Source organism: Pantherophis guttatus, chromosome 4 (assembly GCF_059756535.1).
Source record: "Pantherophis guttatus breed Tessera chromosome 4, ASM5975653v1, whole genome shotgun sequence".
Classification (NCBI taxonomy): domain Eukaryota; kingdom Metazoa; phylum Chordata; class Lepidosauria; order Squamata; family Colubridae; genus Pantherophis; species Pantherophis guttatus.
Window position 1 is genome coordinate 83,697,545 of NC_142066.1, and position 1,096,248 is coordinate 84,793,792.

Below are 1,096,248 nucleotides of genomic sequence, written 5' to 3' on the forward strand. Positions count from 1 at the left end.
CGCATGGTCTTCCTTCAATTTCTACTCTCGTGTAGACCTTTTCCTCTACAGACGTGCTGGCTTGGCCGATTCTCGTGCTGTAGGTCTCTCGCTTTTGATTCTCGCTCCGTTTTCTCACGCCACCATCTCTGATTGGCTGATTTGAACGTGTTGGTTCTGGTTGGTCATGATGGTCACGTGGCTTGTTATTTCGAGGGAATTGAGCTCTACAAACTCTAGCCAAATGGCCTTTCTTTTCACAACGCCTGCAAATGGCGTCTCGGTATTTGCAGGACTGTCTCTCATGAGCCCCACCGCAGCTCGAGCAGTTTTCTCAGCGACGACTTTGCTCACCCTTCTTTTTGTCCATGTGGAAGACATCCTCGTCCAACTCTTCCTCCGTACTGGTCCGCACCTCCTCTCTATGCAGAGGCATTGACTTTGGGCCATCTTTGCCCAACTGTGGATGTTGTAGCGCTTCGGAAGCCTTGGTGGATGCTTCATGCGCTCTAGCTTTATCTAGCGCACCGGCTAATGTCAAATCTGGCTTCGCGAGCAGGCACCTCTGTAATCGAGTGTCTCTCACGCCACAAATCAACTGTTCAAGGAGTGCGTCATCTAGATCCCGGTAGTCGCAATGCGTTGCAGCTTTTCGAAGGGCCGCCACATATGCGCTGACTGGTTCTCCTTCTCTTTGTACTCGTTGCCGGAGTTCGTAGCGTTGAACAAACTTCGAAGGAACGGAAGCGTAGTGGGCTCTCAGGTTTGCTTGTAGGACGTCCCAAGGGACCGTCTGAACTGGAGTTGGTTCGCAGAGGAATTCGGCCATCTCGAAAACGTCTGGCCCGCAGTGGCTCAGGAAGAGGGCTCTTTTTCGATTCGCAGAGAGCCCTTGCATCTCACTTGCTTCCAGGGAACACTCGAACCTGGTTAGATACGACCCCCACTTCTGTCAGGTTGGGTCGAAGGGTTTTGGCGGAACGTAGGCACACATCGCAGTATGTCTCCATAGTTTGCTCATCACCCTGGCTGAAACTCAAAGCTCTTTTTGATTTGCTTCTTGTAGCCTCAATCCCACCTTCGTCGCCAATGTTGTGGCCCGGGAATAACGAGAGGCACAAGCAAGCTAGTGACAACAGCTCTTTAATTCAGGGTGAGACTTCAGCAAAGAAACACAGGCAACAGCCCTCCTTATATACAGTTCAGAAATAACCGATAACCAATCACAAGCAATGGTGCATTTGAATTTCCCGCACAAAATAGATACATACATAACAAGTTAATTATCATAAGCACATGTTATAATGTCACATGCTACCAAGTTGGGAACATGTCACCATATATTTTCTGTTCATTCATTTGTGGTTTGGTTTAAGAACAAATATGATTTCTAAGGTGGCTTCAAACCACTATAATTCTATGATCAACCTAAAAAATTGTTTTTAGAAAGTACAGAGGAAAAAAATGAATGATTTTATAGAAAAAGATACTAAATAGAAATATTTAAGCTAGTTTTTAAAATATACTGAACACAAAAACTAATATTTTGCAATCTTCTTTGATACATATGAAGACTGATCACTCAATAATAAGATTATAGTAAATTATTCTATTGCTGATATACCTTGGTATACGTCATTGAATTGTTATATAAAATCATACTAAAGTATGTAACAAAATTAACAATAAAGTAATATGTGGTTTTCTGTTTCTTTGTTCTTTAGCCTACATTGGTGGTTTGCTCCTGGAATTTTATGTTTACTCTCCAATAATACAGAGAGCAATGTGTTTACTCAAATTATGGGGAAAGTCCCCAGAGTCTATAATAAATCATCTTTATCAGATAATTTGTGGAGACAAAGGGTATCTTATTAATCTCTCAATAGGATGTGGAGAGAGGGAGGGAGGGAGCTCATGTCCTTTTGATTGTCAAAATCTAGTACTGCCTTCTCTTCGTTGGATAGTCTCCAAACATCTGTTACTGCCAGTTCTTCCATATATTGTTCTATCTTTTGCTGAAGTTTCCCACTTTTTTTGTATGGATGGATTTGAGTTCAATTTCATTTTCTATTTCTTTTTCTCAGGATCAAACAAACTTGTCTGGAAGATAATTTTGGGTTGAATTTTACAAATTTAAAAAAATCAAACAATAAATAAAATCTGTACAAAGAGGTATAGTGTATAGTACAAAGATATTGCAGACTCCAACTGCATTACAATAGTACATGTGCAGAATTTTAAGAAACATGGAAATGTTCTGCAAGGGATTTTGACTGCAATTTACAGGCGGTAGATGTGATGTGCTGGTGCCTGGAGGCTGTGAGGATCTGGATGGGAGTCAACAGGCTCAGACTTAACCCAGACAAGACCAAATGGCTCTGGGTATTGCCCCCTAAAGACTATGTCGATTGTCCATCCTTTGTTCTGGGGGGAGAGAAAGCGCCCCCCTCAGAATGGGCTTGCAATTTGGCTGTCCTTCTAGACTCACAGCTGAGATTGGAACAACATCTGACAGCTGTAGCTAGGGGGATCTTTGCACAGGTTCGTCTAGTGCACCAATTGCGACCCTACTTGGATCAGGAGGCTCTCCTCACAGTCACTCATGCCCTTGTCACCTCACGGTTGGACTATTGCAATGCGCTCTACATGGGGCTACCCTTGAAAAGTGTTCGGAGACTACAGTTGGTCCAGAATGCAGCCGCGCAAGTTATAGTGGGTGCATCTAGATACACCCACATTACATCAATTCTCCGCGAGCTGCACTGGCTCCCTATTGGTCTCCGGGCGCAATTCAAGGTGTTGGTTATTATCTTTAAAGCCCTACATGGCTCAGGACCAGGCTATCTTCGAGACCACCTTCTACCACATAAGATCCCACAGAGTCAGTCTCCTCCGGGTCCCATCAGCTAAACAATGTCGGCTGGCTGGCCGTCGAGGGAGGGCCTTCTCTGTAACTGCCCCGGCTCTCTGGAACCAATTACCTCCTGAAGTCTGGACCACCCCCATCCTATTGGCCTTCCAAAAGCAGTGAAGACCTGGCTCTTCCGGCAGGCCTGGGGCTGTTGATCTCGTTATAGCGATCTTGCGAGACCCAGCCACAAATTGGAGTATATGTGTTTTAATGTTTTAATATCTTCTTTTAACTTTTGTATGGGATATTGTTGCATTGTTTTATTCCTGTTGTAAACCACCCAGAGTCCCTTGGGAGTTGGGCAGAATAGGTTTAGGTTTAGGTTTATTAAATTTGTATACCGCCCTTCTCCCAAAGGACTCAGGGCGATGAACAGCCAAAATTAAAATACATACAGTATAAAAATTAAATAAATTAAAACAGAATTAGATCAGTTTGGCTTCCCTAAATTTTAAAACCCTTTACCCATAAAATAGCCCATTAAAATTTTAACCTAGCCCGGCTTGCTGAAATAAGAAGGTCTTCAACGCTCGGCGGAAAGTACGGAGGTCCGGGATCAGTCGTATTCTTGGGGGTAGCTCGTTCCAGAGGGTGGGTGCCCCCACAGAGAAGGCTCTCCCCCTGGGGGTCATCAGTCGACATTGCTTGACCGACGGCACCCTGAGGAGACCCTCTCTGTGGGAGCGGATTGGCCGGTGGGAGATTATCGGTGGCAGAAGGTGGTCTCGTAAATATCTGGGCCCTAAGCCATGGAGTGCTTTAAAGATGAGAACCAATAATTGAAGCGCACCCAGAAGACCACCAGGAGCCAGTGCAACTCGCGCAGGAGAGGTGTTACATGGGAGCACCATGTCGCCCCCATAATTACCCACGCGGCTGCATTCTGGACCAGCTGGAGCCTCCGGGCACTCCTCAAGGGAAGCCTCATGTAGAGAGCATTGCAGTAGTCCAGGCAAGAGGTGACGAGGGCGTGAGTAACCGTGCATAAGGAGTCCCGATCCAGAAAGGGACGCAACTGGCGTATCAGGCGAACCGGATAAAAAGCCTCCCTGGCCATGGCCGTCATGCTCTTCTAAAGACAGCCGTGCATCCAGGAGGATGCCCAAGTTACGAGCCCTCTCCGTGGGGGCCAATGACTCGCCCCCAATAGCTAGCGATGGCATCAGCTGGCTATATCGGGATGCCGGCAGCCACAGCCACTCGGTCTTGGAGGGGTTGAATCGGAGCCTGTTCCTCCCCATCCAGACCCGCATGGCCTCCAGGCACCGGGACATCACTTCAAGGGCATCGTTGGGGTAATCTGGCATGGAGATGTACAGCTGAATGTCATCAGCGTACAGATGGCACCGCACCCCAAATCCACAGATCTCACCCAGCGGCTTCACATAAATGTTGAACAGGAGAGGCGAGAGGACTGACCCTTGCGGCACCCCACAAACAAGGTGCCTTGAGGTCGACCTCTGCCCGCCCAGCCAACATGGACTGCGACCAGTCGGAGAGATAGGAGGAGAACCACCATAAGACAGTGCCTCCCACTCCCAACCCCTCCAGCCGGCGCAGCATGATACCATGGTCGATGGTATCAAAAGCTGCTGAGAGATCTAATAGGACCAGAACAGAGGAACATCCCCTGTCCCGAGCCCTCCAGAGATCATCAACCAACACGACCAATGCCATTTCCGTGCTGTACCCAGGCCTGAAGCCGGACTGGAACGGATCCAGATAGACAGTTTCATCCAGGTACTGTGGGAGCTGTTGCTCAACCACACTCTCAACAACCTTCGCCACAAAGTAAAGGTTGGAGACAGGATGGTAATTTGCCAAAACAGCTGGATACAGAGAAGGCTTCTTGAGGAGGGGCCTCACCACCACCTCTTTCAAGGTGGGAGGTAAGAAACCCTCACTCAAAGAAGTGTTTATAATCCTCTGGAGCCAGCCTCGTGTAACCTCCTGGGTAGCCAGCACCAGCCAGGAGGGACTGGGTCCAATAAACATGTGGTTGCGTTCAACCTCCCCAGCATCCTGTCCATGTCCTCGGGAGTCACAGGATCAAACTCCTCCCAGATAACATTCTCAAGACCCGCCTCAGACACCTCGCCTGAACCCACCCAGTCAGAGTCCAGGCCGTCCCGAATTTGAGCGATTTTATCATGCAGATAATGCGCAAAATCCTCAGTACGCCCTTGCAAGGGGTCCTCCCACACTCCCAGGTGGAGAAGGGAGTGGGTCACCCTAAACAGGGCAGCTGGGCAATTATCTGCCAATGCGATAAGAGCGGAAAGGTAGTTATACTTTGCCGCTTTTATCGCCACTAAGTAGGTCTTGATATAAGACCTCACTAGTGCTCGGTCAGATTCAGAACGACTAACACTTCAACTACTCTCTAGGCGTCTTTTCTGGCGCTTCATCTCCCTCAGCTCCTCAGAGAACCAAGGAGCTGGGCCGATTCGGCTCTGGGTCAGAGGCCGCAAAGGCACGACCCGATCTAAAGCACCAGCGGCCGCCCTATCCCAGGGCGAGTCGTGAGCCAGAGTCTCAGGGAATGGCCCAAGCTCCATTTGGAACCTATCAGGATTCATCAGGTGCCTGGGGCAGAACCACCTAGTCGGTTCCGCCTCCCTGCGGCGGGGTGTAGCGTTCAGGAAGTTAAGTCTAAGGAGAGAATGGTCTGACCATGACAAGGGTTCGATGACTATATCCCCTGTATCTAGACCATTCAACTACTGACCAGAGACAAAAAATAGAAATGTGACAAAATAAATAAATAATAAATAAATAAATAAGTCTTCTGCCAATCCAATAAATAGAGAGATATTAACCATACATAATGTTTAAGGCCTTGAAACTCTTAAAGATGTCCAGTGTAAAGTAGCTTCTCCAGATATAATGAAACTTGAGACAATTCTTGAATGCCTAAGGACATTAGTTGTAATGTTGCTTATTCTATCCAGCCATTTGATGTTTGTTAATTAATGTTAAGTTAATGTTTATGAATCTTGGAATCAGATATATGCTCTATGTTTGGCCTATCTATACCTAGTTATGCTTGTAAAACTTAGGACATTGGAAAAATATTTTTATTTCATTATAGTTATTAGTTTGACCTCCTTGCAATAAACTTCAAGGCCCCTAAGCAGTGGTGGGTTGTTCCCGGTTCTGTCCGGTTCTTGAGAACCGGTAGTAAAAGCAGCGGGAGACTCTGCCCACCAGCCCGGACGTCATAAGATACGATCTGCGCATGCACAGAAGCTTCTGCACATGTGCAGAAGTGCGCGTGCTCCCATTACGAACTGGTAGTAAAGGTAAGTAGAACACACCCCTGCCCCTAAGGCTCGTACCATACTGAGATAGATAAAACAGCGGTGTCATTACATACGTATAGTAATATGGCAAATGGCTTCTCTGAACATTCTGAAGGGTGAAATTCTTGCTTAGATTTCATCATTCTGTTCACATATATGTTGAACATAAGTGCTAGATTACACACTAGTTCTACTCTTTTCTTAGTGAGGATTCATGTTTAAACTTGGCTAGTACAATAACAAGGTTATTCTATACAGGCCTATGTAGCAGCTTTAAGTATAATTGGTAAGCGTATGTTTTAATGGTCATACTAAGTAGGTAAATTGGACATTATTTGTCTAAATTCATTATCTCACCCCTTTCTACAGACTGGGTTTGATGCAGAACAACCCTGGAATACCATTCCTATTAATGAAGTATTAAGTTTGAAAAAAATGATTTGCTCATATTCATTTCCTGGGAATCAAGAAATTCTCTATTTATACTCCTAGCTACTTACATACTTAATTTTGCACAGATGTATTCAGATATTCCCACTTACTTTTCCTCTAATGGATTTTCAGTCCTGGGAGAACAGAACTTCATTAAGGACTGGACCACAATGGACCAATTTTTGTCACATTCAACTTTAGAACAGACAAGGGAATTTAGACAGATCTCTATGAAAAAAATTAAGTATCTGTTTTATGTTGCTTCACTTTCTGGGATATATAGCAAAATCACCAGGACAAGAAATGAAATAAAAAAAGGAAATAGCCCTTAATTCTTGTAAGAAAACCTACTTAATGTATTCCCTGCTGGTTTTCATAGCATTTCATATGTATTAGGAGATTATTCAGAAAGTATGCAGCCTCCATTGGTACCCAATTTAAACTGCCTACTGCTGGAGAAATACCTTGTGGCAGTGGTGGGTTGCCCCCGGTTCGCACCGGTTCTATAGAACCGGTAGTAAAACCGGCAGGAGGCTCCGCCCACTGACCCCGATGTCATTAGAACGCTTCTGCGCATGCGCAGAAGAGCGTGCGGCCCCGTTGCAAACCAGTAGTAAAGGTAAGTAGAACCCACCACTGCCTTGTGGAAAGGGGAACAGTGCTGCCTGCCTCCTCTACCATTTAGGTAGCATTTCTTTACACTTTACATTTTACACTTGGGACACAGATGAAAGGTCTCTAAAAGTTTATTAAGAGTTTGCAGAGTCTTAATTAGATATGTGATAATGTGTTAAGTAACATTCAATTTATTTAGCAAATTTATACAGCCACAAAAAGTGACTCTGGGAAGCTTAGAAGCAGAATAACAATTTAAAACATATCACATTTTTAACTATCAGACATAAATAACATTTAAAAATAAAATAAAAATATAAAGCAATATATACATAAACCCCCAAGATATTGGGAAGACAACCACATACAGTAATTTAGTCTCATTCATCCACTTTGCAGGCTTATCATAGGATCCCCAGGATTGATGGAAGAACTGGGTTTTCATTTTCACATTCCCAGGTAAAAAATTCCAAATACCATACAAACAAGCTTATATAATCAATTTCATACAAGACATTTTAAACAGTGCAATTCCATTAGTTAGTCCACATTTGGTTACTAAATATTTCTATTCAAGTGAAAAAAACCTCCAAAAGTTTACCTTTGCTTGTTCTATAGTAATAGTGGCATTTCCATAGAATTTGTTCCATTATCCATAGTTTGTTGTAGTGTATTATTCCAGTATACACCCACACACACACAACCATGTAAGCATGATGATCACTTGCTTATTTATTTTGTGCTCTTTCAGTTACCTTTGCTCCTTGTTAATGAAATCTGTTTGGCTAAGATTAAACCTCTTTATTAGGACTAAATTAATAATGAATTTCTCCAGTTTCACTCACCACACACTACAAAGCTATAAATATATTTTTGAACTGTTTCCAGAATATTTTTTGAAAAATACAAGTTGCCTTTATTATTTGTGGAATTCTGTCCCATCCTAGCAAATGAAGAGGAAGAAAACAGCGAAAACATTACCTTTAAATAAACCTCTACATGGGGGAAACTTCATTTGGCCTTTTGCATATAACAAAAAGAAAGCCAATACCTGCAGATAAGCAAAAACTTTCCCACAACCTAAAACTTGATCTTTTTAAAACAACCCTGGATTGATAAAATGTCAGATATAATTAATTAATCAATCAAAATTTAAAACTGCCTCTTTCCCTCACAGATGGACTCTGGGCTGCGTATAATAAAATATTACAAACATAAAAACTGTATATAATATGTAAAAGAGGCAAGTCATGTTAAAAATTAGTTAAAAGGAGGAGGAAGGGTTTTCAGGATGCTAGTCAACACCATGGTGGAGGTCTCCTCTTTAGGCCCCAAGCAAGACCACAGAGCTATGTTTTCATATCTTTTTTGGAAGGCTTGGAGAGTGGAGGTCCACTCTGAATGGAGAGTGTTCCGTGGAGCAGGGGCAATGATAGAAAAGGGGGTCCACAACATACTTTCCCTCCCTGATCAGATGTGATGGGCTGATATAATGGGACAAAGATGGTTCCATAGGTAACCCGGTCTCATATCATATAAGGCTTTGAAGATCATAATCAGAGGTGGTATTCAGCTGGTTCGGACTGGTTCGGGAGAACTGGTAGCGGATATTTTAACTGGTTCACCAAACTGGCAAATACTACCTCTGGCTGGCCCCGCTCGCCTGCTCACTGCTCACCCCACCCGCCCATTCACCTCACCCGGCCCAATCATTCCTCACCTCTACAGTGGCATAGCATACTCTGTGTACCATTCGCTTGCACATGTGCACAGTCTCTGCTCTGCGGCTGTTGCCTGCCTAAGCTGCCTTCCCATGCAGTGCCTGCAGCTGCTTCTTCTCTCTGCCTCTGCTCTTGCTGGGAGAGCGAGAGCATCTTTTGCAGCACAGTGCTTTGGGTCCTGTAAGTAGCTGCTTCTCTCTCTGTGCCTGGTTTTCCAGATGAGTCTTATTTATTTATTTATTTATTTATTTATTTTAAATTTATATACCGCCCTTCTCCCTAAGGACTCAGGGCGGTGTACAGCCAGAATTAAAAAACATAAAATACAAATATTAAAAAACAATTAAAATATATATAAATTTGGCCCAAAATTAAAAATACAAACCAATTAAAACATTTAAAATTTCTTCTTAAACCAGCCCGGCTTGCTGGAAAAAGTGGGTTTTAAGGGCACGGCGGAAGGCACTAAGGTCTTGGATTCTCCTTATCTCTGGGGGCAACTGATTCCAGAGGGTAGGTGCCCCCACAGAGAAGGCCCTCCCCCTGGGGGTCACCAGCCTACATTGATTGGCTGATGGCACCCTGAGGAGGCCCTCTCTGTGGGAGCGCACGGGATGATGGGAGGTCGTCGGTAGCAGCAGGCAGTCTCGAAGATAGCTAGGCCCGATGCCATGGAGCGCTTTAAAGGTGATAACCAGCACCTTGAAGTGCACCCGGAAGACCACTGGGAGCCAGTGCAGCTCGCGCAGGAGCGGTGTTACATGGGAGCGCCATGCTGCTCCCGTCACTACCCGCGCTGCTGCATTCTGGACCAGTTGGAGCCTCCGGGTGCTCTTCAAGGGGAGCCCCATGTAGAGAGCGTTGCAGTAGTCAAGGCAAGAGGTGACGAGGGCATGAGTGACTGTGCACAGGGAATCCCGATTAAGAAAGGGCCGCAACTGGCAAATCAGGCGAACCTGACAAAAGGTCCCTCTGGTTACAGCTGTCAGATGTTCCTCCAAGGACAGCTGCATATCCAGGAGGACTCCCAGATTGCGAGCCCTTTCTGTGGGGGCCAAAGACTCGCCCCCAATAGTCAGTGATGGAGTCAACTGACTATATCGGGATGCCGGGAGCCACAGCCACTCAGTCTTGGAAGGGTTGAGCTTGAGCCTGTTCCTCCCCATCCAGATCTGCACAGCCTCCAGGCACTAGGACATCACTTCAAGGGCATCATTGGGGTGGCCTGGGGTGGAGATGTACAGCTGGGTGTCATCAGCGTACTGGTAGTATCTCACCCCGAAGCCACGGATGATCTCGCCCAGCGGCTTTACATAAATGTTGAACAGAAGGGGCAAGAGGACCGATCCCTGTGGCACTCCACAGATGAGAGGCCTCGAGGTCGACCTCTGCCCCCCTGCCAACACAAACTGCAACCAGTCGGAGAGAAAGGAGGAGAACCACCGCAACACGGTGCCTCCCACCCCCAACTCTTCCAGCCGGTGCAGCATGATACCATGGTCGATGGTATCAAAAGCCGCTGAGAGATCTAACAGGACCAGAACAGAGGAGCAACCCCTGTCCCGAGCCCTCCAGAGATCATCAACCAACGCGACCAATGCCGTTTCCGTGCTGTGCCCAGACCTGAAACCTGACTGGAATGGATCTAGATAAGATGTTTCCTCCAGGAATTGTGGGAACTGTCACGCGACCACACTCTCCACAACCTTCGCCATGAAGCGAAGGTTAGAGACAGGACGGTAGTTGGCCAATATTGCCGGATCCAGGGACGGCTTCTTGAGGAGAGGCCTCACCATCGCCTCCTTCAAGGCAGTGGGGAAGTGGCCCTCACTCAGCGAAGCGTTGATAACACCCTGGAGCCAGCCTCGTGTAACCTCCTAGGAAGCCAGTAGCAACCAGGAGGGACACGGGTCCAGTAAACATGTGGCTGCACTAAGTCTCCCCAAAATCCTGTCCACATCATCGGGAGTCACAGCATCAAACGCCTCCCAGATAACATTCTCAAAACTATTCCTCGTCACTCTGCCGTGATCTACCCAGTCAGAGTCCAAATCCCCCTGGATCTGAGCGATTTTGTCATACAGGTATTGTCCAAAATCCTCCACCCTGCCTTCCAAGGGATCCTCCCGCACTCCTGGATGGAGCAGGGAGCGGGTCACCCTAAACAGGGTGGCCAGACGATTCCCTGATGACGCAATAGAGGCGGAAAAGTAGTTAGACTTTGCCGTCTTTATCGCCACTAGGTAGGTCTTAATATACGACCTTACCAGTGTTCGATCAGATTCAGCGAGACTGGCCCTCCAACCGCTCTCCAGGTGTCTTTTCCAGTGCTTCATTTCCCTCAGCTCCTCGGTGAACCAAGGAGCCGCAAGGGATCGGCACTGGGTCAGAGGCCACAAAGGCACGACTCGGTCCAAGGCCCCACCAGCTACCCAATCACAGGCGGCTACCAGGTCCTCAGCCGAGTCATGTGCTAGAACCTCAGGAAATGGCCCAAGCTCCATCTGGAACCTCTCAGGATCCATCAGGCGCCTGGGGCGGATCCATCTAATTGGATCCGCCTCCCTGCGGCGGGGGGCAGCAGTTCGAAGATCTAGGCGAAGGAGCGAGTGGTCTGTCCATGACAAGGGTTCCATGTCTATATCCCCAATAACAAGACCACTCAACCACTGGCCAGAGACAAAAATCAGGTCCAGCGTGTGACCTCCCCTGTGAGTAGGGCCATGAACTAACTGGGTCAGGTCCATGGCCGTCATGGAAGCCATGAACTCCCGAGCCACCTCAGACGTTTCACCAACGGATGGCAAGTTGAAATCACCCATGACTAAAAGCCTGGGTGTATCTACTGCCACTGTGGCTATCACGTCGAGTAGCTCAGGTAGGGCTGTTGCCACGCGGCAGGGAGCCAGGTACGTAAGCAACAAGCCCATCTGAACCCCATGACCCCACCTCACAAGGAGGGACTCACTTCCGGCTATCTGAGGCACAGTGGTCTCCCTCGGACCCAGATCCTCATTAATAATAACCGCCACCGCCCCGCCCCTCCCCTGGGCCCTCGGCTGATGGAATGCTCTGAAGCCTGGTGGGCACATTTTGACCAGAGGGATGCCACCCTCCGGGCCCAACCAGGTCTCCATAATACCCGCCAGGTCCGCTCCTCCCTCTTGAATAAGATCGTGAATGAGGGGGGGCTTATTTACCATGGACCTGGCATTTCACAGCATCAGCCGAAGGCCCAGATCCTGAGTATCTAAGCCACCTAGTGTCCGAGCGGAGCCTTGGGGACCGGGGCAAGCAATTGCTCTCAGATAGCAAGTGCGAGCCCCCGACACATGATATGGTCCCCTGCTCCCGCCATATCTGCCCCTCCCATTCACCGTGCTGATGGAAAATTCCTCCTCCGGATAGTCCTCCAGCCCCTCCCCAATCCCTCGACCTGCACCCTCCAAACCGTCCCCCTGTGCCGGGCTCGGCTCTGACCCTAGTGGGTTCGTCCCCCCAAACCCCTTGGTCTTCCTCCTGGTTCCCCTTAAAAAATCATTATTCCCACCCCTTAAAAATTTCATTAAAAATTTACGTAGAAAACCCCTCAACCCCCTCTTCGCTGCATGCCATCTCTCGGGGTTCCAAGACCCGTCATCAAGATAGGCCCTCGATAACATGGAGGGCCAGGCCTGCGAGAGGGGGGAGTCTCGCAGTGCGAAGAGATCAGCAGATGAATACATCTTAAGGTTCCAAAAGTCTGTCTGGGGAAGATGGAAAGAGGCCAAGGATTCTTAATGATGGTTTAAAAAAAGTCCAGGGGAGAGAGTCCACCATTTCGGCCGGGGGTCAAACCGGACTCCACTGTCCTCCCACGACAGTGGAGAGGAGTCTCAGGCAGCTGTCCCAGAGGGCAATGACCCGGTCACCCTCTCACGGTGGCCAGTGTCAGCAGGTCTTATACAGTGGCAGCTGCAACAAGATGACTCTCTCGGTGCCCCCGCCCAGGCTCACATCTCTCCTCACAGCAAGTGGATGTTAATGTCAATAGGGCTGATGGAATTGCCGGAAACCGGAGGTCAGCTGTGGGCATACAAGGAGCTATTAAATCCGGGTGCAAGAAAAATCTGGTCGGGGAGATAGTAATCCAGGCTGCGCCCACAAACCAGGCCGTGGCGGAAAAAAGAAAGAGGGAAGGAAGGGGGGTGGAGACAAACCAAGAGGGGGCGGGACAGTCCACATCATCTTCCAGCTCTTCCCAGCTCCCCCAGTCTCCACCAGATCTTCTTCCCCCCCTTAACTCCCAGATCTTCAATAAAGCCTCCAACCAGAGAGCTCCAAATCGATGGTTTGCACTCTCTCCCTCACAGCTGACAATAGACCTAGTTTGTAGAGGTCTAGATTCAAAGAGATTCAGGCGGGGTCCGGCAGTCCTCCCTCGGCATCGCCCCAGCGGACAGCATTTTATTCGTCGCCACCGCAGCCCTACATCACCATCGCTGCTGGTAGCCTTCCCTTTGGGGGGGGGATGCTCCACCATCATCTCCGTACCTCCCCCCGCCGTTCCGGCCCTTGCTGGGGGGACATCGAGGTGAAAGAAATGCCGCCCCAATGCCGTCCCAATGCCGTCCCCGCCGCTGCTAGTTCTTTCAAGGGGGGGCAGCGACGCTCCAGCCCTTGCTGGGGGACATTGAGGTGAAAGAAACGCCACCCCAACGCCATCCCAACGCCGTCCCCGCCGCTGCTAGTTCTTCCAAGGGGGGGCAGCGACGCTCCAGCCCTTGCTGGGGGACATTGAGGCAAAAGAAATGCCGCCCCAACACCGTCCCAACGCCGTCCCCGCCGCTGCTAGTTCTTCCAGGGGGGGCAGCGACGCTCCAACACTCCATCGCCATCGCCACCACACTCCCACCCCCATTTCGGCCGTCACAAGGGAACCGCTGGGGAGACGCCAAGGCAGGAAGCACCGCCCGGCCGTACCTGAACCTCCCGTCATCGTCGCCATAATCCCACGGCACTCTTTGGGTCCAAACGGCCACATGAGTGACCCAGGACAGCCGAAAAGATCACAACAGGCTGTCCTCAGTATTCTCTTGCTGGGTCGGGGCTCATAGATAGAAAATTCAGCCCTCGAAGAATCCAAAACGGTCCTACATTGCCCCAGGCTTCAGGAGCCTCAGTCACAAACTGCCATCTTCGGGCATGCGCAGAGGGGAGAAAAAAAAACTTACAGGAGCCAAAGCACTGTGCTGCGAAAGACGCTCTCGCTCTCCCAGCAAGAGAGCAGTGGAGAGAATACAAGTCATTGGAGAACACATGGAGCAGCTCCATGTGCTCTCTGGGTCAGCAGCTGCTTCTTCTCTCTGTCTCTGCTCTTTCTGGGAAAGCAAGAGCGTCTTTCACAGCACAGCGCTTTGGGTCCCATCTGGAAAGCACTGTGTGTGAGAGAAGAAGCATTCAACCTAGCTGCTTCTCTCTGAAGTAGCAGAGAGAGAGAGAATCTGGGAGTAAGTAAGGATATATGGAAGCAGTCTTGAGAAAGAAATAACTTATTCAGATGAGTGCTAGATAAAGTCTGAAATGCATGAAATCTAGAACTTTGGTTTGAATCTTCAATTATTCTCTCACTGTTTCTTTCTGCTAAATAGGTTTGGCACTTTGGTGCCAGGATGCTGGTTTCTTAATAGGTCCAACTTGGTGCAACAAGTTTATAAGTTTGACATGGGAGGGAGGCAATCTGATGTCATATTTTGGGACACATAAAGCTACTGACTACTGGGCTCAGTGTCAGGGTCCAGTTCTGTTGCCTATTTATGTGATAATGGTGCTGTTCAGTTCCTTCAGTACAGATGGTACAGTAATCTAAATTCTGTGACATTTTACAATAGCTTAAGTATAATGTGTAGATTTGACTTCACTAGCTGTCTACAGATTAAAGTAAGACTTGACAGGTAAATCTGTCTTGATTTTTTAAAATTGTCTACTTATAATCCTTTCTGTATGAGCCTGGGAACAATTCTTATTGAATAACGATGAACTTGTTTAGAAGACAAGATGACAAGCTGTAGTTTTAATTCTTATTTCAAACATTCCAGGAGATGAACTACATTGCAACATTACATTGCAAAAAATACTGAGCAACATTATTTTTTGCAGTAGGCTAGATCACATCAATACTCACACTCCATGACTGCACAAAAACCAATTTCAGCAGTTGGATGGCCTGCTAATTATTCTAATCATTAATTATTATTTTTTTTGCATAGCTTCAGCAAAGCATCCCTCTTCCCCTTTCAGGAACCATAAGACCAAATGCTCCCATTAACCTGTTTCTTGGAATAATGCAAAGCTGGCAAGTTATTCTATTCCAGAAGAAAATAGAAATGATTTACATTTATATGCCAACGCTTTCTTCTTTGTTGCCCCTTAAGACCTAAGAAATAATTTATAAGGAAACAGAAGTGCTGGCACAGATGTTTTACAGCTTGAGCCTGTTTACTTCACACAGTATGATGGGCCATTCTATGAACACGTGCCATCACACAGATAATCTATGAAATGACACGTGCCAGTAGACAGCTTTAGATATATTGAAAGAATGAACTGACCCAAGGAACACAAGTTTACTATAAAAAGAGCCTCTATTGTGTCCCATTGGAAGGCAGAAGCTATCAGGGAAAAAAAGGGAGGAGTTTAATATTGGCAGGAGAAATGAGAATCTCAAATTATATTAGTGGTCATTCAATTAATGTACTGATAAGGACAATCTGTTTATAAGAGCAACATCTTAACTACTGTAGTTTCACAGAAGCAAAAATAAAAGTTAGATTTTGGTACTGATGCTTCAGATTTCTAAAGTCTCCAAAACAAGGGGATTTGCTTAAATTGTGTGTGTGTGAGAGAGAGGGGGGGAGGGAGGGAGGGAGGAGAGAGAGAGAGAGAGAGAGAGAGAGAGAGAGAGAGAGAGAGAGAGAGAGAGAGAGAGAGAGAGAGAGAGAGAGAGAGAGAGAGAGAGAGAGAGTACATCTATAGTATGTAGATAATAAAGTCAAAAAACGGTGAACAACATTTTTACAGAACTATAGATACCTTGAGGCTGGGTGTGACAAGGAATAGCTTTGAGGGTAGGGGCCAGGTGAGGCACCCCTTGACGTGATGACATTGAGTTGGCCATGCCCACCCAGTCACATGCCCACCAGGCCATGCCCACCAAGCCACGGCCACAGAACCAGTAATAAAACTTTTTGAATCCCCCCAAAAGGAGTGGGAAAAGAACCAAGCCTTGCATCATCCCACCATGGAGGTGAACCAGTACAAAACTGAGCCATCCACTCCAAGTCCCTAATCAGTCCTGAAGGATTTCATGGTTGATAGTATCAAAAACCTCCAAGAGGTCAACAACAGCAAGGATGGATATATCACTTCTATCCTGCTCTAGCCGGATGTCATCCATGAGTGTGACCAATGCTGTTTCTGTCCCATATCCAAATCTGAAACCTGACTGAAAAGGGTCCAGATAATCTGTTTCCTCCAGGATCTTTGGAGTTGCAATGCCACCACCTTTTCAACCATTTTACCTAAAATGGGACTGCAGACTGTACACAAATTGCCCAGAACAATTGTCCAGTGATGGCTTTTTGAGGAGGGGCATAATAGTGCCTCTTTAAAAGGGAACTGGGAACAACTCACTATCACTTGGACCTATCCACATGATGTCTTCTGGGGACTTAACCAGCTAGAAGAGGCATAGGTCTGACACACAGATGGAGGCATGTCTGCTTTTTCAAAGTAAGTCTCTTCCCCAGGCATATCCATAGGACTTGTGTCACACTTGCTATGCAACTGGGAATGAAAACTGGGTGATTTTATCCTCCAGATGCATAGAAAATTACTCAGCACAGCTGTGCAGATGCACCTCTGGTCTCCCTTCCTAAGGAGAGTCTGGATGACCCTAAACAGCTACTGGGTGGCATTCTTTGGATATATTGGCATTCCTCCACTCTTACCACCATGAAGTAGGCAATAGTGGTTGTAGCTTATGTTTGGTCAAATTAGTTCTTCATTTTCTTCCAGAGGTGCTTTAGGAGTCTCTTGATCCTTTTCAGCTTCTCAACTTCTCCATAAACCACAGGGAATAACAAGAGCACTGGGCAAAGCTGCAGAGCTTCTGTTGATGGTTTTCAGGTAACCATCAGGGCCTCCACGACTGTGTTACAGTCAGTGGTATTTCCCCAGCTTCCTTTGAAACCCAGCTGGATCCATTAGTTACTGGTGGGTGGACTAATCAAATATGTTCAGCATCCTTGCAGAGGACTTAGCACAAGAGAACCCCAAAATCACCAGGATGTGATCTGACCATGACAGAGGAGCCAAAGAAAACTCCTCTCTTAGATCATATTACCATTGTTCCAATAAGAAAACCATGTCCAGAGTGTGGCCACTGCCTTGAGTTGGACCAAGAATGACCTAGGATAGGTCCATGGCAGGAGAACTAAAATTTATTCTTTTCATCCTGCAGCAAAACAAAGGACAAGAATTTTATTTCACTTTTTCATATCTCTTTTCAAAAGTTCATCAACATAATCTGAAACCAGATTAAATAAATCTTCGTACTTTAGGATCTTTGTTTCCTTCCTAGAATTTTGGTTGTATCTTCTCAATGGGGTTTATCTCTGTGTGTGTATTTGTTAACACTGAATAATGTAGTAATGTCTTCCTGACTAATATGAAATTTTACAGAAAGGGAGTTTGATAATATACAAATGGAGTAGTAGTAACAACAAAAATGATAATCACCATACCCGAACACTTACAGCTCAACAACAAACATTTTTACCCAAAAGTAATGTTATGAGCTGCAATGCTCACTTCCAAGTGAAATACAGGACTGCAATAATATTGATTTACTTTCCCTTTCTAATTGTAGCACCACTGGCATTAAGTGAAAAAAATGCCTCTTTTCCTTTAATTTAATTAAATTTAATTAATTCAATTTATATGCCGCCCCTCTCCGAAGACTCAGGGCGGCTCACAATACATTTTAAAAAATCATTATAAAAAACATTTAAAAATTAAAAACATTAAAAATATTAAAAACTCATGCACGCCATGTATGGCTGGATCTCGCCAGATCACAAGAGCAAGATCAATGGCCCCAGACCTGCTGGAAAAGCCAGGTTTTCACCGCTTTTCTGAAGGCCAATAGGGTGGGGATGGTCCAGACCTCAGGAGGTAACTGGTTCCAGAGAGCTGGGGCTGCCACAGAGAAGTCCCTCCCCCGCGGGCCCGCCAGCCGGCATTGTTTAGCTGACGGGACCCGGAGGAGACCAACTCTGTGGGATCTTACCGGTTGCTGGGAGCTATGCTGCAGAAGGTGGTCTTGAAGATAACCTGGCCCTGAGCTATGTAGGGCTTTAAAGGTTATAACCAACACCTTGAATTGTGACCGGAGACCAATAGGGAGCCAGTGCAGCTCACGGAGAATTGGTGTAATGTGGGTGTACCTAGGTGCACCCACGACAGCTCACGCGGCTGTGTTCTGGACCAACTGTAGTCTCCGAACACTTTTCAAGGGTAGCCCATGTAGAGCATGTTGCAAAAATCTAACCGTGAGGTGACAAGGGCATGAGTGACTGTGAGGAGAGCCTCCTAATCCAAGTAGGGTCACAATTGGTGCACCAGGCGAACCTGTGCAAAGGTCCCCCTCGCCACAGCTGTCAGATGTTGCTCTAATCTTAGCTGTGAGTCTAGGAGGACACCCAAATTTGAAAGAATGTTAGGTATGTAAGAAATGTAAGAAATGTTAGATCCCTAACATTTGAAGAAATTTGATAAGATGTGAGCAAATTATCTTATGTTGTTTGGGTGCAAAATCAACAATTGTTCCATAAAAGAAATGGGTATCTAGTTGCATTTTTTTTTTTTTTTAGATTTATATACCGCCCTACTCCCGAAGGACTCAGGGCGGTGAACAGGCACAAAATAAAATACATAAATACAAAAGTTAAAAGATATAATTAAAACCAAATTAAATAATTTAGCCAAAGACAATTAAAAAATCCCAATAATTTAAAACAAATTAAAATTTCGATGTAAAAGAATTTTAAAAACAGGGGAGAAAATTAGGCCAGGCCGGCTTGCTGGAATAGAAGAATCTTAAGAGCACGGCAGAAAGTGCGTAGATCCGGGATCCTCCATATCTCCACATTTATTTTCTGAAATGTGAAATTATTTATGAAAAAAGGAAAAAAAACCTTCCTCTCTTTCCTCATTTCTAAAATCTGTAAACTGAACAAGTTTTTTAATAATAATAATAATTTATTTATTTATTTTATTTTATTGAATTTCTATACCACCCTACTCCCGAAGGACTCAGGGCGGTGCACAGCCATGAAATAAAACACATAGATATACAAAATTTAAAATCGAATAAAATGAATTAAATAAATTTGGCTGAATTAATCCCATAATTTAAAATACCCATATTTTAAAAAACAATAAAAAATTTAAAATTTACACTTAAAAGGAAGAAGATTTAGGCGAGGCCAGCTTGATGAAATAGCAGCGTCTTCAGCTCACGGCGGAAGGTGCGCAGGTCCTGAATCCTCCGTATCTCTGGGGGGAGCTCATTCCAGATCGTCGGTGCCCCCATAGAGAAGGCTCTCCCCCTAGGGGCCGACAGCCGACATTGTTTGGCCAACGGCACCTGGAGGAGCCCCTCTCTGTGGAAGCGTACTGGTCGGTGGGAGACTATTGATGGTAGTAGGCGGTCCTGTAAGTAACCAGGTCCTAAGCCATGGAGCGCTTTAAAGGTGGTAACCAGAACCTTGAAGCGCACCCGGAAGACCACCGGGAGCCAGTGCAGCTCGCGCAGGAGAGGTGTTACATGGGAGCTCCACGTTGCTCCCATAACCACCCGCGCGGCCGCACTCTGCGCCAGTTGGAGCCTCCGGGTGCACCTCAAGGGGATCCCCATGTAGAGAGCATTACAATAGTCCAGACGAGAGGTGACGAGGGCATGAGTGACTGTGCGTAACGAGTCCCGATCTAGAAAGGGACGTAACTGGCGAATCAGGCGGACCTGATGAAAAATCCTCCCGGTCACGGCCGTCAAGTGCTCTTCTAAAGACAGCCGTGAATCCAGGAGGACGCCCAAGTTACGAACCCTTTCCGTGGGGGCCAATGATTCGCCCCCAATAGCCAGCGATGGCGCCAGCTGACTATATCGGGACGTCGGAAACCACAGCCATTCGGTCTTGGATGGGTTGAGCCTGAGCCCGTTTCTCCCCATCCAGATCCGTATGGCCTCCAGGCACTGGGACATCACTTCAAGGGGATCGTTGGGGTGGTCCGGGGTGGAGATGTACAGCTGAGTGTCGTCAGCGTACAGATGGTACTTCACCCCGAAACCACGGATGATCTCGCCCAGCGGCTTTACATAAATGTTGAACAAAAGGGGCGAGAGAACCGATCCCTGTGGCACCCCGCATATAAGGGGCCTCAGGGTCGATCTCTGCCCCCCTGTCAACACAGACTGCGACCGGCCAGAGAGAAAGGAGGAGAACCACTGTAAAACTGTGCCTCCCACCCCCAACCCTTCTAGCCGGTGCAGCATGATACCATGGTCGATGGTATCAAAAGCTGCTGAGAGGTCTAACAGGACCAGGACAGAGGAACAACCCCTGTCCCGAGCCCTCCAGAGATCATCAACCAACGCGACCAATGTCGTTTCCGTGCTGTACCCAGGCCTGAAGCCCGACTGGAACGGATCTAGATACGACGCTTCATCCAGGTACTGGGGAAGCTGTCGTGCAACCACACTCTCAACAACCTTCGCAACAAAGCAAAGGTTGGAGACTGGACGATAATTAGCCAATACTACCAGGTCCAGGGAAGGCTTCTTGAGGAGGGGCCTTACCACTGCCTCTTTCAGGGTGGCGGGGAAGACACCCTCACCCAACGAAGCATTTATAATCCCCTGGAGCCAGCCTCGCGTCACCTCCCGGGAAGCCAGCACTAACCAGGAGGGGCACGGGTCCAACAAACATGTGGTCGCGTTCAATCTACCCAGAATCCTGTCCACGTCATCTGGGGTCACAGGATCAAACTCATCCCAGATAACAGTCTCAAGACCTGCCCCCGTCACCCTCGCTGGATCTATCCTGTCAGAGTCCAGACCTGCCCGAATCTGAGTGATTTTGTCATACAGATACTGAACAAAATCCTCGGCTCTTCCCTCCAAGGGGTCCTCCCGCGCTTCCTGGTGGAGCAGGGAGCGGGTCACCGTAAACAGGGCGGCCGGGCGATTATCTGATGACGCAATAAGAGCAGTAAAATGAGTACATTTTGCTGCTTTTATCGCCACTAGGTAACTCCTAATATGAGACCGAACCAGTATTCGGTCAGATTCAGAAAGACTAGCTCTCCAACAGCTCTCTAGGCGTCTTTTCCGGCGCTTCATCTCCCTCAGCTCCTCGGTAAACCAAGGAGCCAGGCGAGATCGGTGCCAGGTCAGAGGCCGCAAAGGCACGACTCGGTCCAGGGCTCCAGCAGCCGCCCTATCCCAGGCGGCCACTAGGTCCCCAGACGAGGCGTGAGCCAGAACCTCCGGGATTGGCCCAAGCTCCATCTGGAACCTATCAGGTTCCATCAGGCGCCTGGGGCAGTACCATCTTACTGGTTCCGCCTCCCTGCAGCGGGGTGCCGCGGTTCGAAGGTCAAGGCGAAGGAGCGAGTGATCTGACCATGACAAGGGCTCGATGACTATATCCCCTATCTCGAGATCACTCAACCACTGTCCAGAGACAAAAAACAAGTCCAGTGTGTTTCCCCCAGTGTGCGTAGGGCCATGAATTAGTTGGGACAGGTCCATGGCCGTCATGGAAGCCATGAACTCCCGAGCCACCTCAGACGTCTCACCCACGGATGGCAGGTTGAAATCCCCCATGACCATAAGTCTGGGGGTATCAACCGCCACCGCGGCAATAACATTGAGTAGCTCGGGCAGGGCTGCCGCCACGTGGCAGGGAGCCAGGTACGTGATCAGCAAACCCATCTGAACCCCGTGGCCCCACTTCACAAGGAGGGACTCACAACCAGCTGTCTGAGGTACAGTGGTCTCCCTCAGCCTAAGGCCTTCTCTAATAATAACCACTACTCCGCAATAATAATAATAATAATAATAATAATAATAATAATAATAATAATAATAATAGAAATCACTCTCATATGAAGACAATGGATGCTTGCATTTTTCACATCCTACTCTGTATTCATGTGTGGACGTGTATCCTTGACAAATAGGAAATGTTAGCAGGGTTAACTCACCAAGTGATAGAGGATGCCATTATATTGGTAACAAAGCAACCACGAATACCTGAGTACATTAATATTTTGCTTTCCAGCTATAAACAAACCATCTTCTCACAGTCATAAAAAGTGTTTTGTAAAAGATAGATGTTTAGGGCTGCCCTTGTACCGCTGGTGGAACTGATAAGGGACAAAAATTCATAAAGCCACAGACTGAGCAGCCGAGTTAAGTGCAATTATTTGTCTGGAAAATTCCTAGATGAATTGAATGTTGCCCTATTCATTAAATAAGCTAGTGAAGACTGAAGGTAACAAGAAAGTCAAATTAGTGATACTAATTGTTGTAACATGCTCAGAAGCTACGTGCAGGCATGAGAGAATCATGCTGTACCGCGTATGCGAAAAACTAGATAAAGGTTGCAACAACTCATAGATAAGGGCTGTAACAATTCACTAGCAGCTAGGATTGTAGATCTTCCCAAATTTGGGCATTGCTTCCATGTATTACTTGTACTTACATATGCATTACATGAGACATGCTGTAATTTATTATTGGCTTATGCTAACAAACCCCTCCTGCCTTTGTTTGTGTACAATAAAAGAGGCTCCCAGAGTCAGATCTGGGTCGTCTCATCCCGAGAAAACTCGTGTCCGTGTCTTTTCTCAATATTGACCTCATGGGCGGCCCACAGAAAACTCACATCTGGTGATCCCGACGTGATATCCGTGTCGCCCACCCATCTCACCCCCGGCTGGGAATAGCCTCGCACCCAGGGACGGCCGTCGGCGAACGGAGCACATCGTGAGTATGGAGTCGGGCTTCTCGAAGGAACAGGCAGTTCATCTCAATGAACTTCGAGATATCTGCAAATTATCTAATGTAATTAGCCAGGCGGCGGGTAAGCCGCTTCCCATTCCCCCGAAAAAACATCTAATCAGTGTACTAAAATACATTTGGCAACATTATCCGGCTTATCCGGAAAAGGGCTCTTTAAAAGTAAAAATGTGGAAGCAGATAGGAACCTGCTTCCACGGAAAAAAAGCCTTCAGGACACTGATAATGGTTCCTTTTCAAACTTTGTTGAGAGACTGCAAGTTGCGCTCTCGCGTTAAATCACCCACGCAGACGGACGGCATGAAATTAACCATCAGCTCCTTCTGAAGGAGCTGGTAACACCCCCACTAAGCAGAATTCAAAGAAACAGTTAGACAAAAAAAAGGGGGTGGAATATAGAAGAAATTCCTGAAATGCTTTCTGTCTGTCTAACGGCTGCAATTTTGCAAGCTTCTTCTGAATGTGCTTATCAAGCCTTCAGAAAAATGCCTGTTTTTGGCAAGCGTCAACAAGCCTTCTCTAACATAAGGAAAAAAGATACAAAGAACACCACTTCTGAATGCCGAAAAGCAATTGTTGGGCTGGGAAAAGATCTTGATTTGGCAGATATGATTCAAGTGTGTCAGGATATAGAAACATTGTATAAAACCAATTTGTTAGCACTGCTTTATCACCAGGCAGCAAATCTCAAGAAAAGAACCTAATTGGCTTTTTGAAATACAAAATGATTTATGTGTAAATGAATTGCACATTGCCCCAGAAAAAATACAGCTGTACACTCCTTATCTGTATGTGCAATTTCTTTCTGTTCTGGCTTTCCCTTGTATAAAGTTACCAAAAGTTATTTCCTTAGTAAATTTGCAACAATTACTGGGTACTATTAATTGGGTCCGCTCATATTTCTCTTTACCTATGCATTTACTTAGCCCATTATTTGAGTTATTGACTAAAGGAAAAAAAGCCAGGAGATTTAATTAACATCTTGAGTATTCAGTTTGTGGATTGGATCCCTCATAGAAATTGTCAATTTGTTAATATTTCCTACTAGTAAGCTACCCACAGGAGTATTGGCTGCTTTAGAACAGCAAAATATATTGTCTTGAATGGCTTTATTTGTCTCATTACCATCTAAAAATGTTTTACCCTTTATCCAAGCTATTGCTGAAATTATAACCTTGGGGCGTAGTCGAGCCTGTCGAAGAAATGGAACTGATTTAATAAATATTATTCTTTCTATCTCAAAATCTGACTTTCACTTTTATTTTCAGAATAATTTATCTCTTCAGTGTGCTCTAACTGACTAATTGTCTGCAGTTATCTCAGCTTTCCACACTCTTTCTTAACAACCTTTTAATCTGATCTCTGACTCTCAGTATGTTTGTAAACTGTTTATTGTTCTTCCCACCCGGGGTTTAGCAGGTAATAAAATTAAAACCTGTCTAAATGGGAAGACTCAGATAATTTGAACTGATCAACTTGAAGTGATTTCTGTTAAAAATATTTTGTTGATGTGCATCTATAATGATAGTGTGTGGAATAGTATGTGGTTGAAATAATTTTAATTATGATATGCTTGGCTGGCCAGCAAATTGACTGGGCTTGAATTTAAGGCTTTGAAAAAACAGGCAATGGTTATGGGCCCAATATCACCTTTTGTGATTAAAACTGCTGCCTGAAATTTTTTCCACTGTTTTGGGAATAAGCTAGTTCATTGAAATAATTTGAATGACTGATTTGCACGTATTATACAAAAGGTCTGATTGCAGCACAGATGTGAATGGGTGTGTATGTAGTCATCTATTGGATTGCATGAAGTGTAATTTTGTGTATAAGCATTTTTTTTCCTTTCTCTTCCTGTCCTCCCAGGAGGAGGGAGGCTTGTCCATTTTAAAAAGTTTTTTCCTTTCTCTCACCCCCTCCTTTTTTCCCTGGGAGGTGAGAGGCACAAAAAAGGGGGCTATGGGTTTTTTTGTTCTCTTCACCATTTTTTTTCTCTCAGAGAACCAGCCTGAGAAAGGCGGGGCAAAGGGTGATATCTGATACCTGCCTTTGCAGTTTCAGAGTATTGACTCAAAATACCTCATTTAGATTATTTGTTTTATTTTTGAAACTGTCTTTCTTACTCCTTAATGTTTTTATGTCTGTGTGCATTCTGCATACTTAACAGATGGCACGTTTGTTCGTTTGTATGTTTGTTTGTTTGTTGTTTGTTTGTTTGTTTGTCAGCAGCATAAGTTGCTGCCATTTTAGGAATTAGCACAGAGATGAGTTAGAGATTACAATATGTAGACAGAGAGATAAAATACTTAGGACATTTAATTAATGAAAGAAGTAACAAAAAAACACCTGAAGAGTTGAGGAAATTTTTAGGATTGACTGGATATTGTGGGCTGTGAATAGATAATTGTACTATTTTGAATAAAGACTGGTATGCAAAGAACCCAGTGTTACAGGGAATGTAAGGGTATGGCTTTGAGGGTTTTAACCCAGAAGTGGGGAGGGAAGAGAGTCAGTGAAGGAAAACAGAAAGTTGACTTTTGGAAGTAAGAGAAAGTGGTTGCATGTAAGAAAAGACATTTAGGAAAGTTGGTTTGCACAGACTTGGGCTGGCTTGGAAGTCAGAATGGCAGTGGGAGAAAGACTTGAATGTATAGTGTTATAAGGAGATTTGTTTATTGGAAGGTTATAGATATTGTGGGTGGCAGAGACAGAGATTTCCATCAAAATAAAAAAGCACTAGCGAAACAATTTGGTCTCATGGCAGCCGAAGCAACTGCCATCATACAACAATGTCCTACCTGTAGTCAACAAGCTCATTCTATCCCTATGGGTGTAAACCCTAGAGGACTCAAAGCCTGTGAGATTTGGCAAATGGACGTCACAAGGTACGACTCCTTTAAACCATGGAACTACCTGCATGTGACCATTGATACCTATTCTGGATTTATCATGGCATCCCCACAAAGGGGAGAAGCAACCAAACATGTAATAAATCATTGTATTCGGACTTCTGCATCGATGGGACGCCCAATTGAACTTAAAAGTGACAATGGACCTGCGTACACCAGTACTGCCTCTGCAGACTTTTGTAACAAGTGGTCCATCACACACAAATTTGGCTTATAAATTGAAAGAGGAAAAATGCCTTGGCCTCCCAGCCATGCAAAACAAACTCAATCTTTGCTTATATACTTTGAACTTTCTTAACCTGACTGGACAGCCTTCCACATCGGCTGCGACCCGTCATTTTTCTGCTTCTCCATCAGCTACCCCAAAACCGAAGGTCTCTTTCCACCAACTACCTGATCCTGTATGGAGAGGGCCCGCTGACCTTATTACCTGGGGCCGTGGATACGCTGCTGTCCAGGACAATGATCGCATCATTTGGATCCCCAAAAGACACGTAAGACCATTTCATTTACAACAAAAAGAAGGAGAAACCCCTCGTGCTGAGATTTAAGAAGAAAACACCTTGCTGAGTCCTACCGGCAACAGACTCTCAACGCACAGCAGAAGATTCTTCAGGAGGAAACTACCTTCACATTGTACATATACATTTTATTAGCTTTAATATAACACTTTCTTACACATACTAATGTTAGTAGAAGTTTAGGAGTGAGTTTTGTGGGTAATTGTTTTTCTAATTTTGCTAGTAATTTTGTTTCACACGTATAAGTGACTATGATTTGTTTATGGCCTTGGACATTGTTAGCTTTGGGACTCTCAAGTGACCATGTAAGGAACATCAAATCCCCACATACATACACTTCAAGTCAAGTACGCTTCCGCCACAAACGCATTGTCTATGCACAAGGTCCTTACTTTCTACCTAAGTCTATTCCACCACCTAAGGTTCCCATATTGACATTTCCAGCTGAAGGGGGAGTGAATAAGGACAATGGGCCTCTGCAACAATTGCATAAAGGAGATTATATATCACGGATTCTGGAATTAAGTCACAATCTTGCATTTATTCCCCCTACATCTCATGATCCTTCATGTCAGCAGCCTCTACATTCAATCACGATGGGACAGTAATAAAAGACATTCAAATAGCTGTTAATCGGACAAACTCCACTACTACTATTTCCCAAACCACACCCACCACTGACACTGGGTGGCTCATTAAAAACTCAGATATCCAGAGGCATCTTGCCCAATCTTGGGTGACAATGAAGTATAACATCACTCACACCATAGAACATATGGAAAACTTGATCAAAAATAATCCCTTATCCTCACTTCCGGTTTGCTGTTTGTCGCTGCCAGACGTTCCTTTGGGATCGTCAGCTTCCATCGCCTGTCAGAGCCGCCTTCACAACGGAATGGCGGCTCGAAAAAACTCCATTTCCATGAGGAAACGGAGATAGAGCCAGCAGGGGTGGGTAGAACTCTCTGCGGAGTCCCAAAAGTTTTTCCTTTACTTTTGGGACGGAGCGGATGAGATGCCCCGTATCCCCAGCCGCTGCTCCGGGCTTTGGGAGACCTCTGCTGATGCAGAGCCAGGCGTCAAAAGCAAGCCTGCAAATTTAACAGACTACCCAAAGAAAATGTGAGCTGGACCTGTAATACTGAACCGCAAGTATTTTACTGATTTTTTTAAAAAATTACTTAAGAGAGAGGAGGAAAAGAAAGAGGAAAAAAAGCTTTTTAAAATGGCGTCGGCTGGAGGAGAGGCTGAAAGGGAAAGTCCTTCCATTTTCTATTACTACAATGTAGCGGAATAAATACCACTGGCTACATTTGTAGACAAAACTTCGCTCCTGTGTCTTTTTCTCTTTTTTTTCCCTTGGAGACTTGATATTGTTGTTGATTGGAAAGAAGTCTTTTTTTTTTCTTTCTTGCTTTTTTTTTTAACAAAGCCTGCCTGGGCGGAAACATGGCACTGAGACTCATAAAGTCAGAAAAACAAGAAGGGGGGGGATTCCCCCACCAACAACTTAAAGGAACAAGTCTTAACTCTTCAGTCTCAGAAACCTGATTTTAATATAATAGAATTTTTTATAGAGGAGATTGAAAGAAGGGAGGAGATTGTGAATCAGCAACTTGAAAAATTTAAGCAGGAAATTAAAGAATTGGTGAAATCTAAGTTTGATTTTTTGGAGAAAAAATTCTCAAAAGTGGCTAATGGTTTTACAGAATTTATGATACAGTTGGACACAAATACTAATGTACTAGAGTCTAAAATGGAAGAAATTCAAGATAAATTGGACAATAGAATTCAAAAAATTGAAAATGATTTGACAAACACTCAGGATAATAGCTTAGAAGAAAAACCTAAAATGGATGCTGATCAAAAGTATGGTAATGCAGAAAATCTGCAACAGAAGATTGAAAAAGAGATTTTAATGGTACAATATAATTTCACAGAATATGCGATAAGATTAAGAGGTTTGCAGGAAAATAATAGAGATGATTTAAGGAAAATATCTTCTGAATTTCTAGCTGGGATTCTAGAGGTTCAACCTGATGAAGTGTTTTGTAGGATTGACAGAGTTTATCGAATCAACTCCTGGATTGCCAAGCAAAGGCAATTGCCTAGAGATGTGGTGATTTATTTTACAGATAAAGAAATTAGGAATAATATCGTGCAAAATTCCTTCAATTCTAATTTGCAATTGTATGGAAGAAAGATTTGGATTTACAAGGAACTCCCACCTAAGATATTGATGGAAAGGAAGAAATTTGGTTTTCTGGTGAATGAGTTAAAAAAGAGAAATATCCCATTCAGGTGGGACGCCCCAGTTGGTATTATATTTAGATACCAAGGAGAAAGATATCAGCTAAATACTGTTGAAAGAGCGGAAGAATTTTATCAAAATAGGTTGAAAATGAACTTAACATCTTCAGGTATAATACAGGATAAGCAGAAGGAGCCGGAAATAAAGGTAAAATATCGAATTACAGAGACTGTACCAGATGAATTGCCTTTGGATTTATTGGATACCCCAGCTGGACTATCTACAAATTTGAGAGAAGTGGCATCTAACCTTAATGTGATGACTTATCAAGGCAAGGATAAGCATGGAAACCAGTTAGGGGATATACAAGGGATAAAAAAGAAACATGAGATACAAAAACAAAACCAACAAGACCAATCTACAAAGCAGAATAAAAACCGACCAGATGATACACAATTTGTAGAAAGGAAACTAGGATGGAAACCAAACCCACAAAAAGAAAAGAAAAAAAGAAATAGGTGGCATAAAAATAGAAATTTCTAAATCAGGCAACAGTGAAGCCAGTGACTTTAAAATATGAATGATTATGTGTAAACACAGAAGAGGCGACGTATTGGTTAATATCATCCTGAGGATTGTGGCAGATCTCTGCATGGCCGTAATCTGGGGACGTGAAACGAGCCTTAAACTGATGGATTTGAATTATCCATTTTGGAATTTCTTTTTGTGTTGATAAACATATTATATTATCTTGAATCACAAGGCAAGAGAATTATGCTGGGGCATGCAGAAGATCGGGTTGTTACCCACTACGATGATGGGAATTAATAATCCTGATGAAACCCACAATTATTACTATATGGAATATAATTATAATGTCACTCGGGTGGTTGTTTTTACTTTTATATATATATGATTACTACTGATGGGGGCAGATATGATTGAAGATCCTGAATAAACTGTTGCACCAGCAAGCTATGTTACCTGATTATGGATGTTGGTTCTACCAATCCAGTGGAAAGACCTCAAAGAAGATACTATATGGATTATAAATTTAAAGTCATTGTCTTTTCTTTTTTTTTATTTAGATATAATGGAAAATATAGACATATATTTTTAAGTAGTGTGGGCAGTGAATCAAAGATATTAAGAAATGTTGTGTATGGTAATTTTGCATGATAGTGGGTGAATAAGCTACTTAGTAGATTGATTAGTCTAAGAAAAGGGATTTTTAAGTGATATATTTAGGGGAGTGGAGGAAATGGATAGAGTGGAATAAATGTTAAACTAGATTTTATGGGGAAGGCCACTTTGAAATGTTATAGTAATATATATAGAAGATTAAATGTTAAAGTAGGACTTATCGTATAGTTTTAAAGTGGAGAAGTTATTCTATAATGTTATAGTATAATGTCTTTTTTTTTTCCTTTCTTTTCTCTTTTCTGAAATGTATGGATAAAGGGGGATGTTATAATATTAATAATATTTTTAGTAAGTAAAGGTCAATATTTAGAGGAGGGAGTAAGTAATCTGTTATGAATTAGGTTTTTTTTTTGTTATGAAGAAGTCACAGGGGGGGATGGGTGGGGAGGGGGGGTTAGGGAGGGGGAGGGAGAGGGGGAAAAAAGGGGGGGAAATTTGTATTTGAAAACTTTTTCAATAAAATAAAATAATAATCCCTTATCATCCAATGGATCTGGCGCCATTGACATCTGGGCTGCTCTTTGGTCATGGCTCCCGGATGGTTCTTGGTTGAAATCAATTATGCCAACTATTGTATCTATAATCGTACTGCTTGTTTTGCTTTGTTGCTGTATCCAATGTCTCCCCTCCCTTCTGCAAATGTGCAAAGGTTTTATTCCCTCCAATAGGAAGGACGTCCTGAAAAGTGAAACCAAAGCCCTTCTGGAACTGGAGGAACAAATCAGGTGTGGTCAGAGAAGGTGCTCGGGACTTACAGGATAGGGCTTCCAGAATAACTCAGAGGTTACAAACTCCTGACATGTGGTTTTCTTGGGTGTCTGGATCCAGATGGACTTACAATTTGTGCGAGCGATTTGTGGAAATGTATAACTGGAATACAACTCAGAAACTTGATGGCCTACCTCGCTTGACATCTCCTGGCCACTTTTCCACTAACTTTGTTCACCGTAATAAAAGGATGGGTGAGCTACAAACATTTGCAGAAACCGGATGGCTGAAGAACATATTGTCTACTGTACTCATGATCATTGCTTTGCTTATTTCTGTATGTTGTAGTATCCAATGTATTCCTGCTTTGTTTGCTATGATGATAGGCATGTTTCCCAGGCATAAAGAGAACATCATAATAACAACACAGCTAACCCTGTTGCAAAAAAATTAAAACAAAAAGTAGGAGATGTTGTAACATGCTCAGAAGCTACGTGCAGGCATGAGAGAATAATGCTGTACCGCGTATGCGAAAAACTAGATAAAGGTTGCAACAACTCATAGATAAGGGCTGTAACAATTCACTAGCAGCTAGGATTGTAGATCTTCCCAAATTTGGGCATTGCTTCCATGTATTACTTGTACTTACATATGCATTACATGAGACATGCTGTAATTTATTATTGGCTTATGCTAACAAACCCCTCCTGCCTTTGTTTGTGTACAATAAAAGAGGCTCCCAGAGTCAGATCTGGGTCGTCTCATCCCGAGAAAACTCGTGTCCGTGTCTTTTCTCAATATTGACCTCATGGGCGGCCCGCGGAAAACTCACAACTAATCACTTTAATGTTTCTTTAGAGTAAACTTTCATAATTATTAAGAATGCATACATCTATATGGGGGGAAGGTGTTATAATGTTTGCTTCTTTTACTTAAATTTGAAAAATTAATCTAAGATTACAGTCCCAGCAATGGCATTTTATGCAGTCTCTTTGACAATGCAATATCAAAAGACGTAACTTGCTTTTTGTAATTACACTTTTGCAAATAGAGACAAAAGCTAATCATTTTTGAAAAGTAATACAGATCCACATTATGGCTGACTTAATCTGGTTATTCCATAAAACTATTCAATTGTTTGTTATAAACAAATAATTCCATCCCATCCTATGATTTATTGATAATATTTGCAATGGGTGGAACAATATCATTGCATAGGGTTTGATTGGTTCAATATTCAGTTCAATTCAATTCAGTTTATTACAGTCATAGACCAGAGACCAGAACAAATAAAAACACTCCAATTAAAAATTCTAGAATAAAATAATAATAGATAAAATCTATGATAAAATCCAGTCAGTCAATTACACATAGTCTAACTATATTAAAATTACAATTCAACTGTGAGGTCCATAGTCAGTTTAATACTAAGAGGGAAAGGAATAAGCCACATTTGTTGTACAAAATAGCTATGGTGAATTAGACACGCGTTTCCGACGAATCCGACGAATTCTGCTGTTCAGAATCTTGCCACCTGCACTGTTCATCCTTAAGTAGCCACTGGAGATAAGAAGTGCCGGAAAGGCCAGGATACCTAGCAATTATTGGAAGAATATGTTTTTTCTTAATCTCACTGTAAAAGGAACATTGAAGGCCTATGTGACTAATGGTCTCCAACTCTCCTGAGCCACAAGAATAGAGTCTTTCAGTCAATTGTATCCTTTTATAATTGCCGTACAGGATGGCTGATGGAAGCACATGCTTTCCAATGGTTTGCCGATGCAAACTGGCTAAGATAGCTGGCAGGAGTAATAATATATCGAATGGCGTCTGGAGTCAGAAACAATGGAGCTTTCCCTAAGTCCCTTTGCCTTTCAATGTCCTCTACCCTTAGTCGCAAGGTTTGTTTTGCTTGGTCATAGTCCAACTTGAGTATTGAGGCTCAGGAGAAGCCTAGTTTGGCAAAGTTGGACTGGACAGCCTTGATCCATGATGAGGAGAATTTGTTTTGGAGAATTAATGGAGCAACGCCTTGTAGAAAGAAGTTAATCTTTAGCCAGAGATTTAAAGATGCTATACAGATTCTTGCTTCGACTTTTGTAAATACTGTCTCCAGGCGCAGAAGTGCATTTGAGACACAACGCAGCATCTGGAGAATTTGGTAAATTTGGATTTAACTTTTTCCAATGGTGTGAAAAACGAAGCTGAGGGTCCGAGCAAGATCCTATAAAGAAGCTATGCTAGCGACTTGGCTAGAAAAAGCTTAATTGCAGCAGGAACATAGTATCCTCTCTTTGTATAGAAAAAATTAAGGATGGTGTTTTGGCCCAAGGGAGCTGCATATTTGGCATGTGCTTTTCTTGAGCCGGTGGCCTGGATGACCACCCCTAGGTATTTAAAGGTGGTTACCTGCTCTATATTATGGCCATTTAGATACCATGAATAGAGTTTTGGCCTTTTTGCAAAGGTCATAATCTTTGTTTTCTCATAATTTATGTCCAGTTTATTGTAATTACAATACTGGACAAGGGCTTGCAAGGCTCTTTTAATGCCTACTGGTGTTCTGGAGAGGATCACAACATCATCTGCAAAGAGCAGCAGGGTAGTGCTTTGATCACCTATTTTTGTTGGGTGGTAATTTGGTTTATTTAACCATTGTATCATGTCATTTATATAGAAATTGAAAAACAAAGGGTCCAATATATTGCAGTCTGATCCTGGGTATGTTTCCTGAGATGTCAGCTCTATTAGTGAAGGGAATTTACTCCCAAGTAAGTAATTCATAACAATGTGTTCTGAAACACATACAATATAGATCAGGGGTGTCAAACTCAATTTCATTGATGGCCGCATCAGAGCTGTGGTTGACCTTGGGGGGGGCATGGTCGAGTGGGTGGGTGTGGCTGACTAGGTGAGCATGGCCAGCTTGACTCCACTCCCCAAATTGCTGGCATATTTCTTCTTCGCACTGGCTAGACCAGGCTGAAGCCACCCTGGCCCAATGTTTCTTCTTCATATTGGGTAGACCAGGCCAAAGCAACGCAGGTAGGCTGGGCTGAAGCGATCCGGGCTGGCCCCTTACATTTCCAAGACAGAAAATGTGCCGGATCCAACCACATCGCAGGCCAGATCTGGCCTGCAGGCCTTGTGTTTGACACCCCTGGTATAGATCATATTGAATTTACCAAAGAAGAGTTAGGATTACAAACTACAGTGTATAAACAGTTCAACTAGTGCCAGCTTCAAAGACCAATGTAGTTTGATATATCTTAATTTTATAAGCAGAGCAATCTACAGATATATGGCAGGAAGAAACTGTGGTAGATAACTTACTTCTTTGGTATGATAGAGTGTTCTTTATCTTTGGTCCATTCTTAGTGGCTGTTGTTGTTATTCCTTCCAGTTGGGACCTTGAAAATTTCTTGGTTGGCCAAGAAAAAAGTCCACTCTTGTCACATTTCCATAGTTAATGGTATCCTTCTGGTTTCAATGATACATTTTAACATATGGTTCCTTTGGAAATTATAAGTTTATTCAAGTCTAAAGAGATAACAACACACAAGGAATGGAAACCAAACCAGAAACTATGAAAAAAGCTTGCCTGAATAGTTTTGCTTTTAACTGAAACATGCAAAACAAAAATAGTCAAAATCTAATAAAAAATCCAAGATTTAGATAAGTCTAAGGGTCGGGTGCAGACTCCAGATGAACATCACACAAAAGCCAAAATCAGATGGTTGATTCCAATGGGGGATCATGGTTGGAGAAGAGGCAGAAATAGTAGCCAGGGCTGCGCTTTCAGCAGGTAAACAGGGTTCCCACTCACAACGCTGCCTCTGCCGTGAGGAACTTTGGAGAGAGAGGGCAGGGGCAGGCTGTGGGAGCAGCCTGTCTCTTAGCTGGCAAGAACACACAGCCTACTTCCGCCCTCTCTCTCCAAAGTTCCTCACGGCAGAGGCAGCGTTGCTTACCTGCTGAAAGCGCAGCCCTGGCTGCTATTTCTGCCTCTTCTCCAACCACTCGGAGCCCTGCATAATAGCGCTGTGGCTTGCTTGAGGTAGCTGCAGTTTGGACTTTCCTCCCCTCTTCCTCCGTCTTCTCCTCCTTGAGGTGGAACCTCGCGGCATGACCAAGCATGAGGAGGGGCGGGAGAGTAGCTGCATGAATCCCCCGGCGCTGCACGTGTTCCTTGCGCTGCAATGATGAAGTGCTTTGCAAAGGAAAGCAGAGTCTTAGGCTGCTCCTGGAGCAGCCAGGAGAAGGAGAAGCTACCAGCAGGGAGGTGAACTGCGCCAGGAGGACCGGAGGAGAGCGCAGCTCCTCACTCATGGAGTTCTACCACAGGAAAGTGGTCATGGAAAGCGGTAAGAGGTGCGCCAGCCAGGAAGCGGTCATGCTCCCTGGCCAGAGAGGGTTGCAAAAACCTTTACTGGCATGAATGTGCAACCCTCTCCGGCCAGGGAGCATGACCGCTTCCTGGCTCATGCACCTCTTGCCACTTTCTGCGACCACTTTCCCATGGTGGATCTCCATGAGTGAGGAGCTGCACTCTCCTCCGGTCCCCCTTGGGCAGCTCACCTCCCCGCTGGAGGCTTCTCCTTCTCCTGGCTGCTCCAGGAGCAGCCTGTCTCTTACTCAGCGCGAACGGCCTGCCATCACAGCCTGCCCCCACCCTTTCTGCCCCGGCAGTTGCTCCTGGTGCTGCCGGAGAAGCGGCAGCATGGGAAACGCTTTTGCTGGGGACAAGGGGGTGGCGGTGGTAGGAGCAGCAGGCCAGGGCTTCCCTCCCTCCCCCCGGAGGCCTGCGGCTATGCCAGAAGTCTGATTGGGCAGGGAGACAGGGAAGCCCCGGACCACCCATCCTTGTCACCACTGTCCTCTTGCCCCCGCGGCAGCGGTTCTCACACAGCCGCTTCCCTGGCAGTGGCAGGGGCAGCTGGCAGGGGAGAGGGGATGGCGGCAGGCTGCAACAGCAGGCACTTCATGCCGGCTAAGAGGCAACGGCAGTTCCTCCTCCTGCCAGCCTCGAGCTCAGCTCTGGGCAGCTTCCAGCCAGCCATACCTGGTCTCCCCCTGTGGCAGCTCACATGGATCCCAGGCAGCGCAACTTTAGGGCCGTTCCTCATGGTGGCGGTCCAGGCAGGCAGGCAGGCAGCCAGGTGCATGGGAGCGACTGGCGGCAGCGCTCCTGGCTGGGAAAGGGTGGAGTCCAGAGGCTACATGCGGGCAATGATGGCATGGCCAGTGCGCATGTGCACTAAGACATTAAGGCCAGCTGATGGTCACACATGCATGCGCACCAGTAACCAGCAGACTAGCTGGCTGGTGTGCATGCATGCCCTGGAAACCCGGAAGAGGAATGGGTGATGCCACATGTGCCGGCCAACATGGCTTTGTGTGCCACTTCTGGCACGCGTGCCATAGGTTCGCCAACACGGTTCTATGGGAATGAATAAATGGAAATAAAACTGGTCCTCACTTTATTCAGCAAACATTATAACAATACTGAATGAGTGATATTATGGATGGCCCTCGAAGTTTTAGTCATTGCAGCATTCCCATAATAATGTGACCAGCTCATAATTATATTGCAGCATCCCATAATCATGCCATTTGTGACTTTCACTGCCTTCTGATAAGCAAAGTCAATGAGGAAATCACACATTAATGTGAATTCACATGTAATGGTAGCACATCTTTTAAATGGCAGCAAGCATTCCTGGTATTGCCAACACTAAGCAGTGCAGTAACATCGTGTTACATTTTATGACTGCATAGCTTAATAATGGAAATTCCAGTCCCAATTGTATAAGCATTGTAATAGTATGTCAAAAGTAATAGTAATTTTTAAAAAGACAAAAATTACATGTTTAGTTCTGCTTGTAACTATATTACATATACTGTTAGTAAACTTTTTGATTTGCCTATAGATGTTGATGTTGGTGTTGAGAACTTACCATCTAAGAACAAGGAAACTATTGTTTACTGATTAACAGAGTTGAAAGGGACATTGTAGGTAATATAGTCCAACCCCCCGCCCAAGCAGGAGACCCTACACCATTTCTGACAAATGGCAGTCCAATCTCTTCTTGAAAGTCTCCAGTGATGGCGTTCCTACAACTTCCGAAGGCAAGCTGATCCATTGGTTGATTGTTCTTACTGTCAGAAAATTTCTCCTTATTTTCAGGTTAAATCCCTCCTTGTTCAGTTTCCATCCATTATTCCTTGTCTGACATACAGGTGCTTTGGAAAATAGCTTGACCCCTTCTTCGCCGTTCTTTTTTTTTGGGGGAATTTTTTTTTTTTATTTTTCATCAACATATTTAAATGTATTTAAATACATTTAAATACATTTTTCTTTTATCCATCCTTATACATTGTTCGTTCATCTTATTCTTTAATTTCTGTTAGCTAATTAATGAATTGTTCGGGTCTGCTCTTTTTCCATTTCCTTCTTTTGTTTTACTACAACCTTTCCTTTTTCTCTTCCCTTCTTTCTCCTCTTTTCTTTCTACTTTCCTCATTCCTCCTCTCCTTTCCTTTTCTACTTCCTCTCCTCTTTCCCATCTCCTCTCTTCTTCCTCCCCTTCTTACCCTCTCTCCTACTCTTCTTTCCCCTTCCTTCTTCCTCTCCTTTATCCATTCTTCTTTTCTTCTCTTCTCACCTCCCAACTCCCCTACTTTCCCCTCTCTACTCTTCCCCTCTTTTCCATTCCCTTGTTGTTTCCTTTTTTAATTCAATCTAAGATGGTATTCGAGCCGACCCAATTTCTATTTATATACATCTTCATTTCAAATTTCTTTTTTACTTTACAATTATTCCTCTTCTAATATTCCTGTACATTATTAATCAATCCATGTATCATCTGGGTATAACTTTTGTGCCATCATCTTCAAAGTTTATCATCATTTCTTAACATATATATTTATCTTTCCTTTTTTTCATTTAATTTTAACATACTACAACATATTCATCTCAAAGTTCTTGTCTTTATCATGTTTATTGTCTATACTCACTTTCTATCCATTGATAAAATTTCCCCCAAAAGTGGTAATAACCGATATTGTTTTACCTTTAATTGCCAATGTCAACTTATTCATTTCTGCACATTCCAATATTTTCTTAATTACCTCTCCCTTTGTAGTGTTTTCTGCTTTCCACTTTTGTGCAAATATCATTCTTGCCGCCATTATAACATGTATTATCAAATATATATGTTCTTTGCTATACTTCTCTGAAAAAATATCCAACAGGAACAGTTCTGGTTTTAAATCAATACATTGCTGTATCATTTTCTCTAACCATATTCTAATTCTTGCCCAGTATTTTCTCACTTCTGGACATGACCACCACATATGATATCATGATCTGATGGCATTTCCAACATTTAGCTGATTTATCTTTAAACATTTTTGCCAATCTCTCTGGTGGCATGTGCCATCTATAGAACATTTTATACAAGTTCTCTTTATATACTGTGGCCATTATTAATTTATAATTTCTTTCCCATAGTTGTTGCCATTTATCTAGCTCAATCCTATAGCCAAAATTTTTTGCCCATGCTATCATTGTTCGTTTAACTTGTTCTTCTTCCAATTTCACTTCCAGTAAATAACTATACAATCTTCTAATCATTTTTTTCCTCAGTTCCTATGAGTATCTCATCCAATATTGTCATTTCCAAATAAAAACCATATAATTTTGCATCTTTTTCGTATCTTGATTGTATTTGCAGCCGGGTATACCATTCCATTTCAATCCCTTTCTCCTCTAATTCTTGTTTCATTTTCAATTCCTCTGTTGCTGATAAGATATCTTTATATCTTATAATATTTCTCATATTCATAAGATTTGGATGTACAAATGCTTCCATTGTTGAAAGCCATATTGGTATTTTCAAATAATGTTTTTCTCTAATTCTTTCCCATACTAATAATAATGCATTCCTCACATATCTTTGAAAAGAACTATGCATCTTATTCTTCCCATACCATAAAAAGCATGCCAACCCAGTTGTAAATCATGTCCCTCCAAAGTTAATATTCTTATATTTCTCAACACAATCCATTCTTTTACCCAAGATAATGCTGCTGCCTGATAATATAGTTCCCAATTTGGTTAATCCAAAACTCCCTCTTAATCTTGCATCCTGTAACTTTTTCATGCTAATTCTCACTTTTTTCCCCTGCCATATAAATTTCAATATTATTTTATTCAAATTTTCAAAATATTTCTTTTCCACTTTTATTGGTATGGTCTGAAATAAGAACAGCAGCCTAGGTAATATATTCATCTTAATTACTGCTATTCTTCCCATTAATGATAGTTGCAATTTTCTCCATTTTCCCAAATCTGTTTCGATCTGATTTTTCAATTTCTAATAATTATCTTCTTTAATCATTGCACACTTTGCTGTTAATTGTATTCCCAAATACTTTACTTTTTTAGTAATCTGAATGTCTAGTTTCTCCATTAATTCTCTTTTCTGTTTCTCTGTAATATTTTTCACCAATATCTTTATTTTATCTTTATTAATTTTCAGTCCTGCCACTTCTCCATATCCCTCTATTTGTTCTATTAATTTGGGTCCTACCTCTAATGGTTCTTCTAGTATAAACACTAAATCAAAGAATCCGGAAGTGGCTCAGGGTGACTGGCTGGGAAAATGTCAGGCTCCAACGAGCATGGCAAAATCCAGCCAGACGAACCATCACTGGGGGGGGGGGTGGTCTTCAGACCAAAGCTGTCCTGTAGGGACAGTGAAGAAAGAGAGGGAGCTCAGTGTCTAAAGAGGGACAGGCAAGTTCGATCCTGTGGCTCCCAAGGACCTGGACAGGATTCTGGGACGGCTGAACGCGACCACATGTTTATTGGACCCGTGTCCCTCCTGGTTGGTGCTGGCTTCCCGGGAGGTTACACGAGGCTGGCTCCAGAGGATTATTAATGCTTCCTTGAGAGAGGGTGTCCGGCTTCAGGCCCGGGTACAGCACGGAAATGGCATTGGTCGCATTGGTGGATGATCTCTGGAGGGCTCGGATAGGGGTTTTTCCTCTATCCTGGTCCTATTAGATCTCTTAGCGGCTTTTGATACTATCGACTTATGGTATCATGTTGCGCCGATTGGAGGGGTGGGGGGTGGGGGGCACCGTTTTGCGGTGGTTCTCCTCCTATGTCTCTGATCGGTCACAATCTGTGTTGACAGAGGGGCAGCAGTCGACCCCGAGGCACCTTGCTTGTGGGGTGCCACAAGGGTCAGTCCTCTCGCCCCTTCTGTTCAACATTTATGTAAAGCCGTTGGGTGAGATCATCCGTGGCTTTGGGGTGGAGTTCCATCAGTACGCTGATGACACCCAGCTGTACATCCCCCACCATAGGCCACCCCAATGATGCCCTTGAAGTGATGTCCCAGTGCCTGGAGGCCGTGCGGACCTGGATGGGTAGAAACAGGCTCCGACTCAACCCTTCCAAGACTGAGTGGCTGTGGCTTCCAGCGTCCCGATATAGCCAGCTGGCACCATCGCTGGTTATTGGGGGCGAATCACTGGCCCCCATGGAGAGGGCTCGCAACTTGGGTGTCCTCCTGGATGCACGGCTGTCTTTAGAAGACCATATGACGGCTGTGGCCAGGGAGGCTTTTCATCAGGTTCGTCTAATACACCAGTTGCATCTCTTTCTAGATCGGGACTCCCTATGCATGGTCAGTCAGGAACTCGTCACCTCCCACCTGGACTACTGCAATGCTCTCTACATGGGGCTCCCCCTGGGGTGCATCCAGAGACTCCAGCTGGTCCAGAATGCGGCCACACAGGGGATTATGGGAGCGACGGGGTGCTCCCATGTGACACCTCTCCTCCGCGAGCTGCACTGGCTCCCGGTGGTCTTCCGGGTGTACTTCAAGGTGTTGGTTACCACCTTTAAAGCGCTCCATGGCTTATGGCCGGGGTATTTACGAGATCGCCTTCTGCCACCAATAGCCTCCCACCGGCCAGTACGCTCGCACAGAGAGGGCCTCCTCAGGGTGCCATCCGCCAGAGAGTGTCAGCTGGCGACCCCCAGGGGGAGAGCCTTCTCTGTGGCGGCGCCCACCCTCTGGAACAACCTCCCCCCAGAGATACATACAATACCAGACCTCCGGACTTTTCGTCGGGCCCTGAAAACTTATTTATTTCACCTAGCCGGGTTGGCTTGATCCCACAGTTTTTGGTTAAATTTAATTGATTTTAACTGGGTTGTTTTAAATTGTGGCCAAAAATATTTAATTATTTTTAAACTGTTTTTAAATTTTGTATGTTTTGTTTTACTCTGGCTGTTCACCGCCCTGAGTCCTGTTGGAGAAGGGCGGTATACAAATTAAAACAAACAAATAAATAAATAAATAAGTCCCTTGGATAGCCCTAGAAACTCTCTCCAAGCCGGTGATGGGGGTCAGCAATCAGAGTGAATTGCCATGAAGCTGGAGTCTCTGGAACAAGCGATGTGCCAGAGGGAAGATTTGGACAGAGTGCTAGTATTGGGGGAGTGATCTGCTAACCCACAGACAATAAAAAGAAAATTCTAAATATTTTTAACTACTAAACTATTACTAAAATTTCCCCGCATGGAAATTGTGGCTAAATAGCGGCGGGGCGAGTTGGCGGATGGAAAGAGAAAATGAGAATGACAAGCGCGCCATAGAAGAACCCAAATAAAGAATTAAAAGTGATTGACAAATGGAAATGGAAATCTGGAACTTGGATTCAATTTGGATTGCATTATAAACTGATTGGTGATCTATAAAGGTGAAAGAAGATGTGAAAACTGGATTTTTTCTCTGAAAAAAGTCTGAAAAAGTCCCCCAGATTTAATCAAATAAGAACCAAAGTTAAGCAAAGTCCAGTATTGAAAAAGGAGAAATTTCTCTGTTATTCTCTTGTTACAAGCGAAGCAACTTTGTAGCAACTTGGTAACTTTATAACAAAGCAAGATAACTTCACCAATCCACACTTGCTGACTCGTTAACTCTAATGCTGAGCGCCATATTTTTTCAAGTCACTTTCACTCATTCGCATTTTTTCTTAAATTGAAAAGTCAAGAAAGCGCTAATACTTGCGATTCCAAGTTTCAGGGTTCAAGTGTATATCCGCTGCTTGTTAAAGTTGGTTCCTTTCGCTTTGAATGTTTACTGCAGCCGGCTTGTTCTGCAGAAGCAGAATCGTCCCACGCCGCCCGGAGTCTCAGCAGGTTGGGAGGGAGCCGCGCCTGTTTCCTCCCCAGAAACAATTCCCTGGGGGGTTACAGGGGCTCGACCTGTGCCCTGCTATCTCTCCTCCAACAATCCTCAAGATTTTGAAGTTTTCGAGCCGCTTCTCGATCGCGAAGCGGCTCTACAGGCGGCGGGGCTGGCAGAGCTTCAAAAGGCACCGCTGCCGCCGAAGGCTAGCAAACCGGAAGTCCCAGTGTACTCATCTTTATTGCACTGTTAATCCCAGTGTAGTTATCTTTATTTTTCTCACTGCTAATCCCAGTGTAAATTTTCTTTTAATATAGTCTAATTTACGTATATTTTAGCTTCAATCTCTATTTCATTTCTAAATGTCTGTAACATATTTCTTCTCATATTTGTTAATCTCAGTATAGTCATTTTATAAATCCAATGTCGAGATCCCTCGACACTGTGATCCGCAGCGGCACACATGAAACCTGTCTGACATCCACCGTCAATGAAGGACCTGAGGGGAGGGTGGATGGGGGGGTTGGTTGGTGGCTCACACGCACCTCGGTGGTGGGGGTGTTTTAATTCTAGGCGGTCGGTCACGCAGCGGCCGGCATAGGGTGGACCCTTTTCAGGTACCTTCCGGACGCTGACTTGCGGAGAAGACGCTGCGCGCATGCGCCATTGACTTCATACCCGGAAGGGCGTTGTATCAGCGGGCGCGAGTGTTTAAAAGGCGTAAGGAGGCAGCCGCCTCTAACGCCGACTTTGTGCTTAATTGCATTTTGTGTCACTTGTTGTTCTCCGAACTGCACGAATGGATTAAACGGCTGAAGCAACCAACCGCTGTCTGGGGCATTTTCTTCCCGTTCGTTTCTAGCGCAGCAGCGAGTAGACAGAAAGTCGGCGTTTTTTAATCCCGGTTTGACTGGCGCCGTGACCAGGATGGCGGAAGGCACTGAGGCCGGTGCACCGGGGCTGGAGGAAGAGGCGGTAGAAGAGACCGTGGTGGAGGCGGTTCAGACAACGGGGGAGACGGAGCTGCCAGTGGTGCGCCCCAAAGAACGGCTACCGCCGTTGCAGGAGACCCTCTCCACAGAAGCAGCCAGCGAGGGGAGGACTGCCGGGGGCAAGTGGTGGCAGAGCCCCGCCCTCGATGGGACTAGGCAGGTAACTCCTCAGTCGAGCGGCCCGTCGTTCCGGGGGTGGAGGGAGCGGCGTTGGATGGAGGAGGACAAGTATGATTGGAGCTATTCCACGGGGGTGGGAGCTTCCACCTTGGACGTGCTCCGTGAGAAGTTCGGCAAGGCAAGCTTCAAGGACGCCCCGTCCTGGCAGCCGTGGGCGCCAGGGCATGACGCTTGGCAGGGCCTGGGGGAGACTCGGAGCAGTACGGAGACCAGATTCCATCTAGCCAGCCCGAAACTACACATTGAAAAAGGAGTGAGTCGTCCCGGGCCGTGGGGAAACCTCCCTGTTGAATCAACCTCATTACCGGGGGGGCCTTCACGTGGAACTACAGAATGCCGGCAGGGGCCCCACCTTATGGGTCCCTCGGTTCCCCACGACTGTTTAGGTCCTTCGGTAGGTGGGATGGGTGCTGTTCCGGATGCTCGGGGGGCAGGCCCGACTCCTTGAGGGTTGCCTGGGATGGGCCAGCCACAATTACCCTGGGGCCCTCCCCTATACAAGCAAGCTTCGATGGCAGCGCGGATAGAGTATCCTTGTTTCTCAGCCAGATTTTGAGCTATATGGACCTCTACGGCCATTTATACCCGTCGCAGTGGGCAGTTGTGGTTGCCATCACCGCTGTCCTCACAGGTGAAGCAGCGGATTGGGTCGCTGACCTTCACAGCGACCATGCAAAGGAACTAGCAAACGTAGGGTTGTTCCTGGAAGCACTACGTTCCCGGTTCGAGGACCAATCGAGGACACAACTCCTGGAGGGGGAGTTGGTGGCGTTAAGACAGGGAGGACACCCTGCTAGACAATATGTTAAGGACTTTCGTACTGTAGCCAGCCGCTTACGATCTTGGCCTGAACGTCTCTTAGTGCATCAGTTCCGGACGGGGCTGGACAGAGAATTAAGACAAGCCTGTGTTTACAGGGGCCTACCACCAAAGTTGTCTGAGTGGTTTAGTGCCGCAGTAGACCTGGACGTCGGTTTAAAGGAATTCCGTGCGCGGGGGCTGGCTGGCTATCCACTCCCTCCTTGACGTAACGTAAAGAAGCCAGTCCCCCAACACGGGGTGAGTTCATCCCCGCCTCGCTCTGTGGTACCTGTTGGTAGGGGAACGATCCGCTGCTTCCGGTGTAATCAGTTAGGCCATCGGGCGGCTGATTGTTCTGCACCCGCTGTTGCACCTACCACCACATCCCGAGTTCCATCATCGGTTGGTAGAGGACGAGAGAGAGCTCGGTCTTCGTCGGATTGGTCTAGAGCAATGACCCCGATGGCGGCCCGTGGTCCACGGATGGAACCTGAGACGCCTACGGGGCAGTAGGTAATGCAGGTGGCTTCCGACAGCAGTGGAGAGGATGCTCCGGTAGACCCTATGGTGAGTGATCCGATACGCCCTTTTGTTATCCCTATTGTGCTTAGGCATCCCCAAACACTGAGAGTAGTCCAACAACATGCTCTGATAGATTCGGGTTGTACCCGATGTCTCATCCGGGAAGCGGTAGCGAGAGAACTAGGCTTGCGAACACTGCAGTTGCAAACCTCCATTAGGTTTGAACAAATGGATGGGTCCCTTCTGGGTGGTAGGCCAGCAACACGGGTAACCGAATTGGTGCGGTTGGAGATAGGGGAACATTGGGAGAACATCCGCTTTGTGGTGGTGGATACTATGGTTGAGCCTGTTATACTGGGATTGGCGTGGCTTGATAGATGGAGACCTACAATTTGGTGGGAGGGGGGCTTCAGACAGCTCCGTTTAAGCATCGGCCCGGAACCAGAGCCAGAAACCCGTGTAGACCAGGCAGCCGTACAGTGCGAGGTTCCCAACAGCCCTTCCCAGCCGGGGTACCCCAAGGTATATGAGGACTTAGCGGACCTGTTTAAAGAGGATGAGTGTGAGGTGTTACCTCCTCATAGAGCCACTGACTGTGCCATCGAGTTAAAACCGGGTGTTAAATTGCCCAAGCCGCGTATGTACGCTATGACCAAAGCAGAGTTGGAGGAACTTAGACGGTATATTGATAAGAATCTATCCAGAGGCTTTATCCAACCGAGTCGATCACACTTGGCCGCTCCCGTGTTGTTTCGAGAGAAGGATGGGGGCCTACGTTTGTGTGTAGATTTCCGGGGATTGAACGCTGTGTGCGTCGAGCATTTGTACCCTTTGCCTCTGATGAAGGACCTATTGTCTACCTTGGCGACTGGGAAAGTGTTCACCAAATTGGATTTACAAGAAGCCTATTATAGAGTGTGGATAAAGCCAGGTGATGAGTGGAAAACCACCTTTAACTGTCCTTTGGGGAGCTATAAGTTTCGCGTGATGCCATTTGGTTTACAGGGTGCCCCCGCCGTGTTTATGCAAGTGATAAATGAAGTATTACATGAGCATCTATACCGAGGTGTGCTCGTTTATCTAGATGATATTCTGATTTATACCAAAACAATGGAGGAACATATAAGTCTGGTGAGACAGGTGTTAGACAAACTACTTCGTGCAAAACTGTTCGTGAAGCTCTCCATTTCATCGCACAGAGCTGGATTACTTAGGGTATCGCATTTCCGAAGCCGGGATAGAAATGGATCCAAAGAAGGTGGATATGATATTAAAATGGCAGGCGCCTAAAACACGAAAACAATTACAGAGTTTTCTCGGTTTCGCTAATTTCTACCGTCAGTTTATCCCCGCCTTCGCCCATATAGCCCTCCCGTTAACCGAGTTATTGCATACAAAAGCGACAGGCATCAGAGCACGGCCAGGACAAATACTGCTTTGGACTCCGGAGTGTCAGAAGGCTTTCGACGGATTGAAGACTATGTTTTCACAAGCTCCTATCTTACAACATCCCGATTCAACGTTACCATTCGTGGTGCAAGCGGATGCCAGCGATGTTGCTGTAGGGGCGGTATTACTGCAAAAAGACCCGACAGGAGCACTATACCCATGTGCCTATACATCCCGTAAATTCACTGTTACTGAGAGACGATGGGCTATCTGGGAAAAAGAGGCTTTTGCGGTACGATGGGCCTTACTTACATGGCGACATTTGTTAGAAGGAAGTGGTGTCCGGTTTGAAGTATGGACGGACCACAAGAACCTAGAGGCCCTCCAGAATCCCCGGCGGCTGTCGCCAAAACAAGTACGATGGGCCCAGTATTTCCAACGGTTCAATTTTGAGTTGAAATATGTGCCGGGAGGGAGGAACTTTTTGGCCAACGCGCTGTCGAGGTTACCACAATATGCTAGTAAATGAGAAGACGTGGTACAGGCAATGATGCCTGAAAAGCAACAGGTGGGCCGAACGTCACAGATCACTCAATTCGCCAAGTGGAACGATGAGTTAAAACGAGCATTAGAGACAGATGAGTGGCTGTCAAAACATCAGACCATGATAACACATCGTAACGGTTTTGCTTGGGTTGGGGATAAATTATACGTTCCTGTGTCGTTGCGACAAGCCATATTGAATAAGTGCCATGATGCCAAAACAGCCGGTCATTTTGGTTTTATCAAGACATTACATCTAGTATGACGACAGTTTTGGTGGCCACGCATGCGGAAAGATATTGAACAATACGTAAGTAGTTGTAAGGCATGTGCCACGGTGAAACCACAACCAGGGAAACCCCTCGGCCTCTTACAGACTGTAGCAGAACCAACAAGGCCCTGGGATGAGATCGGAATGGATTTTATCGTAGACCTTCCGGAAAGTAACGGGAATACCGTAATATGGACCGTAGTTGACCTGTTTTCGAAGCAGGCCCATTTTATTCCCTGTCACGGCCTACCATCGGCTCGAAGGCTGGCAAAAATGTTCATCTGGCATATATATCAATTACATGGCGTGCCTCGACGTATTATTTCTGACAGGGGTGTTCAATTCACCGCTAAGTTTTGGAGAGAATTTGTTCGAATGATTGGATCATCACAGGGGCTGAGTTCAGGGTTCCATCCAAGCACCAACGGGGCAGCTGAAAGGGCCAATGCCATGGTTGAATGATACTTATGCTGTTACGTATCGTATCAACAGTCCGATTGGTCGGAACTATTCCCGTTCGCTGAAGTGGCCTATAATAACACGGTTCATAGTAGCACCGGAGCCACTCCATTCCAGGTCGTGTCAGGAAGAGAGTTTTCTGCTATTCCTGAATTAGATGCGCGGGATCAGGAACAGGTGTCTCCTGATACGTGGGCTATACGCATCGGAACTCAGTGGCCACGGATAAAAGAAGAGTTGGAGAAAGCAACTAAGTCATACAAAACCCAAGCAGATAGGAGACGAGCAGAGTGTAAACCGTTTAATGTAGGAGACCATGTCTATCTTTCTACAAAATACTTAAAATTACGAACACCTAGCCGTAAGCTAGGACCCAAATACATAGGGCCCTTTCCTGTGATAAAGGTAATTAATCCGGTGACTGTGGAGTTAAAATTACCACCACTATTAGGCAAAGTTCACCCTGTCTTCCATAGCAGCCTGTTAAAACCGGTAACAACTAGTCATGAACAATCAGAAAGGCCTGGCCCTGTAGATGGAAACCAATATGAAATAGAAGACGTATTAGATTCTAAGCTCAGCAGGGGTACCTTATACTATTTGATCAAATGGAAAGGGTATCCATTTGAGGACTCATCCTGGGTGCGGGCTACAGATGTACATGCCAACCAACTTCTTAACCGCTTTCACAAACGCTATCCACTAAAACCTGGTCCATGGGGTGGGAGTTTGAAGTAATAATCGGATATTGATATGGTTCCTTTGTGTCTTCCAAGGAGCAGCCTTGGTAGGGGGAGCTGCCTGTCGAGATCCCTCGACACTGTGATCCGCAGCGGCACACATGAAACCTGTCTGACATCCACCGTCAATGAAGGACCTGAGGGGAGGGTGGATGGGGGGGTTGGTTGGTGGCTCACACGCACCTCGGTGGTGGGGGTGTTTTAATTCTAGGCGGTCGGTCACGCAGCGGCCGGCATAGGGTGGACCCTTTTCAGGTACCTTCCGGACGCTGACTTGTGGAGAAGACGCTGCGCGCATGCGCCATTGACTTCATACCCGGAAGGGCATTGTATCAGCGGGCGCGAGTGTTTAAAAGGCGTAAGGAGGCAGCCGCCTCTAACGCCGACTTTGTGCTTAATTGCATTTTGTGTCACTTGTTGTTCTCCGAACTGCACGAATGGATTAAATGGCTGAAGCAACCAACCGCTGTCTGGGGCGTTTTCTTCCCATTCGTTTCTAGCGCAGCAGCGAGTAGACATCCAAGTCCTGGACTTTTTTAATTTCCTTAATATTTTCCAACCTTTTATTCACTGTTAACCCACTTATAATCATCATTATATTATTGTTAATCTCAATATAATCATCATTATGTTTATTGTTAATCTCAATACAATCTCTAGAGACCTCCTTTTTATTATTACTATTCACCTATTCAATTATTTATTTATTTATTAGTTCAATTTCCGCCTTTCTCCAGAGATTCAGGGCGGCTTATTAAAATTATTTATTCATATTTAATCACAATGTCTTTATCTTCTTTATTTTCCACTTCCATGTCTTATTTCTCCATCTTCATTTCACTGTCCACTCGTGTATACTCCATTTCAATTTTTATATCCTCAACTTTTTGTCTTTCATGCCACATTATAGTTCTTATTTCCATTCTCCAAGTCAAATAATTATTCCAATTATACAAGTTCCGCTGTGTTCCCTTCTATTTCTTTTTTTATTCCTCCAAGAGTCAAGCCTCTTGGAGACAAGAAAATCCTCCTCCATAAATTCTCACGGTTGTTATCTGTGAAGTTCACAATTTTCCAAAACAAAAGAACTAAGTTGCAATGTTCCTTTTTACTCCAGATGGTGTCCCTCTGAAATCCACAATTTCCAATTGCTTAACAAGTATCCATTTTATTGCAATTGCATCACAATCTTACTTAGCTTCTCTTTTTCTTTTTCTTATTCAGTTTAAAACTATCAGATCATATTTAAAGTCCAGTCCAAATTTAAGTAGGTCTTCTCACTTCTTTTTTCCTTTTTCCCCCTTTTATTTATACATCACTTTTTTTTCTCTTTTTAAAGCTTATTATCCATTCTTTTTGTTTTCCTTGCAGTTTAAAAAAGAAAGGGGGGAAAAAGGATCTCTTTATTTCTTTCCAATCCTTTGACCATATCTAATTATTTAAAGTTTCCAAATAGTTTGTTCAAAAGTCAATTTTCAATTGGGTTTTTATTTCTTCAAAGTTACATTTCAAAATCTTCTTTGTCCCCATGCTGCTTAGCCGCTATTACACATTAGGGGTCTTATAATTGTAAGATGTTTTTCTTGTTGTTTATTCAAGCCTGAGTTGGCTGTCACTCACCTGGCTTCAAAAAGACTCCGTTCCATTTCTTTCTTCTCTCCAGCTCTATACTTAGTCTGGCTGTCCCAGCTTTGTGGCTGCCGCCATGGCTGCCGCCCCCCGCCGCCGACTCACAGAGAGTTCCCTCTGACCTCTGAGGAACTTGCCTGTTCCTCTCAGTCATCGGAGGCACCTCTCTTTCTTCCCCATCCCTACAGGACAGTTCTGGTCCAAAGAACCATCAGCAGTGGTTCATCAGCTGGGGTTTTTGTGGCACTTATCAGAGCCCGCTAATTCCCTGTCTCGCCGCAATGCCAAACCAGAAGTCAATACCATATTCCTTAACCACCTCTACTGGATTAATTACTTTCACTATTGGGAAAGGTCCTAAAAATTTTGGCTCCAGCTTTTTACTGGGCAACTTCAATTTTATGTATTTGGTTGATAGGTAAACCCAATCACCGACATGAAAAAGGGGCTGGAAAGATCAGTGCTTATCCGCTTGTTTTTTATACGCCTCAGCGGTTTCTGCCAGCACTCTTTTGGTGTGTTTTCCCACCCCTTTTTTAGTGATTCCATCCACTCGGTCAGAGTCATGGAGGAAGGTGGTTCTCTGGGCAGCTCGGGCATGGGGACAAAATCCATGCCATTGGTGACCTGAAAGTGGGTCATCATGTACGGCGTTGTTGTAAGCAACTTCTGCGAAAGGCAGCAGGCCCACCCAGTTCTCTTGCTGGTAATCCACATAACATCTTATATATTGCTCCACCATTGCATTCACTCATTCGGCGGCTCCATTCGTACTCAGATGGAAATCCGAGCTAAGTCCATGAGTGGACCTGACTGATTTCAAGAACTCCCTCCAGAATTTAGTGGTGAATTGGAAGCCTTGGTCTGAGATTACCCAGCAGGGTACTCCATGCAGCTGGTAAATCTGCTTGATAAACATCTTTGCCAGTTTCTTAGCTGAGCATAATCCCGAACAGGCAGTGAAGTGGGCTTGCTTGGAAAACAAGTCAATTACCATCCAAATCAATGTATTTCCTGCACTCTCTGAGAGCTCGACTATAAAGTCCATTGTGATTTCCTCCCAGGGTCAGCTGGGGTTGACCACTTGTTGGAGGAGCCCAGGAGGTTTCTCTGGTCTCATTTTCATGGCTGCATAGGTGGTATAGGGACATATAGTTTGTACCCCTTCTAAGATAGTCCATCTCTCATGATCAAGACATCTTTATTATCTGTGAGTCATTGGTTGGTTGGGAGCACTGCTTTCAGCGCGGTTGTCAGTTTGTCCTGTACAGAATTGGGTTGGCCCCTAGTGGTGACTTACACTGCTTGTTGTGAGGGGGGAATGATGGTGTGGAAAACTTCTTCCCTTTAACTATCGAACTGCAGTTTTCTTGATAATGTGTCGGCTAACAGATTCTTCCCCCGAGATGCATTTTGACTTGAAGTTAAACCACCTGAAGTATTGTGCCCAGTGGATTTGTTTGGGAGAGAGTTTTCAGGGGGGGAGGTTAGGGCTTTGAGGTTTTTGTGATCAGTCCAAATCTTGAAAAGCACTTTACTCCCTTCAAAAAAATGTCTCCAGGAGAGGAGGACCCAGCAAACTATGTAGGCTTCCTTCTCCCAAATTGCCCACCTCCTCTTGGAGCTTCTTGGACACATATGCGCAGGACAGAAGATGGTCCTGTGGGTTCTTATGTAGGAGCACAGCTGCCACCACCACATCACTAACATCTGCCTGGACAATGAATTGTTTCTTTGGGTCATGGTGTTGAAGGATTGGCTACTCAGCAAAGAGCCGTTTTAATTTTTCAGAGGCCCTTTGGCAGTCCATTGAGCAGGTGAGTGGTTCAGTTGGTTGTGGTTTCATGGGAGGGAGCCCTGTTTTTAACAGCTCTGTTAAGGCAAGGCGACTTCTGTGAATGCTGGGATAAATTGCCTATAGAGATTCGCAAAACCCAGGAAGCTTTGGAGCTGTTTGTGGGTGCGGGGGGGTTGCCAGTCTAGCACAGCTTTCACTTTCCCTGGGTCCATCTCCACTCCTCCACTTGACACTCGGTAGCATAGGTAATCTAGGGAGGTTTTATGGAATTTGAAATGTTGTGCATGGGAACACAGACAAGGAGCCAGACTTCCAGCAGCAATGTTTATTTAAGATAAGGATTCATTATAAACCAACATGCAGTTCCCTGCTGACAGCCTCTTTTTATAGGAAACTGTCAGCTTTTAACCAATAACTTTAAAATACGTCCTGCACTTGCGCAGCAGAAGGAAAAGCCTTCACCCTCCCTCGAGGAAACTTCATACACCACAAACATAATCATCCAAATACATTGGTCTACTGGTGGCTCTCCTGTATTTCTGTTGGGCCCTCACACGTCAACCACATTCTCAATGATTCTTCAGGTACATCAGATGGCTTACAAGTACTCTCTGGGGCCTCCCCCTAGGCATATCCCTTAGTCGGAGATGGAGAAGAGCAAGACGGAGAAAACGGACTCTGCAGCAATGGACCCTCAATAACAGATGTTTCATTCTGCACTGGTCTCAACTCTTCAAATACCATTTCACTGCTGTCCCTTTCGCTCTTCTGGATTCCCACCCCAGTTCACTTCTTCCAGCTCCCTAATGGCTGTCCCTCTTGCTCGGCTCAGAAGCTGGTTGATATGTCAGCACCACATTTGCCCATCCTCGAGCTCCACCCGATACTTCTGTAATTTTTTCTCAACCATAAGTAATTCGGCTGGGCTCCTTCTGGTGGCTACACAGGGAGTGATGGTTGAACAGATACTTATCAAGTTCCTCCTGATGGTCCCCGGAACCCATTCGAGCCAATGCCTCTTTTGTTGTTTGCACTATTCGTTCTACCTGCCCATTGCTCGCAGGGTCAAATGGCGTGACAAGGGCATGACGTATTCCTTGGTTTAGTAGGAAAACATTGAATGCCGTTCCTGTAAATTGTGACCCATTGTCCGATACCAACACATCCGGCAACCCATGTGTTGCAAACAATTTGTTTAATACCCTAACAATGGCATCTGTCATAGTTGACCTCATTATGGCCACCTCCAGCCATTTGGAATACGCATCAACAACAATTGGGAAGGACATCTCCTTTATTGGCCCTGCAAAAGCAAGGGGCCTTTCGGTGTTTTCCAGTCCTGTGGTGGCACTGCAGGAGGTGTTGGTCTCGATTCCTTGCATGCTTGACACAACACCACCCACTCAGCAATATTTCTATCTAAATTTGGCCACCACAGATAACTACGAGCCAATGCCTTCATCCTTACGATTCTGGGGTGGCCTTCATGTAGAGTGTCTAATAATTAGTCTTAGTCTTGTGGGTATTGCTACCCAATTCCCCCACAATAGGCAGCCCTTCTGCACTGAAAGTTCATATTGCCTTGCCCGGAATGGCTTAAACTCTACACTCCCTGTCTCTTGAGGCTATCCCCTCCACACCCAGTTTAATACTTGCATAATTGTTCAATCTTTTCTCGACTGGGTTGCCACTTCCATGGCCATAACTTGTACAGATGGCATGGTCTCAATCAGCAGTACCGATATTGCTGGAGGCAGATCCTCCACTAGATCAGGTAACAGACATCGACTTAGGCTGTCAGCATGTCCCAGTTCCATGCCAGGTCAATGTATAAGTCGATAACTATATGCTGCTAAAAACTCTGTCCAATGAGTCATTCTTGGGGACAGGACCTGTGGTGTTTGCTGGTCCCCTGCAATTAGTCCCAACAGTGGCTTATGATCTGTCACTAAATCAAATTTCCTTCCATAAACATATTTGTGGAATCTCTTTATCCCAGCAACCACAGCCAACACCTCTTTATCAAGTTGGCTATAGTTCCTCTCGGCTGATGATAGCATCCTAGAAAAGAACGCTATTGGGACCTCATGATTGTCTGAAAGATGATTACTTAAGACTCCCCCGACTCCAAACGGGGATGCATCATACATCAGGACTAACAGCAGGCATTCATTAAACTGAACTAGGATGCTATCGGAGGAAATTAATTTCTTTACCAACACAAATACAGCTGCTTCTCTGCGCCCCCATACCCACGACACCTTTTCCCCCAACAGTCGATGTAGTGGTTTGGCGACAGATGCCTTTTGTCGCAAAAACACACTATAGAAATGGAGGAGCCCTAAGAAGGCCTGAAGTTCCATCTTATTCTTTGGTGTTGGCGCAGCCTGTATTGCTTGTACTTTCTCCTTGGTGGGGTGCAATTCAGATGCATCAACCAGTTATCCCAGGAACTCAACTTGATTTACTGCTACTTTATATTTTTCTTCCTTTACCTTTAGCCCAGCCTCTTGAAATCTTTGTAACACTAGTCATAGTCATTCAAATAATTCAATTTTAATAGTAGCGGAAATGAGTACGTTGTCAAAATAGGGAACAACCCCAGGGATGCTGTTTAACAAATGTTCCATCAGACTTTGAAACAACCCTGGGGCCATGCTTACCCCAAACTTTAAGCGGCAGCAACAGAACGCCCCCCCCCAATGCATTATGATGGTTTGTGCTTCAGCAGTGGTGTCATCCATGGGGAGCTGCTGATAAGCTTGGACAAGATCTAACTTTGTGAAGATCTTGCCCCCCCCCAAATGTAACAAATGCTGCACCACTGGTAACAGATAAGCATTATGTTGAAGATCCCTATTCAAAGTACATTTATAATCTGCACAAAGTCAGGCTGACCTGTCTGGTTTCACTGGCGTGGCAATAGGGGTCTCCCACTTGATGTGGTCCACTGGTTCCAGTATGTCTTGCTGAATCAATTTATCCAGTTGTTCATCAACCTTGGGCTTTAATGCAAATGGCACCCTCCTCAGTTTTATTCTTATTGGTGCCACCTTGGGGTCCAAACTGAAGTACCCCTATATTCTCCCAACTTTCCATCAAACACATCGGTGAACTCTTTACTCAACTCTCCAACAGTTTCTCCCAGGATTTTATGAACCCCGGTGCTCTCTAACCCCAAAGATGCAAACCAATCCAATTCCAGGAGGTTAGGTTAGACAACAACCAATCTAAGTGGCCCAGAGAAGTCTTTATATTCTATGTGGAACATTCCACTACTCTTGATGGGAATGTTATTTCCTTGATAATCTCTCAAACGAATATGACTACACATAAGCTTCCCTTCGGCTCCGTGGGGCACCAATTTCTGTAGACTCTGCCAGGATACAATTGTTGTTGCTGACCCCATATCCACTTCTATCTGGCAGGGAGATCCCGCAATAAGGACAGTAATGTAAATTTTACTACTTCTCAGAATCCCGGTTTGATTGCTCACCCTCTCTGAATGACGGCCATCCGTGTTAATAGTAAAACACTCGTCCTCTGGGGTTCTTAGTGTCAGCAGGCCACACTCCCCCCCCATTACAAACTGAAGTCTGTCCTGTTTGGGGGGCAGGCAATGTGGCACGGCAAACTTGTGCTAGGTGACCCTTCTTCCCACACTGTCTACAAATGGTGTTTTTATGGTGACATGTAGCTCTCGGGTGGTTTCTGCTGCACCCTATACACAAGGAGGACAGCTTCTGTCATAATGTTCCTGCAATTTGCTTAATAATATGTCCCAAGGAACTGTTTGAAGGGGTTGGGTGCAATGAGAGCCCTTGCCATCTCAAACACTTCTTTTCCACAAATGCTCAAGAAAAGCGCTCGTTTATGATTGTCTGTGATATTTGTATAGTCATTAGCTTCCAATATACAGTCAAATGTCTGCGTTTCAGGATCAAATGGTGCAAACTGTAGTGGGTTAGCCATTCTCTTTCCAAAACAACAGTCGTCACTCATGCGTGCCCCTTTTATCTTTATGACCTCTCAATCAGCACTTCTCTGTGTTGGCTCAGAGCCCAGCAATCCCTCCTTCATCGCCAATGAAATGTTGTGCGTGGGAACACAGACAAGGAGCCAGACTTCCAGCAGCAACGTTTATTTAAGATAGGGATTCATTATAAACCAACATGCAGTTCCCTGCTGACAGCCCCTTTTTATAGAAAACCGTCAGACTTTAACCAATAACTTTAAAATACATCCCACACTTGTGGAGCAGAAGGAAAAGCCTCTGCTCGCACCTTCGTGGACATAACAGAATTCACATTTTGACAGCTTTGGTTAAAGCTTTGCGGCTAGGAGTTTTTTTTCAGCACTTGCCGCACTAGTTTTACATGCTCCTCTAGAATCTCATTGAATATGAGAGTGTCATTTAGGTAAACTAGGACCCCTTTGTAAAGGTGCTCATGTAGCACCTCATTTATCAGCAGCATAAAGATTGCGGGGGCTCCTTGCAGGCCAAATGGCATGACCTTGAATTGGAAGCTGCCAAGTGGGCAGTGAAAAGCAGTCTTCCGTTCATCCCCTTCTCTAATCCATATGCGGTAATAGGCTTCTCTCAGGTCCAGTTTGGTGAACACCTTGCCCTTGGTTAAGTGACTTAGCATTTCTTTCATGAGGGAGAGGTGGTAGGTGTTCTCCACACACACGGCATTAATTCCATGAAAATCCATGCAACTTATTCATCCCCCCATCTTTTTTTCTTTAAATAGTATGGGGGCTACCACTCTGGATTTGGTGGGCTGGATAAAACCCTGTGCCAAGTTGGTGTTGATATATTTTCTTAACTCGGCCATTTCTTTTGGAGTCATAGAGTACATCTTTGGTTTAGGCAGCTTTGCTCCCAGCACAAACTCAATTGCACAATCTGTTGGGTGGTGAGGGGGGAGTTGCAATCTAAAGACGTCCAACAGGTATCGGTATTCCCTTGGCACTGTAGGCTGCCAGGAAGTTCATCTGTGGCAGGTGCTGTGGTTTCCTGCTTGCTGGGACTGCTGGGGTTCATTGCCTTTTGGAAACAGTCTGGTTTTGGTAGCCATCTTCCCACATGATGGTCGGTCCCCATTTGTCTAGCCAAGCGAGGCCCAATATGATTGACTCAGTCATTTTGGGAGCTACGATGAATAAAATGAGCTCTCAATGGTGCCCCATCTCTAGTCTAAGAAGTTCTGTGACCAAGGTGGCAGGAGCTCTGCCTATCAGTCTCCCATTGACCTGTTCAAAATGGATGGGGTGCACTAGGGGTCTTGTGCCTATCCCTAGCTGTTGGGCTAAGGGGGGGCTGATCAGGCATCTGGTACAGCCAGTGTCTATGATGGCCTCTATCTCCCCTTGGGCTTCCGTTTCTGGCACTACAATCAGTGTTTTGATAGTGAAGGGGTGGATGGCTTCATTTACCATCAGGCTGTCTTCGCCACTGCTCCCTTCAGCAGAACCCAGAGGGGTTTCTCTGGCTGGACTTTCCTCATTCCCAGTTGTGACTGGGTGGGCGTGGCCAATTTGTTTTTACTTTTTAAAGCATTTTTAACTAGTAAAAAATGCTTTAAAAAGTTTTTTAAAAAGTTTCCGATGATCAGCACCTGACCAGCCTGACCCCCCTTGCCAAGCCAGATCCAATGCCTCCTAGCCCCAAAGATTGCAAGCCTTTCTACCTCGGCCACCTAGTCTGGGAGATGACGGGGGGGGGAGAGAAACAAATTGCTTGGCTGCTCCCCCTTTTCACTCACCCCGAGCTTTCTGTTGCGGATTTTCATGCCTTGCTTCACACGCCTGGGATTGTCACCCTTGTCTTCTTCTTCCTCCTCCTCTCCAAGTGGAAAAATGCTCCTGGCATTTTTCCATTTGTAAGGAAGCTTTTGTACCTTGTGAAGGCAAGTCTGGCTTCCTCCACTAAAAATCTCACCAGTACCACTGTGCACGTGGCTTGTGTGTGTGTGTGTGTGTGTGGATGTCGGGCATGGGCTGCTGCGAAGATCAGGAGCAAAGACACACACACACACACACACACACAGAGAGAGAGAGAGAGAGAGAGAGAGGCTTTAAAAGACCTTTGATGAAGGTGGGGGTGGATTGGAGGGGTCATTTCCCTCCCCCTCCCTGCCTCCGCACCAACATTCAGTGCAGCAACACACACAGAGAGGCTTTAAAAGACCTTTTGAATGACTTGAGGCTCCTTCAGGTTGGCCTCCAAAGAAAAGAGGAATGAAGGTGGGGGTGGATTGAAGGGGTGAATTCCCCAACTCTAGTTCAGCCAGCTGGGGATGGGACGGCAGGCACAGGCTGCTGCGAAAGACCGGGAGCAAAAAGACACACACACACACACACACACAAGCTGTGTGCACAGCAGTACTGGTGAGGTTTTTAGCAAGCAGCACAGGAAGCCAGACTTGCCTTCACGAAAGCTTCCTTACAAATGGAAAAACGTCAGGAGCAAGCAAGCGCTTCTTTTTCAACTTACTCCTGGCATTTTTCCACTTGAAGAGGCGGAGGAGGAGGAAGAAGATGAGGGCGACAATTCCGGGCGTGTGAAGCAAGGCATGAAAATCTGCAGCAGGAAGCTCGGGGTGAGTGAAAAGGGAGAGTAGCTGAGCGCTTTGTTTCTCCGGAACCGGTAGAAAAAAATGCTTAAAAAGTAAAAAAAAAAAAAAAGTTCTGACGATCAGGCATTGCTCAACTGATCGTCGGAACTATTTTTTTTAACTTTTAAAGCATTTTTTTACTACCGGTTCTCTGGAAGTAAAAGCAGGAAGTAATGACGACTGGACGGGTGGGCGGAGCCTCGGGTTGCCATTGCTACCGATTCTCCGAACCACCAACCATCATCGCTACCTACTCACCCGAGCCGGTCCAAACCGGGAGCATTTCACCCCTGGTTGCAGCACATCAGTTAGCTTGATCATAGTTCAGCAGCCCAGATTCTCTGCAGTCGGCTTCCAATGGGGGTGGATTTCCAGATCCATGGCCACTGCTGTGTTGTACGAGGCTTGTATACTCTATGGAACTCCCCTGATGCCGCAGTCTGTCTGAGGTCTAGGTCCAGGGCCTCTTTGAAGTGGTAGATGAGGAGACATTCAGGCCAGTCTCTCAGTTTTCCAGCCAGCCTCTGGAATTCCCACACTAATTCTTTCAGGGGCCGGTCCGCTTGCTTCAATGCTTTGATCTGGGCTTCGGCTTCTAGCCAGTGGGCCATGTCCTCGAACGGACAGTCGGAGCAGTCCAACTGATGGAGTTGCACATCTCATGCACATCTTCTAGCTCTAGGGCTCCTTCATCATATAGTTCAGCTATCCATTCTGCTGCTTTCCCTTCATTCATGCCATCCGCAATTGCCGGAATCATGTCCTAATCGGTCTGATATTGGTCCTCATAGCGATCAATGTGGGACCAAATCCAATTGAGGAAGTAGGCCAGCTTCCTGTTGAACATCACTCTGAACTGTGGAGGAGGAGTGGCTGGTGGTCCCGTTTGTGGTGCCACCAGCGGCAGTGGGCCTGGTGCCAGGTGCGGTGCCAGTGTCTGTGGCGGGACTGGAGCTGGTGTCCATTGGTATTGAACCCACTCCTGGCCAGGGTAGAAGGCCCAGCCAGGAGAGATCTGGTTGGCAGGAGGCAATCTGAGGACCGGTGGCTGAGGGGGTGTTGGGTCTAGGTAGTCCCAATGGTGGTCCTTGTAGCACTGGACTGGATTGGCCTAACAAGCCTTCCTGCTTCACTGTTCCAAATCCAGCAGGAGCTGTCATCCCGGTAAACCGAGCCCAATGGGGAAGGCTTGAGTGCAATCTGCTTCATGCTGAGTGAAATGAGGCTGATGCCCTGCTGGGGACCACTGAGGTCCCCTGGTCTGGAAAGGTGAACATGGGCTCAGTCAGAATCCAGCCTAGTGGGCTGGTACTAGGAGGTTGTGTGATGCTGCCCATGCTGCACTGGTCAAACAGCTCCAGTAGTCCCGCCAGAGACTGGCTTCGTGTCAGCGGCAGAAACCCCACTCTCTGGAGTCATTGAGATCAGCCAGTTCTGGTGCTCTCCATTCAAGGGCCTAGGTCTGCTCTGCTCTGCTCTGCTCACCCACATCTGCTGTTCCCACAGCATTACACTGGTCAACTCTCGGGGTGGTGCAGCTCCTGCAGTTTCACCCCACAGAGAGGGATCTGATTGAATGGCTTACCAAGTGCCAGCTCTTTGGGCCAGGTGCCCTGTCAGCATTTTGCTTCGGCAGCCTCCACTGCCTTCACCATAGATTCTTAAGGGGAGTAGAGGGTCTCAATGTGGATCATTGAACCAGTCCCGGTGGTTCTGCCTGTGGTTGCTGTTGTCTCCTCCATCTTCCCTGAATCTTGATGCCGCCCAGTATCAGGTCAGTGCTCAGGGCTCAGGACCCTGGACAGTACCTCAGAGGTCCGGGGGCTGGTTGAAGTTTTAATGTAAATTTGGGTTAATGTCAGGGTTCCAAGTAATACCCCCAATGAAAGAAGACTCCAAGGCTAGAAGTTCCTCAAAGTTCTGTTTTATTAGAGATGTCATATTGGCACATCTGGGAAAGCCCGAATCTGAAAGCTTCCAGGTTTTCCTCACCCAAAAGACAGACCAAGTTCCTTCCCCCTGCACCCACAGGCCCATCATATGGTCCAATCAATGCACTGTCCCAACTGGAGATGCCTCCCAGTCAGGCCACTCCAGGTGCAGGCTGGATGTCCTTGACTCTCAGAGAAAAGTATGTTATTATGACTAGATATCCCTGCAACTCCATGCAATCCACCCTCCCAATTTCCCACAGCACTAAGTGTGGCAGCCCTGAAGATCCAGAGCCAAAGATGGCCTCCAGGGCTGACAACTATTGTTAATCTAGAATGATCCTACTATTTTGAGAAATGCATTCAAAAGATGAGTTCAAAGTCACAATTTTTGGTAGTAAATGAGATACCCATTTTCCAAGGATATCCCATGGTATAAAACATCAATAATACTTGTTCTATCATACTGTACTGTATAAAATGTATATTCATATAATGTTTTGAAAATAAACTATGGCAAGGAATGGGTTATAATTTTAAAGGGCAGATCTGTTAGATCTGTGTCTCTCAGAATTGCCAATCACCCATTTAGAAGAAGAAAATGAATGAAGCAGTAATTGGAATACAGCAACAATTCAACAGAATCATTTCAAGTGATCAAATAAGTGTTTTCAAAACTTCTGGAATGAGGCAGTTATTATAATAAGAGAGGCTAAATATACATATGGTGACAAATTGTTTTAAACCTATTCATATTCATATCTCTGGGCTATGCCTTGGTGAGTATATGTAGCCATATAAATCAGTCTTCCTGGCAGCTGAAAACCACAGGCTAAGTTGGCAAGTATCATCAACCTTGTTTGGTTTCAGATGAAATATTAAAATACTCATAGAAGGTACTTAGTAGACTCTGAGCCATTATCCTGATCTTTTCCATTTTAATTTTAATGGAGCTTTTAGAAACATTATTCATTTGGTGCTATATGAGTTACTTCATTAAGATCATCCTAACTTAATTCATTACATAATTTGGTGGACATACATAATATTTAGGCCAGATGTTTATAACATTACTGCCCCCCAAATCTAAAGAACCCTCACATACTGCAATGCTAATAAAGACAATGGTAAGAGTATCAACATTATTGTAAAACCATTATTGATTGAAAAACGTCTAGAAGCTTATATGCATAATAAATAATTCCAGTATATTAAATACATGCATCATCCCTCTTCATTTTTAGGCACCTTGAATGAAGACTGACAACCACAATTCCATTGCCTATAATGGTAAGAGAAATACTCTTCTGAAAAAGGGAATGGGGAAAGCAGAATAAGAGGAAACAGGTTTATAGCCACAAAAGTAAATCTTCTCATTTTCAATCTAAAGAAAAGTAAAGTAAAAATAGTACAATGGCAATAAAAATGTATGATCATATAAAATGGAACATGTTTCATTAAGGTAAGTGATGCACATCCCTCAAAGTCATATAAACTATCAGTGTTAATGTTGCCATATGACTCCACTGATTTCCTGATCTGACTATCAAATATAAGTTTTACCATTATGATTTTAATTGATCAAGATTCTGAATTCTATTAATAACAGAATATCCCCGGATGGGTGTTATTAGGCTCATTTGGAAGTTTTAGCTTATAGTATACGTGTTGCTAAAAATTTCTGCCATGTATATTGAACAATTTTGGTCTCCCAGGAAACAAACTAATCAAGCTAAGTAATAATGAGCAGGAAGCGGATCATCCTATCACAAAACCTAAGATTAAAAAGAAACAAGACAAGGACTGGTAATGAGCAAAGGATTCAGGGAGAATTGGATTTTGGTTTGCTATTGTATTTGAATATATAGACCAGGGGTGTCAAGCTGGTGGCCAGAAAGCCAGATGTATCACATGTAGGCCACACCCACCGTGACTCCAAAGGCAAAAAACGTGATACATCACGGTATGTCACGTGATGCGATCGAGTTTGACACCCATGATATAGACAAACTGAGATTCAACTGCTTCATTTTCAGAGCTTGGTGCAAGCAAAGAGACAAAAATAAATGAGTAGCTCTTACTACAATTTGAATAACACAGCTTGAACTATAAAATGTATATTCATATAATGTTTTGAGCCAAAAATAAAGATGTAACAACCTGATTACACTGCAAATCAAGATAGCTATCTGCAGTGGTGGGATTCAATTTTTTTAACAACAGGTTCTGTGGGTGTGGCTTAGTTGGGGTGTGGCTTGGCAATCATGTGACTGGGTGGGCGTGGCTAGCTGGTCACGTGACTGTAGGCATGGCTAGCTGGTCATGTGACTGTGTAGGCGTGGCTAGCTGGTCATGTGACCGGGTGGGCGTGGCTATGTGCATAGGGACTACTCAGAGGGCTGAAAAAAAGTCATTTCTGACTGGGCCTCGCACTTTTGACCGGTCCTCACACTTATGACCATCCTCACATTTATGCCCGTGCAGCTTTCTTAACAACCATGTCACTCATTTCACAACTGCTTCTCTTCACCATGGTGACAAGATAGGGCAAAAACGTAAAATGTGAGGACAGTAGTAAGTTCGAGGACTGGTCAAAAGTGCGAGGACCAGTCAAAAATAACTTTTTCAGCCCTCCGAGTAGTCCATATGCACAAAAGGACTACCTAGAGGGCTGAAAAAAGTGATTTCTGACAGGTCCTCACACTTTTGACCGGTCTTCGCACTTATGACTGGTCATCATTTATGCCCATTGTAGCATTCTTAACAACCATGTCACTCATTTCACAACTGCTTCTCTTCACCATGGTGACAAGATAGGGCAAAAACGTAAAATGTGAGGACAGTCGTAAGTTTGAGGACTGGTCAAAAGTGCGAGGACCAGTCAAAAATAACTTTTTCAGCCCTCTGAGTAGTCCATATGCACAAAAGGATACAGCAATAGAGAGGGATGAAGGAAGGGAAGGGAAATTAGAGTAGGAGTGAGGGTAAGAGAGGGAGGAAGAGAGGAGGAGAAGGAAAAAGGAAGAGGAAGTAGGGAGGAGAAGAAGAGGGGGAGGAAGAGAAAGTAAGAAGGAAAGAAAAGAGAGAGGTGGTAGGTTTGAGGAGAAAGATTGCTGTACAATAAAAAAGATGAAAGGGAAGAAAGCCAACCCCAAACAAATATAAAGATATTAAGATAAAAGAATGAATTGTTAAACTTTAAAGAATAAAAGAGAACAAATATGAATAAATAACAATAATTAGAAACACACATACAAACATACAATGTATTTTCTTTGAACAGAGTATTTGGCCGGTTCACAAATTAAACAGTGTTTAGTCATTTCAATTAAATTTACAATTTCTATATTTCCTTTTTGCCATATTTATTCCTCATCTATTTTTGTAAAAAACCAATATTACCCTTCATCGTCATCTCTAATCTTAATCAAATTCAATTTTTCCCTTCTATTCTATATTATACCCCTTCCCATTGTCATATATTTTTATATCCATCCTCACATTGGTTAATTATGTAATATTAGTTGTTTAATATAAATTCAACATTTTAATATAAAGCAATTAGTTATATAACTACCTTTTTTGTATATTAATAAATATTCAATAAATTGAATATTCCAATTATTTCCATGCAATCCAATTTCTTACAAATCAATTAATTATATTTACCAATAATAATAAACCAAATAATTTCCCCCATATATTCCTCCAAACCACAACTTAACCATTTCTGCTTTCAGAAATATACAATTAATAGTATCTCAATTATTACAATTCCCTAGTTAAATAGAGTTTTTTTTCTTTTGTGTTTTAAAATCTTGAACTCTCCTCTTTTTCCCTAAATTTCCCATTGTTTGCACCTACCTTTTTTGGTGAGGAAAAAGAAAAGAAATCTGCCTGCCTAATTATCCAACATTGCAGCAACAGCAAAGCAGTTTCAGTTTCGTTTTTCAGGATAGCTAGGGGAAAAAAAAATTGCTCCAGCAAGCAGCAGAGCCCTGAGCAAAACCGCTGAGACAAATCAGCTGAGACTCGGGAGCCAATCTAAGCAAGGGCTAATTAGCCTATGCTGAAGCTCCGTGGGCCAATAAAATTACAAAACAACACCGAACCATTTGTTAAATTGCTGGCTCACCCGCCCCTCGCCCACCACTATTTATTGGCAATAAATAGTGGTGCGGAGGGGTGGGGCAAGGCAGCAATTTAACGAATGGTTCGGCTCCTAGAACTGGCAGAATCCCACCACTGGCTATAGGGTGGCCCTTTGAAGCCCCGCGGCAAGAATTTGAACAGTTTTTTTTCCTCTAGCCATCAGCTGGGGCTCCGGAGGCAGCAATAGATTGGGAGTGGGCGGGGTAAGCGAACGGCCGGCGATCCAACAGAGCAGAGAGTGAGGGTGAGTGAAGGCGTGGAAGCTTCTTTCTCCATCCTGCTCTCTTGCGTCCGGAGCCGGTGGGGAACCACGTGGCAGCCCACGTGGATCCCAGGCAGCGGAACTCAGGCTAGGGAAGGGGTGGGCAATTGTGGCTCTTTTACAACCTGTGGCCTTCAACTCCCAGAATTCCTGAGACAGCCAAGCTGTCTCAGGAATTCTGGAAGTTGAAGTCCACAGGTTGTAAAAGAGCCACAATTGCCTACCCCTGGCTATGGTAGGCTGGCACCACGTGGGTGGGAGGCGGGGCAGGGCGAGGGGTGGGCGAGCCAGCAATTTAACAAATGGTTCGGTGTGCTGCGGGGCCAATAAATTACAAAAAAACACCGAACCGTTTGTTAAATTGCTGGCTCACTCGCCCCATTTATTGGCAATAAATAGTAGTGTGGAGGGGCGGGGCAAGGGGCGGGGCGAGCCAGCAATTTAACAAAGGGTTCAGCTGAACCCCCTAGAACCGGCAGAATCCCACCACTGGCTATCTGTCACTTTGACCAACATCCTAGTCATTTTTTCAACAAAACTTCCCCTTTTAAAAATAATTTTAATGGTCTTCTTCAGCTCCTTTGTATTCATAATAGAAGCTCATGTACCTATGGAAGGTGAAAAAAATGATACTCAAAGTACTGTATGCCATTTCTGCAGTCATTCTGCATTCTGGCTTTTTGTCTGTTGAAGCCAAAAGGTAAAGCCAAAATCAAATTAACCCTCACATCCATGCTCAGATGAAACACTAGCTTATTTGATGTTAAGTGATGGGAATGATCTGTAATATATCTATAATGTAATATGATATGGTATAATATGATATAATATATTTTCTCTCCCCCCTCTCTCTCCCCTTCTCTCTCTCTGTCTCTCTCCCCCCTCTCTCCCTCCCTCTCTCTTTCTCTCCCACTCTCCTCTCCCTCTCTCTGAAACCTTTCTCCAACTAATGAAATGCTGAAATAAAATTGTGAGATTTTAAATTTTACATAGTATATTCTGTTCTACATTAAAACCTGTGTGATCTATGTGAGCACTTTGCTTTTTTTATTTCAAAATCATGTAAGAATTGTATTCACACTTTTTTTTTTACTGACAACATATTCTCAGCATAATTCTTTCCTTTCATTACCTATAGAAAATCAAATCATACAGGCCTTCCAGAACAGCCAAATTATTACAATATTTTGGATAGCCATATGAATGAGTATTTTCATAGATGGTAGATGTGTTAGCTATAATATCAAAGATAATAGTAACTTTTTATATTTATTTAATTTTATCAGTTTGCTGATCAATCTTAATTTATAAATAAATAATACGTTATAAATGATGAAAATCACAGAACAGATTTTTGAAGAAAATGTTTTAGTTGACTAACTTGAAAAAGAAGCCCTATTTAGACCTTAGACCTGCTGGCTGTAGTGGAAAACAAAGAAACAGAATCCAGGAGGAACATATTCATATGTGTAGACAAAATACGTAGGAAAAATAATCATATCTCTCATCAAAAAATCTAATGTAACTGATGAATGCAAAATATTATCAAATCATGAATAATTAAGCAATTTATATCAAGTGATGATTTAAATTTAGAAAGATGGGGTCAAATGTATATATTTAATAAAAAGTGTCATAAGGCTAACTGAAGATCTTGTTTGTTCTTATATTTTAGTGGGATGTATGGGAACATATTCCGCCCATACAGATTTTAGAATTTCTCTTCATGCTTGTTAAAATCCCTGAATGTAGAACAACAATGTTTTGATAAAGACATTTTATTCAGTACAATTCATAAATTTTGGTATGCATCTGTTGATAACTTAAAAGTTATCTTCCCTTAGCATCCTTTGTTCTATGAATTATTCTTCAATCATAGTAATTAAAACATTGAGTATATATTTAATATAAAGTAATGAAAGCTAATAAAAAATAAAATACTATTGAAGTAAATTCCAGTTTAACTAAAATTATTTATTATTTATTGTAATTATTGTAATTATTGAATAATGAAACAGGATATATAATAAAATCAATGTGCAGATTTCAATATAATTCAAAATTGTGCACAATATAACAATTTAATATTCTATTTATAAAAAATGTTTAAATGCATTGTTCTAAAACAGAAAGACAAACTATCAATCATTATAGTATAATTTATCAATCATATAACACTAGTAACACTTAAATGTCAATTAACTTCACAAGTTAGATAACATCTAAATAATTACATTTAACTAGCTTTGGAATTGGCTCTTTGTACTATCAAGTGATGCTAAGCTACTATGAATTTATGTTTCTATATGCTTAAATCCCTTGTAGACAAAGATTAAGTAATTTTATGAAATCTTCAGCTTAAGAACATCAAAGAAAAGACGTTCTTTGAAGAATCAAGTTACAAAAACCTTTGAATAACTATAAGAAATGAAAACAATGAATCAGATCCAGATTTAGTTATAATTAAAGCAAGTGAAGCAAGTGCATTAGTCCAATGGTATTCTACCTCCACAGGAATAGATACAAATATTCTTCCCATTACATGAATTTGTTCAACTGAAGGTAGATCTAGAGCGGAATTGGAGGAATATATGAAAAGGCCTACATAGAAAACAAAAGTCAATTCCTCCTTGGGATTAACTGCCAAGGGATTTTATCTGATTATTTTATTGAATATTTTTATATTTTAGTATGCAGTATGATTTTATTCTATTTTATTTGATATGATCATTTGACTGACCAATAAGCAATAAACTAAACCCTTTGGGTCATGTTGGAACCAAGACAGAATTATAACGTTGATATATATGTTTACTTTACTGTAGCATCTTATGCAATTATAGGATACTTTTAAAATAATAACATAATATTTATTCAGCAGATGTAAATATTTAATGACATTTATGTACTTACATCCTACTGAAATATAAATAAGATTTTATGTAAGAAATTTGTATTTATGCTTTACAGCTTATGATATCACTAACTTAATAGCTAGCTTAATTTTCCTGCAGACTATCATATATGATTTTGTCAGCAATGTTATATTCACTAACTTTAAAACATTTATTTAAAAATATTCCGGCAGAGTATGTAGATTTAATAGCTGTAAGCTGGTGTAAGGTTGTAAGCGGAGGCACATGAAAGCTGATGCAATGGGAATGAGGCAGCAGGGTTACTGTAATGATTGCCTCTCCTTCCAATTTAAGAAAGAGCCTTGATAGTACAGTGGTTTAGTGCACCCTGTCATTAACAAAGCTGCCTGCAATTTCTGCTGGTTCGAATCTCTCCAAGGCTCAAGGTTGACTCAGCCTTCCATCCTTTCTAAGGTAGGTGAAATGAGGACCCAGTTTGTGGGGGCAATAAGCTGACTTTGTATAAAATATACAAAAGAATGAAGGCTATTGCTTAACGCATTGAAAGCCGCCCTGAGTCTCTGGAGAAGGGCGGCATATAAATCAAATTTAAAAAAATAAAATAAAAATAAAGACTCTTGAAACATGGTCGTTCAAAAGGATCCTTTTATTAAACAGAAATGAGTTAAAGCAAGATCTGAATACCCTTAGGCAAGAGAAGTAGGATTAAAGCAGTAGAGACCCATCCCTTTAAATCAGAATGCAGATTTTAGCCAATACACAAGTGTGAAGATGTTTTCTTTACTAGTTTCCCTGAGAACCTGAACAAACATGTATTCACACCATTATCCTTTAAAGGAAAACAACCTACATGGCTATTGTAAACATTCCTCCACATTAAGAGGATCTCAGGGCTCTTTGCGCCAGGATATAGGTTGTAAAATATCTGTTGACACAGGCAATGCTATTAAATTGAATCCAAGCCTCCCCCTTCTCCCAATTGATTGGCAGTATCACTCTTAGGGATCTGACATGCTACCCTCCTTAGAAAATGAAAGGGTCCACCTGTAAAAAAAACAAATATAAACAAAAATTTCATGATAGTATATTAACAAGGTTTGTTAGGGTATATCCTGATAGACCCTGATAGGTTCCAGATGGAGCTTGGGCCATTCCCTGAGGCTCTGACTCACGGCTCGGCTGAAGAGCTGGTGGCCGCCTGGGATAGGGCAGCCACTGACGCTTTGGACCAAGTCATGCCTTTGCGGCCTCTGACCTGTCACTGAGTTTATCTGGCTCCTTGGTTCTCCAAGGAGCTGAGGGAGATGAAGCGCTGGAAAAGACGCCTGGAGAGCAGTTGGAGGTCTAGCCATTCCGAATCTGACCGAACATTGGTAAGGTCTCATATTAAGACCTACCTAGTGGCGATAAAAGCGGCAAAATGTAATTATTTTTCTGCTCTTATCGCATCTGCAGATAACCGCCAAACCACCCTGTTTAGGGTGACCCGCTCCCTCCTCCATCTGGGAGTGTGGGAGGATCCCTTGCAGGGTCAGGCTGAGGATTTTGTTCAGTATCTGCATGATAAAATCATTCAGATTCGGGAAGGCTTGGTCTCTGACTGGGTGGGTACAGATGGGATGATGGAGGCCCGTCTTGAGAATGTCATTTGGGAAGAGTTCGACCCTGTCGCTCCCGAGGACGTGGACAGGATACTGGATGGCTGAACGTGACCACATGTTTATTGGACCCGTGTCCCTCCTGGTTGGTGCTGGCCTCCCGGGAGGTTACGCGAGGCTGGCTCCAGGGGATTATTAACGCTTCTTTGAGTGAGGGTATCTTGCCATCCGCCTTGAAAGAGGCGGTGGTGAGGCCCCTCCTCAAGAAGCCCTCTCTGGATCCAGCTGTTTTGGCTCACTACCGTCCGGTCTCCAACCTTCGCTTTGTGGTGAAGGTTGTTGAGAGTGTGGTGGCGCGATAAGCTTCCTTGGTACCTGGATGAAGCTGTCTATCTAGATCCGCTCCAGTCCGGCTTCAGGCCTTGGCACAGCACGGAAACGGCAAAACAGCATTGGTCGCATTGGTGGATGATCTTTGGAGGGCTCGGGATAGGGGTTGTTCCTCTAACCTAGTCCTGTTAGATCTCTCAGCAGCTTTTGATACCATTGACCATGGTATCATGCTGCACTGGTTGGAGGGGTTAGGGTGGGGGGCACCATTCTACGGTGGTTCTCCTATCTCTCTGACCGGTTGCAGTCGGTGTTGGCAGGGGGCAGAGCTCGACCCTGAGGCGCCTCCTTTATGGGGTGCCGCAGGGGTCAGTCCTCTCACCCCTCCTGTTCAACATTTATGTGAAGCCGCTAGGCGAGATCATCCGTGGTTTTGGGGTGGAGTTCCATCAGTACGCTGACAATACTCAGCTGTACATCTCCATCCCAGGCCATCCCAACGATGCCCTTGAAGTGATGTCCCAGTGCCTAGAGGTCTGGATGGGGAGAAACAGGCTTCGACTCAACCCTTCCAAGACCGAGTGGCTGTGGCTCCGGCGTCCCGATATAGTTAGCTGGTGCCATCACTGGCTATTGGGGGCGAGTTACTGGGCCCCATGGATAGGGCTCGCAACTTGGGCGTCCTCCTGGATGCACGGCTGTCTTTAGAAGAGCATATGACAGTCATGGCCAGGGGGGCTTTTTATCAGGTCCGCCTGATTCGCCAGTTGCATCCCTTTCTGGATTGGGACTCCTTATGCACAGTCACTCAGGCACTCGTCACTTCCCACCTGGACTACTGCAATGCTCTCTACATGGGGCTCCCCTTGAGGAGCACCTGGAGGCTCCAACTGGTGCAGAATGCGGGCGCGCGGGGGATTATGGGAGCGATGGGGCGCTCCCATGTGACACCCCTCCTGCGCGAGCTGCATTGGCTTCCGGTGGTCTTCCGGGTGAGCTTCAAGGTGTTGGTTACCATCTTTAAAGCGCTCCATGGCATAGGGCCTGGGTACTTACAGGACCACCTTCTGCCACCAATAGCCTCCCACTGGCCAGTTTGCTCTCACAGAGAGGGATTCCTCAGGGTGCCGTCAGCCAGGCAATGTTGTCTGGCAACCCCCAGGGGGAGGGCCTTCTCTGTGACAGTACCTGCTCTCTGGAACGACCTGCCCCGGAGATACGTAGGATACCAGATCTCCGTGCTTTTCGCCATGCCCTCAAAACTTTTCTATTTTATCAAGCTGGGCTGGATGAATAGATATTTTTAATTGTATTTTAGTCGGGAGGTTTTAAATTTTGGGGCAAAATTTAATTCTTTTAAAATTTAAAATTTTGTATTGGGATGTTTTTTATTCTTGGCTGTGCACTGCCCTGAGTCCAGCAAGAGAAGGGCGGTATAAAAATTTAATAAAATAAAATAATAAAATAATATTGGGAGTGAAATTTTCTCAGTAAGGTTTAGCGGTAAACCTCAGTAACATAGTGTTTAGCGACCCATTCATTGTGGGCTGATGGTAAATGTTTCCAAGTGACTAAGTATTGGATTTTCCCTCTGTGGCTCCTAGAGTCAAGGATTTCCTTGATTTCAAAGTGTTGTTCACCTTCAATCATGATGGGAACAGGTGGTGTAGATGCAGGTGGTCTGAGGGATGAAATTACTTCTCGCTTGAGTAAACTAATATGGAATACTGGGTGAACTTTCCTGAGTGTCTTTGGAAGGAGTAGTTTAACTGCTACTGGATTGATGACTCTAGTGATGGGGAAAGGTCCAATGAACTTTGGCCCTAGTTTCTTCGATGGTTGTAATGATTTTAGGAATTTTGTAGATAAGTATACTCTGTCTCCAACATGAAAAGGTTTAGGTTCCGTCCTTTTCTTGTCAGCTTGAATTTTAAAAGCCTAGCTTCCTTTAAGGCTAATCCAACCCTTTGGAACAATCTACCCCCAGAGATACGAGTGATCTCCAACCTCCGGACTTTTCGTCGGGCCCTAAAAACTCATCTCTTTCAGTTAGCCGGTCTCTCTTGATTTTATGATTTTATGGTTGGTTTTAAATTTTGATATGGATTTTAAATTGATAAATTTTAAACTACAGGCCAAATTTAATTATTTTAAATCTATTTTTAATCGTACTTTATGTATAAATGTTTTTATTTTGGCTGTTCACCGCCCTGAGTCCGAAAGGAGAAGGGTGGTATAGAAATTCGAATAATAAATAAATAAATAAATAAATAAATAAACCACTGTCCATGTGTTTTGCAAATTATCCATCCACTCCTTAAGTGAGGGGATGGTGGGTTCTTCTGTGGGTAGTTCAGGCATGGGACTGAAATCCTGGCCTGTCACTACTCTAAAAGGGGTAAAACCAAAAGCATTATTAAATGCAACTTCAGCAAAAAGCAAAAGTTCGGTCCAATTATCCTGTTGAAAATTAATAAAACATCTTAGATATTGTTTTAGCACCGAGTTCAAAATTTCAGAATTTTCATTAGTAGACAGGTGGTGGGAGGAGCTCAACCCCTGGCTAGTACCAAGTAAGTCCAAAAACGCCCTCCAAAATTTGGAGGTGAATTGAACCCCTCTGTCGGAGATGATCCTTTGTGGAGCTCCATGAACCCGATAAATATGTATTATTAATTATTTGGCTAAACTTTTAGCAGTTGGGATCTTTTGGCAGGGTATAAAATGTGCCTGTTTTGAAAACAGGTCTGTCACAACCCAAATAACAGTATTTTCTTCACTGTTTGGCAAATCTACAATGAAATCCATAGCAATCTCTCTCCATGGTGCTGAAGGCTCGGCTACCTTCTGCAATAGACCTGGGGTTTTCCCCTGACGTGTTTTTGCTGCTGCACAAATGGGGCAGCTAGGTACATAGCTTTCTATGTCCTTTTTTAGTGATGGCCACCAAAATTGTCTTTTAATTACGTGTAAAGGTGTAAAATTAGGTGTAAAGTTTTCACAAACCCAAAATGTCCAGCTAATTTGGAGTCATGGCACCTTACCATTAAGCATAGTCTTTGGCTGGCTGGAACATACAATTTCCCTCCCACCCAAGCCAAGTCTTCTTTCATCAGACAGCTGGATTTATGGTTCAAAAACCATTCATCAGTGGCCAATGCTTGTTTAAAAGTTTGGGTGGTGTCGTTGTCCATCAATATTTCTTGTTTTGCCTGGGATCTGATGATTACTTTAGTGGCTAGTTGATTGTTTTGTACTATGGATTTGATTATGTCTGACTTCGCACTATTGCATTGCAGTTTTCTGGAAAGCGCATCTGCCAGAAAGTTTTTTTCCCCCGGGAGGTATTTTAGAGTAAAATCAAACCGTTTAAAGTACTGAGCCCATCGTACTTGTTTTGGGAAGAATTTCCTTGGGGTCTTTAGGGCTTCTAGATTTTTATGATCAGTCCAGACTTCAAAAGGGGTCTTACACCCCTCTAGGAAATGCCTCCAGGTTAAAAGTGCCCAACGAACTGCATAAGCCTCTTTCTCCCAAATGACCCACCTTTGCTCAGTTTCATTCAACTTTTTTGATGTGTAAGCGCATGGTTGTAGTTGGTCTTGCTCATTTTTCTGAAGCAGGACCGCTCCTATTGCCACATCACTGGCATCTGCAAATGGTTTTTCAGTGTCCAGGTGTTTTAGAATTGGTTCTGCCGAGAACAGCCGTTTAAAGTTTTTCAAATGCCGCCTGGCATTCCATAGTCCAGTTCAATGGCTGCTTTGGTTTAGGGTTGCCCTCCCCCTTTGTTTTAAAGAACTTGGTGATGGGGAGGGCAATCTGAGCGAAAGCAGGGATAAACTGGCTGTAAAAGTTGGCAAAACCCAGGAAGCTTTGTAACTGTTTACCTGTGCGTGGAGGTTCCCAATCAAGTACAGCCTGCACTTTTAAAGGATCCATTTCTATGCCCTGGTGTGAAATGCGGTACCCCAAATAGTCAATCTTCTCTTAGTGGAATTCACATTTAGAAAGTTTAGCATAAAGTTTGGCATAGTGGAATTTGTTTAAAACCGCCCTGACTAATTTTACATGTTCTGCTTTGGTCTCGGTATAGATTAAAATGTCGTCCAAGTAGACCAGGACACCCTTGTACAAATGCTGATGTAGCACTTCATTTATTAACTGCATAAACATTGCAGGAGCTCCTTGTAACTCAAAGGGGAGCACCTTGAATTGTTAGCACCCGAGGGGAGTGTTAAATTTCCATTTGTCCCCCTCCTTAATTCTGACATGGTAGTAAGCCTCCTTTAAATCCAGCTTTCAAAAAATTTTCCCTTTAGCGAGGTGTGCTAGCATATCTTTCCTAAGGGGGAGGGGGTACATGTTCTCCACACTGATCGCATTCAGAATACAAAAATCAACACAGAGACGTTTTGAGCCATCTTTTTTTTTCTCTAAATAAAACTGGAGGTATGATTTTTGGTCGGGCTGGCTCAATGAAACCCCTTGCTAGGTTCTTCTCAATAAATGTTCTCAGCTCTTCCAACTCCCTTGGTGACATGCTATACATCTTGGGTTTAGTGAGTTTAGTGCTAGGTAAGATTTCTATCGCACAGTCGGTGGCGCGGTGGGGAGGGAGCTCGTCTGAGGCTTTTTTGCTAAAAACTTCAGCCAAATCCTTGTATTCTATGGATATGACCTCAGTTGGCATGGTGTGACCAGGCACGGCTGTTTCTCGGTTCTCTGCCCCCTCAGTTCCTTTATGTGGATTCTCAGCAAAAGTCATGTTCATCTGAAATTTTATGATGCCTTGTTTCCAATTGATTTTGGGGTTCCATTTTTTCAGCCATGCAAGACCCAGAACTAACGGCCATTCCGTGCCACTATAAATGTAAGCATTTCCTTGTGTTTCCGATGCCTATATGTAGAGGCTCAGTGGCAAAAGAAGCTGGCTCCCCTCGTGCTATTGACCCATCTAGTTGGCATAAAGCAATGGGGTTTTTCAGCTTTCTTATGTTAATCCCCAACTTTGCTACCAGGGTTGGGCTGATCAAACAATGGGTGCACCCTGAGTCCACTAGAGCAGAGATATTTATCTCCCTGTCCTGGTTTGGGATAAATAGTCTTTTTTTTTTTTTTTGTAAATTTTTTTTCCCCCAACATAAACATAAAAAAGAATTTTTTTTCAAGAACGAAGTCTTGGTCTGGTCACAAATAGGTATACTAGTTTAACAAATAAGAGCAAACAATTTTGACATCAATTCCAACATCTTAATAAATCTTTCTATTATCTCATCATACATCTTAAACTCCTGCTAAAGCAAAGCTCATTTTTATATTCAATTATAAATTCAATTATAAATCAAAGTTCAATACTGCTCTATGAAATTTTTTCCCCTTGCTCCTTTTAACATCAACATTAAACACAAAAACAATCTAATCTATTAATCTATATATTTACCTTACAATTTTATCACCTCAAATCTTAATTTCCAAATGTATACAACTCAATTTTTATTTCAATTTATTAATCAAAATTTCTTTCTATTTTTCTCATTTTCTAGACCCAATTCATCCTATCATGTTCTTAAAGTTTTACACAGACATCTCAAAATTTACCATTTCATTTTAATTATTACCCAACATTTTCTTTTTCACCCCTTATTAATAATTATTCTTCAATGTATTCTCCTCATTCTTCTCCATAACTCCACCTGTTATTTGGCTGGTTACCAGCATTTTCCATTGTTTTGGCTGATTTCCAGCATGCTTTGTTTTGGCTGATTAACAGCATTCTCCTCCATAACTCCACCTATTATTTGGCTGATTTCCAGCATTACATTATTTTGGCTGAGTTCTCAGCATATTCTCCTCCATTAACTCCAACTACTATTCTGCTAACTTATTTTAAAAATATCTTTTTCAATATGTTGTCTATTAATCCAATGTTTCCAACTACACTCTTCCAGGGTGTGTCCCCATCTATTTCTTAATATTAATCATTTCCAACATATGTTAAATGCAATCACAATTATAACTTCCATCTGTGTACCTTAGTATATCATCTATTATCATTAACAATTAATCATAATTATCATCCACCACTTTGTTATCAAATTAAAACTAAAACATATTACAAGTTATGATTTTATGAAAATATCACTTTTAGTCACCTTAACTTCCCACTTCTATTTTAATTATCTTTCTATCTTTATTTATCATAAACACTTCTTGTTTTTATTTAAAGCTCACTTAAACTTTGAACCATTTAAACAATTAAACATTCAAACATTGCTATCTGAATTATCTATTTTGCTTTTTCATTTCCTTATCTCTCCATAAGCATTTCAATTCAAAATCAATACTTCCATGCTTAAAACTCTGCATGTCCTTTTTAATTCTATTATAAAGTCTGTTTCCAGTAAAACATCAGCTTCTCCACTTCTGATCCTGTGGCAAGTTTTTTATTGCTGTGCCAGTTAGTTAAAAGTTTATTAGTCATTGTGTTTCTACTTTCTTTGTAAAGCCATTAAATGACAGAATAGGACTCTCCAAAGTTGAAAAAAACCATAGTTCTTTTCAAAGTAATCCACAATATGTAACGAGTCAAAAAGATTCTTTTCAGGAAAAAACAAGTTTCCACAATCAACACTTTCACTTAGTCACAGCTTCAATCGCCATTTTGAAACATTTATGTAGCAATCCGTTTGATCTCTTTGTCTGGCTTTTAGAGATGGCAAGTCCTTAATTATCGCTTTTCTCTTTTCAAATTCATTTTGGTTTTAACGAGAAAGTTCAAATATCCAGCTCTATTTAGTTAATGAGCAATTCATTCCAATCAATCAGTGATGAAGTGAAGTTCTTAAAAGGTCTTTAACTTCTTTCCTTATTTTAAAAAATCTTCAAGCCCCTCAGATCATTAGCCGCTAGGTAAGGCTGGGGATCTTATCTGTAAATAACCTTATTAATACGTTACATCTCGCCTGGATTGGTATCACTCACCCGGCTCCAAAGCACATCATCTTTTCTTCCTTCCTCCTGCTCATTGCAGGATTGTCCCACATTGTCCCGATTTGTCGCAGTCTCGAGGCAGCCGCCATGGCTGCCATCCCCCGCTGCTGACTTAAGAGGGCTGCTTCCGACCTCCGAGGAATTTGCCTGTTCCTCTCAGCCACCCAAGGGGTCCCTCTCTTTTCCCCTGTCCCTTCAGGACATTCTCAAATCCATTCCATAAAAAAAAAACCCTACCAATTTTCTACTTTGTTAGAAGCCAATTCTTCTGACTCAGTTTATACTAAAGCAAAATCTTTAATGGGTCTTTGTTTCCCATTGTATCTATCAGCTTCCCTTCTTTTACTGCTACACCATTTTCTTTCTTTCCTGCACCAGCTAGTTTAATAGTTCCATTATATTTCTTCTTTCTTTCCACTAATAAAACTGCCGATAATCAAATTGGGAATCCCCAAAGTCAAAGACCTTTGGTTATTTTCAAAGTAATCCAATTTAGGTAACAAAACACATTGTTTCTCTTTCAAGCCGAAAGCAATCTACAATTCACACTTTCACTTAGTCACGGCAATTCTCCATTTTATCAATTATATGCTCATCCATTTGTCTCTGTTTTTTTAGCTTTTAAAGTTATCAGGTTCCTGTTTATTGCTTTTTTTTCTTTCTCCAAGAGTAATCTAATCCAATTTTTAAAAGTTTCTCAATTTTCTAACTTGTTTCAATAGACAGATTATTCCAAATCGGTCTGTAATAAAATAAGCTCCTTAATGGGTCTTTTCCTCCTGCAAATTATTTTACTAGATCTTCTTACCCCACAGATCCATAGCTGCTATTTAAGGCCAGGGGGTTTCTTCTTCATCAGAGCCCCGCTATTTCCCCAACTGAATCAGTGCAGCACCAAACTGGAAATCCGCAAGGTCCTGGAATTCTTCAGTATACTCTGCTACTGGCCGTCACCCCTGCCTCACCACCTTAATGCGGTCACGTGCTTTGTGATCTGCTAGTGGGTCCTCAAACCATCGTCATAGGGCCATCACGAAATGGACAAAATTCTGCAGTTCTGGTGTGTCAGTGTTATGCAGGGTCACCATCCATCTGGCAGCGGCACCCTCTAGGGCTAGGTTCACAACTCGCACTCGGGATCCTTGGGTTTGGAATCACACCCCCACCTACCTTGCATGTAGGTAAGTACATGTGCCACAAAGAATCCTAATTGCGGCTTCCTGTTGGTGCCGCTGTCGTCGCTAGACGGTCTCTTTAAGACCACCAGCCCCGCCACCCGTCAAGAGTCGCCCCTACAGCTGAGGGGCGGCTTGAAAAACTCCACGTTCTTGAGGAAACAGGAGGAGAGCCGGCGAGACCAGGTAGAGCCCCCTGCGAAGTCCCCAGACTGTCTTTTTTGCTTCTGGGAAGGAAGCAGGGTGAGGCTCCCTATCCAGCTCGCCAAGGCTCCGGACTCCGGGGACAACTCTGCATTCAGCAGAGCCAGACGACGCGACCAACATAACCAGCGAAAGCCAAGAGAATTATTAAAAATAAACAGGGTGGAATCTGGACTTGAAACTTAAAACTGCAAGTATTTCTATTAGCCCTGTGAATGAATTTAAGAACTGAGGAAGTGTGAAAGTTTGCTAAAATGGCGTCCGGCTTCAGCGGTAGGGAAAAAAGCTGAAAGCAAAAGTGGATTTGCCTGAGTGTTTCAATATGTTACAAAGCATCTAAAGCAGCGCTGGCTAGAAGAAAAGGGAAAAGTTTTCTTTTAAAGTGATTCTGATCTGTCTCTTCTCCTATAGAGATTTGATTAAAGTTGGGGAAATTTTTGAAAGGACTTTGTGGTGGAAAGGGAGGGAAGACTTCCTTTTTAGAAAGAATTAGATTGTGTGGCAGAATGGCTTCAAAGCAAACAAAGCCAGCTGCTAAAGCTGCAGCGGGGGGGCTCCCCCACTCACAAGTCACAAGAGCAGCTATTAAGTTTGCAGACTCAGAGCCAAGCACAGGAGTCTGGTTTTAAAGATCTGAAGGAATTTATTGCTGCGGCTCTGAGGAATCAAAATTAAGTTTTGGACCAGAAATTTGAAAAATCTCAACAGGAAATTAAGGAGGTGGTTCAAGAAAAGTATGACAAGATGAAACGTGACATACTGACAGTTGTAACTGGCTTGTCAGAAGTAGTTGTCCAGATTGACAAAAAAGTGGAAAAACTTAGTTCAGAAGTAAAATCTAAAATGAAGGAAGCTGATTATAAAATTTCTAATGCTGATAATAAAACACAAAGGATTGAAAATGAAGTGACAATGATGCAATTTAGATTCATGGAGTTTGCTATAAGACTCAGAGGAATAAAAGAAAACAATAGAGAGGATTTGAGAAGGGTTTGTGCTCATGCCCTAGCTGTGATGCTAAAGGTTGGCCCTGAGGAGATTTTGTGCAAGATTGACAAGGTCTATAGAGTGAATTCTTGGGTGGCGAGGCAAAGGCAATTGCCTAGAGATGTGGTGATCTACTTTACAGATAGAAGAATAAGAAAGAAATGGGACTTCCGGTCGGCGAGCTACAGCGACATGGTGCTGAGTGAGTGATCGCCACTCCTCAACACCGTTTGTCACAGCGTTTTGGGGATCCCTTCGGGGGCGCGGGTCCTGGAGAGCCCCGCGGACAATAGAGAGAGCCGGGTGAGCGAGAAAGCGAAGCGCAAACGCCTCTCGCAAAACCGGGCAGCTCTGTCAAACCGACGCATGTGAAGTCAGCCTTTCAATGGCTGACCCGAAGCTGTGGTAGCTGACAACTAGATGGGAAGCAAGGAAGATCGGAGGCTGCAGTGCTGAGGTTAAAACGTGTCCTCCCTGTGTACATGAGATTGAACATCAGGAAGGGGCCGGCGGAGTCGGGCGAGAAGGGCTCGAACGGAGAAGAGCGGCGACGGAGATCGGAGAATAACTGAAAGACCACAGAGCTCGACAAGCCGGTGCAGAAAGCAAGAAGCTGAGGACGTTAAACTATTTGCGCAAGAAGAGGATCGGTGGATATAGGGAGAAAGGAAACTAAAAGAAGCCAGAATAACTCTTTTTTACCATTTGCCAATGAAAGCAAAAAGGTGAACGAAGTCGGAGATTGGACTCTATCCAACTATGCCAGAGAACAGGAAGTGCAGCCATTGAAGAAGCCTGACAGAGCAAATTGAAAAGGACTGTCATAGAGACAATCTAGCCTCGAGGCTTACCATAGAGTTTTGACAGTTTTGACAGTGGCAAAGTAAACGTGGAAAGAAGAAAGGGTTGGAGGAGACCGGTGGCTGAGTGAGAAAGAATATCACCCCTTTGGAAAAATATTACTTGTCCCCAATTGAAATTTTGGATATTTTCTCCCTCTTTCTCTTTTTTTCCCTCCCCTTCTGAAATTCTTCTTTTAAATATTTTGACCTTCTGCATAAGAACATTGTTATTAATAAGAATAGTAAATTTTTATATTAATTAATTAATTAAGCTCTGACCTTTGCCTATAACATAAGATATATTTTTATAGAACTCATTAGATTTATATACATTTAATTGACTATTTCATTGTATCTAACTATATTTAATTGTATTTAACTATATTTATTTACATCTATTTGTACTGATACTATTCTCATATATTGACTTATTGACATATGGTTATATTAGAATTACATTACCCACATATATTAATTTATTGGTAAACAGTTATATAGGAATTTGAATTAGAAATCTTTTTAAGCAGTAAATTAGTCATAGGAACTTTAGTTATAGATAATAGATGTTCCTAGGAGCTATTGTGTTATTGTGATTTAAATTATTAGGACTTGAATTAATTATTAAAAAGTAGAGATAAATTCTTACTAATTACTATTTAATAGATCAATTAATTTTAAATCAAGTACAAACCATAAATCCAATTCATCTTTCTTACTTATAATATTGATTGGAAGTGATATAGATTGATAAACTGATATTGATTGACAAGGGTATTTAAGACATTGATCGGAAGTGATATAGATCAATAATTTGATATTGATTGATAAATAACTTTTCTCCATATTCTGGGAAAGTATAAAAGGAGGTGACAGCCAGTGTATGAAAATTTGGAGAAATATTGAGAAAATAATTAGAGAACAAAAAACAATTTTGAAAGAAATGACGAGCATGTCATCAACGATCCTGAAAACAGGAAAAAAGACCCCCTCAAATCCCACTATATCCTTGACCTCCCCGGCTACCCAAAAGTCAACAGAAGGACTACCAAAAACAGACAAGGCCATAGCAACACCAACATTACTAACAGTGCAGTCAACATTAACATTAATCCAAGAAACAATGATGGCCATGCAGGAAAAAATGTCTACAAATCACACCGAACTAAAAACAGACATCCACCTACTGGACCAGAAGATGAATGAGATTCAAGTCTCAATTTCCAACAACGAACAAAGGATCCAGAAGGCGGAGCAAAAAATAGAACAAAATGAGAAGAAACTGGACTTGGTAGATCAGACGTTGACAATGCAAAACAAGGAATTAGAAGATTCGTTAATACAATTAGAAATGGACAGGGCGTCGTTCTACTTGCGCTTCCAAAATGTGGAAGAAGATAAAGAGGAGGATCTGGGAGAGAAGATGGCGGAACTAATCGCAGAAGTACTCCAACAAGATAAACGTGAGATCATTAGAGAACTGGACGACGTCTATAGAGTCCAAACAAATTACGCGAGGAGGAACAGGCTCCCCAGAGAAGTCCACATTAGGTTCGCAAGGAAAAAAGTAAAAGATATCCTATACAGCATGGCAAGGGACGGACAAATAACATATAGAGGAAAAGAAGTGATAATATTAAAACAGATCCCAAGAAGAGTGAGGGAGGTGAGAAAAGATTATAGATTTTTGGCTGTGCAATTGAACAAAAGAAATATATTATTTAGATGGCTCCTGCCAGAGGGGATGTTAATCACCTGGCAGGGGAGAAAAATAAAAATAGATAGCTTGAGCACAGCACAAGATTTTCTTGATCAATTAAAGGGTGCTGAAGAAGAACAAAGTAGCAAGGAGGAAATAGAGGCGACAAACTTAGAAGAGGAAGGAACCGCGGAGGAGAAGAAGGAGCTAAGGAAAAAAAAAACAAGACCAGTAAGAGCCGTAAGACTAAACAAGAACTAAGACCGAGCAAGGAAAATAGGAATGAATGATTTGAAATTAATCTCAGTAAATGTTAACGGATTAAACGACAGTAAAAAGAGGAAATTAACACTTACAAAATTAGCAAAACACAATTTGGATATAATCTGTTTACAGGAGGTCCACATAAAAAAGGATGAGGGTAAATGTCTGGAGTATAAAAAATATGGTAAATTATTTACATCATTAGCAGAAAAAAGAAAGAGAGGGGTAGCAATTTATGTTAAAAAAGGAATTGACGCAGAATTGAAATATAATGATACAAAGGGAAGAACCCTCATGGTTGAAGTTATGAGAGAAAACACTAAAATGTTACTAGTGGGCATTTACGCCCCAAATAAAAAACAAGGAGAATATTTTCAAAAGCTTCGTGAACAACTAGGGAAAATGGAATATAACAAAATTTGCATGATAGGCGATTTCAATGGAATCGTAGACCCAGACAACGATCACAAAAGCAATAAAAGGAACAAAAATAAAAGGATGACTTTACCAAAAGCCTTTTTCGACTTGGTGGAGGAGATGAACTTAATTGATATATGGCGAACTTTACACCCAAGCGAAAGACAATACACATTCTATTCCAATCCGCAACAGTCATGGTCGAGAATAGATATGGTCTGGGTTACCAGGACGTTGGGGTTAGAAATAGAGACGGTAGAAATCAGCCCAAACATATGGGCAGACCACAATCCCCTGGAAATAAAATGGAGAAACACAAAGAGAAAGAAACAACTGAGATGGAGGCTCAATGCAAAACTACTATGTGACAAAGAGTGTGTGGAAAAATTGAAACGAGAATTAAAGACTTTCTTTATAGAAAATGAGAACCAAGGGACACCCCGTGAAATAATATGGGACACAATGAAGGCCTACCTAAGAGGGGTAATAATATCCTACTCTGCATATAAAAATAAATTATAAAGGAAATCCCGGGAAGATTTTATTAAACATCTGAATGAAGCAGAAAAGAAACTCCAAAAAATACCTGGAGATACTGTAGCAAAAGAAAATTGGCTGGTGTGGAGACATAAATTAAACATCCTAGATCAAGAGGAGCTAGCTCAAAAAATAAAAAGAACAAAACAGTACCACTTCGAGAATGCCAACAAATCGGGCAGGTGGCTGGCCTATAAATTAAAAAAGGAAAATGAAAAAGGGACAATTCAGATACTAGAAGACGCTGAGGGAAATCTTTTAAACAAAGAAGAAGACAAATTGGAAAGGGCGAGAGAGTATTATGAATCCCTATACAAAGAAGAGGAGGCCTCGGAAGAAAAAATAGACCAATATCTGGCAAATGCGGAGCTCCCGCAAATAACAGAGGAAGAAAAGGAGATGCTAAACGCTAAGATAACAATTGAAGAATTTAAAAAGGCTCTCTCCAAACTCAAAAACAACAAATCGCCAGGCCCAGACGGATTCCCAGGAGAAATATACAAAAAATTTGAAGAAATCCTACAACCTAAATTAATGGAAATTTTCAATGAGGTTTTGATGGGCGCAAAAATTCCTGATTCGTGGAGGGAAGCACATGTTACACTCCTGCCGAAAGAGGGTGCCGACCAAAAAAAAATCCAAAATTACAGACCGATTTCGCTTTTAAACACTGATTACAAGCTATTCATGTGTATAATGGCAGAAAGAATCAAAAAAATATTAAATAATTGGATTCATAAAGATCAAAATGGTTTTCTCCCGGGGCGACAAATTAGGGATAATTTGAGAATCATATTAGATACTTTAGAATATTATGAAGAACACCCAGAAAAGCAGTTGGCCTTAGTTTTCTTGGATGCCCAAAAGGCATTCGACAATTTAAATTGGAACTTTATGACCAAGCAAATTAAAATAATGGGATTCGGGGAAAACTTTGAAAAGACGATAAAGACTATCTACGACAATCAGAGGGCGAGCATTCTAGTTAATGGAGATAGGACAAGAACATTCCAAATTAAGAAGGGAGTAAGGCAGGGCTGCCCTCTGTCACCACTATTATTCATTCTGGCTCTAGAAGTTCTGCTACGTAAGATTAGAAATAACAAAGAAATCAAAGGTCTAAAAATTAGAAAAGAGATCTATAAAACGCAAGCCTTTGCGGATGACGTGGCACTAATACTAGAAGACCCATTAACATCTGGACAAAAAGTATTAGAGGAATTGGGTAAATATGGCGAGGTGGCTGGCTTTAAATTGAACAAATCTAAAACTAAAATACTAACTAAGAATGTAACTGAGGCGCAGAAGAAAGAGATAGAAGGAACTTTGGGCCTACAGGTTGTCCCAAAAATAAAATACTTAGGAATTTGGCTAACCAAAAGGTGTTCATCTCTGAAAGAAGATAATTATACTCCATTAATTAATAAATTAAAACAAGATTTGGATAGATGGAAAAAGATTAAATTGTCACTTATAGGCAAAATCGCGGCAATCAAGATGAACATCCTCCCCAAGATCTTATTTTTATACCAAAACTTACCAGTGATTTTAGAGAAAATTTTTTTCCTAGAATTAAATAAGATCACGAGGGATTTCGTTTGGGAGGGAAAAAAATCGAGAATTTCACTCAAAATCTTACAGGAAAAAAGGAACGTGGGAGGATTTGGACTCCCGAATTGGGAAATGTATTATAGAGCAGCAAAGCTGATATGGATAAGGGAATGGATCACTTTGGAGAATAAGAGAATCTTAATGTTAGAAGGCCATGATTTACAGAGAGGGTGGCATGCGTATTTATGGGACAAAGATAAGAAAAAGAAAACCTACTTCCACAGGCATAAAATCAGGGACTCCCTAATACAAACGTGGGCGGGGATTAGACAGAGATATTATACAAAAGTCCCAAATTGGCTCTCTACGGTAGAGGCATTGATTTATCCCAACAGGTGGGGAATGGAGAAACTGTGCAGATACAAAGACATCCTCGACGGAGGGGGAAACCTTAAATCAAATGATGTCCTGAGAGACCAAGTCATAATTTTAGATTGGTGGACTTACATGCAAATAAAATCAAGATACCAGAAAGACAAGGATGAATTTGGTTTAGAATTAGGATACAACGGATTAGACAAAATTCTGATGGGACCAGGAAAAAAAGCGTTGGCCAAGCTGTATAATTACTTATTAGATGAGGATAGAGATGAGGACATAATCAGAAACCAATTGAGAGCGTGGGAGAGAAATATCGGACATAGTTTGAACTTCAACGAATGGGAAGAGGCGTGGAATAAAAACTATAAATTAACTAGAGCAGCCACGTACAAGGAAAATCATTACAAAATGCTTCATAGGTGGCACTTAGCACCTGCAAGATTAGCACAGATGTTCCCCAATGTACACCCAAGTTGTTGGAAATGCGGTCATGGTCAGGGCACCTTCTTTCATATGTGGTGGTCATGCCCCGAAGCCAAAAGATACTGGAGCAAAATTCAGAGATGGTTGAAAGACATACTCAAAGAAGAAATTGATTTGAACCCAGAAATATTTCTCCTGGGAATGGTAAAGAAAGGGCATGGAAAGGAAAAGGTCCACCTCCTAATACACATAACTACAGCTGCCAGACTGGCGTACGCTCAATACTGGAAAAAGAAAGACCTACCACCAGATGACTTTATAATTAGCAAAATATTAGACTGTGCAGAGACAAGTAAATTAACATACGAGATAAGTGATGATGAAAACTCAGATTACGATATGATATGGGGAAGATGGTACGAATGGATAAATGATAGAATCAAGGAAGGAGTTAAAGGTGCGGAAATTAATTAGAAATGTATAGTATAAATGACACCAGATATTTTTTTCATGTATATATGTATAAACACTGCGAATCCGATGTCAAACAAAATTGCTATTATATTTTATTTGCCTTAAAAAAAAAAATCAATAAAGTATATATATAAAAAAAAAAAAAGAAGAAGAAGAATAAGAAATGATATCTTACAAAAGTCTTTTGTTTCTACTATTCAAGTGGATGGAAGGGAGATTGGGATCTACAAAGAGTTGCCGCCTAAGATGCTAAGAGATAGAAAGGATTTTGGATTTTTGGTGACTGAATTAAAGAAAAACAAATTCCATTTAGATGGGATGCTCCAGTTGGCATAATATTGAGGTATCAAGGAGAGAGATATCGATTAAATACTGTTGAAAAAGCAGAAGAATTTTACTTCAATGTTTTTAAAACTGGCACAACATCTCCACGTACATCCTCAGTGTTATGTATAGAGGAGGGTGAGAAAGAGAAGCAATTTGAACAAGAGCTTGAAGAGCAACGGAAACAGATGGAGGTGGAGGCAATGGAAACTCAAGGAGCAACAGGGGGCTTTGTAGATGAACTGTTGCTGGATCTCCCTATAGAGGCTATAGGTGGACCATCTAAAAATGCAAGAGAAGTGGCAGTGGATCTCGACCTGATGTCGTATGAAGCTAAAGAACAGCGTATAACTTGAGCAGCTTATAAACAAATCATAGAGAAACAACAACAACAGAGGTCTAAGCCATCACAAGATAAAAGGGAGTCAATGGTAAAACTCAAAAATCTGAAGTTATGGGAGGAGCTAAGCCGAAAACTAACAGTCTCGAACAGAAACTTCAGCAAATGCTCTTAACACTTCGGGAAACTACAAATGACAATTAAGTTTTTATCTTGGAATGTGAATGGATTGAACTCACCACAGAAAAGGAGGAAAATATTTCATTATCTGAGACAATTTAATAATGATTTTATCTGTCTACAAGAAACTCATATTAGAACACAAGATGGAAAATATTTGACAAATTCTAAATTGGGAGCACAGTTTATAGCCTCAAATCCGGAGAAAAAGAATGGTATAGTGATTTACATAAATAAAAGATTGCCAGCTAAAATTATAGAAGCAGATGATTGTGGAAGATATATAGCAATTGAACTTTATACATATAATGGTCCAATTTTGGTGATCAGAATCTATGCTCCTAATCAGCAACAAGAAAATTTTTATAAAATATTGTACTCTAAAATATTACAATGGAATTACAGATCTATCTTACTTATGGGAGATTGGAATGGAATAATAGATCCCAAAACAGATAAAAAGAGTTTGGCAAAGTCATGTGTTAAATTACCACAGATCTTCTTTGATATGAAAGAAGATTTGGAATTGAAAGATATATGGAGAGTGCATAACCCAAAAGAATTGGACTTTACTTTTTTCTCAGATAGACATAGATCCTTCTCTAGGATTGATTTTATTCTACTTACGGCTGATTTACTTTTAAAAACAAAGAAAACAAAGATATTTCCGAGGACTTTAACTGACCATAACCCGGTATGGATAGAAATAGAAATGGGAAAGAATGAGAGAAGATCATGGAGAATAAATGAAAACTTGTTTAGATATGAAAAGAATGTAAATGAACTTAAAAAACAAATGAAGGAATTTTTTGAAATGAATTTGAATAAGGGTACCCCTATTGAAATTGTCTGGGATGTGAGTAAGGCGTATATGCGGGGGGTGCTAATTCATATGAACTCTAAACATAAATTAAATCGACAAAGAAAAAGATTAGAATTGGAAGGAGAGATAAAGAAAAAAGAACAGTTACTCATAAAAAATCCAACAGATGAAAAACTACAAGGAATTATAAAACTTTTGAGAGATCAATTTCAAATGCTTACAGTGGAACAAGCAGCAACTAATTTACAATTTGCGAAACATAATACATTTTGTAACGCTAATAAACCGGGCAGGTGGCTAGTTTACACACTGAGGAAATAACAGAGTACTCAGACTATTGGCAGTATTGAGTATGGAGGGAAGGAAGTTTTTCAACAAAGACTAATCAAAGAAGCCTTCTTAGACTATTATACCAAACTATATACCAAAGACGATATACAGAATGAACTTATAAATAAATATCTAGAGGAAAGGAGAGTTATGAAAATTTCTAGTGATCAAAAGGAAAGAACGAGTTTACCAATAATAGCTGAGGAGATTATTGTTGCTATTAAACAATTGAAAACAGCTAAAGCTCCAGGAACGGATGGTTTAACTGCAGTGTACTATAAAACTTTACAAGCAGAAATGATTGAACATCTTAAAGACTTATTTTGTAGCATACAACAAGGGGGTAAAATACCCCCTTCATGGAAAACAGCTTTTGTTTCTTTGATACCGAAAGAGGAAGCAGGTTCCACAAAACTGGAAAATTTTAGGCCAATATCTCTCCTGAATACGGATTATAAATTTTTTGCAAAAGTATTAGCCAACAGATTAATGCCAGTTATTCAAGAGGTGATTCATCATGATCAAGCAGGATTTATAGAAGGCAGATACATGAAGGATAATGTGAGGCAAATTATAGATTTATTGGAATATCTTGAGAAGAATAAACAGATCTCTGCAGTGCTGGTGTTTTTGGATGCGGAGAAGGCCTTTGATCGAGTGAATTGGAACTTTCTATTAAAGACTTTAAGAAAGATGGACTTTGGGGATCAGTTCATGCAGGCGGTTTCAGCAATTTATCAAGAGCAAACAGCACAAATTATTATTAATGGAAGCTTAACTACAAACTTCAGTATAGAAAAAAGTACAAGGCAAGGTTGTCCGTTATCCCCGCTGTTGTTTATCTTAACTCTAGAAGTCTTGTTGAACACAATACAGGACTCGAGCACTTTGAATGGAATAGTTATAAGGCAAGAGGATTACAGAACAAGGGCATTTGCAGATGACCTGGTTGTTACCCTAACACGGCCGATGGAATCAATAATTCAGATGAAAGACATTATAGAAGAATATGGTATGGTATCAGGATTTAGACTCAATCAGAAAAAAACTAAAATGATAGTTAAAAATATGACAGAAGATCAAAAGAAGAAACTTGAAAGGAAGGCAGGCTTTGAAATAGTATCAAAGGTGAGATATCTAGGAGTTCAAGTTGCAGATTCAAATATAAAATTGTTCCAAAATAATTATGAGGTGTTGTGGCGAAAAGTACAAAAGGATATGGAAACGTGGAAAAAGCTGCAGCTGTCCTTACTTGGAAGAATAGCAGCAGTGAAAATGAATGTCCTACCTAGATTTTTATTTTTGTTTCAAATGATTCAGGTGCTTAAAAGTGATAAACAGTTGATGGAATGGCAAAAAGGAGTGAATAAATTTGTTTGGAATGAGAAAAAGCCAAGAGTCAAACTGAAAATTATGCAAGATGTTCTTGAAAGGGGTGGTCTTAAACTCCCAAACCTACGACTGTATTATGAAGCAGCAGCATTGACACAAGCAAGTGATTGGTTTGGAAGGACAAAGACCGGAATATTGAATATAGAGAGTTATGATCTTGAATTTGGTTGGCATGCATATTTATTCTATGAAAATAAAGTGGATAAAGTATTTAATAGCCATATACTTAGAAACTCCTTGATGAGAGTATGGAAGAAGCACCGGTTCAAATGGGATTATAAAATACCATTGTGGTTGTATCTTGGTCACATTATACGGAATATAAATATAAAGTCACTCGGAGGGGTTTTATACAAAGAAGTACTTTTTAATGATGGGGGAAGATGGCAACTAAAGACATTGACTACACTGTTGGAAGAAGGGATTAATTTAACTTGGTTACAGTATAATCAACTTCAACTGAGATGGAGAGAAGATCAAAAAACTGGCTTAATGTTGCATGAAGAAGAATTGTTTAGACAGATAAAAGAGAAAGGCCCAATGCATATTAAGAGGGTTTATAACGTTTTGTTAGAAAGAGATTCAGAAAATGAATTGGTTAAAGATTGTATGATAAAATGGGCGCAAAATTTTGCAGAACCAGTTATGATGGAAACGTGGGGAAAAATTTGGGTTCAGAATGTTAAATTTACGCAATCACAGAATTTGAGGGAAAATTTTTATAAAATGTTTTATAGGTGGCATTTAGATCCTAAGAAATTGTCGTGTATGTATTCTAATGTTCAACCAAAATGTTGGAGATGTGATTGTTTAGATGCTACATATTATCATATATGGTGGACTTGCAAGAAAGTGAAGGCTTTTTGGATAAAAATTTGGTGGGTTATGCAAAATGTTCTGAAGAAAAAACTCCAATTTTCTTCTCAATTGTTCTTATTGGGCATAGTTAAGGATTTTTCAAAGGGTGAGACAAAATTGATATTATATATGGTGACAGAAGCTAGGTTACTGATTGGTCAATATTGGAAAAGGGATGTTTTGCCTACTGTTGAAGAATGGACTTTGAAGGTGGTCAGTTTTGCAGAAATGGCGAAGATATCAGCATACTTAAAAGACCGGACTCAAGAGACTTATGCATGGGAGTGGAAGAAATGGATAGATTATGTGCAGAATAAATATCAAACTAGGAAGTACCAGATAGCTTTTAGTTGAATGTTGTGTAGAAACGTATAGTATATAGGGGGTAGAATAGTTCAATGTCATGTAGAAATGTATAGTACACAGGGGGTAGAATAGATGTGTGGTAAAGTATGATGACACAATACGATTTGGATTTGGATTTCACCTTGGGGAAGTCATGGGAGGAGGGGAGGGGTAGGGAGGGGTAGGGAGGGAAAGGGGGGGGAAATGGGGAAAAATTGTATTTGTAAAACTTTTTCAATAAAAAAGAATCCTAATTGCTGCGGATTCCCATCAAACTTCACCCCAAGGGAGGGAGTTTCTCTTTCCAGTTGCAGGACTCGGGGCTGGTTGGGAATGGGTGCCGGTGTGCGTGCTGCTGGGGGGGAGGGTTTGCTGGGTCTTCTCCTGCTGCTGCTGCACCATCTGCTCGATAGGCAGGCTCCAGAAAGGGGGTACTACCCGTGGCATCATCCGTGATCATCCATCATAGCTTATGAACATTCATTCATAAACTATTTGATATTTTCTTGTCTAATACTTATTTTGAATATAATCAATCCATCTTCTCCATTCCGATACATATCTTTCTTGCGTATGGTCCTTCAAGTACGCTGAGATTTTTGCCATTTCTGCTAGGTTTGTTACTTTCAATATCCACTCTTCAATAGTAGGCAAAGGGTCCTTCTTTCAGTATTGAGCTACCAGCAGCCTAGTTGCTGATATTAAATTCAAAATCAATTTAATCTCTGAAACTGTACAGTCTGTAATTATACCCAATAGAAACAATTGAGGAGTAAATTTCAACCTTCTTTTCAAAATGTTTTGCATCACCCACCAAATTTTTATCCAAAATGTCTTGATTTTCTTACAAGTCCACCATATATGATAATAGGTTGCGTCATTACATTCACATCTCCAACATTTAGCTTGCAAATTCAAGTACATACATGATAATTTCTTAGGATCTAAGTGCCATCTATAAAACATTTTATAAAAATTCTCTCTCAAATTTTGTGCTTGCGTAAATTTAATATTTCTGACCCAAATCTTTTCCCATGTTTCCATCATCACTGGTTCCTGAAAGTTTTGTGCCCATTTTATCATACAATCCTTAACCAATTCCGTTTCTGAATCTATTTCCAGTAATGCATTATACAGCCTTTTAATATGCATCTGACTTTGATCTCTAATCTGTTTCACCAAATTTTCCTCATTTTGCATAACCCCAATTTTTTGATCCTCCCTCCATCTAGCTTGGAGCTGACCATACTGAAACCAAGTATAAATTATCCCTTCTTCTTTTAATTCATCTAGAGATTTCAATTGCAACTTGCCCCTTTCCAAAAGAAGAAGCTCTTTGTAGGTAATCACCTCTATTTTTTACTCTGTACTTATATTTTCTATTACATGTCTGGGGTTTGCCCATATAGGTAACTTATAGTTCAGCTTATATTGGTACTTTTTCCAAACCCTCAACAATGCATTTCTGAGTATATGACTCTTAAACACTTTATCCACTTTTTTTTCATACAACAAATAAGCATGCCATCCATATAACAAATCATAACCTTCTATATTTAACATTCTTTCAGGTTTGATACAGTTTTGATCTTCCTTCGGAATCAATGAAACAAAAGCTGTTCTCCAAGAGGGTGGAACTCCTCCCCCTGATTGAATTTTACAAAATAGAGTTCTAAGCGGCTCTACCATTTCAAGCTGTAATTTCTTATAATAAACAGCTGTTAGTCCATCTGTTCCTGGAGCTTTCCCTATTTTTAACTGCTTAATTGCCGCAACAATCTCCTCAGAAGTTATTGGTTGATTCGGTCCTTCCTTCTGTTCCAACGTTAGTTCCAAAATATTCCCTTCCTTTAAATATCTATCTATATCTATACCTTGTATTGAGTCACTAGCATATAGCTTTGTATAAAATTCCAAAAAAGCCTTTTTAATCATATTCTGTTGGTAAACTTCCTTACCTCTATATTCTATCTTACTAATGACTCGTGCTTTCTGCTTTTTCCTCAACATGTAGGCCAACCACCTACCTGGTTTATTGGAATTACAAAATGTATTATGTTTAGCATATTGTAAACTAGTTGCCACCTGATCAGCCATTAACATATTGAATTGCCCTCGTAGTATATTTATTGTTTCTTTTACTTTCTTATCTCCTGGATTAGATATAAGTAATTGTTCTTTCTTTTTTATTTCTTCCTCTATCTCTTTATGCTTCTTCTGTTGTTTTAGTCTATATTTATTATTCATATCTATTAAGATACCCCTCATATAAGCCTTACTAGCATCCCAGACCATTTCCATAGGAGTACCCTTATTCATGTTAATAACAAAAAATTCTCTCATTTGTTTTTTAAGCTCCTTTACATTTTCTTCATATCTAAATAAATTTTCATTCAACCTCCAAGACCTCCTTTCTCCTTTCTCCTGTTCCAATTCAATCCAGACCGGACTATGATCAGTTAAAATTCTTGGACATATCTTTGTCTTCTTCACCCTGGAAATAAAATCATTTGTGATTAGTATAAAATCAATCCTGGAGAAGGATTGATGTCTATCAGAAAAAAAAGTAAAATCTTTTTCCTCCAGGTTACGTTCTCTCCAGATTATCTCTCAATTCTATATCTTCCAGCATATCAAAAAAAGATTTAGGTAGTTTTGCACGTGCTGAAGTCTTTGATAAGCTTTTTTTATCTTTCTGCGTATCAATTACTCCATTCCAATCACCCATTAGTATAAAAGATTTATTGATGTATTATTTTAGTATGTAAAAATTTATTAAACTTGTCTTGTTGCTGGTTAGGGGCATATATTCCAATAAGAAGCATTTTTCCAGACTGTGTCAATAATTCAATTGCGATATATCTTCCTTGATCATCTGCCCCAATTAGATTAGCTGATAGTCCTTTCCTTACATATATGACTAGTCCATTTTTCTTCTCTGGCACTGATGCCACAAAATTTGTACCTAATCTTGAATTTATCAAATATTTTTGGTCTGATAATCTAATATGTGTTTCTTGCAAGCAAATAACATCATTGTTTAATTGTTTCAAGTAATGAAATACTTTCTTTCTTTTTTGTGGTGAGTTTAGGCCATTAATATTCCAAGATAGGAATTTAGTTGCCATCGTTAGCCTTTCGAAGCCTTGTAAACATCAGCTGAAGCTCCTCCTCCACCTTACTCTTCGGCCTAGCTCCCCCCACTGCTTCTGTTTTTTGAACTTCTTGAGGTGAATCTTGAGATTGTTGCCCTCTTGATTGTTGTTGTTGCAATTTATAAGTTGATCGGGTCAGTCATTGTGCTTTTGGCTCTCCCTTCTTAGGTGGTTTCAAAGTTGGGGGTAAACCCCCAAGATCCAAATCTTCTTCCATAATAATTCCTCCAGCTGCAGCTTCAGCGTAGGTTTGTATCTGTTTTCCATCTTTTTCTTGTTGTAACATCTCCATTTTCTTCCTCCCCCCCCCCCCCGGTGAGGGTGGGTATCCAGCCTGTAACACATTTACATAAAAATCTTTTGCCTTCCAAACTGTGTTTAACCGGTATCTTTCTCCTTTATAAGTCACTATTAGACTATTAGACCAGTTGGAACGTCCCATCTGTATGCCACTTGTTGATTTCTCAACTCATTTACCAGAAAGCCAAAGTCTTTCCTGCTTCTCAGCATCTTTGGAGGAATCTCTTTCAAAACCACCACCTCCTGCCCAGCCACCTGAACTTTATTCTTGTAAGAAGCTTGTAGAATTTCATTTCTGATCCTCCTAGTTGTGAAATAAATCACCACATCTCGTGGCAGCTGTCTTTGTTTTGCCAACCAGGAATTAACCCTGTAAATTTTATCAATTTGAATTGCCACATCTTCTGGTCTTTCTTTAATTATCTCTGCCATAGCATCAGCACAAATGTCTTTTAAATTTTCTTTACTATTTTCCTTCAGGCCTCTCAATCTCAAAGCAAACTCCATAGATCTGTATTGTAACATTACCAATTCATCATCCACTTTCTCTGTTCTAGTCATGACATCACCCATTTTGCTTTCCAAATTTAAGTTGGCTTCATTAATTTCTTCAACTTTCCCATCAAGCTGAATAACAAGATTTGAGAGTCCTGATACAGCAAAAACAATATCCTCTCTTATTTTATCGTGTTCATCTGCAACTGCTCCCTTGATCGAGCTTATGTCTTCCTCAATTTTCTTAAATTTCCCTTCAACAAGTAATGTTAAATTGTTCATTGCTTCTGTCAGGGCATTTATTAATCCCATGTTTGGCTCTGGGACTAATTACCCTGGTTTAGAGGAGGAGATGAATCGAGGCTTATCCTTGTTTGCAATATTCCGAAAAGAAACGCGAAGGAAGGTTTCTAATAAAACTCATTTATTTGTTATAAAGAAAATAAAACACCTCACTAACTAAGAAAAGTTAATTGCTACATTTTTGAAAATAATTCTTGCCGGCTATGTGAGCCGGACCTCTGGCAAGAGAACAAAGGAAAAAGTGTGAGAAGGAATGGAATGTGGGTGGATGCGGAAACACGTAGCTTACTGATAAGAAGTTGGCAAAGCTACGGAGAGTCTGACAGTCCAGAAATAATGAGCTCAGCTGGTAAATAAAATAACGCAGTGACAGCTTCTCTCATTGCTGTTGCTTGATTGTTCATGGCTTCTTTCATAGCTTCCTTAAAATCATTAAGTGCTGCATCTTGACTCTGGGTCTGGCTCTGTGTATCAGCCGGAAGTTGTGCTTTCTGTGTCACCACTGACACAACTGGAGAGCCACCCCCTCCTTTAACAACTCCTGGTTTCACTTGTCTAGAAGCCATTTTTTTCCTTCCCCCCCTCTTTTCTTTAAAAGCAACAAAGTCTTTGAAGATGTTAATTTATAGTCTCTAAATTGCCAGACAAAGTAGTTTTTTCCCCCCTTTATTCTCTTCCCTCCGCACTCTCAATTCCCAGCAGTTATTAGGCAGCTAATCCACTCTCCCAGCGCAAAGTTCTCAAGCAGTTTCGTTTCTGGCTTTCACTTTCAAAGCCCTAACAAAGGCGCCATCTTCCGCCTCTAGCTCAAGATTCAAATTGAAACAAAATAACTTTGGAGTTAAGCTCTGTGTTTTTAAGGCTTGTTCTCTTGTTTTCCGCTCTGCCTGCGCTTGGGATCAATCAAACTCACTTTTTAAAAGCAGGATCGGATCGCGGCTTCTTGCCCTGCTTTTGCAGGGTCGTTGTGGCTACGGAGCTTCTTGGCGGGCTGACTGAGGAGCTCTCACCCTCCAAGCCTCTGGAAATGATCCAGGGGACTTTCGGGGGGCTCTACTCCCGCCCACCGGCTCTCCTCTCCTTCTTTTCCCGAAGGAGAGTTTTTCAGCCGCTAGACAGCAGATTTGCACTGTCAAAGCGGCTTTTACGGAGACGCAGAGCTGGTGGTCATAAATGACCATCCATGGAGCCTGCGGTGCCAACCGGAAGTCAATTTAGCTTATGATTGTTAATTGAAGTACCCTGTATTTTGCTCTGGGAAGTCTGGGGGGGGAGGGGAGAGAAAGGAGGGGGAATATTGGGGGGGAATTCTTTTTTTTGTAAAACTTTTCAATAAAAAAAAAATCCGAATCCAGTGGGAACTATAAATTTAACTGAGCCTTTCTTTCTTTGTCAATTCACCTTTTTTTTTTCAATAGCTGGAACAATAGAGGGAAGAAACTGGAGGGGAACTGGTGACTATAATTCAGGTTTTTACTAATATTTCAATGAGTTACTGATATAATTTTGCTGACAATCCTTAACATTTCTAGTCATTTTGGTAAGAATGTCTTTTCTGTAAATTCTAAAGCTCTATTTTAAGGTTTAAAAAATTAGGCTGTACTTCCTTACAAATCAACAATATCCTAAATGAAAATGAAAACACTACTGCAGTTCCTAGTTCTTTTCAAGAAATCAGCAGAACTAAATCTTTGCTCCCCATCTAAGGTCTGAACTAAGAACAATGTAAAACAAATACTAGCTTAATGAAATCATTGAAATAATACTGTATATTTCTAACCTCCTGGTAGAATTACACACTCATTTGCATCCAACTGATCTGGATCACTTGCCAAGAGAACCTAACAAGGTGCTAAGAGATTTGGTTAGTTCTTAAAATTATTTATACTGTTAGAAAAAGCTGAGACAATTGCTTGGAATTCATGTTGCATATATTGTAAAGAAGCATTAACTCTATAAATTAATGTGGTACAGCAACTAGACCAAAACAAAAATTTATTTATTTATTTATTTGTTCAATTTGTATGCCGCCTTTCTCCAAAGACTCAAGGCGGCTTACAATGCATTTAAAAACCATATATAAAAACATTAAAAATTAAAACATTAAAACAATTAAAACCCATTCACACCATTCATGGCTGGATCTCGCCAGATTGCAACAGCGAGATCAACGGCCCTAGGTCTGCCGGAAAAGCCAAGTCTTCACCGCTTTTCGGAAGGCCAATAGGGTGGGGATGTCCGGATCTCAGGAGGTAACTGGTTCCAGAGAGCTGGGGCAGCCACAGAGAAGGCCCTCCCCCACGGGCCCGCCAGCCAGCATTGTTTAGCTGACGGGACCCGGAGGAGACCAACTCTGTGGGATCTTACCGGTTGCTGGGAGCTATGCGGTAGAAGGCGGTCTCGAAGATAACCTGGCCCTGAGCCATGTAGGGCTTTAAAGGTAATAACCAACACCTTGAATTGTGACCAGAGACCAATAGGGAGCCAGTGCAGCTCGTGGAGAATTGGTGTAATGTGGGTATACCTAGGTGCACCCACGACAGCTCGCGTGGCTGCGTTCTGGACCAACTGTAGTCTCTGAACACTTTTCAAGGGTAGCCCCATGTAAAGCACGTTGCAATAATCTAACCGTGAGGTGACAAGGGCATGAGTGACTGTGAGGAGAGCCTCCTGATCCAAGTAGGAAAGAGAAGCATATGCTTTAATTAGAGCATGTAGAATTGGAGCCAGGGAGCTCTGAATTATTTTATTATTTTCAGACAATGGTACATGTTTGTGAATTAACACTATTTCCATCTTGACTTCATTAGTCTTTTTGTGTGTGTTTTTTTTCTGATATACATTATTATTTACTAACAACATTTTAGAGTCAAAATCTGATAGGTTTGGGGTGTAATTCAATCAAAACTGGATAAACCACCCATTTTACATCAAAATTTAAGAAATGATCTCAGAAAAGAATTCACAGTTATATTTATTAAATTGTGTGATTAGTTTGCATAGCTAAGATAAAATCCTCTCTTTTAAATTGTTCAACAAGACCTCAGAGCTGAGCACAAAGGAATTCTCATTAAAAATAGTTTTATTATTAGATAAAAAGACTTCAGATAAAGTGAATAAAACATCCAGAAGAGACCAAGGACCAAGACTTCACAGACCTTTTCTGCACAAAAACATAAGTTTACACAGTATGACTCAACATCAAATTTATAAATCAAAAGCGAAATCCAAATAAATCTAATGAATTATTGTGTATTTAAAATAGTAAACATAATCATTATTTAATGACAAAATTGTTATTCTTTATCAAAATCTACCAATATGTTACAAATGAGAAAGGAAAAAGGAAATTTAAAGTGCAGGATACTTTCATAGTTCAATATGTCAATATTTCATTATATTAAAAGTCTTTGATCAACACGGATTTCTATTTAGAGTTTATAATTGCATATAAGTTACAGAATGCTTTCTTCTACAATGTCACCTTGAGAAAATACCTCTGAATTCAGTAACTAAAAAGGGAAGTATTTTTCTTTAATAGTGGGCCTGCTTCTTGAAGCTTACTGTATTCAGTACTGGAAAATAAAATATTACTTTTGGATTGTAATTGCAGATTTTTAAAATCCTCCTGAGGGTCTTTTTGCACTTTTCATGGTGTTTCTGCTTCCTGTAATTCCTCCTGTGGCAAATCTGCAGAGAAACAGAAAGAACATATAAAATTAAGTGTGGTGATACCAGGGGTGAAATTTTTTTTGCTACCGGTTCCGTGGGCGTGGCTTAATTAGTGGGCGGGGCTTGGTGGTAAGGTGACTGGGTGGGCGTGGCCAAGTCAATGTCACTTCTTTGCCCTTTTTTAACTTACAAAACACAATACAACACAACTGGTAAACTGGTACCCACAATGTAAAAGCAGCTGTGCTAGACTCAAAATGGCTCCGCAACAAGCAGGAATCTCACACAGCCACAAAAAGGCCAAAAAAACAACTTTCACACTTTACACACACACAACACAACACAACACAACTGGCTCACCCACAATGTAAAAGCAGCTGTGCTAGACCCAAAATGGCCCCTGCAACAAGCAGGAACCTCACACAGCCACAAAAAGGCCAAAAAAACAACTTTCACACTTCACACACACAAAATTCCACATATAGCTTTGTGAGATTTTGTGTTTGTGTTGTTAGAGTGAAACACTACAGAAACACACTAAATCTCAAAAAGCTGCACAAATATTATTTTATTTTATTTTTATATAAAAGCAGCTAAATTTAAAACTTCCTAAACTTTGAATGGCTAGGTCAATAAAAAGAACAACTAAAAAATACCCCAATTAACTATTTTTTTTAAAGCTCCCAAAGGGGAAAAAAACTTACCCAACAGAACAGGGGTCTCCAACCTTGGCAACTCTAAGACTTGTGGACTTCAACTCCCAGAATTTCTCAGCCAGCTTTGCTGGGAGTTGAAGTCCACAAGTCTAGGCAGGAAGGCAGGCAGGCAGAAAGAGCTGCTCACCGATGAGCTTGATTGCAGGAAGGGAGATTCAGTTGCTTGCTGATGCATGGATTGCGATCATCATGCGATCAGCAGCTAAGGTAAGCAAGCTGGAGGCTGGGAGGGGGGGAGAAAAAAGAAACTTTTTTTCTTTTATATGGCTGTGGCGATACAAGCTGAGTTGCCTGATTAGCAGGCAATTCAGCTGGGATGTCAGAGCTTGGCTGGTCAGAGCCATTTAAAAGGAAAAAAAGGCTCTGATGATCGCGGGACTCAGCTGGGCATGGGGGCCGGGGGCAGGGATTTTTGCTACTGGTTCTCCGAACTGCCCGCCACCATCGCTACCTACTCTCCCGAGCCGTTCCGAACCGGGAGCATTTCACCCCTGGGTTATACCAAGCAGTCTTGTTGTTAATACATTGCAATTCTACCATTTGCCTGAATGCGTGTAACATAATTACAAAGTTGCAATTTAATTTCCTGGTCCCCTTCTATTCTGTAAATTAGAGAGTTACTTCACATGTCTGTATTTCAGTTTCTTGCCTCCATTTTTAAACTGATAGTTACAAGATGATGAAAAATGAGGTTTGTTTCAGGAGGCCCAAATATTACTCTTTTATAGCTAATGCCTTAAACTACTTACTGCAAGACAATAATCAGAGAAAGTTTTTTTTAGACAGCTATGTCATTAAAGAAGAAGGGGACGTGAGGCGTGAGCTTAAATGGACTCCAGAGAATGGTAGGGGACAGAAAGACCTGGAGGAATGTTGTCCATGGGGTCGCGATGGGTTGGACATGACTTTGCAACTAACAACAATAACAATGTCTTCATTAACTCCTTTTAACTGTGTTCACCATATAAACAAAAGGAAAAAGGTAACTGTAAATTAATCAAGTTACTAGAAAAAAAAATAAAGGGTCTAGAGGAAACTCTAACCACCCTGAAACTCGACCTACAAAATGAGAAACCCCAAACCTTGCAAAAAGAATATGCCCAAATTAAATATAATAATGACCAAACAACTTCTAAAAGAGTTGACTCCTTAGAGGAAGAAGACAGATGGAAACATGTCACTCATAGAAAAAACCACAAACCTAGTACAAAACCCCTGTCCAAACCAACCTACTCTGATGCAGCCCTACTGGTGCTAAGCAATCAATATCATGGACTCTCACTAGAAGAAAACATGCATAGAAAACATGCAAAGAAGCACCATCAAATGTCCCTTAAAAAGTAGCACCATCAAATGCTACTCTGATAGATAGAAAAATACCCCAAACCTCCCTACGAAAAAAAGGCAAGTGTTGGTGATAGGAGATTCAATTCTCAAGGGAGCAGAACCTTCAGTCTGTAGACCAGACAGTCAATCCAGAGAGGTATGTTGTCTCCCTGAAGCTAAAATCAAAGATGTGGCTGGGAACCTAACTAAAATAATAAAACCAACAGACTACTACCCCTTTCTACTATTACAGGTAGAATGACACAAAAAAGGACTTGAAAACAATATTGAATTAGTATGAGCGGCTAGGCAAGAAAGTCAAGGACTTAGGTGCACAAGTAGTTTTTTCATCTATACTGTCAATGAAAGGACAACATCCATAAGAGAACAAAGAATTCTAGAAGTGAACCACTGGCTAAAGAGTTGGTGTCACCAAAAAAACTTTCCACTGGCAGGAACAGCTAACACCCTAGAAGATAAGGTCAAGATCCAGATGAATCTTGACAGACTTGAACACTGGGACCTATCTAACAAAATGTAGAGAAAAGTAAAGTTTTCTTAGGTAAGAAAAACCAAAAGTACACATATAAACTGAGTGAAACTAGGCTTAATAGCAGTGACTGTGAGAAGGATCTTGGAGTCTTAGTGGACAACCAGCTAAATATGAGCCAGCAATGTGCAGTGACAGCCAAAAAAGCCAATGCAATCCTAAATTGCATTAACAGAGGGATACAATCAAGATCAAGTGAGGTACTAATACCACTCTATAAAGCCATAGTAAGACAATACCTAGAATACTGCATCCAGTTTTGGTCACTCTAGAAAAAGTGCAGAGGAGAGCAACCAGGATGATTAGGGGACTGGAGACAAAACATGAAGAACAGTTACAGGAACTGGGCATGGCTAGTCTAGTGAAGAGAAGGACCAGGGGAGACATGATAGCAGTGTTCCAATATTTGAGAGGCTGCCACAGAGTGGAGCGTATCAAGCTATTTTCCAAAGCACCTGAAGACCAGACAAGGAATGATGGCTGGAAACTGACGAAGGAGATTCAATCTAGAAATGAGGAGGAACTTTCTGAGAACAGTGAGAACAATCAACCAATGGAACAGCTTGCCTTCAGAAGTTGTGGGAGCTTCATCTCTTGAGACTTTCAAGAAAAGATTGGACTGCCATTTGTCAGAAATTTTGTAGGGTCTCCTGCTTGAGCAGGGGGTTGGACTAGATGACCTATAAGGTCCTTCTAACACTGTTAATCTGTCAAATCTGTTGACCTGGATGCTGTAATCTTTGTAATTCAGCTGTGATTTAAACTCCTCCCCTTCCCCATTTAGTTAGATTTTGATTCTAAGGAATCTAGGTACTTGGAAAAAGTGGCTAGGAGCACTGTTAAGAAGTTGAACAAATGTTACTAGATATGCAAAACACAACCCCAAGGCCAGTGGTGGGATTCTGCCGGTTTTAGGGGGTTCAGCCGAACCGTTTGTTAAATTGCTGGCTCGCCCCGCCCCTTGCCCCGCCCCTCCACACCACTGGGCGAGGGGTGGGCGAGCCAGCAATTTAACAAATGGTTCGCTGTTTTTTTAGTATTTTATTGGCCTCATAGCTGCCGCGGGGCTTCAAAGAGCCACCCTACAGCTGATCAGTGTTAAAAGAAAAGAAATGAGTAGACCCACACCTGCAAATATAAATGGGTAGACCCAGTGATGGGATTCTACTTTGGTAGAACCGGTTGTTAAGTAGTTAAGCCAGTGGTTGCCAAAGTGGGCGGTACCGCCCCCTGGGGGGCAGTGGGATGCCTTAGGGGGGCGGTAAATGGCAAGGGGGGCAGCAAGAGGGACGCTAGAGGCAAAGGGGGGGCAACAGGGGGGCTAAGTGGCAAGGAGGGTGGCCGCCCCTTTGACCTGTGCCTTGCAGCACTTACCTCCTTGCAAGCAAACAGCAAGAAAAAAACAGCCTCTTTCAGTTTCAGCATAGGTTAATTAGCATGATTAGATCGGCCTCTGACTCTCAGCTGATTCGCTCTCAGCTGTTTTGCAGGCTTGTTTGCAAGCTCTTGTTTTGCAAGCTCTTTGCTTGCTGCAAAGAGTGCTCGAGCAGATTTTTTTCCCCCCTAGCTAAAAGGAAAATGAAATTAAAGCAGGCTCTGCTGCAACATGACAAAATGAGGCAGAGAGAGAGATTTCTTTTTCTTTTTCTTTCTCCTCACCAAAAAAGGTAGGTGCAAACAATGGGAAATTTAGGGCAAAAGAAGAGAGTTCAAGATTTTAAAAGACAAAAGAAAAAAAGCTATATTTAACTAGGGAATTGTAATAATTGAGATACTATTAATTGTATATTGTGTTGAAAGCAGAAATGGTTAAGTTGTGGTTTGGAGGAATATATGGGGAAAATTATTTGGTTTATTATTATTGGTAAATATAATTAATTGATTTGTAAGAAATTGGATTGCATGAAAATAATTGGAATATTCATGTTCATATTGATTAATATACAAAAAAGATAGTTTTGATAGATGGTTCTCTTGACCAATAGGAGAGAGAGATGGGAAGATGTGGAATGAAATTGTGTGGTTATGAATAAATGAATTGAGAATGGGATGAGACTGGATGAGATGCAGTTGTGAATGGAGACACTATTGAGATATTGGAAGGTGGAAAGTTACCGTTTGAATGGTCAGTGCAGATATGTGAGGTTTTTGCTTTATTGTAAGCATTGCACATATTAATTAATGAGGTAGGGAATATTTATGCTGATTTAAACTATGCTTATGGTATCTTACATACTTTTGGGATAATCTGGATTGAAAGGGGGTTGATATTTAGTAAAAGGAATTGCGATAGGTGGAACTTATCACAGCTGTTTTAAAGGAAGCTGAGGATCCTTCTAAACTTGATATTATATAAATAGTGGATGAAGGGGTGTGTAAGTGAATGGGAAATGGATTACTAAGATGGAGTGAGAATTTTTACTGAAGTAGTGATGTGGAATGTGATTGAATGAGTGCATGAGGGAACCTATTGGGGAACGCAAGCACTTATTGATTTTATTAAATGTATATGCATATATGTGTCTAGGGATGTGTATACAATAGTTATACGAATGGTACGGAAATGAATACATTGTGTATGTAAAAAAATATGTAGAGATTTGACCATTTGGCCTTTTCAATGAATCTAAGTAGATTACATTGAAATGCTGGTGGTGTGACCATTGATATATGTAATAATAATAGTGGATTATTTTACTGGATAGGTTGAAGCCTTTCTTTGTGTAAAGATAGGTGCTCAGAAGATTGTTAAATCATATTAGAGCGAATAATACCCAAATATAGTGATAGGGGTATATATTTCATTGTCCAAGGTGATGAAGGTTATGGAACAATTAGGAATTGATTGGCAATTACATTTATTGTTTATGCAAAGTTCTATAGGGAGTTGTGAATATGCTAATCAGATAAGTAAATCTATGTTATAAAAATTAATGTTAGAGTTTCAACTACTTTGAATGAAGTGTTTGCCTTTAGCTCTATTAAGAATAGGAACTAGTCCTAGGAAAGATCTGGGGATATCTACGTATGAAATGATGTTTGGATTGCCATATGTGGGGAAAGTTGAGATGCCTAGGATAGAATTGAAGGATGTTTTTTCTGAAAATATATACAGAGACTGTCCCAGTGTTTTTCTCATTTAAGGTAAAAAGGACAGAATCCACCTCTTGATTTCCAAGCACATGAATACAAAAGTGGAGACTGGGTCCGATAAAAGCCATTACTGAGAAGAAGTTGCAGCTGGTGTGGAAGGGACCGTTCCAGGTTTTGCTGACTACTGAATCGGCTGTAAGGACTAAGGAACAAGGTTGGGTATGTTATTCCAGAGTCAAGGGACTGGTGGCTTTGCCTTATGGAAGGACAGTTGCTACAGAACCTGCAAACCCTCTTAAATTGACTTTTTGATGACAAACCTTAGACGATTGGGGACCAATGGATGGAAGAAGAGTTTTATGAAGAGATTTGTATTTGGCTAGGAGTGGTAATAATTCTTGTTGTGTTTTTGATTGTATTGAGGAAAGATATTATTGATTGGTGTAAATCTATGTTTTGATATCCAGTGGATGTAAGTTCTCCTTGATTGATTGATGTTGGGGGAGCTAGTTCACTAGGAATAATGGGGTTTTTTGTGGTAATGTTTGTTATTCTACAGGTGTGGATAGGAATGGGGATTTTGGCTGTGTTGCCTAGTTACCCTATTACATGGTAGCAGCTATGTTTCCATACTGAATTCGAGCACCGTTATTCTTTTATAGAAACACCACTAACCCTAATAGACACCACTGAGGAAGCTGAGATATGTATTAAGTCATCTTTTGAAGATGGTGTGTGCCAAGTGCAAACGTACATATGAGATAGTTCCTCAATACATTGGCCTTACAAATAGAATGGAATTTTTATATAAGCAATGCACTGAGCTATTTGGTAATTATATACCTTCATACAAGAAGTTTCGGATTTTGGAGGAAGGGGTACATTTTCTATGTCTAAGGATACAAGTTCCCTCCAAGTTAATGTTTTTATGTGGTAACATGGTATTGACCAAATTACCTATTGTATGGAGAGGAGTTTCTATACTGTTACAGGATATTCATAGTTTACAGGAATAAAAGATAATGAAGAGGAGAATTGGGGATTGTGAGAAAAATAGGAATTATTCCTGTAAAAGCATAACCTAAGTTACGCCATTTTGAAATCATGTTAAGGTTTTGTTTTACCTTGTATAACCTGATTATATAATTTAGTTGACATTTAAGAACATGAGAAAGGAAATGTGTAATTCCTGTGTTTTTTGAGAGGATGTTTATTTTGCAGGAAATATGTTCTTGGGTTAACTTGCCCTTATTAAATAAAGGAAGTACGCAATTGATGTTTTTGAGGGGTATTTCTGTTGGGAATTGGGGAATTTCCAGAGTGGAATTATGTACTGCATATGTTATATAAGATGTTATGTAAGATCTGAAACTGATTCCCAAGGTACTTTATTGACGTGTATTCTGAATGTCCTGAAGACTATAAAAACTTGTGTAAATTGTTTTATTTTCGTCTTTCTCTACTTTAGAGAGAAAGGCCCTTTGCAAAGAATAAACTTTGTTCCAGGATTATTTTGGTCTTTGTCTCTTTAAAACGATAATGGGATTTACCTGTCGACCTCACATATCTGCACTGACCATTCAAACGGTAACTTTCCACCTTCCAATATCTCAATAGTGTCTCCATTCACAACTGCATCTCATCCAGTCTCATCCCATTCTCAATTCATTTATTCATAACCACACAATTTCATTCCACATCTTCCCATCTCTCTCTCCTATTGGTCAAGAGAACCAAACTCTCTTGAAACAATTTTAAAAACCTAGCATTTGTGCACCACCTTTTAGTTCCCAGTCCACATGCGAACCAACACTCCTTTGGCTATACCATCTTCCACTACTACAGACAAGTGGAAATTTTTTCTTAAACCAGGCAAACATAACACTGGAGCAACACTATATTTTTACTTTCTTCAACTCTTCAACCTTTCTTCCAAACAACTTGGTTTAAAATTAACTATCAATAAATCAATAGAGTCTCAATAAATACTCAACTCTCCCCACTTCAGAGGAATCACACCACACTTCTATCACAATTAGCTAAACTATTTCCACAAGCTTCAAAGAAATGCAAAGCTTAATCTAAATTCACTAGTCTATACAGACTAACTTACAAGTAACTTCCTAGCTAACCAGACCAAAAGTCATCTTTACCTTCTACCAGTAATTCTTCCCTCAAGGAAACCTCCTTTATCTAGACAACACTAAGCTAAAATAACATAATCAACTATTCCCCAGACTATCCAGTATCTAGTATCTAGAAATCTCCTTCTCAGCATTCAAAATCATTCAAAATACACAGACACAAAAACATAAAAGAGGGTAATAAAAAACTTCAAAAAGCAAAAGAAAATCACCTAATAGAGGTACTCCGGATCTCTACTCCCAAAAACTTTTCAAACTTTCAACGTCACTTCTCTAAAGCAGGACAGGAAATACATCTGCATAGCTGCCAATGCAGTCAGAAACAATGCAGGATCAAATCACCCATTTGCCCCTCCTTTCTCTCTGACAAACTCAACAAAGGAAAAAAAATGTGTAAAAGGGAAAACAAACCGCACCTTCCCTCCCCCCTTTCTTACTTCTCTTATTCAGAACAAAAAGACGGGGGAAATATAGAGAAGAAAAATACTACTCCTGGCTCTAATTAACATCACAAATACCTCTACCTAATCCTACTTCTCCATAGGATCTCTCTCATCTCTCACTTGCTCATTTAAACACTTGCTATTACAACATAACAACAACTACAACAACAAACTCTTGCCACTCACTATTTCAATATACAAAAGGAAATTTCTCAGGGGTTCAACGCACAGGCATTCACAAATATCAGGATCACCTTACCACCCCCATTTAAGGGCTTACCACATACACTCATATTTATTCTGCAATCAGACCTTTTAGTGTATTCCAACACACACATGCCTTTTCCCTGCCAATTAGTCAGCATCATCATTATTATTTTTTACAAGACAATGAGCTCTATTGCCTAAACATCTCTCATTACACACACATACCATTTAACAACATTTGCAAACCTGGAATAAAACCTGGAAAGGTTCCATCCCTTCAGATACCCATTTCAGTTTTATCCTTGACATCTTGTAGCCCATTCCCCAAGCAGTGGAAAACTTCAGGATGCGGTTTTTAATCAAAAACTTGATTTTGGGCCCTAACCACACCTGTCCTCCACAGCTCCAGACTTAAGCCAAGAAGGTCACTTAATTAGCCGGCACACACATATCACCATCACATCACATTAATCAAAGACAAAATATTCGCATTCAACCTCAGGTAAGAAGAACAATAAACCTTCCTTACCACATTCCTACAGAGTTTTCTGCCTCATCCAAGAACAATAAAGATCTGTATACCAAGCTCACATCCCAGAAGAGACAATGCATCTCTCCCAAGCAGATTAAGACCTACTTCTAGAACAAATATCACATCCAAACGTATAATATACTTTTTGCTTTCCAATCCACCAACACTAGACTTTTTTCCACTGGAGTAATCCTCTCCCAATTCCAGGACACTGTCGCCACATTGCAACCAAAGTTTCACAAAACCTTTTCCTCTTCTACCTAACTCCTTTCCCTCTCCTGTCTGTTTCAACACAGACACCATCATTCATCATTTCTTTCCTTCCTTTTTCTCTTCTAGTCTTGGCCTCGTCCCTATTCACATAGACCTTTTTAGCTTCTTTCAACAGAGCAGCAATATCAGTAGTAGCTTCTGTATGTCTGGCCATGATTTCGTCACAAATTTCATTTTCATTAAGGACTCATAAGCCGGCGTTTCAGGAGAAAGACCAGTGTGCTTATTCAAATTGTCCTTAATATTTTCCAGAAACACAGACGGTGTTTCTTCCCACAACTGTTCCACCTCCAAAACTTTTGTTAAGAGTTTCTTCCTTGAGGTACAGCTGTCTTAACTACCTCCATTTGTTCCCGATCAGCTAAATTATTATTATCCCAACCAGGATCAACTAATGGAGACTTAACATCTGCAGCAACGGGCTGAACAGCCCCCACTTGGGTTTAATCCCCGCCAAAAAAACCATAGCTGCCTTTCGAATTTGTGACCTCTCCTCAGGGGAGAACAAATAACCCAATATATGCTGTAACTCTGCAAAAGTATCCAGATTGGGTCTCAGGAATAAATCCAATGACTCAGACAACGTGATCAGATCCGCCTATAAAGACGGCATGTTTCTTTTATAATCTTCCAGATCAGAAGATGTCAAAGACTCATTCACAAAAGCCGCAATACCATTCAGCATTCCTCTTAAAGGAAACATTCCTTTAGTTTGTGAACATGTAACATGAGAAGTGGATGGATTCTGTTTCACAGTTACTAACAATTCACCCAACTCCTTCTCCAGCTGCCTATATTACTGCCCTGCTGAAGTCTCTTCCTTTCTGCTCCCAGCAACAACATCAATTTCACCCACAACTTGGATTATACGAAGGAGGGGGAGGTGGGCATGTAGCATAAGCTAAAGAATCCCAACCTTCCTCTTCTTCTTCCTTCCCATACAAAACTCTAGAACTTCTCGGGGAAGAGGAGTTAAACTACTGAACATGGAACTGAGGTTCAACATATAACAATTGAACTTTCAACTTCTTTTTTCACCAAAACTTTCTTCAAAGCATTGATCCAATATGGGTCTGACTCCCCAAACTTACTCCACCTATAATTAGGCTGTATCAACACAAACGTCAGCCAAACCTCCTTACAATAATTAATCATAGTCACCTTATCTAATACCTTTGTACAAGCTTCCAACCAATCCTCTAACCACTGTACTAACAATTTCCCTAATGGAGATATGGGGGATGGAGGATATTTCAGTCTCAGCAGCACTTTTCCCTAGTAAAGTCCCCATACTTTCCCCAACCTGTATTACACTAATTATACACACAAATCATACAGGCCACACACACACAAACATACACAAATCCAAACCACCAAAGAGAAAACATATACTCACTCCTGGTGCACCGAAGTCTTCAGGAACGTTCCTCTCTGTCCAGGCATTCAGGTCTCTGCCTCAAGGTTCATAGAAAAGCAATTCCGGCTGGAAAGGAAATAACCCCATCTCACTGAAATCAGTGTTATGTGCGCACGCAGGGAAATCCCTTCCAGACAGAATGTTTTCAGTCCCTTCGGGCGCCAATTGTGGTCGACAGGTAAATCCCATTATCGTTTTAAAGAGACAAAGACCAAAATAATCCTGGAACAAAGTTTATTCTTTGCAAAGGGCCTTTCTCTCTAAAGTAGAGAAAGACGAAAATAAAACAATTTACACAAGTTTTTATAGTCTTCAGGACATTCAGAATACACGTCAATAAAGTACCTTGGAAATCAGTTTCAGATCTTACTTAACATCTTATATAACATGCAGTACATAATTCCACTCTGGAAATTCCCCAATTCCCAACAGAAATACCCCTCAAAAACATCAATTGCGTACTTCCTTTAATTAATAAGGGCAAGTTAACCCAAGAACATATTTCCTGCAAAATAAACATCCTCTCAAAAAACACAGGAATTACACATTTCCTTTCTCATGTTCTTAAATGTCAACTAAATTATATAATCAGGTTATACAAGGTAAAACAAAACCTTAACATGATTTCAAAATGGTGTAACTCAGGTTATGCTTTTACAGGAATAATTCCTATTTTTCTCACAGTTATATAACTAATTGATTTATATTAAAATGTTGAATTTGTATTAAACAACTGTAATATTATATAATTAACCAATGTGAGGATGGATATAAAAAGAGATGTCAATGGGAAGGGGTATAATATAGAATAGAAGGGAAAAATTGAATTTGATTAAGATTAGAGATGACAATGAAGGGTAATATCGGTTTTTTTAAAAAATAGATGAGGAATAAACATGGCAAAAAGGAAATATAGAAATTGTAAATTTAATTGAAATGACTAAACACTGTTTAAATTTGTGAACCAGCCAAATACTCTGTTCAAAGAAAATACATTGTATGTTTGTATGTGTGTTTCTAATTATTGCTATTTATTCATATTTGTTCTTTTATTCTTTAAAGTTTAACAATTCATTCTTTATCTTAATACCTTTAAATTTGTTTGGGGTTGGCTTTCTTTCCTTTCATCTTTTTTATAGTACAACAATCTTTCTCCTCAAACCTACCACCCCTCTCTTTTCTTTCCTTCTTACTTTCTCTTCCCCCCCTCTTCCTCTCCTCCCTACTTCCTCTTCCTTTCTCCTTCTCCTCCTCTCTTCCTCCCTCTTTTACCCTCACTCCTACTCTAATTTCCCTTCCTTCATCCCTCTCTATTGCTGTATCCTTTTATGCATATGGACTACTCAGAGGGCTGAAAAAGTTATTTTTGACTGGTCCTCGCACTTTTGACCAGTCCTCGAACTTACGACTGTCCTAACATTTTATGTTTTTGCCCTATCTTGTCACCATGGTGAAGAGAAGCAGTTGTGAAATGAGTGACACGGTTGTTAAGAATGCTACAATGGGCATAAATGATGACCAGTCATAGGTGCGAAGACCGGTCAAAAGTGCGAGGACCTGTCAGAAATCACTTTTTTCAGCCCTCTGGGTAGTCCTTTTGTGTATATGGACTACTCAGAGGGCTGAAAAAGTTATTTTTGATTGGTCCTCGCACTTTTGACCAGTCCTCGAACTTACTACTGTCCTCACATTTTACGTTTTTGCTCTAGCTTGTCACTATGATGAAGAGAAATAAGTGACACAGTTGTTAAGAATGCCACAACGGGCATAAATGTGAGGATGGTCATAAGTGTGAGGACTGGTCAAAAGTACGAGGACCAGTCAGAAATGACTTTTTTCAGCCCTCTGAGTAGTCCCTATGCTGATAGCCACGCCTACCCGGTCACATGACCAGCTAGCCACACCCATCCAGCCGTATGACCACCAAGCCACACCCCCAACTAAGCCACGCCCAAAGAACCGGTTGTTAAAAAAATTGAATCCCACCACTGCCCAAGGCTAATCATAAACTACAGCTCAGTAGAAAGAACATTCTGGGAATACAAAAGACCAAAGCAATGAAGTCTGCAGAAGGTTGTTAATTTCCTGAGGAGGGTCTGTGGGGGCTCTTTTTCTCAAAGCACCTGCTTTCCAAAAATACCATTAAAGGGATGATGTGAAGAACTGGGTGAGGTTGGCAAAGGTCAGCTTGACATGGAACATCTTTTATTCTATGTTGTTAGCACATGCTGAGGTGCTGTAAAGTTTACTTCAAGATTCTGTCTCATTCAATAGCTTCATTAATGAGCAGGGACATAGAGTCTAGAAGTACATTAATTAAATGGCAGGCAATAAACAAATGAAAAATCACATATGCCACTTTAGGCAATTAAAAAAAGATCGAGAACTGATCAAGGCTACTGGAAGTAAAGATATTAGTTAAAGGTATTAAAGATATTTGAGATATATTTTATTGGTGATTACCTCATTTAATCATTTGGTATATTTGTTACTAATTGTCTTCAAAACAATTAGTAATAGAGTAACAATATATTTTGCAGGTAAATCATATCAACAAAAAGTATCACTCATCCCTGGACAGTATAGGAATTTGAAATCCAAATTAGTAAATGCCCTCCAGAAAAAAAATAAGTACCCCCATAATAATATCTTAATCAGATGTGAGACCTGACTCACAGGAAAATATTATTTGGCATACCCCTGGAAGATAGATAGAAGATAGATAGATACCCCTGAATGCACCAATTATCATATCAAGCAAGAAAAAAATCTTCTATGCACAAAATCCACCCGTGCCTTCTATAATTTTGTCAACAACAAACTTAAAGACTCGAGATCCATCCCACCCCTAAAAGGACCAAACAATGAAGACTGTATTGATGAAACCATTAAAGCCTTTAACACGTTCTTCGGCACAGTCTTTGTATACAGCAACAACACATACCCAATATTTCCCAGTCGTACTACAGACAATTACAATGATTACAGTGATCTTATACATATTGATTTTGCAGAAGACAATGTTGAAAAGGCACTAGGCAATCTAAAACCATCTCTATCTATTGGACCTGATGGACTATGTGCATACTTCTTAAAAAAGCTTTCCACTGCAATTGCAGAACCTCTAAGTGTAATTTTTGAAAAATCTTTCAATACCAGCACCTTGCCCTACCAATGGTCACAAGCCAAGGTCATCCCTATCTTCAAAAACAGAGACCCTTGCCTAGTTGAAAATTACAGACCAATCTCTTTATGTTGCGTCACCTGCAAAATCATGGAATCAATCATTAACCAATCTATTACCCTCCACTTAGAGACAAACAACCTACTTTCTAATAAACAATTTGGTTTCAGAAAAAAATTATCCTGTAATCTACAACTACTACATTGCAAAAACATATGGACTACACATCTCAAGCAGGGCAAAGCAATAGATGCAGTTTACATAACTTCTGTAAAGCTTTTGATTTACAGAAACTAAATCCTATGGCATTTCTGGACTCCTACATAAATGGATATCTGCCTTCCTGTCAAACATACAACAAGTGGTCAAAATAGGAAGTATTCTATCAAATCCTGTACATGTTAATAGCGGTGTTCCCCAAGGAGTGTTTTAGGTCCAACACTCTTCATACTTTACATAAATGATCATATTAAAAGCAACTGTGTTCTCTTCGCTGATGATGTTAAAGTATTCAACACTACTGACCATGCAACTACCCTTCAAAAAGACCTTGACTATGTGTCAGATTGGTCCAACAAGTGGCAACTTCAAATCTCAACCAACAAATGCTCTGTCTTGCACATTGGCAAAAAAAAAAAAAAATCAAAACATAAAATACAAATTAGATGGACATGACCTTGTAGATGACCCTCACTCTGTCAAGGACCTTGGAGTACTCATTTCTAAAGATCTAAGTGCCAGAGCCTACTATAACAACATTGCCAAAAAGGCATTAAGAGTTGTTAACCTCTTAATATAGATTTGAAAATAATATATAAAATTAATGAGTGTGCGGAATCAGATAGACTAACTAGATTGATCAATGGTAAAAAAGATTCAGAATTTTATAACAGTTGGAAAGTATGGTACGATTGGGTCCAGAAAAGGTGGGATAGAATAGACATATGATGATGTATATATATGATGGCAAATATGTATGTATAAAGGAATGATTTTATACTTATGGACAATGTAATCATATTATACCATGGTGGCAGGATTGTATATTTTATTTGTGTATTAGTGTATAGAATATATTAATAAAAATTATATATTTAAAAGAGTTGTTAACCTAATCTTGGGTAGCTTCTTCTCTGGTAATGTTGTACTACTAACTAGAGCATACAAAACATTTGCTAGACCAATTCTTGAATACAGCTCATCTGTTTGGAACCCGCACTGCATATCGGACATAAATACAATTGAGAGAGTCCAGAGATATTTTACGAGAAGAGTCCTCCATTCCTCTAACCGCAATAAAATACCTTATGCCACCAGACTCCAAATTTTGGGCTTAGACAACTTAGAACTACACCAACTTCAGTCTGACCTAAGCATAGTACATAAAATTATCTGCCACGATGTTCTTCCTGTCAAAGAATACTTCAGATTCAACCACAATAATACATGAGCAAATAATAGATACAAACTCAAGGTAAACCAATCCAAACTCGATTGCAGAAAATATGACTTCAGTAACAGAGTGGTCAATGCCTGGAATACACTACCTGACTGTACTTTCTTCCCCAAACCCCCAAAACTTTAACCTTAAACTGTCTACTGTTGACCTCACCCCATTCCTAAGAGGTCTGTAAGGGGCGTGCATAAGTGCACCAGTGTGCCTACCATCCCTGTCCTAATATTCCTTTTTACTCTTACTCTTTTCATGTATTCAAATTATGTTTATACTTACCTGTTATCTTATATATGCTTGACAAATAAACTTATGATTATGATTATAGATAACCTGACAACTAAATGATATTGCCTGATTGTGATTTCAAGAGCACTGACTTCATCAGCCTTCAGATCTTTTACCAACCTCCGACCTTGCTCAGTTTTTCAGGAGTCTTTCAGCAAAAGTAGACATCTGTCTTTGATCCCTGGACTATTTCTGGAACTTTGCCTGGAATCTGACTTTGCCTATGCTTGGGAATTTGTGTTGACCTCCGGCCTGACACATAACCTGGCTTATAATTGACTGTGAGTATCTGGATACTCTGCATCCTCTTGACCTAGCTTGCTACTTGTTGGTGATTGTATTGTTCTGCAACCTTGACACTCTTGAGGCGGGACACTATTTTTCCTGCAGCCATAAGTAAGTGTCTAGTACACACCAAGAATAAGTATAAGATTATCATATTACAGTTCCAACATATGATTAATAATAGAATTAGATTTGGGATTAATAAAGTTTGAATTACAGTTGGAAGATAATGCAAATAGTTCCAAGAAAGGGTTAGGGTTAGTACATTAAAAAGAAAACAAAATAACAAAAATGTTCACTTTCTTAGAAAGCAGAATGTGTTAATATTTCAAATCTTTTCTATAAACCTTGATGATATTAGTTAAATTAAGCAATACACCATGTCACATACTGACTGCACACAGAATTATGCTGTTTAAAATGTTTCTTTCTTTGGGAACAGTTTTTTTGAGCTCGTCAAACTGTTCTCAGAGGACCTAGTTTTACACAAGTCATTTCAAGACAGCCTCTGCAGGAGACTTTTTATAGAAAAGTTCACACACCAAAAGCCCCACTAGACTCTTTACAGGCAACATTTTAAAAAGGAAGGTATATGGTTATATTAAATGGAGACAGATTTGATGATGTCCAACCCAAAGATAAATGTGGTATCAAAATTTAGAAAAGGGATTAACCCAGAAGCTCCCTCCTGCTGGTATTCACAGTTAAAAATGATTATTCCTTGATATACTGCTGTTTTGTGTAAAACAAAATAATATTAAATTCTGATTTCATAAATTAAGGATGTGGGAGTCAATTTTTAGCAGATTTCTGTAAAATGTTTCAATTTAAACTGAATATTCAGGTACTTTACAGTTGTAAGAGAGGGTTGTAAGGTAGAAAGTACCTGATTTAAATGATACCTCTGCTCAAAAACTACTGGAATCTGGTAACACAACTAACTACTACTCAGTTTTAGCATCTGTAGAAAATTTGAATCACAGCTAATGCATTTAAACTAGACTTTGATGCCCCAAAGTTCTATATTAATACAGGTAATCCCTGGGTTACAAGCATTCGAAATTACGTGATTAGCACCCCCTAGCATTTCTGAACAAGGCCTGAAACTACAAATTTTGCAGCACCACGACAGTTGTTTGCCCTTATAAACAACTGCAGATGGTCTGCAACCAGAGGTGGAATTCAGCTGGTTCAGTCCGGTTCAGTCGAACCAGTTGTTAAAATTTTGTGCAGTTCGCAGCACTGGCTGGCCTCTCCCACCCCACGGCCCCTCCCTGCCTCAGTCCCTCCTTATGTCACCTCGCCTGCCTAGGCTGCTCACCTAGAGTCACACCAGTGGCATAGCTGCTGCTGCTCTCTGGTTCCCTCGCTTGTCTCGACCACATGGCCCAGCTGATCTCTGCCTGGTGAGTCTTCCTTCGCTTTTCGCTGTCAAGGTTCCGACTGATGCCCTAATAAAAGCAGGAGCCTCAAGCCAGTTTTCAAGAAAAATCCAGTTGTTTATCAGGAGTGCCATATCGGTACGGACCTAGTGAAGCCAGCTCTGACCCACTCAGTTCGCACCTTGCCTCAGACCCTGTTTCCCTCTCCCCCAAGGTGTGTCATCAGTCACATCCCCCAACGAAGCAATTTCATGGGTCATAGAAGTCAGTCTCTATGGTTGTTACTGGTTTCTGTGGAGATGGCCTTGACTTTGGCCGGCTAGAATGTGCATTGTTTTGACTGAGGTGCAAATTCCTTGATGCAGTTACTTGATTCCCCACCCCCACCCCCCACCCCCCACCTATGGCAACTTGGGAGCAGGTTGGGAAAGCTTCATGAGTTGACTTTGGCTTCCCTCACTTCCTGAAGGCAACCTATGCAAAGCAAAAACAGCTTGAGTACAGTACATATTTTAGGGGGGTGATTCCCCACAGGCTTTGTCGGGTTCTTTTCATGGAATTTATCTATGAAAGGTGATCAGTTTGGATGTTTCTGCTCTTTACCCAGGATGCCTCTGATAGAAGGTAGCCCTTCCACTTGATTAAGTACTGGAGTTGCCCCCGTACCACGTAATGGGTTTGGCCCCCTATGACCACTGGGTCAGGGGCTCATGGAATAGTGGCCTCAGGTTTGACCTGACCACAGGTTTTAAGAGGCTGCTGTGGAATACCGGCTGTATTTTCCAAAGCAGTGGAGCAGTTTCAACTGCACCATAACTGGGTTGATAATCCTCACTATGGGAAATGGGCCCATGAATTTAGGTCCCAGCTTCTTGCTGGGGAGTTTTAACTTTAAGTATTTTGTGGAGAGGTAGACCTTCTCTCCCAACTGGAATGGCTGTTGGGTGGCTCGATGTTTGTCTGCCTGTTGCTTACAGGTCTGTGCCACCTTAGCTAGTGCTTTCTTGACATTTTCCCATGCTGCTTTTAGTCTTGACAGTCAATCCATCTCTTGGGTATTCCGGCATTGGAACAAAGTCCATACCACTTACTACCTTGAACGGGGTCAGTCCCATGCTACTCTGAATAGCATTATTGTATGCGACCTCTGTGAATGGTCCTCTCAATTGAACTGTTGGTAGTTCACATAGCACCTCAGGTACTTTTCTACCATGGTGTTCAATCTCTCTGCCCCCCGTTGGTGCTCAGATGAAAAGCCATGCTAAGGCCCTGGGATGACCTGATGGACTGCAGGAACTCCTCCAGAACGTAGCCATGAACTGGACCCCTCTGTCCAAGATGATTTTGCGTGGTAGTTCACGCAGGTGGTAGATGTGCCTCAGGAACAGTTTGGCTAGCTGGTGGGCTAGAGGTAGTCTGCTGCATGGTATAAAGTGTGCCTGCTTGGAAAATAAGTCAATCACAGTCCAGATCACTGTGTTCCCCCTGTTCTTTGGCAACTCCATTATAAAGTCCATTGCGATTTCCTCCCTTGGCCTCATTGGCTCTGCCACCTGTTGCAGCAATCTGGGGAGTTTTCCTGGTCTCTTTTTCATGGTGGCACAGATGGTGCAGCTTTTTACATAATTGTCCATGTCTTTCTTCATGCCGGGTCACCAGAATTGTCTCCTCACTAAGTGTAAAGTCTTTAGGAATACAGAGTGTCCCGCCAATTTCACATCATGGCTTCTCTGGAGGATTAAGGTGCATAGGAACTCTGGGATGTAGAATTTCTCCCCCTTCCACACTAGGCCCTCCCCTTTTGTCAAGATGTCTTGGTTGTCACGGAACCAGGGGTCTCTTCCCAGTTCGGTTTTGAGTTTCGCGGTTAAATCACTTGCGGGTTAGCCTTGCTGGCTGCAGCATTGTCAGTGGGTGGTCACTTGGGCCGTGGCTTGAGTAGGGGAGATGATGGTGTCTACTACCTCATCCTGCCCACATTTGTATTGGGGCATGTAGGAGAGGGTGTCTGCTAGGAAATTCCTCCCTCCTGGGATGTGTTTTAGCATGAAGTCGAATCGGTTGAAGTATTGAGCCAAGAGGACCTGCTTGGATGACAGTTTCTTATGGTTTCTAAGAGCCTCCAGATTCTTATGATCAGTCCAGACTTCAAATGGTTTCTCCACCCCTTTCAAGAGGTTCTGCCAGGTTAGTAGTGCCCATCTTACTGCAAAAGCTTCTTTTTCCCATGCAGCCCATCGTCTTCCATGTCAGTGAGTTTATGGGAGGTGTGGGTGCAAGGTTGTAGTTTTCCCTGGCCATTTGTTTGGAGTAACACTGCTCCTACCACCATGTCCTTTGCATCTGCTTGGATGATGAAGGATTGTTTGGGTTTGGTATGTTTCAGTACCGGTAACTTTTCTTTTGCATAAAGTTCTTTTCGTTTCGAATGCCTTTTGGCAGGTTAGGTCGCACTGCAGAGGTTGTCCTGGGCAGGGCTTCATCCTTGGGCTCCCTGTCTTTAGGAGGTCTGTCATGGGTTTGGCAATTTTCGCGATGGAGGAGATGAATTGCCTGTAAAATTTTGCAAATCCCAGGAAGATTTGTAGCTCTCTGCGTGTGCCTGACACTCTAGGATGGCATGTACTTTGGCTGGGTCCATTTCTATCCCCTCATTTGACACTTGGTAACCCAGGAAGTCTAGCTGCGTACGATGAAATTCACATTTTGACAACTTGATGTACAAGTTTGCCACTACAAGCTTTTTCAGTATCTGGCAGACTAGGGGTATGTGGTCCTCCATGATCTTAGTGAAGATGAGGATGTCATTCAGGTACACGAGGACCCCTTATAGAGGTGCTCATGCAGCACTTTGTTTATTATCTGCATAAACACTGCTGGGGGGCCCTGAAGCCCAAAAGGCATTACTTTAAATTGGAAGCTCCCTAGGAGGCAGTTGAACGCCATTTTCCATTCATCTCCCTTCCTGATACGGACTTGGTAATATGCTTCTCTGAGGTCTAGTTCTACTATTGCAGCACCATTGCTGGTCTTGACTGCGCAAGATGGCAGTCGCGTGGTGAAGTGCTGTGGTGAGATGGAGGACTTTTTGGGGCCCTAGGGGGTACTACAGGGAAGCTCGACCAACCCCTGGTTCAGTCGGATGGGCCCGGGGCGAGGGTTTTGAGACCTTCCTCGCCCCTGGATGTTCCCAGAGTCGGAAGCGACAAGGGAGAATTGTAATTGTGCCGCTCTGACGCTGCTGATGCTGCCGAGGGCCGAGAGTGGAGGCACTGCTGGAGGGGAGCGGAGAGCAGAGCCAAAAGCTGAGGCATGGTGGCATGGTGGCTTATCGGGCGAGAGCCAAGAGTGGAGAGCTGAGAGTGGAAGCGCTGCTGGAGTGGAGAAGGGAGAGAAAGGAGAGCAGAGCAGAGCTGAGAGCGGAGATATGGTGGCTTATCATTGGCGGCGGCGGGTTCGGTCAATGGAGCTCGGGGCGAGGGTTTTTTGAGACCTCCCTTGCCCCTGGATGTGCCCAGAGGCGTTGGCAGAGAATGTGGCCACTCCGCTCCGACGCTGCCGAGAGTGGCGTTATGGTGGTTGTTGGCAGCGGCTGTTGGTAGCGGCAGTGGCGAAGATGAAGGTGAAGGAGGAAGTATGGCTGTGGGGCAGCGAGTGGTGGCAGCCCATTGAATTCCACCAAACCCACTCGGAAACTGAGAGGAGTATAAACGGGTCTTGGGACTGGAGAAAAAAGACCCCCTCCCAGAATATCTTGGTGGCTGCAGAGGACATGGAGGCCTCCTGTGACATTCAATGGAGGCTGGGGTCTGGAAGAACTGAGGAAAATAGAGCTGGTGGGTGATGAAGGGTTTTTCCGTCGCATGGATACCAGCCCTTTTTCCCCTCCCCCTCCCGGGTACTGGGTCCGCTTAAATGGGCTCATTATTTGCCCTAACTGAGGGAGTTCTCTCTCTTCCCCCCCTTTTTCTTCCCCTTTTCCCTTCTTCCCCCTCCCTTCTTCCCCCCTTTTTTCATTGGGACTTACTCGGATGCGATCTTGAGTATAAAACTATGCCAAGGATTTTCCATCTTTGCCCCTGGCGTGACTCACTGACTGACTGATAGACTGATAAACTTTTCCTCCAACCATGGGTCAGCCAATTGATGCAACCTATTGATGCAATGGAGGGGTCCTCTATTACATCATGATTCTCGTCTGTTGGAGAAGTCTTTTCGATCTACGGCCCCCTGGGGGCCCCACCGTGAGAGGGTGGGCCGGAGGCCGTCACCATTGGATGAGATAATCAGGACCCTCCTACTGTCATGGGAGGACAGTAGAGATACCAATAGTACATCAATGATCAACTGGCTGTGTTACATCTTTTGTAAAGTCCCCTGTTTGAGCTCCGTGCCTCCATCGCTGCACTTGGAGATGTACATGACAGCGGATCTTCTTGCGCTGCAAGATTCCCCCCTCTCGCAAATGTGGCCCTCCTCACTACCGAGGGCCCACCTCAAGGACGGGTTTTGGGACCCAGAGAGGTGGCATGTGAAAACTAGGGGATTGAGGGGTTTTCTATGGAAATTTTTAGTCAAACTTTTAAGGGGTCCCAGGGAGGGGGAGGGTCAGATTGGAACTTGGGTTGTAGGTATGGGGGATAACCCACAAGGGGAAGGGTCGGGTCTAGCTGTGAAGTGCAGCACAGGGGGTGGGGGAACCGGGGTCGAGGGGGGGTTAGAGCTCATCCGGATAGTGTTCTGAACATTTTGTTCTGAATACTGTAGGTGGGAGGGGTAGATATGGCGGGAGCAGGGGGCCATTTCATGTTAGGGAAGTGCGCATTCGCTGTCTACAAGCAGTGACGTGCTCCGGCACCCAAGGCTCCACTCGCCCCCCAGGTTGCATAGACCCTCAGGACCCGGGCCTTCAGCTGATGCTGTGCAATGCCAGGTCCGTAGTAAACAAAGCCCCCCTCATTTGTGATCTTGTTCAGGAGGGGGTGCGGACCTGGCAGGTGTTACGGAGACCTGGTTGGGCCAGGAAGGGGGGGGTTCCCCTCGTTGAAATGTTTCCAAGCATTCCATCAGCCGAGGTCACAGGGGAGGGGCGGGGGGGTAGCGGTTATCATTAAAGAAGGTATGAGACCAAGGGAGGCCACTGTTCCTCAGACGGCCGGCTGTGAATCCCTCTTTGTGAAATGGGGTCATGGGGTTCAGATGGGTTTGCTGATCACGTACCTGGCTCCCTGCCACATGGCATCAGCCCTGCCCGAGCTACTCAACGTCATTGCCACGATGGCGGTTGACACCCCCAGGCTTATGGTCATGGGGGATTTCAACCTGCCGTCCGTGGGTGAGACGTCTGAGGTGGCTTGGGAGTTCATGGCTTCCATGACAGCTATGCACATGACCCAGTTAATTCATGGCCCTACCCACATGGGGGAAACACGTTGTATCTGGTTTTTGTCTCTGGACAGTGGTTGAGTGATCTTGAGATAGGGGATATAGTCACCGAGCCCTTGTCATGGTCAGGTCACTCTCTCCTTCATCTCGACCTTCGAACCACTGCACCCTGCCGCAGGGAGGCAGAGCCGGTAAGATGGTTCCGCCCCAGGCGCCTGATGGCACCTGATAGGTTCCAGATGGAGCTTGGGCCATTTCCTGAGGCTCTGGCACACGCCTCGACTGGAGACCTAGTGGCCGCCTGGGATAGGGCGGCCGCTGGAGTTCTGGATCGGGTTGTGCCTTTGCGGCCTCTGACCCGGCGCCGATCTCAATTGGCTCCTTGGTTCTCCAAGGAGCTGAGGGAGTTGAAGTGCCAGAAAAGATGCCTAGAGAGTAGTTGGAGGGCCAGTCTTTCGGAATCTGACCGGACACTAGCAAGATCCCATATTAGGAATTACCTAGTGGTGATAAAAGCAGCGAAATGTAGTTATTTTGCTGCTTTTATTGCTTCATCAAATAACTGCCCAGCTGCCCTTTTTAGGGTGACCCGCTCCCTGCTCCACCAGGAAGCGCAGGAGGATCCCTTGGAGGGTAGAGCCGAGGATTTTGCTCAGTATCTGTATAACAAAATCACTCAGATTCGGGACTGTCTGGACTCCGATTGGGTAGTCTCAGGGGGAGGGACTAGGGCAGGTCTTGAGAATGTTATCTGGGATGAGTTTGATCCTGTGACCCCTGAGGACGTGGACAGGATTCTGGGCAGACTGAACGCGACCACTTGTTTATTGGACCTGTGTCCTTCCTGGTTAGTGCTGGCTTCCCGGGAAGTGACATGAGGCTGGTCCCAGGGGATTATAAATGCTTCATTGGGTGAGGGTGACTTTCCCGCCGCCTTGAAAGAGGCGGTGGTGAGGCCTCTCCTCAAGAAGCCTTCCCTGGACCCAGCAATGTTGGTAAACTATCGTCCGATCTCCAACCTTCGCTTTGTGGCGAAGGTTGTTGAGAGTGTGGTTGCGCAACAGCTCCCCCAGCACCTGGATGAAACGACGTATCTGGATCCATTCCAGTCGGGCTTCAGGCCTGGGTACAGCACGGAAACGGCATTGGTCGCGTTGGTAGATGATCTCTGGAGGGCTAGGGACAGGGGTTGCTCCTCTGTTCTGGTCCTGTTAGATCTCTCAGTGGCTTTTGATACCATCGACCATGGTATCATGCTGCACTGGTTGGAAGAGTTAGGGGTGGGAGGCACTGTGTTGCGGTGGTTCTTCTCCTTTCTCTCCGACCGGTCACAGTCTGTGTTGATAGGGGGGCAGAGGTCGACCTCGAGGCCCCTCATATGCGGGGTGCTGCAAGGGTCAGTCCTCTCGCCCCTCCTCTTCAACATTTATGTGAAGCCGCTGGGCGAGATCATCTGTGGTTTCGTGGTGAAGTACCACCAGTACGCTGATGACACCCAGCTGTACATCTCCACCCCAGACCACCCCAATGATGCCCTTGAAGTGATGTCCCAGTGCCTGGAGGCCGTGCAGATCTGGATGGGGAGGAATAGGCTGTGGTTTCCGACGTCCCGATATTGTCAGTTGGTGCAATCACTGACTATTGGGGGTGAATCATTGGCCCCCACAGAGAGGGTGCGCAACTTGGGCGTCCTTTTTCATCAGGTCCGCCTGATTCACCAGTTGCATCCCTTTCTGGATCGGGACTCCTTACGCACGGTCACTCATGCCCTCGTCACCTCCCGCCTGGATAATTGTAACACTCTCTACATGGGGCTCCACTTGAGGAGCACCCGGAGGCTCCAACTGGCGCAGAGTGCGGCCATGCGGGTGGTAATGGGAGCAACATGGCACTCCCATGTAACACCCCTCCTGCGCGAGCTGCACTGGCTCCCGGTGGTCTTCTGGGTGCGCTTCAAGGTTTTGGTTATCACCTTTAAAGCGCTCCATGGCTCAGGATCTGGGTACTTGCGGGACCGCTTACTACCACCAAGAGCCTCCCATTGGCTGGTACGCTCTCATAGAGAGGGGCTCCTCTGGGTGCCTTCAGCCAAACAATGTCAACTGGCGGCCCCCAGGGGGAGAGCCTTCTCTGTGGGGGCACCTACTATCTGGAACGAGCTCCCCCCGGAGATACGGAGGATCCCGGATCTGCGCACCTTCTGCCGCGCTCTAAAGACTTTTTTATTTCACCAGGCGGGCCTGGCCTAACTTTCTCCCTCTTTTTAAACAATTTTAATATTTTAATATTTTTAATCCTCAAATTTAATCCTTAAATTTGTTTTATATTGATTGGGGTTTTAATCTGTCTGGGCCAAACTATTTAATTCGATTTTATTTCTGCTTTTTAAATTTTGTATGTATGTATTTTATTGTTGGCTGTTCACTGCCCTGAGTCCTTCGGGAGTAGGGCGGTATACAAATCAAATAAAAAAAAAATTGAGAGTGTCCTGACATACGGCATTCTTGCATGGTATGGGAGCAGCTCTGTAGTGGACAAAAAAGCTCTACAGAGAATCATTAAAACTGCCCAGAATATCATTGGGTTCCAGCTACCAGCCCTGGACGACATCTTCGAATCTCGCTATTTGAGAAAGTTGCATAACATTCTCAGAGACTCTTCCCATCCTGCTTACAATCTTTTTGGACTGTTGCCTTCTGGCAGAAGATATAGAACAATTAAAACTCGGACCACACATTTTCTGAATAGTTTTTATCTCAGAGCTATAATTGCACTCAACAATGAACTAAAGGGCCCCCATCAGTGAGCTGTTGGACAGTATTACTTGGTCTGTTGTGTGGATGTTTGGGTGGTTTGGGATGGGGAATTGTGGTGGGTAGGAGTGTGTTTGGGGATTGTTATGTGGGTTGGACTTTGGGTGTTAAGTGAATTTTGTTGTATGTGTATACTGTGTATGTATATGTATACTGTGTATACTGTGTAAAGTATACTGTATACTTTAATGACAATAAAGATTATTATTAGTAGTAGTTTAGTAAAGCCCTTTCCCTTGGCTAGGTGGGACAGCATGTCCTTCATGAGGGGCAGGGGGTATAGGTTGTGCCCGCACAAATATTTATCTCATGGAAGTCTACACATAATCTCATTTTTTCTCTTTAAATAGGACTGGGGCTGCAACTCACGGCTTGGTCGGCTTGATGAACCCCCTTGCTAGGCTCTTTTCTATATATCTGCCCATTTCTTGCATTTCTGGGTCGCCATGGCATACAGTTTGGGTTTGGGAAGCTTGGCCCCGGGGATGATTTCAATGGCACAGTCCATTGCATCCTCACTTCAGCGAGGTCTTGATCTAGGGATCTGTTCATCCTCTGGGGTTTGTTCAGAGATGGCTGCCAGATGTTCTAGTGGGCTCTGGGGGGGTTCCTGTGTGGGCAATGTCCCTATTTGCAGGTGCAGGATGTTTGGGGGCCCCTTGTTATCCTCAGTCTCCGATTGCCCCCTTGCCACCAGATGGTCAGTCCCCACTTGTCTAGTCAAGGGAGCCCTAGTATGACCTCTCTGTCCTTTTGAGAGCTATTACGAATCAAATTGATTCCCAATGGTCTGCTAGCTCTAGCCTCACTGGTGCGGTCAGGTGGGTTGCGTGGGCTCCCCCCCAGTAGGGACGCGTTGACCTGCTGAAACCTAATCAGGTGGGCCAATCTCTTCACTCTGATCCCCAGTTTCAGGACTGTGGGCAAAATAATCAAATGTCTAGTGCAGCCTGAGTCTATTAGGGCTTCAAGAGAGCCATGGGTCCCTGTTTTGTGGGCTGTGAGACATATTGGAATGACAAAAGGGTGGATGGGTTCACTCACGATCGGGTCATTTTCACCCTCGTCCTGTCATAGGGTTCCGGCGATTGATCATTGTCAGCTGGAGTTCCCCCCCTTCAGTAGGGTGGGGAGGGACCTCTACAGCCTGGGTGGCTTTTCGGGACTTGTCAGCGGCATGCCTGGGGCCTTGTTCCTGTCACACCCTGGCTCTGGCTTGAGTTTCGGAGCTGGAGTTGTGCAAAGTGACCTAACCCTCCGCATCTGTAGCATTTCAACTGGCCTTGGGGAAGGGTTGGTCTTGGGGGTGGCTGGATTACTGCGGCCTCCTGTCAGCCAGGTGGTCTCTGATCTGGTTGCCCTCTCTCTCTGGGACCCAGTTGCCTCTGCATGTCATTGGCACGCAACACACAGTCCACCTTTATGGTTACTCGGAACCATTCAGAGAGTTGGTTTGGAATGTCCTGATATGTGGTTATTTGGCTGATTTGCTTGTCCAGGCTTTCTCTGAAGAAATGGATTAAGCCAGTGTTGTAGCTTTCCCATGACCCTTCTGAACTCACAGATTTTTTCTTTAATGGGTCATCCTCTCTGCTTTAAATTTGGAAACTCATCCTTCGCATATTGATCCTCCCCCATGTCCTCAAATCTGGCTTCTAGTTCTTGCAGGAATTCATCGATGTCCTGAAGCTGGGGGGCTCTCCTCCTATGGAGGGCTACTGACATTCATTTGTTTCCCCCTCTAATCCCATGGTGATGGCGTTCACTATGGGTCTGTGTGATGGGTAGAAGTATCCATAATGATCTAGGAGGACACTGGCAAAGTCAAGGAATACAGCCAGGTGATCCCATCGAATTTCCCCCTGAATTGAGGTGGTTTGTTCCACACTGCCCCTCCCTTGTCATCACAAAGGGTGGCTCAGTCGAATTCCTCCCTCAATTGCTTTAAGGATTCACCTAGGCCTCCTAGTAGAGTTTTGGGGTTCTGACCTCTTCCCACTCCTTCATTCACTCCAGCCTTTGTAGCTCGCTTATGGGTTGCCCCAGGAGCTAGAGTAGGGGGCTAGGCTAGTGGGGTGCTTTTGGAATTCTCTTCCAATACTCATCCCTTTCTGCTTTGGTCGCTGAGGCAGACATCCTGAGCATCTCGGCTTCCGTGGTCAGGGATGGTTGCAGTTGAGTTCCGTTTGAGCTGCTGGCTCCTGGAGTTTCCTGGGTGATGGCAGGTTCTGTCTCCTGGGTTGCCAAGAGCAGGCTTTCTTCAGAGATTCCTCCCTCTGCCATGATGGCCTGAGTTTCTCTCCACGCACCCCAAGTATCAGAGAGCAGGTGAAGAGTCTGGGGCTCAGGAATCCCAGTTATTTTGGTTAATTTTGGGAGAGCTGGCTTGCTGTCAGAGTTCTGACCAATGCCCTAATAAAAGCAGGAGCATCAAGCCAGTTTTCAAGAAAATCCAGTTGTTTATTAGGAGCACCATGTCAGCACGTACCTAGCTGACACTCACTTAGCTACCTTCCCTGCAGTCCCAGTGGCCCAGCCTGCTTGCCTGCTTTCCCCACAGTCCCTGTGGCCCAGCCCACTTGCCTGCCTTCCCTACGGTCCCCATGGCCCAGCCCGCTTGCCTGCCTTCCCTGCTGCCTCCCATGCAGTGCCCATGGCTCAGCTCACTTGCCTGCCTTCCCCACTGCCTTCCACACGGTGCCCACAGCCCAGCCTGCTTGTCTGTCTTCCTTGTGGCCCAGCCTGCTTGCCTGCCTTCCCCATGGCCCACCCCACTTGCCTGCCTTCCCTGCTCTCTCCCATGTGGTGCCCGTGGCCCAGCCTGCTTGCCTGCCACTGCTGCCTCCTTCTCATTGTCTGCCTGCTGGCAAACAATGGATGCTGTTGAGACAGGGTGATTTGCTATGCACTATTCTGAGTGCTGGAAGAAAGGGAGTCCAATTGTGAGGGCGGGCTTTTCCAAGGCCGGTCCTAGAGGCAAACAGATGAGTGCACCTTGCCTCCCTGCGGCTCTAATTTTTAAAACTTTTGGGGGGTTGCACGCATGGGGTGCTGGGGGAATTGGTGCCTGGAGCAAGAGGGGAGCATGGGCTGACTGGGCGGGGAAGGAGTACCGGCCTTCCAGTGCTCGTACGTGGAACCCTGGTTTGGAGGTGCAGCAAAGGAGCTTGTTAAGAAGGAATGCTCTGCCCCAGCCATGCATTTTCCAGCCCAGGATGCCTGGAGTGAAAAGCATGCAATATAATGCCGCTAAGCTTCTGGGTTCCTCGCACGAGCGTTGGAAGAAAATAGGCTGATGGTTGACTGCAGCCAGAGCCGGGCTTGGAGAAGCAGCAGACAAACTGCAGGGTGCACAATCTACCCCTCAAGCTCCCAATGCACAGGCAAGCTGAAAGAGAGATTGTCCATTGTGTTGGTGAGTACATATGGACTGAGTGGGCTTTTTGCTTTTCCCACCCACCTCCCCATCCCGATCCAGCATGGCGCAGACAGCCCAATGGAGGCAGAAAATGGGGCATTTCCTTCAGTTCTTCTCTTTTTTTCCCTGTAGCCTCCATTTGCCAGCATGCGTTCAGCAGGCAGTTGCAATCTTTAGCTGGGCTTTTATTTTGTCAGCTCAAGGGAGGGGGGGAAAGGGCCCCATATGGTATGTAGGAAATTGCCCTGTCTGCAGCATTGGCCCGCCTATGCCTCCCTACCTTGCTGTGAGTGAGGTCGAGTTGGTCACACTCACCCAGTCACATGACACCCCCCAGCCACAACCACCCAACCAGTCACTAGGAAGAACCGGTTGTTAAATTACTTGAATTCAACTACTGCCTGCAACATTCATCCTGAACGGTGCCAGCAAAATGGAGCTACTGTTCAGGCCTCCAAAGGCATAGCCTGGCACATTGCAGGACAAAATGGAGCTTCCAAGGGATGAATCAATCCCTCACAAGCCCTGTTTGGGCCTCCAGAAGCCTAGGCTGGCATGTTGCAGGCCAAAATGGAGCTTCCAAGGATGGATCTGCTCCTCAGAAGCCCCATTTGGGCCTCCAAAGGCCTTCCCCTGCCTGTTACAGGCCAAAATGGAGCATCTGTGGTCCAGATCTGGCCCTCTGAGGCTCCATTTGGCCCTCTCCACAGACTGTGCCTGCTTTGCTAGCTCCCAGATTCCACTTACCTCTCCCCATCCCATTTCCCATGGTTTTACTGTACTTACTTTTTGAAGAGCTCCAGAAGAGGCTGACTCACGTGGCAGAAAAGCCAAAGTCTTTTATTCAGAAGCCCGTGAAGCTGTAAGAACATGAGATGTAAGGAAAACAGCTTTCTCCATCTGAATAAAAGACTGGCTTCTCTGCCACAAGGGCCTGTAGGCTTAGTTTGGGCCCAGTTTGGCTGGCAATGAGCAGCTTCCTGCTTGCTGCTGACTGGCTAGTTCGAATGAGTAGTTTCAGGGATTGGAGCATGGTAGCCAATCAACAAGGAGTTTGCAGTTCAGACCAATGAGACAATGAAAGCAAGCTCCTCATTGATTGGCTGTTGCTGCTGCCTCAATCCCTGAAGTTGTCCTGAAGCAGGAGGCTGCTGTGGCCCCATCCAGGCCTTTTCCACTATCAGAGGCATGCTGGCCACATGGCCCCAAGCTGAAGTCTTTTATCAGAAGCTGGCGAAAATGTTTTTCTTAGATTTCACAATCTTACAGCTTCACCATCACCCGAATAAAACACTTTGGCTTCTCTGCCAGTGGGTCAGCCTCTTCTGGAGTTTTGGAGAACTTTAAAAAGTAAGTAATCAATGGGAAATGGGGTGGGGAGGAGTAGGTAGAATCATGGATGCTAGCAGACACAATCTGTGGAGACCCGGTGGGGCACATTGGGGGGGGCAATTGTGGGGACCCCAGGGGAGCATGAGATATCTCAGTGGATTGGGAGAGGCCTTGGATGGCTTGGTCCAGCACTAGGCCCTGCATGCTCTTCCCTACTCTAAGATACCTCATGTACATTTAATGACTTGCGTATTCAATTAACAAATGCATTGGGGAAAGCAGGGAGCGATCATGTTCATTTAACATGTTTCAGTCAAATGAATTCTTGGGTTACGAATGTAATTGACAAGCTCTATTGCATTTGTAACTCAAGGATTACCTGTATAACATATCACTAATAAACAGAACCAATTTGGTGTAATGGTTAAGCTGGTGGACAAGAAATGCCAGTAACACAAGATCTGATCCTCCTTAGCTACAGCAGCTAACCACACACTCTTCCTTAGTCAACTCACAAAGTTATTGTTGAAATAGGAGGAAGGAGCACTATATGTATCATCTTAAATTATACAAAATGAAAGGCAAAATAGAAATCTGATAATCTAAATATATTCTCGTTCTCCATTATAGGCTACAACATTGAAGAAAAAAATTAATTACAAAATCTCTATATCTATCTATCTATCTATCTATCTATCTATCTATCTATCTATCTATCCCTGAATATTTTCAGGGTAAGGCCTCCTGGTGCAGTTCCCTCCCATCTTATAGAGTGCCTCAATGTTATTAATTGAGTGTTTGATTTTTACCACAGCCAATATAGAATGGAAATATTGTTATGAGTTTGCTTCTAAAGTTATAAGATTTTAAAATACTGCATTTTCAAATTCTGACATAAGTTGATATTGTTCATATCATCACAGTCAAGAACAGAAAATTGTCACACAGTTCAGCAACATATGAGTCAACCAAAGTAGTGAGGCCATAGCTGCCTGATGAAATGTAATAGATCTTATCAGCAGGCATAACTTCAACCATAACAAAACTAAACAAAGCAATACACAAGCCTGCCAAGATACATAAGAGATATCCAAATCAAACTAAGCTTTGCCAGATTTAAACACAAAACTCTCACACAGAGATATATACATTATACATATATTTGTAATACATAAACAATACATCACAAACCCAAATATACACATAATACATATTTTCTTGTTCTCCATCTACAGAAGTATCTTAAGCAATACACTCTATTGGCCTAGGTTGATCAGAAGTAGCCAATGCTCTGACAAATCATTAGAGTTTTCTCATTCATGGACAATTCAGTTAATCAATCAAAGTAATGGTTGGCATTTCATGAAGTCTGATTTAGTGTAGCAATAACAATAATTTCAGCTGTGACTTAAACTGTGCTCATAAAATCCCAAAGCTTTTATTTATCTTGACTTCTGATTTATCACTTCTTTTCCATCATATCTAAAAAGCAATGCCCTTTCTTTGCTGGAGAAACCAAGCTTCATTAGAAGCAAGGCAACTCTTTTGCTATTAGGTTGTCATGTTATTTCCATAAGCAGAGTGGTCTGTTAAGGTACAGTAGCAAATAAAGAAAGCAACATCATTTCAGTCTACATCTGTAAAAGCAGCATGACATTGCACACACATTTAAAGGGATGGAGTTGTGGCACAACAAGCATATCATGAACTGAAAAAAGCAGGGAGAGCTGAATACTGGTAGTGGCAGGAGAAAAGCAAGTAGGAAGAGAGGATAAAAATACAGAATGCAAGGCAAAAAAATCAAACCGAATATACAATAGCAAGTACAGAATATATAAAAAGGGATAAATAAAGCCCACAAGAGGGCAAGGAGGGAAAGGATCATAAGAAGGCAGGGAAGAAAGGGATAATTATATAACATTCCATTACAGAATAAGAACGAACCTTGTACCTAAGCCCACTCAACACTGAAAATTTTAAAATTAGACAATTTAAATGATCTGCTAGGACTTTACATTTTTAAACTAGACATTTTTGAACAGCTATAGAACTTTAAATTTTTAGTTAGACATTTTCCACTAAATTTTAAATGATCTATTAGAAAATCAAAATTCTAAATTGGACATTTTTCCCTTTTAAAAATCTGTTGTAAAGTCCAGCCTCTCCTCCTCGTTCAAGAAAATAAAAACTCTTAAAACTTTAGCATTTCAAAAGGAACCTTTTATTGAACAGGAGTGATAGCAAGACAAAAGGAAAGCACACTCTGAGTTTCCCTCAGGCAATACAGTTAGGATAAAGGAATTAGAAACCCCTCCCTTCAGTCCGATGTGGATTCAGCCAATCCACAGGTGTGGAGATGTTATGTAATGGCTGTCCTGAGAACGTGATAAGTGAGCGTTCTCAGGCTCATCTTCCGCTGACTTTTGGAGTTATACGACCCACATGGCCCTCCCTCCCCTTACAGAAAATTTCAAGATGCTTAGTCGCCAGAATAAAGGTTATAAAATAAAAGGTTACAAGTTGTTAGGGGGTGAAGAAGAAAGCAATAAACTAAGTAATACATCTATGCCCCCCCCCCGTCCCAAAAGAATGGCAGCATCACGATAGCAATCTGCCATGCTGCCCTCCTTAGAAAAACGGAAAATCCACCTGTAAAGAGAAAAGGAAAATTGTTGAGTCCTCGCTCTTATGACGAGGTCCTTGCACTTACGACGAGGTCCTTGCACTTACGATGAGGTCCTTGCACTTACGATGAAGTCCTCGCACTTACGACGCACGGCCCTGATTGGCTAAGATGCACCATTCAGCCGGCGGGAGAATACTAAATCCTTATTGGTTGTTGGTTTGACAGCTATGGTATAAATAGCTGTCAAATGCCTAGCTCTTTGCTCTGTTTCTCTCTAGCTGTTCTGTTAGTAATAAACGTTCCTGTTTGACTTTACCTGGTCTCGCCTCAGTTACTGACCCCCAGGTTGCCCTACAGAGCAAAAATGATTATGGTATTTTAACATGGTTTGTTGGGGTATCAAAGGTGGAATTTCCTTAGAAGTGTGGGGGCTTTCATATGTTTCTTGGCTACCCATTCATTTTGGGACTGTGGTAAATGCTTTCATGCAACCAGGTATTGAGTGGAGCCATGATGAGTGTGGGAGTCAAGGACTTCAACCTCTCCACCATAATGGGTATAGGAGGTGTGAGTGTAGGTGGCTTGAGAGAAGAGGTGACTTCTAGTTTGGAAGGCTGCAGTGAAACACTGGATGGACTTCTCTAAGTGTTTTGGGAAGACATTGATAACCCTGGTAATGGGGAATGGCCCTATAAATTTTGGTCACACTTTCTTTGAGGGTTGTAGTGACTGTAAGAATGTTGTAGATAAGTAAACCCTATCCCCTATGTGGAATGGTTTTGGTTCCATTCTTTTCTTGTCATCTTCAGCTTTGAATGCGGCTCTGGCTTCTTTCAGGACTAGTCTGACAACTGGCCATGTGGTTTATAAGTTTTTCATCCACACCTTAAGGGAGGGGATGGTAGGCTCCACTGTGGGTAATTAAGGCATTGGTGTGAAGTCTTGGCCTGTTGCTACTCGGAATGGGCTGAAATCTGTGCTGGAGTGAAGTGAGTTGTTGTATGCTAAAAGGTAATCGATCAGTCCAATCATCCTGTTGTTAATTAATAAAACAACTTAAGTATTGTTCTAGAACCCCATTGGCTCATTCAACACCCCCATTTAACTGAGGGTGGTGGGAGGAGCTTAAGCCTGGGCAGTTCCTAGCAAGCTTAGGAACGCCCTCCAAAATTTTGAAGTAAATTGGACCCCCCCATGATCCGAAATAATTCTCTGTGGGTTTCCATGAAGGTGGTAAATGTGGATCAGAAATGTTTTTGCCAGTGCCTTGGCTGTTGGGATTTTTTAGCAGGAGATAAAATGGGCCTGCTTGGAGAACAAGTCTGTTACAGCCCAAATGACAGTATTTTCTGCACTTTCTGGCAGTTCGACAATGAAATCCATGGAAGTCTCTCTCCAGAGTGTTGAAGGTTCAGCAACAGTTTGTAAGAGACTGGAGGATTTCCCTTGTTTTCTTTTTGCTGCTGCACAGACAGGGCAACTGACCATGTAGCTTTCTATATCTTTCTTGAGGGATGGCCACCAGGATTATCTTTTGATAAGATGTAGGGTCTTTACAAATCCAAAGTGCCCAGCCAGTTTGGAGTCATGACATGTTGTCATAAGGTGCAGTCTTTGACTGACCGGGACATATATTTTTCCTCCCACTCAAGCTAGATTGTCTTTCAGCAGGCAGGTATTTTTGTGATTTTGAAACCATTCATCTTTGATTAGGGCTTGGTTAAAAGCCTGGGTGGTGGAATTGTATGTAGGTAACTCTTGTTTGGATTGTGCCCAGGTGATTACTTTGGCTGCTAGTTGGGGGGCTTGGAGTAAAGGCTCGATTATTTTGGGTTTCATGCTATTGTATTGCAGTTTTCTCAATAGCGCATCTGCCAAAAAGTTTTTTCCCCCTGGAAAATATTTGAGGGTAAAATCAAAGCACTTGAAGTATTAGGCCCAATGTACCTGCTTGGGGGAGTTTCCGTGGGGTCTTAAGGGCCTCCAGGTTTTTATGATCAGTCCAAACTTCGATGGGGATTTTATTTCCCTCTAGGAAGTGTCTCCAAGTCAGGAGTGCCCAGCACACTGCATATGCTTCCTTCTCCCAAATGGCCCACCTCTGTTCAGTTTCAGTTAATTTTTTGGAAGTATAAGCACATGATTGTAGCTGGTCTTGCTCTTTTTTTTTTTTTTTGAAGCAAGACGGCTCCCACCGTTATATCACTGGCATCTGCTTGTATGACAAATGGCTTTTCTGGGTCTGGGTGTTTTAAGATTGGTTCTGCAGAGAATAGTCATTTGAGTTTTTCGAATGTCGCTTCACATTCCATTGTCCAGTTTAACGTTGTTTTGGTTTTGGCTTGTCCCCCCCCCCCCTTGATTTTAATAGGTTGGTTATAAAGAGGGCAATTTGTGTGAATGCCAGAATGAATTGGCGGTAGAAATTTGCAAACCCCAGGAAACTTTGTAATTGTTTGTGTGTGCGGGGTGGTTCCCAATCGATCACAGCTTGTACTTTTTGTGGGTCCATTTCAACGCCCTCATGGGAGATTTGATACCCTAGATAGTCTATTTTTTTCTTGGTGGAATTTGCATTTGGAGAGTTTGGCATAGAGCTTCGCTGAGTGGAGTTTATTTAGGATCGCTCAGACCAGCTTTATGTGCTCTGCTTTTCTTTCAGTGTATATTAAAATGTCATCTAAATAAACAAGAATCCCCTCCCCATAAACAAATGTTTATGAAGTACCTTGTTTATTAATTGCATAAAAACAGCTGGGGCACCTTGTAGCCCGAATGGGAGCACCTTGAGTTGGAACCAGCCCAGGGGTGTATTAAATGCAGTTTTCCATTCATCTCCTTCCCTTATTCTGATCCAATAGTAGGCCTCAAGTCCAGTTTTGAGAAGATTTTTCCCTTAGAGAGATGGGCTAGCATATCTTTCATAAGGGGAAGTGGGTACACATTTTCTATGCTCACAGTGTTGAGATTTCTATATTCTATGCAAAGACACAATCTTTGCCATCTTTTTTCTCACAAAAAAGAACCAGGATGGCAATTTTTGGTCTGGTAGGTTTGATGAATCCCGTCGCTAGATTTTTATCAATAAAACCTCTCAGTTCATCTAGTTCCTAAGTGGACATGCTATACTTTTTTGGTTTTGGAAAATTTCGATGGCACAGTCTGTGGAATGGTGGGGACAGGGAGTTCATCTCAGCCTTCTTCGCTGAAAACGTCGGCTAAGTCTCTGTACTTTTTAGGTATGCCCTGGGTTGGTACAGGCCAGCCGGACATTGCTGTTTCTTTGTTTGTACCTCCCTCGGGTTTCTCAGTTTTTTCATCAGTGAAAGTTACATGCCCTTGAAATCTTATGGTCCCTTGCTTCAAATTTACTTTGGGGTTCCATCTCCTCAGCCACATGAGCCCCTCCATTCTGGGTGCCATTATAAACATGAGCATTTCATCATGGTTGCTATTGATTCATCTAACTGGCAGAATGTAATGGGGTATTTTAGCTTCCTTAGGTGAATCCCCAGCTTTCCCCCAGAAGTTGAGCTGATAAGCATCGGGTGCACCCCGAGTCCAGTAATGCCAAGAGTTTTACTTTTTATCTTGACTGGGAATGAAAAGCCTTAAGGGCAGAGTGAGTGGCTCGATTGGATAGCTTACCAGGGGTTGTCTTCCGGGTCACTTTTGGGTTGACTTGGATCTTCATGTTCAGGTGCCAGAGTTCCTTCCCCTGGGTTCTTAGGGGGACAAAACCAGTGGTGAAATCTAAAATTTGTTACTACCAGTTCTGTGGGTGTGGCTTGGTGTGAGGGGGTAATGTGACTGGGTGGGTGTGGCCAACTTTTTTTTTTACTTTTAAAACCATTTTTTCTACAACCTCTTCAGCTAAGAGGTTGTAAAAAAATGCTTTTAAAAGTCTCTGACAATGCCAGCTGAGTTACCTGATCAGCAGAGGCTTTTTTTCTTTAAAAGCCTCTGCCGATCAGGCAACTCAGCTGGGATTGTCAGAGGCTTTTGAAAGAATTTTTTTTACAACCTTTTTGGCTGAAGAGGTTGTAGAAAAAATGTTTTTAAAAGAAAAAAAAGCCTCTGCTGATCAGGCAACTCAGCTGGGAATGTCAAAGGCTTTTAAAAGAAAAAAAGCCTCTGCTAATCAGGCAATTCAGCTGGGATGGTCAGAGGCTTTTAAAAGCATTTTTTCTATAATCTCTTAGGCCGAAGTGGTTGTAGAAAAAATGCTTTTAAAAGCCTCTGACCATCCCAGCTGAGCTATGCGATCATCAGAGGCTTTTTTAAAATTTATTTTTAAAAGCATTTTTTATGCCGAAGAGGTTATAGAAAAAATGCTTTTAAAAATTAAAAAAAAAAGCCTCTGATGATTGCCTGGCTCAGCTGGGCATGGGGGGTGGGTGGGCAGGGATTTTTGCTACCAGTTCTCCGAACCACCCGTCTCCATCACTACCAGATCGGGTGATCCAGTCCGAACCAGGAGCATTTCACCCTCTGCTTCTTAAAGTAGTTTCTTTTCCTTAGGGGGTTGATTTCATGGATTTTCCTCGAGACAAGCACTCGGGTTTTCTGGCAGGAGTTTTTGAACAACACCCCACTGCATGATGCCCCTCCTTTCTGCACTTGAAACAAGCAGATGGCTTTGGTGCCAGGGTGGTTTGCACCTTGAAGGATTCCCACTTCCCCTGGGGTGGGGATCTTCTCCAGGCTCGTCCTACTCGATATTGGTTTGTGGTCATGTCAATCTCTGCCTCTTTGGCTATGAGATACTACTTGTGCAGACGGTTAGGGGCACCCCGGGCCAGGCACGCAGTGTAGAGATCATAATTCAACCCATCTTTAAACCAGCTCACCAGGATGTCTTCCGGCCAATCCATGCAGCAGGCGAGGTCACGGAACTACTCGGTGTATTCTGCCACCAGTTGACGGAACTCCTCGGTATATTCTGCCACCAGTTGGCATCCTTGCTTCATGACCCTGATGCAATTGTGGACTTTACGGTCAGCCAGGGGTTCCTCAAAATGACGGTGTAGGGCCATCATGAACCAATCAAACTTCCACAGCTCAGGGGCATCAGTGTTATGGAGGGTGACCATCCCCCATGCAGCCGCCCTTCCAGGGTGACAACTCAGACTCAAAATCTCTGGTCTGCAAGTTCCATCTGTAGTCCTGCATGTAGGTGAGAACTTGTGCCAGGAAAAACCCCAGCTGTTGTACTTTACCCAAAGGGGGGGGGTTCCTCTCCAGTTGCAGGGCTCTGGGCTGGTTGGGATGTTTGCCAGTGCTTGTGCTGTGTGGGATGGGTTCGCTGGGAAAGCTGCTGCTCCCTGGCGATGGCAGCTTAGTCGGTTGTGGCCAGGTCCAGAGTGGTGGCTCTGGCTTCATCAGCAGCTGTTGCCAGTTTGGCCCCCCTCCATTGATGGTCAGGTTCTCCTCGGATGTTCAGGTTCTCCAAAGTTTCCATTACAATCCCGGTGATATGCCTTTTTAGTCGATCCTCCTTCAGCAGTTCTTTGGCCAGCTCTTCCTGGTCGGACAGGGCTTCCAGCTCCAGCTTCCATCCAGGTTTCTGGATGCAGCAGGTGAGGGTGACTCCTCTGGTTCTCCCATCCCAGCTATCCTTCTTCACCACTCCGATCGACCACTGGGGCTTGGTGGGGGATTCCAGGAAAGCATCGATGTCTTCAATGGGGCATAGGGAGCTGGCGTCCGGCTGGGTGGTGGTGGAAGTTTCTCCCCAGCATTTGGCCTCCCCCTGCTCGCTGCTTTGTTGAGACATAGTTTGCAGGGTCCCCTTGGTAGAGCGAAATTTTTCTCTCCAGGTTGACCACATATGCAGAGTCTGCTTTATGTAAGGCCTGTCCTCCTTGTTCAAGAAAATAAAACTTGAAACTTTAGCATTTCAAAAGGAACCTTTTATTGAACAGGAGTGATAGCCAGGCAAAAGGAAAGCACACTCTTAGTTTCCCTCAGGCAATACAGTTAGGATAAAGGAATTAGAAACCCCTCCCTTCAGTCTGATGTGAATTCAGCCAATCTGCAGGTGTGGAGATCTTATTGTAATGGCTGTCCTGAGAACGTGATAAGCGAGCATTCTCAGGATCATCTTCTGCCGGCTTTTGGAGTGATACAACCCACAAGGCCCACCCTCCCCTTACATTCCCCAAAAGGTGAGAAAATCTCAAAATGCTTAGAATAAAGGTTATAAAATGAAAGGTTACAAGTTGTGAGGAAGAAAGCAATAAACTAAGTAATACATCCATGGTCATCTCCCCTTCCCCAGAACAATGGTAGCATCATGATAGGGATCTGACATCGGTGGTAAAACCTTCTACATCTTCATTTTCAATTTTTTTTAATACACTCATGGAAAAATAAACTGATACTATTGTGATCTGCAACACATGTTCCATGTATATATGTATGCCCATAGAAGACCCAAACTATATATGTACCAGATGCAAACTAATCAATTACTAGAAGAAAAATTGAAGGGTCTAGAGGACATTCTAACTACTCTGAAACTCAACCAACAAAATGAGAAACGCCAAACCTTACAAGAAAAATATGCCCAAATTGACCATAATAATGATCAAACAATTTCTAAAAGAATTGGCCACTTAGAAGAAGACAGATGGAAACATGTCACTCAGAAAAAATCACAAACCTAATACAAAACCCCTGTCCAAACCAACCCGCTCTGATGCAGCCCCACTGGTGCTAAGCAATCAATTTCATGGACTCTCCCTGGAAGAAAACATGCAGACTCCTAGAAAAGAAATTTAGGGACATCATCAAATGTCCCTAAAAAGTAGCACCATCAAATGCTTCTGTGATATATAGAAAAATACCCCAAACCTCCCTAGGAATGAAAAGGCAAGTGTTGGTGATAGGAGATTCAATTCTCATGGGAACAGAACCAATCATCTGTAGACCAGACATGTTGTCTCCCTGGAGCAAAAATCAAAGATGTGGTTGAGAACATAACCAAAATAATAAAACTCACAGATTACTATCCTTTTCTACTACTGCGTGTGGGGACAAATGACATAAAAAAGGAGTTGAAAATAATATTGAGTGATTACGAGCAGCTAGGCAAGAAAGTTAAGTGTACAAGTAATTTTTTCATCTGTACTGCCAACGAAAGGTCAACACCCAGTAAGAGAACAAAGGATTCTAGAAGGGAACCACTGGCTAAAGGATTGGTGTTGACAAAAACCTGTGGATTCCTGGACCATGGTCTGCACTACCTCCATGGTGGGCTTTTAGCAAGGGATGGGTTGTACTTCACAAAGACTGGGAAGAATGTTTTCAGAAAAAGACTCAACTTATCAGGACGGCTTTAAACTAAAGTTGAGGGGGGAGGGTGACCGTTCTTTAGGATCCCCAGGGCCTAATTCCAAGACAAAAGCCCTAGAAAACAAGTCAAATAATGAGGTAAGCAGGGATGGAAAGAAGACAAACTCAAATACCAAATAGGAGACATAGGAAGCATACCTAGAGTCAGACATAAAGATCTCATGCCTATATACAAATGCACAAAGTTTGGGGAACAAACATGGTGAATTTGAACTATTAATACATGAAGATAGTTATGATATAGTTGGAATTACAGAAAGTTGATGGGATGACTGGAAAATACTAATAGAAGGATATAAACTGTTCAAAAAAACACCAGACCCCCGAAGCGTCACGGTGAAACAGTCGGGCAATTAGCGGGCTCTGATGAGCTCCGTGAAAACCCGGACTGACAAACCGCTGTGGAGCGATCTTCCAACCAGAACCGTCCTGTAGGGACGGGGAAGAAGGAGGGCACCTTGGAAGACCAAGAGGAACAGGCAAGTTCCTCAAAGTTCCTCCGAATCGGACAAGAATCTCCGATTCGGCGGTGGGGGCAGCAGCCATTGCGGCTGTCAAGAAGCTGGGGCAACCGGACTAAGTATTGAGCAGGAGCGGTGAATGTAACGGAGTTTTTGAAGCTGGGTGAATGACAGCCAACCTACCGGCAAAATAACAACAAAAAAAATATTTTTAAACCTGAAACCCCAGCATAAGAACAGCGGCTAATGGGCATGGGAGGGAGAAAAAGAGGATGCAAGCAGAATTTAAAGGGACAAAAACCTGAAAAGAAAATTGACTTTTGAATAAAATTATCTGGAAAATTTTAAGAATTAGAAGAAGTAACCCCAACTTTGATTAAAGGATTGGAAAGAAAATAAATAGATCCTTTCTTTTTGAAAGCTAAGAAAAATAAAAGATAATTGGATATTAAGCCCTACAACAGAAGTGCTGTATACCTAAAGATAAAATAAAGGAGGAAGAAAAGAGAGCGAAAAGTATTTGTTTAATTTGGACTGGACTATAAAATTGATTTGGTATTTTCAAAGTTAAAAAGAAGAAAACAGAAACTAGATTGTGAATGAGGACTGATACAAAATGGACACTTTGTTAAACTATTAAGAGAATTGTGGATTGTAGAGAGACATCTTCAGGAGAAAAAAGAGCATTGCAATTTGGAATCTTTATTTTGGAAAATTTTGAACTGCATCAGTGATAATAGTCGTGAGAACTTTTGGGGAAGATTGCTTTGTCTGCAAGCGGCTTGACTTTAGAAAAAAAAGGAAACAACGGAACTTTTAAAACTGGAACAATATTAACACAGAAAGAACAAAATAGCGCAGTAAAATAGAGAAATGATGGAAATCATGTACTCGTGGAAAACGGAAATAAGAGGAATAATTACAATGTTACATGGAAAATCGAAACTTGAGGACCCAAAAATTGAGATAGAGCACACTCAAGCTAACAAGGAAACAAAGACAGAGAAGCAAGACACAGAGACTGAATATAAAGAAGAAGATAAAAACAATGAGATTAATTTGGAAAAAATAATTGAATATGTAAATAGTAATAATAAAAAGGAGGATTTTAGAGATTACATTGGGATTAACAATGGAAAAAATAGAAAGGGAGAAAAGAGACAAAGAAAGAATGAAGGGTGGCATAGAAAGAATATAAAAAACTTAAATGATTACACTGGGATTAACAGTGAAAAGAAAAAAAGAGAGGAAAAGGATGGAAAACAACAGGAAATGCAAGGCAAAATAGAAGAGTCCAGATTTGTGAAATACAGAATGATTACACTGGAATAAACAGTGGGATAAATAGTGGGGAGATAAGAAAAAAAGGGGGGGAAGAAAAAGGCAAAAATAAAAATGGGAAGGGAGAAAAAGAAAAAGAAATGAAAGAGAAAGATGATATATATATTTAGAATTGAAATATGAATAGTAGTAAGAAACAAATGGGAAACCATACGATTCTAAAATGAAATGATTAATAATTGGAATACTTGTTTTAGTATCTTTGAAATCTAGAGAATGACAAGTTTTTCTTTTTTTGAATTTTTGTAGAAATGAATAAGTTGTGATTTGGAGGATTATATGGGCAAAACTAATTGGTTTATTGGTAGAGTTTAATGAGTAACATAAAGGGGGGAAATTATTTGGTTTATTACTATTGGTAAATATAACTAATTGACTTGTAAGAAATTGGATCGCATGGAAATAATTGTAAGATTTATGTTCATACTGATTAATATACAAAAAAGAGCTAGTTATATAATTAACTGATTTATACTAAAATGTTGGATTTATATTAAACAATTGTAATGTTACATAACCAACCAATGTGAGGATAGATATAAAAATAGATGACAATGGGAAGGAGTATAATATAGATAGAAGGGAAAAATTGAATTTGATTAGGATTAAGATTAGAGATGAGAATGAAGAGTATTATTGGTTTTTTTAAAAAAATAAATAAGGAATACCTATGGGAAAAAGGAAATATAGAAATTATAAATTTAATTGAAATGACTAAATATTGTTTAAATTTGTGAACCGGCCAAATACTCTGTTCAAAGAAAATACATTGTATGTTTGTATGTGTGTTTGTCTAAAAAAATAAAAAAAAACTTTTATTAAAATAAAAGAAACCAGACCCCATAAAAGAGGAGGTAGAGTTGCACTGTATGTAAAGGACCACTATATTGCCATAGAAATGCACGAAACCAAAGATGAAAACCTCATCGAATGCATATGAGTCAATTAAAAAAAAATGATATTGCCATAGGTGTTTACTACAGGCCACCAACCAAGCAGAAAAAAATAGATGTACTTTTTGCTAACCAACTAACAAATACATGTAGGAAACACACTAGAACAATAATGGGGGATTTCAATTACCCTGACATCAATTGGAAGACTAATTATGCACCAATTGAGAAATTGAATAGGTTCCTGACCAATCTAGCTGACAACTTGTTGTCCAAAACATAGAGGAGGGAACTAGAGAGACAGCCATACTGAACTTAAATCTTACAAACAGTGGAGAAGTGATAGAGAGAGTTGAAACTGCAGGAACTTTGGGTGAGAGTGACCATGTCATACAAGAATTCAGCATAACGGAAACACAAGCAATGGAATATAATGATAGCAGAGTCATAGATTTTAAAAGAGCTGAGGAGCTGACATCACAGCTATACAATGCATCTTCATGGGGCTCTGTGGGATCGTGCCGAATTCGACCCACCAGGAGGTTCTGAGGGGCCCAAATCACCCTGGATGGGTGATGAAGACAGAGAGGACATCCCGGGAGCACAAGGAGACTGCATATTTGTTTTGACATGGAGGAAGCTCTTAATCTGGCAGGAAGAAAAAGATGGCCATTGAGTGCCTGACTGGAGCTGTGACAGACTAATGATGCAGCAAGCATAGAATTTGAGGAACAGTGTGATTGATCTGGGTGAGATTTTTCCAACTCCTGTTGTGGAATTTACCACTTTAAAATAAATCTGGGAGAAAGTGGAACTCAAAGAAGAGGACATGGAACTTCCACCCCCAAGAATAGCAGTGAGCAAACTTGTGAGCTATTTATAGAACTGGAAGTAGAGAAAAGAAAATCTTTTTTAAAAAAGAGAAGAAGTTTAAAAGCTAGAAAGTTGGACTGGGGATTTAAAATACAAGATAGATTAAGTTGAAAACTTTTTGGAATATGAAACTTGGACCCCTGGTACTTTTAAAAAAACTTTGGAGCAGATTATACAATTTAAGATAACAAAAGAGAAATAGAGCAACAGAGACATCTAGTGGAGAAAACTGCAGAGAAGTGAAAGTAATGAAAGTATGACATTGACTGAAGATAAGCTCGTTTGTTACAATAACACCTGCTCTAGCAAATTGTTTTTATGAGACGGCAGAAACAGAGAGTGAAACACTGTAACTTTTTTAACAGTGTAGCTCTTTGAACTTAGTTTAGTTTAGCTTCGTTTAGTTTATTTGATTTATATACCGTCCTACTCCCGAAGGACTCAGGGCAGTGAACAGCCACAAGATAAAAACACATAAATACAAAATCTAAAAACAGAATAAAACCGAATTAAACAATTTGGCCGAAGACAGATTTAAAACACCCCAATAAATTAATAACTTAGATGAAAACTAAATATAAAAGTAAATAGAACCTGGGAAAGTCCAAGATCTTTGGATAGCATGTTGCAGCAGGAAAAAATGAACATGATGAATATGATGCAAGTAGAATTGAAATTAATGCTCCAAACATTTCAAGCAGCCACAACAAAACATTTTGAAGACATGAAAGAAAGAATGGAAAAGATGGATGATAAAATGGAGAATATTCAACAAACAATAGCTAAAAATGAACAAAGGATGCAGAAAATAGAAAAATTATATCAAACAGAGAAAAAAGTGGAAGAGATGGATGATTGACTTACACAGGAAGACAAAAATCTTTAGAGAACAGTAATCATGTTGGATATGGATAAAGCTGAATATTTCTTGAGAATATTGAGGAAAGAAAAGAGGAAAACCTTGCAGAGATAATGGCAGAATTGTTGGTGGAAGTTGTGGAGGGGGACAAGCAAGTGATGCTTACTGGAATGGATGAAATATTTGGAGTATTCACAAGATATGCATCAAGAAATAAACCACCTAGAGAGGTATATGTGAGATTTACCAAGAAGGCGCTAATAACAGAGATACTTCAAAGAGCAAGAGATAACCCACTGAAATATAAAGGAAGAGAAAAAATAGTTCTGAAACAAATCCCTAGAAGAGTAAGAGACACAAGAAAACAATATCAATTTCTGACAAGACAATTAATTAAGTATAAAGTAAATTACAGATGGCTGATATCTGAGGGAATCCTGGTGACCTGGATGGATCAAAGGAACAGATTGGATACTATAGAAAAAGCAGAGCAATTTTATGATGAGCAATTTGGATCATATGAGGGAAAAAAAAAGAGAGGGGATATAGATGACAAGAAACAAGAAAAAGCATCAGGAGGAGGAAACATACAACAAAAAGAAGATGAAACAGAATTAAAGGAGAGAGCAGAACAAGAAGGTGCAAAGACAAAAGAACAGAGAGAAATAAGAGCGACCAGAACAATAAGACATACCTACAAGTAAAACTATAGAAGATGAAATAAAACTACTGTTGATTAATATAAATGGACTGAAGTCTCCTATGAAAAGGAAAAGGACTTTAAACAAATTAGGAAAGTTAAAATTAGATCTTATTTGTCTTCAAGAGATCCACATCAAAAAACAAAACAATAAATTATTGGAATATCCCAAAATTGGGAAACTATACTCCTCATTAGCACAACAAAAGTAAAGAGGCATGGTTCTATATATTAAAGAAACAATAAAAGACAAATTTATGCAGATGAAGAGGGGAGAATATTGATGATGGAGGTAACAATGAACTATAAACAAATATTTTGGGTACCCTGTTTCCCCAAAAATAAGACATCCCCTGATAGTAAGCCCAATTAGGCTTTTGAGTACATGCGCTAAAATAAGCCTCTCCCCCTGAAAATAAACCCTCTCTGAAAATATTTAAACACAGAGCAGGTAAGATGGCAAGAGGAGCCCCATCTTGCTCCATGAGCCCTAAAATAATAAAACCTCCCCGAAAAAAAGGCCAAGCACTTATTTTGGGGTTCAAAAAAATATAAAATTGGGTCTTATTTTTGGGAAAACACGGTAGCAATATATGCACCGAATTATAAACAAGAAATTTTTTATGAAAAATTGTAAGAAAATTACTGAATTGGAATATGAAAATATTTGTGTGGTAGGAGATTTCAATGCAATTGTAGATATAGAATTGGACTACAAAAGTAGTAATGTAAGTAAAAAAGCTAGAAAAATGCTTCCAAAACCTTTCTTTAAAATGGCAGAAGAAATAGTTATTCAAGATGTATGGAGAGAAATAAATCCTAAAAGAATGTTGTGGTCTGCCAGCAGCCTGAAGAGCTGGCAGTGGAGTCAGACAGTGAGGAGGCTGGGGAGGAACATGGGCCAGTACTGGAGTCTGGGGAAGGTTGGGATGAGGGCTCTGCGTCGGAGGCAGAGATGGGGCCAGGGCCATCTGGGAGTTATGCGCGGACTCCGGAATCTCTAGAGTTGGATATCAGAGAGGCAGAGGTACAGGAGGAGCCTGTTCCTAGTGCGAGCATGTGCAGAGCTGCCAGAAGGCAAGAACAGTTGAAACAAAAGGGATAACTCAGGAGTAAGGCTGGAGATGATTAGCCCCTCCCATAAGGCTTAAAAGAAGAGCAAAGGCACGTGGGCCCTTTGCAGGAAAGCAATGTTGTTAATTCTGTTCCCAGTCGGCATCTCTGTTTGATTCTGGACTACATGTGGCTTTGCCAAGTAGGTCTTTGGCAGCATGTCAAGGGAGATAAAGGTTGGTGATTATCCCAAAGGACTTCTCCCGAAGGACTTTTTGCAACTAATTGAGACTCAGCTGTGAATGAACATAATTCACAGCTGTTGCAATAAAAGAGGTTCTTGGGACTACTCGTGTGTTTTAATGACTCAGGAAGCCTAGGTCACAACAAAGAAGTCAATACTTACTTTATTCAGATAGACACAGGTCTTGGTCAAGAATAGATATGATATGGATGTCACCCGAGTTAAAGTCAAATGTGCAAGAAATAGAAGCAAGCACCTGGGCAGATCATAATCCAATTGGAGTTAAATGGAAAGGACAAAGGAGAAAATGGAGATGGACACTGAATCAATCAATACTAAAAGACAAGGAATTTATACAAAGTATGGAAAAAGAAATGGACTTTCTTTTCAAAGAGAATAGAAAAGAAGACCCCTCATTACAAAATGTATGGGACACTGCCAAGGCATGTATTCGGGGTCTAGCTATAACATATACGGGGGGGAAACAAGAAAAAGAAACAAAACTAAAAGACGTTAGCAGAAGAACACAAGAGACTGAAATTAGAATTACAGAAAGAACAAAACAAGAAGATCTTAAAAAATCAAACGAAACATGCACGAAACTGAAGCATGCACATGACAGAACCTGGAAGAGCAGCATATGCACTGGCCAGCTGCTCTCTTCCGGGTTCCAGCGCTCCAGTGTGCACGCTCCAGTTTCAGCACTTGATGCCGAAAAGGTTAACCATCACTGCTCTAGGCCTTTCAATGCTGGAAGTCTATAATGAAATATTGATTGATGCAAAGGTACCAAATTCGTGGATGGAAGCAAATATTACTCTGATTCCAAAAGAAGACTCATATTTGATGCAGATAAAAAAGTATAGGCCCATATCTGTATTGAATGCTGATTATAAAATATACACTTCAATAATGGCAGAGAGATTAAAAAGGTTTTTAAATGGATTTATACAACCAGACCAAAATGGTTTTTTGCCTAAGAGACAGATGAGAATGATTTTAAATATGCTGGAATATTATGAAGTACATCCTGGAAAACAAATGATGTTGATCTTCCTAGATACGCAGAAAGCATTTGACAACTGGCAATTTGCAATTTATGCTGTAATAACTAAAATTTATGGACTTTGGCGAGAGATTTATTAACATGATAAAGGCAATATACAACAAACAAACTGCAAAGATGATAGTAAATGGAGATATGACAGAGAATTTTAATATTAAAAAAAGGTACAAGACAAGGATGTCCACTATCTCTTTTACTATTTATATTGACATTGGAAGTGCTAAATAGAAATCGTAGACAAGATATAGAAATTAAAGGTAAAGAAATAAAAAAGGAACACAACAAACTACAGGCATTGGCAGATGATTTAGTCTTTATCTTGGAAGACGCACAAGAAAATGGACTTAAATTAATTAGGAAAATAGAAGAACATGGTAAAGTTGCAGGACTGAAAATATTTTTTTTAAAAAAACCAAAATAATAGTTAAAAATGTTAGATAGTCAAGAAAATTAAATATTTAGGAATTCAATTAATGGCAAGGTGTGTAACAATTAAAGAAGATAGTTATTATAAATTGGCGCAACAAATTAAAACAAACTTGGAGAAGTAGAAAAATTTACAATTATAATTGTTGGGAAGAATAGCCACTATAATAATGAACATCTTGCCAAGATCACTATATTTATTTCAAATAATAACAATAAAACTAGAATAAAATATTTTGAAGAATTAAATAAAACAATATTAAAACATATTTGGCAAGGGAAAAAAAGCAAGGATAAGGTTGAATATATATATTTATTTATTTATTTATTTATAATATTTATTGAATTTCTCCCCGAAGGGACTCAGGGCGGTGAACAGCCGAGAATTAAAATAACATACAATATAAAAGTTAAGATAATTAAAAATAAATTAAATTAATCGGCCTCCCAATTTAAAACCCCTAGCTATACAATTAAAAACTAACCCATAAAACCTATTCAGGCCAGGCCGGCTTGCTGAAATAAAAACGTCTTCAGGTTCTTACGGAAAGTGTGGAGATCCGGAATCAGCCATATTCTGGGAGGTAGCTCATTCCAGAGCGCGGGTGCTCCTACAGAGAAGGCTCTCCCCCGGGGGCCACCAGCCGACATTGCTTGACCGACGACACCCTGAGGAGGCCCTCTCTGTGAGAGCATATTGGCCGGTGCGAGGTTATCGGTAGCAGAAGGTGGTTCCGTAAATACCCTGGCCCTAAGCCATGGGGCGCTTTAAAGGTGAGAACCAACACCTTGAAGTGCACCCAGAAGACCACCGGGAGCCAGTGCAGCTCGCGCAGGAGAGGTGTTGTATGGGAGCGCCATGTTGCTGCTGTAATCACCCGCACGGCCGCATTCTGGACCAGTTGGAGCCTCTGGGTGCTCCTCAAGGGGAGCCCCATGTAGAGACCGTTGCCGTAGTCCAGGCGATAAGTGACGAGAGCATGAGTGACTGTGCATAAGGAATCCCGACTCAGAAAGGGGCACAACTGGCATATCAAGTGAACCTGATAAAAAGCCCCCCTGGCCACGGCCGTCATGTGCTCTTCTAAAGACAGCCGTGTGTCCAGGAGGACGCCCAAGTTGCAAACCCCCTCTGTGGGGGTCAATGATTCGCCCCCAATAGCCAGCGATGGCACCAGCTGGCTATATCGGGATGCCGGCATCCACAGCCACTCGGTCTTGGAAGGGTTGAGTCAAAGCCTGTTCCTCCCCATCCAGACCCACACAGCCTCCAGACACTGGGACATCACTTCAAGGGCATCATTGGGGTGGTTTGGGGTGGAGATGTACAGCTGAGTGTCATCAGCATACAGATGGCACCGCACCCCAAATCCATGGATGATCTCACCCAGCGGCTTCACATAAATGTTGAACAGGAGCGGCGAGAGGACCGACCCTTGTGGCACCCCACAAACAAGGCACCTAGAGGTCGACCTCTGCCCCCCTGCCAACACAGACTGCGACCGGTCGGAGAGATAGGAGGAGAACCACTGCAACACGGTGCCTCCCACCCCCAATCCCTCCAGCCGGTGCAGCATGATACCATGGTCGATGGTATCAGAAGCCGCTGAGAGATCTAATAGGACCAGAACAGAGGAGCAACCCCTATCCCGAGCCCTCCAGAGATCATCAACCAACGCGACCAATGCCGTTTCCGTGCTGTACCCAGGCCTGAAGCCGGACTGGCACGGGTCTAGATAGATGGTTTCATCCAGGTACTGCGGGAGCTGTTGTGCAACCACACTCTCAACAACCTTCACAATAAAGCGAAGATTGGAGACAGGATGGTAGTTAGCCATAACAGCCGGGTCCAGAGAAGGCTTCTTAAGGAGGGGCCTCACCACCGCCTCTTTCAAGGCAGGCAGCAGGAAACTTTCCCCCAAAGAAGCATTTATAATCCTCTGGAGCCAGCTTCGCATAACCTCCTGGGAAGCCAGTACCAGCCAGGAGGGACACTGGTCCAGTAAACATGTGGTTGCCTTTAACCTCCCCAGAATCCTATCCATGTCCTCAGGAGTCACAGGATCAAACTCGTCCCAGATAACATTGTCAAGACCCGCCTCTACCCAGTCAGAGTCCAGGCCTTCCCGAATCTGAGCGATTTTATCATGCAGATACTGTGCAAAATCCTCAGCCTGTCCTTGCAAGGGGTCCTCCCGCGCTCCCTGATGTAGGAGGGAGTGGGTCACTCTAAACAAGGCAGCTGGACGATTATCTGCCGATGCAATAAGAGCGGAAAAGTAATCACACTTTGCCGCTTTTATCGCCACTAAATAGGTCTTAATGTGAGACCTAATTAGTGTTCGATCGGATTCGGAATGACTGGCCCTCCAACCACTCTCTAGGCGTCTTTTCCGGCGCTTCATCTCCCTCAGCTCCTCAGTGAACCAAGGAGCTGGGCAGGTGCAGCGCCGGGTCAGAGGCTGCAAAGGCACAACACGATCCAAAGCCCCGGCGGCAGTCCTATCCCAGGCGGCCACAAGATCTTCAGTCAAGTCGTGAGCCAAAGCCTCAGGAAATGGCCCAAGCTCCCTCTGGAATCTCTCCGGATCCATCAGGCACCTGGGGTGGAACCACCTAATCGGTTTCACCTCCCTGCGGTGGGGTGCAGTGGTCAGAAAGTCCAGCCTCAAGAGAGAATGGTCAGACCATGACAGGGGCTCAATAGCTATATCCCCTATACCCTGGCCATTCAACTACTGACCAGAGACAAAAACCAAATCCAGAGTGTGTCCTCCCGTGTGAGTAGGGCCATGAATTAGTTGTGTCAGGTCCAAGGCCGTCATGGAAGCCATGAACTCCCGGGCCACCTCAGACGCCTCACCGGCCGACGGCAGGTTGAAGTCCCCCATGACCAACAGTCTGGGGGGATCAACTGCCACTCTGGCAGTAACGTTGAAAAGCTCGGGCAGGGCCACTGTCACGTGGCAGGGAGCCAGGTACATGATCAGCAGGCCCACCTGCATCCCATGGCCCCACTTCACCAGGAGAGACTCACATCCGGCTATCTGTGATACAGTGGTCTCCCTCGGATCAAGACCTTCCTTAATGACAACCACCACCACCCCCTCTGCCCTGGGCCCTTGGCTGATGAAATGCTCAGAAACCTGGTGGGCACATTTCTACGAGGGGGACCCCCCCCTCTTGGCCCAACCAGGTCTCTGTAATACCTGCCAGGTCCGCTCCCCCCTCCTGAATTAACTCACAGATGAGGGGGGCCTTATTAACCACAGACCTGGCGTTGCACAGCATCAGCCTAAGGCCTGGGCTCTGAAGCTCTGGACAACCCGGGGAACGAGAGGAGCCTTGGGAGCCGAGGAACGCCACCGCTTGAAGACAGCGGGTGCGTGCCCCCCTAACACGATATGGTCCCCTGCTCCTGCCGTATCTGCCCCTCCCAACCATGGTCCTGATGGAATCGCCCTCTTCCATACCCGCACTAAGCTCCTCCACACCCGGCTCCACACCTCCCAGTTCAGGCCCCTGTGCCAAGCCTGACCTTGCCGCAGGGATGGGGTGACCATCTCCTAAAGGGTCCATACAGAAAAGTCCGAGGGAGAACATAAGAAGACGGGAGCCACAAAAGGATTCAAGACCCAGTCCACTGTTCTCTCACAACAGAGGCCAAGTCCATCTCCAGGTCGACACAGTCCAAGGGGGGGGAGGGATAAGTCCCACCGCCCTCTCACAGCGGCTTGGCCCGATGGTCTGCTCCCTCTACTGGTGAGATGGAAGTAATGGTTGCAAGATTCTAAAAATAGAGGTGATTTTGAGCTACCAGATGGGGAATTGTATTGCCAGGCTTTGGTAGTTACTTGGGTGAAAGAATGGATTGGCTTGAGGAACAAAAGTTTATTGACCTTGGAGGGATATGATCTTGAATTAGGTTGCATGCTTTTTTATGGTATGGAAGAAACAAAATACATAGCTATTTCCACTATGTTAGGAATGCATTATTATTAATATGGGAGAAAATTAAAGAACAACATTACTTGAAAATATCGGTCTGGCTTTCCACAACGGAGGCACTGATCTACCCAAATGTTATTGATATAGAGAATGTTACCAGATATAAAGATGTTTTAAATGAAAAGGGGGAACTTAAAACTAAGCAAGGGATTGAGATAACATGGTGGTCATATGTGCAGATACAATCTAGATACAAGAAGGATGTTAAAATGTATGATTTGTATAAAGAATTAACAGAATTAGATCAGATATTAACAGGGACAGATGAAAAATTATTAAAGAAAATATATAGCTATTTGTTAAGTATTAAGATGGAAGAGGAACAAGTGAAAGAGACAATGATAGTATGGGCTAAAAGTTTTGGCTATTCGATTGAGCTTTATAGATTAACAGAGTTGGAAGGGACCTTGTAGGTCATCTAGTCCACCACTCCCCCCCCACCCAAGCAGGACATCCTACACCATTTCTGACAAATGGCAGTCCAATCTCTTCTTGAAAGTCTCAAGTGATGAAGGCAAGCTGTTCCACTGGTCAGAAAATTTCTCCTTATTTCCAGGTTAAATCTCTCCTTGTTCAGTTTCCATCCATTATTCATTATTCCATCCATTATTCCAGTATATAAATTTAAAAATAAAATAAAATAAAAATTCCTTGTCTGGCCTACAGGTGCTTTAGAAAATAGTTTGACCCCTTCCTCTCTGCGGCAGCCCCTCAAATATTAGAACACCGCTATCATGTCTCTCCTGGTCTTTCTCTTCACTAGACTAGCCATGGCCAGTTCCTGTAACTGTTCTTCATATGTTTTAGTCTCCAGTCCCCTAATAATTCTGGTTGCTCTTTTCTGCATTTTTCTAGAGTGACCAAAACTGGATGCAGTACTCTAGCTATGGTCTTACTAAGACTTTTATAGAGTGGTATTAGTACCTCACTTGATCTTGATTGTATCCCTCTGTTAATGCAATTTAGGATTGCATTGGCTCTTTTGGCTGCCGCTGCACACTGCTGCTTAGCTGATTTTAACAAACTCAGAGAAAAGTTGGGAAAGATTCCTTGGATGAAAATCCTAAAGGGGAAAACAACTCAAGAAGCTTGGGAAACTCTGAAAAATATGGTCATCCAGCACAACGCCACTGGAAGAAAAAGCCCAAAGATATCCAAGAAGAAACCACCATGGCTGCACAAACATCTCTCTGCCAAATTGAAAGACAAAAAGGACAAGTAAAAAAATGGAAAGAGGGACACATAACTAAGGCAGAAGATCAGCAGATAGTCAGAATCTGCAAAGATGAAGTCAGGAAAGCAAAGACTCAGAATAAACAAAGACTTGCAACAAAAGTCAAAGATAATAATAATAATAATAATAATAATAATAATAATAATAATAATAATAATAAAAAATTCTTCCAACATATAAATAACAAGAAAAAATCAAGGAAACAGTTGGTCCACTAAAGAGAGAAGATGGGATTCACCGGTTGATGTCACAGCGGGACAGCTATGGGATACTGGAGCTTCGCAGAGCTTCACAAAACCCAGCCTATACCTGCTTCCCAGGAGACCCTACAGGGCCAAAGCCACCCTGAAGGGGTGGTGAAGAAAGGAGGGATGCTTTGTAGATCATGAGGAAACAGAAATTTCCTCGTTTGATCCAAAGAAACCCTCCAGATCGGCAGCAGAAATGATGGTCATTTTGGCAAAATGAAGCTGTGACAACCAGGACAAGAAGATTATGAGCTAGAGCAGTTTGTGGACAGAGGATTGAAACTGGGTTAGACAACTTTCAACTTCTATACTACAGATTTAAACCCAAATAAAAGCATTTTTTAAAAAAAAAGATTCTCCAAAACTAAGAAAGTGGCAATTTAATACATGGAGAAAGATTATACCCAAAAGTGAAACAAACTTTTGATTCTGAAGCTTTAAAATATAAAAGCCTTGACTGGAAATGGTAGTAGTATGAAAAGTGACTTAAATTGTGGATAATACCATTTGATTATTGGAAGAAATTGTATAAAGAAAAGGGAATCTTGTTTTTTTCCCCCTCAATTTTTTTTGACAGACAGTTGTTTAATGCTGGAACCTTGAGCAGGGGTGCCACCTACTGGTGAAAGAGGATATACTAGAACACGGTGGGAAATGACCTTGATAAGTGAGGATTAAGTGATAATACAAGAAAGATAAAGAGAACAAAGGAAATAGTGATAGGCAAACAACACTTGGAAGGCCCTTTTATTTTGGTTCCATATCTACTGGCATTTTGGCAGCATGGAAGTGAGCCATTTGAAGATTTCTAAGGCAAGGTGGATTATAATTAACAAGAAGAACCTTTGAAATTGAATATTTGATTCTGCTGATTAAAGATTTGGGGAAATTTGGTGGGCCAATATGGATTATTAAGACTATTTGATAGAACACTCTATGAGGTGAAAAAGAAAGAAGTAAGAAGAAAAATTAACAAGATTTAAAAATTTGGGAAATTTAGAGGGTGTAAATTAGAAAATTTTAAGGAGTATAAATTTAGGGGATTCTGAGGAACAGTTCTGGGACTATGTAAATTTTATTAATATTGGCGTTTTTGATGTTTCTGGGCAATTGGGATATTGGAATCTTGGTGGAATATTAAATTACTATTAACTCATTAAATGATTATAAGATGTTTCAACAGGAGAAAACAAATATGGTTTATAAAGAAATATTATTGATGTTTCAATGCATTCAGGAAGATATTCCAACTGATGCCCTAATTAAATCATGAGCCTCAAGCCAAGCTTCAAAAGAAATCCAGTTATTTATTAGGAGCTTCATGTTGGCACAGACCAAGTGAAACCAACTCTGACCTCACTTAATTTGCATCCTGGCTCTGACCCCATTTCCCCTTCTGCCCAAGGTGTGTAATCAGTCACATTCTCCAATGAAGCAATTTTGCAGGTTGTAGAGGTCCCTCCCTCTGGCCACTGTGGGTCTGCTTGGATATGACTTAGATGTGGCCGGCTGGAATGTGCTTTGTTTTGACTGAAGTGCAAGTTCTTCAATGCATGGCTCGATTCCCCATCCCCCTATCTATGGCAACTCGAGAGCAGGTCAGGAATGATTCGCGAGTTGGACTTCCGGTTTGGAGTCACGGCGAGGCAGCCGGGGAAATATCAGGCTCTAAGGAACCCAGTGAAAACCCCGACTGCCGAACCGCCACCAATGGGTCTTCAGACCAGAACTGTCCTGCAGGGATGGGGTAGAAAGAGAGGCACCTCGGATGAACAAGAGGAACAGGCAATTTCCTCGGAGGTTGGAGGGAACTCTCTGTGAGTCGGGGGGGGCGGCAGCCCTGGCGGCTGCCACAAAGCTGGGACAAACCAGACTAAGTGATGCGCAGGAGGAAAGCGGAGAGGAATGACACTTTTTGAAGCCGGGTGAGTGACAACCAACTCAGGCTAGAAACAATGCTTGGAGTAATGGCTTTTTATTTGTAAGACCTCTAGCCTTAAAACAGTAGCTGAGAAACTATGGGGCATAGAAGATTTTAGGATGAAATTTTTAGAAGAAAAGAACAGTATAACAGTAAAAATAAAGATAATTATGCTGGGTTTGATAGCAAAATAAGAAGATTATACTGGGTTTAACAGTAAAAATAAAAATAATTATGGTGGGATTGACAGTAAAATAAGATTATTATACTGGGTATAACAGTAAAATTTAAGAAGTTTATGCTGAGATTAACAGCCAAAAGAAGATGATTAAGAAGACTATATATTGGGAGATGATTTACTGGAATTAATATTAATAATGAAATGATGTTGTGATTAAGAGTTAAAATAAAGGTGACTATGCTGAGATAAACAGTAAAATGAAGATGATAAATGTTAACAGTCAAAATACTGTGTAAATATTTTGATGATTTATATTTTTAAGATATATCCATCCATACTAAAAGAAAAAGAAATTGAAATGATATTTGGTTAAAGATTTAAAGATTTAGGTAATGGATTTCAAGACATTTTTAATTAAATAGAATTTATGGCAATAATGGTACAGAATATTAAGTTGTGTTATTTGGAAATTAAGATTTGAGGTGAAATAATAGAAAGGTAATTTGATTTGTGTAAAATAATATAAGTTAGACATTTTTCTTTGTTTTTTTAAAAAAGATGGTAATTAGTGGGGATTTGGAAAAAGCTTTTGTTAAAGAGAAATTAGTAATTGTACCTCCTTATGACTGGATCAATGGCTCGTTCTGAAAAGATGTATTGTATGTTTGTGTATTTTAAAAAAAAATTTTTTTTAAGTTTTTTTTTTTTTTTTTTTTAAAGGGAATAATTCGCGAGTTGATATTTGGCTTCCCTCATTTCCTGAAGGCGACCTGTGCAAGGCAAAAACAGTTTGAGTACAGGTATAGATTTTAGGGGTGCAACCCCTTTATAGAGGTGCTCATGGAGCACCTCATTAACTGCATAAACACCGCCGGGGGGGCCCTGCAGTACGAAAGGCATTATTTTGAATTGGAAGCTCCCTAGGGGGCAGTTGAATGCTGTTTTCCATTCATCTCCCTCCCTGATTGGACTCAGTAGTATGCTTCTCTTAGGTCTAATTTAGTAAAGACTTTTCCCTTGACTAGGCGAGACAACGTATCCTTCATGAGAGGGAGAGGGTATAGGTTGTGTACACACATGGAGTTTATCTCATTGGTGAAATCCATTTTTTTTTACTACCGGTTCTGTGGGCATGGCTTGGTGGGTGTGTTATGGCTCGGTGGGCATGGCAGGGGAAGGATACTGCAAAATCTCCATTCCCTCCCCACTCTGGGGCCAGCCAGAGGTGGTATTTGCCGGTTCTCCAAACTACTCAAAATTTCCACTACCGGTTCTCCAGAACCTGTCAGAACCTGCTGGATTTCACCCCTCATTTATTCCTCTAAAAATCCATGCATAATCTCATGGTTTCATCTTTTTTTTCTTTGAATAGGACTGGGGCTGCGACCTGTGGCTTGGTTGGCTCAAAAACCCTGCTAGGTTTTTGTTTATATACAGTATTTTTGCATTTCTTGCATTTCCCAGGGTATCATGGCATACAATTTGGGTTTGAGTAGTTTTGTCCTGGGGATTATTTCAATGGCGCAGTCCAATTTATGGATAGGACCTTGATGTGGTTGGCTGGAATGTACTTTGTTTTGACTGAAGTGCAAGTTCCTCAATGCAGCTGAGAAGCTTGATTCCCCATGCCCCTGCCTATGGCAACTCGAGAGCAGGTCAGGAATATTTCTTAATAAGGTGGCTATTTTATTAAGAGTTAAAAAAAAGAGTAGAAATTGGGAAAATAGTTTTATGTATACTGATATACAGTAAAATACATTATAATTATTATGTATACACAAATGTTAGAAGTTGAAAGATTATGATTATGTATACATAAACAACATTACTATTATTATTACTCTGTGTAAAATATATTGAACCAGACAATATTTGTCCACCAAGCACTTATGGATGTTTTTTTAAAAAAAACTATAAATTAAACTATAAAGAGAGAGGGAGGGAGGGAGGGAGAGAAGACAGCAAGGAAGTAATAGGCAGCAGAGAGAAAGCAGAGCTGCTTAACTCTTCTAATAAAGATGAAAATATTATTCAAAATTTCACTGACATATAATGTGATGCAGGGTTTTTTTAGATGATTATATTGTAATTATAGTACTTGTTGAAGTGATCTGTTTCACCAGTAAACTTTAGCTTTTTCAGAAATAATATCTCTATACTTTCACATTCTCTTTTACATGGATGGAATGGAATGGTTTGGCCATCCGGCTTAGGACAGACCTCCTCTTCTTCTGCCGTGAACTGAAGACGTGGCTCTTTCATCAAATGGATGAAAGGGGCTTTTACATTATAATAATTGTATTAGGGGCTAGGGGCTTTTACATTATAATAATTTTAATTAATTTTAACTGGATTTTAATTTATATTTAAATTTAAATTGTTGAATTTTATTCTTTGTAAGCTGCCCTGAGTTCTTCGGGAGAAGGGCGGCATATAAATTGCATAAATAAATAAATAAATACATCAAAATACTAAAGTGATGTAATGTATTTGTTGTCCAATTTCAAATGAGTTGAAAAACCTAGACCTGCACTACAGCACAAGCCCAGTTGTCTCAGCACAAGTGTCTGACTCTTGTGTCCCTGAGGCACCCCATGTTCTGCTTCCTGTCCCACTGGATTCCTTAGGCCTGCTTCCTGTTAGGAAATGATTTTACCTAACTTGTTGGGTTGGCAATATATAAACCATCAATATTGCTTTAAGACTGCTCTATTGCTGTATTGCATCATATTGTGTCCTGATTGGTTAGCTCTGTAGCCAATGTCCTTAAAAGGGAGCTAGAAATATGGTTTATTTCTCTTTGATTCTCTTTGCTTCTTTGCTAATATCTTTGCTGTTTGCTGTGTTTTGCTACTGTTTGCAAATATAGAAGAACTGTTAATGTGTATGGCTACAACAACTGGTAAGAAGACATTGTTATTGGATTATCCCTGGACTATTGTTTTACTATCTACTGCTTTATCTGTGTATGACCTGGACTGTTTATTGGACTGTGCCTTATTCCTATTTCCTGAAAGTAAACACAACTCAGTGTATCTGTGTGTTGGCTGTGTTATTTTCCTAACTACTCTCAATTGCTTTTCATGTGTGCACACACTGTTGCTACTCAATGGTTGCTCGGCGAATTCCTCAACATTGGTTATGGGCTCAGCATACTGAGAGTTAGTGCGAATACACAGTACCATATTCAGACAGCTGTTTTTGTGGTTTATTGTTCAAGTGAAGATGGCACAAGAAAGTCAAGCAACATATCTCTGATAACCCGGTTGGATGGAATAAACTACATTTCCTGGTCTATGAAGTGCAGCCTACTTCTGCGTAAGGTAGAGCTATGGGCTGTAGTTCATGATCCACTGGATGTAACTGCTTGGAATCCAGCAGATGATGAAGATGCAAAGCAAATAGTCAAATTTAACCATGATAATGAAGGGGCTCTTTGTATAATTGGACTGACACTAAGTGACCAGCAGCTAGTCCATATTCGTGGTGAGGAGTTTGCTGCCAAGTGTTGGGACACTCTGAAGAGGATTTATGTTCGTGATAGTGTGGGTGCACACATACACCTTACACATAAACTGTTTAGAGCTTGTCTTCTGAAAGGTGGTGATATGTTAGCTCATCTGGAGTTTATAAAAGGAACTTTACAAGAGCTACATGAAAAGGAGCTGATTTTCTCAGAGCTTCATCAGGTCTATATCATTCTTTCTTCTTTGGATGAAAGTTATGATGATTATGTATCTTCTCTGGAAGTCCTGACCAGAGATGAACTGACATTGACTGCATAATCGGGAGATTGTAGAAGAGTCCAGAAGAAGGCAAGATAAAGATCAACTGAGAAAGAGAAAACCACAGGAAGAAAAACTGTTTTCAACTGCCTATATTGTTAGAAAATGTTTTTCTTGTAGGGCTAAGGGTCATATAGCTAGATTCTGTAAAAAGGGCAAGAAACTGAATAGTGGTAGTCAACTGAGAGCTAAAAAGAATGTTAGTTTAGCTATATCCAGCTCAATTACAACTGTAAACCATGATTAGTTTACAGTGGAACATTGCAATCTATAACTAATAGTAGAGAGAAGTTTGTTAACATGACCAAGAGTAAACAACATGTATCATTAGCAAATGGATGGAAAATGAAAGTATCTGGAGAAGGTACTGGATATTATCCATGTATAAATGAGCATTTACCTATGTTGTATGTATCTAAACTAAAATTTAATCTGCTATCTGTGAAAGCATTGTTAAAAGATGGGTTTGTAGTAACATTTAGGGAGATAAATGTTTGATAGAAAAAGATGGTACAAGTGTTACTGCAAAGTCAGAGAATGATTTATTTATTCTTAATGATAATCCATTAATCATGGCTAATGCTAACTCAGTTTATGATAACACGAAGCCACATGATGAATGCATTCACTTGCTTCATAGGCATTTGGGACATGTAAACTTTAAGATGTTAAAGAAAACTGGAATTATTTGATGGGATAAAATTTTGTAACAATATCTAAACTGCAATGCTTGTAGCCAAGAAAAGAGTAAGGTAACTCCTGCAAACAGAGTTAATGGGTTTACAACCAATGAAACTTTAGAGGCAGTGTTTGCAGATATCATTGGTCCTAAAAAACCTAGTTTAGGAGGAGCCTATTGAGCATAATAGACGATTTGTCCCGTTATGGTTTCTGTTACCTTATGAAAACCAAAACAGAAACATTCCAGCATTTTTCAAACTGGCTGAGGTTTGCTGAGAGGAAAAAGAAATGCAAGGTTCTTTGCCCGGTAACTGACAATGGTACTGAGTTTACCAATAACAGTTTTGTAACTATGTTACAGAAAGCTGGCATTGAACTCAAGCAATCTGCCCCTTATAGACCGCAACATAATGCGTATATTGAACGCAAAGGGCAAACATTGCAGGCTATGGCTTGAACCATGTTATTTGACTCTGGTTTGCCTGAGACACTTTGGGGTGAGGCAATAATGTGTGCTAACCATGTCTTGAATAATGTAATTAATTTAACAACTGGTGAATTACCATTCACATGTTGGCATGGTAGAAGACCAGAATTGAGTTATTTGCATACATTTGGAGCCCCAGCATGGGTTCATATTCCCTCACAATTGAGGCAAAAAGTGTAACATAGAGCAAAGAGGCTGTTTTTTGTTGGTTATGAATCCAACCACAGGTCATATAGATTTTGGGTGCCAGGTACCACTAGTATGTACTGCAGTGCTAGTGCCAAGTTCCTGGAGCATGTTGGTTAGAATAAGTTTGATCAGGAATCTGACAAGGTACATGATAGTGTTATTGTAGATACTCAATTGTTTAATGATACCCCCGATATTGAAATAATTGAGGAAGAACCTTCTATTACTGTAAAGGAAGAAGAGGTTATAGGGGAGGTAGAAGAGAAAATACCAATAGCGAGTCCTGAGTTACCTAGATGTTCAACTCGTGAGAGATGTCCATTTGATAGGTATCAAGCCAGTATGGTATGTCAGGTGAACATAGAGCCGTCTAACTTTAATGAAATTCAACTGTATCCTGAAAAGGATCAAGTAACTTGGAAGAAAGTGATGGACAAAGAGTTGACATCATTGAAGGAATTAGATGTGTATGAGAATGTTAAGTTACCACCAGGTGAGCATGCAATTGGTTGTCAGTGGGTTTATAAATTAAAAACTGGTGTGGATGGGACTGTTACCCATAAGGCATGATTAGTTGCTCAAGGATCTGCTCAGTCAGATAAGGACTATGATGAAGTGTTTGCCTAGTCTGAGGGCGACTACTTTATGAACAGCATTAGTGTGGGCAGCTAAGAATAATTACAAGATAAATCATATAGATGTTGAAACTGCATATCTGCATGCCCCATTACAACATACAATCTATATGAAGAAGCCACTAGGTTTGAATACTGATGGGAAGACTGATTGCTGGAGACTGAAGAAAAATCTTTATGGCTTAAAGCAGTCTAGTTATGAGTGGAACAAATGTATTGTTAATAAGTTAGTTGATATGGGATTTGTAGCTGGTAAAGCTGATCCATGTTTGTTCAAGAAAGAGAAAGATGGTATAATTTCTTTATTGTTGCTATTTACTGATGACCTAGCATTTATAACAAAATCTGAAAATGAAGCAACCGAAATTATTTCTATGTTGCAAAAGAAGTTCAGAATTAGGAATTTGGGAGAAATTAAGCATTATCTAGGACTTGATATTGTTAAAACTAGTAAAGGTTACAAAATTTTGCAAGCCAAGAAAATAAGCCAATTACTAAAATGTTACAATACGGAACTCTGTAAATCTGCTAAAACACCAATGAGTCAGGATTTTAAACATTGTAATATTCAAAGTCCTGTATTCGATAAGGAAATATATCAATCCTTAATAGGCAGTTTATCATATTTAAGTAATTGGTCTAGGCCAGATATATCTTATAGTGTGAACCAACTGGCTAGATATAATGCTGAACCAACTGAAAGGCATTGCCAAGCTGCTAAGCGAATACTTAGATATCTGAAGCAAACTATTCATTATTCGTTATATTTGGAGCCTAGTAGTGACTTAGTTTTAACTGCATATGCTGATGCAAGTTTTGCAACTGATCTACTTACTTGTAAATCAACATCAGGTATAGTGATAATGTTGGGTAATGTTTTGATAGGATGGAAATCTATTAGGCAAAAGCATATTAGTGTCGAGCCCCAGCCGGGTCTCGCCACTCATGGGGCTGGAGGGGAGGAGGTTACCAGCTGTTCGAAAGGTCCACATGAAAGGCGGCTTGTCCCATGGTCTCGGGGCATCGCACCACAGCACAGAGGACGGTGTGGAGCGGAGACCGAGGGCGCGATGCTCTCCTATGACATCAGGGAAGCACCGGCCTTTTCACCGCCGAACTGCTGTTGGGAGGGGTTTTGCCTTTAACTGCCGGATGGTGGTTAGAGTGGGGAAATATGTATAAATAGCGCCACACAGTGGCTGCGTGTAGTGCTGACTTTACACTTATGATCCGGCTTGTTCTTTTCTTCTGGCTGTGTTGCTGAAACGACCAAAAGTAAAAAACATTGCAAGTCGCTCTTTCGTCTGGTTCTTTTGTTGCAATCCGGGCTAGCTGGGTGACGAGCCGAGAGAAAGTCAGTGCTACCCTCTTCTTTCTAACTTTTTGACTGACGGTTGGAGCATGGCTGAAGGGACGGTGCCAGGAGGGTTAGAGTCGGAGCTGGCATTTGAGGTTACCACGGAGGAGGTGCTTGCAGAGGCGGAGGCACCACAGGAGACCATAGAGCAACCAGCTGTTAGACCCAAACTACGCATACCATATGGGGATGACGGTAGTGGGACTGATGGCACGCAGGATCAGGACCCTGGCCACCTTGGAAAGTCAACTGGTGGAGACTGGTGGCCTAGCTCTACCCTCGTAGGCCCCAAGATGCCGACCCCTCCCCCCATGGGTCCATCTTTCCGGGGCTGGAGGGAGCCCTGTTGGACAGACGAGGAAGAGGGGGACTGGGTTTTGCTGCTACTGGAACCGGACCCAGTACAATGGATACCCTTCGGGACTGCTTTGGGGAGGGGAGTTTCCGTGATGCCTATGCCTGGCAGCTGTGGGCCACTGGACTGGACACATCACAAAGCATGTCCTGGCAGCAGACTGGGTTGCCCAGTTCGAGTTCACGTTTTCGCATTGCTAGTCCTAAGTTCCGGAGGGAACAGGAACCAGGTCGAGTGGATGACCATGGGGGATCCTGGGACCAGAGGTCGCCTGTGGGAGAGACCGTTGGTCAGGCCCCAGAACAGCAGCCACAGAGGACGGAGGTCGGGGCTGAAAGGAGGACACAGCGATCAGTGATGGATCGACCTCAGCCAGAGAGGAGGGTAGGAGGTGAGCGGAGGAGTGCTGGAGCGAGCAGAACCCTGGATCTGGTACCAGTGTGGGGTCCCGCGCCGGGGATGTGGGGTCCTCAGCCCACCTGGGGTCCTCCTGCATTGCAAGCCACATTTGATGGAAGCCCAGACCGAGTGGTGTTATTCTTGAGCCAGGTGATAAGCTATCTAGACCAATATGGGCGTTGGTACCCCTCCCAATGGGCCATGGTTGTGGTCATTACAGTGGTGTTAACTGGCGACACTGCTGATTGGGTGGCCAGCTTGCATCGGAACCACGCTAGAGAACTGGTGGACGTAGAACAGTTTTTGGAGGCCCTTCGCTCCACTTTCGAGGACAAGTCCAGTGTGCAAGTGGTGGAAGGTGATCTAGTTAAACTCAAACAAAGGGGTGGCCCTGCAAAGGACTATGTATGAAATTTCCAGAAGCTTGCCAGTCATTTGGTGGACTAGCCAGAACGAATGTTGGTGCAGCAATTTCGTATGGGGTTGGACCGGGAGCTGACACAGGCCCGTGTGTACCGGGGTCTGGCTCCGCGGTTGGCTGTTTGGTTCAAGGCAGCGATAGAGTTGGATGTGGGCCTCTGAGAGTTTCATGCCAAACCAGAAGCCACCCTTGGACAACGGCGGTCCACGGTAGAGAGGCCGCTGGAAAAACCCCCAACAGTATGGGATCCTCCTGGGGGTTTTGTGCCACCTGGTCGGTCCCAGGACAGAGCCCAGAGGCCAATCTTTCGTTGTTATAGGTATAATCAGGTGGGTCACAGAGTGGCCGATTGCCCCATGCCACCACCACGACCACAGTCCCAAAAACAAACTGCTGAAGCCCCCATGAGAGGACGTCCAAGACAACCAACAGAGCGAACACAGGTGTTCCAAGGCCTGAAAGTGACTGTAAACACCCAGACTCGAGATGTCAACCCAACATCAGCGGTGGAGAGGCTTCCAGTGGTGTCAGGAGACAGTGACGACAAAGAGCCAGAGGACCCAATGGTGAGCGACCCTGTTTATCCCTTTGTTATTCCGGTGGTATTGAGGAACCCACGTTGTCCTACTGGTCTGCAGTATGGGGCTTTGATCGATACTGGGTGTACCCAGTGCCTTATCCGTAAGGCTGTAGTGGATGCTCTAGGTCTGAGAGTGAGAAGACTAAGAGTCCCGGTCAAGTTTGAACAAATGGACGGCACATTGTTGGGGGGGGGCGCCCGCCACCCATGTGACAGAGATGACGTCATTGGAGATAGGAGGTCACCAAGAAACCATTTGTTTTATTGTGATTGAGACGATGAACAAACCACTCATATTGGGACTGACATGGTTAGACAAATGGCGGCTTAACATTTGGTGGGAGGGGTTTTTTCGGAAGCTCAGAATACCACTCGATTTGGAATCGACCACCCCGAGCCCTATCCCATCTACGCCCTTGGTAGCAGGGAACAAGAACAGTAGCAGTGTCTCAACAGAGTCATCAAACACTAAAGGATTTCCTAGTGTGTACGAGGACCTGGCAGCCGTGTTCAGCGAGGAGGAGTGTGAGGTATTACCTCCCCATCGGTCCACCGACTGTGCGATCGAGCTTGTACCTGGAGCCAAATTGCCAAAACCGCGAATGTATGCCATGACACAACCGGAATTAGCTGAGTTGAGATAGATAAGAACTTGGCCAGAGGTTTCATCACCCCCAGTAGGTCCCGTATGGTAGCCCCTGTTCTCTTCCGGGAGAAGAAGGACGGTGGGTTGCGTCTCTGCGTTGACTTTCGGAGTTTGAACGTAGTGTGTGTGGAACATTTGTATCCTCTCCCTTTGATGAAAGATCTTCTAGCCACATTATCAACTGGTCGCGTCTTTACAAAGCTCAATTTACGAGAAGCCTATTATCATGTTCGCATTAAACCGGGGGATGAGTGGGGACACTTTCCACTGTCCTCTGGGTAGTTATCAGTTCCGGGTTATGCCGTTCGGCCTCCAGGGCGCGCCGGCTGTGTTCATGCAGCTGATTAATGAGGTGCTGCATGACCATTTATACAGAGGGGTTTTGGTGTACCTGGATGATATCCTAATCTATACCCGCGACATGGAAGAACATACCGCTTTGGTACGCGAGGTCTTGAAAAAACTACTGGCTGCTAAATTGTTTGTAAAACTCTCCAAGTATGAGTTTCACAAAACAAAAATCGACTACTTAGGATATAGGATATCAGGCGACAGTATAGAAATGGATCCGCGAAAAATACAAGCGATAGTGGATTGGCAAAGCCCTAAAACGAGAAAACAACTCCAAAGCTTCCTCGGGTTTGTAAATTTTTATCGTCAGTTTAACCCCGCCTTCGCCATTATTGCTCTACCATTGACAGACCTTTTACGGACTAAACCAGCCACAGCAAAACCAAGGCCAGGTAAGTGCTGAACTGGACCACGGAGTGTCAAGTCGCTTTCGACCAATTGAAACACCTGTTTACAAGGGAACCGATTCTTAAGCATCCCGACCCTGCGCGGGACTACATCGTTCAGGTGGACGCTAGCGATGTCGCTGTGGGGGTGGTGCTACTACAAAAGGATGAACAGGGCTGTGTACAACCATGTGCCTATACTTCCCACAAATTGAGTCCCACGGAGAGGAGGTGGGCAATCTGGGAGAAAGAGGCATTCGCTGTCCGATGGGTGCTGATGACGTGGCGTCATTTCCTTGAAGGGGCAACTCTCCCGTTCGAGGTGTGGATGGATCATAAAAATCTAGAGGCCTTGCAAACACCTAGACGGTTATCCCCAAAACAGCTAAGATGGGCGCTATACTTCCGTCGGTTTTCGTTCCGACTGAAATACGTCCCGGCAGGAAGGAACTTCCTGGCAGATGCTCTGTCCCGTATGCCACAATACTATAGCAGGTGAGAAGATTTAGTAGAGGCTCTTATAATGCCCAGTCGCTCTGTTCAGCAGCAATTCGATCAGAACCATCTTTTCTAACTGAGCTGAAAACAGCTGTCCAACAAGATCCATGGTTAGCACAGAATCAGGCCTTGATAACCATGCGGGATGGCTTAGGGTGGAATGGAAACCGGTTATACGTTCCAGAAAGTCTTCGGGCGACAGTTCTTCATCGATGTCACGATTCCAAACCAGCAGGACATTTCGGGTTTTTAAAAACGCTTCACTTAATCAGACGGCAATTTTGGTGGCCATGGATGCGAGGTGACATCAACCAATATGTAAAAGGATGTCCCATATGTGCAGCAGCCAAACCATGGTCCGGAAAACCGATTGGGTTATTACAACCAGTGGCTGACCCCAGCCGACCATGGGAGGTGGTCGCTATAGATTTCATAGTAGACCTCCCTACCAGCAACGGTTATACTGTCATATGGACGGTAGTGGACTTATTTTCAAAGCAAGCCCATTTTGTACCTTGTCGTGGTTTGCCCTCTGCTCGACGGTTGACAGAGCTGTTCATTCATCACGTATATCGGTTGCACGGGGTCCCCAAACGAATTATATAGGATCGGGGTGTTCAATTCACTGCAAAGTTTTGGAAGTCTTTCATACACAGGATAGGATCCACCCAGGGGTTGAGTTCAGCATTTCACCCTAGCACCAACGGAGCTGCGGAACATGCTAACGCTGCTGTAAAACACTATCTCCGTTGCTATGTGTCATACCAACAAACCGATTGGTATCCCTTTCGCAGAGGTTGCGTACAACAACATCACCCATCGTAGTACAGTGGTTTCCCCCTTCCAGATAGTCTATGGTAGAGAGTTCCCAGCCATACCAGAAGTAGAACCTCCCTTGACGAATATAGATATGCCATCTGGATGGGCAGACAAGATCCACCAAATCTGGCCAGGTGTTAAGTCCACTTTACAAAAAGTGGCGGAGGAATATAAGGCGTATGTGGATAAGAAAAGAGCAGACCCAAAACCATTTGCAGTGGGGGACCAAGTTTATCTATCAACCAAATATTTAAAGTTACGAATCCCAAGCAGGAAACTTGGTCCGAAATATATCGGCCCATTTCCTATAACACGTGTTATCAACCCTGTTACTGTGGTACTTAAATTACCCTCGCTACTAGGTAAGATACACCCGGTCTTCCATAGTAGCTTATTAAAACCCGTTACTGTGGATAGGAATACTGGTTCAGTCGGACCACCAGGACTGGTCCATACAGATCAGTATGAAATAGATAAGATCTTAGATTCCAAACTCCGTAGGGGCCGACTACACTTCCTAGTGCGCTGGAAAGGTTATCCTTTAGCACAGGCCTCCTGGGTGACAGCACCTGATGTTCATGCCACCCGTTTAATTAACCAATTTCACCGCAAGTATCCAGATAGGCCAGGACCATCAGGAACGGTATCCGCTGTGACTAACATGTCTGTTTTGCCTTCCTCAGGTGGACTCCTGGTAGAGGGGAAGCCACCTGTCGAGCCCCAGCCGGGTCTCACCACTCACGGGACTGGAGGGGAGGAGGTTACCAGCTGTTCGAAAGGTCCACATGAAAGGCAGCTTGTCACACGGTCTCGGGGCGTCGCAGCACAGCACAGAGGATGGCATGGAGCAGAGACCGAGGGCGCGGCACTCTCCTATGACATCAGGGAAGCGCTGGCTTTTTCACTGCCAAACTGCTGTTGGGAGGGGTTTTGCCTTTAACTGCCGGATGGTGGTTAGAGTGGGGAAACATGTATAAATAGCACCACACAGTGGCTGCGTGTAGCGCTGACTTTATACTTACGATCTGGCTTGTTCTTTTCTGTTGGCTGTGTTGCTGAAACGACCAAAAGTAAAAAACATTGCAAATCACTCTTTCGTCTGGTTCTTTTGTTGCAATCCGGGCTGGCTGGGTGACGAGCTGAGAATTAGTTTATCAACTATGGAAGCCGAATTTTCATGTTTATCCTTGATATGCATTGAATTGATATATTATAAAAAATTGTTAATTGATATAGGATTAAATGTGAATGATCCATTTATAGTGTACGAAGATAATCAATCTGCAATCAAGATGGCTACTAATTCAGCTGTAAGAACACGGTCTAAGCATACTGATTTGTGATATTTAAACGTTAGACAATGTGTAAAAAGTAAAATGATTCAGTTAGAGTACTGCATGACTGAACATAATATTGCAAACCATTTCACAAAGGCTCAGGGTGCAATTAAGCACAAAGCGTGTTGTGAAAATTATGGTTTAAGAATGTAAGGTTTTATATATCATCCTACCCAAAGGGGAGAATGTTAGGAAATGATTTTACCTAACTTGTTGGGTTGGCAATATATAAACCATCAATATTGCTTTAAGACTGCTCTATTGCTGTATTGCATCATACTGTGTCCTGATTGGTTAGCTCTGTAGCCAATGTCCTTAAAAGGGAGCTAGAAACGTGGTTTGTTTCTCTTTGTTTCTCTTTGCTTCTTTTCTAATATCTTTGCTGTTTGCTGTGTTTTGCTACTGTTTGCAAATATAGAAGAACTGTTAATGTGTATAGCTACAACGACTGGTAAGAAGACATTGTTATTGGATTATCCCTGGACTATTGTTTTACTATCTACTGCTTTATCTATGTATGACCTGGACTGTTTATTAGACTGTGCCTTATTCCTATTTCCTGAAAGTAAACACAGTGTATCTGTGTGTTGGCTGTGTTATTTTCCTAACTATTCTCAATCGCTTTTCATGTGTACATCTTTGCTACTCAAGGGTTGCTCTGCAAATTCCTCAACACTTCCCACACTGCTAGGTCCCACACTGTTCTCCCTACCCACCCACTCCCATCATGGCTCAGTCCACTTATATTTTCTGTAGATCTCCTGGAAGTAGCCACTCTGATGTGTGGGACATGAAGGCTGCATAGTACTGTCTTGGGATGAATTGGGGTCATTCCAAAATTCACCTGCGGTTGAAGGGCAGATTGCCTGGTTCTTCTTCCCGAAAGTGACCTCCAGAGAGATGAGGGAATCTCTGAATACCTATATTTGGCTGAACTATTGATGTTAATTGCCTCAACCAATGGTCACAGATGCTGAGAACTGTGATTCAGGATCATAAAAGATGCAAATATTCCTCAAATTCCTCAAATATTTAAATTATATGACTAGATTAACAGGATTCTCTTTCACAATCCATCTATAATTTAGATTGATTATGTACTTTCTAAATAGTATTTTACCATAATTAATAGTTAACAAAAAGGCATTTAACCTCTCAAATGCCTTTCCGCTATATTTTCCAAAGCAAGAGTAATATGGTCTACAGGATTGGATATTTTGTGGTCCCTCTCTCTCCCTATTCCCAGCTCCAATATGATTGGGCTTCAACTTTTAAGAGATGTTGGCAATTATTCAGGAAAATGAGTTACAGTTTCTGAACATTAAAAAATTATTACTGTTTTTCCTAGAAAAACCGGAAAAACCAGAAGTGTTGCATCAAAACTGGCTGGAAATTAGTGGGCTCTGATGTGCCCTGCGAAAATCCAGCCAGACAAATCACTATTGGGAGGTCTTTGGTCGGGAAATGTCTTGTAGGGATGGTGAAGAAGGAGAGGCGCCTCGGACGACCAAGAGGAACAGGCAAGTTCCTCGGAAGGTTGGAGGCAGCTCTTCAATCCGGTGGTGGGGGCGGCGGCCATTAAAAATGACCACTTTGAAGCTGGTGCAACCGGAATAAGATTTTGTGCAGGAGCGGGTGTTTGGACAGAGTACTGGTACTGGATGAGTAACCGGCCAACTCACAGGTAAAAAAGGAAAAAAGGCAAGGAAACAAGCGGCTAATTGGCATTTGGGAATTTTAATGGAGGGAAAAGAACAAAGAGGAGGTAAAAGTATTAAAGCCCAGAAAAGAAAACTTTATATTTGGATTTAAAATTGGACTTGGAGAAATTAAAACCAATATAAGAAAAGGAAACCCGAGGGAAAGTATTTTTTAGTGAAGATTTGAAAGAATTTTGACAGTTCTGAAGTATGAAGGAAGAACAAAGAGGTTAACATATTAAAGCCCAAGAAAGGAAATTTTAAAACTGAATTTGGATAAATTAAAAACAATAAAAGGAAAAGTAATTTGAGAGAAAGTATTTTCTATGTGGATTTAAAATACTTTTGTAAACTGGATACTTTGTTGTTCTGAGAAGTGTGGATTGGAGAGACACATCTGCTGGTGGAAAGAAAGCACTACAACGACTGACCTGAAAATTCAAGGAAATTACAACAGTGACCTTGATCACTGTCAGAGCTGTGAGACATTTTAAGGAGTATTTGTTTTGTTTTGAGCTGCTTGGTCTCGACTTCTAAAGGAAGTTGACAATAATAAAGCTTTAAGTTTGAGTGGATTGGACAAACATTTGTACTGGATATTATCTAGAAATAAAAAAGAGACTATATGGACTAAAATTTTAATTAAATATAAGTAGAAATACTAATAATCTTTTAAACTAATAATATGGAGTTTTGGATGTGTGAGGAATTAATTGAGGTGCTTAAAACGTGCGTGAATCAATAAAGGGCAATAAAAAGTCAGAAACTTTTTAAAGTGGAATTCTGGTGAGACCAGAAGAAAATGGCTAAAAGGGGAAGAATAGTGGAAAGGAGGAAAGGAATTAAGATATATGTTAGTAGATCTAAGGGAATTTTGTTAATAATAGTAATTATGAATGTAAAAAGTAAATATGATGATGTTTATTGTGTATTGTAAAATGGAACAGCAGATGAAATATGAAGTGGTAATTAGGTTTAATTATTAAAATAATTGAAATTAAGATACAAAATTGAAATGTAAAATTAAAAAAAGTGTGATGGGGATTTTGAAATAATATGTTGTAAATGAAGAAATAAAATAATTAATTGATGCTATAAAAGAAATGAGGAATTAAGGGCGGAGAGTGATATTGCTTATTATGTATTAAGAAGAGATAAGATAAGATGTGGAAGGTCAGTTAAATTAAAGGGTTTCAATATAAGAATTGAATAAGATGAAGTTTATGTTTATAACCAAAAAAATGTGATGGGAATTATAAGAAATATATTTTATAAATGGAGAAATGAGATAATTAATTGAAGCAATGCTAAGAAATTAGGATTTGAAGGGCGGATGGTGATACTGTTTATATATTAAGTATTAAGAAGAGATTAAGATAAGATAAAGAAATAGAGAAAAAAGAATATTATGGCAGAACATGAAATATGTAAATTATATCGGAAAAAACAAAAAAAATTGGAATAGATTATAAAAAATAATTTATAATTTATAATAAAAATAATACGTTTATAAGTTGTAAAAGATGTGACCTGGTCAATACTCTTCATAAAATATGTATGTAAAAGAAAAATTTAATAAAACTTGTCTAAAAAAAATATTACTGTGATGAAAAAGAAAGGGGAAAAACCCCACTTGAAGCAACAATTGGCCCCAAATTACATTTCAGTAGGAACCAATAGGATAAAACCAACAAGGGGGGTGGGGAGAACAAGGCAAAATGCAGTAGTTTTGTTCAGGGGTGAAATGCTCCCAGTTCGGACCTGCTCAGATGAGTAAGTAGTGGAGATTGAGGCTAGTTCGCCAAACCGGGAGCAATGGCTGGCTGGCCACGCCCCTGAACCGGTCCGTGGCACGCAGCCCTGCCATGCTTGCCTGCCTTCCATGCTGCCTTCCTGGCATCACGGTGGCCAGATTGCGAAGGCAGGCAAGCAGAAGTCCACGTGGAAGGCAGGCAAGCATGGCAGGGCTGCAGGGAAGGAGCTAGCAGCTTACTGCCCCCTCCCCCACTCAAGCAGCGGGTTCCCTGCTCAGCCTCGACAAGCTATGCATCCATAGCAATGGGGTTGTTTTGTTCACTGCAGTGGTGCTTTGGGAAGGCAGGTGGACATATTCATTATAGTTGTCAGCTGCAGACATCCGCCTGCCCTCCCGAAGTACTTCGGTGAACAAAACAACCCCATTGCGCTGCGCCTCCTTCTGCAGCCAAACGCGCCCAGCCGTGCGTGCCCTTTCCTCAAATGGGCTGTACATGGGCACTTGGAGAGTGAGCGAGCAAGAGAGCTCTCCAACCTCTGTTTGTGTGTGTGTGTGTGAGACGGAGGGAGGGAGGGAGGGAGGAAGGGAGGGAGGAAATGATCTGAAGCCGAGGCACCCAAACTTCTGGCAGCAGCGCAGGCGGCTTCTGAGCAGCCCTGAGTCAGCCAGCTCCACCTGACCTACTCCCTGAGTCTTGCCATTCTTCTTACCCCTCCCCCCCCACTCAAGCAGTGGCAGACTCTGCAGGACAACAGGACCTCTCATTTTTCCCACAGCACGGCGTACACTTGCTACCTCTGCTTGTCTGCTTGCAAGCGATGATCTTCTCTGCTTCTCTCGGGATGCTGGTGCGGGCACCATGGATGCATAGCTTGTTGGGGCTGAGCAGAGAAGCCACTGCTTGAGTGGGGTGGAGTGAGGGCGAGGAGAACGGCGAGACTCAGGGAGTAGGTCAGATTGAGCTGGCTGCTCAGAAGCTGCCCCCGCCGCTGCCAGAAGTTTGGGTGCCTTGGCTTCAGATCAAAATGTGGAAAAGATTCAGCCATAAGTGTCACTGGGTGGTCTCAGGAAAGAAATAATCTATCAGCCTAGCTGGGCGGATAATTATGAGGCTAATACATCAACTCTACATTCCTTTATAGAAAAAAGGAATACAAATCTAATGAATGAATATATTCATGTTATCTCGTTTATACAATCATTTTTTAAAAATTCGCTCTAGCAATGAATTCATCTAGATAAGAACCCAAGTAGGACTTGCAATGGTTAAAGGGTGTGATTTGAAAGGGTGTGAAAGCCTGTTCATATTGTTCTACATATTGTTAGCTATATTAACAAATAAATAACTTTGTTTAGAAGTTGAAGGATGGATACATATTACTATGTCCTCCAATATGTATCACTCTCCTCTCATTTCCCCCCAGAACAATTTTAATAGGTAGGCCAAGATGAGAGAAAATGATTAGCCCAAAGTCATTCAATAAGTTTCCATAGCTAAGAGTGAATTCCTCTGTCCTAATCAAACATATATGAAGCAGAGTACAAAAATGACTCTGCCCCTAGTATAAAGGATTCCTGAATTTGAATAATAAAACAATTCTTATGAATCACAATAAATATATTGAATTAACAGACTGAGATTCCAAACTGAAGAAGATAGAAGCAACTCTGGCTAGTAATTTTACTGTTCTAGGGATCTAACATTAATACCAATTATTAAAAGGAAGATTTTTTAAAAAGAAAAAGGAATAGGGTATATGATTTATCCAATTCTGCCCAAACTTTACCATATGAACCATTTGAAAGCAAGGAAATTACTATATAATAATTAGATACTTTTTCAGGAAACTATTATAAGAAAGATATTATAAGAAAGAATTGCTATCATATGGAAATAGTTTTCAGTACTAACAAAATATTAACAGGAAAACAATCTATTCTCATTGAAACAATGAAATATACATATTTAATTTCAAAGTCTTTTTTTCTAAGTAAGTAATACATCTAATGTTTGTATGTTTTCTATATATTTTATTAATAAAATTAGTCAATAATTATTCAGATTTACATAAGATTTTATTTAGGGGCAGATGGTTTACTTAATTAGATGTTATAATATTTTAAAATTGTATTTAGTTATTTATTAGCTTTTATTACTGATTTTATTTGGCATTGAGAAATATCAGAAAATTATTTTGTGGATTGATCTTACACAGTTTGTCCTAAAAATAATTGTAGAAAAGTCAGCTTTGAAATAAATCCATATGGTATCAATTTCAACAGGGTAGAGGAATGCCCAAGGAATAGCCCAATATTTCAGCTAATGTAAGTGAGCACAGGAGACTGCCATGTTGAGATAGATCCCTTTTGTGCTGTTCTAAGTCCTTCAATCTATCCATTTAAGTGGCAGGTTCTATGGCATTTGATAATTAAGGGGAGAAACATTATCTTCATTGTCCTTAGCAAATTCCAGAGTACGCAATTTAGGCTACCCACCTAGTTTCCCCTGGAGTTTCAATTGGATACAGATGATTCTTCTCTTTATCTTCTAAAATTGTTGTGTAGGATTGCTATGTGCTGCTAAATAGTTACAACATTCTCCCCTAAGGCTGACTACATTTCAATGCTAGTTGAAGTGATCCTTGTTTAAATACCGTATTACTTAACTCATGGGAGTGCTACTAAACGTGATTAAATTAATTTCTTCAAAGTGTTTTTGGTTTTCAGATGAAAGGTACTATAGAAACCTAGAGTACATTTTCAGCCTGATGAAGCATATTTGGATAAACATCTATGTTGGTCTTTGCCCATCACCTAACCTTTCAATGCTTCAATGATCTTGTTCTGTGTGTTTTCAAATTTTGCAGATTCCTCATTTCCTGGTTTCACCTTTAAGAGGAAAAATGTAAATATAAATGACTAAAATATTACTGTTTAAAGCTCTTATTAAATATAGAAATTGTTAGCTTTCTTTCACTCTTTTCTCCAAGATAGATAGATATAAACAAAATGCATAAAAAGAACAGACAATTCTATGTTACGCAACTGACTTAAATGAAAGCCAGAATGGAATTTTTCAAGAAAAGTAGAAGGTGGCATAGGCATAACTAATCAAAGGAAACAATTTTTCACACAACACTTTAATGGGAATAGGATATTCAGCATTACAGGATATTGCAGAATTCAAGAGTATGACAAAATTCAAAGATGAAAAACATGAGCTTAGTAAAAAAAAAAGGGCGGGGTGTGCATTGTCTTTGCAAGGCTGTGCATTGTAAAGAACAGCTCAGAAGTATTCTAGCACATAATTTTTCATTAAGAAATTTGGTCTGTGTTTTCAAAGGTGATCTATTATATTAAGTACAGTATACTAAGTTTCATATTGGAAAGAGCCTCAAGCCATATGGTTTTGAATATAGATTTTAGAAGTTCTCATCTCCAAACAAAAAGCCATAAAAAGCTCAATAGGAGAAAATATAGATAAATTTAGAAAAGGGAAAAACACAATCTTTACCAATTTACTTAATGACATCCTCTGTAAATCACTCTAACCATCTTCTCCCATCTCCAGGTTTTCCTGGAAATTTCTTGCTTTAGGGTCTTTAAGTTTGAATTAGTCAAACTGGGATATTTTTGTCCTCAGAAAAGAAGAACATCTGTTATTGCAGATAGCCAGGCTACTTTTCCTTTTATGCCATAATTGGTTTTCCCCTTTGTTTCCTTAGCCAGGCAATTAATCAGCAAGTAAATAAGTCAATTAGGTTTCAGTTCAGTTGGCTCTGTTAGGTTGCTGACAATATATACCATGTAATACAAAGGGTATGAATCCTAAATACTTAGCATAGGCATCATGTACTCCTATGGTTCATACTAGAGCCATAAAATACAACATGAGTACTTGGCAATGATTTTGGATACTGCGGAGTGACTGTTCCGTGTCTTTGTTATGACATATAGGACTCTTCTTGAGTGAATAGCTATGATTACACTTACCAGGGATCATTATGAACAAGTGGCTTGCTTCCTATCTGTAAGCTGATCCTGATAAGTATTCAGTGGATAGCAAAAGACACAGAAGAAAAATAATTTTCTTCAGTATGATAATGGAATTAAATAATCTGATTTTGGTTGCTATGATTAGGGTGGACATGGTCCATACTGAGTGCATTTGTTGGAAGACAGCAGTTGCTTTACATATTCAGCATTTCACATCTGCTTCTGTTCCCAAATCTATATCCATGATGCTACCAAGATATTTAAATTGTTCCACAAATTTTAAGGCCTGTCCTAATGTTATTGAAGTGTTGTTTTGAACATTGCCAACTTCCCTCAGCTTAGTCTTGTCTTCACTAACTTTTAAGCCTACTTTACTAGCCTCTGCTTCAAGTGCCAGTTTCAGAAAGATATGACACTGCCACTTGAAGCAGAGATCAGTTTGCCAGGTTCAAATTCAAGAGCCTTGCCAGTTCTGTTTGAGGCTGTTGAGAAGTATACTACAAAGCAGCCCACTCATCATAAAACTGGACCATGGCCATTTAGCCTGAAAGCTTCTTGACTGATGCTGACCATGAAAGCCTACACTAGTTTTATCCTTCTTTTCTAACATTTCATGTCAAGGCTTCCTTAATATTCCTCATCAGTATGTTCCTACAACTGACAACAACAAATCAAAGTAGCACTACTATTTTAGATAACATTCTAAAGATCCTCAGTCAGTTTTACCTAAAATATAAATAGCATTTCTGCCAAGATACTTTTAGGAATAACATATAACTTTGTAGTTAATTTTAAGCAACTATTTAATTTTATTACAATGCATAAATAAATGTTTTTACAACAAATACTTTTTAAGGTAAAGTTGATGTTCCTAATTGACAATAAAGAAAAAATATAAAATTGTTTAAAGTTAAAGATACATCAGCAGATTTGGACAAGAACAATCAGTATATGAAAAATGTTTTTTTGGAAGATAGCATGCATTATATGCATTTGGGTATAATTTTGCAATTCCTTTTAATTTCTGATTTTTAAATCATGACACTTCTATTTTTGCAGATTGAATGATAAGTTTATATAAAATAATGCAATAAATGATCTTAAATTTATACTAACTTTATAAACAAAATATGCAGTTGTTTCCTGCACAAGTAAGGCTCTGACACACAATAAATTATATAATTACATGCTTTGAAAAGTTTATTATTAGCCACTGCTGGAAGAAAAATACACTCATGTATTCAGCTGCAAAAAGCAAACAGACTGCCTCAGCAGAATCATTTTTTGCTTTTTCATTTTTGATCCTGTCCCACTAGAAGAACAGATAACACAGTTCTGGGAAAAGAGAACCAATTCCTGTTAGCTTTAAGTTTAGTTATTGTATCGGCATAAAACTTTTTATAACAGTAATTTTATTAAAAATTACAATTGAAAAGATAAAAAATAAAATAAACTGAAATATAAGATAAAAAATAGAAGGTGCAGAAAGAAAAAACAAAAGAAAAATAACAATATCAAAGAAAAAGAAAATAAATATTAAAGAAATGACTTTCCCTTTCATTATGTATAAACAATTTTAAAAACCACCTTCTCTTAAAATACAATCAATGATCTTTTGTTCAGATATCCCATTTCTTATCTATAAAGAAATTATTAATGCCGGGGCGTGGTTATGGCCGTGGTGGTCTGAGGACGTTTTCTCCACTTTGCAGGGCATTTTACGGAAGATAAATGTGGATTAAAGTGTTTGAAATGCACCGATAAGGACCAAAATTTTATAAATTGTATCGGAAGAGCTACTGGCCAAGCAGACTGACTTTGGAATCGATAGGTCACCCTGAACCACTCGAATTTTGAAGCTTTTCATAGCGTGGGAAAGTGAAAGGAGTGAGGGGTGACCAGATAGGCAGTCGCGATTGTGTATTTGGAGCAAATAGCTGCCTTTGTTCTCATTATTACCGCGATCTGTGTTTGTTTTTGCTGTGGGGTAAAGGCACGGAACATCAAAAGACCAGTGGAAAGGGTTTTTTTTCTTGGAAGAATATGTGAATTTTAAGTTGATCTTTTGTTTGTGAAAGTGCCTGAGTCGAAGCGGCAAAATGCATTTCTGGGCAGTGCCTTCCAACGGATGTTAGCTTTTTCTTTTTTTTTTTAAGGGAAAATACGCAAGCTGAATTGAGAACTATAAACTTTTATTGTTGGTCCTTTTGAGTGCAATAATAAGCTGTCTCAGCTTCAATTGTGGATTGCTGTCCCTTAATCTTCATTACAGACCCTCTTGGCAAAAGTGGATAATTAAAACTTATTAAAAATGGCGACCCAACAATCTTTAGAAATGCAACAAGTTGCTGTGGCCTTAACTAAAATTGGTGAAAAGATATCAGGACTGTCAGATAGTATGGATAATATGATATTGGAAATTAAAAGAATGAAGCAAGAAATGAATGAAAATTTTGCAAAGCAAAGAGTAGAAATGACAATAATTAAAGATGAAATTGAGCAGATTCATACACATGATGCAAAGATAGATCGGCAAATTGGAGAAATCTTTTTTAAAAATGAACAACAAGATAAAAAAAATTGTCTTTTGGAAGAAGAAGCGAGGAAATATAATCTGGTTATTCGAGGAATTCAAGAAGAAAAAGTGGACAATTTGAAACAACGAGTTTTAAAATGGCTCAATGACCTGGATATACAAATCACATTTACAGCAACAAATCTGGCAAGTGTTTTTAGAATTGGGTATAAAAGACAAAACGGCTTAAATAGAAATGTACTTGTCAGATATGCAAATCTTAGTGACAAACTGAAAGTGATGGTGAAAGTGAGAGAGATGGGTGAAGCTTTGAAATTTGAGGAGAAAATTATTCAAGTCTTTCTGGATATATCAAGAGAAGAAAGAGCGTGGAGATTTTTTTTGAAGCCAATTACAAAGGTTCTGAGAGACAATGGAATTAAATATAACTGGAGGCCGCCACAGCAACTAAATTTTTTTTATAAAGGAAGAATGCAAATAATTACTTTTGAAACAGATGCAGTGTTATACTTACATGAACTTGGATTGATTGTAAAGTATGAGGACATAACAGAGATAAAAGATCAAATGCTCAAGATGGGTGGAACATATGCAAAAACATCAACACCAGAAGAAAAAGGGGCTGCTGGAGGACAAGACCCTAAAGGATTAAAGCGGAAGGAAATCTCACCTGCGATGGTTGAACAAAAGAAAAGTCGTGATGATATAATGGGAGATGGAGCGGATAAGAAATTGAAGGATCTTGAAAAAGAATTGCAGGAAGCTGAGTGCGGGGAGAAGTTACCACCCTTTTCTCTGAGAGATGAATTTAAGTAGACTACCCGAAAGAAGTGACCCGGCCATTAGCACGTCCCCTCTCCCCCACTCTCTTTATAGAGGTGGAAACCAATTGAGGATGTGGGGGGGTAAAGATTGTTATTTAATGTTTGATGTGTCTCTTGCCCCTTTTTATTTTTTTTTTAATTTTTTTTCTTTTATGTTGAATGTTGTTTGGAATGTGGGAGATTGGTGCTGGGATCTGGGCACAGAAAGGAAGAGGAGGGGAAAGGATTAAAAAAGTTACAGTTTAAAAGGGTTTAATAAAAATAATGACATGGAATGTGAAGGGTACAGGGAATCAGATCAAAAGAAGACGATTGGAACTTAAAATTAAAAGAGATCTACCAGATATATTATTTTTGCAAGAAACCCATCAGAAATCTGAAGGCTCAAATAAAATGTATATAAAGGGTATGCAAATTTATGAAAAATCTTTTGGAACTTCAAAAGCTAGAGGAGTTGCAACATTGATATCAGATAGGGTATATTTTGAAAAAGAACAAGTAATCGTGGATGAAGAAGGAAGATATGTAATAATTGTGGGAAATATTAATGAGGAAAAAGTGACACTGGTTAATTTATATCTACCGAATGAGAAGCAAAAAGAATTTCTTGAAAAAATAACTAAAATTTTGGAAAGTGAAAGTGTAGGGAAAGTAATTGTGGCTGGGGATTTTAATTTAATTAGAGATAAAATAGATAGTACTAACCCCACTCGTTGTGGAGGAGCAAATAAAATGGGGACCTTAAATAAATGGATGTTTCGAAATGGCATGGTGGATGCCTGGAGAGAAGTGAAAGGAACTGAAAGAGTGTATATTTTTTACTCTAAGATACATAATACATATTCAAGAATTGACTATATCTTAGTTTCTAAAGATTTGTTGAATAATGTGGATAAGATAGATGTGGGAATTTTTAAGGATTCTGATCATGCAGAAGTTACGATGGAAATAGATTTTAATTTTGAGAAAAAAGGAAGTTGTTGGAGATATGATGAAAAACTGTATAAAAATGAGGAGAATAAAAAATGGATATTTAAAAAATGGGAAGAATGTTGGAGATTGAATGATAATGGAGAGGTTAAATTTGAAATTGTTTGGGATGCGATGAAAGCAGTGTTTAGAGGGGAAAATATCAAGTTATCAAGCAGAAAATATAAAAATTATAAAAATAAAATTGAAAAAGATAAAAGCCAGATTAAGGAATTGGAGAATCAATTTTTGCTTACTAAAGAAATTTTTTTTTTGGAGGAATTAAATTTGCTAAAAAATAAATTGATAGAAGAAGATATAGAATTGGTAAAAAAGAATATGAGATATTTAAATAGGAATTTTTTTGAATTTAGCAATAAAAACTCTAAGTTATTGGCAAGGATGGTGAAAAATAAAAGAGAAAAGAGAGAAATTGGAGCCTTGATAGATGATAAGGATATAAGATGCTATAAAAAATTAGAAAAATGCGAAGTGGTCAGGAATTTTTTTCAAAATTTATATTCGAAAAAATTAATTGATCGGGAAAAACTGAGAAGTTATTTAGAAAAACATGTTGTGAAAATTGACCAAACATATAAAGACTTGATGGAAGAAGATATAACACAAGATGAGATTAATGGAGTAATACAAAAAATAAAATTAGGGAAAGCTCCAGGTGAAGATGGATTACCTGCTGAGTTTTATAAAGAATTTAAGGAAATAATAATACCAAAATTGCAAAAACTATTTAACGGAATTTTACATGGTGGAGAAGTTCCGTTGTCATGGAATAGAACGGTGATATCTATAATCCCTAAACCAGATAAAGACTTAGAAAGTATTGAGTCCTATCGGCCCATCTCCTTAATTAATCAAGATGCAAAGATATTTACTGCCATTATAAGTAATAGATTAAGTAGATTTATAGATAGATATATAAGTTATAACCAAGTAGGCTTTGTGAAGGGTAGATACATGAGTGATATTGTCAGAAGAGTATTAAATATTATAGATGTTGCTGAATATAATACTGATAAAATAGGTATAGTATCATTAGATATTTTTAAAGCTTTTGACTCTGTACAATGGGAAACTATTAAAACAATTGTTGAGGTACTAGGTTTTGGTAATAAGTTTATACATGTTATTTCAAAACTGTATCAAAAAAGTAGTGCAAGAGTGAAGGTGAACGGAAGGCTGACAGAAGAGATAAGATTGGAAGCGGGTACGAGACAAGGATGTCCCCTGTCTCCAACATTATTTTTATTAGTTATGGAAATTTTGACTAAAATGATAGAAAAAGATGAAGAATTGGAAGGGTATAAGGGATATAAGATAAATCTGTATGCAGATGATACTTTGATTATTTTGAAAGATATAGAGAAAGATTTGAAAAAGATACATAAGCATTTGGAAGAATTTGAGGAAATGACAGGTTTGAAAATAAATTGGTCAAAATCTGAACTATTAATGAATAATAATGGTAAGGAGTGGGAGAATATGCAAGAACAACTTGGGATAAGGATTAAAAAAACATTGAAATATTTGGGCATAACACTTTCACTCAAAGTTAAAGAAATGAAAAAACTAAATTATGATGTGGTGATGAATGAAATTGAGAAAAAGATAGATAAATATAAAATGATAAAGTTGTCTTGGTTTGGTAGAATTGCAATGTGTAAGATGATGTTGTTGCCAAAGTTTAATTTTTTATTTGAGATGTTACCGTTAAACTTGACAGAGAAAGATATTGAAGGATATCAGAAGAAATTGGATAAATTTTGCAATGGTGGGAAAAGACCTAGATTAGTGAAGAATATGTGGCATCAAAATCAAAAGGAAGGTGGATTAGGAATTCCCAAACTACTCAATTATTATTGGGCTTATGCTATTCAGACTGTGGTAAAAATATTTAAAGGTGAAGATAGTCATTGGAGAGATTTAGAATTAAAAGACATCAAGAGATTTGGTTCAACATGGTTTTTAGATAAAGCAAAATCAAAATGTGTAATTAATAGCTATTGGTTAAAGGGACTGAGTAAAATTTGGAATAAATTTGTTAAAATTTTAATTCCAGATATAATTTTCTTAGGGAAGACAATTGAAAATTGGCCGATTAAAACTAATATAAGTCGTGATAGGGTAATGGAAGATGAAAATATACAAACTATAATAGATTGGTTAAAAACTTCAGAAAATGAAAGGAGGAAAAAAGAAATCATTGAAAAATTGGGTTTAGGCTGGTTTGAAAAAATACAGATAGAAAAATGGACTAAGAAGGTAAGGGACAATTGTTCGATAAGTAGAAGTAAAACTGAATTTGAACATTTAGTATTCCAAATTATGAAAGATGAAATTGGGCTAAAGGGACTTGTTAGTAAGATATAAAAGATTATAAATTTTGATGGAAAACCACAAAGGGTGATGAAGATGAATTGGGAAAAAGAACTTAATATTAAAATATCAGATTTAGTTTGGAATGTGAATTGGAAGAGTAGAATTATGAAGACTTTATCTGTAAGGATTAAAGAGCATAATTATAAGGTTGTTTGGAAATGGTATTTGACTCCATTAAGATTGTCATTGATGGATAACAAAATTAGTAAACAATGTTGGAGATGTGATATGGAATTAGGGACTTATGAACATATGTGGTACAAATGTGATAAAGTTAAAAAGTTTTGGCAACAATTGGAGGAAATGATATTTGAAATGATGGGGAAAGTAATAATATTGAGACCAGAAACTATATTACTGTTGATAATTAAGGAAATAGAACCAACAAAATATGAGAAAGAATTGATTAGAATTATGATTATAATGGGTAGAATTATAATAGCCAGATATTGGAAATTAGATGTGAATTTTAGAATAGAAGAATGGTATTGTGAAATGTGGAAATTAGCTCTAAATGATAAAATGACATGTGATATTAAAATTAGAAATGGTGACTATAAAGAAGATATTTTCTGGAAAATTTGGAAACCATTCGTGGACTATGCGCTGGGAAAATTGGATGCTTTGGTACCTGTACCCCGAGAACGTGGATTTTGGCGATCATGAGGATATATCCGAAGAACCAAATCTTCCTTTCTTATGTATAGCACAGGGTGAAGTATTGTATATGTTGTTTGTAATGTTAGTAATTAAAAAAAATAATAAAATAAAAACTAAAAAAAAAAAAAGAAATTATTAATGCCTCTTCATTTGAGTTCTGATCAACAAAAGTCTATTAAGGATTATCAGAGGTAATAATCTTTCTATTTAACCTTGTTCAAATAAATCAAATATATTACTATTTATTAAATTTATTAAATTTATATTCAGCTCATCCCACTATCAAGCAACTGTGAAATGCTTAAAATGTCATAAATAATATAATAAAACTATTACAAGGTTAAAAACATTAAACACATTGGACATTAAAAGTTAAAACATTAAAATCAACAACAAACTGGATAAAAAGGACCAATATGTAAACAGAATGGATGTGGGATCTTCGAATCTTCTACACATCTCCAGAATGGACACCTTCTTCACTGCCAAAAACAGTTGGCAGAACCAGATTTTCAGGCCCCCTTGAATGGCCAAGAAGGTTAAGGCAGATCTCATATCAAGAGGCATGATGTTGCAGACCTCAGGAGCCACAGAAGAAAAGTCTCTTCTCTTGGACCCTGCCAACTGCAATTCGTTGATTGGTGGGATTTGCAGCATGCCCCTTCTGTCCAAGTGAGTGGGATGGGCCAATATCACTGAGATAAGACAGTTCCTTGGGTACCCGGAACCCATGTTATAAAGGTCTTTAAAGGTAATATAATAACTAACATCTTAAATTGGACCCAGAAGCAAATCAGTAGGCAATGCAGTTCATGTAACAATGTGTCACACTAGGGACCCCTAAAACTGTCAGCACAGCTGTATTTTGTGCCAGCTGTAGCTTCTGAAGCCCCATGTAGAGGGCTGGCATTGCAGTATCCAAAGGCAAAATGACCATCGCATGATTGGCTGAGTGTATCACAATGCAACATAAAAAGGTTCCTACCCTGTGAATATGCAAAGGGTTTGAATATTTACGCCAATGTGAAATTTCAGTTTTTTCTTTTTAATAAATTTACAGACATTTCTAAAATTCTATTTTCACTTTGTCAGTATGGAGTACTGAATGTAGATTAATGAGAAAAAAAATGAACTTCAACAACTGTAGAATCAAACTGCAGCACAACAAAATCGACAAAAGTGAAGGGGGTCTGAATACTTTCTGAATGCACACTGTATACATATCCTGTAAAATATAAGTATCAATCCTTTCTAATCTCTCTCACCCAACACCCGGACACTGCTGTTCATTCTATTTAACACACTATTTATCATATCGTGCTTCAAAATATTTCCATACTATTTTTAATGGAAACTTATTTCAGATTAAAATATACATGACATTTCTAGCATGTCGAATTAGTTCTGACTTCAAGTTTATAATTTGTCAAATATAGATAACTTTTAAAGTATTATGCTACACTAGAAAGACTAAAGGATTTCTCTACCAAAGACCAATTCCATTGCAGTCATTCCATTTAACTTGACCATTATAAGGTCTTGATATATTAAAACCTTCTGTATGATTTTTTTCCTCTTATCTTAGTAGTTCATGATATTGAAATCCATAACAAATATTCTTTAAGTAAACAAGTTTTGATCACTTATCAATGGACGTTGTTCCAAGAATCCAGCATTACAACCAGCAAGAGAGAGGCACTGTATATATATGGAACTAGAGTCAAGGAAATTCTCTGTTTCCATAGTATGTCAATAGTAAATGGAGAGCAAAAACAATATTAATATAAATACTTTAGCCAAAAAGTATTTATATATTGGTGTCATTACTTCTGTAATACAATGTTCCATTACCTTATGCTTAAACAATGAAGAGATTGTTTTATTTCATACTGGATGGTTCATACTAGCAAAAAAAAGAATTACCTCTCCTTTTTAAAACCCATCCTCAATACAGAATTGTTCTATTAAATAATGCACATTTGGATCAAGAATGATAGCTCATCTTTCCTACATTCTGGCATGTTTTGATAAAAATTCTACAAAATTACAGAGTTTGGAATTATACACAAAATAAAATATGACTGAAAGAGAAGCTTTCATCTCTCATAGCAGCAAGGGTATTTTTGTTAATACATATGGAAAAAATTAAACTCAATTATATGTTGTGCTTTGGCATTGGGCTTCCCATTTCACCACAAACTTTCAGGGTTTTTTTTTCTACAGATATACCATTACAGCAAGCTATACTCCTGAACATTTGAACTTCAATTTTTTAACAGTCATTTTTGTAGTTCAAAAATTGCTTGAAATGAACTGTGCAACAGTGGTACTATATTTTAAATATTAAAATAGGTTAGCCCAGATTTATCCTTCAGACACTATTAAGGCCACATAATTATCAGATGTTAACTAAATAAAATATATTTTTAACTTTCTAGATTTCTTTTATCATTATTTTCTTCATGTCCCATTAAAATACAATTGAATAAGGTTTTTTAACCACTGATCATCTATTGTAAATAGTGATTAAAATTGTGGATATGTTTTCTGAATTTTAAAAATATTGAAAAAGCTGCAATACTAATTAGCAAAAAAAAAAAAAAAAAAACCCAAGAAAAGTCAAAGTCTTATTAGTGCATGTATGATTTATTCACATTTGTCCTAAATTTCCAGTATAAGATGCAAAATCAGGCAAAGGGGCTCCTGCATCATGGATTGATTTTAATTAATTAATTTTACATTCTTCAAATCCCATCCTTAATATAACCTAAATCAAGACTAACATCTCCACAAGATGCAAGAATTTGCTCATTGTTGGTTATGATATTACATTGGTGACATATTATATTCAGTTTTTTATTATAACATGCATTATTTTTACATTGTGTTTGAAATTCTTAATAACTTTTATGACCTTGAGTTCCAGCCAGTTTATGTTCTTCTTCTATTTTATTTAGTTCCATATATTTGGAATCATTTTGTTACTTAATCCCACCCCCCCGACTAATGCTAATGTTCATGAGTATAATTCTGACCGAACACTTTTGAGAGCCTTTATTAGGACTTATTTAGTGGCGATACGGGCGGCAAAATGTTCACATTTTTCTGCACTTATTGCATCCACTGATTCTCGCCCAGCTGCCCTATTTAGGGTGACTCGCTCCCTCCTTAAGGTAGGGGGAACGGAGGAGCCCTTGCAAGGTAGGAGCTGACGAATTTGTGCAGTTTCTGTTGGATAAAGTCGCTCAGATTCGGATGGACCTGGACTCTGATTGGGCAATACCGACTGAGATGACGGGGGCGGGTCTTAATCCTATTGTGTGGGAGGAGTTTGAGCCAGTGACTCCTGAGGAAGTGGACAAGTCTGTAGGGGCGATGAGTTCCTCCACTTGTTTGTTGGACCCGTGCCCCTCCTGGCTGGTTTCAGCCAGCAGGGAAATGTCACGAGGCTGGCTCCAGGCTTTAGTTAGCGCGTCCTTGAGGGAAGGGTCCTTCCTGCAACCATTAAAGGAAGCGGTTGTAAAGCCCCCTCCTCAAGAAGCCTTCCCTGGACCCAGCAGAATTAAAGAACTTTCATCCAGTCTCCAACCTACCCTTTGTGGTAGCTACCTACCTGTAGCTTTGTGGTTGTAGAGAAAGTGGTGGCACTTCAGCTCCTGTGGTCACTGGATGAATCGGATTATCTGGACCCTTTTCAGGCCTGGCTACAGCACGGAAACTCCCTTGGTCATGCTGATGGATGATTTCTGGCAAGCCCAAGATGGGGGGTCATTCCTCTATCTTGGTGCTACTTGACCTCTCAGTGGCTTTCAATACCATTGACCATGGTATCCTTCTGGGGCGACTAAGGGAATTGGGAGTGGGTTCTCCTCCTATCTCTCTGGTTGATCACAGTCGGTGTTGGTAGGAGAACAGAGGTCGACCCCAAGGCCCCTCGTCTGTGGGATGCCTCAGGGCTCGGTCCTCTCTCCCCTCCTATTTAACATCTACATGAAACCGGTGGGTGAAATCATCCAACAACACAGGGTGGGATATCAGCAATATGCTGATGATACCCAGCTGTATATCTCCACCCCTCGTCAGTTCAGTGAGGTAGTGGATGTGATGTGCCGGTGCCTGGAGGCTGTGAGGATCTGGATGGGAGTCAACAGGCTCAGACTTAACCCAGACAAGACTGAATGGCTCTGGGTATTGCCCCCTAAAGACTATATCGATTATCCATCCTTGGTTCTGGGGGGGGGAAGAAAGTGCCCCCCTCAGAACGGCTTGCAATTTGGGTATCCTTCTAGACTCACAGCTGAGATTGGAACAACATCTGGCGGCTGTAGCTAGGGGGACCTTTGCACAGGTTCATCTAGTGCACCAATTGCGACCCTACTTGGATCAGGAGGCTCTCCTCACAGTCACTCATGCCCTTGTCACCTCACAGTTGGACTATTGCAACGTGCTCTACATGGGGAACACTTGAAAAGTGTTCGGAGACTACAGTTGGTCCAGAATGCAGTCGCGCGAGTTATTGTGGGTGCACCTAGATACACCCACATTACACCAATTCTCCACGAGCTGCACTGGCTCCCTATCAGTCTCCTGGCGCAATTCAAGGTGTTGGTTATTACCTTTAAAGCCCTACATGGCTCAGGGCCAGGGTATCTTTGAGACCGCCTTCTACCGCATAGCACCCAACGACCGGTAAGATCCCACAGAGTCGGTCTCCTCCGGGTTCCGTCAGCTAAACAATGTCAGCTGGTGGGCCCGCGGGGGAGGGCCTTCTCTGTGGCTGCCCCGGCTCTCTGGAACCAATTACCCCCGAGGTCTGGTCTGCCCCCACCCTACTGGCCTTCCAGAAAGCGGTGAAGACCTGGCTCTTCCGGCAGGCCTGGGGCCATTGATCTCGCTATGGTGATCTTACGAGACCCGGTCACAAATTGGAGTGTATGGGTTTTAATGTTTTCTTTTTAAACTTTTGCATGAGATATTGTTCACATTGTTTTATTCTTTGTTGTTGCCACCCAGAGTCCCTCGGGAGTTGGGCGGCATAAAAATGCGACTAATAAATAAATAAATAAAATAAACAAACAAACTAACAAACAAACAAATAATCAAGCTAACTGAATTTTCCTTCTTTAGCATCCTGAAAAAAACTACATATCACCTCTCTTCCTGATGGACCACTTCCCTGGTTGTAAAATGACCAGTTGTCTCACTTTCTATTTGAAGCTGATACTTTCACAAAATCTCAGAAAAGCTATTAGAGCTTGGCATATTATGAAACCCATTAAGTTAGGTTAGAGACATCAATTTATACTAAGCAGGAAAGTATTTCATATTCTTTTCATTGTCAAGGAACATTCTGAGTCCCCTGTTGTCCTATAGTACAGTGTTTCCCAACCTTGTCAACTTGAAGATGGATGATTTCATGGCTGGCTGAGGAATTCTGGGAGTTGAAGTCCACCCATCTTTAAGCAGCCAAGGTTGCGAAACTTCGCTATAGTACTGCCAGATAATTTAACTGCCACATAAAGGACATTCAACACAGATATTTCGGCTAGTAGAGCTGAAATTTTCTTTTTATGGCTGTGGGATTAGTGTAATCTAAAATGTTATCAAGATATCATCCTTGTATCTGGAACTATTCTTCTAAGACCATTAGCACTTTGGTGAAGCTTGGGGGCAGTGGGTAGTGGGAAAGCAAAAGCAGTAGAGTGTTTCTGAATAGGTTGAAGAAATGGGAAAAAAAGCAGAATTTGGGAGGGTGAAATATTGAGGAAAAAAATCCAAATGCATGCCATACTTAATTTTACCATGTATTCCAAATACATGGTCATTCTGTTGCTATACAAAACGTATTACCCAGTTTGCTCAGTATAATTGGAATTCCTGTCCAACATCTTAGAGGACCTTGTCATATAGAGCTAAAATTGTTGGATAGATTTTATTTTGGAAGATGGTTTTGGTTTATAAAAAAAGACTGCAAAAGTTTGTTTTCCTTCCTTCCTTCCTTCCTTCCTTCCTTCCTTCCTTCCTTCCTTCCTTCCTTCCTTCCTTCCTTCCCTCCCTCCCTCCCTCCTTCCCTCCCTCCCTCTTTCCTCAGTGCCTCCCTCCCTTTTCTTATTACCTTTAATATTTCATTTAAATCTTCACTAGAAGATCTCGATAAAGATGATTTGCTAGACTGATCTACTGGCAGGAATGCTTTGGTGGGGGGTGGGGGTGGGGGTGGAAGCAGGTTACACAATCCATGCACATCTCAGTCAGATATCTGCTAATTTTGTTTTTTTGTGCTTTTTCTCTATGCTTCTGCTTGGGATATTTCCTTGCAAAGGAAAGGTTCAAGGCAGATGAGGTACCAATCTTTTCTTATTCCACCCTTCCTCCCAGGAAAGGGAAAAAATTTCCAGTGTTCTATTATGGGCTTTTGCAAGCATTTACTACACCTGTGTTCAACTCAAAAGACTGTCCTATTGCTTTACTTACTATACCTATATATTTACTGTATGAATGTATATATGCATCGACACACAAACATACACACAATTTAATATTATATATGTAAAATAGCCAATTGCCAATAACATCCTTCAATATTCTCTAGATTAAATAAAATCTAACAATAGTGCCATTTGTTCAGAAATCAACATAAAAAGGAAATTTGTTCCATTAGGGAAAAGCAGATCCAACTTCATTTTTTAAACTTAACATACCGGAACAGAGTTGTTATTTAAACAAAATTGTAAAACATATATTTGGAAAGTTTAAATAAAATAAATATATACTTTTTAAACCAGAGATTACAATGGTATAGTAATTGCAGTTTAAAAATGTGATTGGCTAGACCAATATTTCAGATAAGTTTGGACCAATCAGTATCAGTTTAAATCACTTTGTGAAACTGTCATAAGGGTACAGTTCAGGAGGTGAAACCAGGTATATTAGCATGAAATAAAATTAAGAAAAAAGTAATAAAATAAAAAGCCACCAATATAACCTCTAACTCAGGGGTGTCAAACTCAAGGTCCGGGGGCCGAATCTGGTCGGCAGAGTGCTTGGATACAGCTCGCGGAGCCGGCCTAGAAACAGCAAAGAACTGGCCCGCAGTGCCTCTGCCAGTGAAAATGGAGCTCTTATCAAAACAAACTAAAAACAAAACAAAAGGAGAAATGTTTCCCCTTTTGCATTTGAGCATGCAAGAAGGGACAGGAAAGGAGAAAGGGAAAGAGGAAAGACAAAGAAAAAGAATGGAAGATGAGAAGAGAGCAAGGAAGGAAAAATAAGGAAAGAGGGGAAGGAAGAAAGGAAGGAAGGAAGGAAGGAGCTTATAATGAGAGTGCAGGAGAGTCTGAGAGAAGTCCTGCCTTAGCACTTGGCCACCACAGGTGCCCCCGACATGGCCACCATGACCACACCCACCTCTGGCCATACCCACCCCTGGCCATGCCCCTCGGCCCCATGAAGTCAGACAGAACTGTGATGCGGCCCTCAATGAAATCAAGTTTGACACCCCTGCTCTAACTGATTATAAAACTGCAATGGAAATAAAATGTAAATATCACCCACATCGGGTAATACATTTCACTATAAGGTACATTCTCTATCTTGTAATTTATACTGTAGAAAATTATCTACAAAAAAATATATACGACATTTCTTTATTAGCATATAACATTCTTTTCTGAAAATAATCTTTAACATTCAAACACATCTCTTTTTACAATTAGATATGGAACAAGTTCTAAAAGTTAATGATAGTACTAAAGCTCTGGTACTACATCTACATGGAGGGAAGTAAGGAGTGGGATACCACAAGATTCTGTCTTAGGCCTGGTACTGTTCAGTATCTTCATAAATGATTTAGATTAGAGAATAGAAAGGGAACTCATCAAATTTGCAATAATCTGGCAGAAATAGCCAATATCCCAGATGATAGGTTCAAATGGATCTTGACAGACTTAAATACTGGCACCTATCTAAAAAAATGAAATTTAATACAGAAAAAAGTAAAGTTTTATACTGAGATTGTAAGTACAGATTAGGTGAAACTTGACTGAAAAACAGTAACTGTAAGAGGAATCTTGGAGCCCTAGTAGACTCAGTTAATTATGAACCAGCAATGTGCAGCAGCAGCAGCCAAAAAAGCTAATGCAATCCTAAATTGCATTAACAGGGGGATAGAATCAAGATTACATGAAATATTATAAAACCTTAGTAAGACCATATCTGGAATACTGCATCCAGTTTCGGCCACCACATTATAAAGAAGATGTTGAGACATCAGAAAGAATGCAGAGAAGAACAACCAAGATGATTAGGGGACTGGAGGCTAAAACATACGATGAACAGTTGCAGGAACTGGGCATGGCTAGTCTAATGAAGAGAAGGATCAGGTGAGACGTGATAGCAGTGTTCCAATATTTGAGAGGCTGCCACAGAACGGAAGAGGTCAAACTATTTTCCAAGGCACCTGAAGGCTAGACAAGGAATAATGAATGGAAACTGATCAAGGAGAGATTCAACCTAGAAATAAGGAGAAATTTCTGACAGTGAGAACAATCAATGTCAGAATATTCATGAACTGGAACAGAGACATGGTAACTAAGTCAGCCAATGAATAGGCATAGCAACTGGGTCAGCCAATGGGGACTGTTTTGGAAACTGAAAGGAGCCTGGGCGTGGCTCTGTATTAAGTTCTGAGCTCTGAAGTGCTAGTCTGAACTCTGAACTGAAACTCTTTTCTCCTCTACTTGTGTTTTGCCTGTAACTCTCTATCACGCTGGAAGAACCGCTATTGGTATTGTACATTTATTCATGTGCTATATTGTATATAAAGAGAAGTTAATGAATTCTGCTGAATCAGTTATCTGTGTGTGCTTTCTGGATTTTATTATTGCAACAAACTGACAGGTTATGGACCCAGAACACACAGAAAGACTGAATTAAGGATTCGACTGGAAGCATCGTGACGAGACAGTCAGGGAATTAGCGGGCTCTGATGAGCTCTGCGAAAACCCGGACTGACAAACCATTGCCGAGAGGTCTTTGGACCAGAACCGTCCTGTAGGGACGGGAAGAAGGAGAGGCACCTTAGAAGACCAAAAGGAACAGGCAAGTTCCTCGAAGGTCAGAGGAATCTCTCTCCGATTCAGTGGCGGGAGCGGCAGCCATTGTGGCTGTCAAGAAGCTGGGGCAACCGGACTAAGTATTGAGCAGGAGCAGTGATTGCAATGGAGTTTTTGAAGCCGGGTGAGTGATAGCCAACCCATAGGCGAAACAACAACAACAAAAATTATTTTTAAACCTGAAACCCCCAGCGTAAAAATGGCGGCTAATGGGCATGGGGGAAGAAAAGAGGATGTAAGCTGAATTTAAAGGGACAAAAACCTGAAAATAAAATTGACTTTTGAATAAAATTATCTGGAAAATTTTAAGAATTAGAAGAAGTAACCCCAAATCTATATATATTTTTAAATGTGTTTTAATATTTGTATTTGATGTTTTTATCTGGCTGTTCACCACCCTGAGTCCTCAGGGAGAAGGGCGGTATACAAATTCAAAAAATAAATAAAATAAATAAAAATAAAAATTGGCTAAAGGATTGGAAAGAAAACAAATAGATCCTTTCTTTTAGAAGCCTAAGAAAAATAAAAGACAATTGGATATTAAACTCTGCAACAGAAGTGCTGTATACCTAAAGATAAATAAAAGAGAAAAAGAAAAGAAAGAGGGGGAAAGTATTGTTTAATTTGGACTGGATTATAAAATTGACTTGGTATTTTTAAATTTAAAAAGAAGAAAAGAGAAGCTAGATTATTAATGTGGATTGATACAAAATGGACACTTTGTTAAACAATTAAGAGAATTGTGGATTGTAGAGAGACATCTTCAGGAGAAAAAAGAGCATTGCAATTTGGAATCTTTGTTTTGGAAAATTTTAAACTACACCAGTGATAATAGTCGTGAGAACTTTTGGGGAGAATTGCTTTGTCTGCAAGCGGCTTGACTTTGGAAAAAAAAGGAAACAACGGAACTTTTAAAACTGGAACAATATTAATACAGAAAGAACAAAATGGCGCAGGAAATTAGAGAAATGATGGAAATGATGTACTTGTCGTGGAAAGTGGAAATAAGAGGAATAATTACAATGTTACATGGAGAATTGAAACTTGAGGATTCAAAAATTGAGATAGAGTATGCTCAAGCTAACAAAGAAACAAAGATGGAGAAGCAAGACACAGAGGCTGAAAATAAAGAAGATGATAAAGGCAATGAGATTAATTGTGGAAAAATAATTGAATATGTAAATAGTAATAATAAAAAGGAGGTTTTTAGAGATTACATTGGGATTAACAATGGAAAAAACAGAAAGGGCAGAAAGAGACAAAGAAAGAAAGAAGGGTGGCATAGAAAGAACACAAAAAACTTAATGATTACACTGGGATTAACAGTGAAAAGAAAAAAAGAGAGGAAAAGGATGGAAAACAACAGGAATGCAGGGCAAAATAGAAGAGTCCAGATCTGTGAAACACAGAATGATTACACTGGGATAAACAGTGGGATAAATAGTGGGGAGATAAGAAAAGGAGAAAAGAGATGGGAAACAATGGGCAAAAGAAGAAAGTTCAAGATTTTAAAACACAAAAGAAAAAAGTTCTATTTAACTAGGGAATTGTAATAATTGAGATACTATTAATTGTACATTGTGTTGAAAGCAGAAATGGTTAAGTTGTGGTTTGGAGGAATATATGGGGGAAATTATTTGGTTTATTATTATTGGTAAATATGATTAATTGATTTGTAAGAAATTGGATTGCATGGAAATAATTGGAATATTCATGTTCATATTGATTAATATACAAAAAAGATAGTTATATAACTAATTGATTTATATAAAAATGTTGAATTTGTATTAAACAATTGTAATATTACATAATTAACCAATGTGAGGATGGATATAAAAATAGATGTCAATGGGAAGGGGTATAATATAGAATAGAAGGGAAAAATTGAATTTGATTAATATTAGAGATGAGAATGAAGGGTAATATTGGTTGTTTTTAAAAAATAGATGAGGAATAAATGTGGTAAAAAAGGAAATATAGAAATTGTAAATTTAATTGAAATGACTAAACACTGTTTAAATTTGTGAACCAGCAAAATACTCTGTTCAAAGAAAATACATTGTATGTTTGTATGTGTGATTGTCCAAAAAATAAAAAAAAAACTTTTTTAAAAAAACAACAACCAAAAAAGGTAGGTACGTCTTATACTCTGGTGCGTCTTATACTCCGAAAAATACGGTAGTTAAACTAAGATAAATTTAATAGCAAACAACAGAGAAGACGTGGTTAAAATAATCCTAGTGGCAGGATGTGAGAAAAAGGCCTTTATGAAGACATTTATCTATCTTTGTGTAGTTATTATCAACTTGAGTGAATGTGCTTCCAGAATTTGGCTTCCAGAATGTTCACCAATGATAAACTGGCTAGGAAAATCTAGAAATTGAAATACACATGTCTCAAGAGTGCCCATGCTGGAAAAAACTGCTATAGTCTAAATTTAGACAAAGTAGCTAGAAACTCAACCCTTTAGAGCAAAACAAAACAGATAACCCTATTTATAGAAAGCTGTTATTTGTAGGGGTGGGGTTGGGGGTGGGGTGAAGCAGCCTGCATTCTCAGTGGACATTTCTGATTATTGTTTAACATTGATTATAGTATTCCCTATACTATAAGGAAATATAAAGTATATTTGCCTATACTTTTTCACATCATTGATCTATTATTACTGGATCATTAATCAAGCATCTTTAATTCTGGTCTGATAAGACTTCTGAAGGAACCTTACACTACAAATTTAATTTAATTTAATTAATTCAATTTATATGCCGCCCCTCTCCGAAGACTTAATTTATTGGCTTAACTAGTTTAAAGTCTTGATATCCTTCGTATACATATTTAATTTCTGAAGAGGGCCAATGCATCTAGATTTCTACTTGAATTATGATGAGCCTTGATAGTACAGGGGTTTAGTGCACCCTGTAATTAACACAGCTGCCTGCAATTTCTGCTGGTTCGAATCTCTCCAAGGCTCAAGGTTGACTCAGCCTTCCATCCTTTCTAAGGTAAGTGAAATGAGGACCCAGTTTGTGGGGGCAGTAAGCTGACTTTGTATAAAACATACAAAAGAATGAAGGCTATTGCTTAACGCATTGTAAGCCGCCCTGAGTCTCCGGAGAAGGGCGGCATATAAATCAAATTAAAAAAAAAAAAAAGTATTCTTTTCCAGTGACACTTGAGCTCAAATCATTAATTCACATCCTTCATTCCATATTAAATGTGATCATAGCAGCCATAGTTGTTAGTTAACATTTCAGCCTGCTAACTTCTCAGTGAATTCCAGCAAGAAGTAAAATTACCAGTAATATTTGGGATTGAGTTGTTATTTTATAACATAAGTGCCAGCGTTGAGGTACTCAATGTTACTCAGCGTTAAGTACTTTTCATCCAAAGGGCAAAAGTCAAGAAGGGACTGATTGTGGAATCAAAATAGGCCTTCCCCTTTGTTATTTTAGACTCCCTTTCTTCTTCCTGATTACTGCACTCAACATAATCTATAGCACTTGGTGATAAACCTAGTGGCACACAATTCATAGAGAAACAACACTTATCTTCATTCTACTTATCTTTCTGACCAAAGAAAGTTCTTTCCCTCGCCCTGTCCTCTCCCTCCCTCCCTCTCGCTGTTTCTCATCTGGCTTTCTTCCCTTCCCCTTTTATTTTTTGAATAAGGGAAGGAGAAAAGTATGTGAACAGCAAGGCAGTTGCATTGTTCTTTCTATTTGGATATAACACATAGTTTTGCACATACACAAACTTCCCTCTCTGTGAGCAAGTAAGATCAAGTAAAGAGCAAGTAAAATTGGTAAGATCAAATTATCAGGCAGAAAACTCTTCATTTTGGGCTATTATAGCAGAATTTATATTACTCCCTATCCCTGCTCTTCCCAATGCAATCATTAAACGAACATGCAAGTTATTAAATAAAGCACAAGATTCCTCAGGGTCGCAGAAGGCCCTTGGAGGCCTAGTATAGGCCCAATCCTACCTGCCCTGGGCCTCCTAAGGCCTCCTCCACCTCTAAGACACCAGTGCTTTGCTCTCTGTCTCTTGGGGCTCTCCAGGCCTCTTCCTGCTCCAAAGTTGATATTCAGCCAGGCAAGGAACCTAAAGCCAGTCAGCAGAAACAACCAGCACACAGACGGCCATTACCGTCAGCTAACAGGCTTTAGACCCCTTTGGCTGGCTGATAGCTGATGTTGGAGAAGAATGAAGTCTGCAGGGACCTAGTATGATGGATGCTGGAGATAGGTGAGGGAGTGCTACAGTTTCCCCATAGTCAGTCAAAAGGGGCACTACAGCAACAGTAAGGTTGAAACCAGGTTACACATATTTTTGGGTGATCTGTTGTAAATCAAACAGTCACTAAATGACCGATCATAAGTCAAGAACTGCGTGGAGATACGATGGAAAAGGTTAATATTATGAAAGATACAAGACAGAGAAGTCCTCTATCCCCACTATTATTTGTACTGACATTGGAAGTATTAAATAGAAACATAAGACAGGATAAAGAGATAAAAGGTATGGAAATTAAAAAGGAGAAATATAAATTACAGGCATTTGCAGATGATTTGGTGTTTATTTTAGAAGATCCACAAGAAACAGGGCCAAAATTATTAGAAAGAATAGAGGAATAGGTGGCAGGATTGAAAATTAATAAAGACAAAACCAAGATATTAGTGAAAAATGTTACAGAGGAGCAGAAAAGGAGGTTAACAAAGAAGTTAATATTCAGATCACAAAGAAAGTAAGATATTTAGATATTCAACTAACAGCAAGATATGTTACAATTAAGGAAGATAATTATTACAAACTAATAAAACAAACTGAGACAGATTTGGAGAGATGGAAAAATTTGCCATTATCGTTAATAGGAAGAATAGCAACAGTCAAGATGAACATACTACCAAGGCTACTGTTTTTATTTCTAACAATTCTGATAAAATTGGAGAAAAAATATTTTGAAATTTTGAATAAATTAATAGTGAAATTTATATGGCAGGGGAAGAAGGCGAGAATCATTTTAAAACTATTAGAAGATGCGAGAACCAGAGGTGGGTTTGGATTACCAAATTGGGAATTATACTATCAGGCAGCAGTGTTAACATGGATGAAAGAATGGATTGAATTGAGAAATACAAGATTATTGACATTGGAGGAACATGACTTGCAATTGGGTTGGCACCAGTAGTGGGTTTCAAATCCCGGTGCTATCGGTTCGCTATCGGTAGTGCGCGGGTGGGTGTGCTTGCTTTGTGAGTGCACGGCACTTCTGCACATGTGCAGAGCATTTTTGATGCTGTCTGGGCGGGGGGGGGCCCGAAGCCTCCCGCCGCCACCACTACCGGTTCACCCGAACTGGGGAGAACCGGGAGCAACCCACCACTGGTTTGCATGCCTTTTTATAGAATGGAAAAAATAAGATACATGGTTACTTTCAAAGACATTATATAAGAAATACTTTATTATTAATATGGGAGAAAATTACAGAACATTACTTGAAGATACCAGTTTGGCTTTCAACAATGGAAGCACTAATACATCCAAATATTATTACCGTATATACTCAAGTATAAGACGACCCGAATATAAGCCGAGGCACCTAATTTTACCACCAAAACCTGGGAAAACTTATTGCCTCGAGTATAAGCCTAGGGTGGGAAATGCACCAGATGGGGTTAATAAGAAAATAAAAAATAAAATATAGCAGAGTAAGTACTATAAATAAATGTACTGTATATCCAAGACCAGAGATATACCGGTACTTGTATTCAGCAATGCTTGGATGGAGCAAGGGGGCATGACCTAGCATGGGTAAGACTGTAAAGGCTACATCATTGGTCACAGCCCTGGAGAAGAGCGGGAGAACACAGAAGCAAGGAGGTTCTTGCCCAGTACAGCACGGACAACACAGAGGCTGCTGGCATGCAGGAGAAAAGAAGAGCGGTGATATCAGCAGTTATCAGACCACTGACAGAGGCTGCAGGCCCCCGCAGATGAGCGGGAGAGACCGGAGAACACTTGCATTGCACCTGAGAAAAGGAAAGTGGGACCCTTACTCAAGTATAAGCTGAGGGGGGCTTTTTCAGCATAAAAAATGTGCTGAAAAACTCGGCTTATACACGAGTATATACGGTAATATGGGAAATACTGATAGATATAAGGATATTTTATCAGAAAAGGGGGAACTTAAAACGAAACAGGATTTGGAAAAGCAGGGGATTGATATGGTATGGTATACACAACTGCAAATACAGTCTAGATAGAAAAAGATGCAAAATTTTATGGTTTCTACATGGAACTGACAGAATTAAATAAGATATTAACAGGACAGATGAGGGAGTGATAAGAAAATTGTATAGCTATTTATTGAGTATCAAATTAGAAGAACAACAAGTTAAAGAAACAATGATAGCATGGGCAAAAAACATTGGACATACAATAGAGCTAAATAAATGGCAGAAATTATGGGATAGAAATTATAAATTAACAATGTCTATTGCATACAAGGATAATTTGTACAAGATGTTTTATAGATGGCATTTGTCACCTGAAAGACTGACAAAAATGTTTAAAGATAAATCAACTAAATGTTGGAAATGCCATCAGATACTGGGATCATATTATCATATGTGGTGGACGTGGGTAGAAGCAAAAAAATACTGGACAAAAATTTGTATGTGGTTGGAGAAGATGACGCAGCAGCATATTGATTTAAAACCTGAGATATTCCTGTTGGGGATTTTACCAGGGAATTATAGTAACAAAATTGTATACTTGATTATTCAGATAATAACTGCGGCTAGAATTGTATTTGCACAGAATTGGAAGGGTGAAGAGATCCCCATAGAAGAAAATGTGATTAAGAAAATATTAGAATGTGCAGAGATGAACAGATTAACACTTGCAATTAAAGAAAAGGAAGAATCTGACTACCATAATATATGGGATTTATTTTATCAATGGTTAGAGAATAAATACAAAAGTAAAGTATTATAAAGTTAAATAAGTTAAGAAGAGAAATTACAATAATAGATATGTTAAGTAGTATGTATTAGTATTAAAATAAGAGTAGATATAAATAATGAATATGATGGTAAGCTTAAACTGCTACGACACAAAAAATTTGTACCCAGGCGACACACTGTTTAATGAATGATGAAATATTTGTATTAAAAGAAAATAAAACTTTATAAAAGAAAAAAGAAAAGAAAAGCCAGGATAGATGCATTACCTCAATCCCATTCCTGCCAGAGGTTATCCACAAATGTGATCAATGCCACCTTAGTTTCAAACCCTGGTCTGAATCCTGACTGAAAGGGTTCTAGATAATCTGCCTCATACAGAGCTGCTATGTAGGAGGGGTGGTTTGAAACCAGATGAAAACTATCCAGACTAATTGGTTTGAGTAATGGTCTTTTGACAAGTGAGCACATCACTGCCTCTTTAAGAGGTGGCATGAGATCCAGACAACTGTGAGGAAAGAAGAAATATTTATTCCAAAAAGCAAAACAATTTGCCTTTAGGGACAGCTGCAGAGAAATTGGGTACAGCAACCCGATTAAATAGGGGAGCTTGTAGAAGTATCTATGTGCTAATTCTAGGGTGACACTTAAGGGTGTGTGTATATATATTGTTGTTTGTAGGTATGTTTATTCTTGTGAAAATGCAGTTCACAAGAATGGGAGACCTAATTTAATTAACTCTGTGTTTACAGACCTTGCTTTGATACATGCATTAGATCTGGATAACATTTGGGGGTTTGAGGAAGTTTGCTAAATTTAGCTGATTAATTTAGTTTTGTCTTGACTGTCAATTTATTTATTTTATTTATTTATTTATTTATTCAATTTATATGCCGCCCCTCTCTGAAGATCCAGGGCGGCTCACAATACACTCAAAATATCACTATAAAAACACTTAAAAATTAAAAACATTAAAGACATTAAAACCCATTCACACCATTCATGGCCGGATCTCGTCAGATCGCAAAGCGAGATCAATGGCCCCAGGCCTGCCGGAAAAACCAGGTCTTCACTGCTTTTCGGAAGGCCAATAGGGTGGGGATGGTCCGGACCTCAGGAGGTAACTGGTTCCAGAGAGCTGGGGCAGCCACAGAGAAGGCCTTCCCCACAGGCCCGCCAGCTGGCATTGTTTAGCTGATGGAACCCGGAGAAGACCAACTCTGTGGGATGTTACCAGTCGCTGGGAGCTATGCGGTAGAAGGCGGTCTCGAAGAAACCTTGGCCCTGAGCCATGTAGGGCTTTAAAGGTAATAACCAACACCTTGAATTGTGACCGGAGACCAATAGGGAGCCAATGCAGCTCGCAGAGAATTGGTGTAATGTGGGTATATCTAGGTGCACCCACGACAGCTCGCGTGGCTGCGTTCTGGACCAACTGTAGTCTCCAAACACTTTTCAAGTGTAGCCCCAATTATCTAGTGGAAACACTGGTTCTCAGTCCATTGTAGATTCTGTTAATGTTTTAAGGGAAGATGGAAACACTATAAAGAATAAAAAATATTTTTATATAAAACTTCTCACAGTAGCAATTGAATACTGAGGTACTGAGGTACATTTCAGTGCAGGAGAAGATTTCACTTGGAACAAAAAAATATTTACTTTTTATATTTCATATTCCTTAACTGCTAAATTCATCTCCCTTCCAGTTCTTAGCAACTACAAAGCTTCTATTACAGGTTTTGTAAAGACTTAATGTAGGAATCAGAAACATTTCCATTGAATAATAGTATAGAACCTCATTCATAATTGTTTATATCTTGTGATCAGGGGTGGTATTCACTTATCTTTGCTATCGGTTCGCAAATGTAAGCATGCATGCACGCTCGCTACGCTCGCACGTGCCTCCTCCACACATGCAAAGAGGGTCAAAAACGGGATGTGATGACATCCAGGCAAGTAGGCAGAGCCTCCCACTGCCAGCACTACTGGATCACGTGATCCGGATACATCAGCTGAATTTCACCACTGCTTGTGATTCAGCAAACTCACAAATAAGGTTATATGTGAGAACTTGAAAGAATGTGACTGATACAAAATCACACATCCCTAAGGGAGGTCTAGAATTCATACTCTCCTGCTTTCTAAGCTAGGACTTAACTACTATACCAAACTGACTGTCTTTATGGGAATCATCATTACTTTTACAACAAAACTTCCATTTTTGGTATGCAGAAATTCCATACTATTGAAACTACAAAGCAAAATCTCCTGTATCAGATATACCCAAGCTTCTGGCAATGACAGCATCTTTAAAAGTATCTTCTACTCTTGATTTAAGTAACTAGGAACATCCTTAGCACAAGATCCAATAAAGTTCTACAACATTTATTCAGAAAGACACCAATCATGGTCAAGAATAGATTTGATATGGATGTCGCCGGAACTGTTTCAAGTAGTTTTAATCATAGAAGGACATACAACAAGCCATCATTACAGGTATATATCTACATAAGACAGGAACCGGAAATTACTCAAAGGAGGATCTGAAAGCAGCTCCTCAAGAGTCAGGGAATACATCTCAAACTAATCCTGCCAAGATTGCAAACATAACCATTATAACATCTTCCCTTTTTCATTAATACAACTATCACATTTTAAAACATTATAAAACCTTATTAACCTTATAAGAATTATATATATGCATTAAAACGATATAAAACACTGTATTATTAACACATTATAAACATTAAAAAATTATATAATATTGTGAAACATGCAAAGTTCTGATGCAAGCAACTGTAACATCTTCCCTTCATATTAACACAATTATCACATATTAAAACATTATAAACCTTATTAAAACATTATAAACCTTATTAAAACATTATAAACATTATAAAACATTGTGAAACATGCAAAGTTCCGATGCAAGCAACTGTATCATCTTCCCTTTTCATACTAACACAACTATCACATAATAAAACATTATAAAACATTGTAAAAGAGTTCAAATTGTAAAAGGGAACAGTATCAACACTTTCTACAAGTTAAGTCTGTTAGGTGGTTGCGAACATCGGCTGCTGCGAGTGACGACTGGCCCTCTTGCGCCGACTGGCTCTCTTTGCACTATGGGCTTCTCCGACCTCACTGGAAGAAGGGCTCTTCTCGCCGCTTACTGGAGTGTCCAGCACTCAACTGCTATTGGGTATACCTGCTTGCTCCAAGCTCTTGTCAACATTAATCTGAGGCCCCATCCCTGTGCATTCCTCATTGTCCATGGGTAAGTGTGGTGTGGTAATACCAGATACGTCTGGCCCAGTGGTGGGTTCTAAAACCAGTTTGGTGGGTGTGGCTAGGTGGGGGGGCATGACTGATTGAGCATGCCAATGTGACATCACTCACGCACTCAGTCACATGACTTCCCCAAGACACACCCACTGAAAAGGTGGCTAAAATTTTTGGGACTTTTTGAAACTTTTTTTTTGACACTCCGGCCCCATATCCAAGTCGGGACATGTGGGGTGGCGGTGGTTGTCTCGGCTTTCCCTTGGTTGCTCTTCCTGGCCGAAAAGCACCCCTTCTCGCCTCTGACGGGCCTTCCTCGTGGTTGCAGCTGGAGCAACCCACTCCGCCAGCTCAAGCCAGCGGACTCAGCTGCAGCCCAGACGAGCCAAGGAACTGCAGGGAGTCTCCCATGTATTGCACCCCCTCCCAGCCTTCCTCCCGCGCCTCCGCACCATTTCCGAGCACCCATCTTACTGGGCTGCTCCCATCCCTGTTGTGGCTCCAAGAGACGCTGACGGCATGGAGGTGCAGACAAAGGCTGGGAGGGGGGTGCAACACACAGGAGGCTCCCCGCAGTTCCTCAGCTTGTCTGGGCTGTAGCTGATTGAGGTCCTTTAGCAGCTATGAGCTGCGCTTTCCTCCAAGTCTCACAGAAAGAAGCACCAGTTTCCCTCTGCCGCCCACAGCGTTTAGAGGAAAGCATGGCTCATGGCTGCTACTGGGATGCCCCAGTCCATATCTTGGCTCCAACGGTGGCGGCTTCGGGAGATGCTGGTGGCACGGAGGCATGGGCGAAGGCTGGGAGGGGGATGCAATGCGTGGACGGCCAAGTCCGCTTCCCTTCGCCTCCCCACACTTGTTTACCCATCCCAGAGAGTTCGGGCTCTGCCTCCCTCCAACCCAGCCGCCTTCCTTGCTGGCACCGCTCCTGAGTGAACTCTTCTGTCCTCGGCTGTTGCGAAGAACTGGCAGCTCTGGGTGCGCCATGCCTGCTTCATTCTCTTTGAGAGCCGCTTTGCACCTTGTTTGCAAAGCGGCTCTCAAAGAGAAAGAAGCGGGCGTGGCACACCCAGAGCTGCCGTTTCATTGCAACAGCCGAGGACTTCTTCCGCTTGGAGCTCCAAGCTGTGGGGAGGGGGGTGGCTGCAATGCCGGCAGCTTCGGTGGTCTCCTTCCCTCAGTGATTTGTTTTCTTTTACCTTGTCTAGGCGACTTTGTCATTAAAAGCTGCTCCGCGCCTTTTGATCTTTCTTGGGCGTGGAGAAAAGCGACCTTGTGTGAAGGGACTGAGCCTGCTGCTGAACTTGGAAGCCAAGAGGCTTCTTTTCCACCCAGCCACTGGCACACAGTGTTGGAAAGACCTCCGGTCACTGCCGCCATCTTGGCGCATGTGCAGCTTTCTTCTCGCCGGCTGAAGGAATTTTCGGCATTCTGCGGCCAGACGGCTGAGAGGCTTCTTTACTCCAGTCAGCTTCAGGTGGACGAGCAAGCAGCGACTTCCTAAAGTTACTACCTATTCGGTAGAACCGGGCCAAACCAGGAGCAACCCACCACTGGTCTGGCCTGTCCACAGGATATGTAAAATCTGGCCAATCAGCTATACGCAAGTCTACCAGATTGCGACAATACAAAGTTCCTTCAACGTCCACTAAATAGGATTGTGGAGCCACTTGTTGTAAGCAGCTACCCATTTTCCAGCGACCTGTTCGATCTCCAGGCAGAGGTTTCATCTGAATCTGTTCCCCAATCTTCAGTTCTGGCAAATCTCTAGCTGAGTTGTCACATCTTGCCTTGACTGCTTGTCTCTTCAGCCGTAATTTTTCTGGAACCCTTTGTATCACTGAGGGCTCAAGCAGCCTGTCGGCCACTGGTAGTGATGTCTTTACTCTCCTTGCCATCAGTCTCTGTGCCGGACTACTGTCCATGCCCTCAGATGGGGTATTTCTCCAATGCAGAATGGCTTTCCATGGATCTTTACCTTCACTGTGAGCTTTCCTACATAGATTCTTAGCGATCTTCACAGCTGATTCAGCTTTGTCATTAGCTTGCAGATAATGAAGTGAAGAGGTCGCATGCTCAAATTCCCACTCAGCAGCAATTTCCTAAATTGTAAACTCATAAACTGAGGACCATTAGTGTGTTTGGGGATTATGTGTGTGGGACCTGGTCTTTGGGTGTAAAGTCAATTTCGTTGTATGTGTATACTGTGTATTCTTGCATCTCTTAATGGTAGTCTCAGCCGAACAGTCCATGAGGGTTCAATTTCCCAAAAGTCAGAATAATGATCAACTAATATTAGATACTCTTTTCCTGCATAGTTGAACAAGTCCATACTAACAATCTGCCAAGAACATGATGGTATCTCGTGTGACATCATGGTTTCTCTTTGTTGCAAATATGCATAATTATTGCAGGTGGAACAATTGCTAACAAAGTCCTTGATTTCGCCCTGCATGTTGGGCCAGTAAAGCATATCATTGGCTTGTCTATAGCATGCCTGTCCGCCAAAATGGCTCGAGTGTATGGGCAATAACATCTCTGCTCTCATTGACCTAGGCACTATGACTCTTGGGCCCTTGTACAAGATCCCGTTTTGTACGGTGATCTCATCCCTGAAAGACCAATATTCCCTCACTATTACTGGAACTGCCTCCTTCTCATCTGGCCACCCACTCATAATAATAGCCTTCAGTGCCTGTAAAGCTATATCAGCATAGCCACTGATTTGTGACATTAAGATAGTCTGCTTGATTAACTTCAGTGAAAAAAGTTTGTTCCTGTTGCAACCAATAAACCGTCAGATGCTCAAGTTCTCCTCTGAGTGTCACCTGATCTAATGTAGCCCTACTCAAGGTATCAATAATATACATTTCACATCCTGGCTTGTAGACAACATTAAGGTTGTAATTCTGCAAACTAAGCATCATGCTCTGCAGCTGTTTGGGAGCGCACAAAAGGGGCTTCTTGAATATGGCTATTAGCGGCTTGTGATCAGTTTTGGCTGTGATTGTATCCCGGCCATAAAGATAATGATGGAAATGCTGGCAGGCAAATATAATACTTAAGTATTCCTTTTCAATTTGAGCATAATTCAACTCGGCAGAAGAGAGCGCTCTGGACGTGTATGCAATCGGCTGACCTTCTTGCATTAGGCAACATCCTAGGCCATTTTTGCCCAAGTCACTTTGGATGGTAACAGTCTTTGTAACATCATAATATTTTAACACTGGAGCAATAGTGACCAAGCATTTTATCTCCTGTACTGCCTGCTCATGCTTGGGAAGCCAATGCCAAACTTCATCTTTGTCCAGAAGGCGTCTCAATGGCTGACACATCTCCGATAGGTGCGGCAGAAATTTTGCTAAATAGGTAACAAATCCGATAAATCTCTGCACTGATTTAACATCAGCAGGTGGTGGCATCTCCACAATGGCTCTAATCTTATCTTTTAAACCTTGTGAGGACAAAATATGCCCATGGAAGCGGACTTCGTGCACCTTAAATTGCAACTTCTTTACACTGAGCTTTAACCTCACCTGCCTGCACTGATCTAATAGTGCTATTAACTTCTCATCATGATTATGCTCAGTTTCTTCATCTGTTTCATCACAGCCATCTATAAGAATGTCATCAGCTATTGGCCCAGTTCTACTGAGCCCACTCAATAATTCATGCTGCTTTCGTTGATACACCTCTGGTGCTACAGAAACTCCAAAGGGTAATTTAAGCCATCTCTTTCTACCCCATGGGGTCCAGAACGTAGTCATGTAGCTACTCATTTCATCCAGTTTGCACTGTAAGAAGGCATCTCTAGAGTCAACAAGTGTAAAAACCTGTGCTTTGGGTAGCCTGTGCAAAACGTCATCGAGCATTGACATTAAATAGTGTGACCATTTCAGGGCCATATTCAGAAACTTGGGATCAATGCAAATTCTAATCTTCTCTGGCCTCCTAATAACAATCATGTTGCTTATCCAGTGGGCTCAGTTACTGATGTAATATGTCCTTCTGCCTCGTATTTATCCAGTTGTGCTTTAACCTGCTGCTTAATAGCTATAGGCACATTGCGTGGTGCACTTTATACTGGGGAAATAGCAGGGTCAAGTTCAAAATGAATATCTCCTGGAACAGATACTATGGGGCCCTCAAACACCTCCTGGTATACTTGGAGGATTTGCTGTTTTGTCAATGGCCCTATCAGAGATTTAGGGGGGTAACTCACAACATTGTGTAGTTCGGTCAAAATGATAAACTGCATCAACCCCAAGTGCTCACATGTTGATCCTGACAATAATGGTTTCTGATCAGCTTCCACAATCTCAAATTCAAGTTTATAAATATCCCCACATATGCCGCATTCTATTTGAAATAGGCCCAGTGAGTTCATTAGTTCTCCTGAATATAACTTCAATTTAGTACTGCTAGGCTGAAGATGTATCTCGGGTGCCAGTTTCATTTTGTCCTTTAGACTCATAACATCACAGGTTGCACCTGAGTCCAGCTGGCAGGGTTGAATTATGTTGTTAAACCTGAGATTTACAAACCATTTTTTGCCCTTGGAGTGTATCGCGCTGATACATTATTTCCTATAAACTGCATCAGTGATAAACACGGACACATCCTCCTGAGATGCATTCTCTGAGTCTGACGTTTGCTCAATTGTATGCAGCTTCCTCACTTCCCTTTTCTGTGCCTGACACACTTCTGCAAAGTGATTTAGTCTCCCACATGCTCTGCAGGTTTTCCCATATGCAGGGCACTGCTCTCTCTCTTGTATATGCACAGTGCCACAATATTTGCATGCTATTTGATTGTTTACAGATGAACTATAAAACTGCTTCTTATGCTAGTACTTGTGTTGATAATTCATCACACTTGGCTGTTGTTTAGAGACTGTATTAACACAATCCTTACCCCGTTCTAGGACTCTCAGCCATTTGTCAGTAAATTCTATAGTCCAACATCTCAATTGCTGCTTATAGGCTAAAATTATGCTCCCTCAAGAGACGGCAGTGTGTGCTTTCACTAGTAACACCCAAAACTATTTTGTCCCGAATGAGCTCATCCCTTAAGGGGCCATAGTCACAAGTGGCTGCTTTTTCCTTTAAGCGTGTGACAAAACTATCTATCTTTCACCTTCTTCTTGCTTGCAGCTGCCAAATATGTATCTTTCAAAAATAACATTTTTGAGAAGTCGGAAATAAGTCTCTAAAGCGTCTAGAATAACTTTGGTATTTCTTTCTTGCTCCACAGAAAGTTGTTGTCTGTAGATGTGGAGACATTCACTGCCCATCAATCTCCTTAATGTGGCAGCTTGAACTGCTGCCGACTTCTCTTCCAAGCCAGTAGCTAAGGCATAATCTTTGAACTCTGCCCTGAACTTATTCCAATTGCTGCCACAGTCTCCACTCACCCTCATGGCTTCAGGTAGAGGTATACTGTTAGCAGCTGCCATGCTTAGCTTTTGGGAGTATGTTTAAATGTATCAGGAAGACATGGATCCCACTTCTGACACCATGTTTCAAGTAGTTTTAATCATAAGCTTCCGGTTTGGCTTCCGTCGTCGCTAGACAGTCTTTTGGGACCACCAGCCCCGCCGCCCATAAAGAGCCGCCCTTACAGCTGAGAGGCGGCTCGAAAAACTCCGTTTCTTTAAGGAAATGTGAGGAGAGCCGGCGAGAACAGGTAGAGCCCTCTGCGAAATCCCCAGAGTTTTTTTTTTACTCTTGGGGAGGAAGCAGGATGAGGCTCCCTATCCAGCTCGCCGCTGCTCCGGGCTTCGGGGGAACTCTGCGCTTTGCAGAGCTAGATGATGTGACCAACCTAATCAGCGAAAACTAACAGATTGTTTAAATAAGCAGGATGAAATCCGGATTTGGGACTCTAAACTGCAAGTATTTGTAACAACCCTATGACTGATTTTAAGAATGAAGAAAGAGTGAAAGGGGAAAAAAAAAGTTTAAAATGGCGGCTGGCTTTAGAGGCTTGAGAAGAAAGCTGAAAGCGAAAGTCCTTCCATCTGAATGGCTTAATATGCTACAAAGTATCTGAAGTAATAGCGCTGGCTAGAAGAGAAGGGGAAAAATTTCTGCTTCATGCTTCTTCTTTCTTAGAGACTTGATATTGATATTGTGTGAGAGAAGACTTTTTCTTTAAAAAGATTCTGTTTGCGTGGCAGGATGGCGCTAAAGCTGACAAAGCCAGACAACAAAGCTGCGCGGGGGGGGCTCCCCCATTTATAAATCACAAGACCAATTCTTGAACTTACAGATGCAGAAGAATGGTTTTAAAGACTTAAAGGAATTTGTTGTGGAGGCGTTGGCAAGACATGATGAGATTATGAACCAGAATTTTGAAAAATTTAGACAGGAAATTAAAGAGTTGATTCAACAAAAGTATGATAACCTGAAGTGATATATTGTAACAGCTTTGAAAGGCTTTTCAGAAGTAATTGTACAAATGGATAAAAAATTGGAAGAAATCAATTTAGGAATAGAGTCTAAAATGAAGGAAGCTGATTATAAGATTTATAATTTGGATACTAAAATGCAAAGAATTGAAAATGATTTGACAATGATTCAAGAAAATAGTTTAGAAGTAGAGTTAAAAATGAAGGAAGCTGATCATAAGACTTACAATGTTGATAATATAACGCAAAGGATTGAAAATGAAGTCACAATGATGCAATTCAGATCCATGGAATTTGTGATCAGACTGAGGGGAATAAAGGAAAATAGCAGAGAGGATTTGAGAAAGATGTCTGCTGAAGCTCTGGCTGTGATTTTAAAGGTCAGCTCTGAAGAAGTATTCTGTAAAATTGATAAGGTCTACAGAGTAAATTCTTGGGTGGCAAAGCAAAGGCAGTTGCCTAGAGATGTGGTGATTTATTTTAATGATAAAGGAATAAGAAATAATATTGTGCAAAAGTCTTATAACTCCACTCTAGAAGTGAATGGAATAAACATCCAGATATATAAAGAGCTGCCATCTAAGATGTTAAAAGACAGAAAAGACTTTGGATTTTTGGTGACTGAGCTAAAGAAACAAAACATTCCATTTAGGTGGGATGCTCCAGTTGGTATAATATTGAGATATCAAGGAGAAAGATATCAATTAAACACTGTTGAAAAAGCGGAAGAATTTTACTACAAGGTTTTTAAAATGGGCCCAACATCTCCACATATGTCATCAGTGTCAGGAATACAGGAGGGTGACAAAGAAAAGCAAAATGAACAAGAGATTGCAGCTCAGGGTAAGCAGATGGAGATGGAGGTAATGGAAAAACAACAAGTTACAGAGGGCTTTTTGGATGAGCCGTTTTTGGATTCATCCTCAGAGGTTATAGTGGGATCACCCATAAATATAAGAGAGGTGGCTTTGGATCTCGATTTGATGTCTTATCAAGTTAAAGACCAGCATGTAATTCAATCAGTTAACATACAAGTCTTAAAAAAGCAACCATGGTGGGGATCTAAGCCACAACAAGTTAAGAAAAGAAGAAGCAGGTTCTACAAAACTTAAAAATTTTAAACTAAAATTTTTTTTTACCCAACAGACTAATGCCAGTTATTTAGAGACGATTTAATATAATAAGCGGGACTTATAGAAGGCAGATAAATGAAAACATAATGGAGGCAAATTACAGACTTATACTATTTTGAGAAGAATAACAGATCTCTGCAGTGCTGGTGTCTTTGGGATGTGGAAAGATGGCCTGTGATTGAGTGGACTGGAACTTTCTATTATGGACTCTATGAAAGATGGACTACGCATATGTCGAGCTACAAGGCAAGAGAACTATGGAATAGGGGCATGCAGATGATCTGGTTGTTACCCTAACGTGGTTGTTGGAATTAATAATCTAGATAAAAGACATTACAGAAGATACCATATGGAATATAAATATAAAGTCACTCGGGGTTTTTTTTTATATACAGAAATACTTATCAATGATGGGGGCAGATGGTAATTGAAGATACTAAATACACTGTTGGAAGTAGGATTTGATGTTACCTGAACATGGTCGATGGAATTAACAATCTAGTTGAAAGACATTACAGAAGATACTATATGGAATACAAATTTAAAGTCATTTGAGGACTTTATTTATATATGGAAATATCTTTTAGTGATATGGGCAGAAGAATAAAGTTATTAAATATATTATGTATGGTAGACCTGCAGGAAAGTGGGTGAAACAAAATTGCTTTGGTACAAGGAGATAGGTTAGGTTACTGATCGCTTAGTTTAGGAAAACGGATGTTATGTTTAGATATTAATATACTTAAAAGATCTGAATTAAGAGATATATGTATGGGGGTGGAGGAAATGGGTAGATTATGAGTAGAATAAATGCCAAATTAGGATCTATTATATAGTTTTATAGCTGAATGCTGTTTTGAAATGTATAGTATACGGGGGATATAATAATAATGTTAGAAAGAAATGATTAGCACATAGGGGGTGGTGTAAAAGGGTGGTAAAGTATTATATAATGTGATATCAATTTGGATTTCATCATGGAGAAGCCATGGGGGGAGGGGAGGGGGAGGGGGGTTGGGGGGGGGAAGGGGGGGGGAAATCTGTATTTGAAAAACTTTTTCAATAAAAAAAAGTAGTTTTAATCATAGAAGGACACACAACAAGCCATCATTACATAAGAAAGGAACCGGAAATACCTCACAGGAGCATCTGAAAGCAGTTCCTTGAGAGTCAGAGAATACATCTCAAACTAATCCTGCCAAGACTGCAGACATAACCACTGTAACAGTGGTGGGTTTCAAAAATTTTTACTACCGGTTCTATGGGTGTGGATTGGTGGGCATGGCATGGCTTGGTGGGCGTGGCTTGGTGGGTATGGCAGGGGAAGGATACTGTAAAATTTCATTTCATTTTTTTCATTTTATTTAATTTGTATACCGCCCTACTCCTGAAGGACTCAGGGCGGTGAACAGGCACAGAATAAAACACATAAATACAAAAATTAAGAGCAGAAGTAAAATCGAATTAAATCAATTTAGCCCAGGACAAATTTAAAACCCCAGGTTAAGAGCAAATTAAAATTTACATTAAAAAAGAATAGAACAGTTTAGGCCAGACCAGCCTGGTGAAATAAAAAGGTCTTAAGAGTGCGGCGGAAGGTGCGTAGGTCCGGGATCCTCCGTATCTCCGGGGGGAGCTTGTTCCAGATAGTAGGTGCCCCCACAGAGAAGGCTCTCCCTCTGGGGGCCGCCATCCGACATTGTTTGGCCAACGGCACCCGGAGGAGCCCCTCTCTGTGAGAGCGTACCGGTCAGTGAGAGGCTGTTTGCGGCAGCAAGCGGTCTCGTAAATAACCAGGCCCTAAGCCATGGAGCGCTCTAAAGGTGGTAACCAGAACCTTGAAGCGCACCCGGAAGACCACCGGGAGCCAGTGCAGCTCGCGCAGGAGAGGTGTTACATGGGAGCGCCACGTCGCTCCCATAACCACCCGCACGGCCGCACTTTGCGCCAGTTGGAGCCTCCAGATGCTCCTCAAGGGGAGCCCCATGTAGAGAGCATTACAGTAGTCCAGGCGGGATGTGACGAGTTGCATGAGCAAGATTCCTTCCGGGTAGCAGACCAATATGGCGACTCTTTATTGAATGCCAAGGACGAAGGGGCGATGTCCGGCATTTTCGAGGGTGTTGGGGGGGCAGCTGACCATCTTACAACCCCCGCCCAGCAAGCTGAAGCATAGCCGGCTCGATTGAGCCGTAGATGGAGCCGGAAGAACACCCGGCCGCCGTGGAGATAGTTAGGGATGGCGCGGAGGGCGGTAAACGGTGGCGAACGTTGAAACCGAGGCCCAGCTGACTGTCATAATTCAAACGGCTGCGGGGCTGGAGCGGTTGAAGCAACGGCCAGCGATGTTGCTGTGGCGGTGGCGGCGCAGGCAGCGCCGGCGGCGGTCCCTGGGCTGCTGTAAACTTGATTTGCAGCGTACTGGGCGCTGTGGGCGGCGACGCGGGGCAGCAGCCATGGATACGGAGGCGGAGCCGACTAAAATGACACTTGCAACTACGATGTTGACAGCAACAGCAGCAGCAACACCGGGAGGCTAGGCTATGAGGATGCCCTCTCTAGACAATGGAGAGGGCTTTGCTGCAAGCAGTTAACCCCCCTCGATGTAATGGGGAGGGGGCCTGGACATTCACTTAATCACCTGAATTCAACTTAATCACCTGAATGGCCCTATCTGAAAGAGCATGGTAGTGGTGGGGGCTGAGAACTGAAGACATTTTTTGATCTTCCCCTGTCTGCTTCTCCCCCCCCCCCTTACTAGACCTAGGCCTAGTTTGGCCATTCAGCGAAAAACAAACAAACAAACAAACAAACAAACAAACTTGCAGCTGTTTTGATCAATTTATAGCCTTTTTAAAATATCTTTTCCTCCTTGACTATCCTAATTATCCTGATTATTTGATTTCATCTCTTCCACCTGGATGCTCCACTTTTGCTTTTTTCGACCTTATCTTCGGATTTTTGCTGGTATCAGAAAGGGAGGAAGCATAGACATCGAGAGTCTTGAACAATTTATTTGTAATATTTATACAAGTGGATGGGACGGACCATCTTCTCCTTTGTTTCTGTAACTCTGGACTGGTCGCCGTGAGAGGGCGGTCATTGTGACTCTCATCCCCCTTTTTATGACTAGCTTATTTTAATCAAAAGACTTTCCCATCATTGTAAGAGGGAGATGGTATTCCGATGTTCTATTATATTAGCTTCCTTGTACAATTATCTACTTTACCCTTTTTGTCTTAACCATCTGTTTTAAACCATCTTTAACACCTTAAGGAGAAAATGGCCTTTCATCGCCTCCAATTCTATCTCACCTCCGATGTATTCAATAACAGAACTCCTAGCACTGCGAGATTCCCCCCTCTCGCAAGTTTGGCCCTCCCAGTTATCTAGGGCCGCCCTCAAGGACGGGTTTTGGAACCCCGAGAGGTGGTATGCTAAGAACCGGAAGCTTTGGGGTTTTTTAGATAGTTTTTCAAATTCTATTTTAAGGGGATCTGGGAGGAGGGTGGTTTTCAATGTAAATAATGAGGCTGGGGAGCCTCCCGGGAGGGGGGTGGGTTGTATGGGTTCAGGGATTAACCCGCGAGGGACGGGGTCTAGTCCATCTGAAGAGCACGGCGGAGGAGATGCAGAATCTGGGGCCAAGGAGAGGGTTAGAACTTGTGCTGTTGATAGACATTACATCAGTACTGTAGGTGGGAGGGGCAGATATGGCGGGAGTAGGGGGCCACATCAAGTTGTGGGAGTGCGCGCTCGCTGTCTTCAAGCGGTGGCATGCTCCGGCCCCCAATGCTCTTCTCGTTCCCCAGGTGGCACAGACCCTCAGGCCCTGGGCCTTCGGCTGATGCTATGCAATGCCAGGTCCGTGGTAAATAAAGCCCCCCTCATTTGTGATCTTGTTCAGGAGGGGGGAGCGGACCTGGTGGGTATTACGGAGACCTAGTTGGGCCAGGAGGGTGGAGTCCCTCTCATAGAGATGTGCCCACCCGGTTTCCGGGCATTTCATCAGCCAAGGTCACAGGGAAGGGGCGGGGGGGTGGCAGTTATCATTAAAGAGGGTCTTAGTCCGAGGGAGGCCACTGTTCCTCAGACGGCCGGATGTGAGTCCCTCCTTGTGAAGTGGGGTCATGGGGTGCAGATGGGCCTGCTGGTTACGTACCTGGCTCCCTGCCACGTGGCAGCGGCCTTGCCTGAACTACTCAACGTTATAGCCGCGGTGGCGATTGATACCCCTAGACTTATGGTCATGGGGGACTTCAACCTGCCATCCGTCGGTGAGGCGTCTGAGGTGGCTCAGGAGTTCATGGCTTCCATGACGGCCATGGACCTGACCCAGTTAGTTCATGGCCCTACTCACACGGGGGGAAACACGCTGGACCTGGTTTTTGTCTCTGGTCAGTGGCTGAGTGGTCTCGAGATAGGGGATATAGCGATCGAGCCCTTGTCATGGTCAGATCACTCCCTCCTTCGCTTTGACCTTCGAACCGCCACACCCCGCCGCAGGGAGGCGGAACCGATGAGATGGTTCCGCCCCAGGCGCCTGATGGACCCGGATAGGTTCCAGACGGAGCTTGGGCCATTTCCTGAGGCTCTGGCACACGGCTCGACTGAAGACCTAGTGGCTGTCTGGGATAGGGCGGCCGCTGGAGCTTTGGACCGGGTCGTGCCTTTGCGGCCTCTGACCCGGCGTTGATCTCACCTGGCTCCCTGGTTCACCGAGGAGCTGAGGGAGATGAAACGCCGGAAAAGACGCCTGGAGAGCAGTTGGAGGGCCAGCCGTTCTGAATCTGACCGAACACTGGTAAGGTCTCATATTAAGACCTACCTGGTGGCAATGAAAGCGGCAAAGTGTAACTATTTTTCTGCTCTTATTGCGTCATCAGATAATTGCCCGGCCGCCCTGTTTAGGGTGACCCGCTCCCTGCTCCACCAGGAAGTGTGGAAGGACCCCTTGGAGGGTACAGCCGAGGACTTTGTACAATATTTGTATGACAAAATCGCTCAGATTTGGGAAAATTTGGACTCTGACTGGGTAGATTCGGGAGGGAGGATGGAGGCAAGTCTTGAGAATATTATCTGGGAAGAGTTTGATTCTGTGACTCTGGAAAACGTGGACAAGATACTGGGCAGACTAAGTGCGGCCACATGTTTATTGGACCTGTGTCCCTCCTGGCTGGTGCTGGCCTCTCGGGAGGTTACACGAGGCTGGCTCCAGGGGATTATAAATGCTTCCTTGAGAGAGGGTGTCTTCCCTGCTGCCTTGAAGGAGGCGGTGGTGAGGCCTCTCCTCAAGAAGCCTTCTCTGGACCCAGCAGTGTTGGCTAATTACCGTCCAGTCTCCAACCTTCGCTTCATTGCGAAGGTTGTTGAGAGTGTGGTAGCGCGACAGCTTCCTCAGTACTTGGATGAATCGGCTTATCTAGATCCGTTCCAGTCGGGCTTCAGGCCTGGATACAGCACGGAAACGGCATTGGTCGCATTGGTAGATGATCTCTGGAGGGCCCGGGACAGGGGTTGCTCCTCTATCCTGGTCCTATTAGACCTCTCAGCAGCTTTTGATACCATCGACCATGGTATCATGCTGCACCGGTTGGAAGAGTTAGGGGTGGGAGGCACCGTGTTGCGGTGGTTCTCCTCCTTTCTATCTGATCGGTCGCAGTCTGTGTTGACAGGGGGGCAGAGGTCGACCCCGAGGCCCCTTGTATGTGGGGTGCCACAGGGGTCGGTTCTCTCACCCCTTCTGTTCAACATTTAAGTGAAGCCGCTGGGTGAGATCATCCGTGGTTTTGGGGTGAAGTATCATCAGTATGCTGATGATACTCAGCTATACATCTCCACCCCGGACCACCCCAATGATGCCCTTAAAGTGATGTCCCAGTGCCTGGAGGCTGTACGGATCTGGATGGGGAGGAACAGACTCAGGCTCAACCCATCCAAGACCGAGTGGCTGTGGTTTCCGACGTCCCAATATAGTCAATTGGTGCCATCACTAACTATTGGGGATGAGTCATTGCCCCCCACGGAGAGGGTTCGCAACTTAGGCGTCCTCTTGGACTCACGGCTGTCTTTAGAAGAACACTTGACAGCTGTGGCCGGGAGGTCTTTTTATCAGGTTCGCCTGATTCGCCAGTTGCGTCCCTTTCTGGATCGGGACTCGTTAAAAACAGTCACTCATGCCTTCGTCACTTCACGCCTGGACTACTGTAATGCTCTCTACATGGGACTCCCCTTCAAGAGCACCCGGAGGCTCCAGCTGGTCCAGAATGCGGCCGCGCGGGTAGTTATGGGAGCAGCATGGCGCTCCCATGTGGCTCCCCTCCTGCGCGAGCTGCACTGGCTCCCTGTGGTCTTCCGGGTGCGCTTCAAGGTCTTAGTTACCACCTTTAGAGCACTCCATGGCTTAGGACCGGGGTACTTACGAGACCGCCTTCTGCCACCAATAGCCTCTCACCGCCCAGTACGCTCCCATAGAGAGGGGCTTCTCAGGGTGCTGTCAGCCAAACAATGTCGACTGGCGGCCCCCAGGGGGAGAGCCTTTTCTGTGGGGGCACCCACCATCTGGAACGAGCTCCCCCCAGAGATACAGAAGATTCCGGATCTGCGCACTTTCCGCCGTGCCCTCAAAACATTCCTGTTTCAGCAGGCCGGCATGGCCTAACTTTCCCTTTATATTGCTTTTTGATTTTATTTTAAACTGGGATGTCTTGAATTATCTAGGACCAGAATGTTTAGTATATTTTAATTGGTTTTTTATTATTAACGTTTGTATTACATGTATTTTTATCGTTCGCTGTTCACCGCCCTGAGTCCCTTAGGAATAGGGCGGTATATAAATTTAATAAATAAATAAATAAATAATAAATGAGTGACCGTGTTTAAGGAGTCCCGATCCAGAAAGGGACGCAACTGGCGAATCAGGCGAACCTGATGGAAAATCCTCCCGGTCACGGCCATCAAGTGCTCTTCTAAAGACAGCCGTGAATCCAGGAGGACGCCCAAGTTGCGAGCCCTCTCCGTGGGGGCCAGAGATTCGCCGATAGTCAGCGATGGCGTCAACTGACTATATCGGGACGTTGGAAACTACAGCCACTCGGTCTTGGACGGGTTGAGCCTGAGCCTGTTCCTTCCCATCCAGATCCGCACGGCCTCCAGGCACCGGGACATCACTTCAAGGACATCATTGGGGTGGTCTGGGGTGGAGATGTACAGCTGAGTATCATCAGCATACTGATGGTACTTCACCCCGAAACCACGGATGATCTCACCCAGTGGCTTTACATAAATGTTGAACAGACGGGGCGAGAGGACCGACCCTTGTGGCACCCCACATATGAGGCATCTCGGGGCCGACCTCTGCCCCCCTGCCAACACAGACTACGACCGGTCGGGGAGAAAGGAGGAGAACCACCGCAACACGGTGCCTCCACCCCCAACTCTTCCAACCGGTGCAGCAAGATACCATGGTCGATGGTATCAAAAGCCGCTGAGAGATCTAATAGGACCAGGACAGAGGAGCAACCCCTGTCCTGAGCCCTCCAGAGATCATCCACCAAAGCGACCAATGCCATTTCTGTGCTGTACCCAGGCCTGAAGCCCGACTGGAATGGATCCAGATATGCCGTTTCATCCAGGTGCTGGAGGAACTGTTGCGCAACCACACTCTTAACAACCTTCGCAACAAAGCGAAGGTTGGAGACCGGACGATAATTCGACAACACTGCCGGGTCCAGGGAAGGCTTCTTGAGGAGAGGCCTCACCACTGCCTCTTTCAAGGCGGCAGGGAAGTCACCCTCACCCAATGAAGCATTTATAATCCCCTGGAGACAGCCTCGCGTCACCTCCTGGGAAGCCAACACTAACCAGGAGGGACACGGGTCCAACAAACATGTGGTCGCATTCAGTCTCCCCAGAATCCTGTCCATGTCATCAGGAGTCACAGAATCAAACTCATCCCAGATAACATTCTCAAGACCTGCCCCAGTCATTCCCCCTGAACCTACCCAGTCAGAGTCCAGATCTTCTCGAATCTGAGTGATTTTTTCATGCAGATACTGTACAAAATCCCCCGGCTCTACCCTCCAAGGGGTCCTCCCGCGTTCCCTGGTGGAGTAAGGAGCGGGTCACCCTAAACAGGGCGGCCGGGCGATTATCTGATGATGCAACAAGTGCAGCAAAATAATTATATTTCGCTGCTTTTATCGCCACTAGGTAATTCCTAATATGAGATCTTACCAGTGTCCGGTTGGATTCGGAAAGGCTGGCCCTCCAACTGCTCTCTAGGCGTCTTTTCCAGCGCTTCATCTCCCTCAGCTCCTCAGTGAACCAGGGAGCCAGGTGAGATCGGCGCTGGGTCAGAGGCCGCAAAGGCACGACCCGATCCAGAGCTCCAGCGGCCAACCTATCCCAGGCGGCCACTAGTTCTCCAGTCGAGGCATGTGCCAGAGCCTCAGGAAATGGCCCAAGCTCCATCTGGAACCTATCAGGCGCCTGGGGCAGAACCATCTTACCAGCTCCGCATCCCTGCGGCAGGGTGCAGTGGTTCGAAGGTCAAGGCGAAGGAGAGAGTGATCTGACCATGACAAGGACTCGGTGACTATATCCCCTATCTCAAGATCACTCAACCACTGTCCAGAGACAAAAACTAAGTCCAGCGTGTTTCCCCCCGTGTGGGTAGGGCCATGAATTAGCTGGGTCAGGTCCATAGCTGTCATGGAAGCCATGAATTCCCGAGCCACCTCAGATGTCTCATCCACGGACGGCAGGTTGAAATCCCTCATGACCATAAGTCTAGGGGTATCAACCGCCACCGTGGCAATGACGTTGAGTAGCTCAGGCAGGGCTGCTGCCACATGGCAGGGAGCCAGGTACATGATCAGCCCACCCATCTGGACCCCATGACCCCACTTCACAAGGAGGGACTCACAGCCAGCCGTCTGAGGGACAGTGGCCTCCCTCGGTCTAAGACCTTCTTTAATAATAACCGCTACCCCCCTCCCCTCTCCTGTGGCCTCGGCTGATGAAATGCATGGAAATCTGGTGGGCACATTTCTACGAGGGGGACCCCCCCTCTGAGCCCAACTAGGTCTCCTTAATACCTGCCAGGTCCACTCCCCCCTCCTGCACAAGATCACAGATGAGGGGGGCCTTATTTACTACAGACCTGGCATTGCACAGCATCAGCCGAAGGCCTGGGCCCTGAGGAACTGAGCAACCTGGGGAATGGGTGGAGCCTTGGGGGCCGGAGCATGCTACTGCTTGTAAACAGTGAACGCGCGTTCCCTAACACGATCTGGCCCCCTGCTCCCGCCGTATCTGCCCCTCCCACTCACAGATGTTAAAAACACTATCTGGATAAGCTCTGACCCCCCCCCCCTTGACCCCGGGCCCCCCACCTCCCATACCGCGCTTCATAAGCAGACCCAACCCTCCCCTTAGTGGGTTTTCCCCCATACCCACAACCCAATTTCTAATCCAACCCTCCCCCCTCCTGGAACCCCTTAAAAGATTAACTAAAAATTTAGATAAAAAACCCCTCAACCTCCTCTTTGCGGCATGCCACCTCTCTGGGTTCCAAAACCCGTCATCGAGGTAGGCCCTCGATAACGTGGAGGGCCAGGCCTGCGAGAGGGGGGATTCTCGCAGCACAAGAAGTTCAGCGGTGGAGTACATTCACAAATCTCCATTCCTTCCTCAATCCAGGGGAAGGTTACTGAAAAATCCCCATTTCCTCCTGATCAGCTGGGACTTGGGAGGCAGTGAATAGATGGAGAAGGGACCAGTCAGAATTTTTAGTACCAGTTCTCTGAACTACTCAAAATTTCTACTATTGGTTCTCCAGAACTGGTCAGAGCCTGCTGAAACCCACCTCTGCACTGTAACAGGAACTAAGAGTAAATGTGCAAGAGATAGAAATAGAAACAAATATATGGGTGGACTACAACCCAATAAAAGTTAAATGGAAGGGACAAAAGAAAAAATTGAGATGAACGGTGAATCAATCTATATTAAAGGATAAAGAATTTGTACAAACAATGGGGAAAAAATGGATTTTTTTAAAAAAGAGTGAGAGAAATGAGAATTATTCCTATAAAGAAAAGAGCAATAGTAACGCCATATTTATCTTTGGTATAACTTAAAACACCAGCTGTGAGACATTAGTTATGGAATTGTGTAAGAATGGGAGTTTTAGGGGAATAATAAAGCTATAAATTGATTAGTAGATTCCAGGTCAGGTCAGGCTAACATTGGCAGGAAAGAAGTTGTCATGCTAAAAATTGATAGTGTTGTTATCTAGCAACTATCAGGGGGATAGCTTGTCCAGGAAACCAGCTGTTATGCAGCCAAAACTTATCTGACATAAACTGACCAATGATAATGAGAGGCGTTGATGGGGTGGGTTTTTTTTCTTTGAAACTATATTTAAATCTTGTATTCATATGTATCATTTGCTCTTCTGTAGCTCTACTCACATGAGCACAGGGGGCCAGCTTTTGCAAAAGTTGAATAAAGCTCTTTTATTGTTCACGGTGTCTCCTGGTGAAACAAACTGAGAAGTTTAAACCTCACAATTGGTGCCCAATAGGGACTTGAAGACAATTATCTGCTGGATGAAGTGATTTACCTGAAAGTCGGGGGCGCCATGCTGAATTCAGCATCCAGGACGGGGAACCTCCTTCTCCAGGAGAGGATTGCTCTTCACCACTGATGGAGACCTGAACCAGGAGCAGCCCAAGCAGAGACCAGGCAACACCGGTGCATTGGACCAGGTGACTAAATAGTACAGAATACATAAGGGTGTCTCACTGGATGATCTTACTCCTTGAATGAATGACAGTGATGCACTAAAAGAAAGTAGAAGCCTCTTTGCGTGTGCTAAAGGTGTGTCCTTCTCTGTGTTTTTATACCCAGGAAATTGGATTGGCCAGAGGCTAGACGTGTTGAGTAGTTTTTTAAAGGAAAAGGAGTTCAAGGAGGGAATAACTAAAGTCTTGGGTGTAAAATGGGGGCCCAGAATGGAACAATTGGTAAGGATCCTTAACAAATAAAAGAGAAGAGAAAAGAAGAGACTTCATTACAAAATGTATGGGATACAGCTAAAGCATATATCCGGAGACTAGCTATAACTTATATAACAAAAGGAAAAAAAAGAACCAATATCAAAAGACACTAGAAGAACACAAAAGACTTGAAATAGAATTACAGAAAGAACTGCAAAAAAAGAATTTAAAAAATCAAATGGAATTAATAAAACATAAACAAAATCTAATGGAAAAAGAAGAATTGGCACAAAATATTAAAGAGCAAAACAATTTTTTTCAAAAATGCTAATAAACCAGAAAGATGGCTAGCATATAAATTGAAAAAGGAGAAAGAAAAGAAATTGATACATGGATTGCTAGATGAGAAGGGAATTTTTCATTACCAAAATGAATCTAAAAAGAAAATAATTCAGAATTTCTATAAAAAATTATATCAAGAGAAAGATAAAATAAAGCAATACTTAGAAAAACCTGAATTACCTAAAGTATCTAAAACAGTGAAAGCCATGTTAAACGAAAGAATAACGATGATGGAATTAAGAGAGGCGATTAAGAGACAAAAGAATAACAAAACACCAGGACCAGACCAGCAGAACTTTATAAATATTTACAAGACACTTTAGGCCCATCAATGTTGGAGGACTACAATGAAGACTACTTCATTGGAGGACTACTATTGTTAGAAGCCAAGATACCAATTACCTGGATGAAAGTAAATATCACTTTAAATACTAAAAGAAGATTCAGATTTAACACAGATAAAAAATTATAGGCCAATATCACTACTAAATGTAGGTTATAAAATATATTCATCAATAATAGCAGAGCGACTAAAAATATTTTTGAATGAATTTATACACTGAGACCAGACTGGATTTTTACCTAAAAGACAAATTAAAAACAATATGAGAATCCTCTTGAATACATTGGAGTATTATGAAGTAGATTCTAAAAAACAAATAGCATTGATTTTTTTTTAGATGCACAGAAAGCACTTAACAATGTAAACTGGCAATTTATGTCACTACAATTAAAATATATGGACTTTGGTGAAAAATTTACTAATATAATTAAGACACTATATTCTAAACAAACTGCAAAGGTGATTGTTAATGGGGACACAACAGAGAATTTTAATATAATGAAAGGCACAAATCAAGGATGTCCTTTGTCCCCTCTACTATTTATATTAAATAGAGTGTTAAAGTGTTAAATAGAAATATTAGACAAGATTCAGAAATAAAAGGCATGGAAATAAAGAAGTACTGCAAGAAATACTGGACCCAAATTAATAATAATAAAAAAGAAGAAGAATATGGTGAAGTTTCAGGATTGAAAATAAATAAAGAGAAAACCAAGATACTAGGCAAAAATCTTACAGATAAACAGAAAAAAGAATTGATGAAGACAGATATTCAGATAGCTAAAAAAGTACTTAGGAATTCAATTGACAGCCAGATGTGCAACTATTAAAGAAGATAATTATACTAAGCTAATGCAACAAATTAAACTAGATCTGGAGAAGTGGAAAAACTTGCAATTATCGATGGAAGAGTAGCTACAATAAAAATGAATATCTTGCCAAGATTATTATTTTTGTTCCAAACAATTCCAATAAAGTTAGGAAAAAAAAATACTTTGAGGAGCTAAATAAAATGATGTTAAAATATATTTGGCACGGGAAAAAAGCAAGAATAAGATTGAAAATGTTACAAGGTACTATAATCAAAGGCCGTTTTGGGTTGCCAAATTGGAAGCTGTATTACCAGGCCTCTGTACTTACATGGGTGAAAGAATAGATAAATTTGAGGCATAACAGATTATTAATTTTGGAAGGACATGCTCTTCAATTGGGGTGGCATGCCCTTCTATGGTATGGGAAAAACAAAATACATGGATATTTCCAAAGACGTTATGTCAGAAATGCTTTGCTGTTAGTATGAGGAAAAATCAAAGAAAAACATTATATGAAAATACCAGTATGCCTCTCCACGATGGAGGCACTGATACATCTGAATGTTGTTAACTTGGAAAAAATTACAATTACAAGTTAAAACTAAGTAAGAATTGAAAAATCAAGGGATTGATTTAGCATGGTGGCTGCAAATACAAATACAATCAAGATATGAGAAAGATGTAAAAATGTATTGTTTCTATAAAGAACCAACAGAATTAGATCAGATACTATTAAGGATAGATGAAAAATTAATTTAAAAACTTATAGTTATCTATTGAATATTAAAATGGAAGACGAACAAGTGGAGGAAACAATGATAGTGTGGGCCAAAAACTTTGGATATACTATAGAGCTAGATAAATGGCAGAAACTGTGGGATAGAAATTACAAATTAACAATGTCAACTGCCTATAAGGAAAATTTATATAAAATGTTTTATAGGTGGCATTTACCACCAGCAAGAATGGCAAAGATGTTGAAAGATTTTTACATTGCTTTTGCAATATAAAAAAGAGGGGTAGTGTTTTACATCAAGGAGAAGATTTCGGCCAAACAAATCTATAAAGATGACGAGGGTAGGATCTTAATAATAGAAGTAATATTAAACCATAAACTGGTCGTACTTGTAGCTCCGAATGAGGGACAAGAACAATTCTATAGGAAACTACATAATATAATCTGGGAGCTAGAAGGAGATAATATTTGCATTTGGGGGGATTTTAATGAGATAGTTGATAGAAAATTAAACCATAAAAGTGACAAAGCAAGAAAAGGAATTAGAAGAATATTACCCAAATCTTTTTTCAAAATGGTTGAGGAGCTGAATATACAAGACAGTTGGAGAGAGTGAAACCAAGGGGAAAGTCAGTATACATATTATTCAAGCAGACACAAATTATGGTCCAGAATTGATATGGTTTGGATGTCAACAGAGTTAAATTGGAAGTGGAGGAAGTGGAAATAGAGACCAACCTCTGGGCAGACCACAACCCAATGAGAATTAAGTGGAAGGGAGAAAAGAAAACGACAAGATGGACTCTAAAACTATCAATTCTAAATCATGAAGAATTTAGGCTGAAGATGGAAGAACAAATTTATTTTATTTATTTATTTATTATTCAAACTTCTATACCGCCCTTCTCCTTTCGGACTCAGGGCGGTGAACAGCCAAAATAAAAACATTTATACATAACATTACAATTAAAAACAGATTTAAAATAATTAATAAATTTGGCCCATAATTTAAAATTTGTCAATTTAAAATCAGTATCAAAATTTTAAAAAACCAACCCTAAAATCAAGATAGACCGGCTAAGTGAAAAAAGTAAGTTTTTAGGGCCCGATGAAAAGTCCTGAGGTCGGAGATCACTCGTATCTCTGGGGGTAGATTGTTCCAAAGGGTAGGTGCCACCGCAGAGAAGGCTCTCCTCCTGGGGGTCGCCAGCCGGCATTGTCTGGCCGACGGCACCCTGAGGAGGCCCTCTCTGTGGGAGCGAACCGGCCGGTGGGAGGCTATTGGTGGCAGAAGGCGGTCCCGTAAGTACCCCGGCCCCAAGCCATGGAGCGCCTTAAAGGTGATCACCAACACCTTGAAGCGCACCCGGAAGTCCACTGGAAGCCAATGCAGCTCGCGCAGGAGAGGAGTCACATGGGACCACCCCGTCGCTCCGATAATCCCCCGCACGGCTGTGAACAGAATGTGTCTGTTCTTTCAAGAAAATAAAAAAAAGACACAAACCTACAAAACTTATGGGACACTGCGAAAGCATATATGAGACGCATTGCAATTTCATATATGGCAAAAGAAAACAAAAAGAAGTAACAATGACAGAAAAATTTAGGGGAGGTATATAGAAAATTAGAGATAGGACTACAAAAGGAGCCCCAAAAGAGGAGATCTTAAACAACAAATAGAATTAATCAAACACAAATTGAATATTCTCAAAAAGAAAGATCTAGCACAACAAATGAAGTGGAGTAAGCAAAACCTTTTTGAAAATGCAAATAAGCCAGGGAGATGGTTAGCATATAAACTGAAAAAACTGAAAGAAAAAAGCCGGATTAGTAAATTACAAAATGAGGAGGGAAGTATATTCTATCAAAATGAAGAGAAGAAAAATATAATCCATGATTTCTACAAGGAACTATACACAGATTATGAATGCAATATAGAAGAAAAAATACAACAGTGTTTCAAGAAAGTTGACCTACCCAAAGTCCCAGAAGAGATAAAAAATATGTTGAATGAAGATATAACCAGGCTTCCTGTCTGGCTTCCGGCGCCGCCAGACGGTCCTCTGTGACCGCCGCCCCGTTGCCTGTAAAAGAGCCGCCTTTACATCTGAAAGGCGGCTCGAAAAACTCCATTTCCTGATGGAAATGTGAGTCTGAGCGGGCGGGGGTGGGTAGAGCCCTCTGCGAAGTCCCCAGAGTCTTTTTTTAACTCTTGGGGACGGGCGGATTGGAGCTCCCTATTGTCCCTTGCCGCCGCTCCGGGCATCGAGTGCAATCTGCTTTTTTTTGCAGAGCTAGGCGCTGGAACCGGATTAACTAACGAAACTAACAGATGGACTTATTAAAAAAGATGAGACTTGGATTTTGGACCCTAAATCGCAAGTATCCTTAATGAATTTACAAGCATTTTAAAGTGAAAGAGGAAAAAAAAAGTTTTAAAATGGCCACTGAGGCTTGAGAAGTAGAAGAAAGCTGAAACTAAGAGTCCTTCCATAACAGATACAAAGTAGCGGAATATATACTGCTGGCTACAATTTGAAAGAAAAAGAGTTATTTTAAGTTCCTCTCTTCTTGGAAATTTGTACTTGATCTTGTTTGGGGGGTAAAAAAGAACAGCCTGCTGGAAGGATGGCGTTACTAATGAAATCTGATAGACAAGAAGGGGGGGGTGCTCCCCCACTCGCAACTGCTTGAGCAAGCTCTGAGCCTACAGACTTTGCAGAATGGTTTTAATTTAAAAGAATTTATTCAGGAGGAAATGGAAAAATGTTATGAGACTGTGAACCAGAAATTCGAAAATTTAAGGCAGGAAATTAAAGAAATGATACAACAAAAGTATGACAATTTGCAACAAAAGATTGTAACAGTGACTAATGGTTTTTCAGAAATTGTTATAAAGTTGGATACAAATATTAAATTGTTAGAGTCTAAAATGGAGAAAATTGATAATTTGGACAATAAAATACTAAGAATTGAAAAGGACTTAATAAATATTCGAGATAATAGCTCAGAACTAAAGTCTAAAAAGGAAGCTGGCCACGAGACTTATAATGCAGAAGATATAAAGCAAGGAATTGAAAGAGAGGTTGTAATGCTGCAATACAGAATCACAGAATTTGCGATCAGAATTAGAGGCTTACAGGAAAATTATAGTGATGATTTAAGAAAAACATCTGCTCAAGTTTTGGCTGGGATCTTAAAGGTTCATCCTGAGGAGGTATTCAGTAAAATTAATAAGGCTTATAGAGTGAATTCCTGGATTGCAAAACAAAGGCAACTGCCTAGAGATGTGGTGATTTACTTTACAGATAAAGAGATAAGGAATGATATTGTGCAAAAATCTTTTAATTCTACTTTACAACTGAATGGGAGAAAAATCTGGATATATAAGGAATTGCCGCCTAAAATGGTAAGAGAGAAAGAAATTTGGTCTATTGGTGACTGAGTTAAGAAGACAAAATATTGTATTCAGGTGGGATGTCCCAGTGGGTATAATACTGAGATATCAAGGAATAAGATATCAGATAAATACTGTTGAAAAAGCGGAAGAATTTTATTATAAGGTACTTAAAAAGCAAAATCAACAAGAGACAGAAATTCAAGAAAAGCAGAAGGAGATGGAGACAATGAAGAAACAACAAGTTAAAGAGGTCTCCACAGATGAGCCACTTTTGGATTCTCTTTCAGAGGTCTCAGCTGGATTATTTAATATAAGAGAGATGGTTCCGGATCCTATTGCAATGATTTGTCAAACCACAAACCAGCATGGAAGTCAATTAGTTGATATACAATTTACAGAAGCAGAAAGATCTCAGCCACAAAAGCAAACCCAACAGGATCAAGTTACACACCAGCAAAACCAAATAGTTGATATACAATCTACAGAAAGGAATTTAGGATGGAGATCCAACCCACAAAAAGTCAAGAAAAGAAGAAGTAGGTCTCACAAACATAAAAACTTTTAAACTAAACAACAGTAATGCCAGTTACTTATGAGAGGACTGAATATATGAAAAGATAATTGGCAAAGCATTGGTTTATTTTATCCTGAGGAAAGGGCAGATCTCTGCAGTGCTGAATTATTTTGGGGTGTGAAAAAGGCCTTAAATTGAATGGTTGGAAACATCTTGTTTGATTTTTGGATTTCCGGATAAATATATTACGTGTATGTCGAGTTATATGGCAAGAGATTTACTGGATTGGGGCACGCAGAAGTTCTGGTTGTTACCCTATTACGATGGTTGGAATTAATAATCTGGATAAAAGATACCTCCATAAACATTATACGGAATATAATTATAAAGTCACTCGGGTGGTTGTTGGGGGCTTTTTTTGTTTCTTTTTTCCAATATGAAGATATTCGTTACTGATGGGGGCAGATGGTAATTGAAGATTCTGAAAATACTTTTGGAATAAGGATGCGATGTTACCCTAACATGGGTGATGGAATTTATCATCCAGTTGAAGGATATTACAGAAGATGTTATATGGATTACAAGCAAAAAGTTTTTTTTTTCTTTTAGGATTTTATTTACATAAGGGAATATTTTTCTAGGGGAGTGGGCAGAAGAATAAAGATATTAAGAATAATTATGGTAATTTTGTAGGAAAGTGGGTGGAGATAGGATAGGTTACGGATTGTTTAGTTTAAAGAAAAGGGATTTTATGTTTAGATCTGAATGTATGTAATGAAGGGGGGGAAGGAAATTAGTTGAATTGAATAAGTGTTAAATTAGGATTTATTGAATAGTTTTAGAGCGGAAGTATGCTTTGAAATGTTATATTGTATGGGGGGTAGTAAAAGGGTAGATCACGAGCCGAAATTGTTAAATTGGGAGATATAATAATATCATTATGTTAAATCAGAAGTTACTAGATATTGTTATAATAGAATGTCACTTTGAAATGCATATTACAGCATAGTATAAGGGGGGTATGATAATTTTATTAGAAAGAAAGGGTCAGTATATGGAGATGGAGTAAGTGGATAGCAAAGTATGATATAATCTGTTATGAATCTGGGTTTATTATGAAGAAGTCAAAGAGGAAGGGGGGGTGAGGGGGGTTAAGGAGGAGGGGGGGAAGGGGGAAAAATTTATATTTGAAAAACTTTTTCAATAAAAAAAAAGATATAAGAATGTCAGAACTAACAGGCAATTAAAAAACAGAAAAAATAACGCCAGGTCCCAACGGATTACCGTCGGAATTATATAAAGATCTACAAGATTCTTTAGGAGAAATATTAATTGAGGTATTTAATGCGGTTTTAAAAGAAGCAAAAGCACCAGCTTCATGGGCGCAGGCAAATATTACATTGATTGTAAAGGAGAATACCGACTTAACACTAATATAAAACTATAGGCCTATATCATTGTTGAATTCAGATTACAAAATATTTATAGCAATAATGGCTGAAAGACTAAAAAGACATTTGAATGACTTTATCCATGTCGACCAAAATGGTTTCTTACTCAAAAGACAAATAAGAAACAATATGAGGACAATACTGGATGTGTTAAACACAAGTGGCATTGCTATTTTTAGACGCCCAAAAAGCTTTTGATAATGTGAATTGGGATTTTATATTGAGACAGTTAAAATATATGGAATTTGGCAAAAAAATTATAAACGTGTTTAAAGCAATATATTCCAATCAAGAGGCCAGGGTTATAGTAAATGGAGAAATAACAGAGAAAGTTTCAAGATCCAGAAAGGTACGAGGCAAGGATGCCCATTATCGCCACTACTGTTCATATTAAGTTTGGAGGTATTAACAAGAATAATCCAGAAAGACAAACAAATTAAGGGATTGGAATTTAAGAAAGAAGTTTATAAACTGCAAGTTTTTGCAGATAATCTTGTACTTATTATAGAAGAGCCACTACAATCTGGTTTGCAGTTTATAGAAGTACTGGGAGAGTATGGGGAAACAGCTGGTAAATAAGGAAAAAACCAAAATGATAGTCAAAAATATGTCCAAAACACAGAAAAGGGAATTGACGGAGAAAATGAATCTTCAAATAGCGAAAAAAATGAAATATTTAAGAATGCTATTAACGTCAAGATGCATAACAATTAAAGAGGACAATTATAACAAATTAAATGATCAAATTAAGATAGATCTGGAAAGATGGAAAAAGTTGCAACTTTCTCTTATGGGGAGAATTGCAACAGTAAAAATGAATATCTTGCCAAAGGTACTTTTCCTATTCCAGAACATACCCATAAAATTAGATAAAGAATATTTCAGAAATTTGAATATAATAATATCCAAGTTTATTTGACAAGGGAAAAGACCTAGAATTAAATTAAAATTATTACAAGAACCTAATGAAAGAGGAGGATTCGGCCTACCTGATTGGGAAAGATATTATCAAGCTGCGGCACTCACATGGGTGAGAGAATGGATAAATTTAAAGAATTAGGAAGTTACTAATGTTGGAAGGACATGACATGCAAATAGGATGGCATGCATTTCTGTTGGATGGCAGACATAAGGATCACCAGTACTTCCAAAGGCATTATGTCAGACAAGCTATTTTCGAAGTTTGGACAAAAGTTAAGCAACAGAATTATATGGAATTCCCGGCTTGGATCTCTACGTTAGAGGTGTTGGTGCATCCAAACTTTATAAATTTGGGGAAAGTAGTCACATATAACGATATCTTAAATGAAGCAGGGGAATTAAAATCTAGAAAAGAACTACAAGACAAAGGGGTAGAATTGGAATGGTGGGCATATTTACAGATTAAATCACACCATATGAAAGCTCTGAAAAAAATTTGGGTATAATATTGATCTAGACAAATGGCAAGATATATGGGAGAAAAACAGGAAACTAACATTAGCTACCATGTACAAAGAAAATCTGTATAAAATGTTTTATAGGTGAAAACTTCCGCCTACAAGATTAGCAAAAATAAACAGGAATTTATCACCGGAGTGTTGGAAATGTAACTCACTGTTAGGATCTTTTTATCACATATGGTGGTTATGTACAAAAGCTAGGGAATTTTGGCGTCAGATAAAGACATGGTTGGAAGAGATGCTGGAACAAAACATAGATCTGGAACCTGAATTATTTCTACTAGGAATAACAGAAGAGAAATATGGCAAAGGATTGATACAGTATACTTAATGCTGCATGTCATTTTCACTTCACAGGAGCTAGGGGGGAGGAGCAACTGCCTGTGAGGGGGGAGTCTGAGAGTGAGTACAGAGGAGAAAGGTAGTGGCCTGCACGCCTAACAGCGTGTGAATCATATAACTATATTCCAAAAATAGCAATAATATATTCAGGGTTAGTGCATTTGAGATTGTGATTTTATTCTATTTCAAAATGACCGTCTTAGTTCAGTGTAATACTTGTTTTGCAGCTGCCTTTCGCAGTACTCTTTTCAAATTTCAAATTACTGTCCTCTTTGTAAACAAATTAGTAGTCTACATGGACAGATTACCTATCTAGAATCACTAATTTGTGCTCTCCAAGCAGAAATTAGGTGCCCAATTCAGCCATTCCACTCTATTGAGTTGCCGCGCCATCAGTCCCCTCTACCACAAAGATCCTTCAGGAGAAGGGCAGTATGGACAACTGTGGGATCTGGCAGCGTGAGAGCTGTAAACCATAAACACAAAGCTTTTGCTGTGTCCCAGCATAACAGATACAGTGCCCTTGCTGACCTTAATAGGGACACTAATGTGACAAGTCAAGGTAGTTGTGATACTGATAATTCAAATAAGCAGGGGATTGTGTTCCGAGATGAAGAACTTAATTTGGAAAGGGGAAAGTGTGAACCAGGTATTACATATCGGTCACACAAGAAGAGCACGGTATCCAAAAAGAGAAGCCACCTTCTGGTTGGTGATTCAATTGTAAGGGATGTAAATTTAGGAAAAGATATGGAGGTTTTGAAAGAGGTCAGGTGTCTGCCAGGTGCTACTGCCAGCAGAGACAAGAGGCGTATTCTTAAGATAGTCAAGAATACCAGTTAAGGACTGTGATGTTGATGCTATTATATATCTTGGCACAAATGATCTGTCCCAAAAGGATGTACTTTATGTGCAGAATGATTTCCAGAGCTTGGGGTATGAACTTAGTAGTATAGGTTGTAGGCTTATCTTTTCAGAGGTTCTACCGGTATATAAGGAACAAAAAGGGAAAGGCCAGCGTGTAGCAGAGTTTAATGTGTGGCTAAAGGAGTGGTGTAGAAGGGAAGGCTTTGGTTTTATTAGTCATGATGTTTGCAACTGGGCCAATGAAGAACTGTACAAAAAAGATGGATTGCATCCATCAAAGAAAGGGACTGAGTTATTTAGCAATAAATTCACAGATTTTCTGGATAAACATTTAAACTGAACAGTGGGGACAGAGAATTAATTGATACAGAACATTTCTGTCCCCAGCAATCCAAAATTAATAGGGCTATCAGTGCATGTAACATAGATGTCTGTGCGAGTAAGATTATCACCCCTGCTGTCAACCAAAACCAAGCATTTAATAGTGAATGCCATACCATGTGCATTAATCAAACAGGAGGCAAGAAAGTAGGGGCAGTCAGGCACAACACAGGTTATGTAGACAGTAAACATAGGGTTAATCAAAATGTACTCAAATGTCTATACACCAATGCACAGAGTATAAGGAATAAATAGGGTGAATTAGAAATTCAAATAAATGAGGGCAGATATGATATTGTTGCCATTACGGAAACTTGGTGGGATGAAACCCACAAATGGAACATAGAGTTAGAGGGATTTAAATTATTTAAAAGAAATAGACCAAATAAAAGAGGAGGTAGAGTTGCACTATATATAAGAAATAACTACATCTCTACAGAAATAGAACACAACAATGATGAACATTATCTTGAATGCATTTGGGTCAATATTAAAGGGGGTGGGGGAAATGACATTGCCATAGGTCTATACTATAGGCCACCCAACCAAACAAACAGAGGAAGTAGATGAACTTTTTGCTAGTCAGCTTAGTAAGGTATGTAGGAAGCACATCACAATAGTAATGGGGGATTTTAACTACCCTGACATCAACTGGAAGACAAACTCTGCACCAAGTGGAAGATCCAACAGGTTCCTAACAAACCTAGCAGACAACTTTGTTTCCCAAACAGTAGAGAAGGGAACAAGGGGATCAGCCATATTGGACTTAATTCTCACTAACAGAGATGAAATGATAGAAGGTGTTGAAGCTACAGGAATCTTGGGGGCAAGTGATCACGCAATATTGGAATTCAACATTATGCAAACACAAGTACTAGAACAAAGTCAAACTAGAGTCTTGGACTTTAAGAGAGCTAATTTCAATAAATTTAGAGAGAGCTTGAGAAGGATTCCATGGATGAGAATCCTCAAGGGGAAAACAACTCAAGAAGCTTGGGAAATTTTGAAAAGTGAGATTATAAAAGCCCAGTCTACCACAATACCAATGAAGAAGAAAAATAATACATCTCAAAAGAAACCAGCATGGCTGCATAAAGAACTATCTAACAAATTGAAAGATAAAAAGGACAAATATAAAAAGTGGAAAGAGGGGCAAATAACTAAGGCAGAATATCAGCAAATAGCCCAGTGGTGGGTTTCAAAATTTTTTACTACCGGTTCTGTGGGGGTGGCTTGGTGGGAGTGGCATGGCTTGGTGGGCGTGGCTTGGTGGGCATGGCAGGGGAAGGATACTGTAAAATCTCCATTCCCTCCCCAATCCAGGGGAAGGTTACTGCAAAATCCCCATTTCCTTCTGATCAGCTGGGACTCGGGAGGCAGAGAATAGATGGGGACAGGGCCAGTCAGATTTTTTACTACCGGTTCTCCGAACTACTCAAAATTTCCGCTACCAGTTCTCCAGAACTGGTTAGAACCTGCTGAAACCCAGCTCTGAAATAGCCCGAGCCTATAAAGATGAAGTGAGGAAAGCTAAGGCTCACAACGAACAAAGGCTTGTGACTAAAGTAAAAAATAACAAAAAAGCTTCTTCCAACATATTAAAAACAAGAAAAAAGTCAAGGAAACAATTGGCCCATTGCTGGGAGAAAGTGGCAAGAAGGTGACAAGCAACTGGGAGACAGCAGAACTACTTAACTAATTTTTTGCATCTGTCTTTACACAAAAGGAAAAAACAGTCCAACCTATCAAAAACAGCACCACAAAAAACAGATTAGGAACACAAGTTAAAATAGGGAAAAAAATGGCAAGTGTTCACTACCCTAGACTAGTTCGAATCACCAGGACCAGATGGATTACACCCCAAGGTTCTGAAGGAACTGGCAGATGAGATCTAAGAACCATTGAACTGTATCTTTAAAAAATCCTGGAGCACAGGGGAACTGCCAGAGGATTGGAAAAGAACTGATGTAGTTCCCATCTTCAAAAAAGAGGGAAAAAATAGATCCAGGAAACTACAGACCTATCAGCCTGACCTCAATACCAGGGAAGATTCTGGAAAAGATAATCAAACACAAATCACTGAACACCTAGAAGCAAACCAAGTAATAACCAAAAGCCAACATGGGTTTGTCAAAAACAGAGCATGCCAGACTAATCTTACTGCATTCTTTGACAAAGTGACAAAATTAGTGGACCAGAGAAATGCTGTCGATATAATTTACTTGGACTTCAGTAAAGCATTAGATAAAGTAGACCATAACCTATTACTAGATAAAGTAGAAAAATGTGGGTTAGACAGCATCACCACCAGATGGATTCATAACTGGCTGACCAACTGCACTCAACGTGTAGTCCTCAATGGAACTGAATCTACATGGAGGGAAGTATGCAGTGGAGTACCCCAGGGCTCTGTTTTAGGCCTAGTGCTCTTCAACATCTTCATCAATGACTTGGACAAGGGGATAGACGGGGAACTCATCAAATTTGCAGATGACACCAAGCTGGCAGGAATAGCCAACACTCCAGAAGATAGGCTTAAGATACAGAAGGATCTTGACAAACTTGAACATCCCTTCTGCGCATGCGCAAGATGGCGACTTCCCTGTGACTCCGGTATTTTGGGGGGGTGATTATGGCTTCAGGGGGGCCTTGAAGGGCTGAATTTCGATCGCTGCAGCCCTGGCCCAGCTGGAGGAGTGTCGGGGCTCTCTGCTGAGGGGTCTCCGGCTTCTTAGAACGTCCTGGAGGCTCGCGGCTTGTGGAGACTACAGGACGGCGAGAGCGGCCCGAAGGAGAAGGGGGCGGTGGCAGACCTCCCATGGCAAAGGCGGCAGAGCCAGGAAGACGGCGTCAGCGCCGCGGTGATGGCGGCGGTGCGGCATCCTTGTCGGGATCCTCGCCAGCCCAATCCGCCCTCTGGACATGTGCTAGGGCGGTGAGGGGGGCGAGGTGAGGACGGGGAGGCTGGCAACGGCGGCGGCAGCGATGCTGGTGGCGTGAAAATGGCGGCCGCCGGCTCAAGGAATGGGCCGCCGCAGTTTGGTCTGTGGGAGTGTTGGAGATGGTGGCAGCTGCTTACTCGTGGCATTAGATCTCCTGGGTGATTGTGGGGCACTGTTTGGCCCTTGGTCGTCCCAGAGGCCTTCATGTTGATCTATGAAGGCTGGGCGAGATGAGCAGCATGATTATAAGGAAGATCTGGAGGGATGGGGGAGAGCTGGACCATGACTGAGGGTTTTTCCCCCCTCTGGCGTTTGTTTGCCTTGGCTCTCCTCTTTTCCCCCCCATCATCATCTCCTGGACTAGGTGTCATCTTGACCTCCCTATAGTTTTTTGATGGCTACGATCTCCACCGTTGAGCCTGCCCTGGACTATGTGGACTGACCTGATCCCATTCTTTCCCTCCATTGAATGGAGGTTTACATCTGGGGATTCAAGTCTTGGTGGAGTGGGTCTACAGCTGCTGTCTCACCTCCGGTTCTCTGGACGATCGTGGTTGACCAGCCGCCGTGAGAGGGGGGCTGGGTCACCCTTCACCGGTCCGAAACAGCATTTTTACTCCTGCCATTGCTGTGAGAGGGCAATGAGGTCCTATGTGTCCCATTGGAATTCTATTGAAGCCTGACATTTACTCTTGACTGTGATAACATCAAATTGTCCCCTGGCTACTGGCCATGGATTATCACCTCCCCTTGATGTCCAGATGTACTCGGTGAATGACCTTCGTGCCCTGCGAGATTCCCCCCTCTCGCAGGTTTGGCCCTCTTCGTTATCGAGGGCCTATCTTGATGACGGGCGTTGGAGCCCCGAGAGATGGCATGCAGCAAAGAAGAGTTTGAGGGGTTTTTTAAGTGGGTTTTTTAGTAGGTTTTTAACAAACATTTTAAGGGGTTCGGGGGGGATTAGGGTGGGTTCTGGGGAAAATCCACCGGGTTCAAGACCAGCCTTAGCGAAGGGCTGCGACATTAGGGACGTAGAACCGGAGGTCGGGGAGGGGGTTGGAGTTCGATTTGAAGAGGGCTGTTCCATCAGCATAGTGAGTGGGAGGGGCAGATATGGCGGTAGCTGGGGACCACATCATGTTCGGGGAATGCGCACTCGCTATTTTAGAGCGATTGCGCACTCCGGTCCCCAATGCTTTCCTCGTTCCCCAGGCTGTCCAGATTCTCAGGGCCAGAGCCTTCGGCTGATGTTATGCAACGCCAGGTCCGTTGTTAATAAAGCCCCCCTCATTCACGATCTTATTCAGGAGGGGGAGGCGGACCTGGCGGGCATTACGGAGACCTGGTTGTGCCAGGAGGGGGGAGTTCCCCTCGTGGATATATGCCCACCAGGCTTCCGTGCATTTCATCAGCCGAGGGCTCAGGGCAGGGGCGGGGGGGTGGTGGTTATTATAAAGGAAGGTCTGGATCCAAGGGAGACCACTGTTCCACAGATAGCCGGATGTGAGTCCCTCTTTGTAAAGTGGGATCGTGGAGTACAGATGGGCTTGTTGGTCACGTACCTGGCTCCCTGCCACATGGCAACGGCCCTGCCCGAGCTGCTTAACGTTATAGCCGAGGTGGCGGTGGACACCCCCAGACTTGTTATTATGGGGGATTTCAACCTGCCATCTATCGGTGAAATGTCTGAGGTGGCTCGAGAGTTCATGGCTTCCATGACGGCCATGGACCTTACTCAGTTAATTCATGACCCCACTCACACAGGGGGACACACTCTGGACTTAGTTTTTGTCTCTGGTCAATGGTTGAGTGGCCTTGATATAGGGGATATAGCCATTGAACCCTTGTCATGGTCTGACCACTCGCTCCTTCGACTGGACTTTCTAACCGCTGCACCCCGCCGCAGGGAGGCGGAACCGACCAGGTGGTTCCACCCCAGGCGCCTGATGGACCCTGATAGGTTCCAGATGGAGCTTGGGCCATTTCCTGAGACTCTGGCTCATGACTCGGCTGAAGACCTGGTGGCCGCCTGGGATAGTGCGGCTGCCGGGGCCTTGGACCGTGTCGTGCCTTTGCGGCCTCTGACCCGGCACCGAACTCACCTAGCTCCTTGGTTCTCCGAGGAGCTTAGGGAGATGAAGCGCCAGAAAAGACGCCTGGAGAGTAGTTGGAGGACCAGCTGCTCCGAATCCGACCGAACACTGGTGAGGTCTCATATTAAGACCTACCTAGTGGCAATAAAAGCGGCGAAATCTAGCTATTTTGCCGCTCTTATCGCGTCATCAGATAATCGCCCGGCCGCCCTGTTTAGGGTGACCCGCTCCCTCCTCCATCTGGAAGTGCGGGATGACCCCTTGCAGGGCCGAGCTGAGGACTTTGTGCAGTATCTGTATGACAAAATCGCTCAGATTCGGGAAGGGCTGGCCTCTGACTGGGTATGTTCGGACGGGATGACTGAGACAGGTCTTGAGAGTGTTATCTGGGGGGAGTTCGATCCTGTGGCTCCCGAGGACATGGACAGGGTCCTGGGACGGCTGAACGCAACCACATGTTTATTGGACCCGTGCCCCTCCTGGTTGGTACTGGCTTCCCGGGAGGTGACACGAGGCTGGCTCCAGAAGATTGTTAACGCTTCTTTGAGTGAGGGGGTCCTGCCGGCCACTTTGAAAGAAGCGGTTGTGAGGCCCCTCCTCAAGAAGCCCTCTCTGGATCCGGCTGTTTTGGCTAACTATCGTCCAGTCTCCAACCTTCGCTTTGTTGCGAAGGTTGTTGAGAGTGTGGTGGCGCAACAGCTTCCCCGGGACGTGGATGAAGCTATCTATCTAGACCCGCTCCAATCCGGCTTCCGGCCTGGGCACAGCACGGAAACGGCATTGGTCGCGTTGGTGGATGATCTCTGGAGGGCTCGGGATAGGGGTTGCTCCTCTATCCTGGTCCTGTTAGACCTCTCAGCGGCTTTTGATACCATCGACCATGGTATCATGTTGCACCGGTTGGCGGGGTGGGGGGTGGGGGGCACCATTCTGCGGTGGTTCTCCTCCTACCTCTCTGACCGGTCGCAATCTGTGTTGACAGGGGGGCAGCGGTCGACCCCGAGGCACCTTGCTTGTGGGGTGCCACAAGGGTCGGTCCTCTCGCCCCTTCTGTTCAACATTTATGTAAAGCTGCTGGGTGAGATCATCCGTGGCTTCGGGGTGGAGTTCCATCAGTACGCTGATGACACCCAGCTGTACATCTCCACCCCAGGCCACCCCAACGATGCCCTTGAAGTGATGTCCCAGTGCCTGGAGGCCGTGCGGGCCTGGATGGGGAGAAACAGGCTCCAACTCAACCCCTCCAAGACCGAGTGGCTGTGGCTTCCGGCGTCCCGATATAGCCAGCTGACGCCATCGCTGGCTATTGGGGGCGAATCACTCGCCCCCACGGAGAGGGCTCGTAACTTGGGCGTCCTCCTGGATGCACGGCTGTCGTTAGAAGATCATTTGACGGCCATGGCCAGGGGAGCTTTTTATCAGGTCCGCCTGATACGCCAGTTGTGCCCCTTTCTAGATCGGGACTCCCTACACACAGTCACTCAGGCACTCGTCACTTCCCGCCTGGACTACTGCAACGCTCTCTACATGGGGCTGCCCCTGGGGTGCACCCGGAGGCTCCAGCTGGTCCAGAACGCGGCCGTGCGGGGGATTATGGGGGCGACGAGGCACTCCCACATAACACCTCTCCTCGCGAGCTGCACTGGCTCCCGGTGGTCTTCCGGGTGCGCTTCAAGGTGTTGGTTACCACCTTTAAAGCGCTCCATGGCTTAGGGCCGGGGTACTTACGAGACCGCCTTCTGCCACCAATAGCCTCCCACCGGCCAGTACGCTCGCACAGAGTGGGCCTCCTCAGGGTGCTGTCCGCCAGACAATGTCGGCTGACGACCCCCAGGGGGAGAGCCTTCTCTGTGGCGGCATTCTACATTTAGGGAAGAGAAACAAAATGCACAGGTACCGTATATGTGGTACCTTGCTCAATAGTAGTAACTGTGAGAGGGATCTTGGAGTCCTAGTGGACAACCATTTAGATATGAGCCAGCAGTGTGCAGCAGCTGCCAAAGAAGCCAACACAGTTCTGGGCTGCATAAACAAAGGGATAGAATCAAGATCACGTGAAGTGTTAATACCACTTTATAATGCCTTGGTAAGGCCACACTTGGAATATTGCATTCAGTTTTGGTCGCCATGATGTAAAAAAGATGTTGAGACTCTAGAAAGAGTGCAGAGAAGAGCAACAAAGATGATTAGGGGACTGGAGGCTAAAACATATGAAGAACGGTTGCAGGAACTGGGTATGTCTAGTTTAATGAAGAGAAGGACTAGGGGAGACATGATAGCAGTGTTCCAATATCTCAGGGGTTGCCACAAAGAAGAGGTAGTCAAACTATTCTTCAAAGCACCTGGGGGTAGAACAAGAAGCAATGGGTGGAAACTAATCAAGAAGAGAAATAATTTAGAACTAAGGAGAAATTTCCTGACAGTTAGAACAATTAATAAGTGGAACAACTTACCTGCAGAAGTTGTGAATGCTCCAACACTGGAAATTTTTTAGAAGATGTTGGATAACCATTTGTCTGAAGTGGTGTAGGGTTTCCTGCCTGGGCAGGGGGTTGGACTAGAAGACCTCCAAGGTCCCTTCCAACGGGATTCTATTCTATTCTATTCTATTCTATTCTATTCTATTCTATTCCATTCTATTCCATTCCATTCCATTCCATTCCATTCATAACAGCAGCAAGATTGGAAAAATGAAGGACCCCCTCCCCCCCCAAAGAGGAAATAATAAAGAAAATCTTGGTCTGCACAGAAATGGACAGGCTGACACTAGAACTCAAATATAAGGGTGAGACAGTATACTACGAAATCTGGAATAAACTGTATCAATGGTTGGAAAGGAGGAAAAGGAGTCAGAGCAGAAAAGATTTAGGGATTGTAGAGCTGAAAATGGATAATATTTAGACAAATATACAAATGAGGATAAGGGATATGTTTATAAGATCAAAGTAGTAATGTATGATCAATAGTTCAAACGACCAGTTCGTTCTCACAGGGAGAGACTACTCAGGGTACTGTCAGTCAAATTATGCCAACTGGTGACTCCCAGGGGGAGGGCCTTCTCTGTGAGGGCTCCAACCCTTTGGAATGAATTGCCCCCTGAGATACGAAATATCCCTGATCTCCGTGCTTTCCGCCGTGCCCTCAAAACCCTGATGTTCCAACAGGTGGGGCTAAACATATGAACATGTGAATGTTTTTAAAATGTTATCTAATTTTAGGTTCTATTTAATTGGGCCAAACTATGATATAATAATAATTTTAATTATGTTTGTGTATCTATATTTTTCTTGACTGTACACTGCCTTGAGTCCTACGGGAGAAAGGCAGTATAGAAATATAATAAATAAATAAATAAATAAATAAATAGTAATTATATTTGTTGTTATGTTAAAAATATGTATGGAAATGACAAAACCAGGATGGTCACACTGTGTCCAACGTTTTTAATGTTTATCTAATAAAAAACTTTTTATTTTTTTTTAACAAAAAAGAATGTTTTTAAGAATGCAAAGATGTCTAAAAACACGTCTACCAAATGTTGGAAATGCAATCAGATATCAGGTTCATACTATCATATATGGTGGACATGTCCAAAGGCAAAAAAATATTGGACAAAAGTGTATACATGGTTAGAAAATGGTAAAGCAACATATAGATTTAAAACCAGAAATATTCTTGTTGGGTATTCTACCAGAAAAGAATAATAAAGGGAATACATACAGGTGAAACTTGGAAAATTAGAATATCGTGCAAAAGTTCATTTATTTCAGCAATGCAACTTAAAAGATGAAACTAATATATGAGATAGACTCATTACATGCAAACCGAGATAGTTCAAGCCTTGATTTGTCATACTTTTGATGATTATGGCTTACAGCTCATGAAAACCTCAAATTCACAATCTCAGAAAATTAGAATATTGTGTAAAGGTTCAATATTCTAGGCTCAAAGTATCCCACTCTAATCAGCTAAGTAAGCCATAACACCTGCAAAGGGTTCCTGAGCCTTTAAATGGTCTCTCAGTCTGGTTCAGTAGGAATCACAATCATGGGAAAGACTGCTGACCTGACAGTTGTGCAGAAAACCATCATTGACACCCTCCATAAGGAGGGAAAGCCTCAAAAGGTAATTGCAAAAGAAGTTGGATGTTCCCAAAGTGCTGTATCAAAGCACATTAATAGAAAGTTATGTGGAAAGGAAAAGTGTGGAAGAAAAAGGTGTACAAGCAGCAGGGATGACCGCAGCCTGGAGAGGATTGTCAGGAAAAGGCCATTCAAAAGTGTTGGGGACTTTCACAAGGAGTGGACTGAGGCTGGAGTCAGTTCATCAAGAGCCACCACACAGAGACAGATCCTGGACATGGGCTTCAAATGTGGTATTCCTCATCAAGCCGCTCCTGAACAACAAACGATGTCAGAAGTGTCTTATCTGGGCTAAAGAAAAAAAGAACTGGTCTGTTGCTCAGTGGTCCAAAGTCCTCTTTTCTGATAAGAGCAACTTTTGCATCTCATTTGGAAACCAGGGACCCAGAGTCTGGATGAAGAATGGAGAGGCACACAGTGCAAGATGCTTGAAGTCCAGTGTGAAGTTTCCATAGTCTGTGTTGATTTAGGGAGCCATGTCATCTGCTAGTGTTGGTCGACTGTGCTTCATTAAGTCCAGGGTCAACGCAGCCGTCTACCAGGAAATTTTGGAGCACTTCATGCTTCCTTCCGCAGATGAGCTTTATGGGGATGCTGACTTCATTTTCCAGCAGGACTTGGCACCTGCCCACACTGCCAAAAGTACCAAAACCTGGTTCAATGACCATGGGATTACTGTGCTTGATTGGCCAGCAAACTTGCCTGACCTGAACCCCATAGAGAATCTATGGGGCATTGCCAAGAGAAAGATGAGAGACATGAGACTGAACAATGCAGAAGAGCTGAAGGCCGCTATTGAAGCATCCTGGTCTTCCATAACACCTCAGCAGTGCCACAGGCTGATAGCATCCATGCCACGCCGCATTGAGGCAGTAATTGATGCAAAAGGGGCCCAAACCAAGTACTGAGTACATATGCATGCTTATACTTTTCAGAGATCTGATATTGTTTTATGTACAATCCTTGTTTTATTGATTTCATGTAATATTCTAATTTTCTGATTGTGAATTTGGGGTTTTCATGAGCTGTAAGCCATAATCATCAAAATTATGGCAAATCAAGGCTTGAACTATCTCGCTTTGCATGTAATGAGTCTATCTCATATATTAGTTTCACCTTTTAAGTTGCATTGCTGAAATAAATTAACTTTTGCATGATATTCTAATTTTTTGAGTTTCACCTATATTTAATTTTACTTGTGTTAACAGCAGCGAGAATTGTTTTTGCACAACAGTGGAAAAACAAAAAGATCCCTATGGATGAAAATGTAATAAAAAAATTAGAATGCACAGAGAGGGATAGATTAACATTCAAAATAAAGGAGAAGGAAAAAACAGAATAATTTTCTAACATGGGACTCATTTTACCAATGGTTAGATGACAAAATCAGAAGTTAGAAACTTAAATGTTTAAGAGAATGATTAACTATATAATGAAGATCTATTAGTATGGATAAGCAAATACTATTATTATTATGTGATTATTATCAATACTATGAATATTATTGTTATTATTACTATTATTTTTCAAAATTAACTGTATCCAGGGAACTGTTCATGTAGATATTGAGTTTTTATGTTTACTAAAGAAAAATGTATATATATATATATAAAAGAAGACAGTTAAATAGAAAGCACAGAAAGACCATGTAATTACTAGCAATGTGCCTTTAAGATTTCCATCTATCCAAGAAAAATCAGTGCAGTGTCTTCTAAGATAAGAAATGTGCAACATATTATTTTAATTGTATTCATACATAATACAGGACACCAACCAATATAACACAAATTAGTCTACGTAGGCTCTAGGCTTTCTGGCTACAGAATAAAGAATAAATATTGGATTCTAAAAAAACAAAGTTCTATAACATTAGGGTTTTAAAGATCAACCAAGGCCTTAAATTGGACCTGGTAGATAATATTTCAATTGAGGCATCCTGTAATCCCCTATTCACTCTTCATTTTGTTACCTGCAAATCTAGGAACAGCAGCCTATGCCAGTATTATTTTGATTCTACCAGATTAAACCGCAGAGTTACCTATTTATTTATTTTTTCATTTCATTTCATTCACTGTTCAGGCAATTGTCTCCACACAATAGGTATTATCAACCTCAGTTTTGTCTATAGCAAGGAGTAATAAGACTGTTCTTCATTGAAGTGATAATAGATCTATGATAAGTACTACTGGGCTTTTTTCTCATATACAAGGAGTCCATCTTCAGTCAGTTTCTTTGGGCCATTCATTGTCAGAGCCAAACGTATCTCATAGGATTGTTCATGTGGGTAAAAATAGGAAGAGGGAGCTCTGTATACAGTGTCTTGAGTTCATGCATGAAGCATGAACAGTTGGATATAAAGCTATTAAATAAATGATTCTGAGCTTGACATTTTACACTATCAATCATGTGAGAGAAATATATATATATATATATTACTAGTTTATAGAATCTATATACAATATTTATGTTGTCCATATAAATGTTCCCTCCAGCATCTCTAGTTTGTGTCTTGACTTTTCCATCACCTTTTGCATCTGCTTTATGTTACTGTATTAAAAAAATGAAAAACAACCTATAAATTTTGAAATAACTAAGTGAGGTAATATAAAAGTTAAGAAGCTCTCACTTTACTACTTTCTATTATCTAAGTACTCTAAATTGGCTCTTACATTAAAGAGAGCAAGCGGGTTACAGTAAGTATTTAAAATTAGGAATAAATATCTATGGGATCTATTTATATACATTTTCACAGGCCAATAAACTGTAAAACGTTCACTGAATTTATAAGCCTAAATCTCTAAATCTCACAAAGGTACAATTCCAGAAAGATTAGTAGTAATACTTCCAGTTCAAAAAATGAGCATGATGCTAAAGCTGTAAATCTGCCATCTGATCTGCAATGAAAAGGAAAACCATCCATATACTTAAATTTCTATGTAACTTGAGTATGGATTACAGTCACCTTTTTCTGAATTTATTTCAATGAGATCCATTCAGTTTAGAGTCACAGAATTGGATTTAACTGTGCCTGATCATAAAAAATGAAAAAAACAAATACCTAATGTCAAAATACCCAAGGAATAAATTATTTAAACTATGTCCACAACAGTCCACAAAGATCATTAGAGCTAATTATCTTCTTGGAAATCTACAAGTCTTGGAATTGCCATAGAAGCATGTCAACACGTTACTTACTCCTGACACTGATTCAAAGTTGTAATACTTTACCCAAGGGCTGTCCGCCTGGTTCTAATATGGAATTGTTTCAACGTGTATTTTTTCCATAATGTAATTTTCCATAAATTACAAAATATATAAGTCATGGTTGTATGGGGATTCAAGAAAGGAATCTTGAAACAGCAACTCAAAAGTCTATCCTTGAATACATCCCTAAGATCTGTTCACATTCTCACTCCAATACTGCCTTCTTGTGTTGGTGTATGGAATAAATTGGGAAAACTGATATATAATTACTTCAATTCAATTACTATATAATTGAAAGGACATATTGACACAAATCAATCTTTGCTCTTTGCTTCTGTTAAAGAAGTTGCTTGTACTATTTTGCTATGGTTGGAAATCATTTGTTAGGAATTCATTCTGTAAAAGAATTGTATCCTTTTCTATCTGGTTTCTCGCTTCTGTAATTTGCTTCAGAGCTAGGCACATCCTTGGAGACAGTTCCCAGGAACATCCTGCTTCATAGATAAGGGGGGGCTGCCTAGGAGCACAAACACCCAAGGGCAAGGGATACTCTGTAAGATAACAAAGCACGGACAGAGCATGGACAAAATACACTCCACGGATAAGGTGGGGGGAGGGCATGGGCAAGACATTGCCCACAATGAATAATGAACTTTTGTCTCTGATTGGCTAAACAAGTGTATAAGATCCTAGACAAACTTTACCTAGGTGTGGCTATTCCTTACGTGCATTTTGTCTGTATATTTTGGATATTGTTTTGTCACCCAGCCTTTTTACTTGAGCCATAAATAAAAAGCTGTTACTTTTTGCAAGCCTCGTCTCGAATCTCATTCTCTTTGGCATCTCAGTGGCTCAAGGAAACTTCTGGGACATTACATAATAAAAAAAAAAACCACCAGGCACAACTCAGACATCAGAATAAGATGTTTTAACACTATTTCTTAGGGGTCAAAGACAAACATTACTTATGACTACACAAATAATAACCAGTTGTTCAATGTACACATATCTTTTTCCTATTTAACTACTGCTTGGTTATTGGTCATTGTAGATAATTCAGATAATTTTTATTGTCTTACCACTCATTTTGTAACTTCATATCATTTATGGATATTGTAACACTAATGGATACTACTAATGTACAAGAAACAATCCAGTTAATGTTTAAGTTAGCACTATGAAGTTGTTAAAGTCATTTATTAAAAACAGAGAAGATTAAACTTTTATGAAGTGCAAAACAATATGCATTTGGGATTGCCTCTTTCAAACACATTGTTTTCAGTTATCTGTTACTAGTTCAGGTTTCTAGTTTCCCCATTGCACTAGGTGCATCGAATTCTATAATCCTAAAACATGTATATCAGTGGTGGGCTGCCCCCAGTTTGGACTGGTTCTATAGAACCGGTAGTAAAACTAGCGGGAGGCTCCGCCCATCAACCCCAACGTCATCAGATTGCTTCTGCACATGTGCAGAAGAATGAGCACACGTGCGCACATGGCCCCATTGCGAACTGGTAGTAAAGGTAAGTAGAACCCACCCCTGATGTATATATATACAACAGCATCAACATTCCTGCTACTGCAAAATATGACTTTGTAATAAAAATACAAAGACAAAGATTTAATTGAATAATTTGAAAGTATACAAAATTCATTTGTTGTTGAAACATTTCAAAGAAAATGTTTCCATAGCAACAAGGAAGATGTTAAATCTTTGAACCAATACAGAGTTCCAGAATTCATGGCAATAGAGAATAACATATTTCCGGAAGTATTTTTTTGTTTTAACTGTCATACAAAAAATAAACATTATCTTATAAAAAGAGTACAGAGAAGAGTAACAAGATAATTAGGGGACTGGAAGCTAAAATATATAAAGAACATTTGCTGGAATTGGGTAAGTCCTATTCTCTAAAACACCTGAAGGCAGGACAAGAAGCAATGGATGGAAACTAATCAAGGAGAGAAACAACCTAGAACTAAGGAGAAATTTCCTGACAGTGAGAACAATTAATTAGGGGAATGACATGCCTCCAAAAGTTGTGGGTGCAAAACTGTAGGTTTTTAACAAGAGATTGTAGAATAATTTGTCTGAAATGGTATATGGTTTCTTATTTGAGCAGGGTGTTGGATTAGAAGACCTCCAAGGTCCTTTCCATTATTCTGTACACTAGTCTTGGAAAATATATGGGAAAAATGAGAAAAGGGATACATACAATGTTTTAGAGCAGGGGTGTCAAACTCAATTTGACTGAGGGCCACATCAGGGTTGTGTTTGACCTCCATGGGCTACAATGGGCGTGGCCAGGATGGATGTGGCCAATTCAACATCACTCATGTTGGGGGCACCTGTGGTGGCCCAAGTGCTGTGCCAGCAAAAATGGGCTCTCGAGCTCCATTTTTGCCTGCCACGGCCTCCTGCAACCCTCTGCCAGCTAAAACGAAGCTTGGGAGGACCACACACGGCCCTCCCGAGCTCCGTTTTCACTGGCAGAGGTACCACAGGACAGTCATTCGCTGTTTCCAGGGCAGCTCCACGAACCAGATCTAAGTATCCCATGGGACAGATCCAGGCCCCAGGTCTTGAGTTTGACACCCCTGTTTTAGAGCTACATTATTTTTATCCTACATGACCTGTTTTGACCTTTATCAGAAGCGATCTGTCATGGTTCTATCTTTACTGTAATTGTTCATACCGTTTTGATCTTAGAAATTAAATCAGCAGGATTGTGAACTGTCTAAAACTGGAATGAACACTGTCACTTTGGAACATGCATTGTTCCTTATTCCACTTCACACTGCAGAATTATAAGTTTGGAAATCCTTTTGGCTTCTTGTTGTGGAAATGTCAAGCTTGGCAATCTCACTAGTCAAAAACCAATTATTCCCATGTGATTAGTCAAACTTGCAGATGTTCTACAGAGATACTTTAAAACTTAGATACTTCAGACTGCAGAGGAAAATATTTTCAGAAACAGCATCTTAAGTCAGGTGAATTATGCCCATTATTCAACATGATGTAACAATAAGAGTATCTACTAAATGGCAACAGACTCTTCTTCCTAGCTTTGAAATTCTTGTGATTTGTCAAAAGCTTACTTCCACACTCAGGAGAACTGTTATTTATCAGCCAATTCTCACAATCTATAATAGCAAGCAGCAAGGGAGTGATATTGACTTAATCCAAGTTCAAAATAAGATCAGATAATAGCAATTCCCCCTAGGAAGGAAAGCCTGCTGGCTCCCGTTTCACAAAGTACTAAAGAATTCCTCTCTTTCTTCTATCAAAAGGACAAAGAATTTCATTGTACCCGAGTCAAAGATGACCAGTCCCTTTACATTTAAAACCTCAAATTAACTACTATGAGAAGCTGAGCTCTCAACTGAAAAGATGTGTGAAAAGGTAACAGTTGGAAAATGTAATGATGTCATAATTGCCATAGGGCTGTAAAAAATATAGAAATGTTCTCCAGAAAGGAATTATATAATTCTGTAGATTTGAAAAGTCAAGTCAGATTCTGCCCAAAATCTCTTGGACATTCTAAATTGAGTCCTTTTCTTCTTGCCCATTGAATTAATAAATAGGGGGGCATTTGATTAAGATCAAAGGGTTCTTGCTTAAACCTTACCAATTACAATGTAATTAAAAATAAAGTATCAAATAATAAATTATGAAAACCAAATTTTATGCTACCAACAGAAATATGCATGACTATTTAATAGTTATTCCCTGGAAAATCCCATTAATAATTACTAAACTTTATATTGGGAAAGGAAGTCTTATCAATGAAATCCTCAAACCCTAACAAAAATAATTTCAGCAGCCCATTTATTTTCGTTCTAACATGAGATTTAAATTCTTCTTTGTTTCCTTCTAATATGACATTTTAAATGCTATTACAAGTAAAAAATGTATCTCAAGCAAAAGTTAAGATGGAGAGAAAGTGGTGATAATAGAGCATTTTTAATCAAGTGAAATTAATTTAGTTCAGAGTGACAATATTAATTATATTAACAATTGCTCTGTATGTTTTAACTCATGTATTTTCATAGTGAATAAAAATGCTTGAAATATATAGCATTCAATGTTAAATGTTTTCTAAAAAGTGAAGAGTTTTGCTGATCCAGTAGGAGACATGCTGCTATGGTTCACTGAAAAGAAAATAAGATTTAACAAGTATTAAAGTCCACAGGAGAAAATCATTATTTGGACAATTGTTCATTTTGTTAAGATCCTAGCTTGTTTTAAAATCTGTCAATTCGCTACGCTATATTTGTAGTTTTCCTTTTCTGCCATGTTTATTCTAATTAGGTATAAAGTAGAAAGATATGAAATTGCATGGGATTTTTAAGGAAAATGCATAGATGCATACCCTGGCATAAATGTATCCTGTTGGCTACACTGAATCAATACTAAAAGAAGACTAGGGAATGCCAACAAAAGTGGTTTACAGAAATACTTCAATGACCATTACATCTGCAATAGATTAAGCACATTAAATAGTTCAAATCAGATTAATATATATAACACAGAGCTGTATATTTAAAAAATGGAACTATATATTTCATTTATTTATAATTAAAAGCTTGTTAAATGTTGATTCTTAGAAATAAGTTGGTTATTTTTCAATGACAAAAAATTCAAAGGCAAATAAACAACATGGACAAATGTCAAAATATTGAAAACTGTGCAGTTTAGATTTCAGGCCAATGTATATATGTATAGTTAATATTTCAGGTTTCTTCCCGTGTAATTGTGGATATATCCCTAAAAGGGTAGAAGCGACGTTTCGGCAGAATCCCATCTGCCATCATCAGGCTTATGCCAGTAGTCATTTTGCACTAAAGTAAAAGTATATATATATATAAAAAGCGAGTGGCGACCAGGCCGGGGACCGGTTCGGGGATATGGCCAGCCAATGTTATTACCGGTTCTCCGAACTACTACTAACTTTTACTACCCGTTCTTGCGAACTGGTACGGACTGGGAGCAACCCATCACTGGTGTGCCTCTTCTGCACATCAGAGGGTCAAAAACGGATGTCCTGGCGGGTGGGCAGAGCCTCCCGTCGCCGACCCTACCGGTTCATGCGAGCTGGATAGATCCGGCCAGATTTCACTGCTGGATGTAAATAACTATTTTATAAGAGATGTTTTTAACATAATATTTTTATGTTAAACAGTTTTATTCTATATGTTGCTAAGTACTTGAAGAATAGCTGTTTGTTTTATTCTTAAGATGCAAAATTTCAGTTATGAACTAAATCTTATTTTGTCCAAATTTAAGAGCAAAATTGGCAATTAGAAAATTTTAGTACACACTCATTATTGTTAATCATTTACCCATCTACCATCTTTTAACTGAATCCAATCTGCTGATAAGCTTTGCCTGGCAGGCTAGCAAAATAAAATTAGTATTCAATGGTACAAAGATGCATGTGCTTTTTGTCCTCCTCTCTATGTGCTATAATTTTTCTAAATATTTAGACAAATATATAAACAAGTATAAAAACTGGTTGAAAAATCCAGTTACAACATGGAATCTTTCAATACAACACACACATACATGAAGAGAGAGAGAGAGAGAGAGAGAGAGAGAGAGAGAGAGAGAGAGAGAGAGAGAGAGAGAGAGAGAGAGAGATTTTTTAAAAGAATGTTCCGCATTAAGGAAATACCATGTGCTTTTCCTTTTAGTTATTGAAAATAGCTATTTGTTTTATTTATTATAGTGCATCTATTGAAATAGCTTCTAATCTCAAACTAGGGAGTCTAGGCAGCTTATAATGATTACAACAAAGAAAAGTCACCATATATAATTCCTACCCACCAGGCACCAAGATAAACAACCCCCCACACTAAAAAATCAAAACAAAACCCCACATCAAAAATAACTTGCTATTAATTGGTACTGACTGTATGAAAACGGCTGTCATATAGATTCCATCTTCTAGATTAATTTTAAGGAGCAGTTTTGCAATCTTGTGTTCTGCTAGGTACACTTAAAGTTCATTATTTTTTGTGAATTATACACACTTGGAATAATGGTTATTGGCTGTTCTGTTTCACTTTTCACATACAGTACATTATGTATATATGGGTGAAGGCTCCAGCGTACCCCAGCGTACCCCAGCGGAGGAAGCAGACACAGAGGAGGTAGCAATAGCACAATGGTCAGCCCGCTGATTGGCAGAGCTATGGGAGGCCGGGATCCAGCTGTCGCTCAGTTGACCAGTGGTGGGCACAACAGAGCGGAGTCCTGATGAGCCATGTGCTGGGGCAGGGAGGCAGAGGCAGATTTTTTGTTTTCTTTTTTTCCTCCCCAAAAGCTAGGTGCGTCTTATGTTCCGGAGTGTCTTAATAGTGCAAAAATATGATATTTGCATCTTATATGTAGTAAAACAATTAACTACGTTCCAAAATAAAGAATTTGCTAACGAAAATTTTTAAAGCATTCATTTAACACCAGATCCAGGTATTTTTTAAAACTCTGGCAACAAAATGAGAAATTATTCTGTGTATATCTGACAAAACTAAGAACAATTGGTGGTATTTGGTTAGATGATTTGCAATGATAGAAAAGTATGGAGAGGCATACAGTATTGCTATAAGATACATTTAGTTAAATTCTATTTTCTTTTATCTATGTTCTTAAGCTCTATTCTTTTATAACATTGTTTAATTGAAGGTATGTAATACAATGGGTATGTATAGTAAGAAATCACAATGTAAATTTGTAAATTGTGATTTAAAACTAATTGTGAATAGGACTTTATAATATACAGCTGTTCTTCACAATCAATGTGTGTTGCTTTCCTGATTTATATCTCTTCTTTTGTACCAAAATAGTATAAATGGTATTCCCACGGTTTTTTTCTCCCCCCATAAAAACTTTATGAGTTAAGTTTGGCTTAGAAAGAATGACTAACCCAAAATAACTTAATGACATTTTATGGGCAATAGTGACTAGAAGTGAATTGGCTCCATTACCAAGTCCAATATCTTAACAACTATATCACAATGAATCATGAATCTTAACTTACTCCAGAGTCTTTGATCAGACTTCTCAAGGCTGGACAAGGCTGAACTAAAGCAACTCAATATAAATATCAGAAACTAAACAGCAATTTAAGATAGTTACCATTAGATAGTCATCTCATCAGAAGAGAATTTGAGTTATTTCCAAATCATTAGCAAATTACAGGTAAAAGGCTATATGTACTTTGATGAGGATATTCCACAGAATGGAGACTCCAGACAGGAAGCTTTTATTTTGTATACCTTGTGAAGAAGGGGGATTACAAAAGATCTTCTCTGGATGAAAATACTGGATACGTTCAGGGTCATCTCCAACGAAAGCTCATCTTAACAACTGTCCCCCCCTCAAAACAGGCAGGAAATACAGAATGTTTGTGCCCTATGTCTTACATTCTAAAATATTGAGAAATTTATTTGCTCTATAAGAATTAAGGTACTTTAATTATTTAACTTTGTGATGGAGCTAATTCTATTGTTTCATTTATCTTTGAAAATATAGTGTTTAAAAAAAATAGGAAAATTATGAGTGCCATAATGGGGCTGCATAACAAACACAATTCTAGTATCCCACAGCCTCTTTCCAAATAAATTTAAGTGATTTGTCAATGCTACCCTGTTTTCCCCAAAATAAGACATCCCCTGATAATAAGCCCAATCGGGCTTTTGAGTGCATAGCAATAAGGTCAAGCGCTTATTTCAGGGTTCAAAAAAAATAAAAGACAGGGTCTTATTTTCAGGGAAATACGGTAATGATTAGTTGAGGTTGAAAGTTCACTGATCAGACTGCTGCCTACAAGATATTTGACAACCTCTTCTTGGTTTTACTGTCTAAATGAGGAAACTAAATCAAAGTTTTAATAATATTTTGGATTAACTATTACAATTTTTGTTATGAGTCTTGATAGATCACAACTTGTACACATCTGCTTTAACTTAAGAACATTCAAATGATTTTCAAGATTTATGTGTTTATTAAACTTATATTTGGTATTCTACTCAGGAGGTCAATGTATAATGCAGACACCTCTCTTCCTTCAGTTTTCCAATAACCCTGTGGGCTGGAGAGAGCAACTGGCCCCAAGTCCCCTAATTGGCTTTCATGGCTGAGCATAGTCTACAATTTGGGTTTCCTTACTCATACTCCAGCATCATGTCCTGGCTCTCTGATTAATGATTCAGGATGATATAGAATAGCAATGTAAGACAAATAAATGCTGAAGTCATTTAAGAAAAGCTTTATATGAGATAAATTCAGGTAACAGTTGGCTTTGAATACCAACTGCTTAACAGCCTTTGCATCGTTCCCCACACTGATATTTATTTATTTTATTTATTTATTTATGCAATTTATATGCCTTATAAATAAGTGAAGGAACATTGTGCATTTATGGTACATATATATAAATTCAGATAAGAAAATCTCATATATTTGTTATATTTAAAATACATATATCAACTTAAACCATGTTGTCATCACAAGCTACATCTTTAAAAATTACAGGGAAAGAGCCATAATGCTCCCATGAAACCCACTTCTCCAGTAACTATGTTACTTGCTCCTAATTCATAGTAAAATAATTCATAATCTGAAAACAGTTATATAAATTGACCATTCAATATTTTCACATCAAAGAGCCTTCCTTCAGAAGCATCATGCTAGTGTTTAGATACATTTTTTAGATGCACAGAAATTCAATTTCACACATATGCATCTATATAGCCCACAGAATCTTCCCAGAATATCTAAATAATGTTATTATTAGTATTGTGAATAAAGTATTTTGACCCAGACAATACACTGTTCACTAAGCACTTATGGATGTTAAAGAAAAAAACTATAAGTAAAATTATATAAAAAAAGAATCTTCCCAATTAAAGGTCCTCTCCAATTCCCATAGTGATATGGCCATTTCTGAAAAGTTTGGGATTTGAAAATCACACATGTAGGGAGATGATGGTCAAATTGGAAAATATGTCCTAAATAGTGCAGTATAAGAACCTTCTGAGAAAATAATTCAATCTGCTGGAAATATTAAAACTCATCTCAAGTATTACATTCAACCTCTGCTTGTTTGCCGTGAAAAACTCAGAAGTGGTATTCAGCAGGTTCTGACCAGTTCTGGAGAACCAGTAGCAGAAATTTACCAGTAATTCGGAGAACTGATAAATACCACCTCTGACTGGCCCCGCCCCCATCTATACTCTGCCTCCCGAGTCCTAGCTGATCTGGAGGAAATGGGGATTTTGCAGTAACCTTCCCCTGGAGTGGGGTGGGAATGGAGATTTTACAGTATCCTTCCCCTGCCACACCTACCAAGCCATGCCATGCTCACCAAGCCATGCCCACAGAACCGATAGTAAAAAAAAATTGAATCCCACCACTGGAAAAACTATTTGCTACAATACTATAATTTGTAGTTTGTAGGTTGAGTATCATATTACCAGTAAAGAAATACTAAATTTATAACAAAATTTCATGTTTTTTATTGTTTTGTAGCATCTTCATCCTGTTCTATCATTTTATTATATTTAATCATAGTCTGTGTTTGGTAATTCAAATCCTATCAGGTACTTTACAAATAATTACTAAGTTATATTTGGCTAGATAAATAACAGTTAGAACAGCTGTCTTCTTAGGGGATCCTTCTCACAGATAACAAGAATGGCTGTATGGGAGAAAAATAATCCATCTGAAGCAGATTCTTAAGTAATCTTTGCTTTCTAATTTTCTTGATGTTGTTTAATATTAAATTCCACAGAGATTTAAGAACTCCTATTCACTCTTACATATTCTAAGTCAAATAAATATAAAGATTTATGGAGATAAAGTTGAGGAAAGCATGCAAGATCAGTTAGGAGAACATCAGCTCAGTTCTAAAAACAAGAGAAGGAGTAGGGAATCAAGATTACCTCTACTGGGTTCTCTTTGGCATTAAGAGGCAAAAGCAAACTCTGTCAGATCCAAGTTTTTTTTTTTTTATAAAATTTGTAATTTTATTATAACACATATATGACATTCACATAACATACAACATATAAATATCTTATCATTTTTAAGCATCATTTCATCATGGTCTTCCTTCTGTTATTTTATCTTTTCCCCCCTGTGACTTCATTTAATTCTTCTCTTCCCCCACTTATCCTTTCCCCCCCTTTTCCTTCCCCTCTACACAGATCTATATATTTTACTTATATTTTTAGTACTATACATTTCTACATTCTTGTTATATACATTTTTATTTCACTCCATACATTTGTTATATATATATTTTATAGTCATACTCTTCTCTTCTAATAATTTTTATTCTTTGTTTCTAGTCTTAAGCCATTTATACCATTTATTCCATATTCTATAATAGTCTGTCTCTTCATTTTTATATCTTATTACTTTATTTAATTCTGTTAAATTTGGATGTCTTACTGCTTCTAATGGTGAGAGCCAAGTCGGTATTTTTATATAATGCTGCTTTTTAATTTTCAACCAGGTTTGCAGTAACGCATTCCTTATTATATGTCTTTTGAAATAGGTGTGTGTTTTGTGTTTTCCATCCCAAAGAAATGAATTTTATTTTGGGGGTCTTTTTGTAATTTGTATTCTATGTTTTTTAATTCTTCATATAGTTTGTCTTGCTGTTGTCTCCTTTCTTTATTTTTCTTCCCTACGTATGACATCGTCAATCCTCTTATGTATGCTTTTGTTGTATCCCAAATATTTTGTAGGGAAGTATCCTCTCTTTTGTTTATCTTAAAAAACGATTCTAATTCCTTTTCCAGCATTTGTTTAAACCCTTTTTCTTTACATATATTTTGATTCATTGTCCATCTCCTAAACCTTTCTTTCCCCTTCCAATTTATGAGTATTGGGTTGTGATTTGCCCATTCATTTACTCCTATCTATTGTTTCAAACCTGTCCTAATATCCGCAGTCATCCAAGCCACATCGATTCTCAACCAGGATTGGTGTGGATGTGAGTAAAATGTATATTGATTCTCATCTTCATGAGTCTCCCTCCAAACATCTCTCAGGTTTATTTCCTCAGCCATTTTGAAAAATTCTTTTGGTAGTGTTTCTTTCTCTTTTTTTAAATTTCTCTTACCACTTTTATAATCTTTTTTGGCATCTACTATTGCATTATAGTCTCCAATTAGGCAGATATTTTCATATGCTAATTCCAATATTTTTTTATACATTCCTTTAAAAAATTCCTGTTGATTTTGGTTAGGGGCATATATTACTACTAATAGTGATTTTTTTCTTTCTGTTTCCAATTCAACCATCACTGTTCTTCCTTCCTTGTCTGCGTATATTAATTTCGATTGTATTCTTTCTTTTACATAGACTGCTACTCCTCTCTTCTTTTTTTGCATCAGAGATGTATATCATTTTCCTAATTTTGGGTTTTCTAATAATTTTTGGTATCCTTTTTTGATATGCACTTCTTGGAGGCATATCACATCTATTTCCAATTTTTGTAGTTTTGTGAATATTTGTGTTCTTTTCTTCGGTGCATTTAATCCATTTATATTTACCGAGAGAAGTTTGATTGTCTCTTCCATTGCCTAATATAGCTGTTTTTTGGTGTGTCTTGTCTCCATCTGCCTTTTTGTTCTCGCACCTTCTCTTTCCTCTCATTCTTTTTCTTGAGTCTTTCTTACTTCTTTTTCTTGCTCCTCTTCTTCTATTTCTTCTTCCTCCTGGCTTCTACTCTCTGTTTCTTCTTTACTTTCCTGTTCCTCTTCCTGTGTAAAATGTAAGTTATAAAATTCTTTTGCTTTCTCTACTGTGTCTACTTTGTACTTTTTGTCTTGCCACGTGATTAATATCCCATCCGGGGTCAGCCATCTGTGCATTATTTTATATCTAATCAATTGGGTTGTTAAGAACTGATATTGTTGGCGTTGGTTTCTGATTCTTCGAGGTATTTGTTTGAAGATTATAATTTCTTTGCCCTTATATGTCAACGTTTCTTCTCTTGATTTTCTGTATACTTCGTCTCTAATTGTTCGTTTTGAGAACAATTTTACATGTACTTCCCTCGCCAATCTATGTCTTCTTATGTAGTTAGTGTGTACCCGGTATATTTCATCCAACTGTCCTTTTATTACTGATTTGTCTTTCTGGATTATTTCTGACACTATCTCCGCCATTTTTTCTCCCAGATCTTTGTCTTTTTCTTCTATTATATTTTGAAAGCGCAAAAAATATGAAGCTTTCTCCATCTCCAGTATTGTTATTGAGTCAGACAATTCCTTATTTAGTTGAAAAGATTTTTGCTCAATTGTCTCCATTTTTGTCTCTATGTGATCTATTTTTGTTTCACCTTTTTAAATTCTTTCTTCATTTTCTATTATTGATTGTTTTTAATATCCTCTTTTACTTCTCCTATTTCATTTTTGATTTCTGCATGGAACATTTTCATTTCTTCATGATTATCCGCAATTTTTTCTTGTGTTTTTAATAGTGTTTCTTGAATCATCTGAAACATGTTTTGCATAGCATTTAGTGTCATTTCTGGTTTTTCTTTTTCTTTTCCTATCATGTTGTCTATTGTTCTTTGCTGTAGTGGTGATGCCATTGTTGTCATAGGATTTGTAGTTGGTTTTTTTCCTGTTTTCACTATGGTAGTTATGGTTGACATTTTTAAAGCTCGTGTGAAGTTTTCCCACACTAACATATAAATATTAATCTTTGATTCTTTTTTTCCGCAGGGGTGGTTATGGGTGCAAATCGGCGCGCCTACATAACACCCCTCCTGCGCGAGCTGCACTGGCTCCCAGTAGTCTTCTGGGTGCGATTCAAGGTGTTGGTCACCACCGTTAAAGCGCTCCATGGCTTAGGACTGGGGTATATACGAGACCGCCTTCTGCCATCAACAACCTCCCACCGGCCAATATGCTCCCACAGAGAGGGGCTCCTCAGGGTGCCGTCGGCCAAACAATGCTGACTGGCGACACCCAGGGGGAGAGCCTTCTCTGTGGGGGCACCAGCCCTCTGGAATGAGCTGCCCCTAGAGCTCCGTCTTAGCCCTGATCTGCATACTTTTCACTGCGCCCTTAAGACCCTCCTGTTCCAGCTGACTGGCCTAATATGAATTTTATTATGGGTGTATGTGTGTTTTAAATTTGCAGGCCAATTTTATATATTGATTTTAATTTGGTTTTAAATTTTATAAATATATGTGTTTTAATATGGCTGTACATTGCCCTGAGTCCTTCAGGAGAAGGGCGGTATAGAAATTTAATAAACTTGAAACTTCTCTCTCTCCCTGTTTTCTTTTTTTTTTAGATATACTTATACTTTTTTCTCTATCTTTTACTTATACAAAAACAGTCTTTGATACACACACCTATATTTTTATCTTCTATGCATTTCAACTTATTCTGGATTTATCTATTTATGCTAATATCCACTATAATATAACACTATAACGCTATAACAATATCACAATACCTTGGAACTTATCAATTATTCTCAATTATTACTTTACAATATTTTCAATCAGTATAATTGTAATTAAGTTAATTTTCTTTTGCTTTTGTATTACGTAATTATAAAGTTAATAAATATAAATTCACAATGCAGTAATTAATTATAGTTGTAATACAATCTCTTTTTTCTACTTAAAAGTTTATATCTATATATATATTTGTATATAAGAATGTATGTTTTATTCTTCTTTTGTTGTTTTTTAATTCTTCTTCCCTTCTCCAGTCTTGCTTCTGATTGTTATGGTAATTGCAATTAATTTTTATCGTGCTATCACATCAATCCTTTTAACATGTTAATCTCTCTCCTTAAGTCCATCCCCAATCATCAATTAAGTCCCACAAATTTTTCACAAATTTCTTAAATTCTTCTTTACCTCTTAAAGTTATTTAGTTTTCCCAGTTTTTTCGCCTTCTCCAGTTCTCTCTGTCTCATCTTGGGGTTTTAACTCTGTCTCTGTTCCTCCTCCGATTCTGCTGACTCACTCCCTGGGGCTCTCTCCCTCGCACTGATCTCTTTTTCTCTCTTTGCTGTGCTTCCCTTATAGTCCGCCGCTTGTTTGTCCGTCTCTTTTGCGCCCTCCTCACTCCGCGCTCCTCCATATTTTCCAATTTCCTTCTTTTGGGTTCGTTTCGGCCTGCCATTCGAAACTGCTTACAACACACTTTGCTTCCCTCTATACGGTCGCCATCGCTCCTATCTGCCTTAAGGCTGATTTTCTCTCCACCAGTTTTAAAGGGATAGCGTGTCAGCCAGGGGTTTTGGAACTTCCCCTTTTATTTCCTGATCTTTACGGGATCGAGAAAGCCCCAAAGGAGCTTCTGCTACGGAGTTTTTGGGTTCCAGAAATGGCACCCCATTTCCTCACCCTCTCCACAATGATGTCACCACCGGAAGCCTCCATTTTTGCTATTTATTATAACTAGTTATATGTTACAGGACTTCCTAATGTCTCTTCTTCTCCGTTTCTGTCATTAAACAGATGACGGAGAAAACAGATTAATTACCACAACAATTTCTCCCTACAATTTAAAAGTAATGAAAATACCCTATGCCTCCTTAATCACCTACCCTGCATAAATAAGTTTTCTAGTTGCATATGTTTTTTTAAATTTTATTTATACTTTTTTCTTTAACATAGATAGGTACTTAGTGAACAATGTATTGTCTGGTTCAATTTACTTTATACATAATAATAATGCTAATAATACCTTTCCCGTGTACATAATAATAATCTTTTAATTTCTAATACTTACGTATACATAGTAATAATAGTATATTATATTATATAGCAGTATACCTAATAATATTTTCCCAATTTCTAACTTCTACCTCTATTCTCTAGCCACTAATAGAACAAGTCGCATATCAAAAGGTATTCTGTATCTAACCATCATCTCTTGCCCTTTTTAATATTTCAATTTTTGTTGAATTTTTTGAAAAATCTCACATGCTCCTCCCTTGGGATCTTATATCTCCTTACATCATACTTATACTTAATCTAAGTATTTCATCTGTCTCTACTTCTACCTCCCACTTTAAAGTACACACCAATAATTCTTTCATCACTTCTGGGAGATTTCCCTCTTTATCCTCTTCTATCTTTGACCTCTTAAATAGCAAATTACCTTCTCTGTTTCAAAAGTTATTACTATCTCTCCCAGATCTTTATGTTTGTGTCAGTTGTTGATTTGCCCCTTCTATTTTTTCCTCCGCTCCTTCTAATTTCTCCTCTATTTTCTGGATTTTTTGTTCATTTTCCATTGTCAATTGCTGATGATTTCCTAATCTCATATCCATCTCATGCATCTGTTCTTCATCTCCTTATGGTTCTTTATCATAGTTTCCTGAATATATTGAAACACCAATTTTATTTCTTTTTGAAACGTATTTGTTTTTCCCGTTGTAACATCTTGCTTTGATTTAATAGGCTGAAAGTTGCTCAATAATCCACCAAAATCCCAATGTCCCCAATGTCCAGAACACCAAAAAGCCAAAAAGAGAAGAGTTTGCTCAATCCTGGAACTGTTTTTCAGAGTCAACTATATTTATATTCCTCAGAGTCAATCAATTTACTTCCTCTAAATTGTCCAAATTTGTAGATCTTGTTTAACTTTTCTTCTTTCGCTTCGTAGGATGTTCTATCAAACAGTATTTATAATCCAGAGTGGCCCATCAAATTCCCCCGTGATCCATTAGTCCACCCGCATCAATCGTTCAGACTCAAGAGCAATTCAAAGCAATTCCAAAAAACAGCATGTTGTTTACCATCTGCACTACTTTGAAAGTCTTCAAAAGGCTCTCTATTTACTCCCAAACTGCCAGAAAGCAAATCTTATAGCTACCATTTTTATCTTGTCCATCAGTAGATATCCTCCCTGCTCTTTCTCGTTCCACTTGTACTAAGTTTTATTTAAAATAATCCATTGTTCCAGGTGTTATTTGCCTTTCTTCACTTACTTTGCCTTCTTTTTATCAATCCTGGCTTTTTTTCAAGGTCTTTTCCAACTATGTAGTAGTGTAGTGTCTTTTTTCACCAGTAGGTGTCATCCCAGCTCTAGCTTCCAGTATTGAAATGAAGCTAAAGATATACCAGCTGATTGTCAAATAGTCAAAAAAGTTGTTTTTCTTTATAAAATTTCTTCCAGCAGTCAAAAAAATATTATTTACAAGTTTAAATTACTTTTCACAATACTATAAATTTCAGTCCAGTCTTTCTTATAGTTTAAAACTTAATAGTCTCCCATTACAGTTCCATTTGTCTCTTGGGTCTGTGATCTATCTCCACAAATTAACTCGCCGCTTTCTCTACGCTTTGGAGAATCTTTCTTTCAGTAATTCTTTTATTTAGGGACAAGTCTCTAAAATAGGAGTTGAAAGTCGTCTCACCTAGTTCCAATACTCTGTTCACGAACAGCTCATTAGTGCTTCTTTCTTTGGTTGCCCCAGCTTCGGTCTGGCCATAATGGATATCTCTCTTCTTCGTTGATCAGGAGGATACCTTGAATCAGCAAGGGGTCCGTCTTTTCTTCGTCACCCCTCCCAAACAAAGAGGAATAGGCCGGGATTTGCAGAGCCCCACTATCCTCAACCATCTCACCACGACACCAAACCGGAAAAATCAAGTTGCATATGTTTTGTGTGTGTGTATAAAATATTATATATTTATATATCTTCCTTAATGCTTCATGCTTTAAATTATATCATGTTTTAAACTACTGCTGGAGATATATAGCTAGTAACTTTATAAAAAAACTAAAATTTTGTTTTGGATAGCACTTATGGAGAATAACCAAGAAATTCTTCTTTGTTTACAGCAGTATTTACTAATTTATTTAAGAATTGAAAAAATAAGACACCTAAAGATGTTTATGTTTATGTTTATTGGACTTCTATACCATCCTTCTCCCGAAGGACTCAGGGCGGTGTACAGCCATATTAAAACACATATAAATTTACAAAATTTAAAAACAATTTAAAATCGAATATATAAAAATTTGGCCCACAAATTAAAAACTAACATACACCCATTATAAATTTCATATTAGGCCAGCCCGGCTTGTTGGAACAGAAGGGTCTTCAGGGTGCGGCAAAAAATACGCAGGTCAAGGATCGTATGAACCTCTAGGGGCAGCTCATTCCAGAGGGCTGGTGCCCCCAAAGAGAAGGCTCTCCCCCTGGGTGTCGCCAGTTGGCATTGTTTGGCCGACGGCACTCTGAGGAGCCCCTCTCTGTGGGAGCATATTGGCCGGTGGGAGGCTATCGGTGGCAGAAGGCGGTCTCGTATATACCCCGGTCCTAAACCATGGAGCGCTTTAAAGGTGGTAACCAACATCTTGAAACACACCTGGAAGACCACCGGGAGCCAGTGCAGCTCGCGCAGGAGAGGTGTTACGTGAGTGTGCCGAGTCGCCCCCATAATCACCCACAATGGGTGATTCTGGCCCAGTTGGAGCCTCCGAGCGCTCTTCAAGGGGAGCCCCATGTAGAGAGTGTTGCAGTAGTCCAGACGTGACGTGACGAGGGCATGAGTGACCGTGCGCAGGGCATCCTGCTCCAGAAAGGGACACAACTGATGTATCAGACAAACCTGATAAAAAGCTCCCCTGGCCACAGCCGTCATATGATCTTCCAAAGACAGCCGTGCATCCAGAACACCCAAGTTGTGAACCCTCTCTGAGGGGGCCAAGATCTCGCCCCCAATAGTCAGTGATGGAACCAGCTGACTATACCGGAACGCTGGAAACCACAGCCACTCGGTCTTGGAAGATGTTGTGGCTCCGTTACCTGAGCCTGTGTCATTGGCAGGAGAGGACTCCGAGAGTGAAGGAGAGGAGTTGGCAAGGCCTCCCTCTCCAGGACCCTCCTCTCTGGCAATGCCTTCAGTGTTCGCCGAAGGGCAAGAGATAGGGCCAGGGCCAAGCACGTCCACACAGCCACAGGTGGACAGTAATGAGGGAAATGAGTCTTGGCTGGATCCTCGGCAGCGTCGCAGAGATAAGCGCGTGCAACAGAAGAAAAGGCGTGCCAGAGATTAAGCTGAGTCACTGCACCACACCCCACAGGGTATAAAAGGGGGTGAGGTGGCCATTCAGACTCTGTGACGGACAAAACTAACTACTATCGAGTCACATTGCATCTTTGGAAACAACATTATTGGCCTTGGATTTATTTTACGAACTGGACAATGCTTGAACTGTGTATTTTGTTTATGAGTAAAGTTCTTGGCAAGCAGCTACTGGGTTGCTGCCAAGCTTCTTATTGGAAGAATTGGTTGTCTGCCAGTTTATTTAACCCCCGGCTGTCTGTTTGTGTGCGTGTGTGAGATGGGGACAGAAGAGAAGGGTTGAGTCTAAGCTTGTTCCTCCCCATCCAGATCCGCACGGCCTCCAGGCACCGGGACATCACGTCAAGGGCATCATTGGGATGGTCCGGGGTGGAGATGTACAGCTGAGTGTCGTCAGCGTACTGGTGGAACTTCACCCCGAAACCACGGATGATCTCGCCCAGCAGCTTCACATAAATGTTGAACAGAAGGGGCGAGAGGACTGACCCTTGCAGCACTTCACAGACAAGGCGCCTCAAGGTCGACCTCTGCCCCCCTGCCAACCCAAACTGCATAGGGTCAAAGAGGAAGGAAGAGAATCACCGCAGCACAGTGCCCCCCACTCCCAACCCCTCCAATCGTCGCAGCATGATACCATGGTCGATAGTATCAAAAGCCGCTGAGAGGTCTAATAGGACCAGGACAGAGGAACAACCCCTGTCCCGAGCCCTCCAGAGATCATCAACCAATGCAACCAATGCCGTTTCCATGCTGTACCCCAGCCTGAAACCCGACTGGAACGGATCTAGATAATCGGTTTCATTCAGGTACTGGGAAAGCTGTTGCGCCACCACACTCTCAATAATCTTCGCCACAAAGCGAAGGTTGGAGACTGGACGATAGTTCACTAATACAGCTGGGTTCAGGGAAGGCTTCTTGAGGAGAGGCTTCACCACCACCTCTTTCAGAGAGAGGGGGAAGAAACCCTCACTCAAAAAAGCATTAATGAGTTGATGAGATGAGATGAGTTGATTTATAAAATATTTAAGATAGTTATATTATTAATATATGAATATTCTATGTGTATGTAAAGCATTCAAAGATACGTTAGAAATTATTTTTAATTAACACTATAAAAAGTATTATATTATATTATAAAAAATTTTCTTGTGAAGCCATGACATTTTATCAACTACTATGTCTATGGCCATTAAGCCTAGTTTAAAGAGTATAAATTACTGAAAGAGGAGGGGGGTTAAGGAAAGGAATATTTTAAAGCATTTGTTAGCATACAGATGTGATTTTTCTGAAAGTTTCACATTCCCATTATATATTTAAACTGGGAATGATAGTTATATTTCAAACCTTGCCAAACAATAATAACTAATACTGAGGAACAGTGTGCAATTCCAACCCATTTCAATTGCTGATGCCTAAGATATCAAACTACAGTTTAGCTATTTCATGTTTGATTGAGTTTTTCTATGTCTCGTAATTCTACCTTTGGAGCGTCCATTTTCTTTTTTCTGCATGGCAAAATCAGCAACCAGATGTCCCAAAATGTTAGTCTAGTGTGCTATAACGCTATTAACACTCCAGCTCTTTTTCAGTAGCATATTGAGTGCAGAGGGATCTTCAAAATACCATCAATTACTATACACTATTAATATGGTTTGTTGGTTAAAATATATGAATGATTTATTACCTGCTTTCTCCTGCATAGTGTCATTGTCACTAATCTGCCTTCAACACCTTACTTCACAACTTGGGTGAGCATGCTGGGATTATATTCTTGGTATACATTCTTGATATTATCACTTATCTCTCCCTGGAATTCCTCCAGTTTCCCACACATACACAGTAGGAGTCAGCACAACAAGACTTGAGGAAGATGGGACTTCCGGTTGGCTCCGCTTCGTCGCTAGACAGTCTCTTTAAGACCGCCAGCCCCGCCGCCCGTAAAGAGCTGCCTCTACAGCTGAGAGGCGGCTTGAAAAACTCCACGATCGTGAAGAATCGGGAGGAGAGCCGGCGAGACAAGGTAGAGCCCCCTGCGAAGTCCCCAGATTATTTTTTTGCATCTGGGGAGGAAGCAGGGTGAGGCTCCCTATACAGCTCGCCGAGGCTCCGGACCCCGGGGACAACTCTGCTTAAAGCAGAGCCAGACAGCGCGACCAACGTAACAAGTGAAAGCTAAGAGAACTATTAAAAACAAGCAGGGTGGAATCTGGACTCAAAATTCAAACTGCAAGTATTTTTATTAGCCCTGTGAATGAACTTAAGAACCGAGAAAAAGTAAAAGTTTGTTAAAATGGCGTCCGGCTTCAGCAGCAGTAAAAAAAGCTGAAAGTGAAAGTGGACTTGCCTGGCTGTTTAATACGCTACAAAGTAACCAAAAGTAACAGCGCTGGCTAGAAGAAGAGGGAAAAGTTTTTTTTAAAGTGATTTGGATCTGTTCCCTCTCCCTTGAGACTTGATTAAAGCTGGGGAAATTTTTGAAAGGACTCTGTGGTAAAAAGGGAGGGAGGACTTCCTTTCTAGAAAGAATTAATCTATGTGGCAGAATGGTTTCCAAGCAAAGTCAGACACTAAAGCTGCAGTGGGGGGGGGCTTCCCCCACTCATAAGTCACAAGAGCAGCTTTCCAGCTTGCAGACACAGAGCCAGACAAAGGAGGCTGGTTTTGATGATCTGAAAGAATTTATCGTTGCGGCTCTGATGAAACAAGATGAAATTATGGATCAGAAGTTTAAGAAATCCCAACAGGAAATTAAGGAAGTGGTTCAAGAAAAGTATGACAAGGTGAAACAGGACATTCTGACAGCTGTGACTGGCTTGTCAGAAGTAGTTATCCAGGTTGATAAAAAAGTGGAAAAACTTAATTTAGAAGTAAAATCTAAAATGAAGGAAACTGATTATAAAATTTCTATGTGGATAATAAAACACAAAGGATTGAAAATGAAGTGACAATGATGCAATTTAGATTTATGGAGTTCGCTGGGAGACTGAGAGGTATAAAGGAAAATAACAGAGAAGATTTCAGAAGGGTTTGTGCAGATGCCCTGGCTGTGATGTTAAAGGTTAGTCCTGAAGAGATTTTTTGCAAGATTGACAAGATTTACAGAGTGAATTCTTGGGTGGCAAGGCAAAGACAACTGCCTAGAGATGTGGTGATTTACTTTACAGATAGAAGAATAAGAAATGAAATTCTGCAAAAGTCTTTTGTTTCTACTATACAAGTGGATGGAAGGGAGATTGGGATTTATAAAGAGCTTCCGCCCAAGATGTTAAGAGATAGAAAAGATTTTGGATTTTTGGTGGCTGAATTAAAGAAACAACAAATTCCATTTAGATGGGATGCACCCGCTGGCGTAATATTCAGGTTTCAAGGAGAGAGATATCGATTAAATACTGTTGAAAAAGCGGAAGAATTTTACTTTAATGTGTTCAAAGCTGGTTCAACATCTCCACGTACATCATCAATGTTAGATATAAAGGAGGGTGATAAAGAGAAGCAATTTGAACAAGAGACTGAAGAACAGCGGAAGCAGATGGAGATGGAGGCAATGGAATCACAAGGAGCTACAGGGGGCTTTCTGGATGAGCCGTTGCTGGATCTTCCCTTAAAGGCTATAGCTGGACCACCTAACAATACAAGAGAAGTAGCATTGGATCTTGATTTGATGTCCTGTCAAGGTAAAGATCAGCGTATAACTCGAGCAGCCTATAAGCAAATTCTAGAAAAACAACAACAGCAGAGGCCTAAGCCACCACAAGACAAGAAGGGAGTCAAGGGCAAAACACAAGAACTTGAAGCCATGGGAGGAGCTAAGCCAAAGGCTTCTAGTCTGGAACAGAAACTTCAGCAAATGCTCTTATCGCTTCAGGAGAATCCAAATGACAATTAAGTTTCTATCTTGAAATGTGAATGGATTGAATTTACCACAGAAAAGAAAGAAATTATTTCATTACTTGAGACAATTTAATAATGATGTTATTTGTTTACAAGAAACTCATATTAGGACACAAGATCAAAAATACTTGATAAATTCTAGATTAGGAGCACAATTTATAGCCTCAAATTTGGAGAAAAAGAATGGAGTGGTGATTTATATAAACAAAAGATTGTCAGCTAAAATTATAGAAGCAGATGATTGTGGAAGATACATAGCAATTGAACTTTATACAGATAATGGTCCAATTCTGGTGATTGGAATTTATGCTCCTAATCAACAAGAAAATTTTTATAAAATATTGTATTCCAAAATATTACAAAGGAATTATAGATCTATTTTAATTATGGGAGACTGGAACGGAGTAATAGATCTTAAAAAAGATAAAAAGAGCTTGGCAAAGTCATGTATTAAACTACCACAGATTTTTTTCGATATGAAAGAAGATTTGGAATTGAAAGATATATGGAGAGTGCATAACCCAAAAGAACTGGACTTTACTTTTTTTTCAGATAGACACAGATCCTTCTCTAGGATTGATTTTATTTTACTTACAGTTGATTTACTTTCAAAAACAAAGAAAACAAAGATATTTCCAAGGACTTTATCTGACCACAGCCCGGTATGGATAGAAATAGAAATGGGAAAGAATGAGAGAAGATCTTGGAGAGTAAATGAAAATTTGTTTAGATATGAAAAGAATGTAAATGAATTTAAAAAACAAATGAAGGAATTTTTTGAAATGAACTTGAATAAGGGTATCCCTATTGAAATTGTTTGGGATGCGAGCAAGGCGTACATGCGGGGGGTACTGATTTACATGAATTCTAAACATAAATCAAATCGACAAAGAAAAAGATTAGAATTGGAAGGGGAGATAAAGAAAAAAGAGCAGTTGCTTATAAAAAATCCAACAGATGAAAAATTACAAGGAGTTATAAAACTTTTGAAAGATCAATTCCATATGCTCACAGCGGAACAAGCAGCAACTAACTTACAATTTGCGAAACACAATATATTTTGCAATGCCAATAAACCAGGAAGGTGGTTGGCTTACACACTGAGGAAACAGTAGAGTACTCGGACTATTGGGAGTATTGAGTATAGAGGGAAGGAAGTATTTCAACAAAGACTAATCAAAGAAGCCTTTCTGGATTATTACACCAAACTATATGCTAAAGATGATATACAGAATGAACTTATAAATAAATATCTAGAAGAAAAGAGAGTTATAAAAATTTCTAATGATCAAAAGGAAAGAACGAGTTTACCAATAACAGCTGAGGAGATTATCGTTGCTATTAAAAAACTGAAAACAGCTAAAGCTCCAGGAACAGATGGTTTAACTGCGGTGTACTATAAAACTTTACAAGCAGAAATGATTGAACATCTTAAAGACTTAGCATACAACAAGGGGGAAAAATACCCCCTTCATGGAAAGCAGCTTTTGTCTCTCTGATACTGAAAGAGGAGGCAGGTTCTACAAAACCGGAAAATTTTAGACCAATATCTCTCCTGAATACGGATTATAAAATTTTTGCAAAAGTATTAGCCAACAGATTAATGCCAGTTATTCAAGAGGTGATTCATTATGATCAAGCAGGACTTATAGAAGGCAGATATATGAAGGATAATGTGAGGCAAATTATAGATTTATTGGAATATCTTGAGAAGAATAAACAGATCTCTGCAGTGCTGGTGTTTTTGGATGCGGAGAAGGCCTTTGATCGAGTGAATTGGAACTTTCTATTAAAGACTTTAAAAAAGATGGACTTTGGGGATCAGTTTGTACAGGCGGTTTCAGCAATTTATCAAGAACAAACAGCACAAATTATTATTAATGGAAGTTTAACTACAAATTTTAGTATAGAAAAAGGTACAAGACAAGATTGTCCGTTATCCCCGTTGTTGTTTATTCTAACTTTAGAAGTCTTGTTGAATACAATACGGGACTCGAGCACTTTGAAGGGAATAGTGATAAGGCAAGAGGATTACAGAACAAGGGCATTTGCAGATGATCTGGTTGTTACCCTAACACAGCCGAGGGAATCAATAATTCAGATGAAAGACATTATAGAAGAATATGGTATGGTATCAGGATTTAGACTCAATCAGAAAAAAACCAAGATGATAGTTAAAAATATGACAGTTGATCAAAAGAAGGAACTGGAAAGGAAGGTAGGCTTTGAAATAGTATCAAAGGTGAAATATCTAGGAGTTCAAGTTGCAGATTTAAATATAAAACTGTTTCAAAATAATTATGAGGTGTTGTGGCGAAAGGTACAAAAGGATATGGAAACCTGGAAAAAACTGCAGCTGTCTCTACTTGGAAGAATAGCAGCAGTTAAAATGAATGTTCTACCTAGATTTTTATTTTTGTTTCAAATGATTTCGGTGCTTAAAAGTGATAAATACTTGACGGAATGGCAAAAAGGAGTGAATAAGTTTGTTTGGAATGAGAAAAAGCCAAGAGTTAAATTGAAAATTATGCAAGATGTGCGTGAAAGGGGTGGTCTTAAACTTCCAAATCTGCGATTGTATTATGAAGCTGCAGCGTTTACACAAGCAAGTGACTGGTTTGGAAGGACAAAGACTGGAATATTGAATATTGAGAGTTATGATCTTGAATTTGGTTGGCATGCATATTTATTTTATGAAAATAAGGTGGATAAAGCATTTAATAGCCATATACTTAGAAGCTCCTTGATGAGAGTATGGAAGAAGCACCGACTCAAATGGGATAATAAAATACCGTAGTGGTTGGATCTTGGTCACATTATATGGAATATAAATATAAAGTCACTCGGGGGGGGGTTTATACAAAGAAGTACTTTTTAATGATGGAGGAAGATGGCAACTAAAGACATTGAACACACTGTTGGAAGAAGGGATCAATTTAACTTGGTTACAGTATAATCAACTTCAATTGAGATGGAGAGAAGATCAAAAGACTGGTTTAATGTTGCATGAAGAAGAATTGGTTAGACAGATAAAAGAGAAAGGCCCAATGCATATCAAGAGGGTTTATAATGTTTTGTTAGAAAGAGACTCAGAAAATGAACTGGTTAAAGATTGTATGATAAAATGGGCGCAAAATTTTGCAGAACCAGTTATGATGGAAACGTGGGAAAAAATATGGGTTCAGAATGTTAAATTTACGCAGTCACAGAACTTGAGGGAAAATTTTTATAAAATGTTTTATAGGTGGCATTTAGATCCTAAGAAACTGTCATGCATGTATCCTAATGTTCAACCGAAATGTTGGAGATGTGATTGTTTAGATGCTACATATTATCATATATGGTGGACATGCAAGAAAGCAAAGGCTTTTTGGATAAAAATTTGGTAGGTTATGCAAAATGTCTTGAAGAAAAAAATTCAATTTTCTCCTCAATTGTTTTTACTGGGTATAGTTAAGGGTTTTTCAGTGGGAGAAACAAAGTTGATATTGTATATGGTGACAGCAGCTAGGTTACTGATTGGTCAATATTGGAAAAGGGATGATATGCCTACAATTCAAGAATGGACCTTGAAGATGGCCAGTTTTGCAGAAATGGCAAAGATATCAGCATACTTAAAAGACCGGACTCAAGAGACTTATGTATGGGAGTGGAAGAAATGGATAGATTATGTGCAGAATAAATACCAAACTAGGAAGTACCAGATAGCTTTTAGCTAAATGTTGTGTAGAAATGTATAGTTTATAGGGAGCAAAATAACTTATTGTTATGTAGAAATGTATAGTGCACGGGGGGAGAATAGAGGGGTGGTAAAGTATGATATAATATATGTGGATGGATTTCACCTTGGGGAAGTCATGGGGAGAGGGGAGGGTTTGGGGGAGTTAGGGAGGGATGGGGGGGAAAATGGGGGAAAAATTGATATTTGTAAAACTTTTTCAATAAAAAAAAAAAAGACTTGAGGAAGATAACAATGATAACTTATCTCAAACAGATGAATATATATCACTTAAAAGATTTGTGTAGCTGTTAAACAAAATGGGAACAGTATCAAACTCTGAGAGACTAAAAATTGAACGGCACAAAAGAGTGACATAATAATCATTGAAATAACTGTCCAAACTGAACAGAAAAATAAATCGTAGCACAGGGGTGAAATCTACTTACCTTCCTTACCAGTTCGGAAGTGCTCACGCGGGTCACATGCACGCAGACCCTCTGCGCATGCGCAAAACCTTCTGCGCATGTGCAGAGGGTAAAAACACATTACTTCCTGGATAAAACCAGGAAGTAACAACAACTCGGCGGGTGGGCGGAGCCTCACCCCCCAGGTCAAACACAACCCTGATGCAAGCTTGACACCCCTGGATTACGGCTTTACTCTCATCCAGTTTTTAAATTTATTTTTATTCCACCTTTATTGTTTTTTATAAATAAGTCAAAGTGGCAAACATACTTAATACTCCTTCCTCCTCCTATTTTCCCACAATGGAAACCTTGTGAGCTGGGTTGGGCTGAGAAAATGTAATTGGTCCAAAATCATCCAATCAGCTTTCAAGCCCAAGGTGGGACTAGAACTCATGGTCTCTTGGTTTCTTGCCTGGTGCCTTAACCACTAGACTGCATTGGCTTTCACTGATAGTTTGATATCATCGATTGATAGTTCATTGAGCCTAATTGAGAAAATGATGTAGATCTGTTATTGAGAACAGGTGAAAGCAATGAACTGTTAGAAGAGAAACAGCAACTGAGTCATGAGAAAGCAGAAGTATAATAATAATAAAAAATCAGAATAACCCTTCCTTGATTTAGTTTTGTATAAAATAGAAAAGATAGAAACTGACAGGATTTTGAGATGATGTTATTCTACCCTTCAACAATAAAGACATTCCTGGAATCCCTGCTTCTTCCATTCCTTGACCTTGCTTACCTCAGGGGGCTGACATTAGCCTGACATTTTATCAAGAAACATGGCAGATATGATGAATGAACCAATTATTAGCTTACCACTCCAGTGTGTATCACATCAGTATGATGAAATTAAATCAATCAAGTTATACAGTAATTTTGTTATCTGAATTCCTAATTTATTTCTAGATTCCATGAACCATCTGTCCACTACTTATAATGAGCATGAGGATTCATCTTCACCCATATAAAAAAAAAAAGGTGGACTAAAAAAACAAATATTTCTGCTTTATTGCTGCTGCTAAAATAGGTTAAATTGTCTTTAAAAGCAGTTTCAAAATCTTTATCTGAATTTCCCTATGAACAGATAACTATTTCAGGGCAATGTTTTGAAATAATCCGAAATAAACAAGCAAAAATATGTAGAAATCTTTGGTTAGTATATTTGATTAAAATCCTTTTAAGTATATTATCATTTTATAATAGAAGAATGAGCCAAATTAATGACAAACCAGTTTGAAGAGAAACTCTAACTGAGGTTTATATCTCTTATTTTCAGGATTTAAGTTTGTAAATGATCTCTCCCTCTTCCAAGTACACTGTCCTTTTCTTTCAAATCAGAGGTACCATTAATATATGAATATTTCAAATAATCTTTTAGCATATCATGTATAGTTATCCAACCTATCCTAAGTGAAGAGCAGAAAGAGAAAGAATGTGTATCTATTCAGCCAAATCCCTAATACTGTCAAGAATGATAGAATAGTACAGTGCAGAAATCAGTGTCATTTACAAAAAGCATTAAAATACAGCGGGAGCAGGGGGCCATATCGTGTTAGGGGAGCGTGTGTTCGCTGTTTACAAGTGGTAGCGCGCTCCAGCCCCCAAGGCTCCACCCGTTCCTCAGGTTGCTCAGTTCCTCAGGGCCCAGGCCTTCGGCTGATGCTGTGCAATGCCAGGTCTGTAGTAAATAAGGCCCCCCTCATCTGTGATCTCGTGCAGGAGGGGGGAGCGGACCTGGCAGGTATTACGGAGACCTGTTTGGGCCTAGGGGGGGTCCCCCTCGTAGAAATGTGCCCACCAGGTTTCCATGCATTTCATCAGCCGAGGCCACAGGGGAGGGGAGGGGGGGTAGCGGTTATTATTAAAGAAGGTCTTAGACTGAGGGAGGCCACTGTCCTTCAGACGGCAGGCTGTGAGTCCCTCCTTGTGAAGTGGGGTCATGGGGTTCAGATAGGTGTGCTGATCACGTACCTGGCTCCCTGCCACGTGGCAGCAGCCCTGCCCGAGCTACTAAACATCATCGCCGCGGTGGCGGTTGATACCCCTAGACTTATGGTCATGGGGCATTTCAACCTGCCGTCCGTGGTTGAGACGTCTGAGGTGGCTCGGGAGTTCATGGCTTCCATGACAGCTATGGACCTGACCCAGTTAATTCATGGCCCTACCCACATGGGGGGAAACACGCTGGACTTAGTTTTTGTCTCTGGACAGTGGTGGAGTGATCTTGAGATAGGGGATATAGTCACCGAGCCCTTGTCATGGTCAGATCACTCTCTCCTTCACCTTGACCTTCGAACCGCTGCACCCTGCCGCAGGGAGGCGGAACCGGTAAGATGGTTCTGCCCCAGGCGCCTTATGGAACCTGATAGGTTCCAGATGGCGCTTGGGCCATTTCCTGAGGCTCTGGCACACGCCTCGACTGGAGAACTAGTCGCCTGGGATAGGTCAGCCGCTGGAGCTCTGGATCGGGTCGTGCCTTTGCAGCCTCTGACCCAGCGCCGATCTCACCTGGCTCCCTGGTTCACTGAGGAGCTGAGGGAGATGAAGTGCCGGAAAAGACGCCTAGAGAGCAGTTGGAGGGCCAGCCTTTCCGAATCCGACCGGACACTGGTAAGATCTCATATTAGGAATTACCTAGTGGCGATAAAGCAGCAAAATGTAATTATTTTGCTGCTCTTATTGTTTCATCAGATAATCGCCCGGCCGCCCTGTTTAGGGTGACCCGCTCCTTACTCCACCAGGGAGCGCGGGAGGACCCCTTGGAGGGTAGAGCCGAGGACTTTGTACAGTATCTGTATGACAAAATCACTCAGATTCGGGAAGATCTGGACTCTGACTGGGTAGGTTCAGTGGGAATGACTGGGGCAGGTCTTGAGAATGTTATCTGGGATGAGTTTGATCCTGTGACTCCTGATGATGTGGACAGGATTCTGGGGAGACTGAATGCAACCACATGTTTGTTGGACCCGTGTCCCTCCTGGTTAGTGCTGGCTTCCCGGGAGGTGACGCGAGGCTGGCTCCAGAGGATTATAAATGCTTCATTGGGTGAGGGTGACTTCCCCGCCGCCTTGAAAGAGGCAGTGGTGAGGCCTCTCCTCAAGAAGCCTTCCCTGGACCCGGCAGTGTTGTCGAATTATCGTCCGGTCTCCAACCTTCGCTTTGTTGCGAAGGTTGTTAAGAGTGTGGTTGCACGACAGCTCCCCAGCACCTGGATGAAACGGCGTATCTGGATCCGTTCCAGTCGGGCTTCAGGCCTGGGTACAGCACAGAAACGGCATTGGTTGCGTTGGTGGATAATCTCTGGAGGGCTCGGGACAGGGGTTGCTCCTCTGTCCTGGTCCTATTAGATCACTCAATGGCTTTTGAGGCTCCTTTCTTTCCAACTGGTCGCAGTTTGTGTTGGCAGGAGGGCAGAGGTCGACCCCGAGGCACCTTATATGTGGGGTGCCACAAGGGTCGGTCCTCTCGCCCCTTCTGTTCAACATTTATGTAAAGCCGCTGAATGAGATCATCCGTGGTTTCGGGGTGAAGTACCATCAGTATGCTGACGATACTCAGCTGTACATCTCCACCCCGGACCACCCCAACGATGCCCTTGAAGTGATGTCCTGGTGCCTGGAGGCCATGCGGATCTGGATGGGAAGGAACAGGCTCAGGCTCAATCCGTCCAAGACCGAGTGGCTGTGGTTTCCAACGTCCCGATATAGTCAGTTGACACTATCGCTGACTATCGGGGGCGAATCGCTGGCCCCCACAGAGAGGGCTCGCAACTTGGGGGCCCTCCTGGATTCACGGCTGTCTTTAGAAGAGCACTTGACGGCCGTGACCGGGAGGATTTTCCATCAGGTTCGCCTGATTCGCCAGTTACGTCCCTTTCTGGATCGGGACTCCTTATGCATGGTCACTCATGCCCTTGTCACTTCCCGTCTGGACTACTGCAATGCTCTCTACATGGGGCTCCCCTTGAGGAGCACCCGGAGGCTCCAACTGGTGCAGAGTGCGGCCGCGCGGGTGGTTATGGGAGCAACATGGCGCTCCCGTGTAACACCTCTCCTGCACGAGCTGCACTGACTCCCGGTGGTCTTCCGGGTGTGCTTCAAGGTTTTGGTTACCACATTTAGAGCGCTCCATGGCTTAGGGCCTGGTTATTTACGGGACCGCCTGCTGCCGCAAACGGCCTCCCACCGGCCAGTACACTCTCACAGAGAGGGACTCCTCCAGGTGCCGTCGGCCAAACAATGTCGGCTGGCGGCCCCCAGGGGGAGAGCCTTCTCTGTGGGGGCACCTACTATCTGGAACGAGCTCTCCCCGGAGATACAGAGGATCCCAGATCTATGCACCTTCCGCCGCGCTCTTAAGACCTTTTTATTTCACCAGGCTGGTCTGGCCTAACCTTTCCCATTCTTTTTTTAATGTAAATTTTAATGTAAATTTTAATTTGTTCTTAACCTGGGGTTTTAAATTTGTCTTGGGCTAAATTGATTTAATTCAATTTTATTTCTGTTCTTAATTTTTGTATTTTACATGTTTTATTCTGTGCCTGTTCACCGCCCTGAGTCCTTCGGGAGTAGGGCAGTATACAAATTAAATTATTATTATTATTTATTATTATTATTATTTGAGCGTTGTAAAGAAGAAATGTATACAACACAGCTAATATTTCATGTAGGAAATCTCATTTTATCACTGCTAAAGTGCAGATCAGACAAACTCAAATTCATAATTTAGAACAAAGCTTTAGATATTCACAGTGAGTAAATATCCATATTTTGCATTTAGTTTTCAGTGAATGAAAACATGCACCAAATATATCCTCCTTAATCAAATTGAATGATACGATTTAAACAGAAGCACTTAAAAAATCTAACTCTGGGTAATATAGAATAGAACAGAATAGAATAGAACAGGACAGGTCAGGACAGGACAGGACAGGACAGGACAGAACAGAACAGAATAGAATTCTTTATTGGCCAAGTGTGATTGGACACACAAGGAATTTGTCTTGGTGCATACACTCTCAGTGTACATAAAAGAAAAGATAAGTTCGTCAAGAATCATAAGGTACTAGTGCAAATCAAACAATGTTTGACAATGTCTGATATGCCATTACCACTTAAGAGTATTGCATTCTCAATCAGCTACAGCTTCTTCTTCTTTTAAATAATATTTTTATTATACATTTTCCTTTATTAAACATCACATTTTCAGTTTTGCAACGACAGTGTACTGGCTGTATGAAGTCCTTTTTAAGAGTATAACCATTATTCTCGTAGTCACACAATATAGTCTCTTTTGTTGTACGTCATAGTTATAACCATTATTTTCATAGTTGTACCATATGTTCTATACATTTATCACTGTATAGTCTCTATAGTCGCATACAGTCCAATAGTACTATTGCTTATGGTATTTATTCTTATATATATCTATATCTATATAACTATATCTATTTCTATTTTGTTGATCTTTTTCGTTATTAAGTTATTAATCTCTGCACCTGTTATCTAACCATTTGTTAGATATGTTAAATAATATTCTGATTCCTCTTTATCTTTAAGTTCCATCATTAACCTGTCCAATTCATTCTAATATTTTCTTTATTACTTTTTCATCTATAGGTATACTTTCATTTTTCCAATTTTGTGCATATGTGATTCTAGCAGCTGTTATTACATGTAACATTAAGTATGTGATTCTTTTATTTTATTTCCCGGGTAGTATACCTAATAAGAATAGTTCTGGTTTTAGATCTATTTGTTGTGCTGTCATCCCTTCTAACCACCCTTTTATCTTTGACCAATATTTTTTTGCTGTTGGACAGGTCCACCAGATATGATAATAGGATCCTGGTACCTGTTTATATTTCCGACACTCTGGTGACTTATTTGGGAACATTTTTGCCATTCTTGCTGGTGGCAAGTGCCATCTATAAAACATTTTGTATAGGTTTTCTTTTTTTCTTTTTTTTTATTGAAAAAGTTTTTCAAATACAAATCCCCCCCTTTCCCCCCCTCCTCCCTAACCCCCCTCCCCTCCCCCTGTGGCTTCTCCAAAATAAAACCCAAGTTAATAACAGATTATATAATACTTTACCATCCTTTTACTCCACCCCCCATATACTGACCCTTTCTTTCTAACAATATTATTATATCCCCCTTATACTATACATTTCAAAGCAACATTCAACTGTAAAATTATATAATAAATCCTAATTTAGCAATTTCATCTATTCAGCTCATAATCTATCCATTTCCTCCTCACCCATGCATATATCTCTTAATTCAAATCTTTTATGTATATTAATATAGCATAATATCCCTTTTCCTAAACTAAACAATCAGTAAGCTAACCTATCTCCACCCTTCTAACAATATTATTATATCCCCCTTATACTATGCATTTCAAAACAACATTCAGCTGTAAAATTATATAATAAATCCTAATTTAACAATTTCAACTCATAATCTAACCATTTCCTCCTCCCCCATACATATATCTCTTAATTCAAATCTTTTACATATATTTTGTACAGGTTTTCTTTGTATGCCGTTGACATTGTTATCTAATTATCCTATTATGCCTATTATCTAATTATATAGTATACCCAAAAAATTTTGCCCTTGCTATCATGGTTTCTTTTATAAATTCTTCTTCCATTTTAAAGTTCAATAGGTAATTATAAATTTTCTTTATTAGTTTTTCATTTGTCCCTAACAGTATCTTGTCCAATTCTTGGGGTTTCTTATAAAATCCATATATCTCTGTATCTTTCTTATGTCTCATTTCTATTTGAATATGTGGCCACCAGTCCAAATCAATTCCCTGATTTTTTATTTCCTGTTTTGATTTTAAAACCCCTTGTTCATTTAGTGTATCTTTGTACCTTACAATTTTATCCAGATCTAAAACATTAAGGTATATTAGTTCTTCCATCAAGAATAGCCAGACCACTATTTTCATATAGTGAATCTGTTTGACTTTTTCCCATACAGACAACAGAGCATTTCTAATATAGTGTCTTTGGAAGTATCTATGTGGTTTACTTTTCCTGTACCATACAAATGCATGCCACCCCAATTGTAAATCATGCCTTTCTCTTGTCAATATTCTTTTGTTCTTCAAATTTATCTACTTCTTCACCCATGTGAGCACTGAGGCCTGATAATACAGCTCCCAGTCCGGTAGCCCAAACCTCCCTTGTTTTTGGTATCTTGTAGCATTTTCAATTTGATTCTTAGTTTTTTGCCTTGCCAGATGAACTTTAACGTCAGTCTATTTAAATCTTCAAAAAAGTTTTTTCCTAATTTTATTGGAATTACTTGAAACAAAAATAGCAATTTCGGTAGAATATTTGTTTTTGTTGTGGCTATCCTTCTGACCAACAACAGCTGTAAATTTTTGCATTTGTCCAGATCTGTCTTTATTTGCTGTATTAATTTAGTATAGTTGTCTTCTTTAATGGATGTACATCTTGTTGTCAGCCAAATTCCCAGGTATTTAACTTTTTTAGTTATCTGCATATCCAACTTTTCCGTCAGTATGATTTTCTGTTTATTTGTAAAGTTCTTTGTCAATATCTTGGTCTTTTCCTTGTTTATTTTAAGTCCTGCCACTGCACCAAATTCTTCTATTTGCTTTATTAATTTGGGTCCTATTTCTAGGGGTTCCTCCAAAATAAATACTAGGTCATCTGCAAAAACTTGTACTTTGTGTTGTTCTTTTTTTAATCTTCAAATCTTTTATTTCTGGGTCTTCTCTGGTCTGTCTAAGTAAGACCTCTAGGGTTAGTATAAATAAAAGAGGGGATAGTAGACATCCTTGTCTTGTACCCTTGTTTATGTTAAAATTTTCTGTTATTTCTCCGTTTACTATCACTTTCACCGTTTGATTGGAATATATTGCTTGCTCTACAAAGAAGCCATGAGACCAAGAATACCCTTGGATTAAAAACTTGCTTTTCAACACGGAACACCTTGGATGATCTCTCTCGAGAGTGCAAACTTTGCCCAAAATGAGTAGGCAGTTAAAACTGGAAGATATTAGAGAGACTAGGAAGAATGGACCAACTCCAGATGTGAAGCTAATTCTAAGCATCTTATACAAAGGGCCTTGAGAAACCCAGATTCATCATTGCTTGCTTGGAACCCTGTAGTAAAAAACAATTAATGTTCCTATATGCAAAAATTGACAGGGTCTGAAAAACTTTATCATGAAACTTTATCATGAAACTTTATCATGAAACATTTTTATGATAATTGCCCTATGGAAAATTCATTCATCTTACCAGGTTTGTTATCTTGCTTATCCAGATTTCTGTAATTGACAAAATTTGTTGAGTTTTGTGTGGCTGGTCTTTCCTCAAAATCAGACTCTGGGATAGTATCACAGCCACCTAAATTACAAATAAAATAATTGGTAAATTAAGGCATAAGAGCATTAAAAAAAGAAAAAAGTAATCTAACTTTTAGAAAGTATTAGCTATTTTTTAACTATAGAAAATGTAGAGTGAGCTAAGATCATTTGTTGCTGCAGATGACTGAACAGGATGATTGAGGACCAGGCTCCCTTCTCTTTTCATAAATTTGGTTGCCTACTGCAGGATGCATTGTTAAGTCTAAATCAATGTTTCTCAATCTTGGCCACTTTAAGACATGTGGACTTCAATTCCCAGAATTCCCCAGGTAGCATGAGTTGAAATTTACATCTTAAAGTGGCCAAAGGTGAGAAACACTGGACTAGATCGACATTGGAGCCAATTAAACAGAGTTCTTCACAAGCAGCTGTATGCAACATTTGTATCTCAGCATCACTGTTAATACTGTAGGATATTAGAACACACTTAATCATTGTGCATTCACCCTTTACTTTTCAAACAATTACTTGTATAAACAATCCTGTTGTTTATTTAGCCCAAGATTTTTATTAGCATAGATCACAATAGAAGTTCTCCAGTAACCTGGAGATTTAGTCCAATACTTTAACTACTTACTTGCAGGCTAGGTAGGAGAAAGCAGTCAATTTAATACCTGCTAGTTGTTATCACAGAATGGAAAAATTCTTAAAGAGGGCCTTTCCTGCTTATCTGAACATGCCATAAAAATAATATGATGAGATGAAATACCTAAGATATAATATATAGATCTAGTAAGAGCTAAATTAGCTTATACAAATGAACTGACAATTATAAAGGATGCATACATTTTAAGAGATATATATACTCTATATACCATATTTTTCAGAGTATAAGATGCACTTTTTTCCCACTAAAAGAAGGTGGAAATGTTGGTGTGTCTTATACACCGAATACAGCCATTTTTGGCCTCCCAAAGCCCTGCCCCACTCGTTCCATTTTTGCAAAAAATGGGCTCGTTTTTCTGAAAAATAGGGCGCGCAGAGGGTTTGGGAGGCCTGCAGAGTGCTTCTGGGGTTGGGGAGGGCAAAAACACCCCTATTTTTGCAAAAAATGGGCCCATTTTTCACAAAAATGGGGCTGTTTTTGCCCACCCCCAGCCCCCAGGAGCACTCTGCAGGCCTCCCAAACCCTCCACATGTTGTTTGCAAAAACGGGCCCATTTTTTGCCCATTTTTGTGAAAAACAGGGCACACAGAGGGTTTGGGAGGCCTGCAGAGGGCCTCTGGGGGATGGTGGAGGGCAAAACTCCTGGGGGATGGTGGAGGGCAAAAACACCCCCGTTTTTGTGAAAAATGGGCAAAAAATGGCCCCATTTTTGCAAAAAACAGGGCACACAGAGGGTTTGGGAGGCCTGCAGAGTGGTCCTGGTGGTCCATGAGGGCAAACATGCCAGTTTTTGCAAAAAATGGGTGAAAAACGGGTCCATTTTTGCGAAAAATGGTGCGCACAGGGGGTTTCGGAGGCCTGCAGAGTGCTCCTGGGGACCAGGAAGGACAAAACCCTTTTTTTTCTTACTTACCTCTTTGAAATCTTGGAGTATTTTATACACCGGTGTGTCTTATAGTCTGAAAAATACGGTATATAGAAAGCATTTCTTTTCAGAACAAAGAACAGTAAGAAATTATTGCTATATGTTTGCACATGGGAACTTTTATCTCAAAAGGATTATTCAAATGTTCTATATACTATATTCTGCCTTATTCAAAAAAGAAAAAAAATACCTTTGACAGATTTGAATAAAAACCTATTTACTTAAAAACCTCAAAAGATTGATTGAAATAATATTTTAATATTATTTCATAATACAAAAATACAAAATACAAAAATTACAAGAGAATACCTAACCATTAATACTGTTCCTACATATAAATGAAAATTCTGAAAACTTATTTTTTAACTGAAACCTAAAGAGATTATATACTTTCTAAATAAATATCTTTGATACTAAGTTATTTCATCAGACAGTTTCCTTGACAAAAGTATGGAAATGATTCACCATTACTGTCATGAGTAATGACATTGAGCTTGTTTGCTATTGGCTGCCATAGTATGGGGGGTGGGGGATTGGCATTTGGGTGGGGAAGTGAGCTGGAGTGAAAACAGCCTGTGTGAACAAAAAGGGAGGGATGCTCTCATGATCTATTGCGCAGCTGAATGGAGATGTTTATACCCAGGCAAGATCAACCATCCCGGAATACCAGATGGACAAAAACACCTGAAAATGTGACCCACATGATATCATATGGGATGGGTATTGGACATTCAGCCTGGGTCCTTGGGGGGGAGGAATTTGGGGAAACTTTCAATATATAACTTTCATGCCTTTTGGTTCAGATCTTGCTTTTCTTTCACTACTATCATTTCAAACTCAGTAAAAGTATCTCTTCTCTACAAACATGGAGTTGGGTGTTTTCTTTCTTGGGTTCTGAACGGAGGCATGCCTGACATTAAGCAAGATCTGTTTTATCAGCCAACCCAGAGACCAAGTCTACTGTGGGGGCTGAGCAAAGAATGTTTACCCACGGCAGCAATCAAGAGGATATGGGAGCTGCAGGGTCAACCCACCCAAGTCCCACTGTGGTTGAGAGGAGATCAAGTGGCTGTCAGAATAGCAGCTTGAAGAGAAACCGGTCCAAGCCGAATGGTCATTGGACAAAAGATGAATAGAAATTCTGGAGGAGCTCCCCCCTGGGGTAACTGCTGCCAGATACCGGTGAGGATAGGCTGCCTGGCAGGAAGCTGACAAAGAAGACCTCCTGCTGACCCAGGCCGTGCACCTTCTGCACAAAGCTCTTGAAAGTTGGAGAGCTCAGGGGGACCATTGAGGAAAGGTATGGCCTGCTGGCATGCAAAGAGGCTGGGGAAGCAGCAGGGGGAGCAGAAACCTCTGCAAACCCAGAAGTGATTCCTATAGCTCGGCCAGGGCCAGCTCAGGCTGCAGGCATTCAAGCAGATGCTGCAGCCTAGGTGCCCCCTGGTGGAGAGGAGTGTCCCCTGGAGGCACGAAATTCCAAAGGTTCCTCAGCTGCAAGTAAAATACCAAGAGGATCCCAAAGTTCTGGAATTTTTCCCGGCCCAAGTTTGGAATCACATGCAGGAGTATGGGGAGGATCTTGTTTCAGAAGCAGCCAAAGTGAGGTGTTTCACCATGGCCCTGGAAGGGACTGCAGCTAAGTGGATGGTCACCCTTCACAATGATGATGACCCCCAGCTGAGAGATAATGATCTGTTTATGATGGCCCTCCTAGCTGAACGTAAGGCAAGGATCAGGGTGAAGACCATAAACCGGGGCAGTGGCTGAATACACCTAGGAGTTTCACGAGCTGGCTTGCCACATGCATGGGTGATCCCAAGAGGCTCTGATAGAATCTTACAAAGATGGGCTCAATGATGAGGTCTACCAATGCTGTATCTCCCGAGGCCCCCCCCCCCAAGACCTTCAGTGCTGGTATGTGTTGGCAGCAGAAGTGGAAATTAACCTGGCCAGATACTGGTACTGTGGGGACCACAGCTGGAACAAGTCTTTCCCTTCTGCCCCAAAAGAGCCACTAGAGCTACCAAAGGTGGGCCAATGGCCAAATCCAGATCCAAGGCATGCTTCAGATGTGGGAAGGAGGCGCATTGAGTTGTTGATTGCCTCACCAAGCCTGGCTCTAAAGCAACATCAGCTGGAGGCAAGAAAACCAAAAAGCCACCAGCAAAACACCGCGAAACAGCCCTGAAAGGCATGGAAGTAGTCAAGTTTGCTCCTCTGGGCCAGGAGGATCTGGGAACTCCGACAACCCCAAGGGAGAGTGAAACTGATTCCAACAACAACCCCCTAGTAAGTCAGCATGTGGGCCCCATGAACATCCCAGTGGAATTAAGGGTGTCTTCATCCAGCGCCCAAGGGAAGATGCTAGTTCTTTTGGATTCTGGGTGTACAAGATGCGTAATTAGCCCAGAGGTGATGGAGAAATTAAGACTGAGAGTGAGAACAATGAAAGTGCCCATACAGTTTTGCCAGTTGGATGGGTCGGTAGCTGGGGGTGGGGGGAGGCAGCTCATTTTGTGATGGAACAGTAGAGATCTCTCAGGGATCACCGAGAGACTTTGAGTTTCATCATAGCCCCTGGAATGGAACAACCCCTCTTGCTCTGATTACTCTGGCTCTGGAAATGGAATCCTCACGTGAACTGGAGGAAGGGACTGTTATGCATCCATTCCACCCAGCCAGGGAGAGGGAGAGAAAATCCCCCATGCATAGCCAAAGCTGCAAGGGAGCTGGCAGCAATAGCAAGCAAACACATACTTGGAGAGGAAAAAATTCCAAAGGAATATTGGGACCTGAGGGATTACAAGGAGCACCAGCTGTATGCAACTGATAAATGAGCTGCTGCATGAACACCTTTACAAGGCGGTCCTGGTCTATGTAGATGATATCCTTATTTTTCCTGAAACCATGGAGGAACATGTAAAGTTAGTGTGATCAGTCCTGAAAAAACTTAGGGCTGGTGAACTGTATGCCAAATTGTCAAAGTGCAAATTTCACCAGACTAAGATTGACTATTTGGGTTACCGCATATTGCATGAGGGGATAGAAATGGACCCAGAGAAAGTTTGGGCAGTCATGGAGTGGGTGCGCCCATGCACCAGAAAGCAGCTGCAAAGCTTTCTAGGTTTTGCGAACTTTTATTGACAATTCAGCCCCGCCTTTGCTAAAATTGTGTTATCCATTACTGATCTGCTAAAGACAAACAGAAACGGAAACTGAAAGAAGATGGGCAATATGGGAGAAGGAAGCATTTGCTGTCCGATGGGCCTTACAAACTTGGAGGCATTTCCTCGAAGGGGCAAAACACCCTTTTGAGGTGTGGACAGATCATAAAAACCTAGAGGCCTTAAAAACACCCCGGCAATTGTCACTCAAGTAAGTCTGTTGGGTACAACACTTTAATCATTTTAATTTCTCCTTGTGCTACCATCTGGGGAAAAGAACTTTATGGCAGACGCTTTATCTAGATTACCCCAGTATAACAGCACTTGGCCAGAAGTGATCCACCTGGTTATCCTCTCCAAGCAACTGGCTGCCCCAGTGGTCACCAGAGCCCAGGGGAAGACGGACTTTGACCTTCCCACAAGTTTAAGTGAGCAGTTAAAGGGGGTGCTGAAAACTGATGACTGGTTCTTGTCCCACTCAAACAATTGCACCATTTGTGAAGGACTAGCATGGGTGGGTGCTAAGTTATATGTTCCCGCCAGTCTTGGGGGGATTGTATTACAACAGGACCATGATTCAAAAGCTGCTGGACACTTTGGGTTTGTGACAACATTACACTTAGTTAAACGGCAGTTCTGGTAGCCCTCTTTGAAAATGGGACATAGAAGCCTACATCGCTAGTTGTCCTGTATGTGCATCTGCAAAAAGGCCTCCTGAAAAGCCAGTTGGACTTTTCCAGAATGTTGGTAGCTCTATTGCTCCATGGAAGGAAATATCCAAGGACTTCATTGTTGAACTACCCAAGAGTGGGGGAAATAAGGTCATTTGGGTGGTCACAGACTTGTTTTCCAAGCAAGCACATTTTGTACCCTGCTCCAAGACTCCCTACGCATAAACGCTAGCTAAACTGTTTATTCAACATGTGTATAGGTTACACAGGGTTTCTGAATGCATCATTTTGGATAGGGAGGTAAAATTCACCTCCCACTTCTGGAGGGATTTCCTGAAATTGTTAGGCTCCGCCCGAAGCCTAAACTTCTCCCACCACCCTCAAACCAATGGGGCTTGTGAACACGCTAATTCGGTTCTAGAACAATACCTCAGATGTTACATAAATTATACTGACAGACTACCAAGAAGTCAAAGAAACTGGGTCCTCAGTATGTAGGCCATTTTCCAATTGTAAGGGTTGTAAATCTGGTCACAATACAGTTAGAGCTAACAAAAAACCTTAGAAGTATCCACTCTGTGTTTCATGTTAGCTTGCTGAAACCTGAACATGTGTCCCCTCTTCGACCAGACCAACCTACCCCTCTTGTTCCCTCCTCATCGAAGGAGAGCAGCATTTCAAAGCCAAAGAGATCCTGGATTCCAGGAAACAGGGGGAAAATACAGTATTTGGTATCCTGGAAACATTTTCTTCCCTCTCAATCTGAATGGGTGAACACTTGAGATGTCAGAGCCCCAAAAGTCTTACAACTGTTTCACACTAAATACCCTGACAAGCCTTGATGTTAGAAATGTAAATGATCCTGTATCTATCTATTTTGTGTTGTGTTTTTCTCTAGGGCTAATGCCTCTACTGCACGAGGGGCGAATGTCAGTCTCCTTGATGCTTGCTTGCTATTGGCTGCCATAGTAATGGGGGGGGGGGAGATTGGCATTTGGGTGGGGATGTGAGCTGGAGTGAAGATGGTCTGTGTGAATAAAAAGAGAGGGATGCTCTCATGATCTACTGTGCAGCTGAATGGAGATGTTTATAACCAGTCAAGGTCAGCTGTCCCGGAATACCAGATGGACAAAAACACCTGAAGATGTGCCCCACATGACACCATATGGGATGGGGATTGGACATTCAGCCTGGGTCCTTGGGGGAAGGGATTTGGGGAAACTTTCAATATGTAACTTTCACGCCTCTTGGTTAAGATCTTGCTTTTCTTTTGTTGCTATCTTTTCAAACTCAGTAAAAGTACTCTTCTCTACAAACATGGAGTTGGGGGTTTTCTTTTTTGGGTTCTGAATGGAGGCACACATGACAATTACCTGTCCTCAAGGTGTGTTTTGACTTCCCAGTCTAACCTAAACTCTGGTATTCTCAGATAGTCATTCATTAAAGTACAAGTAGTCCTTACTTAGCAACCACTGGTCACTCCATCACTGTGTTGCAATTGCTATGAAGACTGCAGTGGGCCTACAGTCTCAATTCCCTTTCCCTAATTTAAGATCAGACATCCCAGATAAAGTACCCAGTTGCTGCCACAATTTTTAAAAGTCCAGTTATGCGAGTGCTAATTTATTCTTTATCAAGACCATCCAGTTATTAGACAGAAAAGCAGATTATAAACATTTTATCTAATATAAATACTATTTGAAATTTCATCTTACAGCATCGAGTATATTTTAATAAACCAATGGAACAATATCAGTGTTGCAGTGTAACTTTGTAACATTCATGTAAAGAATATTTAAGGGGATGGGAACAATTGTAGAGCATTTGAAAATAATTATTAAGCAATTATTTTCCTGTGGACATATTCATAGAAATTTGTTTCTATTTGTGTAGAAATATATAAACTTTAGTCTGAAAGTCAGTTTGCAGATATTAACAACAAATCTTTTGGCCATGCAGTGAAGAATGTTCTTGCTTAACTTAGGCTGGGGCATCAGTTATTTCTTTCTTTGGAAAATGCATACCTGAACTATTATACATTCAAATGTATAGCGAGCAATATTCAAGCTGAAACCATGTTTAACAGGTTTGATGTCTTTTAATTCTTTTATTAAAATTGTAAAGTTTTATCTCCCCAACTCTGCAAGATCCTGTAGCAATTAAACAGAATTTTCAAGTTCTTTCAAGTTTATGTTTCCCAGACCAGGTTCAATATATGTGATATGTAATGCAGAAGCCTGGAATTGAGAATCAAGGCACTGAATATTAAAAACACGGCAGCAAAAATCCCTGCGCCCCCCCCCATGCCCACCTGAGCCACATGATCATCAGAGGCTTTTTTTTTACTTTTAAAAGCATTTTCTCCTACAATCTCTTCAGCCGAAAAAATGCTTTTAAAAGTTAAAAAAAAGCCTCTGATGATGGCGCAGCTCAGCTGGGATCATCAGAGGCTTTTAAAGGCATTTTTTAAGGGAAAAAAATGCCTTTAAAAGCCTCTGATGATCCCAACTAAGTTGCCTGATTGTCAGAGGCTTCTAAAAGCATTTTTTTCTGCAACCTCTTCGGCTGAAGAGATTGTAGAAAAAATGCTTTTAAAAGTAAAAAAAAAAAAAAAAGTTGGCTATGCCCACCCAGTCACATTACCCCCCCCAACAAGCCACGCCCACAGAACCGGTAGTAACAAATTTAAGATTTCAACCTTGAATTGAGCCCAAAATTTTCTGATGCTCAGTGAAACAATCGTTAAGTTTTGTCTCATTTTACAACCTTTCTTGCCACAGTTGTTAAGTGAATTACTGCAGTTGTTAAGTTATTAACATGGTTGTTAAGTGAATCTGGCTTCTCCATTGACTTTGCCTTTCAGAAGGTCTCAAAAAATGATACATGACCCTGGGAACTGTAACCATCAAAAATATCAGTCAGTTTCCAAGTGTCTGAATTTTGATCGCATGACCATGGGGTTGCGGCAATGTTTGTAAGTGTAAAAAATGGTCATAAATTACTTTTTTCAGGGCCATTGTAACTTTAAACAATCACCATACAAACTATCATAAGTTGAGGTCTACCTGTATCATCTCCTTAAAAAGTCACCTCAAATGTCAAGAACACCTTCAAATTAGTTTTGAATACATTTTGAAAGAGACTATAATAGAAAGGTAAACATATATTCACACAGAGGATTACATGCAATAACGTATTAATATAATTTTTGTCTCTTTCTCACAGCATACTCTATGTGCATGGAATCTCCTGTAGATAATCCTTCATTGAAAAATTCCTTTCCAACATCACAATATATACCCTATTAACTTCTATCTTCAATACTTTAAAAATGATATTCACAGGATACTTTCCACTGTCCACTGACAATGTCAGCGTTCCGAGTAACGCATCTATTGAAAAACTCTGAGGCAGGTAGATTCCTCAAAGAACATGTTTGTTGGATACATCATATTGGCACAGCCAGTGGAAACCAACTCTAAAGGTTCCTGCGGTTTTCACCTAATTAAAAGAGTAAGAATCGCCCCTCCCAGTTATCACCAATGAATATAGCTTGCAGGCTTCTCTCCTTCTTCAACAGCCAACTGTTACGATGACCTGGGTTCCTACAGGAAAACTTTTTGTTTTGATTGTTAACTGGACTATCTATTTCCCCCCTCCCTTCCCCCACTCAGGTTTCATGGCAACTATGAGGTTGTACAAGATGGCTTCAGCTAGTTTCACTTCAGAGTTGACAGTCGGACCTCCCTGTTACGATCTGATGAGCGGCCGCCTAGCAATGGAGGCTTCCTGATCGGCTGAGCTGATAGCTCGGCCGGCGGGAGGTGTGAATGTTTTAAAGTGTTTTATTGGCCGTGCGAGCCCAGCTGCAATATAAATAGCGGCTGCGCACGACCGATGTTAGGTTACATTTTAACCCTTGTGCTTGTTGCTGTGAATAAACCGTGTTGCTTATCTTGGTCTCTTATCCGTCGTTCTCAATTCAGAACACTGGCGACGAGGATGAATGACTCCCACTGAGTACGGCCACGAGAGAAGAATTTTTTTGTTGTTGGCATTTCGGAAGGTAGCTACGTGAGGCAAACATTTTTTTTTCTCTTCTCTCTCGTTCCTTGTGGGTCTGCAACTCTTTCTAATGAGTAATTTGGCTATCTTTACGCCTTTTGTGCCCAGCGCAGAAACTTGGGACGCTTATATTGAGCGTTTTGAGTGTTTTTTGCAGGCAAATGACTATACTGACTTTTCCAATGACCGGAAGCGAGCCCATTTTCTCAACGCATGTGGGCCGCAGATTTTTGCAACGGCGTGGGCGCTTGTAGCGCCCCAACAGCTGTCCACTGTTTCTTGGCCTATTTTGCTGGCTAAATTGAAGGGCCATTATGCACCCGCACCTTCTCGCATTTTTCGCCGTTTCATATTTCGACAACGGGTGCAAAAGGAAGGGGAGTCCATTAATGACTATCTCGCCGCCCTTCGGACTGAGGCGATAAATTGTGAGTTTGAAAACCTTGATAACTCCCTCCTCGAGCAACTAGTTTGCGGCGTGCGCGATTTGCGGTTGCAGCGCCGCCTTTTGGCCAAATCTGTCATCAATTTGGAGACTGCTGTTGAGGAAGCGGCTGCGTTTGAGATGTCTGACCGGTCTGCAGCGGAAATTTGAAACTTCCCGCATGTTCCACCGGCCTCTCGTTGTGCAGCCATACAGCTAGGGGAGTCTTACGAACACTCTGATACCGTTGCTGATAGCGAAGAGGAGGTGGACCGCCTCAAGGCGTCGGTCTTCAATCGACGCCCACCCTCCAAAGGACAGGCTCCAGCGTTTTGTTTGGGTTGTGGGGATTCACATCCTCGTGCTTTTTGCCGTTTTCGAAACGCCGTTTGCCGCCACTGTGGAAAGAAAGGCCACCTGGCAAAGATTTGCCGTTCAAGATCCTCCGCGGACGTCACGGGCGTACCATCTTCCATTAAATTAGGCCGGGAAGGGTTCAACGGTCCTCAGGACTCTTGTTTTGCTATTTCCCGCTGTGATCTTCTCTCGTCTGGCAACCATGCTGTCTCGGGTCACAAGATCTTTCTGACTGTTCGTATTGAAGGAAAACGGTGCAGGATGGAAGTGGATACTGGTTCATCTAAGTCCATCATCGCCTGGCAGACCCTTAAAGAGCTGGTGCCGTCCTTCGCTTGTGACCGTTTGCAACTCTGTTCTACTCGTCTCCACGACTACCAAGGAAATGGCATTCCCATTTTGGTTTGCAGCCAGTTTATGGTGGAGTGGGGGGAGTTTGCAGGTCCCCTCCCACTTTTGGTAGTCAAGGGCAGGCTCCCTAGCCTTTTGGGTTTAGACTGGTTCGGGGCGTTGGGGCTTTCCATTGCCGGCATCCATACCACGTCTAGTGATGATTTCGAAACCTTGACAACAGAGTTCGCTGAGGTTTTCGACGGCACCTTAGGTAAATATAAGGGTACCCCCATATCTCTTAATTTAGACCCCCAGGTGCCACCTATACGCCTTAAGCCCCGACGGGTCCCTTTTGCCCTTCGCCCTAAGGTGGATGTAGAGATAAATAAGTTGCTGGCTCAGGGTGTACTTAAGCCTACGGATCATTCTCGATGGGAGACCCCTATTGTTATCCCCACTAAGCCGGATGGTTCCATGCGTATTTGTGGTGACTTTAAGTGTACCCTTAATCGGGCCTTGCAGGCCCACCCGTATCCGGTCCCGGTAGTTCAACACCTCTTACATTCTTTGGGTCAAGGGTGTATTTTTGCTAAATTGGATATGTCCCAGGCGTATCAACAGCTTGATACGCCACGGCCGCTACCCAAACAATTGTCACGCATCGGGGCGCCTTTAAGTGCCGCCGATTACAATTTGGGGTCTGCGTAGCTCCCGGCATTTTTCAGAGCCTTATGGAGCGGTTGCTCCAGGGAATCCCTGGCGTCGTTCCTTATTTCGATGATGTTTTGATCTCGGCTACCACCAAACACGATCTCGTCGAACGTGTTCGCCAGGTGCTACGCAGATTTCAACAAAAGGGCCTGAAACTTAAAAAATCTAAGTGTAAGTTTGGCGTTCCCCAGGTCAAATTTTTAGGGTTCCTTGTTGATAAGTTTGGCATTCATCCTACACCGTCTAAGGTCGATGCCATAAAGAACGCTCCAATGCCATCATGTAGGGCTGAGCTTCAGGCTTTTCTGGGCCTGCTTAATTTCTATAGCATATTTTTGCCGCATAAGGCGTCTGTGGCGGAACCACTCCATCGGCTATTGGACAGAACGGCCCCCTGGAAGTGGGGGCAAGCCCAAGCTACTGCTTTCAGGGCTGTTAAAGATTTACTTACTTCTGATGCCGTGCTGGTCCAGTATAGTGACCATATACCCCTCACCGTGGTTTGCGATGCCTCCCCATATGGCATCGGTGCTGTGCTGAATCATGTTTTACCCAATGGGTCCGAAGCTCCAGTTGCCTATTATTCCAGAACTCTGTCGATGACAGAGAGGAATTATAGTCAACTGGATAAAGAAGCGTTGGCACTCGTGGCCGCCGTAAAGCGGTTCCACGATTATATTTACGGCCGTTCCTTTCAATTAGTTATGGACCACAAGCCACTTTTGGGCTTGCTGGCCGGAGATAAGCCTACTCCCCAGATTATCTCCCCGCGTTTGGCGCGGTGGTCTGTTTTCTTGGCCGCCTATAACTATCAGTTAATTTATCGCCCCGGGAGCACCTTGGGAAATGCGGACGGCCTTAGCCGCTGCCCCCTTTCTTTGGCCGTAGAGGATCCCGTTCCGGACCAGCTGGTTCTTTTGATAGATGATGTTCCTTCCCTTGTGACGGCTGCGGATGTAGCTAAACACTCCGCTAAGGACCCTACCCTTGTACAGGTCATGGATTGGGTGCGTAGGGGATGGCCGCGTGGGCCGTTACCCACGGAGGTTAAGACATATTCCATCCGCCAACACGAGCTTTCTATTTCCCGGGGGTGCCTTTTGTGGGGCTGCCGAGTGGTGGTTCCCCCTGTATTGCGGCCAACTATTCTGAAACGGCTGCACGATAGCCATCCCGGTATCGAGAGAATGAAGGCTTTAGGCCGTAGTTATGTTTGGTGGCCTAAGCTTGATCAGGCCATCATAGATTGGGTAGCAAGGTGTCAACTTTGTCAGTCATCCTGGCCAGGGCCCCCGGCTGCCACACCTAGGGAATGGGAGATACCCAGGAATCCGTGGTCCAGGCTGCATATAGATCTAGCAGGGCCAGTTCAGGGCCAGACTTTTTTAATCGTGGTTGATGCGTATTCTAAATGGGTGGAGGTTGTTCGTATGGCATCAACCACATCGGACGCTGTGAGCAAGGCTCTCCGTAACATATTTGCCAAACATGGACTTCCCGATGTAATTGTCTCGGACAATGGACCCCAATTTGTTTCGGCAGCATTTCAGATGTTTTTGATGGGGTTGGGTATTCGTCATGCCTTAGTGGCACCATATCATCCGTCCAGTAACGGCCGGGAGGAGAGGGCCGTCCGCTCAGGCCCGTTTCGGTCCCAGTGATTGGCAAGAGAAGGTGGAGCGGTACCTTTTGGCGCAGCACTCAACCCCGTGCCCGGTATCCAATCGTAGCCTGGCCAAACTTCTTATGGGCCGGCGACTAAGGACTGTGTTAGATAGGCTACATCCGGACTATACACCTGAGGCACCCGTGGATTCCTCTAGCCGGCCCCGGGTGTTCGGGGTTGGTGATGGCGTTTATGCCAGGAATTATGGGGGTGATCCTTTGTGGCTTCCTGGACGTATTATTTTAGTCACGGGACCCCGTTCTTACAGGGTCGAACTTGAGGATGGCCGGACCTGGCGGCGCCATATAGACCAGCTAAGGAGTCGCATTATGGCTCGGACCCGGGGTAACGAGGAGCTGGATATATTTGGTGCACTTCCGACGGCTGATCCGGTGGACGATAGTACTCTAGAGGCTCCGTCGTTGGGGTCTTCACGTTCACCTGTTGTAATTACAGCTCCTTCATTGCCAGAGGTACCCGTAGATGTTCTTGCACGATCATCAAATATTCCACCGTCTTCAGACCAGCTACCTCCGTCTATGACATCTCAGGAAGTATCGGAGACGGCGTCACCCCCTGATCGCTTGGACGGCGATTTGCGCCGGTCCGGGCGTATATGTAGGCGCCCGGGTTATCTGAACGATTATTGTACTATCTAAAGGGGGAGGAGTGTTACGATCTGATGAGCGGCCGCCCAGCAATGGAGGCTTCCTGATCGGCTGAGCTGATAGCTCGGCCGGGGGGAGGTGTGAATGTTTTAAAGTGTTTTATTGGCCGTGCGAGCCCAGCTGCAATATAAATAGCGGCTGCGCACGACCGATGTTAGATTACATTTTAACCCTTGTGCTTGTTGCTGTGAATAAACCGTGTTGCTTATCTTGGTCTCTTATCCGTCGTTCTCAATTCAGAACACTCCCCACTTAACTAGAGAGAAGTTCCTGAAAAATTCAAATGGAGAGAAATTAGTTTTCAACCAAAACCTCTCCTTCCCCCTGGAGGCGCCTTTGGCTTTTGAGGGTATTTATTGTGGAATTGCTTAGTCAGTCTAATTGCTTTTACGTCCCAGCTTTTTATTTATTTATTTGATTTATTTGATTTGATTTTTATACCGCCTTTCTCCAGCAGGACTCAGGGTGGTAGACAGCCAAAGTAAAAACAAAACATACAAAAGTTAAAAAAGTTTAAAAGATATTAAATAATGTCGGCCACAATTTAAACTAACCCAGTTAAAATTAATTTCAAATTAAAACCAAAGGATGGGACTTCCGGTTTGCTAGCCTTCGGCGGCGGCGGTGCCTTTTGAAGCTCCGCCAGCCCCGCCGCCTGTAGAGCCGCTTCGCGATCGAGAAGCGGCTCGAAAACTTTAAAATCCTGAGGATTGTTGGAGGAGAGATAGCAGGGCACAGGTCGAGCCCCTGTAACCCCCCAGGGAATTGTTTCTGGGGAGGAAACAGGCGCGGCTCCCTCCCAACCTGCTGGGACTCCGGGCGGCGTGGGACGATTCTGCTTCCGCAGAACAAGCCGGCTGCAGTAAACATTTAAAGCGAAAGGAACCAACTTTAATAAGCAGCAGACATACACTTGAACCCTGAAACTTGGAATCGCAAGTATTAGCGCTTTATTGACTTTTTAATTTAAGAAAAAATGCGAATGAGTGAAAGTGACTTGAAAAAATATGGCGCTCAGCATTAGAGTTAACGAGCCAGCAAGTGTGGATTGGTGAAGTTATCTTGCTTTGTTACAAAGTTACCAAGTTGCTACAAAGTTGCTTCGTTTGTAACAAGAGAATAACAGAGAAATTTCTCCTTTTTCAATACTGGACTTCGCTTTACTTTGGTTCTTAATTGATTAAATCTGGGGGACTTTTTCAGAAGTCTTTGTGGAGGTGGGAGAGGAAGAAGAACTTCCTTTTTTAGTAAAACCAGCCTACGTGGCAGGATGGCCTCAAAGAAGCAGGAAGTGAAGGCAACAGGAGGTGGATCTCCCACACATAAAGCACAGCCTCCCCCAGTACAACAGATACAGACTCAGAAAAAAGATTTTGATGTGGGAGATTTAAAAGAATTTATTTCTAAAACTTTGGATGATAAATTTCAAAAATCTCAACAGGAGATAGATGATAAACTTCAAAAATCACATCAGGAATTTATGCAGGAAATTAATGAAGTTAAAGATATGGTGAAACAGAATCAAAACAAGGTGACCAAAAAAATATCAGAAGTGGCGTCTGGCCTGGCAGAATTTATTATGAAAGTTGATTCTAAAGTTGAAGAACTTAAATCAGAAGTTAATGTTAAGATGAAAGACAATGATTATAAAATTGCTGATGTTGACAATAAAATGCAAAGAGTTGAAAATGAGATTGTGATGGTACAATTCAGGGCAATGGAGTTTGCCATACGGCTTCGAGGAATTCGAGAAGAGGAAAGACAGGATTTGAGACAAGTTTGTTCTGAGGCCCTGGCCAAGATTCTACAAGTTAATCCTGATGTGGTTTTTCACAAAATAGATAAAATTTACAGAGTGAATTCTTGGGTGGCCAGACAAAGACAATTGCCCAGAGATGTGGTCATATATTTTACAGATAGAGAAATAAGAAATGACATCCTGCAAAAATCCTTTTACACTTCTGTGCAAGTGGGGGGCTCACGAATTGGAATTTATAAAGAATTACCTCCTAAAATGCTGAAAACTAGAAAAGAATTTGGCTTTCTTGTTAAGGAATTGCAAAATTTACAGATACCATTTCGGTGGGACGCCCCAGTTGGTATAATTTTCAGATACAAGGGAGAAAGATATCGTTTGAATACCGTGGAGAAGGCAGAGCACTTTTACACTACTATTCTTAAGGAAAGAACACCATCTCCACGTACATCTACAGTTTTGGAGATTAAGGAGAGTGAAGAGAAGCAACCTCAACGAGAATTGCAAGAACAGTCTAAGCAGGAATTAGAGGAAATGCAAGGCGCAGAAGGAGGTTTTCTGGATGAGCCTTTGCTGGAATCTTCTCCAATCTTGGACCCGGTCTGGATGATTGAAGTTAAGGATCAACGTATAACTCGAGCTCAATCTAAGTTACTTAAACAAAAGCAACAACAACAACAGGAAAGACAAGACAAGAAGGCAGTTAAGAGTACTGCACAAGAGACTGGAGCCATGGGGGGAGCGAGATCAAAGCTTTCGGATGACCTTCGATTATTCTGCTCTTTGCTCCAGAAAGAGGAAGATGACGTTTAAGTGTTTATCTTGGAATGTTAACGGGTTGAATTCAGCACAGAAAAGGAAGAAATTATTTACATATTTGAAACAATTTAATAATGATATAATTTGTTTACAAGAAACGCATATCATAACTCAAGATCAAAAATATTTGATAAACTCCAAACTAGGAACACATTTTATATCTTCAACTTCGCAAAAAAAGAATGGTGTGGTTATTTATGTAAATAAAAAGTTAACAGCTAAAGTTATAGAAGCAGATGAAGATGGTAGGTTTGTAGCAATTGAATTGCTTACAGCAAATGGCCAAATTCTTCTGATTGGAATTTATGCTCCCAATCAACAACAGGACCATTTCTATAAGATGTTACATACTAAAATACTGCAATGGGACTACAGATCTATTTTAATTATGGGAGACTGGAATGGAGTAATTGATTCTAAATTAGATAAAAAGAGTTTGGCAAAGTCTAGGATCAGATTACCACAGACCTTTTTTGACATGAAAGAAGATATGGAACTAAAAGATGTTTGGAGAATACATAATCCAAAAGAATTGGACTACACTTTTTTTTCTGACAGACACAGATCCTTCTCTAGGATTGACTTCATTTTGTTGACAGATGACTTACTTGTCAAGACAAAAAGAACAAAGATTTTTCCAAGAACTTTGACTGACCATAGCCCAGTATGGATAGAAATTGAGATGGATAAGGTTGAGAGACGTTCTTGGAGATTAAATGAGAACTTGTTTAGATATGAAAAAAATACAACAGAACTTAAAAAGCATTTGAAAGAATTTTTTGAAATAAATCTGAATAAAGGTACCCCAATTGAAATTGTGTGGGATGCAAGTAAAGCTTATATGAGAGGGGTACTTATCTACATGAACTCTAAACATAGACTGTTTCGACAAAAGAAAAGATCTGAATTGGAAATAGAAATAAAGAATAAAGAACAGTTACTTATTAAAAATCCAACAGATGAAAGAATATGCAGTGCTATAAAACTTTTGAAAGACCAATTTCAAATGCTTATGGCGGAACAAGTTGCAACAAACTTACAATATGCGAAGCATAATACATTTTGTAACGCTAATAAACCAGGCAGATGGTTGGCTTACACATTGAGGAAAAAACAAAGTATACGGACTATTGATAGTATTGATATTGGAGGGAAAGAAATCTTTCAACAAAAATTAATTAAAGAAGCTTTTGTGGACTATTATACCAAACTATATGCCAAAGAGGAGGTCCAGAATGGACTTATAGAAAAATATTTAAACGATAAAAGAGTTACAAAAATTACTGATCAACAAAAGGAAAGAATGAATTACCCTATAACAGAGGAGGAGATAATAGTAGCAATTAAACAGTTAAAAACAGCCAAAGCTCCTGGCACGGATGGTTTGACCGCAGTGTATTATAAAACTTTGCAAGCTGAAATGGTGGGACAACTCAGAGATTTATTTTGCAATATTCAACAAGGGGGTAAAATACCCCCATCATGGACAACTGCTTATATATCTTTGATACCAAAAGAACAAGTCGGTCTTAAAAAACCAGAGAACTATAGACCAATATCTCTTTTGAATACAGATTATAAAATCTATGCGAAAGTATTAGCCAACAGGTTGATGCCAGTAATCCAAAAGGTGATTCATGATGATCAAGCGGGATTTATCGAGGGCAGACACATGAAGGATAATGTAAGGCAAGTAATAGATTTATTGGAATATCTTGAGAAGAATAAACAGATTCCTGCAGTGCTGGTCTTTCTGGATGCAGAGAAGGCCTTTGATAGAGTGGATTGGAATTTTCTACTAAAGACTTTAAAAAAGATGGATTTTGGGGATCAATTTATACAGGCGATTTCAGCAATTTACCAAGAGCAAAAGGCACAGATCATTATTAATGGAAGTTTGACAACAGAGTTTAAAATTGAAAAAGGAACAAGACAGGGATGTCCGTTGTCCCCACTTTTATTTATTCTAACACTAGAAGCCTTGCTAAATACAATACGGGACTCTAATATCTTGAAAGGTATAATGATTAGGCAAGAGGATTATAGAATAAAGGCATTTGCAGATGATCTGGTTGTTACCCTATCACAACCAATGGAATCAATAATCTTGATGAAGGACATTATACAAGACTATGGTAAAGTTTCAGGTTTTAGACTGAATCCAAAAAAGACTAAAATGATAGCTAAAAACATGACACAAGATCGCAAACATGAGCTTGAAAGGAGGGCAGGTTTTGAGACTGTACCTAAGGTAAAATATCTAGGAGTTCAGGTTGCAGAATCAAACATGAAATTGTTTCAAAATAACTATGAGGTGTTGTGGCGAGAGGTGCAGAAAGACATGGAGACTTGGAAAAAACTGCAGCTGTCTCTACTTGGAAGAATAGCAGCAGTTAAGATGAACATTTTGCCAAGATTTCTTTTCTTGTTTCAAATGATTCCGGTGCTTAAAAGTGATAAACAATTGAAAGTCTGGCAAACTGGACTCAATAAGTTTGTCTGGAACGAGAAAAAGCCGAGAGTGAAATTGAAAATTATGCAAGATGTTCCAGAAAGAGGAGGTCTTAAACTTCCAAACCTACAGTTATATTATGATGCAGCAGCTTTAACTTTAACAAGTGATTGGTTTGGAAGTAAAAAGTCTGGAATATTGAATGCAGAAAGTTTTGATCTTGAATTTGGATGGCATGCTTACTTATTTTATGATGACAAAGTTGATAAAGTATTTAAAAGTCATATACTTAGAGGCTCTTTGATGAGAGTTTGGAAGAAGCACCGACTCAAATGGGATTATAAAATACCGCTATGGCTGGATCTTGGTCATACTTTGTGGAATACAAATATAATGTCACTCGGGGGGGTTTTATACAAAGAGGTTCTTTTTACAGATGCGGGCAGATGGCAGTTGAAGACATTGCAGACACTGTTGGACGAAGGGATTAATCTAACTTGGTTACAATATAATCAATTACAACTGAGATGGAAACAGGACCAAAAAACTGGTATTATGTTGCACGAGGAAGAATTGGTTAGACATATAAAAGAAAAAGGTCCAATGCATATCAAAAGGCTTTATAATGTTTTGCTAGAAAGGGACTCAGAAACTGAATTAGTTAAAGATTGTATGATTAAGTGGGCACAAAATTTTGAAGAACCAGTGATGTTGGAAACATGGGAAAAAATTTGGGTTCAGAATGTTAAATTTACACAGTCGCAGAATCTGAGGGAAAATTTCTATAAAATGTTTTATAGATGGCATTTAGATCCCAAAAAGTTGTCATGTATGTACCCTAATGTTCAGCCAAAATGTTGGAGATGCGAATGTTTGGATGCTACGTATTATCATGTTTGGTGGACCTGTAGGAAAGTTAAGGCTTTTTGGATAAAAATTTGGTGGGTCATGCAGAATGTTTTGAAGAAAAAAATTCAATTCTCTCCATAATTGTTTTTATTGGGTACAGTTAAGGGTTTTATATTGGGTGAAACAAAATTGATATTGTATATGATAACAGCAGCAAGATTGTTGATAGGTAAATATTGGAAAAATGAAGCTTTGCCCACTATTGAAGAATGGACTTTGAAGATGGCCAGTTTCGCAGAGATGGCGAAGATTTCAGCATACTTAAAAGATTGTTCACAAGAGACTTATGAATGGGAATGGAAAAGGTGGATAGAATATGTTCAGAACAAATATCAAACTAGAAAGTATCAAATAGCTTTTATTTGAAAATAATGTATTAGAAATATTTTAATGAAATGAGGTAAAAAGAAAAATTATACAGGGGAGGAGGGGTTCAAGTTTACACATAAGTGTCGTACTAAGGGTTTTTTTGTGTGTGTGTGTGTGTGTTTTTTTACCAGTTATGAGTATATTATAGGGAAGTCTGGGGGGAGGGGAGGGTTAGGGAGGGTTAGGGAGGTTGGGAAGTTTGGGGGGGAGGTGGGGGGGGGAAAAAGGGGTGAAAATGTAATTGTAAAACTTTTGCAATTAAAAAAAAAACAAAAAAAACCCAAAGGATGGGATCAAGCCAGCCCGGCTAGATGAAATAAGTGAGTTTTAAGGGCCTGACGAAAAGTCCAGAGGTCCGGTATCGTGCGTATCTCTGGGGGTAGGTCGTTCCAGAGGACGGGTGCCACCACAGAGAAGGCTCTACCCCTGGGGGTCACCAGCCGACATTGTCTGACGGCACTCTGAGGAGGCCCTCTCTGTGCGAGCGTACTGGCCGGTGGGAGGCAATTGGTGGACGAAGGTGGTCTCATAAATATCCAGGCCCTAAGCCATGGAGCACTTTAAAGGTGGTCACCAACTCCTTGAAGTGCACCCGGAAGACCACCGGGAGCCAGTGCAGCTCGTACAGGAGAGGTGTCACATGGGAGCACCCCGTCACTCCCATAATCCCCCACGCGGCCACATTCTGGACCAGTTGGAGCCTCCAGGTACACCCCAAGGGGAGCCCCTTGTAGAGAGCATTGCAGTAGTCCAGGCGGGAGGTTACGATTGCTTGAGTGACTGTGCGTAGGGATCCAGAAAGGGACGCAACTGGTGTATCAGGCGAACCTGATAAAAAGCCCCCCTGGCCACGGCCATCATATGCTCTTCTAAAGACAGCCGTGCGTCCAGGAGGACGCCCAAGTTGCGAGCCCTCTCCATGAGGGTCAATGAGTCACCCACAATAACCAGTGATGGTGCCAGCTGGCTATATTGGAATGCCGGAAGCCAAAGCCAGTCAGTCTTGGAAGGGTTGAGGCAGAGCCTGTTTCTCCCCATCCAGAATCGCACGGCCTCCAGGCACCGGGACATCACTTCAAGGGCATCGTTGGGGTGGCCTGGGTGGAGATGTACAGTTGGGCGTCATCAGCGTACTGATGGAACTCCATCCCAAAGCCACGGATGATCTTACCCAGCGGCTTTACATAAATGTTGAACAGAAGGGGCAAGAGGACTGACCCTTGTGGCATCCCACAAACAAGGCGCCTCGGGGTCGACCATTGCCCCCCTGCCAACACAGATTGCGACCAGTCAGAGAGATAGGAGGAGAACCACTGCAAAATGGTGCCACCTACCCGCAACCCCTCCAACCGGTGCAACATAATACCATGGTCGATGGTATCAAAAGCCGCTGAGAGATCTAACAGGACCAGAATAGAAGAACAACCCCTATCCCGAGCTCTCCAGAGATCATCCACCAACGTGACCAATGCCGTTTCCATGCTGTGCCCAGGCCTGAAGCCGGACTGGAGCAGATCTAGATAACCAGCTTCATCCAGGTACTGTGGAAGCTGCCGCGCCACCACACTCTCAACAACCTTCGCAATAAAACAAAGGTTGGAGACTGGATGATAATTAGCCAAAACAGCCGGATCCAGAGAGGGCTTCTTGAGGAGGGGCCTCACCACCGCTTCTTTCAAGGTGGCCAACAGGACACCTTCACTCAAAGAAGCGTTAATAATCCCCTGGAGCCAGCCTCGCGTAACCTCCCGGGAAGCCAGCACCAGCCAGGAGGGACACAAGTCCAATAAACATGTGGTCGCGTTCAGCCATCCCAGAATCCTGTCCACGACCTCGGGAGCCACAGGATCAAACTCCTCCCAGATAACACTCTCAAGACCTGCCTCAATCATCCCGTCTGGACTTACCCAGTCAGAGGCCAAGCCTTCCCAAATCTGAGCGATTTTATCATACAGATACTGGACAAAATCCTCAGCTCGACCCTGCAAGGGATCATCCCGCGCTCCCAGATGGAGGAGGGAGTGGGTCACCCTAAACAGGGTGGCTGGGCGGTTATCTGATGACACGATAAGAGCGGAAAAATAGCTAGATTTTGCTGCTTTTATCGCCACAAGGTAGGTCTTAATATGAGACCTCACCAGTGTTCGGTCAGATTCAGAGAGGCTGGTCCTCCAACCATTCTCCAGGCAACTTTTCTGGCACTTCATCTCCCTCAGCTCCTCGGAGAACCAAGGAGCTAGGCGAGTTCAATGCCAGGTTAGAGGCCGCAAAGGCATGATGCGGTCCAAAACCCCCATGGCCGCACTATCCCAGGCGGCTACCAAGTCTTCAGCCGAGTCATGAGCCAGAATCTCAGGAAATGGCCCAAGCTCCATCTGGAACTTATCAAGATCCATCAGGCGCCTGGGGCGGAACCACCTGGTCGGTTCCACCTCCCTGCAGCGGGATGTAGCAGTTAGAAAGTCAAGTCGAAGGAGTGAGTGGTCAGACCATGACAAGGGTTCAATGACTATATCCCCTGTATCAAGGCCACTTGACCACTGACCAGAGATAAAAACTAAGTCCAGAGTGTGCCCACCCATGTGAGTAGGGCCATGAATTAACTGAGTCAGGTCCATGACCGTCATGGAAGCCATGAACTCCCGGGCCACCTCAGACGTTTCACCGATGGAAGGCAGGTTGAAATCCCCCATGACCAAAAGTCTGGGGATATCAACCGCCACCCCGGCTATGACGTTGAGCAGCTCAGGCAGGGCCGTTGCCACGTGGCAGGGATCCAGGTACGTGACCAACAGTTGGCACCGGTCTACCACTGCCACAATCTGTGTGGTCAGCCACTCCTTTTGACTCAGCTGAGCCCTGGACTGCAGCAGAACCCGCCTACGTGCTGGAGACCAGCTAGTCCACACAGGTAACACCAACAAATGCCAACATGGTAGGTGCCACCTGGTTGGGCTTACCCAGGGCAAGGATGGGTCCAAGCTCAGTGGATGCCTGTCCTGGCTCCTCTTCCTCCTCCTCGGCCTGCCACTCCATCATGCTTCAGAGCTGTTTTCGACAGGAGCTCAGACAAGCTGGCCTTCTACCTGAGGCCCACATCAATTGCTATGGGGAAGACTATGCTAACAATCAGGAAATGATCATTGCCATCACCCTGCACAGAGGGGCTGCCTGGCTAAAGAGTACTTCAGGGAGTTTCAGAGGCTTGCTGGGAAACTGAGGTATTGGCCTGAATGCCTCCTAGTCTAATTCTTTAAGGAGGGCTTGGACCAGGAGCTGCGCAATGCCTGTATCTTCCAAGGTGTCCTGGACCACATCCATAACTGATGACTGGTACCAGATGGCAGTGGCCATGGACATTGAGCCTCACCCGCACCCACAAGAGATGCCAGAGAAAATACCCAAAAGGCAGCTTGGCAGATGAGCCATTTCCCACCAAGCAGAAGAGCAGCCCAAGGGGACCTCAACAATATCAATCAAATGCTTTCGGTGCAGTCAACAGGGCCATTGAGCATCAGAATGCCTGGCACTGGCTCCTCTCCACCAGCCAAACACCCTTGCCCTGGCCAAGCCCAAAAAACTGCCATGGAGACCCACAGAAAACGGGAAGTTTGTCTGCCAGGCCATCTAGGTCTCCCTTCCTCCCAAAAGGAGGGCGAACTCCAGCTCAAGAGGCACCACCACTGGCAGAGGCAACAGCAACAACAAAAGCAGTTGACCCAATGGTAAGCAAAACCATCCGTCCATTCACTTTCATTGAGACTAGTGGTGCCCAAGACAGGAGCTCAGGGGGAAGAAGAGGCTGTCATAAACACGGGATGCACCTGGTGCCTGATCAGTCTCTCCCTCTGTCAGAAACTAAGCATTCAGACTAAACCCTTAGCCAGCCCCATAAACTTCGAACAACTCAATGAGTCACTAATTGGGGGAGCCCCTGCCACCAAACCTGTACAGCTAGAGATGGGTTGCCATTGAGAGCTCACCCAGTTCATTGTGGCACCAAAAATGACTGAAACTGTCATCCTGGGGCTGGCAAGGCTGGATAAATGGGGTCCGACCATCTTGTGGGAAGACGGCTACCGGTAAATAAAGCTGGGACTAGGCCCTCTCCCCTCTCCTGACCCTGCGGGGGAAGGACCAGTGAGGTTGCTAGAGCGCGAAAAAGCAGCTGCTACCACAGAACCACATCCAGGAAGGCCCCAAGTCCCCAGAGAATACAGTGACTTGCCTGAAATGTTTAGTAAGGAAGAATGCAATCCCCTACTACTTTACCGCCCCACAGACTGTGCTACAGAGTTTGTGCCAGGAGTCAAACTGCCCAAACTGAAGATGTACTCCATGACCCCAAAAGAGATGACTGAATTAAGGGACTACATTGACACTAACTTGGCCCAAGGATTCTGTTGTGGTCCGCCAGCAGCCTGCAGAGCTGGCAACGAAGTCGGACAGCGATGAGGCTGAGGAAGAACATGGGCCAGTCCTGGAGGCTGGGGAAGGCCCGGATGAGGGCTCTGCCTCAGAAGCGGAAATGGGGCCACCTGGGACTGATGTGCGGACTTTGGAGCCTCCAGAGGCTGACAGTAGAGAGGCAGAGGAACAGAAGGAGCCTGTTCCTAGTGCACGTATGAGAAGAGCTGCCAGAAGGCAGGAGCAGCTAAAGCAGAGATGACAACTCAGGAGTAGGGCCAAGAGATGATGGGCCCCTCCCATAAGGCTTTAAAAGACCAGCAATGGCCCTTGGCCTCTTTGCCGGAAAATAACCGTTGAGAGAATTGCTTCTTGTTTGGCTGTAGTTATTTCTTCTGTTCCTGAACTGTTGCCAAGAAAAGACTTTGGCAGTTTGCCTAATGATCCCAAGGTCAGAGATAAACTAAAGACAGGTGTTTTAAGGATTTTGCTTTAATTTCATTTAGAATACGCTGAGAATGAGTTAATTCTCAGCTGTTTTAATAAAATCTGTTTGTTTTTTGGAACTTTAATATCTTTATTAAATGCAAAATTTAAAAAACTTTAATTTTGCATTTAATATCAATTACGTGGGCCTGGGTCACAACAGATTCATATAACTGGCTAAATCCAGGGTAGCCACTCCAGTCCTCTTCAAAGAGAAGAAAGATGGGTTAATGAGATTATACGTTGATTTTAGAGATATTAATGCCATGTGCATGGAAAACACCTACCCACTGCCCCACATGAAGGACATGCTAGCCCACTTAGCAAAATGGAAAGTGTTCACTGCACTAGACCTGTAGGAGGCATACTACAGGTGCAGATAAAGGAGGGCAACAAGTGGAAAACTGTCTTTAACTGCCCATTAGGCAGCTTTCAATTCAAAGTAATGCCTTTCAGATTACAAGGGGACCTGGCAGTCTTCATGCAGTTAATAAACGAAGTACTACATGAGCACCTGTATAAAGGAGTCTTTATCTACTTAGATGACATTGTAATTTTCACTGACACCCTAGAACAACACGTCAAACTGGTGTGCCAAGTCCTGAAAAAACTCCTTGTGGATAAGCTATACACGAAGCTGTCAAAATGCGAATTCCACAAGACAAGCCTGGACTACCTGGCCTACAGAGTGTCAAATGAGGAGGTTGAAATGGACCAGCTAAAATTAAAGTGGCCTTACACCGGCAACCCCCTTGCACCCAAAAGCAGCTTCAGAGCTTCTTGGGGTTCTCCAACTTCTACAGGCAATTCATCCCCTCCTTCACGGAAATCACCCTGCCCATCGAGCTATTAAAAATGGGGGGGGGAGGATCTGCAGCAACCACATCCAAGCCAATCCCTAAACTAGACTTTAAAATGCCAGTGGGCTTTTGAGGCTATGAAGGCCTTGTTTGCCAAGGAGTCAATTCTCAGGCACCCTGATCCAGAACAGCCCTTCGCTATCTAAGGTGATGCCAGTGATGTAGCCATCGCAGTTCTCCTCCAGAAGAATGCCAATGGGAACCAGCAAACCTGCGCGTATGCCTCCAGGAATTGATGGAGACTGAGAGGAGGTGGGTATGTAGGAGAAAGAAGTCTACACAGTCTATTGAGCTGGAGACACTTCCTTCCTTCCATGCCCTGTTTGAAGTGTGGACTGACCATAAGAACCTAGAGGTGCTAAAAACCCCACAAAGGCTTTCCCCAAAGCAAGTCCACTGGGCACAGTCCTTCAAACAGTTAAACTTTGAATTGAAGTACATCCATGGCGCAGGGAGGACATCCTGGCAGATGCTCTATCACGCAAACCACAATATGACAGCAAACATGAAGAGATAGTCTACACCATGATTCCTCTGTCCCAACCTGCCTTGCAAGCCACGACCCACGGGCAGGCCAGACTGCAGGAGTTATAAGCGGGGGTGGGGTGACCCAAAGACTGAGCCAGCTGACCCATGGTACAATGATAATAAGGAGGCACTGACCCTAAGAGATGGACTAGCCTCAAAAGGTTCAAAGTTCCCACAAGCCTGTGACTCCAAGTTCTTCAGCAGAGTCATGACTCTAAGCAGGCAGAGCACTTTGGTTACTTAAAAACCCTGCACTTGGCTAGAAGGCAGTTTTGGTGGCTAAAAATGAAAAGGGATATTAAGGACCATGTCAACAGCTGTGCCACTTATGCAACCATGAAGAAAAGGCCAGGGAAACCTCTAGGGCTACTGCAGCAGGTGGCAGACCCCTCAGCCCCTGGGACGAGATTGCCATGGACTTCATTGTGCAGCTCCTAGAAAGTGGGGGAAATACGGTAATTTGAACCGTAATAGATTTATTTTCAAAACAAGCCCATTTCATTGCTTGTCCAGGGCTCCCATCAACAAAAAAGCTGGCCAGGTTGTTTATAAAACAAATGCATAGTTTGCATGGCATTCCCCGCAGAATTATTTCTGATAGGGGTGTCCAATTCACAGCAAAATTCTGGAGGGTGTTTGTTAGGTCCAGTGGGTCCTTGCAGGGACTTAGCTCGGCTTTCCATCAAAGTACCAATGGTGCAGCAGAATGCACAAACATGATAGAGCAGTACTTAAGATGCTATTACCAGCAGTCCAACTGGGAAGTTATTGCCATTCACTGAGGTGGCTTACAATAATGCTGTGCACAGCAGCACTGGCCTGACCCCTTTCCAGGTCAACAGCAGCATGGAATTCATCCCCATGCCTAAGCTCCCTAAGGAGCCCTCCCTCTTCCATGTTGCTAAATGAGTGAATGGAATCCCTGAAGAAAGGGTGGGAAAATACCAAGCAGGCTTTGTGAGAAGCAGCAAAAACTCATAAAGTGCAGCTGACAAATGCCCCAGTCCCCAAGAGCCATTCTGGGTTCAAAACAAAGTTTACCTCTTGATCAAGTATCTAAGGCTAAAATTCCCATGCAAAACACTACAACCTAAGTTTATATGACCTTTCCCTCTAGTGATAGTAACTAACTCTGTTACGGTACAGCTTAGCCTTCCTCTCCTGCTAGGGAAAGTGCATCTAGTCTTTCACAGCAGCTTGTTAAAGCCAGTGGTAGGCTCCCTGATCAGACTGGTTGATCAGGCAGCCCTGAAACCAATAGTGGGGCAGTGGGAGATGCATTATGAGGTAAAGAAAATTCTGGATTCAAAATTGCATAGGGGCCGATTGCAGTACCTTGTGCAATGGAAGGAATACCGCCTATCCGAGGCCACATGGGTCAAGAGCTGGGTTGTAAAGGCAGATAGGTTGATCAAATAGTTTCATGACGAGTTCCCCCAGAGACCTCCCGAGGGAGGGAAGGGGAGGTTGAGTTGAGCCTTGACTAACTTCTCCCTGTATGCTTTTGTCTTGTAGGTAGTCCTCTTCAACTGAGAGAGACAACCTGTCAACCCTGAAGCTGACTTGACCGGAGCAATCTTAGAGATTCAGTGTTGCCACACTGGAGCTGTGGGATAGGAATGGAGGATTAGAGATAGCTGGGGTTGTGTAGCCAAAATAAAATACTTTCTCTTGGGAACCAAGGACATTCTCACATCTGGACTGTGGAAGGAGGAGTGAGGTAATCATACGACCAGACAGTATCTTGATTGGACCATGTGACTGGTTGTTTGGGGTTGTAGGAAAACTTTTTCTTTTAATTAGGTGAAAACCAGAACCTTTAGAGATCTGTGCCAATATGATATTTCCAATAAAGTTATTCTTTAAGGAATTCACTTGCCTCAGAGTTTTGCTTGCTATGGGATTATTACTCGGAATCCTGATACTAAGTATACGAGGACCCCGTGTTCATGCAGCACCTCATTGATTAGTTGCATGAATACTGCAGGCACCCCCTACAGGTAGAAGGGCATGATTTTAAATTGGAAACTCCCAAGGGGGCAGTTGAATGCAGGTTTCCACTCGTCCCCTTCCTTAATTCTCATTCGGTAGCATGCCTCTGGTAGGTCTAGTTTGGTGAAGATTTTGGTGGACTATTATGTCTTCAGTGGTGGGATTCTACCGGTTTGCACCAGTTCGGTAGAACTGGTTGTTAAGTAGTTAAGCAGTTTGGAGAACCGGTTGTTAAAAGAAATCTCCTTTTGTTTTTTCCCACTTTACAGGGTTAATCCTGTAAGGAATTACAACATTCGGTGTTGTTTCCTAGCCTAATCTTTATTGCCCTGCTTACAGAAACTGCCTCTCCAGCAGTATGCCTAGACTTACTGTCGCTTCCGGTTCCAGAGGTTCTCGGAAGTTTTTTTTTTTTTTGCTTGACTTTCTTAAAGGGGAAGGGTTGTTTTAAGCTTTTGACACCACTGTTGGGAGGAAATACTCCCCTGTTGGAGTTCTTCCAGCCAGGGTGCAAAGATCAGCACTTTGAAGAAATAATTGAATAACGAAGCAGAAGCTTTTAATGACAAGGAACCAACATTCAGCAAGGCTTATTGGTTAGCTAGAAAGATTGACTTTCAAACATGAGTTTGCATACTCTTTCTGACTTTTGGTCTAAACCTGATTTTTGGTGAAATTTAATTCTGTGCTTGGTGATGTTTAATCCTGTATTTAGTGATGGGATAATTTTCCCTATTCAGCTTTGTTTGGAAGGAAAAATGTTAATCTCTGTTCCTGAAAAAAAAAACAGCTTTGGAAATCTGACTAGTTCTGTGTCTATTTGTTCTGGTAATTGGTTTAACAAGCAACAGCTACTGTGTTTGCTCCTTTGCTTCATTCTGGAGAGTTTAAATGACCTCTCTGCTAAAGGGTTTCACTTGACTGCTGATAGTTATCATTGCATTTTAACTATTTTAATTCCTCAAGGTGCTCTGGCACCCTCCCTGATTTGTAACTCCAGTTTGCAGGTATTTCTAATCTAATGATTGGTATTTAGGGCAACTTTTTGCAAGCAAAGAAGCTTTTTGTATTTTTGTACAGGTAATCCTTGATTTACAACAGTTACAATGGCACTGGAAAAAATGACTTATGACCGTTTTTCATACTTATGACCATTGCAGCAAACTGTCATTAGGGCAAATAAGTGATGCCACATGACCACCTGGCCACGCCCACCCAGTCACATGAAGCATCGCAGTTGTGAAATGAATGACACGGTTGTTAAGAATGCTGCAATGGGCATAAATGATAACCAGTCATAAGTGCGAGGACCTGTCAGAAATCACTTTTTTTCAGCCCTCTGGGTAGTCCTTTTGTGCATATGGACTACTCAAAGGGCTGAAAAAGTTATTTTTGACTGGTCCTCGCACTTTTGACCAGTCCTCGCACTTATGACTGTCCTCACATTTTACGTTTTTTGTCCTATCTTTCACCATGGTGAAGAGAAGCAGTTGTGAAACAAGTGACATGGTTGTTAAGAATGCTGCAACGGGCATAAATGTGAGGACAGTCGTAAGTGTGAGGACCAGTCAAAAGTGTGAGGACCGGTCAGAAATGACTTTTTCAGCCCTCTGAATAGTCCCTATACACATAGCCACGGCCACCCGGTCATATGATCAGCTAGCCACGCCCACCTGGTCCCATGACCTCCAAGCCACGCCCACCCAAATAAGCCACGCCCACAGAACTGGTTGTTAAAAAAATTGAATTCCACCACTGCATGTCTTTCATTAGGGGAAGTGGGTACGTATTTTCATGCAGACTCCATTAATTCTTCTTAAGTCAATGCACAGCCTCATCAACCCGTCCTTTTTCTCTTTGAACAGCACCGATGTGGCCACCCTAGACTTTGCTGGCTATATGAACCCTCTGGCCAGGTTTTTATTGATATACATCCTTAACTCCTTCATTTCCCTCGGAGTCATGGAGTACTGCTTTGGTTTGAGTAGCTTCACCCCTGGCACAATCTCTATTGCACAGTTGGTAGTCCGGTGAGTGGGCAGCATGTTGCACTCTGACTTTCTAAAAACTTCTGAGAGGTCTCGGTATTCATTGGGAATCAGGAGGTTCCTGGGGGCTGTTCAGATGTGGCTTTCACTTTATCACGTCATTTAGTGTCCTTCAGCTGCTGGACAGCTCCCCTCTCTGGACTGCTGGGAAGGGGAGGGAGCCTATCTCTAGCCTTAGCTTCCTTTCCCCCCCTTCCCACCAGATGGGGGGGGGCACTTGTCTAGCCAGGACACTTTCAGGATCACCGCTTCAGTCATTTTTGGTGCCACAATGAAGTGAATGTTTTCCCAGTGCCTGCCCATCTCTAGCCTCACTGGTTTGCTGAGGAGCATGATGGGGATTCCCTTATCAATGATCCATCGACCTGTTCGAACTTTAAGGGTCGGGTCAGGGTTCTCACTCTGATCCCTAGCTTCAGGACAGTTTGCAAACTGATTAGGCAGAGGGTGCACCCCAAGTCTATTATGACTTCAACATTCCTCTGGGCTCTGGATTTCAGTGCCATGATTTTCGCTGGGTTGGTGAAGGGGCGGATGGCTTCACTTACCATTGGGTTGTCCTCACCATCATTATCACTGTCATAGGGCACTGGCTGTTGGATGTCCCTAGCTGGAGTTCTCTCCCCTCTTATGGGAGGAGAGACCTCAACAGATTGGCGGGCGAACCTCCTCCTCTCTCTCAGCTTTCATGGGGATTCTTTGCCTTGGTAGGCTCTGGCAGCTTCTCCCTCGACTGGGGAGTGGGGGCAAGGCACTTGGCAGCCTGATGGCCTTGCTGACTGCAGAAGAAGCATTTGATGGCAGTCCCAGAGCTCTGCTGGAGGGATCTGCAGATTGACGGGGGTTGATAGCCTCCCCAGTTGTCGCTTCTCCAGTTGGGTCTTTGGCTTTGGTTCCATGATTCTGTGTCACTTGTACTGCTTGAACTCAAGGTCCATTGCTACTGCCATCCGGTACCACTAACGGATCTGGTCAGGGACCCCTTGGTAAACATACGCATTTAGCAGCTCATGGTCCAAGCCTTCTTTGAAGACATAGACCAGTAGCCTCTCCGGCCACTGCTGCATCCTCCCAGCCACTCTCCAGAACTCTTGGACATACTCTTTCATGGGCTGGCCCCTTTGTTTTAGTTCATGGATTTCGGCTTCAGCTTGCAGGGCCTGGGAGTTGTCCTCAGCTCTTGAAGGAAGGTGTCAATGTTCCCCAGTTCTAGTGCATCCTCATCATGGAGTTGGGTCACTGACTCCACTGCTTCCTCCTCCAGGTTTGCAGTCACTGTGTGGACTATTGCAGTCACTGTGTGGACTATTGCTTGGCCACTCCAGTGGTCAGCTGCATGGTCATCTATATGAGCCCACACCCGATTCAGAAAGAAAGCCAGTCCCTGTCAAAGGTGGCTTTCAAGGGCTAGGTGAGGAGGAGGAGGAGGAGAAGGAGGAGAGGGTTGCAGCGGTTCCCTAGCTGGGAGCCAATGGTTAGGGACCCAGCTGTCCCCAGGGTAGTATGCCCATGGTGAGGTACCCTGCCATCACAGGAGGTAATGCACCTGGCTGGGTAGGTTCATCACCCAATAGTGGTGTGGTTGGCTTCGTTGCAGGGCTGGGCTCAACTGCACTGACTGTGGCAGAGGAGGGCTAGCCAGCTGTTTTGCTGCTGCTGGAGCCAGTCCGCAGTGGGGTGGGAACATCAGAGTAGGTTGGCTCATGATGCCGGGCTGTTTGAACCTGCACACCTGCCCCATCCCCTCGATTCTCATCTGGTCAAACCTCTCCTGCAGGGTTTCCACCACCTGCACTGGATAAGCTGTCAGGTATCTCCATTCTCCAGACTCATTTAGCTCAGGAGGTCTTCTTTCTCTCCAGTATGAGACAAAGACGGCTGACTCCCATATGGATATCAGTGAGAACTCCATCCCAAGCCTCTGAATGGAGCCCTGGGATCTGAGGTCCTCTTCGGCCTGATACAGGTCCCTGATGGCTGTTAGCATCACTGCTATCTGCAGGCTCTCTGTGGGGGTCTGCAGGCTCTCTGTAGGGGTAGCACTGGTGGCTCCCTCCCCCGGCTTCTCCCTATCCATGGTCTTCCCTGCTCCCTCGAGAAATCAGGTGAGCAGCCAGGGCTCAGGACCCCAGAGAGAGACTCCAGTTAGAACGGAAAGTTAAGAGAGTTGTTTTAATGTCAGCATTCTGAGTAACACACCCATTGAAAGCAGAACTCTGAGGCAGGTAGATTCCTCAAAGAACATGTTTATTGGATACATCACATCAGCAGAGCTGGTGAAAACCAACTCTAAAGGTTCCCGCAGTTTTCACCTAATTAAAAGAGTAAGAATCCTCACTCCCAGGTATCACCAGTCACATTGATCAATGAATGTAGCTGGAAAATAAAAAGGAAAACTTTTTATTTTCACTAACAGATAGCTGGGCTATCTACTTTCCCCCTCCCTTCTCCCTCTCAGGCAGCACAAGATGGCTTCAGCCAGGTTCCCTTGAGAGATAATTTAACTACTAATATTTTTATGATCAGTTTCACAGAAATGTTACTAACATGTGATGTCCAGTTTCTGGAACATTTATAGAAGATAACATATTAGCTTGCTCCTTTTCTTATCATTATGTCCTCTAATATGCATTCTGAACGCATATTGCCCTAGAACAAAACATCCAAAGAATAAAATGTTTGTTAGCAATAACTAAAGCTGTTGTTTGCCAAAAATAATACTGTGCTATGAAAAAATGAATCTAGCAAACAAATTAAAAAGGAACCTAAATTTCAATTTTTAGATTAATAAACCTTTCTCAATTTAATCTTTAAAAGTTTCTGTACTATATATGCTCTGTGTGTGTACCATATTGAATAAATATTATTTGAAAGTAAGAGCATGGAACTTTCATACAATAATATTTGACTAGTATATACCTTTTCCAAGGAGACTAGAGAATATAATGTATCTCAGACATATAGAACCCATCTCCTTTCAGCAACAATACTACAGCATGCTAAGAAACATGCTAGATTTTTAAAAGTAATCACTAATACGTAATCACTAACTCATCAGAATGCAACTTTAGTGTATATCAGATACATATATCTATTGCTATACACACAAGCATGAAAAAAATTCAGATGCTCCTCTACCTACAATTGGTCACTTAGTGACCATTCAAAATCACAACCTACCTGAAAAAGGAGATTTATGAGCCAGATGCAAAGTTTTGATGGTTGCTTCCCCCGCGCAGTCACATGACTACACTTTGGGCACTAGGCAACATACCCATATTTATGGCCATCTGCAACATCCTGCAATATTGTGACAATATTTTATGAAGTTTTGCCAAAAACTGGCATTTCTGAGTTTTGGCAAAACCACACCATAACAAACAATGGATTCGTTTAACAACTGTGGCACCTGTACTTATGACCATCACAAAAAAGTCATAAAATTGGGTCAATCTCCTGCCTGACCGATTTTACAATTTATGATCATGAGTGGAATCCTCTCTTTTACCTCATCAGCCATTTCCAGCATATAGATCTAATATATAGATTTTAATTTAATTTATTCTTAATTATTTTAACTTTTATATTGCATGTTATTTTAATTCTCGGCTGTTCACCGCCCTGAGTCCCTTCGGGGAGAAGGGCGGGATATAAATTTAATAAATAAATAAATAAATAAATAAATAAATAAATAAATAAATAAATAAATAAATAAATAAATAGCACTCCCATTGGGACTCCAAAACAGCTGGCAGAACTAGGTTTTGAAATCCTTCTAGGAAGCTTCTAGAAAAGGCTCCTCTACACCCTTCCAGATTGTCAGAGTTTGTTGCAGCAATCAAATCCAGAAAGCACACACAGATAACTGATGCAGCAGGATTCATTAACTTCTCTATATATACATAAAATACATGTGACATATATACAATACCAAGAGTGGTTCTTCCAACGTGGTATAGATGACAAGCAAACACAGGCAGAGGAGAGAACAGTTTCAGTTCAGAGTTGCAGACTAGTTTGGAGCTTCAGAACTCAGAGCTTAATACAGACAAAGAGAACCTCTTCTATACAGGGCAGTTAAGCTTAGCCTAAACCACGCTCAGGCTTCCTGCTGTTTCAGTCAAATACTGTTTCAGTTTCCAAACAGTTCCCATTGGCTGACCTTGTTTCTATGCCTATACATGTCTCTGTCAGTCATGAATACACTGACACTCCTCCCTTCATGACTGGAATAGACATAAATCCAAATTACCTTAATATTCTTCAGATACCTGTATTTGAAGACCCAAATTCATGGTTCCTTTCAAATACGTGAGAATCCCTTTTACTGTGATACATCCTTTGCAATGAAACAAAGATCATCCACAAATGCCAATAGTTGACAATCCCCAACTTGTAACTTTCCAGGGTATATGCAACCATCACCCTTGCAACTCTTGAACCCAAGACCCTTCAATGCAGTATCTAAACATATATTTTGATTCATGGCTGACTGCTTCAGCCTGTAAATGGCCTTGTTCAATTTATACACCATGTTGGGCTTTTTACTTTTATAATCTGGTGCTTGAACCATGTAAAATTGTTAGGAAATGGTTATTGCCTAATTGGTTGGCCAGGAAATATATATGCCAACATTGTATGTTTGTATTATGTGCATGTATTATGTAGCTTTAAGAACTGTGCTGAGTCATTTTGCATCCTGATTGGCTGAGCTCTGTAGCCAATGTATTTAAGGAGAGCTAAATTATGGTTAGTGAGAAGACTACATCATTTTTACCTGCTGCTATGCTGTAACTCTTTTTGATCTCTCTATGGTCAACTGTTTGATCATGATTACTGCTTTCTGATATTTATTGACATGTTTTTATATTGTTCATGATTGTTCCTTGTATTTTTCTACAAACTGGTAAGAAGATTTTATATCCCTGGATTGATCTTATATTGCACTTTATATGGCTAAGACTTGGATTGTTAAAGGACTATGATTTTGCTTTTCCCTAAAAGTAAAATATTATAAAACCCAGTTTGTCTGTATGTTATTCACAATTACTCTCAAAACGTTTCCATGCGTAAAACTCTAACGGTACTCTGCTTTATAAACCGCAACTTCGGGTGTAACTAAACAATATCCTTAACAAAAATTCCTCCTCTAATTCTGCATTGAGGAATGCAGTGGTTATGTCAAAATGCCAAATTTTATGGCCACGTACCTGACAACGCTAGTGCCAGCCTTATGCTTTCACTCTTTACTGTAGGCATGCAGCGAAAAGGAGGTTGAGAAGTTTCCTATCCAAATTTTTAATTCAATTTTTAAGGGGTTCTGGGGGGGAGGAGGGTTGGATTGGAACTAGGGTTGTGGGTTTGGGGGATAACCCACTGAGGGTGGGACCAGGCCTGGTGGGGGGTCACGGCACGGGAGGCACAGGGCTCGGGGTCAAGGAGGGGGTCAGAGTTTGTAACGTTGAGGGCCAGTACATCAGTACTGTGAGTGGGAGGGGCAGATATGGCGGGAGCAGGGGGCCAAACCTGGTTGCGGGAGTGTGTGCCCGCTGTCTCCAAGCGGTGGCGCGTTCCGGCCCCCAAGGCTCTTCTCGTTCCCAGGTAGTTCAGTTTCTCAGGGCCAGGACCTTCAGCTGATGTTATGCAATGCCAGATCCGTAGTAAATAAAGCCCCCCTCATTTATGATCTTGTTCAGGAAGCGGGAGCAGATCTGCCAGGTATTACGGAGACCTGGTTGGGCCAAAAGGGGGGGGTCCCCCTCATTGAAATGTGCCCACCTGGTGCATATCATCAGCCGAGGTCACAGGGTAGGGACGGGGGTGTGGCGGTTGTTATTAAAAAAGGTCTTGGTCTGAGGGAGGCCACTGTTCCTCAGATTGCCGGATGTAAGTCCCTCCTGGTGAAGTGGGGTCATGGGGTACAGGTGGGCTTGCTGATCACGTACCTGGCTCCCTGCCATGTGGCAGCGACCCTGCCCGAACTGCTCAACGTTATAGCCGGGGTGGCGCTTGATACCCCTAGGCTTATAGTCATGGGGGATTTTAACCTGCCATCCATCGGTGAAGCGTCTGAGGCAGCGCGGGAGTTCATGGCTTCCATGACGGCGATGGACCTGAGCCAGTTAGTGCATGGCCCTACTCACAAGGGGGGAAACACTCTAGACTTGGTTTTTGTCTCTGGTCAGTGGCTGAATTATCTCGATATAGGGGATATAGTGACTGAACCCTTGTCATGGTCGGATCATTCTCTCCTTCGCTTTGACCTTCAAATCGCAACACCCCGCCAAAGGGAGGCGGAACTGATGAGGTGGTTCCGCCCCAGGCGCCTGATGGACCTGGATCATTTCCAGACGGAGCTTGGGCCATTTCCTGAGGCTCTGGCTCACGGCTTGACTGAAGACCTGGTAGCCGCCTGGGATAGGGCGGCCACTGGAGTTTTGGATCAGGTCGTGCCTTTGCGGCCTCTGACTTGGCGCTGATCTCGCTTGGCTCCTTGGTTCACCAAGGAGCTGAGGGAGATGAAGCACCGGAAAAGATGCCTGGAGAGCGGTTGGAGGACGAGCCATTCTGAATCTGACCGAACACTGGTAAGGTCTCATATTAAGACCTACCCGGTGGCGATAAAAGTGGCAAAATGTAACTATTTTTCCACTCTTATTGTGTCATCAGATAATCGCCTGGCCGCCCTGTTTAGGGTGGCCCGCTCCCTGCTCCACCAGGAAGTGCGGGAGGACCCCTTGGAGGGTAGAGCCAAGGACTTTGTACAGTATCTGTATGACAAAATCGCTCAGATTCGGGAACATCTGGACTCTGACTGGGTAGGTTCAGGGGGAATGATGGAGGCAGGTCTTGAGAATATTATCTGGGAAGAGTTTGATTCTGTGACTCCCGAAGACGTGGACAGGATACTGGGCAGACTGAGCACGGCCACATGTTTATTGGATCAGTGTCCCTCCTGGTTGGTGTTGGCCTCTCGGGAGGTTACACGAGGCTGGCTCCAGGGGATCATAAATGCTTCCTTGAGTGAGGGTGTCTTCCCCGCTGCCTTGAAAGAGGCGGTGGTGAGACCTCTCCTCAAGAAGCCTTCCCTGGACCCGGCAGTATTGGCTAATTACCGTCCAGTCTCCAACCTTCGCTTTGTTGCAAAGGTTGTTGAGAGTGTGGTAGCGCGACAGCTCCCTCAGTACCTGGATGAATTGGCTTATCTGGATCCGTTCCAGTCGGGCTTCAGGCCTGAGTACAGCACGGAAACGGCATTGGTTGCATTGGTTGATAATCTCTGGAGGGCTCGGGACAGGGGCTGCTCCTCTGTCGTGGTCCTATTAGACCTCTCAGCGGCTTTTGATACCATCGACCATGGTATCATGCTGCACTGGTTGGAAGAGTTAGAGGTGGGGGGCACCGTGTTGTGGTGGTTCTCCTCCTTTCTCTCCGACCGGTCGCAGTCTGTATTGGCAGGGGGGCAGAGGTCGACCCCGAGGCCCCTTGTATGTGGGGTGCCACAGGAGTCGGTCCTCTCGCCCCTTCTGTTCAACATTTATGTGAAGCCGCTGTGTGAGATCATCCGTGGTTTCGGGGTGAAGTACCATCAGTACGCTGATGACACTCAGCTGTACATCTCCACCCCGGATCACCCCAATGATGCCTTGACATGATGTCCCGGTGCCTGGAGGCTGTACGGATCTGGATGGGGAGAAACAGACGCAGGCTCAACCCATCCAAGACCAAATGGCTGTGGTTTTTGACGTCCCGATATAGTCAATTAATGCCATCACTGACTATTGGGGGCGAGTCATTGGCCCTCACGGAGAGGGCTCGCAACTTGGGTGTCCTCCTGGACTCACAGCTGTCTTTAGAAGAGCACTTGACGGCTGTGGCCGGGAGAGCTTGTTATCAGGTCCACCTGATTCGCCAGTTGCATCCCTTTCTGGATCGGGACTCGTTAAGCACGGTCACTCATGCCCTCATCACTTCCCGCCTGGATTACTGCAATGCTCTCTACATGGAGCTCCCCTTGAGGAGCACCCGGAGGCTCCAGTTGGTCCAGAATGTGGCCGCGCAGGTGGTTATGGGAGCGACGTGGTGCTCCCATGTGACTCCCCTCCTGCGCGAGCTGCACTGGCTCCCGGTGGTCTTCCGGGTGTGCTTCAAGGTTTTGGTTACCACTTTTAGAGCGCTCCATGGCTTAGAGCCTGGTTATTTACGGGACCGCCTGCTGCCGCAAACGGCCTCCCACCGGGTGGTACGCTCTCACAGAGAGGGACTCCTCCGGGTGCCGTTGGCCAAACAATGTCGGCTGGCGGCCCCCAGGGGGAGAGCCTTCTCTGTGGCGGCACTGGCTTACGGTGGTCTTCCGGGTGCGCTTCAAGGTTTTGGTTGCCACCTTTTGAGCACTCCATGGCTTAGCACTGGGGTATCTACGAGACTGCCTTCTCCCACCAGTAACCTCTCACCGACCAGTATGCTCCCATAGAGAGGGGCTTCTCAGTGTGCCTTCGGCCAAACAGTGTCGACTGGCGGCCCCCAGGGGGAAAGCCTTCTCTGTGGGGGCACCTGCCATCTGGAACGAGCTCCCCCCAGAGAAACAGAGGATTCCGGATCTGCGCGCTTTCCGCCGTGCCCTCAAAACATTCCTATTCCAGCAGGCTGTCCTGGCCTAACCTCTCTTTTAAATTGCTTTTTAAAATTTAAAATTTGTCTTATTAATTGGGGTGTTTTAAATTTGTTTTCTGGGCCAAAGGATTTAATGTATTTTAAATGGTTTTTAACGTTTGTATTATATGTATTTTATTTTCTGGCTGTTCACCGCCCTGAGTCCTTCGGGAGTAGGGCGGTATATAAATTTAATAAATAACAATAACAATAATAATAATAATAAATAATAGGTGTGAATACCTCATCATTGGCATCCTTCAGTCTCAAGAGACTATGGTATCGTGCTCTGGAAAGAGGTCCTAAAACAACATCTAGTGTGACTAAAAAGGCCAATTCGAGAGTGGTGATCCCTTCCACACTGAGGGCAGATACATTCTGTCCCCTGCCCAGCCCCCAGATTTTTCTGGTTTCGGGACTGCCTCTTTGCCTCAGCCTGCCAAACAAGTGTCTCTTCGAATTGGAGAAGGCCATGCTGTGTCTTTAGACTGCAAGCTGAACAATCAGAGGTCAAGGTTTCCCAGTTGTTAATGTCCATTCCCAGGGCCTTTAGGTCCCTCTTGCAGATATCCTTATATTGCAGCTGTGGTCTCCCTCTGAGGTGCTTTCCCTGCACTAATTCTCCATACAGGAGATCTTTTGGAATCCAACCATCAACCATTCTCATGACATGCCCCAGCCAGTTTAGGCGTCACTGTTTCAATAGTGTATATATGCTAGAAAGTCCAGCACGTTCCAAGACTCTGCTATTTGGAACTTTGTCCTCTCAGGTGATGCCAAGAATTCACTGGAGACAGCGCATATGAAAGGTGTTCAATTTTCTCTCCTGCCATGCATAGAGGGTCCAAGACTCACTGCAGTACAAGAGTGTCCTCAGGACACAGGCTCTATAGATCTGGATCTTTGTATATTCCGTCAGCTTCTTATTAAGCCATACTCTCTTTGTAAGTCTGGAAAATGTGGTGGCTGCTTTACCAATACGTTTATTCAGCTCAGTATCTAAAGAGAGAGTATAAGAGATAGTTGAGCCAAGGTACACAAAGTCATGGACAACCTCCAGTTCTTGTGCAGAGTTTGTAATACAGGGAGGTGAATCCACGTCCTGACCCATGACTTGTGTTTTTTTCAGGCTGATTGTTAGTCCAAAGTATTGGCAGGCCTTGCTAAAACTGTCTATAAGTAGTTGAAGGTCTTCAGCAGAGTGAGCAGTGATGGCAGCATCATCAGTGAAGAGGAAATCCTGTAAGCATTTCAGCTGGACTTTAGACTTTGCTCTCAATCTAGAGAGCTTAAAGAGTTTTCCGTCTGACCTGATCCGGAGGTAAATACCCTCTGTTGCAGTTCCAAAAGCATGTTTCAGCATGACAGCAAAAAAGATCCCGAATAAAGTTGGCGCGAGGACACAGCCCTGCTTCACTCCACTTCAAATATCAAAGGAATCTGAAGTTAAGCCATCAAAAACTACAATGCCCTTCATTTCCTCATGAAAGGACCTGATGATATTGAGGAGCTGAGGTGGACATCCAATCTTGGGGAGAATTTTATAAAGGCCATCCCTGATAACCAAGTCAAAAGCCTTCATAAGATATATGAAGGCTACGAAAAGTGGCTGTCTTTGTTCCCTGTATTTTTCCTGCAACTGTCTAAGGGAAAATACCATGTCAGTAGTGGACCTGTTGGCTCGAAATCCACACTGTGATTCTGGATAGACTCTCTCTGCAAGCACCTGGAGCCTCTTCAGTATGACACGGGCAAGCAACTTCCCTACAACACTAAGAAGAGAGATGCCACGGTAGTTGTTACAGTCACCCCGTCACCTTTGTTCTTGTACAGTGTGACGATATTTGCATCCTTCATGTCCTGTGGTACTCCACCTTCCCTCCAACAAAGACAGAAGATTTCATGCAGTTCAGTAGAGATATTCTCTTTGCAGCACTTCAGAACTTCAGCAGGAATGTTATCTTTCCCGGGTGCCTTGCCAGAGGCAAGGGAGTCCAGGGCCGCATTTAGTTCTTCTAAAGTTGGTTCACTGTCAAGCTCCTCCAAGACAGGCAGGCACTCAATGTTATTTAATGCTTCTTCAGTTACCACATTTTCTCTGGAATATAACTCAGAATAGTGCTGCACCCAGCGTGCCATCTACTGTGTTCGGTCCTGGATAACCTCACCTGTAGCAGACTTCAGAGGGGCAGATTTCTTCTGTGTTGGACTTAAAGCCTGCTTGATGCCATCATACATCCCTTTGATGTTGCCTGTGTCAGCTGCTATCTGGATCCGAGAGCAAAGCTGCAGCCAATAATCATTAGCACATCTCCTGGTCTGTTGGACTTTGCTACGAGCAGCTTGCAGAACCTGTAGGTTGCGCTCACTGGAACAGGATTTACATGCAATTAGAGCTCTCCTTTTTTCCTCGATGGCTGCGTCAACTCCTCCGAATGGGCTTCAAACCAATCTGCTGTCTTTCTGATCTCCTTACCAAATACTGACAAGGCGGTGTTATAAACAGCATTCCCATCATTCAGATGCATTTACTTCAGCTGGGCCTGGGAGAGTTTCCTTGAGTGCTTGTGCAAATTCCTCCACTTTGCCCTGATTGTGGGTCAATCAGGGCAAAGTGACCATGTCAATTCATGGTCTTCCTTCCTTCTTTGAGTGATGCAATCTCTTTGTTTGCAGTTTTATTCTGCTGCACACCAAGGAGTGGCCTGTATCACAATCAGCACCCTGATAGCTGTGTGTGATTGTAATATTGGGGAGGTTGGAAGTTGGAGTGCCTGGTAAGAATCAATCAAGCTGGTGCCAATGCTTTGATCTTGGATGTCTCCAAGAAACTTTGTGTTGAGGCTTTGTTTTAAAGTATGTATTGCTAATGCAAAGACCATAGTAGTAGCAAAATTCCAGCAGTCGTTGGCCATTTTCGTTCATCTTTCCGACGCCGAACTGACCTAAACAAGTGGGCCAAGAACTATAATCAGCTCCAACTCTGGCATTAAAATCGCCAAGGATAAACAGTGGTTCTTTCTCAGGGATTTTCTTGATAGTAGCAGCCAGATCGTTGTAGAATTTGTCTTTGGATTCTACTGAAGATAATATCAGACCATATGCGCTAATAAGAGTAACCAGGCCTGCTGATGAGTGGAGCTGCAAGGACAGAATTCTTTCACTTCCTGCAGCAGGTGGAGTATTGGATCCTAGTAGGGTGTTTCTGACTGCGAAGTCAACCCCATATTCCTCGTTAGACTTGTTTGATGGTTTTCCCTGCCAGAAGAATGAGAAGTTTTTCTCCTTAATAGATCCTGAGTCTAACAGTCTTGTCTCTTGAAGGGCAATGATGTCCATCTCATGTCCATCTCATCATAGTGCACATTTTTCATCTGTTAAAAACCTTGTACCATTAACCTTGTTTTATATTGTATCTCATTATTGGGTAGCATTTTCTTTTTGTATACCCACTGACATCCTACAGCTTTGTAACCTTGTGGCAAAGTCATAAATGTGAACATGGATTTCATTTCCTTGTCCATGGCTTCTTTCCATTTTATTTGTTCAATTTTAGGGAATGCCAATACTTCCTTATAGGGATTTTTTAAAAAAAATTGATTTATATGCCGCCCTTCTCCAGAGACTCAGGGCGGCTTACAATGCGTTAAGCAATAGCCTTCATACTTTTGTATATTTATACAAAGTCATTTTATTGCCCCTATAATCTGGGTCCTCATTTTACCTACCTTAGAAAGCATGGAAGGTTGAGTCAACCTTGAGCCTGGTGAGATTTGAACTTGCAGTAATTGTAGGCAGCAGATGTAAGTGGATGTTAATAACAGTGCTTTAGTCTGCTGAGCCACCAGAGCTCCTTTTTCTTGGGTCATACCATACATTATACACTTTAACTTTACTAGTAGAATGCCTGTCAGATGGAATCCCCTTGTTCCATTGCATTGACTGCTGCTGTGTTTCAACCCTCTCTTGCTTCATATCTTTTTCAGGTTCTCCTCCCTGAATGCTGACACTGTCACTAAGTGAGTTACTGTCACTAAGTGAGTTACCACCACTAAGTGGATCACCATTACTAAGTGAATATTCCAAAAATTGGCACCAATTCTGTTCCAATTTTGCTTTGCAAAGCTAGCAGATCTGGAAATCACTATTCTCTTGCTCCCATCACTAAAGCAATACTTCTTTGAACCTAGCTCATAGCCCATAAACTTGAGCTTTCTAGCCTTTGGTTGTCCTTTTCTTCTTCTTCTTCTTCTTTTTTTATTGAAAAGTTTTACAAAAAGAATACAAAAATTTTTTTCCCCCCCTGTTCCCCCCACCCTTTTCCCCCCTTCATCCCACCCTCCCCCCGACTTCCCAGAGCAAAATACAAGGTATTTCATTTAATCAAACATAAACTAGATTAATCTATTTATCCTCAAAGTACTACCTCCCCCACTGAAACCTTAACTCCACTACAGATAACCAAATACTTCTAATACTAACATTCATTCATAAGCTATTTGATATTTTCTTGTCTGACACTTATTTTGAATATAATCAATCCATCTTCTCCATTCCAATACGTATCTTTCTTGCTTCAGCCCATAAATGGTCTTTTTCAATTTATACACCATGTTAGTCTTTTTACTTTCATACCCTGGTGCTTGAATCACGTAAATTTCTTCCTCTAATTCTACATTGAGGAATGCAGTGGTTATATCAAAATGCCAAATTTTATGGCCACGTACCTGACAACACTAGCACCAGCCTTATGCTTTCACTCTTTACTTTGCAACCTTGTGGCAAAGTCATAGATATGAACACTTTATGTTCACCCATGGATTTAATTTCTTTGTCCATAGCTTCTTTCCACTTTACTTGTTCAATTTTAGGTAATGCCAATACTTCCTTATAGTTTCTTGGCTCATACCACACATTACACAACTTTACTTTACTAGCAGAATACCTGTCAGATGGAATCCCCTTGTTCCATCACTCTGACCTGCGTGGCATTGACTGCTGCTGTGTTTCAACTCTCTCTTGCTTCATATCTCTTTCAGCTTTTCCTCCCTGAATGCTGACACCGTCACTAAGTGAGTAATTGTCACTGAGCTATTGTCACTAAATGGATCACCATCAGTAAGTGGATCATTCCAAAAATTTGCATCAATTCTGTTCCAGTTTTGGTCTGCAAAGCTACCAGATCTGGAAATCACAATTCTTGTGCTCCAATTGCTAACACGATAGCTCTTTGAGCCAGGCTCATAGCCCATAAATCTGAGCTTTCTAGACTTTGGTTGTCCTTTTCTTCTGACTGCTTTTGGAATATGCACCCACACATTACTTCCAAAAACCCTTAAATGTGCCAGAGATGGTTTTCTCCCAAATAACACTGCCTATGGAGTACCATTAATAGATGAACTCCACAGCCTACTGATTAAATAATTAGCAGTCAACAGGGCTTCACCCCAATATGACCTGCTCAGACTAGAGTCCTCCAGCAGTGAGCCCTTCATGGTTTGTAACACTCCATTCCGCCTCTCAACTACACCATTCTCAGCTATTGTGTGCGGATTAGTGCGTCTGTATTTTGTTCCTTTTTTTTAATATTAAGTTTTTTATTTTTTCCAATATAAGCATAGATGTTTTGTGGACAGTACATTTATTAGCTCAGGTCTTTTTTATACAATGTTAAAAATAATAATACAAATAGTATGTAGAATTCTAATCTTCCAACTTCAAACAACACTAGTCTCATTTCATATTCCTTTTACATTTTCCCTTTAATTCATTTAAGCATAAATAACATTTCTTCACATCCTGTGTTTATTATCCTTTAGTAAATGTCATTCAATATTTTAAAAATCACTCATTATTCCATCATAACATCAATATTCCAAATGTATAGGATTACAAATAACACCAATTATTAACAATATTCAATCTATCATGGGAGTATATCTCAAAGTCCCCACCATTTCTAATCCTTAATATTTTAAATTCACAATAACTTTTAACACACTGTTAATATTAATACTTCAGTTAAATTGTCTAGTCTTAAATTACCATCTACTAACCTAAAACATTGGGGTTTTGGTGTTTTCCCATTATATTAATATATTTTCTCATTATTCATCATCTCTTAGTCTTTCTAAAATTCCATCCTTTATTGATTTTTTTGGGTCAGTCTTTTATCTCTCTCTCTTGGAATCTTGTACCTCTTTTTAATTTTTTGGGGTCTACTAAACTTTCCCTTCTGGGTGCCCTTTGCCTCTTTCTGCTGTGTTTTTTGAACACCCATCCACAAAACCTCCTTTTGTTTTTGTTTTTTAAAGGGGTTTTTCTCTCTTCTCTCTGTACCCTTATAAATTATGATGTTATATATTTGTCTTATATTTATTAGTCTCTTCTCCTCTTTGTTCCTAACTTTTTGCTTCTCATTTTTATTCTCCCCTTCCCCTAGTTTTTCTAGTTTCTCATCTATTTCTTGAATATTGTGTTCCTTTTTTCCCCCAATTGTTGAGTAGCTTCTACATTCATTTCTGTATCTTTAAACAATTCCTTTGTCTCTTTGTCATTTTTTAACTATTCATGCAGACTTTTTAACATGCACAATATTTCTTCATATGTCTCTAGATCCAGTTTATAGTGATTTAATACAGCTTATAAAAAGTATATTTCTAGTATTCCAATATCTTAATATTTAAGAAACTTCTATTTAATCAAGTTACATCAATCCCATAGTTATACCTCCAAAACCCGACATTTTATTTCATAATAGTTTACAGCCTTATAATTCCCCAATTGTCCAAATTTTAAAGTGTTATTTCCTTCTTCTCTTTTCTTCTGACCTTTTCTTCTTTTGCCTCTTAGAATAGTCTATTAAATAAAATTAATAGTCCAATTCCAAATTAGTCCACTAAATCATTCCAGTCTTTCCAATCGATAATCCAATAGTCTATAATATTTCTAATATTAATAATGTTTGGATGAAAATACCATGCTGGTATTTTCAAATAATATTTCTCTCTAATCTTCTACCACACTAATAATAATGCATTTCTAACATAATGTCTTTGAACATAAGTGTGCATCTTAATTCTACCATACCACAAAAAGGCATGCCATCGGGTAAACTTAAATTAAAGCAGGAATTAGAAGACCAGGGATATAAAATGGATTGGTTTTCATATATGCAAATATTTTCTAGATATAGAGAAGATCTCAAACAAGAAGGTTTTTATAATATCTTGACTAATTTAGATAAGATTTTAATGGGCTCTGATGATCATATAATTAAAAAGTTGTATGGATATTTGTTAGAAGTAAAACTGGAAGAAGAACAAGTTAAAGAAACAATGATAGCATGGGGGAAAAATTTTGGTTACGGTATTGATTTAGAGAAATGGCAAAAATTGTGGTCTTAATCCAATCCATTCTCTCATCTCTGTCAACGCTGCTGCCTGGTAATATAGCTCCCAATTTGGTAGTCCAAATCCTCCTTGTAATCTCACATCTTGTAAAAGTTTTATGTTTATTCTTGCTTTTTTCCCTTGCCATATAAATTTCTTTACTATTTTATTAAGATGTTCAAAATATGTCTTTTCCACTTTTATCAGTATCATCTGAAATAGAAACAATAGTCTCGGTAATATATTCATCTTTATTGTCGCAATCTTTCCCATCAATCATAGCTGTAAATTTTTCCATTTTTCCAAATCTTCCTCAATTTGTTTTTTTAATTTATAATAGTTATCTTCCTTTATCGTTACACATCTTGAGGTTAAATATATTCCTAAATATTTTATTTCACAATTTGAAAATTTAATTTCTCCATCAATTTTCTTTTCTGTTTTTCAGTGATATTCTTAACCAATATCTTTGTTTTTTCTTTATTTATTTTTAAACCTGCTACATCTCCATACTCTTCTATTTGTTCTAATAATTTGGGACCCATTGTTTGAGGCTCCTGCAGAATAAAAACTAAATCATCTACAAAGGCTTGTAATTTATATTCTTCTTTCTTGATTTTCATTCCTTTCATTTCTTCATTTCTTCTTATATTTCTGTTTAACACTTCTAATTAAAAATCTCTCTCCAAAGTTCATCATCCGTAATTGTTCTATCATAAATTGCCAATTCACATTATCAAACGCTTTCTGTGCATCTAAAAACATCATCGCCATTTGCTTTTCTGAATGTACCTCATAATATTCCAGAGTATTCAAGATTATCTTCATATTATCTCTAATTTGTCTCTTAGGTAAAAACCCATTTTGGTCCAAATGAATAAATTCATTTAACAACCGTTTTAATCTATTCATCATAATTGAAGCAAAAAATTTATAATCCACATTCAACAATGAGATCTGTCTATAATTTTTGACCTGTTATAAATCTGTATCTTCTATAGATATAACATATGCCTCCATCCATGAGTCTGGTATCTTTGCCTTCACTGAAAGTTCATTAAATAATTCCAGCATTATATTGCTTAACACATCTTGAAATACTTTATATAGTTCTGCTGGTAACCCATCCAGACCCGGTGGTTTCCCATTTTTTTGCTTTTTAATCGCTTCTGTCAATTCCATCATCGATATTCTTTCTTCTAGAGCTTCCTTATATTGTTCAGATATTTTAAGTAAGTCAGAATTCTCTAAAAATTGTTTATCTTTCCATCCGGTATCATCTCTTGCTTATATAATCTCTCATAGTAATTTTGAATTATTTTTTTCTTTTCTTCATTCCTATAATATATATTTCCTTTTTCATCTTGTAATTGGTTAATTAATTTCTTCTCTTTTTCTTTTTTCACTTTGTATGCCAACCATCTATCTGGCTTATTTGCATTCTCAAAAATGTTCTGTTTGGCTGACCTTAATTTGTATGCCAAAAATTCTTCTTCAATTAGATTTATTTCATGTTTCCCCAATTCCATTTGCTTTTTAGCTTTATCATTTTGTGGATTTTTTTGTAATTCTTTCTCAAATCTTTTGTATTCCTCTTCCAATTTTTTCTGAGTTTGTCTTTTCTTTTTATTCTTTTTTCCTAAATATGTAATTGCCAAGCCTCTAATATATGCTTTCATTGTATCCCATACATTCTGAAATGAAGTATCTTCCTTTTTATTTATTTTAAAGAAAAACTCAAGTTCTCTTTTCATAAATTATTGAAATTCTTTTTCATTTAAGATTGCTTGATTCAAAGTCCATCTATATTTTTTCTTTTGTCCTTTCCATGTTATTGTAATTGGATTATGATCCGCCCAAAAATTTGAGTCAATATTTATTTCTTGTATATGCATTTTGGTCTGTGACCGTAAATAAATTTATTATTATTATTATATTTCTTGTATATTGTCTAATAAATCTGTTGACATCCATATCATATCTGTCCTGGACCATGACAAATGTCTATTTGAATAAAAAGTGTATTGTTTTTTTTTTCAAGTGTCTATTTCTCCATACATCTTGTATACTTAATTTCTCTATCACTGTGAAAAAAGTCTTTGGAAGAGTTTTTCTGGGTTTCTTATTCGTTTTCGTCATTTTATAGTCCAAATCAACATCAATTACCACATTAAAGGAGGTGAAGCCATGTTGACTGCTAATTATTTAATCAATAGGCTGTGGAGTTCCTCAATTAATGATACTCTATATGCAGTGCTATATGGGAGAAAGCCATCTCTGGCACATTTAAGAGTGTTTGGAAGAAATGCATGGATGCATATTACAAAAGTAATCAGAAGAAAAGGACAACCAAAGTCTAGAAAGCTCAGATTTATGGGCTATGAGCCTGGCTCAAAGAGCTATCGCGTTAGCAATTGGAGCACAAGAATTGTGATTTCCAGATCTGGTAGCTTTGCAGAGCAAAACTGGAACAGAACTGATGCAAATTTTTGGAATGATCCACTTACTGATGGTGATCCATTTAGTGACAATAGCTCAGTGACAATTACTCACTTAGTGACGGTGTCAGCGTTCAGGGAGGAAAAGCTGAAAGAGATATGAAGCAAGAGAGGGTTGAAACACAGCAGCAGTCAATGCCACGCAGGTCAGAGTGATGGAACAAGGGGATTCCATCTGACAGGTATTCTGCTAGTAAAGTAAAGTTGTGTAATGTGTGGTATGAGCCAAGAAACTATAAGGAAGTATTGGCATTACCTAAAATTGAACAAGTAAAGTGGAAAGAAGCTATGGACAAAGAAATTAAATCCATGGGTGAACATAAAGTGTTCATATCTATGACTTTGCCACAAGGTTGCAAAGTAAAGAGTGAAAGCATAAGGCTGGTGCTAGTGTTGTCAGGTACATGGCCATAAAATTTGGCGTTTTGATATAACCACTGCATTCCTCAATGCAGAATTAGAGGAAGAAATTTACGTGATTCAAGCACCAGGGTATGAAAGTAAAAAGACTAACATGGTGTATAAATTGAAAAAGACCATTTATGGGCTGAAGCAGTCAGCCAGGAATTGGAATATCAGTCTAGATACTGCATTGAAGGGTCTTGGGTTCAAGAGTTGCAAGGCTGATGGTTGCATATATACTGGAAAGTTACAAGGTGGGGATTGTCAACTATTGGTATTTGTGGATGATCTTTGTTTCATTGCAAAGGATATGTCACAGGTAAAAGAATTTGCTAATAAGTTAGAGAGGAAATTTGAATTAGAAAAATTGGGAGAAATACAAAATTATCTTGGTGTGGAGATACAAAAAACAGAGAAAGGTGGTTATGTTCTCAGCCAAAGAAGAAAAATTGAATAGCTGTTAGAGAGATATAAATGAACGACTGTAATTCTGCTCCAACACCTATGAGCACAGATTTTCATAACAATTTGGGTGAGGACAAAATGAAGCCTGTGATTAAGAGATATATCAGTCAATAGAGAGCCTGTTATATCTGTCGCAGTGGTCCAGACCAGACATAGCTTGTGCAGTAAGCATCCTAAGTCGCTTCACTGCTGCACCAACCCAATTGGATGGGTGCAAAAAGGATTCTCAGGTATTTGAAGGGAACTGTGAATTTGGGTCTTCAAATACAGGTCTCTGAAGAATTAAAATTGAAATGCTATGTTGACAGTGATTATGCCAATGATATAAAAACCAGAAAGTCCAATTCTAGGATTGTGGTATTGTTTGGAGGTGCTTTAATTGGTTGGAAGTTCAGAAAGCAAACAACTGTAGCCATTTCTACTGCAGAGGCAGAATTTATTGCCTTGTCTGAACTTTGTTCAGAGGTAACTTGGTACGTACAAGTGTTACAGGATTTAAATGTAAAGGTAAATGAAGCTGCAACAGTGTATGAGGATAATGCTGCCTGCATTAAAATGAAAACAGGTGACAGAGTAAAAAAAATAAAAGCAAGCATGTTAAATTAAATATTAAATATTGTAATGTAAGAGAAGCCATCAAATGTAAATTAATTAGCTTGCTTCACTGTTCTTTAGAGGACAATCTGGTAGATATAATGACAAAGCTATTGGGTGGAATGCACCGTGGGAAGAATGTTAAGTTGTTTGGTTTTATGTCTATTCCAGTTATTAAGTGTCAGTGTAGATATATTCATGAACTGGAATAGGCATAGCAACAGATCAGCCAATGAAGGCTGTTTGGTGACTGAAACAGTTTGGAGCCTGGGCATGGCTTAGCTCAACTATTCTATATATATAGGAGAAGCCTTGTCTCTGCTGTCCCCGACCTGTATTTGTACCTACTTACAGTCTCTTATTTCTACCATGTTGGAAAAACCAGCATGGATATTGCCTTATGTGTTATTATATATATAAAGAAGTTTTGAATCCTGCTGAATTGTCTGATTGTGTGTGCTGCAACAAACTCTGACAGAACTGCAGAAAAAAACAATTGCTATTAACCTGCCTTCCATTGAGGACCAGTATACTGCATGAGTCAAAAAGATGGCTGAGAAAATATCTACAGACCACTCACATCCTGGACATAAAGTGGTTCAACTTCTACCCTCAAAACGACGCTATAAGGCACTGCATACCAGATCAACTAGACACAAGGACTATTTTTTCCAAAATGCCATCACTCTGCTAAACAACTAATTCCCACAACACTGTCAAACTATTTACTAAGAGTGTATTACTAGTATTATTATTCTCATTCTTCCTATTAACTATCTCCTCCCACTCATGACTTTCCTTTTATGTACACCGAGAGCATATGCACCAAAGACAAATTCCTTGTGTATCCAATCACACTTGGCCAATAAAGAATTGTATTCTATTCCATTCCATTCCATTCCATTCCATTCCATTCCATTCCACAACCAAAAGAAGGATGAAGGACTTGGCCTGAGTTCTATTATGAAGTTTCTTATTATACTGTACCTAATACTGATTAATACTGTACCTAATACTGATTAATCTTCATAATGAATGCTATAAGGTAAACAAAGGCACAGGCCATAAGCAGGATCATGCTAGCAATATTCAACTGTATGCTTCAGATTTGGTGGAGAATCATAGGTGCTAAAAGTACCACAGTTGCAAACAGACAACAAAAAAGAGAGAAAAGTTTAGATTATTCTGCCATTTAGTAGTCACACAGAATTATGCAGTCTAAATCTGGTAAAAATAGAATGGAATGGAATGGATGGGGTGGGGTGGAAATGGAAATAGAAATGGAAATAGAATAAACTGGAAGGGACCTTGGAGGTGTTCTAGTCCAGCCTCCTGCTCAAGCAGGAGAACCTATACTATTTCAGATAAGTGACTGTCTAGTCTCTTCTTAAAAACATCCATGATTTCTGCAGGCAAGTTGTTCCGCTGGTTAATTGTCCTCGCTATTAGGAAATTTCTCCTTAATTCCAGGTTCTCTCTTTGATTAGTTTCCAACCATTGTTTCTTGTTCTGCCCCCTGGTGCTTTGGAGAATAATTTAATCCCCTCTTCTTTGTGGCAGCCCCTCAGATACTGAAATACTGCTATCATTTCACCCCTAATTCTTCTTTTCTTTAAACTAGCCAAACCCAAATCCTGCAGCGGTTCTTTGTATATGTCAGACTCCAGGCCTTTGATCATCTTAGTTGCTCTTCTCTGAACTTTTTCCAAAGTCTCAACATCTTTTTTGTAGTATGGTGACCAAAATTGGTTGCAGTATTCCAAGTGTGGTCTTAGTAGGGTTTTAAAAAGCAGTATTAATACTTCATGTGATCTTGATTCTATGCCTCTGTTTATACAACTCAGGATTGTATTAGCTTTTTTGGCTGCGGCTGCATACTGTTGCCTCATAGTCAAGTGATCATCCACTAAGACTCTAAGGTCCCTCTCACAGTTACAGTTTTTGAGTTAAGTCTTGCCTAATCTGTATTTATACCTTTTACATTTCCTGCCTAAATGTAAAACTTTGCTTTTCTCCACATTAAAATTCATTTTGTTGGATAGGGCTCATTGTTCAAGTTCATCAAGATCTTTTTGGATCCTGAGCTTGTCTTCTAGGGTGTTGGCTATTCCTGCCAGTTTAATGTCATCTGCAAATTTGATGAGTTCCCCTTCTATTCCCTCATCTAAGTTGTTAATGAAGATATTGAAGAGTACTGGGCCCAAACATCCTGGACATAAATTGTTTCAACTCCCACCCTCAAAACAATGGTATAGAGCACTGCACACCAGAACAACTAGACAGGAACAGTTTTTCCCCGAATGCCATTACTCTGCTAAACAAATAATTCCCTCAGCACTGTCAAACTAGTTATTAAGTCTGCATTACTGTTAATCTTCTCATTGTTCCTATCACCCATCTCCTTCCACTTATGACTGTATGATTGTAACCTTCTTGCTGGTATCCTTAAGATTTATATTGACTGTTTCCCTATGACTATCATTAAGTGTTGTACCTTATGATTCTTGACGAATGTATCTTTTCTTTTATGTACACTGAGAGCATATGCATCAAGACAAATTCCTTGTGTGTTCAATCACACTTGGCCAATAAAAAATTCTATTCTATTCTATTCTATTCTATTCTATTCTATTCTATTCTATTCTATTCTATTCTATTCTATTCTATTCTATTCTATTCTATTCTATTCTATTCAAGACAAGCCTTATGGTACCCCACTGCTTATTTCTCTCCATGTGGATGTAGTACATTAAGGATTACTCATCGAGTACTGTTTGTCAGCCAGTTAAAAATCCATCTTGTCTATTGATGGAGATGTTGTCTGTTCCACATTTTTCTAGCTTACCAAGAAGTAGATCCACAGCATTTTGCTAGTCTACTAATTTAGTGACTTTATCAAAGAATGAAATAAGATTGGTTTGGCATGATCTGTTTTTAACAAACCTTGCTGGCCACTAGTTATCACTTTATTTGCTTCTAGTTGTTTGCAGATCTGTTTTTGGTTATCTTTTCCAGGATTGTCCTAGGTATTGATGTTAGACTGATTGATCTGTAGTTTCCTGCATCTGTTGTTTTTCCTTTCTTGAAGATGGGAACCACATCAGCCCTTTTCCAACTCTCAGGTATTTTCTGGTGCTCCAGGATTTTTGAAAGACATGGTACAATGTACAACCTTTATGCAATATTCTTGGCTCAGAGGAATACATCAGATGCCAGATCAGATAATCCATCTATAGCTTCATTCCTGTCCTTAGCTATAAAAGCCTGAATAATCTTAAGGAGGATATGCTTCACCACTCCTTTCCAGAAAGGATTGTCACAACTCCACTGTTATTAAGAATCAAAAAAGTATACTATTTCTTTGTTGGCTCAACAGAAGAATTAAGAGCTTAATTTCTGTTATGATAGTATGGCCAACTTCTTGATTGCCAAGAATATAATCATGCTGGCAAATAATATTCTTACCAGCATGCCAAACAATTGGCATGGTCAACAAAATGGTAGGCAGAGAAAATCAGTATCAAAAATGACTCTCATATGAACTTTTTCAGGAAGCTTGGTTGCCCACTTGTACATTAAAATATTTAAAGTATATCAATTACATTTATAAAAGGATTTTTTAAAAAATCTATTATGAAATTCATACTCTAATTGATTTTGTAAGAATTTAATATATAGTACATGCAATTCAATATATTTATCAATATTGCAAAAAAAAAAAATTAACATCACAAAATCAGTTTCCCAGGTCTTTTATAATGATTCATTGGAAGAAAGCAATTGAATGACTCAAAACAATTGATGAGCCTAAATGAGATAAACAGGAATATTACCTCAAGACTATAGTATTAGTGAAAACATTATCATTTTAGCAGAAATTCTAACACTGAACAATGAGAAATTGATTATTGCCTGCTGAAGAATCTTAATAGCCAACTGCGAAAATATTTCTTTTTGGCAGCACATATTGTATAATTTAGCAATACACAGAAGATAGACTTCTGCTCCCTTTCCCCCTCTGCTTATTTGCTTTCTTTATGTTTAAGATGCCATGTATTCAGTTTTACTATATAAATCATATGAATGTTGTTTTTATTGTATTAATTATTGGACATATGATAATAATTTTGGTAGCCCGAAGAACAGTCACAGTAGTAAATCTCCAAAAGTGGTTCAAGAACTAGAGCTAGACACATCTGCAAAGCCCTATCAAACATCATAGCTACTAAGCTACAGGACCATATGGGTCAGAATACAAGCACCGCTCAGAACAGCATTGAATACAACATCCGAGGCTCAAATCACACATTGTTCATAAAGAAAACACTCACCCAAGACTCAGGATCTAGTCCAATCCGAGTACAGCCTGGATTGACTACAGGGAAACCTATGATTTACATATACCTACATACATGGATCTGCGAACATGTGGCACTATGCAAGACAAAAGAATACCAGGACCTTCCTCAAGAACTGTGGAAGACAACACTGGAATTTAACTGCATCTGGCCCACCAAGACAAGAAAATGGTATGTTATGGATCCCATTGATTAAGGATGTACATCTGGTAGTATTATGAAAACAGCATTCTCAGTGGTGTCTCCTTGTCTATAGGACATCATTGCTGCCAAGGTACAGGTGGACCCACCCAATTGCTTTCAAACTGATTGTGCGGGGGGGGGATATGGATGGCAGGGGGGATATGGATGGCTGCTAATGGGGGGATATGGATGGCTGCTGCTGGGGGAGAGATATGGATTGTAATTTTTAATGTTGTAGGCCATCTGGAGTCACTTGTGTGTGAGTCAGTGGTGGGATTCAATTTTTTCTATTACCAGTTCTGTGGATGTAGCTTGGTGGGCGTAGCTTGGTGGGGTGGCACCTTGCTGTAAGTGACATTGAGTTGGCCATGCTCAGTCACATGACCCTCACCAAGCCATGCCCACAGAACCGGCAGAAAAGGCAGCTCCTGCAGCTTGTCCCTTTATGGTTCCCCCCCCATGTTGAAGTAGCTTAAAGGGACACCGCAGTCTGGCTGCCTTCCGAGCAGCTCTGCTGCAACGCCATCCCTCCGATGCAGCAGGCTGTTCTCCTGGCTGGATCTGAACATAGGGGTGTGGCTGTGCATGCACACTGGCAGGCAATGGGGTGTGCATGCACGGCCAGCGAGAACAACAGGATGGTGGTGATGGGAATTCAGGCCTTTTTTTCGGTCTGTAGTTTTTGGTAGTTTTTGGCACAAGAAGCCTGCAGCCGCTGCCTCTTTTTCAGTGCAAAAAGCCTCTTTGCCAGCCGGAACTGAGCTAGCAGCAGTGGCTGCTGGAGAATTCTTGCATGGAAAAAGAGGTGGCAGCTACAGACTTCTTGCGCCAAAAATTACAGGCCGAAAAAGAGGCCGCCATCGCTGCCTTGTTATTCGTGCCAGCCACGCACATGCATCCCATTGTCTGCTGGTGTTGTTCACAGCCAGACCTGGCCAGGAGAATGGCTTGCTGTGCCGGAGGGACAGTGTCGCAGCAGAGCTGCTCAGAAGGAAGCCGAAAACTACCAGCAGCTGGAGGCTTGCTGGCCGAGCCTCGCCGGGGACACCCATCAAGGCGTGGATGAAGGTGCGAGGTGGAGGCTCTGGGGCAAGGTCAGAGCCAGGGAATGGTGCATTCCCCAATCCAGCAAAGGTGAACGGCAGAGGCTCTGGGGCAAGGTCAGAGCTGGGGAATGGCGTGTTCTCCAACCTGGCCAAGGCAAATGGCAAGCAGGCAGAGGCTTTGACTGGGGCCTTGGGGAATGGCGCCTCCCTGGGCTGACCCAAGACGAAGGGCGAGCAGGCGGCATGCTTATCTTTGGTGAGCAGAGCAGGTGAGGCGCAGAGACAAGGCAATTAGCTGGGCTGCGTACCTAAGGCAACATATATAGGGGGTGGGGCAGGGGTGGATGGGGAGAGCAGGGGTGAGCAGGCAGAGGCAGGGCCAGCCAGAGGTAGTATTTGCCGATTCGGCGAACCAGTTAAAATTTCTGCTTCTGGTTTGCCTGAGCTGGTCCGAACCAGCTGAATACCACCTCTGGTGTGAGTTGGATGAACATACTATATAATGTATTTAATAAATAAATAAATCAAAAGAACAAGTAGCTATTAAGTGTGACATATACCCCATCCCAAGGTGATTCACTGTATCCAGAATAGTGCCTAGGCTACATAGACTTGAAACCTCTCAACCTGATAATCCAAGGACTGAATTTGAATACAAGTTCAAGAGTGGAATTATCATCAGCCCACAATCTCTATATGGATTACTATACTAAGAGTGAATGAAGTATCAACTGTCTAATCTGTTGTTGTGGTCCGCCAGCAGCCTGCGGAGCTGGTAGCGGAGTCGGACAGTGAGGAGGCTGGGGAGGAACATGGGCTAGTCCTGGAGTCTGGAGAAGGCTCAGACGAGGGCTCTGTGTCAGAGGCAGAGATGAGGCCAGGGCCATCTGGGAGTTATGTGCTGACTCCGGAGCCTCCAGAGTTGGACATCAGAGAGGCAAAGGAACAGGGGGAGCCTGTTCCTAATGCGCGCATGCGCAGAGCTGCCAGAAGCAAGAACAGTTAAAACAAAAGGGACGACTCAGGAGTAAGGGTTGGAGATGATTGGCCCCTCCCATAAGACATAAAGGAAGAGCAAAGGCATGGGGCCTTTGCAGGAAGCAACGTGGTGGATGGTGTCAGTTTGTACTTTGAAGCTCAGTTTTTGATTCTGTGTTTCCGTGTGGCCTTGCCAAGATAATTACCAATTAGGTCTTTGGCAGCATGTCAAAGAAGACACTATGTAAGAAATGCTTTATTATTAGTATGGGAGAAAGTTAGAAAAAAACACTATTTGAAAATACCAACGTGGCTTTCAACAACGGAAGCATTAATACATCCAAATATTATTAATATGGGAAATATTATTAGATATAAAGATATATTATCAGAAAAGGGGGAGTTGAAAATGAAACAAGAATTAGAAGAACAAGAGATTGATATGGTTTGGTATACACAATTGCAAATACAATCTAGATATAAAAAGGTGCTAAGTTATATGGTTTTTATTTGGAGATGACAACTGGATGAGTTACGGGAACATGAGAAAATGATTAAAAGATTGTATAGCTATTTACTTTGTATTAAATTAGAAGAACAATGAAAAGTAACAATGATAGCATGGGCAAAAAACTTTGGATATTCAATAGAGTTAGACAAATGGCAGCAATTATGGGAAAGAAACTATAAATTAACAATGGCAACAGCATATAAAGAGAATTTGTATAAAATGTTTTATAGATGGCACACCGGAAAGATTGGCAAAAATGTTTAAAGATAAATCAACTAAATGCTGGAAATATCACCAGACACCAGGACTGTATTATCATATGTGGTGGATAAGTGCAGAAACGAGAAATTATTGGGCAAAAATTTGAACATGGTTAGAAAAAATGATACAGCAACATACTGATTTACAACCGGAGTTGTTTTTGTTGGGCATTTTATCAGAGAAATTTAGCAAAGAAAACATATATTTGATTATACATGTAATAACTGCAGTGAGAATTGTAAATGCACAAAATTGGAAAGCAGAAAAAATTCCTACGGAAGGAGAGGTAATTAAGAAAATATTAGAATGTACAGAAATGAATAGATTAACATTGGCAATTAAAGGGAAGGAAGAATCGGAGTATTACAACATATGGGGGAAATTTTACCAATGGATAGAAACTGAATATAGACAAAAAGCTGTATAAAATTAAGAAACTTGGAAAGAACATGTTGAAATAAATTAAATTGAAATGTAAAAGTTAAGATATATAAGTATTAAGAAAATGATGATAAATGTTGAATATGATGACACAAAATTTTTTGTACCCAGATGACACACTGATTAACAATGTACTGTTTGTTTAAAAATAGAAATAAAAATCTTTTTATATATAAAAAAGATTTATTGCAAGCTTAAGTTCTCTACTAGAATCTGACCAACTAGCAGTCAAGGGAAATGAGCAGGAGATAAGAGAGCCATTCAAGGTGAGCTGGATATAGATCTCTTGCTGGTGCGCAGAGACTCTTTTGACCTCTCCCTAGAGCTTGCCTGGTCATCTGCTACATCACCCATCCCTCCATCTTGGTCCTCCTCCTCTTTCATGGGTTCTTCTATGCTGCTTTCTTCTTCCAGCATCATGTCCTCAAAATCTGAGTTCTCATGGGAACTTGGCAAGGGTGGCAGGGAGGCTGTCTCAAAAGAATCCTCCTCCTGCTCCTCTGCAGGAGCTGATGAGCCAGGTGGTGGTTGCTGTAATGCACAAACATTGTTAGAGATTCCCTCCCCTTCCTGGGAATTGAAGGAAGGATGTGGAAGGTCCATCATAGGCGAGTCTTCCTCCTCCCCTCAGAGAAATGCAGAGGATCTGGTTAACTTCTCTCTCAAGAGGTGCCTCAGGCAAAACTGGGCACGGTGCTGGTAGTTTAGTGAGCCTTGGCTTGTCAGAGAAATGCTGGTGGAACTGACAAATCAAATCGGGGCATGAATATACCATGCATTCTCCAGGAGCGATCAGAAACTGGTAGCCCTTCCAATGAATCAAGTAGTGGATGCCTTTGCCTCTTTTCCAAGTCTAAAATTTCTTCAACCTCGTTATCCCTCTACTATACCAATGGTGAAGGGTGTTGTTGGGATCTTATTGTGCTTGGTGGGAGGGAGACATCTTTGGAAAGAAATGTTTGTTGAAATACTGGATGAACCTTCATTGAAGGAGGTAATTGTAGGTGGAAGACCACAGGATTAATTTGTCAGAGAACTTTGAATGGGACCACAAACTAAGTGTGTAGTCTTTTGGAAAGTTTTGAAGTGATTAAGAAGTGATAATAGAGAGCCAAACTTTGCCTTCTATTGCTATGGATGGACCCTTCTGCTGATGTGCATCTGCTACTTCCTGTAAGCCTGTTTCACTTGGTCAAGTTGCTGTTTCAACAGGTGTTGGGATGCAAGTTGCTCTTGTAAGAGGTCAACCACTCTGGAACTGTGGAGTCCAGTGCAGGATGGTTTGAGGGTGTATGCCTAGTTTGAAATGGTGTCACTGAAATCTATAAGTGCAGCAAATTGTTGTAAGAAAATTCTGTGAGGTGTGAGTGGCAGTAACGATGGCCAATTGTCTTGGCTGAAAGTGCAGCACTTCAGATACATTTTGAGGAGGTGGTTAGACTTTTCTACCTCCCCATTCGTGGCAGGGTGATGGGCTGAGAAGAAGTTGACCTTGACATTTAGTAACTGAAAAAGTGCTTTCCAAAATCTTGATTGGAATTGTGCCCCTCTGTCTGACATGAGGCTGAGACTATGCTATAGTAGCAAAAGACATGGTCTAGAAAAAGATAAGCTGTGTCTTTGGCATTGGGCAATCCCTTACAGGGTATGAAATGGGCCATTTTGGTGAAAAGATCTACCATCATTAATATGGCAGTGAAGCTTTGGACAGAGGGTAAATCAGTAATGAAATTCAGAGAAACCATATGCCATGGGGGGGGGCATAGATGGTGATTGCCACAAGTCCTGTAGGCTTATGATGGAGTGGTTTGGCTCTCCTGCACGTGGCAAAAAACTACATATTCCCTGATGTCTACAGCCATCCTAGGCTACCAAAATTCTCTTAAAGTTCTGTGCAGGGTTTTGAAGACTCTTCTATGCCCTGCCATTTGATTATTGTGCCAAAGCTGCAGTACCTCTTCCCTGCATGTGGGGGGAGGTACTATCATGTTTCCCTGAAAATAAGACAGGTCTTTTTTTTCTTTTGACCGCCCTCCCAAATAAGGGCTTGGCCTTATTATCAGGGGGTCTTATTATTTGTCTCTATCAGCATTTGTGTCTTCACCATTCAGTCTGAATATTTCTCCCATCTCTATCCTCCTAAACTGCCAGGTCTCCAGAGTGTCCACCCAAACCACTATCTCCCTTTCAGGTTATCCAATTCCATTTTTAAATCTTTTAAAGTACTTTTCCCTCAGTTTATTTAATCAGTCATTGTTACCTTTATCGTCTTCTCCTTCTCATCTGCTTGCTTTGTTTGCTGGTTTGTTTGTTCTGTCTTTTCCTCCATTCTTTCTGCTGTTTCCTCTCTTTCCTGGACTCTTTGATCTTCATTCATTATCAGTTGTGGGATATTTTCTATTTTCTCATTTATGCCTTGCAATAGGTTCTTTATCTCTCTGTGATTCTTTATTTTAGTATCCCTAATGCTTTGAAACATCAACACGATTTCTTTTGAAATCTCACTCATTTCCCCTTTATTTTAGTAAGTCACGCTCTTACTCAATAGTCCAAAAATAATATATTCAAGTCCAATGTTGCTCCTCAGAAAGTTAAATAATCATAATTCTTTACATCTCAGGATTATTAATCAGCTCCATTTAATTGCAGGCTCCATTGCTGCCTGCAATTTCTGCAGGTTCGAATCTTACCAGGCTCAAGGTTGACTCAGCCTTCCATCCTTTCTAAGGTAGGTTAAATGAGGACCCAGTTTGTGGGGGCAATAAGCTGACTTTGTATAAATATACAAAAGTATGAAGGCTATTGCTTAATGCACTGTAAGCCGCCCTGAGTCTCCGGAGAAGGGCGGCATATAAATCAAATTAAAAAAAAAAAAGTAATCCAGACAGCTTCCACAAATCAAAAGTCATTTTACTTTATGTAAGAGTCTTCCTTATTCTCACAATAGAGTGTCCAGTAATCATAAAGTAGATAGTTATAGGACAGTAGTATCTCCAGATGAATGTTGTTTATTTCTCTAATCAGTAATTTTCCCAGGCTTGTAGTTATATGATATATTTTCCATTCACCAGTAGATGGTGCCCTCAGCTTAGGTTTCAGCATTGTTTCAAGTCTGATAAATTGATTAATCCAATTTTAGTTCAATTTATGGAAACAAAGTTGGCTATTCAAGTAGATAGTTCCAGCATTTTATAATGCCTTTCCAAAATTTTCCTCTTTTTTTTTCTTTTAAAGTTAGGGTCTAAATAAAAAAGGAATCTTCTCTCCTAGCTCCAGTGACTGTTCATCTACGCTGCTCCTGCATGTTTCTTTGTTGTCTCGGCTGTCCCAGCTTCATGGCAATCATGATGGCTGCCTCTTCTCGTCGTGGATGACAGGGAAGAAGCCCCGAGTCGAGCGAAGGAGTTGCTGTTCTCCATGACCTGCAGGGCACTCCTCTTTTCTTCACCACCCCTACAGGGTGGCTTTAGCTGCTTTTGGAGCCCTCCAACAGGAAGAACTTGGCGCGGGAATGCAGAGATCCACTCCTCACGTCTGATCTCACCGTAACGTCAGACGGAAGTCTCTGGACAATAAATCTTTTTGATATGTACAGATGCTGAAGTAGGGGCTGGCAAACAAATAGTTGCTTTAACTGTTTGAATGCTGATTGGTGTGCTTGAGCCCAAACAAATGTAACTCCTTTCTTAGTAGTTTGGGTCAGTGGTTTGACTTTATGAGCAAAGCCTGGTATAAATTTCTTATAGAAGTTAACAAAGCCCAAAAAGCATTGGACATCTTTGGCTGGGCAAGGGGCTTACCAGTCGAGTACAGCTTGAACCTTTTAGGGATCCATCTGGATGCCTCTTGTGGAAATATGGTAGCCCAAGAAGTCTTGTTGTTACAAACCAAAGGCACATTTTTCTGGCTCGGCAAAGAGGTGGTTATCTCTTAGTCTACTGAGGATTGTGCACACATGGTCTGCATGCTGAGCCTCATTCTCAAAGTAGATTAAAATAACAAATATAAGACCACAAATTTATCTATCAAATCTTGAAAAAATTGGTTCATGAATCTAGAAAATATGGCTGGGGTGTTACACAGACCAAAAGGCAGCATTGTGTCTTCAAATTTGCTGCAGCTGATGTTAAAAGTGGTTAAATATTCATGCTCTTCTTATATTTGAATAAGATTGTAAGAATTATAGAGGTCTAGTCTTGTAAAAATGCTTGCTTTCTGTAGTCTATCTAATAGATCTGGAATTAATGGCAGTGGATAATGATCTCTTACCATGACTATGTATAAAGCCTTGTAATCATAGACCATTCTCAGTGGAAATTTCTCAGCATCATCAGGCTCACTGGGGTCTTGCTTCTTGGGTACAAAGAAAGTGGGAACTGAGGCAAGAGTGGGAGGGTCTTATGAATCCCTTTTTCAAATTATAGTCCAAATATTGTTTTAAAGTTTCTAATTCTGTAGTAGACATTTGATATTGCCTCTTGGTGGGAATTTTGGCACCAGGGACCAGGTTTATGGTGCAATCACAGTCTATGTGTGGAGGGAGGGCCAAGGCTTCCTCCTACCTGAACACATCAGCGAAGTCTTCATATTTACTTGGCCGATTGGGAATCTCTCTGTGAACAATTAAGGGGGGCTGATGGGGGCTTTTGTAGGGCCGATCACAGTGAGAAAGGCATTCAGGATTTTTAAACTCAATAGACCAATTTTTCCACTATAACAGTGGGGTGGTAGTATTGTAATCAAGTGGTTTCCAGCACTATTGGAGGATCTATGTGATCTGCTATGAAGAAGGTCAAGTCTTCAGAATGCTGATCTATTATTAACTTCAAAGGCATTGTGGCATGAGTAATGGAGCCCGCTTTTAAAATTTGGCCATCAATAGTTATCACTGGCAATGGAGATTTCATAGGAACTGTAGGTACCTTAAGTTTCTGAACTGTGGCTAGGCTTTTGAAGTCAGAGGTTGATTCAGAATCAAAACAGGGATGGTGGTTTTCCTGACCACTGAGAAGTGTCAGAGTAGAATCAAATTTCGTTAACGTACTTGAGAGTGGAGGTAACTGAGCTCCATTCAATGCTTGGATTCCACACACACACACACCCATGAGCTTGTGGAGAGAGGGTATTTCTCGTTTCCCTGGCTTGTTGTCCAAGCAGTGAGTAAAGTATTTTGGGGACATATATGACATGGTTATCCAGCTAGCACACAGAGTCAATTCAGCATATCACTCAACACAATATTAGGAAAAATCATTTCATATAATCTATGACAAAATGATAAATTAGTTTCTGTATTATAAGCTCATAAAGCAGCATTTAATTTGGAATGCCATATTGTAAAATTAATGACACAAGAAACTATGACAAAAATAAATAGAGCAGGATACAAAAAGTGAGCTTGCAAATCAAAAATATTAGCAGCTCTTCTGTAGCATGCAGAGCCTTCCAGGTAGGTAAGATAAGGCTGCAGACACATTTAACTTAATATTAATAATTCAAAAAACCTTTCTCCAAAATTGGCTCTGGTCGCATTCCTTTCTAGCATATGGACTTCAACGTATTTTCAAAAGCTCATGTGGGAACCAAAACAAATGAACCAAATTCTGCACCCTTGCTTCAGAGAGATACCTGAATATATTATTCAGGTATATGTATTTTAATATTTGTATTATCTGTATTTTATCTTGGCTGTTCACCGCCCTGAGTCCTTCGGAAGTAGGGTGGTATAGAAGTTTGATTAATAAATAAATAATTAATTAATAAATAAATAAATAAATAAATAAATAAATAAATAAATATTTAAATACAATAATATATTGTATAAAGCTACTGCTTAATAAAAATAGTCATACTAACTATAATAAAATGTAAATTCAATAAAAGTTTTATTGTAAAAGAAAATCACTATAAAATTCAGAAATATCAAAGTACACGTTTCTGCATAAATGTATATGCTTGAAGAATTAGGTGAACTATTTATTTGTTCAACAAGACACCACTGCAATACATTTCAGCTACAACATACATCACAAATTTATGCACTTTTCTTCTCCTCCTTTCCCACACTACTAGGAAAATAAACTAATAAATTGCGATGCTTAAAGATTCAAATTCAGATTATCACTAGACCAAGAAATCATTACATGAATTAGGACCAGCACAAACTAGACTGCACCACAATCAAAGTTTTATTTCCATTATCCGTTAAAATGGGATACTTGAGGCAGTGCAGTGGTTCAGTGGTTAAGACACTGGGCTTGTTGGCTGGAAAGCCAGCAGCCTAAGTTCGAGACCTGAGTGCCATGCAACTGGGTGAGCTCTGGTCCTTGCCCAGCTCCTGCCAACCTAGCAGTTCGAAAACATACAAACCACTTTGGTGGGAAGATAACAATGCTCCGTGATATCATGCTGACCACATCACCACAGAAATGTCTTCCAACAGTGCTGGCTCAATGGCACTATCCCCTATAGTTGGCAATGAATAATGGAGTAAAATCCACTACTTTCCCTTTTTTTAATCCCTTTATCCCTTTTTTAATCCCCTTTTTAGCCAAAGTTAAATAGGTTGTGACTAAATGTATACACAATGCTTGTAAATGTTTCAGTCTATACACCAATTTATTTTTATATCTTTGTAAAAATAATATTCCTTCCTAAACTATGTAGTGATATGTAAATATAACTTTTACACTATCATTTTTTCATTTTCCAAATCCTTCAATAGAGTGTAAAGTTAATCTGTGTTTGTCCTCACCAGTCTATCTTGAAATGCAGAGAACCTCACACAAGCCAACAGTGCTCCTTTCCAGCTGATCAACTCCAAACTAATCTAATAATAGAGATGATGGCAAGTGAATATTGAGCAAACTTCAGGGTAGCACAATGCTGTAGAGTACCTGTATGTCTACATTTAAAATGCACAATTTAATATTTATCTCCCAATTTATCAGTCAAAATTATCAGTAGAGGCACTATTTTCAATCAAATAGTACATTTTTCTAATAACATATATTTGGATCATAGCATGAGATCTTAATAAGAAAAGAGATATAATGTGAAAGACTCTTGGTGGCTTACAATGAAATAAAAATTATAATATAAACATAAAAAATATAAATAGTAAGATTAAAACTAACAAAAAACAGCTGAGAAAAAAACAATGTACAATGGGTGTAGAAGTGGCATCTTCTTTAATCCATAGTAAATATTTTTCTTATCTCCATCATACTCATTATGGGAGGTGCCAAAAAAGCAACTCACAAATAATATATACATGTCTCTGAATAATGTTGCAGGATCCAATTTGGGTCAGTCCCCAGGATCAGAGGCAGCAGTGAAATCCCCCCTGGTTCTATCTGGCTCGCCGAACTGGTAGGGCCAGTGGCGGGAGACTCCGCCCACCCACCGGGACGTCATTACATCCCTTTTTTATCATCTGGGTATGTGCGTGCTCCCGTTCCCAAACCGGTAGCGACGGTAAGTGGATTTCACCGCTGATCAGAAGTTTATTCTTTCAAGCTTTTGGATTCAAGTTCCCATCCCAGAAAACTACTCTCTACCATAATGTAGACACTGAGGTGTATGTATGTACTGTATATATGTGTAAATGTAGAGAGAAGTTCTCTGAGGATGGGCTCCAGCATGAGTTTGAAAGCTCAGAAGATTAAACCACCTGATTCCAGTGACCGACCCAGATTGGATCCTGCAAAAAAGCAACTGTTAACTTCAGTTATAAAGAGTAAGTACTATGAATTCTTTATCTCTTAATATGGCTTGGTTCAATGTCCACCTAAAGTTCTTCTTTACTCCTCCCCAAATCAATTTTACTGGATTGTGATCCGCCCAAACACTATTTCCACCTCTAGTATATCAGTTCTTAGTTCCGGGGACATTCATATCATATCAATTCTAGACCACGATTTGTATCTATCTGAATGTGTAGTGGGTCTTTTTCAAATTTATTTCTCTCCAGAAATCCTGTATACAAATTTCCTCTATCATTAAAAAAAACATCTTAAGTAGTCTCTTTCTTCTTTTCTTCCCTAATGTATTACTTTTATAGTCTAGTGTTTCATCCACAGTTGCATTAAAATCTCGAAGAAGGCAAATATTTTGATATTCCATTTCCAATTGTTCCTTGTGTAATGCTTGGTGAAAATTTTTTTTTGCTTATTGTTCAGTTCATATATTGCTATTATCAAAATCTTTTTTGATTAATTATTTCCACCATCAAAATTCTTCCGAAATCTGAGTATATCTGTTTAGAATCCAATGATTCTTTAATATATAAGGCTACTCCTCTTTTTGTTTTGCTGTGCTGATGTAAAATATAATTTCCCAATTTTGGGGCACTGTAAAAATCTAGTGTTGTTTCTTTAGACGTGTTTCTTGCAAACAAATTATTTCTGTGTCCACTTTTCGTAATTGTATAAATATTTTTCTTCATTTAGCAGGGGAATTTAATCAATTTATATTCCTTGAAAGAATCCAATTTCTTTTCTCCATCTTGCTTAATTATATTTGGAGTTTGGTTTCCTAATGATTCTTCTCTGTCTTTGTTCTCTCACTAGCCCCTCTTCTTCTTACAGTTTCTTACAGGAACTGGGCATGGCTAGTCTAGTGAAGAGAAGGACCAGGGGAGACATGAAGCAGTGTTCCAATATTTGAGGGGCTGCCACAGAGAGGAAGAGGTCAAACTATTTTCCAAGGCACCTGAAGGCCAGACAAGGAATAATGGATGGAAATTGAGCAAGGAGAGATTTAACCTAGAAATAAGGAGAGAATTTCTGATAGTTAGAAAAATCAACCAATGGAACAGAAGTTATGGGAGCTTCGTCTCTGGAAGCTTTTAAGAAGAGATTGGACTGCCATTTGTCAAAAATGGTGTAGGGTCTGCTTGGGTGAGGGGTTGGACTAGATGACCTACAAAGTCCCTTCCAAATCTGTTAATCTAATCTAATCTATTCTAATCTTGGTCAGTGTTTTCTTTCTCTTTGTTTTCTTCATTTTGTATCACTGTATCTAATGTTGGTTTTTCTTCCTGTTTTCTTTTGGGTTCATCATCTTCTTGTGCACCTTGTGTTTTCCCTTCAAAAATGCTTGCATGTCTCTCATAGAAATCTGCTGCCTTAAGATAGAATCCAGTCTATATCTTCTAGAGTTCCAGTTAATTAGGGTCCCCTCTGGAACCAGCCATCTAAAATTTATTCCTTTTTCATTCAGCTTTGTTGTCAAAAATTGATATTGTCTTCTTAGATCTCTTATCTTCCAGGGGATCTGTTTCTACACCGTGATTTCCTTTTTTGTATATTATAGTGGTTCTTTCCTCACTCTCTTCAATATTTCATCCCTTATTGTTCTCTTGACAAATCTAACATGGACCTCTCTGGGCACTTTGTATCTTCTTGCATAACTTGAGTTTAGCCTGTAAATTTGGTCACTCTCCTCCATTATTACAACTACCAATTTGTAAAGCATCCGCCAGCAGGTTCGTAATCACTTCCATCAAATAATCCTCTTTATCTTCAGGTATATTCTGAAATCTTATTATATATGAAGATTTCTCCATTTCTAATGTTGCTACTGCATCTTCCAGATTTTTGTTTGCCTGTGCCAATCTTTGGTTCTCTTCTTTTATTTCTTCCATCTCTCCCCCCCACATCCATTTCTTCTGTTTTATTTTCTGAATTCTTTGTTTGTTCTTTGTAACCCTTTGTTGAAAATTTTCTATCTGGGAATATATGTTAAGGACCTGTTTATCTTGTCTATTTTTTCTTCCATCTTGTGTTGATTATTTTTTATCTCACTTTTTATCTCATCATGACTTTGTCTTATATCTTTGTGATGTGATCCTTGTGAAGCAATTGCTTCCTGAATCATCTGTAGCATTGTCTGCATTTCTTTTTGAAAGTTATTAGCTTTTTCTTGCTGGACCATTGAATCTATCAATCTCTGGTGTACAGGATTAGGAGCCCCAGAAGAAGGTGCTGAGGAGAAATTCTTTTTACCAATTTTAGTGAGATTTAAGGCACTCGTTTTTATTTCCTCCCAGCAAATGTTCAGTTCTTCATCAGCTAATAACTAATAATATATTAGCATTGTCTAATATAGCCAACTTGTCAACTTATCAAAAAGCAATTTAAATTACATCTTAAATCTTAACTATACAATTTATATTCTTTCCTTTATCTATAGGCTTATATATAGGCTCTATAGGATTTTATCCATTCCATGAAGTATTCTTCAAAGGGATAGAGAAAAAGTAGTCTTATCCAGCTTCAGAGCACGATGTTAATAATTTTTCTTTCAGAGCTTTTCTCAATAGCTTCAAGCAAGTTGCACAAGTGCAGCTAGCCCTTTCTCCTAATAGTTTGGCAGTTTCACTGGATCAAACGTGATCTACAGGATTTCCACCTCTATCGTTGCCTCTACAGGGCAACTTTAACCCCCTTGGGGACTTCTGGCAGGTTGAAATCAATCGTGGAAAGCCAAGCCCAGCTTCCTCTTGACTGTATTGCCATGACACCAAACCGGAAGTCTCTTTTAATTTAGACAAATTTTAATATTCTGTTTCAATACGATCATTTATACACTGAACAGTACTAAACATAATACTGATTCAATATTTTAATTGGCTTGGCACAATTGTTTTCACAGGACTATTTTTTTAAAATGTGTTTTGATAAAGAAAAATGAGATAAATTAAGACAAAACCTCTAACATACAATTAGTATTTGTGACAGAATAATAAACTGTTCAGAACCATAATATCAAAAAATTGTTATGGGAGCAACAAACCAGAACTTGACAATTTATCTTCAGAAGAGATAATCTGGACATCTTGCTTTTGTGCAACTCTAACAAGGGTATATATAAAGATCTGAATCACCTCTTTCCCTTTGATTTATTAAATATATCCACACATTAAATATAAAAATTAATGTTGCAGCATAGGAAAGAAGAATCTCATGGATATCTCCATATTTGCACCATTCAGGCAAAAGCAGTTTAAATGAATTTCTTTCCAAAGTAGTTAAAGTAGAATTATATATCTGTGTGACTTTCAGCTGAATTTACTGGTTAGCTTAAAGGCAGCTTGAAATGATCATCTGGAGTACATTAATCTCTATATTAGTCTATTTTTATTTCTGAAATACGAGTGTCATTGATCACATTTAGACAAATGGTAGTTCAAAGTGATTTTATTCTCAAATCCACTTTTTATTGGTTAGAAAGAAAAAATAATGGATCATGTTAAATGTTTCAGAAATATATACCATTCTAAAATATATTTGGCATCAAAATTTCACTAGTATATTTATTCAGTGGTTATTTTGGAATTTCTAAAGGAGAGACAAAAGACTTTTTTTTTTTACTATAACCATTTTAGCGGGATTTTTAAACAACCTCACCAAAGCTACATTCCTTTTTTTCTAAACTGGGTGCACATAAATGTATATCAAACAACTTACCTGACAAAAGCATAGGTTGGTGACAGTCTAGGTCTGTGTTTAGAGACATACGACCACCTTTTGCCAGTCTATCGAAGAGTAAAGTTATGTGTTTCTTCAATCTATTAGTATCCTTGGGGATACATAATTGATTAAAAAGTGTAAGAGCATGGTCTTTAGAACTCTTGGACAGACATGTTTTTAACAAATGAGAGATAGAAGCATCCACACTTTCTTCCCAACCCTGCAAAAGAATCAGAAAAATGTTTATAAATTAGATATGATTTACATAATGAATTTGGTTTATTCTGTTGGATAAAAGAACAAATTTAAAATCAGAAAAATAAAAAAAAGAAATAAATACATACACAGAACCTTTAAATATTCAAATTTGATTACCTTTAATACATTTAAAATTCCTTCTGTGTCTAATTGCACTTGGCCAAATAAAGTATTCAATTCAATTCAGTTTAATAATACTGGTTTTGCTGTTTTTCTTGGTAAACTGGTTTTTCCATTCTTTTTGTGGGAATTATTTGACATAAATAAGAATACATTTGATTCACACATTAATATATAACTCTATTACATTAGCAAACATTAAGGTATATTTTACCTGGCTAATTTTTTCTCCTGTCTTTAAAATGAAATTCTGTAACTGTCAAACTATTTTAGAGCACAAGTTCTTTGCTTTCTCAAATATGAGGCATAACTCTTCCTACAGTATATGAATCCAAGCATCCTAAAAGCAATATAATCTAAAAATATATGAACTCTGATTCATATTTCTTCACACTACATTGTTTGAAGTTTGCCTTTATCTCTGTGACACAATTTACCATGTCAAGTACTGGCTAAAACTAATTTTCATAAATAGATTAGATTTATTTTCTTTGTGGAAAAAAGGTTGAAGCCAATGCTCCAGCATAACATGGCCTTTCATTTCAATCCTTGATAATTCCTGGTTCCCCAAAACTCCTTACAGAGCTCAGAGTGCTTTATTTCGGCCTATAGAAGAGACTTAAATCCTTCAATCGTTAAAACAGAAATCCATTCTGTAGACTATTCTCTAAACCAAATATATTTTAAAAATTATTTTATGTTCTTATACAAAAACCTATCTTTGCTAGTCCAGAAAAGTTGAACATTTTACTTTCAAAAATATTGAAAGGAAATTAGAGTCCTTTTTCAGAATATTTATATGCTTCGGATGATGCTATAATCACTTGTGTGTTGTACTTTTTATATTAGCAGGCAAACCAATCTAATATCCCCCCCCCACTCTGTTTAGCAAGTGATCGGCCTGTAAAGGAGGTTGTGTATTATTTTATTAGGAAAATCAGTCAATTGATAGATATAGATAACTAAATTCTATTCCATTCTAATTGCAGTTAAGAAGCATTTGATTTAGTGGTCTTTTTATGTGTCTCTTATATTGTTTTCCTTCCTGTATTATTTGACTATGATATTGTACTGTAGTTGAATTCCGTTTTGGGAGGGAAATTTTGAGAGAAAATCTCCCAATTATTAAGAGAAAAATATTAACATAGTTAACACCTCACACAAAGTTCATATTTTGGATTTTAACCCAAACTATTTATAGGTTCAAGTTATTACTGCAAAATTGTATTTTGACAGCCAAACTCAAATCATAGTTAACAATGGCTAATATATAAAGACTACTAAAAATATTAATCACTTAAATAAATAAGCAGATGTCTCACTGTTATAAGATAGCTTTAAAAGCTAAAAAATAATGTACATGAGGAAGATTGAAACAGGTTTTTTTTTAAACTCAGTGCTAATTTTGTCATGAAAATGTGTTGTCTAGTTTAGAAGCTTTATAGCCAATCAATTTGTCTATAAGGCTTATAAAAGAATTTATCACAAATATTTTAAAAGAAAAGTAATCACCTATATACATATGTGCAAACATATAAATGTATTATTATAATTTACTATCATTTATTAAGATATTTTAATATTGAGAGAACAACTTAAGAAAATATGGACAAAATGTGATATAGGTTAGACAAAATCTATATCTTTTTCTTCATTTGTGTAACTATATTAGTCAAAAACTTTTCTCTGACTTACGTCTGTAGTTTATATGTACAAAATCAATTACCAATAAATAAACTAGTTCTATAATAGTGAAACTACATGAGTTTCAAGAATTTAGGAGGTTTATTTTTTTGATTTCAGCATTTTCTTTTTTCTCCGAATATAGCTGCCAATCCATGAATATTACAGGAGATAATTCAGAAAGGGAGAAATAGAATTGCTCTTACTTGGGCCATAGAAAGGATTTGATCTATTATCACTCCTTCTAAACAGCTGTATAATAGAGAATGCTGAGATGTATTTTTATTATTTATCATTTTAAAAGATGGGAAAGCATTAGGTTTACTCATTTCACTATTTGATTAGAAGTATACATTTCACTTCTTGATTAGAAGTATAACATTTAGAACAAATATTTCCAAATGAGGGAAAACTACATTAATTCTTTATTTATCAAAAACATAAATGCGTTTTTTCAGAGATTGGGGGTAAGATATGCACAAATCCATAGACATAGTGTCAGCTCCTCTGGAACCGCCTGTGCTCCGCCAGGCAAACATCACAGACACACAAGAAAGTTTCTCCAAAGCCTGGTTTAATTGTAGCTTACGCGGCAGTTTACAGCAGGCGCTGAAGCCCATACAGGACAAAGTCGGAGACGCTCGCTTAGTCTGTACGCAGAGTTTTATAGAGCGGCTCCATCCTCTATCCTCACAACTGCGCAGCTTTGAATTTGCTTCTTCTTCTGGTACTCTGAGCTGCGTAGGATATGATGTCATCTGCGGCTCCGTGGTTGTGCTCAAGAAGTCAGCATCGGGCGTGGGACTGGGATGTCATCTATGCCTCTCCGCTCGTAATGTAAGCCTCAAAATATCAACTGTGATCCCCCTCCTTCCGCATACCGCCCGCCACCTGATATCACCTTGTAAATATGCCTAAACGCAGTATACCCCCTCCACCGTGAGTTGTTGATGCATTCGTGTTGGAGGCTCCTTGCCTGGGATGGCGGTGTGTCGAGGGATGACTTGACACTCGACATGCAGCCTCCCCTACCAGGTCTCTTCCTGCAAATACAAAATAACAGCATATGATTATCACCCAATTATGGAATATGACCACCCGGTTTGCGCGGATACGATTTGTGGAACCGTTTCAGTAATCGTGGGGCGCTTAAATCTGTTGCTTTCACCCATGACGCATCTGTACTAGGGTATCCTTTCCAGAGTACTAGATATTTGAGTGTTCTGTGATGTATTTTAGAATGAGTATTTTTTCGACTTCATATATGTTTCCTGTTATGGGTCCTGGCCGTGTACCTGAGTCTCTTATATTAGTTGCGGGTTTTAGCAGACTACTGTGGAATACTGGATGTATTCTTTTCAGTAAAGATGGAAGTTTCAAGGACACCGTAACAGGATTTATTACTTTGGTGATAGTGAAAGGACCTATATATTTGGGGCCCAAATTTTTACTAGGTATGCGCAGTTTTATATACTTCATGGAGAGGTATACTTTTTATCCTACCCTGAATGGTGGGAAGTCTCTTCTCTTTTTATTAACTTGTTTCTTGTATGCTCGGGAAGCTTTAGTTAATGCATTCCTTATATATGGCCAGCTTTGCTTGATTTTCTCGGTCCATTCAGTGGGTTGTTTGAACCCACCGTCGGTAAGTCTAGTTCTGGGATGGCCGGAAACTCTCTCCCTGATACTACCTGGAAAGGTGTATACCTTGTACTGCTATGTACAGTATTATTATATGCTGACTCTGCAAAAGGTAATAGCTCGTACCAACTGGTCTGTTGGTACGATACATAGGACTGTAGGTATCTCTCTATCATGGCGTTTGCTTGTTCGACTGCCCCATTGGTGCTTGGATGAAATGCAGAACTGAGACTTTGTTCAGTTCCTATCTGTTTCAGGAAAGCCCTCCAGAACCGGGCGGTAAATTGGGGACCTCTATCAGATATAATCCTTTTAGGTGCACCATGGAGACGGTATATGTGTTGTACGAATAGTTTTGCCAAACGCCATACAGACGGCAATCCTTTGCAGGGAATAAAATGTGTCTGTTTAGAAAACAGATCGATGATGGTCCATATTACAGTATGTCCTTTGCTACTGGGTAATTCAACCACAAAGTCCATGGCTATTTCATCCCATGGTCTATGTGGTTCAGCCACGGTCTGTAATGTGCCGAGTGGCTTACCTGACAGTGGTTTGGCCATTATACAGACTGGATAACTTTGTACGTATTGTTCTACCTGCTTTCATAGTTGTGGCCACCAAAACTGCCGTCGAACTAGATGTAACATCTTGAGAAATCTGAAATGCCCTGCTGTCTTGACATCGTCATAAAACTTTATCTCTCAATGTGGCGGGGATGTACAATTTTCCTCCCTTCCATGTAAGCCCTCCACTTTGTGTCACTAGTTGATGGTTCGTTACTAACCAAGGGTCTGTTGTTAACTCCTTTTGTAAGTCTGCTATCCAAGCAGAAGGCACTGGTACTATATCTCTCACTTGGTGTCCCGTTTGTTGAGAAGGCATTAAGGCCTGAGTTATGTCATCTCGTTGCCTTTCGTATTGGGGCAAACGTGATAAAGCATCCACCAAGTAATTCTTCCCACCAGGTATAGATTTTAATTGAAATGTGAACCGACGGAAATATTGCGCCCACCTTATCTGTTTTGGTGACAACCTACGAAGGTGTCTAGATGGCTTCTAAGTTTCTATGGTCTGTCCATATCTCAGACTGGATGTTAGTGCCCTCCAGTAAATGCCTTCACGTCTGCAAAGCCCATTTAATAGCATAAGCCTCTTTTTCCCACATGGTCCAGTTATGTTCTGTGGGACTTAATTTTCAGGAGGCATAGGCAAATGGTTGGGAGTACCCCATGGTCGTTCCGTTGTAGAAGAACCCCTCCCACTGCTACATCGCTCGCGTCGGCTTGGATTATAAATGGCTTAGAGGTATCCGGATGCTTAAGTATCAGTTCTCTAGCAAACAGGGATTTTAAGGTCTCAAATGCCTGTTGACAGGACGATGTCCACTCTAAACCCTGCTTCGGTTTACATTTACCTACTGTAAGGGGTTTTGTCCATAGTAGGTCAGTTAACGGTAAGGCTACTTTAGCAAAAGAGGGGATAAACCTATAAAAATTCGCAAACCCTAGGAAACTCTGTAGTTGTTTCCAGGTCCTTGGAGCTTGCCACTCTAATACTGTTTTAACTTTATTGGGATCCATCTCCATGTCTTTTTCTGTAATTCTGAACCCCAAATAGTCTATTTATGATTTATGAAACTCACATTTCGATACTTTTACGAAATAGGTGGGCCTTCAATAATTTGGTTAGGACTTGCCGTACAAGATGAATATGCTCTTCCATGTTGGTGGAATAAATCAGTATGTCATCTAAATACACTAGGACACCCCAATACAGATGATCGTAGAGCACGTTGTTTATAAGCTGCATGAAGACTGCGGGAGCCCCCTGCAGGCCAAATGGCATAACCTGGAATTTATAACTGCCCAAAGGGCAGTTAAATGTCATCTTCCATTCATCACCTTCACGAATACGGACCCTATAATAAGCTTCCCGTAGATCAAGCTTGGTAAAGATCTTGTCAGTAGTCAAAGTCGAGAGTAAGTCCGTCATGAGAGGTAAAGGATACAGGGGTTCCACACACACACACAGCATTCAATCCCCTAAAATCGACACACAACCATAAACCCCCGTCTTTTCTTTAAACAACACTGGCGCTGTCATATGTGATCGACTGGGTTTTATAAACTCCCTCGCCAAGTTCTGGTTGATGTAACGCCGTAGTTTGCCTAATTCGAGGGGTGTCATTGAATACATACGAGGTTTGGGCAGCGTACTGTCAGGTTTTAGTTCTATCGCACGGTCAGTTGCACGATGGGGTGGAAGGGTCTCACACTCTTGCTCACTAAACACTCACCACAAATCCCTATATGTATCTGGAACACCCTCTAAACACGGCACCTCTTTCCCAATTGCTCCTGTAGTGAGGTTATCCTCTGGTGGATTTGGACCCATCGCTATATGTAGTTTGCGGAACCCCCCCACCCCCACCAAATCGTGGGTTTCCATCTGTCTAGCAATGATAGCCCCCAAATTACAGGTTCAATCATTTTTTCCACCACCACAAAATGCACCAGCTCCCAATGTTGACCTATTTCGAGTTTTACTAATTCTGTCACATGGGTAGCCAGTTGTCCACCCAGAGTCGAGCCATCCATTTGTTCGAATATAATAGGTTTCTGCATTACTATAATACGGAGGCCTAATTCGTCTGCCACTGACCTCTGTAATAGACACCGGGTACAACCCGTATCTATTAAAGCCCTTTGGTGGGTTGTTCTACCCCTTTTTGGATGTTTCAGTATTACCTGAATTATGAACGGACAAATAGGATCACATACCATGAGATCTTGTTGTTCCGCCTCTTCGTCATGGAACCTCATGTCCTCCAGGCCTTGGTTCAATTTGGGGTGACCTCCACTTTCGTCCTGGACACAAAGGTCACTTCTCGACTGGTTGGCAATACGGGAGTGCTCCAACGCCACCCGGGAATGTGGTTTTGCCCTTTCGTTAGAACCTGACTTTTGTGAGAATGATTCGCGGAGAGGTGGGAGTGGACAATCGAGTGCCCGATGACCTTCCTGATCACAACGATAACATCGGAATGGATGTCATGAGGAGGTGGCACCCCTAGTTCCCACAGGGGTGTATGGACGTACCACTCCTCGCCCTGCTGGTGGTCTCTCCAACATCCTCCATGGCTGGGCTGTCCCCTCACTTCGTGGACAAAATTCTTTCAAGCCCACATCTAGTTCTACAGCCACTTTATACCACTCTGTTATATGCGGACCAAGGCCTCTGTAAACGCACGCTTGTCGCAAGTCTCGGTCTAGACCCATATGGAACTGGTGGACAAGTAAACGTTCGGGCCTTCCTTTCAGTCGTCCGGCCAGCTTACGAAACTCCTTAACATATTCTCTAGCTGCATGACCCTGTTGCTTCAATGAAACTAAATCACCTTCGGCAGCTGCCTGAGCAATGGCATCGTCCTCGAATCGACTACACATAGTTTCTAAGAAAAGACCTAAATCTGCTAGTTCAGGGCGTGTATCGTGTGTAAACTCGCCACCCAGTCAGCTGCATCACCCGTCAACACTGTGGTGATTGCTACCACTCTTGCCCATTGGGAAGCATAAAAATGTCCATATGCATCCATATAGCTGATTACCTGGCTCAAAAACAGAGCCACACGATAGGGTTACCATTGAACGTGGCTTGCAAGGGAGGTGGTCCCCATGGGACTTGCGGTGGCTAGGCACCTGCGACCCATGGGGGTACAGGATCTCTAACACGATCAGAACCCTCCCCACCTCGAGGGCCCCTACGCTCCCTTGGCTGCCTTTGTCTGATAACCATCTCTCCTCCTCTTTCCTCACATTGGACATGCCCATGGGGATGTATTGTTCCACGAAGCGCCTCGCCCAAAGGTGATGTTTCCTCAGGTTTAGTAGGTTCCTCCGTTCTTGCCCGATACTAGGCTTGGTCTACTCTCAATTTAGGACTGGTTAGGCGAAACCAGTTCTCCGAGGGTCCGACTGACAATGGTCCACTTCCACTTTGCTACATAGCGGACGGATCCACCCCAGGAGCCGATAGCTGCCAGGAGGGAGCATCCCTAAAACTGGCCTCCCCAAATCTTTCCCGCAACATATCCATTGTAGTTGCTCTGGAACCAGTAGAATAATTCCAATCTCCTTCTTCCTCTTCACCCCATAGACTTTCCCGCCAGCCTTGATATTGAGGGACCAAGAGGGGAGGGGTCGATGCCCCAAACCCCAGCTTCCCCCATAAAGCTGAACTGTGCCACCAATTCCCTGACGAGGCTTGACTGTTTTCCCTTCCCAACGGCTCCTGACTGTCCGGTTTGTCTTCTTTCCGAACCTCCTGCTGTTTCGGGCGTACCACAGGCTACTCGCCACACTCTTCTTTTGCCTCTGCCTTTTCCTCAGTCCCATCCGCAACCTCCAAATCCAGCACGGCAACTACTTCCGCCGTCCCTTCTGCCATCGCCGTTCAACTCACCGTTCCTTGCACACGGGAGAAACGAACAATTGAAATGAAGGTTTCCGACTTTTTGTCAGCTCCTCTGGAATCGCCTGTGCTCTGTCAGACAAACACCACAGACGCACAAGAAAGTTTCTCCAAAGCCTGGTTTAATTGTAGCTTATGCGGCAGTTTACAGCAGGCGCTGAAGCCCATAAAGGACAAAGTCGGAGACACTCACTTAGTCTGTTCACAGAGTTTTATAGAGCGGCTCCATCCTCTATCCTCACAGCTGCGCAGCTTTGAATTTGCCGCTTCTCCTGGTACTCTGAGCTGCGCAAGATAATGACGTCATCTGCGGCTCCATGGTTGTGCTTGAGAAGTCAGCATCGGGCGTTGGGGTGGGATGCCATCTACACCTCTCCGCTCGTAATGTAAGCCTCAAAATATCAACCGCGATCCCCCCTCCTTCCGCATATCGCCCGCCACCTGATATCACCTTGTAAGTATGCCTAAACGCAATACACCCCGTCCACCGTGAGTTGTTGATGCATTCGTGTCGGAGGCCCCTCGCCTGGGATGGTGGTGTGTCGAGGGATGACTTGACACTCGACACATAGTACTGTATTTTCCATTTCTGATACTCTTGTATAAACTTGTTCCTCAAGTTTATTACGGAAATGGGAATCAAAGAGCACAAGAATATCTCAGATATTGGCTGACTGATTTATTTTGGCATGAGCTTTCATAATCAGAAATTACTTAACTAGACATATAAAGTTGTTGAAAATGCGGTTTATATGCATCTTAAAATATGTACATTGAAAGATAAACCATATTATAGAAAAAAATTAACGGTATATTATCCCTTTCATTCTATTGAATAGAATTGTATTTTTATACTCACTTCTTGAGAAGTAAATTCCATGAAACTCACTAAAAACTTTCTGGGTGGGTTAAACAGTTAAAAGTACAATACAAACCAATATATAAATTTTAAACACCATCCCCAAAGATCACCTCCAAGATAGATGCCCCAGCAAACAATTGGGATTAAAAGCTTTAGAACAGCTGTGTAACAGGTCTGTTTTTTACATATATAAAAGCATACACAATAATTATATAAAATAAAAATTAAATATACATAATAGAGTTATAGTTGAATATAATTTTCTTTGAGATCTGCATGATGTCTGAAAGAAAGATCACTCAAAACAAATGAAACAGATTTTCAATAATAACTGATTAAATCTAAACAATATTTTTGGATAATAAAATACTTTATTATATTATAAATTTTATTATATTACAAATTATCCTTTAGATAATGCTAATTTCCTCGGACAGAACATTATCACTAGAATTTTCCTTTCAATGGAAAAATATTTTCTTTCTTACATTTTTCTGTTCTGGGCAAAGACATACAAAGATAAAATGCTCAGGTGTCATGTCTCAAAAAGCGTATCAAAATTGTAACAACTCAGGGCAATGCAACAATTTAAAAAGTCAATTGCAGGATAAAAAATTGTTCTTAAATTTTATTATAAAGAAATGACTTTTAGACAATAAAATACATGTAATACAAAAATAAAATTATAGATCTATCTTAATGGGATAAAATTTCTAAATCATCTGGTTGAAGACAAAAAAGATAATAGAAAAACAGACCTGCCAACATCTAGAAACGAGTAAAGTAGTAACTAGAAGTCAGCATGGGTTTGTTAAAAACAGATCATGCTAAACCAATCTTATATTATTCCTCAACATAGTGACTAAATTAGTAGACCAGTGAAAATACTGTGGACATAATATACATGGACTTCAGCAAGACATTCAACAAAATAGACCACAACCTATTTCTTGGTAACCTAGAAAAAAGTGAGATAAATAGCATCACCATTAGATGGATTTGTAACTGGCTGACAAATTGTACTCAACGAGTAGTCCTTAATGGTACTAAATCTACATGGAGGGAATTAAGCAGTGGGGTACCACAAGGTTCTGTATTAGGCCTAGTACTCTTCAATATCATCATAAATGACTTAGATGAGGGAATAGAAGGGGAACTTTTTTTTTTTTAATTTGATTTATATGCCGTCCTTCTCCGGAGACTCAGGGCGGCTTACAAAACTTACCAAATTTGCAGATAATACTAAACTGGCAGGAATAGCCAACACCCTAGATGATAGGCTCAAGATCCAGATGGATCTTGACAGACTTGAACACTGGGCTAGAAATTTCACAAAATGAAATTCAATGTAGAGAAAAATAAAGTCTTATACTTAGGTAAGAAAAACCAAAAGTACACATATAGACTGGGCGAAACTAGGCTTAATAGCAGTAACTATGAGCGGGATCTTGGAGTCCTAGTGAACAACTAATTAAATATGAGCCAACAGTGTGAGGTGGCAGCAAAAAACACCAATGCAATCCTAAATTGCATCAACAGAAGGATAATCAAGATCAAGGGAGGGATGGAAGCAGGGGTATGGCCAGGGTCACAGCAAGACAAGTTCCTCTGCTCCTGGGGGAACCGTTGATATTGTAGCTGTTTGGTGGTCTTCATTGACCCAAGCCAACTCGTAGGGTCAACAAACAAGAGAGGCACGGACAGACTAACACAGGGATTCCATTCAAATGGAACTGAACAGAGTATTTTGAAAAGTTTATCTACTTTTGCTAACTGAAACTAAAACTGCAGTGCCTTCTAGGAGGCATAAGAGACAAAACTTTAAATTGAAGGGAAATATAAGACTGACTTTGACAATGTCAGACTGATAAAAAACAGATGTTAAAGAAAAAGCGAGACACCGGGAGTGATGTTTTTAATGCAAGATAAATAGTGAACCTTTTGAGAGATTGAAACAACGAACTGGCTGGTTGATTTTGTTTTACTTTTTGGATTTTTATTTTACATTGTTTTTGTTTTTCTTTTTTTCTTTCCAACTTTCTATACACTATCTTTGAAGTACTTTTTGGAACTTTTGATTTGACTTTATTGTTTACTATATATTGGTGGGAATAGAAGACTTTTGGACCTGGGATTTTTTGTTTCTCTTTTATTTTTGTTTGGTTTTTTTCTCTGTTTTTTTTTTCTTTTTTGGCAACTTCAGAAAGAGGCATTTTGACTTCCGGTTGGCTCTGCAGGACTTTGCTGATGCTCCTCTGTGGGCGCCCGATTCCCGGTTCCATAAAAGCCCCAGAACAGCTGAAAAACAGCTGTCTGTGGCTTGAAAACCCTCTCCCCGGGCAAAGGGGAGAGAGAAGAGCCGGCAGGCAGAGGTAGAGCCCCCCAAGTGCCCTAGGAGAAATCTTGGGGCGTGAAGGGCGAGGGCTCCCTAGAAGTCTGCCAATCTGCTCCGGACCTGGGAAGACTCCGCTAGTTAGCGGGGCTAGAAGCCGCGACCATCTCTGCTGATAACAAATGAGGGATTTTTAACACCTTTAATTGCTGCAGGCAGAACAAGCCAGGAGAAGTCAGACTGCAAGTATTTACACTTAACTCCAAAGTTTATAATCTCCTTCGGAAGTAACAAGTTAGCAATTTGCATCAAAATGGTGATTGAAACCTGAAAGGGAGGGGCGGAGAAAGGGAAAGTTACAGAAAGTTTCGTTTCCCTGGCAACCTCTTGCCTGGAAAGAACTGTTGTGCTGAGAGAAGGAGGATTTTAAACGTTAATTTACGATTGGGAAAATTCTTTGACTTTGATGAACTTTTCTTTTTGGCTTCTGAATAAAATACAACGATCAATTTAAACTGAAAATGGCCTCAAAATCTGTAAAGACCGTTCCTATTAAAGGAACTGGGAGCGCTGGAAGCTCCCCAGCTCATACCCCTAGATTGCAAGCCTCTGCCCCTCTAGCAGACCCACAGATTTTAACGTTTGAGATGATACAAGAAGCCCTACAAGCCACACAAAATAAAATTGCTACTGTGATTAATGAAAAAATTAATGAAACTAATGAAAAAATACAGGCTATTTCAGATGAGATTTTAATTCGGAACCAGCAGATCAGAGATGATATACTATTGGCATTTAAATGTTTGGCAGGTGATATTGAAATGATGGATGATAAAGTTGAAGAAATTAAGCAATCTACGGAAATTTTGGACAAAAAATTGGGAGAGACTCACAGCAGACTTGAGAGAGCTGAAGATGATGTAACAATGTTACAATATCGAGATATGGAATTTGCTTTAAGATTCAGAGGGGTGAAGGAGAATAAACAAGAGAACTTGAAAGAAATGATGTCAGAGGCATTGGCACAGTTGCTGGGGGAGACGAAAACTGAGCTGGGCTGGCAGGTTGACAAGGCATATTGTGTTAACTCTTGGGTGGCCAGACAGAAACACTTACCAAGAGACATTGTAATATATTTTACTACAAGGAGAGTACGCAATGAAATTTTACAGGCTATTTTTAAAAACAAGCTTCAGGTTGAAGGCCAGGAGGTGATGACAATGAAAGAAATCCCCCCCCAAGATGTTGAGAGCGAGAAGGGAGTATGCTTTTCTGGTGGATGAGCTGAAAAAACGTCAATTACAGAACAGATGGGAGGTCCCAGCCGGTTTAGTGGTGACGTATTCTGGAGAGAGATATCGGCTTAATACAATATGGAAAGCAAGAGATTTTTACATCAATGTATTAAAGGCTGGGACACCCAAATCACCAGAAGGAAAAAGAAAGAAGGAAGTACTGGAAGGAGAGAGAGAAGAGCTACTGACAGTGGTTCAGGGGGGAGTTTTGACTGGTCAAGAAGAACCACTACAAATTCAGATAACTCAGATGTGGATTTAATTGATATATTTGCAGAACCGAAGGATCAAAGACAGACCAGAGCAGCAACAGCTAAGCGTAAGGAAGAATTAAGACAGCAACAACAACAACAACAACAACAACTGCAGATAGCAACTCAAGAAACTACCAAAACAGAAGCTGTGGGAGGAGCAAGACCTAAAGGTCAAATGAGGCAAGACCATCAGAAATTGCTCCAAGCGCTTCAGAGGCCCAGAGATGGGAACTAGATTTTTGACCTGGAATGTCAATGGTTTGAATTCTCCGCAGAAGAGAAGGAAAATATTTCACTATCTTAAACAATTTAAGAATGAAGTAACTTGTTTACAAGAGACTCATATTAGGATACAAGATCAAAAATATTTGACAAATGCAAGATTAGGTACACATTACGTTGCAGCAGCATCAGAGAAGAAAAATGGTATAGTTATATATGTGAAAAGAGACTTAATTGCAAAATTAGTTGAAGCGGATGATCAAGGAAGATTTTTAGCGATTGAACTTTTAATAAAAGGAGAAAAAATACTTGTAATTGGAGTATATGTCCCGAACCAACAACAAGAAAAATTTTATAACTTACCACACTCAAAGTTGACACAATGGAGATATAAAACTTGTATCCTATTGGGAGATTGGAATGGTGTTTTGGATGTAAAAAAAGATAAGAAGGGACCTAAATAAAATGTTTTAACAAGAGCAAAATTGCCCAAACCGTTCTGGGAGATGATGGACGACTGGGAGATGAGGGATATTTGGCGTGAAAGAAACCCAGAAGAAAAAGATTTTACTTTTTTCTCAGATAGACATCAATCTTTTTCAAGGATTGATTTTATATTAATTACTAATGATTTATTATCTAGGGTGAAGAACACGAAGATCTGTTCAAGAACATTGACAGACCATAGTCCAGTCTGGATGGAATTGGAGTATGGGAAAGGGCCTAGGAGATCCTGGAGGTTAAATGATAATTTGTTTAGATACGAAGAAAATGTAAAAGAGTGTAAAAAATTTATGAAAGAGTTTTTTGCTATGAATATGCAAAAGGGTACATCTATGGAAATGGTATGGGATGCAAGTAATGCCTACATGCGAGGAATTTTGATATGATACCTATACTTAAAAAAGATGAAAATTTGAAGGAATGGCAGAAGGGCATAAACAAGTTTGTGCGGGCAGGGAAGAAACCACGAGTTAATCAAAAGATAATGCAAGACACCCGAGAAAGATGTGGTCTTAAAATGCCCAATTTAAGACTGTATTATGAAGCTGCTATCCTCTCAGCAATTACAGATTGGATAAATTTAACGGAGGAAGAGATACTGAATATTGAAGGATATGGTCTGGTCTACGGCTGGCATGCTTATCTATTGTATGACAAGAAAGTAGATAAGACTTTTAAAAGTCACATATTAAGAAATGCTCTACTGAGTGTCTGGAAAAAGTATAAATATAAACTAAAGGATAAGTTACCAATATGGACAGTACCCAGACACGCGATAGAGAATATAAATTTGGAGCAAAAGCAAGATAAGTTTACATATAAGGAACTCCTTTATAAGGAAGGAGTTAGATTACAATTAAAATCTATGGAGCAATTAAGAGAAGAAGGGATTATTAAGACTTGGTTTCAGTATGGTCAGCTGCAAGCCAGATGGAGAGAGGATCAAAAAACTGGTATTTTGCAGCAGGATGAGAATTTGATAAAGCAAATAAGAGATAAAGATCAAATGCATGTTAAAAGGTTGTATAATGTATTAGTGGAAATAGATTCAGAAACAGAGCTAGTCAAGGATTGTATGATAAAATGAGCACAAAACATAGGTGAACCAATAATGTTGGATACATGGGAAAAGATATGGGTTAGAAATGTAAGATTCACACAAAATTTAAGAGAGAACTTTTACAAAATGTTTTATAGATGGCATTTAGACCCAAAAAAACTAGCCTGCATGTATCCAAATTTACAACCCAAGTGTTGGCGATGTGAGTGTGAAGATGCTACATATTTTCATATATGGTGGACATGTAAAAAAATTAAGGCTTTTTGGATAAAAATATGGTGGATTATTCAAAATATTTTAAGGAAAAAAATTAAATTTACACCACAGTTTTTTTTTTGTTGGGAATAGTCATGGATTGTACTGACTAAGTTGGTTTTGAATTTAATAACAGCTGCCAGGTTACTGGTGGCACAGTACTGGAAGAAGGAAGATCCACCTATCATTGAGGAATGGACATTAAAAGTTGTGCATCTGGCTGAGATGGCAAAAATTTCATCATATCTTAAAGATCATTCAAATGAAAGATACATATCAGAATGGAGAAGATGGATTGACTATATGCAAAAAAAGTATCCGAACAAGAAGATTCATATAGCTTATGAATGAAATATTTTTAAGTAGTTTATGTTTATAGTTCTTGAGTTATAAGGAGTTAAAGATTTAGGGAGAATATGAATGCAATAATTTGTTAGCAATCTTAGCTTTATGTTTGTGAATGCTATACCCTGTGCCTGTTCTGGGAAGTCTAGGGAGGGGGGTGGGGGGAAGGGGGGAGGGGGAAAGGGTGGGGGGAGAAAATGTTTGTATTTCTTATAAAACTTTTTAATAAAAAAAAAAAGAGGCATTTTGACTGGGTTTCATTACAGAGAACTGGGATTAAGACAAGAAGAGCCTAAAGGAGGATAATTGATTCCCCCCCCCCTTTTTCTTCTTAAATAAATGCTCTTTAATTTTTTAATTTTTTTATGTTTATTTTCTTTTCCCCTTGTTTTTGAGGTGGTTGTGGTGGTCTTATTTTTACCTATATTTTTTCTAATCCATCCAATGGGGGGGGGATTAGATATCTGGATTCAAATTGAACCATTTGTAGATTACAAATCGAGTGGCTATCAAATTTAAGAAATGAAGAAATTTACTGCACATCTGCATTCAAAGGCAAGTCCTTCCTCTGCAATCACAGAAAATACCAGAAATTATGGAGCTTAAAAATATTATACAGATGTTTCATGAAGACCTGAAAGAAGTCTTAAAGGAGGTCAAGGAGATGATGGGGAAAACAGAAGAAAGAATTCAAAAAATAGAGGAAAAAGCAGATCAAACAGAAAAATGTGGGAAAACTTGAGGAAAAAATAACATAAGTGGAGAAAAATAATGAAAGAACAATTATTGCGTTAGAAATGGACAGATCTGATTATTATCTAAGATTTCAAAATGTAGAGGAAGAGAAGGGGGAAAATTTGGCAGAAGTTATGGCAGAGATGTTGGAAGAAATGATGGAAGAACCTAAAAAGAAGATATTAAATGGGATTGATGAAATATTTAGGGTACATACAAGATATTCAATGAGAAATAAGCTACCAAGAGAAGTTCATGTAAAATTTACTAAGAAAGCGATAAAAAGAGAAATACTACAAATAGCAAAGAACACTCCAATAAAATAAAAGGATAAAGAGATAGTAGTGCTGAGACAAATACCCAGAAGAGTGAGAGACCTGAGAAAAGAATATCATTTTCTGACAAAGTTGCTAATCCAAAAAGGAGTCAGTTTTTGGTGGTTAATCCCAGAAGGAATATTGGTGACCTGGCAAGAACAAAGACATAGATTAAATTCTATAAACAAAGCGGAAACATTCAATGAGCAGTTTTGGGGACCACTTGAAGATGGAAAACTGGAAAAAGCAAGAGAGACTAAAGACCAAGAAGAAACTGTAAAGGAGAAAGAAGAGATAACAAAAGAAAGAACATAAGAACAGGAAGACAGAGCAATAAGAGAAGGCGCGAGGGCAAAAGAGGCAAAAGAACAGAGAGAGACAAGAGCGATAAGATCGACAAAGACTACCAATAAGTAAACATGGAAGAAGAAATAAAAGGAATAACAATAAATGTAAATGGACTAAATTTGGTGACAAAAAGAAATAGAACTCTAAATAAATTAAACAGACTAAAGATCGATATTATATGCTTGCAAGAAGTTCACATCAGGAAACAACATAAAAAACTACTAGAACATTCAAAATTGTGAATATTATTTACTTCGTTGATAAACCAAAGTAAGAGAGGTGTAGTGTTATATATAAGGGGAAAACTAGAACCTAAGTAAATTTTTACAGATGAAGAAGGGAGGATACTTATGGTTGAGGTAACATTGAACAATAAACAAATGCTATTGATAGCGATATATGCACCAAATGAGAACCAAGAAGAATTTTATGGGAAACTACACAGAAAAATATTACTATTTGAGTATGAAAATATTTGTATAATGGGTGATTTTAATGCGGTGGTAGATGCAGATTTGGACTATAAAATAACAAAGATAAATAAGAAACCTAGGAAAATACTTCCAAATACTTTTTTACAATGGTTGAGGAATTAAGTATACAAGATACATGGAGAAAAAGACATTTGAAAGAAAAACACTATATTTTTTATTCAAACAGGCATATGTCATGGTCTAGAATAGTCATGATGTGGATGTCAACAGATTTACTAGTTAATATACAAGAAGTGAATATTGTAACAAGTACAAGGGCAGATCATAATCCAATTATAATTATATGGAAAGGCCAGAAGAAAAGGCTGAGATGGACTTTGAACTTGATAATTTTACAGGAAAATGAATTTCAACAATTTCTAGAAAAAGAGCTTGGTTTTTTTCTTTAAAATAAACAAAAAAGAGGATACATTACTCCAAAATGTATGGGATATAGTGAAAGCATATATTAGAGAACTGGCAATGACATACTTGGGAAAAAAGAATAAAAAGAAAAGACAAAAACAGAAAAAGCTAGAAGAGTAATATAAAAAGTTGGAGAAAGAATTGCAAAAAGAAACACAAAATAAGAAAATTGAAAAACAAATGGACTTGAAAAAACATGAAATGAATTTAATTGAACAAGAGGATTTGGCAAATAAATTAAGAGCTTCTAAACAATTTTTTTTTTAAATTCAAATAAACCAGGTAGATGGTTGGCATATAAAATGAAAAAAGAGAAGGAGAAGAAACTAATCAACCAATTAACTGATGAAAAAGAAATGGCATGTTATAGAAATGAAGAAAAGAAAAAAATAGTTCAAAAGTATTATGAGAAACTATATAAACAAGAGATAATATCTGGAGAAATATTTCGCCAATATTTAAAAAAAATTGACCTATCTAAAATACCTGAAAATTATAAAAAAGCACTAAAAGAAAGAATAACAACGATGGAATTAACTGAAGCAATCAAAAAACAAAAGAATGGGAAAACACTGGGCCGGGATGGATAACCAGCAGAATTATACAAGACACTGCAAGATGTACTAAGCAATGTAATGTTGGAAGTATTTAATGAACTCTTAGTAAATGCAAAGATACCAAACTCATGGATGGAGGCTTACATTACTCTTATACCTAAAGAAGACACAGATTTACAACAAATTAAAAACTACAGACTGATTTCATTGTTGAACGCTGACTATAAAATATTTGCATAAATAATGGCAAACAGATTTTAAAAGTTGTTAAATGAATTTATACACATGGATCAAAATAGTTTTTTACCTAAAAGACAGATTAGAGATAAAATGAGAACAATTTTGAATACTCTGGAATATTACGAAGTGCATTCAGATAAGCAAATGGCAATGATATTCTTGGATGAGCAAAAAGCGTTTGACAATGTGAATTGGCATTTTATGATAAAACAATTACAAATTATGGACTTTGGGGGGAGATTTATAAATATGATAAAAACAATTTATAATAAACAGTCAGCAAAGGTAATGATGAACGGAGATATGACAGAAGAGTTTAATATAATGAAAGGAACAAGACAAGGATGCCCTCTATCCCCATTATTATTTGTATTGACACTAGAAGTATTAAATAGAAATGTAAGACAAAATGAAGAAATAAAGGGATTGAAAATTAAAAAAGAAGACTATAAACTACAAGCCTTCACAGATGCCTTCACAGATGCCTTAGTATTTATCTTGGAGGAACCTCAAATAACAGGACCCAAATTAATAGATCAAATAGAAGAATATGGAGATATGGCAGGACTGAAAATAAATAAAGAAAAGACAAAAATATTGGTGAAAAATATTACAGAAAAACAGAAGAGAGACTTAATGGAGAAACTAGACATTCAGATTGTGAAGAAAGTAAAATATTTAGGAATTCAATTAACTTCAAGACACATAACGATTAAAGAGGATAATTATTATAAACGAAAAATCAAATTGAGAAAGACTTGGAGAAATGGAAAAATCTACAGTTATCACTAATGGGAAGGATTGCAATAATTAAGATGAATATATTACCGAGATTCTTATTTATATTTCAAACAATACTGATAAAAGTGGAAAAGAAATATTTTGAACAATTAAATAAAATAGTAATGAAATTCATATGGCAAGGGAAAAAAGCGGCAAATTAACATAAGGATGTTACAAGATGTGAGATTTCAAGGAGAATTTGGACTACCTAACTGGGAATTATACTATCAGGCAGCGGTATTGACATGGATGAAAGAATGGATTGAATTAAGAAATACAAGACTATTAACTTTGGAAGGACATGATTGACAATTGGGATGGCACGCTTTTTTATGGTATGGCAAAAATAAAATGCACAGTTATTTCCGAAGACACTATGTAAGAAATGCATTATTATTAGTATGGGAGAATGTTAAAGATAAATATTATTTGAAAATACCAATATGGTTATCTATAATGGAAGCATTAATGCATCCAAATATTAATATGGGGACTCTTCTTAGATATAAAGATACTAACAGATAAGGGGGAATTGAAAAAGAAACAAGAAATAGAAGAACAAGGGATTGAAATGGATTGGTATATGCAATTACAAATACAAACAAGATATGAAAAAGATGCTAAATTATATGGTTTCTACTTGGAAATGACAGAACTGGATGAAAAGCTGATTAAAAAACTATATAACTACTTATTGAGTATTAAGCTAGAAGAAGAACAGGTAAAAGAAATAATGATAGAATGGGCTAAGAATTTTGGATATACAATTGAGTTAGACAAATGACAGCAAATATGGGAAAGAAATTACAAATTAACCATGTCCATAGCATATAAAGAAAATCAATACAAAATATTCTATAGATGGCACATGGCATCTGAAAAATTGGCAAAAATGTTTAAAGATAAATCAGCTAAATGCTGGAAATGCCATCAGATACCAGGATCATATAATCATATGTGGCGGACATGTACACAAGTGAGGAATTACTGGATTAAAATTAGAACATGGCTAGAGGAAATGATAAAACAACGTATTGATTTAAAACTGAACTGTTCCTATTGGGCATTTTACCAGAGAAATATAGTAAAGAGAATACTTATTTGATTACACATATTGTAACTGCAGCGAGAATTGTATTTGCACAAAATTGGAACGCAGAGAAAATCCCTTTAGAGGGAGAAGTAATTAAGAAAATATTGGAATGTGCAGAAATGAATATATTAACATTGGTAATTAAAGAAAAGGAAGAATCGGAGTATTTTAAAGTATGGGGGCAATTATATCAATGGTTAGAGAAGATATATATATATATATATATATATATATATAAATTTAGATAATTGATGAATTAATATATACATAAGAAATTTGGGAAGAATGATGTAACAATCTAAATGAAAATATAAAGGGATGATAGAAATATGATATGAAAATAATGGAGGAGGGAGAAGACACAAAATATACACTAAGATGAAACACTGCATGATTAAGGATTTATTGTTTGTTTGTATGTTTGTTTGTTTTAAAAAAACTTTTATTAAAAAAAAAGGGTCAAGGGAGGGACTAATGCCACTCTATAAAGTCTTAGTAAGACAACACCTAGAGCACCTGGCTAAAGCAAGGAGGGAGAGCGGGTGTGTATTGGCTCTCCATTTCCGGTACTGAAGCAGCGAGGAAAGTGAAAGCCCAAAGGGGAGGGGGAAGGGATTTTTTTGAATGAATCAAATGAATTGAAAAACTGATTGGGAAGTGGTTTTAAAGAGTGGACTTGAAACTAAGAAGAGTTAGAAAACTGACTGACTATTTTGAGAAAGATGGAATGATTATAAATGAATTTAAAGTGAATAGAAATGGATTAAAAGAATTGAAGCTTGGAAACATATTGTTTTGTTATACTACAGTGCCAACTAGTGGCAAAAAAGAAAAGACTTTGAATTAACTATAAGATTTAAAGTTGACCTTGACAATGCTGGTTGTACTGATAAGAAAACAGATGTTGAAGAGAGAAAGACATACTGGAAAGGAATGAAGAGATTGGAGTGCTGAATTTGTTTTTACTTCTTGACTTTTTATTTTTCTTATTTTTCTATTTGTCTTTTTGAGCCTTTTGAAGTACTTTGTTTTGGAATTGGTGTTTTGGATATTCTGCTTTCTTCTTTCTTCTTTTTGTTTTTTTTAACAAAGTGTGGATCAATTTTTATTTATTTATTTATTTATTTAATTTATTTCAATTTGTATACCGCCCTTCTCCTAGTGGACTCAGAACAGAACAGAACAGCGGTGAACAGCCAGAACTAAAACACATGCCAATACAAAATTTAAAATTGTTAAAAGAATTACATAACTGGCCCAATTTAAAACAATTCAATTAAAACCCCATGACAATTTAAAACTAAAAAACTAAAAAGACTAAAAAAGGGGGAGGGGGTTCATGCCAGCCCTGCTTGATGGAAAAGAAAAGTTTTCAGGGCACGGCGAAAGACCCAGAAATCCGATATCCTTTGTATCTCCGGGGGCAAATCGTTCCAGAGGGCAGAAGCTGCCACAGAGAAAGCCCTCTCCCTGGGGGTCGCCAGCCGACATTGCCTGGCTGACAGCACCCTGAGGAGTCCCTCTTTGTGGGCGTGTACTGGTCGGTGGGAGGCTATCAGCGGCAGAAGGCGGTCCTGCAAATACCCAGGTCCTATGCCATGGAGCGCTTTAAAGGTGGTAACCAACACCTTGAAGCACACTCGGAAGACAACTGGAAGCCAATACAGCTCACGCACGAGAGGTGTCACATGGGAGCGCCCCCTCGCTCCCATAATCCCCCGCGCGGCCGCCTTCTTCACCAGTTGGAGCCTCCGGGTGCTCCTCAAGGGGAGCCCCATGTAGAGAGCATTGCAGTAGTCCAGGCGGGAAGTGACGAGTGCCTGAGTGACCATGCGTAAGGAGTCCTGATCCAGAAAGGGACGCAACTGGCGAATCAGGCAGACCTGATAAAAAGCCCCCCTGGCCACGGCCGTCATATGCTCTTCTAAAGACAGCCATGCATCCAGGAGGATGCCCAAGTTGCGAGCCCTATCCGTGGGGGCCAATAACTCGCCCCCAATAGCCAGCGATGGCACCAGCTGGCTATATCGGGACGCCTGAAGCCACAGCCACTCGGTCTTGGAAGGGTTGAGTCGAAGCCTGTTACTCCCCATCCAGATCCGCACGGCCTCCAGGCACCGGGACATCACTTCAAGGGCATCGTTGGGATGGCCTGGGGTGGAGATGTACAGCTGAGTGTCATCAGCGTACTGATGGAACTTTTTCTTTTGTCTTTTTTCTTCTTCTCTGAATGAGCAAAAAAAGATATTGGGTTTGTTTAAAATTTGGATTAAGGCAAGAAGTGCCTGAAGAAGGATAAATAGTTTATAACTTTTTTCCCCTTCTTCTGGATTTTATCTATATTTTTCTTTTTCCTTTCTTTTCTTCTTTCTTTTCTTTCTTTCTTTCTTTTCTTTTTTTTTGCTGGATAGGATTTTTGGATATCTTTTCTCTTGAGTGGGCAGATTGGATTTTTCTATAACTTTTCTTTTTGTATATATATTTTTTGTTTTTATTTTAATTTTTTGTTGTTCATTGGGGTGAATTAGATATTTGGATTACTAATAGTAACCATAAGTGGATTATAAAGTTGGGAAATACAATGTTAAGCGACGAAGAAATTTACAACACATCTGCATTCAGAAGCAAGTCCCTCTATGATAGAAACATTAAAAACATCAGAAACAATGGGTTTAAAAAATCTTATTCAGACACTTCATGATGATTGGAAAGAGGACTTAAAAGAAGTAAAGGAGATGATTGGGAAAAATGAAGAAAGAATTCAAAAAGTAGAGGAAAAGGCAGATTTGATCGAAAAGAAAATGGAAGAATTAGAAGAAAAATTGACATCAGTGGACAAAAATCAAGAGTGAACAATTATTTCTCTTGAAATGGATTGATCTGATTATTATTTAAGATTTCAAAATATAGAGGGAGAGAGAGGGGAAATTTTGCCAGATGTGATGGCAGAGATGTTGGCTGAAGTGATGAAACAACCCAAAGAGAAGATATTAAATGAGATGGATGAGTTATTTAGAGTACACACAAGATATGCAATGAGAAATAAGTTACTGAGAGAAGTCCATGTAAGATTCACAAAGAAAGCAATAAAAACAGAGATACTACAAATAACTAGAAACACTGCAATAAAATATAAAGATAAAGAGATAGTGGTGTTGAGACAAATACCTAGAAGAGTCAGAGATTTGAGAAAAGAATACCATTTCTTAACAAAAGTTTTAATTACAAAAAGAATGAGTTTTAGGTGGTTAATACCAAAAGGAATATTTGTGACATGGCAAGAACAAAGACATAGATTAGACTCTAATGAAAAAGCAAAACTATTTTATGAAGTTTAGGGACTATTAGAAGATGGAAAAGTAGGAGAAGCAAGAAAGACCAGATACCAAGAGGGAAGGTAAAAGAGGAAGAACAAAGAACAAAAGAACAGGAAGAAAGAGCAATGAGAGAAGGAGCAAGAGCAAAAGATGCAAAAAAACAAAGAGAGATAAGAGCGATAAGATCGAAAGTTTGTAATAAGTAAAACATGGAAGAAGAAATAAAAGCAATATCAATAAATGTAAATGGGTTGAATTCAGCATCAAAAATAGAATTTTAAACAAATTAAATAAATTAAAGATGGACATTATATGTTTGCAAGAAGTATATATCAGAAAACAACACACAAAATTATTAGAATATTCAAAATTAGGAGTTTTATTTACTTCACTGATACAACAAAGCAAAAGAGGAGAAGCATTATATATCAAAGAAAAATTAGAGCCTAAGTCAATATTTGTAGATGAATAAGAGAGGATTTTGATGGTGGAAGTAAAAATGAACTTTAAACAAATATTCTTAATAGTGCTATATGCACCAAATGATAAACCAGGAAGAATTTTATGGGAAGTTACACAGAAAAATATTAGAATTGGAATATGAAAATATATGTGTAATGGGTTACTTTAATGCGGTAACTGATGTTGATTTGGATTACAAAACGATGAAAATAAATAAGAAACCCAGAAAAATACATCCAAAGACTTTCTTCACAATGATAGAGGAATTAAGTATACAAGATGTATGGAGAAATAGACACTTGAAAGAAAAACAATATACCTTTTATTCAAATAGACACTTGTCACGGTCCAGGATAGACATGATATGGATGTCAACAGACTTATAGACAATATACAAGAAATAAACAGTGATTCAAATCTTTGGGCGGACCATAACCCAATTATAACAACATGGAAAGGACAAAAGAAAATATATAGATGGACTTTGAATCAAACAATTCTAAATGAAAAAGAATTCCAACAATTTATGGAAAAAGAATTGGAATTTTTCTTCAAAGTAAACAAAAAAGACGATACATCACTTCAGAATGTATGGGATACAATGAAAGCATACATTAGAGGCCTTGCAATAACATATTTGGGAAAAAAGAATTTTAAAAAAAGACAAGCGCAGAAGAAATTGGAAGAGGAATCTAAGAGATTAGAGAAAGAATTACAAAAAAAATCCACAAAATGTCAAAGCTAAAAAACAAATGGAATTGAAAAAACATGAAATAAATTTAATTGAACAAGAATTTTTGGCATGTAAATTAAGGTCAGCCAAACAGAATTTCTTTGAAAATGTAAATAAGCCAGGTAGATGGTTGGCATATAAAATGAAAAAAGAAAAAGAGAAGAAATTAATTAACCAATTACAAGATGAAAAAGGAAGTATATGTTATAGAAATGAAAAAAAGAAAAAAATAATTCAAAGCTATTATGAGAGACTATATAATCAAGAGATGATATCTGATGGAAAGATAAAACAATTTTTAGAGAAAGCTGATTTACCTAAAATATCTGAACAATATAAGGAAGCCTTAGAAGAAAGAATCGATGATGGAATTGACAGAAGCAATTAAAGAACAAAAAAAGAAGGGGGGGGAAACACCAGGCCTAGATGGATTACCAGCAGAATTATACAAATCATTCCAAGAGGTGTTAAGCAATGTAATGTTGGAATTATTTAATGAGCTTTTGGTGAAGGCAAAGATACCAGACTCATGGACAGAGGTGTATGTCACACTTATACCTAAAGAAGATACAGATTTACAACAACTCAAAAACTATAGACCTATCTCATTGTTGAATGTTGATTATAAGAGCTTTGCTTCAATAATGGCAAATAGACTAAAAAGGTTGTTAAATGAATTTATTCATATGGACCAAAATGGATTTTTACCTGAGACAAATTAGAGACAATATGAGGATAATCTTGAATACTTTGGAATATTATGAGGTACATTCAGAAAAATAAATGGCGATGATGTTTTTAGATGCACAGAAAGCATTTGATAATGTGAATTGGCAATTTATAATAGAACAATTACAGATGATGGAGTTTGGGGAGAGATTCATAAATATAATAAAAACAATTTATAACAAGCAATCGACAAAAATAATGATGAATGGAGAGATGACAGAAAAAGTTAATATAATGAAAGGCATAAGGCAAGGATGTCCATTATCTCCATTGTTATTTGTATTAACATTAGAAGTGTTAAACAGAAATATAAGATGAAATGAAGAAATAAAAGGAATGAAAATTAAGAAAGAAGAATATAAATTACAAGCGTTTGCAGATGATTTAGTTTTTATCTTGGAGGAGTCTCAAACAACGGGTCCTAAATTATTAGAACAAATAGAAGAGTATGGAGAGGTTGCAGGACTAAAAAGAAAAAAGAAAACACGTTCAAGTAAAATATATTTGCTTTTAATATGATCAAGATTTTCCTGTTTATCCACTTAAAATATAAAAAAACAGGAAATGCATTCATGGTTTTTTTTTGTTTTTTTTTTGTATAAATAAATGAAGCCTGTGTAAATAGGCTTTTGTTCTACAACCAAAGGATAACTTCTGACAGATACCACTTCAGGATTATTATAAACTCAACTATTTGGAATTCTATTCATAATAAAAACGAGACCTTAAAGGACTGTCTAGAAATATTTCCCATTGCAGAACCACAAGGTTTTCATGAGAATATAAGCACAATTTACAAACCTTTATTTAAAAATACTAATGGAATATAAATAACTCCCTATTCACACACTACACACAATATTCTCTTTACATTACATTCATATTTGTGTGGTATAAAATACAATATGAAATTATTGTAATATCCTGGAGAGAATTATTTTTTCTTCCAAAATGTTGTTATTGCATATCATGTATTCCTGATGGTTTGGAATTTGATATTCTATAATTTAAATATGTATGCACACATACATGTATAATGTATATGGCATCGAACAGTCTGCTCCAAACTAAATGAACGTAAACATTTTTAAAGTATGGTTTCAACTTTTCTGAATCATTCCATTCATTTGAAAAATCTTGGCCTCTTTCTAATGCAATTCTCTTGGGTTTTGCCCAAAAGTGAACAAAAAAAGTGTCAAACAATTTAAGTTTCTTTAATGTTGTGTATACTTAAAAGCAAAAAAACTCAGAGATAATATGGGTTCCAGATACATGTTTCAGTAAGTAACATGGATCAATGAAAAAAATATTTTTGACTATAGTTTGTGTGTGTGTGTCTGTATGTATGAATGTGTAATACATAGGTATCTGCACACGCAGAGAGCCATAAATAGCTTTTGTTATTTATTCAAATTCTGATCTGAAAACAAATAATGGCATTTTTCTTGTTAGTTGCGAAGTCGTGTCTGACCCATCGCAATCTCATGGACAACGTTCCTCCAGGCTTTCCTGTCCTCTACCATCCTCTGGAGTCCATTTAAGCTCACTCTGACTGCTTCAGTGACTCCATCCAGCCTCCTGTCGTCCCCTTCTTCTTTTGCCCTCAATCTTTCCCAGCATTAGGCTCTTCTCCAGTGAGTCTTTCCTTCTCATTAGGTGGCCAAAGTATTAGAGTTTCATCTTCAGGACCTGGCTTTCTAAAGAGCAGTCAGGGTTGATCTCCCCTAGGACTGACCGGTTTGATCGCCTTGAAGTCCAAGGGACTTGCAGGAGTCTTCTCCAGCACCATAGTTCAAAGGCCTCAATTCTTTGGTGCTCAGCCTTTCTTATTGTCCATCTTTCACAGCCATACATTTCAACTGGGAAAACCATAGCCTTGACTATACACACTTTTGTTGGCAGGGGGATGTTTCTGCTTTTTAGTATGCTGTCTAGTTTCGCCATAACTTTCCTCCCCAGGAGCAAGCATCTTTTAATTTCTTGGCTGCAGTCCCCATCTATTTGCCAGGAATTGAGAGGGCCAGATGCCATGATCTTAGTTTTCTTAATGCTGAGTTTCAAGCCAACTTTTGCCCTCTCCTTCTTCACCTCCATCAAGAGGCTCTTTAGTTCCTTTTCACTTTCTGCCATTAACATTGTATCATCTGCATATCTGAGGTTGTTGATATTTCTCCTGGCCATCTTAATTCCAACTTTTGATTCATTTAGTCCCGCCTTTCTCATGATGTGCTCTGTATATAAGTTAAATAGGCAGGGTGACAGTATACAGCCTTGCCAGATTCCTTTTCCAATTATGAACCAATTAGTGGTTCTGTGTCCAGTTCTCACTGTTGCTTTTTGACCCACATATAGGTTTCTCAAGAGAAAATAAGATGGTCTGGTACTCCCATCACTTTAAGAACTTGCCACAATTTGTTGTGATTCACATAATCGAAGACTTTAGCATAGTCAATGAAGCAGAAGTAGATATTTTTCTGGAACTCCCTAGCTTTCTCCATGATCCAGCGTATGTTGGCAATTTGATCTCTAGTTCTTCTACCCCTTCAAAATCCTACCTGTACTTCTTGTAGTTCTCGATCCATACTGCTGGAGCCTAGCTTGTAGGATTTTAGGCATAACCTTACTAGCATTTGAAGTGAGTGCAATGGTGCGATAGTTGAACATTCTTTGGCATTGCCTTTCTTTGGAATTGGAATGTAAACTGACCTTCTCTAATCTTGTGGCCACTATTGAGTTTTCCAAATTTGCTGGCAAATTGAGTGTAGCACTTTTACTGCATCGTGTTTTAAGATTTTGAATAGTTCAGCTGGAATACTGTCTCCTCCACTAGTTTTGTTGTTGCTCAGATTTCCTAAGGCCCATTTGACTTCACATTCTATGACCGTGATGGCGAACCTATGGCATGCGTGTCACAGGTGGCAAGCGGAGCCATATCGGTGGGCACATGAGCCAGCTGATTTTCAAGCCTTCTGGGCCCACCGGAAGTCAGCAAATGGGCCATTTCCGGCCTCTGGAGGGCCTCCGGGGGGAGGTGGGGAAGGCCCTCCCCAGTGTCCTAGAAAGCCTCTGTAGGGGAGGGCAAAAAACAGGCCTACCAGGCCCACTATGCCATCACATGCCAAAAGCGGGGGAGTGGGGGGGGTGTGCACGCATGTGCGGAGGGGGGGCACATAGAATTATGGGTGTGGGCACGCATGTGTGCAATCCCCTCGTGCCCACACCCATAATTCTATGTGCCCCCCCTCCGCACATGCGTGCACCTCCCCCCATTCCCCCGCTTTTGGCATGTGATGGCATAGTGGGCCTGGTAGGCCTGTTTTTTTCCCTCCCCTACAGAGGCTTTCTAGGACACTGGGGAGGGCCTTCCCCACCTCCCCCCGGAGGCACTTTTGGCACGTGCTGGCAAAAAGGTTAGTCATCACTGTTCTAGGATGTCTGGCTCGAGGTCAGTGACCACCCCTTCATGGTTATCAGGGATGTTAAGCTCATTCTTGTATAGTTCTTCTGTGTAATTTTGCCACTTCTTCTTAATCTCTTTTGCCTCTGTTAGGTCACTGCCATTTTGGTCCTTTATCATGCCCATTTTTGCATGAAACGTTCCCTTCATATCTCCAATTTTCTTGAAGAGATCTCTGGTCCTTCCTATTCTATTGTTTTCTTCTATTTCTTTGCACTGTTCATTTAAGAAGGCATTCTTATCTCTTCTAGCTATTCTCTGGAATTCTGCATTCAATTGGGTGTATCTTTCTCTTTCTCCCTTGCCTTTCGCTTCCCTTCTTTCCTCAGCTATTTGCAAAGCTTCCTCAGACAACCATTTTGCTTTCTTGCATTTCTTTTCCTTTGGGATGGTTTCAGTTGCCACCTCTTCTACAATGTTGCGAACCTCCATCCATGTCTCCATCCACTCTGTCTATTGAATCTAATTCCTTAAATCTATTTGTTACCTCTACTATATATTCATCAGGGATATGATTTAGTTCATACCTGAGTGTCCTAGTGCTTTTCCCTACTTTCTTCAATTTAAGCCTAAATTTTGCAACAAGAAGCTCATGATCTGAGCCACAGTCAGCTCCTGGTCTTATTTTTACTGACTGTATAGAGTTTCTCCATCTTTGGCTGCAGAGCACATAGTCAATCTGATTTCTGTGTTGACCGTCTGGTGATGTCCATGTGTAGAGTCGTCTCTTGGGCTGTTGGAAAAGAGTGTTTGCTATGACCGTCATATTATCTTGACAGAATTCTATCAGCCTGTGCCCTGCTTCATTTTGTTCTCCAAGGTCAAACTTGCCTGTTATTCCGGTTATCTTTTGGCTTCCTACTTTAGCATTCCAATCCCCCATGATAAGGATATCATTTTTTGCTGTTAATTCTATAAGGTGTTGTAGGGCTTTATAGAACCAGTCAATTTCATCCTCTTCAGCACCAGTGGTTGGGGCATAGACTTGGATTACTGTGATATTGAATGGTTTGCCTTGGATTTGAACTGAGATCATTCTGTCATTTTGGGGATTGTACCCCAGTATTGCTTTTCCTACTCTTTTATTGACTATGAAGGCTACTCCATTTCTTCTGAGGGATTCTTGCCTGCAGTAGTATACCTGATGGTCATCTGAATTAAATTCACCCATTCCTGTCCATTTTAGTTCACTGATTCCTAAGATGTTGATGTTCAGTCTTGTCATCTCTTGTTTGACCACGTCCAGCTTGCCTTGATTCATGGATTTTACATTCCAGGTTCCTATGGAGAATAGATCTTTACAGCATCGGATTTTCCTTTCACCACCAGATGCATCCACAGCTGAGCGTCCTTTCGGCTTTGGGTCAGTCATTTCATTCTTTCTTGCACTACTAGTACTAGCTCTCTGCTCTTCCCCAGTAGCATATTGGACACCTTCCGACCTGAGGGGCTCATCTTCCACCCTCATATCTCTTTGCCTTTTGCCTTTTGGTCCATGGGGTTTTCATGGCAAAGATACTGGAGTCGGTTGCCATTTCCTTCCCCAGTGGATCACGTTTTGTCAGAGCTCTCTGCTATGACCTGTCCGTCCTGGGTGGCCCTGCACAGCATAGTTCATTGAGCTATGCAAACCCCTTCGCCACAACAAGGTAGTAATCCATGAAGGAAAAATAATGGCATACAAATACATTATTAAGTACTTTATATAAACTTTTAAATTTTGATTTTAAATGGTTCAAATAGCCACACAAAATTAATACTAGAGGTAGTCCTTGGGTTATGACAGCAACTAGGATTAGAATTGGTGTCACTGTCATAAATGTGGTCATAATGTCTGATGCTACATGACAACATTGCTTAGAGGCAATCTTGGCAGTCCCAGTTATGTTGTAACCCAAGATGCACAGGTTGTTAAGTGGGAAGAGGAGGGAGTTCCATGTAAGGAAGTGCTGCAGGAATGCCATAGAGAATTGAAATTGTCCAATGCAGACAACACCTAAACACAGGAAGACTGGGGGTGGACGGTGAAGCAAGGTCCAAGGACAGGAAGGCCAGAGGATGGATGGTACAGCATGAGGGCAAGAAGGTCAGTGGATGAATGGTGCAGGTACATAAGATTTCAAGTTACTCTAATAAATCATCCTCCCTTGCGCTTTGGGGAGAATTACCAAAGTGATTTGCAATGTTCCCTGTCTGTAACCACATAACCATTGGATGCTGCAAACACTTTAAGTATGAGTCAATTGCCAAATGCCCAAATGTGATCATATGACTGTAGGTCTGTCAGTCTTAAGTATCACTAATTCAGTGCTGTTGTAACTTTGAACAGTTGCCAAATCAGTAGTTGCTAAGCGAGGACTAATAGCAATGTACTAAATGCAGTAGAAAGAACAAGGAAATATTATTTGGAATAAAAAGTGTTCAACAAGATTTGTCAGATGTAATTTCCTGCCACTTTGTGAGGTCTTGGAAGCAGTCATATATTCTCTGAAAATAAGTTCCACTGAACACAGTAAAACTTACTTCCACATAAACTGAGTGGAATTTCATTATAAAAATAGATGTGTATCAGTGGTGTGTTTCTACCGGTTCACCCCAGTTCAGGCCAACCGGGGCAGTAGCAGGAGGCTCCGCCCACCCACCTGGACATCATCATGGACACTCTGCGCATGCACAGAAGGTTCTGTGCATGCGCAGAAGGTCCACACATGAGCAGAGCGAGCGAGCGTGCACTCCCGGCTCCGAACCGGTAGCGAAGGTAAGAGGAACCCACTACTGATGTGTACTAAACTAGCCAGTGCTACTTCTGAAAACCATGAAACACATTAACATTTAAGTGCAAGAATACGGAGAATTTCTGTAGAATTTCTCATTTTTTCACAAATTGTTCAATCTTCACAAGTTGTTCAATGAGAAGAAATTTGTATTACCTGTTTAAGATTATTTTACCCAGTGATCCAAATTCACAAGACATATAAGTTTCTTGATGATTTACCCAATTTCAAATTTTTTTTATAGGCAGTACTTACTTATTGCCTCCCAATTTTTCTTAATTATGAGAAAAACCAATTTTAATTTCCCTGTTTTTCATATTTCCCTTGTTTATCATTCTGCCTATTATTTTTCTAGTGGAAATAATAACATGTTTCTCACTATCTTAAAATGGGATTAATAACACAATATTTTACTATAATGTATACTCGAGAGACTATACCAGTGATGGCTAACGTTTTTGCCATCACGTGCCAAAAGCAGGGGGAGTGCGGGAGGGTTGCACGCATGCACGCCCACACCCATAATTCAATGTGCCCCCCCATGCCTGTGCGCGCAACCCCCTCGTGCTCCCCCCGCTTTGGCACGGTGGGCCCAGTAGGCCTGTTTTTCACCCTCCCCAGGCTCCAGAGGCTTTCTTGGAGACTGGGGAGGGCGAAAACAGCCTTCCCCAGCCCCCCGGAGGCCCTCCAGAGGCTGGAAACAGCCTGTTTCACAACTTCCAGTGGGCTCAGAAGGCCAGAAACTTAGCTGGCTGGCACACGCATGTGCGCTGGAGCTGAGCTAGGGCAATGCTCGGGTGCCCACAGATATGGCTCTGCGTGCCACCTGTGGCACGTGTGCCATAGGTTCGCCATCACGGGACTATACCATCAACTTTTTTTCTTTGCAAACCTCACTTCTACCATTAATGATGTTGCCTAGTTTGATAATGAAACATCTCTAAGAAAACAACTTAATTCAGACAGTGCCAAGGAGCCCACAATTCAACCCTGAGCTACAAATATTCTATTGATATGAACATGATCTGAATTATATATGAAAATTTGGAATATTACTAGTTTAAGCATTTTGGATTTGTCAAGCATGGCTTGATAGAAAGAAAACAGAAAAAAGAGTATTTTTTAAACTGAAAGAAAATGTTAATCCAGATATGCAAAATTAGTTTGATGTGTGTTTACTTACTGATTTTCAATTAGATCTCTATCAATATAGTGGAATAACTCTTATTATTATTTTATGTACTCCATAATCTTGTGTTTATCTTGAACCACTATCTTGGTTCTCTATAAGTTATTAATATTATTACGGTATTAATATTAATATTCAGAGCTTCACATATCCTTTATCAGCATACCTTTGTCTTCACCACAAGTTTTCCTTGTGGAAGTGTGTGTGTGTGTGTGTGTGTATGTGTGTGTGTGTGTGTGTGCGTGCGTGTATTTATACATATATAAATATTTCCTTGTTCCATTTTCTTTTTCTTGGGTTCAAAGATTTATGTACTATACAGTAATTGTTTCAAGTCTACCGTTCCACATATCTCTCTCATTTGTATTCTCAATGACCAACCCAGCCATCTCATATCACTCAACCTTCTTGGTGGTAACCCTTTGGAACAGCCTCCCACCTGAGAGAACCAGTCCATGAAGAACTGGTTCTTGTCCCAAGCATGGGCTAGGATGGGAGCTGAGCTTTGAGAATGTTGGTCTGTGGGAAGAGATGGGATCTGTCTGTGGGATCTGTTCCTTCATTTTTAACTACATTTAATGATACTTTGAGCCATTAAGAATCATTATATAAGATAGGTGCCTACATAAGTGTTGTAAATAAATAAACTCCCAATACAAATTTCTAAAATGTTCCTTCAATTACTTCCCAAATAATTATATCTTTTGAATTTTGAAGGAATGAAAATATCTCCTAGTAGCAAATTTTACTTGACAAGCTATTGGTAATCCTCATACTAAACGACACTAAACTGAGGATGGTAACTTGTTTGTATGTGATGTGCTTGCTAAATGGAAAATCACATGACTGCAACTGTACTTATGATTCAACTTCAGCTTTCCTTTTCTCCCACTCCCTAGTGCAGGACTGTCAAACTCCCGACCCATGGGCCGTATGCATCATTTGCTAGCCCATGCCTGGTTTAGTGAAGGGGAAAAAATGTCCTGATACGTCACATGATGCTGCCATGATGATGTGAGCTTGACATCCCTACCCTAGTTTGGCATACTCATTCTAACAGTGGGATAATTAGTAAGAAGAGAATTAATAGTTTGTATTTATATTCATTGGAGGAAAAAAGAGACTACACAATTGGAAATACTCATTGAAAGGAAAATACTATTGCAAGTTGTTTGCCTACTGCATTCATCATTCCGGGCCCCAAGTAACTCAGGAAGCAAACAAAAGTTGAAATATGAAAATGATTAAAGTCTTATCAGCTCCAGGCAGCAGTTGCAAACTACTAATTAAGGTCAAAGAGCTTAGCTTAACTTGTGGTCAGTGCCTTCTGGGAAAGTGCTGAACTGTGGAGAAAAGAAGTGAGGAAAAGATTGCATGTTTTTAAGCAATCTCTTTGCTGGGGGTAGGAACAGTGAGACACAAGACAACAAGTGCTCTGAATATAACGGCAAAGATGTTACAGACACAGATGCTGTAAAGGTTGTAAAAGCATACCTTGGTCACTTATTAAAAAATAACTTGGTCAGTTATTTTATCAGCATGGCTGTGACTTTAAGTAAGGTTTATCTATATAGCAACAGTCAATGACCATGAAGGAAAGGGCAGTTGAGGTGGTAGGTCCGTGATGGCGAATCTATGGCACGCATTTCGGAAGAGCCATGTCACATGGTACACACGGCATCCGCCCATTCCTCTTCCGGGTTTCCGGCGCATGCATGCGCATTGGCCAGCTAGTCTTCTGGTTACTGGTGCACATGCACACACGATGATCAGCTGGCCTTCACATGTGCTGCAGTGCCAGAAACCAGAAGATCAGCCGGCCAGCTAATTGTCACACACACATGCGTCCCAGTAAACAGAAGACTAGCTGGCCGGTGTGCATGTGTGCCCTGGGACATCTACCCCCTTGCCAGCCAGGAGCGTTGCCCTAGTCGCTCCCCTGTGCCTACCCACCTGCCTGCCTTGTCACCGACACCGCGAGGGAAGACCCCGAAGCTGCGCTGCCTGGGATCCACATGAGCTGCTGCAGGGGAAGGCAAGGCATGGCTGGCTGGATGCTGCCCAGAGCGCAAGGCTGGCAGGAGGATGAGGAGCCTCTGCTGCATCTTATTCAGAGCAAACGACTTGCTGCCACAGCCTGCCGCCACCCTCTCTGCTCCGTCAGCTGCTCCTGCCACTGGAGCTGTGAGCTTCCCTAACTCCCAGCCTGAGTGGGCTTCTTGCACAGCCCCAGGCCTCTGGCGGGGAGACAGGAAAGCCCTGGCCTAACTGGCAGCTCTGCTCCTTTTCCTCTTCTGGGTTCCAGTGTGCCCCCTTGTGTCTCACAGCCAGGAGAAGAAGCCACCGGCGGGGAAGTGAGCTGTCCCCAGCAGGACCAGAGGAGAGTGTGGTAAGCAGTAAGAGATGTGCCGGCTGGTAAGTGGTCATACTCCCTTGGAAGAAGTGGTGGGAGATGGTTGTACCAACCTTTGCCAGCATGAAGAGCCATGCTGGATGCTGCCTGGAGCTCAAGGCTGGCAGGAGGAGGAGTGGTGGCAGCTGACTGTTCGTGCGGGCAAAGTTTGGTGCAGGAGCCTTTCTAGGCCCAAAACAGGGCATGGGGTGCGTATGTGCGGGTGGCGGTGGCGTCTTGGTCCCGCCACCTTGGCCTCTGAATGTGCGCCCTCCACTGCCCTGCCTGGGCTCCTCCCTGCTGGGAGCTTCTGGCCGAGGAGGTGCAGCTGCCGAGGCTTTGGCAGACCAGCAGCTGATGAGGGGGGGATGGGCTGCCGTCAAAGCAGGGCCGAGAAACTCTCTTGGCTCACTCTGTTGGTTGCATGTGTCCCCTGGACTTTGGCCACTGCCAACTCCCTTTGCAGAGGCCGGAGGGCACGGCTCGGGAGTGGGGATCAGGTGCGGGTGCTGCACCACCTCTGGTTCAGCCGGTCACCTTACCTCCACCATGCCCGCCACTGGCTGAGAAGGAGCAGTGGGTGGGGCAGCCAGCTGCCATTCTGCTTTTTCCCCGGCGTTGGCTCAGGGTCACAACTGCGAAACATGTCCAGAGTCGAGAGGGGACTTCGAGAAAGGGACGCGATCGTCGCCCCAGGTCCTCCTCAGCTTGCAACAGATGGCTCGGGTGGGGCGCAAGAAGGTGAAGTTGGTAAAAGTGGCTGCTGAGTGCAGGGGTGTATGTGTCCTTGGGATGTGGAGAAGCCAGTTGGGTTTGGATCACTGGATGGGAGAGTGCTGAAAAGTTAACCCTCAACTCTCTGAAGATCCAACCGCTCAGCTGGTGGTGCAGTGGCGGGCATGGCAGAGGTCGGGCGATGGGCTTGACCGCAGGTGGTGCAGCACCTCTGCCTGACCCCCACCACCAAGCCGTGCACTCCGGCCACTGCAGGGGGAGGTGGCGACGCCAACAGTCCAGGGGACCCGTGCAGCTGGCACAGCAAGCCAAGAGGGTTTCTCGGCCCTGCTTTGATGGTGGCAATGGGGTCACCTGCGCAGGTAGCCCATCACCCCCCTCACCGGCTGCTGGTCCGCCAAAGCCCCGCCAGCCGCACCTACTTGGTCGGCAGCTCTCAGCGGGGTGGCGGAAGCTACACATTGAGGCCAAGGTGGCAGAGCTGAGACACTGCCGCCAGCTAAGTAACAGCCACTGCTTTATCTCGCCAGGGAACGGGCTGGTACCCAGGTGCCCTCTGGCCCGGCGATATGTGCTGAGCTCGCCAAAAGACTTGCAGTCAGTTCTCAGCATGAGGCAACCGGGTTGCTCCAGTGCCCCGCCCCACCAGGCAAGGGAAAAGCAGCAGTGGGCCCTGCCGAGCTGTGGCCCGCAGAAAGCCCGGCTGGCAAGTGGCTGGGGAAGCCTGTGGGCGGTGGACCGGCAGGGAAGTTGTGAAGCTGCCAAAGAGGCTGAGGGGCAGAGATTCCACCGAGGCCGTCCGACTGAGAGGCCACTGGTGTGTGGCCGCCTGGATCCCTTTGTAGTCCACACATGTATTGAAAATAACAAGAATAAAATTTCCAAAGTGAAACAATCTCATCTTAAAAGGAAAAAAAATTGTATCTGAGCCGGGAGAAAAAAAAAATGCTGCCCTGTGTGCCTGAGCTGGCCGGTTGGGCTGGAAGGGAGGAAGGGAAGCCCCAGCCCGCCCATCCTCGCCACTACCGCCCCCTCACCCCTGGTGGCGGTGGCTGTCATGCTGCCACTTCTGGACATGGAGCAGGATGTTCCCACCGGCAAAGGTTGGTGCAGGAGGCTTTCTAGGCCCAAAACAGGGTGTGGGAGGGGGCGGGGTTCATGGGGGCGCATGTGCGATTCGGGGCACATGCGCAGGGGAGCATGAGGGTGGGGTCGTGTGTGCATGCATAGCAGGGTACGCATTGCATTATTGGTGCTGGCAGATATGTGTGTTGTCATGCGTGCATGCGCGCACTTTCGGCACCCAGGAAAAAAAGGTTCGCCATCACTGTGGTAGGTGATAGAAAGCTGCTGATATGAGGCAAAAAAAAGAAGCTCGGATAGAGAATTGGTTAGAAGACCCCAATTAATGTACAGAACTATTATCTGTAGAGTGTTTCTGTCTTTCCTAATCTGGATGCTGCACTAGATAGTTTTGTAATGATGTGGGAGAAAGGGGGTAAGCCAATTAATAATGTTTTTATAGGTTAAGAAAAATTCTCTATAATCCTGAAAGTGCGATGAAGATACTATAATTGAAAGGTCTACATTGTCTACATGTTTCTGTAGTTCTTTAAGCTTCTTCATCTCTGTAACTTTGGCTTTTCAAAATAGACTTGTTCCCTGAAAAACAAGAGCTTATCCCACTAAGCATAGAACCACAATTATGTCCACAAGGCAGACATTATACATTTTTATCTTGGACACTGCAAAGAAATTAAAGCTTTACATATAAATTAAAGTGAACACAATGGAGGAAATAGTGTGTTCTGGATTTGTTTTTGTTGCTCTTTAATAATGCACTCCAAATGTGTTGGCTGAAGCAGCTCACTGCCCTTCAGTAACAAAAAAGGCACTCTGATTCAAGTAGAATTCCATGCAGGAAAGAAAATTAAATTAAAAACCATCCCTTATGAATGTAATATTTTTTGTGGTTTAAAAATAAACTTAGCACACTCTTACCAAGTCTTGAGTATTCTGTGTTAATGGCAGAAATGTAGCTTCCAGAATAGCAATTTGGTCAACATTCAGTTTTTGCCATAGACTAATTAGCAGGATTACCAGCTGGGTGGCACTTTTTAATTTTGTGAATGCCTGGAACATAATGGCTTGGTTTTCTTCAGCTGCATCTGCTAGAGCTATTACCTACAAAAATTATAAACTTCTGTTAGCATTTGGCTAACACTTAATTTTGTTCAGAAGAATCTGATGAACTTTCATTTTTAAAAACATAAACCTTCTTGTCTTTGTTACCTTAAAATTCACCTGGCAGTCAATTAACATGTCATTACAATTGGCACAATAGAATTTGTAGAGTTTCTATACATGCTATATTATTCAAGCTGATTCTCAGTACAAAATTTAATAGAATACCCCTTAATAAAGTATAAGCATCCATTTAAATGCCACTTGTTATTTCTATATAAAGTCTGTTACCAATTTTTTTTTTTAAAAATCAAATATTTATTTATTTTATTTATTTATTTTATTTGATTTCTATACCGCCCAACTCCCGAAGGACTCAGGGCGGTGCACAGCCAAACAATAAAATACATACAAAATTTAAAAAGCAGAATTAAAATCAAATTAAATAGTTTTGGCCCAGACAAATTAAAACCCCAATCAATTCAAAACCAATTTTAAAATTTGAATATATAAAATACTAAAAAATATTAAAAATTAAAAATTCTTTTATGAAAGAGGGAGAAAATTAGGCCAGGCCCGCCTGGTGGCATTGTTTGGCCGACGGCACACGGAGGAGCCCCTCTCTATGGGAGCGTACCGGCCAGGAGGAGGCTATTGGTGGTAGTAGGCGGTCCCGCAAGTACCCAGGTCCTGAGCCATGGAGCGCTTTAAAGCTGGTAACCAAAACCTTGAAGCACACCCAGAAGACCACCGGGAGCCAGTGCAGCTTGCGCAAGAGGGGTGTTACATGGGAACGCCATGTTGCTCCCATTACCACCCGCGCGGCCGCACTCTGCGCCAGTTGGAGCCTCCGGGTGCTCCTCAAGGGGAGCCCCATGTAGAGAGCGTTACAATAGTCCAGGCAGGAAGTGACGAGGGCATGAGTGACCGTGTGTAAGGAGTCCCGATCCAGAAAGGGACGCAACTGGCGGATCAGGCGAACCTGATGAAAAATCCTCCCAGTCACGGCTGTCAAGTGCTCTTCTAAAGATAGCCGTGAATCCAGGAGGACGCCCAAGTTGCGCGCCCTCTCCGTGGGGGCCAATGATTCACCCCCAATAGTCAGTGATGGCACCAACTGACTATATCGGGACGTCGGAAACCACAGCCACTCGGACTTGGATGGGTTGGGCCTGAGCCTATTCCTCCCCATCCAGATCCGCACGGCCTCTGGGCACCGGGACATCACTTCAAGGGCATCGTTGGGGTGGTCCAAGATGGAGATGTACAGCTGAATGTCATCAGCATACTGGTGGTACTTCACCCCGAAACCACGGATGATTTCGCCCAGTGGCTTCACATAAATGTTGAACAGGAGGGGCCAGAGGAGTGACCCTTGCAGCACCCCGCATATGAGGGGCCTCAAGGTTAACCTCTGCCCCCCTGTCAACACAGACTGCGACCGGTCAGAGAGAAAGGAGGAGAACACTGCAACACAGTGCCTCCCACCCCTAATTCTTCCAACCGGTGCAGCATGATACCATGGTCGATGGTATCAAAAGCCGCTGAGAGATCTAACAGGACCAGGACAGAAGAGCACCCCCTGTCCCTAGCCCTCCAGAGATCATCTATCAACGCGACCAATGCCATTTCCGTGCTGTACCCGGGCCTGAAGCCCGACTGGAACGGATCCAGATACGTCATTTCATCTGGGTGCTGGGGGAGCTGTTGCGCAACCACACTCTCAACAACCTTCGCCACAAAGCGACGGTTGGAGACCAGACGATAGTTTACCAACATTGCCGGGTCCAGGGAAGGCTTCTTGAGGAGAGGCCTCACCACCGCCTCTTTCAAGGCGGCAGGAAAGTCACCCTCATCCAACGAAACATTTATAATCCCCTGGAGCCAGCCTTGTGTCACTTCCCGGAAAGCCAGCACTAACCAGGAAGGACACGGGTCCAATAAACAAGGGGTCGCGTTCAATCTGCCCAGAATCCTGTCCACGTCCTCAGGGGTCAGAGGATCAAACTCATCCCAGATAACATTCTCAAGACCTGCCCCAGTCTCTTCCCCTGAGACTACCCAGTTGGAGTCCAAATATCCTCACAGACATATATTAATTTATGCAAACCAGCATATTACTTGGCATGATTAATACACATATGTTTATGGTACAAGAATAATTACTGGCACTCCAAATAAATTGAAGGTGTACTGAATGGCAATACTACATTTTTAAAAAATAAATTCACATAATACTTTGTCCTAATATTCAAATATCAGTGAAAAAACATAATTAGAAATATTCTAAATAAATAGGTTAAAAAAAATCAAAGATCCTTTTTTATAAACACATTATTTATATTAAATCTAGAAATGGGATTCCCCAAGCAGTTCAAAAACTAACTAGCTCAATTTTACAGATCAAAGGTATAAAATAATTATTCCATGGGTTCTATCAGCAGTGAATTTAGGGATTCTTCATGAACCAGATGTTATAGCAAATAGCATGAATTAGTCTTTGCTTATATTTTATAAAACTATTGACAAAATAATTGCATGTGAAAGCTAATGAAAATATATGCAGTAAGGTTAATATTATATTGATTCAATTTTTCTTTTTAAAAATTTCAACAGGGAAAATACAAAAGTAGGTTGATTTGCATTAAAAGCAATTCATAGAATCGTAGGGCTGGAAACAATTTTGGAGAACATTTGGTGGTGAAAGCCTCTTCTCATCCTGGGCAAATAGCTGCCCAACCTTTTATTGAAACCCTCCAAAATTGGATCTTGCATAACTTCAGCTTAATAGTGTGCAGACAGATGCTGCAAATAGGTGCAAATGTAGGTAGGCATATGGTTTGGATTACATATGGGCAAAATTGCATAGGCAGGCACTGCAAAATATAAGATCCACTTCACACCCAGAAACTCACTGGGAGAAAAAGTGGAGGGAGCAGGGGCAACTTATAACTTCTTACTAGCTTCTCCATTGACTTTGCTTGCGGGAAGCTGGCAGGGAAAATCACAAATGATGGTCATGTCACTGCAAAATGCTTGATGGCTAAAAGCTCAAGGACTGATCATAAATCCCCCTTGTCCAGTGCTGTCATAACTTGTAACAATTGAAAAATAAATGACTATAACCGAGGACTATCTTTATGCTGCTACTGGTTCAATTCAAAACTGCTTTGATTCTTTTGGCAATTATAGCACATTGCTGGATAGTGTTTAATCTGTGGTCTACAAAAACTCCCAAATCCTTCTTGCAAGTATTACTGTTAAGCTGGATACTGGTTTTTCCTGCCTAAGTGCAGAAGTTTACATTTCTCACTACTGAACAACATTTTATTGGAGGGATCCAGTTCAAACCTATCAAGATCTTTTGGAATCTTAAATTGTGTTCTGAAATATTAACAACCTGCTCTTCCTCTGCTTTGAGCCTGTCAAATTTTCTGAACATCATTTTTATTCTCCCCACCCCCACCCCCAAACCCTTTTTGAAGATGAGAAATAATACTGGGGCTAGGATAGAGTTCTGAAATCCCTATTTTATATTTTCCTCCACGTGAACATAGACCCATTAAATATAACATGTGTTACATATGGTTCATCTGATAGTGGCACCATCATCAAATATTGTTACAATTTATCAAGAAAAAGCTTATGGTCTAATATTAATGGATACAAGTATAACTGTTAGGCTCTGTTCAAGGACAACATAGACCAAAAGTTTATCCACCTTCATATTCTGGCTTTAACCCATGGTACTTCTGACATTGGGTAACCCTTCCATTGTACTAAGTACTGGAGTTTTCCCATATATAGTCTGGAAACCAATACTTGTTTAATTTCATAATGCTTTTCTCACACACACACACACACACACACACAGACACACACACACACACACACACACACACAGACAGACACACACACACAATTATGGTACCTGGAGCCTCTTTTGCCACTGGTCTTAGCCTGGATCCTACCACCGGCTTAAGCAAACTATAATGAGCCCATCGGAGTCTGACTCTGAGATGGAAGATGAACAGCTGATAGAGAGCAAGAGAGTGGCTCCGTTGGCTGTGGAGGAAACTGGGAAAGGGCAAAGTCAGACTGGGCAGAGCAGGGGAGAGGTAGAACAAGGGAGAGGGGGTTCTGATGAAGACCAAGGCCCATCCCTTCCTCATCCTAGGGCATGCATGGAAGAACGCAGAAGAGAGCAACATGGGTTGTGTGGCTTGCGAGGAAGGAAAAGGCCCCAATTATCTTCACAAGACACATTTATTTATTTATTTAATTATACTTATATGCTGCCCTTCTCCCAAAGGACTGTGGGTGGCTCACAAAAATTAAAAAATGATAAAAACGATAAAACAACTACCAAAACACTCAATTTAAATCTCCCATTTAAAAATCACACCATCAGATCAGCAAATTCGTTGAAAAAGCCATGTCTTCAGGTCATGGCGGAAGGAGCGGAGGTCGGGGGCCGTCCGGAGCCCGGTGGGTAACCCATTCTAGAGGGTCGGTGCGTCCACAGAGAACGCCTTCAACCTGGGCGCGACCAACCGACATTGTCTGCCCAATGGCACCCGGAGTAGGGCAGTCCTATGTGAGCGCACAGGGCGGTGGGAGGCAGGCAGAAGGTGGTCCTGCAAATACCCCGGGCCTATGCCATGTAGGGCTTTATAGGTAAGTACCAGCATCTTGAAGCGGATCCGAAGGACCACCGGTAACCAGTGCAGCTCATGCAGGAGAGTGTAACATGGGAATAACGGGAAGCTCCCGTAACAACCCGCACGGCTGCATTCTGGACCAGTTGGAGCCTCCGGGTGCACCCCAAGGGCAGCCCCATGTAGAGGGCATTGCAGTAGTCCAAACGAGAGATAACGAGAGCTTGGGTGACTGTACAAAGGGCATCCCTGTCCAGGAAAGGGCGTAACTGGCGCACCAGGTGAACCTGTGCAAAAGCCCCCCTGGTCACGGCCGTTAGATGGTCCACTAAGGACAGCTGCGAATCCAGGAGGATGCCTAGATTGCGAGCCCTTTCAGAGGGAATAAGCAACTCCCCTCCCATCAAAAGTGATGGGGCCACTAGACTATGAGATGCCGGCAACCACAGCCACTCCATCTTGGAGGGTTGAGTCTGAGCCTGTTCCTACCCATCCAGACCCGTATTGCCTCCAGGCACTTACACATCATGGAAAAGGCATTTCTGGGTTGGTCCGGGGTGGAGATGTAAAGCTGGGTATCATCAGCATACTGATAATACCTCAGCCCAAGACTGCAAACGATCTCACCCAGTGGTTTCATATAGATGTTAAAGAGCAAGGGGGAGAGAACTGACCCCTGAGGCACCCCACAAGTGAGGGGTTTCGGGGAGGATTTCTGTCCCCCTGCCCAGACAAACTAGGTACGACCCGAGAGGTAGGAGGAGAACCACAGCAAAATAGTGCCCCCCATCCCCAATCCCCGGAGTCGTCACAGTAATATACATGGTCGATGGTATCGAAAGCCGCTGAGAGGTCAAGTAGGACCAGGATGGAGGAATAACCCCCATCCCGGGCCTGCCAGAGATCATTCACCAGAGTGACCAATGCCGTTTCCATGCTGTGTCCGCGCCTGAAGCCCAATTGGTACAGGTCTAGATAATCCGTTTCCTCCAGGAATTATGGAATTTGGTGTGCCACCATGGACTCAACAACCTTTGCTATAAAGCGAAGGTTGGAGACGGGATGAAAGTTGTTCAAGGAGGCCGGATCCAGGGCAGGCTTCTTGAGAAGGGGTTGAACCACCACCTCCTTAAGGGTGGAGGGGAAGACCCGATCCCTCAGTGAAGCGTTGACAATCACCTGGATCCAGTCTCCAGTCACCTCTCTGGTTGCCGCAACAAGCCAGGAGGGACACGGGTCCAACAAACACGTGGAGGCACCCAATCTACCAACAATCCTGTCCACTTCATCTATGGATACAGGGTCAAAGTCAACCCAGATGTTGCCTTCAAGACTTGCTCCCGTCTCCTCGTCAGACCCTGCCCAGTCAGAGTCTAAACCCGTCCGGATCTGAGCGATTTTGTCTTACAGAAATTGAGCAAAATCCTCAGCACTGCCCTGCAAGGGGTCCTCCCTCGCTCCCTAATTAAGAAGAGAGCGGGTCACTCGAAACAAGGCTCCTGGGCGATTCTCTGCAGACGCAATGAGAGCGGTGAAATAGTCACGTTTCGCCGCTTCCATCGCCACAAGATAAGACCTAATATAGGTTCTTAATTGTGTTTGATCAGACTCAGAATGGGAAGATCTCCAATGGCCCTCTAGGCGTCTCTTCTGATGCTTCATTTCCCTGAGCTTCACGGAAAACCATGGAGCTACCTGGATCCCTGTCGGAGGAGAGGCCGCAAGGGGGCGATTCGATCCAATGCCCCAGCGGCAGCCTGTTCCCAGGCATCCACCAGGTCCTCTGGCGAATTGCGGGATAGGGACGTGGGAAATGTCCCAAGCTCCGTCAGGAACCTATCAGGATCCATCAGGCGCTTAGGGCGGAACCAACGTATTGGTCCCGCCTCCCAGCAGTGGGGGTTAGCAGATAGAAAGTCCAGCTTAAGAAGGGAATGGTCAGTCCATGACAGGGGTTGAATAGATAGTTCCCCCCTACCCCGGGCATTTATCCACTGCCCAGAGATAAAAATCAGGTCGAGTGTGTGTCCACCACTGTGAGTTGGATCCTGTACAACCTGAGTCAGGTCCATGGCCGTCATGGAGGCCATGAACTCCCGAACCAGCTCAGATGTCTCACCGGCTGATGGGAGATTAAAATCTCCCACTACCATCAGGTTAGGGAGCTCAACCATCAGTTCAGCTAAGACTTCGAGCAGTGCAGGCAGGGCTGAAGACACGTGGCTGGGAGACAGGTAGGTAATCAACAGACCCGACTGTACTCCAGGGCTCCATTTCAACAATAGATTCACACCCGCCTATCTGAGGGACAGTGACCTCCCTAGGCCTTTCTCTAATAACAACCGCCACCCCCCCACCCCTTCTCAGGAGTCGCGGCTGGTGCAGCACATGGAAACCCGGTGGGCATAAATTGGAGAGTGGGACCCCTCCCTCCGGGCCCAACCAGGTCTCTTGATACAAGCCAGGTCCGTGCCTCCCTCGTCGATAAGCTCACGCATGAGGGGAGCCTTATTCACAACAGACCTGGCATTTACATACACCAGCTGGAGTCCAGGGTTCCGCACACCCATCCCCCCCAGGTGAGCAGGAGGAGCCAAGAGGGCCGGAATGCGCCACCATCTGCAAGCAGCGGGGATGTGCTCTGTTGGTGTCATAACGCCCTCTGCTCTCACTACCTCTGCCCTACCAACCACCACAATAATGGAATGACCCTCACTCCACCATACTTCATCCAGCCCCCTCTCCCCGTCCCCCCCACGCTCTGCTGGCCGGCGAAGAACTCGGTTAGCTGGGCAGGGGCCAAAGATGTCCAGTTGGCCTCAAAGACTCCAAACAAGGCTGAAAAATCATCCCGTCAGCAACAGCGACTCACGTAGGAGCTGCCATCTTGAGCATGCACAATAGGAGATCTCACATCTGGGGATGGAGTTTAAAGGAGAGGCAAATAGAAGGGCTGGTTGTCGGGAACAAATGCTGAGTTCATCTCATGTTAACTGCTTTATCTGAGTTCCTGGCATCCTCCCAACTGGTTTGATTTACTGCCATGCTACTTCACTTCTGGAACTCCTTACCTTGCTTGCTTTGCCGGATTCATTACTTTATCTTGCCTCTTTGGATTTATAGGTGGAGGTTTTCTGCTTATAATGCTTGGACTGGAGTATTTTCAGCCACAGTCTGTTACAGGTTTGTGGGAGAGTTTTTCTCCAGACCGGAGAGTCTGGAGAAAACCGTTGAGGGCAAAGTTGGAGCTAATAAAGGGACTCATACTTATTCTCTGGCTGTGTTGCCTTTGTGCCACGCCCTGGGTCATCACAAACACACAAACACAAGTGCATCACATTGGTGCACTTTTCCCAATGTAGAGGGTAACCTAAGTTCCACTGTGACTGGGTTTATGACCAGTGTTTATAAGCCCTAGCTTTTTACAGGGTAGCCTTAATTTTAGATACTTTGTAGACAGATACATTTTGTCCCCTATATGAAATTTCCCCTGGGGCGCTCGCTTCTTGTCTGCTGGATTTTCTGACTGTCAGTGGCTACAGCTAATGTTTTCTTCACGTTTCCCCAGGGCACTTTGGAGGGAACCTATCCACTCAGTCAAACTTACTGACAAGTGGGGTTCCATAAGTTACTGGCATGGGCACAAATTCTACCCCCGTTGCTACCTTAAAAGGGATAAGTACTGTACTACTATGTATCACATTATTGTAGGCCACTTCAGCAAATGACAGAATTTCTGCCCAGTTAGATTGCTGATACTTGACGTAGCAATGGGGGTATTGTTCCACCATTGCACTAGCACGTTCAACGACCCTGTTCATACTCAGATGAAAAGATGAGTTGAGTCCCTGGAATGACCTTACCAGCTTTATGAACTCCCTTCCAAAATTTGACTGCGAATTGGACCCCCCAGTGTGAGATCATTCATTTCAGCACCCTGTGTAGCCAGTGGATGTGCTGCAGGAACAAGCTAGTCAATCTTTGGGCTGATGGGAGGCTCAAGCAAGCTATAAAGTGAGCTTACTTGGAGAACAAATCAATTACTTTCTAAATTGTGGTATTTTTCCCACTCTCTGAGAGTTCAACTATAAAATCCATGGCTATTTCTTCCCAAGGTCGGGTTGGCTCCGTCACTTGTTGCAACAACCTTGGACTCTTCCCTGGCCTTTTTTCATAGCCGCACACACGGCACAGCTCTTTACATAGCTCTCTATGTCCTTCTTTATTCCTGGCCACAAAAACTGTCATTTGGCTAAATGTAAAGTCGTTAAAAATCCAAAGTGGCCAGCTTACTTGGTATCATGGTTCTGCAACAGAACCTGTACTTGCGGGCTGCTAGGGACATATAACTTATCCCCTTTCCAGGACAAAACCTCCCTCAAGATTAGCTCCCTCCATGGGCTCCAAACCAGGCATCGGTTCATAGTTCCCTCTTCTTTTGCTGCATCAGCGCATCTCTGCATCAGCATATCTCTGGAATCTGACAGCTTCATTCTCATCTGCTGTCTTGTGCCGCTCGCTGCTTCATAGGGATGATTGCGTTCACTACCTTCTGACTGCTTTTATATTGCGGCAGGCGGAACAGGGCATTGGCTAGGAAGTTCTTTCCCCCTGGGATTACTTCAGCTCGAAATCAAATTGGTTGAAGTACTGTGCCCATCGGACTTGCTTGAGTGAGAGCTTTTGGGAGGTTCTCAGAGACTCTAAGATTTAATGGTCAATCCACATCTCAAAAGGAATTTTACTTCCCTCCAAGAATTACCTCCAGGTTAGCAAAGCCCACTTCACTGCAAATGCCTCTTTCTCCTATACATCCCAACACCTCTCAGTCTCATTCAGTTTTCATGACCTGTAAGCACATGGCTGCAATTTCCCTTTGTTTCTCTAAAGGGTCACTACTCCTACTGCCATGTCGCTAGCATCGGCCTGGATCACAAACGGCTCCTCAGGTTTACCGTGATTTAAGACTGGCTCCACTGCAAAAAGTCTCTTAACTTTTTCAAAGGCCATCTAGCACTCCATTGTCCAGTTCAGTGGTTGACCCGGGCATTATTTCACTCCCCCTCCTCCCGTTTTCAATAGCTCTATCACCAGGAGGGCAATCTTTGAGAAGGAGGGGATGAATTGCTGGGAAAAGTTTGCAAACCCCAAGGAGCTTTGTAACTGCTTATGGGTTCGTGGGGCTTGCCACTTTAGGATGACTTTCACTTTCCCCAGGTCCATCTCTATTACATCACATAATATCTAGTAACCCAGATAGTCTAACTTTGTGGAACTCGCATGTGAACAATTTGGCGTACAGGATAGCTTTTAAGAACTTCTGCAAGACCTGCTGCACTAGTTTTATATGTTCCTCCATAATCTCTGAATAGATCACCACCAAAGAAGCCGAGATTGATATGGCCAGAAACCAGTACCGAGCATGGCGAGTATGGAAGAAATTCCCACCCCAATGGAAGCAAGAGCCTCAAACCACAAACTGCATTTTCTCTGAAATCCTCAGCCTGTTTCAAGTGTGGAAAAGAGGGGCACCGAGCTGCAGAGTGTCGTTCACAAACACCTGCCTGGAAGCACCCAACGGGGGGGGGGGCAGGACTTGCAAAACCTGGTGAGTGCAGGAAGGAGACTGCCCTGAGGAACAGGGAGATCGTAGAATTTCCATCTTCCCGCCTCTCTGGGGAGGAAACTCTGCCATTTCAGCAGGAGGAATCACACTCCTTCAGAAGCGATCCAGAAGATGAACCAGTAGTAAGCAAACCAATTAAACTGCTTACCCTCCCCTTAAGACTATTGATCCCAAACCAGGACAGGAAGATAAATATCTCTACTTTGGTGAACTCAGGGTGCACCCGCTGTTTGATCAGTCCAACCCTAGTAGGAAAATTGGGGATTAATATAAGAAAGCTGAAAAACCCCATCGCTTTCTGCCAACTAGATGGGTCAATAGCAGACGGGGAGCCAGCTTCTTTTGCCACCGAGCCTCTACATATAGGCATCGGAAGTCACGAGGAAATACTTACATTTATAGTGGAACCTGGCATGGAATGGCCGTTAGTCTTGGGCCTTGCATGGCTGGAAAAATGGAACCCCAAAATTAATTGGAAGCAAGGCATCATAAAATTTCAGATGCACGTGACTTTTGCCAAGAATCCACATAAGGAAACTGAGGGGACAGAGCACTGAGAAACAGCCATGTCTGGTCACGGCACACCAATCGAGAGCATACCCATAGAATACAAGGATTTGGCTGAAGTTTTTAGCGAAAAAGCCTCAGATAAGGTCGCTCCCCACCGCGCCGACTGTACGATAGAAATCTTACTCTGTGCTAAACTCCCTAAACTCGCATGTCTCCGAGGGAGTTAAAAGAGCTGAGAACATTTATTGAGAAAAACCTACCAAGAGGTTTCATCGAGCCAGCCCAACCAAAAATTGCAGCTCCAGTGTTATTTAGAGAAAAGAAAGATGGCTTAAAACGTCTTTGTGTCGATTTTAGAAATTTGAATATGGTCAGTGTGGAGAACATGTACCCCCACCCCCTTATGAAAGATATGCTATCACAACTCGCTAAAGGGGGAAAAAAACTGGACTTAAGGGAGGCTTACTACCGTGTCAGAATTAAGGAGGGGGATGAGTGGAAAACGGCATTTAATACCCCCCTTGGGTGCTACCAATTCAAGTTGCTCATCTTTGGGTTACAAGGAGCCCTCGCAGTGTTTATGCAATTAATAAATGAAGTACTACATTAGCATTTGTATAAGGGGTCCTGGTCTACTTGGACGACATTTTAATATATACCGAGACCAAAGCAGAACATGTAAAACTAATCAGGTCTGTGTTAAACTCCGCTCTGCCAAACTTTCTAAATGTGAATTCCACCAAGAGAAGATTGACTATTTGGGGTACCGCATTTCACACCAGGGCATAGAAATGGACCCTCAAAAAGTGCAGGCTGTACTTGATTGGGAACCACCGCGCACGTGTAAACAGTTACAAACTTTCCTGGAATTTGCCAACTTTTACCGCCAATTTATCCCTGCTTTCCCTCAGATTGCCCTCCCCATTACAAAACTCTTAAAAACAAAGGGGGAGGGCAACCCTTAACCGAAGCATCCTTTGAACTGGACAATGGAATGCCAAGCGGCATTTGAAAAACTTAAACGGCTGTTCTCAGCAGAACCAATTCTAAAACACCCGGACAAGGAGAAATCATTTGTCATACAAGCAGATGCCAGCGATGTGGTAATAGGAGTGGTCCTGCTTCAGAAAAATTAGCAAGACCAGCTACAACCATGCGCTTACATATCCAAAAAGTTGAATGAGACTGAGCAAAGGAGGGTCATTTGGGAGAAAGAGGCTTATGCAGTTTCTTGGGCACTTTTAACCTGGAGGCATTTCCTAGAGGGGAGTAAAACCCCTTTTGAAGTCCGGACTGATCATAAAAATTTAGAAGCCTTAAAGACCCCAAGGAAACACTCCCCAAAACAAGTACGATGGGCTCAGTACTTTAAACGGTTTGATTTTACTCTCAAATACCTCCCCGGGGGAAAAAACTTTCTGGCAGATGCGCTCTCCAGAAAACCGCAATACAATAGTGCAAAGTCAGATGTAATCAAACCCATAGTACAAAATAATCAACTAGCTGCTAAAGTAATCACCAGATCCCAGGCAAAACAAGAAACATTGATAGACAATGACACCAACCAAAGTTTTAAACAAGCATTGGCCACCGATAGTTTTTAAACCACAAATTCAGCTGTCTGATGAAAGAGGACTTGGCCTGGGTGGGAGGGAAGTTGTATGTTCCAGTCAGCCAAAGACTATACTTAATGGAAAGGTGCCATGACTCAAAATTAGCTGGACATTTTGGTTTTGTGAAAACTTTACACCTAATTAAAAGACAATTTTGGTGGCCATCACTGAAAAAGGACATAGAAAGCTATGTAGCTAGCTGCCCTATTTGTGCAGCAGCAAAAAGACGTCAGGGGAAAACCCCAGGTATCTTGCAGAAAATAGCCGAACCTTCAGCACCATGGAGAGAGATTGCTATAGATTTCATTGTAGAATTGCCAGACAGTGCGGGAAATACTGTTATTTGAGTCGTGACAGACCTGTTTTCAAAACAGGCACATTTTATACCTTGCCAAAAGATCCCAACTGCTAAAAGTTTAGCAAAATTATTCCTAATACACATTTATCAGCTTCATGGAGCTCCACAATGGATCATCTCTGAGAGAGGGGTTCAATTCACTTCCAAATTTTGGAGGGCATTTTTGGATTTACTTGGTACTGGCCAGGAGTTGAGCTCTTTGCATTATGCGTGTACTAACGGGAATTCTGAGAGACTGAACTCGGTGCTAGAACAATATTTAAGATGTTTTATTAATTTTCAACAGGATAACTGGACCAAACTTTTACCTTGCTGGTTGCATTTAATAACTCTGTACACTCAAGCACTGGTTTTACCCCTTTTAGAATAGCGACAGGTCAGGATTTCAGCCCCATGCCTGAACTACCCACAGAAGAATCCACTATCCCCTCACTTAAGGAGTGGATGGATAATTTGCAAAACACATGGCCAGTGGTTAGAATAGCCTTACAGGAAGCTAGCCAAGCTGACTAGAAAAGGATGGAACCCAAACCTTTCCATGTTGGAGATAGAATATATTTATCTACAAAATTCCTGAAATCATTACAGCCATCAAAGAAACTAGGGCCAAATTTCATTGGACCTTTCCCTATCACTAGGCTCATCAATCCAGTAGCAGTTGAACTACACCTTCCAAAGACACTCAGGCAAGTCCACCCAGTATTCCACATTAGTTTACTCAAGTGAAAAGTAATCTCATCCCTCAGACCACTTGCATCTACGCCACCTGTTCCCATCATGATTGAAGGTGAACAACACCTCGAAATCAAGGAAATCCTTGACTCTAGGATCCCAAGGGAAAATCCAATGCTTAGTTGCGTGGAAACATTTACCCTCAGCCCACAATGAATGGGTCACTAAACACCATGTTAGGGTTCCAACCTTACTGAGAAAATTTCACTCCTAATACCCTAACAAACCTTGTTAATATACTATTATGAATTTTTTGTTTATATTTTTTCACAGGTGGACCCTTTCGTTTTCTAATGAAGGTAGCATGTCAGATCCCTAAAAGTGATACTGCCATTCAATTGAGAGAAGGGGGAGACTTGGATTCAATTTACTAGCATTGCCGGTGTCAACCGATATTTTACAACCTATATCCTGGCGCCAAACCGTCCTGAGATCCCCTTAACGTTGAGAAATGTTTATGACAGCCATGTGGGCTGTTTTACTTTAAAGAATAAAGGAGAAATGATGTGAATACATACTTAATCCGGTTCTCAGGGCAGCTGGTAAAGAAAACATCTTCACACTTGTGTATTGGCTAAAATCTGCATTCTGGCTTAAGGGAGGGGTCTCTACTGCTTTAATCTTACTTATCTTGCCTAAGGGTATTCAGACATTGCTTTGAATCCATTGCTGTCACTTCTGCTTAATAAAAGGTTCCTTTTGAGATACTACGTTTCAAGAATTTTTACTTTCTTAAGTTGGAAGGAGAGGCAATCCTTACACAGTGTGTGCTACCTGCTTTAACATATGCCAGTGAAACATGGATACTAACCTAACAATCAATACAAAAGCTATGAATGGCACAAAGAGCTATGGAAAGATACATGCTCGGTATTATAAGACGAGATAGAAAGATCTGCACATGGATTAGAGAACAAGTGGCATGCCTTCCTATGGGACAGACAGAACAAATCTCATTCAAATTTTTTTCAAAATAAAGTACGAGAAGCTCTAATGCAAACATGGCATGCAATTAAGAAAAAACATTACATGAAAATTCCTAATTGGGTTTCGACAATGGAAGCAATGATCCATATTAACACATTGAATTTAAGTAAAATGGTAAAATACAGTGAAACTTTAGATAACCAGGGGAATCTAAAAAGTAGGCAAGAATTGGAACAGGGAATAAATATAGATAGGTGGCCTTATTTACAATTAAAATCAAGATATATAAAAGATAAACATGAATATGGCATTGAAATTCTACAAACAATTAGATAAAATATTGATTGGCCCAGATGAAAAATTAATAACCAAAATTTATAATTATTTACTAGAGTTTGAGAGAGCTGAAGACATAGTAAAAGGAGCTATGATACCCTGGGCTACGAATATTGGACATAATATCGAACTAGAGGATTGGGAAATAATTTGGAACAAAAATTATAAATTAACCAGATCAGCAAAATATAAAGAAAATCAATATAAAATGTTTTACCGTTGGTACTTGGCACCCTCTAGACTGGCAAAAATATATCCAAATTTAAACCCCAATTGTTGGAAATGTGGACAAAAGCAAGGTACCTTCTTTCACACATGGTGATTATGCTCCGAAACAAATATTGGATATGATAATATTGGATGAAAATACATAGATGGATACAGGAAGTAACAGGCTTCCAGATAGAATATACACCAGAATTGTTTCTTCTAGGAATAATGAAAAAGAAATATGAAAAAACAACAACATATATTATTCTACATATGACAATGGTGGCAAGATTTGCATTTGCGCAATGTTGGAGGAGTTCAAACATATCCTCCGAAGATTTAATAATTAGAAAGATATTAGATTGCTCTGAGATGGATAAAATGATATTGGAACTGAAAGGATTGATGGATTCGGACTTTTACGTAATATGGGAGAAATTGTATAACTGGATTGAAGATAGAAAAAGAGGGAAATAATAGATAGTAGATTTTGTAAAATTATATAGCGTATAGGAGAACATTAGTATGATGATATGTAAATGGTCGCAGTCATGCACAAGAGTTGAATAAGAATTGACGACTTCCGGTTTGTGAGCTTCGGCGACGGCGGTGACTTTTTAAAGACCGCCAGCCCCGCCGCCTGTAGAGCCGCCCCGCGAACGAGGTGCGGCTCGAAAACTCCGAAATCTTGAAGATTGCAGGAGCAGAGACAGCAGGGTACAGGTTGAGCCCCTGTAAACCCCCCAGGGAATTGCTTCTGGGGGTGAAAACAGGTGTGGCTCCCTTCCAACCTGCGGAGACTCCGGGCGGCGTGGGACGATTCTGCCTTCAGCAGAACAAGCCGGCAGCAGCAAACTTTTAAAGTGAGAGGAATTAATTTTAACAAACAGCGGAAATATCAACTTGAATCCAGAAACTTGAAAACTGCAAGTATTGGTGCTTTGTTGACTTTTTAAATCAAAAGAGAAAGTGAGCGAGTGAAAGTGATTTGAAAAAATATGGCGTCCAGCGTTTGAGTTAACGAGCTAGTGAAAGTGGATTTGTGAAGCCTCCCTGCTTTGCTACAAAGTTGTAAAATTGCTACAAAGTTGCTCTATCTAAAGAAAAAATTTCTTTTGCTAAAATTTGACTTTGCTTTACTTTAGTTCCACCTGATTAAATCTGGGGGACTTTTTTAGAAGTTTCTGTGGAAGAGGGAAAGGAAAAAGAACTTCCCTCTTCAAAAAAACTAGCTTACGTGGCACGATGGCTTCAAAGAAGCAGGAAGGGAAGGCATCAGGGGGGGGATCCCCCACACATAAACATCAAACGCAACTTCCCCCTGCTCAACAGTTACAAACTCAGAAAAAAGAATTTGATGTGGCAGATTTAAAAGAATTTATTTCTAAAACTTTGGATGATAAATTTCAAGAATCACAACAGGAGATAGATGATAAACTTCAAAAATCACATCAGGAATTTTTGCAGGAAATTAATGAAGTTAAAGACATGGTGAAACAGAATCAAATTATGGTGACCAAAAAAATATCAGAAGTGGCGTCTGGCCTGGCAGATTTTATTGGGAAAGTTGATTTTAAAGTTGAAGAATTTAAATCAGAAGTTAATGTTAGGATGAAAGACAATGACTATAAAATTGATGAAGTTGACAATAAAATGCAGAGAATTGAAGATGAGATTGTTATGATACAATTCCGGGCGATGGAATTTGCCATACGGCTTCGGGGAATTCGAGAGGAGGAAAGACAGGACTTGAGACAAGTTTGCTCTGAAGCCCTGGCTAAGATTTTACAAGTTAATCCTGATTTGGTATTTCATAAAATAGATAAAATTTACAGAGTGAACTCTTGGGTGGCCAGGCAAAGACAACTACCCAGAGATGTGGTCATATACTTTACTGAGAGAGAAATTAGAAATGATATCCTGCAAAAATCTTTTCACACTTCTATACAAGTGGGGGGCTCACGGCTTGTAATTTTTAAAGAATTACCTCCTAAAATGCTGAAAGCAAGAAAAGAATTTGGTTTTCTTGTTAAGGAATTGAAAAATTTACAGATACCCTTCCGGTGGGATGCACCAGCTGGGGTAATTTTTAGATATAAGGGAGAAGGATATCGGTTGAATACCGTGGAGAAGGCACAACACTTTTACAGTACTATTCTTAAGGAAAGAACACCATCTCCACGTACATCTACAGTTTTGGAGATTAAGGAGAGTGAAGAGAGGCAATTGAAAGAACAGTCTAAGCAGGAACTAGAAAACGTGCAAGGTGCAGAAGGAGGTATTCTGAGTGAGCCCTTGCTGGATTCTTCTCCAATTTTGGATTTGATTCAGCTGACTGAAGTTAAAGATCAACGTATAACTAGAGCTCAATCCAAGCTACTTAAACAAAAGCAACAACAACAACAGGAAAGACAAGACAAGAAGGCAGTTAAGAGCACTGCACAAGAGATTGGAGCTATGGGAGGAGCGAGATCGAAGCTCTCGGATGAACTTCAAGCATATTGCTCTGCGCTCCAGAAAGAGGCTAATGACCTTTAAGTGTTTATCTTGGAATGTCAATGGGTTGAATTCAGCACAGAAAAGGAAGAAATTATTTACATATTTGAAACAATTTAATAATGATATAATATGTTTACAAGAAACGCATATCACAACTCAAGATCAAAAATATTTGATAAACTCAAAACTAGGAGCACATTATATATCTTCAACTTCGCAGAAAAAGAATGGTGTGGTTATTTATGTAAATAAAAAATTAACAGCAAAAGTTATAGAAGTAGATCAAGATGGTAGATTTGTAGCAATTGAATTGTTCACAGCAAATGGTCAAATTCTTTTGATTGGAATTTATGCTCCCAACCAACAACAGGATTATTTTTACAAGATGTTACATACTAAAATATTGCAATGGGACTACAGATCTATTTTAATCATGGGAGATTGGAATGGAGTAATTGATTCTAAATTAGATAAAAAGAGCTTGGCAAAGTCTAGAATTAGATTACCACAGACCTTTTTTGATATGAAAGAAGATATGGAACTAAAAGATGTTTGGAGAATACATAATCCAAATGAATTGGATTACACTTTCTTTTCTGATAGACATAGATCTTTTTCTAGGATTGATTTTATCTTGTTGTCAAATGATCTACTTGTAAAGACAAAAAGAACAAAGATCTTTCCAAGAACTTTGACTGATCATAGTCCTGTATGGATAGAAATCGAGATGGATAAGGTTGAGAGACGTTCTTGGAGATTAAATGAGAACTTGTTTAGATATGAAAAAAATATAATAGAACTTAAAAAGCATTTGAAAGAATTTTTTGAAATAAATTTGAATAAAGGTACCCCAGTTGAAATTGTTTGGGACGCAAGTAAAGCTTATATGAGAGGGGTACTTATCTACATGAATTCTAAACATAGACTGTTCCGACAAAAGAAAAGATCTGAGTTGGAAATGGAAATAAAGAATAAAGAACAGTTACTTATTAAAAACCCAACAGATGAAAGAATACGAAGTGCTATAAAACTTTTGAAAGACCAATTTCAAATGCTTATGGCGGAACAAGTTGCAACAAGCTTACAATACGCGAAGCATAATACATTTTGCAATGCTAATAAACCGGGCAGATGGTTGGCCTACACATTGAGGAAAAAACAAAGTATACGGACTATTGACAGTATTGATATTGGAGGGAAAGAAATCTTTCAACAAAAATTAATTAAAGAAGCTTTTGTGGATTATTATACTAAACTATATGCTAAAGAAGAGGTGCAGAATGGACTTATAGAAAAATATTTAAAGGATAAGAGAGTTACAAAAATTACTGATCAACAAAAGGAAAGAATGAATTTTCTTATAACAGAGGAGGAGATAATAGCAGCAATTAAACAGCTAAAAACAGCCAAAGCTCCTGGCACGGATGGTTTGACTGCAGTGTATTACAAAACTTTACAAGCTGAAATGGTGGGACAACTTAGAGATTTATTTTGTAATATTCAACAAGGGGGTAAAATACCCCCATCTTGGACAACTGCTTATATATCTTTGATACCAAAGGAACAAGTTGGTCCTAAAAAACCAGAGAACTACAGACCAATATCTCTTTTGAACACAGACTATAAAATTTATGCGAAGGTATTAGCCAACAGGTTGATGCCAGTAATCCAAAAGGTGATTCATGAGGACCAAGCGGGATTTATTGAGGGCAGATACATGAAGGACAATGTAAGGCAAGTAATAGACTTATTGGAATATCTTGATAAGAATAAACAGATTTCTGCAGTGCTGGTTTTTTTGGATGCGGAGAAGGCCTTTGATAGAGTGGATTGGAATTTTCTACTAAAGACTTTAAAAAAGATGGGCTTTGGGGACCAATTTATACAGGCAATCTCAGCAATTTATCAAGAGCAAAAAGCACAGATTATTATTAATGGAAGTTTGACGACAGAGTTTAAAATTGAAAAAGGAACAAGACAGGGATGTCCGTTGTCCCCACTTTTATTTATTTTAACATTGGAAGTCTTGCTAAATACAATACGGGACTCAAAAATTTTGAAAGGTATAATGATAAGGCAGGAGGATTATAGAATAAAGGCATTTGCAGATGATCTGGTGGTTACCCTATCACAACCAATGGAATCAATAATCCTGATGAACGACATTATACAAGACTATGGTAGAGTTTCAGGTTTTAGACTGAATTCAAAAAAGACTAAAATGATAATCAAAAATATGACACAAGATCGTAAACATGAGCTTGAAAGGAGGGCAGGTTTTGAAATTGTACCTAAGGTAAAATATCTTGGAGTTCAGGTTGCAGAATCAAATATGAAATTGTTTCAAAATAACTATGAGGTGTTGTGGCGAGAGGTTCAGAAAGACATGGAGACTTGGAAAAAGCTGCAACTGTCTTTACTTGGAAGAATAGCAGCAGTTAAGATGAACATTTTGCCAAGATTTCTGTTTTTGTTTCAAATGATTCCGGTGCTTAAAAGTGATAAACAACTGAAAGTTTGGCAAACTGGACTTAATAAGTTTGTCTGGAACGAGAAAAAGCCGAGAGTGAAATTGAAAATTATGCAAGATGTTCCAGAAAGAGGAGGCCTTAAACTTCCAAACCTGCAGTTATATTATGATGCAGTAGCTTTAACTTTAACAAGTGATTGGTTTGGAAGTAAAAAGCCTGGAATATTGAATGCAGAAAGTTTTGATCTTGAATTTGGATGGCATGCTTACCTATTTTATGATGACAAAGTTGATAAAGTATTTAAAAGTCATATACTTAGAGACTCTTTGATGAGAGTTTGGAAGAAGCACCGACTCAAATGGGATTATAAAATACCGCTATGGCTGGATCTTGGTCATACCTTGTGGAATACAAATATAATGTCACTCGGGGGGTTTTTATACAAAGAGGTTCTTTTTACAGATGCGGGCAGATGGCAGCTGAAGACATTGCAGACACTGTTGGACGAAGGGATTAATTTAACCTGGTTACAATATAATCAATTACAATTGAGATGGAAAGAGGACCAAAAAACTGGTATTATGTTGCATGAGGAAGAATTGGTTAGACATATAAGAGAGAAAGGTCCAATGCATATTAAAAGGCTTTATAATGTTTTGCTAGAAAGGGATTCAGAAATGGAATTAGTTAAAGATTGCATGATTAAGTGGGCACAAAATTTTGAAGAACCAGTGATGTTGGAAACATGGGAAAAAATTTGGGTTCAGAATGTTAAATTTACACAGTCGCAGAATCTGAGGGAAAATTTTTATAAAATGTTTTATAGATGGCATCTAGATCCTAAAAAGTTGTCATGTATGTACCCTAATGTTCAGCCAAAATGTTGGAGATGTGAATGTTTGGATGCTACGTATTATCATGTTTGGTGGACCTGTAGGAAAGTTAAGGCTTTTTGGATAAAAATTTGGTGGGTCATGCAGAATGTATTGAAGAAAAAAATTCAATTTTCTCCACAACTGTTTTTATTGGGCATAGTTAAGGGTTTTACATTGGGTGAAACAAAATTGATATTGTATATGATAACAGCAGCAAGATTGTTGATAGGTAAATATTGGAAGAATGAAGTTTTGCCTACTATCGAGGAATGGACTTCGAAGATGGCCAGTTTTGCAGAGATGGCGAAGATTTCAGCATATTTAAAAGATTGTTCACAAGAGACTTATGAATGGGAATGGAAAAGGTGGATAGAATATGTTCAGAACAAATATCAAATTAGAAAGTATCAAATAGCTTTTATTTGAAAACAATGTATTAGAAATATCTTAATGTAAAGAGACAAAGAGGGAAAATTATATAGGGGGAGGGATGGGTTCAGGTATATATATCAGTGTTATTAGTTATGAGTACATAATAGGGAAGTCCGGGGGGGGAGGGTTAGGGAGGGTTAGGGAGGACGGGAAGTTTGGGGAGGGAGGTGGGGGGGTGAAAAAAAAAAGGGTGAAAATGTAATTGTAAAACTTTTGCAATAAAAAAAAAAAAAAGAGTTGAATAAGAATTGTTTAATTGTTAAAACCTAATTTTAAAAAAAGAGAGAGAACAAACAAAAGTGTTTGGGTTGGTCACATAGTAAGGAGAAGTGATGGCAGGTTGACCAAGGCAATCATACAATGGATCTCACACAATAAAAACATCCATGAAAAAGACCTAAAACAAGATGGATTGCATCAGCAAGTATTGCAAACCCAGTTGGCAAAAGAAAAATCAGGACTGTATTGGTTGGAAACATGCGGAAGAGGCCTTCATCCTGTAGTGGATAGACAATGGATAAAAAATTATTGACAATTGTTAAGTCTGGGTATTATATGGTAGGCATTTGTCTGTTTGAATTCAGAAGTCCCAGAGCAATTTAAGTATTTCATTTTCTTTTTAAGTTCTTGCTTGCAGGCAAATGATATTTCTTGCAGAACTTTCAATGCACCCTTTATGTATTCACTTCTAAACTTTTTCTTGACTTCAATGTGCTTGTTGTTGTCAGCTTGAAGGATGCCCAAATATTTGCAATTATTGTTTTTACCCAGTCTTTTGATGTCATTTCCATAGGCATCTTGATTCCATAAGTTTTCACCAGTTTCCTGTTTGATATGGAGAACAGCACATTTGTCCAGTCCAAGTCCACTCCAATGTCTTGGCTACATATATGGACAGTGCTAAGCAGGGATTTGATTTCAGATAGTGCTTTTCCATACAGCTTCAGTTCATCCATGTACAGCACATAGGATTGCTTGGAAGATGTTTTTGACATTTGATAGCCATGCCCAGATACTGTTCAGTATTTGTTAACCAAGGAATCAATGCAATGACAAATGCAATGATGATAATGAGCCTTCTTGAAAGATTCTTTTTGATATTAACCTCTCCAATGTATCACTGTTGACCAGCACCTGTGTCTTCTACTGTGCCATTGATCTTTCCACAAAGCATCTGATATTTCTACTGAATCCTGTTCTTTTTACGCATTTGATTTGCAATCAGGGTAGGGAGTTTACCACTCTTGGCAGTAACCGTTTTATTTTATTTTATTAATTGTTTTTATTCAACGTTTACATCTTTTAAATCTTAGTTACACTTTTACAGCTTTCCAATACCGGCATTTTTAGTAATATCCAATTTATCTTTCAGCCAACTATATACATACACATTTTGTTTGTTACATACTTATTCATATAATCAATACATTTTCTATACATATCTATTACACATTAAATATAACATTTCATTATAATATCTTCTCTTTTGCTATACACTATCCATTAATTTTAGATTCCTTTTCCAGCCAATCATACCATCTGTTCCATGTTTCATAATAAATTGTTTCCTCTCTGTCCTTAAGTTCCATCGTTAACTTGTCTGCTTCTGCAGCACGAGCACCATTTTTATAATCATCGTGTTTGTTGAAGCATGTTGTTGTTTCCAGTTTTGGGCAAATGAGATTCTAGCAGCCGTAATTATGTGGAGTATGAGGTATTGAATTTCTTTAGTCATTTTTTGTTTTATAATCCCTAACAAAAATAATTCAGGATTCATATCAAATTTTTTTCCAGTCATTTCCTCCAACCATTTTTTAATTTTAAGCCAATATTCTCTTGCTTTGGGACATGTCCACCACATGTGGTAGTATGTCCCCTGTGAATAATTACATTTCCAACAGTGCGGTGGATTGTTTGGAGACATCTTGGCCAATCTCGGCGAGGGTAAATACTACTTATAAAACATTTTATAAATATTTTCTTTGTAGGCAGCCAACAACGTTATTTTATAATTTGTTTCCCCATATTTTTTCTGAGTACTCCAATTCTATGTTGTATTCAAAATTTTTCATCCAAATTATAATTGTTTTCTTCACAGTTTCCTCTTCCATTTTAAATTTGAGGAGACAGTTATACATTTTGGTAATTATCTTTTCATCTGTTCCTGTTAATATTTTATCTATTTCTTGTTGTCCATTTTGAAAACCATATAATTCTAATTCGTTTTATATTTTGTTTGGACCTGTAAACAAGGCCACCAATCATTTTTAACTCCTTCTAATAGTTCTTGATTGGATCTTAAATTTCCTTGTCCGTCTAGCAATTCTTCATAGGTTACTGTTTTGTTTAAGTCAATTAAATTGGGGTAGACCAAGGCTTCCATCATTGATATCCATCTAGGTACTTTTGTGTAAAAATTTCTTTTAATCTTCATCCAAATTTCTAGCAATACTTTTCTCATCTGATGTTTTTGGAAATATGTGTGGGCTTTATTCTTTCCCTCCCAAATAAAGGCATGCCAACCCCTCTATAAACCATGCCCCTCAATCATTAAAATTCTTCCACTTTTTTAAATTTATCCATTCTTTGAGCCATGATATTACTGCAGCCTGATGCTAAAGTTCCCAGTCTGGAAGGCCAAAGCTACCCTTATTTCTAGAGTCTTGTAAGAGTTTTAATTTAATTCTGAGCTTTTTCCCCAACCATATAAACTTATGGTAATAATTTTATTATTACCATATTTTTATTATTTTTATTACTACCATAAAAACTTATAATAATTTTATTCAATTTTTTGAAAAAGCCCCAATTTTATAGGTACCATTTGAAATAAATATAAAATTTTTGGTAGGATATTCATCTTTATAGTAGCAATTCTTCCAATCAATTATATTTGTAATTTTGCCCAACTCTCTAAATCTTTTTGAATTTGTTGCAGTAGTTTCAAATAATTATCTTCCTTTATTGAAGATATTCTCACCATTATCCAAATACCCAGATACTTTACTTTTTTTTACAATTTTAATTCCTAATTTCTCCTCTAATTTCTTATTTTGGCCTTTCGTAAGATTTTTGGTGAATATTTTTCTTTTATTTTTGTTTATTTTTAAGCCCATGACTATGCCAAATTTTTCTATTTCCTGTAGTAGGACTTCTCCCATCTCCAAGGGGTCCTCTATTATAAACACCATATTATCCGCAAAGGCCTGTGTTTTATATTTCTTTTTTTAAATTTTTAATCCTTTTATTTCCTTGTTTCCCCTTATCTGAGCCAATAGAACTTCTAATGAAAGAATAAATAAGAGTGGAGATAATGGACATCCTTGCATAACCCGTTTATTTATATTGACTTTTTCCATTCGGTCTCCATTTATCATAATTCTTGCGGTTTGATTTGAATAAATTGCCCTAATCATTTCTATAAATTTTTCACCAAATTTCATCCCAATTAATTGAATAGTTAGAAATTGCCAATTCAAGTTGTCGAACGCCTTCTGGGCATCCACCAATATTAATGCCAATTGTCTTTCAGGGTGGGCCTCATAATACTCTAATATATTCATTATAATTCTTGTATTGTTTTTAATTTGTCGTTTGGGTGAAAACCCATTTTGATCCAAATGAATAATTTTGTTTAATATTTTTTTTATATTTTCTGCCATTATTGTTGCCAAAATTTTATAGTCAGCATTTAACAGCGCAATTGGCCTATAATTTTGGATGTGTTGATTGTCCGTATTTTCTTTTGGAATTTCTTTCTTTTCTTTTGGTAATATATGCCTCCGTCCACGAGTTTGGCATTTTAGCTCTCTCCAATACCTCATTATATATTTCCAACATAATTCCTTCTAAAGATTCTTGAAATGTTTTATATAATTCCGCCAGAATTCCATCTGGCCCTGGAGTTTTATTATTTTTTTGCCTCTTTCAACTCTATTATAGTAATTTTATCGTTCAACATTTCCCTATCTTCCTCTTATACATTTGGAAAATTTCTCTCCCGTAAATATTTTATGTTTTCTTCTGCAATATTTTCTTGGCAATATAGTGTTTGAAAGTACTTTTGAATAATGTTTTTTTCTCATCAATCTTATAATGCAAATTTCCTTGTTCATCTTGTAAATGCTGTATCAATTTTTTAGCTTTTTATTTTTTCAATTTGTGGGCTAACCAGCTTCCTGGTTTATTTGCTATTTCAAAATAATTCTGTTTTGCCAATTTTATATTCCGTATCATTGCCTCTTGTTATAGTATATTAATTTTATGTTTCATTAATTCTTTTTCCTCTATAATTTTCACATTCTGAAGTGCTTTCTGCAGGGCTATTTCTAATTTTTTGAGTTTCTCAAATAATGACGCTTGTTGTTCCCTTTTCTCTTTATTTCTCCTCACCACGTACGCTATAGTAATCCCCCTCATATATGCTTTGGCGGTGTCCCATAAGTTCTGTTGTGTTGTATATTCATACCTATTCTCCTTAAAGAAATTTTCTAATTCCCTTTCCATTGTTTGTCTCTAAGGTTTTTCTTTTATAATTCTTTGATTTAAAGTCCATCTCCTTTCCCCCCCCCACCTTTCCATTTTAATATTAAGGGACTATGGTCCAGGGGTGAAATCTAAATTTTTTTGCTACCGGTTCTGTGGGCGTGGCTTAATTAGTGGGCATGGCTTGTTGGTAAGGTGACTGGGAGGGCGTGGCTTGTTGGTAAGGTGGGTGTGGTCAAGTCAATGTCACTTCTTTGCCCTTTTTTAACCTACAAAACACAAGACAACTGGCTCACCCACAATATAAAAGCAGCTGTGCTAGACCCAAAATGGCCCCTGCAACAAGCAGGAACCTCACACAGTCACAAAAAGCCCCAAAAAACAACTTTCACACTTTACACATACACACTCGTTATTTATGAGTCCGCCTTCTGCCTCCGATAGCCTCCCAACGACCAGTATGCTCCCACAGAGAGGGACTCCTCAGGGTGCCGTCGGTTAGACAGTGTCGACTGGCGACCCCCAGGGGGAGAGCCTTCTCTGTGGGGGCACCTGCCCTCTGGAACAAGCTGCCCCCGGAGATTCATCGGATTCCCACACACCTCTGCCCAATCAGAACACAGCCAAGCTCCCACCCAATCAGTTCACACCCCCACTGGCAGTTAAAAGGAAGAAACAGCTGCGATCACACACATTGCTCCTAGAAGCACGAAGCCGAGAACACCAGCCTGAAGATAACGAATGAGACTTCGTCGAAACATTGCCAAGAAACCTCCAATTTTACGCGGGAGAAAACCCGAATAACCAAAGACCTATATATATATATATATATATATATATATATATATATATATATATATATATATATATATATACATACATATATATATACACACACACACACACACACACACACACACATATATATACAGCAATCCCTCTTTTTTTATTTTGTGCCAGCACCGAAAGTAGTTCCCCTAATTTAGGGCATTTTATGAGATCACTGTGCTTTTCTCTAATATGTACCTCCTGGAGGCAAATGATATCCATCTTTTCTTTTTGTAATCTTGATAATATCTGTTTACGTTTAATCGATGAGTTGATGCCATTTATGTTTACTGATATAGCATCTTTATTTCATTCTCCATCTTGTTATTTATCTATTGGCTTTAGTCCTCTCCTTGCTCTGCTCTTGGTCTGTGCTCTAGTTCTGACTCCTTCTCTCACCTGACGCTCTGCTTCCTTCTGATCTCTTGTGTCTTGTTCCATAATTTTTTCCTCTGATACCTGATCTTCCTGACTTTTACTTTCTCCTTCCTCCCTACTATCCTGTTCATCTTCCCCGCTTTTGTAGTGATCATAAAATTCCTGAGCCTTTTCCAAGGTATCAATCCGGAATTTCTTCTCCTGCCATGTTATTAACATCCCCTCCGGGATGAGCCATCGGAACATCACTCTATATTTTAAAAGCTGTGTGGAGAGGAAGCGATAGCTTCGTCTTTGCTCCCTTATTCTTTTCAGAATCTGTTTCAGCTCTATGATCTCTTTTCCATTATAAGTCAGGGGATCTTCTCTTGTTTTATTATATATTTCATCTCTTGTTTTTTTCCTCACAAATTTAATGTGGACTTCTCTCGGTAATTTATTCCTCCATGCATAACTTGTGTGAATCCTGTATGCTTTGTCAATTTCGTTTTCCAACTCTTGTTTGCTTTTTTGCAGTGGATCCGCTAATAGTTCAGCCATTAGTTTAGGGAGATCTTCGTTTTACTTTCCAAGATGTTCAGAAAGCAGAGGTAAAACATTTTTTCATTTCCAGATTTAATATAGCTTCTTCTAGTTCCTTATGTTCTACCACCATTTTATGTGTTGCTGTGTCTAATTTTTTTTCTATGTATTCCGTTTTAACCTCTACCGACTTTATCTTTTGTTCGTTTTTTGTTATCATCTCCTGCATTGTACTGATTTTTTCATCTAGCTTCCTTATCTCCCTCTTTACTTCTCTCATATCATTCTTTTTTTTAATAATCTTTATTTGCATTTATAGTTAAAAGGAAGACAAAAAAACAGAAAAAAGAACAAGACAGAACAAGACAAAACAAAAAGAAAAAAAAGAAAAGAAAAAAAGAAAACATAAGAGAATATAAACAATACATTGGTAAACCAATATTTAACGTAAATCTATACAATAATAAATTCATAATATAGTCCAGGGGAGACAGGACGACCTATTTTGTATTTATAAACTAATCAAATCTATCCAACCTCAGAGCCGAGCAAACATGTCTCTGGTCGCAATTCAAACTCCTGATTTAGAATTTCCTTTAGCCACTTTTTAATTTTCCCCCAAAATTTAATTGCTTCTGGACAGGTCCACCATTGATGATAATAAGTACCACGTTCAAATCCACATTTCCAACATTTGGCGGACTGTCCAGCAAACATTTTTGCCAATCTGTCTGGCGGGAGATGCCATCTATATAGCATCTTATAAATATTTTCCTTATATGTAGTAGATACTACCAGTTTCATGTTTCCTCACCAAATCGCTTGCCATTTTTCAAGGTAAATTGGGTAACCAAAATTTTTCCCCCAGGCGATCATTATGTCCTTTACTACTTCTTCACCAATCTCTATCCTCATCAACGATTTGTAACATTTAGAGATCATACCCTTTTCCTGACCTATCAAAATTTTATCTAGCTCCTGCAGGTCGACATTTATACCAGTTCCATCTCGATCGCTTTTGTATTTTGATTGGGCCTGCAGGTAATATATTTTTAAAAAAGTTTTTAAAAGTTTGATATTTTTTAAAAAGTTTTTCCACAGTACCATATAATCAACCGTGTTTTTCTATTCCTCTCTTTCAATCTCTATCCTTCCTTAATTACTCTAAATTCTTTCCATACAATTGTTATATCTTCCACTAATCTCTTGATATAATCTTTAATTGTTTCAATACCAATTTCTAACAATTGATAAATATTATTAAGTTGCTAGTTATTAATAAGTAAATATATAAATATATAATAATAAATAATTCTTAAATATACTCCTTTCCTATGATTCAATTACAATTATCAACCTTAAATATATTTCTGTATGTATACCACCATATTATGTAAGTATTATGAAAAGAAAACTTACAATTAAATAAAAATATGTTAGTATACAAAACTAAATATATATATCAGTATCAAAGTATCAAAATATAAAAGTAAACAACAGTTAATGTAGGATACAATAAGTTATAAGTATTTCAGTAAATATGTATAAATATATAATTATAAATACTTCAGTGGGATATAGTTATAAATATATTAATATATAAGTTTTCTGCAATTGATTTTTTCCACTGACATCAATTTTTCTTAGACGTTTCTTGTAAACAAGTATTATATGTCCATGTCTGAGTTTATAATATCTTCTCTTTTACTCCCTTTTTTTCTTTCCCCTCTAAGTCCTGCGTCAGGATATTTTTTCCTCCCCTTCCTCCAAGATGTCTTCTCTATTCAAATCTGCAGTCACCTCCGCTGTCTGTTACTCAAGTTCTAATCTGTCACCTACAACACATCCAACATAACAACACTTTCTCTTTTTCCCCCCCAGGAAACAGTCTCAAAAGTTAAAAGTTTCTTTCTTTCTAATGCCAGCAATATAGTGATCAAGCCCCAATCCACTTGTTTGCTCCGTTCACACGCTAACTTCTTTTTCTTTTTGACAGCTATTGATCTCTGCTCCCACTGCCACCTTGCCACTCAAGTTCCCTCATGGAGACTCACTTTACCGCTTCTATCTCGAGTCATTTTATAATCCCTGAGAGTTTTTTCTTTCTGTCACTTTTATTCTCCTCTCTCCGGTTCTTCAAGCTGCTTTCCACTGTTCTCTCCCTGCACAAATCATCAGACTGTCACGCCTCTGGATCCGTCATTCTTAAGCAGATTTCTTCCATGTATATCCAGAGGGCTCCTCTCATCAAATGGGAGCTTGCACTGCTCCCTGTTCAAACTCGAAGGAAACCCCTCCACCTCGCCAATCTCTCCAAGATCCGACCTGTCGAAAAAGCCTCAAAAACACCGAAAATCGGGTACAAAAAAGCGGAGCCCCGCTCGTTCACCTAACTACAGCATGATGTCACCGCTGGAAACCCAGCAGTAACTGTTTTAATAATGATACACTAGAATCGTGATGGCAAACCTATGGCAATTGTGCCACAGGTAGCACGCAGTGCCCTCTATGTGGGCACGCGAGCCATTACCCAAGTTCAGCTCCATCGTGAATGCGCGCATGTCTCCCACCAGCCAGCTGGTCATCGGGTCTCTGCTGAGCATGTGCGGGGGGCAAGGCATGTGTAAGGGGGCCGTGCACACATGCGCGGGGGCAGGGCACATGCGGGGGCACACACCCATGCGCAAGGGCAGGGCATATTCACATGTAGGAGAAAACAGATAAATTGAAGAAGAGTTTAGATAGGATCCCATCATTTTAGTATGAGATATAAAACAAAGATTTTTTAAAAAAAATATGCAATACATAATTAATGGCATATTCAGGCCCCAAATGAGATAAGCACATTGAAGAATGGACTAGATATATGCATGGAAGACAAACTCATCAATCACTCTTATATCAATGACTTATAGAGCCTCCTTTATAAGAGGGTTATGCTGTTGAATCATGGTTGCTACCTTTATGACATTACTGTGGATTTCTTAGACAGATCCAAGCATGTTCTGTGAAAGATCAGATGGCTCTAACAGTCTGCTGATGGGATTCTTTTTTAAAGTAATGCATGGTTGAGATACAAAATCAAACTATATCTATTGCAAGAGAATACCAGTTTGCTTTCAATTACTTTAGCTGTAGCCTTTGAAACACCCAGGATGTAAACACATTTGTAAAAGGAGACTGCTAGTCTCAGATTATTTACAGCAGTTAAACTATTCCATCAGTTTACAGTATATGTAAATGTTTACACAAGTTTTGAACAATAAAATATTTTCACATCAGTATTCCAGCTTGGAAAGAATGATGCACTGTGAAAGTTCATGAGATTTCTGAGTAGCAATTCTATATACAAGATCAAACAAAACCATTACAGATCATATGGAAAGTTGCAGGGAATAGTAACTTAAACAAATTACTATTTCATGATAAATGTAACAAGGAAGGGGGGGGTTTCGATGTAAAACATTAAAAATGAATAAGTTTATATGCCAACTATACTGACCTGTCTGTACGTTCCTTCTAACAAGGTGTCCAGATGTTGAAGTGGAGCTGGAGTTTTATCTTTAAACCTTGTCAGTAAACGCCGTTCAATAGCTCTAAATTGTATGGCTCTTTCAGCTAATAGTTGCTCACATTTCACAGCGTTCAAACGCAGCTATAATTAAGGAAGTTTTTCAAAGAAAGAGTTAATGGTATTCTAGAACACAAAATATATGGTGCTACATTTACTGCAAAAACCCAATTATTGCTTTTACATGGTGATTATGAAAGTTTAAAATTATACACTCATCATTAAGTCTATTAATGGACTAAATGAATTCCAGTTATTACTGAAACTAAAAATAATTGTTGAATCCAAGGTAATACAAAATAATGATATGGTTTTCATAGCAATAGCAGATTACGAGATACCATCCTAGTAGTCTTCCTAGTCTTCCTTGAATAACCATTACGTTTTAAAAATTTTAAAATATTGTACAATATCTTTACAAAGAGGAAAGCTAAACATTAAAACTCACTATATAAAAGTTCATACTTATTTTTTCAGAAGTAAGCAAGCGTATTTGGGACTTACTCCCAAAGACGTATTTAATATTAAAAAGTTTTCTATAATTAATTTGCATTTAGCAATCCAAAAGGTACTTTATCGAGTATTTTGGTACACATGCTTGTTCCCAAAGATCATTTCAACAGGAAAACAAAAACAAGCAGCAAATTCTTAGAAAACCACAGCATTATTTGTAATAAGTCTGATATCATTCTAATAAAAATTAGAAGTAATTATAACAACTGAAGAAAACATAAACATTGATACAGTCATAAGTCACATATATTTATGAGCATACCTCAAAATGGTGATCAATTATGTCAAAATAGTCTTGTAAAGGGATTGGACCAGAAAAAGTACATACAAAATCTTTGGAATTTTGCCTCTTGAAGTGTTGCTCAAGACGAAGAGTGAGTTCTTTTGTAATTAGCCAAATGTCTTCTAATTGATCACTTTGAATTCTGTAACGCTCTTCAGAGTAAAAATAAATGCAAAAATTATTTGCACTTCAGCTGTAAATAGTATAAATGATCAAAGCAGTGTTTTATCGATGCAACAAATACTGTATATTGAATATTGTAATTGTTATCCTTACCTGCACAACCCTTTTCTCACAGCTGCTTCACATTTCATTGAAATTCTAATTTATAATCATTTTGGGACATGAATGTATTAATAAAAATGTATTCAATTCATAGCTGTAATTTTAAAAATATTAAAATTTGAAATAATGGGCTATTGAGCTCAATTGGGTACTGAATTAGAAGCATTAAAATATACTGAGTGATGTTTATAATCAATATGCACTGATCTTGCTAGATTTGAGAGGGCTAAGTAAAGGGTGCAAATGTCTTGATTGGAAGTGGCAGTACAACAACAACAACAACAATCTGGAGTAGCCCAGGAAAGTGGCGGAACAAAGTCTATTCCATATAGATTTCTTCATTATATAATAACTAGAAGAATACTATGTTTTACTTTTGTATGTTAATACTTTTCAAATATAAACAAATGCAAGGAAAAAAGTCTGTGTTGTGGTACCAGTTCTTAAAATAATTCACTTCCATATATTATGTTACAGGCCATAGCTTTAGTCAGAATTATATTTTCCTTCTTTGTCTAATAACCTAATACTACCATTACTAATCAATCTAGCATTTCTAGATAATAATTAGACTATTTGTTCCACCAAATAATCCCATAATTAGCTTACTTTATTCAAAAGTCGCTCTCACTATAGTGGGCTGAAAAAGCAAACCCACAACTACTTAATGCAAAGCAGGTATTATTATGATTATGATTATTTACATTTATAATTTATGACTGAGAAGCAGAATACTTAAATTGGATCAAGTCCAAAATGCATACAGAAAGTAATCTAGCTAGTCTATTGGTTTCTGAAATCCCACTAATTCTCTAAGCTATTATTAGCAAACTGTCATCAAAGTAGGTGTTCTCGGGGGGCATGGCCAGCTGTCAAGAGGGAAAGCTATGCAGAACGGCTCTCTGTTTAAGAGAGTTGAATACAAAGCTTTTTCCATCTGATCGGCAGATTCTTCGGAGTCCCAGATTCCTTGGAGGGGAATCGGAAGAAAGGGGGACCCTGCGGAACAGCTCTCGGCGATAGTTGAGAGTGCGGATGGCAGGAAAGCCTTGGAGAAGTCGAACAGGGAAAGAGAGGTAGCCTATAATGGTGAAGAAACAACAACAGGCAGCTGGACAACATTAGCAGTGGAATAGCTGGACAAGAGAGAGACGGACCTGGGCGAAAGTGATCTTGGCAGTCCTCTGTGAGTGGCCCGAAGTGAAGATCTTCTCAGGGGATTGGAAAGATGGAAGAATCAGAAGGAGGCCCAAGGAAGGAGGAAATTTCCTCCATAGTAAAGTGGCGAATGGCAAGTGGAGGCAAAAAAAGGAGACCATTTCAACGCAATAAATATCACTGGCAGCGTGAGGGGAAAGAGGAAAGGGGGGGAACTTGCCATTATTGTTGATTTAAAAAGACAATTTAGTTTGTGAGCGAAAGTACTGATTAATCAGAGAACGCAGGCATTTTGAAGACAGACTGACTGTCAACTAGGATAATAGGGAGCTAGCAACACCTACTGGCTGAGGAAAAAACTGGAGACAATTTAAGTAAGAAGAGGCAATCTAAAGAAAAACAAGACCTATTTTGGATGGTCTGCCAATAACTGACTTATAAATCGAGGAAACTTAAGGAGTAAATTTGGAGGTGAAAAAATTTAATGAAATAGTCATAGTGGAACACTTTTAAGAGGAAATCATCTCCCTAATTATTATTGTTTTTTCTATGCAATCTTTGGACTACTATTTTATTAGTTCCACCACTTACTGCATTAATTATTGATATTATTAAGTGATTTAATTATATATTTTGTTATTAATTAATTGTTGACTAAGGGGAAGGTTTGCAGACTGTAGTTGGGGTAGGAAAGATCAAGAAAGGAAGTTAAAGAATGAATAAGAGACATTTAAAAACATAAAATAGAGAGTGAAAGCTGTAAAGTTAAGCACTGAGAATTAACTAGTTGAGAGATTGATAGTTGAAGGGTCCTGGAGGAAACTAAGAGAAATATAAGGAAGTGGGGAAGTCAATTTAAAGCGGTATTAAAGATGACAAATATCCCCAATTTGACAAGAATTGGTGCAGGAAGGAGGCAAGGAGCTCAAACTACAACAATGGAACTAAGTCCAGCAGGACAAAGATCTATTGAAGGAATGCTACAGAGAGAGAGATCAAACTCATTCAAGGATCTACAACAGATGCTACAAACAATGCAGGAGATTATGTTAAAGAACCATGAGGATTTGAAACGAGAGATAGGAGAAGTAAGGAGTGACATGGGAGAAATGAAAGAAAAGATGAGATCGATGGATAAAAAATTTGAATGCTTCCAGCAACAAATTCTAAAAAATGAATAAAAATTATAGGAGATGGAAGACAGAATGGGAAGGGAGTGAAAAAAAGTGGAGGAGTTGGAAGAAAAATTAAATCAAACCAATAGAGATCTCAAACAGACAATAATTCAATTGGAAACAGATAAGGCCGTCCATTTTCTACGATTTCAGAACATGAGGGAAGAAAAGAATGAGGACCTTCTGGAAATGATGGCGGAGCTATTGGCAGAAACATTAGGAATTGGGAAGGAAGAAATGATTAATGAAATGGACGAAATTAACAGAATCCACACGAATTATGCACTTAGATATAATTTACCTAGAGAACTGCATATTAGATTTGTTAAAAAATCAATCCGTAATGAGATTCTTCATAGGACCAGAGAAGATCCACTAGAGTTACGAGGAAGACAGCTTGTGGTGCTTAAACAATTCCCGAGAAGGGTAAGAGATTTAAGACGACCCTACCAATTGCTTACAGTAAAACTAACAAGGAAAAACATAAATTTTTGGTGGCTGACTCCTGAAGGGATTATGGTATCTTGGGGAGAAAGAAGGTTGAGATTGGACATGGTTGACAAAGTAGAAGAGTTTTATAGACAAAATTTTGGTAGTGAGGTTGAACTGGAGGAAAGAGAAAGAAGGGAAGAAGGAGAACTAGGAAGACAGTCACCAAATACGGGGAAATCCCAAATCAAGGAAAAAGAGAATGGGAAAGGAGAGAATGTGGACAAGGGGGAAGACAATGATGGTGGACGCAAGGAATATAAAGAAGTCAGACATACGAGGGCAAAAAGACCTAAGTATAAGTAGAGGTTTTCAAAAAGAATTAGCAATTTTATCATTAAATGTTAATGGGTTAAATTTTCCAGGGAAAAGGAAAAACTTCTTTAGTAAACCGTATAAGACAAATGTGAATATAATAGTGTTGCAAGAGATACACATAAAAAAGCAGCATCAGTATCTATTAAAATGCTCTATGTTAGGAAAGATGTTTATATCTTCATCTCAACAGAAGAAAGGGGAAAGTGTAATGTATGTAAAAGAGGGTATTTTGGCCAAACAAATGTATAAAAATGAAGAGGGCAGAATATTGATAATAGAATTAACTGTGGATGGAGAAAAACTGATGTTAGTTGGAATATACATGCCAAATGAGGGCCAAAAACTATTTTATAAGAATCTGTATAACATGATTAGAGACCTAGAATGTGATAATTTCTGTATAATTGGTGATTTCAATGCGATTGTAGATAGAGAGACTATAGAAATTTCAAACGAAAGAAAAGTGTTAGAAGGATATTACCTAATTCATCTTTCAAGATGGTGGAAGAACTAAGTATAAAGGATTGTTGGAGGGAAAGAAATGGGGATAAGAAACAATATACTTATTATTCAGGTAGACATCAATCTTGGTCTCGAATTGATATGGTTTGGGCGTCGACAGATTTGAATTTGGGAATTGAGGAAGTTAATATTGACATAAATTTGTGGGTAGATCACAATCCCATTAAAATTAAATGGAAAGGGCAAAAAAAGACAAGGAGGTAGACCCTAAAAAAAGCAATCTTGAATCAAAATGAATTTAAATTAAAGATGGATGATCAAATGAGTTTATTTTTTCAAAGTAATAAAAAAAGAGGATACAAACAATGAGAACCTGTGGGACACGGCAAAAGCTTTTATGAGGGGTATCACAATATCATACATGGCTAAAGACAACAAACAAAAAAGACAATGGCAAAAAATTTAGAGGAAGGTCTTAGCAAACTGGAAAAAGAGCTGCAGAAAGAACCCATAAAATGGGAATTGAAATAACAAATAAACACAATTAAACACAAATTAAATATCATTGAAAAGGAAAATATGGCACAACAAATTAAAAGCATTAAAGAAAAAATTTTTGAGAATGCAAATAAGCTGGGAAGATGGTTGGTTTATAGATTAAGAAAACAGAAAGAAAAGAACCAGATTAGTAAATTACATAATGAAGAAGGAGAGTTAATTTTATCAAAATGAGGAGAAGAGGAAGGTAGCGTATGAGTTTTTAAAAAACCTATATAAGGATAAAGAGAAGATAGAAAAGACAAAAAACAGAATTACCCAGAATCTCGGAGGAAGATAAAAAATTATTAAATAATGAGATAACAGCATGGGAGATATCTGAGGAAATAAAAAAACAAAAAAGTAACAAAGCATCAGGCCCAGATGATCTATCTTCAGAAATTTATAAAAATCACCAGGAATTATTAAACCCACTGTTATTAGAGGTGTATAATGATGTACTTAATGAAGCTAAGATACCTGAATCATGGAAAGAAGCAACAATCACATTGATTCCCAAGGAAAATTCCAATTTGACTTATATTAAAAATTATAGGCCAATAGTTTAAGGTACAGACATTTGTGGACAACATTGTATTTATTATTGAAGAGCCTGTAAAATCTGGTCTTAGGCTGATGGAAGTGCTGGAGGAGTATGGGGAAGTAGCAGGCCTGAAAATAAATAAGGATAAAACAAAAATGATAGTTAAAAATATGACTGAAGAGCAAAAAAAAAAAAGAAGAAGTGGAGGAAAAGATAAATATTCAGACTACGAAAAAAAATAAGATATTTGGGAATTCAATTGACAGCGAGATGCATCACACTTAAAGAAGATAACTATGACAAATTAATGGCACAAATTAGGTCTGATTTGGAAAAATGGGGAAAATTACAGTTATCTTTAATGGATAGCCACCATCAAAATGAATGTTCTTCCGAAAATGTTGTTTTTATTCCAATGCATACCAATTCAGCTCAAAAAAGTTTTTTTTATAAATTTGGACACTCATTTCAAAATTCATATGGCAAGGGAAACGACCAAGAATCAGATTCAAATTATTACAAGATGCTAGAGAAAAAGAAGGACTTAGCCTACCAGACTAGACAAAGTATTATCAGGCAGTGGCATTGGTTTGGCTAAGTGAGTGGATGCATCTTAAAAACACAAGACTATTGGGAAGGTCATGACTGACAGACAGGGTAGCACGCTATTCTATGGGAGGAAAAACATTTAGTCCATCAGTACTTCCGGATGCATTATATTAGGAGAACACTACTGGATATTTGGAAAAAAACAAAAAGAAATAATTACATGAAAATTCCTAATTGGGTGTCAACATTAGAAATGTACACCCATCCAAATTTGACAAAACGAGGGGGAGCTGTCACCTATAAAGATATTTTGAATGAGAAAAGAGAATTAAAAGTGAGAAATACTTTAAAGGAAGAAGGAATCGAATTGGAATGGTGGGCGTATCTCCAAATTCAATCTAAATTTAGCACAGATAAAAAGAAATGGGGCATAAAGCAAGAATCATCAGAATTAGATAAAATTTTATTTAGCAGGGAAGGCAAGACCATAAGTAAATTATATCAATATTTATTAGAACAAGATATGATTGAGGAACAGGTGAAAGAAACAATGATAATTTGGTGTAAATATTTTGGGCACAATATCGATTTGGACAATTGGCCAAGTTTATGGGAAAAAAATTTAAAAATCACATTAGTAACTTCCTACAAGGAAAACTCTATAAGATGTTCTATAGGTGGCATGTCCCCCCCACAAGATTAGCACGAATGGGCTTCCAGTTGGCACCGCCTGGCGTCGTGGACGGTCTTCTTGGACCATCAGCCCCGCGATTCCATTCGAGCTGTTCTGACAGCGCTAATCAGCTGTCAGACGGCTTAAAAACCTCTCCTTCGGGAGAAGGAGAGGAGAGCCAGTGGGCGAGGGTAGAGCTCCCCGGGAACCCCTGGAGCAATTCCAGGGGCTTGGAGGGTGAGAGCTCCTTGTTCAGCCCACTGAAGCTCCGGATCCGTGGCGACTCCGATTACACGGAGCCAGACGCCGGCGACCGACTCTGCTGCCAAGAAGAAGATCAACTGATTTCAAAAACAGACAGAACGGAAGCAGGAGAATAACCTTTTGCAAGTAAATGCTTAACTCCTGGGATACATTGTTTCTATTTGATTTTGCTGAGCTGGAGCTGGAAATGGCGTCTTTGTTGTGGGTGAAAGTGAAAGTAGGAAATGAAAGTGCTTGTTAATAGACTTGTGCTCAGAGACTGGATTTAAACTGCTGGATTTGAGAGCTGGGTCCAGAAAAGACTATCTTGCTTGATAAATTACAAATAAATCTGAGAAAGCTGTTTGAGAGACTTTATGGCTCTGAAAAGAAAAATTCTTTTAAAATAATATGGCTTCCAAGGAAGGAGTTTCTGAAAGTGGAGGCTCCTTAATGGCATCAGAAATGACATAGAGAACTGAAACTCAGAGCCAGGAGACTTTTTTTAGAGACCTTGCAGAATTTATAAAGGAAGCCATGAATAAACAAATTGAAATTATTAATAACTTTACAGCAATCATGGAACAAAAATTTACAGAACTGGTGGAGGATAAAAAAGCAACTGAGGATGTTTTTGAAGGAAAGCATAATGACAATGCAGGAGACATTTTGATCAAGACAGAGAAGCTGGAACTGGTTGACCCTCAAGAATTTTCAAACCTTCTTCCTGCCCTTTTGGAATTAACTGACAGAACTTTTCAAAAATATAATTTGGAGCAGAAAGAAGAAGAAACTGAGTTTCTGGTCTAATTATTGATGTATTAATGATTAATTACAATGATTAACTAAATGAATTGAGAGTTCAATTAATGATTTATTAAGGTTTAGTTATTGTTAAAAATATTTGAATATTGAGAACAAAAGCAGGAGGAATAGCCAAATGATTAAGTATGTATTATCTATTAGTGTTTGTTATTGGTTTTTTAAAAAAATTCTTACGGCCAAAGGATTATATGTTATTTTGTGTTTAAAGGAAGATTGATGAATAATCTGTAGAAGGGGAGTTAAGGGGTCTAGGGAGTTTTAATGTCTTGCATTAATTTAGCATATTTTAGCGTATGTTTGGTAAAACTTATACCCTGTTTTTCTTCTGGGAAGTCGGGGGAGGGAGGAGGGAAGGGGGGGTTGCACAAATGTTTAATTAGGTAAGTGATTTGTTTGAATTTTAAAAACAATAAAAAAAATTGTTCAAAAAAAAAAAAAAAGATTAGCACGAATGAATAAAGGGAAATCCTCGATATGCCGGAAGTGTGGAGAGACCATTGGGAATTACTACCACATGTGGTGGGAATGCCCAAAGGCGCAAAAATTTTGGAATTTACTAAAGAACTGGCTGGAAGAAATTTTGTCAACAAAAAAATCGGAATTTTTCTTACTGGGAATTATAGAAAGAAAATATAAGAGATGACTTCCGGTCGGCACCGCAGGCTCCGTGGACGGGCTTCTAAGACCGCCAACTCTGCGTCTTCGTAAAAGCCGCTTTGACAGCGCAAACCCTCTGTCTGGCGGCTGAAAAACCTCCCCTTCGGGAAAAGAAGGAGAGGAGAGCTGGTGGGAGAGAGTAGAGCTCCCCGAAAGCCCTCTGGAATATTTCCAGAGGCTTGGAGGGTGAGAGCTCCCCAGCCAGCCTGCCAAGAAGCTCTGAAGCCAGGACGACTCTGCGAAAGCAGAGCGAGAAGCCGCGATCCAATCCTGCTTTTAAAAGTGAGTTTGACTGATTACAAGCGCAGGCAGAGCGGAAAACAAGAGAACAAGCTTTAAAAGTACAGAGCTTAACTCCGAAGTTACTTTGTTTCAAACTGAATCTCATTGAGCTGGAGGCTGAAGATGGCGTCTTTGTTATGGTTTTGAAAGTGAAAGCCAGAAACGAAAGTGCTTGAGATCTTTGCACTGGGAGAGTGGATTAGCTGCTTATTAACTGCTGGGAAGTGAGAGCTTGTGGGGAAAAAAATTATCCTGCCTGATAAATTAGAGACTATAAATTACAAACATTTTAAAGTTGTTTCAAAGACTTTGTGGCTTTGGGGGAAAAAAAAAAGAAGATCTCTTTAAAAGAGGGGAAAAAAATGGCTTCTAGACAAGTGAAACCAGGAGTTGTTAAAGGAGGGGGAGGTTCTCCAGTTGTGTCAGTGGTGACACAGAAAGCACAACTTCCGGCTGATTCACAGAGTCAGAGTCAGAGTCAGAGTCAGGATGCAGCACTTGATGATTTTAAAGAATTTATGAAAGAAGCCATGAATAATCAAGCAACAGCAATGAAAGAAGCTATGAATAACTTAACATTACTTGTGGAAGGGAAATTAAAGAAAGTTGAGGAGGATATAAGTTCAATTAAGGAAGTGGTCACAGAGAAACACAATGAGATAAGAGAGGATATTGTTTAGCTGTATCAGGATTGTCAAACCTTGTTATGCAACTTGATGGGAAAGTTGAAGAAATTAATCAAGTCAATTTAAATTTGGAAACCAAAATGGGAGATGTTATGACCAGAACAGAGAAAGTGGATGATGAATTGGTAATGTTACAATACAGGTCCATGGAGTTTGCTCTGAGATTGAGAGGCCTGAAAGAAAATAGTAAAGAAAACCTAAAAGGTATTTGTGCTGATGCTATTGCAGAGATAATTAAAGAAAGACCAGAAGATGTGGCAAGCCAAATTGATAAAATTTACAGGGTTAATTCCTGGTTGGCAAAACAAAGGCAGCTGCCAAGAGATGTGGTGATCTATTTTACAACTAGGAGGATCAGAAATGATATCTTACAAGCTTCCTACAAGAATAAAGTTCAGGTGGCTGGGCAAGAGGTGGTGGTTTTGAAAGAGATTCCTCCAAAGATGCTGAGAAGTAGAAAAGACTGGCTTCTTGGTAAATGAGCTGAGAAATCAACAAGTGGCATACAGATGGAACGTTCCAATTGGTCTAATAGTGACTTATAATGGAGAAAGATACCGGTTAAACACAGTCTGGAAGGCAAAAGACTTCTATGTAAATGTTTTAAAGGCTGGATACCCACCCTCACCAGGGCGGGGGGGGGGGGAGGAAGAAAATGGAGATGTTACAACAAGAAAAAGATGGAAAACAGATACAAACCTATGCTGAAGTTGCAGCTGGAGGAATTATCATGGAAGAAGATTTGGATCTTGGGGGCTTACCTCCAACTTTGGAACCACCTAAGAAGGGAGTGCCGAAAGTACAACGACTGACCCGATCAACTTATAAACTTCAAGAACAACAATCAAAAAGGCAACAATCTCAAGATTTATCTCAAGAAGTTCAAAAAACAGAAGCAGTGGGGGGGGGCTAGGCCGAAGAGTAAGGTGGAGGAGGAGCTTCAGCTGATGCTCATACGGCTTTGAAAGGCTAAACATGGCAACTAAATTCCTATCTTGGAATGTCAATGGCCTAAATTCACCACAAAAAAGAAAGAAAGCATTTCACTACTTGAAACAATTTAACAATGACGTTATTTGCTTGCAAGAAACACATATTAGATTATCAGATCAAAAATATTTGATAAATTCAAGATTAGGTACACATTTTGTGGCATCAGCACCAGAGAAGAAAAATGGGCTAGTCATATATGTAAGGAAAGGACTCAGCTAACCTAATTGGGGCAGATGATCAAGGAAGATATATTGCAATTGAATTATCAACACAGACTGGAAAAATGCTTTTTATTGGAATATATGCCCCTAATCAGCAACATTTTTTTGGAAAGGGGTAAGTTGCAACTGAAATCTTTAGATGAATTAAAAGAAGAAGGGATAATTTATCCTTGGTTTCAGCTTCAAGCTAGATGGAGGGAAGATCAAAAATTTCGTGTTATGCAAAATGAGGAAAATCTGGTTGTATAATGCATTATTGGAAATAAATTCAATTGGTTAAGGATTGTATGATAAAATGGGCACAAAACTTTCAGGAACCAGTGATGATGGAAACGTGGGAAAAGATTTGGGTCAGAAATGTTAAATTTACGCAAGCACAAAATTTGGGGGGAAGAAAATTTTTTTTTGTAAAACTTTTCAATAAAAAAAAAGAAAATATAAGAAAGATACAAATTATTTATTACTGCATATATTCATAGCGGCACAAATAGCCTTCGCTCAAAAATGGAAAGAGAAAGATATTCCAACTGAAGAGGAAATATTACTTAAGTTCTTTCACTGCGCAGAAATGGAGAGACTCACTTTGGAACTCAAGGATAAAAGCGAAGGTAAGTACTACAAAATCTGGGAACAATTTTATGATTGGATAGATAACGAGAAGGTAGCCAAGACAAATGTATAGTGTTAGAACAAAAATATAGATGTTATTATAGATAAATGTATGTTTAAGAAATATATGTTTATATGAGTACTAATATTATTGTAAAATGACGAAAGACGATTGGAACCAGTGGTGTCATATCTATGTCCAATGTTTTGTTAATTTTGTATTATTAATAAAAAACTTTTTTAAAAAAATTAAAAAAATAAATAAAGTAGGTGTTCTCAAAATATGAAAGGTATTCTCTATACCAGGGGTGTCAAACAAGGCCTGTGGGCCGAATCCGGCCCACTGGATGGTTAGATTTGGCCCATGGGACTGCCCTGGAAACAGCAAAGGACCACCCGCAGTGCCTCTGCCAGTGAAAACAGAGCTTGGGAGTGCGCGGCTCCATTTTCAGCAACGACAGCCTCCTGCAGACCTCTGCCAGCAAAAATGGAGCCGCCCAGGCTCCATTTTCACTGGCAGAGGGCTAGCAAAACAAACTTAAAAACAAAACAAAACAAAAGGAGAAATGTTTCCCTTTTGCATTTGAGCATCCAAGGGACCAGAAAGGAAAGAGGGAAAGAGGAAAGAAAAAGAAAAAGAAGGAAAGATGGAAAAAGAGCAAGGAAAGAAAAATAAGGAAAGAGGGGAAGGAAGAAAAAGGAGAATGAAGAGGAAAGGAAAAGGGAAGGAAGGAAGGAAGGAAGGAAGGAAGGAAGGAAGGAAGGAAGGAAGGAAGGAAGGAAGGAGATTATAATGAAGGAGGGAAGGTCTGAGGGAAGTCCTGCCTTAGCACTTGGCCACCACAGGTGCCCCTGACATGAGTGATGTTGATCTGGCCATGCCCACCCTAGCCACAGCCCCACAGCCCCCCCCCCCCGAGGTCAAACACAACCCGGATGCGGAACTCAATGAAATTGAGTTTGACACTCCTGCTGTATACATTCAGGTATAGAGTATAGCTATTAGAAGTCAGCATGTAGAAAAAAATGCTTAATGTGGATTCTGATATTTCACAGAATTTTCTCCTGCTGATTACTACTGCCATTGTTCTTCACAGGGATATTTATTTTATTTTATTTATTTAATTTAATTTCTATACCGCCCTTCTCCTGCGGGACTCAGGGAGGTGTACAGCCAAGATAAAACATAGCATATAAAATTTAAAAAACAATTTAAAAAACAATTAAATAATTTTGGCCCAAGTTTAAAACAACCCAATTAAAACCGAATTCAATTAAAAACTAAGAGGATGGGATCAAGCCAGCCCAGCTAGATGGAATAAGTGTGTTTTCAGGGCCCGACGAAAAGTCCGGAGGTCTGATATCGTGCGTATCTCAGGGGGCAGGTCATTCCAGAGGGCAGGTGCTGCCACAGAGAAGGCTCTCCCCCGGGGGTCACCAGCCGGCACTGTCTGGCCGACAGCACCCTGAGGAGGCCCTCTCTGTCCAAGCGAACCGGTCGGTGGGAGGCTATTGGCAGCAGAAGGCGGTCTCACAAATACCCTGGCCCTAAGCCATGGAGCGCTTTAAAAGTGGTCACCAACACCTTGAAGCTCACCTGGAAGACCACAGGAAGCCAATGCAGCTCGCACAGGAGAGGTGTTATATGTGAGCGCCCCGTCGCTCCCATAATCCCCCACACGACTGCATTCTGGACCAATTGCAGCCTCCGGGTGCACCCCAAGGGGAGCCCCATGTAGAGAGCATTGCAGTAGTCCAGGCGGGAAGTGACGAGTGCTTGAGCGACCATGCGTAGGGAGTCCCGATCCAGAAAGGGACACAACTGGCGTATCAGGCGAACCTGATAAAAAAAAACCCTGGCCACGGCCGTCATAGGCTCTTCTAAAGACAGCCGTGCATCCAGGAGGACGCCTAAGTTGCGAGCCCTCTCTGTGGAGGCCAGTGATTCGCCTCCAATAGCCAGCGATGGCGCCAGCTGGCTATATTGGGACACCGGAAGCCACAGCCACTCGGTCTTGGAAGGTTTGAGTCGGAGCTTGTTTCTCCCCATCCAGGCTCGCATGGCCTCCAGGCGTTGCGACATCACTTCAAGGGCATCGTTGAGGTGGCCTGGGGTGGAGATGTACAGCTGAGTGTCGTCAGCGTACTGATGGAACTCCACCCCAAAGCCACGGATAATCTCACCCAGCGACTTTACATAAATGTTGAACAGAAGGGGCGAGAGGACCGACCCTTGTGGCACCCCACAAACAAGGCGCCTCGGGATCGACCGCTGCCCCCCTGTCAACACAGATTGCGACTGGTCAGAGAGGTAGGAGGAGAACCACCGCAGAACGGTGCCCCCCACCCCCAGCCCCTTCAACCGGTGCAACATGATACCATGGTTGATGGTATCAAAAGCCACTGAGATATCTAACAGGACCAGGATAGAGGAACAACCCCTATTCCGAGCCCTCCAGAGATCATCCACCAACGCGACCAATACCGTTTCCGTGCTGTGCCCAGGCCGGAAGCCGGACTGGAGCGGGTCTAGATAGACAGCTTCATCCAGGTACTGGGGAAGCTGCCCCGCCACCACACTCTCAACAACCTTCGCAACAAAGCGAAGGTTGGAGACTGGACGATAGTTAGCCAAAATAGCCGGATCCAGAGAGGGCTTCTTGAGGAGGGGCCTCACCACCGCTTCTTTCAAAGCGGCCGGCAGGACCTCCTCATTCAGAGAAGCATTAACAATCCTCTGGAGCCAGCCTCCCAGGAAGCCAGTACCAACCAGGAGGGGCACGGGTCCAATAAACATGTGGTCACGTTCAGCCGTCCCAGGATCCTGTCCACGTCCTCGGGAGCCACAGGATCAAACTCCTCCCAGATAACACTCTCAAGACCTGCCTCAGTCATCCTGTCTGGACTTACCCAGTCAGAGGCCAGGCCTTCCCGAATCTGAGCAATCTTGTCATACAGATACTGCACAAAATCCTCAGCTCGACCCTGCAAGGGATCATCCCGCGCTTCCACATGGAGGAGGGAGCGGGTCACCCTAAACAGGGCGGCTGGGCGATTATCTGATGACGCGATAAGAGCGGCAAAATAGCTAAATTTCGCCGCTTTTATCGCCACTAGGTAGGTCTTAATATGAGATGTCAACAGTGTTCGGTCGGATTCAGAGCGGCTGGTCCTCCAACTACTCTCCAGGTGTCTTTTCTGGCGCTTCATCTCCCTCAGCTCCTCGGAGAACCAAGGAGCTAGGTGAGTTCGGTGCCGGGTCAGAGGCTGCAAAGGCACGACGCGGTCCAAAGCCCCGGCGGCCGCACTATCCCAGGCGGCCACCAGGTCTTCAGTCGAGTCATGAGCCAGAGTCTCAGGAAATGGCCAAGCTCCATCTGGAACCTATGAGGATCAATCAGGTGCCTGGGGCGGAACCACCTGGTCGGTCCCGCCTCCCTGCAGCGTGGTGCAGCGGTTAGAAAGTCCAGTCGAAGGAGCGAGTGGTCAGACCATGACAAGGGTTCGATGACTATATCCCCTGTATCAAGGCCATTCGACCACTGACCAGAGACAAAAACTAAGTCCAGCGTGTGTCCGCCCATGTGAGTAGGGTCATGAATTAACTGAGTAAGGTCCATGGCCATCATGGAAGCCATGAACTCTCGAGCCACCTCAGACGTTTCACCGATAGATGGCAGGTTGAAATCCCCCATGACTAAAAGTCTGGGGGTATCAACTGCCACCTCAGCTATAACGTTAAGCAGCTCGGGCAGGGCCGTTGCCACGTGGCAGGGAGCCAGGTACGTGATCAACAAGCCCATCTGTATTCCACGGCCCCACTTCACAAAAAGGGACTCACATCTGGTTATCTGTGGAACAGTGGTCTCCCTCGGATCAAGACCTTCCTTTATAATAACCGCCACGCCCCCACCCCTGCCCTGAACTCTCGGCTGATGGAATGCACGGAAGCCTGATGGGCACATATCTACGAGGGGAACTCCCCCCTCCAGGCCCAACCATGTCTCCGTGATACCTGCCAGGTCCGCTCCCCACTCCTGAATAAGATCACAAATGAGGGGGGCTTTATTTACCACGGACCTGGCATTGCACAACAGCAGCTGAAGGCTCGGGCCCTGAGAGTCTGAACAGCCTGGGGTGCGAGAAGCGCTATGGGGACCGGGGCACGCCACCACTCAAAGATAGCAAGTGCGCGCCCCCACGATACGGCCCCCTGCTCCCGCCATATCTGCCCCTCCCACTCAACGCATTGATGGAAAAGCCCTCAACAGAATGGACTCTAATGTTCCCCTTACCCCCAGAATCCGCACCCTCCGTGGCCCCACTGACAGCTGGGCCGGACCCCTCCCCCCACGGGTTAACCCCAAACCCACACAACCCTCCCGCCCCTTAAAATCCCTTAAAAATCTATCAAAAAGTTTCCCTAAAAAACCCCTCAATCCCCTTTTTGCGACATGCCACCTCTCAGGGTGCCAACGCCCGGCATAAAGGTAGGCCCTTGATAAAGTAGAGGGCCACACCTGCGAGAGGGGGGAGTCTCGCAGAACAAGAAGTTCTGTTGGCGAATACATCTAATTAATTAATTAATTAATTAATTAATTAATCAGGGGGAAATCCACGGCCTGGGGGTAATCAAGATAGTCCAAAATCTGGAAAGGGATATTCAATCAATTCCAAGTCAATAAACTCCACCGCTCTCTCACAGCAGTGGATGAAGTCTTAAGCTGCTTCGAGGCCAGATGTTGACACCAGCTGCCCTCTCACGAAAGCTGGGAAGGGCCAGAAACCGCAGTCATCGACCGGCTCCATGCAAGACTTGAAATCTGAAATATCTCCCTCTACAATTGGGGCCATTGATGACAAACCACCAATCTACAGGTCCGCGGGCCAAGAGAAGACTCCAATAGCTCTGGTGGCTGCACCTTAGGCGAGCAGGGAGGCGAATCAGGAGGCTATAGATGTCCATGGGAGGCAGATATCATATCATATTGTTCAGAGGCATCTCCAGATGATAAGTGGCCTCACAGAGGCTGACAGACCACATAGGGCATAAAAGCCTGGCCCACGGTCTTTTGCAACTATCAAAAACGGCAATGTTTCTAGCTCACCCCCATCCACATAAGGGTGGGGGAGCCTCTGGAAGGACCAGGAGTGGGCCCCCCTCCAGGTGGGCCTCCCATCCATAGCTGTAACCAGCAGTTCTAATTCATATCGTGGTCAGAATGCCCCTCGCTCTCCCTATACAGGCTCCTATCCCTTTTCGGCCTCTCTGGTGTTGTCCCTCACCGCCGCTCGTCCCAGTATTAAAGCGAGTGCCAACCCCGATGATGCCAACTCTCGAAACACCTCCATCCACCGCTGGGTCTAACAGGAAGCCCCTGCCATCCCCTCGGAGTCCCTGGAGCTCCAGGGAGGGGCTGCATCGCCGACGACGCCACCGCCTGTTCCACCAGTCCGGCAGCCGCGGGGAGACGCCGAGATCGCTCTCCCCGCTCGTAAAGCCGAAGCGCAGCCGCTTCTGTCTCGTTCCCGGCCATCACGTCCTGGAGAGCTGCCAACTCTCAAAAAGATGACACAGATCGGTGAGAAGCTCCCCTCGCCAGACATGGGGCTAAATTAGCTGGTCCGGCCCCCGAAACCCTCCAAAAAACGGGGAATATCCCCCAGGTATCGCCGCCACTCAGTTGGGAGCGTCCATCTTGGACATGCGCAGAGGGAATATGCATTCCCTCTGCGCATGTTAAAAACATGCAAATAATAAACATGTTATTCTTCTTACTGTAACTTTTTATGGTGCTGTTAAAGATTAATATCTCCTCAAGTCAATTTTAAACACTGATGTAAAATTTATAAATTTATTTATTCATAATTGAGATTAAGAATTTCTTCCTTATGCTATACTAGTAAAAGATCTGTAATTGCTGTGTAGTGTTTAGATATAATTTCCTAATGAAAACAGGCCATAAAAAGAATTAGACATAGAACATTATGATTTCAATGTTAAAAGAATGTAGCATTCACCCAATATTTCTGAAAGCACAATAGAAAACTAAGAAAGAATGAGAAAGAAAAATAAGAATGAGAATTTTAAAAAGGGCTTTTTTTTTTTTTTGAAAAAGACTTTATTGAGTTTTTCTAAAAGAAAACATAAGTATATTGACAATTTCATTAATATCGGATGTGCAGTGTTTTAATTATATACAAAAAATATTTCTGGTGATATTTCAAATTACTTTTTACCTTTGTTTAACACACCTTTTTCTCTTTCTTTCATTTTATCATGCATCCATTTATACCACCTTTCCCACTCAATATAATAATCTGACTTCTCATCATCATTTATTTTATGGGTTAGTTTAGTCATCTCTGTGCACTCCAATATTTTCCTAATTATAAGCTCTTCTGGTGGTTGGGTTTTCTCTTTCCAATACTGTGCATACGCCAGTCTGGCGGCTGTAATTATATGGATCATTAAGTATGGCTTCTTTACTATTCCCAGGAGAAATATTTTCGGTGTTAATTCAATATCTTCCCCAATTATTTCTTGTAACCATCTCCTGATCTTGCTCCAATATCCTTTCGCTTCCGGGCATGTCCACATGTGAAAGAAGGTGCCTTGACCATGGCCACATTTCCAACAGTTGGGATGTATATTGGGATATATCTTTGCTAGCCTGGCCGGGGCTAGATACCATCTATGGAGCATCTTGTAATGGTTTTCCTTGTATGTCGCCGCTCTGGTCAATTTAAGGTTCTTATTCCATGCCTTCTCCCATTCATTAAAATTTATATCTCATCCAATATTTTTCTCCCATGCGTTTATTTGATTCTTTGTTATATCCTAAGCCTTGTCATCATCTAGTAAATAATTATACAATTTAACCAAAATCTTTTTGCCTGTTCCCATCAGGACTTTATCCAACCCATTAGGTCCAAATTCTAAGCCATATTGTTCTTTGTCTTTCTGGTATCTAGATTTTATTTGCAAGTAGGTCCACCAATCTAAAATTATTCCTTGCTCTCTCAAGGTATTATTTGATTTGAGATTCCCTCCTTCATCTAAGATATCTTTATACCTGCCCATTTTCTCCATTCCTCATCTATTGGGGTAAATCAGGGCCTCCATCATAGAGAGCCAACTTGGGACTTTTTCATAATATCTTTGCCTAATCGGGGTCCATGTTTGTATCAGTGAATCTCTAATTTTGTGTCTCTGAAAATATGCTTTCCTTTTCTTCTCTATGTCCCAAATGTGGGCATGCCATCCTTTTTGTAAGTCGTGGCCTTCTAGGGTTAAGATCCTCTCATTTTCCAGGGTGGTCCAATCTCTTATCCAAACTAGCTTAGCTGCCCTGTAGTATGTTTCCCAATCAAGGAGCCCAAATCCTCCTATATCTCTTTTGCCCCTTAAAATTTTAATGGAAAACCTCGGCTTCTTCCCCTCCCATATAAATTCTCTGATGATTTTATCTAATTCTGAGAAAAAAATTTTATCTAAGTTCAGCGGTATATTTTGAAATAGGAATAATATTTTGGGGAGAATATTCATCTTAATCGCGGCTATTTTGCCCAAAAGTGACAATTTTATTTTCTTCCATCTATCGAGGTCTTGTTTCATTTTTCTAATTAAGGGGATATAGTTGTCCTCTTTTGGGGTCGAACATCTTGAAGTAATCCAAATTCCTAGGTATTTAATTTTTTTGACAACCTGTAATCCTAACACTTCTTCTATCTCATTTTTCTGACTCTCGGTTACATTCTTGGTCAGTACTTCAGTTTTAGTTTTATTCAATGTGAAGCCTGCCACCTCTCCATATTTACTCAATTCCTCTAGCACTTTTGGTCCCGATTCTATAGGGTCCTCAAGAATTAAAGCTACATCATCTGCAAATGCTTGCGTCTTGTAGATCTCCTTCCTAATCTTTAGACTTTTATTTCCTCGTTATTTCTAATTTTCCGTAACAAAACTTCTAGGGCCAAAATAAACAATAGTGGTGACAGGGGGCAGCCTTGCCTTACCCCCTTGCTAATCTGGAATGTTTTTGTCATATCTCCATTTACTAGGATACTCGCCTTTTGATTATCATAGATAGATTTTATCATCATTTCAAAATTTGTTCCGAATTTCATTATCTCAATTTGTTTGGTCATAAATTTCCAATTTTTTTTTTTTATTTGATTTATATGCCGCCCTTCTCCGGAGACTCAGGGCGGCTTACAATGCGCTAAGCAATAGCCTTCATTCTTTTGTATATTTATACAAAGTCAGCTTATTGCCCCCACAACTGGGTCCTCAATTTACCTACCTTAGAAAGGATGGAAGGCTGAGTCAACCTTGAGCCTTGGCGAGATTCGAACCTGCAGTAATTGCAGGCAGCTGTTCTTAATAACAGGGTGCTTTAGACCACTGTACTACCAAGGCTCTTCAATTTAAATTGTCGAATGCCTTTTGGGCGTCAACAAAGATTAAGGCCATCTGTTTTTCGGGGGGTGTTCTTCATAGTACTCTAGGGCGTCCAGCACAGTTCTCAGATTATCTCTGATTTGCCTCCCAGGAAGGAATCCATTTTGATCCTTATGTATCCAACTATTTAATATCTTTTTCATTCTTTCTGCCCTTATGCCCATAAATAACTTATAGTCAGTATTTAGGAGGGAGATTGGTCTATAATTCTGAATTTGTTTTAGGTCGGCACCTTCTTTCGGCACAAGTGTAACATGCGCTTCCTTCCACGACTCTGGGATTTTAGAGCCTATCAATACATCGTTGAAGATTTCTACTAATTTTGGTTGCAATATTTCTTCTAGTTTTTTATATATTTCCCCTGGGAATCCATCGGGACCTGGCGCTTTATTGTTTTTCAGTTTGGAGAGGGCTGTTTTTAGTTCTTCAATTGTGATCATTCTATTAAGCGTTTCTCTCTCTTCTGTTATTTGTGAGAGCTCTGCATTTATCAAATATTGCTCTATTTTGCCTTCTGGGACCTCCTCTTCTTTATATAGAGTCTCATAAAATTCCCTAGCTCTTTCCAATTTTTCTTCTTCTTTGGTCAATAGCTTACCCTTAGAATCTTCTAGTGTATGAATTGTCCCCTTTTCATTTTCCTTTTTTAATTTATAGGCCAACCACCTGCCCGATTTGTTGGCATTCTCAAAGAGGTATTGTTTTGTTCTTTTCATTTTTTGCGCTAGTTCCTCTTGATCAATGATATTCAATTTGTGTCTCCATATTATCCAGCTTTATTTGGCTATTTCATCTCCCGGATTGTCTTGAAGTTTTCTTTCTGCTTCTCCTAAATGATTTAAATAGTCTTCCAGGGTCCACCTTTTTTCCTTATTTTTGTATGCGCTATATGAGATCACAACTCCTCTGAAGTAGGCCTTCATTGTGTCCCATACTATTGTACGGAGCGTTCCATGGTTTTCATTTTCCTTGAAAAAGGAGTTTACTTCTTCTTTAAATTTTTGTATGCATTCTCTGTCACCCAGTAATTTGGCATTAAACCTCCATCTCTGTTGGTACTTTCTCTTTACACACTTCCACCTAATTTCTAAGGGAATGTGATCTGCCCAATTATTCAGGTTAATTTCAGCCATTCCAATTTCTAATCCAAGTTTCCTGCTATCCCATGCCATGTCTATTCTGGACCACGACTTTTGTGCATTTGAATAAAATGTGTATTGCCTATCGTTCACTGGTTTTTCTTCAGATCGTATAAATCTTTCGCCTTTTAAAAAGGGCTTTTTTAATGTTCTACTTGTGTAACCCTTAGCCAACGAGGAAAAAAATAGCAAAAGCTATAGAATGTTACTTATTAAACAAATTCATAAGATCAATTTTCTAAGGTAATAATTTGATAGGACAATGACAAATTCTTTTCAACATATAAAGGGAAAAATGTTTTATTTAAAAACCATGTCTTTTACAGATGAAAAACTCATCTGTTAATGATAATTTTATTATTTCTAAAAATAATTCTAACATAATGATTAGTCATTTTTAACATAATTTTTGAAGTAGCCATTATTTAAATTAAAGATGGAGCAAGTTTAAGTTTTAATACTTAAGAATATAACAATTGATGTACTTTAGTTTTTAAGTTGAAATAAATTTTAGAATATATATATATATATAATATACATGTGAAAGTTCACTTCATGTGTATATTATATATATATGCTAAAATAAACATAACTGGTTTTATTAGGATCTTATTCTACAGTTTTTATTTATTAACCTTTTTTTCAAATCTGTTTTCTAATTTAGTACAATAAGAATTATGCTCAATTTGAGAATAATTATAAGATGTTAAGAATCTTATTTATTTATTTAATTATTTAATTATTTAATATAATTTGTATGCCGCCCTATCTCCGTAGGACTCAGGGCGGCTCACAACAAATAAAACAAACCCAATAAAACATAAAATACATAAATATGCATACATAAAATACATAAATGTATAAATATATAATTTAAACATATATTAAAACCCCTTAAAATAATCAAAAAAACCCTCAGTCCAGGCTGGGCGATATGAACAGCCATGTTTTTTAATTCGCGACGGAAGGTGCGAAGGTCAGGAGCCAACCGAAGCTCCAGGGGGAGTTGATTCCAAAGAGTGGGGGTGCCCACAGAGAAAGCTTTACCCCTGGGGGCCGCCAGCCGACATTGTCTATCCGACGGCACCCGGAGAAGGCCCTCCCTGTGAGAACGCACCGGGCAATGGGAAGCCGTTGCTGGCTGCAGATGGTCTGACAAATATCCTGGGCCTAAGCCATGTAGAGCTTTATAGGTTATCACCAGCACCTTGAATCTCACCTGGAGGGCAACCGGTAACCAATGCAAGTCGCGCAGGAGAGGTGTAACATGGGAGTATCGGGACCCTCCCATCACAACCCGCGCGGCCGCATTCAGCACCAGCTGAAGCCTCCGAGTGGTCCTCAAGGGCAGCCCCAGGTAGAGAGCATTACAGTAGTCAAGATGGGAGGTGACTAGCACATGAGTAACTGTGCGTAGAGCATCCCGGTCCAAATAGGGGCATAACTGACGCACCAGACGAATCTGGGCATACGCCCCCCTGGTCATGGTTGTTATATGATCATCTAAACTCAACCGTGAATCCAGGAGGACACCCAAGTTGCGTGCCCTGTCTATGGGGGGGGGGTAAAACTTCACCCCCTATAGCCAATGATGGAACCTCTCCTTCGGATCGAGATGCCGGTACTCATAGCTACTCAGTCTTGGCAGGGTTGAGCCGAAGCTTGTTCCTCCCCATCCAGACCCGTACCGTTTCCAGGCACTGGGACATCACGTCGAGGGCATCACTGGATTGCTTCGGGGTGGATATAAAAAGCTGGGTATCATCACATACTGATGGTACGTCACCCCGAAACCATGGTGTTGTGACTCTGACCCCCAAGCCCATCTTATCAGAGGGAGAAGACTCTGAAAGTGAAGGAGAGGAGTTGGCAAGGCTTCCCTCTCCAGGACCTTCCTCTCTGGCAATGCCTCAGGTGTCCTCTGAAGGCCAAGAGATAGGCCAGGAGCCAGGCACTTCCGAGCAGCCGCAGTTAGACAGCAACGGAGATGAGTTTTGGCTGGATCCCCGACAGCGTTGGAAAGACAAGTGTGCACAGCAGAAAAGGAGGAGAGATTAAGCTGAGTCACTGGACTACACCCCACAGGGGATAAAAGGGGGTGTGGTGGCCATTCAGGCCTTGTGACGGACAAAACTGAAAAGCTATCAAGTCATACTGCATTTCTGGAACTTTGTTATATGCCCTCCTTAGATTTATTATGGACTGGACTTGACAGTTCTTTGGCTTTGTGGACTTATTTTGGTTTATCGGACGGAAGAGAAAAACTTCCCTTTGTGAGTAAAGTTTTTGGCAGGCACCTACTGGGTTGCTGCCAATTCTGTTATCTCAAAGGAATTCCTGACTGCTGGTTTTATTAACTCCTGGCTGACTGTTTGTGTGCGTGTGTGAGACGGGGACAGAACACACGGATGATCTCCCCCAGCAGTTTCATATAAATGTTGAACAGAAAGGGCGAGAGAACCGACCCCTGAGGCACCCCACAAGTGAGGGGCCTCATGGTCGATCTCTGCCCTCCTGCCAACACTGCTTGCATCCGACCCGAGAGGTAAGAGGAGAACCACCGTAAAACGGTGCCTCCCACTCCCAACCCCTCGAGGCGCCGCAGCAAGATACCATGGTCGATGGTATCAAAAGCCGCCAAAAGATCTATTACGACCAGAACAGAGGTATAACCTCTGTCCCAAGCAGAGATCATCCACCAGCACGACCAATGCCGTCTCCGTGCTGTATCCGGGCCTGAAACCCGATTGGTATAGATCGAGGTACTCCGCTTCATCCAGGGCCATCGGGATCTGACGTGCCACCACGCTCTCAACAACCTTCGCAAGAAAGCGAAGGTTGGAGACTGGACGGAAATTACTCAAAATAGCTGGATCCAAGGCTGGATTCTTGAGGAGGGGTCTCACCACTGCCTCCTTCAAGGCGGCAGGAAAGCTTCCTTCCTCCAAGGAAGCAGTTATCACCGCCTGGATCCAGCCCCGTGTCCCCTCCGGAGCTGAATAAACCAGCCAGGAGGGGCACAGATCCAATATACATGTGGTCGCACTCAGCTTCCCCATGATCCTGTCCACTTCCTTTGGGGTAACAGGATCGAACTCTTCCCAAAGAACAAGATCCGTCACCTCCTCCCGGTCTGACTCTGTCCAGTCAGAGTCCAAGCCATCCCGAATCTGAGCGATCTTGTCCAGCAGATGCTGGCTAAACTCCCTGGCTCGCCCTCGCAAAGGGTCTTCCCTCACCCTTTGATTCAAGAGGGAGCGGGACACCCTAAACAGGGCAGCCAGGCGATTCTCTGTGGACACGATGTCGGAGAAATAGCGACACTTCACCATGGCCAACTCCACCAGGTAGACCCGTGTGAACCTTAACTGTGATCAGTCAGATTCAGAACGACTGGCGCTCCAACAGCTTCTAGGCCTCTCCTACGTCGCTTCATCCCCCAGAGCTCCTAGGTAAACCAAGGGGCTAGCCAGGATCTGCGTCGTGTCAGAGGCCGCAGAGGAACGACCCAGTCGAGGGGCCTGGCAGCAGACTCATTCCAGGCATCTACCAGGGCCGTAGGAGAGAGAGAGGCATCATCCCAAGCTCCGTCTGAAACCTCTCTGGGTCCATCAGGTGCCTGGAGCGGAACCAGGTGGTCGGTCCCGCCTCCCAGCTTGGAGGGGTGGCATACTGAAAGCCCAGCCGAAGGAGATAGTGATCGGTCCATGACAGGGGATAAATAGCAAATAATCCCCCACCGAGCTCCACCCACCACTGCTCCGAGACCAAAACAAGATCGGGTGTGTGGCCTCCCTCATGTGTCGGGCCCTGAATAATCTGAGTCAGGTCCATGGCTGCCATGGAAGCCATGAATTCCCGAGCCACCCCCGACGCCCCACCCAGGGACGGCAGATTGAAGTCCCCCAGCACAATAAGTCTGGGAAACTCTACCACCAGCCCTGATAGGGCGTCGAGTAGCCCAGGCAGGACTGTTGCTACGCAGCTGGGAGCTGCGCAGCTGTTGCTATGCAATCAACAAGCCCAACTGCCCATGCGGGTGCCACTTCATGAGGAGGGTCTCACACCTGTCTATTTTAGGAGCAGTGACCTCCCGTGGACAAAGGGTCACCCTAATAACAACCGCCACCCCCTCCCTTACCCTGGGCCCTTGGCTGGTGTAGCAACCAGAAACCTGGCGGGCAAAGTTCTGACAAAGGGACACCTCCCTCCAGGTCCAACCAGATTTTCGTGATGCAAGCCAGGTACTTTAGGCTTCTATATATTCTTACAGTTAGGACCCAAAAACAGTCCTTTAGCTCATATAGCATAATAGAAGGATATATCTTTTTATTATATTTTATAACTAAGATTAGGGATCTCTAAATTTTAAGAGGTTGTAGGCAGTGGTGGAATTCAAATTTTTTTACTACCGGTTCTGTGGGCGTGGCTTGCTGGGTATGGCAGGGGAAGGATACTGCAAAATCTCCATTCCCTCCCCACTCCTGGGGGAAGGATATTGCAAAATCTCCATTCCCATCCCACTCTGGGGGCAGCCAGAGGTGGGTATTTGCCGGTTCTCTGAAGTACTCAAAATTTCTGCTACTGGTTCTCCAGAACCTGTCAGAACCTGCTGAATAGCACCCTTGGTTGTAGGCTTTCATAAAATTGATGTCTAATTGTTTACAGTTAGAACTAAGTGCAAGAGAAAAATAGGATCTGATTCAATCTATGTACTGTCACATTTGTAAGTTAGCCATTCAAAATTACTCTGGGCATATACAAAATAAAATACAGAATTTATTTATTTATTTATTTATTTATTTATTTATTTATTTATTTATTATTTATTTGTTTATTTGTTTATTTTTATTTTATTTTTATATGCCGCCTTTCTCCGGAGACTCAGGGCGGCTTACAGTGCGTTAAGCAATAGCCTTCATACTTTTCTATATTTTTATACAAAGTCAGCTTATTGCCCCCACAAACCGGGTCCTCATTTTACCCACCTTAGAAAGGATGGAAGGCTGAGTCAACCTTGACCCTGGTGAGAATTGAACTCGCAGTAATTGCAGGCAGCTGGATGTTAAATGCTGCCTTAGTAGGAGGCATTAGCCTCCTACGCCACTCGGGCTCCTGAGTGGCGTATATAAATTTATAAACAAATTTATGATTTGTTATTATTAGTTACTACATTTCTAATGCTGCATAACTGAAACAAAGTCATTCTAGGTAGCATAGACTATACACATGGTGACCAAGCAGGAGGAAGGAAGGAAGGAGATGGAAATGAGAAGGAGGGAAGGAGGGAAGGAGGGAAGAAGAAAGGAAGAAGGGAGGGCGGAAGAAGATGAGAAAGAGAAGGAGGGAAACAGAAAGAAAGGGAAATATGAAGGAAAGGAGGGAGGGAGGGTAGTGGGAGATTGGAATGAGGGAGGGAGGGTCTGAGGGAAGTCCTACCTTAGCACTTGACCACCAGTAGCCCTGCTGCCCTTTTGACATTCCCTTGCCCCTTCCTCTCCTGGTGGTCTCCCATCCTATTGCTGAGGATGCTTTAGTTACAAAGCTAGATCTCCTCACATGGAGAGGGAGTGAGGTTCCCTCTGACCCATGCACTTTGCCTTCCCACAGTCACCATGAGCAGCCTGGCCAAAGAGATTGAGCACAGCAACAGCAGCCTTGAGGTAAACACAGCCAGGTGCCCCCTCAGGAAAGAGGGGCTGGGCTGGGCTGGGCTGGGCTGGGCTGGGCTGCGTGGTCCTGATGCCCCGGGAACTTGAGGACCGGGCTGGCCATTTGCCTTTTACTGCCCAGGTCACCTCCAGGCAGGGCTCAGGCCATGCATCCGGGGGTCCTCTGCATGGCCTGAGAGGAACGGCGAGAGTCCTTTGGTGGACTAGGCTTTGGCGGTCACCCTGGTCTTGCTCTTCTGCTCTTCCACACACAGCAGTATTGTTGTCCGCCTCCTGCTTTGCTGGGAGGGGGCACCGGACAGGAAAACACCGACAATGTTTGGGATTGGGAGAAGAATGTCTCCTTTGACGTGCTGTGCACACATACACATACACACATGCACAATTCCAAATTTGGAGACTTTTATCCACATCTGAACTTACAAACTGCTAATTATGACTGGGCTTGGGGAAAAGGTCCTCTCCTTCTGTGGATAAAAATCCCCAAACTTGGAATGTGGTGTGTGTGTGTGTGTGTGTGTGTGTGTGTGTGTGTGTGTGTGTGTGCGTGCACACATTTGGCTGCCAGCAATTTGGGGAGGCGAGGAGCTTATGGGGCACCGAATTGTCCCCATGTCAAGTTAGCCGGTGCAACTTGTTCCATCCTGAGGCAGCCCCAGTGAGTGGCAATGAGCTGGCCACACCCACCTAGCCATGCCCAGCTAGTTGCGGCAACCTGGCTACTGGCCCTTTGAGGGCAACCATAATGCTGATGTGGTTCTCAATGAAATTTAGTTTGAATCCTTGTTTTAGAGATTGAGGGATTAACCAAAAAGGCATGTTTCCTAGGTCTCCTAGGATAAGACTTAAAAGAGGGAACCTAGAGCATATCCTTCTTTTAGGAGCAAGTGAGGCAGGGAGATACTCGAGAGAAGGCAAGTAATACTTTCCTATGCCATATTTGCTTTTAAAGGTGATTATGAGCACCTTGTATTTCATCTGGAACTGATTGGGAGCCAATGCAGTTTGCAATATAGAACATTACAAAAGCGCAAAAACTGCAACATTAACTACCTGCAAGTTTGCAACTGAAATTTCCAGAAAACCTTCAGGTGCAGCCTCATGTACAATACGAGCAGTAGTCTTAGATTAATTAAAACAATTTTTTTTTTCAAAAAGAGACAGGAAAATGACCCAGTAGACACAATAACCCCAACCCCTTCCTCCACCATGAACTTACATCATTCTTTAGAGCAGGGATCCTCAAACTACGGCCCACGGGCCAGATACGGCCCACCAATGCAAAGCATCCGGCCCGCGGAGTAGTGGGATTAAACCCCGCCCCTTACCCTCAGCTTTATTTCCAGCGAGCATCCACTCCAGCCACACTTCTTTCACCGGTTGAGCTGCACTTCTGATCACACAGCTGCTGCCGAAGGTAAGGCCAAAGGGTGTGGGGGAGGGCCAGTGAGGGGTGGTATGAAAAGCTTTAAAAAGTACTGCCTTAAATTAAAAGCCTTTGAAAGCAATGTAAATGGGATCTTTTTCACGGTTGGAATGGAGATTTTTTCCTTGCCTTCTCCTAGCTTGGAAACTGGCTGCTTTAAATTAAAAGCCTTTTTCACAGCCATGTGAACCAGGATCAGTGTTTGAGTAGGGGAGGGGCTGCTTGTAAAGTAGCACTTTTAAAGTGGGTGGGTGGGGGATATGTCTCCATGTCTCCTAGCTTTTTCAAAATCAGCTGAAGTTGGCTAACACTAATTCAAAAGCAACAGCATTATAATGCCTGAAGGAGAATTCACCCACTGCTTTGATTTTGCCATATATAAAGTATATCCACCAAATCGGTTGCTGAACAATTTTGGTAGCTTTCATGTGTGTGGATAGACAGGCACAAGTGTGCCAAAAAACAAATCAGTTTGAATTCTCTTTCAGGCTTAAAAGACCTTTAGTCTTGTAATCCCAAATAATTTTTAAAAAGTAATCTGGTCTCCTATTCCTTCCCTGGCCACCTTCCCTGTTGGCAGGCACTCACAGGTCCTGCTGCTGCTGCTGCTTGCAAAGAGTCCCAAAGGCTTTGGCTGGAACCAAAGGGGAAGGAACCAGGTGGGCCCATAGAGAGGAGAAGGGAGGGGAGGGGCATTCTCTCAGCCTGTCATTACTTATGTGCTATAGTGATCCCTGTTTTTTGTAGCTCTGTATTTATTGGTATCTTACTAATAGCAATTTTGCATTCCTAGGAAACATGTCAAAGAAAAGAAAAATTGACTCTGAGTGCAGGATCTTCAAAGAACAATGGACTTACAATTACTTTTTTGTGCAGTACAAGGAAAGAGCTGTTTGTCTGATATGCCAGGATTTAGTGGCTGTGTTCAAGGAATACAATTTGTATCAACACTATGAGACTCGACATAAAGACATATGGTTGTTTGGTCGGACAAGCAAGAAAAGATAAAAATATTAAAACTGAAAAATGGATTGACAACGCAGCAAAATGCTTTTGTGAAGCAGAAGCAGGTAAATATGTCATCACTACGAGCAAGTTTTCAAGTTGCCAAGCTAATAGCACGCACTGGCAGATCATTTGTAGAGGGAGAATTTCTTAAAGAATGCCTTCTTTCTCTTACCAAAGAGATGTGTCCAGAGAAGGCTGATTTGTTTAGTACAATGAGTCTTTCAGGACCTACAATCACAAGAAGGATTGAAGAAATGGGGAACAATTTGCATCAGCATTTGCAAAATTCCTCAAATAAACTTTGGTATTTTTCGGTGGCACTCGATGAAAGCAATGATGTTCGTGATTCTGCACAACTTCTAATTTTCATTCATGGGACAAATGATTGTTTTGAAGTCACAGAGGAGCTTGCTACACTGAAAAGCATCAAAGGAACAACAACAGGAGAGGATATATTTGAAAAGGTCCACGAAACTGTGAATGATTTGAAGTTGGACTGGGCTAAACTAGCCAGTGTGACAACTGATGGTGCTCCTAGCATGGTGGGGTATATGAAAGGAGTGGTTGCACGCATTAACAAAGAGATGGACAAACACAACCATTCACATCCAATAGCTATACACTGCCTCATCCACCAACAAGCGCTATGTTGTAAGTCACTGAAGTTGGACTCTGTCATGAAAGTTGTGGTGTCTTGTGTTAACTTCATTAGGGCACATGCACTAAACCACAGACAGTTTCAGGAATTTCTGTCTGAGCTAAATGTTCCCTATGGAGATATTTTGTACCACACAGAAGTCCGTTGGCTGAGTCGAGGGAGAGTTTTGAAACGTTTCTATTTTTATTTTTATTTTTATTTTTATTATTATTATTATTATTATTATTATTATTATTATTATTATTATTATTATTTTGATTTTGATTTTGATTTTGATTTTGATTTATATGCTGTCTTTCTCCGGAGACTCAGGGAGGCTCACAATGCATTAAGCAATAACCTTCATACTTTTGTATATTTATACAAAGTCAGCTTATTGCCCCCACAAACTGGGTCCTCATTTTACCTACCTTAGAAAGGCTGAGTCAACCTTGAGCCTGGTGAGATTTGAACTTGCAGTAATTGCAGGCAGCTGGTGCACTGTAACAGTGCTTAATCAGCTACGCCACCAGACTTACTTCCACAGGTTTCTGCTTTTCTAATTTTAAAAAACAAAGAGGTACCAGAGCTCAAAGATGAAGAATGGAAATGGCACCTTGCCTTTCTGACAGATGTAACAGAGCTACTGAATAGTTTGAATGTGAAACTTCAAGGCAAGGGGAAGCTCATCTGTGATATGCTTTCACATGTGAAGGCATTTGAAGTAAAATTGGGCCTCCTCATTAAACAAGTGAAGGAGGAAAACTTCTGCCATCTCCCTGCAAATGGAGTTTCAAAATAGATTTAAAGAGCTTCGTGCACATGAATAGGACATACAGCTTTTTCGGAACCCATTTTCTGTTGACATCGAAATTGTTGATCCAATTTACCAAATGGAACTGGCTGAACTATAGAATTGTGACTCTCTGAAAGACACATTCAAGTCAAGCAGCCTTACTGATTTCTATGCACCTCTCCTCTTTAAGATATATCTTCATCTCAGGAACCATGCACTCAAAATGGTAACTTTGGCAGCACCTATATCTCTGAACAGACTTTTTCCCGAATTAAACAACTGAAATCTCCAACCAGATCCAGACTAACTGATGAACACTTGCATCACTTGTTACGACTTGCAGTGACAAATATGGAACCGGACATTGACTTTCTCATCAGCCAAAAGCAGGCACATACTTCCCATTGAATTAGTATATTTTTGTTGGTTATTTCATTTTAAATATTGTATTATTTAACTTTTTTTGCACTACAAATAAAGATATGTGTAATGTTCATATAAGTTTGTTTATGTTTGTTTCAAACTATAATGCGGCCTCCAACAGTCTGAGGGACCATTATCCCTCCTTAATTCACAATTGGATGCTTTGGGGGGGGGTTGTGTTGATTCTCGCCTTCTGCCTATTTCCAATGTCTCTCAATCCCATCTTGGGGGTTTTAGTTGCAGTCTTAATTGCTGCAGTTCTCAGTCTTGTTTATTGTGTGGTCATCTGAAACATGATCAGGAGTTATTTTGAAGGAAATCCTGTTTGTTTTATTCCTTTTTCAATGGCCTATTTTAAGGAGCCTGAAGCTGCTGTTGTAATGAAGTTAGGCAAGTGGCAAGAAAGTTTGTGCTCTTTTTCCCTTTGGGGGGTGGATTTTATTAAGTAAATAATAAGAGGAATAATAATAATTCCTTCGCTTGAGCAAGAACAGTTAGGAAGGAGAAAGGCATAAAATGGACAGTTAAATTGGTCACGCCCACCCAACCACATGACCACCCAAAAAGAGAACAGGATCAGAACTGTTCAAATCACTGCAGGATGCTGTTCCTAGGGGCAAGTACTACCACCGAGAAGACATGCCTTCTGAGTTTCATCAAATAATATCATTTAATAGTTGGGATCCAAAGCATGCCAACTGTCCGTTGTTACAGGACGAATAGAAATCAATCAATGGTTTCTTAAGTAACAAGGTTCTATGCCATAAAAGGTTTTACAGGTGAAAACCAGCACACATATTGGTGACGAGTATAGCTTGTTTAGCAGAGGTATTACATGAAGTATCATGGTGTGCCCATAGTTGCACAGACTACTATGTTCTGGACCAGCTGAAGCTTCCAAGTGAATTTCAAGACAGCCCCAAATAAAGCACATTGCAGTAATTTAGTTGAGAAGTGACTAAGACATGAATGATTTTGATCCAAGAATAGATTTAACTGACATATCAGATAAATTTGTTCAAAAGATTTCCTGGCCACAGCTACAAGATAAAACATGCAAGTTGAGGGGGGCGGGGGGACCTACACTGTGCACATGTTCCATTTGAAGATGTCTAACCCATTCAAGATGGAAAATTTCCAGATATGGGAAGCCTATGAATTCAGAGCTACTTGGTATTGCCAAGCTTGATCCTGAGCTTGTTCTTTTGTATCCAGACTCTCACAGCCTCCAGACACTAACACAATTGATCAATCAATCAATCAATTTTATTTATAGCCAAAAGATCCAAAAATAGCACCAGGACAAGACTCTGACATCATTCACAACATCACTTGGTCAATCAAACGTAAATATATACAATTGAGGAGAATTGATGCTACTTGATCCCATATTGACAATCTTAGTTTAGCTTCATATAGAATTTAAAGAGGAGGAATGGGATACTCAAGCTTAGTGTCCAAGATCCATTCCCAGTCCAACACCAATTGGAATTGTCTTCAGTAAAAACAGAAAAATTATTGCAACACCACAATATAATTTGCAATATGGGCTCTACTCATACGCAGTCAAACTCAACCTTCATCTTTCCTCATCATGCACTGATGATGTTGCCTAGTTAGGGCAATGAAACGTCTACAAGAAAACAAGCAAGCTCAGAGAGCACCAAGGACCGCTCAAAACAGCTTTCATATATAAACTAGTTCCATCATACTATCATCTGTGTGAACGGGGCTTTTGATCATCAGGGACAGGCCTATGATTACCACAGTGGTTTTCAATTATATCAGACCAATGCTACACAAAAGCAAGCTGAAGACTCTCAGAATTATTTAATACCACAATTACATTATGGGGAATGAGAGAGTACAACCCAAGACAAAACTAGAATTGTATCTACTTTTCTCACCGCAGATCTTCAAAGTAAAACAAAATGAAGAATGCCCATATATATTGAAATACATGCATTTGTAATTCAAACAAATTTGGTATGTGAGGAAAAAAATATCGAAACATTTTAAAAGTGTTTTTAAAATGAATATTTGAAGAATAACTATATGATTGATATCTGGATATATCCAATATAGAATATATAAAGGGAAAATATCTTTCCATACACTGTATACTGCTGCCAACAGACCTAGAATTCTCAGGGTCTCTCTCTCTCTCTCTCTCTCTCTCTCTCTCTCTCTCTGTGTGTGTGTGTGTGTGTGTGTGTGTGTGTGTGTACGTATATGTATACGTTCAAACATACATTTATATTTATATTTATATTTATTTGCCTAAGATGTAAAGCAGTATGGGGACTTACTCCCAAGTTAGTGTAAACAGAATTATAGCTTAGGTTATATAGTGGAGCAGAATCAAAATCACAGACTGCAATACATTAGTCTATTTGTCTATCAGATAAACTGTGGGAAAGCTTATATTAAGACTGCATGCATTATATTAGATTTGGGACTAAATAAATCAAACTGGAGAAAAAATGATTGGTGGGAAGCAAAACTTATTCTGAGAGGGGATATCAAACACTATTAAAATTAAAAGATTACAGCATTCTTTAGCTAGCAAAAACATCTGATGGGATAACATCACTTTCTTTCCATTAATGAATCAACAAGGTTTACATTAGCCAAAATCTCATTTACATATGTACATCATTTAAATTTCCAGCTCTATTAAACAAATAACTAGCTCTAAATTTACCTCACTTGCACAAGTATATTTTATATTTATTAATGTTTTAAAATCTTAAGCATTCCCAACATTTTAATATGTAATGTTCTTATTTTGTTTTATGAATACTGTAAACTTAAATATTATTTATTTATTTATTTATTTATTTATTAAATTTATAAACCGCCCTATTCCTAAGGGACTCAGGGCGGTGAACAGCGAACGATAAAAATACATATAATACAAACGTTAATAATAAAAAACCAATTAAAATATACTAAACATTCTGGTCCTAGATAATTCAAGACATCCCAATTTAAAATAAAATCAAAAAGCAATATAAAGGGAAAGTTAGGCCAGGCCGGCATGCTGAAACAGGAATGTTTTGAGGGCACAGCGGAAAGTGCGCAGATCCGGAATCTTCTGTATCTCTGGGGGGAGCTCGTTCCAGATGGTGGGCGCCATCACAGAAAAGGCTCTCCCCCTGGGGGCCGCCAGTCGACATTGTTTGGTTGACGGCACCCTGAGAAGCCCCTCTCTATGGGAGCGTACTGGGCGGTGAGAGGCTATTGGTGGCAGAAGGCGGTCTCGTAAGTACCCCGGTCCTAAGCCATGGAGCACTCTAAAGGTGGTAACTAAGACCTTGAAGCGCACCCGGAAGACCACAGGGAGCCAGTGCAGCTCGCGCAGGAGGGGAGCCACATGGGAGCGCCATGCTGCTCCCATAACTACCCGCGCAGCCGCATTCTGGACCAGCTGGAGCCTCCGGGTGCTCCTCAAGGGGAGCCCTATGTAGAGAGCATTACAGTAGTCCAGGCGTGAGTGACCGTTTTTAACGAGTCCCGATCCAGAAAGGGACGCAACTGGCGAATCAGGCGAACCTGATAAAAAGACCTCCCGGCCACAGCTGTCAAGTGTTCTTCTAAAGACAGCCGTGAGTCCAAGAGGACGCCTAAGTTGCGAACCCTCTCCGTGGGGGGCAATGACTCATCCCCAATAGTCAGTGATGGCACCAATTGACTATATCGGGACGTCGGAAACCACAGCCACTCGGTCTTGGATGGGTTGAGCCTGAGTCTGTTCCTCCCCATCCAGATCCGTACAGCCTCCAGGCACTGGGACATCACAGCAAGGGCATCATTGGGGTGGTCCAGGGTGGAGATGTATAGCTGAGTATCATCAGCATACTGATGATACTTCACCCCAAAACCATGGATGATCTCACCCAGCGGCTTCACATAAATGTTGAACAGAAGGGGTGAGAGAACCGACCCCTGTGGCACCCCACATACAAGGGGCCTCGGGGTCGACCTCTGCCCCCCTGTCAACACAGACTGCGACCGATCAGAGAGAAAGGAGGAGAACCACCGCAACACGGTGCCCCCCACCCCTAACTCTTCCAACCGGTGCAGCATGATACCATGGTCGATGGTATCAAAAGCTGCTGAGAGGTCTAATAGGACCAGGATAGAGGAGCAACCCCTGTCCCGGGCCCTCCAGAGATCATCTACCAATGTGACCAATGCCGTTTCCGTGCTGTATCCAGGCCTGAAGCCCGACTGGAACAGATCTAGATAAGCCGATTCATCCAAGTACTGAGGAAGCTGTCGCGCTACCACACTCTCAACAACCTTCGCAACGAAGCGAAGGTTGGAGACTGGACGGTAATTAGCCAACACTGCTGGGTCCAAGGAAGGCTTCTTGAGGGGAGGCCTCACCACCGCCTCCTTCAAGGCGGCAGGGAAGACACCCTCTCTCAAGGAAGCATTTATAATCCCATGGAGCCAACCTCGTGTAACCTCCCGAGAGGCCAGCACCAGCCAGGAGGGACACGGGTCCAATAAACATGTGGCCGCGCTTAGTCTGCCCAGTATCTTGTCCACGTTTTCCGGAATCACAGAATCAAACTCTTCCCAGGTAATATTCTCAAGACTTGCCTCCATCCTCCCTCCCGAATCTACCCAGTCAGAGTCCAAATTTTCCCGAATCTGAGCGATTTTGTCATACAGATATTGTACAAAGTCCTCGGCTCTACCCTCCAAGGGGTCCTCCCGTGCTTCCTGGTGGAGCATGGAGTGGGTCACCCTAAACAGGGCGGCCGGGCGATTATCTGATGACGCAATAAGAGCGGAAAAATAGTTACACTTTGCCGCTTTTATTGCCACCAGGTAGGTCTTAATATGAGACCTTACCAGTGTTCGGTCAGATTCAGAACGGCTGGCCCTCCAACTGCTCTCCAGGCGTCTTTTCCGGCGTTTCATCTCCCTCAGCTCCTCGGTGAACCAGGGAGCCAGGTGAGATCGACGCCGGGTCAGAGGCCGCAAAGGCACGACCCGGTCCAAAGCTCCAGCGGCCGCCCTATCCCAGACAGCCACTAGGTCTTCAGTCGAGCCGTGTGCCAGAGCCTCAGGAAATGGCCCAAGCTCCGTCTGGAACCTATCCGGGTCCATCAGGCGCCTGGGGCGGAACCACCTCATCGGTTCCGCCTCCCTGCGGCGGGGTATGGCGGTTCGAAGGTCAAAGCGAAGGAGGGAGTGATCTGACCATGACAAGGACTCGATCGCTATATCCCCTATCTCGAGACCACTCAGCCACTGACCAGAGACAAAAACCAGGTCCAGCGTGTTTCCCCCCGTGTGAGTAGGGCCATGAACTAATTGGGTCAGGTCCATGGCCGTCATGGAAGCCATGAACTCCTGAGCCACCTCAGACGCCTCACCGACGGATGGCAGGTTGAAGTCCCCCATGACCATAAGTCTAGGGGTATCAATCGCCACCGCGGCTATAATGTTGAGTAGTTCAGGCAAGGCCGCTGCCACGTGGCAGGGAGCCAGGTACGTAACCAGCAAGCCCATCTGCACCCCATGACCCCACTTCACAAGGAGGGACTCACATCCGGCTGACTGAGGAACAGTGGCCACTGAGGAACAGTGGCCTCCCACTGTTAAAAGGACAATGCAAAAAACAAATGATCACACAACAAACACAAATAGAAATGTAATTTATAAAAGTAAACTAACTGATATTGTGAGAATTCCTACCTAACCTTTTCCCCAAATGTTTCCCCTTAGAGGATTTATATTGAATGTTACTAAGTTTTCTTTCCATCAGAGGCAATAATGAAAAGCTCATGTCACTAAAATCTAGATTGTTGTACACAGCATCTCTAAAATCTATATAAATAGAATAGACAATATTTGAATATTTGTATTTCCAAATCTTTCATGGAACTGCATGTCTCAAATGTGCTCCCACGTGACACCTCTCCTGCGCGAGCTGCACTGGCTCCCGGTGGTCTTCCGGGTGCGCTTCAAAGTGTTTGTGACCACCTTTAAAGCGCTCCATGGCTTAGGGCTGGGGTATTACCGCCTTCTGCCGCCAATAGCCTCCCATCGGCCAGTATGCTCGCACAGAGAGGCCCTCCTCAGGGTGCCGTCCACCAGACAATGTCGGCTGGCGACCCCCAGGGGAGAGCCTTCTCTGTGGCAGCACCCACCCTCTGGAACGACCTACCCCCAGAGATACGCACGATACCAGATCTCCGGACTTTTCATCAGGCCCTGAAAACTCATTTATTTCATCTTGCCCAGCTGGCTTGATCCCATCCATTCAGTTTTAATTTGAAATTTGTTTTAACTGGGTTGTTTTAAATTGTGGGCCGAAATTATTTAATTACCTTTTAAACTGTTTTTTAAATTTTGTATGCTCTGTTTTATCTCGACTGTTCACCGCCCTGAGTCCTACTCGAGAAGGGTGGTATAAAAATCAAATCAAATCAAATAAATAAAATAAAATTTTAAAAAAGAACAGTGGAAAATGTTGTATACATGAGAATTTTTAAAAAATAATTAACTTAGTATTACAAGCCACCTTTTTATAATGTTGAAAAAAATTGAAAAAAGGTGACAGTGAAAATACTGCCAACTAGATTGCATACCCAATTGATAGTACTTATGAAACAGCAATCAGCGTTAGGTGGTAAACTACTGTATTTACAATTCGTTTTAGCAGTCACATTACCAAAACAAATTATTTGTTTCGACGAAATCACATTCATTATCTTGTGGCTGAAGTTCATAAAAGGAAGGAACATAAAAATTCAGTACAAAAGAAAGAACACACATCATCATTAGTACAACACATAAATGCCATAGGACATAATATTAATTTTAATAACACAAAAACAGTTGCAAAAATAGAACATCTCAACGGCAGAATAATCAGAGAGGCCATTGAAATAGAGAAAAGACCATATTGTATGAATAAACGTGATGACACCTCCCGTCTGCCTACTATTTGTAAACCTGCTCTCATAGACAGACGAATCTTAATACAAAATCTAAACCATAGATCAAAGATTCATCATAATGCCTGTGTTGCCACCATTTCCAGCATAACTTATCCATTAACCCACAACCAAGCATCAGCACTTCCATCCAATCAAAATACAGCTACGTCATCAGCCAATCAGAATACAACAGCACTGTTGACCAATCAGAATACACCTTTGCTTCTTTTCATAGAAAAACATCAGTTACGTTCACACAGTTTGCCCATAAGCACCAAACCGAGAACTTCAACCAGAAGATGACTAATGTGATTTCGTCGAAACGTCATTACTACCCTTTTAGGGATATGTTTACAATTACACGGGAAGAAACCTGAGATATTAACTGTACACACATATATACCCGTGAAAACTTACATAAACATATATATTTATTTTATTTATTTATTTATTTATTATATTTCTATACTGCCTTTCTCCCATAGGACTCAAGGCAGTGTACAGTCAAGAAAAATATAGACACACAAACATCATAAAATTGCTAATTAAAATTATTACTTAGTTTGGTCAATTAAATAAAACCCAGAATTAGATAACATTTAAAAAAAAAAATCATTCACATGTTCGTATGTTTAGCCCCGCCTGTTGGAACATCAGGGTCTTGAGGGCACGGCGGAAAGCACGGAGATCAGGGATATTCCGTATCTCCGGGGGCAGTTCATTCCAAAGGGTTGGAGCCCCCACAGAGAAGGCCCTCCCCCTGGGAGCCGCCAGTCGACATAATTTGACTGACGGTACCCTGAGTAGTCCCTCCCTGTGAGAACGAACTGGTCGGTGGGAGGCTATTGGTGGCAAAAGACGGTCTCGTAGGTCCTAAGCCATGGAGCGCTTTAAAGGTGATAACTAACACCTTGAATCGCACCCGGAAGACCACCGGGAGCCAGTGCAGCTCGCGTAGGAGAGGTGTTACATGGGCATAACGAGCTGCACCCATAATCACCCGCGCGGCTACGTTCTGGACCAGTTGGAGCCTCCGGGTGCTTTTCAAGGGGAGCCCCATGTAGACAGCATTACAGTAGTCCATACGGGAGGTAATTAGGGCATGAGTGACTGTGCGCAAGGCGTCCCGATCCAGAAAGGGACACAACTGGCGGATCAGGTGAACCTGATAAAAGGCACCCCTGGCCACGGCCGTCAAATGATCTTCTAAAGATAACCGTGAATCCAGGAGGACACCCAAGTTGCGGGCCCTCTCTGTGGGGAGCAAGATCTCATCCCCTATTGTCAGTGATGGTACTAGCTGACTACACCGGGACGCCGGAAGCCACAGCCACTCGGTCTTGGAGGGGTTGAGTCTGAGCTTGTTTCTCCCCATCCAGATCCGCACGGCCTCCAGGCAACGGGACATCACAGCAAGGGCATCATTGGGGTGGTCTGGGGTGGAGATGTATAATTGTGTGTCATCAGCATACTGATGAACACTCACCCCAAAACCACGGATGATCTCGCCTAGTGGTTTTACATAAGTGTTGAACAGAAGGGGTGAGAGGACTGACCCTTGCGGCACCCCACAAATAAGGTGCCTCGAGGTTGACCTCTGCCCCCCTGCTAACACAAACTGCGAACGGTCAGAGAGGAAGGAGGAGAACCACCGAAGCACGGTGCCCCCTATTCCTAACCCCTCCAGCCGGTGCAGTAAGATACCATGGTCGATGGTATCAAAAGCCGCTGAGAGATCTAATAGGACCAGGATAGAGGAGCAACCTCTGTCCCGAGCCCTCCAGAGATCATCCACCAATGCGACCAATGCCGTTTCCATGCTGTATTGTGGCCTGAAGCCTGACTGGAACGGATCCAGATAGACAACTTCATCCAGGTATCGGGGTAGTTGTCGCGCTACCACACTCTCAACAACCTTCGCAACAAAGCGAAGATTGGAGACTGGATGATAATTTGATAATATAGCCGGGTCCAGGGAAGGCTTCTTGAGGAGGGGCTTCACAACCGCCTCTTTCAAGGCGGCGGGAAAGACACCCTTACTCAGAGAAGCATTTATAATCCCGTGGAGCCAGCCTCATGTAACCTCCCGGGAGGCCAGTACCAACCAGGAGGGACACGGGTCCAATAAACATGTGGCAGCGTTAAGCTTGCCCAGAATCCTGTCCACGTCCTCAGGAGCCACAGAGTCAAACTCTTCCCAGATAACGCTCTCAAGACCTGCCCCCGTCTCCTCCCCTGGATCTACCCAATCGGAGTCCAGGCCTTCCCGAATCTGAGCTACTTTATCATGCAGGAATTGTACAAAATCCTCAGCTCGACCCTTTAAGGGATCTTCTCGTACCCCCACCTGAAGTAGGGAGCGGGTCACCCTAAACAGCGCAGCTGGGCGGTTCTCTGCAGATGCAATAAGAGCGGAGAAGTAGCTAGACTTCGCCGCTCTTATCGCCACTAGGTAGGTCTTAATATAAGATCTCACCTGTGTTCGGTCAGATTCAGATCGGCTTGTCCTCCAATCACTCTCCAGGCGTCTTTTCCAACGCTTCATCTCTCTTAGCTCCTCGGAAAACCAAGGAGCTAGACGAGATCGGCATCGGGTCAGAGGCCGCAAAGGCACAACGCGGTCCAAGGCCCCAGTAGCCGCCCTGTCCCAGGCAACCACCAGGTCCTCAGTCGAGTTGTGAGCCAGAGTCTCAGGAAATGGCCCAAGCTCCATCAGGAACCTTTCGGGGTCCATCAGGCGCCTGGGACTGAACCATTTGGTTGGTTCCGTCTCCCTGCGGTGGGTGGAAGTGACTTGAAAGTCCATGTGAAGGAGAGAATGATCAGACCATGACAAGGGCTTGATGTCTATATCCCCTATTCTTAGATCATTCAGCCACTGATCAGAGACAAAAATCAAGTCCAGAGTGTGATTCCCCAAGTGGGTGGGGCCTTGAAATACCTGGGTCAGGTCCATGGCCATCATGGAAGCCATAAACTCCCGAGCCGTCTCCGACATCTCACCAGCGGATGGCAGGTTAAAATCCCCCATAACAATAAGTCTGGGGGTTTCCACCGCCACCCCGGCTATAATGTCGAGCAGCTCAGGCAGGACTGCTGTTACGTGGCAGGGAGCCAGGTACGCAATCAGTAGGCCCATCTGAATCCCCCGACCCCACTTCACAAGGAACTCACATCCGGTTATCTGAGGAACAGTGGCCTCCCTCGGGCAAAGACTTTCTCTAATGATTGCTGCCACTCCCCCACCCCTTCCCTGAGTCCTTGGCTGATGGAATGCACGGAAACCTGGCGGGCACATTTCCACAAGGAGAACTCCTCCCTCCTGGCCTAACCAGGTCTCCGTAATCCCTGCCAGGTCAGCACCCCCCTCTGAAATAAGATCATGAATGAGGGGGGCTTTATTTACTACTGACCTGGCATTACATAACATCAGCCGTAGACCCAGGGTCTGAGACTCTGAACAACCCGGGAAACGAGCAGTGCTTTGGGGGTCGGAGTGGACAATCGCTCGTAAACAACGAGTGCGCACTCCCGAAACATAATATGGCCCCCTGCAGCCGCCATATCTGCCCCTCCCACTTACTATACTAATGCCCATCACTTCATCCCCCTGCATCCTTGTCAGATTTCTGTCCCCATCCTCCCCACCATGATTATCAGACCCATTACCCCTTTCAGTGGATTTATGGATCCCCCCAGATCCATTCCCACAATCTCTCCCAGAACCCCTTAAAATAGAACTTAAAGATTTATCTAAAAACCCCCAAAGCCGTCGGTTTTTTGCAAACCACTTCTCAGGGTTCCAAAACCCATCCTCAAGGGCGGCCCTCGATAACTGAGAGAGCCAGACATGGGAGAGGGGGGAATCTCGCAGTGCAAGGAGCTCCGCAGTTGAATACATCAAAGATAGGAGCGAGTTGAAGGAGATGAAGGATCATTTTCTTCTAAGAGTGTTAGAGATGGTTAAGACAGGTAATTTAAAATAAGGGAGGAAATAGATGTAAAAGGGAGACCAGTATGTTACAAATGTCAATACATCGGAACATCATCGCCCTCTCACGACGATGGGAAGTCTTGTGGTTGTAGTAAGTCAATCCAAAGGAGGTGGGGATAGAGGTCTCAAAGGGACGTCCTCTCACAGTGACCAAACCATTTGAAACAAACAAAGAGAAGGTGGTCTATCTCCCCATACTCCAAGATTCTCGATGTCTGTATCTCCTCCAGTCCTGATACCAGCGATGGCCGAGGATTAGATCAAAAAAGTAAGGCAGAGCCACTGGACAAAGTATTTAGGGTTAAATAATCAGGGTAATCTTGGGGAATAGGTGGTAAATAAAGCTGCAGATCAATCTAAGATTGCAAGTTAACGCTGAGTGGTCGTAATAGATCTAGATCTGATAAAGGAGAGAGGGACAGTTGAGGGGGAGAGTAAGTCAACATCTCCTGTTTGTAATCCTCAGTCCCTATCCATCACCTTGCTCAGGCTACTTAGTTCAATTAGTTTAATAAGTCCTCAGAGTTTCAAGAAAGAGAAGTGCAACAGATCCCTAGAGGTTGAAGGGATCCTAACATTTATAGCCTTTGCCGCATTGCCCTCTCCTCTATTAACAACGAGGGCTTCCTTGCAGCCTCCTGGTGTTGCCGTCGCCATCGCTGCCATTAGCGCCATTCCCCTCGCCATTGTGGTAACCCCCCTTGCCATCGCTGCCGTGTTGCTACATGCAGCGCCTATTAGCCCAGGCATCATTATCAACACCCTATCCGGAGTCACTGTTGCCACCGTCTCGCCAACCATTTCATCAGCTGTATTAGACTCAGTGGTTGACCCGGTCATGACAGCCAGGCTTTGATGTTGACATTCTCCCCACCGCCCTCAGTCTTTTTACTGACAAACAGCTGATCTTCGGGCTCGGCTCGGGTTTTATCCTTGGGCTCCATCCACAGCTCTATTGAGCCGAAAATACCTCAGCATGCTGGGAGGGGGGTCTGTGGATGGTTAATTGACCCCCACACTCTTGAAAATGTCGAAACATCTCCCTCCTAGCCTCGGAGTTTCAGCTCTGAGCTGCCATTTTGTTTTGCAACTGTCAACGGTATATATAATATATATATATTATATTAGCTTATATTATACTATACACAGACACAGACACATACACACACACACACATATATATATTTGTTTTCTTTTCTTTTTGTAGGCCTTTATGTGTATTTCTCTTTAGCCAGGTTCTTCCTACGTAAACCAAGATTTTTATGCAGCCTTAGTTCAGTGAAATCACAATCCACTAGTTTTTAGGCTTTTTTTTTTTTTTTTTTTGGCAGCCAGCAAACACTCTGCTGCCCATTGGGAGACTAAGGAGACTAAGATAGATCTATTTCGGACGTATAAGTCCTCATTAGTTAGCCACACCCTCATACCATGTATCCTTATAAGTCTGAAATAGATCTATCTTAGTCTCCTTAGTCAGGCAGCAGAATGTTTGCAGCTGCCAGAAAAAAAACCTAGAAACTAGTGGATTGTGATTTCACTGAACTAAGGTTGCATAAAAATCTTGGTTTACCTAGGAAGAACCTGGCTAAAGAGAAATACACACACACACACACACACACACACACACACACACACACAAACACACACACTTATATTAGCTACCCATCACTGAACAGCACAGTGGCTCAGCAGTTAAGATGCTGGCTTGTTGGCTGGAAAACTGACAGCCTGGGTTCAAGACCTGAGAGAGCGCATGATGGGGTGAGCTCCCACTTTCATCCTAGTTCCTGATAACCTAGCAGTTCAAAAGAATGCAAATGCGAGTTAATAAATAGGTATCACTTCAAGTGGTTAGGTAATAACAGTCCGTGATGTCATGCTAGCCACATGATTGCAGAAACATCTTCAGACAGGTTGGCTCACCAGCCTCGAAATGGAGATAGTATAGCCCAGGGGTCTGCAACCTTAAACACTCAAAGAGCCGTTTGGACCCGTTTCCCACAGAAAAGAAAACACCAGGAGCCACAAAACCCTTCCCGTGTCTGACTATTTCTTGAGCAGCCACAAAACTAGCATATGTAGTTGAATTAAATGTTCTGTTTTCTTCTGAAACTTTTCTTTTCTTGGATTTATCCATGGTTGGCCTACCGGGGGTTGAAAAGCTCGATAAATCGTGTGCCGGCAGGTGTCGTAAATTGATGGTTGTGACGCATATTTTGAGTGATAGGGAGCTGCAGCAAAGGGGTGAAAGAGCCACCTGTGGCTCCAGAGCCACAGGTTGCTGACCCCTGGTATTGCCCCTTATACTTAGTAATGGCTAGCAAAGAAAAATCTGCAGGGACTCTTTTACCTTACTTACCTTTACCCATCTTATATCGAATTTTGGGCAGTTCCCAATCAACAGTTAAACAACATCATTGTATCATTAATACGTACATATATCTATTAAAAGCACAAACATTTAAAGCAGGCACCAGTGTTAAACTTTTACTAACAAGTCCACTAACAAGTCTTCTTGTCAATCTCATCCAATCCCAATGTCTGGGGGAAAGGTCTTAAATGCTTTTCAGAAGGCTAGGAGGATGGGGGCCTGCCAAACCTCAGAGAGAGGGGTGTTCCATAGGGTACAGCTGCCGTGGAAAAGGTACTCTTCTAGATTCCATAAGATGGCAATGTTTAAGGGAAGGGACTAGTAATATACACATCCTATTTGATCTGGCAGGATGGCTATAAATCCTTGGGGAGATACAAATAACCTGGTCCTGTGTCATATAGGCTTTAAAGGTAATAATTAGTACCTTCAATTGCATCTGGAAAGGAACCAGGAGCCAGTGAAACTCACACAACAGAGGTTAAATGGATAAATCTAAGGACATCCATCACTGAGTGCATGCCACTGCATTTGGATAAATTGTAAATTTCAGGTAATCTTCAAGGGCAGCCCCAGATAGAGTGTGTTGCAATAATTCAAAAGAGAAGTGACAAGGCATGAGTCACTGTAAGCAAGGTCTTCCAATTTAGGAATAGATGGCAACTGGCAGATAAATCTGTGCAAAGGCCCCTTTACTCATGGTTGCCACCTACTTCTTGAGCAGAAGCCATGAGTCTAGGAGGATCTGCAAATTGTAGATCCTCCAGCCTGGAGGAGTGCTACAAATCCTTTATCCAGCTTCAAAAATAAAATATCATCTGGAGCCGGAGATATAGCCACAAACCCAAAGCCACTCTGTCTTGCTGGGTTGAATCAAAGCCATCACCTCCCCATCTGAACCCTTACAACTTCCATACGACCAGTACCATCACAAGATCACCTGTCTGGCTAGGAATAGAAATATATAACTGAATATCAACAGCATACTGATCATACCACATTGTATACTGATAGTAAATGTTAAAAGGAGAGGCAAAAAGCTTGAGCCCTGAGGCATCCCATATTGCAGGCACTAGGTTTGACCCTCCTCTTCCATCAACACCGACTGAAATCAGCTACAGAGCCTGAAGGAGAACCTTTATAACACAGTGCCTCCCACTTCCAACCCTCAAAGCCAGTCCAGAAGAATATCATGGTTCATGGTATTGAAAGCCATTAACAGGTCCAGGAAGGCCAGAATGGTTGCACCATCCCCTTCCTGAGCCTTCCAAAGGTCATAGACAAGTATGACTGAAGAGAGATTAGTCATTGCTTGGACCTAACAACAAACTACCTCCTGGGATGCCTTGACCAACCAGCAGGGGCATGGATCCAGAATTCAGGTAGCTGAGCCCACAACTAAAGGACTCTATCCACTTCCTTAAGAGTAACTATCTTGAACTCCAGATAACAAGGCTCAAATGCCAGATAACAAGGTTCAAGTCCATCTCTCTCCCCCAAAGAATGTACGAAGTAGATTGAGTAGATGGATCTACTCAATCTTCAAGCAACATTTTCTGACAGATGCCAAGAATATTCCTCACAGTGATCCTGCAAGGGCTCCCCAGCTTCTCCTTAACCAGGAAGGATCTGGTCATCCAAACAGGGCCACTGATCAGCTATTCCCAGATACAATGAGGGCAGAGAAGTAATTATGCTTTGCTACCCTTATTGCTGCAAGATAAATTCTAATATGGGCATTTATATGTTCTTAGTCAGCCTCACTTTTCATTTTTGTCCAGTGGCACTCTAGGTGTCTCTTATGAATGTTACATTAATCAGACATATTATGAACCTTGTTTCATTTTCTGTGTACAGTGAAATCATTTTCTCCATAACTAGATTTTTTATGCATGTGGTTACCATTGAGGGGTAATGCAACATGGTAATATGAATTTTACCAGCATTGTCCATTAGATTCCGCTCAGTAAATTAATCCAACTTAAAATCTCGTCCTAGAATGGAGGATCCTTTGCAAGCTTTAATGCAATGAAGTACATCCAACTTTGGTTGTTGTGTTAGATTTTTGTTGGTTCCTTTTTTAATAAGGGTACTAGAGAAGATGGCCAGTTTTCCCAATAGTAGTAACACCAGCTATTCTAGAACAGAAGTAAGTAGAAGAAAAGGATGCAACAACTAGAATAACTGTAGAATATGATGGTAAATGTGTAAATAGGATAGAAAGGAAATGGGTTTTGACAGGAAAATGTTCAAGCAATTTTGGTTGCAAGAAATTTTGACATATTTCCAGATTTTTGATGCAAGTTGGTTATGATGGTACACACTGAATAATAAATAAACCAAATTCTTAAATAAAAAAATTCAAAAAAATCCCTGTGTGTGATTGCACACACAAGGAATTTGCCTTGGTGCGTACTCTCTCGGTGTACATAAAAGAAAAGATACATTGGTCAAGAATCATAAGGTACAACACTTAATGATAGTCATAGGGAAACAGTCAATATAAATCTTAAGGATACCAGCAACAAGTTTACAGTCGTACAGTCATAAGTGGGAGGAGATGGGTGATAGGCCTTGGAAGCCATATTAGGCCGGAAGCTTCAATGCTGCCAAATATCATATCATATCATATCATATCATATCATATCATATCATATCATATCATATCATAAATATAATATAATAATGTAATGTAATGTAATGTAATGTAATGTAATGTAATGTAATGTAATGTAATGTAATATAATATAATATAATATAATATAATATAATATAATATAATATAATATAATATAATATAATGACTATTAAACATGCTGGCCTTTCTTCATCATGGATATGATCACAGTTCCATCTATGAAATACAATAATTTATGAACACCAACTGAATGGGACTCAGAATTTAAGCATTCTTTTTTCATGCAAAAGCATGCTTTACATAAAAATGATTTTATAGTCTTCTAGTGTTATGTGGATTTTTTATAGCATATATTAATCAAATAAAATGCTAAAATTAACTAAATCTAGGTCTTAGAAATAGTTCCTGTATAATCCAATATAAATCCCAATAATCAGATACTCACGAGAAGTTTTTGAAGCAAGTAAAGTGATTCTGGAGCCAGTTAATAATTGAAATCCTAAAACATTAAGTTGATCTTCATCAATCTGATTAGCAAAGTCTACATGAAAAAGAAGAAACACAGTTTGCATCATTTCTTCCAAACTTCCTTCTTTATTGCAGGCATTTTCTTATTAAAAAGGCTTATTGTTTGAATTTTTACCTGAAAAAAGAGTAATAAAGTTGACTGTAGGTTTGTTGGTATCAATAGTTAACTTCTGGCTTGCTGTTTTTGAAGGCTGAGCAGGAAAACAAACCAGCCGCAAAGGTAAGCGGAATTTGCATTGGGCAACCCTTTGTGCACCTGAAATAAATCACACACATACACACATGTACGTATGTATATATATATATATGGGGGCTATGTGTTGGATAGGCAGTGGTTGGTCAGATCTAGGATGTGCTTGGGGGGATTATATTTGTTTTGGATAACCCCCCCAAGCACATCCTAGATCTGACCAACCACTGCCTATCCAACACATACTTCATCTATAACGGACAAAAATACAAACAAATAGAAGGAGCACCCATGGGATCACCCCTCTCACCTGTCATTGCTAACCTCTACATGGAACACTTTGAAACCCAAGCTCTAGAAAAATCTGATCACAAACCCAAACTCTGGCTCAGATACGTAGACGACACCTTCATAATCTGGCCACATGGGAAAGAAAAACTGGACAACTTCCTCACACACCTCAACAGCCTACACCCCAAAATACAGTTCACCATGGAAACAGAAGCGAACAACCAACTTCCCTTCCTGGATGTCTTAGTCTACAAAAAATCCAATTGCTCCCTAGGACACACCATCTACCAGAAGAAAACACACACAAACCGCTATCTGCACGCACTCTCAAACCATCACCCAGCCCAGATCAACTCCATAGCCAAGACACTCATCTCCAGAACAAAACACTTAGCTGACGAACAATACCTAAAAACCGAACTACACGTTCTCACTAACGTACTAACATCCAATGGATTCCAAAGAAATAGAATTACCAACCTAATCCAAAAAGAAACCCCCACTAAAATCCAAGACAGAGAACAAGAAAACGGCAAAGCCCTCCTCCCATACATAAAAGGCACCACAGACAGAATCAGAAAGATCCTCCACAAACACAACATCAAGATAGCATTCTGCACAAACCGAAAAATATCCACCATCCTAAGAAACCCCAAAGACAAAATTGAGTTAGAAAATCAAGGAGTATATGAAATCCCATGCACCGCCTGCCCCACCACATACATCGGACAAACCAACAGAAGAATAAGTGCACGCATTGAAGAACACAAGAACTCAGACAGAAAAGAGGAACCAACTTCTTCCCTGGTCCAACACCTCAAAGCCACAGGACATGATATTGACTTTAAAAAGACCAGAACTATCGCCAAAACTGAACACTTTAACAACAGAATAATCAGAGAAGCCATCGAGATGGAAAAACGTCCACACAGCATGAATAAACAAGATGATACCTCCCGCCTACCAGCCATTTGGAAACCCACCCTTATTGACAAACGAGTCCCCAACACAAAGAATGACACCAGACCCACACTCACGAGAGCCACACAGGATGTAACCACCACACATCCACGCAGAAACAGACTCAAACCCACACTGATGATGAGGCATGACCACGGACCAGAAGCCAGACCACAGCTGCATCATTAGCCACTTTAAACCCCTCCATTCCATACATGAAGCAGACTGACACCCACCATGAAGAGGTGGCACGGCCACAAACACGAAGCCAAACAACAGCAACACAGCTCACCAGCTCAAATCCCCCTGCTACTCAGACTAACCCGAGCACAACCAAGCCCCCACCTAAACAGAACACACACCCGTCCAATCAGAGCACAGCCAAACCCCCATCCAATCAGAGCACAGCCAAACCCCCAACCAATCAGAACACACCTCCACCCATTCAGAACACAGCCAAGTTCCCACCCAATCAGTTCACACCCCCACTGGCAGTTAAAAGGAAGAAACAGCTGCGATCACACACATTGCTCCTAGAAGCACGAAGCCGAAAACACCAGCCTGAAGATGACGAATGAGACTTCGTCGAAACGTTGCCAAGACACCTCCAATTTTACGTGGGAGAAAACCCGAATAACCAAAGACCTACATACAAACACCCGCGAAAACCTCAGAAAACAAATATATATATATATGTACACATATATTAAATCAAAATGCCTCAATTCTAGGGATAGGCAATAATGCATGGTAAGCATGATCCTTGGTTTTTTAATGTTTGATTTAAAAGGGAAAGAGAAAATTATGCTGCGACATTGCATTTTCAATAATGCTTCTAACACCTACATAAAATACAAAGCCATTTTTAGGTCATAAAAATATCACATGGCTTCAGTCCCCTATGTGGATTATTACCCATCCCCACAGAAAGAAAGACCAAGGTAAAATTGAGATGGTACATTAACTTTCCATGTTTTATTTTATAGTTAACAGTTGTTCCTACAAAGACATTAAGACATAAAATGTTATATATAGAATTATTTTCAAATAAACTATTATAATTATTTTTATCATTTATTTACATACTCTAATAATTTACCTGTGGCTGTATTATATGATGCTATAACACTACCTTCCAAATCTGCTGGTAGGTAATTCCCTTTTCGAAAAGCAGAAAGTACAACTGTTTTAGATACAGAAGATTCTGTGAACACAAGAAGAACAATGAAAAGGTAAATTAGAAAGAGAGACTGAGAAATTTGTCTATGAAATTATAATAAAGAAACATCAGTTCAGTCGCAACTCACTACTCATTCATTATCCTATAATGAAAAAGGCATGTGATACTATTTACATGTTTTTTTCATGTAAAAAAGCAGTATATAATAAAAAAACTGAAATTACTGAAATTTGTCAAATATTTCATTCAAAATCATTATAAGACACCAAAATAACAATAACTTTAAGGAATACAGAGCTCTGAAGCTACTCACTGCCTTGGCTTAACTGTAATAGTGAGGGTTCCTTGGTGCAGCTGTGGCACAAAGTGAAGATCTTTTGCCTGGGACAGAAGGAGCCAGACTCATCGTAGCCTTATACTTTGGATCAGATCCAGCTAGAGACATGCCATACAGGATCACAGAGGCTCCAAACTAAAAAGAATGTCTCTCTCCAAATAGGGTTTAATTAATCTCCCTCATCCCTCCAAAAAATAGTTGAAATAATTGAAATTTGGCAAATTTTATAAAACATTTTATGACATAAAAATCATCAAAAAAAGGATATATAGCACAATACAAAATGAAATAAAACATTTTCTGTGCTTATATTTGACTGGGCTATATAGTTCAAATTGAGCTATTTTCAAGGCAGCTATATCTCTGAATATATCCCACCTTTTCCAATGAAAGCAATATATTAGAAGCTTTGTCACTGTTGGATGCACTGAGGAATCTGATAAGGAAGTATTTCTGAAAGCATACCCAGATCATGCTTTCAGAAATAGACTGTCAGTAAAGAATTAAAGTTTAATAAAGACAGAATACATCCAGAGAATAATGGGAAAAATGAAAAAGAGCAATCTATCTATGATGCTTTTTATATATAATGGTTTTATTGTTATTTTAATTATTATTTCATTAAAATATCAAAAAAATATATATATAAATACTACTCTAGTCCTTTCTTAGGCAGAAAACCAGCTGGTGACTTTGGAACAGATACTCCCTTGTAATCCTAGAAAGAAGCAACTGGCAAGACTCTTCTAAATACTCTTCCAAGAATACTGCAGAGGGCAGCTACCAGGAGTAAAATTAATTGAAAGCACAATTTTTAACTGTGCACATGACATACTATTACTTTCTAGTTTCTATACTTTAACCAATAAATATGTAGACATTTTAACACATTGCTACTTCATGTACAGTCATAGCTGCACCAAACGAATTTATTCCACATATGACATGTTGGAAATTAGAGGGAACATTTATTGTAGTCTTATATTAAAAGACAGAGCAGATAAACAGGGGAAATAAAAAGAGTCTGAAATAAAATCTGACCAGTAATCAGAGGGATTTATATAATAGAATGCTGCAATTTGGCCACTGCAGGGACAGGAGGTCAACTGATGGCTAGCTTTCTTTCTTTCAGGTTTCAGTTTAATTATGGAAAACAAGGAGACAAAAATGGTGGCCCTCCAGCATGTTCTGCTCTTCACTGTCATGTCAGTTGCTCTTAAAATATGTATTGCTCAGGCTTTATTCTGAAATGGACTGACCTGGTTGGGCAATTGCAGATTCCTGGTTAACAGAAAAATGGAAAATTCACCTCTCCCAGCTCCATCTGACAAGTTATTAGAAATCTGTTTGGTTGTTAAGGATAGATCTATAAGAGTTCTCACTTTCTATCATGTAGGGAAAAAAAATTCTTGCATTGCTCCAAAGCAATGCAATACACACACTAAGAAACTGAATTTGGTCCCACTTTCTCAGTGCATCACTTTCACCAAGCTTTTAACTGTTAATTCATTTTAGAATTAATGTTAGTCATGTTTCTAACTATTTATATTTTAATTTTATTTTTAATTTATTATCTTTTTATATGTAATAGTTACATAGTTTGTAGGCAATATATTATATGTAATGTATTATATTATTTCAATACTGTACTACTTATGCAGTACTGCACTACTTATGCAGTGTTGATTAAAGATTAACAATATAGATACTGTATTATAAATTTTAAAGACAGGTAGTCCTTGACTTACATAATTGGAACCTGAATCTCAGTTGCTTATAAATATGTATGTATGTATGTATGTATGTATGTATGTATGTATGTATGTATGTATTCCTTTTAATTCATAGGTATAAATGTGTGATATTTTTGCAATCAGGGTTTTTTTTTCTATGTTGAAAAGATGTTAAATCCCACCATGGCCATTTAACATCTTTTCAACATAGGAAAAAAAACCCCTGATTGCAAAAATATCACACACACACACACACACATATATATATGTGAGTTACATATATATATGTAAGTTTTCACGGCTATATATGTGTGTATAGTTAATATTTCGGGTTTCTTCCTGTGTAATTGTGGATATATCCCTAAAAGATAAGCAATATTATTCACCCCATATTATGGGACAAAATAAAACAGCTTGCCACCTGGAGATCTGAAATAGAAACCACTCATAAAACTTACAGACATTTAAAGAAACTTAAGAAATTAGAACATAAAAAACCTCCAACCACAACACAACATCATTTAAAACAAGTAGTATACAATGCTTCCGATAGAAAACTAACAACAGCAGAAACAAATGTCTTAGCAAAGGGCTTTAATTTTGCAGTGACACCCAATAAAATTCCGATAGAAACCATCATATGCGAAGTTGAAACCAGCTTAAAGAAACTCAGTGCTGACGATGCTGATAAAGTCAGACATGACGTCACCAACATTCTATGCACTAGTAAACCACCTAAAAGCAACTTATCAAAAGAAGAACAAAAAGCACTGCAAGTTTTAAAAAACGATAATAGCATAATGATACTACCAGCAGATAAAGGCAATGCAACAGTAGTAATGAACACAGTGGACTATGAAAAGAAACTGTCTGACTTACTTCAAGACGCCACATATAAACCCATAAACACAGACCCAACAACCTATCTAGAAAAAACCACGAAGATAAAGATAAAATCAAGTACTATAAGTAAAGAAATCCAACAAACAATTCCCAGAGAAAAATCATCAAAATGCCCAAAACTGTATGGCCTCCCAAAAATACACAAAGATGGAATACCTCTCAGACCCATAGTAAGTTCCATAGGCTCACCTTTACAAAATCTAGCCAGATATTTAGCAAAACATCTGCAACCTTACGCAGAATCTGCTGCTTCATATGTACAGAACTCATACCATTTCATACAAATAATAAAAAAGCAACACATAAAAGAAAATGACCTTCTTGTAAGCTTCGATGTTGTATCACTATTCACACAAATACCTGTCAAAGAAGCCCTGTCATCAATTAAAAACAAATATCAACTACCAAAACATATCACAGATTTAACAGAACATTGTTTATCCAACACATATTTCATACACAGAGGACAGAGATATAAACAAGTAGAAGGTGCACCAATGGGATCACCATTATCACCAGTCATCGCTAATCTTTTCATGGAAGAATTCGAATCCAATGCTTTAGAAAAAACTGTTAACAAACCAAAATTATGGCTCAGATACGTTGATGACACTTTTGTGATCTGGCCACATGGAAGAGATAAACTGGAAAACTTCTTAGTATATTTGAACAGCCTCCATCCCAAAATAAAGTTCACCATGGAGATAGAATCAGAAAACCAGTTACGTTTCCTCGATGTATTAATTTATAAAAAATCTGATGGCACCTTAGGACATACCATCTATCAAAAGAAGACACATACGAACCGCTATCTCAACGCCAAATCACACCACCATCCAGCACAAATAAACTCTGTTGCCAAAACATTAACCACAAGAACTAAACGTCTGGCTGATGAAGCACATTTACAAACAGAATTATATACACTAACTAATGTACTGACATCAAATGGGTTCTGTAGAAATAAAGTCATCAATATGATTCAACATGCAACACCTAGACAGAAGAAAAAACAACAAGAGGAACAAAACAATGGGAAAGCCATCTTGCCCTATATAAGGGGAACAACAGATAAAATTAGCAAAGTACTACATAGACACAACATCAAAACCATATTTTGCACAGATAGAAAGATATCATCCATTCTGAGAAACCCTAAGGACAAAATAGAATTAGAAAACCAAGGCATATACGAAATCCCGTGTGCTTCCTGCCCATCAACATACATTGGACAGACCAATAGAAGAATGAGTGTGCGCATCGAGGAACACAAAAACTCAATACAAAAGCAAGAACACACATCATCATTAGTTCAACACATAAATACAACAGGACACAATATTAATTTTAATAACACAAAAACAGTTGCAAAAATAGAACATCTCAATGGCAGAATAATCAGAGAAGCAATTGAAATAGAGAAAAGACCATATTGCATGAATAAACGGGATGACACTTCACGTCTGCCTACTATTTGGAAACCTGCTCTCATAGATAGACGAATCTTAACACCAAATATAAAACATAGATCAAACATTAATCAAAAAACAAATCCCAACCAAATCATATTCAAACCAGCCACAAAGATGAAGCCCTGCCACCTAGTGGAGAAAAACCGACCATACACCCGAAGCCAAGCCAATACATACTGGGACTCCCAACCAATCAGAATGAAAAGGTGGAGCCATCCCAGACTACCAGCACCAGATTTGAAATAGTAACGGCAGTTACTGCAAAAGACTCCTCACATAAGCCTGATGATGGCAGATGAGATTCTGTTGAAACGTCGCTTCTACCCTTTTAGGGATATATCCACAATTACACGGGAAGAAACCCGAAATATTAACTATACACACAGACACACATATTTATATATATATAAATTAAATTTGTTTGCACCCATTTTCCTGCAAAGCAACTCACTGAGCAAAGTGACTGACATGCTGTTTAACTTTGAACCATTATTAAATAATTAGTCATAAAGGGCTATCTGAAGAAAAAAGAAGACACTATATCAATATTAACTATAATTTAAAGTGTAATTTTTAATACATGTTTAGCTTTTATATCAAAAACCAAATATCACATTAAGAAGCATCTGCAAAGTACAACAAAATATTTTATTTATTTTATTAATTTAGTAGATTTGTTTAAATCCTACCTTTATTAGTTTTATAAGTAACTAAAGGCAACAGACTTACACAAAACTTTCTCCTCCTATTTTCTCTACAACAACCCACTGAGTTGGGTTGGGCTGAGAGCAGTGATTGGCTCAAATTCACTCAGACAGCTTTCATGTACAAAATGAGATTAAACTTATAGTTTCCTGGCTAGCTACCACTACACCAAACCGGCTCTATTTATTATACAATAAAGTTTCTGCCTTAAAATGAACTTAATACCGAAGTCTCCACTGTTTGTGCATATTGAAAAAAGAAAAAAGAAACCAGTAAAGCAAAGTAAAACAAGCAACAACAGAAAAGTAAAAGAAAAACAAGCTATTTGGTTTCTAACTTTCTCCTTTTTGTGCTTCAGCTAATTTACAATATTTATAAACATTTAGGCCACCTTAGACACCAAATTGTAAATGTTTAAATTTGCCATGCTATATATTTTATGTATAGGAACCATTCTTGTTTAAATTTGGTTAAATGTCTGTTGTGAATATATATAGTCAGTTTTACCGTTCCTACAGATTCTCCTGTTGTGAATATATATAGTCAGTTTTACCGTTCCTACAGATTCTCCAAGTTCCCAATCCAATAAAATGTCAGAATTGTATCTTTCTTCCAGTGCTGGGCAAAATTTATTTTCACAGCCGCAAACATATGTCTCAGTAAATTATGATGTTTTCTTAGATTGTACCTAGCAAGAAAATTTGTGGTTTGATTTCAATTTTAATTTCTAAAACTTTTCAACGTTGTACTATGTATGTATTTCCAGTAGTTTGAGGTTTTTTTACATGTCCCACATGTGGTAAAATGTCTCATGGCATTTCTAATATTTATTACTGGATATTTATTTATTTTTAAAATTATGATGTATATCAGCTGTAAAACATTTTGTACCAATTTTCTTTCAAGTTGTACCCTGAAGTATATTTTTTAATTTTTGTTTCTTGTCTTGAATATTCATTGGAGAAAAAGATTAATATTGATTATATCAACCAAATTTAGTAGAAAGATGTGGCAAAGTGTAGACCAACCTCCTTGTGGTGCACCCTGGGCAATATGACTTTGTCACAGCTAAATAGTCTACACATTTTGGCTGCTGGATCTCACAAAGATCTCCCAGCAAGAAGCAGCAGCATGAATATAAAAACAATGGCTCTTTTCAGATGAATTAATGCTGCATTCTGTTATGCCATATGAAATAAATAAAAAGTAAAAAGATAGCCAAATGGAGATATAATTCAGGAGTCTCTATCTATTTAAATCAGTTTGATCTTTTAAAAAAACGTAGTAAATGAATACACAAAAAAATAGAAAAAATTACACAATTCCTATGTGAACAGTTTAAACTATGTTTAATTCATCAAACAATCATAGAAAAATAAGCAATTTACCTAATTCTAAAATGAAGGAGTTTTTGGTCAATGATAAAGGACATGGGACACATACTGTTAATTTTGTAAGTGTTGGTACTCTGCTTTCAACTTCAATCTGTTGGATCAAAATATTAGAAAAGTATTTACAGACAATAGTAAAATATTTATATAAAATAAATGGTAATTAAAAATATAAAACTAATATTTAGAACTTCAAAAATATTATTTCATCACTTCAATAAATCAGTAGTTAGTACTTCTATAGGGATTAACATACAGTTGCAAGAAAAAGTCTGTGAACCCCTTGGGATTACGTGGAGTTTTGCATGAATTGGTCATAAAATGTGCTCTGAACTTCATCTAAGTCACAACAATAGAAAAACACAATCTTGTAAACATGTAAACATTCACAATGCAGGGAGGAAAAAGTATGTGAGCCCCTAGCCTAATGACTTCTCCAAGAGCTAACTGGAGCCAGGAGTGAGCCAAACTTGACTCCAATCAGTGTGATGATATTGGATGTGTTGCTGACAGTTGTCCTGCCCTTTAAAAACGCACACCTGTTTTGGGTTTACTGGTTTCAAGAAGTACTGTCTGATGTGAACCATGCCTCGCAGAAAAGAGCTCTCAGAAGACCTACAATCAAGAATTGTTGACTTGCATGAAGCTGGAAAGGATTACAAAAGTATCTCCAAAAGCCTTGATGTTCATGTGTCCACGGTAAGACAGACTGTCTACAAATGGAGAAAGTTTAGCACTGTTGCTACTCTCCCTAGGTGTGGTCGTCCTGTAAAAATGACTGCAAGAGCACAGCGCAGAATGCTTCATGAGGTAAAGAAGAATCCTAGAGTGTCAGCTAAAGACCTACAGAAATCTCTGGCACATGCTAACATTTTTGTTGACACATCTACAATAAGGAAAACATTAAACAAGAATGGAGTACATGGGAGGACACCACGGAGGAAGCCATTGCTGTCCAAAAAAAATATTGCAGCACGTTGAAGTTTGCAAAAGAGCACCTGGATGCAGTACTGGCAAAATATACTGTGGACAGATGAAACCAAAATTGAGTTGTTTGGGAAGAATACACAACACTACGTGTGGAGAAAAAAAGGCACAGCACACCAACATCAAAAGGCACAGCACACCAACATCAAAACCTCATCCCCACTGTAAAACATGGTGGAGGGAGCATCATGGTTTGGGGCTGCTTTGCTGCCTCAGGGCCTGGACGGATTGTTGTCATTGATGGGAAAATGAATTCCAGAGTTTATCAAGACATTTTGCAGGAAAATGTACGACCATCTGTCCGCCAACTGAAGCTCCGCAGAGGATGGGTGATGCAACAGGATAATGACCCAAAGCATACAAGTAATTCAACAAAAAAATGGCTTCAACAGCACAGAATACGCCTTCTGGAGTGGCCCAGTCAGAGTCCTGACCTCAACCCGATTGAAATTCTGTGGCATGACCTTAAGAGAGCGATTCACACCAGACATCCCAAGAATATTGCTACACTGAAACAGTTTTGTGAAGAGGAGTGGTCCAAAATTACTCCAGATCGTTGTGCAGGTCTGATCTTCAACTACAGGAAACGTTTGGTTGAGGTTATTGCTGCTAAAGGAGGGTCAACCAGTTATTAAGTCCAAAGGTTCACATACTTTTTCCTCCCTGCACTGTGAATGTTGACATGTTATGTTCAATTAAACCATGGCAACATCTAATGTTTGTGTAGTATTATTTTAAGCAGACTGTGTTTTTCTATTGGTGTGACTTAGATGAAGTTCAGAGCACATTTTATGACCAATTCATGCAAAACTCTATGTAATCCCAAGGGGTTCACATACTTTTTCTTGCAACTGTACAAGCAATGTTCATGCGCACATGCAGAGAAAAAGAGTGACAGACAGAGGGAGGGGGGAGAGAGAGAGGCAGAGAGAGAGAGAGATGCACATACACATAAAAAAGTTCCCCTGTCACCCTTATAGTGTGTATCTTCCCCTATCTCTGGTTGTCTACCGGAAGCTTGGGGTTTGAGGGTTCTGTGGAACACACTCTTCTGGACAGAGAGCACTGATGTCATTCCTGGAGTCTTTTGGAGCCACTCTCCCAGCTTAGGTGTCATGATTCTGAGTGCTCCTACCACCTCTGTAAACAGTGTGGGTTTTTTTTACATCTTCTCCAGTTTCTCTTTCAGGTTGTGGTACTTCTCCAGTTTCTCATAATCCTTCTTCCTGATATTGCTGTCACTTGGCACCACTACATCTATCATCTAACTTCCTTTCCCATTCCATATGTATGTTTGTGTGTGTGTGTGTGTGTGTGTGTGTGTGTGTGTGTGTGTGTACACAAAGACAAAGAAAGAGAGAGAGAGATGTATAGGTTTGTGTGTACACACACACACACACATATACATACACACACACACACATATACATACACACACACATATACATATACATATACATATACATATACATATACATATACATATACATATATATATATATATATATATATATATATATGTATAAACATACAGTGCATTCAGAAAGTATTCAGACCCCCTTCATTTCTGACAATTTTGTTATGCTGCAGCCTGATTCTACAGTTGTTGAAATTCATTTTTTCTCATTAATCTATACTTAGTACCCCGTAATGACAAAGTAAAAACAGAATTTTAGAAATGTCTGTACATTTATTAAAAAGAAAAACTGAAATACATTGACATATGTATTCAGACGCTTTGCAACAACACTTGAAAGTGTTCAGGTGCCTCAATTTGTTTTGATTGTTATTGACATATTTCTACACCTTGACTGGAGTTTACCTGTGGCAAATTAAATTGATTGGACAAAATTTGGAAAGGCACACACCTTTCTATAGAAGGTCTCGCAACTGACAATGCATATTGTAGCAGAGCAAAAGCCATGAGGTCAAAGGAACTGCCTGCAGAGCTCAGAGGCAGGATTATTACAAGGCACTGATCTGGGAAAGGCTACAATAACATTTCTGCTGCACTAAGTTTCCTAAGAATACAGTGGCCTCCATAATTCTCAAATGGAAGAAGTTTGGCACAACCAGGACTCTTCCAAGAGCTGGTCACCCAGTCAAACTGAGCAACTGGGAGAGACGGGCCTTATTAAGAGAGGTGATCAAGAACCCAATTGTTACCCTGACTGAGCTCCAGAGATCCTGTGTGGATATGGGACAGAGTTCCAGAAGAAAAAACATCACTGTATCCCTCCACTGATCTGGCTTTTATGGCAGAGTGGTTTGATGGAAGCCTCTCCTCAGTTCAAAACACATGAAAGCCCAATTGGAGTTTGCAAAAAAGCAGCTGAAGGAGACTGTGAGGAACAAGATTCTCTGATCTGATGAAACCAAACATTGAAATATTTGGCTCAATTCTAAATATTATTTCTGGAGGAAACCAGGCACTGCTCATCACCTGCCCAATATCATCCCAACAGTGAAGCATGGTGGTGACAGCATCATGCTGTAGGGGTGTTTTTCAGCAGCAGGGAATGGGACACTGGTCAGTGTTGAGGGAAAGCTGAATAGAGCAAAGTACAGGGATATTTATGAAAACCTGTTCCACAGCGCTCAGGACCTCAGGCTGGGCTGAAGGTTCACTTTCCAACATGACAACGACCCTAAGCACATAGCCAAGACAACACAGGAGTGGCTTAGGAACAACTCTATGAATGTCCTAGACTGGCCTAGCCACAGCCCTGACTTGAATCCTATTGAACATCTCTGAAGGGACCTGAAAATGGCTGTCCACAGACGGTCACCAGCCAACCTGACTGAGCTTGAGACGTTTTGCAAGGAAGAATGGCAAAAAATCCCCCAGTCCAGTTGTGCAAAGCTTATTGAGTCATACCCAAACAGACTCGAGGCTGTAATTGCTACCAAAGGTGATTCAACAAACTACTGAGTGAAGGGCCTGAATACTTATGCAAATGTGATATTTCAGTTTTTTCTTTTTAATAAATATACAAACATTTCTAAAATTTTGTTTTCACTTTCTCATTATGGGGTACTAAGTGTAGATTAATAAGAAAAAAACATACATACACACAGATACTGTATGCATATATTTTAGCGTAGGTTTACATTCTATCTAATATGTTATTTATTCAAATCCAGCATTTTGAAATCAGAATTCTCCTGTTCTTTTCCACCTCCATGCTCTGGTACACTTCTTTTTAACCAAGTCAGTCAGTAAATCAAAGCAGGATAAGTTTCAAAGTTTAGGACACTATTGGGCAAAATACCAAGCTTACTTCTTAAAAACTCTCATCATTATACATTTCCTTTATCACTACTCTGAGGCCAAATCCACACCATTGCATAGTGAATACAGGTCGTCTTTGATTTATCACCATTCATTTAATGACAGAACAGATTAATAACAACCTTGGGAAGTTGCTTTACAGCCCTTAAATTGTTTTTGATCTCGGCAAAACATTGTATGACCAGTCCCACAGCCATGTGATTGTAATCTGGGTGCTTGGCAACCTGATCATACTAATGACTAGTTGCCAAGCATCCCACAGTTACATGATCACCATTTCCAATCTTCTCTGCTGGCTTTCCCTGAAAGTCAATAGAGAAGATTGCAAACTTGTCAGTGTATAAGAATTTATGAACTGGAATAGCCATGGCAACAAGTCAGCCAATGGGTTTTTGGTGACTGAGACACAGGATTTGTTGTGTGAGCCATGTGAGACGCCTTGGAGCCTAGACATAACTTAGCTTAACTGTTCTGTGCTGTGAGAGTTCATTTGGTCTTTGTTTGAGTGTACTTGCTTCTTCTTCTTCTCTCTACCATGTTGTAAGAGTTGCATGGGTATTGTATACATGCATCATTTTTTATATTATTGTATATAAAGAAGTTTCTTCCATATAATGAATCCTGCTGAATTATTTACGGTGTGCTGACAGGATCACTACAAACTCCAACAAAACTGCTGCTGCCTGCCTGAAGGATTCCTCTCAGCAATGAGACGGGCTGAAAGAGCTAACTCCTAAACACAGCTGAACTCCTTCAATAGGATGCAGAAATGAAACTGAAATCCTGAAGATTTAAACTCTATTCCTTCATCTTACCAAAGGAAGTCTCTTTAATGCATGGAGGACAGCCAATCTTCTCTGGCGGGGTGCAACATCAGAAAGGAACACCTTTCTGCCCCCAGTAAAGGTGTTCATTTCCATCCACAGAAGGCAGCAGCAATATTTTGGCAGATGCTTCAGTGACTCAATCCAACCACCTCATTCTCTGTCGTCCCATTCTTCTTTTGCCCTGAATCGTTCCCAGCATTAGGCTCTTCTCCAGTGAATCCTTCTATTGTGGTTCCGTTACCTGAGCCTGTGTCATCGGCAGGAGAGGACTCCGAGAGTGAAGGAGAGGAGTTGGCAAGGCCTCCCTCTCCAGGACCCTCCTCTCTGGCAATGCCTTCGGTGTCCGCCGAAGGGCAAGAGATAGGGCTGGGGCCAAGCACGTCCTTGCAGCCACAAGTGGACAGTGATGAGGGTAATGAGTCTTGGCTGGATCCTCGGCAGTGTCACAGAGATAAGCGTGCACAACAGAAGAAAAGGCGTGCCAGAGATTAGGCTGAGTCACTGGACCACACCCCACAGGATATAAAAGGGGGTGAGGTGGCCATTCAGACTCTGTGACGGACAAAACTAACTACTATCGAGTCACATTGCATCTTTGGAAACAACATTATTGGCCTTGGATTTATTTTACGAATTGGACAATTCTTGACTGTGGGTATTTTGTTTCTTGAGTAAAAGTTCTTGGCAAGCAGCTACTGGGTTGCTGCCAAGCGTCTTATCGGAAGAATTGGTTGTCTGCCAATTTATTTAACCCCCGGCTGTCTGTTTGTGTGCGTGTGTGAGACGGGGACAGAACACCTTCCTTCTCATCAGGTGGCCAAAGTATTTGAGTTTCATCTTCAGGATCTGGCCTTCTAAAGAGCAGTCAGGATTGATCTCCTCTAGGACTAACCGGTTTGATCATCTTGCAGTCCAAGGGACTCGCAGGAGTCTTCTCCAGCATCAAAGTTCAAAGGCCTCAATTCTTTGACGCTCAGCCTTCCTTATTTTATTTATTTTATTTATTTATTTTATTGAATTTGTATACCGTCCTACTCCCGAAGGACTCAGAATAAAACATATAAATACAAAATTTAAAATAGAGTAAAACGAATTAAATAATTTGGCTGAAAATTTAAAACCCCAATAATTTAAAACCAAATTTAAAATTTCCATTTAAAAAGGGGAAAAACTTAGGTCAGGCCAGCTTGATGAAATAAGAATGTCTTGAGCGCGCAACGGAAGGTACGCAGATCCGGGATCCTCCGTATCTCCAGGGGGAGCTCGTTCCAGATAGTAGGTGCCCCCACAGAGAAGGCTCTCCCCCTGGGGGCCGCCAGTTGGCATTGTTTGGCCGACGGCACCCGGAGGAGTCCCTCTCTATGAGAGCGTACCGGCTGGTGGGAGGCTATTGGTGGTAGCAGGTGGTCCCGTAAGTAACCAGGTCCTATGCCATGGAGTGCTCTAAAGGTGATAACCAAGACCTTGGAGCGCACCCGGAAGACCACCGGGAGCCAGTGCAGCTCGCGCAGGAAAGGTGTTACATGGGAGTGCCACGTCGCTCCCATTACCACCCGTGCGGCCGCACTCTGCGCCAGTTGGAGCCTCCGAGTGCTCCTCAAGGGGAGCCCCATGTAGAGAGCGTTACAATAATCCAGACGGGAAGTGACGAGGGCATGAGTCACCATGCGTAGGGAGTCCCGATCTAGAAAGGGACGCAACTGGCGGATCAGGCAAACCTGATGAAAAATCCTCCCGGTCACGGCCATCAAGTGCTCTTCTAAAGACAGCCGTGAATCCAGGAGGACACCCAAGTTGCGAGCCCTTTCCGTGGGGGCCAATGATTCGCCCCCAATAGTCAGCGATGGCACCAACTGACTATATCAGGACGTCGGAAACCACAGCCACTCCGTCTTGGATGGGTTGAGCCTGAGCCTGTTTCTCCCCATCCAGATCCGTACAGCCTCCAGGCACCGGGACATCACTTCAAAGGCATCGTTGGGGTGGTCTGGGGTGGAGATGTACAGCTGGGTGTCGTCAGCGTACTGGTGGTACTCCACCCCGAAACCACGGATGATCTCGCCAGCGGCTTTACATAAATGTTGAACAAAAGGGGCGAGAGGATAGATCCTTGTGGCACCCCACATATAAGGGGCCTTGGGGTCGACCTCTGCCCCCCCCGTCAACACAGACTGCGACCAGTCGGAGAGAAAGGAGGAGAACCACCGTAGTACGGTGCCTCCCACCCCCAACTCTTCCAACCGGTGCAGCATGATACCATGGTCGATGGTATCAAAAGCTGCTGAGAGATCTAACAGGACCAGGACAGAGGGCTGTCCCGAGCCCTCCAGAGTTCATCCACCAACGCGACCAATGCCATTTCTGTGCTGTACCCAGGCCTGAAGCCCAACTGGAACGGATCTAGATACATCGTTTCATCCAGGTACTTGGGGAGCTGTCGCGCAACCACGCTCTCAACAACCTTTGCCACAAAGCGAAGGTTGGAGACTGGACGATAATTAGCCAATACTGCCGGGTCCAGGGAAGGCTTCTTGAGGAGAGGTCTCACCACCGCCTCTTTCAAGGCGGCGGGAAAGACACCCTCACCCAGTGAAGCATTTATAATCCCCTGGAGCCAGCCTCGCGTCACCTCCCGGGAAGCCAGCACTAACCAGGAGGGACACGGGTCATTATGGTCCAACTTTCACAACCATACATTGCAACTGGGAAAACCATAGCCTTGACTAAACACACTTTTGTTGGCCGGGTGATGTCTCTGCTTTTTAGTATGCTGTCTAACTTTGCCAAAAGCTTTCCTCCCCAGGAGCAAACATTTTTTTAATTTCTTGACTGTAGTCTCCATGTGCGGTGATCTTGGAGCCCAGGAAAAGAAAATCTGTCACTATCTCCATTTCTTCCCCATTTATTTGCCAGGAATTGAGAGGGCCGGGAGCCATGATCTTAGTTTTCTTAATGTTGAGTTTCAAGCCAACTTTCACACTCTCTTCCTTCACCTACATCAGAACTCTTTAGTTCCTCTTCACTTTCTGCCATTAGAGTGATATCATCTGCATATCTGAGGTTGTTGATATTTCTCCTGGCAATCTTAATTCCAGTTTGTGATTCATCTAGCCCCGCCTTTCTCATGATGTACTCTGCAGTTAAATAGGCAGGGCAACAGTATACAGCCTTGACAGACTCCTTTCCCAATTTTGAACCAATTAGTGGTTCTGTGTCCAGTTCTCACTGTTGCTTCTTGACCTGCATTAGGTTTCTTAAGAGACAAATAAATGGTTTGGTACTCTCTTTGAGAACTTGCCACAATTTGTTGTGATCCACACAATCAAAGACTTTAGCATAGTCAGTGAAGCAAAAGTAGATGTTTTTCTGGAACTCCCTAGCTTTGTCCATGATCCAGTGTATGTTGGCAATTTGATCTCTAGTTCTTCTGCCTCTTGAAAATCCTGCCTGCACTTCTGGTACTTCTCAGTCCACATACTGCTGGAACCTAGCTTGTAGGATTTTGAGCATAAATTTGCTAGCATGTGAAATGAGTGCAATGGTGCTGTAGTTTGAGCATTCTTTGTCATTGTCCTTCTTTGGAATTGGAATGTAAACTGATCTTTTCCAATCTTGTAGCCACTGTTGAGTTTTCCAAATTTGTTGGCATATTGAGTGTAGCACTTTTACTACATCGTCTTTTAAGATTTTGAATAACTCAGCTGGAATACTATCACCTCCACTAGCTTTGTTGTTGACCAGTTTTCCTAAGGCCCATTTGACTTTACATTCCAGGATGTCTAGCTTGAGGTCAATGGCCACCCCTTCGTGATTATCAGGGATTTTAAGCTTGTTCTTGTATAGTTCTTCTGTGTAGTTTTGCCACCTCTTCTTAATCTCTTCTGCCTGTTAGGTCCCTGCCATTTTGGTCCTTCATCATGCCCATCTTTGCATGAAATGTTCCCTTCATATCTCCAATTTTCTTGAAGAGATCTCTGGTCCTCCCTATTCTATTCTTTTCTCCTATTTCTTTGCACTGTTCATTTAAGAAGGCATTCTTATCTCTTCTAGCTCTTCTCTGGAATTCTGCATTCAATTGGGTGTATCTTTCTCTTTCTCCCTTGCCTTTCACTTCCCTTCTTTCCTCACCTATTCATAAGGCTTCTTCAGACAGCCATTTTCCTTTCTTGCATTTCTTTTTCTTTGAGATGGTTTTAGTTGCTACCTCTTGTACAATCTTGCGAATCTCCATCAGTAGTTCTTCAGGCACTCTGTCTATCAGATCTAATTCCTTAAATCTATTTGTCACCTCTACTGTATATTCATCAGGGATATGATTTTGTTCATACCTGAGTAGCCTAGTGCTTTTCCCTACTTTCTTCAATTTAAGCCTAAATCTGAGCCACAATCAGTTCCTGGTCTTGTTTTTACTGACTGTATAGAGCTTCTCCATCTTTGGCTGCAGAGCACATAGTCAATCTGATTTCTGTGTTGACCATCTGGTGATGTCTATATGTAGAGTCATCTCTTGGATTGTTGGAAAAAAGTGTTTGCTATGGCCATTGTATTATCTTGACAGAATTCTATCAGCCTGTGCCCTGCTTCATTTTGTTCTCCAAGGTCAAACTTGCCTGTTATTCCGGTTATCTTTTGGCTTCCTACTTTAGCATTCCAATCCCCCATGATGATAAGGATATCATTTTTTTGGTGTTAATTCTATAAGGTGCTGTAGGGCTTCATAGAACCGGTCAATTTCATCCTCTTCAGCACCAGTGGTTGGGACATAGACTTGGATTACTGTGATATTGAATGGTTTGCCTTGGATTTGAACTGAGATCATTCTGTCATTTTGGAGATTGTATCCCAGTATTGCTTTTCCTACTCTTTTATTGACTATGAAGGTTATTCCATTTCTTCTGAGGGTAGTATACCTGATGGTCATCTGAATTAAATTCACCCATTCCTGCCCATTTTAGTTCGCTGATTCCTAAGATGTTGATGTTCAGTCTTGTCATCTCGTTTGACCACGTCCAGCTTGCCTTGATTCATGGATCTTACATTCCAGGTTCCTATGGAGAATAGATCTTTACAGCATCGGACTTTCCTTTCACCACAGATGCATCCACAGCTGAGCGTCCTTTCGGCTTTGGGTCATTCTTTCTTGCACTACTAGTACTAGCCCTCTGCTCTTCCCCAGTAGCATATTGGACACCTTCCGACCTGAGGGGCTCATCTTCCACCCTCATATCTTTTTGCCTTTTGCTTTTTGGTCCATGGGGTTTTCATGGCAAAGATACTGGAGTCGGTTGCCATTTCCTTCTCCAGTGGATCACGTTTTGTCAGAGCTCTTTGCTATGACCTGTCCGTCCTGGGTGGCCCTGCACGGCATAGCTCATAGCTTCATTGTGCAAACCCCTTCACCATGCCAAGGCAGTGATCCATGAAAGGGTCTTATGGATGTAGGCCACTGCAAATCCCTAGCTATAACTCAAGGAAAGATGACATCATTTTAAATAGAAATGCTGACTTAAGATCATTGATAATTCTATGTTAAAATTAAATTTATAAAATATCTGAATGTTACCATCATTGTTAGCTAAACTTACTTCTTAACCAGAGGTCCCCAGCATTTCCAGCAAACCGCTGGGGGGAGGCGAGGGGATGGTTCTGCATGAGCGGTGGGCAAGCACACAGGCATGCATGCAGTTTCATTTGCAAGAGTGGCAGGCACGCATGCCACTCGCACAAATGGAGCGTGCGTGCACAAGTGAGGATGCACGTGCACACTCACTCGCCACTTCTGCGGCCATGTTCTGAACAGCTCAAGGTCCAGTAGTGGTCACAATCCGGGGGTTGGGGACTCCTGTTCTAAACAACAGTGTTTACAACTAATATTTATTTTCCAGAATATAAGTAATTTAAATCACTCAAATATTTCTGTAAAATTTTAGAATCATTCCTGTATGCCAATCTGCAACACTATATTTGTATTGCATAATTTATGCAATGATTTAGATAACTTTATTAAACATGCTAATACCTTTATCACCACAGAAGGAATCACCTCTGCTTTAATTTCACTGTCAACAGCTTGCTGTAAACAAAACATAATGAATTAGTCAGGAACGTTTATGATACAGGAAACATTATTCTATTAGATGACTACATTTGAAATAATGAAACAAGACAAGATTAAGTTAAACTGTTCAAATCTTAAAAAGCAAAAATATACAAGCAGTGTATTCCTAGATTTGTCTCATAGCCAAGCCAAAAAATGTAATTTATGGGCAATTAAATATTTACATTATAAATTAACTTTTGAAAAATCATATAAAAAAGTTAAATAAAGTAATTAAAATGCATAATTATAGAATATATTTAAAATCTAATTTAGTCATTTTAGCGTAAGAATTAGGATGAAAGAGCCAGTGATTCACTTCAAACACCATTGTAAACCTTTTATTATAAAAATGTATTTATGTTTTGAATAGATATCTGAATTGAGTAATTATAATTCCACACATTATTTACCGTTAGAGTATTGTTTTTATGATCAAGGATTCAACATATAAAGCCAAGTGCTAACTGAATAGAAAACAAAAATAAACTAGCATCTCTAGACCAGAGTTTGTCTTTTGCAAATTCTACACTGTGGTCAGCATAAACCAGGGGTGTCAAACTCAAGGCCTGCAGGCACGGCCTGGACATAGCAAAAGACTGACCTGTGGTGCCTCTGGTAGCCTTAACAGGGCACAGGGGGCTGTGTGTGGCCCCGCTGCACCCCGTATTCAGCCTGGATGGCCTCCAACAGCACTCTGCCGGCCAAAATGGGGCAGTGTGGGGGCTGCGTGGGGCCCCACTGCACCCCAATTTTGGCCTGGACGGCCTCCAGCAGCACTCTGCCAGCCAAAATGGGGTGCAGGGGCCACACACACATACCCATGCCCTGTTTTGGCCAGGAGTGCTACAGGAGGTGTTCATGACCGCAAATGGACCGCAGAAAACTACAATGCTGATCCGGCCCTCGAAGAAATCCAGTTTGACGCCCCTGGCATAAACAATAGCTTTGCATAACGTCTGAATTGAGTTTTTAGAGACAGTAAAAAGAACAGCTGGTGAATTAACAGGCAATGTAGAACTTTTAGTGAAAACTAGAATTTAGATAGGGCTTCTAAAACAGGGAAGCAGCTTCCACTAAATTAAACTATATTGTATGAATCTTAATTAATAGTTTATTATTGGAAGTCACTTTCCTCTGACTAGACTGTAGCTGTACTTGGAAAGTTTATATCAAAATAGAACTGGCATAAGCAAACTAGGTTCTAATCATTCTCCCACATTAGAGCATTTATGAACTTTATATCAGAACATTTTAGTTTGGTGCATTTACTGTGGTGCTTAAAAATTTGGGAACTCTTTTGAATTCTAAGTTGTTGTTAGTCACGAAGTCGTGTTGGACCCATCGTGATCCCATGGACAACGTTCCTCCAGGCCTTCCTGTCCGCTATCATCCCCCGGAGTCCATTTAATCTCCCACAGACTGATTCAGTGACTCCATCCAACCACCTCATTCTCTGTCGTCCCCTTCTTCTTTTGCCCTCAATTATTCCTAGCATTAGGCTCTTCTCCAATGAGTCCTTCCTTCTCATTAGGTGGCCAAAGTATTTGAGTTTTATCTTCAGGATCTGGCCTTCTAAAGAGCAGTCAGAGTTGATCTCCTCTAGGACTGACTGGTTTGATCACCTTGCAGTCCAAGGGACTCGCAGGAGTCTTTTCCAGCACCATAGTTCAAAAGCCTCAATTCTTTGATGCTCAGCCTTGAATTCTCAATATTTCTGCAAATATGACCTAAAACATGTTTTTTTCTTTTTCTTTAAAAAAAAAAGTTTTATTCTTTTATTACTACACATTATGACAAACACATCACATACAACATATAAATACTGTATATCCTCTTTTTAACAAGTGTTTCTTCATGGTCGGCTTTCCACTGTGACTTCCCCCCCGCCAAGACTCTCATATTGTTTCATTTTATTCATTGTCCCCTTTTTGATTGATTACAATGTATTTTCTAATCCTAATAGCCTTAATTTTATGCCTTTCTATATATTTGTTTCAGATGCCTGAAAACCCATTAATGCTTAACTTTTTTTCCCCTTTAAAACAATTAGCTAATATATATATATATATATATATATATATATATATATATATATATATATATATATATATTTGTTACATACATATTTTACATTTTATCTTCTTCCCTATTTATGTTGTTCTTTATTTCTGCTCTCAAGCCATTCATACCATTTGTTCCAAATTATATAGTAATCTGTTTCTTCTTTTTCTTCTGTGTAAATCGGATATTTTATTTCTTTGGTATATGTTCTCATGAATATTCCTAGTAGAAATGTTTCCGGTTTTCTTTCTATTGGTTGATCTGTTATTTTTTCTATCCATTTCTTTATATTTGTCCAGAATTTTTTCCCCACCGGGCATGTCCACCATAGATCGTAATAAGTTCCATGAGTTTTCTTACACTTCCAATATGTTGGGTCATTATTTGGGAACATCTTTGCGATTCTTGTCGGTGGTAAATGCCATCTATAAAACTCTTCAACTGATTTTCCTTATATGCCGCTGATAATGTTAATTTTGAATTTACTTGCCATGTTGTTTTCCACTTCTCCAAATCTATTGTATAATTAAACTTCTGTGCCCATTTAATCATTGAATCTTTCACTATCTCCTCTTCCATTTTATAATTTAATAAAAATTTGTATATCTTGCTAATTAGTTTTTCATCCGTCCCTAATATAATTTTTTCTAATTCGTGATGTTCTCTTTGTATTTCATATGTTTTTGTGTCTTCTTTATGTTTGGATTGTATTTGTATATATATCCACCAATCTATATCTCTGTTCAAATCTAATTCCAGTTCTTGTTTTGATTTCAGTTTTCCTTGCTGGTCTATTAGGTCTTTGTATCTAATTATTTTATTTAATTCTGTTAAATTTGGGTGTTTTAATATTTCTGTCGGTGAAAGCCAAATTGGTATTTTTGTATAGTGTTGTTTTTTAATTTTCAACCAAATTTGTAATAATGCATTTCTTAGTATATGTCTCTTAAAGTAACTATGTATTTTATATTTTCCATCCCAGAGGCAAGTGTGCCATCTTACTTGTAGATCATGGCCTTCTATCGCTAATATTCTCTTATTCCTTAGTTCTATACATTCCTTTAACCATGTTATGTCAGCAGCTTAATAATATAATTCCCATTCTGGGAGTGCTACTCCCCCTCTGTCTTTTGTATCCTATAGAAATTTAGTCTGATTCTTGGTCTCTTTCCCTGCCATACAAATTTGGTAATTATTTTGTTTAATGTTTCAAAGAACTTTTTTTCCAATTTTATTGGTATAACCTGGAAAAGGAATAGCAGTTTTGATAGAATATTCATTTTGATGGTGACAATCCTTCCCAATAATGATATCTGCAAATTTTTCCAACTATCCAAATACTTTTTAAGCTGTAATACTATTTTGTCATAATTATCTTCTTTGATTGAGGAACCTCTTGCCGTTAACCAGATCCTTAGATATTTTATTTTCTTTGTTACTTGAATTTGCATATTAATTTCCAACTCTTTTTCTTGTATCGTAGTAAGGTTTTTGGTTATTAGTTTTGATTTGTATTTATTGATCTTAAGTCCCGCTACTTCTAATTCTTCTAATTTCTTAATTAATTTTGGTCCTGATTCTAGCAGTTCTACTATAAACACCATGTCATCGGCAAAGGCTTGAACCTTGTATTCTTCATTCTTTATTCTTAGACTTTTTATTTCTTGATCCTGTCTAACATTTTTAAGGAGCACCTCCAATATTAATATATACAAAAATAGAGAGAGCTGTCTTACCCCTTTCGTTACACTGAATTGTTCTGTTGTATCATCGTTTATGATTACTCTTGCTGTTTGTTTTGTATAAATTTTCCCTATCATTTTTTAAAATTTTGTCCCAAATTGCATAAATGTTAGTTGTTCTGTTAAAAATTTCCAATTCAGATTGTCAAATGCCTTTTGGGCATCAAGGAAAACCAGTGAAGCTTGTTTTCCGGGTGTGCTTCGTAGAATTCTAATGTATTTATTATTATTCTCATGTTGTTTTTGATTTGTCGCCCAGGAAGGAATCCGTTTTGATCTGGGTGTATATAGTTATTCAGATTTTTTAAAATTCTTTCAGCTATAATTGCTGCAAATATCTTGTAGTCTATGTTTAATAAGGAGATTGGTCTGTAATTCTGTATTAAATGCTGCTCTGTATCATCTTTAGGAATAAAACCTCCATCCAAGTTTTCGGGATTTTTGCATCATCCAAAGCATCATTGTATAATTCTAACATTATTTCTCCCAATTTTTCCTGTGAATTTTTATATAATTCCACCGGTATCCCATCCGGGCCAGGTATTTTGTTACTTTTTTGTTTTTTCAATGCCAATTCTATTTCCAGTTTAGTTATTAGCCTATTTAGTATTTCTTTTTATTCTTCTGTGATTTTATTCATTTCTGATCCTTCTTTATATCGTTTAATTTTTTCTTCCTCTATTTCTTCCTGGTGATATAAATTTGAAAAAAATGTTTGAATGATTTTCTTTTTAACTTCTCTTCTGAACTGCATAACCCCATTCTCATCTTTGAGTTGGTATATCATTCTTTTATCTTTTTTCAGTCATCTACCAGTTTTGTTTGCGAATTTAAAATAATTTTGTTTTGCCATTTTTATTCTTGGTCTACTTCTTTTTGAGTTATCAGATTTATTTTATGTTTAATTGTGTTCCTTTCCTCTTTTACTTTTTTGTTTTGGGGATCTTCCTGTAATTTGTATTCTACTTTCTTTAGTTTTTCATATAGTTTTTCTTGCTGTTGTCTCCCTTCCTTATTTTTTCTCCCTATATATGCAATCGTCAATCCTCGTATATATGCCTTTGCCATGTCCCAAATGTTTTGTAAGGAGATGTCTTCTTTTTTGTTTATTGTAAAGAATATGTCCAATTCATTTTCTAACATTTGTTTGTACTCTTTATCTCTACATATATTTTGGTTCATTGTCCATCTCCTAAATCTTTTTTGTCCCTTCCATTTAATAATTATTGGGTTATGATCTGCTCATTCGTTTACCTCTATCTCTATTGTTTCTAAGCCAGTGAATATCTGCTGTCATCCAGGCCATATCTATTCTGGACCAAGATTGGTGGGGCAAGAATAGAATGTGTATTGGTTTTTGTCTTCATGTATTTCTCTCCATACATCTCTCAATTTTAATTCCGATACCATATTAAAAAATTCTTTTGTAGTGTTTCTCTTTTTATTTTTCTTGTTGCTCTTGTAATCTTTCTTAATATCTACTGTGGCATTATAATCTCCAATTAGACATTCTAGATCTATTACTTTGCTGTGTATTTTTTTAAAGAATTTGTGTTGGTTTTTATTAGGAACATATATTACTATTAATAATGATTTTTTTCCCTTCCATTTCTAATTCCACCATTACAATTCTACCCTCTTCGTCTGCATGGATTAACTTTGATTTTATCTTTTCTTCTACATATACCGCTACTCCTCTTTTCTTTTTTTGTATCAGTGATGTGTATAGTTTTCCTATTTTTGGATTCTCTAATAGTTTTTGATATTCTTTTTTGATATGTACCTCTTGAAGGCATATCACATCTGCTTCCAATTTTTGTAATTTTATAAATGTTTGTGTTCTTTTCTTTGGTACATTTAATCCATTTATGTTTACTGAAAAAAGTTTAATTGCCTCTTCCATTGCCTATTATTGTTGTTTTTTTAGTGTTTCTTGTCTCCATCCATGTTCTTGTTTTTGCCCATTCTCTTTCCTCTCGTTCTTTTTCCTGGGTTCTTCTTATTTCTCTTTCTCGCTCTATTTCTTCTATTTGTTTTTCTTCCTGGCTTTTGCTCTCTGATTCCTCTTTGCTTTCCTGTTCTTCTTCCTATGTGAAATGTAGATTATAAAATTCTCTTGCCTTCTCTAATGTATCTACTTTATATTTTTTTATCTTGCCATGTAATTAAAATTCCATCTGGTGTCAGCCATCTAAACATTACTTTGTACCTAATCAGTTGTGTTGTTAAAAATTGATATTCTTGGCACTGATTTCTAATCCTTCGTGGTATTTGTTTTAAAATTATAATTTCTTTACCTTTGTAAGTCAAGGTTTCTTCTCGTGATTTCTTATATACTTCATCTCTGATTGTTCGCTTTGTAAATCTAATATGTACTTCCCTCGCCAATCGATGTCTTCTTATGTAATTAGTATTTACCCGGTAAATTTCATCAATCTGTCCTCTTATTTCTGTCTTATCCCTCTGTATTATTTCTGATACTATTTCTGCCATCCTTTTTCCAAAGTCTTCATCTTTCTCTTCAACTATGTTTTGGAAACGCAGGAAATACGAAGCTATCTCCCATTCCAACATTGCTATTGAATCTGATAGTTCCTTATTTAATTGTTGAGATTTCTGCTCCAATGTGTCCATTTTTGTCTTTCTTGATCTATTTTTGTTTCCATGGTTTTGATTCTTTGTTCATTTTCTGTATTGTTTGTTGAATGTCCCCAATTTTATCATTCATATTCCTAATGTCCTCTTTTACTTCTCCAATTTCATTTTTAATTTCTGTATGAAGCGTTTTCATTTCTTCATGATTGTCCGCAATTTTCTCTTGTGTTTTTAGTAAGGTTTCTTGAATCATCTGGAACATATTTTGCATAGTATTTACTATCATTTCCAGTTTTTCCTTTTCTTTTCCTATCATATTATCTATTGTTCTCTGCTGTAGGGATGATGCCACTGTTGGTGTAGGGTTTATAATTGTTTTTTTTTTCCTGTTTTGGCTATAGTTGTTGTTGTTGACATTTTTAAAGCTCTTGTAAAGTTTTCCCACACTATCATATAATTATTTTTCCTTAATTCTTAAACATTTTTAAATGTATTTCTGTAAGTTTTTCTTATACAAAAACAATTTTAAATACACACACCTTTTCTTATATTCTGTATAAATTTTAACTTAATTTAAAGTCATCCAGTATACAATATAATCAGGTTTTACATTGCAGTATATCTAATCAGTACAATTTATTTAATTTACTTCTCTTCTGCGTCTCTATTATTTTTTCTCTTTTTTATACCCTCTGTATATTTCATCTCAATATCTTATTCATTCATTCATTAATTCTTTATACTCTATAACATTCCTCTTTCAAACTCTGTAGATTAACTATGCAATAGTTAATCTTCTCTTTATTTATACCCTCTGTATATTACTATATCTCACTTAATACCTTATTCATTCATTAATTCTTTATACTCTATAACATTCCTCTTTCAAACTTTGTAGATTAACTATGCAATAATTAATTATAACTTTAATATGATCTTTTTTCTTACTTTACTACTTATATAGATATATTTGTATATAAAAAATATATTTTATTCTTCTTTTGTTGTTCTTGGTCACTCCTTCCCTTCTCTAGTTTTACTTCTGGTTGTAGTTGTAGTTTTCTGTCATGCTATTGAATCAGTCCTCTTTCAAGTCTTAGTCTCTCCCCTTAAATCCGCCTATATGGTCTCAACTTTCCTTTTTAGTTTTTATATATCTCTCTTTTACAATCACCAGACACAATTTAAATTCCACGGATTTTTCAAAATTAATAATAATAATAATAATAATAATAATAATAATAATAATAATAATTTTAATAATTATAATTATAATTATAATAATAATAATAATAATAATAATAATAATAATAATAATAATAATAATAATAATAATAATTATTTTATTTCTATACCGCCCTTCTCCCGAAGGACTCAGGGCGGTGTACAGCCAATTTAAAAACACAAGACACAACAATAATTAAAAATTAAAATAATTAAATAGATTTGGCCGATTTAAAACCCCAAAAATGTAAAATACCCCAATTTAAAATTATTATGTTGATAGCCCTGCCTGGCGGAACAACAGGGTCTTCAGTGCGCAGCGAAACACCCGGAGGTCGGAGATCTTACGTATTTCCGGGGGCAGTTCATTCCACAGGGATGGGGCTCCCACAGAGAAGGCCCTCCCCCTGGGTGTCGCCAGCCGACATAACTTGGCTGATAGCACCCTGAGGAGACCCTCTCTGTGGGAACGGACTGGTCGGTGGGAGGCTATTGGTGGCAGAAGACGGTCTCGAAGGTACCCGGGTCCTATGCCATGGAGCGCTTTGAAGGTGGTAACCAACACCTTGAATCGCACCCGGAAGACCACTGGGAGCCAGTGCATCTCGCGCAGGAGGGGTGTCACGCGGGCACAACGAGTTGCGCCCATAACCACCCGCGCGGCCACATTCTGGACCAGTTGGAGCCTCCGAGTGCTCTTCAAGGGGAGCCCCATGTAGAGAGCATTACAATAGTCCAGCCGGGAGGTGACAAGGGCATGAGTGACCGTGCGCAAGGCGTCCCGGTCCAGAAAGGGCTGCAACTAGCGGATCAGGTGAACCTGATAAAAGGCCCCCCTGGCCACGGCCATCATATGCTCTTCTAAAGACAGCCGTGCATCCAGGAGGACACCCAGATTGCGAGCCCTCTCTGTGGGGGCCAATGATTCGCCCCCAATAGTCAGCGATGGCACCAACTGACTATATCAGGACGCCGGCAGCCACAGCCACTCGGTCTTGGAGGGGTTGAGTCTGAGCCTGTTCCTCCCCATCCAGACCCGCACGGCCTCCAGGCAGCGAGACATCACATCAAGGGCATCGTTGGGGTGGTCTGGGGTGGAGATGTACAGCTGAGTATCATCAGCGTACAGATGACACTTCACCCCAAAATCACGGATGATCTCACCCAGCGGCTTCACATAAATGTTGAACAGAAGAGGCGAGAGGACCGACCCCTGTGGCACTCCCCATGCGAGACACCTCGAGGTCGACCTCTGCCCCCCTACCAACACGAACTGCGAGTGGTCGGAGAGGAAGGAGGAGAACCACCGCAGAACGGCGCCCCCTATTCCTAACCCTCTCAACCGCTGCAGCATGATACCATGGTCGAAGGTATCAAAAGCCGCTGAGAGATCTAATAGGACTAGGACAGAGGAGCAACCCCTGTCCCGAGCCCTCCAGAGATCATCCACCAACGCGACCAATGCCGTTTCTGTGCTGTGCCCCTGCCCGAAGCCCGACTGGTACGGGTCTAGATAGATAGCTTCATCCAGGTGCCCGGGCAGTTGTCGTGCCACCACACTCTCAACAACCTTTGCCACAAAACGAAGGTTGGAGACCGGATGGTAGTTAGCTAATTCAGCCGGGTCCAGGGAAGGCTTCTTGAGGAGGGGCTTTAGCTTCTTCTTTACCTCAAAAAGTCATTTAGTTTCTCTGGTTTTTCGCCTTCTCCAGTTTACTCCGTCCACGGGGTCTTAACTCTGTTGCAATTCCTCCTCCCGTTTTGCTGCCTCACTCTCTGGGATCCTCCTTCCCTCACACTGACCTCTTTTTCTGTTTTGTGCTGCGCTTCTCTCCTAATCCATCGCCGCTTGTTGGACTTAACTTGTCCGTCTCTTTTACGTCCTCCTCACTCTGCGGTTCCGATTCTCCGTTTTTTCCAATTTCCTTCTTCTGGGTCCGTTTCGTCTGCCACTAGAAACTGTTTTCTTCACTCTTTGCTTCCTTTCTATATGGCTGCCAATGCTCCTAGTCCGCCTTGAAGGCCGACTTCCTCTCCACCAGTTTGAAAGAGATTAGTCCTTTGTCCTCTCAGACAATAGCGTGTTGACCAGGGGCTTCGGAACTTCCCCTTTTATTTCCTGATCTCTATGGGATTGAGATTGCCCTATAAGGGCTCCTGATACAGAGTTTTTGAGTTTTGGATACGGTGCCCCGTTTCCTCACCCTTTCCATGATGATGTCACCGCTGGAAGTCCCTAAAACATGGTCTTTTCTATTTCTGGTCCTAAACTAAGGAAAATCCAATTAAATAAATGAGTTGAAAGCATATACTTGTTCATTTTGGTTTCCTGGACCATGGTCTGCATTACCTAAAAGAAGGGCTCTTGGCAAGGGATGGGCTGCCCCTACAAAAACAGTGAAAAATGTACTCACACAAAGACTGGGCCAATTCATCAGAAGGGGTTTAAACTAAACTTGAAGAGGGAGGGTGACCAATCTTTAGAATCTCTAGAACACAAAACCAATCATAAATCCCAAGAAAATAAATCAAACAATGAGTTAGGGATTGATGAGAAAAAAGAAAAACTCAAACAACAATTAGGAGATAGAATAGAATATCCAATTTGGAAGGGATCTTGGAGATCTAGTCCAACCCCCTGCTTAGGCTGGAAACCCTACACCACTTCAGGCAATGGTTATCCAATCTCTTCTTAAAAACTTCCAGTGTTGGAGCATTTACAACTTCTGGAGGCAAGTTGTTCCACTGATTAATTGTTCTAACTGTCAGGAAATTTCTCCTTAGTTCTAAGTTGCTTCTCTCCTTGATTAGTTTCCACCCATTGCTTCTTATCCTTCCCTCAGGTGCTTTGGAGAATAACTTGATTCCCTCTTCTTTGTGGCAGCCCCAAAGATAGTGGAACACTTCTATCATGTCACCCCTAACTAGTCCTTCTTTTCATCAAACTAGACATACTCAGTTCCAGCAACCATTCTTTATATGTTTTAGCTTCCAGTTCCCATCTTTGTTGCTCTTCCCTGCACTCTTTCTAGAGTCTCAACATCTTTTTTACATCGTGGCAACCAAAACTGGATGCAGTATTCCAAGTGTGGCCTTACCAAGGCATTATAAAGTGGTATTAACACTTCACATGATCTTGATTCTATCCCTCTGTTTATGCAGCTGGAACTGTGTTTGTTTTTTTGGCAGCTGTAGCACACTGCTGGCTCATATTTAAATGATTGTCCACTAGGACTCCAAGATCCTTCTCACAGTTACTACTATTGAGCAAGGTACCAGCTATACTGTACCTGTGCATTTTGTTTTTCTTGCCTAAATGTAGAACCTTACTTTTTTCACTATTGAATTTCATTTTGTTAGGTAGAGCCCAATGTGCAAGTCTGTCGAGATCCTTCTGTATTTTAAGCCTATCTTCTGGAGTGTTGGCTATTCCTGCTAGCTTGGTGTCTTCTACAAATTTATGAAGTTCCCCATCTATCCCCTCGTCCAAATCATTGATGAAGATATTGAAGAGTACTGGGCCTAAAACAGAGCCTTGGGATACTCCACTACATACTTCCCTTCATGTAGATGTAGTTCCATTGAGAACTACATGTTGAGTATGGTTGGTCAGCCAGGTACAAATCCATCCTGTGGTGATGCTATCTAACCCACATCTTTCTACTTTATCAAGTAGTAGGTTATGGTCTATTTTATCAAATGCCTTACTAAAATCCAAGTAAATTATATTGACAGCATTCCTCTGGTCCACTAATTTTGTCACTTTGTCAAAGAATGCAATAAGATTAGTCTGGCAGGATCTGTTTTTGACAAATCCATGTTGGCTTTTGATTATTACTTTGTTTCTAGGTGTTCACTGATTGGTTGCCTGATTATCTTTTACAGCATCTTCCCTGGTATTGAGGTCAGGTTGATAGGTCTGTAGTTTCCTGGATCTATTTTTTTTCCTTTTTTGAAGATTGGAACTACATCAGTTCTTTTCCAGTCCTCTGGCAGTTCCCCGGTGCTCCAGGATCTTTGAAAGATACAGTTCAGTGGTTCTGAGATCTCGTCTGCCAGTTCCTTCAGAACCTTGGGGTGTAATCCATCTGGTCCTGGTGATTGGAACTAGTCTAGGATACACAGGTGCTCACTTACCATTTTCTTCCTTATTTTAACTTGTGTTCCTAATCTGTTTTTTGTGGTGCTGTTTTTGATAGGTTGGACTATTTTTTCCCGTCATGTAAAGACAGATGCAAAAAATGATTTAAGTAGTTCTGCTGTCAACCCTGACAGCAGGGGGTGTTACTTGGAATCCTGACATTAACTTCCTCCCTTTTGCTTGTCACCTTCTAGCCACTTTCTCCCAGCAATGGACCAATTGTTTCCTTGACTTTTTTTATTGTTTTTCACATGTTGGAAGAAGTTTTTTTTGGTATTTTTAATTTTTGTCGCAAGCCTTTGTTCATTGTGAGCTTTAGTTTTCCTCACTTCATATTTGCATGCTCTGACTTTTTGCTGATATTCTGCCTTAGGTATGTGCCCCTCTTTCCACTTGTCTTTTTAGTCTTTCATTTTGTCAGAGAGTTCTTTATGCAGCCATGCTGGTTTCTTCTGAGAAGTTATTTTTCTTCTTCATTGGTATTGTGCGACACTGCCCTTTTATAAACTCACTTTTCTAATTTTCCCAACTTCTTGAGTTGTTTTCCCTTTGATGATTGTCATCCATGGAATCCTTCCCAAGCTCTCTCTAAGTTTATTGAAATTAGCTCTCTTAAAGTCCAAGATTCTAGGAACCATACTCATGGACAGGCATAAAAGTCTTAAATGCTTTTATAGGTAAAAGTAAAGGTTTCCCTCGCATATATGTGCTAGTCAATCCCGACTCTAGGGGGCAGCGCTCATCTCTGTTTCAAAGCCAAAGAGCCAGTGCTGTCCAAAGACGTCTCCATGGTCATGTGGCCAGCATGACTAAATGCCAAAGGCATATGGAACACTGTTACCTTCCCACCAAAGGTTGTCCCTATTTTTCTACTTGCATTTTTTACGTGCTTTCGAACTGCTAGGTTGGCAAAAGCTGGGACAAGTAACGGGAGCTCACCCTGTAACACGGCACTAGGGATTCGAACCATTGACCTACTGACCTTTCAATCGACAAGCTCAATATCTTAGCCACTGAGGGACTTCCGGTTGGTGCCATGGCAATCCAGTCGGAGAAATGGCGGAGCTCTGATGAGCCCCGTGGAATCCCCAACTGTCGAGCCGTCGCCGACAGGTTTGTGGACCTACCCTGTCCTGGAGGGACAGGGGGAAAGATGGGGACCCCTTGGACGGCTGAGAGGCACCGACAGGTTCCTTGGAACCGGAGGAAGCCCTCTGCGCCGGTGGCGGGGGAGTGGCAGTCATGGCGCCTGCCTTGAAGCCGGGGCCAACCGGAGAAGCATTGTGCAGGAAGAAGAAAGAGGAAAAAAGAGTGAAGAGTTTGGAAACCGGGTAAGTGAGACCTAACCCAGGTGGGAACAGCACTCGAAATATGGATTTATACAAGTGAGCCCCTAGCCTTAAACAGCGGCTATGGACTATTGGGGCAAGAAGACTTATTAAAGCAATTAACAGGAGGAAAAGACCCATTAAGGAGTTATTTTTATTACTGACCGATTTGGAATGACTGTTTGCTGTAAAGCTATAAAACTTTGAAACTTTTTAAAAGTGGAATGGATTACTTTTGAAGAGAGAAAGAGGGAAGAGGCAATAAGCATGAGGGGAGAGGAAAAGAAAAGACAAGCGGACAATTATATAATTGATAAAATGGAGGATTGCCGTGACGAAGTGAAAGTCTAAAATGTGGATTGCCGTGACGAAGTGAAAGTCTAAAATGTGGATTGCTTTTGACTTGAAAGAGAAACAATGTATTTAGCCACTTAATCTGGATTACTTTGAAAACAACCAAGGAGGCTTGACTCTGGGGATTCCTAATCTGCCTTTTGGTGGTTTTATTGAGGAAAAGAAAGAAGAAATAAAATGGAACATTTAAAATTGAATTAACAGGCGCAGCAACGAAAGGAAAGGGTGTGGCAATAAAAAGAAGGGACAATGATACCATATATGGAATAGATGCTACGAAGACCAAAACTTTATAGAGTTTTTAATTTTGATAACATTGAACTTGAAAAGGAACAGCTTTAGACAGATGGGAAAAAGAAGAAATAGAATATAGTTGGTTGTGAGACAAGAAAAATAAAATATTTTGATTAAACATAGAAATGTAATGATTAAATGCTTAAATGAAGTTTGAATACTGATAGGAGGTGGGGTTTTTTTTCCTCTTTACAATCTTGTTTTCTTTTTGCTCTTTCTCTTTTTCTCTTTACTCCCTTTTTCTTTCTTCTCTCTCCCTCTGTTTTTTCTTTCTTTCTTTTTTTTTACTTTTTATTTTCATTCCTTTTAAATTTGACTATATAAATATACATATATTAATCTGGTCATGAAACAAGAACATAAATGATTAAATGATAATATGATGTTTTAAATGTTTAAATAAATTTGGAATATTAATAGGAGTTAGTCACAAATTTAACAACTAGAGAAAATTGATTTTAAGATGGATAAAAACATTGTTCTCACAGAAAAATAAGTATATATGAAATGTGATGAATTTAAGGGAAATTTACAATTTAAGAGATAATATGTGAGAAGATATTTGCTGCAACATGTTTCTATTTTAAGTTGGCAGGAGATATAGAGGAGAATATGTTAGAAAAGTAATTTATGTAATAGGCTGTGAATTAGTTAAACAGCTAAAATAATAGAAGTAGGAGCGGAGGAAAGCATGCTGGTAAACAGTGATAACAGATTTGGGAATGGAGGAGATTATGCTGCAATTAGTGGAAGGAGTGGAGGATGCTATGCTGGAGAACAGCTGAAACAAAATGCTGTGAACCAGCCAAATAAATAGAATTAGGAGTGGAAGAGATTATGCTGGTAATCAGCGGAAAGAGTGGAGGATATTATGCTAGACAACAGTTAAAATAAAAATACTGTGAACCAGCCAAACAAATAGAGTTAGGAGTGGAGGAAAGCATGCTGGTAATCAGCAACAAATAGATTTAGGAGTGGAGGAGATTATGCTGGCAATCAGTGGAAGTGGAGGATACTATGCTGGAGAACAGCTAAATCAAAATGCTGTGAACCAGCCAAATAGAGTTAGGAGTGGAGGAAAGCATGCTGGTAATCAGCAACAAATAGATTTAGGAGTGGAGGCGATTATGCTGGCAATCAGCGGGAAGTATGGAGGAGATTATGCTGGAAAACAGTTTGCTGTGAACCAGCTAAATGATAGATTTAGGAGTGGTGGAGAGTATGCTGGTAATCAGCGAGAGGAGTGAAGGAGAATATGCTGGAAAACAGCTAATTCAGTTGTGAACCAGCAAGATAATAGATCTAGGAGTAATGGAGAATATGCTCGAAAACAATTAAACAATTAAAATTAAGTAGGCTGGGAACTAGATAAAATTATGGATGGAAACATGGAATGAGTGATAATGTGAACTGATCTTGAAGTGATTCTATGTAAAATGAGAAATGTATTTCATGACAAGATAAAGGAAATTGTAATTCAATTGAGGTTAAAACATAGATTTGATGAAATGGGTCTTATGATTAAGGAACATATATGGAACTCTGATTGATAACATGGAAAAAATTTAAGATGGTGTTTATTTGGAAATGGAAGATTGTATATAAAAAAGAGCTGTGTTTATTTGGGATTTAAGATTTATGGTGATACAATAGAATGCTAAATGTTTAGAATAAGATGTTAGAAAGTATGATAAAAAATTGTTGATTTGATTTACTTTTTAAAGATGTAAATGGATGAAATTTGGAATCAAATTGGTTAAAGAAGTGTGAGCAACTGTACTTATTCAATACTAGACCAAACCTTTGCCCTTAAAAGATGTATTTTATGTTTAAGATGTTTAAAAATAAATAAAAAAATATTTCAAAAAAAAATCTTAGCCACTGAGCCACCATGTCCCTTGAATGCTTATATACAAATGCTCAAAGCTTGGGGAACAAACAGGGTGAATTAGAAGCAATAGTATACTAGGGTAGGTATTACATAGTTACCATTACAGAAAATTGATGAGACGAAACCCAAGACTGAAATGTACAGATGGATAGATACAAATTGTTGAAAAGAAACAGATCAACAAAAAGAGAGGTGGAGTTGCACTATATGAGATATCATTACATTTCTACAGAAATGCACACGATCAAAGATAAAACCTCTCTAGAATGTATATGGGTCAATATAAAAAGGGGGCAAGGTAACATTGCCATAGGTGTATATTACAGGCCACCCAACCAATCAGAAGGAATAGATAAATTCTTTCCCAACCAGTTAACAAATGTATGTAAGAAGCATACCACAGTAGTAATGGGAGATCTTAACTATCCAGATATCAACTGGGAGACCAACTCTGCAGCGAGTGGGAAATCAAACAGATTCCTAACTAACCTAGCCAACAACTTTATCATGCAAAAGGTAGAGGAGGGAACTAGAAATAAACCTATACTGGATTTAATTCTTACTAATAGAGAAGAAGTTATAGAGGGAGTAGAAGTTGTCAGAACTTTGGGTGAAAGTGACCATGTCATACTGCAATTCAATATAATGCAAACACAAGCATTAGAAAATAATCTAACCAGTTTCTTTCGACTTTAAAAGAGCTGATTTTAACAAACTCAGAGAGAATCTAGGAAAGATTTCATGATGAAAATCCTAAAGGGGTAAATAATTCAAGAAATGTGGGAAACTCTGAAAAATGTGATCATAAAAACCCAATCCAGCACACCACCATTGAAAAAGAAAAACAAGAAGTTCAAGAAGAAAGATCTCTGACAAACTGAAAGACAAAAAGATCAAACACAAAAAATGAAAAGAGGGACACATAACTAAGGCTGATTATCAGCTAATAGCCAGAACATAAAAAGATGAAGTCAGGAAAGCAAAGGGTCAGAAAGAACTAAGACAAAAGTTTGACTACAAAAGTCAAAGATAATAATAATAAAAAAAACCTTTCAACATATTACCGTGTTTCCCCGAAAATAAGACCCTGTCTTATATTTTTTTGAACCCTGAAATAAGTGCTTGGCCTTATTGCCATGCGCTCAAAAGCCCAATTGGGCTTATTATCAGGGGATGTCTTATTTTGAGGGAAACAGGGTAATAACAAGAAAAAAGTCAAGGAAACAGTAGATCCACTAAAGAGAGAAGATGGCAAGGAAGTAAAAGGCAGTAGGGAGAAAACAGAGCTGCTTAACTCATTCTTCACTTCAGTCTTGATTCAAAAAGAAATTATAGCCCAACGTACCAAAAAAACTACCATAAAAGACAAATTAGAAATAAAAATAAGCAAGAAAATGGTAAGAGAACACCTATCTGACCTTGACGAATAAATCACTGGGACCTGACAGATTACATCCCAGAGTTTTGAAGGAGCTGGCAGATGTCTCAGAACCATTGTATCAAATCTTTCAAACATTCTGGAGCACAGGGGAAGTACCTGAGAATTGGAAAAAGGCTGATGTGGTTCCCATCTTCAAGAAAGGGAAAAAAACCAGACTCAGGAAACTACACACCAATCAGTTTAACATTAATACCTGTGAAGATCCTGGAAAAGATAATTTTAAAAAACAGATCTAGAAACAACTAGAAGCAAATAAAGTTATAACTAGTAGCCAGGGTGGATTTGTTAAAAACAAATCATGCCAAAGCAATCTTATTTCATTCTTTGATAAAGTCACTAAATTAGTAGACCAGCAAAATGCTGTGGACACAGTATAATTAGATTTCAGTACGGCATTTGACAAAGTAGACCACAATCTACTTCTTGGTAAACTAGAAAAATGTGAAATAGACAACATCACCACCAGATAGATTTGTATTTGGCTAACAAACCATACTCAATGAGTAGTCTTAATGGTATTATATCCACATGGAGAGAAGTAAGCAGTAGAGTACCACAAGGCTCCGTCTTAGGCCAGTACAGATAATCCCTGGGTTACAAGTGTTCCCTTAGTGAATGTTCAAAGTTACACAGTAGGTGCCTCCTAGCGTTTGCAAACAAGTCCTGAAACTATGAGTCTTGCAGCACCATGGCACTTGTTCCACTTTACGAACAACACAGAAAGTTTACAACATTCATCCTTCACGTTGTCAGCCGAAATGCAGCTTCTGAGGGGCAGATTAGCTCCTCAGAATCCCTGTTCAGGCATCCGGAGGACTCGCCCGGCACATTGCCAGCTGAAATAGAGCTTCTGAAGGGCCGATCTGGTCATCTGATGCTCCATTCAGCCCTCCGTGGGCTTCCCTGGCCCACTGCAGGCCAAAATGGAGATTCCGGGGACAGGATCCAGCCCTTGGAAGCTCCATTTCAGCCTGCAACGGGCCGTGTGAGGCCTGCAGAGGGCCAAACAGAGCATCGGAGGGCTGGATTCGCCTGTCAGAAGTTCCATTTTGGCTGACAACCTGCTGGCCAAGGCCTGCAGAGGCCCAAATGGAACTGCAGAGGGGCACACATGACTGAGGGGCTGGAGAAGAGACTGCTTGCTAGATATTCACATGGTAAGTGATCCAGCATGGCAGGTTGGGGTGGAAAGCAATTGTAAGGAGCATGAAGTAATTTAGTGGGTAGGGGAGGCCTTGGGTTGTCTTAGGCAGATGGCCTATCAGTAGTCGTCCCCCCAATGGCCTTCCCCACTCTGAATAACTCATGTGCACTTAATGTGCCTCGCATTTGATTAGCAAATGGATGGGCAAAAGGAGGGAATGAGCCCATTCCAGGTACGATATTCACTCCTACGAATCCCCAGTAATGGGCAGGCACCATTACATTTGTTAACTCAAGGACTACTTGTACTCTTCAATACTTTCATAAATGACTTAAATGAGGGAATAGAAGGGGGATTCATCAAATTTGCAGATGATACTGAACTGGCAAAAATAGCCAACACCCCAGAAGACAAGTACAGGATCCAAAAAGATCTTGACAAACTTGAACAATGGGCCCTATCCAACAAAATGAATTTCAATGGAGAGAAAAGCTAAGTTTTACATTTAGGCAGGAAAAATCAAAGGTATAAGTACAGATTAGGTGAAACCTGGCTCAAAAACAGTAGCTATAAGAGGGACTAAGAGTCATAGTGGATGATTACTTGAATATGAGCCAGCAGTGTGCAGCAGTAGCCAAAAAAGCTAATACAATCCTGGGTGGTATATGTCAGGGTTCCAAATAATAGATCCACAGCAAGGATCTGGTGATCCGAGGCAGGTAGATTCCTCAAAGAATAGCTCTATTGGATATAATCTGATTGGCACAGATCTGATGAAAGCCGACTCTGAAGGTTCTCATGGTTTTCATCTAATTAAAAGTAAGATTTGGAAAAATAACTACAACTACAGCTACAGGCAAGACTGGAGAAGTGAAGGAACGTCAAGTAATAATAAGGAAAGAACAAACAAATATTTTTATTCTTATATTTAATAAATTACACATTCAGTAAAGTAAAGTAAAATATAGGGGGGAAATGGGAATTAGTTATAATTGTATATTGTACTGCGAATTTATAAAATTTGAAAAGGGGAAGGTGAATGAATTATAATTAATTGATTGAAAATACTGTAAAGTAAGAATCGAGAAGCTGCGAAACAATAATTAATTATAGTGTGATATTATTAAAGTGTTGGAAGTTCTATATTTATATAAGTGAAAAAGTGTGTATACAGGGGGAGAAAAATCAACGATTAATATTTATATGTTAGTGTGGGAAAGTTTTACACAAGCATTAAAAATATCAACAACAGCCACCACAACGAAAACAGGAAAAAAAACAACTGTAAATACCACAGCAACAGTGGCATCACCACTACAGCAAAAAACAATAGATAGCATGATAGGAAAAGAAAAAGAAAAAGAAAAACCGGAAATGACACTAAATGCTATGCAGAATATGTTTCAAATGATTCAGGAAACACTATTAAAAACACAAGAAAAAATGGCAGAAAACCACGAAGAAATGAGAACATTTCATGCAGAGATTAAAAATGAAATAGGAGAAGTTAAGGAGGACATTAAGAATATGAATGATAAAATTGGGGATATCCAACAATCAATAACAGAAAATGAACAAAGAATTAGAAAAGCAGAAACAAAAATAGACCAACTAGAGACAAAAGTAGAGGTAATGGAGCAAAAAGCTTTCCAACTAAATAAGGAATTGTCTGATTCAATAGCGTTGCTCGAGATGGAGAAAGCCTCATATTTTTTGCTCTTTCAAAATATAATAGAAGAAAAAGATGAAAATTTGGGAGAAAAAATGGTGGAGATAGTGTCAGAAATAATACAAAGAGACAAACTAGAAATAAAAGGACAATTGGACAAAATATATCGCGTACATACAAAGGCATCGATTGGCGAGAGAAGTGCACGTTAGATTCTCAAAACAAACAATTAGAGATGAAGTATACAGAAAATCTAGAGAAGAAACGTTGACATATAAGGGTAAAGAAATCACAACTCTAAAACAAATACCACGAAGAATCAGAAACCAACGTCAACAATACCAGTTTTTAACATCCCAATTGATCAGATATGAAATAATGTTTAGATGGTTAACACCAGACGGGATCTTGGCCACTTGGCAAGACAAAAAATACAAAATAGAGACATTAGAGAAAGCAAGAGAATTCTATAACTTGCACTTTACCCAGGAGGAGGAACAGGAAAGTAAAGAAGCAACAGAAAGTAGAAGCCAGGAAGAAGAGCAAATAGAAGTGGAGCAAGAGAAAGAAGTAAGAAAAAGTCAAGAAAAAGAAAGAGAAGAAAGAGAAGGCGCGAAAGCAAAAACACGGATAGAAACAAGATACACCAAAAAACAACTACATGAGGCAATGGAAGAGGCAATCAAACTTCTCTCTGTTAATATAAATGGATTAAACGCACCGAACAAAAGAACTCAAACATTTACAAAACTACGAAAATTAGAAGCAGATGTGATATGCCTTCAGGAAGTACACATCAAAAAAGGGTACCAAAAAATATCAGAAAACCCAAAATTAGGAAAATTATATACATCTTTTATGCAAAAAAAGAAAAGAGGAGTAGCGGTTTATGTAAAAGAAAGGATAGAATCAAAATTAATATACACAGACGAGGAACGTAGAACGGTGATGGTTGAGTTAGAAGTAGAAAAGAAAAAAACATTATTAGTAGTAATACAATAGGAATTTTTTAAAGGTATACATAAAAAAATAGTAGAACTAGAATACGAAGATACAGTTGCAAGAAAAAGTATGTGAACCCCTTGGGATTACGTGGAGTTTTGCATGAATTGGTCATAAAATGTGCTCTGAACTTCATCTAAGTCACAACAATAGAAAAACACAGTATGCTTAAAATAATACTACACAAACATAAGATGTTGCCATGGTTTAATTGAACATAACATGTAAACATTCACAATGCAGGGAGGAAAAAGTATGTGAGCCCCTAGCCTAATGACTTCTCCAAGAGCTAATTGGAGCCAGGAGTGAGCCACCTTGATTCCAATCAGTGTGATGATATTGGATGTGTTGCTGACAGCTGTCCTGCCCTTTAAAAACACACATCTGTTTTGGGTTTACTGGTTTCAAGAAGCACTGTCTGATGTGAACCATGCCTCGCAGAAAAGAGCTCTCAGAAGACCTACGATCAAGAATTGTTGACTTGCATGAAGCTGGAAAGGGTTACAAAAGTATCTCCAAAAGCCTTGATGTTCATGTGTCCACGGTAAGACAGACTGTCTACAAATGGAGAAAGTTTAGCACTGTAGCTACTCTCCCTAGGCGTGGTCGTCCTGTAAAAATGACTGCAAGAGCACAGCGCAGAATGCTTCATGAGGTAAAGAAGAATCCTAGAGTGTCAGCTAAAGACCTACAGAAATCTCTGGCACATGCTAACATTTTTGTTGACACATCTACAATAAGGAAAACATTAAACAAGAATGGAGTACATGGGAGGACACCACTGAGGAAGTCATTGCTGTCCAAAAAAAATATTGCAGCACGTTTGAAGTTTGCAAAAGAGCACCTGGATGTTCCACAGCAGTACTGGCAAAATATACTGTGGACAGATGAAACCAAAATTGAGTTGTTTGGGAAGAACAAACAACACTACGTGTGGAGAAAAAAAGGCACAGCACACCAACATCAAAACCTCATCCCCACTGTAAAACATGGTGGAGGGAGCATCATGGTTTGGGGCTGCTTTGCTGCCTCAGGGCCTGGACGGATTGTTTTCATTGATGGGAAAATGAATTCCAGAGTTTATCAAGACATTTTGCAGGAAAACGTACGACTATCTGTCCGCCAACTGAAGCTCCGCAGAGGATGGGTGATGCAACAGGATAATGACCCAAAGCATACAAGTAATTCAACAAAAAAATGTCTTCAACAGCACAGAATACGCCTTCTGGAGTGGCGTCCTGACCTCAACCCGATTGAAATTCTGTGGCATGACCTTAAGAGAGCGATTCTGTTAGGGAATGGGGTTGAGGGGTACCCCGGACCGTGAACCAGCTCATGAGCAAACACACTGAGACTGAAATAAATCTGACAGAGGCGTCTTGTGTAAAAATATAATTTACTTTAAAACATTTAAAAAGCACTATGTCTTTAAGAAAGCACATTAAAAACAAAGTATTATCTTGGTTATGTGAAGCAAGGCTATCTCCCTAGATTCCTCTCCACAATACCGAAACAGTTCACAAGAGAATAAAGCTAATATGAAGATAAGCAGCTTTGGCGTCGATACATCATTGAGGTAATAGAAGGAGGGGCAGCACAAACTTCACAGCTAGAAGTCACCTGAAGTAAAAACAGTTCAAACAGCAAACATTGCTTGAAGCTTGTGGGAGGAAGAAGGTCCAACAACAGCAGTCCTGATGATAGCTTGCGTGCTACAAAACAGCAAAAGGCAAGCATCCGTGGGAGTTTCTCTGCAACGGCGTCTGGAGTCCTTATGGACTGGGCTCCCCTTGAGGAGCACGCGGAGGCTCCAACTGGAGCACAGTGTGGCTGCTTGGGTGGTTATGGGAGCAACATGGCGCTCCCGTGTAACACCTCTCCTGTGCGAGCTGCACTGGTTCCCGGTGGTCTTCCGTGTGCGCTTCAAGGTTTTGGTTACCACCTTTAAAGCGATCCATGGCTCAGGACCTGGTTATTTACAGGACCGCCTACTACCACAAATAGCCTCCCACCGGCCGGTACGCCTTCATAGAGAGGGTCTCCTCCGGATGCCGTCAGCCAAGCAATGTCGACTGGCGGCCCCCAGGGGGAGGGCCTTCTCTGTGGGGGCACCCACTATCTGGAACGAGCTCCCCCCGGAGATACGGAGAATCCCGGATCTGCGCACCTTCAGCCGTGCTCTTAAGACCCTTTTATTCCAGCAAGCCGGCCTGGCCTAATTTTTCTCCCCTTTCTTTTAAATTTTAAATCGCAATTTTAATTTGTTTTAAATTTATTGGGATTTTAATTGTCGTGGGCCAATATTATTTAATTTGGTTTTAAATTGTCTTTAACTTTTGGATTTCTGCATTTTTCCTGTGCCAGTTCACCGCCCTGAGTCCTTCAGGAGTAGGGCGGTATACAAATTTAATAAAACCTAAACCTAAAACCTAAACCTTATCTGCATTCTTCTCCCATCTGCGGCATTTGTACTGAGCTTCCTGCAGGAGCTGTGCATTTAGGCCTAAACCAGAGTCTAGGCCCGAGTAGCAAGCGAAAAGGTCCTTGCTTATATGGGGAGTTAACCTGCAATTAACTAGGGCGGGGAAGGCTTGCAGGTAATTACAAACAGGAGATGGCTTGATTGAAACCATACTGTTTGTGAGTAGGCAAGTAGCCACAGCAATCCTGGAAACACTCGTGACAATCCCCTTCTCTGCGGCTATTTGACTAGTTAACAAACATACATTCTACATTGGGTACATGTCTACATCAATGGTAAGTACATTCACATAGCCATCAACATTTTACCCAGAAGATAGAGGTGTTGGTCATGGGGCAGCGGTTTGGTAAACACGTCCGCTACCTGTTCCTTGGTTTCACAATACACAGTTTTAATGAAACCTGTTTTCACCAATTGCCTCACGTTTGTTTTGTATATCAATATGGCGCGATCTCTGGCCTACAGCATCAGTTTCCGATATGTTAATGGCAGCCATGTTGTCCTCATAGACTTTTACAGGTTGCATGGGCTGCCTCAATAAGCTTACCAGAAGATCGTCAAACCAAACTAGGTTATTGGAAGCTTTGGACAAACTCACATACTCAGCTTCCGCTGTGGAGGTTGCAATTAGCTCCTGCTTCCCAGAGTACCAATACACGGGGCTACTATTTAGGTATACAATGTACCCCGAGGTACTTTTTCTAGATCTAACATCCCCTGCCCAATCGGCATCCGAAAAACAACTCAATCTTAATTCTCTAGTTGCTTCTGGTTCCAATAACAATGAATAGTTCACAGTACCTTTTAAATATCTCAGGAGTCGTTTGATTCCGCTCCAATGGTACTGTGTGGGATGTTCAGAATGTCTAGATAACACATTTACACTTAGACTGATGTCCGGTCTAGTCCAATTTGCAATGTACAACAATGACCCAATCACGGACTTGTAAAGGGTCTTATCTTCAAACTCCATGCTCTCAGTGTACATGCTCTTAAGGAAGTCTGTCACCATAGGGGTATCGCATGGCTTCGCCTCTACCACGCTACATTTTTTAAGCAATTCCTGAATTTTATCTTCCTGAGAGAGCCGAAACCCCTTCTCGGTTTTTACGAATTGCACACCTAAAAATTTGCTAATGTGACCTAAAGGTTTTAAGGCGAAGCTCTTACTTAGGTCCTCAGAGAACTTCTTATGCCTGTTCTCTGATCTGCAAATATATAGGATGTCATCAACGTACAACAGTACCGTTTCCCTAATGCCCTGATCTTCCTTGACAAAAACACACGCGTCAGCTGACGATGGTAAAAAGCCCATCTCTCTCAGGCTTTTAGTGAGACACTCGTACCATTGCTTACCAGATTGTTCCAAGCCATATAGGTTCTTGTTCAACGACCACACATCATCTTCCCGATGGCTTACTCCCTGAGGAATCCTCACGTACAGCTCTTTGTCTAACTGGGCGTGCAGATACGCGGTCTGAATATCAAACTGATATACATGTTCGCCTCGCATGGTAGCGATAGTGAGAGCTGTTCTCACGCTCTCAGGGCGCACCGTGGGCGAGAAGGTGTCCTCGTAATCATCAGGGAATCTCTGCGAGAATCGCCTTATAGACAAAGCCCCCATCTTCAATGGGCTTTTTCTTGAAAAGCCACCTGGTGCCGATCACCCTCTTGTCTTTGGGCAATCTTGTTGGCATGAATACATCCAGCCTTTTCAGGCTGTCTAGTTCTGTATCCATGGCAGCCAGCCACTTCTGTCATTCATGGTCAGGTAAGGCCAGCACATCCTCATATCTCTGAGGGGTGGCCAAAACCTGGTCGACTGAGGTAACAAAGTCGTCGTACCTCTTAGGCTTATTGCCTCTGATAGCCCTAACTGGTCTGCCTTTAGGAGTGTCACTCACATCAGAGTCATCTGATGAGTCATCTACCTCGTGACTATCACTATGCATCTCAGAAGCTGGGTGCCTATCCTTCCCGGCTACCCTCATCTTACGCTTCAATACCCCTTTCAAGGGTGCCTGGGATACACGCTCCCCAGAACCAGATGTATCCCTATCATCGGATAGGTTCCCCGATACATCCTCCGTTTGCCTACGATAACTACGGGAAGGGTTCCGAGTAAGAATCTCATTGGCATGGATCTTACTCCAGTTGGCCCCTTCGTGAAAGGTGGCAGACCTTGATATCAACAGTTTTCCGTTAGGGTAAGCAAACCTAAATGCCTTGGAGCCGTGCTCGTAACCAACAAATCTCAGTTTAACAGAGATCCGGTCTCCCTTTCTCCTGAGCTCCTTCGGGACATGAACATTGGCCATCACCCCGAAAACGTGGAGGTGTGCCAAGCTAGGCTTATGGCCATAAAGCACCTCGTATGGGGTCTTCTGCACCACGCTAGACCACACTCGGTTCAAGGTGTAATTCGCGTATCTAACTGCCTCTACCCAATACGCGAAGTTTAATCCGGAATCCTCTAGGGCGCACCGCATCATAGTTTGTAACACGCCATTGCGTTGTTCTACAGCGCCGTTTTGAAACGCAGAGTAAGGCGCGGTGCGTAAGTGGACTATGCCCTTACTCCTCAACCAGCTAGAGAACTGACTCGAATTAAATTTAGTTCCTCTGTCAGTCAAGATTTTCTTAACTCTGACCTTGCGCTGGTTCTGGACTAAGTTACAAAATTCCTTAAACTTAGTCAACGTTTCATTTTTGGACATCAAGGGGAAAACGAATCCAAATCTGCTATGGTCGTCTACTATGGTAAGAAAGTACCGTCTCTTACTCACGGAAGGTGCGAATGGACCCACCAAATCCATGTGGACAAGCTGAAACGGGTGTTCGGAGTACCTCTGAGACCTCTTGGGCGCAGATTTCACTTTCAACTTTGCACTCCTACAAATTGAACAATCTAGGAATGTGTTACAGTCATTGATCTTGGTTCCCCTTGAGTGTTCGGTTACCTTTTTCACTATAGGAAAACTCACATGACCTAACCTGCGATGCATCAAGTGAGCACATTCATTGTGCAACGGCTCTCCTACAGAAATTGCATTAGCATTTTCAGGTTCCCTACTATCTGACTCTAAATTAAAATTTAAAAAAAACTTTTTATTAACTTGACATTGATCATTGCAAGGCTTCCTCTGATGAAAGTCTTGATCCTCATCACCTAGTTCTAACTGTGATTCATTGTTACTACCAAATGAGATAGTATAATTGCTATCACTGCAGGTCTCAGTATTCGTATTGGGGGAATAATAAGGCAAGCCACCTATCTTCAAAACCTCCCCAATCACACATTTGTTGTTTATGATCACAGTTGTTCCTCCTGAGAACAGAATCTCCATTCTAGGGTTCTCACATATCCTCATTAGGTTTAGCAAATTATGATCTATCTCTGGTACATACAATGCTCCATGAATCTCTCCTATTCCAGGAATATAAACATCTCCAATGCCAACAACATTCACCTTTTTACCGTTTGCAACTTTGACCATGGATTGATGCCTTCTCATATTAACAAACAACCTTCGGTCACTCACAACATGGTTACTGGCTCCACTGTCCATTAACCATAGTTACTGTCGCTGTTCCTCTGTAAGCTCTGACTCAGTAGTTTCCACTATACCTACAGAACTATCATTGAACCTGGGATTGTTCCCTTTGTTGCCTCTATTTGGCTTTTTACCCCTTCTGTGGTTAGGAACATCTCCACTTGGCTTTCTGCTGGGAGGAAGTGACCTCCTTTTACATTTATTATCAGAAGGTGTCCTTGAGCATGCCCTAGCATTCACATTTTGTGGGCAATCCCTTCTATAATGTTCTCTTGAACCACAATTGAAGCATTCTCCGAAAGTATATGCTCTATCTGAACTATCGGGCCTCCCTAAAGGTTTTTCCTTTTTGTGAAAAGCCGCCCTGCATTTTTGCAAGTTATCTTCTGCAATCAATCTGCCAGATAACACTTCTAAGGATAAGTTATTACAACTAACATTATCCAGTTGCGATATAAAATTATCCCAGCTAGGGTCAAGGGAATTGAGTATAACAGTAATGAGGGTTTGTTCAGACACTGTTTCCCCCCTCAACATCAATTCCTGCCTTAACCTGTTTAACTCACATAAGTGTTCATTAATATCTACTCCCGCCTTCAACCTTGCGGAATAGAACTCCCTATAAACTCTGTTTGTAACATGGGAGCTTTTTGAACAAAATAGCTTATGCAGTTTCACCCAAACTTCTGTTACGGTCAGGTTACTAGGTATACTGGGATATAGTGCAGGGTCAATGGACATCAATCAAATACAAAAGGCCTTATGATGTAAAAGATCAACTTCTAAGGACCATGGTCTAGGTGGGGGTTTTAACAACAACGATAAAACATTCTCTTTCATTAAGATTACTTGGATACTTTTAACCCATTCCTTAAAATTTCCTCCACCCACACTTAAACTTTTAAAATTAGGAGGAAGGACCTGTACATTATTAAACATGGAAACAGACATTAATTGATGTTCAAAATGTGGTCCGTCCTGGAATGGGCAATAAGGCATTGGAATGGAAGCACACAGCACAGTGTCTTCCATCTGGCATTCTGACAATTGTTCCTCCCCAATGGGAGGGATTAAAACTTCAGGTTGTGCGGATGCAAAGCTCATCCTGGTTTGATCACAAAAGCTCGAGGGTCCTCTCTGGTGCACATCTCTAGGAATTTTTGGATGCGCTCCCAAATTCCTATCTTCAGTTGAGGAAGCCTCCAGAACCGTCCTGGATGTCAATGTCGTCACGGATGGATATATCCCACTCGTGGCGTGCGCTGAATTAGCCGCAGACATCAGGGGTAAGTTGATATGTGCAGCTACTATTTGTTGAGCCGATGGCGCCTGCAAACCATCGCCTAAAATGGTTGCCAAAGTTTCTATCACACTTGCAACCTTACGCTCAACATGAGAGTCTCTTAAATTTTTAGCAGAAGTCACTGACATCATCAAGGGAGCTAAAGTCTTTATGGCCTGATCTATGATGGCTTCAACAGCAGGTGGCGCAATATCAACTTGGCCATGCTGGTTTAACAAAGAAGCAGGGACATTCGAATCAGGCAGTCTGTTATCCTCCATTCTCCACTTATGGTCTGAGGTGGGGGTTTTAGGAAAAGATTGAAAGTCTCTTACTGATCCGGTGTTTTCTAGGACTTCGATCTTCTTTCCTTTCACGGCTGGATTCTTTAATAATTCGCTAGAATCAGCAGTCAGTTCTGACTTACTGTGGGCAAACCTAAAAACTGAAGGATTGCCTTCCTAAATTCATCATCCACCATCCGCCCTGAAGTGGCGTTCTTCCAGTCTCTACTTCTTTAGGTGATGATGGTTTACTCACTATCTTAGGTCCTTCAGAAGTTAAGGCCTCTGCTCCAAAACCTACAGCTCCACTATTCTCTAAATCAATTAGAGTTTGGGGTTTTTCAGCCAAAACATTTTTGGCCTGAGCCCCAGACAGTCCAGTTTGTGACTACATACTTTTTGCTGCTGCTGCTGCTGCCCTAGTCAACATCTGTTCAACTGCAGACATTCCAGTCTAGCACATTACCACATGAGCGTAGGTTCGTTAAACCATCCTCTGCTACCAACTGTTAGGGAATGGGGTTGAGGGGTACCCCGGACCGTGAACCAGCTCATAAGCAAACACACTGAGACTGAAATAAATCTGACAGAGACGTCTTGTGTAAAAATATAATTTACTTTAAAACATTTAAAAAGCACTATGTCTTTAAGAAAGCACATTAAAAACAAAGTCTTATCTTGATTATGTGAAGCAAGGCTATCTCCCTAGATTCCTCTCCACAATACCGAAACAGTTCACAAGAGAATAAAGCTAACATGAAGATAAGCAGCTTCGGAGTCGATACATCATCGAGGTAATAGAAGGGGGGGCAGCACAAACTTCAGAGCTAGAAGTCACCTGAAGTAAAAACAGTTCAAACAGCAAACATTGCTTGAAGCTTGTGGGAGGAAGAAGGTCCAACAACAGCAGTCCCGATGATAGCTTGCGTGCTACAAAACAGCAAAAGGCAAGCATCCGTGGGAGTTTCTCTGCAACGGAGTCTGGAGTCCTTATCTGGATTCTTCTCCCATCTGCAGCATTTACACTGAGCTTCCTGCAGGAGCTGTGCATTTAGGCCTAAACCGGAGTCTAGGCCCGAGTAGCAAGCGAAAAGGTCGTTGCTTATATGGGGAGTTAACTTGCAATTAACTAGGGCGGGGAAGGCTTGCAGGTAATTATAAACAGGAGATGGCTTGATTGAAACCATACTGTTTGTGAGTAGGCAAGTAGCCACAGCAATCCTGGAAACACTCATGACAGATTCACACCAGACATCCCAAGAATATTGCTACACTGAAACAGTTTTGTGAAGAGGAGTGGTCCAAAATTACTCTAGATCGTTGTGCAGGTCTGATCTGCAACTACAGGAAACGTTTGGTTGAGGTTATTGCTGCCAAAGGACGGTCAACCAGTTATTAAGTCCAAAGGTTCACATATTTTTCCTCCCTGCACTGTGAATGTTTACATGTTATGTTCAATTAAACCATGGCAACATCTAATGTTTGTGTAGTATTATTTTAAGCAGACTGTCTTTTTCTATTGGTGTGACTTAGATGAAGTTCAGAGCACATTTTATGACCAATTCATGCAAAATTCCACATAATCCTAAGGGGTTCACATACTTTTTCTTGCAACTGTATCTGCCTAATTGGAGATTATAACGCGATAGTAGATGCGGAAAAAGATTATAAAAGTGGTAAAAAAAATAAGAAAAAGGAAGAAATACTTCCAAAAGAATTCTTTAAAATGGCTGCAGAAATAAACTTGAGAGATGTTTGGAGGGAAACACACGAAGATGAGAATCAATATACTTTCTACTCTCATCCACACCAATCCTGGTCTAGAATCGATATGGCTTGGATGACTCCGAATATTAGGACTGGGGTAGGAAAAACAGCGATAGGAGTAAATCAATGAGCAGATCACAACCCAATACTTATAAAATGAAAAGGAAAAAAAAGGTTTAGGAAGTGGACAATGAACCAAAAAATATGTAACGAAAAAGAATTTAAACATGTTAGAAAAGGAATTAGAATTATTTTTTAAGATAAATAAAAAAGAGGATACTTCCTTACAGAATACCTGGGATACAGCAAAAGCATACATAAGAGGTCTGACGATTGCATATATAGAGAAGAAAAACAAAGAGAGGAAACAACAGCTAGATAAACTATATGAAGAATTAAAAAATACAGAATATAAACTACAAAAATATCCCCAAAACAAAAATATAAAAGAGGAATGGAAAACAATTAAACAAACTAAATTTGATAAATCAAAAAGAACTAGCCCAGAAAATAAAAATGGCAAAACAAAACTATTTTGATTTTGCGAATAAAACAGGTAGGTGGTTGGCATATAAATTGAAAAAAGAAAAAGATAAAAGAACGATATACCAACTCAGAGATGAAAAAGGGGAAATCCAATACAGAAGAGAGGCAAAAAAAGAAATTATTTAGACATTCTATTCAAATTCATACAAACAAGAAGAAGTAGAGGAGGAAAAAATAAAACAATATATAGAAAAATCAGAAATGCCAACAATTACAGAAGAACAAAGGGAAATATTAAATAGACCAATAACTAAACTGGAATTGGGATTGGCACTTAAAAAGCAAAAAAACCAATAAAACACCAGGGCCAGATGGGCTACCGGTGGAACTATATAGAACCATACAGGAAACAGTGGGAAAAACCATGTTAGAGTTATATAATGAGGCTTTGGAGAAGACAAAAATTCCAACAACTTGGACAAAGGCAATAATTACTATCATATCCAAAGAAGATACGGACCACCAATTAATTCAAAACTACAGACCAATCTCCTTGCTGAACACAGATTACAAAATATTTGCAGTAATCATAGTGGAAAGAATCAAAAAAGTATTAAATAATTATATACACTCCGACCAAAATGGATTTCTGCCTGGCCGTCAAATCAATAATATGAGAATAATAATAAACACATTAGAATATTATGAATCACATCCGGAGAAACAAGCTTCACTGGTTTTCCTTTATGCCCAAAAAGCATTCGATAATTTAAATTGGAAATTTCTAAAGGGGCAATTAAAAATTATGCAATTCGGAACAAAATTTGAAAAATTTATTGGAGAAATTTATACAAAACAAACAGCAAGAATAATTATGAATGACGATACTACAGATCAATTAGACATAACAAAAGGGGTTAGGCAAGGATGCCCACTTTCTCCACTATTGTATATCTTAACATTGGAGACCCTTTTTAAAAAGGTTAGGTAAAACCAAGAAATTAAAGGGTTAAAGATAAGGAGAGAAGAATACAAGGTTCAGGCCTTCGCTGATGACCTTGTGTTTATAGTAGAGGAACCATTAGAATCATCACCAAAATTGTTTAAGAAAATAGAGGAATTTGGAGAAGTGGCAGGATTAAAAATAAACAAAAATGAATCGAAATTAATAACAAAAAATCTCACAAAGAAACAAGAAAAAGAATTGGAGAACACTATACAAATTCAAACAACGAAGAAAATAAAATACCTAGAGATTTGGCTATCAGCAAGAAGTTCGTCAATAAAAGAAAACAATTACGATAAATTAATAATACAAATAAAGAAAGATTTAGATAATTGGAGAAACTTACAGATCTCACTAATGGGAAGAATTTCCACCATTAAAATGAATATTTTACCAAAACTCTTATTTCTATTTCAGGTCACTCCAATAAAATTAGAAAAAAACTTTTTTGAAACATTGAATAAAATAACATCCAAATTTATATGGCAGGGGAAGCGTCCACGAATTAAACTTAAACTACTACAAGATACAAAAGATAGAGGAGGAACAGCACTCCCTGAATGGGAAATTTACTACCAAGCGGCTGTGTTATCCTGGATAAAAGAATGGATGGAATTAAAAAAACAATAGAATACTAACAATCGAAGGACACGAAATACAAGTGGGTTGGCATTCTTTCCTATGGGATGAGAGATACAAAACACATACCTACTTCAAAAGACACACAATAAGGAATGCACTATTATAAATTTGGCTAAAAATCAAAAAACAGCATTACACGAAAATACCAATCTGGCTTTCATCACTAGAAGCAGTAAGGCATCCAAACTTTAAAAAGTAATTAGATACAAAGACTTAATTGAACAACAAGGAAAATTGAAATCAAAACAGTTGGAAACAGACCTAAACAGAGAAATCGACTGGTGGACTTAGACACAAATCTAAACACAAGGAACATATAAAAGCATACAAAATCTATAGAGAGAAACAAGAATTAGATAAAATTATATTAGAATCAGAAGAGAAACTAATTAGCAAAATTTATAAATTTTTATTACGATATAAAATGGAGGAGGAAACAGTGAAGGATACGATGATCAAATGGGTGCAAAATTTTAAATATACAATAGATTTGGAGAAGTGGGAAAAATTATGGCAAGTGAACGCAAAATTAACATTAGCGGTGGCATACAAGGAAAATCAGCTGAAGATATTTTACAGATGGCATATGTCACCGACAAGATTGGCAAAAATAAACCCGAAAAACAGTGCAATATGTTGGAAATGTAAGAAATCTCAAGGAACCTTTTACCATCTATGGTGGACGTGCCCGGCAGCAAAAAAATTTTGGTCTAATATTAAGAAATGGATGGAACAAATAACAAAACTGCAAATAGAAAAGAAACCAGAAACATTCCTGTTAGGAATCTTTACAAAACCATACCCCAAAGAAATAAAATATTTGATGATACATATGTTAACTGCAGCACGAATAACATATGCAAAAAACTGGAAACAGGAAAAAATCCCAACTGAAGGAGAACTAATAGATAAAATCTTAGAATGTGCTGAAATTGACAGATTAACAAAAGAAATCAAAGAAAAAGAAAAGACAGACTACTACAGAATATGGAACAAATGGTATAATTGGCTTAACACCATCAATAAAGAAACATAAATACAAGAAGAAAAAAATTAAAAATGTAAATATGTATATAAATAATTTTTATAGGTATATAATATGAATATAGAAATGTAAAAAAATAAAGATATAATCAAAATATATAGATCTCTATAGCGGGAAAGACAAGGAGGGGAAAAAGAAAAAAAAAGAAAAGAAGAATAGGAGGAGGGGGAAAATGTATTAGGTTAAGAAAAATGGGAAGAAATATAAAGTATCAGATGGAAAACCACTATGAAACAATGCTTAAAAAGGATATGCTATTTATTTATATGTCGTATGTTGTGTAAATGTCTAATTTGTGTTTTAATAAAATTTATAAATTTTTAATAAAAAAAAACATAAAAGTAAAAGTTTTCCCTCAACCCCAAATAATCAGTCACATGGTCCAATCAAGGCACTGTCTGGTTGCCTGATGACATCACTCCCCCTTTCTCAGGCCAGGTGTGAGAATATCCTTGGTTCCCAAGAGAAAGTATTTTATTTCGGCTACCAAACCACAGCTATATCTAATTCCCCCTCCCTATCCCTCAGCTCCAGTGTAGCAACACTAAAGCTCCAAGATAGCTTCAGTCATGTCTGCTTAAGGGTTGACAGTATAAACAGAGGCATATTAGAATCAAGATCACATGAAATATTAGTGTCACTTTATAAAACCCTAGTAGGACCACACATGGAATTTTGGTCACTATACTCCAAAAAAGAGACTTTGGAAAAAGTTCAGAGAAGAGCAACTAAAGCACCTGAGGGCTGGTCAAGAAACAATGGTTGGAAGCTAATCAAAGAGAGAAGCATCCTGGAATTAAGGTGAAACTTCCTAACAGTAAGCACAATTAACTAATGGAACAGCTTGCCTTCAGAAATGTTCCATTACTGGAGGTTTTTAAGAAGAGACTAGACCAGGGGTATCAAACTCAAGGTCCATGGGCTAGATCCGGCCTGCAGGGTGCTTAGATTTGGCCCACGAGGCTGCCCTGGAAACCGTGAAGGATTGGCCCACAGTGCCTCTGCTAGCAAAAGTGGAGTTCGTGAGGATCACACCCAGCCCTCCTGAGCTCCATTTTTGGCTGCAACAGCCTCCTGCAACCCTCTGCCAGCAAAAACAGAACCCAGGAAGGCCCTCCCAAGCTCTGTTTTCACTGGCAGAGAGTTCAGGCCCCCACAGGCACCTCAGACATGAGTGACATCAAGCTGGCCACACCCACCCAGGCCACGCCCAACCCAGCCCCCCAAGGTCAAACAGAACCCTGATGCAGCCCTCAATGAAATTGAGTTTGACCACCCCTCCCCCCAGAGTAGACAGTCAGTTATCTGAAATGGTATAGGTTCTCCTGCTTGAGCAGGGGGCTGGACTAGAAGACCTCCAAGGTCCCTTCCTATTCTATTCCATTTCATTCCATTCCATTCCCATCCCTATCCCTATTCCTTTATTGAGGGAAATGATCCAAATGTATTTACAAAAGTGCATTCTTTGCCTGTTATTAGACACCCTGCAGGTATAATGAGCTGCCCAAAGGACATGGAAACAGCCAGTGTGAAAACCTGGAGGTTTCAACTCCAAATCTAACACTCAGAAATTATACATCAGAAGGAAAGATGGCGATCAGGGTCTGGTGAGTGTCAGTCACTGCCATGGATGCTGGGTACTGGCCAATCAACCTGCTTGAGATAGTAGACAAAGAGCAGAATACAACAGTGGTGATAGATGTAATTATGCCAAATTATAGCAGCATGAGGAAGAAGGAATATAAGAAACTAGAGAAGTGTTAGGTCCTGTAGGAGAAATTGGATGGAGAGAGAGGGACAGTGGGAGGGAGGAAGAGAGAGAGAGAGAGAGAGAGAGAGAGAGAGAGAGAGAGAGAGAGAGAGAGAGAGAGAGAGAGAGAGAGAGAGAGAGATTGTCTTTTGCTAAACATGCTGCTTTTCATTCAAGCCAAAAACATCTTATCATTCATAGCCCTTTCTTCCAATAGGCTTCTGGCTTATCCAGATGGTCTTTTGCAAACTATAGATAAGTAGCAATGTTCTTTTTCAAGAGTAGTGACCTTCTCCTTTCAATCCTGCCATACATATCATTGTTCAGGGTTCTCCTAAGCGCTCATGGACTTTGAGATTCAGGAATGCAAGAGAGGCCTTTAGCTTCTTAGACATTACCCTAGGCTTCTTTGAGGCTCCCCAGAATATCACCTTTCTCTTGGTGTGGTCTTGTTGAGTAAATAAGGTACTGAATTGCCTCAATTTGTACAAAATCTGCCTGTACAAAATTGGACTGGTGGAGTCCAAAATCTTTGGAAATAGTTTTATAAGATTTCCAGCCTGATGTGTATCAATAACTTCTTTTCAGTCATCCTCATAAATCTTTCTTCAACCTATCACACATTTCCATATAACTATATTGAGAAGATCATACTTTGATAGTGAATATCCAGAATTCTGTTCTTTAAATAAGGCAAGACCTTTGACACTCACACCTCATTATTATTATCACCATCATCATTTTGTTTCATTTGTTTAATTGAGTTCTCTTTATCTAGGTTTAGGATTTATATAGAGAACAGATCACATTTTATGTTATATTTACGCAGAAATGTTGAAAATTCAAAAGGATTCACAAACTTTTACCATTGTATGCCTTTATCAACTTGCCATTTGAACAGAATATTTGAACTGAATATATCAATCAATCAATCAATCAATCAATCAATCAATCAATCAAATGTTTACTATGGTCACAAGTCAGAATTAAAAATTAAAACATTAAAATAAAATGAAACAGAACAAGATCTAGTACCTACATTACAGTTATGGTGAGATTATTGATGGGTGGCCAAATTCTGCCTAATTTTACAGATAATATATCAGAATGTAGCTATGTTCAAGGATTGTTTCGTACTGATCCGACAGAAACAGCTGTAGATAAAAGAGATCAGAATTTCCCAGATATTTTACCAGGGTAGTTATAAAATGAGTCCATGAATCCTTATAGAGGGTACAGTATATTAGCTGGGGTTTCAATGGCTCAATTTCAGCTCGTGTGGGTCTTTGATGACTATTTTGGATTGGTCCTCCAGAGGTACTATAAAAAGGGCATTATAAAGATTAAAGGTAGTACCCTCTTCAATTCAGAAAGAGTTATCTCACTGGTTTATGAAAGGGAATATGACTGCTCAAAAAAACGATCTTGGGTAGAGCAGACAGGTTCTCTTGGACTTCCAATCTTTGTTTAAATGCACTGAATGCACATTCATAGCCCATCAGTAGGAACTCTTCCTTGGAAAGGTCTAGATCAGGGGTGTCAAACTCAAGGCCTGGAGGCCAGATCTGGCCTGCGGGGTGCTAAGATCTGGCTTGTGGGGCTGTCCTAGAAACAGTGAAGGACCAGCCCGTGGTGCCTCTGCCAGCAAAAATGGAGCTTGGGAGGATCGCATGCAGCCCTCCCAAGCTCAGTTTTTGCTGACAAAGGATTGTAGGAAGCCATCACAGCCAAAAACGGAACTCATGAGGGCCACGTGCAGCCCTCCAAAGCTCCGTTTTCATTCTCAGAGGGCTGCAGGAGGCCGTCACAGCCAAAAACGGAGCTCGGGAATCTGCTTTCGCTGGCAGAGCAGTTGGGCCACTACAGGCGCTGACATGAGTAACAACGAGCTGGCCATGACCATCCTGGCCATGCCCCCCCTCACCCCCTCCAAGGTCAAACACAACTTTGATGCCACCCTCAATGAGCCTGAGTCTTCGGAGAGGGGCAGCATATTAATAATTTAATTTAATTTAATTTAATTTAATTTAATTTAATTTAATTTAATAATTTAATTTAATTTAATTTAATTTAATTTAATTTAATAATTTAATTTAATTTATTAATTTATTAATTTAATTTAATTTATTATTAAATTAAAAAATTAAATTATTAAATTAAATTAAATTAAATTAAATAATTAAATTAATTAAATTAATTAAATTAATTAAATTAAATTGAATTGAATTGAATTGAATTGAATTGAATTGAATTGAGCTTGACACCCCTGGTCTAGATGTTGGAGTTTTTGTGAAACAATCCTAATCCATGTTGATTTGCAATTATCTTCTATAATGAAAGAGCTCACAATTGGGAGAAACAACAATAATTTCAGACTGTGTGCTATGATGCACATCAATGCATCTGTTTTGATCTTAGAAATTCCTGCCTGAATACCAGAGATGTGTGCAAGCCAAGCCTTAGCTGAAAATACTTTCAGTACTGCTGATACTCTAGTGAAATAGAAGTTATTGGATTGTGATAACTGGTTTTCGCTTTTTTAGCATTTTGTATGTCGTAGTTTTGAAGTGCATTGCATTTAGTGGAGCTGTGAAAAATCATGCCTAAATATATAAAGATTTGTACTTGTTCAATATTCTGGCCATTTACCCTCCAAGCATACTGTTTAGATCTCTTTGCAAAAATCAGAATTTTAGTTTTGCTATGGCTGATTTCTATTGTAATATTTTTGCCACTGTTGAACAAATGAAAACCTCTCCCCTGCCCTATGCAGCGGAAGATGGGACAAATCCGCACCACCAGTGCCAGTCTGTTATCTCAAGAAAGTGTAATTTCACCTACAACTAGCTGCTTTTTCCAATATTTTTCTCCAAACTTCAATGGATGGAGAAAACAGATCCATTCAGTAATAAAGGCATCACAAACAAAGCAGGACTACCCACTTTGGGACTGCAGCTGCACTAAATATTTTTCATCTTAAACATCTAAATAGAAACTGTTCTGCTTTAAGAATATGTGTCACTATATACAAATCTAAAGGCACAGCTAATTCTATATACAAATGAGTTCATATAGACAAATTAAATACTTAATACACACATTTATATCTAAATAATTAACATGTTTTTGAAACCTGTAATTCAGTGCTTCTCAAACTTTTTCTTTCATTATCCAAAGCTGCTTATCAGAAAGTTCTTTTTGCCCAACATATGTAAAGCACTTTAAGTAAATTGAAATGTCCCTGTTGTGATTGAGTAATGGATTTCTGTGTAAGTAAGTATCCAAAGCAAAACAACTTTTACCCAGATTTAAAAAGCACTATTGTAATTGTTATATCTAAATTCAGCATTCAAATTTACATACAGAAACTGTATCCAGATCAGGCAAGACTGTCACACCAAGTGCAAAATCTTCACTTTTTTCAGACTTAGGCAGGATATCTGAAAGATTTAAGGAATTAGCAAATTTAGCTAATTATCCCAATAAAAATAATACAGACCAGTTGTATACATTTGCAAGATGTGGAACTTCAATTTAAGGTTAAGTCCCATATATTCATGACACACACAATATCCTAGTTGCCTAAAACAGCGATCCCTAACTGTTCTGGCTTGATGGCACAGCAGGGGGTGGGGGGTAGAGGGGATATTTCCTTGTGAATGGTAGGCGCAAGCGCTACAGTTCCATTTGATTGTGGGCCATGGCCCGGGAATTGGGGAGCTGGCCTAAAAGAGAGGTGAATATAGCTTGGCTGGAAGTTGTAAACCTACTCCCATCTTTTCAGTTTCAGCTCTCTTTATCTGAAAGTAGGCACATTTGAAGAATTTGACTAAGACTGTAAAACACTTCCATCTAGACTACCTTCACTATTTAAAATATTTTTTAAAAAAAAATGAAAATTACCTTTAATTTTCTGGGCTTCTTTAATGATTTTCTGAAGTTTATTCATTTCTACATCATATTCTGCATAATTAATATTCCTAGCTTCAACTTTAGGAGCTTGAAATAAAGAAGGATCAGTACCAAGGTAAGAACATTGTAGATAGCCACTATCACTCAGTGTAACAATCACACCTTTCAAATTTCTGCAGAGGAAAAAAAAATAGATTACTATATTGTAACAATAAAAAGACTCTTATTACTGTTCAGTTAAAAAATACTTATTTTCTTAAAACAATATAAACATACAGACTTATGGTCATGGGGGAGTTCAACCTGCCATCTGTCGGTGAAACGTCAGAAGCAGCTCGGGAGTTCGTGGCTTCCATGACGGCCATGGACCTGACCCAGTTAGTTCATGACCCCACCCACATCGGGGGACACGCACTGGACTTGATTTTTGCCTCTGGTCAGTGGATGAATGATCTCGAATTAGGGGAGTTTATTTATTATTTATTTATTACATGTATTTATATGCCGCCATTCTCCCAAAGGACTCAGGGCGGCGAACACAAGTTAAGAAACAAGTACAATAAAATCATAATTTAATCCAAGTAATTAATTAATAGTAAATAATAAAACCCGGAATCAGAGTAGCCTATTTGTTTGAAAAGCCAAGTCTTCAAGTCCCGACGGAAGGAACAGAGATCAGGAGCCGTCCGGAGCTCAGTAGGTAATTCATTCCAGAGGGTGGGAGCACCCACAGAGAATGCCCTACCCCTGGGCACAGCAAGGCGACATTGGCTCGCCGTCGGAACCCTGAGGAGAGCGGTCCTATGTGAACGAACAGGAAGGTGAGAGGCAGGCAGGAGAAGGTCATGCAAATTGGGGGCGAATCATTGGTCCCCACGGAAAGGGCTCGTAACTTGGGCGTCCTCCTGGATTCACGGCTGTCTTTAGAAGAGCACTTGATGGCCATGACTGGGAGGATTTTTCATCAGGTTCGCCTGATTCGCCAGTTGCGTCCCTTTCTAGATCGGGACTCGTTACGCACAGTCACTCACGCCCTCGTCACCTCTCGTCTGGACTATTGTAACGCTCTCTACATGGGGCTCCCCTTGAGGTGCACCCGGAGGCTCCAACTGGCGCAGAGTGCGGCCGCGCGGGTGGTTATGGGAGCAGTGTGGAGCTCCCATGTAACACCTCTCCTGCGTGAGCTGCACTGGCTCCCGGTGGTCTTCCGGGTGCGCTTCAAGGTTCTGGTTACCACCTTTAAAGCGCTCCATGGCTTAGGACCTGGTTACTTACGGGACCGCCTACTACCATCAATAGCCTCCCACCGACCAGTACGCTCCCACAGAGAGGGGCTCCTCCAGGTGCCGTCGGCCAAACAATGTCGGCTGTCGGCCCCTACGGGGAGAACTTTCTCTGTGGGGGCACCGACGATCTGGAATGAGCTCCCCCCAGACATACGGAGGATTCCGGATCTGCGCACCTTCCGCCGCGAGCTGAAGACTCTTTTATTTCATCAAGCTGGCCTCGCCTAAATCTTCTCCCTTTTAAGTGTAAATTTTAAAATTTTACTGTATTTTAAAATATGGGTATTTTAAATTATGGGTATCAATTCAGCCAAATTTATTTAATTCATTTTATTCGATTTTAAATTTTGTATATGTATGTGTTTTATTTCATGGCTGTTCACCGCCCTGAGTCCTTCGGGAGTAGGGCGGTATAGAAATTCAATAAAATAAATAAGTAAATAAATAAATATCCCAGACCTAAGTCATGCAGGGCCTTATAGGTGAGGACTAGCACCTTGAAGCGGACCCGGAGAACCACTGGTAACCAGTACAGCTCACGCAGGAGGTGTGTTATATGGGAGTAACGAGGGGCTCCCGTAACAACCCGTGCAGCTGCATTCTGGATCAGCTGGAGTGTCCGGGTGCATCTCAGGGACAGGCCCATGTAGAGGGAATTGCAGTAATCCAAGCGGGAAGTAACCAGGACATGAGTGACTGTGCGAAGGTCATCTCGGTCCAGGAAAGAGTGCAACTGGCGCACCAGGCGAACCTGTGCGAAGGCCCCCCTGGTCACGGCCGCTAGATGGTCTTCTAGGGACAGCCGAGCATCCAGGAGGACACCCAAGTTGCGAGCCCTATCAACAGGTGCAAGTTTTTCCCTATCAAAAGTGATGGTGCTTCTGAAACCCGAGATGCCGGCATCCACAGCCACTCAGTCTTAGAGGGATTGAGTTTGAGTCTGTTTTTGCCCATCCAGGCCCATACCTCCTCCAGGCAACGGGACATCACGGAAAGGGCATCTCTGGGGTGGTCTGGGGTGGAGATGTATAATTGGGTATCATCAGCATATTGATGATATCTCATCCCAAAGCCACGAATGATCTCACCCAGTGACTTCATATAGATGTTAAAGAGCAGGGGGGAGAGAACTGACCCCTGAGGCACCCCACAATTAAGGGGCCTCGGGGTGGATCTCTGCCCTCCCGCCTATACAAACTGAAAGCGACCTGAGAGATAGGAGGAAAACCACCGTAAGACAGTGCCTCCCACCCCTAACCCCACAAGTCGCTGCAGTAGGATACCATGGTCGATGGTATCAAAAGCCGCTGAGAGGTCAAGTAGGACCAGGATGGAGGAACAACCCCCATCCCGAGCCTGCCAGAGATCATTCACCAGAGTGACCAATGCCGTTTCCGTGCTGTGACCGTGTCGGAAGCCTGATTGGTATGGGTCAAGGTATTCCATTTCCTCCAGGAATTGTGGGAGCTGTTGCGCCGATACAGTCTCAACAACCTTTGCGATGAAGCGAAGGTTGGAGACAGGACGATAGTTATTAAGTGAGTCTGGATCCAGGGAAGGCTTCTTGAGGAGAGGTCGAACCACCACCTCCTTAAGAGAGGCGGGGAAGTTCCCCTCTCTCAACGAAGCGTTGACAATTGCCTGGATCCAGTCTCTAGTCAACTCCCTGAGTTAGTCATCAAGCCCTTGTCATGGACAGATCATTCACTCCTTCGGTTAGACTTTCAGTCCGCTCCCCTTTGTGCAGGCAGATGGAACCGACCAGGTGGTTCCGTCCCAGGCGCCTGAGGGACCCGGACAGGTTCCTGATGGAGCTTGGGCCATTCCCAGAGGCTCTGACTCATGAGTCGGCTGAAGAACTGGTAGCCGCCTGGGATAGGGCGGCTGCTGGAGCTTTGGATCGCGTCGTGACTTTGCGGCCTCTGACCCGGTGCAGATCTCATTCAGCTCCTTGGTTTTCCGAGGAGCTGAGAGAGATGAAGTGCTGGAAAAGTCACCTAGAGAGTGATTGGAGGGCCAGCCGCACTTAATCCGACCGGACACTGGTGAGGGCTTATATCAAGTCCTACCTAGTGGCAATAAGAGTGGTGAAATCTAATTATTTTCCCGCTCTTATTGCATCTGCAGAGAGCTGCCCAGCCGCCCTGTTTAGGGTGACCCGCTCCCTACTTCAGATGGGAGCGCGGGATGATCCCTTGCAGGGTAGAGCTGAGGATTTTGTGCAACATCTGCATGATAAAATCGCTCAGATTCGGGACGGTCTGGACTCAGATTGGGTAGCCTCGGATGGGATGATAGGGGCGGATCTTGAGAGTGTTATCTGGGAGAAGTTTGACCCTGTGGCTCCTGAGGACGTGGACAGGATTTTGGGGAGACTCAATGCTACCACATGTTTATTGGACCCATGTCCCTCCTGGTTGGTGCTGGCCTCCCGGGAGGTTACACGATGCTGGTTTCAGGGGATTATTAATGCTTCTTTGAGTGAGGGTGTCTTCCCAGCCGCTTTGAAAGAAGCGGTGGTGAGGCCCCTCCTCAAGAAGCCTTCCCTGGACCCGGCTATATTAGCTAACTACCATCCGGTCTCCAACCTCTGCTTCGCGGCGAAAGTTTTGAGAGTGTGGTGGCGCGACAGCTTCCTCAATACCTGGATGAAGCTGTCTATCTAGATCCATGCCAGTCGGGCTTCAGGACAGGTTACAGCATGGAAACGGCATTGATCGCATTGGTTGATGATCTCTGGAGGGCTTGGGACAGGGGAAGCTCCTCAGTCCTGGTCCTCCTAGATCTCTCAGCGGCCTTTGATACCATCGATCATAGGATCATGCTGCGTCGGTTGGGGGAACGGGGAGTGGGAGGCACTGTGTTGTGGTGGTTCTCCTCCTTTCTCTCCGACCATACGCAGTCTGTGTTGACGGGGGTGGGCAGAGGTTGACCTCGAGGCACCTTACTTGTGGGGTGCCGCAAGGGTCAGTCCTCTTGCCCCTCCTGTTCAACATTTATGTGAAGCCGCTGGGTGAGATCATCCGTGGTTTTGGGGTGAAATGTCAACTATATGCCGACAACATGCAGTTGTACATTTCTATCCCGGACCACCCCAATGATGCCCTTGACGTGATGTCCCAATGCCTGGAGGCCGTGCGGATCTGGATGGGGAGGAACAGGCTCAGACTCAACCCCTCCAAGACTGAGTGGCTGTGGTTTCCGGCACCCCGATATAGCCAGCTGGTACCATCGCTGGCTACTGGGGATGAGATCTTACCCCCCTCAGAGAGGGCTGGCAATTTGGGTGTCCTCCTGGATACGTGGCTGTCTTTAGACGATCATATGATGGCCGTGGTCAGGGGGGCTTTTTATCAGGTTTGCCTGATTTCCCAGTTGCGTCCCTTTCTGGATCGGGACGCCTTACGCACGGTCACGCACGCCCTTGTCACTTCCTGTCTGGACTACTGTAATGCTCTCTACATGGGGCTTCCCTTGAGGAGCACCCGGAGGCTCCAACTGGTCCAGAACGCGGCCACGCAAGTGGTTATGGGGGCGACTTGTCGCTCCCATGTAACACCTCTCTTGCACAAGCTGCACTGGCTCCCACTGGTCAAGGTGCTAGTCACCATCTTCAAAGCACTCCATGACTTAGGACCGGGATATTTACAGGACCGCCTTCTGACACCGCATACCTCCCACCGCCTGATTCGCTCCCACAGAGAGAGCCTTCTCAAGGTGCTGTTGGCCAAACAATGTTGGCAACCCCCAGGGGGAGAGCCTTCTCTGTGGGGGCTCCTGCCCTATGGAATGAGATGCCCCCGGACGTAAGGAGGATCCCTGACCTCCGCATCTTCCGTCGTGCGCTGAAGACTTTATTGTTTCAGCAAGCCGGCCTGACCGAATGAATTAACTTAAGTGGGCTTTAAATGGTTTTAAAGGGGTTTTAGTTAGGGGTTTTAAATATGCCCAATGCTTTAAATTATTTTAAATTGTTTTTAATTTTTGTGTTGGTATTATTTTTATCAGGGCAGTATAGAAATGAAATGAAATGAAATGAAATGAAATGAAATGAAATGAAATGAAATGAAATGAAATGAAATGAAATAAATAAATAAATAAATAAATAAATAAATAAATAAATAAATAAATAAAAAAAAAAAAAAAGAAGACATATTGAAATAAATTTAAAATGCTTCCCCATAATTATTATTTAGTTATTTGGATGCTTTAGGAAAGAAATCTGTATCATGTTTGAATATTTTTCTGCTTTTGGCAAATCATTTTGATATATTAATAAATACTCCTTTCTCAAACTAAAAATATGTTGTGGTAATAACTACAATATATAAAATTTAATAATGTTACAACTCTTAATAAGAATGCTGGAGACTCATATTTCGTTTGCAACTACTGTTTGATTAATTCTCAATATCTTTCTAGGGGGCTAATGCAGGGGTGAAATGATCCCGGTTCAGACCGGATCACCCGACCCGGTAGTGATGGAGGCGGGTGGTTCGGAAAAACCGGTAGCAAAAATCCCTGCCACCCCCACCCCCATGCCCAGCTGAGCCGCGCAATCATCAGGCTTTTTTTTTTAATTTTTAAAAGCATTTTTTCTATAACCTCTTCGGCTGAAAAAATGCTTTTAAAAGTAAAAAAAAAAGCCTCTGATGATCGCGCAGATCAGCTGGGATCATCAGAGGCTTTTAAAAGCACTTTTTCTACAACCTCTTCGGCCAAAGGGGTTGTAGAAAAAAATGCTTTTAAAAACCTCTGACGATCCCAGCAGAGTTGCCTGATCGGCAAAGGCTTTTAAAAGCATTTTTTAAAATGTTTTTAAAAGAAAAAAAAGCCTCTGCCGATCAGGCAATTCAGCTGGGATCATCAGAGATCATCTTGTTTCGAGACCATCTATCACTCCACTTAATTAATACCCTTCCTTAAACTACTGAAAATAATAGTGAAGGGATAAACTTTACATCGCATAAAAGATTTAAGATCTTCTGCCTTTTTTAAAAAAAACCTTGCTGCTAATTTATTGTGTGAAAGCTAGGAAAGAAAGGTGTTTGTTCCCTCAAGAGGGTTTGTTTTTCTTTTAAATGAAAATTTGCCTGAAGTTCTATTTGTTTGTGTGAGTGAAATAAATATACTTGTAGTCCCTATTCAGTTATGAGACAATCAGCAATCAAAAGGTGTAACAAAAAGAGGACCATTATAAAAAATTGACAACTCACAATGAATTCACAGTAGGGAAAAAAAGAAGTCAAGTGATCGATATACCTACACATTGTCCCTTAGCTAGCTATTGTAAGTTAATATTTTTCAACCAAGGAATATACTTTTCCAAAGTGCTACCATCCATGCTGTACTTTAAGTAAAACTGTAAATACATCAAAGCAAATGTGGACTATATTCAATACATCAAAAATTAGATAACAATTACTTTTCCACGATGATAGTAAAATGAATCCATTCAAAAAGTGTTTTATATGAGTGTGGGCACTGATGTGTTCAGCTAGATAACTAATAAAAAAATCCTTTCCAAAGCATGCAGCAATATTTGGTCAACAATGTTGGTTAACACTAAGATGTTGGAGTGACTGGAGAGATACATGTTCAACTCCATCCTCAGCTATGGAAGCTCACGTGGCCTCACTACTCTCAATCCTACCAGTCTCCAGAATTATTGCTATAAGAAAAATATCAGAAAAAGGAATGTAATGGGTTCTACTTTTAACTCCTTGAAAAATAGAATAGAATAAAATAGAATAGAATACAACAAAAATATGTTATGACTATCAGTATTATTCACAATCCTAAAATGTACATTGTAATAAAATTGTTTCAATAAATTAACTGAACTGAAAGAAATTCAGTTATACATAAATTATACATGATATGTATAATTCAAATAGTAACAAATTTATTATGATAAAAGCTTTCTCTGATTATAATTCATCTGAACAAGCAGTACAGCTGACAAGCCAATCAGGACAATTAAATTAAAATCAAATTTTATTTTAGGAAATACACACAGACACAGACCATTCTAAGCTAAAATTTTGGTAAGACTACTTACAGTAATTTGCCCAGTCTTGCTGCCACAGGAATATGAGGAAGCTGAGTTGCCCATTTTAGAGTCATGTCTTGATAAATATGTAGGATACCGTTGTGATTTCCAATCAGTGTGTTTATGGCAGTCCCAGACACTACAACATATGTAGAGTTTGGGAAAGATGTTACGTTCATATTCTTCTTAACTATTTTTCTTCCTTTAAGAGACATTCTTATAGTTACACCAATATATGTAAAATAAATGTACAAATAAGGATAACTCCTAGAAATGTCAAGACTATATTTTTACAAGTAAGATCAAATTTTGTGAGGCTATTGTAGTCTCAGATAATAAACTAGAAAGGAATAGTAAAATATGTCTGTAACAAAAAGTTTGTAACAATGAGATATGTTACACTTTTTGTAATAAAAACATATAATTTCTCAGTTTCAATTTAACAATTTAAACCACCCCCCTCAGAATGGATAAAATTACTAATATATTACTAAAAGAAATGTAGAACATCATAAACAAATACAACCCCACCTTATTTATAATAACCCTTTAAAAATGCCCCACTTGGATTCACTGGTTGGCATCGCAACAGTATGGATATGGGATAGTGGAGCTCTGCGGAGCTTTACAAAACCCAGCCGATACTTGCCTGCCAGGAGACCCTGGCAGGCCAAAGCCACCCTGAAGAGGTGGTGAAGAAAGGAGGGACACTTTGTGGATCACAAGTAAACAGCAATTTCCTTGTTTGATCCAAAGAAACCCTCCAGATTGGCAACAGAGACGACGGCCATTTTGGCAAGACTGAAGGTATGATAACCAGGACAAGAAGATTATGAGCCCCAGAGTTACGTACAATAACAGACCTCCGGATTTTTCGTCGGGCCATGAAAACCTATTTATTTCAACTAGCTGGGCTGGCTTGAGTTTAATTTTAAATTGATTTTAAATTGGGTTGTTTTAATTTACGGCCAGAATATTTAATTATTTTAATTATTGTTTTTAAATTTTGTATGCTCTGATTTTACTTTGGCTGTGCACCGCCCTGAGTCCTTTTTGGAGAACGGCGGTATAGAAATTTAATAAATAAATAAATAAATGAGCTGGAGCAGTTTGTGGACAGAGGATTGAAACTGGGTGAGACAACTTTCAACTTCTATACTAGAGACTTAAACCCAAATGAAAGCATTTTTTTAAAAAAAAGATTCTCCAAAATTAAGAAATGGCTATTTAATACACAGAGAAAGATTATGCCCAAAAGTGAAATAAACTTTTGATTCTGAAGCTTTAAAATGGAAAGCTTGGACTGGAACTGGTAGTACTATGTAAAATGACTTAAATTGTGGATAACAATGATTATTGGAAGAAATCGTAAAAAGAAATCTGGTTTTTTCCCCCTCAAATTTCTTTTCTGACAGTCAGCTGTTTAATGTTGGAACCTTGAGAGGGAGTGCCACCTACTGGCAAAAGAAGATATTACACTAGAACACACTGAGAAATGACCTTGACAATGAGTGATAATATAAGAAAAATAAAGAGAACAGAGGACATAGTGAAAGGCAAAAAACACCTGGAAGGCCTTTTTATTTTAGTTTCATATTTACTGGTGTTCTAGCGGCTTGGAAGTGCTGAGTGAGTGTTTTGAACATTTCTAAGGCAAGGTGGATTACAAACTAACAAGTAGCATCTTTGAAATTGAATATTTGACTCTGTGCATTGTGGAAATTTGGTGGGCCAATTTGGATTATTAAGATTATTTGATAGAACACTCTACGAGGTGAAAAGGAAAGAAGGAAGATTAAACAAGACTTTAAAATTTGGGAAATTTAGAGGATGTAAAGTGGAAAACTCCAAGGACTATAAATTTAGAGGATTCTGAGAAACGATTTCGGGACTGTGTAAATTCTATTAACATTGGTATTTTTGGGCAATTGGGATATTGGAATCTTGGTGGAATATTGAATTACTATTAACTCGTTAAATGAGTATAAGATGTTTCAACAGGAGAAAACAAATATGGTTTATAAAGAAATATTATTGTTTCAATGCATTCAGGAAGATATGACAAGGAATCATAGGGAGATGATGGAATTAATGTGGGATAAAGATGTGAGACTTAAAAAAACCCAGCAAATGATAATAAAAGATGAACAAAAAATTCAGAAAATAGAGGAGAAACCAGAAGAAGCTGAGGAAAAAATAGAAGAGATAACGCCAAAAATGACACAAATGGAGAAAGATATGGAAGAGATAGCAATAACATTTAAAACAGAACAGACAGATTACACTCTAAGAGCTCAAAATATAGAAGAGAATAAAGAGAAAGTTCTCTTAAAAATGATGAAAGAACTACGGATGGGTACTCTAGAGATTCAACAATAAGAGACAGATGTTGTGGCAAATGAAATATTAAGATTAAATAAATGTGAGCTAAGGAGCTACAAGATCCCAAGAGAGAAACATGGAAGATTTACCAAAAAATCATTGAGTTGAAATTCTAAAAAGGACAAGAGATGATGGATAGATATAGAATGCTGCCTAATAGGAGGGCTATTTTATTAAGAGGTAGAAAAAAGAAGTAATAGAGTAATAAATTAAAAATTGAGAAAATAGGATTATGTATACTGATATAGAATAAAATACATCATAACTACTATGTATACACAAATATTGGAAGTTGAAAGATTATGATTATGTATATCTAAAAAAATATTACTATTATTATTACTGTAAAACATATTGACCCAGACAATACTTTGTTTAGCCTCTATACTTGTTTATAGATGCTAAAGAAAAAATGATGAATAAAATTATTTTTAAAAATTGCCTGCTTTAGTATTCCATTTTAACAATTTACTTAATTGCTATAGGTGACCAGGAATTTTGTACATGCAAGTAAATAATGAATAGGATAGATAGGGTAGGATACAGTAAGATAGGATGGGATCAGTGGTGGGTTCCTCCCGGTTTGGTCCGGTTCGGCCGAGCCGGTAGCGGTGACGATATGACGTCACCAAACCGGTTCTCCCCCCCACCCTCCCCCCATCCCCCCACGTTATTCTTACCTTTTATTTGGTCCCACCCCCAATCTATTGCTGCCTCCTGAGTCCCAGCTGATGACTAGAGGGAAAAAACTGTTTAAACTCTTGCCGCGGGGCTTCAAAGGGCCGTCCTACAGCTGATCAGTGTTAAAAGCAAACAAATGAGTCGGGTCATAAGTGCGAGGACTGGTCGTAAGTGCGAGGACCTTCCAGAAATGACTCTGACCAGCTAGCCACGCCCATCTAGTCACATGACCTCCAAGCCACACCCACAAAATAAGCCACGCCCACAGAACCGGTAGTAAAAAAATTTAGAACCCACCGCTGGATGGGATGGGATGTGATTCTACTGGTTTGCACCTATTCGCTAGAACCCGTTGTTAACTTTCTAAGAAGTTTGGAGAACTGCTGCGCAAGCCTCCCAAGAGCCTTAAGAGGGAAAAAGCAAAGCAGCTGGCCAAAGAGGTGCTGGCTTTGGGGAAATGGCCCAACAAGCAGAAGCGCTGCACCCAGAAAGAGAAAGGCAAGAGGGGCCAGTGGGCTGTAGAGGCGAAGGCAAGCTCTGGGGCGGCAGCGGCGCTCCGGGAGAGAGGGCGGATGTCCCGGGGCTGCACATGCAGTGCCGCCACCACCGCCTTTCTTGGCCCCAGTGTTGCAGCTGCGTCTCCCCCAAAGGCCAGCTGCCCACCCGCTGGCCGGAAGTGGCGTGTCTCCCATCAAGGGCTGGATGTGGGACTGGACCTCAGAAGGCAAGTTAGCTCCCTTCAACGTGACTGGGCGACCCCAACATGCTTCCTTGCCTGCCTTCCACGCAGCCTTCCCGGCGGTCCCCATGGCCAGCTTGCGAAGGCAAGCAAGGCCTGGGCCAACCAGGGGTTCACAAGCGCTTGGACCCTCTGCGCATGTGAAAAATCTTCTGCGCACGTGCAGAGGCTCAAAAAACCAGGTTACTTCCTGGTTAAAACCAGGAAGTAATGAATTCTGGGTGTGTGGACGGAGCCTCAAGCTGCCATCGCTATCAGCTCTCCGAACCACCAGCCGTCATTGCTACCAGATCGGCTGGTAGCGTAATTTAATTATTGTGATTTAATTATTTGCATTGTTTGAATTTTTTCCTGCCTCATAGTTTCTTTTTCTATCTGGGGAGGGCATCTTCCTTCCCTGCTTTAGTGGTTCTGGCACTGTCCTTTTGGGGTGTACTTCCAAGAGGCAGAATGCAAGCTTGGCACTGATTTTTTTTTTTTTTACTGCCTTTCTGGGAGCATGTGATCTTTCCTTAAATCTGGATGATTTTCTTAGGATATCTTGTGAGGTGAGTGAGACCAGTTGGTATCTTTAAGTGGTACAAATGGATCTAAGGATTGCTTCTCCTAGGTGTGTTCTTTTTGGAGAGCTCAAATGACCTCTCTGCTAAAGGGTTTCACTTTATGAGCAAGAGTTGGCCGCTGGTAGTTATAACTGCATTTTAACTATTTTAATTCCTCAAGGTGCTCTGGCACCCTGCCTGATTTGTAACTCCACCTTGCAGGTATTTCTAATCTAATGATTGGTATTTAGGGCAGCTTTTTGCAAGCAAAGAAGCTTTTTATATTTTTGTACAGGTAATCCTTGACTTACAATTCATTTAGTGACCATTCAAAGTTACAATGGCACTGAAAAAAGTGACATGACTGTTTTTCACACTTACGACCATTGTAGCATCCCCATGGTCACAAGAGGCCAGGCGAACTGAAGCATCCCTCAACGTGAGTGATGTCAAGTTGGCCAGGCACACCCAGTCATATGACCACTCAGCCACACTTCTCCAGTTAGTCATTACGGCAGAGAACCGATTGTAAAATTATTTGAATTCCACCACTGGATTGGATGGGATGGGATGGGATGGGTAGGGATAGAGATGAGATAGGAATAAGAGATAACAGATGAGACAGAGATATAGATAATAGAGATAGAATGATGTAAAAGTAGGGGAACAAATTCAGCTATCCTTTTTCCTTCTGGCTGTTATTTATGCTACTCAAAGAGAAAAGAATTCCTTCATTACCCTATTGGAGACACAAAGGAATGGAAGAAGGGCTGACATACAATCATATACTACTTACTTTGTGCTTATCATGGAAATTGAAACAACTAATATTTTACCAGAGTAGCTTAACCATTCTCCCAGAAAAAGAAATTCCACAGTTTACATTCCATTCCTCTGGACAGAGGTGTTAATTTGGTTCATAAATGTTAAATTTAGAATGACATCATTGAATCTATTTTAAGAATCTGATGTTCACATGTAGACATCCATCTATTTTAATAAAATAAGAGCAAGGCCTACTACAATAGTTAAAAGTTAACACATATTTATAGATTATAATGTAATGAATTTACAGAATATTTATATGTACTCAAAAAGCACTGAAGGTTAAAGATATTGTTACAGACAAATAATATTTACAATTGTTTAATCTTGGTTGATATGCTAGAATTAGAAATTGTAAAACTGCTTTATAACAATGGTAATCATTGCTTTTATTCACAAACCTGAGTATGGAAGAAAGCAACTTGGGCTGTGGTCAAGCTTTTTAATGAACCGAATTTGTCCATTATCCTTAAAGCAAAAAAAATTTCTCTCCCCAAGAACAAATATGCCGGAAACAAGCTGATTAAATGAAACAACACATATGTCCAGGGCTTGTTCCCCAATGTTTGAAATCCAGTCCACCTTAAACAGATGAAGAGACAAGATACAGCACTGTGGAGCATATGTTAACAGCAGCCTTAAATTCCCTTGAATTAAATTTATTTTTCAATCTGAGATAAATGCCACACACCAAAGCCATAAATGGCGTACACTAATTTCATCATATTTGTTTAAGAAAAAGAATAAGCTTTATAAACCAGAAGATTGTTTTCACATCATTAGGTAAATGAGAGACTAATCTGTTCCTAGTCTATAAAATTGCATATTGTAAGAAATATTTTTAAAATATTGCATTTCAGTTTTGTTTGATTTTTTTCTTTAATTACTCTCTAGTTTCAGATAAGCCCTTCTCCCAAAACAAAAAAAGGATATGGTAAAACACATGCCAGGATGAGATTAAATTATACAAAATACACCCACCTTGTACATATAACATGAAATAAAACTTTTCCTTACTTTTTCCATAGTATCCAACATTTCAAAAGGTCCTTTTAAAATTATGTCAACTGTAAAAATGTAGCCACTTGTTTCCCCCTACTGATATGGAGGATCTCTTTTTAGCAAAACCAGCATAAACCCCATGATGGAATTGAAGATCGTGACTATATAAATTAATTTACAGAACAATCCTATACACATCTGTGTACAAAAAAACTTTATTAAGCTCAATGGAATTTATTCCCAGGAAAGGATTAGAGTTAAAGTTAGGCTATGTAGTTAGATGTAGTTGTAAGCAAATAGCACTGATTATTTATATCTGAAAAGGCAATAAATTACTTGCAACTCTCCAGCTTGTTACACTGCACAACACTACAAATCCTTCCTGCACTCCAATACTGCATTAGAAAAAAATTAGCAATAAAAAAATTATCATTGGTGCTATATTTGCATTTTTGTTGAAATTAAAAGCAGGTGAAGTGTGTGTGTGTATACATGTATATGTATATATCTGTGTGTGTTATATTTTATATTTTTAAATGTATTTTATATATTTATAAATATATAAAAAATTAATTTTATATAAACATGCACACACACAAATTACAGCCATAAGCAGGTCATCATGTGACCAATTCTATTTTACGACCTTTTTGTGGCACTTGTTCAGTGAATGCAGCAATCATTAAATGAACCCACTGTTTGCTATGGGCCAGGTTTGCAGTAAACTGGAAATAAACTCCTGTTTTCAGCAAGACCATCATAAATTGTGATAATGTGACCTTAGGATGCTGCAAAAGGCTTCGAAATAGGAGCCAGCTGCAGAACCAGAGGGAAGGGAAGCCATCAGAATTTTGGAACTGGGCTATAAGTAACTTTGGGGGTCTGTCGTAACTTTGAACGATTGATAAGCAACCAGTAGCAAGTTGAAGACTACCTGTATATACTGTATACTAAATCTTTGTTATCTTAAGATAGTTGTTTTGCATTAACTCCTGTAAAAGAAAAATCAGTTCAAAATCAGAAAAAATAGTTCTACTTGTCATATAACATTCACGTTCCTCCTGCTCTCATGGTTATTTTTCTTAATTAAATAGCATACTGATCTATACAGCTAAATTTACCACAAGTTTTTTTCCAGATCCAATTTTTTGTTGCTCAGTTTCTTGTGTTTCAGCATCTTTTGCTAATGCAAGTACTTGATACCTGTAGTTTAAAGAAGAAGAATATACATACATATATATATATATATATATAAAATATTTTCACAAAACAAATGTTATACTAGAATATATACAAAAAGAACACTACATAACATTATTTCTCTTGTTTGTATTTGCAAATTCCAGCCTTAATTATAGCCAAGGAATATCTGTCTAAAGACAAGTACCTGTTGGAGTTCTGTGAATGCACTGATGAACATTGGAATAATTATAAGGAAGCAACCAATACTCTATGGAATTTGTGTATTATGTACAAATGACTAATTAGTAGATCTTTTCACAAATAATTAAAAAGTTGCCTAGAAGAAACTGCAAATCAACACAGCTCAACTAAAAGATATTAGTTGTTCAGAAGCATCCAGATAATAATTCCAGATAATAGTAAGAGCCGAGGTGGCACAGTGGTTAGAGTGCAGTACTGCAGCTACTTCAGCTGACTGCTAGTTCAGCAGATCAGCGGATCAAATCTCACCGGCTCAAGGTTGACTCAGCCTTCCATTCTTCCGAGGTGGGTAAAATGAGGACCCAGATTGTTAGAGGGCAATATGCTATTTAGTATACTGTCTTTGGTGTAAGCCGTCCAGAGTCCTCGGAGAGTGGGCGGCATAGAAATATGATAGATAGATAGATAGATAGATAGATAGATAGATAGATAGATAGATAGATAGATAGATAGATAAATAAATTCCTTGGAAATGTAGATGTCTGTATCATTTCATTACTTTGTAAAGCCTAGGAGCAAGAAGATTTGGCACAAGGTCAGAGACTCTTGAAGTATGCTGAACTACAAACTCATGGCACAGACTAAAAATAATAACCAGTTGGGAAAAACCAACCAAAAAACCTATTTGACATACGTATACAAAATTATAGATTTCCAAAGTTCAAAAACAATGAGCTTCTGTTTTGACTTTAATATTCACATTCTTCTATGAACAGGAATAACATGCATAGTTTCCCTGTTGAAGAAAGGTTTTGCACAAAAAAAGCAATCAAAAGCCATTTAGCATTATCTCTTGGGTTCGTATGAAATAAAGATTTGAACACTAAAGAAGTATTTGAGTTTGCTGCCAATGTATCTGGTTTCATAAAGAAAATAAACCAGAACCTCAGGATCACTGCTGGCATGAGAATAAGTGACAACTGAATGGAGCTCATGCACATGTATCTTAGCAGCATTCTTCAATTTTTAAACTCTGATCATGTAATCATCTATTTATACTTAATGTAGAAAACCTTCCTAGAAAAACTCAAAAGCTACCAAATTCACCTAACATTGATTACATAGTCAAAATCTGGAACACAGGGCTTGAATATGAATTCATTAAAATAACAGAATAAGATAACATATTTATTTCTACTAATAATATAACTCACAAGATATTATTAGTAGAATAATGCAGAACAGATATCCTTATGCAGCATTCACAGTTAGAATTACAGTAAAACTACAATTGCAGCAAGTAAAACTTTAACTATCAGCTGTAATTCTAGAAGCCTCTAAAATAACTGAGTCTGAAGAAATAATTTAGGCCAAACCATTGCTAATTAATGTATTCCAACAAATATTTTACTAGTCTCTTGAACAAAACATCAATTCTGAATATTATTATATCATACTACTCTTACTGTTAAGGAAACATTTTCTAATATTCAACTGAATAATTCTTCTAGAACTTAAATCCATTCTTCCATGTCCAATAGTCAGCAATGATACAGAACACTGCTTAATCTATCTATATCACACCATTTCTGTGTGTGTATTTCTATATCATACCATTTCTTCTCCTTTAAAGAAGGCTGACATTTTTCACTTTTACAAGTATATATATTCCCAATTCCTTCATCTTTTAAAACTTAGCAGAGCTTCAATAACTCTTACTTTAAGTTTAGCTCCCTAAATTTAGTAACTAAACTTTAAATTTAGTATCACTAAAAAGTACTAGAAATACAAATTAAGCACCTGTATGAAATGAAATGAAATGAAACGAGTAAATAGCCTAATCAAAGAGCTACCAAGAATATGCCCAACAATACTAAAAGGGCAACCAACTTGTACATAAAAAGAGAGCAAACCCCACTCCCTCCTACCACTATTGTGGTTAATGTTACCTATTTGGATATTGAAATATCTGTAAGAAAACAACCAAGCTCAAAGAATACCAAGGATCCCACAGGCACAACTCTTTTTAAAACAAAGCAATTTATGCTTTTTTGTTTTAGGTTTTCAATGATTTTAATTTTGATTTAATTTCAATAATGATTTTAACAAAGGCCATAGGTTAAGACCAAGATCACATATATATTCTGTAAATGACTTACTATCAATTTTAGCTTCCCTTTGGGATTTGCAGTTGTCTAAGAGTACTATATTTAGTCTTCACCACAGATGGGGACTGCAGCCAAGAAATTAAAAGGAGCCTGGTTTAGCTCAACAGACAGAGCTCTGTAATTTAACACCAGCTGTCTGCAATTAAAGTAAGATCGAATCTCGGCAGGCTCAAGGTTGACTCAGCCTTCCATCCTTTCTAAGGTAGGTAAATTGAGGACCCAGTTTGTGGGGGCAATAAGCTGACTTTGTATAAAATATACAAAAGTATGAAGGCTATTGCTTAACGCATTGAAAGCCGCCCTGAGTCTCCAGAGAAGGGCGGCATATAAATCAAATTTAAAATAAAAAAAAAAAAAGTGAAGAAATTTGCATTTTGGACTGTTGTTTTTAGCTTATTTCATTAACCTAGAGAAGTACAAAGATGGCAGGGGTGGGTTCTACTTACCTTTACTACCGGTTCGCAACGGGATCGCGCATGCGCAGATCACCGATGACAACATCCAGGGTGGTGGGCAGAGCCTCCCGCCAGTTTTACTACCGGTTCTTGCGAACCGGTCCGAACCGGGGGCAACCAACCACTGAAAGATGGCCTTGAAGAATATATACAACAGTTATTAGCAATTTAGCTATGGAAGGGAAGAAGGAATGAGGAAGAAGATTGTCCAGCCTTTTTTTTTTTAGAATTGAAATGGGGGGGTGTATATCTGGTTATTGGTTATCATGCCATGTAACCAAATATCCTCCTTTTTACTTTCATAATTTGGTCTATCTCAAAGAGATGACAACCATTTAGATCAGGGGTGTCAAACTCAATTTTATTGAGGGCCGCATCAGGGTTTTAGTTGATATCAGGGAGCTGGGTGGGCATGGCCAGCGTGGGCGTGGCCAGCTTCCCTGCGTCCTCCCTCCCTCCCTCCCTCCTTCTCTCTTTCCCTTCCCTTCCATTTCCTGGAGGAAGGCAACCTGCTGCTTTTTTCCCAAAAGAATCACTGACCCAAGGTTGGCATCATAACTTTTTAAGGATTTGAAAAGTCAATCTGTTAATTTTGGGGTCTCGCTTTTTGGGACAACCCCACCCCTCCTCCTTGAGCCACACTGCAAAATGAGGAAAAAGAGGAAGAAAAACCTCATGACTTTAAAAACCCAGGGAAACCTTGCACTCTCCTCCTACCTCACATGGCTGCTTCTGCAGATCGCTGCCCGAGTCCATGGGAGTTTTGGAATTAAAGAAGATAAGCAATTGAGCAGGGAAGCCAGACCAGGAAAGATCAACTGCCAGCAGGGACAATGAAAACCTCAGGTATTTAGCTTTTGGCTCCCCTTTTTCTTCCTTCGTTTCTCACAAACAGCAGGAACTGCGCTTGGTTTGTGGGGACTGAGGTTTACTTTCCCTTTCTGACTTTGCCCGCTTCCCAGTCAAGGAATGCTGCTTCTTTTGCTGCCACCCCCCCCAAAAAAAACCTTGCTTTCTCCAGTTTTCTCTCCTTCCTTCTTCCCTCTCTAATCCCTTTTTCCCCCACTCTCCCCTCCTTCCTTCCCTGCTTCCCTCCTTCTCATTCCCATCTCATTTCTTCCTCTGTGCTCAGGAAGGGATGAGGGGAAGGGGAGAGATTGGCAGTGTTGCTGGTGGCCGTGCTTACTGCGGCTGCTTTCTCACACGTGGCGGGGCAGAGGGAAGGGAAGCCGCATGGGCTGCAAGGAGGCCATGGAGGTTCTAGTGATGGGCATGGCACTCATCTATAACTGGATGGCAGCCATCCAGACCAGAACATGGTGAGCCTTAGATCTGCAGGCCATGCTGGAGCCAGCTAGGGGCTGCCCCACTGCCTTGGTCCCACCCCCTGGGCATGCGCACAGGAGGTTGTAAAGCGCCCAGAGGGCAAGGGCGAGCAGTTCCTCACCAGCTTCAGGGTGGCTCCGTGGATCTAAGGCTGACTGAGCTCTGGCTTGGATGGCCGCCATCCAGTTATACATGAGCGCCACACCCATCACTAGCACCTCCATGGCCTCGCCGGCCCGGCCATCAAGTTATAGATCAGCTTCTGGCCGGCCAGGGCTGGGGCTGAAGCACCAGGACCTTGTCCTTCTCTGTCTCCGGGGCATCCCCACGGGCCAGATCCGGCTCGCGAATCATATCGCAGGCCAGTCTGGCTTGCGGGCCTTGAGTTTGACATCCCGATCCAGCTCATTTTGAATTCTATTTTTATCTTTTAGAATTCCCAAAGGTGATTTTTCAAGAAACAACTGGACATTCTGAAGAACCTTCTAGGATGAGAAGAAAAAATCAGAAAGTCAGTTGCCTCTTGAAAAAGCACCCTTGGGACAATCATGACCTGGATGACTGAGAATCTCCATAGACAACTTCTAGGATTATAGTTACTTTCTCTAATTTGTAAATTTGGATAAACTTTTCTTCATCTTTTTTAGTCTTCAGTGAAATAGTGAAAAATTCTGGGATCAGGACTAAAGTTTGTAAAATTTCACTCAATGCCTAGGCCAGTTTGATGAACAAACATTGGTGGCTTCTCATTTCTTAGCATGATCTTTTTGAAGTACAATTTTCACACCTACTATGTATTTATTATGCCCTCTAGATCACCTTTAAGTAACTTACTATCAGACTATCACAAAGCGCTTTATCAAATGCCTGGCTAATATAAAGATAATGTTTAATCAGTGTCATTTATGCTTTAGTTACTTTTTATAAGATTATTGCAATGTCCATTATATAGGGCTAGGCTTGAAAAGCACTAAGATGACAAAGTAAGTCCAGAATGCAGTAACCTGAGTAGCTGTGGATTACCAGAAGGCATTAATATAACGCCTCTTACTATAACTCAGAGAACAGTAAGGATCCCACATTTAAAAAACTGCTATTTTGAGAGCTGTGTTGGTTGCTCATAGGTTTCAGGATGCATTTCAAAGTGCTGGTTATCACCTGTAACACGCTTCATGGTTTAGGGTTTGGATAACTTTCTTTCAATAACGTGCATAATATACATACTGAATCTTGGTAAGATGTTGTAGGGAGGGCTCTTTATATGCATCTCAATCTGAGATTGCCATCTACAGAGCCAAGGAACTATGTTCTTTTGTTATAAAATCACACCTTAGAAATAGTATCACAGATGACCCCTCCCTCCTGATCTTTATATCTTAAGAGACTTGGCTACTTCACTATGCCTCAGGGGGATGGCTGTATGACTACTACTCTAAAGTAATTATTTTTACTTTGGAATGTTTGATTCCTAATGTTTATATGGTGCTATTATGATGTATAATCTTGGTTTTATTATTATGTATTTATTTCAATAATTAATTATGAATGTGAGTTATACACCACTCAGAGTCAGTTGATTGGAGGATCCCTTAGTATTACACCTACATAATTCCTACAAACTACTACATAAATTACCTGATCCAAAAAATGTGATAGAGTAAATCTGATAAGAAAGTAAAACCATAGTGATTTCTGATTGCTTTCAAGAACTACAGCTTTTTAATCTTTTCTAATATTGGTGTCAGACTGAATTCTTTATCGTTCTCTTTTTTCTTTTCCTGATTATAGCGATCTTTGCCCTCCTCCAGACATCTTGTACTTCACCAATTTCTTCATAATGTCTCAAAAATATATAAAGTAAACATCGGCAAATTCCTTCAGTACCCAAAGATACAATTAATCTGGTTCTGCAGAATTACATTGAAAATAAATACATATTCCTTGCTCTATGTATCTCAATTTCAATCCCTAGACCAGTGATGGCTAATCTTTTTGCCATCACGTGCCAGGAGGGGGTGGGGGTGGGATAGGGTCGCGCGTGCCCACACTGATAATGCTATGCACACTGCCTTGCGCATGAGCACGCAACCCCCCCTCCCCTCCCTCCTGGCATGCAATGGCCTGGTAGGCCCATTTTTCTTTCTTACCTGGCTCCAGATCCTCTCTATTTGGGAAGGGTGAAACAGCCTTTCTCACTCCCTCGGAGGCCCTCCAAAGGCCTGAAATGGCCCATTTCCCAACTCCCGGTGGGACAGGAAGTGATGTTTTTTGCCGTCCCCAGCCTCCAGAGCCTCTCTAGGGGTCTCTAGGAGCCCCTCTAGGAGTCTCTAGGAGCCCCTCTAGGAGTCTCTAGGAGCCTTTCTAAGAATCTCTGGAGGCTGGGGACAGCAAAAAAGTCACTTCCTGTCCCACCGGGAGTTGGGAAATGGGCCGTTTCAGATCTTTGGAGGGCCTCCGAGGGAGTGAGAAAGGCTGTTTTAGACCTTCCCAGATAAATAGAGAGGTTCTGGAGCCAGGTAAGAAAGAAAAACGGGCCTCCCCCACCCCCCACCCCAGGCCCTCCGGAGGCAGGAAACAGCCTGTTTCCCTACTTCTGGTGGACCCAGAAGGCCCAAAAATCAGTTGGCCAGCGCGCGCATGCACCCCAGAGCTGAGCTGGCTTGCCCACTGATATGGCTACATGTGCCACCTGTGGCACGCGTGCCATAGGTTCGCCATCACGGCCCTAGACTTAACCCTTCACCATGCAATTTAGAAAAACTTTATTCTCTAAGGGAAGGATTGGCAGCAAGCTAGGTATAGCTGGCAACAGAAAAGGAGAGAACTATGTTGAAATAATATTTCAAGAGTGTTTTGCTTATAGCCCTCTTTATTCACTAGAATAAGATGATCTCTGGAAACCTCTATAGTGAAGAAAGGAAAATGTAGGAGCTGTGCCTTCTACATATTCTGTAGACATATTCTTTCCATTAAAAATTCTTTTATCTTCAGATTATTTCTAAAAGACATTCTGTGAAAATGCAAAATGATATCTGTGATGCAAAGAAACTACAAAGAACCCATAAAATTTAATGTGACTTTCAGGCATTAAGAAATACTGAGAGTAGCTGGTACTGGTACTGAGTACTGGTACTCAGTACTGTTAGAATATTTGGACATAACCTCTGACATAAATTATGTAATAACTAGTTGGAGCATTAATTAATTCAAGGCTTGGATTTTCATAGATGTACACCATTCTTAAATATTTATATAAATATATGTTAAAGAGCAGCAGGTATTATGTCTAAACGCACCTGTAACTCTCAACTTGTTGACAGGAAGAGATGGTAATGAATGAATCTGTTCTAGAACTATATGTCAGTGGACCAGGAAGAAGAAAGCCAGGAAGGAAACGTCCAAACGAATAGCTTTCTTGTTCAAACAACATAAGCATTCCATCCACAGACTGTACACAGATCAAATCTTGACCTACATAAAAAGAAGCAAAACAAAGCAGTGATCATGTTTTAATACCTTTATCTCTAAAAAGTCGTTGAAACTCTATATGATCCTACGAGCACATGCTTCTGTGTTGAAAGCACACTGTGAAATTATTTATACATTTCTCAATGAAGATTGATATAACCAAGAAATAAAATTATTTGTCAAGTTCTTCAGACTAGAAAATAAGGTAAAGGGTAAAGAAAATAAGGTAAAGGGTAAAGGGTTATAGTTATGCTTCTAGTTGTTTATTTTAGATTATGGTATCTCTCCAGCATTTTTTTTTTTTAACAAAAAAATCTACCAAAATGTCAAGGAATATTTTTAAAAGCTTGTAGTAATAAATGACTAATTTCGTCCTACAAAGATACATCGCTTTATACAAACCATAGATAGTCCTCAACTTAAAACTGTAATTGAGCTTATGGTCGTAAGTCACAAGACTTGTAAAGCAGGTCATCATGCAACCAATCCAATTTTACAACTTTTTTGCAGCAGTGTTAAGCAAATATTGTTGAATTATTATTAAGCAGATGCCATGGACATTAAATGAACGCTATGGTTGCTAAACAAACCCATTGTTCAAGTAAGACACTTTTCTGAAACCAGAAATAAATGCCACTTTTTGACAAAAATGTCATAAACCGTCGTCACGATTGCAGGATAATGAAAACAGTCATAAATGCAGATCAGTTGCCAAGTGCATGAAATATGATCACATGACCTTGCGGGAGACCCAGCCATCAGAACTTCTGAACTGGGTCATAAATGGGTCATTCCATGTCAAGCGGTCTGATTTCAGAAAAGTGCCCCCCTCGATCATCATGTATTTCAATGAAATTTTGTGTGAACATGCACACATGTCCCCAATGAACATTGGTAAAGTGTTACGTGTGCCAATACAATACTTGTGGAGATATAGGGATTTGTTTGACCCCCTATACCGCAGCCTTCTACAGTATGACTCTAAGGTTCCAGGAACTTTGAGACATAATATCTCCGGCAATATTTTGTTGAGAGAAACAAAACTTGGCCATCTTGTACAACTTTTTGTGCTCTATTAAACAAAATAATAAAAACATTCTCATGAGCGATCTCAAACATTCACATTAGAAAGAGCATGTTTCAGACCCCCTGAAAAAGTAGGGCTGGTTTTTCATCACTGATGTATAAAGCCCTAACAATAGGGACAAAGTTGAGGATGTTGCTATGGCAACATCATGTATGTCAACATGCATTTTTTTATATTGTGCCGTTGTCATTTCATTTATGCTGGAGTTTAAAGTGTGTAATTCATTTCTTGCATGCTATGTGAATCTGTTAGTCTACTAGCAGTGCTTCTACACTAATGACAGCATTTAAATGTGCTGTAAGTACTTTAGTGATGCCACACGTTAGCATGTTGTGGCTATAGGATTCTGAACTGTACAGATATAGTTGTCATATTTCTGTCATAACATTAGAACTTATATAACTTCTCTGTTTCATATTTTACACTTTATATTATTGTGAATTTCCTTAATATGTGAAATAGATATCGACCAGTCAACTGGCAATCCTACTTTGCCCAAATGCGTTGTTGGAGAAAAGCTGTCATCAACTTGCCACCATGGCTTATTTTATTCTCTTTTTTTTTTTGTAATTTTTAAAAAAATTTTAAAGACAAACAAACATACATTTTTATTTTTTTAAAAAAAGAAGTTTTTTTATTTTTTACACAAACAAACAATGTATTTTTTTTGAACAGAGTATTTACCAATTCACAAATTTAAACAATTTTAGTCATTTCAACATAATTTATATATTCTCTTTTTGCCATAGTATTTATTCTATTTTTATAGACCAATATTACCCTTCATCCTAACCTCTATATCTTAATCAAATTCAATTTTTCCCTTCATCTCTATATTAAATCCCTTAAATTTAAAGTCTCACATAATTCCTAGTATTACAGTCATTCATTTCTTATCAAAATACTAAACCAAAATGTTTTATACTATACATTTCCTTAAATCTTATTCCAAATTATACAATCCAATATCTTAATAAAAATCAGTCAATTATATAACAATAATTTTCTCTTTATATGATAATAATAAACCAAATTATTCTATACCATATACTTCCTTGAATCTTATCTCTAATTTTCAATTACTTTGTCAAATATCTGTATTTATATCTCTTCAAACAATATCTTAATCATTTCTACTTTCACCACAATCTAATTAATGCATAATACAATATCATTTCACCTTTTTTTCTTTTTTGATTAGATTCCAAATATGCACTTAAAAATATTCCAATTGTTACAGTTTCCCTAATTAAATTTATTCATATTTCTAAAACTTATCATTATATAAACAATGCAATTAAGAATATTCCAATTGTTACAATTTCTCTAATTTTAAGTAAAAATATTCCAACTATTACCATCTCATTTATCAAACTTATTCATATTTCTAAAACTTATTTCAATTTATTCATACATCCATATAGTTTTCCATTATTTTATATTACTAAATTAGTATCACAATCTCATCTTTTTTCTAACATTCATTACATCTATATCTTACTTCGATTCATATTTCAATTCTAAATGTATACAACATATTCTTCTTTCATTTCTTTCTCCCTTTCTCCCATTCTATTTTTATTTTTTATTTTTCTTTCTTCTTCTTTTCTTTTGTGCTTTAAAATCATGAATTCTCCTGTTTACAATACATTTTTTCTGAATAGAGTATTGACCGAGTCAAAATTCATACAGCTTATTTTCCCCAAATTTAATTTTTATAATTCAATTTCGGCCATTATATTTTTTCTATTTTTCATCTCTATTTTATATTTAATATATAATCAAAATTACCATCCGCCCTAATCTCCTAATCTTAATCTTTTTTAATTTCATTCTTTTATTTCTCCCTTTCACATATATTTTTCAATAATTCTTTATTCTATTAAAACCCTTTAATTTACACACATCATTTTCATATTTCACACTTATTTCTAGTTATCCATTGTTTTCTAAACGTAGACCAGATTAGCATATTTTATTTCCTTATTAATCATTTTACCCTTTTAACAATATATTTCTTCAGTTTTATTTTCCACATCATTTTCATATTTTTTAAGTAAAAACATCTTTTTTTAAATTCTTTTTTGATTTTATTAAGTTACATAATATTACAATTCAACTAATATCGGTTAAGCAGTGTTCATACATATATACAGGTTACATACATGGTGTCTCTTAAATTACTTATTCCTTTTAATAATCGCACCATCCCTTACTCCTTCTTTTATTTTATCATCCATCCATGTATACCACCCTTCCCATACTGTATAGTAGTCTGAATTTTCATCCTCGTTTTTCTCATGAGTTAGTTTACTCATCTCCGTGCATTCAAATACTTTTCTAATTATATGCTCCTCTGGTGGTAATCTCTTTTCTTTCCAATATTGTGCATATATTAGTCTGGCAGCTGTAGTGATGTGTATAATTAGATATCTCTCTTTTTTCTCATAGGTCCTTTTTAGTATTCCCAGGAGAAATGTTTCCGGTGCCAAATCAATATCTTCTCCAATTATTTCTTGTATCCATTTCTGAATCTTTTTCCAATATTTCATTGCTTCGGTGGTGGCCACATTTCCAACAGTTTGGATTTGTATTTGGGTAAATTTTTGCTAGCCTTGTAGGGGCTAAGTGCCACCTGTACAACATATATTGGTTCTCTTTGTACGCTACTGCTCTAGTCAATTTATAATTCTTGTTCCAGATAATTTCCCAATCATTCAAATTTATACTGTGCCCAATGTTCTTTGCCCACGCAATCATTTGATTTTTAACCACCTCCTCTGCCCTATCATATTCTAATAAGTAGTTGTATAATTTGGCCAACATTTTTTTCTCCGTTCCCATCAATACCTTATCAAATCCATTTGATCGCATTTTTGATATCTAGACTTTATTTGTAAGTATGTTCTCTCAATAACTCAATAAGTATGTTCTCTCAATAACTCATTAGATTTAAGGTTTCCTCCACCATCCAAAATACCCTTATATCTACACATTTTTTCCATTCCCAGCATATTGGGGTATATCATGGCTTCCATTATAGAAAGCCACTTTGGGACTTTCATATATTGCCGCTGCCTAATCTCAATCCAGGTTTGTATTAGTGTGTCCCTAATTTTGTGTCTGTGAAAGTATGTTTTTTTTCCCTATCTTTATCCCATAAGTACGCGTGCCACCCTCTCTGCAGTCGTGGCCTTCCAGAGTTAAGATCCTTTTGTTTTCTAGGGTGACCCTTTCCCTATTCCATACTAAATTAGCTGCCTTATAATATATTTCCCAATCAGGGAGTCCGAAACCCTCCCTACTCCTTTTTTCCTGTAAAATTCTAAATGAAATCCTAGGTTCCCCCCCCCCCCCCAATGAATTTCCTAATAAATTTGTTCAATTCTGGGGGGGGAAAATTGTCCAATGTGTGGTGTGGTTTGGAACAGACAAAATAATTTGGGCAGGATATTCATCTTTATTGAAACTATCCTGCCTAAAAGTGACAATTGCAATTTCCCCCATCTTTCCAAGTCCTGTTTTATTTTTTTAATCAGGGGCACATAATTCTCCTCTTTTAAGGCTGAACATCTTGGTGTTATCCAAACTCGTAGGTACTTTATTTTTTTAACTATTTGCAAACCCAGCGTTTTCTCTATTTCTTTCTTTTGCGCTTCTGTCACATTTTTGGTCAATATTTTGGTTTTAGTTTTATTTAATTTAAATCCTGACACTTCTCCATATCTGCCTAATTCTTCTAAAAAATTTTGCCCTGTTTCTAGTGGGTCCTCCATAATCAATACTACATCGTCAGCGAATGCTTGTTTTGTATACCTCTTTCCTAATCTTCAATCCCTTAATTTCCTCGTTAATCCTAATTCTTCTTAATAAAATTTCTAGAGCCAAAATGAACAATAATGGTGACAGAGGGCATCCTTGTCTTACCCCCTTCTTAATCTGAAATGTTTTGGTCATATCTCCATTTAATAAAATATTCGCCCTTTGTTTGTTGTATATTCTTTTTATCATCCTTTCAAAGTTTTTCCGAATTCCATTTTTCTAATTTGTTTGACCATAAATTCCCAATTTAGATTATCAAATGCTTTCTGAGTGTCTAAGAAAACTAGTGCCATCTGTTTATCTGAATGCGCTTCATAGTATTCTAGGGTATCCATCACTATTCTTAAATAATTTCTTATTTGCCTTCCAGGGAGGAATCCGTTTTGATCCATATGTATCAGGGTATTTAATATTTTTTTTATTCTTTCCGCCATCATGCTCATGAATATTTTATAATCCGAGTTTAAAAGGGAAATTGGCCTATAATTTTGTATTTGTTCTGGATCGGTACCTTCTTTCGGCAGTAGTGTGACATATGCTTCCCTCCACGAATCAGGAATTTTAGAGCCCATCAACGCCTCGTTACAAATTTCCAATAATTTTGGTAACAATATTTCTTCCAGGTTTTTATACAATTCTCCTGGGAACCCATCTGGACCTGGCGATTTATTATTTTTAAGTTTTGAAATTGTTGTCTTTAGTTCCTCTGCTGTGACCTCTCTCTTCAGCATTTCTTTCTCTTCCTCTCCTATCAATGGAAGTTCTTCATTTGCCAAGTATTGTTCGATTTTCTCTCTTGAAACTTCTTCCTCTTTGTATAATGCTGCATAATATTCCTGAGCAATTTCGAGTTTATCCTCTTCTTTGTTTGATACATTTCCCTTCATGTCTTCCAGTTGATAGATAAGCCCTTTTTCGTTTTCCTTCTTTAATTTATAAGACAGCCATCTATTTAATTTATAAGACAGACTATCCAACATATAGTGAGGGAATGCTCTAACAGAAGGTATCCAGGAAATTTTAGGGACTTCCTCTGCGTAACAACGACAGCTACTGACTGGATCTCCAAACTTGACATTAAACTCTGAAATGTTGTTTCTATTTTCCTCTTAGGTTTTCTTAATGCTCTTTTTTAAATTGTTTAAATTGTTTTAACCTGTAAAAATGAAGTGTTTTAATATTGTGTGTGACCAGCCATACACTAAATAAATAAATAAACAGTCATCTGCCTGGTTTATTAGCGTTTTCAAAATAATATTGTTTTTTTTTTTATTGAAAAAGTTTTTCAAATACAAGTTTTTCCCCCTTTTCCTCCCTTCTTCCCTAACCCCCCCTCACCACCCATCCCCCCCTGTGACTTCTTCTTCACAACAATAAGCTAATTCATAATTAATTACATAATATTTTACCATGCCCTTACTCACTCCTCAAAGTACTGACCCTTAGCAAAGTATTCTTATAACTCCGCTTTTCTCCGCTTTTCACAATCTACCCTTTTTCTCCTCCCCCAAACTTGTAAAATATTATTATTATTACAACAACATAACCTTTACTTTTATATATATTATATATATTAATTTAATATTTCAAAGCAGCCTTCTCCAAATTTAACATTTGTTCAGTTCTATCCGATTCTTCCACTCCCCAAAATATATGTCTTAAAAATCCTTTTTCTTAAACTAATCAATCACTAAACTAGCCTATTTCAACCCAGTTTCCTGCAAGATTACCATACACTACAATTCTAAATATAATCCACTGCCCACTCTACTAAAATATACATATGTCTATATATACATTCCATTTTATAAAAAAAGACAATAACTTTAAATTTATAATTCATTTAGTATCTTCTTTGATGTCTTTCCACTAGATTGTTAAATCCATCATCCATAATAGGGTAACATAGCATCCTGGTGCAACAGTTTATTCAAAATCTTCAGTCATCTTCTGCCCCCATCAATAATAAATATCCTCATGTATATATAAAAATAAAAACAACCACCCGAGTGACATTATAATTATATTCCATATAGTTGTAATTGTGGTTTTCATCAGGATTATAAATCCCCATCATCTTTGTGGGTAACAGCCAGATCTTCTGCATGCCCCAGCATGACTCTCTTGCCTTGTAACTCAAAATAGATATAATATATTTATCGGTAAAAGAAATCCAAAATAGATAGTTCAAATCCAACAATGTAAGGCTCTTTCCACATCCCAAAATCACGGCATTGCAGAGATCTGCCACTTTCCTCAAGATAGTATTAAACGATAATTCGCCTCCAATATCTTTTCACATGTTCATTTATTTTTTTAAAATCCCTGGCTTCACTGTTGCTTGATTTAGAAACTACTATTTCTACGAAATCTGTTTCTTTTCTTTTTCTTTTGCGGGTTGCATTTCCATCCAGATTTCCTTCCTACAAGTTGTGTATCAGCTGATCGGTTGTCATTCTGCTTTGTAAATTGATCTTGTTGGTTTTGTTTTATTATCCCATATGTCTTTTCCTTCACTTGTATATCAACTGGTTGATTTACGCACTTGTTTGTAAGTTGATAGTTAATCACATTAGAATCAGATGACACTGCTCTCAAATTTATAGACAGTCCAGCTGGGGTATCCAAGGAGTCCAAAGACAGTTTATCTACCACAGCCTCTGTAATTTGATGTTTTCCCTTTATTTCCAACTCCTTTTGCTTGTCCTGTGTTATGCCTAAAGATGTTAAATTTATTTTTAAAATTTTTTGATAAAATTCTTCCGCTTTTTCGACAGTATCCAGTTGGTATCTTACTCCTTGGTGTCTCAATATTAAACCAACTGGGACGTCCCACCTAAATAGAATATTCCTTTTTTTTTTTAACTCATTCACTAGAAAACCAAATTTCTTCCTCTCCATTAACATCTTGGGCGGGAGTTCCTTAAAAATCCAAATCTTTCTTCCACGAAATTGCAAAGCAGAATCATAAGAATTCTGGACAATATTATTTCTAATTTCTTTGTCTGTAAAATAAATCACCACATCTCTAGGCAATTGCCTTTGTTTTGCCAACCAGGAGTTTATTCTATAAATTCTGTCAATCCTGCAAAACACTTCATCAGGTTGAACCTTTAAAATCCCAGCCAGAATTTCAGAAGATATCTTCCTTAAATCATCTCTGTCATCTTCCTGCAAACCTCTCAGTCTAATTGCATATTCTGTAAAATTGTATTGGATCATTAAAACTTCTCTTTCAATCCTCTGTTGTACATTTTCTTCAATAACAGTCTTTTGATCAGCCTCCATTTTAAGTTTGTCTTCTGAACTATTATCCTGAATGTTTGCCAAATCCTTTTTAATGTTTTGGATCTTGTCATCCAAATTCTCCTCAGTTTCTTTCATTTTAGAGTTAGTATTTGTTTCCAACTGAGTCATAAAGTCTGCTAAGCCATTAGCTACTTTTAAAATCTTTCGATCCAGAAAGCCAAACTTAGATTTCACCAATTCACCAATTTCTTTGATTTCCAACTTAAATTTTTCAAGTTGCTGATTCACAATCTCATCCCTTCTTACAATCTCCTCAAGAAGAAATTCTATTATATTAAAGTCAGGTTTCTGTGACTGGAGAGTTAAAACTTGTTGATGTAATTTATTAATGGGGGAATCCCCCCCCCACTGCCTGTTTGTCTAGTTTTATAAGTCTCAGTGCCATTTTTCCACGCAGACAAAATTTACTGGAAAAGAGAGGCAAAAAAACTTTTTTCCAACCAAGATCAATATCAGATCCTCAAAGAGAAAGAAAAAAGAAAAAAAAACCGAAATGAGAGTGAGATTTTGCCTTCAGTTACAGCCAAAAGTATTCATTCCGCTACTTTGTAATTAAAAACGGAAGGAGTTTCCCTTTCAGCCTCTCTTCAAGCCGCAGCAGCAATCGCCATTTTAAAAAAAACTTTTTTCCCTTCACTTCACTTCTTAGGCAAAATAGAATAAAAAGAATACTTGCGCTTCAGAATCAAAGGTCCAGCTCATATCTTCTTTAATTAATTTATTTGACAGATTTACAGGCTTGCTTTTGCCCCCTAGCTCTGCGTGTAGCAGAGATTTCCCAGAGCCCGGAGCATCGGCTGGGGATACGGGGAGTCTCTTCCGCTCCCTCCCAAAAGTAAATAAAAAACTTTTGGGATTAGGCAGAGGACTCTACCCACCCCAGCCGGCTCTATCTCCGTTTCCTAATGGAAACGGAGTTTTTTCGAGCCGCCATTCCGCTGAAAAAGGCAGCTCTTACAGGCAGTGGGTTCGACGATCCCGAAGGAGTGTCCAGCAGGGACAAGCAGCAAACCGGAAGTCCCAAAATAATATTGTTTTGATCGTTTTATTTTGTGTGCCAATTCTTCCTGATCTATAATGTTCAATTTATGTCTCCACATCATCCAACTTTCTTTTGCCGCCTTATCTCCCGGGTTTTGCTGCAGTTTCCTTTCTGCCTCCTCCAATTTCTCTAGATAATCCTTCTGTACCTTGCTTTTTTCTTTGTTTTGCACTATATGGTATCGCCAACCCTCTTAAATATGCCTTCATCGCATCCCATATTATTACTTGGGGTGTTTCTTGGTTTTCGTTATCCCTAAAAAATAATTTTAATTCTCCCTTGATTTTTTCTAAATATTCTTTGTCCCTTAGAAGTTGTGTATTTAGCCTCCATCTCTGCCATTTTTTCCTCTGTAAATTTTTCCACCTTATTTCTAGGGGGTTGTGGTCCGCCCATATATTAGGTGTAATTTCTGCAGATTCTATTTCCATTCCAAGATTCCTACTTGCCCATACCATATCAATTCTCGACCACGATTTTTGGGGATTTGAGTAAAAGGTATATTGTCTATTATTTGGGTGCAGGGTCCGCCAAATGTCTACTAAATTCAATTCATCTGTTAAATCGAAAAATGTTCTTGGTAATTTGTCCCTTTTTTTTATTTTTAACACTCTTATGATCCTTATCCAAATCCACTATCCCGTTGAAGTCACCTATTATACAAACGTTACTATATTCCATTTTGCTTAATTGCTCGTGGAGTTTTTTGAAATATTCCCTTTGCTTTTTGTTTGGTGCGTATATATCTACCAATAATATTCGGGAGTTCCCTCTCTTAATCTCGATCATTAGTGTTCTCCCCTTAGTATCATTATATTTTAGCTCTGCTACAATCCCTTTTTTGACATATATTACTACTTCCCTCTTCCCCCCCCCCCCGCTAGTGAAGTAAAGGTTTTTCCAAATTTTTTATATTCTAAGCATTGTCCATCTTCTTCTTTTATATGAACCTCCTGGAGGCATATTATGTCGGCATTCTGCTTAACTAAGTTTGTAAGTATTTGTTTTCTCTTTCTACTATCGTTTAATCCGTTAACATTAATTGACGCTAGTTTCCAGTCTTTCATTTCTAATTTTCTTGCCCGGATTTAGTTTTTGTTTGCTCAAGTAGCTCTTTGCGGTCTTGGTTTTCTCCCTTTTGTCTCTTTACTTTCCTTTTCTTCTGTCTCCTTCTTCTCCGAGGTTCCTTCTTCAGAATTCTGTTGGCAGAGGGTTTCCTCTTCTAATGCTATTGCTTCTATTTCTTCCTTGCTGCTTTGTTCCTCCTCCGTTCCTCTCAATTGGTCAAGGAAGTCTTGTGCTGCTATTAAGCTATCTATTTTAATTCTCCTCCCCTGCCAGGTAATTAAAATGCCTTCCGGCAATAACCATATGAATAAGATATTCCTTTTATTTAACTGTATGGCTAGAAATCTATAATCCCTTCTCACTTCCCTCACTCTCCTGGGGACCTGCTTCAAAATTATCGCCTCCTTTCCTCTGTATGTTACTAGTTCTTCTCTTGCGATATTATACCACATATCCTTCACTTTTTTCCTTGCAAACCTAACATGTACTTTCCTAGGTAGCCTATTCCTCCTTGCGTAGTTTGTCTGCACTCTGTAAACTAATTCTTTAATTATCTCTTGCTGTATCTTGTTGTAATATGTCTGCGATCGATTCAGCCATCATTTGTCCCAGGTCTTCCTCTTTATCCTCTACTATGTTTTGAAAAGGTAAGTAAAAAGATGCTCTATCCATCTCTAGCTGAATTATCGAGTCTTCTAACTCCCTGTTTTGCGCCATCAGTTTCTAATCCACTGTGTCCAAATTCTTCTCGTTTTGTTCCATACTGGTTTCCACCTTTTTAATCCTTTGTTCATTATTATGTATTGAGACTTGTATCTCATTCATCTTATGGTCTATAGCTTGGATATCTGTCTTTAACTCTACATGGTTGTTGGACATCTTATCTTGCATTTTCAGCATGGTGTCTTGGATTAGTGTCAGAGTCAATTGCATGGCTTGCATAATCGGTATCACTACAGATTTTTCTCTTTTAGACAGCCCTTCCGTTGATCTCTGTGTTGCTGGTGAAGTCATGGTTATCATGGGATTGGAGGTAGTCTTCTTTCCTGTTTTCAATAACGTTGATGACAGGCTTGTCATTTCTCTCAAGACCTTTTTTTGGTCTCTTCCTATTCTTTCAATAATCCTCCAAATTATCATTCACTGATTACCTCTTCTCCTTATCCAACGTTGTCTTGTTTGTGATATTACTAATGACTACTTTTAACCTTCAGATATAGGGTAACTATACTTATCGATTTATATCAATCAATCAATCAATATCAATTTCAATCAATATCTAAAACAGGAAATGCTTAATTTATAATAATAGTAAAAATTAATTTATAGTTAATTAATTAGTTAATAATTAATAGTTAGTTTGATTACGTTTGCAGATAATTAATTCAGTTCTTCCAGAAGTACAGTGATTATCTAGTTGTTCTTAATAAAATAATACGCTATTTCCAATTTATATCACGATTATGGTATATAACTTATCTTATATAAGCAGCTTATTTCTTAATGCTAACTCCAAACTATAAATGTTATATAAGTTTATAAATGAGAATAAATATATATAAATTATATAGATATGAAAAAATATGGAGATATATAAGGTTATATGGAAGTATGTAAAAGTATTGATATAAATATATAAAGATATTGATACATTAGGATATAAAATTATCAAGAAATGGCAAAATTGTCACTTCCGGTTTCCTCGTCTTCGGCAGCGGCAGTGCCTTTTGAAGCTCCGCCAGCCCCGCCGCTTGTAGAGCCGCTTCGCGACTAAGAAGCGGCTCGAAAACTTCAAAATCCCTACGATTTTTGAAGAGAGATCACAGGGCACAGGTTGAGCCCCTGCAACCCCCCCAGGGAATAGTTTCTGGGGAGGGAACAGGAGCGGCTCCCGTTTAACCTGCTAGAACTCCGGGCGGCGTGGGACAAGTCTGCTTTTGCAGAACAAGCCGGCTACAGGAAACTTCAAACTGAAAGGAAAGGAACCAGCCTTAATAAGCAGCATATTTTTACTTGAACCCTGAAACTCGGAATCGCAAGTATTAGAGTTTTCTTGGCTTTCTAATCTGAGTGAAAAAATGCGGATGAGTGAAAGTGAACTGTAAAAACATGGCGCTTAGCCTCAGAGTTAACGAGCTGGCGAGTGTGGATTGCTGAACTCATCTTCCTTTGTCACAAAGTTTCTAAACTGTTACGAAGTTGCTTCGCTTGTAACAAGAGAAATAAGAGAGAAATTTCTCCTTTTTCAATATTGGACTTTGCTTTACTTTAGTTCTTATTTGATTAAATCTGGGGGACTTTTTCAGAAGTCTTTGTGGAGGTGGGAGAGGAAGAAGAACTTCCCTTTTTAGAAAAACCAGTCTATGTGGCAGGATGGCCTCAAAGAAGCAGGAAGCGAAGGCAACAGGAGGTGGATCTCCCACACATAAAACACAGCCTCCCCCTGCACAACAGACACAGACTCAGAAAAAAGATTTTGATGTGGGAGATTTAAAAGAATTTATTTCTAAAATTTTGGATGATAAATTTCAAAAATCTCAACAGGAGATAGATGACAAACTTCAAAAGTCACATCAGGAATTTATGCAGGAAATTAATGAAGTTAAAGATATGGTGAAACAGAATCAAAACAAGGTGACCAAAAAAATATCAGAAGTGGCATCTGGCCTGGCAGAATTTATTATTAAAGTTGATTCTAAAGTTGAAGAATTTAAATCAGAAGTTAATGTTAAGATGAAAGATAATGATTATAAAATTGCTGATGTTGACAATAAAATGCAGAGAGTTGAAAACGAAATCGTGTCTTTTGTTGGTATTGTTTCTTGAAGCTAAATTTAATTTCAATACACTTAAAGATAATGGTGCTCAATTCTCTAACACTAAACATAATACTATTCATATAGATTTTGTTCATTAGTTGATATTTAATCTCTATTACCTTCTTTATTTCTTTCCCCCATCCATTCGTACCACATATCCCACACGCTATAAAATTCTGAATCTTCTCTGTCATTAATTTCTGAAGTCAATTTGTTCATTTCGGCGCACTCCAATATTTTTCCAATAATGTGTTCTTGAGGTGGTATTTGTTTTTCTTTCCAATACTGGGCAAAGGAAATTCTAGCAGCTGTCAGAATATGTATAATTAAATACTTTTTCTTTTTTGCATATTCAGTTTTCAAAATTCCCAGGAGAAAAGCTTTTGGGTCGAAATCAAAATTTTCTTTTATTATTTCTCTAATCCACACCCATATCATCCTCCAGAATTTTTGTGCCTGATTACATGTCCACCAGCAATGATAAAAAGTACCCTGCTGATGGTCACATTTCCAACATTTAGGGCTCAAATTGGGGTAAATCTTCGCTATCCTAGCTGGGGCCATGTGCCATCTATAAAACAGCTTGTATTGGTTTTCCTTATAAGCCGTCGCCTTTGTCATTTTAAGATTATTATTCCATATTGAGTCCCATTCGTTCAGATTTATATTCTGTCCTATATTTTTGGCCCATGCTAACATCGGTTCTTTAACTACTTCCTCTGCCATATCGTACTCCAATAAGTAATTATATAATTTAGCTAGAATTTTGTCGTCCGTACCCCATCCATATCTTGTCGAATCCATTTATGCTCATCTCAATGCCAAATTCCTCCTTATCTTTTTTATATCTGGATTTAATTTGGTTATATGGCCACCAGTCTATAGAAATACCTTGTTCCATCAATTCTTCCCTTGTTTTAAGGTTCCGTCCCCCATCTAATAATTCATTGTATCTGACCGTTTTACCCATTTCTAATACATTTGGATATATTATAGCCTCCATGGTGGAAAGCCATCTCGGAATTTTCCTATAGTGCTTCTGTCTTATCTCTCCCCATATTTGTATCAAGATCTCCCTTATTTTATGTCTATGGAAGTAAGTTTTTATCTTCTTCCCAGTATCCCAGAGATATGCATGCCAACCCTTCTGGAGATCATACCCTTCTAAGGTTAACAGTCTTTTATTTCTCAGGGTTGCCCATTCTTTCAGCCATACTAGGTTTGCAGCTTTTTGATATAACTCCCATTTAGGTAATCCGAAACCCCCTCTTTCCTTCTTGTCCTGTAAATTCCTAATTGCTATCCTTGGTTTCTTTCCCTCCCAAATAAATTTCCTAATGATGCTATTGAGCTCCAGAAAGAATTTTTTATCTAATTTAACAGGGACTGTTCGGAATAGATACAATAACTTGGGTAATATGCTCATTTTTATTGCCGCAATTCTACCTAATAATGATATCTGTAATCTTCCCCACTTTTCCAGATCCTGTTTAATATTTCTAATCAATGGTAAATAATTATCCTCTTTGAGGGCCGAGCACCTTGATGAAATCCAGACCCCCAGGTATTTTACCTTCTTGGCGGTTTGGATCTCCATTGATTCTTCCAGTACTTTTTTCCTCACCTCCGTCATATTTTTTGTTAATAATTTAGTTTTGGATTTATTTAATTTAAGGCCTGCTACCTCCCCATAATTGCCCAATTCTTCCAAAATTTTAGTGCCTGATTCTAATGGTTCTTCCATGATTAATACCACATCATCTGCAAATGCCTGTGTCTTATATATCTCTTTTCTGATTGTCAGACCCTTTATTTCATTATTGTTCCCAATCTTTCTCAAGAATACTTCTAGTGCTAAGATAAATAGAAGTGGGGATAGAGGGCACCCTTGTCGGACCCCTTTTCTAATTCGAAAAGCCTTAGTTAATTCTCCATTCAGTAATATGTTAGCCTTTTGTTTTTGATAGATTGTGGATATCGTATTGACAAAATTTGATCCGAATTCCATTTGGATAATTTGTTGTTTCATAAATTGCCAATTAAGATTGTCGAATGCTTTTTGGGCGTCGACAAAGACCAATGCCATTTCTTTGTTCGGGTGTTCCTCATAGTATTCCAATATGTCTATTATCATCCTTGTATTGTTCCTGATTTGCCTCCCAGGAAGGAATCCATTTTGGTCACTGTGTATGAATTTATTCAAAATTATTTTTAGCCTTCCTGCTAAAATACCCATATAGATTTTGTAGTCCGTATTCAGGAGGGATATCGGTCTGTAGTTTTTAATTAATTTTGGGTCTTCTCCTTCTTTTTGGAGGAGAGTAATATACGCCTCTCTCCACGATTCTGGAATTTTGGATTCTGTTAGGGCCTCATTATAAATTTCTAACAACTTTGGTAACAAAATTTCTCCCAAATCCGAATTTTTATAAAATTCCCCTGGAAGTCCATCTGGGCCTGGGGATTTGTTCTTTTTAAGTTTGGATATCACCATCCTTAATTCTGTCATCGTTATTTCTTTATTAAGTATTTCTTTATCCTCTTCCCCAATTTTTGGAAGGTTTTCTTTTGACAAGTATTGGACCACCTTTTCCTTAGGAATTTGTTCTTCGGCATACAGTGCCGCATAATACTCTCGGGCAATCTCCAATTTATCTTCCTGTTTATTGTTGAGGTGGCCTTCCAGGTCTTCCAATTGATGAATTATGCCTTTCTCTTTTTCTTTTTTTAACCTATAGGACAGCCACCTGCCCGGTTTGTTTGCATTTTCAAAATAATATTGTTTGGTTCGTTTCATTTTGTACGCCATTTCCTCTTGATCTATAACATTTAATTTGTGCCGTATAACCATCCAATTTTCTTTAACATCCTTATTATCTGGTTTATGTTGTAGTTCCCTCTCGGCTTTCCCTAATTCTTCTATCAGTGCCTTCTGCCTCTCTCTTCTTTCCTTATTCCTGTGTGCACTATACGATATTGCTAGTCCTCTTACATATGCTTTCATTGTATCCCATATGATACCTCGAGATGTTACTTCCTTTTCATTTACTTCAAAAAATAGATTTAATTCTTTTTTTACTTTCTCAAAATTTTGCTTGTCCTTTAGAAATTGATTATTTAATCTCCATCTTGTATTTCTTCTCTTGTGCGTACATTCCCATTTAACCTCTAATGGATTATGGTCTGCCCAAAGGTTGGGCATGATTTCTGTTGACTTAATATCTAACCCTATATCTCTGCTTATCCACATCATATCAATCCTAGACCAAGATTTCTTAGGATTAGAATAATATGTATACTGCCTCTGATATGGGTGCAAAACCCGCCAAATATCCACTACATTGAGTTCTTCTACCATATCAAAGAATGGTTTTGGTAAATTTTTTCTCTTTTTCTTTTTACCTTTGGTCCCCTTATAATCTCTATTTGAATCTATTACCCCATTAAAATCGCCAATTATACAAATCTTGCTCTTATCCATCATGCTTAATCTCTCTCCTAATTTTTTATAAAAGTCTCCTAGGTTTTCATTCGGGGCATAAATTGCTGTTAATAAGATTGGACTGTTACCTCTTTTAACTTCCACCATTAATACCCTTCCCTTCGGGTCTGCATATTTTAGTTCGGCTTTTATTCCCTTCTTGATGTACAATGCTACTCCCCTTTTCTTTTTATCAGCTAGGGATGCATAAAGATTCCCCAATTTCTTATATTCCAAATATTTTTGATTTTCCTTTTTAATATGGACAAGCAATAATGCATGTAGATGTATATATGTATATAATGCATAAAGATTCCCCAATTTCTTATATTCCAAATATTTTTGATTTTCCTTTTTAATATGGACAAGCAATAATGCATGTAGATGTATATATGTATATAATTGCACCAATGAACCGAAAATGTACTGATTGTATTACTATATGTTATAATAAAAATCAAATTCAAAAAAGAAAAAAAAAGAAAAAAGAAAACGAAATCGTGATGGTACAATTCAGGGCAATGGAGTTTGCAATACGGCTTCGAGGAATTCGAGAAGAGGATAGACAGGATTTGAGACAGGTTTGTTCTGAGGCTCTGGCTAAGATTTTAAAACTTAATCCTGATGTGGTTTTTCACAAAATAGATAAAATTTACAGAGTGAATTCTTGGGTGGCCAGACAAAGACAATTGCCCAGAGATGTGGTCATATATTTTACAGACAGAGAAATAAGAAATGACATCCTGCAAAAATCCTTTTACACCTCTGTGCAAGTGGGGGGCTCACAAATTGGAGTTTATAAAGAATTACCTCCTAAAATGTTGAAAACCAGAAAAGACTTTGGCTTTCTTGTTAAAGAATTGCAAAATCAACAGATACCATTTCGGTGGGACGCCCCAGTTGGTATAATTTTGAGATACAAGGGAGAAAGATATCGTTTGAATACCGTGGAGAAGGCAGAGCACTTCTACACTACTACTCTTAAGGAAAGAACACCATCCCCACGTACATCTACAGCTTTGGAGATTAAGGAGAGTGATGAGAAGCAACCTCAACGAGAATTGCAAGAACAGTCTAAGCAGGAACCACAGGAAATGCAAGGCGCAGAAGGAGGTTTTCTGGATGAGCCTTTGCTGGAATCTTCTCCAATCTTGGACCCGGTTCGGATGATCGAAGTTAAGGATCAACGTATAACTCGAGCTCAATCTAAGTTACTTAAACAAAAGCAACAACAACAACAGGAAAGACAAGACAAGAAGGGAGCTAAGACTACTATACAAGAGACTGGAGCCATGGGGGGAGCGACTCCGAAGATTTTGGATGATATTCGGTTATTCTGCTCTTTGCTCCAGAAAGATGAAGATGACGCTTAAGTGTTTATCTTGGAATGTGAATGGGTTGAATTCAGCACAGAAAAGGAAGAAATTATTTACATATTTGAAACAATTTAATAATGATATAATTTGTCTACAAGAAACGCATATTACAGTTCAAGATCAAAAATTCTTCATAAACTCCAAACTAGGAATACATTTTATATCTTCAACGTTGCAAAAAAAGAATGGTGTGGTTATCTATGTAAATAAGAAATTTACGGCTAAAGTTATAGAAACAGATGAAGATGGTAGGTTTGTAGCAATTGAATTACTTACAACATATGGCCAAATTCTTTTGATAGGAATTTATGCTCCCAACCAACAACAGGATTATTTCTATAAAATGTTACATACTAAAATACTACAATGGGACTATAGATCTATTTTAATCATGGGAGACTGGAATGGAGTAATAGACTCTAAATTAGACAAAAGGAGTTCAGCGAAATCTAGGATTAGGTTACCTCAGACCTTTTTTGATATGAAAGAAGATTTGGAACTAAAAGATATTTGGAGAATACATAACCCAAAAGAACTGGACTATACTTTTTTTTCAGATAGACATAGATCCTTCTCTAGGATTGATTTCATTTTGTTGTCAGATGATTTACTTGTCAAGACAAAAAGAACAAAGATTTTTCCAAGAACTTTGACTGACCATAGCCCAGTATGGATAGAAATTGAGATGGATAAGATTGAGAGACGTTCTTGGAGATTAAATGAGAACTTGTTCAGATATGAAAAAAACACAACAGAACTTAAAAAGCACTTGAAAGAATTTTTTGAAATAAATTTGAATAAAGGTACCCCAATAGAAATTGTGTGGGATGCAAGTAAAGCTTATATGAGAGGGGTGCTTATCTACATGAACTCTAAACATAGACTGATTCGACAAAAGAAAAGATCTGAATTGGAAATAGAAATAAAGAATAAAGAACAGTTACTTATTAAAAATCCAACAGATGAAAGAATATGCGGTGCTATAAAACTTTTGAAAGATCAATTTCAAATGCTTATGGCGGAACAAGTTGCAACAAACATACAATATGCGAAGCACAATACATTTTGTAACGCTAATAAACCGGGCAGATGGTTGGCTTACACATTGAGGAAAAAACAGAGTATACGGACTATTGATAGTATTGATATTAGAGGGAAAGAAATCTTTCAACAAAAATTAATTAAAGAAGCTTTTGTGGACTATTATACCAAACTATACGCCAAAGAGGAGGTGCAGAATGGACTTACAGAAAAATATTTAAACGATAAAAGAGTTACAAAAATTACTGATCAACAAAAGGAAAGAATGAATTATCCTATAACAGAGGAGGAGATAATAGTAGCAATTAAACAGTTAAAAACAGCCAAAGCTCCTGGCACGGATGGTTTGACCGCAGTGTATTACAAAACTTTGCAAGCTGAAATGGTGGAACAACTTAGAGATTTATTTTGTAATATTCAACAAGGGGGTAAAATACCCCCATCATGGACAACAGCTTATATATCTTTGATACCAAAAGAACAAGTCGGTCCTAAAAAACCAGAGAATTACAGACCAATATCTCTTTTGAATACAGATTATAAAATCTATGCAAAAGTATTAGCCAACAGGTTGATGCCAGTAATCCAAAAGGTGATTCATGATGATCAAGCGGGATTTATCGAGGGCAGATACATGAAGGATAATGCAAGGCAAGTAATAGATTTATTGGAATATCTTGAGAAGAATAAACAGATTCCTGCAGTGCTGGTCTTTTTGGATGCAGAGAAGGCCTTTGATAGAGTGGATTGGAATTTTCTACTAAAGACTTTTAAAAAGATGGACTTTGGGGATCAATTTATACAGGCGATTTCAGCAATTTACCAAGAGCAAAAGGCACAGATCATTATTAATGGAAGTTTGACAACAGAGTTCAAAATTGAAAAAGGAACAAGACAGGGATGTCCGCTGTCCCCACTTTTATTTATTTTAACACTAGAAGTCTTGCTAAATACAATACGGGACTCTAATATCCTGAAAGGTATAATGATTAGGCAAGAGGATTACAGAATAAAGGCATTTGCAGATGATCTGGTTGTTACCCTATCACAGCCAATGGAATCAATAATCCTGATGAAGGACATTATACAAGACTATGGTAAAGTTTCAGGTTTTAGACTGAATCCAAAAAAGACTAAAATGATAGCTAAAAACATGACACAAGATCGTAAACATGAGCTTGAAAGGAGGGCAGGTTTTGAGATTGTACCAAAGGTAAAATATCTAGGAGTTCAGGTTGCAGAATCAAACATGAAATTGTTTCAAAATAATTATGAGGTGTTGTGGCGAGAGGTGCAGAAAGACATGGAGACTTGGAAAAAACTGCAGCTGTCTCTACTTGGAAGAATAGCAGCAGTTAAGATGAACATTTTGCCAAGATTTCTTTTTTTGTTTCAAATGATTCCGGTGCTTAAAAGTGATAAACAATTGAAAGTCTGGCAAACTGGAGTGAATAAGTTCGTCTGGAACGAGAAAAAGCCGAGAGTGAAATTGAAAATTATGCAAGATGTTCCAGAAAGAGGAGGTCTTAAACTTCCAAACCTACAGTTATATTATGATGCAGCAGCTTTAACTTTAACAAGTGATTGGTTTGGAAGGAAAAAGGCTGGAATATTGAATGCAGAAAGTTTTGATCTTGAATTTGGATGGCATGCCTACTTATTTTATGATGACAAAGTTGATAAAGTATTTAAAAGCCATATACTTAGAGACTCTTTGATGAGAGTTTGGAAGAAGCACCGATTCAAATGGGATTGTAAAATACCGCTATGGCTGGATCTTGGTCATATTTTGTGGAATACAAATATAATGTCACTCGGGGGGGTTTTATACAAAGAGGTTCTTTTTACAGATGCGGGCAGATGGCAGCTGAAGACATTGCAGACACTGTTGGACGAAGGGATTAATCTAACTTGGTTACAATATAATCAATTACAATTGAGATGGAAAGAGGACCAAAAAACTGGTATTATGTTGCACGAGGAAGAATTGGTTAGACATATAAAAGAGAAAGGTCCAATGCATATCAAAAGGCTTTATAATGTTTTGTTAGAAAGGGATTGAGAAACTGAATTAGTTAAAGATTGTATGATTAAGTGGGCACAAAATTTTGAAGAACCAGTGATGTTGGAAACATGGGAAAAAATTTGGGTTCAGAATGTTAAATTTACACAGTCACAGAATTTGAGGGAAAATTTCTATAAAATGTTTTATAGATGGCATTTAGATCCCAAAAAGTTGTCATGTATGTACCCTAATGTTCAGCCAAAATGTTGGAGATGTGAATGTTTGGATGCTACGTATTATCATGTTTGGTGGACCTGTAGGAAAGTTAAGGCTTTTTGGATAAAAATTTGGTGGGTCATGCAGAATGTTTTGAAGAAAAAAATTCAATTCTCTCCACAATTGTTTTTATTGGGTATAGTTAAGGGTTTTACATTGGGTGAAACAAAACTGATATTGTATATGATAACAGCAGCAAGATTGTTGATAGGTAAATATTGAAAAAATGAAGCCTTGCCCACTATTGAGGAATGGACTTTGAAGATGGCCAGTTTTGCAGAGATGGCGAAGATTTCAGCATACTTAAAAGATTGTTCACAAGAGACTTATGAATGGGAATGGAAAAAGTGGATAGAATATGTTCAGAACAAATATCAAACTAGAAAGTATCAAATAGCTTTTATTTGAAAATAATGTATTAGAAATATTTTAATGTAATGAGGGTAAAAAGAAAAATTATAAAGGGGAGGGAGGGGTTCAAGTTTTTACACAAGTTTTATATTAAGGGTTTTTTTTTTATTTTTTTTACCAGATATGAGTATAATATAGGGAAGTCTGGGGGGAGGGGAGGGTTAGGGAGGGTTAGGGAGGTTGGGAAGGTTGGGGTGGGTGGTGGTGGGGGGGGAAAGGGGTGAAAATGTAATTGTAAAACTTTTGCAATAAAAAAAAAGAAAGAAATGGCAAAATTGCTGTATGTATTGAAAGTCCTTCTCCTGTTTTTGGTTTTTTTTGTGTGTTTTTTTAATACGTGAAGATCGTTGTTGCTCAGACTCTGGTGTTTTCAAAGTCCTCCTTTTTTCCAAGCCAGCTGGTCTAAATAAGCAATCCAATATACTTTCCTTGGCTAGTTTGTCAGTTAATCAGCCTCTGTAGCCACTCTTCAACTATAGAACCGTCAGTTCTTAGTAATAGCTGCACTTCCTGTTCTTTCCCCATCGGATACAGCCAAAATCTCCATCCAAATAAATCTCCAATCGATCCGTGGCTGTAAACAACAAAAAATTCTCCTGCTTTATTATTTCTTGCTATGTCCCACCAGTCTTCTGTTTGCGCAACAATCTTTTATTCTTCCCTGCCGGCTTGTCGGTGTTCTATGATGTTTCAATCTTCTCCCTTATTCCAGTTGCTGCTCCTTTCCTTTCTCTGAGTTTTTCTTGCCAAACGGCCAGCTTGAGCCACTGGGGTTCTGGATGTTGGAGGGCCCCTTGGCTGAGGGAGACCCTGTGTGGTGGTAATATCCAGGGAGCGAATTGGACAGTGACATCAGGTCCGCGAACCATGGATGTTGTGGCCAATGAGGTGCCACTGACAACACCTCCGCTTCTTCCGCCAAGATTTTCCTGATTACTCTCTGGATCTGTGGAATGGGAGGAAAGGCATACAACAGTTCGGTCGGCCATGGGCAACAAAGAGCGTTGGTCCCCTCAGCTGCTGGTGTCCAATACCGGGAGAAAAACCGAGGTAGGTGAGTGTTTTGTGGGCTGGTAAATAAGTCCATGACTGGAGTCCCGAAGCGAACCGTTATGAGGTGGAAGAGGTCTGGGTGGAGTCGCCATTTGGATTGGTCTATTGTTCTGCTCAACCAGTCCTCCGTGGAATTGGACGTCCCAGCAATGTGTTCCACCTGTAGCGACTGCAGTTGTTGCTCCACCCAGAGACCCAACTTCCTCGCTTCGCACGAGAAGCTTGGAACGAGTGCCCCCTTGTCTGTTGACATGCGCCTTGGCAGTGACATTGTCTGTCAACAAAAGGACATGTTGATTCGTGACTTCTAGGTGGCAAGGGAGGCGTCGTGGACGATCAGCTCTGATCGCCAGCCCCGTTGATTCATTAAACTGCGAAAGTCAGCTGTTTCGCAGTTGGAAAACTTCCCCTTCGGGTGAAGAAGGGAAAGTGAGTTTTTTGGGCAGAGGTAGAGTTCTCCTAGAGCCCCAGAATATCAACCTGGGACTCGTAGGGTGAGAGTTCCCTCGGAGTCTGAATCATCTCCGGATACGGGATGCTTCTGCGTTAATGCAGAACAAGACACTGTAACCATCTCTGCGAGCAATAATTAACATCAAAAGTAACAGAAGCAGGCGGAGCAGAAGCAGGAGCAACTGAAATAGCAAGTATTGGACCTTAACTTCGGAATACTAATCTTCTTTCTTCGAGATTATTTTAAAAGCGGAGGGAAAATGGTGTCTGAATGAAATTGAGAGGAAAGAGAAAGCGGAAGTGAAAGTGAAGAGCATAAAAAGTCTGAACATGCTGTTTTGGAATATCTAATAGACTTGAAGATTGGATAAAAGAATTATAAAGATTTAAAAAGGAAAAATTAAATTTAAAATCATAGTTTTGATTCTTTCAAATAGAGAAGTGATTTTCATATAAGGACTAAACTAAAACTTAACTTGACGAGACTTGTAGGGGTGGAAAAGTGAAAGTTGTTGACTTAAGAATGGCATCTAAGTCAGTGAAAATTCTTGTCTCCAAAAGTCCAGGGGCCTCTCCGGCACAACAGTCAACACTACAGGGCAAGATACCACCTCCAGTATTTGCTACACAGTCACAATCACAACCACCACTGACACTAAGGGATTTACAGGAGGCTTTAAAATCTCCAACCAAAGAAATAGAAGTCAAAATGGAAGAAACAAATAGTAAGATGGAGCAAATGAATAATAAAATGGAGCTAATAACGAAAGGGATGGAAGGAATGTCAGATGAAATAGGTGAAATTAGAGAAACTATCAATACTAAGAATAAGGAAATGAGAGAAGATATTGTAATGGCATTTCAGGGGTTGGCTAAATATATTGTGGAGTTGAATAAAGTGGAGGTAGAAATTAGTCAAAGTAATTTAAAATTGGAAGAGGAAATGATTGATGCCCAAAATAAGATGGAGAGTTTTGAAGAAGAGGCAGTAATGTCTCAATATAGAGATATGAAATTTGAGTTGAGAGTAAGAGGAATAAAAGAGAATCAGCAAGAAAATCTGAGAGAGATATTTGTAAAGGCTTTTGCACCTACAATGGAACGGCAACCCGAGAAACTTATAATGGAAATTGATAAAATATTTCATGTTAATTCCGGGATTGTGAGGCAGAGGAAACTTCCAAGAGATATTGTGATTTATTTCACAAAAAGGATGATTTGAAATTTATTTATTTATTTATTTTTAAATTTGTATACCGCCCTTCTCCCTGAGAACTCAGGGCAGTGAACAGCCAAGTAAAAACATAAACTACAAACATTAAAATACAATTAAAAAGATATATATAAATTTGGCCCCATGATTAAAACAATAACAGACAATTAAAAACATTTTAAAAAGTGTTAGGCCAGCCCGGCTTGTTGGAAAAAGAAGGTTTTAAGGGCACAGCGGAAGGCACCGAGGTCTTGGATTCTCCTTATCTCTGGGGGCAGCTGATTCCAGAGGGTAGGTGCCCCCACAGAGAAGGTCCTCCCCCTGGGGGTCACAAGCCTACATTGCTTGGCTGATGGCACCCCGAGGAGGCCCTCTCTGTGGGAGCGCACAGGTCGATGGGAGGCCGTCGGTAGCAGCAGGCGGTCTCGAAGATAACTAGGTCCTATGCCATGGAGCGCATTAATATGCAAACGTATTAAGAGAAGAAAAGATAGTCCAGACTTGGTTTCAGTTTAGACAGCTACATGCGAGATGGAAAGAGGATCAGAAAATTGGTATCATAAAAACTGATGAAAATTTGGTAAAACAAATTAGAGATCAAGGTCAACTGCATATAAAAAGGTTATATAATGCATTGAAAGAAATAGATTCAGAAACTGAATTAGTTAAAGACTGTATGATAAAATGGGCACAGAACATCCAGGAACCAATAATGATGGAAACCTGGGAAAAAATTTGGGTTAGAAATGAAATTTACACAAGCACAAAATTTGAGAGAAAATTTTTATAAAATGCTTTATAGATGGCATCTAGATCCTAAAAAATTAGCATGTATGTATCTGAACCAACAACCTAAGTGTTGGAGATGTGATTGTGATGATGCAACTTATTATCATATATGGCGGATGTGTAAAAAAGTTAAAGCTTTCTGGATAAAAATATGGTGGACTATTCAGAAGATTTTTAAGAAAAAAATAAGTTTCACCCCACAGTAATTTTTGCTGGGTATTATCCCAGACTGTACTGTTATTGAAACTAACTTGATGTTAAATTTAATAACGGCAGCAAGACTGCTAGTGGCGCAGTATTGGAAGAAAGAAGATTTACCTACTATAGAAGAATGGACGTTAAAAGTATTGAATTTAGCAGAAATGGTGAAAATATCAGCATATATCAAGAAAGATATATTGTGGACTGGAGAAGATGGATTGATTATATTCAAAACAAATATGGGACTAAAAAGTTCCAAATAGTATATGAATGAATATTTGGATTTACGAAGATATGTTATTACTTAGTTACGTAAATAGGGAGTTAAAGTGGAAAAGGGATGAAAAGAAAAACTATCTATAGATAGTTAGTATATGTTAGATTAAGATTGCTAAATTAAATACCCTGTAGTTCAGGGTATCCAGCCTTGTCCATGGCTGCCGACTTCCACCAGTTCAGGGAATGAAGAACCGGTGGAGGAACCCTGACCTTGCACAGGGAGTTGCTGCACCCTGCCCTCTGACTGGGCAGAAGTAGCCATTGCAAAGCCCTGGTATGTAACCGAGCCCACGGAACTATTGCTAAACAAAAAATCGTTTTCCCTAATAGCTGGGAAAGAAGCAATAGGGGCACTAACCCCAAGGTCTGCACATGATCTACCATCTCCCTGATACTGTCCTTTCTCTCCTGAGATAGAAACACTTGTCATAACTGACTATCGATCACCGCACCCAAATGAGTTCATCTGGTGGACGGTGTCAGATGGCTTTTCTCCCAGTTCACAGAGAACCTGTGGTCCTGGAGTGTCTGGATCGTAACTCGCAAATTCATTCTGCCTGCCTGAGGGACGATGCCTGAATTAGGACATCATCAAGATAACACTGCAGGTGTATGGAGCGCTCCCTCAGATGTGCTGCTACTATGTCCAGCAACTTGGTGAAGGTTCTCGGGGCTGAGGAGAGGCCAAAGGGAAGCGCCCGGTATTGCCAATGGTGGCCTGCAAATGCAAATCTGAGGACCCTCCTGTGGGATAGCTTATGGGAACATGGAGGTAAGCCTCTTTGAGATCTATAGATGTTAAAAAATCTCCCTGTTTGAGACAACCCAGGATTGAATAAAGGGATTGCATTTTGAACCTTCTGTATTTATATGAACATAGAGTTCTTTCAGGTTCAAGATAGCTCTTTGCCCGAACTTTTGGGAACTAGGAAGAGTATGGAGTAAAACAACAACCCCCTCTGCCCCACTGGCACCGGCTCTATGGCCTTGATATCCAGCAAGTGCTGAATCTCTGCCTCCATCATAGCTTTCTTGGTGGAATCTCTGGGTATGGGACATTGGATAAATTGTCATGGAGGGCTGGAACAAAATTCCAGGGTCAGTCCAAGATTTACAGTTTGTAAGGCCCACACATCTGTGGTTGTCTCCCTCCACTGGTCGGCAAACATCTTTAACCTGCCGCCAATAGGGATCTGAGTCCACGAGTCATTTCGAACAACAGTAAGGCCATCCCCCAAATCCTCGATAAGGTCTTCTGGATTGTGGCTGTCAAGATCTACGTATTAGTTAACATTATCCTGAGGAGAGTGACAGACTTCTGCAATGCCGTAATTTTGGGATGTGAAAAGAGTCTAAAATTGTTGGATTAGAATTATCTATTTCGGATTTCTTTTTTTATTGATAAATGTATTATATTTATGTTGAGCTATAAGGCAAGAGAGCTACGCTGGGGCACACAGGAGATCTGGTTGTCACCCATTATGATGACGGGAATTAATAATCCTGAAGAAAGTCACAATTACAGATATTATATGGAATATAATTATAATGTCACTCGGGTGGTTGTTTTCCTTTTTCATATATATATATCTGAGGATATTCATTATTGATGGGGGCAGATGATAACTGAGGATTTTGAACAATCTGTTGCAACCAGGATGCTTTGTTACCCTAATATGGATGATGGACTCAACAATCCAGTGGAAAGACATCAAAGAACACATTATAAGGATTATAAATATAAAGTCATTGATTTTTTCTATATAATGGAATATTTTTTTTTAGTAGGGCGGGCAGTAGATTAAAGATATTAAGAATTGTTGTGCATGGCAATTTTGTAGGAAAGTGGGTGGAGATAGGTTAGTTTACTGATTGTTTAGTTTAAGAAAAGGGATGTTTAAGTGATATATTTAGGGGAGTGGAGGAAATGGATAGAGTTGAATAAATGTCAAATTAGGATTTATGGGGAAGGCTGCTTTGAAATGTTATATTAATATACACAAAAGATCAAATGTTAAAGTAGGATTTATTATATAGTTTTAAAGTGGAAGGTTGTTTTGAAATGTTGTATTAATATACAGATATAAGTATGGGGGAGGAGAAAAAGGGCAGATTATTGCTATAATAAGTTATAATAATATTATTATGCTAAATTAGAAGTTATTATACAATGTTATAGTAGAATGTTATTTTGAAATGTATGGTAAAAGGGGGAAGTAATAATATTAATAATATTATTAGCAAGTAAGGGTCAGTATTTAGAGGAGGGAGTAAGGGGATGGTAAAATATTATATAATCTGTTATGAATTAGGTTTTTGTTGTGAAGAAGTCACAGGGGGGGATGGGTGGTGAGGGGGGTTAGGGAGGAGGGGGGGAGAAAAATGGGGGAAAATTTTGTATTTGAAAACTTTTTCAATAATAAAAAAAAAAAAGATCTGTCCCGAAATCCTGACCTATCTTGTGCCCTATCGAAACTGTGGGAATATTGTCTGTGGAATTGTGAGGTGGAGAACCCCATCTCATTATTCCGAAAGGGCTGCCTATGGTAATAAGGAGTAGATCTCCTAGCTGTCTGATCTCCTAGTTGACTGAGGCAGGACCTTCCTTTTATCCTTACGTTCTACCAGGATAGGATCTAACACCTCCCCAAACAGCTGGCGTCCTTTAAAGGGAGCAGCTGCCAAATGCCATTTGGACCTCATGTCCGCTTGCCACTGGTGTAACCATAACAAACGTCTGGAGGTGATATTGGAAGCCAGAGCCCTAGAGGCAAATTTTGCCGCATTAATGGTCACATCAGCAGTGTACTCTGTTGCAGCTATCAGTTTACTGATGTCTTGTTGGAGACAGGTATCCTCTGGAGAAGCCCTGACCTGCATCTGTTTCAGCCATAAGAGTGATGTTCTAGAAATGAAAGAAGCTGCTGTAGCAGATCGAATTGCCCAAGCTGCTGCCTGGTGAGTTTTGCAGGCAGCTAAATCCGCTTTCCTATCTTCAGTTTTCAATCCTTCCGTGTTATCAGAGGGGAGAATGGCTGCAGAAGCCAAATTGGCTAGAGGGGCGTCAACAGCTGGAATCTGGAGGAGCTCCTCAAGCTCCTTTTCAGCTGTGTACATTTTCTTATCCATGCCACTTGGTGCTGAGACCGAGGCAGGTTGTTCCCATTGCCTTTGAATTACATCAACAAAAATTTTTGGTGAAGGAATAACTTCCTGGGTGGTGACTTGCTCTGTAAATAGACTAGCACAAAGATCCTGAGATCCCATAGTATCTACAGTGGAACTCTCCATCCGCCCCATGTTAGCAGTCATTTTGGCCTTAAGAAATAAGGTTCTAAAAAGATGGGGGCGGAACAAACCAGAATAGGTGAGTTTATCTGGGGCAATCCCCTCATCACCTGAAAATTCAAAATCCCCTAGTTCTTCCTCTCCTTCCAGCGAAGTCTTGCTGTGAACAGAGGCAGTGGCATTATGTGCTTCCTCAAGATAACCTCTATTGCCATGCAAGGGGTGATGCAGAGGTTCAGGCCTTAAGGTCCTGAATGTAAAGGAGCCATCAACCCTCTTTGTGCCAGTGCCCCATGAGTGTCTTGAGTAATAGTTTGCACAATAGCATAACGTAACTCTGCAGACAATCCTTGATCTGCCACCTCCATGGGGTGGCATGGGGTCCACCTGCTATGGGCGTAAACGTGGCAGATGGCACAGAACGCCCTTTGCTAGGCCCCTGCAAGGAACCGGAAGTAGACTGAATAGGGGTCTGCTCAATCCCTTTCTGAAACGGAACAGCATGAAACCCTGACACTTGAGTCACAGTAGGAGACCAGTTAGGCTGATCCCCCTATACTTTTTGTGTTTGCAAAGCCGGAGTTAAGGGGTTAAGGGTTAGTAAGCCCACTCTGACCCCTAGAAAGCTCTGGGGATTTAGGGGCCCCAGCCTGTTGCTGAGCCTTTGCAAAATGCTTCTCTAAGGCCTTTTGCCTTCTCTGAGCACCTTTTTCAGCTGCTGCAAATGATAATTTTGAATGCTTGGCTTGGGTTCTAGTAGAGGCTTTGTTAGAACGCAATCTAGGCTTCTTAGCTATAGAACATTCAGCCTGATGCTGACTGACAAATACTAGAATCACTAGTATTTGCCATTATTGTATTAAGTATTAAGCTAAACAATATATAATTGAGCTGTGGAGATAAGAATGCTAGGCAAGCCTAGACAATTACTCACTGCGCAGTCCAAACCTTTAGAAATCACGCCAAACTGGCAACACGGCTTGTTTGCTTGTGAAACTGCAAACAGGAACAGCAGCAGCAGCAGCAGTAATAATCAGGGCACTTCCAGTCTAAAACAGGCGCAAGTCCGGCAACACGGCCACAAACGCCACAAAAACACGCCTAAAAACCGGCAACACGGTTTACTTGCATGTAAAACTGCAAACAATAACAGCAGCAGCAACAGCAGCAGTAATAATCAGAGCACTTCCAGTGCTAAAACAGGCACGAGACCGGCAACACGGCCACAAACGCCACAAAAACATGCCGGTTTACTTGCGTGTAAAATGCTCCTCAGCAATGTCCAGGCCCGTTAACAAAGATCACTTGCTCAAAATTGCTGGCAGGCCGATCGGTTTGCACTTTCTAGCTGCTGTAAAACTGCATACAAAATGGCCACCACTCACAAAATGGCAGCTATCAGCCTTCCAATCAGCGTGCTTCTTCTCAAGCCACAGGTCTCAGCTGGTACCCAATTGGGGAGAAACTGAAGCCTTGGAGGAGATACAGACATCGAGAGTCTTGGATTATGGGGAGATAGACCACCTTCTCTTTGTTTGTTTCAAATGGTTTGGTCACCGTGAGAGGGTGACCCTTTGAGACCTCTACCCCCACCTCCTTTGGATGGACTTACTACAACTACAAGACTTCCCATCGTCGTGAGAGGGCGATGATGTTCTGATGTATTGACATTTGTAACATACTGGTCTTCCTTTAACATCTATTTCCTCCCTTATTTTAAATTACCTGTCTTAATCATCTCTAACACTCTTAGAAGAAAATGATCCTTCATCTCCTTCAACTCGCTCCTATCTTTGATGTATTCAACTGTGGAGCTCCTTGCACTGCGAGATTCCCCCCTCTCGCATGTCTGGCCCTCTCAGTTATCGAGGGCCACCCTTGAGGACGGGTTTTGGAACCCCGAGAGGTGGTTTGCAAAAAACCAACGGCTTTGGGGTTTTTTAGATAAATCTTTAAGTTCTATTTTAAGGGGTTCTGGGAGGAATTGTGGGAATGGATCTGGGGGGATCCATAAATCCACTGAAAGGGGTAATGGGTCTGATGATCATGGTGGGGAGGATGGGGACAGAAATCTGACAAGGATGCAGGGGGATGAAGTGATGGGCATTAGTATAGTAAGTGGGAGGGGCAGATATGACGGCTGCAGGGGGCCATATTATGTTTCGGGAGTGCGCACTCGATGTTTATGAGCGATTGCGCACTCCAACCCCCAAAGCATTGCTCATTTCCCAGGTTGTTCAGTGTCTCAGACCCTGGGTCTTCGGCTGATGTTATGTAATGCCAGGTCAGTGGTAAATAAAATAAATCCTCATTCATGATCTTATTTCAGGGGGGGTGCTGATCTGGCAGGGATTACGGAGACCTGGTTAGGCCAGGAGGGAGGAGTTCCCCTTGTGGAAATGTGCCCGCCAGGTTTCCGTGCATTCCATCAGCCAAGGACTCAGGGAAGGGGTGGGGGAGTGGCAGCAATTATTAGAGAAAGTCTTTGCCCGAGGGAGGCCACTGTTCCTCAGATAACCGGATGTGAGTCCCTCCTTGTGAAGTGGGGTCGGGGGATTCAGATGGGCCTACTGATTGCGTACCTGGCTCCCTGCCACGTAACAGCGGTCCTGCCTGAGCTACTTGACATTATAGCCGGGGTGGCGGTGGAAACCCCCAGACTTATTGTTATGGGGGATTTTAACCTGCCATCTGCTGGTGAGATGTCGGAGACGGCTCGGGAGTTCATGGCTTCCATGACGGCCATGGACCTGACCCAGGTATTTCAAGGCCCCACCCACTTGGGGAATCACACTCTGGACTTGATTTTTGTCTCTGATCAGTGGCTGAATGATCTAAGAATAGGGGATATAGACATCAAGCCCTTGTCATGGTCTGATCATTCTCTCCTTCACATGGACTTTCAAGTCACTTCCACCCACCGCAGGGAGACGGAACCAACCAAATGGTTCCATCCCAGGCACCTGATGGACCCCAAAAGGTTCCTGACGGAGCTTGGGCCATTTCCTGAGACTCTGGCTCATGACTCAACTGAGGACTTGGTGGTCGTCTGGGACAGGGCGGCTACTGGGGCCTTGGACCGCCTCGTGCCTTTGCGGCCTCTGACCCGATGCCGATCTCGTCTAGCTCTTTGGTTTTCCGAGGAGCTGAGAGAGATGAAGCGTCGGAAAAGATGCCTGGAGAGCGATTGGAGGACAAGCCGATCTGAATCTAACCGAACACAGGTGAGATCTTATATTAAGACCTACCTAGTGGCAATAAGAGCAGCAAAGTCTAGCTACTTCTCCGCTCTTATTGTATCTGCAGAGAACCGCCCAGCCGCGTTGTTTAGGGTGACCCGTTCCCTACTTCAGGTGGGGGTATGGGAAGATCCCTTACAAGGTTGAGCTGAGGATTTTGTACAATTCCTGCATGATAAAGTCACTCAGATTCGGGAAGGCCTGGACTCCGATTGGGTAGATCCAGGGGAGGAGACGGGAGTAGGTCTTGAGAGCATTATCTGGGAAGAGTTTGACTCTGTGGCTCCTGAGGACGTGGACAGGATTCTGGGCAAGCTTAACGCTGCCACATGTTTATTGGACCTGTGTCCCTCCTGGTTGGTACTGGCCTCCCGGGAGGTTACATGAGGCTGGCTCCAGGGGATTATAAATGCTTCTCTGAGTGAGGGTGTCTTTCCCGCCGCCTTCAAAGAGGTGGTTGTGAAGCCCCTCCTCAAGAAGCCTTCCCTGGAACTGGCTATATTATCAAATTATCGTCCAGTCTCCAATCTTCGCTTTGTTACGAAGTTTGTTGAGAGTGTGGTAGCGCGACAACTACCCCGATACCTGGATGAAGTTGTCTATCTGGATCCGTTCCAGTCGGGCTTCAGGTCACAATACAGCACGGAAACGGCATTGGTCACATTGGTGGATGATCTCTGGAGGGCTTGGGACAGAGGTTGCTCCTCTATCCTGGTCCTATTAGATCTCTCAGCGGCTTTTGATACCATCAACCATGGTATCTTACTGCACCAGCTGGAGAGGTTAGGAATAGGGGGCACCGTGCTTCGGTGGTTCTCCTCCTTCCTCTCTGACCGCTCGCAGTTTGTGTTGGCAGGGGTCAGAAGTCGACCACAAGGCACCTTATTTGTGGAGTGCCACAAGGGTCAGTCCTCTCACCTCTTCTGTTCAACATTTATGTAAAACCGCTAGGCGAGATCATCCATGGTTTCGGGGTGAGTGTTCATCAGTATGCTGATGACACACAGCTATACATCTCCACCCCAGACCACCCCAATGATGCCCTTGCTATGATGTCCCATTGCCTGGAGGCCGTGCGGATCTGGATGGGGAGAAACAAGCTCAGACTCAACCCCTCCAAGACCGAGTCGCTGTGGCTTCTGGCATCCCGGTATAGTCAGCTGGTACCATCACTGTCAATTGGGGATGAGATCTTGCTCCCCACAGAGAGGATCCGCAACTTGCGTGTCCTCCTGGATTCACGGCTATCTTTAGAAGATCATTTGACGGCTGTGGCCAGGGGTGCCTTTTATCAGGTTTGCCTGATCCGCCAGTTGCGTCCTTTCTGGATCGGGATGCCTTGCGCACGGTCACTCATACCCTAGTCACCTCCCGTATGGACTACTGTAATGCTCTCTACATGAGGCTCCCCTTGAAAAGCACCCGGAGGCTCCAACTGGTCCAGAATGCAGCCACGCGGGTGATTATGGGTGCAGCTCGTTGCGCCCATGTAACACCTCTCCTACGCGAGCTGCACTGGCTCCCGGTGGTCTTCCGGGTGCGATTCAAGGTGTTACTTATCACCTTTAAAGCGCTCCATGGCTTAGGACCTGGGTACCTACGAGACCGTCTTTTGCCACCAATAGCCTCCCACCGACCAGTTTGTTCTCACAGGGAGGGACTACTCAGGGTACCGTCAGTCAAATTATGCCGACTGGCGACTCCCAGGGGGAGGGCCTTCTCTGTGAGGTCTCCAATCCTTTGGAATGAACTGCCCGCTGAGATATGAAATATCCCTGATCTCTGTGCTTTCCGCTGTGCCCTCAAAACCCTGATGTTCCAACAGGCGGGGCTAAACATATGAACATGTGAATGTTTTAAAAATGTTATCTAATTTTAGGTTCTATTTAATTGGGCCAAACTATGTTCTAATAATAATTTTAATTAGCAATTTTATGATGTTTGTGTATCTATATTTTTCTTGACTGTACACCGCCTTGAGTCCTACAGGAGAAAGGCGGTATAGAAATATAATAAATAAATAAATAAAATAAATAAATAAATGCCTATTATGCTTGCTATGCCTCTCCACGCTCTGTCTAGCCACCCAAGCCCAACTCAAACAAGTCTCTCTTCCAGACTGAGTTGAAAAAAACTGAGGCCGGGAGAAGGAGGCATGGCCAAAGAATTTCCAACTCAGTCTCTGACTAATCAGACAAATTTAACCCATGCTTGGACTCTCCAAGCAGCGCACAGGGAAAGAATATATTTCAAATTATTCAAATATTACAATCACCAATTTAATACTCATTTTACCCTTTTAACAATATGTTTCTTTGGTTGTGTTTTCCACATCATCTTTTTTAAGTAAAAATATCCCTTCTACACAAATCATTTTATAATTCACAATTTATATCATCATTTCCCTTCTCTAGATAAATCACTATATTTGCAATTTTATCTTAACCTCTTTTAAACATATTAAAGAACTAGCTGTACCCGACCACGCATTGCCGTGGCTCAGTCTTGTGGGTATACAATATTTTTTGACCGAGTGCCAATAATTTCCCTCTGTAGCTCAGGTCACGCCTACTTTGCCTCCGTCCCACCAGTCTTTTCACTCGGTTGATTGGATTCAGACCTGAGTTGCCTTTTTCTACGTTTCTTTTTAGATTTTAACGTCGCTTAATCAATTGCTTTCTTGGACTTTTACCTATTTGGTGCTTGTATTGGGAGAGCTGCGCATCGTGGGATTGGCGGAGGCCTCTGGCCGGGCTGGCGTCGGTGACTTTGCGTTCCTGGGGCTCCAGGACGGTGGCCGCTGACAAATATTGTGAATCCAGCAGCCATCCGGAGGTTTGTCTTTGGACGCCTCCGAGGATACTTTGCCGCAGGTGTAAGAGCTGGTTTCCTGGCTTGCCGGTATAACCACCTTCACATTCGCAGCTCTCTGCACCACAGGCAGCATAGGGGTCCCTGCCAAAGGTATGGCATACTCCATTAGTCGGGAGGCTGCTTCGCGGCGGTTGACATTTCCCGCCATTTTGCTTGTGGGTTTGGCGGCGGCGGCACTGAGATGAAAAGACCTGACTCGCGCCTGCCATTGTGGTGCTGCGACATTAAAGTCCAAAAAGAAACGTAGAGAAAGGCAACTGAGGTCTGAATCCAATCGACCGAGTGAAAAGACTGGTGAGATGGAGGCAAAGTAGGCGTGACCTGAGCTACAGAGGGAATCGTAAAATATTTAGTATAGCGTGTGTTGCTTTTACATCCAATGGATGGTGCTGTTTTTCAAAAAAGCATGTTTTTACTTGTTACAGGTGTGACATCTATATAATATAGGTATATAAAAACACACATGTATTCGAATGCAACGCTGTGTCAAAATTTCAATCGGTGCAACATTGTGTCAAAAGCAATCGGTGAAGAACTTTTGGAGATTTAAGATTTTGAACAAACGAACATTTACATTTTTATTTATATAGATATATTTCAAGTTATTCAAATATTACAATCACCAATATTAATCATAATGCCATTATTATCATACTTATGTTTCATATTCCTTTTAACATTTTCTCCTGGTCCATTTAGCCAACCCCTTCTTACAACTCCCCTCCTTTTATTTCATTCCCTCATTTTCTTCTTTTTCTTTTTCTTATTTTTATAATTATTATATCTTTTCCCCTGTTTCCTTCCCTTCCCTTTCTTTCCCTTCCTTTCCCTTTCCGTTAGCTTTTAAATCCATTACTCGGTTATTTTGATTTATATTCCCACCTAATCTGTTTCCCTTTTCTCTTTTCCCCTCTTTTCTCTTTTTCCCCACTGTTAATCCCAGTGTAATCCTTTAAGATTTTATCCCTAATCTCTTCCCTTCCTCGTTTCTTTCGTTTCACTCTATCTTCTCTATTTTTACTACTGTTAATTCCAGTGTAATCACTAGAAGTGTTTTTCTTTAATCTTTTCTCTCCTTTCCTTCTCTTAATTTTCTTTTTGTTGATTGTGCCCTCCTGATCTCTTTTTTTCATTGTTACTCCCAATGTAATCATTTAATTATTCATCAATATCTTTAGCTTCAGTGCTGTTTTCTTGTTTCTCATTGGTAAGCTGTTTCTCCAGTTGAATACATTCTGACAAAATTCTTGATTTCTTTCTGTCCAGATCAAATGATACACGTACCCTTTTAACCAACTCAATTAATTCCTGCCACATTTTAACGTTCTGCTTAGATTTTAGTTCCAATTTAAAACTTTATTTTTTGTCTCCTCTTTTAATTATCTAAGTCAAAGAGTTGAAAAGAAAACAAATCCTCCTTAGAACTTCTCACACCTCATTGACCAAGATCACAGTATTTTTTCCAAATTTCAAAATGTTCAGTGTAGTACTTTTTTCTACCAGTACATGTCTCTCTTCAATCCATAAGTTCCAAATCCACAAGTTAACAAAGTATCCAATTTGTGTATTAAAACCATTTATCTAATGTTTCTCTAAATTCTTCTTTCTCTTAAATTTCATATATTCCAAATCCAAATTTTAGATTCCAATTGAAATCCAATTAAAATAACTTTACAAGTCTTTTTTATTTTAAGTCTTTCTTTATTCTTCTTTTAAAGTTAAAAGTTTTTCTTAAAGTTTATATTCAATCCTTTACTATTTTCTTTTGGGTTCTTTTTCTTGTAATACTTTTAAGCTCTCCCAGTCCAATTTCCAAATCCAAATGTCAAACTCCATTCTGGGCTTTAGTGTTTTTACTTCCACTTTGTTCTTCTCCCTCCATTAACATTTCTCAGAGCTAATTAGCTGCTATTTCCACACCGGGACTCTTTTTGAAAATTTCAAATTCTTTCTTTCTGAGTGACCAATCACTCACCCAGTACAAATACTCCATCCAAAACCTTGCTCCTGCACAATTCTTAGTCTGGTTGACCCAGCTTTGTGATGGTTGCAATGGCCGCCGTCCCCACCACCGGATCGAAGAGTTTTCTCCGACTTCCGAGGAACTTGCCTGTTCCTCCTAGTCGTCCGAGATGCCTATCCTTCTTCACTGTCCCTACAGGACAATTCCGGTCCAAAGACCCCCCAACAGAGGTTTGTCTGGCTGGATTTTCACCAGGCTCATCGGAGCCCACTACTTTCCAGCCAGTCTCACCGCAATGCTTCCAGTTTCTCCGGTTAATTTTATTCTAACAAAATTGGACTGCATTATGTGCACAGTTTGTCCGCCAAAGAAAAAATACTCATTACTTGGCGATCAGAGGTTGACATCACAGATGATAACCAAATCTGCTAGCATCACAAAGCATTGTATCTGAAAAAGTACGACATGAAGCAAAAGTCATGCTGCAACCCATTTGACAAACAAAATCACACAGCTAAACTTGTGGAAACTGACTGGCCACCATTTCAAAACATCAAAGCAAATATTTGAAGTTGTTGAAAACCAGTGTCAGCCTCTATGATGCTTGCCTGCTATCAGCTGCCAGAGTAACGGGGGGGGGGGGGAGAGAGATTGGCATTTGGGTGGGGAATATGAGCTGGAGAGAGATGCCCTGTGTGAACAAAAGGGAGGATTGCTCCAATGTTCTACTGCGCAGCTGTATGGACTTGTTTTTTACCCAGTAAAGATCAACCATCCCAGAATTCCAGATGGGCAAAAACACCTGAAGATGCAGCCCACATGACACCAATTGGGTTGGGGATTGGACATTTACCCTGGGTCCTTGGGGGAGGGATTTAGGAATACTTTCAATATATAACTTGGCCGCCTTTTGCTTCAGATCTTGCTTTTCTTTCGTTGCTATCATTTCAAACTCAGTAAAAATACCTTTTCTCTACAAACATGGAGTTGGGGGTTTCCTTTCTTTCAATGGAGGCACGCCTGACATTAAGCAAGATTTGCTTTATCAGCTAACCCGGACATCAACTCTACCACAGGGTCTGAGCAAAGAATGTCTAACTAGGACAGCAATCAAGAGGACATGGGAGCCATGGCGTCGACTTCCCTCCCCCGACATCCCACTGTGGTTAACAGGAGACTGAGTTACTGTCAAAGTTTCAACTTGAGGAGAAACCAATCTGAGCCAAATGGTTGTTGAGCATAGGACAGATGGGAATTCCAGAGGAGTTCCCCCCTGGAATAACTGCTGCCACATGCCAGCATGGAGAGGCAGATTGGCAGGAAGGGTACAAGGAAGACCTCCTGCTGGTCTTTATTAGATTTAGAAGGGCACGACCTACAACACAGCTGGCATGCACTGCTATGGAGAGAGAAAGCACAACAGTATAAGTATTTTAAGAGACATTATCTAAGGCGAATATTGCTGGAAAGCTGGAATATATTTAGAGGAAAATTCTATGCTAAGATTCCAACCTGGTTCTCAGCAATAGAAGCGATGACATACCCAACAGCTCTTAAACAGGATAAAATTTTTAGATATAGAAATCTTGTGGATGCTCAAGGGATATTAAAATCTAGGGGAGATTTGGCTGACAAAGGAATCAGGCTAGATTGGTGGACCTATGCTACAGTTCAATCTCGTTACAGGAAGGATAGAGATAATTATGGGATGTATGTGATGGAACAGAGTTTTGATAAAATATTATTGGGAGAGAATCATAAATACATAACCAAAATGTATGCACAATTGCTTGAGCGAATGATAGGAGAGGAGATTGTAAAAGATACTATGATTGCCTGGGGGAGGAATTTTGGGTACTCGATTCCTTTAGAAAAATGGCAACAAATGTGGAGGGAAAATATTAAAATGACTACGGCAATGTCTTTCAAGGAAAATGCATATAAAATGTTGCATAGGTGGCACCTCCCACCAGCAAGAATTGCTAAAATGTTTCTTGGTGCATCAGAGTTATGTTGGAAATGTGGGGAAGCCAGAGGTACGTATTTCCATCAATGGTGGACTTGTATAATGGGAAAGAAGTATTGGAGAAGGAATTGGATTAAGGAAATTACTAATGTGGACCTCCAATGGAAACCTGAGATATATTTACTAGGTATTTGCCCAGAGGGGCTGAGTAAGAAAAAATGGTATCTCACTCTACATATTTTAGTCGCAGCTAGAATAGCGTTCGCCCAACAGTGGAAAGAAAAAGAGATACTGGCTAGTGCCCAAATTATAAATAAAGTATTAGAGTACGCTGAGGCGGACAGAATGATGTATACTGTATGTTGAAAGAAAAAGAGGATTCTGAATTTTTTCGAAGTTGGGACAGTTGGTATCGGTGGTTGAATAAAAGGATTGAGATGAAGTGAGGGTCTAAGTCAATATGTGGAGAGATATATTTATCTAGATTGAAAGATAATTGTATGAAAACCATATTTGGGGATTATTTACTTTATTCTGTGTTGTGAGCATAATTATTTATTAATGAGGCCAGGAATATTATCTGCCAGGATAGACGTGTTTGTATGTTTAGTGTTATGAATGGGGGAGGGAGGGAGGGGAATGTATGGTTTTTGTTTTTATGTATAATCAATGTTTTTGTCTTATGTTGATTTTAACTTGGAAAAATTAATAAAATTTATTTTTTTAAAAAAGGAAGACCTCCTGCTGACTCAAGCCCTGCATCTCCTGCATGAAGCTCTTGAAAACCAGAGAGCACAGGAAAGGTATGCCTTGCCTGCGCATGAAGAGGTTGGGGGAGCAGAAGCCTCTGCAAACCCAGAAGTGATTCCTATAGCTCAGCTTGGACCAGCAAAGGCTGCAGGAATTCAACCAGCTGCAGTACCCAGGTCTCCCGGAGGTGCCAAATTCCAAAGTTTCTTCAGCTGGGAGTAAAATACGGAGAGGATTCCAAAGCTCTTGGATTCTTCCTAGCTCATGTTTGGAATCACATGCAAGAGTATGGGGAAGATTTTGCTTTGGAAGCAGCGAAAGTAAGGTGTGTCACCATGTCTCTGGAAGGGACTGCAGCCAAGTGGATGGTTGCCCTCCACAATGATGATGCCCCCCAGCTGAGGGATTACATGTTTATGACAGCCCTCTGAACACGTTTTGGATGCAAGGCAAGGACCAGAATGAAAGCCATAAACCAGGGGCTGAGGTCAGTGGCTGAATACACCCAGGAGTTTCGCAAGCTGGCATGCCACATGCATGGGTGGTCCCAAGAGGTTCTGATGGGAGTGTTACAAGGACGGGCTCAATGATGATGTCTACCAAAGCTGTTGTTCCTGAGGGGCCCCCCGAGACCTTCAGCGATGGTATGTGTTGGCAGCTGATGTGGAGATTGTCCTGGCCAGAGACTGGCACCATGGGGGTCGCAGCTGGATCAAGCCTCCCCCTTCTACTCCCAGAAGCCCCTAGAGCTACCAAAGTTGAGCCAGCCAGACCCAGGCATGCTTCAGATGTGAGAAGGAGGGGCATTGAGCTGTTGATTGCCTTACCAAACCTGGCCCCAAACTGACATCAGCCGGAGGAAGAAAAGCCGAGAAGCTGCCATCTAAGCACCGTGAAACAGCCCTGAAAGGTGTGGAAGTCGTTGAGTTTGCTCCTCCAGGCCAGGAGGAGTTGGGAACTCCGACCACCCCAGGGGAGTAAAACTAACTCCGACAAAAAACCCCTGATAAGTCAACATGTGGGCTCTATGTCCATTCCCATGGAGTTAAGGGTGCCCTCGTCTGGCGTCCAAGGAAACATTGGTTTCTGGGTGCACGAAGTGTGTTACCAGCCCAGATGGAAAAAGCTAGGACTAAGACTGAGAACAATGAAAGTGCCCATAGCCTTTTGCCAATTGGATGGGTCAATAGCTGGGGGTAGGCCAGCTCACTTTGTAATGGAACCAGTTGAAATGTGGATGGGGGACCACCAAGAGACTTTTGAGTTTCATCATGGCCCCTGGAATGGAAAGGCCCCTCTTACTTGGATTACCTTGGCCTTGGAAATGGAATCCTCATGTGAACTGGAGGAAGGGACTGTTGCGCATTCATTCCTCCTAGCTGGGAAGAAGGGAAGGAAAACACTCCTGCATAGCCAAGGCTGCAATGGAATTGGCAGCAGCAACCGGGGAACATATAGCCGGGGAGGAGAAAATCCCAAAAGAATATTGGGACCTCAGGAAGGTGTTCAGCGAGAGGGCTTCAGATGTGCTCCCACCCCACTGCCCTATGGACTGTAGTATAGAAATCCTCCCTGGGGTGAAACTTCCTAAGCCAAAAATCTACTCAATGACCCCGCGTGAGTTAGAGGAATTGTGAATTTTTATTGATAAAAACTTAAAACAGAGGGGAGGCGTGGCTTGTGACTGGCGAAATGACACAAACTCTGGAGCTCCAGAGTAAGTGTCGATATCTCAGCTGTTTTGGGGGTCCATAGGAGACCATAGCTGATCCGTAGGATCAGTGAAGAAAGAGGGCACAGGCTGGTGTGGACAGGGGATCTGCAAGTTGCCTGTAGCACCAACGAAGAGTCTTTGACTCTGCAGCTGGGAAGACAGCCATTGAGAGCTGTCACAAAGCTGGAGCAGTCACGAGTGAAGAGAAAGAAACAGGAACAAGGCATTTCATCTGGGTGAGATAATTGCTGTCTTGGAATAAGACTTCTATCTTTCAAGAGATAACCTGAACTGTAGAAAATTAATTAGAACGAAAAGGAATGGCAAGAGGGAAAGGGGAGGAAGCGGATATCTGGCAACCTCCCCATTTTCGAACCAGCAGCATTACAAGATGCAGACCAAGTATAAAAATTATTTTTTTCAAAGAATATGAACTGATTGCAAAAATAAAGTAAAGCAGAGTGGGCAGTGTGTAATAAGATTGAAATACGGATAATTTTTTGATTTTAGAAATTAGAAACTGAAAAGATATAAGTTGGAACGAATAGACTCTAGATCAGTGAAAATAAGTTGAGAAGATATACAGTGCCATCTAGTGGTGAAAAAAATCTTTTTTGGGGGGGGAAGTGTGGAATGAACAAAGAATGACCTTGAGTAACATTTGAGATAAACTGTCTTATGACTCAGTGGGAGTAAAAGAGGAGAAGGGGAAGAAGAAAAAAGATTAGCAACTGAATAATAGTTCAAAGTTCAAAGACTATTTTGTTGGAATTGTTTTTTCTGCTGATATATTATTTTTGCTGACTATCTGAGTGCAAAGTTTTGGATTTTTCTCTTCCTTTCTTCTAATTTATTTATATATTTATTTATTTTGCTGTTTAAAACCTGAAATGTAGAAAAGCTAAAATTGGGATATTGTATTTTTCTTTCTTTTTTTACCCCTTTTTTGGATTTTTCAATTTCTTGACATCAATTTCTTGACATTTAATATTTTGTATTTGGGGTAATTATTCTTTTTTCTTCTACTTATTGTCTTTTTAGTGCATTTTGATAATATATAATATATATATAGTTATTTTTTCGTAGGTCTATATGTGCATTACTGTTTTAGCCAGGATTTTTCCTACGTAAATCAAGATGTGTGTATTGCCATAGTTAAGTGACATCCCAAATCACCATTTTCTAGGCTTTATCAGACATTTAAGCAGCATTATGTTGTCTGCTGTAAGACTTAAGGGAGACTAAGATAGATCGATTTCGGCCTTATAAGGTCTCTTCAGTCAGCCACACCCTCATTTTATGACTCCTCCCTGTAAAGGTCAATTTATATAAACATAAATATATATAAATCATATATATGTTTATATATACATTTATATAAATATATATGAAAGCCACAGGACATGATATTGACTTTAAAAAGATCAGAACTATCAACAAAACTGAACACTTTAATAACAGAATCAGAGAAGCCATCGAGATAGAAAAATGTCCACACAACATGAATAAACGAGATGATACCTTCCGCCTACCAGCCATTTGGAAACCTGCCCTTATTGACAAATGAGTCCCTAACACAAAGACCCACACCAGACCCACATTCACGAAAACCACACAGGATGTCACCATCACACATCCACGCAAAAAGCAAACCCACACCGATGAGGCACGACCACAAACCAGAAGCCAGACCACAGCTGCATCATTAGCCAGTTTAAACCCCTCCAATCCATACATGAAGCAAACTGACACCCACCATGAAGATGTGGCACGACCACGAACGTGAAGCCAAACAACAGCAATGCAGCTCACCAGCTCAAATCCCCCTGCTACTCAGACTAACCCAAGCACAACCAAGCCCCCACCTAAACAGAACACACACCCAGCCAATCAGAGCACAGCCAACCCCCCCAGCCAATCAGAGCACAGCCAAACTCCCAACCAATCAGAACACACCTCCACCCAATCAGAACACAGCCAAGCTCCCACCCAATCAGTTCACACCCTCATTGGCAGTTAAAAGGAAGAAATAACTGCAATCACACACATTGCTCCTAGAAGCACAAAGCCGAAAACACCAGCCTGAAGGTGACGAATGAGACTTCGTCGAAAAGTCGCCAAGACACTTCCAATTTTACGCGGGAGAAAACCCGAATAACCAAAGACACACACACACACACACACACACACACACACACACACACACACATATATATATATATATATATATATATATATATATATATATATATATTTGCTTTCTGAGGTTTTCGCGGATATTGTATGTAGGTCTTGGTTATTCCATTTTTCTCCCGCGTAAAATTGGAAGTACCTTGGCTGCTGTTTGGCTCCACATTCATGGTCATGCCACATCTTCATGGAGTGTGTCAATTTGCTTCATGTATGGATTGGAGGGGTTTAAAGTGGTTAATGATGCAGCTTTGGTCTGGCTTCTGGTTTATGGTCGTGCCTCATTATTGGTGTGGGTTTGTGCTTGCTTTTTGCATGGATGTGTGGAGGTGACGTCCTGTGTGGTTTTCATGAGTGTGGGTCTGGTGTTATTCTTTGTGTTTGGGATTCGTTTGTCAATAAGGGCGGGTTTCCAAATGGCTGGTAGGCGGGAGGTTTCATCTCTTTTATTCATGCTGTGGGGACGTTTTTCTATCTCGATGGCTTCTCTGATTATTCTGTTGTTAAAGTGTTCAGTTTTGGTGATAGTTCTGGTTTTTTAAAAATCAATTTCATGTCCTGTGGCTTTAAGGTGTTGGGCTAGGGAAGAAGTTGGTTCCTAGTTTCTGAGTTTTTGTGTTCTTCAATGGGTGCATTTATTCTTCTGTTGGTTTGTCTGATGTATGAGGTGAGGAAGGTGGTGCATGGGATTTCATATACTCCTTGATTTTCTTTTTTTTTCAATTTTTTTTGAAATAATTTTTTTCCCCCTTGATTTTCTAACTCAATTTTGTTTTTGGGGTTTCTTACGATGGTAGATATTTTTCAGTTTGTGTAGAATGCTATCTTGAAATTGATATTGTTTCTGATGGATCTTGCTGATTCTGTCTGTGGTGCCTTGCCGAAAAGGGCTTTGCCGTTTTCTTGTTCTCTGTCTTGGATTTTAGTGGGTGTCTCTTTTTAGATTAGGTTGATAATCTTGTTTCTTTGGAATCCGTTGGATGTTAGTACGTTAGTGAGAGTATGTAGTTCAGTTTTTAGGTGTTGTTCGTCAGCTAAGCATTTTGTTCTGGAGATGAGTGTCTTGGCTACCAAGTTGATCTGTGCTGGGTGGTAGTGTGAGAGTGCGTGTAGATAGCGGTTTGTGTGTGTTTTCTTCTGGTAGATGGTATGTCCTAGGGAGCCATTGGATTTCTTGTAGACTAAGATATCCAGGAAGGGAAGTTGGTTGTTAGCTTCTGTTTCCATGATGAACTTTATTTTGGGGTGTAGGCTGTTGAGGTATGTGAGGAAGTTGTCCCGTTTTTCTTTCCTGTGTGGCCAGATTATGAAGGTGTCGTCTACGTATCTGAGCCAGAGTTTGGGTTTGTGATCAGATTTTTCAAGGGCTTGGGTTTCAAAATGTTCCATGTAGAGGTTTGCGATGACAGGTGAGAGAGGTGATCCCATGGGTGCTCCTTCTATTTGTTTGTATTTTTGTCCTTTAAAGATGAAGTATGTGTTGGATAGGCAGTGGTTGGTCAGATCTAGGATGTGCTTGGGGGGGTTATATTTGTTTTGGATAGCTGTCAAGGCTTCTTTGATTGGCACTTGGGTGAAGAGGGATATGACATTGAAGCTCACGAGTAGGTCACTGGGCTGTAAGTTTTGTTTCTTTATGATCTCTATGAACTGGAATGAGTTTTTTACATGTGAGGTGATGGATTCTGCATAGGGCTGTAGTTGTTTGGCTAGGTTTTGTAGAGGTGAGCCCATGGAGCTGACTATGGGTCTAAGTGGGGTTTCTTCTTTATGTATCTTGGGGAGACCATAGAGCATCTGGATGATTTCTCTCTGGGAATGATTCTTTGCTGGATCTCTTCGCTGATGGGGGAGGCTTTTATTTTGGATCTAGTGGTTTTTTCCAGGTAGGTGGTGGGATCTGTGTTTAGGGGTTTGTATGTGGAGTCTTGGAGTAGGTTGGATATTTTGGTATGGTAGTCAGATGTGTTCATAACTAAGGGCGTTGCCCTTGTCTGCTGGTAGGATTATTATGCTGATGTCTTCTTTCAAGTTCAGTAGTGCTTTCTGTTCCTCTTTGGGTAAGTTGCTCTTGGGTGGTTTGTTGGTGCAGAGGATGTTGGTGATTTCGAGTCTGATTCTGTTAGCGTCGTCGGGGTTGATTTTGGTCACGCTGGTTTCAACTCCGCATATAATGGTTTCAGTGGGGATGTGTTTGGGAGCGACTGCAAAGTTAAATCCTTTGGAAAGGACATTGGTTTCGGCTTTGGTGAGGATCCTATCTGAGATGTTATGCACTGTTTGTTTCATGTGTGGCTGTGAGGGGAGATGAGTTTGTTTCTGGCGTTCCTTTAGTCTTCAGAGTTTATTGGTATGTGTGTCTGTCTTGAGGGTGGCCTGTGTTTCAGCTCTCCAAATGGCGAGTTGTTTGGATTTGTCCCAAAGTGCGGGGTGGATCTTGTTGCTGAGTTTGAGGTGAAGTGTGAGGAGGTCTTTGTTGATTCGGTCTAGGAGGAATCTTTTTGTGTGAAGTTCATTTCTGATTAGGGCCAATTCAGCTTTTTTCAGGATGCATTTGGTGGCTGCAGAGTTGGAGTGGAATTTCAATTGGAAGCAAGTGGGGATTAAATTTTTATCTCAGCTGTTGCGTAGGAATGCGAGGTCACAGAAAATGAAAGCTTCTTTTTTCATAGGTCCTAGTGAGGTGGTGGATTTCCTCCCCGTAGAGGTAAGATATTTGTTTTCTGAGGTTTTCACAGGTATGTAGGTCTTTGGTTATTCGGGTTTTCTCCTGCGTAAAATTGGAAGTACCTTGGCGACGTTTCGACGAAGTCTCATTCGTCATCTTCAGGCTGGTGTCTTCGGCCTTGTGCTTCTAGGAGCAATGTGTGATTGTTGTTGTGGTTGTTTCTTCTTTTCAACTGCCAGTGGGGGTATGAACTGATTGGATGGGAGCATGGCTGGGTTCTGATTGGGTGGAGGTGTGCTCTGATTGGCTGGGGGGTTGGCTGTGCTCTGATTGGCTGGGGGTGTGTTCTGATAGGGTGCGGGCTTGGCTGTGCTTAGGTTGGTCTGAGTTGCAGGGGGATTTGAACTCATGACCTGCGTTGCTGTTGTTTGGCTCCACGTTTGTGGTTGTGCCACATCTTCATGGAAGAAATGGAAGTTGAAAAGAAGAAACAATCACGATCACACATTGCTCCTAGAAGCACAAGGCCGAAGACACCAGCCTGAAGATGACGAATGAGACTTCGTCGAAACGTCGCCAAGGTACTTCCAATTTTACATGGGAGAAAACCCGAAAAACCAAAGACCTACATATATATGTATATATATATATATATATATTACTCTCTTTATTATAGTTGGGTTTTTTATATTTTTTGGCTGACCTTTGGACTTCTTGCTTTTGTTTCTTGATTATTAAAATTTTTTGGCAGTTGGTGGTGTATTTTCTTTTTTCTTCCACTGCCTGGATTTTTTTTTTCTCTTCTTTTTTCTCATTTTAGTTTCCCTTTAGGGGGAATATTAATGTTTGGTTTTGTTAATATCATTTTTTAAACGTATGGATATCAAGAACCTGAAGATCTGTGGTTACCAGGACGATAAACGTGGATTATAAATATTGATTTATGAAATTTGGATTATAAATTGGGCGATTTGAAAGTAGAGAGTAAAATGAAGAAGCAACCGCAATATTTATCATCACCATCAATAACAGCAGCACCAAGCTCCGCAGCACAAAAAGCAGTAGAAACAACAAGACAACAAGACAAAACCAACATGGAACTAAAAAGCATGATACAGGCAATGCATGATGATCTTAAGGAAATGAAAGAAATGATGGGAAGAAACGAACAAAGATTGATAGCAGTGGAGGAGAAAGCAGAAGCAACAGAGAAAAAGATGGAGGAGATGGATTATAGGCTCACAACTATAGATAAAAGCCAGGAAAAGACAATTATACAATTGGAGGTTGACAAGACCGATTTTTACTTAAGATTCCAAAATATAGAGGAAAACAAGGAGAGAATCTACCAGAAAAAATTGCTGAAATATTAACGGAAGCTATGAAAGAAAGTCCAGAAAAGATAATTGAGATAGACGAAATTTACAGAGTATATACAAGATGAGGAATAATCTATCTAGAGAAATACATGTTAGCTTTACCAAAAAAAGGCTGAGAACAGAGATCTTGCAACTCATGAGGAATACAACAATACAATATAAAGGTAGAGATATAGTGGCATTGAAACAAGTTCCAAGAAGAGTGAGAGATCTAAGAAAAGAATACCAATTTTTGACGAAACATTTGATTAAAAAAGGGGGTGAGTTTTAGATGGTTGATACCAGAAGGAATCTTGGTGAACTTACAAGAACAAAGGCACAGATTGGATACAGTAAAAAAGGCAGAGCTATTTTATCGGCAATATATAGAACAACAAGAAGAAATGAAAGTGAGAGAAGAAGAAGGGGCAAGCTGTCAGGAAGAGAAAAGAGAATAACTAAAGGAGATAACCAAGGAACAAGAGGAAAGAGCATTGAAAGAGGGGGCAAAAGCAAAGAGATAAAAGAACAAAGAGAAACAAGAGTGACTAGATCTACTAAATAAATAAACGTAAAAATGGAAGAAGTAAAAGTAATATAAATGGACTAAATTCAGTAATAAAAAGAATATTTAACAAATTAGAAAAATTAAAATTAGAGATTATATGTCTACAAGAAGTTCATATTAAGAAACAGCATAAGTATCTTTTGAAGCAAAAGAAATTAGAAACACTATATACAACATTTGCCAGTCAAAGTAAAAGAGGGGTAGCATTATATATTAAAAAAACAATTCAATTTAAACAGATTTTTGAAGATGAGGAAGGAAGGATATTAATGGTTGAAATAACTTTGAAAAAAAAAACATTGTTAGTGGCAATATATGCTCCAAATGATAATCAAGAAGAATATTATGGGAAGTTACATAAAAAAATAATAGAATATGAATATGAAGAGATATGTATATTAGGGGATTTCAATGCAATAATAGACAATGGGTTGGACTATAAACCTACAAAATTAAATAAGAAAATAAGAAAAACATTGCCAAAAAGAATGAATTTTATTAAGGAATACAAGACTATTGACATTGGGGGGTCATAATTTACAACTGGGTTGGCATGCCTTTTTATGGTACGGGAAACAAAGGATACATGGATATTTCCAAAGACATTATGTAAGAAATCCTATCAATGTGGGAGAGAGTGAAAGAAAAACATTATTTGAATATTCCAATGTGGCTTTCTACAAGAGAAGCGGTGACATACCCAAATATTGTGAACATGGGGAATATTGTTAGATATAAAGATATTTTGACAGATCAGGGAGAACTGAAACAAAAACGAAAACTAAAGAGTCAAGGGATTGAGATAGATTGGTATACAAGACTGCAAATACAATCAAGATATGAAGCAGATCATAGACAATATGGCTTTAACTTGGGGAAATCAGAAACGGGGTTTCATCCAACCAGCTAGGCTACGAGTGGCGACCCTGGTGTTCCGTGAAAAGGATGGCTCTTGTCGTCTTTGCGTGGACTATAAAAATTTAAATGCAATATGTGTAGAAAACCATGGATTTCATTGAGCTGCCCGAGAGTGGGGGGAAATACGGTATTTTGATTTATTTTTTTTAAAATATACTTTATTGAGTTTTTAAAAAGGTTTTTTTAAAAAGAAAATATCAAATCTCAGGTAATACGGTATTTTGATTGATCACAGACTTATTTTCCAAGCAAGTCCATTTTGTACCCTGTTCCAAGATTCCCTCTACAAAAACGCTAGCTAAACTGTTTATTCAACATGTGTATAGGATACACAGGGTTCCTGAATGCATTATTTCTGATGGGGGGTACAATTCACCTCCCTCTTCTGGAAGGAGTTCATAAAGATGTTGTGCTCCACCCAAGGCCTAAGCTCCACCCACTACCCTCAAACTAACAGGGCTTGTGAACGCGCTAACTTGGTTCTAGAACAGTACCTCAGATGTTACTTAAATTATCAACAAGACAACTGGGCCGACTTATTTCCTTTTGCAGAGGTTGCTTATAATAATTCCATCCATAGTAGCACTGGTTTCACCCCGTTCAAAGTGGCTTCTGGTCAGGACTTTATACCCACTGCAGAGCTACTGCAAGACAAGCCCCACATCCCTTCTCTAGAGGAATGGACTGAGCAGTTTCAGTTTATCTGGCCTGTTATTCGTAAGGCATTAGATAAGGCTCATCGAGCACATAAAAAATATGCTGACAAAGAAGAGGTATGCCGAAAGACTACCAAGTTGGGGATAATTTTCTTGTCTACTACCATGTTCGTGGCCATGCTACCTCTAACACGAAGCCAAACAACAGCAACACAGCTCACCAGCTCAAATCCCCCTGCTACTCAGACTAACCCGAGCACAACCAAGCCCCCACCTAAACAGAACACACACCCAGCCAATCAGAACACAGCCAAGCTCCCACCCAATCAGTTCACACCCCCATTGGCAGTTAAAAGGAAGAAACAGCTGCGATCACACACATTGCTCCTAGAAGCACGAAGCCGAAGACACTAGCCTGAAGATATATGCATATTCTTTCTAGCCAGGTTTTACCTACGTAAACTAAGTTGTTCTGCAGCTCTGGTTGTGTGAAATCTCATTCACACAACCAGAGCTGCAGAACAACTTAGTTTACGTAGGTAAAACCTGGCTAGAAAGAATATGCACATAAAAGCCTACGAAAAAGAAAAAGACATATATGTGTGTGTGTGTGTGTGTGTGTGTGTGTGTGTGTGTGTGTGTGTGTAGAAGAAGCGATAGACATCACGATCTCCGGAACGTTTAAAAGTTTAAAAAAAATTTATTTTAAAACTTGTGCTAAGCTTTCGTCGGCCCCTACCGACTTCGTCAGAGTATAAAATCACCATTGAAGAGCTGCTTGCTTTTATGTAATGCTGATCAATTTGGTCATTGCGCGTGTAACAGGCCCACACCCTTGCCTTCCCCCTGTAATTATCTTATTTTCTGCCTTACTCATGCTGACAGATGACTATGCACTTTCCCCTGCCTCCTGCCCCATTGTGTGTTGCCTTTTTTTCTCCCTGGGGGGTAATGCAGGGTTATCAGGCATTGCTTTGAAGGTATTACTCCTGGCTCCCTCTCTCTCATTGTTATGTCTTTCCCTTTTAGGCGCACACGTTGCTTCCTCTAAACCCATTTGTTATACTCTGACGAAGTCGGTAGGGGCCGACGAAAGCTTAGCACAAGTTTTAAAATAAAATTTTTTTAAACTTTTAAATGTTCTGGAGATCGTGATGTCTATCGCTTCTTCTACAACTATACCTGGAACTCGCATCTTTAGGACAATTCTTTACCGTATTTTTTGGAGTATAAGACACACCGGAGTATAAGACGTACCTAACTTTTTTGTTTTGGTTTTTTTTTAGAAAAAGTTTTGTTTTATTTTTTAGACAAACATACATACAAACATACAATGTATTTTCTTTGAACAGAGTATTTGGCTGGTTCACAAATTTAAACAGTGTTTAGTCATTTCAATTAAATTTACAATTTCTATATTTCCTTTTTGCCATATTTATTGCTCATCTATTTTTTTAAAAAAACCAATATTATCCTTCATCCTCATCTCTAATCTTAATCAAATTCAATTTTTCCCTTCTATTCTATATTATACCCCTTCCCATTGTCATCTATTTTTATATCCATCCTCGCATTGGTTAATTATGTAATATTACAGTTGTTTAATACAAATACAACATTTTTATATAAATCAATTAGTTATATAATTATCTTTTTTGTATATTAATCAATATGAACATGAATATTCCAATTATTTCCGTGCAATCCAATTTCTTACAAATCAATTAATTATATTTACCAATAATAATAAACCAAATAATTTCCCCCATATATTCCTCCAAACCACAACTTAACCATTTCTGCTTTCAACACAATATATAATTAAAAATATTTCAATCATTACAATTTCCCTAATTAAATTTAAAAATGTTCTAGCTGTTATCCAAGCTACAACTTAAGCCTTTTTACTTTCACCACCATATACCATTAAAGGTATTTCAATTGTTACAGTTTATATTTATTCATATTTCTAAAAAAAAAGAAAAAAAGAAAAACTTATCATTGTCTAGATTTCAAAAATACAAAGACAAATATTCCAATTATTATTCATTTCATTTTTACCATCATGATTTCCCATTTATTTCTTACTACTATTCATATTTCAATTCTAAATATGTATAACATTTTTCTCTTTCATTTCTTTTTCTCCCTTGCCATTTTTATTTTTGCCTTTTTCTTTCTCCTGTTTTTCTTTTGTGTTTTAAAATCTTGAACTCTCCTCTTTTGCCCTAAATTTTCCATTGTTTGCACCTACCTTTTTTGGTGAAGAAAAAGAAGAAAAAGAAATCTTCCTCTGCCTCTGCCTCATTTTGCCTTATTGCAGCAAACAGCTGCTTTACTTTCAGTTTCGTTTTCAGCATAGCTTGATTAGCACAAGGGGGAAAAAATCTGCTCCAGCATTCTTTGCAGCAAGCAGCAGAGCCCTACGCAAAACAGCTGAGAGCAAATCAGCTGAGAGTCGGGAGGCCAATCTAATCAACTTGTGCTTATTAGCCTATGCTGAAGCTGAAAGGAGCTGTTTTTTCTTGCTGTTTGCTTGCAAGGAGATAAGTGCTGCGAGGCACAGGCCAAAGGGTGGGGGCCAGTGGGTGGGCAGGGCTACATTCAGTGTAAAAGATGCACCTAAATTTTCACCCCTTTTAGGGGGAAAAAAGATGCGTCTTACAGTGAGGCAAAAAAGTATTTAGTCAGCCACCAATTGTGCAAGTTCTCCCACTTAAAAAGATGAGAGAGGCCTTTAATTGACATCATAGGTAGACCTCAACTATGAGAGACAAAATGAGAAAACAAATCCAGACAATCACATTGTCTGATTTGAAAAGAATTTATTTGCAAATTATGGTGGAAAATAAATATTTGGCCACCTACAAACAAGCAAGATTTCTGGCTCTCACAGACCTGTAACTTCTTCTTTAAGAGGCTCCTCTGTCCTCCACTCATTACCTGTATTAATGGCACCTGTTTGAACTTGTTATCAGTATAAAAGACACCTGTCCACAACCTCAAACAGTCACACTCCAAACTCCACTATGGTGAAGACCAAAGAGCTGTCGAAGGACATCAGAAACAAAATTGTAGACCTGCACCAGGCTGGGAAGACTGAATCTGCAATAGGCAAGCAGTTTGGTGTGAAGAAATCAACTGTGGGAGCAATAATTAGAAAATGGAAGACATAAAAGATCACTGATAATCTCCCTCGATCTGGGGCTCCACGCAAGATTTCACCCCGTGGGGTCAAAATGATCACAAGAACGGTGAGCAAAAATCCCAGAACCACACGGGGGGACCTAGTGAATGACCTGCAGAGAGCTAGGACCAACGTAACAAAGGCTACCATCAGTAACACACTACGCTGCCAAGGACTCAGATCCTGCAGTGCCAGACGTGTCACCCTGCTTAAGCCAGTACATGTCCAGGCCTGTCTGAAGTTTGCTAGAGAGCATTTGGATGATCCAGAAGAGGATTGGGAGAATGTCATATGGTCAGATCAAACCAAAGTAGAACTGTTTGGTAGAAACACAACTTGTCGTGTTTGGAGGAGAGAGAATGCTGAGTTGCATCCAAAGAACATCATACCTATTGTGAAGCATAGGGGTGGCAACATCATGCTTTGGGACCGTTTCTCTGCAAAGGGACCAGGACGACTGATCCGTGTACAGGAAAGAATGAATGGGGCCATATATCATGAGATTTTGAGTGCAAACCTCCTTCCATCAGCAAGGGCATTGAAGATGAAACGTGGCTGGGTCTTTCAGCATGACAATGATCCCAAACACACCGCCCAGGCAACAAAGGAGTGTCTTTGTAAGAAGCATTTCAAGGTCCTGGAGTGGCCTAGCCCAGGGGTGGGCAATTGTGGCTCTTTTACAACCTGTGGACTTCAACTCCCAGAATTCCTGAGACAGCTGTCTCAGGAATTCTGGGAGTTGAAGTCCACAGACTGTAAAAGAGCCACAATTGCCCACCCCTGGCCTAGCCAGTCTCCAGATCTCAACCCCATAGAAAACCTTTGGAGGGAGTTGAAAGACCGTGTTGCCCAGCGACAGCCCCAAAACATCACTGCTCTAGAGGAGATCTGCATGGAGGAATGGGCCAACATACCAGCAACAGCGTGTGCCAACCTTGTGAAGACTTACAGAAAACATTTGACCTCTGTCATTGCCAACAAAGGATATATAACAAAGTATTGAGATGAACTTTTGATATTGACCAAATACTTATTTTCCACCATAATTTGCAAATAAATTCTCTCCAAGTCAGACAATGTGATTGTCTGGATTTGTTTTCTCATTTTGTCTCTCATAGTTGAGGTCTACCTATGATATCAATTACAGGCCTCTCTCATCTTTTTAAGTGGGAGAACTTGCACAATTGGTGGCTGACTAAATACTTTTTTGCCCCACTGTATACTCCAAATAATATGGTATATACATAAAGGAAGAAATCAGAGAAATCAGGATGCTGCAAGAAAATAGATGGAAATTTAGCAGCACAATAGCTGGCACAAGAGATCATCACCAGTTTGTGCCAGTTGATTCAAATTCAATTTCTGTCACCAAAGTTTCAAATGGCACGATTAACTTTGTGGCCAAAATACCGTCAATCTGAATTTAAAATTGGTCAACGTATTTCCCAGTTGTTATGTTGCCTGCATTTATGACAAAAAATGGTGGTTAGGTGGTTAGTTTAATTTTGATTGAACAAAATGATGCATTGTTAACATTCATGCATCTGCAAGGCCCTGCTCATTCATTTTATTGGCCTGAAAGACAAGATGTTTGTTGGGTTCCAGAACCACATCTTATTTGCATGCTTCCAATGCCTTCAGTTACATAATCAGATTGACAGTATCAATTCCCAAAAGCGATACTAAATAACATGGGGCATAAATTCAATAATAAATAAGTGATCGTTGGAATTTGGCAGTTCATACGAACAGTACGGACTTTGGCTTGGGAACCATATAAGATACTCTCTTTAGGCTTGGGAACCTAAGATAAGCTGCCCAATTGTCAGCTTGGGAACCAGACACATACCCACACAAGGCTTTTGAAACTCGAGGAAGAAATCAAACTACTGGCTTGGGGTCCTGAACAAAGAAATCCATCTGTGGCTGGTATTGCATGGCTATCGGGTGTGCCCCCTATGGTAATGTGGTTGCTGGCTCAAGTGTCTGAACTGGTAGTGACAATGTCACCATGGACCAACGCAATATAATGGTACTGATGATGTTTATATAAACAAACAGGACAAAAAACAAATAGAATGCATGTGACGTTGCCATAGCAACATCCTCAACTTTGTCTCTATTGTTAGGGATTTATACATCAGCGATGAAAAACCAACACTACTTTTTTAGGGGGGTTGAAACATGCTCTTTCTAATGAGAATGAGAAACTAACAGTTTCCAGGTCTTTTTTTGTAAAAGCAAGCTGAAAATACCCGATTTTGGGCATTTTTACAAAAAAGTCAACTTTACACTCACTAAACTATTGAAAAGCAGTAGTAGAATGAAATTTTATATTCAAAAACCTTTGTATTGCTAAGTTACTATGCACAAAGTTTCACACTTATCATACCAGAGATATATAAAACCAAACTTTAACCTTTTTTCGAGCACCACTATTTTTGGCCAACTTTGCTCCAAATTATCTAGATAGAGATCGTTCAGGAGAATGTTTTTGTTACTTGTTTAATAGAGCCTCAAAAGTTGTACAAGATGGCTAAGTTTTGTTTCTCTCAACAAAATATTGCCGGAGATATTATGTCTCAAAGTTGCTGGAACCGCAGAGTCATACTGTAGAAGGCTGCGGTATGGGGTCACACAAATGCCTATATCTCCGCAAGTATTGCATTGGCACATATAACACTTTACCAATGTTCATTGGGGACATGTGTGCATGTCCATACAAAATTTCATTGAAATCCGTGATGTTTGAGCAAGGACCCCCAGACCACTTAACATGGAATGACGGAAATATCTTTTGGCAGGTCCATCATAATTGCAAGGACTACCTCTATATAGGCAATGTAGCTTTTTGCTCTGCCTACAGCTTTCAGAATGGGCTGCTGCAGCTCCACATAGTCATTCACCCTTACAGCTGACCACAGGGACATTGCACCACCACCTTTCCCCCCATTCATTCTCTCCTGCCAGGCCTTGAGTTTCCTTCCCATCCAGCCACCTGGAGAAATTAGACCGACCACACTCACAGTATGGGTGAAACAGTTGCACCTTGCAGACCTTGAGACTCCTTCTCCCATCCACTCATTCATCCAAGGCAGTTCAGGCCAGCTCAACATTCACCCAGAGGAGCTCAGGCCAGTCCATGCAAATAAACTGAAGCTTGCAGGCCCTAAACCTTCTTCCATCCACTCATCCATCCAGGGGAGATCAGACCAGCCGCAGTGTGTGAAAAGCAGCTGCAGTTTGCATACCTGAGCTTTCTTTCCATCCACCCAGGGCAATTCAGACTGGCAGCAAGAGATGTAAAGTAGTGTGCTGCCCCCATTCACTCACATGCCAGGGTTGGTGTAGAGAGCTTTATTCAGTCTGTTCCCTCAACAGTTCCATTTCAGGTTTCCAGCTAACCCTCAGCTGCAGTTTAGCACAGTAATAGGCTCGTGACCAAATAGATAAACAAAAGCAAAACAAATTTACAGCCAAACAAAAAGTCTTGAAAATAAAGGTTTTGCCTGGATAGGTTCCAAATACAAACAGCTCAAAAGCCCCTCCGAGGTTAGGGGCCTCCATTGAAGTTTGTCAACAAGTCCGGTGGTCCACGTTTCAGGGCTTGCAAGAAGTCACAGGAATAGTCCAAGCCAGAATTTTGGGGGGTTCTTTTCATCAAACAACTAACAACAACGACGTCACCTAACTAGGTCTGCAGTATTCTAAAACTTGCATGCCCAATCTCCTATGCAACAAATATATACAATTGTCATGTGTGGGAGCATTTGTAAGTGTTCGTGCACAACTGTTCTCCAGCCTTCCTAGTATGTACAGACCATCCTGCTTACCTCCTCGTGCACGTATCCTTCCACCTTTTCTAATGGAATACTCTCTGCCTGCAAATAGTATTTCATAACCTTGCCAGTCTAACCTGGACACACTCAACAGATTATGATCTAATGCAGGTACATATAGTATATTGTACAATGTTTCTCCTATCTTAGGGACATAAACATTACCTTCCCCTTTTACAGCAGCTCTTTGACCATTAGCAGACTAACACATGTTTGCATATCTGGTGTCAAACCAGAAAACGTTTGTGGATTATTAGCAATATACTGACTCGCCCCACTGTCCAAAAAACAAGTGTTCCTGGTGTTTTCAGACGCTGTTGCTGCCAGGGAAAATGACAATGAAGAACCACTCTTAAGTGTTGAGTAGCCCTACGCCCTTGTCTTGCTGCTCCTCATCTCAGGACATTGTCTCTGGAGATGCTCAGTAGAACCACACGTGTAGCATCTCTTCACTGTGTAAACTGTCTCAGCTGCTCTGACGGCATCCTGGGCTGTTACAGATATTGGCTTGTGCTGAGCGTTATCCTCCCTTTCCTGGTCGTCTCTCCAGCCATTTCTGTTCTTCCTCCAACAATCGGCCAGTCAAATATGTCATGGTTAAGTCCCTCTCTTGCATGGTTTCTAAGCTAGCTACAAGAACGTCCCATGAAGTGTCCAACGAACTGAGCACCACATATACCTTGTGTGCCTCAGTAAACATCATTCCTCTTTCCTCTAATTCTAGGAATGTCTTTCTCATAGCCTGCAGATGTGTGGACATGCTCTCCCCCAGCTTCAGTTATGCTTTATACAGTCTCCTTGTCAGCAACACTTTACTGCCCGCAGTCTCTCTAATATGCACACTGCGCAAAGCCTCCCAGCATTCTTTTGCAAACTGGAGACTCCTCATGTGTATCAACTGACAGCCCTCTAAAGCCAGTATTAATGCCTTTTCATTTCTTCTCTGGTCCCCATCATCCAGGACTGCTGGTGGATTAATAACTATCATCCACAATTCTTCCCTTCGCAGGTACATCTCCATCTTTACACTGCAGGAGAGGTAGTTTGTCTCATTCAGCCAGGACACCAAGAAACCTCCTCCCATTACGTTGACAGAGGCTATGTTGCCTGCTTCCTTTCACAAGCACTAACCACTAACAAAATACAATGCACAACCCCTCTGGCTCTGGTACAAGCTTTCACTGGGTTTCTCTTCTCTCTGTTCTCTCTAGCCACTCTGGCCTTCTCTCTGGACTGGGCCCATAACCTGTCAGAGTGTGCACAGAGTGACTACTATTTTGAGACAACCCAGAAACAAAATACAGTACACAGAGGTCTTTCAAACAGTGGTTTATCTACAAGTCATATACATACACATGCTAAGCAAAGCCAGGCAATCAATCAATCTTCAACTATATCACAAAGCATACACGGAGAGATAATACAGGGAGAGATACAATGGAGATAGAACATGAGGAGAGACTCATTCTTATTGCATTATCTTGGTTTACAGCCTTACAGCAGCTGGTCAGCTATTAAATCATCATTATCTTAACAAACAACTTCCAAAGACAAAGCGGGGGAGTCTTTCTGCAGCACAGATGTGAAGCCAATGCAACCGAGACTTTGGACTGTCAAGCTGAATGACCCCCCTCTGACCAGACGATTTGCAGATTGTGTGCTAGGAGCCATTCCAATTCCAACACTATGGGAAAATGTGGCACGGATGCCACATAGAAGTCCAACCGCTCCACGTGGTTTCCCATATGCATTTGCAAAGGTTCAGTAGCCATAGCTACCCGACCTAACCAAATCAGCCAGCCCTCAATGGTTTCCACCAAAAGAGATGGAGTGACCTTATGCTGTGGTACCTTCCACTTGGAGGCAAAAGCGGTGTCCATAAAGTTGGCGGTCAACCCTGAATCCACCACGGCTTGCATGAGAATATTGTCACCTCTGGGCATGGTCAACGTCATTGCCACCACCAAATGCCAGGTTGGTGTAGTCTGTGGCGTTAACACCTGACCTACTCCTGAAATTACCCGACCTGGCGAGCCATCTAGATTGGGTGCAAGACGTTTCCCACCTTCGCTGTTGTTTTCTTTGCAGGACACGTGGCTGCAAGATGGCCGGGGCTTCAGCAATACAAGCACAAGCCTTCTCTATGCCTCCTATCCTTTTCTGCTCGTGAGGCGCGTCCTGGCTTCTCCCACTTCCATGAGTTCCTCAAGAGGTGGAGAATCCTCATGAACCCTTCCAGGAATCAGAGAGGCTACCACTCATCGCCATGCCCTTTGATGCTGGAGTCAACCATCTATATGCAGGCACAGATGCATTAAGGCTTGCAAGGTACTCGGGCAGTCCATCCATGCCATCTTGTCCAGGATCTCAGAGAACAACCCTTCTTGGAATTGATTCATTAGGGTATCCTCATTTCATCTCAAATCCTGACTGATAAGTCAGAAGTCTGAGATGTATTCACTTACCAGGCGACACCCCTGCTTCAACTCCCACAGCTGCCAGTTAACCGTTTGTGCCTTGACCGGGTCTTCGAAAATGACCCTCATTTAGAGGCAAAACCCTGCTTAGTCATCCAACAACGGACTGGGCTGTATGAGGAGTAGGGTAGCCCACCGAGTGGCTGGTCCTGTTAAGAGATTGATGAGGAACCTACTTTTCTCCCGGTCGGCTTAGAAATCATCCGGTCTCAGGCTCATAAATAGCTGACATTGTCCAAAAAAGGCGGGGAACTGAGCAGAGTTCCCACTGAATTTCTCTCAGATTGTCACTGGGCACTTGCAACAAAGTTGGGAAGGGCTGAATGTTTGCAGCTGTGCCAACTGGTTAGATAGGAAGGTGACTAGCTGGACCAGTTGGCATTGTCAGCTAGCAATTGCTCCATAATGTCAAACAGCCACAGGTTTCTTTCTGGCAGGGGAGGGAAAAATGTGGCTGGAAGCAAACTGTGCTGCCCCCACTTACCCACACGTCAGGGTTGGTGTAGAGAGCTTTATTCAGTCTGTTCCCTCAACAGTTTCATTTCAGGTTTTCAACCAACCCTCAGCTGCAAGCTTAGCACAGTAATTGTATGACCAAATAGATAACCAAAAGCAAAACCAACTTATAGCCAAACCAAAACAGTCTTGAAAATAAAGGTTTTCCCTGGATAAGTTCCAAAAACAAACAGCTAAAAAACCCCTTTGAAGTTAGGGGCCTCCACTGAGGTTTGTCAACAAGTCCGGTGGTCCAAGTTTCAAGGACCACCAGACATTGTTCAATGAATATAGCTTGCAAGGAGAAGTCACAGGAATAGCCCCAACCCGGAATTTCGGGGGGTCGTTTTCATTGAAGCCAGCCACAAACAATCTCCAGACTAACCTTCCAGGAAATCACAATTAGTCCACCCGACAGATAACTGGCTACTCCAAACTCGAACATAAATGCTCTCCGCAACTGAAATAAATCCACGAGCTGCATCGCTCCAGAAACACAACCATCTGGCCAGACCCACACATGTTGCTTCCAGCAACGCCACCCTCTGCCTGCCTTGGTAATTGGCCCTTCCCAGTACAGTCCATTAAGAGGGGTGGGGCCTTTTCTCCATCAATCTGGCAGATCTCTCCCTCTCTGCCCTGCATTCTCTAGTATCTACCAAGGCCGGCAGCTCCTCCCTCTCTTCCTCAATGGCCTGTGAGCTTTCTCCAGCTGAGGCATGTTCAGCTGACAGTTCAGGGTCAGCAATATCGGATGTGCCAGGAATGCAATAATTCCCGCCCCCCTCCGAGGCCTTCAAGGAAGGCATGGATGAACCATCATCCACAGAAGACATCACAAGTGGCTTCAGCTTGTAATCCTTTTGCCAGCAAATGCCTGGCAGTTCAGCTTTCCTGCAGTGGCAGCCTTGTGGCAGTGTCATGCTATTCTGTAAACACAATTATAAAGAAGGCTCTCTTTTTAAGGAGGCTTTTATTGATTCAATTTGTTTGTTTGTTTGTTTGTTTGTTTAAAACAGAGTATCCTTAAAAAAAAACACCTACAAGATCACAAGAGTAACACCTGTATGCAGAATAGCACAATGTTGCCATGAGGCCATCTCTGTAGGAAAGCTGAGGCTTGCATTGCATCATCTGGGTGCTTGCATTGCATCATCTCAGAAGCTGGGGGAAGAGGAAATGAATTTTGAGTGCTGCAGGGCCCAAGAGATGGCTGAGGAACAGGCTGTGTCTTACAAGTCTCTGGTTTCTGAGTGGCTAGGTATGAAGAAAGCTTGAGGCCATCAAGGTACAGTTGTCAGCATTCCAAGTAATGCACCCATTGAAACTCTGAGGCAGGTAGATTCCTCAAAGGTCATGTTTATTGGATACACCATATTGGCACAGCCAATGAAAACCAACTCTGAAGGTTCTCACGGTTTTCACCTAATTAAAAGAGTAAAACTTTCCTCTTCCCCAGTGTCATCAGTCACATTGTTCAATGAATATAGCTGGCAGGCTCCTCTCCTCCTTCATCAGCCACCTGTTACGATAACCTTGGTTCCCACAGGAAAACTTTTTATTTTGACTGTAAACTGGGCTATCTACTTCCCCCCTCCCCTTCCCCTCTCAGGCTTCATGAAACTGTGAGGCAGCACAAGATGGCTTCAGCCAGGTTCGCTTCAGAGTTGACAGTCGGACCTCCCCCCATTTACTGGACAGAATTTCCTGAAAAATTCACATGGAGAGAAATTCGTTTTTCAATCACCCACCTCTCCCTCTCCCCGGAGGTGCCTTTGGCTTTTGAGGGTATTTATCATGAAATTGCTTAGTCTATCTGCTTTTACATCCCAGCTCTTCACCCAAGTGGCTTCGGACAATGTGTATCCTTTCCATTGCACTAGGTATTGGAGACTTCCTTTGTATAGTCTGGTGTCTAGGATACGTTTTCCCTCGTAATGCATTTCTCCCTGTACTACGGTTGGCTTTGGAACTGCCCAGTCTACTGGCCTCAGCTGAGAACTGATCGCTGGCTTTAATAAGCTGCTGTGGAAGATTGGATGCACTTTCCCTAGCAGGCAGGGAAGCTTCAACTCCACCATGACAGGATTAATAATCTTCACAATGGGGAAGGGAGCTATGAATTTGGGTCCCAGCTTTTTAGTTTTAAATAGTTGGTGGAGAGGTAAACCTTGCTCCCTATTTAAAAAGGTGGTTTGTCATCTTGCATCTTTTGGGTTTTTGCAGTCTCCTGAAGGGCTTGTTTTACATTCTCCCATGCTGTCCTTAGTGACTCCATTCACTCATTTAAGGTCATGGAGGAGGGTGGCTCTCTAGAGAGTTCTGGCATGGGGACAAACTCCATGCCACTGATGATTTGGAAATGGGTTAGCCCAGTGCTGCTGTGCACTGCATTATTGTACGCTACCTCAGCAAATGGTAACAGGTCTGCCCAATTAGTTTGTTGATAATTAACATAGCATCTTAAGTATTGTTCTACCATTGTGTTCGTGAATTCCGCAGCTCTGTTAGTGCTTGGATGAAATGCATAACTAAGCCCCTGGGAGGACCCAATGGCCCTCACAAACTCCCTCCAGAATTTGGCTGTAAATTCGACCTCCCGGTCAGAGATAATTCTCCTAGGAATTCTGTGCAGCCTATAAATGTGCTTTACAAATAATTTGGCTAGCTTGTGGGCTCACGGAAGACTGGAGCAGGCTACAAAATGGGCTTGCTTAAAGAAGAGGTCAATCACTGTCCAGATGTTCGTATTTGCCCCACTCTCAGGAAGCTCTACTATAAAATCCATGGCTATTTCTTCCCACGGCCGGGAAGCGCCAGTTACTTGTTGGAGCAGTCCTGGGGATTTCCCTGGCGGTTTTTTCATTGTGGCACATGTAGTGCAGCTTTTAACATAGTCCTCAATGTCCCCTTTCATCTTTGGCCACCAAAATTACCTCGACCACACGCAGGGTTTTAAGGAAGCCGAAGTGGCCTGCCTGCTTGGCATCATGGCTTCTTTGCAGTACTTGGAGATGCAGGTTGTTGTACACTTTAGAGCCCCTCCAGGCCAGTCTGTCTCTGAGCATTAATAGCTCCTTGTTGTCCAGGTACAATGTATCAGTGGGTAGCTCCATTTTTAACTGCTGAGTCAAACCCCCCTCCCTCATCAGTTTTCCGCCTTTGTGCTTGCTGCCTGGTGATGGCTTGTTTGGCCTGCTTGGGGGAAGGTATCATAGTGTGGACCAACTCCTCATGCTTGCTGTTGTATTGTGGCATTTGCAGCAAAGCGTCGGCTAAAAGGTTTCTCTCCCCCCTTCCGCCCCCCAGATGTATTTTAAAATGAAATTGAATTGGTTGAAGTACTACACCCACCAAACTTGCTTTGGTGAGAGCCTCCATGGGGTTCTTGTGATCCATCCATACTTCAAATGGCACTTGGTCCTCTTCAACAAAGTGGTGCCAGATTAACAGAGTCCAGCAGACTGCATACCCTTCTTTTTCCCACACCGCCAACCTCCTTTCAGTCTCTGTTAGTTTTCTGGAGGTGTACATGCATGACCACAGGTTCTCCGCATTTTTTCGGAGGACGACTGTGGCTACTGCTACGTCACTGGCAACTGCTTGGACAACAAACACTTGGTCCAGGTCAAGGTGCTTAAGGATTGGCTGTTTGGCAAACAATCTTTTGAGTGTCTTGAATGCCTTTTAGTATTCAAGGGTGCATTTCAGGGTTTTACTCCTCCCCACTCCAGTCTTTTGTATTTCGGTGATTGGGAGGGTAATCTCAGCAAAGGAGGGAATGAGCTGTCTGTAGAAATTAGCAAACCCCAGGAAGGTTTGGAGCTGTTTAGAGGGGATTGCCAACCCAAGATGGCTTTGACTTTCCCTGGGTCCATCTCCAACCCTTTACTGGACACACAATACCCTAAGTCGGGTGTTGGCAACCCGCGGCTCCGGAGCCGCATGCAGCTCTTTCGTCCCTCTGCTGTGGCTCCCTGTCATGTGATCCCACCACTGGCTAGCCCCACCCCACACCCTCTCCTCCCAGTCACTCCTCACCTGACCTGAGAAGGTAAGGGCAATGGCGGAGGATGGAAACTTGCTCCATATTCCAGAATGGAAGCAAAGCGCTCCTGTCCTTGCCTCATCTCTTGCTGGGTCTCACGGGTGCCTCTTCCAGCCCTTGTTGGTACTGCATGCAATTCGGTCACTCAGGGAGACATGCGACCTGCTCTCTGCCCTAGGACACTGGCCCAACCAGTGCTGCTGCTGTTGCTGCCTCCATGGTGCACTTCACAATGGAGGAGACTGGGTCCCCTCCTCCTCCTGGACCCTGCCCCACTTGCCCATGGCAATAGCAGTGGTGTTGGCCACAGCTGGGTCGGACGAGTGTCTTGGAGCAGAGAGCAGGTCGGGCATCTCCCCGAGCGACCGAGGTACGTGCAGCACCAACAAGTGGTGGAAGAAGCGCCTGCAAGACCCAGCAAGAGATAAGGTACCAAAGAATAAGAATGAGAGAGAGAGAGAAAGAGAGAAGAAGGAGAGAGGGAGGGAGGGGGGAGGAAGGAAGGAAGGAAGGAAAGGAAAGAGAGAAAGAAAGGGGAGAGCAAGCGAGATAGAGAGTGCAGGATTAAATTCTGGGATGCAAAGGAGTGTTTGACGATTGTACGCCAAGAGGCATGGATTTCCTTTGCCTTCTGCGTTCCCACCCCACACTGAAGTGAACCAAATGGGCCGGGGTCTCCCTCCCCACTAAGCAGTCCCGCCAAGCCTGCTTGCAGACTCCAAGCGCAGCTCCAAATGTTCAGCTGGCACGCCTGTCCCGGTCTATCCCACATACTACTGCAGCCGCCTCCACCCGGATGGCTGAGCCAGATGGAGTAGCATCTGCCTTCCCACCCGGAGCAGGTGGGAGTGGCCGCCTGCCCGCCGGCCTCTGCCTGCTTCTCACTGCTGCCGTCCAGCCTCTCTCCGCCCAGGTGGCACTGCACCACTGCCTCCCAGTTGGGACTGAGGAGGGAGCTGCCCGGGCTGCCTGAACTCCTGCAATGGGGGGAGAGAGGGAGAGGGAAAGTGGGGTGTCTCCCCGACAGGATCCAGGTTAGAGTTGCCTTATTTTGCATGGATTTCAAAGCTTGGTTTTGCCTGCCAGTCTCCAGTCCCCCTCCATAGCTCAAGTGGTTGAATTCACATGACATGTGAAGCAGGGCACGAGAAGATGGATGGATGGATGGATGGATGGATGGATGGATGGATGGAGATAGATAGATAGATAGATAGATAGACAGACAGACAGACAGGCAGGCAGGCAGGCAGGCAGGCAGGCAGAGAGAAGACAGGTTTGCTCAGGACCCCACTGGGCTGTTCGACTCTACCTGCCTGCCCCATCCCCTCGATGCTCATCCGGTCGAACCTCTCCTGCAAGGTCTCCACTGCTGGCCCTGGGTGAGCTGTCACGTATCTCCATTCTCCAGACTCGTCTAGGTCGGGAGGACTTCCATCTCTACTGTGGGGTGAAAGCGGACGACTCCCACATAGATGTCAGTGGGAATTCCATCCCAATCCTCTGAACAGAGGCCTGGCGTCTGAGGTCCTCCTCGGCCTGATACAAGTCCCCGGTGCGGTCGCTTCCACTTGGACCTTGGGACAGTTCCCTGCCAAGAAGGCAACCTTGTCAATATCGCCAGTCTACAGGGCCTCCGTAGAGGTCTTCAGGCTCTCAGTGGGTGTTGCGCTGGGACCCTGACTCACCATATCTTCAGTCTTCCCTGAGTCTTCTCTGTTCCCCTTAAGAGATCAGGTGAGCAGTCGTGGCTCGGGCCCCAGACAGCAGCTCCGGCCGGAGCAGAAAGTTAGGCAAGTTGGTTTAATGTCAGCGTTCTGAATAATGCACCTGTTGTGACTCCGACTCCCGAGCCTGTCCTCATGGAGGAAGAGGACTCAGAAGGTGAGGGGGAGGAACTGGCAAGGCCTCTCTCTCCAGGACCTTCCTCTCTGGCAATGCCTCAGGTTCCATCCGAAGGCCAGGAGGAACAGCCTGGGATGTGCCAGGAGGAAGGCATTTCGTAGCACCCATCGATAGAGAGTGATACCGATGAATCCTGGCTTGATCCCAGGCAGCGTCGGAGGGAGAAGTGTGCACAGCAAAGGAAGACCATGGGAGGACCATGGATTGAGCTGAGTCACTGAGCCATGCCCCACAAGGGATAAAAAGGGGTGTGATTGCTCAGCAGGCTTTGTGATGGACAAACGTTTAAACTCTAAAGAGTCACATCGTGAATCCTGCACTTTGACTCAGATATATTTTGGACTAAACTCTTGTGGATAATTTATCGCTCTGGAAACGGACTGCAGATAAGACCTCTCCTGCTTTTTGGGAGTGCTAACTGGATTTGGCAGGCGTTTTACAAGTAGCTGCCAGAACTCTCGTCTTCCAGGAATTCTGGTCTGTTTATACAATACATTATTGGCAGGTGTGTTGGATATTGCATTTGTCTGAGTGAGGACAGGGGGCAGAACAGCACCCATTGAACTCAGAACTCTGAGGCAGGTAGATTCCTCAAAGGACATGTTTATTGGATACACCATATCGGCACAGCTGATGAAAACCAACTCTGAAAGTTCCCAGAGTTTTCACTGTGAAGAGTAAAACTCCTCCCCAGTGTCATCAATCACATTGTTCAATGAATATAGCTGGCAAAGTGAGCCTTGGTAGTACAGTGCTACCATATAGCTGCCATATACAGTGCTACCGTATAGCTGGCAAAATGAGCCTTGGTAGTACAGTGGTCTAAGGCACCCTGTTATTAAGCTGGTTATTAAGACCAGCTGCCTGCAATTACTGCAGGTTCGAATCTCGCCAAGGCTCAAGGTTGACTCAGCCTTCCATCCTTTCTAAGGTAGGTAAATTGAGGACCCAGTTGTGGGGGCAATAAGCTGACTTTGTATAAATATACAAAAGGATGAAGGCTATTGCTGAGCACATTGTAAGCCGCTCTGAGTCTCCGGAGAAGGGCGGCATATAAATCAAATTAAAAAAAAAAAAAAAGTCCTCTTGTCCTTCACCAGCCACCTGTTACGATGACCTTGGTTCCCACAGGAAAATGCTAGTGTGGGCGGCTAAGTATAAATATAGTATTAACCATATAGATGTAGAGACAGCATGCTTGCATGCTCCATTGAGACACACCATCTATATGAGGAAACCTTTAGGAGTTGAAACACAAAACCACACTGATTGTTGGAAGTTAAATAAAAGCCTTTATGGTTTGAGACAATGAGGGTTTGAATGGAACCAATGTATAGTTAAAGAGCTAAATAAGATCGGTTTTCATGAAGGTGTAGCGGATAAGTGTCACTTTAAAAAAGAAAATAATGGGTTAGTATCATTTTTGTTATTGTTTACAGATGATATAGCCATAATAACTAAAACTGACAAGGAAGCCATAGATATTGTTAAACAGTTACAAACCAAATTTAAGATTAGAAATTTAGGAAATATTAAGCATTGTTTGGGTCTAGATATCAATCAAACAGCTAGAGGTTATAAAATATCTCACTCTAGCAAAATAAGCCAAATGTTGAAACGTTATGGCATGGAGCTATGTAAGCCAGCTAAAACGCCTATGGCACAGGATTTTCAACAAGGAGAAATCCAAAGTCCTACATTTAGTAAGGAAATCTACCAGTCTCTTATAGGTAGTCTATCTTATATAAGCAATTGGTCGAGACCTGATATTTCATTTGGAGTAAACCAATTAGCGAGATATAATGCAGAGCCAACTGATTGGCAGGCCACAAAGCGTATATTAAGATATCTGAAAATGACGATGCATTATGCATTGTATTTAGAACCTAACAATGATTTAGTATTGAGCGCATATGCTGATGCCAGTTTTGCTACTGATTTGACCACCAGAAAGTCCACACCGGGTATAGCTATCATGTTAGACAATTGTTTGATTGGCTGGAAATCAATTCGTCAAAAACATATTAGTCTATCTACTATGGAGGCAGAATTCTCATGTTTGTCACTAGTTTGTACTGATCTGATTTATTACAAACAACTGATGATGGATATTGGTTTAAAAATGGATTATCCAATTGTAATACATGAGGACAACCAAGCTGCTATAAAAATGGCAACAAATTTAGCAGTTAAAACTAGATCTAAGTATACTGACATTCAGTATCTGAATGTTCGTCAGTGTATCCAAAGCAACATGGTTAAGTTGGAATATTGTACGTTGGAAGACAATATTGCTGATAATTTTACCAAAGCGCAAGGTGCTATTAAACATAAAATGTGTTGTGAAAGCTATGGATTAAGAATCTAAACTGAATATAGTGACCTGTCCAAAGGGGAGAACGTTAGGATATGGTTTGAGCCTAACAAATTGTCCAGGCAATATATGTGTTCTGTGACTTTAATATGAATATGTATTGTGTGACTTTAAAGTTTTAATGCTGATTCATTGTAATGCTGAGTCATGCTGTAATTAGTTGTGAACGTATTTAAGACAGGTACTGTAACATATTCAGTTGATGATAAGCTACCATAGTGTGTGGAGTTGCAACCATTGTGCTATCATCGGTTGGATGGATCTGCAACCATCGTGGTTTGTGAACCAGAGTGAGTTTGTTATTCTAACCAACTACTCTTTATGTGGTAAGAAGATTTTGTATCACTGGACTGATTTAACTGGCAAAGACTTGGATTTGTTTAAAGACTATGAGATTGTTTTTTCACTATAAAGTAAACTTTTGATAAACCAGTTTGCACATCTCTTATTCATTGCTCTCATCAATGTTTCTCTGTGCTCTACACTCTGCTGGTTGGTAACACAACAACAATATCCTTAACATAAAGTATCTAGGAATCTGGCTCACTGCTAAAGCAGTAACTATTAGAGAAGACAACTATAACAAACTAATGAAACAAATTAGAAAGGCCTTGGAAACATGGAACAAACTACATCTGTCATTCCTAGGGAAAATCGCATCCATAAAAATGAACATACTACCTAGATTACTCTACCTTTTTCAAGTAACTCCAATTTGGCCAGGAAAGGATTTCTTTTTTTTTTTTTAATTGAAAAAGTTTTACAAATACAAATTTTTCCCCCTTCCCCCCCCCTTTCCCTCCCTAGCCCTCCCTTACCCTCCCCTCCCCCCATGGCTTCCCCAGGATGAAATCCAGATCCAAATCATATTATATAGTACTTTACCGCCCATCTACTCTACCCCCTGTGAGGTATACATTTCTTCCTGACATTCTAGTATACTATCCCCTGTAAACTATACATTTCTACACAACATTCAACTAAAAATTATCTGGTACTTCCTAGTTTAGTATTTATTCTACACATAATCTATCCATGTCCTCCACTCCCTTACATATATCTCTTGTGTCCGGTCTTTTAGATATGCTGATAACTTCACCATTTCTGCAAAACTGGCCACCTTCAGAGTCCATTCTTCAATAATAAACATAACATCCCTTTCAGTATTAAACAATCAGTAACCTAGCCTATCACCATATAATATATCAATTTTATTTCACCGCAGGTCCGCCATATATAATAATTTATAAAATCTAAACAATCACATCAAGTCCTTCTTCCAACAGTGTATTTAGTGTCTTTAGTTGTCATCTGCCCCCATCATTGAAGAGTACTTTTATATATAAAACCCCCCCGAGTGACTTTATATTTATATTCCATATAATATCTTCTGTAAAGTCTTTCATCTAGATTATTAATTCCATCGACAATGTTAGGGTAACAACTAGATCAACTGCAAATGCCCTTGTTCCGTAGTCCTCTTGACTCATAGCTATTCCCTTCAACGTACACATAATCCATCTTTCTTAAAATCTATAATAGAAAGTTCCAATTCACTCAATTACAGGCCTTCTCCACATCCTAGAACACCAGCACTGCAGGGATCTGTTTATTCTTCTCAAGATAGTCCAATAAATCGGGACTTCCAGTTGGAGCTGTTGTCGCTGATAGACAGTCCTTTTAAGACCGCCAGCCCCGTTGCTCGTAAAGAGCCACCTCTACAGTTGAGAGGCGGCTTGGAAAACTCCATGATCCGGAGGAATCGGGAGAAGAGCCGGCGCGACAAGGTAGAGCCCCCTTTGAAGTCCCCAGATTGTTTTTTTTAGCGTCTGGGCAGGAAGCAGGGAAAGGCTCCCTATACAGCGCGCTGAGGCTCCGGGCTCCGAGGATGACTCTGCAATTGCAGAGCCAGGCGATGCGACCAACGAAACGAGAGAAAGCCAAGAAAATTGTTAAAAATAAGCAGGGTGGAATCTGGACTTCAAAATTAAACCGCAAGTATTTTTTTTAGCCCTGTGAATGAGTTTAGTAACTGAGAAGAAGTGAAAGTTCTTTTAAAATGGCGCCCGGCTTTAGCAATAAGGAATGCTGAAAGCGAAAATGGAATTGTTTGAGCTTATTTGCGCTACAAAGTAACAAAAAGTAACAGCGCTGGCCAGAAGAAAGAGGAAAAGTTCTTTTAAAAGTGATTTGACTTGTTCCCTCTTCCTTGGGACTTGACTAAAGCTGGGGAAATTCCTGAAAGGCTTTTGTGGTGGAAAGGGAGAGAGGATATCTTTTTTAGAAAGAGTCAGGCTGCGTGGAAAAATGGCTTCAAAACAAACAAAGCCAGCTAAAGCTGATGGGGGGGGCTCCCCCACTCATAAACCAAAAGAGCAGCCTTTGAGTTCAAAGACACAGACCCAAACACAAGAATCTGGATTTAATGATTTGAAGGAATTTATTGCTGGGGCTTTGGATCAGAAATTTGAAAAATCACAGCAGGAATTTAAAGAGATGGTTCAAGAAAAGTATGATAAGATGAAACGGGAAATACTGACAGTTGTGACTGGTTTGTCAGAAGTAGTGCTCCAAGTTGATAAGAAAGTGGAACATCTTAACTCAGAAGTGGAATCCAAAATGAAGGAAGCTGATCAAAAAATTTCTAATGTTGATAATAAAACACAAAGGCTTGAAAATGAAGTTACAATGATGCAATTCAGATTTATGGAGTTTGCTGTGAGACTCAGAGGTATAAAAGAGAACAATAGAGAAGACTTGAGAAGGGTTTGTGCTGATGCTCTGGCTGTTATGTTAAAGGTTGACCCTGAGGAGATTTTTTGCAAAATTGATAAGGTCTATAGAGTGAATTCTTGGGTGGCAAGGCAAAGGCAATTGCCTAGAGATGTGGTGATCTACTTTACAGATAGAAGAATAAGAAATGATATTTTGCAAAAATCTTTTGTCTCTACTATTCAAGTGGATGGAAGAGAGATTGGGATCTACAAAGAACTGCCACCTAAGATGTTGAGAGATAGAAAAGATTTTGGATTTTTGGTGACTGAATTAAAGAAACAACAAATGCCATTCAGATGGGACACTCCAGTTGGTATAATATTGAGGTATCAAGGAGAGAGATATCGATTAAATACTCTTCAAAAAGCGGAAGAATTTTATTTTAGTGTTTTTAAACCTGGTGTAGCATCTCCACGTACTTCCTCGGTGTTAGCCATAGTGGAGAGTGAGAAGGAGATGCAAGAGCTTGAAGAGCAGAGAAAACAGACGGAGAGGGAGGCACTAGAGACTCAAGGAGCGACAGGGGGCCTACCCTTGTCGGATCTTCCTTTAGAGTCTTTAGTTGAACCACCTAAAAATACAAGAGAAGTGGCAGCGGATCTTGATTTGATGTTGCATAGTGCTAAAGATCAGCATATTACTCGAGCAGCTTATAAACAATTTTTAGAGAAACAATATCAGAGCCCTAAGTTATCACAAGACGAACAGGGAGTCAATGGTAAAACACAAAAATCCAAAGCTATGGGAGGAGCTAAGCCAAAGACTATCAGTGTGGAACAGAAACTTCAGCAAATGCTCTTATCGCTTCAAGAGCCTGCAAATGACAATTAAGTTTTTATCTTGGAATGTGAACGGATTGAATTCACCACAGAAAAGGAGGAAGATATTTCATTATTTGAGACAATTTAATAATGATGTTATTTGCTTACAGGAAACTCATATTAGAATACAAGATCAAAAATATTTGATAAATTCTAGATTAGGAACACAGTTTATAGCTTCAAATTCGGAAAAAAAGAATGGTGTAGTGATTTACACAAATAAAAGATTGCCAACAAAAATTATAGAAGCAGATGATTGTGGAAGATATATAGCAATAGAACTTCTTACAGATAATGGCCCAATCTTGGTGATTGGAATTTATGCTCCTAATCAGCAACAAGAAAATTTTTATAAATTACTGCATTCTAAAATACTACACTGGGACTATAGATCTATCTTACTTATGGGAGATTGGAATGGAGTAACAGATCCTAAAATAGATAAGAAGAGCTTGGCAAAATCATGTGTTAAACTACCACAGGCTTTTTCTGATATGGAAGAAGATTTGGAATTGAAAGATATTTGGAGAGTGCATAACCCAAAAGAATTGGACTTTACTTTTTTTTCAGATAGACACAGATCCTTTTCTAGGATTGATTTTATTTTACTTACAGTTGATTTACTTTCAAAAACAAAGAAAACAAAGATATTTCCGAGAATTTTATCAGACCACAGCCCGGTATGGATAGAAATAGAATTGGGAAAGAATGAGAGAAGATCTTGGAAAGTAAATGAAAATTTATTTAGATATGAAAAGAATGTAAATGAACTTAAGAAACAAATGAAAGAATTTTTTGAAATGAATTTGAATAAGGCTACCCCTATTGAAATTGTTTGGGATGCGAGTAAGGCGTATATGCGGGGGATACTGATTTATATGAACTCTAAACACAAATCAAATCGACAAAGAAAAAGATTAGAATTGGAAGGAGAGATAAAGAAAAAAGAGCAGTTGCTTATAAAAAACCCAACAGATGAAAAATTACAAGGAGTTATAAAACTTTTGAAAGATCAATTCCATATGCTTACAGCGGAACAAGCAGCAACTAATTTACAATTTGCGAAACATAATACATTTTGTAATGCCAATAAACCGGGCAGGTGGTTGGCTTACACACTGAGGAAACAGCAGAGTACTCGGACTATTGGGAGTATTGAGTATAGAGGAAAGGAAGTTTTTCAACAAAGACTAATTAAAGAAGCCTTTTTAGATTATTATACCAAATTATATGCTAAAGATGATATACAGAATGAACTTATAAATAAATACTTAGAAGAAAAGAGAGTTATAAAAATTTCTAATGATCAAAAGGAAAGAACGAGTTTACCAATAACAGTTGAGGAGATTATTGTTGCTATTAAACAATTGAAAACAGCTAAAGCTCCAGGAACGGATGGTTTAACTGCGGTGTATTATAAAACTTTACAAGCAGAAATGATTAAACATCTTAAAGACTTATTTTGTAGCATACAACAAGGGGGGAAAATACCCCCTTCATGGAAAGCAGCTTTTGTTTCTCTGATACCGAAAGAGGAGGCAGGCTCTACAAAACCGGAAAATTTTAGACCAATATCTCTCCTGAATACGGATTATAAAATTTTTGCGACAGTTTTAGCCAACAGATTAATGCCAGTTATTCAAGAGGTGATTCAGCATGATCAAGCAGGATTTATAGAAGGTAGACATATGAAGGATAATGTGAGGCAAATTATAGACTTATTGGAATATCTTGAGAAGAATAAACAGATCTCTGCAGTGCTGGTGTTTTTGGATGCAGAGAAGGCCTTTGATCGAGTGAATTGGAACTTTCTATTACAGACTTTAAAAAAGATGGACTTTGGGGATCAGTTTGTACAGGTGGTTGCAGCAATTTATCAAGAACAAACAGCACAAATTATTATTAATGGAAGTCTAACTACAAATTTTAGTATAGAAAAAGGCACAAGACAAGGTTGTCCGTTATCCCCATTGTTGTTTATTCTAACTTTAGAAGTCTTGTTGAACACAATACGGGACTCGAGCACTTTGAAGGGAATAGTGATAAGGCAAGAGGATTACAGAACAAGGGCATTTGCAGATGATCTGGTTGTTACTCTAACACAGCCAATGGAATCAATAATTCAGATGAAAGATATTATAGAAGAATATGGTATGGTATCAGGATTTAGACTGAACCAGAAAAAAACCAAGATGATAGTTAAAAATATGACAGCTGATCAAAAGAAGGAACTGGAAAGAAAGGAAGGCAGGCTTTGAAATAGTATCAAAGTTGAGATATCTAGGAGTTCAAGTTGCAGATTCAAATATAAAACTGTTTCAAAATAATTATGAGGTGTTGTGGCGAAAGGTACAAAAAGATATGGAAACCTGGAAAAAACTGCAGCTGTCTTTACTTGGAAGAATAGCAGCAGTTAAAATGAATGTTCTACCTAGATTTTTATTTTTGTTCCAAATGATCCCGGTGCTTAAAAGTGATAAACATTTGACTGAATGGCAAAAAGGAGTGAATAAGTTTGTTTGGAATGAGAAAAAGCCAAGAGTTAAACTGAAAATTATGCAAGATGTTCGTGAAAGGGGTGGTCTTAAACTTCCAAACCTGAGATTATATTATGAAGCTGCAGCGTTTATACAAGCAAGTGATTAGTTTGGAAGGACAAAGCCTGGAATATTGAATATAGAAAGCCACGATCTTGAATTTGGTTGGCATGCATATTAATTTTATGATAACAAGGTGGATTTAATAGTATTTAATAGTAACAAAGTATTTAATAGCCATATACTTAGAAGCTCCTTGATGAGAGTATGGAAGAAGCACCGATTCAAATGGGATTACAAAATACCGTTGTGGTTGGATCTTGGTCACATTATACGGAATATAAATATAAAGTCACTCGGGGGGTTTTTATATAAAGAAGTACTTTTTAATGATGGGGGCAGATGGCAACTAAAGACATTGAACACACTGTTGGAAGAAGGGATTAATTTAACTTGGTTACAGTATAATCAACTTCAATTGAGATGGAGAGAAGATCAAAAAATTGGTTTAATGTTGCATGAAGAAGAATTGGTTAGACAGATAAAAGAGAAAGGCCCAATGCATATTAAGAGGATTTATAATGTTTTGTTAGAAAGAGATTCAGAAAATGAATTGGTTAAAGATTGTATGATAAAATGGGCGCAAAATTTTGGAGAACCAGTTATGATGGAAACTTGGGAAAAAATATGGGTTCAGAATGTTAAGTTTACACAGTCGCAGAACTTAAGGGAAAATTTTTATAAAATGTTCTATAGGTGGCATTTAGATCCTAAGAAATTGTCATGTATGTATCCTAATGTTCAACCGAAATGTTGGAGATGTGAGTGTTTAGATGCTACATATTATCATATATGGTAGACATGCAAGAAAGCCAAGGCTTTTTGGATAAAATTTGGTGGGTTATGCAAAATGTTTTAAAGAAAAAAATTCAATTTTCTCCTCATTTGTTTTTACTGGGTATAGTTAAAGTTTTTCAGTGGGTGAAACAAAATTGATATTGTATATGGTGACAGCAGCCAGGTTACTGATTGGTCAATATTGGAAAAGGGTTGATATGCCTTCAATTCAAGAATGGACTTTGAAGATGGCCAGTTTTGCAGAAACGGCGAAGATATCAGCATACTTAAAAGACCGGACTCAAGAGACTTATGCATGGGAGTGGAAGAATTGGATAGATTATGTGCAGAATAAATACCAAACTAGGAAGTACCAGATAGCTTTTAGCTAAATGTTGTGTAGAAATGTATAGTTTATAGGGGGCAAAATAGCTTATTGTTATGTAGAAATTTATAGTGCACAGGGAGAATAGAGGGTTGGTAAAGTATGATATAATACAATGTGGATGGATTTCACCTTGGGGAAGTCATGGGGAGGGAGGGTTTGGGGGAGTTAGGGAGGGATGGGGGAAATGGGGGAAAAATTGATGTTTGTAAAACTTTTTCAATTTAAAAAAAAAAAGATAGTCCAATAAATCTATAATTTGCCTCACATTGTCTTTCATATATCTGCCTTCTATAAGTCCTGCTTAAACATAAATCAGTTCTTGGATAACTGGCATTTATCTGTTGGCTAATAACTTTATAAAAAAAAAATTTTTTTTTTATTGAAAAAGTTTTCAAGTACAAATTTCCCCCCCCTTTTTTCCTCCTCTCCCTCCCCCTCCCTAACCCCCCCTCCCCACCCATCCCCCCGTGACTTCTTCATGACAAAAAAAAAACCTAATTCATAACAGCTTACTTACTCCCTCCTCTAAATATTGACCTTTACTTACTAAAAATATTATTAATATTATAACATCCCCCTTTATCCATACATTTCAGAAAAGACAAAAGAAAGGAAAAAAAAAGGACATTATACAATAACATTATAGAGTAACTTCTAATTTAGCATAATAGTATTATAACTCCCAATTTGGCAATAATCTGCCCTTTTTCACCTCTCCCAAGCTTGTATCTATATATTATTACAATTCAAGACCTCCTTCCACTTTAAAACTATACGATAAATCCTACTTTAACATTTAATCTTCTATATATATTACTATAACATTTCAAAGCGGCCTTCCCCATAAAATCTAGTTTAACATTTATTCCACTCTATCCATTTCCTCCACTCCCCTAAATATATCACTTGAAAATCCCTTTTCTTAGACTAATCAATCTACTAACTAGCTTATTCACCCACTATCATGCAAAATTACCATACACAACAATTCTTAATATCTTTGATTCACTGCCCACACTACTTAAAAATATATGTCTATATATTCCATTATATCTAAATAAAAAAAAGAAAAGACAATGACTTTAAATTTATAGTCCATATAGTATCTTCTTTGAGGTCTTTCCACTAGATTGGTAGAACCAACATCCATAATAGGGTAACATAACTTGCTGGTGCAACAGTTTATTCAGAATCTTCAATCATATCTTAGGGGGAGAGCCTTCTCTGTGGGGGCACCTACGATTTGGAACGAGCTCCCCCCGGAGATACGTAGGATCCCGGATCTGCGCACCTTCCGCCGCGCACTTAAGACTTTTCTATTTTATCAAGCTGGCCTGGCCTAAATCTTCCCCCTTTTTAAATGTGGAAATTTTAAATTTTTAAATTTTAAATTCGTCTTTTTATAGGGGTATGGGTAAGGCATTTTAAATTGGGGAGCCATTTTAGATTTAATTCTGTTTTAAACGTATTTTAATTGTTTATATTGTATGTTTTTAACTTTGGCTGTGCACCGCCCCGAGTCCTTCGGGAGAGGGGGCGGTATAAAAATCTAATAAATAAATAAATAAATAAATAAATAAATAAATAAATATCTGCCCCCATCAGTAGTAAATATCTTCTTATATGTATAAAGGTAAAAACAACCACCCGAGTGACATTGTAATTATATTCCAAATAGTAATAATTGTGGATTTCATCAGGATTATTGATTCCCATCATCGTAGTGGGTAACAACCCAATCTTCTGCATGCCCCAGCATAATTCTCTTGCCTTGTGATTCAAGATAATTATAATATGTTTATCAACACAAAAAGAAATTCCAAAGTGGATAATTCAAATCCATCAGTTTAACACTCTTTTCACGTCCCCAGATTACGGCCATGCAGAGATCTGCCACAATCCTCAGGATGATATTAACCAATACGTCGCCTCTTCTATGTTTACACATAATCATTCATATTTTAAAGTCACTGGCTTCACTGTTGCTTGATTTAGAAATTTCTATTTTTATGCGACCTATTTCTTTTTTTCTTTTCTTTTTATGGGTTTGGTTTCCATCCTGGTTTCCTTTCTACAAATTGTGTATCATCTGGTCGGTTTACATTCTGCTTTGTAGATTGGTCTTGTTGGTCTTGTTTTTGTGTCTCATATTTCTTTTTTATCCCTTGTGTATCCCCTAATTGATTTCCATGCTTGTCCTTGCCTTGATAAGTCATCACATTAAGGTTAGATGCCACTTCTCTCAAATTTGTAGATAGTCCAGCTGGGGTGTCCGATAAATCCAAAGGCAATTCATCTGGTACAGTCTCTATAATTCGATATTTTACCTTTATTTCCAGCTCCTTCTGCTTATCCTGTATTATACCTGAAGATGTTAAGTTCGTTTTCAACCTATTTTGATAAAATTCTTCCGCTCTTTCAACAGTATTTAGCTGGTATCTTTCTCCTTGATATCTGAATATAATACCAACTGGGGCGTCCCACCTAAATGGGATATTTCTCTTTTTTAACTCATTCACCAGAAAACCAAATTTCTTCCTTTCCATTAATATCTTAGGTGGGAGTTCCTTGTAAATCCAAATCTTTCTTCCATACAATTGCAAATTAGAATTGAAGGAATTTTGCACGATATTATTCCTAATTTTTTTATCTGTAAAATAAATCACCACATCTCTAGGCAATTGCCTTTGCTTGGCAATCCAGGAGTTGATTCGATAAACTCTGTCAATCCTACAAAACACTTCGTCAGGTTGAACCTTTAGAATCCCAGCTAGAATTTCAGAAGATATTTTCCTTAAATCATCTCTGTTATTTTCCTGCAAACCTCTTAATCTTATCGCATATTCTGTGAAATTATATTGTACCATTAGAATCTCTTTTTCAATCTTTTGTTGCAAATTTTCTACATTACCAAACTTTTGATCAGCATCCATTTTAGGTTTTTCTTCTGAGCTATTATCCTGAGTGTTTATCAAATCATTTTCAATTTTTTGAGTTCTATTGTCCAATTTATCTTGAATTTCTTCCATTTTAGACTCTAGTAAGTTAGTATTTGTGTCCAACTGTATCATAAATTCTGAAAAACCATTAGCCACTTTTGAGAATTTTTTCTCCAAAAAATCAAACTTAGATTTCACCAATTCTTTAATTTCCTGCTTAAATTTTTCAAGTTGCTGATTCACAATCTCCTCCCTTCTTTCAATCTCCTCTAAGAGAAATTCTATTATATTAAAATCAGGTTTCTGAGACTGAAGAGTTAAAACTTGTTCCTTTAAATTGTTGGTGGGGGAATCCACCCCCCCATTTGTTTATCTGACTTTGTAAGTCTCAATGCCATGTTTCCGCCCAGGCAGGCTTTGTTAAAAAAAAACAAGAAAAAAAAAGACTTCTTTCCAATCAACAACAATATCAAGTCTCCAAGGGAAAAAGAGAGAAAAAAACACAGGAGCGAAGTTTTGTCTACAAATGTAGCCAGTGGTATTTATTCCGCTACATTGTAATAATAGAAAATGGAAGGACTTTCCCTTTCAGCCTCTCCTCCAGCTGCGGCAGACGCCATTTTAAAAGGCTTTTTTTTCCCCTCTTTCTTCTCCTCCTTTCTCTTAAGTAATTTTTAAAAGAAAAGTAAAATACTTGCGGTTCAGTATTACAGGTCCAGGTCACATTTTCTTTGAGTAATCTGTTAAATTTGCAGGCTTGCTTTTGACGCCTGGCTCTGCATTAGCAGAGGTCTCCCAAAGCCCGGAGCGGCGGCTGGGGATATGGGGCATCTCATCCGCTCCGTCCCAAAAGTAAAAGAAAAACTTTTGGGACTCCGCGGAGAGTTCTACCCACCCCTGCCGGCTCTATCTCCGTTTCCTCATGGAAACGGAGTTTTTTCGAGCCGCCATTCCGTTGTGAAGGCGGCTCTGACAAGCAGTGGAAGCTGACGATCCCAAAGGAACGTCTGGCAGCGACGAGCAGCAAACCGGAAGTCTACAAAAAAATTTTTTAATCCATATTCAAAAGAGATATTGGTCTAAGATTTTCTAGTTTTGTGGAACCTGCTTCTTTTCTTGCCTTGTGCTGGTTTAAACCTCTGCTGTTGTTGTTTTTCTGGAATTTGTTTGTATGCTGTTCGAGTTATATGCTGATCTTTAACTTTGTAGGACATCAGATCAAGATCCAAAGCCACGTCTCTTGTGTTTTTAGGTGGTCCACCTATAACCTTTAAAGGATGATCCGAAAACGGGTCATCCAAAAAGCCCCCTGTAGTTCCTTGTATTTCCGTTGGCTCCACCTCCATCTGCTTCCACTGGACTTCAATCTCTTATCAACCTAATAATTTTAAATTGGGGTATTTTAAATTTCTGGGGTTTTAAATTGAGCCAAATCTATTTAATCATTTTAATTTTTAACTGCTGTTTTGTCTTGTGTTTTTAAATAGGCTGTACACCGCCCTGAGTCCTTCGGGAGAAGGGCGGTATAGAAATAAAATAATAATAATAATAATAATAATAATAATAATAATAATAATTATTATTATTATTATTATTATTATTATTATTATTATTATTATTATCTTGCTCAATTTGCTTTTCTTCATCTATTCCTGACACTGATATACATGGAGATGTTGGGCCAGTTTTAAAAACATTGCGATAAAATTCTTCCGCTTTTTCAACAGTATTTAATCGATATCTTTCTCCTTGATACGTCAATTTTATACCAACTGGAGCATCCCATCTATATGGAATTTGTTGTTTCTTTAGTTCAGTCACCAAAAATCCAAAATCTTTTCTGTCTTTTAGCATCTTAGGCGGCAACTCTTTATAAATCCCAATCTGCCTTCCATCCATTTGTAGGGTAGAAACAAAAGACTTTTGCAAGATGTCACTTTTTATTCTTTTATCTGTAAAGTATATCACTACATCTCTGGGCAATTGCCTTTGCCTTGCCACCCAAGAATTCACTCTGTAAATCTTGTCAATTTTGGATAAAACCTCTTCAAGGCTAACCTTTAACATCACAGCCAAAGCATCAGCACAAATCCTTCTCAAGTCTCTGTTGTTTTCCTTTATCCCCCTCAGTCTTACAGCAAATTCCATAAATTTGAACTGCGACATTGTCACTTCATTTTCAATCCTTTGCATTTTATTATCCACATTATAGATCTTATAATCAGCTTCCTTCATTTTAGACTCTACTTTAAACTGATTTCTTCCATTTTTTTTATCAATCTGGACAATTACTTCTGAGAAGCCAGTCAGGACTGTCAAAATATCTCGCTTCATCTTATCATACTTTTCTTGAATCACCTCCTTAGTTTCCTGTTGAAATTTCTCAAACTTCTGGTCCATAAACTCATCTTGTCTCATCAGAGCCGCAATAATAAATTCCTTCAAGTCTTTAAAATCAAACTCCTGTCTCTGGTTCTGAGTCTGCAAGCTTAAAAACTGCTCTTGTGACTTATGAATAGGGGAAACCCCCCCCCCCATACAGCTTTATTATCTGGCTTTGAAGCCATTCTGCCACGCAGACAAACTCTTTTTAAGAAGGAAATCTTCTCTCCCTTCTTACCAGCACAAAATAGTTAATCAAATCTCTAAGAGAGATAGAACATAAAGACAGTTTGGGGGAAAAAAAACTTTTTCCTTCTCTTCTAACCAGAGCTGTTATTTTAGATACTTTGTAGCATACTGAGACAGTCAGGCAAGTCCACTTTCACTTTCAGCTTTTTTTTTTCCTTTCAAGCAGCTAAAGCCGGACGCCATTTTAAACTTTCACTCTCTTCACTCTTTCTTCATTCTTAAATTCAATCACAGGGCTATTATATATACTTGCAGTTTTGAGTTCCAGATCCAGATTTCACCCTGTTTATTTTAGTAAATCCTTTGACTTTCGCTGATTACGTTGGTCGCGTCGTCTGGCTCTGCTACGTGCAGAGTTCCCCCGGAATCCGGAGCCACGGCGAGCTGGATAGGGAGCCTCATCCTGTTTCCTCCCCAGAAGCAAAAAAAACAATCTGGGGACTTCACAGGGGTCTCCCTGACCTCGCCGGCTCTGCTCACATTTCCTCAAAGAAACAGAGTTTTTTGAGCTGCCTCTCAGCTGTGGAGGCGGCTCTTTACGGATGGCGGGGCTGGCGGTCTTGAAAGACCATCTGGCGACGATGGCGGCGCTAACCAGAAGCCACCAGGAAAGGATTTCTTTAAAGACCTTAATAAAATAATAACAAAATTCATTTGGAACGGGAAAAAGGCCAGAATTAAAATAAAGTGTTTGTAAGATACTCGGGAAAAGGGAGGATTAGGCCTACCGGACTGGGAGTTATACTACAAAGCAGCATCTTTAGATTGGATAAGGGACTGGATAGACCTCAAAGATAAAAGAACACTATTCCTAGAGGGATTTGAATTACAACGTGGCTGGCACGCCTTCCTGTGGGAGGGAAAGGACAAGCAGCATCGATACTTCCAACAACATATTATCAGAGGATCACTGTACAAAACATGGCAAGAGATTAGAAAGCATTACACTAAAATTCCACGATGGCTATCGACTATGGAAGCACTAATCTACCCCAATGCCATGGACATAGAGAAAATGAGAAGTTGTAAAGAATTATTGGATAATGAAGGAGACTTACAAACAAGACAAGAATTAAAAAATCAGAGTATAGACATTGATTGGTGGCCATATTTGCAAATAGAATCAAGATATAAAACAGATTGGATACAATTTGGATTTCAAAATGAACCAAATGAATTAGATAAAATATTACAAGGTACAGATGAGAAAATGATAACTAAAATTTATAAGTATCTTATAAAATACAAATTAGAAGAGGAGGTGGTTAAAGAAAACATGATAATTTGGGCCAAAAATATAGGATATAACATTCAATTGGATAACTGGGAAAAACTGTGGAAGATAAATTAAAATCTGACAATGTCTATACCCTATAAGGAAAACCTTTACAAAATGTTCTACTGATGGCACCTCCCAACGGCGCGTCTGGCCAAGATGTTCCCAAATACCTCTCCAATGTGTTGGAAATGTAAATCGCAGAAAGGGACATACTATCATCTCTGGTGGTCATGTCGAAAGGCAAAACAATATTGGCAAGAAATTAAGACAATGATTGAAGAAATTACAAAACAAAAGCTAGAAATGAGGCCAGAAACTTTTCTATTGAGAATAATCACAGCAAAATGCACCAAAGAAATAAAATATCTGATTATCCATATCCTCACAGCAGCACGCATACTATTTGCCCAAAATTGAAAATCTGAGCAGTTACTGACAGAAGATAAAATAATCGCTAAAATTACAGAATGTGCAGAAATGGACAGGCTTACAAAAGAACTACAAGAGAAAGACGATACTGATTACTATTTAATGTGGCAAAGATGGTACAGCTGGCTGGAGGGAAAAATAGGAATATAAAAATGATTATTGACTACTTAATAGGAATGTATAAAATTAAACAAAGAGTGAACTATAATGTTTTATATACAAATATGTAAATATGTAAATATATAGATACAAATAGAGAATGATAAAAGAAATAGGAAAATAACCCACCGATGTAGCAACTTTAAGAGTCAGTCATGGGACTGAATTGATGTCTATTTGTTTTGTATGTTGTCTTCATGTATTTTTGTTTGTTTGTATATCTTTTATTAATAAAAATTTAAAATAAATAAACGTGTCACAGTTTAAATCAATGAATAAATGTGTCCCATTACCAAATTTAATAATTTTAACAGAATTATACGTTTAAAATATAGAAATTTTTTTTTGAACAGGCCAATTGTTTTAGAGTTATGATTTCCTTCAATTCTAACAATGAAACATGTTTTTCAAACTATAGAGTAGGATATACGACTTCTGTTCATTATTGCTTATAATATCTACGTACATACACAGAAATGTATGTTCTACATACATACACAGATATGTCCCCTTTAAATACCGTATTTTTCAGAGGATAAGACGCACCTTTTTCCCCAAAAAAAGAGGATGAAAATCTTGGTGCGTTTTACACTCTGAATGTAGCCCCAACCAGCTTCTCAAACTGAGATTTCAGAGGGTGAAAAAAGCATCAGAAAAGAAGCCCCCAAACAGAGCTTCAGAAAAGAAGACCCCAAACAGACCTTCAGTTGGCTTTTTTTCTGAAGCTCTGTTTCAGAGGCTTTCAGAGGCAGGAAAATTTTTTTTCTGAAACAGAGTTTCAGAAGTTTCAGAGGCAAAAAAAAAAAAAAACAAGGCGCAGAGCTCACAATCAAGGAACCTGTTGCTAAAATTCACCTCTCGGAACAGCTGATTGGGGGTATTCCGGGAGGCCAATCCACCTGCCAATCAACTTTTTTCTTATTTTCCTCCCCAAAAACTAAGGTGCGTTTTATACTCCGGTGCATCTTCTACTCCAAAAAATACGGTACCTAGACCCAGCTGCAAACATTTCAAAATCTTTACAGCTAAGCAAATATTTATTGAATCCAAAATATTAAATGATAAATAACTTGATTCATAATTATTTTCTAATATTATGTGATTTGGTAAGTATAATTGGATTAATGATTGAAGTGAGCATGTTGCAAATTGCTTAAAAGTTCCAGATATTCTGAAACAAGAGCCAAGGTAACACAAAAAAAATCTGATGATGTATCAATATTAAAAATTAAAACCCATGAGGAAAAAATACAGAGAAGGAAAGAGAGTTTGGATAGATGGATGTATGTACAAGACACCCAGTGTAGTGTAGCAGTTAAAGTATAGCCTGGAAGTGGGGAGACCCAAACCTTTTCCTTCATTAGGCATGAAAGCCAGCATGTCTATTTTGGGCCATTCACTCTCTGATTAAATATGTTCTGAAATAAACAATAGGGCGGGTTTTTTGTACTGCTTGTAAAGTTCAGTAAGATATCTAATTGATTGCTGCTGAAGTCAGACTAGATGAAATTTGTCAGGAGAAACAGGATGCTTATCTTGGAATGTATAACACTGCAGTCATTAATTTTAATATCAATACTTTATAAACTCTTTTAATGATAGATTCTTAAATAAACTTAAAATTTGGGGTGTGCAAATCATAAGCTGATATGTCCATTACCTAAAATATTTTTTCAACTTAAAATGAAGTTTTGCCTACTATATTTGAATTTGCTCAGTATTTACAGTATCTACAGTACATTTAGGATTGATACCTATTAATATTACATACTGTCATCTTCCAAAGAAGGGGTGGAATGGGGTGGGATATTAAGAACGCTTTACAGGTGTATTTAACACATATAGGTTTAAAAATGTGGAGACTGAAGTCACCTAGCAACTGGACTATATGCTGACTGGACCATATGACTGGTGACTTTGGGGGGAAGTGACAAAATTTTACTTTTAACTGGGTGTAAAACCGGCAGGAACTTAGAGCTGGTTTCCAACCAAGTCTGTGCCAATTGAATATGCCCCAATAAAATGTTTTTTGAGGAATATGCCTGCCTCAGAGTTCTCATTGTTGGGGATATATTACTTGGAACCTTGATATTAAACCGGCTCTCCAAACTCTAAGGCACCTGAGTTGCTGTTTGGGGTCCTGAGCCCCGGCCGCTTACCCAGTCTACTTGGGCAGTATAAAAGACTCAGGGAAGATGGAGAAGGAAACTGGAGAGACGGCAAGTGCCAGCAGAGCCAGTGGGCAGTTGGGACAGCCGGCCATTCCCCTCGACACCCCAGCAGCCATGGCCAAAGTTGAGTGCCAGCTGGAGGCCCAATCCAAGGTGCATGTTAAATGGCCGGTGTCAGCTTTGGAAGTCATATTAGCCCCAGAAGCTTCCACTCCTCCACCTTCTCATGTGTGGGAAAGTAGGATGGGGGATTTAGTAGAGAAAATATATTTAGACAAAATAGCATTCTTCCTTTCGATCAAGGTCAGGACAATTCTATATCTAGAGAAGAGGTTGGAGTGATGTCTTGAAATGGGATGGATGCTGATTGGAGCATGTGATGGACTGATGAGTGAGGGTGATGGTTTGGGGTTTTTTGATTTATTGAGGGAAAACCTGGAACTCTCAGATTCAGGTTTTCCCAGATGTGCCAGTATACCTACTTCAATATATGGAACTTTGTAAAAAATGCTTGCTTCAGAGTTTTTAATTGGAGTTGGGGGTTTCTGGAACGCTGACATTAATCCAAATCCCCTAAAATCATAATGGCACACCGAAAGGGAGCTGTCCAGGGTGCTGAGCCCCAGTATTGACCTAAAACTCAAGAGGTGCAAAGACCCAGCGAAGATCGAGGAGAAAGAGATCGCAGAGGGAGCCGTGGGGACGGATACCAGAGAATTTATCGAGATCGGTATTCTCCTTCTGCAAAAGTGGTGCGAGCCATTGAAGCTGCAGAGACAACACAAAGGCTAGGCACTCGGCCCAAAGAGTCAGTTTCCTGGAAAAATTGCCAGTCTGATCCAACTCCAGAAAGGGGACAGGAGGAGAGACCGCCTGAATACCGTGCTGCTTCCAGCCCAATGAAGTCACCCCACGAACCAAAGTGGAGAGGTGTGACAGCTTTGGGATACGGAGATTCCTGGAACCTGTTGCATCTGTCTTGAAGCCAATCGTTAACCAGACTCCTGGAGCATTTTGAATGGATGGAAGTGGGAAGTTATGCCCTCTGCATCCAACCTTAAGTGAGATGGAATTTAACGCAACCCACTTTCACTTTTCCTGATCCAGCACCTGGCGGAGGAATTAGCGGCTAGCAGGCACTTTTCTACTTGGCCAGGCATGACAGGAAGAGCAGCTCGGCGCAGCCTGGCCACCCGGCAGTTGGGAGACAGCAGCCGCAGCCGGCATGGAGACTGCCACCCCCACCTGCTGCCTCCCTTGTCATCCTGTCTGCAGAATGTATCCCCTCCAGGCTAGGGACTCTATCCCGACCAGGGTTGGGTCCAGTGCCAATGGTCGCCAGCACCTTCGGCTCCAATTTCCCAGGGATCCCCATGGGCCCAATATGCCCCCATGATCTTGGACCACAGTGGGGGCTAATCCAGCAGCTGGCTAGAGTCCCCCCTCCTCTGCAGCCCAACAAACAGCACAGCAGTCGATTCCTGTCCATCCTCCGGCTGCAATCCAGCAACGAGCAGCAGCCCTGCTGCAGCTTCCAGCTCAGCCACTGGCGCTCGCCCCACCGCCCTGTCACCGGGGTCAATCCACCCGTGAGGCAACCACCACCCCGGTTTAGAGCAACATTTGATGGTAAGCCTGCTAAACTGGCTTACTTTCTCAGCCGAGTCTGGGTTCATATAGATCAGTATGGAGAGCAATATAAGGCAGATCGAGATTTAGAATCGGCGATTTCTGACAGGATGAATGAAGGGGAGGCTGCTGAATGGATAGCCCAGCTGCACAATGAGGGAGCTGCTGAACTAAATTATGCCAATGGATTTGTTGCGCTGCTCCGGGCCAGATTTGAAGTCCCAGACCGAATCAATGAAAATGAAGCCATAATAAAGGTGATGAAGCAAGGAAATCAACTCATAAAAGATTTTGTATGGGACTTAAGACGGGTCGCAGGGAACCTTGGGCATTGGCTGGATCGCATACTCCTACACTATTTTAAAGAAGCCATCAATCAGGAAGTCAGGACAGCCTGCGGAGTCCGAGGGATGCCTGAGCGACTGCACAATTGGTATACCATGTCCACAGCTCTGGATAGAGAAACTCACCCCCACCACAAAGCCCCAGCAGAGAAGCCGCCTCGGAGAACTTTGGCTAGACATCCATTTTCAAAGCCTACTGAAGTCCCTCCCATTCAACCTGCAGGGGTGATTAAATGCTATTGTTGTGGACAAATGGTGGAGCCGATCCTCCAGCTTCCTGACCCAAATAAACCATTTATAGTCCAAGCCGACACTAGTGACATGGCGGTGGTGGCTGTTCTACTGCAAAGGAATGCTCAAAACAAACTAATGCCTTCTGCTTACATGTCAAAAAAGTTAACAGACACTGAGCACAGATGGGCAGTATGGGAGGAGGCTTTGCTGTGCGATGGGCTCTCTTATACTGGAGACACTTCCTAGAGGGGGTAAAGGAGCCTTTCGAAGTGTGGACTGACCACAAAAACCTCGAGGCATTGAAGACCCCTTGGAAGCTTTCCCCCAGTATGGGCTCAATATTTTAAACACTTTAACATCAACCTAAAATACATTTGGGGGGGGGGGGGCTATTAGCTGATGCTTTGTCCAGAAAGCCCCAGTTTGACAGCTGGCAAGAAGAGGTAGTATATGCCATGATCTCTGAAACCCAACCAGCTGCCCAAGCACACACTAGAGCACAAACACGGTGCGGTTTAAACCTCCCAGAAGACAAGTTGACAGCAGAGCTAAAAGCGGCATTCTCAAATGATGCCTGGTTTCAGGAAAACCAGACAGAATTAATCTTAAGGGAGGGATTGGCTTGGAAGGGGAGTAAGATTTATGTGCCCAGCTGCATGCAACTCCTGGTGCTAAAGTGTAGTCATGATTCTTGAGTAGGGGGCCACTTTGGATTTTTAAAAAACCTACATTTGACTAGAAGACAATTCTGGTGGCCAAGAATGAAAACTGACGTAGAGGACACTGTTAGAAGCTGTGCTACCTGTGCCACCATGAAATCCCAACTGAGGAAGCCCCCTGATCTTCTCCAGCAAGTGGCAGAACCTACGCAACCCTGGGAGGAGATTGCAATGGACTTTATCATCAAACTTCCAGAAAGTGGAAGAAACACAGTGATTTGGACTGTCATTGATTTTCTCCAAACAAGCACACTTCACTGCCTGTAACGGACTACCCAATGCCAAAAAGCTGGCAAAACTTTTTGTGAAGCACATCTACAGGCTATATGGGGTCTCACAGAGAATAATATCAGATCGGGGGTTCAATTTACTGCTAGGTTCTGGAAGGAGTTCTTGAGATTCATTGGGTCATCCCAGGGGCTTATCTTGGCTTTCCATCCAGCTACTAATGGATCCTCTGAAAAAATCTAACGCAATGGTGGAACAATATATTAGATGTTATGTAAATTATCAACAAGAAAACTGGATGGAGCTATTACTGTTCGCAGAAGTGGCTTATAATAATGCAGTACACAGTAGTACAGGGTTGACTCCTTTTCAAATAACTGCTGTTATGGATTTTGTGCCTATGCCTGAATTGCCTAGAAAACCACCCACTTTCATGACCCTAACAGAATGGATAACCTCCTTGCAAAAGGGGTGGGAGAATACTAAGAAGGCTCTAGCAGAAGCAGCTGAGTGATATAAAACCCAGGCAGGCAAACACAGGTCTCTCCAGCCGCCTTTTCGAATAGGAGATAAAGTGTATTTGTCAACTAAGTACCTAAGATTGAGCCTACCAAGCAAGAAATTTGAACCAAAATTCATTGGTCCTTTCCCTATAGTGAAGTGATTAACCCTATAACTGTCCAACTTAGCCTCCTTCGCATATTAGGGAAAGCGCACCCAGTGTTTCACAGTAGCTTATTGAAACCAGCAATGGGATCTAATTTAAGACCCTTACCAGCTGGTCCCCCTCCCCCGCCTTTGATAGTACAAGGGGAGACTCATTATGAAGTTAAGAAAGTCCTTGACTCTAGATTACACAGGGGTCAGTTACAATATTTGGTACACTAGAAAGAGTACCCTTTGGCTGAAACTACTTAGAAACTTCCATGCTGCCACCTTCTCATGTATGGGAAAGTAGGAGGGGGGATTTAGTAGAGAGAATGTATTTAGACAAAATAGTCAAGATAAGAACAATCCTGCATCTGGAGAAGGAGTGGTTGGAGTGATGTCTCGAGATGGGACAGATGGTGATTGGAGCATATGATGGACTGATGAATGAGGGGATGGTTTGGGGGCTTTGATTTACTGAGGGAAAACCTGGAACTCTCAGATTCGGGTTTTCCCAGATGTGCCAGTATACCTATTTCAATAAATGGAACTTTGAGAAAATGCTTGCTTTGGAGTTTTTAATTGGAGTTGGGGTTATCTGGAATGCTGACAGCCGGCTTCCGAGGAGCTTTACTAAGTGGAGGAGGACCTGGAGTCCAAACCAGCTTCCCAGGACCAAATAAGGGAGAAACTGATCACATCCATGAGGGAAGCGAGAACGATTCTGGAGTAGAGGTCAACGGAACCTCTGGATTTAAATGAGTTCGGGGAATGGAAATACCAGACTCGCAGCCAAACCCTGGAGGGACTACCTGAAAGATTCGAGCAGATGAATCTTGGTGGTGGCGGCCAGCCGCAGAGAACCAGCCATACCATGGCAGTCCTTGGTCAGCTGACATTTACATTTCCCATGCAGAGGGACTGGTCTACAGAAGACGTGATGCCTCAAGCTCTGCATTCAGTGCAACCTGGAACACAGCCAAGGCTGCCCGGGAGGGACCAGTCATGACCCAAGAGTTGGGTCATCCAACTCTTTGGATGACCCAAACTAACAGCCCTCCACTGCTGCTCTTGGCTTGATCAAGTCTCACTTCTTATCAGAGCTCACTCAGGTGCAGAAGACCAGCCAGCCCACCTGGCAAACCCCAGCTGTCACTGGTTGGAGTGGTGCCCCCTGGATGGGCCTACTACCCTGGACAAGGCTGGGTCCAGATCCAGGCACAGTGGATTCTGCGCCACAGCCACTGACCCCTTGGCCCAGAGGGGAAGGCTCCACTGCATTTCGAGCAGTGTTCAATGGAAACCCAGATAAATTGGCTTTCTTTTTAAACTGAGTATGGACTCACTTCAATTGCTATGGAGATGACTACCAAGATGATCGAGATATAGTTTCCACCCTCACTGACAATCTGGAGGGGGAAGTATGTATTAATGTTATTATGGTTAAATGTGCTGTATGAAGAAAGCAGAAGGCAAACTATTGTAGAAAAAAGGCATTTTACTGAAACATTGTCAATACCATTGCATTAATAATAAGATTCTGGACATCTCAGGTCTCCATCTTCCTGTAATTTTTAAAAGTTTTTACTTTACATGTTTTTACAAGTGTTTCAGAACAGTACTTGCCAGGTGTATTACAAGTATATTATTCTGAATTTATACCTTGCCCACTACAGTCATAAGTAGTTATGCCATTATGCTAGATTGCCTTGCTTAAGGGCCCCCGTCTCCTGCTCTCCCTGATGCAGCCCTTAAACAAACACATGGGTTCTTAAGCACAGCACAGAGTACCTCAGGTACTATTTTTTGTGAAGAAGGACCTGGGAGGACTAGTGTAGGGCCAGGCCCATCTGCCTCAGGCCTCCCAAAGCACTCCATTTTCCACCCCCTGTCCCTCAGAGTCTCTACAGATCTTGGCCTGTGCCCAACCTGCCATTCAGTCATCCAGAGGAACCTAAAACAGCAGAAGCTACTGGCACACAAAGGGCTATATACAGTTTTTAGTTCTCAGCTTCCATCCCACCCAGCCACCCAGCCACCAAAGGGAGCCTAAGGAGGGGGAAAACATGTAGACAGTTTCAGAGATGCAAAAAATTATATATATATATAATCCTAATATTATTCAAATATTTGCCTCTTCAAATTTAACATATTTAAAGCACATCTTCCCCTAGGTTTAAAATACATTAAAAACATGTGAACAAAAATAAATAATTCCACCATTTACTCATACATATTCTTTTTCATACAAAATTGAATCATATATAGAAGCAGCAACAGAATGAGGCAGGGGAAAAACGACAATTCTGTTGTTGCTGGACAAGAAAATTAGTAGGTGATTACAGATGTAGCATCCAAAGCCATGGCCAACTGCATAGGTTCCCTGAGCCACAGGTTTAGCACCAATGTTCCTCTGTTTATTCCATATTAGTGAAAATAGTGTGGGACCAATAACTTACCTTTTATACCTCCAAATGGTCCATGTGTCATGTTATATGCTGTTCGATAAAGATTGTGTTCATACATACGTTTTAGTTGGTATTGATTGCCATGTTCTGTATTTCCTAAGCTTCCTATTAAATAAAAGAAAAAGCTGTCTTAAGCTTGCAATATTTTCTCTGGAAAATGTTGTTATGAAAGATGTTGTAGTATACTTATGTTACACTTGAATACAGTTGTCAGAATTCAGGTTTCATCGATTATTATACCACGTGCCCCCCCTCCCAATTATTTTGACTATACCACAAAACTGAGGGGAAAATTAACCCCTTAATTTTCTTAACTAACTTAATTTAATTTTCTTAAATTTCTTAATTTCTTAACTTAATTTTCTTAACTAACTTAATTTAACTTAAAAGTAACTGCAGTACACTTTTCTCACAAACTTGACGTTTTCAGTTTATTCTCTGATTCTGATATCAAATAGAGAATACAAAGATCTCCATCATATTGATGGAGGAATGACATCATAAAATCTCCCTAAATTTTGGTGAACTGTTAACTCATCATCCATAACTTGCTAGAGCTTGGTATCTAACAAGTAAAGAGCTGCAAGCTACCTATTTCTTTAGAGGACAAAGAGAAAGGCTTGTAAATCCACTTTTTGTACTGGGGAGATTTTAAAATATGAAGGTTCAAAACATGTTATTCCTCTACAGATCATCAAATAGAAAAATCTATTTATGTGGTCATTAAAGGTTGACAGCAATTTGATGGCACAATTAAACCATCACATTATTAGCCTACAGTCCTTCCAAGATGGTGGTTTATCTTCTTTATGTATGACCTAGCTAGCCCATTTACTGCTGATGATTAAAACAATTGTAGCACATTTGGTTCTGATATAATTGCTCATAAACATCTTCAATAAACTAAGAAAAAGTGTTGAGATGCAAGTTTATATATTACAGTATGCTTCTAAAAATACACTTTCAATAAAAACATATCTCCTGATGTTGTGCTTTATATACATGCCATTTCAAAAGCTTCACTTAATGATTGGATCAGAGCAGGCAAAATGCCTGTTAAGCAAGGTAACCACATGTTCACCTTGTTAAATGACAATCATAACAGGCAACCATAGTGCTAGGCTCCATTATGGTCAAAGGTCGATAACTATCTGTGCTGTGTTAGAAACTTCCTTTTCATTGCCACAAATTAAGGGGAAAACTTTTCTAGAAGTACTAGTATTACTTGACCTTTCTAATATTTACTTTTCCAATACTGTCAGGATATATATAGAAAATTTTCCAAGAGAGTATCTTTTTTTATATATATTTTGAAATAGATTTAGTATCATTAAATCTGTAGGAAGAAAATGCTATATTTTATAAGTGGAAAATAGAGAAAGTAAGTTGATTTGATTTATTTTTACCTGAGACAGCGTAGACACATAATTTTTTGCAATGCAATACAGCCAGATGAAGCAATTCTGTGCCACTAGCAGAAAGGACAAGGTGAAATGTGTTTTAAAAACACTTCTTGAATATCAATAATCTAAAAGACCAATAAATCATACTAAATACTAACAGCATGTAACATACAAACTTTTTTGTACTTAATACTTCAATAATTTTTGTCAATAGCTATATACTGATGTATACTTATCAAACGTATCTTAAATCGAAACCAAACTATGTGGCAGCTTAAAAGTTCCCTAATTCATAGACATCTCTTTAATTCATATGGTTATAAGAAAGGCAGGAGATACAGCATAATTGGATTTGCAAGACCCTAACAATATAAGGACTATCAAAACAGATTAGTTTTAGCCTTTCTGTGGAGTTGATTCCTGATTTGGTCTACCTGGTGAGCTAATCTCAATCTTGCAAGTCTGACTGATTTTGTATGTATTTTGTACTTCGTATGCAACCTCTCTAAATCATCCAGTTTCCAGAAATAGTCAAATTTCATAGATGAGATGGATGGGTGGGTGGGTGGACGGAGGGATAATCCACAAAGCCGGGCATCTCTACAGCATTCTAATAACCATTAATTAGAATACAACGATGAATACTTATTTAGCTGAATTTATCAGCTGCCCAACTCCAATGGATTCTTTATTTTCCTTTATCACCGTAACATCTTATGCAGCAAGTGAGACAGTGAGAGCATAATTAAATAATGAGATAGGTATTGAAAACCAATTTAATTAAGATTATGGGAGGTTGTCCCTGAAACTAAGAGTTTTCAACAGTCTCCAACCTTCCTTTTTGGGGAAAAGGTTATTGAAAACATGATCAGCTGCAATTGATGATAATTCTGGAGAAAATGGATTATCTAAACCCATTTCAGTCAAGTTTCATGCTGAGATTTAGTACAGTTAATGATCTTTGGCAAAGCTTGGAGATAGTGCAACTATCCATGTGCCACTTGATTTCTTGGTATTGTCAGTACCACTGAAGAGTATGGTGAGCCAGCACCATTGGTTAGGAATTAAGGGCTGTGTTTTACAATGGTTCTCTTTCCTTCTCCTGGACCAATTCCAGTCAATGTTAGCTAGGATTATGTTGGGAGTATGTCACTTCCTAGACCCCTCCTTTGAGGGTGCCACAGGATTGTTCTCTCTCTCCTTTTCAATATCTACATGAAACTGCTGGATCAGGTCATCTGCCAGTTTGGAATTAGATCTTATTAGTATGCTGATGATAGCAAATTGTATCTTTTGACTCCAAGTTAACCAAGTGAGTCTGTCAAGGTTCTGTCCTAAATGCCTGGAAGTTATTTGGTTTTGGATGTGGAAGAATCATGTCCACCTCAATCCACCAAGAGTGAATGGCTGTGGGTGGTTTGGCCACCCAGATCTAGGGATATTTCATATTTGATGCCTTCAAGGCAATCTAACAGTTTTGGATTCACAGTTCCTGCCTGAAAAGCAAATGGAAGTTCTGGCCATGAACAACTCCATCTGATAAAACAGTTGCACACTCTCCTACCTCAGAGGAACCTTCAGACAGTCACTTATGCCTTAGTCACCTTGTACTCTACATAGGCTGTGCTTGAAAATACCCAGAAACTTCATCTGTTCCAGAATGTGGAGGAATGAGCAGTAATGGACACACCTTCATATGCCCATGTACAACCTCTGCTTCACAAGTTACATTACTTCCAGGGGCAATTCAAAGTGCTGATTTTTCTCTACAAAGCCCTATGGGTACAGAGTTTGATTACTTGAGGAATTACCTGTCTCTCATAACAGCCACACAGCCAATTAAATCCTGCGGAGTTGGTACACTTGGAGTTCCTTCAATTAAATAAGGACATCTGGAAGCCTGGAAGCATGCCTTGTCTACAGCAGTTACTGCCCGCTGCAACAAAGTTCTCCTTGAGATCCAGATGGTCCTCAGTCTCCTTTTGTTTAGATGATCTATGAAGATCTGGCTTTTTATCCCAGCCTTTTTTGAAGGAAAGTAAGACCTCTTGTTTCCTTCCATCTCATCTGTTGTACTTGCAATCTTTTAGCTTTATCATTTTATTTCATTATAGTTTGTTTGATTATGTGAACTACACAGGGTTGTTGAGAGTTAGGCAACATACAAGTTTAATAAATTATTAAAATAATAAATAAATACATTATTATTTATTTAAAAATACTTGTTTTGCAAGTTGTCACTCTTAAAAATTCAGTACACCTCTTTTACTTACCATAGTTGCTAATTTGGACATTGTGGTAAATTACTATTCAACAAAACAATGGAATATATTACCAGAAAGTTAATAACTAGGTAATTATATATTACTGATTTTTTTGATAAATAACTAAATAAATGTAACATTAACAAGACTTTTTTTCTATTCTCCTAGAGTAGGGGTGTCAAACTCGATGCTGTTGCAGGCCACATCAGGAGTTTGTTTGCCCTTGGAGCGATGTGGGGCATGGCCTGGTTGTTGGGGCCAATTGAGTGGGAGTGATCGGGCCAGCAGGGGCTGGTCATTTGCTGTCTCTGGGATGGCTCCAGGGGCCAATTCCACAGCCTATCGCAGGCTGCATCTGGCCCATGGGCCACCTGTTTGATATGTCTGTCCTAGAGTTATATTAAGAAACCTAATACATGAGCTTTGCTCCAATACATTGCTCCAAGAAATGTAAGCATCCAAGGCCTGTATCTTGATTATTACTTTACAATCCCAAACATTTCATAAAATATACTTTAGGGAAACAAATTGGTCATAGCAGTAAAATAAATTAGTTTATATCTACCCAATTAGCTTCATCAGAAGCAACAACAGTTTACTTACGAAACAAATTTTCCTACTTCCACTTGTAATATTGGCTCACATAATTGTGTTTCCAAGAGCATATCTTCAGCTTGCATACCATGTCCTGGTTTTATAGGATGGGGATTATAGATTCTAAGAAATCCCATATAACTGCCTACAATAATTTTATCTGAAATAAAAACATATTTATGGAAGAACAATGAAACAAACAAACATTCATATTCAAATTATTCTTCAATGTTCTAGGTAAACAAGTCAGAGGACCAAATTGTGCTTGTTTTATTTAAAATAAGTATCATTTACATTTTTCTCTATAATCTAAGGTATGTACATATGTAAGTCCCCTAATATTTTATTAACCTATAAATTGGACTAAGAAATTATAACTAGCCCGAATCTTCCAAGTAAGCTCCATGATTCAGATATTTCATCTAGTCCCAGCGCATTACCATACTAGCACACTAGCTATTTTCTTAGAATTTAATTCTTCTAAGTTTAATAAGATGCATCTTACAATAAATAAATAAATTACAAGTTGATTGGAAGAACAAAATTTCAGAATTTTAATTACACATCAAATGTAAAAGTATCCACTTACCTTGTGCACTACTGCTATTGTCAACATTTGCAACACATAAACATCCTTGATCAAATTCTTCTTTATTGCCCACTATTGTAGACCACCACTCCCGGGCTTTAAATAAAGACATTCTCTGTGAACCCTGGTGGGAAAAAATAACTATCATAAAAGCCTTATTATGAACCATTTAAAAAAATAATTTATATCTCATCTACCATCTCAGTTTAACAGAGAAAATATGAAGGTAATTTTTTCCTTCAAAACATCATAATAATTACTTCTGATAAGAATCAAGTTCATCATTCACAGTGCTTATGTAATCCAAGTATGTGCTGACATTTTAGTTGGCATCCCACAAATCAAATTAAAAATGTAAACTATACATTTTTAGGATGCAGAGTTAGGAATAAAGATTGCAGTCCAGCAGAGTTTCAGTTCTATACTCAATTATTAAACAAACTCAGGAAATTTTTAAAAGTAGTTTATGAGTTGGAGATTATAATACAAATAAATCCTCATGCATCCTGGAGATTTTTCTGGATCAGAGCTACAGAACTTATGTAATGCTCAAAGGAAAGAGTTGTGTGTATTGTAAATGTACCATATTTTAAACTAGACCATAAAAACATAAGTTAATAATTTTATTTTGCATTCTCTTTTATTAAATAAATACCCACACAATAATATGGTACAAGAGATTAATGTTTATTATGCTGGCAGTTTAGTAACATAGTTACATAAATTAAAATATGATGCATTCTTTCACTCACAAAGGATTGAAATAACAAGCATATCTAATTATTGCATTCTTTTTTAAAAAAGACTGATTTGTTTCTTAAGTTATTTTGCAATATTAGATTCCCAAATGGAAATCTATTTATCCAATGAATTACATTGTTCCTTCTTATTTTGCATTTCTCTAAAAAATTGTATGCAAGGTGTTGGTTGGAGCAAAAATTTAACATGATAGGAGAAGTTAGATTATTTTCTAACTACTTCAAATGGGATATTTGGACTCAATGAGCCTTGCAACATCCTGCCACAAGCAGTGGCACTGGCGCAGCGAGGCACACGGCGTCCTGTCACGAGCGGCTACAAAAGAAACCAGGCAGTGGTGCGACAAGTGTTGGGGCAGGGGTGGCCTAGTTGTGGCAGTCCTAAGGTAAGCAGGTGCGGGGCACATGAGACAGCTTCATCCCCCCAAGCTCCACTCCCCAACCCTATCCTAGCTTAATTTTTATGCATGCACCTCACCCCACGTCATACAACCAGATGGTGGGTGGGATTTAACTAGGGCTTATTTTTGGAGTAGGGCTTATATTAGGCACAGGTGTGAAAATTGGGTTAGGGCTTGTTTTGGGGATAGGTTGTAATTTTGGCGAAACACAGTACAATGTTTTACATGTTCACTTTCCAAATTCAACTTCAGTAACATTTTATAAATCTTATCAATAATATGCTCATCGCCATCACACCGTAAGATTTCCAATTCATTTTTAGCAAAATCAAACCCACAACTCTTTTTATCTGATTTAAATTGTTTTTTATGTTGTTGATATGTAAACCAATGAACAAACATAATCTTCTAATTCAAGTTCTTCCCTTGACTTTAATATAGGTTCACCAGAGTTGAAAGGTAATATTTTGCCATACATCCACCAGTCTGGCTTCGCCACCATCTTTTTTCTAAAAAAAGCTTCTTGAGGGGACATCCAAAGAAACAACTTCATAGAGAATCTTGTTTTATATTTATTCCAAACTCTTAGTATGGCACATCTAGCAAAGTGATTATTAAAATGCGCTAGGCTGTTGCTTAGCGCATTGTAAGCCGCCCTGAGTCTCCGGAGAAGGGCGGCATATAAATCAAATTAAAAAAAACAAAACATTAATTTTAACTTTATTATACCATAAATAACTGTACTATGCAAACCTTATTTCATGGCCCTCTAATTCAAGTAGCCTTTTAGTCTGAAGGTTCATCCACTCTTTTAACCAGGCCAGATACCATGCCTCAAAATACAATTTTAGGCCTGGTAAACCCAACCCCCCCCTTTCCTTAGCATATGGGGGGGGGGAATTCCTAATGACCACAGAATACACGCTGTTTTGTGAACATGAGAAAAGGAAAACTGAATAGAAAGAATAGAATAGAGAATGGCTGATAGACCAGAACAAAAATGTTTTATCAACCATTCTATTTATAATATGAAAATAATTGTTCAAGGCAATTTATTATTCCTATCCTATTCCTATCAATGGCAACAAAAGTTTCCCTTTGATTTTTGTATTATTTATGTAGATGTCCATCTTGCTAGTTGCAACTTTAAGTAGCAAACAAAAGATTAAAAACCAGCAGAACAAAAATGGGTTTTAACAGAAATGCAAGCATAACCAGATCATTTAATTCTTTACCATAATTGACTTCAAGTTGTCCTTATGACCATAGCTAAGGAACTCAATCTGGCAGAATATAAATAGCTTGTACTAATGCCTACTTAAAGTTATCTGGTACAGTATGGTATGTGCTGAAGAAGAAAATGAGTAATTCTTAGCTTGATAATACCAAGTGAGTATATTAATGCAAAGTTTTTTAAGTATACTTAATCAAATAACATTACCTACTATCTCAACATTTTTCTACCAATTATAAAATTTATAACAAAATTGTGCAAATGTTGCCACTTTCCATAAATAGTGCAAAAGTTCTTGTAAGAGTATGCCAGTACTGCTACTGTTAACTTGTAATTTTAAAAACAAAACAACTTCTTTACAATACTCAGGACTACAGAGCTAGAATAGCACTAACAAAAGACTATCTCAAGCATATTGTTTTGATCCAGAAAACATGTACAAAATGCATAAATGAACCTATGAAAGAAGGATGCTTACATCACATTACATCCATACAATCCAAACTTAGATATATTTCAAAGTAAGCATGCATAAAATAACATAACTATAATGATAGTCTTATACTTATAATATCATAACATAATATCACAAGTTTGTTATTGTTAGGGTAAAACCTAGCAAAGTATTATACGATTGCAAACAATAATTCTTTCCATTGAGCTAATTATGCTTATTTTATTCACTTACCCGACTTTTTCTGTAACTGACGAATCTTCCTTTTTTCCCCCCTCACTGGTGCTTCCTTACACAAATTTAGTTACAGAGAAGGAGCATTCCAAGAGCTGAAGCAGTATATTCGTGTTATCAGAGAGAACGATAATCTTTTAAGTGCAATCCTTTTATGTCAGCATTACACGAAAAATCTATGAGAAATTAAATAAACAGAAACTGCCAAAGAGAACATAAAATCGTATCTACTAAATAGAAACGTGGATGAACTTAATTACTCGACAATGAGATGAAAAACCACAGAAACTGACAGTCACTCCACCCGCCGCCATTTTTGTTGCCGTTGTCATAGTACCTCGACAAACCAACGTCTGCTCTGACCGCTCCCATTCCCAAGGAAATCCCTTTGGTCGGGAAGGCTGTAACCCCTGTTGAAGTTTGCTGCCGGTGGGAGGAGGAGGAGGAAGAAGCTAGGCGGAAGAATGCATGTTGGGAAATATAGTCTTACCCCCGAAAAAGGTAAGTAACTGATGGACTAGCGGTAGATTGGATTGTACTATTCGGCATACAAAGAGCAAAATAGCTATGAAATGTGGAAGTATTCCTTCCCCAGCATCTTATTAGGTTCAATTTTATAATGTAAGGAGAGAAACGGGAGAGTTGTTCTGAATTAAAATAATTAGAAAGACAAAAGAGAAACTATTCTACCCCGTTTTGGAGTAACATGGTTTCTTCCACAGGCTCAGTCGAGCCGTTCCTAATAGCCTTATTAGTCGCTCGCTCAGTTTAAGCGTCAAGAGCGTTGTTACGGGCAAACGACATTTCTCTTGTAGACTAGGGCACTTCCTGGTAAGAAAAGGAGTGGATCCTCTGAGGCAGCAGGAGACGGGATTCACTTACTTTTCTCATTTAACGACGTTTTGATGCAAGGACAGGGATACCACGAGGATCCAGGGCGGCAGGCGGCGTGCAGGGCCTCACAAAGCTACTTAGTGGCTTGCCGGGAATTCAGATTCTGAGACCTAGACGAAAACTCTATTCGGTTCCGCTCCAAAGCCGGTGTGTAAGTGTGCCACCATGGACAAGAGCGCCGTAGCCAAAATGGGAGCAATGGCCAGCGCCAGTGTGTGCGCCCTGGTTGGGGGAGTAGTCCTGGCCCAATACATCTTCACCGTAAAGAAGAAAACGGGCAGGAAAACGAAGATTATAGAGATGGTAAGCACGCTTTAGGATTCTAAATTCCCAGTTTCGTGCCTTCCCTCGGGATATCTTCAACACTTACAGCCCGAGCAAGCTTGCAACTAGCGTTTACCTATTTTGGCACTATTGATTGAAAATGAATGTTAACGAATAGAATCGGGGTAGAAATATAGGCCTCTGAAAATGAATAAAGTTGCGGTAATAATTTCAATTGGAAATGATGGGGAAGGAAGTTGGTAAACCAGACATACATAGTTGACTCAATTGATATAATTATGTGTGTACATAGAATATATAGTTTGCAATCTAAACCTAGTGTAATGACATAAGACTTTATACATAAGTATTTATACACTTTGTTTGCATTTTTAATATCCATTCCCAGGTTATCCAATAAGCAAGTTTGTTGGCAGCCTGGAATTGACTATATATTCATAAATGTGAGATCTGCACTATCTAGGTAATATGACCATTATCCTTTTTAATCAATGAAGGAATATGTTAGTTCACTTAAGATTTTTAACTGAGGATATTTTGAGTAAGAAGTTATCAAATTGCTTTAGTCAGTTCTGGTAAACATCTATAGCCAATTGCCAAAAGACACATACTTTTATCACGATTACATTACATGTTTACATTGCAGGGAGGAAAATTAAACTCTGCTAAATTACAATAAATATTGTTATGCATTATCTACAAGATAGTCACAAGCAGTCATAATTGCAAAATCATTATTTTGTATTCTTTAATATAATCCTGTAAAGCAGAGATTCATTTGTCATATGAAAATAATCAGATACATATTACACTGAAATTCTGAAATTGACAATATGTGATTCCTTGAGAGCTAAGAGTGAAATTAATAGAAGGCTGGGAAGCATGAAGGTGTTTATATGTACAATTCAGTGGTGGTTGGGTTTGTACATCATACCAAAGTATAGTCCATTATGGTTCAGTGTTGTGCAACTGTAGCCAATGTGCGTAGTATGTCATCAAAATCAAGATATTGTATTAATTCTAATACGATTAAAATAATTATAGTTATGATGAGATAGTGAAGTATTAAATTGTATTTTAGATCAACAGTATAGGATTCAAAAGTGGCCAGTCAAAATTTGAGCAATTTTCTATGCACATAATTCTACTCATAGTTCAGCAATGCATCTTTAACAGAATTTAATTGATTTTAATTAATTCTTAATACCCAGGCATATGGATATTAATTTATCAACCATATGCCAGTCCCAGGCTCAGATAAATAGGGAAGATTAGAGAAAGCAATGGTAAACTATCCTGTAAAAAAATCTCACCACAATACTTTATGGCAATAACTCAACATGACTCAAATATGGATATGATTTCGATGCAAAAGTAGGACTAGGAAAGTTGCAAGAATAGTAGGCAAGTTTGGGCTATGTGAATGGAATGAAGCTGGTGATTGCCTAGTTCAAATTTGCTAGAAAAATCAGCATAATGAATATGTTTATTCAACACCTGATGTTTATACACATGGACAGCACCAAATGGACAATATTGAAATCAAATAGACTTCATTTTATGCCAACAATGCTTGAAAGGTTCAGTTGCATTTATTAAAACACTTCCTGGCACTGATTGTATCTCAGACCATCAGCTATTAGTCACTAAACTGAAAGCTCAAGCTATGCAAAGTGAAAAAAGGTACTATACCCCTGTTATTCAATGTGGATAGCATCTCACCTATGTACGCTATAAGTTAATAGGTTTGAAGGGAAAGATCCAAATGAACAGTGATGAGAGATCTCTGGTAGCATCATGGAAATTGCTGGAAAGTATGTGTCATGCCAAAAACCAGAGAGAACAGATAAGTAGCTATCTGATGATACGATCAAAATAGTTGATCAGCGTAGGGTGGCTGGAGCCAAAGGTAATGAGGATGATTAAAAGGCTGAATGAAATTTTCCAATGTGAAACCAGGAAAGACAAAAACAGGCAGTGGGAGAAGCACTGGCATCATCTGGAAGAAGGTACTGTAACAGGAAGGGATATACTAAGATCATGTTTGCTGTAGTAAAAATGATTCAGTGCAGCTTTTCAGCATGGCAAGGAATTGTTAAAGACTGCAACGGGAATGTACTAAATGACCAGTAGAAGACCAAGAACAGGTGGAAAGAATATTTGGAAATACCCTATAGCAGTTTGACTTACCATCAAGATGACAATGATGGCAGCCTAATTAAATAAAGAACAAACATCTTGAAATAAGAAATAAAATGGCCCATGGAGAAATTATTGAACTGGAGAGCTCCAGGTATTGATGGAATACTTACAGAATTACTAAAGCCATTGCTAGTTAGCATCATCGCTGCCTAAAGATGTGTCTAAAGATATGGACTATATGTCAGTGGCTTCACGACCGAAAAAGATTTGTTTTTATGCCATTAGTAAAGAAAAACAAGAGACTGCTCAAACTATTGCACAATCGCATTGATTTCTCATGCAAGCAACATTCTATTAAAGATCATTCAACAGAGGCTACAGAATGTCATTGATCAAGAGTTACCTGATTTACAAGCTGGCTTTATAAAGGGGCACAGCACTCAAGGTCACATTGTCAATATTAGATGGATTATGAAAAAGGCAAGTGAATATAAAAAGAATCTATAAGTGTGTTTTATCTATTATAGGAAAGTTTATCTTCCTTGGATCAAAAATTGTTCGAGATGGCATTTCAACACCTGAAATCAAATGCAGGATAACCTTAAGCCTGTTTGCAAAGGTTAACATGAATAAGATCTGAAAAAGCAGAGATATTGATATAAATATAAAAATCAAGCCAGTTAGAGCAGTAGTCTATGCTAAAGGCTTCGACTCAACCCTTCCAAGACCGAGTGGCTGTGGATGCCGGCATCCCGATATAGCCAGCTGGCGCCATTGCTGGCTATTGGGGGCCAGTCATTGACCCCCACAGATGGGGCTCGCAACTTGGGCGTCCTCCTGGACACACGGCTTTCTTTAGAAGAGCATATGACGGCCGTGGCCAGGGGGGCTTTTTATCAGGTTCGCCTGATACGCCAGTTGCGCCCCTTTCTGAGTCGGGATTCCTTATGCACAATCACTCATGCTCTCGTCACTTTTCGCCTGGACTACGCTAACGCTCTCTACATGGGGCTCACCTTGAGGAGCACCCGGAGGCTCCAACTGGTCCAGAATGCGGCCGTGCGGGTGATCACGGGAGCGACATGGCGCTCCCATATAACACCTCTCCTGCGCGAGCTGCACTGGCTCCCGGTAGTCTTCCGGGTGCGCTTCAAGGTGTTGGTTCTCACCTTTAAAGCGCTCCATGTCTTAGGGACAGGGTATTTACAAGACCGCCTGCTGCTACCGATAACCTCCCACCAGCCAATACGCTCTCACAGAGAGGGCCTCCTCAGGGTGCTGTCGGTCAAGCAATGTTGGCTGGCGGCCCCCAGGGGGAGAGCCTTCTCTGTGGGAGCACCCGCCCTCTGGAACGAGCTACCTCCCGGAATACGGCTGATTCCGGATCTCCACACTTTCCGTAAGGCCCTGAAGACTTTTTTATTTCAGCAAGCTGGCCTGGCCTGAATAGGTTTTAGGGGATTTTTTTAATTGTATTGCTAGGGGTTTTAAATTGGGGCAGCTGTTTAATTTAATTTATTTTTAATTATTTTAACTTTTATATTGTATGTTATTTTAATTCTTGGCTGTTCACCGCCCTGAGTCCCTTCGGGGAGAAGGGCGGGATATAAAAAATAATAAATAAATAAATAAATAAATAAATAAATAAATAAATAAATAAATAAAATGATGTATGAGTATGCGAATTGGACACTAAGAATTACTGATTGAAGAAGAATTTACATCTTTGAACTGTGTTACTGGCAGTAAATTATTGTGAATACCATGGATAGCCAGAACAACCAATAGAGATGCTGAATCACAGAAATCCAGAAACATCACTAGAAGCCCAAATCACAAGACTACATCTGATTTACTTTAGCTATTTTGTGCATGCAAATTCATTGGAGAAATCAGTGGTGCTAGGAATGGTTAGTGGATCAAGGAGAAGGGGCAGGCAAAAAACCTGCTAGCTCAATACCATAAAAGCTGATATAAAGATGAACATCCAACAACTGAAAGAAGCTGTACTTGATAGGGTAGCATAGAGGGCACTTGCCTGTAAAGTTGCCAAGAGTTGGACACAACTGAATGGTTAAAACTACTATGACTACTAATTCTTAATATCCCTTGCCAATTTTAAATTTTATACACCTTTTTATGCTTTTAATATTTAAATGTATCCCATTCAATCATGAGTGAATCATGTGAGTGCAGGGAGGAAGGTTCTCCAGCTCTCCTCATGGGTAAATCTGCTTGTTTTTAGGGGGAAAGGGAATGTCCCATCGCTGTGAGAGAGCGGTGGACTTTCCAGTTTTCCCACGCCTAGCTGCACTGCACTTGCCTTCCCCTGCTTTACCACCTCCAGCGCCCATAGTCGCCTTTTACCTATCTCCCATATCTTCAACTGGATTATATTTCAGCGGACCTCCTCTCTCTGCGAGATGCCCCCCTCTCGCGGACGTGGCCTTCTTATCTATCAAAGGCCTACCTTATCCATTTACCCCCTGTCATGGACCGATCATTCCCTCCTTAGGCTGGACTTTCTCTCCGTCATACCCCGCCACTGGGAGGCGGAACCAGTGAGATGGTTCCGCCCCAGGTGCCTGATGACCCTGAAAGGTTCCTGATGGAGCTTCGGCCATTTCCCGCCTTCTTAACCCACGATTCGTCCGAGGTCCTGGTGGCGGCCTGGGAACAAGCTACGGTGGAGGCCTTGGATCGAATTGCGCCTTTGCGGCCTCTGACCCGATGCAGATCCCGGGTGGCTCCATGGTTTACCGCGGAGCTTAGGGAAATGAAGCATCGGAAAAGACGCCTGGAGGGCGGTTGGAGATCCTCCCGGACCAAATCTGACCAAACACAGTTAAGAACCCATATTAGGTCTTATCTTGTGGCGATGGAAGTGGCGAAATGTCATTATTTCGCCACTCTCATTGCATCTGCAGAAAACCGCCCAGCAACCCTGTTTAGAGTGACCCGCTCTCTTCTCAATCATGGAGTGAGGGAGGACCCCTTGCAGGGCAGAGCTGAGGATTTTGTACAGTTTCTGCAAGATAAAATCGCTCGAACTGAAGACGTGGCTCTTTCATCAAATGGACTGACCCGTCTAGCGGCTTTTACATTGTAATAATTTTAATTAATTTTAACTGGATTTTAATTTACATTTAAATTTAAATTGTTGAATTTTATTCTTGTAAGCCACCCTGAGTCCTTCGGGAGAAGGGCGGCATATAAATTGCATAAATAAAATAAATAAATGTGACTGCAGGGAGGAAAATCCTCCAGCTCTCCTCATGGGTAAATCTGCTTGTTTTAAGGGGAAGAGGGGGTGTCTGTTTGAGTGAGTGAATCATGTGACTGCAGGGAGGAAAGTGCTCCAGTTCACCTCATGAATGAATCTGCTTGTTTCTAGGGGGAGGGGAGAGTGGCTGTTTGATTGAGTGTAAGTGGGAAGTCTTGTTAGCTGTGTGCGTGGGAAAAAACGGTTAGATGGTGTCCGCTAGCCTTGGAAGGCAACTTATGTAGGAGAAGGAAAACTCCAATCTAAAACCTCCACTGCTTTGTGGCTATAGAAAGTCTTTCCCATAGAAAGTCTTCAGGAATCAACCTTGAGGCAAAACCTGGAGCAGGAGTCCTGGAGTGAGGAGGAGTGCTAGAGGAGTAATATCTCTCTGAAAAAACCTTGGTCCAGCTGGCCCAGCTGGTAGCACCTCGTAAGGGCCCCTATCCAGGGTTACAGGAGAAGATGGTCAACTGTTTTGAAGGCGGAAGAGGGCTTTATGCCCCAACAGCAGATAAAACGGCAGAACCATCTTCTAGGAGAAGGGAAACTCTGATTACAAACCTCCATTGCCTTGTGGCTATATCTATTACTGGAAAAGGCTTCAAGAGTCAACCTCGAGGCAAAATCCGGAGCCAGAGTTCCAGAAGCAGTTCGTGACTGTGTACAATCACGCTCTGGTAACTCCTGCAACGCAGCTGGAACTAATTGTATTGGCTTTGCCATTCCATTGGACTATTTCAACAACGTGGAGAGGGGGGATCTGCTGCTTGGATAACAGTCTATCCTCCATATTAATCTACCCAGGCCTCGTGCTCTGGAGAGGACAGCTTTGCATACAGCATTGAAACAACATGGGAAGTGGCAATTACCGGTTATAAGTCTTTGATTGGCATAGAGCGTGACACCAGGGGCCACTTTCATTGGTGGAAGAGGTCGTACCTCATTGGGCAGCTACTGCCCGTCTTAAGCTGGGCAGCCCCCAGCCAGTAAGGTGCTGCCCCACCACGGTCTGTTAACCTCACAGGGTGCGTGGGGTTTAGGGTCAAAGCCGACAAGCAGATTGATAACTTTGCACCATGCAACAAACATAAGAAAACTTTAGCCCTAAAGTTGGGCATCTGGAATGTTCGGACAATGACCCCCGGTCTTTCTGATGATTTACAAGAGATAGATGACATACATAAGACAGCTGCCATTGACATGGAGTTGAGCAGACTGCAGATGGACATCATTGCCCTTCAAGAGACAAGACTGTTAGACTCGGGATCTATTAAGGAGAAAAACTTCTCGTTCTTCTGGCAGGGAAAACCATCAAATGAGTCTAGGGAATATGGGGTTGGCTTCGTGGTCAGAAACACCCTACTAGGATCCATTACTCCACCTGCTGCAGGAAGTAAAAGAATTCTGTCCTTGCAGCTCCACTCATCAGCAGGGCTGGTTACTCTTATTAGCGCATATGGTCCGACATTATCATCTTCAATAGAATCCAAAGACAAATTCTACAACGATCTGGCTGCTACTATCAAGAAAATCCCTGAGAAAGAACCACTGTTTATCCTTGGCGATTTTAATGCCAGAGTTGGAGCTGATTATAGTTCTTGGCCCACTTGTTTAGGTCAGTTTGGCGTCGGAAAGATGAACGAAAATGACCAACAACTGCTGGAGTTTTGCTGCTACTATGGTCTTTGCGTTAGCAATACATACTTCAAAACAAAGCCTCAACACAGAGTCTCTTGGAGACATCCAAGATCGAAGCATTGGTACCAGCTCGACTTGATTCTTACCAGGTGCTCCAACCTCCCCAATATTACAATCACATGCAGCTATCAGGGTGCTGATTGCAATACAGACCACTCCTTGGTGTGCAGCAGAATAAAATTGCAAACAAAGAGATTGCATCACTCAAAGAAGGAAGGTAGACCACAAATTGACATCAACAAGACCCGCAAAGGGCAAAATGGAGGAATTTGCACAAGCACTCAAGGAAACTCACCCAGGCCCAACTGAAGTAAATGCATCTGAACAATGGGAATATTTCAAGAATGCTGTTTATAACACCACCTTGTCAGTATTTGGTAAGGAGATCAGAAAAACAGCAGATTGGTTTGAAGCCCATTCAGAGGAGTTGACACCAGCCATAGAGGAAAAAAGGAGAGCTCTTATTGCATATAAAGCCTGTTCCAGTGAGCGCAACCTACAGGTTCTGCGAGCTGCTCGTAGCAAAGTCCAACAGACCGCCAGGAGATGTACTAATGATTACTGGCTGCAGCTTTGCGCTCGGATCCAGATAACAGCTGACACAGGCAACATCAAGGGGATGTATGATGGCATCAAGCAGGCCTTAGGTCCAACACAGAAGAAATCTGCCCCTCTGAAGTCTGCTACAGGTGAGGTTATCCAGGACCAAGCAAAGCAGATGGCATGCTGGGTGCAGCATTACATTGAGTTATATTCCAGAGAAAATGTGGTAACTGAAGAAGCATTAAATAACATTGAATGCCTGCCTGTCTTGGAGAAACTTGACAGTGAACCAACTTTAGAAGAACTAAATGCGGCCCTGGACTCCCTTGTCTCTGGCAAGGCACCCGGGAAAGATAACATTCCTGCTGAAGTTCTGAAGTGCTGCAAAGAGAATATCTCTACTGAACTGCATGAAATCTTCTGTCTTTGTTGGAGGGAAGGTGGAGTACCACAGGACATGAAGGATGCAAATATCGTCACACTGTACAAGAACAAAGGTGACGGGGTGACTGTAACAACTACCGTGGCATCTCTCTTCTTAGTGTTGTAGGGAAGTTGCTTGCCCGTGTCATACTGAAGAGGCTCCAGGTGCTTGCAGAGAGAGTCTATCCAGAATCACAGTGTGGATTTCGAGCCAACAGGTCCACTACTGACATGGTATTTTCCGTTAGACAGTTGCAGGAGAAATATAGGGAACAAAGACAGCCACTTTTCGTAGCCTTCATAGATCTTATAAAGGCTTTTGTCTTGGTTAGCAGGGCCGGCCTTTATAAAATTCTCCCCAAGATTGAATGTCCACCTCAGCTCCTCAATATCATCAGGTCCTTTCATGAGGAAATGAAGGACACTGTAGTTTTTGATGGCTTAACTTCAGATTCCTTTGATATTCGAAGTGGAGTGAAGCAGGGCTGTGTCCTTGCGCCAACTTTATTCGGGATCTTTTTTGCTGTCATGCTGAAACATGCTTTTGGAACTGCAACAGAGGATATTTACCTCCGGACCAGATCAGACAGAAAACTCTTTAATCTCTCTAGGTTGAGAACAAAGTCTAAAGTCCAGCTGAAATGCTTACGGGATTTCCCCTCCGCTGATGATGCTGCCTTCATTGCTCACTCTGCTGAGGACCTTCAACAACTAATGGACAGTTTTAGCAAGGCCTGCCAAGACTTTAGACTAACAATTAGCCTGAAAAAAACACAAATCATGGGTCAGGACGTGGATTCACCTTCCTGTATCTCTGCACAAGAACTGGAGATCACCATGACTTTGTGTACCTCGGCTCAACTATCTCTCTCTTTAGATACTGAGCTGAATAAATGTATTGGTAAAGCGGCCACCACATTTTCCAGACTTACAAAGAGAGTATGGCTTAATAAGAAACTGACGGAAAACACAAAGATCCAGGTCTATAGAGCCTGCATCCTGAGCACATTCTTGTACTGCAGTGAGTCTTGGACCATCTACGCACGGCAGGAGAGGAAGTTGAACACATATGCGCTGTCTCCAACAAATTCTGGCATCACCTAGCAGGACAAAGTTCCAAATAGCGGAGTCTTGGAACATGCTGGAATTTCTAGCATGTATACCCTATTGAAACAGCAACGTCTACGCTGGCTGGGGCATGTCGTGAGAATGGCTGATGGTTGGATTCCGAAAGATCTTCTGTATGGAGAATTAGTGCAGGGAAAGCGCCTCAGAGGGAGACCACAGCTGCGATATAAGGATATCTGCAAGAGAGACCTAAAGGCCCTGGGAATGGACATTAACAACTGGGAAACCTTGACCTCCGATCGTTCAGCTTGGAGGCTAAAGACGCAGCATGGCCTTCTTCAATTCGAAGAGACACTTGTTTGGCAGGCTGAGGCAAAGAGGCAGTCCCAGAACCAGCAAAATCTGGGGGCTGGGCAGGGAACAGAATGTATTTGCCCTCAGTGTGGAAGGGATTGCCACTCTCGAATTGGCCTTTTTGGTCACACTAGATGCTGTTTTAGGACCTCTTTCCAGAGCACGATACATAGTCTCTTGAGACTGAAGGATGCCAATGAATCCCATTCAATGTAAGGATGATGGACAATTTTAAATATATCAAATGAACAGTATTTGGAGAGAGAAAAATTTCATTTTTCTGAAAGCAATGAAGCTGTTAGTTTTCACTAGACAATCCATGACCCATTGGGCCATTCTTCTTTCCGCTTAATAATACAGGCTTGTATCTTTACCCCTCCTCTCATGACTCTCAGGAGACCCCTGTGAAGCCTCTTCCTCATTTCCCTTGGCTGACCAATGGAACAGCCTGCCTGTGTTATGGGGAAAGAGAACAGAGGGAGCTGCAGACTGTGAGGAAAACTTCACCCATGCTCCTCATTCTGGTGTGCCCCCAAGGATCTTTATGGAGGAAGAAAGCTCACCCATCAATTGCCAATACTCCACAGCCAGTTCTTCCTTGCCAATAGGCATCCAAGTTGCTCCTTCATTTTTCTCTCATCACTGCCATTAAGAGATTTTAAATTTTTACCTCAGTTTCAAAATAGCCAATGGCCACTCATCCATTGTGTCATGCTGGAGATAGGAAAGGGAGATAGGAGAAAAATATGCCCCTTCCCTCTTTCCTTGTGCAATGTAACCTATAGGTTCTGGAAAGAATAGTTTGAAGTAATGATGGCACTGAAGCAACCACAACTTTGCTAAATTTTAATCCCAATAGGAGTCATGAGTCCCAAATTTTGGATGCATTCTGTAAATTAGCCTATTTGAAGTATATTTCTCTAAAATTGTTGCTCTGTGATGCACTGTTTCACCCAATTGAGGGTTACAAAGTATCAAAGAGACATGAGGGTTTTAGTAGCATGTACATAATTTCTCTTCTTATGCCTTAACTTAGGTTAATCCAGTAAATATTTATTTCTATATTTTCATGGTTTCTTTTTCCTTGAGAAAAAGATTTTGACATGCTTAAATAAGAGAAAATAAGAGAAAATATGTTCATATGCTTAAATAAGTTGTAAACAAAGACTGAAGATATGCATAGCCAGTGAGTCTTATAATAGTTAATGGATCTTAATCAGGGGTGGCTTCTACTTACCTTTACTACCAGTTCACAGCAGGGCCGCACACGCACTCTTCTGCGCATGCACAGAAACTTCTATGCATGCGCAGAAGCATTTTGGTGACGTCGGGGTCAGTGGGTGAAGCCTTGGAGCCTCACATCGGTTTTCCTACTGGTCCTATAGAACCGGTGCGAACCGGGGGCAATCCACTGATCTTAATGCTGAATAAACACAGATTTGAATTAAATATTGTAATTTGGCTATCTTGGCATTCAAAGAGATTTAGAGAATAAAACAAGTTTGATCTTTATTATGGTTATTTATTTTATTTTATTTTATTTTGCTTAAAGGATCTGAATACTCAATGAAATCATGAGGAACATAGTAATTATTCTGAATGTTCTGTTGATAAGACTGTTATCCAACAATTCCTAATAGTATTGCTTAAACACAATGGAGACAGTTGTGAGTTTTCTGCTTTAACATATAGCAGTGATGGCTAACCTTTTTCTCTTTGTGTGCCGACAGCACGCAGGCATGCCAGCACCCATAATGCAATGCATCCCCTGCTGTGCATGTGCACATGACCCCCCACGCATGTGCACACAATCCTCCATGCTCCCCCATACCCTGTGCATGTGTGCGAGGGGTGGGATTCAAAAATTTTAGCAACTGGTTCTCTGCCTGGTTACTGGGTGGGTGTAGCCATAGTGGACGTGGTCTACTCGGCCTCCTGCACCATGGCGGAGGGGGCGTTTTCACCCTCCCCAGGATCCAGAGGCTTTCCTCGAACCTCTGGGAGGGCAAAAACGGTCTCCCTCGGGCTCTGGAGGCCCTCCGGATGCCAGAAATGGGCCCACTTCCGGGAGGCCCATTTTTCGCCCTCCCAGACTTTCGTGTGGGCCCTGCATTTACCAGGCATCCAAAAAGCCGCATGGAGACTCCTGGGAGGGGAGGGGCAGGGTGGGCGGGGCTAGCCAGTCCTTGCAACTACCGGTTCGGTGAACTAGATGTAAAGTAAACATCTGATTCGCCTGAACCGGTTTGAACCAGTGACTCCCCCATCCCCCATTTTGGGCCTAGTAGGCTTCCCTGCAGCCTCCTGGGCCAAAAAACGGGCCGGGGGATACGCCGCACCTCTCCCTGTGGCCCTCCGTGGATTCGCGCATGACCCCCGCCTTCCCTGTGCATGCGTGCGCGTCTCCTGCATGCACTCCACCCCCTGCGCATCCCGAAAATCAGCTGGCGGGAGGCTGTGGCACACATGCCATAGATTCGCCATCACGGACATATAATAAGAAAAATACTGGTTTGGTTTGTAATTGTTTTGTAACATAAGCTTGAATTACCTGGATGTTTTACAAAATTGCATAAATGAAGGTCATCAGATGCAAAAGGCTCTTCTGGAAAAAAATGTGTTTTTTTATGTAAGAAAGCTGTGCTCAAAGAATATGTAAAGACATGGTGGTGCTTAGCCATCATTTATTGTATATCACATAGGTATATTTCATTTTAGTAGTCATATCTTATTTTATGGTAATAAGCTCAAAGAGGTTTACAGCTGCCATGTTCAAAATAATGTAAAATATCCTGCATGTAATCTATAAAAATACTACAATACTACTAAACTAAATAGTCACAATATTTCAAATGCTAAGAATATAAATTCTGTTGGACCAGATTCAGCACCTATCAGTTCCAGCATTGTACGTATTAAGAATTGTACCATACACTGGTAAACCAAATGTATCCTAACTAACTTATTATTGCAAACAATTTAAGTGAAGAATCCTTTTAAGACAGAGGATTACCTTTCACTGGTAACGCCCAAAATTATTTTGTCCCGAATAAGTTAATCTCTTAAGGGGCCATAGTCACAGTTTGAAGCCTTTTCTCTTAAGCATGTGACGAAGCTATCTATTGTTTCGCCGCCTTCTTGCTTGGAGCTGCCGAATATATATCTTTCGTAAATGACATTTTTAAGAGGTCTAAAATAGACCTCTAAAGCATCTAGGATAGCTATGATGTCGCTTTTTTGCTCCTCAGTAAGGGTTAAGTTGTGTTTATAAATGTGGAGGCATTCACTGCCCATCAATCTCCTTAATGTGATGGCTTGTATTGCTGTATCAAGCCTGTAGCTAAGGAGTAGTCTTCAAACGCTGCCCTGAACGTATCCCAATTGCTGCTTCAGTCTCCACTCACCTTCATGGCCTCAAGCAGAAGTTAGCAGCTGCCATGCGTCATCTGCTTGGCTTTCAGGAGTATGCCTCAAATGTATCAGGAAGACATGGATTCAGACTTCTGACACTATGTTTCAAGAAGCTTAATCAAAATGCAGTTAACAGTGATAAGCCATTATTAGGAATATATATATACATATGACAGGAACCAGATAATACCTCACAGGAGCAGCTGAAGGCAACTCCTAGAGAGGGAAGAAATGCATCTCAGAATAGAGCTGCCTACAAAACAAACATAACCACTGTAACAACACCCACCAGCCACCCCTGCCCTATGATAAGATTGGCAGACAATAAATTAAATTAATTAATTAATTAATTAATTAATTAATTAATTAATATAACAACTATAACCTGGATGACTGAGAATTTCCATAAACACAATTGAATTGGTTTTAATAATTTTTTTTTACACAAATAATTTGGGAACCATCTTTCTCTTGATTTCATTAATTTTATTGTCTAAGGAATATGTGTGCATGCATACACAGACATACTGCATTCTAAATTTGGGGACTTTTACCCAAAGAGGAAGTAGAGGGCCTTCTCCCCAAGCCCAGGCATGATTGGTAGTTTGTAAACTCAGATGTGAATAAAAGTCTCCAAGCTTGGAATGGTGTGTGTGTGCCCAGGACATCAAAAGAGATGTTCCCTTTGAATCCCAGACATCATTGGTGTTTCTCTGTCCAGTGCTCCCTTCCAGCAAAGTAGGAAGCAGAGGACAACACTGCTCTGTGTGAAAGCGCAGAAGAGAAAGTTTGCAGGAAGTAGCTTCCGCCGAGTACTACTTCTGCTTTGACAGATCTCTGGAGGAGTCTGGGGACCAGTGTTTCTTGGTCCTGCACGAGGGAGGCTGGCCTTCTCAAAAGGGAATCCCCATTTCCAATTGTGTGTGGTAAGGATGCTGGCTTCTTGGGGCATCCTTGTCTCATGCAGCTCCCCCACCACACCCTCTTCCTCTTCAGAGATTTGTCAAGGCAGAAATTGGACTCAGAGGAAACTGCTTCCTGCAAACTTTCTTCTCCACACTCTCACATGCAGCAGCGTCCTCTGCCTCCTATGAGGGGGCTAGGCAAGGCAACACGGGGGGATCCAGAAGTTCCCAGTGGAGGAAGGTGAGACCAGGATGAGCGCCAAAGCCTAGTCCACCAGAGGATCCTTGCCGTCCCTCAGGCCACGCAAAGGAGCCCCGGACAGTGGCACAGGCTGCCCAGAGCCCTGGGCAGTGGAGGGCAAGTGCCCAACCCAGCCTTCAAGCTCCTGGGGAAATGGGACCCCACAGCCCAGCCCAGCCCCACCTCTTCCTCAAGGCTGCTCCTCCTATGCTCACTCTCCTTGGCCAGGTTGTTCATGGTGGATACAGGAGGGTAAAGTACATGGGTCAGAGGAAGGCCCACTCCCTCTCTATGTGAGGAGACCTGGCTTTGTAAGCAAAGCATCCTCAGCAATAGGATAGGATGCCAGAAGGAGGGGGCAAAGGGATGGTGAGAGGGCAGTAGAGCTGCTGGTGGCCATGTGCTAAGGCAGGACTCTCCCTCACTCTAATTCCAATCTTCCTTCCATCCTGTCTGTCTTTCTTTCTCTCGCCCTCCTCTTTCCTTCCCTGCTTACCTTCTTCTCATTTTTATTTTCTTCTGTTTTCCTTCCTCCCTCCCTCCCTCCCTTCTCTGCCTCCCTCTTCCTCATTCCCATCTCTTCTCTCCTTCCCTCCCTTCTCTGCCTCCCTCCTTCTCATTCCCATCTCCTTCCTTCCTCCCTCCCCCCTTCCTTCCCTCCCTCCTTCCTTCCTCCCTCTTCCTCCCTCCCCTTTCCTTCCTTCCTTCCTTCCTCCATCTCTCCCTCCCTCCATGCACAGGAAGGGACAAAGGGAGGGGGAGAGGGTGGCAGTGAGGGCGGTGGTCCTGGCTTTCCCAGTGAAAAGGATGCAGTCCATGGGTTGTGGGGCTAGCGGGTGAGGCCAGGCAGGCAAATGGGCCATGGAAGTGGTGGAGGCACTGGTGGCAAGTGCGATGCTGTGTGGGTCTGTGTGTTGCTTCATGGCAGCCACTCAGTGCTGAACATGGTCAGCCTGCAGGGCAAGATAGTGCTCATCACAGGTCAGCTGCACATCAGCCCGCACATGCCCACCGCTTCCTATGTGCATTTCCAAGGGGAGCGCCTGGCCAGACTGGAGTGGGCCTGGGTTGAAGCCAAGACGGCAGGGGCCAGCTCCTTGCTGTCTGCAGGGCAGTGGAAAGGCCAGAACTAACCATATTGCGGCCAAATCTAGCCCCAGGCCTTGAGTTTGACATCTCTGGTCTAAGGTGGTATATATGTTTAGGATAGTTGTTTACAACTTGGCATCTTCCCAATATGCAGTACATTATACAATGTTAGCAAAGCTGTAATGATATTAATAATATATAGGAAGTCTAACCTGATTTGGCAAGCTTGTCTAAAAATATAAGAGGGGCATGATGATAAGTGGTTAAAGACACTGTATATAGTGTTCACTGAATTTAGATGTTTCATGGAATTAAAGATACTGTCGCAAGATAAAAAAATTTCAAGTAAAGCTGCTTTTTACAAATGATGGATGGTGATTTTGTTTTTGTTTTTTATTGAAAAAGTTTTTGAATACAATTTTTCCCCCATTTTTCTCCCTCCCTCCACCCTAACCCCCCCTCACCACCCATCCCCCCCCTGTGACTTCTTCACAACAAAAACCCAATTCATAACAGATTATATAAGATTTTACCATCCCCTTACTCCCTCCTCTAAATACTGACCCTTACTTACTAATAATATTATTAATATTGTTACTTCCCCCTTTTACCATACATTTCAAAATAACATTCTACTGTAACATTGTATAACTTCTAATTTATAACTTATAATATTATTGTAACTCCCAATTTAGCAATAATCTGCCCTTTTTCTCCTCCTCCATACTTATATCTATATATTAATACAACATTTCAAAACAACCTTCCACTTTAAAACTATATAATAAATCCTACTTTAACATTTAATCTTTTATGTATATTAATATAACATTTCTAAGCAGCCTACCCCATAAATCCTAATTTAACATTTATTCAACTCTATCCATTTGCTCCACTCCCCTAAATATATCACTTAAACATCCCTTTTCTTAGACTAAACAATCAATAAGCTAACCTATTTCCACCCACTTCATACAAAGTTGCCATGCACAACAATTCTTAATATCTTTAATCCACTGCCCACTCTACTAAAAAATTTGGTGCCATCTGCACAGCAGGACAACACAACCATGAAATGTGTTTTCTCATGTCCTGAGGTTTTTTTTTTGTTTTTTTTTTTAATTTGATTTATATGCCGCCCTTCTCCGAAGACTCAGGGCGGCTTACAATGTGCTCAGCAATAGGTTATGCAATAGGTTTTACGGTTATGCTTTTGGTACCTTTCAGATCAAGAGTCTTATTAGATGGCACATCAAAGGTTAGCGGGATTTCATCCATATTCCCAATCTGGCTAATTTCAAAATTATTTTTCTTCCTAGCATCTCTTATAAATGTATGAAAAGACAGAATTATAGGTTCATATTCTTTTGGCATTTCTTGCGCAATTCTAGTTTTGGTGCGCATAGCAAGGCCAAATCGCCTTATAAATCTGAAGCACCACGATGGTGATCTAGTAAAATCCTGAATGCCTTTCTCTACAGCAATGTGTTCGGCTTCATATATTACCATTTTTGTAGAAACTGTGAAGCCATTGTTCCGGTGATGTGTGATCCATTCTTTCATGTCTACCTCTAACTGTGGCTACTTTGCAGCAAGCCCACGAAAATTCTGCTTACTTTTATCTTTTACTTTTTGCAGCTGATCCACCTGTTTCCTCTAGTCTATTATCATTTTTTCAATTGGAGTTGGTCCAAAATGTTTCTCCACTGCTCTGTTTCCATGTTCCTCAGCATCTTTTACTACTTCCAGTTTAAAAGAAATTTTATATGCTTGTCTTTTCTGTTTTGACATCCTTGTACCAGTATGTAGCCTGAGGAGTTGCCGTAGTATTTTTCTGTAAGAAAGAACTGTCAGTAATGTGTCCTTTATTGTTATGACAGCACTGTAGCTGAAACCATGTTCTTACATTCATACACAAGATATATCATATACAGGGGAGTTCCGGCTGATATCGTGGCAATATCAAACACAAAGAACGGTTCTCTGTGCTCCCTGCGCTGGGTTCTCCCTGTTTGTGGGCTCCAAGAGGAGCCAAAGCTACCTTGTAGGGGTGGCAAAGCTAAGGACTATCTTTCCTGTGACTAAGATCGTAGGAGAAATTGCAACTTTCCTGCTGAGCCCCAGGCTTTTTTCCCTCTATGCCACAGCGAGGAGAAGAGGTAACTTAAAGATGGCTGCCACAAAGCTGGGACAGCCAAGAAACATCTAAGAACCATACTGGAGCGGAGTTGGTGAACAGTGTCTGGAACTGAGTGAGAAGAATCCATTTTACTTAACCCCAAAAGAATATCTAGGAAAAAAGAGGCTCATTGCTATTGTTAAAAACAGCAATTTAACATTTTGAGAAGAATTTCAAAATTGAAGGAAAAAGAATCAAAGGGAGAAAGGCAAAAACCTTTAAAAATACAGAAAATTGGATCTTTAAATTGGACAGGCATGTTTTGGATAGGCATTTTAAAATGCTGGAACTATTTACTTTAAAAAAACTAATATCTATATATTTTGCATTGTTACCATTAAAATTGGATAAAACTGGTTAATATTGAAATTTGACCTAAGAGTGCCACCTGCTGACAAAAGGAAGGCATAACACATTCCCAAAATCCTGGAAATACTTGGCTATTGGAGATAATCACAATCCCCTGTCCTGCGCCGCAGAATTTAGCCACCTGCACTATAATCACTATTTGTTCGTCCTTAAGCAGCCACTGGAGATAAGTAATTTCAGAATGGCCAGGTACCTATTGATTATTGGAAGGATACTTTTTTTTAATATCTCTATAGAAAGAGCATTGAAGGAGTATGTGACCAATGGTCTCCACCTCTCCTGAGCCACAGGAGCAGAATCTTTCAATCAATAATATCTTTTTATACTTGCCATATAGATGGCCAATGGAAGTACATGGCACCATATGTGCAAAAATGCTTTCTGGTGGTTTGCCGACTCCAGCTGGCTAAGATAACTGGCAGGAGTAACAACATATCTAATAGAGTCTGGAGCCAGAAACAAAGGAGTTTTCCCTAAGTCCGCTTGCCTCTTGGATGTCCTCTACCCTTTGTTGCAAGGTTTGTTTTGCTTGGTCGTAGTCCAATTTGTGTATTGAGGCTGGGGAGAAGCCTAGTTTGGCAAGGTTGGACTCAATGGTCTTGATCCATGATGAGGAGAATTTGTCTTGGAGGATTAATGGAGCAAGGGCTTGTGGAAAGAAATTAAGCTTTAGCCAGAGATTTAAAGAAGCTATTATAAATTCTTGCTTTTGACTTATATCAGTCCTGTCTCTAGGCGCAGAAGTACATTTGGGACAATGCAGCATCTGGAGAATTGCTTAATAAATTTGAATTCTTTCTAATGGGGTGAAACACAAAGCAGAGTGCAAGCAAGGTCCCATAAAGAAGCTGTGCTAGCGACTTAGCCAGAAAGAGCCTAATTGTGGCAGAAACATAGTATCCTCCTTTTGTGTGGAAAAATTTGAGGATGGCGTTCACTGATCTTTGGCTAGAGGCAGCCACATATTCGCCATGTGCTTTTCTTGAGCCAGTGGCATGTTTGAACACCCCTAGGTACTTAAAGGAAGTTACTTGCTCTATATTATGACCATTAAGATACTATTAGAGTTTTGGCCTTTTTGCAAAGGCCATAATCTTTGTTTTCTCATAATTTATATCCAGTTTATTGTAATTACAATACTGGACGAGGGCTCGCAAAGCTCTTTTAAGACCTACTGGTGTCCTGGAAAGGATCACATCATCTGCATAGAGCAGCAGGGCGATTCTTCGATCACCTATTTTTGGGGCGTGGTAATTTGGTTTATTTAACCATTTTACCTTGTCATCTCTATAAAAGTTGAAAAGCAAGTGCCCAAAATGCACCCCTGTTTAACCCCCTTTTGAGTTTTACCTGACCTCAAAAAGGATCCTTGCATCTGCCTCACCTTGAGGCAGTGGTGAAATCCAAATTTTTTTACTACTGGTTCTGTAGGCATGGCTTGGTAGGAGTGGTGTGGCTTGGGGGTCTGGCTTGGGCATGGCAGGGGAACGATACTGTAAAATATCCCATTCCCACCCCACTCTGGGGCCAGCCAGAGGTGGTATTTGTAAGTTCTCTGAACTACTTAAAATTTCCACTACCTGTTCTTCAAACTGCTCAACATTTCTGCTACCAGTTCTCTAGAACTTGCTGGATTTCACACCTGCCTTGAGGGATGTTTTAGTATGAAAGGCATGTAACAGATGGATAAGCCTGTGATCAGTTGAAGCAGCTCCCAGCTTCTCCCATAGCTTAGTCCTGGTAATCATATGAAAAGCCGGCTTGAGATCTATAAAGGCTGTGTATACAGATCTATTTGATACATATTTTTCAGTCAAATGATGGAGAACTAACCACTGATCTATGGTGCCTCTCCTCTCTCTAAACCCAGCTTGCTTTTAAGCAATTGAGTTCTCAAAATTCAGGAACTCCTTTAATTTATCTTAGAGATGTTTGGCATAAAGTTTGCTGATTATATTCAGCAGATTTATTGGTCTGTAATTGACAAACTCATCTCTCTTTCCCTTTTTAAAAATTGGGACAACTGCCAAGCCCCAATCTTCTGGAACATTGCCTGTGGAGTCAACATAAGTAAATAGCACTGCCAGGACTGGTATCCATCACTCCATATTTTTCTTTAATAGTTCAGCAAAAATGAAGTCAGCGCCTGCGGCCTTCCTAGTCTTGAATTGGCTAATGAGATTTAATTTCAGACTCTGAAACTGGGTGCCACTCAGGTAAATCCTTCATTGTATACCTTATTCTCTCACTGGAGGAGGCTTCATACATTCTCTGAAAGTGAAGTTTCCAGGTTGTAGGAGGTATATGGGAGTCTAATGGGGTATAAATTCTGTCAGAGTGGCAGGCTATTAGATGTCAGAATAGAGAAGAGTTCTTTTGCTTTGCTGCCTCAATAAGCTGTTCCCAGGAAGATCATGTGTCGTGTTTCTTCTTAAGTGTAATCAATTGCTTAAATTGTTTTTTGAGGGTGAGGAGATGTTTAAGAGTTGTTTTATTGTCATTTCCAGTCTCACTTATATCTTATATGCTAAGGTAACAGCTTTCTTGGCTTCTACATAATCCTTGTCAAACCATGGTTTGGAGGTGATGCAGGGCCTCTTAGCCAAGAAGTTTCGGTCATGTGCTAGGAATAGTTATAGCTTGTGTATTATGTTTTCATATAATTCTAGTATATCTTGAATAGGGTTGGCTGATATAAAGGCTGAACAGATATTTTGAAAGTTGTCCTCTAATAGGGCTCTCCTCACCTTCTGGTCAAGTTGTTGGGTCCATTTGACCCAAAATCTTGTTAGGCCTACTGGAAAAATTGCAGCAATAAATCAGTTCCTGGAGGGCATCTGCCAGATAAAGGGCTTCATGTGTATACAGTGGTAGATGATCATTTTCTAAGTAAGGTAGGTCTTCAAAATTTTCTGTATAATGTAAATCCATAGAAATAATCCGTGGTCCTAATGTTGGTCCGTGCCAGGGATGAAATGCTCCCGGTTTGGACCAGCTTGGGCGAATAGATAGCGGAGATTGAGGCTAGTTTGCCGAACCGGGAGCAATGGCTGGCTGGCCACGCCCCAGGACCGGTCCACAGCCCGCAGTCCTGCCATGCTTGCCTGCCTTCCATGCTGCCTTCCTGGCGTCCCAGTGGCCAGCTTGCGAAGGCAGGCAAGCAGAAGCCAGGCAAGCATGGCAGGACTGCGGGGAAGGAGCTAGCAGCTTACTTGCTCCCCCACCCCACTCAAGCAGCGGCTTCCCTGCTCAGCCCCAACAAGCTATGCACCCATAGCAATGGGGTGGTTTTGTTCGCCGCAGTGGTGCTTCAGGAGGGCAGATGGACATATTCATTATAGTTATCAGCTGCAGACATCAACCTGCCCTCCGAAGCACCACCGCGGCGAGCAAAACAACCCCATTGTGCCGTGCCTCCTCCTGCAGCCAAACGTGCCCAGCCGTCCATGCCTTTTCTTCAAACAGGCTGTGCATGGGGTGCTTGGAGAAAGAGCGAGCAAGAGAGCTCTCCAACCTCTGTTTGTGTGTGTGTGTGTGTGTGTGTGTGTGGGAGGGAGGGAGGGAGGGAAGGAGGGAGCGATCTGAAGCTGAGGCACCCAAACTTCTGGCACCAGCGGAGGCGGCTTCTGAGCAACCCTGAGTCAGCCAGCTCCACCTGACCTACTCCCTGAGTCTCGCCATTCTCCTCGGCCCCCCTACCCCACTCAAGCAACGGCAGGCTCTGCGGGACAACAGGACCTCTCATTTTCCCCACAGCACAGTGTACGCTTGCTACCTCTGCTTGTTTGCTTGCAAGTAATGATCTTCTCTGCTTCTCTTGGGATGCTAGTGCGGGCATAGTTGGGGCTGAGCAGGGAAGCCACTGCTTGAGTGGAGTGGGGTGGGGTGGGGGCGAGGAGAACAGCGAGACTCAACGAGTAGGTCAGGTGGATCTGGCTGACTCAGGGCTGCTCAGAAGCTTCCCCCACCACTGCCAGAAGTTTGGGTGCCTCGGCTTCAGATCTCTCCCTCCCTCCCTCACACGCATACACACACACACACACACACATACATATATATAAAACAGAGGTTGGAGAGCTGTCTTGCTCGCTCTCTCTCCAAGTGCCCCATGCACAGCCTGTTTGAGGAAAGGGCACAGATGGCTGGGCACATTTGGCTGCAGGAGATGGCCCAGGTGGAAGGCGGCTTTTTCAGCAGCATCCCCCTCTCCTCTTTGGATTGCCCTGCAGGGGGGAGGCTCTGACTTCGCAGAAATGGGGTGGGCGGTTTGTACAGAGGATTGGCGGGGGGGGAATGCACGGCCCTCCGGGATGAAGAGCAGGGCAAGAGAAGGCTCCGAGGTTCGCTTGGGCAGTCAAGCCAGAGGGAAACTCAAAGCGTTGGGGGCTTCAGAAAAGCAGAATGTGTTTTTGTGCAGCTCCTGGCTTCTGTGACATTCTGCGAAAGACAGAATGTGCTTCTGTGTCAGAATGTGGAGCTCCTAGCTCTAACAGTGAGTGACGTCAAACTGGCCACATCCACCCAGTCACATGACCACCAAGCCACACCCACAGAACCAGTAGCAAAAGAATTTAGATTTCACCCCTGGTTCCTGCCATAAACGTAAACTCGCCAGGATAGTCGCCAGCCCATGAGCCATTGGAGATGAAAAAGTTAAGTTTATTTGCTATCTTTGCAAGACAGAGGCCAACATAATTTGCATTATTGTCTTTAGAGAGTCATGTGAGAGTCATCCAGCTAATAACTGGATCAGAGAGTCTTCACCTTTAGATTATCTCAGCAGAATCCCCATCTAGAACCCATGTAGATTTATGGCCAGTTGGGGAGGATGCAGTTGGGGGGGGGATGCAGTATGAGGCCTGTTGCAGCTTGGATTTAAAGCAATATCTCCTTCTTGGAAAGACTGATCCAGGAGTGAGCACACTTTCTCTGAGCAGAAGACACGTATGTTAGGGGTCCAAGTAGCACCCCAACGAAAGAAAACTCTGAGGCTTGAGTTTCCTTAAAGTTCCATTTTATTAGAGATGTCATATTGGCACATCTGAGAAAACCCGAATCTTCGAGCTTCCACATTTTCTCCACCCAAAGGAAAGTTTAAGTCCCTGCCCAACACCCACATGTCCATCATAAGGTCTAATCCAAGCACCATCCCAACTGCAGATGCCTCCCAGTTCCAGCCATCCAGGTGCAGGGCAAGATGTCCTTGACTTTCTGAGAAAGGAACGTTATTATGAATATATATCACCCTGGCTCCATACAATCTCCCTTCCTAATTTCCCAGAGTAGTAAATGTGGCAGGCCTAAAGATACAACAAAAAAGATGGCTTCTAGGCCTGACAATGTATTGGGAATAATGAAAAAATGCTGAAGAAGAGCTTCATTTTAAAAAGCATAGAAGGAATTGCAGAGTGGACTGCTTGAAATATAATAAGATTCGTGTACATTGTGTTCTTGCTTGCAACCATTCTGCATGTAGCAAATCTGTCAGAGTGTATTTGTAGCGGAGTAGCTAGCTCAGAGTTAGCCTAACAGCTTTTCTATCACTCCAATACCCTCTATTCGCTTTGTTGTAAATTTGCAAAGTAACGTGGTTGGTCTGCAAACAGATTGGTCATCTCTTGGACCTTTATTTGATTGAATGTTATTGTAAGGTCCCAGAAACTTCCCCAAGCCACTGAGATGCGAAAGCAAGTTAGACTTGAGATGAGGCTTGCAAAAAATAACAGCTTTTTATTTTTGGCTAAAGCTAAAAGAGCTGGGTGACAAACTATTTCCAAAACATTAGCAAAAGCATGTAAGGAATAGCCACACCCGTGAGAGTGAATCCATCACATTTTACCCCATTAGAAACAAAGTTTACCCAATCAGAGACAAAGGTTCATTACCAATGTGGGTTTTTATCTTCAAAACCCACAAAGGCCTGTTCAGGCCTTTGTCTGTGCCTACTTTATTTATGATGCATTCCTATAGCTCGGGGGGGGGGGTGTATTTCCGTCCCTGGCCACATTGTTTATTCAGCAGAGTGCTTTCAGGTAATTCCCTGCTTTAGTACTATCTATGATGCAGGAAACTCCCTACTCTGGTTCCTTTATCTATGGGACCTGATATTCCTCGGTTTCTTTATATGATTTATATTCCTCGGTTTCTTTATATGATTTCTTTATATTTTCAAGGATGTGCCTAGCTTTGAAGCAACAAAGAAGCAAGATAACAAGCTTTGTGCTAATGCCAACCAGTATCAAGGTTACAATTTAGTAAGCTAGAATTAGTTCCTAACAACTAATTTCTGACAGTATACAATAATATGAGCAGAAGCCGCTTAACTTCCGGTTGACATCGCGGCAAGACAGCTGGGGAAATAGCGGGCTCTAATGAGTCCTGCAAAAACCCCGGCTGTCGAACCACCACTGATGGGTCTGCAGACCGAACCTGCAGGGATGGGGGAAGAAGAGAGAGGCCTTGGAAGACTGAGAGGAACAGGCAAGTTCCTCGGAGGTCAGAGGGAATCCTCTGTGAGCCGGCGGTGGGGGGCAGCAGCCATGGCGGCTGCCATGAAGCTGTGACAACCGGGCAAGAAAAGTGTTGGAGGAAAGCGAAGTAAAACGGAGCCTTTTGAAGCCGGGTGAGGGAGAACAACCCAGGCTTGTAACAACGTTTGGAGCTATATCAGTAACTAGAAGACCCCTAGCCTAAAGCAGCGGCTAAGTAACAAAGGAACTTTGGGAAAAAAATTTGAAACTGCAACTTTAAAGGAGAAACAACTAATTTTGGAACAAGAACGAAGAGACTTAATTTAGACATTTGGTAAAAGGACTAAACACTTTAAAAATTTGAATTGGACTAAGGAAAAAAAATGATGATTTGATACTTTTTTACCTAAAAGAAGAAAATAAATGGTTATATAATAAGAAATAAAATGGAGTCTTGCATGACTAATGGGAAATGTGGCTTATAGAGAGACACCATCTGGCATAAAGAGGAACTTGTAACCTCCCTTTGTTATGAGAACTTTGAGCTCTACAGGAAAAATATTGCTGAACTGTGGAGGAGGATTTTTCTTTCCTGACTGCAAACAACTGGACTTGGGTGAAAAGAAAAGGAATTTACAATGTAACTCCTACAGTTGAACAAATAATAATTTGAATGTTGGTGCAGGAATAGAAGAAGGATTTAGCGCAGCCCTAAAAGAAAGAGATTTGATACATTATATCCGGAATAAAACTATGAAAAGAGATCTAGTTGGATTTATGGAGAATAAAATTAAAAACTTGGAAAATGGAAAGAAATTTATGTTTGCAGAGAAGAAAATGAAGATAATGTGATTAAAAATAAAATAAAATAAAGATGATTGTAATAAATTAAAGGAAGGCTTTTATAGAAATTAAGATTGTTAAATGAAACTAATTAATACATTTAAAGATATGTTTAATGCAAGAACTATGTTTTAATGGTAAAATGTCAAGATAAAGAATAAAGGTGAATATGATTAATTGAAAATGTTAAAAGGAATTTAAATATATACTTAAAAATATGTTTTAAGCAAGAACCATGTCTCAAGGTTAAAATATTATGAATGCTATGAAAAAAGATAAAAAAAATATGATTAAATGAAAAGCAATGCATAAATGGAGGGAAACAACAAAGAAAGATTTAAGTAGAGATTGTTAAACCAACTATGAACATGCTATATTTAACAGCCAAAAAGTTATAATATGCTGTATAGAACATCCAAACAAATGGTCATGCTGGGTATCAGCCAAAACAAAACTTAATATGCCGTGTAACAGCCAAAAACAAAAATAGAGATGCTGTGTTCAACAGCCAAACAAACCTGAAGATGCTGTGTAATGGCCAAAAAACAAAACTGATATGCTGTTTTCAACAGCCAAATAAAGGGCATGCTGGGTAATGGCTAAAAAATAAAAATATGCTATATTTAATAGCTAAAACAAAGGCCTATGCCGTGATTAACAGTCAAGAAATAGAAATGATTGGTTTAACATCAAAGATAATAAAAAGAGGTGGGATAATTAAAACGAGGTGTATGCTGAGAGTGATAGTTAAGATAAAATGCATGTTAGATTTAATAATAATTAAATAATGAATGTTTAATCTGTTTAATATAATTGTATGATTTATATTGTCAAATATCTATTTAAGCAAATGAAAGAGAAAAATGAATTGTTAACTGGATAGGATTTAAGATTTAAGTAACAGGTTTTTGGAGATAATGGTATAGTTATAAAATATTGAGTTGTGTTAATTGAAAATAAGATTTGTTAATGATTTGTTTTAATTTGTGACCGGAGCAAAAGCTTCATTTTGAAAAGATATGGGTTTTTTTTGTTGTTTTTTAAAAAATTTAAAAAAAATTATCCTAAAAAAAAAATAATATGAGCAGAAGCCAATATCAAAGCTTAATTCCTAATAAATGATTTCTAGCGGTATATCAAATCAGGAGCAAACAGTAAATATTGGTTTGATCACTATGCTTCTTCATTCCCCCCTTTTATTTTTGGACAGGATGCTTCCTGTCACTGATGAAATAGTGGAGCATATTCTTTGGGGATGGTGTTAACAACCATGATAATATCTGGCCTACCAGGGATGGTAGAGGATACCGAGGAGGCAATGATAAGTCATCCCAGTGATGAGAGATGTAAACATAAACTGGATTAGAGGGATGAAACAGGGAAGGAGAAGAAGACCTCCAAAGGCTAACAACACTAGAAACCCAAGCCTTTTCCAGTCAGAGAAGATACTGCCAAACCAGTTGAAGTCAACTGTCTCAATCCAAGGCTGCACTGGGATGTGGGCAGTTTTCTCCATCCTGGCAGCAATCTCCTCTATATTTTCCTGGACCATGTACAGTATCTGCAAACAACAATTTGTGAGATAATAGTTGCAGCACACACCTCTTTCTCTTGGTAACAAAAGGTATAAAGCAAGTCTATTCTGATAAAGCCCTGTTTTAAACTGAGTCTGCTATTTAGCCATTAAAGTTAAAGCAATAGCAGTTTTATTAATTATGTCAAGCACAGCCTGTAACCTTATAAATCTATTCAACATATAAATGGGAGTTCTATAACCACACATTCCATCTTCTGCCCAGGTGGCTGAATTCTGGAGGCCACTCATTGTAGATCTGTGGTCTGCTTCCACATTGATCACTATACTCCTTCATTATTTTCTTTGTAAGTATTCTTTCTGCTCACATTTTTGGGAAAGAAGGGCCTGCTCTAGTTTCAGTTTCTGAATTAGCCACCCCATGTCTTATCACTTAGTGTCCTCCTGAGTCCTTCTGCAATATTTGGGTGATTCTTAATAAACTTTGCAAAAGACTCTTTCAAGCAGTCAACCTTATTTATGACAGTTGATAAAAATTCATAGATTGAATTTACAGTTTGAGCTGTAAGCAAACATTGTCTGGAAAAGAAATCTGTTACATTTTCCCTTTTAAACTTTGTTACATTCCCATTCTGTGCAAGCAAAGCGGTTGCTGAGACCGCTGAGTTCCAAGGAAGAGAGATATTTTCTGTAAGAGAAGAAAAATGTTCTATATGATGTTTGCTTTCAAGTTCAGTTTATAAGTCCCATTCCAATGAGTCACATAAATTAGATCTATCTGATAAGGAGACTGCAGATGAGTTACTTACTGGAGCAGACTGTCTTTGCAGTCTTCCATTTTCTGTTGCTTCAATGGCTTGGATGAACTCTGTAATGCAGAGTGCGCATGCTGTCTCTCTCCTTTTCCCCATTCTTAAAAATCCTGGCTTGTAGTATTGTTAAAATGTAGCTAAAACAAATTGGTAACCTCTCCAATATATGTGCTTTTATAAAAACTCAGATATGGGTTAAAAATACAAGGTTAAAAAACAATCTTTTTACTTTTGGAAGAGGTCTTTACAGCTGTTGCTGCCTGTCCACCATCTTATCTCCCCATCTGATTCACTTTTATAGACTTGTGATCTGTAGAATATAATAAAAAGTGTATAATCCAAAATCTTCCCATCTATTGCCTGTTCTTTTTCTTCAAAAATTACCTTTTTTTGTTTGCTTTGTAACTATCATTCAGATTTTTGCCTTTAATATTTCAGATCACTTGTGTTATAACAATCTCCCCCTCCCCCACTTTCCTGCTCTATCTATTTATGAGACTGTTTTGTTTGAGCTTCTGTTGTCAGTATCGCAGTAGATCATCTGTCAATCTAATAAGATAGATTGTTGAGCCGTGCCTTCCTGATATACATCACAAGGCTTTGGGGGTTTTTTGTCCAGGGATTAGTCAAGCTACTTTTGGAAACGCCCTCAACTGCACCTTGTGCTGCTATATTAGTAGTTACTGAACTGAAAAATTCTTTTCACTGCTGCAGCTGCGCTTTTCACAAGCCTCTCTTGGTGAATTGTAAACAGAGGTATTGTTTTCAAGTTAATATTGTATGAATCAGTTTTGTGCTGTTTTTTACCTTTATCTAATAGCTTGTCTTAAATTCTGAATACTATACAAGAGAGTACTGTTCTCTTTAACAGAGAAACAATTTATATTGTACTAAGTAGGGTTTACATCCTAGAAAAAATAAGTACTGTAGGATTGCAAGCTAATTTTGTGCTCCAATATAAATTTCCTGGAAGTGAAGTATATATTTGTTTCTGAGTAAACATACATAAGACTGTTTTTAAAAGCATGGATTATTGAAATATTTATAAAATTCATATAACTGGAGCTATTCAGATAAACGTACGTTTACCATGTTTATGCAGACTAATTCTGAAGATTAGATAATATAGCGGACCATTTCTTAAGCAATTGGCTTGATTTTTGTTGGCAGCCTATATGCAAGCCTTACATCTCTGGAGTCTGCTTGTCACCTGTACAGTTGCAGTAGGAAAAGATCAAGAACCGAAGAAGCAAAAGTGCCTTAAAGTCAGCGCACAGGTACCTTCTTTTTAAAAAAAAAATGAAGAAAAATTTGGACAAGCCTCATCCTAAAATTACTAGGCTTCACCATATTCTTGTGCGCATGGCAGATACACAGTTGCAAATCTAGAGAGTTTAGTTACATCAGTTAACATGCTAAAAAGTTCTTTTAAACATGAGTTTTCTTCAGAAAAATCCAGAACACTTAGCGAGCATCTTTCTTTTTCGTATAAATGCATCCTTTTATTCAATAATAACATCTACAGTATAAAATCCATCCAGAAGGATAGGATAGGATAGGATAGGATAGGATAGGATAGGATAGGATAGGATAGGATAGGATAGGATAGGATAGGAGCTGGAAGGGACCTTTGAGGTCTTCTAGTCCAACCACCTACTCCACCTACTCCTATCCTATCCTATCCTATCCTATCCTTCTGGATGGATTTTATACTGTAGATGTTATTATTGAATGAAAGGATACATTTATACGAAAAAGAAAGATGCTCGCTAAGTGTTCTGGATTTTTCTGAAGAAAATGGAACATTGTCTCACCTGAATGTTCATTTTATGATCGTTGCGATGACATTCTTTACTGTTGGGACATCTTCACTTCGATTGGATTTCACTGAGTGCTCATCAAACTTTTTCTCCCTCTGCAGCCTAGTTCCGCCTCCTCCCTCTGCGCATGATCAGTTCTTTTCACTCAGTTGATGTGGTAGGCCTGGAGTGCTAATTAGTCTGGTAGATTAACATTAATTAATTCATTTAATTGGAATTTTCCAATAAATAATATACCTTTATTTAAATTTAGGGGGCTGCTGGAGGCGATTGTTACAATATCGGCAGTTTTTTTCTATTGATATTGAGTCTGCCGCCGCTTCTAAATAGAAAGCCGTTTGCCTCACTAATTGCTCAGCAGCGATCCGCTTTGAAGTGGACGCTGTTCTTTCAAAAGCAAATTGCCGCGGTGTGAGAGCTGGTTAACTGGCGTGCTGGGATAACCGCCTACACCATCGCAGCCTCTGTTTGCGGCATCGGAGTTCCTGCAACAGAAAGTCAGGCTTCAGGAAAGAAAATAACTAAAATTGGCGAGAAAACAAACTGCCGCTTGTGATAGCCGGCTATTTATGATGAATAAATATTGAAGTCTTTGCCTGTCAGGCAAAGCTATCAAAGGCGAGATCGCATTACAAAAGTAATTATTTGAGAAAAAAATAAGACGCTTGTAAGCGCTATTTTCTTTATATCTGCATGAGAAAAATCAGTGAGCTCGAGCGCTCAGCAGTTTAACGGAAGGTTGGCTGAATAGAAATTTGAAAGCGCCGCCATTTTAAAGTACAAGAAAATTCCGTTGGCCGTTTATCTCTATATACTGCGCAATTATCAACTGCAGACTGAAGAGGAAGTTTTTTTACAATTCATTATAATTTTAAAAAAAATTATTAATTAAATTGATTGTTATATATATACATATATAATTTTATATATATATTTAAAAAATTAATTAATTAATTAATTGCTTATCTATTTACATTAATTCTCCTGATTAAGAAATATGGCAGAGGATGAATTATCTTCTGAATTAGAACAAGTCACTACTCCTCCTAGAGTACCTTTGCCCCAGCCTCTAAGAAAAAAACGAGGCAAAACCAAACATGTGTCTATTCCTTGTCAGGATAATAATGGCACACAAACTAATATTCTTAAAAGTTCTAATATGATGGAAAAACGTAGGCATAATCAATTAGAACGCCAATTTGAAAAGGCCCAGCGTGCAGCGCAATTGGTGCCTATTACATCTCAGTCTGAAGCAGTTAATCTTCAGCAATCTGAAAATACAATACCTCAATTAAATGAGGAAGATTCAAATGTGTGGGGTCAAGATAGTATATCTATAGAACCACAAAGTCATTGTTTAATTGATGAGTCAAGGAGGCTCGCACCTCAAGGGCCTATGTGCTCAGGTCATTTACATATAGCTGACCATATGATTCATGGTCCACCTGAGGCTACTTTCACGCCAACAGCTGCTGGCCTGAGGCGAGAAGAAGGCCCAAATGGTAGTAATGCCATGGATTTTCAAACATTAGTTTCGCAGACAATTTCTCGCATATTTCAAGCTGGTCTGCAACAAACCAGCTATCCTTGTCAGTCTGGTGCATCCACCAGCACTAACTGTCGACATCAGATACATCCCCAACAACAGCAACAATCTGTTAATTACTTTAATCAAGGAGATGAACTTGATTGTCTAGAAGAATTTGATATGTCAGATGATGAAGAGGAAATGGTTTCAGAAAAGCCAGCATTCCAAGGTCTTTTTAATCCAGCCTTGTTTAAGTCATTGTTGCGTAAGGCAAAATTAACTACCAATTTGGGTGTCAACATAGAAAAAACATCTGAGTCAGGTAGCCAACTTGACCATAATAATACTTTATTTAACTTACCCAAATCGGATTTAGATTTTGTACCATGTCCAGATCTTTTCTCACAAATTATACAAAAACCATGGGAACACCCTAGTTCAACATCGGGACCGAACAGTTTTGATAAAAAATTATATTGTGTTGCTCCTGAATTGGATGAATTACTACAATTACCGTTGATAGATGAACCTGTAGCAACATTAACTTCATCTTCTGTCTTAGTTAGCGAGGTTGGGGAAGGCCTTAAAGTAGAAGATAAAAGAGCTGACATGACATGTCGTAAGACTCATCAAGCTGCTGCATGGGCAATTAGAGTAGCAATTTCTTCTTCATTCTTTAACCGTGCCTCTCTTATATGGCTGCGTCAACTGAGGGAAAGATTACACCAGGAGAATCTAGAATTCAACAAGACATATCAAAACTTATAGCAGTAGCAGAATATTCTGCTGATGCATCATTAGATGCAGCAAAATTCGCATCTAGGGCTCTTGCTTCATCAATTTCATCACGCCGAGTCCTTTGGCTGAGACATTGGAGGGCAGATTCAAAATCTAAGTGGAGGCTTACATCAGCACCTTATAAAGGTCGTTCTTTATTTGGAACTTCACTAGATCCAATTCTCATAGAAGGAAGAGATAAGAAGAAGGTATTACCTTCATTATATAGAAGACAGGACCGCAGATTCTCGCCTTATCAATGTCAATCCTTTCGTTATGATCAAGGATCTACAAATGCCTTCACACAGCGTGGTAACCCACAACTCTATTCATATGGATATTCAAATGATAGGAACTCCTTTCGTGGAAGAAGAGGACGTCAAAATTTTTTCAAGAGACCTTTTAGACGTACCATGTCACGACAATCACGTAGAGGCAAGTGACTCGAAAGATGCCCTTCCCATTGGGGGCAAACTTCAACATTTCTTTCACCAATGGGAACTATCTTCGACAGACACATGGATATTACGTACAGTGACAAGCGGTCTCACTTTGGAATTTACCTCCCCACCACCACAAAGGTTCCTACAATGTACATGGCACAACCATCCATCTCAAAGAGAGCTGATGAATATAGAAATTCAACATCTAATCCAGATCAATGCAATCGAACCGGTTCCAAAACATCAAATTCGAACAGGTTTTTATTCCAGTTTCTTTCTGGTACCAAAAAGCTCAGGGGGATGGAGGGGAATTCTGAATCTGAGACAATTGAACAAGAAAATATTATACAGAAGATTCAAAATGCATTCACTAAAGTCATTACTGGGATGCATCTGACAAGGCGACATAATGCAATCAATAGATCTCAAAGAAGCATACCTACACATACCAATTCACCCAATATACAGACAATATCTCAGAATCGAATATGCGGGCAGGCATTTTCAATACAAGGCAATGCCTTTTGGCCTTTCCTCCGCACCGAGAACATTTACGAAACTTCTGGCAGCGGTAGCGGCTTCTCTCAGATTAATTCCAATTCGTCTAGTATGTTACCTAGACGATATTTTAATACTGTCGACATCAGAGACTCAGGCATGCCGAGACAGACAGTTAGTAATAAAATCTTTACAAGCTCATGGGTTCACAATCAATATGGAAAAAAGTCACTTAGTCCCAACAACAAGAATTCAGCACTTGGGAGCTATAATAGACTCAACAAAGGGTATGGTATACCTATCTCAAGACAGACAGAACAGTATCAAAGATCTGATTACTCAAATACTATCTCAGAAGAAAACTACATTACTAACACTGTCTCAACTTCTAGGCAAGCTAATATCAGCAATTGCAATAGTACCCTGGGCTCGATACCACTCTCGCAATCTACAGTGGTTTCTACTGCCATTTCAAAAAAGACAAACAGCGCACACTCTATACAAAGTGTTAGTACCAAAAAAAGTCAAAATGTCTCTTCAATGGTGGTTAACTTCTGCAATTCAGCAGGGATCATTTTTTCTTCAATCAGAACCAGTAATATTGACAACAGATGCCAGCTTGTACGGATGGGGGGCCCATCTGAAGGGTCTACTAGCACAGGGAATTTGGTCTCCCTTAGAGAAGAAACAACCAATCAATTGGTTGGAATTAAGAGCAGTAAGAATGGCATTAAACCATTTTCATCATCTTGTAGTAAACAAGCATGTATTAATTCTAACCGACAACATGGCCACGAAGGCGCATGTGAACCGTCAGGGAGGAACAAAATCAAAAGATCTCATGGAAGACACAGCGCAACTGATGTCTTGGGCAGAGACACATTTAATGTCAATAAAGGCAGAACATATATCAGGAGAAAAAAACCAACAGGCAGACTGGCTCAGTCATGGAAAAATAGATCAGTCAGAGTGGATGCTTCATCCCAATGTATTCAGGGAGATAGTTCAGAGGTTTGGAAAACCAGTAGTAGATCTGTTTGCGACACCACAGAATGCACAGCTCCCAAGATTCTTTGCGAGGTTTCCAGTGGCAGGAGCAGAAGGCCACGATGCTCTAAGATCTCATTGGCCAGTAGGGCTTATGTATGCATTTCCTCCAATCCCAATTATTCAGAAAGTAATTCAGAAACTTCTGGAAGAAAGAGCAGAGATGATATTGGTAGCGCCATATTGGCCACGCAGGCCATGGTTTGCAGAAATACTACAACTATCGATACAAAATCCGTGGAGAATACCACCAGCAAAGATGATTCTCATTCAAGGAAAGGTTCAACATCCAAAGCCAAATTGGTTAAAATTGACCGTTTGGCGATTGAAAGGATCAAATTAGCAAAAGATAATCTTCCTAAGGAAGTAATTTATACCATTTAAGCAGCCAGGAGACCATCAACAACACGTATTTATAATGCTACTTGGAATACGTTTGTAAAGTGGTGTATAGAACATCATGTTGATCCTACATCGGCTAATGAAATTGAAGTATTGTTGTTTCTTCAGGCTGGGTTAGAGAGAGGTCTTGCACCCTCTACGTTGAAAAGACAAGTAGCAGCACTAGTTACCGTTTTAGAAGGACGCAATAAAAAATCTCTTAGTCAAGACAAGAGAATTAAATCATTCCTAAGCGGTGCAATGAATTTAAGACCACCTAAGATTCACAGATATCCTTCATGGGATATCAATTTAGTATTACAGGCTCTTACAAAGTCGCCATTTGAGCCAGTAGCTTCAATAAGTATAAGATGGCTAACAATAAAATTAGCATTCTTAATAGCAATAACATTGGCATGTAGAGTATCAGAAATTGCAGCTTTATCTATTAGGAATGATTTGTGCACTTTTTACCCAGATAGAGTAGTACTAAGACTAGATACAACATTCATACCGAAAATAAATTCTTATTTCCATAGAGCTCAAGAAATAGTTCTACCAAATTTCTGCCCAGATCCAAAACATACATTGGAAAAAATGTGGCATACTCTAGACGTACGTAGGTCTTTAATAAGATATATAAAAAGAACTGCAACATTCCGTAAAACGGAAGCATTATTTGTATCCTTTTTACCTTCCTCGATGGGAAAAAAAGTATCTTCCAATACCGTAGGAAGATGGATTAAGGCATGTATATCAGCAGCATATGCTTCACAAGGGTTAAAGGTACCTAGTAGAGTGTTACCTCATTCAACACGTAGTGTAGCGACATCAGCTGCATGGGCCACCCAGGAATCAATAGAAGAAATATGTAAGGCAGCCATGGTCTTCTATTTCATCATTTGTAAAACATTATAAAATAGACTCCTTTGCGTCAGCTGATGCAGCATTTGGGAGAAGAGTATTACAATCAATAATTTCCCCATGACAACAGGAAAAAGACTTAGAAACCCACCCTAATAGACAAAGCTTGGGTATATCCCAAGAGTAAAGAATGTTGGAGCAACGATGCATGAAAATGGAACATTGTCTCACCTGAATGTTCATTTTATGATCGTTGCGACGACATTCTGACCCACCCTTAGGGTATTGGTATGGTGGTTGTGGGGGGTGTTTTTCATTACTCCTTCTGCAGTTGATATTCCGCGAAAAGCATGAAAAGAGGTCAAGAAGTGACATAGTGAAAAGAACTGATCATGCGCAGAGGGAGGAGGCGGAACTAGGCTGCAGAGGGAGAAAAAGTTTGATGAGCACTCAGTGAAATCCAATCGAAGTGAAGATGTCCCAACAGTAAAGAATGTCATCGCAACGATCATAAAATGAACATTCAGGTGAGACAATGTTCCATTTTCTTCAGAAAAATCCAGAACACTTAGCGAGCATCTTTCTTTTTCGTATAAATGCATCCTTTCATTCAATAATAACATCTACAGTATAAAATCCATCCAGAAGGATAGGATAGGATAGGATAGGATAGGATAGGATAGGATAGGATAGGATAGGATAGGATAGGATAGGATAGGATAGGATAGGATAGGAGCTGGAAGGGACCTTTGAGGTCTTCTAGTCCAACCACCTATTCCAGCAGGAGAACCTATACCATTTCAGATTAGATTAGATCAGTTTAGATTAGTTTGCACTCATGGATTTTACAACTGAATCTGAACTGTATATCCACTGCATTTTTTAAGCAGCTTTAAAAAAATAAAATATATCTTATATGTGTGTGATTAGCAATTAATATTTATGCTATTTTAAAGTAATGGAACTGCATTTTTCTCCCGAAAATAATTTAAAATGTTAACAAACATAAAAAATTTAAAGAACAATTCTAAATATAAATTACTAGAACATAAATTTTCTAAGTTTATGATCAAGGCTTATGAAAGCTAACTGGGTGGTTATATTACTTTTTTTTTCTTTGCCAGTCTATGTTTTGGTGTAAAAATGGAACCATGTTAAAATTATAGATATTTCATAGTGTTTTGTAGCTGGAAAGAGATTCTTAAATGAGATATTTATTATATTTTTATATTTAAATGTTATCAATGAAGGAAATTTAACCTTTTAATAGTTTTTGTTATTGGAATAAATAAACATGAAACTTGTATTTCCTTTACATTGTGGAGTTTTTGATCAATTTGAAAGCTGAATAGATCTGAGATTTCAGTCCTGATCGTATTTCCTTAAAGATGGAAATATAATCTGAAAGTTAAATAGGCTTTATTAAAATTAAATGTCTTTGTGCTTATTACCATGTTTTCCAATATTTCCAGTAGGCCTGGAATAATTGAAATTTAAACAGGATACTAGGACAAGCAATTGATTAAAAGCTGTTTACCTTTGTAACATTTTCTTTTTAAGCCAGTACAAAATGTCTATATGGCAGATACTAAAAATGGTGTCTATGTGAGTATTGAGAGTTCATAGTGGGAAAGGTGTAGTAGAAATCAAACAAATAAATAAGGTGGTTCAGCAGTTCTTAGAAGTATGCAAAAAAAAAAAAAGAAGTCTTCATTTATTTCTTATTCTTATTTCCTACTCTGCTCCTATCAATGATAATAAAACTGCTAGTAAAAGAGTCAGGAGCACAATTTTATTCCATCTTTTTCTCTGCTACCTAGCAGCATTCCAGAATTCTGAAATGCAGTTGCAAGTATAAATAATTATACTTCATATTTATATTAATAAGATGTGATCTCATTTTTCTGACAATTCTTCTGTTTTATTGTAAGTTGTATATGAAGGTGTTTTCATTCACATTTTTCATAAAGAAAAGGAAAAGTCTAAGTATATTTCTTTATTATATTTACTAGAAATAAAATATGATTCAATTTTCATATAAAATGGAACTTGTCTTTCATCGACTTTTAAAGCAATTCTTCATTTGAATAAGCATTAATAAACAGATTGCAGACTTGACAAGTCTAGTCTGAATTTTTTTGTCAGTAGTATAGGCAGCCCCATTGCAAACTGGTAGTAAAGGTAAGTAGAACTCACCCCTGCCTAGCAGTCATATTCAGAGTATCTCCAAAACAGCATCTTGAAGAGCTGAAGTTTTGTCAAATTTTTATTGTGAGAGCATACTTAATTGTACATTTGCAGCTAAAATCCGTCAAAGAATATTATAGATGTACAATTTTGAGATTCCTTCTAATTAGACTCTGCATATGACACTTTTTGATTGCTATTTTTATGTATAAATGTTTACTCAAATACTCTTGATTTTTCATAGTACATTTAAACCAATATTAATTTCAGTTTCCTTATAAAATTGCCAAGACCATTTTTCAGGTTTAAATTACTCTTTTTATATGCTCAAATAGTTTGTGATTACTCTATTGCTGTGGAGTGATTTCTTGATCTTTTATTAAATACATTACTGAATATTTTAATTATGTTTTGACCATCTCCCTAATTATATGATTTCAATAATTGTCAGTAATCCCTTCCGAGTTTCTCAAGCAAGTTAACAATTTCAGCAAAAAAATAATGCGCTATCCTACCTTTTTCATGCAAACGTGGTTTTATTACCTAAAGAATATAGTTTTCTTATATAAATGCATGGTATTACTTTCAAAGTGACTTAGGAGACCTATTATTTAAAAATTTTACCTTTTCATTTCTATCCAATTCTACCACCCTTGTAGCAATTAATCAAGTAATTTAGGAACTTGTAATAATAGAATAAATTCTTTCTGTTTTCGTTAGCAAACTCTAGGAATTAAGACTCTAGGAATTGGGGGGGGGATAAAGTAAAACCTTGCCCCTTCGACAAATGATATTCTCTGCTCTATTTTATTGTTTGACAATTAAGGGAACTCATTATTGCTACATTAACAATTAGATTATAGATGAGCTAATGATGCTAGGATCACACACCTGTTTCAAACTTACCATTTCCTATGTACTCTCCTATCAAATTGGATTATTGATAGAAAAATGGGACAAAATTAGGGTTATGCAGTGATTTAATGGGCCATGCATGGATTACATCTCCAAATCAAATTATTGACCATTGAAGTAAATGGTTCAGTAAGCAGAATGGTTCAGGAAAAGCAGCATCCCCAAGCTTCTGGAAATTTCAAGCAAAGAGATTAATAACTGCTTAAATCTTACCCAGAACTAGAATGTTGCAAAAATCCTGGAAATTTGGGGAGGAGAGAGGGGGAGAAGTTAGCATTTGTATTTCCATTCTAACTATACAGGCTGATGTCAAGCAAAATATTTGACAGCGTTTACAATCAATGTACATTTCAGACTGGGATCTTTGATTTATCCCTGCTATATTTTACCTGTCTACCTGAAGTGAGAAACAAAGAAAGAAAAAGATAGTATAATTTTGTTTTAAAGGATGCATATTAATTTTCTTCCCATGCTCTTCGTTTATGTAAGCTCAGACAATAAGAAATCTAAACCTAAAAACAAGATTTTGGTACGGTTTCAGCTTAGTATGCTTTCCTCCAAGGTATATTTTATGAAAATGTAGTCTACTAATAAAATTGTAAATCTAATAAACCAATACAGGAAGACAAAGTTTTATAGATTACTTTTATGACAATAAGTTAAAATAGGTTATTTCCCCTGTATTTATGCCAGAGGGAAAATATTTAAGGACAGATAATTTTGAAAATAGTTAAGCATTTGGATCTATTATGAGAATTTAAAAAATTAGTATCATAAGCCTTATTTATCTTTCTTAAAACTATATGTTATGTTATTTTTAGAAAGATACCACTGAAAGGTTACGCATTTTCTGTGCTAAAGCTTTCATTGAGTTTTGCCAATACTCCTTTCTCCCATCTCCTCCAAAATTGGTTTTTAACTATACTGTTTTACATAAATGCTACTTAGATTATTCCATAATTGTGGCCCTAAACAACAAATGTGTGCTTTCTTATCCATTATTTTTGAGAAACAGTAATAAAAAGAAAATGTCAGAGTAAGCCTGCATGAATATTCAGGAACAACATTAATATTGTATTTTTGTGAATATTTTTATAAGATGTTAAATCATAACAGTTGCAAATATAAACCATCATATAAATTTCATATAGACTTTTTATAATTTATCCATCATCTGGATAAATTTCTATGACTTTTACATAATTTTGGCAAAATTCTTAAGTCTTCTAAAGAGATTTTTTTCAAGCAATATAGAGCTGATCCTATGGAGCTACATACCTATTTTTCCTACATGCAGCAAAACAGGAATGACTACAGCCAGCTAGCTACCTATGTCAATAGACATTTCTAAACTTACAATCATAGCTATGCACATGTCTAGGATTACAAATTTAATAAGCCAATTAATTAATTGTTGGGATAAGCAAGAAGCATGTCATCCTTCCTCAAAGGATATTCCTATCATGCCATTATAGCATTATGTATGTTCTTATAGCAATAATATGACTGCTGATGATCTAATTGTTTGTCACTCCTATTTGAAGTAAATAATAGAGATGTGCACTGGAAAAGACTTCTTGGAAGACATGCTTGAAGCATAGGATTTTGAATTCTTTTTAACTTACTGATTTTCTCTCATATTATTTGTTAGGAATATAACATACCGGTAGTATTTATTGTATATGCTATAAACACATGGTATATTTATAGTATATAGAAAATTATGAATGAAATCCAGGGAGATTCAGACTTGTACTCATATTCATAATAACTCAGAGTTGAATCAAATATCAATAGTAACCTTCTGTAAATATTTTTATATTTAAAATTTTCATGTGAAATTGTTTTATTAATATATCTGCATACACCATTGTGTAACAGCAGTACTATTAAGTTTGATGTCTCCAGAAATTTTAATATATTTATAACTACCCCATCTGTTATGTAAAAGATAGGCTGCTTGCATAATTTATTCCTGTATTGAATTAATGTCCTCTACTTTTCCCATTTGAAATTATATCAGTTTTTACATACTTTACTATGATAGCATTTTTCTATATTAGAGTCACTTACTTATCTTGATAAATATTCATGTATAAAAATTAATATCCAGTTTTTTACTTTTTTCAGATGCCAGAATTTCAGAAGAAAACCGTCCATATCAAAGACCCAGAAAGGGTAGAAGAAATTATCTGTGGTCTCATCAAAGGAGGAGCTGCCAAACTTCAAGTAAAGAGTAAACATTGTTATAAAAATTAAGAATATGAAATGCTTATTGGTTTCATCATAGACCAAATCAGCTGCTTCCTGTTTTATTTTGGAACCTAGTATGAAGCAGGATTATATTTACTAAGTAAACTATCGTGCATGAACCAAAAGCATAAGTGAGTGCATTTTATCTAATGACAACCCTCTATTTCCGTCATTCATGCTGTGCTTGATCTTGTGTGAGTATGTGTGTATACACACACATACACAAATGTATGTGTGTGAGAGAGTGCGTGCAGAGAGAGAGAGAGAATAAAACTGATGTACTGTAATTTACTTTTCAGAGAGATGATTCCATTTATATTTGAACTTACATCACATGAATCAGTTTATGTCTTTGGTATAATTATAAAATTGCAGTAAAGGACACATTTTTACTAGATTTATAAATCCCCAAATGAATAAGTAGGTCATTAATTGTGAATGAAACTGAAATGAAAAATGTAGGCTGCATCTAGAGTTCTTTTAAGTTAAAAAGTTGGAACTAACAAATATATACTTCCATAAATTAAATATTTACATTTTTATCTTTTAACCATATTTTGAAAAGTCTTTCTTGGTTTATTTGTAGGCATCATTGTTATATAGGACACTGTACTTAGAAATTCCTTTACTTCAATAATCCATAGAGATTACTTCTGTATGTATCTGCAAGACTTTCTGTCTAGTTTACGTTATTATTAAAATTAATTTGGAAAGCAATAACATCACTCTTTATCTCTGTTTCCAAGGATGACTCTGGGATCCGCATAAGGTGAAAAGGGATTTTTGGAAAATAAAATAGTGAGTGGCTAGAGTCAAATGTTTGTGGAAAGTGTGCATACGGTACTCCCAAGAAATAAGATAAAATGGGAGCCTAATAGGGATTATAAGTAGCAACTTCACAAAGTTGTCTTCTGGAAAATGGTTCTTTTTTACTTGCCATGCCTTCCTGGTAAAAAAGATCAAGGATTTCTAAATTCAACTTTACACCAAGATTTACACACCATACCGGTAGTGACTGGTTCACATGCACACTAAATAAATCCAGTCAAATGTGGTATGGCTTAATATAATGCTTCAGCTTTTTTAAAATAACTCTTAAAGAACTAACATACTCAAAGACCTTCCTAGTTCAGCTGAGATGGTGAGTGTATAAGAATAGAATAACAGAGTTGGAAGAGACCTTGGAGGTCTTCTAGTCCAACCTCCTGCCCAGGCAGGAAATCCTACACCACTTCAGACAAATGGTTATCCAACATCATCTTAAAAATTTCCAGTGTTGGGGCATTCACAACTTCTGCAGGCAAGTTGTTCCACTTATTAATTGTTCTAACTGTCAGGAAATTTCTCCTTAGTTCTAAATTGCTTCTCTCCTTGATTAGTTTCCACCCATTGCTTCTTTTTATTAATTTTTGTTTATTAATTTTTTATTTTTTTAAACAAAAAAACCCCCACATCTTTTCAAAACGAAGCTTTTGCTCAGGTCACAAATTAAAACAAATCATCAACAAATCTTATTTTCCATTAACACAACTCAATATTTTAAACAAATATTTCCCTCATATCTATCTATATAACTATGCTATTATCCCCAAAAACCCGTTACTTAAATCTTAAATCCTAATCAGTTATCAATTCATTTTTCTCTTTCATTTGCTTAGATGGATATTTTAACAATATAAGTCTTACAATTATATTAAACAAATTAAACATTCATTAATTATTTAATTATTATTAAACCTAACTTATGCGTTTTGTGTTAACTATCACTCTCAACATACACCTCATTTTAATTGTCCCACCTCTTTTTATTATCTTTGATGTTAAACCAATCATTTCTATTTCTTGACTGTTAATCACAGCATTACCCTTTATTTTGGCTGTTAAATATAGCATGTTTTTATTTTTTGGCCATTGCCCAGCATGCCCTTTGTTTGGCTGTTAAACACAGCATATTAAGTTTGTTTTTTGGCCGTTACACGGCATCTTCAGGTTTGTTTGGCTGTTAAACACAGCATCTCTATTTTTGTTTTTTGGCCGTTGCACGGCATATTAAGTTTCGTTTTGGCTGATACCCAGCATAACCATTTGTTTGGCTGTTCATATTATAGCTTTTTGGCTGTTAAATACAGCAGGTTCATAGTTGGTTTAATAGTCTCTTTGTTTGTTAACACTTTCTTTGTTGTTTCCCTCCATCTATGAATTGCTTTTCATTTAATCATATTATCCTTTTTCATAGCATTCATAACGTTTTAACCTTGAGATATCGTTCTTGCTTAAAACATATTTTTAAGTATATTTTTAAATTCCTTTTAACATTTTCAACTAATCATATTCACTCTTATTCTTTATCTTAACATATTACCATTAAAACATAGTTCTTGCATTAAACATATCTTTACATGTATTAATTAGATTCATTTAACATTTTTAATTTCTATAGAAGCCTCCCTTTAATTTTTTAAAATCATCTTTACTTTATTTTATTTTTAATCATATTATCTTCATTTCCTCGTCTGCAAACATAAATTTCCTTCCATTTTCCAAATTTTTAATTTTATTCTCCATAAGTCCAGTTAAATCTCTTTTCATATTTTATTCTGGATATAGTGTATCAAATCTCTTTCTTTTAAGGCTGCGCTTAATCCTTCTTCTATTCCTGCACCAACATTCAAATTATTATTTGTTCAACTGTAGGAATTCCATTGTAAATTCCTTTTCTTCACAAAAGTCCAGCTGCTTGCAGTCAGGATAGAAAAACCCTCCCCCACAGTTCAGCGATTTTTTTTTGATTTTTTTTTTGGTAGAGCTCAAAGTTCTCATAACAAAGGGAGGTTACAAAGTTCCTCTTTACGCCAGTTGGTGTCTCTCTATAATCCACATTTCCCATTAGTCATGCAAGACTCCATTTTAATTCTTATTATATAACCACTATATTTTTTTTCTTTTAGTTAAAAAAGTATCAAATCATCTTTTTTTTTCCCTCAGTCCAATTCAGATTTTTAAAGTGTTTAATTCTTTTACCATATCTCTAAATTAAGTCTCTTAGTTCTTGTTTCTCGGGTCTTTGATCTTCAAAGTTACAGTTTAAAAAAAATTCCAAAGCCCCTTTGTTACTTAGCCACTGTTTTAGGCTAGGGGTCTTCTAGTTACTAATGTATCTCCAAATGTTGTTGCAAGCCTGGGCTGTTATCACTCACCCGGCTTTAAAAGACTCTGTTTTACTTCGCTTTCCTCCAGCACTTTTCTTGCCCAGTTGTCACAGCTTCGTGGCAGCCGCCATGGCTGCCGCCCCCGCCGCCAACTCACAGAGGGTTCCCTCTGACTCCGAGGAACTTGCCTGTTCCTCTTGGTCTTCCGAGGTGCCCCTCTCCTTCCCCCATCCCTACAGGACAGGTTCTGTCCGCAGACCCATCGGCGGCTGTTCGGCAGCCGGGGTTTTCACAGGACTCATCAGAGCCCGCTATTTCCCCGACTGTCTTGCCGCGGCGTCAACCGGAAGTCATTGCTTCTTATTCTACCCTCAGGTCCTTTGAAGAATAGTTTGACTCCCTCGTCTTTGTGGCAACCCCTGAGATATTGGAACACTGCTATCATGTCTCCCCTACTCCTTCTCTTCATTAAACTAATCTGACTCAACCCTTCCAAGACTGAGTGGCTGTGGCTTCCAGTGTCCCGATATAGCCAGCTGGTGCCACCGCTGGTTATTGGGAGTGAATCACTGGCCCCCACGGAGAGGGCTCGCAACTTGGGCGTCCTCTTGGATGCACGGCTGTCTTTAGAAGAGCATATGACGGCCGTGGCCAGGGGGGCTTTTTATCAGGTCCGCCTGATACGCCAGTTGCGTCCCTTTCTAGATCGGGACTCCCTACGCACGGTCACTCAGGCACTCATCACTTCCTGCCAGGACTACTGCAATGCTCTCTACATGGGGCTCCCCTTGGGGTGCACCCAGAGGCTCCAGCTGGTCCAGAATGCGGCCGCACGGGGGATTATAGGAGCTATGGGGCGCTCCCATGTGACACCTCTCCTGTGCGAGCTGCACTGGCTCCTGGTGGTCTTCCGGGTGCGCTTCAAGGCATTGGTGACCACCTTTAAAGTGCTCCATGGCTTAGGGCCGGGGTATCTATGAGACCACCTTCTGACACCAATAGCCTCCCACCGGCCTGTATGCTCACACAAAGAGGGCCTCCTCAGGGTGCCGTTGGCCAGACAATGTCGGCTGGCGACCCCCAGGGGGAGAGCCTTCTCTATGGCGGCACCCGCCCTCTGGAACGACCTACCCCCAGAGATACGCACGATACCAGACCTCCGGACTTTTCGTCGGGCCCGGAAAACTCATTTATTTCACCTAGCCGGGTTGGCTTGATCCCATCAGTTCGGTTTTAATTTGAAATTGGTTTTAACTGGGTTGTTTTAAATTGTGGGCCAAAATTATTTAATTACCTTTTAAACTGTTTTTTAAATTTTGTATGCTCTGTTTTATCTCGGCTGTTCACCGCCCTGAGTCCTGCTGGAGAAGGGCGGTATAAAAATCAAATCAAATAAATAAAAAATAAACTAGACGTACCCAGTTCCTGCAACCGTTCTTCATATGTTTTAGCCTCCAGTCCCCTAATCATCTTTGTTGCTCTTCTCTGCACTCTTTCTAGAGTCTCAACATCTTTTTTACATCGTGGCGACCAAAACTGAATGCAGTATTCCAAGTGTGGCCTTACCAAGGCATTATAAAGTGGTATTAACACTTCACGTGATCTTGATTCTATCCCTCTGTTTATGCAGCCCAGAACTTTGTTGGCTTTTTTTGGCAGCTGCTGCACACTGCTGGCTCATATCTAAATGATTGTCCATTAAGACTCCAAGATCTGTCTCACAGTTACTACTATTGAGCAAGGTACCACATATATGGTACCTGTGCATTTTGTTTTTCTTCCCTAAATGTAGAACCTTACTTTTTTCACTGTTGAATTTCATTTTGTTAGATAGCGCCCAATGTTCAAGTCTGTCAAGATCCTTCTGTATCTTCAGCCTATCTTCTGGAATGTTGGCTATTCCTGCCAGCTTGGTGTCACCTGCAAATTTGATGAGTTCCCCATCTATCCCCTCGTCCAAGTCATTGATGAAGATGTTGAAGAGCACTGGGCCTAAAACAGAGCCCTGGGGTACTCCACTGCATACTTCCCTCCATGTAGATGCAGTTCCATTGAGGACTACACGTTGAGTGCGGTTGGTCAGCCAGTTATGAATCCATCTGGTGATGATGCTGTCTAACCCACATTTTTCTACTTTATCTAGTAATAGGTTATGGTGTACTTTATCAAATGCTTTACTGAAGTCCAAGTAAATTATATCGACAGCATTCCTCTGATAATTTTGTCACTTTGTCAAAGAATGCAATAAGATTAGTCTGGAATGATCTCTTTTTGATAAACCCATGTTGGCTTTTGGTTATTACTTGGTTTGCTTCTAGGTGTTCGGTGATTCGTTGTTTGATTATCTTTTCCAGAATCTTCCCTGGTATTGAGGTCAGGCTGATAGGTCTGTAGTTTCCTGGATCTATTTTTTTTTTCCTTTTTTGAAGATGGGAACTACATCAGCTCTTTTCCAATCCTCTGGCAATTCCCCTGTGCTCCAGGATCTTTGAAAGATATAGTTCAGTGGTTCTGAGATCTCGTCTGCCAGTTCCTTCAGAACCTTGGGGTGTAATCCATCTGATCCTGGTGATTTGAACTCGTCTAGGGTAGACAGGTGTTCACTTACCATTTTCTTCCCTATTTTAACTTGTGTTCCTAATCTGGTTTTTGTGGTGCTGTTTTTGATAGGTTGGACTGTTTTTTTCTTTTGTGTAAACTATATGTGTATAACTACTACATATATTTTAGTAGTCTGTATGTTGTTCAGAGAGCCAAGCTAATGGTTAAGGCACCATTCTAGAAACTAAAAGACTGTACATTCTAGTCCCACCTTGTCATAAAGCCAACTGAGTGACCTTGTGCTAGTCATTCCCTCTCAGCCCTAGCAAGAAGGCAGTGTTGAAACCACTTCCAAAACCCTTGCCAAGATAACTGCAGGGACTCGTCCATGTAGTTGCAAGAAATCAATCACAAAGACACCCAGAGATGTTGTATCTGTCATCTGATCTTAAATCTTCAAAACATTAATATTAAAAATTGAATAGAATAATATAAACATGACAGTGGAACAATATAATCAATAATATCCCAAACACAAGGAGCAACCATAATTCATTCACAATTCGGGAGACTAAGATGATAACTTTCCCCAATCACTAAAGGCATTCTGCTTAATAACTTTATGAATGACTGACAGAGTTGGGTCCTGTCTAGAAACAGGAATACTATAGTATTAAAAGTAACTTTAAAGGGGTTATGATTTCTTACAGACCTTTCAGTTTTGCAATTAAAAGTCCTAACATAGGATGTTGATCACAGGCTGGCAGAATCATCTACAGCTAGCCATGATGATTCCAAAAATATAAATTGTGCTGTGATTTAACAGTACAAAGTCCACTCTTTCAAACATGCATTGCAAAGTTTCATGCCAGTGTTAAAAAGCATAATTTCCATTGTGACATTGTAATAGTCTTTTGTTCTCCCTTGATCTCAGCACTGGGTGCTCTTGTAGAGTTGTCATTGCTTTGTATTTTATCACACTATCTTTGAAAGTAACAAAGATACGGGTATTGTTAAAAGTCAGATTTTTAAGGGAGTATATTTTTAAAATAGTTTCTAGAATGGAGCCTTAACCACTAACTTGGCTCTCGGAATAACATATAGACTACTAAAATATATATGCTTATAAAATTTGATTTATTTCAAATCCTCTTACAACTTAATTTACCTACAAAATTCATCTCAATTTTTTTGATAGAAACAAAAGAATTCTATATTTCTTCTCTTTTTCTTATTGAAAATGTTTCTTTTTAAAAAAAATTGGCAATGTTCCAAATATAAGGATAAGGCCATACTTATTGGTAAAACAATTATTAGATTTAAACACTGGTTTATTAATCTAGGTGTGATTAGACCATATTCTTAATTTAAAAAAAAAAAAACATTTACAGATCTTTATATAGTGGAAGGAAAAGGCACTTTTAGAGTTTTAGAAAAGCCTAATTGATGCCCAAATAGTCACTCCCTCGCCTCAAGAATTGCTAAAAAACAATATTCCAAAATATGAACAAACAAGATTATTTAACATTTCCATATAACATTGCTTTCCGTTAAATAAATCCTCCAAAATAAATCATAAGAAAACAGCTTCATACCAAGCAGTGAATCAGACTGGACAATCTTCAGGTCATGCAAGATCATATCAAAGGAATCCCAAAGCTCTTCCTTGGATATTCTGTGCAGATCCTTAATTTGCTAAAATGTTATTGTAATATTTGCTAAAATTTACTATAATACATAATCGCTAAATGTCTATGGAGATTCTCAGACATCCAAGTCATGATTGTCCCAAAGGTGCTTTTTCAAGAGGCAACTGGACATTCTTGTTTTTCTTTGAAGATGTTTCACTTCTCATCCAAGAAGCTTCTTCAGCTCTGAAGAAGCTGAAGAAGCTTCTTGGATTCTTCAGAGCTGAAGAAGATTTTTGGATACGAAGCGAAATGTCGAGGTTTCCGGCATGACGTCATAGGCGAGTGGAATGGTAGGGAGCCATGAAACTTTTATTTCTCTTTGCCGAGTGGTTAAAGGAGCCGTTGCTGATCGTGGAGCGATTGGCAAAGAAGGATGAAGGTCCAGGCTTGCCTGGAGTAATGCGAACTCCCGACAAAGTGAAAGACGATCCTGATCTCCGGTGAGAGAGAAAAGGGCCCTGCAGAGAGGGCAGAGGCCCCATTGCCATGACAGAGCACTTTGGGGGGAATGGAGCGGAAGCAGCACTGGCGGTGAAATAAATAGACTGGATTGCGAGAAAGGAACGGATTGTCCCCTCAGGATTAACACTGAAGATTCGGGGGGGCGCAAGGCTGATTTTTGGCTGGAAGCGGCAGATTGGTTTCGTGAGTAACTTGGAGGCAATATTGGAAGATCGGAGAGATCGGGTGCCGAGTGGCCTGTCGGGTCAGATGGACGCTGTTACCTCTTAATTTTGGCTGTAACTGGAGCCTTGTAGACTCTACCCCCTACTTTATTACTGCTGCACTTTTTAAAAGCAATTTGACAATTAGGTGGTAAGTGTTGGAAGAGCTACTCCTATCAACCTTTCCCCTGACTTGGAGGTGGACTCGGTGGTGACTAAGACATTTTAACGTGATTGCTATGGAGAATTATACTTGATACCTGTACGACGGGAGAACTGTAATACTATAGCCGAATAGTGCTTCCTTCTTCGAAATCCCTTGCCACGAATGGCTTTGCTATCTCTAATAATTCTTAGATCATCTTATTAATGGACTGATTGAAATTATAAGTAATTTGTTGGGGTATATTTGTTTTGGAAAATTAGGAGTTAAATGTAGTGGTGAGAATTAATATTATTACTAATTGATTTGATTAGAGTACTGATTAATTCTAGAACAATAATTAGATAATTAACTTATTTAACTATTAATTATTTGAGAGTACTGAAGGGGGGATAGGGAGTAAGGTAGATAACTGACTAAATAGCAAAGTAACTCGCTAACAGACTAGAATATTGATCAATTATTGGGATAGGGTAGAGCAACAACTAGCACCTTTGGGTTCATCTTAGTTATATGCTACTTTGGAAAAGGTTCCTCTGTTTAGCAGAAATGTCTAGCTCCTCAACTAAGACTGGAAAGAAGTTTCCGATATCAACAGCATTTATGGCTCCAATTACGACTCTTCCTACTCCGCATAAATCTCTAGAGGCGGTAGCTGTGGCCGAAAAGACTTCTACGCTTCAAGGAATTCAAAATTTATTATATGCTATACAGGAAACTATGACAAAAAACCAGGAGGCCACAGCGAAGGACCTGGCTGAATTGAAACAGGAGATGGGAGGCATGCGAGGGGAGGTGAAACAAATCTCTGAGAGATTGAATGATGTGTGTGTGACAATGGAAAAGCACGAGGGCCAGATCCAGGAGGTAGCTACAAAGGTGGAGAAGGCTGAGGCGGTGATAGAGAGGCGTGAGGTGCCACAGCTACTGGTTAATAAGCAGCTTGAAGATGATATAGTTCTGCTTGAGATGGAGAAGTCTGCCCACATCCTGAGATTTCAGAATATTAGGGAGGAGCCAGAAGAAAACTTGGAAGATAAGATGGTTGAGATGGTGGCAGGGATACTGCAGAAAGACACGCAAATGGTCCACAGTGGTATTGACTAATGTTTCCGTATTTTTACATCATTTACAAGGAGACAGAACCTCCCGAGGGAAGTCCGTAAAATTTAGTCAGAGATTGTTACAGGAGGAAGTATACCAGAGATCGAAGGATAAAGTATGCTGGCAAACAGGTCACCGTTTTGAGACAGGTGCCGAAGAAGGTGCAAGATCGAAGACGAAACTACCAAGCGCTGACAACACAACTATGAAAATACGATGTGAGATATAAGTGGCTACTTCCAGATGGGCTCTTGGTGACATGGCAGGGGAAGAGAGTACGTCTTGAAACCCCGCAGAAAGCTGATGAGTTTCTTGAAAGTGAATTTACAAATTGGGAAAGGGAAGGAGAAAGGGAAAGTGAAGATGTGGTAGATAGTAAGGGTCAGGAAAGAGGGCAGGAGGAGAAAGGAGCGGTAGGAGTAAGGGAAAGAGAAGAAGAGAGCAACCAACAGGTAACCAGACAGACAACTAGAGCAAAGAACGCAGGTAAGTAAAGATGGGGGAGGAAATATGTTTGTTCTCATTAAATATAAATGGTTTGAATGCACAGGTGAAGAGAAAGCGGGTTTTCAAGAATTTACTAAAACTGAAAATAGATGTTATATGTCTCCAGGAAGTGCATATTGTGTTTTGCAATGTCCTGAACTTGGTAAACTGTATGCTACGTTAGCTGACGAGAAACAAAGAGGTGTGGTCTTTTATGTTAAGAGTTGCCTGGAACCTAAATTAATTTATATGGATGATGAGGGAAGGACTCCAATGTTGGAGATACATATAGGCCGGTTACAGGTCCTCTTGGTGGGAATATACGCCCCAAATAATGGACAGTCTGATTTCTATCAAAAGGTATATCAAAAACTTATTGATTTGCAATATGACCATATAGCTATACTAAGTGATTTTAATGCAGTAATCGACAGGGATTTGGATTATTTACCAGGGAACAGTCAAAAGAGAGATAATAGGAGAATTCTTCCAAAAGTATGTGCAGATATGAGAGATGAGTTGGGTCTTACGGATATAAGGCGAGCGCTTCACCCTCAGACAAATCAATATACCTTCTTCTCTCCCAGGCATAAATCTTGGTCGAGGCTGGATATGATGTGGGCAACTACAGATTTAAAGACCAGAACTGTAGCGACAGAGATAAAACCTAATACCTGGGCAGACCATAGTCCATTATTGGTTAGACAGAAGAGGGACACAATCAAAAGAAATAAGAGATGGATGTTGAGAGCAAGTATTTTAACGGAGACGGGAATTTCAACAAATGGTAAAGAGAGAAATGGAAATCTTCTTTAGGGTCAACAATAAGGAAGCCACAATACAGATTTTGTGGGATATGGCGAAAGCCTATATGAGAGAGTTAGCGATTAAATATATAGCGGGGAAGAAAAGACAGAAACTTAAGGAGAGGGAAACCTGGACTGCGAAGTTGCAGACTGCAGAGAGGAATTTACAGATTAACCCACTAGATGCTAAAGCTAAGGAAGCAGTAGATGCAAGTAAACATCAACTCATATTACTAGACCAGGAGGATATAGCACATAATCTTAGAATGGCCAGAGAGCACCATTTTGAACATGCTAATAGGGCGGGCCGATGGCTTATTTATAAACTAAAGAAGGAAAGGGAAAGTAGGCGGATAGACCAATTACAGGACAAGACGACAGTCATATGGGTAGATAATGTATGGAAAAAAGGGATTGCACAGGAATTCTTCTCGCAACTTTATGCTAGCGAGCAAATGCCAGATGAGAAAATTAAGGTATACTTGGAAAATTTGGATTTTCCCAAATTTCCAGATTCAGTCAAGGACCTGTTGAATAAGGAGATTACAGAAGGAGAGATAGAGATTGCGATCAAGAGGCAGAAGGCCGGTAAAACACCTGGTACTGATGGCCTGCCTGCAGAGATTTATAAAACTTTTACAGATCTATACATAAAATATATGAAAGAAATTTTTAATATGGTATTGATGGAATCTAAGGCTCCCAAATCATGGCTAAAGGCCTATATTTCTTCAATATCAAAGGAAGGGGGGAACCACACTCTGATACATAACTATAAGCCATCTCACTTTTAAACGCCAACTATAAAATTTTTGCAGCTGTAATGGCAGCTAGTTTTAAGAGATACCTTAGTGAATTCATCCATATAGATCAAAATGGTTTTCTACCGGCCAGACAGTTGAAAGATAATGTACGGATCATAATGGATGCAAGGCTCACCCTGAAAAGCAGGCAGCGTTGCTCTTTTTGGATGCCCAGAAAGCCTTCGATAGGGTCAGTTGGAATTATCTTATATCACAATTGAAATATATGGAGGCTGGCGATCATTTCATAAATGCAATCCAGGCAATTTATAGTCAACAGAAGACCAAGATTTTAGTCAATGGAGAAGAGTCGGAGGAGGTGACGATAGCGAAGGGATCGAGACAAGGCTGCCCACTCTCCCCATTGCTGTTTATATTCACGCTAGAACCTTTACTTAGGTCAATAAGACAAGAGGTGAGTATAAGAGGATTGAAGATCAGAGAACAAGAATACAAGGTCCAGGCATTTGTGGACGACCTAGTCTTTATTCTGGAAGAGTCATTAACCTCTGGAGGGCGACTTATTGACATAATACAGAAATTTGGTGAGGTGGCTGGATTACAAATAAATAGAAAAAAACAAATATTACAGTTAAAAACATGACAGAAATACAAAAATTAGAATTACAAAACACTTTGGGCCTCCAGGTAGTTTGTAAAGTCAAATATTTAGGGATTTGGCTGTATGATAGATGCTCCTCAATAAAGGCTGATAACTATCTAAAATTAACTGAGCAACTAGACAAAGATTTGGAGAAATGGGGCAAGATACAATTGTCATTAATGGGATGGATAGCCTTAATTAAGACCCACCTAGTGCCCAGAATGGTATTTCTTGTTATGGGGTCGTGTTGCTTTTAATCTTTATCTCTATGTGCCTCTATGAGGTGTTTCCGGTTCCTGGGTGTTGCCTTTGAAGACGCTTTATAAGCGTTGTTTGTTAGTTTTACTTTGTTAATAAAAGCTTATCCGAAACATGGTGTCAGAAGTGGTTCGGTCCTGAAAGTGGAGCGTTTGAAGTAAGAAATATAGCACCATGGCAGATAATATACCACTGCTGCAACCCATGCAAGTAAGTGAGGACTCTAGCACTAATTGGGAAAACTTTAGGGCAGAGTTTGAAGATTACTCTTTGGCAACAGGCTTAAATGATAAGCCGGCAGCAGTACAAGCTGCCACATTAAGAAGATCGATGGGTGCAGAATGTCTTCATGTTTATAAGCATAGTTTAACTCTTACAGAAGAGCAGAGGACTGATACTAAGGCTATTTTGGATGCTTTGGAAGCTTTCTTCAGACTGCATAAGAATGTTATATATGAAAGATATCTTTTTGGCAGCTGCACGCAGGAAGAAAGGGAGATGATAGACACCTTTGTAACATGCTTAAAGGAAAGAACAGCAAGCTGTGATTACGGTTCCCTGAGAGACGAATTCATCCGAGACAAAATAGTTTTGGGTGTTGCCAAGGAAAGTACACGCCGCCGTTTATTAAGGGAACATGGTTTAACTTTGCAATTAGCCATAGAAATATGTTGGACTACTGAACTTACAGATAAACGGCTGATGGCGTTGGAGCGAGATAAACAGACCAACTGTGTTAATGTAGCTTCCAGGCACCAGCCAAATGTGAGGAATCGTCAGCAACAGCAGCAGTTTAAACAGAAGCCTCGCAATTTGTCAGCAGACAACCACACACCGTGTAAATACTGTGACAATGTGCATGTATGTGGGAAAGATCGGTGTCCAGCATATGGTAAAATCTGTAGGGTGTGTGGGAGGCTGAACCATTTTGCTGGGGTGTGTCTGGCAGCAAGGAAGTTGCATATGGTCAAGCAAATGCCGGATTTAGAGGATGTATCACTGTTTACCACAGATGCGATCTATACGAAAGAATGCATTGGTGCAGTACATTCAAAAGGCAAAAAATGGTTTGTTAATCTTCAATTTAATGATATAACTCAATCTTGTCAGTTGGACTCGGGGGCAACATGCGATGTGATGAGCCTAAAGGATAAAAGGAAATTGGCACCTGAGACACCCCTTCAGCCTAGTAGTGCCACATTAAAGTTATATTCGGGGGAACTGATGGAGTCACTAGGCTTATTTTATACAGAGTGTAACGTATGTGGGGTTACTCACAAATTGGAATTTGAAATTGTGGATGTAGATCAAAAGCCGTTACTGTCAGGCTCAACGTGTGAGCATTTGGGACTGATGCGATTTACCATTCCAAGGGAGTTGCATAATGTTGAAACCTATTCTTCCAAAGCCTTGGGGAGACCATTGATAAAGCATCAAGTCCTCCAAGTTTATAGGGAGGTGTTTGAGGTCCCTATTGCATCCATTCCAAGAGAGGTTCACTTTCAACTTGATCCCGCTGTCCCTCCAGTACAAAGTGCCCCGCGCAATGTCCCTATAGCCATTAAGGCACAGGTTAAAGCACAGTTGGATAAATATGAAGCAGAGGGACATATTGTTTCAGTAGCCGAGCCAACCGAATGGATAAGAGCCTTGATAGTACAGTGGTCTAAGAGCCTTGATGGTACAGTGGTCTAAGCACCCTGTTATTAACACAGCTGCCTGCAATTACTGCTGGTTCGAATCTCTCCAAGGCTCAAGATTGACTCAGCCTTCCATCCTTTCTAAGGTAGGTGAAATGAGGACCCAGTTTGTGGGGGCAATAAGCTAACTTTGTATAAAATATACAAAAGTATGAAGGCTATTGCTTAACGCATTGTAAGCCGCCCTGAGTCTCCGGAGAAGGACAGCATATAAATCAAATTAAAAAAATAAAAAAAATAAAAAAAGTAATATGGTGGTGATTAGGAAGTTGGAAAAGATCCGAATTTGCATCGATCCCAAGTTTTTGAATATGGCTTTGAAACGATCGCATTACCCAATGCCAACGTTAGAGGATGTTTTGCACAAGCTGCCTAAGGCACGGGTTTTTACACTTGTTGATGCCAGGGATGCCTTCCTACAGTGTAAACTGGACAAAGAGAGCAGTTATGTGACTATGTTTTGGACTCCTTGGGGCAGAAAGAGGTGGCTTACACTGCCCTTTGGTGTATCCGTAGCACCAGAGATCTATCAAAGGAAGCACCAGGAATTATTGAATGGCCTCAGCGGAATTGAGCCTATAGCTGATGATATCCTTATAGTTGGGTGTGGCAACGCTGATGATGAAGCGGAGCATGATCATGACGGGAAATTGATGACACTATTGGAGCGGTGTAAGCAGGTGAAGCTGAGGCTCAGTATAAAGAAGCTGCAGTTTAAGGTGCGAGAAGTCCGCTTTCATGGACATATTTTAACATCACAAGGGTTAAAAGCGGACCCAGACAAGATCAGAACTATTGTGAACATGCCACCACCTACTGATGCTAAAGCAGTGCAGAGATTTATTGGCTTTGTTACATATCTAGCAAAATTCTTGCCACATTTATCTGAGGTGTGCCAGCCATTGAGACGTCTGTTGGATAAAGACACAGTTTGGCACTGGCTCCCTAAACATGACCAGGTAGTGCAAGAGATAAAACGCTTGGCTACTACTGCTCCAGTATTAAAATATATGATGTCACAAAGATGGTTACGATTCAAAGCGACTCAAATAAGAATGGTCTGGGATGCTGTCTGTTACAAGAAGGTCAGCCAGTTGCATACGCGTCCAGAGCGCTTTCGCCAGCAGAGTTAAACTATGCTCAGATCGAGAAACAATGTTCAAGTTTCGTATTTGCTTGCCAGCGTTTCCATTATTACCTTTATGGTAGAGATATAATTACAGTTGAAACTGATCACAAACCGTTAATAATTATATTCAAAAAGCCTCTTCTGTGTGCCCCGAAGCGCTTGCAAAGCATGATGCTCAGTTTACAGCATTATAATCTTGATGTCGTTTTTAAGCCAGGATGGGAAATGTATATCAGCGATACTCTGAGTAGATCCACAGTAGATCAGACAGCTACAGGAGGAGAACATGAATATCAGACGGTTTGTTGGCTGCGACAGGAACAAATATGTTTTTCTGAAATTAACCAAGCAGATTATCTTAATGTTACAAATCAGCGGTTACAGCAGTTGAGGCAACATACGGACGCTGACGTGGCCCTACAGACACTAAAGAATATCGTGCTGAGTGGGTGGCCAGATGTGAAAGAGGTAGTTCCCATGATTGTCCTTCAGAGATGAGATCGTTATACAAGATGGCATTCTGTATAAGGGTCCAAGAGTTATAGTGCCAAAGTTATTGAGACCGGAGATGTTATTGCGCATCCATTCAAGCCTTATTGGTGGGGAGGCATGCTATAGACAAGCCCGTGACACATTGTACTGGCTGAATATGCGAGGCGAAATTGAGGATTTTGTCAGTAATTGTACCATCTATAATGAATATGCATATCGGCAACAGAAAGAAACTATGATGTCACACGAGATACCATCCCGACCCTGGCAGATCATTAGTATGGACTTGTTTAATTATGCAGGGAAAGAGCACTTGATAATAGTGGACCATTATTCGGATTATTGGAAAATTGACCTTCTTCCAGACCTTTCAGCAGAGACCACCATCAAGAGATGTAAGTCTCAGTTTGCACATTACGGGCAACCAAATGTAGTGATTACAGATAATGGTCCTCAATTTGTAAGCCTGCAATTCAAGAAATTTGCTGCTGAGTGGGAGTTTGATCATATTAATTCATCGCCACGTTATCCGCAAGCGAATGGAAAAACCAAATCAGCTGTAAAGATTGCTAAGAACTTATGTAGGAAAGCACATGGCGAATGTAGCGATCCGTGGAAGGCTATTTTACATTGGAGGAATACTCCAGCTGAAGGTATGGACAGTAGCCCAGCACAAAGATTAATGTCATGGAGATTAAAGACGTCCTTACCCGTGGCAAATAAGTTGCTTGAGCCCGTGGTGATACAAGGGGTCCCGGAAAGGCTACGGCAGAGGAGGCAAGTGGCGAAGGCCAAATATGATAGATCTGCAAGAGACTTGCCAGAGTTAAAGGTGGGAGAACGAATTCGGATGAGACCACTGCCTGGAGATCGGACTGGCCGTTGGGAAAGGGGTACCTGTTTACAACAAGTGGCACCTTGCTCCTATTTGGTGGAGGTTGGAGGAACCCGATATTGGCGGAATCGTGTGGACTTGCATGTGGCTGAGCACCCAGACTTGCATGTGGCTGAGCAACCAGACTCCTCATATCCAGTGGGTGGGTCAGAGCCAGTTGCCAAGCCAAACCTACTTAAGGATAATAATGAATGCTCGTCTGACGTTGATGACAGTCCTGAGCAAGTTGGTGCGTCTGGTGATAGCCAAACATCCAAGGCTTCAGAAAATGGCGAGCGAAGAGAGTCAGGTGTAAGAGAGCCGGTCATTACTCGGAGTGGTAGATGCTCACGCCCCCCTGATAGACTCAATTTGTAGAAAGTGTTGCTGTTATTAGAAAAGGGGAGATGTTATGGGATCGTGTTGCTTTTAATCTATATCTCTATGTGCCTCTATGAGGTGTTTCCGGTTCCTGGGTGTTGCCTTTGAAGACGCTTTATAAGGGTTGTTTGTTAGTTTTACTTTGTTAATAAAAGCTTATCCGAAACATTTCTCTTTCAAACGGCCCCAGTTAGACTAGATAAAACCTTTTTTCAGAACCTGGACAGGGCTACAAATAGATTTATTTGGCAGGGCAAGAAGCCTCGAATTAAGTTGAAAACAGTGCAGAAACTGAAAGAACAAGGAGGTTTGGGGATCCCAAATTGGAAGAATTACTATAATTCGGCGGTTTTGGTTTGGATCCGTGAGTGGATTACACTACAAAGGAGACGTCTGTTAGCAATCAGAGGTCATGATCTCCAACAGGGGTGGCATGCCCACCTATGGTGGGGGAGAGGCAAACCCCCAGCATATTTTACGAAACATCACGTGCGAGAAGTCCTGATTGAGAGTTGGATGGAAATTAGGAAAACATATTATAATAAGGTACCACTCTGGGTTTCACCTGTGGAAGCTGTGATTTATCCGAGTCTGTATAATCCGGAGAAAAAATTGACTTACAAAGAAATATTAGATACGAATGGGAAGTTAAAAACTAAATTGTTACTTCAGGAACAAGGAGTGAACCTAGATTGGTGGACATACATGCAAATTAGCAGTAAGATATGAGAGATAGACAGAGACTTGGGATTAGTTGAGAGGTGCAGATTTTGGATAGAATATTATTGGGGGTGGATGGAAAGGTGATATCTAAATGTTATAAATTCTTTATGGCTATGGAGGTAGGTGAGGAAGGTGCGAAGAATTCAGTTCATGCCTGGGAGAAGAATCTAGGTTATTCAATAGAGCCTGAGAGTAGAGCAAAATTTGGACTAAGAATATGAAATTAACCCAGTCAATAGGATATAAAGAATATATATATATATATAATGGCATATCGATGGCATTTACCACGGCCAGACTCGCAAAAATGTTCCCTGGAATACCCTCAGTCTGTTGGAAATGTGGCGTTAAAGAAGGCACATATTTCCACCAATGGTGCGCCGAGAGGCAATGAAATTTTGGAAGAATATTCTGAAGGGGCTCAATAAAATGTTGGAGCAGCATATACAATTGCGTCCTGAGGTATTTTTATTAGGGATAAGACCCGAAAATGTTAATAGAACGGCATGGTACCTGCTGCTGCATATAACAACAGCTACAAGATTGGCATGGGCCCAATACTGGAAGATGGGTGTTAGCCCACCCAAACAAGTAGTAATTCAGAAAATAATGAATTGTGCGAAATTAGATCGGCTTACTATGTTACTGAAAGGACAGGGGGGACACAGATTACTATATATCTTGGAGTCAATGGTATAATTGGATGTCAAATCGAGCTATAAATATAAGCATGTCAATTGGTATTTGTAATAGACTTTTGTACGTTATCCTATATATGTAATGGGACAAGTTTATTTCCTTCTCGTGTTGTGATGTAGACCGCTATAGATTTAATGTTTGTTGGATGTATAAGATAAAATAAAAATAAATAAATTTTTTTTTTAAAAAAAAAGCGAAATGTCTTTAAAGAAAAACCAAAAAGTCCAGTTGCCTCTTGAAAAAGCATCTTTGGGTATAATACATAATGCAACTTTTTTTCAACTAACCATGTTGTTGTTAGTTGCGAAGTCGTGTCCGACCCATCGCAACCCCATGGACAATGTTCCTCCAGGCCTTCCTGTCCTCTACCATCCTCTGGAGTCCATTTAAGTTCACACCTACTGCTTCAGTGACTAATTAACTAACTAACCATAGCCCAGCATTAAATCTGAATTCTAAACTATTAGTCTTAATTAAGATTTTCTGAAACACCAGCTTCCTTAAAAGTTTGCTGTTTTAGGAAACTATAGTTAATGCGGATCCCAGTTCATGATTTTGAGAAACTATAGATAATGCCGATCCCAGTTCATCATGGGTCAAATACAACTCCAAATGTGACAAGTTAAAAACTGAAACAAAAGCTTTAATGCACTTAAAATTAAATGAGAGTATAACCTGTTAGTATCTAGAACTCTGGTTTTTCTTTTTAATTTTACATTTTAAATATTCAGTTTTATTTTACATTCATGATACATTTCTTTATATACTCTTTACAGATAATTACAGACTTTGATATGACGTTAAGTAGGTTTACCCATAATGGCAAAAGATGCCCAACATGTCATAGTGAGTATTATAGATTGCTTGTAAAAAATTTCATTTCTCTCACAAAACTCAAGAAAAGCTATGACTGAAAACACATAGAAGGGAAAAATCTTGGATTTTCCTTCTAGTGCATTATTTGGTCTAGTTGTGATATGTTACATTTTTAACTATTGTTTATCACCATTATATTCTTCTAGATTACGTGTAGTGGATTATAGTATAAATGATGCCATTTTAATAAGGACATTGGAGAAAAGATTGTAGTCAAAGCTACATTTCTTTTCATAAATCTGGGTATTTCATGTAGGCTGCCATTATTTTAAAAATAACTAACCAATAGTAATGTTAAAGTTGGGGATTTGTCTTATTTTGAGTGGGTTACAAATATTCTACTGGTAGATGGGTAAATTAAAATTTTGCATTGTTTGATTTGCACATACTCATTTCTCAAACCTTTTTGAACATTTTCCAGATATCATTGACAACTGTAATCTCATTACAGAGGAATGTCGCATAAAGGTAATTTAAAACTGATAAGTTTGTTTACTGTATTCGTTATCAATCCCTACTGTTATGAAAGGTTGTATTATTTATTTTGTACTTTGCGTAGAATTTTCATGAAATATAGGTAAATCCTCAATTTAGGACACTTATTCAGTAACCATCATTTAATAATAGAAATTCCAATCCCAATAGTCATTGTAAGTCAAGGACTCCCTGTGTTAAGTATACTTCTGTGTTAAGGCCACTTGTTGATTTTGGTGTGTATGTGCCTTTATATGTTTATACATATTACTTAAGATGTTTATCTTAAGTGAATATTGTATATAATGTATTTATTTAAACTACTGGGAATATATATCAAAACTAAGGAAGCAGAATAGAATGCAACAGAACAGAATAACAGAGTTAGAAGGGGCCTTGGAGATCTTCTATTCAACCCCACTCCCACCCACCCCACCCCACTCAGATAGGAAACCCTATAACATTTCATGCAAATGCTTGTCCAATCTCTTCTTAAAAACTTGCAATGTTGGAACATTCACAACTTCTGGAGGCAAATTGTTCCACTGATTAGTAATTGTTCTAACTGTCAGGAAATATCTCCTTAGTTCTACGTTGTTTCTCTCTTTGATCAGTTTCCATCCTGCCCTCAGGTGCTTTGGAGAATAGCTTGACTCCCTCTTCTTTGTGTTTAGTTTATGCAGTTAGAACAAAAATGGGATATTACAGAGATAAATAGCAACTAACTGTTTTTCTTTCTAGTTATTCCAGCTAAAAGAAATATATTATGCTATTGAAATTGATCCTAGTCTTACAGTGGAAGAGAAGTATCCATATATGGTTGAGTGGTGAGTTTGTGGAAAGTGATTTGTTTACTGTTAAAAGTTTAAAGTTTACAACTGAATAATTAAGCAGTTGTTGATAAGAGCACCCACTTATTGTGTCTTGATAAAATATATGACGTATTTTAAGTCTACCATTTGTGCACTTAAAACAAGTTTGTCAAGAAGCTTGACAAATTATTGCTTTAAGTTATTGCCTCTTAGCTCTTTCTTGCATCCTTTAAGTAACAGTTTCATTGGTGTCCTCCAATATTCAAACTGATTTTGAAAATATATAATACCATCCAACATAATTTTTACACATACAGTGTTTGGGAAAAATAAATGCGTAAGATACAGTTATTGAGAAGTAAAATAACCTTCCAAATGTAATGGGTAGAATAAATTTCCCCCCATATATTTCAGCCTTAGATCTCATCAGTCCCAGACAACATTCCCAATAACAAGGAATGATAGAACATCTGCTAGAAATCAGACTTTTTTCGATTATTGTCCTTTCTTTTTGGATTAATGATTAATGCTAATCATTTTTGATTGTCCATTTGACTGCTTTATCTTAAACTGTCATTATTGTACCATATAAAGATTGTCAAACACATATCGAAGATTGGTTGGTTCAGAAGTTTATTTATATTATTTTTCTAATGGACAGAAAGCCCTAAGGAAGGCCCAATTTGATATAGTGGTTAAGGAACTAGATTAGAAATTGGAAGACCATGAGTTATAGCTTCATTTTAAGGGACAAAACCAGCTAAGTGACCTTTGGCCAGTCACTTTCTTTCAGCCTTTGAAAGAAAGCAATGGCAAGCTGCTTCTGAAAATGATAGGACTAATCCAGATGGTCACCATGAGTCAAGACTGATTCAAAGGTGCACATGCACACACATACTGAGAGAAATATTCTGCCTATAAGAAAAGAAACTTTTTAATATTTTATTTTTAACTGTAGGTACAACAAATCCCATGCTTTGCTTATTGAACAAGGATTACAGAAGGACAAACTTGCTGAAATTGTGAGAGAGTCTGATGTTATGCTGAAGTAAGCATTTATTCCTGTAGTCATAAAACATATCAGAAATCAAAAATTGTGTGAAATGTTATATATTCATTTATGCTCCATTGTGGACTTACTCTTGCACTTAGTGGTAATGAGAGAAGTGCTTAAATTTGATTGCCTCACCCACTGTAATTCTTGTATATCACATATTCAGCTTCTTACTATATCAGAATACTAAAACTGTTCCATATCACAATGGTTGCATTGTTTGTTATGTTGCTATGATAAATGAGGATTTGGCTATATTTGAAAAAATGCTTTATGAGAATCAATCACTTTCTGCTTGCTAATCACTTTTTATAGTAATGTAATATAGAAGATTCTATTTCTTCAAAGTTTAATTTTAGTTGTATGGCAGTCATGATCTGAAAGTCTAATTACTAACCATTACTGATCTAATAGTAATACTGCATCCTTAAAAAATTTCTTTTTCCCACACCAAAAAAAAATATATATTTTCCTTCATTAGGGTATATAAGAATTAGATTATCTGCTTTTTACCCTACTTCAATAAGACTGTAGCCCAGGGGTGAAATGCTCCCGGTTTGGATCAAATTGCCCAATCTGGTAGCGATGGGGGTGGGTGTTCAGAGAACTGGTAGCAAAAATCCCTGCCCCCTCCCCCCATGCCCAGCTGAGCCGCATGATCATCAGAGGCTTTTTTTTTACTTTTAAAAGCATTTTTTCTTCGGACGAAAAAATGCTTTTAAAAGTAAAAAAAAAAGCCTCTGATGATCATGCGGCTCAGCTGGGATCATCAGAGCCTTTTAAAGGCATTTTTTCTACAATCTCTTCAGCAGAAGAGGTTGTAGAAAAAATGCTTTTAAAAGTTAAAAAAAAAGTTGGCCACGCCCATCCAGTCACATTACCCCCCCACTAAGCCACACCCACAGAACCAGTAGTAACAAATTTTACATTTCACCACTGCTGTAGCCATGTTCTTTCTGAGTGCTGCACTATTATTGCATGTACTCAGATCCAAGGAATAGAAAAGCAGATATTGCACAAGGAAGGGTGTTTTTTTCCCCCTGTTCTGCCTTATCTCTATAAGCAAGGTGCGGAAGATCCATTCTGGATTCCTGGGATTTCTGTTTCACCCTTTTCAAAGGCAGGGTTCTTTTTTCCTTGAGTCACTTATATATCAAAATAAATATGGGTATCTCTAAAAACAGAAGTCAGACTAGAATGATCAAACAAAAGCAAATTTTTCAACTAGCTTCCATAGGAAAATATATATATATGTATGTATGTATGTATGTATGTATGTATGTATGTATGTTTTCTTTTCTTTTCGTAGGCCTTTATGTGTATTTCTCTTTAGCCAGGTTCTTCCTAGGTAAACCAAGATTTTTATGCAGCCCTAGTTCAGTGAAATCACAATCCACTAGTTTCTAAGCTTTTTTCAGGCAGCGAGCAAGCACCCTGCTGCCCATTGGGAGACTAAGGAGACTAAGATAGATCTATTTCGGACTTATTAGTCCTCATCAGTTAGCCACACCATCATCCATGTATCCTCCCTGTAAAGATACAGTAGGAAGAACCTGGCTAAAGAGAAATACACATAAAGGCCTACAAAAAGAAAAGAAAAGCAATACTATGCTCCTTCTATTTGTTTGTATTTTTGTCCTTTACAGATGAAATATTTGTTGGATAATTCCAGTTCATAGAAATCATAAGGAAACAAAACTTACAGCCCAGTGACTTACTCGTGAGCTTCGATGTCATATCCCTCTTCACCCAAGTGCCAATCAAAGAAGCCTTGACAGCTATCCAAAACAAATATAAACCCCCCAAGCACATCCTAGATCTAACCAACCACTGCCTAACCAACACATACTTCATCTACAAAGGACAAAAAAAAAAAAAAGCAAATAGAAGGAGCACCCATGGGATCACCTCTCTCACCTGTCATCGCAAACCTCTACATGGAACATTTTGAAACCCAAGCCCTTGAAAAATCTGATCACAAACCCAAACTCTGACTCAGATACATAGATTACACTTTCGTAATCTGGCCACATGGGAAAGAAAAACTGGACAACTTCCTCACACACCTCAACAGCCTACACCCCAAAATAAAGTTCACCATGGAAACAGAAGCTAACAACCAAGTTCCCTTCCTGGATGTCTTAGTCTACAAGAAATCCAATGGCTCCCTAGGACACACCATCTACCAGAAGAAAACACACACAAACCACTATCTGCACGCACTGTCACACCACCACCCAGCACAGATCAACTCGGTAGCCAAGACACTCATCTCTAGCTGACGAACAACATCTAAAAACTGAACTACATACTCTCACTAACGTACTAACATCCAACGGATTCCAAAGAAACAAGATTATCAACCTAATCTAAAAAGAGACACCCACTAAAATCCAAGACAGAGAACAAGAAAACGGCAAAGCCCACCTCCCATACAAAAAAGGCACCACAAACAGAATCAGCAAAATCCTCCACAAACACAATATCAAGACAGCATTCTGCACAAACCGAAAAATATCCACCATCCTAAGAAACCCCAAAGACAAAATTGAGTTAGAAATTCAAGGAGTATATGAAATCCCATGCCCCGCCTGCCCCACCTCATACATCAGACAAACCAACAGAAGAATAAATGCACGCATTGAAGAACACAAAAACTCAGTCAGAAAAGAGGAACCAACTTCTTCCCTAGTCCAACACCTTAAAGCCACAGGACATGAAATTGATTTTTAAAAAACCAGAATTATCGCCAAAACTGAACACTTTAACAACAGAATAATCAGAGAAGCCATCGAGATAGAAAAACGTCCCCACAGCATGAATAAAAGAGATAATACCTCCCGCCTACCAGCCATTTGGAAACCCACCCTTATTGACAAACAAATCCCAAACACAAAGAATAATACCAGACCCACACTCATGAAAACCACATAGGACGTCACCTCCACACATCCATGCAAAAAGCAAGCCCAAACCCACACCGATGATGAGTCACGACCACAAACCAGAAGCCAGACCAAAGCTGCATCATTAACCACTTTAAACCCCTCCAAATCATACATGAAGATATGGCATGACCACGAACACGGAGCCAAACAACAGCAATGCAGGTCACGAATTCAAATCCTCCTGCAACTCGACCAACCTGAGCACAGCCAAGCCCCCACCCTATCAGAACACACCCAGCCAATCAGAGCACAGCCAGCCCCCCACCCAATCAGAGCACACCTCCATCCAATCAGAATACAGCCATGCTCCCACCCAATCAGTTCATACCCCCACTGGCAGTTGAAAAGAAGAAACAACCACGATCATACATTGCTCCTAGTAGCACAAGGCCGAAGACACCAGCCTGAAGATGATGAATGAGACTTCGTCGAAACATCAACAAAGTACTTCCAATTTTACGCGGGAGAAAACCAAATAACCAAAGACATATAGATAGATAGATATAGATATAGATAGAGATAGAGATAGAGATAGAGATAGAGATAGAGATAGAGATAGAGATAGAGATATATAGGTGACTCAAGGAAAAAAGAATATTTATATTTACATAAATCCATAGGGCATTTCTTTTAAAAATAAAATATTCGTAAAATATTGAAGCCTTGGCTTCATAAATAATAAGTCAGTCTTGTTTATTCTGAAATTGAGAATAGGAGTTATTCAATTCTTATTTCAGCTAAAAAAAAATGCTGTCAGATTTTAATTCAATTTTTTACAAATAATTATCCTGTTTTACAGAGAGGGGTATGAATTTTTTTTTGACAAACTTCATGAACACAATGTTCCAGTATTTATATTTTCTGCTGGGATTGGAGACATACTGGAACAGATTATTCATCAAGCAGGTGTCTACCATTCCAATATCAAAGTAGTTTCCAACTTTATGGAGTTTGATGATAACGTGAGTATAAAAATGTCAAACCCCTATCTCCCTTTCATAAGGGAACCCCTATCTTCCAGGTTATCCAATTCCATTTTTAAATCTCTTAAACTACTTTTTCCTTAGTTTATTTAATCAGTAATTGTTATCTTTATTGTCTTCTCCTTGTCATCTTCTTGCTTTGTTTGCTGGTTTGTCTGTTCTATGTTTTCCTCGATTCTTTCTGCTGTCTCCTTTCTTTCTTGGACTCTCTGATCTTTACTCATTATCAGTTGTACGATATTTTCTATTTTCCCATTTATGTCTTGCAATAGGTTCTTTATCTCTATGTGATTCTTTCTCATAGTATCCCTAATGCTTTGAAACATCAATGCCATTTCTTTTGAAATCTCACTCATTTCCCCTTGATGGTGCATCTTGTCTTATTTTAGTAAATCACACTCTTATTCAATAGTCCTGTTGTGGCCTGCCAGCAGAGCTGGCAGCAGATTTGGACAGTGAGGAGGTTGGGAAGGAATGTGGGCCAGTCCTGGAGTCTGGGGAAGGCTCGGACGAGCCTGTGTTGGAGGCAGAGAGGGGGCCAGGGCAGTGGTGAAATCCAAATTTCTTTACTACCGGTTCAGTGGGAATGGCTTGGTGGGAGTGGTGTGGCTTGGTGGGTGTGGCAGGGGAAGGATACTGCAAAATCTCCATTCCCACGCCACTCCAGGGGAAGGATACTGCAAAATCCCCATTCCCTCCCCACTCCTGGGGGAAGGATATTGCAAAATCTCCATTTCCACCCCACTCTGGGGCCATCCAGAGGTGGTATTTGCTGGTTCTCTGAACTACTCAAAATTTCTGCTACCGGTTCTCCGAACTGCTCAAAATTTCCACTACTGGTTCTCCAGAACCTGTCAGAACCTACTGAATTTCACCCCTGGGCCAGGGTCATCTGGTAGTTACGTGCTGCTTCCTGAACCTCCGGAATCTGAATTCCTAGGCTTGTAGTTATATGGTATATTTTCCATTCACCAGTAGATGGTGCCCTCAGTTTAGTTTCAGCATTGTTTCAAGTCTGATAAATTGATTAATCCAATTTTAGTTCAATTTATAGAAGCAAAGTCGGCTATTCAAGTAGATAGTTCCAGCATTTTATAATGCCTTTCCAAAACAACGCCCACCCAGTTTAAAAATCCCATTTTCTATGTTTTAAAAGATCTTTAGCTTTTCACCCCTTAGTTCCTTTCTTTCTAGGATTTTTCTCTCTGTGGTTGTTCACTGCTTTAAGAAATAGTTCTAAGAGTCTCTTTTCCTGGATTTTTTTTTCTTTTAAAGTTAGGGTCTAAATAAAAAAAAATCTTCTCACCCAGCTCCAGTCACTATTCATCTACACCACTTCTGTACCCTTTTTTGTTGCCTCGGCTGTCCCAGCTTCATTGAAACTATGATGATTGACTCATCTTGTCGAGGATGAGAGGGAAGAAACCCTGGGTCAAGCAGGAGAGCTCTCCGCAACCACAGGGCACCCATCTTTTCTTCACCACCCCTAGAGGGTAGCTTTAGGTCCTTTCAGAGCCCTCCAATGGGGAGAACTCGGCGCAGGATTGCAGAGACCCACTCCTCGTATCCAATCTCACTGCAACGTCAGCCAGAAGTCCCTGAAATGTTTGACATAGTAAATCATGTTTTTCTTCTTAACCACTCTGTGGATTGGGAAATAGAGTGTAGTGGTTCTTTTTGAGGTGGCAGTTCCAGTCTGGATAGGGAGAGTTATCTTCCCAGAAATATCTACTTTGTGGAATGTCTTGGGACTCTTTATTCTCATTCAGTTTTAACATCTTCCTGAAAACCGAGTTGAACTCTCCTGTTGAAATGTGGTTTACCATATGGAGGTAACCTAGACACACAGCTCCTACTTGTTTAGCATATAAAAACTGTGGTCTAGAGGGCTTTTATATAGTAATTTTTTTTATCCAATTGCAGCTATTCTTGACTTAGGAAGCACTGCTTACATTTATTTATTTATTATTTATTTATATCCCACCTTTATTATTTTTACAAATAACTCAAGGCGGAAACATATCCAATCCACCTTCCTCCTCCTATTTTCTCCACAACCAAAACCCTGTTGAGGTGGGTTGGGCTGAGAGTTATTGTTGCAAGGATACCTAGCTGGCTTTCATGATTAAGGTGGGACTTAAACTCATGGTCTCCCACTTTTTAGCCTGGTGCCTTAACCACCAGACCAAACTGACACTTCATGTATCAATGCCTTTTTCTTACCTCCCACCTGGATTACTGCAAAGTGTTCTACGTATGATTGCCTTGGAAGCTACAGCTGATACAAAATCCAGGGGCCTTCACATTAATGGATATATGTCAGCTCTTCAGGATAGACTAGATCAAGGAACAGGCTCCATATGACCACCAGAACTATAAGACAACAAAATTTTGCAAGTCTGCTTGGTTTCCTTCCCTTCTGTCAGGGACAAGTAACCAGGAAGAGTTTAGTTCAAAGGACTTCAAGTTTATTATGCAACCTATACACAAGAATCTGATTTATTAACAGTCAAGGAAAAGTGATCCTAGATAAGAATCAATGCAATTCAAGAGGGACTGGACTCTTATAGAAGTATAGTGACTCCAAACTGATGATGCATTTGATCTTGCCCTTGGGCTCAGCCTGGTCATCTACTACACCTTCTTCTTACATTCCAGGGAGTTGCAGGGGAGGAGAAAGCTATCTATTTGTAACACTAAACTTCAGACGTGTTTAGTGTATGTTTTACCTGGTGTTTCCCTAACATCCTTTGGATTCCCTTCTGTTCACTCCCAATAAGAGCAAGATTTTGGCTTCGGGGTCTAGAGCAGGAAAGAGGTTAGCCATGTGTCTCAGGTGAGGTATATTGCTTGCTACCTCTGGTGTCGTGATCTGACTGCGATTGTCTGGTAGAGCGTCCCATTCTAGCAATGGCGGCAATGCGAATTTTGCACTTCCATCTAATGACTCTATGCAGAATCCCATGACCTTCCTCCCCACCATGCACTGTAATCCAGTGCACATTGAAATCGTGAAGTGCATGTTCTCGGTATGGACATTAAAGTGGTTGAAGAAAGCTGACCTAGCTAACGATTGGTTGCTCTGTGTGTCCATTATCACACACATTTTCACGGCTTCTTCTGGGGTAGACTTTAGCTAGGCAGATCTGGTGGCATGAATGAGGGGACGGTAAGCATACTGACATGTAGAGCTGCAGCAGCCGCCTCAACCGCCATCTCTTCCTTTTGCAATTGCTCTGCTTACACAACATGTAGAGCTGTGGTAGCTTCTGCAGCTTTGACTCATGCTTCGGCAGCCGGGCAGAGAGACTTCTTGCTGTGGAGGCTCTGAACAACTGGCTGTGACGAGAAGATGCTTTCAAAGAATGGAAGGAGCTTGAGGCAGAAGATTGTTGTGAGGCGCTGCTACCCGGCCAAGACCGGGATGACTTATAAGGGGGAACCACCTGTGACTAATGAGATGACGCATGTGAGCGACGAGTCGCTTTGGATACGGCCATCTCGCTTGCAGCTTTCTTGGAAGAATGAGCGGTAGACACATGTGAGCATTGGGGTGAGGAGGCTTTCCTAGAAGAGTGAGCCGCAGCCTCCTGAGGTACCTGAGGCACATGCGAATGACAGAATACCTTGGATTTGGCCTTTTCACTTATTGTGATTTCTGCCTGAAGATTGGCCTGAGGCTGAAGATCGATTTGGGCAAAGTCTTTTTTGCTTAGAAGGAGCTTCTCTCGCTCTCTGTTCAGTAGTTGGATGTAGTATATGTCCTCCTGGAGCCCCTGGTCTTCTAACTTCGCCTGGATGAGGATGAGGTGGCGTTCACAATCCTTCCATTGCAAGTACATCTTCTCCTTATCCTTCTCCTTCTCCTTATCCGCCCTGGTGAGAACCTCTGTTTGGGAGTGTTGTAGAACTGTATCGATTTCTCCCAGGATCTTTGATGTTGTAGATAGTACTTATTCCATTCCTCCAACAGGCTCAATCGCATGACATCGGTAAGCTTTCTGTGCTGCCTCAGGTCATAAGTTTTTTGAGGTGCCTCTGCCTCTTTTGAAATTTAGACGTCCAATTCTGGCTTTGTATCGAGATTAGGTGGGGGGAGAATCATCATTCCTAATGAATCAGATGCTTCTGCCATGATTGGACAAGACTCCACGATGTCCAATACTTCATACATGTCAAGATTGGCTGGGAGGACCAACTCTGCTGACACATTAAAGGCCTCAGCCATGACTGGGAAAACTCAGGGGTTTCCTGGATACTTTAGGACCACTAGAATATGTTGCAAGCTTTAGGCATCGTCGATGCAGTTCGCCTTTTGACCACTAGGGTACATTGCAAACGTTAAGAGGTGTCGATGCAGTTTGCCTTTTGGCCACTGAGGTGCATTGAAAACTTTAGTAGATATCGTTGCAGTTTGCCTTTTGACCACTAAGGTGCATTGCAAACTTTCGGAGACGTCATTGTAGTTCGCCTTCTGATTACTGGGGTACATTGCAAACTTTAGGAGACGTCGTTGCAGTTCACCTTTTGACCACTAGGGTGCATTGCTAACTTTACTAATGCTTGGGTTAAACTGGTTTTAGCGTGTTCCTTTATATAGAACTGCAAAACAACTGTCCGATTTGGGAACCCTACTTTCCTCGAACTTGGGTTCCTTTGGACTTTAATTGCTTGCCCTATAAAGGGGATTTAGCTTTCCAGTATTTTCTTCAAGCAAGATTCAAAGTAACAGCATGCACTGTAGCTGGATTGTGGCTCTGCATCAGATCTTTCCCTTACAAAATGCCTTTTTAACTTGCTCTTCAAATGCAGATTGAGCTGGCTAGGCTGTGAGAAGCAGTATATCATGCAAATTCTATCTCCATGGAGACCACGTGCCTTGGCTTGCTTTGTGCTAAAATAAGGCTTTTTTTCTTTTACTGCCGAGGTAAGCTTTTAAAGCAACATACACACAAAACTATACAAAGGTGATTCGAACATACAGCCCTGGGCCCCTTTATAGCACGGCAATCTTCTTAATTAACACAAGAAAGGTCTTTCGTCTTTGTTCCAAGAAGAGAGGAAGAGAGGCTATCCTTCTCTGTCCATTTGCTGACAGGCAGAATACTTTACTCAGTTAAATCCAAATGGACTTTGGGATGCAAAGAGAAGGAAGGCACGTTTTGTCACTTCCGTGGCTAAGCATAGGTCTCAATTAGGTGCAAACAAAGTTTTTCTTAAGTTGTGCGTGGAAAAGAGAAGCACTTTTTTTCTCCACTCAAACAGAATGTCCCTCATTGCTCCAAGAGAAAAAAAAAGGAAGGGGTCTGGCAGTCTACGTCATTTTACTGTTCTTTTTCCAAAACAACTAGCTCCACTGGGAACAGGCAGTTAAACTCTAGCAAACAGGTTTTCATACAGATCAAGTTTATTTCAGGTATCCTCAAAACATAGACTTAAAATCATGGTGAGTCAAGGTGAGATTCATCCGTATACTTCATAATCTGTCCCATTTCCTAGTGTAAAATGACGGAAGATCTGTCCCCCTGTTCAGAAAGCATGCTTCTCTCCTCTGTGGCAATTCATAATGGCCAAGGCTTTGCTCTACACCCCAGGCAGAGAGCCTCAGTGGCCAATCAGACACACAGATGTGGTCACATGTCATGGACTAATTTCCCATAATACAATCTCTCACTACATCTCCCACAATGCAATCTCTTAAGGAGACGGCTCTTAATTCTTAAGGTAACTAATTCACTATCTGAACAGCACACCTTCTCCTAAATTATCTCCATCCATATACAGGTGAAACTCGAAAAATTAGAATATCGTGCAAAAGTTCATTTATTTCAGTAATGCAACTTAAAAGGGGAAACTAATATAAGAAGCCTTCCCTGGACCCGGCAATGTTGGTAAATTATCGTCCGGTCTCCAACCTTCGTTTTGTGGCAAAGGTTGTTGAGAGTGTGGTTGCGCAACAGCTTCCCCAGCACCTGGATGAAACGACGTATCTGGATCCGTTCCAGTCGGGCTTCAGGCCCGGGTACAGCACGGAAACGGCATTGGTCGCGTTGGTTGATGATCTCTGGAGGGCTCGGGACAGGGGGTGCTCCTCTGTCCTGGTCCTGTTAGATCTCTCAGCGGCTTTTGATACCATCGACCATGGTATCATGCTGCACCGGTTGGAAGAGTTAGGGATGGGAGGCACTGTGTTGCGGTGGTTCTCCTCCTTTCTCTCTGACCGGTCGCAGTCCGTGTTGACAGGGGGACAGAGGTCGACCCCGAGGCCCCTCATATGTGGGGTGCCGCAAGGGTCGGTCCTCTCACCTCTCTTGTTCAACATTTATGTGAAGCCGCTGGGCGAGATCATCCGTGGTTTCGGGGTGGAGTACCATCAGTACGCTGATGACACCCAGCTGTACATCTCCACCCCGGATCACCCCAACGATGCCCTTGAAGTGATGTCCCGGTGCCTGGAGGCCGTACGGATCTGGATGGGGAGGAACAGGCTCAGGCTCAACCCATCCAAGACCGAGTGGCTGTGGTTTCTGATGTCCCGATATAGCCAGTTGACGCCATCACTGACTATTGGGGGCGAATCATTGGCCCCCACGGAGAGGGCTCGCAACTTGGGCGTCCTCCTGGATTCACGGCTGTCTTTAGAAGAGCACTTGACGGCCGTGACCGGGAGGATTTTTTATCAGGTCCGCCTGATTTGCCAGTTGCGTCCCTTTCTGGATCGGGACTCGTTACGCACGGTCACTCATGCCCTCGTCACCTCCCGCCTGGACTATTGTAATGCTCTCTACATGGGGCTCCCCTTGAGGAGCACCCGGAGGCTCCAACTGGCGCAGAGTGCGGCCGTGCGGGTGGTAATGGGAGCGACATGGCGCTCCCATGTAACACCTCTCCTGCGCGAGCTGCACTGGCTCCCGGTGGTCTTCCGGGTGCGCTTCAAGGTTTTGGTTACCACCTTTAAAGCGCTCCATGGCTTAGGGCCTGGTTATTTACGGGACCGCCTACTACCACCAATAGCCTCCCACCGGCCAGTACGCTCTCATAGAGAGGGACTCCTCCGGGTGCCGTCAGCCAAACAGTGTCGACTGGCGGCCCCTAGGGGGAGAGCCTTCTCTGTGGGGGCACCTACCATCTGGAATGAGCTCCCCCCGGAGATACGGAGGATCCCGGATCTGCGCTCCTTCCGCCGTGCTGTGAAGACCTTTTTATTCCATCAAGCGGGCTTGGCCTGATCTCTTCCCTTTTTAAAATATGTAAATTTTAATCTGTTTTTAAATTATTGGGGTATTTTAATTTGTCTGGGCCAAAAAGTTTAATTTGATTTTATCGGGTTTTTAAATTTTGTGTATTTATGTATTTTATTGTTGGCTGTTCACCGCCCTGAGTCCTTCGGGAGTAGGGCGGTATACAAATCAAATCAAATCAAATCAAATCAATAAATAAATAAATAAATAAATAAATAAATAAATAAATAAATAAAAAGAGATAGACTCATTACATGCAAAGCGAGATAGTTCAAGCCTTGATTTGCCATACTTTTGATGATTATGGCTTAAGTCATTATGAGTAAGCCATAATCATCAAAATTATGACAAATCAAGGCTTGAACTATCTCACTTTGCATGTAATGAGTCTATCGCATATATTAGTTTCACCTTTTAAATTGCATTACTGAAATAAATGAACTTTTGCACAATATTATAATTTTTCAAGTTTCACCTGTATATCCCTAGAATATATTCTTACATCCTCAGGTGACCTCATTGCTTTGTCAATTGTATTTGTTTCCAGTTTGCTTCTGAATAAGATAAAATGAGATTATCTTTTTAAGGACATATATGATTCCAAGTTATTTGAGGGACCTTCTTCTATATTATCTGCCTGTCCAATCAGTTGAATACTGTAATCAATTCATTGAAGATCCTGTCTATATTTGGGTGCTGTCTGATGGGCTTTCGAAGTGTTTATTTTTGCTCATTGCTCCCATATTCTGAAATTATCTCCTCATGGAAATCTAGTCTGCTCCTTCCTTTCTGGGTTTTAGGAGAGTAGTTAAGGCCTATTTATTCCATCAAGTGCAGGAAGAAGACATGTGATTGAAGTTATGAATTTGAAAGGGTCACATTTTTTGGAATTTTTAAATAAAAATAACTTTGATATTGTATGTGATGTAATTTATGTCTAAATATATTACTTTGAGAGGGGGATTGTTCAGTGATATTTCTGATCATTAGTTATATAGAATTTTTGGGAATGTGAAATAAATAGAAATAAATAAAATAGCCATTATTTAGGCTTAAATAGAAACATTTTATTCTCAGTATTATATGCATGTAATGAAAATATGTTTAAGAGTTGGTGGAAAGAGAAAATTGTCTTGGAATCATTCTAAAATTATATATGTTATTAATTTCTTTGCCTGGTTACTTAGGAGTAACTTCTCTCATCTTCAATAGGGCATATTGAAAGGATTTAAAGGAGAATTAATTCATGTTTACAACAAACATGATGGGGCCTTGAAGAATACAGAGTACTTTAAACAATTAAAAGACAACAGCAATATCATATTACTTGGAGATTCTCAAGGAGATTTAACAATGGCAGATGGAGTGGCAAATGTTGAACATATTCTTAAAGTTGGATATCTCAATGATAAAGTAAGTGTAGGTGATTGATAAGCATAAAAACTATTGTAATATTCATATTCTCCAGTTTTGTATATTATTTATAGGAATTATTTTTCAGTTGGTTGGTTACTTCTAAGTCTAGTTCAGCATAATCTTTTCAATGCATTTGCAATTAAGAGTTGAAAACAGAATTAAATATGTGGTAGATAGAAGATACAGTATATGACAATGGCTTGTTTCAATTCATTGCTTTGCAGAATGGTAATGTTGAGTTACTTTCTGATATTATTTATGTGCTCTCTGCTAAAATAGAATCATATTAAAAAAAATAGTTCACTATTCAAAGATCCAGATCAGTAAAACCAGGGGTGAAATGCTCCCGGTTCGGACCAGTTCGCCCAATCCGGTAGTGATGGAGGTGGGTGGTTCGGAGAACTGGTAGCAAAAATCCCTGGCCCCCCCCATGCCCAGCTGAGCCACACAATCATCAGAGGCTTTTTAAAAATATTTTTAAAAGCATTTTTTCTACAACCTCCTCGACCAAAAAAATGCTTTTAAAAGTAAAAAAAAAAGCCTCTGATCATCACGCAGCTCAGCTGGGATCGTCAGAGGCTTTTAAAAGTATTTTTTCTACAACCTCTTCGGCTGAAGAGGTTGTAGAAAAAATGCTTTTAAAAGCCTCTGCCAGTTAGGCATTTCAGCTGGGATCGTCAGAGGCTTTTAAAAGAAAAAAAGCCTCTGCCAATCAGGCAACTCAGCTGGGATCGGCAGAGCCTTTTAAAAGCATTTTTTTACAACCTCTTCAGCTGAAGATGTTGTAGAAAAAATGTTTTTAAAAGTTAAAAAAAAAAGTTGGCCACGCCCACCCAGTCACATTAACCCACCACCACCAAGCCACGCCCACAGAACCAGTAGTAACAAATTTTACATTTCACCACTGAGTAAAACCAAAGTAAAAAGTTGTCATGTTGATTGTCATGCATGTTTTGTTAAAAAATATATCTCCAAAGATATAGCCAAAATATATTAAATCCAATTGCAGCTTAGTAGGATGGTCTATTTTCAAATTAGATAAATAATTAAAATAACGCCATCTTCAAAGATTATTCAGACAACTTCCAAATCCTTATTTTGCCAGCAGCAGGTAATATTTATGTAGCATATGATAATTTAGCAACTGCTTGAAATTGCAATGATGCTGAAAAAAATGGACTTGTGATTGGTTCCTAGTTAGTTGTTGCAGTGTCCCCATAATTACATGATCAAAATTTGAATGCTTGGAAATCCACCCACCCGTATGACTACATGAGTGCTTTAACTTTTCCACACTTCTATCTTCCTCTCATCTATGTCCTTTTGGCTGCCCTGCACTGCAGCACTCCTCAGCAACAGTGCCAGGTCTAGGGCTGAAATAGAGGCCCGGGCAGGGGTGAAATCCAGCAGATTCTGACAGGTTCTGGAGAACCGGTAGCCGATATTTTGAGTAGTTCAGAGAACCGGTAGCAGAAATTTTGAGTAGTTCGGAGAACCAGCAAATACCACCTCTGGGTGGCCCCAGAGTGGGGTGGGAATGGAGATTTTGCAATATCCTTCTCCCAGGAGCGGGGAGGGAATGGGGATTTTGCAGTATCCTTCCCCTGGAGTGGAGTGGGAATGGAGATTTTGCAGTATCCATCCCCTGCCATGCCCACCAAGCCACGCCCACAGAACCGGTAGTGAAAAAATTTGAATTTCACCACTGGGCCTGGGTGTTCAGCAATCTCAGCCAGTTGCCACTAGCCCCAGGCCTCTACTTCAGTCACAGAACTATCACTGCTGCTAAGATATGCCACTTCAAGCCTCATCCTGTGATTAACCATCCCGATATCATAGCATAAAGTCCTTAGTTGCCCCCATCTTCCTCTGCTCCACAGAGCCTGCCATATTCAGTTGACCACTATCTTCCAATGTTGATGACAGGCAGCTGCAGGCCATGTCATGCCTTCTTCCTGAGGCTAGTTCTTTGAACCTTTCTGGAAGATCATTCACAAATGCTGTTTTTCCTGAGGAGACTACAAGAAATTGCCCTCCAGTAGGTCTAGAGCTTGGGGAAATGAGGGAATAGCCATTTTGCCTAAACTGCAGTGAGCATATTTGAAAGGACACATATTCTAATCACTTTTGAAAATTACTTAAGTTCTTTTTAGTGATTAGAAATATTTGAATCAACAAGTTTGGCAATACTGGGTGAATTTCTCTTCAATCCTTAATGAAAAAAAATCACCATAAGTTTTAAGAACTTCTTAAAATGGAATAAACAACAAAAGGATGAATAAAACTTTGATTTTAAAAAATTACAGAATAAGATATAAATTTGAAATAAAATTTGGGAATTAATTATAAAGAATATTTCATGTGGGAAAATACTTTTGATTTTTTAAAAAACTAAAATTTTAAAAATTGGACACTAGACATAACTAAAGATTATAGTTTAAAGGAGAAGACATAAGCTCGATTTACCATTATAAACTGTTACATTATTATTACAATTATTGTATGACAGGCTACAGGAACGATATGAAAAAAGATGTAGCAGTATAAAAGAAACCAACCAATATTTTAATAGTTAAAAGGCATATAGAAACAATAAAACGAGAGTGACAAAAGCTTATTAAAAAAATCTTGTGAGAAGGAAAAGAATGAAGAAATCAAGCTCTATTTTTTGTCAAATTTAAGGAAAGGGAGTTGAATTATATATATGAAATTAAAAGATCTTTCCACAACTTTTAAAATGTGAAGAAAAACCCTAACATTTTAAAAAGCTCTACAGTTTAAAACATCCATATTTCCTCCCTAAAACACAGCTATTTTGTTCAAATGTAATGCACAAGTGAAAATACGGAAAGATCTTTTAATTCAACTCACTTTCTTTAAATTAGACAAAATAAAATTATTTCAGCAAATATCTTGCATTTGTGCTTGCTCCTCTCTATCTATTTAATTTATAGTAATTTTATTAAAGATACTTACAATAGTAAAAATACAAACTAAAAGAAAGAATAAAAAGTAGAAGAAAGTGCAGAAAAGTTAAAAGGAAAAGAGAAATAGAAATAGAAAAAAAATATACTGAAGAAAAGAAATATATAAAGAATGACAGTTTGGTTTTTCATACTGTTTTTTTCTTCACATTTTAAAATCTAGGTTGAAGAACTGCTGGAAAAATATATGGAATCCTATGATGTTGTTTTGGTAAAAGATGAGTCTCTGGATGTGGCCAACTCAATCCTGCAAAAGATTTTGTAATATCATTGTTTTCCTTTAAAAGAACCCATTGGACAAATTTGCATGATTAGCTATGAAAACAATCCATTGCTACTTTCCACACTATTACCATTTCATTTAGAAAGTACTGTATTCCTCATTATATTGCTCCCTGCTGTTGAAATATATTTCACTGTTTATTATCTCCTTATTTATTAATTCCAATGGAAATATTGATAATGATTATTGGAAAAATATCTTTATTTCTGCACAATAAAATTCGTATTTTCAGCATGTGGAATTGTTATAAAAAATAAGAGAAACATGATCAGTATGATAAAACAAATTGTTTGATTAATAAATATCAAATCTTTTGAGGTTCAGTAGTACAAATTTGTGTAAATCACGACATTTTGATAAAGCTCACTGCTTCTTTGTAGCAGAAAGTGCAACTGAATCTAAACATTTTAAAGTCATGTTGGCTTTAACAAGGTTAAGATGAAGTACATATTTTAGCGTTTTACAGTATTGTTAACAAAAAAGTCATATTTAATAGTACTGAAATTTGAAAGGCAATTCTACAGAAAGATATTTCACTGCATTGTGCTATAAGTTAAACATTAATATCAAGTGCTAGAATTCTCATCACTTTTTCCGGTGCACAACTTTCATGAAAACAAGTTTAAAAAGTGCTTTTATCTGTTAAAAAAAATCATTTCTAAATTTCTGACAAAACCTCTTCCCTCCCTCCTTTAAAACTAGACAAAGCATTATTGCTTTAATTTTTCTTCAGGAGGATGTTAATTTTCCAGTTAGAAGCCACTACTCAACAAAAAATAAGAATTTTCTCCTGTACTAGTCAGACCCTCAAGTGTTTCTCTGGTGAATACATTCTTGATTATCATCTAGCTTCTAAACAAGTATCAGATGTGAATTTGGATGTGAAAAGGATTGTTACAATGATTGCTGGTTTAGATTACGAGGATAAGTTTACCAATCCAAAACTCACAAGCATAGTTTGCAGTTGAAATACATATAAATAGAATTTATATGAACAAAACCCAACCTAATTTTTGGAATTCCCTAACTTTGATAGATGCCATCTGGAAGAGTGGAGAGGAAGAAAGGGGAAGATAGATGAGAATATACTGCATGGGACCTGCTATAGGAATATAGTTATGGGGAGTAGCACTCCCAGAATGGGAAGTATATTATCAAGCTGCTGGCATAACTTGACTAAGAGAATGGATAGAACTAAGGGATAAAAGAATATTAGCAATGGAAGGGCACGTTTTACAAGTGAGTTGGCACGCATTACTTTGGGATGGAAAATACAAAATACATAGTTATTTCAAAAGACATATTAAGAAATGCATTACTACAAATTTGGTTGAAAATTAAAAAAACAGCACTATACAAAAATACCAATTTGGCTTTCACCAATAGAAGCATTAAAACACCCAAATTTAACAGAATTAAATAAAATAATAAGATACAGAGACGTAATAGAACAACAAGGAAAACTAAAATCAAAACAAGAATTGGAATTGGATCTAAACAGATATTACTGGTGGACATACACACAAATCCAATCTAAATATAAAGAAGATACAAAAACATGAAATACAAAGAGAACAACATGAATTAGACAAAATTATACTAGGGGCAGATGAGAAGCTAATTAGTAAGATATAAATTTTTATTGTGATACAAAATGGAAGAGGAGATAGTGAAAGTCACAATGATTAAATGGGCACAGAACTTTAATTGCACAATAGATTTAGAGAGATGGGAAACAATGTGGCAAATAAATTCAAAACTAGCATTATCCGTGGCATACAGGGATAATCACCTGAAGATGTTTTATAGATGGCATCTTCCACCGACAAGACTTGCAAAGATGTTCCCAAATAATACCTCAACGTGTTGGAAGTGTAAGAAAACTAATGGAACATATTATCATCTATGGTGGACGTGCCCGGCGGCAAAAATTTTTTGGACAAATATAAAGAAATGGCTAGAAAAAATAATAGACCAACCAATTGAAAGAAAGCCGGAAACATTCTTATTAGGAATATTCACAAGAACATACACCAAAGAAATAAAATATCTGATTCTACACATAACAGTCACATGAATAACATATGCACAAAATTGGAAACAGATGAAGTGATAGAAAAAGTTTTAGAACGTACCAAGATGCACGTTAACAAAAATTAAAGACAAATTATTACATAATTTGGAACAAATGGTATGAATGGCTTGAGACTAGAAATAAAGAACAATAAATACAGGGGAGAATCTAAAAATGTAAAAAATGTATGTAACAAATATATAGAAATTATAAAATTAAAGCTATCAGTGTTAGAAAATACAATGTAACCAAAGAAAAAGGAACAATGAAGAAAATGAAACAGTAAGAGAGATACAGGAGAAAGGTACAAAATGGAAAGGATCACTAAAAAACACTGGGTAAAAAGAGGATATATTTATATGTTGTATGTTATGTGTTTGTTGTATTGTGTTATAATAAAATATTTTTTAAAAAAAATAAAAAGGAATGTAGTTATGTACATTAGTTTTGCCCTGCATATTCCACTGAAAACCAGTTTGGTGTAATGGTTAAGGCATCAGGTTAGAACTAGGAGACTGAGTTGTAGTGCTGCCTTATACATAAATCCAGCTGGATAACATTGGGCCACTCACTTTCTCTCAGCCCTAAAAAGGAAGCAATGGCAAACCACTTCTGAAAAACCTTGCCAAGAAAATTGCAAGGTCCTGTAGAAATCCAAGAATCAGACATGATTGCACAGAAGAAGAAGAAATACAAAGCAACCTTAAAAGCCCCAAAAGTCTTATGAAAAGTAAACTTATCCCATGAGATCCTTGATTCTAAAAGATGCCCCAGGTTTCCTTAAAAAAAAAAAACGAGACCCAACACTTCAGGAAAATTTTGAGAATGCAAGAATTTGATTTCTATTCAAGGCAAAGTGCTTTTCATTTTATGCACAATCCAAGTAACTTCGATTTCCCTTTTCTAAAAAGTTCAATAATGAAGGGAGAATGCATGTCATAATAGTACAACTTTGTTCCAATTATTCAAATTCAGGCAGAAACAAACTCTGATTGCTACTAATTTATAGCTGTAATTTCATACAATCCATAGGTCTATTATCACTCAAATACACTGATACATTGGGGTTGTGCAGCGCTTCAGATTCCATTTATTTAATGGTGCTTTGGCGAGCTCAGGAGCATGATTATACTAGTTCTCGATATCTTAGACCAGCGTTTCTCTATCCGAGCAACTTTAAGATATGTGGATTTCAACTTCCCCAGTCAGCATCTGGGAGTTAAAGTCCATATATGTTAAGTATACTTAGTTGAGAAGCATTGTGTTACAGCAGTGACACTTTTTCCTGTGAGTCTGGCTATCTAAATGGCTGTCTATAACTACTTAATGATACCAAAGAAACAAAAACATGTTTTAAATAATTGTATGCAAGTCTTAAATTCATTCATCTATGCTCCCTATAATATGCTTTTCAGATTGAATTTGACATAATGGGACAGTCCTAAATAATTAGAAATTACTTATACAATAATTTACAAGGTTTTTCTTCATGTGATGACCCAGGGCGTGGCAAGAAAGCAACACAGCCAGAGAACAGGTCTAACTCCCCTTTATTGCTCCAACTTTGCCCCCAAGCATCCCCACATTTAGTACAAGTCCTGGAGCAAAGTTCTCACACACACCTTAAACAGCCTCTGGCTGCGAGTAGTCCAGTAAGCATGGTGAGCAAAGCAGTAACCAAAGCCAGGAGTCCAGTAAGAAGGTTTGCAAAGCAGTAACTAAGTTCAGCGAAGCAGGCAAACTGGGCAAGTCCCACAAGACAGCACAGTTGACATCATGGTGGTACAATCACAGAGGAACAGGTCTCCGCATTCCCTGTGCTGAATTCTTCCTGTTTGTGGCTCCGGTAGGAGCCAAAGCTGCCCTGTAGAGGTGGTGAAGCAAAGAGGGACACCCTGTGAGGTCTGGAAGAATCACAGCTCTCCTGTCCGGCCCAGGGTTTGTTTTTTTTCCTCAGCCACAGCAAGAAGCAGAAGCAGCCTAAAGATGGCTGCTGCAAAGCTGGGACAATCGAAGAACAACAGCTAAGACTTGTGCTGGAGAGAAGAAGGTGAGCCGTGTTGGAACTGGGGGAGAGGATTTTTCTTTTGCTTTAAACCTAACCCCAAGAAACAATTCAGAATCATTTGCTCAGAACTATGTGTTAAAGCATCATTTAAGCATTTTAGGGGGACTCTGAAGAAATATCTAACTGGAAATGAAAGGCGCAGGAGAGTAAATAATAGATTTTGAAATAAACAGAAAATGGGACTCCCAAACTGGGAAGGAGCAGCACTGGGAAGGTATTTTTAAATGTTGGAATTATTTATTTACAAAACTTATTCTGCTTTCACAATTGTTTTATAATCAAAATGACAATGGACTAGTAAACTGAAATCTAAATTGAGAGTGCCACCTGCTGTCAAAAAGGGAAATTGCAAGCCTTCTACTTATGAAATACAGTGAAAGTGAAAATTCCATTGGATTATTTTTAGCTATCCTATGAGTACTGGTGATCCAAATATGAAAATGAGGAAGTAATTCAATTAAAGAGACATTGGATTATCATACTAGAGGATTAAATTTGTAGAGGACATAAAGGGGCTCTTGATAACCTCTGGGACTACTTAAATGAAACTGATTGTTAACCTATGAAACATAAAGAACTGGGACTAGTTACTCCTTGAAGTGTAATTCAAAGACTGAATAAATAGTTTGACTGTTGGATAAAAATCAATTTTCTTTTAAAAAAACAAAATAAGATACTTAAAAAGGAAGAAAGAGTGGAATTGTACAGGAGATGGATTTACTCTTTCAAAATGCAAAAGATATTATGGATAAAGGACTTAAGGAGATTATGGAAAAAATGGAAAATACCATACAAGAGATGATGAGTAGATGAAGATATCCAGGAAAGGGAGGAGCCACAGGAAGAAATGAGGAAGGAAGAAGACAAAGAGGAGATAACAATGAAAACAATAGTGATTGATGAATTAAACCTGGGGGAAAACATATTAAGAGAATTAGAAGATATGTTTGAAATGGAGGCTGGGGCTTGGGTAGAAATTTTAGAAGCTAGGCAGTGGAAGAGGGTAGAGGTCGGGGGAACACCTAGATTGGACATCCAAGAAATAGGGATAGACGGAGATTTAAGAGAGGAATTTGGGAGGCAAGTGGGGGGGGAGCATAGCAATTAAAGTATTGAAGCAGACAAGAGACGATGGATAGATGATTTTATTGTTCTGATTTGCTTTTCCTTCTTCCCTTTCTCTTAAAGCATAGCAATTAAAGTATGAAACAGGCAAGAGATGATGGATGATTCCTTTTTTGTTGTTCTGAGTTGCTTCTACCCCTCCCCCCCCCAATTCTTTTTTTCTTTTGGCAGGTGATATGATTAGAAGTTAGGTAAGAAAGAAAGTTTTCTAATAAAGGGTGACTGATTAAAAATTAGAATAAGTGATAGAAATAAGAATATTAATGTATACATTTTTATCTTATAAAATGAAAGTAATGAGAAAATGTGGAATAATTGAATAATGATAGACTGCAATCTAATGTAGATGTGTGTTATTAGAAATATATGATTGAGTGTAATAATTATGTTTAATCTGATCAATTTCATTTGTATTGGAATGTATGGTGCCCAGGTGCCACACTGTTCATGCATTGATTTGACATTTTTATAAAAAATATTTTAAAAAATAAAAAACCTGGGGGCGGGGGGAAGACAGCAATCTCCAGGGGTCAGCAAGTGCACACAAGGCTCCACAGATTCAATGCTTGTTCCCAACAAATGCCCCTCCCACCAGCATCTCCTTACATCTCAGTCCCCAGGTATGCCTTGTGAAGGGGGCACGGCACTCTCCTCCCTTGTAGCTGGCTCAGTCTGCTTTGTTCTCGCCTTCTCTCTTCGTGCTCTAGGATCAGGAGGAGGTGCTCCTTGTTTATTGCCTGAACTCTTGTCTCTCATGTTAATTTTGCCCCTCCCTGTCTACAAGCTGTTCTAATCCTGAAATGCCTTGGCCTGACTGGTCCTGCCCTTCCCCATTTTCCTCCGCAACCAATGACGACACCCCCACAATTTCTGTCGGCTCAGGTTCCAGCTCATCTTCCCCCGCAGATTCAGGCTCCAACGGGAGCATGACACTTCAGTTTTGTTTCTCTCAGTCTGTGGATATGATCTGATATCATACAATATGTTCCAATAACACCCATCTATTTATAGATGTTCAGGAAATCGAAGTGTAAAATTTAACATCAGTTATTTGCCTTTTCCTACTTTTTCTAAAGCATCTTGTTCAGTGTACTTGTCGGCATTTTATTTAATACCACAATGCATTGCATTTGACAGAACATAGTATTAGAAAATTCATACAATGAATTAACATAGAATAACATAGAAAATTCATACAATTGTACTTCTTATAAAAAGGAATGCTGTAAAATGAGCCCCTTTCTACAATTATACGTCCCACTATCTCAGGGAATATACTTATACATTTTTATTAATGTCATGGTAGAGGTGTTATGTTCCCTTCTTTAGTAACTTTTTGTCCTAATTTCTTTATTATTTGATTTAATATATTTTATTGACAAAGCCAGTATTAGAGAGTGAATTGAAAATCACTTCAAAATACTTGAGTTAGATGGACTGACCATGTTGTTACCCAGGTGCAATCAGCAACTTCATGCACATTCTTACAATTCATTTTTATTTCTTTTTTCCTAAAATATATAAAAGACAAACACACATTTTAAATATCGATCAACAGCTTCATACAGTAGAAGCATGACTTATGCAACATTTATTCCATTGGTCATTCTTCTTTGCAGTGGAAAAGCAGAGCTTCATTGACATCCATCCTACATTCACCAGATTTTGTTGAGTTTACTGGCAAATTTTGTTAATTTCCCTGCTTAAATAGTTGTTCCACACTATTTAAATCTTGTGATTATTGCTTTGGTTAAAATAGAGCAGCCAACACCATAGCTCTTGTCTTTAAGAGTTCTAATTCTTTTCTACAATTAAACACAAGCATTTGCTAATATAGTCATGATCTAAGCAGTAGTGTTAATAACCCTATTTTAATTATTGCTATGGAAGTGACAACACAAGCAGAATGGGAATACTTCCAGAAAGCTATGGCTGGGTGCAAAACATGCCTAGGCTGCAGGTTGCCTATATTCACTTTAAAATGATAATACCTCATCCTTTAGGAGAAGGGAAGTAAAAATTAATTACCAGTATAATTCAATTCTTAAGGAACTGTAAGATTTTAGTGCCAATGCACCAAATATGGATTTTTAAAAGGTACAGATTTCCGAATAATTTATCATTTTTTTCAGAATTTATTCCCATTAACTGTTATAGTGTAGCATATCACCAGAAAGTAACAAACCAGGGGGAAAAGGCATTATTTTAATTCATGTTTGTAACTTTGTATCAAATCTTCAAAATTGTGGGTTGAATTGTGGAGTCTTTGGTGCTCTCTGAGCTGTTTGAGGACATTTCATTACCCAACTAGATAACATCATTAGTACTAGTCTGTGGATGGAAGGTTTTGCTCCCTATTTATATACTGTAGCTTGCCCTGTATCTCCATTAACACTGGCAGGGCAAGCTACTGCATATAATCAGGGAGCAACCCCCACCTCCAACATTAATGATGTTACCTAGTCGGATAATGAAATATCTGCAAGCATCAAAGCTTAAAGAGCAGCAAGGATCCCATTGTCCTACTTCCTGTGTAAATAATTTTGCATGTGTTGTACCCTTTTTTGTCTATGGCCTCTCAGAAGACAGCCTTGATGATCTACTTGTTCCCAGCTTCAATCACAATGGCTAATCTAAAAAGATGTAACACAGTACAATAAGAAAACTGGCAAGCACAAGTATTACAGGCAAAAGTGTGCCAAAAATGCCATGAAATCAAAGTAACCGCAATGTAGAAAATGTCCTGAACAAATAAAAAACCATTTGCAGAAACCTCCTAAGACAAGAAAGTGATGAAGCCTCATTAACTCAGATAACCTGATGTCAGGCTTTACCAGTTTTGTTTCTGAAATAATATTCAAGTTTAGGACATTTTTTTCACTTCAAATAATGCAGTCCAAATATTATAAATATTGAAAAGATACACAAATGTGAAACATATTAATTTGCATTTGAAAATGTTTCAGTTTCTTTTCCAGAATATTCACATCTCTGAAAAAAAGCTGAATATGTCACTATGGTGGGATTATATTTTTAAAAATCTTAAAAAAGCATTTTAAGGCACCTTGCATTTTTAATATAAATGTCTTAATTAAAAAATCTTAATTTTATACCTTATTGTATCTTTATTAACATCAAGACATATTCATTTCCACATCCTTTTTTTTAACTACGCATAGGGATTTCAGATTATTTCTAACATCAGTTCAGTTCATAAAAGTTTTTAAAATCCAACTAAGTTACAGTTCATCATGTCCCTGTGGCTCCTGGTCTTTCAATTTGAATTCTTCAGAAGTAATCTTGCCATCTCCATTTCGGTCCTGATTGTTGAACATATTTTTCACAATTGTTTCAGAATTGTAACCAGGGGCTAGCTTTCCTTTGCCAGAATTGACTTGGTCGTGGATATATTTATTGAACTAGAATTTAAATGATGAATAAGAATAGGAAATAAAATTAGTTTCAGTATTGTAATTTAAAAGCTGCATATATTAGAATGCATTTCCATACTTCTGCATTTAGTACTAAGACAGTAATAATGCTGGTTTCCATCTGGAATTCACCATGTTGATTTGAAACTAAAATAAGTTAGTAATTATTGAGCCTGCATCCAATCCTCTATTTGATGGGCATGTGCATCATCATAGTGGTCCAACTTGCAAAAGCTTTTGTTCAATGTCTTTTGAGACTTTTTATAGTCCAGTGTCACAATATACAGAATTGATTTTACTCAAGTCTTCTTCATGAATTATTTATGAATCATGCTCATTGTGACTGATTTCTCATCTTTGCAAAGAAGCTTGATCTTTCCAATTGTACTGAATGTTCACAATGACTGTCATTTAGCTGCAAAAGTTACATGCAACTTTCTAATTGGCATATTTGCTTACTTCTAGAAGCAGTTTTGATGGCATTACATTAGCATATTAAACCTTTAAAGGTGACATGAGAAAACTTCCCTCAATCGTAGTCAAGTTCAAGAGGCTCCACTTCCCTTGGCAAGATATGTTAGTTCTTTTTCCCACTTTTGATGTTAACCAGCAGCATTATAAGAGCCACTTATAAAAATAGATGTAAGATAAGGAATAGAGTTCTATCTACTACACGCACACAAATTATCCTGTTTTTTTCCTTGACTTTGGTGAATGAATATAATTACTGTATTTTTCGCACTATAAGACGCTCCGGATCGTAAGATGCACCTAGCTTTTGGGGAGGAAAACAAGGGGAAAAAATCTGCCTCTGCCTCCCAGCAATTTGCCTCCTTGCAGCGAACAGCCTGGTCAGCTTCAGCACAGCCTGATTTAGCACGAGCAGCTGATAGGCAGTTGGATCGGCCTCCCAGAATACTGCAGATTATCTGTTCCAGGTTGCAGGGATCGCTGCCACCTATAGTCGCCTCTACACGCTCCATTTTTGCCTCCGCGCACTCTATTTTTGGCCTCTATGTATCCCATTTTCAGCCTCTGTGCACCCCATTTTCAGCATCCATGCATCCCATTTTCAGCCCGTTCCAGGCGGCGATAGGTGGCAGCGGTGGCAGTGATCCCCGCCACCTGGAACAGGCTGAAAACGGGACACGTGAAGGCCGAAAATGGGGCATGCGGAAGCTGAAAATGGGGAGTGGATGTGGTGATAGGTGGCGACGAGTAGTGAAAGCGGTGATCCCCGCAACCTGGAACAGCTGATTGGCAGTATTCTGGGAGATCGCTGCAACCTCTAATCAGCTGCTCATGCTAAATCAGGCTGTGCTGAAGCTGACCAGGCTGTTTGCTGTTTGCTGCAAGGAGGCAAATTGATGGGAGGCAGAGGCTGAAGGGTGATGGCTGGCAGGTGGGTGGGGCTTCGGCAACATTCACTCTATAAGATGCACAGGTATTTCCACCAACTTTGAGGGGGGGAGAAGTGCATCTTATAGATTGAAAAATACGGTACTCACAATATGGAAGAAGGGCAATAACTACTGATCAGATTTCTCACACCATTGCAAAACTGACACTGAAGCAAATCACTACCCTGTTTGTCTTTTCTTTTACAGCTAGTTCAAAGAATTAATTTTAAAAGTCATGGAAATATTTTCTTTCTAATTGTATGAATCAGAGTTTTCACAAATTGCAACCTTGGAGAGAAAACAACAACCAAAACAATAAATTGGAATGGGAAGTGAAAATAACTGCTTACAAATGAAACCCAGATTTCAGAACTAATACAAAAGTAAGCAAACTCATCCCACCCCTTAACTAATAAGGTTTTTATTTATTTTTTTTACCTTCCAAACAAAATGTTTTAGTATTATATAAAAATGTATGGTTTTGCCATTTTATGCGACTTATCAATTAAAAATTAATTATTAAATTTAATAATTTATTTTTGCCTAGCCATAATACAAGATGAAAAGAGAATCATGTAAATTCATTTATCATAACTAGGAGCATATAATGTAATGTATTATAATTATATATTATACTGTACTAATACTATAAAATAAAATTCATATTGTAGCTTGGGAAGTAAATTAAAGAACCTGTATAAAACATAGTGTACCTAACAATTTATTGCTATCCATCAAAGAAAATCCTTATAAATCAGATTTTGTCCCTCCCAGAATAGCTTCTTACTTCTTCTAGAAAAACTTCTCCATTGTTATCCTTGTCTATTTCTTCAAAGAGGTTTGGTAATACTTCATCATGCCACACAAACATATAGCCTTCTGGTAAGCCAGATACTAAATCAAGCAGCTCGATGTCAAACAGTAATACAGCACTTCCAGGAACTTCTCCTTCTGCAACATTAAATGACCAAAAACCAAATCTTAATATTTGCTTTTGAGAATGTTTTGTTTTGCTCTATATTTTCAGTGGAAGCAGGCAATTTTCCGGCTAAGTAGCCACATGTTACGTTTTTTAAAATTTCCTGCTAAGTAAGGGCATGACAAGTAATTCAATGATGTCACTGGGAAGCAGATCTGAAAATGATCCATTTTGAGGATTTAATAGATAATGATCATGAAAAAATAAGTTTCCCAAAGGCTTCATGAAAGTGAAATGATCAGGGATAATGATATGGGTGATGCTATCCCTAATGTAGAGACTGGGAGCGGGGGACAGAAATTCACCCCTAGCAGAATAAGCAAGTTGTACTATAGATATTATTTCCAGCAAAGAATGACAGAATGCAAAAATTAGATCTATTGAGTCAATAATGGATGTTATCATTTTCTTTCTAGAAGACACTAAATTATATGATTATTTTCAGGCTTAAGTTTTAATGCAAAGTCATTTGTTCAGACAATGCTTATCTCATTGCTTTATGACATGAGACTATATAGCTCAACATTCTAAGATTCATCACATAAAATGCATAAGGCAATTCTACAGGTGGACAATATATTTCTATGCTAATTTTTAATTTAAATTGAAGCTCAAGTCTTATTTAATGAGTGAGCTTCAAAATTATTTGTTACACAGTTCCAAATAATTTTGTTATATCACCCATTCATTTCAATTTATTCCACTGAGAGCAGAAGATAGGAACAAGGAAATGAATCATACTGGAATTGCCTATGGATCTTTAAGTATAATTTAACAAAGTACATACAGAAGCAACTGTGCACCACTGCAGGTGAATTCAGAAAAAAATTGGGTCAACTCACATTAATTTCTTCACTTCACTACTAAACACTTTAGTATTTAAAGAATTTTGAAAGTTATAAACTCACCAACTCCGGCTTCTCCATAACCAAAGTGAGGGGGAATAACAACTGTTCTTTTTTCTCCCACACACATCTCTCTGAGACCTATATCCATTCCCAATACAATTTGTCCAGAACCTAGAACTATATTATATGTTTTTCCAAGGCTAACCCTGAAAAAGAAAAATATAATTCACAAAATTCTAAGAAACTCCACTAGTTTGCTAGCATTTTTTTCTACTCCTCCTATTTACATGGGCCATGGGCCATGCCCCACTACTGGGACGTGTCTTATTCGCAACCGGACTCATGCGAGCAGAACCCCAAAGGTTTCTCTATTGTATGAGTAGAGCTGTGTGTGAACATGTGCCAGCCCACCCTTGTGCAGCCCGGTTCCCCTCTCCTCTGCCAGCTGGGCTCCCAAGCCACCTGCTCCAAGCAGTGCAGTGAGAGCAGAGGCTGAGAGGGATGAGCGTGCCCTACTCAGCTTCATTGACTCACCGAAGCTGCCTGCATAGGATTCCCAATCCGCTTTTGGAGCACTGGGCAGCCTCAATGAGTCTGAAGATCGTGCACCCAAAGGCTTCTCTTCTCCATGCCAAAAGCTTTTGCAAACAGATGAAAGGTTCCCTTTGTAAAAGCTTTTGGCATGGAGAAGCCTGAAGGAGCCAAGACCATGCCCCAAAGGTTTCTCTTCTCTCTTGCATGAGTGGAGTTAAACATGCATACATGCCGGGACACCACACACATGACCTGATTCCTCTCTCTCCCTCTTCAGCCAGGCCACCAAGTTGCAAAGATCAGTGACCTCTCTCTTATAACATTAGGCAACAGAATGTCAACAGTAGAGACTTCAAGTATCTGGATTCTATAGTCTCCCAGGACTTGAAATGCACATCTAACTTTAGAACTGTCATTAAAAAGGCACCATTTCCTGTGCCAACTCAGAAAGCTCAACTACCCAAGGAACTGCTGATTCAGTTCTACAGAGGAATTGCTGAGTCTGACATTTGTACTTGTATAACTGTCTGATTTGGCACAGAAATCAAACAGGACAGTTACAGACTTCAACAGATAATTAGGTCTTGAGAAAAAACTATTGAACCAGCCTACCTTCGACTGAGAATCTGCACAGGTCAGAAGTGCTGAAAAAATATCTACAAACCCCTCACATCCTGGACATAAACTGTTCCAACTCTTCCCTTTAGGATGCTGCTTTAGGCCATTGCATGCCCAAACAACTAGACACAGATAGTTTTTTTCCCCATGCCATCACTCTGCTAAACACATAATTCCCATAGCACTGTTTTATACCTAAGGATATCTGAACACGCAGTATGGCTATATTGCTATTATCTGTCTTATCTTTCTTATTAATTTCTCCTATTGGTATCTTATGATTTATCACTTTGTTGTTTGTATCTTATGATTCATCACTTTGTTGTTTGTATGTACATTGAGATCTTATGCACCGGAGACAAGTTCCTTGTGCATCCAATCACAATTCGCCAATAAAGAATGTTCTGTTCTGTTCTGTATTAGGTGAAGTAGGGAAAGTAGCTGATATGAAACAAAAATATGAAGGCACCATGATACCACTGGCATCATTAGTCATTAAGGCACGAGGCTAGAAAGTTGGAGACCATAAGTTCTAGTCCTGCCTTAGTCATGAAAGCCAGCTGAGCAACCTTGGACCAGTCATTCTTAGCCCAATTCATCCATGATTGTTGTTGTGAAGAAAATAAGAGGAGGGAGGTTGTTGGATATGTTTGTCATGTTGAGTTATTTGTAAAACCAATAAAAGCAGGATATTTATTTGTTTGTTTGTTTAATAAATAAATAAATAAATGAGGGCCTGGAGACAGAAAAACAACTTTCATTGTTTATTTTCATAATTTATAGACCTTCTGTCTACATGTAAGACATCATATACTTTTTTCAGTTATATTAAAGAATGCAAACAGCTAACAAAAAAAGGGAATCACGTCTTGAACCACATCTATTTTTTTTTAATTTTCATGTTTGCAAAATTATTTATGGCCAGATGATATACTTACGTTGAATCTAATAAAGTGCCATCTAGGAGAGAAGCATTGTAATGATACTTCAAGTAATCACCTTTCTTGCTTAGCACTGAACAGTTAGTAGGTTTGTAATAGGTTGTAACAGCAACTGAATCCGAAGGATTGTGAAAATCTATCACATGAACTTCAAATACCAACACAGCAGATCCTGGAATGTTTCCTACAATAATAAGCAATCACATATAGGCTGTTCATCTTTCTTCTCTTTTACACCTTATAAACAACAAAATCATCTATTGAAAATTGATGCTGTGAAAATAAAGATGTGGTCAAGAGCATCTGCAAAGATTATCCTGGATTATGCTAATGTTTCTCCCATTTTGTCCTTTCCAACAGCATAAAATCTATATACTTTCAGAACTATGGTATTTGGGGAGATTACCACTGTTGCCCATTTTGAAATCATGAATGCACTGGAAAAAAATAAGGAAGCTTAGAAACTTAGGGAAATTGTATTTTTATTGGGTGAATTTGCAACTAAAATTAGTGAAAGTGTTTAGCTTTCATTGAAAGGGCTTTAGGGAAAATCTCTTGGGGCGAGTTTGGGTTGCTTCTGCACTTCCAATAGAAAGTATGGCTTCTCACTCATTACATAAAGCAAGTCACTATGCTTTACCACCAAGTGAATCTCTTTAGTTCTTTAATCCTTTCTTTAATTATGAAGCCACTTTGCATACCAATATTTTTAATACCAATGACTGGATCAGCATTAAGATCCCAATGTGTCTTCTCTCTTCTGTTCTTCCCAATTGAGAAAAACAACATCACATTTTTTGCATGTCTAATATAGGCTCTTTTATATTAATATAATGATTTTATCCATTCATTCCAAAGATGTAAAAAGTTCCTTTTGTGTCTAGCTAATGTTAAGTGACAAATCTTAATAACAGGATTGTTTCCAGATAACTTGGAAGGCATCCATAATCTCCAAAGGTAGAACTATTGTAAGCATCTGCAAAACCTAAAAAGTTTTGCCTAGGGAACTCAGAAACTGTGTTATTTATCACTCTTATGAAAACAAATTATGTTACTAATTCTTTCACTCACATATCTATTTCTGGAGATGTTATAGAAGAAAATATTTTCCAGGTAACTATCATCAAATAAGCCATGATTCGCTTATATGAGCCCTATTCTACCATTTGCATTAGTAGAATTCACTAGAAATTTGGTATAATTCTCACTTGGAGTGCAGGAATCAGATGCACTGACTTTATCCCTCTTGACCGTGGAAAATGCTTTCACTTTAAAGCATCATATTGTCATATCTAGTATTATTCACATGCTTAAATATATATACTATATATACTCAATATATTAAAATAGTAATTGAGCTTCAGGACATTAGTATTTAATAAAGCACCTGAAATAAAACTTATACTCACCTCTTCCCTCTTCTCCATACCCAACATGAGGTGGTATTATTATTCTCCTTTTCTCTCCAACACATGCTCCAAGCAAACCTTCATCTATTCCAGCAATCACATAACCTTTGCCAATGTAGGTGTCATAGGTTCGATTTCGTGAGTAACTACAGAAGATACTTTGCTTTACTGTAGTTACCATCAATTATACCACATTTACAATTTATTGAGTATGATGGCAAATATAGAAAAAATGTAGATGAAATCTATATACAATTTATATTTAATAATAAATATTTATATTAATAGAGAGAAAGATTCATTTCATTTACACAATATCATCATCTCATCTGTTAACCTAGAAAACCTTATTCAACTAATGGAGCATTTGCTTGTAAAATACTTTTATTATCCCGGACATGGCTTAGGTCCGGGGTACTTGCAGGACCATCTCCTGCCTGCTTCCCACCGTCCTGTCCACTCCCATAGGGCTGCTCTCCTCAAGGTACCATCGACTAGGCAATGCCGTCTGGCGACGCCCAGGGGTAGGGCGTTCTCCGTGGGCGTCCCTACCCTCTGGAACGAACTACCCACCAAGCTCCGGACGGCCCCGGATCTCCGTTCTTTCTGTCGAGGCCTGAAGACCTGGCTATTCCAACGAATGGGCTGATTCTGATTCTTGGGTTTTATTATTTTTTATTATTTATTATTATTGATTTTAATCAGGTTTTAGCAGGATTTTATTATGGCATGTTTTTTAATCTGTGTTCGCCGCCCTGAGTCCCTCGAAAGAAGAGTGGCATATAAATACTTGTTAAATAAATAAATAAATTATTAGAATAACCTCAGCCAGGAGCCTATTGAATAGTGATGGATTGTAGCCACAATACTGCAAGCTAAAAAACTCTTGATTTTCAAAGCCTTAAGTGTATGTTATTACCCTTTAGGGTCTTTTTGCCACGGTTGTTAAGCAAATTATTGCAGCTGTTAAGTGAATCATATGATCATTAAGCAAATTCAGCTTCCCCCAATGACTTTGCTTGTGAGAAGCTAGCTGAGGACACAAATCATATGATCCCAGGATGCTGCAATTATTAAAAATACATGCTAGTTGCCAAGTGACCAATTTTGGGGATGCTACGATGGTCATAATTGCGAGGACCAGTTGTAAGTAACTTTTTCTCAGTCCTGCTGTAACTTCAAATAGTCACTAAATGAATAGTTGTAAGTCAAGGACTACCTATTTAAGAATTAAAAGAAAGACTTCCAGGATTTCTGAAAAGTCTACTGTCAAAAGCTAGGAAGCCATTAAAAAAGAATTTCAGTAATTGCTGAATATGAAAGGTAAGCTCTATTTATAGTGAAATCAAGATTCAATTTCTATCTTTTGCCCACACGCAATGGACTAGATGCCCCCCCCCCTTCTTTTGGGTGGAAAATTTGGTTTCTATCTGACTAGTGCATAGGTCATTGACACCTCTAGTAGCAAGTTGTTTATTTTTGAATATGAAATAACTAATTTTCACAAGTATGTGTTGTTTAATACACCAGTGTATACATATTTAAAGAATGTTTGTAGTGGTATTACATTTTTTTTTTAATTTGATTTATATGCCGCCCTTCTCCGAAGACTCAGGGCGGCTTACAATGTGCTCAGCAATATGTCTTAGGAATGTAAATGTACATGTTTATATGCACATCTGCCATAAGGTTGGCTGGGAATCAGACTGATTTATAAAAGGTTTGGTACAGATTTTTTGAAGGAACAAGGACCAGAGAACTAATGTATGAAAGTTAGTTGTCTTTGATAGGAAAAAAAGAAATTGTAAGAGAAAATAGCTATGTACAAGAGAGTAATTTTGTCAATATGGAAGTGAGAGTATCTGGAGAAGTATAGTAGGAATGTGGGATGCAGTGGCTCAGTGATTAAAGACGCTGAGCTTGTCAGCTGGAAAACTGACAGCCCGGGTTCAAGACCCGTGCCAGGAATAAGGTCTTGTTACTTGTCCAACATGTAAATGTGAGTAGATAAAGAGATGCCACTTTGGTGGGAAGGTGACAGTGTTCCATGCTTCTTGGTGTATAGTCATGTTGGCCACATGACCATAGAAAAATCTTTGGACTGCTGGCTCCCCTTCTCTGTGTGTATGTGTGTGTTTGTGTGTGTGTGATCACAACTGAATATGGATACAAGTTCAAGAATGGAACTACCATTAGCCACTAGCCACAGCCTGACTAGGTGGCTCAGTGGCTAAGACACTGAGCTTGTCGATCAGAAAGGTCGGCAGTTCAGCAGTTCTAATCCCTAGTACAGGTCTCCTGCCTGAGCTGTACTAGATGACCTCCAAGGTCCCTTCCAACTCTGTTACTGTTACTTTCTCTACATGAATAATATCAAAGAATGAACAAGATATCAACTTGCTGATCCAGCTGACATGGACCTAGAGTGAAGATATTGGGATAGAATTCAGGGTAGTTGGGACTGTAGCTGGATGGGAATCAAGAGAGATAGCTAGGGTGGAAAGGAAATACTAGCAGGTCATATAGTAGACATACAAACCAGTTTCAAATACTTTGGTATCCCACAGTCACATGAGGAGGAGGAGGCAAGGAAGACACCAACATGCAAATATTATCAAAGGATCAGACAGGTACTGAAGAGCCAGCTCAATGCGAAGGATAAAATCTATACCATCAACACGTATGCCCTGCCAATCATCAGATAATTTTGAGGTATAATAAATTGGCTGAAGAAGGATAGGGAAGTTGCCAGTGTGGAGACCAAAAATGTTGGTCCAATACCTAGAAACAGTACATCAGATGGAAAGAGGGCAGTCACGGTTTGGTGAGTGTCAAAGCCACTATTATGGAAGAAACCCATAGCATCCAGTAGTATATCAGTAAGATGACATCCAAAGATGAGCTGATGATAGAATGCCTGAGGCAGGGGTGAAATGCTCCCGGTTCGGACCGGCTCGGGTGAGTAGGTAGCGATGGCAGCGGGCAGTTCGGAGAACCGGTAGCAAAAATCCCTCCCCCCCTTCAAGCCTCCAGCTTACTTACCTTCGCTCTTCGGACCGAATCCAGAGCTGCTGGTCGCAACGCCTGCCTTGCTTCGTTTGCTGTAATCCCTGCAATCCATTGCATCAGCAAACAACTGAATCTCCCTGCCTGCAATCAAGCTCATCGGTGAGCAGCTCTATCTGCCTGTCTGCCTGCCTTGCCCCTATTTCAATTGGGTAAGTTTTTTTCCCCTTTGGAAGCTTTAAAAAAATAGTTAATTGGGGTTTTTTTTAGTTGTTCTTTTTTTAGACCTAGCCATTTAAAGTTTAGGAAGTTTTAAATTTAGCTGCTTTTATATAAAAATAAAAATAAAATAAAATAATATTTGTGCAGATTTCTGAGATTTTGTGTGTTTCTGTAGAGTTTCACTCTAACTACACAAATACACAAAATCTCACAAAGCTGTATGTGGAATTTTGTGTGTGTAAAGTGTGAAAGTTGGTTTTTTAGACTTTTTGTGGCTGTATGAGGTTCCCGTTTGTTGCAGGGGCCATTTTGCCCCTACTTTTACATTGTAGGTGAGCCAGTTGTGTTGTATTGTGTTGTGTTGTGCATGTGTAAAGTGTGAAAGTTGGTTTTTGGGCTTTTTGTGGCTGTGTGAGGTTCCTGCTTGTTGCAGGGGCCATTTTGGGTCTAGCACACCTGCTTTTACATTGTGGGTGAGCCAGTTGTGTTGTGTTGTGTTGTGTTGTGTAGGTTGAAAAAGGGCACAGAAGTGACGCCAACTTGGCCACGCCCACCTGACCAACAAGCCACGCCCACCCAGTCACCTGACCACCAATCCCCACCCACTAATTAAGCCACGCCCACAGAACCAGTAGCAAAAAAATTTAATTTCACCCCTGGCCTGAGGTAATTGCAGATGTGGGAAGAAGATCAAGTAAAGGAAGTCCCTGCATGGGATGTATTTTGACAGATAACTGAGATGGAAGACACTGGGAAATCCTGTAAATGGCTGGAAAGGGATGGACTAAAAGATAGCACTGAGGTAGTGATCACAACAGCTCAAGAACAGGCACTAAGCACAGATCCACAGAAGCAGGAATCTATCACATTAGGCAGGACCCAAGGTGCAGACTATATAAATAAGCCTTAGAGATAATTCACATGTAATGAAAAGATGTAAGATGCAGACAGGAACAGCATACACTGAATGAAACAACCAATCCTGCATTGGGTATAGAATATGTACAGAATATTGGCTAAATCCTGTACAGAATATGCGCTAAACTCTCCTAATGGGAGATCCAACAGTAAATTGTAGAAAATAAGAGGTCTAAGATCCTATAGGATTTCCAGAGCCAGCCAGAGAGGCAAGCAATGTCCAATCAACCAAACATTGTGATATTAGACAAAGACAAGAAAACAGTGGTAGTGGCAAATGCTAATAACATCAGGAGGAAGGAGTATGAGAAATTGGAGAAACTGGAAAAGCACCTGAAAGAAGTACCTGAAAGAGCAACTGGAGAGGATGTGGAAAATTAAGGCCAAAGTGGTCCCAGTGATGGTAGGAAAACTTTAGAGCTGTTGTCTCCTAAACTGGATGACTCCAACAGATCCTGGGTACCAAATCAGGGCTCTCTGCCCAAAAGAGAAAAGTTTATATTCTGGTGTCTTGCCTATCTCGGGGGGAGGGGGGGCAGTCTTAGGGATTCTTTGGTTGGGCTGTTTATTGATGGCTCTTTGGGAGTTTCTTCTTTGGGGTATTGCTTACTTGACTGTTGGTCTGAAGTTGACCTTGGGGTTAATCTATGCTGATCTGAGTGCTGATTACTGGTAGAGAGGTGTTGGAGTCTTTTGGGCTGCTTGACTGTCTCTTTTGCATAGTCTATAGATGTTCTTAATGTCTATGTGTCTATTGATGGCTGATTTATCAGAGTGCCAGGGTTCTAGAAATTCCCTGGCATATTTGGATTTGGCCTGGTCTGGGATTGTCACATTTTCCCAATTGAAACTATGGTTAAATCTATCTATATGTGGTGAAATAAAAGAATTTTTGTCATGTCTTCTGACTGCCAGCTGGTGTTTATGGATGCATTCTTACATTGTATTTTCTTACATTTGGTTTTTTTTTTATTTCTTACATTTGTCTTATTGACCCAGCAACCTCAGAAGAATAAACAGGAGTCATCTACAACATACAATGTAAGAACTGCAACAACCATTATGTAAGACAAACAGGCAGAAGACTGGCAGAATGCATCCATGAACACCAACTTCCAGTCAGAAGACATTCTGACTGGAACATTCTTTAATTTCACAACATATAGATTTAAACATAGCTTCAATTGAGAAAATGTGACAATCCTTGTCATACCACAGCATATAACTTTTATATACTGTTGGTGCTCTCTAGCCCCATCTACTGGTCGGAGAGACAAATACCAGGTATATTGTTTGAAGCTGACCCCACCCATTTACCCATGCCCACACTCTCAAAACAAGTACACTCTGGGAAACCAGACTCCATTTCCTTTAGCATTTGGAGAAGGCAGAAGCACAAAGTAGACTCCATCTTAATCTGTGGCACATGGTCATCCAAGGACAAAGCCATCCCACACACAAAGCATTGCTGGTGAGATTTAAATTGCTTGTATTATTTAATTGTTACGTTCAGCAGTAACTCAATATTATCTATCTTGTATTTGGTTCTCATTGTATGTATCCCTATTTTTCCCTGTTTCACCATATCCTGTTCTTTCAATAAAGCATTCAGATCTACGCACACTGTCTGTTTTATTGGATGAAAGGTGGTTTTAGCTGCATGTCGAGCTGCACACAGACTAACGTGTAGTGAGGACAGAACAATCATAGAGCAGGCCAAATCCAAAAATGCCAGGGAATTTCTAAGAACCCTGGCACTCTGACAAATCAGCAATCTACACATTAACAACATCTATAGACTATGCAAAAGAGACAATCAACCAGCCCTAAAGAGAAAAAGACTCCAGCTCCTCTCCACCAGTAATCAGCACTCAGGTCACCATAAATTAACCCCAGGGTCAACTTCAGACCAACAGTCAAGTAAGCAATACCTCAAAGAAGAAACTGCCAAAGAGCCATCAGTATACATCCCAACAAAAAAATTTCTGACCACCCCCAGCCACATAGACAAGCAAGTTACCAGAATATAAACTAACAGCAAACAGCACTCCTTATTAGCACTGATGATGTTAAGGTAATGAAACATCTGCAAGAAAACAAGCAAGCTCTGAGAGTAGCAAGGATCCCACATTTTAACCCTGAGCTACAAATATTCTCCTTTATTAGATGATAGAGACAGACACTGTGTTTTCCCGAAAATAAGACCCAGTCTTATAGTTTTTTGCCTTCAAGAGGCACCAGGTCTTATTTTCAGGGGATCTCTTCCATTGTCTCACCTCACACCAGGAGCTGGTGGTCCGACAGCCCACTTCTACAGCTGCTTGCTGCAGCTTGCGCGTTGCCCCCAGCTTCCATTTCATTGACAGATGCCTTCAGGCAAGGCCCAAGAAATGGGCACTGGATTTATACATGCAGTGCTCCCGGCCTCATTTCACTGTCAGAGTAATTCCGGAAAGGCCTCTGTAGCCAAGAAACGTGCATGTCAATCTGGACCTCTTTTATCGGCTGCAGAGGCTTTTCCTGAAGGCCTCTGACAACGAAACAGAGGCCAGAGGCAACGTGCACAAGCAGTGGCAAGCAGCTGCAGAAGAAGTGGGCCAGTAAGGCGAGGCAGGTGTCAGGGTATGCGAGGCCTGGCTGCAACTGTCGAAGGTAAGGAGCTCCACCCCCCGCATCCCCGCCCTAGCTTGATTTTTACCCATGCACCTCGGCCCACCCCTTGCAACCAGGAGCAATGGAGTGGGTGGGGTCTTAACTAGGGCTCATTTTGGGGGCAAGGCTTATTTTCGGGAAAACACAGTAGGAGGTAGGTAGACAGACAGACACAAACAAACAGAAAGACAGATGTTTATTTAATTTAACATACTTTAATATAAGGTAAAGGTAAAGGTTCCCCTCGCACATATGTGCTAGTCATTCCTGACTCTAGGGGGCAGTGCTTATCTCCATTTCAAAGCCAAAGAGCCAGCGCTGTCCAAAGATGTCTCCATGGTCATGTGGTCGGCATGACTAAATGCCAAAGGCGCACAGAACGCTGTTACCTTCCCACCAAAGGTGGTCCCTATTTTTCTACTTGCATTTTTTACGTGCTTTCAAACTGCTAGGTTGGCAGAAGCTGGGACAAGTAATGGAAGCTCACCCCTTTACACAGCACTAGGGATTTGAACCACTGAACTGCTAACCTTTTGATCGACAAGCTCAGTGTCTTAGTCACTGAGCCATCACGTCCCTATTACTTTAATATAATTAAATCTAAATTCCTTTTTTATTCTTGCTCCATATATATTTTGATAGGCTTTAGGTGGTGAAGTGGTTAGAATGCAGTACTGCAGGCTACTTCTGCTGATCACCAGCTGCCAGCAGTTTGGCAGTTCGGGTCTCACTGCCTCAAGGTTGACTCAGCCTTCCATCCTGTTAAGGTTGGTAAAATAAGGACCCAGATCGTTGGGGGCAATATGCTGACTCTGTAAACTGCTAAGAAAGAGGTGTAAAGCACTGTAAAGTGGTATATAAGTCTAAGTCCTATTGCTATTGCTTTACTTACTTGCATTGGAATGAACATAACTCAGAAGACAAGTATGCCCTTTGGATTGAGAAAATGAGTGTCCTGACATTTATTTTACACTAACTGAAAACCCATGCTCCACTACAAAACTATGTGATCGGGCTTGATAAATAGACACTTAAGAGTTTGAAAATTAATCAGTGGTTACAATCGGCCTCTCCTCTCCCCTTCTCTCTCTCAGGCTAGCCCCACAGAAGCCTCTCCTCTCCCCTTCTCTCCCTCAGGCTTGCCCCATAGATCCTTTCCTCTTCCCTTCTCTCCCCCAGGCTAGCCCCACAGAAGCCTCTCCTCTCTATCTCTTTCTCTCCCTCAGGCTTGGCCCCATAGATCCTCTCCTATCCCCTTCTCTCCCTCAGGCTGGCCCCATAGATCCTCTCCTATCCCCATCTCTCCCTCAGGCTGGCCCCATAGAGCCTCTCCTCTCCCCTTCTCTCCCTCAGGCTTGGCCCCATAGATCCTTTCCTAATCCCCTTCTCTCCCTCAGGTTTGCCCCATAGAATCTTCTTCCCTTCTCTCCCTCAGGCTGGCTCCACAGAAGCCTCTCCTCTCTCCTTCTATCCCCCTATTCTATTGCCCCACAGAAACCTATCCTATTCAAGTTTGTAGGCTTTACGGTTCTGAAGATTTCATGATTAATGTGTGAGTGGTTTTTGCTTTTATATATTTTACATTACATTTCTCAACAGTATTTTTCTCACTCATTAATTCAATAAATAGAAAATGCAAAATTTTATACACTAAAATTAATCTAATAATTACTGAACCATTTACTTATAAAATTGCATGAACTTCAAATGCATATGTTCCTAAATTTGTATATTTAACGTTTTATAGGCTCAGCTTATGGCTTTGTTAAAGGAAGAAAATTAAGGGGAAAAAGTTGGTCCCATCAAAAGTATCTGGGTGAAATTCTTAATTTATTTTATTAGTATATTGTTTATTCCATCTCTATGATTGCAAAAATTGACACCAACTTGATGCACATAATCAATCTTATTTATTAATTACTAATATATTTATACCCTATATTACATTTATACCTACATTTATACCCGCGCTCTACATCGGCTACCCTTGAAAAGTGTTTGGAGACTACAGTTGGTCCAGAATGCAGCCGCGCGAGCTATTGTGGGTGCACCTAGATACACCCACATTACACCAATTCTCCGCGAGCTGCACTGGCTCCCTATCGGTCTCCGGACACAATTCAAGGTGTTGGTTATTACCTTTAAAGCCCTACATGGCTTAGGGCCAGGCTATCTTCGAGACCACCTTCTACCGCATAGCTCCCAACGACCGGTAAGATCCCACAGAGTTAGTCTCCTCTGGGTCCCGTCAGCTAAACAATGTCGGCTGGCGGGCCCGTGGGGGAGGGCCTTCTCTGTGGCTGCCCCGGCTCTCTGGAACCAATTACCTCCTGAGGTCCGGATCGCCCCCACCCTATTGGCCTTCCAGAAAGCAGTGAAGACCTGGCTTTTCCGGCAGGCTTGGGGCCGTTGATCTCGCTGCTGCAATCTTGCGAGATCCGACCATGAATGGAGTGTATGGGTTTTTAATGTTTTTTTAAAACAACTTTTATGGTATATTGTTCGCATTATTTTTTTTGTTGTAAGCCACCCAGAGTCGCCAGGGAGTTGGGTGGCATAGAAATGCGACAAATAAAAATAAATAAATAAAATAAATAAATACCCAGAAATTTAAAAAGCTTTCTAACAAAAAGACTACTGGAAAAAGCAGCCAAGGACTGCTAAGAATATATACAGAATAGATTTTATGTTTAATTATATGATTACCTGGAATCAAACACTGTTCCATCAAGAAGGGTACCATTATAGTGATATCTGAGGAAGTCTCCAATTTGGGTTTGACGTTCACAGGACTTTGGCACATACAGTTTTTCTATATTAACCCTGTCTTTAGGATTGTGTAGATCTAGAAGAGCTACATCAAAGACAAGGGAAGCTTGACCAGGTATTTCTTTCCCTGTAAACAAAGTATACAGAAAATAAAAAAGCACTGAATTTTTGCAAACATTTGATGTACCTTCTTTTGGTATCAGTTTGAGGCTATCTGCATAATGTTCACTACTGGAAGGAATAAAGCTGGCATATATCCAGTTTTGATCTCCGTTTGTTGTGGAACTTTTAGAACTTATTTTGCTGTTTTTAATGATTCAAATATTCTTGAATAGATAAAGGCCTTGCTACCCTACATGAAACCTCCGAATGAAATTGTTTAGCTCATCTCTATTGCAATGTTCCTTCATAAAGACAAGATATATATCCAAGTTGAAAGGGATATCATATTATTTAAACAATATTTATTTATGTTTATTATTTAAATTTAATAATATAATTAGGCTTCCACGTTTTCTTGTTTCTGTGGTATCAATTTTATTTTAAATTAAAAATCTGGTTTGTTGGAACATATTCAATTCAAATGCAAATAAATCTGATTTGTGATAAAATAATGGGGAAGTATTTTTTCCCCTTTCTTGGTGATGCGTCTTTATTATATTCCCTCCCCTTCCTCCCTAACAAGGAAAAACAGTTATCCTTTAAAAATGTATTTGTAGTAAACAAGTTAAAAATAAGAATATTGAAATATTGAATTTAATTTATTGAATTTAATGAATTACGTAAACATCATGTGCAATATTACAAAATGAATTATGTAAAAATAGTACAAATCATATAATAAAAGAAGAGGAGGAGGAGGAAGAAAAAATGAAATTTTAGATGCTCCACTACTGAGTTAGATATTCTTTCAATGGGGTTTGTCTATTTTAATTTTAATAATATTTAATTTTTAGTACTGATTTTTATAAATGTATATGATTGGTTTTGCTTGCGCATTGTTTTTTATGGAGTATTGTATGCCACCCTGAGAATCTTTGGTCAGATAGGCAGCCATATAAATTTAACTAATAAAATTAGCCACCCAGAGTAATCCTTGGTCAGATGGGTAGCCATATAAATTAATTAATAAAGTTAACAACACATAAATTTTATGTTGTTCAATCCTGTTATATTAGAGCACATGTCACACAAGGCCCATGGACCGGATCTGGCCCATGATAGACACAGATTTGGCCTGCAGGGCCACCCCGGAGATGGTGAGGGACTAGCCCCTGCTGCCCCGACCATGGTTCACCCCAGCTGGACGCCCCCCCAGCACATGCACAGGAGACAGTGAGCATGTAGGGCTGGCAGTGTCCAGCAGCAGCAGCTGCCCACCGGCCCTTGTCAGCCTACATAGCTCAGGTGGGGGACAGAGCACTACAACTGCTGGGCCAGCCCTCCAAGCAGCAGGTGGAGGCAGAGGCATGGTGGGGAAGACACATGATCCGGCCTTCCAGACACACTGGACGGCTGCCTGCCCATCTGCTCTGTCCCACCATATGTCTTCGCTTGCCTATAGCTGCGGCAGCTGGGATGGGGCAGGTGTCCGGCAGGCTAGATTGTGTGGTTCTCACCCGCCATGCCTCTATCTCTGCCTGCTGCCAGTGCCACTGCTGTGGGGTAAGGCAGGTAGCAGGGTGGGCCATGATTCCTGCATACTTGGCTCTCGCCAGCCAGCCTCATCTACCTCTGCCACACATACGGTATGAGCCTTCCACCCGCCGCCCCACCCATGACAGCCCCAGAGAACAGAAAGGGTGGGGAGCCCCAATCCCCAAGAGACAGCCGAGACTCCACAGTCCACGCAGCGCAGGTGGGTCTGAGCACTGGGACCGCTGGGCTGATCTCCAACAGCAGGCAGAGACAGGGGCTTGGTAGGGGAGGAACGTGATCCGGGCAAACAAAGACAGATGTTTGGGTCATGGTGAGGCAGCCCAGCCAGTCCCCATCACCTCCATGCTGCAGCCCCTGTGCAATCAGAAAGGTCAGCAGTTCGGCAGTTTGAATCCCTAGTTGTTCTGCCCCAGCTACGGATCCCAAAGAACACAGCACACACTAACTCTGAACAAAACTCAGTTTACTCAAAAACACAGTTTTAGCAAATGCCGGCTGTTAATAAAGCGTTCTTAACAGCCTGCCAGAATTCCACAGATAAGATATTCAGAGTCTTACTGGAGTTGGCAGAAAGCCCAGAAATAAGATTCCCAACGCGATGGTTAGCGAACTAAAGTTGTTTCCTGCAGCTTGTTACCAGCTGTGTACTTTCTTAAATAGGTTAAGGGAGTGGCCAATTAGCCCCAAGCCTTACTCTCGAGATCTCCTCCTGAGGAACCACTCCTACCTTTTAGCAGCTCTGCATGCCTGTGCATTGAGAAGAGGCTCCTCCTCTTCATCCTTTTCACTTAAAGGAGCCTCTGGACGTTCGGAAGGCCCTGACTGAATCCCTGCCTCTGGCACCACCTCTTCTTCAGCCTTCTCGCTGTCCAACTCGAGCGCTGGCTCCACAGGCTGCTGGCGCAGCACCACACCAGCCTCCTCGTCGGGATCAGCAACAATCCGTGCAGGCCGCTGGCGGGCCACAACACTAGTACAGATCTCCTGCATGAGCAGGGGGTTGGATTAGATGACCTCCAAGGTCCCTTCCAGCTCTGTTACTGTTACTCAGCCCCCACCATTCAACCTCATTCTCCAGCAAGCTTGTCACTTGCCCACCCATCCCCAATGGCCTTGGTGAACGGGAAGGGCAGGGAGTAGGCTTGCTGGAGGACTAGGTTGACAGCAGGGGCTGAGCGCACAGGGGCCACAGCATGGTGGTGACAGCGACCAGCTGGGCTGCCTCACCATGACCCCACCATCTGTTTTTGCTCCTCTGGTGGATCAAGCAGCAACACCAGCCCTGATTCCGTCCCCCTCTGCCAGTGACACTTGGATCCCCCACAGGCAACCCCCAATGTGAGTGACATTGAACTGGCCCCCCCACCCTGGCCACGCCCACCCAGTCGACTGTGATCTCCGGACCACGCGCACCTGAGGGCAACCGCAATGCTGATGCGGCCCTCAATAAAATTGAGTTTGACACCCCTGCTTTAGAATGTCAATTAGGAATGAGTAAACTTTCAGATTAGTCAAAATACAGTAAAAATCCTGTTGATTTCTCTGCAAAAAAGTAAAATAATTTACCATCTCCATCTTCTCCATATGCCAAGAAAGGTGGTACTGTGATTATGCGCTTTTCTCCTACACACATTCCAAGAAGACCTTTGTCCATTCCAGGGATTAACCATCCAATTCCTACATAAGTGTCATACGTTCGCATTCTATTGTGACTGAAGATATAAATAAATACCAATGAATTCCAGATCTCTTCATTTTAGTGCAGAGATTAATAAAACAAGAGGATTAAATGTAACAAGAGAATGTGTATTTGACTTGTTCTCAACACACACACATGCGCACACACAAACGTTTTATGTTCACTACAGCTACCCATAGTATAATTCAAAAGACTATACAGTCATTAAAGGTCATGTGTCATGGATGGCATAAAAGTCAAAAGGTTCAATGAAAAAGAGTCTTACAGATGGCAGAAAAGTTAATACTTTTAATTATGCACTGAATAAATAATATAAATATGTCATGCTTTAGATCTGAAGGTAGAAAGATGCACCAGACTATGTGGAGGTACCAAAGTAACACTGTCTCCAACTGCTTAAAGTCGCTATACCTTTGTCCAGATTCATGTATCAGCCCTCCATAGTTGCAGTGTGAAATCTAGAAATACACATTTGGTTTCAGGAGTTGCAAACAAGTGTTAGGTATATGTACCTTTCTGCCATCAAATAAAAAGCACTGAATTTCATAAATTCTTCCGTTTATCAGTCCTTTATATTATTTAGTTATTGTTAGTACTGGTAGTAGACAAACAATGGAAAAAGGAGACAAAAGGGGCCTCAGAGGGAATAAACAAGAAATTTACAAGCATCACCAAACTAAATAAGATTGAACTTGATAATTAGGGTTTCAATATTTCAACATTTTAAATGACTAATATTATTTTAAATCCGTTTTAAAATTTAAGCAATGCATAAATATTAACAGCAAGAATCAGCATGGTATAAGTCAATATAATAAGATGTATAATTTATTTCTATTCAAGCAGTGCAAATGTTATTTAACAGATCACTGAAAATTAAAACATTAAGACTTTATTCTAGTAGAAATGTACAAAATCAAATGTTTCCAAGTTGGATTTAAAATTTAATTTGACTGGATAACATTCAAGTCAACCAGTGAAAGGCTATAAGGAAGAAGAAAAGATAATACTGTATTTTTGCTCCTTTAGGATCTGTGTTGCAGTCATATATTTTTATATCCCCCCAATACATGAAAAAGGCAAAATATTTTATTGATACCTTGAGTCAAATAGTGTTCCATCTAAAAATGTTCCATTATAATGGTATCTTACAAAATCAGACACCTGAATTGTCCTTGTACAATTTTCTGGCTTGTAATAAGTCTGAATTTCAACTTGGTCTTCAGAATTCCAAACATCAACCAGAAGAACATCAAAATTCAGAACTGAATTTGCAGGAATTACACTGACTGGGGATGCAAAAGATATTAAAACAGAATTGAATCAAATTATTCACCAGCTACCAGTATTTTTTTAAAAAAGCCATTTTTCTGATTATTGTATCCAACATTCTGTACCATCAATACAAAGAAATACAGAGAATGCTAAGTCTTTTTTTAGATTTATGTACAATAGAACAAATATATTGTGTTTCCCTGAAAATAAAACTTATATTTTTGGGGCCACCAAAAAAGGCACCAGGTCTTATTTTTGAGGAGGTCTTAATTTTCCCCCCATGTACCGGGAGGCGGGGGCGAGCTGCCCCTCGCATCTCCTTGCCTAACAGTCTTACCAATAGCTTGGTCCATAGAACAGCTGCGGGTACGCTCCTGCACCTCCTCTAAGAAGCACAGCCTCTATCGGCTACAAAAGCAGGAGGCTCCATGTGCCTTGCACCCCCTTCAAGAACAAGCCAAAGGCTTCAGATGGAGCCTTTTTGGGATGTGCGTTTGTGCTGGACTCAAGGAAGGACAATCAGGAGGAAAATCAGGGGAAGATTTTCCTGCTGATCGCCCTTTCCTTGAACCCAGCACAAACGCACATCCCAAAAAGTCTCCATCTGAAGCCTTCAGCATTGCAATCCTGCGAAGGGAAGGTGGAGATTTGCTCCAAAACTGTGGTAGAGCGTTGCAGTGGGAGGCCAGCAACAACAGGTGCAGCAGGCCCAGCAGCCGGGTAGAGGTGGAGGGAGCTGATTCCGATGCACTGCATGGCTTTCTGCCTCATTGTAGCATCAGTCTGAGCAAGACCTGGGTTCCAGGCCTGGTGGAGCGGAAACTGTGGTCGCCACCTACTCTAGAGCCACAAGGCGAGCTGTGGAAGAGAGGAACCCTCGGCTGCGAGGTTTCTTGGCACCATGAGCAGGGCTGTGGCTGGCAAGAGTGCAGCGGAATCATCTCCAGGTGCCTAGAGAGACAGAACGAGGCAGCTCCCACCCTCACTGGCTCACTGACCTGCAGGCCATGATTAAGGAGCTGAGTGGCCATGAGGTGACCAGGGAAGGGAAGGGCTGTCTCCTGTGTTGGCCATGCTAACCCCTTCACTAGGGCTTGTTTTTGAGGTAGGGCTTATATTAGGCCCACCCCAAAAAATCAGGCTATGGGCTTATTTTCTGGATAAATCATATTTTGGGGAAAACACGGTATTAGTTATTATATTTCAGATGAAAGATAAATCATAATACAATTTCATTTCTGAAAAATTACAGTAATTTTTCATGAATATACTATTTTTAATTACCTAATGCCCATTCCTTAGGCTAATACAATGAATTTGGACCGTGTTTTTTCAAGAGATCAATTTTAAGTATAGCTAAATTAACACAATAACAGAATCTATACAACTTACATATTTACACGAAGGCATTGTTTCTTAAAATGTGGTCCTAGAACCCCCAGGGGTTCCTCAAGGTTTCCATAATCAAAATATTTGTCAGCATATGTTAAAGATAATACAATATTACAATTCCCATCAAGCGATCATAAGAACCAATAGCAAAAGTGAATATATCAATTTTAAGTTTTAGTATGGCAAATATGAATAAATGTAATGCATATAAATAAAATCTCTTTAGGGGTTTACCATAAATTTTTAAAGTGAGAAACATTGAGTTGTGTGTCTTGCTGCAATGATGGGGTGCAGGCTGGGGGCTTGGTGGCCAGGGAAGACAGGGTTTTGGGGTCCAAAGGAGGAAGGGGTGATCTCCCCTTCCCTCCTCCATCCCACTGCAGGGCCGCTACAGAGCTTACACAGGGTAGCGTGACCACTCGCAAAGAGGGCCTTACAGGCCGGCGGTGGGGGAGGGGTTCTAGAGATCTGGGCCTAGTTGCCCCATGCCAGGCAGGAGGAGCCCAGCAGGGCTGCTGAGAGCAGTGCAGCCAGGAGAGCGATGAGGCGCTGTGAGGCCAGAAGCAGCAGTGCAGCAGGCCCAGCAGCTGGGCAGAGGTAGGGGGAGCTGATTCCAATCCACTGCATGGCTTTCTGCCTCATTGCAGCAGCAGCTTTAGCAAGACCCAAGCTTCAGGCCTGGCAGAACACAAACCATGGGCACATTTTCGGGGAAACACGGTATATGTTTGATTTAGATACTTAAAACATATATCAACTTTATTCTCAAGAGCTTAAAACGTAATTAAAATCATAGCATCTGCTATTAAAAATGACCACATACAAAATAACACCAATGTCTCATTCATGAAAGCAATAAAAAAAAAAACATTTACAAGACAGGGATGTCCCCTTTCCCCATTGCTGTTTGTATTAACTTTAGAGCCCCTGCTTAGAGAAGTGAGAGGAAACACGGAAATAAGAGGAATGAAGATTAGGCAGGAGGAAGTTAAAGTTCAGGTTTGGGCAGACAATCTTGTATTTATCTTGGATCAACCACTGGACTCGGGCCTGAAATTATTACCCTTGATTAGAGAGTATGGGAAGGTAGCGGGATTACTGATGAATGAAGAAAAAACTAAAATCCTAGCGAAAAATATGACTCAGATGCAAAGGTAACAGCTGGAGCAGTTAATGGGTTTAAGAATAACAAATAAAATTAATTATCTGGGTATATGGTTGACTGCCAGATGCTCCTCCATAAAGGAGGATAACTATCTTCCTCTTTACAACCAGATGCTCAGAGATCTAGAAAGATGGAAAAATCTCCAGCTATCAATTTTGGGGAGGGTGGCAACCATTAAGAGGTGCGTGTTACCCAAATGGTTATTTCTATTCCAAACAGCCCCGGTAAGATTGAATAAAGAGTTTTTTACAAATTTGGATAGGAGTATATCTAAATTTATCTGGCAGGGAAAGAGGCCGCAGATTAGACTTAAAATGTTACAAGAACCCAAAAATAGAGGAGGATTTGGACTCCCAAATTGGGAGCTCTATCACCAAGCAGCGAACTTGATTTGGGTGAAAGAATGGATGATCCTACAAAAGAGACAACTTTTGACATTTGAAGGAGCTGGTCTTCAACATGGCTGGCACTATTTTCTATAGCCGGGAGCATCCGGCCGCCCTAGACACTTTGATGATCACTATTTACGTAGGACACTTGGGTACACTTGGGAAAAGTTAGAAGAAGAGTATATTCAAAAGTTCCATGTTGGATTTCGGCGCAGGAAGCTCAGATCTACCCGACATTGTATAAAGGGGAGAAAACCTTGACATATGAAGTTTTTTGGGATGTTCAGGGTAATCCGAAGTCACGAGAATTATTAACTCTTCAAGGTTATAAGATAGACTGGTGGTCTTATTCTCAAGTGCACTCCAGGTATAAAAAAGATTTATATAGGAAGGAATCTACTGTAAAAGACAAGAATTGTATTAATCATGGTGCAATCTTTTTTTTTTTTGCATTAAAGAATAGTAGAACATTAAGAAATATTGTGCACTATTTGCACAAATATAGCGAAATTATTCCCTTTTTTTCCTAAAGAAATTATCAAGATAATACCAAGTCCTTTCAATGATCTTAGAAAGGAAGTGAAGGAGAGAAAGTCTTGAACAATGAGAACTTAAATATCATCTTTCATAAAATTAAACCAGTAAGGCATCATAGCACCATCAACATTAATAAGACTCTATAGGCCAGTGATGGCTAACTTTTATGCCATCGCGTGCCAGGATGGGGGGCGGGGGGGAGGGAGGGAAGGTTCGCGCGCACGTGTGCCTACACCCATAATTCTAGGCAACCTGCCCTGCGCATGCGCGCGCAAGCCCCCTCCCCTCCCCCGCTCCTGGCACATGATGGCCAGGTAGGCCCGTTTTTCTTTCTCACCTGGCTCCAGATCCCCTCTATGCATCTGGAGAGGGCGAAAACAGCCTTCCCCACTCCCTCGGAGGCCTGAAACAGCCCATTTCCCAACTATCAGTGGGACAGGAAGTGACTTTTTTGCTGTCCCCAGCTTCCAGAGCCTCTCTAGGAGTCTCTGGAGGCTAGGGAAAGCAAAAAATGTCACTTCCTGTCCCACCAATAGGCTGTTTTCGCCCTCCCCAGATGCATAGAGAGGATCTGGAGTCAGGTGAGAAAGAAAAACGGGTCTTCCCCACCCCACACCCCAGGCCCTCTGGAGGCAGGAAACAGCCCGTTTCCCTACTTCTGGTGGGCCCAGAAAGCCTGGAAATCAGCTGGCCGGTGCGCACATGCGCGCCAGAGGTGAGGTGTCGTGCCCACTGATATGCTACGTGTGCCACCTGTGGCACGCGTGCCATAGGTTCACCATCACGGCTCTAGGCTATTTAAATATTATATGTATGTTTTTTAAAATAAGACAAGAAGGAACTGGATAAAATCATTGGCTCAATCTTTTAGTACCTTATAAATTATGAATACTCAGTTTGGGAATTGAATATGCTATCATATTCAAAGCTATAGATAATACAAGATGAACTGGTCAACAATAGATCCATAACATAGATTAAATTAATTTTTAAAGCCTCACATTTTAACTACAGTTTAATAACCTGCCCTGACTCATTATATTTAGGCATCAAAAAGTATAGAAAACTGTACTTACAAACTCCGTCATTTCCATATCCAAGATGGGATGGAATCCTTACAAATCGCCTTTCATTTACACACATGCCAAGCAGAGCCTTCTCCATCCCAGCAATAAGCTGATTTTTCCCCACAAAAACATTGAATGTAGAGCCCCTGTCATAGCTAGAAGAGAATGAATTTCTAGGTCAGTTAAATAAACATTCAAATATTACATTTCATTGACATAGCTTAATTTTTTATTTCCTTTCAGCCAATTTACAATTTAAGAATAGGTGTGACATGATACTTTGTATACACTTCTCCTGATATTTGCTTTTAATTTTTTTAATATAAACTGAAAGGCTTTATAAGATGATACACTACAAAGCATAGTATTATCTCCAGCATTAATTTTTACGTCCAAGAGCATCACTGGGTTCCATCTAAATTCTACACAGATTCTTTGTTTCCTCTGTGGTTTTTGCTTTCTGACTGTAAAATAATGAAGACCTTATTAAACATTCCTTACATATTCCAATGAATAATAATCTCATAATACGATGCTTACAACATCCAATAAACATTGTGGCTCATATACAATCCATGAAATTAGATCCATTCCAAAAAGAAGTTTAGATCACATGCTCACACCTAAAATGCAACTGAAACAAGTGGTTCCCAAAAATTCCATCCTTTTCCCTGGAGGAAACAGCTGCAGCATGATATCTATAGAAATTGTCAGTCATCCTGGTTAATAAACATCTAGGTTGTCCCAAAAGGTGCTTTTTTCAAACTTCTTTGATTTTTCTTAAAGACATTTTATTTCTCATTCAAGAAGTTCTTCAGTTCAAGTACCTGGTGAGAAATGGAAGGATTTGTTCTGAGGGCACAGATTAACTGCCAGATGGTTCACCTACCCTCAGAGTCCCACAGAGTGTTAACAATTGGCTGATTGCAAAGAGCATAAATCCTTCTTTTCCCCACCAGTTAGTCTGAATTGAAGAAACTTCTTGGATGAGAGGTGAAACATCTTCAAGAAAAATCAAGAAAATCCAGTTGCCATTTGAAAAAAGCATATTTTGAGACAAGCAGATGCAGCCACTGCCAGCTTTAGCACTTGCCAACTACAATCTGCAGCACTTTCCCTGAATGATAATCTTGAAAATGGCTTCTCCACTTCTACCAGCTTTCCAGATCAGATTAATATTTCTGTACATTACGATGTGGTGTGTATGCATTCCCTCCAAGTGTGGCTCCTGGTTTTTTTTTCTGATTGTTCTGAAGGAGTGAACCTACAATGTTGCCCAACTCCAAATCCTGGTCACTATTCTGTAGTCTCAGGAGCCATCTCTGCTTTTAATAAAAAGTTTAGCCAAATTTCTTTGTATTTCCCCTAATTATTTCGATGTTCTCAATTCAGCTTTGGACATCCGCATATCAATTTCCTTTCGGCTGATTAATGACAACCATAAAGTTTTTCCTACTCTGACTCCAATGATTTTCCCACGTCTGATAAAGTGATGGTCTTTCCAATACCAGCTTCTGTATGGCATCCCAAACACCAGAAATAGAGATTCTGCATAGAAAGAATAGGCTCTTCCCCGAGACTGATACTTGAGTTGATCTTCCTGCAACCGGGCCCATTAACTGGAGTTTCCTCTGGAGTCAAGTCACCCAAGTTTATGTCGCGGATCTGCCCCCATTTGCGCTATACCTGGCCTCCTCCTCCCCGCCCGCAGCGCCACGCCGGCGAACGAAAGAGCGGGGCTACCTGGAATCGAATTTCTTGCCGTCCGACAAAGTACCATGGTAATGGTAACGTACGAAGTCGCCGGAAATAACGGTGCGCAGGCATTTGTCCGGCACGTACTTGCGCTCGATCCACACGTTTTTTCCATCCCAGTGGGTCTCCCCAGCCGGCACCGGCGGAGCCTGGCATGCTACGCAACTAACTAGCAAGGCAAGGAGTAGGGGCGAGCAGCAGTGGTGTCGCTGCCTCCGGGTCGGCAGCATTCTCGGCGTATCTATTGCGAGGAGCGAGCCCAACGAGGAGAACATTCAAGAGCAAGTTCGGCTGAAATCCCGGCTTCCCCAAACTGCAAACGTGGAGAGTGGGATGGTGAGGGCGCTGGTGAAGAGGAAGAATTCCCAGCCCCTTCTCTACTTAGCAATGGGCGGAGCCAGGCCGCGGAAGAGGGGCGCAAGTTTCCTTGGGTGAGAAAAACAAGGCCTGACCACCAGCCAGTATCGCCTTTCTCTAAAAACATTGTTTGGAGCGTGACTTTAAGATATTTGGTGTAAGTCCACGCCAAGATGACTTGGAAAACGAAGCTGCCTTCAGCGAAAATTCAAACCTGAAGGACGGGAGATCGACCCACCGATAGGCTGCTTTCTCCCTATTCCCATTCCTCGCGTCGCTACGTGGCACCACCTCATTCCGAGGCCCTAGTGGCTAGAAAGGCTCGCGTGTTGACAGCGGGTGGGGCACGTTCCCTCGTTGGATTGCGCATCCCACTGTAAGAGGAGCCGCAGCGAACTGGTCTCCCTTAAAAAAAAGAAGAAAAGCCCCCATTGTTTTTTTTTGTCTTGGAATATTCCACTTACTGCCTCGTTTTTTTGGTTTTCTGAACCACCAAGACCAGTGCATAAGATTCCGTTCAGTTTGTGATCTGGAGTAAACAGAATTACTTATCTCAGGAACGAAATCTAGCTTGGCCTAATAATTATACTCTTCTTTATTCTGATTTTATTCTTTCTTCAATAAGCAGTTTTTAAAAATTATCTGCTAGATTGATTTATATTTCTTTGCATTTTGGAGGACTTGTTTTCATCCACTTGTCTAAACTACCATACTAAGGGATGTCTCAAGGGTACTTTTTTCTTCAAAAGGCAACTGGACTGTTTTTTCCTTGAAGAAGAAAATGTTTTGCTCTTTGAAGAAAAAAGCCCCTTTGAGACAACTATGATCTGGATGACTGAGAAGCTCCACAGATATTAAAAGATATTTTTGAGCTAGAGAAGGAAATGTCCAGTAGGCTAATCACTGGCCAGAGAGATTAGCTGGTTATCTCCTGTCTCATTTTTTTAAAAAAACCTTTCCAGTAAGTTATTTAAAAACCCTGACTACTTTCTGGAGTAAGTAAATAAGAGATCAGCATGAATGAAGCATTCAGTGTATTCTCGATGAACTAATCAAATGTTTTTGTTGGAAGAAATATTCAGGTGCATTTCCAAGCCGGGAATAAAATGGAGGCAGGTTGGAAAGAGTTAGTTTATTGATGAAGCAAACCACCAAGAGCATGTGATTCTGGGACAGCTGACAAAATGGAGCTGAGGATGGGTGGGTTTCTATACCTTCTTTGGGGTTTGCATTTGAGCTCCCTGTTCCTGTGCAAGAACATGTCCTTTAATATTCTAATGGTTGTTGTCAGATTCCTTTTTTTTTTTAAATACTTTATTGAGTTTTCCAAAACAAAAAAGAAAATGTACAATCTATCTCTCCTTTCGGAGGTGCAGTGTTTATACAATATAGTGAAACAAAAGTTAAAAAAAAAAAAGCTTCATCCTTAACTATACATTATTCTATACAATATAACTATAATTCATGTGCCAGGTCAAATTCTAAAGTCATGTTTTCATCTTATTGTTCAGCCAGTGATACTAAATACCCCATACATCATAATATTTTGAGTTGTCCTCGTTTTTTAACTCACTTGTCAGTTTCGCCATTTCTGCGCACTCTAGGATCTTATTTATTAGAGTTTCTTCTGAGGGGATAAGTTTGTTTTTCCAGCATTTTGCGAAGGCTAATCTAGCCGCAGTTATGATCTGAATTATCAGTTGGGTTTTATTATTGTTAAAGCCTTCTTTGGTTATGCCTAGGAGAAAAAGTTCTGGGGCTAGGACTACCTCCTGTCCCGTTATTTCACAGAGCCAGTGTCGGATTTTGGACCAGTACTTTTTAGTCTCAGGGCAAGTCCACCATAGGTGATAAAAGGTGCCGACCGTTTTTTCACATTTCCAACATGTGGGAGAGAGATTTGGAAACATCTTGGCTAGCCTCGCTGGGGCTAGATACCACCTGTGTAACAATTTGTAATGATTTTCCCTAAACGTTGTCGATTTGGTTATTTTGTAGTTTCTATTCCAAGCTATCTCCCAATCATTAAAATTTAGTCTATGTCCTAGATTTTTTTCCCAGATGTTCAGTTGATTTTTTGCTATGGACTCTGCCTTATCTTCATCTAATAAAAAGTTATAAATTTTTGTTAACATTTTCTTATCTGTTCCCCAAATAATTTTGTCAAAGTTTCCGTGTTTCGCTGCTATACCAAATTTATCTCTATCTTTTTGGAATCTTGAGCTAATCTGAAAATAGTTCCACCAATCCAAGTTAAGGCCCTGATCCCTCAATTGATCCAACGATTTAAGTTTCCCTTCTTCATCGAGGATGTCCTTGTATGTACCCCATTTATAATCATCTCTCCTGTTTGGAGCCGCCAACGCTTCCATAATGGAAAGCCAGTTGGGTACCTTGGTATAGATCCTCTGTCTAATTTCGACCCACGTGCGAATAAGAGTCTCCCTAATTTTGTGTTTATGGAAATAGGATTTTTTCTTGTTCTTTATATCCCAAAGGTAAGAGTGCCATCCTTCTAGGAGGTCATGTCCTTCCAAAATCAGGGTTCTCCTATCTTGTAACTTGATCCACTCCTTGATCCAGATTATTTTTGCCGCCTTTTGATATAGTTCCCAATCAGGGAGCCCAAAACCTCCCAAATTCCTTTTCCCTTGGAGTATTTTGAAAGAAATCCTCGATTTCTTGCCCTCCCACAGAAAGTTTCTGATGTATTTATTCAAGTCCAAAAAGAATTTTTTGTCTAATGATAACGGAATGTTTTGGAATAGGAACAGAATTTTAGGTAAGATATTCATTTTAATCACTGCAATTTTACCAATCAGAGACAATTTGAGCTTTTTCCATCTTTCAAGGTCTAGGTGTGTTTTCTGCAGAAGGTGGATGTAATTATCATCTTTTAACAAGGAGAATCTCGCAGTAATCCATATTCCCAAGTATTTTATTTTCCTAACTGTCTGGAGGCCTAATAAATCTTCCAATTCTTCCTTTTGTAGATCTGTCATGTTTTTCACTATTATTTTAGTTTTATCCTTATTGAGTTTAAGGCCCGCCACCTCTCCATAGTCCTGTATTTCCTGCATTAATTTTACACCGGATTCTAATGGGTCTTCCATTATGAGGGCTACGTCGTCAGCAAAAGCTTGGGTTTTGAATATTTCGTTCCTAATCTTTAATCCTTTAATATCTTTGTTAGCTCTTATCTTTCTAAGTAGCACCTCTAGTGCCAAAATATATAATAAGGGAGATAAGGGGCATCCCTGCCTCACTCCTTTTTGGATCTGAAACAGCTGTTTTCTGTCTCCATTCACTAGTATGCTTGCCCTCTGGTTTTTATAGATATTCTCGATCATCTTCCTAAAGTTGGTACCGAATCCTATTAGGTCAATTTGATTTATCATAAAAGTCCAATTCAAGTTGTTGAATGCCTTTTGGGCATCAACAAACATTAAGGCCAGCTGTTTTTCAGGATGTTGTTCGTAGTATTCAAAGGTGTTTAAGACTGTTCTCAAGTTATCTCTGATCTGTCTCCCTGGGAGAAAGCCGTTTTGATCTTTATGTATCCACCGATTTAAAAATTTTTTGAACCTCTCCGCAATTATATTCATGAACAATTTATAATCTGCATTCAACAATGAGATAGGTCTGTAGTTGGATATCTGTTTCGGGTCGGCACCTTCTTTCAGTATAAGCGTCAAATATACTTCCCTCCACGAATCTGGGATTGTGATACCCACCAGAGCCTCATTTAGTATTTCTAATAACTCTAGTTTTAGGGCATCATCAAATTTTTGGTATAATTCCCCGGGGAGACCATCTGAGCCTGGAGTTTTATTCTTCTTTATTTTAGAAAGGGCCATTTTTAATTCCTCTATAGTGATCTTTTCATTTAACATTTCCTTTTCTTCTTCAGGGATTAGCGGTAGTTTAGCTTCCAACAAATACTGTTCTACCTTGTTTGACACAATTCCTTCACTTTTGTATAGACCTTCATAAAACTTTCTTATACTCTCTAATTTGTCTTCTTCCTTCGTCAGCAAGTTGCCCTGAAAGTCTTCTAATACTAATATTTGGTTTTTTTCCTTCTCTTTTTTTAGTTTATACGCCAGCCATCTCCCTGACTTATTAGCGTTCTCAAAACAGTAATGCTTGGATCTTTTTATTTTTTGCGCCATTTCCTCCTGGTCCAATAGATTCAATCTATGTCTCGTCATCGACCACTGTTGTTTAATCGCCTCATCTCCCGGGCATTGTTGGAGTTTATCTTCAGCTTGCGATAACTTATTGGTGAGCTCTTCTCTAGTCTTTCTTTTTTCCTTGTTTTTGAAGGCGATATATGAGATGGCAACCCCTCTCACATAAGCCTTCATAGTGTCCCACACAATTTCTTTGGCTGTCTCTCGGTTTCCGTTTTCTATGAAGAAACGTTTGACTTCTTCGTTCACTTTCAGTATAAACTCTTCTTCATATAGCAACTTAGTCCTTAGACTCCATCTCTGTTGTATTTTCTTTGTATCGCGGTGCCAGCTAATTTCAAGGAACTTATGGTCTGCCCAAGCATTTATGCACATGTTAACCTTTTTAATTTCTAGGCCCAGTTTTCTGGTAGCCCAGACCATATCTATTCTAGACCAGGAGTTTTGTGGCATTGAATAGAAAGTAAATTGTCTATCATGGGGGTAAGGTACGCCACATATCAACTAGGTTTATCTCGTCCACTAAATCAAAAAAGGTCTTTGGTAAAGGAGATCTTTTATTTTTTTTAGTTTTATCGCATTTGTAATCATATTTTGGATCTACAATTCCATTAAAGTCCCCTAGCATACATATTTCGTTATTTGCCCATTTTGCCAGCTGTTCATGCAATTTCCGGTAAAATTTCCCTTGTCTTTTATTCGGGGCATAAACCCCTACCAATAACACCTTGGAATTGCCTCTCATTATTTCTACTATAAGTAATCTCCCTTTTTCATCTTTATATTTACATTCTGCCTCTATTCCTTTCTTAACATAAATAGCCACCCCCCTTTTTCTTTTCTCGGCTAATGAAGAGAATACTTTACCAAATTTAGTAATTTAAATAGTTGGCTTCATCTTTTTTTATATGGACCTCTTGGATACAAATTATGTCGGGATTTTGTTTCGCCAATTTCGACAATATTATCCTCCTTTTTTTGTAATCATTTAAACCATTCACATTTAACGATAAGATCTTAGTGTCGTTCATTCCTGTAACTGTTCTCTAGTCTCTGGTTCTTATTTACCTTTTAATGTTACTGCTCTCACTGGTCTAGATTTTTTTCCCCTTTCTTCTGTGTCTTCCTTTTTCTTCTCCTCTTCTATATCTTCTGTTGTAATTTGTTTTTGAGATGTCTCTTCTTCCGTATTTACTATTTCGTTTTCCTCCTTACTAGTTTGTTCCTCTTCACCTCCCCTTAATTGCTCTAGGAAGTCTTGGGCGTCACTTACACAATCGATTTTGATTTTCCTCCCTTGCCAAGATATTAGCATTCCTTCTGGCAAGAGCCACCTGAAAATTATATTTCTCCTATTTAGTTGGTTTGTCAAGAATCTATAATTTTTCCTCCTCTCCCTCACTCTCCTTGGAATTTGTTTTAAGATGTTCACTTCTTTTCCCCCAAAGATAATTTTTTCCTCCCTAGCAATGTTATACAAAATGTCTCTCACTTTTTTCCTAGCGAACCGAACATGAACTTCTCTAGGGAGCCTGTTCCTTCTCACGTAGTTTGTTTGGACTCTGTAGACTTCATCGATCTCTCGAATTATTTCTTGCTTATCCTGTTGGAGAGTCTCTGCAATCAACTCGGCCATCCTATCTCTTAGGTCCTCTTCTTTGTCTTCCACTATGTTTTGGAATCGCAAGTAAAATGAGGCCTTGTCCATCTCAAGATGTATTAGGGCGTCTTCTGTTTCTTTATTCTGCGCCAACAGGGTTTGATCGACCATATCCAATTTCTTCTCGTTTTTTTCTATTCTTTGTTCCGCTTTTTGGATTCTGTTCTCATTACTAGCGATCGAAATTTGAATCTCATTCATTTTGGCATCAAGTCCGTGTATATCTAATTTCAGTTCGGAATGGCTATTCAAAAGTTTTTCTTGCATCGCAAGCATGGTTTCTTGTATTGTTAACAGAGACAATTGTACCGTTTGCAGCGTTAGAGTTGCTGGGGGTTTGTCTGTTTTCTGTAGACCTTCTACTAATTTCTGGGTGGCTGGAGATGACATTGCTAACGTGGGAATAGATGGCACTTTTTTATTGGTTTTTGCAATTGTTGATGTCAAACTTGCCATTTCTCTCAAAAGCGTTTTTTGATCTCTAATTATATTCTCAATCTTTCTCCAAATAATCATCCAATGGCGCTTGCCACCTTTTACTCCGGGGCACTATCTTAAGACCCAACCTCCTTAATTAATTCCCACTGATCTCTTAATAGATTTCAGATAGAGCTTGATTTGTAGATTACTATGATATGATAATTCTACGTTGCCAGCTAACCGCAATAAGTATAAGTAAGGTTCTTATAAAGCTAAGTACAGACTTAATATAATTTGTTAATATAGATAAATTAATAGGTTAATAAGTTGAACAGTTAATAAATTAAGTAATAAATAAGTTAATAAATTTATAAATTCTCTCAATAGTTCTTATATATCTAAATTTAACCCTTAGAATATTACTATAAAATAAATAAATATATAGATAACTATTACAAATAGAAATAAATATTTAAGATTAGATTCAGTAAATAAGATAGATATGCCTAGATAAATATATATAATATATCAATTCAATAAATACAAATCTAAATCCTTATATAAAATTATATCCAATAACTATTTAATAAGATCAATACTTAATCAATTTATGAATTCAATATTTCTTAACACTAAGGAGATCTAATTGATAGTATAGTATAATTTTTGGTGATTTAAAAGTACTTATCAGAGACAAAGTCAAAGTTCTGAGTATTAGAGTCGCAAGTACTCGAAAGAGCAGGAGGGGAAATGAATAGAAGTATTTCTATAATGTAATACGGTGATCGCCCAGCTTTAGGTCTTCGCCTCTCAGCTCTACTAGGTTCCGATGCTTCTCAGTGGTAAAACTCACGGCTAGAGCATCTCCTTGTCAGTCCTCTGCTGTTTCAGTCTTCCACTTCAATGGACGCACTTCCTGTTTCTCTAAAGCTCTCTAAGGCTCTCAAAGGCAGATAGCAAATTTCTCCTTCTTTTTCACTTCGTTCGCCAAACAAAACCCAACCGCCCCAATAGACTTTTCCTTATCTTTTTTCTTCTCACCGCACCGTCTGGAGCTCTTTAAAAAAAACCGATCTACTCCCTCCGTGTTTCTCGTCAGCTCGTCGGGTTGTCGGGTCTCCGTAGCTGCAATCCGCTTTGCCCTCTCCGTCGCCGCCTCACATCGGGTCAAACGCTCCTCTCCCGACTCCACCGACCTCTTTCGGCGCTAAATCACTCCAGGGTATGGGAATAAGGTTTAGATCTGACACCGTGCCTCCGATCTCCTTCTTAGCTTCCTGTCACTTGCCGGCTATTGCAGCTTCAGGCCCGCCATTAGCGGCCGGCTCACCGCGTTGGCTTGACAGAGCCGCCGGGTCCAGCGAGAAGTGGTTGCACCCCACTTTCCCACTCGCCTGGCTTTCCCTCTTGTCCGCAGGACTCTCCGGGTCCCACGTCCCCCAAGGGATCCCCAAAACGCGATGAAAAGAGGTGTAGAGGAGCAGCGAGCACTCACTCCACACCCTGTCGCTGCAAATCACCAACCGGAAGATCCGTTGTCAGATTCCTATGGGTCATGGCTGGCTTTATAGACAGAAGGGGAAATGCAAATCCTAGGTGTTTTGAGTTAATCTTGTCAACCTAATTGCTTATCTGGAGTTTCTGTCTGGCACAGTCTTTCTGAATGGATTACCAAATCTACATTTCTAAAAGCTGGCCTCCTCAGTTTCTGCTTGGGGCAGGGAAATTGATGCTGGTTTCTATGTCCTTTATTATTATTTTTTTCCATTTCTCCTTTAGGGGAAATATTCTATTCTGCCTTTTTAATATTCCCCAAAATATTTCATCCTCTAGGAGTGTGGGTGGGTGTTGACTTTCTACATTTTTCAAGCAGGTTCTTTGGGAGACAGAACTAAAACTGAAAATTTCACTTGAATGCAGTCAGTTTTATATCACTAAAACATTCCCTCTTGATTAGGGTTTCTGGATTATTTTAAAATTATTTTTTGAAATACCTGTGTCCCCCTCCCCCCAGCCATAGTTTGAATACAGTATATTTTCCTGATTTTTTCATAAAACTCAGCCAAAATGAATAATTTTTCATTTTCATTATTTACAATTTAGGAAGACTTGGAGAAAATTTTTTTTTCAGTGTCAAATACTGTTTTATTCCTAATTACTGTGTTTCCCCACAAATAAGACCCGGTCTTATTTTCTTTGGTGCTTCAAAATAAGCACTTGGGCTTATTTTCTGGGAGGGCTTATTTTTTTGACATGCAGGAAGCAGTGAGTGCAGGGACCGACAGGAGTGGGAGCGCAGCCCTCTCCGTCCCACTGTCTGCTTTCTTGCGGCTGCAACGAGCTAAGTTCTCAACACGCCCCAGCCTCCACCCACCCTGCCTGCTGGCCCAGCTACTGCTGGGACATTTCCCAGCCATGGCAGGCCCGTGCTGGCCGCAGCTGCCCATGTTGCTGGTCTTGCAGGGACTCTGCTCTCCTGGCAGCACTGCTCTCGGCCACCCTACTGAGCTGCTCCTGCCTGGTGTAGGGTGAGTTGTCCCAGATTCAAAACTCCAGAGTGCTGCCAGCCTGCCAGGGCCCCTTTATGAACAGCTGCCAATGGAGTGATGCCGCTTATGCACCTCGCCTGCCACCACCTTTGGGCTGCTGAGCTCTGGCCTGCATGCCTATAGTGCTGAGCCCTGCGTTCTTCAGATCCTGACATGCACTGCAGCTCTCTTGCTGGCATTGTGTAGGGTAGCTCCAGTGGGAGGTAGTGGAGGTTGCTGAGGAACAGCTGAGACTTGGCAGTAGGTTGGGCTGGTTAGAAGGCAAGGTGGCTGCAGAGTTGCCGCAGGTGAGGCAGACACCAAAGGCGACCAGGGGCAGCCTCATGTCTGCCTCGCACAGCTGGTGACAGCTTCTGAAGGGGCCTGGGAAGGCCAGCGGCACTGGAGGTTTTCAGTTGAGATGACTCATCCCGTACAAGGCAGGAGCAGCCCAGTAGGGCAGCCAAGAGCACTGCTGCCTGCAGGGCAAAGAGCCCCTGATAGGCCACAGCAGCATGGGTAGCTGCTTGGCCACTTTAAAACTTGTGGGTTTCAACTCCCAGAACTCCCCACACACACACACACCCCGTCAGCTGCTTCCCCTTTCTGGGATGGAGAAGCTCGTGCCCACCGGGTCTGTTGCTGTTGCAAGTTTGATCGCACTCTGCAAGGGAGCCTTCAACCCTGGCAGACTGTTGTCTGTGAAAGCTGAGATGGACAGTTGGACGAGTGGGGAGAAGGAGTAAACACAGACCTTTCTCAGCAGAAAACTTCACAGAAAGCAAAATCAAACCATGATGGGGGGAATTTTCCTGTGATTATGGTGTTAAAAGAGCCGGGGCTGGCAAAAGTGCACTAGAAACACCTCCAGGCGCCCAGAGAGACAGAATGAGAAGCAGCTACCAGCCCTCACTGGCTCAGCTGATCCGCAGGGCCGTGATTAAGCGGCCGAGCTTCCATGAGGTGACTGGAAGGGATGCCTCCTTTGCTGGCCACACCCACCCCCTTCACTAGGGCTTATTTTGGGGGTATATTAGGCCCATCCCAAAAAATCAGGCTATGGTTTGTTTTCGGGGTAGGTCATATTTTCGGAGAAACACAGTAGTTTCATTATTTTATTGGAAACAAAGAACAGTCAAAGGTAGCATTGGAAATAGATTTAAGGATTAATACTGAGGACAAGATAAAGTATTTGATTTGGGGGAAGAATGTAGCTATCAGTAAAAAAGCAAGAATGTATCTTAAAATACACCAATTGTACTTACATGACAAATAGTTTTTTTATTTTGCAGAAAAGGTAATAGTAAACATTGTTTAATTTATGATGTTTTAACACAGTTCAAAAAAAATTGATCAGAAGTCTTTATAGTAACATTAACCATACAACTTATCAGCTTGGGCTCCTAAATATATATAATACTGAAAGTAGGAAAGACATACATTTTTGTTGTTATACTTGTACTACAAATTGTGTACTGCAGTGTAGATATTAAAAAAGGTGAAGTGATCCAAGGTAGAAATAAAGGTCAGTGATGAATACTTTAATCGCCTATGTTTTACTGGTGACAATGTCTCTTTCTTCTATAATAGTGAAAACCTTCAAAGATAACTGAGTTTAATGACAAGTTACTAGGCTTGAAAAAAGAAGTTTAAGAAGACATATTTTGTAATTAATTCCATTTCTTCCCCAATAATCTGAAAATGAGGAACTAAAGGAAGTCAATAACTACATCTACCTCAGGCAAAAGATTACCTCGAAGAAAGTCTGAAGCAAATTTAAGTAGGTCGGAGAATATTTAGATAAATTCATACTGTATTCAGTAGAACATACCAACCTATTTAAAGAAGAAATAGTTTACTACCTATGCTGATAAATGGTTGTGACAATTAGACGAGAATGCAAAAGTAGTGCAGAAGTGGAAAGATACACATTATATGTTTAATATAACACAACATGACATAAAAATGTAATATGTGACACAATAAACTAGATTGCCTTATGAAACATCATTTATTCAAGGCATTTATTTGAATGTCCAACTTGAATACTTATACCTGAAACAAAATACAAAAACAATTTAAACTAAAAAAAAAGAACGACCATTAATTGGTAATCAGGGACTTGCACTTTGTACTTCAAAACAGAGATTCCAACTAAATAACAATGGGCTGACCATATTGTACACCACAGATCAATATTAGATATTGAATTGGTACCAGCTGACCCAAAATAAGCAAAACAATGCCCAAAGAAATGTTCAATTCAAAGGTGTAAAATGGACATAGCTTTCAGCCTGTCAACAAATTTGGAAAATAGATGAAATGAATGGATTAGGGCTGATAAAGATACATAACTAACAGAAGACATGTTGCCACCATAGGCATCTGCAAGAGGAGGCAAATGGGGATATGTGCACAATGAAGTGTTTTGTAAAAGCACTGGCATGATAGTTTGGCCTCCAACCTTAATGGAAAATTGATGTATTAATAAACACCATTAGGGAAACATAATGGAAAGAGTTTATTTCATGTAGATTGATAGGACTATGTCTTTTTCAAAATTTCTAAAATGAGGGGTCATCACCTAAAGAATTTGAAGTTCTAGAAAAAGTTAATTAAATTATATAAAATCTTCAGAGTTTTTTAAACTGTAAGTATAGGGCAGGCTGCATACAGAAAGCTATTTGGCATGTGGTCTTAGCTAGTGCTGGTTTATAATTATCTGTTCTAGCTGCCTATAAATATACAGGGGACTGAAAATAGGAACAATATGGCAGGGGGAGCAAAATAGAGGTTGGACTTCTAGTGACTAGGAAGATATCCTATAACCTAAGGAACTTTTTGAATTTCTCCATTGCACACTTGACATGAGCTTAAACTAAAATAGGATAAGGAAGTTGCCTAAAATATTTATATTCCATATACGACTTGGCACTTTGCCAATATTTATAAAGCTTCTTTATAAGAGCAAACCATAAGCTTACTAGAGAATGTCTTTGTCTAGTAAAGTATTTTCCTCAAGGAGTCCGGAGAATTGAAGTCACAAATGCAGAGTAACTGATTGTTGCCATTATCAAGTTTTGTCCTTCCTTACTAGTAACTCTTGTTATTTTATTAGATAGACGCGTGGAGGGTTTGGAAGGCCAAAAACAGGCCCATTTTCCACAAAGACAGGCCTGTTCTTTGCAAAAATGGGATGCGCAGAGGGTTTGGGACGCCTGCAGAGTGCTCCTGGGGGCTGGGGAGGGCAAAAATGTGACACGTGGAGGGTTTGGGAGGCCAAAAGCGGGCCCATTTTTTGCAAAAACAGGATGCACAGTGTTGAATCCTTCAACTTACAGCACTCATTGGGCTTTCCCCTTACAGGAAGGTGCTGATTGGCCCAGCCGCTAGCAACAGCAAGAGCGGGAAGTTACCAGAGGGCGGATTGGTTAATATGTATCTGACAGCTACTATATAAGGGCTGTCAGGAGGGTTCTGTTCTCTTCTGTTCTGTTACCAGAGTGTTACTTGTTATAACGTTGTGTTAATAAAGGTCTTGTTAGAAGCAACAGGCTTCCGAGTGCTGCCTCTAGGATTTAATAACTGGCGACGAAGGTAAGGGTGATCGTGCCCCGCTATGGCATTTGCCCTTCCACCGTTCACGCCTTTTGAACCAGGGTCTGAATCCTGGGATGAGTACCTGGAGCGTTTTGAATGTTTCCTCCAGGCTAACGACTTAGCTGATTTGCCTAGCACTAGGAAGAGGGGCTATTTCCTGAGCTCTTGTGGCCGTGACATCTTCGTAACAGCCCGCGCCCTAGCAGCTCCGCAACCGTTTTTCTCTGTGCCTTGGGAGACTCTGCTTCTGAAGCTCAAGAATCATTATTCCCCCACGCCTTCCAGGATCGCCCGCCGCCACGCTTTCCATCAGCGGTCCCAGAGGGCAGGTGAGTCTGTGAATGACTACGTTATGTCTCTTCATGCGGCTGCTTTCCACTGTGAGTTCTGTGAACTGGATGACATGCTTCTTGACCAGCTGGTTTGCGGCGTGAGGGATTTGAATCTCCAGCGGTGTTTGCTGGCCCGTCCTGATTTGACTCTCCATTGCTTTGGATGAGGCCAGGGCCGCTGAAATGTCCGCTCAGTCGTCTGCAGAGATTCAGCGCTCTCAGCCCATTGGCCCGCCATCACGCGATGGCATCGTCTCTCCTGCCCCCCCTCAGTCGATTCATTATGAGGACTCGGAGGAGGAAGGGCCCGTGGGGGCGGAAGGGGACGTGTGCTGGCTCAAATCTACGCGCAAGGCTGGGTTCGCTCCAGCCAAGCCAGCCCAAGGTACTTGTCTGGGGTGCGGTGGTCAGCATAGCTGCGCTGAATGCAAATTTAGGTCGGCTGTCTGTCGGCGCTGCGGAAAGCGCGGCCATTTGTCCAGAGTCTGCTGGGCGGCACTCTTCCAGATGCCCCAGGGGAGTCTGTCCCCAAGCGCAAGAAGACGAAGCACATCACCCGCAGCGAGCATGCCATCGATGTTTCCCTGGAGGCCGAAGTTGATGCTGTGCATGTCAGTCAAGCTTCTGCACCGTCCCCGGGGTCCAAGATCCACCTGGAGGTCTTGCTGGAGTCCGTTCTCTGCCGGATGGAGGTGGACACGTGATCTTCTCGCTCCTTGATCGCTTGGTCCACACTTAAGAAGTTGGTTCCTGCTTTCCCCAGACGACGCCTGAAGCCGTGTCCGGTCACACTGCGAGACTACCAAGGCCGCCCAATACCTACTCTTGGCTATGGCTCATTTTCTGTTGTTTATGGTTCCTTTGCAGGTAACCTTCCATTGATCATAGTGAAAGACAGTCTCCCCAGCCTGTTGGGGTTAGACTGGTTTGCGGCTCTACATCTCGGGGTGACGGGTATCCATTCCACCAGTGCGGACATCTCGGCTGAGCTGATCCGCGAATTTGCAGAAGTGTTTGATGGGCGTTTGGGTAAATACACGGGGCATACCAATTTCATTCGCCTTAGACCCACAGGTGACCCCAGTTCGGCTTAAACCTAGAAGGGTGCCACTTGCTCTGCGGGCCAAGGTGGACCAAGAGTTGGACAAACTAATAGCCCAAGGGGTGTTACAGCCAGTGGAGTTTGCAAAGTGGGAGACCCCTATCGTTATTCCTCTAAAGCCCGACGGATCTGTAAGGATCTGCGCGGACTATAAGGCGACCCTTAATAGGGCCCTTCAGGCCAACCACTATCCTGTGCCCATAGTGCAGCATTTGCTGCACTACCTGGGCCAGGGGCGTGTCTTCGCGAAGCTGGATCTTGCTCAAGCATATCAGCAGCTTCCAGTTGACGAGGACACGGCCCTGGCCCAAACGATAGCAACCCACCGCGGAGCCTTTAAGTGCACGTGGCTGCAGTTTGGGGTGTCTGTGGCTCCGGGGATATTCCAGTGCCTCATGGAGCGTCTGCTCCAGGGGCTCCAGGGTGTTGTGCCCTACTTTGATGACGTCCTGATCACGGCTGCGGATCAGGCGTCACTCGTCTCCAAGGTTAGGGCCGTCCTCTCCCGTTTTAGCTGAAACTCAAGCCCGAGAAATGCCATATCGGGGTGTCACAGGTGGAGTTCCTGGGTTTCCTTGTGGACGCGGCTGGTTTCTGGCCTGCGCCCTCCAAGGTTGAGGCCATTAAAAAAGTGCCAATGCCCAAGTCCAAGGCTGAGCTGCAGGCTTTCCTCGGCCTCCTTAATTTCTATGCGGTGTTCCTCCCGCATAAGGCTTCCCTCGCGGAGCCTCTTCATCGGCTTTTGGAAAAGAGGTCCCCATGGGCATGGACCCGGGAGGCGGCTGCCTCCTTTCAAGCTGTCAAGGACGTGCTCTCATCAGATGCCGTTCTTGTGCAATATGACACTGACTTGCCACTTTTACTGACCAGTGACACATCCTCATATGGGGTAGGTGCAGTTTTGAGTCACCGGTTGCCCAATGGGGCGGAAACCCCGATAGTGTATTACTCCCGCACGCTCTCCGCGGCGGAGAGAAATTATAGCCAAATTGATCGGGAGGCGTTGGCGGCCGTGGCAGGAATCAAAAGATTCCACGATTACGTTTATGGTTGCCCTTTCTTCCTCATCACTGACTACAAGCCCTTGTTGGGCTTGCTGGCGTCAGACCGCTAAACACCCCCCGTCTTGTCCCCCCGAATGTCGCGGTGGTTGGAATTCTTGGCCGCGTATAATTATCAACTGCAGTACAAGCCGGGGAAGGACATTGGGCATGCAGATGCCCTTAGCCGCTGTCCCCTTCCGCTGCCTGTCCTCGACCCATCCCCCTCAGCGTCAGTTTTCTTGGTGGGGGAGTTGACTCCATTAGTGACAGCGGAAGACGTCAGATCACAGTCAGCATCGGACCCGGTTTTAGCGCAGGTCCTGGACTGGGCGTGCCGGGGTTGGCCGCCTTCGCACTCAGATCCCGTTTTTGTGCCCTTTTTCCACAGACAGCACGAGTTATCTGTGCAGGCGGGTTGCCTCCTTTGGGAGCATCGGATCGTGGTCCCTCCCGCATTGAGAGACGGGGTGTTGGGTTGTCTTCACGACGCTCACCCTGGGATAGTTCGTATGAAAGCCTTGGGCCGGGCCTACATATGGTGGCCTGGCCTTGACAAAGACATTGAAAGCTGGGTCGCTAGGTGCCCCACATGCCAGCTGTCTAGGCCGGCCCCCCCATCTGCCCCGGTCTTGGAATGGGAAACCCCCAGAGCCTCGTGGGCTAGGGTTCACCTGGACCTAGCCGGCCCCTTCTTGGGCCATACCTTCCTAATCCTCGTGGATGCTTATTTTAAGTGGGTGGAGCTAGCCCTCATGTCAAGCACCACCACAGAGGCAGTAACTAGGATTTTGGAGAGGCTCTTCGCCACCCATGGCCTGCCGGACGTAGTGGTCACCGACAATGGTCCGCAGTTCACGTCCGCACCCTTCCAGCTCTTCTTGGCTAAATTGGGAATCCGTCACGCTCGCACGGCCCCCTCCCATCCTGCTGCGAATGGGCTGGCGGAGAGGGCCGTGCGGTCGGCAAAAGAGGCTTTACGCCGGTTGGGAGGGTCCGATTGGCACAGTAGGTTATATCAGTACCTCCTGGCCCAGCACTCCACTCCGACGCATGCAACCAAGCATAGCCCCGCCGAGCTCCTCATGGGCCGGCGACTCCGGATAACCCTGGATCGCCTGCACCTTGAGTATACCGTATCGGGGCGGCAGAAGGTCCTCTCCCCTGCCAGGTCATTCGCTGTTGGTGACTTAGTTTATGCTTTAAATGTTAACCAAGGGGAAAAGTGATTTCCAGGATGGATTTTACAATTAACGGGCCCCTACTCCTATAGGGTCCAACTCGATGATGGGAGAATATGGAAGCGCCACATTAATAAACTAAGGCGGCATGTAGGCGATGCAACCAACCCACGACGGTGCCCTGTGACACCAAGTCCTCCACCTTCGGCCGAGCCAGACCCTCTTTTCTCCCCGAGCGCAACAGTTCCGCCAGTCGCCTTAACTCCAGTTCCTGAGGGGGTTGCTGATTCTGCTGTCCATGGTCCATGGTCGACAGCCCGGGTTCCCCTTCGCTCCGCCCTCTACCTCAGCCAATCCGGAGCTACGAAGATCGGGTCATTGCCGCCGCCGTCCGGCATACTTAGATGACTATGTCGCTTCGGTCCGGGTGGGAAGGGGTGTTGAATCCTTCAACTTACAGCACTCATTGGGCTTTCCCCTTACAGGAAGGTGCTGATTGGCCCAGCCGCTAGCAACAGCAAGAGCGGGAAGTTACCAGAGGGCGGATTGGTTAATATGTATCTGACAGCTACTATATAAGGGCTGTCAGGAGGGTTCTGTTCTCTTCTGTTCTGTTACCAGAGTGTTACTTGTTATAACGTTGTGTTAATAAAGGTCTTGTTAGAAGCAACAGGCCTCCGAGTGCTGCCTCTAGGATTTAATACACAGAGGATTTGGGAGGCCTGTAGAATGCTCCTGGGGGCTGGGGAGGGCAAAAACGCAATGTGCGGGGGGTTTGGGAGGCATTTACCCCCCACACATAGCATTTTTGCCCTCCCCAGCCCCCAGGAGCACTCTGCAGGTCTCCCAAACCCTCTGCGCATCCTGTTTTTGCAAAAAATGGGCCCATTTTTGGCAAAAATGTGACATGTGGGGCAGGGTTTTGGGAAGCCAAAAATGGCTGTATTCGGTGTATAAAATGCACCAACATCTCCACACTCTTTTGGGGGGGGGGAGTGCATCTTAAACTCTGAAAAGTACGATAATTTTCCTGTTTCCTAGAATCTAAGATTTCCTTGACTTTAAAGTGTTGTTCCCCTTCTATAAGGAGAGGAATTGGAGGGGGTAGGTTGGGCAGGCTGAAGGGGGACACTTGCTCAGGTTTGAGCAAACTAACATGAAATACTGGGTGGATCCGCCTAAGGATTTTGGGCAGCTCTAATTGTACAGTGACCCGGTTGATGATTCTGATGATGAGGAAGGAACCTACATACTTAGTGCCCAGTTTCTTTGATTTGTGGATGGTATGTTAGTACCATATTTTTCGGAGTATAAGATGCACCTTCCCCCCCTAAAAATGGGTGAAAATACAGATAATATAGACTGAATACGGGCATTTCTGGGGCCCCAAGCCCTCCGCTTGTCATATTTTCACCCTTCCAGGCCCCCAGAAGCACATTGCAGTGCTCCGCATTTTGGCAAAAATGGGCCTGTTTTTGGGTTCCCAAGCCCTCTGTGCGTTATGTTTTTGCCCTCCCCAGCCCCCAAAAGCACTCTGCAGGCCAAAAACAGGCACGTTTTTGATGAAAATGGGCCGTGCAGAGCACTGCAGAGTGCTTCTGGGAGGCCTTGGAGGGTGAAAATAGGACATGCAGAGGGCTTGGGAGCCCAAAAATGAGCCAATTTTTTGCAAAAACAGGCATACGCAGCACTGCATATGGAAGCCTGGGAGGGCAAAAATCCGACACGCAGAGGCCAAAAACTATTTTTTTCTTGTTTTCCTCCTGTAAACTTAAGTGCATCTTATAGTCTGGTGCATCTTATAGTCTGAAAAATACAGTACTTTGTGGATAGGAACACCTTGTCTCCCACTTGGAATTCTTTGGCTTTAGCCCTTTTCTTGTCAGCTTGTTTCTTATGGACCTGATGTGCCTCACCCAGTGCCTTACATGTGATCAGACAAGTGCATTGTAGCTGTTCAATCCACTCCACTAAAGAGGGGATCTGAGGCTTCTCTTGAGGCAGTTCTGGTATGGGGACAAAATCCTGACTAGAAGCATCTTTAAACGGGGTGAAGCCAGTATAATTGAGTTATTGTAAGCAACCTCTGCAAATGGCAGAAGGTCGACCCAATTATCTTGTTGGTAATTTACATAGCACCTAAGGTACTGTTTCAGAACCGAGTTGGTCCGTTCACAAGCTCATTAGTTTTGGGATGGTGGGTGGAACTTAGACCCTGGGCAGAGCCTAACAACTTCAGGAATTCCCACCAGAATTGGGAGGTGAATTATACCCCCCCATCCAAAATAATGCGGTCAGGAACACCATGTAACCTATACACATGTTGGATAAATATTTTAGCAAGTGTTTTTGCAGAAGCCATTTTAGGGCAGGGGACTAACCTGGAGAATAAATCCATAATCCATAATCACCCAAATGACTGTATTCCCCCCATTCTCTGGTATTTCAACAATAAAATCCATAGATACTTCCTTCCACGAGGTGCTAGGATTGGCAACACTGGAAGAGTCCAGCGGGCTTCACTGGGGGCCTCTTAGCAATAGCTGGCCATGTAGGTATTGATGTCCTTTTTCAACAAAGGCCACTAAAACTGCCGTTTGACCAGGTGTAAAGACTTCACGAAGCCAAAATGCCCAGCAGCTTTCGAATCGTGGGCCCGTTGCAGTACAATCCCTCTTAGACTGAAGGGTACATATAATTTAGTGCCAATCCATGCCAGACCACCTCGTATGGTGCACTCCTTTGTGTGGGATAGAAACCAATCATCACTTTCACTGCCCCTTTCAACTCCTCATATAAGTCATTGGGAAGGTCGAGGTCCAACTTCTTCTGGGCTCTGGTACCATCGGGGCAGTTAGTTGCTTGGAAGGGATGACTGGACGGATTACTTCTGGTCTAGCACTATTGTATTGGGTTAATCTAGACAAAGCATCCACCATAAAATTCTTTCTCCCAGGAATGTAGCATAATGTAAAATTAAAATGATTAAAGTATTGCACCCATTGGGTATGGGTGAGTTTCTGGGGAGTTGTTAGTGCTTTCAGGTTTTTATGGTCAGTCCACACCTCAAAAGTGTGCTTTCCCCTTCAAGGAAATGTGTCCAAATTAATAATCCCCATTGCACTGCTTCCTTCTCCCAAATTGCCCATCTCCTCTCAGTTTCCGTTAATTTCCTGGAGGTGTAAGCTCAGGATTGTAGGGCCCCTTTGGCATTAGCCTGCAAGAGCACGGTGCCCACAGCCAGTTTGCTGACATTGGCCTGAACCACAAACGGGGCATTTGTGTAGGAGTGTTTTAAGTATGGGTTTGGCCACAAACAGCCGCTTGAGTTTCTCAAAGCTGCTTGGCATTCCATTGTCCACTCAAGGGGACAGCTAGGCTTGGGCTTGGCCTCTTCCTTTGTTTGCAGAAGGTTGGTAATTGATAATGCAATCTTAGAAAATTAGGGAATGAATTGTCTATATAAATTTGTGAAACACAGGAAACTTTGCAACTGCTTTCTAGTGCAGGAGGGGCACCCATTCCAAGACCGCCTGCACTTTCTCAGGGTCCATCTCTATCCCTCATGCAATATACGATAACTTAGATAGTCAACTTTATCCTGGTGAAATTCACACTTGGACAATATAGCATACAGTTCAGCGGCCCTGAGTTTGTTCAGGACTGCACGCACTAACTTCACATGTTCCTCTGTAGTTTCGGTATATATAAGAATGTCATCTAAGTAAACCAGGATCCCCTTGTAAAAATGCTCATGCAACACTTCATTGATCAACTGCATGAAAACAGCAGGTGCCCCTTGTAATCAAATGGGAGCACCCTAAACTGGAAGCAACCCAAAGAACAATTGAAAGTATTTTTCCATTCATTTCCCTCTATAATAAGCTTCCCTCAAATCCAGCTTAATAAAGATTTTTCCTTTGGCCACATGTACCATCTTGTCCTTCATTATCAGAAACCGGTAAACATTCTCCATACACACGTTGAGCCCTTTATAATCAACATAGAGATCAAGAGACCCATCCTTTTTCTCACAAAACAACACTGGGGTGGCCTCCTGTGGCCTAGCTGGTTGGATGACACTCCGCTTTAGTGATGTCATTCTATAGCAGGGCAAACTAGCAGGGCTCCGTTGATTTGTACCTGATTTTTCATGTTTTGGAAGCTTTTTTTCACAGGTTGGATCTTGGTAGGCAGGGCTTGGTAAGGTGGAGGTGTTTCTTCGGAGTTTGAATGTGGAGCAGTGCGAGCGCCCGTTTGGCGAGATACACACGGAAGAAATTTGTTTGAGAATGGTGGATCCAGAGTCGTGATGTCCCGATGATTTATACAGGGAGCAAATAGTGGAAAGCAGCTTGAAGAACTGGAGAGAGGAGAATAAAAGTGCCAGAAAAGGAAAACTCTCAGAGATTGTTAAAAGACTTGAAAGAGAAGTGGCAAAGTGAGACTCCAAGGAGAAGCTTGAGTGGCAAGACAGCAGTGGGAGTGGAGAGTTGTCAAACAAAGAAAGACCTTATCGTGGTGACTGGACCAAATGAGTGGATTGGAACGTATTTGCTACATTTCTGGTGCTAGAAGAAACTTTATAACTCTGGATGTTGTTGTTGGGGGCTAAGAAGAGAAAGTTTTGGGTTTGAAGGATATGTTGGAAGCAAGAGATTAAAAGCTGAGCTACTGACAATGAAAGCTACTGTGCAGTTTGGAATAAAGACATCTTGAAGGAAGGGGTGAAAAAACTTTTCTTTAAAAAAACAACAACTCTTATGTCCGTTAACAACTAACTAACTGAAGAACATTTAGTATTCCTTATATATATATCTACCTAGCAATTGAAGTATCTATAATTAAATATAACTAATTAATATCTATATTTGTACTTATTATATACTTAGATAATACTTATTTTTATTTACATATACATATATTGAAATATTTATAACTTGTATTAATCCATATCAATCTTTGTGTATTTATATACTTATATATTTAGTTCAGCATATTAATAGATTCTCACTTAATTGTAAGTGAATAGAGTAGTATATATAAAGATATAGAAATATATCCAAGGTTGCTAAGTGTAATAGTAATAGAAGTTTAGGAAGGAAAGAATACATTGATGAATTATTGATTACAATTGATTTGCATTATTATTTATTTATATTATATATTATATATTAATAATTACTAATAAAATATTAATAGTGTACTAAACAATTGACTGTTAGAAAGTCGAATCTACTTAATTAAAGATTATATCATAGTGTAATAAGAGATTATTGGGAACATTATAACAGTTAAAAAAAAGAATATAAAAATATAAGAATATAACGGAAGTACGGAAGGATAGAGATTGGAAGAGAGGAATAAAGAAATACGGTTGATATATATATATATATATGCAAGTTTTGGTGTATTCGGGTCTTTTCTCATGTAAGATTGAGAGTATCTTGGCGACATTTCGACGAGGTCCCACTTGTCATCTTCAGGCTGGTTTCTTTGGCTTCATGCTTGTGTGAGGAAAGCATGATCGGAGCTGCTGTCTCTCTATAAATACTGGTGGAGAGGTGTGGGGTGCTGGCGTTGTTGCTGTGAGTGGGTTGGTTGCCTGTGTTGTTACATCTTGATTAGTTGATGGAGTTGATGTTTGCAGATTAGTTTGGAATAACTAATCTGTTAGTTGATGTTAGCTGTTTCGTAACATCCTGTGTGGGTGAGGTCCTTGATGTGGGCCCATTAGTCTTTTGTGTTTTAACGACCTGGGTAATGGGCTGTGTGTTAACATCCTGAGTTCTAGTGTTGTGATATCCTAAGTTTTTTGATGTAATGTCCTGAGCAGATGGCTGTGATGCCACATTCTGGGCTTTGGTTTGGCTCCGAGTTTGAGGTCTTGCCAGATGTTCATGGCATGTGTCAGTTTGCTTTGTGTGGGGACCGGAGAGGGATGCAGCAGCTGATGATGCTGCCGTGGTCTGGCTTCTGGATGGTGATTGTATTTTGTCTATGGGATGGGTTTGGGTTTGAATCTGGTGAGGATGATTGGTGGTGGTGTCATGGGTTATCTTGGGTCCGGTGTTAATCTTCATGGCTGGGACTCTTCTGTTGACTAGGGCTAGTTTCCAGATGTCCGGTAGGTGGGAGGTATCGTCGCGTTTATTCATGTTATAGGGGTGTTTCTCTATTTCGATGGCTTCCATGATTATTCTCTTGTTGAAGTATTCAGTTTTGGAGATTAATTTGGTTCCTTCAAAGTCAATTTCATGTCCTGTTGTTTTAAGGTGCTGGAAAAGGGAGGAAGTTATTTCTTCTTTTCTGATTGCGTGCTTGTGTTCTGCAATGCATGCATTTATTCTCCTATTAGTTTGTCCAATGTATGTGGCTGGGCAGATTTTGCATGGTATTTCATAGACTCCTTGGTTTTCTAGCTGGATCTTGTCTTTGGGGTTTCTTAAGATGTTGGCTATTTTTTGGTCAGTGCAAAAGGCTGTCTTGATATTGTGTTTGTGGAGAATTTTGCTGATTTTATCTGTGGTGCCTTTGATGTAAGGGAGGAGGGCGGTGCTGTTGTCCTGTTCTGTGTCTCGGTTATTGGGGGGGTGTCTCCCTTTGGATTAGGTTGGTAATTGTGTTTCTTTGGAATCCGTTAGAGATTAATACGTGAGAGTGTGTAATTCAGTTTTCAGATGGTCTTTGTCGGCTAGGTGTTTGGTTCTGAAGATGAGTGTCTTGGCTACAGAGTTGATCTGTGCAGGATGGTGATATGATTGTGCGTTTAAGTTGTCAGCCTCCGCCTTTACTGCTTTGGCTGCCATAAGAAACGGGTGGGAGAGAATCAGAGAGCGTGGGGAGGAGGAAGCGTGCTGGAGGATTTTTGAAGAAACGAAACCTAATCTCCGAAGTGGCTATTGGGTCAACCGTCATCGCGTTCCTGATTGATGACGATGCCAGACATGCTTCCACCTGACCTCTGGAAGACCTTTGGATTGGGTGATTGATGATGGACAGTGAGAGGGGATGCTTTCTATATGCAATTTTCGCGCCTATTGCTTTAGTTTCAGCTTTTCCTTGGTTGCGTTCACTTCATTTTCTAGTAAAAGTACATTACTCTATAAATAATGGAGTTTGGCTTATTCTTTCCTGGATTTTGAAGGAAGCACACATGACATTAAGCTGAAACTCACTCCAGTCATCCCGGATAACCACCGAGGGGACTGAGATCCAGATCATGTCAGACCAAGAAGGTGAAGAAGAACAGATGGGAGCATCGGGTTCTACGATACCTTAACTTCAAGCAGAGAAAGAGGCTGCCGAATGGTTGGAAAAACTCTGGCTGAGATAGGAGCCTGAGGAAGCCAGATGGTCGAAAGAAGTAGGAAGGCTGCCGGACCTGGGGAGGGACCCCCCCAGGGAGTAACCAGCTCCAGACCCCATAAGAGAGAGGCAGTGTGGCTGCAAGAGCAAAAGGAAAGCCTCATGTTGGCACAGGCATTGCAACTCCTCCGTGATGTCGAAGAAAGCCGGAAAAGCCGTGAGTTTTATGGGTTCCCTGTGGAGAAGGGAGGAGATGGCCTCAGGGGGGAGCCAGAAGAAACAGCCTGTGAGGGAGAGGATGAGGAGGCTGAGGAAAGAACATCTCAGGCTTCTGGAGCTCAAGTGAGGGATGCAGCAGGCCAGGGACCCCCAGCCTTGCAGCCCCCCCCGCAGATGTAAGAAACCAAAGATTCCCCCCCTAACCGGGAAATATGATGGGAATCCGAAGACCTTGGGGTTTTTTTTGACCCAAGTGTGGAACCACATGCAGGACTGGGGGGAGGACTACTTATCAGATGTCGCTCGAGTGAGATGTGTCACGAACGTCTTAGAGGGAGCAGCAGCTGACTGGATGGTCTTCCACAATAATAACTCCCCCTTGCTGAGAAACTACAACCAGTTCATGGGGGCTCTTAGGAGGCGGTTTGAAGACCACCTAGCTGAACGGAAGGCGAGACTCAGAATGAAGGGCATCCAGCAGGGTTGGAGATCAGTGGCAGAATATACCCAAGAATTTCACACTACATGACAGGGTGGTCAGAAACGGCTCTACTGGAGAGCTTCAAAGATGGGCTGAATGAAAAGATATACAAGGACTGTAGAGGCCGGAGAGTCCCTGAAGACTTGCAGAGTTGGTATATAGTAGCTGAGGATGTGGAGATTGAGCTGGCCCAAATCCGACTCTGAGGGGGGCGTGCAGGAGACCCGTCATCCTCCTTTCACCGTAAAGGAGCACCTAAGATGGCCGAGGGGAGAGCAGAATTCAAACCGAAATCGAAGCCCTTCACCTGTTTCAAATGTGGGAAGGAAGGACATTGGGCTGCCGAATGTTTCTCCAAACCAGTGCCAAAGGGCACCGGCTTGGGACCAAAGAAGGCCGACAAACCACCCACAAAAACCCGCGGCACTGCCCTGAAAGAAGTCATTGAGTTCGCTCCCCGAAATAAGGGTGAGCTGGGAACTCCGACCACCGACGACGACAGTGGGACGGACTCCGACTCCGATGATCTGGTGAGCCACCCAGAGGACCCCATGCTCATCCCAGTAGAAATAAGGGTGCCATCCACAGGGACACAAGTGCAGATGTCAGCCCTATTAGACTCTGGGTGCACCAGGTGCATAATCAGCCCGAAGGTGGAGAAGATGGGCCTGAGACTAAAAACGTTAAAAAGGCCCATTGCGTTCTGTCAGTTGGACAGATTGATTGCAGGAGGGGGCCCAGCCAGCTTTGTGACCGAACTCATTGAAATGCAGTTGGGGGATCACGTAGAGAGTCTCAGATTTATTGTGGCCCCTGGCATGGAACAACCCCTCATACTTGGACTGCCTTGGCTCCGTAGATGGAACCCACGGGTTAATTGGAAGACGGGGTCTTGCGTATTTGCACTGGAAAACCGAGATTAGAGAGGTAACCCCCCCACAGAGGACAGGATAGGACCCGAAAGGGCGGAAGTGGCAATAGGCCACATTGAAGGGGAGGAGAAAATTCCAAAAGAGTATTGGGATCTCCGTGAAGTTTTTAGTGAAACGGCCTCGGATGTACTGCCTCCCCTCAGAGCTACGGACTGTACCATTGAAATACTCCCAGGTGTGAAGCTCCCTAAGCCGAAAATCTACCCCATGACCCCTCGAGAATTAGGGGAATTCCGAAACTTTATTGATAAAAATCTAGAACGGGGGTTTATCCAACCTGCCAGACCAAAGGTGGCGGCACCGGTATTGTTCCGAGAAAAGAAGGATGGCTCCTTTCGCTTGGTAGTTGATTATAGAAATCTGAATGCGATTTGCTTGGAAAACGTTTACCCCCTACCACTCATGAAGGACATGCTATCTCACCTAGGGAAGGGGAAAATCTTCACCAAACTTGACTTACGGGAGGCATACTATCGAGTAAGAATTAAAGAGAGGGATGAATGAAAGACAGCGTTTAGTTGCCCACTTGGATGTTTCCAGTTTAGAGTGCTCCCATTTGGACTACAGGGAGTCCCTGCTGTGTTCATGCAATTGATTAATGAAGTACTGCGTGAGCACCTGTTTAAGGGGGTCCTGGTCTACTTGGACGACATTCTTATCTACTCAGAGAACATGGACGACCATGTGAAGTTGGTGCGAACGGTCCTGAAAAAACTCAGGGCTGCTGAACTATATGCCAAACTTTCTAAGTGCGAGTTCCATCAAAGCAAAATTGACTATCTTGGATATCGCATATCGCATGAGGGGATAGAGATGGACCCTGGAAAGGTTCGGGCCGTATTGGAATGGGCCGCCCCATGCACCCGCAAACAACTACAGAGTTTCCTGGGATTTGCGAATTTCTATAGACAGTTTATCCCCTCATTTGCAAAAATTGCACTGCCAATAACAAATCTTCTGAAAACTAAAGGTAAGACAAAACCAATGCCCTCACAACCTCTTGAATGGACTATGGACTGTCAAGCAGCCTTCGAAAAGTTGAAATGATTGTTTGCTGCTGAACCAGTCCTCAAACATCCAGACATGGAAGAGCCTTTTGTAGTACAGGCTGACGCGAGCGACGTGGCTGTGGGAGCAGTACTTCTGCAAAAGAACGCAGAAGGGGAATTACAACCCTGTGCTTACACGTCCCGTAAATTATCAGAAACCGAGAGGAGATGGGCCATATGGGAAAAAGAGGCTTTTGCGGTGCGATGGGCATTGTTAATGTGGAGACAAATTCTGGAAGGAGCAAAGCATCCTTTTGAAGTTTGGACTGATCATAAAAATCTGGAAGCGTTGAAAACACCGCGTAAACTGTCACCAAAGCAAGCTCGTTGGGACCAGCACTTCAACCGCTTCAATTTCACTCTACGCTACATTCCTGGTGGAAAGAACTTCGTGGCGGATGCACTCTCCAGATTGCCTCAATACAACAGTACCAAGAAAGAAGTGGTTCAACCCATCATCCCTTCGACACAACTGGCAGCGCCAATGACTACCAGAGCGCAGGCGAGGGCCGATCCAGCCCTTTCAGGCGACCTACTTCAGAAACTGCAAGAAGCCCTAAAAACTGATGAATGGTTTAAAACCCATTCAAATGAATGTACACTCTGTGATGGTATAGCTTGGATAGGGGCAAAATTGTATGTCCCTGATAGTTTAAGACTAACAGTATTACAGTACGCTCATGATGCCAAGGCAGCGGGACACTTTGGGTTTGTTAAAACTCTACATCTTGTTAAAAGACAATTTTGGTGGCCTGCACTCAAAAAGGACATAGAGGCATATGTGGCTAGTTGTCCGGTGTGTGCCTCAGCTAAAAGACCTCCGGGGAAGCCACCTGGTTTACTGCAGAGTGTGGCAAGACTGGATGCCCCTTGGAAGGAGATATCCATGGATTTTATTGTTGACCTATCAGAGAGTGAAGGGTGCACGGTCATTTGGGCAATAATGGATTTGTTTTCCAAACAAGTGCACTTCATCCCCTGCTCTAAAATCCCTTCAGCTAAAACTCTTGCAAAACTGTTTATTCGTCATGTTTACCGATTACATGGAGCTCCAAAACGTATAATTTCGGACAGGGGTGTACAATTTACTTCCAACTTTTGGAAGGAGTTTTTAAGGTTGATAGGCTCTGCCCAAGGGCTAAGCTCTGCCCACCACCCCCAGACTAATGGGGCTTGTGAGAGGACCAATGCTGTGTTAGAACAGTACCTGAGATGTTATGTAAATTACCAGCAAGACAACTGGGTGGACCTATTGCCATTTGCGGATGTGGCATACAACAACTCCATACATAGCAGCACCGGGTTCACTCCGTTTAAGGTAGCATCTGGTCAGGAATTTGTGCCAATCCCCGAACTACCACAAGACACCCCACAAAACCCATCTTTGATTGAGTGGATCAAACAGCTACGGAGCACTTGGGCCGTAACTTGAAAAGCCCTAGATGATGCACACCGAGCGCATAAGACCCAAGCCGATAAAAAATGGTCCCCAGCACATGTGTATAAAGTGGGTGACAGGGTGTATCTTTCCACTAAATACTTACAGACTTCACAGAAATCAAAAAAGCTTGGACCCAAGTATATGGGTCCTTTCCTGATCACTAGACTTATTAATCCAGTAACAGTTGAATTGGAGCTGCCAAAAACTTTGAGACGAATCCACCCTGTGTTTCATGTTAGCTTGTTGAAACCAGAACACTCGTCCCCTTTACGACCAGTCCAAGATTCCCCTCCGGTCCCCATACTGATAGAAGGGGAACAACATTTTGAAGTCAAAGAAATTTTAGACTCTAGGAGGCACCACGGTAAAGTGCAATATCTGGTGGCCTGGAAACATTTTCCTTTGTCTCAAGCTGAGTGGGTGAATAAACGTGATGTCCGGGCACCAAAGAAAGTACAGTTGTTTCATACCAAATATCCTGATAAACCTTAATGTCTGTATTGCAATTTTTCTTTTTCTTCTTTTTCTTTTCCCTGTTTAGGACTAACGTCTTTTCTCCGGAGGGGCCGAATGTCAGCCTCTGCCTTTACTGCTTTGGCTGCCATAAGAAACAGGTGGGAGAGAATTAGCGTGGGGGTGGGGGAAGCGTGCTGGAGGATTAGGAAACCTAATCTCTGAAGTGGCTATCGGGTCAACCATCATCACGTTCCTGATTGATGACGATGCCAGACGTGCTTCCATCTGACCTCTGGAAGACCTTTGGATTGGGTGATTGATGATGGACATCATCAATCAAGTGGGAAGGGATGCTTTCTATATGCAATTTTCGCACCTAATGCTTTAGTTTCAGCTTTTCCTTGGTTGCGTTCACTTCATTTTCTAGTAAAAGTACATTACTCTATAAATAATGGAGTTTGGCTTATTCTTTCCTGGATTTTAAAGGAAGCACACCTGACATAAGTAGCGATTGGTGTGTGTTTTTTTCCGGTAGATGGTGTGGAAAACAAGGAAGAAAATCTCCCTGCACTGATGACTGAGCTACTAGCGGAAATATTGCAAAGAGGTAAACAAGAATTGGAAAACGAAATCGGTGAGGCATCTAGGATCCACACAAATTACCGTATTTTTCGGAGTATAAGATGCACCTACCTTTTTTGGTTGTTGTTTTTTTAAAAAAGCTTTTTTTTAGTTTTTAGACAAACACAGATACAAACATACAATGTATTTTCTTTAAACAGAGTATTTGGCTGGTTCACAAATTTAAACAGTGTTTAGTCATTTCAATTAAATTTACAATTTCTATATTTCCTTTTTGCCATATTTATTCTTCATCTTTTTTTAAAAAAACCAATATTACCCTTCATCCTCATCTCTAATCTTAATCAAATTCAAATTTTCCCTTCTATTCTATATTATACTCCTTCCCATTGTCATCTATTTTTATATCCAACCTCACATTGGTTAATTATGTAATATTACAATTGTTTAATACAAATTCAACATTTTAATATAAATCAATTAATTATATAACTATCTTTTTTTGTATATTAATCAATAGGAACATGAATATTCCAGTTATTGTCGAGCCCCAGCCGGGTCTCGCCACTCACGAGACTGGAGGGGAGGAGGTTACCAGCTGTTCGAAAGGTCCACATGAGAGGCGGCTTGTCACACGGTCTTGGAGCGTCGCAGCACAGCACAGAGGACGGCGCGGAGCAGAGACCGAGGGCGCGGCGCTCTCCTATGACATCAGGGAAGCACTGGCTTTTTCACCGCCAAACTGCTGTTGGGAGGAGTTTTGTCTTTAACTGCCGGATGGTGGTTAGAGTGGGGAAATATGTATAAATAGCGCCACACAGTGGCCGCGTGTAGCGCTGACTTTACACTTATGATCCGGCTTGTTCTTTTCTGCTGGCTGTGTTGCTGAAACGACCAAAAGTAAAAAGCATTGCAAATCGCTCTTTCGTCTGGTTCTTTTGTTGCAATCCGGGCTGGCTGGGTGACAAACCGAGAGAAAGTCAGCGCTACCCTCTTCTTTCTAACTCTTTGACTGACGGTTTGGAGCATGGCTGAAGGGATGATGCCAGGAGGGTTAGAGTCAGAGCTGGCGTTTGAGGCTACCACGGAGGAGGTGCTTGCAGAGGCGGAAGCACCACAGGAGACCATAGAGCAACCAGCGGTTAGACCCAAACTATGCATACCATGTGGGGATGATGGTCGTGGGACGGATGGCACGCAGGGCCAGGACCCTGGCCGCCTTGGACAGTCAACTGGTGGAGACTGGTGGCCTAGCTCTACCCTTGTAGGCCCCAAGATGCCGACCCCTCCCCCCATGGGTCCGTCTTTCCGGGACTGGAGGAAGCCCCGTTGGACAGATGAAGAAGAGGGGGACTGGGGATTTGCTGGTACCAGAACTGGACCCAGTCCTATGGATACCCTTCGGGACCGCTTTGGGGAGGGGAGTTTCCATGATGCCCATGCCTGGCAGCCATGGGCCACTGGGCTGGACACATCACAAAGCATGTCCTGGCAGCAGACCGGGCTGCCCAGTTCGAGTTCACGTTTTCACATTGCTAGTCCTAAATTCCAGAGGGAACAGGAACCAGGTCGAGTGGATGACCATGGGGGATCCTGGGACCAGAGGTTGCCTGTGGGAGAGAGCGTTGGTCGGGCCCCAGAACAGCAGCCACAGAGGACGGAGGTCAGGGCTGAAAGGAGGACACAGCAATCAGTGATGGATCGACCTCGGCCGGAGAGGAAGGTAGGAGGTGAGCGGAGGAGTGCTGGAGCGAGCAGAACCCCGGATCCGGTACCGGTGTGGGGCCCCACGCCAGGGATGTGGGGTCCTCAGCCCACCTGGGGTCCTCCTGCATTGCAAGCCATGTTTGATGGAAGCCCAGACCGAGTGGCGTTGTTCTTAAGCCAGGTGATAAGCTATCTAGACCAATATGGGCGTTGGTACCCCTCCCAATGGGCCATGGTTGTGGCCATTACAATGGTGTTAACTGGCGACGCTGCTGATTGGATGGCCAGCTTGCATCAGAACCACGCTAGAGAACTGGTGGACGTAGGACGGTTTTTGGAGGCCCTTCGCTCCACTTTCGAGGACGAGTCCAGTGTGCAAGTGGCGGAAGGTGATCTAGTTGCACTCAAACAAAGGGGTGGCCCTGCAAAGGACTATATACGAAACTTCCGGAAGCTTGCCAGTCGTTTGGTAGACTGGCCAGAACGAATGTTGGTGCAGCAATTTCGTATGGGGTTGGACCGGGAGCTGACACAGGCCTGTGTGTACCGGGGTCTGGCTCCGCGGTTGGCTGTTTGGTTCAAAGCAGCGATAGAGTTGGATGTGGGCCTCCAAGAGTTTCGTGCCAAACCAGAAGCCACCCTTGGACAACAGTGGTCCAGGGTAGAGAGGCCGCTGGAAAAAACCCCAACAGTACGGGATCCTCCTGGGGGTTTTGTGCCACCTGGTCGGTCCCAGGACAGAGCCCAGAGGCCGATCTTTCGGTGTTATAGATGTAATCAGGTGGGCCACAGAGTGGCTGATTGCCCCATGCCGCCACCACGACCACAATCCCAAAAACAAACTGCTGGAGCCCCCATGAGAGGACATCCAAGACAACCAACAGAGCGAACACAGGTGCTCCATGGCCAGAAAGTGACTGTAAATACCCAGGCTTGAGACGTCATCCCAACATCAGCGGTGGAGAGGTTTCCAGTGGTGTCGGGAGACAGTGACGACGAGGAGCCAGAGGACCCAATGGTGAGCGACCCTGTTTATCCTTTGTTATTCCAGTGGTATTGAGAAACCCACGTTGTCCTACTGGTCTCCAGTATGGGGCTTTGATCGATACTGGGTATACCCAGTGCCATATCCGTAAGGCTGTAGTGGATGCTCTAGGTCTGAGAGTAAGAAGACTAAGAGTCCTGGTCAAGTTCGAACAAATGGACGGCACATTGTTGGGGCGGGGGCGCCCGCCACCCATGTGACAGAGATGACGTCATTGGAGATAGGAGGTCATCAAGAAACCATTCGTTTTATCGTGGTTGAGACAACGATCGCTCATATTGGGACTGACATGGTTAGACAAATGGCGGCCTAACATTTGGTGGGAGGGGTTTTTTCGGAAGCTCAGAATACCACTCGATTTGGAATCGACCACCCCGAGCTCTATCCCATCTACGCTCCTGGTAGCAGGGAACAAGAACAGTAGCAGTGTCTCAATAGAGTCTTCAAACACTAAAGGATTTCCTAGTGTGTACAAGGACCTGGCAGCCATGTTTAGCAAGGAGGAGTGCAAGGTATTACCTCCCCATCGATCCACTGACTGTGCGATCGAGCTTGTACCTGGAGCCAAATTGCCAAAACCGTGAATGTATGCCATGACACAACCGGAATGAGCTGAGTTGAGACGGTACATAGATAAGAACTTGGCCAGAGGTTTCATCACCCACAGTAGGTCCCATATGGCAGCCCCTGTTCTCTTCTGGGAGAAGAAGGACGGCGGGTTGCGTCTCTGCGTTGACTTCCGGGGTTTGAACAGAGTGTGTGTAGAACATTTGTATCCTCTCCCTTTGATGAAAGATCTTCTATTCACATTATCAACTGGTCACGTCTTTACAAAGCTCGATTTACGAGAAGCCTATTATTGTGTTCGCATTATACCGGGGGATGAATGGAAGACCACTTTCAACTGTCCTCTGGGTAGTTATCAGTTCCGGGTTATGCCGTTCGGCCTCCAGGGCGCGCAGGCTGTGTTCATGCAGCTGATTAATGAGGTGCTGCATGACCATTTATACAGAGGGGTATTGGTGTACCTGGATGATATCCTAATCTATACCCACAACATGGAAGAACATACCGCTTTGGTACGCGAGGTCTTGAAAAAACTACTGGCTGCTAAATTGTTCGTAAAACTCTCTAAGTGTGAGTTTCACAAAATGAAAATCGACTACTTAGGATATAGGATATCAGGTGACGGTGTAGAAATGGATCTGCAAAAAATACAAGCGATAGTGGATTGGCAAAGTCCTAAAACGAGAAAACAACTCCAAAGCTTCCTCAGGTTTGCAAATTTTTATTGTCAGTTTATCCCCGCCTTCGCCAGTATTGCTCTACCATTGACAGACCTTTTACGGACTAAACCAGCCACGGCAAAACCAAGACCGGGTCAAGTGTTGAACTGGACTACGGAGTGTCAAGTTGCTTTCGACCAATTGAAACACCTGTTTACAAGGGAACCAATTCTTAAACATCCCGACCCTGCGCGGGAGTACATCGTTCAGGTGGACGCTAGTGATGTCGCTGTGGGGGCGGTGCTACTGCAAAAGGATGAACAGGGCTGTGTACAACCATGTGCCTATACCTCCCGCAAATTGAGTCCCACAGAGAGAAGGTGGGCAATTTGGGAGAAAGAGGCATTCGCTGTCCGATGGGCGCTGATGACGTGGCATCATTTCCTCGAAGGGGCAATTCTCCCGTTCGAGGTGTGGACGGATCATAAAAATCTAGAGGCCTTGCAAACACCAAGACGGTTATCCCCAAAACAGCTAAGATGGGCATTATACTTCCGCCGGTTTTCGTTCCAACTGAAATATGTCCCGGCAGGAAGGAACTTCTTGGCAGATGCTCTGTCCCGTATGCCACAATACAATAGCAGGCGAGAAGATGTAGTAGAGGCTCTTATACCGCCCGGTCACTCTATTCAGACTCTATCAGCAGCAATTCAATCAGAACCATCTTTCCTAACTGAGCTGAAAACAGCCGTCCAACAAGACCCATGGTTAGCACAGAATCAGGCCTTGATAACCATGCGGGACGGCTTAGGGTGGAATGGAGACCGGTTATACGTCCTGGAAAGTCTTCGGATGATCGTTCTTCGCCTATGTCACGATTCCAAACCAGCAGGACATTTCGGGTTTTTAAAAACACTTCACTTAATCAGACGGCAATTTTGGTGGCCACGGATGCAAGGTGACATCGACCAATATGTAAAAGGATGTCCCATACGTGCAGCAGCCAAACCATGGTCCGGAAAACCAATTGGGTTATTACAACCAGTGGCTGACCCCAGCCGACCATGGGAGGAGGTCACTATGGATTTCATAGTAGACCTCCCTACCAGCAACGGTTACACTGTCATATGGACGGTAGTGGACTTATTTTCAAAGCAAGCCCATTTTGTACCTTGTCGTGGTTTGCCCTCTGCCCGACGGTTGACAGAGCTGTTCATTCATCACGTATATCGGTTGCACGGGGTCCCCAAACGAATTATATAGGATCGGGGTGTTCAGTTCACTGCAAAGTTTTGGAAGTCTTTCATACACAGGATAGGATCCACCCAGGGGCTGAGTTCAGCATTTCACCCTAGACCAACGGAGCTGCGGAACGTACTAACGCCGCTGTAGAACACTATCTCCGTTGCTATGTGTCATACCAACAAACCGATTGGTCCGATCTTATCCCTTTCACAGAGGTTGCGTACAACAACATCACCCACGGTAGTACAGGGCTTTCCCCCTTCCAGATAGTCTATGGTAGAGAGTTCCCAGCCATACCAGAAGTAGAACCTCCCTTGACAAATATAGATATGCCATCTGGATGGGCAGACAAGATCCACCGAATCTGGCCAGGTGTGAAGTCCGCTTTACAAAAAGCGGCGGAGGAATATAAGGCATATGTGGATAAGAGCAGACCCAAAACCATTTGCAGTGGGGGACCAAGTTTATCTATCGACCAAATATTTAAAGTTACGAATCCCAAGCAGGAAACTAGGTCCGAAATATATCGGCCCATTTCCTATAACACGCGTTATCAACCCTGTTACTGTGGTACTTAAATTACCCTCGCTACTAGGTAAGATACACCCGGTCTTCCATAGTAGCTTATTAAAACCCGTTACTGTGGATAGGAATACTGGTTCAGCCGGATCACCAGGATCGGTCCATACAGATCAGTATGAAGTAGATAAGGTCTTAGATTCCAAACTCCGTAGGGGCCGACTACACTACCTAGTGCGTTGGAAAGGTTATCCTTTAGCACAGGCCTCCTGGGTGGCAGCACCTGATGTTCATGCCACCCGCTTAATTAACCGATTTCACCGCAAGTATCCAGATAGGCCAGGACCATCAGGAATGGTATCCGCTGTGACTAACATGTCTGTTTTGCCTTCCTCAGGTGGACTCCTGGTACAGGGGAAGCCGCCTGTCGAGCCCCAGCCGGGTCTCGCCACTCACGGGACTGGACGGGAGGAGGTTACCAGCTGTTCGAAAGGTCCACATGAGAGGCTTGTCACATGGTCTCGGAGCATCGCAGCACAGCACAGAGGACGGCGCGGAGCAGAGACCGAGGGCGCGGCGCTCTCCTATGACATCAGGGAAGCGTCGACTTTTTCATCGCCGAACTGCTGTTGGGAAGGGTTTTGCCTTTATCTGCCAGATGGTGGTTAGAGTGGGGAAATATGTATAAATAGTGCCACACAGTGGCCGCGTGTAGCGCTAACTTTACACTTATGATCCGGCTTGTTCTTTTCTGCTGGCTGTGTTGCTGAAACGACCAAAAGTAAAAAGCATTGCAAATCGCTCTTTTGTCTGGTTCTTTTGTTGCAATCTGGGCTGGCTGGGTGACGAGCCAAGAGTTATTTCCATGCAATCCAATTTCTTACAAATCAATTAATTATATTTACCAATAATAATAAACCAAATAATTTTCCCCACTTATGTTACTCATTTTCACATCTTAAACTCTCCCAATAACCTACATAGTTTTGCCCATATAATTCTCCAAATCACAACTTAATCATTTCTACTTTCATCACAATATATAATTAAAAATATTTCAATCATTACAATTTCCCTAATTAAATTTAAAAATGTTCTAGTTGTTATCCAAGCTATAATTTAATCCTTTTTACTTTCACCACCATATACCATTAAAGGTATTTCAATTGTTACAGTTTATACTTATTCATATTTCTAAAAAAATAAAAAAAACTTATCATTGTCTAGATTTCAAAAATACAAAGACAAATATTCCAATTATTATTCATTTCATTTTTACAGTCATGATTTCCCATTTATTTCTTACTACTATTCATATTTTTCTCTTTCATTTCTTTTTCTCCCTTCCCATTTTTATTTTTTCCTTTTTCTTTTTCCTTTTTTTCTTTTGTGTTTAAAATCTTGAACTCTCCTCTTTTGCCCTAAATTTCCCATTGTTTGCACCTACCTGTTTTGGTGAGGAAAAAGAAGAAAAAGTAATCTGCCTCTGCCTCTGCCTAATTTTGCCTCGTTGCAGCAAACAGCAAACAGCCTGCTTTACTTTCAGTTTCATTTTCACCATAGCTTGATTAGCACAAGAAAAAAAAATCTGCTCCAGCAGCCTTTGCAGCAAGCAGCAGAGCCCTGCACAAAACAGGTGAGAGCAAATCAGTTGGGAGTCAGGAGGCCGATCTAATCAACTTGTGCTGATTAGTCTCTGTTGAAGCTGAAAGGAGCTGTTTTTTCTTGCTGTTTGCTTACAAGGAAGTAATTGCTGCGAGGCACAGGCCAAAGGGTGGGGGCCAGTGGGTGGGCAGGGCTACATTCGGTATATAAGACACCTAAAAAGGTGCATTTTATACTCCAAAAAATACAGTATGCATGGTGGAATAGACTCCCGAGAGAAGTCCATATTAAATTTGTCAGGAAAAAAATAAGAGATGAAATATATAGTAAAACACAAGAAGACGCACTGATGTTCAAAGGAAAGGAGATTACTGTACTGAAACAAATTCCAAAAAGAGTAAGAGAGCAAAGAAGAAGTTATCATTTTCTCTCTACACAATTACTAAAATATAGAGTGATGTGATGACTCATCCTGGAGGGGATGTTGATAATGTGGCAGGAGAAAAAATTTCAGATTGACACATTAGAAAAAGCTCAGGAGTTCTATGATCATTATATAAGCGGGGAAGACGAACAAGACAGCAGGGAAGATGAAGGAGAAAGTAAAAGCCAGAAAGATCAGATTTTGGAAGAAAAAATTGTAGAACAAGACACAAGAGATCATATGGAAGTAGAGTGTCAAGGGAGGGGAGGAGCCAGAACCAGAGCACAGAACGAGAACAGAGCGAGGAGAGGACTGAGATCAATGGATAAGTAAGAAGATGGAAAATGAAATAAAGATGCTGTCTCTAAATATAAATGGCATCAACTCAGTTACTAAACATAAACAAATACTATCAAGATTACAGAAAGAGAAAATGGATATCATCTGCCTCCAGGAGGTACATATTAAGGAAAAACATAGTGATCTTATAAAATATCCTAAATTAGGGGAAGTATTTTCGGCATTGGCACAGAATAAAAAAAGATGGATTGCTGTATATATAAAAGATTGGTTAAACCCTAGGAAAATATTTAGTGATAAAGATGGAAGAATTTTAATAATGGAAATAAGTACAAATTATAGGAAAATTCTGTTAGTAACAATTTATGCACCAAGTATAAAACAAGAAAAATTTTACAATAAATTACACAGGAAATTATTTTATTTATTTATTTATTTTATTTATTATATTTCTATACCGCCTTTCTCCTGTAGGACTCAAGGTGGTGTACAGTCAAGAAAAATATAGACACACAAACATCATAAAATTGCTAATTAAAATTATTACTTAGTTTGGTCAATCAAATAAAACCCAGAATTAGATAACATTTAAAAAATCATTCACATGTTCGTATGTTTAGCCCCGCCTGTTGGAACATCAGGGTCTTGAGGGCACGGCGGAAAGCACGGAGATCAGGGATATTCCGTATCTCCGGGGGCAGTTCATTCCAAAGGGTTGGAGCCCCCACAGAGAAGGCCCTCCCCCTGGGAGTCGCCAGTCGACATAATTTGACTGACGGTATCCTGAGTAGTCCCTCCCTGTGAGAACGAACTGGTCGGTGGGAGGCTATTGGTGGCAAAAGACGGTCTCATAGGTACCCAGGTCCTAAGCCATGAAGCGCTTTAAAGGTGATAACTAACACCTTGAATCGCACCCGGAAGACCACCGGGAGCCAGTGCAGCTCGCGTAGGAGAGGTGTTACATGGGCGTAACGAGCTGCACCCATAATCACCCGCGCGGCTACGTTCTGGACCAGTTGGAGCCTCCGGGTGCTTTTCAAGGGGAGCCCCATGTAGAGAGCATTACAGTAGTCCATACGGGAGGTAACTAGGGCATGAGTGACCGTGCGCAAGGCGTCCCGATCCAGAAAGGGACGCAACTGGCAGATCAGGTGAACCTGATAAAAAGCACCCCTGGCCACGGCTGTCAAATGATCTTCTAAAGATAACCGTGAATCCAGGAGGACACCCAAGTTGCGGGCCCTCTCTGTGGGGAGCAAGATCTCATCCCCTATTGTCAGTGATGGTACTAGCTAACTATAGCAGGACGCCGGAAGCCACAGCCACTCAGTCTTGGAGGGGTTGAGTCTGAGCTTGTTTCTCCCCATCCAGATCCGCACGGCCTCCAGGCAACGGGACATCACAGCAAGGATATCATTGGGGTGGTCTGGGGTGGAGATGTATAGCTGTGTGTCATCAGCATACTGATGAACACTCACCCCAAAACCACGGATGATCTCGCCTAGCGGTTTTACATAAATGTTGAACAGAAGGGGTGAGAGGACTGACCCTTGCAGCACCCCACAAATAAGGTGCCTCGAGGTTGACCTCTGCCCCCCTGCCAACACAAACTGCGAACGGTCAGAGAGGAAGGAGGAGAACCACCGAAGCACGGTGCCCCCTATTCCTAACCCCTCCAGCCGGTGCAGTAAGATACCATGGTCGATGGTATCAAAAGCCGCTGAGAGATCTAATAGGACCAGGATAGAGGAGCAACTCTGTCCCGAGCCCTCCAGAGATCATCCACCAATGCGACCAATGCCGTTTCCGTGCTGTATCATGACCTGAAGCCCGACTGGAACGGATCCAGATAGACAACTTCATCCAGGTATCGGGGTAGTTGTCGCGCCACCACACTCTCAACAACCTTCGCAACAAAGCGAAGATTGGAGACTGGACGATAATTTGATAATATAGCCGGGTCCAGGGAAGGCTTCTTGAGGAGGGGCTTCACAACCGCCTCTTTCAAGGCGGCGGGAAAGACACCCTCACTCACAAATTAACGGAATTAGAGGGCAAAAATATTTGTATAATAGGGGACTTCAATGGAGTTGTAGACAATAAATTGGATTATAAAACAGTGAAAGAAAATAAAAATAAAAGACGAAAATTACCAAATGCATTTTTTGAATTGGCAAAAGAGTTTAATCTAAATGATGCATAGAGACAATTAAATATACAGAAAAAACAATACACCTTCTTCTCTCATCCACATAACTCATGGTCCCACATAGACATGGCTTGGATGAATCCAGAATTGATCAATAATCTAGAAGAGATGGATATTATGCCGAACACCTGGATGGATCATAGTCCCTTAGTATTAAAATGGAAAGGTAGGGGGAAAAAAAGAAGAGATGGACATTAGATCAAAGAATTGTAAAAGAGAAACGTTATTCACAAATAATGGAGAAGGAATTAAAGATGTTTTTTAAAGAGAATAGGAATGAAGATACTACAATACAAAACCTATGGGACACCGCCAAAGCCTATATGAGGGGGATAACTATTGTGTATATGGTGAGGAGAAACAAAGAGAAGAAGGAACAACAAATGTCAACATTGGAGAAGCTGAAAAAATTAGAACTATCACTTCAGAAAGACCCCCAAAACAGGGAAATCAGAAAGGAAATAGAGTTAATGAGACATAAAATTAATATACTACAACAGGAAGAAATGATAAGGAATATAAAATTGGTAAAACAAAACTATTTTGAATTGGCAAATAAACCAGGGAGATGGCTCGCCTATAAATTGAAAAAAGAAAAAGCTAAAAAATTGATACAATATTTACGAGACGAGCAAGGAAATTTGCATTACAGAATTGAGGGGAAAAATATTATTCAAAATTATTTTCAAATACGGTATAGTCAAGAAATCATTAAAGAAGAAAATATCATAAATTACTTACAGGAGAGGAACTTGCCAAGTGTAACGGATGAAGATAGGGAAATGTTGAATGGGGAAATTACATTAACAGAGTTAAGAGAGGCAATTAAAAAATAGAAACACAACAAAACACTAGGACAGATGGAATTTCGGCGGAAGTATATAAAAAATTTCAGGAAGTTTTGGAAGAAATTATGTTGGATATATATATAACAAGGTATTAGAGAAAGCCAAAATGCTAAATTCATGGATGGAGGCATATATAGCATTAATTCCAAAGGAAAGTACGGACAATCAATTCATTCAAAACTATAGGCCAATCTCGCTGTTAAATGCCGACTATAAAATCCTGGCAACAATAATAACAGAAAGACTAAAAAAGATATTAAATAAAATAATTCATTCAGACCAAAAACTGGTTTTTTCCCAAGCGATAAATTAAGAACAATACAAGGATTATCATGAATATTTCAGAATACTATGAGGCTCATCCAGAAAAACAACTGGCAGTAATAATGATAGGTGCACAAAAGGCATTCGACAACTTGAATTGGCAGTTTTTAATTAATTAATTGGGATGAAATTTGGTGAAAAATTTATAGAAATGATTTTTTTAAAACAAGTTTTATTGGTTCCCCCCCCCCACATTTACCCACATCTTTTTTGAATAAAGTATTGGCCATATCTTATCTTATACAATTAATCAAATTCAAATACACTTTACTCAATTATAGTTTTTACCAAAATCTTTTTCCCCCTTTTCTTTTATCATGTCTCAATATTTCTATGCTTGCTTATATAAACAACATCTTCATTTGCCCTTAAATTCTAATTATTGCTATTTATTCATGTTTATTCTCTTTTATTCTTTAAACAATTTATTCTTTATCTTAATATCTTTATATTTGTTCAGGGTTGCCTTTCTTCAATTTCATCTTTTTTATTGTACAGCAATCTTTCTCCTCAAACCTACTGCCTCTCTTTCTTTTCTTACCTTCTCTTCCCCTCTTCTTCTCCTCCCTACTTCCCCTTTTCTCCTTCTCCTCCTCTCTTCCTCCCTCTCTTACCCTTCCTCCTACTCTAATTTCCCTTCCCTTCCTTCCTCCCTTCTCTTCCTTCCCTCTCTCTTCCCTCTTTCTTCTCCTTCCTTCATCCCTCTCTATTGCTGTATTCATTTTCAATTTTATATTTTATACTATGGAGTCCAGGCAACCTGAGTCTTTCTTTCATTTATCAAGTATATTTCTCCAAATTTTCCCCTCATCTTTTTAATTATTAGCAGTATATTTCATCTTATTCCATTTTTTCTTTTAAATCTTTACTCAAACAATCTTCCAATCCTTAGACTTTTTACTTTTAACAATATATTTTTTTCTACTTTACCTCTTACAAATATGTCATTTAAATCATGTTTTACATTTCAATTTCATTCAATTTTACATTTAATTTTCATTTTCCATCTTAATTTCAATTAGAGTTTAGAGTTTATTGGATTTCTATACCGCTCTTCTCCCAGGGGACTCAGGGCGGTGTACAGCTACATTAAAACACATGAATTTATAAAATTTAAAACCAATTAAAACAAATATATACAATTTGGCCCTCAAATTAAAACACACATACACCCACTTAAAATTCATATTAGGCCAGTCCGGCTTGCTGAAACAGGAAGGTCTTTAGGGCATGGCGAAAAGTACGCAGGTCGGGGCTAAGACGAAGCTCTAGGGGCAGCTCATTCCAAAGGGCTGGTGCCCCCACAGAGAAGGCTCTCCCCCTGGGTGTCGCCAGTCGGCATTGTTTGGCCAACGGCACCCTGAGGAGCCCCTCTCTATGGGAGCGTATTGGCCGGTGGGAGGTTGTTGATGGCAGAAGGCGGTTTCGTATGTATCCCGGTCCTAAGCCATGGAGCGCTTTAAAGGTGGTGACCAACAACTTTAATAGCACTCGGAAGACCAATGGGAGCCAGTGCAGCTCGCGCAGGAGGGGTGTTACATGGGCACGCCGAGTCGCACCAATAACCACCCGTGCGGCCGCATTCTGGACCAGCTGGAGCCTCCGAGTACTCTTCAAGGGGAGCCCCATGTAGAGAGTGTTGCAGTAGTCCAGATGGAATGTGACGAGGACATGAGTGACTGTGCGCAGTCACTCATCATATTATAATTTATTCTCTCCTTTTAGTGCTTCTTTCAATATCATTCTTTCTTTCACATTACATTGTTCTATTTTTCATTTAACAGCATTTTCACATACAATTTCTAGCATCCTTCTCTTTATTAACAAATTAATGTTTTCACTGACTCTTAACCATTTTCCCTTAGTCTCCCCACGGTTCCCTGTCTTGATGTTTTCCTCCCTTTCTCCCATTTCTTTACCTTCTTCTTTTTCCTTTTCTTATATCTCTCCTTCAGCCTTTTTCCTTTAATTTTAACTCTATTGCTTTTCATTCTCAATCTTTCCCCATTTATTTCTCTTCTCTTCATGTTTGAGATGTATTTTCCCTTATCCATTTTTATTCTATCACTATTGAACCCAGTGTAATCATCTTTATCTTTTTTTCAATTATTTCCTTTTCGATATTATCTCCTTATTTCTCTTGCTTCTCATTCATCTTTTCTCTTTTTTTTTTGCAATCTAACCAATCCTCTGCTTCTTTATTTTCCTTAAATGCCTCCCTTATTTTTTGAAACATCTCCCTTAGTGTCTCATATTCATCCTCCCAATTCTCCATATTTTCAATTTTAAAAGGCTAATATTTTTAAGCTTGTTCTTTCATTTACATATACTTCAGGTTTCAAAGTCCATATAATATCTCTTTAAAAAAATGATGTCCACTTTAAATATTTACTTGAGCCAGCACAGTTTTAGTCTTTGTCTCTTTAACCTTGCTTCAGCTGCACCAATATGCACTCCCACGCCTATCTCTCACGCTCCTTCCGCCAACAGATGTCTTTCTCCACTTCATTAGTCTTCTGGCAATAAAATCTCCATTTCTATAATCCACAGGAACGCTTATTTTCTCTTTTCCAAATTAAATCCTTTATTGTTTTAAAAAAAAAGTTTTTCTGTCTCCTTTTTCCTTGTCTTATTCTTATTTTTCCAAATCCAATTATAAATCCAGGTGGAAGATTCCTTTTAGGGTTTTAGGTTTGATTTTAAAGTTCCTTTCTTTTCTCTCTTCTTAAGGGCCTTGTGGCTCAGCAGACTGATAGCATTGTGATTAACATCAACTGTCTGCAATTACTGTAAGTTCGAATCTCATCAGGCTCAAGGTTGACTCAGCCTTCCATCCTTTCTAAGGTAGGTAAATTGAGGACCCAGTTTGTGGGGGCAATAAGCTGACTTTGTATAAATATACAAAAGTATGAAGGCTATTGCTTAACGCATTGTAAGCCGCCCTGAGTCTCCGGAGAAGGGCGGCATATAAATCAAATTTTTTAAAAAAAGTTCCCCCTCTAGCAGCTGTTTCTCCAATTCACAATTTCCATAACAAAATAGCCATCTTGCAATACACAAAAGCATTCACTCTTTAAATTAAATTCTTCTGCTGTTTTTTTCTATCTTCTTTTCCTTGTCTTATTTTTTCCCCCCAAATCCAGTTTTAACTCTGAATGGAATATTTTTTTCCAGGCTTTAGGTTTGATTTTTAAAGTTCCGTTTCCCCCCCCCCCCACTTTAGTCTCTGTGCTAATTAGCCACCAATCTTTCGCTACAATCTTTTCAAGCTGTCAAAGATTTTTTCCCTTTTACTTGTGAATTGGCCCATTACTCACCCGGTGACAATGCTCCATTCAATTACCATTTATTGCATTTCCTCTTTCAGATCGTGACCGTTCTGGCTTGTGACAGCTCCTTAATGGCTGCCTTCCTTTGCCGACAGGTCGAAGACTAACGTCGGCACTTCAGGGAACTTGCTCATTCCCTATCGGTGCCAGCTAGTGTCTTCTTTCTTCACTGTCTCCACAAGACAGCTATGATCCCTGTGGATCCCCAAAATCGGCTAGGATATCAGTGTTCTCCTGGAGACCCAGAATCCACACCATATCGCCTGATGCCGGCCACGCCCTCTCCCTCTCAAAAATTTATAGAAATGATTAAGACAATTTATTCCAAGCAAACAGCAAAAATTATGGTCAATGGAGATCTTACAGAAAAAGTCAATATAAACAAAGGGGTTAGACAAGGCTGTCCATTGTCCCCCCTCTTATTCATCCTTTCATTGGAAATATTATTGGCACAGGTAAGGGGAAATAAGGAAATAAAAGGGTTAAAAATTAAAAGAGAAGAATACAAAACACAGGTCTTTGCAGACGACATAGCATGTATATTAGAGGACCCTTTGGAAACAGGAGAAAAACTCGTATTAGAAATAGAGAAATTTGGAATAGTAGCAGGCCTGAAAATAAATAAAAACAAAACAAAGATAATTACTAAGAATCTCACGCAAGGCCAAAACAAGAAATTAGAGGAAAAACTAGGAATTCAAATTGTCAAAAAAACAAAGTACCTGGGCATTTGGCTCACAGCAAGAACAACTTCAATAAAGGAAGACAACTACTCAAAATTATTGCAACAAATTCAAAGAGATTTAGAAAATTGGGCAAAACTACAAATTTCTTTGATTGGAAGAATTGCCACAATAAAGATGAATATCTTACCTAAAATTTTATATTTGTTCCAAACAGTACCTATAAAATTGGGGAAAACCTTTTTTGACAAATTGAATAAAATTATTAGTAAATTTATATGGCTAGGGAAAAAGCCAAGAATCAAAATTAAAATGTTACAAGATGCCAGAAGTAAGGATGGCTTTGGCCTTCCAGACTGGGAATTGTACCATCAGGCAGCAGTAATGTCATGTCTCAGGGAATGGCAAATCTAAAGAATGGAAGAATTTTAACAATTGAGGGCCATGATTTGCAGAAAGATTGGCATGTCTTTATTTGGGATGGAAAAGACAAAGCCCACAAGTATTTTCAGAGGCATCAAGTGAGGGAAGTACTATTAGAAACTTGGATGAAAATTAAAAGGAACTTTTATCCAAAAATCCCAAGATGGGTGTCGACAATGGAAGCCTTGGTCTACCCTAATTTAATTGATTTTAACAAAATAGTAACATTTAAGGAATTGTTAGATGGATTAGGGAATTTGAAATCTAGACAAAAATTATTGGATGAAGGAATTAAAATTGATTGGTGGCCCTATTTACAAATACAAACAAAATATTAAAAAGATTTAGAAGTATATGGATTTCAAACAGACCAATAAGAAATGGACAAAATACTAACTGGGACCGATGAGAAAATAATTACTAAAATATATAAATGCCTCTTTCAATTCAAATTGGAGGAGGAAATGGTAAAGGAAACGATGATAATTTGGGCGAAAAATTTTGGGTATAATATTGAATTAGAGTATTGGGAAAAATTATGGGGAACAAATTATAAGATGATGTTGTCGGCTGCCTATAAAGAAAATATTTACAAAATGTCTTATAAGTGGCATTTACCCCCAGCGAGATTGGCCAAGATATCTCCCAAAAATGCACCAAATTGCTGGAAATGCAATCATCAACATGGGACATATTTCCACATGTGGTGGACATGCTCCAAAGCAAAGGCATATTGGTTAAAAATCCAAAAATGGTTAGAGGAAATAACAGGGGAAAAAATTGCTATGAAACCCGAATTATTTTTATTTGGAATTATAAAAGAGAAGATTAAGAAATAAATTTATTACATCATACTTCACATAATCACGGCCGCCAGAATTTTATTTGCACAAAACAGATTTGCTCCATCAAATACGATGATCATAAAAAAGGTGCCAGAGTGCAGAAGCAGATAAATTAACAATGGAATTAAAAGACCGAGAGGAAACTATTTATTACGAGACATGGAATAAATGGTATAACTGGTTGGAGAAACAATCCAAAATTAATGTATAAATGTATAAACGTAAGAGAAGATATTATAGAGGAATGAAATAGTTATTGTGTAATAGATAGGTATAAATTGTAGTGAATATAGAAATTAGTAAGTAATATATAAAATGTATGTGTATATAGTCAGTGGTGGGATTCAAATAATTTAACAACCGGTTCTCTGCCCTAATGATTTCTTCCAACAACCAGTTCACCAACTGCTCAGAAAGTTAACAACCGGTTCTCCCGAAGTGGTGTGAACTGGCTGAATCCCACCACTGTATATAGTTGGTTATAGATAGTATCAAAGATGCTGGTATTGGAAAGCTGTAAAAATGTAACAAGGATGTTAAAGATGTAAATGCTGAATAAAAATTATTTTTTTAAAAAAAGAAAGAAATTAGGGAAATGGGAAAGGTGCCATTTTATGGTTGTAAAAAAGCAAACAAGCCTGTAATATTAATGAATGATTCCATTAACTGTAGCAAATAAAGGGATAATAAGTTAAAAAAAAAAAAAAAACCACTAGAGAATTTGTGGAAGCCTGGCACACTGGCAAATTAGCCATCAACCAGCAAATTGGCCATCAACTGACACTTGGGGACAGTATCATTTATTATTTTAACTATACTGAAACCATGGGAAATATTCAGAGTTGGTTTTTATATTTAATTGTGCTGATATGATGTGTCTAATAAATAAGTTCCTTGAGAGAGATCTGAGTCTCGGAGTTCTGATTTGCTTGGGCTCGTTAGTCAGAATCTTGACATTAAACCAACTCTCCTAAATCTTGCTCTGGAAAGGAAAGAGCAACACTCTGGGGTACTGAGACCCAGCTGCCAACCCAGTCACCTTGGTAGGACAGAGAAGACTCAGGGAAGTTTTTGAAATGGAAAAGAAAGGGGAGGCAGACACCAAGCCTAGCACAGCCCCGGCTAGTGGAGAACAACCAACTGTTCAACTCCTCCTCCTCTGTGGGGAGGAAGTCCCTCCAGCAGCGGTCAGGCCAAAGTTCTAAACAGAGAGGACTGAAAGGCAAGTAGTGCAGGAAGAAGTCCTAGCCATGGGGGACTTTTACCAAGCAGAGGGTGACCCCTGGTATTGGAGGACACCAAAACCTGCCAAAGCGGCATTCTTCTTGACATTCCCTCGGGTGCCAGCTGACTCCCTCCTGTGTTGGAGAGTGAAACAGACAGCTGAGTGGGACAAGCAGGGGGAATGGAAGTATCTAGCCATCATCCAGAGCCTGTTGATCAAGCAACTGAGGGAGAGGTTCATCCACATGGAGATTTGAGGTGTGGAGCCGGTCCGCAGATTTGAGCCGTGGTTGAAGACCACAGCCCAGATGCCACAGCCACCTCCAACTTGTTGGAGCCCATGTCTAGTTATGGAAGCCCGGGCAGCTAGCCCGCCTCCTCAGCCAATGGCGATGGTGAGTCCAGAACTAAGGCGGAGCCCCCAGCAGCAGCAGTGGATGGTGAGCCCAGTGGGACACCCTCAGTTCCCACCTGGGTGGCCCGGATATCAGCTGTGGCCCATTGCCCATGAAACCCGGTTCGTTTCATGGGCAATGGGCACTCCTTCCTCCTCCTCCAATGGGCCCTCCACCAATGAAAGCCACCTTTGACAGGGATCCAGAGAAGTTAGCATTCTTCCTGAACCAGGTGTGGGCTCACCTGGACCACTGGGCCTTGAGCCATTCAGAACTGGGCCACAGAAGTGGCAGTGAGTGCACACATGAACACATCCCCACCTGCACAGGGGAGCATGTATGACTCACTCAATTTGCACATGCACAGAACCATCTCCTCCCCCCCACCATCTGCAAAGCCAAAAAATTTGTGGATCTCTGGTCTAAGCGGTTTTACAGAGTCAGCATATTGCTTCCAAAAATCTGGGTTCTCATTTTACCAACCTCAGAAGGATGTAAGGCTGAGTCAACCTCCAGCTGGTCAGGATCAGGATTTAGCAGAATTAGCCTTTAATACTGCATTCTAACTGCCCCATCACGGCTAAGTCACTACATAGTTGGTCTAGTTTTGGCTTAGCCTATTTTGTAAACTTGGCTACTATAACTTGTAAACTGTGGTTAAGCAAATCTTAGCATACTGTATCCAAACTGATATTTTTGTAAATTTAGCATTTATTATGCTAAATTAATGGAAGAAAAAAGGTCCACAAGTAGACTTTCACAGTGACTGCATGGAATAATGTTAGTTTATTTGAGAATCACCCAGCACATATTCAAAGAATTGAGCAGGATTCATAATATAGAAAAAACTTCTTTATCTACAAAATATAAAAACATGATGCAAACAATACCCATGCATTTCTTGCAATGTGGTAGAGAGAAGAACAAACTCTGAACACAGAATAGGTAAGCCACACCCAGACTAAAGCTGGCTCACATGGCTCTCACAACAAATCCTGTATCTAAGTCAAAAAACAGTTCCCACTGGCTAGATCATTGCCATGTCTATTCCAGTTCATAAATTCTTTGTACACTGACACTCCTCCCTTTATGACTGGAATAGACATAAAACCAAATAATTTAATATTCTTCCCATTCAATGGCTTGGTCATTACATCTGCTAGATCAGGGGTGTCAAACTCACATCCTCATGGCAGCATCATGTGACATATAGGGACTTTTTCCCCCTTCGCTAAACCAGGCAGGGGCAGGGCCAGCACGTGACGCATCCAGCCCGCGGGTCATGAGTTTGACATCCCTGTGCTAGATTGTCTTCTGAAGAAAAGTGAAGCAAGCGAATTAGTTTACTTTTGATACTTTCTCTGACATTACAATACTTAATGTCCACATGCTTGCTTCTATTTTTTACTCTGTCACCTGTTGCCATTTTAATGCAAGCAGCATTATCTTCAAACAGTTACAGCTTCATTAACTTCTACGTTTGATTTTCTGGTTTGAACATCATTGGTATAATCACTGTCAACATAACATTTTAACTTTAAATCTTCAGAGACCTGTATTTGAAGACCTAAATTCACAATTCCCTTCAAATACCTGAGAATTCTTTTTACACACATCCAATGCAACTGCTTTGATACAGCAGTAAAGCGACTTAAGATGCTTACTGCACAAGCTATGTCTGGTCTGGACCACTGTGACAGGTAGAGCAAGCTCCCTATTGCTGACTGATATACCCTGATCACAGGGTTCACTTTTGTCCTCACCCAAGTTGTTGTGAAAATCTGTGCTTATAGGTTTGGAGCAGAATTACAATCCTTCATGTTATATATCTCCAACAGCTGTTCAATTTTCCTTCTTTGATGGAGAATATAATGACCTTTCTAAATTTTTTGTATCTCTACACCAAGATAATTTTGTATTTCACCCAAATTTTTCAATTCAAACTTTTTCTCCAACTGATTAGCAAATTCCTTCACCTGTATCAGAACTTTTGCAATAAAAGCAAAGATAGTCCACAAGTGCTAATAATTAACAATCCCCACCATGTAACCTTGCAGTATATATGCAACCATCAATCTTGCAACTCTTGAACCCAAGACCCTTCAATGCCATATCTGAACAGATGTTCCAGTTTCTGGCTGACTGCTTCAGCCCATAATTGGTCTTGTTCAGTTTATACACAGTGTCAGCCTTTTTACTTTCATACCCTGGTGTTTGAACCATGTAAATTTCTTCCTCTAATTCTGCATTAAGGAATGCTGTGGTTATATCAAAGTGCCATATTTTATGGCCACGTGCCACTGCTAACATTAGAGCCAACCTTATAGTTTCACTTTTTACTGTTGGTGCAAACACCTCATCATAGTGCACATTTTTCTTTTGCAAAAAACCTTGTGTCACTAATCTTGCTTTATATTGGACTTCATTGTTGGGTAATACTTTCTTTTTGTATACCCATTTACATCCTACAGCTTTGTAACCTTGTGGCAAAGTAATAGATGTGAACACTTTAGGTTCATTCATGGATTTCATTTATTTGTCTATGGCTTCTTTTCACTTCACTTGTTCGACTTTGGATAGTGCCAATACCTGATAGTTTCTTGGCTCATACCACACATTACACACCTTTACTTTACTAGCAAAATACCTGTCAGATGGAATCCCTTTGTTCCATTGCTCTGATCTGCATGGCATTGACTGCTCGTGCGTCAACCCTTTCTTGTTTCATATCAGTCATCTTCTCCTTTTGTCCTTTTTCAGCTTCTCCTCTAACGCTGACACCATCGCTAAGTGAGTCACCATCACTAAGTGAATCATCCCTAAAATTGTCATCAATTCTGTCCCAATTTTGCTCTGCAAACCTAGCAGACCTGGAAATTACTTCTGCTCCCATCACTAAAGCGATAGCTCTTTGAGCCAGGCTCATAACCCATAAACCTGAACTTTCTAGCTTTTGGTTGTCCTTTCTCCTGATTGCCTTTGGAATATTCACCCATGCATTGCTTCCAAATACCATTAAATGTGCCAGAGATGGCTTTCTTCCATATAGCACAGCATATGGAGTATCATTAATAGAGGAACTCCACAGCCTACTGATTAAATAATTAGCAGTCAACATGGCTTCACCCCAATACGACCTGCTCAGATCAGAATCCTTCAGCAATGAGTCTTTCATTGTTTGTAAGACTCCATTCCATCTTTCAACTATACCATTCTCAGCTGCTGTGTATAGATTAGTGCGTCTATGTCTTATTTCTAACTGCCCCAACTACTGTTGAAAACTTGCTGACATGAATTCTGAACCTCTGTCAGTTTGCAGTTGGCATACCTGTTGTCTATATGTTTTTTCTACGAAGCTTACCCATTGCTTGAACTTCTGTAGCACCTCTATTTTACTTTAGCAAATAGCAGAACCCAAATCTGCTGCAGTCATCTACAATGACCAGCGCATACCTTGCTCCTCCCAAACTGGCTTGCATTGGATCAACCAAATCTGCATGTATTAGCTCTAGAGCTCTTGTTTTCTGCCTTGTGCTCTTCTTGCTTACTGGGAATGCCTTGGATTTCGATGATTTACATGCTGCACAGTCTAAGTATGTCTTCACCCTTACACCTTCTCCAAACTGTTGCATCTTGTGCAACACTCTGAAGCTGGCATGTCCAAGCTTTCTGTGCAAGAGATGAATGCATGAATCATGTTGTGCCGCATTTCCAAATATTTGGGTGCATTGAACCTTTTGTCCTTGCAACACATAAAAATTATCCTGTTTTATGCCCTGTGCACATACCATTTCTTTTTATGAGACATCCCCAATCTACAAATGTGATCTCAAACCCTTGTTTGTCTAGACTAGAGACACTCAGTAAATTATGCTCCATTTCAGGCACAATTAAACTTTTTCTCCAGACATGGAATCAGCACACTGCCTTTTCCTATAACTTTAGCCTTCTGACTATTTGCTAAGGCTACTGCATCTCCTCCAGCTGGATCCAATCTGAAAAACAATTTAGAATTATTAATAAGGGAGGGATCCTTCCCGCAGCCATTAAAGGAAGTGGTTGTAAGGCCTCTCCTCAAGAAGAGAGATTTTTTGCAAAAGAAAAATGTGCACTATGATGAGGTGTTTGCACCAACAGTAAAAAGTGAAACTATAAGGTTGGCTCTAATGTTAGCAGTGGCACGTGGCCATAAAATATGGCACTTTTTTTTTTTAAATGTTATCTAATTCTGGATTTTATTTAATTGACCAAACTAAGTAATAATTTTAATTAGCAATTTTATGATGTTTGTGTGTCTATATTTTTCTTGACTGTACACCGCCTTGAGTCCTATGGGAGAAAGGCAGTATAGAAATATAATAAATAAATAAATTAAATAAGAAATAAATAAGAAGCTTTCCCTGGACCCAGCAGAATTAAAAACATTTCTTCCAGTCTCCAACCTACCCTTTGTGGGAAAGGTTGTAGAGAAAGTTGTGGCACTTCAGCTCCTGCGGTCATTGGATGAAACGGATTTGGACCCTTTTCAGTCCAGCTTCAGACCTGGCTACAGCATGGACACTGCCTTGGTCACGTTCATGGATGATTTCTGGCGAGCCCGAGACAGGGGTCATTCCTCTATCTTGGTGCTACTTGACCTCTAAGCAGCTTTCGATACCATTGACCATGGTATCCTTCTGGGGCGACTAAGAGAGGTGGGAGTGGGAGGCACCCTGTTGCGGTGGTTCACCTCCTATCTCTCTGGTCGATCACAGTCGGTGCTGATAGGAGGACAGAGGTCATCCCCTAGATCCCTCGTCGGCAGGGTGCCTCAGGGCTCGGTCCTCTCTCCCCTCCTATTTAACATCTACATGAAACCACTGGGTGAAATCATCCGACGACACGGGGTGGGATATCAGCAATATGCTGATGATACCCAGCTGTATATCTCCACCCCTCATCAGTTCAGTGAGGCGGTAGATGTGATGTGCCGGTGCCCGGAGGATGTGAGGATCTGTGAGTCAACAGGCTCAGACTTAACCCAGACAAGACCGAATGGCTCTGGGTGTTGCCCCCTAAAAACTATGTTGATTGTCCATCCTTGGTTCTGGGGGGACAGAAAGGGCCCCCCTCAGAACGGGCTCACAATTTGGGTGTCCTTCTAGACTCACAGCTAAGATTGGAAAAACATCTGACAGCTGTAGCTAGGGGGACCTTTGCACAGGTTCGTCTGGTGCACCAATTGCGACCCTACTTGGATCAGGAGGCTCTCCTCACAGTTACTCATGCCCTTGTCACCTCACGGTTGGACTATTGCAACGCGCTCTACATGGGGCTACCCTTGAAAAATGTTCGGAGACTACAGTTGGTCCAGAATGGAGCCGCACAAGTTATAGTGGGTGCCCCTAGATACACCCACATTACACCAATTCTCCACGAGCTAAACTAGCTCCTTATCAGTCTCCGGGCGCAATTCAAGGTGTTGGTTATTACCTTTAAAGCCCTACATGGCTTAGGACCAGGCTATCTTCGAGACTGCCTTCTACCACATAGCTCCCAGCGACCGGTAAGATCCCACCGAGTCAGTCTCCTCTGGGTCCCGTCAGCTAAACAATGTCGGCTGGCAGGTCCACGGGGAAGGGCCTTCTCTGTGGCTGTCCCGGCTCTCTGGAACCAATTACCTCCTGAAGTCTGGACCGCCCCCACCCTATTGGCCTTCCAGAAAGCAGTGAAGACCTGGCTCTTCCGGCAGGCCTGGGGCCATTGATCTCGTTATAGTGATCTTGTGAGACCCGGCCACAAATTGGAGTGTATGTGTTTTAGCGTTTTAATGTTTTAATGTCTTCTTTTAACTTTGTATGGAATATTGTTGCATTGTTTTATTCTCTGTTGTAAACCACCCAGAGTCCCTTGGGAGTTGGGCGGCATAGAAATGCGACAAAATAAATAAATAAATAAATAAATAAATAAATAAATAAATAAATGTTTGACCAGCCCCACTATCTATTAATCATTCGTCTCTGCTATTACAATAGCCAAGTTTTGCAACAGCAGTTTGTCTGTTTGTTTGTTTTCTTCCTTCTAAACAGTCTTTCTTTAAATGAGTTTTATCCCCACAGACATAAAACATCTCCATTTTTCTTGTTCCTTCTTCTTGAGAATTCTTTGCTGGGATGTAATCCGATCTCTTCTGTTGCTCTGTTCTCTGCAGACATCCAGTCTGTTGTTTTGCTCTCTGCTCCTTGGACCCCCAACTCAGGAATTTCTCCTCATAGTTTCTTCTAAAATGGTGTTTTTGTTCTTCAGAAATCAAACAGGATTTAAGGGCTTCCATACGTAATTCGTGTTCTGGTTGACATTCAAAAATGGCTGAAACAAAGGACAATTATTTTGTTGGAGATAGAACGCTCTGAATTTTACTTAAGATTCCAAAATATAGAAGAAGAAAAAGGAGAAAATCTACCAGAAACAATTGCAAGATTTTGGCTGAAGCCTTGGAACAACCCAAAGAAAAGATTTTGAATGAGATTGATGAAGCCTTTAGAATCTATACTAGATATGCAGTAAGGAATAAACTATCAAGGGAAGTATATGTAAGATTTACAAAGAGAGCAATGAAATCAGATATACTTCAAGCAGTAAGGACCACAGCATTGAAACACAAGGATAAAGAACTTGTGGTTCTACGACAAATACCTAGAAGAGTTAGAGATTTGAGGAGAGAATACCAATTCTTAACAAGATTTTTAATATCCAAAGCAGTGTGTTTTAGATGGTTAATACCTGAAGGGATTATGGTGACATGGAGAGAACAAAGATACAGACTTGATTCAATTGAGAAAGCAAAGGTATTTTATCAACAACTTTGTGGAGCAATGGAAAAAGAGTTGGGAGCTGTAGGCGTTGCAAAAGAGAAAGATGAAGAAAAGAATAAGGAGGAGAAAGCGAAGGAAGAGAGGGCCCGGAGAGAGGGGGCAAGAGCCAAAGACCCAATCAAACAAAGAGAGTCAAGGGCAACGAAATTAAAACCTAGTAACAAGTAAACATGGAAGAAGAAATAAAAGCAATATCCTTAAATGTAAATGGATTAAATGCAGCAATAAAAAGAAACAGACTATTGACTAAATTAAATACTCTGAAGATGGACATTATGTTTACAAGAAGCTCATATTAGAAAACAACACATAAAATTATTACAATATCCCAAATTAGGAGTTTTATTTACAGCACTGATACAACAAAGTAAAAGGGGTGTGGCATTATACATAAAAGAAAAATTAGAACCTAAATTAATTTTTGAAGATGAGGAAGGTAGGATTTTGATGGTGGAAATAAAAATGAACTTTAAACAAATACATTATATGCACCAAATGAAAAGCAGGAAGAATTTTATCATTGATTGCACAGAAAAATTATAGCTTTGAACTATGAAAATGTATGTATAATGGGTGATTTTAATGCAGTTATAGACCCAGATTTTGATTATAAAACTTTGAAGATAAATAAAAAAACTAGAAGAACAGTACCGAAATCCTTTTTTACAATGACAGAAGAATTAAGTATCCAAGATATCTGGAGACAAAAACATTTGAAGGAGAGTCAATATACTTTTTATTCAAATAGACATTTATCATGGTCAAGGATAGATATGGTATGGATGTCAACTGGACTGATAGAAGAGGTGCAAGAAGTGAATATTGGTTCAAATATTTGGGCTGACCATAGTCCAATGACAATAGTATGGAAAGGGAAAAAGACAAGATGGACTTTGAATACAATATTAAATGAAAAATGATTTCAGGAATTTGTGGGAAAGGAACTGGACATTTAAAAAAAATTAAATAAAAGGGAACATACATCACTCCAAAATGTATGGGACACAATGAAAGCATATATTAGAGGTCTGGCAATAACATATTGGGGGGGGGCGGGGGGAAGAAAAAGAATCGGTAGAAACAAGTAAGATTAGAAGAAGAATATAAAATTAATTTTGATACCATCGACCATGGTATCCTACTGCGACGACTCGGGGGGCTGGGGGTGGGGGGCACTGTTCTACAGTGGTTCTCCTCCTACCTCTTGGGCCGTACACAGTTTGTTTGGGCGGGGGGTCAGAGATCCTCCCTGAGGCCCCTCACCTGTGGTCGGTTTCTCCCCCTTACTCTTTAATATCAACATGAAGCCGCTGGGTGAGATCATTCACAGTTTCGGGGTGAGATATCATCAGTATGCTGATGATACCCAGCTCTACATCTCCACCCCGGATCAACCCAGGAATGCCCTTTCCATGATGTCTAAGTGCCTGGAGGCACTTAGGGACTGGATGGGTAGGAACAGGCTCAGGGGTCTGGTGCGGGTCTGGATGGGTAGGAACAGGCTCAGACTCAACCCCTCCAAGACTGAGTAGCTGTGGATGCCGGCATCTCATGGTCTAATACCCCCATCACTCCAGATGGGGGGGGGAGTTGCTTACTCCCTATGAAAAGGTTCGCAATCTTGGTATCCTCCTAGATTCGCGGCTGTCCTTGGTGGACCATCTGATGGCCGTGACAAGGGGGGCTTTTGCACAGGTTTGCCTGGTGTGCCAGTTGCGCCCTTTCCTAGACAGGGATGCCCTCCGTACAGTCACTCATGCTCTCGTTATCTCGTGTTTGGATTACTGCAATGCCCTCTACATGGGGCTGCCCTTGTGATGCACCCAGAGGCTCCAGCTGGTCCAGAATGCAGGCGCGCGGGTTGTTACGGGAGCTTCCCATTACTCCAGTGTTACACCACTCCTGCCCGAGCTGCACTGGTTACCTGTGGTCCTTCGGATCCGCTTCAAGATGCTGGTACTTACCTATAAAGCCCTCCATGGCACAGACCTGGGGTACTTGCAGGATCACCTCCTACTGGCCTCCCACCGCCCAGTTCACATAGGACCGCCTCCTACGGGTGCCTTCGGCCAGACCATGTTGGCTGATGGTGCCCAGGACAAGGGCATTCTCTGTGGGCGCACCGACCCTCTGGAATGGGCTACCCACTGAGCTCCGGACAGCCCCCGACCTCCGCTCTTTCCACGGTGACCTGAAGACATGGCTTTTCCAACAAATTGCCTGATCTACTGGGAGTCTTAGTTTTAACTCTTGGGGATTTTAATTGGATTATTTTAGTATTAATTTTATTGTTCCATTGTTTTATCTTTGTGAGCCGCCCCGAGTCCTTTGGGAGAAGAGCGGCATATAAGTATGAATAAACTAAACTAAACTAAACTAAAAGCCTGGAAAAAAAAGTTTCAGAAAGATGTTCAAAATAAAAAAATTAAGAAATTGATGGAACTGAAGAAGCATTAAATAATCTTAAATGAACAAGAATTATTAGCAAACCAATTGAGAGCATTGAAACAGAATATTTTTGAAAATGCAAACAAACCAGGAAGATGGCTAGCATATAAACTAAGAAAAGAGAAAGAGAAAAAAGTTATAAAATATCTACAAGATGAAGAGGAAAAATTACAATATAAAACTGAAGAAAAAAAGAAAGTAATCCAAGAATACTATGAAAAACTCTATTCACAAGAAAAGATCCCCGAGGAGGAGATACAAAACTATCTGGAAAAATCAGATTTAATTAAAATATCAGAACAATTTAAAGGAATGCTAGATGAAAGAATAACAATGATGGAATTAGCAGAAGCAATAAAAAGACTTGGAGAAGGATTAGGAATTGGATTAAGGAAATTACTAATGTGGACCTCCAATGGAAACCTGAGATATATTTACTAGGTATTCGCCCAGAGGGGCTAAGTAAGAAAAACTGGTATCTCATTCTACATATCTTAGTCGGAGCTAGAATAGTGTTTGCCCAACAATGGAAAGAAAAAGAGATACCGGCCAGCGTCCAAATTATAAATAAAGTATTAGAGTGCACTGAAGCGGACAGAATGACGTATTGGTTGAAAGAAAAAGAGGAATCTGAATTTTTTCAAAGTTGGGACAGTTGGTACCGGTGGTTGAATAAAAGGATTGAGATGAAGTGAGGGCCTAAGTCAATATGAGGAGAGATATACTTATCTAGATTGAAAGATAATTGTTTGAAAACCATATTTGGGGATTACTTACTTTATTCTGTGTTGTGGGCATAATTATTTATAAATGAGGGCAGGAATATTATCTGCTGGTTTGGATGTGTTTGTATATCTAGTGTTATGAATGGGGGAGGGAGGGAGGGGAATGTATGGTTTTTGTTGTTATGTATAATCAATGTTTTTGTCTTATGTTGATTTTAACTTGGAAAATTTAATAAAATTTATTTTTTAAAAAAAAGAAGAAGCAATAAAAAGACAAAAGAATGGAAAAGCGCCTGGACCAGATGGCTTACCAGCTGAGTTATATAAAACATTGGAAGAAGTGATTAGTAATATAATGTTGGACTTATTCAATGAACTGTTATTAGAGGCTAAAATGCCAGATTCATGGAAAGAGGCATACGTGACACTCATACCTAAAGAAGATACAGATCTACAATTGATTAAAAATTATAGACCGATTTCACTATTAAATGTAGATTACAAGATTTTTGCTTCATTAATGGCAAATAGGTTGAAAAAACTGCTAAATGAATATATTCACAGTGATCAAAATGGGTTCTTATCAAAAAGGCAAGTTAGAGATAACATGAGGATGATTTTTGAATACCTTGGAATATTATGAGACCCACCCAGAAAAACAAATGGCATTGATGTTTCTAGATGCACAAAAAGCTTTTGATAATGTGAAATGGCAGTTTATGATAAAGCAATTACAGAGAATGGATTTTGGGAGAGATTTATAAATACTATAAAAACAATATATGACAAGACAATTTGCCAAGATAATGATGAACGGAGAAATGACAGGAAAGATTAATATAATGAAGGGCACCAGGCAAGGATGTCCTTTATCACCATTATTGTTTATTTTGACTCTAGACGTTTTAAACAGAAACATTAGATGGAGTGATGAGATAAAAGGAATGAAAGTCAAAAAAGAGGAATATAAATTACAAGCGTTCGCTGATGACTTAGTTTTTATTATAGAGGAACCACAAATAACAGGCCCTAAATTACTAGAATAGATAGAAGGTTATGGAAAAGTATCTGGTTTGAAAATAAATAAAGATAAAACAAAGCTTTTGGTGAAGAATACAACAGAAAAATAAAATAGACAGATCAAAGAAAATCTAGACATACAAGTGGTGAAAAAAGTGAAATACTTGGGAGTATACTTAACTTTAAAATGTGCAACAATAAAAGAAGAAAACTACTACAAGTTAAAGCAACAAATTGAAAAAGACTTGGAAAAAGGGAAGAATCTTCAACTATCACTTATGGGTCGGATCGCATTGATAAAGATGAATATATTACCAAGACTATTATTCTTATTCCAAACTGTACCAATAAAAATTGGAAAGACTTACTTTCAATATCTTAATAAGATCATGAGGAAATTTATATGGCAAAGGAAAAAAGTAAGAATAAGTTTAAGAATGTTGCAAGACATGAAACTATGAGGGGGATGTGGTTTACCAAATTGGGAATTATATTACCAAGCAGCAACATTGACATGATTGAAAGAATGGCTTGAATTAAGAAATACAAGGTTGTTAACACTGGAAGGGCATGATTTACAACCGGGATGGCATGCCTTTTTATGACATGGTAGAAGTAAGATACACACATACTTTCATAGACATTATATAAGAAATGCATTGTTATTGGTCTGGGAGAAGGTTAGAAATAAATTTTATGTGAAAATACCAACATGGTTATCAATAACGGAAGCTTTGATACACCCAAATGTCTTTAATTCTGAAAATATTGTTAGATATAATAAATTATTAACAGATAAGGGGAAATTGAAAGAGAAACGAGAATTGGAACAACAGGGAATTAAGATAGATTGGTACATGTATATGCAAATAAGAGCAAGATACGAAAAAGATGCTAAACTATATGGTTTTTATATGGAGAAGACTGAACTGGGTAAGATACTCATGGGAACAGAGGAAAACTTAATAATTTTTTTTAATAATTTTTTGTTGTATATTGAATTGGAGGAGGAGCAAGTAAAAGAAACGATGATAGCCTGGGGTCGAAATTTTGGTTATCCAATTGAATTTGAAAAATGTCCACAGCATATAAGGAAAATCAATATAAGATGTTTTATAGATGGCATATGCCACCAGAGAAGTTAGCAAAAATGTTTAAAGATAAATCAGCTAAACGCTGGAAATGTCATCAAACACCAGGATCTTATTACCATATGTGGTGGACTTGTCCCGAAGCAAAAAATTATTGGTACAAGATTAAAATCTGGCTGGAAGAAATGATACAACAACGTATTGAATTTAAACCAGAATTGTTCCTACTGGGTATCTTTCCAGAAAAAATTAGTAAGGAAAATGTATATTTGATTATACATGTAATAACAGCTGCAAGAATTGTGTATGCACAAAATTGGAAATCAGAGAAAATTCCTTTGGATGAAGAAGTAATAAAAAAAATTTTTAGACTGTGCAGAAATGAATAGATTAATTTGATGATTAAAGATAAGGAGGAATCAGAATACTTTAAAACATGGAATTATTTTTATAGTTGGTTGGAAGAGATATAAATGATTGATACTATAATTGTGTACAAATGATGATTATAATATTTAGAAATGAAATGTTAGAATGGTTTGGATGAATATGAAGATAGAAGAATCTTATGGAAGATGGAAAAGAAGCCTAGAAGATAACACCGAGGCGTCACAGGGAAGGGAGGATTGATGCATTAAATGTTTGTCTGTCTTAAAAAATAAAATAAAAAATTATTTTTTAAAAAAACCCGGCTGAAACGATGTCCCACGTTTCATCAAGACTATTTAATACCAACAGCACTTTCTGAGATTCAGGTATTTGCATTCCACGCTGTTCTAATTCAACAAAAAGTGTCTGCATGAGCAGCAGATGCTTTTCTATGCTTTCTTGTGGCAGCAACTGGACTCTGTACAATTGTTTTGATAATTGCACAATATTACATGTTGATGCACTCACATGCACATTTTTCAATTTCAGCCAAACCTTTGCAGTTTTTAAATCAGCTACATTTACGAATTGTTCATCTTCCAAACTTAAAATGATGTAAGCTAGTGCCTTATCATACCACCTGCAGCTGCTAATGGTCCCTGGGGCGGATTAATGATATCTCAGAGCTCCTTAGTCTTCAGGAAGCATTCCATTTTTGCAGTCCAAATAAAATAATTCTTCTGTCACAATCGAGGCAGAGAGCTCTCCCTGAAATCAACAGCTATCCTGCAAGCCTTCTCTGCCTTATTTCCTTTTGTTTATAACTCAGGCAGTCTCTCAGCTTGATTACAGTTCCGTGTTGAGCCTTGTTGAAAGAACCCATCTGGGTTCAGTTCCAAGTGGGGAGAAAGGCAGTGGAAACATGGTGGCTGTTTGGAAAGATGGTTTTTAATGGTGGACAGGACCACATGGCTTGAGATCAGTGGTGGGATTCTGCCGGTTCTAGGCGGTTCAGCCAAACCATTTGTTAAATTTCTAGCTCACCCCGTCCCTTGCCAATAAATAGTAGTGGGCGGGGCAAGGGACAGGGGAGCCAGTAATTTAACAAACTATTCGTTGTTTTTTTGTAATTTATTGGCCTCGCAACACACCAAACCGTTAGTTAAATTGCTGGCTTGCCTGCCCCTCACCCCGCTTCCCACCTGCGTGGCACCAGCCTACAGGGGTGGGCAATTGTGGCTCTTTTACAACCTGTGGACTTCAACTCCCAGAATTCCTGAGACTGTCTCAGGAATTCTAGGAGTTGAAGTCCACAGGTTGTAAAAGAGCCACAATTGCTCATTCCTGCCCTAGCCCATCCAGTCGCTGGGGGAGACGTGCGACTCTGCTCCGCCCCGGAACACTGGCTGCCCAGGCTGCAGCCGAAGATCCGCATCGTAATGGGCTCTAGAAGGAGGAGGGGTGCCGTCTGCCCCATTGCGAAGCTCAGTAAGAGCAATAAGAGCCGGCTGCAGGCACAGCCGGGCAGGAGCAGGTGCAGTGGGGCGCAGGTTTAAGGTGCCGCCTCCAAGCCAAGGGGTGACCTGATGGTGCAATAGGTTCGCTGCCGCCACCGCCCAGACAGAAGAGGAGAAAGAGATGGAGAGAAAGAGAGATGAAGGAGAGAAGAGGGGAACAAAGAAACAGATTAGAGAGATGAAAGAGACACACAGAGATACCTGTTTAAAAGAAAATACTGGTGTAGAGGTAGGTCAAAGGTCATGGTGCCAAGTTTTGAACAGCACACTGCCTTAGCTCATGCGCTGTAGGTCTTTCCTGTTTCTATGATCTCATTCTTGGCTTTGATCTACATTATCTCACCTTCAGAGGATGGCATCTTGAGAGGGGGGGGTGAATAATTTCTATCCAATTAGAATACTGTTACTGTCCAGTCTTTTATCTGCCTGTGTAAAAGTGTATAAAAATAAAGCTCTCTATGAAAGCGAGAGAGACATCTTGGAACAGAGCAAAAGCCTGGACCTCTGATTTATAACATACTGGGAACCACAAAACCTGGGTTGGGAGTAAGTGATATGGAGTTGGCAATGGCCACCCAGGTTTAAGGTTGTGTTTAAGTGATTACATGTGTTTAAGGTTGAGTGTTTAAAGTTGCAGAACCCTGACCTACTCCATCCAATCGCTTCACCCTGCAGCCAGCCCTGTAGGCCTGCGCCCGCCTCCCACCTGGGCACCAGTGTCCTACCTACCCCAGTTGTATCACCTTGCCCTGCAGCCAACTCAAATGCCCGCCTCGGACTGCCTCCGACCGCTCCAGCAGGTTATTTTTATTTAATTAATTTAGTTAAGAATAGCTGCAATGGGCATAAATGATGACCGGTCAAAAGTGCAAGGACCTGAGACTTCCGTAGGCGCCGAAGACGCTCCTTTTGTGAGTACCAGCCCCGCGATCTCGTAAAGCCACTAAAACAGCACAAATCAGCTGTCTAGTGGCTTGAAAACTTTCTCCCCGGGAAAAGGGGAGGAAGAGAGCAGACGGGTGCAGGTAGAGCTCTCCAAGAAGTCCCAGGAACAATTCTGGGGCTTGAAGGGTGAGAGTTCCCTGGAAGCCCGACAGAGCTCCGGATCCGAGGCGTTTCTGCTTTAAGCAGAAGAAGATGCCGCGACCACCCCTGCAAACAACGCTTGGAATAAAACATCATTTGGAAGCAGGCTGAGCAAACTCAGGAGAGATCAGATTTGCAAGTACTAAACTTTAACTCCAAATGTGTATTACTCCCTTCTGATTTACTAAGGGGAGAAAGTGAAACCAAGATGGCGATTGAGCTTTAATGGAGTGTGAAAGTGAAAGTTAAAAAGGAAAGTTTCATTTAGCGGCTGGCAGCCCCGGTCTAAACTTAGAGATTTTTGCTTGGAAAGAAAGAAGATTAAAAGTTAAAAAGACTATAACAGTGTTTTTTGTTTTTTTGTTTTTTAAAAAGGATTGATATCATTTAAAGACTGGAAATTTCTGGATTTGGTGGATTTTTTGTTCTGGTTGCTGAATAAATTTAAATTGGAAACTAAAAATGGCTTCAAAACAAATAAAGACTATTGTTCCTAAAAGTGCTGGGAGCTCATCAGCTCAAACGTCCAAATTGCAACCTCTCTCTGTTCCAACGGAACCACCAATATTAACACTTGAAATGTTGCAGGAAGCCCTTAAAACACAAGCCTCTGTTATAGAAAAAAAAATTACTTCGGTGTTTGAGGATAAAATTAGAGATGTTGCTGAGGAGACGGCTCAAATTAAAGAGTTTATTCAAAAACGTAATCAGGAAATTAGAGAAGATATTATCATGGCAGTCCAAGGTCTGGCAGGCCAGATTGAGGCAATAGATGAAAAAGTGGAAGAAATTAAGCAGTCTAATGAGAATTTGGAAAATAAAGTGGGAGATGTCCAGAATAAGATGGAAAGAGCTGAGGCCGATGTGATAATGATACAATATAGAGATATGGAATTTGCTTTGAGAATAAGAGGCCTCAAAGAAAATAAGCAAGAGAATTTGAGAGAGATTTTTTCAGAAGCATTTCCACAGATAATGGGAGATCAAAAAGCAAATCTTGAATGGCAAATTGACAAAATTTACCGTGTCAATTCATGGGTTGCGAGACAGAAACATCTACCAAGAGACATTGTAGCTTATTTTACAACAAGGAGAATACGTAATGAAATCCTACAAGTCACTTTTAAAAACAAACTTCAAGTGCAGGGGCAGGGTTTTAACACTGAAAGAAATCCCCCCCAAAATGTTGAGAGTCAGAAGGGATTATGCCTTTCTGGTGGAAGAACTGAGAAACCGCCAGATACAGTACAGATGGGAGGTTCCAGCTGGACTAGTGGTGAACTATTCAGGAGAGAGATATCGTCTTAACTCAGTGTGGAAGGCAAGAGATTTTTACACCAATGTACTAAAGGCTGGATGCCCACAGTCCCCAGAAGTTAGAAGGAAGACGGAAGCAGAGGGGGCAAGAAAGGGGGAGAAGGAAGAATTGCTGGCACAGGCCCAAAGGGGAGCTTTGATTACTCAATAAGATTTAATACAACTTTCGAGTACTGTTCAAGCCTTGGAGATAGAAGAACCTAAGGATCAAAGACAGACCCGAGCGGCAGCCAAGCGTCAAGAAGAATTAAGAGTGCAGCAACTTCAGATGATTCAAGAAACTACAAAAACAGAAGCAGTGGAAGGAGCAAGGCCAAAAAGCAAAATGCATGGAGATTTCCAGCAGATGCTCCAAAAGCTTCAGGGGGCCAAGAATGGCAACTAGATTTCTGACTTGGAATGTTAATGGCCTAAATTCACCACAAAAGAGGAGAAAAATATTTCATTATTTGAAACAGTTTAAAAATGATGTAATCTGTTTAAAAGAGACTCATATTAGAAGCAAAGATCAAAAATATTTAATAAATGCAAGGTTAGGTATACATTTTGTTGCTTCTGCTCCCGAGAAGAATGGTATAGTTATATACCTTAAAAAAGACTTAATTGCTAAATTAATTGAAGCAGATGATCAAGGAAGATTTATAGCAATTGAACTTTTAATAAAAGGAGAAAAAATACTTTTAATTGGAGTATATGCACCGAACCAACAACAGGAAAAAATTTATAAGCTTTTACAATCCAAGTTACTACAATGGGATTATAAATCATGCATTTTACTGGGCAATTGGAATGGAGTTTTGGACACTAAAAAAGATAAGAAGGGGCTCTTGCAAAATATCTCAACGCGTGCTAGATTGCCAAAATTGTTTTTTGAAACGATGGATGATATGGAGTTGAGAGATAGCTGGCGAGAGAGGAACTCTGAAGAAAAAGACTACCTTTTTTTCTGATAGACATCAATCTTTCTCTAGGATTGATTTTATATTAATTACTAATGATCTTTTTTCTAGGGTGAAGAAGACGAAGATTTGCCCAAGAGTTTTAACGGATCATAGTCCAGTTTGGATGGAACTAGAGTATGGAATGGGATTTAAGAGGTCTTGGAGGTTAAATGAAAATCTGTTTAGATATGAGGAAAATGTAAAAGAATGTAAAAAATTTATGAAAGAATTTTTCATTATAAATATGCATAAGGGTACATCTATGGAAATGGTTTAGGATGCAAGTAAAGCATTTATGAGAGGTATTTTGATATATTTGAATAATAAACATAGACGTAAACAGGAAAAAAAAAAGAAGGACTTAAAGAGGAAATTAAAAAAAAAAGAACAAGCTCTGATATTGAACCCAGCAGACAAGAAAATAAAAGGGACAATTAACTTATTGCGAGGGCAATTTAATATGCTAATGGCAGATCAGGTCGCAACTAATTTGCAATATGCTAATAAATCAGGGAGATGGTTAGCATATTTGTTAAGGAAAAAACAAGTCACGGACCGTAGAGAAAATAGAATATAAAGGTAAAGAGGTTTATCAGCAAAATATGATTAAAAAAGCATTTTTAGAATTTTATACGAGGTTGTACGCTAGTGATAAAATTCAAAGTATCGATGTAGATAGATATTTACAGAAAGAGAATATTCCTATAATTACAAGAGAGCAAAGGGAGGGTTTAAATCAACCAATAACTTCCGAAGAGATTATGTTTGCAATTAAGCAGATGAAAGTGGGTAAAGCCCCCGGGACGGATGGTTTGACAGCTGCTTATTATAAACACTTGCAGTTAGAAATGGTGGGACCACTCAAAGAGTTATTTACCAACATACAATCTGGAGGAGATGTATCCCCATCATGGAGGACAGCTTTTATTTCTCTGATTCCAAAGGAGGAGCAAGACCACACTCAGCCAAAAAATTATAGGCCTATATCACTTTTAAATACAGATTACAAGATTTTTGCTAAAATACTAGCAAATAGGTTAATGACAGTCATACAACAAATGATTCATAATGATCAAACTGGTTTTATAAATGGTAGACAAATGAAGAGTAATGTAAGGCAAGTGGTTAACCTATTAGAGTATTTGGGGAAGAACAACCAAATCCCTGCGGTGCTAATATTTCTTGATGCGGAGAAAGCATTTGATCGATTGAATTGGCACTTCTTATTGAAAATAATAGAAAAGATGCAGTTTGGAGAATATTTTACACAATCTATTAAGGCAATATATCAGAAACAAACAGCGCACATAATAATTAATGGTAGTTTAACAGATACTTTTAATATAGAAAAAGGAACAAGACAAGGATGTCCCTTGTCTCCATTATTGTTCATCTTGACTTTGGAATTTTTGTTAAGGAAGATACATGGGTCGGACAAAATAAATGGAATTAAAATTAGGCAGTATGATTACAGAGTACGAGCATTTGCAGACGATTTGGTTGTTACTTTAACCCAACCATTACAGTCGGTTGTAGGTTTAATGGATATAATTAAGCAATATGGACAAGTATCTGGATTTAAAATAAATGCAGGGAAAACGAAGATAATAACTAAAAACATGACTACAAATCAAAAAGATGAATTAGAAAGATTAACAGGATTTGAAATAGTAAAAAAAGTTAAGTATTTGGGGGTTTATATTATGACATCAAATGCAAAATTATTCACGCATAACTATGATCCATTGTTGCAAAAAATACAGAGAGAGATGGAAAATTGGAAAAAATTAAAATTATCCTTGTTAGGAAGAATAGCAGCAGTAAAAATGAATGCTTTGCCTAAGTTTTTGTTTCTTTGTCAAATGATACCAATACTTAAAAAAGATGAAAATTTGAAGATATGGCAGAAGGATATTAATAATTTTGTCTGGGCAGGGAAGAGACCGAGAATAAAACAAAAAATAATGCAGGATTTACATGAAAGAGGAGGTCTCACAATGCCCAATTTAAGACTATATTATGAGGCAGCTGCCCTATCAGCAATGAGTGACTGGATGAACTCAACAGAAGAAAGAATATTGAATATTGAGGGATATGATTTGGTTTACGGGTGGCATGCTTACTTATTATATGATAAGAAAGTGGATAAGACTTTTAAAAGTCACATATTAAGGAATGCTTTATTGCGTGTCTGGAAAAAGTATAAGTATAAATTAAACGAGAAGTTACCAATGTGGGCAATACCCAGACACGCAATAGAGAATATAAGTGTAGAGCAAAAACAAGATGTGACTACATACAAAGAGCTTCTTAACAAGGAAAGAGGTATACTACAATTAAAATCTTTGAATCAACTAAGAGAAGAAAGGATAATTCAAACTTGGTTTCAATATGTACAGTTGCAAGCTAGATGGAGAGAAGATCAGAAAATTGGTATCTTGCAAAATGAGAAGAACTTGGTAAAACAAATTAGAGATCAAAGTCAAATGCATATAAAAAGGTTGTATAATGCATTGGTAGAAATAGATTCAGAAACGGAGTTAGTTTCTGTATGATAAAGTGGGCACAAAATATTGAAGAACCAATAATGATGGAAACATGGGAAAAAATATGGGTTAGAAATGTGAAGTTTACCCAAGCCCAAAATTTAAGAGAGAATTTTTATAAAATGTTTTATAGATGGCATCTAGATCCTAAAAAGCTAGCCTGTATGTATCCAAGTGTGCAACCTAAGTGTTGGAGATGTGAATGTGATGATGCCATGTATTATCATATATGGTGGACATGTAAAAAAATTAAGGCATTTTGGATAAAAATATGGTGGATTATTCAAAATGTTCTCAAAAAGAAGATAAAATTTACTCCACGGTTCTTTTTGTTAGGTATAATTACAGATTGTACTGTTATAGAGACTAAGTTGATTTTAAATGTAATAACAGCAGCCAGACTTTTGGTGGCGCAGTATTGGAAGAAGGAAGACTTACCTACTATTGAAGAATGGACATTAAAAGTAGTGATTTTAGCAGATATGGCCAAAAATTCGGCTTATTTGAAGGACCACTCAAATGAAAGATATATATCGGAATGGAGAAGATGGATTGATTATATTCAAAACAAATATTGGACTAAAAAGCTTCAAATAGCTTATGAATGAAACCAACTTTTTCTTTTTGAATTATGTTTTGTTAGTTGAAAGGCGAGTTAAAGAGCAAGAGAGAATTAGGAGCCTACAAAAAGTTAGCATATTTTAGTTTGTTTGTTAAATGTTATACCCTGTATTTGCTCTGGGAAGTCCGGGGTGGGGGGAGGGGGGTTGGAGGGAGAGGGGGGATGGGGGGTGGGGGGTGGGCGGAGGAGGGAAGGGGGGAGGAGGGATGGGGAAAAAATTGTTGTAATATTTGATAAAACTTTTTTAATTTTAAAAAAAAGTGCGAGGACCTGTCAGAAATCACTTTTTCAGCCCGCTGGGTAGTCCCTATGTGCATAAGGACTACTCAGAGGGCTGAAAAAGTTATTTTTGACCGGTCCTCGCACTTTTGACCAGTCCTTGAACTTACGACTGTCCTCACATTTTACGTTTTGCGCCCTATCTTGTCACCATGGTGAAGAGAAGTAGTGGTGAAATGATTGACACAGTTGTTAAGAATGCCACAACAGGCATAAATGTGAGGATGGTCATAAGTGCGAGGACCAGTCAGAAATGACTATTTTCAGCCCTGAGTAGTCACGCACATAGCCACGCCCACCAGGTCACATGACCAGCTAGCCACGCCCACCCGGTCACATGACCACCAAGCCACAGCCCTCAACTAAGCCACGCCCACAGAACCAATTGTTAAAAAAATTGAATCCCACCACTGCTTGAGATCCTGGGCAAAAAGGCACATGGAGTGGAGAGAGGACTCCCAGGGGTCGAGGGTCTTAGCTAACTTTTTGTAGGCTGTCTGTGTCCCAGACTTGGTTGAGCCTTACTGGGTGATGTAATCTTTCTAGGTGCCATGTGGCAAGATGGGTAGAGGGCTAATCCTATCATGTCCTGAGGGCCATGTCTTAATCCCATAACCGTGGAGCTGAATGGGGGGGGGGCGCGCAAGGAGCTGCAGGAAGCTGCTTTGTCTTTAAAAGCATGATTTCCCTTTTCTCATATAAGGAAATATAATATTCTAGGAGGGAGTGGGTGCCAACTTCCTACAATCTCAATCCTTTTTCTTCAATTTGACTGTGCATGGGCCGGCGGGCAGGCGGGCTGACTGGGATCTGAGCCAGTGGTGGGATTCTGCCGGTTCTAGGTGGTTCGGCTGAACCGTTGTTTTTTTTAATTTATTTATTTAAAACAATACATCAAAAAAAAAAGAAATAGTCAAACAAATGATCGCAACAGGAACTTTGCATGATATTTACACTTTCTACGGTATGTAGGCTTCAGTCAGATTTAACATATATTAAACATAATCCTGGTTATACTTGACTTTTTGGGCATCTGTTGTTCAACCAAACGTACCATTTGTCCCAACATTGGAAATATACGGAGTCCTTTTGATCTCTCAATGCTTTAGTCAGTCTGTCGGCTTCCGCATAATCCAAAATTTTCTCCAAAATCAAATCTTCAGCTGGCAGGTCTTTCCCCTTCCAATGTTGGGCGAAACATATTCTTGCTGACGTGGTGATAAATACACACAGACACCATATATTTGTGCCTATGTTGTCTGGCCTGATGTTCAGTAGATAGTACTCTGGTTTCAGAATTAGGTTATAACCTGTGATTTCCATGATCCATGCCTGTATAATTTTCCAGAATTCAATCGTCCTGGAGCAGGTCCACCACATGTGGAAATAGGTGCCAATCTCCCCACACTTCCAACAGTTTGGTGAGAGATTTGAATACATTTTAGAAAGACGAGCAGGTGGAAGGTGCCATCTATACAGCATCTTGTACACATTTTCTTTGTATGATGTTGCCCATAGGAATTTCATATGTTTAAGCCAGATTTCTTCCCATTTTGTCAAATCAATTGGGTAGCCAATATTTCTCCCCCAGGCAATCATAGAGTCTTTAACTATTTCATCCCCTATCCAATAGTCTATTAAAAGTTTATATATCCTTGATAACATTTTGTCCTCTTTTCCTAGAATGATATTGTCCATATCATGCTGATTCAAATTAATACCTCTTGTTCCCTATCTTTTTAAAATTTCGAGCAAATTTGGGCATAAGCCCACCAATCCAGTTGTCTTCCCTGCAACTCCAACTCATTTCTTGATTTCAGACTACCATGGGGGTCCAAAAGTTCCCGGTAAGAGAGATGATTTTCTTTGTTATATAGAGGCCTATACGTTATAGCTTCGAGTGGGACCAGCCAAGAGGGGATTGAAGAGTAAAATTTACCCTTAATTTTCCTCCAGGACTCAATTAGAATATTCCTCACATAATGTCCTGCAAGGCACCTGTGCTTTGGGGTTCTGTTTTGCCAAAGAAAATAATGCCAACCTTGATGTAGCCCCTCCCCTTCCAAGATCAACAACCTCCTTCTTCTCAACAGTATCCAATCCCTGATCCAGACTAAATTTGCGGCCTGATAGTAGTATTCCCATTTTGGAACACCAAATCCTCCTCTTTCTTTAAGCTCTTGAAGCATTTTAAGTTTGATTCTGGGTTTTTTATTTTGCCAGATGAATTTAAGGACATAGTAATTTAGTTTTTTAAAGAAATTATTATCCAATCTAGCTGGTGCTGTATAGAATAGGTATATCCATTTCGGGAGTATGTAAGTTTTTATAATTGCTATTCTACCTAGTAGGGATATCTGCATGTTCTTCCACTTCTCTAGATCCTGACCTGTTCTCTTGAGAAGGTTCAGATAGTTGTCTTCTTTGATCGTGGAGCATTTGGCTGATATAATACCTAGATATTTTAGTTTATTTACAATTTGGAACCCCAAATTCGCTTCTAATTTTTTCCCTTGCTTTACTGTCAGATTTTTGGCAATAATTTTAGTTTTTTCCCTATTGACTTTTAATCCCACCACCTTACCATATTTTTCTATTTCCTGGGTCAGACACGGTCCCGATATCAATGGATCTTCTAATATAAATACTAAGTCATCAGCGTAAGCCTGCACCTTATATTGTTGATTTTGGATATAAAGACCTTTTATCCCCGTATTACGTCTAATTTCCCTCAGTAGGGGTTCTAATGACAAAATAAATAACAACGGAGAAAGCGGACACCCTTGTCTAGTTCCTTTCTCAATATCAATTTGACCGGATACATCACCATTAATTGAAATTTTAGCAGTCTGCTTCGAGTAAATTGCACGGATTGCCCGAATAAATCTTTCTCCAAATTGCATATGTTGCAGTAAACCTATTAAAAAGCTCCAGTTCACACGATCAAAGGCCTTATGTGCATCCATGAATACCAGGGCCAATTGTTTATCAATATGGGTTTCGTAGTATTCCAAAACATTCATAACTATTCTTACATTGTCTCTAATCTGTCTGCCTGGTAAGAAGCCATTTTGGTCTTCATGTATAAATTGGTTAAGAAACCCTTTGAGTCTCTCTGCTAAAACTGCTGCGAATAATTTATAATCTGCGTTAAGGAGCGAGATGGGCCTATAGTTCTGAATCTGAGATAGGTCACTATCGTCCTTTGGCAAAAGAGTTATTAGTGCTTCTGTCCATGATTTCGGGGTCTATCCCTCCCGAATCACCCCATTAAATAACTCAGTCATATGCGTACCTAGTATTTCCCAAAGTGCTTTGTAATATTCAATCGGTAGGCCATCTGTACCGGGAGTTTTCCCTGTCTTTTGTTTTCCCATGACCCTTTCGCTTTCCCCCTCTGTAATTTCTTCATCTAATACTTCCCTAGATAAACCTGGTATTTGGGGTATGTCTGATTCCTCTAAGTATTTCTTTATTTCCTGCTCAGACTTATCATCCTTACAATATAGGTTAGTATAAAATTCCTGTGCAATTATTTTCTTCCCTTCTTCCCCTGTAATCCAATTGCCTTTCCCATCTCTCAAGTTATGGATTCTATTCTTTTCCTTTTCTTTATTTAGACGGTAAGTGAGCCACCTCCCTTGTTTGTTTGCCCTTTCGAAGTATCTTTGCTTCATCCACCTTATTTTTTTCTCCAAATCCTGTTGATCTAATAAATTAATTTGGTGTCGTGCTAATTTCAAGTTCATTTTAAGTCCTATATTGCTTGGATCCTGCTGTAACATAGCCTCACTTCTTACCAGGTCATCCAATAATTTATTGCGCTCAGCCCTTTCCTTCTTTCGTTTCTCTGCCTTATAATTAATCACCAAACCACGAAACACAGCCTTCGCTGTGTCCTATACGTTGAAAAGGCTTGTATCCTCCCTGTTGTTTTCCTGAAAGAAGAACCCCATCTCTTTCTTTAAGTGTTTTAAGAATAACTCATCTTTAAAAACTCTTATATCCAATCTCCACTTAGGCCTTATTTTCCGGCTTCCCCATGTTATCCAAAAAGGGTTGTGGTCTGCCCACTCATTGACGCCTATTTCTGCTTTCTGTATCCCCTGACTCAATTCCCCTGACAACCATGCCGCATCTATCCGCGACCAAGATGAGTGCCTGGCGGAGAAGTATGTATATTGTTTATCATCTGGGTGCTTTTCCCTCCAAATATCTCTGAGTCCAAATTCTTCTTGTATTTGATGCCAGATAGAAGGCAACCTTTTCTTTACCATATTCTTTTCCCCTTCCTGCTTCCTTTTTCCAGATGTATAATCTTTGCTTTTATCCTCTATAGCATTAAAGTCTCCCACTACACAGATATGTGGGTAATCATATTCAACCAGTTTAGAGTGCAAGGTCTGAAAAAAAACTTTCTGATTTCCATTTGGTGCGTATATACAGACCAATAGACATTTTTATCACATATTTCTACCTCAACCATCAGCAGTCTCCCGTCTTTGTCTGCAAAAATCAGCCTCGACTTTATATGTTTTTGTACATAAATAGCTACTCCTCTTTTTTTTGTTTCTGCTAGGGATGTATATAATTGACCCAGTTTGTTATAATTCAATAAATAGAGCTTATCTTTTTTTATATGTACCTCTTGGAGGCATACTATATTCAAACGTGCTTTCATTAATTCAGTGAAAACCTTTTTCCTTTTACTTGGACTATTCAATCCATTGATATTAACAGACATTAAACACATCTCTTCCCCCATCCCGTCTTCCTTATTACCCTTACTTGCCTTCTACTTGAGGTTTCTTTTTTGATTGTCTTGTTTCGACACCCCTCTCTACCTGAGTCTGAGATTGTCCTTTCTCTTTCTTCCTTTCATCTACTTGTTCTATTTTCCTTCTCTCTTCCTCTCTAGTACTTCTTCCCTGCTCTTGCTCTCTAGCTCTTCTCCCACGTCTGATTCTGAGGGGTTCAAATGTCTAATAAAGAAATCTCTAGCGTCTCTAAGGTTGTCAATTCTCACCCTTTTTTCTGCCCAAGTAAATAATAACCCTTCCGGGAGTAGCCACCTATATAATATTTTATGCTTTCTCAGTTGGGCCGTTAAAAAGTGATAATTGCGCCGTATTTCCCGAACCCGCCTAGGGAGTTGCCTTAAGAATATCAATTGTTTGTCCTTATAAGTTACTGTTTTATCTCTGGCCTTCGCAATCACATCTTCCCTAAGGGCTTTCTTAGATAGTCTGATATGAACCTCAGTCGGAAGTTTCTGTCTCCTGGCATAACTTGTGTGAACCCGAAACACATCGTCTATATCCCTCAAAACCTCTTCCTTTGTGATCTCCAAAGCCCCAGCCAATATTTCTGCAACTATATCTCTTAACGGCTCCCCCCTTTCTTCCACCACGTTTTGAATCCTCAGATAGAAAGATGATCTTTCCATTTCCAGAAAAATAATTTCCTCTTCGAGGACCCTGTTCACCGCTATTTGTTCCCTTTCCTCTCCATCTTGTCTTTCCTCACATCGTCCCATCCTCCTTTCAATGTCTTATATTTTACTCTCCTGTTGCGTCAACACCCCCTGAACACCTTCCAAGCTCTCATTCAACATTTTGATATCATTTCTAACGGCTCCCAGCTCCCCTTTAATATCTGATGTTAAGTCCTCTAAATTTTTAGAAATAACTTCTTGATTTTTGGTCATCACTTCGTACATTGCCTGCAGCATATTCTGTAAGCTTGATAACGATGGTGGTTTCCCTGCAGCAACCATATCATCCAGTGACCTGGCAGACGAAGGCGATGAGGTGGGTGTAGCCGTGGTGGCCGTAGCAGCGACCATAGGGAATGTCAAGACTTTTTTCCCAGTTTTTGTGGTTACCACTGGTGTTGCCGTTGACATTTTGATTGAAAAGATTTTATCCGATCAATTCCAAAAAAAAGGGGGTAATCAAGGGTAGACAAGATTTGAATTAATCAGGTGAGCAGTCTAATCGGTAGTAGGGGTAGTATTCAATACATAATTCAGAGAGGAAAGAAAAGTAAGGAGAAAGAAAAAAAAATCCAAAAAATATTACTCGGCAGAATTCTTCTCTTCCTGGAGTTGCTATACATTGTTAAATTGCTGGCTTGCCCCACCCCTTGCCAAAAAATAGTGGGGGCGGGGCGGGCGAGCCAGTAATTTAACAAACAATTCTGGTTTTTTTGCAATTTATTGGCCTCGCAGCACACCGAACCGTTTGTTAAATTGCTGGCTCGCCCGCCCCTCCTCCCACCCGCGCGGCGTCAGCCTACCCTAGCCCAGGGCTGGGCAATTGTGGCTCTTTTACAACCTGTGGACTTCAACTCCCGCCTAGCCCATTCTGAGGAATTGTGGAGAATTCTGGGAGTTGAAGTCCACAAGTCTTAAAGCTGCCAGGGTGGGAGACATCTGCTGTTACACTGTAGAATCTTTCAAGCATGAAGATGGCCAAGCATCCTCCTTGAGAGACAACAGCTGAACATCAGGAGGGCTGTTAGAGGCAGGGCTACATTTGGAAATTTTTGCATTTTTGCAGGTGGTGCAATACGATCTGGTGTCTGCAATGGAGAGCAAAATCCGGCTTCTTCTCTCCGCTGTAAATGCGGCATCAGGATTCCACCTTGGTATATTTGCGGCCCAAGGCAGCCCTCATCTCCTGCCGCTTGGGACTCGGAGTGGTAAACAGCGTCTGGTTCGGGGAGCAGCCGGATTTTGCTCTCCATTGCTCTCTTGGCCCCCTGCAAGCTCTTGTCTCTCGAGGAGCGCTCCCTAAAGTGGTGCGGAAAACTTTCGTTGGGCTTCTCGAGAGATGAGAGTTTGCAGGGGGCCGAGAGAGCAATGGAGAGCAAAATCCGGCTGCTCCCCGAACCAGACGCTGTTTACCGCTCCGAGTCAGCAGGAAACAAGGGCTGCCTTGCGCCACAAATATACCAAGGCGGAATCCTGATGCTGCACTTACAGCAGAGAAAAGAAGCTGGATTTTGCTCTCCATTGCAGACACCAGATCGGCCCCCTGCAAGAGAATGAGAGAGAGAAAGTGGGGGAGAGTGGGGGAGAGAGAGAGAAAGAGAAAGGGGGGGAGAGAAAGAGAATGAGAGAAAGAGGGGGAGAGAGAGAAAGAGGGGGGAGAGAGAAAGAGTGGAGGAGAGAAAAGGGGGGAGAGAAAGAATGAGAGAAAGGGGGAGAGAAAGAAAGGGGGGAGAGAGAAAGAGAGAGAAAGAGGGGGGAGAGAAAGAGGGGGGAGAGAAAGGGAGAGAAAGAGGGGGGAGAGAGAAAGAGGGGGGAGAGAAAGAGAGAATGAGAGAGGGGGGGAGAGAGAGAGAAAGAGGAGGGGTGAGTGCCTGAAGGACTCTATCCCGTCACTGGGAGTCCAGGTGCTTCAGCAAGCAATGCGCTGGATTCGTATTAGTGGTCCGCAAAATTTAAAAGTATGAACTTGGTGGTCCCTGAGGTCCAAAAGTTTGGGGACCCCTGCTCTGGGGGATTTAAGTAGCTTAACTGTGCTTGCTTGCCAATACCAGAATTACAGAGTTGGAAGGGACCTTTGGAGGTCCTCTAGACCAGAGATCTCCCACCTTGGCAACTTTCTCTGCCTGGGCCTGATGCTTCCTGAGAGGCAGGGGGTCTCTCTGAATGGGACCCCCTCCCCAAAAGGCTGGCTCCAAAGCTCTAGCTCAGAGGTCTTCAAACTTGGCAGTTTTAATATTTGTGGACTTCAAATCCCAGAATTCTCTAACCAGCATAGCTGGCTGGGGAATTCTGGGAGTTGAAGTCTGCCAGGCTTATAGTTGCCAAGGTTGGAGATCTCTGGACTAGAAGATAAATGATGGCATAAATGATGACCAGTCAAAAGTGCGAGGACCTGTCAGAAATCACTTTTTTCAGCCCTCTGGGTAGGGACTACTCAGAGGGCTGAAAAAGTTATTTTTGACCGGTCCTCGCACTTTTGACCAGTCCTTGAACTTACGACTGTCCTCACATTTTACGTTTTGCGCCCTATCTTGTCACCGTGGTGAAGAGAAGTAGTGGTGAAATGACTGACACGGTTGTTAAGAATGCCGCAACGGGCATAAATGTAAGGATGGTCATAAGTGCGAGGACCGGTCAAAAGTGCGAGGACCAGTCATAAATGACTTTTTTCAGCCCTCTCAGTAGTCCCTATGTGCATATGGACTACTCAGAGGGCTGAAAAAATTATTTTTGACCGGTCCTCGCACTTTTGACCAGTCCTTGAATATACGACTGTCCTCACATTTTATGTTTTGTGCCCTATCTTGTCACCGTGGTGAAGAGAAGTAGTGGTGAAATGATTGACACGGTTGTTAAGAATGCCGCAATGGCATAAATGTGAGGATGGTCATAAGTGCGAGGACCGGTCAAAAGTGCGAGGATCAGTCAGAAATGACTTTTTTCAGCCCTCTGACTAGTTCCTATGCACATAGGGACGCCCACCCAGTCACATGATCAGCTAGCCACACCCACCAGTCACATGACCACCAAGCTATACCCCCAACTAAGCCACGCCCACAGAACCGGTTGTTAAAAAAATTGAATCCCACCACTGATCTGAGCCCCATAACCTGTTAGTTTATTTGAGAATCACTCAGCACATATTCAAAGAATTGATTAGGATTCATAACATAGAAAAAACTTCTTTATCTACAAAATACAAAAACATGATACAAACAATACCCATGCGTCTCTTGCAAGGTGGTGGAGAGAAGAGCGAACTCTGAACACAGAATAGGTAAGCCACACCCAGACTAAAGCCGGCTCACATGGCTCACAGCAAATCCTGTGGGGAAATGACTGCATACCTCAGGGTAAAGCCTGGTAAAGAGTTAAATAAATATGGGCTTCGGCCCTGGAGCCGGTAGAGGGAGAAACCAGTTTCCAAAAGGAAGTAATGAAATACGAGACGCCGTAGTGTCTCCTACATTAGCAGTCCTACCAAATCCTGTGCATGTTTCCTGGAAGTTGCCACCAATGGATCCAGAAGTCTAATTATTATGTTACGAGGGGTTAAATCACCTTACCAGGCAACGCTTCCTCTCAAAAAGACTTTTCAAATCCCAGTTATAACTGCAAAGCGATGCTGTTAATACTCCGGCTTTCCCTTCCCTTCGGCCCCACCCGAAGAGGAGTAAAGCTTCCACGATCCTTCTGCCAAAAGGCTGGAATAAGAGGAGAAGGGGGCGCTATCTCGAGAGAGGTAGCCCCGCTAGCTGAAGGAAGTGCCTGTTGCCACTTCGACCTGGAAGTGAAAGGAGGCGCCGGTCGAGCGGAGGCCAAGCCCGGTTTGGGAGCCCGATCGCTTGCCTTGGTTCTGGTACCGTCAGTGCGGCCATGTCCCAAGGAGGCAGGCAGGAAGAGACAAGAGCAGGTGGCAGCCTCCGGAGACATCGGAGCTCCAGCGAATTGCTGCCCAGCTGCAGCTCCCAGACAAACCATAAAGGGCAGGATCGGAAGGAGCAAAAGAGAAATAAACGGGTGGTGCAGCAAATCCAACAGATCCAACATCTGGAGTCCTTGTAAGCAGATCCTCTTCGTCGGTCCCTTGACTTATTTCCTCCTCTCCCCCCCCCCCGAGCTCCTCTACCCCGTGACCGTTAGCAGCACGCAAACCTGTAAAGTTGCAATGGTACCCTTCCTAATCCGGTGCACAATTACAGCTGGGTTGTGGTGTTGAGGAGGTCGCCATATGCAGAGAGACAAAGGTTGCTAGTGAGGATTGTGTTCTATCCTGTTTCCACTGAACCCACATCTCTGTGGGTTGTCAATCAAGGTTGTCCATCTAGTTTCTTAAGAAAAAGCATGAGACTCACCTGCAACTAGCAGCCCATCAACGTCTTACTGCCCACTTCAAGTTTACTATCTACTTCTGATCACCATGAGTTGCAGACATAGATAGAAGAACACAGGAAAAATAGCTGTTGCTGGATGGCTCAGATAAGCAATACTGAATCACCCAGATCTATAAAGGACCCAAAAAGTGCTGAAGACACCCAACAAAGAAACCTGAAAAACTATCCCACCCCCAAAATACGATAATCATTCACATTCTGACTATGAATCAATGGTGTCCATATAGTACTACTCTAGTTACTTGAAAGAGTTTTTGAATCAATAATTGTGCTAAATTACTACTGTTCACTTTTAAACTCTCTTCATTTGTCTAAATCTTTCATAAAAGTAACAGTTACTGATCTTGTGCTAAGGAATTTTATTTCTTAATTCTATGCTGTGTGAAATAAATCTCTTCTCTGCCACTCAGCACATTAGGCAATGGCTCCAGATTTTAGAGTTTTGAGAAGAAATGCTCTGCTGCCAGAGTTTTCATACTACGCACACTTTTATGTATTTTTATTGTATTTGTTTCTTACTCATAGATCAAAGTGTTCCATAACAATACCCATTGTTGGGCTCATTTTATTGTTCTATTATGAAAGCAGATGGGATCAACACTTTTTAAAGCAATTTTGTGAATAGAAGTGCTGTGTGCCAATCAGTTCTTGTCCGAGGTGTGTGCAAATCCTTACATATCAGCTATTTGATGTAGTGCTATCATTCTGAAAGTCTGTAAAGATTCTCAGTCATCCAGGTCACGGTTGTCCCAATGGTGATTTGTCAGGAGGCAATTGGACTTTCTTGTTTTTTCTTTTGAAAACATTTCATTTCTCATCCAAGAAACTTCTTTAGCTCTGACAGAATAGTGGGGAATAGAAGGATTTATATTCCTTGCAGACAGCTGTCCATTCCTTCCATTACCCGTTATCCTGTCAAAGCTGAAGAAGCTTCTTGGATGAGAAATGAAGAAGAAAGAAAAGAAAAAACAAGGAAGTACAGGTGCCTCCTGAAAAAGTACCTTCGGGACAGTGCTTCCACTCTGCTTTTATTTTAAATTTACTTTATTAAAATAAAGTACTCATTACCCAAGGAATTGTGGCAAGCATTTCAAATCTTATACAGGAAATAGTATTTATTTACATAGGTAAATAAAAATCTTGTGACTTTGTCATTTGTGCCAATGGGAAGAAACAAACTGATTGTTGATGAGGAATAAGGACTGGGAGTTGTCGTTATGAACATGTCATTTAGAGAAAACTCTCTACATGATTGAAACTACTCATTTTTTGTTTCATTAAAATGACACATTCTTAAATGGAGTCATTTTCCAAAATTGTTCATATTATTTGCCAAGTAAGGCAAGTGAAAAACACTTTTAAAGAAAGTATCCTCCTATTTTTGGGCCAACTAAAAAAAAATCATCATTGCTTAGTTTTTTTTAAAAAAGAAAAATTACTAAAGATATATTTTCAATCTATTTTTCAGCTATGAGAAACTTCCTCCAGGGCTAATTAAGGTAAGTGAGAGGGCTATAAATAATATATTTTCAATGTTAATATAACAGATATAATGTAAATGTTGTTCAAATTATCACTAAATATTCTATGTGGTTGTGTATGCCCTGAGATCCATTTTTGCCTACAGAACTGTTACTGCTTACTTTTGCATCTGAGTTTGAAGTAAACTATATCCATCAGATTTCATTTAAAACATCACTGGGCAATCTTTTTAATATAGAATGTCATATTTGATTCTATGTTGCATTAGAGTAGGTTCAGCTGTCTGGACAGCTTCAGGTTCAAACAAATACAATTAATGGCATACTTATACATGTCCATTCAAGAGGAGATTTAATAGTATTCAGGATCTTGTTGCAAGTAGGTACTTTTCTGCTACAGAAGCAGAAAAACTAACAATATTCTGAATGGTTGCTGGTGCAGGGTGCTTCATCTTCTACTTTTTCGCAATCCTGTGTTAACAATCCCTGGTTGTTCACCAGTCAGCTTCCAGGAAGTATGAGTTCTAGCCATGATTGCAAATTACTACTCTGTGCCTACAGAAAATATCTACAGAAAAATATCTTGCCCACTTACTTATCTTTATAGCTTTAGTGGATTTCTTTTCTTTCTGTTGCAGGAAAATGAGACTAAACCAGAAGACTGCATTCCTGATGTACCTGGCAATGAAAATGCACGAGAATTCTTAGCACATGCTCCCACCAAAGGATTATGGATGCCTTTAGGAAAAGAGGTCAAAGTTATGCAATGTAAGTGGAGCATCTAGATTTTGGAGGTTCTGTAATAAATCCAACAATAGGGTTAGTTGGTGAGAATAGGAGAGAAAATCTTTTCTGTAGCAGTTACCATTTTTCCTAAGTGAAGATAATTAATTTATAAATGCTTTTTTGCTTTATGATATATATTTTTATACTGGTCTTTTTCAAAAAGATTGTAGCTTTAATTCTTATTATTAACTGCATTTCCAATATACCCTTTATCAGTACTTTCATGAATAGAATAACTTAAAATATTCATAGCAGTTAAGGAAAGGAGAGAATAAAGAGCAAAAAAAATATGCATTGCCAAACCAAAAGTACTAACTTAGAAACAGTATAAATGCTCAGAATGTGTATTCAATTGGTGCAAGCAAATGGATAAGTTTGAAAGCTGAAAATCTATGAGGATGCAACATGGCATCTTTATAATCAATTGATTTATACTCAAGAAAGGTAGGACAGTTGAAGAAAAAATTCACCAAAGAAGTATCCTCGGAAGCTGTTGGTTACTGTGTCCTACATTGCATGCTATTTTTAAATAATGTATAGGATTGTGCTATGAATATCCAATCCTATTTGGATACAAAGAATGTGCCTAGTGCTATCACTAAAAGGGATAATCTTAAACTTGTGTGGGATGCTTAATTCAGCTATTTCCCATAAAAAATTTTAAGGAGAAAAATGTCTGTTAGTTTTTAGTGTTATGGCAATCTGATAACTCAGACACTGGAACATATTTTTCCCATAATTGCTCAGACCAAAGGCCAATGAGGTACATCCAGGAAACTTGTAAACAAGACATGAAATTAATAAACATCTTTCACTGTTACATATCAAGTATTTAAGATAAAGCAGTTATAATTCCAGAAGCAGTATATAACTACCAATGTTGCAGAATACAGTTGCAAGAAAAAGTATGTGAACCCCTTGGGATTACGTGGAGTTTTGCATGAATTGGTCATAAAATGTGCTCTGAACTTCATCTAAGTCACACCAATAGAAAAACACAGTCTGCTTAAAATAATACTACACAAACATTAGATGTTGCCATGGTTTAATTGAACATAACATGTAAACATTCACAATGCAGGGAGGAAAAAGTATGTGAACCTTTGGACTTAATAACTGGTTGACCCTCCTTTGGCAGCAATAACCTCAACCAAATGTTTCCTGTAGTTGCAGATCAGACCTGCACAACGATCTGGAGTAATTTTGGACCACTCCTCTTCACAAAACTGTTTCAGTATAGCAATATTCTTGGGATGTCTGATGTGAATCGCTCTCTTAAGGTCATGCCACAGCATTTCAATCAGGTTGAGGTCAGGACTCAGACTGGGCCACTCCAGAAGGCATATTCTGTGCTGTTGAAGCCATTTTTTTGTTGAATTACTTGTATGCTTTGGGTCATTGTCCTGTTGCATCACCCATCCTCTGCGGAGCTTCAGTTGGCGGACAGATGGTCGTACGTTTTCCTGCAAAATGTCTTGATAAACTCTGGAATTCATTTTCCCATCAATGACAACAATCTGTCCAGGCCCTGAGGCAGCAAAGCAGCCCCAAACCATGATGCTCCCTCCGCCATGTTTTACAGTGGGGATGAGGTTTTGATGTTGGTGTGCTGTGCCTTTTTTTCTCCACACGTAGTGTTGTGTATTCTTCCCAAACAACTCAATTTTGGTTTCATCTGTCCACAGTATATTTTGCCAGTAGTGCTGTGGAACATCCAGGTGCTCTTTTGCAAACTTCAAACGTGCTGCAATATTTTTTTTGGACAGCAATGGCTTCCTCCGTGGTGTCTTCCCATGTACTCCATTCTTGTTTAATGTTTTCCTTATTGTAGATGTGTCAACAAAAATGTTAGCATGTGCCAGAGATTTCTGTAGGTCTTTAGCTGACACTCTAGGATTCTTCTTTACCTCATGAAGCATTCTGCGCTGTGCTCTTGCAGTCATTTTTACAGGATGACCATGCCTAGGGAGAGTAGCAACAGTGCTAAATTTTCTCCATTTGTAGACAGTCTGTCTTACCGTGGACACATGAACATCAAGGCTTTTGGAGATATTTTTGTAACCCTTTCCAGCTTCATGCAAGTCAACAATTCTTGATCGTAGGTCTCCTGAGAGCTCTTTTCTGCAAGGCATGGTTCACATCCGACAGTGCTTCTTGAAACCAGTAAACCCAAAATAGGTGTGTGTTTTTAAAGGGCAGGACAGCTGTCAGCAACACATCCAATATCATCACACTGATTGGAGTCAAGGTTGGCTCACTCCTGGCTCCAATTAGCTCTTGGAGAAGTCATTAGGCTAGGGGCTCACATACTTTTTCCTCCCTGCACTGTGAATGTTTACATGTTATGTTCAATTAAACCATGGCAACATCTAATGTTTGTGTAGTATTATTTTAAGCAGACTGTGTTTTTCTATTGTTGTAAGTTAGATGAAGTTCAGAGAACATTTTATGACCAATTCATGCAAAACTCCACGTAATCCCAAAGGGTTCACATATTTTTTCTTGCAACTGTAGCTGTGATATCATTTTGCATAAATTTGTCTAACCGTCTTTGAAAGCAATCCTTTTTTCAGGAGTTATATCAAAGAGAAGACACCAGTCGAAAGCAATTCAGTTTCCTAGAGAACTTGCCAGGGGTACCAGATCAGATAAGAGATATGCTAAACAGAAATATCTCAGAGGGGGAAATAGAGGAAAGTCTGAAAAAACAGAAGAGTGGTAAAACCCCTGGAAGAGATGGACTGCCTGTAGAGGTGTATAATGTAATCTGAGAAGTGATCGGGACCCACTTGTGCGATGTCTTTAACGAAATGCTGAATGATGGACGAATACCAAAGTCTTGGGAAGAGACGTATATCTCTCTCCTTCCTAAGGAAGGGGCCAATACGACCTATATTAAGAATTATAGACCAATAGCCTTACTTAATGCTGATTATAAATTGTTTGCATCCATCCTAGCAAAAAGACTACAGGTTTTTTTAAATCAGTTCGTACATAGAGACCAGAATGGTTTCTTACCGCATAGATTGTTGAGAGATAATCTGAGAGTAGTATTAAATGCTCTTGAGTATTATGAACACCATTCGGACAAACAGATGGCACTTCTCTTTTTAGATGCTTATAAAGCATTTGACAGCGTGAGTTGGGAATTTATGTTAACCCAGCTTCGTAAAATGGAATTTGGCGAAAAGTTTACTCAGGCGATACAAACAATTTACTCTTCCCAGGTGGCATGGGTTTTAGTTAATGGGGAAAAAACAAAGGAGGTTATAATCAGTAGGGGAACGAGACAAGGTTGCCCACTTTCCTCGCTTTTATTTATTCTGACACTGGAACCTCTTCTTAGGGAAATTAGGAATAACCCAGCAATTAAAGGATTTAAAGTACGAAGGAAGGAATTTAAAATACAGGCATTCACGGACGATCTTGTCTTCATTCTAGAAGACCCTTTAGAGTCGGGCCCAGAGTTGATAGAGATGATAGAATATGGTAGAGAGGCTGGGTTAAAAATGAATAAGGACAAAACCAAGATATTGGTCAAAAATATTCCAAAGATGCAGAAGAATATATTAGAATCTAAATTGGATGTTCAAATTGTAAATAAAATTAAATATCTAGGAATTTGGCTAACAGCCCGGTGCTCTACAATTAAGGACGATAATTTTGTTAAATTATATGATCAGACTGCAAGAGACCTGGAGAAGTGGAAAAATTTACAATTTCTTTGATGGGATGGATAGCAGCAATTAAGACAAATGTTTTGCCTAAATGGCTATTTTTATTTCAATCAGCTTCGGCAAGGTTAGATAAAAGGTTTTTTAAAGATCTGGATCGAGTCATGCTAAAATTTATTTGGCAGGGGAAAAGGCCTAGGTTGAAGCTCAAAATGTTACAAGAGCATAGAGGGGTGGGGGGCTTCAGCCTCCCCTGCTGGGAACTACTGTATATTATCGAGCTTCACTGCTGGCCTGGATGAAAGATTGGGTGTTATTGAAGAGGAGGTCTTTATTAGATTTAGAAGGGCACGACCTACAACACGGCTGGCATGCACTGCTATGGAGAGAGAAAGCGCAACAGTATAAGTATTTTAAGAGACATTACCTAAGGCGAATATTGCTGGAAACCTAGGATATATTCAGAGGAAAATTCTATACTAAGATTCCAACCTGGTTTTCAGCAACAGAAGCGATGACATACCCAACAGCTCTTAAACAGGATAAAATTTTTAGATATAAAGATCTTGTGGATGCTCAAGGAATATTAAGATCTAGGGGAGATTTGCTGACAAAGGAATCAGGCTAGATTGGTGGACCTACGCTTCAGTTCAATCTCGTTACAGGAGAGTTAGAGATAATTATGGGATATATGTGATGGAACAGAATTTTGATAAAATATTATTGGGAGAGGATCATAAATACATAACCAAAATGTATGCACAATTGCTTGAGTGAATGATAGGAGAGGAGGTTGTAAAAGATACTATGATTGCCTGGGGGAGGAATTTTGGGTACTCAATTCCTTTAGAAAAATGGCAACAAATGTGGGGGGGGGGGAATATTAAAAGGACTACGGCAATGTCTTTCAAGGAAAATGTATATAAAATGTTGTATAGGTGGCACCTCCCACCAGCAAGTATTGCTAAAATGTTTCCGGGTGTATCAGAGTTATGTTGGAAATGGGGGGAAACCAGAGGTACGTATTTCCATCAATAGTGGACTTGTATAATGGCAAAGAAGTATTGGAGAAGGATTAGGAATTGGAGGGGCTGAGTAAGAAAAAATGGTATCTCACTCTACATATTTTAGTCGCAGCTAGAATAGCGTTTGCCCAACAGTGGAAAGAAAAAGAGATACCGACTAGTGCCCAAATTATAAATAAAGTATTAGAGTGCACTGAGGCGGACAGAATGACGTATATGTTGAAAGAAAAAGGATTCTGAATTTTTTCAAAGTTGGGACAGTTGGTATTGGTGGTTGAATAAAAGGATTGAGATGAAGTGAGGGCCTAAGTCAATATGAGGAGAGATATACCTATTTAGATTGAAAGATAATTGCATGAAAACCATATTTGGGGATTATTTACTTTATTCTGTGTTGTGGGCATAATTATTTATAAATGAGGGCAGGAATATTATCTGCCGGGATAGACGTGTTTGTATGTTTAGTGTTATGAATGGGGGAGGGAGGGAGGGGAATGTATGGTTTTTGTTGTTATGTATAATCAATGTTTTTGTCTCATGTTGATTTTAACCTGGAAAACTTAATAAAATTTATTTAAAAAAAAAAGAAAGAAAGCAATCCTTGGTAGCAACCAGGAGCTCTGATGATAATAAATTTCACAATGTTATTAAATAATTGTACATTAAGGAAAAAGTTAATATTTTTTACAAATTTACTTATCAGTACAGAGATTCATAGCAAGTCATTTGCCAGGGTTCTGACCGATGCCCGAGAATAGGTTCGTTTTCTCATCCCCCTTGCCTATGGCAACTCGAGAGCAGGTCAGGGATGCTTTGCGAGTTGACATCAAGTAGGTAGGTAACTTCTGACATTGCTAGAAACATCTCCATATTTTCCAGGCCATACATTAATTTGTATTCTTCCATTGTGTTTCCTATTAGTTACTTCAAGTTAAGAGCTGCAGTTTCTTTAGATCCTGAATCATTTTGGTCACATCCCTCTGGAACTGGGAGCCTAATCAAAACAAATCAGTCTTGAGATGGACTGGTATAAAGATACAAATGTGAACTAAGTTCTGCAGACCTTCCATATCTTGCCTTCTTCCCTTCAGAAATCAAGAGGATAATGCTGTATAATTACATGAGAATAAATAAATAATTGGTTTTGATTTTACAATATTGGGTGTGTCTATGTGCACATTTTTGTAAAAAAAATGTTGTGGGTAGAATATGATTATTTTTTTTTAACACTTCATTAAATTATCAAACAATTATAAAAACAATTAAAACCATAATAAAATATTCATATACATAGATCATATTTTATAACTGACATTTCATTTCCATTCTTTTACATATCTATATATATTCTTCTCCTCTACACATTATATATTTCATAACCTAGTCCCACATTCATCCTCATGACGGTGAAGTCATTGTTGGTATTTATATGAAATAAGCATGGAAATACACTCCCAATTATCAGTTCTTAATTTCAAGATTATCTTTATACTTTACTAAGTATATCCTTATCCACTTTCTTTTCGCTTAATCCAATCATACCACTTGTCCCATACCTTAAAATACTTTGAGCTTTCCTTATCCATTAATTTCAGTGTTAGTTGATCTGATTCCGCACATGCATATATTTTTTGTATTATCTGTTGGTCGATTGGCAAATGATCCGTCTTCCAAACTTGTGCAATTGTTATTCTGGCCGCCGTAATTATATGATGTATCAAATATGTCATTTCTTTTCTAATATTTTGTTTATATATTCCTAATAAAAAAATCTCTGGGTCTAATTCTGTTTCTTCTCCTGTAATTTGTGATATCCAAATTCTAATTTTCCCCCAGTATGCCTTGATTTTGGGACATAGCCACCGTACATGATAGAAAGTTCCTCGGGCCTGTTTACATTTCCAACATTTCGGGTCCAAATTAGGGTACATTTGTGCTAGTCTCGAGGGGGCAAGGTACCATCTATACTACATCTTATATTGATTTTCCTTGTAATTTACTGATTTCGTTATTTTAATGTTGTTTTCCCAAATCCTTTCCCACTCTTCTAGTTGAATATTTTTACCTATGTTTCTAGTCCAGGCAATCATTTGTCCTTTAATTATATTCTCATTTAAGTCAATTTCTAGTAAATATTTGTATATTTTGGATATTAATTTCCCTTCTTTCACTTCCAGAAATTTATCTAGCCTATTAGGGTTCACGTCGATTCCTCCTTCGTCCCTGTCTTTCCTATACCTATTTTGTACTTGAAGGTAGGGCCACCAATCCAATTCCATTCCCACATCTCTGAGGTCCTGGCGTGTTCTTAATAGTCCATTTGAATCTAGTAGGTCCCTATACCGTATAATTCTATGATGAGATATAATATTGGGGTGCATAGCTGCCTCCACTGTGGAAAGCCACCCGGGAACCTTCGTATAGCATTTTTTCTTTTATTTCCAACCAAATGCCAATTAATGCTCTCCTAATTATATGATTGTTAAAGTGTTGGTATGTTTTGTTCCCGGTATTCCACAGGAAGGTGTGCCACTCCATCATTAAATCATGCCCTTCCAGTTTTAATAACTGTTGATTGTCTAAATTAACCCACTCTTTTATCCATATCAGGCATGCTGTCTTATAATATTTCTCCCACGCCAGGAAACCAAAACCTCCTCTAAGTTTATCATCCTGTAATGTGTTCAAACTTATCCTGGGTTTTTTGCCCTCCCATAAAAATTTAGACGTAATTTTATTTAAATTAATAAAAAAAAAATTCTCCAATTTCACTGGGATAGTTTGGAATAGGTAGAGGAGCCTCGGCAAGATGTTCATCTTCAGAGCCACTATCCTTCCTAAAAATGAAATGTTTAAATTTCCCCATCTTTCTAAATCATTTCCAATTTGATGTATTATTCCATCGTAATTATTTTTCTTTATGTTAATATTCTTATTTGTCAGGTTTATTCCTAGATATTTTATTTTCTTAACTACTTTTAGCCCAGATTGTTTCTCTAATTCCTCTATCTGTTTTGTTGTTAGGTTTTTGGTTAATATTTTAGTCCTATCCTTATTAATTTTCAAACCTGTGATTTTTCCAAATTTTTCAATTTCCTTCATTAGATTGGGTTCTGTTGATAGTGGGTCTTCTAACAAGAACACAAGTTCGTCCGCAAAAGCTTGGAAGAATATGATTTTTCAATGTTAATCTCTTTCTCTCTCTCAAGGCTGGAGATGTAAACGATATGGACACCGAACAGGAGATAAAGAATGTCCTTTCTTCATCAAAGGCAACCAAAAATTAGAACAATTCAGAGTGGTAAGTACTCTGTACAGTACAGTAAATTGTGACAACATTTACTCTAAATCAGGGGTGTCAAACTGGCAGCCCATGGGCTAAATACGTCACACACAGGCCATGCTCACCCCAGCTCCGTGAAGGGGAAAAACGTCGCAATGTCACATGAGGGTAATGTGACGCCATGAGTTTGACACCCGTGCTCTAAATGATCATGTGAGAAGAATGTTAAATTAAGACATCTGATTTTTTAAATAATGTTAATTCTAGATAATGTTAACACAATTCTGTAAAATATGATATGCTAATATTAATCTTTCATATAGCACTTTTCTAGGAATAAAGTGGAGGCAGTTTCAGCAGAGAATAAATTGGAGTTAATTTCTCTCTCTGCCACTTCGTCTTGGCCAACCACTACATATTCAGGATCATCCCAAGACATGTTGCTTTGGGAAACAAATGCTAAACATATAAGTAGCTTGCTCAGGCAGAAACATTATTGAGATATGCCCTGTAACTACAATAATTACTTATGCCAGTGATTCTCAACCTGTGCTTTGTGGACCCCCAGAGGGCCATGAAGAAATGTTATGATTTAAATCTTGAGTTAAATCTTGGTAGTCCATGGCCACAAAAGGTATTTAAAGGGGGTCTATGGTAAAGAAATGTTTGAGAACCACTGGGTTATGCTGTTATTCCCCTCTACTTGCCTTTCCCCACCCAGCATTTAGGACTACTGCATGCCTTGCATCAAAATCCATAAAAGGGAGAATGAAAGTATTTTATTAGGGCTGGGTATGCTTTGAAACAAATTCAGAAGAAGGACTTCGAGCCTCAGATAGAGCAGCACATTTCCAAAAACTTGTTGTGTTATTTAATTGAATTTCAGAGAAGTGTAGTGCTTTTATAAATCCTGAAGCACTTTGAATTAGTTTCAGAGCAAACATGGTCCCATTACTTATGTACTATTCATTTCAATATTTATCTTCAAATTAACCTATACAAATAAAGCTCACTAGGTTTTATACAGATTCCATACCAAAAGCCGAGAGAGCAAATTGTATTAAAAGCAAGTGATTAGATAAGTATATATTGATAAAGTGTTTGGCTATTTATGCATTTAGATTTGTTGTATACATTAGAGATATAAATTCTGTATCCAGTCATTTTAAACTAACTGCAAGTTAGAAAATGGAAGTAACCATTTGAAAATTAATCATATAAAAATATTGCAACTGTTAACATTGCTTTGAAGTCCACTCTTTTACATCCTTACATTTCAGTTTTTGTATTTGTAGTTTAAAAATTTAGGAATAATGTTGAAAATTACACATTTGGTTTTCTTTTGGTTGTCCAGTTTATTATACATGGGACATAGTAGTTTAAGATCTGACTCCAAAACAGAAGTTCAAAGGAGGATAGGTGCAATTGTATAATAGAAAATGGGTTTAACAAACTGTTAATGCATATAAAAGAGGCAGGGTTTGAATTTTATCAAACTGAAAATTTTTACCTCAATTACTCCTTTGATTGGGAAAAATTAAGCTGATCCATAAACTATATTTTAAAAATAAGATACCAATATAATCTGTCCCTAGCAACCTGCATGAACCAAAAGAGTGTAGATATAAAAGAATTACTGCATGGGACAACTCTCCAGAATAGGCTGACAAAATTGTTTTGCTTGTGTCCATAGACTGATGGGGAGGACGTGATAGGCAGCCTTGACTAGCAATCTATTCCTTGCTATTTTGAGAACTCCAGAGCTTCTGCAAAAGTTGCCAGTGACTCTTTCCAACAACATTTGGTAATGTGGTTTGCCATCACAATTTGGGTCAGTAGGGTTAGAAGTTTTATGTTTCCTCATCTTTATTGACATTTGTTATGTTTGTATCCCACCCATAGTACCCTACACAGTACCCTACATGGGATTCAAGTGACAATCTTGGTTAGGAAAAAGGTTGCCATTCCTATGTAGAAAATGTCATTGGGGTTTTTTTTTTGTACAGAAATTGTTTAGAACAACCTTCTAAACCCTTCAGATATATTTGGATTACAAGTCCCAGGATTCTCAAGGGAATTTCAATCCAACTCTATCTGGAGGGCATCACATTAAGAATTTAAAAATTAAGAAATTATTTGGTTGGACATGAAGCTTTCTTTCCTCTCTAAGGCACATGAAGACCCTATGTATGATATAATAAGAGAAAATAAACGCTATGAAAAAGATATGAGGTAAGCTTGGATCTCTTTTAAACAATTATGATGAAAATGATGATAGCAATACTTCACAAATTTCCAAATATTTTATGACCATTATATGAAAGCTCAGTAATATAATTCCCAAGTTTGTAGTTGAGAGATAGTGACTTGCCAAAGTGAGAATGCCCTGTGAGATGTGAATCAAGAAATTACCAGCCATCTGTTATGACTACTTCATTTCACATTTTTCTGCAAAGAAAAAAACAGTGACTTCTTAATTATAAAGAACGCCATTTACTTCTAATGTAATAGTTCCAAAGTTTTTGTTTTAAAGTGATATCCAAGTGAAATGAAACCTGCCCAAGCAAATATCATTTGACATTGTCTGTTTATGTGCTTAGGATAGAACAGTTAAAACGGTTGCTGGAAGACTCCACATCAGATGAAGACAGCAGCAGTGACAGTTCCAGTTCTTCAGAGAGTCGGGTGAAGCACAAAAAGAAGAAGAAGAAAAAGGAAAAGAAGAAAAAAAAGAAAAAGAGAAAATGCCGATCTTCTAAATCAAGCAAGAAGTCTGAATCAGATTGAGGAGATGGTTGCCTTTATGTCAATAAGTTGTAAAAGATCCAAAGAATATTCCTTCATTTCTGTTTTACCTGCATCCTCTTTCTTTCTTGTGTTGGAAAACAAGAACAACAAAACAAGTTTATTTTGTATCTGTATGAGATGCTGCTAAAGAAAACTGCTTCTATGTATACTCTGACTTGAATGCATGCACAGACTCTTTTTAGCTATTTTTGTAAAAGGTCCCTCTACCCTTTTTTAGCCTACTAAGACTTTAATAATCAATCAGTGTAGGAAAGGGGAAACTACCAATAGGGAAGTTCCAAAAACAACTCCCAAGATATATGCTAATATCTTTTCATCATAGCTTTGTAACATTTAGCCAAGAGGATTCCTTTAGTAGCATGTCGCCAGAGTGTTAGCAATATGGCAGAAGTCTCAGCTTTTACTGAAAGAAGCTTAATGGATAATATGCAGAGGCAAATAAATTATAAAGGGGCGTGGTATAGGCTTCACCCTTGACTGCCTCCAACTGAACTTATTCTAAAAAGTGGCTTTCTACAAAGGGATGAAGCACAAATCAACTACCATCATCTACCACAATATAACTTATTTTCAGGTGTACTTTATTGTAAAGCTGCATAATTTATCACCTATCTTCCATCTGCATCTGACGTAATAGGAGGGGCTCCACAGACTTCTATAAGATTAGAAATAGACTCTGAGGAATTGTAAACAATCTATAGATCGCACATTTTAAAGATCCAGATTTACTGATAATGAAGCACACTTAAATACACCTTGTTTTTATTATGGCACTCTAAGTTTGATATTTTTTAGATAGAAAAACAATATTGGAAGGTTAGGTGTATTAATTGTGGCATATTTGTTCTGCCCAATAAAGGAACTGCTTATTCATCTGTATTACTTTTTACTTAATTGAAAAGCAACAAAAGAACTAACGTTTTGGATCAAAAACCTAAACAGCTGTGATGTAGAGCAAATAAAAATGTTTTTATTGCATCAGCACTTTGTCAACAAAACTGTAGCATGTGGTTCCTTTAGATCAGGGGTGTCAAACTTGTGTCGTCACGTGACTTATTGCAACTTTTTTCCCCCTTCACTAAACCAGGTGTGGGCATGGTCAGCTCATGGCTAGCTCCCCCCCCCCCGCTTCGGCGCATGCACAGAAGTGTTGCGTGCGCATAAGCAAACCAGTAGCAGACTAAATTGAAACCCACTTCTGGACTGGATGCAAAATATCTGGCTTCATCTACACCTGTTCATGCCTTCATCTCTTCCCATTTATCAAGACTGAAAGCTTAATTATCTTTTAAAGCAAAGGACTGCTAGGGAGTTAAAAGCAATTTGAGCCATTGTTTCCAGTAACAGTTTGTATTACCAGGGATTAGCTGGATAACTTGAGTTCTTATTGAACACATTAACACAACACCTTCATTTTATCTGTTTATTCTGCAGCATATTCTATAAGCAGAGCTAGCTAGAATCTCTTGAGAGTGAAGATGTAGAAACAGAATCTGATTCAAGGCTTCCTATTCTATTGTCTGTTGCTGACCCAGAATAATGAAGGCTCTGTCCTTTTAAGCATGAAAAATGTTCAGTTCCATTTAAGAACATACATTGATAAGTTCATCCATAACATTGTCTTAGTTACGCTAAGATACTGTAGCAAAACTTTTTAGTGTGGAAACCAGAATTCTAGAAGCATGTACTCTGACCAAATGCTAAACTGCATTCAAGTAAAATTAAACGTATTTTATGAGATTTCCTCCTATGAAATCAATTTTACATGCTGCCATGTTAAAAATTACAATTTAAAGGCAACTTAAATTCTGAAACTACATTCAAAATCTATAGTCTGCATATTCCTTTAAAGCCTTGGTTTATGAAACCATGATGCGAGCTTTATTTAGATAGTGTCTATAGTTTCTCTTATTTACAACAAATTATCTTGGTGTCCCTTCAGGTATCACTGCAGAAGGAAGTAGGGAGCACTGTTTGCCAAAACTTGATACTGTTTAAAGTTAATGCTTTTTGAACTAAATTGTGATTCCCATACACCTTTATTTTTTAATTCTCAGCTGATGCTTTATCCATTCTTTGAGAATAAGTTTTATATTAAAAATTATTCACACATCCTATTAGTGCAATTTCAACTTTATTTAAATACTGTGTTACTTAACATTGTGTGAAATTTGTGTGTCTAAATTCATTTTTTGGACATTTTACAGTGTGAACTCAGGAATCCTTTACAATGCACCTTAAACTGATTTGCTTCCAAAAAATATTACGATTCCTTTAAACAATACAAGCAAATATTTGCATTTCTGACCATCATTGTCTTCTTTTATCTTTTATAGGGTGGTTTCTTTGCTTCACATCCTGCATAAAAGGAAAACATATTAGACAACATTGTTTTTAAAAGTAGGCCAATCTGAAACCATTAGATTTTAACCATCTGGTATCTATTAATATATATAAAACCTGTTTTTACCTATGTCTTAGATAAGAAATAATTTGCAAATGGACAATATTCAGAGCTGTTAAGAATAACCATATACAAACTTGTCTGTTAAGATTTAAAGCTTCTACAAGTTATTACAGTATAACCATTATGAAGGAGCATCTTAGACAGGATGATAAAACATTTCCAATACTCAAAATATGTACATGGGATAGGCTTACTATAATAAGGTTATATTACTTATGAACAATCTATATAAGAAAAAGCCATATATGAGCAGCATTCAAACACTACCCAGCTGCTAAAAATTAGGACATCATGGGACTTACATAAGTTAGATGGAATGAAAAGGTTGGGATCCAGTTTAATGCTTTTTAAAATATTTTTCTTTTTTAAGTGTGGGAATTCAGGCCTATAATCTGCATCCCAGTGTGATTTGTCCGAGAGGTCTGTTTACACATCTTTCTGTATGAACAGGCACTAACTATAGATACTGGGCAGTACACAGCAACACAAAGCAATTAGCATAACTATCTAGTAAAATGTGTGCCAAAGATACGAACATCCTGACTGTAGGAAAAGCCCACTTAGGCATTCAATCTCAACTGTTGTTAATACTTGTTGCAGTATAACAATCCATGGTAGTGGAAGTAAGCAGGCATGATGCTCTGTAATATATAAGTGTTAAGATTTTTTTAAGAAATTAGTCTAAAGATAAACAGTTTAGAACAAATAGGAATCTCCCATTGCACTTCAGCTAGACCTAACAGGTTGCTTGCATCCTTTATACAATTCATCTTTCCTGTCAAGGCTGAGCTAGTCATTCCAGGTATGTATTGTATACATATGTATTCCACTGACTATATAGTCAATACAATTAAGTGTTCGGTATTTTACTGATTATGATCCATCTTTTTATTACATAAACCTTTCAAAGATGAGCAGGAACATCCTAAACCAAAAAAGATTCCACCATGGTTTTCCAGTTCTGTGAACTGACAGTTTTCATTTGTAGCACTGGTTTTAAGAAGCCTAGGTGCCAAATATTATTGGACTTCCATATACTACTCAGAACCTTCTTATAGAAATGATTTTTTTTTAATTGAAAAAGTTTTACAAATACAAATTTTCCCATTTCCCCCCCCTTCCCTCCCTAACCCTCCCTAACCGTCCCGTCCTCCCATGACTTCCCCAAGGTGAAATCCGTCCACATTATATTATATCATACTCTACCACCCTTCTATTCTCCCCCCTGTGTACTATACATTTCTACATAACAATAAGCTATTTTACCCCCTATATACTATACATTTCTACACAACATTCAGCTAAAAGCTATCTGGTACTTCCTAGTTTGATATTTATTCTGCACATAATCTATCCATTTCTTCCACTCCCATGCATAAGTCTCTTGAGTCCGGTCTTTTAAGTATGCTGATATCTTCACCATTTCTGCAAAACTGGCTATCTTCAAAGTCCATTCTTCAATAGTAGGCATAACATAAATGATTTGAAAGGTGGATTTAAAAGAGTTTATCTCTATTACTAGATTTTGAAATTTTGCACTTACCCTTGTGATACGTAATTTTAGGTTTCTCCCGTACTTCAGCTGTTTCACACCTTGTGTCTCTGCGTTTATGAGGAGGTTTATGCACTCCTTTTTTCTTTGGACATTCCATATACATATCGTCAGATGCAAAAGGGAATACTCCCAGGATATCTATTATACATGTAATAATTTTATTCATTCCATTTTATTTATTCTGTGCCTGAAGTTTAATTTCTTCTACAGTTTCCCACTTTTAAGTTACTTCGCTTGCAAAGACATCTGTACCACACTTCATTCTTTAAGAATGGTTTTTTGAAATTCACTATACAAGATAATAGATATTTTCTCAGAATAAAGTTTGAGCAGGGTATGTGCTTGATATGCACCAGCAGCTAGAGAATTGTGAGGTTCCCAATTGAGTTGTATATGTTATCCAAAATCCACATTTGCTCTGAGTAGCATTGGAATTGCTTTTATGTAAAATATTTCAGCATTCAAATTAACTTGCTTTTTTTTTTTTGCTTGCACAAGTTGCCACTTTGCTTTAAAAATATGGAATCAATTGCCACTGAGTTAAAGAAAATCAGCTGAAGTCATGTTAATAGATGAATGCAGTACATTTTTAATCTAAACAATAAAGACCATACCTTTCTCTTTTGTAGCAGTAGGTGAGAGATCACCAGGCTTTAGGCTAGCAGATCTGGGTCTAGCACCACTTTTTATCCAGTATTCATCAGGTCCAGTCCTTCTATTTTCCTCTTGTAACCATCCTGATCAACATATTTAAGACAGAAGTTCAGTTCTTTGCTACATATCTGGTTAGTAGTTGGTAAAGCAAATTGGCTCAACAGTTCTAACAGAATTGATTCCATTCCAATATGTCCATTGATTTAACTGCAGACTATGAAAATATTCAGATGTATGCATAAATCTACTATGCTACTTTCAAGTCTTCATCAAAGAACATTTAGACTGTAGTCACTCAATATTCTATCGAACAAAGCTTGTTTGTTAACTGTGTACAAGAATTTCAAAGTAAAAGGTATATATGAGGAGAAAGAGAAAATTTGAAATATAAACTGCAACATTTCAGAGCAATAGGCATTCAAGTACCTATGTATAAAATTATTGATACATAGCTTATTAAAAAAAAGCTTGCAAATCCTCAAATCTACCTATCTTCCTCTCCCTCCTGCTTGACTTATAAAGACTTATAAAAACTTTTTAATGATGGGGGCAGATGGCAACTAAAGACATTAAATACACTGTTGGAAGAAGGGATCAATTTAACTTGGTTACAGTATAATCAACTTCAATTGAGATGGAAAGAAGATCAAAAAACTGGTTTAATGTTGCATGAAGAAGAATTGGTAAGACAGATAAAAGAGAAAGGCCCAATGCATATCAAGAGGGTTTATAACGTTTTGCTAGAAAGAGATTCAGAAAATGAATTGGTTAAAGATTGTATGATAAAATGGGCGCAAAACTTTGCAGAACCAGTTATGATGGAAACATGGGAAAAAATATGGGTCCAGAATGTTAAATTTATGCAGTCACAGAATTTGAGGGAAAATTTTTACAAAATGTTTTATAGATGGCATTTAGATCCTAAGAAACTGTCGTGCATGTATCCTAATGTTCAACCAAAATGTTGGAGATGTGATTGTTTAGATGCTACATATTATCATATATGGTGGACTTGCAAGAAAGTGAAGGCTTTTTGGATAAAAATTTGGTGGGTTATGCAAAATGTTTTGAAGAAAAAACTCCAATTCTCTCCACAATTGTTTCTATTGGGTATAGTTAAGGACTTCTCATTGGGTGAAACAAAATTGATATTGTATATGGTGACAGCAGCTAGGTTACTGATTGGTCAATATTGGAAAAGGGATGCTATGCCTACTATTGAAGAATGGACTTTGAAGGTGGCCAGTTTTGCAGAAATGGCGAAGATATCAGCATACTTAAAAGACCGGACTCAAGAGACCTATGCATGGGAGTGGAAGAAATGGATAGATTATGTGCAGAATAAATATCAAACTAGGAAGTAACAGATAGCTTTTAGCTGAATGTGGTGTAGAAATATATAGTACATAGGGGGTAGAATAGTTGAATGTCATGTAGAAATGTATAGTACACGGGGTAGAATAGATGGGCGGTAAAGTATGATACAATATGATTTGGATTTGGATTTCATTTTGGGGAAGTCATGGGGGGAGGGGAGGGTTAGGGAGGGTTAGGGAGGGAAAGGGTGGGGGAAATGGGAAAATTTGTATTTGTAAAACTTTTTCAATAAAAAAAAAAGACTTATAAAAGAGAAAATAAAGTTTTCCAAAACAGTAGATTGATATCTGTTTCAGTTTTCTATTTACCTGAGCATATTTGTGGATTTCTTCTGTGTTCAAATAATTTTAGCTGTTGGGCTGTAGGTCTCATCAAGCAGATGTTATAATCATCGCAGAGATCTTCATTTTGCTCCTTCTGCAGTTTAGTAGGTAACCCAGGCATTTTTTCTTGCACAGGCCAGTTAATTACATGTGGTGGCACTGCATTTTTAGGGATTCTCCAAAATACTTTCTGGGCAGTCTGCTGGCCCAATCCACTTTTGTCTGGATTCAGGATTTCATATGGCATATCTTCCTCAACAAAGTATTCCTCATCAGTTTCTTGCTCTTCATATTCTTCTGGTTCCATCACCCAATATTCTTCAGAGTCATCAGCATCTGATGGAGATGAACTTGTTATTTTTTGGAGACAGTAGAGATGCTTGTCACTGGAACATCTTGGAAGAACGCTCATCTTTTTGATTTGGCTAGGAATCTCTTTAACCTTGACTCTTGAATTGCTCTTGAGATTCTGACTATGTTCACTAGTGGCCTGTTCAATCCCCATCACTTCCTCATCTTCATTGAGGGTGCCTCCACTTCTTATTTGGCCTATTCCCAAGCCATCACCATTTTTCTTGAAGGTACATAAACCTTTCGGAAGTAAATGGTCTGGAACTATGATAGACAATGAAGAATTCTCAGTTGATAGACCTTCTTCAATAGAAGACATATCATCAGAGGTAATACTGAGCAAATTTGGACGCTTTCTTCGGAAAAGATATTTTTCGTAATTATAGTTTGGATCCATGTTATCCACACAAGCCAACCAGCTCTCAGAAGGAAGATATTTTTCAGAGTCATCACACCATTGGATTTTTTCAGAAGTATTCCAGTCTTCATTGTTCATGTCATTACATTCACTCAACTTCTGAGGCAAATATGCATCATTTGTCATCTCTATGCCAGAGGGAAATAATTTTCGTTGTCGAATAAGATTTGAAACTTCTTGTGGAGCTATTGAACCACTTGATTTTTTAAAGCCAGGTGGTATTTTGGCCATCAGTACATCTTGCCTTGTCCCTGAGTGGTCAAGCCCAGTTGGTTCAGCCAGTTGCACTGTTCCAGCTTCATCCCTTGGACCTATAGCTCTGTAGTTTATAACTCCTTGTTTTTCTGAATTTTGATTTTCTTTACGTAGAGGCTGTTTCTTCTGCATGTCCTCAGGAACCTTTTGCTCCTCTGAAAATGGAATACATGGAAGCAATTCTTGTTCATGAGGCCCATATGCAACTCCTTCACAGGAGCTACGAGCAAGCATATCTCTTTGCACAATATTCTTAGGGACTTGTTTTTGTGCCATCTCATAGAGAGGGATTGTTTCTTTGAAAGACTTCCAGAGCTGAATAGCAGGAGCTCCATCATTTGCATATTGTATTCTAACTTCCTCTTTCTCAATGGCATAGCCTGCGGGGGGAAGACTTCGAAATGGTACAAGACCTGCAGAGTTCTTGGCAAGTTCCCTGTCTGACATAGCAGAAGATGTTGTTTTATCTGTTTTTCCTAACAAATTTTCAGTTTCTTTAGGAGTATCAGATGTGATATATGCAGTATTTCCAGTATTTCCAGCATCACAGCCTTTTGTTCCTGTATCTTGTTTCACAGGTGTTTTTGCTCCACTTTCAGATTCTCCAAAATCAGTTTGAGTTTCTTTGTTTTCTGTTCGTTTCACTGGGTTTTGTGGTTGATACATCATGGGAAAACCATGCCTGAACCGTGGGACTTGATACACCATGGGTGATGATGGAGGCCCACCAAAATAAGGTCGTCTAATTCTCATATGGATAGGAGGCTGTGGAACTAAATATCCAGGATACTCATGGATAGGAACTGAGTAACATTGGAAATATGGATTGCCACTTCTTAAACCTTAGAACAAAACCAAAATACAGTTATATCATTGGCTTGTAATTTTAGATCTTTAACAAGGCTAAACATGTCATCAAACTAATCCAAAAAATTGAATAAAGCCCCTCAAAATATAAAATATATGTATCTGTGGTGTTCAACAGGCTGTTCTATATCTTCCTTGGTATCCTATAAAGTTGCTGCAACAAAATAAAACAATATTTCTATTACTGGAATTTTAATCAAGTACCTCCAATTTAGTTGCTGCAACAGAATAAATCAACATTTCTAAGCTCCTTGTTTTCTGATATTGAACAAATTAATAGCTCTGTGTCTTTGGAAATGCATCATTTTACTCTTTTTTTGTCTAAGGTTACACTTACACCAATATAGGGTCAGGATTGAACTGCAGTGCCCTTGGTGCTCTCCAAACTTCATTATTTTCTTCTAGACATTTCATTACCCAACTAATGAACATCATCAATGCTAAGTGTTTGAGCTAACAGTAAACAACCTAATCAAGGAACCACCAAGAATATTCCCACCAACATGGACAGGGCAAACCACTTGTATATAAACCGTAAAGCCACCCTCTTTTAGCACTGATGATATTCCCTAGTTGGGTATTGAAATGTCTGCAAGAAAACAACCAAGCTCAGAGATCACTGAAGATCCCACAGTTTCAGTTATATTTAGCTCAGTAAGACAGTGAGAAGTAAAAACATGTAGTGCATGCAAAATTTCAGTGCAGTTCTGTGATTATTACTGGAAAAAAATATAATTTACAAATAAAGGAAGTCAACAACTTTGTATAATTTGGGAAATGAGTAAGCAGAAGGCAGAAGACGATGGTTGACAATACCGTATTTTCCAGCGTATAAGATGACTGGGCATATAACACGACCCCCGAATTTTCCTGTTAAAATATAGGGTTTGGGCTATACTCGCCATATAAGACTACTCCTCTTCCAATGCACCCCAAATAAAAATTAAAAAACATCAGCTGGCTCACCCACAATGTAAAAGCAGCTGTGCTAGACCCAAAATGGCCCCTGCAACAAGCAGGAACCTCACACAGTCACAAAAAGCCCCAAAACCCAACTTTCAGACTTTACACACACAAAATTCCACATACAGCTTTGTGAGATTTTGTGTGTTTGTGTAGTTAGAGTGAAACATTACAAAAACACACTAAATGTCAGAAAGCTGCACAAATATTATTTTATTTTATTTTTATTTTTATATGAAAGCTAAATTTAAAACTTCCTAAACTTTAAATGGCTAGGTCTAAAAAAGAACAACTAAAAAAAACCCCAATTAACTATTTTTTTTAAAGATCCCAAAGGGGAAAAAACTTACCCAACAGAACAGGGGTCTCCAACCTTGGCAACTTTAAGACTTGTAGACTTCAACTCCCAGAATTCCTCAGCCAGCTTTGTTTTGCTGGCTGAGGAATTCTGGGAGTTGAAGTCCACAACTCCCTGCCTGCTTGATTGCAGGCAGGGAGTTGATTGCTGATGGAATGGATTCAGGCAAGTGAAGCAAGGCAAAGTGAAGCAAGGCAAGCAGCTAAGGTAAGCAAGCTGGAGGGGGAAAACTTTTTTCCTTCTCCATGGCTCTGGCGATCCCAGTTGAGTTGCCTGATTAGCAGATCGTCAGAGCTTGGATCGTCAGAGCCATGTGAAAGGAGAAAAGTTTTTTCCTTCTCCATGGCTCTGGCAATCCCAGTGGAGTTGCCTGATTAGCAGATCATCAGAGCTTGGATCGCCAGAGCCATTTAAGGCTTGTCAGAGCCTTTCGGGCTGGTCTGCCTGGTTACAGGAGAACGACACCCGGCGTATAAGACGACCCCCGAATTTTGAGAAGATTTTCATGTGTTAAAAAGTCGTCTTATACACCGGAAAATACGGTATTTTTTTGCTGATAATTATATTTGTTGTGCTTTTGGCTTTGATAGATCCTGAAAAACAGAGCTAGTATAGAACTGCCTTGTATTTGTATGGAAATATCCATGAAATACTCAAGCTATAAAATATACTAGATTAAAAAAGCAAATTGTGTCAAAAGAACAACAGGGGCATATATGTGAAGCTGCTTAGAAGCTGTGTTTGACTTAAAGGAGACACTTTTTATATTAATCTCTAATTGCAGTAAAAGTAGAGCCTAGTCACATTTATTTGGAAACAGTCCTCATGTTGTCAATGGAATTATTTATAGCTGAACAAATTGAAGATTACAAGCTAATTAAATGCAGTTGAAATAATGTAATGAAGCGGGCTCTGATAGATGACCACTGGATAACTTTCTATTCACTCTATTCTAAAAAGCAATGCATCTGGTTGGAAAAAGTACAAACTCCTTTTGGTTCCTCTAGGAGGCCTCTAAGTTGTCAGAAGAAAGGAACATTCTAATGACATACAGCTTAAAGGTTGGTTAGGTCAAGGGGATCCACATGAGTTAAAAGTTGTCTATCGTCAAAAGATGATTTGAAGAATCATCTACAAAAGAATTATGACTGTTTTGCAAAGAAACTCTGTAATTAGGAAATGTCAATTAAAAATGATAAATGTATATGACCATATGAATTGCTGAGTTAACAGAATCCTTTGTCTAGAAGGGTATAAAACCATTGTACCTAATTTCTGTCTTTGTTCAACGCTTCATGTACAGAGCCTTGAACCTATTGTGCAATATATAAATTTGTCTCTGATTAACCCAAAAGTTGTGTTTATCTTATTAAATCCACAACAGAAATAAATTGTATTTAAGTTAATTATGCTAAATAAAATTATTCATTTGCCCTAGGAGCAAGCAAGCAGAGGTTATGAAGGTGAGATATTTTCTGTTTGTTGGTATATGCTCTGAAAGTTTCATCCACTGAAAACTAGGGTATCATAAAGCTGTTAAGCAGAGCTACAATGAAGGAAACTATGCTGAACCTATTAAGGTATTCATAATTATTTAAGAGTATACTTTATAGTACACTATAAAGTGTGCCACAAAACATTAGAACTATGATCCTATTCTGAGTATTAATGGTTCCATACACATGCTGTATTTTGCTAGTATTATAGAAAATAAGTTTTAAAGCAATCTTCAACATCTGAAAAGAATGCTTAACAAATTATGACTGAAGAAGGCATGAGCAAATTACAGGAAAAATTTGTTAGTGTCATTTCTGCCTCATTAGCCTTTATATTGTGGGAAGTGACACACACCTCCTCGAAGAATGAACTATTTTGGGAAATATTAAAAAAGGAAGGATAGAATATTTCCCCTAAAGGAGAAATGGAAAAAAATCTTAAGGGAGGCAGAAACCAACCTCAGTCTCCCTGCCCCAAGCAGAAACTGAGGCGGCCAGCTTTTAAAAATGCAGATTTGGTAATCCATTCAGAAAGAGTGGGCTCAGATAAGCAACAAAGGTTGACAAAACTAGCTCAGACAAGCATCTAGGATTTGCATTTCCCTCTTTTGCTTATAGAGCCAGCTATGACCCCTACATGACCCCTACATGACCCCATAGGAATCCAAAAAGTATAAAAACCCACTCAAAGCTCCATTTTGTCAACTGCCCAGAATCACATGTGGTTGCTGGTTCTGCTTCATCAATAAAGGGAAACTTTCTTTCCAATCAGCCTCCAGCCTCCATTTTATCTCCAGTGCCTTTCTGTCGGCTTGGAACTGGAACTGGATATTTCTTCCAACAATATCTTGAGACTTGCCCCTCTCTAGGCAGTTTCCTAGGTTGTTTTAGAACATTCTTTCTTTCTTTCTTTTTTGGTCACACCCTAATAAGTTAAGAGCACTATTGCCAAGGTCTAGAACAGTAGACAAAACCCTAACAGAGATATTAATAAATTAGCAGTTCAACTGCAGCTCTGTTTGACCAAATGGAGAAACGAACATTGACATATTTTTCTAGTAAATTTCTCACTTCTTTTGTTTCCTGTTCAGAGTTGGCAAACAACCCCCCCACCCTTATTTTTTGCAAGTTTATTTATTTATTTTATTTTTATTAGTCATATTTCTATGCTGCCCACTCTCCGAGGATTCTGGGCAGCTTACACCAAAGACAGTATACTAAATAGCATATTGTCCCCAACAATCTGGTCCTGGTCCTCATTTTACCCATCTTGGAAGGATGGAAGGCTGAACTGGTGGGATTTGATCCACTGATCTGCTGAACTAGCAGTCAGCTGAAGTAGCTGCAGTACTGCACTCTAAGCACTGCACCACCTCAGCTCTTCTTTGTTTATCAAGTTTATCATTGTGTATCAGAATATTGTACTGTATAGGTTCTCTTACCGGATGCAGGCATGCCATAGGGATTGTACATAGGTCCAACAAGCCATGGATTAGGAAATGGCTGATGTGCTGTAGGCCGAGCATAAAAAAAAGGCCTTGGGTTTGTGGAATAAGGTCTGCTTTCTGGGGCTGGAGGTGCATTCATTTTCTAAGCTTAAAATAAATAGTGAGAGATATAAAATTTAAAAGGCATAAATGCTACACATGATAATTGACAGTTAGCTTATCAAAGAATAAGGACACTGCTGATATCCTGGTAAAAAATTAAATTTAAATTTAAACATCATAACTCTGCACATTTTTTTTCATTTTGTTAGCAGGTATTTGCTTGAGGCTGCTCTATCGAGGGATCTTTGTCCAAAAATGTTCATATATCATTGCCTCTACATTTGGAGAAAGAATATGAATAACTTGGAATGTTTAAAGAAACCCTAAGACTTGTGTGTTCGCAAGGGAAAATTCCATAAGAAGATGTGAAGTAATGAAGTTATGTGCTATATAAAGTTATGTAGCCCCAAATATTAGGTGACTCTTACCCCATCAGGATCCTGCAAAATCAAACAAACCACATTACCAGTGATTGTCGCCATATTACCTATCAAAGCTGTACAGCCTGGGATTTTAAATTAGCTCTGCCAATTTAGTTGTTGTAACAGAATAAACCAACATTTTTAATAAATACTGGCATTTTAAAGCAAGCACCCCCAATTTCAGGGCAAACCACAGAATGAACCAACATTTCTATTACTGGGATTTTAAAGTAAGCATTCCCTAATTTAGTTGCTGTAACAGAATAAACCAACATTTCTAATACTGGAATTTTAAAGCAAGCACACACCCCCCCCAATGTATTGTGGCAACAGAATGAAACAGTGTTTCCATTACTGGAGTTTTAAATAACCATTCCAATCGAGTTGTCTCAATAGAATAAAACATTTCTATTAGTGACATTTTAAAGCAAGAACCCCCAATTGAGTTGCTGCAGCAGAATAAAACAACATTGCTATTAGCAGCATTTTAAAGCAAGCATCTCCAATTTTATGCCAGCCTACAGAATGAACCAAAATTTATATTACTGGGATTTTAAAACAAGCACCTCCAATTTCGTTGCTGTAACAGAATAAACCAACATTTCTAATACTGGAATTTTAAAGCAAGCCCCACTATTTACTTATAGCCAACAAAATAAAACATTTTTATTAGTGGGATTTGAAAGCAGCTGCAACTGAGTTGCTGCAATAGAATAAAATAAGATTTTTATTAGTGGCATTTTAAAGCAAGAACCCCAAATTCATTCTGCTCACAGAATGAATTAAAATTTCTATTACTGGGATTTTTTAAAGTAAGCATTCCCTAATTTAGTTGCTGCAACAGAATAAAACAATGATTAGTACTGGGATTTTAAAGCAAGCAGCCCCATTTACTTATATCCAACAAAATAAAACAACATTTCTATTGGGGCATTTTAAAACAAGCATGACCAATTTCTTGGCAGCCCACAGAATGAACTAAAATTTCTATTACTAGGATTTTAAAGCAAGCACCCCAATTTAGTTGCTGCAAAAGAATGAACCAACATTTTTATTAGTGAAATTTTAAAACAAGCACCCCCAAATTAGTTGTAGCCAACAAACTAAAATTACATTTTTATTACTGGGATTTTAAAGAAGGAAAGCCCAACTTAGTTGCAGCCAACAGAATAAAACATGTCTAATACTGAGATTTTAAAGCAAGCAGCCCCATTTACATATATCCAACAAAATTAAACATTTCTATTAGTGGCATTCTAAAGCAAGCATCACCAATTCCGTGGCAGCCCACACAATGAACTAAAATTTCTATTATTGTGATTTTAAAGCAATAAACCCCAATTTAGTTGCAGCCAACAGAGAAACTCATTTTTATTAATGGGATTTGAAAACAAAGCACCCCCAATTTACTTATAGCCTTCAAAATAAAACATTTCTCTTATTGCAATTTTCATTCAAGCAAGTCCAGTTTAGTTGCAGCAACAGAATAAAACAATGTTTCTATTAATGGAGTTTTAAATAAGCACCCTGCATTTACCCTGCTGCAACAGAATAAACCAACATTTCTAATACTGGGATTTTAAAACAAGCACCCCCAAATTAGTTGTAAGCAACAAAATAAAACATTTTTATTACTGGGATTTTAAAGAAGGAAAGCCCAACTTAGTTGCAGGCAACAGAATAAAATAACATGACTAATACTGGAATTTTAAAGCAACCAACCCCAATTTAGTTGCTGTCAACAGAATAAACTAGATTTATTCCTGGGATTTTAAAGCAAGCACCCCCAATTTACTTATAGCCAACAAAATAAAACATTTCTCTTATTGTAATTTTAATTCAAGCAAGCCCAATTTAGTTGCAGCAACAGACTAAAACTATGTTTCTATTAGTGAAGTTTTAAATAAGCACTCCCCATTCAGTTGCTTCAACAGAATAAAGCAAGATTTCTTATAATGGAATTTAAAAGCAACAACCCCGATTTACTTATAGTGAACAAAACAAAGCATTTCTATTACTGGGATTTTAAAGCAAGCATCTCCCAGTTTTGTGGCAGCCCACAGAATCAAACAAAATTTTTATTACTGGGATTTTTAATGCAAGAAATGCTAATTTACTACTTACAGCCAAAAGAATAAAACAATATGTCTAATACTAGGTTCTGAAAGCAAATACCCCTGTTTACTTATAGCCAACAAAATAAAATAAGATTTCTATTGCTGGGATTTTAAAGCAAGCACTCCCAATTTTTAATGGCTACCTGCAGAATGAAGGAACATTTCTTTACTGGGTTTTAAAGCAACAAACTCCAGTTTAGTTGCATCCAACAGAATAAACCATCATTTCTAATACTGGAATTTTAAAACAAGGACTCCCAATTTAATTTCAGCCAACAGAATAGACTAACATTTTTGTTACTGGGATTTTAAAGCAAGCAATCCCAATTTAGTTGCAACCAACAGAATAAACAAGATTTCTATTATTGTTAGTTTAAGTCAAGCCTCCCCTCTTGTTGGGGCCAACAGAGTAAACTAACATTTCCACTATTGGGATTTTTAAAACAAGCACATAGAGATTTCAATGAGCTGGGGGTGGGTCAGCTGGCTAAATTCTTTGTTTTGAAATTCCTGTAGTAGAATGTTTGTTGCAGCCAACATAGTAAACCATATAGAATAACATCCTGGATTTATAGTTTCTAATTAGTATTGTATATACAATGCTATTAAAATTTGTTTATAAAAGCATTGCAAAGAAAAAAACAAATGCTTGTTTCAAAGGGATCAAAACTTTTCCACACCAAATAGGAACAATAATAAAGCAGATAATCTTTTGAAATAAGGAGACTCTCAAAAGCTAATCAAATACTGCTTTAAAACCTCACTCCCCCACCTTTTAAACTAGATATTTCTACTTGCCAATAGCCCTCAAACCTTGAACAGAAGCTCTTCTATAGTATTATATTTGACTCCAACCAAAGATGCAAGCTGCTACTGTGTTGAGAACAGCCCAGCAATGAACTAAATGAAAAGAGCTCTCATCTTTTTTAATAAGCAGAGGCCTTCCATACACAGCTGAGCTCATTCTTATAATTTTCTCATAAATTAGAGACAAGCATAAAACATGGAAACAAGCATAAACTGCTTGTTTCCATGTGGAATATCAGCAAAACTATCTACATAAAGCCTAAGGTGATTAGGTTGAACTTTAGCATACCGTCTCACTTTACTGCATAAAATAGAATATAGAATTACTTTTTGTTATATTTTAAGTTCAAACTTAATCTCAATGGCCAGTCTATACATTTCTATATAAACAGCTCTGATTTGCTTGGTTTGTACAACATACTAAACTAAAACTGAGCAAATTATATTTTTCCAAGGTACAAGTGACCTCCTTCGCATAATGCCCAGTACTAATTTGTGTTCCCCTCTCCTTTCAAAAAATATTGTGGATTGGGCTCAGAAGGAAAACACAAAGGTTTTTTTTTTAACTGGATGGAGAATCTAAGAACATTCCAGTTTAAGTATTTTTTACTCTTAATATTTTTCTTTTTTTAATTTGATTTATATGCCGCTCTTCTCCGGAGACTCAGAGCGGCTTACAATGCATTAAGCAATAGCCTTCATCCTTTTGTATATTTATACAAAGTCAGCTTATTGCCCCCACAAACTGGGTCCTCATTCACTTCTTTCCACAGATCATGTTATATATGGAGTGTGATTATTAAAGTGTCGGCCTGGAACCAGGAGTTTCAGGTCTCAGAAAATTCTTAGTCACCATCTCTTTGGTCAACCCACATAACAGGCTGATATGATGGTAGAAATGAGAAGCAACTTAATGAAATACCTTGCGCCCCTAACTTTTAAAATTAAATCAATTTTAAATAGCCTTGCCTAAAGTATTTAAAGTAATTTATTATTATTTTGTGAGCCCCATTAAAGATACACAAAATGGGTGTTTATTGTTGCTTCCAAATCTGGGCATCCTGAATTTGACATGGAGCTGATAAGAACTTGATCTCTGAATCTGAGAGAGACATCTTTATCTTTGCAAAATGGGCAAATGATCAAACAATAAAAGACACTTACCAGTGAGACTTGAACAATAGAAAACTTAATTCTAGATAAAGCTCCACAAGGGCAAATGTATGGGTTATATTACTCTTTCCCAGCTGGTTTTGTACCTTTTAAAAAATGTGCATATGTAACATAATCTGAGGTTTAATAATTTTCAGAATATACTTTCCATTGTGTAGTTGCTGAAAAAACAGGTTTTCACAAACCAAAAGAAGAATAGCTTAGAATAGAAAAACTAAGTTAAGAATAGTAAAACAAAGTTAAAAAAAGCCCTGGAATGCCATGTTGAAAGTGCTAATATCACCTTTTAAAATGCTAATAAATGAAGCCTATAATTCCAGGCAACAATTTCCCCATTCAGTTCTCAATTATTTATAGTTTGCTGGAGCACTATTATATTTAATAAGCAAACGAGTAGTTAGCATTTGAAACTACATAGAATATATGTGTTGTAGCACATATTTTAAAAATGTGTGGCAGATTGGGATGTAGGCAAACAAACAAAAAATTGCATAAGATTACATTCTTATTGTACTGCATTATAGTACAACAAGGAGTATCAATGTAGTAATGATGTCCCCCAATGTAATAATAATGTCAAATAATAAATGTTTCTTGAAAAAAATTCCTGTCCCAATTTAGGGAGGCAACTAGTCTAGCTAATTGCTGTTATATAATTAAACATTCATGAAATATGCAAATAACTGTGATTAATATGCATACAAACCCCCTATATTGTAAATGATCTAACACCAGCCTATTTGTAATTCTGTATCTTTCAGAAAAGGGATTTCATCCTGAAGCAGCTTACTGTATTGTGAGATATCATTAAGTAAGATTTCAAAAGTTACAGATTTACAACAAATGCAACCACATTATGAATATCTTTATTTTTCATAGTTTACTGTGTAATTTCATAGAAGGAGTAATCACCCTGCATGTTCTATAATTATGGCTAAATGACCATTTGATTTCTTGTGGTGAAAGAATTCTTCCTGGCCATAGTCAAGAAATAGTATAAATTCCTTGTTAGGATTTTAACAGAATTTAAAAACCATGTCAGAAGTCCACCATAATCTATCAGGTAATCTGATGCTTTCAGTATTATATGCCAAGGCTCCGGTTAATATTCATTAAAGTGTAAATGCCATTGTGTTTGGCTATTTGCCCTGTGCAGGTTTGCATTTTAGTATCAAAAGCTGCTTCATAATTAGTTGATTAATACAACTATGACAGAAACATTACTTGTGTATTTGAGCAATTGAAGTTCCTTGAAAATAGATTGGCATAATGGAGTGTTCCTGCATAATACTGAAATCAAATGCAGTAATATGATTTACCCACCAATCAGTAGAGCATAGGAAAAGAGGACATCTCTTATCTCAATGGAGTCTGCAGAGAGTAAATCCAATAATTTTATTTTACAGGCCAGCGTTTTCAATTATATACTGCTTGAACTGAATAAGAATTTTGTTTTCCCAGCCTCTCCCACTCCCATTTGCAGCAAAAAAAAATGTGAAAATAGTTACTTAAAAGCAGTAAGTCCACAAATATTTTTTTCAAAGGAAGTTCATCAGATAAGTTTCACAAGTCTGACAATCTCCACCTGTGGGAATTCAGGAACCTTTTTCTTCCACATTTGGACAGTCAGCAAAAATCAAGAGTCCTGCAATGGAACTTTTAAGCAGCCCAAATTTTCCTGACTGGAATGGATGGATCTGGTCACTCAGAGAATTGTATCCCTTACAGAGCTCTCTGTACTAATTCTGTAAGGATAGAAACTGTTTGGCAGTTAATTCGTTCTCCCTCAGCCATGGATGCACTGAGATGGCAGGGAGCACCCCCACTTCCTTTTGTGAGTCCTTGGCTTAGAAGAAGCTCCTGGAAATTTCCACATAGATTCCAGGAATAAACCAGTCTCAAATACCTTGGGTATCACAATATCCTTTTACATGTACTTACTGAGCCAGAAGAGGTAAAAAAAAACCACTTGGGACAATTGGTCATCCATTAGGAACCATCCAGAAGAAGCCATTTCAAGAATCATAGAGATGTTGTAACAGCAGAGGGAATCTGAAACACAGATGCAAAGACTGAAAGACACAAGTTTAGTGTAATGGCAGTGTGGGAAGGCAATTGTTATTGTGAGGAATTAGTGACATATTTAGATTTCTCCTTCATATTAAGAAAAGTCTAGAAGTTTAGAGCTTATTCTGAGTTCATGCGCTTGTTTTCCACTCTTGCCAGCTGAACAAAGGAGAAATCTTCATGTAGCTTCAAAGATTCTCTTTCTGTGAATGTGCCAAACTTTTGATTCCATCCTAGAATCATGTGCCAGACAGTCAAGGTCAGGTCTTGCAGTCTCCTGACCATTGCAGGCCATGAAGTCATGGTGCCAGGTTTTGATAAAAAAACTTGGGTTTGTGTTGTCTGTACCCTTGTAATAGCAATATTACAATCTTTAGAAAGATCTAAGCAAGGTTTCTTTTTCTTAATCTGCAAACTGTTACATAAGCTTTCTTTACCTGTAGTCTCAGGATACAGAGTTGCAGGATTCAAAGCCTTTGGCATCCTAGAGCCAAATTTTGCAACCTGTCTGACCCAGATAACCAAAAGGTAAGCCAATTCCATACAGTATGGGAGGCTTGCTCTGTAACTCATTTGCTAGATTCTTTACATATTGCATAATGGCTTTTATTTGCAAGGAATTATCAGTTACATGGAAATTCCTCATAGCATGGGACATTTTAAAAATATGAAATCAATGTCCAGTTTGTTTTCCAAAATTACTCTTCTTAACTATTTGTGCTCCTCATTTGGGAGAGCTACCTTATACCTCGGACTATAAAACGCTCTGGACTATTTGTGCTCCTCATTTGGGAGAGCTACCTTATACCTCGGACTATAAGACGCTCTGGACTATAAGGAGCACCTAGATTTTGTGGAGGAGCCCATTCGCTACCACTGCTGCCCGTTCACTGTGGCCCATTCACTACCACCATGGCCCGTTCGCCGCAGCCATCACCTGTTCGCCGCTACCATGTTCCATTCGCCACTGCCATGGTCCATTCATCGCCCCCATGGCCCATTTGCTACTGCTATGGTCCATTTGCTGCCACCGCTGAGGTCCTCTGGATCCCAGGGGAGGCTGTTTTCACCCTCCTGGAGGCTCCAGGAAAGCCTCTGGAGCTTGCGGGAGGGGGGCCGAAAATGGGTCTAGCGGAAATATCGGAATTCAGGAAACAGTCATGTTTCCAGTGTTCAGAGGGCCTCCAGAGCCTGGAGGAGGCCATTTTCGCCCTCCTGGAGGCTCCAGGAAAGCCTCCAGAGCCTGGGGAGGGCAAAAATACCCCTCATCATGTTGCAGGAAGCCGAGTAGGCCATGCCCACCCAGCAACCAGGTAGCAAACCAGTTGCTGAAATTTTTCAATCCCACCCCTGCCTTAATGAGGTTAATTTTGCTTCCTGGCCAGATTACAAGAAAAAGTTTTCTAGATAGTATATAATTGGCTTCTGGATTGCAAGGACAAATTTCTTTCAAAAGTTGTGCCCAACCATATTTATAGTCCAACTTTAATTTTAATTTCTTCTTCTCATAAAAATATCTCAAAAGTTTCAGTTAACAACAATTAGAGCATACAATATAGAGTGGAAAGGGACCTTGGTGGTCTTCTAGTCCAGCCCCTTGCTTTAGCAAGAGACCCTATATCATTCTAGACAGTTATCCAATCACCATTGCAAAGGGGCTTCATTGTGCTCCTGAAAATACAAATCACCAAATATTTCAGGCAAATCAAAAAGCATTTATTAAAGGTATGTGTGTGTCAGGTGTTTTTATAGCATACAGAAACAAATGATACATTTGTAGAAGGGAGGGCAACTTGTGAGCATACATCAGATTGGACTTGAATCTGACCCTGGAAGAGAAAATGTCGGGGTGGAGGTAATCCCAGAGGTGATCTCCACAAAGACCTTATGGTGTACTCAAGGAAGGATCTCAGTCAGGAAATGGAAGTTAACGATGCCTAGACTGCCATGTTAAAAGTGCTAAAAGTACTAATATCACCTTTTATAATGCTAATAACAAAGTCTAAAATTCCAGGCAGTATTATTACATTTAGTTTATTAAGTCTATCCACATTAAAAATCCCTAAGTAATCAAAAGAAATTCAGTTTCTCTTTAACATAATGGCTAAGATTACAAACTGTACTAAGCCAGTTTGTTTTAAACCATTTTGCTGAATTGAACTCCAGGTGTAGTTTTGCAAAATATGCAAAATACAATCAGCCCAAATCAGGGCAGTGATGGTCCATTCCTCCTCATGATGCATGAAGGTGGAGTTTGGAGTCACCGGGCTGTTGGACTGAGAATTGATTGGAGATTGTGACTCAGGGGTGGGGGGAAAGTTTCATATTATTGCTTTTATTGGGTGTAATTCCAAATCCGGATCAGAATCGGAATTACAGCAAGTCCTTGCCAATTTAATGTGTTCCTAATAAAGAGACTTTAAAGGAAAAACGGATGCCTTGGACCTTGTGTTTTGGGACATGTTACTTGGAGGCTTGACAATAGCATACCTTCAGGAGACCAGGTGGAAGGGACAGAAATCCAGAGACATTGGAGATGCTGGTTTACCAATGCACTTCCAACAACTATGGTGTTGTCATTAGCAAAGATTTACACAGCCATGTGCCTAAGGTCCAGAGACACTCCAACCATCTCAGGTCTGTCACCATTGACACACCCAAATGTCGACTCCAGGTATTTTCTGCTTATGTCCCACAAACAGGACTTGATGAAGACACCAAGGATCAATTCTGGAATGAACTGCTGACTAAAATCTGTGCCTGCCCTGAAGAAGATCTACTGCTCCTCTGCGGTGACTTGAATGATCATGTGAAAAGCAAATTCGAAATCCATCTTCATTGCGGTTTCCATAACCTTTGTTCATGGAAACCGCAATGAAGATGGATTTCGAATCCTGGAATTTGCAGAAGCAAATTGTGATGACCCAGGGCACGGCACAGAGATAATACAAACAGCTGGCAGTTGAAACCACCCCTTGATTGCTCCAAAGCTCCCCAAACGCTCCCACACTTCTGGCAAGTCCCAGAGCAGAGTGAGAACAACCCCCACACAAACCTCAAGTAGTCTCTGGCTGCAATTAATCCAGCCCAGTGCTGTCTGCACCAAAGGTGCCCAGCAATAAATCCCAAATGTATTTGGCAAAACAAGAGCCAAGAAAGGAGTTCAGGGAGTAAGTGATCCAGACAATTAGTCCAGAACACCAACAAGGAATGCAAGGGCTCTTGGCAAGTTCAAACGTTGGCATACAACACTTCAGAAACACAGTGTTTGTTCCCGACAAATACCCCTCCGCAAGCTGTCTCCTTAAATCTCATTCCCCAGGTATGCCTGGTGAAGCTGGGCGGGGCACTCTCCTCACATGTGGCCTGCTCCGTCTGCACTGATCACGCTTCTCTACACTCTCTGAGCCCTTACATCAAGAGGGAGTGGTTCTTGCTCCTCATCTGAGCTCTGTCTCCCTTTCATGCCTGCAGGCCTTACGAATTCTGAACAACCTTGCCTGGACAGACTCTGCTTTTCCCCAGTTTCCTCCAAGGCCAATGGAGCTGCCCTCTCACTCGCTGCCAGTTCTTGTTCCAGCTCATCTTCTGCCGCAGATTCAAACTGTGACGGGGGCATGACACGCAGGGCCCCCTCCCCTGGGACCATGTGGACTGGGATGTTGCAGGAACTGGGTGTGGAAGTCACAGGCCAGACAAATGGCATGGACATCTGTGGCATCGACTCACGTTAAGTCCTCTGATCCATAACCTTTCCATGCCAAAAGCTACTGAAACCAACCTCTCAACCGGTGGGAATCTTAAAGGCTGTCTATTTCATACTCCACCTATCCCTGAGGCTGTTTGGTCCCGGTTGCAGTGGAGCCAGCTGATGCGAACTGTCGGCCAGTACTGGTACTAGCAACAACTTGTGAAAGACGGGGTGAATCTGCATGGGATAAGGGATAAGCAAAACTCCATATTATTAATCACTGCTTCAATCAGAAATGAGCCCACATAGCAGTGATCAATTTTTTTCGATGGCTGCACTGTCAGCAGGTATCATGTGGAAAGCCAAACCCAATCACCCACATTTAACAGAGGGACATTTCAACGATGCCAGTCTGCAAAGCGTTTGTAATCCTCCTTGGCTTTTTCCAGGTGGTTCTGAATCACTTGGTGCATGGCTTTCAGCTCTTGGAGGAACGTATCCACAGCCAGAACCGGGGAGTCAGAGAGAGCCAATGGGAAGAGCCATGGATGGAAGCCGTAACTGGGGAAGAATGGGGACACAGGCGGATGCATGCTGAGTGTCAGCCTCTATGATGCTTGCTTGCTATCGGCTGCCATAGTAATGGGGGGGGGGGAAGATTGGCATTTGGGTGGGGGATGTGAGCTGGAGAGAGATGCCCTGTGTGAATGAAAAGGGAGGATTGCTCCCATGTTCTACTGCGCAGCTGTATGGACTTGTTTATGCCCAGTCAAGGTCAACCATCCCAGAATACTAAATTGGCGAAAACACCTGAAGATGCGGCCCACATGATACCAATTGGGTTGGGGATTGGACATTTACCCTGCATCCTTGGGGGAGGGATTTGAAAATACTTTCAATATGTAACTTTTGTGCCTTTTGCTTCAGATCTTGCTTTTCTTTCATTGCTATCATTTCAAACTCAGTAAAAGTACCCTTTCTCTACAAACATAGAATTGAGAGTTTCCTTTCTTGGGTTTTGAATGGAGGCAGACCTGACATTAAGCAAGATCTACTTTATCAGCCAACCCAGACATCAACTCTACCACAGTGGCTGAGCAAAGAATGTCTAACCAGGGCAACGATCAAGAGGACATGGGAACTGCGGCGTTGACTCAGTTGAGGAGAGACCAGACCAGTCCAAGCCAAATGGTCGTTGGGCATAGGACAGATGGAAATTCCAGAGGAGCTCCCCCTGGAATAGCTGCTGCCAGATGCCAGCATGGAGAGGCAGTTTGGCAGGTAGAGGACAAGGAAGACCTCCTGCTGACTCAAGCCCTGTATCTCCTGCACGAAGCTCTTGAAAACCAGAGAGCATGGGAAAGGTATGCCCTGCCTGTGCATGAAGAGGTTGAGGGAGCAGAAGCCTCTGCAAACCCAGAAGTGATTCCCATAGCTCAGATGGGCCCAGCACAGGCTGTAGGAATTCAAGTGACTGCTGTAGCCCTGCCCCCCCAGAGGTGCCGCATTCCAAAGGTTCCTCAGCTGGGAGTAAAATACGGAGGGGATCCAAAAACTCTGGGATTCTCCCTAGGCCACGTTTGGAATTATATGCAGGAGTATGGGGAAGATTTTGCTTCGGAACCAGTGAAAGTGAGGTGTGTCGCCATGGCTCAGGAAAGGACTGTAGCTGAGTGGATGGTCGCCCTCTACAATGATGATGCCCCCCAGCTGAGGGATTATGATCTGTTTATGACAGCCCTCTGAGCATGTTTCAAAGATCCTCTAGCTGAATGCAAGGCAAGGATCAGGATGAAAGCCATAAACTAGGGGTGGAGGTCAGTGGCTGAATACACCCAGGAGATTTGCGAGCTAGTATACCACATGTGTGGGTGGTCCCAAGAGGCTCTGATGGAGTGTTACAAGGACTGGCTCAATGATGATGTCTACCAAACCTGTTGCTCCCAAGCCCCCCCCCCCCGAGACCTTCAATGATGATATGTGTTGGCAGTTGATGTGGAAATTGACCTGGCCAGAGACTGGCACCATGGGGGGCCACAGCTGGAACAAGTCTCCCCCTTCTGCCCCAAAGAAGCCCCTAGAGCCGTGATGGCAAACCTACGGCATGCCATATCAATGGACACTCGAGTGTTGCCCTAGCTCAGCTCCGGCGCACATCTGTGCACTGGCCAGCTGATTTTCTGGCCTTTCAGGCCCACAGGAAATTGGGAAACACACTGTTTCCAGCCTCTAGAGGGCCTCCAGGGTGTGGGGAAGGCCGTTTTTGCCCTCCCCAGGCTCCTAGAAAGCCTCTGGAGCCTGGGGAGACTGAAAAATGGGCCTACCAGATCCACCATGCCATCACATGCCAAAAATGGGGGGATCACAGGGCGGGTCACATACTCATGTGTAGGGGGGACAGGGCACATTAAATTTTGGGTGTGGGCACATGCACACGCGTCCCCCCTGCTCCCCCCACTTTTAGCATGCGACGGCAAAAAGGTTAGCCATCACTGCCCTAGAACTACGAAAAGCGGGCCACCAGCCTGCATGTCAGCTTTGGAAGCCATATTAGGTTGGAAGCTTCCATGCTGCTACCATCTCATCTGTGGGAAAGTAGGAGGGGGGATTTAGTAGAGGGTTGTCGGTAGACATAATAGCATTCTTCCTGTTTCTCAAGACCAGGGCGATTGTGCATCTGGAGAAGGAGTGGTCAGAGTGATGTTTTGAGATGGGATGGCGGTTGATTGGAGCATGTGATCAACTGAGGAGTGAGGGGATGGTTTTGGGGGTTTTGATTTACTGAGGGAAAACCTGAACCTCTCAGATTCAGGTTTTCCCAGATGTGCCATTTTACCTATTCTAGTAAATAGAACTTTGAAAAATGCTTGCTTCAGAATCTTTACTTGGAGTTGGGGGTTTTCTGGAATGCTGACACTGCGATGGAGCTGGCAGCAGTAGTGGGTGAATGCATAGCCAGGGAGGAGAAAATCCCAAAGGAATATTGGGGCCTCAGGGAGGTGTTCAGTGAGAGGGCTTCGGATATGCTCTTGCCCTATGGACTGTAGTATAGAGATCCTCCCTGGGGTGAAATTCCCTAAGCCAAAAATCTACTCAATGACCCCACATGAGTTGGAGAAATTGCGAACTTTTATTGATAAAAACTTAAAACGGGGTTTCATCTAACCAGCTAGGCCACGAGTGGCGGCCCCAGTGTTCCATGAAAAGAAGGATGGCTCTTTTTGTCTTTACGTGGACTATAAAAACTTAAATGCCATATGTGTAGAAAACGTTTATCCACTTGTAGTGGAATGGAAGGACTAAAAAACATTCCCAGGTCAGTCAGAGACAGCTTTATTGCGCAAGGTTCAGAGCCAGATTTGTACCTGAAGCTTTGAACAAAGAAAGAACTCTGATACAATGGTTTTTATACATTTCTAAGACAAAGGATTCAGTGAGATCATACATTTTCCATATATGGTTAATCATGAGATCATACATCCAATTTTCCTTCTATGGTTACATACACTGTATAATAAGTTCATCTAATTACTTAAAGCATTAATCTTAGTTTACAAAATTATCTTAGCCACACAACTTTTCTTAAGTGCTCGGAGTTGCTAATGGGAGAGTTACTACTATCCTTGGGTAAATTCATTGGATTAAGTAACTATTTGTAACATATAGGTCTTTGTGTCATTCACAGTCAGGTCACTCAGATGTTTTTCCATATAGCAGTCCTTTCCGTGACATCTAGGTCTCAGAAGATATATTACCACTTAAAGGGGTTTAACTGTTTGTTAATGTAATTTCCAACAAGCACTTATAATAATAATGATGATCTTATAATAATGTGAATAGATAGGGTCTCTCAGAGTTCATGTATCCAAGCATGTCTTCCCCTTATAATAATGTGAATAGAGAGGGTCCCCCAGAGCCCATATATCTGACTCTGTATGATTCCTATTTTATTCACATTATTTCTTTTATCTACATTATTCTTTATTTGCTATTTAACTCATTCCCCCCTGTGGAAGTTTTTCCATGCATAAACTTCCATTACTTCCTACACAACACTCTATGTCCCTTAATACACAAAGCCAACATATAATATCTCACAATATATGACTAATCTAGGCAAGAGATAGGTATTTCTTGATCTTCACCCTATTAATCCTTGGAGGTACTCCCTCCATTCTTTTCCCAGACCCTATTTCGACATATGTGTCTGTTTCAGAAACTTTTTTTCTTCAAGAAAGCGCTCTATCAAAACTAATTCCTTCGCAGTCTGTATCTCTTTCACTGCTCTGATAGATAGCTGTTTCAGCACAGGGATTGCACAAGGAATAAAAGCTAGGCCTGCCACAGCCATATCAACAAGAATAACATTTGTTTAATCCAGCCGGATCCAGGCAACCAAGAAAACCACCTGTCAGTTGTTTGTAACCTCTGACTTATCTTGGATGCCCTATCCTGCAAATCCTTGGCAACTTCTCTGACCACACCTGATTTATTCACATAGAAACAACAATCTTCTTATACCTCCTCTCTCTCGGCCACAAGGTCTAAGGTACGTCGATTTTGTAGGACCACTGCTGCCAATGACTCTATCTGGTCTTGGACTTCCACCAGGGTTCCAGCAATTTGGTTCAGGCTTTCTTCTGATAATTGCTGAAACTGTATTACTGAGTGTGTTACCCCACCTACACCTGTTTCACTGCAGTTCCTATCCCCATGATTACTAATAGTGGGACTAGGATTGGTACCCGTTTCTGAACATGCCCCATGAGAGGAACAGGGATGGTATGTTCTCCACTGACAACATCTATTTTAGAAACAAGGTGTACTAGTGTGCATGTTCCGGTCCAATTTGTTGGCAAACATAAATACGCATTCCTTTCACATAAGATTTACGGAAAAGGCATGTGCTTGGTTGTTCCTTGCATTAGTCCAGACCCCCAAAACCCCCCACCACAAACATTCCCGTCAGCGGCTGTAATGGGACTTTTAGTGAAGGGTCCTTTTGCTTATCTCCGAGGATTGGACCTTCAAAAAGATACCGGGAGGTAGTATCCCAGGGGGAAAGAAGACACATAAACCTGTGTTGGACCTAATGGAGAATCAGATAGTGAAGTGAGGGGGCTGGAACAGACTAGTGCACCTTTCCTTGGATACCTTCCAGGACCTCTTCCATCCTCCCCATTTTGTGATGATGGCAGCTGGTGGTGATGAGAAAGTGAGTGGTGTGCAGAAGGAAAAAAGATCTTTGGTTAGTTTTACATCCCTAAAGTTCATTCTAGGACCAAGGTAACTTCTGATGGACATTGTTCTTTTATCAGGGATCCTATAGGCCTACCAGGTTTCTGATGTCTCTTTACACACAGGGAAGGTGATCTTATGATTTAACAAGGTTTCGACCCAATTCCAGTATCCCTGATATGCAATTTCCTCTTTTCAATTATTGTAGGGGCCCTTCTATTCCCCCCTGTACCGGGATTGTTAAACTCTTAACCTTAGGTCTAGGAGTTGGTTTAGGAATAAGGTAGCCACTCCACCTTCTGATGCCACATTGTTGGCGGGAGTGGACTTGACCCAAAGTGTCCCCATTCAGTGTCTTGATGCTGCTAGGTCCCCTGGGATTCTTGACATCTTCAAATCCTTCCGCAGAGGCAAGGGGAATTTCTTGAACATCCACACAACCTGGGGAACTACTGTTCAAGCTAGCATCACTCACTAGATCCTTGGCTAATAGTACCCACAACCCCAAATAAATCATAGTGACTTTATTCCCACACCCACAAGGCCTTAAGAGCGCAAGACCCGAAGTTTACAAGTTCACCATGTTAGGAAGAGGGTTAGGGATATGTGTAACTTGGGGTAGGGCAATATCAATTGTATTAAAACAATACCAACAGAAGGGCTAAAGTAGCTGTTGCCCAGAGTCCCCACACCCCAATCTTCCTCAACCATGAGTGTTTTTAATAAGTGCTTACTGGATACTATCGCTGTTAATGGGTTTTACATTACAAACTATAGTCATGGAATGTTGTCTTCCTCCGTTCCAAGCTTCGGCCGTGCGTAGAGAACCAGCTTCCGGGGTGGTTCAGCAAAGCTTGACGATCACCACCATCGTTGAGAGCCCGTTGCCAGTAGGACTCAGCAGGGTGTATTCTTCTTGAACCTTAACACCAAGGGCCGGTCAGTTGTTGTCACCTGGTATGTGACTGGATCACTTTGGTCTGTGGGCTTCAGTCTTGTCCAGTGGATCCAGGACCGTCTTCCTAAGATCTTAAAAGCACAATTACAAAACCAATACATCTGGGAGAGCGCGCAAAGGGATCTGAGCAGTTGTAGTCCTCTTCAGTTGGGAAACAGCATAGGCAACCTACTCAATCCTAAGAAAGAAAAAAATACAAAAATAGTCCAGATGATGAAGAACGCTATTCCCACTGGTTACTGCCCACCAGTCCCTTGGATCCTTTGGATCATCAACTTCAATGTATCTCCTTGATGAGATTCCACCTTCCACTCCTCTGGCATGGGCCCGTTCACTTGGGGTTTAACTTTCTTCCAGCAGCATCCAATCATCGTGGTGGAATTTATGGACTGGAAACTTCAAAGGTGGTGTTTGGGCTAATAGTCCTTGTTTCTTAAAAACTTTAAAATATCTGGACAGTTTATACACATATTGTTTCAATACTTTGTCTCTGGTTTCCAGGAAATTAATGCATATGCTTCCTGTAGTGAAAACTACTCCAAACAACAGTTCATATGATGATAATCTTTCTAGGTTGGGTATAATAAAACTCTTGACACCACTGTTGCTGTAGCATTACTGCAGAGAAAAACTTCAACCCACCCTGTGAGGTGGTCCACTATGACCAATAAATATTTTACTCTCCCCACTTTTGGCAATTCTGTAAAATCCACATGAATACATTGAAATGGTCTTAAAGCTGGTGGTCTCCCACCCATCTGTTGTTTCCTGACAGCTTGTTCATTCACCTTTTTACAAATCAAACATTTGTTTATAATTGATGTTACTAAAGGATATATCCCAATACAACCATAGCTTTTTAAAAGTTAATCTACATAGCTTGAATTCCCCAAGTTCATCTACATAGCTTGAATTCCCCAATGACTCCACCCATATTTTGCCAAATGAATGCACTATCCCAAATGCATACAGTCTCCAGCATCCCCCCTCCCCCCTTTTTTTTAATGTGCCGCCCTTCTCCAGGAGACTCAGGATTATAATGCGTTAAGCAATAGCCTTCATAAAGTCAGCTTATTGCCCCCACAAACTGGGTGCTCAATTCACCTACCTTAGAAAGGATGGAAGGCTGAGTCAACCTTGAGCCTGGTGAGATTCGAATTGACAGTAAGTGCAGACAGCTGGTGTTAAATTACAATGCATTTGTCTACTGAGCTATCCAGGCTCCCTGTCCATAGAGCTTAATTTAATGAATACCATTCAAAGGTTTGAGCAGACCAATTTCGAGGCAAACCCCTTGTTTCCAGGATTTTTCCGTACTCCCCCTTCCACCCTAGAGGAACCATTTATACAAATTGCTTCTCCTTTCTCCAGGGGGTGTTCCTCCAAATCAGGTCTTATTTTTGTTTGTAAATCAATCACTTCAGCACCATAATGTTCTAATCCAAACTGATCCATTGATCTGGTGTTGGCTAAGAACTGTGCTTGATTCAAATTGTGATCTGTAGTTACAATCAAGTCTGTCTGCTGCATTAAAATTGTTTCATTTGTTTGTTTGTTTGTGTGTGTGTGTGTGTGTGTGTGTGTTTTCAAAGAGATTGAATGGCTTTTCCAAGTTTGGTAAACTTAATACAGGAGCCTTGGTCAAAGCTTGTTTCAAATTTTCAAGGCTCCCTCTTTCATGTCCCTCCCATTTGAAACTCCAAGGTCCAAATTTAATTAATTTTGCATAGAACTATCTTAATTTTTGCTTGTTTATAGATAGAGGCTGAGACGCTACTCCTGTCGGAAGGAAAAAGAAGCCTTTCCCTTTAAGAATTGTTGAAAGGCAGAGCTTTCCCTTCCTGAATTCAAAACTCCCGGCTGGGAGATTACTTCGAAATGATTGGAGGTCAGCTGCTTGAGAGTAGAATCAGTTTATTGTTTCTGGGGAGGCAGGCAAGAAACAAACACAAGCACAGTGTTTGGAGGCTAGCCTGTCGTAACTGTAAGAGTAACCATTTTCCCCCTTTTTCCCCCCAAAAAATCTTTTGATTTGGTGTGTGAATTCTTTGTTTTGTGTGTGTGATTGTTTTATGGTGGTTAAATCCTGTTTTTGTTTGTGATTAGGTTCTTCTGTCCTGGATCTGGCAAATAAGTAATAGTTTTATAGTTCACTCTCTGTTTTTCCTAACCTTTTGTAGTTGTTCGTTCCCTATAATTATTCAGTTTGCTATTTCTGTGTTTTAGTGAATATCTCTCTTTTATAAACAAATTAGCTCCTTCTTTGAAAGGAACAACAACTTATGCTGCTAACAATCAAACAAACAAATCTGAAATATATTTGGATCAAACTTTAGCTTCAATCCTCTGCCTTTAGTAAAATGCAAGTCAGATTAAAAAATCTTTCAAAATCATTTCTTTTATATAGGTTTAATTAAGCGTTTTAAACCTCAAAAATTTCCAGAAAAAAATAAAATCAAAATTGTATTCAGAGCAGAAAAGCTTTCGTATGCAAATTAAAGAGATCAGCAGCAAAAACCACATTAGCCAATCTTTCCCTCTCCTTTCTCTGCTCTTTCAGCAGAGAGAGAGATGTCCGCTGAAAAAAAATCCAACAGCCCACCCTTTTCCTGCTTCTCACTTCCAAAGGAGAAGGGGGGGGAGAGGAAAAAAAAGGTTTTACAGCAGGTAACCAAGCCTCACTTCATTCAGCATTCACCTGCTTCATTCAGCATTCTTCCAACAAAGCAACACATTCTGCATTTCTCTCTAACCTCCATAATTCACAGACATTTCCCACAAATTATATGAAGGGGAATTAAAGTGCATTTTCACCAACTTTTACCCTCAACACACTTCACATTCATGCTGCAATCAAACTGCGTATACCAATCTCACATGCAAAAATCTCACTTCATGCAAACCAATCATTACAATTATTCAAGCACAAGTTTACTTAATTTGCTGGCCAGCCAAAAATATCACAATCAATTCAATTCCATTCAATTTTACACACTATCATTATATATATATATTTATATTGAACAGAAATCACACCAAATTGATCAAGTCAAATTATCTGACACTTCCCATTTAGACAGGCTTTTACCTCTTTACTGCCTGCTAAACCCCGGGTGGGAAGAACAGTAAACAATGTCTTGTTTATTCTTAGTTCTTTCAGAGTTTTCTGGCTTTTTAAGAATGGCAATTTATCAGAAACTTTATAACACTGCAATTAGTTCTTTTCTCTTACCACGCATAAGATCACACATTTTTTTTAAAAAAACTTTTATTGCATAAGGTTTTCTTTTCTCCCCTTTCTTTAGTTTTCATCAAACAGACTCTAGCAAACTCTGCCTGATACTTGAGTAATTAAGGGGGTTTTTCTTTTTGTCTTCCACTGATCAATACTATTACCACCCATTCTAACAACACTACCCCTGGCTCACGACGCTGGATGTTCTGACAGTCGTCTATGAGAACCGCAGAGGTTTAACCACCCGCACAATCCCACACAATACTTAATTTCACAATACTTAAATACTTAATTCCAGAGACTTCAGGATGCCACCTGGTCTCCTGGGGGGGGTGGTGATCAGGCCCCCTCTGCCACCCCTTTAATGGGAGGGGTACCTCTAAACAGAGAGACTTTAACTCTCTGATTTATACTTACCTGTTTTCTTTTCCTTTTTCTTTCTTTCTTTCTTTTCTTTACGTTAAGGTCTCTGTGTCTGGCTAAAATTTAAGGATCCTTGACTAGCCTGTTTCGCCAGGGGGGTTGTGGCACCTCCTCCCCGAAAGGTTCCGTGGACTTCAAAGGAGTCCTAATGGCCGGCCAGTGGATTTTCCTTGGGGAGGCGTTGGTTCCGCTGGGGCAGGCTGTCTGGCAGAACAAAAATTCTTTGTTCCCTAGTCCCATCTGCCAGGGTGCCATAAATGTAGTGGAATGGAAGGACTAAAAAACATTCCCAGGTCAGTCAGAGACAGCTTTATTGTGCAAGGTTCAGAGCCAGATTTGTACCTGAAGCTTTGAACAAAGAAAGAACTCTGATACAATGGTTTTTATACATTTCTAAGACAAAGGATTCAGTGAGATCATACATTTTCCATACATGGTTAATTATGAGATCATACATCCGATTTTCCTTCTATGGTTACATACACTGTATAATAAGTTCATCTAATTACTTAAAACATTAATCTTAGTTTACAAAATTATCTTAGCCACACAACTTTTCTTAAGTGCTCGGAATTGCTAATGGGAGAGTTACTACTATCCTTGGGTAAATTCATTGGATTAAGTAACTATTTGTAACATATAGGTCTTTATGTCATTCACAGTCAGGTCACTCAGATGTTTTTCCATATAGCAGTCCTTTCCGTGACATCTAGGTCTCAGAAGATATATTACCACTTAAAGGGGTTTAACTGTTTGTTAATGTAATTTCCAACAAGCACTTTCCTCTCTTATAATAATGTGAATAGATAGGGTCTCTCAGAGTTCATGTATCCAAGCACGTCTTCCCCTTATAATAATGTGAATAGAGAGGGTCCCCCAGAGCCCATATATCTGACTCTGTATGATTCCTATTTTATTCACATTATTTCTTTTATCTACATTATTCTTTATTTGCTATTTACCTCCCACTCCCCCTAATGAAGGACATGTTGGCTCATCTAGACAAAGGAAAGATCTTCACTAAGCTGGACTTGAGAGAAGCTTACTAAAGAGTTCAAATTAAGGAAGGAGACGAATGGAAAACCCATTTCAATTGCCCTTTGGGTTGTTTCCAGTTTAAAATACTACCGTTTGGATTACAAGGAACCCCAGCTGTGTTCATGCAATACATAAATTAACTGCTACATCAGCACCTTTACAAAGGGGTTCTGGTTTATCTAGATGTCATTCTTATTTATACTGAAACCATGATGAACATGTAAAGTTAATGCGGCCAGTCTTGAAAAAACTCAGGGCTGCTGAACTATATGCTAAATTGTCAAAAGTGAACTTCACCAAACTAAAATTGATCATTTGGATTATTGCATATCACATGAGGGGATAGAAATGTACTCAGAGAAAGTCTGGGCAGTCATGGAGTGAGTGCCTCCCCACACCCGTAAGCAGATGCAAAGTTTTCTAGGCTTTGCTAACTTTTATAGTCAATTCATCCCCACCTTTGCAAAAATTGCATTATTTATTTTATTTTATTTTATTTTATTTTATTTTATTTTATTTTATTTTATTTTATTTTATTTTATTTATTATTTTATTAGATTTTTATACCACCCTTCTCCCACTGGACTCAGGGCAGTGAACAGCCAAGAATAAAAACATCACATACAAAATTTAATTTTTTTAAAAAAAAAGAATTAAATTTTGGCCCAATAAATTTAAAACACCCCAACTAAAATCAATTAACAATTAAAAATATCTAAAGGGGGGGGGTGTTAAACCAGCCCGGCTTGATGAAATAAAAAAAGTTTTAAGGGCACGGCAAAAAGCACAGAGATCTGGGATCCTACGTATCTCTGGGGGCAGGTCGTTTCAGAGGACAGGTGCTGCCACAGAGAAGGCCCTCCCCCGGGGGGTCGCCAGCCGACATTGTCTGGCCGACGGCACCCGGAGGAGTTATCCATTACTAATCTCCTAAAAACAAATGGAGAAGCTAAACCAAAGCCTAGCCGTCCCCTTGAGTGGACCATGGAGTGCCAAGCAGCATTTGAGAAATTGAAGTGGTTGTTTGCAGCTGAACACATCCTTAAACATCCCAACATGGAGGCCCCCTTCATAGTCCAGGCTGACGCCAGTGACATGACTGTGGAGGCGGTACTACTACAAGCTAATGATGCTGGGATTTTACAACCCTGTGCCTACACCTCCCGGAAATTAACTGAAGCCAAATGGAGATGGGCAATATGGGAGAAAGATGCATTTGCTGATGGGCCTTGCTAACCTGGGGGCCGCCTCAATTTCCTTGAAGGGGCGAAACATCCTTTTGAGATGTGGACTGACCATAAAAACCTAGAGGCTTTAAAACACCCTGGAAATTGTTACCCAAGCAAGTCCATTGGGCTCAACACTAATCATTTTAACTTCTCTTTACGCTCTCCTCCTGGGGAAATTTTATGGTGGACGCTCTATCTAGATTACCCCAGTATAATAGCACCTGTCCAGAAATGATCTGCCTGGCGATTCCCTCCAAGCAACTGGCTGCCCCCATAGTCACCAGAGCCCAGAGGAAGGCGGACCTTGTTCTTCCCACAGATTTATTCAAGCAGCTAAAGGAAGCATTTAAAGCTGATGACTGGTTCTTATCCCACTCAAACTAGTGTACTATTCGTGATGGCCTAGCATGGGTCTTGTTTTTACTTTGGCTGTTCACCGCCCTGAGTCCTACATTGGAGAAGGGCGGTATAGAAATTTAAACAAATAAATAAATAAATGGGTGGGCACTAAATTGTATGTCCCCACCAGTTTTCAGGGGACTATATTACAACAGGCCGATGACTCAAAAGCTGCTGGATGTCAGTGTTCCAGAAAGCCTCAACTCATTAAAAACTCCGAGGCAAGCATTTCTCAAAGTTCCATTTATTAGAGTAGGTATGCTGGCACATCTGGGAAAACCCGAATCTGAGAGTTCTGGGGTTTCCCTAGTAAATCAAAACCCCAAATCCAGCTCCTAAACCCATCAGTCTGTCACACGGCCCAATCATCATCCGTCCCAACTTGAGCCATCACTGCAACCACTCCTCCTCCAGATGCAGAAACACCATGACCTTGACCGAAGGGAAGAATGCTATTATGTCTAATTACAATCTCCCTCCTGAATCCCTCCTCCCACTTTCTGAAGTGCAAGAAGTTGGCAGTGTAGAAGCTTCTGGTATTAATATGGCTTCCAAAGCTGACAGGCATCCCCCCCCCGAGGGAAAAACCTCTGGGTTGCTCTGGAAAATAAAATGGACAAAACACAAAAGAAGAGGGTTAACATTTCATTCATCAAACCCTTAACCCCCTCTCCCCCCTCCTGGAGGACCCTTTGGCTTGTCAATGAATTTATTGTGAAATTGTTTCACTAGTCTATCAGCTTTCACATCCCAACTTTTTACCCACATAGCCTCTGACAAAGGGTACCCTTTTCAGTGTACTAAATATTGTAACCGACCTCATTGCAACGTAGAGTCAAGAATCTTCTTGACTTCGTAAGGAATTTCACCTTGTACTATCATAAGTGGGGGGGGGAGCAGCTGGTAAGGGTCTCAAGGTAGAGCCCACTGCTGGTTTTAAAAGGCTGCTGTGAAACACAGGATGTATTTTCCCTAGGATTCTAGGGAGGCTGAGCTGGACAGTTACAGGATTAATCACCTTCACTATAGGGAAAGGACCGATGAATTTCTGTCCAAATTTCTTGCTAGGTAAACTCAATCTTAAGTACTTAGTTGACAAAGACACCTTATATCCTATTCGAAAAGGTGACTGGAGAGACCTGTATTTGTCTGCCTGGGTTTTATATTTCTCAGCTGCTTCTGCTAGAGCTTTCTTAGTATTCTCCCAACCCTTTTGAAAGGAGGCTATCCATTCAGTTAGGGATATGCAAGTGGGTGGTTCTCAAGGCAATTCAGGCATAGGCACAAAATCAATGCCAGTAGTTATTCAAAAAGGAGTCAACCCTGTACTACTGTCTACTGCATTATTATAAGCCACTTCTGCGAAAGGTAATAACTCCGCCCAGTTTTCTTGTTGATAACTTACATAACATCTAATGTATTGTTACACCATTGCATTTGCTTTTTCAGAGGATCTGTTAGTAGCCAGATGGAAAGCCGAGCTAAGTCCCTGTGATGACCCAATGGACCTCAGGAACTCCTTCCAGAACTTAGCAGTAAATTGGATCCCTCAATCTGATATTATTGTCCAAGGGACCCCATGTAGCCTGCAGATGTGCTTCATGAAAAGTTTTGCCAGTTTTTTGGCAGAGGGTAGTCTGTTACAGGCAGTGAAGTGTGCTTGTTTGGGGAATAAATCAATGACAGTCCAAATCACTGTGTTTCCTCTGCTTTCCAAAAGTTCGACGATAAAGTCAATTGCAATCTCCTCCCATGGTCGCGTAGGTTCTGCCACTTGCTGGAGAAGACCGGGGGGCTTCCCTGGTTGGGATTTCATGGTGGCACAGGTAGCGCAGCTTCTAACATAGTCCTCTACAATGGTTTTCGTTCTTGGCCACCAGAACTACCTTCTAACCAAATGAAGGGTTTTTAAGAACCCAAAGTGGCCCCCTAGTTGAGAGTCATGACTACGCTTTAGCACTAGTAGTCTCATGCAGTAGGGCACATAAATCTTACTCTCTTTCCCAGCCAGCCCCTCCTGCAATGTTAAGTCTGGTTGGTTTTCTCTGAAGCAGGCATTGTCTGATAGCACAACTTTTAACTCCACTGTCAACTTGTCTTCAGGGAAGTTTGAACGGAGTCTGGTTTGTGCCCTAGTGCATGCTTGGGCAGCTGGCTGAGCTTAAGAGATAATGGTATGTACTACCTCTTCTTGTCGGCTGTCAAATTGGGGTTTCCTGGACAAAGCATCGAACAGGAAATTTCTCCCCCCCAAGATGTATTATAGCTTGAAGTTAAAGCATTTTAAATACTGAGCCCAGCGAACATGCTTGGGGGAAAACTTCCAAGGGGTCTTTAGTGCCTCAAGGTTTTTATGATCAGTCCATACCTCGAAAGGGTCCTTAATACCCTCTAGGAATGTCTCCAGGATAAGAGAGCCCATCGCACTGCAAAAGCCTCCTTTTCCCAAACCGCCCACCTGCGTTCTGTGTCCGTTAACTTTTCCGACACGTACACACAAGGCATTAATTCGTTTTGAGTGTTCCTCTACAGTAGGACAGCTGTGACCGCTACGTCACTGGCATTGTCTTGGACTATGAAAGGCTTGTCTGGGTCAGGGTGTTGGAGGATTGGCTCCACTGCAAACCACTGTTTTAATTGTTCAAAGTATTTTTGACAGTCCATTGTCCAAGCTACGGGTTGGCTAGGTTTTGGCTCAGTCGGAGATGGACTGGTTTTTAGTAATTCTGTCAAAGGGAGCGCAACCTCAGCAGAGGAAGGGATGAATTGTCTGTAAAAATTTGCAAACCCCAAGAAGCTTTGAAGTTGTTTACATGTTTGTGGGGGTTGCCAGTCTAGCATAGCCTTCACCTTCCCCGGGTCCATTTCGATTCCTTGATTAGACACTCGGTAGCCCAGGTAGTCCAAGGACTCCTTATGGAACTCGCATTTTGACAGCTTTGCTTAATATTTGGCTGCTAGGAGTTTTTTCAGCACTTGCCTGACTAGTTTGACATGCTCTTCCATATTTTCACTGAATATAAGAATGTCATGAGATAAACCAGGACCCCCTTATACAGGTGTTCATGTAGCACTTCATTGATCAGCTGCATGAACACTGCAGGGGCCCCTTGAAGCCCAAAAGGCATGACTTGGAATTGGAAGCTGCCCAGTGGGCAGTTAAATGCTATTTTCCATTCATCTCCCTCCTTTATGTGGACTCGGTTGTAAGTTTCCTTTATATCTAGCTTGGTGAAGATTTTGCCTTTTGATAAGTGGTTCAGCAAGTCCTTCATTGGGGTAGGGGGTAGGTGTTTTGTATGCAAATTGCATTGACATTATGAAAATCAACATATAATCTCAGCTCCCCATCTTTCTTCTCTTTAAACAAAATGGAGGCTGCCACTTTAGATTTTTATTATTTATTATTTATTAATTTATTTATTTGTTTTAATTTGTATACCGCCCTTCTCCAACAGGACTCAGGGCGGTGAACAGCCAGAATAAAACAGAACATACAAAATTTAAAAACAGTTTAAAAATAATTAACCCAATTAAAATCAATTAAATTTAACCAAAACTGTGGGATCAAGCCAGCCCGGCTAGGTGAAATAAATAAGTTTTCAGGGCCCGACGAAAAGTCCGGAGGTCTGGTATTGTACGTATCTCTGGGGGGAGGTTGTTCCAGAGGGCGGGTGCCGCCACAGAGAAGGCTCTCCCCCTGGGGGTCACCAGCTGACACTGTCTGGCGGATGGTACCCTGAGGAGGCCCTCTCTGTGCGAGCGTACTGGCTGGTGGGAGGCTATTGGTGGAAGAAGGCGGTCTCGTAAATACCCTGGCCCTAAGCCATGGAGCGCTTTAAAGGTGGTCGCCAACACCTTGAAGCGCACCCGGAAGACCACCGGGAGCCAGTGCAGCTCGCGCAGGAGAGGTGTCACATGGGAGCGCCCCGTTGCTCCCATAATCCCTGCGCGGCCGCATTCTGGACCAGCTGGAGCCTCCGGGTGCACCCAGGGGGAGCCCCATGTAGAGAGCATTGCAGTAGTCCAGGCGGGAGGTGACGAGTGCCTGAGTGACCGTGCGTAGGGAGTCCCGATCTAGAAAGGGACGCAACTGGCGTATCAGGCAGACCTGATAAAAAGCCCCCCTGGCCACGGCCGTCATATGCTCTTCTAAAGACAGCTGTGCATCCAGGAGGACGCCCAAGTTGCGAGCCCTCTCCATGGGGGCCAGTGATTCACCCCCAATAACCAGCGATGGCGCCAGCTGGCTATATCGGGACGCTGGAAGCCACAGCCACTCGGTCTTGGAAGGGTTGAGTCGGAGCCTGTTTCTACCCATCCAGGTCCACACGGCCTCCAGGCACTGGGACATCACTTCAAGGGCATTGTTGGGGTGGCCTGGGGTGGAGATGTACAGTTGGGTGTCATCAGAGTACTGATGGAACTCCACCCCAAAGCCATGGATGATCTCACCCAACAGCTTTACATAAATGTTGAACAGAAGGGGCGAGAGGACCGACCCTTGCGGCACCCCACAAACAGGGCGCCTCGGGGTCGACCGCTGTCCCCCTCTCAACACAGATTGCGACCGATCAGAGAGGTTGGAGGAGAACCACTGCAAAACAGTGCCCCCCACCCCAAACCCCTCCAATCGGCGCAACATGATACCATGGTCGATGGTATCAAAAGCCGCTGAGAGATCTAACAGGACCAGGATAGAGAAGCAACCCCTATCCCGAGCCCTCCAGAGATCATCCACCAATGCGACCAATGCCGTTCCGTGCTGTGCCCAGGCCTGAAGCTGGACTGGAGCGGATCTAGATAGACAGCTTCATCCAGGTACTGTGGCAGCTGCCGCGCCACCACACTCTCAACAACCTTCGCAATAAAGCGAAGGTTGGAGACTGGACGATAGTTAGCCAAAATATCCAGATCCAGAGAGGGCTTCTTGAGGAGGGGCCTCACCACCGCCTCTTTCAAGGCAGCCGGCAGGACACCCTCTCTCAAGGAAGCGTTAATAATCCTCTGGAGCCAGCCTCGTGTAGCCTCCCGAGAAGCCAGCACCAACCAGGAGGAACATGGGTCCAATAAACATGTGGTCGCGTTCAGCTGTCCCAGAATCCTGTCCACATCCTCGGGAGCCACAGGATCGAATTCCTCCCAGATAACGCTCTCAAGACCTGCCTCAATCATCCTGTCTGGACATACCCAGTCAGTGGCCAGCCCTTCCCGAATCTGAGCGATTTTATCATGCAGATACTGCACAAAATCCTCAACTTGACCTTGCAAGGGGTCATCCCACGCTCCCAGATGGAGGAGGGAGCGGGTCACCCTAAACAGGGCGGCTGGGCGATTATCTGATGATGCAATAAGAGCGGAAAAATAGCTAGATTTTGCCGCTTTTATCGCCACTAGGTAGGCCTTAATATGAGACCTCACCAGTGTTCAGTCAGATTCAGAATGGCTGGTCCTCCAACTGCTCTCCAGGTGTCTTTTCCAGTGCTTCATCTCAGATTTTGCAGTCTCGATGAATCCTCTGGCTAAATTGGTATCGATGTACTTCCTCAACTCGGTCATTTCTGCAGGCGTCATGGAGTACATTCTGGGTTTTGGTAACTTGGCCCCAGGTTCTAATTCAATGGCACAGTCAGTGGGGGAGGATATTACATTCCTCCTCACTAAATGCCTTGGCCAGGTCTTTATATTCCTTAGGAATCTGGGGCTCACTTGGAGGGCAGTCTGAATTAGTGGCTGCTGTTTCTGGTGGCTGGCCCCTATGGGTTGGCAGTTTTTTGGGAGGAGGGACAGGAGGCAGTTGCCCGACACCAATTATGATTTTCCGGAATCCATCTTCCCATTTAATAGTGGGGCCCCATTTTTCAAGCCTGAGGGCTTGTGGTTGTTAGGTCGAAGGATCTAGCCCAATAACATTCAGTAAAATTCAATAACTAATATAACTTATTTATTAGTGAATGAAGACATGGTGTAGGCCCAGGCATATGTGTATCTAACCTTACATCTTTATCTTACAGATACTCAACTGGATCTGAGGGAGGTTCCCTTGGTGGATAGACTTTTATACTCAGAGGGAGGAGCCAAAGGTAAGGTGGAATTGTGGGAACATTGGGTTCAAGTGAGTTAACCCATGTTGAACCACGGTGTGGGGATCTATACAAGAGTTGGACATTTTTATTTGACAGTGGTGTGGGTTGATTTCTCTATCCAAAGCTATGGACATGGTATACCAATCCTGCAGTCACTCTGGCACCCCTTGGATGCCACATGTTTTCCTGAATTCTTCTTCTTTTTTTTTTTTGAAAATTTTAAAAATTTATTTTTAAAACATAAAACATAAAAGAACATCTTTTTGGAGCAAAAGGTATAAATTCCCAATTTCATCCATTAACATCTTAAGACAAACAAAAAACAAACAAACAAACAAAAAAACCCAAATCTAAACCCAATTTTTATCATTCCATCTAACATCTTATTCTAACATTCAAGTTTCTATTATGTAGTCACCCTATCTCTTAAACTTCAAATCCAAACAGCACTTTATAGTATTCATTTACCATTTTAACAATCAGTATTTCATATATTTTCTGTACTTCAAAGACCCAAACCAAATCAATGTTTCTTTTAGAACACATCTAATAACCAATATAAGATATTTAATTCCTCTCTGAAAGATATTTTAAAGTCAATATCCATTCTTCAAAAGTATCTCCTTCATTCCTCCTAAATTTATTTTTAGCTGGATTGCAGCTTAATTAGCTGGTTTCCAAGAATGCTTTCCTCCACTCCTAACCTTATTTATTGGCTGGATCACAGTTTGTTTTAACTGCTTCCAACATTTTCTCCTTCACTCCTCCTAGGTTTATTTTTAGCTGGATAACAGCTGTTTACCAGGGATGCTTCCCTCCACTCCTAACCTATATTTCGCTGGTTCACAGTTTAGCTTTAAACACTCCCCAATATGTCTCCTCCTCTCCTCCTAAGTTTATTTTTTGCTGGCTCACAGCATAATAAGCTGTTTTCCAGGGATGCTTTCCTCCACTCCTTACCTTATATTTAACTGGTTTACAGTTTAGCTTTAACTGGTCCCCAGCATTGCCTCCTCCACTCCTCCTAAATTTATTTTTGGCTGGCTCACAGCTTAATTAGCTGTTTTCTAGGGATGCTTACCTCAATTCCTTACTTTATATTTGACTGGTTCGCAGTTTGGCTGTAACTGCTCTCCAGCGTTGCCTCCTCCATTCCTCCTAGGTTTATTTTTAACTGGTAGCCACCTGGGACCGGGCGGCTGGTGGGGCCTTGGACCGAGTCGTGCCTTTGCGGCCTCTGACCCAGTGCCGATCCCGTGCGGCTCCTTGGTTCACTGAGGAGCTGAGGGAAATGAAGCGCTGGAAAAGATGCCTGGAGAGCGGTTGGAGGGCCAGTCTCGCTGAATCTGATTGAACACGGGTAAGGTCGCATATTAAGGCCTACCTAGTGGCGATAAAGACGGCAAAGTTTAATTACTTTTCTGCCTCTATTGCATCATCAGGGAATTGTCCGGCCGCCCTGTTCAGGGTAACCCGCTCCCTGCTCCATCCGGGAGCGCGGGAGGATCCCTTGGAAGGCAGGGCGGAGGATTTCGGACAATACCTGTATGACAAAATCGCTCAGATCCGGGGGGATTTGGACTCTGACTGGGTAGATCAGGGCAGGGTGACGAGGAATAGTCTTGAGAATGTTATCTGGGAGGAGTTTGATGCTGTGACTCCTGATGATGTGGACAGGATTTTGGGGAGACTTAGTGCGGCCACATGTTTACTGGACCCGTGTCCCTCCTGGTTGGTACTGGCTTCCCGGGAGGTTACACGAGGCTGGCTCCAGGGTGTTATCAACGCTTCGTTGAGTGAGGGTTACTTCCTCACCGCCTTGAAAGAGGCGGTGGTGAGGCCTCTCCTCAAGAAGCCGTTCCTGGATCCGGCAATATTGGTCAACTATCGTCCTGTCTCCAACCTTCGCTTTATGGCGAAGGTTGTTGAGAGTGTGGTTGCGCGACAGTTTCCGCAATTCCTGGAGGAAACATCTTATCTAGATCCATTCCAGTCAGGTTTCAGATCTGGGCACAGCACGGAAACGGCATTGGTCACGTTGGTTGATGATCTCTGGAGGGCTCGGGACAGGGGTTGCTCCTCTGTTCTGGTCCTGTTAGACCTCTCAGCGGCTTTTGATACCATCGACCATGGTATCATGCTGCACCGGCTGGAAGAGTTGGGGGTGGGAGGCACCGTGTTACGGTGGTTCTCCTCCTTTCTCTCCGACCGGTCGCAGTTTGTGTTGGCAGGGGGGCAGAGGTCGACCTCGAGGCCTCTCATTTGTGGTGTGCCGCAGGGATCGGTCCTCTCGCCCCTTCTGTTCGACATTTATGTGAAGCCGCTGGGATCATCCGTGGCTTTGGGGTGAGATATCACCAGTACGCTGATGACACCCAGCTGTACATCTCCACCCCAGGCCACCCCAACGATGCCCTTGAAGTGATGTCCCAGTGCCTGGAGGCTGTGCGGGTCTGGATGGGGAGGAACAGGCTCAAGCTCAACCCTTCCAAGACTGAGTGGCTGTGGCTCCCGGCATCCCGATATAGTCAGTTGACTCCATCACTGACTATTGGGGGCGAGTTGTTGGCCCCCACAGAGAGGGCTCACAATCTGGGAGTCCTCCTGGATATGCAGTTGTCCTTGGAGGAACATCTGACGGCTGTAACCAGGGGGACCTTTTGTCAGGTTCGCCTGATTCGCCAGTTGCAGCCCTTTCTTGATCGGGATTCCCTGTGCACAGTCACTCACGCCCTCGTCACCTCTCGCCTTGACTACTGCAACGCTCTCTAAATGGGGCTCCCTTTGAGGAGCACCTGGAGGCTCCAGCTGGTCCAGAACGCAGCAGCGTGGGTAGTGACGGGAGCAGCATGGCGCTCCCGTGTAACACCGCTCCTGTGCGAGCTGCACTGGCTCCCGGTGGTCTTCCGGGTGCGCTTCAAGGTGCTGGTTATCACCTTCAAAGCGCTCCATGGCATAGGGCCTAGCTATCTTCGAGACCGCCTGCTGCTATCGACGACCTCCCATCGACCCGTGCGCTCCCACAGAGAGGGCCTCCTCGGGGTGCCATCAGCCAAACAGTGTAGGCTGGTGACCCCCCAGGGGGAGGGCCTTCTCTGTGGGGGCACCTACCCTCTGAAATCAGCTCCCCCCAGAGATAAGGAGAATCCAGGACCTCAGTGCCTTCCGTCGTGCCCTTAAAACCCATTTTTTCAAGCAAGCCGGGCTGGCTTAAGAAGAAATTTTTAAATGTTTTTAAATGTTTTAAATTGTTTTAATTGGTAGTGAGTTTTAATTGGGCCAAATTTATATATCTTTTAATTGTTTTTTAATATTTGTCCTGCATGTTTTTTAATTCTGGCTGTACACCGCCCTGAGTCCTCAGGGAGAAGGGCGGTATAGAAATTCAATAATAAATAAATAAATAAATAAACAAACAAACAAACAAACAAACAAACAAACAAACAAACTGGTTCACAGCCTAGTCAGCTGCTCTCCAGGAATGCTTTCCTCCATTCCTAACCTTATATTTGACAAATTCACAATTTAATTTTAATCATCTAATTCCCAAAATCATACTTCTTTAGCAATTATAGCTAATTATAGCCCAAATAATTCTTAGCCATTGTTAGGGCCAGGGCATTGTTAGTCAAATATTTGAAAGCTGTTCCTGCCTGGGCTTATCCTACTCATCCGGCATTCAAACAGCTTGCTCCTGCGTCTCCTCCTGCACTTCGCTTGTCCCGGCTGCCGCGGCTTCCAGTTGGTGCTGCGGTGATTCAGACATGGATCCGCCAAGCCCCTGCTGGTAGGTCTGCAGTCTGCAGTCTCTCCTGCAGGGACAGGGGGATAAAGAGGGACCTCCTCAGATGGCCAAGAGAAACGAGCAGGTTCCTCGAGTCCAGAGGATAACCCTCTACACTGGTGGCAGTGGGAGATGCTTTCCTGACTTCTTCTTCTTCTTTTTTTTTTTATTGAAAAAGTTTTCAAATACAAATTTCCCCCCCTTTTTCCCCCTCTCCCTCCCCCTCCCTAACCCCCCTCCCCACCCATCCCCCCTGTGACTTCTTCATAACAAAAAAAAACCTAATTCATAACAGATTACTTACTCCCTCCTCTAGATATTGACCTTTACTTACTAAAAATATTATTAATATTATAACATCCCCCTTTATCCATACATTTCAGAAAAGAGAAAAGAAAGGGAAAAAAAAAAAGACATTATACTATGACATTATAGAATAACTTCTCCACTTTAAAACTATACGATAAGTCCTACTTTAACATTTAATCTTCTATATATATTACTATAACATTTCAAAGCGGCCTTCCCCATAAAATCTAGTTTAACATTTATTCCACTCTATCCATTTCCTCCACTCCCCTAAATATATCACTTAAAAATCCCTTTTCTTAGACTAATCAATCTACTAACTAGCTTATTCACCCACTATCATGCAAAATTACCATACACAACATTTCTTAATATCTTTGATTCACTGCCCACACTACTTAAAAATATATGTCTATATTTTCCATTATATCTAAATAAAAAAAAAGAAAAGACAATGACTTTAAATTTATAATCCATATAGTATCTTCTTTGAGGTCTTTCCACTGGATTGGTAGAACCAACATCCATAATCAGGTAACATAGCTTGCTGGTGCAACAGTTTATTCAGGATCTTCAATCATATCTGCCCCCATCAGTAGTAAATATCTTCTTATATGTATAAAAGTAAAAACAACCACCCGAGTGACATTATAATTATATTCCATATAGTAATAATTGTGGGTTTCATCAGGATTATTAATTCCCATCATCGTAGTGGGTAACAACCCGATCTTCTGCATGCCCCAGCATAATTCTCTTGCCTTGTGATTCAAGATAATATAATATGTTTATCAACACAAAAAGAAATTCCAAAATGGATAATTCAAATCCATCAGTTTAAGGCTCGTTTCACGTCCCCAGATTACGGCCATGCAGAGATCTGCCACAATCCTCAGGATGATATTAACTAATACGTCGCCTCTTGTGTGTTTACACATAATCATTCATATTTTAAAGTCACTGGCTTCACTGTTGCCTGATTTAGAAATTTCTATTTTTATGCCACCTATTTCTTTTTTTCTTTTCTTTTTGTGGGTTTGGTTTCCATCCTGGTTTCCTTTCTACAAATTGTGTATCATCTGGTCGGTTTTTATTCTGCTTTGTAGATTGGTCTTGTTGGTTTTGTTTTTGTATCTCATGTTTCTTTTTTATCCCTTGTATATCCCCTAATTGGTTTCCATGCTTATCCTTGCCTTGATAAGTCATCACATTAAGGTTAGATGCCACTTCTCTCAAATTTGTAGATAGTCCAGCTGGGGTATCCAATAAATCCAAAGGCAATTCATCTGGTACAGTCTCTGTAATTCAATATTTTACCTTTATTTCCGGCTCCTTCTGCTTATCCTGTATTATACCTGAAGATGTTAAGTTCATTTTCAACCTATTTTGATAAAATTCTTCCGCTCTTTCAACAGTATTTAGCTGATATCTTTCTCCTTGGTATCTAAATATAATACCAACTGGGGCATCCCACCTGAATGGGATATTTCTCTTTTTTAACTCATTCACCAGAAAACCAAATTTCTTCCTTTCCATCAATATCTTAGGTGGGAGTTCCTTGTAAATCCAAATCTTTCTTCCATACAATTGCAAATTAGAATTGAAGGAATTTTGCACGATATTATTCCTAATTTCTTTATCTGTAAAATAAATCACCACATCTCTAGGCAATTGCCTTTGCTTGGCAATCCAGGAGTTGATTCGATAAACTCTGTCAATCCTACAAAACACTTCGTCAGGTTGAACCTTTAGAATCCCAGCTAGAAATTCAGAAGATATTTTCCTTAAATCATCTCTATTATTTTCCTGCAAACCTCTTAATCTTATCGCATATTCTGTGAAATTATATTGTACCATTAAAATCTCTTTTTCAATCTTCTGTTGCAGATTTTCTGCATTACCATACTTTTGATCAGCATCCATTTTAGGTTTTTCTTCTAAGCTATTATCCTGAGTGTTTGTCAAATCATTTTCAATTTTTTGAATTCTATTGTCCAATTTATCTTGAATTTCTTCCATTTTAGACTCTAGTACATTAGTATTTGTGTCCAACTGTATCATAAATTCTGTAAAACCATTAGCCACTTTTGAGAATTTTTTCTCCAAAGAATCAAACTTAGATTTCACCAATTCTTTAATTTCCTGCTTAAATTTTTCAAGTTGCTGATTCACAATCTCCTCCCTTCTTTCAATCTCCTCTATAAAAAATTCTATTATATTAAAATCAGGTTTCTGAGACTGAAGAGTTAAGACTTGTTCCTTTAAGTTGTTGGTGGGGGAATCCCCCCCCTTCTTGTTTATCTGACTTTATGAGTCTCAGTGCCATGTTTCCGCCCAGGCAGGCTTTGTTAAAAAAAAAGCAAGAAAAAAAAAAAAAGGACTTCTTTCCAATCAACAACAATATCAAGTCTCCAAGTGAAGAAAAAGAGAAAAAGACACAGGAGCGAAGTTTTGTCTACAAATGTAGCCAGTGGTATTTATTCCGCTACATTGTGGTAATAGAAAACGGAAGGACTTTCCCTTTCAGCCTCTCCTCCAGCCGACACCATTTTAAAAGGCTTTTTTTCCTCTTTCTTTTCCTCCTCTCTCTTAAGTAATTTTTTAAAAAATCAGTAAAATACTTGCGGTTCAGTATTACAGGTCCAGCTCACATTTTCTTTGAGTAGTCTGTTAAATTTGCAGGCTTGCTTTTGATGCCTGGCTCTGCATCAGCAGAGGTCTCCCAAAGCCCGGAGCAGCGGCTGGGGATACGGGGCATCTCATCCGCTCCGTCCCAAAAGTAAAGGAAAAACTTTTGGGACTCCGCAGAGAGTTCTACCCACCCCTGCCGGCTCTATCTCCGTTTCCTCATGGAAACGGAGTTTTTTCGAGCTGCCATTCCGTTGTAAAGGCGGCTCTGACAGGCGATGGAAGCTGACGATCCCAAAGGAACGTCTGGCAGCGACAAACAGCAAACCGGAAGTCCCTGACTTCTTGATCAATGCCTTCTTTAAAATAGTGTAGGAGTATGTGGTCCAGCCATACAAAGTCTTTTATGGGTCGATTACCTTGCTTCATCTCTTTTATTGTGGCTTCATTCTCATTGATCTGGTCAGGGTCATCGAATCTGGCTCAGAGCAGCTCAACAAACTTTTCAGCATCATTTAGTTCAGCAGCTCCCTCATTGTGCAGCTGGGCTATCCAGTCCAAAGCGTCTCCTTCATTCATCCTCTCTGAAATTGCAGATACTAAGTTGCGATCAGTTTCGTATTGCTCCCCATACTGATCTATATGGGCCCAGATTCAGGTGAAGAAATAAGCCAGTTTGGAAGGCTTACCATCGAATGTGGCCTTGCAGGTGGATTGGCCCCGGCGATGGGTGGCAGGGCTGGGACTTGCTGGTGCACCCTGATGGGCGGTGGGGTGAGTGCGGATGGTTGAGCTGGAACCTGCAGCTGAGCTGTTGATGGTGGCTGGATTGCGGCCAGAGGAGGGACAGGGGCTGGCTGCTGTGCTGCTTGTTGGCTGCAGAGGGGGAGGGAACTCCATATGTATTTGGATTAGCCCCCAGTGATATACTGGGCTCATTGGGGCAAATTGGGCCCATGGGGATCCCTGGAAAATTGGAACAGAAGGTGCTGGTGACCACTGGAACTGGACCCACCCCTGGCTGGGATAGAATCCCCAGCCCAGGGGGGATACATTCTGCAGGGGGTAGCGCAAAAGCAGGCTGGTGAGGGGGGGGACAGCAGGCGAGGGTGGCGGTCCCCATGCCAGCTACATCTGCTGTCTCCCAAATGCTGCTTGGCCTGGCTGCACCGAGCCGCTCCTCCTGTCATCCCTGGCTGGCTAGAAAGGTGCCTGCTGGCTGCCAATTCCTCTGCCAGGTCCTGGATCAGGAAAAGTGAATGTGGGTTGTGTTAAGCTCCATGTTACTTGAGGAGGTTTGTTGCCGTAATTCGAGGATCGGACTCAATAAAGAATTCAGAGTTTTTATATTCAAACAGAAGATTGTTTATTTACAGAAGGCATTCTATATTCACAGAGTGATTGCAGATAGAAGCGAAGCGAAAATGAGTGTACATCTTCTTTTATACCAAGGAGGCGGGATTAGGAAGGGGGAGTGGTTAGTGAGGAATACATTAGGAAAGGAAGAATAAATTAACCCTTGGTACTTTATGAACATATATTTCTTTCATTCAAGAATGAGGCATTTACCCATGACAAATCCCCCTCTAAATGCCGATTTGACACACAACAGTAATTACATTCAGAGTCATAATAATATAGAACATACAATTTTGAGGTTAGATATTTATGTTGTTTGGATTGTAAAGGTTTAGTCAATATATCAGCTATTTGCTCTGTAGTGTCACAATGAATAGCTTTGATGAATCCATTTTGAGACAATTGTCTTACATGTTTGTATTTGATATCTATATGCCTAGATCTTTGACCAATAGCATCTGCTCTAGATATCTCTATTGCAGCTTTGTTATCTTCATATATAGTGAATGGTTGTGATGAACTCTTCCAAACATTAGTCAATAAATCATTGAACCACATGAGATTATTAGAAGCTTTCGACAGACAAATATACTCTGCTTCAGTGGTTGAAGTAGCTACTAAATCCTGTTTTCCAGTATACCAGTAGACTGGACAGTTGTTAAGAAAGAATACATAGCTGGAAGTGCTCTTCCTACTCTTAGTATCGCCTGCCCAGTCTGCATCAGCATAACAAGTGAGGACAGGCTCTTTAACATTGTTGGGCTCTAATAATAGGCAGAAGTTTAAACTGTGTTTCAAATATCTCAACACTCTTTTAATTGCTTCCCAATGGTAAATTAGAGGCTTACTGACATATCTGGATAATAAATTAAGGGGTAGAGCAATATCAGGTCTGGTCCAATTAGCAATATACAAAAGAGAACCGATAACTGATCTATAGAGCGTATTGTCATTAAACTCAGGAGATGATTCATTCATATTTTTTATAAAATCAGCCTGCATTGGGGTGTCACAAGGCTTTGCATCATTCATATTACATCTGTTCAAGAGTTCAATAATTTTATCCTTTTGAGCCAATCTAAATCCTTTTTTAGTTTTACTAATCTGTACTCCAAGATATTTATTTACTTTCCCCAATGACTTTAATGAGAAATGTTCTCCTAGTTTTGTTACAAATATATCTCTCTTGTCTTTATGTTTGCCAATATACAAAATGTCATCCACATAAATTAATACAAATTCTAATGATTCACCTTCTCTCCTAACAAAAAAACAATTGTCTGCTGTTGTGGCATTGAAGTTCATGGTTTTGAGTACATTGACTAAGCATTCATACCAACGTTTGCCGGATTGCTTCAATCCATACAAACTTTTGTTCAGTAACCATGTTTCATTTCTATTTGTGTTTTGACTATGAGGAGTCCTTACATATATTTCCTTATCAAGTTTTGCATGTAGATATGCAGTTTGTATATCATATTGGAAAACTTCAAGATTAAGAGCTGAGGCTATCACTAAAGCTGTCTTAACACTTTCAGTTCTCACTGTGGGAGAATATGTGTCGGTATAATCCTCAGGGTATTTTTGGGCAAAGCCCTGTGCTACCAATCTTGCTTTATATAGTGTGTTGCCCTCTTCTAGATTTTTAATTTTAAATATCCACCTAGTGCCTATAATTGTCTTATCCTTTGGGACTGGTGCTGGAGTGAATACGTTAAGTTCTCGTAAACTGTCCATTTCTTTGGCCATGGCTAGTTCCCATTTCTTTCTTTCTTCTGTGGGGAGTTTTAATACTTCTTCATATGTATTTGGTGTTGGTGTTTCATTATTTATGTGCATTATGTAATCCTTAAATCTTTCAGGTACTTGATTCCTGTTGCATCTAATTGTTCTTTCTGGTCTACTATTGTTATCATGTAAATATTTTGCTTCCTTTCGTGTTAATGAATCTGTTTTGATTTTGGGGCAATTTCCCATCCATGTTTTAGTGCTGTTCTTTTGTGTGTTACAGTTTTGTCCTTCCTTTTTTGTTTTATCTTGTGTTTTAATATTTGGTCTTGTTATTGGAAGTATTTCATTGAGATGTATTTTAGACCAATTGGCCTGTTCGTGAAATACAGCGGTCCTAGAGATTATGAATTTGTTATTATTGTCAATAAATCTATATCCTTTTGTACCTGTTTCATAACCCATGAATTTAAGCCTTCTAGATACATTATCTCCCTTATGCCTTAATTGTTTCGGTATATGTACATCCGCTGTAACTCCAAACACATGCATGTGGGCTATCTTAGGTTTTTTACTATACATCAGTTCGTATGGTGTTTTGTTTATGACACTAGACCAAAGTCAGTTAAGTGTATAATTGGAATATAATAGGGCTTCTGACCAGAAGTGCTTACCTAACCCAGCATCCTCTAATGTACATCTAATCATGGTTTGTAGTGTCGAGTTTCTTCGTTCCGCTACTCCATTTTGAAAAGCAGAGAAAGGACTAGAGGTGAAATGTAACATTCCCTTTGTTTTTAACCACTGGGAGAATTCCCTTGACATGAATTCAGACCCTCTGTCTGTCATGATTTGTTTGATTTGTATGTGATGTTGTGTTTCTACACATTTATAAAATTCTTTAAACTTTTGAAATGTTTCATCTTTGTGTCTTAAGGTGTAGACAAAACCATAACAACTGTAGTCGTCTACAATAGTAAGAAAATATCGTTTTTTGTATGTAATTGATGGGGTTAATGGGCCAACTAGATCCATATGTACTAGATTAAAAATATGATTTGATGATCTTGTTGCCTTTTTGGGTCTGGGCTTGATTCTCAGTTTTGAAGACTTACATACTGAACATTCCAAGTAATTTTTACAGTCTTTTATTTTAACACCTTCAGCATGTTCAATCATTTTTTGTATTACAGGAAAACTGGCATGTCCTAATTTTCTATGTAATATATGTGCACATTCATCATGAATTGGTTTTCCAATTTGTTAGTGTGTGTATCATTGTCAGATGTAGTTTCATCATTATGTTCTGATTCATGTTCTTCATTGTCACTATCTATATCATTTTCATTTTCTATGCTAGTGTTATTTTCTACGTTTGAATTAATGTTGTGTAGCCACCTTTCCTCTGTGATCAAATATGGTAAGTCTCCTTTGGTAATTATATTACCTATGTTTACTTTGTTTTTCTCTAGAGTTACTTTTCCTTTTGAGAATATTATGTTTATGTTAGAGTCCCTGCTCAGCTTTATTGCACTGAGAATGTTGTGAGGTATCTTGGGTATTAATAGAACCCCTCTATTTTTCCTAGACCGGGTAATTCTACATTTCCTCTCCCAATGACTTGGACTTCCTCTTGGTTTGCTACTTTAATTACAAATTTATCTTCTATGAAGGAAGATAATATTTTCTTATCGTGTGTTGTGTGATTTGTTGCCCCGGAATCAATGAGCCAGGCATTATCCTTTGAGTCTTGTTTTTTTGTTATTGTGTGTTTATCTAATCCATATAATGATCCAGACTTCCTGTCCCTTGAGTTGTCTCTGCCCCCTCTATGTTCTCTAAAGTTTGGTGAGTTTCTATGTCTATATCTGTCAATAGATGATTGCCTATCGTGATACCTGTTTCTTGTGTCATGTCTTTGTCTCTCCCTAGGAGGTTTTGGACAGTCTCTCCTATAATGTTCTTTAGACTCACAGTTATAACACTCAATTGTATCTTGATGCCTGTCTTGGAATACTACCCTTTTGATCTGTCTATGCTCTTTGTGTGTATTGTAGCGGCTTCTCCTCAAATTATCTTCAGCAATTAATCTATTTGATAAACTCTCTATAGATAGGTATCCTAAGTTAATTGTATCTAAATGTGATATGTAGTTGTCCCATGATGAGTCTAATGAATTAATAATAACGCTTTTCATTGTCTGGTCAGATATTATTTCTCCCCTTAAATGAAGTTCTGCTGTAGTTGTGTTTAGTAATAGTAAATGTTCACTTATAGTAGTTCCAGGTTTTATCCTGGCTGAGAAAAAGTTTTTAGACATTCTAGTTGTGGTTGCCACACTCTCACTATGAAACAGTTTAAACATACAATGAATTATTTCTGAGACAGTTAGATTATGCTCAATACTATGATAGATAGCAGGTGATATACTAGAGATTAGTAACTAAAATGCTCTGTGATGTAGGCAGTCCAATTTTAGTGTCCATGGTTTTTTAGGAGGATTAGTTATGAAAAACAATAAATTTTCTTTTAAGAAAACAACCTGGAGTTGCTGATTCCATTCCTGTAAGTTAACACCGTCTATTCTCAATTTTGGAAAATCATTAGGCAAATTTCCAATGTTATTTGTTGCATTACTTACAACTGGAGGCTGTCCATGGTCCTGTATATGCTGATAATTGCAGAATGGTGTAGGTATACTCGCGATTAGTCTGAATGGTTCTTTCTGTTCTTTATTGTCTCTATGTTCATCTGGGCGTGTTTGCGCATGCGCGTAGATCATTTCGTTCCTGAAGCTGTCGGGGGAGGTTCTCGTCGCTGTAGCTCCCTCGCAGTGCTCTTCCTCCGATGATTCACTCTCTGGCTCGACTTTAGGTGTCCAGGTGGGGATCGGGGCTTGCTTCTTCCCATCGTAGTCGTCTTGTTTGAGGCCTCTGGTTCCCGGAAGGGTTTGCGGTGTGGGCGAGTACTTGCAAGGCTCTCTGGGTTCGGGCGTTAGCGTTCTTGTCGTTCGAGTTGGAGTGGATAGATGCTGAAACGGTTGCTCGCTTGCTTCTGTATCTTTGCTTTTGGATTGTGCTGTTTGTCTTTTCTTTGTTATTTGATCGACTTTCTTTGGTACTTTTGTCGATTTCTTTGATATTTTTAGATTCGGACCGAAGGTTGCAAAAAGTGTTTTCATAGCTGTTTCGATTTGTAGTTCAGTTGGTGCTTCTTCGGTGTCTGTGTCAGATTCTTCTGATGAGTAGAATTTTTCCTTTTTATTTCTTATGTTGTGTAGAGCTTTTCGTGCCAGCCATTTTGAACTTTGCTTTCTGATTGGTTCTGAGTCGGCCATTTTGGCGGGCTGACAAAACCAAGATGGCTGCCATTCAAACTTTTGCGCGGGACCGTTAGTCTTTCTTTTGGTTATACTTTCATCTATAGGTAATTTGCTTACCATTTTGTGGTCTTTTGGTTCAGATGTGTTGATGTGGTTTTCTCTCGCTGCTCCGCTATCTTTTATGATGTCTTGGAGGTTCGCGATGAGATTTTTGTCGTCTTTTTGGCTTTTCAGCAGTCTTAGTATTTCTAATCTGAGCATATTGTTTTCTGTCTTGCTCGTTTCTTGGTCGATGGATTCATCGATTACCTCTTCGTCGTCTGTAGTGAAGTTTTCTGATTCTTTTGTTGTTTTTATTGTAGATTCATCGATCGTTTCTTGATCTGTTTCCATTTCTTTGTTGTGTGCCCTGGGGTTGGGTCTTTCTCTTTTGTTTCTGGAGTTTTCTTTCTTTGGCATGTCTGTTTCTTATCGAGTCAGCCAACCATCCTCTGCTACCAGATTGTTGCCGTAATTTGAGGATTGGACTCAATAAAGAATTCAGAGTTTTTATATTCAAACAGAAGATCGTTTATTTACAGAAGGCATTCTATATTCACAGAGTGATTGCAGATAGAAGCGAAGCGAAAATGAGTGTACATCTTCTTTTATACCAAGGAGGCGGGATTAGGAAGGGGAGTGGTTAGTGAGGAATACATTAGGAAAGGAAGAATAAATTAACCCTTGGTATTTCATGAACATATATTTCTTTCATTCAAGAATGAGGCATTTACCCATGACAAGGTTGTGTGTGGGGGGCATAACTTCCCACTTCCATCCTTTCAAACCACTCCGGGAGTCTGGTTAATGATTGGCTTCGAGACAGAGGAAACAGGTTCCAGTCTCGGGAATTCCCAGATTCCCAAAGCTGTCACACCTCTCCACTCAGGCTCGTGGGGCAACTTCATTGGGCTGGACACGACACGAGATTCAGGCAATCTCTCCTCTTGTCCCCTTTCTGAAGTTGGATCAGATTGGCAACTTTTCCAGGAATCTGACTCTTTGGGCCAAGTGTTTGCCTTCATGTTGTCTCTGCAGCTTCAATGGCTCGCCCCACTTCTTCAGAAGTAGAATACCGGGTCTCGATAAGTCCTCCGGTATCAGTCCCCATGACTCCCTCTGCAATCTCCTCTTTTCCCTCCATCTTCATTGAGTCTTTGCACCACCTGAGTTTTAGGTCGATGCTGGGGTTGAGCACCCCAGGCAGCCCCCTTTTGGGGTGCCATTATGATTTTAGAGATTCAGGTTAATGTTAATGTTCAGAAAGCCCCAACTCCAATAAAAACTCTGAGGCAAGAATCATCATCCGTCCCAACTTGAGCCATCACTGCAACCACTCCTCCTCCAAATGTAGAAACACCATGACCTTGACTGAAGGGAAGAATGCTATAATATCTAATTACAATCACTCTCCTGAACTCCCCTTCCTACTTTCCCAAACACAAGAATTTGGCAGCTTTGAAGCTTCTGGTGTTAATATGGCTTTCAAAGCTGACACTTTGGGTTCGTGAAGACTTTATATTTAGTTAAACAGCAGTTCTGGCGGCCCTCTTTGAAAAAGGACATAGAAGCATACGTCACTAGTTGTACTAGTGTGCTAGTACTAGTTGTGCTTCCACAAAGAGGCCACCTGGAATGCTGCCTGGACTTCTCCAGAATGTTGCTAGCCCTAGTGCTCCGTGGAAGGAAATATACATGGATTTCATCATTGAGCTGCCCGAGAGTGGGGAAAATACAGTCATTTGGGTGATCACAGACTTATTTTCCAAGCAAGTAAATTTTGTACCCTGTTCCAAGATTCCCTCTGTAAAAACACTAGCTAAACTGTTTATTCAAACCTGACATATAGATTACATGGGGTTCCCGAATGCATTATTTCAGATAGGGGGTACAATTAAGTTCCCTCTTCTGGAGTTCCTGAAGATATTAGGCTCTACCCAAGGCCTAAGCTCCACCCACCACCTTCAAACTAATGGGGCTTCTGAACACACTAACTCGGTTCTACCTTAGATGTTACATAAATTATCAGCAAGATAACTGGGCCGACATTGCTTTTTGCAGAGGTCGCTTATAATAATTCCATCCATAGTAGCATTCGTTTCACACCGTTCAAAGTGGCTTCTGGTCAGGATTTTGTACCCATTCCAGAGCTACCGCAGGATAAGCCCCACATCACTTCACTAGTGGAATGGATTGAACAGCTTCAGTTTATCTGGCCTGTTACTCATAAGATGTTTGATGAAGCTCATCGAGCACATAAGTAATATGCTGACAAGAAAAGAGCTATGCCGAAAGACTACCAGGTTGGGGATAGGATTTTCTTGTCTACTAAGTACATACAGACTTTCCAGAAGTCAAAGAAATTGGGGCCTAAGTATGTGGGTCCTTTCCCTGTTGTAAGGATTATCAAACCGGTAATGGTACAGCTAGAGTTACCAAAAACCCTTAGAAGGATTCACCCTGTTTCATGTTAGCTTATTGAAACATGAACATAACTCCTCTCTTTGACTGGATCAGCCTACCCCTCCTGTGCCCCTGCTCAAAGAAGGAGAGCAGCACTTTGAGGTCGAAGAGATCCTAGATTCAAGGAAACAGGGGTAAAGTACAGTATTTGGTCACCTGGAAACATTTTCCTCCTTTTCAATCTGAATGGGTGAATAAGAGAGATGTTAGAGCACCAAAACTTTTACAACTGTTTCACACTAAATACTCTGATAAGCCTTAGTCTTCTTATTGTAAAATATCTTCTTTATTGGGTTGTTACATTGCTTCTATTTTGTGTCTTTTGTCTTGTGTTTTCCTCCAGGGCTAACACCTCTACTGCATGACGGCCGAATGTCAGCCTCTCTGATGCTTGCTTGCTATTGGCTACCATAGTAACTGGGACTGTGTGTGTATGTGGGGAAATACTACTGGTTCACTGAACCGGTAATAAAAAAAAAAAGTTCCGACAGTTAGCTGAGTGACCCGCAATTGTTGGAACTTATTTTCTTTTAGTTTTTAAGCATTTTTTACTACCGGTTTGGGTGAATAGGTAGTTTAAAAATGCTTTTAAAAAGTAAAAAAAAAAAGCTCAGACGATTGCGTGGCACAGCTGTGATCGTCCGACCCTTTTTTTTTTTAGTTTTTTAAAGCATTTTTTTACTACCTATTCGCCCGAACTGGTAGTAAAAAAAATGCTTTAAAAAGGTAAAAAAAAAAAAAGTTCCCAAGATCACAGCTATGCTGCACGATCATCAAACCTTTTTTTTTACTTTTTTAAAGCATTTTTTTACTACCAGTTTGGGCGAATAGGTAGTAAAAAAATGCTTTAAAAAGTTTTTTAAAAGGTTCCCAGGATTGTGCGCCACAGCTGATTCCCCCTCTCGCTGTTCTACTTACCTTCCTAAGCCTCCTTTTGGCGCATATTGTGCATGCATGTGCAGCATGCATTTGGTGCGAACTTTGCATGTGCGTGCACAGTGCGTGCTTGGCATGCAGTGCACATGTGCGGCCAGTGAACCGGTAGCAAACTGGTTCAGATTTCACCACTGGGGTGGGGGATGTGAGCTGGAGAGAGATGCCCTGTGTGAACTAAAAGGAAGGATTGCTCCCATGTTCTACTGCGCAGCTGTATGGACTTGTTTATGCCCAGTCAAGGTCAACCATCCAGGAATACTAGATAGGCAAAAACACCTGAAGATGCAGCCCACATGACACCAATTGTGTTGGGGATTGGATATTTACCCTGGGTCCTTGGGGGAGGGATTTGGGAATACTTTCAATATGTAACTTTCATGCATTTTGCTTCAGATCTTGCTTTTCTTTCATTGCTATCATTTCAAACTCAGTAAAAGTACCCTTTCTCTACAAACATGGAGTTGGGAGTTTCCTTTCTTGGGTTTTGAATGAAGGCATACCTGGCATTGAGCATGTTGTAGGCAAACTCTGCCACCGCCAGCACTATTGTCCTATTGTCCTGTTCAGTGTTGCTGAAACAATGGAGGTACTGTTCCAAGATGGGATTCAGTCTATGCCCCTGTCAGTCTTGGGGTGATGGGCAGACAACAGACATGCCTGTACCTGCAGTTCCATGAGTAAGGTCTCCCAAACGCATGCCGTAAACTTAACCCCCTGGTCTGACATTGCTCGATCTGGTAACCCATGCAGCCAAAACACTTGGGCAATGAATAACTGAGCCGTCGTCCGTGCTGTAGGAAGACCCACATATGAAATAAAATGAGCCATCTTGGTGAGCATGTCCACCACCACCAAGATGGTTGTGGCATCCTTCAGTGGGGGCAACTCAGTTATAAAGTCCAATGAGACCACTCCCCAGGGTCTTTCCAGCATGGGTAGCGGCTGCAAGAGACTAGGGAGCGCACCGGTGGTGTATTTGACCTGTCAACAGATCCTGCATGATGCCACATATCCCGACACATCATGCTGGAGTCGCAGCCACCAATACGTTCTGGAGATGACATGCAACATTTTGAAAACTCCAAAGTGACCCGCTGCCAGGCTGTCATGACACTAGTGCAGAATGAGGCTATGAAGGGGTCCTCCTGGCATGTAGATGCAGTCATGGAACTGCAACAAGTCCTCTGTATAGACCAAGGGGTCTCCAATCTCCCATTACTATCCAACTCTTGAAGACGAGCCACCATGATCCTGCCGCTATGCCTCTTGAATCCTAACCTGGAGGTCCACGGGCTGCTCAGTGGCTGAAAACCGCTCCATGGGAATCACTGTTCAAGGCGGGATTTTGTCCTCTCTTTGAGTATATTTGGGCTTTCAGGACAAGTGCGTCAGCACGCTGATTCCACCTGCTCGGAACATAGATCACCCAAAATTTGAATCGGGCAAAAAAGAGTGACCATTATACCTGGCGCTGGTTCAGCATCCAGGCTCTCAATAAATGTTCCAGGTTGCAATGGTCCATCCAAACCTCAACCTGATGGTGGGCCCCCTCCAGATGGTGCCATGTCTCGAAGGTGACCTTAAGGGCCAACAGCTTTTTGTTGCATATAGTATAATTGCATTCCGGAGCAGACAGCTTTGGGGAATAATAAGTACACGGGAACAAGGTGCCTGTGAAGTCATAGGCCTGTAGAAGCACTGCCCCACCGGCCACATCCGATGCATCCGTCTCCATCACAAATGGCCGGAATGGATCAGGATGCTTGAGGATGGGCTTGGAGGCGAAAGCAGCCTTTAGGGCATTGAAGGCTCCCTGCTCCTCAGCATCCCAAAGAACATTTCCCCTTTCTTGAGCAGATTAGAAAGGGGAGCAGTCAAGGTAGCGAAGTGAAGGACAAATGTGCGGTAATAGTTCGTGAACCCCAACAATCGCTGCATGTCTTTGACCCACTGTGCATGTTGCCATACCTGCAACAACTCAACTTTCTTGGGATCTATCTGTTGTGCCCCGCCGGTGGCCAGCAGAGCTGGCAGCAGAGTCGGACAGTGAGGAGGTTGGGGAGGAACTTGGGCCAGTCTTGGGGACTGGGGAAAGCTCGGACGAGGGCTCTACATCAGAGGCAGAGAGGGAGTTAGACAACAGAAAGGCAGAGGAACAGCTGGAACCCGTTCCCAGTGTGCGCATGCACAGAGCTGCCAGAAGACAAGAATAATTAAGAAAGCAGGGTTGACTCGGGAGTAAGGCCACACCTTGGAGATGATTGGTTCCTCCCATAGGACATAAAAGAGGAGCGAATGGGATGTGGGCTTTTGTAGGAAGCAATTAGTTTATCTCATTTCAAGATTGGAAAGTTCTGTTTGTGACTCTAATAGACTTGGTGCCAAGTTTGGCCTTGCTCTGCATTTGGAAATTGGATCTCTGGCAGCGTACTAAGTGAGATAAGGTGGGGGTTGATAAATATTCCTCTGAAAGACTGTTTGCCAAAGCCTTGTTGACTGTGAATGAACGGAATTCACAGTTGTATTAATAAAAGAGGTTTTACCAGGATTAAGACCTTGCTTCATGCTTTCTAAGGAAGCCTAGGTCAGAACAGTTTGCTTCCTGCCTTTTAAAAACAAACCTGTATTAAAATGGAGCAGCTTCATGCGGAGAATGCTCAGCTCAATCAACAGATGGCTTTGCTGGCAGCCCAGGTGGCTCAGCTCCAAGCTCACACTGCTCTATCTCCCCGTAGGAAATGCCTGGTTGTTGTGCCTGATAAGTTCAATGGCAACCAAGTCATGTTTCCAGCTTTTTTGGTACAATGCCAGTTCTTTTATCAGCCTGAGAGCTGAAGACTTCCCCAGTGACTGGGATAAAGTGGTGTTTATGATAAGCCTTCTCTCCAGCTCTGAAGCTCGCAGAGTCACGTCCCTGCTGGTCCAGGCTAGCCCTTTGTTGGATGATTTCAGGGGGTTTTGTGACCACCTCAGACTAATGTATGAGGACCCCATCAAGATGCAGACTGCTACCTGATGTCTGAAGACTCTGAAGCAGGGCTGGCGCCCTCCGCAGGAATTTATCAGTGAGTTTAGGCTTCTTAGCCAGGATTCGGCTGGGAACGAAGCCAAACCCCGCATAAGCTCTTGCCTAAGCAGGTCAGATAGGCATTATATTTCAGACACTTTAACTTTCGGCTGAAATATATCCCAGGTGGGAGGAACTTCCTGGCAGATGCCTTGTCCTGAATGCCACAACATGCCAGTGACTGTGAGTCTGATGACATGAGAGGCCGAGCCGAGCCGAGCCAAGCCGAGCCGAGCCGAGCCAAGCTGAGCCAAGCCAAGCCGAGCCAAGCCAAGCCAAGCCAAGCCAAGCCAAGCCAAGCCAAGCCAAGCCAAGCCAAGCCAAGCCTCAGCTGGTCTGATGAGACGAGATGAAAAGTGGAGTTCAAGCAGGCTAGGTTTGGTGTAGGTTGGCTTGCTTGGTCAGATGTGGGTTAACTGTAGAAGAAACATGAGATGGGGGCAGGGCCAAGAAGTGGAGTCACGGGTGGAGCTGGGAGCCTTTAAAATGGTGGTGGGGAGCACTGCAGGAGCCTTTAAAGGTGGTGGGGAGCACTATAAGCTGCCCTTATAGACATATTCCAGGATAGGTTGTTGGAGGACTTGGAAGACGATTTGGTATGGGTCGATATTCCTCCGAACCTCAACACGCTGGTCCATCTGTGCCTTAGGATCGATGCCCAGATGCAGAAACGGGAAGTCGCTGTGCCTCCTAGGAGACCAGGGTGCATGGGACCCCGGCTCCACGGGAGGATCCCAGCTGTTGGTGACTGAGAAAAACAGACAGCACTCAAGAGGGTTGTGTTTCTATTGTAAGGAATCTGGGCACATGGCCCAGCGGATGTGGATCCCAGCCCCCCCCCCGGAACTTTATCCTGGCGGCACAAGTATTCCTGTCCAGTAGTCTACAGGGGATTCCGGCCCATGCCTTGGTCAACTCTGGAGCCACAACAAACTTTATGGACACAGCGTTTGCAGCCAAATATGCAGTCCCTTATTGTCCGGTGGATTCTCCTCTGCTCGTGGAGATCATTGATGGCCGGGTGTTTCTGTCTGGGCCTATTAAGGCCACCATGCAATCCTTGCACCTGACCATTGGCTCTCTTGAGGAAGCCATCCAGTTTTATATTGCCTCCGGCTTGCATTTCCCTGTGCTCTTGGGCTTGGCTTGGCTCCAGACGCACAATCTGCAAATCTACTGATCCCAGAACCTCATCACTTTCCTGAGCTTGCAATGCATGGACCACACTCACCAAGTCTGTGCAGGCCAGTTGCTGAGTCCACCCAGGGTGTCCTTGCCTTCTGACCTAGCTAACTTCGCAGATGTCTTTAGCGAGCAGGAGGCAGACCAATTGCCCCTGCACTGGCCATACGATTTGATTTCAGATGCACCGCTCCCAGTGCGGCATTTGTACTTGATGTCGGATCCGGAGTTGGCTGTGTTGCGGGAGTTTGCGACAAAAACCTGGCTCGGGGTTTTATCCAGCCCTCTTCGGCCGGAGGGCCGGAAGACCGGAGACTTGAGGCTTTGTTGCGACTACCGCAAGTTAAATGCCATCATGGTGCGCAACCAGTATCCTCTGTCCCTTATTCCCAAACTGTTGGAACGGCTCCGGGAGGCTACCGTTTTCACCAAATTGGACCTGCGCGGAGTTTATAATCTTGTTCGGATCCGGTCCAGAGATGAATGGAAGATGGTATACAGACATTTCGAGTGTATGGTCATGATGTTTGGGCTGACCAAAGCTCCAGCCGTCTTCCAACATTTTATGAACAACATCTTCTGGGACTTCTTGGATCAGTTTGTCATGTTTACCTGGATGACATTTTGATATACTCTCCCTCCCGGGAGAGCCATCAACAGCACCTATCCCTGGTCTTGCAACGGCTCTGGGAGAATCACTTGTATGCAAAACTGGGAAAATGCCAGTTTTTTCAGTCTACCATCGAGTTTCTGGGGCATCGCGTCTCTCCTGAGGGCATTGTGATGGAGTCGAGCAAGGTCGAGTCTTTGCGTAGTTGGCAACCTCCTCAGCTAGTGAAGGATGTCCAGCGACTCCTCGAGTTTGTCAACTACTATCAGACCTTTATCCCTGACTGCGCCCCTCACTCGGCTCCTTCAGAAAAAGGTCTCGTTCCAATTTAATTAACCTTCCAGCTCTTATTTTCTTTAGTTCCTAATTTCTTATTCCAACATCAATTAATTATTTTCCTCATTTACTAGCCTTTCAATTTTATATCTTAATTTCAGTTATTTTCACATTTAAACCAATCTTCATTTCATATTACACCTGCTGATCCATTTTACAATAAATATACTTCTTTTTGTTTACTTCTTACATTCAATTTCTACTGAGTCTGAGTCTCCGGAAAAGGGCGGCATATAAATCGAACCAATCAATCAATCAATCAATCAATCAATAAATAAATACTATTAATACATTTCCCTTAAATCAACTAATAAATGCTTTATTTCCCTTCCTTCTCTCCATTATTCTTTCCCTTTTACCCATTTTCTTTTGGTCTCTCCAAAATTCCACTTCTTAATATTTTTCTCCCTTTCTCCCATTCTCTTATTTTCTTCTTTTTTGTATATATGCATTTATTGTATCTTTCCCCCTGAATCCTTTCTCTCATTTTTAAAATTGTTACCCTTTTAATTCTCCCCCTCAGTCTTACCCCATTTCCTTCTCTTCCTTTCTTTGATATTCCTCCCTATCCACATTTTGCTTTTCACTGTCAATCCCAGTGTAATCATCTATTTTTTCATCTTCAATTATTTTCCTTTCAACATTATGTTCTTGCTTCACATATATATTCTTTTTCCTTTTTTTGTATTCTAACCACATTTCCACTTCTTTATCATCCTTAAATGCTTCACACACCTTCTTAAACTTTTCCATTAATTCCTCATATTCCCAATATTCCATATTGTCAATTCAATTTTTTAAAATTTTAATTTATATGTAGTTAAAATTTAAGTCCATGTAGTGTCTCTCTCTCTTTTTAATTTCCAAATTCAAATATTTATCTAGACCATTCCAATTTAATACTTTGTTCTTTTTCACTTATTTTCAAGGTCAGGATCCAGCTGCTTAAACAAGTACTCCTTCAATGTTTAAAGCATTCGTTGTAGTGCTTTCTTCTCTCTCCAGTTCACAAATCCACAGGCAACAAAATATCACTTTTAAATCCACATAGAAAATACTTTCTTTTCAATTTGTTTTCCTTTTATTGTTAAAAAATGCTTTCTCTCAGTTTTCTTTTTCTTGTATTATTTCTAATTTCTCCAAATTCAATTTTAAGTCCAGGTAGAAAGTTTTCTTTTTGGGGCTTTAGTCTTTTAACTTCCTCTTTGTTCTTTTCCCTCCAATTAACATTGCAAAGTGCCAATTAGCTGCTCATTTCACACTGGGACTTCTTTTAAGCTTTTTCCAAAGAATTTCTTTTAACTTTTAAATTGGCCAAATCGCTCATCCAATAACAATACGCCATTCAAACATTGGTCCTGCACAAATCTTAGTCCAGTTACCCCAGCTTAGAGTAGTTGTTTTAATGGCCACCCCCCCCACTGCTGGATCAAAGAGCTGCCTCTGACCCTTCGAGGAACTTGCCTATTCCTCTTGATCTTCTGAGGAGCCTCTCTTTCTTCACCGTCCCTCCAAGACAGTTCCGGTCCAAAGACCCCCCGACAGTGATTTGTCTGGCTGGGTTTTTGTGAAGCTCATTGGAGCTTCACTATTTTCCAGCCAGTCTTGCTGCGACGCTTCTGGTTCTTCATTCAGGCATTCATGAAAAAACCCATCTTGAAACATCCTGACCCCGACCATTTGTCTGTAGTGGAAGTGGATGCAGCGGATGTTGCTGTTGGAGCGGTGTTACGCCAGGCTCATGCGTCCGGCAGTACCTCTTTCCTTGTACGTATTATTCATGGAAGCTCAACTCTTCTGAGTGCAATTACACCATCTGGGAGAAGGAGCTACTGGCCATTAAGACAGATTCGGTGGTCCCTCTTCTTTGCCAGGTTCAATTTACACATTACCTACATCCCCAATGGTCTCAACCACAGGGTGGATGCACTCTCGCAGAAACTGGAGTATTCCCACATTGAAGACAAGCTTCCACTCCGGATAGTCTTTCTTCGCAGTTCAGGAGCCTTCAGTGAACTTACGGGCTTAGATACGGGAAGCCCAGCAGCATGATGCTTGGGTGGAGCAACGGAAGGAAGAGATGGGGCCCACCTCTCCATGGACATACACTGAAGAATGCGAAGGCCTTATCCTCTCACAGTGCCATGATAATCCTGCGGCAGGGCACTTCGGCCTCTTCAAGATCTTGAATCTAGTTTCTTGTACCTTCTGATGGCCCCTTGCGACACATGTCCAAGCCTATGTCACATCCTGCATACAATGCTGACAGGTCAAGTCGGCAACGGGAGCCTCCCCAGGGCTGCTCCAGCCATTGCCAACACTGGAGAGACCCTGGGGTACATTTCCATGGAATTCTTGACATACTTCCCTCCATTTTCTGGGTTCATGACTGTGTTCGTGGTGGTAGACATGATGACAAAGATGGCACATTTCATTCCATGTCATTGTTTACTGACTGCTCGTGCCACTGCCCGCATGTTTATCCAACATGTCTTCTGGGTGCATGGCCTACATGATAGGGTTGTTTCGGACAGGGGGGCTCAATTTACAGCCCAGTTCTGGAAAGGGCTGATGACAACCTTGGACGTTAAAATCTGCCTGTCATTGTCGCATCATCTGGAAACTGATGGCGGGACGGAGAAAGTCATCAGGATCCTGGAGCAATACCTGTGCTGCTTTGTGAACCAACAACAGGAAAATTGGTCAGATTATCTGGCAGTAGCAGAATTCACATTCAACAACTTGTAACACACCTCTAACAAATGACCTCATTGTTGGCGAATGTGGGGTATCATCCTTGGTTCTTTCCCCTCACGCAACTCAACTCACCAGTTGTGGCAGCTAATGAGTATCTGTCATTGGTGCGATGGCATCTGGAGAAAGCCAAGCAGGACTATAAAAGAGTCATGGACCGATCTTGGTGAGCAATGCCGGCATTGGCTATGGGAGAACTGGTATGGTTGTCCACCAGGCACCTTCCATCAGACTGGCCGGTCAAGAAGCTAAATCACCAGTACCTAGGCCCGTTTCTTGTTGAAGTGGTCATCAATCCAGTCGCCTACCGCCTGACCTTACCACACTCAATATGAATCCATCCAGTTGTTCTTCATCCCTCCTTGTTCCAGAAAGGCCAGCCTGTCCACTCCACCAATCTGACCATCCCCAGCCAGTGCCACAGGACAGAAATGGGCTGCCCAAGTATGAGGCCATCAGCATTCGGGACTCCTGGTGGCTGAAAGAACGATTCCAGTATCTAATTGAGTGGAAGGGGTATTGGCCAGAGAATTTCACCTGGGAGGTTGCAACCTATGTGCATGCACCTGTTTTGGTGCAGGCCTTCCATGACCAATTCCTGTCACGGCCAGATCTGGATTACCAGACCCGGGGAAAGAGCCCTGCAATGAGGGATAGTGTTGTGGCCAGCTGGTGGCCAGAGGAGCTGGCAGCAGAGTCGGACAGTGAGGAGGTTGGGGAGGAACTTGGGCCAGTCCTGGAAGCTGGGGAAAGCTCGGAGGGGGGCTCTGCATCAGAGGCAGAGAGGGAGTTAGACCGCAGCAAGGCAGAGGAACTGCTGGAGCCCATTCCCAGCGTGCGCATGCACAGAGCTGTCAGAAGACAAGAATAATTAAGAGAGCAGGGAGTAAGGCCACACCTTGGAGACAATTGGTCCCTCCCATAGGACATAAAAGAGGAGCGAATGGGATATGGGCTTTTGCAGGAAGCAATTAGTTTATCTCGTTTCAAGATTGGAAAGTTATGTTTGTGACTCTAATAGACTCGGTGCCAAGTTTGGCCTTTCTCTGCATTCGGAAATTGGTTTTCTGGCAGCGTTCCAAGTGAGATAAGCTGGGGGTTGATAAACATTCCTCTAAAAGACTGTTTGCCAAAGCCTTGTTGACTGTGAATGAACGGAATTCACAGTTGTGTTAATAAAAGAGGTTTTACTGGGATTAAGACTTTGCTTCATGCTTTCTAAGGAAGCCTAGGTCAGAACACCATCTCCACCCCGGCAGGCAAGATAAGATGACCCAGAAAATTGATTGTGGTTTGTGTGAACTGGCACTTCTGTTGCTTTGCAAACGCCTGACAAGATGGTTGTCCTGCAAGTGTTGTATCACCAGCCACATGTGTTTCCAGTGTTCCTGCAGTATGATGAGTAGACCAAGGTCGTCAAGGTAGACAGCCACGAACTGATCCAGCAAATCCCGGAAGACATCATGCATAAAATGCATGAACACCCCTTGTTAGTCAATCCGAACGGCATCACAATGTATTCAAAGTGACCGTAATGCGTCTAGAAGTCATTGCTGGCACAAACTTGGACCAAGTTCTAGACCTCTCCCGCAGGTCCAGGTTTGTGAAGATCTTGGCCTGACAACGCCACTTGATCAGTTCTGGGATGAGGAAAAGCAGGTACCGGTTTCGTACTGTGATTGCATTCAACTTGCGATAATCACAGCACAAGTGCAACTCCCCCGACTTCTTGACAAAAGCACTGGCACAGCCAATGGAGAGGTAGAAGGCTGGCTAAATCCCTTCCGGAGAGACTTCCGGTTGGCGATTCGTGGTGTCATGGCATTGTGAGGGTGATCGCTGCTCCCCAGTGCCTTTATTCACCATGCTTTGGGGATCCTTTCGAGGCGTGGAAGCCCAGAGAGCTTCACGGACAATAGAGGGAATCTGGCGAGTGGAGAAGCAAGGAGAAAGCACTCTCCATTAGACCGGGCCTCTGTCAAACCAGCACGTGTGAGTCTGTCATTGAAAATGCTAATAAACCGGGCAAATGGCTGTTTTACAAATTAAAGAAGGAGAATGAAAAAGGGATTATTTACCAATTGGAAGATACAGAGGGAAATATATTAAATAAAGACGAGGACAAGCTTGAAATTGCCTGGGACTACTATGAAGCACTATATAAGGAGGAAGAAATCCCAAGAAAAAAAATTGAACGATATCTGGCAGAGGAAGAACTCCCATTGATAGGAATGGAACAGAGGGAAATGCTGAATAGGGAAATCACAATAGCCGAATTAAAGATGGTAATCTCTAAACTTAAAAACAATAAATCACCAGATGGTTTCCCAGGAGAATTGTAAAAAAAATTGGATTTGGAGGAAATACTTTTACCAAAATTATTGGAAATTTGTAATGAGGCACCGATGGGATCCAAAATTCCGGACTCGTGGAGGGAGGCATACATCACACTATCGCACAAAGAAGGTACCGATCCAAAACAAATGAAAAATTATAGGCTAATCTCCCTTTTAAATACGGATTACAAAATCTTTATGAGTGTAATGGCAGAAAGAATAAAAAAAATATTAAACAACCTGATACATACCGATCAAAATGGATTTCTCCCCTGAAGACAGATAAGGAATAATGTAAGAGTAGTGATTGATACCCTAGAATACTATGAGGCTCATTCAGATAAGCAAATGGCACTAATTTTCTTAAACGCTCAGAAAGCGTTTGATAATTTGAACTGGGAATTCATGATTCAACAAATTAAACTGATGAAATTTGGAGTAAATTTTGAAAAAATGATAACAACAATCTATGACAAACAAAGAGCGAATATTTTATTAAACGGAGACATGACAAAAACATTTCAAATTAGAAAGGGGGTAAGACAAGGATGCCCGTTGTCACCACTACTGTTTATATTGACCTTAGAAGTTCTATTAAAAAGAATTAGGAAATAATTAATAAAAAATAATGAAATAAAAGGATTGAAAATTAGGAAAGAAGCATTTGCTGACGACCTAGCTTTGATTATGGAAGAACCATTAGAAACTGGGCAAAAAATTTTGGAGGAATTGGGAAGGTTTGGAGAAGTATCTGGATTTAAATTAAACAAAATTAAAACCAAAATGTTGACCAAAAATTTGTCAGAAGAGCAAAAGAACGCACTAGAAGAAAGCCTTTGTGTACCATTTCTCCTGTCACTGGGATCTGTTTGACGTTGATAGATTTATTCCCCCCCCCTTTTTCCTTATACCATCCATCACCTAATATCACCGTGCCATCCTACACGCTATAACACCCCCTCCACTATGTGTGTTCTTCCGGGTCTGTTCCATCTCATTCTGGATCTGCACAGATGCTCTTATTCAGGTGTTTCATATTCCCCAGGATATTGTGTCGAGGGGTTGTTTGACACTCGACACTGGGTTTGCAAATAGTTAAAAAAATAAAATATTTAGGGGTCTGGATAACGGCAAGATGTTCGGCCTTAAAAGAAGATAATTATGTGCCCCTGATTAAAAACATCAAAAAAGATTTGGAAAGATGGGGGAAATTACAACTATCACTTTTAGGCAGGATAGCCTCAATAAAGATGAGCGTCCTGCCTAAATTGCTGTATCTGTTCCAAACTACGCCAGTTAATCTAGACAAAATTTTTTTCTTAGAACTGAACAGCATCATCAGGAAATTTATTTGGGGAGGAAAAAATCCTAGGATTTCAATTCGGATACTACAGGATAAAAGGAATAGGGGTGGATTTGGACTCCCAGCATGGGAAGTGTATCATAAAGCAGCCAATCTGGTGTGGTTAAGGGAATGGGCCACCTTGGAAAACAAAATAATTTTGGCTTTGGAAGAGCATGATCTGCAGAGGGGTTGGCATACTTATTTATGGGATAAAGACAAAAGGACAAAGACATAGTTTCACAAACATAAAATAAGAGACACATTAATGCAGACCTGGAGGGAAATTAGGCAAAAGCAGTACACGAAAGTCCTGAAATGGTTCCCTACAATGGAGGCCATGATATATCCCAACTTGTTAGAAATTGGAAAAATGTTCAGGTATAAAGATATTCTAGATAGTAATGGGAACCTTAAAACAAATGAGGCGTTGAAAGAACAAGGTATAAATATCGACTGGTGGCTGTATTTACAAATTAAGTCCCGATATCAAAAAGACAAGGAGGAATTTGGTATAGAGATAGGAGCCAATAGATTTGACAAGATATGGATGGGAACAGAGAATAAGCTATTAGCCAAATTATATAATTATTTACTTGAATATGATAGGGTAAAGGAGGTAATCAAAGAGCAAATGATTGCATAGGCTAAAAACATCGGACACAGTATAAACCTAAATGAATGGGAAACAATTTGGAATAGTAATCTTAAATTGACAAGGGCGGTAGCGTATAAAGAAAACCAATACAAAATGTTATATAGGTGGCATTTAGCCCCTGCCAGGATAGCAAAAATCTACCCAAATACGAGCCCAAATTGTTGGAAATGTGGCCACCATCACGGTACCTTCATCATATGTGGTGGACATGCCCCGAAGCGATGAAATTTTGGAAAACGATTCGAAGATGGATACAAGAAATAATAGAGGAAAATATCGATTTGGCACCTGAAACCTTCCTCCTGGGAATATTAAAAAGGGCGTATGAGGAAAAAAAGAGGTACCTAATTATGCATATTATTACAGCTGCCAGAATAATATATGCACAGTATTGGAAAGAGAAAGGACTGCCACCGGAAGAGCATGTAATTAGGAAAATATTAGAATGCGCAGAAATGTGTAAACTAACATATGTGATAAATGAAAAAGAGAACTTGGAATATTATATGGTGTGGGAAATGTGGTATAAGTGGATAGAAGATAAAAGTAAAAGGTAGAATAAGAGAGGGTGCAACTATTAAAACAATTAAGTAAAGCAGGGAACACCATGTATATAATCTGTATATATTCATGAACACAGCTAAACCGAATGTTGTTGAATTGTATTATCATGTAATCTAATAAAAATTTATTAGGTTATTATTTACGTAGGGGATGCGTAGCCACATCCCCTACACAGACCTGCAGGCAATAGGTGGCACACTTCTTGCCGGGGAATTGTATTGCCCCAGACAGCCAGACAATCTGCAGATCATGAGCCCATAACCATTCTAGCCCCAGCACCACCAGGCGACAAAAACATGACTTCTTCTACACAGACTGTATTCTGTTCAGTCAGCCACCAGTACGGCCAGTTGGCCGTACTGGTGGCCGACTGGTGTCAGGGTATATAAATCCCGTTCCCCCCCCTTTGGGGGATAATTGCACTTAATTAGAGACGGACCGTGGCTTTCCGTTGCAGCATACTTTAAGAGAAAATAAGCCGGGATATATTCTAAGAAACACATTTTATTATAAAGAAATAAAAAACAATCTTACTAGCTATTAATTACATCTTAGCAAACTTCCCTGCCTTGCCGGCAGAAGTTCTCGCAGATGAACAAAAGAAAAAGAAAGAAGGAGGGTGAAAAGAATGTGGACATGCACAGTGGTTCAGAGATAAGACTCAGATCAGTCTACTGTAAGTCTCAGAATGGGAGCCCAGCTGACAAATACAAGAACACAGTGACAATCCCCTTCTTTGTCAGTTGAGCGGACATCAGGTACATCATCAAATAAGGCACATCTTCTTATGCAGATACTCATGTTGAGCTGCTGGAAGCGGTTTGTTGAGTATATCAGCAATCTGATCATGTTAGGCACATACTGTAATTTAACAAAACCTTTTTTCACTAATTGTTTTATGTTTTGATAACGGATGTCAATGTGTCTGGACCTAGAACCTGTGAAATGTGATTCAGAAATATGAACCACCGATTCATTGTCTTCCATCATGGTGATCAGTCGGATCAGACATGTCCAGATATCTGTGACCAAAGCATCAAACCATGTTAGAGAATTACAAGCATCTGAAACACAAGCATATTCAGCTTCAGTAGATGAACAGAAACAAAATTCTGTTTACGCACTTGCCAGTAAACAGGACATCCATTTAAGAACATCATATAACCTGAAGTACTTTTACGTGATTTCTTATCACTCACCCAATCAGAATCTGCATAACAACATAATTCTGCATAATCAGTATGTGTTGGTTCTAACAATAACTTCATATGTTTAGTGTGTTTTAGATATTTCAATAATTTCTTTTTTTTTATTTCAAAAGTTTTACAGTTACATTTTCACCCCATTTTCCCCCACCACCACCCACCCCAAACATCCCAACCTCCCTAACCCTCCCTAACCCTCCCCTCCCCCCAGACTTCCACACAGTATACTCATATCAGATAAAAAAAAACCCTTAGTATAAAACTTGTATAAAACTTGAACCCGTCCCTCCCCCTTATAATTTTTCTTTTTATCTTCATTACATTAAAATATTTGTAATACATTTTTTTCAAATAAAAGCTATTTGATACTTCCTAGTTTGATATTTGTTCTGAACATATTCTATCCACTTTTTCCATTCCCATTCATAAGTCTCTTGTGAACAATCTTTTAAGTATGCTGAAATCTTCGCCATCTCTGCAAAACTGGCCATCTTCAAAGTCCATTCCTCAATAGAGGGCAGAGCTTCGTTTTTCCAATATTTACCTATCAACAATCTTGCTGCTGTTATCATATACAATATCAATTTTGTTTCACCCAATGTAAAACCCTTAACTATATCCAATAAGAACAGTTGTGGAGAAAATTGAATTTTTTTCTTCAAAACATTCTGCATGACCCACCAAATTTTTATCCAAAAAGCCTTAACTTTCCTACAGGTCCACCAAACATGGTAATATGTAGCATCCAAGCATTCACATCTCCAACATTTTGGCTGAACATTAGGGTACATACATGATAACTTTTTGGGGTCTAAGTGCCATCTATAAAACATTTTGTAGAAATTTTCCCTCAAATTCTGCGACTGTGTAAATTTAACATTCTGAACCCAAATTTTTTCCCATGTTTCCAACATCACTGGTTCTTCAAAATTTTGAGCCCACTTAATCATACAATCTTTAACTAATTCGGTTTCTGAATCCCTTTCTAACAAAACATTATAAAGCCTTTTAATATGCATTGGACCTTTCTCTTTTATGTGTCTAACCAATTCTTCCTCATGCAACATAATACCAGTTTTTTGATCCTCTTTCCATCTCAATTGCAATTGATTATATTGTAGCCAGGTTAAATTAATCCCTTCAGCCAACAGTGTCTGTAGTGTCTTCAACTGCCATCTGCCCGCATCTGTAAAAAGAACCTCTTTATATAACCCCCCCCCCCCCGAGTGACATTATATTTGTATTCCACAAAGTATGACCAAGATCCAGCCATAGCGGTATTTTATAATCCCATTTGAGTCAGTGCTTCTTCCAAACTCTCATCAAAGAGTCTCTAAGTATATGGCTTTTAAATACTTTATCGACTTTATCATCATAAAATAAGTAGGCATGCCATCCAAATTCAAGATCAAAACTTTCTGCGTTCAATATTCCAGTCTTTTTCCTTCCAAACCAATCACTTGTTAAAGTCAAAGCTGCTGCATCATAATATAACTGTAGGTTTGGTAATTTAAGACCTCCCCTTTCTGGAACATCTTGCATAATTTTCAATTTCACTCTCGGCTTTTTCTCGTTCCAGACAAACTTATTCACTCCAGCTTGCCACACTTTCACTTGTTTATCACTTTTAAGCACCGGAATCATTTGAAACAGAAAAAGAAATCTTGGCAAAATGTTCATCTTAACTGCTGCTATTCTTCCAAGTAGAGACAGTTGCAGTTTTTTCCAAGTCTCTAAATCTTTCTGCACCTCTCGCCACAACACCTCGTAGTTATTTTGAAACAATTTCGTATTTGATTCTGCAACCTGGACTCCTAGATATTTTACCCTTGGTACAACCTCAAAACCTGCCCTCCTTTCAAGCTCGTGTTTACGATCTTGTGTCATATTTTTAACTATCATCTTAGTCTTTTTATGATTCAGTCTAAAACCTGAGACTTTACCATAGTCTTGTATAATGTCCTTCATCAGGATTATTGATTCCATTGGCTGTGTTAGGGTAACAACTAGATCGTCTGCAAATGCCTTTATTCTGTAATCATCTTGCCTTATCGTTATACCTTTCAAGATATTAGAGTCCCGTATTGTATTTAGCAAGACTTCTAGTGTTAAGATAAATAAGAGTGGGGACAGCGGACATCCCTGTCTTGTTCCTTTTTCAATTTTAAACTCTGTTGTCAAGCTTCCGTTAATAATAATCTGTGCCTTTTGCTCTTGATAAATTGCTGAAATCGCCTGTACAAATTGATCCCCAAAATTCATCTTTTTTAAAGTCTTTAGTAGAAAATTCCAATCCACTCTATCAAAGGCCTTCTCTGCATCCAAGAAAACCAGCACTGCAGGGATCTGTTTATTCTTCTCAAGATATTCCAATAGATCTATTACTTGCCTTACATTGTCCTTCATATATCTACCCTCGATAAATCCCGCTTGATCATCATGAATCACCTTTTGAATTACTGGCATCAACCTGTTGGCTAATACTTTCGCATAAATTTTATAATCAGAATTCAGAAGAGATATTGGTCTATAATTCTCCGGTTTTTTAGGACCGGCTTGCTCTTTTGGTATCAAAGATATGTAAGCTGTTGTCCATGATGGGGGTATTTTGCCCCCTTGTTGGATATTGCAAAATAAATCTCTAAGTTGTTCCACCATTTCAGCTTGCAAAGTTTTATAATAGACTGCAGTCAAGCCATCCGTACCAGGAGCTTTAGCTGTTTTTAATTGTTTAATTGCTACTATTATCTCCTCCACTGTTATAGGATAATTCATTCTTTCCTTTTGTTGATCAGTAATTTTTATAACTTTTTTATCATCTAGATATTCTTCTATAAGTCCATTTTGCACATCCTCTTTAGCATATAATTTAGTATAATAATCCACAAAAGCTTCTTTAATTAATTTTTCTTGAAAAATTTCTTTCCCTCCAATATCAATACTATCAATAGTCCGTATACTCTGTTTTTTCCTCAATGTATAGGCCAACCATCTGCCCGGTTTATTAGCGTTACAAAATGTATTATGCTTCGCATATTGTAAGTTTGTTGCAACTTGTTCCGCCATAAGCATTTGAAATTGGTCTTTCAAAAGTTTTATAGCACCACGCATTCTTTCATCTGTTGGATTTTTAATAAGTAACTGTTCTTTATTCTTTATTTCTGCTTCCAATTCAGATCTTTTCTTTTGTCGAATCAATCTATGTTTAGAGTTCATATAGATAAGCACCCCTCTCATATAAGCTTTGCTTGCGTCCCACACAATTTCTATTGGGGTGCCTTTATTCAAATTTAGTTGAAAAAATTCTTTCAGGTGTTTTTTAAGTTCTATTATATTTTTTTCATATCTGAACAAGTTCTCATTTAATCTCCAAGAGCGTCTCTCAGTCTTGCCTATCTCAATTTCTATCCATACTGGGCTATGGTCAGTCAAAGTTCTTGGAAAAATCTTTGTTCTTTTTGTCTTAACGAGTAAATCATCTGACAACAAAATGAAATCGATCCTAGAAAAGGATCTATGTCTGTCTGAAAAGAAAGTATAGTCCAATTCTTTTGGGTTGTGTATTCTCCAAATATCTTTTAATTCCAAATCTTCTTTCATATCAAAAAAGGTCTGTGGTAGCCTAATCCTAGACTTCGCCAAACTCTTTTTATCTAATTTGGAGTCAATTACTCCATTCCAGTCTCCCATGATTAAAATAGATCTATAATCCCATTGCAGTATTTTAGAATGTAGCATTTTGTAGAAGTGATCCTGTTGTTGGTTGGGAGCATAAATTCCAATCAAAAGAATTTGGCCGTTTGTTGTAAATAATTCAATTGCTACAAACCTACCATCTTCATCTGCTTCTATAACTTTAGCCGAAAATTTTTTATTTACATAAATAACCACACCATTCTTTTTTTGCAAAGTTGAAGATATAAAATGCGTTCCTAGTTTGGAGTTTATCAAATATTTTTGATCTTGAACTGTAATATGCGTTTCTTGTAAACAAATTATATAATAATTTCTTAACACATGTCCAATGAAACTGTTTTGCCTTATCTACGTGTCGAGACAAGAGATTAACACTAAGTGCAATGTCGGGTCTGGTCCAACTACTAATGTACAACAGTGATCCAATAACTGAACGATAAAGTGTTTGATCCTCAAACTCAGGACTTGGTTCATGTGCCAAGTTGTGAAAATCTGTTTGCATGGGTGTCTTTGTTGTGTTAGCATCCTTCATGTTGCAATGATGCAAAATTTGTTCAATTTTATCTTCTTGTGAAAGACTAAACCCCTTTTGTGTTTTGTCAATCTGAACATCTAAATAAGTGTTAACATGACCTAAAGATTTCAATGTGAAATATCTCTGCAAGGCTTTGGCAAAAATTTCACTCATCTGCTTATTTGGATCAATGTAAACAATATCATCAACATAAACAAGAACTATCTCATATATATTGTTAGATCTTTTTGTGAACACGCATTCATCAGTTTCGGATTTAATAAAGCCCATTGAATTTAGTTTGTCAGTAAGACATAAATGCCACATTAAACCAGACTGTTTCAGACCATAAAGACTTTTGTGTAGAAACCAGGTATCCCCTTCTTGCTGTCGGAACCCTGGAGGACCTCTCATGTAGATCTCTTCATCTAGGTCAGCATGTAGATAAGCCGTGTCAACATCATACTGGAAAGCTTCTAAACCAAGGACAGTTGCAGTTGCTAAAGCAATTTTTACACTCTCAGTCCGGGCTGTCGGTGAGTAGGTATTTGTGTAGTCCTCAGGATAACGTTGAGCGAAACCCTGAGCTACAAGTCTGGCCTTGTACAGTGACTCACCATTTGGCTTCTTTTTGATTCTGTAGACCCATCGAGTGCCAATGACCCTTTTGTTTGCTGGAGGTTTTGCAGGTGTAAACACCTTAAGTTTCTTTAGACTGTCCATTTCAGCCTGCATTGCCTCATACCACTTCTCTTGCTCTGAATCAGGAAGAAGTTTGATTTGTGTGAACGTATCAGGTGGAAGTGTAACATTGCAAATCAAAGGCAAGGGTGTTTTTGTCAGTTACCACGAATATCGCTGTGGAGATATCCCCTTTGTGGCCCTCTTGGAACATCTCGGAACAACAGTCCATTCTTCTTCTGCTTCGTCCTCGTCCTCACATTCGTCGCTAGCGTCAGCCTCAGCAGCTTGCGAAGATGGAACATCAGGTTGAGAAGAACTAGTGGAATCTTGATCATCGATCTGCGCGGCATCAGCAGTATCATCTCTAGGAAAATAAACTCCAGGATCATTTGAGTGAATCCTGGACCAGTCAGCATCTTCCTCAAAATTAGCAGATTGGGAAATCACAATTACATGTTTGGAGTCAATAAATTTGCTCCATTTTGAGTTATCATCAATGCCCATAAATCTGTCTCTTTGCTGGTCGACCTCCTTTTCTTCTTTGAGCTAAGGGAATATTCACCATAGCGTATGAACCAAAAATATGGAGGTTTTTGAGATCGGGCTTGTAGCCATACAACATGAAGAAAGGAGTCTGACTTATTACACAGTTCCAAGTACGGTTGACAATGTAATTTGCATATTTGATAGCTTCACCCCAGTATGGGATACTGAGGTTGGCGTCTTCTAGGAGACAACGCATCATGGTTTGCAGTACCCCTTGTCGTCTTTCTACGACTCCATTTTGAGCCGGTGTGTAAGGGGCCAAGGTCTGATGAAGAATTCCAGTCTTACGCATCCAGTCCTGGAAACGCTGAGACATGAATTCAGCACCACGATCACTCTGGATTCTGGCGAACTTGGTGTTGGGTAGAATCAAGAGCAGTAAAATCTTTAAAGATCTGAAAGGTCTCAGATTTTTCTTTCATAGGATATACATATCCATATCTAGAGTAATTATCAACAATTGTTAGAAAATATTTTTTACCACCAAGTGTTGGCTTAAAAGGACCAACTATGTCAGTGTGAACCAAATCAAAAATGCGTATTGACAGGCGTGTAGTGCGTTTGGGAATGGCTGCTGCTTTGGATTTGGCTTTCTTGCAGACAGCACAATCCAAAAACACCTTACACCCCTTTAGATCCAAACCTTTTGCAAACTCCAGCATCTTCCTAAGAACACGGAAACTGGCATGCCCCAATCTTCTATGCCACTTATGGATACACCTGTAATGCAAAGGTTTACCAGTTAGTGAATTCTCAACATTAACGGTTTTATTAGGAACCTCAGGCTTGCTCTGAGCAACTTGTTTCCTAATTTTCCTTTTGTTGGCTTTAGGAGCCTTTGGAGTAGCAACAGAATCTCTCACTGGAACATCTCTCTCTGGGCCTGTGCTCTCCTCTTATGGAGTCTGTATACTTGCCTGTGCTTGTGATTTAGGCTTTAAGCAATAAACACCACCAATTAACATGGTTTCAGCAACAATATCTCCATTTTTAACTATGTAACTTGCTTTTTCAAGGTGGTGAACCTGGAACTTTAACACTCTAGACAAGTGACCCTGACTAAGCAAACTACTATTTGCTGTTGATATGTAATAAACATCAGGAATGAATGCATCGAGCTCTTCAACATAAACAGTTCCTTTTCCTATGACCTGACAAGGATGATTGGAAAAAGAATAAAGTTCATGTAGTTCAGGTTCAGGCTCGTGCATCTCTGTGAAAAGTTCCTTTCTGTAGGTAACATGCAACGCTGCACCACTGTCCAAAGTCCACATAAGTTGTCTGTCGTACTCTGGTTGAGGTTGTGGATTGTTGGTTAAAGCCAATGTGGCGAGTGGAGGTTGCAGATCATGCCTGGGACTATGACAACCTTGTCTTCTGCCTCTACCTCTGCCTCCTCTGGAATCTGTTCCTTGGGGCTGGTATGAGACGGGAGCTGGAACTCGTTGGGGACAATCCCGGGTGGCATGTCCCACACGATTACAGATGCAGCATCTTGGCATCCTTGGAACATAGGCTCTTCCTCAGAAGGGACGCCTCGCTGGAGCTCTTGATTCGAATGGTCCTCGCAAATGTGGCATGGCTAACATAAATGCCTCTTCTTCAGTTAAAATTCTACATACGTGATCTACTGTGCATTGAGCAGTAGGCTCTTGATTAATCTTTGTAATGGCATCTTTCCATTCATAATTCAATGAGTTAATAATGATGCTGATCATTTGAAAATTATCAATAAGATAGCCTTTTTCTCTCAATTCTTTTCTCATTCCTTTCAGTTTGGTTAAATGTCCTCCAATTTGTTCACCATATTTCAATCTTGAACCATGGAACTCAGACATGAGCAAACATGAAGATTCAATTGAAACAGGCCTGTAGCAATTTTCCAATTGGACCCAAATTTGTTGGGCTGTTGCATCAGGTGGAAAGGTAACCTACAGTTCAGTATCCATGGACATCAATAATGTTGTGCAAGCTTTAGTCTCTAAGTCTCTTATTGCAGGAGTCCATGGCTGGGCAGGAGGATTAAAAACCATACAGTGAGTACTTCTCTGCGGACCAATAGTCCAACCTCACTGACCCAGGCCTTATAATTCTGTCCTGACATCTTTAATTTTGACTCACCAGCCAGTGGAGCAACAGAAGATGCTAGCTGAGGAATATGCATTTGGTATGCTGGCTGTGCCAGTAAAAATACTTGTTGTGCTTGTTGTGGACCAAAAAATGGCCCTGGTTGTGCCACTGGAGGTGGACCAGGAGCTGGTCCTGGTTGTATGGCTGGAGGCACTTGTGCATGCACTTGAAAAAGTGGCTGCTGTATTGGAATTTGCTCCAGCTGCCACTTGTGTTTCGGCTTGGAGCTGCTGTATTTGAGCTGCAATATTAACATGGCCTGCTGGAGACACAGTCATTTGTCTTTGCTGCATTAAGCGTTGTTGTGCTCCATCTAAAAAGACACCAGCACCACCAGGGGGTGCTGAAGATTGGGCCTGTGGAGGCACATGTTGCATTGCCGCCTGAATATCTAAGTGAGTTAAGGACATGTTTGATGCAATACTTGTAATTGTTCTTGCAATCTGCAATGCATGTTGGCTTTCTCTAGTAAATTACTTTCGCCAGCAGATGGTGCTGCACCTTTAGTTTCAGGCAGCTCCGATAACCTTTCTACTTCCGTGGCATGATGTGTAATTTGAGGAAACACCAGATCACGAGGTAAATGTGACGTGATTACAGCTTTCTGTTCTGATTTGCCTGACACAAGACCCTCCTGGGGGTGTGGCTTTGGTTTCGAAGAAGGAGCCAAGATGGCGGACTCAGGAATTTGAAAAACACGAGAGTCCCTCTTATCTGGCCTGAGTATAGAAACAACCGCTTTCGCCTTGTACAGCTCACGTTCTAGCATCTCTATTTGATCAAGATAGCTTTGCACAGGAGAATAATGACCTTGGCTGCCACAATACAGGCAAAGGCTTTTGTGGCACCACTGATCCTTTTCAGCTTGGGTCAGGCAAGGTCGTGCAGCCACCAACTGCATTGGCTCATCAGGCGGCGGTACCAATGGCAGCATCAGCTTAATAGGTGTGGGCATGGCCTCTGTCGTTCATAGTGCCCGTTGCTTCTAAAGCCTTGCATCGATGCAGAGGCACAGGTGCATGACTTCCTGCAGTGTGTGGAGGGCATTCAGTGTGCGCCAGCTCATCCAGGAGCTCCGACGAAAGACCTTCCTGGAACTGGTCCATAAGCGCCATCTTGTTACATTGCAGGTCATGGCAGACCACCTGGAAGTCAGCAATATAGTCAGCGAGTGAGCCACGTCCCTGCCGCAACTTTCTCAACCACCTGTTAGCTGTTTGGGCCCTAACAGGCCCAAACATGGCCCTTAGCTGATGGCAAAACTCAGCAAAATTATCCAACAGCTGGGTTGGGCTGGATCAGCAGGGGCTTCACCCAATGCGCTGCTGACCCCAACAAAAGGCTTATGAAAAAACCCGCTTTATCCCGGTCAGTGGGGAAGTCTTCAGGCTGAAGGCTCATATAAAGCTGGCACTGCCCAAAAAATGCTGGAAATTGGGCCAGCGAGCCATTAAATGTATCTGGTACAGCTACCGGGCATTTGTGATGTGGCCTGGCTGCTTGCATCTGTGCAACCTGTGCAGTCAGGAGCACCACCTGCTGGGCTAACTGATCGTTGTCTGCTTGGAGCTGATCCATGGTCACCCAACATGGTACAGAGGAGCAAGTTGGAGTTGGGTTGGGAACAAAATGTGATGACCCAGGGCACGGCACAGAGCTCCCCAAATGCTCCGTTTCTGGCAAGTTCCAGAGCAGAGTGAGAACAAACCCCTACACAAACCTCAAGCAGTCTCTGGCTGCAATTAATCCAGCCCAGTGCTGTCTGCACCAAAGCTGCCTGGCAATAAATCCCAAATGTATTTGGCAAAACAAGAGCCAAGCAAGGAGTTCAGGGAGCAAACGATCCAGATAATTAGTCCAGAACGCCAACAAGGAATGCAAGGGCTCTTGGCAAGTTCAAACGTCGGCACACAACACTTCAGGAATGCAGTGTTTGTTCCCAACAAATGCCCCTCCCCATGGTGTCTTCTTAACTCTCATTTCCCAGGTGTGCCTACTGAAGCTGGGCGGGGCACTCTCTTCGCATGTGGCCTGCTCTGTCTGCACTGATCACGCCTTCTCTGCACACTCTGAGCCCTTGCATTAGGAGGGGGTGGTTCTTGCTCCTCGTCTGAGCTCTGTCTCTCCTTTCTGCCTGCAGCCTTACTAATTCCAGCCTTGCCTGGACTGACTCTGCACTTCCCCAGTTTCTTCCAAGGTCAATGGAGCTGCCCTCTCACTCGCTGTCAGTTCTTTTTCCAGCTCATCTTCTGTTGCAGATTCAGACTCCGATGGGGGCATGACAGAAATGATCCTGTGAACTACAACACATTTTTCAAGAAACGTCCAGACCATCTCATTACTTTCATCAGTGGTGGAAATAGCAGTCAGATCAATTTTATGTCAGGTATAAATGCCCTACCCGTGCCTAGGGTCAGCTACAGTTCAGTAGTGCAGGGGTTAACCCAGACACCCACCTGGTCAGCTCCTCCCATAGACCCCTCCTTACCTGAATCCCCGCCCACAGGTATAAAAGGTGGGCACACTCCTCCATGTTGTCCAGTCCCAGATGTAACCAGTGATGATGTGCAGAACCTGTAAATAAAAGAGATATAATTAACCTGATGACTCAAGTCTCTTCATTGGGCCTGATCCATCAATCCTCGTAACAAAATGGTAGCAGAGGATGGTTGGTAAGACCCAGAGACACCAAACCACAAGACAAGGACCTATACCTACCTGCGGAATGGCGACACCTCCGAAGCAACGGGAAAGCAACCCATCGGACTCGCCAGGGAAGGCAGGAACCCCAACCACCCCCAAAACCACCGCGATGGAAGAAAAGGGGGAGATCAAGAAAGGGAAAAGGACTCACCACGACGACCAAGAAGAAGAAAAACTGAGACTCGACGTCCTGCAGCTGTTGGAGGAGCGAGCCGGCGACAAGAACCTCCTTGCCGACCTGCGGAGCTTCATAACCGACCGCGAGGTGGCAAGGAGCGAAGGAGAATCGGACTCCGAACTCGAGGAGCTGGACTCGGTGAGTGGATCGCCCAAAAGGGCACCCCCAACGGCCACCGAGCCCCGAAGCCCCGCTCAAAATTTGAAACGGTGGCCATCTTTGTCCACGTGGTCGGACAAGATGGCCGACCCCCAACCAATCAGCAGCCAGAATTCAAAATGGCCGGCGCGCGAAAAATGCCGGACCATAAACCATGAAGAAAGTGACCGGGGGGGAGGGGACAGAATCAGACTCGGACCCCTGGTACACCCCCAGCGAGCGGCAAGTCGATAGGCCATGAAGACCCTTGCCGCTGCCTTCGGCCCAGGCCTCAAAATCACAAAAGAGAAACCGGAGAGGCCAAAACAGAAAGGAAGGCGAGGAGAGGGACAACGAAGCACCCACCCGAGAGCCACCGAGGCCCGTGCCAGCCCACCTACGCACCCCAGGGACACCGCGCCTCCGATCGCCCAGGCCGCACACCCCGGACCGCATGGACTGGGGCAGCTACTTACAGCCATCGCCGGAGCCTCAACGCCGCCAGGATCTTCATTCCGGAGAAGCAGCTGCTGGACGACGCCTCCCGGAGCACACCTGGACCCCCAAGACCGAAGCCGAGGCCTACCCGACCGATAGAGGCCTCTACAGTGGAGCCGCGACGAACAGGTCCTTCCTCGGCGACGGCGGAGCTGAAATGGACTTCACGCATGCGCTCTTCCGCCTAGAAGAAGAAAAGAGAAAAAAATTACAAAGCGGGACTTTTAAACTACCGGCAAGCGTTCCCATGCCTTACTGCTGCTATAGGCACATAAGGAACCATGGACAGCAGCCAGCAGTAAGTAACTTTACAAATAGTGCTGGGAACTTACCAGTAGACTTTCCCAAGTTGAGGATGGATGGGGGCAATATCCTAGAGTGGTCACAGCAGCTCCAGGTGGTGTTCCTGAAAGAAAACATGTCTCATTTTATTAATGACCCCCCAGAGAAACCGTGGACTTTAGAGCTGGATTGCATGCACCATAAGGCATTCTATCTTTTAATTGCCAGCATATCCCCCACAATTTACCACTGTATTGGCCATAACCTCACTGTATCAGAAATTATAGGGAAAATGTTTGGGTTGTTCTATAGTGAGAGTGTGTCCACCACCACACAAATTTCCAAAGACTTCTTCTCCGCCAGACTTAAGCCAGGGACCCCCATGAGTGAGCACCTAGTGTCCTTAAGTGGTACCAGAGCAGAACTACACCTTAGGGGAGAAGTTATTTCCGACCAGATCATGAAGAGCGTAATAATTAACTCTTTAGATCACTCATGGAATAACTTTTTAACACACCTAGACACCGTTAGTCTGGGAATGCTATCCGTGGAGAAGCTATCCAACAAGCTGATCGCGGAGGATAACCTGAGGAGAAGCCGCCCCGGCCCTCCCAGAGAACATAAGAGTGAGAAGAGAGTAGCCTTTCAAGAGAAACAGCACAACACGCCAGAATGCTACATCTGCGGGTCGAGGGGGCACATCAAAAGGGACTGCCCCAAGAACTATAGGGAGAGGGGCAGGCCAGAGCATAGGTACAGACAAACGGAAAGACACACATCTGAAGAAAGATATAGGCGCAGGGACTCACCCAATCCCAGGGACAGGAGAGGGAACAGAGATAGCTCGCACGACAGTAGGACAGGATCCTTATACGGGATAGGGGAACACGCACACACCACACATCAAGGCATAGACACCAGCTCATGGCTCCTAGACTCAGGAGCCTTCAACCACACCACCTACAATCAGAAACTACTCTCATCATTTAAGAGGGAGGATTTTTCAATCAAAGTTGCGGACCAAAACCAGGTTAGAGTGACGGGCAAGGGGACAGTCACTTTGTCAGGCATAGGGGAAGTAGAGGGGGTACTGCTAGTCCCGGAGATACCCCACAACATCCTAGCCGCAGTAAAGCTCAGCAAGGAATCAGGGGTTGAGGTGACTTTTACCAAAGGTAATGTCAAAGTTAGCAAGGAAGGGGAAGATATAGGGAGAGTAACCATCAACCAAGGATTACCTTACATAACTTTCTACAAGAAAGACACCCACAGCGTATATAACAGCTCAGAGATCACAGAAGACACTGACCAGGACAGGACTGAGGGGGAACAGGTAGACAGGAGAGAGGTAGATAACGATAGTAACACGACACAAGGAACACAACACAACAGACACACACAGAGGGGCCCATCAATAGGCAAACCCATACATGACGACTGTGCTCACCTGCTACACCGGAAGCTAGGGCACGCCAGTTTTCCCGTGGTCCAGAAAATGGCCAACTGTACCGAGGGTACCAAAATAAAAAACTGTGAAAACTACCTCGAGTGCTCGGTGTGCAAGTGTTCTAAATTAAAGGTAAAACCCAGACCCAAGAAGTCGTTACGTGCTGCCAAACAAATATTCAACTTAGTACACATGGACCTGGTAGGGCCCCTAAGGCCATCCGTAAATTATAAGAAAAGGTACTTCCTCACTATAGTGGATGACTACAGCCGATATGGCTTCGTCTATACCTTAAGAAAAAAGGATGAGGCCTTCCAAAAATTCAAGGAGTTTTACAAAAGAGTAGAAACTCAAAACAACACCCGGATCAAACAAATCATGACCGACAGAGGATCTGAGTTTCTATCTAAGGACTTCTCCCATTGGCTCAGGTCCAAAGGCGTGATTCACTTTACGTCGTCCCCGTTTTCTGCCTTTCAGAACGGGGTCGTAGAACGACGGAACTCCACACTCCAAACAATGGTCAGGTGTACATTAGAGGACGCGGGCATTGGCCAACTTTTCTGGTCTGAAGCCCTGGTCTACTCCAACTACACACTTAACAGAACATGGTCCAGTGTGATAGACAAAACACCATACGAGCTCATGTATGGCAAGAAGCCTCAGATAGCACACTTACATGTATTCGGCGTAACTGCTGATGTACACATACCCAAACAGTTGCGCAAAAAAGGGGATAAGGTATCCAGAAGACTGAGGTTTATGGGATACGAGCCAGGAACCAAGGGCTTCAGGTTTGTGGACAGCAATAATAGATTCGTGGTATCTAGGACAGCAGCATTCCATGAACAAGCCAACTGGTCCAGAATACACTTAAACGAGGTACCCACCAAGCGAGAGGATAGTCCAATCGAGCAGGCTCAAAACAAAAACGAGACAGTGGGTAAACAGGAAGGGGGCAGGCCCAAGCCCAATCTCCAAGGCATCAAGGTTGAGGGATGGAAAGAGAACCATCCTAAGATAAGTGTCGAATCACTGACACAAAGAGAGGCCAGACATCTGCATGACACTGAGCAGACAGTAACCAGACCGGTCAGGTCAACCAGAAACCAACTGCCAAGAAGGTTAAATGATTACGTGATGCACGTGCACACGAACCACATTACGCCAAACTCCTACGAAGAGGTACTGAGACTACCCCAGGGAGAGAGGGCAAAGTGGGAGTTAGCCATGGCCAAAGAACTGGACAGCCTGAGGAAGCTAGAGGTATACACCCCCACCAAAGTCCCAGAGGGCAAGAACACAATAGGCACCCGATGGATCTTCAAGGTCAAGAACTTAGAGGGTGGCCAAAGCCTATACAAAGCAAGATTAGTTGCCCAGGGGTTTGCTCAAAGGTTTCCGGAGGACTACACAGACACCTATTCGCCCACCGTAAGAACAGAGAGCGTCAAAAGCGCCTTGGTCATCGCATCCCTGCTAGGGCTGGAGGTGCACCAATTCGACGTGCAGACCGCCTACCTGCATGCCAAACTAGACAAAGAGATATACATCAGAGCTCCCCACAGCAAAGAAACCAACAGAGGGGACACCTGGTTACTTCACAAGAGCCTGTACGGGCTAAAGCAATCAGGCAAACGCTGGTACGAATGCCTGGTAGAGGCCTTGAAGTCTATGGGATTCACGGCGACCATAGCCGACAACTGTTTCTTCACCAGGAAAGAGGGGGACTCGCCAGAATACATCCTAGTTTACGTGGATGACATTCTATACATCAGCAAGCACGAAGGAAACCGCAACACCTTCGCCAGCAGGCTGAGCGAGCATTTCACCCTAAAATACCTTGGAAGGATAAACCGGTACCTGGGGGTGCAAGTCAACCAAACACCAAAAGGTTTCCAACTGTCACAGAAAGAGAAAATAGAAGAGTTACTCCACAAGTGCAACATGGCAGACGCTAAGGGGTGTGATTCACCCATGCAGACGGACTTCCTAAAAAACATGCATGATGATTACAGAATAAGGGCATTTGCAGATGATCTGGTTGTTACCCTAACACAACCGGTGGAATCAATAATCCTGATGAAAGACATTATAAGAGATTATGGTGCAGTATCAGGATTCAGACTGAACCAGAAAAAAACTAAGATGATAGTCAAAAATATGACACAAGAACGAAAATATGAACTTGAAAGGAGGGCAGGTTTTGAGATTGTGTCAAAGGTTAAATATTTAGGAGTTCAGGTTGCAGAATCTAATATGAAACTGATTCAAAATAATTATGAGGTTTTGTGGCGAGAGGTGCAAAAAGACATGGAGACATGGAAAAAACTGCAGCTTTCTTTACTTGGAAGAATAGCAGCAGTAAAGATGAATATTTTGCCAAGATTTCTATTTCTGTTTCAAATGATTCCGGTGCTTAAAAGTGATAAACAACTGAAAGAGTGGCAAAGAGGACTGAATAAGTTTGTCTGGAATGAGAAAAAACCGAGAGTGAAATTGAAAATTATGCAAGATGTTCCAGAAAGGGGAGGTCTTAAACTTCCAAACCTACAGTTATATTATGAAGCAGCAGCTTTGACTCAAGCAAGTGACTGGTTTGGAAGGAAAAAGACTGGAATATTGAATATAGAAAGTTTTGATCTTGAATTTGGATGGCATGCTTATTTATTTTATGATAACAAAGTGGATAAAGTATTTAAAAGCCATATACTTAGAGACTCTTTGATGAGAGTTTGGAAGAAGCACCGACTTAAATGGGATTACAAAATACCGTTATGGCTGGATCTTGGTCATACTATGTGGAATACAAATATAATGTCACTCGGGGGGTTTTTATATAAAGAGATTCTTTTTACAGATGCGGGCAGATGGCAGTTGAAGACATTACAGACACTGTTGGATGAAGGAATTAATTTAACTTGGTTACAATATAATCAACTACAATTGAGATGGAAAGAGGACCAAAAAACTGGTATTATGTTGCATGAGGAAGAATTGGTCAGACATATAAAAGAGAAAGGTCCAATGCATATTAAAAGGCTTTATAATGTTTTGTTAGAAAGGGATTCAGAAACTGAATTGGTTAAAGATTGTATGATTAAGTGGGCACAAAATTTTGAAGAACCAGTGATGTTAGAAACATGGGAAAAGATATGGGTTCAGAATGTTAAATTTACACAATCGCAGAATTTGAGGGAAAATTTTTATAAGATGTTTTACAGATGGCATTTAGATCCCAAGAAATTATCCTGTATGTATCCTAATGTTCAGCCAAAATGTTGGAGATGTGATTGTTTAGATGCTACATATTATCATGTTTGGTGGAATTGTAAGAAAGTTAAGGCTTTTTGGATTAAAATATGGTGGGTTATGCAGAATGTTTTGAAGAGAAAAATTCCATTTTCCCCACAATTGTTCTTATTGGGTATAGTAAAGGGTTTTACACTGGATGAAATTAAGTTGATATTGTACATGATCACAGCAGCGAGGTTATTGATAGGTAAATATTGGAAAAATGAGTCTTTACCCACTATTGAAGAATGGACTTTGAAGATGGCCAGTTTTGCGGAGATGGCGAAGATTTCAGCATTTTTAAAAGATCGCTCACAAGAGACTTATGAATGGGAATGGAAAAAGTGGATAGATTATGTGCAGAACAAATATCAAGTTAGGAAATACCAAATAGCTTTTCATTGAAAGTATTATATAAAAATAGAAATGTATTAATACTGTGAGGGGGGGGGAATTTTTTTTTTTTCTAAGGGGGTTTGAGGGGTTCAAGTTTTGTAAAAAGGGGACTTTGATGGGATTATACTTCATGGAAGTCAGGGGGGGAGGGTTAGGGGGGGTTTGAGGGGGGTTAGGGTGGGGAGCGGGGGGTGGGATGGGGGGGAAAATGGGGTGAAAATGTAATTGTAAAACTTTTGCAATTAAAAAAAAAAAAACATGCATGATGAATCACCCGAATTTGGAGACAACACGCTGTACAGGTCAGTCATAGGCTCCCTCCTGTATATCGCTAACTGGACAAGGCCAGACATTGCTCTATCCGTTAATTTACTCTCCAGGCACGTGAGCAAACCCACCACATACCACTGGGACGCGGTGAAAAGGGTGCTAAGATACCTGAAACAAAGTGCCAATGCATGCTTGACCCTAGAGCCTGAAAAATCCGACGAACCCATCCTCTCATGTTACGCTGATGCTGACTGGGCCGGAGACGCCAAAGGCCGGAAAAGCACGTCTGGGTACATATTCTACTTAAATAACAGTCCGGTGCATTGGTACACAGGTAAACAGATCTTGGTGGCAACCTCGAGCACTGAAGCCGAGTACATATGCCTCTCCAAAGCCGCCAACAATCTCATCTGGTTCGACGACCTACTCGCCAGCGTGTGGAGAGAACCAGCTTACCCAATAAATATCTACGAGGATAACAAGGCCGCCATAGAAATATCAATGTCCGACGCTGTAGGGCAAAGGTCAAGGCACATAGACATAAAGTATAAACACGTGAGACAGCTCTCCAGAATCGGTTTCATAAAGGCCATACACTGTGACACAGAAGAACAGACCGCAGACATACTCACAAAACCTCTACAAGGCAAACAACACTCACACTTAGTTTCCAAGCTCAACATTCGCCTCAAGGTACCACACAGTCAGTCAGGATTACAGACACAGGTCAGGCATTTAGAGGGGGATTTGTCAGGTATAAATGCCCTACCTGTGCCTAGGGTCAGCTATAGTTCAGTAGTGCAGGGGTTAACCCAGACACCCACCTGGTCAGCTCCTCCCATAGACCCCTCCTTACCTGAATCCCCGCCCACAGGTATAAAAGGTGGGCACACTCCTCCATGTTGTCCAGTTCCAGATGTAACCAGTGATGATGTGCAGAACCTGTAAATAAAAGAGATATAATTAACCTGATGACTCAAGTCTCTTCATTGGGCCTGATCCATCAATCCTCGTAACATTTTATTCTCTTGAGAAGATGTGACCTTCCCAAGGTATGCAACACCAAGGTTATCCCCTTTGATGTTCTTGCCCCACAAAACAAATTACCTATTACAGATCTAAAAATAAAAGGCCATAAGAGAATGAAAGGCCCCGAAAGGATCAAATGGTGGAAGTTGCAGGACCACAAAGAAGCAGTGATCAGAAAAATCGTATTCCCACCTATCAGTGCTGCTATAAATAAGATCACCTGGTCAACACTGTGACTCTGTCATCATTACTGCCAGAGAAACCCTCAGCGTCACAAAATCAGGTCACCGTTATATTGACAAACAAACGTGGCTGTGGACAGACCAAGTACAGGAGAAAGTGGAGGAAAAGAAGCAAACTTTCAAGAAATGGCAGGCAGTATGACTGAAGAGAATCGATAGAACTATGTACCTGCCAAAGAGCAGCCAAGAGAGCAGTTGCTGAAACTAGGGCAGAACACTACCAAGACCTATATGACTGCCTGGAGACGAAGGAAGGGGAGAAAGACATTTATCGATTGCCCAAAGCGCAGAGGAAGGCTGCATAAGACATCAAGCATTACAAGAGAATGGTGTACTTAGAGACTGTCATCACCCCTGGAATGCTTCAAATCAATGGAGACAATCTAAAAAAGGTGGACATTTTTTGGTATCTGGGATCCCACCTCCAAGATAACGACAACATCAATGGCAGTGTGAGCAAGGGTGAATGGATGTATTGGCAAGAGCTCACTGGTGTGTTATGTGACAGACGAATGCCATCCCCTATTAAATCTAAGATTTACAAGACAACCATCTGCCCTGTTCCACTGTATGGTACTGAATGCTAGGCAGCAACAACAACTGTCTCCATGCCATGGAAATGTGAATGCTTTATTGGATATTGGGCATCTCCCTTCTTGACCACATCACAAATGACACCATTCGACAACAGTTTGATGTGGCACCAATTATAGAGAAGATAAGAGAAGGCTGGCTCCACTGGTATGGACATGTCCTGAGAACAGCACCTTCCTCCATCCACCTTCCTTCCAAGACTGCCTACCAAGTAGAAGACAATGGCCAGCGACCTTGTGGGTGCTCAAAACAGAGATTGAAAGATACCATCAACAAAGATACGCAAGCTGCAGGCCTGCGCCCTGGAGACTCACTTGACTGTGCAAAGTGGGTTCAATGATCCTAAAAGCAAACCTACACTTCTGGGAATAGGCTAGGAAGAAGAATCAGCCCAAACCAAACAATGATATAAAACAATGTTTCGATTCTGGTACAGAATTGAAAGGACCCCAGCAACCCGTTTCACAGCACCTCTACTGCCAGTGCAAAAGACACATCTCGGACTTGGAAGTGTAGGGAGACATCTCATGAAAAAAATAAGGCTTCCAATATCATTTGAAAGTACAGGTTGCGTACAATGCTAAACTTCGATTAAGTCTCACGTTTGATGTAAACGTTTTGGGAAGGGACGAACTAGCATCAATAACCCAAGTATTTTTAACGAAAGTCTGTTTTTGAGAGGGTGCCCAAAAGTACAAGTGAATAGTCGCACGCATGCGCACTATTGGAAGGAGTTGCTTTCTCAGTGTAGGGAGAAAGACAGAATGCGCAAGCGCGGCGGGGAGGCGGAGGCGGAGCTACCCCTTAACAAGGAGGTGATTTCTTCATTTCCCTCCTACGTCCGATTCTCTTGTTCGGAGTCTGCGCTAGCCTGGGATCGAAGAACTCTGAAGGGTGCTTCTTGCGCGTTCGGTAGTACTGAGCGGACGTTGGGGCGGGGAAAGAACGAGGTGAGGGTGCACGCAGTCGCCGTGCGTCCCTTCCCCAACAGTCCCGCCACCTCCTCCTCCATGGCTTGGACGAAGCTGTGGGGTTAAAGCAGCGACAAGGCAGGCCGGAAGCTGGGTGGAGGGAGCGGGGATCTAGTTTCCCCCCCCAACCCTTTCCCCCCTCCTCCGTCATCTCACCTTTCCATTCTGCAGGCCTTGCTCGGCGAGAGTTGTGGAGAAGACGGCCTGGGGACTTTTCATTCTCTTTCTTTGATTTCCATCCGCGGTTCTAGGAGGAGGTCTGTGACCTGCGAGCAACCGCCTGAAGGAAGGAGGAAATGGGTGCGGGGATCAGCACCGGCTTTCGCTGAGTGGGGTAAGGAAGTTGGGAGAATCGCCTTTTCTGCTGTGTGCTTGGAATCTGGTTGCCGGGGCGGCAGAAGCGGCTGAATGGGCAAGGCAGGGAAGGGAGAATGTGTGTGCGCTTAGGGGACCAGGTGAATATATCCGGCCCTCCGGCTTGTTTTATCATCATGCAGGCGGTACAGCGACAGCCTGGGTGTTAACATACGTGAGATCCTGCTGTGGGCAACAACACTGCTATTTCCTGGCTTCTTCCGATGTCATACTGCGGCTAAACCCTGACACAAGGTGCTTTGCTCCAGAGAAAGTGACAGAGGTGATTTTCGAGATGCGTGGCATGGGGCGGGAAAGGAGAGAAGCTGAATAATTTGATTTGCCTGGCCATAGGATGATATTCTAATGGGGGCTAGGTCAGGGTACCTTATTGCTTTGAAAGTGGTATTTTGATTCTGCTCTGCAAAATAATAAATTGGCTGTGCTTACATGAAAACTTTGCCTCGCTGCAATAAGAATAATTCCTAGCGACCCCCCCCCTTAAAAGAAAAGCAGATAGGGTGGGTTTATATGTCAATGGCTATGTAATGATTCTGCATGCCAAACAGGATTAGAAAAGGTATTTCCCACTCTAGGGGAAGGGAAAGATTTGTTAATTAAAAAAAAAAACAAAGTATAATTAATAATAAAACCACTAAACCTAGGGATAGCTACTTTTTAAATTTTGGGCCAAAAGTAATCAAACTCTAGTGAGAACTTAATATGCAGTATAGTATTGATTTATTAGATATATGAGACTATTGGACAGATTATATAGTGTTATATTGGGTTCTAAATGTGAATGTGTAAATGGGTTCTAAATGTGCAGTATTTTTCTGGGGTAAAGGTTGTGTAAGTATTTAGCATTACTGTTGCCCTTTCTTGTGTTTTTATTAAAACAAGTGTATTAGCAGATAATAAAATTAAAAACAATGCTAACAAAGCAGACAACTGAATAAAAACAACACAGGAAATGTATTTCAAAAATAAGTTAGAGAGTTTTGATGATTACTTTCTAAGCCACTGTCCCCCATGCCTGAAATTTATCATTTTTAATTTTGGCCTATTTACTAGTGGTCTATTTCTAATTAAATTATCATTTAGCAAAAATGCAGGTTCTGTTGCAACATTCATACTGAGTTTTAAATTATATATGAGCTCATTTACAAAAAGAGCTGTCCTGCAGAAGGGAAAGTTTTAATTTGAAACAAAAATGTAATAGTGTGATGCAAAAGGCAAGTTCGCAGTTTGGAAAACTTACCTCAATATCTTTAGTGATTTTATTTCTTTGAATTAGTGGCAATATCTGAAAAAAATATTCAGCCATTTAAATAATCTTGCTCAGGAAAAATGAGAGGCACAGCTAACAAACATAGATATTAGGACTGTGCATAGGGTAGATATAAATTGATTTTTTTTAAAAAAGTCCAAAAAATTGGATTTTTAAATTTTAAATTGGATTTTTTTTATTTAAATCAGTTTTTTTTATTTTTATCAAATTTATTTTAATAAAATGCTTTTGGAGTAAAAATCTATCTAAAGATAGTTTTCTATTTAAGATACATTAATAATTTAGTTTATTCAGCATGAAATGGAACTTAGTTATGTAGCCTGAGGCTGTATATTCTGCAATATTTACATTTTTGGTAAATTTATTAAATGAATCCAAGCTCTGCAAGCTAAATAGGAAACCTTCATTTTGTTTGCAAATAATAATATTAAAGATTCTAACTACCAGCAAGAATTTAAGGAGCACCTGTCATTTCAGATCCATCATGGCAGTGCCTGTTAGTGGGCATCCACTCACCTGCTGCCCACCACATCTCTCACTTTGTGTCACTGCCACATCACCAGCCATCCCATTAAAGTGAATGGACTATCAGTGAGTCAATAGCGTGTCAGAGGAGGAGTTGCTGTGGGACAGAGATGACAGTTGCTCTTTAAAAATTACTACTACTTTTTACTAGTGATTTAAATCCTGATTTAAATTGTGATTTAAATTGACTTGATTTAAATCAAATCCACCCTAATTGTGCAGCATTTAAAGTTTTAAAGAGCAACTGCTAGCAATGCTTTAAACCAAATAATTATTCTCTTCAGTGTACTACAGAGGGCAGCTGTACAATCTTAGGAAAAGATGTAAGTGGTTTAAGGGGTTTATTTATTTATTTATTTATTAAATTTATATCCTGCCCTTCTCCCCGAAGGGACTCAGGGCGGTGAACAGCCGAGAATTAAAATAACATACAATATAAAAGTTAAAATAATTAAAAATAAATTAAATTAAACGGCCGCCCCAATTTAAAACCCCTAGCAATACAATTAAAAAACTAACCCATAAAACCTATTCAGGCCAGGCCGGCTTGCTGAAATAAAAATGTGTTCAGGGCCTTACGGAAAGTGCGGAGATCCGGAATCAACCGTATTCCGGGAGGTAGCTCGTTCCAGAGGGTGGGTGCTGCCACAGAGAAGGCTCTCCCCCTGGGGGCCGCCAGCTGACATTGCTTGACCAACGGCATCCTGAGGAGGCCCTCTCTGTGAGAGGGTATTGGCCGGTGGGAGGTTATCGGTAGCAGCAGGCGGTCTCGTAAATACGCTGGCCCTAAGCCATGGAGCACTTTAAAGGTGAGAACCAACACCTTGAAGCGCACCCGGAAGACCACCGGGAGCCAGTGCAGCTCGCGCAGGAGAGGTGTTATATGGGAGCGCCATGTCGCTCCCGTGATCATCCGCGCGGCTGCATTCTGGACCAGTTGGAGTCTCCGGGTGCTCCTCAAGGGGAGCCCCATGTCGAGAGCGTTAGCATAGTCCAGGCAAGAAGTGACGAGCGCATGAGTGACTGTGCATAAGGAATCCCGACTCAGAAAGGGGCGCAACTGGCATATCAGGCGAACCTGATAAAAAGCCCGCCTGGCCACGGCTCTATAATTGCTCTATAATTGTCTCAGTGTGTTCCAAAGGATATTTTTCTTTTCAGAATCCCATAGCCTCAGTGTTGTTGCTTCTTTATCTTTTATAAAAACAGCTCAGCATTTTTTTTGTCTTCCATCCGTCCTGAAAAAAGTGCTACATTTCATAAAGGCAATCCTTAAAATCGTAACTTTTTTTCAGGCTTGAACAAAGGGGGGCTGTTTTATTTAAGAGCAGAGAAAGTCTGAATCATTTTCCTGAATCATTTGTGAAGCATGCACAGTCTTGATATTCATAGTGCCTTTGCTGCCCAGTGTCAAAACAAGGCTTAACCTGTCTTCTTGTGCCAAAGAGGATGATTGAAGATGGCTATTTTGGGGGTGTATGGTAAAATGCATTTATTAAAATCTCAGCCAAAATAACCCCTGGCTCTAGATGGAAAAATAAGGACTGATCATTTCGGCAATAGAATTTTTCAACGAGTAAATTATTGAGGGGAGTTATACCATGACTCCACATAGTAGGGCTGATTATTTTCATAATACTTTACTTTCCCAGAATGTAAATGTTAATCTCTATTACATAGGCCCGTGATAGCGAACCTATGGCACATGTGTCAGTGGTGGCACACAGAGCCCTCTCTGGGCACGTGCACAGGCCGTCTAGTCTTTGGTTTTCTGATGCTCTGGCATGCTCACGTGTTCCGGTTTGGGCACTTGATGCCGAAAAAATTTGCCATCACTGACATAAATTGCAAATTTACAGTGTTATCAACAAAGGAAAATTGTAGCTGATGGTTGACATGAGGAGTCCTTGGTGGTCTCTGATCTTGGTTGTTTTCTTGCAGATGTTTCATTACCCAAAGTAGGTAACATCATCAGTGCTAGTTTGGGTAATGAAACCTCTGCAAGAAAACAACCAAGTTTAGAGAGCACCAAGGACTCGCATTACAGTATTGTTCACAGTTGCCTATGAGCCCATTGTATATGCATTGAGAGAAATATACAAGGAGAATGAGTAGAATTAAAATAAGCTCTGGCTTGATTGTCAAGTCTACACTGGGTTTAAATAAATTGGGATTAGTGAAGTATTAAAAAAAATAATTAAGGCCATTTAAAGAATCTATGCTATCTTGAGAAAGTTCAGATGCCTATCAGAGAATGTGGATGGATAAAACAAGTTGCCAGTACATGATTCTCTGGCTCTGTCTTTTCTTCTATCACTGTGTTCTTAGTGTTGCTGTACCCAATTTGTCCTGCTGTGACCTGAAAGCTCCCTTTAAACTGGCTTCCAACAAAGTTAAACATTTTGGAGGTCTGCTAAAATCAGTTGGTGAAGTCCACTGTACATTTATTTATTGATTTTTAAAATATCTTTGTTAGCTGAAAGTATTGCACATAGCACTTCCTCTTCCATTTTTTTCTCATAACATGTACATAACTTGTAAGGCTGGCCAAAGGATAGTTACTTCCAAGAAATCCAATAGGTTTTTATAACTGAGGGTAGACAAAATAATTTATATTCATTTTGATTTAAAATTCCAATTATGAGCTGTGGTGAAGCAGTGGTTAGAGTGCAGTACTGCAAGCTACTTCTGACTGCCAGCTGACTGCAATTTGGCATTTCAAATCCCACTAGGCTCAAGGTTGACTCAGCCTTCCATCCTTCTGAGGTGGATAAAACGAGGACCTAAATTGTTGGGGGCAATATGCTGACTCTGTAAACCACTTAGAGAGGGTTGTAAAGCACTGTAGAGTGGTATATAAGTCTTAAGTGCTATTGCTAAGTGCTATTATGCTGCAAATGTTTTCTCATTCATTTTCTACAGTAAAAATGCTATGGGTTTATTTGATCTCTTAAGATTTGGAAAGAAATTTTACATAAATAATTGCCTATGTTCATGACAGCTTGTGATTGTTTTTTTACTTGATACTCAAATGAAGGATGACTGGATAGAGAGTCCCTCAAGGAAATAATTGCATATTCATACTTGAAAAATCTTTTCAATATCTGTATATTTGGCTAATTATATAATATCAGATATTGTATTCTTGGGGAAAATGAATGAGGAAATGAAAGTGAATTATCTGCACTGACTCAAATGCTCTAGTTAGATCCATTTCAATCTAACTTCAAATTTTGTTTTTGAATTGAATTGGCTTGGCTGCCCTTGTGAGTAGCTGTCAATTTTCATGAGTATCTCTGTTGATATTGGTACTAAAATTTATGGCATCATTTTTCTTTGTGGTGAAGAGAGAAAGATGGGGTTATCATGTTGAAATTTCTCCAAACTGTTGGAAAACTTCTGTTTTGCAATGTAACACTTAAGGGATGCCAAAACCACCCCTATTTGTTCTATATGCCTTTCAATATCTACTTTTATTTACTGGGAATAAAGAACACTAATTCAAGCTAAATTTTATTGGGTATTTGATATACCTACCCTGTTTCCTCCAAAATAAGACATCCCTGATAATAAACCCAATCTGGCTTTTGAGCACATGGCAATAAGGCCAAATGCTTATTTCAGGGTTCAAAAAAATATAAGACAGGGTCTTATTTTCGGGGGAAACAGTATATGTTATAAATCACAGATATATCCTAGCAGGTTCTGGAGAAGGCAGGCATGACCACACAATTTTTTTTTTTACAATAAATAGTAGATTATATTTTACAAGGAATATTGATGATGTTTTGTCATATTTTAATGTGATACTGAATCGCGGAAATGTAGTCCTTCCTCAGTTAAAATTTTTGAATATTAAACATGTGAAACTAGACAATTAGCTTTCCATTTTATGACTTTAGATTAATATTTGATTCTAAATCAAACGATTTCTCTGTTGAAATTTGTGGTCAGTTTATATTTTTTAAAGATTATCTTAGTGTTTAAGAATATTTTTCCAGTGAAATTAAAGGAAATGCTGATTGCTTTTATATACTATGTACTGCTTATTTAATATCTCAATTGTATTTATCCATGTTCCTAATGAATTGTTCTTGAGAAAGTATTGAACTCCCTCTGCTCATGTTCGTCATAAAATAAACAGATAATTGTAGAAAGTGGTATACCAGACACTCTTTCAGGCAAGATCATAGTTGATTGGCTTAGAAAAAAAATCTCTGACATGATTTTTTTCCCCCTTCTAGTTGCAAGTCATTGTTAAGAGATGGTTCAAGAAAATCTACCTCACAAATTCCGTTTGTTTGCCTATGTGCTGCATCTTTGGAGATCTCAACAGGAACTTGTCAGTTATTTTTGAAAGTCTCAGGAGAACATATGGACATCAGGTCAATGTATTACACTCTAGGAATGGGTCAAAATATGAAGCATTCTCAATTTAGCAGGCCAATCTATTACCCATAAGGGTGTTAAGAAAGCTTAACAACACTTCAAACAGTACTCTCTAGAGTTCTTAATTATTCAGGAAAGATAGCTTGATCTCTTCTGAAATCAACTGACTTTCTCTAATCTTGTCTTGGAGATATTAAATGGAATGCAATCATGTCTACCCATGAAGGAATACAGATCAACACTGACTATGCTGTCGCTTTGTTAGAACAGTTAAAATCATTCTATGAACAGCAATTGCTAACTGACATTGTTTTAATTGTCGAGGGCACTGAATTCCCATGTCATAAGATGGTTCTTGCTACGTGCAGCTCTTACTTCAGGTATGTATTTATAGTAATGCTATTTTTTCCAAGAAATATGTATCCAAAATATGTCTGAACAGTATAATTTATTAAGTGCATTCTGCCTGAAATAAATGAAGAACTAAATTATTATGCAGTTTAAAGTCAGGTTAACAAATATGGAAGAATTAAACTAATAATGCATGTTAAGTGTTTCAGGGTTATTCACAATGTGGAAGATAAAACTGGACATCAAATACATGAGGTTTATTTGAACATAGTCATATACTGAGGGAGGAATAGGCAAATTTTTGGAATCCCTGTGCATCCTTGGAATTTCAAAGCATCTTATACATCCCCTCAAGAAAATTGCAGCCAACAATTTCTCAAATTATGTCATCTATCTTTCTAGCTCAACTTTACCTTTTTTATTGGACAAATGAAATGTGTATAAATAAAGCATTTTGCTGCAATCCTATGCCACTTTTATGTGATATATTTAATTATTGACTTATATCTGATTTGTCTCAGAAACAACTCATGAATTTGATGGGCAGTTTATTTTAAAATTAATGTTGCATTTTTCCTTGGATTCACATCTGGGCTGTCTGCTAAAAATAATATTTGGACCTGACATTAAATTTATTTTGGTTTTAATTAAAATATAGTTAATAAGTTAATGAGCTATGGTGGTGCAGTCGTTAGAATGCAGTATTGCAGATTAATTTTGCTGACTGCCAGGGGTTCGATCCTCACTGGCTCAAGTTTGACTCAGCCTTCCATCCTTCCAAAGTCGGTAAAATGAGGACCAGGACCCAATATGTTGACTCTGTAAACTGCTTAGATAGGGCTGTAAAGCTTTGTGAAGTAATATATAAGTCTAAAGTGCTATTGCTATTCTCTAGTAATATATTTAATAATGTTTTCCCCTCTGTCATGTTAAAATTACAATTTAGTAACAGGTTTTGGAGATCTCTGGAATCTTTTGAGATGGCATACAACTATAGGGCAGTAGTGTTTAGCTAAAAGAAATCTCAAAATGGTAAATCTTAAATCTATAGACAAATTGAAATGGAAAACCTATATTGACTAGGGATATAAAAAAGGACAGTTGATCAGTAGAAACAAGTATTGGGCAACCAGGCCTATTCTAAGGTTGAAAACAAACAGAGTTGACAACAGATTCCCTTATTTGAACTAGAACGGGATACCATTAATACAATGTAAACATTTATATCCATGAATTGTGAAAATTAGTATTCTGCGAAGTATATTAATAGCAATAGCAATATCATTTAGCCTTGCATACTGCTCCATAGTGCTTTATAGCTTTCCCTGGGCAGTTTACAATGTAAACATTATTTGCATTTTGCCCCAACAATGTGGGTTCTGATTTTACCGATCTCAGGAAGGTTGAGTCAACCTTGAGCCCCACCTTGATCAAACTCCAGGCTGTGGGCAGAGTTTGCCTGCAATACTGCACTCTAACCCCATCACCATTTAAAAGGACATTCTGCATACCCTGATATTATATAATATATAGTTAGGAGAAGATGCTTAAAGCTTACCCACCTGCATGCCTAATAATTTTGTATAATATTTTGCATCGACATAGGCCCTACTTTCAGTCATAGGGAACTGTACAAGATTACTGTATTATATAAAAGCACAGTGTTGAGGTTCAGGAAGGTATATGAAGTCAACTGTTATTTCCAAGTCTATATTTCTTCCTGCCTAGTTTACTGCTGGGAAATTACATTCGTTCAGAAAGTTTTCCACAGTCTGTGTTGCTTCTGAGCCTATTATTTCTTGCCCCAAGACTATTACTTTTAAAACAAATTCTTTTTTTAAAAAAAGAAAGTGTTTTTATTTTTTAAGACAAATAAACTTTTAGTACATTATTCATTTCTTCCATGTGACATTTCGGTGTTACCTTCAAAAGTTTCTTCTCTATCTCTTCAATCTTCAATCTCACCAAGTCAATTACAAAGATTTTCCACGAAAATAGTATTCTAGTTACAACATTTTTTTTCAATCTCTTTTAAAATTTATTTGTATCTCTTTTCTAACCAATAATAAAATTGATTCCATATCTTAAAATATTCTGAATCTTCTCTTTCCTTTATCATCATGGTTAATCTATTCATTTCTGCACAATCTAATTTTTTTTTAATTACTTCTCCCTCTGATGGTATATTCTCTGCTTTCCAATTTTGTGCATAAACAATCCTTGCTGCTGTTATTACATGTATAATCAAATATATATTATCTTTACTAATTTTCTCTGGTAAGATACCCAATGGGAACAGCTCTGGTTTTAAATCCATACACAGTTGTATCATTTCCTCCAGCCATAACTTATTTTATTTATTCATTCATTCATTCATTTATTTATTTATGTAATTTATATGCTGCCCTTCTCCTGAAGAACTCAGGGCGGCTTACAAGAAGGAACAAAAAAATTACATAAACATCAAAGTCAATTTAAAATTAGTTAAAATTAATTAAAAATTTAATTAAAATTATTAAAAATCACCCCTACGGATTCAGCCCATTTGGTGAAAAAGCCACGTCTTCAATTCGGGGCGGAAGGAGAGGAGGTCGGGGCTGTTTTGAGGCTGGTGGGCAGCCCATTCCAGAGGGTCGGCGCTCCCACAGAGAATGCTCTCCCCCTGGGGGCCGCCAACCGACATTGTCTGGTTGACAGCACCCTGAGGAGGCCCGCTATGTGTGAGCGCACTGGATGATGGGAGGATGGCAGGAGATGATCCTGCAGGTACCCCGGGCCTAAACCATGTAGGGCTTTATAGGTGAGCACCAGCATCTTGAAATGAACCAGAAGAACCACCGGTAGCCAGTGCAGCTTGTGCAGGAGAGGTGTCACACGGGAGTACCGAGAAGCCCCCGTAATAACCCGCGCGGCCGCATTCTGCACTAACTGTAGCCTTTGGATGCATCCCAAGGGCAGCCCCATGTAGGGGGCATTACAGTAGTCCAACCGAGATGTAACAAGGGCATGAGTGACTGTGGCAAGGGCATCCCGATGTAGGAAAGGGCGCAACTGGCGCACCAGGGGTACCTGTGTGAAGGCCCCCCTGGTCACGGCCGTCAAATGATCTTCTAAAGATAGCCATGAATCCAGGAGGACCCCCAGATTGCGGACCCTTTCTGAGGGAGTAAGGACCTCCCCTCCCATCACAAGTGACGGGGCCACTAGATCACGAGATGCCGGTATCCACAGCCACTTAGTCTTGGATGGGTTGAGTCTGAGACTGTTTCTTCCCATCCAGGCCCGTACCCCTTCCAGGCAGCGGGACATCACAGAAAGGGCATCCCCAGGGTGATCCGGGGTGGAGATATAAAACTGAGTGTCATCAGCATATTGGTGGTACCTCACTCCGAAACCACAAATGATCTCACCCAGTGGCTTCATATAGATGTTAAAGAGCAGAGGGGAGAGAACCGATCCCTGAGGCACCCCACATGCGAGGGGCCTCTCTCCCCCCGTCCATACAAACTGAGTGGCCCGAGAGGTAGGAGAACCATCGTAAAACGGTGCCTCCTACCCCCAACCCCCCGAGTTGCTGCAGTAGGATACCATGGTCGATGGTATCGAAAGCTGCTGAGAGGTCAAGAAGGACCATGATGGAGGAGCAACCCCCATCCCTGGCCCGCCAGAGATCATTCACAAGGGTGACCAATGCTGTTTCCGTGCTGTAACCATATCTGAAACCCGATTGGTACAGGTCTAGGAAGTCAGTTTCCTCCAGGAATTGGGGGAGCTGCTGTGCCACCACGGACTCAACAACCTTCTCTATAAAGCGAAGGTTGGAGACTGGACAATAGTTGTTAAGGGAGTCTGGATCAAGGGTGGGCTTCTTGAGGAGGGGATGAACCACCGCCTCTTTAAGTGTGGCGGGGAAGACCCCTTCCCTCAGAGAAGCATTGACAACCGCTTGAATCCAGCCTCCAGTCACCTCTCTGGCTGCAGAAACAAGCCAGGAGGGACAAGAGTCCAATAAACATGTGGAGGCACCCAGTCAACCCATGATCCTGTCCACTTCATCAAAACAGGCTCAAACCCAACCCAGATGTTACCATCAGGGCAGGCCCCTGTCACCTCGCCAGATTCTGCCCAGTTAGAGTCCAATCCAGTCCGGATCTGAGCGATTTTATCTTGCAGAAACTGTACAAAATCCTCAGCTCTGCCCTGCAAGGGGTCCTCCCTCGCTCCATGATTGAGAAGAGAGCGGGTCACTCTAAACAGAGCGGCTGGGTGGTTTTCTGCAGATTCAATGAGAGCGGTAAAATATTGGCGTTTTGCCGCTTCCATTGCCACAAGATAAGACCTAATATGGGTTCTTAACTGTGTTCAGTCAGATTCAGATTGGGAGGATCTCCAACCGCCCTCCAGGCGTCTTTGACACTTTATTTCCCTGAGCTCCGCTGTAAACCATGGAGCCATCCGGGATCTGCGTCGAGTCAGAGGCCGCAAAGGCGCAATTTGATCCAAGTCCCCCACCGCGGCCTGTTCCCAGGCCGCGACTAGGGTCTTGGATGAATCGTGGGTTAAGGAGGCGGGAAATGGCCCAAGCTCCGTCAGGAACCCTTCCGGGTCCATTAGGCATCTGGGGCGGAATAGTCTCATTGGTTCCGCCTCCCAGCGGTGTGGGATGACGAGAGAAAGTCCAGCCTGAGGAGGGAATGATCGGTCCATGACGGGGTAGATTGACAAGTTTCCCTTACCACGATCATTTATCCACTGTCCAGAGAGAAAAATCAGGTCGAGTGTGTGTCCTCCCTTATGAGTTGGGCCCTGCACAACCTGAGTTAGGTCCATGGCCATCATGGAGGCCATGAACTCCCGGACTGACTCAGATGTCTCCCCGGCCGATGGTAAATTGAAGTCTCCCACAACCAGAAGGTTGGGGAGTTCAGCCGCCAACTCGGCCAGGACATCTAACAGTGCGGGCAGGGCTGAGGCTACGCAGCTGGGAGATAGGTACGTAACCAACAGACCCGACTGAACTCCAGAGTCCCACTTCAAAAGGAGGGATTCACACCCGCCTATCTGAGGAACAGTGACCTCCCTGGGACTGAGGCTTTCTCTAATAACAACCGCCACTCCCCCTGCCCCTACCCTGGAGTCGCGGCTGGTGAAGCACACGGAAGCCTGGGGGGCATAAATCGGTGAGAGGGGCACCTCCCTTCGGCCCTAGTCAGGTCTCCATAATACATGGCAGGTCCGCGTCCTCCTTGTCAATTAAATCTTAGATGAGGAGGGCCTTGTTCACCACGGACCTGGCATTCAAATACACCAGCCGGAGTCCAGGGCTCCGCTCTCTTACACCCCCGGGGAAGCAGGATGAAGCAGGATGAAGTTTAAGTTTAATAAAACTTAATTTTATTCCAATAGTTTTTTGCTTCAGGGCACGTCCACCACATGTGGTAATATGAACCTGCTAACTGGTGGCATTTCCAACTTTTAGCTGATTTATCTTCAAACATTTTTGCCAGTATCTCAGGGGACATATGCCATCTTTAAAACATTTTATATTGATTTTCCTTGTATGCAGTGGGCATTGTTAATTTATAATTTCTTTCCCATAATTGTTGCCATTTATCCAATTCAATTGAATATCCAAAATTGTTTGCCCAGGCTATCATTGTTTCTTTTACTTGTTCTTCCTCTAGTTTTATATTTAGTAAAAAATTGTAACATTTTTAAATTAATTTATCTTCTATTCCTGGGAGTATCTTATAAAGCTCAGTCTTCTCTAAGTAAAAACCATGTAGTTTAACATTTTTTTCATAACTTGTTTGTATTTGCATATACATATACCAATCCATTTCAATTCCTTGTTCTTCCAATTCTTGTTTCCCTTTCAATTCCGTCTTATCTGTTAACAAATCCTTATATCTAACAATATTTCCAAAGTTAAAAACGTTTGGGTGAATTAAGGCTTGCATTGTTGATAACCATATTGGTATTTTCACATAATATTTATCTCTAACTTTTTCCCATATCAATAACAATGCATTTCTTATATAATGTCTATGAAAGTGCGTATCTTATTTCTACTATACCATAAAAAAGCATGCTAACCCAATTGTAAATCATGACCTTCCAGTGTTAATAGTCTTATATTTCTTAGTTCAACCCATTCTTTCAGCCATGTCAATGCTGCTGCTTGGTAATATAGTTCCCAATTCGGGAGTCCAAATCCTCCTCGTTATCTCGTATCCTAGAACATTTTTAAACTTATTCTTGCTTTTTGGCTTGTCATATAAATTTCCTTATTATCTTATTTAAATATTGAAAATAAGCCTTTTTAATTTTTATCGGTATTGTCTAAAATAGAAATAATAATCTTGGTAATATATTCATCTTTATTATTGCTATCCTTTCCATGAGTGACAATTGAAGATTCTTCCATTTCTGCAAGTCTTTCTCAATTTGTTCTTTAAGTCTATAATAATTGTGTCCTTTAATTGTTGCACATCTTGAAGGCAAATATATTCCTAAATATTTAACTATTTTCACCACTTGTATGTCTAATGTCTCTTCTATCTCTCTTTTTTGTTTTTCTGTAGTGTTTTTCACCAAAATTTTTGTTTTTTCTTTATTTATTTTCAGTCCAGACACTTTTCCATAATTCTCTATATGAGATAATAATTTTGGTCCTGTAACTTGTGGTTCCTCCAAAATGAATACTAAATCATCCGCAAATGCTTTCAATTTGTATTCCTCTTTAAATTTTCATTCCTTTTATCTCTTTATCTCGCCTAATATTTCTGTTCAATACTTCTAAAGTCAGAATAAACAATAATGGTGATAGAGGACATCCTTGACTAGTACCCTTCATAATACCAATATTCTCTGTCATTTCTCCATCATTATCTTAGCAGATTGATTGTCATACATCGTTTTTACTGTGTTTATAAATCTCTCCCCAAAGTCCATTCTCTGCAATTGTTCTATCATAAATTGCCAATTCACATTATCAAAAGTTTTTTGAGCATCTAAAAACATCACCATTTGTTTTTCTGAATGTGTCTCCAAAGTATCCAAAATTACCTTCATATTATGTCTAATTTGCCTTTTTAATCTGTTTGCCATTATTGAAGCAAAGATCTTGTAATCCACATTTAATAATGAAATAGGTGTATAGTTTTTTTATTAGTTGTAAGTCTGTATCTTCTTTGGGAATAAGTGTCACATAGGCCTCTCTCCATGAGTCTGGCATTCTAGCCTTCATTAGAAGTTCATTGAATAATTCCAGCATTACATTGCTCATCACTTCTTGTAACGTTTTGTATAATTCTGCTGGTAGATCATCTGGTCCCGGTGCTTTCCCATTTTTTTGTCTTTTTATCACTTCTGTTAATTCCATCATTGTTATTCTTTCTTCTAACATTCCCTTATATTGATCTGTTATTTTAGGTAGATCTAACTTTTCCAAATATTTTGATATCTTTTCCTCTGAAATTTTCTCTTGAGAGTAAAGTTTTCTCTTGAGAGTAGAGACTTTCTAAAGTATGATTAATTTTCATGAGACAGTACAACTTGGAATATACATTTTGAATTTTACAAGATATTCATTGTGTTGAATGCTATCCACAAATAATTTTTAGAATACTGGAGCAATTAGGAAGTAGGGATGGTTACAATATTATTTTTTTATTATCCAGGGCAATGTTTATGAGCGGGTTGAGTGAAAGCAAGCAAACACATATTCATCTGAGGAATGTGGATGCAGTCACTTTTCAGATCATAATAACTTATGCTTATACGGGTAATTTGGCAATAAATGACACAACAGTTGAACAGCTTTATGAAACGGCTTGTTTCCTACAGGTAAGATTGTTTTATACTAACTTTTCTAAGACATGTTTTCCTAAATTATATCTTTAATAAAATTGAATACTGTACTTAATAATAAAGTAACCTGCAAGGTCAGTAGGAAAAAATGGAAACAACTCTTGAAATTCCAGGTTTAAACAAATTCTTTCTGTTTAAACAAATAATTATTGTGCAGTTTTAGATGCCTATGACTTACAGTAAAATGTCATGACATCTCCTTTTCTCCTGTTAATACAGAGATAATAGAAAAATATTGTTTACTGAGATGTTAATAGTCTTTTCAGTCTAGACACTGAACTAAAGTAATAAAAATGCATAGTGGAAAATACCTTTGTTGGTACAGAAATTAATTGTGACAAGCAAAAATTTCATAAAAGAGTTGACATTCTTGTATTAATTTTAATAGTTTGAGTAAAGATAAAAACTCTAGGGTTCACCTCTTGGAAAGAGATTTTTAGAATGTGCAGAAATGTGTATGAGATTCTTTTGTTTTAAAGTAGCTGTTTCATTGTTTTCCCATTAAAGCAAAGTGAACATACATGTATCAGCATCTAGGAGATCAGGAGCAGCATCTGCACAGTCCTATTTACTAGAGTAATGGAAGGCATTCACTGAAGTGAAGTCAGACTTTAGAAAGCACAACTGGGATATAATGAAGCAGACCTCAAAGTGTAAAAGCAACCATGTTCTTCAGCAATCTCAATATAGCTTCTTTGAAGGTTTCCTCTGGTTGTTCAGTGGGACTGGAAGTAAAACATTATATAGACATGAGCACAGATCTCCTGTAACAGTTCAAGAAAGGGTGTTTTGCTTGTATTTCACAATATACTTTGTGAAGTTCCTTTTAGATACTTTGCACAGTATTATTACTTCCTAGTAATCAATTTGGTCTCAGAAGAAAATTTTGATAGTTTGTCTTCTTTAATAATAATAATAATAATAATAATAATAATAATAATAATAATAATAATAATAATAATAATTTTATTTCTATACCGCCCTTCTCCCGAAGGACTCAGGGCGGTGTACAGCCTATTTAAAAACACAAAAAACACAACAACAATTTAAAATTTAAAATCATTAAATAATTAGGCTCCAATTAAAATCCCAGAAATTTAAAATACCCCAATTTAAAACGTTATGTTAGTAACCCTGCCTGGCGGAACAACAGGGTCTTCAGAGCGCAGCGAAACACCCGGAGGTCGGAAATCTTTCGTATTTCGGGGGGCAGTTCATTCCACAGGGCTGGAGCTCCCACAGAGAAGGCCCTCCCCCTGGATGTCGCCAGCCGACATAACTTGGCTGATGGCACCCGGAGGAGACCCTCTCTGTGGGAGCGGACTGGTAATCCGCTAGTAATAAACAGTCCTAGATTAATATGTGATATCCAATATTTTGGTATATAACAGAATAGAAATTAAGGAAGATTATTACATTCCATTTTTCATCATTAACCACAAGTATGAAGATGATGAAAATGTTTTGATCATTTCTCATGTATATATTTTTTTAATTGCAGGTCGATGACGTGTTACATCAGTGTAGGGAATATTTAATTAAAAAAATTAATGCTGAAAACTGTGTGCGGCTTTTGAGTTTTGCTGATCTTTTTAGCTGTGAGGAGTTAAAACAGAGTGCTAAAAGAATGGTAGAACACAAGTTTACGGTTGTATACCACCAAGAGGCTTTCATGCAGCTCTCACATGATCTGTTGATAGATATTTTGAGCAGTGACAATTTAAATGTGGAAAAAGAAGAGACAGTTCGTGAAGCTGCTATGTTGTGGCTGGAGTATAATACAGAATCCCGATCACAGTATTTGTCATCAGTTCTTAGCCAAATAAGAATTGATGCACTTTCTGAAGTTACACAACGAGCTTGGTTTCAAGGCTTACCACCAAATGATAAATCAGTAGTGGTTCAAGGATTGTATAAATCTATGCCGAAGTTTTTTAAACCAAGACTTGGAATGACTAAAGAAGAGATGATGATCTTCATTGAAGCTGCTGCTGAAAGTCCTGGTAATCTTTACTCTTCAGTATGTTACAGCCCACAGGCTGAAAAAGTTTACAAGCTCTGCAGTCCTCCTGCTGATCTCCATAAAGTTGGGACACTTGTAACTCCTGATAATGATATTTATATAGCAGGTGGGCAAATCCCACTGAAAAGTACAAAAATCAACTACGGTAAAACTAGCAAATTTCAATTTGCCTTCCGTACTGTGAATTGTTTCTACTGGTTTGATGCCCAGCAAAATACATGGTTTCCAAAGAGTCCAATGCTATTCGTTCGTATAAAGCCGTCTCTTGTTTTCTGTGAAGGCCTTATCTATGCAATTGGTGGAGACAGTGTTGGTGGAGAACTTGACAGAAGAACTGTGGAAAGATATGATACTGAGAAAGATGAATGGACCATGGTAAGCCCTCTGCCCTGTGCTTGGCAGTGGAGTACAGCCGTTGCTGTTCATAATTGCATTTATGTAATGGCACACAACTTGATGTATTGTTACTTCCCCAGATCGGATGCTTGGGTTGAAATGGCTACAAGACAAACTAATAGATGCTTTGCTTCAGCTGCTGCTTTTGGGGATAAAATATTTTATATTGGAGGCTTGCATGTTGGTGGCAATCTTGGTATAGGATTACGTCCTCGGACTGTAACTGGACCTTCCCTAGCAGTGGAAGTTTATGATGTGAATAAAAATGAATGGCAAATGACAGCCAAAATTCCTGCCAAGCGGTATTCTGATCCCTGTGTCAGAGCTGTTGTGATTTCTAACTCATTGTGTATCTTTGTACGAGAAACACATATGCATGAAAGAGCCAAGTATTCTACATACCAATATGACATGGAACTTGATCGTTGGTTCTTGCGACAGGATATATCTGAGCGGGTACTCTGGGATTTGGGAAAAGATTTCCGATGCACTGTGGGAAAACTATATCCATCTTGTCTTGAAGAGTCCACATGGAAACCTCCATCATACCTAGTTTTTCCTTATACAGATGATGAGTTTGAAATTGAGGAGGATGTTCCATTGCCACCTGTATAAACTCCCTTATTCAGAAACTGCATGCCTGTAACTAATGAACATTGTATTTGAGAGACTAGAGCTGCAAAATGAAATGTTGTCTTGTATGTATGCCCTAATTTGTTTTGTGGCCATTGAGTTTAAATCAGTAAAAATTCTTACTAGATATGCTTCCATAATCTCAGTCCCTTTGATAGTTGATGGAATCTCTCTCTCACACACACCACACACACACGTTTGTGTATGATTATATATGTATCATGATTATATGTATTATATATTTCAAGCTTAAATTATCTGCTTATTGTCTAAATGTTTAGTCGTGAAACAGTGAGTTCTGGAACTTTTCACAAAGCAGCTTCTATTTCTAGAATGGTATATTAATTGCTCAAAATACCTTTGTTATATTTAAATGAGTTCTGGAAATATCTGTATGTGCTAGTTATATAGATTGTGTAGCTGAATGAAACGTGCTGCACTCTATACACACAGCTGCATTGGTGTAATAACACCATGTAAAAGAATAAAATCCCATGGATCTACCTGTGGTAGGAAGGGTAGATCTTCCATTTTATGGTGATATGCAGGGCAAAATGACTGCAGGTTCAGTCGAGCTAAGATGATGCTGATGTTGATGACTAGGTGCATGTATTTTCACTAACTTATACCTGTTTGTTTAGAATAGAGGTCTTCCGAGCAGCTGGTAGTTTACCAGGTGTGAACTGACATTGCTGGGCTTGCAGTAAGAATTGCTAGCTCTTTGTAGTGCGGGTCTCTGGAGCTTTTGATCAGTAAATAGCTCCTTGTTCTGTATTTCAGAATTATTGGCTCATGAATATTAGTTCCTGCTTATTTTCCCCTATCCCAGTATAAACAAAAGTATAGTGTGAATTAACCACGTCTTTATTTTTGTTAATTTATATTACTGTAGTATGTCTTTGTAAAAATATCCTTACATTGTTTGTCTCTTATTTTTTCCTGTGGGATTGGGGGAGAGAAATTTTGTTCAGGAATACGTTGTGCAGTGGAGTGGTTGTTTGATGCTGTTCTGGCATTAATCCCAGGAACCACTAGCAGAAGTAAGGCACCACCAATCTCACATGAGACCAGATACTTCATGATGGATCATACTAACATGTTTAGCTGCATCATGTTCTGGCACTGTATTTTGAATGATATTAATTTATTAAAAAGAATCAGTTCTTTTTTCCCCTCACACGTCTGTGTATTTATCTGGAGTTATTAAAGTATGATTAAAACAACAGTTTTTAAAATTGCTGTTTAAAATATTAAAACTTACAGTAGTAGATTTAGCTGTTCAGAAAAATCTGAAAAAGATATGAGCAAGTGACTTCTATTATTTCTTTCTGTTTGGAGTAAACAAATGTTTGAAGACAAGAAAAATAAAGTGTGGTAAAAGCCCTATATGTTAAAGACCATGCAGGCTTTTAACACATAGGCCGCCTTCATAGATAGTATTGAGTCTCTTCTTATTCCATAAAATCACACTAATGTAAATACAGTCAAGCAGTAAACTGAATCTGTTTGCCTCCAGCCATTTCTTTTTGTCCCCTGGGATTTCTTACACCTGCTTTTTGCTTTTTTTCTAGCCAATAACTATTTTTTTTTAATCTTTAGAATAGATCTAGAATAGATTTAGTGGTAAAATAGTCTCTGCAAACTAGAAAACTGACATTCGGCCCAAATCATAAAAATTATATAATTTGTATCAGCCAATTTCAAAAATGGAATAAGAAGCATTCAGAGCTTATTAAAAACTTTCTATTTTTGAAATTTTCCATTTTGGTTAGGATAGAATGCTGTAGCAAAACCTTCAGAGTCTTGTGATTAAATATACCACTAATTAGCATACTTTTTCATGACCATTGAATAGATGTCAGTTTGTGATAAACCAATCAAAACTAAAACTTGCTGCTTGAAAAATAAAAACAAACAAACCCAACTAAAGAGATTTAGATTAAAAAGAGGACTGGCAGAAGTTACAATATATGGCCACAGAAACTTATGTATAAAGTAGGTATCTTAAACTTGAGCATGCTGGTTTTGGATTAGTTCCCTTTAAGAAGCATTTGATTTAAAGTATTAAATGCTGATCTTTTTGTTTTTTAATCTGGGTTCCTTTTGTCCCTGTAAAAATTTTAATATAAAATTGTCTGTGGGAAGGGAGACATTGAGATGCTAATCTGTACTCAAATTCATGAGAGGGCATTGTATATATAAAAAAATTGAAATCTTAAATTTAAAAGACATGTAACATCTAATATTCTAAGGAAAACTTCTCAGCTTGTGTAATAGTTTTGTCAATTTTCATAATGAAACTTTGTAAAAATTATTTCTTTTAAAAATAGTTTATTAAGCCACACTTCATTTTTGCTGTTAAAATTATCACTTTTTCCCCATTAAAAATCAGAAAAGATTCTTGAACAAGATAGGTCAGCAAACATATTTGAGCAAGGCTTTCAGAAAGTTTTACGAAGAACCACAGGGCTCTATGACAACTTCATAGGATTTTGTAAGAGACTACTGTAACGAGGATGCTGCCGATTTTCTTTCATTAGAGCTTTGGCTCTTGATCAGGGATTATAGCTTTAAAAAGAAAAAAACACACCACCAGATTCCTCTGCTCAAAAAAGTTTGAAAAATTATCAGGCAAGGATCTGGTTGTATGCAAGTATATTATCCTTTTGCAAACCTGAGAGCATCTGATTATGGTAATGTAACTCGAGTGTCTCACCATTTTGAACAAAATGACAAAGCTACAGTATGTAAACTCAAAACAGGTACTGTACATCCATTAAAAAAAAAATACTTTCCAAAGCAGTTCTGCCTGTGTGATTAGGTCCATCTACTTTGCAGTCCTTAGTCCTTTGTGTTTTATCTGGGCTTTAGAAGTTAACATTTGGCTTCTTGTACATAAATTTGTAAAGTGTATATACAATTAAGATTATTTTTATGGAAATTATCTAAGATTCTGGTGCATCTGTACTGCAAAATGGGATAAAAAAGCACCTAGAACTGCTCTGTAACAAGTATGTATAAGAAAACTTTGAAACCATGATTAACACTTAAATGGTAATTCAAGCTATAATCGAGTGAGCTACCAAGGTAATAGCAAGATAAGACATAAAACATATCTTCTAAATTGTCTAGAGGTTAAGACAAGACTTAAAATGTTTTGTGGACTTGGTGTTTTTAAATCCTCATTCCAAAGGCAAAATAAGCATTTTCCATTAGCATTTTCCATCATGTTCAATAATTTTTTTGGGGGGGGGGGAGATATTAAAATCTATCTACAGAAGAGCATTAGAGATGGTAAAGTATAAAGCATTTTTAGCTGTTCACTTTTTTCTATTTTTTATTACCTTTATAACAAATCTAAAACTTTATCAGTTCAGAAGCTTTTAGCGCTATTAATAATTCCTCATGTGAAATCTGCTCCTAATATTTCTACATATCAAAAATAACTAGGCTTGTACTGAAATCTATGTGCCATATTTTGTTACAGTATATTACCCAAATAACATGTCTTCAGATAGCTTAAAAAATATTTTATTTTGTTGGTCTAAAATAAGCATATACATTAATAGTCTTTCTTGAACACAAGCATATTCTTTGTTCATCCAATATACACTTATTCTTTTAGAACTGATAACGGGTTGCTTTAAACTAATTTTTACTATTATATTTCACTTCAGTTAACTCATGATTGGACAATTATGTTTGTATGTCCAGAAGTTAATTTTGTGATTCTAATGACTTATAAATTAGAGGAGAGGTTTAAGTATTTATTTCATTTTGTAATGTGATACATATTTCTAAATGCTTGAAAAGTTTTAAAAATTAAAATCAGTTATCTGTTGTGTATGATGCAAATCTATAATTTTACAATAAAGTCCCAGTGCCTAAAAAAAAATACTTCAAAATAGCAAGAGACCATAAGTCTGATCCTAACCTATTCGTGCAGATGTAGCATCAACATGATGTTCATAATATCCATTAAATACTTCTATTATCTGTTCTTGATCATTTACTCACACAGAAAGATGCATATAATGCATTCATAAACTGAAGATTTCATGGCATAAAGATTGCACAAAGTTACTCCTTTTACATGCAACTTTTATTTTCATATTTTTTCCTATCTGTAGAATAAAGCATGAGTGTCTCATTTTACTCATGTAAGTATCATATTTGAGTCCCAGACACATTCCGTGTCACAACAAAATAAGATCCATGTGGTGGTATAAACCATTTCATAACACACAAAGCAAAATTAGGTTTTGGTTGTAAGATCTATCTGCATAATAGTAAAAACATCAAAATAAGGAATTAAAAATTGAATTGGAATAATAAACTTTATTTTTGGTCTTTATCAATGAATGGCAATACCACCAGAATACTAGATAGATAAATTGACCCTGTGTGAGAAATGCACTAAAATAAAGCCCAAGTATTTTCTTAAGTAAAACCTAGTTTTTAATTTTCACTTCCTACTGATGGAATTTAAAGAATTGTACCCAATGCTCAAATTCCAGAACGGAAGTTGTTATTGGCTGGAATACATTGTTCATATTAAATTTGAATTGCATTTTTTATATATCACTGAAGCAACATGGCTTGAAATATCAGTGCCATCATTAAAAAGATATGTTGGAAAGATCTTGAACCTTTCCACAAAGTGATGCAACTTGGTGTTCCTATCTCAACTTGTTCAGAGGTTACTTCTACAGAACCTAAAACACCTCATTATAAACTGATTTATACACAAAGGATCAGAAATAGATACATGATGACTTAGCTTTACTGATATGGTTAAATATTTCTTCTTAAATTCTCAGTATGTGAAGTAACTTTTAGAATGCATATATTATAAATTCTTGCATGGGTTTGTCAATTTTAACACTTACTACATTTTGCTTCAAAAGAATATAATCTTTCAATGTAAAAATTGTGTATAATTGAACAACTTCCAACAAGGAAATAAAAACTAAAGCTATATCATGGTAGAATTTAAAATTCAAAAGCAACTACTTTACAGTGTATTTGATTTCTATTCCACTTTTCTGTTCAAAATTAATTATTCATTAGTTAATTATTAATTAACTTAGTTATTTAATTATTAGTTAATTAAAATTATTCATTCATTAATTAATTTCATTGTGCTTAAACTCTAGTCAATAGCACAGTATGTCCAGCTATCTATAAATTCAATTCAGAGTTGATAGCTTTACAGCAAGTTCTTGTGATAAAATGCTTCTTTGTGAACCCTGTTAACAGTTACCCGTTCAGAACTGCATCGTACTTTAAGAACTAGTAATGCACTATTAAAAGAACACTGTTTGACAAATCACAATATTGATTACATTTCAGTTATCAAAATGTTTGGAAACAGCAATTAGCTTCTTTCCAACAGAACTAGCTGTCCTTTCTAAATATTTACCACATTATGCAGCAATGTACCTATAAAATATTCTATTTAATCTTTATAAAGGTAGAACATGGACACTTGGGGTGCCAAAATTGGTTACTAATTTTCATAAAATTGATTTGGAACACAGTGGATATTTACTGTAGCTATAAACTAATATATATTATAAGAAAAATATTACAGTACAAGCTTTCATTAATCAGAATTTCCATTCACCCCAATAATGTAGCCAATCATTAAAGCAATTGCATAAATTAAAAATCTAATTTCAGAACTGACATAGTACAGTGAATAGACAGGAATGTTGCTAGTATGAATTTGATAACAGGCATTCTCATCCCTACTTTATAGGGAAATTAATTGTAACTAGAAATATTTTTGAAATAAATTTATTTAGTAAGATACAATCATATTTTCCCCTTAGATTCAGAATACAAGAATCTCTGATTATAGTAAACAAAACCAAATGCAGCCAAGAAAGAAATAATGAACTACTAATTTTAATATTCAGTTGTCTAAAAACCTAATAATCTAGCTATAGCTGTCATAATTTGTGTTAACAATCTATGTATTCTTCCTACCATTACATCAACTCTGAAAGGAAAATCAGCAATTGTGGCCATGGGATTATTTCAAAATGAAAATGGTTCTAAAATAAATATCTTGTTAAGTCATTGTTTTAAACTGGGCCATATTATGTTTTCATAGGCAATGAGATCACTTTTTTCTTTCAAAATGATTGAATGAGGTTAAAACATGTATGTATGTATATATAGATGGGGCAAAAATTACTAGTTAACACATGCTGACTAGATTATAGCAGCTATGGAAAAAAAAAGCCTAATTGAGGAGAGGTAGGTAATTTGTTAGTATTTAGATCAAGACACTTAAATATAACATGAAATTGCATTACATTCCCAGTAACATAAAAAACAATATTAGAATTATTTGGAATGAAAAGTTTACTAATATGCAATAGTTGTCACCTAAATGATGAGATGGTGTAAAATTTTAAAAAACTATCTTAGCCTTTTTAAAGACTATTTAAAGTCTGCTAATTTAAATCTCATTAATTTCATGTTAGCCCACCTACAATTACTTCCACTTGTAACACATTTGTGGAAATATATTCTATTGAAACAAACAATTCTGCACATTGGACTTGCAGAAGCGAACAGATATTACAAATACAAATGTTAATATATTTTTATGTATTAAATGTTGAAATATTACCTCCATATATACTATCATGTTCCATACTGAAATATAATTCAACTCTTAAAAACAATGCTAAACAATTTAACTTAAAATACAGCTAAATTGACATAGATCACCATCCTCCAAAATACAAAAATAAATCTGGAACAAGGTTCAAATATAAAGCAAAGAAGTATAAAAGCAGTTGCCAAATTATATCCTGTGATGCAGCTCATCTTCATGCAGCTTGAATTCAAGTGCCTATGCTTTTATAGCGAAGCCTTTTGGTTTCTTAAAAGAAATGTAAGAACTTGGCCCAGAAAAATTATTCCCCAAGGCTTTGAGAGGACTGGGTGAAAGTAGAAAGCCATGAAGACATTGCTGATTTTGCACTGGTGAGAGCTCCTCCAACTGACTGACCTGTATTATCAAACAAAATAAGAGGAAGGAGGGGAGAAAAAAATTAAAAAGAATAGATTAAGAATATATGTCAGAAGCTCTTTTGCTTGAATGATAGTATTTTATTCATTATGGTAACCATTAGGCCATATCAGAATACAAAATATAGAACAATAAGACCACAGGTAACAAAATAAAAGATAAGCATGGCATGGAGCTGGATTATTTGAGGGACTGCTTCTCCCCAAACACATCAACCTATGCTATCAAGTCTGGCAGGAAAGATATGTCACAGGTCCAGTCCATAAAGAAACATTATCACATGGGGAGCCAGGAAGACAACTTTTTCTACCATAATACCCACCGTCCATAACAGAGTTTTCAGTCCTTTCCAGCTTTGTATTTGCATTTGCACGAACAGCAGGCAAGCTCATCACTTCTGTAGCCCGGTTCCAAATGGCTCAAGGCATGGAAGTAGCCCAGAGATTTGGGAACCCCTGCTCTATAACATTAATCCCCTGGAGATCATACTAGTCCTAATTTTGATGGCCTTCAAAAAGGTTGAAAACATGGTTTTGCCATTTGATCTGGGAAGCCAGTGATATGGGTATGGAGCCTACCAAGTGGCAGTATTGTTAGGAAACTAAGTTCACTCTTCCACACAGGTTATGGATTTTTTTTTAAAAAAGTATTTATTGTTTCAATACTTTTAAATGATTGTTGTGTGTTTATTTTGTTTTATTGTTTTTGTATGTACTGTGTATGCCATTCAGCATTACATCTTTTAAGTTGAGTACCTATATAAATTTAGGCCATGAATGAATGAATAAATAAATAAAAGGAATAATTAAAAGGAAATATAAATCATATTTTTGCATCATCTTTACAATTTACCACAATCACATCTAATATGCAGTTCTCAATTCTACTGTTGTGGTTGAATAAAGGACCGTATTATATATAGTATGTGGGTTCCTACCATGCATGAAATACATTGTTTTAATATATGGATTCCAGTAAGCTGTTTTAAAAATATATTATCCAAGATATTGATTTGGATAATTATTGGATAATAAAGACAGAGATATTGATATTAAATATTAAAGGATTTTTACCAAGTACCGTATGACAAAGAAATTATGAAACAAAGGAGAGCTTCTGGTCATAACTCATATATTTGAATGCCAATTGTATAATAAAGACTCTGTCTTTATTATACAATAATATTTACAGACTCCTCGCATTCTGGACATAAATTGTTTCAACTCCTACCCTCAAAACGATGTTATAGAGCACTGCACACCAAAACAACTAGACACAAGAACAATTTTTTCCCCAACGCCATCACTCTGCTAAACAAATAATTCCCTTAACACTGTCAAACTATTCACTAAGGCTGCATTACTATTACTATTAGTCTTCTCATCTTTCCTAACAATCATCTCCTCACACATGAATGCATGACTCTAACTTTGTTGCTTGTAACTATGTGATTGGGCTTGATAAATTGACACTTAAAGCTTGAAAATTAATGAGTAGTTAAAAAAGTGACTTTATTATTTTGTTAGAGAAGGTAAAGTAAGTTTCTGTTACAGATGAAGACATTATTGTAAGTGTAATAACAATGAAATAGATGGGTTTAAGCCCTTTAATCTCAGCAACAACTGTGGCTGTTTTGTCTATGTAGCCAAGCTAATAAATTGCATAGCATAGACTTGCAATTCATCCCTCAGATGAATTGCTCAGGACCTCTTTGTAAACAACATTCCTGGTTTTGCTGTCTGGCTGGAGGATGACCAGGCTGTCAGGTGAACTGACTTTGGAGCATGCCACATAGAACTGGCCATGGGAGAAACAGTCAGATACACACCAGCCACTTTCAAAGTCTGTCCCTGTCCCTTATTGATAAGTGATGGCATAGCAAACCTTAACGGGAAATTGTAGACGTTTGAACTCGAAGTGGTAGTCTGATGGGATCAGAGGAATTCGGGGTATGAATTTCTCCCTGATTGACGCCTATGAAAATCGTGGCTTTGATTACATCTTTGTACAGAGTCTTCACCTGAAGCCTGGTGCCATTGCACAGTTTCGGAGGGGTTAAATTTCATAATAGCATGATTGGACCGCCAACCTTAAGGTAGAGGACATGAGGTGGTAATCCTGGTGGATTGAGAGTGTGCAAGAACTCCACAGGGTAATGTACAGCATCCCCGATCACCATTACTGAGTCCACAGATTCATACTTCATATGCTCAGTAGACAACTTTTCCAGCAGAAAGTTGTTGATGCTGTTGGCTGAGTCATTTGTTGGAGTGAGAATAGCTCTTTCCCTCAGCCATGAACCGCAATCCACTCCAGCCTGATGAATGTTGGGCTATATTCTGTCAGTCAAGCTGACAAGGTTATTCGGAATAGTTATTCTTCCCTCCTCTTCCAAAAGCTTCCCATCACCAATATCAAGTAATAATTTAGAAAACTCTTCTGCCCTCAAATCACATTGAAGGTGAACACGTATGTTAACTGTCAAGGTCAGGACTTTGACTTTAGGCCATAAAATGGATGACTTGAGACAGGCCTTGACTTCATCTGCATGTGTCCCTCATGGCACAACAGGCAAAGTCTGCCTGAAGTCACCAGCGAAAAGCATCATAACTCCACCCATAAGACGGTTGCTGCCCCTAATGTCCTGGAGTGTCCCGTTTACAGCCTCAAGACCCCCTTTGTGAGTCATGGTGCACTCATCCCACACAATAAGTTTGGCTTCTCAAAGCACCTGAGCCATGTCACTCTGTTTAGAGATGTCACGAAGTGCAGACTCAGAATGATTCAGGTTGAGAGGTAACTTGAAGGCAGAGTGAGCCGTCTTGCCTCCGTCGATTAAGGTAGCTGCAATTCTTCAGGAAGCAACGGCTAGGGCGATATTCCTTCTGCTTCTAATTTTGGCCAGCAAGAGATTGATCAAGAACGTTTTGCAAGTGCCACCAGAAGCGTCAAAAAAAAAAAAAAAAAAACAACTGCCCAGAATCAGAAGCAATACTGTACATGATTTCATCATAGGCTTTCCTCTTTCTTGATTTAATGTTGGAATATTCACAGCAACTGCTTCTGTCAGCTGAATGGTAATATATGCAGGTATAATATTATACCTGCATATAATACCGTTCACGCAGGTATTCATGCAGATATTCACACAGGTATAATACCGTTCACAGGTATTCACGCAGGTATAATACCATTCATGCAGGTATTGATGGTTGCTGACAGTGACTCTTTGCTCTCGTGATGGTGGTGGAAATCCGAACTGTAGGAGTGTTTTACCCCATATGGATATGACAATATCCTCAAGAAGGATAAGGCATTGGTTGTAAACAATTTGGAGGATCAGTTGGGCATCTCCACACTCTCTCTCCATTACCCTTCTAACATCTTCTGCAAGACTGTCTCTGTATTTCTCCCACAATTTTAGGGGGTCTGCAACTTGGTAGAAAACCAACATGATGGCAAACAGCTGAGGTTGTTAAGAAAATCAGAGATGGAGGCTTCTTCCAGAGTGCGATCCCAGTGAGCATCATCCTCCAGCAAGCCAAGTGCACTGCACGCTGCTTGAAATGTCGGTTGAAGTACCGCTGCTACAGTTTTTAGGGCAGTAAATGACATTGGGCCACGGATCTCATGCAAGAGGAGGCATAGGTACTAGTACTCAGCATTACCGGGATGGACGGTCTACACTCTACCCAAAACCTGATCTTTCTCCACCCCCGGATAACCTGGTACAGGCTTCCCTTGTTTCCTCCTGCAGAACTGGTTGCCTTTCCATTTATAGTAAGTTGGAAAGGCAACCAGTAACTGGTTGGAACTTCGTAATAGAAAAGGGTCCTTGCAAAAGCATTGACTTTGCACAGGTCAAAAAAGACCAGAAGTATTGTTTTTGGACGGTTATTGATCCTCTCAACAACATTTTCCTCAGTAAAATAAACTCTCTGGCCGTTTTTGAGATGTACAGCAAGGTACATAACAGGAGGAAACCTTTCAAGAATAGGGAAGCAGAGAATGCGCCAGGCTGCCTCAGAGCTGCTGGTGTAGCAGTGTCCTGCCTTGTACCTCATCCGCATGTTTAATGGTGAACGCTGCCTGGTCAGACCCTTTGTTAATATACTTGCAGATGTATTTTATGGATTTAACTGAATTGCAGTACTCAACATTTATATGAGCTTAGAAGGTGCGAGACAGGAAGATGTTGTATGGCACCACCCAGCAGATTGTCAAAATTGAGTCCAATGATGTTGGCAGTGATGCCCTGTCTGCCGGGGACCGCCTGTGATACTGAGGATAGCCGCCCTCTCTGGTTTGAGTTTCCTTCGAAAAGGGCGGGGGGTACTTCTTGCTGCAGGTGCCATCCACCATGCAGGGTGAGTTCCTGTTGACGGGTCCACATGGGCCTTGGATCATTGTCTTGATAATGTCATGGAGGGCTAGGTCTAGGTCGGGATCAGATACCTCAGCACTTATAACTTTATTTATTTATTTTATTTTTATTTTATTTCAAATTTATATACCGCACCTTCTCCCAAGGGACTCAGGGCGGTGTACAGCCAGATAAAAACATACAATACAAAGATTAAGAATAATTAAAAGAATATATATTAATTTGGCCCCAGTTTAAAATGACAAACCAATTAAAAATTAAAAATTAAAAAATATGTTAAGCCAGCCCGGCTTGATGAAAAAAGAAAGTTTTAAGGGCACGGCGGAAGGCACCGAGGTCTTGGATTCTCTTTATCTCATTAACTTTGACAATGGACTCTGGTCTTCTCCTCTCTTCTAGCCACAGAAGAATATGAATGTACTCCTTGGAGTACATGTGAGATCTTGTATTTCCAAAGATGCAACCTTTAGTGAGGAGCTTTATGATATGTTTTACTTTTACGTGAAAAACCCTTGCTACTATGTCATGTTTATCGTGAGACTTTTGTCCGTGTTTCAAGATCTGTACGATTTCTGACCATTTCGGATTGCAGGTAAATGTAATGAACAGATCTGATCATCTGGAATGGTGCACATACGTCATCGCATCTTGAATTCGCTCATGCATGTAGCGGGGTCCTCCAGTGAAAGAAGATGGCAACACAACCATCTTGCCAAGCTGTGATAAGTGGCTGTCAGTTCTTGTCATGGCATCTTTCAGGTGTACATACTCCCCACTTCTCTGTTTTTTTGGTTTCTACGAATCCAATTGCGTCTTTCACTCTCAATTTTCGCATATATATCAACCAGAAATTGATTGAGAAGGTTGCGGAATAGCAGTAGGTAGCACTCTTCGCCATCATGCTCTATTATCCTGTAGCTGTAAAAGGCAGCAGGCGACATGGTCTTCTTGAGAGGAACCTTGGTGTTTGGATCGCACTGAGGTATATTGATGCAATAGCCATCTTCTCCACGGCAGAACATCAGAGAGTACTGGAGAGTGTCATAGGCATTGTGCGTCTCACTGATTCGTAACAATCTGTTGTCTCTGCTGTGGAGAACGATATCTCTCTTCTCAAAATCCTGGCCGACAATGAGAACAGCCATTTCTGTAGTCATGGGGACCTTGGTGCTCTCCAGAAGACTTCCTATCGGTATTAATCACCACTTGGAAGTCCTTGTGGCCCTTAGGAACAGAATCAACAGCAGCCTTAAGTTCCAGAATATACTTCTTGTGTTCACGGAGCAACTTCTGCAGTTGGCTAACCAGTTGTAGATTAACACCTGGGTAGATTTCACAACGGATGTCCCTCTCATTGTCATCATCACCAATAAAGTATATCTGGAGAAATGAAGGCTGCTGCTGAGGCTCCGCCATGATACTCCCTATCCTGTGGTAGACCTGCCCCTGCACTTCGAATGTTGGCATAAAATTTTCTTCCTTCACCTCTCTGGCTCCAAAAGACGTCATTTGGAAGCATCCATTGTACTTCCGGACAGCAGAAAGAAAGTGCTTTGCCATTGGACCCTGGTGGGTGAGAAGGCTGTGTAAGGATTCAGGGTAGGGCTGAAGGGGAGGGAGGTGGACCGCCACTGCAGCACATCCCTGGACTCTCATCCTGCCACTTTAGAGCATGGCACCAGGCACAGGGTAACCGGGGTCCGAGATCAACAACCTTGTCCCTGGAGTAATCAATCTGAGGTTCATATTTAAAACCAAACAAATACTTACTAGTCCAAGGCATTGATCTCATTTGTGACTGATTAACATAGGGTTATTAGATGTATACTTTCTTACAGCCTGTCTACTGACTTGGGGCTGAGTTTGATGATACTTGTGTACAGCTTCCCTTACTTGTGTTTTTCTAATCACATCTGTAAATCTTTTTGCCTCTTTTCCCTTTAATTGGTGTTACAGTAGAAGGAACAGATTCATCTGAACTGAGGAGGAAAATAAGGGGGGAAAAACATGCCTCTGCCTACCAGCATCCATCGATATTCATCTGGCTAGTATCCTGTCAGTGTGCGAGAGAGTTGAGGGGTGTTTGGAAACTCAAATAGTATTTGCTGTGTGAGCAAGAAGGAGACAGAAAGCAGATTGAGCGTTGCTTAGTTCAACTGTTCTATAGTAAAGCTGCTGTGAAAGTAAAACTGAAACTGAAAGTCCTCTCCTCTGCTTGTCTTTTGAGGTGGGGAGAGGGAATAGAACTCCTTAGCATCAGAGGGCTATTTGGAAAGTGAAACAGTATTTGCTGTGTGAGCAAGGAGACAGGAAGGAGGCTGGGCGTGGCTTCTGTATACAGAAGACTGTATACAAGTCTTCTGTATTAAAGTTGCTTCCTGCTGTGAAAGTAAAACTCCTCTGCTTGTGTTTTGCATTTGGAACAGATTTCTTTCAGGTGGGGAGGGGGACTAGAACTCCTTAGCATCAGAGCGTGTTAATAATAATATAGGAAATACTATTGCTCTGATGGTCATTTCAAAAAATCCTTTCTTAGTGAGCACCTAGAAGCCAAGAGGAACATATGTGGCAAATTTCAAGTTTGTAGGCTTTACGGTTCTGGAGATTTTGTGATTAATGCGTGAGTGGTTTTTGCTTTTATATATATAGATTGGCATTCAAATAATTGACATTCTGGTTATGACCAGAATCGCTCCTTTGTTTCATAATTCCTTTGTCATATGGTACTTGGTAAAAATCCTTTAATATTTAATCATTATGTCCAGCTGCTGAAATTTTGCTGGAGAAATATCCCCCTAAAATGCTTGGGCATTTTTATATTTAAATATTTTGCAGGTTGGAAGATGATTTTATAGAAGCTGAGGCTCTTCAATGAGCTGAACGCTGTCTCTGAGCTTCTACAATATATTCAAGATTCTTTGGGCAGCAGTCCTCTTGTTTTCCAGAGTCAGGTGGAGAAGAAACCAAGAGACCACAACTCCTGATATAGTTTGTGACTTCTGTAGTTCAACAGTTGAGAGGTCCTTGATGCTCTCTGAACTTGGTTGTTTTCTTGCAGATGTTTCATTATCCAAGCTAGGTAACAATTCAAGAGTTCTCTAGCTGAAATTCAATCTGTACTATCAGGCATAATTTTGGAAGTCTGTCCATTTCCATAGCAATAGCACTTAAACTTATATATCATTCCATAGTGCTATGCAGCTCTCTCTAAGCCAGGCATGTCAAACACAAGGGCCACGGGCTGGATCTGGCCTGCAATATGATCGGAGATGGCCCGCAGGGCCATCCAGGAAAATGTAAGGGGCTGGCCCGTGTGGCTTCAGCCCAGTCTACCCAATGCGGAGAGGAAACAACGGGCCAGCCTGCTTCGGCCTGGTCTACCCAATGCGAAGAGGAAACATTGGGCCAGCATGGCTTCGGCTTGGTCTAACCAATGTGAAGAAGAAAAATGCCAGCAGTTTATTTGAATTCCATATAGGGAGTATAACAGGGGTGGGTTCTACTTACCTTTACTACCGGTTCGCAACGGGGCTGCAACAGGAAACACTTGTAAAAAAAACCCCTTCTCACGAATTCAATAAAGTTTTGTTTTATAACGCATTTCCCTGAACACAACGGCAAGGAACACGATGGAGTTTGAAAGGTAAGATACCCACCCCATTTGCCACCCCCAAATTGCATCTCTAAAGGGGGCGGGTGGCTAAGCATGGGGCAGGAGTCCTGCCATGCCCGACGAAGGGGGAGGGGGAGAAGAGATGGTAAGGGGAGCCACGTCTCACTTCACGCATCTCGCTTCTCCCCCGCCCTCCCTGTCAGAAATGAGTCTTTATGAGACTCATTGTGCTGCTGCCGCTGCCTCATGGAGCAGGACTCTGCAAAGCTTGTGCTGTTGCAGCACTGCCGCGAGGTTTGACATACCAGCGCAGCAGCAAGCGGCAGGATGCCAGCTGTGCTGGTATGATGAAGCTCGCGGTAGTGCTGCCTGCTGTGACCTAGGCTGCCTGAGTCATTAAAACACACTAGTAGTCCCAAAGACCTCTTCTATTGCAACAACTGTGAATTACATTCATTCACAGCTGAGTCCCAATTAATTACAAAAAGTCTTTCGGGAGAAGTTCTTCGGGATAATCACCAACCTTTATCTCCCTTGACATTCTGCCAAAGACCTACTTGGCAAAGCCACATGGATTTCAGAATCAAACAGAGATGCCGACTGGGAACAGAATTAACAACGTTGCTTTCCTGCAAAGTGCTCATGTGCCTTTGCTCCTCTTTTAAGCCTTATGGGAGGAGCCAATCATCTCCAAGCCTTACTCCCGAGTTTTTTTTTTTTTAATTTGATTTATATGCCGCCCTTCTCCGGAGACTCAGGGCGGATTACAATGCGTTAAGCAATAGCCTTCATACTTTTGTATATTTTATACAAAGTCAGCTTATTGCCCCCACAAACTGGGTCCTCATTTCACCTACCTTAGAAAGGATGGAAGGCTGAGTCAACCTTGAGCCTTGAAGAGATTCGAACCAGCAGTAATTGCAGGCAGCTGTGTTAATAACAGGATGCTTAGACCACAGTACCATCAAGGCTCTTTTGTTTTGTTGTCCCTTTTGTTTTAACTGTTCGTGCCTTCTGGCAGCTCTGCACATGCGCGTTCTAGGAACAGACTTCTCCTGTTCCTCTGTCTCTCTGATGTCCGACTCTGGAGGCTCCGGAGTCTGTGCATCTCTCCCAGATGGCCCTGGTCCCATCTCTGCCTCCGATGCAGACACCTCGTCCGGGCCTTCCCCAGACTCCAGGACTGGCCCATGTTCCTCCCCAGCCTCCTCACTGTCTGACTCCACTGTCAGCTCTGGAGGCTGCTGGTGGACCACAACACTGCCATTTGTGTGTGCAACGGCACAACAAGCCTTGCAGAATCCTGCTCCATGAGGCAGCAGTGGCGGCAGGACACATCAGGGCAGTGGTGGCCAGCCACTTGGCCGGTGCGAAGAACAGGAAAGAACATCTCCCCCCTTTCCCCCCCCCCCGGCCTTGCCTCCTCACCTCATGTTGTTTGTATGGCAAGTAACTAGAGGAAATGGCGGGACCGGCTGCGCATGCATATAAGTAGTTGGTGGAAGGCTTATTTTTTGTGGGGGGGAGGAGGCTTATTTTAACAATATGCTGAAAAGCCCAATTGGGCTTATTATCCGGAGAGGTCTTAGTTTCGGGGAAACATGATATATATATATTCTTTTTTCTTATATTTTAATTTGCTATGGAATGTTTGTTTGGATGTTGATGTTATATGGGATATAATAAATGGTTCATGAATTTCCTCTGTTAAAAAAGATTTTTTGTTAAATTTGAACGTATGGTTCAGCAAAAAACATTATTTTAAAGCTGGCCAAGGGAAGGATATTTTGCAATTTTGGAATGAAGTGTTTGCCCCAATCTCGTTTGCAAGCCTGAATAAAATTCAGTTGGCTGGGTTTATATATAATGCTAAGCCTTTAACCATACAAATTTTATTATCGCCTAATGGGATGCATAGTCCAGCCACTGAATTTGTAGCACATTGATTCCAGTTAGAGGGTCACTTACCAACAGCTCTTCCTGTCTGCACAACATTTCGACTACTGGTAACCATGGCATTTCCAATCTTCTTACCACGTTCACTGTTCTGAACAGAACTAAATTAAGAAATACAATAGCATTGTCTTACTGGTTTCTGCTAATTTCATGTATGTAATGTTTAATAACATTAATTATGGGCCCAACTAGCAAAAGAAAGCTCAGGACTATATTAGATGGAAACATGCGGGAGAGGCCTTCATTCTGTAGTGGATAGACAATGGCTAAAATAATGATGATGATGAATGTTTAAGAATATCAATTAAACATAACTAAGTTGAAATATCAATTTATGTTGCAGTTAATTAGCACTAGAATGGTAAGGTGTTTGGAATTTGAAATATTTTGAATCTAAAATTGTTCTACAGTATTTTGGAAATGCTTGAAACTCAATCTACTGCTGTTTCAATCTCAGAATGCTTCCAGGAATTTGAACATTATTTTTATTTCTAAATATTTTAAAAACTTGGTCTACATGCCTATTTAGAAGTATCTGAATAAGCTTTCAAAAAATTCTGAAATTTTCATAAAATATTGGGCATTGATCAATCCATTCCATTTTTTAAATCAATACTGCTATAACTGAACAATAGACTATGTACATTTCAACTGTGAACAAGTTTAAAAACATAAGCAATACTTACTGTGATAATCTTAATTTTACATCAGAAACAGAATATTGTCCTTGGAATGGATGACTGAAAAGTGAGTTAGGGCAGAAGAAAGAGAGAGAGTGAGAGAGAGAGAGAGAAAAGGTAAGCTGACAAACCATTTCATATATTTTCTCAGTTATAACTATGAACCATTACCTTTGTGTGAAAAGGGATACATTAAAACATTTTGCCTCTCCTCTTCTTAGGAGCCAATAATCTAAGTATTTCCTATCCTTAGGAACTAAATTATTTTCTTGCCATGCTGCTTCTGTTGCTTCAATAACAGGTTAGGTATTGTTAAGGATAAAGGAAGTTGAATACTTTCTGGCTTATTACCTGAGCCCAACAAATCAGGAATAACTTGTCATATTTGCAAAACCTTTCTCAGCAGGAGAAACAGAGGAAGGTTTTACCACCAATGATGTTAAGCAAATATACTCCTAAATTATGAGAAGTTTATCACCATCACTTTCTCATTGCCATATAAATGGATATACTTACCTAGGATTTACTTCTGTGAGGGCTGGGTGTTTATTACTGTTCCACACTCTATAATTATGAGTATTCTTCCAAGCTGCTACAAAGGCTGTTCCAAAGTCAGACAATATTTTCTCACTATCTGCCAAATAAAATGCGTAAAGTGACTGGGTTGCAATACTTTCTATCCAAAGGCATATCTACTGGTTGTGCTCTGTTCTTAAACAAAAAAAGAATATATATTTTCTGCTCAGTGAAAGACTAGTTTATTTCTAAAGGGCTAATTTTGAAACAGAACAGCAATCTCAGATTTGTGGAGAAAACAGGAATGAAGACAGATGATTTTTTCCCTATGTAATCTTCCTTTAATAGGGAGGAGGCAGAGCCTTTAGAATTTAAATATATTAAGATATTAAGCAATGGAATTCGCTATACGGCTTCAAGGAATTCGAGAAGATGACAGACAGGATTTGAGACAGGTCTGCTCTGAGGCTTTGGCTGTGATTTTAAAAATTAATCCTGATGTGGTTTTTTACAAAATAGATAAAATTTACAGAGTGAATTCTTGGGTGGCCAGACAAAGACAACTGCCTAGAGATGTGGTCATATATTTTACAGATAGAGCAATAAGGAATGACATCCTGCAAAAATCCTTTCATACTTCTGTGCAAGTGGGGGGCTCACAAATTGGAGTCTATAAAGAGCTACCACCTAAAATGTTGAAAACCAGAAAGGACTTTGGCTTTCTTGTTAAAGAACTACAAAATCAACAGATACCATTTCGGTGGGATGCCCCAACTGGTATAATTTTGAGATACAAGGGAGAAAGACATCGCTTGAACACTGTGGAGAAAGCGGAGCATTTTTACACTACTATTTTTAAAGAAAGAACACCATCTCCGCGTAAATCCACAGTTCTGGAGATTAAGGAGAGTGATAAGAAGCAACTTCAACAAGAACCTCAAGAACAGTCTAAGCAGGAACTAGAGGAACCGCAGGGCGCTGAAGGAGGTTTTCTGGATGAGCCTTTGCTGGAATCTTCTCTAATTTTGGACCCGGTGCAGGCGGTTGAATTTAAGGATCAGCATATAACCCGAGCTAAGTCTAAGCAACTTAAAGAAAAGCAACAACAGCGACAAGATAAAAAGGAAGCTAAGAGTACTACACAAGAGACTGGAGCCATGGGGGGAGCGAGACCGAAGATTTTGGAAGACATTCGGTTATTCTGCTCTTTGCTCCAGGAAGATAAAGATGATGATTAAGTGTTTATCTTGGAATGTGAATGGGTGGAATTCAGTACAGAAAAGGAAGAAATTATTTGCATATTTGAAACAATTTAATAATGATATAATTTGTTTACAAGAAACGCATATTACAGTTCAAGATCAAAAATATTTGATAAACTCCAAACTAGGAACGCATTTTATATCTTCAACTTTGCAAAAAAAGAATGGTGTGGTTATTTATGTAAATAAAAAATTTTCGGCTAAAGTTATAGAAGCAGATGAAGATGGTAGGTTTGTAGCAATTGAATTATTTACAACAAACGGCCAAATTCTTTTGATTGGAATTTATGCTCCCAACCAACAACAGGATCACTTCTACAAAATGCTACATTCTAAAATACTGCAATGGGATTATAGATCTATTTTAATCATGGGAGACTGGAATGGAGTAATTGACTCCAAATTAGATAAAAAGAGTTTGGCGAAGTCTAGGATTAGGCTACCACAGACCTTTTTTGATATGAAAGAAGATTTGGAATTAAAAGATATTTGGAGAATACACAACCCAAAAGAATTGGACTATACTTTCTTTTCAGACAGACATAGATCCTTTTCTAGGATCGATTTCATTTTGTTGTCAGATGATTTACTCGTTAAGACAAAAAGAACAAAGATTTTTCCAAGAACTTTGACTGACCATAGCCCAGTATGGATAGAAATTGAGATAGGCAAGACTGAGAGACGCTCTTGGAGATTAAATGAGAACTTGTTCAGATATGAAAAAAATATAATAGAACTTAAAAAACACCTGAAAGAATTTTTTCAACTAAATTTGAATAAAGGCACCCCAATAGAAATTGTGTGGGACGCAAGCAAAGCTTATATGAGAGGGGTGCTTATCTATATGAACTCTAAACATAGATTGATTCGACAAAAGAAAAGATCTGAATTGGAAGCAGAAATAAAGAATAAAGAACAGTTACTTATTAAAAATCCAACAGATGAAAGAATGCGTGGTGCTATAAAACTTTTGAAAGACCAATTTCAAATGCTTATGGCGGAACAAGTTGCAACAAACTTACAATATGCGAAGCATAATACATTTTGTAACGCTAATAAACCGGGCAGATGGTTGGCCTATACATTGAGGAAAAAACAGAGTATACGGACTATTGATAGTATTGATATTGGAGGGAAAGAAATTTTTCAAGAAAAATTAATTAAAGAAGCTTTTGTGGATTATTATACTAAATTATATGCTAAAGAGGATGTGCAAAATGGACTTATAGAAGAATATCTAGATGATAAAAAAGTTATAAAAATTACTGATCAACAAAAGGAAAGAATGAATTATCCTATAACAGTGGAGGAGATAATAGTAGCAATTAAACAATTAAAAACAGCTAAAGCTCCTGGTACGGATGGCTTGACTGCAGTCTATTATAAAACTTTGCAAGCTGAAATGGTGGAACAACTTAGAGATTTATTTTGCAATATCCAACAAGGGGGCAAAATACCCCCATCATGGACAACAGCTTACATATCTTTGATACCAAAAGAGCAAGCCGGTCCTAAAAAACCGGAGAATTATAGACCAATATCTCTTCTGAATTCTGATTATAAAATTTATGCGAAAGTATTAGCCAACAGGTTGATGCCAGTAATTCAAAAGGTGATTCATGATGATCAAGCGGGATTTATCGAGGGTAGATATATGAAGGACAATGTAAGGCAAGTAATAGATCTATTGGAATATCTTGAGAAGAATAAACAGATCCCTGCAGTGCTGGTTTTCTTGGATGCAGAGAAGGCCTTTGATAGAGTGGATTGGAATTTTCTACTAAAGACTTTAAAAAAGATGAATTTTGGGGATCAATTTGTACAGGCGATTTCAGCAATTTATCAAGAGCAAAAGGCACAGATTATTATTAACGGAAGCTTGACAACAGAGTTTAAAATTGAAAAAGGAACAAGACAGGGATGTCCGCTGTCCCCACTCTTATTTATCTTAACACTAGAAGTCTTGCTAAATACAATACGGGACTCTAATATCTTGAAAGGTATAACGATAAGGCAAGATGATTACAGAATAAAGGCATTTGCAGACGATCTAGTTGTTACCCTAACACAGCCAATGGAATCAATAATCCTGATGAAGGACATTATACAAGACTATGGTAAAGTCTCAGGTTTTAGACTGAATCATAAAAAGACTAAGATGATAGTTAAAAATATGACACAAGATCGTAAACACGAGCTTGAAAGGAGGGCAGGTTTTGAGGTTGTACCAAGGGTAAAATATCTAGGAGTCCAGGTTGCAGAATCAAATACGAAATTGTTTCAAAATAACTACGAGGTGTTGTGGCGAGAGGTGCAGAAAGATTTAGAGACTTGGAAAAAACTGCAACTGTCTCTACTTGGAAGAATAGCAGCAGTTAAGATGAACATTTTGCCAAGATTTCTTTTTCTGTTTCAAATGATTCCGGTGCTTAAAAGTGATAAACAAGTGAAAGTGTGGCAAGCTGGAGTGAATAAGTTTGTCTGGAACGAGAAAAAGCCGAGAGTGAAATTGAAAATTATGCAAGATGTTCCAGAAAGGGGAGGTCTTAAATTACCAAACCTACAGTTATATTATGATGCAGCAGCTTTGACTTTAACAAGTGATTGGTTTGGAAGGAAAAAGACTGGAATATTGAACGCAGAAAGTTTTGATCTTGAATTTGGATGGCATGCCTACTTATTTTATGATGATAAAGTCGATAAAGTATTTAAAAGCCATATACTTAGAGACTCTTTGATGAGAGTTTGGAAGAAGCACTGACTCAAATGGGATTATAAAATACCGCTATGGCTGGATCTTGGTCATACTTTGTGGAATACAAATATAATGTCACTCGGGGGGGGGGGGTTATATAAAGAGGTTCTTTTTACAGATGCGGGCAGATGGCAGTTGAAGACACTACAGACACTGTTGGCTGAAGGGATTAATTTAACCTGGCTACAATATAATCAATTGCAATTGAGATGGAAAGAGGATCAAAAAACTGGTATTATGTTGCATGAGGAAGAATTGGTTAGACACATAAAAGAGAAAGGTCCAATGCATATTAAAAGGCTTTATAATGTTTTGTTAGAAAGGGATTCAGAAACCGAATTAGTTAAAGATTGTATGATTAAGTGGGCTCAAAATTTTGAAGAACCAGTGATGTTGGAAACATGGGAAAAAATTTGGGTTCAGAATGTTAAATTTACACAGTCGCAGAATTTGAGGGAAAATTTCTACAAAATGTTTTATAGATGGCACTTAGACCCCAAAAAGTTATCATGTATGTACCCTAATGTTCAGCCAAAATGTTGGAGATGTGAATGCTTGGATGCTACATATTACCATGTTTGGTGGACCTGTAGGAAAGTTAAGGCTTTTTGGATAAAAATTTGGTGGGTCATGCAGAATGTTTTGAAGAAAAAAATTCAATTTTCTCCACAACTGTTCTTATTGGATATAGTTAAGGGTTTTACATTGGGTGAAACAAAATTGATATTGTATATGATAACAGCAGCAAGATTGTTGATAGGTAAATATTGGAAAAACGAAGCTCTGCCCTCTATTGAGGAATGGACTTTGAAGATGGCCAGTTTTGCAGAGATGGCGAAGATTTCAGCATACTTAAAAGATTGTTCACAAGAGACTTATGAATGGGAATGGAAAAAGTGGATAGAATATGTTCAGAACAAATATCAAACTAGGAAGTATCAAATAGCTTTTATTTGAAAAAAATGTATTACAAATATTTTAATGTAATGAAGATAAAAAGAAAAATTATAAGGGGGAGGGACGGGTTCAAGTTTTATACAAGTTTTATACTAAGGGTTTTTTTTTATCTGATATGAGTATACTGTGTGGAAGTCTGGGGGGAGGGGAGGGTTAGGGAGGGTTAGGGAGGTTGGGATGTTTGGGGTGGGTGGTGGTGGGGGAAAATGGGGTGAAAATGTAACTGTAAAACTTTTGAAATAAAAAAAAAAGAATTTTATTTCACTTTGGTAGCATAAAACCATCATAAGATTGGTGGATACAGAAATATCTAGTCGAGAAGGAACAAAGCTGCTTGAAAAAGTTGATAGTTTCTTTTTATGACTATATTTTTTCCTGCATATCCCAAAATATCCATGATTTAATTCTAAATTATGAGATGACACATGCTACTAAAAGTAGTTTCTTCTTTGAAAGGACTACTGATGAATCCCTACCCAAACAGAAATGGGATTAGAGTGATTTTTCGAATGTAATAAGCAAAGGCATAAATGTATCTTTACTCAAAAAAGTAAACACATAATTTTTATTTTACAAAATTCAAATCACACATTATTCTATCCAGAAGAATATAAATATCCAAGAATAAAAGTTTTGCAATTATTCAATTGGTTTTGAAGAACTAAAGACAGTTTATTTTCATATATCCTGAGCATAAAACCTCTCAGCATAGGACTATTTAAAAAGAGTTTTAAAGATATTTTAATTCTGCAATTTTTACTAGTGTGAATTCTATATTGTCAGAGAAAACATAGCCCTTTTCTTTAAGCCTCAAAGCCTTGCTGGTAAAGAGTACAAATGAAATGGTTAGATACAGACTTAAGATTTAGAACAGATGCATTGAAATCAGTGGAAAAGTTAGTCATAACACACTTAATCAATTTCAGCTACTCTTCTCCAGAGGTTTTAACCATGACTAAATCTAGATGAATCCAGTGAAGCCAAAAATATGAAGATTAGATTACAAGGGCAGTTGAGATGAACTTGTACAGAACACTGAAATATTATGTCTCGTACTAGCCAAACACCATGCCACTCAGAGTTGTGCCCAATCAATTTAGTTTCTAAAAAGTCATTTTCACAATACGAAATCCATTCAACTTTTTGGATGGCAACTGATAGATTAATTAGTCATGGGAATGTATAAGTGATCAATATTTTTAATAGGGAAATGTCTTTCGATCAATAATTAAGATGGCCATATCCTACTCTCTGGATTTTTTTGACACTCCCTTCCTAGACTCTCCTAGACAATTACAAAGTATTTTGTAAGATTGTTTAAATTTACAGATCAAAATATTCCAGAACTTACCTGACTGTACTGTAGCAGCAAGTAGGGCATGGAGATATGACCCAAACTGGGCTCGAATCCATTCATCCCCTCCTTCCCAGCCAGTGCCATCCAGGAAGACATCATCCCTGTTTTCAGTTACATGCTTCACTAAGAAATCTGCAAATCTCAAGTCAGCTGTTGTAGGATTTAAGATTTTTCTAAGGTCTGGATCATGGACTTCGACAAGAGCTTCCTCAATCTGATTGAGAACAATTCAAAATGAAAAAAAATTGGGGTAGAGATGGTGATTGAAACAATTATTTGTACTTATTTATTCCAATTTCTAAAAGTAAACAAGACTTCTTTTTCATCTTATATGGAAAGATTTCAGAATACATCACAAATTCATTGTAGTCCTGGTAACCTGATTCTCCTGTGCTCACATCCAATTCTATCAAACGAAGAAATGGAAAGCTGGTGATAATGTAAAAGCTCTCCAAGAATAGTAACTATCAAGGGACTTAAGTATTCAATAATTTACAAGGAGTTATGAAAGCTTACTTTAAGAAACAATACGCAGGCTTGTAATGTGTCAACCAGCTCCTAATACAATATTTTTTAATCAAGTTTTTTATTTTATATTACATATATATATCAATGCGTGAACAGTGTGACACCTGGTGCCATACATTTCAGTACAGATAAAATGACATTATTAATCATAGTTATCACATTCATCCGGCTTATATATTTCTAGTAGTGATACACATTTATATCAAATTATAATCTTTCATTATTTCATATTTAAACATACATAATACTACCGCCATTCACTTTCTAAACCTCCCTCTTATCATTGCACTTATCTTATTTTATAAAAATGTGTATATTAATATTCCCCCTTTCTCTTATTTCTGTCTTTATTCTAACTTTTATTCATGTCACCATTATATTAAAAGACATTCCCTTTGTATTGCAATACTATCCTTCATTATTTCATTGTTCAATATTTAAATATGCAATTCTAATACCAATCACATTATTTAAACATGCAAATTAATTCTATTCATATTCTTTACATTCATCCAATTTATATAATTCCACTATTAATACACCTGTTTATATTAAAATATGTTCTTTCATCATTTTATTATTCATTATTTCACTTTATTATTCCACTGCAAATCATAGTATTATTTAAACATACTCAATAATACCATCATTCAATCTCTAATCTTCCCATTTTTAATAGTTAGTTCTTATTCATATTTCCCATATTTCACTCCGAATCTATTTATATTAAAATATTATCCTTCATTGTTTCATTATTCAATGTCTCAATATATTATTCTAATGCCAATCACAATATTATTTAAACATACAAAATAACTCTATTCATATTCTTTGCTTTCATCCAGTCTATATAATTCTAGTATTAATACACGTTTATATTAAAATATGTTCTTTTTGTTATTTAATTGCTCAATGTTTACCAATCACAATATTATTTAAGCTTACTTAGTAATACCATCATTCAGTCTCTAATTTTCCCATTTTATTATTACTTTTGTTTTATCATATAAAGATATATATACAAGTAATCCCTCAATCTCTTATTGAACACATTCCTATCTCTCTTCTAATTTCTCCTCCTGCCACCCTTATAAAAAAAGGAAAAAGAGAATTTTTTTCTTTCTTCTTTTTCCTATCCACTTTCTATCCATCATCTCTTATCCGCATCAATTCTTTAATACTTATTCTTTTTTTGTCTTGCCTCCCATATTCTTCTCTTAGATCTTTATCTCTGTCTGTATCTGTGTCTACATCCTGCCTAGTCAATATAAGTGTTTCTCCCATCCCTACCCTCTTCCACTGTCTAGTTTTAAAATTATCAGCCAGATCCCTGTCTCCCTGCCCAAAGTATCTTCCTGCTTCTCCCGTTCTCTTTTCAGATCTCTTAGAATGTTTCTCCCTGGTTTGATTCATCAAACATTATTAATTTTATTGATGACTTCTCGTTATCTTCTTTTTGTTGATTCCTCAATTCTGTTTTTCCCTCTGTTCCTTCTGGTAGCTTCTTTCTTTCTTGGGCATCGTGGTCAATACTCATTGTCTTTTTGTATAATATTTTCCAATTTTTGATCTATGCCATCCATTAATTCCAAAATCGCTTTATGTTCTTTCTGTATCATATCCTTTATGCTTTGAAACATCCAGTCCATCTCGTTCTCATTCCAAGTTCTGCTTGTTACCTCCTTATGTTGCATCTTATCTTGTTTTAATAAATTACACTTTTGACCAATAGCCCAAGAACCATTTGTTCAAACCTGAGGTTACTCTTCAAAGTATACCTAATCACAGTTCTTTATATTCCATAAGTAGTCAGTGAGTTCCATTTACATAGTCCAGGGAGGTTCCAAGCCTCTTTAAGTCACTTTTATAGAGTCAGTCATATAACTTAATGTTCAGGTCACTTTAATTAAGTATCTTCCCTATTCTCACATTTTAATCTCCAGTGATCATTGGGTAGATGTATATAGTCCAGTAAATATTTTCACAGTCCTTTAAATGGATAGTCTCAGGCTTGTATATTTTCCTTTCACCAGCTGGTGGCACTCTCAGGTTAAATTTCAATATTATTACTAAAAATCTGGTTTTAATTATTTTAAATTGTAATTCAATTATAGAAGCAGTCTTAATTTTTTAAATCTGTAATTCCAGCATTTTAAATTGCCTTCCCAATGTCACGTTTTCCCAATTTGAGAATCCAATTTCCTACATTTTGAAGAATTTTTTTTTTCTCTCTTTAATCCTATTTTTCCGGTCTGGTAGTTTTCTCAAAGTGTTTGATCGCTGCTTTAACAGATATTCTGAGTAAATCCTAGATTTCTCTTTTGGGGTTAACTTTCAGGTAAAAAAAAAATCCTCTCACCCAGTTCCACACTGTTCACCAAAATCTGGACAGCTCAAAGCTTAGATGGTCATCAGTTGTTCCAACTTCGTGGCAGCTATCATAGCCTGTCTTTTTTCCTCATCATGGCTGAGAAGGAAAGTAAGTCCCGGGTCAGACAGGAGAGCTGCGATTCTCCGAGACCTTGCAGGGCATCCCTCTTTGTTTCACTGCCCCTCCAAGGCATCTTTGGCTCCTTTTGGAGCCCACCAATGGGGAGAACTCGACACAGAGACCCGCTTTCCATGTTTGATCACGCCGCGACGTCAAACGGAAGGTCCCAATCTTTACAATATTTTTTTTTTTAGAACTTTGATTAGAAAGGTCGATTAGTTGAATTTTGGTATTTCAACAGTGACTAAATTCAATCTTGAAAATATTTTTTTAAACATGTTCACTACCTATTATTGATAAATTTATCTACAAAGAGAATCTTATCTACGCATGTAGATGTATGTATGTATGTATGTATACACACTTAAACACACACATAAGGAAGTGTATCACTTGTCTGCCATGTGATTATAAAAATGACATGTCTTTCCAAAATCTTAAATTATTTTTTATAAAAATTTAAGAAACTTTTTAATTAGAACCTTGTAATACATAAATTGTCTTTTGCTCCATGAGGTAATTACTATAAGAAATTATAAAGAAAAGGATACACACCTCTACAATAGCATCACTTAGATGTTTCTGCTGATGGAAGAGGATATTGGTGGCTCCTGCAACAAAACCGCGGATTGTTACATCAGAGAGAAGGTGGTGCTGTTGCAGCGCCATGTATGGCAAGCAAAGGTATCCCTAAAATCAAGAAAAATATTAATCATGCATGGCATTATAATTTAGAAAGACAGAAGGACTGGAGAAACAATTTTAATGTACAGTATATAAGCAAATGATTATAATTTACTGCATTAGCTATCGCTTATTTACCACTGTGGAATTTTTGTTTTAAAGAAACACAATAGATGATTGTTTCATTGAATTAACCTATGGTCTTCACTAGGAAGTCCAAGCAGCATAAAAAGGCTGGGGAGGGAAGAGGAGTGGGAAAAACTTGCCTTTTCCAATGTTGCTGAAAGGTATTATTTAGATGATACTGAACAGATATGCCTTGAACTTTTAGATATTTACTGAGACTTTTTGCTTACACATGACTTATCCTGGAAATGATGTGATCTTATGGACCTTTTTATGGTTTACAGCATCATCAACCTTCATACTTCTTTCTACCCTATCTGGGAGAATGAAGATGAAGTCATGGGACAGTGTTTTGCATTGTTCTCTTAGGCCATGTTCAAATGATTCAACATCTAGCTATTGACCTTTGGAATTCTACATGGTTTTCCCTATTCTTCATATTGTTGAATATCTGCATGAAAATACCAGGGAAGTTTATCCAGAGTTCTGAAGTGAAGTTCTATCAATATGTTGATGACAATCAGCTCTATTATTCAATATGACGCAGCCCTAAAGAAGCAATCAATATCTCTGAATATGGTGAGGTTCAATAATGGGCTAGATGAAGGAAACAAATTGAAATGAAATCCAGAAATGATAGATGTTCAATGGTAAATAAATAACTGGACTCTGAAATGGAAACTTAGCTTATTCTTGATGAGGTTATACTTGCCCCAAATCACAAGCTTGCAGTATGGGGGATTCTCTTGATATTCAGATGGCACTTGTGTATTTGTACAATTAGTGTACCAGCTGCAATCCATTCCTAGACTGACTGAATTTGTCAATATTTATCAATGCCAGTTGATGCGTTATCACATTTAAAATGTTGGTCTATGATTGGTGGATCCAAGTTCAATTCCATTTTCAAATATATAAGTCCACTGATTCATTCATTCATTTACTCTCTCATGCCAATCTACTCAAAGATTTATTGTGGAGATAAAATGAAGTGTGATTTCCATGACAGCTACCTTGAACATCTGGACAAAAACTACTTATAAATTAACTCATTCTGGGAACTGAAGTCCATACGTCTTAAATTTGCCAAAGTTAAAAAATACTGAATTACCCAATAAAGTAAATCAAACCTCATCTTTATTACTACAATATGCTTTTTATGAGAAAAATTAATCTGGAAATTGTACTTAGTGTGAAATGTGGCATATCGTTTGCAAATCACTGTCAATTACTTTTGGGACACAATTTCAACTGTTGGTGATAATCCTAAATAGTTTACAGCCAGATTGTTCTTCAGATGCCTCCATACTGAGAGGCTCCATTTATCTGTCTGTCTGTCTGTCTATCCTACACACACACACACACACACACACACACACTGAAAGTTGTAGCCTCTTCTATGCCATCATGCCTTCTGACTACATGTTTAGTTATTTGTACAAGAAGGAGTTACTTCTGTTTTGCTACATGACTATGGAATATACTTCTTCAGGAGCTATATTTGGTCCCTATTCTTTCTAAATTTAAAACAGCAACCAAGACAGAGTTTTAAAATCTGATCAAGGATAGATCTTTATTTTGTTCTTGCCAGAGATCATCCACAAGTGTGACCAATGTTGTTTCTGACTTATAACCGGACCTGAAACCTTACTGGAAGGGATCCAGATAATCTGTTTCACCCAAGATCCTGTGAAGCTGCCAAGCAACCATCTTCTTTAGGATCTTCTTTCCTAAAAAGGCAAAGTGGGCCACGGGATGGAAGCTGCCAAGACAGGTGGGATCAAGAGCTGGTTTTTAAAGAAGGCGGTAAATCAGGGTCTCCTTAAAGAGTCCCAGAAACATCTCCTCCTGTAGCGATGAATTTATTACTGCCTGAACCCACCTAGCTATCACTATCTTGGGGGTTTTCATCAAACAGTAGGGATAGAGATCTAATTGACATGTGGTTACATTAACAACATAGGAATCTTGTCCATCTTTAGTTGTATTGTTACAATAAATGCAGATTTGTCTAAGTTTATTTGTTTTGTTTTTATCAACTAAATCTTTATTATAGTCATAGACTAGCATAATATTGTTTTCATTGTTTATTTATATTCATTTGGTGTTTGGATTTTTAGGGGAGGTGTTTACATTAAGATTACAGTAAAGAGAGGTGTGATGGCAAACATTTTAGGAACCCCTGCTCTAAGGTCGATTTATCTAAAGGATTTCCAGAAGCTGGACATCACTGGCTTTGTTAGGATATCATATATTACCAGGATAGTTATAATTGAAAGCCTAAATTGTGCTTAAGTTCATTTCCTTTTTAATGGGTTTATCTGTCCCATCAATACATTAATACAAAAACATGCAGCTTTGATTTGATATCTTCACTTTTCTACAATTGTACTGATACCTTAAATCAGGAATGTCAAACTTGCGGCCCACGGGCTGGATGCATCACGTGCTGGCTCTGCCCCTGCCCGGTTTAGCAAAGGGGAAAAAAGTCCCAATACATTACATGATGCTGCCGTGATGCGAGTTTGACACCCCTGCCCTAAGTTATTCAAAGCATTTTACGATCAAGATCCCTGGCATTCTTCAAACTATTGTAGTGACACAACATTTTTTTGAAAGAACTCCTAAAATTAGAGAATTGCTCATTACTAGAACAGATGAAGGCAACCTCAGTAACTTTTAATCTCCAAGCTTGCTTCTGGTCAGTGCTTGTCCATAATTACTCAAAACTATTAGCATAATTTCCTTTCATTCTGAAGTGAAATATATTTGAAAATACACATATGTCCTAAAAAAGGTAGTTTAGGAACTTCTAAACCATGAGTGTCAAACTGGATTTCTTCGAGGGCCAGATCAGCATTGTAGTTCTCTGTGGGCTGGCAGGGGGGGAAGCGGGAGGGAGACGGGATGGACGCCTCCTGCAGCACCTTGCCGCCCAAAAGGGGGCGTGGCCCCCTCTGCCCTGTTTTTGGCCTGAATGGCCTTCTGCAGCACTTTACTGGCCAAAATGGGCACGGGAGGGCACGCACGTCCCCCCCATGCCTCATTTTCAGCCTCCCCGGACTCCAGCAGCACTCTGTTGGCCAAAAACAGGCTGCGCAGAGGCCTGGGCAGCCCATTTTGGCTGGCAGAGGCACTACAGGCCAGTCCTTTAATATTTCCAGGCCGGCCCCAAGGGCCGGATTTAAGCACCCCAGGGGCCAGATCCAGCCTGCGGGCCTTGAGTTTGACACTCCTGTTCCAAACCATTCCTGCTTACACGTATGCTGGCCTACCCTCTATGCATCTCTTTATTCCTGAAAAATGTTAAAAACAGCACTTGGTAACCAAAGTTTGTCCCCCTTTATACTATAGGAATTACCTTAGTGAAGACAGCTAATGGCATACCATACTGATCTTCTTCCAAACCAGAAATAAGTCCAGGTACAAAGACTGTATGTCCTGTATTAGGTTGAGGCTGAACAGTAATTGGAACACTTTTGGAAATCACTGACTCCTTCAGAAGAAATTTGGTCTGTCCTGCTACTGAAGTAATTTCACATTCTCCTTCTTTCAAGTTAGGGTCCTGTAGGAGATTAGGATCTAAGGTTTCCCATTCACTTTCAGAAGATTCTGGAGAAGTGTGTAAAGAATTTTTCAAGTATTGTTCATGATCCTGGCAGACATGAAATTCACTGGATTGATGCTCAATTTGAAATAAAGGTACATCTGCTCTCTGAGTATCTCTTTCTTGGTTTCTTGACAATTTTTTGCCTTCTCCAACTGTATCAAAATTAGCATTTGAAAATGCCAGAGCAGACAAAGAAACACAGTAAGTGGAAGGAGGCGAAACTTCTTGTCCAACTTCCTCTGCTGTGTTTTTTCTTGGTCGGTACTGTGAGCAATCAGTCAGACCATGTTCTATCATACCTGGAATTTATTAAAAAAAATTATAAATGAGATTAATAGATTCTATATAGGAGCAATCACCAATTTATATGGGAAACTATGCTAAGATGAAAACTACAGTTAATTGCAAAAATACAACACACCCATGATTCTTTCTAGACTTTCAGAAAGTTATTTTTCAATGAAGTAAATAATTATTGGTGTAATTGAGTAGGTGTAGCGGAGTTTGGAAATAATTTTAATGAAGGAACATAAGAATTGTTGTAAGAATAATCCTTTATTCTGATTGGTGTAGAAAATGGCATATGATATCGTATTTTTCGGAGTATAAGACGCACTTGGGGCAACTGCGCATGCCCCAAGATGGCGACGCCCGTCTAGATCACGTCTAGGGATGGGCAGCTCGTGGACTGGCAGGGGTCTTCTGGGGCTGCCATGAACATCGGCAACCCCTTTTCCAGTTGGAGGAGTCTCTCCCCAGCCTGATGAGGGCTTTTTCGCCCTCCGGAACCTCATGGCTGGGGAGAAGTGACCGGAAGACGGCGCGGGTGGAAGAACGCCGAGGCTGAACGCCGACAGCCCGGCTGCATCGGCTCTGCCGGTTTTTTTCTCCCTGTTTGGCCGAGGCGGCGGCGGCCAGAGCGTTGGCGGCGGCGGTGATGCCCAGCGAGCTCCCCCCTGACCCTGGATGCCCCTAGGGGTTTCTTTTGGATGTTCCGGGGGCGCTGGGGAACGCTGGGAGCTCGGGTGTGGCCAGTGCCGAGGACGACGCTGTGGTAATGGTGGCTGCTGCATGGCAACCAGGTCGAGGGTGGTGGTGCTGGAGAGCTGGAGAATTGTTGGCGTTGGAGGAGAGGAGAGGAACATCAAGCCTTGACATTGAAATGGGGGAGTTGAACCCCATTGTGCTCAGGGGTTGAAGGATACATGGCTGACGTTAAGGGTTTGTGTGGAAAGACCTGGGGTTGGAGAGGCTGGTGGACGGCTCAAGTATTGGGTCGCTATGGATGGCCTCCCCCCCCTCCCTTTTTCTGGCCCTGTTATCGGCCTATCGGCCAATGTCGACTTTCTTCCCCAGAGCTTGGGACCTGGCTCTGTCTTTCGTCCTGTCTCCTGGCTGTATGGAGGACAAGGCAGTTACGGGAGGATGGATGGAGCCAGCTCCAGACTATGTTCGCCGCGGATGGGACTCATCTTTCCAGGGCCAGGAAGCCCAAACCACCGTGAGAGGGTGGTTTTTGGACTTTTTCCATCTTGCCTTGATTAGGATGGCCAACCACCGTGAGAGGGTGGTTGGATAGTTTCCCTCAGCTGGACTGAACGTGAGGACTCCTACCCATTACCGTGAGAGGGTAATGGTGACTCTTCCGATTAACTTAGTCTTGCTTCCTGGACATTTGAAACCATCATTATAAACCCCTAGGCCATGTCTAGGCCAAATTTGTATTATCACTCTAGTGTTAAAATGTATTCTAGGGCAAAGCTTCTTGCGCTGCGAGATTCCCCCCTCTCGCAGGCCTGGCCCTCTATGTGATCGAGGGCCCACCTTAATGACGGATCTTGGAACCCCGAGAGGTGGCATGTCGCAAAAAGGGGATTGAGGGGTTTTTTAAAGACTTTTTAAAATAGACTTTTAAGGGGTTCTGAGGGTGGGGCAGGTTATGTGGGTTTGGGGGAAAACCAATGGGGGTTGGAGACCAGTCCGGCTGCTATTAATGGTGCCGTAGGGGGTGCGGACTCTGGGGGAAAGGGGACTGTTAGAATGCCCTCTAGTGAGGGCTTCTCTATTAACACGCTGAGTGGGAGGGGCAGGTATGGCGGGAGCAGGGGGCCATATCATGTGGTGGGGGCACGTGCTCGCTATCTCCGAGCGATTGCGTGCCCCGGTCCCCTTAGCTCTTCCCGTTCCCCAGGCTGCTTAGAGTCTCAGTGCCCGAGTCTCCGGCTGATGTTTTGTAATGCCAGGTCCGTAGTAAATAAAGCCCCCCTCATTTGTGATATTATTCAGGAGGGGGGAGCGGACCTGGCAAGTATCACGGAGACCTGGTTGGGCCATGAGGGGGGTGTTCCCCTCGTGGAGATGTGCCCATCAGGCTTCCGTGCATTTCATCAGCCGAGAGCTCAGGGCAGGGGCGGGGGGTGGTGGCGGTCATTCTAAAAGAAGGTCTTGATCCGAGGGAGACCACTGTACCTCAGATAGCCGGATGTGAGTCCCTTTTTGTGAAGTGGGGTCGTGGGGTGCAGATGGGTCTGTTGATCACGTACCTGGCTCCCTGCCACGTGGCAACGACCCTGCCCGAACTCCTCAATGTTATAGCCGAGGTGGCGGCTGATACCCCCAGACTTGTGGTCATGGGGGATTTCAACCTGCCATCCAGCGGTGAAACATCTGAGGTAGCTCGGGAGTTCATGGCTTCCATGACGGCCATGGACCTGACCCAAGTAATTCACGGCCCTACTCATATGGGGGGACACACTCTGGACTTAGTTTTTATCTCTGGTCAGTGGTTGAGTGGCCTTGATATAGGGGATGTAGATATTGAACCCTTGTCATGGTCTGACCACTCGCTCCTTCGACTTGACTTTCTGACCGCCGTACCCCGTCGCAGGGAGGCGGAACCGACCAGGTGGTTCCGCCCCAGGCGCCTGATGGACCCTGATAGGTTCCAGATGAAGCTTGGGCCATTTCCTGAGACTCTAGCTCATGACTCGGCTGATGACCTGGTGGCCGCCTGGGATAGGGCGGCTGCCGGGGCTTTGGACCGGGTTGTGCCTTTGCGGCCTCTGACCCGGCACCGAACTCACTTAGCTCCTTGGTTTTCCGAGGAGCTGAGGGAGATGAAGCGCCAGAAAAAACGCCTAGAGAGCGGTTGGAGGGCCAGTCGTTCCGAGTCTGACTTGACACTGGTAAGGTCTCATATTAAGACCTACCTAGTGGCGATAAAAGCGGCGAAATCTAGCTATTTTGCCGCTCTTATCGCGTCATCAGATAACCGCCCAGCCGCCCTGTTTAGGGTGACCCACTCCCTCCTCCATCTGGGAGCGCGGGAGGACCCCTTGAAGGGCCGAGTTGAGGATTTTGTACAGTATCTGGATGATAAAATAACTCAGATTCGGGAAGACTTGGCCGCCGACTGGGTTAGTTCAGACGAGATGACTGAGGCAGGCTTTGAGAGTGTTATCTGGGAGGAGTTTGATCTTGTGGCTCCCGAGGACGTGGACAGGATCTTGGGGCGGCTGAACGCAACCACATATTTATTGGACCCGTGTCCCTCCTGGTTGGTGCTGGCTTCCCGGGAGGTTACACGAGGCTGGCTCCAGGGGATTATTAACGCTTCTTTGAGCGAGGGAGTCCTGCCGGCCGCCTTGAAAGAGGCGGTGGTGAGGCCTCTCCTCAAGAAGCCATCCCTGGATCCGGCTGTTTTGGCTAACTATCGTCCAGTCTCCAACGCTTTATTGCGAAGGTTGTTGAGAGAGTGGTGGCGCGACAGCTTCCCCAGTACCTGGATGAAGCTGTCTATCTGGATCCGCTCCAGTCCGGCTTCAGATCTGGGTACAGCACGGAAACGGCATTGGTCGCGTTGGTTGATGATCTCTGGAGGGCCCGGGATAGGGGTTATTCCTCTATCCTGGTCCTATTAGACCTCTCAGCGGCTTTTGATACCATCAACCATGGTATCATGTTGCGCCGGCTGGAGGGACTGGGAGTGGGGGGCACCGTTTTGCGGTGGTTCTTCTCCTATCTCTCCGACCGGTCGCAATCCGTGTTGACAGGGGGGCAGCGGTCGACCCCAAGGCGCCTTGTTTGTGGGGTGCCGCAAGGGTCGGTCCTCTCGCCCCTCCTGTTCAACATTTATGTGAAGCCGCTGGGTGAGATCATCCGTGGTTTTGGGGTGGAGTTCCATCAGTACGCTGATGATACTCAGCTGTACATTTCCACCCCAGACCATCCCAATGATGCCTTGGAAGTGATGTCCCAGTGCCTGGAGGCCGTGCGGGTCTGGATGGGGAGAAACAGGCTTCGACTCAACCCTTCCAAGACCGAGTGGCTGTGGCTGCCGGTGTCCCGGTATAGCCAGCTGACGCCATCGCTGGTTATTGGGGGCGAATCATTGGCCCCCACGGAGAGGGCCCGCAACTTGGGTGTCCTCCTGGATGCGCGGCTGTCTTTAGAAGGGCATATGACAGCCGTGGCCAGGGGGTCTTTTTGTCAGGTTTGCCTGATACGCCAGTTGCGCCCCTTTCTGGACCGGGACTCCCTACGCACAGTCACTCAAGCACTCGTCACTTCTCGTCTGGACTATTGTAACGCTCTCTACATGGAGCTCCCCTTGGGGTACACCCGGAGGCTCCAACTGGTGCAGAATGCGGCTGCGCGGGGGATTATGGGAGCGACGGGGCGCTCCCATGTGACTCCTCTCCTGCGCGAGCTGCATTGGCTTCCGGTGGACTTCCGGGTGCGCTTCAAGGTGTTGGTGATCACCTTTAAAGCGCTCAATGGCTTAGGGCCAGGGTACTTACGGGACCGCCTTCTGCCACCAATAGCCTCCCACCGGCCGGTTCGCTCCCACAGAGAGGGCCTCCTCAGGGTGCCGTCGGCCAGACAATGCCGGCTGACGACCCCCAGGAGGAGAGCCTTCTCTGTGGTGGTACCTACCCTATGGAACAATCTACCCCCAGAGATACGAGTGATCTCCGACCTCCGGATTTTTCGTCGGGCCCTAAAAACTTATTTTTTTCAGTTAGCCGGTCTGTCTTGATTTTAGGGTTAGTTTTAAAATTTTAATATTGATTTTAATTGACAAGTTTTAAATTATGGGCCAAATTTATAAATCATTTTAACTTTATTTTTAACTGTGATGTTTGTATAGATGTTTTTATCTTGGCTGTTCACCGCCCTGAGTCCGAAAGGAGAAGGGCGGTATAGAAATTTGAATAATAAATAAATAAATAAATAAATAAATAAATAAATAAATAAATAAGAAGCACCTACCTTTTTGGTTGTCTTTTTTAAAGTTTTTTTTTTATTTTTTAGATAAACACACATACAAACATACAATATATTTTCTTTGAATAGAGTATTTGGCTGGTTCACAAATTTAAACAGTGTTTAGTCATTTCAATTACATTTACAATTTCTGTATTTCCTTTTTGCCATATTTATTCCTCATCTATTTTTTGAAAAAAACAATATTACCCTTCATCCTCATCTCTAATCTTAATCAAATTCAATTTTTCCCTTCTATTCTATATTATACCCCTTCCCATTGTCATCTATTTTTATATCCATCCTCACATTGGTTAATTATGTAATATTACAGTTGTTTAATACAAATTCAACATTTTAATATAAATCAATTAGTTATATAACTATCTTTTTTTGTATATTAATCAATATGAACATGAATATTTCAATTATTTCCATGCAATCCAATTTCTTACAAATCAATTAATTATATTTACCAATAATAATAAACCAAATAATTTTCCCCATATATCCTCCAAACCACAACTTAACCATTTCTGCTTTCAACACAATATACAATTAATAGTATCTCAATTATTACAATTCCCTAATTAAATAGAGCTTTCTCCTTATGTTACTCATTTTCACATCTTAAACTCTCCCAATAACCCAAAGTTTTGCCCATATAGAAAAATATTCCAATTATTATTCATTTTTACAATCATGATTTCCCATTTATTTCTTACTACTATTCATATTTCAATTCTAAATATGTATAACATCTTTCTCTTTCATTTCTTTTTCTTTTTCTCCCTTCCCATTTTTATTTTTGCCTTTTTTTCTGTTGTGTTTTAAAATCTTGAACTCTCCTCTTTTGCCCTAAATTTCCCATGGTTTGCACCTACCTTTTTTGGTGAGGAAAAAGAAAAAGAAATTCCTCTCTGCCTCATATTGCCACCTTGCAACAAAGAGCCTGCTTTACTTTCAGTTTCATTTTTCAGCATAGCTAGGAGAAAAAAAATCTGCTCCAGCACTCTTTGCAGCAAGCAGCAGAGCCCTGCGCAAAACAGCTGAGAGCAAATCAGCTGAGAGTCAGGAGGCCGATCTAATCAACTTGTGCTAATTAACCTATGCTGAAGCTGAAAGGAGCTGTTTTTTCTTGCTGTTTGCTTGCAAGGAGGTAACTGCTGTGAAGCACAGGCCAAAGGGTGGGGGCCAGTGGGTAGACAGGGCTACATTCGGTGTATAAGACGCACCTAAATTTTCAGCCCCTTTTGGGGGGTAAAAAGGTGCGTCTTATACTCCAAAAAATTCAGTAACTTTCAAGCTAGATGCCAGGCTTTCAAGTTTAAGTATGGTAGTGTTCCAGAAATCCTTCTATTATGTATTCATCAGTGATGGCGAACCTTTTTGGCACCGAGTGCCAAAAAGGGAGCGCTTTGCACACGCACTTGTCGGGTCTGCAACCAGAAAGCAGAGTGGCCCAAGGGGCATGCTTGCGCCGGAAAATGTACTTCTGGTTTCCGGCAGGTGCATGCATGGTGACCAGCAAGTCTTTTGGTTACTGCCACGCATGTGCATGCACCAATCAGCTGGCCGCTGCTCATGCTCAAGCTGGAAAACAGAAGACCAGCTCTTCGGGTTTCCAGCACTGCTGCATGCACAAAAGCCAGTTGATTGTCACGTGCGCATGTGAGTCAGAAACCCGGAAAAGGAACAGGCGACGCCACATGTGCCAGGCGACGTGGCTCCACATGCCATTTTGGGCACGTATGCCATAGGTTTGCCATCACGGATCTATACCATGAGCTGGCCTGTGTTGAAGGCTGACAGGAGCTGTTATAAATGCCTCAAATTTTCCCCTTATATAGAATTCTCAACAAGTATTTCCTTTGGCTCCTAATAATGGTTCTAGCATTAAAACCCATGGCTGAAGTTCTTATTGTTACAAGGTTAGCAAAAAATGATTATATTACAAGCCTTCTGCCAGACACAAATGTTTCAGAGTACAATCCTTACCCAAAAGAAAGGCAAAGATTTTCCCCTTGGGAGGGAATGTTGTATTATACTCACTAAAATACTCAAATAAATGGGAGAAAGTACAGATGGCTGCATATATGCTTTTGAAAACTAACCTGAAAATTAGGCATGAGTTGGGAGGGTTATTTGTTTTTTGAACTTTTAGCCCTTTTTGTAATTCTGAAACACATTTTTTTCATTTTTTCCCCCCATGCAATTGTATTTTCTCCTTGCATCATTTCCAACTAGCTTAGCTGCCCTTTTGTTCTCTTCCTCATGCAACTTCCTCATGTTTTCTGCACCTTTTTTGGGCTAATTCTATCAGAAGAAAAGAAGGGAATATTGGTGAATGTACTTGTGTATTTTGTGTGTGACAATGACTCATGTGAGAATAGCTGGTTATATAATTATTGTAGATCAATTAAATACAATATGATATCTTTTTTTACAAGCAATATTTATTATCAATAGTTACTAGCTGAATTAATATTAATGCTTTTTTGAATTAGTCTTGTCTTTGGGGAGTATGTCTTCTTAGAGCTTTATGTGCATATAAATTCATAAAAATATCATATGCCAGAGAGTCTTTAGAACTGATTTCTATGTAGTTGGCAATTTAAATTGACAAGGTGGGGAAGCTGGACATTACACGTGGTTTTTGTCTACATTTACCTTTCCTGCCAATTCTTTCTTTTGGGGGGAACTAGGCCATTTAAAATTCAGAATGGATTTCAAGTAAATAAATTAAATTCTTAAATTAAGAATGGCTACGGATTCAAGGAGCATTTTGATAAGAACATACACATACTCATACATACTAACCAGGAAATAGTGATAAGACAGTCATTAATGCTCCCACTAGCCGATTAACTGGAGAGATATAAAACAGAACCTGAAAAGAAGCAGGGAAAAAGATAGGTCAGTAGTATACGATCTGAAAAGAAACCAGAGTATAACTGAAGCAGTCAAACTTCCCCCTTTAAACAGCAAGATATTTATATAGAATAGAATAGAATGAATGAGCTGGAAGGGACCTTGGAGGTCTTCTAGTCCAGCTCCCTGCTCAAGTAGAAGAACCTATACCATTTCAGATAAGTGACTGTCTAGACCAGTGATGGCTAACCTTTTTGCCATTGTGTGCCAAAAGTGGGGGAGCGTGACTGTCTAGACCAGTGATGGCTAACCTTTTTGCCATTGTGTGCCAAAAGTGGGGGAGGGTGGGGGCGTCATGCGCACGTGTACCCAAAACCATTTCAATGCACCCCTGCCCCACCCCCTTGTGCATGCGTGTATGACGCCCCGCACTCCCCCCACTTTTGTCATGCGACGGCAAAAAGGTTACCTGTGGGCCCTGTAGGTCCATTTTTCGCCCTCCCCAGGCTCCAGAGGCTTTCTTGGAGCCAGGGGAAGATGAAAACTACCTCCCCTACCCCTTCCGAGGCCCTCCGGAGGCCAGAAATGGCCCATTTCCTGACTTCTGGTGGGCCCGGAAGGTCGAAAATCAGCTGGCTGATACATGCTGGAGCTGAGCTAGAGCAACATTCGCGTGCCATGGCTCCATGTGCCACCTGTGGCACGTATGCCATAGTTCACCATCACGGGTTTAGATTCTTCTTAAAAATATCCAGTGAAGAAGTGCCCACAATTTCTGGAGGCAAGCTGTTCCACTGGTTAACTGTCCTCACTGTTAGGAAGTTTCTTCTTAATTCCAGGTTGCTTCTCTCTGTGTAGTTTCCAACCATTGTTTATTGTCTTGCCCTCTGGTGCTTTGGAGAATAATTTGACCCCCTCTCCTTTGTGGCAGCCCCTCAAATACTGGAATACAGCTGTCATGTCACCCCTAATTCTTCTTTTCTTTAGACTAGCCAAACTCAAATTCTGCAACTATTCTTCATATGTTTTAGTCTCCAGGCCTTTGATCATCTTAGTTGCTCTTCTCTGAACTTTTTCCAAAGTCTCAACATCTTTTTTGTAGTATGGTGACCAAAATTGGTTGCAGTATTCCAGGTGTGGTCTTAGTAGGGTTTTATAAAGTGGTACTAATATTTCGTGTGATCTTAATTTTGTGCCTCTGTTTATACAGCCCAGGATTGTATTAGCCTTTCTGGCTGCTACTGCACACTACTGGATCATATTCAGTGATCATCCACTAGGACTCCAAGGTCCCCCTTATAGTTTTTGAGCCAGGTCTCACCTAATCTGTACTTATAACTTTGATTTTTCCTGCCTATATGTAAAACTTTGCTCTTCTTCACATTGAAATTCATATCAAATAACTGTCTAAAACATCTGAAGGACATTAACCTTAGCATGCTGCAATGCATTTCCCACAGCAGTTTAGAGGGCCAATATAAAAAAATACCATATAAGGTGAGTCTGTCCCCCTGTGGACAAGGGGCCATTGAAACTATAGTTCATGTTCTGCTATATTGCATTTTCTATAAGGACGGATGGACTAAATTTATTATACCTTAACCAATAAAGTATCTAGGAAATACTGATTTATTTTATGTGCAATTATTGTTATCAGATCCATATGAAGTAGTTTTTCTGAATGTGGCCAAATTTTGCTATGCTATATGTAAAATTAGGCAAACTTTAACTGCCCATTGTTAATCCACTACCAATCGGAATGTATTATTCAGTCTTTTATTTTTATTTTTTACTATTATCGTTTTAATGCTTTTATTTGCTGGTCTGTGACCATAATAAAGATTGGTTGATGATGATTGATGATGATCAGTAGTATCTATTTACCTATATTTCAGCCATTTTTAATATAGCTGTTTTAATATGCCTCCTGTACAATAACAACCACAAACAAAATATGTTGCAATCTGTATTATTACTTCTTGAAAAGTTATGAATTTATGAATATGGCTTAAAGTAATGTAACGGTTGATAAAATATTGTGTAAGATGTTAGGTCCTTGTTTGTGACATGATAATGTTTCTTTGACAAATTAAGCAAGCCCTGGGTATAACTGTGAGCATTATCCTATCCCACTGAAGATTGAAACTATGGATAGAGGGTATAATGTAGCTTTTAAAAACACAATCGGCTTCTTGTGTCATTATTTGTACAAATGTTCTAACTCAGTGGTCCCCAACCTTTCCATTGCGTGTGCACGCGCAGCTCCCTTGGTGCGAGTGGCAGGCACACACAGTCTCCATTCACATGACTAGAACTTTGTGTATGAGCAGAGGGTGCTTGCACTCATACGCAAAGGGCCACTTGCACTTCACACACGTGTGCTTACTCATCACTTCCATGGCCCAGTATGAAATAAGCCATGGCCCTATTGTAGGCCACGGCCTGGGATTGGGGAGCTCTGTACTAATTATTCAATGCATTGTCTTCCCTTAGCTGCATTATAATATAGCATTATGGACCATTATGCAGCAATTTACATCAAAACCTAGTGGAGAGCTTTAGACAACCAATTGTTGGAGTATATGTATGGAAGATAAGCTGTTACTTTGATTATTAAAACTTTTATTTTGGATACTCTTTTCTTTTCTAGATTCAACTATATAGTTTTATTTCTTTTATTCTCTATAATGAATATATTTTATATTTTCTGATCAACGGCTTCTGTAGATTTTTATGTAAGATAAGGCCTGTTATGGATTACATTCTCTTGATCAATAATCAGTGCCAACAGAGGATACATGTTGTAGACTAAACATTTGAAAGACCTTTGCCGTACCAACATTTAAAATACCACTATAATCATGGCTCCTCCTCTATGTTTTGGGTTGGTGTCTTTTTGACTGTTTTTGCTTCTGCAAGTGGAAAAGAAAGTTTGGTTGCTATTCTGTCCAGGGAATTCTATAAAGGTTTTTCATTTCATTCTTTTGTATGTGCTATGCCACTCAAAATCCAAAGAGTTAGCTAGTTTAAAAATCTGTTTAATGCATAAGTAACGTAAATCAGGTTGCCTATCACTAGTGGACATCTATGTGTCTGTTTAGAGAGAGGAAGTAAGAGACTTAATTTCACAAGCAAAGTAACTTATGGTAAGATAACAAATAACATTGATGGAAACATTAATAAATCTACAGCAAAAAAACACAATAAGCACCTCTCCATCCTGGCTAACTGCATAATGGAATAATGCATCTCCATAAAGTATTAATGAAATAATGTTAGTGAAGTCATATATTTTGCCTTTTAGAAAATATGGGAATAATCTTACCTTCTTTTCTAGAAGAATCAACTTAAAAAGAATTAAAACCTTTAAAACATAAAGAAAGACAGATCTTAAACATTAGCAGTCCAGAAATATATTTATAAGTGACTCTATGCTTAAAGTATTCAAGTGTCATGTCAATGTGCAATATAGATCCAGACACTTTTCTTTTGTTTACTTATATCTGTAACTACATATTGTTTTCTTTAAGATTCAAAGAAGTGGAAATAATTATGCACATTTCAGTTTTATAACCTACCTTGTGTCTAAATTGAAGAACAAGATCTCGTGGGGACAAGCCTAAAAACAATGAAAAGGAAAATGACACATTTCTATAAATGCAACTAACACTTAGAAATCTTCTAAGTAAGAGTCTTACCTGTTTCCATTTACTATACATATGAATTCATTCTCTGGGGTGGTAGAAATGCAATATTGTGACCTGTTATTTAGATAATATATCGTTGTATAAAACATCAAACTTTCACAGTGTAAGATTTCTAACTCTACAGTCAGATAGATGAATGTAAATAGTCTTTATAAGCAGCTAGAGTGAAGATCTGCCTCATTATTCATTTTACCATGAGAAGCATCCTTAAGTACTGGATTTCTACCACCATTAAGAAAAAAATGTTGCATTGTATGTCTTCTTTGTCTAGTATTGCTTTAAAACATGGGGCAGGTTTTTGAAGGAAATATCGACTGATAATACTATTTCTTATTATTGACCATTATATTACCGTATTTATTTACTATAATCAATATTTTAGACAAGATGTGACTTTGTTGGTCATTTGTATTTTCCTTTGTGTAAACTTGGTGCAATAACTTTTGTCATATACTGTAAATTGATTTGGATTCATTATACATTAGAGAAGTTTGCTGGCACTATGAATTAAAGGAAGAAGAAGAGGATAAAATTATAGTGAAAAAAGTCCAGCTATTTTATTCGTCCTCAAAAGTGATTTGGATTTTAACTTTTCATATCTAGTCCTCCAAAAGAAAAATGGAAGGAAGATTAAATGACCTGTTTCAATAACACATGTTTAATACTGTGGTTGTGGTTTCTAAAAACTATTTTGTAAGAAATTCCTTAGAAAGATATTGAAATGCAAAAAAAGAAGATGAATTGAACATAAAACCTAATGCTTTATACGACCTAATGCTTTATATGACACACAAATCATGACAAATGGGAAAGATAATCAAAATTACTGGTAATTTTTTCAGACTTACAGGATTGGCATTAAGCTTTATATGTAATAAAATACTTATAAAAATTGGAAGTGTTATGTTACCATATATAGCTTACCAAGATAAACTTGTGATCCTTCCAGTGAGCTCCCTCCCAGTGAGCTATTCATGTGTTCATAAAGTTCCTGAAAAACCATAAAATGTTGAAAGCATGAGCATCTTTTTTAAAAAGTAACTTTAGGGGGAAAAGGAAAAGGTCTACTTTATATAAGAAAAATCTACCAAAATACTTTTTCTAAGAGATCTAACATTTTTTGGGAGTCTCTAAAGATATAATTATCCATCCTTTAGAATCCTGGGGTTCAAGAACTGCTTTAGATGTAGCTTTAATAGAATTTTGCAAATATTTTATATACAATATGCTATTCTGCAAATAATGTGTGCATATAGCTTTCAAAAATATCAGCAATAGTTTCAGTAGCTTTTAGAGGGAGTACTCTTTCAGAAAGCAAAGAACAATAACTCTTTCTTAAGCATACAGAATTCGCTGTCAGATTCTGGCTAGAAATTGCCTTCTAGCTTACTAACAATAGACACCAGGTTGGATCTAGTGTTTCTCTTTTATAAATAACAGGTAAGAGGAAACTAACATTCAGCAGGCCTGAATTACAGGGCTAGGTGAGCCCTGCCATCCCCAGCTGACATTTGCATTTTCTTCCTTCTGCTGCTGCTGTTCAGGCACACACTCAGCTTGGCCCTTTGCAAAGCAGCTGCTGTTGCACTAGGCCTTCTTCTTAAAACTTTGACCTTCTTGCAAGCCTTTCAAATTAGACAAGGGCTACATGCAATTTGGACAAGGATACCAACTTCCGAAGCAGATTTTTTAAGCTCTGAGAAAAATCGGGGCCAGCAGACCATAGGGTGGCAAGACCAGCAGAGGTAGCAAAGTGCAGGTGGCCTAAAGGGCAAAGATGAGGGAGAGATAGGCAGGTGGGAGTTGAAGAGTCCCTGTGGTCATAAGTGCAAATGGGCTACAAAGCACCCAAATTTTGATCATGTAACTTTGGGGAGCAGGCATTAACCAGCACTCATCAGTGCTACTTATCATTGAACAAACAGTCATTAGATGAGGACTATCTGTGTTGCAAAGAATATAACTAAGCTGAACCTTCCATTTTATTCTGATCATGGACTCTGGTAAGTGTTTATACTCTTCTATCAGCAATGGCTGATTTCACTTCCTCCATTCCACTTTTAATGTTACTGTGTTCTTTCTCTTTCTTTCCCCCCCCCCCCCTCTCTCTCAATCTTTCAAACAATTTTACTTTTGTACGTTTAAAACATACCTTAAGAATTGAAATTTGTGAGAAGTCTTTCTCTTCAAAGTAGGCATGTGTAATTAGCTGCAACTTAGCTTGAAGTAGCCCATATAGAGGCTTGCAAGAAAAAGAGCATCATATTATATCAACAGAGACAAAAAGGAGATAATAATAACAGAATCTAGTCATTAAAAACAGATGAATTTGAACAAGCTGAATACACTGCATATTCTTCAAGCCATATATCATATACAGTTGCAGCTGATTTATGAATATGAATTGGAATGGTCAGTTATTCTATACAGTATCATATGAGTGTTTTATCTTTGGGGTAGACAAGATAAAAGAACTGGACAAAAACTGAGCAATGAGGTATATGCAGTACAATGCAACGACCCAGGTACAGATCTGTACATTGAGGAAACAAAACAACCACTTCATAAGCACATGGCACAACATAGGATAACAAACACAGCAGGACTAGATACAGCAGCCCACCTGCATTTAAAAGACACAGGCTAACTCTTTTGAAGACAGCAAAGTTCACATTTTGGACAGGGAGGACCACTGGTTTGAAACAGGAATCAAAGAGGCCATCTATGTCAAAACTGAACAGCCCTCTCTCAACAGAAGGGGAAGGATACGACATAATCTATCTCAATCTACAACAGTCATTTAAACAGTTCCAAGAAGGCTCCACATCCATTTGCACCACCCAGGTGACCCTGATGACAGATAAACCTCTAGGTGACCTTAATTACTTGCTAAAAGAATGCAAATGACCAGCTATCTGCAAGGAGTATAAATCTTTCCATTCCCCACCATCCAGTCAGAGATGAAGAAGCTTCTTGGATGAGAAGCAAAATGTCTTCAAAGAAAAAACCAGAAAGTCCAGTTGCCTCTTGAAAAAACACTTTTGAGACATCTGACTTTCAAAACAACACTGGTTCTAATTGTACATAAATCTGTGGGGTTTTTTTTGAATATGTTTTTATTCAAAACATTATATACAGGGATGGGTTCTACTTACCTTTACTATTCGTTCGCAATGGGATCTCTCACTTTGCTTGCTTTGCTCGCTTACGCGCCTTGCTTCTGCGCATGCGCAGAAGCTTCTGCGCAGATCGCCGATGATGACATCCTGGGCGGTGGGTGGGGCCTCCCACCAGTTTTACTACCGGTTCTTGTGAACCAGTCCGAACCGGGGGCAACCCACCACTGACTATATAGTAATACAGTAAAATATGGGCAAAGTACTTCATTCTATTTCATTAAAAAACTGGTGTTGTAAAAGAATAACAAACTGGGAGACAAGACTAGGGAGACAAGTATTTAGATCTAAATTAATTGTGAAGAACATTGTATTGTTTTGCCTAATAAGAGACCAATTCAGAACTCTATGTTTCAGATTAATTTTTTCATAAAACTATTTCTTCATATTCTGAATATACACTCACACCCATAGAGAAAGGCCAAAAAAATCATGTAAGGAATCATAGTCTTCTTTCTCTTAAAACTGGGGCCAGGAATTGAATGTTATTTTCTAAATTTAGTTTCATATGAGTTGAAGTTAAAGTTGAAAAAAGACTTTAAAACAGTATAAGCTTCAATAATTTTTTGTACCCTACATCACAATATACTATGTTGAAAAGTATAGTAGTACGAGCATATACAGTTGGGTTACTCTTATTTAACTGTTTATATAGAGTATTTTTCTCTGTCAAACAAACCATCTGGAAAGGATATATTTGATTCATATTTCAGTTCATGAATTATTCATATCTAATATAAACATCCAAAACCAAAGTATCATATGTTGTCTTATCTCTTACCAGCTGACTTAGAACACATACACTTTTCTGTACTGTTTCTCGAGTAATGTCTGCTTGCCGAACTTTCAATGCCTTAAAGGAAGAAAAATTAAACTTAAAAACTTTTCTTTACTTATTTCCATTTAAAAGCAAACATTTTTTTCACTAAAATATGACATTTATTTTGTTGTTGTTGTTAGTTGTGAAGTTGTGTCCAACCCATTGTGACCCCATGGACAACATTCCCCCAGGCCTTCCTGTCCTCTACCATCCTCTGGAGTCCATTTAAACTCATGCCTACTGCTTCAGTGACTCCATTCAGCCACCTCCTTCTCTGTCGTCCCGTTCTTCTTTTGCCCTCAATCTTTCCCAGCATTAGGCACTTCTCCAGTGAGTCCTTCCTTCTCATTAGATGGCCAAAGTATTTGAGTTTCATCTTCAGAACCTGGCCTTCTAAAGACCAGTCAGGGATGATCTCCTCTAGGACTGACCAGTTTGATAGCCTTGCAGTCCAAGGGACTTGCAGAGTCTTCTCCAGCACCACAGTTCAAAGGCCTCGATTCTTTGGTGTTCAGCCTTTCTTATGGTCCAACTTTCACAGCCATACATTGCAACTGGGAAAACCATAGCCTTGATTATATGCACTTTTGTTGGCAGGGTGATGTCTCTGATTTTTAGTATGCTGTCTAGACTTGCCATAGCTTTCCTCCCCAGGATAAAGCGTCTTTTAATTTCTTGGCTGCAGATCTGTCACTACCTCCATTTCTTCCCCATCTATTTGCCAGGAATTGAGAAGGCCAGATGCCATGATCTTAGTTTTCTTAATGTTGAGTTTCAAGCCAACTTTTGCACTCTCCTTCTTCACCCACATCAATAGGCTCTTTAGTTCTACTTTGCTTTCTGCCATTAGAGTGGTATCATCTGCATATCTGAGGTTGTTGATATTTCTCCCGGCAATCCCCAACTTTTGATTCATCTAGCCCCGCCTTTCTCATGATGTGCTCTGCATATAAGTTAAATAGGCAGGGCGGCAGTATATAGCCTTGACAGACTCCTTTCCCAATTTTGAACCAATCAGTGGTTCTGTGTCCAGTTCTCACTATTGCTTCTTGACCTGCATTAGGTTTCTTAAGAGACAAATAAGATGGTCTGGTACTCCCATCTCTTTAAGAACTTACCACAATTTGTTGTGATCCACACAATCAAAGGCTTTAGCATAGTCAATGAAGCAGAAGTAGATGTTTTTCTGGAACTCCCTAGCTTTCTCCATGATCCAGCGTATATTAGCAATTTGATCTCTAGTTCCTCTGCCTCTTCGAAATCCTGCCTGTACTTCTGGTAGTTCTTGATCCACATACTGCTGGAGCCTACCTTGTAGGATTTTCAGCATAATCTTACTAGCATGTGAAATGAGTGCAATGGTGTGATAGTTTGAACATTCTTTGGCATTGCCTTTCTTTGGAATTGGAATGTAAACTGACCTTTTCCAATCCTGTGGCCACTGTTGAGTTTTCCAAATTTGCTGGCAAATTGAGTGTAGCACTTTTACTCCATCGTCTTTTATGATTTTGAATAGCTCAGCTGGAATAGTGTCTCCTCCACTAGCTTTGTTGTTGCTCAGATTTCTTACGGCCCATTTGACTTCACATTTTAGGATGTCTGGCTCGAGGTCAGTGACCCCCCCTTCGTGGTTATCAGGGATGTTAAGCTCGTTCTTGTAAAGTTCTTCTGTGTAATTTTGCCACCTCTTCTTAATGTCTTCTGCCTATGTTAGGTCCTTGCCATTTTGGTCCTTTAGCATGCCCATCTTTGCATGAAACGTTCCCTTCATATCTCCAATTTTCTTGAAGAGATTTCTGGTCCTCCCTATCCTATTGGTTTTTTTTTCTATTTCTTTGCACTGTTCATTTAAAAAAGCATTCTTATCTCTTCTAACTATTCTCTGGAATTCTGCATTCAATTGGGTGTATTTTTCTCTTTCTCCCTTGCCTTTCGCTTCCCTTCTTTCCTCAGCTATTTGCAAAGCTTCCTCAGACAACCACTTTGCTTTCTTGCATTTCTTTTTCTCTGAGATGATTTTAGTTGCTATCTCTTGTACAATGTTGTGAACCTCCATCCATAGTTCTTCAGGCACTCTATCAGATCTGATTCCTTAAATCTATTTGTCACCTCTACTGTATATTCATCAGGGATATGATTTAGTTCATACTGGAGTGGCCTAGTGCTTTTCCCTACTTTCTTCAATTTAAGTCTAAATTTTGCAACAAGAAGCTCATGATCTGAGCCACAGTCAGCTCCTGGCCTTGTTTTTACTGACTGTATAGAGCTTCTCCATCTTTGGCTACAGAGCACATAGTCAATCTGATTTCTGTGTTGACCGTCTGGTGATGTTCATGTGTAGAGTCGTCTCTTGGGTTGTTGGAAAAGAGTATTTGCTATGACCGTCATATTATCTTGACAGAATTCTATCAGCCTGTGCCCTGCTTCATTTTGTACTCCAAGGCCAAACTTGCCTGTTATTCCGGTTATCTTTTGGTTTCCTACTTTAGCATTCCAAGCACTCATAATGATAAGGATATCATTTTAATTCTATAAGGTGCTGTAGGGCTTCATGGAACCGGTCAATTTCATTCTTTTCAGCACAAGTGGCTGGGGCATAGACTTGGATTACTGTGATATTGAATGGTTTGCCTTAGATTCGAACTGAGATCATTCTATCATTTTGAGGATTGTATCCTAGTATTGCTTTTCCTACTCTTTTATTGATTATGAAGGCTACTCCATTTCTTCTGAGGGATTCTTGCTTGCAGTAGTATACCTGATGGTCATCTGAATTAAATTCACCCATTCTTGTCCTTTTTAGTTTGCTGGTTCCTAAGATGTCGATGTTCAATCTTGTCATCTCTTGTTTGATCACGTCCAGTTTGCCTTGATTCATGAATCTTACATTCCAGGTTCCTATGGAGAAAAAATCTTTACAACGTTGGACTTTCCTTTCACCACCAGATGCATCCACAGCTGAGTCTCCTTTCGGATTTGGCCCAGTTACTTCACTCTTGTTTAGCATTTAAACAACCATGCAGATGTACAATATCAAATGAACATGTAAAAACCAGTATACAATATACAGTCCTCAACTTATAATTGGTCTTTTAACAACTGGTTGAAGTTATAGCAGATTTTTAAAAAGCTACTTATGACTTATTGTTGAAATTATAACTACTCCCTTCCCACCCTTTAGTCACATGATCACATCTCAGTTACATATTGCATTTATGGCCAGTTGTAGTGTTCAACAGTCAGGTGACTACAATTTATGACCTTTTTACCATTTTTTGGCAAAGGGTTCAAAAATGCTAGGATTCGCTTAATGACCACATGATTTGTTTAACACCATAGTGACTTGCTTTATAACCATTGTAAAAACTTGTAAAATTGAATCTGGATACATACTATAGCACTTCAATAGGGACTTATTATTGAAATTCCAGGCTCTACCATGGTTGTAAATTGAAGAGTATCTCAAGTGCATTTTCAATAAATTGTCAATAAAATGTTTACCTAACTTCAGATTTATTACCTTAGCTTCAATTTGCCTATAACAAGAGACCCCATATATTGTGCTTCGATCTCCACTTCTTGGTGGCAAATGGAAAAACACTGTGTCTAAAAAAGAAGAGAAGAGATTGTTTTGCTATCCCTTATAAGTATCACATTGAGACATTAAGTTTCTTTAGTAATATAATTTTCCAAATAATCCTAAGGACGAAATTTCAAATTAATGTACCATAATCAGGGGAAAAAATGCAACTTTTGGTTTGGTAATATAAATGTGCATGTTACTATTTTTAAAAACTTGTGATTTTAATCATACTGAAGTAATTCTTTGGTTTGGGGTTTTTTTGATGGTGGTAAAGAGCATTCCAGGCAATAGGGATTCTGTTAAGAGTTTCTATATCCGCAACATTATTCATTCAGGTAAACTGCTCCTAAAGAATTGTTTGGTTAATTTGAATCAATATACAAAAGTTCAGCACCTTCTCATTCATCATCCTGCTGAAGAGAATAGAAAGTTTCTACTTTTTTTCTAATAGGTTGCTATCTAAATTATAATTATGCACTAGCTTCACATATCACAAAGGCCATTAATATGGTCTGTAGATTTTAATTTAGCATGATTTGTGAATCCAGCCATTGTGTTGTCACGGTGGCGTCACGTGATGTATCGGGACTTTTTTCCCCTTCGCTAAACCAGGCGTGGCCAGTGCATGACACATCCAGCCAGTGGGCCGGGAGTTTGACAGCCCTAGTTTAGAGTAATGTATGAACCCAATCAATATTAAATTAGGGTAGGGTTAGCTATGGTATCTATTTAGATAACCAATAACAAAATATATGACCATAATATATGTTAAACATAAAGTATCAAACCTGGCATTTTAAAACTTCCTTTCAAGATTCTAATTCCAAATTTGAGACAATATAATCTTAAAATACATATGATACATGATTCATTAAAATATCTAGGTCTTTTACAAGGACTGCAGTCCTGTATAAAAAGCTTTTCCAGCTGTTTTCATATACATCCAAATGTCTAAGTTGCTTTCTTTCTTCCTGCATATTGCAAAATTCCTAGTTCATCTGGTTCATACAGCCTTTCAAGGCAGATAGAGATATACAGTATGTTATTTAGACACAAAAAGGGCAAACGTCCTTCAAATCCTATGAGCACATCCTCTCTGACTCTGTCAGCAAGGAAACGGGCTGTTTCACAGTAGCCAGGGAGCTCAGGAAATGCATGCAAACCTTGATAGGATGCAACTCTTTTAAGATATAGAAAGTACCCATGACTGATCCAAAGCACCTTTGCTTCCTTCAGATTGGAAAAATGCATATTTTTAAGTAGATAGGATATTGGTAATTATGAAATTTTTTGTTATTGGCTATTTTCACAGCTGGTTGAGATGGAAAACCTAAACCAATTTTCCTTATTATATTTTAAGCTGCCCTTTATGCAATTAATTACTATCCACAATATTAACAGAATATATTCTGGCAGGCTTAGTGCGGCCACATGTTTATTGGACCCGTGTCCCTCCTGGCTGGTGCTGGCCTCCCGGGAGGTTGCATGAGGCTGGCTCCAGGGGATTATTAATGCTTCTTTGAATGAGGGTTCACGTTGGTTGATGATCTCTTGAGGGCTCGGGACAGGGGCTGTTCCTCTGTCCTGGTCCTATTAGACCTCTCAGCGGCTTTTGATACCATCGATCATGGTATCATGCTACGCCGATTGGAGGGGTTGGGGGTAGGTGGCATCGTGTTGCGGTGGTTCTCCTCCTTCCTCTCTGACCGGTCGTAGTTCATATTGACGGGGGGGACAGAGATCGACCTTGAGGCGCCTTGTGGGGTGCCACAAGGGTCGGTTTTCTCGCCCCTTTTGTTCAACATTTATGTGAAGCCACTGGGTGAGATCATCCGTGGTTTCGGGGTGAAGTGCCATCTGTACGCTGATGACACTCAGCTGTACATCTCCACCCCGGGCCACCCCAACGATGCCCTTGATGTGATGTCCCGGTGCCTGGAGGCCGTGCTGATCTGGATGGGGAGAAACAGGCTCAGGCTCAACCCGTCCAAGACTGAGTGGCTGTGGCTTCCGGCATCCCGATATAGTCAGTTGACGCCATTGCTGACTATTGGGGGCGAGTCGTTGGCCCCCACAGAGAGGGCCCGCAACTTGGGCATCCTCCTGGATACACGGCTGTCTTTAGAAGAGCATATGACGGCTGTGGTCAGGGGGGCTTTTTATCAGGTTCGCCTGATCCGCCAGTTGCGTCCCTTTCTGGATCGGGATGCCTTACGCAGGGTCACTCATGCTTTCGTCACCTGCCGCCTGGATTACTGTAATGCCCTCTAATGGGGCTCCCCTTGAAGAGCATCCGGAGGCTCCAGCTGGTCCAGAATGCGGCTGCGTTCTGGGGCAACTTGGCGCTCCCATGTAACACCTCTCCTGCGCGAGCTGCACTGGCTCCCGGTAGTCTTCCGGGTGCGCTTCAAGGTATTGGTTACCACCTTTAGAGCGTTCCATGGCTTAAGACCCGGGTATTTACGAGACCACCTTCTGCCACTGATAGCCTCCCACCGACCAGTACGCTCCCACAGAGAGGGGCTCCTCAGGGTGCCATCGGTCAAACAATGCTGACTGGCGGCCCCCAAAGGGAGAGCCTTCTCTGTGGGGGCACCTACCCTCTGGAATGAGCTGCCCCCGGAGATATGGCAGATCCCGGATCTACGCACCTTTCGCCGTGCCCTAAAGACGTTTTTATTCCAACCAGCCGGGCTGGCCTAACTCTTTTAAATTGTTTTAATTTTTAAACTGTTTAATTATGGGTCTTAATACAGGGGTGCTTTTAATTGTGGGCCAAATTAATTTAATCGGATTTTAATACTGTTTTTAAATTTTGTATTTTACCTGTTGGCTGTTCACCGCCCCAAATCCTTTGGGAGGAGGGCGGTATATAAATATAAACAACAACAACAACAACAATATTAAGCAAAGAGGGTGAGTGGCAACCTAATATGGAGATAAACTGCCTCTCAGCAACCAAGGAATTGGTTCTGAAAGCGTACCTTTTTTCTTTTACTACAACTATGCATTAATGGCTTATTGTAACAGTAGTAGAATAATTGGTAACTACCGCGATTCCCTGAAAATTAGACCCAACCTGAAAATAAGCCATAGCCTGATTTTTTTGGGGTGGGCCCAATATAAGCCCTACCCCAAAAATAAGCCGGGAGGGATAGGTATGACCAACAGAAGAGGCAGCGAGTGCGCGTGGGCCGACAGTCTCCAGCAGCAGCCGCAGCCTGCTAGCCCCTTGGCAGAGAGCAGTTAGTCTGAGCACGGAAGCAGAGGCGGGGGGAAACAGGCAATCTGGACGTGCTGCACAGCTGCCTGGCTCACAAAAGGCTCGCAGGAGACTTGCACAGCGGCACTGGAAGCAGGCGGAGGCAGAGGCATGGGGGAGGCAGGCGATCCCGATGTCCCATGGGGGTGCCAGCCTGGCATGGCCGCGGGCAACCCAAGAGACAGTGGGAAACAGTGGGTGGCACGTTGGGATCGCCTGTCTCTTCCCCGTGCTTCTGGCTCTGCCATGCAACTCTCCCCCAGAGGGAGACAAAGCTTCATCTGCTTACAAATGGGATGCTAATCGCTCTGTTTCAAAGTGTCCCATTTGCAAGTAGACAAAGCTTTGAGTCTCTGTCATTTCTGTGTCTGCGTGAAAAATGTGTCTGCCCTGGGAAGCCCTGTAAGCCATTGCAGCCGCAGGCAACCAGAAGGTGGGAGGAATAGTGTGGGTGGCTGCCTTCCCCTTCCCCGTGCCTCTGCCTGCTGCCAGTACCACCACACAACTGTCTTGCGAGCCTGTGAGCCAAGCAGCCATGCAGCACATCGGGGTCGCCTGTCTCCATCCACCTCCACCGTGCACTTTTCGCCCAGAGTGAGACAAATAGAGGTGGTATTAAGCCAGTTCGGGCGAACTGGTAGCGGAAATTTTGAGTAGTTTGGAGAACCGACAAATAGCACCTATGGCCCCGCCCCCGCCTGCCCGCTCGGCCCCACCCCACCCAGTCACTCCCCATCTTGCCCCCCTGGCATAGCTAAGTAAAATATGGCTCCTGACTTGCGTTGACCACACAGTCTCTGCGGCTTGCCTGCCTTCCCACGTGGTACCTGTTGCCCAAGTAAGCAGTCTGCCCGAGTAAGCAAGCCTAGCTAGCTGCCCCCCCATCCTGCCTGCCTTCCCTACTCTATTCCCTGCGGCCCGGGGCCCCACCATGCTTGCCTGCCTTCCCCGCAGCCTTCCCGGCGGTCCCAGTGGCCAGGCCCGCTTGCGAAGGCCTTCCCTACTCCCTTCCCTGTGGCCTTGCCATGCTTGCCTGCCTTACCCATGGCCTTCCCAACGGTCCCTGTGGCCAGGTTCCTTGCGAAGGCCTTCCCTACTCTCTTCTCCACGGCCTGCAGCTCCGCCATGCTTACCTGCCTTCCCTGCAGCCTTCCCAGCAGTCCCTGTGGCTAGGCCCGCTTGCATTATATATTGGCATGCATATAACATTAGGAAATAATTGTAGGTAACTATGTTAACTCATTTACTTCTCTAATAATGATCTGTCTTGCTACAAGGAACTTGATTCCTGTATTAAAAATGCTCTATTCTGTCTTCATTTAGCTTTGATCATTTAAAAATTTATAGTGAAAAATAACTCCATCATATCTGTTATCACTACAGATGACTAAAAACAACTGTAATTTGTAATCTACTGAGGATGGATATTTGTAAATCATGTTGGTCATCTATATACTTCCACATTCCTTTTTTAAAAGCCATCCCAACACTTGGATCAATGTTGGTAACTCAGAAATGAGTTACACATTCCAGCAACAAAAATTGCTTGAAGTTTAAACAAATTTGAAATGTAAGATACTACATATCAGAATGTTTCTCCATATTTAAAACAGTCTGTAAGCAAATAATTGTAATGCAAGGTGTTCTTCAAAATAATACCCTACCCTGCCTTCTTTACTTCGTTCCGAATAGCACAGCTTTTTGCAGTGCAAAACACATCAACAAATTGCAGCTTCCTGCAATAACACCAGCAGAAGTGCAAAAAACTTTGCTACTCGGAACATTGTACATCTTAACAAAGTACTTGGTTGATACCTAGGACGCTGGCAGCAACCCATATCAACCGTTAGCAACAGTCAATGGTATTTGTGATGCATTTTGAATGTTCAGTCGACTGAGTTTCATGTTTAATGAATAAAGTAAATAATAATAATTAATTAATTAAATTTGTATGCCACTTGACTCCAGCAACTCAAGAAAATGTTTTGTCTAAGGTTCTCAATAGCTTCAGATTATATCTGAATATCTGATTATATCTGTGTATATACTGTGTGCATATACACAGTATAAGTTCTTTTGTATCTAGAATGGGAAGGTAACCCTGTGCATGTGTTCTTCTTGATTGTGTTCAAAATTTTAAATTGATTCAGAAAAATCAATACAATTTAATGCCTCCAGCTTACCTGACTGTGAGTGACTCCCGAATCTGCCTGCCTCCCACGTGGCCTGCCTGCCTTCATCTAATTTTGGGTAAGTTGCTCTTTTTTTTTTTTAATTTAGCATTCAATATCTATATGGTGTATTGTCTGGGTACACTTAATTTTGTGAGTTAGCTTGCAAGCAAATTTTATGTTATGAGTCTATAGCTTTTATATTTTGAAATTTGTGCAACTTGATGAGATTTTGTGGGTTTCTGTAGTGAGTGTGATTGTTTTTTGATATGCCTTGATGGTTTTTATTTCTGTGGCTTTGTCTTTCCTGTCCTGAGGGATAATCTCGTCTGAGAGGAGGAAGATGGAAGTTCTCAAAGTCATTCTTAGTCTGATTCCTTGAGTATTTTCAGGATCTGCCCTTGGTTATTTAATCTTCTGGCATTTTCCAGGACTTTCAATCTATTTGTTATTCATAGCATTCCAATTAGCTCAAGTTTGCTTTTGGGGTTTGTCTTTCAAAGGGAAAAAACTGGTTTTATCTGCAGTCTTTTGGGGGAAAACTGTTTTCATTCTTTTGGTGTTTTCCTGGCACTGTCCTACTTTTGGAGGTGAGGGTGGGGGTATATGCTCCCTATAACTTCCTACACATTAATAATGATAACATTCTAATAATATTTGCTTATCCATTTTAGTGAACTTTCCTTATGTAATTGGTATTTTCTTTTATATTTTTAGTTTTCCAACTTCTGTTTCTGTTAGTTAGCCATTGATAAAACAAATCCCACATTAAAAAGTATTTGAAGCCTTCTCCTTAATTTTAAGTGTTAATCTATTCATTTCTGCGCATTCTAATATTTTTATTACATTTTCATCTATAGGGATCTCTTCGTTTTTCTACTGTTGTGCAAACACAATTCTAGCAGCTGTTAACATGTGTAAAACTAAATATGTATTCCCTTTAAAATACCCAAATATTTCTGATTTTAAATCTATGTTACTTTACCATTATTTCTAACCATGACACCACTAACTCTTGAATAGCTACTTGATTTGACTACAAGCTGAGCCCAATACTGAACCTAATTCATATATTCCTGTTTTTTGAACTGAGGAATAAATTTCAGAAAAATAATTCAGTATTGCTCTGTGAATGTATCTATGAAATTCGTTCTTCTTGATCTAACTTCTTAGATGATCTTGTACTATACCTTTTTTGTTTGTCCCCATTTTGTTGGACCCCAATCCCCCTCACTCTTAAAAATTTACCACACTAGTAAGTTCATTCTAGTTGCAAAGCAAATGCTAAAGCATTCATAAAGATAAAATGATGTGAATCCTAGGAAAATAAGCAGCTGCTGAAATAAAATCTCGCCTGGCTGGAATGCTGAAAAAAGCTTCAGTACATTTTTAAGATGAAAAGTCTAAAAAGCTTAGGTGCCTAAACATGGCTTCCCCTGGCTTCTCTCTCTCTGCTATAGAGAGAGCATTCCATTAGGGATTGTTAGTCCAGATAAGACCAGGGCTAAAATAAGGTAGTGTTAGCTAGGAAAGATTTTTGTGGCAATAGTGGCAGAAAGTAACAAACTCCCACATTGTAGTTCCATTTTAAGTGTTTATTTTTCAATTATTAATTAATTGTACTTATGAAAATATCAGCCATTCTTTACATCTTTTGCATGTCATTCTTACAGGCTGTTATTCTTAAATCCACTTTCACCTCAGTCTCAGTCTTGCCTTTTAAACACTAACTATCTATAGTGTCAGACACTAAAAGTGACTAAATATTAATGATCTCTGCTCCTTGCCAGCTTTCCTCGCTTGCCAGCCTTCACCGCTTACTTAATTTTTGGCAAGTTGCTCTGTCCAGGGGCTGTGTGACCCCCCTCCTCCCTCGCATGCTTTGACAGCGAGAGCAGATGGAACAGAAGTTGCGTTCATAGTTGTGGGAGCTTCATCACTGGAGGCTTTAAAGAAGAGACTAGACTGCCCTCTGTCAGAAATGGTGTAGGGCAGCGGTTCTCAACCTGGGGGTCGCGACCCCTTTGGGGGTCGAACGGCCATTTCACAGGGGTCGCCAAAGCCCTCTCTCACCCCCCCCACACCTTCACTCACCCTCACCCTCTGTTGGATCGCCCGGTCGCCGTTCGCTTACCCCGCCCACTCCCACTCTATTGCTGCCTCCGGAGTCCCAGCTGATGGCTAGAGGGAAAAAAAACTTTAAATTCTTGCTGCAGGGCTTCAAAGAGCTAACTGCAAAGAGGTAAATTCCTGGAGCAGATTTTTTTCCCTCTAGCTATGCTGAAAAAGCAAAATTGAAAGTAAGCAGGCTGCAACGTGACAAAATGAGGCAGAGAGATTTCTTTTTCTTTTTCCTCACCAAAAAAGGTAGGTGCAAAACTGCAAACAATGGGAAATTTAGGGCAAAAGAGGAGAGTTCCAAGATTTTAAAACACAAAAGAAAAAAAGCTCTATTTAACTAGGGAATTGTAATAATTGAGATACTATTAATTGGTTAAGTTGTGGTTTGGAGGAATATATGGGGGAAATTATTTGATTTATTATTATTGGTAAATATAATTAATTGATTTGTAAGAAATTGGATTGCATGGAAATAATTGGAATATTCATGTTCATATTGATTAATATACAAAAAAGATAGTTATATAACTAATTGATTTATATTAAAATGTTGACTTTGTATTAAACAACTGTATTACATAATTAACCAATGTGAGGATGGATATAAAAAGAGATGACAATGCGAAGGGGTATAATATAGAATAGAAGGGAAAAATTGAATTTGATTAAGATTAGAGATGAGGATGAAGGATAATATTGGTTTTTTTAAAAAATAGATGAGGAATAAATATGGTAAAAAGGAAATATAGAAATTGTAAATTTAATTGAAATGACTAAATACTGTGTTGGAAGAAATATCCTTCTGGGTTCTGCTCCAAGTGGGGAAAAAGACACTGGAAACATGGAGACTGCTTGGAAAGATGGTTTAATGGTGGACAGGATCACATGGCTTGATGGGGCCCATTGTGTTAGTTTCTGTTGCTATTGTGTTGCAAATGTCCTTTGACAAAGGATTGATTTTCTGCCTCTGGCCCATTAACAAAGGGTGGGGGGCAGGAAGGTGGGAGCTGCTTTGTCTGTAAAATATGCTTCTCCATTTCTCATCCAGGTAGGGAAATATAATATTCTGCCTTTTTAATATTTCCCAAAATATTTCATTCTTCTAGGAAAGGGGTGGGTGCTAACCTCCTACAACTGTTTAAATTTGTGAACCGGCCAAATACGTTGTATGTTTGTATGTGTGTTTCTAATTATTGCTATTTATTGCTATTTGTTCTCTTTTATTTTTAAAGTTTAACAATTCATTCTTTATCTTAGTATCTTAATATTTGTTTGGGGTTGGCTTTCTTCCCTTTCATCTTTTTTATTGTGGTAGTAAAAAATTTTAGAACCCACCCTTGGTTGGGGGTCACCACAACATGAGGAACTGTATTAAAGGGTCGCGGCATTAGGAAGGTTGAGAACCACTGGTGTAGGGTCTCCTGCTTAGGTGGGGTGAGGGTTGGACTACATGACCCACAAAACGGACCTGTTAATCTGGTAAAATAAGGAACGGAAGAAATGAGCCCAGTAGTAGACCCAGAGTTGGAAGGGACTGTGGAGGTGTTTTAGTTCAACCTCCTGCTCAGGCAGGAAACCCTATACCATTTCAGACAATTTGTATTTGTACATTACAAATTGTTCACAGCAATGGATGAAAAGACTGTACATTGACTTCCGGTGGCTCCGCAGACGACGAAGACGGTCTCCATAGACCGCCAGCCACCCGATCTGTAAAAACAGCCCTGACAGCGCTAAACAGCTGTCCGGCGGTTTGAAAAAACTCTCCTTCGGGCAAAGAAGGAGAGGAGAGTCGGAGGGGGTGGGTAGAGCTCCCCGAAAGTCACTGGATTAATTCCAGGGACTCGGAGGGTGAGAGCTCCCCAGTTCACCCCTCCCATTGCTCCGGATCGCTGGTGCCTCTGTTAATCAGAGCAAGACGTCTGCATCCAACTCTGCTCGCAAACAGTGAGTTTTAATGATTTCTAACAAAGCAGACAGAGCGGAAGCAAGAGTGCAAGCTTTCTAAAAGAAACAGAACTTAACTCCGTGAATACATTGTTGCAAACGGAGCTCTCTTGAGCTGGAGGCTGGAGAGGAAGCCTTTGTTATGAGCGGAAGGGAAAGTGAAAGTTAAAGGGAAACTGCTTGTTAAGAGCCCTCTGCCTGAAGAGTAAACTGCTGGGGATTGAGTATAGCTTGAAGAGAGGACTGTTTATTTTGGAAAAACCTTGAAACATACTTTGTAAGACTGTTTATAAGATTCTGTGGCTGCAAAAGGAAAATAATTCTTTTTAAAAATAAAATGGCTGCTAAACAACTAAAGCCACCAACTTCTAAAGGGGGAGGAGGTTCCCCTGTAGTGACTCCAAAACAACAACTTCCGGCTGACACACAGTCACAAGACCTTAAAGAATTTATAATGGGTGCCCTGAACAATCAGACAGAAATGATGAAAGAATTTTCAGAGGAGTTAAAGAAAATTAAGTGTGGTGGAGGAAAAACATGATGAAATAAGAGATGACATTGTTTTTGCAGTTTCAGGACTGGCTACTCATATGTTAAAGATTGAGGAGAGAGTACGGGAAATTGATGATGCTAACTTGGAGCTTGCAACTAAAGTAGGAGAGGTTATGATACAAACAGAGAAAGTGGATGACGAAATGGTTATGTTACAATACAGATCAATGGAATTTTCCCTGAGGTCTGAAAGAAAAGAGTGGTGAAAATTTAAAAGATGTTTGTTCCAACGCTTTAGCAGAGCTGATCTTAGAAAGGCCAGAAGACGTGGCAATTCAAATGGACAAAATTTACAGGGTCAATTCCTGGCTGGCAAAACAAAAGCAGCTACCAAGAGATGTGGTGATTTATTTCACAACAAGGAGAGTTAGAAATGACATTCTGCAAGCTTCTTATAGAAACAAGTGTAAAGTGGATGGACAAGAGCTGGTGGTCCTGAAAGAGCTTCCTCCTAAAATGTTAAGAGACAGAAAGCAGTTTGGTTTTTTGGTGAATGAACTAAGAAACCAGCAGCTCCAATACAGATGGGATGTCCCATTTGGGATAATAGTGACATACGCTGGGCAAAGACATCGCTTAAACACAGTTGGAAAGGCAAAAGATTTTTACGTCAATGTTTTAAAGGCTGGAAGGCCACCCTCACCAGGGAGTGCTAGAAAGCAATTGGAAATGATACAACAAGAGAAAGATGGAGGGCAACCACAAACTTATGCTCAAGCATTAGCTGGAGGAGCTAATTTGGAAGAAGATTTACTGTTGAGTGGGGGTCCACCACCACTTGAGCCATTAAAGATGATAGAGCTGCCAAAAGATCAACGATTGACAAGAGCTACTTACAAACAACATCTGGCACGACAGCCTCAAGATTCAACCCAACAAGTCCAAAAAACACAAGCAGGGGGAGGAGCTAGGCCGAAGTCTAAAATGGCGGAGGAGGTTCAGCTGATGCTTTCAAAGCTTGGAGTGCCCAGAGATGGCAAATAAATTTTTATCTTGGAATGTCAACGGTTTAAATTCTCCACAAAAAAGAAAGAAAATATTTCATTATTTGAAGCAATTTCAGAACGATGTTATTTGTTTGCAAGAAACGCATATTAAATCCTTTTTGCTTAACGCACTGTAAGCCGCCCTGAGTCTCCGAAGAAGGGCGGCATATAAATCAAATAAAAAAAAATAAAAAAATCCTCAGATCAAAAGTATTTGATAAATTCGAAATTAGGTACACATTTTGTGGCATCAGCACCAGAAAAGAAAAATGGCCTAGTTATATATGTTAAAAGAGGCTTAGTGGCCAATTTAATTGAGGCTGACACTCAAAGTAGATATATTGCAATCGAATTAACAACACAGAAGGGGAAGCTGCTTGTAATTGGAGTATACGCACCTAATCAACAACAAGATAAATTTTATAAACTTTTACATACCAAAATATTACAATGGGATTATAGATCTTTACTTCTAATGGGTGATTGGAATGGGGTAATAAATGCCCAGAAAGATAAAAAAAGTCTTTCCAAGATTTCCATGCGTGCTAAGTTGCCTAAATCTTTTTTTGATATTTTGGAGGATATGGAGCTTAGAGACATTTGGAGAGAAAGGAACGTATTGGAGAGTGATTTTACTTTTTTTTCAGATAGGCATCAATCTTTTTCTAGGATTGATTTTATATTAACTACAAACGATCTTTTTTCTAGGGTGAAGAGTACGAAGATATGTCCAAGAACTTTATCTGATCACAGCCCGGTTTGGGTGGAACTAGAGCAGGAAAGAGGGGAAAGGAGGTCTTGGAGGTTAAATGAGAATTTATTTAGATATGAAGATAATTTGTGTGATCTTAAAAAACAAATGAAAGAATTTTTTGTTAACAATATGAATAAAGGGACTTCGATGGGGATGGTATGGGATGCGTGTAAGGCATATATGAGAGGAACATTAATTTTTTTGAATAATAAATATAGATTAAAACAACAAAACAGACGGAAAGAGATAGAGGAGGAAATTAAAAAGAAAGAACAATTGCTTATAATTAACCCGGGAGATAAAAAGGCAAAAGATATGATTAATATTTTAAGAGAGCAATTTAATATGTTAATGGCTGGGCAAGTAGCAACCAGCATACAATATGCCAGACATAATACATTTTGTAATGCTAATAAACCTGGGAGATGGTTGGCTTACACGATGAGGAAAAAACAAAAATCACGTGTTATAGATAAGATAGAATTTAGAGGTAAAGAGATTTATCAACAGAATTCAATAAAAAAGGCTTTTTTGGAGTTCTATACAAAGTTATATGCTAAAGATGCAATTCAAGATGTTGATATTGATAGATATTTAAAGATGGAGATTCCTGAATTAACGCTGGAACAGAGAGAGAGATTGAATCAGCCAATAACTTCCGAGGAAATTGTTGGGGCAATTAAACAATTAAAAATAGGTAAGGCTCCGGGAACAGATGGACTAACAGCTGTCTATTATAAACATTTACAATCTGAAATGTTAGAACCACTCAAAATTTTATTTAATAAAATACAAGTAGGAGGAGGAGTACCACCTTCCTGGAAAACAGCCTTTGTCTCACTAATTCCATAGGAGGACCAAAATTCCATTAAACCTGAGAATTTCAGGCCAATTTCACTTCTGAATACTGATTATAAGATTTTTGCTAAAATATTAGCTAATAGATTAATGCCAGTTATGCAACAAATAATTCACAATGATCAATCAGGGTTTATAAAAGGAAGACAAATGAGATATAATGTTAGACAAATTGTAAACTTATTGGAATATTTGGAAAAAAATAATCAAGTCCCTGCAGCGTTTATATTTTTGGATGCAGAGAAGGCATTTGATCGTTTGAACTGGCAATTTTTGTTTAAAATAATAGAGAAAATGCACTTTGGGGAATATTTCACACAATCAATTAGAGCGATATATCAGCAGCAAACAGCACAAATTATAGTTAATGGAGGTTTAACAGAGGCTTTTAAAATTGAGAAAGGAACAAGGCAGGGGTGCCCTCTGTCCCCACTACTATTGAACAAGGAGGTACTATTGAACAAGATACGTGATTCAGCAAAATTGAAGGGTATTGTAATTAGACAACAAGATTATAGATTAAGAGCATTCGCAGATGACTTGGTTATTACCTTATCCCAACCTATAGAGTCGGCTCCATATATATTGGATATAATTGATCAATATGGGAAAGTATCAGGATTTAAAGTTAACTCACATAAGACAAAGATGATAGTTAAAAATATGACTATACTTGAAAGAGATAAACTAGCAAGATTAACAGATTTTGAAATAGTTAAAAAGGTTAAATATCTAGGGGTATACATAGCAACTTCAAATACAAAATTATACAAAAACAATTATGAGGTTCTTTGGCAGAAGGTACAGAAGGATATGGAAAATTGGAAAAAATTACAGTTGTCTTTATTGGGAAGAATTGCAGCAATTAAAATGAATGTCTTACCTAGATTTTTATTTTTGTTCCAAATGATACCTGTGCTTAAGAAAGATGAAAATTTGAGAGAATGGCAGAAAGGTGTTAATACTTTTATTTGGGCTGGGAAAAAACCCAGAATAAAAATGAAAATTATACAAGATACACGTGAAAGAGGGGGTCTTAAAATGCCTAATTTAAGATTATATTATGAAGCAGCGGTTTTATCACAAATTAGTGATTGGTTTAATTTAACTGAGGGGAGAATTTTGAATTTAGAAGGTTATGACTTGTTATATGGATGGCACGCCTATTTGTTATATGACAAAAAAGTGGATAAAGTATTTAAGGTTCATATATTAAGAAATGCTTTGTTAAGGGTTTGGAAAAAATATCAATATAAGTTAAATTATAAGATACCTTTATGGGCAAATCCTAGACATGCAATAGAAAATATAAGTATAGAACAAAAACAGGAGGTGATTACCTATAAAGAGCTTCTTATTATGGAAAGGGGGGTAATGTATTTGAAATCTTTAGATATACTGAGAGAAGAAGGTATAATTTATACATGGTTTCAGTATGGTCAACTTCAAGCTAGATGGAAGGAAGATCAAAAAACTGGCTTTGTGCAAAATGAGGAGAATTTGGTAAAACAAATTAGAGATCAAAAACAAATGCATATTAAAAGGTTGTATAATGTTTTATTGGAAATAGATTCTGAGACGGAATTGGTTAAAGACTGTATGATTAAATGGGCACAAAATTTTCAAGAGCCAGTAATGATGGAGACTTGGGAAAAGATTTGGATTAGAAATGTGAAATTTACACAAGCGCAAAATTTAAGAGAAAATTTTTATAAAATGTTTTATAGATGGCACTTAGATCCTAAAAAATTATCATGTATGTATTCTAATGTGCAAGCTAAATGTTGGAGATGTGACTGTGATGACGCAACTTATTATCATATATGGTGGACTTGTAGAAAAATCAAAGCATTTTGGATAAAGATTTGGTGGATGATGCAGAATATTCTTAAAAAGAGACTGAAATTTACTCCACAGTTGTTCTTACTGGGTATAACTACGGACTGTACAGTTGTAGAGACTAAACTGATTTTGAACTTGATAACGGCAGCAAGATTGTTGGTAGCACAACACTGGAAGAAGGACTTTTTGCCTACTATTGATGATTGGATATTGAAAGTTACTAATTTAGCTGAAATGGCTAAAATTTCAGCATATCTGAAGGATCACACACAAGAAAGGTATATACAGGACTGAAGAAGATGGATTGATTATATACAAAATAAGTATCAAACCAAAAAATATCAAATAGCTTATGAATGATTTCTTTTATTTGTATAAGCATTATATAAGTGATATTAGAAGTATTATGTTTAAGAAATAGGATTTTACATATGGGGGGTTAAGAATTTTTTCTTAGGGGGTGTTAGTTTAATGATTGGTTATGCAATTTAGTTTATTGTTAAAGCTCAATAGAAATACCTTGTGTTCTGCTCTGGGAAGTCGGGGAGGGGGAGGGGGGGGTTGGGAGGGGGGGTTGTGGGGAAATTGTGTTTGTTTTAAAACTTTTTCAATAAAAAAAAAAAAGACTGTACATTGTTGGGTGAAAACAGAGATCCCTTCCATTATCTGTAGTCCTCAGTTTACAACCACAATCGAGTCCAAAGCACAATATTGTTTTATTTCTTTTGTAGTAGTAGCCTTTAACACAATTAAAAGGCAACAGAGTTTGACCACTTTTTTCAGCAAGAAAACAAGATCGGAACCAGATACAACAGAATTGGCCATCCAAGATCCAAAACCGTCACAAGTACCACAAGCACCACTACAAGCACCACCACTTGAACTTGGAGAAAGCAGCAAGTCAATTATTGGTGACTCCAAAATTGAAAGTAATCTTCCTGACTGCTAGACATTGCAACAGTATCACAACTTTAAAGAGAAATATGAGGGATGGTAATTTCCAACAAAAAATTAGGTTGCAAGCAGAGGTGGTATTCAGCCGGTTCGTACCAGTTCAGATAATAATAATAATAATAATAATAATAATTTTATTTCTATACCGCCCTTCTCCCGAAGGACTCAGGGCGGTGTACAGCCAATTTAAAAACACAAGACACAACAATAATTAAAAATTAAAATAATTAAATAGATTTGGCCGATTTAAAACCCCAAAAATTTAAAATACCCCAATTTAAAATTATTAAGTTGATAGCCCGGCCTGGCGGAACAACAGGGTCTTCAATGCGCAACGAAACACCCGGAGGTCGGAGATCTTACGTATTTCCGGGGGCAGTTCATTCCACAGGGCTGGGGCTCCCACAGAGAAGGCCCTCCCCCTGGGTGTCGCCAGCTGACATAACTTGGCTGATGGCACCCTGAGGAGACCCTCTCTGTGGGAGCGGACTGGTTGGTGGGAGGCTATTGGTGGCAGAAGACGGTCTCGAAGGTACCCGGGTCCTATGCCATGGAGCGCTTTAAAGGTGGTAACCAACACCTTGAATCGCACCCGGAAGACCACTGGGAGCCAGTGCAGCTCGCGCAGGAGGGGTGTCACGCGGGCACAACGAGTTGCGCCCATAACCACCCGTGCGGCCGCATTCTGGACCAGTTGGAGCCTCCGAGTGCTCTTCAAGGGGAGCCCCATGTAGAGAGCATTACAATAGTCCAGCCGGGAGGTGACAAGGGTGTGAGTGACCGTGCGCAAGGCGTCCCGGTCCAGAAAGGGCTGCAACTGGCGGATCAGGCGAACCTGATAAAAGCCCCCCCTGGCCACGGCCGTCATATGCTCTTCTAAAGACAGCCGTGCGTCCAGGAGGACACCCAGATTGCGAGCCCTCTCTGTGGGGGGCAAAGATTCACCCCCAATAGTCAGCGATGGCACCTGCTGACTATATCGGGACGCCGGAAGCCACAGCCACTCGGTCTTGGACGGGTTGAGTCTGAGCCTGTTCCTCCCCATCCAGACCCGCACGGCCTCCAGGTGAACTGTTAGCGGAAATTTGGCGTGGTTCACCAAACTGGTAGCGACTTCTGGCTGGCCACGCCCCTGAACCGGGTTGCCCGGTCCCTGCTTGCTCACACTGCTCGCCCGATACTCGCTCACCCTGCCCGCCTCACCCCACCCAGCCACTACTTGCAGAAGGGCATGGGCTGGTGGGTGGGTGGGGGAGGGATAGCTGGCGAGAGGTGAAACCAGCAGTGGGTGGGGAGGGAGGGAAGCACACGGGAGATCGCGGCACCAGAGCTCTTCCCATGTGTTTCCCCCAGCTGGCCTGGCTTGCAAGGGAAGCACGAGGGAGATTGTGGCACCAGAGCCCTTCCCATGTGTTTCCCCCAGTAGGCCTGGCCTGCAAGGGAAGCATGCAGGAGATCCTAGCTGCAGTTTACTTGTGTGAGAGAGAGGCAGGGAGAAAGGCCAATGGTGCTCATGAGTAAACTGCAGATTAGAGGCAGCAGCTGAGAGCCGGACCCGAAAGGAGGTCAAGCCTTGCCATGTTGCCCCCGAGGCAGCCCTTCGGCCAAATGGGCAGGTCTAGAGTGGGTCTCCCTCCTGCGGTATGCTGCTTTCCTCATGTAATTTTGGAGCCACCAGGGCAAGGGTAGCCCGCTGCCTCCAGGCCTGGTAGCACCCCTCTGAGCGGTGATCCCTGTTGCGCAAGCCAGCCCTTCTACCCCAAGCCTGCCAGGCACTCCTCGCTAATCCCCCGGGGGCCGCAAGCGAAGGAACAATCGCCCTCTGCCAGTTCACCCACCCAGTCACAGTGTGGGAGTGCCTGGCCTCCCAAGTGCCCCCCTGCCCCATGGAATGGCAGCAGCAGCTCCAGAAGAGGGCAGAAACAGCCTCATGTTGTGCTACCCAGCTACCTAGGGAACGAGAGGGATAAAGAAGCCAGTTGGCAGCCTGAAGAATCACTTGCTTTGCCCTCCCATTTCTGCTCTTGCAAGTTTCACTGCCCTTTCTCTTGCTGCGTGGCCCTCCCAATCTTTGGACTACAGCGTTTCCCTAAATGAGAAAGCTGGCTGCAAGACAAGGGGAGCTGAGAAAAGGCAGCGGAGGCAGGTGAGCAAAGCAAGCGACTGAACCTTTACTTGCCGGCTGGCCTCTTTATTTCCTGAAGCAGCTGGCTGGAATGGCAGCAGCAGCAGACTCAGCTGCCTTTTCTCTTGCTGCCCAATCTTTGAAATTGCGACTCCCCCTAAAGGTAATGGTGCTGTGGCGTCAAGGTGAGGGGTGGCAGAGGCAGGCCGAAGTGGCGCTAGTGATGGCTAAAGCCTTACTGTGCAGGAGCAAAGCGCAGTTTAAAGGCCTTCAAGCGAAAAGGAGGGTGGGGAAAAAAAGCAGAGGGGAGGGGGCATGCGTGCTTCCTGGGCTTTGCCTGTATACGCTACTTCTAAAGTGGTGAGTTAAAAAAATAAGGCAAGGGGAGGAAAAAATGGCAACAAGAGGGGTGGAAAAGAGGAAAGGGCAGTTGTGATGTTGGCGTTCACAGCCGCAACGTGGTCTCAAACCCCTTCCTGTGCCGGGGAAGTGGATGGCTCTGGCCTCTATCAGGCTTGCGCATGCGCACACACACATACAAGAGAGGGGGGGGAGAGGGAGATGAGAAACAGAGATGGAGAAAGAGAAAGAGGGAGAAAGATGAGAGAGAGAGAGAGAGAGAGAGAGAGAGAGAGAGAGAGAGAGAGAGAGAGAGAGAAAGATGAGAGGGGGGGGAGAGAGATGAGAAACAGAGAGAGGGAGAAAGAGAAAGAGATGAGAGAGAAAGAAAGAGGGAGACCTGTTTAAGTGAACCTTGTGGTCATTAAGTGAATCTTGTGGTCATTAAGTGAACACTATAGATCTGTTAATTCGTACTGAGTGAAAAAGACTGAGCATGCGCAGAAGGAGGGGGCGGAACCATACTGCAGAGGGAGATAAATATTGACAAGCACTCAGTGTGAATAATCGAATGAGTGAAGGTTCCCCGGAAGTGAGGAATGTCGGCGCAACGATGCATGAAAACTGGCAAATAACATAGAAAACCTCAAACCACATGACTGTATGGGATGTTGTAACTGGTTATAAATGTGTGTGGGTATGTGTGTGTGCATGGCTGTCAAAACTCCAAGAACAGGTCAAGTAGCTGTGGGAAGTCAGTTGTAAATTTGAACACTTGCTAAGCAACCAGCCATTAAGCGAGAACCACTTGTATTTGGTTTGCCTTAAGGGTTCAGAGCTGTATGGAATCTAGTTTCCTTTGACCCTTTGGGGGATTGCAAAAGGTCTGGATGGGGGAATCCTCATAGGGACATGACCACCAAGCCATGCCCACCAAAGAAGCTACGCCCACAGAACCGGTAGTAAAAATGTTTGAATACCACCACTGGTTGCAAGTACTGTGCAAAACATGACTTTGCAAAAGAGGAAGGTGTTCATGTGTCCAAAGAATGGAAACATTTACAGATTGAGTCAGCAGGGAAAAATAAAGAACTATAACAAACGTCTCTAAGAAAAAAAAAATGAAAGAACATTTTTCATCAAAAGCTCATGCCATTTGCACAGAGAAACAAGGGGAGCAGGATGCTATAACAAAAGGAATAGATAAGATGTCTGAAAAATATTTAGGTTCCACTTGTAGAATATCCAATACAGTTTACAGTCTGGCAAAAGGATGTAAACCATTATCAGACATAGAAGATGCGATAGAATTGCAAATTAAAAATGGACTAAATATGGGAATAGGATTGCATTCACTGTCAACTTCAGTGAAAATAGTTGATTTCATTGCAAAAGAAATTAAAACCAAATTGTTTACTAAAATTATTGAAAATAACCTGAAAATATGTTTGATTATTGACGAAGCCTCAATGCTATCATGCAAATCAGTTGTGATACTTTTCTTAAAAGTTGAGGATTCAGTTAGTTCACCAACAATTTTTGTTGAGCTTGTTGAATTGGGAAAACAAGATGCAGAGACAATATGTTCTTCAGTTATGGAAAGTTTAAATAATGTTGAATTTACTGAAAACTATCTAGAAAAAAATTTAATAGCATTTTGCTCTGATGGTGCCAGCGTTATGTTTGGGAGAAAATCTGGAGTGAGCACTAGAATAGCAAAAGAGTTTCCAAACATCATAATATGGCACTGCTTAAACCAACACCTCCAATTTGTTTTAGATGACTCCATAAAGGAAATAAAGCAACTAAATCATTTAAAAATATTTATTGACAAGATATACACTTTTTTTCAGAAATCCAATAAGAGCTAAATGGAACTTACCAAAATATCCGAACAACTTGGATTTGAATAATAAAGATTGGTAGAGTTTTGGGACAAAGATGGACTGCCTGTAGTTTAAGGTCAACCCTAGCTGTGTGGCACGCTTATCCAGCACTATATCAGTATTTTCATTCAAATGAAAAATATTCAGGTATGGCTGCCCGTCTTGAAAATATATATTTGATAACTGATTTGGCATTGATGATTGATATTCTAAATGAAATTTCTCTTCTTTCAAATGCACTGCAAGCAACAAATACAGATGTTATAAAGGCGGGAAAACTTGTGATAAGATCAATTAAAGCATTTGAAATGCTTAGAAAGGGAAAGGGTCCATATGAAAAAAAAGTTGATGGATTAATTACTTCAGAAATCTTCAAAAATATAAAATTTGTACAAAATCATTGATTTGCTGCACTTCCTCAGGAAAGACTTTTAGAAAGCATCATAACACCTTATTTGTGGGGTGCTGCAAGGGTCAGTCCTCTCACCCCTTCTGTTCAACATTTTTGTAAAACTGCTAGGCGAGATCATCCGTGGTTTCGGGGTGAGTGTTCATCAGTATGCTGATGACACACAGCTATACATCTCCACCCCAGACCACCCCAATGATGCCCCTGCTGTGATGTCCCGTTGCCTGGAGGCCGTGCGGATCTGGATGGGGAGAAACAAGCTCAGACTCAACTCCTCCAAGACCGAGTGGCTATGGCTTCCGGCGTCCCGGTATACTTAGCTGGTACCATCACTGACAATTGGGGATGAGATCTTGCTCCCCACAGAGAGGGCCTGCAACTTGGGTGTCCTCCTGGATTCATGGCTATCTTTAGAAGATCATTTGATGGCCGTGGCCAGGGGTGCCTTTTATCAGGTTTGCCTGATCCGCAGTTGTGTCCCTTTCTGGATCGGGATGCCTTGCGCACGGTCACTCGTGCCCTAGACACCTCCCGTATGGACTATTGTAATGCTCTCTACATGGGGCTCCCCTTGAAAAGCACCCAGAGGCTCCAACTGGTCCAGAATGTAGCCGCGCGGGTGATTATGGGCGCAGCTCGTTGTGCCTATGTAACACCTCTCCTACGCGAGCTGCACTGGCTCCCGGTGGTCTTCCGGGTGCGATTCAAGGTCTTAGTTATCACTTTTAAAGCGCTCCATGGCTTAGGACCTGGGTACCTACGAGACCGTCTTTTGCCACCAATAGCCTCCCACTGACCAGTTCGTTCTCATAGGGAGGGATTACTCAGGGTACCGTCAGTCAAATTATGCCGACTGGCGGCTCCCAGGGGGAGGGCCTTCTCTGTGAGGGCTCCAACCCTTTGGAATGAACTGCCCCCTGAGATACGAAATATCCCTGATCTCCGTGCTTTCCGCCGTGCCCTCAATACCCTGATGTTCCAACAGGCGGGGCTAAACATATGAACATGTGAATGTTTTTAAAATGTTATCTAATTTTAGGTTCTATTTAATTGGGCCAAACTATGTTATAATAATAATTTTAATTAGCAATTTTATGATGTTTGTGTATCTATATTTTTCTTGACTGTACACCGCCTTGAGTCCTATGGGAGAAAGGCAGTATAGAAATATAATAAATAAATAAATAAAATAAATAAATAACAAATTTGAATAAAAGACTAATGGATTGTGAACATTTAAAAACAGGTAGCCAATTTCAAGACACGAATAAATTACAATTTCTCAATTTTTTAGAGCCAGATTACTGGAATATTGAAGAAGTAGTGAACTGTTCTTCAGCTGCTGCATGGACAGCAGCTGAAGAACAATTGCTTGCATTTAGTGACATTTTTAATTACAAAATTAATATCAATGATTATAAAGATTTTGTAGAAAATGTTTTTTAAAATTCCCAAAAATATGCAATTCCTGACAGTTTTAAAAAAGCTAAAGGTATTGTCAGAACAATTGCTATAGGTTCAGCAGAAGCGGAAAGGGTTTTTTCAAAAATGAACATCATATGTTCAGAGAAGAGTACTTGCCTGTTTCCAACATAACGAACCTAATAACCATTAGTGTAATTGACCTATCTCTAAAAGAATGGGACCTATTCCTATAGTTAAAAAATGGTTGAGAGCACATCACACAGCAGATGATGCTCGAGTAAAAGTGAAGAAGTGCAAGTGAGGAGGATGCCAATGAAATATCGATTTGGAAATATCTTAAAGACGAATAACACTTTTGTTGTTCTTATATAAGTATTTGTGTACCTCTTTTATTGTTTTGTGTACTTCTTTTATTCTTATTTAAGTATTAAATGCACGAAATAATAAACTACCTTTGGTATATCTTCTTTTTGTAGGTCATGACTGCAAAGAAGTGACGTTGACTTGGCCATGCCCACCCAATCACATGACCACCAGCCACGCCCACCCAGTCACATGACCAAGCCACACCCACTAAGCCACACCCACCCAGTCACATGACCACCAAGCCACATCCATCAAGCCACATCCACAGAACTGATAGTAAAATTTTTTGAATCCCACCACTGGAGACAAAGTTTCGTCTGCTTGCAAATGGGATGCTTTGAAACAGTGATAAGTGCACCGGGATTGCCTGCCTCCCCGCCCCATACCATCGCTCTATCATGCACTTTTCACCCAGAAGGAGATGAAGGTTCGTCTGCTTGCAAATGCTAATCGTTCCATTTCAAAGCGTCCCATTCGCAAGCAGACAAAGCTAGGTCTATGTGGTAGATGCAGAGGCGGGGGAGGGAGGGGGGAGACAGGTGATATGGATGTGCTGTGCGGCTGCCTGGCTCACTGGAGGCTCACGGGAGGCTTGTGCAACAACACTGACAGAAGGCAGAGGCATGGGGAAGGGGGAGGAAACTGCCTGCCCGCTCCCTCCCACCATCTGCTTGCCTGTGGCTGCAATGGCTTACAAGGCTTCCCAGGTCAGACACATTTTTCGCCCAGACGGGAGAAATGAGGGAGATTCATTTATTAATTAAGCGATTAGCTCTGTTTCAAAGCATCCCATTTGCAAGCAGACAAAGCTTTGTCTCCCTCTAGGTGAAAAGTGCACGGCGGAGCTATGGGGGGTGGGGGTGGGGGAAGACAGGCAATCCCAACACTTAGCTCCATTTCAAAGCATCCCATTTGCAAGCAGATGAAGCTTCAAGTCTCTGTCATTTTTCTGTCCAGTTAAAAAGTGTGTCTGCCCTGGGAAGACCTGTAAACCATTGTGGCCATGGCCAAGCAGATAGTGAGAGGGAATCGGCGGTCGGCCGCAAAATAAGACACCTCAAAAATAAGTCCTAGTGATTATTTTGAGGGACCTGGTCTTATTTTCGGGGAAACACGGTATGCATTGATTTTGGTATTTTGGTATGTGTTATTTAGGAATTATTGATATTGTGCAAGTCTTGTACACAGTTTGCCTAAATACATTCATACTGTTTTGCAGAACCATTTTAAACCATAAACACCAGATATGTAAATGTATTTTTTTTAAAAAAATATATTGAAACCCAAATCAGTTTTACTTCATATTACTTGAATTACAGTTCTAGGAATTTACTTCTTCCTCTACTTGCAAGAGGCATTTTAAAATGTTTATACAGTCAGCTTTCTTTCTCTAGGAAAAGGAAGGCAAGTTTTGTTTGTGGCTGAAAAACACACAGTATTTTTTTTAAAGATTTGCTTGCCAGCTCACCATATAAAAAAGTCTAGTTTGGCCCTGCTATGATGAGCATTAAATTCTTTGCCCAGTATCAAATTCCAGATTCTTTAGGCATTTGTAGGAAAGGAGCATTATGTGGGCTCTTACCTTCTTGATAGTTGTGAGCACCATCTGGCAATGCAAGAAAAGGCAGGTATTTCCATTCCTCTGGCAAAGTATTACTATCATAACTTTCTCCAAGAATTAGAGAAGGATAGGAGAACTCAATCTGAAAGGAGAAATATATTACATGCTTAAATGCAATAATACAAGAGAACCTTACCAAATCTATACTCAGTCATCAGGTATCCAAATATATAACTGTTAAATAATTCTACTGTTACTTCAAGCAAGAGGTGTAGAGAATCCCAAGCAGCATATGAAATTTATTGTAGCAAAAACTTCAGATTAAAAAAATAAGGTTGAGTTCTATTCCACAAAGAAAATGATTAAACAGATCAGCAGATTAATAACCCTAATCAGCCTGGATTATAAATATTTTTAATAGACTGAAGCAGTGGAAGAGCTGGGACTTGGGTTGAAACTAAGTGAAGAGGCTATTTGATCTACTAGATACTGTAATGATTGCCTCTCCTTCCAATTTAAGAAAGTAAGAACACTTGAAACGTAATAGTTCAAAAGGATCCTTTTATTAAGCAGAAGTTTAAAGCAAGATCTCCGTACTCTTGCATGTAGGTTAGCACGTGTGCCACAAAGAATCCTAATTTCTGCGGATTCCCATCAAACTTCACCCCAAGGGAAGGAGTTTCTCTTTCCAGTTGCGGGACTCGGGGCTGGTTGAGGATAGGCGCCGGTGCGCGTGCTGCCGGGGGGGGAGGGTTTGCTGGGTAATCTCCCATTGCTGCTGCGCCATCTACTCAATAGGCAGGCTCCAGAAGGGGGGTGCCTCCCGTGGCATCATCCGTGACTGCTGCTCTTTCCGTGCCCTTTGGCTGTTGCCCTGGTTCCCCTCGGATGTTGAGATTTTCCAAAGTTTCCATCATCAATTGGGTTATATGCCTTTTCAGATAATCCTCCCTCAGTGGTGCTTTGGTTAGTCCCCCCTGGTCAGCAAGAGCTTCTACTCCGGAGTGGAAACTCTAACCAGAGTTTCCACTCCGGTTTTCGGTTGCCACGGCTGAGGGTGACTCCTCTGGTTCTCTCATCCCAGCTATCTTTCTTCCCCGATGCCAATTGACTAGCAGGGCTTTTCAGGATTCTCCAGGGTTACCTCATCCTCTCCGATGGGGTATACGAAACAGGCATCAGACTGGGTGGCGGTTGATGTCTCCCCCCAACAATCGACTTCTCCCAGTTCTCTGCTTCATTCAGACATAGTTTGCAAGGTCCCCTCAGTAGAACAAAGATTGCTTCTCTGGGTTGACCGTTTTGCAGATCTTGCTTTCTGTAAGGATTGCCTCTCCTTCCAACTTAAGAAAGTAAGAACTCTTGAAACGTAATAGTTCAAAAGGATCCTTTTATTAAGCAGAAGTGATAGCAACCCAGTTTAAAGCAAGGTCTGAATACCCTTAGGCAAGACAAGTAGGATTAAAGCAGTAGAGACCCCTCCTTTTAAGTCAGAATGCAGATTTTAGCCAATACACAAGTGAAGATGTTTTCTTTACTAGTTTCCCTGAGAACCCAAGTAACCATGCATTCACACCGTTATCTTTTAAAGTGAAACAACCCACATGGCTATCATAAACATTCCTCTATGTTAAGAGGATCTCAGGGCTCTTTGGTGCCAGGATATAGGTTGTAAAATATCTGTTGACACAAGCAATGCTATTAAATCAAATCCAAGTCTCCCCCTTCTTCCAATTGAATGGCAGTATCATTTTTAGGGATCTGACAGATACTTTGAATTATTGGATTATTGAATACTGGGGGATTTGATGGGCCTCCTGGATTATAAATTATAAATAACGACTGATAGAAGACAAAGAAACAACCACTGTTTGGACTGAGCTCTTGGACTAGCTCTGTGGATTACAAGTAATAACTGATCTGGAGGAATGGTTGGTTTTGAGAGAATTGTACCCTTGGTTGGTTTCTTAACTTTTTTTTTTAATGTTTTATTTGCAGGTTTTTTTTCACACTATACATATTTTGTGGACAGTGTATTGACTGGGTCACGGCTTTTTTAAACAATGCTAACAATAATAATACAAATAAGTATGTGTAATCCTAATTTTCCAACTTCAACAATACTATTCTCTCTTTATAATTCTTTATCATTTTTCCCATTAATTGATTTAAACATAGATAACATTTCTTTCCGCTATGTATTTGTTATCCCCTACTAAATTACTAATATTTAATATTTTAAAAATTGCTCATTATTCCACCATAACTTCAATATTCCAAATGTGTAGGATTACTAATAAAGCAAAATATTAACAATATTTAATCAATCCCAAGAGTGTATCTCAAAATCCCCACAATTTCTAATTCTTAATATTTTAAACCCACAATATACTTTAACACACTATTAATATTGATAATACAATTAGATTACCTAACCCTAAATTTCCATCTACTAAGTTTAATTTATTTTTAGTTATAAGTTATATTATCTGTTATACAGTATACTATTTTCCCTATTTGTATTTTTCAATTTTATTAATATATTTTCTTATTATCTATCATCTCTTAAACCTTTTTGAAATTCCATCATTTAAATGACTTTTTAGTCAGCCTTTTATCTCTCTCTCGGAATCTTGTAGCTCTTTTTGATATATTTGTGCCTACTGAATATTCCCTTCTGGGTGCCCTTTGTCTCTTTCTGCTGTATTATTTGAACACCCATCCACAAGACTTCCTTTTTTTTTGAAAATATTTTTCTTTTCTTTCTGTGTTCTATTACAAACTTTTAAGGAGCTATCTAATTGACTCCTACTTATTAATCCTTTCTCTTCTTTATTTTTAGCTTCTTGCATATTATTTTGATTTTCTCCTTCCACTGTTTCTTCTAATTTCTCATCTATTTCCTGAATATCGTGTTGCTCTTTTCCCAATTGTTGAATGACTTCTGCATTCATTTCTGTATCTTTAAACAATCCCCTTGTCTCCTTATTGTTCTTTATAGTTTATATATTTATAAACTTATATATTTATATATTTATATTTATAAAATAAAGAATATTTCTTTATATACCTCTATCATCCCCTGTAAATCCATTTTATAACAATTTAATAGAAATTACTCAGTATATTTCTATAGTTCCACCATCTTAATATTTAAAAACTCCTGCTTAATAAGATTTCATCAATCCCATAATTATACCTCCAAAACCCCTAAATTTATGTCTTTAAAATTCTTTAGTAATTTACAGCCTTACAGTTTTCCAATTATATATCTTCCCAATTGTCCAAATTGTAGTTTTATTTAACTTCCTTCTTTTCTCTTTTTTCTATCCCTTTCTTCTTTTGTCTTGTAGAATGCTCTGTTGAATAACATTAATAGTCCAAATACAAATTAATGTATTAGATTCCTCCAATCTTTCAGATCCATAATCCAATAGCCAATTTTAATAAAGCTTAATTATTTGCAAGTTAGTTCCTTTTAGAAATATTCAGAAGGAGAAAAAAAAACTCATTAAATATTCTCAAAATATCCAAGTCTTCTTCTAACATAAAGTCAAGGGCAGGCCATCTTCCAGATGCTGTTACTTCTATTCTGTGTATTAGACTTTGTGTGTATTGGTTTCACTTTCACTGAGTATACTGTGGCTATGGTGTAGTACTTCTCTTTTTCCAGTATATGGCGCTCTATATGTTTTAAAGCTTCCCTTGAGCTTCTTTCGCCCCTTGTTTTTATGTTTTTTTTCTCCATGTATTTAATCACTTTCTTATGCTTGGAAGTTATCTTTTAAGATTCTTGTACTTAAATCTTTAGAATAAAAGTTGGTAATTATATCACCCAGTTTCAATGCTCTGTCCACGATCCGCTCCAGTACAAGTCTTACAGTCCCAGTTGTCCCAGCTTTGTGACTGCCAAAAATGGCCGACGTGCCTGTTGCCATTCGGGAGAGCTTGCTTCAGACCTAATGAGGAAATTGCGAGTTCCTCGTGGTCAGCGAAACGCCTCTCCTTCCTTCACTGCCCCTAAAAGGCGGCTATGACCCCATAGGATCTCCCAACAGCAGTTACTGGCTGGATTTTGCTGAGCTCGATAGAGCACGCTATTTTCCAGCCGTTCTTGCCATGAAGTCAACTGGAAGTCGTTCAGTTGGTTTCTTTTTTTTTTTTTGAAAAAAGTTTTTTTTTATTTTTTAAAAACATAAACATAAAACACATCTTTTCCAAAACGAAGCATTGATCCGGTCACAAATTAATACAAATCATTAACAAATCTTATTTTTCAATTAACACAACTTAATATTTTACTCAGTTATTTTCCTAAATTCTATCAATTTAACTATGCCATTATCCCAAAAACCTGTTACTTAAATCTTAAATCCTAACCAAAGATCATTCCATTTTTCTCTTTCTTTTTGCTTAGATGGATATATTTTAACAATATAAATCATTACAGTTATTGTAAGCATTTAAAAAATATTTTAATTATTGCTCCCAATATAATCATCTTCATTACTTTACTATTAATCCTAACACAATCATTTGGGGTTTGGAGTCACGGCGAGACAGTTGGGGAAATAGTGGGCTCTGATGAGCGCCGCGAAAGCTCTGGCTGCCGAACCGCCACCGATGGGTCTTCGGACTGGAACCATCCTGCAGGGATGGGGAAGAAAGAGGGGTGCCTCAGACGACCAAGAGGAACAGGCAAGTTCCTCGGAGGTCAGAGGGAACCCTCTGTGAGTTGGCGGCGGGGACGGCAGCCATGGCAGCTGCCACGAAGCTTGGACAACCAGACTAAGAGATGTGCAGGAGGAAAGTGGAGTGAAACAGAGCTCTTTGAAGCCGGGTGAGTGACAACCAACCCAGGCTTGTAACAAAGCTTAGAGCAATATTTTTAATTATAAGACCCCTAGCCTTAAAACAGTGGCTGAACAATAAAGGGGCTATGGAAAGTTTAAAACGTAACTTTAAAGAGACAAAGATCTGACAAAAAACTAACTTTTGAACAGAACTAATGGGATTAAATATCGAGACATGGCGAAAAGACTGATATTTTAAAATTTGAACTGGATCTTAAAAAAGAAGATTTGATATTCTTAAAATCAAAGGAAGAAGAGTAATTAAATTGGACTGTTATATAATTGAAACAAAATGGATACGTGCACGACTAATGAAAAATGTGGATTGTAGAGGGACACCTTCTAGTTTAAAAAGGAACATTGCAATTCGTCTTTCTTATGGAAAATTCTGAACTTTACAGATAACAGCCTTGGGATTTTGTGGACGAGGTTTTTCTTCTTGTCTGCAGGCAGTTTGAACTTGGCGAAAAGAAAAGGAAACTACAATGGAACTCCTATAATTGGAATAATAATAATTTTAAAAACTGGCACAGGAATAAAAGAAGGATCTAGTGCAGGCTCAAGAGAAGGGAACTTGATGCATTATATCCGGAATAAAAATAAGAAAAAGGTTTAATATGACATATAGAGGACAAAATTTGAAGACTTTGAAAATGGAAGGAAATATATGCTAGCAGGTGAAAAAATGAAGAAGTAAGAAATACATGGCTGGAAGATTAAAACAATGTGTTTAAAAATGAAACAATGTATATGTGGATAGTAATAATAAAAAGGAGGATTTTTATAGACAAATATGGATGAATAAGAATATGACATAGATATATAAAATTGAAATATTGATGGAAATTAGAACATAAGAGAAATTAAGCTTGTTAAAAGAGATTTATAAATATATATAAAGGTATGTTTTAAGTAAGAATCATGTGTCAATGTTAAACTGTCAAAAAAAAAAGGATAATGATAAATATGATTAACTGAAATAAACAATGTATAGACAGATCGATCAAAAGAGGACCATGCTGGGATTAATAGTAAAACTAACTATGATTATGCTGTATTCAACAGCCAAAAAATAAAAATGAGTATGCTGTGTTTAACAGTAAAAAAAAAAATGATTATGCTGAGTAGGACAGCAAAACAAAGAGGATTTTGCTGGGAGTAACAGTAAAAATGAAATGATTATGATGGGTTTAACAACAAAGAAAAAGATAATGATGCTGGGTTTAACAGTAAAAATAAAATGACTATGCTGGGATTAACAGCCAACAAATAAAAATTATTATGCTGGGTAGGACAGCCAAAATAAGGAGGAGTATGTTCAGATTAACAGTAAAAATGAAATGAATAAGTTAAGTTTAATAACAGAAACTAAGATGATAATGTTGAGTTCAACAGTAAAAATAAAATGATTATGTTGGAATTAACAGCCAAAAAACAAAAATGTTTATGTTGGGAATAGTAAAAATGAAATGATTGTGTTCGGCTGATTCCTTAATTTATTGGGCACATGAGGGATTGTGGAGTTTGTGGGTTGTTTTGGATATTGTTTATTTTTTTCTCCTTAACAAATTTAAATAGCCTGCCTTTCTTGTAATTTGTAAGGATCGCCTTTCCTTCCAACTTAAGAAAGTACGAACTGGTTGTTCAAAAGGATTCTTTTATTAAGCAGAAGCGACAGCCATCCAGCTAAAGCAAGATCTGAATACCCTTAGGCAAAGCAGTAGGATTAAAGTGGTAGAGACCCCTCCCTTTAAATCAGAATGCAGATTTTAACCAATACACAAGTGTGAAGATGTTTTCTTTACTATTTCCTATGAGAACCCGAACAAACATGCATTCCCACCATTTACTTTAAAGTGAGACAACCCACATGGCTATCATAAAAATTCCTGCAGGGAAAGGAGATCTCAGGGCTCTTTGGCGCCAGGATATAGGTTGTAAAGTATATGTTGACACAGGCAATGCTAGGGAATTGAATCCAAGTGTCCCCTCTCCTTCAACTGAATAGCAGTATCACTTTTAGGGATAATATTAATATTAGATGTTGAAATGACAAGTGTTCCAAAGTTAACCAGAATAGGAAAGAAAGCATCATCCACACCATCATCGGCAGCCTCTAGTCCATCAAGTCAAAGATCAATAGATACCATGCTACAACAAGAGAAAATGAATAAATTCCCCCCAAAAATACAAATGATGTTTTAGTCTATAGAGCAGTGATGGCTAACCTTTTCTGGACTGAGTGCCCAAAGCATGCACACACATGTGAATGTGCATGTGCGAACCCCCAAAATGCAATGCGCGTGTGGCCCCTGTGCATGCGCCCCACCCCCCGCACATGCGTGGCAGAGACCCGAAGACCAGCTGGCCGGCAGGAGGTGCGCACGCATGCGCAGCAGAGCTGAACTGGGGCAATGGCTCATGTGCCATCAGAGGGGGCGCTGAGTGCCACCTCTGGCACGCGTGCCATAAGGTTCGCCATCACGGATCTAGCAGAACAATTAGATCAGTTCCTAGGACCAAATCTTTACACTTGGACTGAAATGATGGCAATTCTGAACATTCTCTTTTCGGAAGAGGAAAGAGGTTTATTAGAAAGCAGCTTTAAAGGAATGGGGAAAATGTAATCCTGCATTTATAATCTAAGGGATCGGAGAGGCTGTTCCAAAGTCTCAGAATTTTACTAAAGCATTTTTTTTTTTAAATTTGATTTATATGCCGCCCTTCTCCGGAGACTCAGGGTGGCTTACAATGCGTTAAGCAATAGCCTTCATACTTTTGTATATTTATACAAAGCCAGCTTATTGCCCCCACAAACTGGGTCCTCATTTAACCTACCTTAGAAAGGATGGAAGGCTGAGTCAACCTTGAGCCTGGTAAGATTCGAACCTGCAGAAATTGCAGGCAGCTGTGTTAATAATAGGGTGCATTAAACCACTGTACTACCAAGGCTCTTATTTATATCTCTCTATTTAAGATATCATAGGGAAAGGAGGAAACACCATCAGCCTTTTTACAAAGGCTAAAAGATCAACTGAGGAAGTATTCTGGCATGAATCCTAAGGACCCTGTAACACAGAGCCTCCTGAAGATTTTGTAACAAAAGCATGGCCAGATATTCAAAAGAAAATTCAGAAAATGGAAGGCTGGAGTGATAAATCATTAGAAGATCTATTAAAAGAAACTCAAAAGGTCTTCATAAAAAGGGAAGAAGAAAAAGAAAAACAAAAAGCAAAAATGATGGTGTCTACTGTAGACCAAGTAGTGAAGAAAAGGATAGAGACAGCACACAGAGAGGAAAAGGAACATGGATAAGAGGAAGGGGAATGAAGGGAGGCAGAGAAGGGAATCTAGGATGTGGTCACCTTTGGCAGCCACCCCGGACTACCCTGCAGGTAGGATGCTTCTATCATGGAAAGGATGCGTATTTTAAGAGAGAGTGCCCTCTGAACTAAAGAAAGAAGAGAGAGTGATCCGATTGATGGCATTTGATGATGAAGAATAGGGAGGTCAAGGGTTCTTGAATTTAAGGTCCCACCAGGAGTCCTTGATAAATTTAAAGGTGGGACCCCAGGAAGAAGCAGCAGTTTTTCTAATTGATACTGGAGCAACAAGGGCTTCATTAAATTTTATACCTTGGGGATTAAAAATATCAAACCAGAAATTAAGAATTTCAGGAGTAAAAGGGGAAGGATTTTTAGGCCCCATATTTGAAACTACCAGTTTAAGATTGGGGAATGAGAAAGTTCAAGGGCAGTTGTTATATGTCCCTGGCCCTATGAGATGTTGTTTGGTCTACCTTATATGGGAGGAACTGGAGAAATACCTCACTTTGAGACTAAAGATGTCTTTCTTAAGAACTATATTCTGGGGCTATCCTCTTTGTCTTTTCTCAGAAACAAAGGACTTCTTGCTCAATGGCCACCATTAGAGTTTGCAGTCCACAATATACAGCCTGGAGAGTGGGTCCTGATTAAATCCTGGAAAGAATCCAAATTATAACCTGGGTGGGAAGGTCCTTTCTAAGGACCTTCCTACCCAGGTAGTGGCTGCTGACCACTGAAACAGCTGTAAGAACTGTAAGAAAGGCTGGATGCACTACACCAGATTGAAGGGACCAGTCAAAGCTCCATGAGCAGAACAATGGAGAGTGGAACCTTCTGTCAGGGCATTTATTAATCCCATGTTTGGCTCTGGGACTAATTACCCTGGTTTAGAGGAGATGTATCGTGGCTTATTCCAAGTTGCACTATTCTGATAAAGAAAACGCGAAAAAAGGTTTCTAATAAAACTCATTTATTTGTTATAAAGAAAATAAAACACCTCACTAACTAAGAAAAGTTAATTGTTACATTTTTGAAAGTAATTCGGGCCGGCTATCTTTCAGCCGGACCTTGCTGGAAAGAGAACAAAGGAAGAGTGTGAAGAAGGAATGTGGGTGGATACGGAAACACGTAGCTTACTGATAAGAAGTTGGCAAAGCTACGGAGAGTCTGACAGTCCAGAAATAATGAGCTCAGCTGGTAAATAAAATAACGCAGTGACACCTTCAACTGAACCTCTTAAACTGAGAATAACAAAACAATAAAGTATGTTTGCTTTTAGGGTACAGGACACATGGCAAAAAGATAACTTTATCTGGACTCTAAACCACAGATGGACAGTAGTTGGACAAAAATGGGATGCATGGTATGGTGTTCAGTTATGTTCCAAGTGATGTATGTGACACAAGTGTTAGGAGCCACTAATTATGACAAGAAAATTGATGTGTTGGGAACCACTTTTGATGATGGAGTATACTGGGTTGTCATTGGGGTCCCTAGAGGAGTCCCTGATGAATATAAGGCCTGAAAGCAGATAGCTGCTGGGTTTGAATCACTATTTTGGTGGGTGACTACAAACAAGAATGTAGATTGGATCAATTATATCTATTATAATCAACAGAGATTTATCAATTTCACAAGGGATGCTATGAAGGGCATAGCTGCCCAATTAGATGCTACTAGTAGAATGACCTGGGGAAATAGAATGGCTTTAAAAATGATATTGGCAGAGAAAGGAGGGGTATGTATAATGCTAGGAGATAGATGCTGTACTTTTATTCGAAATAACACTGCTCCTGATGGAACAATTACCAGAGCTTTACAAGGCCTGACCACTCTAGCAGAAGAATTGGCTGAGAACTCAGGGATAGATAGTTCCCTAACAGGTTGGCTGGATTCTTGGTTTGGAAAATGGAAAGGTATGGTGGTATCAATCTTTACTTCTTTAATAGTAGTGACAGGGGTGCTAGTAGCTCTGGCATGTTGCATAATCCCCTGTGCTAGGGGGCTTGTGCAAAGGTTAATAGAAACAACAATCTCCAAGCAAATGCCCCTGAAACTTCCTTCCTATAAAGAAGCTATGCTTCTTCTTGGGAAAGAAGCAGCAGATGAGGAAAGAGAGAGATAAAGACTTAATCCAGACAAAGAATGTGACATAATGTTATCAAAGTTAAAGATCACATGGAACCACCTGTTAGGAAAATGCAAAAAGCAACAATTGTGTAAAAAAAAAGAAAAAGGAAGGGTTGTAAGAAACTAATGGAGATAATGCTGTATTTGCAAAGAAAGCAATTTTTAAGAGTGGTGGGTGTAAAAGTTCAGTAGGACATTGGGACATTAAAGGTAAAAAGTTCAAGACTGGAAAACAGGATGAAACTGTTATCTAATAAGTGAGTCAGCTTGCTCAAGCAGATTAGTTAACAGTTTTAACCACAAGTCTAGTAATATAATGGAGAAATTAATGCAACACTTGCCTCAATTTATTATGCGTATGCTGCAAGGATTATAAGGAAACAAGACATATAGGTTAAGAAATTAAAAAAAGGGACAAAAGGTAATATGGAAAAAGGGGAACTTGGCAAAAAATGGGGAAACAGATTAAGCATGGGGAACTTCATGGAGAAACAGGTATTCCAGGAAGATTGCAACCCTGTGGTCTTAGGGGGCTGCAGGGATGGATTTGTGGTTCAGGTGGACTGAATAAAAAGTTGAAGAAATGTATTCCTCGGTGTGCCTACCTGTTAGCCACCCACTCTTGCAAGAACATATTTTACATGCAATAAACTGCTTGCTACTTCACTTTATGATTCTGTCAAATTTCTGACCGGTGAGTCTGTTTCTCACAATTGGAAATGCTAAACAGAAATATTAGACACGATTTAGAAATAAAAGGCATGGAAATAAAAAAGAAAAATATAAACTACAGGCATTATTATTATTATTATTATTATTATTATTATTATTATTATTATTTAATCTTTAGTGAGATTCACAGCCTTTGAGGCTGGTTAATAGCTCAGCAGCTCGATTCCTAACCAAGGACCTAGGAACTGTTAAGGTATCGTCGGAGGATGTAAGCTGTTCCAAGTAAGGTGGTTTTTTGTAGAGTCAAAATGTTCAAGTCCGGCAAATTTAGAATTTCTAAATAGCGGGGTAGCCCTTTGGGTATTGCTCCAAGGGCTCCAATTACAATCGGGACAACACACGATTTCTTTTTCCACAGTCGCTCAACTTCAATTTGCAAGTCCCAGTACTTTGTGATTTTTTCTTGCTGCTTATCTTCAATCCAATTACTACTACTACTACTACTACTACTACTACTACTACTACTACTACTATTATTATTATTATTATTATTATTATTATTATTATTATTATTATTATTATTATTTGCAGATGACCTGATATTCATTTTAGAGGAACCATTAGAAACTGGCCCCAAGTTGATAGGAAAAATTGAAGAATACGGAGAAGTTGCAGGATTGAAAATAAATAAAGAAAAAATGTTAGTTAAAAATCTTACAGGCAAAGAGAAAAATGAATTGATAAAGAAGACAGATCTTCAGGTAGTTAAAAAAGTGAAATATCTAGGAAGTTTTCTAATAGCAACGATCAAAGAAGATAACTATATAAAATTAATGTAACAAATTAAACTGGGCTTTGAAAAATGGAAGAACTTGCAGCTATCAATGGTAGAAAGAATAGCTACCATAAAAATGAATATCTTGCCTAAACTACTCTGTTTGTTTCAAATAATTCCAATAAAATTAGAAAAAAAATACTCTGAGGGGTTGAACAAAATAATTTTGAAATACATTTGGCAAGGGAAAAGAGCAAGAATAAGTTTGAAAATGCTGCAGGAATCCAAAAGTAATGGGGAGTTTGGGCTGCCAGAGTGGGAGCTTTATTACCAGGCTTCTCCATTTACCTGGGTGAAAGAACGGGAAAATCTGAGGCACGGAAGACTATTATTGTTGGAAGGACATGATCTTCAGCTGGAGTGGCATGCTTTCTTGTGGTATGAAAAGAATAAATTACATAAGATACTTTCAAAGGCATTATGTAAGAAATGCTCTATTTTCAATAAGGGAAAAAGTTAAAGCAAAGAACTATATGAAAATGGGCATTGTACTTACCTGATACGCCCCTTCTCTATGCTGCTGTCACGGCAGTCATGCATGGGTGTTGCTACGGTGCTGATTGGTAGGACCGAGCCCACTGAAAACCTTAGGCCCGCCTCTTCCTGCCTCTTCTTCAGTTTTGAGGCGAAGGTATTCAGTAGGCTGACGTGTCTATAGAGATAAAACGAGAAAGGTGAAAATGCCTCCCGCCCCCAGAAGCCGTCCGTACCGACCAGGGTGGGGCTGACTGCCGTGACAGCAGCATAGAGAAGGGGCGTATCAGGTAAGTACAATGCCCATTCTCCTATTAGCTGTCACAGCAGTCATGCATGGGACATACCAAAGCTCTTTGTCCTATAGGGTGGGCTCCAGTCGGACTCTTTGTAGCACTCTCCTGCCGAAGGCAGCGTCAGCGGAGGCGTAGGAGTCAAGACGGTAGTGCCGGATGAACGGGGTCACTGAAGTCCACGTAGCCGCCCGGCAGACCTCTTCTAGTGGAGCCTGGGTGGCCCAAGCCGCTGAAGTGGCGGCACTTCTGGTGGAATGCGCCGTGATACGTCGAGGGACAGGCAAGGACTGAGACTCATATGCTGTGGAAATGGTAGCCCGCAGCCAACGGCCGACGATGGAAGCAGAAATCCTAGCACCCATGTTGGATGGCTGGAAGGAGATGAAGAGAGCTTCGGTTCTTCGGAAGGACGAAGTGCGGGATAAGTATATCTTTAGAGCCCTGCGCACATCCAGGGTGTGCCAGACTTTCTCCAAATGGTGTTTAGATTGAGGACAAAAGTTTGGTAGGATGAGTTCTTGGGACCGATGAAAGGTGGAATTAACCTTCGGGATGAAGGCTGGGTCCAAGCGGAGTACTACCCTGTCCTTGTGAAAGATGCAGAGATCAGATCGAACCGAAAGGGAAGCTAGTTCCGATATCCTGCGTGCGGAGGTGATAGCCACCAAAAAGGAGACCTTCAGGGATAAGTATTTCAAGTTGACCTCCCGAAGGGGTTCGAAGGGCGGTTTAGTGAGAGCAGTGAGGACCTTGTTGAGGTCCCAGGTAGGGAACCTGTGGATCACCGGGGGGTCGTAGATTAGTGGTACCCCGTAAAAATGCCCGGATGAGAGGGTCTTTCGAGAGAGGGAGGTCAGGCCCAAAGGAGAGAACCGATGACAAGGCTGCAACCTGGCGTCGCAGAGTGTTGGGCGAAAGACCCGCGGCGAAGCCTTCCTGTAGAAAATCAATAAGTTGGGACACAGAGATAGAAGATGGTTCCCGGCGATGTTTGGCACACCAGCGAATGAAGGATTTCCACGTGGAATCATAAATACGAGTGGTTGAGGGTCTACGAGCTGCTAGGATGATAGGAATGGCCACTGGTGAAACATTGGCGTTTATCAAACGTTGCCGCTCAACCTCCAGGTGGTTAGATGAAAGGTCTGGGGTTCCGGGTGCACGAGGTCGCCCTGCTGCAGCACTATCTGATCGTCCGGGATTTGCCACGGAGGTGCCACTGAGAGTGACACGAGGTCCGCAAACCATGGCCTGCGGGGCCAGTGAGGAGCCAGGAGGATGAGTTCCGCCCGTTCTTGCAACAACTTGCGAATCACCTTGGCCATCAGAGGAATTGGAGGAAACGCATAAAGTAGTAGGTCGCGAGGCCAAGGGCTGCGAAGTGCATCCACTGCTTCTGCTCCCTCCGACGGAAACCGGGAGTAGAAACGAGAGAGAAGGTGGTTGCTGTTGGAGGCAAATAGATCTATCTGAGGCCTGCCGAACCGACGAGACAGCTGTTCGAATAGATGAGGAGGGATGCTCCATTCCGTGTGGTCTATCCGGAAGGGACTGAGCGAATCGGCCTGGAGATTGTCTTTCCCGGCAATGTAGTCCGCCCGAAGAGACGATAGGTGAGCTTCGGCCCACAATCCCAGGCGGAGAGCTTCCTTCATCAGAGACCGTGAGCGAGTTCCACCCAGCTTGTTGATATGCGCCTTGGCCGAGATGTTGTCCATGAGGACCAACACATCTCGGCCTTGGACTTGTGGCAGGAATTTCCGGAGTGCTAGGTATACCGCTCGTAGTTCGAGGACATTGATGGAAAGAACTCGTTCGCTCGCTGACCACAGACCTTGTGTCGAGAGAGACTCGAGGTGAGCCCCCCAGCCAGTGAGACTTGCGTCGGTCGTTAAGACTATTCTCCGGGGTTCGTGGAACCTGCAGCCCTTGGTTATCGCTGGTGAAGTCCACCAAAGCACAGAAGTGACCACGGGAGGAGGGAGCTGGATAGACCGCGATGGTAGGATGTGAGGATTCCGTTGAAAGGGGAGGATCAGCCACTGGAGCTCCCTGCTGTGGAGACGAGACCAAGGAACGATCCCGTAAGCAGACACCATCTTTCCCAGTAGGGTGGAGAGATCCGCTAAGGAAGCTAATCTACGACGGCGGATCCTGGCTGCTAGGGAAGACAGGCTGGCCTGCCTGTCCTGGGACAAGTATACCTCCACAGAATTTGAGTCAATGACTGCCCCTAAATGTTGAATGCGGGTAGTTGGCGCTAGATGGCTTTTAGCCCAGTTTACAGAAAAACCATGAGATTGCAATATGTGGGCAGTACGTGTGACATCCAATTTAGCTTGATCAGGAGAGCGAGAAAGGATGAGAATATCATCCAAATAGAACATGGCTCTGACAGGGATGGAAGTAATATGAGCCATAAGGGCCGCCATCACCTTGGTGAACACCCTAGGGGCGGATGATAAGCCAAAGGGTAGAGCCGTGTATTGAAAATGGAGTCCATTGTGACAAAACCGGAGGAATTTGCGGTGGGCCGGCCTAATTGGGATGTGGAGGTAGGCCTCCGTTAAGTCTATGGATGTCATGAAGTCGCCCAGTCTAATCCCCAGTAGGATAGTTTGCAGCGACTGCATCTTAAACCGGCGATAGACAATGTGCCGGTTTAAGGACTTTAAGTCCAGTATGGCCCGCCAACCTCCAGATGATTTGGGAACTAGAAATAGTCGGTAGTAGAAGCCCTGTGACTGTTCTGCGGAAGGGACAGGCTCAATAGCCTCAATGTCCAATAGGTGTTGGATAGCCGAATTGATACGAGCGAGCTTAATGTGATCCCGGGAGGGAGGACATCTCAAGAAAAATTTTGGGGGAGTAGAACGGAACTCCAAGGAGAGACCGAAACGAATGGTGGACCTGACCCAGGCATCTGAGACGGAGTTGTCCCATATGTCAGCAAATCGGGAGAGCCGGCCCCCTATTGAAAGGTTTAGAGGGGATCTATCGGGCTCTGCAGAAGGGACGGCCCCTACCCCCTCGGAAGGACCGCTTAAACCCAAACCTAGACCCCTGTCTAACCTGGTTGTCTTGGTGGGAGGAGGCCCTGGACGAAAAGGCACGTTTGAGAAAGAGGAGTCTGAATTGCGAAAGGAATGAGAGGGACGAAAATAGGGTTGAGCCCTGTTGTCTGGGCGACGATTCAGGGAAGGAAGAACCTTGCGATGGTCCTTGGTTTCCACAAGGAGCGGGTCCAGTTGAGAGCCAAAAAGTTTCTTGCCAGCGAACGGAGAGGAAGCCAATCGCCACTTGCTTCTGATATCAGTTTGCCAGTTACGAAGCCATAAGAGGCGACGTGAAGTGACTGCAGATCCGATGGCCTTGGCTGAAAAGCGGGCTGCGCTGAGCGTTGCGTTGGCAGAGAACTCTACCGCCGCTAGGATCTTATTCAGGTCCTGATGAGAACGGTGATCTGAAGCAGGTAGTCGAGCTTGTAGTTGTCTTAGCCAGAGGATGGTTGCTCTGTTGAAAAACGATGCAGCCGAAGAGGCCTGCACCGACCAAGCCGAGGCCTGGTGCCCTTTAACCAAGGTTCGCTCAGCCTTCTTTTCCTCGGGCCTCAGACACTCCTCAGGGGGACCTGTGAAGGGAGAAGCAGAAGACAATGCCAAAACAGGGGGGTCGATTGAAGGGACCTGCAATAGATGAGAAAATTCAGGAGCCACATTGAAAAGGCGTTTATCCAAATTATTGGGGGCCGGACCAGACCCTGGAAGAGACCATTGTCTGACTACCACATCCGAAAATAACTTTGGAGCAGGGACCACTTCCTTCTGGACTGAAGGTTCCTGGAAAAGGGCATTGGCTAGATCCCCAGAGGTGGAAGCAGTAGCATCTGCAGCGGAAGAGGAAGCAGAGGAGGAAGATAGCCCAAGGCCGGTGACCATTTGAGCCTTGTGAAGTAGCAAACGAAACATGTGTGGCCGAAAGAGGCCTATAAATGCAGGTTGGTCGGGTTCCAGGCCATCATCATCTGACAGGTCCTGATCTGCCACAATTTCGCCCTCTGAAATGGAAGCTTGGCTGGCCAAATCATCCAGGTCATCGGCTTCAGGGGTTGGCTCTGCATCATACTGTGAGGGAAGACCCCCAGAGTGGCGCTGCTGGCTGGAATGGGCAGAAGTCTCAGACGGTGGGACAGATTTCTGCTGAAGTCCCTGGGAAATACCCTGGCGAATGGCCTCAGCAATGAGGGCAGCTAATGCAGGGGTAATCTCAGGAAGAGGTTGAGAAACCTTGTCAGAAGTCATAGTAGGAGGAGTAGGAGAGGCCTGGATGGCTGTAACAGCAGATGCAGGGGCCTCCTGAGGGCCAGGGAAAACAGAGGCTGCCTCTGAATCACAAACAATATCTCCTACGACTGATCTATCAGGTGACAAAGCAGGAGTAGGCCTCTGTATAGATGGATGAGAAGGGGCCTCATCAGAGAGAGGGCCAGTAGGAAGGGCCTCAGCCTGCCTAGGAGTTCCCTGCAGGATGACAGCAGCTTGGGCCTTGTGAAAGGCTCGTTCAATAGCCTTATGTCTCCTCTCCTCCTCTCGAGACTGCTTGGTTGAGAGAAGGCGAGCAGAAGAACCGGCACTAACAGCCCTGGATTTGGTGGGCCGCCCCTTTGAAGTTCCCTCGTCGGGATCCTCCTCCCGGGGCCTCTTCCCCTTACCGCGGGCCTGGCGGGAATGGTGTGGTTTGGATGCGTCCGCCATCTTGAATTGGATGCCACGCGGTTAATAAGGCCTACTATGGATGTTACAAATAACCCCAATACTTGCGGTTAGGCCTCCAAGCTTAAATCGGGTCGTAGGAGGAGTAGGAGGAGTCGCTAGCCTGATGGCTACAAACGCGACCTGCGGCTGAAGAGGGTGAGTGCCAAAAGCCTCTTTGGAAAGGCGGAGCGAATCGCGCCTAGATGGTGTCGTCTGAGCTCCGCGTCGTGCGCTGCCGCCCTTAGACAATTTAAAATACCCGGGACAGACCCCGATGGAAGCTGAGGGGTCTGTAAAAAGGTCCTCCGCAGCGATGTTAGGCTGCGGGAAAGCCGGGAAGCGCGGCGGAGCGAACTCGCGCCCGCGCCTATTTAGCCGCCAGCAGTTTGAATCCGAAGCAAACAAAGCCAGGGGAGCAAGCTAAAGAATAAAACAGTCCGTTCCGAGTCCAAATAACCAAGTAAAAGTGAAATTTTGAAGAGAAGCTATACACGACTCTGTCCTGACAGACCGAGCCGAAAAACTGGAGAAGAGGCAGGAAGAGGCGGGCCTAAGGTTTTCAGTGGGCTTGGTCCTACCAATCAGCACCGTAGCAACACCCATGCATGACTGCCGTGACAGCCAATAGGAGAATACCAGTCTGGCTCTCAATGATGGAAGCACTAATACATCCAAATGTTGCCAAATTGGAAAAAAATATAATATATAAAGATATCTTAAATGAAGAAGGGGAACTTAAAGCTAAAAAGGAATTACAGAAACAAGGGGTGAACCTAGCATGGTGGCCACACCCGCAAATACAGTCAAGATATCAGAAAGATGCATAGACATATGGTTTTTACAAAGAACCAACATTACTTGATCAGATACTTTTAGGGATGGATGAAAAATTAATAAAGAAAATATATAGCTATTTATTAAGCATCAAAATGGAAGATGAACAAGTAAAAGAAACAATGACAGTGTGGGCAAAAAACTTTTGATATACTATAGCAGGGGTGTCAAACTCAAAGCCCGCGGGCTGCATCTGACCCGCAAGCTGCTTAAATCTGGCCCATGGGGCCCACCTAGAAATATGAAAGGACTGGCCCGGGGTGCCTGTGCCAGCTAAAATGGGCTGGGAGAGGCCTCAGCATGGTCCGTTTTTGGCTGGCAGAGCCGGGGAGGTCAAAAACAGTTACCCTATGGTAAGTTAAGCGGCCAATAAATTTTATAAATAATTATTCAGATTAATAGTCTCTCAAAAAATGAAAAATTATCATTTGCCTAACCCAATCTATATAGCATCATCTATAATGACAAAATACCCTCTCTTTAGTTTCATTCTTCCAAGAGTGAAAAATAAATATGATACAAAATTCCACAAATCTTTGCTCCCTTCACCATTTCCTGCCATAAGAATGCTTAATAAATCCTCATCAATGCTAGCAACTCCACACAATAATAGTGGAACATAGAAATATCTAAAAGATATATTTTACTCACTATAGTGAAACAATTTCAGGCAAGCACTGCACCATTTTAAGGTGTGTTCAAATCCCAGGTCTAGAAGATCTTACATAAATTTGTGCACTTATACAAATATCTTCATTAGACTTCAATTCAGCATGTGTCTGTCAAAAAACTTCAGTAAACAAATGCCTCCATTTAAACCTAAACATTATAAAGTTAATTAAGATGAAATTAAATCTGCCTTGGATTGTCACACATAAAATTGTTCATCCCTGTTGTTTAGAATGATTAATGCAATGATTCAGAGCACTAGAGCACTTCAACAAATATATAACCAGCATATTTTATTTAAAGCAGAGACAAAACATTGCTTCCATTTTTTTTCTCAACAAATGTTTGGCAAAAGAACAGTCCAATTGAATCAGGTCAAAGGTCACCTTAATCTTGCATTTACTAATCTTGCAAGCATCTAGATCAGGGGTCAGCAACCCGCAGTTCTGGAGCCGCATGTGCCTCTTTCATCCCTCTCCTGTGGCTCCGTGTTGCCACAATTGATAGGGCTTTTGGTTAGGACAGGTAGAGGAAAAAGGATGCCGCGCTAGGAGGAGACTATGGTGGGGGGAACCGGACTTCCAGTCGGCTCCAGAATTGAATGGAGGGCTTCCGCTTAGACCTTTGTGGCTTTTTGAGTGTTTAAGGTTGCCGACCCCTGACCCAGATGCTTCCAAGATTCTCACAAACAGAAAATATGACACTGCTCTACCTTACAACTGCTACTTGGCAACAGCCTTCCATCTAGAGCAGGGATTCCCAACCCCCGGGCCGTGACTGATTTGGAACTGGGCCATGCAAGTGGCAGCTGAGTGCACATGCCCAGCTCCACTTGCGTGAATGGTGGAACGAATGCAAATGTGTGCACAGTTCCAGAGCTGTGCAAGCTTTGGGTGCTTGTGCTCAGAGCTCCATTTGTGCAAGTGGCATTTGTGCTACTCACACATATGGAGTTGGGCGAGTAAGCACACACCCCTGCTACACTTACAAAAACCATCCCCTCTCCCCTCTTCCACCCTACTGATCTGCCAATTTGGAAAAACTGGGGATTGCTGATCTAGAGGGAACACTAAATTTCCAAGACAAAAATTCTTGATACAATTGTGTCTATAGATTTATCAAACTCATTTTAAAGCCATCCATATTTGCTACTATTCACATCTTTGATAATGTGCTAAAATGCTTTCTTTTTCTGTTTTAAATATCCTTCCAAACATCTTCAGTGAATGGATCTTGATCCTAATATTTTAAAAATGAGAGAAAATGGTTCATGGCCTGCCTAATATTGTTGATTATTCCAACTGTCTTTTTCAAAGCTAAAGAGTTTAAAACATGCTTTTAATGATTTTGGTTATCCTTTCAACTCTATTTTATTCTTTATTAAATGAAAATCATTTAAATCAGAACTGCAGTCAATATTCCAGATATGGTTATACCACAGTTTTGTTCAAACTACAAATTATAAAGCTGATTATTTCCACAATGGTATCTGCCTTATTTCAGTAGGAGAAGATTGTGCCAATGTTTGGTATCACAAAGTAGTTCAATGACAGAGGACTTCTTTAAGCTAACCATATTTGAGGGACAAACTTTCTCTTTTTGCTATAAGGTCAGCACTTTCATATTTGAATTATTTCAGAAATTTGACATGAGGATTAGATGATTTGTTGCTGTGTAGTTGCTAGTCAATAATGATGAGGACTGCTGTCTTAAACTGTTTTCATTTTCCTAAATTTCTTCAACTATGTTGTCCATTCACTCTTTAGCTTCAATGTGAATATTTAAGCTGATATGAAAGCGTTATTTCATAATACTTAGAAAAGGTTGTGCCCTTTTCTTATCATTCTTATAATGCCAGTTTCACTTTAAAAACAAAATTATCAATATTTTTATTTGAATGGAATTGAACCCAACTCGATGTCATTTTTCAGCACCTGATGAACACAACTTATGTTTGCAGTAAAAACGCTATGCATGACTACTGAAAAGTAAATCTGCTTTATACAAAGTACAGTATTATATTGCAACCTATGGATATTCTTTTAGGGGTCACAGCCTTAAGTAGTAAATTTGTTCCCTGCTTTTCTAGGAGAAATTTCTAACATATAAGGAGTTTCTGTCATTTCAGTTTACAGGTAGTCCTTGACTTACAACAATTGAGTCCCAAATTTCTGTTGCTAAGCAAGATATTTGTTAGATTAGTTTTGCCCCATTTTACGACTTTTCTTGGCACAGTTGTTCGGTGAATTATTGCAGTGATTAAGTTAGTAACATGGCTGTTAAGTGAATCTGAATTCCCCATAGATTTTGCCTGTCAGGTCTCAAAAAATGTCTGAATTTTGATCACATGACCATGGGGCTGTAGCAATGGTTGCAAGTGTGAAAAACATTCATATGCCATTTTTTTCAGTGCTGTTGTAACTTTAGACAGTCACTAAATAAACTATAAGTCGAAGACTACCTGTACCTAGTTTTTGTTTTATAAGCACATTAAAAAAAATACTTGTAGTCACCTATTTTTATATTCTACAAATAAAGGTGGGCCTCAGCGGAATGCTATCTCTGCATCATGCTAAAGTTTTATTAAAATATTTTAATTAAAACTATCTAAAAAACCAAAAGAAAACCAAATGGCACTTAAAAGATACTGATGGAGCCGTCAGTGGATGCATTCATAAAAGATGAAAATAATGTGTTTCTACAGTGAGAATGGCATCATAGTACACCTCAAAGTAATAAACTTGCCAGAATAACTGATTAGGTATTATATTCCTGCACTTATTCTTCAATTATTGTATATTCTAACCTACAGAATACTGTTGCTTCTTTAAGTAGCAGTATCAGAATTTACCCTGTAGTGGGATTTTTAGACTGTTGGATTAGTTATACAATTCATTTAATCAATCAAAGCTAATTTTACATAATTTCAGCAACAGATCATCAGTCACTAAATTACCGTATTTTTCGGAGTATAAGATGCTCCAGAGTATAAGACACACATTAGTTTTTGGGGAGGAAAACAAGAAAAAAAAAATTCTGCCTCTGGCTACCAGCACTGATCGGTATTCATCTGGCTAGCGTCCTTGCAGCCAACAGCATACAGCCTGGTCAGCTTCAGCACATTATCACAGCCTGATTAAGCATGAGCAGCTGATTGGTGGTTGGACTGGTCTCCTGGAATACCGTCAATCAGCTGTTCCAGGCTGCGGGGATTGCCACAGCCCATCGCAGCCTCAGCGTGTTGCGTTTTTGGCCTCCATGCATTCTGTTTTTGGCCTCCGCACGCTCTGTTTTAGACCTGTTCCAGGCTGTGGGGATTATCACAGTAAATTGCTGCCGATCACTGCCTCCGTGTCACGTTTTCAGCCTCCGCACGCCCCATTTTTGGCCTCCGTGCATCATATTTTCAGCCAGTTCCAGGCAATCCCTGACACCTGGAACTGGCTGAAAAATGCAACACATGGAGGATGCGACACATGGAGGCAGCGATGTGCTGTGGCGATCCTCACAGTCTGGAACTGATTTAAAATGGAGGGTGCAGAGGCTGAAAACATGATGCACGGAAGCTGAAAACAGCCAAAGGGTGGGAGCCAGCAGGTGGGCAGGGCTTCGGCAACATTCGCTGCATAAGATGCACAGACATTTCCACCCACTTTTAGGGGTGGGGGAAAATGCGTCTTATACTTTGAAAAATACAGTATGCATGCTTTTTCTGTAGTTCATGTGGAATAATAGCCCTTTAAAAATCCTTTATTTTATATCTTTCTCATAAAAATGTCCTGATATAGTTGTATAGTATATTAAGACAACATAAACTTATTTAATGTCATTCTGACAAGTTTGTCCGTGGTGGCGTAGTGGTTAGAATGCAGTACTGCAGGCTACTTCAGCTGTCTGCCGGCTGCCTGCAATTTGGCAGTTCGAATCTCACCAGGTTGACTCAGGTTGACTCAGCCTTCTATCCTTCAATAGGTCAGTAAAATAAGGATCCAGACTGTTGGGGGCAATATGCTGACTCTGTAAACTCCTTAGAGAGGGCTGTAAAGCACTATAAAGTGGTATATAAGTCTAAGTGCTATTGTTATTACGTTTCATTCAACTTCTTACTAAGAATATTTACAAATTATGATCACAATTATAAAGTTACAGTCTAGACATATTTCCTCATACAGTTGGATTTGTATGGACAAGATGTGAACAGAAAGTTCTGTAAGGATAAAAGTAGATTAGAAATACTAAGTGACCTGAAGCTTCATGGTATCTGGACATTTGAATAAGAAATTTATATACTTCTACAGTATAGGGTTGTGCACACACATACATTTTTTTCTCACATTTAGAGAAATGTGCATATGCATTTTTGATAATATCCCATCATATAATATGCCTATAAGAATACAGAAATAGGAAGGTGAGTTGGGACTAATGGAAATTGTAGTCTCAGTCAACGAAAGGCATTAGCTTTAGAAAAGCTGGGCAAATGGAAATAAATGAAAAGACCATGATACATAGAAGATGAGTGACAGGAAAAGTGGGATGTCCAAGCACCAGAAGAGATGTAATACGGAAGGAAGTATGGCTGGAAAGCGGAAGAAGCACAAGAGTGACAGGATCGATCAAGGAAGCCAGTCGAACTGGCAGCCGCTCACCTGGCAGCCCTTCTTGTGATGGAAACCGACCACCACGATGTGTAGCACTGGACCCCTAGGACAGCTGCCACTTTGAGAGCAGAGTTCGGGATTCCCTTTGGCCCTTCGCTCCATCTAGGAGCCCACACAGCACACACGTTTCCACACAGCCGCGGCCGCCCCTGCAGCAGGAAGCCGTTTACTGCGGGGCCAGGAGCGTTTCCTTTTGCTGAACGTGTGAAACTCGTCGCCCGTCAGAAGTTGGTTTGGCTGTCACTGAGCATGCTCCGGGAGTTTGAGCACGCTCAGTAGCTTCTGTGGAAGTAGTGTCGCTTCTCAACTCATCTGGACTGATCGGGTAGCAACAGAAGACGAAGGAACGGGCGGTCGACCGCTCCGGTGGATTCGAGGGTGAAAAAAACCTCACAAGCGGGTGGGGAGATCTTCAAAGAAGAGCTTAAACTACAAGGGTTAATTTCAGAGGGAAGGATTATTTTAGGACATAGACGCTCCAAAATGACCCTTGACTATAGCAATATAATGACTGCCTGCAAAAGGAAGTTATGACAGGAAGGAGTTTCTTTACCCTATTACCTCTCCTGGCAACCATCGATCAGTGCTTTGTTCTTAAAGGAGCAGAAACTCTGGCCATTCTACGCTTAGTAGGACCTTGTGTGATTCAACGGTGTGCATTCGTTCACAACGACAGTGCTATATTGTACGGCATTTGCTTAGATTTCCCAATGTAGTTTAGGTTTCAGTCTAATAATATAACAGAGTGAAACACCGACAAGTAGCTTAAATGCTCTATAATCAGGAAAATAATCCAATATATTAACAATAGTCTTACATAAAAAGCAAGTAAATAATTTATTGAGTAATAATAGTACATATTTAAATCTAAGTAAATAAACTACAACAAAAGTTACTTGAAAAAGTGCAGACTCAATCTAAACTATCTCTTTAAAAAATAGTATACCATATTGTATCAGAGCCTCAGAAACCAATTTTAGGACAAACATAGATTGCTATATATATTCAATATTTATCAGTAACATAATACTATTTGTTTATATTTCACTAGTTTCCACAATTTGTAAGATGCCCAGGGTCACCTTGTAGGGGAGATTGGTGGCATAGAAATTTAATATTGCTCTTATTTTAAATAAATGAAAAAAAATGCTGCTAGCCTTTATGAAAACAACTGTGAATAGCACATAAATACTGAAAAGTAGTAACCAAGATTATTTATATATCAAAATATTAGTTAGTCTGAGAAAATCTATGTGCTTGCTCATTGTTAACTATGATTTCTTCAGTAAACCAAATTTCTTTGTTAAAACTCTGAATCATAAACCATTCTTACAAGCTGGATTTGTTCAACATTGTAGGCTAAGATGAAGAGTGATTAATATATGTATTTATATGTATAGGTGTGTGAATTTGCAGCTTATTGTGTAATTGAGCCATGGAAAGAAAATATTCTTAAACTGTACATTTCTATGTACCAGTAATGTATATAGTTTAATGAAAATTGTCTTGTCTGTAAAATAATTTTTCCATATAGAATTCACAGGATATTTTTGTCTATAGTATTTAGACATACTAACGTCACTGAAGTTTTAATGATTTTGGAATGATTCATAATTCAGGATACATCAAATGATACATTAATATAAACTCCATTAGTCTCTTAAATTCATTTGCACTACTTGTAAAAAATCCATAGATGTAGGAGCAACGACTATATATTTTTCTTGAGTCAGTATTTCCTGAGTTCTTTATTTCAGCATTCCTTTGTTTCTATTGAAAATTAGGAAGGTCTGCTGTTGAAAATGTTTTAAGTTCTTTCATAATATATGTAATCAAGAGCAATTCTAAAAAATAGTTTTGGAGATGGGAAGTTGAAATTAGTGGCTGCAATTTGAGAAAAATTATTTTGGGATGAATCTTTTAGGGGACTGTTTGCTGCCCCTTAGAATTTGCTGAGGTGCTAAAAGAGGATTGAATAAGGATACTTTTTCATTGGTTTCTTTTAATCCAGGGTCTTTCCTCTTGCTTCTCATAAGGCAAAAGGATGAAGCTGGAATATTTGGTACTTGTCAGATGAAAAATAGACACAATTGCTTATTGTTATATAAAGAACAAAATCTGATAGGTGGAACAAATTTATTCTAGTCTTATTAAATTTGGGAGCTAATCAGGCTCACTTTTTTCTAATGAAAAACTGCAAACATTTTCAGCATTTTTAAAGCATTTCTACTCTGATCTTAAGTCAAAAAAGTTCTCAGAAAAATTGTCTTTCAAGTAGTGTCATCAGGCATACAATTTGTGACAAATAGAGAGCCTGGCCAGAAGAGAAAAAAGGCAAGCTTAAAAAAACCCATGTGAGATAGAAATATATTAGGCAGAATGATGCAAATGCTTCAAAAAGAAGATGCTAGAAGAGCACAGTGGCTGAACATGGGCATATTAACAATTCGTCCAGGACAAATAAAGGGCGTGCACAAGCGCACCAACGTGCTACCGTCCCTGTCCTAATGTTTTCTTTTATTCGTATCCTTTTCATGTATTTATAATTATGTTTACACTTGTATCTGTCATAAAATACATGCTTGACGAAATAAATAAATATAACTCATTGTTGAAAAAAAAACAAACCCGCAAAACTTTCAAGGCAAAATCTACGTAGAATGACATTTCTAGTTGGCGTTGGATGCCGACTTCGTGAACTACAACTAGCAAGTAAGGAATAATACCAATTATAAACACATTCATCCTTTCGACATTAGAATATGTCTCGAAATTACACTTCTCTGGCGTGCTCTATAATATAAACATATTCGACAGATTATTCGACCCCCCCCCCCCCCCAATTTTTGGATTTGGATCTGGATCTGGATCAGCAACCATTTTCTATTACAGTTTGGGTATACCGGCAAGCGCGCAAATTGCGTATTGGGCGCTCGTCTAATTTAACTCAATATGTACATCCTCTATTATTATTTCCCAAATAACAGGCATAAAACAACTACCCATTTCTGCGATGTAAGTTTCAGCTATGTTTAAAGACGGTATCTTTTATTTTATGCAATGAACATTGATAGCTGTTCAAACAGCTTCTCGCGGGGATTCCTGTACCTTTCCCTCGCTCTGGAAGTTCGATGATTCCTTCTCGACTTCTAGTGTCTGCTTCACTGTCTCCCGCTTCCCCGTTCCGACCAATAGTCTCGCAACAACTCCAATATTTGGAAGCGGAGTTGATTGGCTAGATCTTCTTGAAGAATGGCGGCCAACGCGACTACCAACCCGTCCCAGCTTTTGCCGCTTGGTAATGAAAGTCATGCTCGCATGTGTGGGTGGTGCGTCGCGCAAATCGGAAAACTCGAGTGGGGTTGATGGAGTGCTGTTTGCAAATGGCACAGGGTATAGAAAAAGTCTAGCTTGTGATGCGGGATCGAAACCATGAATGCTTTTCATGGGCATGGTCCCCTTAACGATTGGATCCAGCCTTCCGTACCTCCCGCCAAGGGCCTAATGTTGACTGTTGTCTCAGTAACGCTTCAGAAGGGCTCCAAGTTGGATAAAGCTGCTGAAATTGAAGTGGTTTTTAAGCAAGAGAGAACGAAGGGAAAATATTTGATTATATCAGGCTGCTGATAGAATGGGATAGTTTATCAGTGAAAGAAAAGTGAAAAACTGCACAGATAAAAAGAATAGTTCTCCCATTCGGCTATTTTCATTCTAAGGTTTGAGCCGATGAGGCTCAAGAGCTAGCAAGAGAGGGCAGTATCCTATTATAGGTGACAGTTAATTGCTTTCTCCTATTTTCTTTCTTTCATTTTTTTGAAATTAGGTTTTGAAAGTAAGTATTTAAGGATACTTAATGGGAAGCATTTTACAAATATAAGATATTACATTTTATATTATAAACACACAATAAAGTATTGTAAAATATAATAAAGGGATCCCAATTTGATAGGATACAAGTTTATTATTCCTAAACTCGAGCTTGAAGTTACAATGTTTCTTCTTTCAGCAAAATCTCTTGATATTCAGTATAGTAACATGTGGAAAAGATAAGATTTTAAAGAATAATTGGAGCAAGAGTGATAATTGTGTTGTTTGGTTTCATGGAATACAGTAGTTTAACATTTTGTACCTGAGTAGATTTTAAGGTGAATAGGGTGGGTAAGAAAAATAGACTATTATAACAGCATACCATTCTAAATCAGGATTTGGGATAGGGAAGCTGGATTGCTCAGGGCTAAAGTCACAACTCCATTCTGAAATTCTGTCTAGGTTCATCTAGCTCCTAAAAGGGACCCACATTAAACTATCTTGAACATTTTGAAAGAGATTTTCCCTATGAACCATTTTTGGCATTCCTTTGTCTTTTTCTGCTGGAAAAAACAAAGCAACTGAAGCTCTAGATAGCTGATGCCTGAAACACTGGTTCTTTGATAGCCAGCTTTTTGCAACATTTTCTCAAAAGGGAAACAAAGAGTAAACACTATAAATGCACTGCTTCAATATATAATGGCTTCCCAGTAGAGTAATAGTAGAGAAAGAAAGAAGCTTTGCTTGTGAGCTCATGGTCATGGATAAAAATTGCAGTATGGTATAATAGTTTATAGGCTGACTGCTCTCATTCTTTTCCAAGAATAAAGTGGAATATCTTTGTTCCTACTCATCATGAATGGGTAGGTTCCTAGGTTATAAGACTATCCTTGGCTCCTTTGACATTCTATCTCCTTTCCCCTCTCTGTTTATATACACTTACCCACTCAGACCCATACATAAAGGAAAATATTCATTCATCTGAACTGCAGTACCCCAAATGAAATGGCCTTCATCACAGAGCTGTAAATGATTTTGCAGCAGTCTTCTTATAATGCAAATCATAGATAATGAAGAAAGAATTAGTTATGTGCAGTTTCATATATCACTATTAGTTTACTGTAAGTGTAATTGCTTAGTCTTATTTAATTAATTTTGAATGCATATTCTTCTTTTACTTTTGAGAACTCAAACCAATCTACAGTATCGCTTGCATTTTTCCCCTATTGTAGCAATCACAGGAATGGTCAAGTGGAGAGTACTTTGGATTTTGCCATCCTACATTATAACCTATTTCATTGTGCTGTCGTTTTTACTGTCATTTCTGACTATTATACAAAAATGTGTATAATTCAAAAATGAAAACTTTGATTTTTTGTTTTAAATCCATTCTTTCCCAGACAACCAGAAAATACATCAAGGTAATAAGATATAATAATAGCATTTATATTAAAATTTGATGTCAAGATCTAGAAATTTTAAATGCAGTGTTTTGAATGTAAACTATTTGGGAGATATTTCTTTTTAAATATTAACACCTCTTTTTCTATGCTACAGAACTGGTGGACAAGTGTATAGGGTCTCGTATTCACATTGTAATGAAAAGTGATAAAGAAATTGTGGGCACACTCCTAGGATTTGATGATTTTGTCAGTATCCTTTCTATAACTATTTAGAAGCTTTTCTCTAGTTTTTAAAATTAACTTTTTCAACTGTTGTTTCTCTAGAAAGAGTTTTTGTAAATTAAGATGAAATCACAATCTGCAAATATCTGTAACTCTTGAGTATTTAGATTTTGTGAGAAGTTCTTATGTAATGATTTGGAAGCTCTATATGCAGGTAGTCCTTTAGCCACGAATGAGTCTGAAATTTTGATTGTAAGTTGCTGTGGTCATTAAGTGAGACACCTTCAAAATCACCTAGCTCAATGACCACAATGCCAGTTCTCTCCATTGCAGTCATTTAAGAGACCATGCATGGGTACCTTAAGGGATGAGGGAGGCCCATAACCCACCAGCACATGGAGACCTGTCATGAGTTGAGAGGATTCAACTGGCTAGGCTCAATAGTGCATGGCCTCCTCCTTTCCAGCCCCAACACTCCCAAGATTCCTTCTCCCTGCCCCATCACTTCCAGGTTCACTCCAGGTTGTGCCTTGAATTGGCTGGTTATGCCTATCAGCAACTGCAAGGAAAGTAAGTAACCCAAGCATAGTGAGAAGAGAGAAGGCTCAGGCCTCTGGTGGGGTGGGAGGAGGAGGCCCATGCAACAGTGGACCTAGCTGGTCAAGGATTTGCAGCCTGCAGCAGATTTCTGCGTATTACCAACCGGGTAAGACATTAAGGTCCATAATAGGAAAGGGGGAGTTGAAGTGTTTCAACAGTCAGAAAATGAGGGCAGTGCAGCTGTTAGAACTTTAGATAGAGGTAATAGATTCCTTCATCAGCACCATCATAATTTTGAACAGGTGCTGAATGAATAATTGTAAGTCCAGGAATGTCTATAATGTTAACCAGAATATATAAAATATATCAAAGTTATCTTTCAAGGCCATGCCTGAATATTGTATATATTGAGTAGTTGAAAGGCTGTCAAGACATGCAGATTAAGTTAACATTTTTGATATTATAAAAACAACTTTAATTTTGTTAGAATTTATTTTCTGAATACAGGAAAAGTTAATACCTTTGTGGTGACTTATTATATTTTTCTTAACAACAAATTCCAGACATGGTATTGGAAGATGTCACTGAATTGTAAGTATTGCTTCTCTGGCTTGCAACCTCAACAGATTTTGTGTTTGTTTGTTTTTTTGGATCAACAATTGTCTACTTTTGCCCTTTTCTAAAGTTGCTGTTTTATTTCTCTAATATAGTAGATTTTGATTTCTCTGATACAATACATAAGCTAATAAACTTTCAGTATTGGCTGATAATTATTTTGAATAGCATGTTTTAATTACATTTTCATACATATTTAAAAAGTAGTGCACAATATTTTCTGCATTTAAAAGTTTACATATATATTTGCCAACAAGGTTGACTCAGCCTTCCATCCTTTCTAAGGTAGGTTAAATGAGGACCCAGTTTGTGGGGGCAATAAGCTGACTTTGTATAAATATACTAAAGTATGAAGGCTATTGCTTAATGCATTGTAAGCCGCCCTGAGTCTCCGGAGAAGGACGGCATATAAATCAAATTTAAAAAAAAACAAAAAACAAAAAAAAACCTACATTCTATTCTGTCCTTCTCAATTAATACACTTATTACAGTGCAATATTTTTTTAATTCTGGAAATCTGATCTTGAGGAATATTTTGTCTACAAAGAAGCATGTTAGTTAAAATTTCTTGAGAACATAAATATTGGGACAACATCAACATTACAAGAGAGTTCAAAGACATTAGACTATCAAGATTGAATGGATTTCTGGTTGAATGATGTAGATCTTTTAGATAATTATTGGTACATATATTATTAAAGAGTAAAATATTGTTATGGTATTGTAACTTGAGATAGGAATATCCCATCTCAATATGACACTTTGAGATACTGATTTATTAAGCAAGCCAATAGTTGAATTAAAATTGTAAAAAATAAAGAGGTTTTCTTTCCACCTCTACCTGAGCGTTCCAGTTGAAAACGTAATAGTTTTCTTTTTTTGTTAACATATTCTTTGTTTTAATCATGTTCAACAGTGAAATAACACCTGAAGGAAGAAGAATCACAAAGCTGGATCAGATTCTACTGAATGGAAACAATATAACTATGGTAAATAATTTGTGTTCTGTAGTTTCTTCCTTAAATTGTTACTTATCAGCTCAAACAACTCATGGAAGACTGGTATTTTTATTGTCTTGATCAACATTTGGAAAATAATATCATTAGAAAAATATAATTAGGGTATATTGATGCAACAAGTTGGAGCAAGAATGAATGTTGACATTGTTAAGGATTCCTGCTTCAGGGAGGTAAAATTATATTACCGTGTTTCCCCGAAAATAACCCCCGAAAATAAACCCTGCTAGGGCTTATTTTCAGGGAAACACGGTAATCACAATATAAGTCCTACCCCAAAAAAAGCCCTAGTTCAGAGTGTCATTGGCGGGGGTGGGGAGGTGGGCGTGACCAGCACAGGAGGCGGAGAGAGTTCATGTTTTTATTTATTTATTTAATTTGATTTATATGCCGCCCTTCTCCGGAGACTCAGGGCGGCTTACAATGAGTTAAGCAATAGCCTTCATACTTCTATATATTTATACAAAGTCAGTTTATTGCCCCCACAAACTGGGTCTTCAATTTACCCACCTTAGAAAGGATGGAAGGCTGAGTCGACCTTGAGCCTGGGGAGAATTGAACTCGCAGTAATTGCAGGCAGCTGGATGTTAAATGCTGTCTTAGGAGGCATTAGCCTCCTACGCCACTCAGGCTCCTTATGGGGGCCAATGTGGGGGCCAATGGTATCTAGAAGCAGCTGCAGCCTGCGCAGCCCAGTCGCTCCAAGCCGAAGCACACCTCTGTCCCATCGTCTGTCTTCGCTTGCGGAGTTGGAGGACGAGATTGGATGGTGGGGGCCGAGAGCGCAGGGCCATGTGGCACCACCACCACCCCACCATTAACCTCACCTCATGGGGATGGCACCATCAGAATCGTGGGGAGATTGGGGGAGGCATGCGATCCAGCACATTGGACGTGCCTCCCCCCCCCCCCCGCGCCTCTGCCTCTGCCTGTTGGTGCCGCCGCCATGAGGCAAGGCAGATGGTGGAGCAGGGGTGGCACCATGCTGTGGTCTCTGTGCGCTTGGCCCCCGCCATCCAACCTGGTCCAGCTCTGCCGAAAACTCCATAAAGACAATGGGATGGCAGCTGGAAACGATGGGGCTTTTCATCCCTCACCTCAAGCAAGGGGAAGGAGAAGGGGGAATGGTCACTCGAGGACTGCCTCTTCGCCAGCTGCTTCCCGGGCTTGCAGGAACTCGGACTGAAGGAAGGGTCTGTTTCTTGCAGATTTGTCCCAACCCTCCCTTTGAACATGGCCTCCCTCCTTGGAGGGAGATGGAGGCCTAGCTGGGCTGAAGCAGAGGAGAAAGGGTGGGGGAGAAGCCATGAAGCTAAGGACAAAGGGATTGTCCTTTCCACAAAACTTCTCAGCAAACACAGTTTCCTGCAAATGTAAAAGCTGTTCCTTCCAAGTCAGTAGCAGTGCCTGGGCTCTGGCAGCGGAGCTGCTTTGTCATCTCCCCGGGAGTGTCCCCTTGATGGCCCTTCCCCCCCCAGTTCCGAGGGGGCGATAGAGAGGAGAGGGGAACAAGCAGAAAATGTGCCCATACTCACAGTGCTTTGTTCTGATTTGCATGCTGTGTCTCTTCAGAGGCCTTGTGGAGAGGCGGATGAGCCCCTTGGAGAACCTAAGGACAAGGGGCTCGCCTACCTCTCTGGAAGACCTCTCAGAAGACACGGTGTGCAAATGTAAAAGCTGCTCCTTCCAAGCCAGCAACGTACCTGAATCAAAACAAAGTGCCGCAAGTCTGGGTGCCCTTCCCGTTTGATCTCCCCTTTTTGGGAAGTGTTCCAATACAGTAGAGTCAAGTCAGGTGTGATTCAGATCACATCCCAGGCAATACAGGGATGCTGTTACAGGGATAACATGCTGGGATGTGATCTGAAAAAAATCCAGCTTGACCTGCTACCAGTATTGAAACACTTCTCAGCTCTTTCCCAAAATGTGCTTCTAGCAGCTGCCAAAATGTGCTTGCAATGGCTGCTAGACATGAATGGGCAGCCCCTTGCCTCTGCCTGCTGCCATTGCCGCCTGCAGCGGTCCCAGTTCTGCAACCGAGTGGCGAGCGCGTCTAAAACGAGCTCGCCTGCCACCCCTTGCACTGCAAGGAAGGCAGCGAAATGTAGAAAAGAGCCACCCTTCCTTCGGGAAAGAGCCAGGAGGTGTTTCAATAGCAGGTCAAACTGGGTCTTATTCAGATCACATCCTGGCATGTTTTGGAAGGGAGAAGGCACAGCTGCTATTGCTGTGCTGGGGTTTGCATGGCGACAGCAACAGACTGCAGGATTTATTTTTATTTTATTTTTATTTTTATTTTTATCTCCCTTCCAAAACAAAACTCTCACTTCTTTTTTCTCCAAACAGTTGGTTCCTGGAGGAGAAGGACCAGAAGTATAAATATTCATTTGACATCACTGCAAGAAGTTTTGTTGCATATTCTGTGTTGAAACATATTCCTAGAATATGTTCTGAAATTTGTTAAATTTCTGTTCTTATATTTCATAGTGATATTTAAATATAACATAGCTTCCTTTTCAAGGATGTGGCATCTTTAATAATAGTTTTGTACATTAAAATCATGACTTCGTTGTAAAAACAAAATTAATTTCCCATTAAGGGCAGGAAAATAAAATGTTTTTTTTTTTATTCTGACTGGTATGTGGTTTATGTAAGAGCTTGGAATCAAGTAGATGTAGTTATTTTGAACATTTCTACTTTGAATTAAGGGATTACAGGGTTGTAAATAGGGATTTGGGGACCAAGGGGTAGTTAGTATTTTAAATAACAAAAAATACCATTAAATACATAATAAAATCGTGACTCCAAAAGCCTTTTTGGGGCTGGGAAAAGGGTTATTTCTCTTATGAGTTTCCCTTTAATTAATTTTTGTACCCAAAACATGTGGCTATTTTCTCCTTGAATGAAAGCAAAGGTTGTTATTTGAGGAAGTAATAAATGAAAAAGAGATTTTGATGTAGGGCACTAGTCTAGAAGATTGATCAGATAATCCTCACTTGGCAACCATAGTTGGGACTGGCAATTCTATTATTAAATTCTGGGATTGCTAAGTGATATATGACTATTGCAAATTTAACACATTGTTTTCAGGCTGTATTGTTAAATCACGGTCTCTAAGCAAAACATCATGTGACTGCGACTTGCATTTTTACTGTCAGCTTCTCCATTAACTTTGCTTGTTGGGAGCTGGTTGTGAAGCATTCAAATGGTAATCATATGACTGTGGGACACTGACAGTCATAAGTATGAGGACTTGTCATAAATTTATTTTTTCAGTACCATGCTGACGGGAATTGTTAAGTGAGATCTATAGTATTTCAGTTTTTAAAAAAATGTAATAGGGATGTTCAGCTTTTCAAATTTCAAATCGCTTTGTATTACACGGGGCATGTACAGATTGTTGATCAGGAATTCTTTAGATCCAAACTTATTTTTCCAGAAAATGTGCTGTATCTGCATGATCCCGGGAAAAGATGCAGCTGCTTTACGGAGTTGCTGATAGATGCTTTTGAGCACTCTTACGTACTCTAAAGCAGCGTTCCCCAACCTTTCCAGCTTTGCAGACTGGCAGGGGAGGGAGAGTGGATGGTTCCACGTAAATGGAATGTGCAGCTCCATTTATACAAGCAATGGGCTTCGCACATGCATGCTCCCACAGCTGCTGCTTCCGTGGCCTGGTTCCAAATGGGCCACAGGCCAATAGTGGGCCAAGACCTAAGGGTTGGGGATCCCTGCTCTAAAGCACCTACTCTCCTTTGTATCCAAAGAGCTGCAAAGCCTTACTAATTAAGATATTGGCACTTATTAACAGCATCTGATTGTTAAACTATAGAAAATCTTACTTTCTTGAAGAGGATGTCACATTTTCATGGGAGTTCATCTTACTGTAATTCATCCTCTCCATAACAGCTGTACTATTCTAAGCTCATTTAACAGCTGAGCAACAACTTATTGGAGAATTTTTTGGAAGAATTAGTTCACATATATTGTCAGACTCTGATGTATTTACCATCTATAATGGAAAATGAAGAGCCGAGGTGGCGCAGTGGTTACAGTGCAATACTGCAGGCTACTTCAGCTGAATGCTAGTTGTAGTTCAGCAGTTCAGATCTCACCAGCTCAAGGTTGACTCAGCCTTCCATCCTTCTGAGGTGGGTAAAATGAGGACCCAGATTGTTGGGGGCAGTTAACTCTGTAAACTGCTTAGAGAAGGTTGTAAAAGCACTATGAAGCGGTATATAAGTCTAAATGCTATTGCTAGTGTTATTGCTTTGTCTAACTATATTGCGAGGAAAAGTCACTTTAAGTAAATAAATAATTTAAACTTCTTATAGTTTTTATGTTAAGACTATTCTGAAATGGCACCTTGATTTGAGGGGCAAAACTTTAAAATACAATGCAAATCCTTGTTTTAATAAGTATGCTTGGATCCAAAATAATGTGAGAAAACTTTAATCAATGCAAGGAGATTTCTTTAATGTTTTTCCTTTCTGGGAACTTTTCAAACCAATTTATCTCACAGGTAGAATGGGACATGTTGGAAGAGAGAGGTGTCATTGAATATACATTTGCTGGGTTTATATATTAGATTAAACTTCAGTGTAGTTTGAATTTAGTTTAATAAAATACATGAATTTAGCCACTACAGATTTTAAATAATGTTCCAGTGTTAATGTGACACATGGATTATTATTAAATGTAAAGTAAATCTTTATTTAGTGACTATCTTATTTAGCATTATTCACAGTTACGACAGACTGTAAGGAAAACTGAAGTAAGATCATAAGCACAGTCAGTTTCATTTAGCGACCATTTCACTTAATGATTAGGTTGCTGGTCCCAGTTCTGGTTGCTAAATAAGGACTTCCTGTATATGAAATTTACTTTCTGATTCAACTGTAGCTGATATATTGTTTTTCTATAATTCGAAGTGCCCACTAGAGGGAGGTTCGTGTATTTAAAGCAGTAATTGTAAATATAAAAAATAGCTTCGATGGTGAATAAAAAGGGATGGAAATAGCAGCTTTTATCTTGTAAAAATGAAAACATGTTTTAATCCTATGTGAAACATTCCTTGAAATAAGTTATATTATGAAAGTAACATTGTTGATATTTGTTCTTTTCTTCCTTTTCTGCTTTTTTACAGTGTTTCATTATTATGCAAGTGAAGTCTTTCCTTGGTAATTCTCACATGAAAAAAATGGAAATGTGTGCAAATTGGGAAAAAAATCACATAGTATTTTTATGGCAATTATTTTAGGGCAATATGTAAAAGACATGCAGTAAGTCATATTATTAGGAAAATTCTAACTCTTCTGGATTTTATATTTAATATCAGAATTGCATATTAGTATATGATTACATATTTTTGCTATGATTGCCATTTATGCTAAATTAAATTTTCAAGTGTTTATGTTGAAATTAACTCAGATAGAGAACTAGTTCAGTATATTAGAGAGAACTAGCAAGAGTAGGTTTAATCAAAGAACTGGTATAGTAGTTGCTGTAGTTACTTGGGAGTAAATCTCATTGATTTCAGTTGAATATGATTTCAAGCAGATATTTTATTTATTTATTTATTTTGTTTAAATTTCTATACCGCCCTTCTCCAATGTAGGACTCAGGGCGGTGAACAGCCAAAGTAAAAACAAGACATACATACAAAACATACAAAATCTAAAATCTGTTTAAAATAATTAAATAATTTTGGCCGTAATTAAAACATTCCAATTTAAAATCCGTTTAAAATTTGACTCAAGCCAGCCCAGCTAGTTGAAATAAATGGGTTTTTAGGGCCCGACGAAAAATCCGATGGTCTGTTATTGTACGTAGCTCTGGGGGGAGGTTGTTCCAGAGGGTGGGCGCCGCCACAGAGAAGGCTCTCCCCCTGGGGGTCGCCAGCCGACATTGTCTGGCGGACGGCACCCTGAGGAGGCCCACTCTGTGGGAGCGTACTGGCCGGTGGGAGGCTATTGGTGGCAGAAGGCGGTCTCGTAAGTACCCCGGCCCTAAGCCATGGAGCGCTTTAAAGGTGGTCACCAACACCTTGAAGCGCACCCGGAAGACCACCGGGAGCCAGTGCAGCTCGCGCAGGAGAGGTGTCACGTGGGAGCGCCTCGTCGCCCCCAAAATCCCCCGCGCGGCCGCGTTCTGGACCAGCTGGAGCCTCCGGGTGCACCCCAGGGGGAGCCCCATGTAGAGAGCGTTGCAGTAGTCCAGGCGGGAAGTGACGAGTGCCTGAGTGACTGTGCGTAGGGAGTCCCGATCTAGAAAGGGGCGCAACTGGCGTATCAGGCGGACCTGATAAAAAGCCCCCCTGGCCACGGCCGCCAAATGATCTTCTAACGACAGCCGTGCGTCCAGGAGGACGCCCAAGTTACGAGCCCTCTCCGTGGGGGCGAGTGATTCGCCCCCAATAGCCAGCGATGGCGTCAGCTGGCTATATCGGGACGCCGGAAGCCACAGCCACTCGGTCTTGGAGGGGTTGAGTTGGAGCCTGTTTCTCCCCATCCAGGCCCGCACGGCCTCCAGGCACTGGGACATCACTTTAAGGGCATCATTGGGGTGGCCTGGGGTGGAGATGTACAGCTGGGTGTCATCAGCGTACTGATGGAACTCCACCCCGAAGCCACGGATGATCTCACCCAGCGGCTTTACATAAATGTTGAACAGAAGGGGCGAGAGGACCGACCCTTGTGGCACCCCACAAGCAAGGTGCCTCGGGGTCGACCGCTGCCCCCCTGTCAACACAGATTGCAACCGGTCAGAGAGGTAGGAGGAGAACCACCGCAAAACGGTGCCTCCCACCCCCAACCCCGCCAACCGGTGCAACATGATACCATGGTCGATGGTATCAAAAGCCGCTGAGAGGTCTAACAGGACCAGGATAGAGGAGCAACCCCTATCCCGGGCCCTCCAGAGATCATCCACCAATGCGACCAATGCCGTTTCCGTGCTGTGCCCAGGCCGGAAGCCGGACTGGAGCGGGTCTAGATAGACAGCTTCATCCAGGTACCGGGGAAGCTGTTGCGCCACCACACTCTCAACAACCTTCGCAATGAAGCGAAGGTTGGAGACTGGACGATAGTTAGCCAAAACAGCCGGATCCAGAGAAGGCTTCTTGAGGAGGGGCCTCACCACCGCTTCTTTCAAAGCGGCCGGCAGGACTCCCTCACTCAAAGAAGCGTTAACAATCTTCTGGAGCCAGCCTCGTGTCACCTCCCGGGAAGCCAGTACCAACCAGGAGGGACACGGGTCCAATAAACATGTGGTCGCGTTCAGCCGTCCCAGGACCCTGTCCATGTCCTCGGGAGCCACAGGATCGAACTCCCCCCAGATAACACTCTCAAGACCTGCCTCAGTCATCCCATCTGGACATACCCAGTCAGAGGCCAGCCCTTCCCGAATCTGAGCGATTTTGTCATACAGATACTGCACAAAATCCTCAGCTCGACCCTGCAAGGGGTCATCCCGCACTTCCAGATGGAGGAGGGAGCGGGTCACCCTAAACAGGGCGGCCGGGCGATTATCTGATGACGCGATAAGAGCGGCAAAATAATTAGTTTTCGCCGCTTTTATCGCCACTAGGTAGGTCTTAATATGAGACCTCACCAGTGTTCGGTCAGGTTCGGAGCGGCTGGTCCTCCAACTACTCTCCAGGCGTCTTTTCCGGCGCTTCATCTCCCTAAGCTCCTCGGAAAACCAAGGAGCTAGGTGAGTTCGGTGCCGGGTCAGAGGCCGCAAAGGCACGACTTGGTCCAAGGCCCCGGCAGCCGCACTATCCCAGGCGGCCACCAGGTCTTCGGCCGAGACATGAGCCAGAATCTCAGGAAATGGCCCAAGCTCCATCTGGAACCTATCAGGGTCCATCAGGCGCCTGGGGCGGAACCACCTGGTCGGTCCCGCCTCCCTGCGGCAGGGTGCAGCGGTTAGAAAGTCAAGTCGAAGGAGCGAGTGGTCAGACCATGACAAGGGTTCGATGGCTATATCCCCTATATCAAGGCCACTCAACCACTGACCAGAGACAAAAACTAAGTCCAGAGTGTGTCCTCCTGTGTGAGTGGGGTCATGAATTAACTGAGTAAGGTCCATGGCCGTCATGGAAGCCATGAACTCTCGAGCCACCTCAGACGTTTCACCGATAGATGGCAGGTTGAAATCCCCCATGATGGCAAGTCTGGGGGTGCCCACCGCCACCTCGGCTATGACGTTAAGGAGCTCGGGCAGGGCCGTTGCCACGTGGCAGGGAGCCAGGTACGTGACCAACAGGCCCATCTGTACTCCACGACCCCACTTCACAAAGAGGGACTCACATCCGGCTATCTGTGGAACAGTGGTCTCCCTTGGATCCAGACCTTCCTTTATAATAACTGCCACCCCCCCCGCCCCTGCCCTAAGTAAAGATTCTTAAGGATATGCTAAAACTAATTATTTTCCCAAATTATTGAATAAGTAATTGGTAACTAATTATCAATTATTATTTCAGTTCTGAAATTTTCTTACTTTTTTCTTGGTTTATTTAAGTAAGGACCTCATAAAATATTCACATATATTAACATTACAATGCTAAGTTTTAAATGTCATTCTACCCTAAAAGGGGACAAATGATAATGAAAATTGACGAAACTAAATGCAATGGAACTTCCATAAAATATTTGATGAATAATTTCAGTATCTGATAGTTATAATCTAACAATTGTTTCTGCATAAGTACGTAATATATGTGCATTAGCACTTCACAAGTAACCAAGCAACTGCACATATCAGATGCATTGGGAATTACAAAGCAGCTGATCAAATACTTACAGCCAGTGGAAAAGTACAGATTTACATCTGATCTTCATTTTCCCCCCTGATATATAGCTGATATTTCCTAACTTCGTTTCAGGCCTAAAATTGAAGTTTTAAGTGATGTTTTATTCGTGTATGCTAGGTTTTTAGTAGGAAAAATGTGTTTTAACATTTTTTTTGCAGTAAAAAATTACTGTGTTTAATTTGGTTTAATAAAAAATGTGAACATTGTTTGTTATACTGTATATGATTACACCCAAATAATCACCACTTTCAAATAAGTAACCATTTGCTGTACACACCAGGGTGGATTTGATTTAAATCGAGTCGATTTAAATCATGATTTAAATCATGATTTAAATCACTAGTAAAAAGAATTGATTTAAATCAACTCGATTTAAATCATAATTTTTAAAGAGCAACTGTCATCTCTGCTACTCCTTTGACCCGCTGTTGACTCACCGATAGTCCCAGTGTTGCAGAATATACAGCCTTGTGCTACATAACTAAGCTTCATTTCATGCTGAATAAACTAAATTATTTATGTATCTTAAATAGAAAACTATCTTACGATAGATTTTTACCCCAAAAGTTTTTTATTAAAATAAATTCAATAAAAATCAAAAAAATCCGATTTAAATTAAAAAAATCTGATTTTTTTAAAAAAATCATTGATTTTTATCCACCCTGGTACACACTGCTCACAAGTGATTGGAAGATTGGCAAATAAGTATTTCCACGGAGAGAATTCTGGCAAGTAAAAGCTTGGTCATGAACATGATAGTGAACAGCTAACAGTACTCAAATAGCTACATTGAAGCCATTTGAACAAAGCCTGCTGATCTAAATGATCTAGACACTAGAGAAAGTGATTAGACATCCTAATCGGATTAAACAGTTGAATATGCTGAGGGCTTCTCTGTTTCTGAGTAGGATGAAGTTCACAGAATGTTTAATGACTAAGAAGAGACATACCGATAAACCATCTGACAAGTTATTAATGCAGAAGACATTATGGAGTAGTGTCAGTAAACAAATTGAAGAAAGTTTATGAAAGGGTCATCAGCTAGTTTCAGACTATTATCGCTCATCTGATGAAAGAGAAAGTTTGCTGGTATGTTCTGTACAAAACATTAAATTATAAGTAGATAAACAATATGTAGAATTTGCCTGAGGCTACTGAAATAGAGTTCTTTTGAGTTAATGCAGGGGAAGAAAAGCTTGTTTGATACTTTTAAATTGGGCTATGTCATTTAGAGGGACATAGCAAGGGAATTGCTTACATACAATAAATGTAACAAATGAAAGTAAACTGCAAGATAATGCAAAACAGACTCAGAACTGGAAAAGTGACTGATTGACCTGATAAAAATTGATTGAAATTCCTTAATTGTTTTTTCACTGAAAAAAAAGGGAGGGGGAGTATGCCCTGGTCTCTTTCAGTTGAATCTTTCAATCCCTTGTATGTGCTCAATTGCATCCACTTTAAAATTTCTATTTCCTAAAGTTCTAGTGTTTGAGCTTGCTCCCTACTCTTTCATACTTTAATAACTTCCCACTTTTCTCTAATTTTCACACATCCTTAATTCCTTTTCTTTAGTCCTTTATCAACCACAAACAACTTTGCAATTCAGTCAAATGTCATTCAGTTCCCTTCCAGTATATAGTAATGTTTGACTGGGGGCCATTAGAAAATTTGTGACATGGGCTTCCTGTCTGGCTTTCGGCGCCGCCAGACGGTCCTCCGTGACCGCTGCCCCGTTGCCTGTAAAAGAGCCGCCTTTACATCTGAAAGGCGGCTCGAAAAACTCAATTTCCTGATGGAAATGTGAGTCTGAGCGGGCGGGGGCGGGTAGAGCCCTCTGCGAAGTCCCCAGAGTCTTTTTTAACTCTTGGGGACGGGCAGGTTGGAGCTCCCTATTGTCCCTTGCCACCGCTCCGGGCATCGAGTGCAATCTGCTTTTTTTGCAGAGCTAGGCGCTGGAACCGGATTAACTAACGAAACTAACAGATGGACTTATTAAAAAAGATGAGACTTGGATTTTGGACCCTAAATCGCAAGTATCCTTAATGAATTTACAAGCATTTTAAAGTGAAAGAGGAAAAAAAAAAAGCTTTAAAATGGCCGCTGAGGCTTGAGAAGTAGAAGAAAGCTGAAACTAAGAGTCCTTCCATAACAGATACAAAGTAGCGGAATATATACTGCTGGCTACAATTTGAAAGAAAAAGTTATTTTAAGTTCCTCTCTTCTTGGAGATTTGTACTTGATCTTGTTTGGGGGGTAAAAAAGAACAGCTTGCTGGAAGGATGGCGTTACTAATGAAATCTGATAGACAAGAAGGGGGGGTGCTCCCCCACTCACAACTGTTTGAGCAAGCTCTGAGCCTACAGACTTTGCAGAATAGTTTTAATTTAAAAGAATTTATTCAGGAGGAAATGGCAAAATGTTATGAGACTGTGAACCAGAAATTTGAAAATTTAAGGCAGGAAATTAAAGAAATGATACAACAAAAGTATGACAATTTGCAACAAAAGATTGTAACAGTGACTAATGGTTTTTCAGAAATTGTTATAAAGTTGGATACAAATATTAAATTGCTAGAGTCTAAAATGGAGAAAATTGATAATTTGGACAATAAAATATTAAGAATTGAAAAGGACTTAATAAATATTCGAGATAATAGCTCAGAACTAAAGTCTAAAAAGGAAGCTGGTCACGAGACTTATAATGCAGAAGATATAAAGCAAGGAATTGAAAGAGAGGTTGTAATGCTGCAATACAGAATTACAGAATTTGCGATCAGAATTAGAGGCTTACAGGAAAATAATAGTGATGATTTAAGAAAAACATCTGCTCAAGTTTTGGCTGGGATCTTAAAGGTTCATCCTGAGGAGGTATTTAGTAAAATTAATAAGGCTTATAGAGTGAATTCCTGGATTGCAAAACAAAGGCAACTGCCTAGAGATGTGGTGATTTACTTTACAGACAAAGAGATAAGGAATGATATTGTGCAAAAATCTTTTAATTCTACTTTACAACTGAATGGGAGAAAAATCTGGATATATAAGGAATTGCCGCCTAAGATGGTAAGAGAGAAAGAAATTTGGTCTATTGGTGACTGAGTTAAAAAGACAAAATATTCTATTCAGGTGGGATGTCCCAGTGGGTATAATACTGAGATATCAAGGAATAAGATATCAGATAAATACTGTTGAAAAAGCGGAAGAATTTTATTATAAGGTACTTAAAAAGCAAAATCAACAAGAGACAGAAATTCAAGAAAAGCAGAAGGAGATGGAGACAATGAAGAAACAACAAGTTAAAGAGGTCTCCACAGATGAACCGCTTTTGGATTCTCTTTCAGAGGTCTCAGCTGGATTATTTAATATAAGAGAGGCGGTTCCGGATCCTATTGCAATGATTTGTCAAGCCACAAACCAGCATGGAAGTCAAGAGCCTTGGTACTACAGTGGTTTAAAGCACCCTGTAATTAACACAGCTGCCTGCAATTTACTGCTGGTTCGAATCTCTCCAAGGCTCAAGGTTGACTCAGCCTTCCATCCTTTCTAAGGTAGGTTAAATGAGGACCCAGTTTGTGGGGGCAATAAGGTGACTTTGTATAAATATACAAAAGTATGAAGGCTATTGCTTAACGCACTGTAAGCCGCCCTGAGTCTCCGGAGAAGGGCGGCATATAAATCAAATTAAAAAAAAAAAAAAAATTAGTTGATATACAATTTACAGAACCAGAAAGATCTCAGCCACAAAAGCAAACCCAACAGGATCAAGTTATACACCAGCAAAACCAAATAGTTGATATACAATCTACAGAAAGGAATTTAGGATGGAGATCCAACCCACAAAAAGTCAAGAAAAGAAGAAGTAGGTCTCACAAACATAAAAACTTTTAAACTAAACAACAGTAATGCCAGTTACTTATGAGAGGACTGAATATATGAAAAGATAATTGGCAAAGTATTGGTTTATTTTATCCTGAGGATAGGGCAGATCTCTGCAGTGCTGAATTATTTTGGGACGTGAAAAAGGCCTTAAATTGAATGGTTGGAAACATCTTGTTTGATTTTTGGATTTCCGGATAAATATATTACGTGTATGTCGAGTTATATGGCAAGAGATTTACTGGATTGGGGCATGCAGAAGATCTGGTTGTTACCCTATTATGATGGTTGGAATTAATAATCTGGATAAAAGACACCTCCATAAACATTATACGGAATATAATTATAAAGTCACTCGGGTGGTTGTTGGGGGCTTTTTTTGTTTCTTTCTTCCAATATGAAGATATTCGTTACTGATGGGGGCAGATGGTAATTGAAGATTCTGAAAATACTGTTGGAATAAGGATGCGATGTTACCCTAACATGGGTGATGGAATTTATCATCCAGTTGAAGGATATTACAGAAGATGTTATATGGATTACAAGCAAAAAGTTTTTTTTTCTTTTAGGATTTTATTTACATAAGGGAATATTCTTCTAGGGGAGTGGGCAGAAGAATAAAGATATTAAGAATAATTATGGTAATTTTGTAGGAAAGTGGGTGGAGATAGGATAGGTTACGGATTGTTTAGTTTAAAGAAAAGGGATATTATGTTTAGATGTGAATGTATGTAATGAAGGGGGGAAGGAAATGGGTAGTTGAATTGAATAAGTTAAATTAGGATTTATTGAATAGTTTTAGAGTGGAAGTATGCTTTGAAATGTTATATCGTATGGGGGTAGTAAAAGGGTAGATTACGAGCGGAAATTGTTAAATTGGGAGATACAATAATATCATTATGTTAAATCAGGAGTTACTAGATATTGTTATAATAGAATGTCACTTTGAAATGCATATTACAGCATAGTATAAGGGGGGTATGATAATTTTATTAGAAAGAAAGGGTCAGTATATGGAGATGGAGTAAGTGGATAGCAAAGTATGATATAATCTGTTATGAATTTGGGTTTTATTATGAAGAAGTCAAAGGGGAAGGGGGGTGAGGGGGGTTAGGGAGGAGGGGGGGAAAAAGGGGGAAAAATTTGTATTTGAAAAACTTTTTCAATAAAAAAAAAAAAAATTTGTGACATAATAACTCAGCCAATATTGTAGTTTAGGTCAGGTGAAAAGCAGTGAGTCAATTTTAATCTATTGATACATGAGTGGAAGTACCGAAGTATCAATGTTCTCTCAAAGCACAACAAAGAATGTTCTTTTTGCGCCAACTCAGAAAGCTCAAACTACCTAAGGAACTGCTGATACAGTTCTACAGAGGAATTATTGAGTCTGTCATCTGCATCTCTATAACTGGTTTGGTTCTTCAACCCAACAAGACAGACACAGACTTCAGAGGATAATTAGAACTGTAGAAAAAACAATTGCTACCAAACTGCCTTCCATTGAGGACCTGTATACTGCAAGAGTCAAAAAGAAAATATTTACAGGCCCCTCAAATCCTGGACATAAACTGTTTCAACTCCTACCCTCAAAACGACACTATAGAGCACTGCACACCAGAACAATTAGACACAAGAACAGTTTTTTCCCGAACGCCATCACTCTGCTAAACAAATAATTCCCTCAACACTGTCAAAGTATTTACTAAATCTTCACTACTATTAATCTTCTCATCATTCCCATCACCCATCTCCTTCCACTTATGACTGTATGATTGTAACTTTGTTGCTTGTATCCTTACAATTTATATTGATATTGTTTCCTGATTGCTTATTTGTACCCTATGACTTTCATTAAGTATTGTATCTTATGATTCTTGATGAACGTATCTTTTCTTTTATGTACACAAAGCATATGCACCAAGACAAATTCCTTGTGTGTCTAATCACACTTGGCCAATAAAAATTCTATTCTATTCTATCTCTCATATGTGAGTGATGTTCAAAGGCACTATAGAACTGTTAAAATTCAATTTTGAATGTTTGCTTTTATTCTACAAGAAGTTATATGGTTTAGGGAATATTAAAAAACAATGTCATAGTAACCTGTTATCAACAAAAACATGGGAAATCTGAGCTGCCCAAAATAAGGAAACACTGTGGAAAAAGTAAGCCCAGGAGAAAAGCATGTGAATGATTCATTCGGTCCACATTAGTGCAGTGTTAATAAGAACATGGTGATTGTCTCCTGATAGCTGTTTGTTAGGCTGTGCTAATAAGGAATTTATGTGTTATGGTTCTTTCAATTGCAGCTTTTCAGAAGAAAAATTAAAAACTAAACTTTGACAGTGTTTATTTTCCTGGTTAAAGATTTGCACATAGATATGAAATGAAGGCTTGTAATTTATTCTAGTACTAAATACTGTTTAGTAATGGATAGGGAAATGCTAGATGAGAATACTTTGCTCTTACTATGATTGTATTACATAATTCTTTTAATTATGTAAAGAATTAAGTTAGCTCTACAACAAAAAGTACAAAACGGGGACTCATATTTTTTGTGAAAGATAAAAACATGTCTGGTTAGTAAAAGCTGGCTAAGTCTGTATTTTAGGGGCTTTAAGACTTAACAAGAAATTATGTTTTGGTTTCTTCATATTATGTCCTAGTTAAACTGCCATCTTGTACTCTCGGCTCAATATTGAGTGTTCATTACATCTAGAGTTTTTACTTATTTAGTTAAATGGTTTTATTTTATTTATTTATTTATTTATTGGTTCAATTTATATGCCGCCCTTCTCCGGAGACTCAGAGCGGCTTAGAATGCATTAAGCAATAGCCTTCATACTTTTGTATATACCTGCTTAGTAGGGCTTTCAGGCCCTCCAAGCGGTGTTCTTTTTTTATACAAAGTCAGCTTATTGCCCCCACAAAGCGGGTCCTCATTTTACCTACCTCAAAAGGATGGAAGGCTGAGTCAACCTTGAGCCTGGTGAGATTTGAACTTGCAGTAATTGCAGGCAGTTGGTGTTACTTAACTGCACTTTACTCTGCTGTGCCACCAAAGCTCTTTAGTCTTTACTCTTTAGCAGTTTTAGTCACAAACAAGGCCTATGGGATATTTAGACCATGAACTATCATGGAACTCATGTCTGTATACTAATATGCTATTCGTTCTCTGCATGGATGCTTTCTAAAAAATTAACTATGATTTGGAGATTCCTAGTCGCAAAAACACAACTAATTTGCATACAAATATAAGGATGTTCTAAAAGACTTAGTGCAAGACTTTTGAGATAGCCTATATTTCTCTGATTAGTAACAGAAGTAACAGAATAATAGAGTTGGAAGGGACCTTGGAGATCTTCTAGTCCAACTCCCTGGTCAGGAACCTCTATACCATTTCAAACAAGTGTTTGTCCAATCTTTTCTTAAAATCTTCCAGTGTTGGAGCATTCACAACGTTGGGAGACAAGTTGTTCCACTGATTAATTGTTCTAATTGTCAGGAAATTTCTCCTTAATTCTAGGTTGCTTCTCTCTTTGATTAGTTTCCATCCATTGCTTCTTGTCCTCCCTTCAGGTGCTTTAGAGAATAGCTTGACTCCTGCTTCTTTGTAGCAACCCCCATTAATGATAAAATGTTGATTAACCTGGTTATTTATTTGAGGATATGAACTCATTCACTGAAAATAATATTAGCAGAACCAGAATTATTTGATCAGGTAAATATTACTTTTATGCATGAAGCAGAATCTAATATTTAATTTTAATTGCTTTTCCCAGTATGGTGCCCTCTAGATCTTCTGAACTAAAGTGATTAGAATTTTTGGCCAGCTTGGTCATTTGGAAGACGACCAGTTGGGGAAATGTACTAAAGCTTCACTGATTACTAGTCCCACATATTTTAATTTGGGATTAGTTTAAACATTGTTTGCTAAATGTTATGCTGCATGCTTATACAACTCTACATAGTATTTTTTCTAGTTTTGGTTTTCTGTTTTTGTTTTATTTCTATATGCTGTATCTGTCAATGACTATAAGAAAAATTACTACTATTGTGTGCACAAATATTTATATATCTCAATGCTTCTAATAATAGTAAGCAAGTAATAAAAAGACAACAGCATTACTGGAAGGAAACTGTAACCTCAACCCAACCTATATAAAGTAAAAAACAGAAACAGCCTGTGTAAGTAGAAATAACAGTATGTTTAGATATGATTCAAAAATCAATGCACCTTGTGATGAAATATCAGTCTTGAATTCAAGCTGATAAAGGATAGCAATAGATAATTTAAGCCTATAGCTCAAAGAATTTGTATACATTGGGATCAGGAGTGAAATTCAGCCAGTTCTATCCAGATCACGCGATCCGGTAGGGCTAACTGTGCGGAGCCCTGCCCACCCGGGTGGATGTCATGACATCCCTTTTTTGCAACAATTTTCAGCTTCTGCGCATGCGCAGAAGGCTTTGTGCATGTGCAAAAGGCTTTGCGCATGCACGGACGATGGCACATACAAGTGACACAAGCACACACGCAGTGCATGCACATTTGCAAACTGCCAAGGAAGGTAAGTGAATTTCAACCCTGATTGGGATATAGCTCAACTCGTTTGTTTTAAATCTGTTAATTACAAATTATATTTTTCTTATGCTATGTTTTCATGAGTATTTTCAAGAATGATGTGTAAACTACTGGACTTTTTTAAATGATTGCTTCGCCTGTTTGATAGTGAATGTGGGTTAATATTTGTTCTAATCAGATAAACATTTTCATTTTATTTATTTATTTATTTTCCAAGAAATATGCCTGTTCTCAAACACAGTTTCTTGAGTGACACTGAATATTAGTACCAAATCAGATATTATTTAACCCAATACAATTTCTTTACTACTTCATTGCTTGATAAGATGATTTTTAGATACTTGGAAGATCTTTTAGGACATTGAAACGAAACGAAAAGGGCCATAAGTCATAGCATCCATTTCATATATGATAGGTTTGTTGGGTTTTTTTCTGAGGCATCTCTGGCTAGGGCTGAAAAAGATTCCTTTCTGAAAACAAAGAGCCATTATCAAACAAGATAGACAATTATCAATCTAGTTGATGAATTAAAGTTAAAGTGAGGCATTGCTATATTTTATTGATTGTGGAAAAGATACAACCTTAAGAAAGATCTATTTGTATCCTTACCTGCATATAAATGATTGGGATTATGGCCCTTATAATAATATAAATGCTTAAGGATGCCATCCTAAGTGGAAATAATATTCATGAGTAAGTTGACTCTTAAGTTCTCATTTAAGTTACCTTTCTGATTCTATTGTTTTTGTGTAGTTACAGTGTTTCTTCTCAGCATTCACATTTGTAAACCTTGTAACACTAATTACCATTTCCTTTCTGAAGCAACTTATTTAGCAAAATAGAGTAAATGCTAATAACTATTCCAGATATGCAGATATTTTATTTACTAAATTTAAAATAATGAATTATACTAATTTAGATCTTGCTTTCTGGCCAACAGTATGGACTTTTTGACCCACAGCAATTTAAAACATTTAAATGTTGGAATCAGTAGCTCCATACATACACCACTAGCAACAGAAAAATAATTAAGTTAACTAAAGTCTGAACTACGCCTGTTCTGAGGCATAGTATTAACAGTTTATTACACATGGTGGATGTTGAAAGAAATGAGCTACTACAGGATAATATGTAGCCTCAAAGTTAGTTTGTTGCCCTTATTGTCAATGCTGGAATAAAATTAAGCTGCCAGTTTTTCTACTGAAAGTTGGGTAAATAGCAAATTCTTTCTTTCTGGCAATAACTTGGAGATCCATCCTTTTGTCACTTTCAAACAGTTGTTTTGATAATAAGTGATAATTCCTCCAATCCACAGTGTGGATTGTTTTAAAGACTGGATTTATATATTGTAATTTTGCTATACTGGAGATGGAGATTCCAAATAGTTCATACCCAACTGAGCTCCCGAAAAAGCTCTAGACAGCAATTGAGAAGTAAAAGATTATTTGAGTTAATTGTAGCTCATATTATGTTAGGAAATGGGGTTGAGGGGTACCCCGGACCGTGAACCAGCTCATGGGCAAACACACTGAGACTGAAATAAATCTGACAGAGGCGTCTTGTGTAAAAATATAATTTACTTTAAAACATTTAAAAAGCACTATGTCTTTAAGAAAGCACATTAAAAACAAAGTCTTATCTTGGTTATGTGAAGCAGGGCTATCTCCCTAGATTCCTCTCCACAATACCGAAACAGTTCACAAGAGAATAAAGCTAACATGAAGATAAGCAGCTTCGGTGGCGATACATCATCAAGGTAATTAAAAGGGCAGCACAAACTTCACAGCTAAAAGTCACCTGAAGTAAAAACAGTTCAAACAGCAAACATTGCTTGAAGCTTGTGGGAGGAAGAAAGTCCAGCAACAGCAGTCCTGATGATAGCTTGCGTGCTACAAAACAGCAAAAGGCAAGCATCCGTGGGAGTTCCTCTGCAACGGCGTCTGGAGTCCTTATCTGCATTCTTCTCCCATCTGCGGCATTTGCACATAGCTTCCTGCAGGAGCTGTGCATTTAGGCCTAAACCAGAGTCTAGGCCCAAGCAGCAAGCGAAAAGGTCCTTGCTTATATGGGGAGTTAACCTGCAATTAACTAGGGTGGGGAAGGCTTGCAGGTAATTACAAACAGGAGATGGCTTGATTGAAACCATACTGTTTGTGAGTAGGCAAGTAGCCACAGCAATCCTGGAAACACTCGTGACAATCCCCTTCTCTGCGGCTATTTGACTCATTAACAAACATACATTCTACATTGGGTACATGTACACATCAATGGTAAGTGCATTCACATAGCCATCGACATTTTACCCAAAAGATAGAGGTGTTGGTCACGGGGCAGCGGTTTGGTAAACACGTCCGCTACCTGTTCCTTGGTTTCACAATACACAGTCTTAATGAAACCTGTTTTCACCAGTTGCCTCACATGTTTGATTTTAATATCAATATGGCGCGATCTCTGGCCTACAGCATCGGCTTCCGATATGTTAATGGCAGCCATGTTGTCCTCATAGACTTTTATAGGTTGCATGGGCTGCCTCCATAAGCTTACCAGAAGATCGTCAAACCAAACTAGGTTATTGGAAGCTTTGGACAAACTGACATATTCAGCTTCCACTGTGGAAGTTGCAATTAGCTTCTGCTTCCCAGAGTACCAATATACGGGGCTACTATTTAGGTAGCCCCGAGGTACTTTTTCTAGATCTAACATCCCCTGCCCAATCGGCATCCGAAAAACAACTCAATCTTAATTCTCTAGTTGCTTCTGGTTCCAATAACAATGAATAGTTCACAGTACCCTTTAAGTATCTCAGGAGTCGTTTAATTCCGCTCCAATGGTACTGTGTGGGATGTTCAGAATGTCTAGATAACACATTTACACTTAGACTGATGTCCGGTCTAGTCCAATTTGCAATGTACAACAACGACCCAATCACGGACTTGTAAAGGGTCTTATCCTCAAACTCCATGCTCTCAGTGTACATATTCTTAAGGAAGTCTGTCGCCATAGGGGTATCGCATGGCTTCGCCTCTACCATGCTACACTTTTTAAGCAATTCCTGAATTTTGTCTTCCTGAGAGAGCCGAAACCCCTTCTCGGTTTTTACGAATTACACCCCTAAAAATTTGCTAATGTGACCTAATGGTTTTAAGGCGAAACTCTTACTTAGGTCCTCAGAGAACTTCTTATGCCTGTTCTCTGATCTGCAAATATATAGGATGTCATCAACGTACAACAGTACCGTTTCCCTAATGCCCTGATCTTCCTTGACAAAAACACACTCGTCAGCCGACGATGGTAAAAAGCCCATCTCTCTCAGGCTTTTAGTGAGACACTCGTACCATCGCTTACCAGATTGTTTTAAGCCATATAGGCTCTTGTTCAACAACCACACATCGTCTTCCCGATGGCTTACTCCCTGAGGAATCCTCACGTACAGCTCTTTGTCTAACTGGGTGTGCAGGTACACGGTCTGAATATCGAACTGATATACATGTTCGCCTTGCATGGTAGCAATGGTGAGAGCTGTTCTCACGCTCTCAGGGCACACCGTGGGCAAGAAGGTGTCCTCATAATCATCAGGGAATCTCTGCGAGAATCCCTGCACCACTAGTCTCGCCTTATAGACAAAGCCCCCATCTTCAACGGGCTTTTTCTTGAAAAGCCACCTGGTGCCGATCACCCTTTTGTCCTTGGGCAATCTTGTTGGCATGAATACATCCAGCCTTCTCAGGCTGTCTAGTTCTGTATCCATGGCGGCCAGCCACTTCTGTCGTTCATGGTCAGGTAAGGCCAATACATCCTCATACTTCTGAGGTGTGGCCGAAACCTGGTCGACTGAGGTAACAAAGTCATCGTACCTCTTAGGCTTATTGCCTCTGGTAGCCCTAACTGGTCTGCCTTTAGGAGTGTTACTCACATCAGAGTCATCTGATGAGTCATCTACCTCATGACTATCACTATGCGTCTCAGAAGCTGGGTGCCTATCCTTCCTGGCTACCCCCATCTTACGCTTCAATACCCCTTTCAAGGGTGCCTGGGATACACGCTTCCCAGAACCAGATGTATCCCTATCATTGGATAGGTTCTCCGATACTTCCTCCATTTGCCTACGACAACTACAGGAAGGGTTCCGAGTAAGAATCTCATTGGCATGGATCTTACTCCAGTTGGCCCCTTCATGAAAGGTGGCGGACCTTGATATCATCAGTTTTCCGTTAGGGTAGGCAAACCTAAATGCCTTGGACCCCTGCTCGTAACCAACGAATCTCAGTTTAACAGAGATCCGATCTCCCTTTCTCCTGAGCTCCTTTGGGACATGAACATCGGCCATCACTCCGAAAACGTGGAGGTGTGCCAAGCTAGGCTTATGGCCATATAGCACCTCATATGGGGTCTTCTGCACCACGCTAGACCACACTCGGTTCAAGGTGTAATTCGCGTATCTAACTGCCTCTACCCAGTATGCGAAGTTTAATGCGGCATCCTCTAGGGCGCACCGCATCATTGTTTGTAATACGTTGCTGCATTGTTCTGCGATGCCATTTTAAAACTTAGAGTAAGGCGCAGTGCGTACGTGGACTATGCCCTTACTCCTCAACCAGCTGGAGAACTGCCTGGAATTAAATTCAGTCCCCCTGTCAGTTAAGATCTTCTTAACTCTGACCTTGTGCTGGTTCTGGACTAAGTTACAAAATTCCTTAAACTTAGTCAACGTTTCACTCTTGGACATTAGGGGAAAAACGAATCCAAATCTGCTATGGTCGTCTACTATGGTAAGGAAGTACCGTCTCTTACCCACGGAAGGTGGGAATGGACCCACCAGATCCATGTGGACGAGCTGAAACGGGTGTTCAGAGTACCTCTGAGACCTCTTGGGCGCAGATTTCACCTTCAACTTCGCACTCCTACAAATTGAACAATCTAGAAATGTGTTACAATCATTGATCTTGGTTCCCCTTGAGTGTTCGGTTACCTTTTTCACTATAGGAAAACTCACATGACCTAATCTGCGATGCTTCAAGTGAGCACATTCATTGTGCAATGGCTCACCTATAGAAATTGCATTAGCATTTTCAGGTTCCCTATTATCTGACTCTAAGTTAAAATTTAAAAACTTTTTATTAACCTTACATTTGTCTTTACAAGGCTTCCTCTGGTGAAAGTCTTGATCCTCATCACCTAGTTCTAACTGTGATTCATTGTTACTACCAAATGAGATAGTATAATTGCTATCACTGCAGGTCTCAGCATTCGTATTGGGGGAATAATAAGGCAAACCACCTATCTTCAAAACCTCCCCAATCACACATTTGTTGTTTTGTTCCTCCTGAGAACAGAATCTCCATTCTAGGGTTCTCACATATCCTCATTAGGCTTAGCAAATTATGATCTATCTCTGGTACATACAATGCTCCATTAATTTCTCCTATCCCAGGAATATAAACATCTCCAATGCCAACAACATTCATCTTTTTACCGTTTGCAACTTTGACCATGGATTGATGCCTTCTCATATTAACAAACAACCTTCGGTCACTCACAACATGGTTACTGGCTCCACTGTCCATTAACCATAGTTGCTCTCGCTGTTCCCTTGTAAGTTCTGACTCAGTAGTTTCCACTATACCTACAGAACTATCATTAAACCTGGGATTGTTCCCTTTGTTGCCTCCATTTGGCTTTTTACCCCTTCTGTGGTTAGGAACATCTCCACTTGGCTTTCTGCCTGGAGGAAGTGACCTCCTTTTACATTTATTATCAGAAGGTGTCTTTACACTTGCCCTAGCATTCACGTTTTGTGGGCAATCCTTTCTGTAATGTTCTCTTGAACCACAATTGAAGCATTCTCCAATAGTATATGCTCTATCTGAACTATTGGGCCTTCTTAAAGGTTTTTCCTTTTTGTGAAAAGCCGCCCTGCATTTTCGCAAGTTATCTTCAGCAATCAGTCTGCCAGATAACACTTCTAAAGATAAGTTATTACAATCAACATTATCCAGTTGCGATATAAAATTATCCCAGCTAGGATCAAGGGAATTGAGTATAACAGTAATGAGGGTTTGTTCAGACACTGTTTCCCCCCTCAACATCAATTCCTGTCTTAACCTGTTTAACTCACATAAGTGTTCATTAATATTTACTCCCGCCTTCAACCTTGCGGAATAGAACTCCCTATAAACTCTGTTTGTAACATGGGAGCTTTTTGAACAAAATAGCTTATGCAGTTTCACCCAAACTTCTGTTACGGTCAGGTTACTAGGTATACTGGGATATAGTGCAGGGTCAATGGACATCAATAAAATACAAAAGGCCTTATGATGTAAAAGATCAACTTCTAAGGACCATGGTCTAGATGGGGGTTTTAACAACAACGATAAAACATTCTCTTTCATTAAGATTACTTGGATACTTTTAACCCATTCCTTAAAATTTCCTCCACCCACACTTAAACTTTTAAAATTAGGAGGAAGAACCTATACATTATTAAACATGGAAACAGACATTAATTGATGTTCAAAATGTGGTCCATCCTGGAACGGGCAATAAGGCATTGGAATGGAAGCACACAGCACAGTGTTTTCCATCTGGCATTTTGACGATCGTTCCTCCCTAATGGGAGGGATTAAAACTTCACGTTGTGCAGATGCAAAGCTCATCCTGGTTTGATCACAAATGCTCGAGGGTCCTCTCTGGTGCACATCTCTAGGAATTTTTGGACGCGCTCCCAAATTCCTATCTTCAGTTGAGGCAGCCTCCGGAACCGTCCTGGATGTCGATGTCGTCACGGATGGATATACCCCACTCGTGGCGTGCACTGAATTAGTCGCAGACATCAGGGGTACTTTGGTACGTGCAGCTACTATTTGTTGAGCCGATGGCGCCTGCAAACCATCGCCTAAAATGGTTGCCAAAGTTTCTATCACACTTGCAACCTTATGCTCAACATGAGAGTCTCTTAAATTTTTAGCAGAAGTCATTGATGTCATCAAGGGAGCTAAAGTCTTTATGGCCTGATCTATGATGGCTTCAACAGCAGGTGGCGCAATATCAACTTGGCCATGCTGGTTTAACAAAGAAGCAGGGACATTCGAATCAGGCAGTCTGTTATCCCCCATTCTCCACTTATGGTCTGAGGTAGGGGTTTTAGAAAAAGATTGAAAGTCTCTTACCGATCCGGTGTTTTCTAGGACTTCGATCTTCTTTCCTTTCACGGCTGGATTCTTTAATAATCCACTAGAATCAGCAGTCGGGTTCTGACTTACTATGGGCAAACCTAAAAACTGAAGGATTCCCTTCCTAAATTCATCATCCACCTCTGTATTTGTTTTCAAGACCTGAAGTGGTGTTCTTCCAGTCTCTACTTCTTTAGGTGATGATGGTTTACTCACTATCTTAGGCACTTCAGAAGTTAAGGCCTCTGCTCCAAAACCTATAGCTCCACTATTCTCTAAGTCAATTAGAGTTTGGGGTTCTTCAGCCAAAACATTTTTGGCCTGAGCGCCAGACAGTCCAGTTTGTGACTTCATACTTTTTGCTGCTGCTGCTGCCCTAGTCAAAATCTGTTCAACTGCAGACATTCCAGTCTAGCGCATTACCACATGAGCGTAGGTTCGTTAAACCATCCTCTGCTACCAACTGTTAGGAAATGGGGTTGAGGGGTACCCCAGACCGTGAACCAGCTCATGGGCAAACACACTGAGACTGAAATAAATCTGACAGAGGCGTCTTGTGTAAAAATATAATTTACTTTAAAACATTTAAAAAGCACTATGTCTTTAAGAAAGCACATTAAAAACAAAGTCTTATCTTGGTTATGTGAAGCAGGGCTATCTCCCTAGATTCCTCTCCACAATACCGAAACAGTTCACAAGAGAATAAAGCTAACATGAAGATAAGCAGCTTCGGTGGCGATACATCATCAAGGTAATTAAAAGGGCAGCACAAACTTCACAGCTAAAAGTCACCTGAAGTAAAAACAGTTCAAACAGCAAACATTGCTTGAAGCTTGTGGGAGGAAGAAAGTCCAGCAACAGCAGTCCTGATGATAGCTTGCGTGCTACAAAACAGCAAAAGGCAAGCATCCGTGGGAGTTCCTCTGCAACGGCGTCTGGAGTCCTTATCTGCATTCTTCTCCCATCTGCGGCATTTGCACATAGCTTCCTGCAGGAGCTGTGCATTTAGGCCTAAACCAGAGTCTAGGCCCAAGTAGCAAGCGAAAAGGTCCTTGCTTATATGGGGAGTTAACCTGCAATTAACTAGGGCGGGGAAGGCTTGCAGGTAATTACAAACAGGAGATGGCTTGATTGAAACCATACTGTTTGTGAGTAGGCAAGTAGCCACAGCAATCCTAGAAACACTCGTGACATATTAGCATCATTGGTACATACGTGTCATTTTCTTGGCAACAGTCTAGAAGTAGTAAGCCATTGCTGCCTTTTAGAATTTTTAAAAAAGTTTCTCAGTCCAGCCTACAGTCTGTTTTTCCTTGTGACCATCAAGTTCAGTCATTTAAGCTGTCTGCTACCACCAAATACCTCCTTTTAAACAGTTATCTTCAGTTTCAATAACAAAACTATTCCAGTTCCTTATATAAGAAAATTAAATGGTCTACCACTTAATGATCCATGCTGCAGCTGCCAAAAAAGCCAGTGAAGTCCTGGGCTGCATCAACAGAGAACAGCATCAGGATCACAAGATAATACTGTTTTATGTTGCACTAGTGAGGCCACATAAGTGCAAAGAAGAGCCTAGAAAGGGTGCAGATAAAAGCAACAAAGATGAAAAAAGGATTGAATCTAAATTGTATGATGAATGGTTGAGGGAACTAGGCTAACTAGTTGATAGGCTAACTTTGTCTAGCCTATCAAAGAGAAGGATTAGGAGGTATATGATAACTCTCTTCTAGTATTTGAGATCACAGAGAAGAGGGAATTGACATTCTCCAAAGCAGCAGAGGGCAGGAGAAGAAGTAATTGGTGGAAACTTGCTAAAGAGATCCAACCTAGAAGTATGGAGAAATTTCCTGACAGAAAAAAAAAAATCAACGGAATGGTTTGTCTCCCATAGTTGTGAATGCTCCATCACTGGAGGTTTTCAAAAGTAGACTAGACAACCATTTGACCAGGATGATATAAAGTCTTCTGCCTTGTGCAGGGGATTGAACTAGAAGATCTCTGAGTTTCATTCCAGTCCTATGATTCTATGTTCAGAAATTTCAATCATCTTTAAAATATAAATGTCACACTCCTGGGGTTTTAAATCCTGTTCATCCTCTTCAAAAACAGAAATTGTGTTCATTGTGCTCTCCAAAAGAATAATTTCATAAAAAGAATTTGATGTCGCTTAGCAGGGCTTTTCCAGATAAGCCATATACCTGGGAAGTAACCATGACTCAACTGGGAACACTCAGTTGTTAGCTGGGTGACAGATCATCCAATCCCAACTTTATATATATATATATTTCCTCTAGCCAGGTTTTCCCTACGTAACCAAGGTTTTTCTGCAGCCCCAGCTCAGTAGAATGACATCCACTCGATTCTAGGCTTTTTTTCTTTTCTAGCAGCCAGCAAGCTCTTCCTGCTAGGTGGGAGACCTATAGAGATCTATTTCCAGCTCGTTTGCTTTCATCAGTAGGCCACACCCACATCTTATGTATCCTCCCTGTAAAGGTATAGTATCTATTTTCTTACTTCTTTGTAGGGTTTATGTGTGTTTTTCCTCTAGCCAGGTTTTCCCTACGTAACCAAGGTTTTTCTGCAGCCCCAGCTCAGTAGAATCACATCCACTCGGTATGTTCATCAGCCTGAGCCAGGGGAAAGATTAAATGTTTTACCGAGACACCTGGTCTACGCCAACATGTGGGAGAGAGCATTCTGCTCTCTTTTGCCTTTCAGCTCCAACCCAGGAGCCCTCAAACAGTTGCATCCACAACAAACCATTTTTATACCAAATATGAAGGGAGGAGAACCTGTGGCTCAGTGGTTAATACAACTGCCTAACATGCAGGCAGCCCAGGTTCGAACCCAAGTAAGGGTAAGGCTGGCTGGTGAGAGCTAAGAAGCTTGAAATAGATCTATACCAGTCTCCCTTTATTTCTTTATCAGTAAAATATATTTGGTATAAAAATGGTTTGTTGTGGATGCAACTGCTTGAGGGCTCCTGGATTGGAGCTGAAAGGCAAAAGAGAGCAGAATGGTCTCTCCCACATGTTGGAGTAGACCAGGTGAAAATTGGAAGTGTCTTGGCGACGTTTCGACGAAGTCTCATGCGTCATCTTCAGGCTGGTGTTCTCGGCTTCGTGTTTTTGCTCCTGGAAGCACGAAGCCGAGAACACCAGCCTGAAGATGACGAATGAGACTTCGTCGAAACGTCGCCAAGACACTTCCAATTTTACGTGGGAGAAGACCCGAATAACCAAAGACACACACACACACACACACACACACACACACACACACACACACACATATATATATATATATATATATATATATATATATATATATATGTATATGTATATATGTATATGTATATATATACATGGAGAAGGGGGTTAGCACAGGAGGAAATGATTTGTTTTTGGGATGGTGTTTCATTTATGTTGGCTAAAATGCAATTGATTACGATAGCTACAATGATTAATTATCAAGCCCAGTAAAATAAATAAATAAATAAATAAATAAATAATTTTATTTCTATACCGCCCTTCTCCCGAAGGACTCAGGGCGGTGTACAGCCAATTTAAAAACACAACACACAACAATAATTAAAAATTAAAATAATTACATAGATTTGGCCGATTTAAAACCCCAAACATTTAAAATACCCCAATTAAAATTATTAAGTTGATAGCCCTGCCTGGCGGAACAACAGGGTCTTCAGTGCACAACGAAACACTCGGAGGTCGGAGATCTTGCGTATTTCCGGGGGCAGTTCATTCCACAGGGCTGGGGCTCCCACAGAAAAGGCCCTCCCCCTGGGTGTCGCCAGCCGACATAACTTGGCTGATGGCACCCTGAGGAGACCCTCTCTGTGGGAGCGGACTGGTCGGTGGGAGGCTATTGGTGGCAGAAGACGGTCTCGAAGGTACCCGGGTCCTATGCCATGGAGCGCTTTAAAGGTGGTAACCAACACCTTGAATCGCACCCGGAAGACCACTGGGAGCCAGTGCAGCTCGCGCAGGAGGGGTGTCACGCGGGCACAACGAGTTGCGCCCATAACCACCCGTGCGGCCGCATTCTGGACCAGTTGGAGCCTCCGAGTGCTCTTCAAGGGGAGCCCCATGTAGAGAGCATTACAATAGTCCAGCCGGGAGGTGACAAGGGCATGAGTGACCGTGCGCAAGGCGTCCCGGTCCAGAAAGGGCTGCAACTGGCGGATCAGGCGAACCTGATAAAAGGCCCCCCTGGCCACGGCCGTCATATGCTCTTCTAAAGACAGCCGTGTGTCCAGGAGGACACCCAGATTGCGAGCCCTCTCTGTGGGGGGCAAAGATTCACCCCCAATAGTCAGCGATGGCACCTGCTGACTATATCGGGACGCCGGCAGCCACAGCCACTCGGTCTTGGACGGGTTGAGTCTGAGCCTGTTCCTCCCCATCCAGACCCGCACGGCCTCCAGGCAGCGAGACATCACATCAAGGGCATCGTTGGGGTGGTCTGGGGTGGAGATGTACAGCTGAGTATCATCAGCGTACAGATGACACTTCACCCCAAAACCACGGATGATCTCACCCAGTGGCTTCACATAAATGTTGAACAGAAGGGGCGAGAGGACCGACCCTTGTGGCACTCCCCATGCGAGATGCCTCGAGGTCGACCTCTGCCCCCCTGCCAACACGAACTGCGAGCGGTCGGAGAGGAAGGAGGAGAACCACCGCAGAACGGTGCCCCCTATTCCTAACCCTCTTAACCGCCGCAGCATGATACCATGGTCGATGGTATCAAAAGCCGCTGAGAGATCTAATAGGACTAGGACAGAGGAGCAACCCCTGTCCCGAGCCCTCCAGAGATCATCCACCAACGCGACCAATGCCGTTTCTGTGCTGTGCCCCTGCCTGAAGCCCAACTGGCATGGGTCTAGATAGATAGCTTCATCCAGGTGCCCGGGCAGTTGTCGTGCCACCACACTCTCAACAACCTTCGCCACAAAACGAAGGTTGGAGACCGGACGGTAGTTAGCTAATTCAGCCGGGTCCAGGGAAGGCTTCTTGAGGAGGGGCCTCACCACCGCCTCTTTCAAGGCGGCGGGAAAGGCACCCTCACTCAGAGAAGCAGTTATAATCCCCTGGAGCCAGCCTCGTGTAACCTCCCGGGAGGCCAGTACCAACCAGGAGGGACACGGGTCCAATAAACATGTGGCGGCACTAATCCTACCCAGAACCCTGTCCAAAATGAGAATAACTCTGGAATCTTTATATGGGTTGCTGTGTCTATGAAGAAAAGGATTCTATATGTCTCAGGATTTCAACAATAGAAAGAACTATAAGTCTAAAATGTTGGTGTAGAATTGCCATGTGGTATCTTTTCATCCCTTTATCTCTAAGCTTATAATAATAAAACACATTTCTTAGTCACTAACACAGTAGCCTCCCCTAGGAGGAAAATACTTTTTTTTGCCACCTATTACTGTTGATGCTGCTACTCTCTTTTTCTTCCCTTAGGGAGAAGCCCATTCAGAGCCAGCTTTGGTGACAGATGCTGCTGAAGACAAAACAATAACACATGAAAGCAGTAGGCTTGAGCTTGATTGGGGGGGGGGATGGATAGGTTATTTTGACTGAATATACAAGAATCATTCTTTTTTGCTCATAAGGGACAATTCCATTAGTGGTAGAAACATTAGTTTTTTGTCTATTGTCTATTGTGGCTCATAGCTTTTAAATTTGGTTTTAAATTATTGGGGTTTTAAATTTGTTCAGCCAAATTATTTAATTCGTTTTAGTCTATTTTAAATTTTGTATTTATATGTTTTATTCTATGGCTGTTCACCGCCCTGAGTCCTTCGGGAGTAGGGTGGTATACAAATTCAATAAAATAAAAAAATAAAATAAAAATAGCTCATTAAATGAATATAAGTAAAGAAATCCTAAATATTGAAGTAATTATTAGAATTTTATTTATTTTATATTATTTGTGTCCCTTCTTTACCTTAAATTCAGAACAATAAAATATCAATAGAATCTTTTAACCATAAAATCAATGTAAATATTATGGGCCAAATTACTTCCTAATATAGTACTTAAAACATAAAACTGTAACTTCCAGGGCCAAAATAATAGCCAGCATTACTTAAACCTAGCTTCCAAAGATTCTGTGAAAGAGAATGGTTTTCACCTGTTTTCAGTTAACTGATAAGGAAAGAACAGATTTCTCCAGTTCTGATCCCAGGATAAGAGAATGCCAAAGGTCGCTCCTATGCTGCCTTCCTGTGGACAGCAGTCTGATATTGATAAATGAAAAGAATTGCTCTCTTTGAAATATTTATCACTTTGGATCATCACTCTTTCATGTGTGGGATGTGGGACTCTGTCTGCCTCCTCTAAAAACAGATCTTGGGAACAGATCTTGGGAAGGATCCTAGAAGAAATCCTCTTCCTTCTCATATTATGAAAACCCATTAAGAAAACTGAGATATAGAACCTTCACAATGTTGTTTGCAATGTTAGGGATTCTGAAAACTCCTAACAGTGGTCCCCATTATGTCATCTCCGGACCTAGCCCAATGTTTTTCAGCTGCATTAGCACTATAATTTCCACAATAGAAATGATACAGTATTGTCAGTTATTCTTTACCAAGATAACTTCCCTGTTGCTTATATACATTCATCTCCCCTTGATTATCAAAATGACTTTTATTTTCAGATTTTCCCCATCCCAGTTTTTTTTTCAAATTTTAGTTCCCCCCCACTTCAAATTTTGTAAATAAATATGGCATATGGCAGCTTC

General features: G+C 40.7%; 11 protein-coding genes and 1 long non-coding RNA gene across 46 annotated transcripts; 6 read left to right on the plus strand and 6 right to left on the minus strand.

The window, feature by feature from the left end:
* Positions 1 to 97,193: 97,193 nt before the first annotated feature.
* On the minus strand, positions 97,194 to 644,360 carry BBS9 (Bardet-Biedl syndrome 9). 12 transcript variants are annotated; one of them, XR_015734231.1, is made up of 24 exons: positions 644,228 to 644,360; positions 643,891 to 644,066; positions 640,810 to 640,933; positions 640,230 to 640,380; positions 637,366 to 637,430; positions 635,951 to 636,064; positions 544,353 to 544,527; positions 536,846 to 536,927; positions 535,124 to 535,304; positions 529,563 to 529,692; positions 522,207 to 522,388; positions 521,667 to 521,743; positions 483,036 to 483,089; positions 471,908 to 472,004; positions 465,289 to 465,393; positions 462,864 to 463,004; positions 462,666 to 462,761; positions 415,964 to 416,136; positions 415,120 to 415,272; positions 383,975 to 384,157; positions 345,907 to 346,129; positions 276,308 to 276,415; positions 172,374 to 172,443; positions 97,194 to 97,459 (listed from the first exon to the last, which is right to left on the minus strand). XR_015734231.1 is itself a non-coding variant. In XM_087894074.1 (23 exons), exons 3-23 carry the CDS (start codon positions 640,919 to 640,921, stop codon positions 97,419 to 97,421), a joined length of 2,643 nt encoding a protein of 880 aa, XP_087750200.1. In that variant the 5' UTR covers positions 640,922 to 640,933; positions 643,891 to 644,066; positions 644,228 to 644,360; the 3' UTR covers positions 97,194 to 97,418. The 12 variants fall into 12 exon arrangements, 8 of the variants coding, with proteins under 8 accessions (XP_087750200.1, XP_087750204.1, XP_087750205.1 ...); XR_015734232.1 differs by adding an exon at positions 341,190 to 341,264 and having other exon boundaries at positions 643,891 to 644,230; XR_015734233.1 differs by lacking the exon at positions 172,374 to 172,443 and adding an exon at positions 341,190 to 341,264 and having other exon boundaries at positions 636,020 to 636,064; positions 643,891 to 644,245.
* LOC148114201 (uncharacterized) lies at positions 525,193 to 527,947 on the plus strand. The gene is made up of 3 exons (XM_087891577.1): positions 525,193 to 525,216; positions 526,508 to 527,218; positions 527,924 to 527,947. Exons 1-3 carry the CDS (start codon positions 525,193 to 525,195, stop codon positions 527,945 to 527,947), a joined length of 759 nt encoding a protein of 252 aa, XP_087747703.1.
* NT5C3A (5'-nucleotidase, cytosolic IIIA) lies at positions 644,231 to 722,784 on the plus strand. Of its 10 annotated transcripts, none has more exons than XM_034406920.3 (11): positions 644,231 to 644,391; positions 645,458 to 645,532; positions 673,586 to 673,692; positions 685,006 to 685,104; positions 704,173 to 704,242; positions 704,694 to 704,740; positions 705,488 to 705,573; positions 706,517 to 706,606; positions 710,360 to 710,522; positions 718,997 to 719,197; positions 722,348 to 722,784. In XM_034406920.3, exons 3-11 carry the CDS (start codon positions 673,591 to 673,593, stop codon positions 722,447 to 722,449), a joined length of 960 nt encoding a protein of 319 aa, XP_034262811.1. In that variant the 5' UTR covers positions 644,231 to 644,391; positions 645,458 to 645,532; positions 673,586 to 673,590; the 3' UTR covers positions 722,450 to 722,784. The 10 variants fall into 10 exon arrangements, with proteins under 10 accessions (XP_034262811.1, XP_034264499.1, XP_034264417.1 ...); XM_087894080.1 differs by lacking the exon at positions 644,231 to 644,391 and adding an exon at positions 644,955 to 645,087; XM_034408608.3 differs by lacking the exon at positions 673,586 to 673,692 and having other exon boundaries at positions 644,251 to 644,391.
* Positions 722,785 to 728,814: 6,030 nt separating this feature from the next.
* FKBP9 (FKBP prolyl isomerase 9) lies at positions 728,815 to 835,636 on the minus strand. Of its 2 annotated transcripts, none has more exons than XM_034402790.3 (10): positions 835,507 to 835,636; positions 756,654 to 756,799; positions 751,919 to 752,108; positions 750,687 to 750,832; positions 747,399 to 747,588; positions 737,895 to 738,040; positions 736,483 to 736,669; positions 734,453 to 734,598; positions 733,353 to 733,516; positions 728,815 to 731,153 (listed from the first exon to the last, which is right to left on the minus strand). In XM_034402790.3, the coding sequence occupies exons 2-10, from the start codon at positions 756,739 to 756,741 to the stop codon at positions 730,974 to 730,976; spliced, it is 1,437 nt and encodes a 478-aa protein (XP_034258681.1). In that variant the 5' UTR covers positions 756,742 to 756,799; positions 835,507 to 835,636; the 3' UTR covers positions 728,815 to 730,973. The 2 variants fall into 2 exon arrangements, with proteins under 2 accessions (XP_034258681.1, XP_034257904.1); XM_034402013.3 differs by lacking the exon at positions 835,507 to 835,636 and adding an exon at positions 758,388 to 760,289.
* Positions 786,757 to 788,200, plus strand: LOC148114202 (uncharacterized). The gene is made up of 2 exons (XR_015733915.1): positions 786,757 to 787,305; positions 787,801 to 788,200. It is a non-coding gene; the product is annotated as an uncharacterized LOC148114202 (long non-coding RNA).
* Positions 835,637 to 835,649: 13 nt separating the features above from the next.
* On the plus strand, positions 835,650 to 851,506 carry RP9 (RP9 pre-mRNA splicing factor). Its single transcript, XM_034403982.3, has 6 exons — positions 835,650 to 836,001; positions 837,803 to 837,833; positions 838,454 to 838,583; positions 846,510 to 846,601; positions 848,754 to 848,815; positions 849,184 to 851,506. Exons 1-6 carry the CDS (start codon positions 835,817 to 835,819, stop codon positions 849,368 to 849,370), a joined length of 687 nt encoding a protein of 228 aa, XP_034259873.1. The 5' UTR covers positions 835,650 to 835,816; the 3' UTR covers positions 849,371 to 851,506.
* Positions 851,507 to 862,062, minus strand: LOC117665322 (uncharacterized). The gene is made up of 5 exons (XM_034417104.2): positions 861,918 to 862,062; positions 855,753 to 857,633; positions 854,028 to 854,150; positions 853,402 to 853,551; positions 851,507 to 851,749 (listed from the first exon to the last, which is right to left on the minus strand). The coding sequence occupies exons 1-5, from the start codon at positions 862,060 to 862,062 to the stop codon at positions 851,715 to 851,717; spliced, it is 2,334 nt and encodes a 777-aa protein (XP_034272995.1). The 3' UTR covers positions 851,507 to 851,714.
* A 58,749-nt stretch (positions 862,063 to 920,811) lies between these two features.
* On the minus strand, positions 920,812 to 941,523 carry LOC148114203 (uncharacterized). Of its 5 annotated transcripts, none has more exons than XM_087894092.1 (7): positions 941,299 to 941,523; positions 939,163 to 939,248; positions 932,950 to 933,023; positions 932,596 to 932,801; positions 931,589 to 931,674; positions 927,614 to 927,690; positions 920,812 to 921,347 (listed from the first exon to the last, which is right to left on the minus strand). In XM_087894092.1, the coding sequence occupies exons 1-7, from the start codon at positions 941,304 to 941,306 to the stop codon at positions 921,330 to 921,332; spliced, it is 555 nt and encodes a 184-aa protein (XP_087750218.1). In that variant the 5' UTR covers positions 941,307 to 941,523; the 3' UTR covers positions 920,812 to 921,329. The 5 variants fall into 5 exon arrangements, with proteins under 5 accessions (XP_087750218.1, XP_087750216.1, XP_087750215.1 ...); XM_087894090.1 differs by lacking the exon at positions 941,299 to 941,523 and adding an exon at positions 940,748 to 940,888; XM_087894089.1 differs by lacking the exon at positions 927,614 to 927,690 and having other exon boundaries at positions 941,299 to 941,413.
* On the plus strand, positions 940,940 to 960,211 carry KBTBD2 (kelch repeat and BTB domain containing 2). 6 transcript variants are annotated; one of them, XM_034436944.3, is made up of 6 exons: positions 940,940 to 941,121; positions 941,394 to 941,476; positions 941,640 to 941,779; positions 947,557 to 948,081; positions 955,735 to 955,900; positions 957,426 to 960,211. In XM_034436944.3, the coding sequence occupies exons 4-6, from the start codon at positions 947,912 to 947,914 to the stop codon at positions 958,956 to 958,958; spliced, it is 1,869 nt and encodes a 622-aa protein (XP_034292835.1). In that variant the 5' UTR covers positions 940,940 to 941,121; positions 941,394 to 941,476; positions 941,640 to 941,779; positions 947,557 to 947,911; the 3' UTR covers positions 958,959 to 960,211. The 6 variants fall into 6 exon arrangements, with proteins under 6 accessions (XP_034292835.1, XP_087750213.1, XP_087750212.1 ...); XM_087894087.1 differs by having other exon boundaries at positions 940,942 to 941,121; positions 941,640 to 941,751; positions 948,026 to 948,081; XM_087894086.1 differs by having other exon boundaries at positions 940,944 to 941,121; positions 948,026 to 948,081.
* A 4,548-nt stretch (positions 960,212 to 964,759) lies between these two features.
* AVL9 (AVL9 cell migration associated) lies at positions 964,760 to 1,060,951 on the minus strand. Of its 5 annotated transcripts, none has more exons than XR_015734234.1 (16): positions 1,060,536 to 1,060,951; positions 1,033,945 to 1,034,065; positions 1,010,303 to 1,010,388; positions 1,006,744 to 1,006,815; positions 1,004,939 to 1,005,028; positions 1,003,711 to 1,003,777; positions 1,002,658 to 1,002,698; positions 1,002,405 to 1,002,443; positions 999,029 to 999,098; positions 990,695 to 991,242; positions 987,079 to 987,213; positions 983,499 to 983,718; positions 977,174 to 977,287; positions 976,664 to 976,717; positions 975,990 to 976,078; positions 964,760 to 966,003 (listed from the first exon to the last, which is right to left on the minus strand). XR_015734234.1 is itself a non-coding variant. In XM_034434975.3 (16 exons), the coding sequence occupies exons 1-16, from the start codon at positions 1,060,878 to 1,060,880 to the stop codon at positions 965,909 to 965,911; spliced, it is 2,190 nt and encodes a 729-aa protein (XP_034290866.1). In that variant the 5' UTR covers positions 1,060,881 to 1,060,951; the 3' UTR covers positions 964,760 to 965,908. The 5 variants fall into 5 exon arrangements, 3 of the variants coding, with proteins under 3 accessions (XP_034290866.1, XP_034291668.1, XP_087750209.1); XR_015734235.1 differs by lacking the exon at positions 1,060,536 to 1,060,951 and adding an exon at positions 1,057,416 to 1,058,022; XM_034434975.3 differs by having other exon boundaries at positions 977,174 to 977,291.
* LOC148114204 (uncharacterized) lies at positions 1,047,220 to 1,050,896 on the minus strand. Its single transcript, XM_087894532.1, has one exon. The coding sequence runs from the start codon at positions 1,050,808 to 1,050,810 to the stop codon at positions 1,047,613 to 1,047,615; it is 3,198 nt and encodes a 1,065-aa protein (XP_087750658.1). The 5' UTR covers positions 1,050,811 to 1,050,896; the 3' UTR covers positions 1,047,220 to 1,047,612.
* On the plus strand, positions 1,060,602 to 1,067,658 carry LSM5 (LSM5 homolog, U6 small nuclear RNA and mRNA degradation associated). Its single transcript, XM_034440554.3, has 5 exons — positions 1,060,602 to 1,060,725; positions 1,062,792 to 1,062,887; positions 1,063,963 to 1,063,990; positions 1,064,931 to 1,065,003; positions 1,067,377 to 1,067,658. The coding sequence occupies exons 1-5, from the start codon at positions 1,060,680 to 1,060,682 to the stop codon at positions 1,067,407 to 1,067,409; spliced, it is 276 nt and encodes a 91-aa protein (XP_034296445.1). The 5' UTR covers positions 1,060,602 to 1,060,679; the 3' UTR covers positions 1,067,410 to 1,067,658.
* Positions 1,067,659 to 1,096,248: the final 28,590 nt, after the last annotated feature.

Coding starts and splice junctions, on each gene's coding strand:
- LOC148114204 (XM_087894532.1), bottom strand. CDS start 1,050,810: ATGACTTCTGACAAGGTTTCTCAACCTCTTCCTGAGATTACCCCTGCA.
- FKBP9 (XM_034402013.3), bottom strand. CDS start 758,674: ATGTTCTCCTCGTTGGGCTCGCTCCTCGCAATAGATACGCCGAGAATG. Junction 733,517..734,452: donor TTATGGAGAAGCCGGAGTTG/GTGAGTTTATAA, acceptor TTAATGTTGCAG/AAGGAGAAGTTCCTGGAAGT. Junction 731,154..733,352: donor GAGAAGTTTTTCTAGAAGAA/GTAAGAAGCTAT, acceptor TTTAAATTCTAG/TTCAATAAATATATCCACGA.
- LOC117665322 (XM_034417104.2), bottom strand. CDS start 862,062: ATGAATGCACCTCCAGCCCCAGAAAGCAGACCTTATTCCACAAACCCA. Junction 854,151..855,752: donor AAATCCACAAATATGCTCAG/GTAAATAGAAAA, acceptor TATGTTGATCAG/GATGGTTACAAGAGGAAAAT. Junction 853,552..854,027: donor TACTGCTACAAAAGAGAAAG/GTATGGTCTTTA, acceptor CATGTATAATAG/ATATCCTGGGAGTATTCCCT.
- KBTBD2 (XM_034436944.3), top strand. CDS start 947,912: ATGTCTACCCATGAAGGAATACAGATCAACACTGACTATGCTGTCGCT. Junction 948,082..955,734: donor ACGTGCAGCTCTTACTTCAG/GTATGTATTTAT, acceptor TTTATTATCCAG/GGCAATGTTTATGAGCGGGT. Junction 955,901..957,425: donor AAACGGCTTGTTTCCTACAG/GTAAGATTGTTT, acceptor TTTTAATTGCAG/GTCGATGACGTGTTACATCA.
- NT5C3A (XM_034405649.3), top strand. CDS start 644,355: ATGCATGTTGGGAAATATAGTCTTACCCCCGAAAAAG. Junction 705,574..706,516: donor TATCCATATATGGTTGAGTG/GTGAGTTTGTGG, acceptor TTTTAACTGTAG/GTACAACAAATCCCATGCTT. Junction 719,198..722,347: donor TTGGATATCTCAATGATAAA/GTAAGTGTAGGT, acceptor TTTAAAATCTAG/GTTGAAGAACTGCTGGAAAA.
- LSM5 (XM_034440554.3), top strand. CDS start 1,060,680: ATGGCGGCCAACGCGACTACCAACCCGTCCCAGCTTTTGCCGCTTG. Junction 1,062,888..1,063,962: donor AGGATTTGATGATTTTGTCA/GTATCCTTTCTA, acceptor AACAAATTCCAG/ACATGGTATTGGAAGATGTC. Junction 1,063,991..1,064,930: donor TTGGAAGATGTCACTGAATT/GTAAGTATTGCT, acceptor CATGTTCAACAG/TGAAATAACACCTGAAGGAA.
- LOC148114203 (XM_087894088.1), bottom strand. CDS start 940,887: ATGCGTGCGACTATTCACTTGTACTTTTGGGCACCCTCTCAAAAACAG. Junction 933,024..939,162: donor ACCTGTGGGCGGGGATTCAG/GTAAGGAGGGGT, acceptor GTTTTCTTTCAG/GAACACCACCTGGAGCTGCT. Junction 921,348..931,588: donor ACCTGTGGGCGGGGATTCAG/GTAAGGAGGGGT, acceptor CTTTGGTCACAG/ATATCTGGACATGTCTGATC.
- LOC148114201 (XM_087891577.1), top strand. CDS start 525,193: ATGGACAGATCATTCACTCCTTCG. Junction 525,217..526,507: donor ACAGATCATTCACTCCTTCG/GTTAGACTTTCA, acceptor ATTTATGTGAAG/CCGCTGGGTGAGATCATCCG. Junction 527,219..527,923: donor ACAGAGAGAGCCTTCTCAAG/GTGCTGTTGGCC, acceptor ATATCTTTCTAG/GGGGCTAATGCAGGGGTGAA.
- AVL9 (XM_034434975.3), bottom strand. CDS start 1,060,880: ATGCCCATGAAAAGCATTCATGGTTTCGATCCCGCATCACAAGCTAGA. Junction 1,003,778..1,004,938: donor CACAAATTTCAATTCTTAAG/GTATGTTTTAAA, acceptor ATGGTTTTTCAG/GAACTTTATGAACACATGAA. Junction 976,718..977,173: donor CTCACAGAAGTAAATCCTAG/GTAAGTATATCC, acceptor CTCACTTTTCAG/TCATCCATTCCAAGGACAAT.
- BBS9 (XM_060686099.2), bottom strand. CDS start 640,921: ATGTCTTTATTTAAAGCCCGGGAGTGGTGGTCTACAATAGTGGGCAAT. Junction 637,431..640,229: donor GAAGTAGGAAAATTTGTTTC/GTAAGTAAACTG, acceptor CCTTTCTGCTAG/TGGCACAGAATTGCTTCATC. Junction 416,137..462,665: donor ACTTGCTTCAAAAACTTCTC/GTGAGTATCTGA, acceptor TTTACTCTGAAG/AGCGTTACAGAATTCAAAGT.
- RP9 (XM_034403982.3), top strand. CDS start 835,817: ATGTCCCAAGGAGGCAGGCAGGAAGAGACAAGAGCAGGTGGCAGCCTC. Junction 837,834..838,453: donor TTCCTCCAGGGCTAATTAAG/GTAAGTGAGAGG, acceptor TTTCTGTTGCAG/GAAAATGAGACTAAACCAGA. Junction 838,584..846,509: donor AGAGGTCAAAGTTATGCAAT/GTAAGTGGAGCA, acceptor CTCTCTCTCAAG/GCTGGAGATGTAAACGATAT.